The sequence below is a fragment of the Puma concolor genome, chromosome B1, assembly GCF_028749965.1.
Source record: "Puma concolor isolate L17-30 chromosome B1, mPumCon1.1.hap2, whole genome shotgun sequence".
Classification (NCBI taxonomy): domain Eukaryota; kingdom Metazoa; phylum Chordata; class Mammalia; order Carnivora; family Felidae; genus Puma; species Puma concolor.
In genome coordinates, this window is record NC_141670.1 from 16,106,294 (window position 1) to 17,259,726 (window position 1,153,433).

At 40.8% G+C, this 1,153,433-nt stretch overlaps 16 protein-coding genes, 4 long non-coding RNA genes, 2 other non-coding genes and 3 pseudogenes across 82 annotated transcripts; 12 read left to right on the forward strand and 13 right to left on the reverse strand.

Moving 5' to 3' along the window:
• Nucleotides 1-4,727: 4,727 nt before the first annotated feature.
• Nucleotides 4,728-14,128, reverse strand: LOC147581485 (uncharacterized). The gene is made up of 2 exons (XR_015249962.1): nt 13,916-14,128; nt 4,728-5,550 (listed from the first exon to the last, which is right to left on the reverse strand). It is a non-coding gene; the product is annotated as an uncharacterized LOC147581485 (long non-coding RNA).
• Nucleotides 14,129-15,196: 1,068 nt separating this feature from the next.
• Nucleotides 15,197-20,552, reverse strand: LOC147581486 (uncharacterized). Its single transcript, XR_015249963.1, has 3 exons — nt 20,533-20,552; nt 18,528-18,678; nt 15,197-16,195 (listed from the first exon to the last, which is right to left on the reverse strand). It is a non-coding gene; the product is annotated as an uncharacterized LOC147581486 (long non-coding RNA).
• Nucleotides 20,553-23,039: 2,487 nt separating this feature from the next.
• On the reverse strand, nt 23,040-36,893 carry LOC147581487 (uncharacterized). The gene is made up of 5 exons (XM_086702942.1): nt 36,789-36,893; nt 32,222-32,921; nt 25,656-25,751; nt 24,419-24,582; nt 23,040-24,126 (listed from the first exon to the last, which is right to left on the reverse strand). The coding sequence occupies exons 1-2, from the start codon at nt 36,891-36,893 to the stop codon at nt 32,223-32,225; spliced, it is 804 nt and encodes a 267-aa protein (XP_086559068.1). The 3' UTR covers nt 23,040-24,126; nt 24,419-24,582; nt 25,656-25,751; nt 32,222.
• A 6,917-nt stretch (nt 36,894-43,810) lies between these two features.
• SLC25A4 (solute carrier family 25 member 4) lies at nt 43,811-47,788 on the forward strand. Its single transcript, XM_025932954.2, has 4 exons — nt 43,811-44,054; nt 45,353-45,839; nt 46,362-46,502; nt 47,340-47,788. Exons 1-4 carry the CDS (start codon nt 43,944-43,946, stop codon nt 47,495-47,497), a joined length of 897 nt encoding a protein of 298 aa, XP_025788739.1. The 5' UTR covers nt 43,811-43,943; the 3' UTR covers nt 47,498-47,788.
• Nucleotides 47,789-56,157: 8,369 nt separating this feature from the next.
• CFAP97 (cilia and flagella associated protein 97) lies at nt 56,158-96,737 on the reverse strand. 2 transcript variants are annotated; one of them, XM_086703243.1, is made up of 5 exons: nt 96,594-96,737; nt 87,693-88,732; nt 71,220-71,488; nt 60,713-60,863; nt 56,158-59,361 (listed from the first exon to the last, which is right to left on the reverse strand). In XM_086703243.1, the coding sequence occupies exons 2-5, from the start codon at nt 88,714-88,716 to the stop codon at nt 59,234-59,236; spliced, it is 1,572 nt and encodes a 523-aa protein (XP_086559369.1). In that variant the 5' UTR covers nt 88,717-88,732; nt 96,594-96,737; the 3' UTR covers nt 56,158-59,233. The 2 variants fall into 2 exon arrangements, with proteins under 2 accessions (XP_086559369.1, XP_086559370.1); XM_086703244.1 differs by lacking the exon at nt 96,594-96,737 and adding an exon at nt 96,463-96,587.
• Nucleotides 96,738-105,118: 8,381 nt separating this feature from the next.
• On the forward strand, nt 105,119-238,778 carry SNX25 (sorting nexin 25). Of its 2 annotated transcripts, XM_086703242.1 has the most exons (20): nt 105,119-105,870; nt 133,691-133,775; nt 146,043-146,259; nt 153,638-153,810; nt 155,200-155,386; nt 168,427-168,522; nt 175,501-175,574; nt 193,375-193,556; nt 205,342-205,473; nt 207,449-207,721; nt 210,992-211,156; nt 214,320-214,451; nt 217,223-217,363; nt 221,630-221,743; nt 226,776-226,940; nt 229,549-229,666; nt 233,601-233,667; nt 236,851-237,032; nt 237,552-237,652; nt 238,183-238,778. In XM_086703242.1, the coding sequence occupies exons 1-20, from the start codon at nt 105,463-105,465 to the stop codon at nt 238,261-238,263; spliced, it is 3,093 nt and encodes a 1,030-aa protein (XP_086559368.1). In that variant the 5' UTR covers nt 105,119-105,462; the 3' UTR covers nt 238,264-238,778. The 2 variants fall into 2 exon arrangements, with proteins under 2 accessions (XP_086559368.1, XP_025788859.1); XM_025933074.2 differs by lacking the exon at nt 168,427-168,522 and having other exon boundaries at nt 105,122-105,870; nt 175,504-175,574.
• Nucleotides 132,200-132,306, reverse strand: LOC112870079 (U6 spliceosomal RNA). The gene has a single exon (XR_015250685.1). It is a non-coding gene; the product is annotated as a U6 spliceosomal RNA (small nuclear RNA).
• LOC112870002 (small ribosomal subunit protein uS17m pseudogene) lies at nt 219,351-219,743 on the reverse strand (annotated as a pseudogene).
• LRP2BP (LRP2 binding protein) lies at nt 236,714-277,616 on the reverse strand. Of its 4 annotated transcripts, none has more exons than XM_086703246.1 (12): nt 277,491-277,616; nt 275,139-275,246; nt 267,442-267,552; nt 266,042-266,168; nt 264,974-265,086; nt 263,179-263,292; nt 248,504-248,646; nt 248,308-248,413; nt 247,023-247,246; nt 244,957-245,131; nt 241,932-242,045; nt 236,714-237,997 (listed from the first exon to the last, which is right to left on the reverse strand). In XM_086703246.1, exons 3-11 carry the CDS (start codon nt 267,541-267,543, stop codon nt 241,980-241,982), a joined length of 1,170 nt encoding a protein of 389 aa, XP_086559372.1. In that variant the 5' UTR covers nt 267,544-267,552; nt 275,139-275,246; nt 277,491-277,616; the 3' UTR covers nt 236,714-237,997; nt 241,932-241,979. The 4 variants fall into 4 exon arrangements, with proteins under 4 accessions (XP_086559372.1, XP_086559373.1, XP_086559374.1 ...); XM_086703247.1 differs by lacking the exon at nt 277,491-277,616 and adding an exon at nt 276,471-277,183; XM_086703248.1 differs by lacking the exons at nt 275,139-275,246; nt 277,491-277,616 and adding an exon at nt 266,592-266,851 and having other exon boundaries at nt 267,442-267,539.
• Nucleotides 246,123-252,474, forward strand: LOC147581488 (uncharacterized). The gene is made up of 2 exons (XR_015249968.1): nt 246,123-246,883; nt 248,400-252,474. It is a non-coding gene; the product is annotated as an uncharacterized LOC147581488 (long non-coding RNA).
• LOC112870078 (U6 spliceosomal RNA) lies at nt 256,425-256,531 on the reverse strand. Its single transcript, XR_003224469.1, has one exon. It is a non-coding gene; the product is annotated as a U6 spliceosomal RNA (small nuclear RNA).
• On the forward strand, nt 277,458-281,477 carry ANKRD37 (ankyrin repeat domain 37). 2 transcript variants are annotated; one of them, XM_086703253.1, is made up of 5 exons: nt 277,458-277,588; nt 277,797-277,949; nt 280,090-280,181; nt 280,724-280,927; nt 281,227-281,477. In XM_086703253.1, coding segments are annotated over exons 1-5 (477 nt in total). In that variant the 5' UTR covers nt 277,458-277,561; the 3' UTR covers nt 281,228-281,477. The 2 variants fall into 2 exon arrangements, with proteins under 2 accessions (XP_086559379.1, XP_086559378.1); XM_086703252.1 differs by lacking the exon at nt 281,227-281,477 and having other exon boundaries at nt 280,724-280,931.
• A 43-nt stretch (nt 281,478-281,520) lies between these two features.
• UFSP2 (UFM1 specific peptidase 2) lies at nt 281,521-306,018 on the reverse strand. The gene is made up of 12 exons (XM_086703245.1): nt 305,621-306,018; nt 302,630-302,708; nt 300,285-300,468; nt 300,137-300,203; nt 297,582-297,739; nt 297,007-297,199; nt 295,249-295,395; nt 292,132-292,296; nt 291,794-291,918; nt 289,546-289,622; nt 288,696-288,820; nt 281,521-281,677 (listed from the first exon to the last, which is right to left on the reverse strand). The coding sequence occupies exons 1-12, from the start codon at nt 305,621-305,623 to the stop codon at nt 281,591-281,593; spliced, it is 1,410 nt and encodes a 469-aa protein (XP_086559371.1). The 5' UTR covers nt 305,624-306,018; the 3' UTR covers nt 281,521-281,590.
• Nucleotides 306,019-308,500: 2,482 nt separating this feature from the next.
• CFAP96 (cilia and flagella associated protein 96) lies at nt 308,501-829,842 on the forward strand. 5 transcript variants are annotated; one of them, XR_015249965.1, is made up of 14 exons: nt 308,502-309,210; nt 311,283-311,502; nt 312,552-312,689; nt 312,792-312,867; nt 317,732-317,911; nt 402,021-402,134; nt 405,357-405,458; nt 417,995-418,087; nt 436,239-436,407; nt 492,132-492,281; nt 493,405-493,534; nt 595,217-595,335; nt 791,715-791,792; nt 829,553-829,842. XR_015249965.1 is itself a non-coding variant. In XM_086703250.1 (7 exons), the coding sequence occupies exons 1-7, from the start codon at nt 309,111-309,113 to the stop codon at nt 328,570-328,572; spliced, it is 933 nt and encodes a 310-aa protein (XP_086559376.1). In that variant the 5' UTR covers nt 308,501-309,110; the 3' UTR covers nt 328,573-328,763. The 5 variants fall into 5 exon arrangements, 2 of the variants coding, with proteins under 2 accessions (XP_086559376.1, XP_086559377.1); XR_015249967.1 differs by lacking the exons at nt 791,715-791,792; nt 829,553-829,842 and adding an exon at nt 595,827-596,106; XR_015249966.1 differs by lacking the exons at nt 791,715-791,792; nt 829,553-829,842 and having other exon boundaries at nt 595,217-595,806.
• CCDC110 (coiled-coil domain containing 110) lies at nt 340,443-364,920 on the reverse strand. The gene is made up of 7 exons (XM_086703203.1): nt 364,809-364,920; nt 364,370-364,474; nt 345,610-345,665; nt 345,279-345,344; nt 343,682-343,792; nt 340,824-342,939; nt 340,443-340,516 (listed from the first exon to the last, which is right to left on the reverse strand). The coding sequence occupies exons 1-7, from the start codon at nt 364,816-364,818 to the stop codon at nt 340,467-340,469; spliced, it is 2,514 nt and encodes an 837-aa protein (XP_086559329.1). The 5' UTR covers nt 364,819-364,920; the 3' UTR covers nt 340,443-340,466.
• LOC112870046 (ubiquitin-ribosomal protein eS31 fusion protein pseudogene) lies at nt 359,339-360,345 on the forward strand (annotated as a pseudogene).
• Nucleotides 384,045-414,569, reverse strand: PDLIM3 (PDZ and LIM domain 3). Of its 3 annotated transcripts, XM_025932917.2 has the most exons (8): nt 414,332-414,567; nt 405,846-405,997; nt 404,167-404,251; nt 395,047-395,114; nt 389,749-390,012; nt 388,018-388,148; nt 386,276-386,387; nt 384,045-385,008 (listed from the first exon to the last, which is right to left on the reverse strand). In XM_025932917.2, the coding sequence occupies exons 1-8, from the start codon at nt 414,422-414,424 to the stop codon at nt 384,819-384,821; spliced, it is 1,095 nt and encodes a 364-aa protein (XP_025788702.2). In that variant the 5' UTR covers nt 414,425-414,567; the 3' UTR covers nt 384,045-384,818. The 3 variants fall into 3 exon arrangements, with proteins under 3 accessions (XP_025788702.2, XP_025788703.1, XP_025788704.2); XM_025932918.2 differs by lacking the exons at nt 389,749-390,012; nt 395,047-395,114 and adding an exon at nt 395,504-395,691 and having other exon boundaries at nt 414,332-414,569; XM_025932919.2 differs by lacking the exon at nt 389,749-390,012.
• On the forward strand, nt 448,150-453,785 carry LOC147581489 (uncharacterized). The gene is made up of 2 exons (XR_015249964.1): nt 448,150-449,667; nt 451,171-453,785. It is a non-coding gene; the product is annotated as an uncharacterized LOC147581489 (long non-coding RNA).
• SORBS2 (sorbin and SH3 domain containing 2) lies at nt 467,002-820,762 on the reverse strand. Of its 37 annotated transcripts, XM_086703237.1 has the most exons (31): nt 690,877-691,527; nt 652,693-652,832; nt 568,163-568,212; nt 563,914-564,006; nt 557,693-557,719; nt 557,321-557,445; nt 555,852-556,493; nt 544,676-544,711; nt 540,772-540,910; nt 536,706-536,878; nt 531,738-531,804; nt 531,035-531,079; nt 528,074-528,263; nt 525,137-525,251; nt 517,772-517,930; nt 516,966-517,049; nt 515,169-515,225; nt 510,922-510,971; nt 508,387-508,571; nt 504,435-506,018; nt 500,889-500,977; nt 499,230-499,276; nt 493,897-494,011; nt 493,683-493,811; nt 491,536-491,739; nt 486,626-487,384; nt 484,945-485,139; nt 481,223-481,330; nt 474,836-474,885; nt 470,840-470,916; nt 467,002-469,196 (listed from the first exon to the last, which is right to left on the reverse strand). In XM_086703237.1, exons 3-31 carry the CDS (start codon nt 568,170-568,172, stop codon nt 469,135-469,137), a joined length of 5,616 nt encoding a protein of 1,871 aa, XP_086559363.1. In that variant the 5' UTR covers nt 568,173-568,212; nt 652,693-652,832; nt 690,877-691,527; the 3' UTR covers nt 467,002-469,134. The 37 variants fall into 37 exon arrangements, with proteins under 37 accessions (XP_086559363.1, XP_086559345.1, XP_086559344.1 ...); XM_086703219.1 differs by lacking the exons at nt 481,223-481,330; nt 484,945-485,139; nt 486,626-487,384; nt 690,877-691,527 and adding an exon at nt 653,199-653,487; XM_086703218.1 differs by lacking the exons at nt 481,223-481,330; nt 484,945-485,139; nt 486,626-487,384; nt 690,877-691,527 and adding an exon at nt 653,199-653,486 and having other exon boundaries at nt 470,840-470,946.
• Nucleotides 829,843-925,077: 95,235 nt separating the features above from the next.
• TLR3 (toll like receptor 3) lies at nt 925,078-952,627 on the forward strand. Its single transcript, XM_025933107.2, has 6 exons — nt 925,078-925,305; nt 926,901-927,010; nt 942,938-943,389; nt 946,287-946,478; nt 949,008-950,860; nt 951,090-952,627. The coding sequence occupies exons 3-6, from the start codon at nt 942,949-942,951 to the stop codon at nt 951,316-951,318; spliced, it is 2,715 nt and encodes a 904-aa protein (XP_025788892.1). The 5' UTR covers nt 925,078-925,305; nt 926,901-927,010; nt 942,938-942,948; the 3' UTR covers nt 951,319-952,627.
• A 13,851-nt stretch (nt 952,628-966,478) lies between these two features.
• Nucleotides 966,479-1,024,857, forward strand: FAM149A (family with sequence similarity 149 member A). Of its 2 annotated transcripts, none has more exons than XM_086703256.1 (14): nt 966,479-967,535; nt 1,002,797-1,002,907; nt 1,003,164-1,003,302; nt 1,005,988-1,006,130; nt 1,007,725-1,007,850; nt 1,009,781-1,009,951; nt 1,011,046-1,011,236; nt 1,012,019-1,012,170; nt 1,015,831-1,015,934; nt 1,016,416-1,016,625; nt 1,019,930-1,020,050; nt 1,021,316-1,021,444; nt 1,021,778-1,021,856; nt 1,023,941-1,024,857. In XM_086703256.1, the coding sequence occupies exons 1-14, from the start codon at nt 966,886-966,888 to the stop codon at nt 1,024,093-1,024,095; spliced, it is 2,481 nt and encodes an 826-aa protein (XP_086559382.1). In that variant the 5' UTR covers nt 966,479-966,885; the 3' UTR covers nt 1,024,096-1,024,857. The 2 variants fall into 2 exon arrangements, with proteins under 2 accessions (XP_086559382.1, XP_086559383.1); XM_086703257.1 differs by having other exon boundaries at nt 966,482-967,535; nt 1,023,912-1,024,857.
• A 7,914-nt stretch (nt 1,024,858-1,032,771) lies between these two features.
• On the forward strand, nt 1,032,772-1,056,491 carry CYP4V2 (cytochrome P450 family 4 subfamily V member 2). 2 transcript variants are annotated; one of them, XR_015249969.1, is made up of 12 exons: nt 1,032,772-1,033,430; nt 1,038,617-1,038,729; nt 1,040,888-1,040,973; nt 1,041,762-1,041,952; nt 1,042,356-1,042,425; nt 1,044,018-1,044,144; nt 1,045,571-1,045,756; nt 1,048,101-1,048,203; nt 1,052,557-1,052,691; nt 1,052,789-1,052,968; nt 1,054,410-1,055,226; nt 1,056,227-1,056,491. XR_015249969.1 is itself a non-coding variant. In XM_025933023.2 (11 exons), the coding sequence occupies exons 1-11, from the start codon at nt 1,033,217-1,033,219 to the stop codon at nt 1,054,580-1,054,582; spliced, it is 1,578 nt and encodes a 525-aa protein (XP_025788808.1). In that variant the 5' UTR covers nt 1,032,772-1,033,216; the 3' UTR covers nt 1,054,583-1,056,491. The 2 variants fall into 2 exon arrangements, 1 of the variants encoding a protein (XP_025788808.1); XM_025933023.2 differs by having other exon boundaries at nt 1,054,410-1,056,491.
• On the reverse strand, nt 1,051,309-1,052,068 carry LOC112869823 (protein SET-like; annotated as a pseudogene).
• On the forward strand, nt 1,055,118-1,091,235 carry KLKB1 (kallikrein B1). 6 transcript variants are annotated; one of them, XM_086703258.1, is made up of 16 exons: nt 1,063,688-1,063,788; nt 1,064,408-1,064,466; nt 1,069,300-1,069,462; nt 1,071,298-1,071,404; nt 1,074,492-1,074,651; nt 1,075,073-1,075,182; nt 1,080,951-1,081,110; nt 1,082,342-1,082,451; nt 1,082,590-1,082,752; nt 1,082,852-1,082,964; nt 1,083,129-1,083,297; nt 1,086,487-1,086,662; nt 1,087,610-1,087,705; nt 1,090,012-1,090,151; nt 1,090,749-1,090,901; nt 1,091,004-1,091,235. In XM_086703258.1, the coding sequence occupies exons 2-16, from the start codon at nt 1,064,409-1,064,411 to the stop codon at nt 1,091,019-1,091,021; spliced, it is 1,896 nt and encodes a 631-aa protein (XP_086559384.1). In that variant the 5' UTR covers nt 1,063,688-1,063,788; nt 1,064,408; the 3' UTR covers nt 1,091,022-1,091,235. The 6 variants fall into 6 exon arrangements, with proteins under 6 accessions (XP_086559385.1, XP_086559386.1, XP_086559388.1 ...); XM_086703259.1 differs by lacking the exons at nt 1,063,688-1,063,788; nt 1,064,408-1,064,466 and adding exons at nt 1,055,118-1,055,226; nt 1,056,670-1,056,837 and having other exon boundaries at nt 1,090,749-1,091,235; XM_025933017.2 differs by having other exon boundaries at nt 1,090,749-1,091,235.
• Nucleotides 1,091,236-1,096,597: 5,362 nt separating this feature from the next.
• F11 (coagulation factor XI) lies at nt 1,096,598-1,114,675 on the forward strand. 6 transcript variants are annotated; one of them, XM_086703265.1, is made up of 15 exons: nt 1,096,598-1,096,993; nt 1,097,712-1,097,767; nt 1,099,497-1,099,659; nt 1,101,164-1,101,270; nt 1,102,145-1,102,304; nt 1,103,486-1,103,595; nt 1,104,293-1,104,452; nt 1,106,820-1,106,929; nt 1,107,030-1,107,192; nt 1,107,283-1,107,389; nt 1,111,070-1,111,238; nt 1,112,444-1,112,619; nt 1,113,193-1,113,288; nt 1,113,814-1,113,953; nt 1,114,259-1,114,675. In XM_086703265.1, exons 2-15 carry the CDS (start codon nt 1,097,713-1,097,715, stop codon nt 1,114,313-1,114,315), a joined length of 1,773 nt encoding a protein of 590 aa, XP_086559391.1. In that variant the 5' UTR covers nt 1,096,598-1,096,993; nt 1,097,712; the 3' UTR covers nt 1,114,316-1,114,675. The 6 variants fall into 6 exon arrangements, with proteins under 6 accessions (XP_086559391.1, XP_086559390.1, XP_025788801.1 ...); XM_086703264.1 differs by having other exon boundaries at nt 1,096,607-1,096,993; nt 1,099,521-1,099,659; nt 1,114,194-1,114,675; XM_025933016.2 differs by having other exon boundaries at nt 1,096,608-1,096,993; nt 1,114,194-1,114,675.
• The last annotated feature ends 38,758 nt before the right edge of the window (nt 1,114,676-1,153,433 follow it).

Consider the following 1,153,433-nt stretch of genomic DNA (forward strand, 5'->3'; position numbering starts at 1 on the left):
GAGCTTGTCTTGAAATTTTTAAAATAGATGACGGTGGCTATCAAATCCCTGTGGTATTTTGCATTCAATTAGATTCATTTAAGAGCGATATAATAATTTTATTTTAAAATTTCACTCTTCACACTATGCCAGAAATTACATCTCTTCTGTTACTTAAACTTTTGTTGAATAATTTTACACATAAAGTTGAAAGTTTGGGGGGCATGCCTACGTTTTCAGAATTATTTTAGGGTCACATGAGCCAAAGGTTTGAAAGCCACTCACATTAGCTATAGACTAACGTTTGGCAATCAGTGGGAAAATGCAATATTCAACCTAAGCCGAGGGTACTCTGCCACCTGGTGGCTTAGAAATTTTCATGGTCACTAAGCAGAAATAAAAGCCTCTTCTCACATCAGGCATGATGATGAACTCATTCATAATAAATAGAATTAGGGACGTGACTTATTTGATTACAAGATGTACGGGGACAGAGGAATAAATAAAGTGGTTCACTCTGAATATTATCATTGGAAATCCAGGAACTTACCATTGGTAGTTTTTTTTTTACTGGGTAGGAAAATATCTAAAGTTTCTCACCTAAGATCCACTCGTTTATGTAGTTTTCTTTTGTGAACTTAAGTAAAAGCAACTTTTCGTTGTTATTTTAACATGAAAAAAAAATTGATCCACTATGTGCAGTGTAGAAGTGAAATCACCAAAGATTCCATCATGCACACTACTTTACTGAGAAAGCATATATGTAATTCTGTTATCTGCTTTCAATGGCCGATTGAAATTCCTGTTGACTAATGACATTTTCTCTTAACTTGTCCATCTTTCTGTCAAAAATAAGCAAAAAATAAGAAAATGTAGAGCTAGTCATAGTAAATCCGGTAGCTATGTTTCTTTTTTTTTTTTTCAGTAGCTATATTTCTAACTTCCTGAAAATCATTCGACAAGTCCTCAAACTTACAAGGTGATAGCATTTTAAAATGGCCCCATTTCCAGGATGTGTGATTTGAACTTCTGTGGGTATTCTTCTACCACATTCTCTAGATAACTTGCAACAGACAGAAAAGAAAATATAGTCTCAGGATGCAGCTTCACAATCTTCGGAGTTATTGATAACACACAAATCAAACAGCAGATGATTTCAGAGCTCTCAGTCCCTTTCACAGAAGTGCCAGCTGAAGTATATTTCTCTCACATCCCTGTCCAAAACCAGATTCCGTTTACTAGGTACTGTAAACATGGCTGGCTTTGCAACGTCCTTCAGAGGAGAAAGTCACCAATACAGAAACAAAAAAACAAAAGTGGAACATCCACCTTGAGTAAAATCTTACTTGAAAGTAGTCAAGAGTAAGAGAAAACCAATTTGAAACAAATTTGCCAATTTGACTTCAATTCCAATTAAAGTGGAGCCGAATCCTCTCTAGTCACAAAATCTATTTTTAAAAATGTAACATAAAGAGGCTCAGTCTGTTGAGCGGACCAGGTCTTGATATTGGCTCAGGTCATGATTGGCTCACGCTTCGAGAGTTCAAGCCCCGTGTCCAACTCTGCGTTGACTGTGCGGAGCCTGGTTGGGATTCTGTCTCCCTCTCTCTGCTCCTCTCCTCCCTCAAAATAAATAAAAATAAACTTAAGAAATATAACATAAAAATTATCATCATGTCTTAAGTTGAAAAGGGATATGGTATCAGGAACCCAGTGTCAGTCAGCTGACGCTGACAAAAAGGACAGAGACGAGATGTGCTCCACCCTGAGCCTTTGAACGAGCCTGTCTGATGACGTGATGCCCAGAGCAGTTGTGACCCTGAAGTGATGAGACCAAAGGTGACAAGTCAGCTTGCAGATGGCAGAGCACAAGGGTCTGGGGCCCCCGGTGGCATAATGGCGTGGCCAAAACAACCCTGGAACCCTTAACTCCCAGAGAGTTTTTATCTTGCAAGATTACTAAATGTCTTTATTGCTTAAGCCACATTGAGTTAGATGTCACAGGTAGCCAAAATCATTCCAGCTTCTACATTACAGAAGGATGTTCCTGACAACAGAATCATTCAAACCCCCCTCCCCCCATCTGTCCCTTGGGTATAATCAGCATCCTCGCCCAGAGGGCCTACGCACACTGGGTCCCCTCACAGAGTAAAGAAGATGGCGGCTCTATCAGTGACAGTCGGACCACGTTGTGTTTGTCTTTTACCACGTGACGTCTGGTGGGGGTACAGATAACAGTGGGGTCAGAGGGAGAGGCGGATCCCCTCCATAACTGCCCTGTCTGGGTTCTGGGAGGGTGCACCCTCATGGGGCAGGGTAAACTTCATCACGCGTCATGGTCAGGTGGGAGGCTTAACCCAAGCCCTAGCTTTCCTGAGCCACGTGTGCTAGGTCTCGTGTGTTGCCAGGCCCCAGAAGTAACCAAGAACGCTGGTGAGGAAGTTTCCCCAGAGGCGGCTGCCATGCCATGGGCAAAACGGCTCTGTGGAGAAACACTAGCTGGGCAGGGTTGAATGGGCATGTCAGCCAAATCCTGCAGGGTGACAGCCATCAGACGCTGGGTTGAGCTCACGTCAGCCAGGGACAACCGCCAGGAGCACGGCACCAACAACACACCCTGACTGTGCACACTCGTCTCTGCACCAGAGACCCGCAGGGCATCCCTGACCAGATGGCTGAAGAACACTGCCCAGAGGCCAGAGGACAGCAGACACACGCTAAGCGGGCGAGAGAATATTGGCTGCAGGTCACATAGGCTGCACTCCTTCCCTCCCTCTCCTTTGTTGTTGAAAGGAGCAGGCCCGGAGGACAGAATCTCTGGGAGACTGACCCTTTCATCCAAGTCAGCCTGAATACCTCCCTAAAAGAGACAACCTACCAGGTAGACTAAGGTTTAAACAAGCCTGGGAGCGCCTGGGTGGCTCAGTCAGTTAAGCTTCTGACTCTTGATTTCAGCTCAGGTCATGATCCCAGGATTGTGGGACTGAGCCTCATGCCGGGCTCTAGCACTGAGCATGCAGCCTGCTTGAGATTTTGTCTCTCTCTCCCTCTGCCTGCCTCCCCCCACTCATACTCTCTTTCTCTCTCTAAAATAAAAAAAATTTTTTTTAACAAGATTGGAAACTGTTCATTTTTGCCATCAGCCTGTGAGCAGGGGTGATGGAGAGGAGTTGGGGGCGGGGCTGGAAGGCTGGATTCATTATCGACAAAAAGAGCAAACGTTTTAGCAGCACACGTAAGTTGTAATGTGAGTTCAATTTATAACCTTGCTACACACACTATTTCATAAGGAAAGCGATGGCGTTTGGCCTGGGTGTTGGATGAGGGAGGGTCCTGGGGACAGACTGGGAGACCGGGAGTCTGGAGGTAGGTTTGCTTCCTGTGGATACCTTTTATAGTCTGAATATCTTACCATGTGTACAGATTACTTCTTCAAAAAAAAGTGGCTGGTTGGGGCACCTGGATGGCTCAGTCGGTGGGGAAGCCATCTGATTCTTAACCTTGGCTCGAGTCATGGTTTCACGGGTTCATGAATTTGAGCTCTGCTTCAGGCTCTGGATGGACTATTAGTGTGGAGCCTACTTGGGATTCTGTCTCTCCCTTTCTCTCTCTGTCCCTCCTCTGCTCTCTGTCTCTCCCTCTCAGAATAAATAAATAAACTTAAAAAGAAAAGTAGTTAGTAAAAAACCAATGAAAGCAAATGGCATGGAAACTGTAAATAAATAAAAGATAATTTTTTGAAGACACAGGGGGCCAGCCAAGAGACGGCACACCTCGAAAGCCGTATTTAGCAGGTAACACTGAAGAGGGGGGGAGGCAAAGGAGAACACCATACGGCCTCCTCGAGTCACCCAGGCACGGGGAGGGGCTCCCGCTGACCAGGCACAAAGCTGGACAATCGCTACTGGGAGCAGCAAATCTAACTGTGACAGGCTAGTGGCAAAGTGAGGCAGTGCAGCCCAGAGGTTACAGAAATGAGCTGTAGCACCAGGCTGGTTTGAGTCTGGGCTGCATTTACTAGCTGATGACTTTGGGCAGATTCTTTACCCTCTCCTTGCCTCCGTTCCTTTGTATGTCAGTTGAGAAGAACGACTCATTTTTTGTCAGACGACGCCGTCATAAAGATTAAGTGGAAACATCAGAATTGTTCCTGGTGGACAGCAAATGCACAGCTACTACTGTTATTTCTGGAATTGACCGAGAGGGGGAAAAAAAAGGCACCAAGCCTTTCAAATTCTAAGCTCGGAGAACCACTGTCTCTTGGGGCCAGTCAACGGCACAGGCATTGACACCCTCCTCTTTCCTCAACTCTGGCCCCAGTCAATATGACAGTGGACCCAGATCAGGAAAAGTTTGATGGTCACGAAGAAAGTCTATCCCTGTCACTCATTTCACCTGCCCAGCAGGGAGGGGGCAGTTGCGTGGGAAGGCGGCCAAGAAAACAACACGTCAATCTGTGGAGGTCCAGAAGCACGGGATGCTGACATCTCATTTCCTGGTTACAAGCTGCTTGACATTGGAACTTGTCAGGGAAGGGAGGAGATGACATGGTGAGACAATTTGGGGGGGAGAGCAGGACACACAACTCCCGGCTCTGAGGAATGGAACACGGGCCCTGGTCATGCCTCCAGACCCCATACCTGGGAACCACGGAAAGTAAGTAAAATTAGGAGCATAATCACCCCGCGTGATAGATGAATATGCTAAATAAGTTGGAAACATTTGTAAATCCAGTGTAAACACCAGGCCAAAAATGCATTCAGTCTTTAAGGAGTTTACAATGCAGACACAATTATAATGGAATATACAGTAGGTTTTATGAGACAGTTATAAGAACACAGAGGAGGGCATCTAAATCAGATGGGAGGCTCCAAGAAGGCTTCCTGGAGGAGGTGACCCTTCGACTGAATTTAAAGGATGAATATTAACTAATTAGAAACAAAGGGGGAGCACCTGGGTGGCTCAGTCACTTAAGTGTCTGACTTCGGCTCAGGTCATGATCTCGTGGTCTGTGAGTTCGAGCCATGCATTGGGCTCTGTGCTGACAGCTCTGAGCCTGGAGCCTGCTTCGGATCCTGTGTCTCCCTCTCTCTCTGCCCCTCCCCGGCTCATGCTTTGTCTGTCTCTCTCTCTTTCAAAAATAAAAATAAAAATAAAAATAAAATAAAATAAAATAAAATGAAAAAAGAAACAAAGGGGATGAGGAGAGTATTTCAAGATCAACACACAAGATGTGGAGGTAAGAAATCACGCAATTCACACACACTGTGGAGCGCCTGAGACGGAGGAGGATGTGTGTGTGTGTGTGTGTGTGTGTGTGTGTGTGTGGAGGGGGGTGATAGCAGATGAGGCAAGAGAGAAAGGCCATATCCAGAAAATGCAAGACCTGGCATGCAAAACCAGAAGGATTTTACTTTAATCTTAAGTCGGGGGAACGACAGGTGGTACACGGGAAAGTGACATGATGACATTTGCAGTTTAGAAGGGTCATCCACATAGCACTGTGTGCCGGTCCAGGAAGAGGTGGGCAGACTGGAGTCAGGTGGTCCAGCTCCGAGGGCCTGCTGCAATCTAGGAGAGGAGAAACAGTGTCTGATCAAAATGAGAGAGAACGGAGAAGATGGGTGAGATGGCCAGGAAGTAGTCTCTACATTCCTTGGTGACCAGTTAAGTGCGAGACGAGGAAGAATGGGAATCTAGGATGCTTTTTAGTTTTATCTGATTTGGACAGACGCCAAGAGAGAGACAGGAGACCTGGGAGGTGGAGCAGGCATTGAAAGTAGTAAGTTTGAGGTGAAGCTTATAACACACGTATGCGTCTGACATTCAAGCAAAAGAGGTCTGAGCTAGCCAGGTAGATATGAGAGTCACCAGCACAGAAGTGACATTGAAGCTATGCGTGTGCATGAACGCGCTTCTAAGAACGTATAAATGAGAATAGCATCTGGGCAGTATTGGCACGTAACGAATGAGAAGCTAGAACCCACCAAGGAACCTATAAAGAAGCAGCCGGAGAAGAGAGTGGAAAACCAAAAGAATGTGACGTCGTACAGGAAAGCCAAGAGTAAATACAGATTTAGGAAGAAGTGGGTGTTCGGTAGAGGTAAATGTTCCAGAGAAGTCATATAAACCAGGGACTGGAGAACATGCCTTTTGTTTGGCATCGTGGAGCGTGGAGGTCCCAGGAGACCTCAGCAAGAGTAACTCCAAGGGGAAGGACAACCAAAGCCGGTGGATTGTGTCGCGAATGAGAGAGTGGAGAGCAAATGGCACTTCAGAAAGAGTCTGCCAGGGACACAGAAGGTAGAAAGATGCTGGAAGAGAATCTAAGTTTGCAGGAAAGGTTTTCGCCATGTTCACCCAGGAGTCTGGAAATAAGCAAACACAGCAGGGTGCAATCGCCCAGGTAAATTACGTTGAAGTTGAATTCTGGTTTAAAATTGAGAGGTAGATTGTTATGCTAAGTGAAATAAGTCCTACAAGAGAGAGACAGATACCATATGTTTTCACTCTTATGTGGAACCTGAGAAACTTAACAGAAGACCATTGGGGGAGGGGAAGGAAAAAAAAAAGTTAGGGAGGGAGCCAAACCATAAGAGACACTTAAAAACTGAGAATAAACTGAGGGTTCATGGGGGGTGGGAGGGAGGGGGGTGGGTGATGGGCATTGAAGAGAGCACCTGTTGGGATGGGCACTGGGTGTTGTATGGAAGCCAGTTTGACAATAAATTTCATATAAATAAATAAATAAATAAATAAATAAATAAATAAATAAATAAATAAAATTGAGAGGTAGAAAGTAAGTGCTGGCCAAGATGCCCCACTCCTTTGAGGTCACCAATCAGAAATATTTGACAACTGGGGCACCTGGGTGGCTCAGTCGGTTGGGCGTCCGACTTCGGCTTAGGTCCTGGTCTCACTGTTCATGAGTTTGAGCCTCGCATTGGGTTCTGTGCTGACAGCTCAGAGCCTGGAACCTCCCTCAGATTCTGTGTCTCCCCCTCTCTCTGCCCCTCCTATGCTCATGCTCTGTCTCTCTATGTCTCTCTATAATAAATAAATGTTTAAAAAAATTTTTAACAAAAAAAAAAGAGAACTATTTGACAACTAATTAGTCTTCCAAGGACACCTATTGAAAGAGCCTCGGTCATTCGCTTCCAGACCTATTGCTCAAGCACCGCAGCTTGGTTGGTTGATTTTTCACTGAGTTTGCCTGAGTGGGTTTCCCACTCTCCACGTTGTGAGAAGATCCACGTCAGCTTTTATCTCTGAAGAGAGAACAGTCCAGCAAACAGGGACCTGATGTGCACCTAATGTAGTATGAAATCAATCTGTTGACCACCAGATGGAGAAATGCAGGACTTCTGATCATCTATGTGTTGGGAAGCAACACAGAGAGAATTTCTGCCCAATGGAGAAGAACATTCTAGGTGATTCTGAACCTATGTCTGTTGAGGGATTGTGGAAGATGTCAGGGACCCAGGAGCACTGAGTCCTGTCAATGGCTTGTATTACTTTAAGTACCTAGATCTATAGTACTAGTCACAGGACAATATTTAACAAATGTTACAGTATATGTTTCCTTAAGTTAATTTACATAAATGTAAACACATTCCACATTACCACAAATATTCTGCATTTAGCTATAGCTTAGGGGTATTTTTTGGTTCAAAGAATATTATTTGGTCTCTTGGAACCCTACAGAACAAAGTACCATAATGATATAAACTTTTTCCTACCTTTTGGAGAAGTGCAATTCTTTATTTACACATATACTCACTGAGTTTCACATCAGTAAAATAAACTGATAAAATAGTATGAAGCGTTAAGCATTCTACCATTTAACAAAACTTCCTAAAGTTATTTTCACAGTGTTTGAGAGGACTCTAAGGGCAAATCACAGTAAAACATTCGGGAGTCTTTTTCCTCTCAAATCCTAACATCAAATGTGGTGTTTATGCTAGAAAGACTGCCAAAGCAGACTGCAACCTTACACTTAGACATAAATGAACTCCTCTCTTCCAGTCATAAACAAAACTGAAAGCTTCAAGCCAAAGATCCCTCCCAAAGCAGGCTTTAGTCATTCTTTCCCAAAAACCTAGGCACGTACATTATATATCACAGGGCCTAGTCTCAGCTGGGGTTTGGAATTTCCTTTCTTGGTTCTACCAATTGGAGTGAAGAAAACTAATCCCTTCAGTGTTGGAACACACTGTCAAGCTATTCTAAATCACTATGGGCTAGAAATCTCCTGAGTTTTCTTCTCTTGATTCAAAACCAGATATCAAGACCAGGCTAAAAATCATGTTGACAAGTAAATTAGGAAGAAAGAATAAAATGTTAATGGAAAGCGAGTTGAGTGAGAGTCTCTGTGTCCCTCTTCAAATCAAGCCCACGTATATAGTCCAAGAGCTTCTGATGTCCTCTTTGGCCCGGTGGTCAGAAATAGGCATCTGAAATTCTAGTATGTGACTCACTGGCTGTTTCACTCTGGGTCCCTCTCTGGGCTTCTGTGTCTCACACACAGAATGAGGGGATTTGCCTGCAGCATTGCTAAGAGGTCTTTGCCTTAACTTTGAAAATCGCTGGGTTTTTTTTCACTAGTTAATATATATCTTAAACATGCCTCTAAGTCACAACAGGGCACCTGGTGGACTCATAATACATGTTCTTTAAACTAATTAACTAGTTTGGATACTGAGAACAAGAGGCTCTTTGGTAATTATATGATAAAGTATAGCTTATGCGATCTTTTTCTTTCAGAGTAGGAGAGAAAGTCACACAGCGGCAAGCAGCTGGACTAAAATATTTCTAAAATATTTCTGGTGACTCCAGCTCTGTTAGATCTGCGTGGCTCAAATATCAAAGTCTCTCAGAAACCTAAAGAATTCCTTTTACTCGTAAATGCCAACAGGATCTTCATGCCCCAAATGCAAAATCTGGACCACCTGGGGAATGCATTTTACAGACAAAATTGCAGAAGCGTAATCCCAAACAAAGAGAACTGTAGTGGGCCTTCCAAACAGAGAAATAACCTGGGCAGCTGGGATTTTCACTTCAAATATAAAATGGAATAATAGAAAATAAAATTATACTTAAGCAGCTATGTGCAGAAAATAAAATAGGACATGCTGTAAGCTGTGTAAAAGAACTAAACGCCTACCTCTATTACTTATTTTTACATTTGTTGAGCTCAGTTTTGCCATTCTGGAACCTTTCACCTTGGACAAGTTAGTTTTCTATTTTTGGATTTCTCCTCTAGAAAAAAGTAAAGTTTGGGGTGTGGAAAAAGGGCCCAGATAAATTTGAGAGTCACCTTTAGCTCCTATGATTCTCCATAGTACCACTTTTCTGGTTCCAGAGGTCACAGAGTTCATATCACAAATTTGTTTTAACACGGATGCTAATGAGGACATTATGCTAAAGCAAAAGAAGCCAGGCATGGAAGGACAAATACAGGATGATTCCTCTCATGTGAAGCATCTAAAATCATTGAAACAGAAAGTAGAAAAGTAATCATCAGGGGTGGTGGAAAGGGGCGGGAGGCAGGGGGGGGGGTGGGGTGGGGTGGGGGGGGTGGTTAGTGCTTAGTGGATACAGGGTTTCAGTTTTGCAAGATGAAATGTTTTAGTCGCACAGCAACGCAATTACACTTAACACTACTGAATTGTACACTGCAAAATTGTTAAGATGGTTAATTTAATGGTATGCATTTTTTTTACCACGATAAAAAATAATTTTGTCTTAGTATAAAGAGAAAGAAATTTAAAGCCATCCAAAATTCAACCACTGAAGGAAAAATTTCTATTAACCAGTTGATGTTTGTCTGCCAGATATGTTCACTATTATTTGCTTAAATGTTTATTTATTCATTTTGAGAGACAGAGAGCAAGAGAGGGGCAGAGAGAGAGTGAATCCCAAGCAGGCTCCTCACCGTCAGCACAGAGCCAGATGCGGCGATCAGTTTCACGAACTGTGAGTTCATGACCCGAGCCAGTTTCAAGAGTCAGACGCTTAACCAACCGAGTCACCCAGGGACCCCTCAACATTATTTTTTTTAACAGCTAACGAGTGCCTACCCTGTGGTTCTGTCTGCTGGAAACAAAATAATGGGCATCACATAGACCCAGCCTTCACGGGTAAGGAAGTGGCAATTACAGTAAAGGGCAGTAATAAGTTCTACAGTAAGGGGACACACAGAGAGTAATGGAAGCACAGAGAAGGAGCAAGCAAACCAGGGTAGGGATGAGGAAAAGCTTCCCATCTGAGATGTAAAAGATGAGAAGATATCAAGGCAAAAAGAAGGCAACGGCACTCTGGCCAGAAAGCACAGATGGAAGAAGTCTGGTCAAAGCCAAGCATGCTACTACAGATGGGGACAGAGGACCTTCAGAGATGAGGTGCCAAAGAGCAGCAGGGGCAGGATTACAAGGGGCTCTGGACCCCGTGTTCATGAGCCCGAACGTTTTCTGTTTTTCTTTCCTTTTTTTAAATGTTTATTTATTTTTGAGAGAGAGAGACAGAGTGCGAGTGGGGGAAGGGCAGAGAGAGAGAGAGGCAGATACAATCTGAAGCAGGCTCCAAGCTCTGAGCTGTCAGCACAGAGCCCGATGTGGGGCTGGAACCTACGCACCATGAGATCGTGACCTGAGCCGAAGTCCGGCGCTTAACCATCTGAGCCACCCAGTCGCCCCAAGCCCGAACATTTTCTAAATGCTGTTGCTCCGATGGTTGGAGAGCGGTAAGTGTGGAACGGACAAGATTCGATTTGAATTTTGAAAGACCTCTTGGCTTGGATGCAGAGAAGGGATGGAGGGGTCACGCTCAGTCGAGGGAGGCCGTTTAGGTGGTGGTGAGCCAGCATGATGAGACAGGTAAAGGCACAGCCACGGTCATGCTGCATTTGCAGTTTGGGACTTAAGTTTTTTCACTTCGTATTCCATAATTAGCATTTTCCCATTTCAGTAAAAAAAATTGTGGTAATCCTTTCTGATGGCTGCATGGTATTTCATGGTATGGAAATTCTATGACTGATTTAACTACTCGTCTATGTTTGAATGTTGTTTCCAAGTTTTTGTTATTCTTTTTAATTTTTTATTAAAAAATATTTTAAGTTTATTGATTTATTTTGAGAGAGACAGAGACAGCGCAAGTGGGGAGGGGCAGAGAGAGAGGGAGACAGAAAATCCCAAGCAGGCTCTGTGCTGCCAAGGCAGAACCTGATGCAGGGCTTCAACCCGTGAAACTGAGAGATCATGACCTGAGCTGAAACCAAGAGTCAGATGCTTAACGGACCGAGCCATCCAGGCACCCCTAAGTTTTTGTTATTCTAAAACAAGAGGGATGATTATTTTGGTACAAGATCCTTATCTACATTTTAAAAATATTTTCATAAATGTTCAGATTATATAATGCCTTGCAGCAATGGCAGAAGGTATGTAAAAGAAATGATTATAATCCAGGCATGGAAGGCAATGTTACCAAAGGGGTGTGTATGTGTGTGTGTGTGTGTGTGTGTCTGTGTGGGTACACAGCTTTACTTTGTCCTAAAAGGCCATTCTGAATGCCAGACCTTCCAAAGAAGGTATAATATAACATCCTCCATATTGCACAGGACAGGGGAGACTGTGGGTTTGAGCTCCACAGTACGTTGCTCTATCCAGGCAAAAGGTCAAGTGCTGCAGAAGGCCAAAGCTAAAAATAAAGTGTGGCACTGGGAACATTAAGGAGCTGTTTCAGGGAGCATTAAGGGGGAAGTGAATCATACTAAATTCGCACATGTGTATCCTCCCAAGACACTGTGTAACCTCCTCAGCCAGGGAAAGTAGACCAATTCTTACTTGAAACTAATTTTAATAATAATGCTAATAATTTTAGTAACAAGACAGAGTAGTTTCATTCCTGTCACACTCTGTTCCCAAAGGCCAAATTCTCACGAACCATCTATGGACCAGGCTGGCCCATGTCCATGAACACGGGTCCTGAGAGAGATACAGCACCACGAAGGTGAGGAATCTGAGTCTCCCTGAAAGTTTACCAATGGTTAGTGGACTAGAAGACTATCGTAGCCATGTGGAGGGTCCGTACAAACTGTGCATGGACTTGGAGAGGATTTTGATCCCTTCATCACTGTCCTGGAGGTTCCACAGGAACTCCAGATAACTACTGCCAGTTGCACTGCATATAAGATTGCGTCTCTTCAGGAAATCATTAAAGGATTCCTCCTTCAGATGCGAGTCAAATTTTTTCAGGACTGAAAAGAAATCTTCTTTTCCAATGTCTGAGAGAAAGAGAGAGACAGAGGGACAGAGCAGAGAGACAAGAGACAGAGAGGGATTGAACACCACTACTTTACAGAGTTTCCATGTGAATCATAGATTTGGGTTTTTTAATTTTTTCTCCTTACTAAGAGTCATGAGGAAGATGGTGGAGAACAATTTGGGGAATTTATTTAGCATATTTTTTAGAACATCTACTATGTAAGTATAAAATACAATGGGGTTATAAAGTCATAGTGACTGTCTTCTTATGGCTTACAATATAATTGCAGAGCTAAAACTCCACGATAACAATTATTACAAGTATGCAAGGTAACGATTACCTATCAGGTGCTACAACAGCCCCCAAGAGGCGGGGCTCACTCCCTGCTGGGACATCCAGGAAGAAGAAGATAGCAGGGAAATTTTTTAATGAAAGGTTATTTCTTTCTAATTGGAGCCTGTATATTTAAGACTAACAATTTACAATTTTATAAAATTACATCATTCATACAATGATAAAAGGAATATATAAAAAATGCTCCACACTTAGATCACATAACTTTTCTGATTAGATAACTTAATCTATAGGTTCATTCTCAGACTTCATTTAACTCAGCTGATTCATCCCCTTTGGCAGAACTAAAAATCCAAGTGAATTAGGTCGATTTTGTATTTTGCTTACAGTTTCCCCACCTTGACTAGATATACTGGGATTTCTAAGGATCCAGGAAATGCTTTTCAGAGACTCACAGCAAAAGAGGAAGAAAAGCAGAGAGCTTTGATAAAAATGCAAACTGGATAATAGAGTCAGGGAACTATTTACATGAATAACAACTATGTGCCTAATGAATCTTGAAATTAGTGAAAACAACTTTAAAAAGTATTTTGGCAATACAAGGTCAAACCAGGCAAAGTCTACAGAACCTACTGGCCTCTTTGTCTTCAAGTTGGTTTAAAAAATGCAATTACAATGGTAAGCATTTACTAAATGCTAACTATGGTTTCCCAGTGGCGGTTATAAAGGTTAGTAAGACAAAGGCCCAAACTTCAGGAACTACCGTCTAGTAGGGAAAATGGACATGCCAATACAGGTTAAATAACATAATAACATTTACAAACAGTCAATTGATTTTTAAAACCATTAAGATTGATAAATCCAAGTGTTGGCAAGTAAGTATTAGAGGCTGAATTGTGTTCCCCTAAAATTCACATATTGATATTCTAACCCCCAGGATAACTCAGAACATGACTGTATTTGGAAATAGGACTGTTTAAAAGGTAATTAAGGTAAAATGAGGTCAAAAGAGTGAGCCCTAATCCAATATGACCAGTGTCCTTATCCGAAGAGGAGGGGTGCCTGGGTGGCTCAGTTGGTTAAGCGTTGGATGTCAGCTCAGGTCATGATCTTGTGGTGCATGAGATCAAGACTGGTGTTGGGCTCTGTGTTGACAGCTCAGAGCCTGGAGCCTGCTTCAGATTCTGTGCCTCCCTCTCTCTCTCTGCCCCTCCCCTGTTCACACTCTGTCTCTCTCTCAAAAAATAAATAAACATGAAAGAAAAGAAGAAGAGGAGGAGGAGATCAAGACACAGACACAGAGGGAAGACCTTGTGAGGACATGGGGAGAAGACAGCCATCTCCCAGCCAAAGAGAGAGGCCTCAGAGGAAACCAACTTACCAACACTTTGATCTTGATCTTCTAGTCTCCAGAAATATGAGAAAGTAAATTTCTGTTGTTTAGGCCAGTCTGCTATTCAGTTATAGCAGCTTCAGCAAGCTCATACAGCAAAGACAGAGGCAGAGGAAACTTTTCTATATTGCTGGTTAATAGACCGTTACAATCATTTTGGAGAGGCAGGAGCCCTGGTAGCTAACAGTTTCATCTGAAGTGTCCACCTGCAGAAAGTCTCACAAATATGTCCAAGAAAACATGTAGACGGTTGTTCAGTGTAGCATTACCTCTAATTGTGAAGACCTTGAACCAAATAACCCTTTCTTGGTAGGAAAAGAAACTGGTTTATTTCATTCATACAATGGAATAGTAAAGAATTAGAACGACTGAACTCATGTGCGTGCCTCTACCCACATGGATAAATCTCCAAGCCAATGCTCAGTGAAAAAAAAAAATTGCAAAGGTATTTGTAGGTTTAATAACATTTGTGTGTAATTTTATTTATTTATTTTTTATTTTTTTTTCAACGTTTTTTATTTATTTTTGGGACAGAGACAGACAGAGCACGAACGGGAGAGGGGCAGAGAGAGAGGGAGACACAGAATCGGAAACAGGCTCCAGGCTCCGAGCCATCAGCCCAGAGCCTGACGCGGGGCTCGAACTCACGGACCGCGAGATCGTGACCTGGCTGAAGTCGGATGCTTAACCGACTGCGCCACCCAGGCGCCCCTGTGTGTAATTTTAAAACAGAGTTGTATATGGGGGGGCCTGGGTGGTTCAGTCGGTTAAGCGTCCGACTTTGGCTCAGGTCATGACCTCACGGTTGGTGGATTCAAGCCCCACGTTGGGCTCTGTGCTGACAGCTCAGAGCCTGGAGGCTGCTTTGGATTCTCTCTCCCTCTCTTTCTGCCTCTTCCCTGTTCATGCTCTCTCTTTCTCTCTCACTCTCAAAAATAAATAAACATTTAGGGGCGCCTGGTGGCGCAGTCGGTTAAGCGTCCGACTTCAGCCAGGTCACGATCTCGCGGTCCGTGAGTTCGAGCCGCGCGTCGGGCTCTGGGCTGATGGCTCGGAGCCTGGAGCCTGTTTCCGATTCTGTGTCTCCCTCTCTCTCTGCCCCTCCCCCATTCATGCTCTGTCTCTCTCTGTCCCAAAAATAAATAAACGTTGAAAAAAATAAAAATTAAAAATAAATAAATAAACATTTAAAAAAATTTTTAAGAAACAGAGTTGTATGTATTGCTTATGGATACATACAAATGTTTAAATTATAAATACATACATGGATATGAAAGGTAACTAAGATAAGATTGTGGTTAAGAATATAGACGGGAGCTCCCTTGCTTACCAGTTACATAAACTTTGATAACTTCAATCTCTCTGTGCCTCAGTTTCCTCATCTGTAAAATGAAGTTAATAATAGTGCCTATCTCATTGAATTGTTGGGAAGTCTACATGAGAAAATGTATAGAAAATGTTTAGGGGTGCCTGGGTGGCTCAGTCGGTTGAGCATCTGACTTCGGCTCAGGTCATGATCTCACGGTCCATGAGTTCGAGCCTCACGTCAGAGCCTGGAGCCTGCTTCAGATTTTGTATCTCCCTCTCTCTCTCTGCCCCTCCCCATCTCATGCTCTGTCTCTCTCTCAAAAATAAATAAACCTTAAAAAAATTTTTTTTTAAACAAAAAAAATGTTTAGCTTGGTGCTTGGCTCATAGTAAATGCTCAGTATATATTAGCTTACTGGGTAAAATACTAACTTAGTAAATAAACATATGTTCAACTATACAGGTAACCAAATGTAAACAAAGTAAAATAAAATTGAGTGGTTATTTTTGGCCAAGCTTTATCTTGAAATGAAAATACTGTATTATGACAGGTGGGCACCTGGGTGGCTCAGTCGGTTAAGCATATGACTTCGGCTCAGGTTATGATCTCATGGTTTGTAAGTTTGAGTCCCACATTGGGTGAACTCATGCCCCGCTTTGGGTGAACATGAGCCTCACTTCAGGTGAGACCCGCCTCTCTCCCTGTCTCTCTCTCCCTGTCTCTCTCTCCCCCCCTCTCTCTCTGCCCCTCACTCACTTGCGCCCTCTATCTCCCTGTCTCAAAAAAAAAACAAAAAAAAGAGGGGCACCTGGGTGGCTCAGTCGGTTGAGTGTCCGACTTCGGCTCATGTCATGGTCTTGTGGTTTGTGAGTTCAAGCCCCACATTGGGCTCACTGCTGTCAGTGAAGACCATGCTTCAGATCCTCTGTTCCTCTCTCTCTGCCCCTCCCTGGCTTGCACTATCTCAAAAAAAAAACATTAAAAAAGAAAGAAAGAAAGAAAATATTATGATAGGCAATGTACTGTGATAGGCAATCTCTAGACCTTGGTACATGCACCCTTGAATAATGCCCTCCCCCTGAGTGTGGCCTGCATCTATTGACTTGCTGTAACAAACAGAATATGGCAACATCATGGGACGTTGCTTCCAAAATGAAGTTATAAAAAGAGCAAGGCTTCCTTCTCAGGAATTCTCTTTCTCTTGCTTACTTGTTCTGAGGCAAGCCAGCTGCTTGCTATGCTGTGAACTGCCCTATAAAGTGGCCCATGTGCCAAGGAACAAATGTGTCTGGTCATCAGCCAGTGAGCGAACTTAGATGTGGCTCCTCCCCAAGTTGAGCCTTGATTCATCACTCCTAGCCAACAGCTGAACTGCAGTCTCATGAGATCCCTTGAGCCAGAAACACCCAGCCCAGATCCCTGACCAACAGAAACTGTGAGAAAGTAAATCGTATTGTTTCCAGCTGACAAATTTTGAGGACTACTTTGTTAATGTGCACTAGATAACTAATACACCCAATATAGGCCAGGGTGAAAGCTAATGCTGTGCACATAGATAGTGTTAGTAAGAATTTGAATGGGTATAAATTTCTTGAGAGAAATTTTGGCACTATTCCTGAAGATATTTAAATTCTTTTCACCCTAAAAATGAAAATTTGCGCTAAGGAAATACGATCACAAAAACTGAGGTATATTTTTTAAAGTATTCAGTGTAATAAGTAAAACAGTGAATAACTGGTAACAACCTACATGCCCAACACTGATTGGGAAATTGTGATATAATAAGAAATACAGATTTTAGTCTTTAAGTCTGAATCCTGGCCAGAGGTCCTAAAACTTTTGGCATTTCCTAAATGATAAAGGTTCTAGGAGAATCTTTTGTTCTAACGTTTGGTCTTTGACTCCAGTTCCTGCCCCAGAGTTCCAAACTCCCTTAAAATTTCCCGGGTGATACTTGCGTCTCCTGTTCTAATGAGGCAAATCTTGGTGGGCTCCTGGATAGCTTCAGGATGGGGGCTGGTCACCAGAAAGACCAAGCTTAAAACGTCCAGGCCCATCTCCCATCCTTGGGCTAGGGCCTGGGGATTGAGTTAATAATCCATCCTGCACATATTACAAAGCTTCCATAAATATTTCTAAAGTATGGGGTTTGGAGAGCCTCTGAGTTGGTAAACATGTGTTGGTGTTGGGAGGGGGGCATGCCCAGAGACAGCATGGAAGCTCTGAATCCCTTCCCCCCTACTCCCATTCCTTGTCTTATGCATTTCTTCCATCTGCCTGTTCCTGAGTTGTATCCTTTTATAACAAACCAGTAATCTAGTAAGTTAACTGTTTTCCTGAGGTCTGTGAGCCATTCTAGAAAGCTACTAAACGCAAGGAAGGGTCATGACTTATAGCTGATTGATCAGAAGCACAAGTGACAACTTGGGGTTGGTGTCTGGAGTTGGGGATGAGGGCAGTCTTGTGTGACTGAGGTCTTAACCTGTGGGATCTGATGCTAACTCCAAGTAGGAAAATGTAATTAAATGGCAGGACACCCAGCTGGTGGTGTCCACAGAGAACTGGAGAATTGCTTGGTGTGGGAAAAACCCCCACACATTTGGTGACCGGATGTGAAGTATTGAGTGGAGAATGTTGAGAATAAAGTAGAAAAAATGGAAATTTTTCCTTTCAGGAATGGGAAATAAGTTATGGTATATCATTTGATAAAATCTTAAGCATACATGAAAATCATGCTAAAGTTCTAGTTAATGATTTGTTGAAATATCCACAATCTAATAATAACTATGTTCACAAAATAAAAATAATTGGGGTAATCCTAATTTTTTATTTATTTAATTTTTAAAAGACTAAATATGTAGCATCATGATCATAGCAAAGATCTCGAGTGATTAAGTTATTAGGTGATTTACATTTTCTTGGGTATATTTTTCCATAGGTTCAAATTTTTATATAATGAATATGTACTATTTTTTTAATTTGGAAAATCTTTAAGTGTAAAATAATTAAATATGGAACTAGTATAATTCTTTTTTTTTTTTTAATTTTTTTTTTTTTAACGTTTATTTTATTTTTGGGACAGAGAGAGACAGAGCATGAACGGGGGAGGGGCAGAGAGAGAGGGAGACACAGAATCGGAAACAGGCTCCAGGCTCTGAGCCATCAGCCCAGAGCCCGACGCGGGGCTCAAACTCACGGACCGCGAGATCGTGACCTGGCTGAAGTCGGACGCTTAACCGACTGCGCCACCCAGGCACCCCGGAACTAGTATAATTCTTAAAATACATTTACCTTGCCTATTTTTTCTGGATCATATTTTTCAAATTCTCTCATGTTCCTGAATCCCTCTCTGAACTTGTCTTTCAGCCACTTTTTTAATCAAGTAAATCTTCTTGTTCTTCCTCTATTTTTGGTATTTTTCTGACATGGCTGCCAGATATCACTGAAAAGGAAAGACGCCAAAGTAAATTTTGACTAAAGTTGCAGGATATAAAATTAATATATAGAAATGCATTTCTATACACTAACTTCAAAGTAGCAGAAAGAGTAATTAAGAATGTTTTCCCATTTACAATTGCACCCAAAAGAATACATTTCTATACACTAACTTCAAGTAGCAGAAAGAGTAATCAAGAAAACAATCCCATTTACAATTGCACCCAAAAGAATAAAATACCTTGGAATAAACTTAACCAAAGAGATGAAAGACCTATACTCTTAAAACTATAAGACACTGATGAAAGAAATGAAGATGACACAAACAAATGGAAAGATATACCATGCTCATGGATTGGAAGAATTCATATTGTTAAAATGTCCATACTACACAAAGCAATCTACAGATTCAATGCAATCCCTATCAAAATATCAATAGTATTTTTATATAACTAGAACAAATAATCCTAACATTTGTATGGAACCACAAAAGACTCCAGATAGCCAAGTAATCTTGAGAAAGAAGAACAAAGCTGGTGGTATCAGATTCTAGATTCCAAGATATGCTACAAAGCTACAGTCATCAAAAAAAGATTGATACTGGCATAAAAATAGACATATAGATCAGTGGGACAGTCAACTAATGTATGGCAAAGGAGGCAATAATAAACAACAGGAAAAAGACAATCTTTTCCATAAATGATGTTGGGAAAACTGGACAGCTATATATGCAAAAGAATGAAACTGGACCACTTTCTTTCACCATACACAAAAATAAACTGAAAATGGATTAAATACCTAACTGTGAGACCTGAAACCATAAAACTCCTAAAAGAAAACATAGGCAGTAATCTCTTGGGCATCACCCTAAGCAACCTATTCATGGGTCTGTCTCTTCAGGCGAGGGAAACAAAGGCAAAAATAAACTATTGGGACTACACCAAAATAAAAAGCTTTTGCACAGCTAAGGAAACCATGAACAAAATGAGAAGGCAATGTAGTGAATGGGAGAAGATATATGCAAATATCAGATATATCCAATAAGGGATTAATATTCAATGTATATAAAGAACTTTACAACCCCCCAAAAATAAGTGTAGTAAAAAATAGGTAGAGGACCTGAATAGACATTTTTTTTCAGTGAAGACATACAGATGGCCAACAGACACATGAGAAGATGCTCAACATCACTCATCATCAGGAAACTAAAACTCAAAACCACAGTGATATATCACCTCATACCAGTCATAATGGCTAGTATCAAAAAGACAAACAAACAAGCGTTGGCAAGGATGTGGAGAAAAGGCAACAGTTGTGCACTATTGGTGGGGATGTAAATTGGTGCCACCACTGTAGAAACAGTATAGAGGTCCTCAAAAAATTAAAAATAGAGGGGTGTCTGGGTGGTTCAGTCAGTTAAGCATCAAACTCTAGGTTTTGGTTCAGGTCATGATTTCACATTTTGTGAGATTGAGCCCCATGTTAGGCTCTGTGCTAAAAGGATTCTCTCTCTCCCACTCTCTCTCTCTGCCCCTCCTCAGCTCATGTACACTCATACCTGCACATGCTCTCTATCTCAAAATAAATAAACACAAACAAACAAACAAACAAACAAATGTTATTTAAAAATTAAAAACAGAAAAACCACATGATCCAGTAATTCCTTTACTGGGTATTTACCCAAGGAAAATGAAAAAATTAATTGAAAAAAGATATATTCACTCCTATGTTTATTGCAGCATTAGGTACAATGGCCAAGATACATACGGAAGCAACCCAACTGTCCATCAACTGATGAATGGATAAAGAAGAGGTATGTGTATACACACACACACACACACACACACACACACACATACACCATTTGCGACAACATGGATGGATATATATATTATATATATATATATATAATATATATATATAATATATATATTATATATATATGTATATTCCATTATATATATGTATATACATGTATATGTATAATGGAATATTACTCAGCCATAAAAAAGAATGAAATCTTACCATTTGCGACAACATGGATGGACCTGGAAGGTATTAAACCAAGTGAAATAAGTCAGACAGAGCAAGACAAATGCCATGTGATTTCATTTACATGTGGAATCTAAAAAACAAAACAAGCAAACAAACAGACTCTTAAATACAGAAAACTAATTAGTGGTTGGGGGGGTTGGGGGGGAGGGAGTGGGGAGTGGGGGGATGGACAAAATAGGTGAAGAGAATTGAGAGGTACAAACTTCTGGTCATAAAATAAGTAAGTCATGAAGATAAAATGTACAACAGAAGGAATATAGCCAATAACGTTGTAATAATGTTGAATGGTGACAGATGATAATTACGCTTATCGTGATGAGCAGTGAGTGATGTATAGTATTGTCGAATCACTATCTGTACACCTTAAATATAACACTGTATGTCAGCCATACTGTAATAGTAAAGTTTTTTTTAATTATATAAAATCCCAAAAAGGTAATTAGGTTTCAAAAGTAATATAAAAACAGGGAGGGGGACAAAACAGAAGAGACTCTTCAATATGGAGAACAAACTGAGGGTTACTGGAGGGGTTGTGGGAAGGGGGAGGGGCTAAATAGGTAAGGGGCATTAAGGAATCTACTCCTGAAATTATTATTGCACTATACGATAACTAACCTGCATGTGAATTTACAAAAATAAATTAAAAAAAAGGTAATTAGGTTTGACCCTTTGCATGTAGTATCATTTTACTTCAGGAAATTAAAGATTTAAATAAGCTTACATAAAATCCAAAATGTATTTATTTGGGCCAGAATTTCTTTACCCAGGGTCCGTGAACATCTGGGGCTCACAAATGTGTTTCAAGTTGCAATTCACGAAACTGTATGCAAAATATCAAGTGTACGTGGATCTTCATAGAAAGTGAATTCACAGTTTAATCAGGTTCTCAGTCAGGTCTGTAATTGCGGTGACAACTATCCTGGCTTACCCACTACTGTGGCTTTTAGCCACACAAAGCCCCGAGTCCTGAGAGCTCCTCAGTCTCAGACAAAAAAAATGGAACAGGTGGTCACCCTTCCGCAATCCAAGAAAGATCGGTAAAAAGTAATCGATTAAAAATAATTCAAAGATTTATTTTCATTTCAGTCGAAGGTATGAGTAAAACTTAGAAGATTACTTCTCAAGTCATAGAATGCTGCTCTTTCTTCTTATTTAACCCATGTGCTGAGAATGACTTTGTATATAAACCAAAACTACGATTTGGTTTATGACCCCTTCTGCGATTTGTCAATGACCCCCTCGTTACCATGAACCCTTACCTTTCATCACGTGTATTTTACTAGACTGAGATGTGATTACCTGGCAAGGTCACTACCCCAGATCAATCCAAAAGGAAAAACACGTTATCACGTAAGAATCCTGATCTATGGCGTGATAGGGAACTCGGGGGCTCTCAGTTGGTTGAGGTGTCAGACTGCATCCAAATCGTGTAAGTTAAGCTAATTTCTGCCCTCATCGGAGGCAGGCTAGAAGTCAGGAGAACCATCCCGGGAGAGGCCTCTCCATGTTCCCACCACTGCGTGTGGGGAAGGATGGGGCCTGTGCACTCCTGGGAGGGGCCTGGTCTCATAAGGCATACTCAAATTACAGTATCTCTTTTGATTTCCACTTTTAATCCACTAGCCTTTGGTAAGGTCTTCTTGAATAGCCTACTTTGTCTCAGTGGTGCCTCAGAGAATCTTAGGAAGACCTTTAGGCCACCACCGGGGACAGCAGTCCTTCTGAGGGGGATTTTCCAGTCCAGCTGACTCTACGAGGACATTCTCTTTTCAGTGCTCACCCTGGACATTCTGGTTTTGTTCTCGAAGAAAGGTGACTTTTGTCACATGCACACACTTTACGATGTCAAAGTATAAACATAGGTGGCTTTCTCCACCTGTTTAGTTTTTACCTGAAACTTTTATGTTTTTCGATGATCCATCGTGATCCTCAATCCCCAGGCTTTTAAGAGTTACACCTATTCCGTTACCATCATACCTGCATTAGTTGAAATGACGCATATAATTTAATATGTAAGTTTTATGAAACCGTAAGTACATGATCTCAAGATGGCAAATGTCAGATGTTTGGGCCACCACTTTCCCCTTGAGGATCCAAATCAGATACCACTATTAATCATAGTGTTCTTTTTGTTAAGCCTAAACTCAGCCTCGGAAATTTTCTCAACTTCTACCAGACGTCTGGCAATGGTATACAGCATGGTATATATTTATTTCTGTATATATGTGTGTGTCTGTGTGTGTACACACATATGTATACACACAGACATAAACACATATACACATACTTAGTAGATATGTCTATTCTTATCATTTTTATTTTATTTTATTTTATTTTATTTTATTTTATTTTATTTTTAATTTTTTTTAACGTTTATTTATTTTTGAGACAGAGAGAGACAGAGCATGAACAGGGGAGGGGCAGAGAGAGAGGGAGACACAGAATCAGAAGCAGGCTCCAGGCTCTGAGCCATCAGCCCAGAGCCCGACGCAGGGCTCGAACTCACGGACTGTGAGATCGTGACCTGAGCTGAAGTCGGACGCTTCACCGACTGAGCCACCCAGGTGCCCCTATTCTTATCATTTTTAAAATGAACAATTGTTTAAAAATTCTATGCCAGGCATGTGTCCTGATTTTGAGTTAAAAAAAATATCATCACTGTATGCACACCACATATACCCCTAAATACATGATTATGGAGAAATATATCCACAATGCTTTGCCCTCAGAGAATGACCATAAACTTTTGGCTTATTAACAGGTTCATCTTACCCTTCCTGATATCCAATATACGAGAATCATCCTGAACTCGAGGTAAAGATCAGAAATAAAGAATACAAGTGAAGCAGCACACACATGATGGGTCAATGGCACAGGCTCTGGAGTTCAACACTGAGTAGGCTCTGAGTCTACGTCCTGACTCAGCAGCTTGTAAGTTCTTCTCATTTTCTCTCGAGTCTCAGTCTCTTCACTTATGAAATGGAGAGAATAATCCCTACTTCACAGGGTTGTTAAGAAGTAAAGAAACTTTGTGGGGTGCCTGGGTGGCTCAGCCGGTTAAGCGTCCGACCTTGGCTCACGTCATGATCTCACGGTTTATGGGTTCGAGCCCCACATCGAGCTCTGTGCTGACAGCTCGGAGCCTGGAGCCTGCTTGGGATTCTGTGTCTCCCTCTCTCTCTGCCCTTCTCCTGCTCATGCTCTGTCTCTCCCTCTATCTCTCAAAAATAAATAAACATTAAAAAATTTTTAAAAATCAAGATGAAAGTTACCATTGCCAGTTTTCAAACCCCATTTCCTTCATATGAAAACCTAGTTTGTTAAGAATTTCCTTAGATTCTTGCCCGAGTATTGTTCTTCTTTCTTCTATGTTTTTCCGTGGTGTGAGATCCAGGAAAACCTGTTTTTAACAAAAGGAACAATGGGTTGGTTAAAATGTGAAATACATTCCACTACAGATACCTCTATATAGACTCCCAGGGTCTTGGTCCTTTGAATTGTATTATTTAGGTTATTAATGTGAAAGAGAGAAGAAATAACCAATAAAATCATGCACGTTCAAGACAAATGTAAAACAATTAACCCTATAAATTCTGATATGAGCTCTTGGACATTTTTAGTTTGCTTGCATGCATGGATTAAAGGCATGCACTGATTTGTTCATCAGGCCAAGAGCAGAGAGAAGTGTCCACCTTTTGAGGGCTTTTCCTTTGAGGTCAATATGGACCTGTGAGGATGTCATCAGCGCCCCCTGCCTTCTGGGTCAAACCAGGTAGGAATTCCTGAAGGAATGGGTTCCTGAGCTGCTGTGTAGAACTCGTCGAAACTTATCATGATCTAGTCTTGGAGTTTCAGCCTGTAAGAAATTAAGAACATAAGGGAAAGGAAAAGAAGAAACATTGAGACATATCTGATATACAAACATAAGATCAGACTTCTATTCCAGCAGACATAAAAACCAGGTCCCTTCCCAAAACATTTACCCCTTTTAGCTCAGACATTATGTTGTAGCTTTTAAAGTGTGGTTTTGAATTTTGTGATTTTATCCAACTGGGTATGGAAGAGAACTAGTAATTTAAATTAAAAAGTAAAATGAGAACAGAAGACTTTGAAACAGGATTACCAGTCAAAGAGCAATTTCTTTATAAATATATATGTTGTGTGTATATGTATGTGTGTGAGGGAAGAAAAGGGGGGGAGAGAGAGAGAGAGAGAGAGAGAGAGAGAGAGAGAGAGAGAGAAAGGCAGGACTGATTATAATCCTGCTTGCTTATATGGCAGGATTGGGCTTTGTGTTTTCCTACGGTAGAAATGGGACTGCAGGGGCGCCTGGGTGGCGCAGTCGGTTGAGTATCCAACTTCGGCTCAGGTCATGATCTCATGGTGAGTTCGAGCCTCGCGTCGGGGTCTGTGCTGCCAGCTCAGAGCCTGCTTCAGGTTCTGTGTCTCCCTGTCCCTCTGCCCTTTCCCTGCTCCAGCTCTGTGTCTCCCTCAAAAATAAACATTAAAGGGGCACCTGGGTGGCGCAGTCGGTTAAGCGTCCGACTTCAGCCAGGTCACGATCTCGCGGTCTGGGAGTTCGAGCCCCGCGTCGGGCTCTGGGCTGATGGCTCAGAGCCTGGAGCCTGTTTCCGATTCTGTGTCTCCCTCTCTCTCTGCCCCTCCCCCGTTCATGCTCTGTCTCTCTCTCTCCCAAAGAATAAATAAATGTTGAAAAAAAAAATTAAAAAAAAAAGAAATGGGACTGCAGAAGACAGAAAGAAAGCCTGACAACAGGGAAGCATTCCTAATTCCTCTGATGCTTTCCCAGCTGAACCAGTCTCCAGTGTTCCCCCCACTACACAACCCTCAGTCCACCCTACCTGTGCTCCGGTTCTGTGTGGACTAAATGACTTGTCCTCGTCAAAGGCCCTATGCCAGGTGACATACCTGTGCAGGGGCTGTTGATGCTCCTTGGGACTGATCTATCTCCTCAGAAATTGAGATAACACCATGAGAAGCACATCTCTGTAAGCATTAAAGAATCTATGGGAACAAAAATAAGATATGGTGATAAGCAAAGAAGAAAGGCTGGCATTGTTGATCATAGATGGTATTGGGATTTGTTTCCAGCATAGAAATGGTATTACCTCAAACTCTCCTTCTTCCAGATCCTATTTAAATAATTCAGAAATTCAATAAAAATTTATTGAGAACTGAATGCTTTGCAAACATTGGGGATCTAAAGGTCATTAAGACATGGTCTCTGCTATCAAGAATGTTGGTCTAGGGGCGTTTAGGTGGCTCAGTTGGTTAAGCATCCGACTTGGGTTCAGGTCATGATCTTAACAGTTCGTGAGTTCAAGCCCCATGTTGGGCTCTGTGCTGACAGCTCAGAGGCTGGAGCCTGCTTCAGATTCTGTGTCTCCCTCTCTCTCTAGCCCTCCCCAACTCGCTCACTCTCTCTCTCTCTCTCTCAAAAAATACATAAACATTGAAAAAATTAAAAAAAAAAGAATGTTGGTCTAGTTGGAGACAGCTGAGTATATCATGATTAGTGCTGAGAGCAGAGTACAGAAGCTAGTAGGACCCTAATACCAGCCACTTGAATCAGGATGAAGGGTTGGGGTGAAGAATGTGTGTCAGGGAAGGTTACCCAGAAAAGACAATGTTGGGGTGAATTTTGAAGGAGGAACAGCAGTTCAGCAGTTGACTGGGCAAAAAGTGTGTGTGTGTCTGTGTGTGTGTGTGTGTGTGTGTGTGTGTGTGTGTGTGTGTGTGTGCGTCTGCAAATGGGAGTGAGCAGGCGGTAGGGAGTTGGACAGAAGTCACATCAGGTAACAGCTGAAGAAGAAAGTGAGAGAAAGCGTTGCAGGGGTTTGCAGGTGAATCCGTAGGGCTGCGGTGGAAGATGCAGGGAGGCGTGGAGAGAGACTGGAGAGAAACGAGGCCAGAGAGGTGGGTGGGATCAGGTTGACAGAGACCTTAAGTAGCAGCCGCAGGAACAGAAGCAGGTAAGGAACTGCTTCTTACCCCCAAAGCTGGGGAGCATCACAGAAGGAGGAGCAGCAGAGAAGCAAAATCAGGTTGATGTCACAGAAAGATGGCTTTGGCTGCAGCGAAGTCACTGGCCTAGCAAAGAGCCAGGCCAGAGGCAGGCAAATAGCTGGGAGTTATTGACATAACCTAGGTGAGAGCTGACAAGTGGTGGCGTAGAGAGGAGGGGACGGACACAGCAGGGCTAGGTGAAAATGTGAAAGAATTTCTCTCCACCCTCCTTCATGGAACCCACCCGCCTCCAGCACAGTCAAGGAGCTTTGGCCCTTTTAGAGTCTGAGAAATACACTTTTCAAGCAGAGTGAGGCAATATACCCTAAGTGCTTGAGTGTGACTTCAGCTCCTGACTGGTCTCGTTGGCTTGCTTTTTTTTTTTTTTTACTGGATCAACATTAAATCCTTGCCAGGTTTCCAAACCACCCCCCTCCCCCACTGCTTCTCCTCCCCTCAGGAGCTTGGTCATCTTGCCTGGCATGAGAGCCAGGAGGACCTACTTTGAGTCTTTAATGATCTGAGTACCTTCTGAGAATGTCAGCAGGAAACTACAGAGACAGGTCCTAGCCCTTTATGCTCTATACCATTTTGGAAGCTCTTTCTCTCAGCCGGGCCCAGACACAATTTGCAATCCTTACAGAAAAAATGTTAATGCTTTAAAAATAGGAACCAATTTAATTAAAAGTAAAAGGAGAAAAGTAATTAATATAATTATACTGCCCAAAGATCATCGCTGCTAACATTTTGGTGTTAGCATTCCTGTTCTTTTTCTGTGTGTATTATTAACAGTTGAGGTTATTATTAGATAGTTTTATGCAGATAGATAGATCCTAATATCTTGTTCTTTTCACTTAACCTTATTATATGAACATTTCTCATGTGATTACAAACTTCGGGGGGAGGGCTATTTTACTGGCTGTGTAATATTCCATCAAGTGAAAGTTCCCCACTTTACTGTTTATTTAGCCACTTCCCGAATGTTGGTTGTTAGAGTCATTCCAAGTTCTGTCTATTATGAGTAACTCTCTAATGAGGAATTTTACATAACCAGCTTTTCTCTGTATTCTCAATTATCTTCTTTAAATAACTTTACATTAGTAGAATAATTGAATCAAAGAAAATATTTAACCTTCTTGACAAAAGTGCCTTCCCCAACAACGTATAAGAGTGCCAAGATATGAACTTGAAACTAATTCTACTTACTGACTGAATTATTTGGGGGCAGTTATTTAACCTCTCTGAGCCTCAGCTTTGTTAACTATAGAATGGAGGTGCCCACCTCACAGAATTATGAAATTTAAAAGATGTAATGTGTAATTTGGCACACCTTATGGTGCATAGGAGGTGTTCAACCCAAATATTAGTTCCTTCTTCCCTTCTGCTATTCCTTTTTCCAGTGTTTTTATTTTATTTAAAAAATTGTTTTAACCTTTATTTATTATAGAGAGACAGAGGGAGACAGAGCATGAGCCGGGGAGGACCAGAGAGAGGGAGACACAGAATCCAAAGCAGGCTCCAGGCTCGGAGCTGTCAGCACAGAGCCCAACGCGGGGCGCAAACACATGAACCGCGAGACCATGATCTCAGCCAAAGTCGGACAGTAACCAACTGAGCCACCCAGGTGCCCCTCCACTGTTGAATAAAATAGACTTCAGGTTTGTTGCATTTCCTATTAGTCAGGCATTTGGTCGTGGTTGAAACATCTTAACCACGAGGCCTGTGAAGTAGGTAACTGTACCATCCAGGCACATTTGTTTGTATTTGGCTTCTAGAACTCACCAGATACTATGTAATCGAATCAGTAGTAGATATTTGGTGCATTTGTTACTGTTACCGCATTTCTGAACAGGGCTAGTGTTTTATATATTTTTCTATTTTCTCCTTATGCAAATTATTTACCATCTCTGTTCGCAGCTTCCCCATCAGAAAAAATAAGGATAATACATACCCGTCCTATCTTACTTGTGTAATGAAAGCATTTCTCGCTATCAAGCTTTTAACTCACAGACTAACTACACACACACTGAGCAAGATATGGGTAGAATTAGCCACACATAAGAGAGACATAGAAGGAAACAGGCAAGAAGACACTAACCTTTACCCAAAGCCTGTATTTTACACGTATTAATTATACACACACACACACACACACACACACACACACACACACACACACACTACCATGAGGTGCTTCACAGATATTCAGATTTCACAGATAAGGAGGGGAAGCAATGTCCTCGAGTTGCCAAGACACAATTCAAATACTAAACTGTATCGTCACATGCAGGAGGACACTTTTCTGTTTTTGGGGGGGCTTAGTCATTATTAAAACTATTTATGGGGTTGAACAATTGTTTTTACTAACTTGCACTTGGCTGCTTAGAGAGAAAAGCACAACACGGTGAATTCATCTGGGCAATTTATTTTATTGCTTCTGTTCAAAGGATCCCCTGAAAGGAAGCTGCGTTGATAACCACCAGACATCAGCGAAACCAGAGGAAACTATGATGTGTGTGCATGATGAGGGGGCAGGAAGAGTGGAAGAGATTTCATGATCCCTTAGTTTCATTTGTTTTCAGGTTATAAAACATAAACGAACTTCAGCTGGAAGACAGTTCAATTAATATGTTAAGGATCGAGTACGAGCTCTGTGCTGGCTGCACGTGCCTGTAACCACCTGTAACAAGCATGAAGGACGGTACGTGCGCCTCTTGGAAAGGAGAGGCACAAAATGAAAAGGCTTTTCGGGGCGCCTGGGTGGCGCAGTCGGTTAAGCGTCTGACTTCGGCTCAGGTCATGATCTCACGGTCCGTGAGTTCGAGCCCCGCGTCGGGCTCTGTGCTGACAGCTCAGAGCCTGGAGCCTGTTTCAGATTCTGCGTCTCCCTCTCTCTCTGACCCTCCCCTGTTCATGCTCCGTCTCTCTCTGTCTCAAAAATAAATAAACGTTTAAAAAAATTGAAAAAAGAAAAGACTTCTTATATTACTGAGGGCTCCTTTCACAAAAAAAAATTTTCTTAGGACAGGTCAGAGTGAAATCTCCACCCTACCCCCCCCAAGAGAAATAAATATGCAGGGGGGAAAAAAAAACCTGGTCAAGAGTGTATACTAAAAAAACTGATATGTCCATTAGGTGAAACCACATGAAACTGCAGTTTTGGAGGCCAAAAACAGTCAAATATCATCATTTTCATATGGCTGAGTTTATACATATGGCATTGTTCTGTAAGTCTAGAGAGAGTTGTTTCTAGGAACTGGCTTCAAAAGTGACACTTGGTAGTTAGGATTTGGGTGAGCTATTGCCTCTAAATTATATTCATCACTTTTAAAATGGAACTCAAATTTATATTTTTATAAATATGCAAATATTTTTTTATTTGAGAGAGAAAGAAAGTGTGTGCAAGCAGGGGAGAGGGGCAGAGAAAGAGAGAGAGAGAGAGAGAGAGAGAGAGAGGGAATCTCAAGCAGGCTCCACACGGGGCTCAATCTCACAACCCTGGATCATGACCTGAACCCAAATCAAGAGCTGGATGCTCACCCTACTGAGCCACCCAGGCGCCCCAAGGAACTCTGAAACATTTTGACAGATATTTCAAACTACACAAAAGAAAAATAACTTAATTACAACAGAATCTCCAAGTCCTGTGCTTCTTTCCTTTCTTCACCTGAAAAATCACCTGAATAATAGGTCGAGTAGCTTTGTGTATATTTTGATGGCTGCATGCACAATACTTTGTAGGAATATCTACGTTGCCCCCAGCACAGCAGAGGGCATGAAATAAGGAATCAGGAGGCCTGCTGCCTTCCAGTTGTGTGCAAAGCTTGGGCAAAGCTACTCGCCCTCACGGCTTTGGTTTACATCTGCATAAAACAAAGATAATAACTTGCCTCGTGGAGTAATTTGTGAGCATGACACGAAATGTAATAAAGTGAGAGACCTTTGTAATGACCAAGTGTTACACAATTAGAAAAGCTGGTTTCTATACGTTAATAAAGATTAATGCTGCAGATCACTGAGCATTCTACAACCAGAAACTTTATTAAATAGATTGTTTTCCGTTACCTTTTGCAGGGTAAGGAGAGAGAGAGCCAACTGTAGTGGCTTCCGCTTGGTCCCAGCAAACGCCAAGGGCCACATGTCTGTTCTCTTCTTGACCAGTTCATGTGGCTGGTGTAGACAGATCCCGTGTCCTAGCTGGGGCCCTCAAAGAGTATTTTGTGGGCTTAACTGATGCAGATAGGCTTCACGCACGGATCGGATTGAGTGGGGAATTGCAAAGTGCCCATTTTATGATCCCGGTGGTGGGGAGACACAGCTGGAGACAACCTGGTTTCCTAGATTGTGCCGATTTGCAGAGTTAGTGCATTCCTGCAATGTCACTTCGGTAAGTAGCAAGTGTTCTTACAAGATCTGCTTGAGCGCAGCAAAGATGTGGCCACTGTCCTCCAGGGCCTCGCACCGGAGCCTGTGGTCAGACAGGTGACTTAACAGCACTGCGGTAGACATCAGAGTAGACCAAAAAGGCGACGGGGAAACCGAGCAGGGAGAGATCAATTCTAACAGGCAGTTTAGGACGCTTCGTTGAGAAGGAGGAATTAGGTCAAATTGGGTGGCTAGGAAGGAAGGAAAAGAATTCAAGCGGACGAATAGTTTGATGCAAGAAATCAGGGGTCCACGCGGCAGTTCATGTGCAAGCTACATGGGGCTGGAGATCGGGGAGGGGTGAGAGGGCTTTGAACACCTGCCAGGAGCCGAGGCATTAGGCCTTTATTCTGTAGGAAGCAGGGAGACGTCCTAAAGGCCTCCAAGCAAGAAAGTAACGCCTGGAAGTCCCACAAACCAAGAAGGAGGTCAACTCTCGAATGGAAGGGTGGGTGGGGAGATAAAGGAGCCTTTCAGTTCGCAGTGACACAGGAGCCCTGAAACGCAGACATCCTTCAAAGGAGATACATTGAGTTACACTGTAGGCTCCCTGAAGGCAGGGTCAGGCAGGGGCTTAGCCATTTTTGTTTCCTTCTTGTTAAGCACAGTACGCGGTGGTTAAAAAAAGAGACAGGAAGGAGGCAGGGAGCGAGGACGAAACTTTGCTGAATGAACCAAACTCACGCAGAGGTAGGAATGGTGCGGCTGTTTGTTTTGCTTTTCACTTTTAACGTTTATTTTTGGGGGGAGAGCGCGAGCGAGCGAGCGTGGGGGAGGAGCAGAGAGCGAGAGGGAGACACTGAACCTCCTCTGCGGGGCTCGCACCCACGCACCGTGAGGTCCTGACCTGAGCCTGAACCCACTGAGCCACCCAGGCGAACGGTGGGGCTTTAAACGGCTGCACCCCCGCGAAGGCTGAGCGCAGGCCCCGGGGTGGGGGTGGGGGGGTAACTGGTCCCAGTCCCGCCCCAGCCGGGGGGAGGTCGGACGGGCCTCCGCGCAGCCCAGAGAGTCGCTCTCCGGAGGGAGGAAAGGGCGCCTACCTCAGCTCGGCGGGGAGAACCGAACGCGCCCACCCAGGCCGAGGGCGAAGCGGTCGCTGAACTCAGTCTGCGGGAGGCGTGAGGCCTTCGGCGCGGCGGACTCACAAAGCGAACGAAGGCGCCTCTGGGGCGGGTGAGGCGCCGGGAGGGCTCGCCCGGGACGTCGTCTCTCCCCGCGGAGCCGGAGGGCGACCGTCCCCGGCGGGAAGGGGGCGCGCCCGGTCCCACCCAGCGGCCGGGAGGACCCGCGCGAGGCCGCGCCCCGCTTTCGGGGTTGCCGCGGCGGCGGTTTGGGGGTGCTGCGGCTTGAGAAGGGGGCACCGAGAATGCAGAGGGCTCTGATCAGAGCCGGCGCCCTTGCCGGCCTGCCCTCGACCGCCGCCGCCCCGAGGCCAGGGCCCTCGTCTGCGCCACCGCAGCCGCGCAGCCTGGGCCGCTGTCCCCGGAGACTTGTGTCCCGGCACGCGGCAGGCCCTCCCCGCGGCGCGTCTCCGGAAGCCGAGGGAAGAGCCCTCGAACGCGGGCGGCGCGGGGCTGAGCGGAGGAGACCGACCCCCGCCGCGCCCCGGGGTGTGTCTGCCGCCGCAGGGCCCGAGCTACCCCCGGAGGCGCCGCAGGGCGCAGCGGTGGCGCAGCGGGGTCGGTGGCCCGGGTGGGGGACTGCGCCTGGGGCGCCTGCCGACGCACGGAGGTCGGGGTTCTCTCAGCCCTAAGAATGGGCCTGGCAGGAGAGGGTACCTGCAAGAAAGGAATTAATCTGCAGGTAGCTACGTTCTTTCTGTATTAAGACAAAGCACTGCGCTCCCCTTGGATAAATCAGAAAAATAACAGTCAAGCTTGACGGAGAGTCAGGCAGCGGGTCCCGAGACAGAAACCCTTTCTACCGCCTCCCCTAGCTGTCTCTGTTTCCTCAACACAAAAACTACCGTGTACCTGTCTACACAGCGTCTTCCGGAAGATTAGGATAAAGAGATCTTTTCCTTACCAGGAGAGTCGGCTAGCATGCTATGTTCTTTGCATTTCCACGTAAAGTGTAGAATCAGTTTGTCAATTTCTGCCCCCCAAAGAGCTTGCGCAGACTTTGATCAGAGTTGTATTGGACCTATTTTGTCAAATTTATTCCTAAATATTTCATGTTTTTGTAAATTTAGTAAAAATTTGATGCTATTGTAAAAGTTATTTCTTAATTCAATTTCCAGGTGTTTTTTGCCAGTAGAGAGAAATCCAGTTGGGGCGCCTGGGTGGCTCAGTCGGTTGAGCATCGGACTTCGGCTTAGGTCATGGTCCCCGGGTTTGTGGGTTGGAGCCCTGGCTCGGGCTCTGTGATGACAGCTCGGAGCCTGGAGCCTGCTTGGGATTCTGTATCTCCCTGTCTCTCTCTCTGCCTCTCCCCTCTCTGCCTCTCACCTGCTCATACTCTGTCTCTCTCTGTCTCTTTGTCTCTCTCTTCCTCTCAGAAATAAATACTTAAAAATTAAAAAAAAAAAAAGAAATACAGTTAATTTTTGTACACTGACCTTTTATTCTGCTAAACCTTAATATTGGATTTTTAGCTCCCAGAACTGTGAGAGAATAAAGTTCTGCTGTGTTAAAACACCCAGTTTGTGGAAATTTGTTACAGCAGCCCTAGGAAATGAATACAGAGATGTTGGATTCCCAAACCCTAATTGTGGATTTATCTATTTCTCCTTGCAATTATATCAATTTTTGTTTGATGTATCTTCAAGCTCTGTGTTTAAACATACAGAATTGTTATGTCCTCTTGAGACACCAACCCCTTTCTCCTTATAAAATGATCTTTTTCATTCCTGATAACACTCTCTCTGTTACACCTTTTCCTCTTTTTATTTTTTAACCTATTTGTATCCTGTGTGCACAGTGCGTTTCTTCTGGCGGGCACGTACTTGGGTCTTGCTTTCTTTTCCCGTATGACAGTCACTGCTTTCTTTGACTTCATTATTTTTGCCTACTATTTTGAGACTTCACTTGCATGCCTTTTTAAAAGTGGGGGGGGGGGGGGGGGCGCCTGGGTGGCGCAGTCGGTTAAGCGTCCGACTTCAGCCAGGTCGCGATCTCGCGGTCCGTGAGTTCAAGCCCCGCGTCGGGCTCTGGGCTGATGGCTCGGAGCCTGGAGCCTGTTTCCGATTCTGTGTCTCCCTCTCTCTCTGCCCCTCCCCCGTTCATGCTCTGTCTCTCTCTGTCCCAAAAATAAATAAACGTTGAAAAAAAAAATTAAAAGTAGGGAGGGTTTTTTCCCCCTTAGTTTCTCCTTAGTGTACTATTGACAGGTTTTTAGTAAAAATTGGAGACCTCCAATAGGTACTCTTTTGAGAATAGCTACATGTGATCTCCCCCTAGCGGCCACGTTGAATAATGTTATGAAATTCAATCATTTTCTCCCAGAGCACAACCTCTCCATGGCAAGCTATGTGTACTTGAGGGCTGGGTCAATTCCTTGTCAACTTGACTTTAGTGCTTCCCATAGCAGTGAATAACCTGCCTCATGGTCCCAAGAGACGCCCAGTGCCAAAATAAGCTAAGAAAGGAAACTTGGCAATCTTGAAACCTGACAAATAATCGCCACCCCAAGTAATTAATAACAATGATGGTGTTATGAATACCTTAGTAAGTAACTCAGAAACATAAAAAATGGTTGATGTAGGATAGTCATGGAAAGTAAGTAATGTAAATGTTGACTTTCAAAAGCGTTCAGAAGACGAACAGAAAGCATAAAATAAAGTGACAGAAATAAAAAATTTAAATATGTATAGTAGTTTCTTTGCAACTTCCTTTGAATCTACAATTACTTCAACATAAAATTTAAAACATATCAGTTGTCATGATAAGTGGAAATGGATCCAAATTCTCTAGCTAAAAGAATAAAAGTATTAACTTTGTTTTTTAAGGAAAAAAAATAACATATCGAACTTTACAGGGAACATACATAAAACACACAGAACTCTGAAATAAATAAAATACTCTGAACTCAGAGTAAAGGGTTAGAAAAAGATAAACTAGGAAAATGCAGACCAAATGAGAGCAGGTATTGCCCTGTTCCTTTAGAGGGAAAAGACTTTAAGGCAAAAACATCACTGCAGATAAAAAGGACCACAACTTAATGATAAAAAGTTAAATTTACCAGGAAAGTATGACAATTCAAATCTTGTATTCCTTTAAAATTAAAGCCTAGGGGCGCCTGGGTGGCGCAGTCGGTTAAGCGTCCAGCTTCAGCCAGGTCACGATCTCGCGGTCTGTGAGTTCGGGCCCCGCGTCGGGCTCTGGGCTGATGGCTCAGAGCCTGGAGCCTGTGTCCGATTCTGTGTCTCCCTCTCTCTCTGCCCCTCCCCCGTTCATGCTCTGTCTCTCTCTGTCCCAAAAATAAATAAAAACGTTGAAAAAAAAATTAAAAATAAAATAAAATAAAATAAAATAAAAGCCTAAAATACGTAAAGGAAAATTTGCTAGAGCTACAAGGAGAGATTGATAAGCCAACCATTAAAGTGGCTGTGAGTTTTATATGGCAGACCATTATTACAATCATATTTCTGCTAGTATAATTACTCCTACTTTAGATGATGAAATTCCATATGCCTATATTTCATAGTGCTCCACAAAAATTATGGCGGGTTACATGTGCTCCGTTTCTGCAAAAGTTGAGAACTATTGCACTAGAAATTGAGGCACATCATTTCTTATTCATTCAACAGCATTTACGGAACAACTATTATGTTTACGTATCATGGAACATATATGCTCCAAGAGTAAGTTGTACCAATTTAGTTTAGCCATTTAAATAATGCATAAGCTGGAGTTTCATAGAACTTCAAAAGGAGAACTATAGTTTTCTATAACTATAGTTATAGCCCTGAAGTCCCTCCACCGCCATTCTCTCTCTCTCTCACTTTCTGTCAATTAAGTCTGTATCTCCTTCTTAAATAAATGTGCTTGATGGAACAAGCAACAGTAAAGAATTTCCAAAATTATGATATGTCTTCAATATATTTTCTTTTAAAACTAAGAAAATAGGGGCGCCTGGGTGGCGCAGTCGGTTAAGCGTCCGACTTCAGCCAGGTCACGATCTCGCGGTCCGTGAGTTCGAGCCCCGCGTCGGGCTCTGGGCTGATGGCTCAGAGCCTGGAGCCTGTTTCCGATTCTGTGTCTCCCTCTCTCTCTGCCCCTCCCCCGTTCATGCTCTGTCTCTCTCTGTCCCAAAAATAAATAAACGTTGAAAAAAAAAAATTAAAAAAAAAAAAAAAAAAAACTAAGAAAATACTATAGCAAGTACAAATACTGGCCTAGAAACTCAACTGTATGAGGCAACTTAATCTCTATTAAGAGACTCCATTCTGCCAAGTGGTGAAAACAATTGGGGTCCCCTTCTCTCTCCCCTTTTTGCAATGATTTACATCTAAATTCCAGGGATTTCTGTAGTACTAAGGGTAGGAAGGGGGGAGCATATGGTCTGATCTTCACCTATCCATGCTGGCATCAGAGGCCAGGTCCTTATCACCTCTGGTCTTCAGTCACTGCTCCATCAAGGTCACTCGACATTTGCCTCTTTTCCAACCATGAAGCTCTTCAGGTCTGGCTTGTTTTCAGCTAACCTTGTTGTCCTTGGGTACAAAATGTTATTCTGCTGCTCCCACACCTCCTGGGGCAGGAGAAAGTTCATGGGGGCTATCTGGGGCCCTTCACACTGGGAGACTAACCTACAGGGGCTGGGATTTGTATAATTTTTTTTTTTTTAACGTTTGTTTATTTTTGAGACCGAGAGAGACAGAGCATGAACGGGGGAGGGTCAGAGAGAGAGGGAGACACAGAATCGGAAACAGGCTCCAGGCTCTGAGCCGTCAGCACAGAGCCCGACTCGGGGCTGGAACTCAGGGACCGCGAGGTCATGACCTGAGCCGAAGTCGGCCGCTTAACCGACTGATAGGGGCTGGGATTTGTTCACCTCCTCCCTTATGCTACTTGGATAGACGTGCGCACTAAAACATCACCCAGCCTTTTCTCTCCTGCTTCTTGCTGCCTCTCTGAGCTGCGGGGGAGAGTACAGAGCCCCTGTTTCTCAAGGACCCCCACTAACATCTTGCTTCTTACTTCCTCTCTAACATAACCTCCTTTCTCCCCAGGCTTGGGAAAATTTGATATACTCTTTAGAAGGATGGGGTGGGCAGGAAAATTCACCTTCCTGTAGGTATTCTCCCAAATCCACTGTTTATACTTGAAATCTTTCTCCTCTTTTGGAAATTCTAATGCCAAGAATTGTTTTTATTTTCTCTCTGCTTTCTGAGTGTTTTCTTTTTTCTGAGGCAACAACACAGAATATCTATCTATCTGCATGAGAAAAGGGTCATGGGCTAAAAGAAGCATATGGGGGGGAAACCATTATGCGTTAAAATAGCAAAATATTGTTATTCAACAGTACACAGCAAAAATGGCCTCTCTGATAACATTGATTTTAATAGTAACAGGGATTGTCCTGTTGATGAAGTGAAAGCAGATGAGCCCCTAAATCATAAAAAAGATGGCATGGCATTTTAGTATACAGGTCAGAGACAGACTTACAGAATTCACCGAAATGTTTTTAAAAATGATTTGTCGGGGGCGCCTGGGTGGCTCAGTCGGTTAAGCGTCAGACTTCAGCTCAGGTCACGATCTCACGGTTTGTGAGTTCGAGCCCCGCGTCGGGCTCTGGGCTGATGGCTCGGAGCCTGGAGCCTGCTTCCGATTCTGTGTCTCCCTCTCTCTCTCTGCCCCTCCCCCGTTCATGCTCTGTCTCTCTCTGTCCCAAAAAAAATAAATAAATGTTAAAAAAAAAAATTTTAAAAAAAAAAAAAATAAAAAAAAAAAAGATTTGTAAGGGTGGGGGAGGTGCCTGACTGGCTCTGTAGGAATAGTGAGCGACTCTTGATCTTGGAGTCACGAATTCAAGCCCCACGTTGGGTGTGGAGGTTACTCAAACAAAAACTTTTAAAAAACACAGCTGGTAGGTTGTATGAAACACTAACTACTAGGGAAGCAGTTCATAACGTACTTAAAAATCAATCAAGTCAACTCCCAGTGAATAATGGCTTTATTCACAGAGAATGCAAGTCATCCAGAGAAGTGTCCACATGGAAGGTAAATAGATATTTATAGTCGGAGGCGTTATTATTATCCATACGATTAAGCTCACTTGCGCCATAAAATACTGAATATGCTTGTTGGAGTCTTGGAGAAAGTAAGGAGGGGTGCTAAGATTATGAATGGGAGAGAAGTTATGGAATTTTCTTTAGGAAGGAGGGGATCTGCCTGTGTTAGTTGGGGAGTGGGGTGCCAGGCTCCCCTGCCTCCAGCAGCCCAGTGAGCAAACTCTCCAGGGATAAGGGCTTTCCAGGAAAACACGTCCCTCTGACCATTTATTTATTTTATGATTCAGGGGCTCCTCTGCCCCCAGAAATCATAGCCTTTAAATAATGGTGCCTAAAATCTCTCTAACAAAGCTTTTTGTTTCAGAAGCATTCACACGCTGTTAAAAACACAAACTCTGAGGTGCCACAATGAAAGTTATTCATCTGGGAAGTCAACCAGAGCCCTCGTTGGACCCTGTCACCCCCTGCACTGGAATGGCCTTGTAGACACCACAAGTATGTCTGTTCCTGCCATCTGAGCTTCTCCAGGGCAACAATCTTACCTTTCTGATTTTCATATCACCAGTACCCTACAAAGTTTTGGGTGTCTGAAGTGAGGATCTGATAACGACAACGTTTGTTGAGAGATGAAAAAAGAAAAAAAGTAAATGAATGAGTGAATCAATTGGGTGCTAATGGTTCTGATCATTTCTATTTTGGTGTGGGAGAGTAGGAGGAAAACGCATACCCTAAGGAGTAGACCACTAAAGGGTAAAAAGCTTCTAGAATGAACAGTGGGTTTAAAAAAAAAAAAGACACATTTTGTAGTTTCATAATTTTCCCTGGCATTAGCTACAATAGGGACTAGTAGTTGAAGCATTTTGTTCTTGCCTTTTTTTTTTTTTTTTTTTAATTTTTTTTTTCAACGTTTATTTATTTTTGGGACAGAGAGAGACAGAGCATGAACGGGGGAGGGGCAGAGAGAGAAAGGGAGACACAGAATCGGAAACAGGCTCCAGGCTCTGAGCCATCAGCCCAGAGCCTGACGCGGGGCTCGAACTCACGGACCGTGAGATCGTGACCTGGCTAAAGTCGGACGCTTAACCGACTGCGCCACCCAGGCGCCCCAGTAGTTGAAGCATTTTGTAGGAATACCCTGTGCGTGCTTTGATAAGGACTTTACTCTAATGGCACCTGGTTATAAAGGATTTGTTAATTAAGGCATTGTTCTCACTTGATAAGCTAATGAGCAAGAATGGCAGAGAAATATTGCATTTCTTTTCTTTTGCCTTTTTGGAAGCACTGCATCAGTGTGAATACTTTTGAGTGAAATTCAGAAATTTATATGTGGTCTTACGCTATCGAAACAATAGGTTCTCAGAATTAATTCCTCTTTGCTTAATGGGGAAATTTACCATTAACAAATAGTAATAGTATGTACTAATTATTAACAGTTTTAGATATATACCGACACACGGGCACTGCATTATCATCACGATCAGCAAACCCTTAAGTGTTTTTCTTTATTTCCTGTACCTTCTCCTCTTGAGCAGCTCCCGCTGTCCATTCCAAGTCTGGTAAAATATCAAAGATTCTTTAAAGTTTCCACTAAAGAAAAAAGCCAAAAAGACGGGGCGCCTGGGTGGCTCAGTTGGTTAAGCTTCCAACTCCTGATTTTGGCACAGGTTGTGATCTCACAGTTCGTGAGATCAGGCTCCACGGGGGGCTCTGTGCTTATGGGGCAGAGCCTGCTTGGGATTCTCTCTATCCCTCTCTGTCTCTCTCTGCCCCTCCCTTGCTCATGCTCACTCTCTCTCTCTCTCTCTCAAAATAAAATAAATAAACATGAATTTAAAAATTCAAATTCAAATTCAAAAGAGACTAGCTCAATACCTTGCTCTCATTTCTATATAGCCCTGTCCCCCCACCCGCCAGCCTCCAGGCCTCTATGCCACATTTGAAGGCAGAGTTGTCTCTCTTATCTCCTAGATACCTTGTCCATTCTCGTGCTGGCAGAAAGCCACAGAGTGCTGGGACTGGCAGGTGGACACATGTTCTGCTGGGTGCCATTCTCTGCCCTGCCTGTGTAAGTGATACATGGATCTTGTGATCGCGGGCAGCTCATGCTCCTGAGGACATCTGAGGCCTCTCTTTTCTGAGAAAGCCCGTGGAGGGAGAGGACAGTGTATGAATTTCCGTGGAAAACCTCTTGCCAAGGATTCCAGCTGTAGGTCACCTGACACGACAGGATAGTTGGACAGAAGCCAAGGAGAAATGCGATACCTTCCATTTAGAAAACATAAAAAACTGTGACTAGTACAATCAAGTGTAAAAAGATGATAATACTTCCTGAGTGAATATGTTAATATTTCATTTTAATATCTATTAAAAATTGTCTAGTGATATTTACATAATTGAATACCTTGATAGGAAAGACAAATCCAGACATATAGGCAGACAAAACTTTCTGTTTTTTAAGTGGTTGTAGAATCACATATAAGTTGTCTTATTTTTTTAGAGATCAGTGATCAAATAAATAAGTCATGATGTGGTGATTTCATTCATTAAAACTACTTAAGAACTTCACATATCACAAACTAGCATTAGTAATCTAAGACAAATAATGGAGAAAAGGAGATATCTCCTTAAGATTTAGTGTTGGGATACCTGAGAATGGTATAGTATGAGATGAGATCAAAAGAAGTAGAAGGAAATAGGCTAGTAGGACAGATAGCCTAATCTGCAAAAGAGATACATTTATATCAGAACATGAAGTATATCATTGTAACAGGGATCTGTTTGTATTTAAATATATAGCACTGTTAGATCAATGTAATAAAAAGTATCAAAAGAAAAAAAAAGTAAATCAAAGCGCCTGGGTGGCTCTGTCGGCTAAGCATCCGACGTTGGATGTCATGATCTCACAGTTCATGGGTTCAAGCTCCATGTAGGGCTCTGTGCTGACAGCTCAGAGCCCGCAGCCTGCTTGGGATTCTGTGTCTCCCTCTCTCTCAGCCCCTCTCCTGCTCACTCTCCGTTTCTCTCTCTCAAAAATAAACATTAAAACAAAATTTTTTTAAGTATCAAAAGAAAACAAAAGATTCAATTATTTGGAGCAACACATATTTATTGCTCCAAATATATAAAGAATTATAAATACAGATACATACTCTGCTTTCACGCCACAGGCAGTCACCGAAGATTAAAAACTTACACAGAAGGGAAGCAAAAATAATATAAAAACAGGGAGGGGGACCAAAGCATAAGAGACTCATAAATATGGAGAACAAACAGAGGGTTCCTGGAGGAGGTGTGGGAGGGGGCATGGGCTAAATGGGTAAGGAGCCTTATGGAATCTACTCCTGAAATCATTATTGCACTGTATGTTAACTAACTTGGATGTAAATTTAAAAAAATAATAAAATAAATAAATAAATAAATAAAGTAAAAAAAAGGTTAAAAATTTTTTAATTAAACAAATTTATACAAAAGGAAAACCCTGACAAACTAAATGGAATCACATGGAGTATGTGCAGTTCCATAGCAAAGATGTGCAAATTAGAACTAATTAAATGGCACACATAACTAAAAGATGCTTTTTTTAAGGCAGTGTTGGAGGAGGATCCATAACCCACTGACCCTGCTGGCGGGCTGCATTATTTCTGAAGAGCAACTTCTCAATATGTAGCAAGAGCTAAAAATCTTTTAAGGCATTTAATCTGTTCCACTTTAGGAAGGAGAAAAGAGAAGGAAAGATCACAAAGGGGAAAATGAACTTTGTGCAAGTATGTAACAGCATTATTTTTCATAGTAAAAATAAGAAACATCTCTAACGCATAAGGAAAATGGTTTAGGCAACTGCTCAATGTTAGCAGAATGGAACGCAGTACACTATTATGTGCATTTTGTTGATCCATGAAAATCTGTATGTGAAGCTGTAACAAATAAAGCTCAACAAGGGATAAATATGTCCACTGCTAAACTGTTAGTTTCTTGGGAGACTGAACCATCTCATAGTGAATGCACAGGGCCAAACTTTGTTCCTGGTACATGATAAATGCGCGTGACTGTTGAATGAATGCATAAATGGCTTTTCCGTTTATGCTGAATTCTTAACCTTCTGCCTGCTCTGACCTTGGTAAACGTGCATTTGCTTGCCTTCATACTGCTCACCTAGATTTCTGGACTCTAGCCTGCCCGACCTCAGATAAATGCATACCCTTTGTGGTCCCAGCACCCAACCAGTGACCTCTCTCTACTGAAGTTTCCATACCGAGGGCGTCACACAGCTGAGTTCAATTACCTAACATGAGGTCTGCATTCATCAGCAAGCTTGTGAAAAAATGCATAAACTTTGTCAAATGTACAAACATGGGAAGAAACTTGAGTGAAGCGTTTACAGTTAAAAGCCAATTGCAATCATTCTAGGGGAAGGAACAGCTGTATTTGAAAACCTGCATGATTATATGAACAGCTTACAAAAAAAAAGGAAAATCAAAGTTCATAGTAATACATTAAAAAAAAACCCAACAACCCGACACGAAGTTGCAATCAGTTTCCTAAGACTAGAGAGCATATGTCCCAGGTGCCTATTAAAAAGGGGCAAATACAGTCAAGGATTCGACCTTCTCTTACTCCATACCACACTCACCCAGCAACTCCAATGGAAAGGCTAACAGCGGTGACCCTCAAGAAGCCGACAGCTGCCTGAGAACATTCTGCCCAGAAAATGTCCTGAGATTCCGTTGACAGCAAAACAGCACATTAAGCCCTTAAGGGATTTTCAAAAGAAGTGTCCTGTAAGGCCCCCGTTCTTGGAGTCCCCCCTGCATTCGACCTTTCCTGGTGGCACTGAATGCCAGGACGTAAGTATTTCATGGTAGGATCAATGATTGAATGACTGAATGGAGGGAAGAGGGGATTCGGCAGGTTGCCAGATTATGAGGTAATCACAGCATCAAGCGACGTTAGCATTTATTTTGGAGGATCTTGATTTATTTTCGAGAGCACGCAACTCCGAAGGGGCCCAAATCCAAGCAGTGAGCCTGGTGAGGGAAACCGTTAGGAGGAAGGGGGGGAAAAAACCCCCAGCCTGAAATCCCTTGGCTAGGAGCGGGTCCCGTGCAGGCCCGAGGTTAAAGCAAGCCCTGCTTGAGGCGTCGGTCCCCAGGTCGGCCCCAGCCTAAGCCTCCTTGTGCTATAAATACAGCGGCCCACATGCTGCGGAGACATGGTGTTCCCTCCGCTCGCCGGGACAGATAACATGAATTTGCCCTTTAAACGTCCCAAGCCGAAGGCACAGCCCCCGGCCCACCCCTGCCTCCCGGAAGCGCCTTCGCCCCGGTTGCCCTCTGCCGAGGAGGGGGACGGCGAGGGGGTGTCCAGGCACCTGCCCAGCCAATGCGCACGGCGCGCACGGCCCCGGGGTCCCTCCTCCTCTCGCGAGAGACTGGGCGGGGGATATAAGGAGGGCTGCGGGGCGACGCGAGCGGCCCCTTCGCGTCGCGCAGGGACGGAGAGCGGCCGGCCGTGCCTGGCCGGGCGGAGGCGAGAGCGAGAGCGCGAGCGCGAGCGCGGCTCCCGGAGGCTGTGTGCGCCCGGCTGTCACCATGACTGATCACGCCTTGAGCTTCCTGAAGGATTTCCTGGCCGGCGGCGTCGCCGCTGCCGTGTCCAAGACCGCGGTCGCCCCAATCGAGAGGGTCAAACTGCTGCTGCAGGTAAGGACGGCGCGGCGCGGCGCGGCCAGCCTGGTGCGGGCCCGGCGGGGCGCGCGGGGCGCGGGCGAGCTGCAGCGGCGCGGGGGCGCGGGGGCGCGCGGGCGCGGGGCCGGGCCGGGCCGGCCGCCGCAAATCTGTGCTAGGCCCCAGGCCCCGCCGCCCGGCCTGCTGGAAGGGGAAGGTGCCCTCTGCGTAGAGACAGGTCCAGCGTCAGTAGCAGATTCCTGGTGTCGGGTGGCGCCCTGCGTTCGAGTGTCTATATATGGAAAGCCACCCCGAGTGGGTTACCGCCAGCCGGATCCTGCTCCTGGGACTGCACTGACGCTCCGCTTAGGCCTCATAGGTCGGCCTCACCTTTTGATTTTCAGTGTTCGTTGCACCTTTTCCCCCGTGCATCCACCGTCTACAATAAAAACCTCAAAATAATTGTTACTCAAAAGCCAGCTTACTGTGACCCACGCACTAATGCTGTAGGCTGACATATATTATTATTTATCTTCGCATAACCTCTGTAAGGATTTTTCTCCCCGGTTTCGCAGCGGAAGAAACAGGTTTTGAGAGATTAAGGAGCAGTTTTTAGAATAAATTCACATTGTCTTACCCTGTCCCCAAATCTTTTCCTCTGCAGCCTGATCTCTGGTTTATCATCATCTCCATCGTGTTTTTCTCGAAGGCAAGGGCCCCTCAATGAGAAACAGGGCGTCCTCAGTTTGGGAGTCAAAATTATCATAAAGAAAAACCCCAACAAATTGCTCACTTGCAAACAGCAACAGACCCCTCAATAATTAATTACTTGGATAATCTGCTTGAAATTTTTCACGCTCTAATACCTGGTGGATTTATTCTCCTTCTGTTAGAGCATCTAGTACTCAGAGATCCTGGTCTCCAGGGAAACTCTGTGAAATTGAGGAATCATTAGCTCCTGCCCATCCTGTCTGTTAAATTAGAGCAGGGGCCCTTTACCTCCCTTTGAGCCCCCAATACAGTTCTGGAACCTAGGGAAAATGTAGTGCATACATGACTCTCTTTACAATGAAATCTTTTCAGTTTATTTGGGGAAGACCTGTTGCTCTCAAATGCCCTGATAAGTGGGGCAAAATTGGATTTTTTTGGCTTGTTATCCAAGTAGCCGACATATTTATTTGGACTTGATATCTGATGTCCCCATTTATTTAAGAAAGAAAATCAGGGAATGGTAAGCATTCATTTTCCTCCTATCCTCTTTCCATCCCCCCCCCCCCCTTGCTCTGGCTGTCCTCACCCAATTCCTTCCGCCCTCCCCTCTCCTCCCCCCACAGGTCCAGCATGCCAGCAAACAGATCAGTGCTGAGAAGCAGTACAAAGGGATCATTGATTGTGTGGTGAGAATCCCCAAGGAGCAGGGCTTTCTCTCCTTCTGGAGGGGTAACCTGGCCAACGTGATCCGTTACTTCCCCACCCAAGCTCTCAACTTCGCCTTCAAGGACAAGTACAAGCAGATCTTCCTGGGGGGCGTGGACCGGCATAAGCAATTCTGGCGCTACTTTGCCGGTAACCTGGCTTCCGGTGGGGCAGCTGGGGCCACCTCCCTCTGCTTTGTCTACCCACTGGACTTTGCTAGGACCAGGTTGGCTGCCGACGTGGGCAAGGGTGCTGCCCAGCGTGAGTTCAGTGGTCTGGGCGACTGTCTCACCAAGATCTTCAAGTCTGATGGCCTGAAGGGTCTCTACCAGGGTTTCAGCGTCTCTGTCCAGGGCATCATTATCTACAGAGCTGCCTACTTTGGAGTTTATGATACTGCCAAGGGTGAGCGAGGGGCCTCAGGGGGTGCGGAGTGGGGAGGAGGAAGGTCCCTAGGGGTCTGTCACTCACAGAGGACCTATTTATTAATCTTGGGTTTTTTCTCCCCTAGCCCCTGGGCTAAACTGAAGCTTCTGAATGAGGTGGTACGGTGTGGATAAATGGCTAAAGGGCTCTCCTTGTCCTCTACTGAAATAAACTCTGGCCTGGAGTTACTCAGAGAGGGAGAAGGGGAGCCTGCTTCCCCCTTGCCACAGCTCTGTCACTCACGACTTGGAACTCGGGGACCTCCTTCACATGCCCTGTTCCTTGGGCAGAATTCGGGGTTCCCTGGATCCCGAGGGCAGCCCCCAGCTTTGGCTGGCTGCCTGGTTATTTGTGAGGCGCCCCACAAAGGTCAGGTCCTTCCAGAAGGGTAGGGCATGGAGGTGGAGGCATGGTAGCCTCTTCTCCATCCCTTCCTGCTTTTTGCTGAGCTGCTGAGAGAAATCACTTCATAGCCGTTTGGCTTCTTGCCTCTGCACACAGGGATGTTGCCTGACCCCAAGAATGTGCACATTATTGTGAGCTGGATGATTGCCCAGAGCGTGACAGCGGTCGCGGGGCTGGTGTCCTACCCCTTCGACACTGTCCGCCGTAGGATGATGATGCAGTCTGGCCGGAAAGGGGGTAAGCTTGACACCTGTGGGTCTCTTATTTCTCTGCCCAAGGAGAACACCAGTCAGTGCTCCTTCCAGTCTTCACTATTCTCCTTGTTAAAATGATGTGATAAGGACTTAGGAAAGAAAACTTACGATCAGTCCCCCCTCGCACCGTCAGCTGGTCCGTTAGAGAAGAGAATTTGCTTCTATCAAAGGGATAAGAACATCAAAAATGAGATGTCGAGATGTGACTCGGCTAGTATTATAGAGGCCTTAGGCCCTTTTCCCTTAGGGCCTGGGTACAGAAACGCAGAAAATGAATTAGCTAGTTTATTTAAAAATAATTCTTGCTTCTGTCATCTTGCTACTATAGGTGTTAGTGGGAGAGGATGTTTTTGTTGGGTGAGATGGCCTGAAGCGGTTTTGGCTGCCATAGATCGAAACATAGGAAATTGCCATTTTTGAGGTCAAAAAGTCAAACCTTAGTGCCATATGGTTCAGCTTAATAGCTGTGTCTCTTTTAACGGTGTCCTCTTGGGCAGCAGAATCTGAGACTCCACCTGTTTTCTCACCCATAAAAAAGGGGACCATCTAGCTTAATACTTCCCGCTCCACCCGATCCCCTGATTGCACAGCTTGACCACGTGTGGGTGAGCTGGTTAATCGCCCCAGTTCTTCACTTGATCTTGGGTTGAAGGAGTAGGCTTGACAAAAGGTGCTGCCTGCTAGTTATGCAAGGAAGGCGGTGTTTAGCAGGATGCCTAGAGCTGAAGTGACTGACTTTTCTAACTGTGCAGATGTCTTTCAGAGGAAAAGCCTCTTTCCTCCAGAATCCTGGAGCCCTTACGGACATTTGTTTCCACAGCGGATATTATGTACACTGGGACGGTGGACTGCTGGAGGAAGATTGCAAAAGATGAAGGAGCCAAGGCTTTCTTCAAAGGTGCCTGGTCCAACGTGTTGAGAGGCATGGGCGGAGCTTTCGTATTGGTATTGTATGATGAGATCAAAAAATACGTCTAATGTAATCAAAACTCCAGTTCATTGGTTCCAGATCCATTGTGTGGTTTAATAGACTTTTCCTATGGGAAGTAAAAAAGAGAGATCTGGGATAAAACCAGACTGAAAGGAATACCTCAGAAAAAAAATGCTTCATTGAGTGTTCATTAAACCACAGATGTATTTTGTATTTATTTTACATTTAAATTCCCACGTCAGATATAAAATAACTTATCATACTTGTACAATTAACTGAAGAACTGATAATGAAGAAGATAACCTAATGTGACACCCCAATAAAGACCACTTAACACACCTTGTTTTACTGAGTTCTTACTAACTGCTGTGTGGATTTAAAAATAAGACCAGTTGGGGCGCCTGGGTGGCGCAGTCGGTTAAGCGTCCGACTTCAGCCAGGTCACGATCTTGCGGTCCGTGAGTTCGAGCCCCGCGTCGGGCTCTGGGCTGATGGCTCAGAGCCTGGAGCCTGCTTCCCATTCTGTGTCTCCCTCTCTCTCTGCCCCTTCCCCGTTCATGCTCTGTCTCTCTCTGTCCCAAAAATAAATAAAAAACGTTGAAAAAAAAATTTAAAAAAAAAAAAAAAAAAAAAAAAATAAGACCAGCAATGCAGATCCTCTAGCAGGACTCGTTTATAACTCTGGCCCAGCTTCTGAATGTCAGATATCATACTATGTATCTTGTGAGTACCTACAATGCTTCAAGTTGGGCTTTCCCACTTTAAGTTTATGCGCTTTCTGTCTTACCTCATACCATGGTGCTTGAGGCTCCAACATGGTGGCATGGATCATAGCTTTCATAATCCCACCTTATTTTATGCGCTTTCGTGCAATCTGCAGGGACTCTGAGGGTACACTGAGCAGTTTCAAGAATTTTGTGAGATTAGGGAATGTTCTGTCTTAGTGCCTTTAGAGAACTGTGATACTTCAGTCTCACAAGTGGACACCATTCATTGAGAGTCAGTTAACAGGTTAGTATTTAATACCTGTTAGGCTCTGTGGAAGGCGGGAATTCATTCTGAAAGAAGCTTAAACGCGGGTAGGGAGAGGAGTGAAATGGCCATTACTAAATAATGTAATGTCTACTATAATCTTGGTTGAGTAGGACTAGAAGGGGGCAGATGAAATGTGGGGAGTGGCAGGAGATGTGGGCCTGAAAGAAAACAGCTAGAGTTAGATACAAGGGTATAGAAAGGACCCGCCAGCAGTCTTCTCTGTGACAACTTAGCAAGACCCGGAGGCAAAGACAGTTTTGGATTTGACTCTCATAAGTTGGTGAGCAAGAGAAAAGTCAGGACACTTTCCAGTTGGAAAGTACTTTTGGTTCTGAAGTCCAAATAGTTGATGCAGCTCTAGCTTGTTAGCCATTCGTTGGAAACCAGTCCCTGCGTCCTAGGCCAAGCTTGGAAGGCAGGCACACGTCTCATGTATCTTTCCTGGGGGGTGGTTTGAGGGGGGTGCGCCTCTGCACCTTCTGTTCTTTACCCTCCTTCCCAGGCTCTTGTGCCTACTCACTCTTCCCTCCCAAGGAGAAAAACTCACTGCTTGTTCTGCCACAGTAGCCAAGGTTACATCTGTTCTAATGTAGTGGATATCTATGCCGATGGAAACAGGCTAAGGAACTACAAAGAAAGTCTCTCGATCCCATTTCAAGGCCAGGTCACAAACATGTAGCGTTTGGGGCCTTCTGGATACGTTATCCTCATGTTGTTTTCATCCTTAGGATATGAATGGTCCAAATTCTGGTGATCAGGCCAGGCTAGTAGGACAGATACTTTTGTGGAGTGTTATCTTCAAGTAAGGCCAGCAGCCCTTGCAGTATTTTGAAACCTAAGAATAGGTGACGGAGGAGCCATGAAACACAGCTGGGAACTGAAAGCAACGAATGATCAGTGAGTCTTCCTAGACCAACCAAGGACTGAAATTGTTTTCCAGTCTTTAACTGGGTCCTCCCTGGCATGGGACGGGAAATGGAGAAGAGGAATCCCATTTATTAAATAGTAACACGTTATCTGCCTTCTGCACGTGACCCAGATGTCAGCTTCACCCCCCCCCCCACCTCTTTTTTTTGCTAAAGTTACCTCTACTGCCCTGGGGGAAAGGAGATCTGCTTAAAGAGAAGAGCCAGAGCATACTGACTCAGTTCCTCCTTCCAGCTACTCCATTCACCAGGAACTCCCAGAACTAAGCCTCTGTCAGAATTGCTGTCATCTGGTTGGGGACATCCTGTCTTTACAAATCCTCTCACTGCACTGTCACTGGGCAAAACTGTCACACTTGAAAGTCTGAGAAGATGAAACGGGTTTACATTAAACTTACAACTCAGAATTGAGTGTCCTGCCCCCAGGAATTTGTTACTAGCCCCCTTTCCTGCAAAACTTCCTCCCTAAATGCAGCCCTCCTTTTTACCTACCACCCACGCCCCAGTGCCAAAAAAAAAAAAAGCACTTTTCCTTTTTAATGTATTTTCTCCTTTTCAGGCTCACCTATAGGCATCTTCTTTTTAGCCACCTTATTTTATATTTTGAGTCTAGGAGAAAAACCATGGAAGATGACAGAGGTTAGCCCATGATGGTAACATTTACAAACTTGCCTCAACTGTTCTGTGTTTAAATCTCAACTGTTTCCTTTCCATTTTACTTTGTATAAAATAACGCAGTATGGCTTGTGCTGAGGCAAAATTTACAAACACCTACAACGTGCAGGGCTAGGAGGGAATGGACGCTCTCCTAGGGCGGTGATCCTTATTTTTTTCGCTGCCACGTGCCTGGAGCCTCGAAGGGTGCCTGGGAACAGACGCTGTTTGGTGTTTGTTGAATGAAAGAATGAGGAAAACATGCACCTAAAACCCACAAAGAACCAGCAGAATATCTGGGGAAGGGCAAGTCCTCCAGTTTGGGGGAATCCTCAACATGTATAGCAAGGGGACGAGCATGTGGGGGCATATAATGGACGGAAATTTCTGGGTGCCTTACATTCAATTTTCAAGTCTTTAAAAATACATTTTTACAAAGTTCATGCCATGAATTCCTTTTAAAAGTTTTCTCTTGAGTGTCAGTTTTTAATCAATCCATGATAAAGTACAGTTGACCCTCATCGAAGATCATGTATTTGCAAACTGGCCTCCTCTTAAAATTCTATTTCTAACCTCTCTGTGTTCATTCTTGGGTATGCACCGAGTGGCGAAAAAGGGGTCAAACAAGGCCAGATAGGATCTGCCCTCTAGTTTCAGCTGTCATACTCTTAAGAAAGAGGCCTTTACATTTCTGTGTTTTGTCGATGATTTCACTGTTTAAAATGGCCCCCCAGCACAGTACTGAAGTGAGGTCTTGGGTTCCTAAGTACAAGAAGGCAGTGATGTTCCTTATGGAGAAAATATGTGTGCTAGCTAAGCTTCCTTCAAGCATGAGATATATACAACAATCTATAAAGAGCCACTGAAGGGGGACACCTGGGTGGCTCAGGTGGTAGAGCACGTGACTCAATCTCAGGATCTCGAGTTCAAGCTCCTTGTTGGATGTGGAGCCTACTTTAAAAAAAAAAAAAAAAAAAAAAGAGCCGCTGAGCTTTTTGTGCAGGGAAGTGACATGATCAAATTTCCATTGCAGCACTTTGGCAGCAGTGTAGACAATGACTTGGGGGACAAGGAGATAGTAGCGGAAACAAAAGAGCAACATAACAGCAAGGCTAAGAAGGGGCTTGGAGTGCTGGTTAAAAGAAGCCAGAGGGAAGAGGCTAGGCTCACCCTCCGGCTTCTGTCATGGGTATGAAAAGACAATAGGATCATGTCAATCACCATCCCCGACCCTGGAAAGGACACAGTGGGGGAAAAGAAAATTGGGCTGCTTCATTAGACAGCGGGCCAAACACCTTCAGGTTCAAGATCAGCACAACTCATTTGTCAGTTTCACCGTAAGATCTAAGAATTTTCTTCAAAAACAAGTGGGTTTGTGGTTTATAAAGGTTTCCTTCCATATTGGCAGACTAGGTAAGTGCAAACCAATGCTCCCTCTGAAAACTACTAGAAAAGGGATTCAAACTAATATTTAAAATAAAAATCTGCTCGAAGGCACTGGAGAACTAATAAGGCATGTGATATTATGGGGCCAATGCCAAGATCTGAACCCACAGAAGTGAGCCTAGTATTTGGGCGTCAGTTTTCCCCATGGAGTATCTTCAAATTGTCGAAAACATAGCTGCAGTGCTGAGGAACTAGAAACAATTTGAAAGACCTCTTGAGGGAAAAGGGACAAAAACCAGAACCCAGGGCCTTCCAAGAAAGGGGAGCCCTAGATAAACACCCATTTGGACTGGGACCCCCGAAGGGTGACACTGTGACAATAAGGGAACTGGAAGCCTGCAGTCACTGAGGCCGATTCAGTCTCTGTTTTAATGCGATTTGCGGCTTCGAGCACCCTGCTGCCTGCCAGAAGCAAAAGTAAATCCTGTCTGGAAGAAAACACCATTCAGAGCAGGGGTCAACAAACTCTCTGAAAGACAAGGCAGTAAATATTTTAGGCTTTGTTGGCCAGATGGTCTTTGACACATTGGCTTTGCTGTATTGCAAAAGCAGCCTTGGACGAGAAAATGAATAACCATGGCTGTGTTCCATAAAAGTTATGTACACACACTGAAATGTGAATTGCATAATATTCACGTTACAAATATTCTTCTGATTAATAAAAAAACATTTAAAAAGGTAAAAGCCTTTTAAACCTGGCTGGCTCAGAGGCTTTAAACTTGCAGACCCCTGATGTAGAGTTTTAAGATCTTTCTACAATTTTTCATAGAAACCAAAAACACAAACATAACTTTAAAACATCCTATTAAAAATATATTCTAGGAGCGCCTGGGTGGCTCAGTCAGTTAAGACACTGACTCTTGATTTTGGCTCAGGTCATGAGCTCACAGTTCGTGCGATGGAACCCTGCCACATGTTGGTCTCTGAGCTGGGCACGGAGCCTTCTTAAGATTCTCAGTCTCTCAGTCTCTGTCTCTGTCTCTCTCTCCCCCCTCCTCCTCTGTCCCTCCTCCACTTGTGTGCCTGTGCACTGTCTTAAATAAATAAATAAATATAAAAATAAAAATATATTCTAAAGAGCCCATGGGTTAAAAAGTAGAAATCACAATGGAAACTCAAAAATATTTTGAACTTAATGAAAATAAAAAAGGCTGTGGGCACCTGGCTGACTCAGAAGAGCATGTGACTCTTGATCTGGGGGTTGTGAGTTCAAGTCCCACATTGGGCACAGAGTTTACTTAAAAAAAAAAAAAAAAAAAAAAAAAAAAAAAGCCTGAACATCAGTGAACTACACATCCATTTCAAGTAATTAGAAAACAAATGGCAAATTAAACCTAAAGAATAAAGCTGGAAGCCAATAATTAAGGTAACAGTAGAATTCTTTCTTGAAAAAGAGACAATGCCAAATGAACCGCATGACTAAAAGTGAAAGGTAAGGAGCACCTGGGTGGCTCAGTCAGTTGAGTGTCTGACTTGGGCTCAGGTGATGATCCCGCAGTCCATGAGTTTGGGCCCCGCGTCAGGCTCTGTGCTGACAGCCTGGAGCCTGCCTTGGATTCTATGTCTCTTTCTCTCTCTCTGCCCCACCCCCACTCTCTCTCTCAAAAATAAACATTAAAAAATTTTTTATTTTGGGGCGCCTGGGTGGCGCAGTCGGTTGGGCATCCGACTTCAGCCAGGTCACGATCTCGCGGTCCGTGGGTTCGAGCCCTGCGTCAGGCTCTGGGCTGATGGCTCAGAGCCTGGAGCCTGTTTCCGATTCTGTGTCTCCCTCTCTCTCTGCCCCTCCCCCGTTCATGCTCTGTCTCTCTCTGTCCCAAAAATAAATAAACGTTGAAAAAAAAAAAAAAATTAAAAAAAAAATTTTTTTTATTTTAAATGTGAAAGGTCAAACTTTTGGAAAATAATAGAGCAGAATATCTTCATGTGTTTGGTTAAATGAAAATTTCATAAAATCCAACATTAAAAAAAATTTTTTTTTTCAACGTTTATTTATTTTTGGGACAGAGAGAGACAGAGCATGAACGGGGGAGGGGCAGAGAGAGAGGGAGACACAGAGTCGGAAACAGGCTCCAGGCTCTGAGCCATCAGCCCAGAGCCTGACGCGGGGCTCGAACTCCCGGACCACGAGATCGTGACCTGGCTGAAGTCGGACACTTAACTGACTGCGCCACCCAGGCGCCCCAAAATCCAACATTTTAAAAGAGCACTAACTATAAAAGACTGATAAAATGGACTGAAGTAAAATTAAGCACTTCTGTTCACAGACATCATTTATAGTGAAAAAGCAGGCCAGACTGGGAGAAAATATTTGCAGCATACCTCACACTGGGACTGTATTGTATCCACAACACATAACCCCTACAAATCAACAAGAAAATGACATTCAACCTATAGGAAAACAGGCAAAAAACTGTGAAAAGGGACTTCACAAAAGATATCCCAATGGCCAATAAACATGAAAGTGTTCAATCTTATTAGTCATCAAAGTAGTGCGAGTAAATCATGGAATAACACTATATACACACCTAACTGGTTATATTAGTGAGGCTATGGGACAACAGGAACTAATATACTTCTGGCTGGAGAGAAAATTGGTACACTCACTCTGGAAAACTCTAAATCTTACCCAGCGACTCCACTCCGAAGTATATGCCAACCAAATGCATGCATATGTAATCAAGATATGTCTACAAAAAAACTTCATATTAGCATTATTTGTAATAACCCAAAACCCGGAAACCACCTCAAATGTCTATCAACCACAGAATGGATAAAAAAAATCATGGTACAGTCATACGCTAGAATATTATACAGAAATGAGAACAAATGAATTACAGCTGCATGCAACATGAAAGAATGTCAGAAACATGAAGACGTACAGCAAAAGAAGGCAGACACAAAAGAATCTAATTCCATTCGTAGGACATTCAAAAATGGGCAAAACTACACAGCAGTCTTAAAAGCTAACATGGTAGTTACCTTTTGGCAGGAAAAGAGTGTCATGACTGGTAGGGAGCCCCAAGGGAGCTCACGAGTTCTGGCAATATTCCAACTCTGGATCTGGTTATTGGTGACACAGGTATTTGCGTTCTAACAATATATGAGGTGTACATTTATGTTTTGTGCCCCTTTCTGTATTTCTGTAGTATTTACATAAATGGTTAACAAAATCTTTATGTCATTCTCACATCCCTCTCACATTCCCCAAAATATTATTAAAAATTAAATCTTCTTAAATTAATGGTAAAATTAGGTTCTTCTAGTTAGTATACACAACTACATGCAAAGAGGATATATTTATTTAATACTAGGTATTTTCTTCATGAAATAAAAAATTCTCAGAATGAAATAAAGAAAACAAAGCTTACTTCAAACTTGGAGATTGGCTATAATTCCCAAACACATGAAATAAATGTGTGATTTTTGGTGAAGACTATCACTGAAATAAAAATACTGTAAGAATTTGGAACTACAGTTTTTAATAGTTTTTTGGTAGCTATCTACATTCTTTTACCATTTTATAATAGTGGATGTCAAATTAGGTTCATAAGAAAAAATCCTGTGTCTCATTATAGTAAATTAATGATAGGTTACCTTGTAAGTTTACTTTGCAAAACAATAAAACCTTAAAAAATGTCATCTAGAATAAATACTGCAACTTACCTGAACTTACAAACTGAGGCACAGAACATTTAAGACTGTATCATGGAGCCTCCAGAAATATCTCAGTGGCTTAAAAATCTGTCACCAGAATTTTAAAATCAAATAAAACTTTCTGCTACGATGTAATCTTATTTGCTGTAAGCATCCTTGAACTTTGTAGTTGGGAGCTCACATATACTACTGCTGGAACTACTCAGTGATTTATTCCAATGGCATCATTATTATTAACCCTCATCAAAAAAATTCCTAAATTGAAGTTTTAGCAGCAAGTTTTAAAAAGAGTATTTCTTATCACTCATAATGCACGTGAAATGTTGCTGTGGATGCTTAAAAAACAAAAACAAAACATTCTATCAGGCTATAAGGTGTTACAGCATCTTAACAATTTTACGGAACAAATTAGATGATGTGGTTTAAAGAGGCGACCAGCAAGGCAATTTTAAGCAAACTCTTTCCCACATAAATGTCATACTTTCAAAGATATAAATAACTAATACCCTCCTTCTAACCTCATTTTAATTCTTAGACTTGTAAGGCACATAAAAGTTATTATTCTCGGGGCACCTGGGTGGCTCAGTCGGTTGGGCGTTTGGGCGTCCGACTTCCACTCAGGTCATGATCTCACAGTTTATGAGTTCGAGCCCTGCATCGGGTTCTGGGCTGACAGCTCAGAGCCTGGGCCTGATTCAGATTCTATGTGTGTCTTTCTCTCTACCTCCCCTGCTTGCACTCTGTCTCTCTCTTCCTCAAAATAGATAAACATTAAAATTTTTTTTTAAAAAGTTATTATTCTCATTTTTAAAATGGGAACAAGAAAATACATTTGCCACATATGAATTTATGGAGGAAAAAAGAAAATGTATTTGAGAGATGGGCACAGGATCAACACTCAGTTATCTTTTGCTCTTTCTTTCTTCACTATGTCAAGCTAATTCTTCAGGCTTAAAACACGTAACAGATTGGGAAATTTAAAAAAGATGTTGATTTTTAAGTTTATTACTAATCTTTATTCATGGAAGTAAAGTAGCCATTAGCATTAAGCACATTTCCTAGGATGGTATACAATCATTTATAGGTTAAGATTTTGGCGTTTAACATATTAAACATCTTATAAATTTAATTATTAAAATATAATAAATTCAACTGTGTCTCCAACTTATACTGGCCATAACACTTTGCATAGTGTGCAGTGCCTGAATCTGAACAGGAGAAGCGCACACGTATCACGATGACCTCTTTCTAAAGTTTCTCCCGTACCATTTTTGGACATTGGGTTAATGGTTTGAGAACTGCATTACACTCCATTGATAAGCAAACCAGAAAACTTTTATTCGGAGTAGTAGCTAAGAAAGCAGCTTTTTAATAGGGAAAGTGTGAGATAAAATAGGTATCCCTTAGGAAATAATCTCAATAGTTCAAAATCTCTCATAAAATCTTGTTAAAATGGAGGCAACATTAGTTGAACATTTGACAGATATGAAAATAACTCTCAATAAGAATCTTGCCTGATAATTTTAGATTCTGGATTATAACTTCCAGTTGCAGATGTAAATTTCCAAAGTATATATATTAGGTCCAAGTGAACCTAATATGTAGTGGTGCTAGGTGATCCTTCACCTTTTAGAAGTTCTTGAAAATAAAAATAGTATACTTACGATTCCTTCATAAAAGTGTCCCTTAAACCTTCAAAGTAGCTTGGCTTATATCAGAAAATAGTATATTCTTCCACTCCTATCCTTCTATTTTTACTTATCGTATATAAGTACTCATGACGACAGACCTGTGAATTCTGCTTTGAAAGGACGAACATTGCTGCTCGGAATTCCCAACTTTTACTCCAAGTTGGATCCCAGCTATCAGCAATACTTTGATGAACCTGCCGTCAAAGCAGTAAAAACTGAAGGCATGAAATTAGTATCTAAAATCCAGGTATAGCTTGATCTATAAAAACTATGTGTTGTAATCCTGACCTATGACAGCAAAGGCTATGTAAAATATATTCGGAGACTAATGTCATGAACATAAAAGGTTTATATTTTTATATATCTATATCTATCTATCTATCTCTGTATCTAGATATAGATATATATACATAGATTTTCCCTAACAACTTAAAAATCAATTTCTGAAAACTGGCTTACCATATCAGGCGGGTGTCCAAATTCAGCATTACCTTATCTCTTCTTAAAGATAAGTTGTTATACAAACATTAAAAGTGCAGTAAGCTAAACACAAAAGAAAACAAAACACCCCTGGTTTAGCAGAGCTAAAGTTAATAAATAAAGCAGAATGCTAAATGATGTAAAAACATGGGCACCAGAAGAGAGCTTCAAATAACAATGAATGAACATTATAGCCCAAAGAAAGAAGCAGAAAAATCTGTCAGGTTGTGTTCACATGAATTTTTTTTCAACACCACTGTTGCCACACTTCACAGGCCCTATCTTCTGACAAAATCTATCAATTGCAACTTAAGACCAAGAAATTCTGAATAGATATTTAGCAACATGACGTTTGGCTTACTGCCCAAGGTGGTTAGAAAAGTAAGTTCAGTCCACATGCTACAAAAGCTTGAGTTAACTTGAAAAAACAAACAACAAATATTATCGCGGCTACAGAGCAAGAATTCACATTAAAAAAAGAAAGATTTGGCATTTAATATGGAAACTTCCCAGTACATCCTAAAGGCATACTGAACAGGCCAGTAAAGAAACAGTGATAACGCATCCGCGATGACCAAGACAGAAGAAGCGGCCATGACCGAGATGTACTCGGCTATATGAAATGAGAGCCCACAGATGGACAGAGAAATATTCTGATTTGTCAACTCTATGACACCCTATTTGCCCTTACTAATTCCATTAAGATTACTAGGATTTGCAAAGTGGGACTGGCAAAAATGGTTCTGCCAGAATTCAACTCAAAAGCCCCAACCAAACAAGAAAATTAGCTGACATCATTTAAAGTAGCCTCAACAAAATGTGTGCTATTTCTCCTCTACCATTCATATTTTAATTTTCTTTCTCAGTCCTTAAAAATAGTAGCTGGAATTTCCAAAGCTTTAAGACCACACATTTCTTATTTATCTCCTCTCTGAATACAGTAAACACTGAAACGTAACACAACTTGTTAACAGTATCACTTAAAACACTGTTCTGACACAACTCAGGATCTGCTTCTTGCCTTTTCAAACTGGTGGTGCTATTGTGCTCGACAAATAGTTGCTTTTGCTTGCGGTGATCTGGTCCTTGGACAACCTATTCACAACGTAGCGGACTGTGACTCTAAAGTCTACCTCATTTCTCAGAATCGTTAGCGGTACTTTACCTGAATGTGTAAGAACATGGAAGAGAAGGAGCTTGCTTCCAAGATGAACTTTCTAATACTCACAGTTTGAAACGGTTTGGAATGGTTGATCAGATTTTTAAGATCTAACTCAGCACACTTACTCATATGGAGGTAGTAGATGCCTTTGGTGAATCACAAGGGCTGCCCTAGTACAAGCTTCTCTCAGTCTGCTCACCAAATCTAAATCAGCTCCACCAATGGAAACAAATTTCAAGTTTCGTTTCACAGTGAGTATACAATCAAGTCTTACAATCAAATTAAGAGTTATACCACCTGAATTCTGGAGCAAAGAGAAAACAAAGTTATATTTAGGAGCTACGATCATGGTTTAAAACTTATAAAAAATTAAAAAAAACCATAAAACAAGAACAATGTAGTTAACATCTTGGGTCCGACGTACAGTGTGATATTATCACAACTGTTTTGTCAGTGTAAGAGCTGAATCATTTTCTATGTTGAGAAAATATACATGCATACTACCATTTTTCTATCAAATACATATACCTCTCACAGAAATACATCCTCACAGGAAACACTGATTTTACATTAAACTGGTTTTTTTTTAAACAATTTTGCATTGAATTACAATAAAATGACAATTCATTGCTGTAAATTTTAAATTACAGACGTTTACACAGAGAATTATAATAATATACAAGAGCACTTCAGTAAGAACTGGATGAACAATGTTTAAAGTAAAAAGAGTTTTTATAACCAAGCTGTACGAACATTAGGGGGCTTAGGTCTTAGCAACAGGCCACTGGATGTGTCAAAAACTGGTCGCTCACTCTTACAACTGAGACCACTGGTAGCACTGGATGTTCTAGAAGCTCCTCCTGAAAATATATGAAGAACAAGAAATAATTTTATTTAAACTAAAGACATCCATTAACCCTTGATAAACTTCCTCTCCTAATTTAAAGTTCAGAATAAATTTTTCTTCCCTATCTCACATGAATTTTTAGTAGTTTAGTATGATTCTCAAACAGGAATGCACTTCAGAACTCCCTGTGGAAATTAAAAATAATAATAAACATGCCCGGACTCTACATTGGGGGGGTTCAGATTCAACAGATTTGGGATGGGAATACATGTTTTAAAAAGCTGCTCAAATGATTCAAGCAATAAAAGAAGCCACTTTATATAACTATTTACAAATTTGTTCAAGAAATAATTAACCATGTTCAAGGCATAATGCCGAGTATGAATTACTGGATTAAGACCCTATGTCAGCCAATGACTATAGCAAGGAAGTGATGCTTGAAGAATGAGATTAATGAATGGACTCACTAGTCATTTGAGTGTTTAAGACTCACAAAAGCACTGGGAAGTTGGGATGTCATAGGTGGTCACAGCTTTCTTCTAACATTGGCTTCTCTCTCACTTTTCTTTTTTAAAAAAATTTTTTTTTAACATTTATTTTTGAAGGACACAGAGTGTGAGCAGGGCAGGGGCAGAGAGGGAAGGAGACACAGAATCTGAAGCAGGCTCCGGGCTCTGAGCTGTCAGCACAGAGCCTGACCTGGGGCTGGAATTCACGAACAGTGAAATCATGACCTGAGCTGAAGCCGGGTGCTTAACCCAATGAGTCACCCAGGTGCCTCGGCTTCTTTTTTTATGGTTTAGAATGCACACATGGAGCGACAGCATAAACTTCCTGTGTCACACACCCTAGCACGAGGTGGCCACTCCATGCTACATTCTGTGGGACGCACCACTAGCTGGGTGTGTGTTGATCACAGGTCAAGCATTAGGAGGGATTATATGTGATGACTCTACAGACTGCTGATTCCTGTTTTAGTTAACCAGTGAGGAAGACAAAGCACATATAGGGGCGGGAGGATATTACCAATAATCCTCAGCTCGTTAGAGGGAATGTCTCAGCCACTTTTAAACAGCGTTATCTATTCATTTCTTCCTCTAACAAATGTAATAAAATGTCTACTACTGAAGACAGTATTGATATTTTCAACCATTTTTCTTGTTTCTTTCCTGTGCTACCATTACATGCTGTGAGCGAAACCTGAAGTTGAGTGAACTAACACAAGAGAAGAGCATACTAGTGAAAAATAATACAATGCCTTCCAGAAGTCAGCCATTTTCAAACTCTATCCAAGAACATAAGTTATATTTTTTAAAAAGGATAAAATATACACACAAGAACAAAATAATTCTGAGCATGCTTACTTAACGGGCTATACTGGCCAAGAGTTGATCTCACTCGTCTGGTGGATGGTGATGAGCTGAGATAACCCATATTGCGATGATAGTCCATCAGTTGTTCAGAGCGTTTCATACCAACTGTTGGTTTCACAGATTCAAGTCTTTTCAATAAAGCCTTCATTTAAAGACAATTCAAAAGTCAACGTTAGATAGAAGTGATAGCAATAACTCAGGAAAACAACAGCAGTAAGTTTTTAAAAAGGCACTTTAAAATATTTAATTCCAGCACAGTTAACATAAAGTGTTGTACTAGTTTCAGGTGTAGAATATAGTGATTCACCAATTCTGTGATTTGGTGCTCATTATGATAAACGTACTGTTAATCCCCTTCACCTATTTCACCTGTCCCCCCACCTCCCCTCTGGCAACCATCAGTTTGTTCTCTAGAGTTAAGAGTCTGCTTTTTTGTTTGTCTCTTTTTCCCCCCTTTGTTTGGTTTCTTAAATCCCACATGGAAGTGAAATCATATGGTATTTGTCTTTATCTGACACACTCAGCATAATACTCCCTAGCTCTATCCACGTTACAAATGGTAAGATTTCATTATTTTTAATGGTTAAGTAATATTCCATTGTATATATACCACGCCTTTCTTATCCATTCATCTACTGATGGACCCTTAAGCTTCTTCCATAGTTTGGCTATTGTAAATAATGCTGCAATAAATATAGGGGTACAGATATCTCTTCAAATTAGTGTTAAATCAGTAAATACTTAATAGAAATTTATGAAATAAAGATTTTAAAATCACTTTTGAGATGCTATGTGAAAAAATATTTCAAATAATATACTTTCAGGAAAATCTAAGGGTTTGGGGCACCTGGGTGGCTCAGTTGGTTAAGCCTCTGACGTCAGCTCAGGTCATGATCTCACAGTTCATGAGTTCGAGGCCCCGCATCAGGCTCTGTGCTGACAGCTCAGAGCCTGGGGCCTGCTTTGGATTCCGTGTCTCCCTCTCTCTAACCCCTCCCCTGCTCATGTTCTGCTCTCTGTCTCTCTCTCTCTCTCTCTCTCCAAAATAAATAAACATTAAAAAAAAATTGTTTAGGGGGCGCCTGGGTGGTGCAGTCGGTTAAGCGTCCGACTTCAGCCAGGTCACGATCTCGCACTCCGTGAGTTCGAGCCCCGCGTCGGGCTCTGGGCTGATGGCTCAGAGCCTGGAGCCTGTTTCCGATTCTGTGTCTCCCTCTCTCTCTGCCCCTCCCCCGTTCATGCTCTGTCTCTCTCTGTCCCAAAAATAATAAACGTTAAAAAAAAAAAAAAATTGTTTAGGAAAATCCAAGGGTTTCATCTATCCTATAAAACCAGTATGGTTTTAACAACTGATCACAGGCACATCTCTCTTTTAGGTCAGGTTACAATGTTTGGAAAGGTGCTATAAATCGAAATGCATGAAATGTGATTTTCTCAGAGAATGGACAAAATGCTAAAAGCCCAGTGTGTTCGTTCAACCTAGACATCACCACAAACCTATCTAAGCTACTATCAATTCTATATATGACTTTAGAGCACTGGCTTTCTAGCTGTTTACTTTCCAGTTGTGCCCCAACTGGACACTGAGGAGAGGCCAAGGGGGTGGCCTCTCAGGTCTCCCGCTCCCAGGTCCATCTGTGCTCTCCATGTTGCCTGTTTCATATACTAAATATTCTGCATAAAATCTAGTTTGGAAGAAAAAAGTTTTTACTCTTAAGTTTGAAAATCATCTCCTATAACTTTTAAATAGATATATAAACCAACTAGCCAAGGCAACATACTATCCAGTAACATTGTATTTTAATATGATTCCGTAACAGAATCTGATGTGTAAACATTCCTAATTTTATTTTCTTTCCTCATATATTAAAAGCTAGAGAGTTTGTTTCATTTTCAAAGGTATCGTAGAGAAGGGAATATCTGAGCGGACCAAATGGATCAAGGAATTGATCTATGATTGTTTTATTATCTCTTTATCGAGTTAAACTATCTCTGTAGCAAGTTGATCTTTATTTGAAAAGAGAATGCTTGTTCAGCACTCAGATTCCCATTAAAAAACCAGCCTCTTGAAATCAGTCACAGGACAAATTTTTTTCTGCACACCTTGTTTTTCCTTCTGCCTCAACGTTGTTTTCTTTTTATTATGGCAAAGAATACGTAAAATTTACCATTTTACCAATTTACCATTTTAAGCTTACAGTTCAGTGGCATTTAGTATATTCACATCACCGTGAACCATGACCACCAACCATATCCAGAACTTTTTCTCAACTTTGTGTTTGCTCTCATCAGTTTCACCCTCACCCTTCTATTCTGACTGGTGTTCTGAGTAATTCCAGAGAAGTGATAGATGGTAGTAGAGCAAGTCAAAATACTCCAGAGAGCTGTTTAGAAAAGGGAGAAAGAAGGTATTACAGAAATAAATGGAACCTGGAGACAAACGGCAGTGATCTAGAGCACATGAAGCAGGACACCGGCCAAGCGAGAGATCTCGGCCTGCCAGCTCTTTTTGGCATGAAATGGCCTTTCTCAGTTTTTACCTTCTAAGGCTAGAGCACACCTAACTCCCTCAGGAAGCCAGACTCCACTAGAGTTAACGGTTTTCTCTGCTGAGCCCAGACTTACAATTTAAACATGGTTCCGTCTGTAAAGTCTATGGTCTTGCCATCACAAGACCATATGTGGTCTTTTTCTCACTGTACATAGTGAGGCTGCATATTTTAAGGGCAAAACCTCCTAGGATTATACCTTTTCTACCTACAGTTTGTAACTGCTCTGAGTTATGTAAGACACTGGAAGGAACAGAAGAAAAAATATAAAATATTGCCCTGTCATTTATAGTTTGCATAAGAAGAGAATACTCTTGCATGCCCGAGTGACACATTTATAAGTGAGTAAGAAACTTCCTACGTATCACACCATGTACTCTGCTAGGCAGGGCATCGTTTGCCATGTCATCTGATTATCCTATTAACTACCCTCTGAGCTGTGGGGAACAGGACAGAAAATTTATTTTCAGTTAACTACTAATTTTGGTTTTTTGCTAGTAGAAGCCTCACTATTTTTTGGATAAACTAATTTCCTAAATTTGTTTATTTGGCTAGATGTAGGTTTTTCTTTTTTAAATTTTAAGAAAACTGCGACGCTTATTCATCAGATATAAAACATATAAAGTAATATAATCAAAATCAATTCTGAAATAATTTGACAATACGGCAAAGGATAAACTCATTTTGTTGTCCTGATATGTCACTTATCAAGTTTACAGGCAGAAACTTTGGAAAACGAGAGAGAGATCAGCTATCTAAATTACATGGAACTATATCATTTGTATGTCACGAATAAGTTAAGCAGAAGTTAAAGGGATGATTTCTACTAGAAACAGCTCTTGCTTATAGAAACTATCAAAATATGAAGTACTGATTACTGTATAAAGTGTAAAATCAAAAGTAGATACATTTTAATCTAGTGAATAATTTAGTACTTCTGGGTAAAACTTAAAAAATGACAGTTCAAAATATTTTAACATTTGCATCAGAGTGAACAAAAATGTAAGCTATCTAGTCAGAAAGACGTGTATTTAAATCCTGGCTCTTCCAATGATTATATGACCGTATGACTTGATGTGGGTATTAATGAAATAATCTCCAAGAGTCAGTTTTAAGCAGTAATTGAGATAATGCATATAGAATGCTCACAGCAGTCCCTGGCATTTGGTACAGAGTTATCAAACATTAATGCTACCATTCATATTGCTTTGTATTATTTTCTAGTTTTTTGACATGCACTAGTATTACCTTCCTAGCTATGTTATATATTATATGACAGGACAGTATTTTATAGACATTTTTATATTCCTTCAGTGTCTTACATAGATCACAGCAGACATTAAATAAATATGTTTCATGAATTGAGAAATGATAAGAATGGTTACTTATATTCCAATTTGTGGTTTACAAAATCTTAGTATTTTCAATCTTAGAATCTGCTACTCAAATCAAATTCTAATAAAGAATCCCAAATAGTTTGTCCAAATATTTGTTTTTCTATTTAGGAAGTATTCTTTTTGGAAGGAAAACTAACCCAACCTGAATCCTGTCCATCTCTGGACACAGAAAAGTTAAAACAAATGAATGACTAATGTGTTAATGATTTCTGCAGTTGTCAGCAGAGGGGAGGTGCTTCATTGTTTCTAAAGTGATAAAGCAAAGACCCCGAAGGACATTAAAGAGTAACAAGCATCCTACAGTCAGGGAAAACCAGGATTGTTCTTCATATTTTTCTATAACTGAAGCCACCCTTAGTTATCATTAGCTTTCTTTCTTGTATGAAAGGAGACACAGACAATAACCAGAGAAGGAAGAAAATCAGACAGAGTGAACTATAAATTATTTCAAGATCTTACGAATCACACTTGAATTCTTATACTAGGTATGAGCTTTACCATAAAAAAATTTTTTTAATGTTAATTTTTGATGGAGAGACAGAGCATGAGTGGGGGAGGGGCAGAGAGAGAGGGAGGCACAGAATCTGAAACAGGCTCCGGGCTCCGAGCTGTCCGCACAGAGCCCGACGCAGGGCTTAAACTCACAGACCATGAGATCACGACCTGATCAAAGATGACGAGATCTTTGAGATCATGAGATCATGACCATGAGCCGAAGTCGGACACTCAACCAACTGAGCCACCCAGGCGCCCCTATACGAGCTTTACCATAAATCTTCATCTTTGTGACAACGTATCACTCTGCCCTTGATAGTTTTCACATTCTATCTAAGAGGTCTAAAATTCCTCCTCTGGGGTGCCTGGGTGGCTCAGTCTGTTGAGCGGCCAACTTCGGCTCAGATCATTATCTCGCAGCCCATGAGTTCGAGCCCCACGTCGGGCTCTGTGCTGACCGCTCAGAGCCTGGAGCCTGTTTCCGATTCTGTGTCTCCCTCTCTCTCTGACCCTCCCCCGTTCATGCTCTGTCTCTGTCTCAAAAATAAATAAATGTTAAAAAAAAACAAGAAAAAAAATTAAAAAATAAAATAAAATAAAATAAAATAAAATAAAATAAAATAAAATAAAATAAAATTCCTCCTCTGGACTAGCAAAGAACAGAAGATGGAAGGAGGATTCTACCTTTCATTTAACGTTTTTAAGAATGACCTGCATTTTCTGAATTTGTATACGCATTACTTTTATTTTAAAAATATTTTAACAACAAAAAAAATATTTTAACAGAAGAATTCCTGAATGGAAAGATTATGTTCTACTTTACTGCCTACTTTCTCTGGATTTAAAACTAACTACATATATGTGTGTGTGTGTGTGTATTCTCAGAAAGTTAAAAAAAAGAAAAACAAGTGAATTCCATTTGAACTCTAGGCTCTAATCTATTCCTTACGGAAGCTTCCTTCTTCCCTAATCTTGCTTCAAATACTCACCTCCCCTCATCCTCTTCTTTCACATACAAAGAAGGCAATTGGCATACATTTAAATAATGAAATAATCTCCGGGTGCCTGGGTGGCTCAGTCATGACTTCGGCTTGGGTCGTGATCTCAGGGTTCATGAGTTCGAGCCCCACATGGGGCTCTGTGCTAACATCTCAGAGCCTGGAGTCTGCTTCAGATTCTGTGTGTGTCTCTCTCTCTCTCTCTGCCCCTCCCCTGTTCGCGGTCTGTCTCTGTCTCTTAATAATTAATAAGTGTTAAGAAAAAAAATGAAATAATCTCATTTCTTTTAGACAGCAAAGCGAAATATAAATACCCTTACTCACCTGATTACCCTCTCCTTCTGCTAAGATTATTGTGGTACTCTTTCATAAAAATAGGATTCATATTATATTCAAATGAATTAAGGAACTATGGCTTAATGACAGTATTTAAAAATTCATGAATTTAAAAATGAGACCCATTTTTGGAAATTCACAAATTTTAATCGAGTCTATGTAGGGTAGCAAGCATGCCCTCTACTAGATAAAATTACTTTTTCTTTATTATTCCGTTTATTTGTTTCCTTTTTGAATGAGAAGGAAAGGTAATATTTGCCTCCTGAAACATAATGAAAATTGTGAACTTCACCAGAAAGATTAACAGTATGCTTTTAACTCTGAAGCACAGGACTCGATTTTATACAGGATCTTTGCCTTCCTGTTCTACCCACTCAGCACAAAACTATTTCTTTGTTTTGGATTATGTCACTCTAAACAGCCTCTGGACTACCAGCAAGCTAAAGTACTGGAACAGAACTCTTCAGTCATCATGTCTCTTGGCTGTCTGATTGGTCTCTGTCACTGGAGATACAGGAATGAAGGAAATACAAATCATAAACATTTAGAGGTAATGGACCCTGCCTGTGCACTACATCTGACACAGAAATAACTACGAACGTGCGTGGGTGTGTACACGTGTGTATGCATGCATGTATTTTGATTATGAACAGGCTAGCAAACAGATTAAAAAATATACCAGCTCACACAGAGGAACTATTAGAGCTAATACAGATCTAAAGAAGCATTTGGAAGGTGGCAGATTATAAAATACATATGCAAAAATTAACAGTTTACAAGAGCAAACAGAAAATGTAATAAAAAATTTCATGCACAGGGTCTCCTGGGTGGCTCAGTCGGTTAAGACTCTTGATTTTTTTTTTTTTTTTTTAATTTTTTTTTTCAACGTTTATTTATTTTTGGGACAGAGAGAGACAGAGCATGAACAGGGGAGGGTCAGAGAGAGAGGGAGACACAGAATCGGGAACAGGCTCCAGGCTCTGAGCCATCAGCCCAGAGCCCGACGCGGGGCTCGAACTCACGGACCGCGAGATCGTGACCTGGCTGAAGTCGGATGCTTAACCGACTGCGCCACCCAGGCGCCCCAAGACTCTTGATTTTGACTCAGGTCATGATCTCACGGTTCCTGAGTTTGACGCGCCACATCGGGCTCTGCACTGACAGTGTGGAGCCTGCTTGGGATTCTCTCTCTCTGCCCCTCCCCTGCTCCCTCGCTTTCTCAAAAAATAAATAACCTAAAAAAAAAAAAAATTAAAATTTCATGTACAAAAGCACAGAAATACATAGTTTTGAAGAAAACCACAAAACTTTACTAAGGAAGGGGCACCTGAGTAGCTCAGTCGGTTAAGCATCTGACTTCAGCTCAAGTCATGATCTCATGGTCTATGAATTCAAGCCCCGCATCAGGCTCAGTGCTGACAGCTCGGAGCCTGGAGCCTGCTTCAGATTCTGTGTCTCCCTCTCTCTCTGCCCCTCCCCTGCTCACACTCTCTCTCAAAAATAAACATAAAATTTTTTTTTAATTTACTAAGGTAGAATATAAGAAAGCTTGAATACATGGAAAGACATACCATAAGAAGATAATATTTTAAGACCGCCAAACACTCTCCAACTAAAACATAAATTTGACATACTTCTAACAGAAATTTATAATAGAATTAAAAAAAAATTTTAAGTTTATTTTTTTATTTAGAGAGACAGAGACAGCATGAGTGAGGGAGGAGCAGAGAGGGAGAGAAAGAATCCCAACAGGCTCCATGCTGCCAGCACAGAGACTTATATGGGGCTTGAACTCATGAAATCACAAGATCATGACCTGAGCTGAAACCAAGAGTCGGATGCTTAATGGACGGAGCCATCCCGGTACCCCTAGAATTTTTTTTAAAAAAGAAAAAATAAACAGTCATTATGAGGAATAACTGTAGAAACAGTCAAGAAAAGTTTTGTTTTGGTTTAGAGAATGAAGTGTTAAACATAAATGTAGATGATAAACTCTCCAAACAATAACATAATAAATGATATTTTATAATAAATTGTTTATTTTCCTATTCAGCTTGAAGTTACTTTTTTCACTTCTGCATGAATTAGTATTTGATTTAGAGCTAAATGCCCAAGGCCACTAACCACTGTGAGGCTACACAGCATTTGAAATATGGCCAGTCCAGACTGAGATGAGCACTCAATGGAAAATGCACAACAGATTTCAAAGACTTGGTACACAAAAAAGAAAAAAAAATCTCATCATTAATTTTTTTTACATTGGTTACATACTTTAAAATGTAGTATTTTGAATTTACTCAGTAAATAAAATAGTTTATCAGAATCTCATCTGTTTCTTTTGACCTTCTTAATATGACTACTAGAAAATTTTGAACTATTCATGTGGCCCACATTTTATTTCTACTGTTCTCAAGTATACTAATAAGATCTTACTATCAAATGGGACAAAAATATTGCTCACATATACAAACTACTAAGTGTATGTAAAAAGAGTAAAACTGGTGATTTTCCACTGTTTATTAAAATAGCTGTAATGTACAACTGATTTCAGGGATGACCGAAGCTGTAAAAAGAGGCTGCTGATAGTTTTCATCCTAGTCATACACGGAATTGTCACTCTACACGAATGGTTTCAACTGTTCAAAAGTAAACCCGGGTTCTGCAAAAAGATAAACACAGAACTGCCATATGATCCAGCAATTCCACTCTTAGGTAGATGCTCAAAGGAACTGAAAGCAGAGACTTGAACAGACATTTATATATCAGTATTCGCTACAAAATTACTCACAAACAGCCAAAAGGAGGAAATAACCCAAGTGTCCATCAACATGTGAACAGATATTCAAACTGCGGTGCACACATATAATGCAATATTATTCAGCCAGAAAAAGGAATGAAGCTCTGGCACGTGCTACAACATGGATGGACCTTAAAAACATTATTCTGAGTGAAATAAGCCAGACACAAAACCATGAATATTGTCTTATTCCATTTACATGAAACGCAGATTAGGCAAATACAGAGAGACAGAAAGTAGATTAGAGGTTACTTGAGGGGAAGGGGGGAAAGAGGGTTATTAATAGGTACAGGGTTTCTATATGGATGACAATAAAAGTTTTGGCAACAGTGATAGTGCCACTGAACTGACCACAAAAATGAGTTAAAATGGCACATTTTATATTATGTCTGTTTTACTACAACTTAAAAAAATTAGTAAGACACCAGAACCCATTGAATTGTACCCTAAATGATTATGGTATACGCATTGTATCTCAAAAAGCTGTTAAAAAAAAAAGTAACCCCAAAGCTAGGTAACTCTCATATGACTCTGCTACCTGCCTGACCTTGAACAATCCCAATGTCCCAATCAGAGTCTCATTTGCTCCTCCACAACAACAGTAACTATGTCATTAGGGTGCTGTGAGGATGAAATGACCTAAACTTTGTAAAACAGGATACACTATGAACTACTTGTGAAAGAGGCTCCAGAGTCATGCAGGAGAGTCAAAATAAACAAAAAAGGCAAACCCAAATGTTCAGGACATAATTTCAAATCTTCCTAAGTCAGGGATGAATCTTAAACAACTGCCACGGGCACGTGCACAGAGCTGGCATGTAGCTCACTGCCCACAGCCTCATTCAGCTTGCTCTGCTGCCACCTACCTGTTGCCACATGCCCGTAAGGGTTACTGGTTTTTGTAAATACACCATCCCAGCTCCCCAGCTCTTGAGATTAGTGACAACAGTAAAAATTTCTACAAGTGTTAGTACAAGTTCAGGTAAGCACATGGTCAAACAGAACCGTATGGGTGATGAAATACAAGGAGGATGAATTCTGGAAACGTTTTAATAATTTTAATAATAGCTTTATCAATTATCTTAGCTCTGAATTTATGTGCCCATTAGGGTCTAATTTTGGTTTAAGACACTACCTGTATTTAAAATCTTGGCTCAGCCATTTACTCACCAGCTCTGTGTCCCTGGGCTAATTATTTAATTCCTTTAGATCTCTGTTATGTCATCAGTAAAATGTGGATAAAAACAGTACCTACCTGAAAGATACTGTTAGGATTCAATAAGCTTATATTTGGAGACACTTAGAGCAATGCCCGGCATTTAGGTAAGAGCCCAGTAAACACCAACAATTGTTATGAATGGAGTCTTATGAAGAAAATGATATGAGTAATAGTTTTTAATGTGAAGATTTTCAACAGTCCCTATATTCCTTGGAACATCACAGTTTAGTTATCTGATTCTTAATATCTGATTCTTAATTCAAGGAGCAGATCACCAAAATTTGACCTGAGATGTATTTATCCTTTAAAATAAATAATATGTAAATTGTTTCAGCCTTCAAGGATACAATAAAGTAAAACAGATTTGGCTAGTGACTGAATACTTCACAAAAGATACGTGTATCTGACCCCTGGAATGCCATTTCCTACACTACTGCAGAGATTTAACACACCTGGCCAAATAATACAGCTTTCAGTAATTTCATCTAACGTTCCCTCAAAATCTAGCTTGATGACCAAAAAAAACCCAACAAAAAACACCTACTGTACTTTCCAGCTCATGGCTCATTATGTATTTCACACCATACACATCCATATTTACTTTTATATAATTATGAAAATGTGGGTGTATCTGATTTCCTGTCAGTTGGCCTTATAAATCATTACCATTTATTTTCTTTGATGACTAAAAAATTTTAGTTACTTACCAAATTTTCTCTTTCAATCCTTTGTTGTTCCCTCTGCCTGTTGAGGGCACTGTGATATAACTTAGGGGGATGAACAATCGATCTTCTAGGAATCGTACTTGTGCTTCCTGATTTTTCAGCCTGTCTTGAGAGTTCTTTCAAAAGCCTCTGGTTTTCCCTCTCAATCTGTCTCACCTCCTCTCTTGTGAAAGAGTAGTTTTTCCTTGGTGCTACTGAAGGCTGATCAAAGTGGTGTCTTTGCGGTCCTTTTTTATCTAATTGCAGAAAAGCTAGAGAAGCGAACAAGACAAGGAAAGATAACTGAACAAGGCACATGGCAACGTGACGGCACAAACTGATGCTTCAGCTCTTAGAAATGGAGACTATGTTAAGTCATGAAAAGGCACGTATGGAATAATGACATCCATACTACAACTAGGTAGGAAAAAAATCAGAGGCATACTAGAGTTTCACATTTGGTTGGGTTCTTTGGGAGTAAAAACTATACATTCAACCGTAAAAATATTTTAATAAGAAATGTAGACGTCTCCCTAAGGCAGCCTAGTAGCTGGGGGAGGTTAGAAACCTCTGGTTGAGTGCACCAAACACACAAATGTAATACAATACTTCAATTGAGACAGTTTGTGAGTTGGAGGGCATACTTAGAAAATAAAATGTTCTCGGGGTGCCTGGCTGGCTCAACATGTAGAGAGGATGCGACTCTTGATCTTGGGGTCATGAGATGAAGCACCACATTGGGTGCAGAGATTATTCAAATAAGCAAATAATCTTAGAAATAAATAAATAAATAAATAAATAAATAAATAAATAAAGTCCTCAGCAATGACTGATGGAAACAATGGCTAACAACTGGCAAAAAACAAACCCAGAATATTCTGAAACTTTCAACTTAATCTGAAAATACTTTATGGTCTTAATATTGACATTAAAACAAATACTTCTACAGTAAAAATCAAACATTTTATTCCTAATTAAACATAAGTCAAAATGAATACATTATATAAAAGGAGTTTTTAACCAATAAAAATATTTTGCATACTATTGTTATCAAATGAAATTTTACCAACATGCTTAATTCTTAAATTTCACCAATTTTCAGTAAGTGACAATTATTACGAAACACTTGTTAAAAGTTTCTAAAAATACTAAGCTTGCTAAATGTTTCAACTTAACTCTGCACTACCAATGAGTACACTGTATCAGATTAACTGACTGGAACATGTGATTTGTTTTTTACAATATTTTTTTAAAGTAGCTGTTATTTGTTTTTACTTGAGTACCTTTAATTCTTTAACTTCCTCAGCATTTTACACTGTTAAATACACTGTTAAATCCACAGAGACATGTTTTAATCCCCATTTTAAAATGTGACTGGTAGGGGCACCTGGGTGGCTCAGCAGGTTGGGTGACCGACTTTGGCTCAGGTCATGATCTCACAGTTTGTGAGTTCAAGCCCCGCGTCGGGCTCTGTGCTGTCAGCTCAGAGCCTGGAGCCTGCTTCGGATTCTACCTCTCTCTACCCCTCCCCTTCTCACTCTCTGTGTCTCTCTGTCTCTCAATAATAAATAAACATTAAAAAATAAATAAATAAATAAATGTGACTGGTGCAGAAAAGTCAAATCATTTGAACATGGTCAAAAGAACCAGAAGTCTACCCCCCCATGTTTAAACCAAAGACTACCAAAGATTACAGAAACTTAAAAAAAAAAAAAAAAAAGATTAACAGTGGCTTTCTGATACAAAATAAATGAGGGAATTAAAGGTTGGTAATTTGTTGAAAATCATACCAAGTTAATGGTAAAACCCGAAGAACACATTTAGAAAGATATAGATGTGCTGTTCATAATTATCTTCCTTCCAAGAAAATCACGTTTTGTAGAATTTAATAAGGTTTCTAGATTAATTCTCCCACATATGAAAGCTTTTAAAATTAAATCTTAAAGGGAATTAAAAGCTATTTTCTGAATGGCATTTAAAAAAAAAAGTTTTTAGGGGGCACCTGGGTGGCTCAGTCAGTTAGGTATCCGACTCTTGATTTCAGCTCAGGTCATGATCTCGCGATTTCGTAAATTTGAGCTTCACATCAGGCTCTGCACAGGCAGTGTGGAGCCTGCTTGGGATTCTCTCTTTCCCTCTCTCTGCCCTTTCCCCACTCGTGCTGTCTCTTTCTCAAATTAAATAAAATTGAAAAAAAAATCTTAAAGTTTTTAGAAGTAAAATAAGGCAATAGCAAAAAAATAAGTAAAATAAAGTTCAATCTAATACATTGAAAATAATAGCACTCTAACGCTCCATGATGGAAAAAGTATATATAGAGTACTCATATACTCACGCTAGTTATCACTAGTACATTTTTCTAAAGTGGCTATGTATGCTTTAACATGAGGCATGCTCAAATACTTGATCCTTTGTTTTTCAATTGAAATCTAAAAAAATTTGTAAGTTGAATAAACTTTCAGGAACACATTTATGTAAGTATGTATATAAGTATTTAAACTCACATATTTAAGAAACATTGCTTTCCCTAGTTTTCTTTAATGAAACAGTTTTGTTCCAACTCTTTACAGTATTTCAATATCATGCCCATCATCACTAGAGTCAGTTACTCAGTCATCTAACACAAGTCACTAGATGTATCAATCAGCTTTGCTTTCACCTAGGCTGAGATACAGACAGCAGTTTTAAAAATTTACATGTGATGCTATCACTGGAAATTTTATTCTAAGCCATATAAGTCCTTACTCATATAATATCTGTTCCTAAACACACACACACACACACACATCTGGGGGCACCTGGGTGGCTCAGTCAGTTAAGCAACCGACTTCAGCTCAGGTCATGATCTCACGGTTCATGGGTTCCAGCCCTGCATTGGGCTCTGCTGACAGCATGGAACCTGTTTCAGATCTCTCTCTCTGCCCCTCCCCTACTTGTGGGTGCACGCACACTCTCACTCTCTCTCTCTCTCTCTCTCTGAAAAACAAGTAAACGTAAACAAAAACAAAAACATCCTGTAGGCATATTCATGATCCCTATTAAAAAAACCAATGGTATTTTCTTTCTAAAGTTATTTTTTAGGGATGCCTGGGTGGCTCAGTCGGTTAAGCATCTGACTTTGGCTCATGTCATGATCTCAACAGTTTGCAAGTTTGAGTATCACATCGGGCTCCACACTCATGTTGTGGAGCCTGCTTTATATTCTCTCTCTCCCTCTCTCTCCACCCTTCCCTGCATGTGAGCAATCTCTCTTTCAAAATAAAGAAACCTAAAAACATAAAGTTATTTTTAAAGGTTTAAAGAAAAAAATCCAACACCTGTAGCTGAGAGGTCTCAATGCAAGGAATAACAACTGAATTTACTAAATTTGTCTTCTTCATGAACTTGTCAGATGAGAAATTCTGTGACATTCTTCCCACCCCCTTCCTTTGAATCTGGGCAGGCTTGAAACTGTGTGGACCAAAACAATATAGCCAAAAGTGTGACTTTCAAGGCTAGGCAAAGGAGGAGATGCACCCCCTATAGCCCCCCAACCTTGTTTGCTGGAATACTTGTACTTGGGCCCCTGAGCCACCCTGTGTCTGACTAGCCTGAAGCTGCCATGTTGTGAGGAAATTGAACCACATAAAGGGGCCACGTGTAGGCATTGCGATCCTAGTCTTTAGAGTCATCCTAGGTTGCTGCTTTTACACATCTAAGTTTTGTGTTTTGTTAGCAAAGCAACAATAACTAACACAAAACTGGGTACCAGTAATTGGAGTACTACTGCAATTAAAACCTAAAATACTAGCTTTGAGACCAGAGCTGGAAGGGTCTGGAGGAGACTGCTGATGTAGAGGATGAAGTGACAGAATTTTAGCAAAACTGTTGCCAGTGGTGACTAGGAAAATGGAAAAAATACCCGCCACTGGCGGATTTGGCTAAGTAGATCCCCGTGCAGGATGCTGAGAGTTATTAAAGGTTGATCGTATCCATAATGAAAAAGGAAAGAGAGGAGCTAAAAACAAGAACCGATCAGTTTTCAGTTAAAACACAGAATACAGAAGAACTAGGACTTATGGGGTTCAAAAATATAACTACTACGCCTTCCTAATCTCTCCTGGCAGAAGCCTGTCCCAGTACTCAAGGAGATATGACCGAGGACCCACGAGTGAGGTTCGGCTGCACTTAGACCTGATTTAGACCCTCAATGTCAAGGTTGGGGGTGGGGGATCTTTGAAAAGAGGAATGTATTTTTTACGTTTGAAGGAATGTAAAGCAGTATGTTGGACTAAAGAGGTTTTGAAACATGTCCATAAGCTACCTGACAGTCCTCCCCTTAGGATGGAGGGTATATGTCCCTCCCTCTTAAATCTGGGAAGGTTTATAACCATTTAAACTAAAGGAATGTGGAAGAAATGATGCTATAGGACTAGCATGATCACATTCTGAGGCTAGGTCATAAAAGGGGATGAGGTTACTGCCTTGCTTCCTTCAACACTGTACGTGGAGCCCTGAGCCACCGTGTTAAGAATAAGAAATCCAGCTACACCGAGGCCACCATATGTGAAGAAGTCGGGACCCATGCAAAGTCTGGTCTTTAAGTCATCGCAAGCCCAGACACCTGACAAATCAATAAATCAGCACCCAGCTGATTCCAGTCCCCAGCCATCAAGTCACCCTACCCTGGAGTCTCTCCACACCCCAGTGCTGGGCTAATTGGTTATGTAGCAACAGTAACTGGCATTTCATCACTTTAAATATTGTGTAACAGACAAAACACATGTGGACATTTATTCCATAAGCAAGCAGTTAAGTTTTCTGTGTGTATGATGTAATCAATCAATCAGTCTTCCACAGCGATTACGGCTCCGTCCATTTCATGGTCTAGTTCTGTTTTGCTTTTTATCAATCTCTTTGGTAGATCTGTGGTCAGTTTATTAATGTAAAATACTTCTTTGTCCCTTTAGTGACATCCTCTCATGATGTATCTAATTATTTCACATAGAATCTAGGTGGTACGTTTCCAAAATGTGTCAATTTTGCCCTGCAGATTCTTCCTAAACTGACCTAATTTCACCTGTACAAAGTACGAAACATACCTTCAAATGTGGTCATGTCCGTTTATTCACTGCTCTCCAAACATGAGATTCATGCCATAACCCAACGCATAAACTTTTGTTTACTCCACTTTCAAAATGTCCTCTCTGCCTGCCTATTCGGTGCTTTACAGACCAAGGCCGAAGAACTTAATTCCAACCACACCTTATGAACATTTAAATAGTCAAGGCAGGCTTGGGGTGGGGTGGGAAGTCTCCCCAAAGCAGCCACCTAATTGAGCTAAAAGAGGCTGAAATATTTAGAAATCCTACTAAACTTTCAAGGTCTACTTTAAAGTAAGATATCTAAAATAAACAAATAAGAAAATAAATAGGTAACTAAGTAAATAAAGCCAGACACTTAATAATGCTAGTCCACACTAATCTTCCCTTCTAATAGTTCTCATAGAACCCCAGAACTCTGAACTTAGAATATACCTTAGCAACCTACATCAACTACCTAATGCTACAAATGAAGAAACTAGGGCACAGTTAACTGCTTGTCTATGGTCACATGGATGAGACCCAGAAGCCAAAAATCTTCTGATTCCACTTCTAGAATTTTCTTCACCACATTTTGTAAGTAACCAAGCTTAATATTGTATCACTGTTCTCTGACCTATAACTGGGAGACTTGATTTTACATTCTTTGATTAACCTTTGTTTCCCAGGCTTAATATTTTATAGTTCGAATTTACAAACTTGTTAACAAGTTTATTTGAAACCAGTAAATAACATTAACACTGTTAGCTGTGCAGGCATCCCTCACTATCTGAACTCTGGCCCAATAGTTCCTCTAATAGCTCACTAAATTTTTAATCAAAACAATAAACCATTTTAACATGATGTTTAAATTGAGAGGGTGCAGAGTATGCTGTGCTCCCACCTCAGCTGTTCTCTGATGGCATCACATTACCTGCTCACAATTTCTTTTTTTAATTTTTTTTTAATGATTATTTATTTTTGAGAGACAGAGACAGAGTATGAGCGAGGGAGGGGTGGAGAGAGAGAGAGAGAGAGAGAGAGAGAGAGAGACAGAAAGAGAGAGAGAGAGAGAGAGAGAGAGAGAGAGAGAGAGAGAGAAAGACACAGAATCTGAAGAGGTTCCAGGCTGAGCTGTCAGCACAGAGCCCGATGCGGGGCTGGGAACTCACAAGCCGTGAGATCAAGACCTGAGCCAAAGTCGGATGCTTAACCGACTGAGCCACCCAGGCACCTCTCCTGCTCACAATTTCTGAGCTGTGGTATGCATTGCCACTGTTGTCTTCTTCATTTGAAGTGGAAAAGGTTATGAAGAAATTAGTTGAGCCTAAGAGGCCTAGAAGAGCCCAAAGAGTATAAGTTGAAAGTGATAAAGTATATTGAGAAATGTGTGCAGAAAAGGCATAGATAGGCTGGCCATGCACACATCTCTATCTTACCAGGTCCAATGTTTTAGTTTTACGGGGAAAAACCAAGAATCCTTACAAAAATATTCTTGGATCTGAAAAACAGTGGGTCAATCGAGCACGAATAATAATTTTGAAAGACAGAAATACTTTTTGCAATAGACTGTTGGCCATGATTAGTGTTTCAAATCTTTTACTGTTAAAGGAGTGCCTGGGTGGCTCAGTCAGTTAAGTGTCCGACTCTTGATTTTGGCTCAGGTCATGATCTCACAATTCATGAGTTCAAGCCTGGCATCAGGCTCTGTGCTGACAGTGTGGAGCCTGCTTGGGATTCTCTGTCTCCCTCTTTCTCTGCCCCTCCCCTGCTCGCACGCTCTCTCTCAAAATAAATAAACTTAAAAAAAATTAAAAAGAAATAAGTAAAGTATTTTACTGCTAATAAAGGAACCCTTGTGGATTAAGGGCTCCAGTAACAGATGTACCAAGTGGCAAAATGCCACCTTTGTTCCTGTACCTTTAAAAGCTCTGAGCACTACTTATAACCAGGTCACTCAGATCAGGGTTCCCTACTGTGCAGCAGTATGAATAAATTTTCCTCCTACATTTAGCTCAGTTTCTGTGTTTAAACAGTATTTCAGTGCTTCAATTATATTTGGATGAGAAACTTTTCAGGGATTTGGGGTGGGAAAAATGTTTAGGCTTTCTATATCCAATTAAGTTTCCAAAAAGAATTAGACAGGAATAGTGAGAGATACCTGTATGTTTCTTCAGCGAAACCAAATAGTTTTTTGTGTCTTGAATCTCAATACTAGGGTCCCTGGAGACCGGTATCGCCATCAGCCAAGGTATCACCACCAAGCTGACTAGAAATGTAGTTCCTTGTGTTTTACTCTAGATTTAATGAACCAGAATCTGCATTTTAAGAGGCTCTCCAAGGACCTGTATGCATATTAAAGCTTAAGAAACCTTGGCCTTGTGGATGCCCAATTAGCATACATTTCTACTTTCCTCCTCCTTTTTTTTAAAAAAACGTATTTATTTATTTTGAGAGAGAGAGAAAGAGAGCCTGTGCATGCGTGAGCGAGCATGCACACGTGACTGAGTGGGGGAGAGGGGCAGAGAGAATCCCAAGCCAGCTCTGTGCTGTCAGTGCACACAGGCCTAGATCTTAGGAACCCAACCGTGAGATCCTGACCTGAGCGGAAATCAAGAGTCAGTTGGACACTTAACCACCCAGATGCCCCTCCTCTTCATTTCTTCTTAACAAGTCTTCCCACCCCACTTCCCTTTTAAAGACACCTACCTATCCCTTTCCTACGAAGCCCTGTCCTTAAGGGGAAGATTCCTTCCGTTCTCCTGACTCCCACCCCAACTCTAGGGTGAATGACCAGCCCACAATAATCCCATTCCTCTTGCCAATGAATGTTTTAGGAATAGGAGTGTTACCCAATTCTGGGCAGTGAGACATGAGTCAGTTGAGAGTGCTTCTTTAAAGTTTCCTCCATTCTGAGAAAGCCAGAGGAAGAAACAGTTTCCCTTTGCCTGGACATCATCATGTCTGGATATGAATACTAAAAATTCTGCAGACATTTCCTACTAGCCTTAGAATGAAACCAACACCACACAGCTGGACGAACACAGTGGTAGAACCTGGGTCCCTGAGGACATTTTTGAGCCACTGTACTGGTCAACCCTCAAGCACGATCTATTTCTGGAATTCTTGTTAGGTGAGAAATACCGTTTCCAAAATCATCCTAATACAAACAGTTAATCATCAATAGTCCTGAAAAAAAAGCTCAGTGATTCACTGAGATGATGGCTTTTTTAGATGGCTTTTTCAAAATCTGACAATTCTAAAAGAGTCATGGGCTTTCTTCCTAAAAGAAGCTTTTTATTGGATGTGTCCCCCACCCCGCCAATTCCTAGGATAGAGTGGTGCTTGTAATTTGTGGAATCAAAAAGTACTTATAAAAATAAAAAATGCAGGGGTGCCTGGGTGGCTCAGTCGGTTAAACATCCGACTTCAGCTCAGGTCTTGATCTCACAGTTCGTGGGTTCGAGCCCCGCGTCGGCTCTGTGCTGACAGCTCGGAGCCTGGAGCCTGATTCAGATTCTGTGTCTCCCTTGCTCTCTGCTCCTCCCCTGCTCAAGCTCTGTCTCTCTCTGTCTCTCAAAAATAAATGTACAAAAAAAAAAAAAATGCAACAGTGGGCCCTTAAAATGCAAATTATAACTTAATCAAACAGTATTAAAAAAAACACACACGATAAAACCTGCAAGTCATATTATACATTTTCATTAATTTTCTGTAACATTATTTCTTTTCAATATACGTCACTTTTTTCAAACCTAATTTTAAGAAAATTTTATGAGATACTTTATATGCCAAATGTTAGTCTGCTACATTTAAAAAATTTTATTAAAAAATTTGCTGGGGGGGGCGCCTGGGTGGCTCAGTCGGTTAAGCGTCCGACTTCAGCTCAGGTCACGATCTCGCGGTCCGTGAGTTCGAGCCCTGCATCGGGCTCTGGGCTGATGGCTCAGAGCCTGGAGCCTGCTTTCGATTCTGTGTCTCCCTCTCTCTCTGCCCCTCCCCCCTTCATGCTCTGTCTTTCTCTGTCTCAAAAATAAATAAACGTTAAAAATAAATACACAAACATTAAAAAAAAAAAATTTTGCTGGGGCGCCTGGGTGGCTCAGTCTGTTGAGCGTCTGACTTCAGCTCAGGTCATGATCTCACAGTTTGTGGGTTCGAGCCCCGCATCAGGCTCTGTGCTGACCGCTTGCTCAGAGCCTGGAGACTGCTTCGGATTCTGTGTCTTCTTCTCTCTCTGCCCCTCCCCCGCTCATGCTTTGTCTCACTCTGTTTCTCAAAAATAAATGTAAAAAAAAAATTAAAGAAAGACACATTCAAGATGTACGATTGGCAAGTAAATTATAATGTAAAGACTATGAATTAATTAGTTTCAAATTTCACAATGCAACTAATGTGGAATCTTGGTATGGTGCCAAAGAATATCTAAAATTAATTGAACAGGCTATTAAAATACTCCTCCGTTTTCCAAACATATCTGTGTGAGACCAGATTTTCTTCACATACTTCAGCCAAAATAACATATCACAACAGTTGTATGCAGAAGTCAATATGAGAATCCAGGTATCTTCTATTGCCAGGCATTAGAGATTAGCAAAAATTACTCTTTTTTTTTTTTTTTGGAAATATGTTTCATGAAGTATGTTACTTATTACCATTATTGGTTTATTACCATTATTCTTAGATGAATTAATAAATATTGTTTAAATTCCTCATATAATTTCTAATATGGTAAACATTTATAGATATAATCCACATAAACAAAAGGTTCTTTGGGGTCCTCAATAATTTTTAATAAGAGTGTAGATGCTTTTTTAAAAACAAAAGAAAAGAGTGTAAATGCTTTTGGTCTTAAGGCCCAAAAGTTTGTCAACTGTTGTGCTAGAGCACCAGGGTTGGTGCTGGAAATCTGGAAGAGTTGTAGGTACAGTCCTCGACTTGAATCATACAAGTGATCTTACAGACTGGAAAGTGGCCATAAAAATTTTTTTTTAATTAAAAATTGTTACAGTGTGGGGCGCCTGGGTGGCTCAGTCGGTTAAGCGTCCGACTTCAGCTCAGGTCACGATCTTGCGGTCCATGAGTTTGAGCCCCGCGTCGGGCTCTGGGCTGATGGCTCAGAGCCTGGAGCCTGCTTCCGATTCTGTGTCTCCCTCTCTCTCTGCCCCTCCCCCGTTCATGCTCTGTCTCTCTCTGTCTCAAAAATAAATAAACGTTAAAAAAAATTTTTTTTTAATTGTTACAGAGGATGCTTGATAAAGAAATAGAGATTTTCCCTAAAAAAGAAAATTAATCAGATATATTAACAATTATAACTCTGAAGGAAGCACACATGTATTCTGTGTATTTCAGATGGCAAATCTAAGAATAGGTAATTGTTAAAAAAAATTAAATTTCAGTGAAACATATGAAGTACAGTTCCCAACACTGTAGCTGGGTTCCTCAGTTCCTTCATTGACAAATAGTGTCTCTTTTGTGCCAATACCTGCTGAATTTGGAGATTCTAGCAATGAGCAAGATCCTGCCCTCATGTTGCTTATACTCTAGTGGCAGAAATAAGTAAGCAAACTACACTAATTCCAGGGTCTGGTAAGTATTCTGATGGAAGGAAACAGGCTTTGTGACAGAGAGCCAGAGATGTGAAATAGAGATGTGAAGCTACTCAAGACAGAACATTCAGAAAAAGTATCTCTGAGTGGGTGATATACAAACTAAGACTTGAGCAACAGACAGAAGCACCCTATGCAAAGAAAAAAGGCAACAAGCAAGTGGAAATGCCCCATAAATACAAAGTATCCTGAGAATGGTAAGGAAGCATTGTGACTGGAACAAGGTAATAAGAGATTTAAAAAAAAGAAAGGGGGGGGTGCCTGGGTGGCTCAGTCGGTTAAGCCTCCGACTTCAGCTCAGGTCATGATCTCGCGGTTTGTGAGTTCGAGCCCCACGTCGGGCTCTGTGCTGACATCTCAGAGCCTGGAGCCTGCTTCAGGTTCTGTCTCCCTCTCTCTCTGCCCCGCCCCTGCTCACGCTCTGTCTCTCTCTCCCTCTCTCTCTCTCTCTCAAAAATAAATACATATTTAAAAAAATTAAAAAATAAAAAGGAGTTGCAGGATATCCATATGATATAGACTAATGGTTTTCATCAACTTTAAAGGATATGAGACTAACTGCGTTGGAATTCCTGTAGCAGAGCCTAGGCATCAGTATGACACTAATATACCTCGTAGGGTAAGAATCACTAATACTGAGTCTGTTAGGCTACTGTAAGGAATTTGGATTTTACTTTTACTTATTTGAGAGAGAGAGAGAGAGAGAGAGAGAGAGAGAGAGCGAGCACGCGTGAGAGTAAGAGAGGGGCAGAGGGACAGAAATAATCTTAAGCGGACTCCAGACTCTGTACAGAGCTGGATGCGGGGCTCCATCCCAGGACACTGGGATCTTATCTGAACCGAAATCAAGTCAGATGTTCACCTAAGTCACCCAGGTGCCCTGGATTTTACTTTTAATGTACGAGTAAGCCTACTGAAGAATTAAGAAGGAAACTGGTAAGACTGATTTTATTTTTAAAAGATCACTCTCGTTGTTAGGGGAAGACACAAGGGGCAAGAATAAAAAAAAAAAAAACTCCTCAATCCTGAAAGTTTTAAGAGACTGAAGGAGCATTTATCAGAACAGTGAGTGGAGGCCTAAAACATAGATGGTGATGGGCAAAGCCAAGAGTCTGATTTTTCAGACATACTAAACAATCAATAGGTACAATCAGAGCAAAGAAAAAACCTACAAAAAAGGGGACGTTCAAATGTCCAAAATACTTTATTCATCTGACTGTGAGAATAATTTGACTACATAAGGGATTTGTTTATGCTCTTACATTACCATCCCGTGTGAATTATGTAGCTAAAGATTTATTCTTTCAACTGACATTTCAAACAAAGATGGAGAATACTACTTACAACTTAAAAATGTTGTCTTTAGGGAGCCTGGGTGGTTCAGTCAGTTTTGCGTCCAACTTTGGCTCTGGTTATGATCTCGCAGCTCGTGAGTTCGAGCCCTGTGTCGGGCTCTATAATGACAACTCAGAGCCTGGAGCCTGCTTTGGATTCTGTGTCTCCCTTTCTCTCTGCCCCTCCCCTGCATGTAGTCTGTCTCTCAAAATAAATGAACATTTTTTTAAAAATTAAAAAATAAATAAATAAAAATGTTGTCTTCAACTGACCTAAAATCTAACCTGGAAACCTAATATTTCACAGTTATGTTAACTAGTGTAAAGGTAACGTTTCAACTTGCTTTTACTTTACCTAAAATATAGTTTCTTTCACACCAAATAATAACAACAAATTGACATATCCAAAAAGTAATAATAAATTGATGTGGAAATACAGCACTAAAGATTTTTACTAATTAAAAAGTATTGGGGCGCCTGGGTGGCGCAGTCGGTTAAGCGTCCGACTTCAGCCAGGTCACGATCTCGTGGTCCGTGAGTTCGAGCCCCGCGTCAGGCTCTGGGTGGATGGCTCAGAGCCTGGAGCCTGTTTCCGATTCTGTGTCTCCCTCTCTCTCTGCCCCTCCCCCGTTCATGCTCTGTCTCTCTCTGTCGCAAAAATAAATAAACGTTGAAAAAAAAATTAAAAAAAAAAAAAAAGTATTTACAGCTTATGAAAGAATATATCATGCTCATGGGTTAGAAGATTAATATTCTTAAAATGTCCATACTACCCAAAACAATTTATAGATTCAGTACAATCCCCATCAAAATGCCAATGGCATTTTTCACAGAGCTAGAACAAAGCATCCTAAAATTTGTATGGAAAAACAAAAGACCCCAAATAGCCACGCCAATATTGAAAAAGAATAAAAAAGCTGGAGGTATTATACTTCCTGATTTCAAACTCTACTACAAAGCTACAGTATTCAAAAGAGTATGGACTGGCACAGAAACAGACACGTAGATGAAGGGAATAGAACAGAGAGCCCAGAAATAAGAACACACACACATAGTCAATCTGTGACAAAGACGGTGAGATCATACAATGGGGAAAAGACAGTCTCTTCCATAAATGGTGTTAGAAAAACTGGACAGCTATATGTAAAATAAAGAAATTAGACTATCTTCTACCATATATAAAAATAAACTCAAAATGGATTAAAGATTTGAATGTAAGACCTGTAGAATGTAACTCCTAGAAGAAAACATAGGAAGTAAGCTCCGTGACATCAGTCTTTGCAATATTTTTTTGGCTCAGTCTCCTCAGGCAAGGGTAATAAAAGCTAAAGTAGGATTACATCAAACTAAGAAGCTTTTGCGCAGTGAAGAAAACCATCAACAAAATGAAAAGGCAACCTACTGAATGGGAGAAGATATTTGAATCATACATCTGATAAGGAGTTAATATCCAAAATACATGAAGAACTTACACTCTCAAAAACTATCAAAAAAAAAAAAAAGCTTGATTAAAAAATGGGTAGAGGACCCGAATAGGCCACAATGAAATACTACTTCATATTTCTCAGAGTGGGTAAAATAAACAAGACAAGCACTGTTGGTGGGGATGCAAACTGGTGCAGCCACTGTGGAAAACAGTATGAGAGGTTCCTCAAAAAATTAAAAATAGAAATACCATATGATCCAGTAATTCTACTAGATATTTATCCAAAGAAAACATACCGTTAATTTGAAAATATATGCACCCTTATGTTTACTGAAATATTACTTACAGTAGCCAAGATATGGAAGCAACCCAAGAGTCCATCCATAGATGGATAAAGAAGATGTGGTATATATGTGTGTATATATGTATACATATAAATACACACACAGTGGGATACTATTCAGTCATCAAAAAGAATGGAATCTTGTCATTTACAACAACATGGAGACCTAAAGACGATAATACTAAATGAAATAAGTCAGAGAAAAACAAATACTATATGATTTCACTCATACATGCAATTTTAGAAACAAAACAAAGAAAAAGAGAGACAAATAGACTCTTAAATACAGAGAATGGTAGTTGCCAGAGGGGAGGTGGGGGGGATGGGTGAAAAAGATAAAGGGGATTATGAGTACACTTATGATGAGCACTGAGTAGTGTATAGACTTGTTGAATCATTACACTGTGCACCTGAAACTAATAACACTGTATATTAATTATACTTTAATTAAAAAATTAACAACAAAAAAGGGCACAAGACCTGAATATATATTTTTCCAAAGATGACATACAGATGGTCAATAGGTACATAAAAAGATGCTCAACATAACTAATCATTAGGGAAATGCAAATCAAAACCACAATGAGATATCACCTGTCACAATGGCTAAAATCAACAACACAAGAAACAACAAGTGTTGGTGAGGATGTAGAGAAAAGGGAACCCTCTTATACTGTTGGGAATGTAAACTGGTGCAGCCACTACAGAAAACAGGACAGAAGTTCCTCAAAAGATTAAAAACAGAAATGCCAGGGGCGCCTGGGTGGCTCAGTCGGTTGAGCGTCTGACTTCAGCTCAGGTCATGATCTCACAGTTCGTGAGTTTGAGCCCCGCATCGGGCTCTGTGCTGACAGCTCGGAGCCTGGAGCCTGTTTTGGATTCTGTGTCTCCCTCTCCCTCTGCCCCTCCCTCACTCACGCTCTGTCTCTCAAAAATGAGTAAACATTAAAAAAAAATTTTTTTTTAAATAAAAAAACCCAGAAATGCCATATGATCCAGCAATCCACTTTTGGGTATTTATCCAAAGAAAATGAAAACAATTTAAAGAGATAATATGCACCCGTATGCTCACTGCAGCATTGCTCACCAGAGCCAAGATATGGAAGCAATCTAAGTGTCCACTGACAGATGGATGGATCGAGAAGATGTGGTATATATATATATATATACAATGGAATATTACTCAGCCATAGAAAAGAAAGAGATCTTGCCATTTGTGGCAACATGGACCTAGAGGGTATGATGCTGAGTGAGATAAGTCAGACAAATACCATATTTGTCTTTCACTTGTATGTGGAATCTAAAAAAACAAAACAAATGAACAAACAAAACAAAACTCTTAGATACAGGAAAACAAACTGTTGCTTACCAGAGGGGAAGAAGGCTTGGGGGAGGGGAGGATGAAATAAGCTAAGGGGATTAAGAGGTACAAACTTCCAGTTATAATAATAAATTAAGTCATGAGGATGTAATGAACAGTATAAGGAATATAGCCAATAAAGTTATAATAACTTTGTATGGTAACAGATGGTAACTAGACTCATCATGGGGATCATTTCATAATGTATAAAAGTATCGAATCATTATGATATACACCTGAAACTAATAGAATACTCTGTCAATTATACTTCAAAAAAATTTTCAATCTTAAAGGAACTGAAACTTGAATTATGTTGTTTCATCAACTTGGTAATTATTTTCAAATAATACTCTTTAATATTTAACTTAAAATCTGAATAGTTCCCTACAGTTTATTCTGAGTTCTTTCATTTGCCAGCATTCTCACCACTTTCTCTGACATGAAGACAACAGGTTAGGATATTTTTTTTTTTCTTTCAACGTTTATTTATTTTTGGGACAGAGAGAGACAGAGCATGAACGGGGGAGGGGCAGAGAGAGAGGGAGACACAGCATCGGAAACAGGCTCCAGGCTCTGAGCCATCAGCCCAGAGCCCGACGCGGGGCTCGAACTCACCGACCGCGAGATCCTGACCTGGCTGAAGTCGGACGCTTAACCGACTGCGCCACCCAGGCGCCCCGAGGATATTTTTAACTTCAGCGCTGCTGTCTTTCTTAAAGAAAAAAGCGAAATGGGGGCGCCTGGGTGGCGCAGTCGGTTAAGCGTCCGACTTCAGCCAGGTCAGGATCTCGCGGTCGGTGAGTTCGAGCCCCGCGTCGGGCTCTGGGCTGATGGCTCAGAGCCTGGAGCCTGTTTCCGATGCTGTGTCTCCCTCTCTCTCTGCCCCTTCCCCGTTCATGCTCTGTCTCTCTCTGTCCCAAAAATAAAATAAAAAACGTTGAAAAAAAAATTAAAAAAAAAAAAAAAAAAAGAAAAAAGCGAATGTATCTTATGCCCACATCCCTCTCAAATGTGAAAAACATCTGGCTCCGCCTCCCCCACTTATCTTATCTAGCTGTTCCCTCTAGGTTTTATGATTTTGTAAGACACTAAAACAAAATTTAGGGTGAGGTAGTTTCTACTCCTAGTTAATTAGCCTTTCAATAGTATAAATGATATTCCAGATATTTTTATGGTAAAATAGAGTTAATTGGAAAAGTTACTATAATATCAATTATCCAACAATAAAATATATTTAGAAAAATCAATGCAAATTCACAGCAATTGATATTTTAAGCTCAATATACCATGAAGTTTAATATGTAAGTTCAATATATACAGCTTTTAAAAAGAAAAGAAACTTACCTTTCAAAAGATGATTGAGGTCCATTGTGTCATGTAAGACTTTTTGTTTATATCTATGGTCTACGTTGGAATCTAACACTGAAGATTCTGGAGTGAGATCAGGCCCAGTTTTTTCTTTTCCCTTTTTGGTTGATTTCAAACATTTTGAATTATTTTTTAAATCCTCAACATTTCCATATACTTCTTGACTCACGTTTTCTTGCCTTTTAACTTTTACTTTTTGATCATTTGATGCTCCCAGTTCAAAAGACTGAATAGGGCTGATGTCTGGAGTTGAGAGAGGAGTGACATCTGTCACAGTATCTTCAGATTCCTCAGTGTAGTCATTGACTTTTGGTTTAGTACTTGAAGGTCGTGTTCCTGTTGATTTTACTCCTGATTTATATTTCTGTTTTGGTGACAAGTGGGTTACACCAGACAGACGTTTCTTTAATGATGGAGATGTATCAGAAATACAGTTATCAGACCCTGCATCTGAACAATCTGTACCTGAACTTGAAGATGAGGAAGACAAAGAGGAAGAGGAGGAAGAAGAATTACTTTTGGAATACTTTTTACTTATGTTTTTTTTAAGGTTATTAGGTGGTTTAGCTGACTTGGACCTGACATGCCGCATTTTCCCATCATCACTGCTCTCCTCTCCATCTGTATAATAATCATCGTCACCTTCTTTCACAATTTTGGGAATTCTACTTGGAGTGGGTAAGTGTATTTTATGCCCTGTTGTAGCATCCCACAATTTTTTTGATCTTGAAGTGGACAATGATAAAGAATTTCTGGTTCGCATATTATCATTTTCTACGGGGTGTTCTTCTGGAAGAATTTTCTTTTTTATTTCATTTTCCTTTCTTTGTATTCCAAATTTCAAGTTTACATTTTCTGTATCTTCGTCTATTCTCCTTTTAGGGTCATCATTTTGCTTGTCAAAAACTGAGTTACTTTCACATTTCTTTTCTTCTTCAAAGTCACTGTCAAAGAAAGAATGGTCCACTTCACCTTCTGATACATCTCCAAAACGATCCATGATGGCAAAAATATATCTGAAAAAAAGAGGCCAGTGTTACCATCAGACTGAAGAATAATTTCTTAATACTTTTCATTTTTTTACAGTAATTGCATATCTCAAACTGAGACGTTTGATTATAAAGAAACATGACAAAAACACCCCAAAAATATTAACTCAGTGAAATGATAATGGGGCTAGAGGAGTAATAACAAATTGTACCAATGATTTGAAAAATAAGTAAGTCTAATAATTCAGTTCACGAGTCATCAAGGCAAGCATATCACAAACATATACCTAGGTGAACCCTAAGGAAAATCTGCCTTCTAGAAGTACAATTAATTTAGACTAAGAAAGGATGATATTAAAACCTCCTAAAATTAGCTAAGCCAGCTTGGATTCAGAATTTGTCCTCTAACACCATTCTACACTAAAAACAAAAAACAAAAACAAAAACAAAACAAGAATCAAAAAATCATAATGACTTGGAAGGTAGCTGATTCTATTTCTGGAGGTAAAGAAAAACAAAGGCCTAAAGTATTTTACTGTTACCAGAAGGCACAATATTCAAATATGCCTGATAAAATGGTAATACAAGAAAGGCTCCAGTTTAAAGGGGCCTCCTCTGTTCAGGTTGCACAATTTAACACTGAAAAACAAAACACACAAAATACACTTAAAAAAATTTTTTTTAATGTTTATTTATTTTTGAGAGAGGGACAGAGCATGAGCAGGGGAGCGGCAGAGAGAGGGAGACACATAACTTGAAGCAGGCTCCAGGCTCTGAGCTATCAGCACAGAGCCCGATGCGGGGTTCAAACCCACAAACTCTGAGACCATGTCCTGAGCTGAAGTCAGATGCTTAATTGACTGAGCCACGCAGGTGCCCCCCAAAATACACATAAAAGTGAAAAAGTCCTTCTGTGATAACTTTTAGTCCATAGTGACATTCAAAAGAGCAAATAATATGAGCTGCATTAAAGGAAAGGCATATATAAACTAATAACATATAGCCAACAATCCAATTTTGTGCTCAGTATATTCAAATTATGATTAATTCTATTATGTAAAATCAAACAATAAAAGATTATATAATCTATATTCTAAAGCAATCATGATTCTCTGGAGCCTTTAATTGTTGAAGTGATACTGCAACCTATAAAATCAAGTACAAATATGATTTAAAAATCAACCAAACTTACATTACTAATACTAATGCAATAGGTTAATATGATAGATTAGAGGTATATATGGTAGTACATTTTATCATTGGGTAAATTTTTTTGCCTTTAACGTTTTGAAGAATATAAGGCATATTAAAAAATTTAACTATTCACAGTCAACTTTTAAACACTTAGGGAATCTGATTAAATTAGTAAGGTTAGACTTATAATTAGGTTTATTAAAAAAGTCTAAGTGCTGGGGTGCCTGAGTGGCTCAGTTGGTTAAGCATCCAACTGCAGCTCAGGTCATGATCTCATGGTTCGTGGGTTTGAGCCCCCCATTCGGCTCTGTGCTAATGGCTGGGAGCCTGGAGCCTGCTTTGTATTCTGTGTCTCCCTCTCCCCCACTCACACACTGTCTCTCTCTCGCTCTCTCAAAATAAAAAAAAAAAAGTCTAAGTGCTTACTAGGACTTCCTCTATTAGATATGTCAGTATCCCTGGTCAGATGTTCAAGGTACATAAGAAAATTAAATATACTAAAATTGAATTGTGCTGCAAGCTTGCAAATGGCATACAATGTTCAGGGAAATTTAAGCTAAGTCAGATTAATCAAAGTACAAATAAGTTTTAAAATTCTAACATATTATTAGAATTAAATTGATTTAAATTGAGATGTGTAAGTAGATCTTAAAAATTTAAGAAAAATTAGGTAACTTATACCTAAATATTAAATATAAGAAATATTATTTACTAAAAAAAGAAAAAATATTATTTCTCATAGCACAGATCAATGCCCTCTTAAGTTTTAAAACTCAAATCAGCAGAAGGAAGCCTCCTCCACAAGTCCTCAAAAGATATTTAATAAGGTTTTAGATGTCATATTTATCCATTATGGAATTAAAGTCTACTCTTTTTTTACTCTCTTAATTTATAAAAATTGAAACATCTCTTTTAAAGGATTTTGGCAATTAATTTTCAGAGCTGTAAGAAAGCCATAAGCCTTCTGAATCAGTACTTTCATTTCAGAAATTTATCCTAAGAATATAATACTAAAAAGAAGGAATGGAATTCTCATATTATTTCAGTAATACTGAAAAAACTTGAATAGAGGAATGTTATGATTCCATCAAAATTATTATTATATCAGGAGTCAGCCAGCTACTGTGCATGAGCCAAATCTGGCCTGCCATTTGTTTTTGTAAATAAAGTTTTACACACTACAGCTGCAGAGTTGAGTAGCTATGAGACTATATAGTCCACAAAGCCTAAAATATTTACCAAATGACTGGATTATGGAGGTTGTGGATCTCTGCTTATATCAGAGATATATGATATCATTATATCAGCATGAAAAATGAACACTACAAAACTGTTAGCCATACTGGGTTAATAATACAATTTACACACTTAAATAAAAACCAGGGGGAAAAAGAGCAAAATTAAGTCGACCTGTTAGAAGAAAAACCAACAATCCCACTGGATTTTTTATATTTCCATTACTGTTATTATAATAGTGTCCTTGCAATAAATTAAGCAAATAAGTGATGACTGCGAGTCTGCACAACGAAAAAGAAGGAACTGAGTCAGACACGCTCGGGCTCAAACTTAGTTCTACCACTTCCCAATTGTGTTTCTGGGTCATGTACAAGGATGTTCATCATAGCCCTACTGTTTATAATAGAAATGAGTTAGGGAAAAACTCAATGTCTAATAAGAGGAAAATGGATAAATGAAATGTTGTATGTAATATACTATATGTCAGTCAAAAAGGGTGAGCTGAGATCTATAAAAATAAAGTTTACTAAAAGAGCAAAATTAAATGAACAACAATACAATTATGTAAAACTTAAAACTAAATTCCTCACAGGCACAAAGTTACATAGCACGGACTGGAAGGACATACATTAAACAACTATAAGCTGTGAAGGGACGCAGACAGTTGGGGGATGGGGTGAGGATAAAGAACCTGGCAGAGGCTGGTGATTGTGGGTCATCACATACCTAAGGAGTGTGACTGGGGGCGCCTGGCTTGGCTCAGTTGGTAGAACATGTGACTCTTGATTTCCGGGTTGTGAGTCTGAGCCCCTCAATTGGGCCTAGAGCCTACTTTTTTTTTTATGTTTATTTATTTATATTTGAGAGAGAGTGCAAGCAGGGGAGGGGCAAAGAAAGAGGGAGACAGAATCCCAAGCAGGCTCTGCACTGTCAACACAGAGCCTGGCGCGGGCCTCAAACTCAAGAACCATGAGATCATGACCTGAACAGAAATCAAAAGTCAGACACTTAAAGGAGCCACCCAGGCACCCCAGAGCCTACTTAACTAAGAAAAACTTAAAGAAAAAAAATAGTATGATTGGTCATTGTCAATCCAATTCTGCCCACCTGAGTTCAGAAAGAAAAACGACCAATTAAAATGGTCACTGAATGGTGAGTAAGTAGCTCTTATAAACATTGTCACTAAATTTCCAAAAAACATTACCCTCTTTTGTAAGGTAATCAACTCTTTCATCCAAAATGTCAAGGGATGGAATAAAAAGGGGTTATTATTGTTTTTTTTTCTTTCGCACTTTGTCACATGGGTACGAATACCTTTGTGATTAAAACAAAAAAAATTTTTGTAGGTTTCTTCAAATTTTCAAAACAAATGGTTTCATGGCATAGCCCAAAGCATAAATTTTCCTAGTCAGTTTAAAAAACAAATCTTTCAGGGGCATCCGACTCTTGATTTCGTTTCAGGTCATCATTTCCCAGTTCTCGAGTATGTGCCAGGCATGGGGCTCCACGCTGACAGTACAGAGCCTGCTTGGGATTCTCTCTCTCTCCCTCTCCTCCCATCCCCCTGCCCTCCCTCCCTTCCTCTCTCTCTCTCTCTCTCAAAATAAATAAACATTTAAAAAAAATCTTTCAGGGGCGCCTAAGTGGCTCAGTCGGTTGAGCGTCCGACTTCGGCTCAGGTCATGATCTCGCGGTCCGTGAGTTCGGGCCCCGCGTCAGGCTCTGTGCTGACGGCTCAGAGCCTGGAGCCTGTTTCAGATTCTGTGTCTCCCTCTCTCTCTGCCCCTCCCCTGTTCATGCTCTGTCTCTCTCTGTCTCAAAAATAAATAAACGTTAAAAAAAAAATTTAAAAAAAAACTTTCAAAAACAAATCATCCAAATCATTTCACCTTCCATCTTCAGAAAAATTTGTTTACATTTTTCAGGAAATACACAAAATTAACATAACTAAGTCCCATTTGTATTAGTGCTATTATTCTAGCACAACTAACAGCTAAAATGTATCTAAGCTTAAAAAGTTTTATTACTCCTATTTACCAATGAGAAAAGTGAAGCAGAGCAAGAACTTGCCCAGAGTCACACAACTAGTGAGTGGCACAGCCAGGATTCTAAAGCAGGCATAGTTTAAGGATCCTGTTATTAACCACTGTTCTATTCTTCTTCAAATTATGGTCCTTCCAAAGGAACTAAGATCTGTTTTTGTTTTTTAACCTTTAAGATACATGGCTGTGATATCTATGATTTATATGATGGTAAACTGGGTAAGGTAACAAGATTTTCTTCTCATCACTGGGATTTTTAAAGGAAAACAGAACCTGTTTAGCAATGGTTTTAGCAGTTCTCTGTAGGAGAGGATGGTCTGTACAGTTAAAATAAGATACACATGCCAGTGATTGCCATGCATTTTGCTGATCTGCCATGTAGCAGTTTTCCTCTAACAAAGTAAATTGGAACAAATCTCACTGGCACCACAAATGAAATAAACTAGTAGCCTTAGGTAAATTAAAAGTGTTAACCTAGGTAACAAAAATTCAGAACTTTGAATTAACTTGTGACTCCCTAGAATCCAATATGAGCTTGTGATCAAACCCCCTTTCCAAATACAGTAGTGAATTCCAAAGTTATTTCTGGCAAGGAGAGTGACAATTCTGGAAGACACTAAACTTGAAATGTTTCCAGCAAGCCTCCTCTTTGTGTATTTGGCATTTCAAGTTAAATCTTGTGATTCCTGATAACCTTGAGTGAGACCTACGTAAAGTTCCTCAAGATGGTACATGGCAAAATAATGCAAGTTAGAACTAATACCCTTCCTGTATCCTCAGAGATCCCCAACAGTCCTGAAAGGAAAAGATTGTACCCCCTTACACTAGAACTAAGGCCTAGCAAATTTAAACGGCCTGACCAATTTCAAGTTATTAGTTTGTTTCTGGATGCTTCTTGTGATGTCAAGCTTTATCAAATTTGTGAATTAAAAAAAAAAAACTGAGATGGACGGTTGAAAATAAAGATTCAGAAGGTTCTGGATAAATGGAAAAGAAGCTAACATTCATATAGGTTATATACTAAGCACTTTCTAAGGACTTTTTCACTGATCAACCATTTAATACTGGTAACAACTTTGAGGTTCAAGATGAAGAAACTGCAGCTCAGACAGGTTAACTGACATATTCAAGACCACGTGGCCAGAAAGCAGTAGAGTCAGGATTTGGATCCAGGCAGTCTGGCCAGACAGTCAGCAGTCTTACTGATTATGCTATACTCAAATAAGCAGAATATTAATAAGCAAAAAACCCAATGGGGAGGTATACTCTGAAACAGCCAAATAATAACACAATTAATAGCACAGGCACAGAATGAGGGAAGGTAAGGTGCATGGAGGACCCCAGCTTAAAAGAAGGTTCTTTGAAAAAAGACGCGGAGCTTACCAAGCAGCAAAAGCATGACTTAGGAACCAAAAGACCAAAATACTCTTAAATCATATCCGGATAGTAATATACAGTCTAAGACAACTTGAATTATATTCTGCTGGTCAAACTACTTCTTGAATGAAGCATTTAGTTCTGGGTGCTAGGGGGAAGAGTCTAGAATTTAAGTCATGATCAGTGGTTTACAGAACAAGGCATTCATAAGCTAGTAAAAGAAATGGCTAAGAGAAAGCAGGTATTCAGATACTCAAAAAACTGTGACATGAAAAAAGATTTTACAACTGTTATTGGTAGTTCCAGAGGTAGAACTTGCATCAACAGATGTATAATGTATAAGGAAGCTGTTCTGAAATTAACATAAGAACTGCTCAAATGGAATGGGCTACTTTCTAAGATTATGAGCCAGAAGTCACTAGACAACGTTGGAGTTACATGTCTACTTGCTGGGATGCTACAAAAGGAATTCATGCATTAGATATGATTTTCCCAACTTTAACATTTTATGAACTAGGTCTAAATCCCAACATCAATCTGTAAGCCAAATGATTAGGAACTTCTTTGAAATCCCTATTTTTCATAGCTAAGTTTCCCACCTTATCTCCTTACCAAACTGGGAATTCCTGGCATCTTGCTCATCTTTATATCCCCAGCGCCTAAAGTGGGATCTGACAAATATTAGACATTCAAAGAATGTTTACCCGATGAGGGAGTCTGGAGTTAGGAGACTGAAGACCGAACCCTAGTCTCTTTGCTAGCTATGTCAGCAGAAAAATCAATGCTTCTCCCTGAGCTAGTTTCCTTGTTTCCCACAATCGTCCCCCACCAATCCCCACCGCACTCCCCACACCAGAATTAACTATCCCCTTATTTGTATTTACAGGGTTCATGTAGTCCTCAACAGTTGTAAGGACCCAACTTCCTAAGTGGTCACAGTTCGTGGGAGGTGGCGCATAAACCCTGGGAGACTTTCCAGGCATAACATCCAACAGACAAGGTTATCGTTAGGATTTAAACACTCCGGTGGTTTAAACGTAATTTACAGAAAAACTATCCAGTGATCCCATCCACCAAGTAATCCTTCTGATAACATTTATTTCCAAGTTAATGAGATTCCATTTACATTGGTAAATAAAAATATGCATTTAATAACACTGTAAAGATTCTCTTCACCACATACTGGGAAAGGGTAAAAATTAAATGACAGATCACTTAATAACTCTTCTGGGGCTCAATGAAAACCGGCATGTGTCAAAGCTGACTGGGCGTCACTTGGACACTCACCACTTGTCTAGCTCTTACAGAACCAGAAATACTAACGCTCAAGATACATCAGAAAAACACACAAATAATCTGGCATTTTTTAAACTGGCATTTTGTTACTGTCACGTTACACTGTTTCTATAATTATGTATACAATACGGTCCAAAGAAGGTAACCCGTGGGGTACACGAAAATCTCGGCCCGAAATAAACATCCCTTTTCCAAGAACTCGAGAGGGTCAGTTTACCACCTCCTCCGGACCACCCCCTTCCCCCACGGCCCCAGGCAGCAGCAGAAAACTGACAGCCCCTCAGGCGCCAGGGTTCAGAGTCAAAGCCGCGGAGGTGGGCGGCGGTGGCCTGAACCCAGCTCCTGGTTACAACCACTTCTTAACTCCGGCCGACCCCGGTCCCCACTCCAGCCGCGAAAGCGTCCTGAGGGCAGGCCCGGCGGCTCCCACAGGGGCCGGCTGGGGCTGCGAGCGGCCCCACGGACCCGCCGACCGCAGGCTCGGACGTCTTTGTTGTGGTTACACCCGCACCCGAGAGGCCGGCCGGGCCGTAGGGCCGGCGGAGCCAAGGGCTGGGGGAGGGGGTCCCGGCCGGCCGGCCTTCCTAACTTCCCACGCTGGCTTCCTCATACCGATTCTGAGTGCTCGCCGCAGCCTGGGCTCCGTAGAGGGGAAACGGATCCCGGAGGGGAAGGGTGGCGGGCGCGTCGCGGGCGGGGCGGCAAGGCGGCGGGGCAAGAGGGATTGCTCGCGCGCCGCTTACCTGGGTGCCGGGACCACTGCGGCCGCCTGGCGCGCCGCCCGAGGCGTTGCAGGCTCGCGCGCACACGCTAGCGCGCGCACGCAACCTCCGCTCGCGGCTCCCAGCCGCCTGGCTCGAGCTTCCGGAGGCGGAGACAGCGGAAAGGGAAAGGAGGGCGCCGAGGGATCGCTGCGAGCCACGCGGGAACTGGGCGGGGGCCCGGCGAGCGGCGCGGCTCCTGGTGGTTCCTCTCCTCTCCTCGCGGCGGGCGTCATAGAGCGCGGGGGGTTCGCCGGCGGCCTAGAGAGGCTCGACGCGCCGTGCGGTGGGTGGCCGGGACTGGGAGGCGGGGCCCGCGACTCTCGGGTGGGAAGGGACACGGGAGGAAGCTTACCTTTTAGGCCCTTAGTTGCCCGGTGCACCGTCAAGGTGCTAACTGCTGTTGCCCCCGCTGTTAACAGCAATGCGGGTGGACCTAGTTGTTAGGGTGGCCAATTTAACTGGGAAAGTGGCTTTAATGATCTTGTAACTCCTCCCTGAAACAACAGTAGTAAAAATGAGGGCGGCTGTGGCTTTACGATTATTTAGGTCAGTAAAGCTCAGATCAAAGAACTAGTTGTGTGATTCAAGAGCTGGTGACACATTATAAAGTCCTCTGACTATTGGTAAATGAGTTGGGTAGTTAAAATAAGAGAAAAATGTGGAATATGTTGAATGCCATAATTTTTCGATTTTGAACTCACAGTTGTGTAGTAGGTGTGGTAGAATAATGGTGCTCCAAATATGTCCACCTCCTAATCCCCAGAACGTGTGAATATGCTGTTTAACGTGGGAAAAGGGACTTGGGCTATGTGACTAAGGATCTTGAGATGGGAAAATTAACTTCGATTATCTAGGAGGGTTCAGTGTAATCAGATTTTTTTTTTTTTTTTACACTTAATTATTTTTGAGAGACAGAGAGAGACAGAGCCTGAGCAGGGGAGGGGCGGAGAGAGAGGGAGACACAGAATCAGAAACAGGCTCCAGGTTCTGAGCTGTCAGCACAGAGCCCGATGCGGGGCTCGAACCCACAGACCGTGAGATCATGACCTGAGCTGGAGTAGGTCCCTTAACCGACTGAGCCACCCAGGCGCTCCAAGTGTAATCAGATGGATTCTTAAAAATGAGAGTCAAGAAGATTCCAAGTCATTAATAGGAGGGGTGGCCATAGAAGCAAGATTGTAATGTATAGTACTGTGACTATAGTTAACAATACTGTGTTGTATATTTGAAAGTTAAGACAGCAGATCTTAAAACTTATCACAAGAGAAAAAAACTGTGGAGTGATTGTTGTTAACTGGACTTACTGTGGTATTCATTTCATAACATATATATCATGTTGTCACCCTAAATTTACATGCTGTTATATGTCACTTTTATCTCAGTAAAACTGTCAATTTAGGGGCTCCTGGGTGGCTCAGTTAGTTAAGCATCCGACTTCAGCTCAGGTCATGATCTTACGGTTCTTGGGTTCAAGCTCCGTGTCAGGCTCTGGGCTGACAGCTCAGAGCCTGGAGCCTGCTTCAGATTATGTGCCTCCCTCTCTTTCTGCCCTTCCCCCGCTCCCACGTGCTATCTCTCTCTCTCTCTCAAAAAATAAACATTAAAAGAAATTTTTTTAACTGTCATTTAAAAGATGTTTTTAATTAAAGAAAGCAGCAGGAGATCAGAGTGATGTAAGCGGCCTTGAGCCAAGGAAAGCAGGCACCTCTGGAAGCTGAGAAAGGGAAGAAAAGGTATTCTCCCCTGAAGCCTCCAGAAGGAATGCAGCCCTGTTAATACCTTGATTTTAGACTTCTGACCTCCAGAACAGAAAGAGAATACATTTGTGTTGTTTTAAAGCACTGGGTGTAGTAATTTATTATAGCAGCACTTAAAAACCTAATTCAATTAGTATTTGATAATGTATTTTTTTTACAAGGAAGTGCAAAGAAAGCTGGGAACTAAGGGTTATGCATAGCCTAGGGAGCATCACTAAGGAATTGGCTCTGTTTTTGTTCTTCACAATGCATTTTGTACTTTTCGGTTGTAACTACCAACAAATAACACAGAATCATTTTGTTCTTTTTGTAGACTAACCGCCAGGATTTCACTTAATTCTGCTTGGTAAAACTATGCTGGCACCATTTGCCAGGGATGATTGTCTGTCCACTCTGTGGTCAAAGTTTGCTATCCAAAGGGTTTGAATAGACATTTCTTCCAAGAATATATACAAATGGCCAATAAGCACAGGAAAAGATGCTCAACATCACTAATCATTAGGGAAATGCAAATAAATCATGAGGTATCACTTCACACATATTAGGATTGCTGTTATAAAAGTAAGACAGGGGGGCGCCTGGGTGGCGCAGTCAGTTAAGCGTCCGACTTCAGCCAGGTCACGATCTCGCGGTCCGTGAGTTCGAGCCCCGCATCAGGCTCTGGGCTGATGGCTCGGAGCCTGGAGCCTGTTTCCGATTCTGTGTCTCCCTCTCTCTCTGCCCCTCCCCCGTTCATGCTCTGTCTCTCTCTGTCCCAAAAATAAAAAATAAACGTTGAAAAAAAAAAAAAATTAAAAAAAAAAAAAAAAAGTAAGACAGGAAATAACAAGGATGGGCTAAGGTGTGGAGAGATTAGAACCCTTGTGTTTGGCTCCTGGGAATATGAAATGGTACAACTGCTATGGAAAACTGGCAGTTCCTCAGTAAACTGAACACAGGTACTATGTGAGCCAGCAGTTGCACTTCTGGGAATGTACCCTAAAGAATTGAAAGCAGAGTCTCAAATGGATGTTTGTATACCCATGTTCATAGCAGCATAATTCACCAAAGCCAAAAGACAAACAACCCAAATGTCCACAAAAGATAGATAAACAAACCTTAGGTGGCTCAGTCCATTAAGGCTCTGACTTCGGCTCAGGTCATGATGTCATAGCTCGTGAGTTCAAACCTCGCTTTGGACTCTGTGCTGACAGCTCAGAGCCTGGAGCCCGCTTCGCATTCTGTGTCTCCCCCTCTCTCTCTGCCCCTCTCCCTGCTCAGGCTCTGTCTGTCTCTCTCTCTCCCTCTCTCTCTCAAAAATAAACATTAAAAAAATTTTTTTAAATGCTGTAAATCCATACAAGAATATTATTCAGCCACAGAAAAGAATGAAGTTATGACATGTGCTATAATGATGGGTGAATCTTGAAAACATTTATGTTAAGTGAAATAAGCCAGACACAAAAGGACAAATATTACATGAATCCATTCACATGAATGAGGTACCTAAAATAGGCAAGTCACAGTAACAGATTAGAATAGAATTGGGGCACCTGGCTGACTCAGTCAGTGGCATGTGCAACACTTGATCTCAAAGTTGTGGGTTTGAGCTCCATGATGGGTGTGGAGATTGCTTAAAAATAAAATCTTCAAAAAAAGAAAAAGGAAGAGAGATTACCAGGGGCTGGGGATGGATGCCGGTGATGGTTGTACAACAATGTGAATGTACCTAATGCCACTGAGTTGTACACTTAAAAATGGTCAAAATATTAAATTTTGTGTATGTCTTACGAAAAATAAAAAAATCTTATATCTTAAACTTTAATTTCGGCTCTTTTTCTGGGCTATTAATTTGTAAGCTTTTGCCTTTTCCTGGTTTTCTTTTCCTGGAAAGAGCACATCCTCAGTAGTCTGTACTGAATGAATGAATCAACGAATGCATGAAGTCGATTGTAAACAAACTTCTTCAGGCCAGAGATTTTGCTCTGTGCCTCTTCATACTTCTGGTCACAGAGGGTCATCAACTCAGAGGTGTAAAAAAGCTCTTCCCTAAATTAATTGAATCTGAACTCTTTTATCAGAAAAGATGTAAATAATATCCCTTGGCCCCTTAAAAAACATTTTTTTTTCACTTATTGTATACCTCTTGAAGCAGAATATGAGCTTGACTGTTTCTGTAGAGAGCTATTAAAAGACCTTGGGATAATAGCTGGTGGTTTTTTCATCTATACTAAACTTCTTATAAGCATATGGAAAACTTTTGTTTTTTAATTTATGAATTAAGTTTTGAAGGATGAAATCTTTACTGGGTTGAAGTTTATAAACCAAATTGAAATTAAATGTAGTTAAGTTTCATATTTTTTAAGTATCTAAAAGGGGGTAGTTCAACACATTTAAATGCTGGAATAGAGGAAACTGAGGAAGCAAAATGACTTAGGTTCACATATGAATTTCCTGAACTCCCACAAAGCAGAATTAGTAGCTCTCTTCTTGCCATCATAGAACTTTGTAATACCTTAGTAATATACGTTACATTGCTTAATGCTTCCTCCCCCCACCCCAATCAGAATGTGAGCTCTTCAAGGACAAAGACCATATTTTATATTTTTAAATTTATTTTTATTTTTTTAAGTTTATTTATTTATTTTGAGAGAGAGCATGAGCTTAAGCTGGGAAGGGGCAGAGAGAGGGAGAGAGAATCCCAAGTAGGCTTGGTGTTGTCGGCACGGAGCCCAATGTGGAGCTGGAACCCACGAACCATGAGATCATGACCTTAGCCAAAATCCAGAGTCAGACTAACCAACTGAGCCGCCCAGGTGCCCCTATACTGTTTTTTAACAAAGCACCTTCCTAATATTTTTGGACTGAATGAAAGAATGAATAGAAGTCACATACTACCTCACAGAAGTTTACAGTCTATTTAAAAGCCAGATGAATGCTATTCTTATTGCACTGGTTTGGTAAGGACATTATTTGTATACTTTAGAAGCAATTTTGTCCTTTGACATTACTTTTAACTATTGTATTTGAAAGATAGCATAATGGAGCAGAATCCTATAATTTAGGTCCACCACCTACTAGCTGTGATTTTGAGCAACTCATTTAACTTCTCTGAGCCTCAGTTTCTTCCTCTGGAAAATGGGATCATGCTTACCATTTCTCCTTTACAGAGTTATAGTGGGGGACATATGTTTTAAAAGGATTTTCAAAAGTTGAAGTTTCCATTAAAATATGAGATTATTTTATTACTTTTTTTGGTCTACTCAATTATCCTAGATATATTATCATGGAAGAATATCAGATTTATTCACTCAAAAGTATTTATTAGGGGCCTGCTATGTGCAACCCCTGTTCAGGACTCATTAAAACTCTAATACTAATTTTGGGGACACCTGAGTGGCTCAGTGGGTTGAACATCTGGCTCTTGATTTCAGCTCAGGTCATAATCTCATGGTGGTGAGATTGAGCCCCATGTCAGACTCAGTGTTGACAGTGCAGATTCTCTCTCTTTTTCCCCCTCTGTCTGCCTCTCCCCCATGCTCTCTCTCTCAAAATAAATAAACATTAAAAAAAACCTCTAATACTAATTTTTATTTTCCAAAATTATGTTCTCTTTCTTAGAGCAAATAAATGCCAAATGAGAGACACTGGCTTCTTTTTGGTATACAAACTTTATAAAATATTAAATACATAGGGGCGCCTTGTGGCTCAGTCGGCTAAGCATCCGACTTGGGCTCAGGTCATGATCTCACAGTTGTGGGCTTGAGCCCCGGGTTGGGCTCTGTGCTGACAGCTCAGAGCCTGGATCCTGCTTTGGATTCTGTGTCTCCCTCTCTCTTTGCCCCTCCCCTGCTTGTGCTCTGTCTCTCTCTGTCTCTCAAAAATAAATAAATGTGAACAATTTTTTTTAAATATTAAATACATAGTGTTAATCTGAAAATATTCAAAATTCTTTCCTAATTTATGCAAGTATATTTAATCAATATTGTGCCCTGCCTATTTTATATTTTACTCAGCTCATATTTCATGAAACAGCATATAGATGAGTTCGAAAAGCATTTTTGGCCCACATGCATTTTGGAGAAATTAGATAATAAGTAAACACAATTTACATTCTTTCTTTATAATCTGCTGCCCAATAATACTGGCTATTAAAATCTAAGTGAGTGCGGGGCACCTGGGTGGCTCAGTTGGTTAAGTGTCCAGCTTCGGCTCAGGTTACGATCTCACGGTTCGGTTCGTAGGTTGGAGCCCTGCATTGGCCTCTGTGCTGACAGCTCGGAGCCTGGAGCCTGTTTCAGATTCTGCATCTCCCTCTCTCTCTGCCCCTCCCCTGGTTGCACTCTGTCTCTTTCTCTCTGAAAAATAAATAAACGTTAAAAAAAAAGGCTAAGTGAGTGCAGTTTTTTTTTTTTGCTTTATGTTTCATAACTTGAAAATATTAGAGTAAAATAAAGGTAAATGATAAAGCTCTATTGCCAAACTCTTTACTGGCAAACATAATTAAATACTGTCTCCCTTGTCCCTATCCTTACTTAGGTCCTTTTCTTTATTTTATAGATAAATGGAATTAGATTATGAAGAACTATTAATTCCGGGGAAAAGAAATGTGAACTTTAACATATTTGCAGTGATAAATCATTGGATACCACTGATTAGGGTGAGCAGCCAGATTATCCATGAGAAACTGATTAGTGTATTCTGTCGAGCAAACTGAGGTAGGTTGTTAAAGTAATACAACCAATGAATTATAGCTCTCTATATTTAAGTCCATGTATAGACCACTCCCTGTTTAATTACTGGTTGGGCCATATGTTTGCTTTGGCCAATGGGACATTAGCAAATGTAATGCAAGCAAAAGCTTAAAAAGAATTTGCACAGGGCATCCCTGAAACTGTCATGTGAAGAAGGGCAAGCTGACCTTTGGAGGATAAGTACACAGGAAGCAGAGACGAGCCATCTCAACAGACTCCATAGACCAAATAGCCCAGCCTGTGCACCAGGAGACCATAGTTTCATTAGTTACCCAAGACAAGAGCAGAATTGCCTAATGACCCCAGCCGAAATTGCTGACCCACAAAATCATAAGCAAATAAAGTGGTTATTTGGTGGTAGTTCGTTATGTGACAATAGATGATCGACATACCATATTTCCAGTATGTCTTCTTGATAATAACCTTTGGAATACTTTGTTTTAAAAGAATAAACAACCGGAATTTAAATAAAAACTTGAAACAACAAATAAATTGGCAGATATAAAAATCAATTGCACAGCTCATTGTATGTAAATTATTCTTCATAAAACAATACTTACAAGAAAATTAAAAAATAGTAAAAACACAAAGAATATCCACCAAATATCTTACTCACACATCATATGAATGTGTTTTTTTCTTTGTTGAAATAATGACAGATGATTCCTTATTGAAAAACAGTATAGTCAGAGGAATTTGAAAATATTATTTTAATGCTTATTTTTCTTTTCGAAAAAAATTTTTTTCATGTTTCTATTTATTATTGAAGGAGAGAGAGACAGAGCATGAGCTGGGGAGGAGCAGAGAGAGAGAGGGAGACGTAGAATTTGAAGCAAGCTCCAGGCTCTAAGCTGTCAGCACAGAGGCGGATGCGGGGCTCGAACTCATGAACTGTGAGATCATGACCTGAGCCAAAGTCGGACGCCTAACCGACTGAGCCACCCAGGCGCCCCCAATGCTTATTTTTCTTAACTATGCTCCCTGGGAAGCAGGATATAAATCATTTTATTGGAAAACAATAGTGCTGTTAAACTGTTGAAATTCTTCAGGACTCCTACTTGAAGAGAGTTTTGAGACTTTGCTTTTGTTGCCCCTGTCCTTTCTCACTGCCTCTCTCAGTCTGTTTACCTCGCCTTCCCTTTCTTCTATTCCGGATTTGCCCTATCACCCATCCTTTTAAATCATTAATCTTTTTAGAATTCCTTCGTTTCCTTTCCAATTCTTTTTACCTATTAAAGATACAGCTGCTGCTTTCTTGGTCCTAGTAGTAATTTACTAGCATTTATCTAGCATATCAACATTTTTTTCGGTAAACATTATCTGTATATTAACGACGGGACCACGATAGGAGAATAGGAAAATACGTTCTCTAAAAACGATTTGGACCGCTTTCACTTGCGTGGGTAATAACATTTGTACTGAATCTCTGGTAACAAAAATATAGGGACTTGGAGCCAAAGTGATTATGGCAGCTGTGTACACTCCCTGGCACTAGGCCCACTTCTCTGGGCCTTTCCATAACTAGCAACTGCAGGCTTCATTCCTCTTCCACAGTCGTCGATCCCTTCCCTGAGGCGGCTGGGTGGGGAAAGGAAGGTCGTTGAGGGAACCTGTGTTGAAAGTGAGGCTTAGGAATGGTTTGCCCCCCGAGTCTAAACAGCAGGTGAAAATAAGGCAGACATTTGGGGAGCCCTAAGCAGGCGAACAGGTTCCTTGTCAATGAAGAGCCCAGAGCGAGGATTAAGGGATCACCTGAGCCGGAGAATTAATTACAGGCGCTTCTGACACCTGCGGCAAAATTTTCCATCCTCTGACGGTACCCTGGGGGGAGGGGAGGAGGAGGGCAGGGACCTAGCAGTTTTCCCAGCGATTGGCCGCGCCCCCTCCCCTGAGGGGCGGCGGTGCTCGGACCCCGCCCCCGCGCCGCGGGTGGGCGGCGGGGGCCGGGCGAGGCCGGGCACCTCCCACCTGTCACTCAGCAGGCCGCGGTCGCTCTCCGCCCCCTGCCTGACGAGCACCTCCGGGCCGCTCCCGCCCCCGCTCCGCCTCTGGCTTCGCCAGCTTAAGTCACAACGCGGTCCGGCTACCTGGGCGCGCCCGGCCGGACGGCTGCGGGGCCGGCGCCGGGTGGCGGCGCTGAGGGGTCGCTGAGAGGAGCTCGGCGGCGTTTGTTGGAGCCGTTCCCTCGGTGGGCCGCCGGCGAGGGCATGAGCGCGGACTGCCTGTGCCTCCGGAGCGGCGGCGGCGGCGGCGGGAGCGGCGAGGGGAGGGGGCGCCGCGCAGAGGCCACCGTCCAGGGCAGCGCCGGGGGACAGCAGGGCAGGAGATGTGCCTGTCCTTAGCGGTACAGGAAGCAGCATGCACCCCGATGCCACCGACAGCAGCGGCGCCGGCCTCAGCCTCGTGCCGGCAGCGGCCACCGGCGGCCGCCCAGCCCCGGGCGCCCCGGGCGAGCGGCGGCCGGACGCCCGGGAAGACGCGGCGGCGCCGGGGAGCCCTGGAGGCTGGAGCTGGCGAGTGTCAGTGGCGGTGGCCGCACTCGCCGCCGTGTGCCTCTTCTGCCTGGGGCCCGGTTGCTGGCAGGCGGCCGGAGGCGCGGGGCAGTGCACCGTCCTGCTCCGGCTCAGCCTGTACCTGGGCTGCGCCGCGGCCGCCTTCCTCTTGGGAACCCTGTTCTCCCTCGTCTGCCGGAGCCGGCGAGCCCCGCCGCCCGACTTCGTCGCCACCTGGAGACGGCTGGCCGCGGCCGCCCGCCGCGGGCCGGGGGTAAGTACCGGTCTCCCCAATGCCTCGCGCGCTCGGGCCTCGTCCGGGCCCTCCCCGCTTCCGGTGCCCGCCGCCCGTTCTCGGAGCCCCGGGTGGCTGCGGCGTGGCCGGTCCCCTCTGCCTGGCCTCCCGGAGAGAGACCCGGCTGGGGTTGGTCGGCCCGGCGGGTAGCTGCGAGCGTTCCCTCGGCCCGCGCCGGTGGGGGGTGGGGGGAGAGGGGGCGGGCTCCGAGCTCCTCCGAGCTTGCGGGATGCTCGCCGGGATGCACGTTGTTAGGCAGTGTAGTTGCTCCACAGCCATCCTCAGGCACAACCTTGATAGCTGAATAATCCAAGTCTTGAATGTTGCTCTGCAGTTGGCGAGGGGAGTCCCCCCTGTACGCACGCGCTGCGCCCTGTGCGGATCATGGTGTTTGCTGCTTCTAACCGTTTTCTGGGAGAGGTAACTTTATGACCTTTCACCGGTGCGGAAACTTGCTCAGACAGGCTCGTCTGGCTTAGCTCGCCCTGCCGGGACCTCTCACCCGAGGCTGTGGACACTTCTTACCGCGGCATCCTGTCTTCCACCATGTTGAGAACGCAGCCCCAGCTAGTTTCTGTGATTTTGAAAGGGGATGTCAGATAGCACTTAAGTCTGCAACAAAAGCAAAGGTATCCCAGGGAGGGGTGGGACAGCAGGGCGGTGGTTAGAAAATCTAGGAAATGAGAGTGTTTCAAATGAGCTCTTCTCTTCCTTAGTGCCAGACCGCTACTTGCTCAGCCTCCCAGCTTTCTCTCATACGTAACCCTTTAAATCAAATAAGGAAACTTGATTCTGTTGTAGCTTGTTTTGTTCGGGGCACATTATGCCGAGCCTGAGATTTGTTTCTGCTAATAATGTATATAACACGGGTTTACTATGGGAATTATAACTTCTGCGGGAATATAATTATGAGTTCTATTTCATAAGCCATAGGTTACAGGGTAGTGTCTCTCAATAATCCGGTAAGGAAATAAATAACAAACCCCACAGACCCATGATAGGTGAATTATACTGTTGTTCCAGGCAGTGGAGAAATAAAGTCCAGATTTATTTGAGGTGTGCCTCTCTAGGAGTTGGTTCTTGGTAGAGTAAGTCCTTTCAACCAGAAGTTGGGTATTAATTGCTGGGACATGTAGCTAGTGACAGTGGCATTGGTGTTGGTAGGCAGGGCTGGCTGCCCTGAAGGTTAATACTTTGGGGACAGTTACACAGCCTGTACCACTGCCTGTGAGAAATACCCTCACCACGGCAGGAACAGATGTCCCTTCCCTTCCCAAGACTGCTGTATGGTTTAACACCCCTGCTGACCGGGAATTGCCTGACCACAACAGGAGCAAGTGTCTTAAGACCTACAGAGAGCTGTTTAGATCGGCAAAGAGTAGCCTTGCCCTGCCTGAACACTCTGGGTAGGACCACACAAACTGCTGGTATTTAAAGCCCATTACATCATACTTATTCATCCATATATTCATATGGAGAAGCACTCAGTAGCACAACAGTTCTGCAGATATCATCTTGACATGGTTTCTCAAACTAGATCAAAACAACCTCAATTCAAAACAATATGGATTTGAAATCACAACAGATCAATACACAACATAATGTGGCACTAGCTGCTGGACTGAATGATACTGTCATGAAATTGAAGTTGCCTAAGCACATTCGGGTAAGGGAAATGGCAGTGGTTCATAAGGATATTTGTTAGAGGGATCATTATCCTCTGGGTTTTGTATTTGCTTATGATATGATCCACTTACTCTTGTAAAAATCATCACACTCTTCGCCAAAATTACCCTGTCCTGAGTCTGTCAGTTCAAAATGCAGCCCTGAGATAATGGCTGGAGGGTTGTAGGTAAGGAAGTCAGGCATCCTCACTCTGTAAATCCATCAGGAATTCAGTATATTAAGGTATAGGAACTTCTGTTTCCCTGGTATTCTAAAAAAATTAGTAGTGTTTATTTCCTTTAAAAACCTTCATTTAACTATCCATTTTTTTCATATCTAATTTAGCAAGAGTTGGTAAGCAGGTGTGTTTTATTCTCATGATTTTTTTCTACAATGACAGAAAAATAAGGATTCAAAGATTTTACTAGTTGGCTTATTGATTTGTAAATGATGTTCCATTTCTTTTGAGTATTGTAAGAAATAATTTACTCCATATGTGTTTATCGAGTTTGCTTTTTTTTGATGTTGTATTCATGGTTGAGAGAGCATGAGCGTGGGAGGGGCAGAGAGAGAGAAGGGGACAGAGGATTTGAAGCGGGCTGTATGCTGACAGCAGTGAGCCCAACGCCCGGCTCCAGCTCACAGATCCTGAGGTCCTGACCTGAGCGGAAGTTGGAAGCTCAACCAACCCAGCCACCCAGGCTCCCCTACTGAGTGTTTTATATGAGCCAAGTATTATTCTGCAAGCTGGGGTTGAATCAATGAGACACACAAAAGCCCTACTCTCTGGAGATTATAGTCTTATGGGAGATCAGACAACAAAGGAGATATTTTTTGTTAGTGATAAATGCTTTTGAAACAAAAAATAAGAGTTAAGTGATTAAGAGTGCCTAGTAAGTGGGAGCAGGAAGTTTAGATGGTGAGGTCAGGGTCAAAACCCTGTAGTGTTCTAGTCCTCTGAAGGCCTAGAAGCTGCATGTTGTGGGTTAGTTACCATCCTATTTCCTGGAAAATACATTTCCTCAAACCTCCCAACTCACTTATACTTCTGGGTAGATAAAACTTGGATTAGCATCCAGAAAGATGGTTTAGTAGAGGAATTAGAGAAAATAGTATTCTGTTATTTTTTTAACGTTTATTTTTGAGAGAGGTAGAGTGCAGGGGAGGGGAGGAGTGGGGAGCGAGGAGGAGACTCTGAAGCAGGCTCCAGGCTCTGAGCTGTCAGCACAGAGTTCAACGCAAGGCTTGAACTTGTGAACCGCGAGATCATGACCTTAGCCGAAGTTGGACGCTTAACTGAACCACCCAGGCGCCCAGAGAAAATAGTACTTTAAAGGTGACAGAACATGAAGCAGCATATGTAATCCTGAAGATTTCAGGATAGAAGTGAAATGTAATTTATGGAAAGTAGATCATTGGTCATTTTTTTTGAACTTGGATCCTTATAATAGTCTTTAATGAGAAAGTAAGTACATTAGAAACTTTACTTTCTAAGTCTGTATTGTAATTGAAATGCAGATTTTTCACATAAAATTTTATATTTTTTATTTTAAAAAAAAAATTTTTTTTTTTTAACGTTTATTTATTTTTTTGGGACAGAGAGAGACAGAGCATGAACGGGGGAGGGGCAGAGAGAGAGGGAGACACAGAATCAGAAACAGGCTCCAGGCTCTGAGCCATCAGCCCAGAGCCCGACGCGGGGCTCGAACTCACGGACCGCGAGATCGTGACCTGGCTGAAGTCGGACGCTTAACCGACTGCGCCACCCAGGCGCCCCTAAAATTTTATATTTTTTAAATAGTACTGGTGCTATTTACTCAAGCCTTTAGTTGTGCTGTATTCCTAATTTGTGTTTAGTTTTATTTTGTTTGTTTCAATGCTCTGTTCTTTATGAATGGAAGCATGAGCACGTGGTGTAGTGTAAAATATCTGTCAGTTCTGTGGGGGTAGCAGCTGGACCACACAGGTCATCTAACATATGTGGAGGGGGAGGCTGTTGAGTAGTAAACCAAATGGTGCCTCTGTAAGATACAGTGAGTACATTACTACAGAAATTTTGATTCAGCATGAAGGAAGGAATCGTCATTTGTTCTCACACATTTTAGATTCTTCTAAAATGCTGTCCTTCTAGCTGTCCGTCCTTCCTTCCGTCTTCTTCGTTTTCTTTTTGGTCTCCTATAGAGGGAAAAAAAATGCATACATCATTCAAAGTAGGCAGCTAAAAAAGCCACACTGAAAGCAAAAAGTGGTTTTTGTGTCAGGGAGTGTCTAAAATGCTTCTGTGTGTCTCACAGTGTAGTTATTGGCTGTAAACTCCATGTGATTAGGACCCCTGATTGACACCTTTTGCTATACCTGTATCTAGCAGGAGCTCAGGGAGTGTTTGCAGATGATGATAAAATTGTCTGTTCTCACTACTTCATGCTTTTCCCCCTCCAGTTAATCCAGTAGTAGTAGTTGTTGGGCATCTGCTATGTGCAAGAATTTTTGTTTCATTTGGGTGGGAATTACTGCTGATTAAAGTAGTAACAATCATTTTCAACTCAGGTAGAAATAATATCCAGTGGTGTATTCAAGTCCTGAGGAAGCTTTTCTGTAAGGTCAAGAAGGTCTTGACAGTTGCTCTCTGGGCCCCACTTAGAAAAAACGTGGACTTTGTGGCAGGCCAGCAAGCACACTGGAGCTGTGGTGCTGTGGGGTTGGCCTGGCCCGGGGGGTAACTAACAGTTGTTAGCCCACCTTTGTTGAGCAGGCTGTCATAGCGTGGCGTTCCCGGTCCAAGGTTGTGTTTGGTCTTGCGCCAGGCCAGTTAACTTACCTGGACCAAGAGCCTCCAATTCACTGGTCACAGTTAACTTGACCTTAGCACCTCATCTAACCAAGGCAACGGAAAGAGAAATATGGCAGAAGCCAGTTAGTAGTTTAGAAAACTTAGTTTCATTATTGGACCAGCAATACAAAGCGCATCTTCATATAATGGAAAAAAGGAAAATTATTTCTTACGTTTTGACAATAGGAAGATAAGAGAATAGCTTCTCTACCCATCAATTATTCACATATAGTATGGGTTTTCTCTTTTGCACTATAACTTGTTGGATGTTTCTTGATTTGTGTTCCATAAATTCAAAACTAAGTAATTAACGATGGTCAGAAGGCCGACACGAGAATATCCACAAAAGTGAAATGCTTAATAGCATGTGGGAAACCAAAGTCCACTACTATATGAAGAAAACATTAATGAAAGACTTCAAAGTTCAGGCAGATAGAAAAGTTCAAGTGGTTTATCAAATCTAACAAGCATTTACTGAGTACCTGTTAAATAGCCGCTATTACAATCTTGTTAGATCACTTTTTGCCTAGCTGCTCAGTGCCTGTGCCAGGCACATGGTAGGCTCTCAGTAGATCAGTTTTGCCTGCGTAAATGGATTATTGTTTGAGACGATAGCAAATTTAAGTATTCTACTGACTGTTTTTTAAATTTTTTTCTTAGAAATATTTTTTTACATGTTATTTTTGAGAGAGAGAGAGAGAAAAGCATGAGGGGAGAGGGGCAGAGAGAGAGAGAGAGGAAGACACAGAATCTAAAGGTTCCAGGCTCTGAGCTGTCAACACAGAGCCCAAGGCCAGGCTCAAACTCACAAACTGTGAGATCATGACCTGAACCGAAGTCGGATGCTTAATGGACTGAGCCACCCAGGTGCCCCTACTCACATTTTTAGGTTTAAAATTATAACCCCAGCATCCTGGAGAAGGGTCAGAACCTTGCAGTAAGCTCATTAAGAGCTTGGGAAATTGCTTTCTGGAAATGCAGGGCCATGTTTTTAGCGTTGGGGAGGATTCACAGTTGAACAAGAATCTCCCTGTCCCTGCGCTCTCAGGCTGAGTAGATTGGATTGATAGAGAAGACTGGATGGGAGGGCAGATGTTTATAGAGACAGTAAAATATTCACACAGCAATCCATGGTGCCAGTTGGCTTGGGTAGGACTTTTAGAATTCCTAAATGAGTTCTTTTAGAAATACAAAAGTTCTTTGAGTAAAACAAACTTAATTTAGTTACTTGAGGGGAAAAAGGAAAAGAAACAGGAATTAGGGAGACTATACACAGCCTCTTTGTGACTTTCCTTTATTATGCTAATGTGATAAAGTAATCCTCAATAATTTGATAATGGATAATGGCATAATATACTTCAGAATATTTGTTTGCTAAAGTTTTAACTAGACGATTTAAGTCATGGTGGATAGTGGGAAAAATGTTTTTGAGGAAGATGGCTTTTTGAGAACCCCTTAAATCACAGCATCTTCCCTGTCTGGTATAAAGGTTGTTTTCCTTTAAATTCACACTATTCATAATTTTTAAATTTTTTATGCAGATGATAACATTCACGTTTTAAAAAAAAAAAACGTGTAAAAGGGTATACAGTGACATTTTCCCTACAGACAATATTAATAGTTGTTTATTCTTCCATATATATATTATGCATATACAAGAAAACACAAATATATATTCAAAGAGAGAAGTTTTGGACACCTATAATCTCTTGATACAAAAACAATGATAACACATATAGGACAATTGTTTTTTAGATCTTCATTGTGAAGGCATTTTTTCTTAAGGTTAGGAAACAAGTTATATAGGAATGATAACTTCTAAGTAGGAAGATACATGATTGAGCCTAGAACATAATAATGCTCATCAAACACAGGACATGTATGCTAAGAAGTGAAGAAAGTGTTTATTTGAATTTACCAGACTGTCTAAAGGAAACAATTTTTATTTTCATAATTTATGAAAAAGTAAACAAATTTACAAAAAGTAAACAAAGCAAACTGTTGACAGAGTACATGTACCGTTTAGGATTTGAGTTGCCCCTGAGTATATGAGATGAATTACAGGAGCTAGGATTGCCAAGGTACTTTAGGCCACGTTGTAGAAGTCTTCAATCGAGAGTAAAACCTGATTTTAGTCTGTGGGCATGGCAGCTATTGGCATTTCTTGAGACAGGAGTGATAGTCTCAGAGCTGGGCTTTACAAATGTTAAATGGAAAGTGATTGGGATAAACTCAGGAGGAGAAAATACCATGTTAAATGCAGTGGTAAAAAGTGAGAGTTAATGAGGCTGTGTGAATGGAGATAAAAGGCAATAAATTTGAGTGAGCTTTTTATTTGATGTAAAATATCATTAGTTATCATTACAGATAGGTTTAAGAATCTTTTCAGGAGTGTCCTAACATTCTCTGTAAACAGTAAATTTCGGGGCACCTGGGTGACCCAGTCACTTGGGCATCTGACTGTTGATTTCAGCCCAGGTCATGAGCTCAAAGGATCGAGCCCCACATTTGGCTCTGCCCTGAGCATGGAGCCTGCTTGAGATTCTCTCTCTCTCTCTCTCTCTCTCTCTCTCTCTCTCTCTCTCTCTCCCTCCCTCTCTCCCTCTCTCCCTCTCTCCCTCTCTCCCTCCTCTCCCTCTCCCTCTCCCTCTCCCTCTCCCTCTCCCTCTCCCTCTCCCTCTCCCTCTCCCTCTCCCTCTCCCTCTCCCTCTCCCTCTCCCCCTTTCCCCCTCTCCCCCTCTCCCCCACACACACTTCCCCTTTTCCTCTCCTTCACTAACACATGCCCCCGCCCCCCCCCCCCAATAAACAAACATAATAGTAAATTCAGCCCCCAAACAAAGGGTTGTCTTGTTCACAAAATGAACACAGTTTCCAAGCTTGAATGTTCTCCTTGGAGCCTAAAGTCTGGTCATTTCCTGGGAGGTTGATTTCTCACTGTCTTCTATCTCAAGCTGCTTTTGTTTTGGGAGCATGCTGTGATGTCACCTTCATGATTGAATGTTGCCTTCTTGAAAATCTCTTATGTTTCATTTCCCAACCTTATAGTTTTGGGGGTAGGGAGTACCCCCAGATTCCTGAAAATGTGAGTTCTTGTAGTCAGCATCATGCACATAATTGTACTAAAAAGGTGACTCAGCAGGTTTAGTGCTAAAGGCTCAGGCTTAGAAAATGAACATTGTCTGTAGAAGGCTTTAAATATTAAAATAATAGCGTACAGACTTGTGTAAAACAAAAAAGTTGCACCTTTGCTTTTGGAAAAAAAAAATTGCAAACTTGGAACTTATTTTTTTTACCCTTCCCTCTTAGGTCACTTTCTAAACTAGTGTTGGGGGCGTGGGTGGGAATGATAGGTGTGATCGGCAGCCCTTCTCAAGGGCTCTTCCTGGGTACCCTGAGCCCAGGCCCAGTTACTTATTTCCATATCCTGTGTCAGCCCTGGGCTGTGTGCTTGTATAGTTTCTCCAAACGCAGTGGAGCTTTCCAGAAAGCCCAGGGAACCGATTTGGTTGTATTTTGGTGGGTTTCTCAGCTCAGATTCTGCTTTGGGAGAATGCAGTTGGGAGTGTGAGGTGTGCCTGCTGTGTCCCTGGGCCTGACCTGTTCTGTGCGGTTACTACGGGCACTGACCAGTCCTGGTACATTTGTCAGCCAGCCTGGGGTTTCCGCGTCTGAATAGCTAAGAGCTGGATGTGAAGAAAAACGAATATGGTAACTCCAGATAAAATGCCTCTGGGGCCAAGGAGGAAAAGGAATGAATTGTGCATGTTTAGGATAAGAAACATGAACTTGTTTAGGCCACTGGGATCTATTTAGTAAGCTTTCAGTTGTAGTGTAGAATACTGCTCTTGGAAAATTAGGTAAGTTTTTGCAAATACTTCTTTCTTTCTTTCTTTTTTTTAATACATTTTTTAAAATTTTATTTGAGAGAGACAGAGACAGTGCAAGTGGGGAGGAGGCAGAGAGAGAGGGAGACAGAATCCCAAGCAGGTTCTGTGCTGCCAGCACAGAGCCCAATGCGGAGCTTGAACCCATGAAACCGAGAGATCATGACCTGAGCCAAAGCCAAGAGTCGGACACTTAACCGACTGAGCCACCCAGGCACCCCTACAAATACTTATTTCTAAAGTAACCTGAATTTCTGTAGTTCTCAACCACCTGTGTGTATGAGTGACTTTACATTAATGGTAGTAACTAAAATTTTACAGGTGTTTGCTTCTGTCTGCTCATGCAGAACCTTGGTCTGCAGTACCCCTAGCTGCCCCTCCCCAGACTTCCGAGAGTCCATAGGCAGTGTCTTCTGTATTTGTGAATAAGCTCATTTATATTCCTTCATTTCTGGTGCCTGCAAAGCATTGGAGAGAGGCTTCTCTGCCATCACCACTGTCAGTCTGTGAAAAAGCACATTTCTTTTTGGGCAACTAGGGTTTCAATCCCCCAAAGCTGGATATCCAAGTGTGCTTCCCTCTGAGCCAAAGCCCCAGTTTGTACTTCATAGCAGCTGAAGTGTTGCCCTGTTTCTCTAGGGTATGCATCTCAAAAGACAGCCCCTTCCCTTTTGTCCACCTGGCCAGGAGCAGCCCTGGGAAGCCAGAGCTTTCTTTCCTAGCATCAAAGCTTTCTGTCTGTAGCCTTGAGCCCATATCTACAAGCCACCTCCCAGAAGGTCTCATTACCCTGTGCAAGTTAGTTCTTAAAATATCTACCTGAGGGCTGCATGCAGGCTTTGCCAACTTGTTACACATGGAATTAACATCTTTAAGTATTCCAGAAATTTCTGAGACAGTTAATCTCTTTTTCCTTCTGATTTTCTTTTTTCCTGTTTCATTAAACCTTTCTGAGATGATCATCTCTAGATAAATTCAGGAAGTTGCTTTGCTTTCCTGATTTGAGTTATGGTTGTTCTTGAGTTTTCTTTTTTTATTATCTCACTCTTAGGCGGTCTCATCCTTGAGCCCCCGTAAAAACCATCCCTACAGTCAGGATTAGAGATTTATTCCTCTCTTTTTTTGGGCCTCAGACTCATTTATTCAACTGCTTGACTTGACATTTCCATTTGGCATTTGTCGTGGTGCCTGAAACTCAGCTAGTCCAAGTGTCCCATCCCTCTTCCATTGTCCTTTATGTCCATGACTGGCACCTCCAAAAGTCAGGTCCCATGGCCAGAAGGCTTTGAGTTCCCTGGACATCTCCTTCTCCTCACTGTGCATATGCTGTCCATCATCAGGTCCTGCCTTCTTACCTCTTGAGTGTCTTGCACCCATCCCGTTCTTTCCATCTCTTCTGCTTTGTCCCAGTTGCCATCATGTCTCACCTAGATGGCTGCAGTAGCCTCTCAACTCCTCTCTCTGTCTCCTTGTTGGCATTTTATTTATATTTTTTATTTTTTAAATTTTTAAAATCTTTATTTTTGAGAGAGAGAGAGAGAGAGAGCGCGCACACGCATGAGCAGGTGAGGGGAACAGAGAGAGGGAGGCACAGAACCTGAAGCAGGCTCCAGGCTCTGAGCTGTCGGCACAGAGCCTGACATGGGGCTCGAACTCACAGAGTGCGAGATCATGACCTGAGCTGAAGTCAGATGCTTAACCGATTGAGCCACTCAGGCGCCCTGACCTTGTTGCCATTTTAAAAATGCGAACCTAATTCAATCCATCTTCAGCAACAGGTTTAATTAAAATCCGCTAGTGGCTTCCTGTTCTTCCCAGCTCTTCAGCCTCCTCTGTCTTCACTACCTTCATCCTCATACTCCATCCTTAAAGGGCCATGCTCCCTCCATCACTGGCGACTTTGTACATTGCCTCCTTTGCGTGGAGCAGCCCACTGCCCCCTTACTTAGTCATCACTTGTGCAGGGAGGGTCTCCCTCTCTGCTGTGTGGATTCTCCTGGCACCACATACCTTTTCCTTACTGTACCTACCAACGACTGTAATTTTATATTCCCTTGGATGATTCCTTGTCTGTCTTGATCTCCACAAAGGCAGAAACTCCCCTGTATCTTTAAGAGCATGATTTAGTAGGTGAGCAATAAATCTTTCTTGACCAAATAAATAACTGGGCATTAATAGAGCATTGACAATAAGATAATGGTTTTGGAGCCACTCTTCTGAATTTGAATCATGGCTCTGCCCTAATAACTGTGAGTATGGGCAACCTGCTTAAGATTTCTAGACCTCATGCCTGGGTGGCTCAGTTGGCTAAGTGTCCGATTTCGGCTCAGGTCATGATCTCACAGTTTGTGGTCTCGAGCCCCACATTATGTTCTGTGCTGACTGCTCAAAGACTGGAGCCTGCTTTGGATCCTATGTCTCCCTCTCTCACTGCCCCTCCCCTACTTGTGCTCTGTCTCTGTCTCTCTCAAAAGTAAATAATAAACATTAAAATATTTAAAAAAAAAATTTCTAGAGCTCAGTCTCCTTATATGAAAAATGGAGATAATAAATACTTTTCAAGGGTTATTTGGAGCAATGTTATAGTATTTGAAAATACAAATTCTAATATTTGTAAAAGTGTTTTGAATATAGGAGGTGTTAAGTAGTAGATTTTGCACTATCACTTTTAAAAAAACCTTTTTATTGTAAAATAACAAATGCAGATTCAGAAAATCACAGAAAATAAATGTATAGTTGGATGAATGATCATAAAGAGAACACCCTTGGAACTTCCAGAAACTCCAGAAGCCCCTCTCTATTTCCACCCAATGTCAGCCCCTCCTCTTCCACTTAAGTAACTCTTGACTTTATAGTATTCACTTCCTTGCATGTTGTTATGGTGTTATCACTCAAATGTGCATCAGTGGACATGATAGGTTTTTTCCCCCCATTAAAAAAAAATTAGTTTCTCCTCTATCCTTTTCCTTATGGGATATCCTTATCCTCTTATCCTCTGTCCTTTCTTTGCAATTTATTTGTGAAGAACCTGGAGCATTTGTCCTGTGGAGTATCTTGTGGTCTGGATTTTGCTGATTACACGTGAATGATGCAGTTCAGCATGTCCTCTCCTCTGTATGTCCCGCAAATTGGCAGCTGGATCCAGAGGTGTGATCAAACTTGTGTTCGATCCATTTGACAGACTATAGGTGGTGGTGTGATCTTTCATTGGGAGACACAAAACATCTTACTGACTTTTGGTTATATTAGTAGCTGCTGATGCTTGATAGCTAGGTCCACTAATTTGTTGGGGGTGACAAAATGGTAATGTTCAAATTCTGTCATTTACTTTTCATTTATTGCTTTGAATACTTTTTTTTAATTAAAAAAATTTTTTTAAGTTTATTTAGTTACTTGGAGAGAGAGAGAGAGAAAGAACAAGTCGGGGAGGGGCAGAGAGAGGGAGAGAGAATCCCAAACAGGCTCTGCACCGTCAGCACAGCGCAAAGCCTGATGTGGGGCTTGGACTCACGAATGGTGAGATGAGAACCGAAGCCGAAGTCAGACATTTAACCAACTGAGCCATGCTGGCACCCCTGAATACTTTTTTAAGAGAGACCTGTTTCCCTCATCTATTTGGTTACACAGTGGTATACAGTTCATATAGAAAAGCAGAGCAAATGCTAGATTTTCCCCCATTATTAGTTTCTAAAATGATGAGCTGGTTCCCCAACATCCTTTGAAGGTAATCAATTAGTTATGTGTTTTGAAAAAGGAATTTACTACGAACTTGCAGATGAGAACATAATAGACAGGTTTTGATCAGTTGTAATTATCTTTTTTGAAGCTTCTATAATCCCATCTTTGGCCCATGGGAGCCTTTTGAAGTTGGCTCCAGAGACCTTTCTATATGACCCTACCTTTTGATATGACCCTAATTAGTTTTTAGAGTTTTCTTGCTGTCTGACATAACTGGATATTTCAGGTTCATCTTGAGCAGTTTCTTCTCACACCTGGACTTAGCCATTTCTCCAAAAAGAGCCCTGATTTCTTTTAATGGGAAATGGTATTTCAAGAACTCATTCTGCCTCAGCTCTGAGTAGCACAGCCAAGACCCGGACCCAGCTGTTGGGACTTGATTTGCTTTATTTGTTTGTAGGGTGACCAACCGACCTGATTTGCTTCCAACTGTTTTGGTTTTAGTACCAAAAGTTCTGTGCCCCAGGGGAAAAAAATAAAACTCATTCTAGGTGTTAAGGAGGCTTGTTGCTATTGGTTTGGTCATTGTTTCTTGGCTTTCTCTATGGAGAGATCTGGAAAAGTGTGTTTTGCAGAGAATTCTCTCAGGTGTTAGCTTTATTTATTTCATAGGTCTCCTTAAAGGCAAGTAACACTTTCAACAGTGCTTTGTAATCATCTTTGCCACTTGCTTATCGTAGCCTATCTTGGCATTGTTAACGGGTTCAGGGAAACAGGTTGTATGGTCTCCATTTAATTCATTGCATTCCAGTCCATGGTTGTGTATACAGTGGACACATACGAATATCAAAGAGTAAATGCCTTAGTAATTGCTGTAGCTAAACTTAATATTTATTGTACATACTGTATGCAGCTGGATGTATTACCTAAATTTAAGTTTTAAACCTACCATGTGAGTTAGGACCGTTCATCTCATTTTACAGATGGGAAAACTTAGATTTAGAGCAGCTGAATACTGTATCCAGTCCACATAGCAAGTGGAGGAACTAAGAATTAAACCCAGGTCTCTCTTACCCTGGAGTCCATACACTTAACCACTTTATTACCCTTTTAATTATTAAAGATCAATCTCACCCGATTGAGGTTTAAAAAAATTTGAAATTCTTTGGGATGGTTCTAGGATTTGTTTAGGAATTGATGTCACTTTAGAAGTCTCAGGATGAACTAGAATCATGTCCCAACTACCCCTTCTATGCTCATGATGATCATTTCTAATTGAGTAAGGCTGTTTTTGTTTTCCTGCTGAATCTGGATGAGGCCTCAGAATCCTTTTCAATATAGTATTCCAGGCAATTAGTAAATATTTACTAGAATTGGCACATAATGTGAAACCCATCTGCCATTCTGAGTGAGAACCTCCGAGAAGGGCAGTGATCCCTCTGGATTCCCGTAGCACATTTCTGTCCCTGTATTACTGTCATCATTGTGCTGTATCATAAGTCAGTCACACACTCTTCTCATCTGCTCTGGTAAAAACTAGTTTTCTAAACTATGATCCATAAATGCTTAATTCTTGGAGATACTTTTAGGTACACTTCAAAAACTAGAGGCAGGATGAGAGGCTTGTTTCATCACATAAATTTGAAAAACTAAGTTCTTGAAACTTTCTATTTTAACGTTGAGAAATCCTATAATAAAGGTATCTGTTAAACTGTTTTTAACCCTGTGTTTTTGGAGGGCCTAGTGGCTCAGTGGGTTAAGCGCCCACTCTCGATTTCGGCTCAGGTCATCATCTCACAGTTGGTGAGATTGAGCCCCATGGTGGGCTCTGCCCTCAGAGCATGGAGCTTGCTTGGGATTCTCTCTCTCCCTCTCTCTGCCCCTCCCCTTCCTGCCCCCCTTCCCTACACGGTCTCTTTCTCTCTTTGAAAATAAATAAACATGAAAAAAACTTAGACCCCCTGTATTTTCTACATGTGACCAATCCCTATCCCCCCCCCCTTTTTTTATTAAGCAATAAAGACATCTATTGAGAAATAATACACAATCTAAAGGTCTAGAGGTAGGACAGGCCCCTTGTGGGGAATGTCAAGCCTCCATCACCATTGCTTGTATTTCTTCTGCCCTCTCCTGAGGTGGATTAACTCTTAGACTAGTGGCCAGATGATGGTAGCAGCCTCAGGTACCACAGCCACACCAGGTGATATCCAGAGGAAGAAAGTCCCTTTTGGGAACAAGGAAAAGGTTACTACAAATGCCTCTGGCAGTCTTCTCCTCACATCTTACTGGCTAGGTTTCGGCAAGGGGACAGGGTTTCTGTGATTGACCTGGGTCAACCTTTAGAAAGGAAAGAAATTAGAGTCAAAACAATGAGTACTTACTAGTTTTCATGAGTAGGGCTAACCTGTCTTTTTAGCCTGTCTTCCACACTTCTGCTCATTCTTAAATCTACCTTCTGGGGCACCTGGGTGGCTCAGTCAGTTAAGCTTGATTTTGGCTCAGGTCATAATCTTATGGTTTGTGAGATCGAGCCCCTTGTCAGGCTCTGTGCTGACCGTGCAGAGCCTGCTTTGGATCCTTTCTCCCCTCTCTCTCCCCCTCTCCCCCTCATTCTGTCTCTCTCTCTCTCTAAATAAATAAATAAATATCAACAAAAATATATACCTTCTGTTCCTGAATTTACCCTCGTGTGGTGTATTTGCGAGTAACCACATGCCTCTGAGAAGGCCACAGCCCCCGTTTCTGCCCTTTCACTTCTGCTTGTTAAAGGCCCATTTCAACTGTCCTTCCGTCCTTTGCCAAAAAGTCAGCTTTATCTGCTTTTTGGTTCTGCCCGGTAAATGTTTATTGTGGCGAGGAGAGGGAAAAGTCTGGGTTAATTCCAGGGTCTGGCATGGGAGGATGAATGATTTCAGGAACCATTAGTGCAGGTTTTGAACAGTGGTGGGTAGTGGGTTTTTGCCGTGTAGATTTTGAGAGGCCCGTGGATATGTTCAGCCTGCAGTTAGGTGTGCAGGTCTGCAATCTGAGGGGGAGGCAGGATGAAGGGAGTAGATTTGTTGGCGGTCCGGATACAACACGGTAGTCAAAACTACAGGGTTGATGAGACTGCCCAGGACAGCCTGTAATGGTTGAAACCAGGGAGCCAAGGGCAGGCCGAGGAGGAGCCGTCCGCTGTGGTGTGAGGGCAAACAATGCCGAGACCGTGCGTAGGAGAGAAGAGGCAAGAGAGAAGCAGGGAATAAGTGGCAAGTAGCGTCAGGTGTAGCAGAGAGGTCCAGAAGGAGGACCGAGAAGTGTCCACTGGGTCTGACAACTGGGAGGGTCTTTGGAGACTTGTGACAGTGGTGGTTGGGGAGGCAAAGATGGATGTGGGGGCAGAAATGATATCCTTGTGGGTGAAGAGCAAGGAGGAGGTGAGGAAGGAGAGACAGTATGTGGACGGTGCTCTCTAGAAGCTTGACTGAGGAGTAAAGAAGACAAGGGAGCATTGATAGGATTGTGTGTGTGTTGGGGGTGGGGGGGGCTTTTTGTTGAGGGGAGAGATGTAAACACATTTCCGAGTTAAAGGGGAATCTTGAAAAGGAGACCGGAAGGGCCTGAAAGTCTCAGCTAGAGAATGATTGATAGGGTGGTGTCTAGGCACACAGGACCAGAGCATGGGTGGAGGGTTTGGGCTTGTGACTAGTGGGAAAGACGTACAAAGGGGAGGGTATAGAGAGAACCTCTTAGGAGGTTGGCAGGGAATTCAGATGTTTCAAGCTGGCCCCTACTTTCTCGGTAAGTAGGAAGTAAAGTTAATTGCTGACGGTTAAGAGAATGACCCGTGCAGAGGGTAATTTGAAGATAGGTGGCAAAAAGTTTGGGGGAAAAATAACTATTGGAGAAAATACCAACAAAGTCATTTATTGAGCCCTTACTATTGTACTATAGTAAGTATATTCTCATTTAGTCCTCACAGGGACCCCATGAGATAGTTACCCTTAGCCCCATTTTGTGGACCGGGAAACAGTTTTAAAGAGGTTAAGTGACTTGCTAAAGGTGTCAGGTTATGAACCAGGGATCCAGGCTTTTTCTGACGCTGGAACCAGCCTCTCAGTCTTTATGCTCTATGGCCACACAGCTGGGAGGAAGCCTAGCAAGGATAAGTGGGCAGATTGTTTTATTTATTTAGTTTAGTTTAGTTTTTTAAGATATGAGCACAGGAGTTGCAATTTTATTTTTTTTATTAAATTTTTTTAAAAGTTTGTTTATATATTTTGAGAAATAGACCCCCCCCCACACATACACACAGACACACAAAGCACGAGTTGGGGAGGGGCAGAGAGAGAGGGGGAGAGAGAATCCTAAGCGGGCTCTGCACTGCCAGCACAGAGCCCGACTCGGGCTCTATGAGATCCTGACCAAGCTGAAAGCATGACATGACACTTAAGTAACAGAGCCACCCGGGGCGGGGGCAGGGGGGGGGCCCTGGGCGGATTGTTTTAGAGTTAAGTGCAGTTTGTGGGTTGGAGGCCAGGAGAATGTGGTGACACCCATTGGCATGGTTGTGATACGTTTGCAGGAGGAGCACTCGGCTCCTGCAGTGGAGCCGAGAAAGAGCCAGGCCGTGGGACAGACCAGGGTACAGGAATCCTGATGGGAGCTGCTCAGGTGTCAGCTAAACCAAGGAAGGACCTGAGGCCAGGAGGGAGCTTAGAGGAAGGGGACGGGTAGAAGAGATTGTAAGTCTACTAAGAAAGACCTTGGGGTGGCCACGAGAAAGGGGGAGAAGAGAGGAGGGTCCTGGAGCTGAGGAGCCAAGGGACCGTGTTGTGGATGTGATGTGCCCTGATGTTCCACGTTGTTCATCTTCTTATTTCTTTTGTGACTGAAGGAGTTGCGTCCAGAAGCTCTCTGATAAAATGATGTCTGAGAAGAAAGCTTGCATTGTACATTATGAAATCAGGCAGTGGGAGAGACTAAGGGTGTGTAGAGTGGGGGTGCTGTCTCTTGACTGGCCCAAGGTCAGCTCTGGCAATTCCAGTGTCCCTTATGGCATTTGCTTGGAACTGTACTCAGGTGGTTTTTACCGATTAAAGGCAATAGCAGTTAGATAATAACGTGGTTGTTTTTCTTTAGAGGAGTTTCATTCAGTGCCTGTACTCAGTGTAGGCCGTTCTAGGACTACAAATACTTTTTGATTCAAGCACTACATTTAAAACTACCTTTTGGGGAGCCTGGGGGGGCTCAGCTGGTTAAGCTTCTGACTTTGGCTCAGGTCAAGATCTCACAGTTTGTGAGTTCGAGCCCCGCAGTGGGGGCTGATAGCTCAGAGCCTGGAGCCTGCTTTGGATTCTGTGTCTCCCTCTCTCTCTGCCCACCCAGGTGCCCCAGAAGTTTTGTTCTTTGAATTTTAACATGAATTTTTGATGGAAACGGTAGGAATAATTTTTATGATCTATATCTATGCTGGGACAGGTAACTTTTTACCCATTAGTTAGAAGGGACGTAAAGTCAACTTCTTTGAATAGTTTCCATTGAATTCATTTTGATTTTATCCAACCGTGTTTTTATGGCAATAATTTATCTCCCACATTTCAGTATCTTGTATATCTGTGTGTTGCCTGGGCCACTGTACATGGAGCTCAGCTTTTTGCTTTAAGGGAACTATGGAAATAGAGATACTACTGAATTAGATTACCAATATAATATTTTTCTAACTTGGTAGGTACTAAATATCTAATCACCAGTTTTTATTTAAAAGCTAGCCAACAAATTAATAATAGTATTATGGTATTTCAGAACAGCAATGGAATATTAAAAAAAAAAGTGATTGGTTTTGTTACTAAAGGACTCTGTGAAAAAAAGAATTCTATGTGACTCCTCTCTATTTGTTGAGTTACATGAAAGCCTTGAAGCAGAGGTAACCACTCTTGCTCCCTTATCATTTGGGTTGAGTGGTTTCAGTGAGAACTCTGATGAAATGAGAATAATTCTTGTAATATACCTCAAATATGTATTAACTTAAATTCTTATGAAATGATCTCATGGGTTGATTGTATACTGAGTAACTTTTCTTCCATGACCTGGGCTGAAGATCATAATGTAGAGAAGATACCAGAATAAGGAAGAATATTAGAATTCCAAAGCACAACTTTCCTCAGTGGTATAGCTAGCCTAACTTAATCTCTTTAAAACTGTTTCCTGATCCATAAAACAGGGATAACACTAACTATCTCATGGGGTCACTGAGGATTAAATGACAATGTACTTAGCATACAGCCCAGTACAACATTAAGGACTCAATAAATGTTTTTGCTCTTATTATCTCTAAGAGTTCTTTTTCTAAACCTTTTGCCACCTCTTTTACTTGAAGATAAGCTTCCGTCAAAAATAGATTAAGGCCCTTGAGCACAGAGAATATAATTTATTTCCCTTTGTCTCTGTGGTACCCAACTAAGTGGCAGACACACAGAGTCCTCAGTAAATGTTAGATGATTGAATGAATGGATGGAAATGTGATTCCTATCATGGAAGCCTGTGATTTCCCTCGTGAACTAAAAATTACAATGGAAGTCAGCAACAAAATGGTTATAGAATTTTTATTACATGAACCTTTTCAGGAATGCACAAAGCTAAAGTCAGTTTTCAATTACCCTTCCTGAGACAATTTGCTTTTCCTCATTCTCCTCCTTCTAGCCCTGGTATCTGTTCTGCACTTACCAGTTTATGCAAACTGCTGTCTGCCTGTGTGCTTTCAAGTGCATGTTATTACTTCAGTTTCCAAACCTGTGTCTGATTTGAGATATACTTAAATTTCTCTTAAAATCAAGTGAAGTGTGTTTTGTAAGGATCTTCAGATTTGAGTCCTTGACGTTAGAAGTGAAACACATCTCCCTTCCTGTTAGTCTAATTCTTCCAACTGAGTGGAAAAACAATCCTAAATACATTAACCTACCTCAAAATCTATCTCTGTTGATCAATTAGTAAAGAACTATTCATTTTTCTCCTGGAAAGTAGTTTATTAACCAAGAAATCTGCTTGTGACAGTAAGACCTGAAACCATGAAAGTCATAATACTAATCGCATGTAATAGAACTACAATCATTTTTTGCGAAGGAAATTATTGTAAAAAAATTTAGACTATGACTCTTGGAACTGTAATAAGAACCTATATTTGTAAAGTGCTTTGTAATTTTAAAGCACTTTTACTGCATTATCCTTCTTGAGATGCAGAATCATCCTTTAATATAAATAGAGCAAAAATTATTTAAATTGAATTGAATCTCAAAGAGGTGAATATGTTTACTATAACTCAGCAAGAAAATGGCAAAGAACCAACTACAGCCTACATTTTCTGGGTCTTAATGTAGTGTTTTTGCCATTATAATGTAATGTCATATGCTTTTCCCGTAGTAATAATAGGGGGATTGTGCTCCAGCATAAAGCACATTTGAATTTCATATTTGTTCAGAGAAAGGGTCTGATTTCATACTCTTTCATGGGATCTATTCTCAGATCTATCCCAGCTGAAGAATATCTTTCATTATAGAAATATAAACAGAACCTTGATTCCTATATTTGATGCATACAGGCAGGGTTGGCCTTTAGCCTGAACACAACCATACTTTGATAAACGGTGTAATAAGCTACGGGAGCTACTGATGATCTAATCTACCATTCATCTCTTGCCAAGTTCATTTTAGGTAGAATCACGATAGGGATTTATATTTCTGGAGGCCAAGTTGGCTTCACTGCCCACATATTCCTCAGGCTAGAGAAGGCCCTGGCTTGCTCCTGCCTCTGTGTCCATTACTCATTTCCCTGTCTGGAAGTACCCTGCAGCATCGGGTTTTCCAGGCCCATAGTTCAGGGTTGGCTGAAGAGGCTGGAAAGGGATTTTTCCAGTTCAGCTTTGCATATTTTGTGCTTCACAGCATCTCCTACACCCTCCTACCATACCCCATTCAATTCCTTCAGTTTCTTCTTAGCTCGTAAGACTCCATGAAGCACAAAATTCTTGAGGTACACAGTCCTTTGAATGAAGTCAGACTCCAAATCCAACTATATATTTAATAGACACTTAGTAGTTTTTTAGATTGTTTCTGGTGGTCCTACACTTAGATCAATAGCATAGAAATGAAAATATTTTTTCATTTAAAAGAGAAAGAGGGTCACCTGGGTGGCTCAGTCGGTTAAGCATCTGACTTTGGCTCAGGTCATGATCTCATGGTCTGTGGGTTCGAGCCCCACGTCGGGCTCTGTGCTGACAGCTCAGAGCCTGGAGCCTGCTTCAGATTCTGTGTCTCCCTCTCTCTCTGTCCCTCCCCCACTCACGTGTTGTCTCTCTCTTTCTCAAAAATAAACAATAAAAAGTTTTAAAAAACTAGGAAGAAAATGGTGGAGACAAAGTAAATGCGTAGTAATAGAAGAATAGTTACATTGTGGTAGAAGTCATTCAAAACAATATATTCCAAATCTTATTTCATAAAAGATGCTCATAATACTAATTATGAAAAGCCAGCTGCAGGGGTGCCTGGGTGGCTCAGTTGGTTAAGCGCCCCTAGTTCGCCTCCGGTCATGATCTTAGGCTTTGTGGGTTCAAGCCCTGCATTGGGCTCTGTGCTGACAGCTCAGAGCCTGGAGCCTGCTTTGAATGCTGTGTCTCCCTCTTTGCTCCTCGCCTGCTTGTGTGCTGTCTGTCCAAAATTAAAAATAATAAAAACATTTTAAAAATTTTTAAAAAATTAAAAAGAAAAGCCAGTTGCAGAGCTGTGTGAATACTGTTATCTTAATTTCTTTTAAAAAGTAGGAAAATGATAAAAGTACCAATAATCTGAATTATTGTGTTACCAGGCACTGTTGTAAGTGCTTAATGTGTAGTAACTCATTTAATGCTCTTATCAACCTGAAGAGGTAGGTACTATTGTTATCTTTTATTTATTTATTTTTGGGTACTATTGTTATATTTATTTTAGAGATGAAGAAATTGAGGTTCAGAAAAATAGGTTCCCAAAGTTACATAGTAAGTGTTGGAGTCACCGTCTGAGAGGAAATGCACCAGAATGTCAATAATCATTTCTGGATTAATGGTGTTATGGGTCAGTTTAATTCTTTTATATCTATAATGTTGAACGTGTCTCTACTCTTTATATTGCTGTAAATAGCATTTTAAAAAGAAATAAAGCATGTTTGGAATCTAGAAAAACAATAATAAGAGGACATTTATAGGTTTGAATTTCAAAGAAGCCTTTTATATCTGAAGTAGATATTATACTTGATTTTTTTTTTTTTTTTTTTTTTTTAAGTTTATTTTGAGAGACAGAGCAGAGGAGGGGCAGTGAGAGAGATAAAGAGGAGAATCCCAGGCAGGCTCCGTGCTGAGCTCAAACTCAACAAATCGTGAGATCATGACCTGAGCCAAAACCAAGAGTTGGACGCTTAACTGACTGAGTCACCCAGGTGCCCCCAAATTGTACTTGGTTAAGAGGGGACAATAGACACAAATACCACTACTTTCTATCAGTACAATCTCCCCAGATGATAACCTCTCAGTATGTGACAATGTGTTTGACAATTTTCTTTTATCAATAAAGAGAACAAGACCTTTTTTTAGTTCGTGATTAAACATTGTAAAGCACAATCCAGGAAACTGGCTTCTGATCAAACCGGGTTTTGTTTGAACAAATACTTCACCAGCAATAGAGTGTAAAGGCACATACACTGTAGAACATCTCCAGGAAATGTACACTTTACTCCCTCTAAAGTGTAGCTTCAAAGGCAAAAATATTTCAAGAACAATATGTTTTATTATCTCGGCTCTTGTTTTCTGGTTACTTAACTTTTCAGCCCTTCTTTCTTGCATTTGTTTCCACCATTTCTTTCCTTTCAGAAAACCAACCAGCCAGCCATCCAACTAGCCCACCGATTAGCCTCAAATGTGTTGAAAGTTGGTAACATTTTGAGTTTTATCAGTGATCATGGCTCTATTTGCTAGTAGGTGCCAGGCACTCTGCTAATAAACGCGTTCTGTGCACCAGCAGTGACACAGTAGAGGGCTGTGGTTTGAATGTGGCACGTGGTTTGGCCCAAACAGCATAAGCCCACAGTGTTGGGAATGAAATTGAATTACTTGTAGACAACATCTGAAATTTTTGATTTCCGTTTTTTGCAGAAGAGAGTTGGAGCATCTAGCAGGTACAGCTATGGCCACCCCCTTAACTCACTTATATTCCTTACCAGGCTCCTGCTGTGTTTTTTCATTTTGGGACCCCTGATGTTAGTTATTTAATCCTTTGAGGTATTATAAGCCGTCTTAAGCTAGAGAGGGAATTGGCTGGGTCAAGGATCTGCCATTAGTAAAAAGCACTGTTGGACTTGAGAGCCCGTGTTCTTTCTACTCTGCACTGCCCTCATAGCTCTGTAACGTGGCTCCTCAGCTTCCGTGTTGGGCCATGACGTTTATTACTCGTGTCACAATCTTCTGTCAGTGTCTTAGTCAAATGAGACGAATTTTCAATTATTTCAGTCCTTTCCTATCTTCCTGAGATAGCCTTTCAAGTTTCTTAGTCCCTTATCTTCGGAGGAAGGTTCTGTGTGATTCTTGGATTTCTTTGGTTTTGGAGTAATTATTTTCTGAGGCTGAGGCAGAATATGATTGGCTTGAAAGGAGCTAAGGTTTTGAGAATAACATAGTTTGAGAATGAGAATATTAGTCACGGGATCCCAGTACTTGTCAGATGCTGAGAATACTTGGAAAGACTCTGCCATGTGACGGCTCCATGTGGTTAATGGTGATGATCAGGGCTTTGTGTTTGTTTTCCTAAGATAAATCACGGTTTCAGTACCTTATAAGAAATTACACCCATCAGTCTTTCAACTCTGTGCAACTGTTTTTCTTCTGAAAACAGATCAAAATACATTAAAAAAATTTTTGTTTTCACCGTATAAGCATATACTGAAGGAGGGTGACATTTGTTTATTTAAGGAGCCCAGGTAATGGGCACGAAAGCAGTTCCAAGTCATGGGCTGGCTGTCCTGGCCCCATCTGTGCTCCCACAGGAAGCAGCACAGTAAGCAACGTCCTGCTTATAAACAATGGACAATGAGGTACATGTCTTGGCTGAATTCCAGGTGGTTCCTGGCTGTTTAGTTGCTAATGATGTCAGAGTACCCAGGTTTCTCTGCATGGGTTTTCTCTGGATGTTGGTTCCTCAGAAGAGGGTGTCTTTAGCTCTGACACAAAGACAATTTGAGTATATTTTGGCTGTAGACTAAAACCTGATATTTCAGGAGTGAATAGAAAGCTGATACATATTCAGCAAAGGGTTTATTGATATGGTGTCTGCTCCTTGATGCTGGAGGATTTAGTTACATATATTAGAGAAAAGCTTTCTGGTTTTGCTCTGTCTTTGGAAAGCATTTTTAAAATTAGCAGTTCTGTGTCGAGACGTCATTTTCTCTCCAGAGAACTCACCAAGTGATTAAAAATGATTTCAAGTTAGTTTTCAGCTAGCTTTAAATCTTAAAATGAAGACAGAATTCACTTGTTTTAATTAAATAAAAAATGAGGTGTATTTTTTACATGACAGTGGTACTAGTTAGCCAAAAGCTTTTATGAGTTAACAGTGTGATACGGATACTAAAAACTTTAGTGAGAGCCGAGTAGTCGGACGACATTCAAAGTCCTAATTTCTGGATTTGAAATCTTCCTGAAAATTTCTATCACTTATTCTTTGTTACAGTGGGAGAAGTACAGACATTTTTATTTCCTCTTTCCTAATACTGGCATTTTAGGAAAGAGATTGTCGGGAAGAGGTGGGCTTTCCTTGAGAAATGAGGCCTGTGCCAGTGCGGATAGGGCAAGTTAGCATTTGCCTTAAAGGACGAGTCTTTGGGGGAAGTCTCTGCCATGTGGAGTTTCTTTTTTCAACCCTATAAATAGAAGGAAAATGAAGACAATTTTGGCTCAACTGCCCTGAGCCACAGGAATTTATTCAAATTTTGCATTTGTTGCAGCTAGCTAGCTTTCTCCCCTTCCTCTCCCTTCTTCCCTTTCCCTCCTTTCTTTTCCTTCCTTTTCTTTCTCCACCCTGGGGTAAAGATTAGTAAATTCCATCTTTGTGATCTAAAAGCAATAGACTATGTGTGGTAGTGACTAACTTATACTCTGTGTAGTCATTTAGACATGAGATTCTGGCTCTGTAAATACTAAATCCTTAAAAAAGGAATTTTCACGCATGGTTTCCTAGTTATTTTGAGCACATGATTTTTTTTTTTTTTTTTTTTTTAAATAATCTTCCTGTTCCTATTACTTAGTGATTCTCCATCAGGCTGTTAGGGATGGGATAGGGATGATGAACTTTTTTCTTTCCGGTGAGGGCCAGTGACCCTGGGGGATAGCGTGTGGGGAAATCCACAACCCCAGACTGGAAAAACACACAGAAAAAATAATAGAGCTTTTACTTAAAGAGCCAACATAGAGAACATTACTCTCATAAGCTCTTTAGATTAAAGAGCGTAAAGGACTTAGATACAGTCAGTAGTGACAGACATGTTTATATATGTATTACATCTAAGTATGAAGCAGAGAGAGAAAAGAAGTTTGTAGACAGATGGCAAGAAGTAGTAGAGCCACAACTAGGAAAACAGAAAACAGTAAAGGTAAGAATGAAAACATTAAGTTTTGGAGGAATTTGTGAAGAAAGACACAATAAGCACAGAATATGCTTACGTATCCATGTGCTGTCTGTCCGTCACATTCACAACTGCTTCTCTCCCAGCCCTGATAGGCAGTTTCTATTTTAAGAATCCCAAATTGGGACCATCTCAAATAAGTGTTGTTTGGTTGTAATTTCTCATCCAACTAGTATTATGTACTAAAACTACCATATCTAGATTTGGGAACCCAAAAACTTGAGAAATTATGATTAAAATTACTCATTAGAATAGCACTCTAAAAGTGTTAGTTCAAAACAACTGTCTAAAAAATGGGTAAGTTTAAAAATATCTGTCTGGTATTTTAGGAATGCCTAGAATTTGGGGCGCCTGGGTGGCTCAGTCGGTTAAGCATTGCGACTCTTGGTTTTGGCTCAGGTCATGATCTCACAGTTCGTGGGTTTGAGCCCCGCTTCAGGCTCTGTGCTGGCGGTGCAGAGCCTGCTTCAGATTCTCTCTTTGCCCCTTCCCCACCCTTCCGACTCCCCCCACCCTCGTGTGGGTGCACGTGCACTTTCTCAAACTTAAAAAAAATTGCTAGAATTTTAAAACTCCTCGTTTACTCAATTTTTCTCACAAACTAAATTTAAAAGTTACAACAAAATATACTTACATTAAATTTTATAGCAAGCTGAGAGACTAAAAAATAGTTTTAAGTGGTTGAGAGTGTACTTTATTTACTAATGACTTTGTCTATAGGTAATGAGTAAGGTTTTTGTTTTTTTTTTGGTAACTCCTTGGGGGAGTGTGGAATGTTACGCTAATTTGTAGCATAAAGGGATTCTTTTCTTTCATGAGTGCAACACTTTCATCTTAAAAGGCTTTTAAAAGTATTTCAACTAAGGAATCTTAAAACTATGGCTTTTTGTTTTTAATAACAAAGAAAATGGATGACACTTTGGCACTCTACCCGTGGATAGTATGGAACTAAGCTAAGGACTAGACGTTCTCCACTCCGGGTTGGGTGGCCCAGGGCCGTGGGGTTGAATGCAGTTGTAGTGGGGTGGCCCTGCCTGGAGAACAAAGTTGTTTCCTCATGCTTGTTTGTTGGTTGAGTGTGGTAGTCATATTAGCCATTTGGATCTCAGTAGTGATGTGGTAATGCCAGTCAAGCACGTGTAATATTTCCCATGCACAGGGGAGTATCCTACATCTTGTTAATATTCCTCAGTTTCTATTTATCCTCCAAAACCAATAAGTGGGCCCAATCACATAATAACATGTTTTCAATCACTTTGGTATGTGACCAGTTAAAACAATTTATTCTGTAAATAGTCTTACTAGCCAGATAGTAGGATTTTAATTCTTTATATTATCCCACCCCCTTTTTTTGTGTGCCAAATAGTATCTTTGTACAATTAAAAATTCTAAAGCATACTGTTACACAGACATATGTGGAGTAAGAAGTAATGGAGTGGAGTAAAAACTTCTGCCCCTGCCTAGAAGAAACTATTTTTAATAGTTTGGTGTACATATTCCCAAACATTTCCCATCACGGAAAACTTTCCGTGAAGGTATATATTTCCCTAATTCATTCTTTTTTTTTTTTTTTTAAATGGAATGCTTCGCAAATTTGCATATCATCCTTGAAAAGGGGCCAGGTTAATCTTCTCTGTATTGTTCAAGCCAGTTCATTGTTTTTAATGGCTGCATTACATTCTCAAATATGGGTGTACCATAATTTAGCTCTGACTATTGATAGACACTTGGGTTTTTTCTTTTTATTAAAAAAAATTTTTTTTTTTTAACATTCATTTTTGAGAGACAGAGAGCAAGAGGGTGGGGGGAAAGAGAGAGGGAGACACAGAATCCGAAGCAGGCTCCAGGCTCTGAGCTGTCAGCACAGAACCTGACGCAGGGCTTAAACCCAGAAACCCATGAGATCATGACCTGAGCCGAAGTCGGACACCAAACTGATGGAGCCACCCACGTGCCCCATGGGTTTTTTCTAATTTTTTGCCCATAAAGTCAACAGAGCAAGGAAGTTCTTTGCATACTTTTTTGCACATTTCCAAAAACATCCGTTGGTTGGATTCCTAGGAGTAGAATTGGCTAAGTGAAATTGTAGCTCATAGAAGTAGACATTTCCCCCAATGATGTATGAAAATGAGTATTTCTAGGTATCTTTGCCAATATTTGAGAGTAGGTACCTTTTCCCCTGCTTTGGCAGTTTGAGATCTCATTGCTCTAACTTGTGTTTCTCTAACTAAAAGGAGGTTGCGTATTTATTTCTTTTCATATATTTATTGGTATTTGTTTATCTTTTATGATTGCCTTTTTAATTGCTTGACATCCTTTTATTTTTCTTAGGAGCTCTGTATATATTAAATAATAGTCCTTTGTGATATATGTTGCAGATATTGTCTCCTTCTCTTATCATTTATATTTTATAGTGTCTTTGGTCACACAGGAGTTGTCTAGTTTATGTAGTTGTATTTGTCAGTTCCTTTTCTTGTTTAAAACTTTTGAATTTTGTGTCTTATTTTAGGGAGGCCTTCTCCATCCCAAGATTATAAACAGCTTCTCCCTTATTCCCTTTGAATACATTTTTAGTTTAACAAAATACTTTGTTGTTTATCAATTTGGAATTATTTATGTTTAAAGTATGAGGTAAGACTCTAACCTTTTATCACACGTGAATATCCAGTTATCCCAGCGCCATTTATTGAATAGTCTGTTTTCGTGCTCGCTTTGGCAGCACGTATACTGAATAGTCTGTTTTCCTCACTGATTTCAAATTTTCTTATGTTCTTCTCATATGTAGATGCATTTGTTTTTGTACATCTGCTGATCTGTTGATTTGTTTATTCCTCCTCTGGCATCATGTTGTTTTGATATCTGGTAGGGAAAATCCTTCCTTCCTTTTTAAAAATATCTTAACCTCAAGCATTTATTTACTTTTTCCAGAAGAACTTCTTAATCTATTAATATCGAAATATCTTGTCTAAGTGGTATTTTATACTTTGGTTTTATTTTTATATATGATTTATTCATTCAGTAATCTGTATCTTTTTTTTCTTCCTTTTTTCTTACATTTCAGAGTCCTGTATATGGAAACTCACATGAGTCAGTTCAGTCTAGAAGGGTAGTGATTTCTCACAATATGGACAAAGCTCTAAAAGAAGGTAAGGATTAAATGAGAGTATATAATTGTCACGTAAAGCAATTCATTATGTTTGAAAGAGAAAATTGTAATCTCTAACAAATGTATCCTTCTTGTCTGTGTGTAGCCTTAGGAATTTTTCTTCATGGGTTTTTATGATGACTGAATCATATATCCATATTTCAGTTGAATGGATGGGATTTAAATATTTATTAAGTAGGATTTCCAGGTCATGAAGCTCACTGGCCACGTGGAGCTAGTTCCACCATGTGAAACAAGGGTCTGTCCTCTGCTATCTAAAACGGGTATCAGGAAATACATTTTCTTTCAATATAACCTAGAGAAGGTGTGCTGGGGATGAGTGTGCTCAGGCTCATTCATTGACAAACCAGTGAAACAAATTAAGGGGTAGCGGTCGGCCTTTGGAAAGAATGAAGGACATGCCTGTAAAAGTGGTATCGAAGAGGGTTGAAGGCTGGTTGCTGAGGGCACAATATTGTTCATTGTTACATGTAGATGTGGAAATAAGTAAGTGTAATTAGAAATATTGAAATTGAGAAGATATATTTTGATCAAATTAAAGTTCAAATAATTTTAAAATCAGATTTCTAAAAACTCAGTTTCACTTGTAAGTACAGAAAAAGTCTTGAGTTTTTCAAGCGAATACATGGTGTTAGATATGAAGTTGAGAAAACCGAGTAGGTGATACATACTTAAGCAAGTATGTTTACTTTCATAGTTCACAGAAATCATTGTATTAAAATTTGAAGATAAGTGCTATGTAAGTACAGAGACAGTCTGAAATTGTGTGTATTCATAGAATTTTAGAACTTTGGAGACTAAACTTTTAAAATACTTCTTTTTCTTTTTCTTTTTCTTTTTCTTTTTCTTTTTCTTTTTCTTTTTCTTTTTCTTTTTCTTTTTCTTTTTCTTTTTCTCTTTCTCTTTCTCTTTCTCTTTCTCTTTCTCTTTCTCTTTCTCTTTCTCTTTCTCTTTCTCTTTCTCTTTCTCTTTCTCTTTCTCTTTCTCTTTCTCTTTCTCTTTCTCTTTCTCTTTCTCTTTCTCTTTCTTTTTGTTTTTGTTTTTTAATTTACATCCAAGTTAGCAGATAGTGCAACAATGATTTCAGGGGTAGATTCCTTAATGCCCCTTACCCATTTAGCCCATCCCCACTCCCACAACCCCTTCAGTAACCCTCTGTTTGTTCTCCATATTGAAGAGTCTCTTATGTTTTGTCCCCCTCCCTGTTTTTATATTATTTTGCTTCCCTTCCCTTGTGTTCATCTGTTCTGTGTCTTACAGTCCTCATATGGAAGTCACATGATATTTATCTTTCTCCGACTGACTAATTTTGCTTAGCATAATAGCCTCTAGTTCCATCCACGTAGTTGCAAATGGCAAGATTTCATTCTTTTTGATTGCCGAGTAATATTCCATTGTGTGTGTGCGTGTGTGTGTGTGTGTGTGCGTGCGTGCGTGTGTGTGTATATATATATATATATATATATATATATACACACATATACCACATCTTCTTTATCCGTTCATCCATCGATGGACATTTGGGCTCTTTCCATACTTTGGCTATTGTTGATAGTGCTAATATAAACACTGGGGTGCATGTGCCCCTTCAAAACAGCATACCTGTATCCCTTGGATAAATACCTAGTAGTGCAATTGCTGGGTCGTAGGGTAGTTCTGTTTTTAATTTTTTGATGAACCTCCATATTGTTTTCCAGAGTGGCTGCACCCACCAGCAGTGCAAAAGAGATCTTCTTTCTCTGCATCCTTGCCAACATCTGTTGTTGCCTGAGTTGTTAATGTTAGCCATTCTGACAGGTGTGGGGTGGCATCTCATTGTGGTTTTGATTTGTATTTCCCTGATGATGAGTGATGTGGAGCATTTTTTCGTGTGTCGGTTGGCCATCTAGATGTATTCTTTGGAGAAGTATCTATTCATGTCTTTTGCCCATTTCTTCACTGGATTATTTGTTTTCTGGGTGTTGAGTTTGGTAAGTTCTTTATAGATTTTGGATACTAACCCTTTATCTGATATGTCGTTTGCAAATATCTTCTCCCATTCCATTGGTTGGCTTTTAGTTTTGCCGATTGTTTCCTTTGCTGTGCAGAAGTAAAATATTTCTATTAGTAAAGTATGATGACTTTAATAAAAGCCAAATTTAAAATTCAATAATTTTTAATATTCATAATCTCAATATCATGGTTTAAAAATAATTCTTAATTACTTTTATTGAAGTAAAATTTACATACTTTGAAATGCACAAATCTTAAGTGTACATATAATACAGTAATTTTCATAAATTCGAATAACCATGTAACCAGCACCATTTGCAAACTAAAAAAAAATTTTTTTAATGTTTATTTATTTTTGAGAGAGCATGAGAGTGTTCATGCGAGCAAAGGAGGGGCAGAGACAGGGAGACAGAGATTCCCAAGTAGGCTTCATGCTGCCAGTGCAGAGGACTGACATGGGGCTCGGGCTCACGAAATGTGAGATCATGACCTGAGCCGAAATCAGGAGTTGGATGCTAAACCACCTGAACCCCCTAGGAGCCCTAAACATTTCTATCATTATAGAAAGTTTACCTCTTGTCCCTCTCTAATGAAACCTACTTCCCTGTTCTAATTTCTATCATGGTAGATTAGTTTTGCCTATTCTTAAACTTCAAGAAGTTTGTATGGAATCATACAGGATGTAGTCTCTTATGCCTGGCTTCTTTTCTTAGCATGTTTTTTTTCCCCTCAACATTTATTAATTTTGGAGAGAAAGAGAAACAGAGTGTAAATGGGAGAGGGGCAGAGAGAGAGGGAGACACAGAATCTGAAGCAGGCTCCAGACTCTGAGCTGTCAGCAGAGAGCCTGACATGGGGCTCAAACTCATGAACTGTGAAATCATAACCTGAGCCGAAGTTGGATGCTTAACCAACTGAGCCACCCAGGCTCCCCATTTCTTAGCATATTTTTTTTTTTTTAATTTTTTTTTTTTCAACGTTTATTTATTTTTGGGACACAGAGAGACAGTGCATGAACGGGCGAGGGGCAGAGAGAGAGGGAGACACAGAATCGGAAACAGGCTCCAGGCTCTGAGCCATCAACCCAGAGCCCGACGCGGGGCTCGAACTCATGGACCGCGAGATCGCGACCTGGCTGAAGTCGGACGCTTAACCGACTGCGCCACCCAGGCGCCCCTCTTAGCATATTTTTAAGATTTATCCTTTTTTTTTTTATATCAGTTCATTCTTTGTTATTACTGAGTGTAGTATTCCATTACACTAATATGACTGTGTCACAATATATTTATCCTTTCTCTTTTTGGACATTTGGGTTGTTTCTAATTTTTTGAAACATATTGAATAAAGTTGTTAAAATCAAGTATTTTTGTGGACATATGTTTTTCATTTGCCTTGGACAAATTCCTAGGAGTAGAATTGCTGGGCCAAGGGTAGTTGTGTGTTTAACTTTGTGGGAAATTGCCAAATAATATTCTAAAGTGGTTATGTCTTTATTTCAACTCTCATTATATATGACTGTTCTGGTTGTTTTTTACATTGTCACCAACGTTTACTGTTGTCATTTTAACTATTCTGATTAATGTAAAACAGAATCTTATTGTGACCTTACGTTGCATGTCTGTGGCGACTAATGATGTTGAGCATCCTTTCATGTGATTTTTGGCCATTTCCATATCTTTACTTGTGATATGTCTGTTCATGTCTTTTTTTAAATAAATTTATTTAACTTACAATAATTTATTTGTTAGGAGGATTTTTATTTATTTATTTTTTTTAATTTTTTTTTTTTCAACGTTTTTTATTTATTTTTTTTGGGACAGAGAGAGACAGAGCATGAACGGGGGAGGGGCAGAGAGAGAGGGAAACACAGAATCGGAAACAGGCTCCAGGCTCTGAGCCATCAGCCCAGAGCCCCACGCGGGGCTCGAACTCACGGACCGCGAGATCGTGACATGGCTGAAGTCGGACGCTTAACCGACTGCGCCACCCAGGCGCCCCATGTTAGGAGGATTTTTAAAGATCTATTCTGGTTTCACATTTCTTGTTAAATATAGATATAGTGAATACTTTCTCCCAGTTTGTAAATTGCCTTTTATTTAAAAAAAAAATTTTTTTTTTCAACGTTTATTTATTTTTGGGACAGAGAGAGACAGAGCATGAACAGGGGAGGGGCAGAGAGAGAGGGAGACACAGAATCGGAAACAGGCTCCAGGCTCTGAGCCATCAGCCCAGAGCCTGACGCGGGGCTCGAACTCACGGACCGCGAGATCGTGACCTGGCTGAAGTCGGGCACTTAACCGACTGCGCCACCCAGGCGCCCCTGCCTTTTATTTTTTAAATGTTGCCTTTGAGGAGAAGTTTTTAATTTTGATGACATCTAATTTACCAATCCTTTTTTCTTTCTGTTCTCTAGGTAGGATAATTTTTGTTCATCTGTCTTCAAGTTCATTGACTGTTTTTCTTACATTTTTAGTCTGTCGTTAAGGGTATTCAGTGAATTGTTTTATTTAAATATTGTACTTCTCATGTCTAGAATTTCTATTTGGTTCTTTTGTGTAGTTTTTGGTTCTCTACTGAGATTTCCCCATCTGTCACTTATTATGACCATCTTTATCTGTAATTCCTTGAGCATATTTATATAGCTGCTTTAAAGTATCCTTGTGTGAAGTCCAAAATCTAGGCCATCTTGGAGTTGGTTTCTATTGATTGATTTTTGCTCTTAAGTGTGTGTTACTTTTGTTTGTATGTTTCTTCTCAGGTCTTCTTTTTGATTCTGTCTTGAACAGTGTGGATGCTGCTTTCTAGACATTCTAGTTTCTGTTATTGTCCCTTGAAGAGTGTCAGTTTTTGTTCTAGTATGCAGCTTAATTTTTTAACTGTTCACCTTGGGGATACTTGGTTTTACACATATTTTTAGGGCAGGTTTCTTTGGGTTTTATCCTTAGTCTATGGTGAATTTCTCAGTCCTGGGACATAGGCTTAACCCTTCTAATTCATGTTCCCTACACAGTTTCAGTGGAAAGTCCATGGTCACATCTCTAGCAGGGCAGGATTCCAGCTCTGCGGTGGACAACAGTTCAAGTATGTGCTCAGCTACTTCAGCCATCCAGCTGTTGCTTTGAACTGGTCTCTTTGCAGTCGTACTTCCATACATGTGTAGGACATAATCAGCAATGGGTTTGAGAGTTTGTGATCCAGAATTTGTGGCTCCATCCTTGTTTGTGCTTCCTGCATTTATTTTCAGCTGCTTTGGCAGTTCCTTACTCTGTTTCTGATATCTTAGATTAAAGTAAAAAACAGATGTTCAGTCTAAGTTTGAACTGCCTTGGGGCAACTGGGTGGCTCAATCAGTTAAGTGTCCGACTTTAGTTCAGGTCATGATCTCGCAGTTTGTGAGTTCGAGCCCTGTGTTGGGCTCTGTGGTGACAGCTTGGAGCCTGGAGCCTGCTTTGGATTCTGTGTCTTCTGTCTCTGCCCCTCCCTTGCTCACATGCTGTCTCTCTTTCTCTCTCAAAAATAAATAAACATTAAAAAAAAATAAGTTTGAACTGCTTTGTGTCTCTAGGACTGTTGAGTGCTTCAGGGGAAAGTTACATAAACATGACTTATACCAGCGCTAGTCCCTTCTATTGGTAGATTTTCCCTTCAGTTTCTCTGACTTTGCTTTCTGGTGCCTTTAAATAGTTCTTTAATATTTTTTCTCTAGAATTCACAGTTGTTTTCTATAGGAAGGTTAGTCTGATATAAGCTATTCTTCCACGACTGGAATTGGAACTCTCTTTTTTTCTTTTAATTGTGGTAAAATTCATAATGTAAAATTTATCAACTTAACCATTTTAAAGTGTATAGGTCAGTAGTGTTAAGTACATTTTCATTTCTGTGTAAAGTTTTTCGAACTCTTTTCATCTTGCAAGACTGAAACTCTATACCTATTCAATAATTTCCACTCCCCCATTCCCTCAGATCGTGGTAATCAGCACTCTACTTTCTTTGTCCATGAATTTGACTTTAGGTACCACATATAAGTGAAATCAAAAGTATCTGTCCTTTTGTGTTTAGCATATTTACTTCTTTTTAAGTAAATTTTTATTTTACATATTTACTATATTTACATAATGTTCTCAAGGTCAGTCCGTGTTGTAGCATGTGTCAGAATTTCCTGTTTTAACGTTGACGAATACTCCGTTTTATGTCTATAACCAGATAGTTTTTTTTTAAGATTTCATCTTTTTCAGTAAACTGTCCACCCAATGTGAACTTATGACCCCATGATCAGGAGTCACCTGCTGTCCCGAGAACCAGCCGGGCACCTCCTGTAACCACATTTTCTTTATCTATTCATCAGTGGACATCTGGGTTGCTTCCGCTTTTTGCTGTAGTGAATATGCTGCTGTGAACATGGGTGTCTCTTTAATTTTTTAAGACTGTAAAGTTTCTCTGTCCTTAAACATGGCATATTTATCTACAATGGGCCAATTTGTTTCAGAATATTTATGGAACAGAAAAGACCAGGGCTGAGGCCTAGTTGACAAAAACCAAAACAGAATGAAACCAAAAAACCCAAAATCACATTATCCTCAGGCTACTTTCTGAACAATGATTTATTTCAAAAGAACAATATTATCCAAAGCCTTTGGTTAAGAGGTTTAGTTAATTACACTTTGGTACAAGAATTTTTTTTCTTTTTTTTTTTTAACATTTATTTATTATTATTGTTATTATTATTTTTAAGGTTTATTCATTTTTCAGAGACAGACACAGCGTGACCAGGGGAGGGGCAGAGAGAGAGGGAGACACAGAATCCGAAACAGGCTCCAGGCTCTGAGCTGTCAGCACAGAGCCCAATGCGGGTCCTGAACTCAGAAACCTCAGGATCTGACCTGAGCTGAAGTCGGATACTTAACCGACTGAGCCACCCAGGCTCCCCAAACGTTTATTATTGAGAGACAGAGAGTCTGAGCATGGGAGGGGCAGAGAGAGGAGAAGAACAGAATCTGAAGCAGGCTTCAGGTTCTGAGCTGTTAGCACAGAGCCTGATGCGGGGCTCAAACTCAGAAACTGCAAGATCATGACCTGAGCCAAAGTCAGACGCTTAACCGACTGAGCCACCCAGGTGCCCCTTCACTATATTCTTAATGTTTACAATTTCCTCTCCTTTGTTTTAAGCAAAATGATTTTCAGTGAAGTTGAACATTATATTATCTACCAAAAGAAGAGCTAAAGGCTGCTATAAAGTTGGTCATGAGAGTAAAATGGATGCATTTGTCAGTCGTCAAAAACAACAGTAAACTAGGGGCGCCTGGGTGGCTCAGTCAGTTAAATGCTCGACTCTTGATTTCAGCTCAGGTCATATTCTCATGTGGGTTCGAACCCCACGTCACACTTGCTTCTAGATTTATCCTACTTTGTTACCCTAAATCCTCCTTTTATATTAATCTAACTGAAGTTCCAATCATGTTATTCCATTTTATGTAATCTTCAGTGATTCCTTTTTACCTGCTTATTTCTTTGAGAGCAGTCTAGAACATAGATTTGATAATAGCACTTAAATTTTTGTTGGCTAGTGTTATGTGTTTAGAAGAAAGACTCTTTGCTTGGCAGTGAGGATAAGTTGTTCTTTCTCATTGTGGTTTGTTATATTATTTAAACTTATTTCTTTTAAAAAAATTTATTTTTTGAGAGAGTGTGTAAGCAGAGGAAAAGGGAGAGAGAGAATCTTAAACAAGGTCTACACTCAGCGTGGAGCTAAATCTGGAACTTGATCCCATGACCCTGGGATCATACATGACCTGAGTCGAAATCAAGACTCAGATGCTCAACTGAGCTACCCAGGTGCCCCTAGCTTATTTATTAATAAAGACCATAAAATAATTTTATCATGAATTTCTGTATCTCTTCAAATTGACCCATAGAGCATATTTGAAAATAATTTGTTCATATATGGACTTGTGTAAATGAGTGTAGCTATGTAATAGATACTTAGAATCATGGCTTTGTTTCATACTTTTTCGTTTTTTTGCCCATCTTGGGGCTCAAACTTATGACCCTGAGATCAAGAGACATAGGCTTTACTGACTGAGCCAGCCAAGTGCCCTTGTTTCATACTTTTTATATTTGTTATATTTTTATAATACTTAGCTTAAAGAGGTACTGATAGAGATTGATAGAGATTTGTTAGTGTGACAGGTATGTGTTCTATTACTGAGTTCAGATTTTTGCCAATACTCATTTTTATCAATTCGTAACCAAAATGTATTATTGGAAGAGTATTTTAGAGCTGTATTAGTTAGCATGTACAATGTGGTTAACAAATGTAATGGGACATTATGTAGATGAATATGCCATTCACATAAATCCTTTAGCATACTAAGATCTTGTTTTAAAGATCTCAAGTCTCTTAAAATTGCTTTTAATTTCCTTCTATAATTTGAAAGCAAATTTTAACGAAAGGAAAAGTGCTTCTATTTCCCAAATGTTTTTGGTTGTAGATTTATTTGCTACTAGTTAGAAATTCTATGGCCTGAAAACTTTGTTTAATGAAAGAGTAAGGGAGAAAGAGTTGCAAATGAACAAATTTAGCAGTGTTTTGTTGTCAAGGTGGCTCTTACCATGTTCTGATAGCTTGGCATTGAGATGTCCAGGAGAAGGATATAAAGGACTTGTAGACAAGGGCCTGTGGTGGTTACATAATTCAGCCCACCATCTCAGGAAGTAATTTTTTGTGTGTCATCCTTGTCCATTGGATATCTGGCTTGTTTAAAGTTCCCTCTGATGGAATATTCACCATCTAATGTGAATCTTGAATAGCTTTAATGTTTTTTATTCAGTTCCTTCTTATGTTGAACAGAAGAAACAACTTCTTGTAACTTCCAAGTCTGTTTGGTCCTAATAATGCCTTCTAGGGCAATTTTTAAACGTGTAGCCATTTGTGTATTTTTTCATATAAATAATGTTTTAAACAAGCTGGATGTCCACTGGGCAAGGAAGCTGTTTCAGATTTCTCATGTCTTTCACTCCTGTGACTTGTTTAGTTCACCTTAATGTGGAACCATTGTGTGCTGAGTAGAGTGTTTGACTTGCCACGTATTTGACTTTGAGCAAGTTATTTCACTTCTTGGAGTCTCAGTTTCCTGAGAGGATTAGCTCAGTTAGTGTGTAGGAACAATGATCTATTTGTTGCCAATAAATGAGATTATAGGATTAAGCTATTCCTGTTTTTGCTGTAATTTCTTAAATATCTGGGTCAGAAACTTTTCCTGTTTTCTCCTAAATGGAATAATCCATTTAGGAATGAGATGTGACTACTTTTTTTAAAATCTAGAAAACATAACCATTTTTTAAAAAAAGTTTGTTTATTTTTGAGAGAGAGAGCGAGCGAGCGTGGGGAGGGTCAGAGAGGGAGGGAGACTGAGAATCCCAAGCAGGCTCCACACTGTTAGTGCAGAGCCTGATGTGGGCCTCAAACTCATGAATCGAGAGATCATGACATGAGCCAAAATCAAGAGTCGGACGCTTAACCGACTGAACCACCCAGGCACCCTAGAACACATAACAGCCGTTAGTTGAAATTAATATCTGAAAGTGAGCAGAAAATAGCCAAAATGTGTAGGAGATGATTAATTTGTTGGATTTGCGTTTATTTTGCCTTATCTTTTGTGTCCAGTGGATATGTATCTATTCTACCTTCCATACTGGGAGTTTATAATACTAGAATTAAATACTTATTAAATGAAAAATGAACGATTGAGGTAGTGTCTTTTTTTTTTTTTTTTTCCTTTTCGATGCCTCCCCCATTAGTCTTTGGCAAGTAATGGTTCTCAGCTGTAAGGCTTAGCTATCTTAAGTATCTTATCACTGAGGCCAGTGGAATCACTAGGAGAGTTTAGCTAAACCTTTGTACCTATGTGTCTGTGAACAAAATTCTTGATGCTCTGTGCATGTTTTTGACCTATGAGATTTAAGATGCTATTTTGTAAATTATTATAAATCTATAATGCAGACATTCTGGAAATGTGGAAAAGCATTGGATATACTTTCACAGTTGATATTCTGAGAAAAAAGCTGTCACAGAATATTAAAACAAGAATGGTGTTTTCTTTGACTTGCGGGCTGTTGCCTATATATGGAATCCTCACACAGGATGAATACCGATCCTGAGCTGGGGGTTCCATTTGTGACTCAGTTTTCTAGGAAATATGACCCCCACCTTCCCCCACTAAGCGCATTTAAAATTGGTGTGTAGTGGCCACGATGAGTAAAATGAGCAAGAAATCCTGGAATGCACAGGTATTTGAGAATTATAGGTTAGCCTTTTGTAGGCCAGCTGTGAAGTAAATCAGGATCCCAAGTTACATTTTGCTCCATAGGATTCCTGGGGACAAAGCAAAGCAAGAGGATGAACTATTATCTGAGATGATGTATGGTCATATCAAAATTAGGCCAAATCAAGTGGTATTTGAAGAAGGAAAGAAAAAAAACCTTGAGAAATAAGCAGTGCTTAAAATATAGTACAGGTGTCCTTGAGCTGGAACATGAGTATGTGTTTTTCTCTTGGGGGAATTGCCACTTAAGCCCAGTACCATTTTTATTTTTCAGTCTTTATCTTCCTTCTCTATGGACTTGAGCTGCCCTGAGCAGTACAGTGACTTCTGTACAGAAGTGGTAATGGAGTATGTGGCTAGTCCAAATTAAGATGTGCTAGAAGTATTAAAATATATACCAGATTGTGAAGACTTAGTATGGAAAAGAATTTCATCAATATATAGTATTGAATAGGTATTGATATCCTAATATTTTAGATATATTAGATGAAATATATATTAGATGAAATTTAACTGTTTCTTTTTCCCTTTTTTTTTTTTTTTTTTTTTTTTTTTTTTTTTTTACTAATTTTTAAAAAATGTTTATTATTGAGAGACAGAGACAGAGCATGAGCATGGGAGGGACAGAGACAGGGAGAGACACAGAATCCAAAGAAGGTTCCAGGCTCTGAGCTGTCAGCACAGAGCCTAACGCAGCGCTCGAACTCACAAACCGAGAGATCATGACCTGAGCCGAAGTCAGACACTTAACATACTGAAACAGCCAGGCGCTCCTCTTTTTCCCTTTTTAATGTGGCTACTAGGCACTTAAAATTACATATGTGACTCTCCTTTTTCTGTTGGATAGCACTGGTCTAGAGCTCAGGTTTTTTATTCCTAAGGCATAAAATTGGTACAGAATTAAGAAAAGAGAGACTAGAAATCTTCCAAAGAAAGTGGTCAGCTACAGATGCTGAGCCTGGCGTGATACCTGACGTAGGGGATTCTTCCTGCGTTAGTTGGGGTCTCACTAAGAGACAGAAACCACATAGTACGTGAACAAGAAAGTGTAATATAAAGTTTTATTGACTTATAAAGGGACTTAGCTACTGAGAGATAAAGAGAACTCCAAAGAATACAAGAAGAGCAGATAATGGGAGCAATCACTACCCCTAGGGCCAAGCAGAGCACGTTAAGGAGGGACACATTGAAAGAGGGTTCTTTCTTCATCCTGGAGCTGAGATCCGGGCTTGACCGGAGAGGGCACAGCCGTGGCTGTGGTGGAGCGGTTTGGGGAGACACCACAGGTGACAGGAAGCCACCCCCAGGGTGCTAGCACATTTCTCTGGGAAACTGCCCTCTGAGTGCCATTGGAATCTGCTGGGGGTGGGGTGGGGTGAGTGCCATCTGGTGTCCCACATGCTGCTGCGTGCAGCACGCTGCAGGGGCAATCGGAGAGGAATACACGGGAACCAGGAGAAGAAGCCCCTTCCTCCTCCACAGTCACTCCAGCATCCTCTCCTGATAAGTCTTGACATGATCTGGGTTGGCAAAGAAGAAATGTTTATGGGGTCCATCTCCATTATCCTAAAGCAGGGCAAAAAAGGGTGCATTTGGAGCAGAGAGGCAATAAACTGATGACTGGCATGCTCCATAAGTGTGTTGCCACTGTGTAAGATGCTCTGTTGTTTAGATAGTTTGGCTCCAAGGTAGAATATTTAAAAATTGGGCCATCTATGAATTTTGAGGACAGATGGTCACCACAATCCTAGAATTTTAGTTCGATGAGAATCTCTTTTATTTTGAAATATTTTAGGAAAGATTATGCCTTCTCTTGTTTTGTTATCTACTCTCTTTATATTTTAAACAGTGAATGTTAAAGAGTAGCTTCCAGTAGAAATGCTGTCTTGGTATTTCATTAAAGTTTTACTCCTTGCTCTGTTTATTCCTGGTAGTGTTTGACTACAGTTACAGAGATTACATTCTGTCCTGGTATGGAAATCTCAGCAGAGACGAGGGGCAGCTTTACCATCTGCTCTTGGAAGACTTTTGGGAGATTGCCAGGCAACTGCGCCACAGACTGAGCCACGTGGATGTGGTTAAAGTCGTCTGCAATGATGTTGTAAGAACTTTACTCGCTCATTTCTGTGACCTGAAAGCTGCAAATGCCAGGTAACTGTTTGAATATGAACAACCTCCCCCACTTTTTTTCCACATTAAAATATTTTTCTTTTGTAGAAAGGGGTCAAAGTCAAGATAAAACTCTAGAATTTTCTGCCTTCTTGTTGGCACTTGGCTTGAAATGTACATATGTTGAGGGGTAATAATTATAGTGTGCTGATAGAGTAGTTTTTTTTTTTTTTTTTTTTTGTATTAGGAGTCCTATACTGTGAAAAGTGTCTGTGAATTTACAATTTTTGGAAAAGTTTAGAATTCATGTTTCTTTTTGTGAGTCCTGTGTTAAGAGCTCTGTCTCATCATAGTATCCTGAAAATTGATGATTATTTATTGACTGTTTATTATTACTACTACTTTTATTCTGAAATACCAACTTCCTTATTTTAGTTTAATTCCTTTTTTTTTTTTTTACATTTTCTTTTTTTTTTTTTTTTAATTTACATCCAAGTTACTTAGCATATGGTGCAATAATGATTTCAGGAGTAGAATCCAGTGATTGATCCCCTAAATAAACACCCAGTGCTCATCCCAGCGAGTGTCCTCCTTAATGCCCCTTGCCCAGCCCTCTTTAGGAATCTCCTATGGTTTGTCCCCCTCCCTGTTTTTATATTATTTTTGCTTCCCTTTCCTTATGTTCATCTGTTTTGTATCTTAAATTCCACATATGAGTGAAGTCCTATGATATTTGTCTTTCTCTAATTTCGCTTAGCATAATACCCTCTAATTCTATTCATGTAGTTGCAAATGGCAAGATTTCACTCTTTTTGATTGCTAATATTCCGTTTTATATATATACCACATCTTCATTATCCATTCATCAGTTGATGGACATTTGCGTTCTTTCCATACATTAGCTATTGTAAATAGTGCTGCTATGAACATTGGAGTGCATGTGCCCCTTTGAAACAGCACTCTTGTATCCTTTGGATAAATACCTAGTAGTGCAATTGCTGGGTTGTAAGGTAGTTCTATTTTTAATGTTTTGAGGAACCTCCACACTGTTTCCTAGAGTGGCTGCACCAGTTTGCATTCCTACCATCAATGCAAAAGGGTTCCTCTTTCTCCCCATCCTTGCCAATATCTATTGTTTCCTGAGTGGTTAATTTTAGCCATTCTGACCGGCATGAGGTAGTATCTCATTGTGGTTTTGATTTGTATTTCCCTGATGATGAGTGATGTTGAGCATGTTTTCATGTGTCTGTTGGCCATCTGGATGTCTTCTTTGGAAAAGTGTTTGTTCATGTTTTTTGCTCATTTCTTCACTGGATTGTTATTTTGGGTGTTTGGTTTGGTAAGTTCTTTATAGATTTTGGATACTAACCCTTTATCCATATGTCCTTTGCAAATATCTTCTCCCATTCTGTCGGTAACCTTTTAGTTTTAATGTTTGTTTCCTTCACTGTGTAGAAGCTTTTTATCTTGATGAGATCCCAATAGTTCATTTTTGCTTTTGTTTCCCTTGCCTCTGGAGACATGTTGAGTAAGAAGTTGCTGTGGCTAAGGTCAAAGAAGTTATTGCCTGCTTTCTCCTCTAGGATTTTGATGGCTTCCTGTGTTACATTTAGGTCTTTCACCTGTTTTTTTTTTTTTTTTTTAATTTTTTTTTTTTTCAACGTTTATTATTTATTTTTGGGACAGAGAGAGACAGAGCATGAACGGGGGAGGGGCAGAGAGAGAGGGAGACACAGAATCTGAAACAGGCTCCAGGCTCTGAGCCATCAGCCCAGAGCCCGACGCAGGGCTCGAACTCACGGAGTGCGAGATCGTGACCTGGCTGAAGTCGGACGCTTAACCGACTGCGCCACCCAGGCGCCCCTTTCACCTGTTTTGACTTTATTTTTGTGTATGTGTAAGAAAGTGGTCCAGGTTCATTCTTCTGCATGTCACTGTCCAGTTTTCCCAACACCATTCCCAGGTGCCCCTGAATGTCCCATTATTGAGTGAGTGCAAGAATGCTGAATTACAGCATTTCTAACTTGCACGTAAAAGTTGTCTTATTTAAAGGAGTGGCCTTCTGCCTGTTTGGATATGGGCTCAGTAGGAGAGGCGCTCCTTACAGTTAATGTGGCCTATTCTCACTGATATTATTCTATCTTTACTTCCAGGGAAGAGGGAGGGTATCTGACAGACACACAGGAGGATGAATAAGCACTGGCATCCTTATTGGGCAGGTGGTAACTGCTGTTCTCTCCTAAGAAGCCCTGCTGTGTGAATTTACCAGTGAGCAGCCCTCTTTTGCCCTGTGCCGTTGCTCATTGGGGCCCAGCTGGTAAATGTCATTGTCCAGCAGCAGCTCTCTGTTGCCGGCTATATTGCCTCTTTCTAGGAATCATTTTCTCTCCCAAAGTCTACCTGGCACAGGTTTATGAGATCAACATTTACAGAGCCATCTCATGCCTATTACTTTCCAGCTTGCTGCCCTCAGTGTGTTGCAGTTTTTAAAAACCCGTGACCCATAGTAGGAAATACATTTTCTTTTTCTTTTTTTTTTTTTTAATTTTTTTTTTTCAACGTTTTTATTTTATTTTTGGGACAGAGAGAGACAGAGCATGAACGGGGGAGGGCACAGAGAGAGGGAGACACAGAATCGGAAACAGGCTCCAGGCTCCGAGCCATCAGCCCAGAGCCTGACGTGGGGCTCGAACTCACGGACTGGGAGATCGTGACCTGGCTGAAGTCGGACGCTTAACCGACTGCGCCACCCAGGCGCCCCAGGAAATACATTTTCTAATGTGACCTAATTTCATAAAACAGTACCTTTGTTACCTGTGATAACTGATACCTTTTTGTTAACTTTCTTTTTTTTTTTTTTTAAAAATGGTGTTGGGGACGAACTAAATTTTATTTTATTCCTTGTGGCTCACAACCTAGGTTTGAAAAAATTATTGTAGAGCAGCGGTTCTCAGATTTTTTTGGTCTCAGGTCCCCTCTATACTCTTAAAAGTTACTGAAAACCTAAAAGCACTTTATGTGTGCCCTGTCTCATGGGGAACTGGAGCCAGGTTGTACTGGGTTTGCAAGAGCTGACTGTGCACGTCTCTTCCCTACTTTGAGATCAATGGCATCACCTTGTTAGCTTGTAATTGGCCATGGTGGGAGTATTTACACAGTGCAATGGGCCAGTACTACAAATCAGAGTGTTTTCCCCCTTAGGGAGCCACTTGTTAAACCTAATACCACCTCCCCTCTCGTTAGACTACCAATATTTACCGTATCAGATATTAAAAGTAAGAAATTTTTAAAGTGCATGAATACACAATACACTTCCCATTAGCCAGTAGAGTGATGTCGGCCCACATCAGGTAGCCTCTAGAAGCTCCCCGATGCCTCTGAGAACAGGAGTGAAAAAGACAAGTGACATTTTGTACTGCACATAGGGGTCCCCAGACCACCCTTGGCAAACTGCTGTTGCTAGAGAAAGCAGCTTCCAGTAAGGGTGTATGGGAACAAATAGGGAAAATGAGAGAATGAGGACTCTTGGCTTATATCCCTGGCGTCTCAAAAGCTTCAGCCTCTCCTTTTGAGTGTTTAGCAACCCCTTAGAGCTTCTGCTGGTTTGCTGTGGTATCTGTTGTATAAAGTGCTCCTTTGTTCTGCCTGGCAGATACTGTCCAAGACTTGTTTGAACTCCGCAGAAGCTCATTTTAAAGTATTTACATTATGGTCCAGTAGAAGACAGTACTTTTAAATCCATGGTTTATTCCAGTTGGAAGACTGATAGATTTAAGTTTGGGAGAAGAGCAAGTGGTTGGAGAAATTTAGTATTTTTATGATTATCTAATTTGAACATGAACACATATTTTTCATGGAGACGTTTGCCAGCTTCTGAAATTACTGCTTTTGTGACTAATATATTATGTTTATATATATGTATGTATATGTATGTATATATGTGTGTGTGTGTATATATACATATATATATATATATATATTCTACCCAATATATTTTGTGACTAATATATTTTGTGACTAAGATATTATGGGTAAAGCATTGCAATAATAGAAACAGAGAATTGATTCCATTTTAGAAACGCCTTCTCCCTGGGCTTCTAGTTTTCTTATACCAGATTTATTTTGCTGAGATCTGGGCTGTGCCCAGAAGCTCTCGTTGATTTTTATTAAAGAAAAAAAAATCCACTCTATCCTAGTATTATAGATATTTGAAAAAGTGCCAGTAGGTTACGGGTGTTTTTCATGTAGATGATTGTGCCCTGGAAGTGAACCACAGAGAAGTCCTATCTGATTGTGCATTATCTTCTACAAATCACTCAGTGAGACTTGCAGACATTGTGTCCAGGTTTGATGGCTGTGTCTACACTTGCTTGCTCCAGGTAAACAGTGCCCTCGTCCTAGAAATCTCTATTGGTGTGCAGATATCTGTTGGCTGTAAAATTATTTTAGCAGCCTGGGAAGCACCCAATTGAATTGGCCGCTGTCAGACAAGAGAATAATAAATTGCATTAATAAAAACAACACAATACACTGGTTGACTGTTAGGGAATTGTGTGGAGGCAGCTTTCCAGTCAGCTCATATTTATTTCCAGGCCGACATTCTGTTGCTTTGTAAACCCAGATCACATTTAATTCTTGCCTCTGCTGCTTCTTCCTTTGTCCCATCTGTCTGGTTCCAGCATGTTTCAGAAAAATCTAAAACTGATTTTTCGTATGCTGTTTAATCAATAGCATCTTTAATTTCATATTCTTCTTACAATGTCTTTGTGTTTTGTTTACTAGTCAAGCACAGGCATGCTGTCTAAGGGGGAAAATAATTTTTATTAATGTATTCTGTCTTTATCTCTGAAATTCCCCTCCCCCCCACCCCCCGCCCTTTCATCTTTGCAGTCATTGATTATAGAGCAGTATAAAGAGTCTGGACTTGAGAGTCAGGCAGAATAAGGGAGTTATTTCTACTATTTATTACCTCTGGCTTTAGACTATTCACGTAACCACTCAGATCCTCAGTATTCTCATCTGTGAAATGGTGATGATGGTATCTGCTTCTTGGTGTAGGTGGGAAGGTTAAGTAATGTACATAGGAAACTTATAAAAAGCTAATGTTTGCTCACTCAAGGAATGAGAACCCACATGTAAGTAGTAGCAATTGCAGTAAACAAATGATTGATCCGCACCGGCACAGGAGGATGCTGCCTGGATGAAGAAGGCTCATGGTCACCTCCTGACCCAGAAGTAGCCAGGTGCTTCGAGACTTTTTCTTGGGTTCTCAAGCAGTACCTGATGTCCACTGACTAGAGGGCATGGTGGGAATATCCTGCTTAGAGTGAACAGAGGGATTCCAGGGAAGCATTTGCCTCTCCTTTTTCCATAGATCGAGCTTGTTTGACTAGCTGTCTGGCCTATGGCTCACTCAGAAAGTTTTCCGTAACTCAGTTTTAGGAGGGAGATGAATTTGTAGAAGTCTGAGGACCAGGCTCTTTTTTATGATCTACCTTCCATTGGAACAGAGAGGGAATTGTATACACTTTGAGAGGGATTTTGTTATTATAGTAAGAAGCTTCTCTTGTTAGTTTTTTTTGGGGGCCAGCTTTTCCCAATAATCATTAACCAAATACATACTTTAAAGTAAAGTTTTACCCTTAAATGTGCTTGACATGACAAAACTAGCATCTAGATCTTACTATATTAAAGTAACATTAGCTGGCAGCATAGAGTTTAAAATAATTGAGGATGCCATTTTAATTATATTATTTTTATTTTTTAAGGTAAACTGTACCGCCAATGGCTCAAACTCATGACCCCAAAATCAAGACTCCCATGTTCTACCAACTGAGCCAGCCAGGCACCCTTGAAGATACCATTTTTAAAAGTAAACATCTATCAGTACATATGCAAAGGCTTATTCTTAAAATCTGTTTATTTTGTTGGCTTTGCATATTTGTATTGAACCTCTTGCTTGTTGTAGAAGACAAAGAGGAAAGCTTTCTTTTTTAGAGTACTTACTCTGGAAACTAGTCTCCATTCTCTAGTGGAAAAAGAAAGCGCAGTGAACTCCCAGGAGGTCTAGTGGTAAAGGCGCCAGTATGCATGTGTTTCATTTCCTATGTAGTACCCAGTGCCCAGTATGATTGCTCCCCCTCTGTAGTGTCCCCCACCCCACCCCAGGATTGACCACTAGTTACTGTAAGAAGTCCCTAAATTTTATGTCTTATCGGGTATTAGATATTAGAAAATTAGCTTCCCAGTCTTTCTTGGTCACTACTGCTATCAAGATACTATGGGAAAAGGAGGCATAGAAAGTTCTACTTTCTACTCCTCTTCACTCAGATCCTCCAAATTAACGGTGCTAGGGTAAAAATAAGTCAGTACCCATAGGGAAGCCTTTGACCACGGTGGCAAGACTGTTTAGAAAATACTTGGGATGAGTGCCTGGGTGGCTCAGTTGAGTGTGACTCTTGATTGTGGCTCAAGTCATGATCCCAGGGTTGTGGGATCAAGCCCTGTGTTGGGCTCTGTGCTGAGTGTGGAGCCTGCTTAAGATTCTCAGTCTCTCTCTCTCTCTCTCTCTCTCTCTCTCTTCCTCTCTCTTCCTCTCTCACTCTGTTCCAACCCCTCCCTCCCTGCCTCCCTCTCAAGTAAAATTAAAGAAAATACTTGGGAACCTCACAGAAGGCAATTTGCCACCAATTATGTAGCATCAAGTCATGGACCCTTTCCTCAGCAGGAAAACCCACAGAACTTTTTTTTTTTTTTTTTTTTTTACATTTATTTATTTATTTTTGAGAGACAGAGACAGAGCACAAGTGGGGGAGGTGTAGAGAGAGAATGAGACAGAATCTGAAGCAGGCTCCAGGCTCTGAGCTGTCAGCACAGAGCCCGACGCGGGGCTCGAACCCACAAACCAAGAGATCATGACCTGAGCCAAAGCTGGATGCTCAACCGACTGAGCCACCCAGGCGCCCCAAAACCCACAGAACTTTTATCTCATGATTACCTAGTCAGGAAGGCTGCCCGCTGGCTAGTGGCCCTGGTTTATGCTTTCTTAGTTTTCTTTTTTTTCTTTTTGTTGTTTTCTTTTTGTTTTTTTTTAATGATGCTGTAGGATCACATTTAAGAAGACATCTAGGAGACTTAAAAATAATCCAGTTAAAGAAATACTCCTACTTTCCTGGATTGTTGCTATGATTTGGGAGTCGTGTATAATTGTTGATGCTTCTTAAGGTTTTAAATCCCAACAGCCCATGTGTTTGCATTGTGATTGGGAAAATTATTGGCTATTGATATTTCTGAGGAGTGGACACATTATTAAAACAGATATATTCTCCATTTGAGATATTTGATATTTAATGAGACATAATCCAATTGTTTCCAGAGATTTCTTTCCTTCCTCTTCCCTCTCTTTGTTAATTTTTTTTAGACATGAAGAACAACCAAGGCCTTTTGTGCTGCATGTGTCCCTGAGGAACTCGTATGATGAAGTGAGGTTCCTACAAATGTGTTCTCGGGTTCTGGTGTTTTGTCTCCTCCCCTCAAAGGATGTCCAGTCTCTCAGCTTACGTATAATGCTTGCAGAAATTCTCACAACAAAAGGTACTTTTATAAATAATTCATATCACTAATGGGATGATCATGTAAACAAATGCACTACATACTAATGTGATAACCCTTTGTATACACGTATGCAGACCTTGTATATTGTGGGACAATATGCAAACTAAAATATTTTCAAATTTTCAAAGTTTAAGTGCCACTCAAAGAGGGCATTTTTTGGACATCCGTGATAATCAAGTCTTTTATGTAACATGTTGCCAAATGCATAGTCCATTCTGTTGTTTATTTTGATACAGGATAATCTGTCCTTATGCCCTTCACAGGGAAACATCCATTTGGGATAGCTTTTGAGTTATCCAAGTCAGTCATACATACAGCAATGAAAGAATATCTATACTCCAGGGTGCGTTTACTTAAAACACTTTTAAGACAGAAGATTCATTGTTAATGCCTATATATGATTTTGTGAACTTACAATGAATAAAAAAAGGAAGGGTACCACAATATAATGAGTTACTACAGAAAGTAAATTGAGGGAGATGCTTGGCCAGAATAAGAAAAGTGGAAGAAAATGCGACCTAAGAGAAATTTCTCTTATCTCAAAATCTCAAATAGCACTGCCTTTGATAATAGCACTGCCTTTGATAGGCATTGATGGAGTATCTCATTTATGATCTGTGGCTGTTAGTGGATCCCAACCACAGAGAAAAGGGAACTTTTTAACTGCAAGTCGGTAGGATGGATTGGGGGGTAGTATCATTGGCTTTTTTTTTTTTTTTAATTTTTTTTTTTTTTTCAACCTTTATTTATTTTTGGGATAGAGAGAGACAGAGCATGAACGGGGGAGGGGCAGAGAGAGAGGGAGACACAGAATCGGAAACAGGCTCCAGGCTCTGAGCCATCAGCCCAGAGCCCGACGCGGGGCTTGAACCCATGGACCGCGAGATCGTGACCTGGCTGAAGTCGGACGCTTAACCGACTGCGCCACCCAGGCGCCCCCACTGGCTTTTTAACGGCCTCTTCCCGGAGGTCTGCTTTCACGAGCTGGGAGCACGTTCACTTTTCTCTTTTGGCAGAAGCACATAATGAGCCTTATAAAAGAAATAAAAGAAAAAAAGATCTGCGTACTTACTTTTGAGATCTCTGTTAGGAACTTGGGTTCCAAATGACTTTCTTTCATTTTTCCTTTAAAGTTAACCCTTTTGTTAAGACAACCACTTGCTTATAGCCCTAGCTGGTAGCATATCCAAGGGGAAGGGCGGCTGTCTGTACACGCACACGTGTTTTTGAATATCTGAGTCGTTCATATGTTCCCCACTTGGGTAGTTTAAAAACGTTTCCTGACTGTTGTTTCAGTTCTGTAAAGGAAAAACAATTCCTCCAAAGGACAGTGCCGTTTTCAGTGGTGCTTTCTTCTCCTTCCCGCAGTCTTGAAGCCGGTAGTGGAGTTACTTAGTAATCCAGATTACATCAACCAGATGCTGCTTGCCCAGCTGGAGCGCAGAGAACAGATGAATGAACATCACAAGAGAGCCTACACCTATGCTCCTTCTTATGAAGAGTTCATCAAGCTTATTAACGGCAACTCTGATGTTGAATTCTTGAAGCAACTAAGGTATTTGGCCTTTAATTATAGCCAAGTTATAATAGCTACTAATTATCATCCTCTGGCTTGTTAGGTTAAAAAAAAAAAAAAATGTGGTTGTCAGGGAGGCAGAAATAAAGGAAGCCCGTAAATCTCACGATTCAGTGACCACTAAATTTATCCAGCTTCTCCTTTAGCAGAGGAAGTTTTTTGTTTTTGTTTTTTAAAGTATCATGTTTTTCAAGTCATTAGGTTATAATAGATTGAAAGCTGTTTCTTTGTAGGAGGACCTGCTTAGCCGGATAAGCAGATGCTTACCTTAGAGAAGCATTGGGAGGAGATGATGTGTTTTTAAAATTACACAGTGGCGGGGCGCCTGGGTGGCGCAGTCGGTTAAGCGTCCGGCTTCAGCCAGGTCACGATCTCGCGGTCCGTGAGTTCGAGCCCCGCGTCGGGCTCTGGGCTGATGGCTCGGAGCCTGGAGCCTGTTTCTGATTCTGTGTCTCCCTCTCTCTGTGCCCCTCCCCCGTTCATGCTCTGTCTCTCTCTGTCCCAAAAAAAAAAAAAAAAGTTGAAAAAAAAAAATAAAATTACATAGTGGAACATTGTGTTGATTTTCATTTTTCTTAGAAAATGCAGGCCTGGTTTGGGAATCAAGGGTTCTTGACTAATTGTTTTGAAAAAATACGATTCAAATGTACCCCAGGAGTCTCTTTTATAAGGGAGTTCAGTCTTCCTTACCATATTTGAGATACCTTAGGGGTGACTGTGTTTTTGTGTATTTATTTTTTATTTCTTTGGTATGTGCATATACAGTATGATTATATCGTAGTGTATAGTTCGTGGATTTTCTAGGCTTCTGTAGTTCCTCCTCTATTTTAGTGTCCCCAAACAGTAATACATGGGGAAGAAAGGCAACTATGATATGTCAGTTTTGCTTCTGGTAAGTAATTTCCTTTTTGATCATTGTGACTCTTGAGCTGATAGAGACCCCAAGGCCCTATATCCCAGATTTGTTTCCTGAGGTTTACAGGTTATGCCCACTCAAAGGTCATCCTTTCCATGGCTTTCTTTGACTCCTTTTAAAGTGTCATTCCATAGAATGTGAAAGAGCACACAGTGACAGGACATCCTTGTTGCCTCCTCTTCCCCTTAAAATTGCCAACCCACAAGTGTGCGCGCGTGTGCACACACTCCCCCCTCAAGTGCTGGAGATGCCATTCAAGCCTGTACTCCAGTATTCCTCTGTCTGGTGCTCTTACACCTATTGTTCAGATGTACTGCCTGTGGTGTGACAAAGGTATCATGATGACTAACATCTGTGAAATGGGAGTTTTTTCTTAGGACATTGTTTGTGAGCAGATGGTACTTCATGTTGCTAAATTGTGGAGGTATGGCATTCCTAAGTACTTTTTCCCTGTCAAGCAGTCTTTCCACAATATAGTCAGATGTGGACCATTTGGTAACTCCCAAGGGAGTTTAAGATAACAATCTAGAACCAATGGTGGCAGGTACTTACCTGAATCAGTATTCGTTCTACTTCTAGACTTATGAATGAGTGTTCCGTTTTGTGTACCAAACAAAAAAGTCCCAGCACTGCACACATGTTGACCTAGATAACCATGTAACAAAAAGGTACCAAAAGACTTTTTAAAATCAGAAGTAATTATTTTGGACGGTCAACCATTGGTACTCTAGACCAGTTCTGTATTATAAGATGAATGGATCTTGATTAAAATTAATAGTCTACCATTTTCAAAATGTACTAATCAAAGACTCAGAACTATTTGAAATGCCATAGATATCGTAATGTTGGCAGTTCATTATCTAGTAGGTAAAGAAGTAACTCAGCAAAAATTGACCTTTAAAAAAATAAAAGCCCCAGGATGATGAGACAGCTTGCTTTTGCCACAGTAGGAGCATTTTGGACTGCCTTCACCTGAGCGGCTAAAGATTACACTAGAAATCCTGATTTGACATTTTCCCTTTATAATGATGAAACAAAAATGGCATGAGCGCTTCACTCTTTCCGTAAGACCACTTTCTCCTGATGTCATAAATAGGGCAGTACTAAAGGCTAACGCACTGGTTGTGTTGAGAGGCAGGCCCTCTGTTGATCACTGAGAGGCTTAAGGGGCAGTAGAAATGCTGAACTGAACAGTGTTTTTATTTTTTGCTGAAACCTTGAGATGCAGTTTACAACCCATTAAATTCACCATTTTAAAGTGTGTGATTCAGTGGTTTTTAGTGTATTCAGACTGTGCAACCATTACCTCCAATTCCAGAATGTTTTCATCGTTCTAAAAAGAAACCCTGTACCCATTAGCAGTCACTGCCCGTTGCTCCTGCCCCCAGCCCTTGGCAGCCCCCAATTTACTTTCTGCCTCTGTGGACATTTCATATAAATGGAATCATGCAACATGTGGCCTCTTGTGCGTGGCTTCTTCTGTTCAGCATGGTATTTTCAAGGGTCATCCTTGTTGTGGTATGTATCAATACTTCATTTCTTTCGTTGGCTGAATAATATTCCGTTGTGTGAATATACCACATTTTGTTTATTCGTCCGTCAGTTGATGGACCGTTTGGGCTGTTTGCATTTTAAAGAATGCCTTTTTGAGGTACCGTTGAGCATCTGCAGAAGCAGTATCAGTGACTTGATAGAGTAAAATAAAATGTTGTGGATTCTTAACCTCTTCCTACCTCCATCTCTCCCCACTGTATACCTGCCCCCAGCAAGGGGTGATAGAGTGCAAGACACCAGGAAGGGGTCTCCTTCTGTGCATTACTCCAATCCCATATATATTCCTCTGCTCTTTTGTGCCCTCCGCAGCAGTCCACTTCACTGCTGGGGTCTGTTGCCCACAAAGTTCAGAGTCCATTGGGAGGACCCTTGGAGGTACTTTGGTGATTAGATAATCAAATTCTTAAAGTGCCCATTCTATTAGAAACAAAAAGAATACATTTTCAGATTGAGTTATGTTTATGTAATGACTGAGCACAACTGGAATGACCTGTTTTTCTGCCCTCTGTCTCTTGGTAAACTCAGTTCCTCATGAACATCTTGGGAAATACGTTGATGGCTTACTTTGGAAGGGCTGCAAAATTCTTAGAGTAGACAGCAAAAATTGTGGGATCACGGTAATCCTCAAGTATAGGTAGCCTCCTCAACAAGCTTGGCCCCTGAAGAACCTGGGGGAAGAGATACTGTGAAGGCATTTTTCTCAATGAAAGATATGCACATCCAGAGTTACTTTCTTTCTTGTAAAAAATTTTTTTAACATTTATTTATTTTTGAGAGACAAAGTGAGACAGTGCATAATGGGGGAGGGGCAGAGAGAGAAGGGGGACACAGAATCTGAAGCAGGCTCCAGGCTCTGAGCTGTCAGCACAGAGCCCAACTGGGGGCTGGGGCAGGGAGTTGGGGGGGGGGGGGTGGCGCTCAAACTCATGAACTGCAAGATCATGACCTGAGTCGAAGTCGGACGCTTAACCTGAGCCACCCAGGTACCCCCAGAGTTACTTTCTGAATACTCTCATAAATGCTGAATTAACCCTCAGTTTATTCTCACTATTTATTTATTTATTTATTTATTTATTTATTTATTTATTAAGTTTGTTTATTTTTGAGACAGAGAGAGACAGAGCATGAACGGGGGAGGGTCAGAGAGAGAGGGAGACACAGAATCTGAAACAGGTTCCAGGCTCTGAGCGGTCAGCACACAGCCCGACACGGGGCTCGAACTCACGGACCACAAGATCATGACCTGAGCCGAAGTCGGACACTTAACTGACTGAGCCACCCAGGTGCCCGTATTCTCACTTTTTAAGAGAGGGGTTTATGGGGGGGTGGGAGGGAGGGGAAAGTGGGTGATGGGCATTGAGGAAGGCACCTGTTGGGATGAGTGCTGGGTGTTGTATGGAAACCAACTTGACAATAAATTTCATATTAAAAAAATTAAATAAAATTCATAATACTAGACTGGAAAAAAAAATAAATGTATACTCGAAGTTAAAAAAAAATACTGAATTATCCTGAGGCATCCTGCCCTGACCTATGACTATGAGACAGTTCCTTGGACTTTGCTGTAAGAGAAAATGCCTGGCAGTTCTGTTTGATATGGCACTGGTATATCTTTTATCCAGGGGGCAGTATCCCCATTCACTGTATCTGAAGGTAACCTAAAGGCTACCCTGTATTCTCTGCTTCTTGCACAGACTGCACTAGAAAGGCGACCAGGAACAACTCTGCAGTGGCAGAGGTTGATCTTTTTGTTCAAAAAAGGTGATGTTGCACAAATAACCTGGCTACTTGGCTGCTTATTTATCTGATAGAAAAATTGCGCTCTATTCAGGGCTCAGGTCTGCTTACTGTTATTGAGAGTCAACACTGCTTTTTATCGGACTCCTGTCTAAAGCCAGCATCGATGAAGCTTCTCAGCTGCCTGACACTAATGGAGCTGCTTTTTTCAATCATAGTCTGAACTATTCTGTTGTTTTTCTTGTACCATTAGAGTCCTCTGCTGCCTGACTTTATTAGCATTTTAGGTTACTGTCTTCACATTGGTCTCAGTAAGATTTTGAGATAGGCTGCCTAAGGCAGGGAACGTATCTTATTTAGACTAAGCAGTTGATGAAGTCATCTGCTTTTATTTCATACATATTTGGGAGATAGATGCATATTTTCTAAAGGAAGCAGAGTCATTAAACTCTGTTGGGTTGAAATGCATCAAAAACAACCAAACCAAAAAAACTTTGATGGTGATATTTGTAGTTCCGTGGTAGTTTGTTTTTTTCTGAGTCAGCATGAGCTGCTTTTACAGCAAGATTATAGAGCTAGAAATGCTCCCTTCAAGAACACTAAACCAGGTGTTTTTGACCTTGACTATATATTAGAATCACCCAGGCTTTAAAAAAAATTACAGCTGGATATGCCACTGTCCTTTGTAGCTATTTCCTTTTTCTTCTTTTCTGGCATCCGAGATGTTGAAGTGAGGATGTGGTGGCTGGACTAGCACAACATTTTAAATTTTCCAGTGTCTTCTAGTAGAAGCAGTGATCCACTCGGCTAACAAAACAGGAGCCAGGAATTGGAATGTCATGTTGATGGAGGATTTTCAAGGACAACTGACCAGATTTCCCACTGCCCGTCTGGGTGGTGGGATGGTTTTTGGTCTAGTACTCTATGTTGTACAGTTGTGGCAAGGCAGGAGAGTGCTACATCCCATGCATACATTGGACAAATACTGCTTTCCTGGACTGGACATTTGCCAGAGTTCAAGAGATGCCAAGCACATGCTCAAGAAAGGGAAAACTTCTTTGTTTTGAAGCTGCCATTTATTGAATATCTCAAATGCATTAAATACAGGGTCAGCTTCTTACCATCTGACCATTGTAACAACCATGTGAATTAAGTACCACTACTCATCATAGAGTTGCAGGAGGTAAAGTGACTTGCCTTGGATCACTTAACTAATAAGTAACAGCTGGGATTTGAACTCAGGTCTGTCTGACTTAAAATCCCACATGTAAAGCTGAGTAGCCTACTAGCCAGGTGGGCAAAAGACAGCAGTGACCCTCGGCCCCAGCCTTGTGGGATTTCCCACAAGTGTGGAGATAATTCTTTTCTGTCTAGGAGCCTTTTCAGGCACTAGTCCTTGCGCAGAGAACAGTCCCATCAGAAGTACCATCATTTGTTAGTGAGATGGTGATAGACTGCCCGAGAAACAGGAGTAATGAAGAAAATCAGAGCAGCCTGTGACCGCTCTAATTTCATTTGCTGCCAGGCCAGTCTTCATTCGATTTTTCAGTTCTGGATTTATTTCTGACCCCTTATTTAAGGAGCAACATGGCGAATCTAAAAATAGTAGGGAAGAAATTCTAATAATGAAAGGTTTAAAATTAAAAAGGATAAGTATTATTTAACGTGGAGAAATGAAGGAAACCTTTTATTGAGTGTGGACCGAGATTGATGTGTTTTGTTTTACTAGGATAAAGAATAGGTGATGAGCATAATAGATTAATTTTAGAGAGCATAACGAACAGTGGAGTGGGTTACTGAGGGAGTTTGCTAAATAGTTTTTCTTCAAATATTAAGGGGATAGATTTTCATCTCTGAATTAGTTTAGGTGCATTTGCACGTGAAGATAATACACTAAAAATATTAAAATTCTTAAAATCACATGCTTCTGAGTAGAAGAATTTAAATTGTTTGAATACTGTTTTGAACAGTGATTCTGAAGATTTGTGATTCTTGAGCAGTAAAATTGGATTATGTTACAGAGGAACATGGAAAAAGAAATCAAGCATACCTTCAAACTGCTACACCGTGTCAGAAATCAGTTAAGCAAATATAAACTGCGAAGCAAAGGTTAGTGTGCGTGGACAAGGAGATGAGAAATCACGAAGTGTAAAACAAAGAGGAACTTGGCAGATTTTTATGAAAAGAATAAATGAATATAAATTTAGTTTTAAAAAATGCATTAAAACCCAAGGCTGCTGATGGAAAACGTTCAAAAAGATCTCTCAGTTTTATAAAAAGTAAAAGTACACTGACTGCAGAATATGATTCCTTCCGTTGGTGTCTGAGAAATAGCAGAGGGCAGGGAGGTGGGAGTTCAACATATCAGAAAATAAAATATCTTCATTTGGGAGGGAAGATTGACAGCAATGGAAAATTTGATACAAGAAAGGGAAATTTTGGTATGAGGAAGTTTCTGATCTCTCTGAAATTAAAGAATTCATGATGCGCTTATAATTGGGGCAACACTGGCACTGTGGGTACGGTGTATCTGCTTTATGAATGACAGCGAGGACCATGAGTTAGTTTATGTGAAGCATTTAGCCCAGGATCTGCATATTTCTAATTGTTAGGTGCTACTGTTGTTGTTACAGTCATTAGACCAAGGATTGCAAATAGATTTAATTTCATCATGAACACTGATCAATTACTTGTGGCCCACTAGAATGCAGTGTTTTATTTGGGGGTTTGAGGGTGCCTAATAAATAGCAATGTTCCTGTCTCCATCATGAGGTCTGAACCACTCTAGGTCCAAGGAATAAGCCAAATGAAGGCCAAAAATGTGCTCTTATTACTGATAGATGATGGAGAGTGTAGTTTATATATGCAAGTAGTGATTCTCCAAAACTGAGTCTCAGAATCAGACATTCTTTCCCACCTGGCTTTGTCCCTGATTCTCCCTCCTTCCCCCTCTTTCTGGCAGGTGCCGAGTCTACTTGCTGGCTGCCGTTGGAGGCAGAGAACACCTGCTCTTAAGAGGAAGGAGAACAGAAGGGCTGTGCTTCACGTGGCCAGTTCCTCCTCCTCTGTGGTCAGATTAAAGACCTCTTCCCTCTCTAGGGCATAGAAGAGGGGGTGAGGGAGAGGTGGAGGGAGGCCAGGGATGGAGCCTCTTCTACTTAGAACGAAACATCAAGAGGTGATGGTGGGGTGAATGAGTAGTGCTCTTTTCTTTAAAAGAAACAAAAGTTGTGGCGCTCGGTCCCTACTCAACAGAAAAGAAATTTATGATTCCCAAGGTACGTTGAAGGAATGGTAGCAAAGAGTGTAGAAGTGGTGTGCTGGTAATTGTTAATAACTGGCTTTTGCCGGGAGGGGTAAGAAACCCTGACGGGGAGCATTTGCTGGTTTCTGTGGTGTGAATCACTAAGCGTGACGTCCTCGGGAAGAGATTTGCAGTCGCACGCCATTTTATACATAGTGTCTCCACCATGCTCATACAATCCATGTAAATAACCTTGAACACGGATTATAGAAAAATGAAATTGTTAGGAAATGATGAGTTTTAAGTACTTTTACCTTTTTAAAAAGTGTAAATTAGGGGCTCCTGGCTGGCTCAGTCAGAAGAGCACATGACTCTTGATCTTGGGGTCATGATTTTGAGCCCCACATTGGGTGTAGAGATTGCTTGAATAAATAAGTACACTTTCAAAAAAAAATAAAAAGTATAATTTAATTGCCAGTTTGTATAATTTTAATCATGGTGGACTTTAATTCCTGAAAAGTTAACAGGCAGCTCTCGTGAGCCAACACGAGCCTCGTGAGCTGTCTCCAGCACAGCACTGGGTGGAGGCCACACAAGTTCTGTCTCTGATGACCCTGCAGTAGACAGACTTACAGTTCTTCTAGAGGAAGATGAGGTTAACAACACAAGAAGTCAACCTACAGCGACCAGTCCAGCATCTGAAGTGGACTGTACCCACAAACATGGGCTCGAGTCAGACAGGCCTGGGTCTCACAGACCTGGTCTGCACCTGGCTTTTCTGCTTATAGGCTGCATGGCCCTGAGGAGTCCTGTACACTCTGAGCCTCAGTTTTAACTGTGAAATGGAGGAAATAGTTCCTATTTCCTAAGACTGTTGTGATAATTAAATGAGATAATGCACATAATGCCTCAGCACAGTCTCAGGACATGCTAGGCTCCCAATAAGACCTAAAGATACAGTGATCAGGAGAAGGCAACAGAATTCTTCGATGGTCACTTCAATAGGGTTAATGAATCAGACGAGGCAACACAGTGTCTTATTTCAGAAAAACTTAAAGTGTATAAGTCAGTAAGTCATTTTCAATACAGAACATAAAATTAGGCAACTTAAGGGGCGCCCGGGTGGCTCAGTCATTTGAGTGTCTGCCTCTTGGTTTTGGCTCAGGTCATGATCTCACAGTTTCGTTGGTTCGAGCCCTATATGGGGCTCTACGCAGACAGTGCAGAGCCTACTTGGGATTCTCTCTCTCCCTCTCTCTCTCTGTCCCCCCACACCCCACTCATGCTGTCTCCGTCTCTCTCAAAATAAATAAAAACTTAGAAAAAAAACTAGACACCTTAGGATGATATTCAGTAAACATTCTGAATGAAAATGCTTTACTTAGAAATTGAGAATGGACTGCAGTGGTGCTATACGTGGGTCTATAACTACTTTATGGTGACATTAATAGCTAATATAAAGATACGAGGAACACTAGTAAAAACCAGATACAGGTAGCAGAGAGAAAAATTTTGGCTTTCTTCAGGTTAACTGAAAGACACCAGCTGGTCAGTGGTGACATAGCTTTGCTTGCTTTTTGTAACCTGTAATTTCCATACACTTCGGGGAACTAGGAAATGAATGTATGGTAACCTGTTATTTTAGGACAATTTATACGAGAAGAAGAAAATAGAAGTCACATTGCAAACAGATGACAACTGTTAATAACTTGGCATAGAGATTTCCAGGTTATTTTCTGTACACATAACATGAATCGTGGATGTGTGTTTATGTAAGTTTACGATACCTCAGGCTGCTGTGGTCCAGAACTTTCTAACTGGTGTGACGCACGTATAGGCATGTGAAGATAAAGGTGTCCTCAGCTCTCCAGGTGTCTGGGTAGGGCCTGGGATGGCTGATTGCCTCGGTGTTCTGTTCAAATCCTATCATTTGCCACGTGTGTCACAAATGGAAGAAGGTTAGGAAGCATGCCTAGTCTTTCCGTGTAATCCGCTGCCTTCTACACACTAGTAAAGTGGAAAGCGCCTCTTACTCCTCTGAGTCCTGACTGAAAACATGTCCCCTGCTTGTGCTCCAGTCCCTGGCATGCCCTGCTCTATACCGTTAAACACACCCAGTGAAAAGAGCTCAGAACCTTGTTATCCTCAGTAGCACTAAGACATAAAAATGAAATTGAGGTATTTTTCTTTGTTCGCGATATTGGTGAAGATTAAAAATTTGACACCTGGTGTTGGCAGGGATGTAGAAGAACAAACAACTTCATGTCCTGCTGGTAGAAGTATGAATTCTTGCCTCTCTGTAACACAGTTTTACAATATGAAAAGCAGGTCGCAAAATGTGCATTCTTTTTGATAGTTATTATTCATCATAAGAATTTATCTTCAGGAAATAATCACGAACGTGTGAAAAGATTTCTCTAAGAATGTTTCTTGTAATTTTATTTAAAATAGAGAAAACCTTGAAGTAACTAAAATGCTTGACAATTAGTGTCGGGTTAAAAAAACGTGGACACATCCGTACGATGGGTTGCCACATGACAATGGTGTTGTATCAGAGTATTTAATAGGTTTGGAAGATAGTATGAATTGATAAAATGAAAAGTCTCTAAGGCTTTTTATAGCATAAATCTAGTCTTATAAAACAAAAAAAATGTTTGAATAGAAGTCTATAAGTACATACCAGATGTTAATTGTGATTGATGTTGAATGTCGTGCTTTGTGTATTTTCTCATTTTCTTCAATGAATACAGGTTACTTTGGAGAAAGTAAAAATGGGCTCAGACTGAGGAAGTAAAATCTGCCCAGCCATTTATCACGTTGGAATAACAGATACTAAAGCCAGCTACAGAGTTCACAGGGAGCAATATTTTTTTCCAAGTATACACAGTGGCTGTAAAATGTCATGATGATAACCTTCTCTGAATGACTCCCGCTTTCTGACTCACTGAGAAACTTGGCTCTCTCAAGTCTCAGACGTCACCATTTGAAATTATATATGTAAGAGTGACACTTCCTATTCTTGCCTGGAGGGTTTCAGTCACTTTGACACAGAGAAGCACCCTCATTTGTAACTCAGCTTTACAGCTGCAGATAAGGGTTTACTAGACTAACCATTCCATGTTTATCATAACTTTGTAGTCTCCAGGGAAAAGGGGCCTTGGGTCTATGTGAAGGTGATGATTTATGTCATTCTGCTTTGAACCTGTCACCACGCTGCTTCATTTCCGTTTCATAGACACTCCACGCTTCCCCCAGAATCCCAGAGAACCCGTCTTTTCCTCTGTTTGGGGAGATATCCCATGGTTCTTCTTGCTTATTGAAATGAGTCAGTAAGCCTGATTTTGTTGGGCTTCAGTGACCCTTGGTGGCCTTAAGTTGATGAGGCTGAGACACATAATCATGAAAAAAGTAAGGCTACTCAAAAAAATTTTTATACGTATTTTACAAACATTCACATACCTCATCTCCTTAAATACTGTGTGTCTAAAGAGTCAACCAGTGGCAGTAAGGGTTAATATTTATTGAACTCTCACTCTGGGTCAGGCACTATCCCAAATATTTTAAAAGTGTTATCTCATTTAATCTTCATCATCTTCTTTTCTATGAGGAAAAATACTGTTATTTTTCTTTCTACAAATGAGGACTTTTGAGAGAAAGCGTAAGTAATTTCTTCAGGGTGACGCGGTAAGTGTCGGAAGCAGGATTTGAACCCAGGCCACCTATTGCTGGAGCTTGTGTGCTTAACTACTCTGATACACCAAGCTGGGAAACAGCTTCAGCGCAGCTGCTGAAATCACCATGCCTTTATTTCTTCTCAAATGCTTTAACTGAAGTCCCTCTCAATGAAAACATTATCCCTAGCCTAGGACAGAGTAGCCTGTGGCAACTTGAAAAACTGCCTGGCAGTGAGAAAGAATGAAATAGGGCCTTTTGTAGCGACATGGATGGAACTGGAGAGTGTTATGCTAAGTGAAATAAGTCATACAGAGAAAGACAGATACCATATGTTTTCACTCTTATGTGGATCCTGAGAAACTTAACAGAGGTCCATGGGGGAGGGGAAGGGGAAAAAAAAGTTAGAGAGGGAGGGAGCCAAACCATAAGAGACTCTTAAAAACAGAATAAACTCTGGGTTGATGGGGGGTGGGAGGGAGGGGGAGGGTGGGTGATGGACATTGAGGAGGGCACCTGTTGGGATGAGCACTGGGTGTTGTATGGAAACCGATTTGACAATAAATTTCATATTAAAAAAAAAAGAAAAAGATTATTTTTGGGCACCTGAGTGGCTCAGTCAGTTAAGCATCTGACTTTAGCTCCAGGCCATAATCTCGCGGTTTGTGAGTTCAAGTCCCACATCGGGTGAGCATGAACCTTGTTTCAGGTGAGCCCTGCTTCTCTCTCTCTCTCTCTCTCTCTCTCTCTCTCTGCTCCTTACTTGCACCCTCTCTCTCTCTCTCTCAAAAAAAAACCCCAAAAACATTATTTTCAGGTTTTAGTTTTTTTTAAAAAACATTTTTATGTATATGGTATTCTAATCTATAATGTGTCATTGCTAATTTTAGTATAAAACCTATTTTAAACCATTTACCATATTGTACACCCAAGACTAGGATTTGTTCAGCCTTTGACTCTCATGTGAGTGCCCAAGACAGCTCTAAGATAATGTGGGTTTTTTTTTTTTCTTTTTTTGGACAGAACACAGTGGGGGAGAGGGGCAGAGGGAGAGAAAGAGGGAATCTTAAGCAGGCTCCATGCTCAGCGCAGAGCCTGACATGAGGCTCGATCCCACAACCCTGGGATCATGACCTGAGCTGAAATCAAGAATTGGACACTCAACTGACTGAGCCACCTAGGCGCCCCAACTTTTAAAAAATCTGTGTAAGGTATGTGTAACGAAATTACAGGAGGAGGCTGATATTTGGGGCTGTGTGTGTAAATAACTTAGAAACCAATTCTAATAGAATCCCAAAGCTGTTGTGAGCAATTGACAGTAAAAGGCAATAAATGTATATATTACTAAGGTGGTTATTTTGAGGACGAATTTTGTAGCATTTCAGGTCAGTTTGAGATGGTGGGAAGAATTGAAGAATAAAAACCTGTTCTGAGTCTTCACTACTGTAGCTAAGTGTTCAAAATTAAAGAGAGGTGGCATGTTTGGGTGGTTCAGTTGTCCAAGCTTCCGCCTCCTGATTTTGGCTCAGGTCATGATCTCACGGTGATGAGATAGAGCCTCATGTCAGGTTCTGTGCTGACAGTGTGGAGTCTGCTTGTGATTCTCTCTCTCTCTCTCTCTCTCTCTCTCTCTCTCTCTCTCTCTCCCCCCCCCCCCGTGCCTCTCCCGCCCCCCCCCCCCCCATAAAAACTAAAGAGAAGTGAGGTCATAACTTGGGCAGGGGATAAGCTGTCGTCATGTGACTTTTTCCTTGTCTTTGGGACAAGAGATACTGGAAGTAAGATCTTGCCATAGTTGGGAAAGAGCCAAATCTTATTAGTGGCTTGCTCTTAATATTGGCATTCACAGTATTGTTTTGGAAAAACACATATTATAGCTCTGCATTTCTGATCAAGAGAATGTTCACAAATATCAGTACTCCAGATTCTTGAACTAAACTTGGCACCAACAAGGCCGTGTGCTCCTCTGGATGAAGAAAGCCGAGTGAATGCTAACTATCTCTGAAGAGCTGGCTTCCAGACTAGGAAGCCTGTGCCATGAGGGATAGCCAGCATTTGGATATACATTGACCCTTGAAAAACAGAGGGTCGGGATGACAACCCCCCGTGCAGTCAAAAATCTGCATATAACTTTGGGCTCCCCCCAAATTGAATGACTAATATGCTGTTAACTCTGGCAGCCTTACTGGTAGCATGTACACTCAATCAACACGTATGTTGTATGTTCTGAGTATCACATATTGTATTCTTACAATAAGCTAGAGAAAAAATGTTAAGATGATAGAAGGAAATGTGGGGCACCTCGGTGGCTCAGTTGGTTGTGTCCAACTTCAACTCAGATCATGATTTCATGGTTTGTGAGTTCGAGCCCCACATTGGGCTCTCCGCTGTCCGCGCAGAGCCTGCTTCGGATCTTCTGTCCTCTGTCTCTGCTTGTTCTCTCTCTCTTTCAAAATAAATAAACAAGCAAAAAAGAAAATATAAGGAAAAGAAAATACATTTGTAGTACTGTACTATTTTGAGAAAACCCTGCCTATAAGCAGACCCACATACTTAAAATGTTGCTCAAAGGTCAACTGTATATAGTGTGTTTTTTTGTTGAGAATGAAAGTCACTCATTTCCCACTTCATCTTTTGGTATCAAGTGAGGGTGAATTTTACAAATTCAGTAATCATCTTCATTTTTTAAAAATGTCTTTATTTTTGAGAGACAGACTGAGCACGAGGAGGGCGGGGGCAGAGAGAGAGAGGGAACACAGAGCTGGACACGGGGCTCGAACTCTTGAACCATGAGATTATGACCTGAGCTGAAGTTGGGAGGCTTAACTGACTGAGCCACCCAGGCGCCCCTCAATAATCCATCTTCAAATGCCTGTTATGTGTGAGGAGGGTTTGGTGTATATAAAGATGAAGTGGTTCTGCATCCTTGGATTTATTCCCCTGCCATCAAGGTGTTAGTAGTCCGGCATAGGAGACCCACGTGGATACAAATCGCTAATTGTGAAGCAAGGTATTAAGACCGGAAGTGGAGTGCAAAGTGCTAAAGAGTGCGTAGGAGGCTTATGCCGTAGAGGATAGGAATTGGAGAGCTTCAGAGAGGAATGCTATGAACTGACTGTTTTGGAACAAAGAGGATTTCAGCAGATAACGGAGAGAGGTGGTGTGCAAGAGGGAGAAGAAACAGAGCAAAGGCTGGGAGTCCGGAAAGAGCCGAATATGTTAGGGTATTATATGTGGTCTGGTTTGGCAGGAAAACGGTATCCACGAGGGATATAGAAGGCAGTGAGGCTGCAAAGATGACCTGGCATTGACCATGCTTTTATCCTTGGAAAGGACTGAGATGAATAAACATGAACCCACACTGAATTTTAGGGTAGCAGGAAATGGTTAAGAACATGAGCTTTGGAATCAGGCAGCACCCCAGGTTATAATTTTGGCTCTAGTACATAAAAACAATGAGACCTTGAATAGATTTCTTAATCCGCCTGAACACATTCTTCCTCTCTAATGTGGGGATAATTACAATACCTATTAGGAAGATTAAATGAGATAAAATATCTAAACAGGTACCTGGTACCTGATGAGAGGAATCTATAAATGTTAGCTGGTATTACATAATTTTATGGATTCATTTAAGAAATTTAACTCTTCACTCAAATAGCATGTATTTCTTCAGTACCATTGATGACTCATTTGTTCCAGAGCATGAATCACAAGAATATCAAGAGAACAGATTGTTCAGAATATTATTTGTACCTGTTTAGTTTTACAGATGTTAACGCATATTAATTTAGCTTCTTGTCTTAGTTTGGGCTGCTGTAACAAAAATACCACAGGCTGGGTGGCTTAAACAACAGACATTTCTCATAGCTCTGGAGGCTGGGAAGTCCAAGATCGAGGGGCCGGATATTGGGTGTCTGGTGAGGGCTGACTTCCTGATTTATAGAGGGCCTTCTCATTGTAACCTCACAAAATGGAAAGAGCTCTCTGGGGTCTGTTTTAATTATAGGCACACATCTCCTTTATGAGAGCACCACTCACAAGGGCTAATCACCTTCCAAAAGTCCCCGCCTCCAAATACCATCACGTTGGGGGGGGGATTAGGCTACAACGTATGGATTTTGGAGGAACAAAACATTCAGTCCGTAGTATTCATTAATATTTACTGAGTGCCTGTCCTGTGTTTAGTGCCAAGCTAGGTCATATTGGGGAATACAAGACACAATCCCTGTCTTCAAGAGGCTCATGATTTATTTAGTTGGGGAGAAAAAAGGTAGCATATCTTTCTTATAGACAAAGCTGCAATTTTATTTTAGGCTCAGGTGTGTTATTTCTCAGAGAAGTGTGAGGCCCTGAAAGGACTAGACATACCATTTCTTAAGTTCATAGCACTCTGTAGAAATGTGACTCTTTAAAATAGCAATATAAAATAGTAGGTAAATAGGAACTATGATAGAGCAGAAGTAATCTAGTATTTCAGAGAAGAGAAATATTAATGTGAACTAGAAGGAAGTAGCATTGTATGTAAGATCTAGTTAAGTGGACAAGTAAGGAGATTGTTTCTAGAAGGAAACAGCATGAGCAAAAGCCTGGAAAGTCAGTGTGGTTCTGGTTGAATGGCTAAAGTTAGCAACTCAGGAAACAACAGGTGTTGGTGAGGATGCAGAGAAAGGAGAAGCCTCTTACGCTGTTGGTTGGAATGCAAACTGGTGCAGCCACTCTCAGAAACAGTATGGAGGTTCCTCAAACAGTTAAAAATAGGACTACCCTATGATCTGGCAGTTGCACTAATAGTTATTTCCCCAAAGGATACAAAAATGCAGATTTGAAGGGGTACATGCACCCCGATGTTTCTAGCGGCATTATCAACAATAGCCAAATTATGGAAAGAGCCCAAATGTCCACTGACTGATGGATAAAGAAGATGTGGCAAATACATACAATGGAATATTACTCAGCCATCAAAAAGAATGAAATCTTGCCATTTTCAATGACATGTGTGGAGCTAGAGACTATTAGGCTAAGTGAAGTAAGTCAGAGAAAGACAAACACCATATAATTTCACTTATGTGTGGAATTTAAGAAACAAATGAACCTAGGGGTTAAAAAGAGAGGCAAACCAAGAAATAGACTCTTACCTATAGAAAACAAACGGATGGTTACTGGAGGAGAGGTGGGGGGTGGTGGTGGGATAGGCCATGGGGATTAAGGAGGGGACCTGTGATGAGCACTGAGTATTGCATGTAAATGATGATGCCCTAAATTCTACACCCGAAACTAATATTACACTCCGTGTTAGCTAACTAGAATTTAAATAAAAACTTGGGGAGGAAAAAAAGAAACTGCCTTGGTTGAGTCTAGGTTTCTATGGAGGGGGAAAAGAAGCTGGGTTGGATGAGAGAGCCGGTGCCAAGGTGCAGAGCGAATGCAGGCTGGAATGTACAGTTATCACTGAGGGAGGTCACTGGAGGTGTTGAGCAGGGGAGGGAGGAGATGAGTGGTCTTTTAGGAATGTTTTAACAGGGGGTGCTCAAGATGGTTTGGATGGGAGAAAGGATTGAAGTCAAGAGGACAATTAGACTAGTTTGTGCAGTGACCCACAGGTGAAAAGGCCTGAGATAGGGTGGTGACAAATGGAAGAATAAGAAAGGAGCTTGTTTGAAGAATCAGAGGACAAGTCAGTAGCGCTTTGAGACTGATCTTTACTGTTCGGGAAGAGAGCTAAGATAAGATTTTGAGGCTGGAAGGATAGATGCTGGTGCAGGAATGGAGAGGTGAAGAAAGTGTACCGAAGGTAAGTTTAGTTTGGACAGGCTGAGTTAGGTAGGCAGGCATGTAGATAGGTCAATAAATAGAGATAGAGAAGCAGTTTAGAAAATGTCTTAAGATGACTCATAATACTACCAATTGCCCTGCATTTTCCTTTATTTCTCTTTTGGATTATAGCCCTGGTTCATATACCACATATTTACATACCTGAAATCATGAATGTACATACTATTTTGCATTTTAGAATTAGAGTGTCGTTAAAATCTATTTTTATGTGGTTTTTAAAATTATTCATACTATTGACTGAAGTTTTTCCCCTTGGTGTGATCCATCCCCAGAGCTTCCTGAAAGCAGGGACCATATTGGTGCTGTTCATTCCCGTGTGGCTACAACATAGGCCTATTGAGCCCATAGATTATCTCTTTTCTTTGTAGAAGTTGCTATAATAAGCATGTATATGATTTTTTTTCTGTTTCTGTCAAAATATTTCCTTACGATAAGTTTGTGAGATTAGGACTGCTGTGTGAAAGGGCAACTGTCTATTTGCAGGTCACCCGGATAGCAACGCACGAGGATGAGTTTGGGGAAACGTGCTGCACTTGAGTGAAAAGTCAGTGCTTTCCAGTCGTAGAACCTCATTCCGAGGTTAAATTTAAGACTCAGGGAGAGTTAAACTTTGATGATTCCAGGTTTGCGTATGCTTCTTAAAAGCTGTTTCCTCATCCATTCAGTAAATTGAGGGAAAAAGCACATAAGGAGCTATTGTTGGGCTTTAACATTATTTGGAGGAATGAAGGCAATTTCATTAGAATTCTTTATCGATCATTAATTTCCTACCCAGGCTCCCATTTGGAAAACATTGGTGAGTGTGCATTTAGCCATGCTTTACGTATGGGGTCTTCAGGGAGCTCTCTATCAGTTGGGATGGCATTTGGCCATGAGACAGGTTGACTTACAGTGACTTAAACAAGTTAGGGATTGATTTTCCTCATGTAACAAGATATCCTAGGATGAGTAGTCTGGGGGCTGTTATGGCTGGGTGATGTCATTGGAGATCCAAAGTCCTGTCTTAATGTCACCAGCTTTGCCTGTGGCTTTCATCCTCATGGCTGCTGTGCCTTCATCCAGCTGCGTCCTTGTTTAATGCAGGAAAACGGAGGGAGGGCAAAGATGAAAGATGGAAAGGGCTTTTCTGTGGAGCCTGTCCCTTTCAAAAGCTTCCCTGGATCCCCACTCAGCAACTTCTGTTATTTCGTAAGTTAGAGCTACAGTTGACCCTTGAGCGACACTGGTCTGAACGGTTCGGGGTTTTGATTAATGCAGAACAATATTGTAAATGCATTTTCTTAACATTTTCTTTCTTTTTTTTTTTTTTTTTTTAGCTTTATTATAAGAATACAGTAGGGGCGCCTGGGTGGCTCAGTCGGTTAAGCATCCAACTTCAGCTCAGGTCATGATCTCACCATTCATGGGTTTGAGCCCCGCATTGGGCTCTGTGCTGACAGCTCAGAGCCTGGAGCCTGCTTCGGATTCTGTGTCTCCCTCTCTCTCTGCCCTCCCCCACTCACGCTCTGTCTCTCTCAAAAATAAACATGAAAAAAAAAAATAAAATCTTTGAAAAAGAAAAAAATACATCCAGTATATAATCCATCCAGTATATAATACAGTATATGTGTTAACTGCTTATGCCATTAGTAAGGCTTCTTGTCCACAGTAGGCTATTACTGGTTAAGTTTTTGAGGAATCAAAAGTTATATGTGGATTTTCAAGTGCTTGGGGCATTAGCACCTCTAACCTCCATGTTGCTCAGTGGCCAGCTGTGTATCCAGTGGCCATTCCTAAATGCTAGGGAGAAGGTTAGTATTTTTAGCTGAGTGCCTTGCTTTCCCTGATAAAACTGGTTAGTGAAGAAGAAAAAGAGAAAGAATGCTGGCAACCAGCAGTGGTGGCCACAGTCTCCAGGTGACATGCTGACAGTGCTCCTAACAGCCTCTCCTTTGAGGTGGGGAAAGGCAAGCACCGATATTTTTATCATACAGGTGAAGGAATAAAAAGATGTGAATTTGTGAGGAGTCCATGAATAGCTATGATATGATGAATTTATGTCTGTCATCTGGATTTTAGTTGAAGAGCCAAAGGACGTATGAAGCCAGCCAAATGTGGCATTAAATCTTTGGATGCTGCAAAGTTCATGTTCAGAGTGAGAATTAATGTTAAATGACTTTGTTATGGGCAGACTCTTAGTCAATATAATCAAGGGCTAAGAAACACTCAGGCTAGAGGCTTTTGATTAGGGCAGTACTTGGTAACCATTGTATAGCTCTTAAGAACTTGGGTTCATAAAGGCCAGCTGCGTGTGCTCAAAATAGCCACAACTCTAGGGTTAAATCCAGCACTTAACAGTGTGAACTTTTATTTTTCCTGACTCAGAGGGGTTTTCAGTTACACATACGTAAACCTGGTGGAAACCTAGTGGAATAATCTATTCCAGTGGTTCCTAACTCTTTCTGTGCATGAGAGTTCCCTGGGGAGCTCAAACAATACTGATGTCATGGACCCACAGCAGATACTCTGATTCTGTTGGTCGGGAATGGTCTTCTAAGTGAGAAGTAATGAGGGAAATCACTAAGGGAGTGGGAGTGGAACTGGACGTGAGAGGATGGCTTTGAGAAGTATGTCAGATAGTACCGTCCAATAGAACTTTCTGCAAGGATGAAAATGTTCTATTTGTGCTGTTCAGTATGGTCTGTGAGGTGCATTTGGCCACTGAGCGCTTCAAATGGGGTTGTGCAGCTGAGGAACTAAAATTTTAATGAGTTGGCCACCTGTGGCTCAGGGCCACATTATTGGATAGGTCAGGTTCAGAAGGTAGAGTCCATAGGCTACAGTTACCACGTAGGGAGAGGTGGGTAGTGGTGGTGGGTGAAAGAGAAGGAGGAGTTGAGTACAATCGCAAAGTTTCTGTCTTCAGAGAGGAGGCAGGTGGTGATGCTTCCGGTATCAGGAATGAAGTTGGGGGGCGAGTTCATGAGTTTACGTGAAGGTCTCAGCACCTGGCCTGTTGTAAATGCTTAATCACATCTGGGCAGGATTCACGGCTCCTGTGTTTTATTTGATGAGTACAAAATACAGTCTAAAAGGATCTCTGAAAATAGTATTTTCTTCCTATTCAATCTTTTCTTTTTCTCTCTTTTTAAATATCAGGTATCAAATTGTAGTGGAAATAATCCAAGCAACTACAATTAGCAGCTTTCCCCAGCTGAAGAGGCACAAGGGTAAGAACCGTTTGTTTTCTTCAGCTCTACATTTTGCCGGTTCTGGAACTCCCCCAGTTTTCTCTCCTGTCAGAATGTTAGCAAGTGTGAGCATTTTTCTGGCTCACATTTAAATATTTCCAATTTATTAGTATAACAGCAGCATTAGAGAAAGTAAGTATAATTTCATGCTAACAAGAACCTTTGTATTTCTGTGTTTCTTTAAACTTTCTTCATCCGTAGTCCTAATTTTTCAGACTGAAATCATTGGGTATATAGTGCTTCTGTTCTGTTTTGAAAGTAAGCATGATTTCATGACTTTTTTCTCATTAAAGTTTAATCTAAATATTCGTTAATATTTCTAATTTGAAACGTAATCTTAATAGTTATTTAAATGACTCCAGTGAGTTGATATTTTGTAATTTCCTTAACCTTTTTCTTTAGTTAAGATTTGTATCTTAACTTGTATTCGTGTATTCTTTCCTCCTTCTGGGTTTAAAAAGAAAAAAAAAGTTCTATGTTTTTCCCATTTTTCCCTTCAAATGAAGAGATTTTTACCTAGGCATGATAGGAATAATTAAGGTGTGAAGCTGGCTTTCAACTCCCTTCTCCTTGGCCTGGGGCTAGCATATCCCCCCTCATAGATATCCTCCTCTCAGAGACCTGTCACTGTCTAGAGTGCAAGTCTTGATCCATAGCTAAGAGGCAGCAAACGCCTTGTTAGGCTAGCCTTGCCATGAAAATCTCCAGGCCCGCTCGAGTCCCATCAGGAAGCATAGTGTTGAAGGAAGAGTTGGGCCAGAGTCTTACAACGTGTGCCTACAGAGGCAACAGGAAGCTTGGCCTGGGGACTTTTCCTTGTGTGTGAGTCACTGGCCGAGATAGGAGCTAGGTAAAAACGAGATGAAGGGACAGACTAGGAAGAGGCACAGATTCTTAATCTCTCTGCCCAGCAAGGAAGATTGTACAAATTTGTTCATTCAAAAAATGTTACTGAACACAACTGGGTGATGATGATACGGTAGTGGGGAAAAACAAAATCTCTGCATTAAGCTCTTAAAAAATTTTTTTTTTGAACGTTTATTTATTTTTGGGACAGAGAGAGACAGAGCATGAACGGGGGAGGGGCAGAGAGAGAGGGAGACACAGAATCTGAAACAGGCTCCAGGCTCCGAGCCATCAGCCCAGAGCCCGACGCGGGGCTCGAACTCGCAGACCGTGAGATCGTGACCTGGCTGAAGTCGGACGCTTAACCGACTGCGCCACCCAGGCGCCCCATGCATTAAGCTCTTAAATGAAGCTGGGAGGCAATCAGAAAATGAGCAAATCAAATAAGCAGCATTTTATTTTTAAAGTTTATTTGTTTAAGAGGGAGAGACAGTGAATATGCAAGCTAGTAGGGGAGAGAGAGAGGGAGAGAGCATCTCAAGCAGGCTCCCCACTGTTAGTACAGAGCCCAATGTGGGGCTTGATCTCATGAATCGGGAGATCATGACCTGAGCAGAAATCAAGTGTCGGATGCTTAGCTGACTGAGTCAACCCAGGCACCCAAGTAAGCAGTATTTTAGATGTGGTGTGTGCCTTGGAGAAAAAGCTGTGAGAGGGGGTGTGTGGCAGGGAGGTCTGGCTCAGCTGGAGGGGGAGGTAGATTTGCATTCAGATGGGTCATCTGGGAAGACCTCCCCCCACTTGGTGACCTGGGAGCAAAGACCTGGGGGCCTGAGGGTATCTGGGGAAGGACAGAAGCAAAACTCTGAGGCAGAAGCACATGGGGCTTGCTTGAGTCACCTGTGTGGCTGGAAAGGGGTGAATTGGGGGAGAGAAGCCAGACACGAGATGGGAGAGGTGGCACTGGACCCCATTCCGAAGGACCTTACTGGTACTGCTGGGACTTTGGCTTTTAGTCGGCAAGAGGAAGGAAGTCTTTTTTTGAGCAAAGGAGGTGTGATCTGATTGATCCCCGCGAGGCTGTGGGCTCTGTTCCTCTCCTTTTTTCTTACTGTTCCTGCAGAGAAGATGCTTCATTTCAGACAGTTATTTTTAAGAGGATAGTAGAGAGGGAATTCTAGTTGCCACCGTTATCTTTCCTCAGTGTTCCTCGTTGATACGTGAGTCTAGTCAGCGAGATCCCTTCCTTATTCTGTGGTGTTGTATTAGTTTACTAGGGCCATTGCAAAGTAGCACAGACTGCATGGCTTTGACAACAGAACTTTATTTTCACACTGTTCTGGAGCCTGGAAGGCCGAGGTCAAAGTGTCCAAGGTGTTGACAGGGTGGTCCCTTCTGAGGACTGTGAGGGAGGGGTCTGTTTTAGCCTCTCCTCTTGGCTTGTAGTTGGCCATCTTCTCTCTGTGCCTTCATATCGTCTTCCCTCTGCTCAGGTCTTTGTCTAAATTTCCTGTTCTTGCAAAGACACTACTCGTATTGGATGAGGGCCCACCCTAATGGCCCCATTTTAACTTAATCACCACTGTAAAGACCCTATCTCCAAATATGGTCACTCTGAGGTACTGGGGGTTAGTATTCATGAATCTGAGGGTGGGAGCGGGAACACAGAGAAGCCCATACAGTTATGTTACTAGCCATTCTCCATGACACTTCTTCCTTTCATGCCTCATTTTCCATCTAAGCTGCCCTCAGAACTGTCTTGCTCTCAGAAATGTCTCCTTCTATTCAAGCACTGGGGAGAAGGCAAGCAAGCTGAGCTCACTTGGGGCCGTGGAGCTGTTTTCCCTTGGGACAGAAAACCCCGGAGACTGGTTTACCTCTCTGAGGTCACTGATTAGCAGTGATATTGTCACTGGTTTTAAATTTATTCAAAATTCTCATTGGATAGTTGTGGTTTGTTTGGTTTGGCTGTAAGCCAGAGAATCTCTTCCTCTCTCAAAGTCTAGGACTCTGCTTCTTGTGTATGCACAACTAGCTTGAAACAACCCTTAGGCTTAGAATTTGGGACAAGCCATCTCCATGCCAGGAGCCTTCATTTCATGTTGGGCTCCAGAGGACAGAATGTGTGCCGGAGAACTTTGTGGAGAGAGGCAACTTTGGTTTTGCTTCACAAAGCAAACGCAGACACTTTATGGAGCCACAGGAAGCGTGTAAATGTGAGGAAGTGACTGTGACCAACACAAAGATTTTTATAATCAACTTTCCACTTTAGTCTGTATATCACTAGAAGGTTTTGATAGAATATTTACATTGTATTTTTATTGAATAATTCCACTGAAAAAGGTTTTGAATATTTTGATAAGTTATTTGAGTTAATAGATTTAAAAAATCATATAAAAATTCAGTGTTGATAAAATAAATAAAAATGTTCTCCCTAATTATATTCAGGTTATGGTTGATGACATGGTTAATGATTCAAGTCTATTTATGTTCCTATTTTTATAATAAAGCATGTCAGTGTAGTGTCACTGGTCATCGTAGCTCTGACAAGGTTAGAGGAACCATATAGTGCACAGTCACATATAGCTGGAAATAGAAAAATGAAAGCCGATTAGTTATAAAATCTTTCAGAAGTATTTTTGGAGTATTCCGACGAGCAGGGTGAGGCAATATCTGGGAATGAAGTATTCCAGTCTAGGACCTGGATAATGGTAGTGCAAGGAAGGGATTGATAAGGAAGACTATGGAAGGAAAATAGCCTACTTGGTGACTGGTTGGATACGAGAAAGAATCAGATGATGGGACATTATCGTGCTGGTACAGCCTGCTGACTTTTCACATGAGGAAATGGTTATCTGGAGAAGTTAAAGACCCTAACTTGTAGTCTGCACCTGCTTCTGTCCCTTTGCTTCAGGTTGGTGAGGTGAAGTTTAGGGTAGAGGACAGGACGAGGGCAGCAGTTAGGAGAGCTTGTTCAAGTGAGCTTCCCTTGCTAGCTTCCTAATGAAACCCGGACGTGTCCTTTTATGTCTCTAGGACTCCTTTCTTTCAGTCTTGAGGTTGGGTGCTCTCGACGATCATACAGGGTTTCTCAGTGAAGACACCGCAAGAGTCAGGGAATGTGTATGAGGGACTGGTCTCGGGTGTTTTGGATTTGCAGGGATAGCAGGATAGAAAAGTACCTGTTCGGCATTTGTAAGCTGGGATTCACACTGTGGAGAAAGAGCGCAGCCCTGCAGAAACATATTTGCATGTTACCAGTATAGAGGTGATAGTTAATAGTCTCCTTTTATCCTGTCTCCAAGTCAAGTATCCTTGCAGAGCCGAAGCGGTGTTCTCCGTTATTGGAGGAGAATAGCGTATACCAGTCTGAAGTGACTTCTCCGAATTCATAATATCATCTGCTGTCTCACTGTTTAAATTCATTATGTAGGTGGCTTCCATTTTAAAGAATTAGGTTGCTGTAATTTAAGTGCACTTTTTTTTTTAATGAAAAAGGAAGATCAAATTTAGCATCCCCATTGTCCTTACTTTTTCTTTAATCAGTAACATATTGAGTCTTATAGGAAGTAGGTTTTTAAATTTTTTTAATGTTTGGGTTTTTTTTTTTTTTTTTTTTTTTTTTTTTTTTGAGAGAGAAAGGGAGACAGCGTGAGCTAGGGAGGGGCAGAGAGAGAGGGAGACACAGAAAGCGAAGCAGGCTCCAGGCTCTGAGCTGTCAGCACAGAACCTGACATGGGGCCTGAACTCACAAACTGCGAGTTCATGATCTGAACCAAAGTTGGATGCTTAACTGAGCCACCCAGGTGCCCCAGAAGTAGTTCTTTTTTGTCTGTAAGATCTGGAGTTTTGATATGTGGCTGGCAGATAAAAGGTTACTTTAAAGACTGGTTCCAGATAGTAATGATATCATTCCTCAACTTGATCTTTAATGTATTTCAAATAAATTTGTGTGTTTATTTTCTTCCCTGTAAAAATCGTTAAGGAAAGTTAAAGTTTTAGCGTTAGAAGTCTCCCCAAAACATAATTGTTGAGTCGTTTTTAGAGATCTTTGCATTTTAGGGATAGTGTGATCTAGTAAAAATACTCTCAGACAAAGAATCAGGGGAAAACCTCAGTCTTTATGTGAAGCTTTTGACTTAAGCCCCACCTGTCTACACTGTTTTCTTAAATTTGGAAAATCAGCCTGTGCTCATTTTATATCTCACAGCGACCATGTAGCAGTGCCACCAGGTTGTGTGTGCAGTTGTAAGCACTTTCATTCCCAATGCCGTCTCTGCTTCTTGCCACGTTACTTTTGTGGGTGGGAAAGTGAAGAATTTAAAAAAAAGAATGCACAGATAGAAGAAGATCCTAAGAATACTTAGGATTCAACTTAGAGATGGGAACTTTATTTATGAATGTATATATGCATTTATGTATTTATGAATGTATACATATATATCACTATATATATACTATATATATATGTACTATAAATGTAGTTTTGTTGTTCCATATAAAGCTATTTCTGGCAAGTCTTTTTCAGTCACAATCCTTGACAATTAAGAAATGTTTTGCAATTGCAAAAATACTTTGAAGATTTAAGGAAAAAATTGCTGTATAACAGGTTGGGAGAAATTACCTGATTATGTGCCCTCTGAAACCTTAAGGAACCAATCAGCTAACTCAGGATGACAGAGGAAGGCCTGGGGACCGCTTTGCTTTGTATATTCAGGAAGGTTCAAAATAAGGCTTTTGAGGCTTCAGCAAGCTCCAGCCAATCCACATAAACTTCTGCATGTGTTTCAGATTCACTGTAGATCAGTGTATCATAAACGAGGAGCAAATTACTCTCCTTAATGAGGTAGAAATTTTAATTTGATTTTTGATGGCTCTTTTGGGGGGAGATTTTTATATTTTCAAGAAGTAAGGTATCAAATAATTTTTAACATCTTAACAGTGCTTCAGCAGTTTAATTGCTGATACGATTCTAGGGAAAATAAGTCCTAGAAATAAAAAAAAAAAATTATATTATGGAACTCATCTCCTTGTCTTGTGGATACGAAAATTATATTAGGTATAATCAGGGAAAAGGGTCTTAGAGAAAGCTTACAGATACGGAACAATTTGAAACAATTAGTCTCAGAAGGTTTAGTTTACTCACAAAATTTTCTTACCTCTGACCTTATTTTATCATTGATCCTGGCCAAATGTATTGATTTACTAAAGCCTAAATCTTACCCACTAATAACCTCAACTGCTTGTTGGTCATGGAATTTGGGAAGTTTAGCTGAGTTCAGCTAGCTAACTTCAGTGAACTTTTTTTCAGTCTTCATTTTCTTTGACCGTTTGGTGCATTTGACATTGTTGGAGTTCCTCTGTGTTTGTTTCTAACCCTCTCATTATTTTATACCTGTGTGGTCCAATATAAGAGCTATTAGCCATATATGGTTATTCAAGTTTAAATTAAAGGTAAATCCAGATTTAAAACCCAGTTCTTCAGTCATGCAAGCCACATTTCAAGTGTTCAGTAACCCCTGAAGTCATTGTTGCACTATATGCTAACTAACTTGGATGTAAATTAAAAAAAAAAAAAAGCAAGTGTTCAGTAACCATCTGTGGCTACCATATTGGATAGTACAGAACGAACATTTCCATCACCACACAAGTTCTTTTTCTTTTTTTTTTTTTTGAGTTTATTATTTATTTTGAAAGAGAGAGAGCGTGCAAGCAGGCTGTGCAGTGTTAGTGTGGAGCCCGAAGTGGGGCTCGAACTTACAAATCAAGATCATGACCTGAGCTAAAATCAAGAGTTGGATACTTAACCAACTGAGCCACCCAGGTGCCCCCATCACCACAGAAGTTCTGCTGGGTAGCACTGCCTATACCCATTCCCAGGCCGGTCTTCTCTTTTCCTTTATCTATATGCTGATAAATCTCCAAATTTCCATCTACAGAACCTCTCTGCTCTACTTACTACTGCTTACTCAGTATTTTTATTTGAGTATCTTAAAGGCATTTCCAAATGAAAATGTGCAAATCAGGGGTGCCTGGGTGGCTCAGTCAGTTAAGCACCCAACTTTGCTGAGGTCATGATCTCACAGTTCATGGGTTTGAGCCCCACATCGGGCTCTGTGCTGGCAGCTCAGAGCCTGGAGCCTGCTTCAGATTCTGTGTCTTCCTCTCTCTGCCCCTTACCCACTCACACTCTCTGTCTCAAAAAAATAAACATTAAAAATTTTTTTAAAAAAATGTGCAAATCAAAGTACCACATAACTGGTCATCCTCTTAGTTTCTTAGTCTCAGTGAATGATATCATCACCCATCCATATGTCATAAACCTAGAAGTCATCTTTGTTCATTCCTTCTTCATCGTATACAATGACTAGTCCATTATCATCACAAAATTTGACCTTCACAATATATCTCAACTTTGTTCTCTTTCTCTAAACCACCATCTTCCACCACTAGTCTCTCTTGAGCTATGGTAATAGCTTAATTGGTCTCCTTATATCTACGCCTGCCCCTATTTGATATATTTTTCATACTGACGTCATATGATTAAAAAAAACATGCAGAGGGGCGCCTGGGTGGCGCAGTCGGTTAAGCGTCCGACTTCAGCCAGGTCACGATCTCGCGGTCCGTGAGTTCGAGCCCCGCGTCAGGCTCTGGGCTGATGGCTCGGAGCCTGGAGCCTGTTTCCGATTCTGTGTCTCCCTCCCTCTCTGCCCCTCCCCCGTTCATGCTCTGTCTCTCTCTGTCCCAAAAATAAATAAAAACGTTGAAAAAAAAATTTAAAAAAAAAACATGCAGATATCCTCATGTCACCTCCATGCTTAAAACCCTTCATTGTCTTTTCATTGTTCTTAGACGTGAAATCTACAAGGTCCTGCTTGCTCTGGTCCCTGTTACTGTCTTCAGCCTTATGTCTTGCTGTTCTACTCCCTCTTGTTGTAGTCTAGCCACACTAATGTTTCTATTTCCTCAACTCACCGTGATTCATCCTGCCTCATATTCTTTGCCTGTTTTGCTGATTCTTCTTGGAAAGCTACCCTACTTTCAATCTCACTCTGTCTAGGTAGCTCCTACTTATCTTTATATTTTATCTTGAATTTCTCTTCTCTGATCACAACCCCACTTCCCCTGATTCTGGGTAGGTGAGACAACTCCTGAGTTTTTATCAGTAGAGAAGGATATACTCTGAAGGAAGTCTTAATCACCAGAGGTAGGTCTTGAGTCATTCAACAAACTGTGTTTTGAATGCCATTATGTGTTAGGTACAGCTGTGCAATGAAAAAAACTGTCTCTGACCTCAAGGAGATCCTAGTCTAACAAGGAGACAGGTAGACACACATACAAACTTAGAGTACCATTCGATAAATGCAGTGAGCGTTGCATGTTCAGGGTTTAGTCGTGGCACAGATGCGCAGAACAGTCCGCTCTACCTGGAACAGGTGGTCCAGAAAGACTTTAGAGTAGCAGAGTTGAGTTGGAACAATTGAGTGGCTCTCATTTCCTTCTGGGCTTTTCAGGTGGATGTGGGTAGATGGTACCACATGTCCACAAAGAAGACAGTTGTGGAATGGCCTCCTGTGTATAAGCCATGTCAAGGGAGATACTGTGCTGGTGCTTGGCATGTAATGAAGAGACAAGGCTTGATAGGAAGACAGGAGCCAATACTAAAGATGCTTGTAAGCTATCCTAAGAAGTTTAGACTTAATCCTGTGGAGCAGTGGTTCTCAAACTATAGTGTGCGTCACAGTTACCTGGAGGGCTTGTTACAATGCAGATTCCTGGACCCTACCCCAAAGTTTCTGACGTGGGGCTCGATCTCACAAACTGTGAGATCATGACCTGAGCCCAAAAAAAAAAAAAAATCAAGAGTTGGATGCTTAACCAACTGAGCCAGCCAGGTGCCCTAAGATCTGTAACTTCTACCATGTAAAGAAATGGCAAAAACATGGTCATCTACACCCTGGAAGAGGGCTTTCACCAGGACCTGGCCATGCCAGTACCCTCATCTTGAATTACCAGTCTCCAGGGGTATGAGAAGAAATTTCTGTTGTTGATAGCCACCTAGTCTGTGGTGTTTGTTATAGGTGCCTGAATAAACTAAGACACTGGTCAAGTATAGGAATTCTAAGTAATATGGGGACACGGGCTAAACTTTCCCTACAGTTTGGTGGGAATAAGTCCAGTATTTCAGCTCCCTTCTTTTTTTTTTTTTTTTTTTCCCTCCCAGACTTTATTTTCCGCACAGAGTCACCATGCGGTAGGTGCACCCCTCCACAGACAGTCACTTCAGCTCCCTTCTTAAAGCCTTCTTTTCTGTTCTGAATCCTGGCATGTTATTAAGAATAGTTAAGGTGATGCAAGAGTGATAATTCCTCAGTTGACTACAACAAAGGATGTGATGTTGATTTGAGTCTGCTAGAAACTGCTAAATATAAATAGTACACCCTTGGGAGTGATGCTCATAGTATAGATAGGGAGGCTTTGGTCAAGTTGTTCATCTTCTTTAGGGTATAAGTAAACAGTTTCAAAATCGAATATATCAAGCAGAACTGTAGAACTTCAGAACATATTACATGTGTATATGGACACAGAATTGCTGATAAGAACCATAATGGTTTCCATTAGGAATTATTTTAAAAGATAATATGTACCTTCTTTGTCTGATTTGGTATTTAAAGGTGTCTCTGCCTGAAAGAGGGTAGCTAATTTGTAGACTCTAATGGACTTCTCAGGGTCCTTTCTTGTGCTTTGATGTGATCTGATTTTTGAGCATTGCTGTAATCTGATACAAATGGCTCCTAATTTCTGAATCGCCTGACCTTAGAAGATGCCCCAGCCCATTGCCACAGCGGCCCTCCTGCTGTGAGTACAGCAGCCTCTAGCGCCTGCTATCCCTTGGCCAGCATCCTGCCAGGCCCCCTGGCCCCCACCCGTTCTCGGCCTCAAAGGGTGAAGGGCTCAGGGCATGCCCACTACCCTCTCTGTAGTCTCCCAACACTGTAGGAGTCCTTCCACCTCCGTACCCCAAGAAAACTTTAATCATCGCATATTCTAACACCCACATTTACACAAATGAAGTTCAGGCTCAGCGATAGTAAGCAACATACCCTGTGTAACTAGAACTAGTTAGTCACACACAGATTTGGAACTTCAACTCGGGTCTCCTAATTTTTACTCCTGGTCTCTTCCCACCGTGCTGCTTATTCACAAAGGTAGATGTTATGAAAGTCCTGGTAGAAGCTTACAAATTATTGGGCCAGATCTGTGTTCTAAGTATGTGTCTTGTACCTGTTCAACTCATGGCTCCAATTTGGGAGCAGGACTCTCCTGGTAATTTATTGTGTGGATATAGTTGATACGACACTATTACTTTAAAAACGTATCACAAGCATGTTGGAGGACCTTAAGCCAAAGGAAGTACTACAAGTTTCAGTACTTGAGACATTTAAAGGGAGGAAGTAGAAAGTGTGCTGTAAGCATGTCTGACCAGGCTGGGCAAGGTCAAACTACAAGATCTCTGTAGTCTTCTCCCATGATAACGTGAGTGGTTCCGCCATCAGCTCCTGCTATGATTTCTGCTTACTCCTCAAGTACTCTTCCTACTAAAGTAGAGTGGCACTTCAGACTATGAAATCCGGGTGTTCGGTATGATAAGAAAATCCCATTTGTTCTTTTTGAAAAAGAACATACTGGCCTCAAGTTGAAAAGTAAGATAAATATGTGTATATATATATGTATTGATTGGTTGTTCGTTTGTTCTTGGGCAGCTTTTGAGGTGGTTTTCAGATAATTTTGAAGAAGTTTTGTGATGATTAGTAACTGCTGAGAACTGGTGTCAGTTTCGTGTTAAGAAATCAAGCACCATTTTTCATTTTGAAACTTGACCAGTCCCTAGATAAATACATACCTGTTTCTTGAACCCACCTCTCAAGGGAGTTTCTTAAAACTTGTATTTACAGGGTGCTGGGGTGGCTCAGTCAGTTAAGTGTCTGACTTTGGCTCAGGTCATGATCTCACGGTTCGTGAGTTGGAGCCCTGTGTCAGGCTGTGTGCTGACAGCTCAGAGCCTGGAGCCTGCTTCGGATTCTGTGTTTCCCTCTCTCTCTGCCCCTCCCCCCCAAATAAATAAACATTAAAAAAAAAAAAGACAGAAAGAAAAAACCCTTGCATTTAAGGGCACCTGGGTGGCTCAGTTGGTTAAGTGATTGACTTTGGCTCACGTCATGATCTCAGGGTTTGTGAGTTTGAGCCCTGAGTTGGGCTCAGAGCCTGGGGCCTGCTTCGCATTCTGTGTCTCCCTTTCTCTCTGCCCCTCCCCTGGTTGTTTTCTCTCTCTCTCTCTCTCTCTCAAAAACAAACTTAAAAAAGAAAACTTGTATTTACATGTACAGTGGAGACTCAAAGGATTGTTCATCTGTGGACACAAGTTGAGGAATAGAGGCCCAACATTTTCCAGTGAGGAGCTCCCTTAAGTCTTTACGTTGAGGGCCTGGGGGGGCATGAGGAGGCCTGTTCATCCTGGGGAGGAGAACCGCATGCTGGGGAGTCAGGGGAAGGGGTGAGTGTGCAGCCTTGTCTACTTTACTGTCACAGACTTTATACCTCTATATTAGTACTTCTCTGTAGGGTGCAGGTGCAAGGCACAGTTTTGTCCCCCAGGGTGCCTAGGGCATTTGGTCATGTCCAGCGACCTTACTGGTTGTCCCGTCTGGGGGAAGGGATGCTACTGGCATCTAGTGGTAGAGGCCAAGAATGCTGCTCTACACAGGACAGCCCCCACAAGACAAATTTACCCAGCCCCAAATGTCTCTCGTGTCCAGGATGAGAAACCCTGCTCTGTTATCCCCTGAATCCCCCAATCAACCTGCTGAGAGTGCTGCTGTTAGGAGATGCCTTGGGATTTGGTAGCGTGCTGGGACAGGAGAAACAATACTCTGCTCCCGACATTGTCTAGTACCTGAAAAAATAAAATGGTGCCATTTTAATCCATTTATGCTTGTGCTATTTCTGGAGTCGTTAGTTTGCACTGTAAATGACTGCACTCTCTCCTTTGCCTCCTTAGGAATAGTGCTTAATAGTTCTCCCTGGTGTTTGTATTTTACTGTAAGACACTCTCACTTGCTTAAGGAAGAACTATATCATGGGCAGAAGGTTTAAAGCAAAAAGCAATGCTACGCTGTTGTCCATAGGTCTACTGTAATGTCTCTGTAGCCAGAATTGTTCACCTAATGTCTAAGCCAAATTCTCTTTGAGCAAAGGAACCCAGTGAACCCGTTTTCTTTTGTTCTGACTTCACTAAAATCTGGACTTTCCAGAAGGAAGAACAGTAAATATTCATAACTAATTGCTTTAGAATACTCTGTCACTTGTATATCCATCTTGGCACCAGTTTAAAAGAGCCGCTACCAACCATTGTTTCACCCGTCACTGTTTATCTCCCTGGCTTTCTTTTTTAAGCTAGATCAAACAGTTGTGTGATTAACCGATTTGTAACGATGCACAGCATGCAGCTAACGCTCTACAGAGAAGCAGCTACATGAATCTGATTTGAGCGGGGCCACAGCGTATTGTCGCGAACCCACTTGCCTATACTTTTCTTGGCCTGGATATTTCCGGGCTGAATGGGTTTTCAGGTCACAAAGCATATTCATCTGCATCGCGGATTTACAAGGATTTTTGTGCAACAGACACATGGGCTGCATGAGGTCCATGTTAGTCATTTAGCCCTGAACGTGGCATTGGTTTTCTGAGGCAAAAATAAACAGAATTTTCTAAGCAACAAGCTGCTGTTGAATTTGTTAGCAACAAGCTTTGTGATCAGACAATGGCATTGTATCGCCCTTCAACAAACAAGAAGGTATTCACGTGAGCAGGCGACATTCAAGTAGAACATAAAAATATTCTTCTCAGCCCTGCAGCTGGGTTTTAGATGGTTTATTCTCCTTCTTTCTTCCTTCTCTTTGGGGTTTGCTTCTAGTTTTTGTGCTTTTAGAAAGGCTTTTATGTTTTCTTAGGAGAAGAATGTGGTTGTTGATAAATGTGTGTCAGTTTCTTGCTATATATGTCTCTTTAGTAGCCTATTTTAACCCCAAATTAAAATTGTGGTATAGATTTATTTTATAAAAGGAAGTTCTTTAGTTCCCAAACTTAAGAGTATTTTAAATATGGATCAAATTGAGACTTTAAAGATACATGTTTTAAAAATGAAAACTTTTTTTCTGAAAATGTGACTGTCCCAAGCATGTATTTCTTTAGGCACACACACAAAGCATCCTAGTTTGTGACAGACTAATTTGGGGAAAGACTTACATTTACCTTTATCTTCCCACTAAGGGGACTCTGCCACTAAGGGGACTCAAATATTATTTAAGTATTTGATGATGATGATGATGATGATGATGATGATGATGATGATGAAGAATGTTGAGTTACTAAGTTCTTTGGTTAGAGCCTGTCAGCCAAGCGTAGGACAAGTTGAGAAACTATTACTGAAGTCAAATGAAAATATCCCCTCAGCACACATACAGAAAAGTCATCCTGTAATATCAGACAGACCCTCTGGAACAAGGCTGTCTGTTGACCTGAAGTCTACCTGTTACCCTCTGTGCTAAGTACTGGCAAAAGCTGCTTCTGAAAGATCACATGTTTTGTGGTACTCTTCTAGGTCTTTTCAGTTACTTGTTCAGCCTGCCTTGGTACTGTTTCAGGCATTTGCACACATTGACTGAGTGGAACATGGGAGAGGTAATGGTGATCGTCCTAGGGAATTGATGGTCTCTGCTGAGTTCTATAGAACATTACTTAGACTCCACATTAAGAGGCACCAAGAAGCAGTACACAGACTCCCTTCTTTTATTGTGGGTACTTCTGATCTAAGCCAAGCACATTATGACCCACCTCCAGAAGGCTGATCTGACCTGCCTAGGAATATTTATATCTATCAAGTGCTCACCTTGGCCCTGAACATGGCCCTGAACATTGCCTAAAACAATCTCACTGTTTCCGAAGGGAGCTTGCTCTTGTGCTTTCCACAGGGGATTTCTTACTCCCCTCGCTTTCCACAGGCCTCTGACCACTCACCCTTTTTACTTACCTCACTCTCAGCAGATAACCTTACTCACGACTTTGGGGAAACAGACCATGTGAGGGGAACCGCCCCAGCTTCTAGGCACCAGAATACAAACTTGCTTTATGTACACCTTCTCTTCCGTCTTCCATGTTACTGTAGTGGCCTTTTTCCAAAGCTGATCTATTTGCTTGTCTTCTGGATGCCACTCCCCATCTGTCACCTCACCTCTCTCTCCTCTCTCTCTCTTAACTCTTAACTGTCTCTCTCTTAAATGAGCATTAAAACCAGCTCATCTCTCCCCCATTAAAAACGACAACAACAACAAGCCTTCCTTCAACCCAGCCCTGCCTTTATGTTGTGTATGCAAAGCCAGTCCATTTTCCACAAGGAAATGACTAAATGCTTAGTCATGTTTAAACAATTTTGTGTAAGTTTTTTTTTGCTTTTACTTGAAATTATATAATGCCAACATAAGGAAACATGCCATCGTAAATGTTTTTAAATTAAACCTTAAAAAATTCTTGCTGAGACCACATAACTCCTAAGTGTCAGAGCCCGGATTCTAATGTAAGTCTGATTCCAGACTCTACTGAAAACTTTCCACTGTATTTGACATGGAGGTCACTAGTGATCTTGGCAACGGCAGATTTGGTGGAGAGGAGGAGTAGAAACCATGTTGTTGGAGTAAACTGAAGAATGGGAGGTGAGAATGCTATTTCTCTCCTTTAGGGCCCAAGTTCTAGAGAAGCATAATACCTGAAACATAGTAAGCACTTAGCAAAATGTTAGCTATTTTGTTGTTGACCTCTCAGTAATACTGGACACAGCTCACTTGTTCCTTCAGCAAACATTTGGTGAGCTCCACTGTGTTACCAGGCATTGTTATAGGTGCTGGAGATACAGTAGTATATAAATAAACAAAATGCCGACCTTCAGAAGATCTACTTACAGGATAAATAAGTCAAATAGAAGTGTGATGATACGTGCTATGGGGAAAGTAAAGCAGAGAGGGAGAAAGGCAGTGTTATAGGGTGGGGGTTGCTGTTAGAAATAGGGTGCCCAGGGAGGCGCTTCCCTGAGACCTGAACTGAGGGTCTGAAGGAGGTAGGAGTGAGCCATGCAGATCCATGGGGGATGGAAGGGTCACGCTGAGAGGAGGCATAAAACAGCCCTGAGCAGGGAACCACCCAGGGTGGTCAGGAAGCTAGTTACCAGAGACCACGTGTTACGTGATTCCGTTACATGAAGTCTCCAGAATGGGCAAATCCATAGAAGAAGCCCCATAAAGATGCCTAGGGCTGAGAGGGTTGGGGTGACTAATGGGTACCTCGCTTCTTTTGGGGGTGATGAAAGTATTCAAAAAAGTGTGATGGTGGCATAGTCTGTAAATACGCTAAATGCAGTTAAATTTACACTTTAAATAGAATTGTATGTGAAGTATATCTCAATGAAGCTGTTATTTTAAAAAGGAGGGAACCACAAGGAAGCTGGTGTGGCTGACTGTGGAGAGTAGGAGGGGATGAGCCTGGAGAGTGTAGGGCCTTAGAGCCCCTTAAAGGTGCTTTGCCTTTTGCTGCAGGTGAAATGGGGGTCTGGGGGAGGTTTCTGAGCACAGGAACGATGTGATTGAGTTGATGTTTTTTTGTTTTTTGTTTTTAATTTTTTTAATGTTTGTTTATTTGTGAGAGAGAGACAGAGTATGAGTGGGGAAGGGGCAGAGAGAGGGAGACAGAGAATCAGAAGCAGGCTCCCAGGCTCCGAGCTGTCAGTGCAGAGTCCGATGCAGGGCTCGAACGCACAAACCGTGAGATCATGACCTGAGTGGAAGTCGGATGCTTAGCCGACTGAGCCTCCCAGGTGCCCCTGGGTTGATGTTTTAATAGGTTTGCCTTGGCTGCTGTGCTGAGATAAAGACTGGAGGGGAGGTGAAGGTGGAAGCGTGCTGACCAGTTAGGAGGCTCTGCAGTAACAGACAAATACTGTTTCTCCTGTTTTGCTGACATTCTTTCTCCATAAACCGCACTCTCACGTTTACCTTCTGTCTCTCCTTCACCAGCCCCTTTGCCAGCTTCTTTTCTTCTTTCTCGCCATTAAATGTAGGGTTTATTTAGATTATGTACTGGGACCATTTTAGTTCTTCCTGGGTGCTGAACACTTCTGAACTCCACACCTTATGTCTCTGCTTAGGTAGTCAGATGCCTTTAATTTGCCTGTTGTCTGCTGTGTAACAAACCACCCTAAAGTGCAGTGTCTTAAACAGCAGGTACTACTTCTGCACCCGAATTGGCGGTTTTAGCAGGTTCGGCAGGAGTGGCTCTTCTCTCTTGACTGTGGCTGGACGGTTCACCTTTAGGATGGTGTATGCACACAGAGCCAGGGTGCCACTGGATGTGGGCTGAGGTCCTAGCCAGGGCTGTGGTCTTGGGGGGGGCCTCTCCGTGGAGATCTCTCCATTGACCACTCAGGCGTCCTCAAAGCATGGAGGCCTCATGGCTGCTGGATGACTTTACCAAGCAGCTCAGGGCTCCAGGTCAGTGGCCTTTTACAGTCTAGCTTTAGAAGTCATCACCTCACTTACTCCATAATCACAAACCCACCCAGATTCGAGAAAAGGGAGCACATATCTTACTTCTCAGAGGGAGATTGTCGAAGTGACGCAGTAAAAAGAGTAAGTAAGATGAAAGGCCTTATCGTGACCACCTTTGGCAAATATCATATGCCACATCATAAACCTGCTTTTCCTGTAATGTTCCCTGGTTCATAATTGGCCCCACCACCTCCATGGCTGCTCATGGCAGAAACTTGGGAGCCGTTTTTGATACGTCTGTTTTCTTTACATTGCTCAGCCACTGTCCTCTTTGCTGTCTGCTCAGTCACAGGGTCCTGTTCTCTATAAATCATTCTCAGATGCTTCCAGTCTTCTCTCCTGCCATTGCCATGACCTGAGTTTAAGCCACCATCTCCCTCCTCGGCTACTCCAACTGGTTTCTCTACCTGCAGTCTTTTACCTTCAATTATTTTTTTTTATCCTTCCTGTATAATCTTTAAAAAATATAAATCCATTTGTGACCTACTCTTGCTTAAAACCCATTAGAAGCCGCTCAGTGCTATTGAACTGAAGGCTGAAGTTATTTCTATGGGCTAAACAGCTTTATGTCGTCTGGCTCCTGCCTCCTCCAGATTCACTTTGGATCTCTAGCTTCCCTTGCACCTGCTGCACGGGCCCTTGCAGTTCCTCCAAAGCTCTCTCTTTCCTGCTTCAGGGCATTCGCTTTCATATTTGCTGCTCCCTCTGTCTGCCACACTCCACTCCTTTTTCATTTTGTTTGAATGTAATTTGCTTAAGGAAACCTGGCTTAGAAGCATTGGTTAAGCAGCTCAAGGGTACCTACACGTTTTCTTTATAGCCCATATTATGCTTGTAATTGCTAATCCTATCTTTGGATTTCTGCCTTGCTAGAAATCCACGAGATTTAACAATTGGTCTTGAGTCCCGAATGCCTTGTCAGTGCCTGACCCAGAGCACTCACTGCATGCTTATGAATGGCTCTGTGTACATTACACATACATGTAAAGATATTTAAATACACATACATACATGCACATTGTGAGTATATATATACAGAGGAGAGGGGTTTTGTTGTTAATGTTTTACCCTTGAGTAGGATTTTTCAGTGGTATATGTACAAATTATATTTAGAAATTAATGGTGTTTCTCTTTGAGAGTGTATATACGTATGTGTGTAGCATGAACAATACCCACTGTTCAAAATGTACCGCATCAGATACCAATCTTTTCAGTGTTGTTATGTTCCCCTTTTCATACCTTGTCCTCTGACTGGGTCCTGTCCATCCATCCCATTCAAGGTAAAGAAACTGCTGCAATGAAAGCTGATCTCCTAAGGGCCAGGAATATGAAAAGGTACATTAACCAACTGACTGTGGCTAAGAAGCAGTGCGAGAAGAGAATCCGAATCCTGGGAGGCCCTGCCTATGACCAGCAAGAGGATGGGGCCTTGGATGAGGGAGAAGGGCCTCAAAGCCAGAAGGTAGAACTTTACAGTTTCTTGTTTTGACCATTTCATGTTTATCATAAACATTCATGTAATCTCCCATCCAATATTTTAGCTTTTTGGTATTTAACATAAAGCATATGTTCCAGAACAGAGGCTCACATGTTTGCTCTTACATGTCAAAGAGCTGTATTACTTGGTGTCCTTGACTTCTGTGAAGGGTGATAGGTATGAGAGATAGGCACGGGGTGTGTGTGTGTGTGTGCACGCGCGCGCGCACATGCATGCATGCCCATATGTATTTTCCTGTCCCAGAGGCACATGCTTACATTTGCAAGGGCCCAGTCAAGTTACTCACTACCAGTTGGAAAGAAATAACCACCTGTGGAATGGAAAGTATGTTGTGGTTATTTTACTTAGCTCTCACCACAACTCTCTGAAATTTGAATCTCTCAATATTTCCATTTAAAGGTTAAGAAACAGAGTTGGTTTAAGTAAATTACCTAAGGCCAGGTGGGAAGAGGCAGAACTAGATATAAACCCAGATCTAGTTGTTACACAGTCTGAGTGCTTTCTCACTAAGCCATAATATATCAGCGACTATTTTTTGAACAAAACTTTGGACTGTCTGATACTGAGTCCTGAAATCATGGAGCTTAGGAAAGTGTCCTAGCCCTACCTCAGCACCAGCTGTATACTCTGAAGGACCCAAGCTTGTCTTCTAAGACTGAGAGAATGCTAGGATTGAAGGAAACAGCAGTGGGACTCCCGGAAGGGCTTGCTTTTACCACTTGGGAACAGGACTTCAGGGCAAACTCCAAACTCCTCTTTTGAAAGTAGGCACTTAGTCACAAAGAGGCCACCATCAGTATTAAGTTAACTCTGGCTACAGCCTCTGACCTCACCTATTTGGATTTTTAGTCTCTTGATCTTTTCCTCTTCAGTTCTTGGTTTAACTTCAGATGCTTATCTATGATTTTTCCCTTCCTCGTATTCCAGTGATGAGCTTTGACCTTTTTTTCTTGTACATGGCCCAGTATTCATTAGAGCTTCTTCAGGATAGTGTATGTTCGACCTTGAACCAACTCTAACACAAGCCAGAGTTCTTCCTCAATATCTTACATAAGTGGCACAAATGAAGCCCTGAATAGCTCTTGTTTTATAGAGGCGTCCCCTCACCACTGGAGATCTGTTTATTTTGCTGTTAGCAAATATGCCTTTTTGTAGTTTTGGCTTTGTGGTACAAAGTGAAAATTTCACCTTTTGGTGAACGTTGAAGAGACAGTGGATTTGGCAGGTTGAATGTTGTCTTTCTTCCTCTTTCTTGTCAGCCTCTGGACTCGAATAGATTTCCAGGCACATTTCTCATAGAAGAGGTTCTCTTCATGTGTCCCATGTATTCATTTATTCATTCAACAGACATTTATTGTGGGTCCACAGTCTCTCAGTTGCAGTGAAAGGTACTAGGATCCAAAAGGAATAAGATGGAGTCTCTTCTTGCAAAGAGTCCCATATAATTATAAAATAGAAAGGTAAGTGATCCAGTAAAAATGGGAGATCTACACCTAGAAGAAGCACTTGATGGTTTGCTACCTAGTCAAAAGATGATGTGGTTTTAGATCTTACGGTAAAAGAAAACCTTGGGAAACATAAAAGAAGCTCATTTTAGGAGAGCTGAAAGTGATGTCAGTATACATTACCTGGCAGTATTTAGTAGAAGTAGGCTTAATCTGGTTTTACCTCCACTTTGACTTGTCTCTCCAGATACTTAGGAAAGGCACAACCCATTGCTGGTGCAACAGTTTAACCTCAGAGGAAAATCATTTCTGTTAGACTTCAGGCTGGAAGCCTCAGATAATATTACAGAATTCTAATGTTTATAATGGTTTGCTATTCTAAAGGTAAGACTGGTTAATTTGGGGTTGTACATGGGTAGAATGGTTTTGCTATAACCTAATCATATTTAATCCAGAGGAATCGCCACCTAACTTTATTTCAGAACTTAGTCTTCAAAATTAGATGAATCCCTCAATTAAAAGAAAGTGATCAAGTAAATAAATAATAGGAAAGAATTATATGCCCTCTACAAGAAACTAAATATGAAGGCAAAGATCGGTTGAAAGTGAAAGGAGGAGAAAAGGCATGCTATGTGAACACAAAGCATAAGAAATATAAAGTAGCTAATGTTAGCATCAGACGAAATAGACACTAGGACAAGGAATATAACCAGGGATGAAGAACATTTCATTCTGATAGAGGGGTCAATTCATCACGAAGGCATGATAATCCTAAATGTAAATATGTATGCAATCAGTGAGACCTTTAAAATACGTGAAGTACAAACTGACAGAACTGAAAGGAGGAAGAAAGATCCACAATTATAATTGGAAGTGTTCACACCTCTCTCTCAGTAATTGATAAAAAAAGAAACAAAAAACCAGAATATAGAAAATGTAAACACTAGTACAACTAAGGGGAACTAATGGACATTTCTAGAACATTCCACCTAACATCAACAGAATACTCATTCTTCTCAAGCATATATTGAACATTCACCAAGAAAGACTATACTGCTGGGCATTAAAACAAATCCCGACAGATTAAAAAGGTTTAAAATTATACAGACTATTCTCTGACCAAGTGGATTTGGAAAGATCTGGAAAATTCTCAAATATTTGAAGAATTAAACAACATAATAAAGCTTGAATCAAGAAATCAGAAGGGAAATTAGGAACTAGTTTGAATGGAATGAAAGTGAAAATACAACATCTTAATACTTGTGGGATACAGTTAAAGCAGTACTTGGAAGGAAACACTCATGCTTATATTAAAAAAGAAGAAAGGTCGGGCCATCTGGGTGGCTGTTGGTTAAGTGTACAACTCTTAATCTCAGCTCAGGTCATGACTTCACAGTTTGCAAGAAGGAGAAAGAAGGACGAGGAGGAGAAGGGTCTAAAATCAGTGTTCTTCCCCCTTAAGAAGCTACAAATGAAAACTAAAATAACTAGGAAAGAGGAAATAATATAACAACAGAAATCAGTGAAATAGACAACAGAAAAACAGTAGAGAAAAATAAATGAAAACAAAAGGTAGTTCTCTGAAAAGATGATTATACACTCTAGTTTGACAAAAAGAAGAGAGATGGCACAAATGACCATTATGAATGAGAGAGGGGGCATCACTATAGATCTTAGATGCATTAAGAGGAAAACAAAGGAATATTATGAACAATTTTAAGCCAATAAATTTCACGATTTGAATAAAATACACAAATTCCTTAACTGTATCCCACAAGTATTAATACAAATTACCAAAGCTGACTCAAAAAGAAATAAAAAATCAGAGTAGCCTTAGGTGTATTAAAGAAAATGAATATATAATTTAAAACCTTCCCACAAAGAAAGCTTCCGGCCCAGATAATTTCACTAGTGAATTCTACTGAACATTCAAGACAAAGATATCAATCTTAGCAATATTGTTTCAAAAAATGGAGGAGAAAGGTACTTTAACTCCTCATAAGAAACCAACGTAACTGACACCAAACCAGAGAAAAACATTAAAACAATGAAAATTACTTACCAATATTCATCAAGAACCTAAACAAAAAATTCTTAACAAAATATTAGCAAATCAAATATAGTGATCTGTGAATAGAAAAATTACTCCAATATATGTACGCCTGGAAGTGAGTCTTTAGTATAAAATTGTATACATCGTTTTTCTGCAATTCTGTTGTCAAGCCTTAATTTTTAAACAGCTTTATTAAGGTATAATGATCTACAATACACTGTACATATTTAAAGTATATAATTCGATAAGTTTGACATATGTATGTACTCATGAAACCATCACCACAGTCAAGATAGTAATTATATTTGACATCCACAAAAATGTTTACCAACCCCTTTGTAATCTTTCTCTTAACCCCACTTGAGACCCACTGACCTATTCCTTTCACCTGTGTTTACTTATCTAGTAAGTTACTTCTTAACTACCCTGATTTTTGGCACCTGTCATTGTCTTTTCTTTTTTAGCCAAAATCTTGGTTCAGTTTCTTCCTAATGAGTTTTTGTTGTCTCTTGTCATTGACAACAGCTATGACAAGTCTCACAACAACCCATAAAGTACCACCCATAAAGGTGGTACTATTGCCAATCTATAGAAGAAGAAACTGAGGCTCAGAGTGACGGAGTCACTTAGAGCTCCCAGAACTGGAAAGTCTGGCAAAGCCAGGATTCAAACCTCTAAATCCTGAACAGTTTTACCTACACAGTATTGCATTCCTATCTGGCTTTGTTTTCATCTGAATATGAAAACAAAAAAATCTGTATTGCTTTATTTTTTGGTAAGGTTGTACACTCACTTTTCAAATGGCCCCCAAATGGAAAGATGGAAGGAAGAATTTAAGAAAAAATAAAGGGAGAAGAGGAAATGAAAACATAAGGGGTGTGGAAATAAGTGGCAGTAAATGATCTCTGAAATCAGTTTTCTTTCTTTTTTTTTTAAGCTTCATTTTGAATCTGGTTAGTTAACATAGTGTTATATTAGTTTCAGATGTACAATATAGTGATTCAACAATTCCAAACATCACCCAGTATGCATCACATGTGCACTCTTTTATCCCCATCACCTACTTCACGCCCCCCCACCCCACCTCTTCTGGTGACCCATCAGTTTGTTTTCTGTAGGTAAGAGTTTGTTTGTTGACTTCTCTCTCTCTGTCTCTCTGTCTCTCTTTTTCCCATTGCTCATTGTTTTGTTTCTTAAATTCCACATAGGAGTGAAATTATATGGTATTTGTTTTCCTCTGACTTATTTTACTTAGCATAATACTGTCTAGCTCCATCCATGTCATTGCAAATGGCAAGATTTCATTCTTTTTATGGCTGAATAATATTCCTGTGTGTGTGTGTGTGTGTGTGTGTGTGTGTGTGTGTGTGTACACACACTTTTTATTTATCCATTCATCAATCAGTGGACACTTGGGCTGCTTCCAAATCTTGGCTACTATAAATAATGCCGCTATAAACTTAGGGGTGCATGTATCCCTTTGAATGAGTGTTCTTGTATTCTTTGGGTAAATACCCAGTAGTGCAATTGTCAGATCATAAGGTCTTTAACGTTCTGAGGAACCTCCATACTGTTTTCCACGGTGGCTGCACCAGTTTGTATTTCCACCAACAGTGCAAGAAGGTTTCTTTTTCGCCACATCCTCACCAACACCTGTTGTTTATTCTGTTGCTGATTTTATCCAGTCTAACAGGTGTGAGGTGTTCCCTCATTGTAGTTTTGATTTGCATTTCCCTGATGGTAAGATATGATGAGCATCTTTTTATGTGTCTCTTGGCTATCTGGATATCGTCTTGGGAGAAATATTTTTTCGTGTCTTCTGTCCATTTTTTAATTGGATTATTTGTTTTTTTTGGGAGTTGAGTTTGAGAAGTTCTTCGTATATTTTGGATACTAACCCTTTATCTTATATGTCATTTGCAAATATCTTCTATTATGTTGGCTGCCTTTTGGTTTTGTTGCTTGTTTCCTTTGCAGAAGCTTTTTATTGTGATGCAGTACCAGTAGTTTGTTTTTGTTTCCCTTGCTTGAGGAGACGTATCTAGAAAGAAGTTGCTGCAGGTTGTGTCAAAGAAGTTACAGCCTGTGTTCTCTTCCAGGATTTTTATGATTACAGGCCTCATATTTAGGTCTTTTATCCATTTTGAATTTACTTTTGTGTATGGTGTAAGAAACTGGTCCAGTTCTTTCTTATGCATGTTGATGTCTGGTTTTCCCAACACCATTTTTTGAAGAGACCATCTTTTTTCCATTGGATATTCTTTCCTGCTTTGTCAAAGATTAATTGACCTCATAGTTGTGAGTTCATTTCTGGGTTTTCTACTCTGGTCCATTGATTGTAATATAACTTGAAGTGTGGAATTGTGATGCCTCCAGCTTTGCTTTTCTTTTTTTTCTTTTTTTTTTTTTTTTTTAATTTTTTTTTCAACGTTTATTTATTTTTGGGATAGAGAGAGACAGAGCATGAACGGGGGAGGGGCAGAGAGAGAGGGAGACACAGAATCGGAAACAGGCTCCAGGCTCTGAGCCATCAGCCCAGAGCCTGACGCGGGGCTCGAACTCACGGACCGCGAGATCGTGACCTGGCTGTAGTCGGACGTTTAACCGACTGCGCCACCCAGGTGCCCCTCAGCTTTGCTTTTCTATTTCAAGATTGTTTTGGCTATTCAGGGCCTTTTTGTGGTTCCATACAAATTTTAGGATTCTTCTATTTCTGTGAAAAATGCTGTTGGTATTTTGATAGGGATTGCATTAAATGTGTAGATTGCTTTGGGTAGTATAGACGTTTTAATAATAGTTTTTCTTCCAATCAAAGAGTATGGAATGTCTTTCCATTCTTTTGGTTGTCTTTAATTTCTTTCATCAGTGTGTTAGAGTTTTCAGAATACAGGTCTTTCACCTCTTTGGTTAGATTTATTCTTGGATATCTTATTTTGGGTACAATTTTAAATGGGATTGTTTTCTTTATTTCTCTTTCTGCTACTTCATTATTGGTGTATAGAAATGCAACAGACTTCTGTACATTGATTTTGTATCCTGTGACTTTACTGAGTTCATTTGTTAGTTCTAGCAGTGTTTTGATGGAGTGTTTTGAGTTTTCTATGTATGGTATCATGTCATCTGCAAATAGTAAAACTTTTACTTCTTCCTTACCAATTTGAATGCCCTTTATTTCTTTTTGTTGCCTGATTGCTGTGGCTAGGACTTTCCATATTATGTTGAATAAAAGTGGTGAGAGTGGACATCCTTTTCTTGTTCGTGACCTTAGGAAAACTGAGAGGTTTTCCTCATTAAAGATGTTGTTAGCTGTGAGTTTTTCATACGTGGCCTTTATTATGTTGAGATATGTTCCCTCTAAACCTACTTGGTTGAGGGTTTTTATCATGAATGGATGATCATGTGGTTCTTACCTTTCTCTTACTGATGTGATGTATCACAGTGATTGATTTGTGAATATTGAACCACTCTTGTAGCCTAGGGGAAGAAATCCCACTTGATTGTGGAAAATGATTTTTTTTAATGTATTGTTAGATTCATTTTGGTAGTATTTTGTTAAGAAATTTTGCATATGTGTTCATCACGGATGTTGGCCTGTGGTTCTCCTTTTTTAGTGGTGTCTTTATTTGGTTTTGGGATCAGAGTAATGCTGGCCTCCTAGAATGAATTTGGAAGTTTTCCTTCCTTTTCTATTCTTTGGAATAGTTTGAGAAGAATAAATATTAACTGTACTTTAAATGTTTGGTAGTATTCACCTGCGAAGCCATCTGGCCCTGGCTATTTGTTGGGAGTATTTTGATTACTGATTCAATTTTTTTGCTGGTTATCAGTCTTAAAAAATTTCTAATTCTTCCTATTTCAGTTTTGGTAGTTTATATGTTTGTAGGAGTGTATCCATTTCTTCTAGGTTGTCCAGTTTGTTGGCACATACTTTTTCATACTATTCCCTTGTGATTACTTGTATTTCTGTGGAGTTGGTTGTTATTTTTCCTCTCTCATTTGTTATTTTATTTATTTGAGTCTTTCTCTCTCTTTTTTTCTTGATAAGTCTGGCTAGAAGTTTATCAGTTTTATTGAGTTTTTTCAAATAACCAGATCCTGATTTTATTGGTCTGTTCTATTGCGGGTTTATTTTTTAATTTTTTTTTAGTTTTTATATCCTTTATTTCTGTTCTAATCTTTATTATTCCCTTCTTTCTGCTGGTTTTTAGGTTTTGTTGTTCTTTTTCTAGGTCTTCTATGTGTAAGGTCAGGTTGTTTGAGATTTTTCTTTTTTTTTTTGAGATAGCCCTGTATTGCTATAAATTTCCCTCTTAAAACTGCTTTTGCTGCATCTTGGGGTTTGGGCCATTGTGTTCTCATTTTCGTTTGTTTCCGTGTATTTTTAAAATTTCTTCTTTGATTTCCTGGTTGACTCATTCACTGTTTAGTAGCATGTAGGGTGGTGGTGGGAGATGGCTATGGCCAGTTCCTTCATTCCCAGAGTGGTCTCTCCATGAATGCTGCCTCTCTGGGATACACTCCAAAATGAGTAAATAACCTTCCTACTTGGTGCCCCAGGTGCTCTTCAGATTGCTGTTTCCACACTGTATGTCCGTGAGTTGTTGGCTTGCCTTTTCTCCAAGAACAGCGCAGGGCCCTCCGGGCTCTATCCCAGCCAAGTCCACTGACCTCCATTTATTTATTTATTTAAAAAAATTTTTTTAAACATTTATTTATTTTTGAGAGACAGAGGCAGAGCATGAGCAGGGGAAGGGGAGAGAGGGAGGGAGATACAGAATCTGAAATAGGCTCTAGGCTCTGAGCTGTTTGTTAGCACAGAGATGGACACGGGGCTCAAACCCGTGAACTTTGAGACTATGACCTGAGCTGAAGTTGGACGCTCTACCGACTGAGCCACCCAAGCACCTCTAAGTCCACTGACCTTTAGAAAGAAGTTCACGCTTTAAGCCCTGTTGGTTGCCACAAGTCACAAAATTAGACCCCTCGTGCATTTTAAGCCAATTACTGTGGGAATCCATTTTCCCCTGTGCTCTCCGGTGTCCCACCCTTGTCTGTGACCCTGGCTCCCTCCCCACTGCAGCACAAGGATCCATTTCTCTCCCAAGTCTGTCACCACACTTCATGCTTTCTTCTATGTGGCCTCTTCTCTACCTTTATAAAGTTGTGGAGTTTGTTCTGCCAGTCTGTAAGTCAGTTTCTGGGGTATTCAGGTATTGGTTATCTAGTTGTGTTCATGGGATGAGGCAAGCCTGTGATCCTTCTGCTCCACCACTATCTTCCAACCCACCGTCTAAGATCAGTTTTTATCTCAATGTATTTGATCCAAGACCAAGGACATTACTGAGTGTAGCCCAGGACTCTGCACTTGAATATGAAAAGATTCCTCGACTTTCTGTTTCTGTTGGAGTTCTTACAGAGCATTTTTCCTAAATGCATCTTTCCTTCTTGACTTCCATACTATTTGTAGTTTGCTATAAACACAAATCAGGTAATCTCTTAGGGAGATGAACTATTTTATTATGGTTAAGAAGCTGTGCTGTGTAGTCAGAAAGCCTGGCTCTCAATTCTGTATCTACTAGGGATTGATTTTGGGCAAGTTAGTTAGCTTTTTTGTACTCCAGTTGTAAAATTGGGATAGTTTGTGCATACCCTATAGATGGCAACCATTAAATAATGAACATAGGAGGGTAAGTACACCACTTAGTATAAGAGCACTCAATAAATGTTATTACTGGCATTGATTGTTAAGGAGGTATGTTTAGTGATGATACAGATGTAAGAAAAATCCAATTGTAACCTCTCCTTTTAGGATAAAACATTATTCCCAAGATCCTAATTCTACATATTCTCATTAGTTTTCTGGAGTTATTCTCATGAGTATTTTGTAACTAGAGAATCCTATGTCACTCTTGGTAACATGTTGGGTGCTTAGGAACACATTTATTCCTCTAAGGCCCTGAGGTACTTTTGAGTGCTTGGTGGAAATTTTCCTGGAGAAAAATTAACTAGCTGGGTAAGAGGAAATCCACACAAAACATAAAACTAAGTTTGTAAAATATCCATCATGAAACCAGATCCAGTCTAGAGACCATCGACTGTGGTAGCTCTCCTCCCAGAATTACCAGAGGTCTTAGGACAGAAAAAAAGGCTGACCCAACAAATAAGAGCACAGTGTTTGCTGTGTGGAAGCCCTTAGTAAATGTTAATTATTGTTATATCATCTATAGTTTTTAACTTTTTTTGTAATTTGTTTTAATGTTTATTTTTGAGAGAGAGAGAGAGAGCTGGGAAGGTGCAGAGAGAAGAGGGAGACACAGAATCTGAAGCAGGGTCCAGGATATGAGCTATCAGCACAGAGCTGGACGTGGGGCTTGTACTCACAAATGGTGAGATCATGACCTGAGCCGAAGTTGGATGCTTAACCGACTCAGCCACCTCGGCCAGGTGCCCCATATCATCGATAGTTTTTAAAAAATGATTATTTTAATAGTGGTGTCAACTTTGACCTACCCACCCTTCTCTTTTCACTTCCACACAAAAATCTCAGACTTACTGAAATTAATTAATGTCAAATTAATTGAGATTGAGTTGATCTCAGATGAATACATTTGACTTTGCAGTGTACTATCTATGCATCCTGTCCACCCAGACCCATTCCATTAGTGTAGATGTTACACAGTGAAATTCTCTTTTTCAAGAGAGGAAAAAAAATGGATAGAGAACTTGGTTAATCCATTGGCCAATTAAGAGATATGTCACCCATTGAACTATGGTTTAGATATATTTGCTGTCATTTATTTGTATATATTTGCACTTTTGGAACTGAACATAGAATATTCATAAAACACAAAAGTCTAAAAATGGCTAATATTTTAGAAGATGTTTTGGACTTGGTTTTACAAGTATGTGAATTTGTATCTAATTTGGAATTCATTTTGATCGAAGGAAAATTATACTGGGGAGACTTTCTTAGAATTTGTCGAATGCCCTTTCTGCTCGGCTTCTCCCTATGTTAAAAATCGATAGCTCTCTGAGTGATCTGTTTATCCCTAGCCCGAGTTGATATGGGCTCCTACAAACCTCCATGGACCATGTACAGTTAGAATTTGTATGTCACAGTGCTTTAGTGGTAGGGTTTCCATAAAGATACATGCTATGATTTTCCAAAGTTAGTAAACTAAATCCTAATAGTCTGAAATATTTATGGACTCCAATTGTTAGGGGTCTGTAGCATGGGACGACTGTCTCCTTTAATGAGTTACCAGAAGTTGTTAGAAAAATGCCTGCCTCTTTCTGTTTACAGAAACTATTGAGGACTCACTGTTGGTAGAAGAGTTGAATCTGTGTTGATCATATGCACTTGATTTTAGAAAGATCTTACTGGTCACATTTCCAAAAAATTTCCCACTGCCACAATATAAATTGTTAAGAATCTTAAAACATAAGTGTTTCTTTTAATTGCATTTGAGATAATACTTACAGGTCTTTTTCTTAATTAACTAAGAACTAAGGATATGGGACTTCAGTTCCTTCTAAATTAATTTGAGGGGTTTTTCCTAATTAATTGAGTTATGAATTATTATGAAAGTGATCTGCTTTCTTCTATTATGGCAGCCTGTGCTCAAGATTTTGCCCACTGTATCTTCAGATTTGTTTTTTCTTTTTCTGTAAGCATACAAAATAGTAAACCAAGGAGTCATTTTGATATATAGTGCAATATTATGAACTAATTAAAATGATGCTTACAAAAGATATCTTAAATGAATATGATACTGTAAGTGAAGGAGCAAGATATAAAATAATTTTCATCACAAGTATAAGGATGGAAGGCAAAAATGTCAGATTATTAGACTCCAGCTTCCTGATCTTTTATATATTTCTCTTTAATTTTTCTATTATGGGTATCTATTACTTTTAGCAGTTTATCCCATAGGGCCGGGATTTTTGTCTGAGTTCCTAGAAATGTGCCTGATACAGAGTAGATGCCAATTGCTGAATGAGTGAATGATTAATTGAAAATTGGCACTTATTGAATATGTACATTTTGAATACTGAATAACTTTTTCCATTTAAAATTTAGGAAGTTGAGAGAAATACTGTATTAGGTTGACTACGACCTTAAAAAATGAGACTTTTTTTTTCTTGAATGTAGACACCAATCCATTGAAAGTTAAAGGAAACTGATATTTAGAATTTTATTTTTAAGTTTTTAACGTTTTCCTTATTTTTTGTCCTTAAATTTCCTTAATAGATTCTTCAGTTTGAAGATATTTTGGCCAATACGTTCTACCGAGAGCACTTTCGAATGTACATGGAAAGGATGGACAAGAGAGCTCTGATTAGTTTTTGGGAGTCGGTGGAATATTTGAAGAGTGCTAACAAGGTAGTATATATAGGCCCAAAGAAATATTAATCACCAGCTGGTGAAAACTTGCATGTTAGGCAGTGTGTCTGTGTTTCTCAATGAAGCTGTAAGATAAATATACATTAAAAGACTATTTAAAACTAAATATAATAATGGAATTATGTTCCAGCTCATAATGGTAAATAAAATTATATTTTATTTTCACAAAAAGATACTTCTGAATGTGTGGTCAAGGGAAAAACAGATTCATAAATGTACCAAAATACTGAATTTACTTTCAGGCAGTTTTTTTGGTTTGCTTTTTTAGCACATTATAAAAAAAGTTATATACATCCACATTACTGGTACAATGAATTGATCTTGTCATGTACACCTCAATCTCATAACCTTGTTATTTTAATATCAATGTGCATATTTTACACTACTGTTCTTTTGTTTCATTTAAAATATGACTGAATTAAGAAACACAAAAACCTTTAAAAAGCGGGTGGGGGTGGGGGGTGTGCCTGGGTGGCTCAGTTGGTTAAGCGGCTGACTTCGGCTCAGGTCATGATCTCACAGGTTCATGGGTTCGAGCCCCGCGTCGGGCTCTGTGCTGACGGCTCGGAGCCTGGAGCATGCTTCGGATTCTGTGTCTCCCTCTCTCTGTGCCCCTTCCCCGCTCACGCTATGTGTCTCTCGCTCTCTTAAAAATAAATAAACATTAAAAAAAAAAAACCACAAAAGAAGATTTTTGGTTCTAGATGCCTCTTAATGATGAAAAGCCCCAATAAGCATTGTATTTTGCTCCTGGCAAGTTCTCAGTACCTTTAAGAGTTAAAGAATATGAAATATGTATGTTTATATGTGTCTATAAATATACATGACAATATGTATAGTATATATATTACATGTATTTTGAGAGGCTTATTAAAATAAACACAAAAGTGACTGGGTACATTGCACTTTGCACTTCATGTGAGTGTTGCTAGAACTCAGTACTATTAAAATACATCATAAATCACATACTACATTGGTTTCGGAATTAAATTCAGTCTCACAGTATTTTTAAATCTTCTTAGAAATGCCTTTTATTGTTATTTTGTAAGTCACAAGTTACCTCATTTTATCCGATACTGCAGTTGCCCACTTTATTATGTATTTTTTTATCAGACTTGATTCCAAATGACTTTTGGCTGCTCTCAAAGGAATATTGTGAAGAGCAATCTAAAGAATTTTTCTAAACTCCTGGAAACAATTTAAAAGATTTCAGTGCAATAAAAGTATATAGCTTCATGAAATAGCCTTATTTTGACCTAACAACACTAATTTGGGTGTAAAAGTTCTGAGATGTTTGTTAAATTCACAATATTCATTGAGTTGTTTGTCTTCATTTTTTAATCCTGTTGAAGACTTTGTGTAACATTCCTAGAATTAATGAGATGTTTTCAGAGGAAATATAAATGTTATGTTAATCAGAAGAGATGTTTGCATTTCTGAAACAGACTGGCTGTGACCTTAGTATGATGTTTAAGAGTAAGCTGTCTAATACAAGCTTGATTATAATGCAATACATCATCATTCTGGAGAATATTTTTCTTGTTTTCTTAAATTACATAGTAATGACTTATGGAGTGAAAAATGGCACTTCCAATTATTTATATTAGATTTTTTAAAGCCAAATTGAATTTAGCTGATAACTGAGCTGTGGAATTCAGATTTGCAAGAAGGAATCCGTTTCAAGACGAGAACTGTTCCCACTTTTCCCCTGCCAGCATTTAGTAGAAATTATATTCGTTAACTATTCAGCATAAAGTATTCATTTTCAGGAGCCAGACTCTTACCCCTTGACTCTGTGCACACGCACGCCAAAGACCCCCACTGGTACCAGTAGCAGTGTCCGTTTTCAATGTCTTCCTTCCAGCTTTAAGATGGAGAGAATTCAGAAGAAAAATATTTTTGTCAGACATGATATTTCTTACCTTTCTTGTTTTTCATCTTTCTGTCTTTTCAGAATGAAATCCCGCAATTAGTTGGTGAAATTTACCAGAATTTCTTTGTGGAAAGCAAAGAAATATCTGTGGAAAAATCACTCTACAAAGAAATCCAGCAGTGTCTTGTAGGAAATAAAGGTATTGAAGTGTTCTGCAAAATCCAGGGCGATGTGTATGAGACCCTAAAGGATAGGTATTACCCTTCATTTATTGTCAGTGACCTGTATGAGAAATTGATGATAAAAGAGGAAGAAAAACATGGCTCGCACTTGATTTCCGGCAAGGATGAAATGGTGAGTCCCATTTAATTTTCTCCTTCCTTCTCAGTGGTTAAGCTTCGAATATGATCAGGCGGACACGTACTGTTTAGGCAAATTTGGGGCACCTCTTCATCTTTTAATATGCAGGACCGTAAGTAGAACTTGTGCACTCTTCCCTTGTTCTTCTGAACAACTGACCACCACTTCCTCGTGTTGCAACCTCCCAGCCCTGTCTCTACCTGCGACACACCCCGTGTGTGGCTCCTGAAAAGCGAGGACAGACAGTCCGCAAGGTGGTGTAGGCCAGATGAGAGAATCAGTAGAACTTAGTCTAGTCCGAGAAGAGACAAAGGATGGGTAAGTGAGGAGAGGAAGAGGATGTGGGGGCAGTTACAAGAAGTATTTTGGAGTTTAAAAAATCAGATGTGGGGCGCCTGGGTGGCGCAGTCGGTTAAGCGTCCGACTTCAGCCAGGTCACGATCTCGCGGTCTGTGAGTTCGAGCCCCGCGTCGGGCTCTGGGCTGATGGCTCGGAGCCTGGAGCCTGTTTCCGATTCTGTGTCTCCCTCTCTCTCTCTGCCCCTCCCCCATTCATGCTCTGTCTCTCTCTCTGTCCCAAATAAATAAATAAACGTTGAAAAAAAAATTTTTAAAAAATCAGATGTAAGTAAGATTCTCTGAAAGAAACCTTGCTCAGCCACACCTCTCTTGGGTCTGATTCTCCTAAGTGTACTATCATTTTGGAGATCTCTCATTTACTACTCTCATTTACCGTCTCTCATTTACTACTAAAGGTTTAGAGGGCTTTACGATTTGTGAAGGTACAAAGAAACACAAAATGTTTTATTTACAGTCACCCTACATAGAAAGCTAATAATTAATTTTGGATTTTTTCTGCCGGTTATATCTCAAACTCTGAGGAATCAAGTGCTTGCTCTTGATGGTATTAGAAGTTGGTGTCTCTGAACTGTTGTTAAATTCACTCATTCAGACTTTTTAAAGATTTGTTATTTAGTTCTTCACACTTTCTGTGTCTTCCACCACCAACAGGGCCAAAAGTCTTTAGTCATTGCATCTTTTTTCCCCCATCAGATACAATTTATTAGAACTGAAGTTTGTTTACTTCATCTCTATGGCACACTATTTCTAGCTACTGTGGTGGTGATGTTCCTGCACAAGAAGAATTCTTCATTCGGCGGAACTTTCTTTTGGCTGATAGACTTTTGAATCTCAAAGAAAAAATTGTTTTCCTGATTAAAGCTATGCAGATAAGGATACTGATACTTATTTCCCCAAACCTCACCCCTAAAATATAAATAAGCACCATTTGTCTATTGACATTAATTGGAAACACAGTGTATTTTTTTTATTTAGGTGCCGGTAGCATTCAATGTCACATTCGTTTCAGGTGCACAACGTGGCGATTCGCCGTCTGCGAATGTTGTGTCGTGCTCACCATCAGTGTGGCTACCACCTGTCACCATACAATGCTAGTACAATGTCATTGACGGTATTCCCCATGTTGTGCCTTTTATTCCAAAGACTTACTCATTCCATAACTAAAAGCCTCTATGTCCCACTCCCCTTCACCCATTGTATTTTTAAGATCAGTTTGCTTTATTTTTTTATTTTTTATATGTTTTTCGGTAAGTTTAACCGTGTTCTCTCTCTGCCTCAGAAGTTAAAATGGTTAATAAGTAAATGCTGTAAAAGAGGTTATGCAGATTAGTTAAAAATATCAACACCCAATAGATGAATTGGATAAAGTCTTGAACTGACAGTTGATATGAAAGGTAATAGTAAACAAATATGAAAAATTATCCAGCTTCACCTAGGACTCAAGGGTGATATGTATCACTGACCTTTTGAACGCTTCTGCTCTTTGTAGCAATAATCCCACTTCTAGAAATTCACCCTAAGGCAACAACTAAATGGTAGAAAAGGTGACGTACTGTGGAGTTTGTTTTAGTACCTCTGGGACGGCGAACCAGCAGAGTCAACCCAGAGCAGGAGCAGCGGTAGGAACACGCCTCAGGGTAGCATCAATTCATAGGATGGTATACAGCCATAAAAATTCTAATTTTGAAGAGTTATTAACGCCCTCAAAATAAGCAGCATCATAAGTTATAGGGAAAAGACAGAATACCTGTTTGGATGTATGTAAGGTATACAATTATGTCATGATAAGTGCACTCCTGGACAAGGGTTTGAAAGACCGCACAAAAATTAAAAAAAAAGAGCTTGGTTTTCTAGGGTTATTAATACTTCAAACTTGTTTGAAGAAAATTTTTTCTCTTACCGTTTATTTCAATTAATAAAAATTAGAAGGAAAACTCTGGAAGAATGTTAAGGAGAATAATAAAGCAAAAGATCATTCTCAGGACTTCTTTCCATTGTCCTACATGCTGTTGCTGCTGACAGGTCTGTTTTATATGCTGTCTGCTGCTAATCTATCCAGATTTTTCAAAGTTCTGCAGTTCTGTATAAATCTGAAGGCACTTTGAAATCTTAACCATTTAACTCATAAGATGATCTACCTGTTGATTTGTGAAATACATCTTCAGGGGAGGGACTGAACAAAGTGTGTACCGAAAATACTTTTACTAGTGGGAATTTGGAAATTTTATTTATTTTTATTTTGTTTTTAATATTTATTTATTTTTGGGAGAGTGCAGGCAGGGGTGGAGCAGAAAGAGGGGGACAGAGGATCCGAAGTGGGCTCGGTGCTGACAGCAGTAAGCCCGATGTAGGGCTCGAACCCACGAACCACAAGATTATGACCTGAGCTAAAGTCAGATGCTCAAGCAACTGAGCCAGCCAGGTGCCCCTGGAAATTTTATTTTAAAAGTACTTAGCATAAGTTTTCTAGAATATTCTTAGGAGCCCGAAAGGAAGCCATACGCATCTCTGTGTCTTTGTCCAAGATTAGGCACAGACCACTCAGGTTGAGTTAGGCAGATAACTCAGTTGCCTTTTCTTGTTCCATGCAGATTCCCTTGGGTGTACCATTTGGGAAATAATGGTGTGGAATCCATCCCCCACTCTGCCCTGTTTTTCAGGCTATTAAATGTTTTTTCTTTTATTGTATTCCTCAACACCAGTTACTGTGGTTTCAAATAACTTTGATTTGTCACTTTGCTGAGGAAAAGCAGCCTGCCTCTGAACTTTCTACCACAAAGTGTTAGGGGAATCTAGTGCTTTGGCTAAGTGTATTGTAATGATCTAGAACCTATATGCTAGGTACTCATTGTTGAATAGTCCATCGTTATAAGACAGTGTGGTTCACGTGACTTTTTCCCCCCAGGACCCAGGAGGTGAGGCTGGTGAGGAAGCTGTAGATGAAGGCACCAGTCGAATTAATGAACAAGCCAGTTTTGCTGTAAACAAACTACGAGAACTAAATGAGAAACTTGAATATAAAAGGCAAGCTCTAAATTCTATTCAAAATGCACCAAAACCTGACAAGAAGGTAACTCTTTCACTTTCAAGGTTGTCTTTGAAAGTTTCCATTTTTCTGATCTCATAAGTAGTAGTTTTCAGTTTATGTTGCAAAGCATCACTGTTTCTTTTTTTTTTTTTTTTTTAATTTTTTTTTCAACGTTTTTTATTTATTTTTGGGACAGAGAAAGACAGAGCATGAACGGGGGAGGGGCAGAGAGAGAGGGAGACACAGAATCGGAAACAGGCTCCAGGCTCCGAGCCATCAGCCCAGAGCCTGACGCGGGGCTCGAACTCACGGACCGCGAGATCGTGACCTGGCTGAAGTCGGACGCTTAACCGACTGCGCCACCCAGGCGCCCCACATCACTGTTTCTTTAAAACAAAAAATTGTATTTGTACGCTCCATGGTTACCTTTTTGCATCTAGTATAGAGTTAGAAAAGCACTTGTTTTCAGTCTTCTGTGCTTTGGGGTTCTCTCCGGTCATCCGTGGTGAGCAGCCCTGTGCTCTCTTACCTGGCTTGCCTGTGGTGCCTTTGCAGAAGAGGGCAAAGCACTTCCTTGTGTCAGACCCATTTCTGGAAGTACATTAACTTTTCAAGGACAATTATCTTACTTTTATTTTTCTTTCAAATGCTGTGAGTCACAATTTAGAGAACCTCACAGAATGACACAAGAAATAAATTGTTTTGCTAAAAGCCAACAGAATTGGAAAGTTTAAAAATGTAAACAGCATCTCCCCAGCTGGCATTTCTCAAACCCGTGCAGTGGCATGGCTTTTTGCTTTGTGTTTATGTGTCTTTGGCCACCCAACAGGGAGATGTCTCTGTTACAGGTATGGCTGGTGCTCTTCAGTCTGCCAAACTGACCTCCTCTGGCACTTTCTGAGGGTGTGTTCAGCAACATAAGTGACGAGTAAATGCATGATGCTCTGCTGGTCACTGTGGAGAACGAGTGACCTATAGAGCTGCCAGCCTCCCTAAGGAGGGAGCAAACATGCTGATTGTGGAACCAAAATATCCTCACAGGAAAATGAAGCAGGGTGGTCACAGCTCTGATGGTAATAAAACGCAGGACAAGGTTTAGGCTGCGAGTGCTTCCTGGAGGCTTTTTGAGAAAGGAAAGAGTCCTCGTAGCTGGCATGTTCAGGAGAGTTTTAAGGCAAAGCTTCTGCCCTCAAACTATAGGTTTTCTAATGAAAGAGGTCCAAGGGGATGATGAGCATGCTTTCTCTTTTTTTTTAAATTACTTTTTTAAATTGTGGCAAAATAGATATCACCTGAATTTACCATTTTAATCGTTTCAAGTATACACTTCAGCATCGGTCCGTTCACATTGTTATGCAAACATCACTACCATCCATCTCCTGAAATTGTTTCATCTGGCAAGACTGAAACTTTGTGCCCCTTAAATAACACTTTCCATCCTCCCGTCCCCAACCCCCTGGAAACTACTCTTCTCCTTTCTACCTCATATGAATTGAACCTACTCTTAAGTACATCATGAATGGAGGCATACTGTATTCATCCTTTTGTGACTGGCTTCTTTCCCTTAGCCTAAGGTCTCAAGGTTCGTTCGTATTATACCGAGTGTGAGAATTTCCTTCCTTTTTAAGACTGAACAATTTTCCATTGCATGTACATACAGCATTTGGTTTATCCGTTCACCCATCAGTGGACGTTGGTTTGGCTTCCACCTTTTAAGTTTTGTGAATGATGTTACCACGAACGTCGGTACAAATACATTTTTGAGATCTTGCTTTCCATTCTTTGGAGCATGTGCTCAGAAGTGAAATTGCTGGGTCATAATTGCTGGGACAGTAATTCTGTCTTTAATTCTTAGAGGAATCTCCATACTGTTTTCCATATTGGCAGCACCATTTTATACCTTCTCATCAACAGTGTGTATGGTTTCCAGTTTCTCTATCTCCTCACCAGTAATTGTTGTTTTTCTTTTTTTTTTTTTTAATAGTAACTATCCTAATGGGCGCGAGGTAGTATCTTATTGTGGTTTTGATTTGCATTTCACTAATGATTAGTTACATTGAGTATCTTTGCATGTGCTTTTTGGCCATTTATAGAATGTTTTTGGAGAAATGTCTATTCAAGTCCTTTGCCCGTTTTTGAATCAGACTGGTTTTTGTTTTTAAGTTTTAAGAGTTCTCTATATATTCTAGATGTTAGTACCCTATCAGATACGTGATTTTTAAATATTTGCTCTAATTCTGCGGGTTGCCTTTTTACTGTGTCAATAGTATTCTTTTCACAAAAGTTTTAAATTGTTAGGAAGTCCCATTTTCCTATATTTTGCTGCCTGTGCCTTTTGTGTCATAGCCAAGAAGTTATTACCAGTTCAGTGTTCTAAAGCTTTCCCCCTGTGTTTTCTTCTAAGAATTTATAGTTTTAGCTCTTACGTTTAGGTCTTTGATGAATTTTGAGTTGTCTATTATTTATGGTGTTAGGTAAGTGTCCAACTTCATTGTTTTGCTTATGGGTATCCAGTTTTCTCAGCACTGTTTGTTGAGAATATTGCCCTTTTCCCATTGAATGGTGTTGGCACCCTTGTCAAAAATCACTTGACCATATATGCAAAGGTTTATTTCTTGCTGGTCTGTTCTGTTCCATTGGTCTATATGTCTGTCTTTATGCCAGTACCATACTGTTTTGATTAGCGTAGCTGTGTAGTAAGTGTTGAAATCAGGAAGTATGAGCCCTCTAACTTTTGTTCTTCTTCAAGATTGTTTTGGCTATTCAGTCTGCTTTGGGATTCCATGTGAACTTTATGATGGATTTTTCTATTTTTGCAGAAAAAAAATCACTGGCATTGTGATAAGGATTGTGTTGAATCTGTAGATCACTTTGAGTCATATTGACATCTTAGCAGTGCTTAGTCTTCTAATCCATGAACATTGAATATCATTCCATTTATTTGTCATCTTTAATTTCTTTCATCGGTGTTAGGTAGTTTTCATCGTAGAAATCTTTCACTTCCGTAAGTTAATTCCTAAATATTTTATTATTTTTATGCTATGGTAAATGGAATTGTTTTCTTAATTCCCTTTTTGGATTGTCCGTTGTTAGTGTATAGAAATGCAGCTGATTTTTGTCTGTTGATTTTGTACCCTGCTACTTTGCTGAATTGTGTGGCATTTTAAGTGCTTTTGTAACTCTCAGGATGTTTTCCCTCTTGCAGATTGTTTTCAAGTTGAAGGAGGAAATAATTCTAATAGAGAAAGAACGCACGGACCTACAGCTGCACATGGCAAGAACAGATTGGTGGTGTGAGAACCTCGGAATGTGGAAAGCCTCCATCACCAGTGGAGAGGTAGGTCTGACTGCTTTTCCTCCAAGTTTACTTTAAGAGTATGATTTTGGAGGGGTACCTGGGTGGCTCAGTCAGTTGGGCATCCGACTTCAGCTCAGGTCATGATCTGATGGTTTGTGGGTTCAAGCCTTGCATTGAGCTCTGTGCTGACAGCTCAGAGCCTGGAGCCTGCTTTGGATTCTGTGTCTCCCTCTCTCTCTGACCCTCCCCGCTTGCACTCTTGTCTGTCTCTCTCTCAAAAATAAGTAAACATTAAAAAAAAAATAAAAAAGAATATGATTTCGGGGTGCCTGGGTGGCTCAGTCAGTTGAGCAAAGCTTTGACTTCAGCTCAGGTCATGATCTTGCAGTTTGTGAGTTCGGAGCCCCGCATCAGGCTTGCTGCTCTCAGCGCAGAGCCTGCTTCAGATCTTCTGTTCCCCTCTGTCTCTGTCCCTCCCCCAATTGCACTCTCTCTCAAAAATAAATAAAAACATTTAAAAAAATTTAAAAAATGAGTATGATTTTATAAGACAAGATTTTGTCCTACAGAATTAAGGTAGAGGATAGAAAAGTTACGTTTGCTCTTACAGACTGCATTTGTCCCCCTTCTTTCCTCACTGTTCTCGCTCTGTCTTACTACCCTTGACTGTGAGCTGTACTAGGGCTGCCTGGCATAGATCTGATCTCTCTCCATTTCAGGTTGTTCTTGTTCACTGGAATTGTAAGCACCTTTCAGATAGGGACAGGTAATGTCCTTGAATTGCCATTTTCTTTTGCCATTGAGGATTGAAATAAAATGGAAGGGCACTATTTGAAATTTGGTGGTGAAAAATTAAAAATTTTAAGTGTTTCTGATTGTTCCATTCTGCTGACTTCAGTTACTTAAATCTCAATTGCTCTAAGATCTTTAATAATGAATATTTTTTGCTTTGACTTAGAAAATATTTTGCTATTCTTTGAGGGATATGGGTATCAATTTCCAGAATATGCTGTATCCCTTTTGTCTGTAAAAAGAATTTCTCTTCAAGGAGTGATGCATATAAGCATTTCCACTGTTGACAACTTCTTTGTTCCCACCTGGCTTACTATCAGTCATGTGGAAATCTGGAGACGAAGGTCAGGTCCACACAAATAACGAGATCATGAGGAACACAGTGTTAATGTTTTGTTCCACTATTATTTCAAACGGCTTGTGAAAATACTTAACTCCTTAGATTTGTAAGGGCGTGTTTGTACACTTTATCTTTGTTCTTCTCCGTCTTGCCCATCAGCCCGGTGGCTTCACACGCTCTCTGTGGTGGTGGGGTGGGGGTTGCTTAAGATTCACAACCCTAAGTTCACCTCTAGATTGGATAGCACGCAATTCATGTTCTCCGAGAACAGCTCTGAAAGCACACCCACGACAGGAGTGCTTCACTGGGTGCTGCACCGGCTCTTTGGTACTTGTGAGCACTCCCATTACGGCGAGCTGCAGGAGCTTGCCGTGGCACCGTGGTCACCGAAAAGATAATGGCAATGGACCCTGAAGGGTCACCTGACCGCCGGAGTTTGCAAGGCAGCCCTGCATGGGAATGTGTGGAAGATGTATCTACGTCGCGCCAGATTCTCTTGAGTTCTGATCCTGGCTGACACCCATACTAGCTGTGTGATCCTAGGACAGTCCAGGGACCCTGTGTGTGTCCTCACCTCCTGCATCCTCACAGTGGGGTAATGGTCCTACGTCACGGGGCTCCGTGAGTGCTCAGTGTGTCTTGTGTCTCTTTCCTTTGCCTTTCTTATTGACTCTTTGTCTCTAATTTGATTGATGATACTAATTCAAGCTAAATTCAGTATTTTCTTTTTGTTTCTAATCTATTTATGTTAAGTATAATAATGGCCTATTTCTGAATTATGATATCGTGTGTGTGTGTGTGTGTGTGTGTGTGTGTGTGTGTGTGTGTGTGTGTATGAATTATCTAAGTTGGGAGGTAGAGGAAATTATATCTTTCAATGTAAAATTTCATGAAAATTGAAATCATGGTTTGTTGAATCCAGAAATTAAACTGGGGAAGGCTTTATCCTTTTCTGAGACAGGTTTTAGCATATCTTGCACCTTTTTGCTTTCTGTTAATTTGTTTTTTCAAAGGAATACACTTAGGATGTTAAGTCTGCTATATTAATTTTCTTTTGATATGTAACAAATGACCACATGTTTCATGGCTTAAAACAGTGTCCACTGATTGGCTCGCAATTCTGCAGGTTGAAAGTCCAGCACCGTATGACGGTGTCCTCTACTCATTGTATCCCGAGGCTGAAGGCAGCGTATTGGCCAGACTGAGTTCTTGTCTGGAGACTCTGAGGAAAAAGCCACTTCCAAGCTCGTTTAGGTCGTTGGCAGGATTCAGTTCCATGTGGTTGTAGACCTGAGGTCTCGTCTCTGGCTGTCAGCAGAGGCCCTGCCACGTCCTTTCCACCTGCCCCTCTCCATCTTCACGCCAGCACCACATGCCGAGTCCTTCTTGCGCTTCCTGTCTTTCTGACTTCCTGTCCTCCTACCGTCCCAGGGAGTGTCTCTGCTCTTCAGGGGCTTGTATGATTAGGTTAGACCCATCCGGGTAATCTCCCTTCTTTAAGGTCAGCTGTCAAATATAGCATAACCTAATCGCAGGAATGGACACCATATTCACAGTTCCAGGGATGATGCAGGGTGTAGCCACCAAGGGGTGGGAAATCTTGGGGAGTATTTAGAAATCTTGCCTACCACATCCACTAACCATGCTTTTTGTTGTTGTGGTGTCTGTTTTTTCCAAGGTTACAGAAGAGAATGGTGAGCAAATGCCCTGTTACTTTGTCATGGTAAGCTTACAAGAAGTTGGCGGAGTTGAAACTAAGAACTGGACGGTCCCTAGAAGGCTCAGTGAGTTTCAGAATTTACACCGGAAACTTAGTGAGGTATGAATACTCATGAATACAAGGTTTAGAATTACAAGCAAGAAGATATTTAAGAGCTCATTTCAATTTTTTACATATAAGGAAACTGATCATTAACCTTTCTCCCTTCGCTATGGATACTGGCAAAGTGGCTTTTTCAGTCCGACATTTGGAAATTAACTCATAGCTCAGATGGTTTAGAGTAAATCCTTCAGGACAAAGAACTGTCTGATCTCCACTAAGCCTCAGAGAGCCCCAGAGCTGAAAGAGAGCTAGGGGTCATCTAGGGCCCCCGGTTTTGAGGCTGCCAGTTGTGACCCATTAGTGGGAAGTGAAATCAGTTATTAATTGCAGCAGTGGACAGAGCATAGAATATATTGGATTTCAGCACAAAAAGTAAGGGAATCATACAGTGTCGTGGTTGAAAGCATAGACTCAGGAGCAAGACTGCTTGAGTTTGGACTGTGGCTATACTGTTCAGTAGCTATATGACCTGGGACTTGTCACTCTGTCTCTCTGTCCCTCTTCTTCCTCATCAGTAGAATACGAATATCCATAGCATCTGCCTCTCCCATCTCACAGATTTGTGAGAATTAAGAGAATACGTTTATGCAAAGCATTTAGAAGAGAGTGTTTCGCATAATAAACGTTATCGTGTCGGTGGTGGTAGCAGTGGTAGTAATGAACACTGTTTCATAGAACTTCTCAGCTTTACATGTGGATTATATTATCTATGTGGATATGCATTTATACGTATGCAGGCTGCAACATAGCATGTACTTCCTACTGTGAGTTTTAGTTAGAAACGTTAGAAAGCTTCTAATCTAGGTCACGTCTTTTATTTTTTTATTTTTATTTTTTTTTCAACATTTATTTATTTTTGGGACAGAGAGAGACAGAGCATGAATGGGGGAGGGGCAGAGAGAGAGGGAGACACAGAATCGGAAACAGGCTCCAGGCTCTGAGCCATCAGCCCAGAGCCCGACGCGTGGCTCGAACTCCCGGACCGCGAGATCGTGACCTGGCTGAAGTCGGACGCTTAACCGACTGTGCCACCCAGGCGCCCCCACTTCTTTTATTTTAAGGTGAGAGGAACTGACCCCAGAGAGTTTGGTCAATTTATCATAGGACGTGTACATAGTGGCCAAACCAGGATTGGAATCCAGGTCATCTTACTTTCCATTCCTTGTTCTTCCATCTTTCTCAGGAACTGTGTCTTCTCTAACTCTCCCCCTCCTGGAGGTGACTGCCCTCTTCCCCAGCAACTGAAAAGCTTTTCAGTCACGGCTACTTTTGTTTCTGTTTATTGTTCTCTGGCTTAGAATGAACGGACTCTTGGTAAAATCCTGTGGTAACCTATCAGACTCCTCTTCTGCAAATGAAATATGTCTATTTCCTATAACCTTTTCTCCTGAGGGGATTTTTTTAAACCATTTTAATCACTATCTTGTGAATACTATAACTTCTTCAAGTGCCTTTTTTTTTTTCGAATTTTCAAGTTTTATTTTCTATATGTCAGCTTTCTTATTAATACAGACTTTAATCTGATACAGACTGACCTCAATCAGACTGTTATTTCCATTCATAATTGGTTAAATCAGAGAAAAAGTTTAAATTAATTTTGAATATGTACCACCAAAAATAAATATCCACTTAATGTGAATCCGTTTTATGATATCAAAAGGTTTTTTCCTCCCCAAAGATTCTAAGATAAATTCAAGATTCCTTTGGCAAATGAAAAAAAACCTTCTAAAATAGTGAGCTTACAAAACAATGGGGATTACTAGGCATACTTACTGTAAGAGAAAATATGTCTAATGAAAAGGAAATTTAAAACATGACCTTAAACTTTTATGAAAAATTTTAACAAGGCCTTTACTTATTTACTTTACCTGTTCCATAAATACCAGAAGAGAAATTGGACAGTCTGTAACGACACTTAGAAAAATTTTTTTCCATAAAGCCAACTTAGATATCTTTCCCTTTGACTCCTTCTTCCAGTCCCCCTTTACTCTGCTGAAGAGCTGTTCATTTCTTCCAGAGTTTTGGTTGGGTGGGTGGGTTCCAGACTGACCCAGCTTTCCAGGTAGGGAGATATCCTGCACAGGGTTTTCCCGTCACTGGATCTATGACTTGTCCAACTTTGAAAACGATCTCGGTCAGTTCATGTTTTACCTGCTTTGTTCGTGGGACAGTGGAGCTTTGAGAAGTACGATATCCCCAACAGTGTGTTGCTAAAGAGCATCATGGCAAAATAGACTTTTCCCTTATTAAAATACTTTAATCAATAGGGATCCCAAACAAGCCTGGTCACTCTCACTTTGGCTGGTTTTTGCCTTGCCGTTCTGATCGCCTTCTCCACGATGCATCTGGCATGGACAGATGAACGAACCACTGACATCATGTGGCTTTGGTCACTTCCCGCTCTGCTTTCCCTGCACGCATCCTCTATAACTTCTTCAAATGCTTTTAAAAATCAAAACCAAGTGTCCGACTATGGTACTTCTCCAATGGACTGTGGTCACCCTGGTAGTGTGGAAAGCAAACTGCCGTCTCGATAGAAGATTAAATTTTTGCCAAAATTGTCGAGTACAATTGACACTGCAGAAAAATGTGTTGTTTGCCCTGTGACAAACCATTGTGAAGCCAAGTTTAGGATCAGTCTAGTTGCTGACGAAAACAGAAGGAGAAAAAGGAGTTGAGAGGAGGTTTTGAAATAAAATGTATGTGGAAAATATTCTTAGAAAACCAGAAACAGGGGCGCCTGGGTGGCGCAGTTGGTTAAGCGTCCGACTTCAGCCAGGTCACGATCTCGCGGTCCGTGAGTTCGAGCCCCGCATCGGGCTCTGGGCTGATGGCTCAGAGCCTGGAGCCTGTTTCCGATTCTGTGTCTCCCTCTCTCTCTGCTCCTCCCCCGTTCATGCTCTGTCTCTCTCTGTCCCAAAAATAAATAAACGTTGAAAAAAAAAAAAAAATTTAAAAAAAAAGAAAACCAGAAACAAGTAGATCAAAGACTTAGAGGAAATAAGCCTTATAAAATTCCATGTCTGTCATTTTTCTCCTCTCTTTAGCTGATCACTGGGTTCTTTTCTCACCCTTAGAAATTAGCATCGTGTGAGTTGTCATGTTTTTGTATGTGAATGCTTTCTGTTGACAGTTGGGACAGGAAGCACCTTTTCGGGTCCCCGGGGAAGTGCAGTCTTCCCTTCTGACGCTCACTGCCTGTTTCGTTTCTCTACGACTGTTCCCTGAGTCGTCGGAGCCCTGGTTTATGTACAGCCTTGGGCACGTGCCGTTGTACTTGGGCACGTGCCTCGCAGTAGTGGGCTGCGAGGGAAGGGCCAGTTTTCCCTTTCCCGGCACCCGAAGCACTTGCATGCACTTGCTCTGACTGACTTGTCCCACGCCTTCTCCTGCTACGGCCAGGCCAGCGGGTGCTCCTGTGCCCTTCTGTGCGCCAAGGGTCAGCAGCACCGAAGGCTGTGGCAGGCAGACTCTGTGCTCCCTGACTTGTCGATGCCAGCTGGTTTCATTAAGCACATTCAGATGGCCCCAGTGCCTTCATGAAGGCCAGCGTTTGGAAATGGGGGCAGAGTCTGGAGAGTTTGGAAGTTGGCACAAAGAACACAGACTGTGTGGTCAGATGGATCTGGGTTTTAATCCTGATCGTCAGTTGTATCCTATGTAGAACAGGAATGAATAGTCATTGCCAACTCTTAGAGCTGTTGGTACACACGCCATGCTTCTAGCACAGTGTCTGGCAGAATGTAGGCCTTCATCCACAAAGGGAAATTTTATTATTTATTAATATGCAGTATTATTATTAATATAGTTACATTGTGAAAGGCGGTAAGAAAGCTACAAGCCCAGTTACTCTTTCTTTCCGTTGTATTCTTTTGTCAGCTTTGATAACTTGTCCACACGTGGAGATGTTGTAAACAAAGCACATCCTAACAGAAAAACCGTCTGTGAGCCGGGTGTGCCCGCCTAGAGCACTGGGCTGCTTCGTGTTGCACAAATCCACCCGATTGGCCTGGCCTCAGGGCTGCCCGGCTTCCAGGCCTTCGTGGGCCTACGGGTGCACTTTAGACTTTTTTCATCAAATGTCCTGCTCCTCCTCATTCCTTGGAGCCGGATTAGAACAGGCGGGTTTTCAAGGTCTTAAATCTCAAGAGGAACGAGAACAGGAAGAAGATACTTGGTTTGTTCTAATTATAAATCTAAACTCCACCCCCCCCAAGATATAAATATGACTGAGATGCTAACATTTAATGTTTTCTTCCACAGTGTTTCCCTTCTTTAAAAAAAGTCCAGTTGCCTTCTCTTAGCAAGCTGCCTTTCAAATCTATAGATCACAAGTTTATGGAAAAGTCAAAGAATCAATTAAATAAGTTTTTACAGGTAAGCAACTGAAATGTTTTGGATCCAAGAGGAAAAATTAGTTATTTTGGGGTTAAACTGTCATTATTCTAAGATCTTGCTCATTAGCTTCCTGTGCTCGCTGGTCATGCCAGATCCTCAAAATATCTTTGGTTGGCTTATTTGTTTGTCATGAAAGTATACTACACACACAAAATATAAAAAATATAAAATACGTACAGTACAGAAATCACGTGTACAACTGTGTCCTCCTTCACACCCTGAGCACACCGTGCACGCACTGGCACCCAGTCCGGGAAATAGGATACTGCCAGTGTCATTCCTGTCATTGCCCCCGACCCCGACCGGGGGCTGTGATGATCCTGACTTCCGACAGCCCAGATACACTTGTTTTTGCACTTTGTATAAATGGAATCATGCAGTATGGACTCCTATGTGTCTGACCTCTTTCACTCGACACTGTGTTCAGGGGACTCTGGCCCGCAGTGCTGTTCTGGCTGCGGATCGTTCGTTTTCACTATTGTGTAGATTTCCCACTGTGCGAACATATTGTACTCTATTCATTCTGTTTTTGACAAGCATCTGCATGTCATTTATGAAGGCCATTTATGAAGAGGGCTTCTAGAAACTTCTAGTACTTGTCTTTTGGTGAATATATGTCGTGTAATACCTACGGGTCTGAGTTTCTTAGTTTTATGAAGTCGTTGTAGCAGTTTTTACACTGTCACCCCAGAATGTAAGGGTTCTGATTGCTCCCCATCGCCATTGCCACTGACTCTCTGCCGTGTTCTTTAAAGAAAAAAAATGCTTATTTATTTATTTTGAAAAACGCGCACATGTGTGCGCGTGCAAGTGGGGGAGGGTTGTAGAGAATCCCAAGCAGGCTCCACCCTCAGCGCGTAGCCCGATCTCATGGCTGACTGCGAGATCACGGCCATGAGATCACAACCTGAGCCAATGTGGACACTCAATTGACTGAGCCATTCAGGGGCCCTGCTTTGTTCTTTTTAATCATCCTGGTGGGTGTGTGGTAGTATCTTGTTGTGGTTGTAATTTGCATTTCCCTGACAGCTAATGATATGAACCACCAGTCTGTATGTCTTTGGCCATTTGGATAGTTTCTTTCGTGAAGGGTCTGGCCAAGTCGAGTCTGCTTTTCTGTCCTGTCTCCTGTCTTTTCCCTACCACTTTGTGGGAGTTCTGCATGTGATTTGGACATAAATCTTATCAAACCATTTATGTTGCAGATACCTTCTCCCTTTCTGTGGATGGCCTTTTCGCTCTCTTAATGACTTATTTTAATGAACTGAAGTTCTTAATTTTAATTTAGTCCAAAATACCAATTTTTTCTCTTGTGGTTTTGCCTTTCTGCTTGTTAGGAAATCTTTGCCTACTCTGAGGTCCTAAAGACCTTCTCCTAAGTTCCTCTGAATGCTTTATTATTTGTCTTCAGTCTGTTTTTAGAGAATAAGGCCAAAGATACACGATCCTTAGTAGCAACCACTATATATTTTTCCTTTGCTGGGCCCTCTATATATGCAGAGTATAGTTAAGTTACTCAAACCATGGACCCCCAAAGCTCTTTTTGGAGGCATTGAACTTTGCCTTGTGAAACACTTTTTGCCTGTATATGGTAGCTAGAAGTCCTGAGATTTTAAATAGTGGATGTTGCCAAATTCTTAGTAAAGGCTATATTCAAATATAGTCGTTGAATCAGAAGTATGGGTCGTTGTTAAAATAAGTTAACGTCAGGGGCGCCTGGGTGACTCAGTTGGTTAAGCATCTGACTTTGGCTCAGGTCATGATCTCACAGTTTGTGAGTTCTAGCCCCGCGTCGGGCTCTGTGCTGACAGCTCAGAGCCTGGAGCCTGCTTCAGATTCTGTCCCCTTCTCTCTCTGCCCCTCCGCCACTCGTGCTCTTTCTCTCAAAAATAAATAAATGTTGAAAAAAAATTTTATAAGAAAATAAGTTAATGTCAGAGTTGCTTTGACTTTTTTCCCCTTATATTCATATCTTCTTCTTTCCCTCTGTCTCTGTCTCTCTCTAAATGTGTTCGTATGTGTGTATTCTAAAGTTTTCCAAGATACAAATGATGTTATTTCCCAAGGGAAATTTTTGTTTCCTAAAATTATTTTTTATAATATTATATAATATGTGTGTATAGTATATAATATATAAACCTCTCTTGGGAAATAAAACAATTTGCACCGTAGAAAAATGTTCTGAGTTTAATTATGGCAGAACTGGGTTAGAGAATCATCAAAATGCTCTTACAAGAGAATTTAAAACTGAAATCCTACCATTTTGTTGCTGATTCAGAATGTCTAGGAAATCATTAAACCCACTCCAACATAGTAACCGATTGAATCATTCAGATGAGTTAAAGATCTTGTTCGTGAAACAAGACACAACACTCTCTGCCTGCACTTTCTGGGTGCAGGGAGGGCGGATATGTACCCTTATTGGATTGTGGGTGATGGAAATGGGTTAGTGAGTTCTGCTGTTGTGCCAGGAGAGAAACCACCCTCTGCGACCCTGCCACCACTGGTAGGTCATGTGGGCACAGCCCAGAGCAAGAATAACCTGCAGCTAAGCCAGATGAAACTAGTTCCAAGTGGCCTTTTGTCTTGTAATCAAGAGGTTTTCAAACCAGGAAGTACAGATTTGGATTGTTTTCCCATTTCCTCAAAGACTATTTGAAAGCACTAACTATTGAATGTATTTCGGAAGGTTACACTGCAGACTATAATTTCAAGTATTATCCCACCAACTGCAAACAGGAAAAGATGTAAAATGCTTAGTCTTTTATTGGGTTCACAGGACCTTCCACAAAAAGGGATTCCAGTGAGCACGTGTGTACTTGAATGTTTATTTATGAGAAATGGTTCCCTATTGAAGCAAACTAACCATACAGATATTTAATAATCTAGATAGTCATTCTCGGCCACGCATGTGTCTTTCTTCATTCCTGTGGACATATAGGAATAGACTGCTTACACCAGCCTTCCGCCTCCAGCGGTGCTCTGTCCTGCTTCTTGGTGTGCATGTGCACAGCACTGTTCTTGGAGTGCCTTACACCTTTCTCCATCACCCCTTAACTGGATAGTCACCTTAGATCTTCACTAGAATAGGACAACGTGCTCTAGGTGTTTGTGGGAAGGAGTTGGGAATGGGATGCCATCCCCAAAGAGCTTAAACACTATAAAACCCCAGGGGGTACCTGGCTGGCTCAGTTGGTAGAGCAAGCGACTCTTGATCTTGATCTTCGTCTCAGGGTCGTGAGTTTGAGCCCCATGTGGGGGTAGAGGCTACTTAAAAAAAAAAGTTAAAAAACAATTATACCTTGCCCCACAGACATCTTTGAGAATTTCTGACTTTTCCTATGTATTTAATTTGATTATTTTCCTTCATAATCGAATATAATTTAGGCCAAAGTCTTATTACCCTTAATGATTTCTTTATATTGATTGTATTAAGTTCAAGACTTAGTCATTTCTTACTATCTTATAAAATAGTGCTGGAGAGTATAGATCAGCTAAAGGAAATCAAGTTAGGGGGAGAGTATCTCACTCCTTCTAATCTATCCTTACATACAAGTGAACATTTGATGCTCTGTAAAAGGAATAAAGGCCTATCTGTTGGGCTCCGGGGCCAGGGAAGGCGGTAGTGACACCCACTCCTCATCCGCATTAACCTCCTTCCCTCCATCTGAGTCAGAACGTTCCTATTTCCAGTCCAGTCTTCATGCAGGACACAGGAAGCTAATAACCACTGGAATGTTGGTCGCACCCTTGGACCCCCTGTCCCCTGTGTGGCAGTATGGGGTGTTCTCGGAAGTCCTTGTTCTAGAGAAGGTCATAGAGTTTATCAGATTTCAACCTTTGCCTGAACAAGTGTCATGTGACTGTCAGGGACCAAGTCCACTGAGACTAGAACCTAACCTCTTGGGGCGCCTGAGTGGCTCAGTCGGTTAAGTGTCCAACTTCAGCTCAGGTCATGATCTCACAGTTCGTGAGTTCAAGCCCCACGTTGGGCTCTGGGCTGACAGCTCAGAGCCTGGAGCCCGCTTCAGATTCTGTGTCTCCCTCTGTCTGCCCCTCCGCTGCTTGCACTCTCTCACATTGTCTCAAAACTAAATAAACATTAAAAAAAAAAAATTAGAACCTAACCTCTTCTGCCACCCCAGGCTGTCATAGCAGAAGCACAGTGCTCCCAGTGTTCCTCTACGCCAGAGAGATTACATCATAAATGGGGCACGATTTCCCATTGGTCTCTTTTTTTTAAGTTTTTTTCAATGTTTATTTATTTTTGAGAGAGAGTGACACAGAGCATGAGCAAGGGAGGGGCAGAAAGAGAGAGACACAGAATCCGAAGCAGGCTCCAGACCCCAGGCTGTCAGCAGAGAGCCCGACACGGGGCCCGATCCCACCAGCAGCGAGATCATGACCCGAGCCGAAGTCGGACACCCAACTGACTGAGCCACCCAGGTGCCCCACCATTGGTCTCTTTAATCCTAAATCCTGTATTGTGTTTTTTCGAGTATTTGTTTGTTTTTTATTTAAGGTTTATTTTTGAGAGAGAGGGAGAGAGAGATCACAAATTGGGGAAGGGCAGAGAGAGAGGGAGACAGAATCCCAAGGAGGCTTCGTGCTGTCAGCGCGCAGAGGGTCCTTGCGCAGTGGGTGGTGTGTAAGGTGTTCCAACACAGGCGGGTGAAGGTGACGTTCAGAGGCAGTGGCCACAGGTCTGTCAGCTGTGTGCAAAGCAGGAGTTCTTTGTTGTGGTGCAAACCGAGTGCGTTCTGTTGTCCACGCCGCATCCCCCACGAGCAGGATGATTAGGGTGCTCCAGTTTCCCAGGAGAGGGTCGAGATTACTGCAATTAATCTCAGATGTTCTGTTTCAGCAGGAGAGGGAAGCGGTTTGGGGTTCAGAATCGGGGAGGTAAATCCCCAGCGCAGTCCTCTGTGCCTCGCTCACCTGTATCTATGCTGGTTTCCAGCAGTTTAGGTGCAGTCCTCCCTGGGAGTAACCCACCCTCTTTCCTCCGCAGAATCTGCTTTCAGATGAAAGACTGTGTCAGAGTGAAGCACTTTATGCCTTTTTGAGCCCTTCTCCTGACTACCTCAAGGTTATTGATGTGCAGGGGAAAAAATCCACTTTTTCATTATCCTCATTTTTGGAAAGACTTCCTCGCGACTTCTTCTCACATCAAGAGGTAAGCTGTTGAAAGGTGCCATTTTTTAAAAAAATGTTTATTTTGAGAGAGAAACAGAGAGAGACAGAGACAGAGAAAGTGGGGGAGGGGCAGGGAGAGAGGGAGAGACAGAGAATCCCAAGCAGCCTCCACGTTCATTGCGGAGCCGGACCCAAGGCTCTATCTCAGGACTGTGAGATCATGACCTGAGCCAAAATGGGGAGTCGGATGTTCAACTGACTGAGCCACACGTGCACCCCAGTTGTGCCATTCTTGCAGACTTAGGCACATCTTTTTGAAGGCTGTTTTAAGTACCAGATATTTGTTGAAAGCATGCTACTGGTGGGGCGTCGGGGAGCAGGTACATCCATTTTCAGTTATTATGGCTGTCATACTTTGGGGACACCTGCTTGTGCTCCCCTATAAGCCACTTGCAAGAGCTATGATACAGCAAAGAGTAATAACAAGATCAGTAGGCGAAATGTGGATGCGAAGTTGTTTGGGAGCCCCTGTAAAAGTGGTGGACCAGCCATCCCTGGAGATGTGGGTCGTCATTATGGGGAGGCCGGTATGAGAGGGACAGTCAGTAGGTCATGGGACTAGAGAGGAGGGTGTCTGGAGGGAGCTAATTAATGGAATATTAGGCAAAAAGCAGAAGGGGCCGGGGGCAAGGTCATGCCAAGCTGAGGTGGTCAGAACTTATTTTCAGGGAATGGAAGGTCATGGAATATTCTGACGGAAGATGAGTCTAGGAGTGACATTCATGGGTAAAGAAGTGAATAGAGAGAGGCTGCAGACATTTGCAATCTTGTATTCTAAATTTTGTTTTTTTTTTTAATGTTTATTTATTCTTGAGACAGAGACAGAGACAGAGAGTGAACAGGGGAGGGGCAGAGAGAGAGGGAGACACAGAATCCGAAACAGGCTCCAGGCTCTGGGCTGTCAGCACAAAGCCTGACGCGGGGCTCAAACCCACGAGCTGTGAGATCATGACCTGAACTGAAGTCGGACTCCCAACCGACTAAGCCACCCAGGCACCCCAACGATCTTGTATTCTAGAGCTCAGGCTTCCCTGCAGAGCCAGCTCCTAGCTATGTTTAGGACACTGAAGCCCCATCTTTGGCTCTTCAGCAAATTGCTCAAGGCCATTGCTGAAATTTGGTGTCTCCTTATGGAGACATTCATTACCTCCTTGGCGTTCATCGCCAAATGCTACTGCCTCTTCACCAGGATTGGTTTAATGAGTTCGGACAGAAGGCGTGGATGATGGACAGGAGCATGCTACTTTACTGCATTCTGAGCTGAGAGAAATCTGGACACCCCACAGAGCATATCCACACCGGTGCTCGGGTCTCTGTGGAAACCTGCTCACCCCCCAAGCATCTCTCCCACCTCTGCCCCTCGGAGCCATATAAGTCATGTCTGCCCGTAGTCGGTTAGCTTTCCTCCATGACCTCCCGTTTATTCCTGAACCTCTTGGAGTTTACTTTATGGCTCAGTCACTATGAGATTATCTCTAAGAGTGAGTGCCCACGGCCCGATCCAGCGGCTTCCTCTCTGTTTTCACCTTCTTCCCCCTCTTCTGCGGTATTTGATGTTGCTGTGAAGTTTTGGAAACTCCTCCTGCCTCTGACTTCTCAGTCCTTTCCCCTGCCCTGCCTGTCCCCCACAGTGCTGTTACTAGCCCTCTGCGTGGTTCACAGCTTCAGCTGTTGCCTCTGCAGACATCAGGATGATGCTCAGCTCTCCTTCCACTGCCCGTGTTTGTGCTTCTGTGACAGCACTTCGCCCTCTGTGTAGAAACAGCTGCATGTATATTTGTCATTCTCCCCAGATTGCTGTGGGCCGCCGAAAGTCTGGATCCACATCACCCCTATTTGCAGTAGCCTGGTACCTGGCAAATAATGAGTTTTGAACTGAAACTTGCTGATACACAGATCAGAAAATGAGACTGACTGAAGTACAGAATCAGAGCTTGAGTCAGAGCTTTAAAATGATGACATTACTGGGGAGCCTGGGTGGCTCAGTCGGTTAAGCGTCTGACTGTGGCTCAGGTCATGATCTTGCAGTTTGTGAGTTCGAGCCCACGTCGGGCTCTGTGCTGACAGCTCGGAGCCTGGAGCCTGCTTCGGATTCTGTGTCTCCCTCTCTCTCTGCCCCTCTCCTGCTTATCCTCTGTCTCTGTCTCTCTCTCTCTCTGTGTCTCAAAAAATAAAATAAACATCAAAAAAAAAAAAGACATTTAAAAAAAACAGGGAATTAAAAAAAAACATTTTAACAGCGAATTTAAAATCATGACTTTTAAGTTAAAAAGGTTTATTTTTGAAACTCAAAATGGTTAGAAAACTATTTTGTTATCTACTAATTCACTCCTTACTAATACAGTGATAGAGGTTTTTCAAAATTATTTTAAACCTTGAATAAGCCTTTAACATCAAGCTTTTCCCTGGGGTTAGATACACATTTTGCCCCATGTTGAGAATGCATAGATTTCTGTATGTAGGAAAGTCAAATGAGTGTTTAAGGTTGAAATGTGAGCCCATAGGTTGGAATTTACATGTGAAAGAAAAGAACAACTCTAACAACTTTCTTGGATAAGTGACTTCCTCTGACCTTTCTGTACCCCCAGGAGGAGACAGAGGAGGACAGTGACCTGTCAGATTATGGTGATGATGTGGATGGGAGGAAAGATGCCTTGGCTGAGCCATGTTTCATGTTGATTGGGGAGATCTTTGAACTTCGAGGAAGTAAGCCTCTTTGTGATTTATTTAAGTGGTCACACACCCACACCCACCCACACACTCATAATACCCCTTTATTCCCGAATCACATTTGTATCTGTATCCATTCACTCATCAGCAAACACATTTACGAGCCAACCAGATACTGTGGGAGAACTCGAGGCCACGACCTCTGTACTTAGGGAACTTTGGGTCCTGAGTTACCCTCTACCGTGTTCCTCTGAATACAGATAGAATGCTTTGAATTTCTTTTTTACGTGGTTTAGCATAGCCTCATTGCTTTATAATTGTGCATAGTCAGGGAAGGAGCCCTGTTGATAAAGGTAAGGTTTTGGTACTGTGAGGTTGTACTCTGGTCAGGGACACAGGAAATGCCTCAGGCCTGCCTTTCAGCTACCTCTGTCCCTATTGAGAAGTGGTTATCAGTGGAAGGGTGGGGGAATTTTGTCCCTCAGGGGACATTTGGTGATATCTGGAAACACTTTTGGTTGTTACAACCTGGGGGATGGTGCTCCTGGCATCTTGTGGAGAGAGGCCAGGGATGCCACCAAACCCCCTCCAGGGCCCGGGGCACCGCCCACAACAAAGAGCTGTCCTGTCCAAAAGAGCGCCAAGGTTGAGAAATGTCACCCTAGAGGTACCTGAGGGAGACGTACTTGGCAGAAGCAAGGGCAAAAACAGAATCAAAGTATTTGTGTTAAGACCCACACAGGTGCTTCTCCCCCAGAGTATTACTTGGATAAAAGGTCAAACTGTACTGGGTGGCTGAGTCTTGAGTCCTGAATAGGTCCCTCTGCCCACGCTCACCTTCCACAGCCCCCCAACACTCTGAACCCTGAGATCAGTGTGCTCCGTGTACCGAGAGCCTCAGGACTAGCTAGAGATAGGACAGGTGCCCGAAGTCACAGCCAACCACCTACAAGAGGAAACCCATGTGAGGAGTAAGCATTGGTAAGGCCTCGTAATGCCACCAGCCAGTAATATGTTGTCCTGTGACTGTCTTGTGCTGTCTACCCAGATTAGCAGCTTTTCCCTTGGGGTGAAGAGTATGGGCTGGGGGGTGGTCCTGTATAGGAAACGGAGCTGGGCTTCCCTTCTTATTTGTATATCCCTTAATATATCACTTAAAGGATTATTAGCAGATGAAAAAACTTCAAGTACTATTGCAAGTTTGAGCATGTTTTATGTGTCTTAGTCCTCACCATCTACTGTGATGCCTCATCCATAGTCAGTGATCAATAAAATGCCTGGAAGGATGCACTGATGGTTGAACAGACAAGAAAATTTTAAGTGCCAGAATTAATTATTTTAGTCATTAATAAGCCAGAGCTAAAACAATCAGCAAATGCTTTGGGAGCATATGTTTTAGAGATCACTCTGTAAGGAGAAAGAAAAGTATATCAGATGTAGCTTCTTTCTTCGGTGAACTTACACCGCAGGGGTTCCAAAAATGTAATTCGCATTAAGCCATAGACCCAGTTCTAAACTACAGGCAGAGATTTATACGTAAGGATGTTCATTTTAGCATAATTTCAATAATGGAAATTTGGAACTAGGCTAAACTTTAGAAATGGCGGATGGTTAAATGAAGAAGTAATCTGTGATAGAATATCATCCAAATACCAAAGATCCTTTCAGATGAAAAAGCTATCTATCCCTGTTCTATGTTTTAGAGGCTCTAAGATATATACTGATGTTTAACTAGGTACGGCGTAGGCAGGAAAAACTAGTTCTCCACCCAAAATCTGACTCTTCGTCAGTGAAATCTGGCTCATAAATCGTGAGTCTTCCCCATTTCCCACGGAGTTGACAAGAATGAGGAAGCACCATTGTAGCCTTTGGTCAGTGTGCTCTTTGTGAAACAAAGGGATCCAGAGACATGATGGATGGGAGTAGGGCCCAAAGTCTTGTCTTTGCAGCTTGGATTTCCTCTACCACATGCCTGCTTAGAAGCATATTTGGTTTTGCTAGTGACATTTCAGAGGGGAATAAATAGAACATCATTTATAATGAGATGTGATATATTTGCCATCAGCAAAATGCCAGTGTTGCTGCAGCTGCTTATGTGTCTGAACAGATGAGTCCTTGGAAGGAAGAATAGGGCTGATTCCTGTGCAGTATGGGGAATGGGGACCGGGAGAGGATTGGAAGAAGGGAGTAAAGGCCTATCAGTGCTGGGAGAGAATTTGTACCAAAGACATTTTTGGTTCCTGCTCTAGTTCAGTGTACAAAAGGGGATCAGTAATACAGCCTTTTAAAAAACGTAGAACTGTCGCTTGGCCGTCAGGCATTCTTAGAGCTGCCTGTGTCCTCAGACCCTCTGCATATTGATAGAGAAAAATCTGTTATAAGATGGCTGACGACAGTACTGAGAAGGAAATTCCAGCCCCTGCCCTAAGACTCCCCTTCCAGGTTCTTCTTCCCGCCCTGCTTGCCACATGTACCAAATTACTACTAATGAGGAATGCGGAAGTAACAGACTATAAATTGTCCCCTCTGTTGACGCTCTGGGCTCAGACCTCCGGAGAATGATCTCCTCTGAGCCCACCGGTGTAAAATAAACCTCCTGCCTTCCACGATCTCCGAGTGCCGCTTGGTTCTTCTGGGGTGATCCAGATCAGTTTCCGTGACAGTATGAGCTGCGTCTCTCCTGCCCTGGAAAGCCAGAGTGAGGTTATCAGCACCAGCAGATGTGCTGCTCCCAGCCTAAAATGAGCGAGTCTGCGTGCTATCAGAGTGCTCTGAATTCCATAAAAAATTTAAGGCACCTTTGAAGCATAGTTCTGATTTTCTAAGACTTGACTCTTACTTGACAGGTTAACAACACTACTTTAGCTGGGTACTTGGATCCATTTATAATAAAGTTAGAAATGACTTTGGAATGTTTCAAAAGTCTAAGGCCAAGTCTGTGTTGATGGTTGATTTTGTTTGGGTGGTTTGCCTCGTACAGAGGTGTTTGTGGATTTGGTCCCTTTTAGGTTTTCCTACTGGGGCAGGAGCCCTGAACTCTAAGAGCCAAGCCTGAATTTCTCATTTGCTTATGTGTGAGTAACTAAACATTTCAGTGAATGGATGTGAATTTATATAGATGGAAAATTTGGTTTAGATTCCAATTTGCAGACCTAAAACATCCTCCCCACATTTCTTTGCCTTCTTCTGGTTTATATTCATATTCTGTACCTTTAAAAATATGTCTTCATGTTGGTAATTAAAGTTTAGGTCTGTCGAAACTTTCACAGCACTCCCGTAAGATGTCAACAAGATTTGTAAAGCAAAACACATGTCCTTGAACAGATGAGGAAACTGAGGCTCAGAGAAGGTGATTTGTGCCCAGCTGCTCTGGGAAGTGGCACAGGAGTGCGCCAAGGTCACAGCTCACTCAGGGTGCCAGCTCTTGACAGTTCACCTTTCTCCCAAGGGCATAAAATACATAAAGTATGGAGTGATCTACAAACGGCTATCCAAAAGGGAAGTTAGGCCCATCAGCTCATTCATATTTCAAAATATTTGTCAACATTTGACCACAGATATTTCTCATTCAGAGCAGTGTGTTAGAAAATTGGGTTCAACAAGCCAGACAGCAACCTAAAATAGGCTTTGCAGTGTCTGCTGGTGGAAAACAGACGGGTAAGTGGCCTGGGGACATGGTGAAGTAGAGTATTGTTTCCATTCGCTGGCTCAGCTGTTGTTTAGGCATTGAAAAGCTATAAAAACTCTTAGGTTTCATCTCATCGGTTACTATGTGGAAAATGAAGGCTTAGAAGTTTTTTTTGACAGCAGTTTGCTAACCTGGACCCAAATTCTGCAGATAATCCTAGTCATTACTTGGTGTCAGAACTCAGATTGAGTCAAATGGTAAGATTTATGCTTTGTGCAGCTCCGAAAATGTCATAATTGTGATATACTGTGATAAATTCTTTTCTCCCCATTTCTATTTTAGTGTTTAAATGGGTGAGAAGAACATTAATTGCTCTCGTTCAGGTCACTTTTGGAAGAACCATCAACAAGTGAGTTTCATGAAATGACTGTTTGAATTAATGCCTTACTCTTTGCCTTAAAAATCAAATTACCTTGTGATATAGTAGCCGGGGATCTCTCTAGGTGAAGGTATTATATTTTCTCATTTTGTTTCCATTAGGATTCTAAGATTGGATAGGGAAAGAATTTCTCCCACAGGATGCATGGTGAACTAGATGATAAAAGCTTGAGCTAGCTTCAGCATTCTGGCTGACAGGGTCAGGAAATTCTGTTCTGTAGGGGCACCTGGCTGCTCAGTGGGTGGAGCGTGTGACTCTTGATCTCAGGGTTGTGAGTTCAAGCCCCATGTTGGGTGTAGGGATTAGTTAAAAAAAAAAAATTAAATTAAAAAAACAAAAAAACCCTAAAACCCTAAAAGTTCTGTTCTGTAAAGTTCTCTTTTGATCATGATGACCAGTTTGAGTATCTTGGGTATAGTGTTTTTATGTTGCATGATGGGAATCAGTTTAAGGCTTAGACTCTAAGCCAAAATGAAAGTGCAATAAACATCATCTGGCAGGTATTTATTTGGAGGGAAATGCAAACCATATGTGTTTTTTTTTTCCCCCGAGTTGGGGTAACATTAAAGTGGTAATTGCTTTTATTAGTTCATATCTTAATACCCATCCATTGAGATATGTGGACATATACCACCATTGTAAGCCATGTGTATATTCTAAGCAATGGTACATTATCCATACACATGAGAGTTTAACTCTATATCCAGTACTCTTATGACTTCCTGTACAATAAAAATGTGAATTACTTGCTAAAAGATAAGGGGGGAAAGTCAGTTTTTTTGTACAGAAAAATATTTTAAGATGAAATTACCAGATTTTCCCTAGTGAAAGATGAGCTGTTAAAACCATCATAGTGACTTTGTACACATGGTTATCAGGTAAATCTTACACGTTTTTAAGGGAAACAGTAAAGAGCAAGTTATCTTTTTATTCATTCCCAAATAGAATATATTTTCCTTGTGGTCAGAAGCAAAATTTACTTGTCAGATTTTTTAACAAATGGTATTAGTGGCATATTTAGTTGACTTAGTATCATAGGCTTTTGTTTTCGTCAGAAAGATGGCCTGTTGAACTTACCATTTCAATCTAAGGCAAACCTCTTAACTGTTACATAGATGGGCTTTGGATAAAGAAAATTCCAAAATGGCCCTGTATTTCCCAGTACTCCAGACGTGCTAATTTATTTTCCTTTTCAGTTTCAGCAAATCATGCACACTTTTCTTGCTCCTATTTATGATATTGGCTCTTAATTATAAATGAGCAGTGGCGGTCTGTGTGGTGAATCCATTGGCAGTTATTTTTATGGGGCTTGGAGGAGAGGCGTCATGTAGAGAGTTTTCAGGCCGTTCATTTCAGTGGGCTTTTTATCAGGCAGAGAAATGATGGAGCACCTGGCCCTTTGCTATTTTTGCCTTTCGCAGAGAGAACACATCACAAAATGAAGCAGCAGCACAGTATGTGCCTCGTGCCTTGTCCCAGCTATAATTTCACACCACCAGGATTGATTCAAAAGCTTCCTTTGGTTTTGGCTAATTGAGAGTCAGACTTAAATTAATAGAAAATACGTAGGTGATGGCCTTTAGTACGAGTTACTTACCTAATTTTGAGTTGCAAAGTGAAATTTTCTTCATGTAGTGCCAGTGAGTAACTCAAAACAAGACTGGGTAGGGGGGCGGCGGAAGGTGTCTGCGTTTTTACGTAGATTTTCCTTAGGCAGGCAGGCAGGTTGGCAGGTTCTCTCTTAAAGCAGAAGTCCCATTAAATTAATACAATTATTTTATTTGGTCTAGATATGAATTGCCCAGTTCTAGGCAACATAGGGAAGTATCTTAGGAGACATGCAGTTATAAACAGAATTAACCCAGTTTTAACTCATAGCAGAGTGTAGACCACAGTGGTAACTGATAACTGTGCAAAGTACGAGGCTTGAAACATCTATTTCAGATACTGTTTCTGAGAGCCTTACATTGCCCCTCTAAAAATCAGGTTGGGAAGTCAGATTCTTTAAAGGCTTTTTGATTTATTGTAATTCATGAATTGAGTTTGAAATTTCAGGTCTTTCTGGCATCGTCAAGATTCTTTCCCCCTTTTCACCCTCCAACCTCTCTTGGGGTCTTTGAACTGTGTTCCTTGTCTCTCGACAGTAGAAATCCTGTCACGGGTTAGAATTTTTCTAATGACTAATGAAACAGGGTTGCGTGGAAGACCTGGAGAACCGGCTAAAAGCCATTTATTTGTTAACTGTGCAAGTCAAATGTCTGCCCAACTTTAATTCCCAGGGAAATGTGAAATACACTAGATAGCAGTTTATCTTTCTGGAGTCCTTCACTTTAGGGTGAAAGGTGGTATCTTTTTTTCTCCTCGCCTCGTGAGCACGCGAAATGCTTACGCTGGGTCAGAGCACTCGGCCCAGCAGGATCTGCCAGGGCGACACAAGAGACAGGGAAAATAGCTAGGTTCCTCCCCAAGACTCCAGGAGCTCAGGAAAGTTTTCCACACCACTTTGAACAGTCTTCAAATGAATGCATGTTTTCAGTTTATACCACTTCCTGGAGAAACTGGTGTGTGAAGCACTGTGCACAGAGTAGTTGCCAGCTTCAAACAAATCAGTTTCCTCTTAGTTCCTGTCCTTACAGATTGCAGGTACCGTGTGGCAAACATTTGGATAGCTCAGCACTGATGGACATGTGAGCTTGAGAGATGAATGGTTACCCAGCACCACCAAAATAAAAAATATCTTTCCGAGCCCGAGTTTAAAAATTCAATTCCTGGGGCGCCTGGGTGGCGCAGTCGGTTAAGCGTCCGACTTCAGCCAGGTCACGATCTCGCGGTCCGTGAGTTCGAGCCCCGCGTCGGGCTCTGGGCTGATGGCTCAGAGCCTGGAGCCTGTTTCCGATTCTGTGTCTCCTGCTCTCTCTGCCCCTCCCCCGTTCATGCTCTGTCTCTCTCTGTCCCAAAAATAAATAAACGTTGAAAAAAAAAATTTAAAAAAAAAAATAAATAAATAAAAAAAAAATAAAAATTCAATTCCTAGTTAATTCATCAAACGTGTAGATCAGGCTGTATCTTAACCTACCCACTGATAAATGCCTTGTGAGAATAGAGGATAACATTTTTCAAAACGTCATCCAAGAAACGTTTTTCTCTTAAAAGACAAATCCGGGACACCGTGAACTGGATTTTCAGCGAGCAAATGTTGGTTTACTACATCAACGTTTTCCGGGATGCTTTTTGGCCACACGGGAAATTGGCGCCTCCAACCACAATCAGAAGCGAAGAACAAAGTCAGGAAACAAAACAGAGAGCACAGCAGAAGCTGCTTGAAAACATTCCAGGTGAGGCCTCAGTTCTGATCCTGAAACGTACAGAGACACAAAGGGAACTAACTTTATTAAGGCGTTTTTCATTTATATCTCTCAGAAAACGTTATTTACGTTGAAAAAAAATGATCAGTTTTTTTTCTTTTAAAACTTGTCCCTTGCTAAGGAATTATACTGAGAATCTTAATGAGAACAGTAGTGGTTGTAATGCTTTTTTTAATTAGAAAAATGTTTTAGAACAGATAGTAAGTTTTGTGCTTTAAAAATCCTGCCAGAGTACACGGTTTAGAGAGGTTACTTTTTAATTGGGTAGCAATGTATTCAAATTGTAATTTGTATAAATGCCTGATGTCGAAAACTTCTAAATAGACTTATTTTCTCTTTAAACATTTGAGAGAACTGATCGTTTATGTCCCTCCTGCCCCAGTGCCTTTATTTGTTGTGGGTACACCGTGTCCTGTCTCCTTCACTGAATATGCGTGGATTGTAAACTTTTTGTCAGTAGTAGCACAGGATGTAAACCTGATTTTTCAGATACGCTTCAGAGCCTCGTTGGACAGCAAAATGCCCGGCATGGTATAATAAAAATCTTCAACGCACTGCAGGAAACAAGAGCCAATAAGCATCTGTTATTTGTGAGTAATTGAAAGGCAACCAGAGGATTTACTGTTAATTCAGTTTTACGTTTCTGTTCACATGTGGGGGTTGCATACTTAATCATTCTTGTTGCTTATAACTCTCACCCCATTTATGTACTGTGCTTCATTGTCATCTGACTGCTCAGTTGTTCAGTTTGGTAAAAGAAAAGGGAAAAACCATGCCTCCAGTGCGCAGTCCGTCCTTCTCTCAGACCAGATGCGCATCACCTTTTTGTGTGACTGCTTAGTTTTCGTACTTCAGCAAAGCAGACTGTTTCCAAGTCGTCTGATTATAATGTTAAATATGAAATACTGTTGATGGTGTGACATGGCAAGGAGACCCTGAAATGAATCAATCTGATATTAAATGGAGCTTATATGAGTTCCATTCATTTGAGAGTGAGTGGTTCGTGGAGAATCATCTTAGACCTAAAATTAGACTTTTCTCTTAGACATAGGCGTGTACCCTTAGAGAAAAATCCCACATTTTTCTACTTTTTTTTTTTTTTTCCTCTTTCTTGGTTTAGGTGCTGATGGAATTGCTGCTAATTGAGCTGTGTCCTGAGCTGAGAAGTCATTTAGATCAGCTGAAAGCTGGCCAAGTCTGAGACTGCACAAACAAACCACCAGAGAAATGTCTGTGTAACAATAGACATGAAATATTTTCCTCTTTTCCACAGAGGGCTTGATTGAAAACCATATTGATTTTTATGTTAGTTACCTCCCTCTAGTTTTGTGGGAAGTGAGCGGAATTGGTTGGGGAGGGAGAACTTGATGCTGTCACAGGTAACAGAAAAACACACTTCTGTTAATTATTTTTATTTTAATAATAATATAAGTTCAACACACTGATTGAAATACAGATGTTAATATGTGATAAGAACTTAGGAAATATTTTAAATATTTATGAAAACTGTTTTGTTTTAAAATGAAGAACTATGAATACTGTACAGTTACTTTCCTCACTGAGGACTCTGAACATTCCTCTATTATTTCATGTGTATTGAAGAACATTGTTGTGCAATGCTTTGTGTAAAGTTCTTGTGAAAATTTTTTTGTCTTTATTTTTACCAAAGATTTCCCATAGTTTGAAGCATTTGAAGCAATAAAATATAAAAATGAATCACAGAGCTCTATGATATTTAAGGTGCTTACGTCTCAAAAACCTGAGGTTAAAATACATCAGGCAGTTCAAATATTTATCGAGTAATTTTTTTGTTTTGTTTGGCAAAACCATTGTGCACCTAAGGATTTCTCCAAGGAGGTATACAGTTGGCTGCCTTCCTCCAGACACAGAATGAATATGTGAAAAAATCTGATTTTTAGTGTGAATGAGAAGAGCCAAATTAGTGCTTGAAATGATGTGTTCGGGAGAGTGGGATAGGAGCCGGGCTTTGAAGGGTGGGCAGGAATGAGATAGGGAAACACAGGTGGGAAGGGACTTAAGGGACTTTGGGGACTTGATTATATCATCAGGTCTTGTGGACTCGGGCTTTAGGTGAGATCCAGGGTATGGGTGTTTTGTTATCAATAGTGGAGCCATGAACAAGTCACTTAATAAACATTCACCATCTATCATGCAGCGATAATAAAACACTTGCCTCTCTGTAGCCCCCAGGAACATTGAAAGCAAAATAATGGGCAAAAATTCAGTTTGAAATCCATGAAAGAAAACTACTGTATCTATACTCAAGTGGTACTGATTATGGCATTACTAGATCATACCTGCCAAGTTCTCGATATGAAACATAAGTTCTAAAAAGTAAACGATTAAAAATTAGTACACCAAATTTTATCTTTGGGATTCTTTTAGTCACGGCTCTTTGATCCTTTTTTTTTTCAAACCAGGATGATATTTGACCCTTGAGAAAAAAACCAAAGTTGGCTGTTTGTATGAGTAAGAATTATCCTTCACAGGGATGTAGAAAAGACACATTCAGATAAGAGAAGCAAATGAAATCACCGAGCCTCAGGATGTCATCGTAACACAGTTACTGGTAATGTCCACCTTGTGTGTAATTAAACCATAGCAGTTACAAGTGTCCACTGCAAGTGAGAAAAATAACTATTTTGACTCCTCAATCTTTCTTGAAGGTAAATTTCAACTTTGTCATGAGCTATCAGCTATAAGGAATCTTAGAAGTTTTGTTTTGTTTTTTGTTTTAAGATTAATGATCCGGAAGCCTCAACTCAACGTGAGTTAAAGAGTGAGACTCCATTCACAGGTCAAGGTGTGTGCCACGGTCTGCAGCAGTGGTAGTTTGCAAGGGCTCGTCTGTGCCAGAAGTACCCCCTTTATGGTAACTACAGTAAACTGAAATTTTGAATTCTGTGTCGGATTTACTGAAGACACTTAAGCGTAGCATATTACCACATATGACGCGTGTCAAATTCCTACGCTGGGGATTTCTCAGACCTGTGTTTTAATGGCAGTCAAAAAAGTGGTCTCTGGGATGAAGGAAGATTCGCTTATCTATCAAGTGTGCTGGTAAAACCAACAAGCACTGCCTTATTACATTCCACTTTTCGGATTCTTACAGGCTTAAGGGACTGGATTAAGTGTGGAGAAAAGAATACTGGTTGGGGATTTAGATCTTCCGATGGTTGAAGGAATACCATGTATGGATGGTATTAGGAGCAGAGCAAGTGGGCTTATATTGTAGAAGAGATGTAAGCTAGGTAGTGTGAAATCTTACAAAGGGTTTGATGTATTGAATCACGTTCCTGGAGGAAATGAGGGAGTCTTCGGTAGAGAATTTAAAAGAAAAGGATTAGTTTTCAGGAATGGTTTCAGTTTATCCGTCTTAAGAGATTTAAGAGAGAAGTATGTGATCATTGAGGGCATCTCACAGACCTAAGTCTGTTGAAATTGCTTTCCTTTTTATAGAGTGGCAAAATGAAGTTCAAGTAACATAGACAAAGCGGAACATGAGACAAGAGCAAGTAATTTTCTACCATACATACTTCTTTAGTGCCTGATGCCTACGGATTAATTGTACTAAGATGAGATCCTGTTTAAACCCACTTTCAGAAAGGATGGTAGTGATTTATAAAATAAAGCCACATCAGTGTATGCTTACAGGAAGGTGTTGATAAGGTATCTTTAAGACATTGTTTTCAGTGTATCTGTTTCAGACATATATTGCTATACAGTCTTCTCCATGTGGATCCTATTATTTGTATTATCAGCTTTTATCTTTATGGACCTCATTAATGCAAGGAAAGCCTAATTAAAAATTTTAACATATTTAGATTCAGTTCTTATATTGAGAGATGATTTGAAATTTTTTTCACATTTTACTTTGCTTTGAAATGAATCTTAAGGTTTTTTTAATCTAGCAAATGAGTCTAAGCACAAAGAAACATCTCTCTTAACTGATTATCTTATCGGGAATATAGCAGTTGTCTTATTCATTAAGATCTTTAAGGGAAGATTCTAAGCAGTTTCTTAAACCTACTTTTTTTGAAGTTGATAATAAATTAGCCAACTATTTAAAAGAATTTCTTTTAAGAATACAAGATGTCCCAAAAGACTTAGTACAGCCTTAGCTTTAATTGCTTTGGAAGTATAAATGCTACACAATTAAAGAACATTATTTGAAAGTTTCTTTAAATTCTTTTTAATAGTTTTATGAATCTTAAAGATTTTTTAATGTTTATTTGTGAGAGAGAGCGCATGCAAGCAGGGGAGGGTCAGAGAGAGAGGGAGACACAATCTGAAGCAGGCTCCAGGCTCTGAGCTGTCAGCACAGAGCTTGATGCGGGGCTCAAACTCACAAACCGCGAGATCATGACCTGAGCTGAAGTCAGATGCTTAACTGACTGAGCCACCCAGGTGCCCCTTAAATTTAAAAATTTTTAATGAAAAACAACAAATTAAAATTAATAATCCAAAATTCACAAAACTAAGTGAGGGTCAAAGAAATTTTAAAGAGTTAAGCTTTCAGTGTTTTTTTATAAGTTTGTAGCATTTATACTTTTGAAGTTATTAAAGCTAAGACTGCACTAAGTCTTTTAGACACTCCGTATTTAAAAAAAAAAAAAGATAATTTTCTTTAGGGAGTGTTTTTCTCTATTTGATATGATCTAGGCCAGTCTGTAGGCAAAGAGCTGGATCTTTAAGGACTCATTTAGCAATCAGATCCTATACCTAAGGTTTTGAGTTATAAAATTACAGATGTAAGAACAAAGGTAACATGTCATCAGAATACCCAGGATATTGTAACTTGGGATGCAGAAAATAACCAAACAGCGTAGCGACTATAAAAACACACACCGTTCTAAGGTGCCAGGGTTGATGGTCTTTGTTGAAACGCATTATGATCTAAATTCTTTGATGTATAAGTAAACAGTGAAGTTCATCTGCCAATGCAGGGTTCAGACGGCACGCCTTAAAATCAGAGAGAGAGAGAGAGAGTCAGTTATATTTAGATACATTTTGAATTGTTGGGTCTTTCTTTTTTTCTTCCTTTTAAAAAGTTTTTTTTTCTTTTTAAGAAGTACAATGATTTTAAGGTAATTTCTTAAGATTCATTTCTGTTTTGATTTCTTGATTAAGGAAGTTCAAATTAGCCTCTGCAAAACAGATCACCCTGAAAATTACCATGCTATTGGCACTTGAAAGAGAAAATTTTATCAGTGCCAAGAATAAAGGGAATTTAATGGTAGCATTCTATGTTAGGAATTATTAAAATAAGTAACATGGAAAGCATTAACATTTGGCCTCAAACTCGCTATTATCTTATTATATGAAAAGCAGCATCTATGAGAATCGTACTTTATTTTTTTTAAAATTTTTTTTTTTTTCAACGTTTTTAATTTATTTTTGTGACAGAGAGAGACAGAGCATGAACGGGTGAGGGGCAGAGAGAGAGGGAGACACAGAATCGGAAACAGGCTCCAGGCTCCGAGCCATCAGCCCAGAGCCTGACGCAGGGCTTGAACTCACGGACCGCGAGATCGTGACCTGGTTGAAGTCGGACGCTTAACCGACTGCGCCACCCAGGCGCCCCGAGAATCGTACTTTAAAGTAACATTTTGTTATGATAAATAGCGTTAAGTAACAGTGCATATAACTACATAGAACGTCAGGAATCTGGAAGAGACATCCGTGATCATCATCTCATCCAGACCGCACTCCATGCAGTAAGTGTCCCTTCAGTACCCATGACAGTTTCCCTTCAGTACCCATGACGGTTGCTCACTAGATTGCTCACTCGTTGCTTGGTTACTAAGTCACCATCTTATAGGAAACCTTTTGTTTTTGTTTATTTTCCAAACAGTTGTATTAGAAGATCCTGCTTTGTACTCAGCTTAAGTTTCCTTCCATATGCATTAGAAGCAGTAAAGGTCCTAGGAGAATATGTAAAGCTGGTTTCATGGAGATCCTGGGGGGCAAGGTGGTTGGCAGTCACCATCCTGACGGTGGCAGAGCTGAGAGCAAGTGTGGGTCTCCTGACTGTAGGCCCCCTGTCTCCACACCAGCCAGGGCCTTATCTTTTCCCCCTGCCTAACACGCTGCTGTTGGCTATCATTCTGCTCCCCGCCCTGCTGTTCCTTTTCTGTGGGACAGCCTTTCAGTCTGGTGAAGACGACTGTCTGGACTCCTGTCCTTTTGTTTCTAAATAAAATACTCAATTTATGCTCATGGGACAGGATTCCAGACCCTTCACTGGCCTACTACTTTGGAATCTTTTCCCTTGTTAAAAGCATCTCCTGTAAAAGACAATGGCCCAAATTGAATACTGGGGATATTTTCTCCCATCCTGGGAAAAACACTTTTAAGGTTGCAGTCTGTTTGTTTCGCTGTTTTATTTAGGATGAACATATACCACATTTCAGGATTTTGTTGACTCAGAGTTTTCTCTGCTTCTGTTTATTTGGAAAAGACATGAAGGATAACACAGAATTTGAAATTGACTTCGTTTGGAAATCAGTATAATACAGAGAACATTTAGATTTTGTAAAAAGTTGAAGACAGCGATTTTTCATACTAACAGAATGGTGTGATGGTAAATATCTCAGTTGAATTTGTGTACTGTGTTCCTATATTTATGTGTTGATATGGGCTTAATGCTGTGGAAATTTTAATTTCAAACAAATTAATTTAGGGGTTCCAAAAGTTAACTGAACATTGGAGTCCTCGGGAGAGCTTTCAGCAAATACACTTGGGTTGCACTCTCAGAGAACATGATTTAATTGTTCTGAAATAATACTTGGGCTTTGGAATTTGTTAAAAATACCCAAGTGATTTTAATATGCAGAGAAGGTTGAGAACCACTGCTGTTAAATGGTCAGATTCAGGCAGAGGACTCGGAAAATTGTTCCTTGCCTTGTTCACCTGCTCCAGCTAAACAATTTGTGCACCTCATGAATTGCTTTATAAGTTTTAATAAGGTATAATTCTACTTTGGACTTCATGGATGTCATCGACCTAAGACATGCAGTTGTGTGTGTGTGTGTGTGTGTGTGTGTGTGTGTGTGTGTGTTATTTTTTTAAAACTTTACTTACAGTTACTATTCATGATGATTCCCCCCCTTTCTCACTCCCTTCCCACTTTCTAAGTTGCTTGATTTTAGAGGTGAAATCCATTTGGGAGCTAATCCAAATGGATTAAAACAAGGAAAGTCTTACTTCAACTGATCACCTCAAACTCATGATTGAGTTTGGGTAGTGTGCAGAAAGTGTGGTTGATGTCATGCATTAAAAAAAAAAATTTAAAAACTAGATTTCAGAGTGCCTGGGTGGCTCAGTTGGTTAAGTGTCCAACTCTTGGTTTTGGCTCAGGTCATGATCCCACAGTTCGTGAGTTTGAGCCCCGCGTCAGGCTCTGTACTCTTAGCTTGGGATTCTCTCTCTCCCTCTCTTTCTGCCCCTCCCCTGCTTGCATGCTTGCTCTCTCTCTTTCTCTCTCTCTCAGGTTTTTTTTTTTTTTTAAGTTTATTTATTCTATTTCATTAAGGTACTAGAATGAGAATAGGTTCATACTTCTGGTTAGAAGGAGGCATGAATACTCTGGCTATAAGGTCTTGTTGCTGGCCCTTAGGCTCCAGAGGGTGGCAGGGTGAGTGAGAATAATTTGCATCAAAATGGAACTTTTACCATCTGAGTTTAATTATGCTAATAGGAATCTGGCAGAACTGTCTGCAAATAATCTACGTGTCTGACAACCTCTCCTAGACAGATTATCTGTGCAATAATTAAGTAGGAAAAATACTAATCCATAAAGATGTTCAAGTCTTAACTAAAAACTCAGAAATTTCTATTTGAGTCAATGTTGTTTGTGCTCAGGCTTCCTTACTTTAGAATAGTAGTGTTTCGCTGTCGCTTCATCCTTTGTGACCCCCAAGCCAAGCTGAAGACATCGGGCGTGGTAGAAGGATGCCATGGCCATGCCTCTGGTGATGAATTCTGGGAGACAGTCTGTGACCCGGGCTATCGTAGGGATGTCATGAACTTCATCGTAGTCAGCAATCCTGTGGCGACATTTAATTGTGAAGTTAAAAAGGACATGAGTTCTAGTTTACATTTTTACAAATTGCATGTTCAGAAGTGGTGCCCAAAGTAATTTCCCTATTTCCACCTGTTTGAGAACTAAGTTGTTTGTGGTATTTGTTTTGTGGTGAAGGGTAAATAAAACCGCCAGTTAAAACCAAGGGAAGAGGAGCTAACAAAGAGTTTACTTCACAGCTTCTCTATAATCATACTTGTCAGTCCGGCTTAATAACCACTAGAAAACACAAAAGTTTATTTTCTTATAGTAATAATATTTTAAAAAAATTTTTTTGAATATTTATTTTTGAGGGAGAGACAGCGTGAGTGGGGGAGGGGCAAAGAGAGAGGGAGATACAGAATCCGAAGCAGGCTCCAGGCCCTGAGCTGTCAGCACAGGGCCCGACGCGGGGCTCGAACCCACAAACTGTGAGATCATGACCTGAGCCGAAGTTGGATGCTTAACCAACTGAGCCACCCAGGTACCCCATAATAATAATATTTTAAACTTAATAACACCTTGCAGATTTAAACAATGGGGAAAAAGCATTTTCTATTTCTTTGAATCATTTATTCAAACATTGACCTTAAATTTGGACTTCAGTCACATAGGATCAGAAAACATATCAAGAAACTTACACATCTATCTTTGTTAAAAAGTGGGCAAAAAAAGTCCTCCTTCATAACCCTGACACAAGTCTAGAGGGTTGTGTGAAAATGGGATCTACTTAGGGGCGCCTGGGTGGCGCAGTCGGTTAAGCGTCCGACTTCAGCCAGGTCACGATCTCACGGTCCGGGAGTTCGAGCCCCGCGTCAGGCTCTGGGCTGATGGCTCGGAGCCTGGAGCCTGTTTCCGATTCTGTGTCTCCCTCTCTCTCTGCCCCTCCCCCATTCATGCTCTGTCTCTCTCTGTCCCAAAAATAAAAATAAAAAATGTTGAAAAAAAAAAAATTTATAAAAAAAAATAAAGAAAATGGGATCTACTTAACCTCATGTCACCCGTGATATTATGAGGAGTAGGAATGTGGACAGTAATGGAAAGTTTGACAGATTTTAAAGTCTTGGTTTTAACCAGATGGGCACTTAGACTTTAGGGACTTTGGGGACCACACTTGTAAGTGACCTGCTCCCTGGGAGCCATGATGTTGGGGAGAGGGTGGAACCAAGTCCTTCAGGCAACATTGTGGATGACTGCCCCACACTGGGTGAGGGAAGAGGGGGTCCCAGGGGCTCTGTCAGGCATTATTGGGAGGGAAATACATCAGCATGGCCTTACAGCCTCTCTAGGGGACATCCACGCCTGTTTTTCCTGGTATATTGCTTTTGTACATTATGAGTAAATAAATGTGGGGAAAGTACATGGACTCAGAGAAGAGAATCTCCATATATTTTATAAGGTGTTAATACTGGCATCTCTTAGCCATTCTCATTTTACAATCTTTATCAAGCTATCTTGCAATTGTGCAGTCATAGAACATGTGGCTGAAGAGTCTATGAAGAAATTAAAACATATTTAATAAGCATTTCTGATGTGCTAAGCTATGTTAAGTACTTTATATGCACTATGTTAGTAATCCTATGGAGGTATTTTCTTCTTTATAAAAAAAGGAAATTCATGCCCCCAAAAGTCAAACGTGATTAAGATCATCAGCTGGTACACAGAGTGAATAACACTGAAATCCTGAAGACTGATAGCACAGAATTAGACTCTTCCAAAATCTAATGAAATGTAACAGGTGAGTCGTCAGTTGCACTTGCCACATTTCAAGTGCTCACTAGCCGTCATTTCCAATATTGTAGCAAGTTCTATTGAACAGACCTGGCATAGAACATCTGGGAGGAGGTTTTGGAAATACTTTTATCCAGCTTATTTACCTTTTGGAAAATGTAACACACTTAGTAAAAAATTTCATCTTATAGTAATACTCCACGAGATTCCCTTGAGCATAGACGTTTCCACGTTCTGCCGCTTCCCTTAAGCACTGGAAGGCAGCTTCAGGGTCCTGGCGGATGCCTTGTCCGTAAAAATACATCAGCCCAAGTGCACCCTGGGACTCCAGGTTTCCATTGCCACACGCTTCTGAATGCCAATAAAATGCCTAAGAAAAAGCACAATTTCATCTTTGTTACCCACCAGGCAAAATTATAAGGGAATACGGGAAAGAAAGAAAAAATCTCTTAATTATGAGATAGTGTGCATAACTTATCCTAGGAAACAGTTTTAGCACCTTGTGTGTGTTTCAGGTGAGCGCCAGTTTCACATATCCAAAAGAGAGGTTGGAGGTCACAGCCTAGCCAGTTCAACTGTCCTAGGATTCAAGATTTTCTGGTGTTTCCTGAGGAAGGATCAGGAAGGTAGGAGGTAGGAACTAAGTGTCTGCTAGGCTCTGAGACACCCTGCGATGAGGCCCAGCAGGGAGAGGAGAGAGCTGCTGATGCCGAGATCTCAGAGGTGGCGCCTGTCTATCCCAGGCAGCCGAGATAAAAGCTGCATGTGGTTGCAAGCCCATTTGCTCAGTACTCAGCTACAGTGACTTTGAATTGGTTCACAGAATTATTTCCAAGTGGCTGCTTAGTTATCCAAAGAGGGTCTTGTTCGGGTGGTGTTTCTTGTGAGTTTGTTCTTCATGCCTCTTACAAGTAGCACGTGGCCCTACGTTTCCTCCAACCCATACGATTTCTTGGAAAATGTTTCAATCATTGATGATTAAAGAGATTGTATTTATGCAAAAGTCGTAAATGGATTTACTTTTTAACTCATTTTCGTGTGTATTTTACTTACTAGCATCATTACTTTCTCAGAACAAATTAATTTATGCACATAATAGGATTTGGGCCATATTTTAGGACTCTCTCAGCTTTCATGGTATAAAATATTTTGTACGTGTGGCTTTTTATAGTGTAGAAAGTGCTCTCACATCCGTGGAATCCTTTGGTAGAGGTAGGGAAAAGGTAGACCATAGATGAGTAAAGGGTAAAATGAGCTTTGAGATCCCAAACTGTAAACTTTCTTTACACTTTAAAGAAATGTAAGAGATCTTTAAAACTAGACACTCATTCTTTACTGCCCTCCCTTCAGAAAAGAAATTATTATTAATTTCTGAAATAAATATTAATCTATGCGAGGTGCTGGCGTTAAAAACAAATAGATCAGTGTTACCTTTTCTAATTCTTTGGGTTCTTTTGTGGAATAATATAATCCTAGAATACTTTGAGCTTTCACACTAGCTTTTGGATTTCCATTGTCTGCAGCAAAAAGCCACAGTCTAAAAGAAAAAAGGGCAAGTTACTCTTTGTGTCAGCATTTGATTAAAAAGAAAAAAAAAAAAAAAACACTTGTTTTCAGGTAAGACTACCTTTCAGCTTCCTCATCTGATCGTTTGACACCTTTCCCTTCATAATAAGCTCTTCCAAGGTTGTAGGCAGCTGCAAATTGTAGGTGTCTTGCTTTGGGACATGGAGAATGGATGATTTTCTTCATGTATTCCACTCCTTTTTCCTTCCACAAAGGAAAAGAACAAACAAAAAAACCCCGGTTTTTAGTTTTACCCAAACTAAATTCTTTTTCCCAGTAATGGTGTAAAAGTCTTCTTCCTGTGACATGATGTTTGATGTCATGGGTCTGTGCCCAGGCAGACGGTTGCCCTTTAGTCTGCAGAGCTGGAAATAAGGGAGGAGGGGGGTGGGACAGGGAGGGAAGGGAAGGAGGAAGGGTATATCTCCGGAGTAGGCATTCCCAGAGCTCTGAGATCCAAAGCATATAAGGCATTTCCCTCATGTTTTAGCTTCCGCAGTTGGATTATGTTTCAATATGATTTCTGTTTTCTCTCCTCCCTTCTACCTTATAGCCCTTATTCTGGATGGGCACAGTTTTTAGAACTTATCAACGTACAAGAATAGCTGTAACTTCTTCCACATTTCCAATCAGAGTACACTTGTGAGCCCCAAACACTATGTTCTTCCTTCAAGCACACTAAGTATGCTCAGTGATAATTTACATACAACATGCTATTCATATGACATCTGCATAGTCACAAAGAGCACACAGGAAGATGTTGCCCCCTCCAAAAAATCCATCAGGCGCAAACTGTCAAACATCATTCCCAAGAAGAAAATGTTTGACGATCAAACCCATTTTCTATACACTGCATTCTAGCTTTTATCCTTCACTGCTCTCTCCAAGTTCTGTTGCTGGCTAAATACCACAGTGATAGAAGATAAAGGTGTTTGCTTTTTAGTGAGTCCCAATTTATAGAGATTTGTCTTTGTGAATGTGTGACGTACATATTTACCTTTTTTTCCTTTTTTTTTTTTTTAACCTTTTTAAAAATATTTATTTATTTTTGAGAGACAGAGCCAGGGAGGGGTCGAGAGAGAGAAGGAGACTCAGAATCTGAAGCAAGGTCCAGGCTCTGAGTGGTCAGCACAGAGCCCAATTCAGGGCTTGAAATCATGAACAATGAGATCATGACCTGAGCCAAAGTTGGACGCTTAACTGACTGAGCCACCCAGGCGCTCCTTTGCCTTTTTTTCTAAACCTAATAGTAAGAGGGAATTTACTGGTGGTCGAGTGAGTTGGTTGTGTAAATCCTTCCACAGATAGCAATGACTAAATCTGGAGCAAACGTTAAAAACATTTTTTTTTTTTTTAAGACACTGGAAAGTTTACCAGAGCATATGCAAGCCAGAGGAGAGATTACTCTTAAAAACTGCAGCTGGAAGTGATCCATGAAGTTCAGTGAACCTCAGGCGGGATAAACATGAAGTAGATTTCCCAGGCATACATCATGGTCAAACTGCTGAAAGCCGAAGAAATCTTGAAAGTAGCCTGAGAAAAATGACACATGATGTACAGGAGAACATCTATATAATTAGTATTTAAGAAGACTGAAGTCATGCCATGCATCTTTTTGGACCGTAGAGTATGAAACTAGAAATAAATCACAAGAAAAAAATAGGGGAAAAAACACAAGGAGGCTAAACAACATGATACTGAACAACCAATGGGTCAACAAAGCAAAGAAGAAATCAAAATATGTGGAGACAAATGAAAATGAAAACACAACAAAATCTTGGGCGACAGCAAAGGCAGTTCTCAGAGGAAAATGTGTAGTGATACAGGCCTACCTCAAGAAACAAGAAAAAGCTCAAACAATCTAAACTTGTATCTAAGGGAACTTAAAAAAGAAGAACAAAGCCCAAGGTAAAATGATGTAAAAGGAAGGAAATGGTAAAGATCAGAGCAGAAATAAATGACATAAGAGACAGAAAAAAAAAAAATCAATGAAACCAAGAGCTAGTTCTTGGAAAAGATAAACCTATGCCAACAAATGGGACAACCTTGAAGAAATGGATAAATTCCTGGAAACGTACAATCTTCTGAAACTGAATCAAGAAATAAATCCGAATAGGTTGATTACTAGTAATGAAACTGAATCAGTAATTTAAAAACAACTAACAAAAAAATAAAAGTCCAGGAACAGATGGCTTCATAGGTAAATTCTACCAGACATTTAAAGAAGAGTTAAAACCTATTCTCCTAAATGATTCAAACAATAGAAGAGGAAGGAAAGGTTCCATATGCATTCTGTGAAGCCAGCATTGCCCTGATACCAAAACCAGACAAAGACGCCACAAAACAAGAAAACTATAGGCCAATATCCCTGATGAACATAGATGCAAAACTCAACAAAATATTAGCAAGCTGAATCCAACAATACATTAAAAGGATCATTCACCACAATCAAGTGGGATTTATTCTGGGGATACAAGGATAGTTCAGTATTTACAAATCAACCATGTGGTACGCCACATCACCAAAACAAAGGATACAAATCATATGATCATCTCAACAGATGCAGAAAAAGCATCTGATACAATTCAACATCAATTCATGATAAAAACTCTGAACAAGGTAGGTTTAGAGGAAACATACCTCAACACAATAAAGACCTATATGAAAAACCCACAGCTGACATCTTACTGAATATGAAAAACACAGCTTTCCCTCTAAGATTAGGAATAAGACCAGGATGTCCATCCTCACCACTTGTATTCAACATGCTACTGGAAGTCGTAGCCACAGCAATCAGATAAGAAAAAGGAGTATTCATTTTGTTAAACAAGAAGTTAAACTATCACTATTGGAAGATGACTGTGATACTATACATAGAAAACCTAAAGGCTCCATCAAAAACCTGTTAGAACTAATAAGTGAATTGAATTCAGTAAATTTGAAGTAGATAAAATTAATGCTCTGAAATCAGTAGTATGTCTATATACTAATAAGGTAGCAGAAAGAGAAATTAAACTACACTTATAACTGTACCAAAAAGAATACAATGCCTAGGAGGTTAACCAAAGAAGTGAAAGACCTGTACTGTGAAAACTATAAAACAATGATGAAAGAAATTGAAGATGACACAAACAAATGGAAAGATATTCCATGCTTCTAGATTTGAAGAATTAACATTGTTAAAATGTATACATATTTTTAAATATTTTTTAGTATTTATTTATTTTTGAGAGAAAGAGTGTGAGTGGAGGAGGGTCAGAGAGAGAGGGAGACACAGAATCTGAAGCAGGCTCCAGGCTCTGAGCTGTTTGCACAGAGCCTGACATGGGGCTCGAACTCCTGAACCGTGAGGTCATAACCTGAGCTGAAGTCAGTCGCTTAACCAACTGAGCCACCCGGGTGCCCCATCATTGTTAAAATGTACATTACGCAAAGCAATCTATAGAATCAATGCAATACCTATCAAAATACCAACCGCATTTTTCACAAAATTAAAAAATTACTAAAATTTGCATGGAACTGCAAAAAACCCTGAAGAGCCAAAGCAACCTCAATAAAGAACAAAACTGGAGGTATCACAATTCCAGATTTCAAGGTATACTATGCAAAGCTGTAGTAAAGCGGTATGGTAGTGGTATGTAAATAGACACATAGATCAATGGAACAGAAGAAAGAACCCAGAATTAAACCTACAATTATATGGTCAAATAATCTATGACAAAGGAGACAAGAATATACAATGAAAGATAGTCTCTTCAATAAATGGTGTTGGGAAAACTGGACAGCTACATGTTAAAGAATGAAACTGGACCACTTTCTGATACCATACACAAAAATCAACTCAAAAGGGACTAAGGACTTAAATGTGAGATCTAAACCCATAAAGTTCCTAGAAAACAGGCAGTGATTCTAGCATTCGCCATAGAGACATTTTTCTAGATATGTCTCCTAAGGCAAGGGAAGCAAAACCCAAAATAAACTATTGGGACTACATCAAAATATGCTTTTGCAGCACAGTGAAGGAAACCACCACCAAAACAAAAAGGCCAAAAACCTACTCAGTGGGAAAAGATATTTGCAAATGATACATCTGACAAAGTTAATATCCAAATATATAAAGAACTTAGCCATCTCTCTCTCTCTCTCTCTCTCTCTCTCTCTCACACACACACACACACACACACACACACACACACACACAATAATCCAAGTAGAAAATGTGCACAGGACCGTTTTTCCAAAGAAGACATACAGATAGCCAACAGACACATGAAAAGATGCTCAACATCACTCATCATCAGGGAAATGCAAATCAAAACCACAATGAGACATCACATTGTCAGAGTGCCTAAAATAAAAAAGAAGTAACAAGTGTTAGAATGTAGAGAAAAAGAAACCCTTGTTCACTGTTGGTGGGAATGTAAATTGGAACAGCCAGTGTGCAAAACAGTATAATTTCAAAAAATTAAAAATAGAAATACCATATGATCCATTAATTCAACTACTGGGAATTTACCCAAAGATAACAAAAACAGTAATTTGAAAGGATCTATCCACTTCTTTGTTTATTGCAGAATCATTTACAATAACCAAGATATGGAAGAGTCCACTGATTGATGAATGGGTAAGAAAGATGTGGTACATATATATATGTATGTATGTACACACACACACACACACACACACAGGCATATCACTCAGCCATAAAAAGAGGATGGGACTGTGTCATTTGTAACAATGTGGATGGACCTAGAGGGTATTATGCTAGCTAAGTGAAGTAAGTCAGACTGAGAAAGATAAATACCATATAATTTCATTCATATGTGGCATCTAAAAAAATGAATAAATAAGAGGCAGAATCAGACCTGTAAATACAGAGAACAAACATATGCTTTGTGGACGGGAGGGGGTGGGGGAATGGGCAAAATGGGTGAAGGGGAGTGGGAGATACAGACTTCTAGTTATGAAATGTCACAGGAATGAAAGGCATAAGGAATATAGTCACTGATATTGTAATGCCGCTGTGTGGTTACAGATGTAGCTACTTTTGTGATGAGCATAGCATAATTGGTAGTCTAATCACTGTGCTGTACACCTGAAACTAATGTAATATTGTCAACTATACTCAAAGGCACAGACTTCCAGTTACAAATAAGTTCTGGGAATGTAATATACAGCATGGAGCCTATAGTTGACAACACTGTGTTATATATTTGAAAGTTGCTATGAGAGTAGCTCTTAAAATTTCTAGTCATAAGAAAAGTTTGTAACTATGTGAGGTGACGGATGTCAACTAGCTTTATTGTGATAATCATTTTTCAATATATACTTATATCAAATTATGTCATACAACCTAATATGATATATGTCAATTACATCTCAAAAACACTGGTGGGGGGGGGGAGCAAGGCAATTAATGAAGGCCAGAAGATTTGACAGTGGCATTTTTTTAAGTTTATTCATTTTGAGAGGGAGCGAGTGGGGGAGGGGCAGAGAGAGAGGGAGAGAAGGAATCCCAAGTCTGACAGTGCAGATCCCAATGCAGGGTTCAGACTCACGAACTGTGAGATCATGACCTGAGCCGAAACCAAGAGTCAGTTGTTCAACCGACTGAGCCACCCAGGTGCCCCAAGAATAGCATTTTTAAAGTGTGGAAAAGAAAAACTCAACCAGCAAAAACAATTCATCAAAAGTGAGGGCAGATTAAAGACATTTTTAAGCATTAAAAAAATTTTTTTTTAATGCTTAGTTTTGAAAGAAAGAGCATGAGCAAGGGAGGGCAGAGAGAGAGGGAGTCACAGAATCCCAAGCAGGCTCCAGGCTCTGAGCTGTCAGCACAGAGCCCAAAGCAGGGCTCGAACCCACAAACCATGAGATCATGACCTGAGCCGAAGTCAGACGCTCAACCGGCTGAGCCACCCAGGCGCCCCTAAAGACATTTTTAGATGATCAAAATCAGAGATAAATCATTATCTGCAAACTGTACTATAAGAAATTCCCTTCAAAGGAAATTCTTCAGGTCAAAAGGAAAGGAATATGGTGACAAATGGCTACTCAGGTTGACAGGAAGGAATGAAGAGTTCTAGAAATGGTAAATATGTAATAAATATAAAAGGATACACGTATATATACATGTGCATATAATTTATTATCCTCTTAATTTCTTCAAAAGATATATGACTAAAGCAAAAATTATAACACTTTTATAGCGTGACAAAGATTGGGGGTGGGCGGGTCAATGAAAGCATACTTATTCAAGGTTCCTATATTTTACCTGAAGTAATTCCATATAAACTCCTTGTCTGTTGTGATAAATTAAAAGTGCATATTGTAATCTCTAGAGCAACTACTAAAAAGAGTATATATAACTAGAAAATAAGTAAATTAAAAATGTGACCAAACCGTTCCATCACCATTTCTCACACATGTGAAATTTTATGACATGGTAAATACCCATATATCGATGTACGTCTGTTTCTGGACTCTTTTGTTCTTTTGATCTTTGCCTATTCCTGAACAAAACCCACCTTGCTTTAAATACTACATATAAATATTTGGCTTTTTGTTCTTTCATATGAATTCTAGAATCAGCTTGCCACATGCCATAAAAAATCTTGTAGGAAATTTGATTCCGATTGCATTTAATATGTGAAGTTAAATCTGGGGAGTGGGTTAGAGGGGCTCCTGGGTGGCTCAGTCTGTTCTGCGTCTGACTCTAGTTTTTCGCTCAGGTCATGATCTCATAGTTTGTGAGTTTGAGCCCCACATTGGGCTCTGCTGACAGTGTAGAGCCTGCTTAGGATTCTCTCTGTCCTCTGCCTCTCCCCCGCTCACTCTCTGTCTCTCTCTCAAAAATAAATAAATAAAATTTAAAAATTATTTAAAAAATCTAGGGAGTGGATTAGAGGACAGACGTCGAAACGTATTGTGTCTAGAAAACAGAAGCACAGTTGCCTGATGAGTCCATAGACTGAATTTCCTAAGTCAAATTTCCTGCAATCTGGCACTAAATTACACTCAAATGTTTACTGCCTTATGCTAAAGAAAGGGTTTAAAAACCTTTTTAGAATTCTGTGAGATGGGGAAAGCAAAGCTAAAACAGGTGAACTTGTCCTCACTGCAATTTTATCTCAGCCAAAACTTTGTTGCTTTATTCATTCCCTGCCCCCTCCCCCCCAAAGCTATTTCCAGTTTCCATTTGTAGCTTCCCTAGGTGTTGGAGCCCACATGTGATTACCATTCTCTATGGGGTAATAACGACCTTTGAATGCTCCCTGAAGAAAACAGGTCAAGTCTACCACACAAAGCATATACGGTTGAACCAGAGTCTGGACCAAATTAGTATCAAGAACATTGGTACGTTAATAAAGTGATAATCATGAAAAGAGATATTTTCCCCTTTACTGTGAGTTAAAGGTATTATCAAGCCAGTGTAATTCTAGGTGAGAAGGGATCTACAGCGGCCATCTTCCTTTGCTCCGCTGGCCTCCATATGTAATCACATTCGAGCCATTGTCTTTGGGAGTTGCCATATGCCAGTGCATTGAACCTGCCAACTTCCCTGGTTCCTCTACTTCTTCATGTCCTTAATTCTCACCTTTTAGGCTTATTCTGCGTCTGTCACCATACTCGTCCCTTCATTCCTCTTTCCCTCCTTGACACTCACTTATCTGGCAGATAAACCATTTCTCTGCCTACTCAGATGCACTCAAGCAGCTGCACATGGCTGGGAAGAAACACAGCCATGGCGATAGGTCCTCCTGATCACAGGTTTCAGAGTGAGCTCTCAGCCCTGGCAAACAATACCATCAGTTTGCTGCCTCAGTGTTCTCTCCCACTTAACCTGGTAGGGAAGAGAACTATTTCAAACTTCATCCTGTCTCTTCACACTTCCGCTGCCCCTGCCCTTTCCCTCATTCTCAGCCCTTTCAGGTGAAAGGTGAAATGCTTCACCTTTCGAAAATTTTTATTTATATTTTTATAAAAACATGGGGTGATTCATGACTTTGTGAGTCATCCTCGCATGCAGGGACTATGCTAATTTTCTCTGTCCTTCCAGTTTTAGTGTACATACTGCTGAAGCGAGTACGTGGCTTTTCTTTTATGTCACTGAGAAAATAGAAAATCAAGAGAGACACTGAATCTGTGAATTTACCTAACTCATCCTTTTCACCTCTCTGCTAGATCTTGTGTATCAACTTACAAATACACTGTGGTATCTCTGGACCAGGGAGGACCCTCCCTCGAGTCCATGACCTCGTTAGTGCATATGCATTTGTTCTGCCATATGACAAAACTCAGTGCTTATGCCCAACTCCTCACCTTCATTCGTCTCCTCGGCCCACTCTGACTTTGGTCCCTTCTCCCTCCACTGAAAAGGCTTTAGTCAGGGTCTCCGAGGAGATTCGTCTTAATGTGCCTAACAGTAAGCGCTCAGTTTTCATTATACTCACCTCAACAGAATTTGAGACAGATGATTACTTCCTCCTTGAAACAGTTTCATCATCTGACTTCCAGATCACCACACACTCCTCAACTTCCTCTATTCTCCCTGCTCCTTCTCATTCTCTTTTGCTGGCTATTCTTTCCCCTCTGACCATTAAATATTGGAGGGCTCCCCATCTCTGTCCCTGGCCTTTTCCTCTTCTCTGCGTTCACTCATTCAGCAACTGCATCCAAATCTGGTGCCATAACTACCAATGGTCCACCGAGACCGCCCCCCCCCCCCCCGCCCCGCCCCGATTTCTCCAGTCCTGACTGCATCACTGAGCTCCAGACTCTCTACTTGACATCTCTGCACAGGTGACTTAACGCATACTTCAAAAGTTAGGTTTTCTTGTCACGTCCCAAACCTGCTCCTTCCTCAGTCGTCCCATTGTTGTTAAATGGCGATATCACCCTTGATCCCTCCCCTTATTTATTATTTATTACTCCTGGCCCTCTCCCAGTCCATTAGAAGGCCTGTATCCTCTTAAGAGTATATTCTAAATCTCTCCACTTCTCTGTATTTCCACGAATGGTACTTTAGTTAAAGTGGTTTTATCTGAACCCCAGTGGCTTCCCAATTGGCTTCCTGCTTCTACTCCTGCTTCCATTCAGTCCATTCCCCACACAATAGACAAAATGATTTCTTTTAATGGAAATCATATTGATTTCCCTCCCTTTCAGTGTTTTCACATTACATTGATGTGAAACTCTTGGCCCTCGTTTTCCAAGTCCCATGTGGTTTGGCCCCGTCTCACTGGTTTGACTACACTCCAGTTTTCCCTCCTTCCTCAGACCTTAACGCTAGCTATTTCCTGTACCTGAATGTGATTCCCCAGACCTACATACATGGTCTCTCCCTCTTGTTACTCAGTTCTTAATTCAAGTGTCAGACAAGATGATGGAACAACACAGGGAGGAAAACTATAATCCCAGAATGAAATGTTCGGGAATGACCAATGACTGGGAAGTTGATAGAAGTAGGAAAGTCAGTGGAGTGGAGGAGAGCTCATAGCTGGAAAATGAATTGGGGGGTGAAAATGATGCCAACTCCACCTTTGAGCACATTGGGATAGGGAAGGAGAGCCCTCGACCTACACAGAGGTGGTTATGGGAGAGCTAAGTTTCCAATGAGGCAAGGAAGGGAAAGAAATAGTCTGAGAAAAGCCTGAGGATTTGCCAGCTGGAAAGTTTAGGAGGGAGGGCAGCCGTAAGAACAGGAGAGGAAACAGAAAGCAATATGGAGTCGAGAATACGTGAGAAGACAAATGACCAGAGAGGCATACGTTGTGTGTAGTAGCCGGAGGTGATACAGCTGTGACGCTTGGTGGGACCGAGTGAAGTCAGGGTTCCAGATGGAATTCTGATGTCTAGTTCAGGTACAGTCACAGTGGGTTAGCCTCATGATGCCTGGTGAAGCACCCCATGTCGGCAGACACTGCAAACTTGGGACTTGAATGAGGGTTTGGAAGGGCAGTTATTGCTTTTGAAACTGAAAAATTTACCAAGTAAATGTTACTTTATATGGGCCTCTAGGTGTCCAACTAGCTGGCTGTCCATGGGAACACTCCAAATCGTGCCCTTCTTTGGACCTTCAACGTTGAAGTCTTTGGATGGACGGGACGTAATCAGATTTGTATTTTGGAAAGACAGCATTAGTGGCAGTTTGAGTAACTAGTCTGGGACCAGCACAGAAGCTGGGGATCTACTTCTGAAATAACCCAGGTAATGGGTCCTGTGAGCCTGAACTGGAAGAGAGGGAGTGGGAATAAAGGACTGGGGACAGATCTGAAAGATATTCAGGAGATAGTATGAGTAGGTCAGTATGACCCGTGAAAAAGATTTTATTTCTGCTTCGAAAAAGACAGTCTCTGGTTTGGGCTTTTAACTGTAAGTGGCTATTCCTAAGTTATAAGGAAACATAATTCCTAGTATTTTTTTTTTTTTTAAAGGTTTTCATTATGGGGGCGCCTGGGTGGCACAGTCGGTTAAAGCGTCCGACTTCAGCCAGGTCACGATCTCGCGGTCCGCGAGTTCGAGCCCCGTGTCAGGCTCTGGGCTGATGGCTTGGAGCCTGGAGCCTGTTTCCGATTCTGTGTCTCCCTCTCTCTCTGCCCCTCCCCCGTTCATGCTCTGTCTCTCTCTGTCCCAAAAATAAATAAAAAACATTGAAAAAAAAATGTTTAAAGGTTTTCATTATGAATAAGTCCTGGGTTTTATGAAATGCTTTTTCAATACATACTAAAACCATCATATGGTGTCTTACTCAGGCTACTAAAGTATTATATTCATAGAGTTCCTTAGGTTGAATTGTTAAATTTCTGGGCTAAGTTTTACTTGGTTATGATACTTCATTCTTCTAAGGAAGCATTGATTTTTCTTGTAACAAGGGCAAATATTTTATTATCTTAACAGCTGCTACCATACTTTTTCTTACATAGGATCTTACTCTAGAAAAGTCCTTTGAAAAAGCCTTTTGAGGTGACTCTGATAACAATGTGGTCAGCAAGGGGCCACAAGATCAGTCAATAAATATGATTGAGCATCTACTGTGGTTCTGGCCCTGTTCTAAGTCTCTAGGGGATTGAGTTGTGAGCAAGACAGATGAAACCCCCTGATTCTGTAGAGCTTACATTCCAATTAGAGATAAATTAAACAGGTAACAAATAACTAAGGTAATCATTAAAGTTTGTGAAGAAAGGAAAGGGTGTCGATTTTGATAATATGGCCACAGAAATCCTCTCCAGGGAAGTAACATGAGGGAAAGGCAAAAGAGGAGATGACTCAATTACTCTGTTTGAGACAATGGGATAAATCCATTTTTGGCATCAGAGAAAGAGAGGGTAGAGGGGAAAGACACAGGAGGGGGAAAGGATGGGGAGAAAATACTCAGCAAGTTCGTAAAGAATCACGTGAAGTAGTGCAGCCACAGAATTTCTTCCAATTTCCAGTTAATTTTGACAGCCAACTAAGTGTAATATCTCCTTGTAATGAATATAGATAAATGCCAAAGAAGAGAGTGACACAATGACAGAGTGAATCTGAGTCTTGAGACTTTTTTGGTAGTTTTTTTTAAAGAGCACCTTGGGTTTTTAATGACTTAAAATTGATATAAAAATAAGAGTCTCTTGAAAATCTAACAGAAAATCAATTGAATAAAATAATTATAATACTTTCAATCCTATCTGAATTTGCAGGCAAAACAATTATGGAGAATCTGAATCACTCGAGACCAATTTTTTTTTTCACCAGATATTTAAACGTTGGAGTGTATCATTGAAATAATAAGAATAGTAATCCTACTACTTAAATAGGCTTTATCTTACTATGATTAATCTTGTTTAAAATATTTTGTAGAACGAATTTTAATACTATTCCCCCAAAACTGCTTTATTAATTGAGGATGAGAAAAGATTCATAATATCAGTATGTCAATTTACATTTTTGATTTTATTTAGTACATATCATAGGATATGATGGTCACAGAGATTAGGTGGTAACTGCCTTGAAGAGTATGGTTAAATGGACTCATGATTGGTGTTAAGACTGCTGTTCTCTAGGTTTCTCTAGTTATGACTTAGAAGTGCCCGGCTGCCTCCATATACAGCACAGTTAATGGGTGGTCATGCCAAGCCTACATCAGTTAGTATGCTGAAATGTGCAAAGAGATGACTGAGGAAGCTGGATCCAGGGTACTGAAGGAGGTTTCATAACATTGCTCATGTCTCTCCCTCCCTCTGAATGCCATTCCTTCCTTACCTTATATGCTGTGCTTCTCTTCTAAGCGTCGGCGGAATCTCCCCTGACCCCACGTTTGTGCCTCGCACACGTATTGTCTCAATCCAGGACTCACAACTGCACTCATAGTTATTCTCAAACTATGCGTTCCTTTTCATACTTATCTTTGCTTCTCCAGCATCTCAGACTGTTCCTTCCTCATTAATGTTTGTGGAAGGAAAGAGTGAGTGAATAATGCAGTGAATCCAACTAAATAAACCAGGGTCGGATAAATTATAAGAGTAAGCACATACCTCGGGGATGGTAGAGTAGGTGCTCAGAGTGCAAAAAATAGGAAGGGATTTTTTAAGCTGCTTTCGTGTCCTTCAAGGCAGTTCCAAGGATGACGACCACCCCTCTGAATGGCACCAGTGCGCAAAGAAACTCCACTGTCTCAAATAGTAGGACTTGTGTGTATTTTAAGCAACAGGTTTGTAGGTGAACTAGATATGGACTCCAAGGGATCGAGAGACGACGATTAACATCTAGGAAGAGGGAGGAATTTGGCTGTATGGATCTCAGAATGAGGTTCTGGTGTGAAGACAATTTGGAAGTCTTTTAAAAGTCTAGGTGATGTCAGCCATGGACTGAATGAACTTAGTCAGGGAGAGAGAGCAGAAGAGGGCAGCAAGGGCCTAGGTTCTGACACACTTCAACATCTAGAAGAGAAGCCGCTAGCAAAGGTGACAGAGGATTGGCTACAAAGAGGCAAACAGGGAAAATTGTATTGCCAACACCTAGAGGATGGTGGAAAGAGGTATGTACAGTGTGAGTGAGAATCAGACAAAATAAAGATGTTTCAAAGAGGGTTCAGGTTGGATTGAGAACAATGTAGTCATGGATTCCACGTTACTACACTTTTTTAATTTTTATTTTTTTAAAGAGAGGGAGTATGCAAGCAGGGTAGAGGGGCAGGAGGAGAAAGAGAGAATCCTAAGCAGGTTCCACACTGAGCGTAGAGCCCAACGTGAGACTCAGTCCCACAACCCTGAGATCATGACCTGAACTGAAATCAAAGACTTGGACCCTCAACCAACTGAGCCACCCCATATTACTACACTTTTAACAGGTTAAACTGTAAACGGGTTAAAATAAAATATCTTGCATTTAATGCAAATATTTGTTTCATCATTCACTTATTTCATCATATGCTATGATTCTAAAAGAGTAAAAATTAAGTATTTCAGGAATTATAGTTCCCATCATTAATTTTATACAAGATAAAATCAGGAAAGAAAACACTCATCGAATGCTTACTACATGTGCCTTGTGTTATTTTACATGTTGTTCAATTTCATTAACAACTACGTGACTTAGGTTGATGGTTTTTATTTTGCATGTTGGCTCCAGTGGATTGAACTGGTAACGTAACCTTAAAGTTTTGTATTGATAAAAGTTCGGAAGCTACGTCTGGATTCAGCTAGAAGGGGGGCCATGATCAATTTTCAAGGTTGGCCATGGCCAAGGGAGGAGGAGGAAATGACATATGTATCTCTAACTTATGTTTATTTATTTTCATTTTACAAACGAAACTAAAGCCCAGAATCCCATAAGGAATAGAGAAAATTGTCATACTGATCTCCAAACCTCATAGCTTAGTTTATTCTTTCTTTTATCTGCAAACATTTACAAATAAATGAGGCCTACAAATATTATTGATATACATTAATTTCGCCATTATTAAAATGATAATGTAGATTATACTTATTGACAAAGACAAGGACATTCAAAATACATTGTTAGGTGAAAAAGGATATTAAAAACCATTATGTATAGTGTAGTCCTACATTGAAAAAGTGTGTGTGATGTGCCCACACATACAAACAAATATATGTATATATATATATAATTTTTTGCATGGGGCAATACATGGAAGAATATACTTTAAAATAATAACAGTGTTGGGGTGCCTGAGTGGCTCAGTCGGTTAAGTGTCCGACTTTGGCTCAGGTCACGATCTCACGGTTCATGAGTTCGAGCGAGTTCAAGCTCCACATTGGTCTCTGGGCTGACAGCTCAGAGCCTGGAGCCCGCTTCAGATTCTGTGTCTCCCTCTGTCTGTCCCTCTGCCGCTTGCACTCTGTCTCTTGCATTGTCTCAAAAATAAACATCAAACAAAATTTTTTAAAATAATAACTGTTCATATTTGATAGTAGAATTTGGTGATCCTATTTTTACTTATTTTTTAACTTTTCTCCATGTTCATGTAGTTTTGGAATAACTTTTAAACATAAAGGAAAACATTTTAAAACAAAAGCGTCATTGACAGTCAATGGTAGCAAGGAGGGGGCAAAAAGAAATACTGTCTTTCACATATATGTAAAAATGACTACTACTATCCTTTAAATGCTAAAAGGATAGATATTATTGAAATAAAAGTACAGAAATATAATATTAAAATATAAATAACCTGAATCACCTCAAAAACCCATTAACAATGAAATCTTAAACATTGTGAATGAAATAGTAACTTACAGCGTCTGTAGGTGTCCCCAGCCCATCGTAATACATTACTCCTAGCTGGTAAGTTGCTTGATGGTCTTTTTCCTTGATTTCTTCAAACTGTTCTAATGCTTCTTCATACCATCCCTACGAGCTCCGAGGAAATATTGAATTATTTTTATTATTACCTTAAAGTCATCACAAATATTTAATTCCCACCTAAATCTAGCTAGGAGCACCAAATATAGCAAAAGACAGCAACACACTTATGGAATTTGGAAGTAAGGCATCAACAGCAATCAGCACACTGTAAAACCAATTAAATAGGCCTAAATATGACAACAGAGGGAAGTGACTAGGAAAAATCTGGGTGAGACTCTCTTTTGTTTTTATTCTTACATTCGGATATTGCCAAACATCTCTCAAAATGATAGCCTAACCCTCTGCTCAATCCATGCTGCCATATGACCTGCCACTCCTAGTCTGAGACACTGCAGAGCTGGGGCCAGGGCATCTGAGAAGATGTGCACATCAGAATATCCACCATTATTAAATATCCACTAATATTATATCATGGCTGCCAATGTTGCAGTTCTCCAGCTAGGGAGAAGACATGGAAAAACAAATGTGATTCTCTAAAATTTTTTCTCCTATACTTCCTACAGAAACCTACATGTTGGGGCACCTGGGTGGCTCAGTGGATCAAGTGTCCTCTCTTGGTTTCGGCTCAGGTCATGATCTCACAGTTTCATGGGTATGAGCCCTGCATCGGGCTCTGTGCTGGCAACGTAGAGTCTCCTTGGGATTCTCTCTCTCTCCCCACCTCTCTCTCTCTGCCCCTCCCCCTGCTCATGCTGTCTCTGTCTCTCTCAAAAATAAATAAAAAAATAATAATAAAAGAATTCATGTTTCAAGGCTCCTCAGCAGTTACAATCTGATAACTATGCTAAGGTGTAAGGCACTAATATGGGGCTAATGTCTTAATCCATCAGGGAAAATGTCCTATACTAAAGAATGAATCATTTGTAATCGTGGAAAGAAAGTCTGCTACTGAACTGGAAAGTTATTACTCAGGAAGAGCAGACCAGAGAAAAACAACTTCTGGAAGACACAAAAACAACTGAATTCCTTTTTCTCATAAACTCGAATTAATCAACAATTTCATAAAATTAATAAAAACGTCACCAAAATACTAGCAAATACTAATTTTAAAGAACACATAATGAGTTAGAGACCTAGCTGTTAAGACTCATTGTCCCTTCTGGCTAATGTTTGGCCTAGATGTGAGAGAGCTGGAAAAGTCAGAATATTCTATATGAAGGAAGAGAAGGGAGGAAATAGAAGTTTATTTTGAGAGAGAGCTTGTGCACATTTATAAGTTTATTTTGAGAGGGAGCTTGTGAGCATGAGCACTCACAGGGGGAGGGGCAGAAAGAGAGAATCCCAATCAGGCTCCACTCTGTCAGCACAGAGCCCTATGCAGGGCTTGATCCCCATGAACCTTGAGATCATGACCTGAGCCAAAATCAAGAGTTGCTCACTTAACTGACTAAGCCATCCCAGGTGCCCCTAAAAATTATATTTTTAATTTATAGTGTGAGAATGGATTTCATATCAGAATGACTCCTACAAATGACTTTCATTAGAATGACTTTTGTGAAGGAAGGTCAGATGTCTCCTTAATATATTATACTTAAAGGCACAACCATAATCTAAGGAATTTAACAGAATTCCCTTCGTATAACAATGTAAGGAACTCTACAGGAAATTTTGCTCTGAGGATCCAACAACAGCATTATATGAAATGAAAACAAACAGGAAATGATACCTCTTCAAAATACAGTTGACCTCGTAGGAAATATGCCATAGCATCCCCCCGTCTTATTCTTTCCTTCAAGAGCTGCAATGCCTTGTCCACCAAATTAGCATGGCCGTAATGATCTGATTTTAAAAAGGTGAAGAATTCCATCTTTAGCCTTACGATATGAATTTTCTCTCGAACACATGAATTATAAAGAACTCATCTGGCACTTGTTTCTACTAGTTTCCTTCTTAGTTCTCATTTGTGAAACTGGCCTCCTTAGTTCAAGGAAGAAGCATGATCATGGTACCTTACACCGTGCCTTGTATAATCCTGAAATATTTATTGGTTGGTTTCCAAATTAACCCTGTTTACTACTAGGCAGGTGCTCTAGCAATGCAGTGTGCGTGCACAGTTCTTCAGGCAAAGCTACTCTGTGGATGAGTGAGATTCTTAATTTGAGCCTTCATTAGAACTACTCTAACCAGGGGTGCCTGGGTGGCGCAGTCGGTTGAGCGTCTGACTTCAGCCAGGTCACGATCTCGCGGTCCGTGAGTTCGAGCCCCGCGTCAGGCTCCGGGCTGATGGCTCGGAGCCTGGAGCCTGTTTCCGATTCTGTGTCTCCCTCTCTCTCTGCCCCTCCCCCGTTCATGCTCTGTCTCTCTCTGTCCCAAAAATAAATAAATGTTGAAAAAAAAATTAAAAAAAAAAAAGAACTACTCTAACCAAATGAGCTAGTAACCATCCCCAATTTAATATTATTAAGTGTACAGAAACCAGTGGTAGCTTTAAATGCCATTTCAAAGTAAAGTGTGGCATTGCCACTTCTTTAATAGAAGTGACATCTGGCTTCTCTTTTCCAGAAGGCTGTCCTAAAGTCCTGAGAGTAAAACCAGGTTTGGGATCTGATTATGAGACTTGTCCACTCACGATTTGCTACCACATAAGCAGTAATTCCTCAGATTCTTACAGGAAAGCTAAAAAGGACCATAAAGTTAACTGCTTCCTTGACAGCAAGTAAGACTCCTATTTCTTGTCTTTTTTGCTCTGGTGTACTGAATTGCCTTTTAGTGAGAATATTATAAGAATTTGTACCAGTCTTTTCCTTCCTCCACTGGAAGAATTTTGAGTTCTTAGCACCATACTGGGAGAGAGCGGTATAAAAGGGGTTCTTGGGCAACTTTTCACTGGTCAACTTCATCCTGTTTTGACAATGTGTATTCTGCAAAAAAAGAATGAAAAACGGGATGGTAGAAATCTCTTCCTCCAGAAAAATGCAAAAATGCTCCATTCTCGCTTGGCACTCATTAAAAAACAACCTGCCTGCACTTGCCTAGCGATAGAGGACCAAACGACCAGCTGGGAATGTATTCTTTCTGAGGAACCCAGGGCTGTCCATAGCTATGAGAGGCACAGTTATCCTGGATGCCTGTGTCCACAGCGTGGGGCTAACGAGCACTGTTTGTAAGTCCTGTCCGGCTCTGAGTTCACGCGCTGCGGTGTGGGTCAAGTCACTACCACACCTGCCACCAGTAGGAAGTGGGGACACCTCCCATAGATACAGTTCTCGTGCGCTGGTACTTTGCCTTCTAACTGCAGCTCATGACACTTACTCATCTCGAATTAAAGCATGTGTCCTTTTTACCTGGGAATACACTTTATTTTAGCTGTGTTGTTCAGTTTTATCTTCCCGTCTGTACTGGACTGCCATGTTTTAAGATGAATCACAGTTGGATGGAAAATCGCAGCCTTCATATAAAAGGTAGAGGCCACGTCATTTGGGATGAAGGAGTCCAGGTTGGCCTAGGCTGAGGGTAGTGAGACAGCAAACTCTGTTGTTGCTATGCTTTTTTGTTTACTCCTTGGCGTTCTGTTACAGCTGACTTTTCACCAATCAGGAACAAGCTTCCAGGAAAGGTTCCCGATTGGTGGTGAAGAGAAGAATTCAGGAGACCTTTAGTGTGATTGGAAAGCTACATTTATACTATTATGTGAAACTATTTTGGAAAATAAATTGCTTCATTTATGAGAATGAAGTGCAGAAAAGGGGCATAATTCAGCATAGTAGGAAGAAAAAAATCACAGCAGTATCTTTGTTATTTTGGAAGAGGTATTGAATCATTTGAAAAGTCAACTTCCTCATCTGTGGTTTGGACTATAAGCAGTTTCAACTAGAGGAGTTCCAAGTGCCTGTTGCTAGATATATAACATTTTTTGATTATCTGATTCCAAAAATCTTATGTTGACATTAGTGAATATGAAAGTTTCCAATGAGCTTTGGGGTGAAACAATAATAGGTAGAGTAATTAGAAGAAAGCCAATCCAAATAGGATGATGTAGATAGCATTATCAATTTACAGAAAAACTGGTTATAGAAGTTTTATTTTACTGAAGTCATTAAACCTATGTGCTACTGTATCCAAAAAGGCTAAGAAAAAACTTGGCATGTTCAGGAAGGCCACTGGACGGAAATGAAGCAAATCAGAAAACAATACCTTACCTCCTTTGAACTCACGATGCTCTCTGTGGCTCCAATACTGCACAAGGTTTTTGTTGCTGTGGCTTGAAAGAAGAGTCAGAGAGGGTCTAGAAAACATAAGCAAAGACTGAACTCTTAAACACCAGCTATTGTTCTTTGTTCTGAGTGCGTTACAGGCACCAACTCCTACAAAACTTTATGACCTAGGAGCTATTTTGAGGCCCATTTAACACAAGAGGACACTGAGGAGGGTAAGTAACTTGCCAAAGGTCACAGGGCTAGGAGGTGGGACAATTGGGACACCCCAGGACCTCTGTGCCTCATCATTATACTGTTCTCCAAAAACTGGGACTAACATGATTTTTTTAAATGGCAGGACTCCTGTAAGAGGATACCCCCCCAAATTTAGTACTTTTTAGTTTTAGAAAATGTGATATGAGAAGAGTTTCAAAAGGAAAGTATGAGTTTATTTCTGTCAAATCTTGGGATTAGATATAAAATCATTTGAAACTTGACAACTGTTTGCATGACACGCTGTGAATTTAGAAAATTCTCTAATTGGTGATCTGAAAGAAGTCCACAGTTTTAAGGGAAGGGCTGGTGTAGCGGATGCTGACGGTGCCCTTCCCAGATCCTCTTTACTGGCACCCCGTCTCTAGCAGCTGTGAGTGTTAATTGAAAATAATTCCCAGCTGTTCCTTCTTTCTTTGTCCCCCTGCCAATCATGAGTCCCCTCACTCCTGGACACTTTGCTCCTTCTTTCTTGGAGACAGACCACGGGCCTGAGCACTTGGAAGGCCAGCTCCTGTTGAGACACAGGCTGCCATGAGTCTTGAGCACTCTGGCACATCCTTGCTGGGTACGTCAAGAGCACGACTGTAAAAGCCATGACTGCTTTTTAGATGGGCCATTTCTCAGGGTTGTTTGCAGAGCGTAACCTTGAGAGCTAAGGTGAGATCTCCCCACAGACAAAAAACAGGCTTACTTTTATAAAAAGTACTGAATCCCTCCTCTCTCCTCCCTCCTCCAATGCTTAGTTCCCCTCTCTTACAAGGCAGCCTACTGAATTACAGGCATCCATCATGGGTCCTTTGTATCACCTCTGTGGGATTAGGGGTCATGGGGAACCCACCTCAGCATCGTGCTGACACTCTGGCTCTTGCTTTTGCCAGGAGTGATAAAGTCATTTATCTCTGACCCGGGAGTCTTGTGTGTTCTGCCAACATCCATGAAACAGGCTAGCTTGTTAGTTGTAAGTAGGGTATAATCCTCAGGCCCTGCACAGTTCTTGGTACCCCTTCGCCTCAAGGTGAGATGAACTCAGAAGTGTGATATGTTCTCTCTGAGATCAGAATGAAGCTAGTTGCTATCCGAGCCCACATTCCTACTTAGCATTTCCTCCTCGCCAGATTGTAGTGCTTTCACTTCCTCCTCCTGAGAGCACCCCTCAGCCCATCACTTGAATAAAAAACCCCAGCTCAGACTATCCTTCTAGGGAACCTGACTTCATACAACAGAGGAGTATGGAGGAAGAGGTATTTTATTCCTTTCTAAAATTGTCATAATAAAGGATAACTTCCCTTCCAATGAAACGTTAGACACACTACTGTGCCTAGTATGTATGGTGTAGTATGTGAATTTTTGGATAAAATAATGTATCATTGGTAAGAGGACTAAAATTAGCCTAATGATGAATAACTGATTATTCTGGATGCTTGGTGACAGGAAGGAAAGAAAGATTTGAGAGCAGAGTAGGTCTACAGAGACTGGAGAGGTAAGTTCCAGCTACTTCTGTAACAGCAGAGTCATGCCAAATAGAACTGCAGGACAGAGCTGTCTCCTGAGGACTAGATGAAGTGAAATGACTATTTCTTTAAGATCCAGGCAGGTTGGGGCTCTTCTGTGGTTATGCCTTAGCAGGGATTCGAATCAGAATGGAAATAAAAAGAAATGATAAGCTTGAAAAATCAGGGAAAAGAGACAAGTGTTTAGAACAGACTAGATTGCAGTAACTAAAAAGAGGTACTACAAGTGAGAAATCATTAAGTAGGGCTTAATTATAATGCCAAAAGACTTCTATTTTTTTTAAAAATTAAAAAAGAAAAACTGAAAATTTGGAGATAAAAGAACTAGTGCATAGATGTGTAAAGAATGAAAAACAGTACAATTAACATCCATTGGCTGCCATTTAATCTTTAAAAGGTACATTACTTGCAAGGCTCCCGTATGTTCCTCCTCTTTAGACTCCTCCTTCTTCCCTGCTTCCCCCCACCCTACTCAAACACCCCCCCCCATTCTCCCCATAAGCTCCTTTTCCGTGTTTCTTGACCATTCGTATTTCTCTTCTGTTAAGTATCTGCCCTTGTGCTGTTTGTCTTAATGATTTGTAGTTCTTCATACCTCAGGCGTGTCTCTTATAAATAGGATACATTTAGATTTGTTGATTCTTTTTTATACCCAGGCTGATACTCTTTGATTATTACTGGTACGTTTAGTTCTTTTACAATTATTTTAATCACTATTGAGTTGGAATTACTTTGTACTTTTCAGTTCATCTGCCTTATTCATGCTTCATTTTCTCTTTTGTTGCCTTCTGTTGGATTTATTGAATTGACTAGGTATTTATTTTGCTTTGGAAATGTTGAACTTCCTGAGCCTTGGGTTGGGGTCTTTCAATACTTCTAAAAAATTCTCAGATATAATGCATTTGTGTTAGTTTCAGTTTCCTAGAGTTGCCGTAACAAATTACCACAAACTTTGTGGCTTAAAACAGCAAACATTAATTCTTTCATAGTTCTGAAGGCTGGAAGTCAAAATCGATGTGCTCTCAGGGCCATGGTCTCTCTGGTTCTAGGGAAGAAACCATCCCAGATTTCCTTCCTAGCTGCTGGTGGTTGCTGGCAATCTAACTGCTCCAACAAGGTCCAAACAGTCCATTTGGATTTTGGCAAAATCACATTCCATCCTTGGAGAATCTTGGGTTCTGTTGCACCAGGTAGCCCTTAAGATAGTACCTTTTGCTTCTGTGTTGATCATACACTCAACCCAGTGTACACATCTGGGTTGGCTTGATACTTCATTCATGTAAAAATTTGTATCTTTGCAACTCCTAAATAGCAATTCTCATCAGAGTATCCCTTCCTCTTTAAAATTTTTTTTAGGTAGGGGCGCCTGGGTGGCTTGGTCGGTTAAGCTTCTGACTTCGGCTCAGGTCATGATCTCGCGGTCTGTGAGTTCGAGCCCCGTGTCGGGCTCTGTGCTGACAGCTCAGAGCCTGGAGCCCGTTTCAGATTCTGTGTCTCCCTCTATCTTACCCTCCCCCGTTCATGCTCTGTCTCTGTCTCAAAAATAAATAAACGTTAAAAAAATTTTTTTTTTAATTTTTTTTAGGTAAAGATGTAAACCTTTGGGAATGTGATAAAATTGTCTAAAAATGGCTTGTAAATTATTTATGGAATAGCAAAAGGTAATTTAAATGTAAAACTGCTGTGAAAATGAATTTAAGTACATTAAATAGTGTCTTTTACGGGTTATTCTTGTGTTCCTGTGTAGAAAAGAGTTCGCCTAGCTGGCATGAGGCTGCCATCTTTATTTGTTTGTTTGTTTATTCTAATTTTTTTTAGTGTCTATTTATTTTGAGAGAGAAAGATCATGCGGGCAAGAGCAGGAGAAGGGCAGAGAGAGACGGGGGGGGGGGGGGTGGGGGGGGGTGGGGGGGGGGGTGGGGTGGGGTGGGAATCCCAAGCAGGCTCCACACTATCAGTTCAGAGCCTGATGTGGGGCTCAAACTCACAAACCACAAGATTGGGAGTTGGATGCATAACTGACTGAGCTACCCTGGCACCCCGAGGCTGCCTTCTTTAGAAAGGCATCCTGACAAGGTTGGTCCTTGGTTGGCATTTGGGAACTTGACACTCGAGTTGTCCCCCAGCTGACAAGACCAGTTTGCACGGTTTCTGTTGCTTATATAAACAATGTGATGATGTATGGTGAATATGTTTTCCTTCTGGAATTCTGTAATTTTAGTATTTGGAGAGGATGCCTACATGACCAGCCTCCAATAAAAACATTGGGTCCTGAGTCTCTAATGGGCTTATTGAGGCAGAAACATTGCACACACCATCCTGCATTATTCACTGCTGGAGAAAGGAACACATCGGTATGTTTCTTCTTGGAAGTGGGTGATCCATAGGCCTGTGCATGGATTTCTCCAGACTCCATCTGTTTTTTTTTTTTTTCTTTGATGATCCAATGTATATTCTTTTCACTGTAATAAACTTGAGCCATGAGTACAACCATGTGCTAAGTCTTAGACTATGTATCTTAGATACACAGCATCTTAGACTATGTTGTAAAAATGTGAGCCTACACATTTCATGGAACTCTTGGTCAAGTTTTAAAAATCTCTGTTATTTTTTGTTCTTAATTTAATTATTTTTGCTGATGTTTCTAATGAGCCTTTTTGAAACTTAATGGTTGGCTTAATCCAGTACTAAAATAATGAATAACTATCTTTAACTAAAGAACTTCAGGTCCAACACTGAAGTTCTTGTCATAATAGATAAATAGTTACTGGTGCCCATAAATAAGTGTTCTGGGCAAAAATGCAAAGGACTGTGTTTATTGTTATTGTTCCTTTCATTACTGTTGTCTCATACTCATTAAAAAAAAATGGTAACGTTCATATATTAACTGGAAGCATAATCTGTACATATATGATGGAAACTTAGAAAAGAACATTATAATTATTACTGAAATCTCAAAAGACAATATTGAATCGGGTGGTAGTCTTCTGTTTTTTCTTTATTTTTTTCCTCCTTCTAGTTAGGTCTATTTGCTTATTTAAAATAAAAACCCAGTTAGAGCTTTTTCCATGCCCTTCCTTTTGGGTGTGGCAAATTTACATCATGCCCTGAAATGAGAGAAAAAAAAAAAAGTGTGGGAAAAGATAGGATGTCTTTCATTACCAGAGAAGCACTGAGTGGGACAGCCTGGTAGCTTTTTCATTTTTCTGCAATTTACCATGCATTCTGTGAGTATATAAGCTACTCTTGGACTGACTGATTTTTAAAAAAATTTTGGTAATTATGTGGGATTCGAATGCCTCATCTGTCCTGTTCCTGCTTTGTGAAAACCTTTTTTGGCCAGTTAGAGCTACAAGGGCCTTTCTTGAGGGGATTCACTCAACATCCAGAGGCAAATGAATATAAATATTATTTAGTGACTGTATATTTATTTTCTGGATTTATAGAAGCTTATCCATATGAAGAGTTGATGCTATTATAGATACAGATAACACTCTGGAATGATTTATTTCCAGGGGTCAGGTAATAAAATATCTGAATAAATTTTTAGTGTATAAAAATGGCTTGTCACTCTCAAAGTGTGGTCACGGTTGAGACAAGAAACAGTTATAAGGTGAAATGACAAAAATCTGTAACAACCCAAATTTAAATTGACCTGCTGTCCTAATGACTATAAGGGTCACATCAAACAAGAAAATTGGATTAATCTTTTATAAAATAATCCTGAGCAGACCCACAAGGTTTCTTGTCCCCACCCTATGACTTAGACAATGTATAGGCAACAAATAATACCATCATCTCACACCTATTTCTCAACTCCATTGGGTAAGAGATCAGATTTCATGAAATCCTAAATATCAATATTGATCTAGGTAATTTCTGTGCTTAATGGCATTTACACAAGGAACTCTCAAAGTGTACTGGTAACTTAGTTTTAAAAAAAGACTAAGCATGAAATTTATATTATCATTTTTACCTGTATAAGATAACTGGATAATAAAAAATGATTTATTAGATGATTTGGGGAATGGTGTCAAAAGTTTGAAATTCAGTTGTTTTATTTAAAAAAATGCATATTATTGGAAGTGGGTAGAAAACAGAATATTAGATATACGCTTTGAGTGTATATTCGCTTAGAATTTATTTCAACATCATCTGCTACACACTTATTTACTTGTTCTAATTATTTAATTAGTAAAATGAACATTTTATCTATATTTTTCTCCTCTTAGGAAAAAAGATTAACTTGGATAGGATGTTAACAAACTGTGACAAATCTGAGTTACTGTAAAAAATGAATTTCAACTTTCTACACTAGATAAATGATATGTCAAATATATCAAGTAGCCATGGAGCTATGGCCTACAGAATGAAATAGAATGCGTTCTGTTCAGCTACTCTCTTTATATTCCTTAAATGAAAGAAATAGGTTGTGCAATAAATGCTTGTATTGCATGCATTCATTGTGGTTGGTCAGTTGAACAAGAATCATCGTAAAATCAATAGAGTATACGAGCATACCACATACATTTTAACTTAAAACATTTTATATTTCCAATCTTTTCATGTAGGATCAGAAGCTTTTTCTTTAAGTAGAAATTGAATGTGAGAGTTTATACAGTTACCTTTCTTTCATAAACCAGATGCATGTGAATTCCATTTGATGTTTCTTTCAAATGGAGCAGGAGTTTAAAAATGCCCATGAAACGGCCTGAGCATAGAGCCATTTCTCCTCAGCTTTTACAGCTGATTTATCCTCACCTACTTTCAAAGCATTTTTCTTGAGATTTGAGGATTTCGAAAGCATTTAGTTTTTTTACAAATTATAGCTCTCACCTCTCATTTCACTGGTTATATAATATTTAATTATACATTATAATAATCCTTATAGGTGTGGAAACAATTCAAAGTGATATGAGCCCAAGTAACTGAACATTTAAGACAAGAGCCTGGTAAAACTCCTAGTGATCAATGGGCAGTGTGTTTTGCAGAGGAACTGAAGGAACTAGGTAGTGATTGGTTGTGAAAATTTTGTGAGATTTTTTTTCTTTGTTTGACTAAAACTAGCTTCATAAGCTTTTAGATATCTTCTGTCATTACTGTATTTGGAAAGAGGGTTACTTAAAAGTGAAACTAACTATTTGAGTGAAAACTTCAACAGCTGTGGTCTACAGAAAGATGGTTTAAGTGGCCTCAAGTCTTCCTTTTTAAAATGAACTTCATATTTTTAGAATAATTTGAGATTTACAGAAAGTTGCAAAGGTAGTACAGAGAACTGTCCTGCTCAATTTTCCCTATCATTTTTGTTTTGGCCAAGTACTCTCAAAAAATTTTTTATTTGAATATAGCTGATGTTACATTAGTTTCAGGTGTACAACTTAGTGATTCAACCTTGCTATACATTTCACTGAATGGAAGAGTTGTTTTTCTATGGATTTTAATATCTATGGATATTCTCTAAGGACTTTCTTTTGCTTTAAAGAAGCCGATCTCAGTAACTTCAAATCTACCAACGATAACCAAAATTCTTTAAAATTTAGATATAAGAATGTGGGCTCTGGGGTCAAATGGCCTGAGTGAGTTCAGCTCTACCCCCTAATAATGATATGACCTTAGGTAAGGTATTGAACCTCTCCAAGCCTCCATTTCATTTCCTATAAAATGGAGAAGATACTAATACCTATCTGTATGAATGTTGGGGCACAGCAAGTCTCAATGTCAGTTTATTTTAATAAATTGGAATAGACGTTAGTGGTCATTTAATGTAATTCTTTTCCATCACTGCTGTATGTGTATCATATACTGCAAGGAGACTGAATTGCACATAGTTCTAGTAGCACTGGAAGATATTTTACACTCCTGAGAGATACACTTTCCTTCATGGACTACCTAACAAACTCCTACTCACCTTTCAAGACTCAGTCCACATATCTTGCATTCATTCGGTCACTTCGTCATCATCCAACCTTTTTTATAAACACTCACTCTAAATGGCATCCTCCTTCTGGAGACACATCTACCAGCAAAGTAAACATAAATAACATTAACACTGCTCGAAAGAGTGCCTGTTGAATATGCATCTCAGACCATCTTCCTCTTCAGAAAACTCATCCCACCTGCTACACGTTCAGAAATAACTCCAGCTGTTTGCTCATAAGATAGTATTTCTTCCCCAAATGTATTTCTTCGGTATATTTTTGTGCTCCACCAGCTTTGTTCGGTTTTTAGAAAGCTTTTAAGCTCGTTATTAACAGTGAGCCGGATACTTAGCTGAGACATCGTTTTTCTGAACCATATTGTGAGCAACGGACAAGTAGGAAGTGATTAAAGGGAAAAAAGCTTTAACAACTACTCACAAAATTCCCTTTCCTCGTGAAACATACATACATAACAAAAAGTTAACAATAATTACCAGACTTAACACGTGCTGAATAGAATCTTGTTTTAAATAAAATGGATGTAATATGGAGGCACATGCATCACACAGATATCCCACTGCATATGTTAACTGCAATATAATGTTTAGAACTCTAAGAACTCTGACAATACCTTACATCATTTAAGAATTCGTGAAAATGAACATCTGTGCAAACCTGAAGCTTAATTAAATGCTTTAAAAAAAAGTGCTCACCTAATTGATAAACATGAATGGAAAAGGGAAATTGGCAGTAAGTTCATGTGTCCTCACATATCTCTAACATTCTTCAAATATCATAAAAATATTTTGAATAATTTCAGTATAAAAAATACAGAACACAAGCACTGTTCTAGGTGTTTGAACATAAGTATATATGCACATTTATGTTCAGGTACGCATGAACAAGAACGTGTAAAACTACCCTTGGGTCAGTGCCTAAGTATAATAAACTTACGACTGCAAAATTATTTTACGGCTCTAATTATGAAATAAAAAGGACTGTAACCAAAATTAGAACTACAAGGCCGCTCAAAGACTTGTCCTCTAAAAGCATAATAATAAACACAAACTCTTTATCAGCCCTACTCTCAAAGGAATCAGTAGGAAGGAAATCACTGAGCTTGAATTTTAAGCTAGATTAATCTTGGGGGCGGGGGGAGAAGGGTTTAGGAAAATATAGTCAAGAGATTACAGATGTGGCCGAAGGCTACAATTTGAAGTCAGGAAGTCTGTTTCCAAAGTTGCACAAAAAGGTATGACTCAAGCTGAACAGAATCAAGAGCTCCAGGAAAGCCCTTCTCCACCCCCACCCACCCCTCTCACCCTCTGAGCAGCTGGGAGGTCCTGCCTGCCCTGCCGCGGAGGAGCAGCCCCGTACATAGGTCACAAGCGTTCGTGGCCTGGGTCCCTTCGTCTGTCCTTGAACACTCCCCACAGTGAGTGTTAGGGCTGACACGTGTCCTCGTCCCTTAAGCAAGCCCAAGGTTAATGGCCTGGGCACTCAACCTTTTCACAGGCGACAACCTCAGGGGCGTGCTTTAACCTTTCTCCAGGAGGGGACCTATGGCCACGGTTGGCTTATTTTACAGGATTTCCCAGTATGGGCGTGGTGTCACAGAAAAGGTCCGGTTTGATAAATTATTTAATTTTGGGGGTGGTCGGGGCAGCCCTTGCTCTAAAACTAATCACTTTAGTTCACGTTAACCCTGCCGGCTCTCGCTTTCCGCCCTAAAAGTCCAGAGCGAGGGTGACAGGCGAGCGGGGGGAGGGGGGGAGGGGTCCGAATTTGAACGTGACGCCGAAGGAACTCTGATCCTTCCTCCGGAGCCAGAGGGCGGGGGACGCGGCGCCAGCACCAAGCACGGAGGCTTCCAAAGGCGGTGCTGCCGGAGTTCCCTCGTTTCCTGGTTACGTGCGTGCTAGCAGAAACGAAAACTGCCGCTTCTCCACAGGGACCAGAAGGCTGGGCACGCTAGTGTGAGACGTGTCAAGCCAAGCGCCCCCCATGGCCGCTGCCGGAGCCCAACCGCCAGGCGCCCTCTGCGGCGCACGCGCCTTGGGGCTCCGCGGGGGCCAGTGAGGGCCCCGCCCCGAGGTGGGCGTGCCTGGCGTCTCCCGGCTGGCCAATCGGCTGGCGAACCTGAGCCTTCCTCCCCAGCTAGCCTGGCGGTTGCACGTGCCAGTGTTTGTGTACGTGCGGCGGCCGAGGGGCTGGGAAAGGCCGGGCAGCTGCGGGTGAGGCGGCTGGGGCGCGGCCGGGGTTGGGGCGCGGCTGCGAGGGGCCGTCCCACTGGCCCGGGCAATCTAAATTCTCCCGCCCTTGGGCTGGCTGTGCTCGCTTACCTGCCAGTCCGCAGCGCCTGCCCCGCCGCTCTGCTCTCCCAGGGCCTCCGGTCCTCTGCTTTAGGTGGAGAATGCTGTTGCTTGACTGCAACCCAGAGGTGAGACTCGGGCCCCTTTAATCCGGCAGGTTTACGCTTCCGGAAGTCCGTCTGCTCGGGAGCACTAGCGAGGGTGACTGACCACCGAGCGCTGCGGAGTCCAGCCTCTTCAGAATTAGATTTGGGGAGTGGGGGAAGAGTTTCAACCGCGGGGGAGCACGGGACTGGACAGAGGCAACAGGGGTGCTAGAGCTGTTTCTTCCCGCAGGTGGACAGTCTGAAGCATCTGCTGGAGGCCGGGGCCTCGGTCAACGCACCCCCGGATCCCTGCGAGCAGTCGCCTGTCCATTTGGCCGCAGGTGGCGGCCTTGCTTGCTTTCTTCTGTGGCAGCTGCAGACTGGCGCTGACCTCAACCAACAGGTAGCTAGGTTACTGATTGTTGCTGTGTGCACTCTGCCCTCCACCCAAATCCACACAAACCCTTCTTGGACGCCAAAACGTCAAGTTGTTGCTGTTACAGGTCTGTAGCAGCGAAGTCCAAAGGATAGAAAGTGAGACTCTTAAGTAATTTAAAATTTTCTAGTAGCCACATTAATGAAAGAAAATGAAACATGAAATTAATTTATAATGTAACTCAGCTTACCGAAAAATGATCATTTCAGTGTGTGATCGGTATATAACATTACTTAGATATTTTCCATTTTCTTTTCCTACATCTTTTCAGTCTGGCGTGTGTTTTACATTTATAGCACATTTCAATTCAGACTAACCACATTGCAAGTGCGCATTAACTATATATATCACTACTGGCTACTATATTGGACAGCATACATAGGGCTACAGTTTATTTCAAAAGGAACGATTGCTGCGTTGCCAAATTAAAAGTTTCAGTGTAGTAATTATTGAAGTAACAATTGTGAGGCAAACTCAACCATTACAGTTTCCTATAGAACTTTCTTACGGTAGCCTGCATCTTCCATTGAATATTAAAGTATGGTGAATTTAAATTGTACTTTTTTTTTTTTTTTGCCTCTGTAAAACTCTACCTTGCTTTTGTTCACCTAAATTGGAATGTATGTAGCTGTGGCTGCACGTATTTGTATTTATTTATTTATTTTTTTCTTATTTTTAAATTTTTTAAAAACTTTACATCCAGGTTAGCATATAATGCAACAGTGATTTCATTAGATTCCTTAACGCCCCTTACCCATTTAGCCCATCCCCCCTCCCACAACTCCTCCAGTAAACCTGTTTGTTCTCCATATTTAAGAGTCTCTTATGTTTTGTCTCCATCCCTGCTTTTATACTATTTTGGCTTCCCTTCCCTTGTGTTCATCTGTTTTGTCTCTTAAAGTCCTCATATGAGTGAAGTCCTATATTTGTCTTTCTCTGACTAATTTCACTTAGCATAATTTCCATCCACATAGTTGCAAATGTCAAGATTTCATTCTTTTTGATTTCTGAGTAATAATCCATTGTATATATATACCACATTTTCTTTATCCATCGATGGACATTTGGGCTCTTTCCATACCTTGGCTCTTGTCGATAGTGCTGCTATAAACATGGGGGTGCATGTGTCCCTTCGAAACATCACACCTGTATCCCTTGGATAAATGCCTAGTAGTGCAATTGCTGGGTCGTAGGCTAGTTCTATTTTTAGTTTTTTGAGGAACCTCCACACTGTTTTCCAGAGTGGCTGCACCAGCTTGCATTCCCACCAACAATGCAAGAGATCCTTTCTCTGCATCCTCGCCAACATCTGTTGCCTGAGTTGTTGATGTTAGCCACTCTGACAGGTGTGAGGCACTCTCTCATTGTGGTTTTGATTTGTATTTCCCTGATGATGAGTGATGTTGAGCATCTTTTTCATGTCTGTTAGTCATCTGGATGTCTTCTTTGGAGAAGTGTCTATTCATGTCTTTTGTCCATTTCTTCACTGGATTATTTGTTTTTTGGGTGTTGAGTTTGCTAAGTTCTTTATAGATTTTGGATACTAACCCTTTACCTGATATGTCGTTTGCAAATATCTTCTCCCATTCTGTCGGTTGCCTTTTAGTTTTGCTGATTGTTTCCTTTGCTGTGTGGAAGCTTTTTATTTAAAAAAAATTTTTAATGTTCTTTCTTCATTTATTTTTTAACAGCGAGAGAGACAGAACATGAGTAGGGGAGGGGTAGAGAGAGGGGGACACACAGAATCTGAAGCAGGCTCCAGGCTCTGAGCTGTCTGCACAGAGCCTGACGCAGGCCTTGAACTCACTGTTTGTGAGATCATGACCTGAGCCGAAGTCAGATGCATAACAGACTGAGCCACCCAGGCGCCCCCAGAAGCTTATTTTGATGAGGTCCCAGTAGTTCATTTTTGCTGCACATGTTTTTATTAATGAAAACTTTGTATTTAATGAACACCAAGTGAAATTTATTTAAAAAAACTTGAATCAAAAAAATTCAGTACCATGTAGTTCTAACTGGCTTTCTTGAACAGTAATTAGATTTTACCTGCTAACTTCTACAGAGAGTGTTGTGGGGAGAGACTAAAATGTGCTGTCCTATCTTTAAGGATGTTTTTGGAGAAGCTCCACTACATAAGGCAGCAAAAGTTGGAAGTCTGGAATGCCTTAGCCTGCTCGTAGCCAGTGATGCCCAAATTGAGTAAGTATAAAATCAATGGCTTCAAATTTCAGAATTTTCTTGAACTAAGCTAATCAGACTCCTGAAGCTGAATTATGTGTGCTTTGATGCTTGCCTAATTGACAATGTGGAGTTATCATTCAAATGTTGACTTAAGCTATTAACGATACCTAATATTATCACATTTAAGTAAAACATGGATTCTTAGCAATGAGAGGTGCAATTCTTTCCCTCTCCTGTGGCAATATTACATTTTAGTTTGGGTTTGGGAGAATCCCTTTTATACAAGTTCTCACTGACCTCTTTTGAGGATTACTTGTTATACTGAGCACGGAATATTCTTTCATTCACAATGGAATGTCCATTCTGTGCTGAACTCTGTGCTAGCCACTGAAGTTGCAGGAGTAAGGGGATATTGGAATTTCCCTAGGATTCCTTTACTTCTGTTCTGAAACCAACATTTGTATGAGCCCACATCTCCTGTGTAGAAAGACATATTTAAGAAAAAAAAAGGCTGAATAATTGTCAATTTTTATGTAACTCAGTTTTTGTCTTAAATTCAGTTTATGTAATAAGAATGGGCAAACAGCTGAAGATCTAGCTTGGTCATGTGGATTTCTAGAATGTGCCAAGTTTCTCACAACAGTTAAATGTATGCAGTCAGTAAAATCAAGTGAGCCATCGGATAGAGATCATTGTGTCCCAGGGCTTGGACAGAAACGAAGTTTTGGAAGTGCAGAAAATACAACTGGGAAAAGGAAGTGTTGGTAAGTAATTCAGTTCTGTTTTCTTCCTCCCTTGGAGACCTCTTATTTAGTACAGAATTTATTCTTTCATTTAAATATTGGCAGCCTAATTTCTAGTGTATCTTTTTATTTTCATTAACACATTTTAACACATTAACACATTTTAACACATAACACATTAATTAACACATTTAACACATTTACTGGTTTTAGTAACTGCTGCTAGATTCTAGAGGTCAGAAGTTGTCCTGCATGATGGAAGGCTGGGGAGAAAACCTTTCTAAAAAAGTTTTTAATGTCACTGTGTTTTTTAACAACAGATTCATGCTGGTTCTGAAAAGGTTTGAAGAAAGCCTTCGCTCCGTGCAGGTCTATTGCTCAGCTACAAGCAATGGCTTTTGGCTCACCAGGTGTATCAAAACTCCTTCTAAGAAGGAGGAGAACTTTCTTCTAAGTGAAGATAGCATTTAAGAACACATGTTTTTACATGCTTATAATATTTTGGTTGTGCATGCTCTGTCTGTTAAATTATTAAAGAATGTTTAAAGAATAAACTGTTTTCTTTGTGTACGACTTGTGGAAAAAAATTGTAGTTTAATCCATCAACCTACACCCAGGATTTAAAGTTTGTCTTTATTAACAAATTTATAACACAACTTGACTACAGTCTGAGTTCAAGATATTTTAGAAAACATTTGGTCGCTGAGGAAGACATAAATTATAGTAAGCATCCTTGTTCCAAAAGTCTGGGCCCTTCCATCCACACCAGCCCTAGATTTGGGAGAAGCGAAAGGAAAATCTTTTACAAAATTATAGGACTCCATGATCAAAACTGTAACATTTTAAAAACCTGTTCTGTCCACTGGATCCTGTAATAAGACTGCCTGTATAAGTCAGAGATCTGAACTCCTGGGAAGCATGGACATTAACAGACTTGGGTCCATTTCAGGTAGAGTTTAACAAAATTTTAACTCTATGGTACTTAATCCTAGAAATTATTTTTAAAAATTCCTTATGGTAACTGTTACTCCAAATACCACATTTTTCTTGATTTTACGATGTACAATTCTGGCAGTCGAGGGCAGGTGATAGTTGAACTGGCAGTCTGTTTTTCTTAGTTCTCCACTAAAGACGGTCTCGGGACCATGCCGTGCATCTTAGCTATGAGGAAATGTGTGTGGCAGGGAGAAATCTGTGCTGGCTTCTTGAGATGCCCTTCACTGTCTTTGGGCCATAATCATGCCACTCTCCATTCTTCATATCACTATTAATCCTTTCTCCCAGCAGAGAAAATTACGTTCAAACAAAATCTCATTGTAAATACAAAAGTGTATCAAATTTCTTTCAGGGCCATTGGTTTCTTTTCTTTTTTTAAACTTTTTAAATGTTTATTTATTTTTTTTAGAGAGAGACAGAGCACAAGCTAGGGAAGGCCAGAGAGAGAGAGGGAGACACAGACTCTGAAACAGGGTCCAGGCTCTGAGCTGTCAGCATAGAGCCTGACACGGGGCCCAAACTCACAAACCGTGAGATCATGACCTGAGCCGAAGTCGGACACTTAACTGCCTGAGCCACCCTTGTGCCCCTGGTTTATTTTCTTAAAGACTCAGCTAATGACTAGTCTGAGTTATATCATTCTGAAATGAAATGCTTTGCTTGCAAAATACTTTTGAGGAGGCCAGCTAGGACTCTTAAAATAAATACCAGTGGGTGAGTGACAGTTACCCTAAGTAACTAGGAAGCTGCAGGGCACTCAGTCAGGGACCTAGAGTTCAAGTGCATGCTTTCTACAGAAGATAGTATGTTAGCTCTATTTTTTAGTGTGGAGGTTGGAGGGTTCAGTAGACATGTTCTTTAATCTGATTTCAAATGCAAGTAAAAAAACAAAAAATCCTCCATCAGTCGTGTTCCCCTGCCCCCAGGTAACTGCTAATTTATCTTTGAGATCTGTTTGTTTTTATACATAAATAAGCTTTTTATTATCTCTTTTAGCAAACTTTTTTCTCATAAATTTAATGTTCTAAAATCTGTTTTCTTGATGAACAGAAAAAAAGGCTTATATGATCTGTTTTAATCTTTGAGGGCTTTTTCAGGTAACCAGACTCAAATATTTAAAAAAGAAGTGGGTAGAGAGGGTGCCCAAACCAGCAACTGATGGCAGTAGATAGGGGAGCCTGCTCCTTCCTTTTGAGGCGAGTGGTCTGGGAACTTCAAACAGGGAAGTTCCACAAAGGGGTAAAGAAAGGTCAGGCGGAGACAGAACTCTCCCTGTAGCTCCCCCTACAGACTGAAAGTTGGTGTCCTCCCAAAATTCATGTGAAACCTAATCCCTAAGGTGATGGTAGCTAGAAGGGGGCCTTTGGGAGGGGACTAGGTTATGAGGGCGGAGCCCTCATGGATGGCATCAGTGCCCTCATTAAGGAGGCTGCTGAAACGTCCCTCATCCATTCTACCACGTGGAAAACCCTGAAAAAGACTGCTCTCTGTGAACTAGTAAGTGGCGCTCACCAGACCAGACATGCCGGTGCCTTGGATTTCTCTGCCTCCAGAATTGTAAGGCCACCCAGGCTATGGTGTTCTGTCATAGCAGCCTGAACAGACTATAAAACAGTGCTCTAGATTGTTGAGTTAAGTGAGAGTCAATAGTTCCACCGATGGCCAGGCCTTGGCTTCACAGCTCCTTCTGTGTGCCAATACGGCAAAGGGTTTTTTATAGAATCTATGGAAATATAACTTGCAAAGGACAGCACAGTCCTTAGAGACAGTAATCAGGAACAATGCCTTACTGGATCTATCCAGATGCTTCAGAAAACCCTATCTGGACAACTCCATCTACTGCAAAGTTCCTCATGCCAGCCAGAAAGAAGTAATTTTATCTGTATCACACCTCTAATTAAAATAAGGTTTCTCATTGCCTAGAAGATAAAATCTAAATGCTTGGTTTCTCGCAGGGCTCACAATGACTATCCCGCCAGCCACGCCCCTTCACCAGCTCTACTTAGGTTCAAACTACTGTAGTTCGGGAACGTGCCCTGCTTTCCTTTCACTGTGTCTAAGGGAGCCCTCTACAGGATCTACAACTCTACAGGAGTTCCAGCTCCCTCTTAGGTAACCATATTCTTCCTGGGGAATCCTTTTTGGATCTCCTTTGTCCTTGTAGCTAGACTAAGAGCTCTTTAAAGACCTTCTTTAATACCCCTATTGCTTTGGACAGTGGATGGCACATATTAGGTAGGTACTTCATGCTGAATGAGTAAACAGTTTGCTAAAGAAAGAGTAAATACTGCTTCCATTTGCATGTACCGGCCCAAAACATTCCATACATAGATTTAAAACTCCAAATGTCTTGAAAGAGAAAAGCAGAATGCACTTATACCCTGTCAGTATTTAGATAGTCTTAGCATTAGCAAAAGACTTTACTAGTCTGAAATATAAAAGAGTTCAGCCACACACAATGAAGCTCTTTACATACTAAAACCCCTTATCCTCAGGGCTTTAGTAACCTCATGCAGTTATGTTCTTTTCAACTTCTGAAAGTGTATCCCCAATCAATTTCAATGTTAAACTACCCAATTCTCCAGGAATTCTGCTTTAAAAAAATGACCTGGACAGAGTTAAGAAGGCAGGGTATTATGGGGACCCTGACCTTGTCTTATCCCTGAAATGCAGCTGGATCAGCATCAAACCATTTTGAAAACCTAGGACATTGATGTGAGGATTAATGCAACAATCTGCATAATTTGAGCCAGGTAACTTGGCAGGTAGATGATGCGGAGAGATGTGGGGGAGAGAAAAGCAGTGGAGCCATGGAGGGTAAGGAGCTGTTTTCATGGAAGAGGACAGAGAGAAAGGGGAGAGTGCAGTGTACTGGGACTGCGCAAGAAAAACACTTCCCCTGAAAGTAGCTAGAAAGAGAAAGAGTGAAAACACTTGCAGGGGAATGGACAAGAAATCAGTTCCCCAAAACCATTGAGAGAGAGAAAGGAGTGGGTTTCAATTCCACTAGGATTCTATAAACAGTGGAGCGCACAGTCTGAAGTTTCAGAGTTCATGCCTGGCAGGCAGACAACTTAGACACAGACAGAGTAAAGGCAGGAGCCTGAAACAAAGGAGGGGTGCTTGATCACGTGTGTGAGGGCACAAAATCCCCACACCAGGGACTAGAGACCTGGGTGAAACCATTTTCACCTCAAGCACACATGTGCGCACACAGGGATAGACCCCAGTGAGCTAATCAGCGTTGACAACTGAGCCATTGCCAGAAGTCCTGCCCACCTGCATCCTCGAGGCATATCCTGGAGAAGACCAGGACAAATCCCTTCCACCTGTTTAAGGACTATAGTGTGATGCAAAGTTTCAGTTTCAGGGGAAACTGGATGTAACTTCATTCAGGCTGCATTCTGCTTGCTTGTTTGTTTGTTTGTTTTTGCTTCTGTTGTTTTCTTTTTCTTTCTTGGATACAGAAAGAGATCAAATTTTTTAATTTTTAATTTTATTTATTTTCCTTATTTTATTCTATTATTTAAAAATTTGCCAGTGGGGGGGCGCCTGAGTGGCTCAGTCAGTTAAGCATCCGACTTCGGCTCAGGTCAAGATCGAGAAGGAGGAATGTACACCAAAATAAAAAACAGGAAGAAATCATGGCCAGGGATTTAATCAACACAGATACAGTAAGATGTCTGAACTAAAATTTAAAACCACAATTATAAGAATACTAGCTGGTGTTGAAAAAAGTATGGAAGACAATAGAGAATCCCTTTCTGCAGAGGTAAAAGAACTAAAACCTAGTCAGGCAGAAATTAAAAATTCTATAACTGAGATGCAATCTTGAATGGATGCCATGACGGCAAGGATGGACCAATCAAAGCAGCAAATCAGTGATACAGAAGATAAAATGTCGATACTACCCATTGCAGTCTATACATTCAATGGAACCCCTATCAAAATAACGCCAATATTCTTCCCAGAGCTAGAACAGACAATTCTAAAAATTTATATGGAACCAGAAACGACCCTGAATAGCCAAAGTAATGTTGAAAAAGAAAACCAAAGCTGCAGGCATCACGATTCCAGACTTCAAGCTGTATTACAAAGCTGTAATCATCAAGACAATATGGTACTGGCACAAAAACAGACAGATAGATCAAGGGAACAGAATACAGAACCCAGAAATGGACCCACAAATGTAAGGCCAACTAATCTCTAACAAAGCAGGAAAGAATATCCAATGAAAAAAAGGCAGTCTCTTCAGCAAATGGTGTTGGGAAAACTGGACAGCGACATGCAGAAGCATGAACCTGGAGCAAACTCAAAATGGATGAAAGACCTAAATGTAACACACGAAACCTTTAAAATCCTATAGGAGAAAACAAGCAACAACCTCTCTGACCTTGGCCACAGCAACTTCTTACTAGACATGTCTCCAGAGGCAAAGGAAACAAAAGCAAAAATGAACTATTGGGACATCATCAAGATAAAAAACTGCACAGCGAAGGAAAAAGTCAACAACACTAAAAGGCAACCGACAGAATGGGAGAAGATATTTGCAAATGACAAATCAGATAAAGGGTTAGTATCCAAAATCTATAAAGAATTTACTAACTCAACACCCAAAAACCAAATAATCCAGTGAAGAAATGAGCAAAAGAACAGACATATTTCCAAAGAAGACATCCAGATGACTAACAGACATGAAAAAGATGCTCAACATCACTCATCATCAGGGAAATACAAATCAAAATCAAAACCACAATGAGATTACCACCTGATGCCTGTCAGAATGGCTAACATTAACAACTCAGGCAACAACACATGTTGGCGAGGATGTGGAGAAAGAGAATCTCTTTTGCATCGTTTCTGGTAATGCAAGCTGGTGCACCCACTCTGGAAAACAGTATGGAGGTTCCTCAAAAAACTAAAAATAGAACTACCCTATGACCCAGCAATTGCACTACTGGGAATTTATCCAAGGGATACAGGTGTGCTGTTTCAAAGGGGCATGTGCACCCCAATGTTTATAGCAGCACTATCAACAATAGTCAAAGTATGGAAAGAGCCCAAATGTCCATCAGCTGATGAATGGCTAAAGAAGATGAGGTATATATACACAATGGAATATTACTTGGCAATCAAAAAGAATGGAATCTTGCCATTTGCAACAACATGGATGGAACTAGAGTGTATTATCCTAAGCTAAATAAATCAGAGAAAGACAAATATCACCTGATTTCACTCCTATGTGGAATTTAAGAAACACAATAGATGAACACAGGGGAAACGAAGGAAAAATAAGATAAAAACAGAGAGGGAAGCAAACCATGAGATACTTTTTTTTTTTAAATAGAATTTACTGTAAAGGTAGCTAACCTAGTACATACAGTGTGCTCTTGGCTTCGGGAGTAGATTTCCATGATTCATTGCTTACAAACAGCAACAAGTGCTCATCCCAACAAGTGCCCTCCTCAATGCCCATCATCCATTTTCCCCTCCTCCCATCAACCCTCAGTTTGTTCTCTGTATTTAACAACCATAAGAGACTCTTAAATACAGAGAACAAACTGAGGGTTGCTGGAGGGGTGTTGTGTGGGGGATGGGCTAAATGGGCAAGGGGCATTAGGACACGTGTGATGATACGTAAGCGATGAATCACCAAATTCTATTCCTGAAATCATTATTACACTTATGTTAACTAACTTGGATTAAATAAAATAAAAAAAAAATAATATATAAAAAAGTAAAATATAAAATTCTAGAGTTTATTTTTAGTATTATTCTTTTTTTTTAAGTGTATTTATTTATTTTGAGAAGGTGAGCAAACAGGGCAGGCAGGAAGAAAGGGAGGGAGAATCCCAAGCAGGCTATCACTGTCACTGTGGAGCCCGATGAGGTGTTCGATCTCATGAACTGTGAGATCATGACCTGAGCTGATATTGGACGCTTAAGTGACCAAGGCTCCCCTAGAGTTTTTAAATATAGAACTTAAGATATTATTTATAACTCCTAATTAAAGCTTTTTACATAAGAAAATGATCTAATTAAATTATAAATTCACAGTTCAGAGAAACCTTTTCATTCATGTTGATGTTGACTTAGTGACAAAATGATAAAAATAAAAGGCAGTAACAGTATGATATATTCATTGGCTTATGGCTGGAAAGGTTGTATGCATTTTTTGTAATTTTACTATATTTGGCAAAGAATATAGTAGTTAAAATTCAAGTTAATTATGTCTTATACTTGCCTTCTAAAGTTTTAGTATGAGTTTTCATATGTGTAAATTTGTTGCCTATAAATTAAATTTATCCCTCCTTTAACTGATATTGTAAGTATCAATGACTACTCTGGAATTTTGTCTCAAATTCAAATCTTTTATAGAATGAGATTAAGTTATATGTAAATAAATTAAAAGTAGTCAAGCCTCCATACCGTTTAGTTTATTTTTGGTTACTAATACAATTATAAAGGTTATTTAATCTACCCTCCTATTTCAATACATTTGTTTATGCAAAGTTGTAACATCTCCAAAGGAATATAATGATGAGCTGTGTGTTCCATTATTAAGTTAATAATTAAGAAAGTGTTTATAAATCTAAAGTTTTTTCTTTGCAATTGACTTTAGTTTCCTCTTGTTCTCCCTACCTAGAAACATACTGCTTATAGCCCCAGAATACCTCCTTATAGTGTGGATCACTGCCCTCGGTTTAGAGTCCTTCTGTTAACAGCCAGTTTGCTATCTTTTGGTTCCAGGTTCTTTGCCTTGTATCTTCATTTCTGTTAAACAGATACTTACCTTTTCCAAAATAACTTGCAGATCTTCAGCGCCTGTATAATGTGGATCTAAAATTAGAAATTTTATCTGCCCGGTAATTTCGTTCCACGCCACTCCTAGTATTGTGTGGGCCAAAACTCCTCCCCCTATAACAGAGGAAATGTGAACTGTGAGAGGGCATGTATGAATCTCAACTTGCTACTCAATTGCAATTTAAAAGCACTATCTTGCCTATTAATTGATCTAATATCGCATTAGAATGGACTAGCCTATATTATAAAAGACCACAGATGTCAAATACACTGAGGAGATAAAATTATATCTTTAAAGACAAAAAAGATACAATCATATTTATAACCATATAAAGTTTATATTCCACTGCCATATCCATGGCATTACTGATACTGGATTTACGAAGGGCTATGCAGGGTCTAAACTCCTCCCAAGAGAACAAGTCTTGTTCCTCATAGAATCATCAATCTTTAGATCGACTAATCTGATCCTTTTGACAAATACAGCCCAGTGAGGTGAAGCAATCTGTACAGTGTCACACAGCCAGCTAAGTTAGTGACAGCACCATGACTTACGAGGCTCAACTGAGTGACAACGGCCTCTTTTCTATACTGCTCTCAACTCTCTAAATATTTCAACACAGTTATCATTTCTCTTCTTAACCTTTATCTTTTGTTTTAGCTTTCTTCCCGCCTTGGAAATTGAAAGATAAATACCCAGAGGTCAATATACATGGTATAAAAGCTAATTTTGAAAGGTTTAAAAATGACTGATTTTATGTGACATTATTTACATTAACAATACATTTCACATGTTCTCCACTCTATCAAAGGAGCCCAAGATGTCCAGAACACCTTACCGATCATTACTGGAGTTCCTTCACTCTGGAAATGATTAGCCAGCTCCCGTCCTTGAGAGGCCATTTCAGAACCTTGGCTAGAAAGAAACCATTCTCTATCAGATGAACAATTTCTCACACTAAAGTCATTAAGGAGTTAGGGAGCCAATGTTTTCTACCTTTTTGTTTTCTTTTTTTGGTTACTGAAAAAAATACGATGTAAATTTAAATACAATTAAGTGGTCAGGAACTGACCTGAGAGCAATTTAAATTTTTTTTTTTTTTTTTCAACATTTATTTATTTTTGGGACAGAGAGAGACAGAGGATGAACGGGGGAGGGGCAGAGAGAGAGGGAGACACAGAATCGGAAACAGGCTCCAGGCTCTGAGCCATCAGCCCAGAGCCCGACGCGGGGCTCGAACTCACGGACCGTGAGATCGCGACCTGGCTGAAGTCGGTCGCTTAACCGACTGCGCCACCCAGGCGCCCCGACCTGAGAGCAATTTAAAGCACCATAACCTCTTAAAATATTTAAGGCCACTAAACATGCTAGGAAAGAAGTAAGGAGACCCTGTTCCTTTGCTTCTGCAACTGCATAAAGAAGGGTCTGGATTTTTAACTGGGGAGTAAAAGTGGTCACATTGATGCCCAGTGGGCTCTTATGGATGGATTTAATTTTGGAAAAATGAGTTTTTAAGTCCTGGGTTCTTGTCTTCTTGCCATCAGACTCAGTCTGTATTTCCTTATCTTTAAATCGGAACCAATCACCCTGCCCTGTCTACACGACAGGAGCTTTGGGACTAAAATAGACAATATCTGTGAGGCCAATATGAAAACTGCAAGATGTTTTCAAGTACGACATACTATTTTTAGGGATATTTCAATGTCCTATACAATTCGTATTTTTGAGAAGAGAGAAAGATGGTCAGATGAAGGGAGGTTATTTTTTAGATTGGACGGGCCAAGTGGTGCTAATCCTTACCTTCTTAGTAAGGCATGTGTAAAGTTTTAAGGGGCCAAAATGCTCACTTTTTAAGCACCATATGCTTCAATACTTAAATATGCTTTTTAAGCACCATATGCTTCAATACTATCATTTATTTGTTAGCATTGGTTTCCAGAGCCAATCCAAACTGCAAGTGTGAAATCAGATGAATTTGGACAAAAGCACATGCACAAAAAAGGATGGTGTTACTGTATCTACTGAGGTTGTTGTAATAGAAAATGTATTTAAAACACAAGCTCATAGGGGCGCCTGGGTGGCTCGGTCGGTTGAGCGTCCAACTCTTGGTTTCATGTCAGGTCATGATCTCACGGTTTCTTGAGTTCAAGCCCTGAATCAGGCTCTGTGCAGACTGCATGGAGCCTGCTTGGGATTCTCCCTCTCTCTCTGCCCCTCCCCTGGCTTATGCTCTCTCAGTCTCTATCAAAATAAATAAACTTAAGAAAAAATAAAACATAAGCTCATAAACAAGGAGTAAGCTACTTACAGTCATAGAAATTAATCTTATTTAACTAATATTTGCTCATATTTTAATGCTAGAATTATGGTTAAAATGTATTGGAAAAAAATGAATATATTATTTGGACACATTATTAGTTCACTGACATCTTAGAAATAAGAGCAGGACTTACACAAAAAGGGCAGTCATAGATCAACATTTGATTTTCTCCTCTGAAGACTTTTTAAAGACTTGAGGATAAAAAAATTTGATTTTATGTAACTCCAGTCAAAGTTGACATATTCCCAAGTTTTCCTCTTCTAGGCTAAAATTAAGTCTAGACCATACAAGTATGTATCACGAAATTTACTCATTGACTCAAAGTCTTCTAAAAAATAACCAAAAAAAGCTCAGGGTTTAAAAAAATGGGATTGGGGTGCCTGGGTGACTCAGTCAGTTAAGCATCTGACTTTGGCTCAGGTCATGATCTCACAGCTTGTGGGTTTGAGCCCCCTGTCGGGCTCTGTGCTGACAGCTCAGAGCCTGGAGCCTGCTTCAGATTCTGTGTCTCCCTCTCTCTCTGCCCCTCCTCTGCTTGTACTCTGTCTGTCTCTCTCTCTCTCAAAAAATAAACATTAAAAAAAAATTATAAATAAATAAATAAATAAATAAATAAATAAATGGGATTAATAAAGCAATGAAGCAACAGGGAGGGGAGAAAGAATGTGGAGGAAGAGAAAGGAGAAAAAGATCTAGTTTTCTTATTATTTTAATAAAATGACAATCTTGGTTTGAAATGATTTCACTAATTTCTTAGCATCCTCACCTGACGAACAGTATTTTTGATGTTATTCCAATCAGTTGGTTCAGTACCAGCTGCACCTCGATAGATCCAATCCATTGCCGTGACCCGACAAATGTTGCTGGTTTGTCCCCGGCATCAACTAGAGCCTTTACGTATTTAAAAATACAAAAAAATCCATACACAAGACAGCCATTAAAAACTCTATTTAGGACCTTTTTTTCCGATTACAGGTATATATTTTTTTCCTTCAAAACAGAAATAAGTCTGTGTGTACCATGAGGTAATAATAATTGTTATTAGTACATTAAGGGGTCATGAAATGTACAATTGATTATAATTTTAAATGGCATGTTCTGTACCTGCTGAATTTCTCTGTGTGTTGGAATGGGTGTCTCTGTGTAGCCCTGGTGTCTGAACCAAGAGCAGATGGTCTGCAGAGATCGGTAAGCACAGCCCCAGCCACTGTCATCCGTCCGATCCTGCATGTAGTGATGATAACTGTATATGCCCTGGACCACATGAATCTATATAAAAAGAAGAAATAGAATAACATATTAAGCTTAAGATAGATGCATATATTCTATAATACACCCAAGCCAAGTTTACTGTTCTCAGAGCTAGACTGTTACTGTAATTCCTTACAAAAATGCCTTGAGAACTATAGTTGAACGTTACACCCTCTTGGCTTTTTATTAAATGTCCAAAGTCCTTACCATAGGCTGTCAGGCCTGTTAAGTCCCGCCCTCTGGCAGTTCCATCTTGGCTTTCCTCTATTGCATGCTCTGCTTTAGGTTCAGATATGCCAGGGGCAATCTGATCTCAGAGCCTTATGGTTCTCCCTGCCTGCAACACTCTTTTCCCAAACAGTTTTGCAGCTCTGCACCCTTATTTCACTCAGGTCTCTGCTCAAATGTCCGAGGCCTTTGTGATCATCCAACCTAAACATGGCATGCTTACTCCCTCACCACCCACCTCTTGCCCTGGCTGTTACTCTCTCTCCTGCTTTTTTTTTTTTTTTTCCCAAAGCACTACTTGACCCATTACTTACTACTTTTTAAATCTCTAACTACACTAATATGTGAGTTCAATAAGGGCAAGTACTGTGTCTTATTTATTTCTGGGCCTAAGCTTCTCCAGCGGGCCTGGCTAATGGTTAATAGCCAGTAAATATTTGTTGAATAAATGATGAAGGAAGGAATGAATAAACAAAGGGTCCACATAATGGGACATGTGAAGAATGTTTCTCCAATTTTGTAAACCTGCCATTGATTAAAACCCAGGTATGCTATTTAAATAGGGGAACCTGGGTGGCTCAGTCGGTTAAGCGGCCGACTTCAGCTCAGGTCACGAGCTCAGGGTCTGTGAGTTAGGGCCCCACATCAGGCTCTGTGCTGACAGCTCAGAGTTTGGAGCCTGCTTGAGATTCTGTGTGTGTGTCTCTCTCTGCCCCTCCACCACTCATGCTCTTTCTCTCTCTCTCTCAAAAAATGAAATAAACATTAAAAACATTAAAAACAAATCCTTAAATAAAGGCCAAGATCATATAACTTCTTTCTTGTCGTATAAAGCAATATTAAGCGCCTGGGTGGCTTAGTCGGTTGAGCTTCCAACTACAGCTCAGGTCATGATCTCATGATTAGTGAGTTCCAGCCCCAACTCAGGCTCCGTGCTGACAGCTTGGAGCCTGATGCCTGCTTGGATTCTGTGTCTCCCTCTCTCTGTGCCCCTTCCCCGCTCATGCTGTGTCTCTCTCTCAAAAAATAAAATAAACATTAAAAAATGTTTTTAAAAAAGAATACATGTTCCCCACCTCCCACCACAAACTGGTACTATTATTTTTTGGCTTAAATTAGCTAGGAAGAGGCATGGACAAATACAGAATCCTCACCCAACAATTAGACAATATATTTTCTTCTCAAGCACACACAGAAAATTTATAACTAGAACATTGCAGTAGGCTGAAAAATGGTCCCATCTATCTCCTAATCTCTGGAACCTGTGAATGCTACCTTATATGGTCAAAACAGAAAACAAGAACAAAAAGAAAAAAGAAAAAAAGTTTGAGGGAGGCCTTTGCAGATATGATTAAATCATGGGTCTTAACATATGGGCAAATTTGCCTGGACTATCAAGATAGGCCCTAAATGTAACCACAAGTGTCCTTGCGAGGGAGTGGAGAAGGAACTGTAACACAGAGGAGGAGAAGAGAAGGCAGCATGACCACAGAGGCTCACAGGAAGTGATGCAGCCACCAGAAGCTGGAAGAGGCAGGGATGGATTCTCCCCTAAAGCGTCTGGAAGCGGCCTGACCTTGCTGACACCTGGATTTCAGCCTAATGATGTGGTCCCCGAAGTCCTCTACGTAGACATTGTAGCATATGTTCATTTTTTTTTTTTTAACATTTATTTATTTTTGAGACAGAGAGAGACAGAGCATGAATGGGGGAGGGGCAGAGAGAGAGGGAGACAAAGAATCGGAAGCAGGCTCCAGGCTTTGAGCCATCCGCCCAGAGCCCCACGCGGGGCTCGAACTCACGGACCGCGAGATCGTGACCTGAGCTGAAGTCGGACGCTCAACCGACTGAGCCACCCAGGCGCCCCGTATATGTTCATTTTTAATAAGATTTCCTTACAAAGCACACAGAGACTCAGCAGATACTGAATAAATGCCATGACATGATGGACAATTAAGTTTCCTCTCTCGGCGGCCTGAGTTTAAGGGAATGGACCTTAAATGATGTGGGCGGTGAGCAGCTCTGAGGAGGGCAGGAAAAAATTACATACAGGCTTCAGCGATGAAGAAATGGAGGCTGAGAAAAGCAGGCCAGTTAGGATCAAAGCAAACCCACAGAAAGCAGCAGAAATGCCACCAAGGAGCAGCAGGGGCCTGAGACAGGTGGCTGCCGGTCACAGGGCCGCTAAGTTCTAGGAGGCCGGCCGAGCACGCGTTCCTGTTCTCGGATGGCCCCGAGCCCCTGCTTACTGGCCCTACTCAAACCCCGCAAAGAACCCTCCCCACACTCCACCAGTCCACTCTTACCTGAGCTGCCGTGAGGACCCACCACCTGCAACCAGGGCCGCACAGCACAGGAAACGTGTTGCAGGCCCTAACCAGACTCCTGCCACGGCATGCCCTGGGTAGAATACTTAGCCTACTTAGTGTGATTTCTCAGGTTCAGAATGAAAATAAATGGAACAGATGGGGGCAAGGCTTTTAAATAAGTTGGGGAATGGAATTTTAGTAGGAAAAATGTGGTACATAATATCTACACCTGACCTTTTTAGACTACTGTGAATTACTACTATCTTAAGCAATGATTATTAAAAGAAATGGGTGGTAAATTTTGTTTTAGAGACGACAGACATTATGAATAAATCCTTATAATTTCCACTGGATACAAAGAGCCAAGAAAAATCAAAAAACCCACCACTGACACTGATGATCAGTTGACTCTATAAATAATTATTAAACTCACCATACCAGTCTCTATGTTAGGTGGGTTGAGATAAATGTGTGGATTTCTAATGTAACCATCTTTGTATGGTTCATCTGGAAAGTGATAAGCATTAGACCTTCTGAAATAAGGTCTGTCATGAGGCAGATTGAAGAGGTCATGTAACTCCTAAATGAAATCAGAATCAGTAGAAGAGAAAAAAGTTAAATAACTTAGATTCCTTATCAGTAAACAAACTCAAGCTAAAGATATAAAACAAAACTAATTATATACTGGCTATAAAAGTTATCAAACACACATAATTCACTAAACTAATATAATAAGAAAACATATAGAATAAGAATATTGTAACAAACTAAAACCAAATGAGAGTTACTTATGTTTTTCTATGGATATGGGTAAAAATGGGAAGGGAACGCAGAAAAAATGAAAATGCAGTTGACCCTTGAATAATACGGGGATTAGAGACACTGACCCCTCAAAAACTGAATAGCCACTGTTGACTGGAAGCCTTATAAACACATTAATGATTAATACATATTTTGTATGTTATATGTATTATATACTGCATTCCTACAATAAAGTAAGCTACAGAAAAGAAAACATTATTTAGAAAATCGTATGGAAGAGACAATACATTTATAGTGCTGGATTGTATTTACTGAAGATAATCTATGTACGAGAGGATCCCTGCAGTTCAAACCCATGTTGTTCAAGGGCCAGCTGTAATTTGTCAGAGTGAGAGAAGTAAGATAATTTCAAATTAATTATTTATTATAACACAATCTGTTAAAACACATCCAGGCTAAAGACTGGTTTTGAAACAACCTTGCAAATGAGTAAATTATAATGAACAATAATAGAATTATGTGACAGTATTTTGAAAAATCATGCTTAGAGTGCTTCACAAATACAAGGGGTAGTGATTAAATTACGAAGTAGAAATTCGGTGGTAGGAAACCAACCAATATGGCATCAAAATTAAAATACACATACGTGTTTAAAATGCAAAATTTTCCCAACTGTATAAAAGTGTGACAGTTACTTTGTAAAGTCCGGCATTTTCCTTTTTTGTATCTCCCACGTATCTTGCAGTTTGAATGGGATGACGTGGTGCCTTTGCAGGTCAATTCTGCCAGCAACACTTACAGAGGGTGCAGAGGGTTACAATATGACACCTCTTCCCAGGGGGATGAGGAAGATGCTCCCACAGTATAATTGGATGGGTGCCAGGCAAGACCAGACATCAAAAATATGCATTCCAAAACCAGTCATTTCATCAATCTCAGTTCTTTTAATGCTGATCATGTTTTCTTCAAAATACCTCTAATGAAACCCAAATAACGGTGGGACATGGGGGATGAAGTATTACTATAAATCCTAATTAGAATTAGCATAAATCCTAACTTTCCTTCTCTGACTGTAATCTTGTCTCTTTCACAAATCTTAAAATAACAGAAGGGGAAAGAAACACTCATCAGCAGCTCCAGGCATGTAAGTATCTCTTCATTTCTGTACTTTGTTATGGAAAAATTTCACAGAACATATGAACCACACTGAATGTATGAAATCAAAATGTTAATATGGTTTAGCATTTTTTCATTAATACCACTTTTAAAAAGTTCTTTGTGAACAGAAATTACATAACATGTAAAAATAAGTCTGTTTCCACACTTTCCTCTTAAATCACAAAATAATTTCCATTTATTAGAAATGTTTAAGTAAAAACGAAATGAGTCATGGTCATATTTTCTCTAAGAACAGGTGAATTGGTTTTACCTTTCTATAGGACTGCAGCTGACCATCTGGAATTCCTGACGGATATGAAATTGTTTTAAGATTTTTTTCCCCTGGCAATAAAAAGTGCAGTGGTTCAGGAACCACAATAGATGTTCCTTTCATATATTTCAAAATGCACTTCTCCATATCAGTTAGTTGATTATGAATTGCATCAACTAGAAGTTTACGAACTCTGTGGAGGGAAATATTCAAGGGCATTAACGAAAGTTATAATGGCTATGAAAAATGAGAGTGGAGGGTAAATACATCTCAAATACAGCAAAACACTTGATTGGACCAGGTTTATGAAAGGAACTCTAAATTATGCAAAGTGAAGTAAACTGTGTATTTCCTGAGTATAGGTAAAGGGAAAACCCTATAGGTTTTGCACACTACCCTACATCCTCTAAATAAACATTTACTTACTAGATGACTCAGTTTAATAGTAAGCAAGGAATAAATCACAGTAAAAGTTACAACAATCCTGGATATGCCTATATGATATTTAAAAACCGACTCTGATTACTTTGGGGAGGAGTGCTCATTCAAATGCAGTAGTAGGACAAAATACTTACTTTCCCCAGGTTTCTTCCGGAGCAACAGATAGAACTACATCAACGGGTAAAATCATACTAACGTAGTGGTGCCCCCCGCTTTCTCTTTCAATGATGGGGGTTACGGCTCCCAAAGAGGTTGACATTTCCAGCATAAGATCTATATTTACTATTTGATGCTATAAAGATAAACAGTAATAGTCAACTTATAGCACATTGAACATTAAATATTAAGGACAAGTAAAAGGACTTTTTAAGGGCCATATAAAGCTGTATGACAGTAAATTGTTTAAAAGCACAAATCGTAGGGCTGTCTGGGTGGATCAGTCAATTAAGCGTCCAACTCTTGATTCTGGCTCAGGTCAAGATCTTGTCTGCGCTGAGTACAGAGACTGCTTGGGATTCTCTCTCTCTCCCTGTCTCTCTGTCCCTCCCCCGTATTCTCCCTCTCTCTCAAAACGAATAAACATTTTAAAAATGAATAAATAAAAGCACAAATCTTATCTTTAAAAAAAAGTCTTCTCTGCTCCAAAATAATCTGAGGGAAGGTGGAGAGTGAGTGGGGATGAAGATGAAATCAGACTGACCATGTGTTGATAAACATTTTTTTTAAACATTTGTGTGTGTGTAACTGTGTGTGTGTGTGTGTGTGTGTGTGCGCACTGATAAACACTGAAGCTGACACAGCTTCACCAGTATTCATACAGTATTCTCTCTACTTTTGTAGAGATTTAAAGTAAAAAAAAAAAAAAATCAAATGAACAAGATACCAAAGGAACTTTTAAACATACGTTACAACTATATACCCCTGGTCTAAAGACACAGAGAACGATAAACAAATATTGAACTCTTATTAGTAGGTTTGATTTTGACAGGGGTATACAATAACAACTTTGAAAACACTTTCTGTTTTGAACAAATCTGGCAAAATATTGAGGATACTGGAAGCTAGGTTTCTCACTGGAAAACATTTATGAGCCGTGTGAGGTAGGAGTAGAATTGGAAATACAAATAGGATTTACATAGATAAAGAAATGGAGAAATGGCTGATTCCCGAGCTGGAACAGGGACAGTACATGATGTGCCTAGAACACCTTGGGGAATGAAGTAGGAAGTACTCAAAAATACAGTGTCAAAAGGACATTGGAGCTAGCTTAAGGAAGCTTCCATTGGCTAAATCTTACAAAATGTGAGCATCCAAATAACTAATGAGAGTAACAGATTGTAACTCACTGCATAAAATAGGAACCTATGCTTCCATGTTTATAATAAATAAAGAAAAGCAAAGCTCTTCATTATGGTATAATTTCATGTAATAAATGTGGAAGGAAATGATAGAAAAATCACCTTTGCAACCATCAGGTTAATGTTGGATTCAGGTAAAAATTACCAATTCCAACTGAAGTGGTGAGTAAAACTTTGGTAAGGAATAGGATACATAAATATAGCCTCAGAAGATACACAAAGTAAGTCTCACTTAACTACATATAAGGGAAAAAATAGTGTCCTCACAGAGAAGAAAACCTGCAGACACCGCATTAAGTAAGCGATCAGAGTTTTAACACCAACAATAGCAGGGGAACACTCTTTAATATGATGTACTGAGGGGGACGTGACATTACTTCTGCCATATTCTTACCAACAGTGTACCTCCTGAATCTAATCATGAGGAAGCCTAACACATCCCAACTGAGGAGCATTCTACAAAGTGACCCGTACTACTCAAAATGTCAAGCTCCAACTACTGGTAATTCTCAAATCATTCGATCGACAGCCCAGTTTTTTTGTACATTCCATATCTGTAAATCTAACAGCTCACGAGGACATCTCATTGGTGTCTCAAACAACATGACCGAAACTGACCTCATGTCCTCCCCTTCATCCATCTTTACCCAAGCAAGAAACTGGGCATCCCATATCCAATTCGTTTCCAAGCATAATCCATTGCATCCCCTAGATATCTCTTGTCTCCATTCCCTCCTCTCCATTACCATGGCTGTGGGTTTAGTTCAGCTTCTTCTGAGGTGGCCCCTGCCCACCTCTCTAACCTCATGTCATTTTCCCGTAACAGCCTAGAGAAACACTGCAGTCATGTTAACTTGATACAACTTCCTCCCTTAAAGGAGCTCCACTTTTCACGTCCAGTATCTGCCAAGTTTGTGGCATATGGCAAGTACTCAATAACACTGGTTCAAAAAAGCAACAGAACTAAGAACAATATGAAGAAAAGTAAATTATTTCTTACTATCTCATAGCATAATGTGTCACTATCATGTTTCAGAACAATTCCGTTTTATTTATTTTTATATAATTTGTAAACATACTTGAGTTGTATACTTTTTGTGGGAGCAAAGAAAGCATCGAAGAAAACCTTTAAGATATGTATTAATATGGAACAAAAGCTTCGACACGTAAAGCAGAAATATGACCTCTGGAAAGTCATTTACTCTTTCTGGACCTCAATAATCTGACCTGTGAAAAATAACAGAGTTGGATTAAATAATCTCTAACATCTCACTCCACTCCAAATTCAAGGATTAAACATTTTTAACTGAGAAGACAGGTGATTTGCTTACCATGTCCGATAACTTTTTGTCTTTCTTTCTCATAAATTTTCGTTTTGTATCTTCTTCCTGTTCAAAGCTAAATTTTTAATACACAAAGATGTTTATAATGTGCAGTGATGTTCTGAAAACATTTCTAGCAGTTTTCAAACATACTCACTGAATAAAGCGCATTATGGTCTTACAAGCAGAACCGTCAGCCAACTCTCCTGGGATGGTGTTTATGTCACTGTTGGGCCATATGTACACCGAACTGTGGCAAATTTTGAACACAAGTGCATTTGAAGAAAGCTTGGTTGACAGGTCACTTAGCACATGTTTTAGTGCTTTCTTGATAAATATTTCTAAATTAAAAGAACATAAATAGAAGTTATTAAGACGAATTTTAAGCTTTTCAACACGAATGGTTCTAAACACACAAAAGTAGAGCAGAGTAAAACGGACTCCCAAGAACTATTCCCCAGATTCAATAAAAAAATCATTTTGCCTTTCTTTCTGAAAAATTGAGATAAAAGTCATTGACCACAAAAATCCATCCTTTCAACGTGTACAACTCAGTTGCTTTTAGCATATTGACAAGGTTTTACAACCATCACTATCTAATTCCAGAACACTGTCATCACCCTGTACTTAACCTGTACTTAACAGCACTCATTCCCCGTTCCCTCTGCACTTACCCGTGGCACCGCTAATCCACTGTCTCTATAGATTGGCCTATTCTGGATACTTCCTACAAATGGAATGACACATCATGCGTCCACGTCCACCTTTCACCCAGTATAGTATTTTCAAGGTTCATCTATATTGTAGCATAAATCAGTACTTCATTTCTTTTTATGGCCGAATAAAACTCCCTTGTATAGATACCACATAGTTTGGTTATCCATTCAAAGCGGAAACACATTTGGGTTGTCTCTTTGCTTTCTGCCTCTCATGAATAATGCTACGAATATTTGTGTGCAAGTTATCGTGTGGATGTTTCCAACTCTCTTAGGAAGTGCTTGCTGTATTCTCTACCTAGGAGTAGAATTGCTGGGTCATAGGGTTAACTCTACATTGAACATTTTCAAGGAGCTGCCAAACTGTTTCCAAAGGAGCTGCACCATTTTATATTCCCACCAGCAATGTAGGAGGATTTCCTTTTAATTTAATACAATTTTGGAATATGTAAAACATTTTCATGGTTCAAGAAGATATATTTAAAGAAGATAATATATACTTGTCCTAGCTTAATACTCTTAAATCCTAAACCTATTTAACCTTGTGATTACAATATTTATTTAACTATTACACTGATATCTTGATAAATAAATACCTTGGGGTTGTGGTAGAGAAAAGATTACTTATAACAAGTCAGATTTTAAGACATCTTGATCTGTTTCAGAAAGCTGAATTTAAAGATTTTTAGCTGCACTACAAAAGATAAACTTAATTCCTTGATTATCTTCTGTTTATCCCTGAAGGTCCATGAGGTAATGTAATCTAAAAAAATTGCGAAGTCTTTAAAGTTAAGTAATTCCTTCTTCTATATATTCTCATTAATGATTCTCTTCTTTGCGTGTTTGAAAGACTGATATAGTAGGAATATAATAAATCAAAAGACAAGCTCAAATACATTAATTACTAGGTAAAAAGCATCTACAGTGTCAGAAAGAACATTATGCATTCTTTCCCTTCCTATTTCCATGGAAACGATGGCCAGCTAGTGATCTCCTTCAAGGAACTTAGCACTTTTCATTCCTTATCTTTCTGAACCTCTCTTTGGCTTCTGACACCACCCATCATACTTTTCATGAGTGATTTTATTTATTATCGTGGTGTGGCTTATCATCCTTTAGAGATATTCTCGATCTCTAGTCCTGACCACTCCGCCTTAAGTTTTGGATTCAAATTACCAAATGCCTGCTGGGAATCTGCACTTGATATACTCTGGCATCTTATATGAAACACATCTCAAATACAACTCCTCATCTTTCTTCTCTGATATTCTTTACCTCCGTTTGTGGCCTTAGCCCAAATCAGAAACAGGAAGACATCCTAGAATTTGCTTTATACAAACTCTACTGAGTTTTCCCCCATAGAATTCTTGTACCATTCCCACACAACATAACCTTGAAGAGAGTGGGCTGTGGAGACTCAGGGTTATGCATAGGTACAAGTCTGCAATGCACAAATCTGGGTGCCTCATTTACATTGTGCTCATTTATATTCATATTTATAGTGACAATTTTTCACCAGTGGGCAGTGAACTTTTTTAAGAAGGGGGACATCTTCCTAATTTGCCTAGAGGAACCTTATGGGCTAGTGGTGGTGCTGGAACACAATCCCTAAGTTTAAATCCAATTTATATAAGTTACTAACCATATGATTTTAGTTTATTCATCCTATCTCTCACTCAGTTTCATCTGCAAAATAAAGAGAATCCTGGTATATTTCATCATCAATTTTATAATAAAAAAAAAGAGAAGTTTTTTGTTTTGTTTTTTGTTTTTTTGTCAGACCTACCATTAGCAGTAGCTAGCTGAAAAGCTAGATCAAGGCCTCCTCTTATTCTGAAGAGTACATCCACAGTCTCTGAAATCACCTAAGACAAAGAGAACCAAAATTCCGTCGTAAAACAAAACAAACTCATCCTCATACAAATGAGACTGTATCTGAGATTGGGCTAAGGCATTAATTAACCTGTATTCTTCAAATTATTTCATGAGTTAATTCTTTGTTTTTTGCAGAAAAACAAAACACCCTAAATTCTAAATCAGGAGTTCTTAATCTTTGTTCCACATTGAAATCACCTGAGGAGCTTAAAATACTTACCTGGGCTGCACCCCAGCGATTGTGATTAAATGATCTGGGACGGTCTAGGCACAGGGATATTTAAAAGCTCCTCTGTGCCAGTGATTCTAATATAAAAAGGTTGAGGACCACTGATTTAAAACAGTATTTCCAAATTATGGTCTTCACAACGGGTTTAAGAATGACATGAAAACATCAATGGTGAAGAACTAGTTTAAGAACCAGACAAGAACGATGAATCTAATATGATGACAGTGGTGGTCAAGGCAATGAGAGTAAATTGACACATCATAATGGTGGGGATGTGAACTGTAGAACTCTTCTTCAGAGGGCAATGTGGCCATAAGAATCCAAAGTCTTATACTCAAATTCTCGGCCTAGTGATTTCTGCATTCAGAAATTTAGTCTAAAGAAATTTGCAGAGCACACAAAGGCCCCGGCATAAGGACGTTGAACTAAATGTTAACAGTGGGAGATTGGGTAAATAATTACGAATACTATACAGTCATGAAGAATCTCTATGCTTTAGAAGAATATTTAGTAGCATAGGAAAATCTTGCACCTTATAAAGGGAAAAAGCCCGTGTGAAATGGAACCTATTAGTAGTTCCTAATATGAGTTTATATGTTGAATTTCGAGGAGTTGATGACATATGACAAATGACAGGTATCATTTTGTGGGGAATGGGGAGAAAAAGAGGAAGGGAATTTCTGAGATGAGGTTTCAAAGCTTTCATCAGATACTCAAAATAGGTCCCAAACAGGCTGAAGAACCACACTACACATTACGAACCCTATTTTAAAATAAATGAATAGATACTAACATTTATTGAGCTCTTAAAATGTAAAAGTCACTAAGCTAAGTGGCCGGACATGTATTAACTCTCATCCTCAGAACATCATGAAGTAGGTACCATTACGATTTTTCTCTTTACAATTCCCTCCTCACATGTTTAAAAGGGTGATTGTTTTTATTTATTCCACAAACTAACCTGTTGAAAGGGTATACCCTTTGCCCCAGTTCTACTTCTGGAATTTGTGCTAAGGAAATAATCGAAGTTCAGTGAAAACGAGCTTCAATGTTGTCCACTTAACATACTGTTGTTCATCATAGCAAAAAAAATTTTTTTGGAAGCCACTTAAATAGTTACCAATAAGAAGTCAGTTAAATAAAGAACAATACTACCATAGAAAATTTTAGGCACCCATTTGAACAAAAAATACTTAATGACAATGCAAGATACCGAATAAGACAAAATTTAGAAAGACAGGCAAGGGCAAATTTACACTATATGATTTTGCACAAAGTAACTAGTCACTCAGTACTTTTGTACTGTTCTGTAAAATTGGAAAAAACCTATTTCATAGGGTTGTTGTGAAGATTCCACAAAAGATCTTCAGTGAAAGGACTAGAATCTCCCTAGGCTTCTGAAAGGAGATCCTCTCTGAAGAAGTAATAGCTAAGCTGAGATGTGAAGGGTAAGTAGGTGTATTAACAATTCCAAAGGAAAGATGGGGGTGTAGAGGGGAGAACCCATTCCAAGCAGCGGCATAGACTGGTGAAGATCTGCTTCAAAAATTTAAAAGACTGCCACAGATGGTTAGATCTGATGGTGGCAAGGACAGGGATGGTTGCAGTAGAGTGAATGACAATTGACAGCCATGTAGGAGTAAGAATGCATAGGATCTGATTATTGATCAGATGTGCAGGAGTTAAGAGGAAGGTGTCAAGGAGGATTTCCAGGTTTCTGGCATGCACAACATGCTGGGTGTTGGTACCATTTACCAAGCTGGGGATCAGTGGAGGAAGAGCGGTTGTGGGATGCCGGGAGGCGGAAATAATGAATCAGTTTTGAACTTGCTGAGTTTGAAATACATATGAATTGGGGAGCCTGGGTGGCTCAGTCGGTTAAGCCACCGACTTCCGCTCAGGTCACGATCTCACAGTCTGTTAGTTCCAGCCCCACCTAGGGCTCTGTGCTGACAGCTCAGGGCCTGGAGCCTGCTTCAGGTTCTATGTCTCCCTCTGTCTCTGCCCTTTCCCCGCTCATGCTCTGTCTCAAAAATAAATAAACATTAAAAACAATTTTTTTAAATGAAATACATATGAATTATCTGAGTGAAGGTACAACTAGTAGATCTGCAGATGTAGAGCTCGGAATTCAGTTAAAAATTTTTTTTAATGTTTATTTTTTTATTTTGAGAGATAGATGCGAGCAGGGGAGAGGCAGAGATAAGAGAGAATCCCAAGCAGTCTCTGCAGTCATCGCAGAGCCCTTGCGATCTGACCTGAGATCATGACCTGAGCAGAAATCAACAGTGACACGCTTAACTGACTGAGCCACCCAGGCGCCCCTGGAATACAGTTGTAAAAGCTGGAGATAACAAATTTGGGCAGTCTTTAAAGAAAGTTACTCGTATCTTTCCCGGGTCCAATACTTCTTCAAACCTTCAAAAACGCCTAATATAATCCCTCGTTCTCAAAATGCATACACAAGAAGGAGGCGCGGGCAGCGCAGGTCCTAACGTTGAGCTGGGGTATTCCAGGTAGTGTCGGGCAGTTGTCCCCCGGCTGAGACCACCGAGTTCGCAGCTGCCACCGCGGGCCCTGGCAGGACCAGCTCCTTCCAAAGGCTGTGGAGCCATGGAGGCTACCGAAACCCGAGGGGAAACACAAGCGGCGATGGCGAGCAGAGGTACTCACCATGTCTGCGACGTGGCGAAGACAAGGACTCTGACGTCTGCCCTAGGGCTCAGCTCGCTGGCCCGGAACTGGTGTTTCCAGGGTCGGGGCCTCGGAAGGCTGACTACAATTCCCAACATGCCTCGCAGCAACGTCATGGGGGCGTATCCCATTACATCTCCTCGCGGGGGATAATGGGGCGGGGTCAGCAGCCTTTCCTCGGTAAATTCTATTGGTTGAGTCATCCGTATTCTATAGACACCCTTAAGTCACTGTGTTCCTCGCGGAGGTTTCGAACTCTCCAGGTATCCTTCCGTAGCGTCCCTTGAAACGAGTCCTCCCGTACCCGAGGCAACGCGCCACAATAAACACCTGCGGCCACCGTCTGCACCCGCGTCGCGGGGAGCGTGCCGAGGCGCTTCGCAGCGAGGCCTCGCGCGGGAAGCGCTTGCGCGGGGAGGCTCGTGGCCCCCGCCGCTCCTGCCGCTGAGTCAACCCGGACGGGAGCTCAGACGCCCTGGTCCCGGTTGTCGGACCGGTGCTTTGCTGAGAGGTGACTTGGTCCTGTGGGCCGCCGGGTGTTGTGCTTTAGGTATCTACCTCCTTTGAGCCTGTTTCCCTACTGGGAAATCACTTTCCTGTCGCCTCAGCCAGAGGTTTTCCGCCCCTCCTTCACCGCCCCTCCCCCCGCTCCGGAGAGACCTTGCCAGGTTCCACTTGTATTAGACTTCACCGTGTACTTGTCTGCTCAGATTGTAAGCTCCCAGGGGTCAGGATCCACGCCTTTTAAAATGTTTTCTTAGCTTCTATCAGCGAGCTTTACCCAGAGGAGGCGTCTGCAAAGTGTCTGTTAAGTGAATGAACGATTTTGTAAATGTTGCCCAAGAAGAGTTTAGAGGAAAAATAGAAGGCGAGAGCTTTTTTCCCCCTTTCCTTTCCTCCCTTCCGTGGCTCACTTTGTTGTGTGGCAGACGCTGCGCAGACGGTGGAAATACTGTGGTAAGGGAGAACCAAGCTGCCCGCGGTGCCTGCCTTCCTGTAGGCAACAGTTTCGTGGGGGAAAAGGCAGCTGCTAATTACAGGATCGGTACACGGTGAACGGAACGTGATAACCCGTTAGACAGGCTGCTATGGCAGAGGGAGTTAAAGAAGGGATGAATGAGCTACACAATCTGAAAGATCAGTGTTAATTGGGGGAAATAAGGGGGGGGGCACAGTGAAGCACTTGCATGAAGGGAAACAGCACGTGCCATGGTCCTGTGGCTGGAGAGAGCCTTACCTGAGAACTGGAAGAAGACAAATGGAGCCCAGGTGCCAGGGAATGGGGTTCCTATGGTGTCAGATGTGGGTGATAGTGGACTTTGGGGGGCCACGTAAAGGATCTGAGTCCCTGTAACAGCACAGGAAGCCCTTGTGGTTGGGCAGTGGGATGGAGCTTTGAAACAGGCTGCAAATGGAAGTAGTATATCCCAGCCGACTGACGTTTACTTTTTATTTATTTACTTTTTTAATGTTTATTTTTGAGAGAGAGAGAGAGGGAGAGGCAGAGAGAAAGGGAAACGCAGAAACTGATGCAGGCTCCAGGCTTTGAGCTGTCAGCACAGAGCCTGACTCCGGGCTCTAACCCACCAACCATGAGATCATGACCTGAACTGAAGTCAGGTGCTTAACTGACTGAGCCACGCAGGCGCCCCCGCCTCTCCCCCCCCCCCACCCCCATTTACTTTAAAAATATACCTGATGAGAGGAAGAAGTGGAATGGGGGGTGGGGTGGGGAAGGAAGCATATCTTCTTATGCTGTAGTTTTTTGTTTTTTTAAGTTTATTTATTTTGAGAGTGTGCATGGGGGAGGGGCGAGAGAGGGAGAGAGAGAATCCCAAGCAGATTCCTGGCTATTAGGATGGAGCCAGATTGAACTCATAAACTGTGAGAGCATGACCTGAGCCAAAATCAAGAGTCCCATGCCCAACCCACTGGCCCGCCCAAGCACCCCCTAAAGCTTTAGTTTAAATGGAATCTTTGCTTGCCCCTTGATATTACATGTTAGTAAAGATTCATGCTCAGAGGAGCGACAGTTCCAAATTGGCACACCTGTTTAGTGTCACTGAAATTCAAGGCAAAAGGTAATTACCTTGAATTATAAACGGGGAAGCATAAGCCAATGCTTGTTTTATTCACTAAATGTGTGCCCAGTACCTAGATCTGCTTGGTACTTAAAAAATCCTCTGATGAAATGGAGGCAAATCTTCCTTAGCTCTTTCTTTCTAAACATGTGTAATTAAAAAACAGAATCTAAACATTTGTTTAATGTGTTATTTCAAAAGAAAGGGGTGCTTAGGTGGCTTATTCGGTTAAGCGTCTGACCGGCTCAGGTCATGATCTCATGGCTCATGAGTTCTGCTGTTAGTGCAGAGCCTGCTTCGTATCCATTTTCTCCCTCTCTCTCTCTGCCCCTCCCACACTTGTGCTCTTTCTCTCTCTCAAAAATAAACACTAAAAAAAAAAAAAAAAAAAAAGGAAATTCACAGTTTCAGTATGGTCTTTAACAAATACTCTTAATTCGTGGATTTTTGTTTGTCGTGTTGTTTTTTATTTTAATCTTGCCTAGACAATGGTCCTTTCCCACCCATCCCCTTTGTGAACTAATTTTGCCAGGGCCACATTTCTTGTATTCATTTAAACTTGAAGAAACTCAAGAACTGTAGGATGTAACACATAGTAATTGTGTGTGTTGTGCATTCTGAAAAACTGTTGTGATTTCCAGTATGAGCGACAATGCAGTATGTTTAAATCATTTGAACTAAACTGAGAGTGTCCCGCCTTATATAATTATGATTTTTATTTATTTATTTTTTTCAACGTGTTTTTTTTTTTTTTTTGGGACAGAGAGAGACGGAGCATGAACGGGGGAGGGGCAGAGAGAGAGGGAGACACAGAATCGGAAACAGGCTCCAGGCTCCGAGCCATCAGCCCAGAGCCTGACGCGGGGCTCGAACTCACGGACCGCGAGATCGTGACCTGGCTGAAGTCGGACGCTTAACCGACTGCGCCACCCAGGCGCCCCATATAATTATGATTTTTAAATCTACTTGGAACTTCTCAAAAGCAGGATGTATCTGCAGTGTTTATACCACACTACACAGTGACGATTTTATCATTTACCACAGACGAATGGCAGTGCAACAGATGCTGTCATATACATTTCTTTGTAATGTGTGGATACTTTACCCGGAGAATCTTGGGGAGGGTTCGTGGTGCTAATTTGGAGGGCCATTGCTCCCCTCCAGCCCCACAAAGTAGATTCTTTCCCTATGTCATTTGGGACCATTGTTTTATAGTGAATGCCCACTCTCAGACTGGAAGTAAATTGGACTGAAACTTAGCAATCACCTTTTTCCTAAATCTTTTCCCTGTATTTTTCAATGCAAGGTAGGATTTTGCTATAAATGAAATAGCCGCAAGGAACCTCTTGAGGTTGTCAGTATAGAAAGCACCACCGCAAGCAGCAGCCATGCCTGCAGAAGGAGGGAAGACAGATATGGAGAGGATTGGCCTCTTCAGTGAGATGGAGTATGTTACTGTTGGTGATAAATATGTGTCCTCATTTAATCGTAAGTATATCTGGTTTTCTTTACAGCCTAATAGTGGGTGTTCTATAGGAAATTTTGGATTTAATATTTGGGTTAAATGATATTTTTAATGCTCTATATTTTAAAGTATTAAGTTTTATTTTATTTTTTTATTTTGAGAGAGAGAAGGAGAATGAGAATCCACTGACGAACTGTGAGATCCTCACCTGAGCCAAAATGAAGAGTCAGATGCTTAACCCACTGAGTCACCGAGGCTCCCCTTAAAGCATTAACTTTAAAGTCGAATAAATTTATGAAATTTCAGTACAGTTAAGAGAGAACTTAGTTTCGTAAGAGCAGGAAGCTTCTTTCGTTGGGATACCCTACTTTCTTACATTCTCTTCATAGATAATTTCACTTCTTTCCGAGGGTGCATGGCAGTTTTCTCTCAGAATATTTTGCTCAGATGGGACACTGCTATGCAAGCAGCATTTACGTTTGCATCCCAAAAGGCCATCCATGATTACTTTCTTGAAGAATGAAATGCTATGTGAATAGCTGAGGGAGTTTTAGAAGAGTCATAAATAATAAAAAGAGCTAAAGTAAATAAACATTTTATATGTCTTAGTTAAATTTCTGGCTATTCAGTGACTTCTTTGTTACAATTAGAATACACTGACGTGAAACATCTCCAAGATATATTGTTAATTAAACAAAAAAATCAAGGTGCAGAATAGTTTATTATATAGCATGCTAAGCATTAAAAATGGAAAAGGATAGGCTCTGGGCTGATGGCTCAGAGCCTGGAGCCTGTTTCCGATTCTGTGTCTCCCTCTCTCTCTGCCCCTCCCCCGTTCATGCTCTGTCTCTCTCTGTCCCAAAAATAAATAAACGCTGAAAAAAAAAAAAAAATTAAAAAAAAAAAAAAAAAAAAGGGGCGCCTGGGTGGCGCAGTCGGTTAAGCGTCCGACTTCAGCCAGGTCACGATCTCGCGGTCCGTGAGTTCGAGCCCCGCGTCAGGCTCTGGGCTGATGGCTCAGAGCCTGGAGCCTGTTTCCGATTCTGTGTCTCCCTCTCTCTCTGCCCCTCCCCCGTTCATGCTCTGTCTCTCTCTGTCCCAAAAATAAATAAACGCTGAAAAAAAAAAAATTAAAAATGGAAAAGGATATATATGAAAATATTCATCGGGACATGCCTAAACATTCTCTGGAAAACAAATATCACGAATTCCCTTGGGAGAGGAAGTGGGTGGCCAAGTGTGGAGGAAAATTTACTGTAAAAACATTTATATTACTGAATTTGGAACCATGTGAATATACTACCTTTTCAAAAATTTAAGTTAAAAAAATCAGTGATACAAATTCATATTTAAATAACTAGTTGCTTTAAGGATTGTTCGCACTTCAAAAAAGTTTTCACATTGGTGAAGGACTTCCCAAATTGAGCTCTTCTAGATCTAAGTTATAATAGAAGTTCTACATATTTATAAAAACAACCTTTTAAAAAATTGGCCACTAGTACTTCATTGTATAAATATAACACATTTATTTATCTGCTTTCCTGTTGGTGGACATTTGAGTTGTTTCCTGTATTTGAATATTATGAATGAAACTGCTATGAACATTCCGGTTCATGCCTTTTAGTGGATATAGACACTTATATGTCTTGAGTATATATCTAGGAGGGGAATTGCCTCATTTTGATTATGGAACACCATTCCCTTCAACCTAAACACACACACACTCACACACACACACACACACACTCATATACATGTACTTACTGATGATCTCACATGGTGTTTCCTAATATATAGAGGGGGAAGCATTAGATTAGATGATTGTTAGGGTCTGTCCCAGCTCTAAAAGTCAGAGTCTATAACCAAGACCTTGATCTAATTATTAAAATATTGTGATGGAAACCTCTTAGGTCTTATTGTCAATGTGGTCTATAATGTAGAGCTTTCAGTGAGCATTTTGAGACAGCAGTTTAGAGCTCAAAACTCAAAATTAGAGTTGGCCCAAATCAAAGTTTGAAACTTTTCTCAATTGCTTTTCATGTTCTTTAATTATTAGTGAGCTCAAAATGATGATATTCCTAATTTATTTTTAAAGGACCCTTTAATGACGCTGCAAGCAAAAATAAACAGATGCTACCTGGGGGATCCAAAGCAATGTCAAATCTCCAGGCAGGTTATTTTGATCCCCATTTTGTAAGGATATTTGAAGGTGAAGGCTATGTAAATCTGAATCAAGTGAGGAGACGGCATATGATGGAAGAAGCCAAAAAAAATCTAGGCAAAGCCTTCCTCCCTAGTAATGGAGATAAAAAGCCGTAAGTGTTTAGGGGAAAAGTCATAAATTCATTTCCTGCACCTTTCTCTCCTCTAGCCCAAATTAAGTATTTTTCTAGAGGACTTACTTAAGTATGATTGATTTTTTTTAGAGTATGATTTTTAGGATGAGCTTATCTCAGGTGGAGACAGTTATATTGGATGATATAAGTTGACGGGTAGTTTTAGTTAAGTAGATCCTCATCTCATTAAATTTATGCTTATGACACTGCTATTAGTTTATATGATAAAAGCCAGATAAATAATGCCAAAAAATAAAGCCAAATAAATAAATTTGTTTGAAAATCTTAAAAAAACTGCCTTGGGTCATCATTATCTGTGTCCTTCACTATTTTTTCTGCTTTGCAAAAATTTTTTAGAAAGTATAAATAAAAATTGTAAAATTTGGTGAAGCCTTTTTTTTGATAAAAAGTGATTTATCAAGACATGCTATTTAAAAACAATTGTAAAGGTAATGCATGGACTTAAACAATATTTTAGTTGTGACAGTTGTCAATGTGAAGTTTCATTTTTTTATCTTTAAACCATTGAACAAAGAAAATCATATAGTCTGTTATATCATATTATTTGGCTGAGCTTTATAATAAGATGCTAATGCACACTCTATAATGTTGACTGTCTCTGTAGAATTTATGAAAGATGAGGATTGGTTGAAGGCCAGTTTTGTGCTTGTGCTATTTTTTTGAGATTAGTAAAACTGCAATTTTCTGAATTAATGGAAACTATTTTCACTTCCTAAAGATTGTGAAATTTTGTTTATGTGGAACATTTAAGATAAGCATAAAAAATTAAAAACATCTCATCTCAAAATTTGTGACTTTGAAAAATGGGTGAAATAAGACTAAAACTAAACTAAAAAAACTAAACTAAAAAAAAAATGGTTGCTGTTTTCTTGCCAGTGTTGGGCAAGTCAATTCCATTACATATATTTTGCTCCTTTTTCAGTCATTTTTTGTGAATTGTGGTCAAATATGTATAACACAAAATTTGCTGTTTTAATTTGCTCCGTTTTTTAAAAACTGTATTTAAGATGTGGGTTAGGAACCTACTATGGCACCATAGGCGGTCCGGTGCCATTCTTCAGCACACAGTTGAAACCCAGAGACAAATATGAGGTACCTGGAAAGAATTTATACACAAACCCGGGAAAGAAAGGAACAGGATATGGGTAAGATACTTTTCATGGTTTCATATAATTTGTTTTGAAGTTAAATATAATTTAAAATTTCTGAATCATGAAGTCACTATTACTTAATTTTTTCTTCCTTAGCTATGCAAATATTACCATAGGTAAACAGTTTTCACACTCTGCTGATTTCTACGACGCACCCAAACTAAATTTTAAGGTAAAATAATCTAATTTTAACTTTCTTCAATCTTTCTCTTAGTTGAAGTCGAGAATTCATTTGTGATCTAATTATGGATTGCTTTATTTTATCTATATTTGTGTTACCAGGGCAATCAATGGTAGACCGATATCTATGAATTGTGATAATTTTACCTTTTTGATACTAGATTTCCATATCTTGTTGTAGATCTTCTCAGCTCTTCCCAGGATGAGCTTTTATCTCTTGCTAATTTACTACATCTACCTTATATCTACCATCTACCTCTAAACTAGCTGTGAGACCTTTCTTACTTGGCCTAATCAGCTATACCTATTTTTGAGTAGAGGAGTCATGTCCTAACCCTTAGGACACCACCACACCCTAATATGGTGTGCCTAAGACAGTAGTGGTGGTACTTTTGGCCTAATCAAGCCATTCTGGTAAATGAGTGGAATGCAGGAGTGATGGGGAGGTAAGAAGGTGGAAGGTAGAGAATGGATGAACACCTACAGAAGAGAGAGTGATAGGATGAGAAGAGAGTGCTCACTATACTAAACCACAGAAATAAAAGCTAAATGTACTGGTATATGCCTCTACACTCATTTTATATAATATTCGACTTAGAACGAAACATAGTCACTTGTATGCAGAATGCCTACATGAGAATGAGTAGAGGAACCCTTGTAAATATTGGGACACTGTCAACATAATTTAACAATTTCCATATAACAAAAAAGCTGGTATTGATGAAAAGTCAAGTTTGGACATTAAACAACAGAAATTAAATAGCAAGCATTTTATTAGTTTTTGTTTTAGGCAGTCTTCCAACAATTATGCTGTGGTGACTTTAAGCAGCAGTGGGGCAGCAGTGGGCTACGAGATAGAAGGATAGTGGCCATTTTTAGTGTGTCCAAACTCAAGCAAAGTTTTCTATTAAATTGGGCAGAAATCTTGGTCATTTAATAAGCATCTTTGTTTCTGTGTGTGGATTATTAGAAAATTAATGTATAAACTGCTTTTCATCTGTAGGAATAATAATAATACATTATATAAACATATACAAGGCAATTTTATCAGTGGCTCAGTAATGAGTCTTTTATCCTAAATTTTATGTGGTAAGATACTTTTCTCTCCTTATTGTAAAGTTCTTTTTTTATATTCAGAACTTATTATTTATAAGTCAGTTATTTTATATCCCTGGACTTTCTAAAATTAATTCTGAAAATAATTTTAAAAATGCATTCTTGCTTTTTCTTTTAGAATTTAATTTTTAATTTTAATTTTTTATTTTTTTAAATATGAAGTTTATTGTCAAATTGGTTTCCATATAACACCCAGTGCTCATCCCAACAGGTTCCCTTCTCAATGCCCATCACCCACTTTCCCCTCCCTCCCACCCCCCATCAACCCTCAGTTTATTCTCAGTTTTTAAGTCTCTTATGGTTTGACTCCCTCCCTCTCTAACTTTTGTTTTTTCCGCCTTCCCCTCCCCCATGGTCTTCTGTTACATTTCTCAGGATCCACATGAGAGTGAAAACATGGTATCTGTTTTCGTATGACTTTATTTCACTTAGCGTAACACTCTCCAGTTCCATCCATGTTGCTACAAAAGGCCATATTTCATTCTTTCTCATTGCCAAGTAGTATTCCATTGTGTATATAAACCACAATTTCTTTATCCATTCATCAGTTGATGGACATTTGGGCTCTTTCCATAATTTGGCTCTTGTTGAAAGTGCTGCTGTAAACATTGGGGTACAAGTGCCCCTATGCATCAGCACTCCTGTATCCCTTGGGTAAATTCCTAGCAGTGCTATTGCTGGGTCATAGGGTAGGTCTGTTTTTAATTTTTTGAGGAACCTCCACACTGTTTTCCAAAGAGGCTGCACCAGTTTGCATTCCCACCAGCAGTGCAAGAGGGTTCCTGTTTCTCCACATCCTCTTCAGCATCTATAGTCTCCTGATTTGTTCATTTTAGCCACTCTGACTGGCGTGAGGTGATATCTCAGTGTGGTTTTGATTTGTAGTTCCTTGATGAGGAGCGACGTTGAGCATCTTTTCATGTGCCTGTTGGCCATCTGATGTCTTCTTTAGAGAAGTGTCTATTCATGTTTTCTGCCCATTTTTTCACTGGATTATTTGTTTTTTGGGTGTGGAGTTTGGTGAGTTCTTTATAGATTTTGGATACTAGCCCTTTGTCTGATACGTCATTCGCAAATATCTTTTCCCATTCCGTCAGTTGCCTTTTAGTTTAGTTTAGTATTAAAATTTTTTTTTTTGATGTTTTATTTTTGAGAGAGAGAGAGAGAGAGAGAGAGAGAACACACGATCAAGGGAGGGGCAGAGAGAGAGGGAGACAGAATCCGAAGCAGGCTCCGGACTTTGTGCTGACTGCTCAGAGCCCACTTTTGGCTTGAATTTGTGAACTGTGAGATCATGACCTGAGCTTAGCTGACTGAGCCCCCAGGGACCCCTTCGTTTAGAATCTTAAAGAGATTACTCCACTGCATTCTTGCTTGATTGTTTCTGACAAGAGATCCCTTGTCATGTTGATTTTTGTTCTTCTCTATGAACTGTCTTTTTCCCTCTGGTTACTTTTAAGATCTCTTTATCACTCATTGAGCAATTTGATTATGATATGCCTTGGTCAGGTTTTCATCTTGCTTCTTGTGCTTGGGGTTTATTCAGCTTCTTGGATCTGTGGGTTTATAGTTTTCATCAAATTTGGAATGTTTTCAGCTATTATTTCTTCAGTTATTTTTTTTCTGTCCTTCCATCTTTCTTTCCCCTCTCCTTCAGGGACTCCTAGTACATATGCATTAGATCTTTTGAAATTGTCTCACAGTTTACCAGTGCTTTGTTTGCTTTTTTTTCCTTTTTAATTCTCTTTTTCCCTTCTCTGTATGTCAATTTGAATTGTTTCTTTTCCTATGTCCTCAAGGTCACTAATCTATTTTAACTACAGTGTCTAATCTGCAATATCCTGTGTATTTCTAATCTCACACATTGTACTTTTGCTCTCCAGAAGTTCTGTTTGAGTGTTTTATAGCTTATGTGTTTCTGTGTGGCTTTATGAGCATATACAGTTTAATTACTGTTTCAGTTTCCTTCTCTACTAATTCTAACATCTGTGTTCTTGGTTGATTTTGAATTCTTAGTTTTTCTTCTTGGTACAGGTCATATTTTCCTGCTTTGCATGGTTAGTAGTGATTTTTGACTTAATGTTAGGCACTTTGTCATTTACTTTGTTGAGTGCTGTATATTTTTGTATTCTTATAAAAATTCTTGGGCTTTGTTCTGGAATGCAGTAAAATGATTTGGAAACAGTTTGATTTTTTTCAGGTCTTGCTTGGTTTCAGATTTGTTAGGTGGGACAGGAGCAATGCTCAGTCTAGGACTAATTACTCTGTACTGCGGGGGCCACCCCTTTCTGTGTGCTCTACCCAGTGCCCTGGGACTCATGTTTCCCAGCAGAACTGATGGAACCAGAACTCTTGCCAGCTCTGTGATAAGAGCCAGACACTGTTACTTTTAGTCTTCTTAGGTGGTTCTTTTTTTGGCTTTGAGTAGTTTCCTCATATATGTGCTGATGTATACTACACTGAATGCTCTAGGGCAGGGGTTGGTAAAACAAACACAGTATTCTAGTAAAACGTGACCATACTCTAGCCAAAGGTGTTCTTTAAAGCCTTTCCTCATGATAACCTGCATCAGAATCACCTGCGGTGACTAAAATGATAGATTTTTAGGCCATATAGCAGACCAAGAGGATCTAGAAATCTCTGAGAGAAGAGCTTGATATTTTATATAACTTATCAAGAGATTCCTATGAGAACTAAAATTTGAGAAACACTGCCCAAAAAGATAAATGGAATGGTTAAAATTATCATTACCACTGTGATTTGGAAGAGGGGAGAGATGATCAGCAAGAAGGGGTAAAATTTCTATGAGCTGGAGAAAGGACGAGGGCAAGCAAAAACAAAGAAAAAGATAAAAAAGAGTGAAAAATCCTGAAAGTGTTACAGTAGCATTCTTGGTAATGCAAGTTTGTCTTCCCTGGATTAACTATCTATTTTAGATTTCATTTATCAAACATTTTCAATTGTTTGTAGAATGACAAAATACCAGATTTCATACTAGAAAAAAGTGAAAAAAAGGTATTAATATTCACTTTAGTTGCCTCTTCAAATCTATATTTCATAGCATGAAATTTTTTTCTACTTTATTAACAGAAATTTTTGTAAGTATTGTCCCATAGAGAAGATTGCAAAATGGAAGGGAAAAAATGACCTCTGTTTTGCTTGAATACGAGGTAGTTAATATAAAAATGTTATAAAGAGTAAGTATTCCTCATTTTTAGAAGTAAAAACTGACAGTTATTTAGGGCCCACCACATGCCAGGTACTTTACGCACTTAATTGCATTTAATCTATACAACAGCATTGGGTGTGTGGAAGGAGAGATTATATCATCTACAGTTGAAGAAAATGTAGCACTAACAGGGTAAGTAAATTTCCCAGAGTCCCTGAGAAATGCTAAAAAGCACGAAGGAGTTGTGATTTGAACAACAAAATCCTTTTTCTTTACTGCATCATATCACCCAGATAATTAATTTAGGTTTCTTTAGGTGATAAATAGATCTCTGTACTTGAAATAAATTTATATCTAAAGAGAGCAATCATACTTGTACCTGTTCATAAGTGAGGCATATCTTTTGTATCATAGAAACAAAACATAACAAAGGAATGTTTTAAAGAAGTGAACCCAGCAGTTACAGATATGAAAAATCTACATGCTTATATTAAAATTTAAAAGAAAATTGGACTGTTACTTCTAATGTGAATAATTTATGTCCCACAATTTCAAACACTCTGGTTTACAGAAGGAGAATGAAGAACACCATCGTTTAGTTAAAGGAACACCTTTCAAATCAAATCTTTACCCAAGGGAATATTTTGACACGAATCCTTATTTGTTTGAGAAAGCTTTACCACCAATTAAAAAAACAGAGAAGAAAGAATTACTTGCACACCCCTTTAAGCCTTCTTCTCCTGGTAAAAAGGTAAGTTAAAAATTTTAGAATGAAAAAATATTAAGCGTTATAAAGAACTGTTGCCTCTTTATGTCAAGTCATTTTGTTACCCATGTAAATAATAAACTTTTGTTTATTATTCACACTCTTAGTGAATCATGGTAATAATTGTGAAACCTCTTTTAACAAAATTAGGAAAAGTCACAAAGCATGGCTAGTATAGGGAATAATGTGTTCTTGCAATGAAATAATCATTAATTATTTCAAAGGCATTTGAATTTATAATGGATTTTCCAACTACCTCTCTAGATTTTAGGTATAATTTTTCACAAAACCATGAAAAGCCAGACCATCTTTCAAGTTTTGAAATTGTTGTTAAAATGAACTATCTCCTACTCTGTTGGTGTTTACAAGTATGAATAAAAATACAAATGCTTCTTTGGTTTATAAACCTTAGTTTATACTTTGTTTTGTCTTTTATGTATCACCTGTTCATTTTCCCTGCTGATTTTCTATTAGGATATTTGTCTTTTTCATATTGATGTGTAAGATCGTTTCATATATTAAGGATATTTGTCATTGTGTTGAAAATAATTTTTTTGGCTTGTTCAGTCTTTGACTTTTGTTATGGTATTTTGTACTATTCAGAAGTTTAATAATTTGATGTAGTCAAATTTATCAGTTGTGCTAAGTTTGATGACATTCTCAGAATCACTTTCCTCACCACCAATATTAGAAAAATATACATTCTTGATTTCTTCTATTAGTTTTTCCCTTTTTATTTAAATATTCATTTGAAATATATTTTGAAATGAAGAGCAAGGTAAAGATTCAGCTTTTATCTTTTCAAAATCCAATTTTGAAATTAGGAGGACCCTTTGGGGAGGAGGATATGCTCTAGATCTTGATTGCAGTCATGGTTTCTAGGGTAATACACTGTCAAAACTCATAGAATTGTAAACTTTAAATGGGTGCAGTTTATTGTACATGAATTAGACTTAAAAACTGATTTTTAAAAAAAAAAAGCCGGTTGTTCCTAGCATCACTGATGGAATAATTTTCAACAGCACTGCTTTGAAATGGCATCCTTATCAAATCAAAATTAGCATTTCCATTTTATTTGATGTTTATTTCTTTTATTTAAAAAAATTTTTTTTAACATTTATTCATTTTTGAGAGTGAGAGAGAGCATGAGCAGGGGAGGGGCAGAGAGAGAGGGAGACACAGAATCTGAAGCAGGCTCCAGGCTCTGAGCCGTCCACACAGAGCCCGATGTGGAGCTTGAACTCACAGACCACGAGATCATGACCTGAGCTGAAGTTGGACGCTCAACTGACTGAGCCCCCTAGGTGCCCCAATTTGATGTTTATTTCCACCTGTATGAAACTACTTTTAATTACCATTGCATTTTAATTTGGGGTGGTCTAGTTTCTATCTTGTTACTCTTTAAAAAAATTACATTGGCTATCCTCCCATATTCTCTAGAACTTTGAAGTTATTGTCTAAAGTGCTGGGGGAAAAAGACTTTGGTATTTTGCTAAAAAGTTAAATCTTTAGATTTTTGGATGTCTTAGCTTGCTTGCTCGCTCGCGCACTCATTAATTAATTAATTAATTAATTAATTAATTAAAAGTTTATTTATTTTGAAAGAGAGAAAGAATCCCAAGCAGGCTCTACACTGACGTTGTGCTTGATCTCCTGAACCATGAGATCATGACCTAAGCTGAGGTCACAAGTTGTACACTTAACCGACTCAGCCACCCACACACCCCTCAGCATATTTATGATTTGAGTCTTCTGATCTAGAAACAAACTGCTTATTAAAACCTTTATTTCCCTTGTAGAATTCTAAATTTTGCTTCATACAGGTTTATATGTTTTATGTTTTGTTCCTATTTATTTTAAGGCTCTTGTCAACAATTTTTTTCCTATCATATATTCCCTTATGTAATTTGTCTTTATCAAAATGTTTGATAATTGGCCACTTCATTAAGTTTTCTTATGTTCTAATGGGTATTATGTTGATTCTCTTTAGATTTTCAGATATGTGATTACGTTATCTGCAAATAATTTTGCCCAATCCTTTCCAGTATTTGTAGCTTTTAAGTCATGTTCATGTCTAGTTGCTTAGCATAGCAATAGTTGCCATCATTTGCCTTAATCTTGAATTTACTGAATTAGTTGAATTTACTCTAGTGTTTCATTTTTATAGATGCCAAAAAAAGGAATAAATTAGGAATGTATGTAGAATGGTATTGAATATTTTGGTGTAATCTATTTAGACCATCTTTTTTTTCTTTCTTTGACTTGTTATAAGGTGAATGATGATAAATTTCTCGGAATGAATTCCACTTGGCTATGTTGTATTTAAGTATAATACTTTATCTTATTTATTAATATTTTAAGTATTTTTGCATCAATAATTTTAAGTGTAACTGGTCTAATTTTTTTTTTGTATGCTTTGTTTTATCTTGGTATAAGTAGGTGTTAGCGTCTTAAAATAATCAGGGAGATTTTTTTCTTTTTCTGTGTTTTGTAACAATTCAGGTAGCACCACAAATAACTGTTCCTTACAGGCTTGAAAGAATTCTTATGCAAAATGTTCTGGGCTTAATTTCTTCTATGATGCCTTATCTGATTTGTATCTCTTTTGAGTCGATTTGACATTTATATTTTCTTTGAAAATAATTTCATTTATGTTTTCAAATTTATCAACATAGAGGTTTACAAAAATGTTATTTTATATTTTTGGTTATTCCATATATGTCCACTCCTTTCTCAATCCTAATTATAATGTAGATTTATCTATTTATTTTGTAAGGCATCATCTGGTGGTTTGGTTTATTTATGTACCATGTATATTTTTCCTTTTCTTTTTTCTTTTTTTTACTTAATTTTTTTTAACTTTTATTTATTTTTGAGAAGGGGTGGGGGAAGTGGCAGAGAGAGAGGGAGACACAGAATCTGAAGCAGGCTCCAGGCTCTGAGCTGTCAGCACAGAGCCCGACATGGAGCTTGAACTCACTCGAACTCACAAACCCTGAGATCATGACCTGAGCCAAAGTTGGATGCTTAACTGACTGAGCCACCCAGGTGCCCCTATATTTTTCTATTTTTAATTAGTTCATTTTGCTTTACCTTTATTAATGAATTTATTTTACTTAAATTTCCTTATTATTTATTGCTCCTCAAAAGAATCTGTGTCCTCTACCTGGAAAACTTGAAATATTACAATTATATCTTTTAATTGAATTAAATTTTCATGTATATTTGGCATAGATATTGTAAGATAATGGATGCCTATTTAAATTGGTTATGATGGGGGCGCCTGAGTGGCTCAGTCGGCTAAGCGTTGGACTTCAGCTCAGGTCACGATCTCGAGGTCCGTGAGTTCGAGCCCCGCGTCGGGGTCTGGGCTGATGGCTCAGAGCCTGGAGCCTGCTTCCAATTCTGTGTCTCCCTCTCTCTCTGCCCCTCCCCTGTTCATGCTCTGTCTCTCTCTGTCTCAAAAATAAATAAACATTAAAAAAAATAAATAAATTGGTTATGATGATTCTATAGAGTTTTCTTGGTAACTACGTATAAAGATTAAAATTGTGGTAAATCAGCTTAAAAAGTCAAAGCAAATATTTGTTTTGTGTACAGGTCAAAAAATAATTTTGACTAACTCCTTACTAGATCTAAGAAAAGTATAAAGTAGGTCATGTTTTCCTCTCACCTTCTGTTTCTATGTGCTACTCCTTATTTTTAAAAATTTTTATTTTTTGTATCTTTTTCATCATTGACCAATATTTAATGAACTCATGTCAGCCTCCCTGTTGAACGAACCTTATCCTTGACCTTCTCTTCTGAGCATGCTCTGGTTCTGATCCCCAACTCCTTTCTGTATCAAAATATACATGACTTAGGTCTTATTCCCTCGGTAATAAACTCACCCCTTAACCAGATGACAGCTTGATCTGGTGAACTCTCACTAAGATATTAATATTTGGGGCTTCTGGGTGGCTCAGTTGGTTAAGCATCCAACTCTTGACTTTAGACTCAGGTCATGATCTCACAGTCTGCCTTGGATTCTCTCTCTCTGCTCCTACCCTGCTCACGTCCACCCCCTCTCTCAAAATAAATAAATAAGCTTAAAATTAATAGACAAATATTAATACTTGACAATAGTTTAGAATATTACCTTCCCATAAATATTTGCATTTTAATAGAGAACTTTTGAAAACTACAATGTCTTGCCCCCATAAAATTGGTGGCAGGGAGACTGCTGGTGTTTGAACAGTATAGGCATACTTAGTTTTATTGTGCTTTGCTTTATTATGCTTCGTACATACTGTGTTTTTTTTTTACAAATTAAAGGTTTGTGGAAATCTGTGTTGAGCAACGTGATTGACACCATTTTTCCGACAATAATTGCTCACTTTGTGTCTCTGTGTCACGTTTTAGTACTTCTTCCATTATTTCAAACTTTATTATTATTATATTTGTTATGGTGATCTGTGATCGGTGATCTTTGCTGTTACTATTGTAACTGCATGGAGGGGTGCTATGAATGCCACCTGTGTAAGACAGCGAACTTAATTAATGCACGTTGTGTGTTCTGACTGCCCTGCCAACTGGCTATTCCCTCATCTCTTTCCCTCTCCTTGGGCCTCCGTCTTCCCTGAGACACAACAGTATTTAGATGATGCCAGTTAATAACCCCACAATAGCCTCTAAGTGTTCACGTGAAAGGAAGAGTTGCATGTCTCACTTTAAATCGAAAACTAGAAATGATTAAACTCCATGAGGAAGTCATGTCAAAAGCTGAGACAGACTAAAAACTAGGCATCTTGTGCCAAACAGTTATCCAAATTGTGAACACAAAGGAAAAGTTCTTCAAAGAAATTAAAAGTGCTACTCCAGTGAATACGTACATGATAAGAAAGCAAAACAGACTTCTTGCTGATGAGGAAAGTTTTGGTGATAGAAGATCTGGATGGAAGATCAAGCCAGCCACAAGATGTCCTTATGCAAAGCCTAATACAGAGCAAGGCCCTAACTCTTCAATTCTGTGAAGGCTGAGAGGTAAAGAAGCTGGAGAAGAAAAGTTTGAAGCTAGCTGAGGTTGGTCCACTAAGTTGCAATCTCCATAACATAAAAGTATGAGGCAAAGCAACAAGTGCTGATGTAGAAGTTGCAGCAAGTTACCCAGAAGATCTAGCTAAGGTAATTAATGAAGGTGGCTATGCTAAACAACAGATTTTTATTTTATTTATTTTTTTTAATATATGAAATTTACTGTCAAATTGGTTTCCATACAACACCCAGTGCTCATCCCAAAAGGTGCCCTCCTCAATACCCATCCCCCACCCTCCCCTCCCTCCCACCCCCCATCAACCCTCAGTTTGTTCTCAGTTTTTAACTAAACAACAGATTTTTAATGTAGATTAAATAATCCTTTATTGGAAGAAGATACCATCTAGGACTTTCATAGCTAGAGAGGAGAAACCAATGCTTGGCTTCAAAGCTACAAAGGACAGGCTGGCTCTCTTTTTAGAGGCTACTGTAGCTGGTGACTTTAAGTTGAAGCCAGTGCTCATTTACCATTCCCCAAATCCTTGGTCCCTTAAGAATTATGATAGGGGTGCCAGGGTGGCTCAGCCAGTTGAGTGTCTGACTCTTGATTTTGGCTCAGGTCATGATCTCATGGTCATGAGATCCAGCACCACGTCAGGCTCTGCGCTTGAGATTCACTCTTTCCATTTCTCTCTGCCCCTCCCCTCCGAAACAAATAATCATTTGATAAAAAAAAAGGATTATGATAAATCTCTGTGCTATAAACAACAAATCCTGGGTGACAGCACATCTGTTTATGAAATGGTTTACTGAATATTTTAAGCCTGCTGTTGAGATCTGCTCAGAAAAAAAAAAAAAAAAAGATTCCTTTCAAAATAGTACTGTTTATTGACAGTGCGTCTGGTCACCCAAGAGCTCTGATGGCAATGTACAATGAGATTAATGTTGTTTTCATGCTTGTTAACACATCTATTTGGCAGCCCATGGATCGTGGAATAATTTCAACTTCAAGTCTTATTATTTAAGAAATACATATCATAAAGCTCTAGCTGCCATAGATAGTGACTCCTCTGATGGATCTGGGCAGAGTAAATTGGAAACCTTCTGGAAAGGATTCATATTCTAGATGCCATTAAGAACATCTGCAGTTCATGGCAAGAGGTCAAAATATCAACATTAATGGGTGTTTGGAAGTTGATTCCAAACCCCATGGATGACTTGGAGGCACTCAATACTCCAATGGAGGAAGTAACTGCAGATGTGGTGGAAATAGCAAGAGAACTAGAATCACAAGTAGGGCCTGAAGATGGGACTGAGCTGCTGCAATCTCATGATAAAAGTTTGATGGAGGAGGAGTTGCTTCTTATGTCTGAGAAACGAAAGTGGTTTCTTGAGATGGAATCTACTCCTGATGAAGATACTATGAAGATTGTTGAAATGACAATGGATTTGAAATATATGAACCTGGTTGATATAGCAACAGCAGGGTTTGAGAAGATAAACTCCAATGTGAAAGAAGTTCTGCTGTGGGTAAAATGTTATCAAACTGGTTGCATGCTACAGGGAAATCATTCATGAAAGGAAGAGTCAATCAGCATGGTGAACTACATTGTTTTGTTTTAAGAAATTGCCACAGCCACCCCAACCTTCAGCCACCACCAGGTCAGTCAGCAACTATTAACATCAAGGCAAGAACTTCCACCGGCAAGAATATTCTCATTGACTGAAAGCTCAAATGATATTTAATATATTTTTAGCAATAAAACATTTTAAAATTAAGGTATGTACATTGTTTTTTTAGGCACAATGCTATTGCACTCTTAACAGACTATAGCATTGTATAAATATAACTTTTATATGTAGCGGGAAACCAAAAAATTCATTTGACTTGCTTTTTTGTGATACTCATTTTATTGCAATTGTCTGGAACTCAACTCACAATATCTCTGAGGTATGTCTGTATAGACAACTTTAAATGTAAAACCAACTCCATAGTGCACAAATATGTATGAACTTCTTCAAAATCTAATTTTGTTAGAAGCATTTTACAAAACTACATTAAATTGTCTCATTTTTATTTGTAGGCTGGTGGAATGAAGGCAGGAACATTTGATCCTTACCCTTCACATTCTGCTGACCCTTATGTGGTTAAATTGGCAAGCCAGACTTCCAGCAAAGGTGCTAAGATTTTCTATCCCCCAAGTGGACCAAAGAGCAGACCAACTAAAAGTATAATGACTTTGAATGTCAAAAGGTAATAATATGTTACACTTAGACTATAAACCAAGAAAAATTGTTTTCGACTTTTAGATTCCTTCAAAATAATATCTTTTATTTATATGTACTTCAAATAATGACAGATCTGGATGTCTTTGGAAATCTCAGCTCCTTTTATAAAGAAGCTCTCCCTTAGAAGTTCTTTCCCATCTTCTAAAATTTTCTATTGAAAAGCTTAATTTATTTGTTCTGTTCATAATTTTTATTTTTATTTATTTTTAAATTTATTTTTCTTTTCTATATTTTATTTATTTTTTATAATTTACATCCAAGTTAGCACATGGTGCAATAATGATTTCAGGAGTAGATTCCTTAATGCCCCTTACCCATTTAGCCCATCCCCCCTCCCACAACCCCTCCAGTAACCCTCTGTTTGTTCTCCATATTTAGGAGTCTCTTATGTTTTGTTCTCTTCCCTGTCTTTATATTATTTTTGCTTCCTTTCCTTTATGTTCATCTGTTTTGTATCTTAAAAGTCCTCATATGAATGAAGTCATATGATATTTGTCTTTCTCTAATTTCACTTAGCATAATACCCTCTAGTTCCATCCACGTAGTTGCAAATGTCAAGATTTCATTCTTTTTGATTGCCGAGTAATACTCCATTGTGTGTATATACCACCATATATATTCATTCATTCATCCATTAATGGACATTTGGGCTCTTTCCATACTTTGGCTGTCATTGATAGTGCTGCTGTAAACATTGGGGTGCATATGTCCCTTCAAAACACCATACTTGTATCCTTTGGATAAATACCTAGTAGTGCAATTGCTGGGTCGTAGGCTAGTTTTGTTTTTAATTTTTTGAGGAACTTCCATACGGTTTTCCAGAGTGGCTGCACCAGTTTGCATTCCCACCAGCAGGGCAAAAGAGATCCTCTTTCTCCGCATCTTTGCCAGTATCTGTTGTTGCCTGAGTTGTTAATGTTAGCCATTCTTTTTTTTTAAATTTTTTTTAATGTTTATTTGAGAGAGAGCGTGCGTGCACGTGCACAGACACACACACACACACACACACACACACGAGCGAGTGGGGGAGGGATAGAGAGAGATGGAGACACAGAATCCCAACAGGCTTCAGGCTCTGAGCTGTCAGCAGAGAGCCTGATGTGAGGCTCAAACTCAAGAACCATGAGATCATGACCTGAGCTGAAGGCAGACGCTTAACCGACTGAGCCACCCAGTTGCCCCATGGATGTCCACTCTCACCACTGTTATTCAACAAAGTACTGGAAGTCTTAGCTAGTGGTGGGTCTTTCATATAATGGCTTTTATGATCTTGAGGTAGGATCCTTCTGTCCCTACTTTCTTGAGGGTTTTTATCAAGAAAAGATGCTGTATTTTGTCAAATGCTTTCTCTGCATCTATTGAGAGGATCATGTGGTTTGTGTCCTTTCTTTTATTGTTGTGATGAATCACATTGATTGTTTTGCAGATATTGAATCAGCCCTGCATTCCAGGTATACATCCCACTTGGTTGTGGTGAATAATTTTTTTAATGTATTGTTGGATCTGGTTGGCTAGTATCTTGTTGAGGATTTTTGCGTCCATGTGCATCAGGGAAATTGGAGTATAGTTCTCCTTTTTAGTGGGGTCTTTGTCTGGTTTTGGAATGAAGGTAATGCTGGACTCATAGAAAGGGTTTGGAAGTTTTCCTTCCATTTCTATTTTTTGGAACAGCTTCAAGAGAAAAGGTGTTAACTCTTCTTTTAATGTTTGATAGAATTCCCCTGGAATCTGTTCATAATTTTTAAAGCAAATCTATAGCACCTTACTATGAGTTGCTTGAGACTGTTTACATATTTATTGTTGAGTTAGCAGTACATGTTAACATTGTTTCTCAAAGGGAGTTTTTGATCTTTGTTAAATTATTATCTCTTTGTGGCTTCCAGGCTCTCAGTAATTGTGAGGAATTTTAATTATGCTTAAGACTTCTCTCTAAGTTTGAAATAATCTTTTATGAAATCTTCTAGGAAATATTTTGGTTAGTTAAAAATGCTATTAACATCACATTATAATACTTCGAATGAAATATATTATTAAAGTATCTTAAAAGTTCAGTTTTATCCAGGTTTTGTGCACTCTTAACACTGAAAAGAAGTTGTCAGGAGTTCAGAATATAAATTAGGAAGGGACAATCCATCATTGTCTTTTGGTGTGTGTGCAAGATCATGAATAAATGGAAGAATTCATTTGATTACCTTTCCATTTATTCATCGAAAAAGTTTTAATGCCAAATAAGCTAATTTACATATTTCTAACTTCAGTGTAATCATATAATGGATTAAGTAAAGGACACCAAATTCACCTTCTTTTATAAAAACCTCTCAGTACATCTGTAACACTTGTGGACAGGGATTATAATGCCAGTCTTATGATCCTACCCCCAAAATAAGTCTGCCCATCATTATTTATATAATTTAATCTTGGCTACAGGCATAATATTCTATGGGGGCTAGTTGGTGGAAATTGAAATATGTGGAGTCTTTATTTCATGTCCTTTGATCTTCATCCTTCATCATTTCACCTATCTATTAGTACTCTGTTCAACTTGATTTATGTAATATAGAACAGAGAGTAAATTTACAATTTTCTTTATGACACTCACCCTCAAATAGCTGAGATTCTTTTGGGAAGCAAGGGGAAGTTTCAGGTTCTTTGTGTGTTCTTTTCTATCCATAGAACAGAATTGAGAAAGTTCTACAATATATGTTTGGAGCAGAGAAAAGAAAAGAATAGCTGATTGTTTTTTTGGAAACTCTGTTTATCTTCTGTTTAGTAATTTTGAATTTATTGAAACTCTTTCTTTTTATATTATCACAAGTATTATCCTAAGTCAAATTTTAGATTTTTTTACCCTAATTTTAAAACTAATAAACCTCTGGGTGGTATTTAAAATTGGTCCCATTAAACAATTTTCCTTATTTATTTATTTATTTATTTACTGACTGACTGACTGACTGGCAGAGAGGGCAAGCAGGGGATGGGCAGAGAGAGAGGGGGAGAGAGAATGCCAAGTAGGCTCCGCACTATTGGTGGGAAGCCCAAAATGGGCCACAAACTCACAAGCTGAACCATGAGATCATGACTTGAGCCAAAAATCAAGACTCAGATACTTAACCGACTGAGCCATCTAGGTGCCCTCCCAATTTTTTCCTTCTTGAATTACATTTTAAGTGAAACTGTTTAATTTGGTGAGAGAGTTTGGTTTTGGATTAATTTATTACAAAACCTTTTTATGAGAATACACAGATACATTACCTGCACCTACAAAATTAAATGTGCATTTATTTTCCAATTTTAGGGCACTAAATACGAAGAACTACAAGACTGCTTCAGTACAGTCCTGTTAGCATCTGGAAGACAAATAGCTTTCCAGGTCCTGACTACCAGTAATTCATCATCAAGTGCTAATTATTTGAGAATAACATAAGATATGGAACAGGTGTCTCAGGCATTTAAGATATTTAAGCCTGCAACTCTAATATTCTTCCTTGTTTTAGTACTATTTCTTAATGAATAAATAGTATTTGTTAATAATTTAGTATGTGATTGCTGATCTTTGCTTATATCTTTCTCAGGAGAATATGATGTGTACACATTTTATAAAATCTTGAACTGTAGTCTTATCATTTGAAAGCTTCTAATGTTAAAAAATTGCAAGCTTGGAGAGCAGGTGTGGAAGTTGGGGCTGGAGGGGTAGAAAGTGCACATTAAATTCTTACCTTGTGGTTCTTGGGGGTCTTTGAAAATTGGATTGATAGCTTATCCAAGTGTCCTAGCCAATATACTGCATATATTCATGTATGCACATTTTAAGTGAGGCAAATGTCTTCATTTATGTGGTCCTCATACCTTCTATTTATGGTCTTTGTAAAGCTTCATATTAGTCAATGGCAGCCCCAGGATGAGTTGGAGGTAGGGAGAATGGGGAATGCTCTTTTAGTTGAGTATCTTACACAAGTACAAAGTTACAAGATGGATGAAGTTTGTCTTTGGTGTTCCTCTCACGTGCATCTATAGCTGTCCAAAGCTGCCTCTTCCAGAACACCCCCTCTTGGTCTTAACCTCTTAGTCCCGATTATCTCTTTTTCACTCACCCTACCACTGTAGAAAATACCTGTTGTTCTTAAAAGATATGATTTAAATACATTACTGTAATTCATGGTCAGGTCTTTATCAACAGCCCTTATTCAATTGGGGGTGGTGGTCATAGTCTTTAAAAAGGGAAATTTATAATATCTATTAATGTAATATATTGGGGAAGTTATTTTTTAAAAAATTTTTTAACGTTTATTTATTTTTGAGAGAGAGAGAGAGAGTGTGTGAGCCGAGAAGGCGGGGGGAGAGAGGGAGACAGAATCTGAAGCAGGTTCTGGGCTCTGAGCTGTCAGCACACAGCCAAACACAGGACTCAAACCCATGAATGGTGAGATCATGACCTGAGCTGAAGTCTGGAGCTTAACCTACTGAGCCACCCAGGCACCCTGGGGAAGTTATTTTTGATCCATGGTGATTTCCTTAGTACTTATCCCTTTGCCATCCGAGTCTTCTCAGAGCTGGAAATCAGAATGTATAAAGGCTGCAATACTCTTCTTTTTAACCCCCCACTTTTTTTTTTAAGTGGGAGACTATTTTAAAGGGATTGTAGATGGTACAGAGAATTTTTACTATTGTAAAATCTATACACCGTATAGATTTATTTTCACATCTCAAACTATTTACATTTTTCTAAAAGAGTGTTTAAAAATCTTTATTTCCTACCCAAAGGACAGTGTGGAATGAACATCTTAAAGACATTATCAAGGGTATAATGTGACCCAAAGGGAATACATTTGCCTTTAGGAATAGTTTTACAAGGTACGCATAATTGAATAAAAGTCATATATACTGATAAATGTTACCAAATAAACCTTATGAATATATGTATTCTTTTGAGATATGAGGTTTATATTTTCAGGTTTTATTAAAATCTAAATAGATGCTTATTTTCACCTGTGCCTTTGTTAGCTATAATTAATTTTTTTAATGTGCCTCTAATAGCAATGCACACTTCATATAATATTGATAGATGGGAATGCTCATCTAATGCATTATTGAGGGTGTAAGAAGCAGTATGACAATTGGCAGAGCTTATTTAGACTTTACATAAATGCATTGTATCCCTTTACAGAAAAGCAAATGCAGAAACCAGTAACAGGAATAGTGAGGCATGTAGAAAAACTAAGATTTTTGAAATGATGAGTGACAGAGGAACACACACACACACACGTATACACATTTGATTTAAGGGGTATAAACTATGATGTCCACTGATTGTTTTGTTACAACTTATTGCCTCTTTTTTTTTTTTTAATTTTTTTTTTTTTCAACGTTTATTTATTTTTGGGACAGAGAGAGACAGAGCATGAACGGGGGAGGGGCAGAGAGAGAGGGAGACACAGAATCGGAAACAGGCTCCAGGCTCTGAGCCATCAGCCCAGAGCCCGACGCGGGGCTCGAACTCACGGAGCGTGAGATCGTGACCTGGCTGAAGTCGGACGCTCAACCGACTGCGCCACCCAGGCGCCCCAACTTATTGCCTCTTAATGTTGAAGATACAACAATACAACATTAGGTAGTTTCTTGTGAAACAACTTTTTTCTTTGGACTCTGACACGAAGAGTTACAAGGTAGTGGGCACTGACATTTTATCTCTTGACAACTCAGGCATCTAGTTATCTTCCCTCCCGTGATGATGTACTCCAGAACTTGAGAAGTTTTCTGCAACCACCTTCAGTGGATAATGGAAGACATAGCCTTGCTCAGCAGCTATTAATCTCTGCTAGGAACCATCCTACCACATCTGTTGAAGGCTCATAATTGAAACAAATGTTCAGGATGTTAACCTGATCATGGAAGAGAGGCTTAACTTGAAGAGAGACCAACAAGAAGCTCCAACAGGAAATAGAAAGTTAAATAATAGCATATATTTTTGGAAATCTTATCCTGGTTCTTCAGACTGCCTGCTCCTTTCGTATGCTAATGTTGTGGGACATAGATTAAGAATAATAAGTCAGATTCAGCCTATGACAGGCTGTGTAAACTGGAGCAAATCACACAAATCTTGAGACCCTTTCTTCATTTGTCTTGTCTACCTGGAAGAATTATCATGAAGACCAAATTTAAAATACATTGTGAGCTATAAAAAGTTATATGTAAAACTTAAAAAAAAAACAAACTAGTCATTACCTGTCAAATAATTTGTTGTAAATAATTTCCAATGTAATTTGTTAATTTGGATTTTTCATCAGTCATAACTGAATATGGTCTTTTGTTTACAATGCTAAAAATGAATTAGTAGCTAACACTTATATAGTGCTTACTGTATGCCAGGTACCATTCCATGTGCTTCACATATTAATATGTTTCTATTTACTAATCACTTAATCTTCATTTAACAAATGATGAAAAGGAAGCAGAGAAAAGTTAACTTATCTAAGGTAGCACAACCAACCGTGACAAAGCCAAGTGGTCTGTCTGCTTTTGACTACCTGTTACTATGTTTTGTCCCCAGGACACTTTCCCAATTTTCCACAAAAATAATGATTCTTCCTAAATGGCTTCAAGTCACATTATTCATTCTGCAGCCCGTATCAGAACTAGAGAGCAGAAAGTGGAAGTTACTTACCGGTAGGAAATCAAGTACAAATTAGTACAAATTAGCACAAATTAGTTGACAAGGAGGAAAACGGGGAAAACTTTTCAATTTATTCCTCTGTACACCTTATCACGGGTCACAGGTTGCAAGCCTGTGGGAGATAGCTAGAGAAATGTAGTGTATCATTCCCAAATTTACATGTGATTTTTCAAAAAAACAGAGCAATATGGAATCATTACACTTTAGTTAGGAAGAGACCTAAATGTCATTTTGTCTAAATTCTTTAAAATATTGCTACCAAGTGAATGCCCAACCTACATCTGACACTCTCTGGTATGATAACATTGCCTTCATTTAGCGTTCATTCAACAAATATTGAGTGCTTACTCTGCTCCAGGCGTGGTTCTAGGCCCTGGGACGCATCAGTAAACAAAATAGACAAAATCTCTGCCTTGCATTTGTTTAGGTAGAGAGCTAGTAGTAACACCAGGTAAAGAGAAGTGCTGTAAGGACAGTAATGCAGGGTAAGGAGATAGAGACTCATGGGGGTATGTTTGAACTATTTTTTAAAGGATGGTTAGGGAAAGACTCTCTGAGAATGTGACATTTGAGAGAGACCTGAAGGACATGAGGGAGTGGGTAGTTGTTCCAGGCAAAAGGAATAACAGATGCAAAGACTTTGAGGCAAGCATGATCTTAGAGTGTGGAACAACAAAAAGCCCAATGTGCCTATAGCAAATTGAGAAAGGTAGGGAGCATTAGGAAACTAGAGAATCACATAGAAACTACATCCAGAGGGTCTGTAGGTCAAAATCAGGACTTAGGATTTGGTTTTGAGTGTTATAAGAAGCCATTGAAAGTTTTTGGAATAGGCATGCTATATTAATGATTTACATTTAACAAGATCTCTTTGGTTGATATTTGGAATATTGACTGTAGTAGGGTAATGTGGAAGTGGGAAGGCCAATGTAATAGACAAGATTTAGTGATGGCTTAGACCAGGCTGGTAGCAGTGGTAATCCTTGGCCAGCAGTTTGGGAAATGTTTCTTATGTGAAATTGAAATCTGTCTCCTTGAAGTTTGTACTCATTAGCCCTTGTTCTACTACTTATAGATGTATAGGGAAAAAAACCCCAATGCTTTTATATACAGGATAACTTCACATATTTGAAGGTAACTTTAATTTTTCTGGTTGTTTCTTATGACATGTTTTTCAGTTCTTTCACCATTTAGTCCTTTCCTGCATAGTGATAATGTGTCTTTTTCAAAAGAATGAGGCTTAGATTAAGCATACTGTTTGTTTTTTAATTTTATTTAATTCCACATTAGTTAACATATAGTGTAATAACGGTTTCAGGAGTAGGATTTAGTGATTCATCACTTACGTATAACACCCAGTGCTCATCCCAACAAGTGACCCTCCTTAATGCCATCACCCATTTAGCCCCACCTGCCTCCCTCCATCAATCCTCAGTTCTCTGTATTTAAGAATCTCTTATGATTTGCCTCCCTCTCTGTTTTTATCTTATTTTTTCTTTCCTTCCCCTATGTTTATCTGTTGTGTTTCTTAAATGCCACATGAGAGTGAAATCATATATGTCTTTCTCTGTTATTTCACCTAGCATAATACATTCTAGTTCCATCTACATTGTTGCAAATGGCAAGATTTCATTCTTTTTGGTGACTGAGTAATATTTCCTTGTATATTTAACATCTTTACCCACTCATCAGTTGATGGACATTTGGGCTCTTTCCATAATTTGGCTGTTGTTGATAGCGCTACTATAAACATCGGGGTGCATATGCCCCTTCAAATCAGTAGTTTTGTATCCTTTGGATAAATACCTAGTAGTTTAATTGCTGGGTCACAGGGTAGTTCTATTTTTAATTTTTTGAGGAACCTCCATACTGTTCTGCAGAGTGGCTGCACCAGTTTTCATTCCCACCAGCAGTGCAAAAGTGTTCCCTTTGCTCAGCATCCTCACCAACATCCGTTTCCTGGGTTGTTAATTTTAGCCATTCTGACAAGTGTGAAGTTGTGTCTCATTGTGGTTTTGATTTGTCTTTCACTGATGTTGAGTGGTGTTGAACATCTTTTCATGTGTCTGTTAGCCATCTGAATGTATTCTTTGGAACACTGTTTATGTCTTTTGCCCATTTCTTCACTGGATTGATTATTTGTTTTTTGGAGTTGAGTTTGATAAATTATTTATAGGTTTTACATACCAACTATTTATCTGATATGTCACTTGCAAATATCTTCTCCCATTCTGTCGGTTGCCTTTTAGTTTTCGTGACTTTTTCCTTCGCCGTGCGGAAGCTTTTTATCTTGATGAGGTCTCAATAGTTCATTTTTGCTTTTGTTTCCCTTGCCTCCAGAGACATGTCTAGTAAGTAGTTGTTGCGGCCGAGGTCAAGGAGGTTGTTGCCTGTTTTCGCCTCTAGGATTTTGATGGTTTCCTTTCTTACATTTTATTAGGTCTAAGTTTCTTAGGTCTGTTTTTCAATCGTTTTTTTTCTTTCTTTTTTTGAATTAAGTACCTTATTTTATTTTCTATCTTTGTCAACTGTTAACGTAGCATGTAAGCCTGTAAGTTTTCCATCTTATTCTTTTTTTTTTTAATTTTTTTTTTTTCAACATTTATTTATTTTTGGGACAGAGAGAGACAGAGCATGAACGGGGGAGGGGCAGAGAGAGAGGGAGACACAGAATCGGAAACAGGCTCCAGGCTCCGAGCCATCAGCCCAGAGCCCGACGCGGGGCTCGAACTCGCGGACCGCGAGATCGTGACCTGGCTGAAGTCGGACGCTCAACCGACTGCGCCACCCAGGCGCCCCACCATCTTATTCTTTAGCTTTGGTTTTTATTACATATTGATCCCAGTTTTAACTAATCATTGGGAAGTTAGCAAGATAATGGAAGGCATAGGGTATTCCAGGAAAGGAAAACAGCATGTAAGCCATCATGATAGCTCAAAACAACATGTCACTTTCAAGAAATTACAAAATATTCAAGGTGAAGATGAAAGTTGAGAAAATATGGCCACCATTGTACATTTCATTCATTCAATCAACAAATATTTACTGAGTGCCTACATAGTGTGTGAAGCACTATGGTAGGTGCTAGTAACCATAAATAAAATAGATATGATCTTATGGTACTTATAATCTCACAGAGGATATGGGCATTAATAAATATTATAAATGTGAACTAAGACGGTGTTATTTGAATACATACCAAGGTGACCTACCTTCGTCTCAAAGATCAGCAAGACCTTCTTAAGGAGGGATGGTTCAGAAGAGATCTGAAAGTCTATAAGTCAGAGTTAGTAAAGTAAGATGATGATAGATGGTGGGAAACGTTCCAAGCTATAGAAAATGGATAAATCCCTCCCAGGCAAGGGACAACCTGTGTATCATTTTAAAAAGTGAAATAGATCTACCCTAGCTAGAATGAAAACAGCAAGGGAGAATAATAAGTAATGAAGTTAAAGGAAGAGAAATGAGCCTATTCCTGAAGCCAAGACTACACTGTATGTTAACTAACTTAAGAATAAAATAATAAAATTAAAAAAATAAAAAGTAAACAGAGATATCAAATAAGCCAAGTTAGAGAAAAAAATGTTGTCCTAAATACTTAATACAAAAGAAGTCAGAAAGAGGTAAAAGAAACAAAACAGACGGGACAAATAGAAATCAAATACATGGATTCTAGTTAATTACATTAAACTTATTAATAATTACATTAAATGTAAATAAGCTAAATACTGCAATTTAAAAGCATAGATTGTCAGACTTGATTAAAAAAACCCATTTATATGCTTCCTAAAATAAAACCACTTAAATTTTTTTTTTTTAGTGTTTATTCATTTTTGAGAGAGCGACAGAGCATGAGTGGGGGAGGGGCAGAGAGAGAGGGAGACGCAGAACTTGCAGCAGGCTCCAGGCTTTGAGCTGTCAGCACAGAGCCTGACACGGGGCTGGAACCCACGAACTGCCAAGATCATGACCTGAGCCAAAGTTGGACGCTCAACCGACTGAGCCACCCAAGTGCCCCAAAACCACTTTAAATGTAAACACACAGGTTAAAAGTAAAAGTATGTACTTAGCTTTTTAGTTGAATTGTTTTATATTGGCAATGGTTTTAACACAAATATTCTATTATGTAATCATAAGTCTCACTGTTCTTTAATCTTAGTTCTATATTTAAGTGGATACAATGCTCACCTTTAGTCCTTTTTTCAGTACCTGAAGTCATTGTGTTTTTGCCATTTATATAATTTTAAAATATTTTTTTTAAATTTATTTTTGAGAGAGCAAGTTGGGGAGGGACAGAGAGAGAGGGAGACAGAGAATCCCAAGCAGGCTCCATGCTGTCAGTGTGGAGCCTGACACAGGGCTCAATATTATGGACTGCGAGATGATCATGACCAGAGCTGAAATCAAGAGTTGGGTGCTTAATAGACTGAGCCACCCGAGCACCCCATGACATTTATATAATTTTATAATAAAGGAAAATACGAGACCACAGTTTTTCACATTTATATGCATCAATACTTTTTTAAATTAGTTTTTTTATTTGAGTGTATTTGACACACAATGTTACATTAGTTTCAGGTGTACAGTGTAGTGATTTGACAAGTTTAAACATTATGCTATGTTCACCACCACTATCTGTCACCATACGATGCTATTATAATATCATTGACTATATTTGGTGTACCTTTTATTCCTGTGACTTATTCCATAACTGGAAACGTCTATCTCCCATTCCCCTTCACCCATTTTGCCTTTCCTCTCTACTCCCCTCCCTTCTCGCAACCATCAGTTCTCTCTGTTTATAGGTCTGATTCTGCTTTTTTTTGGTTTACTCATTTTTTTTTTGATTCCACAGGTCAGTGAAATCATATAGCATTTGTCTTTCTCAGTTTGACATATATATATTTGAGTTAGCATAATATCCTCTAGGTCCATCTGTGTTATCACATTCATCTATCAGTGGATTCTTAGGTTGCTCCCATTTGTTGGCTATTGTAATTAGAGCTGCAATAAGTATATGAGTGCATATATCTTTTCAAATTAATGTTTTTATTTTCTTTGGGTAAATACCCAGTAGTGGAATTATTGGATCATGTACTGTTTCTATTTTTAAATTTTTGAGGAACCTCCATACTATTTTCCACAGTGGCTGTACCAGTTGGCGTTGCCTCCAACAGTGTACAAGAGTTCTTTTTTTTCCACATTCTTGCCAACACTGTTATTTCTTATCTTTTTGATTTTAGCCATTCCTTCAAGTGTGGGGTGATATCTCATTGTGGTTTTGATTTGAATTTCCCTCATGATCAGTGATGTTGAACTTCTTTTCATGTGTCTGTTGACCATCTGTATGTCTTTGGAAGAATAACTATTCAGGTCCTCTGTCCATTTTTTAAATCATGTTGTTTGGGGTTTTTTGTTTGTTTTTATTTTTGGTGTTTAGGTATATAAGCTCTTTATATATTTTGGATATTAACTGCTTATCAGATATATCATTAATGAATATCTTCTCCCATTCAGTAGGTTGGTTGCCTTTTTGTTTTACTGATGGTTTCCTTTGCTGTGAAAAGCTTTTTATTTTGATATAGTTCCAGGAGTTTATTTTTGTTTTTGCTTTCTGTGCATTAGGAAACGTATCTAGAAAAATGTTGCTGCTTCCGATGTCAGAGAAATTACTGCTTGTATTCTCTTCTAGGATTTTTATGGTTTCAGGTCTCACATTTAGGTCTTTAGTCCATTTTGAGTTTATTTTTGTGTATGGTGTTAGAAAGTGGTCCAATTTCATTCTTTCACATGTAGCTGTCTAGTTTTCCCAGCACTGTTTATTGAAGAGACTGTCTTTTTCCCTATTTCGTATTCTTGCCTCCTTTGTCATAGATTGACTAATTGTGGTTTATTTCTAGGCTCTCTATACTGTTCTTTTTTTTTTTTTTTTAATGTTTTTCATTTATTTTTGAGAGAGCGAGAGAGCGCACACAAGTGGGAGAGGGGCAGAGAGAGACAGAGATACAGAATCTGAAGCAGGCTCAAGGCTCTGAGCTGTCTACACAGAGCCTGATGTGGGGCTCAAACTCATGAACCATGAGATCATGACCTGATCCAAAGCCGGACGCTTAACTGACTGAGCCACCCAGGCACCCCTCATCTGTGTTTTTGAGGTGGAGAGGGAACATAAACCTGCCATTCTCCAGTCCCTATGACCCGGAAAGCATTCCCCCAGCTCCTCCATAGTTTTGCAGAGTTCTAGAATTGTCTCTTTTATATGCTAGTTGCTCTTTTAAACTGCATTTTGTTGTGGTTGTTGTTGTTTTGTCTTCCTATGTCATAATCTTGGTCTGGAACCATCCTCATTATGTTTGATTTTTTAGGATTCAGTCATCGGGTTTTCATGGTATATATTTATGATTTGACTATGAAAAATTTCTACTACTGATTTCAGCATTGCAAATATAAAAGTAAAAACATGCAAAAATACATACTATGCAAACACTAAAGATAACTGGAGGGCTCTATTAATATCAGTCAAAGCCATTAGAATGAGGAGAATCACCAGGGATGAATGGGCTCACTTCATAATAAAAGGATTAACTCACTAACAGGACATGATAGTCCTGAAACTGTACACATGAAAGAGCTTTAAAACATATGAAAGAAAAAGTAATAGAATGGACAGACCTACTTCTCTACTTTTCCATAGTAATTGTTAGAACAAGTAGAAGATCAGTAAGAATACAGAAGATTTGATCAACACTGTCAACCACTTTTCCTTGGTGGACATTTATAGAACATTCCACCTAACAACAGCAGAATATACATTCTTTTCAAGTTCATGTGAAACAGTAACTAATATAAACCATATTCTTGTCAGTAAAATAAGTTTCAATAAACTTAAAAAGATAAATTGTACTGAGTATATTCTTTGATCACAATGGAATTAAATTAAGAGTCAATAACAGAAAATACCTGAAAATCTCCAGAGTTGGAAGTTTAGCAGCTCACTTCTAAATATTCCATTAGGTCAAAGAATAAATCATAAGGGAAAGAGAAAATATTTTGAATTGAATGAAATTGAAAACATATTAAAATTTGTGTGATGCAGCCAATGCAGTGGTTGCAGTGAAAGTTGTAGCTTTAAATGTCTATAGTAGAGAAAAATAAATTTTCCAAACCAATGACATGATCTTTCACTTTAAGAAATTAGGGAAAGAGCATATTGAGCCCAAGAATACAGAAGGAAATTCCTAAAACAAGAACAGAAATCATTGGATTAAAAATAGCAAAGTTAATAGAGGAAGATAAACAAAACAAAAAGCTGATTTTTGACAAAAGCAATAAAATCAATTGAACTCTAGAAAAACTTCCAAGAAAAAAGGAGTATCCCTAAGTTACCATGTCAGGAATTTAAAATGGGACAATTACTGTAGGTCCTCTGGACATTAAAAAGTAATACAGAGTATTTTGACAAACATATGCCAATGCATCTGAGAATGTATATGAAATGTACAAATGAACATACAAATGATCCAAAATGACTAAAGAAGAGATAGAAAATCTCAATAGTTCTATATCCACTAGTGAAGTTGATTTTTTAATGTAAAATCTTCCCATTTAGAATACTCCAGACTCTTTGGTGAATTCTATTATGTACTTAAGGAAGAAATAATATCAATAACCAATCCTATACTAATCCTTTTAGAAAATGGAGGAGGAGGGAACATTTCCCAACACATTTTATAAAGCCAGATTTTCCTGATACCAAAACCAAGTAGACGTTAAAGAAAATAACAGAGACTAATATTCTTCTGAATATAGAGGGAGAAATTCTTAACAAAATATTATCAAATTGAATCAAGGAGTGTATATTAAAAGGATATACATAACTTAGTGGAGTTTATCCCAGGAATGCAAGATTGGTGTAGTGTTTCAAAATTAACTGATGTAATTGCCATATTTACAGCTTAAAGGGAGGAAAAAAATACACATGATCTCTTCAGTAAGCGCAGAAAAAGCATTTGACAAAATTCAAGAAGTGTATTTGTATTGTAATCAGCCTTGGAAGCTAAAGATAGTGTCTTCTGAAGCAAGGGCAGGTATGCTAATTTTCCTGTATAATAAAGGTAATGTTTCCATCAAGAGCAAAGGGCAGACATGCTTACGGCACTCATGAAAGATTTGGTTTCCCGAAACTCAAGAGTTCTCTCCTCTACTGCTGTGTGACCCTTTTCATGTTGCCTATAGGGATTGGGGCTTGGAGAATCGACGCGAAAGTGCTGGTGTTCTGGCTACTGCTATTGCTGTAACAAACTGTCCTTTATCTCTGACACAGGACTTTCATGTCTTCCACTGGAACCCATAAAACTGTCAGATTAACATTAGCTTACAAGTTCAGTAAAATCTCAAGGCTGTTCACAGTTCTTGACAATATAAAAATATATACCTAATTCCAGTTTCTAATTAAAAATTACCCTAATCAATTACAAGGTAATTATAAACCTATATAAAAGTGAATTTATAGCAATTTTGTGGAAAAAAGGACTGGACAAAGGATTTTGAAATAATCATTTTAGAAATTTATTTACATATCTTGGATGGAAGCAATTGATACACTTGACTTGGATTTCCTGGGGGGAAAAAGAATTTTTTAAGGTGGGAGTGCCAAGTATACTTCAGAAAACAAAATAAAAAATCTTGCTCCCTGCTTTGTGCATATACAATGTATAGAAATAATATAAGTAAAATAACAACATGACTTTTATCAAAAGAGCAAAATTCCTAAATTCCACTGTATAATAAATTGGATACAGATCTTATAAGACTGAATTGTATTTATCTTAAAAGTTTCCTTCTTATTACTGAACTCTGGCTAGTGCCCAGTAGGTGAAAAAAATCTTATACACGTCTCTACTAATCCACCACAATATTACATACCTTTCAAATCAGGAGCCAAAGGCCTACTCCTAGAGCCAGAAATGTCTTCATAAATATCATACTTTTCAAAATGGAGTTTCTCTCTTCTTGAAATATAACCCATTTTTGATAGGTCACTCTGTTGACTACAGATTTTTTCACTTAGATTTAAATATTCTCTTTGAAGATTCCGCATCTCAAATTCCAAGGTATCCCTTTCATTTTCTATACTTCTTACATAGTTTTCTAAAAGTATTTTGTCTTCTGCAAGTCTACTGATGCTATTCTCAAATTTTATATTTTCTTGACCATGTTTTTTTAGTTCTTCTTTTAGAATCTGATTATCTGTTTTAATTTCCATTACCATTTTTGATAACATTTCACATTCATTGCCCATTTCTGACAAACTATTCTTATAAATACTTGCTTCTGATTTTGCATTTTTAATTTCTATCAGAAAATTCTCTTCTGCAGTAGATTGGTATTTTTGAATATTCTCAATTTCTCTTTCCATCATTTGTCTAGCAGCAATAGATTCTTGTAATGTTTTTTCGAGATTAAGTTTTTCATTTTTAACTGTTTCTATTATTTGAAAAAGTGTCTCTTGTTCAGTTTTTGCCAATATTTCCTTCTCTTTTAGCTGCATTATCTCTAGTTGGTTTTCCTTCAGTTCATTTTCAAGCGAGCTTCTTTCCTTTAAAAGCTGGTATGTCTTTTTCTCTAGCATTTCCTTTTCTTCTTGTATCAATAGAATATTTGTTTTCATTGATTCCATTTCTATACTCATACGATTATTTTCATTATTGACCATGGCCATATCATTTTGAGTTTTGTGTTCTTTGCTTTTTAGTTGATCTAATGTTTGTATCATTTGTTGCTTCTCCAAAGAAAGTTGATTGTTGTTTTCCTCTAGAGTTTTATTTTGTCCTATGAGAACATTATATTTACCAATTATTTTTTTCAATTCTTTAAGACATTCTTTACCATCTTCTTCTTTTTTAATTAACTTGGACTGAATAGTGTTCTTTTCTTCAACCAAATTCTTAAGTTGCTTTTCATATATTTCGATTTTCTGTATTAGAGATTGTGTGGTAAAGACAAGAGGTTTTATTTTGGTCTTAAGGGTTAGATTTTTATTCTCCAGTTCTGTTACCTTTTTTTGTATCTGCACAGACTCTTTTAGGTAATTCTGTAAGTACTGAATTTTTGCAACACACTGCTCAGTAACAGAATTGACTTTGGATGTTTTCTCATTTTCAAATATTATTGGCCCTTGTTTTATTACTAACGGTTGCATTTCTTTGTCTTTTATTTCATATTTTGTTGAGTCAGAGAATGGCAGTGTATGTCTTAGAGCTCTGGAATGGAATTTTAAATCTGTAATATTCTTGCCAGTGATAGGAATTTCTTTACTGTTTTTCTCATTTCTCTTTCCCCTGTGTATTTCACTCTTAGATAATTTTTTACATTTCCTGCAAAAATTCACATGGAATTTTGACACTGTTTCCCTGAGTGGGAGTAATTTGTTTACTAATGCCTCTAATTCAGAAATTCTCTTTGATTTCATATCTTCATTTAAGTTACTTTCTATATTTTCTTCCTTAATAAAATTATTTTTTTCTTTGTGAATTGAAGACAGTTCATATTTACCATTGCTTGGAACATTTCTTTCAGTTTTTAAAGTTTGAAGTTCATTTGTAAGTGCCAGTTCTCTATCATGTGACTTTTGTAGCTCTTCCTTCATTTGTTTGATAGAATGGCAGATATCATCTAAGTTTTCACAAAATCTGTGCTTGAGAAAAGGCTCGGTAATTTTGGATTTATCCAGAATTACTGTATCAGCTTGAGACATCACATTTTGAGGTACATTAGGTAGAAAATTATAAAGATTACTATAATTTTTCAACATGTCAGAATTTTCTGAAGGATTCATAATTATGTTTGAAGGTGAATTGTCTGTTGAAGTTCTCAGAGTTAATACGTCCTTGAAATTTATCTGGGATGTCATATCTATACCTTGAGAGAGACTGTTAACACTATCACTGCTGAATTTTTCTTCCATTGAATGAATAGCGTTAGACTCCTCAAAAGGATGAATTTTCTCCATAGAAAGGATTTCTTCTTGATTCTCTATAGGCTAGTGACAATAAAAAGCACACTGTAAATGTATTATCATTTACCACATTACCAGCAAATCAAGAAAATATTTTGTGGAGGATTTGCTTTTATAACCAAAATGAACATTTTATCCATTTCTACAGCAAAGAAACCTAACAAATATGATTAATTTTCTCTAGAAAAAGCTAACAACAGTTATTTTGAGATCTGTAACTCTGGTCTTCACAATTTGCTTAGAAATTGCGCTTATTTCCTCAGAGGGTGACATACATGGGCCAACCCCTCAATTTCAGAAATAGAAATTTAGAATCCTTCAAGAGGCCATCATAGATCAATGGGGAAGATAGAAGCAATAGGTCAAATGCAGTAGGTAGTTTAAGGGAAATGAATATTTCCACTTCTGGGCTGTTGGTCAACCTTTGCATTTCCTATTTTGGATGATTCTAGGGCTGTGACTATTCTAGAAGTGCTAGTTCTAATCAGCGTAGACAGAGTGACTCTCGTTCCAGCTTGTTTCTAGGGAATTCACCTCAGGTCTAGGTCAATCCTACTAAAAGTAGAACAATTCCTAAGTGGATAGAAACGCTAAAAAAACCTGCCTTGTATTTCAGTTTACTTGGGAATCTTTTAGGTATTCCTTGGCCCCACAAAGTCCATTTGCCCCACGAAGAAGGTAAGAATGTAAAGGGGAAGATAAACTGGTTGTAGTAACATTTTTGAAGTACCTAAATAGAGAAGTAGTTTTGAACAGAATAACATACCAAAGCTTTTTCAAGGCGTGTTCCGAATACTAGATTTTTTTCTGAGTTAAATTGTGGGTTTTCTACTTCAATAATACTTTTGTTCAAGATTTCACTGATTTCGGACTGTACCTTTAAAAGATAAATTGATCATGTTAGAATTTGATTTCAGATTTAGAAACTTATGAATGTATAGCAATAACAGATACTATGATACCTTTAAATTTCCTGCACATAAAAATTCTTTTCATTCATATAATGTAATTTATTATAATCTCTGTTATTAAAGGAATTTTTAAGAAAATTATACCTTTATTATATGATAAACAGAAAAAATTTAGTAAAGCAATAAAATTTTATGAACAATATTCAAGTAATTTTGGATGCTTGAGTTTTACATTGTTGAATAAAGCAGAGACTTTTGATCTCTGTCCTCAGAATAGAATCCATTCTGTCACTCAGGAGCAGTTTATCTTCTCTTTCCATTTCCTTGCAGTTGCTTTTAGTACAAGAATATTAGGATGAAGTTTATATTAGGTCTTTAGTGAATATGTGTTGTGTTAAGCACCACCAGTATCCATACCCTATCCTCTGTAAATACTGTCCCTTATTTGTTCTGGATAAAGTCCCACGAGCCTTTGGTGATCCCACTTCCAGCTGCATGTGACCGAGAGCTAACCAGTCTGAACACTGCCTCCCTTTGAACAGGGATTGGCTCAGGCATTGCATATGACCCAATCTGGGGCAGCCAAGTCAGGCCAAGAACCTTAGGAAAAACTGTTAAGAGAGAAAAGCATCATCTCTTCTCCAACTGGAATCTGGGAGGATAAAAGCCTGGAACTTCTAGCAGCTCTTTTGCTTCAGACATGAAGTCTGAAAATCCATTACAGTGGAAAGCAGAACCAAAATAAGGAGAGTTGTTCCTTATGACATAAGTCCTTATCATATGGATTAAGCCATCCTCAGGTGAACCGTTCCCAGGCTCTTCAGTTATGTGTGCTCATCAAGTACACTTTTTCCCTAAGTCAGTTTGAGTTAGATTTCACATCACTTATAATGAGAGTTCCTATTTGTAGACTGTATATAGGTAGCACTTTAAACATACATGTTTTTAAAAAATCGGCGAGTACTATTTCTTTTTGACTATAGTTGACCCAAATTCAACTGTAACAGAAATAGTTCCCCTCAAACAAATTTTGAGCCTGGAATATTTGTAACCTTTTATTATATTCTTTTTTTAAATTTATTTATTTTTTTAAATTTTTAAATTTTTAAATTTTTTATTTATTTTTTAATTTTTTTTAACGTTTATTTTTGAGACAGAGAGAGACAGAGCACGAATGGGGGAGGGGCAGAGAGAGAGGGAGACACAGAATCGGAAACAGGCTCCAGGCTCTGAGCCATCAGCCCAGAGCCCGACGCGGGGCTTGAACTCACGGACCGTGAGATCGTGACCTGAGCTGAAGTCGGACGCTTAACTGACTGAGCCACCCAGGCGCCCCACCTTTTATTATATTCTAACATAAACTAATCAGTTGGATAATGATCATTAGCTTACAAATGTGGAGTGGTATCTTAAGTTTGGCTATTTCCCATATAGAGATTAAAAGAAACATACCATGCTAACATTCTGTAAAGTCTGTATTCGGAGAGCCTGAAATGATTCCAGTTGATGCTGAAGGGCCTATAACAAACATGTGTGAAACTGATCAGTTTTGAAACTGTTATTACTTCTTTTTATATGTATCCCCCAAAGTTGCCTATTTCCAGAAAGGATCACATGAGGGTCAGAGGACTCACATTCTTAGTCATTCTTGCCAATTCTCCAATCCATTTTCATGGAGATTTTTGTGGAAGACCCATGTGCATTTAGGAAATATTTATTCTGAAAAAGATCAGCCTTTACATAGATATTTGGAGAAAATAAGATGAAATGAAAATGAACTTACTTTCAATGCTGATTGTGGTTGGATTTGATTTTCTGATTCCGATATGCAGCCATATTCTAAAAATCAAAATTGAAAAACCATGTGATCTAATTCTTAAGTTTTTTTAAAACAATTGTGATGCAAAATAGCCTCCTAACTTTCTTGGATAGTGAGACAGAGATAATGAGAAGTTTGATGTTCACCTTAAGAAGAACCCAATGTTAGTCACTTAATAAAGTCAAATAATTTTTGCTTGACTTAAAATGCCTTCTGGAGGTTATAAATAGTGGTTTTATTTTCTTTCTGTATTTATTTATTTATTTATTTATTTATTTATTTATTTATTTAATTTTTAAAAATTTACATCCAAATTAGTTAGCATATAGTGAAACAGTGATTTCAGGAGTAGATTCCTTAATTTCCCTTACCCATTTAGCCCATCCGCCCTCCCACAACCCCTCCAGTAACCCTCTGTTTGTTCTCCATATTTATGAGTCTCTTATGTTTGTCCCCTTCCTGTTTTTATATTATTTTTGTTTCCCTTCCCGTATGTTCATCTGTTTTGTCTCTTAAAGTCTTCATATGGGTGAAGTCATATGATTTTTGTCTTTCTCTGACTAATTTCACTTAGCATAATACCCTCCAGTTCCATCCATGTAGTTGTAAATGGCAAGATTTCATTCTTTTTGATTGCCAAGTAATAGTCCATTGTGTATGTATGTATGTGTATATGTATGTATGTGTGTATATATATATATTTGGGCTCTTTCCATACTTTGGCTATTGTTGGTAGTGCTGCTATAAACATGGGGGTGCATGTGTCCCTTCGAAACAGCACACCTATATCCTGTGGATAAATGCCTAGTAGTGCAGTTGCTGGGTTGTAGGGTAGTTCTATTTTTAATTTTTTGAGGAACCTCCATACTGTTTTCCAGAGTGGCTGCACCAGCTTGCGTTCCCATGGTTTTACTTTTATAATAGGCCATTAACGTGTAATGCCAAACTTGGAACTCTCAAAAACAAATATTTTTGTTTCTGCAATGTAAACTGCATTAAAAAAAAAAAAACAAAAACAACTAATGATCCTGTTATGGGAGACCTTTCACAAAGTACTGTATAGGTCTCTGTCTGTGAAATGGCCATGTGATGTTTTTCCTCCTTACCATGGAAAACAAAATGGATTAACAAAGCATAATTTTTGTCATGCCTTTAAGCAAGGTACTATAAAGATCTATGTATACCTTCCTAGGAAATAGATTATAGATCTGTAACAGGAGAGACTATAAACTGCAGATTTCCTGACATGCATCCTTCTTTATCCAAATAGGCTTTTAGCTTGCTTTGTAAATTTTTATTAAAGACTTTTAAAAATATTCAGCGTCCCAAATGAAGTGAGAGTTATGATAGAATGCTCCTCTAGGATGACAATTTCTGCCCTAAGAGAAGGTTTTAAAAGAGGTCAGCACATCTCTCCTTCAAATGACAGTCTACCAGATGTCATAGGAGCTGGTTGCAAAGTATAGGCACCCCTCTTATCTGCCATCTGGCCCTCATCACTGAGAGAGCAACTCTGGTTCAGAGTCTTGAGCCATTTCGCCAATTAAAGACTCCCACCTTCATCAGAAGGCAGAGGAGGACAGCAAGTCCTCTAGATATTGCTGAACTTTGCATTTTACTAGGAATAAAATGGTAGTCTGAAATGTTTATCTCAGAGACATTAAAAAAAAACAAAAACCAAACTCAGATGAGATCAGACTAATGCAGCAAGGCACCCCCAATTTTTTCAGACTCAAGGACAACTTCTAATGACCTCAAATAGATAAAAATTCAAATCAAAAAGCATATTTTACCTAGAATCCCATTGCCCAGAATTAACCGTTAGGAATTTTAGGTACCCTCCCTTCAGTCAGCTGTCTATGCATATATGCAGGAAAAAAGAAATGATTTTAGAACAGTGGGATATTATACATTTTACTTTGATAAATGGTATTACATTTATGTTTAAGAGAATAAAGAAAACTGCAAATAGTTGAAGTTATCACTAGTATTCAATTTTTTTTCACTACATGAAAGATTATTTCCTATGAGATCCCTCTGAGCTAATGGAAATATATCACAAGAAGGACTAAGAGATTGGAATTTTTATTTAAAAAAATTTTTTTTCAACGTTTATTTATTTTTGGGACAGAGAGAGACAGAGCATGAACGGGGGAGAGGCAGAGAGAGAGGGAGACACAGAATCGGAAACAGGCTCCAGGCTCCGAGCCATCAGCCCAGAGCCTGACGCGGGGCTCGAACTCACGGACCGCGAGATCGTGACCTGGCTGAAGTCGGACGCTCAACTGACTGCGCCACCCAGGCGCCCCTGGAATTTTTATTTTTTAAATAACATTCATTTCCATTGTATTCAGTATTGAGTTACTCCCTGCCAAGAAAGGAAGTAAATGATGAGAAAATTAGCATTATACTTGCTCTCACATTTACTCCCTACTTTTCATGATATTTGTTCATTATATTATTTTCACACTGTGATGTTTTATGATGTTTTACATTTTACTATGTGACTATGATTTCCACAGAGCTAAACACAAAGATAGGACATTATTATTGTAAATATTTTCAGCCTTCAACTTTATTCTTGATGGATTTACTGTCCAAAATTCCATCTCCTTTCTGCATCAGTAGGGCCAGCCTCCCTTTTCCGCATGGATTTCCTTTGTTTCAGTTAGGAGGACTTGCAAATTCAAGGCAAAGTACAGGATTTCTTTTGCTAAAACCAAGTAAGAAATACTGGGTCAAAATAAATTTAGAGACTTACTGAAGGGATATAACAAATGTAAGTTTTTAAAGAAAGAATGTGGGATTCATATAGTGGTTCTACATATATTTGCTTCCCTCCATCTCTTCCTTCTTTTTTGACCACAGTATGATTGCAGTATGATTGCTTCTTTTAATGTAGGTCAGTGTAACCTGAGCAGCTCTGCTCAGAATTTGTTTTCTTTGACATAATGTAGATGTTTTCTCTTGACATCCTTCCCAGAGTCCAATGGTCTATTCCTCTGAGATACAGTTTTAGGGCCAGTGTGTTTTCCTACCCATTTTCTGTAGCCTAAAAATTAGGTGTTGAGGTCTGGGGTAAGAGAGATCATTTGGAGCTGTGTGAAGCCTTTGCTGGAGGATGTGATCTCTGCTGTTTTGTTGTTATTATTCTCTGAGACTACTTAGAAATCTATAGGAGATATATCCTGTTACCCTAAGGAGATATTCTCTTGATTGGGATTATTTCCTTAATTCAGTACAGAGTCCTGGAACTAGGACTGCCACATAAGACCGTACAGGTTGTTCACTACACAAGAGCTCCTGGCCAGAAGATATATGTGGGCTGAAATGTGTCCCATGTTCCACTACAGTCAGCTAACCAGTACCCTATTTGGGTTTGCATATACCTAGAGTTTGGTTATACCTTTCTCTAATCCACACAGAGGCACCCCATGAGCTAGTGGCAGCCCTACTCCTAACTTCTTTCATTAGAGCAAAGTAAGCCCCTGTTGATCAGTGTCCAGGTTTACTCATCTATCTTCCCAGCTGCTCCTCTGTACCCACCCAAACCCCAATCAGCAGAAAGGAAGACACAGGTATTTCCTCTTTTTGTATCCACATTTGGAGTGGGAGAGGCATTAATGAATATTTTCAGGATTTGACTTGTTTTATTCTAAAAGTCAGAAGCAGTATTAGAAGGTAGCCTGTACTTTGCCTTGCCAGCATCTTCTGTTTTTATCTTTGGCCTCTATTTTCCAATTTCCTTCTTCAGGTGCTGCTGGTGAAGTTTTTGCTGGTTTTCTATTTTGTTGTTGTTACTGATCTTTTCATTTGGTGCTGGGGCAAGGAGGTCTGGGATCTTCCTTGGCTCTAAAATCTCTATGTGAAAGTCTAGAATAATTTTTATAAGTTAGTGATTTAGCTTTTTTGTTTCACATTTAGTGATTCATTCCTTCAACATCACTCATTCAAGTATTGAGTGTCCAATGTGTGGTATTCTGTTGTAGGTAAATACTAAGGACACAGCAATGAATAAGACAACCAAGGCTCCTGTGGTCATGGTGCTTCCATTCTGGAGAATGAACAGGAAAAAAAAAAAAAAAGAAAGAAAAAAAGAAACAAGATACTTACAAATAGGGATAAATAACACAAAGAGGATAGGCTAATGTGACAGGGAGGATGGGGACAGCAGTGGAGAGAGTGCTTAGCAGAGACCTATCTCGTCACATGAGTTTTTAGCTGGGATTCCCATATGATAAGAAAAGGCCATCCATGTGAATATCTATAGGAAGAGATTCAGAACAGAGGACATGGCAAGATCCTGAAGCAGAATATGTTTATCTGTGTTTACAGAACAGAAATAAAGTCAATATGGCCTCAGCTTAATGAGCAGATAGAAGCCCGGTATGGTTAGAGGTGAGAGGGGGAGACAGGAATAGATTATGTAGGAACTTGTGGGCCAACCCGAGTGGTTTTGCTTTTATTTTAAGTGAAATGGGAAACTTTGAAAGGTTTCAATCAGAAGAATGATTTGATCTGAAAAGAAACATTTATAGGTCACTCTGCCACATGATAATGGGTTATAAGGTGGCAATTGCAGGGCTACTGCAGTAATCCAAGTGAGAGACAAAGGTATCTTAGACTAGAATGGCAGAGGGGAACATGGAAAAAAATAGGTTGATTTAGAATAGATTCTGGGTATAAAACCAGCAGCATTGCTGGGGTATTAAATGTAGCCAGAAGAGAGGAAGAAAGGATGACTCCTGGGTTTTTGGTGAGAACAGATGGATGATGAATGATGGTGTTATTTACTAAAATGGAAAAGAATAGAGTAGGGAGATTTTTTAGGGAAAATTTTTATACATGTTAAAATTAAGTTTTCTATTAGACATCAAAGTGGACATCCATAGGCAGTGGGATATTCCTGTCTCTGATTCAGGGGAATTGTTATGAACACTATTGGAAAATACAGGTGTCACTACTGGCCTAGACAAGGGAAGTTTCTGTGCAGTGACAGGCACAAATGCCCAAATGAAGTGGCTAGAGAGAATGGAATGTAAAGGTTTGTGGGCACTGAATATAGGCAGCTGTTTTTGAATTTTACTGTGGAAAGAAATAGAGTGCCTAGTGGAATAGGGTGTATGCATGTTAGAAGTGATGTGAAGGTCAAGAAGAATTTTTTAACCATGGGAGATTTTAACATGCCTGCTTGCTGCTGGAATCATGTAGTAGAAAGGGAGAAGAGTAATTCTGAAGGATGAGGGAGGCTAATTGCAGAATCTGAGTACTTGAGAATTCCAGGAGAGCTTTGATAAAGAGGAAATGAGCTTTGAGCAGGGGTAATTCTTCCATCGAAACTGGGGACAGCAAGAACAGGAGCAGGAAGATGGAAGAGTAGGAGGACCCTAGGCTCACCTTGTCCCACAAACACAACTAGATAATTATCATATCATCCTAACTACCCCAAAAATCAACTTAAAGACTGACAGAAAAATCTCCTTAACTAAAGGGAGAGAAGAGGCCACATTGAAGATGACAGGAAGTGTGGAAATGTGGTTTAGGGGAGAAACAGATCATGGCTGCTATACAAGGGAAGGAGACATGGTTGCTAAAAAAGAAGGGAGAGGAACACACAGGGGAATTCATAAGGAGAATGTTTCCTCAAAGCCAATGGCTTAGAAAGTGAGAGGGGTTGAATTCCATGAGTTCTTGCAACCAGTGGGGTTTAAAGCCTGGAGTTTTAAAGATCAGTAGGCTTGGTTGGGATAGAGCCCAGAGAGCACTGTGCTGCATCTAGAGAACAGGCAGACAAACAACCAGGGGACAATGTGGAAATAGCAATCTGAAGAGCGTGTGGGGCACACAGTGGGGTTATTTGCTCTTCTCAGAGCACATCCCTGAGGGGCATCATTCACAGACACCTCTCCGGGAACAAAGGAGCTGGCCGGTGCCATTTCCATCCCCTCCTACCCTTCAGCATAAACACAGAATAACCTGCAAGAAGCAGTGCAGTGCAGACACTAGCTGCCTAACTTGCTTACACCAAGTACCACCCCCTCTGCACTTCAGTGGAACTTCCATTCTCAAACATGCTTGCCTCAGTTCCAGTGCGGCAGGTCCCTCCCCCAGAAGATTAGTGCAAAACCCTGTCCACACCATGTCTCAATACAGAGAGTTTTGCAGGGTCTCAGTTCTGGTGGAGGTGGTGACAGGTCTCATTTCACAAGCAGACCAGAGCACATCTGTGAGCTAAAACTCACCACATTCAGGCCAGGGACCAAACACTGCCCACAGCATGCAAGGAGAGCCTCTGCAGATGACTGGCCTGAAGGATAGAGAAGCCAGAATGCAAAAACAGAGTGTATGCATCACACCAGAGACATTCCCTGAAGTGCCAGGCCTTGGGCACTACATGACCTCTTAAGGCCATTACTTTCAGAAGCAGGAGACATAACTGGTTTTTCTAACACAGAGAAGGCAAGAGCCTTAGATAAAATGCAAAGATGGAGGATTTGTCCCAAACGAAAGAACAAGATAAGGCCAAGGCCGGAGATCTAAGTGAAACAGATGTAAGTAACATGCCTGATTGAGAATTTAAAGCAATGATCATAAGGATACTCTCTGGGCTTGAGAGAAGAATAGAAGACGTCAGCGAGATCCTTACCACAGAGACAAAAGAGTTAAAAAATAATCAAATGAAGAGTCCAATAAACAAGATTAGAAACACCTTTGATGCAATGAACAGTAGGCTGGAAGAAGTAGAGAAATGAATTAATGACTTAGAGTAATGGAAAGTAAGCTGAACAAAAGGGAGAAAAAAGAATTGTGCAAAATGAGAATAGACTTTGGGAACGCAGTGACTCCATCAAATGTAATAACATTCATGTTATAGGAGTCCCAGAAGAAGAGCAAGCAAAGGGGGCAGAACATTTATTTGAAGAAATAATAGCTAAAAACTTCCCTAATTTGGGGAAGGAAATGATATCCAGATCCAGGAGGCACAGAGAACTCCCATCAAAATCAACAGAAAGCAGGCCAAGACATACTGTAATTAAATTTGCAAAATACAGTGATAAAAAAATCTTAAAAGCAGCAAGACAAAGAAGTCCTTAACTTACAAGGTAAAATCCAAAAGGCTAGAGGGAGATTTTTCAACAGAAACTTTGCAAATGAGAAAGGAGTGGCGTGATATATTCAAAGAGATAAATGGGAAAAATCTTCAGCCAAGAATACTCTATCCAGCAAAGCTATCATCCAGAATAGAAGGAGAGATAAAGAGTTCCCCAGACAAACAAAAACCAAAGGAATTCATGACCCCTAAATCAGCCCTGCAAGAAATATTAAAGGGGACTCTTACAGTGGAAAGGAGAGACCAAAAGTGACAGTATAAAGGTAGAAAACACAAAAGTGGTAAAAATGAATATTTCTGTAAAAATCAGTCAAGGAACTCACACCAAAGGATATAAAATATAATAATGTATCACTAAAATGTGGGGAGGAGAGGGAAAAAGAATGGGTTCTAACTTGAATGACCATCAACTTAATTTAGACTGCTATTTACAGAAAAGGTTATATACAAGCCTAATGGTAAGTATATATCAACAAGCACTAATAAACATGCAAAGAATAAAGAGAAAGAAATGTAAATATGTCACTAAAGAAAATCAACAAGCCATGAAAAAAAGACAAGAAATGATTAAGAAAATCTCCAGAAACAACCACAAAACAAGTAAAATGGCAATATAAACATATCTATCAATAATTACTTGGACTGTAAATGGACTAAAGGCTCTAGTCAAAAGATGCAGGGTGTCAGAATGGATACAAATACAAGACTTACTTATATACTGCCTGCAAGAGACTCATTTTAGATCTAAAAACACCTGCAGATTGAAAGTGAGGGGATGGAGAAACGTTTATCATATCATTATCATGGACGTCAAAAGAAAGCTGGAGTAGCAATACTGATACTTTATACAAAGTAGACTCTAAAACAAAGACTGTAATAAGATACAAAGAAGGGCATTATATAATAATGAAGTGGACAATCCAACAGGAAGATACAATCATTGTAAATATTTATGCGCCCAATATGAAAGCACCCAAATATATAAAACAATAACAACAAAACAACAACAAAAGCAATAAGGCATATAAAGGAACCAATTAACTAATTGATAATAATAGTAGGGTACTTTACATCCTCCTTATATCAATGGACAGATTAGCTAAACAGAAAATCAACAAGGAACACTGGACCAGATGGCCTTAACAGATATATTCAGAATATTCCATCCTAAAACAGCAGAATACACATTTTTTTCAAGTGCACATGAAACATTCTCTGGAATAGATCACAAACAAGTCTTAACAAATACAAAAAGATTGAAATGATACCATGCACCTTTTCTGACCACAACACTATGAAACTAGAAGTCAACCACAAGAAAAAATTTGTGAAGAGACCACAAACACATGGAGGTTAAACAACATGCTACTAAACAATGAATGAGTCAACCAGGAAATCAAAGAAGAAATTTAAAAAAAAATACATGGAAACATATGAAAATGAAAACAGAATGGCCCCAAACCTTTGGGATGCAGCAAAAGCAGTGCTACGTGGGAAGTTTATAGCAATACAGACTTACCTCAAGAAGTAAGAAAAATCTCAAATAAATAACCTAATCTAACCTAAAAAGGATAACAAACAAAGCCTAAAGCCATCTAAAGGAAGGAAATAATAAAGATTAGAGCAGAAATAAATGATATAGAAACTAAAAAGAAAAAAAAAATCAACAAAACCAGAAGATGGCTCTTTGAAAAAATCAATAGAATCGATAAACCTCTAGCAAGACTTATCAAAAAGAAAAGAGAAAGGACCCAAATAAATAAAATCACAAATAAAAGAGGGGAAATAACAACCAACACCACAGAAATACAAACAATTACAAGAGAATATTATGAAAAACTATATGCCAATAAATTGGACAACCTAGAAAAAAATGGATAAATTCCTAAGAGACATAAAGTACCAAAATTGAAACAGGAAGAAATAGAAAACTTGAACTGATAACCAGCAAAGAAATGGAATCAGTAATCAAAAAACTCTCAGCAGACAAAACTCCAGAACCAGATGGCTTCACAGGTGAATTCTGCCAAACATTTAAAAAAGAGTTAATACCTATTCTCAAATATTCCAAAAAATAGAAAAGGAAGGAAAACTTCCAAATTCATTCTATGAGGCCAGCATTATCCGATACCAAACAAGATAAAGACCACACGAAAAAGAGAACTACAGGCCAATACCCCTGATGAACATATATGCAAAAATTCTCCACAAAATACTAGCAAACCAAATCCAACAATACATTAAAAACGTCATTCATCACGATCATGTGGAATTTCTTGCTGGGTTGCAAGGGTGGTATACTATTCACAATCAATGTGAAATATCACATTAATAAAAGGATAAGAACCATATGATTATTTCAATAGATGCAGACAAAGTACAACAGCCAATCATGGTAAAAACTCTTAACAAAGTAGGTTTAGAGGGAACACACCTCAACATAATAAAGTCCATGTATGAAAACCCACAGCAAATATCATCCAAAATGGGGGAAAACTGAAAGCTTTTCCTCTATGGTCAGGAACAAGACAAGGAGGTCCACTCTCCCCACTTTTATTCAATATAGTAATGGAAATCCAGCTACAGCAATCAGAAAACAAAATGCATCCAGATGGGTAAGGAAGAAGTGAAACTTTTAGTATTTGCAGATGACATGATACTATATGTAGAAAACCTGAACGAATCCACCAAAAAACTGCTAGAACTGATCAATGAATTCAGTGAAGTTGTAGGATATAAAATCAATGCACAGAAATCTGTTGCATTTATATGCAGCAATAATGAAGCGGCAGAAAGAGAAATTAAGGAATTAATCTCATTTACAATTGCACCAAAAATAATAAGATACCTAGGAATAAACTTAACTAAAGAAGTGAGAGACCTGTACTCTGAAAACTACAAAACATTAATGAAAGACATTATAGATGACACAAAGAAATGGAAAGACATCCATGCTCATGGATTGGAAGAACAAATATTGTTAAAATGTCCATATTACCCAAAGCAATCTACACAGTTACTGCAATCCCTATTAAACTACCAAAAGCGTTTTTCACAGAACTAGAATAAACAATCTTAAAATTTGTGTGGAAGCACAAAGGACCCTGAATAGCTAAAGCAACCTTGTTAGAGAAAAGCAAAGGTGGAGGCATCACAATTCCTGACTTTAAGCTATATTACAAAACTGTAGTAATGAAAACAGTATGGTACTGACACAAAAATAGACACATATATCAATAGAACAGAATAGCAAATCCAGAAACAAACCCACAATTATATGGTCAATTAATGTTCAACAGAGCAGGAAAGAATAGCCAATGGGAAAAAGATAGTCTCTTCAACAAATGGTGTTGGGAAAAGTGGACAGCAACATGCAAAAGAATGAAACTGGACCACTTTCTTAGACCATACACAAAAATAAAATGGATTAATGATCTACATGTGAGACCTGAAACCATAAAAATCCTAGAAGAGAACACAGGTAATAACTTCTTTGACATCAGCCATGGCAACTTCTTTCTAGATATGTCTCCTGAGGCAAGAGAAACAAAATAAAAAATAAGCTGTTGGACTACATCAAAATTAAAAGCTTCTGCACAACAAAGGAAACCATTAACAAAACTAAAAGGCAGCCTACAGAATGGGAGAAGGTATTTACAAATCTCAGATATTTATATATTTGATAAAGAGCTAGTATCCAAAATATATAAAGAACTTATAAAATTCAACACCCAGAAATTAAGTAATCCAATTAAAAATGGTCAATTAACACGAATAGACATTTTCTCAAAGACAGCCAGGTGGCCAATAAAAACATGAAAAGATGCTCAACATCACTTTTCATCAGGGAAATGCAAATCAAAGCTACAGTGAGATATCACCTCACAGCTGTCAGGCTAAAATCAACAACACAAGAAACAACATGTGTTGGTGAGGATGTGGAGAAAAGGAAACAATCTTGCACTGTTGGTGGGAATGCAAACTGTTGCAGCCACTCTGGAAAACAGTATGGAGTTTCCTCAAAAGGTTAGGATCTACCCAAGATCCAGCAATCGCACTACTAGGTATTTACCTAGAATACAGAAATACTAATTCTAAGGGGTACATACACCCTGATGTTTATAGCAGTATTATCTACGATAGCCAAATTATGGAAACAGCCCAGGTGTCCGTTGATTGATGAATGGATAAAGAAAAGTGGTGTATACATATATAATAGAATATTAGCCATAAAAAAGAATGAAATATTACCATTTGCAAGGACATGGATGGAGCTAGAAACTATGCTAAGTGAAATAAGTCCAAGAAAGACCAATACCATATGATGTCACTCATATGTGGAATTTACGAAACAAAACAAAGGAGCAAAGAGGAAAAAACAAAGAGAGGCAAATCCAGAAAGAGACTCTTCACTATAGAGACAAACTGATGGTTACCAAAAGGGAGAGGGGAGGAGGATGGGTTAAATAGGTGATAGAGATTACGTTTGTGGCAACTCTGTGTGATGAGCACTGGGTGATGTATGGAAGTGTTGAATAATTATATTGTACAGCTGAAACTAATACTACACTGTATGTTAAATGAGTTTAAATAAAAACTTGAAAAGAAAAAGAAATGAGGGACAGCAGATAATATGGGTACAGAGAAGCAGGTAGGTTAGCAAAATTTAAGTTTGAGCAGGAAAGAAGGGAGTTTGGGTCTGATTGCTTCCATTTTCATGTAGTGTGAGATTATGTTAATGAGTTGAGAGCTAGTGGTGAGAGGTTTTGGAGATTAAGGAAACAAGAGTGAAATAGTTATCTTGGAGAAGGTTTGAAAAAGCATTTTCTGGGGAAGTAGTTTTTTTTTTTCCCCCTTTGTTCACATTTATTTATTTATTTATTTATTTATTTATTTATTTATTTTTTAATATATGAAATTTATTGTCAAATTGGTTTCCATACAACACCCAGTGCTCATCCCAAAAGGTGCCCTCCTCAATACCCATCACCCACCCTTTCCTCCCTCCCACCCCCCATCAACCCTCAGTTTGTTCTCAGTTTTTAACAGTCTCTTATGCTTTGGCTCTCTCCCACTCTAACCTCTTTTTTTTTTTTTTTTTCCCTTCCCCTCCCCCATGCGTTCCTGTTAAGTTTCTCAGGATCCACATAAGAGTGAAACCATATGGTATCTGTCTTTCTCTGTATGGCTTATTTCACTTAGCATCACACTCTCCAGTTCCATCCACGTTGCTACAAAAGGCCATATTTCATTTTTTCTCATTGCCACGTAGTATTCCATTGTGTATATAAACCACAATTTCTTTATCCATTCATCAGTTGATGGACATTTAGGCTCTTTCCATAATTTGGCTATTGTTGAGAGTGCTGCTATGAACATTGGGGTACAAGTGCCCCTATGCATCAGTACTCCTGTATCCCTTGGATAAATTCCTAGCAGTGCTATTGCTGGGTCATAGGGTAGGTCTATTTTTAATTTTCTGGGGAACCTCCACACTGCTTTCCAGAGCGGCTGCACCAATTTGCATTCCCACCAACAGTGCAAGAGGGTTCCCGTTTCTCCACATCCTCGCCAGCATCTATAGTCTCCTGATTTGTTCATTTTGGCCACTCTGACTGGCGCGAGGTGATACCTGAGTGTGGTTTTGATTTGTATTTCCCTGATAAGGAGCGACGCTGAACATCTTTTCATGTGCCTGTTGGCCATCCGGATGTCTTCTTTAGAGAAGTGTCTATTCATGTTTTCTGCCCATTTCCTCACTGGGTTATTTGTTTTTCGGGTGTGGAGTTTGGTGAGCTCTTTATAGATTTTGGATACTAGCCCTTTGTCCAATATGTCATTTGCAAATATCTTTTCCCATTCCGTTGGTTGCCTTTTAGTTTTGTTGGTTGTTTCCTTTGCTGTGCAGAAGCTTTTTATCTTCATAAGGTCCCAGTAATTCACTTTTGCTTTTAATTCCCTTGCCTTTGGGGATGTGTCGAGTAAGAGATTGCTACGGCTGAGGTCAGAGAGGTCTTTTCCTGCTTTCTCCTCTAGGGTTTTGATGGTTTCCTGTCTCACATTCAGGTCCTTTATCCATTTTGAGTTTATTTTTGTGAATGGTGTGAGAAAGTGGTCTAGTTTCAACCTTCTGCATGTTGCTGTCCAGTTCTCCCAGCACCATTTGTTAAAGAGACTGTCTTTTTTCCATTGGATGTTCTTTCCTGCTTTGTCAAAGATGAGTTGGCCATACGTTTGTGGGTCTAGTTCTGGGGTTTCTATTCTATTCCATTGGTCTATGTGTCTGTTTTTGTGCCATGGGGAAGTAGTTTTCTAAATAGCACTGAGATCCATGTTATGACTAAGAAGTGAGTGGTTTTCCCCTGCAATGTTCAGATGATTCAGTGAAGATAGAGAATAGGCAGAGAGTTGGATTTATCAAATTTTATTTATTTAATTTTTTAACGTTTATTTATTTTCAGGAGAGAGAGAGTGCGAGCAGGGCAGGGGTAGAGAGAGAGAGAGAGGGAGAGACATAGAATCCGAAGCAGGCTCCAGGCTCTGAGCTGTCAGCACAGAGCCTGACATGGGGCTCAAACTCACAGACTGCGAGATCATGACCTGAGCTGAAGTTGGATGCTTAACCAACTGGGCTACCCAGGGGCCCCTATCAATTTTTAAAGGCTATTAAAATAAGTTTTTGTTTTTTAAATGAGTTTCAGAGACTTTGGTTACTACTTATTTCCAAAGGAAAACTAATCTTAGAATTCAGCAATACTTAACCGCATAGAGTTATGTGATTCTAGAATTGGAAGGGAAATTACCAAAGAAGACCTGTAGAGGAAACACAATGACAGGTCATCATTTATTAAGTCCTTGCTAAACATGAAATATTGAGCGGTATGTAGACTGAGTGGAAGATATGGTCCCAGCCCTGAAGAAGCTTATACTCTATTGGGAATGCAAGAAATAGTAATCATATTATATTGAATTAAATTCTCTAGCTGTCCCATATTTAGTGTCAGAAGTGAAAAACAAGAAAACCCTGTGGGCTGGTGCATAGCTTTCCTTTCTGATCTGCCATCTGCGGTGGAATCAAGATGAAAATTTTTGTGAAAACCCTTACAGGAAAGACCATCAGTGTTGAGGTCGAACCCTCGGATACAATAGAAAGTATGAAAGCCAAGATTCAGGATAAGGAAGAAATTCCTCCTGATGAGCAGAGTTTGATCTTTGCTGGCAAGCAACTGGAAGATGGACGTACTTTGCCTGACTACAACATTCAAAAGGAGTCCACTTCATCTCGTTGAGACTCTGTGGTGGTGCTAAGAAAAGGAAGGAGACGTCTTTCACCACTCTCAAGAAGAGTAAGCATAAGAGAAAGAAGGTTAAACTGGCTGTCCTGAAATACTATAAGGTGGATGAGAATGGCAAAATCAGTCGCCTTCGTTGGAGTGCCCTTCCAATGAATGTGGTGCTGGGGTTTTTATAGCCAGCCACTTTGACAGACATTATGGCAAATGTTGTCTGACCTACTGCTTCAACAAACCCAAAGACAAGTAATTGTATATGGGTTAATAAAAGACATGAACTAAAAAAAAAAAAGAAAAGATAGTTATCAGTGAGATGGCTTTTCAGGCGATTAGAGAAATGGGGAATTTATTCTGAAACCTACAGAGGATTATGTCGTATTCAATATACAGGCACCCCTCGATTTATTGTGCTTCACAAACGTTTGTGGCAACTCTGTGTCGAGCAAGTCTATTGGTGCCATTTTCCAACAGCATCACTTACTTTGTGTCTCTGTGTCAGTTGGGTAATTCTCACTGTATTTCAAAAATCTTTGCTATTAGTATATTTGTTATGGTGATCTGTAATCTGTGACTATAACTCGCTTTAGCATTTTTTAGCCATATATATATATACATATATTTAGTGTCAGAAGTGAAAAACAAGAAAACCCCTTATATATATATAATATATATAATATATAATATATATATATATATACACACACATATATATATATAATATATATATATATATACACACACACACACCCTTTATATATAAAGTCCAACTTCGGTATTTATATATATATAAACTATAACTTGTTTAGCATTTTTAGCCATATATATGTGTGTGTGTTTGTGTGTGTGTATGTATTTATATATATATATATATGTGTGTGTGTGTGTATGTGTATATATACATACATACATATATATATGTATGTATATATATATGTATGTACATATATATATATATATATATATATATATATATATATATGTATGTATATATACACACACGAACAGTAGAGAGGTGCAGAAGGAGAGAGAGAGAATCCTAAGCAGGCTCCATGCTCAGTGCAGAAGCCCAACACAGGGCTCGATTCCACAACCCTAGGATCATGACCTGAGCCAAAATCAAGAGTCTGACATGCCTACCAACTGAGCTACCCAGGTGCCCCAATAAAATATTTTTAAATTAGGGTATGTACATTGTTTTTTTACACATAATGCTCATGTACACTTAAAAGACTACAGTAATATGAACATAACTTTTATAAGCACTGGGAAACCAAAAAATTCATTTGACTCACTTTATTTTTTTTATTTTATTTTTTTCATTTGACTTACTTTATTGTGATATTCTCTTTATTGCAATGGTCTGGAACCAAACCCACAATATCTCTGAGATATGCCTATATTAAGTGCATACTTGCAGTTAACAGACCAAGGAGAACAAATGAGTTTTTACAATGCAGCATAGTAATGCTATAATATAGGATGTTAGATACTCTGTAGTCAAAGCTTTGTAATTCTCAGGTTCAAATATGAGGTATTGCTATGACAATTCAAATTCATTCCCAGAAGCAACTGTTTTACAAAGCCTTAATGAGGTGTGACACTGTCTGCATGAGGCACTGTCACGGGAGCTACAGAGTCAGGTTGTCTGTGCTTGAATCCTGGCTTTGCGACACACTTGCTATGAGGGATAACCCTAGTTAGCATCTAGTTGGTAGGTAAAGTCCTTTGCAGAATGCATGGCACATACTAAATGCTCAAGAAGTATTTAATCACTTGTACAGAGACGAGGTTAGTAACAACATGATGATGATTTGATAGACTTAAAACTTCCAATTGCAATGGAGGGGAGAAATGGCCACTCCAGATTCTCTAATGTTTCCCATTTTGTGCAGAATAACCCCCAGATCCTTATGCAGAAATACAGTGCCCTCCTCCCCAGTTTCCTTTCTGATCCCTCTCTGCCCCTCCCCCTTATTCATTCTGCTCCCACCAACACCAGCTGTTCCTCAGACATGCAAGGCATCTTCCTACCCCAGGGCCTGCACAGTTGCTATTCTCTCTGCCTTGACTGCCCTTTCCCTAGAAAACTGCATTGGTTACTTTTTACCTCCTTCAGGTCTTTGCTCAGATGTGACCTGCCCAGTGAGGTCTCCTACCACCCTATTTAAAATGCACACTTCTCACCTCTGACAGTCTACATACTCCCCTGTTCCCTCTGTGCCTTACTTTTCTCCATGGGATTTACTCCCATCTTACACACAGTCTCCTTTGTTCCTTCCATCCGAAAGTAAGCTTCATGTGAGCAGGGATTTTGCATATTTTGTTCACTATTGGATCCTCAGCACCTAGGACAGCACTTGCTTAAAAATATTTGTTAGATGGATGAATGAATGGATGAATGAATGAAGACTTAGGTAGAACAGGGGTGCTAAAAACAACACACTGGATATCTTGAAGTTTAAAGTATATCCTTCAAATATCCATTCCAATAAATCAAAGGTTACACAGGCTAACCACTTATTCTGTTAGAATTAAAGAGACCTAAGAAATACTACACAGCTTCTTGTAACTCAGCATTATGCAAACGGGTCAACATTCTGTTGGTTAGTACTCAGGGAATGGATCACACGGTGACAATAAGGTGTAGATAGAACAGAAAAAGGGAGGGAACAAAGTCATACCTCCTAATTTTGCCATCCAAGGCAGCCCTTGACTTAGAATCTATGTTGCTGAAAACCTGCCCTTGCTAGACCCTGCACTTAGAGCCCCTATGCTTTCGAAAGATACACTATATCTCTTAAATAAGTGTATGTACTATTTTGCCTGTAACTTCATTTTTTTTAAATTTTTTTTTCAACGTTTATTTATTTTTGGGACAGAGAGAGACAGAGCATGAACAGGCGAGGGGCAGAGAGAGAGGGAGACACAGAATCGGAAACAGGGGCTCTGAGCCATCAGCCCAGAGCCTGACGCGGGGCTTGAACTCATGGACCGCGAGATCGTGACCTGGCTGAAGTCGGACGCTTAACCGACTGCACCACCCAGGCGCCCCTGTAACTTCATTTTCTATTATGCTGGGATCTTTCCCCAGAGTCCTAAATCTCACTCGTGTTAGATAACACACGAGCTTGCCAAATTAGATTACCTCAGTTTCTTCTCACCTTAAATGCTCTTTTTGAGGTAAATATTGAGCTGACGCAACCTCTAAACTCTCTGTGAAGACTCTTTCTCCCTGTTCATGTTTCCTGATTGCACAAGGATGCCTGAATATCCTCATGGATGCTGGGGCACAGAAGAGTGGACAGCTGGCAGGTCATTGCACTGTCCTGCTGGCCTCCATTGAGATGTTTACACTGGTGGTCCCTGGGCATCCAGGTGTCTTTGGTCTGGTGACATGTGGCTGCTCTAGCTTTTCTTTCAGGGACCTTGCTTGACAAGGTGTTTGGGATGGTCCTGGATTTATGAAGATGCAGAAATCCTGTCCTGACCTCATGTCACTTCTGTGTCCAGATCACCCCTATGTCACATGTGGGTTTTAGGCAACCGGGGGTCCTAACTTGGCCCATCATTCTAGATACCGCCTTCTACTCAGAGTGCTCTGCTCCTTCCCTGGCATGTCACACTGACCACCAGCCTCCTGCAAGAGGTGTGTAGGCTCCTTGGGCTTCTCTCAAGGAGTGGGAGTCCAACTTCAGTATTCTCAGTATGATACCCCTAGTTGGGTATTTACATCTTATTCATGGTTTATGTGGAGCTTGAATTATAGCTCTTTGGTTATTTCAAATATCTTCCCTATACAATATCCTGTGGTCCACACATACTTACTGTAAAAAGTAGTTCCTTTTGTTAAAATATATATCTGTTTAGCATCTGTCCAAAATATCATTCTTATTTGATATTTGGAGAAGCAGTATAGTATAATATGATGGTTAAGGCCTGGACTCTGGCACCATTCTGCTGAATACTTACTGGTTTTTTCATTTGCTGCCATGTGACCTTGGGGAGTTATTTAATCTCTGTGCCTCAGTTTCCTCACTTGTAAAATGTGGATAATGGTAGTACTTACTTCATAGGGTTGTTGTGATGATTAAATGAATATACTTAAGTGCTTGGAACACCATCTGGCACAAAGTAGGTGTGCTGTGTTACCTAGTACTTTAATAATAGTTACTGGAAGTACCTATGTCCTGGGAGTGCACCTCTTGGGCCAGTGGGTTTAGACAAGGGTACCCTTTGCCTGTAGTAAGAGGCAGAAACATTACTGCCAGTGGATGTTCTCTAATAATGTTCCCCAATGACTCCTTGGCCTTGGAGATTTCACCTGTTTCACTGCCACCACTTTCCTTTACCCGGTCAGAGGAATTTAGGATCTTGTACGCTGAGAGGAGAACGCACTCAACTTCATCCTCTTCCTCCGGATGCTTCTCTGTAACAGAACCATAATAGGTGGCTTTTAGTTTCTTTGGGAGAAGGGAGGCCAACCTTACGATTCCGGACGCAGACGCCCTAAGAGGCCACGGGAGGGCGCGCCGGAGCCACGCAGCGCGGCGGAACCTAGTGGCGCAGCTGCTGGAAGCAAAGGCTGGGCGTGGGGATGGAGGCGGTGCTTTAGTCCCGGTTGGGGGGGGGGGGGGGCGGGAGAGCAGGGGTGTGCTGCTAGTCAGGAAGTCGGCACTCCGGGACCAGCCTTGGGGGTGAACGGGTCCGGGCACCCTCCACTACCCGTCCACTTCCCATGGCCCCTCCTCTAGGACTCTTACCCGGACTCATTTCTGCTGCTCAAGTTCTCCCAACTGCCTTCCCCCGTGCATTCCGCCCCAGTAGCTTCGCGCAGGGCAGCCCGTTGCCTGGTAACCCGGCTGCGGGGCACGCGCATGGGTGGGGGTGCGGGGCGGAAGTGCGAGCTGGGGTCCGGAGTCTGGGAGCTGTGACGCCTTGCTCATCCCGCCACCCACGCGCCGAGGACAGTCGGGGTTTGCTGTGGGCTCAGGCCTGGGGCCAGTCTCACTGGGGCATTTTTCTCCCGGCTTCTGCGCTGACCAGAACTTGATCATAGTCTGACCGAAGATTGCACCTTTTGGACCAAAGCTGTGTGGACAAAGGGGAATGCTTGGAGACAGGCAAACACCTAGGAACTTTCTGTTTTTCGTATCCTGGTTTCATTGTTTATTTTGCTTCATTCCTCGTTTTTTCGACCCCTCCGCCAGAGTAGTTTCAATGTTTTGGGGGTTTGATCGATCCAAAACCAATACTGTGAAAGGACTTTTGTTTGCTATGGTTAAAAGAACACCCTGATTTCCAGTAATAATCTTAAAATAACAATGAGATGTATGAAAATGTACACATTAAAGCTGATGCAGAGGCACTGATCTCCATATGTCAAAGCAGGCTAATTTCCTGTGCACCTGGGCAAACCATTTGCAAAAGATGGATATTGTGTTGGAAACTGGAGCTCGTTCAACCAAGGACTGGTTGGTGTGGCTGCAGTCAATACTTTATGCAGAACAGAAAATGGCCCTCTTTAAGTAAAAGCTTTAAATGAATATATATTATTTATTTTGCAATAGCAACCATTCCAGATAGAATATAAAGTAATGGAAAATTCAAATTTTAAGTCACAATAAGGAATTTAAAGTTATGATATAATAATTTATTGTATAATAATTATATGTTTTGCTTTCATGGAAATGAAACTCATGATAGTCTCAATGTTTGCTTGATATACTTTCTTGTTAACAATAGGATGATCTCTAGAAAATTTTAGTCTTGTGGCATTGTAGACAATTTCAATAAATTGTGTTTTTGAGAACTTACGCTCTCCATTGATGATGGCTAGTGACAAAATTAACTTTTTCTGGAGAGCTACACATGTTTTCAGCAGTGTGTCTGTTAAATCACTACTCTAAATAATTTACAGTATTTTGAAGTGAGTATGCAGATAAAAGCTACTACAATTTATTAAGCTAATTTCTACTAATGAAATTTCCATAACAGACTATAATATCTTTCACATGACATATTAATATCCAATATTAACAATGATAATATAATGTAATGTTCTCTAATAACTCTAATTTGTCTATGTGAGATACATAGATTATGATGGCAAGTGATATTGGTTATTACACCGAAATTTCTTGGGGCTCTACCTGGGAGGATTTTGCGACACCATTTAGTATAGGATATAAAAAGCAGATGAAAAGAGTTACAATGTCAAACTCAAATTTAGCCAGTCCCCTATTCTCAGTAGAGACATACTTTAAGATACTTCCCAATCAGTCAGAAAGGTAGTTCTTTACTTAGAAGGACAGTCAACTGAGAAATTGGGTCAACAAGGCCTTTGGATTTTAAACATTTTTCTTTTGTAAACTGAATCAGATATATATAGTCACAGAAGAAAAAATAATTTGTCAGAAACATCTTGTAATTAACATAAAAAACTCCAAGTTTTTTATAAAGATTATACCAAGTTATAAAGATTAATAAATTAAGAAATAATATTAAATATAATATTAAATATAACAATATTTAAATAATAAAAATGTCTATGATATGAATGGCATCCCCTCAGAAGAGGCCCTTATGTAGGGCCTCATGCGAACAATCGCACACGGAGACCCTCTTCTCTGATCAGAGAGAACCTGAAAGCTGTAAAAATGAGGGTGGATGGTGGACACATCTCATTGGGGGGCATTCACGGCATTTGAGAATGTGTGTTGAGGAAGTCTTACCTGAATACCCAGGACCGCCTAAAACTGTTGTCACCCATCACAGCCTGTACTTGAAACTCCGTTCTGAAGTTAGCGGGTAAAGGCGTTTCAGTGACTTGCCCTTGTCTGCTCGTGGGTTTACTCGTGTGTTCAACAGGGAGCTGCCAAGATTGTTGTGAGGGTTAGTGGACCCCGTGGGACAGGATCTGCTACCACAGGTGCAGTGGGTACATAGGAGGCTGACAGGGAATGGCAGCTCTAGACCTCAGAGTCTAAGGTGAGATTTTGTGACAGTGTTGATATTTTTTTCTTATGTAAAAAGATTTGATACTTCAACTGGAAAAGATTCAAGGGGCACCTGGGTAGTTCAGTCAGTTAAGTGTCCAGCTCTTGGTTTCAGCTTGGGTCAGGAGCTCACATTTCTTGAATTTAAGCCCTGCATCAGGCTCTGTACTAATAGGAAAGACTACTGTCCTAACAGTACAGTACAAAGTACTGTACTAATAGTGCAAATATCAGAAAAGAATTTATATTTTACTTATTTTATCCTTAAATTTTTAAATTTAAATCCTTAAATCCAAGTTAGTTAATATATTGTGTAATAGTGGTCTCAGGAGTAAAATTTAGTGATTGATCACTTACACGTAACACCTGGTGCTCATCCCAACAAGTGCCCTCCTTAATGCCCATCACCCATTTAGCCCAGCCTCTCCCCCACCTCCCCTCCAGCAACCCTCAGTTTGTTCTCTGTATCTAAGAGTCTCTTATGGTTTCCGTCTCTGTTTTTACCTTATTTTTCCTTCTCTTCCCCTATGTTCTTCTGTTTTGTATCTTAAATTCCACATATGAGTGAAATCATATGAAATTTGTCTTTCTCTAATTTACTTCGCGTAGCATCATACATACATTCTAGTTCCATCCATGTTGCAAATGGCAAGATTTCATTCTTTTTGATCGTCAAGTAATGTTCTTTTATATATATGTACACACACACATACGTATATATTTATATAGTTCAATATATAGTTATATTAATGTATATTAGAATACATATTCATATATATTAGAATATATGTATGTATATATGTGTGTATTATTGTATCCTTCCGATAAATTCCTAATAGTGAAATTGCTGGGTCATAGGGTAGCTCTCTTTTTAATTTTTTGAGGAACCTCCACTGTTTTCCACAGTGGCTGCACCAATTTGCATTCCCACCAACAGTGCAAAAGTTTTTGCATTTCTCCACATCTTCACCAACATCTGTTGTTTCCTGAGTTGTTCATTTTAGTCATTCTGACAGGTGTGAGGTTGTGGTTTTGATTTGTATTTCCCTGATAATGAGTGTTGTTGAGCGTCTTTTCATGTGTCTGTTAACCATCTGGATGTCTTCTTTGGAGAACTGTCTTTTCATGTCTTTTATTCACTGGATTATTTTATTCACTGGATTTATTCACTGGATTATTATTTTTTTGCAGTTATGATAACTTCTTATTAGATTTTATATACTAACCCTTTATCTGATATGTCATTTGCAAATATCTTCTCCCATTCTGTTTGTTGCCTTTTAGTTTTGTTGATTGTTTCCTTTCCTGTGCAGAAGCTTTTTATCTTGATGAGGTCCCAATAATTCATGTTTGCTTTTGTTTCCTTTGCCTCCAGAGACATGTCTAGTAGGAAGTTACTGTGGTGGAGGTCAAAGAGGTTGTTGCATGTTTTCTCCTCTAGGATTTTGACGGTTTCCTGTCTTACATTTAGGTCTTTCATCCATTTTGAGTTTATTTTTGTGTATGGTGTAAGAAAGTGGTCCAGGTTCATTCTTCTGCATGTCTCTGTCCAGTTTTCCCAAATAATTTGCTGAAGAGACTATCTTTTTTCCATTGGATATTCTTTCCTACTTTGTCAAAGATTAGTTGGCCCTACATCTGTGGATCCATTCCTGGGTTTTCTTTTCTGTTCCATTGACTTAATGTGTCTGTTTTTGTGCCAATACCATACTGTCTTGATGACTACAGCTTTGTAATATAGCTTGAAGTCCAGAATCATGAGGCCTCCAGTTTTGGTTTTCTTTTTCAATATTACTTTGGCTGTTTGGGGTCTTTTCTGATTCCATACATATTTTAGAATTATTTGTTCTAGCACCATGAAGAATGCTCGTGTTATTTTGATAGGGATTGTATAGAATATGTAGATTGCTTTCAGTAGTATAGACATTTTAACAATATTTGTTCTTCCAACCCATGAGCATGGAATGTCTTTCCATTTCTTTGTGTCTTCTTCAATTTCTTTTATAAGTTTTTTTAACTTGTTTTATTTTTTATTTTTTAAAATTTACATCCAAATTAGTTAGCATATAGTACAACAATGATTTCAGGAGTAGATTCCTTAGTGCCCCTTACCCATTTAGCCCATCCCCCCTCCCACAACCCCTCCAGTAACCCTCTGTTTGTTCTCCATATTATGGGTCTCTTATGTTTTGTCCCCCTCCCTGTTTTTATATTATTTTTGTTTCCCTTCCCTTATATTCATCTGTTTTGTATCTTAAAGTCTTCATATGAGTGAAGTCATATGATTTTTGTCTTTCTCTGACTAATTTCACTTAGCATAATACCCTCCAGTTCCATCCACGTAGTTGCAAATGGCAAGATTTCATTCTTTTTGATTGCATTGTATGTGTGTGTATATATATATACCACATCTTCTTTATCCATTTATCCATCAATGGACATTTGGGCTCTTTCCATACTTTGGCTATTGTTGGTAGTGCTGCTATAAACATGGGGGTGGATGTGTCCTTCTGAAACAGCACACCTGTATCCTGTGGATAAATGCCTAGTAGTGCAATTGCTGGGTCGTAGGGTAGTTCTATTTTTAATTTTTTGAGGAACCTCCATACTGTTTTCCAGAGTGGCTGCACCAGCTTGCGTTCCCACCATCAGTGCAAAAGAGATCCTCTTTCTCGGCATCCTCGCCAACATCTGTTGTTGCCTGAGTTGTTAATGTTAGGCATTCTGACAGGTGTCAGGTGGTATCTCATTGTTGTTTAGATTTGTATTTCCCTGATGATGAGTGATGTTGAGTATTTTTTCATGTGTCAGTTGGCCATCTGGATGTCTTCTTTGAAAAGTGTCTATTCATATCTTTTGCCCATTTTTGCACTGGATTATTTGTTTTTTTGTCTTTTGTAAGTTTTATATAGTTTTTAGTGTACAGATCTTTTACCTCTTTGGTTAGGTTTATTCCTAGGTGTTTTATGGGTTTTGGTGCAATTATAAATGGAATTGATGCCTTGATTTCTTTTTCTGGTGCTTCATTATTGATGTATAGAAATGCAACCGATTTGCAGCCTGTGACTTTACTGAATTCATGTATCAGTTCTAGCAGTTTTTTGATGGAGAAAAACTTTATATTTTGAAACAGAGGGCATTGTGTTGCCTAATATGTATTGTATGTCAACTCTGTTGTTGAATTTGCCAAAGTTCTAAAAATTTGACAAGTTTCTAAGTAAATGCACATTTAGATGGCCTGTAAAATGTAAAGTCCTCATTATGTGTTATTTATTAATTTTTTTGGATAAATTTAAAAATGGAAAATGCAAAGAAATATGTAACTAACCCTTTGCCTCCATCTCCCAGAATTAACAGTTATAACTCTATTGGCATAGTTGATTTCTACTTATTTAGAAAGAATAAAACATTACATAGAATTGAACTCCCCACTCCCTCCTATCCTGTTCCTCCTTTCCCGTGTTCCTCCCACAAGAAACCACTATTCTGAATTTTGGGTATAGCCTTCCAGTCCATTCTTATATTTTTATCGTAATTACATGTGTCTTCATGAGTAATATAGGTGATTGCTCTTGTTTGTTTAAAAATTTTTCATAAATGGTATCATAATTTATATTTTGTTCTTCAACTTGCTCTTTTTACTCATAATTGTATGCTTTTTAGCATATTAAAAATAGGTCTTTAATTGAGTTGTGAAAATAAGCTTGAAATATCCTCCAGTTCTTGCCTTTTGTTTTTGCCTTTTTGGTTTCCTTTAATTTTTTTTAATTTTGAAGTTATCACTAACTTATAGTGAAATTGGAACTATTGTCTGATATATGTTTCATTTTTTCTTGAACCCTTCAGAGGGAGTTGCTGACATTGTGTCCCTCCACTCCTGAATGCTGTGATATGTATTTTACAAGGACATTCTTCATTATGAGCACAATACAGCCATTAAAATCTAGAAATTAACATTGATATATTACTACTGTTTAATCTTCAGACCCCACTCATGTTTCACTAATCCTCGCCATATTGTCCTTCATAGCAAAAGGATCCAGTCCAAAGTCTTGCACTGCATGTAGTTGTCGTGATGTGTATCTTTAATCAGAGTCTCATGGACTCAGAGTTTCCTATTTTATTTGGTGGGTCACCATGGATTATTTTCTGTTGCTAACATGATCCATAGTTGCAAAAATTTTCCTAGTTGGGTCAGTGGGAGTTTCTCTAGCTTGCTTCCGTGTACTTTTGGCATGTCTCCTTTATTATTGGAGTACTTCTTCATTTTTTTTAAAATTTTTAATGTTTATTTATTTTTGAGAGACAGAGAGAGACAGAACACAAGCAGGGGAGGGGCAGAGAGAGAGGGAGACACAGAATCTGGAGCAGGCTCCAGGCTGTGAGCTGTCAGCACAGAGCTGACATGGGGCTTGAGCTCATGAACCTTGAGGTCGTGACCTGAGCTAAAGTCAGCAGCTCAACTGACTGAACCCCCCCCAGATGCCCCTGGTAAAATATTCTTACCTACAGTTATTACTATTGAGAATTGTGGAATTTTATGAAGGAAATTATTTTCCAGATTGGTATAGAGGAAAACTTAAACATGGGAAGGTTTAGAAAATTTTTAAAAACTCTGTACCTGGTCAGTGCCAGACTTCCTGATTCTGAAACACTGGTTTGCCAAAATCAGTTTATTTCAATTTTTTTCCCCATAACAAATTATGGCTTTATGAGATAGGATGCCATATTGTCTAAATTTTATGAAGCATAGATAAAGTATAAATTTAATTAATACTAGAGCTAAAAGTTCCTATTTCCTGAGATGATATCATGGTTCTCAGGGTGCTGAGGCTCTTTTTTATTTCATTTGGCCTTATATCAGATAGACAGTGGACCATATTCTGTCAGGAGATATGCTTTCTCTGGTCACACATGTCAGTCAGTTCAACAACTTCCCTGAAAACATCTGATTTTTTTTTTTTTTTTTTTTGATCGTGAAGTTCATTGCTAAAGGACAGGTTTAGAATCTCTGTACTGCCAATGGAAAAAAAAATCTGTGAGTCACAATATTTCAAAATCTTCAAATGGTAACTTCTCCTAGAGAATCCACTTTTACCTATTGACTAACAGCTGCAGATTCAAGAATCTGGAACAAATTCAAGAGAACTGCACAAACACAAGCTAGTCAAATCTATTCTTAGCAATCTATTACCAGACTGAAATACTTCTGGGCTTTTTTAGCTTCAGAAGATCTTTTTTTTTTTTTAAACCTGAGATCACAAGGCTATCACTCATAGCTGAGATCCACAGTAGTGTGAAAAAGTAACCAAATGACACTTAGGGTATAATAAATTTGGGAAATTTTCCTAAGGCAAGAGAGGGGGACTGTGCTGGTGTGCTGGTGACTTAGGGAGTCTGTGATTCATAATGGGCCTCTGATAGCTCAAAGTCTTACGCCAGATGTGAACACCTCTACTCTGCCTTCTCTAAGTTTCTTTTAGTGCTGATTTTAACCTGATTTCATCTGTGTAGAATGAAACCTACAGCTCACTAAGGATGGCCATTAGCTTTGGCTAAGGAACCTGGTTGCCATTTTAAGAGAACTTATTAATAGTGGTAAAAGTGGGGTTGGCCTACCTCTGAGAAGTTTGGTCTGCTAAAGGGATAGACCTAGATCACTATCAAGGTAGCTTGAGAAGGAATGGGTATTAGGGAAAGAGATATTTTTAGGATGGGTCATGCTTGCAGGCTGGGAAGAGTCAGTGATAGAGACAGAAAGGAAAAAATGAGTCGGGAAGAGAACTTGAGGAATAAAGTAATGGGCATGATTTGGACCAAGAAGAAGACAGAGGACCAACAGTCTCTTTGAACATGTGAAGGTTTGGCCACTTTGTAGAGATGATACAGAGCTTTCCTCCCTCTGACAGAGGCTATCAGTGGGGAACGAATGCCCTTTCTCTGAAACAAGGTACTTCAGGTAGATAAGTGCCCCATTTGTGAAGCTTCTTGAGGATGAGTAGGGTTTATCAGTTTGGGTAAATTTAGAGGTAGCAGTCTCTGTAGCCTTTTCTAGACCGAGGAGTCTAATTCAGCTCCAAGTATGTGACCCCCTTTTTCTGATGCTAAACTGCTTTCTGATTTTTGGACACTAAAGGAGCTGTACTGACAAAGGCCACTTTGTCACACTTTAATAATAGTAGCATGTTTCCTTTGCTATATGAAGATACCATTAATGCATGCTTCCAACAGAGTGAATGAGTTTGCAATAAGAAATCCATATTCCTTGCTTGACTTCAGCTGTGAGCTATGACATGAGTCAGAGGTAGTGTCCATGACCATTGGAACAGAATGAAACTTCTAAATTGAACCAAGAACCTAGCCACATTGGTGGCATGCCCTCACTGAATGAAATGAATCCAGATCCTTATTTAGAGCTCTTGCCATGACAATCTCCTTATTGTCTCATTACTTAATATTTTCATCATTCCACACTACTTTTCCTAGCACTTATGGAAGAGATGTCTCTTATTATAAAGAGAATAAACATGGACTGCAAGTTAAGACTGATGTAAATAAAACTATAGAGAGGAAGAATTATAATGGTATTTAGAATTTATAGGTTTAAAGATTTTCAAAACATATTACTTATTGCTAGGGAATATCAGTGAGTTTAAATGTTTTTTTTCTTTAATTGTTTGGCCTTGTACAAAAGTTAAGCTCTCTGATACTTTTTCTCATCTGTAAAACATCTATTTGGCAAAGTCATAAGGATTAGAAATAATGTATAAATGTGACCAGTATTATGTCAAAAATGTTATAAGCATTCAATTAAGAGTCTATACACTCAAATAAAATACATGTAGTCAATAAAGGGACCTTCGTCCTCTTTATAGCTACAAGATTATAACCTATAGGTTTTGTTGTTGTTTCCATTCTTTGCCTTTGTTTGAGCAACTGGAATTTTTACTTGGATTCACTGAAATTCTGTTAGTCCTCTAAATCCTTAAAGTATATAAGAACTTCTTTGAACTTACCATTGGGGATAACAGAATATTGCCAGTGACTCTTTGGGGGAGTCAGGTTGCATGAAATCAGACTTTTGAAATTATCCTCCTCAATGAAGAAAACTTCCAGTGAACTTCATGAATCTGATCTGTTCTCAGTGCGAAATGTCAACTCTCCTGGGATTGCCAGGAATAGGCATCTAGTTCTGTGAATCTTCTAGCTTGATACCTTTGTGCTCATTTGATTGGCCCTCGATTTTGGACACCAAGAACAATTAGAAAGCATAGAAACACCATTTTGAATCTGGTATTGAATGGTGAAAAGTATACATAATAGTAGTTTTTAGGAGTTTACACATTACTTAGTAGGAAACATGTCAGATATTTTTATATGAATTATCTTAATTTAGTCCTTACAACAACCTTGTAAAGTAGAGATTATCATCCTAATTTTATGGCTGATGAAACTGAGGTCTGGGGAGATTTCATGATTTCTCCATAGCTTACAGCCAGAAGATAGTGGAGCTAGTTTTGGTTCAGGTTTGCCAATGTCCAGAGCTCATTTCTGTAACCACCGTTTTGTAAACAACAACTTGGAGTAAGTTGTATTGAAATGGAATCTAGGAGACAATTTTTATAAAGCTCACCGAGGGCTTTGTTGTCCCATGGAAGCTTTATAATTACTCTAAACTAAAAGCTATTAAATCTCTTGTGCAGAAATAATGTGAAGCAGGAGAGACGGGACTCAAGAGCATGGATTCTAAAACCAAACTACCCAGGTTCAAATTCTGTTTCTGTCATTTACTACAGGAGAAACCTTAGCTAACTTCTTTGTATTTCAGTTTCCTTGTCGGTAAAATGGGAAGAAAAGTAATGCCTGCCTCACAGCACTGCTGTGAAGATTGAATGAGTTCATACATGTCAAGCACTTAGAACAGTTCTTGATACATAGCAAAAGCCATGTTAAGTGTTAGCTATTGCTATTATTTTAGCATTGATCAAGCATTTTCCAGAAAATGTGAATTTGTGAATCATCTAAATAAGAAGGAACATTTCTACTAATGTTGTTTCTTTTGGTCCTAACCATTTCTCATCTTATGAATCTGTCTGTTTAACAGATTAGTGACAAATACATGTTTATATTAAGTGTTATTTTAAAAATAATAGCTTTTTTGAGATATAATTTACATATCAATAATTCACTCCTTTAAAGTATAATTCAAAATGCCAACAAACTGGGCAATCTGGAAGGAACTGACAAATTCTTAAAAACTCAAGAACTACCAAAATCGAAACAGAAAGAAATAGAAAATTTGAACAGACCTATAACCAGCAAAGAAATTGAATCAGTAATAAAAAATCTCCCAACAAACAAGAGTACTGTGCCAGATGGCTTCCCAGGGGAATTCTACCAGACATTTAAAGAAGAGTTAATACCTATTCTTCTCAAATTGTTCCAAAAAGTAGAAATGGAAAGAAAGCTTCTAGACTCATTCTATGAAGCCAGCATAACTTTGATTCCCAAACCAAACAAAGACCCCACTAAACAGGAGAATTACAGGCCAACCTCCTTGATGAACGGATGCAAACATTCTCAACAAGATACTAGCAAATTGAATTCAACAGTACATTAAAAGAATTATTCATCACAATCAAGTGGGATTTATTCCTGGGCTGCAGTGCTGATTAAGTTTCACAAATCAATGTGATCTACCATGGTAATAAAAACAAAAGAATAAGAACCATATGATCCTGTCAATAGATGCAGAAAAAGCATTTGACAAAATACAACATCCATTCTTTTTTTTTTTTTTTTAAATTTTTTTTTTTTTAACGTTTATTTATTTTTGAGACAGAGACAGAGCATGAACGGGGGAGGGTCAGAGAGAGGGAGACACAGAATCCGAAACAGGCTCCAGGCTCTGAGCTGTCAGCACAGAGCCCGACGCGGGGCTTGAACTCACGGACCGCGAGATCATGACCTGAGCCAAAGTCGGCCGCCCAACCGACTGAGCCACCCAGGCGCCCCATCATCCATTCTTGATAAAAACCCTCAACAAAGCAAAGGTAACGTAGCTCAACATAATAAAGGCCATATATGAAAGACTCACAGCTAATATCCTCAGTGGGGAAAAACCGAGACCCTCTCCCCTAAAGTCAAGAACAAGACAAGGAGGTCCACTCTTATCCTTACTATTTAACATAGTACTGGAAGCCTTAGCCTCAGCAATCAGACAACAAAAAGAAATAAAAGGCATAAATATTGGTAAGGAAGAGGTCAAACTTTCACTCTTTGCAGTTGACATGATACTCTATGTAGAAAACCTGAAAGACTCCACCAAAAAAACTGCTAGAACTAATGCATGAATTCAGCAAAGTCTCAGGATATAAAATCAATGTACAGAAATCTGTTGCATTTCTATACACCAGTAATGAAGTAGCAGAAAAAGACATCAAGAAATTTATCCCATTTACAATTGCACCAAAAACAATAAGACACCTAGGAATAAACCTAACTAAAGAGGTAAAAGGTCTGTACTCTGAAAACTATAAACACTGATGAAAGACATTGAAGAGGGCACAAAGAAATGGAAAAGCATTCCATGCTTATGGATTGGAAGAGCAAACATTGTTAAAATGTCTACACTACCCAAAATAATCTACACATTTAATGGAAGCCCTATCAAAATCGCACCAGCATTTTTCACAGGAGTGGAACAAACAATCCTAAAATGTGTATGGAGCCACAAAAGACCCTCAATAGCCAAAGCAATCCTGAAAAAGGAAAACAAAACTGGACGCATCACAATTCCAGATTTCAAGCTATATTACAAAACTATAGTCATCAAGACAGTACAGTACTGGCAGAAAAATAGACACATAGATCAATGGAACAGAATAGAAGACCCCAAAATGGACCAACAACTATATGGTCAACTAATCTTTGACAAAGCAGGAAAGAATATCCAATGGAAAAAAGACAGTGTCTTCAACAAAAGGTGTTGGGAAAACTGGGATGGTGACATGTGGAAGAATGAAACTGGACCACTTTCTCACACCATACACACAAATAAATTCAAAATGGATGAAATGCCTAAATGTGAGACAGGATACCATCAAATCCTAGAGGAGAACACTGGCAGCAACCTCTTTGACCTTGGCCGGAGCAACTTCTTACTAGGCACATTGCTGAAGGCAAGGGAAACAAAAGCAAATATGAACTATTGGGACCTCATCAAGATAAAAAGCTTCTGCACAGGAAAGGAAACAATCAACAAAACTAAAAGGCAGCCTACATAATGGGAGAAGATATTTGTAAATGATATATCAGGTAAAGGGTTAGTATCCAAAATCTATAAAGAATTTATCAAACTCAACACCCAAAAAACAACCCAGTTAAGAAATGGACAGAAGACATGAATAGACATTTTCCAAAGAAGACATCCCGATGGTTAACAGACACATGAAAAGATGCTCAACATCACTCATCATCAGGGAAATACAAATCAAAACTGTGATGAGAGATCCCACCTCATGCCTGTCAGAACGACTAAAATTAACAACACAAGAAACAACAGGTGTTGGCAAGGATGTAGAGAAAAGGGAACCCTCTTGCCCTGCTAGTGGGAATGCAAACTGGTGCAGCCATTCTGCAGAATAGTATGAAGGTTCCTCAAAAAACTACAAATAGAACTAGCCTGTGACCCAGCAATTGCATTATTAGGTATTCATCCAAAGTTTACAAAAATACAGATTCAGAGGGGTACATGCACCCCAATGTTTATACAGAATTATCAACAATAACCAAACTATGGAGAGAGCCCAAAGGTCCATTGACTGATGAACATATAGAGAAGATGTGGTGTGTACACACACACACACACACACAGGAATATTACTCAGCCATCAAAAATAATGAAATCTTGCCATGTGGCTGGAGGTAGAATGTATTATGCTAAGTGAAATGTCAATCAGAGAAAGATGAATACCCTATGCTTTCACTCATATGTGGAATTTAAGAAATGAAACAGACAAACATATAGGAAGTGTGGGGGAAAAGAGGAGAGAGGGAAACAAACCACAAGAGATTCTGAGTGAGAGAACAGATTGAGGGTTGATGGAGGGAGGTGGGTGGGAGATGGGCTAGATGGGTGATGGGTATTAAGGAGGGTACTTGTAATAATGAGCACTGGGTGATAAATGTAAATGATGAATCACTCAACTCTACTCCTGAAACCAATATTGTACTGCATATTAACTAACTAAAATTTTTTTTTTTAATTTTTTTTTCAACGTTTATTTATTTTTGGGACAGAGAGAGACAGAGCATGAACGGGGGAAGGGCAGAGAGAGAGGGAGACACAGAATCGGAAACAGGCTCCAGGCTCTGAGCCATCAGCCCAGAGCCCGACGCGGGGCTCGAACTCCCGGACCGCGAGATCGTGACCTGGCTGAAGTCGGACGCTTAACTGACTGCGCCACCCAGGCGCCCCTGAACTGACTAAAAATTTAAAAAAAAAACAATAGAACATATTATTAAAAATAATAAAGTATAATTCAGTGGTTTTTAGTAAATTCACAGAGTTGTGTGAGCTGAATTAGACTTCTCAGTCTAACGGAGACTGTAGGGACCACTACCTTTAAATTTACTCAAACTGGTAAACACCCACTCAGCCTCTGCAAGTTTCACAAACAGAGCACTTATCTGAGCTAAGTGCTTTGGTCCAGAGAAAGTGCAATGCCCATTGCTTTGGGCTCTGTCAGAGGGAGGAAAGCTCTGTGTCATCCCTCCACATGTGAAACTTGCACATGTCTTTTTCTTGGTCCGAATCCTGCCCATTACCTATTCCTCTAGTTCTCTTCCAACTTATTTTTCTCTATCTAGAATTTGTACCATTGAAGGCATTTCAAAATACACAAAACACAAATATTTGACATAAATGGGGGCAGTAGAAGACTTTTAGTACTTGTTAGCACAGATGAGTCTATCCGATGGCAGAGCCAGCATCGATCAGAAAGACTGGGATGAAATACAAATGTATTCATGAGGAGGCGTGAAAAGCTCTGTGACATGAAGCAGTGTTCTGAAAGGGTCATGGTTGGGAGCTTTGGGAAGTCAGACAGCAGCAACTGGAGCCCAGATGTGTGAAAGGACAGGCTGAGCAACCAGTGCACCTGTGGGCATAACAGTGCCTAAAGCAGTTCTTACATATAACATTCGTTGCATAACCTCCGTGCTTTTGTGAAACAGAGATATGTGCATGTCTGGGCACATATACATATGATGGCTAATACACATACCTGTGTTTTTCAACACCTATACTCCAGAAAAGGATATATAATTGGAACTTGGCCTCCTGAGAGGTAGTTCTCAAACTCACAACGTAGTTTTGCTTTTGGTGCAGAAATAATAACTTGCACATATTCCATCAGGTGAAAAATTGAACAAATAAAGGAATGGAATAATTGTCATCCCCAAATATTTGGCACTTAATGTAATCTTAGTTTAAAGCCCATTTTTGGTTAATACTTATGACAGGGGTGGCAATTAGGTTTTAAGAGCAGATACTGTATTATTCTTTGAATAATGGACAATGGAATTGTGCTTTGGGTTTGCATAAATTAAGACATGCTGAAATGCCTTATTCCTAGAGAAAGGAAAACATGTTGGTGGACATTCTTTGTATATTTAGACAAAGTTTTCAGGTAACTAAAAAGGCAATGTTGATACCTGATTTTGTGTTCTTCTGAAATGAATGATTGATAATACTACTAAAAAATTTGGAAGGAAATAATTATAAGCAACCACTTCTTATATGGGCTTTGTTTTAAAATTAATCACATGAAGCATTCTAATTAGCTTAAAAATGTTAATTTGTAACTGTAGAGAAAAATATTCAAAAATCCGTATTGTTATGCCTGTATTCAACATCTCTTACTTGGTAGGTTTTCAAATCAATATTTATCGGGTGCTCTCAAAAATGAACAGACTTGAGAGGACTATCGAAGTGGTCATAGAGGAGCTGAATTATTATTCAATTATTATTGAATTATTTACTTGAATTATCTGAATATCTTGTTCTTTCTTGAATTGCCTTTTTTGGCACGGCATAAATAATAAAAGAACATCAGGTTATGATGACATGATAATAAAGAGTACTGGTTATAAGTAGCAGTTTTGTAGGGCAGAAATCCAATCTGTTCAAAGGTCGACCTGACAGACTTACAACTGAAGTTGTTAATAGAAGAAACCCAGAGATCCATTCTGTTTATCTTGGAGTGTTCTCATGTTGGACAAATGGGAGATTATCTTCCACGGAGATGAGTAAACTGCCTGTGTGTCACATTAACCATTACGTTTTACTCCGCTCACACAGGTGCAAACATATGTGATAACTAGGACTGCTTTTTATTCAATGTTTCATCCTATTGGTAGAGAGCATAGCAACTCCGCCCTAGGTTTACTCTGAAAAAAAGAAAAATCCTATAATTTAGTTAATCATGAGTCAAAAGTTCATAAATACCCAATTCTTTTTTTTTATTTATTTTTTTTATTATTTTTTTTCAACGTTTATTTATTTTTGGGACAGAGAGAGACAGAGCATGAACGGGCGAGGGGCAGAGAGAGAGGGAGACACAGAATCGGAAACAGGCTCCAGGCTCTGAGCCATCAGCCCAGAGCCTGACGCGGGGCTCGAACTCCCGGACAGCGAGATCGTGACCTGGCTGCAGTCGGACGCTTAACCGACTGCGCCACCCAGGCGCCCCATAAATATCCAATTCTTAATCCCAATGCATAATTTCATTGATTAATGTTAGCTTTAATAAGCTTGTGAATATCAACACAGTGACTAGTCTGTTTACTAAGGAGATATATTATTCTGTGAGCGAAATCAAAATCGGTTGGCAGTCTTTGTTCATGGCATAAATTCCTATGTAGAATCTGGTGTGAACTTACTGAGAGACAAAATGCTGATATGGGGGGGGGGGGGGAACATACTTCTTTCTCATTTTTTTTAATTTTAATTCCTTTCCATTTGAACACTGCTATGTTTATTTTGTACTTTATATATTTAAAAACAATGTTCATATTGCATTCATTTTTTTATGTAACTTTTAATTCCAGTGAGCTAACATACAGTGTCATATTAGTTTCAGGTGTACAATATAGTGATTCAGCACTTCTCTACAACACCTGGTGCTCATCACCACGAGTGCACTCCCTAATCCCCATCACCTATTTTACCCATCCTGCACCGTCTTCCCACAGATTATTCTCAATAATTAGGAGATCTGTTTCTTACTCTCTTTCATTTTTTTCCCCTTTGCTTGTTTGTTTTATTTCTTAAGTTCCCCATATGCGTGAAATCATATGGTATTTGTCTTTCTCGGACTTATTTTGCTTAGCATTACACTCTCTAGTTCCATTCATGTCATTGCAAATGGCAAGATTTCATTCTTTTTTTATGGCTGAATAGTACTCCGTTGTATATACATACCACATCTTCTTTATCCATTCATCAATCGATGGACACTTGGACTGCTTCCATATCTTGGCTAGTGTAAATAATGCTGCTTTAAGCACAGAGGTGTATGTGTCCCTTTGAATTAGTGTTTTTGTATTCTTTGGGTAAATACCCAGTAGTGCAATTGCTGGATCATAAGGAAATTCTATTTTTAACTTTTTGAGAACCCTCTATACCGTTTTCCAGAGTGGCTGCACCAATTTGCATTCCCACCAACAGTGCACAAGAGTTCCTTTTCCTCCGCATCCTTGAAAACACCTTTTGTTTCTTGTGTTGTTGATTTTAGCTATTCCTACAGGCATGAAGTGATACCTCATTGTATTTTGATTTTCATTTCCCTGATGATAAGTGATGCTGAGCATGTTTTCATGTGTCTGTTGGCTATCTGGGTATCTTCTTTGGGGAAATGTCTGTTCGTGTCTTCAGGCCATTTTTATTTTATTTTTTTAATGTTTATTTTTGAGGGAGAGAGAGAGAGAGAGAACTTGAGCAGGGGAAGAGCAGAGAAAGAGGGAGACAGAGAATCCCAAGCAGGCTCTACACTGTGAGTGCAAAGCTATATATAAATTATTGCATTCATTTATATTTATTAATTCTTTCCGTGTTGAAATTTCTAGATTTCATTGTCAAAAGAATAATTTTTATTAAATATAATGAACATGCAACTTCAGGGCATACTTCACGAGCCTTGGTCACATAGTCTGAATTACCAGATTTAAGCTTTATCTCTTTCGAATTTTGGATTAGAACTATACTATTAAAAAAACTATATACTTTTTTCTTGTTATTAAACGTGAAGTTATTCATTATTATTCTATATACTGATATATACTGATATTCTACATACTGATATACTGATTATTCTATATACTGATACTGATATACAATGGCCATTAATGTACAATATAATGTCTAATGTACACTTTTATCATGAAATCTTTCATTCTTAATTTAACCTCTTTTTAGTACAGTACACATATCCTTAGCTGTGCTTCCTGATTCCAACTGAGATGTTGTCTTACCTACTACAGATAATACCTAGAGGACTTCCATTGGAAAGGGCCATGAGCTATAAGAGAGGGTTGGGGCACCTGGGTGGCGCAGTCGGTTAAGCATCCGACTTCAGCCAGGTCACGATCTCGCGCTCCGTGAGTTCGAGCCCCGCGTCAGGCTCTGGGCTGATGGCTCAGAGCCTGGAGCCTGTTTCCGATTCTGTGTCTCCCTCTCTCTCTGCCCCTCCCCCGTTCATGCTCTGTCTCTCTCTATCCCAAAAATAAATAAAACGTTGAAAAAAAAAAAATTTAAAAAAAAAAAAAAAGAGAGGGGACAGCTGTGGGGATTAAATATTTCTCAAACGGCTTCTATTTGCTCCACCTGATAGTCATGCCACCTTTATCCCTTAGTCCAGAAATGCCAGCGCTGATCATTTCCACACGTTGGCAAGATTCTGGAGGGTGTATTGGGTTGGTTTTCAGTTTTCTCCACTGCTGCTTTGGATATCAACTTTCTTGAGTTTTCGAAGTCAGTTACCATTTATTTGTTCTATAGCTTCCAATCTTCTAAGTTAATATCCTTCCTAGACCAAAATATTTTAAAATAACATCTAAAAAAAAATTCATCTACTTTGGGTACATTCATTTCCTTGATCTCTATGTTTTTTATTTATTTTATCTGAATGCCTCTGGTAATGAATTTGTTTTGGTACAGGGACTCCAGTTGCAATCTCAAATGCCTAAGGGGCCAGGCTGGTGTTCTGGCTTCTCTGACTAGATCGAAACCTCAGACAGGTCAGGGTCAGAAATAATTGGTTAAGTTTGGGGGAATCCCAGAGCAATACAACATGTGCCCTGTTTTCCATTGGGACAATAGGAGATTACCTGCCCCAGGCTCATTGGCAGTGGCTGTAATAGGGTAGAGATGACTTTGTGACCAAGCAGTGAGACAGAGGGCGTAAGACAGTCCCTACCTCCCCACCTCCACACCCTACCAGTTAGCCTTGGTTTGTATGCAGAGGGGACAGTTTCAGAAGCTTCCCATGTATCCCCAATGAGGAGCATAGGAAGTAGGTAAGACATGTAAGTTAAGGACATTGCCAAGTGGCCACCATAGTGGGAGGCAAGTTGACAAAACAGGGGCCAGATGGAATTCAGGTCTGAGATGGATCCATGACTCCAGAGAAGGCTGAGCTGAGATTTCTGGAGATGATGCTGGGGGTAGGTTTGTTGCCTGCTGCCAACCATGTGGAGAACACAAACCACAAGTGAAACCATGGATTTTAGCAGTGGGTACAATAGGGCCCCAGAAGGCCAGCAGCCCCTCCCTTCCTCTCGAGGGTCCTGAAACTGTCTCATCTGGGAGATGCCATCTTGGGAAGGAGGAAGCAGCAATGGTGAAATTTAGGGCATGAAGAGACAGCCTTGAGGGAGGTCTGAGCCTTGAATTTGACTGAATAGTTTATCTGAGAGAAGCATTTAAAATGAAAGAGACCATTTCAAAGCATAAGCAACTGTTTTAATGGAAAGGGAATGAATTATCTTTAATTAGCAAATTTAAATGTTCCTCCTATCAGCAGAAATTGTGGGCTCATAAGAAAGAGTGAAGGACTTTTAAAAACTAAACAAACCACATTTTTCTTAAAATACCTGAGTTGTTAGTGTATGTGTCAAGATATGATCGGACTTCTTGTTGGAATGTTGATTTTATCTGAATTCACTGCGTGCCACTTCATTAGGTATTTTAAAAATATTTTATGTATTTATTATGTATGTTGCATCTGGTGGTATAATTGAATATGAAACGAGAAATCTAGGGAATTTCTTTCTGACATGCACTATAATTTAAAACAGTAACAGACAACTGCAAATTGTGTTAGAATACAAGATTGTCATTTGGTATTTACTACAATTGCAAAAACAGCTTGTTAAGGAAAAATAATTAGACTTCCCCAAGTATCTTGATGTCATAATACATATGTAAATTGTGGAGTAGGACATACAAAAAAAATTATTGCTTTAAGTGTCAGTTACTGCTAGCCCCAGAGAGAAAAAGAGCTGCAAAACGTAGCTACTGTATGTTTACACATACGTTTATAGCAGGCATTTGTCTCCCACTCCTTTTCTTCAGTAACAATAAGATAAACGTCTAAAAGCCTTGGTTTTAGATTTGGAGTCGACAGTTGGCTATACTTCTGCCCAAAGCCATTGATGTCTTCCTGCGTTAAGTGCGCGTGAGGGCTTGCGTGCTCTGGTCTGCGTAAGACTCAATTAAGCTTTGGGATAAAGAGTAACTGTGTCGTAGCCCTCTGGGGGCCGCATGCGAGCTCTTGCATGCGTTTCGCAGTACAGCTCGCCCTCCACGAAGAAGTAGCCCTTCTGTTTGAGGTTGAGGTTGCAGTCGGCACACACAAAGCACTCCGGATGTCGGTACTTATCCCGCGCCTTCACAACAGCACCGCTGTAGAGAAAAGGGAGATCAACTCAAACAAACAAACAAAACCCACAAAGCCGAAAACATGCTACAAAGGGAGATAACACTGCCTTCTGGCAGGTGTTATCTGTTTCACATTCAGGAAACAGCCTCCAGCTGTAAAACCAGCACGGCTGTGAAACTGACAGCCGTGTCATTGTCAGCCAGATCCCTGAGGACCACAGGAACACATCCCGTGTTTCCCGGGTGCCTCGTTTTCAGAGTTTTCAGACAAGTCGTTTCTACAAAAGTTAGGGGATCTTACCTCATGATCTTTGCCGATTGTTTCTTTGAAAGAGGAAAACACGATATGAATGAGACTAACACCCCTGCACAGGATTCTGATTGTGACCAAGGTTGCCTACAGGGCTACAAGTCCCTCTGACTGCTTTCTGTGTTGGTGGTGCAGCCTGTATTCTATGGAGCACAGAGAAAACAGACCCAAGAGCAGAGATGGGATTGCCATGGGTGGGCGGACTGACCTCTCCTGTCAAAACAGCTTACTTCAGCCTGGGTGAGGTAACTGCTTTTGGTACCATTATAAACGCTTGTGTTTTATGAGATCCTCTCTGCTCCAGAGCTCCGTGTCCCGCTCCTTTCTTTCTGTGTCACATTCCCCACTTGCTCTAAGCAGGCTTGGCTCCCACTGCCCTCCTGGGATGAATCCTGGAAAACTGGACTGATGGTGCCTCAGTGTGAGCTAAGAGTAGAGGAACAGAATAAAGGGGTGGGAGAAGTGGCCTCGTGGGGCATTTGCAGTGCAGAGATTGAAATGACCTGCTTCACTGGAAGATTTGAACTAGCAAGCGTGGCTATTCAAACATAAGGGCCCTTGAAATGGAAGCTGACTGAATTTTTAAAAATTATATTTCAGTATTTGTGTAACTTAAAAAACCCAGTAAAGATAATGTGTTTCAGTGAACAACCTGATGACCTTAGTATTCGGTTCCCTGAGTTTATACAGAAAAGAAAATATTTAAAGACTGTATATTAACAAAGGGAAGGCTTTTTGAAGTGAAATTATGATTCTTGGACGTGATTTTTAAAAATATACTTCTAAGACAATTTTTATGGGAAAATATATGAAATTATAAGTCCAGAATGCCGATTCACGTTACATGCCAGTTTTAGGGTGTGTCGAAGGAATTCTGGTCAAATGTGCTGAATGTTGTGGATGTATTTCAAGTCACTGACTGGAAATAGAGAACAGACACCAAGATTCATGGTGAATTCCTGGGTTAAAAATGAAACTTACACGATGCCACTCCCACATTTGTCACAGAGTGGCATCTTCTGTGTGCTGCCAGGGCCACCATGGACTTTTGTAACCGGAGCTCTCACACTCCGAGTTCCAGCCGGACGGTCATCTGAAAAACAAAGTGTTTCCATTTATGGCAAGGGAACAGCTGGCTACTGGCTAGTTCCTACTTTGCTTCTATTTTAAGGTGTGCACTTTAACTTAAGGAATTCTTAAGTTGCACGGGTGCTATCATTTCAAAAGGAGTAGGACCGGTTCAAGCATAACTTGTTCTGAAGCATGGCCTTACAAAACAGAATTAGTCAACATTTGTCGTTGTCATAGGGAGCTGTTATAAAATGCTCAAAAAGGCAGAATACCTTTTGCATTTCTTCCTGCTTCTTATTGGGGTAAAATATACATAACATAATACTGACCATCTTAACCATTTTAAGATGGGTAATTCGGGAGCAGTAAGTCTATTCACAGGGTTGTGCAACCATCACCAATGATTATTTCCAGGACTCTTTCATCATCCAAACAAAAACCCTGTGTCCATTAAACAGTAACGGCCCGTTCTCTCTTCTTCCCAGATCCTGGTAATCTCTATTCTACTTTCTGTCTTAAGACTTGCCTATTCTAGGTACCTCTTATGAGGTACTCTTATGAAGGGTACAATATTTACCCTTCTGTGTCCGGCCTGTTTGACTGAGCATGTTTGCAAGGTTCATCCATGTTGCAGCATGTATCAGAATTTCATTTTTTGAGGCTGCATGATATTCTGTGTGGATAGACCATATTTTGTTTATCCATTGATCAATTGGTAGACAAATGCGTTGTTTTCACTCTCTGGCTATTGTGAATAATGCTGCTATGAACATTGGTGTATAAGTATCTGTTTGAATCTCTGCTTTCAAGTTTTTGGGTATGGACCCAGAAATGTAATTGTTGGATTATATGCTCATTCTATGTTTAACTTTTTGAGGAACCCGTATACTGTTTTTCACAATGGCTGCACCATTTTGCATTCCCGCCAACAACGAACAAGGGTTCCAGTTTTTCCACATGCCCATCAACACTTGTTTCTTCCTTTAAAAAAAATATTAGCTATCCTAGTGGGGCATTTTGCATACTGTGCAGGTTTTTAAAGGACAGTGTATCTTTTGTTGATGGAAAAACACCAGTAAGAGTGTGAGCCCCGAGGACAGCAGGGGTGGCTAGAGGTTCAGTCCTGCTTCTTACTGGCTGCGTCTCTTTGTACAAATCCGCCGTCTCTATGCCTCAGTTTCTCATTTGTTAGAGAAAATAATAGTTCCTATCTCACAGGTTATTGTGAGGATTAAATGATAAAGTATGCAAAGTACTTAGCACAGGGTTTGGAACACAGTAAGGGTTCATTGCAGTGTTATTTTAAAATTTGGATGATGATGATGATACCGTGGAGTATGGGGGGAGACGGAGAAATCTTGCAATATCCATTGAAGGTTGGACTTTACGATTCTGAAGCTGAACTAGCCCCTGGATTACTGTGGAGGGAATTTGTCGTGGTGCTCTTTTATCACCAAGTTGGTGGCTATTTGGATACATTCTGGAAGCTCCTTTCCTAAACCAAGCACCGCCCAAATCCTTTGGAGGAAAGATCACTGAATTGAATACATTTTTAGACTTTCATTCCCAGTATGTTTACTGCCCTCCCATCCCTTGACTTTTCTAAGGGCCTCCATCAATGCTGTCCCAGCAAGACATTCGCGGCTGCTCACCAGGGCCGTCATTCACTAATTCCTGGAGCACTCTGAAGGAGCCCGACTGGCGAGGCTGAGTAGGTTCATTCCGATTGTCATGGAGCATCCGGTACACATCTGACTCGGGGGGCACAGAGGCTACGGGTTCACTGAAACACAGAGTGGCAGGGAAAGCAGTGTCAGGAGCATCATGACACATGGGATGTGCAAGAAGCTACAAGGCATGAATAAGCAATGATCACTATATTTGCAGTAACTCCTGAACAAAAGCCTCTGTATTTTCAAGTTAGTCTCTATTACAGTTAAAAAATATGGTATGAATTCACATGGGTCACCTTGAAGATGTCATTAAATTACATCACCGCACTTCTCCATCTGACAGAATACTTTGGAGGGCAACTAAAATGTGATTGTCAGGGAATAGCAATTAAAAAAATAACACTCGTGTCTGATGGATATATAATTATGATGTGAACAAAATTAACTTTTCTCATAAAAAAGACAACAAAACATGTGGTAGGAAGTGCAGGAGTGACCCCAGTTTGATTATTCTTGGTCATAAAATGCTCAGTAAAATTCAGATTCACTTCTGATATTAAACTGAAAGGTATGGCTTCATTTTGTTTTTAAGATTAATTTGTTAACTTCTAAAAACAGCAAAGGTATCATTTTGCTTATAAATTGAAGATGTTCAACTCGTATGTGAAAGTACATAATGTAGAAACTTTCAGTTATATTGACTACATTATGTTTTTTAATAGCCACATTATAATTCACTTCTAACAATGATAGCAGCTTTATTTTTAATATTCTACAAATACAATTCAAATCTAAGAAAATGCCTCAATAATAATACTACATGCCAGGCACTAAATGCTTTATTATTTTATGTCATTTAACTGCATTATCTAGAAAAGTAGTTGCTATCTGCACATACTTTTCTACCTATATCCTATTTGAAAATCATCTTATATATCTGAAAGTCCTTGCAAAAAAGCTTTGAGATACATTACATGATTATTATCTCATTGCATTCATCCCAAGAGATATTTTTGGGAATTGATACATAGTACTCTTAAACATTATAAAACTTTAATTTATAAAAAGCGGTTATGTAATACTGAAAGAAGTAATAAGACTTTATCTTATAATAAATCTTTTTAATTGAAAAGCTTGATGGCAAAAGTGCTTTGAACAAATATTCATAATAAAGAAGAAAGTCGTCAAAATAAGAGACCAATGGAAATTAAATATTTACAGTATTAGCTTGAGCTTATAAAACTTTATTCATGGCAGAAATTCCAAATGAAAAAATAATTACCTCTCCATAAGATACCATTAACAGAGAGAAGAGGTGTCATTTCTTAAAATTCCTCTGAACTTCCCATCCCTTTCCCAAATTTTGACCTCCAAAGGAGAAGCGTAGAGTATACCAGATTATAAATCACTTTTGAAAAGTGTTTACTAGACATTTGTAAAGAACATTGTAGCTTTCCAAGAGATACATACATTTGGTCCTTCCATGATTTCATTTTATTGCGATCTGTCCCATTAAGCTCTACTTAGTTCATTCTGGAAGTCACTTTTATCTTTATGTCTAGATATTTGCAATACATCCTTAGCATTTTTCTCTTGAAAGCTTTCCACATAACCTTCTTCCAATTAAGACAACGTTAAAAGACACCGGTAAAGTTGACATTGCCCATGTGTTTAATTAATATGCCCATCATTCAAAAAGACTCGTATTACCTCATTATGGGTGTTTCCCCTAGAGCTGTTGAAACCTGACCCTGAAGTGTTTCCATAATATTGTCATCTGAGTACAACTGCATAGGTGTATTAAACTGAGCATGTACAATCTTCACACCGGGAAGTTCCATTTCCAAAGGAATGTTAGGGGCCATCTTAGCAGCAACTTTCAAGTCACCTGGGCAAATAGTACTAAGAGTACTGACAGAAGAAGGGGTGCTACGTCCACTGCCACCGTCAATACCGGACGGAGTACTGCATCCACTGTGTTAATGACCACGTTACACAGAGAGGTGACACAGGAATCAGAAAATCCAGACAGGAGAACACAGAGAACAAGTACAGAGAGGTTAAAAGGAATTGAAGACAGAAAGTAAGAAGTGAATTCAATCAAATTCAAATGAAATGTTTATTTCTAGCTAGAGTATATTTTAAAAAGGGGAGACATTTAAAAATTCATGATGGAAAAAAGTTAAAGAAAATTAAAAAGTACAGGTGATATTGCATTTGTTGGCTCTGTTCTACTAGGCAATATGTTAAGCCGAGGGTTACACATAGAGTTGTGTGCATAAAGTAGAAAAGATGGAACTCGCTTTACTTTTTAAAAACAGGCCACACAGTTTTAAACTTGCCAACATCACAAACACATGATGCAGGGAAATTACATTGGCTGGATGTCCTTTTACCTTTATGAGCTGCAATGTTTAAAATGAAAACATTAATAAATGATCCTTCACAAATGGTAACTGGCTTTGCAGCATGAAGGTCAATCAGATATTTAGGCTAAACATTTCAAAATAGGAAGCAGATGTTTCAGAAATGCAGTTACACGTTCCTTGAATAGGTTCTCCGTAGGTTCTGTGATAAAGATTATGTTTGAAAGCTACTTTGTGAACGTTTTCTTGTTACCATGTTAACTTTTTCTACTTTCGTGCTTTAATTTTGTGAAGAGTACACTTTAAAAAATTGTTCAGTGATTTAATACAGGCTCTAGAAACAGCCAATAAATGCTTGTCACCTTGAAATTAATTGATTAGAGGGCAAATAAGGTGGTCTTGGACTCTTTAGATGCCACCTAGGGCATCATATGTAACTATTTCATGTAACATTTTGGAGGTACACATATATTTCCATGCATATTTCTCATTTCCTTTTAAAGATCAATTGAGGGGACTTATTATTAAAACACAAGAAAGGCCATTCATGCAGTTTTAAAAACAGCTAGGGAGATTTCATATTCTCTTTGAATCTGGACAGGAGACTAGTCACAACTGACATGCCAGTGACTTAAAAAGTAATGTTTCTACATGCATTCTAAGTGCAGCATGAGAAATGCATTTTACAAGAAAATGGAATGTACTGAGTTGTTTTTTTTTTAAAGCACAATCATTTAAGACTAAACCAAAAAAAATTAGTATTTGTAAGTTTTTTTCATGCTTGCAGGTTAGTGTTGCTATAAACTCAAGGCAGAGAACAATTTATATGATGTGTTTATCTCAAAGTCCGTTTTCTCTTAGGGCTTAGGTATGGCTCTTGCATTTACTCTCTAGGGCTACTAATGCTAACCTTAGCCTCATATAGAGGGCAAAAACCAGAAGGATATTGGGCATCGATTCTGCTGACTACATCAATGTTGTAGCCTGCTTAGTGTGAACAACTCATGTCACTAAATGGATTTTAAAATTTTTTTGTCTGGTGTTATCCAGTTCGACCACCTGCATGACCTAAATGAGGCGAGTATACATGGATGTGCTCCTTTACTTCCTGGCTGTTGAGACCCTATTTAAAGCCCAGTCTGTAAATTGGTAAATCGTCTACAAAATGCCGAGTGGCGTTTTTATCATTTTTGTAGGCTCAACACTCTCTTTGCTCCTGAAATCGACCGTAGTTGGTGAAAGACTCTGTGCCAGCCCTCGAGCTAGACAGGAGATGGGTAAGCTATGAGCAATCAGAATTTACAGATAGACATTATTTTGTAGTTGTAATTAGTAATCTTTGTTATTAGTGTTCTTGTATATAGCATGCTTGTGTACATAATTTTATTTAAGCAAAGATTGTATCTTCTATTGCCTGATTTCTTTATCATTCTATTTAGGAGCCCCTGGTTATTGAATACATAGGAAATATACCCTTAGCAAACAAGAATGACCTTTTTATAAATTTTTGGGACATTTTTAAAAGATCTCTTGAACTGATGCTCTAAGTAAATAGTTTTGATGAGCTCCAGTCACTGTGGGTAGTATCATGGGTCACCATGACCTATCCTGTGACCCAGAAAAGTAGATACTAATGAGATTTCTTGACTTTGACTTAGTGACTTGGCATGTGTAAGCTTGATGATACACTCAATTACTTCATGCCTCCATATCATCAGACAGAGAACTAATTTCCCTGGCCTGTGTACAGACTTTTTGGGATGAACTTCTGGAAGTGAGCTGTCCAAAAACCACTCAGAGGATTCTATTTTATCATTTGGATCTCCAAAATATCTTGTGTATATTTTTAGGTATAAATTTGGCTTTAAAAATTTACATATTTGCCTATGAAAATACTGATTTTTTAATATGCTTCAATTATGAAATAAAAGAACCATAACTAGCAGTCAGGCCCGAGGGAGATGTAACATATTAACAATTTAGCGTCTCCCACTTCGGATTAAAAAGTTGTTCATTTGGCTGTAGCTTGGTATATAGCCACCTAAAACTCCACCTCGATGAAGGATCATTTGGTAAGAACCAGAAATTCAGAAGCTGGAACAAATAGGGGACACAGGAAGAAGGGAAAGATAGTAGAGGCATTTTTACAATTCTTTAAGATTTATATGTGGTACCTGTCTTTAGAGTTTATTTGGGGGGGCAGGGAGAGAATGGACAGGGGAGGGGCAGAGGGAGGGGGACAGAGGATCCGAAGAGGACTCTGTGCTGACAGCAGAGAGCCCGATGTGGGGCTCAAACTCACAAACCGTGAGATCATGACCTGAGGCCAAGTCAGATGCGTAACCCACTGAGCCACCCAGGCGCCCTGGGGACCTGTCTTTAAAGCAAACCCTTTTGTCCCTGTTTCTCCTCTCTCCTCTCCCAAATTCAGCTATATTGAAAGGCACCTTACAATAACAAAATCATGAGTGGCTTGTCACTATCACCATGTTTGAGTTAAAATGAAAATAAAAGAAGGCCATTAGCTACCTGAATCCCTCTGACTTTCCCTGAATTTTGATAAAATTAAATGTGTTACTGGTCTTTAGCCACGGCAAGATCTGTGTTACTCTGATGTGTCATTTCACCCATCGCCTAAAGTCCTAGGATTTGGATTAGTGAATTTCCAGTTGAACCAACCTCAAAAGAATGCAAGTGCATTAATTTCACTATGCTTCTTTAGAAAGTTGCATATGTATGTATTCAATAGTAACATAGCATCTTAACTCTTTATCTAGTGTTATGATCTTGGGGGAGGGGCTGGGAAGCTGTTGAAGGTGCGGAAATAGGGAGAAGATATACAAGCAAATAGAATGGGGACCAGGGAACAACGAAGTAAAGAAAGGCTTGTGCAGAGTTCCCTCTATGAGGTAGGGTGGTAGCTCTTGATTCTACTTGCCACTCAAGTATTATTAGGTGCGCTTAGGACTTCGTTCCTTTATCTAAGAACATTATGGAGCATTAGTCTGTCCCAGCCTTGTGTCCAGGTGCTGGGAAGATAGAAGGCGCTCCCTTCTATTGGGGGAAAATGTATTTGGTAGTCACTGCCTTTTTAGCCTTGTCTCCTGCTCTTCCACTCTACTGCTTCTGAGTCTGATCTCACAAAATCGGCCAGCTTATTTTGAGATAATCCTCTGGCCCTGACTCTAGCTCATGGAAAGGTCTGCACAAGGAGATCACAGATCACATATCAAGCAATGATTGACCATCCAGAGCAGGTATCATAAACTTGGACACCCCTAGGGGCCTGCAGGTTACACTTACATAAAAATAGGCCAGGTATTGGGAATGGTGAGCATTTTGACAGGATGGAGACTAGATGTTCCATCTTAAGGCATTTGCTTAAGGTTTTTGGTTTTGGTTTTGTTTTTTAACAACAGGAGGGTTACATAAAACACCCTCTGTAAGTTGGATGGGCCGCTAGTTTGTGACACTGGATATAGATCATTATTCAATAATCCTAACTGCCAACTTCCTTCCTCTGGGCTGACTAATGTAGCTGAGGTCAGAGGAATGGGTTTGAGGTTTCCTAAAGTCACTCCTTCCCAATGTGCCAACACAGGGCATTCGTTTCCCCCCCTCCCCGCCCCCCCCCCCCCCAGGTTGGAGTACAATTTCTAGAGAAGATATTTATTTGAAAAGGATCATCTAACTGAAGATGACGATCTGTTTCTCTGATGGACAGCACTGAAGAGCTGGCCTGTTCTTACTGCAGTGTGGACACAGTTATATCTGTGAGGGTAACAAACATACCTCCCTCTCTCCCAGCTCTTTCCTTATACTGCTCTCCTCTGTGTGGCAAAGTTCCTTTTCAAGTGGCCTCTTTTTCTTTGCAAGTGTCCATAAGGATGAAGATTTATTTTTTGTTATTAAAAATTTTTTTTTAAATGTTTATTTATTTTTGAGAGACAGAGCGTGAGCAGGGGAGGGACAGAGAGAGAGAGAATCCCAAGCAGGCTTCAGGCTATGAGCTGTCAGCACAGAGCCCTTTGTGGGGCTCAAACTCAGGAACCAGAAGATTATGACCTGAGCCAAAGTCGGACGCTTAACCGACTAAGCCACCCGGGTGCCCCCACATTTATTTTTATGTAAGAGCTAGAATGAGTGGGATTACATAGCAGGCTAATGGTGCTGTGAGAAACAAGGGCTGAGGTGGGCTACTCACAGCCTGTGAAACATAGAAAGCTGCACCAGCGTTCCCACTGGGCCCTGCCTGTCTCCTGACTTCTGATAGGGTGCCGGTGTCCCATGTTTGTTCCTGCTGGCTGGGCTCTCGTGCCCTGGGAATGGGGTACATCTGCCTGCCTCAAAGGTCACTGTGTTCTGATGGGATCCTCAGAGCAGCAGGGGTATTAGTTATAAATATATGTGGTGATTGCCTAACATTTCACAGCTCTATAATCTGGTCAGTATTTACTCTCAGAAATGGACGTTAGTTACCTACTGTTCTCTGCTAAAAGTGAGTTTGTTTCTTTTGCTTTTGAAATAGGCTTCAAAATGAGCAGAGTCACGCCAAACCCCTAAGGGTTACTCTTCTTAGTGATTAGTAAGGATTTATTAGAGAAGCATGCACTCCAGACGTCACAATCTCAGAGCTTATGACCTGCTTCGGCCTGGGATTATGAAAGGTTTGGGCCGAATATTGTGCTTGTGTTCAAAGTAGTTCACATCCTGTAAAAACAAAGGGTTAAAAAGTTCCTCAGTGGAAGATAGTTTTTGTGGTTTTTTTTTTTTTTTTTTTTTTTTAGATAAAAGTAAATGAATGATAACTGCACAGAGAAGATTATTTACCACCAAATATTGACATGACTAAGAATGGGGATGATGGAAACGAGCGATTTCTTCACTTTAAGCATCTGTTCACTAAATGTTCAGGAACTGGCAGACTGGACTCCAGAACATTCTGGATCTGTTCTAGACGCTTGTCTTTAAACTAAACATCTGACTGTGCCTTCAGGAAAGTAAAAATAAAACAGCAAGAGCTGGACTTTGGAAAGGAAAAGAAACCGTACTATCACTGTTAAGAGCATGGTGGCCGGAAGGCAAGTCATGATACTTACTTTTGAGGTGAACTAGGAATGAGACCCCGCAGCTGTCCGTGAAGCGCGTCTTGTATATTGCTAGTTGAATAGAGCCCAATGGGTGAGTTATAGGAAGCGCTCACTACCTGTCTTTTGTCATCAATGTTTGCTGCTGCAACGAAAGGTTGGGCCCTTCTGTTGTGCGCGGTACCAATGGGTTTGAACTCCTGTACAATGGCAGACAAGATACACAGAGCCACAGAACGCACAACAAAGCCATTAATGAGCAAACCTAGAGCATCGCTGTTGTTAATCAAGGCTTCTTCACCCCACTGCAAGATTAACGGCAAGGTTAAAGGAGGAGTTACGCATAAACCTTTCTACATTTTCTGTGAAATTTGCATGTGCTGTATTCAGCCACGTTTAAGGTGCAGATGAATTGACCTTATTTAAAATATCATAAAAGAATTAGAACGTTATTCTTTTTGTTTAGCCCTACTGACTTTCACGGCTGTAGTTGTTAAGAAATTCTCATATGACTCATTTGGATACTGAAATTCGATGTCAGAAATGAGATTTGTGGCTTAGAAGAATTATCACAGTTAACTTTTTCTCAAGAAGAACTTATATACACTTTCTCTTCTATGAATATCTTATTACAGCTTCCTCCATTTTAGGAAAAGGAGGGGCAAAACAATCAGAGAGAGGGAGCATTTATGAATACTTATACCGAATCATTTTAACTAATCCAAGTAAAAGTTTTATTTTTTCTTTATGTCTACCACAAAAAAATTCTTATTTTGCATTATGTTCTAACTTTAAATTTAGAACAAATAATAGGCATTAAAAGACTATTTTTTCCTTATGAGAGCAGGGATACCATGTATATGGAAACTTTCTTTTCTTTCCTTTTTTTTTTTTTTTTTTGGTGATGATTGCACGTTGTGTGTTTAAAGAACTTTTCATGTTTCTTTTAGTCCCAGAAGGACTAAAGTCAACAATTCAGATAGCTAATGTATAAGACTCACAAGAGGATCTCCACTTTATTGCTTGGAGAAAAGGATCAAACATCCGAGTCCCAAACTCTGAAACATGCCTGAATGATCGGAAACTCTATGTTATTATTTTTTTAATGTAGGAATCCGGTTTTCCAATTTTTACAGAGATTTGTAATTTCGTAGAGTCATTAAATAGCTTTTTCTCCTAAGCGACAGAAGAAAACCAGGAGGGAAGGCTAAAATATACACAAGCTGCTTCTCTTTCCAGATCTTTTCATTTGGCAGAATCAGTGAGATAAATCTTTCCAATATTTTCACTCACGCATTCACATCGACTTCACTTACTTTGGTGAATGTGCCACCAATTTTTCACGCAGATTTCAACTAGCACAAACATTTATGATTCTTTGAAATGTTACTGAACGGAGGCTGTTTTTATTAAAAAAAAAACCAAGAAGGTCTTGTAATATTCTTGCTCATGTCATTTTTTTCTCTTCTTGTCATTACAAATGAGTAAATCGTGGGATGGTGCTTTTTTTGGTTGTTGTTAGAAAAAGAGACTGTCTTCGTTTCTTAGGGGAGGAACCAGAGTTTTGCACAGAGATTCTTGTGCTTGAGAACATACCGACAGCTTCCTTTAGGGACCCACGCCACATGATGCTTCGGTGTTTTGATTCTGAGCAGCCACTCTTCACACGAAGTCCCTATTCCCCCATCTAGGTTTCTTGGAAAAGTTCACTTAAAATTTTAATAGTTGTAACAGGCGAATGGGGTGCAGCTTCAAATACTAGCTGTACTGAGTCTGTGACTCCAGCTACCCCAAATCTCCTGGCGCCTGAAAATCGGGGATGTGGTAGAGACTTTTCTCTCATCAACCTTGGGCCGCGTATTATAATAGCCTCTTAAACTGGAGAAGGTCTGAGTTGAATACAATAGGCTGTGATCCTCTAGTGTGATTGGATTGACTGGCATCTCACTGATTCATTATTTTTACCTCCAGAATAATGGCTCACTGCCTAGGAGTTCGTTGGGGGACAGTAGGGTTGCTGCTGTTAGGCAGCAGAATGACTGAAATCACCAACTGTGGCTTTAGAAAAATGCTGAGTCCCAGAATATGGGAAAATGTGTGTAGTCACACATTTATACAGTGCTACCATCTGATTGTTTTGGCTGATTTAATGATGAATTCTGCTTGTTTTGTTTTGTTTTTTTATGATTTCTGATTAGCCATTATTATGGCAGGAAAAAAGTGAATTGGAAATAATTGTAGGTAATGCCAGTGGTGATGATTCAAGCCTTTGTTACTCTTTTTGAAATGAAAGAAGAAGCCTAATTGCCTCATTTAGTTTTGGTAAATTATTAATTTCTCAGGCTAATTAAAAGAGTGAATCAGGCAGAACTGAAGGACTCAAGCTTTGTGGAATTTTTCTTTTAACAAAGTATGATACGCCTTAAAGATCTTGATAAATAGAATTGAATTTATAAAAATTAGTTAATGTAATATGATGGTTTTATGGGGGAAAAAGTCGCTGCCCTTATTTCTTCTTAGTCTTAAAATGATTAATAAACATGGGTGGTGATTGTCCTGTAAATGAGGCATCTTCACTGAAAATATTTGTGCACTAATAATTTCTAGTAGTGCTTCCGAAAAGCAGCATTTGAGTTAATCAGCTCCAACCTTTTTATTTGCTTTCAGTTTTGGTTATATATTGCAAAGGTCATAAATGTGTAATTTGTTAAAATAAAAAAAAACCTTACTTTCTGCACATAATCATAAGAGGATATAAAAGAATATAGGCTTCAATCTAATATAGGCTTCAAACATTTGTATTTAGGCTTTGCAAAGCGTTAGTTTATGGGCTGCTAGAGTCATTCCAGAAAAGCACAATGAAGTTGTATACATCAAAGGTAAACAAATTTAAGTATGGCACGGGGAGGCAACATTGTATCCAAGTCTTCCATCCTTGTTGATGGTCAAACAGAATCAAAAGACAAAGCCAATGAGAAGTTTGGTATCCCACATTAATTTCTTTTTACATTTTCTGGAAAATCATTCGTAACAGTAATACCGTAAAAAATTATACAGCAGTCAATACAGTCCAGCTCTTGTGTTTATTTTACCCAGACAAAAGCATCCAAATGATTCTCATCTCTTAGGAATTCAATAAGTAACCACTGCAGTTAATGAATGCATTTTAAATGTCATTTTTAAATATTAGGAGCTTATTCTAAGGAATAATAGTTTGAATTAATAAAGTGCTAGCGCCGACAGAGTAAAAGCTAGGCAACTAGATGGAGACTTGCTGATATTGGGGAGAATGCAGCTGGTGACAACAATCTCCAAGCCCTTAGGATGACCTCAGCAGTGACAGCATTCCAAGACAGTTGCACCTTTCAACTTCCTACTTGAAGAAGTTGTCCATAGATAAAGATTCAGCCCAAGAACTGAGGCTATTACCAGCTCCAAAAGAAACAACATGTTTCATGGTACATACATAGAGGTATGTATGTACTTACTAAAAAAAGTGGTGGGGAGATAAGGAAAACAAGGGATCATACCTTCGATCAAGGCACGCTGAAGAAATAATGGTATTTTGTCTTATTTGGGATTTATGAACAATCACCACCTGACCTCATGCTCACCCCTCAAAAGAAAAATAGTCACCCCTGCAAATTTTTTTCAGTGATCTGTTTCAAGTGTTTCCCGCATATAGTAGGGAACAGTTTGGGGATTAAGAAAGCTTGTTTTGAATGGGCCGCCTTCCAGTCATCACAAAATTGTAGACAAATCTATCTTTTGAAAATATAAACAACTCCAACCCATACCTCACTTGCTTGTGTGTATAGTTCCTATACATCTTTATTATCAGATCTTCTAGGGCCAAGGATGCAATTCTTTTATGGAGACAGAAACAGTTATCTTCTCATTTAGAAATGAATGATGTTTGCTTCTGAAAAGCATCTTTCCTGTGTTGTGATAGCTACATTATAATTTTGAGTTGTTCAACTAACACTAAACAAAGATAAGCATAATGTCTTATTTGAGAATGCCGGCTTTGAAGGACACAGACCTCTAACAACATACCGTTAGCCTACAGCTAATATATAATGCTAATATAATGCTTTGTATAGGAAAATGCATATCTGCTCCCAGGCCATGTTCAGTGTGGATGGAAGGCTTTTATTCAATGGCTGCGGGTTGATCTAAACAACTTCTAAGGTTCTTTTTAAGTCTAAGATTCAAGTCTAAATTCAAAAAAACAAAATTTAACTATTTAATAATAGCATGAACAAATGAAAAAAAAAACTAGGCATTAATATTTCATGTCAGTTGTTACTATAACTGTAAAAGGAAAGTCCCCAAAGCCTGAATCTATGCATAGGGAAAAGACTGGAAATAAATACACTAACATTTTCTTAATTGTGGCAGGGCTTGTGTGGTAGGATGTAATTTTTTTCCCCCTCAATGAATATATATTACTTTTAATTTTTTTAACGTTTATTCATTTTTTGATAGAGCTAAAGCGTGAGTGGGGGAGGGGCAGAGAAAGAGGGAGACACAGATCTGAAGCAGGCTCCAGGCTCCGAGCTGTCAGCACAGAGCCAGCCCGACGCAGGGCTCGAACTCACGGACCGTGAGATCATGACCTGAGCTGAAGTCGGACGCTTAACCGACTGAGCCACCCAGGCGCCCCGAATATACATTACTTTTAAAATGAAAAGTATTTTATTCTAATAGCCAAGGTCACAGAATTTACAGTGAAAGTTTCACTTGGCTTGAGAAATAAGAACTCAAATACTGTTTTGCTCGATGGCATTTTCTACTCATCTACAGCGGCGTCTTGAAGCATGATACATCAACAGCATTTATTTCTCAGACAGACACATCTTTGTTGTCCATAAAGTTGCCTTAGTTGCAGAGTTCCTATTTTGGGTGTGTGCGTGGGGGGAAGACCTCTCTTTGCAAGACATCGTTTTGCATGGCGTCGTGTTAATTAAAAAAATAAAAGAAGAAGACAAACATAACCTCCGTTTAGCTTTCCTCCACACTCATGCTCCAAGTTAAACTCACTGCTTATCATTTTCTTTCAATCATTGCATTTTGTTCAGTTTATGCTTTGGCGTTTCAGATCGCAGGGGTTGTGCTAAAGCTGAGCTATGTTTGTAGGGAATGTCCGTCCTGAAGTGCCAAGTTACGTGAACCGATCATGCAGAAATCTGGCCTGAGGATCATCAGGGTAGGAGGCCTCTGGCCCATTAAGGGAAGAACTGAAATGGTTCTTATCTCTGAGACCTTCGAACACCGAACACCGGCCTCCCTGAGAGGGTGCCAGTAAGAATGAGCCATGACTCAAAGTAAAGGAATGTTCAGAGGCTCCATCTGACTGGCTTCTGGAGCCTTTAACCCAAGCTTCACCTTTCGTTCTTTTTTTTTTAAACCTATCTCATTCTCTATGTTTCCCCCATTTGTGCTGTCCTAAATATCCATATTGCTTAACCCCAAGATGTAGGACACATGCACTAATATATGATTGAGGAGAGGCCAGAGTATTTAAAATTAGGGTTATTTTATTTTATTTTTTTTAATTTTTTTTTCAACGTTTTTTATTTATTTTTGGGACAGAGAGAGACAGAGCATGAACGGGGGAGGGGCAGAGAGAGAGGGAGACACAGAATCGGAAACAGGCTCCAGGCTCTGAGCCATCAGCCCAGAGCCCGACGCGGGGCTCGAACTCACGGACCGCGAGATCGTGACGTGGCTGAAGTCGGACGCTTAACCGACTGTGCCACCCAGGCGCCCCAATTAGGGTTATTTTAAAAAGTCCAGTTTTTGTAATAATTATGGTCATAAATTCAAACTTGTAGATTTATAAAAGGGGCTTCTTCTAGAACGAAAACTCAGACAATTTCCCTTAAACTCCACTTCTGGACAGATGTTAGCAAAACACAGCCTCCCATTTTGGTCTGAGCTCAGCCTGTGCTTACTAAATACTTGCTGAGGCACCCGCATGCCAGAGCAGGTACTGCGACATGGTGAGGGATCACTGGGGATTTGGTACTTTGGTCGTATCTATTTTTTTTTTATTAATTTTTAAAAATGTTTATGTATTTTTGAAAGAGAGGTTACAAGTGGAAAAGGGGCACAGAGAGAGAGAGAGAGAGGATCTGAAGCAGGCTCTGCCCTGAAAGCAGAGAGCCCGACGTAGGGCTCCAACTCACAAACCGTGAGATTATGACCTGAGCTGAAGTCGGATGCTCCACCGAGGGAGTCAACAGGTGCCCCTGACCCCATATCTTAGCAGCTCGTATTGGTGAGATCAGATTTTAAACATTAGGAGAAGTCTGGAATGGGAAATTAATTTGCGGAAGGGTGCAGTACAATTTTGGATGTGTACTATATACGGAAAAGGAAATTCAGAATTTTATCCATTTCGTCCTGGTGACAATAAGAGATTGGGTGGTCAATAAATGCATATGTGTGAGCCTTAAACTTTCCTTTCTTTCTGTTGCTTTTTAAAGTACCACATGATCTCTTTTTCTCATGTGTTGCCTCTAAGGGATGAACTGGAGGTGGGACAACGCTCAGGCATTCCTGCAAAGGACTATCTACAAGCGACGGCTCCGCCTGGGAACCTTGTTTTTTCCTCCTGCAGTCTTGTCTTCTATCTAAGGTAATGTTGATGACAGGTATTATTCTTCACCAATCCACCTCGGAGGCCAGGGGCTAAGCCACCACCAGCATTCAGATCCCTTCTCTGAAGAGCTGAGCTCTCGCCTGACCTAAATCGCATTCAACTTGCATGACCACTTTTACCCTGCAGCTGCCGGGGCTGGGGGCAGCCAAGCACCATTCTGAGAATTGGTTCCCAGGTTTGGTCCCGGGCGGTGGTAGAAGAGGCAGTTTATCCATTTCCTTTCATTCATTTGTCAGGTATTTATTGAGCGCTTGCTGTGTGCTCTGCCCGGGAGGCTCAGAGTAAAGAGAACAGACACAGCAGTCCTCACCTTCATGGATAGCCCAGATCACGCTCCCTGCCTTTGGGGCCTGTTTTCTCCTCCTTTGCTCTTAATGATTTTTAGGCTCAGGCTCTTCCTTTCTTCCAGTCAAAGGTCTAGGGCAAGGATCTAATAAACTCATGCTCTCCAAAGGTTAAACGACTCAGGATGTTTCTTCTCCTGGGGGGATTGTATTTGAACTGAAAACAAAGTTTTAATCCAAAGCAGTTTGTAATGACCCTTGTAATGGTGATGTGGAAGGCAGTCCTGGTGTCTAGGAGGTCCTATCGCGTGGGCAGCTCCCATCTCACTGTCAGGAGAGGCCAGAGGCCTTCTGATCAGAGCCTGGTGGGAGGCGGGTACCATACCAGTCCCACCAAGAGCTCCCACTAAATTGAAATCTCTATAAACAATTCGATGTGCCAAGTTCTTTTTCTATAGTGTTTTATTTAGGTCTTTGAGAAGCCCTATGAGACACAGGTACACGTTACTCTGAATGTGTTTTTACCGAGGAGAAAATGGAGGCTTATGAAGAAAGTGGAAAACTGGAAGGGACAAATGCAGGAGTTGATCCTGAAAAGGCAGATGTTGCTAAAGCATAAATTACAAATATGTTTTCAATGCATTTGCAGCAGTTATATAGGAAAACTACAGTTTGGGAATATTTAATCAGTTTAGTAGGAATACTTGTTTAAAAAGGGATACCCAGGGATGCCCGGATGGCTCAGTCGGTTGGGCGTCCAACTTTGCTCAGGTCATGATCTCATGATCCGTGGGTTCGAGCCCAGCATCGGTTTCTGTGCGGATAGCTCGGATCCTGGAGCCTGCTTCGGATTCTGTGTCTGTCTCCCTCTCTCTCTGCCCCTCCCCTGCTCACGCTCTGTCTCTCTCTCTCAAAAATGAATAAACATTAAAAAAATTTTTTAAAAAGGGATACCCAGTTTATGTAGCTGTCTCTCTAAACTTGGGAAACCTCTGGCTAAGGAGAGGTTCTAAAATCCTTTCCTTAATTACATTTTGCATACAGCACGATTGAGGGTCAGTTTAATTTCAGTGTTTTTGGAGCTTTTGAAAATAGACATGGTCAGATAGGCATCAGATTATTAGATTAATTTAGCTCATTAGAATTGCCTCAAGGAAAAATCCTCTGTCTTTTGTAATTCTCCTGCATGGGCAGAGTATCACCATGATTACATAATGCAAACCCTTTTTTGTCGAGTAAACTTAATTATAGAACTCCAGAACTGAGAATTAAAGAAGAATGTAAAATAAAATCTGGGTGAAGACCTGGAAGAATTGAAGTTCACAATAATTATTAAATTAGAGACACCTGTTTCAAATGCTAGCCCCTAATTTTGTTTAGCTTTGTTTTAACATTTTAAACTTCTTGGATTATGTCATGGTCATATGGCAGAAGTCCATCAAAAAGAATGAAAAAATAAGTGGACTGTACATAGATACAGCCAAATTTTTCCAGAGAACATATCTATCTTTTAACAAGGTGCTTGTCTGGGCATACTTCTTTTTTTTCCTGATGGAAAAAGCACATGGGTAATATAAATTAATCTCACAGAGTAAAGACAGACAATGGCTCCATCAGGTGGCTCATTCTAAGTTTTTTGTATTTGCCACTTCTTCCTCTTGGAAGATGTCCACATCATTTAAAAGGAAATAGAATGTGAATATCATTTACTCTAAAATTCATACCTGTGGTTCTGATTCCAAGTTGATTTTGAAAGGATGAGCCTTCCCATCTTCAGATACCTGTGGAGACCATAAGCGAGTTTCTGCCCTGTAAATAAAAGAAATTCTGTAAGCTCCAAATTCTAATGGTACTTTCAGTTATAGTATACTTTAATCTCCCATAATATTTATCGAGATACTATCAAACCTTGATAGTTTAAGCAAAAGCAATGTTCCCTGGTCATTATTCTGTATTCTCCCATCTAATTAGTTTTTTGCATCCTTTTGGGGAAACTTGAGTGGATAAAAATTGCATGGAGGACTACTATAGACTGAAGTTTGGGTCCCCCCCCACAAGTCCCCGTGTTGAAGCCCCAGGCCCCAGTGTGATGGTATTTGTAGGTGAGGTCTCTGGGAGGTAATTAGGATTAGAGTAGGTCATGAGGGTAGAGCTGTCATGATAGGATCAATGTCCTTACATAAAGAGGAAGAGATCTGAGATCTCTCGTCTCTGTGTGCATGCACCAAGAAAGGCCATGTGAGGATATAATCAGGAACCTGACCGTGCTGGCACCCTGGTCTCAGACTTCTAGCCTCTAGAACTGTGAGAAATAAATTTTTGTTGTTTAAGCCACCCAGTCTATGGTATTTTTGTTACAAGAGCCTGAACGAAGGAAAAGACATTGTACAGTTTCTGGAGAAAGTAGGTTGGCAGTACCTGCAGGGAACAGTACAGGAGAGGAAGACCCTGGAGGCAGAGGACCACAGGGCAAATGCTCTAGGTTTCCCTCCTTCCCTCCTTCCTACCCAGGCCACTGCAGGAGACACTGAGTGGTCTGCCAGGGGGATTTACCGTTGGCATCAAGGAAATGAGCTTTGTCCAATCTCATGTCCTTCTCATGTATCTGTTTGGGACCATGTGCTCCTAAGGGACTGTGTGCTTGGCAGGAACACAGGTCGTGGGTAAATAGGAAAAGAGTCAATCTCACCCCTGAAATGGCAATTGGCTGATTGATTGTGCCTTCTGAACCACAGCAGGGAAAGTTGGGAATACAATAACAGCAGGATAAACACACAGTAACAACCACTATTTAATGTGAAAACATTATTTTCACAATGGGCTATGGCAAGAGATCAGGTTCAATTTCCAATTTTTTTTTTTTGTTGTTGTTGTTGTTAGAAATGTCTCATTCTCTAACGCTCTCACTCCACAGGCACTCTTATACCTGGTCAGATTCTTCTGGGCTGAATTCTGTACAAAACAGCCAATGGCATACAGGGTATTAGCAACTGGTTTTCAACATGATCCCATTTTGGTAAGTCAAGAGATTCTTCTGGAGAATCTTTAAATTCCATCCCATTCTCTACTGCATTTAGAACAACAGTACAAGTAGCTGTCCCGTACATTGTTTCTGTGGCCAGTACCTTTAATGGTGCTATTAACAGGAAAAAGAATTCTTTTAGCCTCTTTCGTTATTGTGACATTCCAAAGAATTCTTTTCAGAAATAGTTTGTTAGCAACTACTAGGCTGACTGACATCAGTGAAGAACAGACCAAAGTGGCTGATATGTTTAAAAAAAGCCAGTCAAAATTCTAGGCCCTGTGACACTCCTTTGCACTGGGAGGATGAAATCATTTCTAGTTCTAGTTCAGGTTCTCCTGCAAAACAGATCACATTTTAACACCATTAATTAAAGAGCACCTGTCAATTTTGAGGCACAGCTGGTGGCCTGCTGCTTTAATCCTGTCCTGTGCATCCGCGTGAGTCATGGACTCTGTACCAAAGCCATCAATAGCCAGGATGACATCTCCCGGACACAGGTGGGCAGCTGCCGCCTTGCTTCCTGGAGTAATCTGGAAGAAATCATGGCATCATTTAAAAACCAACATTCCGCACTATCTTGAGTTTTGTGACTGACATTTATATTTTCAGCTTGGTAACATTTTAAATGTTTCACTGGGCAGGGACTTTTATTTTTTTTATTTTTTTAATTTTTTAATATATGAAATTTATTGTCAAATTGGTTTCCATACGCACCCAGTGCTCATCCCAAAAGGTGCCCTCCTCAATACCCATCACCCACCCTCCCCTCCCTCCCACCCCCCATCAACCCTCAGTTTGTTCTCAGTTTTTAAGAGTCTCTTATGGTTTGGCTCTCTTCCACTCTAACCTCTTTTTTTTTTTTTTCCTTCCCCTCCTGCACGGGTTTCTGTTAAGTTTCTCAGGATCCGCATAAGAGTGAAAACATATGGTATCTGTCTTTCTCTGTATGACTTATTTCACTTAGCATCACACTCTCCAGTTCCATCCACGTTGCTACCAAGGGCCATATTTCGTTCTTTCTCATTGCCACGTAGTACTCCGTTGTGTATATAAACCACAATTTCTTTAACCATTCATCAGTTGATGGACATTTAGGCTCTTTCCACAATTTGGCTATTGTTGAGAGTGCTGCTATAAACATTGGGGTACAAGCTGGGCAGGGAATTTTAAATCTAACTTAAAATAACTCTTAATTGGTCAATTGTGTTAGCTCTATTTTTCCACCATGCTAAATATTTTTGTTTTTTACTAATTACATGTCATCTATAATGACCTCTCTTATTCTCTTTTAAAACATCTTCCTTAAATCCCTGCTTGAATCATATTTTCTTTGCTTTAAACTAAACAGTTCATTCTTTAGGTATTATTTCACCCATAACTCTCTATTTGGGAATACAACTCCCCCAAATTAGGGAGCTTTTATATTTGAATTGAAACTACTGTAGCATCCCTGTAAGTAATGATCTTTGAAATTCACATGAAGGGGGATCTAGGCTATAGAAAGCTAGAAAGAGAATGACTCCTGCATTAATAAGAAGAAGCCATATAATATACAAAATTATAACCTTTAATGAACTATTCAGAGAGCTAAAGCTGCAGGGCAACCAACTGGCCTGGGATCCAAGGAAAGACAGGTGCCTCCACGGAAAGTAAGCAACTCGTATCACTGTATCAGAGCATAGAGGAACATGGGACCACCATTTTAGCCATAAAGAAGAATTCAGCCAAAATTATGAACAAATTACTAAAGTTAGCATTGAGATTCGAGAACCCTTGGGGATGGCAGACACAGGGAAGTTTGCATCCATAAACAATCTCTTCTCCATGAATGAAAAACAGATTGAACAAATAAAAACAACTAACAAGATGCTAAATTTTAATTGAACCTTATCAGTAATTACATTAAATGTAAATGGTCTAACCATATTCTGATATTTTAACAGCGATTGTCAAACTAGGTAAAAAAAAAATATCCAGTATTATGCTGTCTACAAGAAACCCACATGGATTTCTTTTTTGGGAGGGTGGGCTGGGGGGAGGGGGGGATGAAAGGAATACTTAATGGGAAACATATGGTTATTAAATGTTTAAAAGATAGCAAATTTGAAATTATTACCATGTTGAGTATTCAGTGTTTGATTGCTATACCTACTCCTAATCTTTCTGGGTAAATCCCAATTATTTACAACCACCTAATAGTCCTTACCTGGTCTTATCCTACCTACTTCTTTCTCTAACATCATCTTATACCATTCCTGCTCCCATCACCCACTGTGCTGTAGCTATTGCAGTTTCCTTTTAGTTCCTCAAATAGGGCAAGTGTGTACCCTCTTCAGGGCTTCACATGCACTGTTCTTTTTGCCCAAAGTGTTTCCCCCACTCTTCACCCAGTTGCTTCTCCTCATCCTTTAGGTCTAGACTTAAATATCACATTCTCAAAGAGACTTCCCCAAACATCTGAAGTAGCTTCTCCAGACCCTCCCCCATCATTCTCCACCATTACATTTTATTCACTTCCTTCCTGAAGACAATTTGTTTTTTAATGTTTGTTTATTTACTTGTGTATTGTCTTGGCAACCAGACTGGAAGTTCTTGAGAATATCTATAGTAGCATGTATATTTCTAATACATTGCAGTGTATATTCCAGTGTTTAGAATTAATGGATAATTAAAAATGAAGAAGTGGATATTTAAATAAGCTCATGGAACAAAAAGACCTACTCTCTACAGAACCAAAGATTATAGCTATTAATGTCAACCCATCATTGTTACATCTGCAAATTTCCACTGTTTAGAGCAGAAGAATGCATAGGACTTGACTTAAACCTCTAGCTGCTCCAGGAATAAACTAGGTTGTTCTTAATATTTTACTTGAGGATAGTCATTCATTCATTTTTTTTCTCTATTTACTTAATCTAGCTATCAATTCTGTTTAACATTGTTGCTCTAAGGGATATCCAAGTTTCATCTAAATGAATAAAATTGCTGAGGTAATAAATTCTCATACTTTGAGATCTTCAGTCTCATCACTAAAATATTTGTTGTACTCACTTCAGTTCTGTGATCATGTCACTATAGTGATTGTCATCATTTTCTGATAGGAACAGTTAATAGAAGCTTGGTGAAGACAATGGGGATTATTAGATCTCAGCCTTTGGGAGACATTTCATAGCTGTTTTCCACTTGGAAATTCTCCCAGACCCAGAACTGTTAGAAGAATAAAAGTTTCCATCCCTAGTGTGACTTGCAGGGATAAAAATAATATTAAACTTTTAATTTTCTCTAGCTATAGTTTGTCAAAATCAGTACTATCTATTTTTAAACTCCTAAGACCAGAAGTCTTTTCTTTGAGTTAAAACATGTTAGAACCTGGGGTTCTTGCTTGTCATAAAGACTCCTATCATACCCTAAATGCCTGGAATCACAAATCATACACTCTAGGAGAGGAACGAGGGAATTTGTGTTTCAACAAATGCCTCGGGTGATTTCCATTATTCATATCAATGTATTGTTTGGGTCCATTTGGAAAAAAACGAATTTAAATCACAGGTAAAGCATCTATAATATTCTACTTACTGCAGGAGACAGGAGGGAAGCACAAGATATGGCCGTGGTGACACGTTTATGTTAAGAATAAAAATGATTAAAATAGTTATGAACAAGGCAAGTATATACTAAAGGGCTGTGCTGTGGGGTATGAGTCAAAATAGTGAGAGAGCCCATTGTTCAGTTGTTCTCTGTTGCCTACAAATAAACTCCAGTGCCCTACCTGGCATCTAAAGCCCTCTGGTGCCTGGCTGTAATCTACATTTCTAGGGCCATACCTCAGACCAATCACATCAGAACCTCTATACATAGCGCCTGGGCATGAGTATTTTCACAAGTTATCTGGGTAAATCTACTGTGCAGCTGGGGTTGAGAACTATTATTGGTATTGTATTACTGAGAACTATTATCTCACTGAATTCTCAAGACACTCTTTTAAGATGAGAAAACTGATGCTCTCAGAGTAGAAGAAGCTTGCTTAGGGTCACACATCCTGTGAAAATCTGTAATTCCTGGTAGGTCTAACTCTGTAGCTCAAGTTCTCTCACCATCCTACAAGGCCCCTCCTGCAGGCAGTCTTTGCCCTGACTCCTCCTACCCTTGGCCATACTTTTCGCATGGAATCCTGGACAGGCTGTGTCATAGAATCCTGGACAGGCTGTGTTATGTATGTATATGTCCCTTCTCCTATTCGAGCGTCTCAGGGGCGTAGAAACCCATTACATTATAACTGTATCCCCCACAGTGCCTTCCACATACAGTACATTCTGCAATTAATAGATATTTGTGGGATATTTGTGCAATTAATAGATATTTCTGCAATTAATAGATGATAATTAATAATGAATGTTATGAACATATGAACCAGCACTTCCATGCAGACATGTCTTTGGTAGAATAAAATTCAACAAGTTTTCCCATTGACCTTCCTACTGCACTTGAAATCCTGGTAAAGGACTGCATTCAACTGTAAACATTTCTTTCTAACAACTCAAATTTCAAATATAGTTTATATTGGAGTAACATACTTTTCTATGTTCAAGCCTGCAAAACTTCAGAATATAGTAACATTTTCTATATTGGTACCCAAGTCCATATAGTGTTCTCAGTTAGCCGTGATCTTGGTGGACTGTGCTCTGAATAGGAAGGAGGGAGGAGGAGGGGGAGGGAGAGGCATTGAGTGGGAAAGGACAAACCAGCATCAGATGTATACAATAATTTTACATCTCATACACAAAAGAAACTTGTACTTTATTCCAAATTGGACCATTTGTGCAAACAAACCATCTGTAACTTGGCTGTGATAGCAGATCCACCTTCTGGGTGGTCCAAACATTTAAAAAAAGAAAGAAACTCCTTAGAATCTTCTTGCCAGAAAAAGAAAAGCTGCTCACTTAGAGATGTGAGCCTCAGATTTATTCTGTGAAATGCAGAGGCCAGTAATGTATGGTGTTTGCAGTAACAACCCTTCCACATACACAACGGAAATTCACATTGCACCTGGTATAGCACACCTATTGCCTACAAACTATTTTTCTACAAATTGTGCGTATCACAACCCACTGCTAATTTTTTGTCAAGAATGCCTGGAGTTTGGTTTACCTTACTTCTGATGTCTTTTATGATACAAATCAACCTGGCTGATTAATTGGATTGCCAATGATTTCTGGAGTGGGGACCCTTTGCCCTACCTAATTCTGTGAATTGTAGCATCAATTGCTAGAGAGAGTTACATTGGTAACCCCCTGCCCCAACTCTAGTGGAGTAGAGGCCCACCGTCTAGGGGCATTTGCATTTGCAGAGTGTGGAGCAAGGAGGGAAGGCCATAGCTTGCTGCAAGACAAAAGCCGATTTGACTTGAGGCACGTGTCTCATTTATAGGAATTTTGGTGGTATTAAGTTTAGGCATTGGTTTCTCAATTCTGTGCATACTCAAGAACTTATCTCACACAGACAGAACAATTAACAATAAAACAATTCTCACTTATCTTTATTGTAGAATATTTTGAGCGTACAATCTGCACCTATTGTGATGATAATAGTTACATAAAAAGCGAACAATTGAAACAATCATTCATATCATGTCTATATTCCGTGCTCAGCACCGAGTGGCCCCTAAATTTTAGAAGTTCCTGCCTTCGGGGAGCATGCAACTTGTGGGATACAGATGTACTGAAACATCTGTGGCACAAAGCATGATATAAAGGAGAGGTTGTAGGGCAAAAGCTATGGTAATCAAATGGATGAAATGCTTGTTATTACAAGAATACTATGGGAGTGGTATTTGATTGGGTTTCCATAGGCACAGAGGACAGTGGGGTAGAGTGAGGAGGAGAAATCTGGAGAAAAATGATGGGTGTAGATGTGGTAGAGAAATCTAAGTCATCCAGGGCAGTGACACAAATGCCGGTCAACCTATGCAGGGCGAGGAGGAAAGGGAGAGAGAAGGAAGAGAGAGGGAGGAAATGAAGTTGGAAACTTGAGTTGGGAAGAGGGCGGAGGCCGGGAATGTGAGCAAAGACCACACATTTTGTTCTCTCTAAACTGGTGTCGCCATTGAAGGATTTTTAAGAAGGGGGAAGAGAGAAGCCCTCCCCAAGGCAGCTGGTAGGAAGATACAGAGTGAGTCTGGGAGGGGAGACAAAGAGCTCGGTGTGAGGTCATGGAAGCTTGAAGAGGGACAGTGGTGGAAAAAAAGGGACATGGTAGATGTTAAAGATTGGGAACCAGTAGGACCAGGCGATGAAGCGGATGGTGCAAAACACCTGTTGGCAAAGATCTGCACAACAAGCAAGATTCTTCCTAAAAGTGTGGACTTCAGAATACAGGCTTTGGAGGCAGGCAGGGCTAGTGTCAAGTTCCGTCCACTTGTGATCGTCAGCAGGTTAATGAAATTCTTGAAGCTGCATTCTCTCATGTGCAAAAAGGTATCACTACTACTTCTCTTACAGGATTATTATGAGATTTAAGTGAGTTAGTGCATATAAAGGGCTAAGGAGCATGCCCAGGAAGCAAAGGAGTGCACTAACACACATACAATCATACCAATACCTGTCCGTATAAATCAAAAATGATACAAGCAATAGAATTTTACTGTTTTTTTTTTTTTTTTGAGATCTTTATTTATTTTTGAGGGGGAGGGGAGCAACAGAGAGAGAAGGAGACACAGGATCCAAACCGGGCTCCAGGCTCTGAGCTGTCAGCACAGAGCCTGACGAGGGGATGTGAGTTCATGACCTGAGCCGAAGTCGGATGCTCGACCGACTGAGCCACCCAGGCACCCCGAATTTTACTGTTTAATTACAACACTGATCATTCGTTTTGTGTAATACCTTTTAGTGTTGTTACAAGTGATTTTTACTGTTCTTATAATTTTAATGGAAATATTCTCAGTTAGGTGTTCACGATGGCAAAAAAGTTCAAGTGAATATATTTTCATTTACTCAATGTGAATCTGTCATGTGCATGGTTTGGGGAGCACTTGGAATACAAAATAGCTGAATTTTACCTGCTCTTCTTGAATTAAATTAATTGAAGAGAAAAGGCAGAGTCAAATGAAATAATCATTTATGGTCACGCATTGTTATTGAGCCATGTGAAAATGAGTGATACAAATTAGTAATGAATCAAAAATTCAAGTACGAATTGGCTTCCCAAATAATAATTGTCATGTCAACTACATTTGCCAATAGCTCCTGTAGTCCAGTGGCAAAATATAAGTACTGCTTTAAAATAAACGTTATTTATAATGTCAACAATGCAAAATTTCAAACATAAGATTAATCATATTGATGTGTTACATAGTAATAGCAAGATATTTCTTTATAAATCACTTAAAAGATTTTGGTGACGAAATTATTTCTTTAGTGTTTACTATGAGTTATCCTTTGTTAAGATTCAAGAGCTTATTTCCTTTCATCTAAACAAATGAAAACTGCTTCAGAAACTTTAAAAATATTTCTTAGTAGAGATAATGGAAACCGTTTTGGTTGGTAAATCCATAAAAGGCATTCATTGCTTGGCCCAGATCACTGAACCATTTTCTGCTTAATTTACTTAGGAACTTTTTTGGAGGTATGCTAAGTTTTCATGTCTCATACAAAAACACATGTCAGATGTGTTTATATGTTTTCAAACAATGTAAAACAAAGCTTGAAATGTTCCATGGTATGCGTATGTATATATGGTACATGTTGTGAGATATTTTAAAAAGACATTGGTTCCCAAAACTCATAGATATATAAGTAAAGCAGAATTTAAAAGGTATTACCTTGTTTAAAACTCTATAGGAGTAAGTCAGATTATAAAGTATACGTTTATAAAATACACTATAAGCAGTAAAGAAGAAAACATAAGAAAAGTATAATATTCTGAAAGTTTATGCTTTTTGATTATGTTTAATATACCTTATATTGATAATTGAAGTAATAATTTTCTATTAAGACAGACACTTGTGTTAGAAAAAAAATCAACTAGACAAATCACTTATTTACTGACAGGGCAGAAATCCCGAAATTTCCTTTCTCTTTCTTTCTTTTTTTTTTTTTTTCAAATTAGACAATACTCCAGGGAATATTAAGTAAGGAAAGCTGGACTCTGATAATAAAGTATTATTTTCAGAGTTACTAGGCTGAATGTGACTTTCCATCAGGTAAACTAAACTATCTGACGGGTTTTCTTTGTAGTTTGAGTTATAAGGTGATGATTCCTAAGCCAAATTCCCAGCTTTGGAAAATATTTATTCAAAATGCCTGGAAACCTAGGAAAACACATTCATAATATTTTCCCCGTCTGGGCTGATATGAGCGGTTCCAACTTGGCCGACCCAGGTTGTGCCCTGCGATCAGCGCTGTGCCGAAGTTTTCATCCGTAGGAGAAAAGCGCTCAGGTGCGCCTTTGGCTCTGAGGAACCACCGCCAATGTCAGTCATCCCTGCCTCCTTCCTGGGACCTCATTTCTTTTGTTGCTGAAAGCAAACAACTTTCTGCTCTGTTCGAGAGCAGAAGCCCCCACGCCCCCACCCCTCGCAGCCTAGCCTTCTCGGAGCCCAGGGGAATCACGCTGTCAGTTCACCTCTCCTGGAAAGTTGCTGGGGACCGAGAGGATGCAGAGACCATAGGAGCGGACTTTGTAAATTCTCCTGAGTTGCCCTGCATCCTCCCACCTGCTTTGCCAAGTTGCTGCCGCCCCTCGAACTGTGAGCCCGAAGCGGAGGACCCACACCCAGCGCACCCGGTGCTTGCTGGCCACTCTCCGCTCCTGGGCAACCCGCCGCACGCCAGCCCCCGACTCGCAGCGAAAGAACCGAAAACACCTACCCTGGTGATGACCAAAGGCTGGTTGAAGTCTATGCCCCCCGAGAGTCTGAAGCCCCAGGGCGCGGGGCCCGGAAGAACCACGTTCTGGGGCATGGTGCTCTTGGCGTGGTGGCCTTGGCTCTCAGGGAGCAAGCGAGGGGCGCAGCGAGGGGTGGCCCTGCCCGCGGCAAGTGTCCCCGAGCAGGACAGCCACTCCGCTCCCCAGAAAGTGCCCTCGCCCCGATTGCGGCCGGGGAGCTTTATCCCCGCTCCCGAGTGACGTCACTGGCCTACCCGCGTCCCCACCCCCTCCCACCAAGGAGAGCTCCAACTTTGGAAGAAAGAGACGCGCCAGACCCGCGGGAGTTTACAGACGCGCACCGGCTGGGTGCAGCCTCCCAGACCACTCTGGCCAGCGCTGGAGGAGGCTTCGGGTTACAACCTCCAGTGGTCTCTTAAAGTAACACCTGTCCTCCTGTTTATCTTCGACGCGGAGCTCAATACTGCGCTTCATTCGGAGTTAAACGCACTTAAAGCACAGCTTCTATGCTTCCAGTGAAAATGAAACAAAAGCTTCATAAATGCAGTTAGTTGTTTAGCAATCTTGAGTGCGCTAATATTTACTTATTAGCTGTGTGACCTTGGTTAAGTTACCTAACGTCCTTAAGTCTCAGTTTCTTCATCTGTAAAATAGGAGTCATAATTGTACTTCTCTCAGAAGGTTATCTTGAGAATTAAATAAGCTACTTCTGCCTAATGCCTGGCACAGCATCAATAATTTATTAAGCATTTCTGCAATTAAGTACACATAGTCACATTTATTGATGGGTATATATGATATACATTAACATATATATACATATATTCAAAGCCTATTTTTTAAAACAAAGAAATATACAAGTGAAAATGTCATGCAAACATACTCAGTCCAGTGAGCACTTAAAAGTACACGTGAGAGGGTATAAAAGTATACGTGAGCACCTGGGTGGCTCAGTCGGTTAAGCCCCCTACCTTGGCTCAAGTCATGATTTCATGGTTCATGGGATCGATCCCTCTGTAGGGCTCTGTGCTCACAGTGCAGACTGCCCTTTCCCCACTCGCTCTTGAAAATAAATATTTAAGAGTATACACGAGAAGATGATTCATCACTATACTGAAAATATAGTTTAATTTTGACTGGAGCAGTTGTCAACTCCCTCAAATGAAGTCTCTACACTTATTTTTTGACACACGTAGGAGGTGAGTATAATAGAAACCTGGGAATTGAGAGTGTCCTGTGTGGGCTTTGCAGCCAGAGTGAGGGTGCTGAGTGGAGTGCCGTGGATCAAGAGGATCCCCAAGCCAGATGAAACTGCATGGAGGAAAAGGGGGGACAAACCTTCATGGAATATCACCAGGGTTCAGGTGCTGTAGTGATTGCTGTACTGACGTGCCCTTACTTCGTCCTCAGGCTGAATCCATTAGAAGGTTCTTATAATTCCTTTTCTTTTTTTTAGGTAAGAACATGTCTTAGAAGTTGAGTAACTTGTGTAAGATCACAAACCCAGGTCCGCCTGCCACCGTTGTCTGCCTGGTGTAGATGTCAAGGCCAGGAGAGTCTGGGGAGGGTCCAGGCATAGGTTCCTTCCTCAGCGTGGAATCGAGTGTTTCTGGCGTTAGAACCCAGGATGTTCCCATTCAAAAGGCAGGCGAGAGGGAGGAGGGCAGACCAGTATGAAATGCTTTAAAAACGTGAGAATGAGGATCCGGGACTTCACGCCCAATACGATAGGGCCATAATCAGTCCTGGAGACCAGAGCAGTACCTTACCTTTAATAGAGTAGTTTCTTTGGAAGTGGTTTGAAGACTGACTGTTAACGAAGAGATTCAGGAAGCTGTAAGCCAAGTATAGCAGCCTGGGGATAGTGTAAACCACAAAACCAGCATTGGCACTACTCTGCCCACTGTGGTGAATTTATATAAAAGTCCCAGGGGAGGGGTGCCTGGATGGCTCAGTCGGTTAAGCATCAACTTCAGCTCTGGTCATGATCTCACGGTTTTGAGTTCAAGTCCCACGTTGGGCTCTGTGCTGACAGCTCAGAGCCTGGCGCCTGCTCTAGATTCTATGTCTCCTCTCTGTCCCTCCCCCAGCTCGCTCTCTGTCTCTCTCTGTCTCTCTCAAAAATAAATAAACATTAAAAAAAAAAAAAAAGTCCCAGGGGATAGGTGTTTTCTGGTCTCAAACATTTTCCAGGGCCCCACCTATATTGGGTTAGACGGGAAGTAAGCATCATATATTCTTGTTGATTTTGCTGGTTCGGGCTGGCTATGTTGTTGCAAATCACATTTCCTCTGTCAGTCACTGATTGTGTCTGCATGGTACGCCCACACAGCCAGCAGTGAATTCAGAAAGAAAAAAATCACACAAGATATTTGGCATAGTGTAATTGTAATAACCAATTATTTATGCCTCACCTGCTGAGTTGGCTTATATAACCAGTTGATTATACGCTTTTTGCTTTCTGCCTTTTTCCATGTCATTTTGGCATCATTTAGATATAAGCAACATCTGTACAACATCAATATAATACTTCATTAGTTCTTAAGGCCGATAAAATGGAAAGCAGGGACATGAAATGGGCAGTTTTTCTCTATCCTACTGTTTACTGAGGTCAGTGAGGAAGTGTTCAGAGGTGACTGTCAGGGTAGGGCTGAGAACAGCTGTGAGGGACAATTCTAAGGAAGAAGCAGTGGCCTGACCCTAATCACTCCTAGAGGTTTCTGCTTTTGGTTGGGTCCTATTCTAAGAAAAGTGCTTTCTGGATGACCCTTTCATAATTTTCTTTTTGTATCTCCCTTCTTAAAGGATTATGATAGTAGAGATAAAAATAGAAGGACCAATTGGAAAAAAAAAATTATGATAAACTATTTTATGGTTCTGTTAAATATGACTTTTGTGATTATTGTTATAAACCATGTTTAGAGAGTCCTTTAACATTTTCTTTTTAGAAAAGGGTCAGTAAAGGGGCACCTGAGTGGTTCAGTTGGTTAAGCATCCGACTCTTGATTTCGACTCAGGTCTGATCTCACAGTTCATGAGATCGAGCCCCTCATCAGACTCTGTGCTATCAGATTGTCTTTCTTGGGATTCTCTCTCTCCCTCTTTCTCTCTGCCCCTTCCTCACTTGTGCATGTGCTCTCTCTCTCTCTCTCTCAAAATAAATAAACTTAAAAAAAGAGAGAAAGTAGGTAAAATTGTTCATTCTCCTCTTACATAACTGGAAAACTCTTCTGTTGGTAAAAAAAAAAAATATCTCTTCTTTTTAAATTCTCAAACCTATAATTTTAACCTAGAACTCTCATCTATTTTCTGATCTTGTTTTTCTAACCACTTAATGGTACATATACAATCCAACCTGTTCAAACCCAAATCCATCATTTTCTTTACTCACCTTAAGCTGGTTTCCTGGTTCCTATGCCTCCCAATTTCCTCATTTCTGTTCATTTGTCTACTATTGTAAATGGTTTGTAGGATAGATGCTGTAAATTTTGCCTCTTCTTTATTTCCTATATGTCAAATGTCACTGTGTATTGTGGTTCTATTCAGTCACTCATTTGTTCATTCAACAAGCATTCACTGGGCATCTATGACATGCCAGGCACTGGGAATACAATGATAAACAAGGTCCACTTTCTGTCCTCTAGGAGCCACTAATAAACAAGGGAGATGGAGATGTGAAATGTGATCACGTTGTGATGAGTGCCGAGTCAGCATTCTATACACTGATGAAAAATGAGGTAATCAAGTCTTTCTGGGGAAGGTGTCAAGGAGTGTTACCAGAAGAAGGGACATTAGGGCTGGATTTTGAAGGGTAAATAAGAATTTTCTAGGTGACTGGGAATTGAAAGGGGAAAAGGAAGGAGGACATTTAAAGTAGAAAAAAAAGTGTCTAGGATGTGCAGTGGCAGGGAGGCAAGAAACAGATGGGCAAGTAATTTGGTGTGGATAGATATTAGCACACTGGGTAGGAACAGGAGACAAGGGACATAGTAGTCAGGGACTGTATCAAGGGATGTTGTCTGTTACACGAACATTTTGATTTTATCTTATCGGCAACCTTTGAAGAGTTTTAAGCAACATGTATAATAATCATATTTGCATTTTACAAACATTATTTTGGGCGTTGGGAAGATGAATCACAGTTGTAAGGGATAGGAAACAGGGAGTCAGTTTAAAACTTACAGAAGAAGATGTTGATTTGGGCAGTGGGGGGTGGAGACGAATGGGGGAGTTAGGGGAATCATTTAGAAGGATAATTGACACAATCTGAGGACAGATCTCACATGGGGAATCAGTGAGGTTAGGAGATTGGATGGTTCCAAGACTTCTTCATTTGGGTATTATGTGAATGTTGAAATTATTAACAAGGAGGAAATATATAGGAAGTACAGTAAGATATTTTTGTTTTAATGAGGTTGTGGCAGATTAAAGCGCAGTTTTGGTAATGCTGAATTTGAAATACCTATAGAATATCTGCTGTATAGTGTACTTGGTGTAAAACTAAAATTTGGAGCCAGACTGCCTGAATTATATCCTTGCTGCATGATCTTAGGCAGATTATTTAACATCTTTATTAAAATGATGACAATCATAGTACTTGGCTCCTAGAGTTATTGTAAGGTTTATATGAGTTAACAAGTATAAAATGCTTACAGGTGTTCCTGTCACATGTTAAATGCATATCATCATTTGCTATTATTAGGTTTTTACAAGGTTATGTATTGATTGGTTGATGAAAATGTTGTGACCAGAAGCTCATAGGAACCTAACCTTGTATTTCCCCTAGGAACAATGGTTCAGTATTTGCTGCCAGTATTTGGTGTTTGTGGCAGCTTTATAGAACATAACTAATGGGAATAATGAGAACTGACTATATATAATATAGAAATATGGTGTGTATCATGTCGCAGAGGTAGTCATGTGCAGTAAGCACATCTCTGATGATAAATAATTAAGGACATTCCACAGTATCCCCTGCTCACCTAAATTCCCAACTTCAGCCTTTGGAACCCAGGGTGAAGAGATTAATGCATTTAACCTTTTATCTCTTTAATTTGTATTTTTGTCCTGATTGCTGGGAAGTTTAGGCACATGTCGGGTCTCTAACACTTGTTTCATTTATTTTTTTTTTTAAGTTAAAAAAAAAAAAAAAAAAACAACCCAAAGCTATTTCATCTGTTCTCCCTTACCTCCCCACTCCCCACTCAATCACCAAATTGAGTTGGATTTTCTTTTTTCTTTTCTTTTCTCTTTTCTCTTTTCTTTTTTCTTGTCTTTTTCTTTTCTTTTCTTTCTTTCTTTCTTTCTTTCTTTCTTTCTTTCAGTTCCACATATAAGAGAGATCATATGGTATTTGTGTTTCTTTGACTTATTTCACTTAGCATAATGCTCTTAAGGTCCATCCATTTTGTCACAAATGGCAAGGTTTCATTATTTTTTATGGATTAATAATATTACACACACACACACACACACACACACACACATCACACATCACAATTTCTTTTATTCATTCATCCATTGATGGACACTTAGATTGTTTCCATATCATGGCTATGGTAAAGGAGGCTGCAGTGAACATGGAGGTACAGATATCTTTTCAAAGTAGCATTTTTGTTTTCTTCAGATAAATAGCCAGACATGGAATTTCTAGATCATAAGGTAGTTCTATTTTCAATTTTTTGAGGAACCTACACACTTAAGAGTTGGACCAATTTACATTCCACCAACAGTGTGTAAAGGTTTCCTTTTCTCCACAATTTCACCAACACTTGTTATTTCTTGTCCTTTTGATGTTACCCATTCTGAATGGTGTGAGGTGATATTTCACTGTGGTTTTGAATTGTAATTCCCAGGTGGTTATTGATGTTTAGCATCTTTTCACGGAACTGTTGACCATCTATCTATATATCTTCTTTTAAAAAAATGTCCTTTCAGGGGCGCCTGGGTGGCGCAGTCGGTTGGGCGTCCAACTTCAGCCAGGTCACGATCTCGCGGTCCGCGAGTTCGAGCCCCGCGTCGGGCTCTGGGCTGATGGCTCAGAGCCTGGAGCCTGTTTCCGATTCTGTGTCTCCCTCTCTCTCTGCCCCTCCCCCGTTCACGCTCTGTCTCTCTCTGTCCCAAAAATAAATAAACGTTGAAAAAAAAAATTTAAAAAAAAAAAAAAAATAAAAATAAAAAAATGTCCTTTCAGATCTGCCCACTTTTAATTTGATTACTTGTTTGTTTTTGTTTTTCTTTACCATTAAGTTGTATAAATTCTTCATATGTTTTGGATATTAGCTTCTTTTTTTATATGTTTATTTATTTATTTTTAGAGAGAGAGAGAGAGAGAGAGAGAGAGAGAGAGTGTGTGTGTGTGTGTGTGTGTGTGTGAGTGAGGGACAGAGAGAAAGAATCCCAAGCAGTCTCTGTGCTGTCAGCATGAAGCCTATTGTGGGGCTCAATCCCAGGAACTGTAAGATCATGACCTGAGCTGAAATCAAGAGTTGGATGTTTAACTGACTGAGCCACCCAGGTGCTCCTGGACATTAGCTTCTTATCAGATATATAATTTGCAGTTATTTTCTCCCATTCAGTAGCCTGCCTTTTCATTTTGCTAATAGTTTCCTTTGCTGTGCAGAAGTTTTTTTGGTTTGATGTAGTCCCACTTGTTTATTTTTGCTTTTGTTGCTTTGCCTTTGGTTAAAGCATCATTGCCAAGATCCATGTCAAGGAGCTTACTGCCTATATTTTCTTCCAGGAGTTTTATGGTTTCAGGTCTTGTGTTCAAGCATTTAATCCACTTGGAGTTAATTTTTGTATATGGTGTAAGGTAGTGGTCCAGTTTTTTTCTTTTACATGTCACTGTCTGGGTTTCTCAGCACCATTTATTGAAGAAAGTGTCCTTTCCTCATTGTATATTCTTGGCTCCTATGTTGTACGCCAATTAGCCATACACATATGGGTTTATCTCTGGACTGTATTGTGTTCCAATGACCTATGTGCTTGTTTCTTTTGCCAACACCATAGTGTTTTTTAATTTTTTAAAATGTTTTTATTTATTTTTGAGACAGAGACAGAGCATGAGCAGGGAAGGGGCAGAGAGAGAGGGAGACACAGAATCTGAAGCAGGCTCCAGGCTCTGAGCTGTCAGCATAGAGCCCAAAGCAGGGCTAGAACTCACGGACTGTGAGATCATGACCTGAGCTGAAGTCGGATGCCCAACCGACTGAGCCACCCAGGCGCCCCAACACCATACTGTTTTAATTACGATAGCTTTGTAATACAGTTTGAAATCAAGGAATATGATGCCTCTTACTTTGTTCTCCTTTCTCTCAAGATTGCTTTGGCTATTCAGGGTCTTTTATGGTTCCATACCAATTTAAAAATTGTTTATTCTATTTCTGTGAAAAATACCATTGGAATTGTGATAGAGATTTCATTGAATCTCTAGATTGTTTTGGGTGGTATGGACATTTAAAAAGTATTAATTCTTCTAATCCACAAGCATGGAATATCTTCCCATCTATTTGTGTCTTCTTCAGTTTCTTTTATTATTGTCTTGTGGCTTTCAATAGGCAGGTCTTTCACTTCCTTTGTTACATTTATTCCTAAGTATTACTTATTTTTGATGTGATTGTAAATGGGATTATTTTCTTAATTTCTCTTTCTGATCGTTCAAATCATTAGTGTAAAGAAATACAGCAGATTTTTGTGTATTGATTTTGTATCCTGTAACAACTGAATTCGCTTATTACTTTCAACAGTTTTTTGATGGAGTCTTTTAGGTTTTCTATGTGTAATATATATCATGTGCAAATAGTGACAGTTTTACTTCTTCATTTGCTATTATTAGTAGTGATGATAGTACAATACGCAATTGATATATAAATATAGAGCAATTGGATATAAAAGTCTAGAGATCTGGGCTTGAGATAAATATTTTAGAGCTATGTAGCTATGAATGCTAGAGTTTTTAAAAAAATGGTTGCAAATATTTTTGACATTCCTCATTAAAAAAAAATTTTTTTTTAACGTTTATTTATTTTTGAGAGACAGAGAGAGACAGATAGCGAACAGGGGAGGAACAGAGAGAGAGGGAGACACAGAATCTGAAGCAGGCTCCAGGCTCTGAGCTGTCAGCACAGAGCCCAGTGTGGGGCTTGAACCCACAAACCATGAGATCATGACCTGAGCCAAAGTCAGTTGCTTAACTGACTGAGCCACCCAGGTGCCCCTGACATTCTTCATTTTGAGAGGTGGAGTTTATATCCCATCCATTTGAACTTGTACAGATGTGTAACTCTTAGATTACCAACAAAATATGGTGGAAATGACACTGTGCCTTCTGAGGCTAGGTCAGGAAAGGTGATTTAACTGCTGTCTTATTGATTCTAACATTTGGGACCGAAACCTTCAGCTGCCATGTGAAAGCTCTGAGGTGCCATGCTGTGAGGAAGGCCAAGCTACATGGAGAGGTCACATGTTGGTGCTATTGTTGGTAGTCCCAGACCAGGCACCAGACAAGTGAGTTAAGATTCCATCTTCCAAAATGGATAAATTTTTAGAAACAATCTTCCAAAACTGAACTAGGAAGAAGTAGAAACTCTGAGAAGACTAATTACTAGTAATGAAATTGAATCAGTCATCAAAAACTACCAAAAAATCAAATTCCAGGTCCAGATGTATTCACAGAGTTAATACATATTCTCCTCAAACTATTCCAAAAAATGGAATAGGAAGGAAAGCTTCCAAATACATTCTACAAGGCCAGCATTACCCTGATACCAAAACCAGACCAAGGCACCATGAAAAAAGAAAACTACAGGCCAATATCCTTGAATATAGATGCAAAAATGCATAATATTAGCAAACTGTATTCAACAATAAATTAACAAGATCGTTTACCACAATCAAGCAGGATTTATTCTGGAAATGCAAGGATGGTTGTCTTCATAGATCATCCAATGTGATATACCATTTAAAAATAAAGGCTAAAAATCATGTGATTATCTCAATAGATGTGGAAAATGCATTTGACAAAATTCAATATCCATTCATGATAAAAAACAAAACTAAACTCTCAACCAAGTGGGCTTAGAGGGAACATACCTCAACATAATACAGTCTAGCTATGAAAAACCCACAGCTAACATCATCCTTAATGCAGAAAAACTGAGAGCTTTTCCCCTAAGGTAAGGAACAAGACAAGGATGTCCACTCTCGCCACTCTATTGAACCTAGTACTGGAAGTCCTAGCCACAGCAATCAGATAAGAAAAGAAATAAGAGACATATATAATGATAAAGAAGAAGTTAAACTGTCACTATTTTCAGATGACTATGATACTATACATACAAAACCTAAAGACTCCATCAAAAACCTGTTAGAACTAATAAGCAAATTCAGTAAATTTGCAGGATACAAAATAATACCCAGCAATTTGTAGCATTTCTTTTTTCAATTAATTAACATTTATTCATATTTGAGAGACAGAGAGAGACAGAGCATGAGTGGGGAGGGGCAGAGAGAGAGGGAGACACAGAATCTGAAGCTGGCTCCAGGCTCTGAGCTGTCATCACAGAGCCCAATGCGGGGCTCAAACTCACTGACCGCGAGACCTGAGGTGAAGTTGGACACTTAACTGACTGAGCCACGTGCCCCAATTTTGTAGCGTTTCTATACACTAATAACAAAGTAGCAGAAAGAGAAATTTAAAAAGAAATTCCATTTCCAAGGCTCCAGAAGTAGCACATGTGAAAAGACCTGTACTCTGAAAACCATAAAGCAATGATGAAAAAAATTGAAGATGACACAAACAAATGGAAAGATATTCCATGCTCATGGATGGGAAGAATTCATGTTATTAAAATGTCCATACTGCCCCAAACAACCTAAAGATTCAATAAAATCCCTATCAAAACATCAACAGCATTTTTCACAGAACTATAACAAATAATACTAAAATTTTCATGGAACCACAGAGACCCTGAGGAAGAAAAACAAAGCTAGAGTTATCACAATTCCAGATTTCAAGATATACTACAAAGCTGTGGTAATCAAAACAGTATGGTACTGGGACAAAAACAGACACATAGATCAATAGAACTGAGTACACAGCCCAGAAATAAACCCATATTTAAATGGTGAGTTGACCTATGACAAAGGAGGCAAGAATATACAACTGGGAAAAGACAGTGTCTTTAAAAAATTTTTTTTAATGTTTATTCATTTTTGAGAGAGCGAGAGCGAGAAAGAGAGAGAGAGCAGAGCATGAGCAGGGGAGGGGCAGAGACAGAGGGAGACACAGAACACGAAGCAGGCTCCAGGTTCTGAGCTGTCAGCACAGAACCTGATGTGGGGCTTGAACCCACAGACTGTGAGATCATGACCTGAGCTGAAGGTAGCCCCTTAACCAACTGAGCCACCCAGGCACCCCAAGACAGTCTCTTCAATAAGTGGTGCTGGGAAAACTGGACAGCTATGTGAAAAGAATGAAATTGGATCACTTCTTAAAAAAAATATTTATATATTTTGAAAGAGAGAAGGAGAAGCAGGCTCTGCACTGTCAGCAAAGAGCCCAATGTGGGGCTCGAACTCATGAACCATGAGATCATGACCTGAGATGAAATCAAGAGTCTGTCACTTAACCAACTGGGAGCCACCCAGGTGCCCCCAAAATTGGATTACTTTCTAACACCATACACAAAAATAAACTCAAAATGGACTAAAGACCTAAATGTGAGATCTGAAACCATAAATATCCTACAAGAGAGCACAGGCAGTAATTTCTCTAACATTGGCCATAGCAACATTTTTCTAGATATGTCTCCTAGGCAAAGGAAGCAACAGCCAAAATAAACTATTGAGACTACATCAAACCAAAAAGCTTCTGCACAGCAAAGGAAACCATCAACAAAACAAAAAGGCAACCTATTGAATGGGAGAAGATATTTGCAAATGATATATCTGTTAAGGGGTTAGTATATAAGTAATGCATGCAACTAAACACCAAAAAAAAACCCCATAAATAATTTGATTAAAAAAATGAGCAGAAGACCTGAATAGACGTTTTTCCAAAGTAGACATACAGAGGGCCAACCGACACATGAAAAGATGCTCAACATCACTCATCGTCAGGGAAATTCAAGTCAAAAACCACAAAGAGATATTACCTCACCCCTGTCAGAATGGCTAAAATAAAAAGGACAAGAAATAAAATGCTGGTGAGGATGTGGAGAAAAAGGAACTCTCATATCCTATTGGTAGGAATGTAAACTGGTATAGCTACTGTGGAAACAGTATGGGGGCTCCTCAAAAAAATAAATAAATAAAATAAAAACAGAAATACCATATAACCCAATAATGTCACTACTAGATATTTACCCAGAGAAAACAAAAACACCAGTTTGAAGAGATATGTGTTCCCTATGTTTATTGTGGTGTTATTTATAATAGCCAAGATACGGAGGTCACCTGAGTGTCCGCTGATAGACAAACGGATAATGAAGAAATGGTGTGTGTGTGTGACATCACACATGCACACCCACACAATGGAGTATTAGGCAGCCATAAAAAGGATGAGATCGTGTCATTGGTGACAACACGGATGGACCTAGAAGATAGTGAAATAAAAGGATAGACTGGATAAGACACTGTGTGTGTTCACACCGTGAAAAAAATCACTGTGTGATTTCACTATGCAGGATCTAAAAAACAAAGGAATAGATAAGCAAACAAAAAGCAAAATCAGACCTACGAATATAGAAAATGAATTGCTGGCCGCCAGAGGGGAGAGAGGGAGGAAGGACAGAATGGACGAAGGGGAGTGGTAAATACAGGCTTCCAGTTACGGAATGGCTAAATCACGGGAGTAAAAGGCATGGCCTAAGGAATATCGTCAATGATTTTGCAAGTGAGGTTTCAGGACGGATGGTAGCTAGACTTGCGGCGAGCTCAGCATCAGGAGTAGAGAAGTTGAATCACTGTGTTGTATACCTGAAACTAAGGTAACATTGTGTGTCAACTATGCTCACATTTAAAAAAGATTTTTAAAAGAGGATTCCTCCTTCCAGCCGCCAGCTTCTGTGTCTCCCCCAGCCTCCAAGTCCTCCCAGCTCAGGCTGTAGACATTGTGGAACAGAGAGGAGTCATCCTCACTTGTACACTTTCCAAATTGTTGGCCACAGATTCTGTGATAAATAATAAATGATGCAATTATTGATATTAATAATAAAAATTAATAAATAATGCATGATAATAAAATGGTTATTTTAAGCTTCTAAACTTTAGGATAATTTGTTACACGGCGATAGTAACTGGTATGGGGTGAAATCACCCAAGGAAATTAGGTGTGTGAAGCAATGCAAAGACGATTAGTGATTAAACTCTGAGGAACAGCAGAAACAGCAGCAATGAAGGGGCGGGAGTAGGAAAAGGTGGTTTTGCTCTTATAAAGCATTTAAAGAAAACCACTTAAAAGTGCCATGGAAGATACACGAGGAGAAGAATTCAAGGAGAAGGCAGCTATCACTGGGAGGTGGAGTGAAAGTTGCCATGGTGAGTGCTGATAGATCTGGTGGTGGTGATGCTCCAGATTATTGGAGCAGGAGCAGAAATGGTGAGACAGAAGCAGACTGAGTGGCTTGAAGAATAACGGGAAGAGTGATGAATATAGACCCTCTCGTCAAGGAATTGTTAAATAAAAGGAACGGGGAGACCTGGGTGGTCAGCTGGGGGGATGCAGGCCAAGAGAAAAGACTTAAAAAAAAAAAAAAAAAAAGGAAAGCTTAGTGATGTTTGCTGAAGTTAGAGGGAAGAAGATTTGGAAGAACCAAGAGGAATGTCGATCGGGGGATTGACACTGGAGGTCTAAGTCTTGACGAGGACAGACCCCTTTTCTTCTGAGAGTAGACGGGGCTCCCATAAATTGAGGTCTTCATTTAGAATTCTGCCTGAGTGTTTCAGGCACTCAGTGACTTCACCTCGACGGTGGCAAGTGTTCTGAGATTGCCTCCTTGCCAAAACTCTCTCCCGTTCTTTCCACCTCACAGACTACTGTCGGATTGAAATACTGTCGCTGTCTTGGTTAGGAACCTGCAACAGCACTTTATTATCCCTAGGACAGAGGCCAGTTCTGCTACTGAAGGGCTTTAGGGGCCTTTTATCATGTGACATGTGCGTGGTTGTATCAGATTTGGTTTCCTCATCACACAGCGGTCACTGCAGAGCCAGGCGAGTGGACTCTGACTCCACTTCCCGTCTTGGTTCCTACATTTCACTGTTTTTCCTTTCTTTTTCTTCCTTCCTTTCTTCTTCCCTCTCTTCCTTACCTACCTCTCTTCCTTTATGCTTGTCGTTAAGGGAAGAATATGTCTTTGTTTAAATCTGAGATTACCTTAGTCAGTGGTTCTGAATTTTGATGAGCGTTAAAAGAGCCTAGGTGCTTATTAGAAATGCAAATCTGGGCTCCACTCACAAGAGATTTGAATTCTGTTTCTGGAGTCAAGTCCATTGTGGGTGGTGTCTGGACCACACGTTTAGAAAAAGTAATTAACTACTCTGTCTTTATATGTGCTGTTCTTCCTTTCTGGAATGTTCTCTCTTCTGTATCCCATCCCACTCTCTTTTCACATTTTCTGGGAAGACATGATTGACCACCTGCATCTGTATCAAAGTTTCTTTTTACTTAGTTCTTATTTCTGGTCAATATGTCCCAATTTCAAACTTAGCTCTTCTCCAGTTTAACCGAGCACCAGACAGCGTGATGGCTGCTGGGGTCACACGAAGCAACGGAACGTGGATCTGAACTTTGGGAGGCACATAATCTTACAAGGATGGCATTTTCAGGGAGCTATTTTTGCATTGCCCATCAGACCATAGGCTCCTCTAGGACACGGGCTATATTTATTGAAAATCTACCACAACTGCCATCCAGTGCTGGGCACCGAATAGGGGGTCAGTAATTATTGGTAGGTAGAAACAGGTTTTGGTCTTGAGATCTGTTCGGTTGGGGAAGCTAGTTCTTCCTTCCAGATCCTTTCCTCTAAGTAGTCCTCCCTGAAGCACCTTCCTTGACAATTGCCATTATGCCCACTGTTTACAGTTTTATCTCCCTCAGCTTCACCTTGCTATGGCTGTATTTGCATGTACTTGCTGGTTTGGCTGTGCAAAGCCACACATCCAAGGGCCTGGGCAGGCAGCCAGTGCTCCCAAGCCCTTCCACGCATTGTGTCTGACTTCCTCTTTGGTAGGAGTCCGTGTGATTTTCATGCTTTGGAGGATTTGGGCCCTTGTGAAATCTCTTCTGGGGAATTAGCCACACTGAATTCCATGCTTTGTGTCTGCCCTCAGTGCTGGCAGGAGCCTATATTGTTTCATTCCCACGTCGTCACACTCCTTGGGACGATGTGATGGTTCAGCTCAAGTTCATTTGGTATTCCCCTCTGAAATGTCACTGAGTTTTCCCACTGTTTGCACTGAATTAACTAATAACAGTCAAGGGAATCATTAGTATGCTGGAAACATGAACTGAGGCAGTGTGGGCTGAGCATCAGATAAAGGACTCTCTTGGGCACCAGCCTCTGTTACTGTCGGTGGCTGCCATTTTAGTGCTAGTGCTTTTGCAAATCGCAGCGTCATGGAGACAGATGGAGACAGAGAGGGGAGAGAGAGAATTTGTTGGTCAGAGTAAGGGAGATCTTAAAAATGTTTTCCCACGGAAGCAGCTTAACGTGGGCATTTTCATCCTTACTGGATTGTCTCCTGGGTGGACTTCAAACTAAGTGAGGGCATGTTGCTTCCTGCCACTGGCAGGTTGAGTAAGAGGCTTCTTTCTTCATGCCCTAATTACCTGTTTCCTATTCTGGGAAAGTGAACTTGATCAGAAGAGCTACCATGATGTGTCAGATGCTGTGCTAAACATTTCGTGTGCCAATTATTTCTTTTTTTAAATTTTAAAAGGTTTATTTATTTTAGAGAGAGAGAGAGAGAGAGCTAGTGGGGGAGAGGGACAGAGGGGGAGAGAGAGATAATCTCTATGAGAGAAGACAGAGTGTGGAGCCTGGCACAGGGCTCAGTCCCATGACCCTGGGATCATGACCTGAGCCAAAATCAAGAGTCAGAGGCTTAACTGACTGAGCCACCCAGGTGCCCCTACATGCCAATTATTTCTAATTCTTAAAACAACCCTGCAAAATAGATATTATTATCCTAGGCTATTGAGACTGTGAGAAGATATGGAATCTGTCCGAGATCCTACATCTAGTAAGTGGCAGAACTGGATTCAAACCTGGATCTGCCTCTTTCTGTGTCTTCCTGATTCTTCTGCCATTCCATGTTTCCCTTTAAGGCACATTTGCTAAGGTTTATTGACCCCAGAGAGCGTCTGACAACGTCTCTAGACTGGTGGGTGCAGTTTTGAGGTCACTGAAAAGCCAGTAGCTCTGTTCACACTGAAGTTTCATTTTCCATGGGGACTAAGGTAAGGTCACAAAACATCGTGGAAAAGGATTCCCCAGAAACTGAAATCAGTCTTGCTCACTATAGCCTGTTAATGCTGTTTTCAGGATCCTAGAAATTCCTGCCTAAATGCGTCTCAGGAAATCAAAGACCTAATCTTCAGTTGAATGGTGTTTTACTTGATAGAGTTAACTGCCCTCAGTTTTCTGTAGATGTACCTTCATATTTTTAGTGACACCAGTGAGCAGTCAGAAGAGCCAGGATGCATATTTACGATAAAAACACAACCGAACTCATTCTTGAGTAACAGAGAACATGTGTTTTGGGGCTTTTCTATTTGGAGTCAGTTTATCATCACTATGAAAACATTTCAGATGAGAACGGAGTCAGTGGAAACCCTGGGGACTGCACAGGGAGCTGTAGATTTGGATGGCTGGATGCCTGGCCTGGGTTTAGTCACTCAGGAGGTTTGAAGCAAAGCACTAATGCTAGAATGTAATCTATCACAGACGCCTTGGCCATCTCCTTGAGCATTTCCACCTGTTTCACCGCTGGGAGTCATGGCTGGTCTCCTAACAAATAAAACGTGTGTGTTCTGTACTCAACATGTCAATTAAGTCAAGAGAGAACTAGGTCCCATGTATAGTCATCTTAATGGTGTCTAGTTTTCTTTCTTTCTTTCTTTTTTTTTTTAAACATTCTTTAACTTAAGGTGAAAAGTAGGGATAACTAACTAATGAGTAATTTATGTAATCCATATTTAAACTATGTGGAAAATATTATCCTGAGCCTCCTTTTTTTGTGGGAGACACATTCTGGAGTGGAGGAAAATAGTACTTCTGCCCTTTTTTCCTCAGTTTTCTGGTGACACCGGGAAGGAAATGAACATTATAGAGTCTAAATCCTGGCCCAGGTGGTAGTGGTTGGAGGGAAAGTCTTCACTCTACAGGAAACCATCTGCAAGGAAGATACTCTTGCTGTTCCCCTAGAATAATGAAATCGCTAAGTTTTAGACATAACCTTGGACATGTTATGTCCAACATGGACATAACCTGTATTGGAACATAACCTGTTCATGGTACAGATTAAAACCAAACTCCATGAAGATTCTGAGCCTAGGTATTCTGTTAAAATCGTTCATCCCTTGGGTCCTGTCATTCCACAGATTTCTGGCTGTTCTTTGACATGGATCACAGGAATGCTCCTTCTTGGTTCTTTCAAAAGGCCTCTTCTGTAGCTGCTCTTAAATGTCAGTGATTCCCCCTCTCCTGTGATGGTTTGGAATCTCATTACGTGTTTTTATTAAAACCCAAAGCTTTTTTCTGCTTCAAAGTTAAAGCCGACCGAGGCACCTGGGTGGCTCAGTCAGTTAAGCATCCGACTCTTGATTTTGGCTGAGGTCATGATCTCACACTTCATGAGTTCGAGCCCCACGTCGGGCTCTGCACTGGCAGTGCGGAGCCTACTTGGGATTCTCTTTCTCTGCCCCTCCCCACTCATGATGTCTCTGTCTCTCTCGAAACAAATAAATAAAAACTTAAGAAAATTGAGAAATTAAAGCCTACCTCCCTCGATCAAATTTATAACCAATTATTACTATTTTTTATTTTTTGGACACGAGATCCAGTGTCTATTCAACTTTTTCTTTCTGAGAAACTCAAACTCAACTTGTCCAAAGTTCAAATCTTTTTCTTCTTTCCTTCCTCCCCCCTCTGTTCTGGTGAAGAGCAGCATCACCAGCGTGACAGTTATAGAAGGCTCAAGTCTGAGTGTTCTCTTCCATTCCTGCCCTCAAGCACCCCTAATATATGGCTGCTGACCACATCTCATGGATTGCCTCAGTACATTACCAGGTCTTATATTATGCCCCTTGTCTCTAGGTCCATTCCTTTAGTTCAGTTACCCAACATTCCTCCCGGCATGACTAGCAAACTCTCCTCACTTCTTTCCTTGTCCTTGGTTTTATAACCTCCAGTTCATTCTGCACACTGCTGCTAAAGTGATCTTTTCCAAAATGTAAGAGTAATCATGTCCCTTATTTATCTGTTTAAAATTCCTCAGCGACTCTCCAGTAGCTTCCAGGATAAATATCAGACTCCTTAGTGTAGCCCACAGGGCCTAGATGCTCTGCCTCAAACCAGACCTCTGTCCTCAACCTCCATACTCCCGACCATACATGCTTTCTCCAACCAAGTAACACTTCTTATGGCTAGCAGAACTCACTGGAGTCTTTAACGATGATGCTTCTTTGGCCTAGAATTCATCTATTCATTCAAAGATTAAATAATTGATTCAACAAATATCTGTTGAGTGTCTGTTCTGTACCAGGCACCATGACACTTCCTGGGGACACAGCAGTGAACATGAACATGACAGAGAAAGATCCTGCTCTAATGAAACTGACATTCTATTGAGAGAAGACAGTATAAAACAGACAATGAATTGCAGATGGTTTTGTAAGTTATGAAGGCAAGGAGCTAGCAAGGGAATGAGAAAACAAGTGCTAAAATGTATATATGAACGTGTGGGACTTCTTCACATGGGGTTCTCTGGGCATGTTCTCCTGAGGAGGGCTATTTGAACACAGATCTTCGCTGGGCAAGAACAGCCATTAGGTCTAGGAACAACATGTGTAAAGGTCCTGAGTTGAGAGTGGCCTTGGCATTTTCACTGGATAGTAAGAAGCCCAAAGTGGCTATAGTTCAGAGGTTGAGGGAGAGAGTGACAAGAGATGGGGGAGAAGAGGGGGCAGACCCAAAATAGTGTTCAACATTGTAGGCCATGATGGAGAGTCTAGCTTTTATTTTACAAACAGAGGAATGATATCAGGTTTATATTTTTAAAAAATTCCTCTAAAATAACAACTGTTGGCTGGATGTAGAAAAATTGGAAACCTCACACACTGCTGGTGGGAATGTAAAATGGTGCAGCCATTGGAGGAAAACAGACGGTTCTTCAGTAAGTTAAATTCACAGAATTACCTTAGGATCTAGCAATTGCACTCCTAAGTATACACCCCAAATAATTGAAAATTGGTGTTCAAACAAAAACTTGTATATGACTCGTTCATAGCAGCACTATTTAAATAGCCAAAAGAAAAAAACAACTGAAATGTCTATCCGCTAATGAATGAATAAAAAAATATGGTATATCCATTCATGGAATATTATTTCATCTTAAAAACAAAGACAGTACTGATAAATGCTACAATATAGAGGGACCTTGAAAATAATATGCTGAGTGAAAGAAAGCAGACACCAAAGATCACATATTGTATGATTCCATTCATATGAAAGTCCAGAGTAGGCAAATCCACACAGACATAAAGCAGATAGTTGTCGTCAGGGGCTTGGGGTGTGGGAACTGGGGAGAGACTATTTCATGGGATTTCCTTTGGAGGTGGTGAAAAGATTCTGAAACTAGACAGTGGTGATGGTTGCACAACACTGTGAATGCACCCAATGCCACTGTATTGTATACTTAAAAATGGTTAAGGTGCTAAGTTTTATCCCATGCGTGTTAAACTTGGGCCGCCATAACAATACCACAGACGGGGTGACTTAAACAACAGAAGTTTATCTTCTCACAGTTCTGGAGACTAGGAAATCTAAAATCAAGGTTCCGACAGGGCTGATGTCTGGTGCTCGCTCCTTGGGTTGCAGACAGCTACCTTCTCTGCATGTGCTTAAGTGGCCTTTCCTCAGTTGCCTTCCAGAGAGAGAGTGAGTGGGCTCTCTGATATATCCTATCAGATCAGGGTCCCACCTGTGTAATTGCATTTCACATTAATTACTTCTTTACCTCTAATACAGTCATATTTGGGGTTAGCACTTCAATGTATAAATGCAACGGGGAGACACAATTCAGTCCATAGCATTATGCATGTTTACAATGAAAAAATATTCTGGTGACTGCGTGGAGCTTGGGTTAGTGAAAATAGGGAGACTAGCTAAGAAGCTAGTACAGTAATCCAAGTGAGAGATGATATTTGGTCTTAAGGTGGTGGTAGAGAGGAATACATAGCCTGTGCCCTTCCTATTTTCGTGAGGAGAGATTCTCTATTATCCTTGTCTTCCTACCCCACCCCTTACTCTTCTTTTTCCCATAATGGCATTTGAAGGCGTTGGTCCACATTTCTTAATGGGGTGGAGTTATTCTCTTAACAAACTCTAAGGATTGGGGATCCTGTGCCTTTTCTTCCCTCTGTTGTCAGGCCCAGTGTGAGATAGTAATCCTATTCTGTAGACCCCAAATTTCCCCTGGAGCACCGTCAGTGCCAAGATAAGGGTGAGATGGGGGGGGGGGGCGGTTCATAATGTATTAGCAAGTTCACTCGACTACAAACCAAATATGTTTCTCTAATGAGCTTCATCATAATGCAGGTGCTATTTTTGTTTCCATCTTTATGGCTCATTTAGCCTACTCCACAAAGCCTTCAAATCTCAGCTCCGTATTACTTTCTCTGGGAAGTATTTCCTGACCATCCCCACTCTCTAGGGTGCCTCTCTTATGTTTTTCTATAGGACCACGTGCATTCTCCTAGCTTAGCACATACCAACCATACTGCAATCACTTATTAAGTGATTAATAATTATTAAGCCACTGCATTCCAAATACACATTGTATTTCATACTATTGTAACGTACTGTAATGCGGGGCTTCTAAAGACATTAAGCTGCTTAAATGTGAGGCCAGTCTTAATTGCTTTCTATTTTCCATGGCTGGTACAATGTCTGACCCACAGTAGGTGCTTAATAAATGTTTGTTGAATACACAGTTACAGTAGAAGAGTTATTGAAGTGCTAACCCCAAATACGACTGTATTTGAGGTAAGGAAGTAATTAATGTGAAATGTGATTATGTAGGTGGGACTCTGATTTGATAGGATATACCAGAGAGCCCACTCACTCTCTGTGGAAGGCAACTGAGGAAAGGCTTGAACACCTTTCTTGAGCACCTTTCTTTATAAAAGAGTCAGAGAAGATAAGAAAGTCTACAAATCTTGCTTGCTATCGAAAGTTAACTTACTATCAAATAGTTGACTGTTATTAAAAAAAAAAAAAGATGAATGTTGGTGAGAACGTGGAGAAATTGGAACCATTGTGCCCTATTGGTGAGAATACAACATGGTGCAGCCCTTATGGAAAGTAGTATTGTGGTTCCTCCCAAAATTAAGAATGGAACTACCATATGATCCCATAATCTCACTTCTGAGTATATAACCAAAATAATTGTAATCAGGATCTCAAAGAGATATATGCACTTCCATGTTCACTGCAGCATTATTCACAACAGCCAAGTTATGGAAACAAGCTAAATGGCCATTGACAGCCGAATGGATAAAGAAAATGTGGTATATACACACAACAAATATTATTCAGCCTTTTAAAAGGAGGGGCACCTGGGTGGCTCAGCTGTTGGAGCATACAACTCTTGATTTCGGCCCAGGTCATGATCCCAGGATTGTGAGATTGAGCCCTGCTTAAGATTCTCTCTCTCTGTCCCCTTTCCCCGCTTGTGCACCCTCAATCTCTCTTCCTAAAAAACAAAAAATAAAATGAAGGAAATCCTGCCATATGTGCCAATTTGGATGAACCTCGAGGACACTATGCTAAGTGAAATAAACTAGTCATAGAAGGACAAATACTACCTAATTCCACTTATATGAGGTATTGAAAATAATCAAACTCATAGGAGCAGAGTAGAATGGTCATTGCAAGGGGCTGCGGGGAGGAGGAAATGAGATACTATTCGTCCATGGGTATAAAGTTTTAGTTTTTTTTTTTTTTTCAATATATGAAATTTATTGTCAAATTGGTTTCCATACAACACCCAGTGCTCATCCCAAAAGGTGCCCTCCTCAATACCCATCACCCACCCTCCCCTCCCTCCCACCCCCCATCAACCCTCAGTTTGTTCTCAGTTTTTAAGAGTCTCTTAGGCTTTGGCTCTCTCCCACTCTAACCTCTTTTTTTTTTTTTTCCTTCCCCTCCCCCATGGGTTTCTGTTAAGTTTCTCAGGATCCACATAAGAGTAAAACCATATGGTATCTGTCTTTCTCTGTGTGGCGTATTTCACTTAGCATCACACTCTCCAGTTCCATCCACGTTGCTACAAAAGGCCATATTTCATTCTTTCTCATTGCCATGTAGTATTCCATTGTGTATATAAACCACAATTTCTTTATCCATTCATCAGTTGATGGACATTTAGGCTCTTTCCATAATTTGGCTATTGTTGAGAGTGCTGCTATAATAAAGTTTTAGTTTTACAAGATGATTAAATTCTAGGGATCTGCAATAAAACATTTAATTTAACAATGGTGTATTGTCCACTTAAAATTTTGTTAAGAAGATGATCTCATAGTGTTCTTACCACAATAGAAAAATTAGCTTAAATCATGGAAGAAATTGGATCCATAATTCATATGTAACTATTCACTTACAGAGTATGTCCAGCAAGGCAAGCAGAGTTCTTTCATGTTTTGATAAGCTCATGACTGTGATACTCAACTGGAATTTGTAGTCTTCTCTGAAGTTTTTCTGAGTTGCTACAATCATGGAGTGATATCTTCTTGGAACTGATTGTCTGAAAGTCAGCTGGGGACACGAAGTTGGTATGTGTTTTCAATTCCTGGGATAGTGAGAGGAAGTAATGTTCTTGGGGTCATCTCTCTTCTCAGAAAATTGGAAAAGGTAGAGAAATTAAATTATACATTCCTTTAGATGCAAAAATGAATGTCTGTCAAAAAAGATGTCCACCTAGGGACATGAATCCTTTTGGTGGTTGACTGGGTTCATGGCTGTGGTCTGAGGGCATGAAATGCGTTGAAATCTGCTTGTTAATATGAGTCCTTTGATTTGCATTTTTAAAAATGTATTTGTGTGAGACAGAGAGATAAAGCACAAGTGTGGGAGGGGCAGAGAGAGAGGGAGACAAAGAATCCCATGCAGGCTCTGTGCTACGGAGCCTGACAGGGGCTCGAACTCACAAACTGTGAGATCATAACCTGAGCCAGAACCAAGAGTTGGAGGCTTCACCGACTGAGCCACCCAGGCACCCCTGATTTGCATCTTTAAAATTTTCGGTCTCCAAGTGGAAAACTGACCTGCTACAAATTACAAATTTCCTGAAAGCTAGACTGTAAAATGATTTAAAACCTATTTTGAGATGTTTCAAATATTTTGAAAAATGTTAGTTATGTACAACTGAAGATAGTGTACTGCCTAAAAATATAAGCAAAATAGTTTGAAGATTATGCTAATTGGCAAGTGAAACATAAATAACAAGTTGTACACTTACCTGGTGGTATGATATTTAAAAGAAGCCAAGATTAAAGAGAAAAACTTGTATCTATGGGCGTCACGGAGAAGTGCCTATGAAGACTGACTGCCTTTCATGTGCTATGTGTGGAGATATGCTCCTGTGTCCCAGGAAAATGCTGTCTTGTCTCTCTCGTGGGTTAAATTTAGCCTCCCTCCCAACCTAAAACGTGCTTTTTAATAACACAGGGCCTCAATGGAAGCAAGATATCTTTTTAGTTAAGTATTTTTTGAAGGTGGATGAGATGGTGATTGACTCAAGAGGTTGGTGGGAGGCTTAGCAGGCATTCCTAGAATTGCAGGCGTGTCTGATTCCATTTTACAAAGGAGTTTAAAATAGAAGACACAGAATTAGTCTGTCTAGGAGCTTTAATATTGCCTGGTCATCCAGCTGTGATGTGGAGGCCAGAACAGTGGCAACCAGTGTTTTCAGAGCCCTCAGTGGTACGTCTTCTTAGGAGTCTTTCACTGGGACCCTCGAAAGAAAAGTTGTCTTTATCACGGAAGCGTCTAGAGAGTCTTAAGATACTTACATTGTTCTACCCAGTTAGGAAATTCAAGTTTAATCGATGACTGCAGCTTTAAATGAATTGTCAGGAACAGGCAACTTCTTTTATTGATGTTAGACTCCTGTACCATCTTCTACTGAGGTTTTAATGGGCTCTCTCTCTCAGGGTTAGGGCACAGATTTTACTTTATTTAAAGAAGATCATGCAGTTAGTTCTAGGGACACAAAGAAAACAAAGAAAAACAAAGCACTCAAGTAGTCCAAATAGAGCTGGTCGCCTATGCTTTTTGCATTCAAGTTTTGAATTTTTCTAGGTCTCTCTACCACGTGGCATGAATAACGATAAGACCAGTTCTCATTGTGTTGGAAGTAAATACTCTCAATAAAAGAAAGCACATATTTGCAGCAGGCATGCCTTGGAATTCATGATTATCTGGGCAAGGGTGAATGAAGGGCTTGTGAGCCCACTGGGTATGGAGTGACTGTTTAAATGAAGAGCAGTTACAGGAGTGACCCCTTCTGAAGAAATTGATAGTAAGGGAAGAGAGAATAAGAGGCTGGGTAAATACTCAAAAGCTGGTGCGAGTCGATGGACCACTTTAAAAGGAGAGGGGTATATCCAGTGGTTATCATTCCAGATTGGTCATATCAATGGATCTAAGGCCTAAGGCAAGGAGTGATTTCATGAAAATATCTATGCGATGTAAGCGCACACACTGCTAGTTACTCTAGTGCTAGCAACTGGTGTCTTAAGAGGACCACTTCCTTAGCCAATAGCACCCTCAACCCTGGGCACGGCTAGCTTCTGGGGTTGGTGGCCCTGGGACGTAAGTAGAGATTAGCAGCAATATCATTGCCTCTGGGAGGGAATGTAGTTCCATTGCTCACTCTCCTGGGAACTGTTCTCAGGATCAGTGACTTCAGTGGACATAGACAGAAGTGACGGCAGCTTCTCTGGGCCCTGGTGATTTTGACTTCATCATGTGTCATTGGCATACGCTGCCACTTTCGGTGTAAACAGTCGTAGGAGCTGGACCATGCAAGAGGGCACAGTGGAGCGCATGTGAAATACCCCTGGCGAGGTAGAGGAGAATTAGAAAATTCAAGGGAAGTTGGAGGTCCTCCAGAATTGGGGGGGCAGGGCCAGTGTTGCAGTCTTTAGCCTTTAATTGTGACCTTCTCTTTATCCTAGGTTAGGACAACCTGAGAATGAGATTTGATTACTTTGGACCAGATACTCAGCTTAAATTCTGATGTTTTGAAGTGTGAGGTGTTTAGAGGAAACCAATAAATAACCAAGAAAGGAGAATTGTAAAGCACTCCTTTCCTTTCGGTTTTCTTTCCATGTTTCTTAATTCACGTTAAGATTTTTTTTTTATTCCCTTTATTTCAAGATTTCCAGCTTAATTTTGCAGGAAGAGAAGCTTTGTATAAGTAAACATTCCGTTTGCATTCTTCCCACAAATGTGAAAGGAATATAATGAGGATGAGTTTTATTGAAGCCCCTAAAGGCCAGAGCCAACTGGATAGATCCTTTAAAAATACATGGTGGCTGTTAACTCTGGAAATTGAGCATCACTACTTTCCATTCTGTCATTTACTCCTCAGTGGCTCAGCTCCACGTTGATCATTAGAATCAAACGTCATCTCCAAGTTTGGCAAACAGCTGCCCTATTTGGTTTAGGGCTAAAGCCTGTTCTGGCAAAGACGGATCTACTCATTCCAGATGAGGTTTGGATGAGAACAGTGTGGCTGTCTGCCAGAGCTGTGGGGATCAGAACGAAGGCTGCAGTACGTGCACCTCGTGAGGTGGACCCAGGAGTGTAGATGAAACCTATAGACTTGGACTCTGTGTGCTAAAGGTTCAAACTTTGATCTCTCAAGCCAGCAAAATGCAATCGTGAGACAATCACACAGCCTTGGATCTAGGCATGTTACATCATATCCCCCGAAAATCCTTACACATGGCAAAGGGCAGTTACATCTCAGTTCTCCTACCAGAGGAATATTAGCCTGGTCTCTCATAAAACTCCCTGTCCATATGTCACACGTAGTGGTAATGATAATAGGAACAGTAATTTGCTATTACTACTAGAAATATTCTGGATAATATTGCGTTAGATTAGCCCTTAAGTAGCCATTACGAATCTACCAGCTTCCCACTTATTTGCTGAATAAACTTCTGTGTGTCTAACATTGTGTAATGGCAGATAAAGATGAAGCTAGAAATGACATTCCCTGGCTTTGAGAAGACAAGACACGCTTGTATAAAATAACTTGAGGTAACACGCGGGTAGAATGGGTGTTAGCAGTTTCAAAAGTTAAAGACCATTCTGAAAAAAAAAATTGCAGGGGTGGGAAGTAGTCAGGGAAGGATGTCTGATTTTTCTGCACATGATAAAGAAAATGTTTGATCTTAGTCGGCAGAGGAGAGAGGATTTAGCTTTGTAGGCTGGTAAACATCAGCAAAACGATGTAGGTAGAAAAAAGCACCCTGTATGGATTAATGGTAAAGGAAGAAGCAGTGAGGAGCTTGGATAATGGTTGGAGTGGTAGGAGAAAGACTGAGTAAAGATAAGACCAACCTAAAATGTTCTTGGAAGGAAACACTGGATAGGTTGGGTGGACCCATGTGATGGAGGCTCTTAACTATCTCGCAAGGGCCTTTGGGTTATCACTCACTCATTCACTTGTTGATACATTTATCAAACGTTTATGTGTTTGGCACTGGACTAGACATTGGGGATGAACAGGACTGATGTCCTAAGGAAGTCACATTAGGGGAAAGAGGCACATAAACAGTCCTATAACATAATGGCTCTAAAGAGGTCTGTAGAAAGTAGCCTGTGAAAAAGCAGAAGGATTAATTTTGCCTGGAATGGAGGCAAGGCTAAGAAACCTTGGAAAAATATATGTTCTTAAGCAGATGGAACTGATGGAAAAAAATCGGAAGCAGATGAAACTGATGGAGTAGGCCATAGAAGCTATTGTAGAACAATCCAGACACAATGAGAACAGACTAGATGCAGTCACAAAAACTGCAAAGGGCACCAGTGAACAAGGAGGGAGGCAGAGGTACTGTAAAGATGCCGTGAAGCTTAGGTGTGCAGCAGACCTAGGTTTGGGTTGCTGGAGAAAAACTGTGTGGGAAGGCGGCTGGACACCCACCAAAGTTCTCACTCATGGGCTGGCATTCTTGGTCATTTTCTTTGCATCCTCTAATGCTTCAGGCATTTTCTGTGCCTCTGAATCTGTGACTGTTTCCCTCACATCCCCTTCCACCCCCCGAATGCTCTTGTTCTCCTGGAGAAATCTTATTTATCCTTCACATGTCACTTCTCTTGTACCCAGAGTAATTCCTCACTCCTATAGGTAAATATCTCCACTTTGTATATAACTCGACTTTGGCACTTACCTTATCATAGTTCGCCATTTATGTGCGGATTTCCTCTGTAGATGGTTCATTCAAGGACAGGGATTGTGTTTTATTTATAGCAAAAGCAAGATTGAGCCTAGTCTTGGCTTCGAATCCCTGCTTTACCACTTACTAGCTCTGTGAATTTCAGAAACATGGTTAATCTCTCTTTACTTCATTTATAAAATAGGGCAAATAATATCTACCTAATAAGGTTACTAATTAAAAACCAAGATCATGTGTGTAAAACAACTGTCAGAGTGATTCATTCATAAAGACTCAATAAACATTAATCTTTTTCTTCTTCTTTTCTCACCATTCATATCCACAGTGCTCAACACAGAGCCTGGTATATAGTAGGAACTCAACAACTTTGGTTGGATATACAAACTGTAAAATTTACCGGTGCTTATCACATTCCTTCCAGACATTGTTCTAGGCACTGTGGGTGTATATGAACTCATTTAATTTTTTCCGTAACACCGTGAAAACATCATTAGTATCCTCATTTTACTTATGAGGAAACCAGGACATGATACCCGAAGTCTCTGCTCTTGTCTTAATTAACCCTTTTTCTGCAGGTTCATTCTGTGGAATTTACATATGATGTTGACCCTTCTGGCAGTTTTCTCCTGGTGATGATCTGGCCCATTCAGAGGGTTCCAAAAAGCAAGATTGCCATTTGTCTTGAGTAAATCCATTCTTGGTAAGCATGCAGGGACTTCTGAGGGCTTTTCAATTCTTCAAAAATTATTTCCTGTAAGAAAAAAGAGCTATTCCTTTTTTTTTTTTTTTGTGGAAAATCCTCCACTAGTATGGACATCTACTCAGATTAGTCTGTGATTTAACTAAGTATTATATTCGTTTGAGTCCTACTTAGAGGTTGCTCCATTGTCAAGATCTAGAGTTATAAGACATGATAGTTGCCCTTGATGAATAACCAGTGCCACCAGCACCAAAACTGCCATTTTGTGAACTTCTATGTGGCATCCCTAGGACCAAGTTACAACTCACTGCTACATCTCCATTTTGCAGCTGAAAACTAAAGCTCACAGAGATAACTAATTTGCCCAAGGTCACAGAGCCAGCACATCTTTGTACTCAGCTCTTCTTGACTCTGATTTTTACTTGGGGAAACAAGAGGAACATAATTAGGGGAGCTGGACACGGCTTCATAGGGGTTTATCCTTGGTTCGTCTCAAGAGGAAAGGATTGAAGATATATGATCAGTACTCTCCAGGGTAGAGTTCTCGCTGTCTGGGTGACATTCATGGGAACCTTGAAATAAAATTATTTCAAGCTAGTAGCAGTGCAGAAGAGGAGAGAAGAGCGGAAGACACAACGCAGGGTGTCTTGGGTTTGGGGCTGGCTTCCCTGCTCAAGTCACCTAACTCCTCAATTTATTACAAAACTAAGAATGATACTGGTATTTACCTCAAAGCGTTGTTGTGAGGATTAGTTGGCATCAAAAAGATACTTTACTGAGGTAATTTGCTTATAAGGACATCTATTTATTTGTCTGCCCGGCTTCTATGAGGCAGAGAGAGGCATTCACTTATTAGCGGGAACATAAATAGAAATAGCACAGAGACATGAAGCAGGAGGTTCCTGAGGAAACCACGAGGGAGCCATGAGTATGAAGAACCAAAAGGCAGAGAAGGGAGGGTGTGAACTGTTTATCGCCAGAGTGGTGGGAATTGTCACATTTTTATCCCTGAAGGGCAAGAAGGTAACCCAATGTATTAATTTTCTATGGCTGAATAACAAATGACCACAAACTTTGTGGCTTAAGATAGACAAGGTTATTATCTCACAATTTCTGTGGGTCAGAAGGCCAACCATGGCTGAGCTTGGTCCTCTGCTCAAGGCCAACAGGGAATCTCATTCCAGTTTTCTACTGTGGTGTCTTCTAGAACAACGTAATCAAGGAGCAACCACCCCGCCATCCTCACAGTGTCTCCACATCCAAGGGGAGGGGTTACACAGTGGGTATACACCAATGGTGGGAATCTTGGGGACCATCTTAGAATTCTGCCCGCCACTCCCAGGACGATGGTGGCACCAGCATCGTTCAGTTCTGGAGCTCTATTCCAGCTCCCTGGGATCTTTGCGCAGTCCCTGGGTCTCTCCTTGCTAAATGCTGTAATTTTTTGAATGAATCAAAAGACCCTACTTAAGACACAGAAGGAGGGAAACATAACAAAAACTATCTTTTCTGACCTGAAAAATTCTAGTGAAAAAGAAAAAAAAACTGCTTCAGTCATTTTCTTTTAATTATTCCTGATAGATATATTAGCACTGAATTTTGATTTGAGCAGAAGCACAATTACATGGCTATATACAAACTATAGCTAGTCTCAAGTCAGACATTTTTTTTTTAAAGTAGAAAGCTCCAAAAACAATTCATTTTCTGACTAGTTAGATGAGAGAATATTTTTCTATAATAAATGTCACTTTAAAATTAGCCAATGAGAGTATAATAGTTTTCTCTTTTACCCAGTCACTATGTAATTTTTCAGTTTGTGGGGAAGCCAGAAGATGAATTTTTTTGTAGGAAATTAAACATTATACACATGTTTTCTCAGAAGGGGTCCACACAGACAGTATTAATTACAAGTGATGAAATGGCGTAAACTTATGACATTTAATTTTGGTGGTGTTTTAGTGTATTGACGGATGGAGCCCAATTTCCTTTTTACTTTATTTAAACCCATCTTATGGTTTCTAGCGAAAAGCTTAAAACTGAGCAAAGATGATAAATAAGACTAATGTGCACAAAGTACACATTCCTTTCCAAGCTGGAAAGTACATACATTCCTTTTTTCCCCTACTCGGCCAGCTAAGCACAGACTGTACTTGTGAGTAAGTCAAGAATAAAGTCATAAACTCCAAGTATGCAGTATTAAAAATTAATTGATATATGCGACTTTTCACTGACACAAGATTCCTTGGGAAATCAGTATTGATACTAAGTACAGAAATGACTGTGCCTTGGTTCCCTGGTTTGGGGCACCTTGGGACCCTTCCTTCCCTGTTGGCATTAATGTGCTGCAGGGAGGAGCCAATTAGATAGAAATGGCAGCAGCCCTCTGTCATTGGGAGAACAGGGAGCAAGGACAGGCTGCAAGTTTTCCACGTTACTTCTTTTCCAATAGGTCTGGGTCTCTTTCCCTCAGACACTAACACTCAGCACAATAGGACTAATCTTCCCAATTTGCTCTTTTGGGGTCTCCGCCTCTCAGCATGAAGGTAGCCCAGATACAGGTGATGAGAGCGCACCTGCTTCTGTTTTCCTCTTAGTGGGATAGTGCTACTTAGGTGATACAGTTGCATGACAGGGAAGCCCACGGGGTTTCTGGGAAGATGGAGCCTCGGAGCCGCAAGTGCTCACATCTGGCCTTGCACCTTCAGGTCTCCCTGGTCACCAGTGTCCCTGCCTCCCTACAGGTGGGCAAGGGCACTGAATGGACTTTCTATTCCCATGCTCACGTTCAGCCAAGAACATCCCACAACAAAACTCTCAGATCCCAAACCTAATAGCTTTTGGTGGCGCATCTCTTTCCATTACCATGTAAAGCCATTTGCCTTTTAGTACATACACTGTGACAGAGCGACTAGAACATGCGATGCCAGCATCACCTGCACACTTGGCCCAGGGTTGACAGTTCTTCTACGTACGCCCTGCTATTGTGTCTGGGTCCATCCTCCAGAAGCCTGATCTCATCATCACGATAAATGTCTCTATTGTCTGTTTCTGTTCTTTGTCTCACATAGGATCATACTAGTTCATTAGGTATATTTTGAAGTCTTTGGCCCTTAAACAGAAAGGGTCAGGCTCCTAATCCCTTCTTCTTCTAGGTCCTCTGCCCCTTTGTAGGAATATGGTTGCAAAGTGATACATGGCTAAAGGCAGCAGTCAGCAATGTAAAATGACTGAAATGCAGATAGATGTGTTGATGGAAGGTGACATCTATTTCCTCTACCAGTGATCGGCAGGACTCAAGATCTTGCCATGCTCTACATTATATGAGGGTAACAAAGGGATTTGAGTTGTATCCACATGATAATGACTGTGCTCACAACAGTCTAAATATAGTGTCACTTATTTTCAGGTGATAGTGTTTCTGCTCTCAGGAATTCTCTCTGACTAGATTCCATTTATTTCTCTTTTAATGTTGAAAACTTCTGCGATTTCCTAGAGGTTTTGTGTGGCTTGTTTATCAAGTGATGACAGAGAAATTTTTCTCCAAATCACAGCTATTATAGGCAGGGTTCTGTCTTTTTCCTGACTCAAGGGTGGTATCTTCATGTTTGAGTGGCATTACTTCCTAAAACATTTACTCATTGTCTCCTTAGGCATAAACTTGTTCCTCTGAGTGATGAAATTCTGGTTCTTGGGCTTTAAAAGTATTTTCTTCAGTTTTCCTGTCCTGTGCTCCTGAAGCAGAACCTCTTCTGGTTCTGAGGGAGCCACATAACCCCTCTGCACCAGGGGTAGTGTTTTCCAGTGTCTGCTCTTTGGGGAAGGAGAAGAGCTGCTGGAAAAATGTAACCATCCTGAGACCAGAGAGGAGCTTAGCCAGAAGTTGCCAGATTGCTCTAGGAAGGAAAACCATATTTAGCAAAATAGTATTAGTTTGTCAATATCTTTTTTCCCCTCTCTCTATAGAGTTACTTTTTTCTGGACATTTTATGTGAATGCAATCATAAAATATATAGTCTTTCCTCCAGTTTTAGAGGGAAAAACATTCAGTCTTTCACCAGTAAGTATAAGCTAGCTGCAGAGTTTTTATAGGATCCCTTTATCAAGTTGAATAAATTCTTTTCATTCTAGGTACTGAGACTTTTCATCACAAATGGATGTTAGATGTTATCAAATGCTTTCTTGCATGTATTGAGATGGTCATGTAGTTTTTGCACTATACTCATATTATTCTATTAAAATGATTTTATAATGATTGATTTTTACATATTCAGTCAACTTTATATTCCCGAGAGAAATCCTGCTTGGTCATGGTATATAATCCTTTTTACATGTTGCTGGGTTCATTTTGCTAATGTTTTATTGAGGGTTTTTACATCTCTACTCGTGAAGCATCTTGGTAAGTGGTTTTCCTGTGATGTCTTTGTCTGGATTTTGGGAAATTTTCGCTCATATTTTATGAAAGAGTTTTTGAAGGATTGGTATTACTTGTCTTTTAAATATTTTATAGAATTCACCAATAAAGACATCTGGGCCAAGGCTTTTCTTTGAAGAAAGATTTTCATTTAGTAATTCACATTCTTTACTTGTCTATTCTTGTTTTCTCTTTCTCTTTCAGTTTCATCAATTTATGTCTTTCTATAAATCTTCTTATTTTATCTGAATTGCCTAATTTGTTAGCATAAAGTTGTTCATAGCATGCCCTTATGATCCTTTTTAATTTCTGTATGGTTGGTAGTGATGTCTCCTTTAACATTCTTGGTTTTAGTAATTTTCATCTTTTCTCTTTTTTTGTTGATCAGACTAGATCAGTTTTCTTAACCTCAGCACTTGTTGATACTTGGTCCCAATTCTTTTTATTGTGGAGAAGCTGTCATATAATGTAGGACACTTAGCAGCATCCCTCCCTAGCTTCAGGCAACCACTCATCTACTTTTGTCACTATGGATTTAGTTTGCATTTTCTAGGATTTTGTGTAAATGGTATTGTGGTATGAACTCTTTTATGTCTGGCTCTTTCATTCAGCATGAGATTCACCTATGTTGTTGTATTAGGTGTCGACCCAGCCTCCTCCCCTGGCTTCTTATTTTTGATGCTAAGCAGTATTCTATCATATGGATAGTCCACAGTTTGACATTCATACCTTTGATGGATATTTGAGTTGTTTCAGTTTTGGTTTTATGCTGCTGTAAACATTTGTGATAACTCTTTGTGTGAACTTAGGTTTACATTCTTTTGGGTGAATACCTAGGACTGGACTGACTGAATCCTATGGAAGGTGTATATTGAACTTTTTGAGAGACTTCCAAATAGTCTTTCTAAGTGGTTGTACCATTTTGCATTCCTACCAACAGTGTATGAAAGTTTCAGTCTCTCCACATCCTTGCCAACACTTGGTATTGTTAGTATATATGCATTTTCTTAAAGTGTAACTTCATGTAAATTAATAGTTACAAACATATACTATTATGTGTATAACAAATAATCCTGGAGAATTTTTGTTTTTTAGTGACTGAAGGAGTTTTGGGATCTCTGTCTTCCTTTTATTTTCATATGTTGTATTAAATTGGATACTTAGGAAAGAAAATTCATATTTTTTAAGTCACCAGGGGACCCCGTAACCCACTGTAGCTAGGATTAACAAAAGGCACCACTTTTACTATTTTGACATGAAGAATTTTTTATTTCTTAACTCTCTGAATTACAATTGGGAGGAATGGAGAAGAAAAAAAAAAACGATTAAAAACTATAGGTAGGAAAGGGGGAAATAGGTTGGAATATGGTGATCTCCACAGTAGTTTCAGTTATATTTGGTCACATTGATGTCCTCAAACCATAACTCTATCCATAGATTTCAACCAAAGTCTGGGCAGCCAAATTGAGACTCATCACATCTGTTAACCTCTAGTATGCTTTCTCCTCAGTTTTCCACTTTCTACTGTTCCTCCAATTATGTTAACATGGCCTCCTAAGAGACCAAAGGTCATAAGAAGTTGGCAGCAGCCGTGACCCATTCTCCAGCTTGCTCTGTAGGCCTTGATGCTGTCCATTTCTGCCTTACTATTCAGTTACCAGCCCACAGAGCAGCTGGAGTGGGGTACAGGGGTGGAAGTCCTAGGTGAGAGGAGGACTTGGGTGGGGTGCTCACTGAAGTACATCTGGCCATCATGAGTACTTTGGGAGGTCTTGAGCTCAAGTGAGGTCCTCCAGACATGGGATGCTATATAAGAATGTGTGGGACTCCAACATAAGGTGAATGTGTAAAAGTGGAGAGAGAAAGTAGAAAAGAGAAAGAAGTAGAGGAAGAGAAAACAGAAGGAAAAAAATTGTCACCAAGGAAAATATATTTTAAATTTTTTTTAATGTTTATTTATCTTTGAGAGAGAGAGAGAGAGAGAGAGAGAGAGAGAGAGAGAGAGAGAGAAAGAGAGCACAAGCAGGGGAGGGGCAGAGAGAGAGGGAGACATAGCATCTGAAGCAGGCTCCAGGCTCTGAGCTGTCAGCACAGAGCCCCAGATGGGGCTCGAACTCACGAACCATGAGATCATGACCTGAGCTAAAGTTGGACGCTTACCCAACTGAGCTGCCCAGGTGCCAGAGCTTTTTAAAAATATAAAAACAATCTACGACAAAGTTTCCCATTTTTACATTAAAAATACCCACTATATCCTCTGCCTTCTCCTGCAATGGGAGGAGAGAACCAATACCATAGGAGGGAGCTGTTATGCCTGAATGTGTTGCTGCATTCTTACCTAATTCACAGCCTGTGCAAGATGGAGAATGGGGGAGGGGAGAATTGAGTCCTGGCATGAGGTCAGAAGCCTGACTCTGTGGCTAACCAACCTCAACTCCTCCGGGCCTCAGTTTCCTCAACTGTAATGCAGCAGTTAACATGCTGCAAAATAGCCCGTTATCAAAGGGCTATTTTGAAGATCAAAACGAGATGGTGTGAAAACTGCCACTCAGTGAAGCCTTTTCATCTGCAATACATTCATGTTTTCCAGTTTTGAAGCAATAATTGTGGGAGCTCAACTGTGGGAGCTCAATTGGGAAGTTCAATTGTGGGAGTTCCGAACACTCTCTTAATTGTCGTATGTCTTCAGTGGCATAATGGGAATATAGGATTGGAAAAAGTTTCGTCTGGGTGCCTTTTACTTTTACTGTTTTGATTATTATCTATACTGATGCTTGCAGACAGGCAGCCCTTGAAAGATCATGGCTTCCAAAAGTTTAATTCTTTCCACTCAGTTATTGAAACCTAGCATATTTTTGCTATCCTCATTGTAGATATCATACTATCTGGCCTCACACACTCTCTGGACCAAATCTGTCCTTCCCTCTTGAGGATTGTCCAGTTTTTCTCCAGTAAATCCTGTAATGAGTTTCATTACCAAGATGCTTGCTGTTTCCATGCCTACGAGTCCTGTTTTCCAAACTGGCTGTTCTCTGGCTGGCAAGAGTGAACTGATTTAACTCCAGAAACATTTTAAACTTCCCGAAAGCTTAAATGGCCAGGGGTGCTCCCACAGATCCTCTGCAGTATTCTTTTCTGAGGTCAAGGTTCATGCTTTCTTTATAACTATGATTTTCTGTAGATGTCCAAACTGTAACGGCCATCAGAGATTGTTCTACAGCTGTCGTCACAAGAGACTGTCTTCCCACAGCCCTTCCTTTCCAGAATCTCCTGAATGCTTTGTTCTCCACCTGCTTTTTTGATGATTTTGGTTTCCAGAACTTTTACCTGCTCGGGATGAACTTGTCATCCTTGAGCGCCTTGGCAATGGCTTCCCATGGCGTCTGACGCTGAAGACTAAATATAGCAAGATGAAGCCCAAAGCATTCTCCAAGGAAATAAAATCGAGCAACGTAACTGGATTATTCTTGGTTATCTTGCAGATATCCGTGTGACCAGACGTCTGCAAATGGTGGTGAGGTCATTTCTAGTCGCCTTTTAATCTGCTGGCAGCTGGCTTCTGAAAGCTTCTTGATGGTTTTTCTTTTTTTTCCCAAAGCCAAAGGCAGCCAGCAATTTGGAAACTTTCCATGTTGGTTTGTCATTTCGACTTTCACAAGTAACTTTGTAAGGTTCCTTTTCCTTTCTTTCCTCATTTCAGGCTGGTTTTTTTTGTGTGTGTGTTGGGGGGGGGCGGGCGGGGAGGGGAAGGTAGGATTTTACTTGTTCATAGTGGTTGCTAAGAAAGAATCTTCTCTGTTTATAGGCCCCTAACAAATAGTGACAGCTGAGAGACAAATATGGTGTTGTGTTCGCAGGAGAGGATGGAAGGAGGCCAGCAATTAACAGCCTCCAAGCACAAACGCTCACAATGAGGCCTTTGAGAGGGTCGGCTGGCATTAGGCTTCCACAGATTGCTTGAAATAATTTAAAAAGGTGTTTGCCTCATGCTTTCAATGACAAATTCATTTCCAGAAATCAGGGTTGTATAACTTGATAGGATTGTAAAATGACATAGTCTTTTTTTTTTCTCAAAGAAGCATTTGCTTAACAGGAGCCAAATCTCTGCAAGGGTTTGTATCCGTTTTCAGAACAGGATTCTTTCACCTTTGGGTCAGAGGCTGGAGCATCACAAACCAACAAAGGGAAGCCAGGAGTATTTTGATTCAAGTTCACCTTTCTTGACTCTTCGTTTGAGGGGATTTACTTCATTCTGATGGTGTTCCCCTAGAGCAGGATGATGTCAATTGGCTGGAGTTTAGAAAAGCACTATGCAAAGAGAGAATAAAGGTGTCTTTCTAACACTAATATATAAGTGGGTTTTGGGGTCCTTCATTACAGCATAAAAGAAATAGTTAACTGGGATGAAATACAAGGCTGCGAAATGATGCTTATTGAAAAGAAGGTCTAGGGGCACCTGGGTGGCTCGGTCGGTTGAGTGTCCGACTCTTGATTTCAGCCCAGGTCATAATCCCAGAGTCATGGGATCAAGCCCCACATTGGGCTCTGTGCTGAGCATGCAGCTTGCTTAGGATTCTCTCTCTTGCTTTCCCTCTGCCCCTCTCCCCCACTCACATGCGCGCGCTCTCTCTCTAATTAAAAAAATAATAAAAATAAATAAAAGAAAAGAAAAGGAAGTGTAGAGTATTTCCCCTTTAGTCAAGGATAACGTTAAGAGGTTAGGGTAGCACAGGGTGATGCGTGGGACGCCGGTGGGTCACTTTTCTAATGTTCTGTACACTGTATCAACCCGTCTCATCCTTAGCACTGCCCCAGCAGGTAGGCACTAGTATCATCTCAGCTTACAAGGAGAGAGGGCATGAGCAACTTGTCCAAAATGTGCAGTAAGTGTTGGAACTGTGGTCTGGATCCACAAAGCTTGGTTGAGAACGAGTGCTCACAACCGCTGCCCTGTGTGGCCTCTGTTGGGATGCCAGTGGTTCTCAAAGCCTCATCTTTGTTTCCCATCTCTCAACAGCTGATCAACAGCTCTTCTGGCTCTGGGGAGACCTCTCTGAAAAAGCTTTTCCACTGACTTAGTCGGGAGAATACCTGCCTTCCTCTCCTTCCTGTCCTGTCAACTTCCCCGAAGGGAGCGGTGTGTGTGTGTGTGTGTAGAGTCCTGAGATGACTTTGAAAGAAACACATGGAACTTTGATGTGAACATAACGGTCAAGGTTTAATGTTAATTTTTTTTTCCACTTTGGTACACAATACCAAATCTGAACGTTTCCATTTGGTACCGCTACTCCACATTTGCTGTTTTAACTCAGAAGTGCTTGGATTTATTTAGTCTGTGGTCTATAAAGTGTGTCAGAAACCATCCATAAGCTCCTGGCGTCAGGCTATCAACCAGTCATCAGTGGGGAAAAAGTTGAGTTTCTGTTGGAGAGATTTCAATCCTGTTGAAGAGCCGAGATACACATATGTCAACAGAAAACTGATGAAGTCGGGCTTGTCCTTGCCTTCAGGATGAAGTTCAAAGCCTCAGCCCGCATGGCCCCTAGTCACCTAACCATCCTTTTGCAGGTGATTCTGCAAATGTGATTCTCTCTGCCTTTAATTCCTTCTGCAGAAGGCTATAAGCACTGACTCTGAATGAACCAAGTTGCCTGCGTTCAGACCGGAGCTCCACCATGGGAGCGCAGAGCAAGAGGTGGGGGGCGAGGAAGGATCAGTGTTTTGAGGGAAGGTTTACAGGGGAGATAATATTTTGGCTGAATTTTGAAGGATTTATTTACCCATTCAAAAAATAATGTTGGATGTTTACTATAGGCTGGATTCTGTGACACGTGTGGGATGTACAGTGGGGATAAAAAGGCCCAGGTTCACCCTCAGAGGGGACACAGAGGCACTGAGAGGACCGTGAGCCGGCAGCAGCCTGGAGTTGGCCAGAGGAGGCTGTCATGGGCAGCGGTCTGGATTGGCAGGGGGCAGTTGAGGGCTCAAGTGTCAGCAGCAAGAGTAGCTCTCATCTGCCAAAAATCCTGTTGGGATCAGTTGTCCTGAGGGGCACCGATCCAGAGTCCAACATGGTCAGGCCACTGCCCTGAAGAGGCCAGCAGAGGAGAGAAGCCCACTCTCCCACCATTGCTAGGGGGACTCATAAGGTTTCCTCTGTGCCCAGATCAACTTGGGAAGGAGGAAGGAAGGGGAGACAAAATCTGTCAGTGAGTGTACTGTAAGCTGAGTCTTTTCCAAAACAAAGCTGAGTCTTAAACTAGAAACATCTAAGATATTACCGATTGCTAAATTTGAGCTAAAGTAAATTTTTACTGTCACCCAACAGAGTTGGAGTTCATAGGGGCAGTTTGGTTAGTTATGTAGCATATGATTCAGTTGGCATGAAGTGTCTAAAATCGTCAAAGGCGGGGTGCCTGGATAGCTCAGTCAGTTAAGCATCTGACTCTTGATTTCAGCTGAGGTCATGATCTCACGGTTCATTGCGCTGGCTGTATGGAGCCTGCTTGGAACTCTCTCCCTCTCTCTCTGCCCCTTCCCCACTCTCTCTCTTTCTCTCTCTCAAAATAAATAAAGAAACTTAAAAAAATTAAATCAGCAAATGCATAGAGACAGAAAGTAGATTAGAGGTTGCCAGGGGCTGACGGGGGACAGAAAGTGGGGAGTGACTGCTAGGGGGTATGACATTTCTTTCTGGGGTGATACAAATGCTCTGGAATTTAGATAGTGGTGATGGTTGTACAACTTTGTGAATATACTAAAAACCACTCAATTGTACACTCTAAAGGGATATGGCATGTGGATCATATCTCAACAAAAACTACATGGAAAAGATTAGGCTGGGTAAAGAAAATAAGGAAGTGGTGATTTTCTTCACACGTCTGAGTAGTGGTATGAGTAAAGGCCCCTCTATGTGGAAATAGGTTTTTTTTTTTTAAGTTTATTTGTTTACATTGAGAGAGAGACAGAGAGAGTGCACGTGTGCAAGCTGGGAAGGGGCAGAGACAGAGAGAGGGAGAGAGAGAATCCCAAGCAGGCTGTGTGCTGTCAGTTCCATCCCATGAACTGTGAGATCATGACCTGAGTGGAAATCAAGAGTGATGCTTAAGCAACTGAGCCAGCCGGGTGCCCCTGAGAATTATTAATCAAATGTTGATTTTCCAAATATCCTAATCTGGTACCATGTTGGATTATAGTTTATATAGAGCTTTATATTTTTTTTCTACAAAAATAATAAACTTCATAAAAAACTCAAGTGGTAGTCAGAATTCAACTCAACTACCACTTGAAGCAAAAAGTACTTCTTAGAGAACTACACGCAAAGTGATCTACAACACACATAAACTCAACGTGAGATGACACGTATAAATTCAGATACTTTTGGTGAAGTGTTTGTGCTTTGATTCTGTTCACCCTTTGAAGATAAGAAATGATAAACGTATGTTTTAAGTCAGAATACTTGTTAAAAACATATGCATTGTACGTCGTATTTCCACTGAATATACGTGTTTGGTACAAATTTGGGAATTCAAAAAATTTTCCTCCTTTACTTGTTGGCCTACTTATATTTCTCTAACAGAAAACTTGCAGGTGGAAAATAAATTGCTGTCATTCAGAGCAAGACTGAAAGTCGGCCATTTCTTGTCATGTTTGTATCATTGCTCCAGTTGGCTTGGCTTGAAGTCTCATAGACATCATGGACTTTACCATCTCCTCCAATCCCTAAATCCAGTGAGTGGCCAAGTCTTATTTATTGTACTCTCACATATATTCCACTGCTGCTGCCCTGATGCAGACGATCATTTCCCCCAACTTCGACCAGGGTGGCCGCTGGCTTCTTGGCTTCCATATTGCTCCTCCTAGAGCCCTCAGAGTCAACTTCCTACAGCTTTGAGCTGCCGAAGTCACTTCCCCCGCACTCTTTCACCATGGCTCCTTTGACTGAATCACCATTTCTTTCCAGCACCTTGGTTTATCTTCTTCACTAAGCTATCTCATTTCCAACATTTCTTTCTCTTCATATTCTATTTTGTCCATGTGAACTAGGAAGTTTACATCTTTGAATGCCTTTTTAGAAGAATCATCCTTTTTTTGAAGCTCCCTAATCATTTTTTCCTATAGTGTGAGAGTTATCCCTGTTAGTTGCCTGAAATTCTTTCTGGAACAAGATGGTAGAGAAATGAACTATGGACTTTGGTGTTTTGATTATTTACCTTGGTCTCCTGAAAGTTTTATGCCCATGGCAGGAAGATTTGTGTGTACCATAACTATTTCTCTCTGAGGCAACATGAGTGTGTAGGGAAACCTTAAATATTACAAATAAAAATATACAGGACATTTTTATTCTTACCTCCCGAACTTTCTCTGTATTTTGCACTGGTTTTTGTGAATTCCCTTCATTAAGTTTCAGTAGCCTCTAAGTCTCTATTCAAAGCCTTCTTCTCCCTCTCCTGGTGACTCCCTGTTTTATCTAGGTATATTTTAGACTGATTCCTTTTTTCAAATAACTTTATAATGGAGATAAAGTCTTAAAATATTTAGTTTTTTTTTTCTTTCATGAGTCAAAAACCTTTGCCTCTTCTGGCCTCAGCATTCACTTAAACATAATTTTCATAGGAGAAATGCCAAGAGAAAGACCAAGGTAATACCCAATATTAATATTATGTGATTAAAAACCAGAATGACATAAGCAATTATCTTGCAGCCCATTTCTTGAGAAAGGCTTCCTACTTCCCTTTATCAAAATAATAACTGAGCTTAGAGGGCCGCCATTCAGAGAATTTTTCATGTTGCAGAGAAGAGACTACATAGAAGTCTCTGTATTTAGCTGGAGTAGAGGTGGCGAGGACATGAGGTATAGCAGAAGTAAAAGAAAAGCTGGACCATATTCTGTCATGAGAAATGATGGAAAGATGGAGAAGGAGAGAAAGAATGAAGTGACTGGTGTGTCTCTTGATTTCCTTTCTGGAGGCCTACGCTTTAAAGTGAATTAACTTCAAGAGCAGTCTGGACCTCAGCCGACTCAGAATACGCTGGACAAAGCAGTACACTCAGGCAGAAAGAGTGTAGCTTTTCCTTTGTTCTTTATCTCACAGAGGTACAGAATCGAGGCATGAAGAATCTACAGTGGTACACACGATGGTGGGGTGAGGTGACCCCTGGCAGAGGCTGGGTGCACTGCTGGGCCAGAGGCTGGAGGGAGCGCATGGCAGACATTCAGGAGTCTGCGGCCCGCAGGAGCTAACATGAGGCTGAGTCAGCCAGGAAGTGATCATCCTGACCAAACCGAGGGAGATCAGATCACCAGTTACACCATCCTCAGATTTCAGCCCTAGAGGCCAGGAGATACCCAGGGGATAAGGGACATAGCCCTGGAGACCAGAAGAGGTAGAGGACATTGTGCCCAATACCCCAGAGCTTTCCCACTGCCATGAAGATGTTAAGTTCTCCTTCCTCCCGATATAATTATCTGTATTATATATTTCTGTTAACCAGAAGGTGGGGATTTGGAAGCCAGAGTAGCTGAGAAATGACATATTTTAGGCTTATTTAGTGTGTAAATTAAATATTTGACCTCATTATAACTTTTTCATATATCAAAAGAAGCACATCTTAATTATAAAGAGTTAGAAAAATAAAGGTATCCGTAATCACTAAGATATGGTCGTAGTCAACATTTTTGTGAATATTTTTCTAGTCTCATTTCAGTATCTATGTATTTGTGTGTTTGGTTGAACCCTATGAACTGATTGGTATTTGACTGTTTTTTACTTATAAAATTGGCAGTTTCATAGGGTCAACCAAATACACTTGTTCTAGGTCCCCCCCCCCACACCCTTCTATTTTCTAGGTACATATACATATATGTAAAAATACACATTCTTCTTACTAAAACAGAAGATTGTTTTGTAGCACTTTTTTCACTTAACAATGTATTGTGAACATGTTTATACACCATTAAATAATGTTCCATGAGGTCTTTAAAAATGACTATGGGGTATTTCATAGTAAAAAGTGCCACAATTTATTTAACAATTCTTTTTTTAAACATTTTTTTCAAATTTATTTATTTATTTATTTAAAAATTTTTTTAAACGTTTATTTATTTTTGAGACAGAGAGAGACAGAGCATGAACAGGGGAGGGTCAGAGAGAGAGGGAGACACAGAACCCGAAACAGGCTCCAGGCTCTGAGTGGTCAGCACAGAGCCCGACGCGGGGCTCGAACTCACGGACCGTGAGATCATGACCTGAGCTGAGTCGGACGCTTAACCGACCAAGCCACCCAGGCGCCCCAAGTTTATTTATTTTTTTGAGAGAAAGAGTGCACAAGCAGGGGAGGGGCAGAGAGAGGGAGAGACAGAATCCCAAGCAGGTTCTGCAATGATGGTGCAGATGCAGGGTTTGAACTCACAAACTGTGAGATCATGACCTGGGCCGGAATCAAGAGTCGGACGCTTAACCAGCTGCACCACCCAGGCACCCGTATTTAACAATTCTTAATGTTAGATATTTAAGTTTTTAAAAAATAATTGATGTCAGAAATAACATGATAATGACTACTTATAGCTAAATATTTGAACACGTTGATAATTATTTCTAGTAAATATATATGGAATATATAGAAATAATGTATAAAGATATATTAGAAATACGTAGAATTGGAGGCACCTGGGTGGCTCAGTTGGTTGAACATCCAACTCTGGCTCAGGTCATGACCCCATGGTTCGTGAGTTTGAGCCCCGCATTGGGCTCTGTGCTGACAGCTCAGAGCCTGGAGCCTGCTTGGGATCCTGTGTCTCCTTCTCTCTTTGTCCCTCCCCTGCTCATGTTCTGTCTCTCTTTCTCTCTCGAAGATAAATAAAAACATTAAAAAAAGAAATATGTAAAATAAAAGTATCAAATAAATATATACAAATGATGTCGCTGGCAATGGATCCATAGTATTTTAAAGTTTTGTTATGAACTGTCAAACTGTCATCCAAAAATTTTATCAACTTACATTCATGCAAACATTATGTGGAGACAACCTTACGGTTGCCAATTTGCTAGGCGAAAATGATAACTTATTTTATTTATTTATTTATTTTTTACTTTCTTAAGCTTATTTTATGTTTGATTTCTAGAGTTGTTTAATTACCCCTGTGCTTATGTACTTTCATGTTTCCTCTTTTGTCTTTACCTGTTAAAAAAAATAGTCTCTTCACACTCTTTATTCTGTGCTGTACTCTTCACCGAACCCACCACAGCAGGATTCTAGCCTAAGATTTCATGTTTATGAATTTCCATTTCTTTGAGACTCATATCCAGTTGCCACTGAGTCTTCTGGCCTTTTCCCTGACATATTTCCCATTAAGACTTCATGGACAGTTTAGAAATGGAAGGGTCTTGGTGATTCAGTTGATTTTCTTCATTTCACCAATGAGGATATTGACATTTTGACCATCTCAGTGACTTGATGTCACAGATCGTATGAGGGCAGAATTCAGAGCGCCATGATGCCCGGCTCCAGACCTCTGGTCTGCTTGCCTATCTTGTCACCCCTCCTGCCCACTAGGGTTTCTGCAGCCTCTATCACAGACTAGATCTCTGTGTTGGAATCATCAAAATAACCAATGGCTGATAGCACTTTATCTAATTTTTCGCTCTGTTCTCTTTTTATTTCTGGTTTTTAACTCCATTTTTATGTCACTTGCTTCCTTAGAACTGATTAGCTTACTATGAAAAATTACAACACCTGTTTTATGCAATACAATATCTTCTTTGAAAATCTTACTGATTTTAAATGTATTTTTAGGGATGCGTGGGTGGCTCAGTCAGTTAAGCCTCGACTTGGATCTCATGGTTCATGGGTTCGAGCCCGACATCAGACTCTGTGCTGACAGCTCAGAGCCTGGAGCCTGCTGCAGATCCTGTGTCTCCCTCTTTTTCTGCCCCTTCCCTGCTTGCACTGTCTCTCTCTCAAAAATAAGTAAACACTAAAAAAATTTAAAAAATAAAAAATATTTTTAAGTGCTGTATTCTGATTGTCCACTTCAAATACCCCACCTCTAAAACTTGGCAGTGGAGCAAGAGGATTATCTAACAAGTAACTCCAAATGTTTGATGCCAATTAGAATCAGCCAAAATGGTAACTTGAAAAGGAAAAAGAGAGCATGGAACTAGCCTTTATGTAGTTCCAACTCTGTGTTAGGTTCTGCTTGTATTATCTCATTTACTACTCAGATAAATGCTATGTGTTTTTAAAAAATTGTACCCACTTTACAAGCTAAATGAAGTTGTCACCAGTTCAAGGCCACCTCCTTAGACACCCAAGTAAGGCTGGATTTGAAACATACGCTTTTCTGTTCTATAGGACTCATGTTGGCAAAGCAAGGCATTCACACTTTTCTACTTATTCTTTTTTTAAACTGAATTCCAGAATGATCCCCAAATAATTATCATCAAATAATTATCAGCACCCATACAATACATCATCAGAAAAGAGGCTTAGACACCTTTGGATTGGAAATTCGCACCGTGGCCCTTGTTGTTGCTTTAAATCTTTTCTTGCAGGGAAGAATGTCTCCTGAGGGAGGAAGATTATTCATGACCCCATTTAGGAAATAGGTCATCTCCTCCGTGTATCATCAGTGTTGAGAAGTATGTTGTGGTTTTCAATACAGCTGTCTAGCAATTTATCTTTGATACTGAAAGAAATGCCATGCCCATTAATCCATGGGCAGATGTCCACTGAGCTTGTTTTCGTATCGTTTGACAGCTGACCAAAGGCATAGCTGTGTGTGTTGAGGGATCCTGGATGGGTGGGAGGTCTAGATAGCACTAGCTCAGAGTTCATGAGCATTTTAAGACTCCTCCAGGAGGAGACAGAAGAAGAAAAAGAGAGTGAGGGACAGGCCCTGTTGTAAATACTTAGAACAGTGTCAGTGTTTCTCCTAGGGAGTAGATCAAAGATAAACGTGCTAGTTCCAATTCATTTCTGTCTTCCAGTAGCTATCCTTTTTTGCTGAAGGCGAAGGGGGGGAAATGCCAATAATTCTAGGGAGAAGCCTATACTGTCAGCGACTCTGTGTAAGTAAGCAAATCTCATGTTTCTGGCCTGGTCCATGGTGACATACACAGATTCTGAATATCTTGATGTCTCTCTGTGTGTTTTCTTCTGTTTTGAATTAAACATTCTGTATTGATATTGAGTCGCCAAGAGGAGCGCAGTGGAATTATCAGAATGAGTCATGACTTGCTGTGTCAATGGCTTTGAGTGTCATCCCCAAGGGTGTTTAGTGGAGATGTTGGTGGCATTCGGTCGGGAATGTTCAAGCCGGAATGCCTTGAATGCCAAGTTTGTTTGGAATTTTAGTCCTTGTCTCAAAGCTCATCTATAGGAAACAACAACAACAAAAACAAGCAGCATTGGCTCAGACAGAGTCTAGTGTCTTGAGCAGTGACAATAAAAATAGGCTACTGGTTGGTATTACATTATAGACCCAATAACACCAACATTTATGCCAATGTAATTTGACACCGATTTTACTTGATATGATTGAGTCATTAGAAGAGACATACTGACTGCTTGCCGTTTTGTCCAAGGGAATTTTTCTGGCATAAGTATTATCTATAAATTCTTTTTTTTTTAAGTTTATCTGTTGTCTTGAGAGAGAGAAAGAGAGACAGAGAGAGCGCAGAAGCAGGGGAGGGCAGAGAGAGAGGGAGAGAGAATCCCAAGCCAGCTCAGCGCTATCAGTATTGAAGCCCAGAGTGGGGCTCTGTCTCATGAACCGTGAGATCATGACCTGAGCTGAAATCAATAGTTGGACACTTAACCGACTGAGCCATCTGGGCGCCCCTATTTATAAATTCTTGAACTTATAACTCATCATGACCTTAATACTTATACCCTAAGGAAGAACATTGATATTTCATGATTATCCAATTAACAACTTCTGATTTTATTAGCTTTCAGTTTCTATCTTTCCATATTTTAACCCAGCCCATAAGGAGATATATATATATATATATATATATATATATATATATATATTTACATATTTATAAATGTTGACATATTTATATACGTTTTCTATATTTAGTGGCAAACAAGAGTCGGTTTAATGTTTCAATGCCACCCTCCATTCCTTGTGGAAGGAAAACTAGCAGGTTTTTGACACCTCCTTTGAAGGCTGTTCTGAGTATGTATTTGAGATGTCTTCTTGAAGCATCACATTGAGACTATCTGATGACACAAAATAGGTCAAGTAATCTGGTCTTGTGGAATTAGGTGCCAACTAGAGATCTCAAAAGAGTGTGAGTACTTGAGGTATCTTCTGGAAAGATCCAGGCATCTATTAATTGTTTTGTTTTCTTTGGTTTTGGCCTCAGCAGCTCACCCTTTCCAAGTTGTGCAGTTACCATTTAGAGTTGAGGTGTGCCTCCCACTGAGGGGGTAGCCATGGTGGCAGCAGCCCTTGCAAAACTTGGGGACCCAGAGTTCTGAAAGGCTAGCAAGAGAATAACCCAGAAATCCCTGGAGCTTGTGGAGACATGAAAGGCTTTGGGTAGCTTCTCAATAAACCCCATATAGGCACCTTTAGCCACCAAGATGAGTTCAGCAAATTTGTTGAAATGAGACTGTGCTTCAGCGCCTGATCTTACGTTCTCAAGATTCAGGAAAATGCTCTTCAATGACCTATGATTCCATAAGGTATGTTATTACTGAACCTTCCAGACTCCCCGGAGGTACCCAGGCTCTGACTGATGTGCAGGTTGATGTGCAAAGACAATGGAGAAAGTTAAGATCAGAGATAGGGACTCCTTTCCCTGTGATGGATACCGCTACTGACTCAGAGCCCTCTGCTGTAAGATAAGTCGATGGTGGGTTTTCCTGTCAATGCAAGTTTATGTGTAATTAACAGTGAGTTAGAAGATCTTGCTAAAGTTTTACCTCCTGGGACCGAGAATTTTTTACTGCATTACAGGATACACCGTTGGTTATTTTTTGTTAAGGTGGCTCTATGTGGGTGGGTGGGCATGTGGGTGGGTGGGCGTGCGCGTGCACACCCACGCGTGCGGTGCCAGGGAAAAGGGGTCTCTTCTCTCCGTGAAGGCATAAGCAGGAACTACTCAATACTTATCCTTTGTTATATCTTGTTTTTACATGCAAATGTCAGATTGAGGACAGAGTTGGGGGAGGGGGAGTTGCAGTCGTCATCTGGGGAGCAAGATACGTGTACTGCCCACCGAGAATTGGGGAGCCGAGAAGGAAGAGGGTGTAGAGGTGAGAGGTCCCGAGGGAAGGACTGGATTATTTTTGTAGTACTGCCATCGCAGAGGACCACAGACTGGGTGACTTAAGCAACAGAAATTTATTTTCTCACATTGGGGGGCTACAGGTCTACGATCAAAGTGTCAACAGGAACGGAGTCTCCTGGAGGCCTCTCTTCTTGGCCTGGAGGTAGCTGTTTTCTCCCTGGGTCTTTACACGGTCTACTTTCTGCGCACATCTGTGTCCGAATCTCCGCGGTCATACTGGATTAGGGGCCACCCATCTGATCTCATTTTACCTTATTTACCTCTTTAAAGGCCCTACCTTCAATCACAGTCACATTCTGAGGTCCTGGTGGTTAGGGCTTCACCTGAAATACGAATTTGGGGGGATATAGGTCAGCCATACCAGAGACTGAGCTCCTCGTTTTGTGTTTAAACGGTCGCTATTCCTGCAGATGTTGACTAGAGACGAGAATGTTCCCAGTCTTTTATTCACTAGGAACGTAGATGTGACTCTCACTGCAGATGGTGTGAATGATTTGAGGGGCACAGTTGGATGCCTCAAGTTAAGCCTCAGGAGACGGCACCTTCCAGGTTCTCACTCAGAGCCTAGGCTAGCCTCGTCGCGAACCCCGTATGGTCTGCATGTCTTCTGGAAGGAGGTGGAGTCTCTCTTCACCAACCATGAGACCTACGAACAGCTTCCTAATAACTGAACTCATCTTACCTCACACACCCAGCCCCTGACACAACTACACTCTCTCTGAGATCCTCTGTAGGAGAGAATGTACTCTGCTCTAGATGGGCCATTTTGTCCACAGAGATTTCCCACAGATTAATGTTTATCTATAAGCAATCACCTATTATCTTACTCCATATTTACTTTTGTATGCATTTTGTTCTTACCTCCCAAATTTGGGAAGAGGGACTGCTTTCTGCCAAAGTATCTGGTATTGCCAGATGTAGGGAGAATATAGAGACCATTAGGCCTCTGGCTCTCGGCTCTTTAACCATGGATTAAAAAAAAATGTTTAATAAAATGAGCTACGGTATGATTCCCCTAAGTAGTATGGGTTCCCCCGAGCAGCAGTTCTCAACCTCAGCACTACAGACATGTGGGGCTGGATACTTGTTGTGAGGACGGCCCTGTATCCGGGAGGGTTTAGAAGCATTCCTGGCCCCTACGCCCTGGACGCCAGCAGTGATATATCTGCCACCCCGAGTTGTGACAAGCACAAATGTCTCCACACATTGCCTAGTGTCCCCTAGGAGAGAAACAACATTGTCCTGGGTGAGCAGCGCTGTGCTTTCACATTATAAAGACGTTTTCGATCTAACTTGTCTGGAATACATCTACTTTCAAAATAAATGATTATCTGTCCTGTCAGTTTTGACTCAAAACCTGTGCACTTTGCTAATGTCCAGGATGGTTTGGAGGTTGCATTCCACTGCTCTGAGGTTCACATATATTTCAGTTTAACATCTCTGTTTCTTTGGCCACTCCTTAGCTATAAAAATGCCTCACACGTGTGATAGCTTATGGTAGGGGGCTAATAAATGTTATTTTCTTTTCCCTCTTCATCGTTTCTCTCCTCCCCATAGCAATTCCTCAGATTGCAACAGATTTTCCAGCCTAGTGGTAATTCTGTAATTCTTGCCTCTTGACTTTGAATTAATTACAGGTTCGTAAGTCCTGGGGATTGACTTTGACTTTTCCTCGCTCTTTTTATGAACCTTGGTAGTGTCACATTGACTTGGAAACCTGATTTCTCCCCCTCTTCTCCCCCCTCCTCCTCCTCCTCCTTCTTCTTAGTTTTCAGAGTCCTGCTCAATATTAAGTGCAGGTTATGAAACAGTATGTTCGGTATGAATCTACTTTTGCCTGCACACTACGTACTAGAAACACACTAATCTGCACGTGCAGAAAACACTCTGGTAGAGTGTATTCCAAAGTGTAATCCGTACCCTAAGTGATTCTATGTTTCTTCTTTTTACTCATTTATATTTCTAATTTTTTCCCGTTAAGTGTCTGTTGCCTGTATAATTAAAAAGGAAAAAAATGCTTCAAGAAGTCATTCTCAAGCTTCCTTGACACTTGTCCACGGGTGTTGTTATTGGTAACAAGAGTTTTGTTTGAAATGGCACTTATTTTTAGAAGACACTGGGACTACTGAGTCACCCATCGTATTTTAGGGAAAAGGATGAAACAAGAAACCCCAAAAGAACAGGTGAAGATTTGCTAGGCAGATTTCTGTCTTGCACTGAAAGTTTTTTGGGTCAAGATATATGTATGTGCATGAGCTCAGATGGAATTTTCCTGAGCTGAGTGGCTGAATTTAGCAGTGAGCTAAGGCTTAGCGAGTCGTCTAGCGGAGAATGGCTAGCGTATCCTGGGACTTGGTATATTGAAAAGATGTTCTGTAAGCACGCTGCGTTCCTAGAGCATGCTGGGCTTGTCTCTCTCCCAGTGGCTCAACAATACCAAGAACTTCCCAAAGCACCCAGAGTTTCCCAGAGCTGAGTTGGCTCATAAGCAACAGCCCGTAGGGCCATAATGAATCATAACTCATGGACAGGCTTATGCTCAATTAAAACGTCAATAATCAAAGTCATTTTCTCCCTGGTCACCATGTGCTTTTAGAATCGAAAGTTAGCTTTCCTCAGGGAAACACTATTTCGCTATTACACCCTCTCTCGTCATCCCATGAACAGCAAGGGGCTGTTATGAGTGGCTGGCTGCTCGTGACGGCAGAGTCTGGGAAAATGATGGGGCTGAAGGAGGCAAGCGGATGTAGCTGTTTAACTCGGAGCGCACAGTTAGATCAACAGTGTGTTTAGCGCCAAGCTTGGTTGATTTAGTATTATCTTTTTTTTTTTTTTTAACGTTTTATTTATTTTTGAGACAGAGAGAGACAGAGCATGAACGGGGGAGGGGCAGAGAGAGAGGGAGACACAGAATCGGAAGCAGGCTGCAGGCTCTGAGCCATCAGCCCAGAGCCCAACGCGGGGCTCGAACTCACGGACCGCGAGATCGTGACCTGAGCTGAAGTCGGACGCTTAACCGACTGAGCCACCCAGGCGCCCCAAGCTTGGTTGATTTAGAAGAAAGAGCACAGGCTTGGAAGATAGACAAACCATATTTTGAATCTGATTTCCATCTTCTATTTCATATCAACTTCTCAGAGCCTCAGCTTCGTCACCTATAAAATAGGCACAAAGCTGATTTCCTCTTAGATTTGTTGTGAAGATAAACCCGTGGGACGCATGTAAGTTACCCCCTGGTAATACAGCGGACGTTCAGTGTTCCTTTCCCTCTGGTCAGTTTTCCGGTTTGTTGCTGTCAGTTGGCATAGACCAGGGTTTCACAGGCTTTGTCTCTAGTGAGACTGATAATAAATATTTTAGGTTTTGTGTGCCAGGAGGCAAAATTGAGGATAGTATGTACACAATTATGTAACAAAGAGAAAACAAATTTCCACCAGTTTATTGATGAAATTCAAAATACAGTAATATTGGGGTAAAGTTTTTAGTATAGATCTACCAGTGAGAGGAAACAGATTCTTTTTCTGGGGAGACAACATTTCACTTAATTGGGGTTCAAAATTTGTGTTCCCTATCATCAAATTGATCGCCAATGTCTATCTATACAAATAGTGGGACGCCAATGGTTATTCCTAATTTGCAAGCCATAAAAAAACAGGTAGCAAGCTGAATTTGGTCCACAGGCCTTAGGTTGCCAATCCCTGGTGTAGACCACTTATTAATAATGCCAGTCTCTGCTTGTGCTCTGACCCAATCATTCACGATGAGGACATGATTTGAAACCATAACTATACGTAAATAGCTATTAGAAGGCTATAATCTGGAAAGGAAGATGGAATGATTCAGTCTTTAAATAAACAGACTTTTGGAAGCTGACAGAATACTGAGTCTTTTGGATTACCTGATTCCTCAAAGTAGACCACCTCTTGCGGCTGGAATCTGGACAAGAATAGGAAGAAATAATCAGGCCACACGAACTGACCACCTACACAGAGATCAAGCAGTGAATGATCATGGGAACAGTTACTCAAACAGGTTCTTTTTGCTTTCCATCAAATAAGAGCTGGGCATACCTGCTTTTAGTGAGGGTGTCGCTAAAGGAGGGATTAAAATTTGCAACTAAGGTACCAGAGGGTCCCTTGTTGCTACTCTTTCACCGACTGAGATGGCCAGTTAGTGCACAGATGTGAGTCCACAGCAGATAGAGGCGGATAAGCAGACAGTGCTTTACAGGCCCTGCCATATTGAGTTTGCAACAAGGGATCCTACTCCACCTGCCAGGGAGGCTTCTAGTAGCATAAATGACATGCCTTAAAGTAATTTTTGGTGTATGATGATGAGCATGCGTTGACATAAATTCAAGTAAGATAGGTTACTAAGTGTGAGGCAATTCTAAAGCAAAAAGTAATTCAAGATTCCACCTGGAATCCTGGCATCCACAACGAGGAGGCATCGCAGGCACGTCACACTGTGGTGTAGTTGCTCTGGACCTCAGAGCAGTACCCGCATGGCGGGGATACAAGTCTGGGCAAACCGCAAAGGTGTGGAGGGGGTTCCTGGGCTCGGGGCTTTGATAAGGCTGCTACGCCATTTCAGCAGATTTTACGGAGAAGCACAAGTGAGTAATTCTCAAGTGGGAAGAGGGAATCTAGATTTTGATGGGTGTGTTTTTAAAATCCCAGTTTGTATTTTCAGGGCGTTGATCATTTGGCAAGAGATTCACTTGAAGAGAGCAATGGGAGACACCCGGAGACACAAATAAGCACCCCGACCTTATCAGATTCAGATTCACCTGGTGAAATTACCCATAAGTGCTCTGATGGAAACAGGAACAAAAGAATATTCTGGGGCATATTCTTCACACAAAGGGAACACATTTTGGTGGAGAGCTAATATACAGTGGAAGTCATCCAATGGAATGGAAGGGTCCAAGGTGAGAATTAAGGTGAACCAACTTGACAAAACACCTCTGATAACGCAATTGCCAACAGAGGAATGTATGTGTTTCTGAATGCGAGAGATAGATGTCGATGAGGGTTGATACACATAGAGCCACAAGGATCCAAGGTCTATTAGAAAGGATCCAAGGTGTGGAGCTAGCCCTTTACTATTTGTGTGTGAGAAAAGCACATAATTTGAAATTTGCCAAAAGCTTGTGGGTATTACCAGGGACTGCCCATGCCGATGGTGATAAAGCTTTTTAGGGAAATAATTTTAAAATTTAAGGTAGTTGAGTTGAAAAAGTGCTTCCAACTTCTTGTAATTAACTTCTTCTTGGAAAAATAGCTGTTTCTGAGGCAGAAATATTTTTAAATGTGTTGCTTTTAGCTGAGTGGTGATTTTCAGCCAAAGAGTATTCATTCCGCAAATGAGGTTTAGTGATGAGTTTAAAGAATATTTCTTCTCTGAGCTGTGCATATACATCTTTTCTCCATTTGTGTATCAGGAGAACATAGAGTAAATGCATTTTCTCTTGGCTTACGGAAGAAATTGGGGGTAAACTACACAATTTTCTTACGGAGAAATGTCAAAAAGAAAAACTAAAGTATACTTCCAAGCAAAATTTATTAGATGTCTATTCAAGAAAAACACAATGACCTTCGCTTATAAGAATTCAAAGTCAATAAGCTGAAAGCCAGGTATGAATATTTTTCCTTTTAAAATCAGATACAGAGAGTAGAAACAGTAATTTTTCTTAAATATGACAGGCAACAGATATTGAAATCTTTTCTCATAAATGGCATCAAAGATAAATATTCATTTATCAGCAAAGCTGCATGCAGTTGACTCAATTTCAAACCCAAAGCCTTTAAAATATAAAGCTGCTTGTGAATTTGACAGTAATCAAGGTAGTCTACTCAAAGATGTTTCTTTACCTTCTTTCTAATGAGATTCCTCTGTAATCAGTATTTATGTACATTTCAGTTTGGCTGCTCAGATCTTGTAAGTTCATAAACTTTTGCATAAATGCTATCTTACAGAATCGCGCAATCAAGGCGTGCTTGTGATCTGTGGGATATGTAAAGGATAATCTGTTGAAAGTGTTTTAGCTTAGTTTAAAGTGAAGGATAAAGACCAAATTAGGAAATTCCCATTTTCTCAACAACTAAATAGTCTGTACAAAAGAGCAAACATATGTACAAAATGCTAGGGTCTACGTACATTGTGAAAAGATCAATCACTGTCCACAGAAGAAACGCCATAAAAAGTTTTATCTATAAGGTGCTCAAGATCCAAATATGAATAGTTCTTATGCAAAGTCATAAGAAATACAAAGCTAGTTCTCAAGGTATGTGTAATTCAGGCACTGTTGACCACATTAAATCTTTCAGGTCCCAAAACCATTTTGTAAATGTCTACTTCAGGGCAGAAAATATAACCCGAATGATTTAACATTGCCTCTAAAAAGTGCCTAATGTATTCCGAGGAAATATTTTTACACACACCAGGAAAATCAGGCTCAACATATTCCTGTCCTCAAATGTAGCCAGGATTCTGAGTTCCATAGAAGAAAAATAATTATCATAGTAAAAATAATTGTATTGATCATAATCCTTGCTAAAACCAGCCTTCATACTTGTGATGCTTCTGAAGTACTCTATTTCTATAAAATAATGTGTGGGATTCCTTTACATTTCCATAAAATGTACAACATACCATATGGATTGTCTGTTTTCACACAATCTCAAATGTATATGTGTGCACACAGTGAAATCTTACCTATGAATATTGCTTACAGATACTTTCAAGTGTCTACGTTAGGATAATTCTTTGCACCTCTCACTAACACTGTTTTTATTAAAATTTTATCAGATAAATAAAACACTAAGAGCTCATTGTTCATGATGCTGATTATTACATTTTAATATAAAATAGCAATGCAACTTTACAACACAGTAGGTTTTTTTTTGTTTTTGTTTTTGTTTTTTTTTGTAGTCTAGTTAAACCTCTTATAGTCTCATGATTATTACCAAAGGCTCTTAATCACTTACGGTTTGCACTTCTAAAAAGTACAGAAGAGACTGCAGGAAAAGGCTCCTATTTGAAAACTCACATTCAATCAACAAAATCACACTCATTCGGATTAACTTTCCTACTCTTGCTTTAGATTTTTGTAATCACTGTGCGTATTACAATATATAAGTGCAGGCAAACGATAGCCGAAGTACAGTTTTCATGTCGTGTAAACCAGGACACTAGGCAAACTCGTGAAAGGAAAATACACTGCCAAGCTAAGGATGCGAAAATGCAAACCACAGCATTTAGTAAAACACAATCTCTGGCTGCCTGAGGGGAGAATATCTTTCGAAGTGAACTAGAGAGTCTCCTTGAGACATTTCCTTTTTTTTTTTTTTTTTTTTTTTTTTTGCCTCAAATACGTAACCCTTTCTAACTACAATGATTTTCTTTCTGATCTCACGTATCGACTTCTCAAAGTTTAGAGCAGACATCAGGGATATGCACTTTCATGCGGAAGCGAGTCCGCTAGCCTCCCCAGGGCGGGGCAGCAGGAAGTTCCTTTGCTGGTGGTCTGGTGGCAGATAGAGATGGTGACAGTGGATGACTTCTACTGGAAACTGGAAGGCAGGACAGCGGGAGGAGGAGGCCTAAGGGTATCTTTCAGGCAAGGTTATACAGATGCGGTGCTGAAATGCAGCGTAAAAAGGAGGGAGAGTGATTCACAGCCTCTTGACATAGTTTCCGGGAAAAGTACCAAAGAATTTGGTTCTTCTCGAGGTTCCTGAAAATAGAAGCAGCAAACGAAACGGGACAGCAATGAAATAATCGGTTTTTCTTTGCGGTCTTGAAAGCTCTTCATTTACAAGCCTTCACTAAGAGAGCAAGCCCAGCAGGGTTTGGGAAAGAGAGCAAACTCACTTGGAGGCATAGCCGACAAAGTGAGCGGTTTTATTTGTACTGCCTGCCGCCTTCACTGCCTCCGAAGGTTCGGCGCTGCGCTCCCAGCCCACACCAGACTAAAGGGAAAAAAAAGCTCAGCCTCCCTGCCTGAAGGGAAAGACAATCCTGCTGAAGGGGGGGGTTTTAAGTGTAATGATATTACACTTAACAGTATAACGATGCTCCATCACCAAGGCTGCTAGGCAAGAGTGAGGAAAGGAAAAAGCACTGGAGGAAGTGACGTTTTCAAGGACAATCTAAATAAAGACAAGGCTGGCAGTGTGATGGGATGGACTAGAAAAGTGCGACACGGTGTAACAATGGCCTATCAGGGACTATCCAGTTTTGTGATGTCATAGAAGATCACGCTGAATGCCGCCTCATTCATTTACAAATAGCACTGCCAGAGTCCTTGATAAAACATAAAAATTTACAGTCACTAAAGAAAAAAAAAAGGCCAAGAACTATTTGTAGACGGGTTCATCATCAGGTACGACTGGCCATCATCATGATTGCCTTCGGTTTCAAATGACAGAATTCCTTTGAAACTGTTAATAAAGGTTGGTGTGCTGAATTCTTCCGTAGGATTTCTAGCGCAAATGGAGTGAAGAGAGGCTCTACGGTTTCATTTACATTCTGGAACTTCTTGTCTTGGTTTGATTTTCTTTTCACCTGTGTGGGTTAGCCATTTACTTTTGTTCTAAATGGGGGGATTAATATGAACAGAAGCAGAGGCTGGTGTCTGCTCGGTTCTTTGATTATTTTCCTCACTGATTACCTGTCTATAGAAAGCCCTGGTTCCCTCATCTTGTCTCCTCTCTCCCCTGTGCCTTTCTTTCTTTCCTTCCTTCCTTCCTTCCTTCCTTTCTTTCTTTCTTTCTTTCTTTCTTTCTTTCTTTCTTTCTTTTTCTTACCTCTTTCCTGTGTGTCCCATTGTATGATTCTCTTATCTACAAAAGTTTTCTCAGAAAAGCTCTAGTCTTCTTTTAAGATGGTAAGAACGTGATTGCCTTTTAAGTGGTAAGAATGGAACCTCTCTCAACTTTTACCAAAAATCAACATAAAGGTGGATCATTGAACTTTCAGGGCACTTAACATCAGACCTAGTAAGTAGATGAACTGCTCGCTGCGTCTTGTTTTTTTCCAATTAGATCCTCACTGCGGACACCTAACCGCCCACCCGACAGAGTGATACTGTTTCTCGTTTAGGAAACACCGTTGTTATGGTTCTTAGACCTCAGTCTTTCCTGGTTGGTGCTATTCGAAGACATTTGCTTCTCTCAGTGGAAGTGGAACTAAAACTAGCAGAAAAATCACGTATGGCCAAAGCAGTAGATACTAAGCCATATTAAAAATGCAGGGCAATGTGTGAAAGATCCGAGGCATCGCAAGTGCCTTTGTCTATCGCAAGTGAGCAAACACGAGCAAGTTCTAAGGCGGCCAAAGGGGTGTGGAAGGAGGGTGTGGAAGGAAGTGTACACATACCCACAAACCATCCATCGTCACACTTCTCCATCACATCAATGACATCGCTTTCTCTGAGTTCCAGCTCATCTTCATTCCTAGGAGTATAGTTATACAGAGCCTGAAACCTTAAACAGGACAAATGGATGCGTTTAAAAACAAATCTTTACACCTTTGTGAAACTATAGAAAATTATACAATAGTCATTTTACTGTCAACGTTTCTATTCTTATTAACATGTGAAATTAGTATAAATCTTTGGTAAGCGTGAAAAGTAAATAGAAATATTTAGATTTTCATGGGACTTAGACCACTTTGATAGCATTTCAAAACTACAGTGAGGAGTATTTGTGGAAGGTTAGAGTATCCACAAGTTGGATTAAAACATTTTGACATTTCTAAATCAGGCCTGGATTCCAATTGTCCACTCATAGATATCATGAAGACATTAAATAAGAGTATAGACTATAAAAGAAGTGATATGTGCATTATCCAGCAATGTAAAAATGAGAAAGGGTTACAGGTTTAGCTGACTATAATCAAAAGCAAATAATTGGGACTTCCAAGTTGAATTTTCAAGTGATTCTAAACTGAGATGTGCAAACTGTGTTAGTCATGTCTTCTAAATCGCTATGTGGGGATTACTGTAAAAGAAAAGGTTATTTTTTCCGCCAACAGGAATTCTTTACAGCCACTTAGTTTTATAGTTGGAATCAGTGTTCTATGAGGATTTAGAATTTGAAAATCTGATGTAATTCACCTCTGAAGTCAAGCAGGTGTATTCTATGCTCACTGATTACTGAGCCAATATCAAACAATAGATTATGGGTATAAGTTTCGTTTTAAAATAGGTCCTGGAGAAATTGTGTTTGATGTTGGAACTCTCCCTTGAAATAATTTTATGTAAAAAAGAATTACTGACAGAATGCTACCAGTCTCCTTTTTCTGCCTGAATTCTTTGAACGCCTTTATTTGGGTGACATTGATCAGTAAAATTGAATTTGTGGTTAACAAAATAGTATGTATTTTACTGCATATTAACATGGATTGGCATTTCGGAAAGTGAAGACACAAGTCCTAGCCGCTGAGCAGTTCAAGAAGCAATTGATATGCAATTAACATGAAAACTTTCTATCACTATTAAAATATTACCAATAGAATGAGGGGGATTTTAAAAACTCAGTGAACTTTTGTTTTTGCTGCTTCTTATAACAGCTGTGTAATTCTGCCAATGCAAGAAAATAAAAACCACATTTCAGGGCACTTTGGATTTTTAAGGTCAACTTTAGAAAGCAGATAATATTGAATACTGCTGGAACAAGAATGATTTACATCTAATTACTTCATTCAGTCAGAAAATCACATTTTGGTGGAACAAAACTATTCTACCATTTGAACGCAAACAGCATGTCATAAATCAGGGGCATGGCTCCGTTGGCTTTCCTCTCTGTCCGTGAACTTTTTCAGATTGGGGGACCCAGATAAAGTTGGCTTGTGGTGGGGGTTAGCGATGGTGGTGGTTGTCTGGGAAAGAGCTGGTGAGATGTGATGCCTAACATCATCTCCTAGAATACATTATTTTCTCTGGCTGGTACCAAAGCCTGAAATCACAACATTAGAGCTGTCTTTCCCTGTTAATATTTTATCCTGCTAGGGAATCTTTTCTGCCACTTGTACTCTTTTGAAACTGGGCATCTGATGTCTTCTGTTGAAAAAGGATTCTGATTAAGGAGAAGGACAGAGAAAGGTAGCCAGAATCCCAGAGCAGTGGTAAAAAAGACAGGGAGGTGTTGAAAACCAACATTGCTTAATTTCGATATTTCCACAGGGCCAGCCCTGATTAGAGGAGACCTATTATTTTGTTGTTTGCTTTAAGGATTTGATTTGGAGGCTGCTCTGGTGAAGGGACGCTATCTTTTCTAAATTCATATGGGGAAAGTTGATTTCAACCTGGTCCCTTTGCCAGTGTCACATTTGAGGGAGAAAGTCGTTCCTGGGCTGCTGATTCTATGGATATACATTGAAGCTTTCCCTTTGGGAAACACTGATTCTCTGATTGAGCTTTTGAGGCTTCAGCCTTCTTCCCTCGGGCACTTGTCCAAACTCTTATGGAGACAGGCCCATTTAAGGCCACCAAACCCCAGCTGCTTGAAGAATCTCAAGGTCCCAAGGGCTAAAAAAAACCAAAATTGGCACAAACTCCTACTTCACTTTGGTATGACAAAAGCCAGTATGCTTCTCAACATTTACTTACCATTCGGGTTTAATTAGACCACACACACATAAAAAAAAAAAAAAAAAAAAAAAAAAGGAAAAGGAAAAAAATTGGGAGTTTCATGGAAAACATAAACAAACCTTCCGGAAACCCCTCTGCCTCTGCTGGCTTTCAAAACCAGTGTTGCACGACAGGAAATGCAGCCGAATTACAATTAAAATGCTATTTTGAAAGATGTGTCGGTGAGATGAATGATGGTGGTGAGGTCAGGATGCTTCAAAAAGAAATTTGTCTTTTAAATAAAAAATGCTCAGCCAAGTTTGAAGCTGTCTCTATAACTTGCAATGTCTCCTGTAACACATTTTATTATAGTTCTGAATTGCGGCAACATTATAACCTTAGGTACCTATTTTCATTCCAATCTATTTTTTAAATGAAAGAAATTAAGTGACACCCCATCATCCCACTCCTTGGGGTTGTAATCAAATAGAAATTTAGTAATGTTTAGTAGATGTTTCTAAAGTCCACAGCAGGACCTTGAAAAAGTGCCTTCTCCCACCTGTGAGCTCTGTGGTTTCCATAAATACCCAAATGACCACACTTGGAAGTATTAACTTTCTATGACATAAAACAGTATAACATAATATACCTATTAATGCGTAATCTCCTTAACAGCTGCTTAATACGATGTGCTGGTAACACAATAGACCTAAACAGGCCTGGAATTTATTTTTTGTGTTGTGTTCCTATCATTTGCTTAAATAAGGCAACAAACCAAAACTTTAGAATTACAGGTCATACTTGATTTTTAAAAATTTTTTTCAGTTAAATGGAACTCGGAATGATTCTTACTTCCAGCGTGTTCTTTTCATAATCTTTCCCTAACAAGAAAAGCTTTCTGGCTGGACTCGGTGACAGGCAGTCTCAGGTGAGAGATGGTTTCTGAAGAGCATGCTTTCAGCTCACTGCCAGGTCCCTGAGAAGTGAGGAGGGAGCCAGAGGTCAGGAAGGTTCCAGGCCACTTGCTCTACCCCAGGGGGGCAGGGCGTGCGCCGTGGGCTGGAGGCCCTGCTTGTGCTCAGGGGTACCTCACAAGGTTTAGTTCCGTTTGTGCTCCCATCCGTGCTCCTTCCCAGGGGTCTAGCTCCTGACTTACAGGCTAGGCAGTAGCCAGTGGGAAGTAGGTCGCCGCTGAACATCTATTATGGGCAAAATGGAGCAGAAATGGATACACACGCCAAAGAGCATCTTAAAGACAATGTGTGACACCTTCGATTTGAGGTGACTTGTGGGTCAGAGAGGAGAGGGAATTTGTAAGCGGGAAAAGGCATTTAACTGAATGACAGTGACTGTTTTAATACGCTGCCATTCCCGAAGACCTTTGTCAAAAGGTAACCTTGGAATTTTGTTACTGACTTATCACTTCTGGTGTACTTTGACATTCTTCTGGTCTTCAGATATGTGTACAACCACTGTTAGGACACTTCTGTGTCTTTACAGCCGTGGTTACTGGAATTTGCATGGTGGGTGGAACAAAGAGGGAGGCAGATTGGTAAATCTTAGGCATCACTGGAGCCCCGTTAGGTTTTTCTGGTGTGTAAATCAAAGGCTGCTATGCAAAATGATTGGGTTTCTTTTTAAAATGAACTTCTGCTCTACGTTATGAAAGAGACTGATCACAGAGGCCTCATTTTAGTTACTTTGTCCTCTTTCACTTGCAAAGTCCTCTGTTTTGGTACACCAGTTGTCTGTTTTGTGAGTCAAGGTTAGTCTTGAACTTAGAAGATAAGAAGAATACTTACGGTTCCCCCCCACCTTGAATGTTTTCATGAGTAAACACAGGACGCTGTGGCTGAAATGAAATGATTTTCAATGTAATCAGCGTTTAAACTGGTACTAAGTAAAAGATAATTTGGATAATGGCATGGTACTTTTCTTGACATTTAATATTTCCTGTTGTAAAAAACCAAGAGGAAGGAAAAAAAACCAAATAAAGGGTTTCTGCAGGATTAATAATCCAAATATTTTGAAGGGTGCTTTGAATTAAATGAAAATAACCAAGGTTCAAATATTTGGAATGTATCTAGAATCTAGTCTGTTCAAGCTTTAAGGAAAAGTCAGGGTTTAGTCCCATTGATTTTTCAAAGGCCAGGAATATGGCAAGAACATAGACACCAAATCACTAGAATGGGAAATCTGGACACCTTCATACAACCTTATTCTTCAGCGTTTTCTCAAACAAGCGGAAAATAAACCACATTTAGTCTAAAGGCAAAGTACCCACATTCATTCTACTTTTCCTTCACAGACAACATTTTCACATACAGTACGGATGAAAATGTAGATAGGCAGACATCCCATGCTACATTTGAATTAACACTCTCTGTTCTCAATGTTGAGAGAACACATGCATTTTTAGAAAGAGAAAACAGAGAACTTTAACTAGAGGGTAACAAACAATATCCAGGTAACATGTAACATTTTACCTTAGAAGAGAAATATTGGTAGAAATTCCCAGTGCACTGAACTCTCAAAAGAGTTTCCTTTCTTTTTAAACTAAGCATCAAGACCAGTATCTGTAATAGATACTTATAATATTGGAAATGACAAACCTTAGCATCCCACATATCCACACAAATATTGCAACGAATAAAGTTAACATGTTTGTCGAATATGTAAACTCAACGTCGTTTCTACCGACTACCTAAATGTTACCATTTCAGGGAAAGAAAAATATTACAATTCATTCACAACACAGTTCAAAGACATCCTCTTCTAAATGATGGCTGCGTGCTAAAATGCGATAAGTAGGTGTTTGCATGACACTTATAAAAGTGACTTCTTGATGACCACTGAGTTAGATGGATCCATGTCCTTAGACATCAGGGCCAATTCGTGGGTCCCTGCATTATGAGTGGAGTACTGACAGGCTGGGAATTTTACCCTGCAAATTGTCCATAAAAATCCCACTGGTCCAAGAATGGATGGAGAACTCTGGGGTTCCTTTCAGTCTATGAGTCTATAATTTCCTCCCCTTCCTCAATTCTGTATTCACTCCCCTCCCATCCAAGCTGTCTTTCTAGCATAAGAAGGTGAGGCACTTAGAGCACCTGGGTGACTCAGTCGGTTGAGCGTCTGACTTCGGCTCAGGTCATGATCTCACAGGTTCATGAGTTCGAGCCCCACATCGGGCTTACTGCTGGCAGCTGTCAACACAGAGCCCGCTTCATATCCTCTGTCCCTCTCTCTTTGCCCCTTCCCCGCTTGTGCTCTCTCAAAAATACATAACCATTAAAAAAAAAAAAAAAAAAAAAAAAGGATACCAGGCACTTACATTACTAAAACTTTAAGCATTCAGTCTATTAATTGGAAGTGTTTACTTTTTAGAAATTTCACTCAGCAGTCTGTGCATGGAATATATAAACCTAAGACTACAGAGTGGATGGAAATGATTGGAAACGTGTATGGCTTAAGAATACAAAACTTCTATAAATCAATATAAAATTACTCGCAATGTATGTATTATTAAAATGATAAAATATACTATTTTAAGAAAAGTCAAAACTAAACCATTTTCTAACCATTTTAAGGCCATTTAATTCAATATAAATGTATTGAATAATTCTATAATTCTTATATATAAATAATACATACATAAAAATATAAATAAGTAAATATTATATGTAAAATAAATATAAGCCATCCACAAGCCTATATCCTATTAAATTTCTTCAAATCCTCATCCAATCATATATATATATAACTTTTATGCAGAAATAAAATACATATATATCAATTACTATTAATATTTTCTGATAGTTGTCTAGTCTTCTTTTTCATTTGAAGCCACTGCAGAATAATATGCCCTCACGTTGGTGTAGATATATTTTTTTAGTTTTCCTAACCATTTCCCTTTTTTGTTTTCGAAGTTAAGTTTAGTCTAGCCTTTTTACACGTTCATAAGCAGCAATGCTATAAACATTTTTATACAAAGGATTATTTACTTCTTTTGGACATTCTTTAGAACACACTTCCAGGAGTAAAATTTCTGGCCAAAGATTATACATTCAAGCCACATGATATTGAAAATGCTCATGTTAATCGCTCAAAAAAATTTAAAAATGGAATTAAAAAAATCAAAATGCTGTATTTCAAAGCCCATTCAAGGACAGCTACTGTTGTCTCGCAAAAACATCATAGCACCAGTTACAGTGCAGAGCAAAGTTATAAATAAGAAAATATCATCTGATGATCTTTTCTTATCTTCAGAGAAAATGTTTTGTAAAATGTATTTCGTTGTGCTCTTTCTACAAGTTTAAGTCATTCTAATATTTTTAAGTTGAGGAAAAGTTTTACTTTTCTATCATGGCATCCGGTGCTTGGTAAATCTGGGAGGTCAAATTTCATTGCTCTTTTCTGTTAAATGTGAATATGACTTAATTTTTTAATTTTTTTAAACGTTTATTCATTTTTGAGAGAGAGACATACACACACAGAGTGCGAGGCGGAGAGGAACAGAGAGAGAGAGGGAGACACAGAATCTGAAGCAGTCTCTAAGCTCCTAGCTATCAGCACAGAGCCTGACATGGGGCTCGAACCTACGAACCATGAGATCAGGACCTAAGCTGAAGTCAGATTCTTAACCGACGGAGCCACCCAGGTGCCCCTAAATATGGCTTTAAAAATCAGATTGTTCATTGAAATAAAACAATCTACTTTTAAAGTCCACATGGGACCTCTTGTTGTCATCATTACAATTCTACTTTAATTCCTTTAATTCAACTCGCACCATAAGTTATTTAAATGAATCATCCCTTTGACAACTGGGAACATGGGGCTGTTGCCAGAAGTATGTGGCTCCCTTAATGCCACAGGGGTCTATGTCTCAAGGGGACTCACGTTCCTGGGCGAGCCAGCCAGTAACGTCCTTGTTTTTTACCAATCCTTCGCAGTATGTCTTTTCTCTTCCTTTATAGCCTTTAATGAACCTCCCACCCCCTTTTCCGACTTACCAGGTCTCTACACTGTTCACATGCTCAGGCCAAGATTTATCGCAGCCTTTATTAGCACTATTATCTTGGTGACTTCAGGAGCTTTTCTAAGTTTACCTTTAACAGGAATCGTCTCCATGTGAATCTGGATAGTTAGGAACCAGTTTTGAGGAAATGTGACTAGCTGCAGTATTTGAATTAACTCCTTTTTTTTTTAAATTTTTTTTTTCAATGTTTTTTAATTTATTTTTGGGACAGAGAGAGACAGAGCATGAACAGGGGAGGGGCAGAGAGAGAGGGAGACACAGAATCGGAAACAGGCTCCAGGCTCCGAGCCATCAGCCCAGAGCCCGACGCGGGGCTCGAACTCCCGGACCGCGAGATCGTAACCTGGCTGAAGTCGGACGCTTAACCGACTGCGCCACCCAGGCGCCCCTGAATTAACTTCTTTAAAAAATATTTGGTCCATAGAAGAACAAGTAGCATTAATAGGGCACATTCCTGTCTTCATGGTATTGGCACTGACTACCAGTGTAGCCTTGGATATGTGCCTGAGCTTCCTTTTCTCTAAAACCAGAGAGTTGGTCAGGATGGTGATTAGAATCTTGTCCCCCTCAGGGAATCCGTTCCCACAGACACACTTCCTCCGTTATGTATAGGTGCCCTCATCAACCTTAACCCCCTGTTGTCAGAGAGCTGTGCCAATTAATTCTCGAGTGTCCCAGTCCTGTAAAAACAGTCATGGTAACAATCCAGCTTCATTTTTCAGATCAGTGAACCCAAACTCAAAGATCATTTCTTAAATCACAAGTAAGTGAAAAGAAGAAACAGAATTAAAATGTTGACTGGCACTCATAGTAAAAGATGACTGTGACGGATAAGGTGGATCAACATCTTTATTTTGTCTTTTAGGCAGGTGTTTATGTTCTATATGGATACACAAGCCAATTATCTTAGGAGACTATCTTTTGCCTTTCCCCCGCCCTGGTGTTATAAGGCGCAAACCTTGAGGAAAAGATCTGTAACGTATTTGCGCTCTATTGCCACCGAATGGTGATTAGTGGAAGCAACATGCTAAAAGTTTCTGCCTTCGGACAGCTCTCTCACAAAGTTCGTTCCTTCAGCCTGGATTCGTTTTGAAAGGCTACTTTAAAGACCACAGAACGCTGTGGAATAGATATTCATGTGTCTTTCTGACTACCTACTTCCCTTCCCGTGTTTTAAATTCTCGAGAAAAGATCTCTGTGTAGCCACCCGTATTTTAGGTCTGTGCTTGTTTCTGTTTTAACTCTGCTCATTACTCATAACTTCTTAGCAGTGTTGTGAGCAATATAGAATATACACTTGTGACATTCAGAGAGTCCTACATGTGTCTTAAGAGTATAGTAAAATTGGAAAACCCAATGAAGCGCCATGTTGTTTTCATGGAATCCTCAATATTTAACTTTTTTCCTTGGCAATGTAGCCATCTTTTTTTTTTTTTCCTCTCTCTCTCTCTCTTTTAGTGTAGCTATTTTTTTTAAATTATCAAAAGCAGATACAAATGGGACAAGTTTTAAGCACACGCTAATATTCAAAGCCAGAACCAACCTAACCATAAGGGAACTGGTCTGAAATATCCTAGAATCTCTGGTTTCAGTAAAACATCTACTTGCCTAGCTCAGATGGGGAGATGCAGTCTGTCCAGAAGCCATTTGTCTATCTGTGCTTCGGCAGAGGCATTTCTGGTAGCTCTATCTAGTATTTGGTGATTCTTGAGTGAGGATTGGCTGTTACTTTAAATACTAACGTGGAAGAATATTTGAAAGAGTTATAAGCACTTCTAGAGTTTTTCAGTCTAGAAAATGTTAGATGTAGTATTTGCCAACCAGAATTCGATGACATTCCCCTAATAACAGTCCCATGTTTATGTTTATAGGATTATTTTTCCTTCTTAAATGATGGTATACAACTTTGGATGAATCTAAAGAATATAGAAAATGTATGTTCCACCCAAACACATATAAGTACATAATGTATACATCTGGCAAAGAAAAAAAACTTGAGGTGACCCAAAACATAGCATCTCATTGACCCATGGGAAATTTATGGCTGGGCCACATTAATTGTGGAAAAATCTTTCTTTTTGTTTTGGCTCTAGAAGGCCCTTGTGTGAGTGAGTCTAAGAATCCCTTCAAATCAACATTCCTCTTTCTCTACGGCAACCCAAATCTCTACCTCAGAAACAAAGCGAGGTCTCATTATGCAAAGCAAAAAGCACAAAATTGGCCTAAACACAGAGAGGTATCTACATTTTTTGAAAGTAGAAAAGGAAATCCTCTTTGCAATCAATTGGGCCCTTAAATATTTGCAAAGCATAGTCATGTAATAGACCAGGTGAGGTTAAACCAGGGTTTATCAAATAGAAATGGTGAAAAGACTGACTTTTGAGGAGATGGAAATCCCTACAAGCCTTGGCTGCCTTCCCCAGAACTGATAACACCATTTACAACCCATTCATAGGAAAGCGCTTTTGATGTGATGTTACAGAACCAAAGAGTTACAGGGGAAAGTAATTTCACCCTTAAATTCAATCAAAGCTGTCAAGAGCCTGGGAGTATCTGGAGTCCAGGGCAGTAGCATTGGCTTTAAAAGCGTCATGGAGTGAATGTAGCACACATCACCAGAGCAACAGGGTATTTCGCAACAAGAATCGTGGATTTAAAGGGAAAAACAAAAGAAAACAAGAAACTGAAATAAACGGAATGCCACAGAAGCAAACATCACTGGAAGCGTGCGAGTTCAGTATATGATTGGTAGCAGCCTTATTCTTCGCACTAAAAACCGTAACTGGAAAACAGCGATTTACAGAGAACGTGGAAGCCTGAGACGGACGTAGAAGACGACATACGCTACGCCCTCCTTTGTACCATGAGAATCTGGTCAGACCTTTTTGGATTTTGGAAAGCTTACACACACACACACACACACACACACACACACACACACACACAAAAGGAAAACACATTGCTTAAAGACAGCAGAGGATTTTTGTGTTGATCTGATTTCATAGCTCATCATGGTTGGGGTCACTTTGTCTCAAGGGTACCTCTGGCCCTACTTTACGGGCAAAGCACAGCAATGACAATTAAGGAGGAGCCACCCACTGGGGGCGAATGGCCAGGGTGCCTGACTCAAGGTGGGGCGTTCTGACCCTACCCTGTGGGAACCGCTGAGCCCTCTGACAGGTGAGCTGCAGTGTCTCCTAGACATCACTGGGCTACGCGGAGGCTTACCCAAGACAAATATCTCGCTTTTTAAGTCAGCCTGGAAAAGCCATAAGAGGTTAGTTAGTTCTTGTCTTCGGTTTACAGCCTTCAGGAGAAGCTTTCCTGATTTTGTTTTTTCATGCACACGCACACGCAGCATGCCAAACTCTTGCATAGCAGCGGAGCGGGAAGGGTTCACCAGTCTGCAGACAGCTCTTTGGCTGCCTGTAGGTTTCACGCCACAGGTGTCAGGTGCCGCTTTCATACGGAACTCAACAGGCACAGCAGAGAAAGACTTTCAGAGAGAAGCTGGCACAAAGACGATGTTTGAGTGCGATATCGATGGCTAAGAACACATACAAGAATTTGTACGTCTTTAATAGAATGTTTAACAGTGGGATTCAAGACACCCTCAGATTGGACCTGGGTTTTTTTGTGTGTGTGTGCACATTTGAGTAGATGCAAGGTAAAATAGAGGGGAATTTCACTCAATACCCATAAAGTTTCATAAAAAGTCTCAACTGCTTGTCGGGGCAAATTTTCTGACAAAACACAGAGGAAGAAAACACGGCTTTTCTGGGGGGAAAATGGTGAAATATAATTAAATACTGAATATTGTCCTGACTCCACCTTGTGACTATTTTGGCATTCTTCCAAAGTAAGATTTTTAATAGGACAGTGAATAAGCTAACCTTTCTTGTGTGTGAGTATGCTTTATTTTCTTTCCAGTAGTGGACAGGATCTACCACTTGTCCTTGACAAGTATTTGAGTCCCTTATGGGAACTTTAGCAGGACTAGAGAAAGGACTCTTCAATAAAAACATGATTTTCTAAACTCTCACTGAAGAAAGTTTTTATAATGACTGACCTCAAATCTGCAGTCTGTGGATACGAAATGCATTAAGCATTTTTCTCTAAAGGGTTATGGCAGAGAATGCTTGATGTGTTCCAGTATCTGTTCTTTTCTTGTCTGTCCTCTGTCCTAGAATCCTGATAGGCACATGGACCTTCTGAATAAAGTCTTCCTTGGATCTAAATGTGCTCATGTGATAAGTTCTGACAGATGGGATACACAATAGGAAGGGGCTGCGAGAGCTGGTGCAACCACTTTGGACCAGGCGGTGGAGGCTTCTCACTGGGGAGATGATGTGCAAAAATAAAATGGAATCTCCTGGGTTTTCTGATGATTCTGGAGCCACATACCAGCCCTGGATGCCCGACACTTAGGTACCAGAGAAATATACTTGTATGTTGTTTAAGCTGTTGTTATTTTGAGTTTTTTGGCACAGCAGCTGTCCCCATTTCGACTGATGCGGGGAGGGGTTCTACAAACATCAAGGCTCATAGAGGAAAAAAGACATTTAGCTGTTAGAATGATGTGGACAAACAGCTGGAAAGATCATTTGAACATATTAGGAAGAATCAGGGCTTAATTCCATGTTGGAAACCGTGCTCAAGGGGGTCACTCTCTGATGGGGATGGCTTTAGAGTGAGGAGACTTCCCAATGGGCCCACAAAAATTGAGTTTCTTGGAAGAAGCCCAAAGAAGAGTCCTTCTATCTCTTCATAAAGAGTCCACATGCCATAAGTCTCTTAGATGGAATTGGAAGTTCGGCTTATAGGAGAACTGAGAATTATGATAATTTTTATTATGAAAAACCATTATCTAAAAAAAGATGTTCAAAATAGAAGAGAGAATATTGGTTTCTGATTTATATATTGCTCATAATTTATATGTACATTTTCAGCCTTCTGTCACCTATAACGTGTTGGTGAATTTTGCGTTTATGGAAGATTTTGGTTTGGATATGACAGGTTTACATTGTCTCAGAAGATACTTCACAGGAGTAAAATTGCATTAAATTTTATTAAAAGAATAAAAGTGCATTAAATGGTTGATAAGGATTGATAAAAGTGTAATGATTCGTGCATACTATGCTATACCTACTAAAACATTATTAAAATTTTATTTTATCTTTGCTTTTAGTGCAGGGTTACTTTCTTGGTAATGAGCATAACGTGTAACATTCTTGAAATGGAAGAAATAGGAAGGCTTCTTAGAGGACTCAAGCCTCCACAGTTTATCAGTATCAGACGTGGGGTTAAACTATAATAATGGCCTGAGATTTGCAGCTGTTTCAATTTGCATTTATATTTACAATAAGCACCAACGAATTCATCAACTTATATCTTTCCAATGAATAGAAGAAGACATTTATAAGGTTTTCAAAAACTCAGTGGGGGAGATAGAAAGTTATCGTTTGCTCTTGAGTATGAGATAAAATAGAGAAAAAAACCACTTCATTTTTCTGGAGTTAATTATTTGATGTAGTTATGAAAAGTATTCTTTGGAAACATTGTTATTGTAAATATGTCCATTCTCTCATACCATTCTGCAAACAACTGACACCTAACGTGTGTATCAGTTGAGCTTGGTTCTTAAAGAATGAACTTGCATAAATCTTGGTTTTGTCCTTGATAGTACAATGGCAGTGAGTGATCTTTATCTCTCTAAATTCTAAAAATCCAAACTGATTCTAAAGTTATTTAGCCATTTATTGACTAAGTTTAAGGGCTAAAGAACAAGTAGGGAAAGACAGGGAATAAATACTTTGGCCTTAAAAAGAGAACCACAGAAGGAATGGGGGCAGGGGGGCGGGGCAAATTCTTGGTCTTAGATAATATCTAAAGTATTATTATTTTTATTTCCTAATTATTTCATGCCGGCCAAAATGAAATCTCAAAGGGCAAAGAGCAACTAGTCTTTAAACTATTCCACTTTTTCAAAAATTCCTTTCACACATAAGATGAATTCACATTCACATTGGACTATTTTGTTGGATGGGGTTAGTGATGGGAGTTGGGAGTATCGTGCAGATGGCATTTCTCTGGTGTTGGTGCTTCCTGGTAAAGAAACTCGACTCTACCAGAGCCTTCGAGTTTTCCCTTAACTGCAGAGGCTCTCATTCACATTCAAAACATTGGATGTGAGGATGGGTTATTATTTGAAGTCTATCACCTTTTGTCTAAAGGAAGAGATTTCAGGATCATGCTGATTGTAGAAGCCAAGCTTTTCTGTGATGGAGTCATTTCATGCTGTGGTTGTCATTAAATGTCTTTCCAGGGTCAGTCATTAATTTTGTTGAAAGTCTCTTTTACTGGTGTCCTTATGGGGAGTTGAAAATTAGGAGAACTGCCAGCCCGCAAGGCTCTGAGTTGGGTGCTTTGTTAACTGTTAACCAAGGGAAGTATCATTCCTGCATCCTCATTAATTTACTTCAGTTTTGTGGAAGAATAGAGCTCAAGACAGTACTGAATATCATCCTGCCCTCGGGCTCTGCTGAACCTGCTGATGGGTGAGAAATGTGGGAGGCAGTGAGCCCACTGAGAAGTGACAGGAGATGACAGGCACCAAGCTGATGTCTTTGAATGGGATGGTTCTCCAAAAAAATACCTAATGATTGCTTTTTATTTTTCTATGTAAAATTGAGTCTGGGTATGCAAGCGTGTCTTTTAAATTTTTGGGATAGAGGCCATGCCAATGATGTTAAAAGTTAGCAACCAATATTTACACGACTTCTTAGAACTTGTAAGATGGCACAAATCTAAATACATCTAATTAATAAAATTCATTTAAAGGCATGCAATAAACCACACTCGGGATGCAGTTACCTTTAATTTTGGTGAATTTATCTCCTGTTGATAAGGGTATTTAGGGAGAAGGGGAGGTGTGTAGGGCTGGGTAGTCTGAGAAAGTGTAGAGGCCAAGTCAGAGACAGAGGCCCAGGGAGAATGGAAAGGAAGGGAGGGAAGGACACAGCTGGGAAAAGGTGTAGACGTTCGATCTCCCGGAGAAAATGAAGGCGGCTTAAAGATTGAGGAAAGACAAGATGTGATTACGCTTGTGCCCAGAATGAGGTTATGTGGTCTTAAGAGAATATCCCCCAAAGTTGAATAATGTTTAAGTTACCAAATGCCCTGGGAAGCAACTTTTATGACAAGTTCTTGCTTTAAATTCTTGCTTAACTTTTTCTTTCGAATCTGACTCAAAATCCCCAGTGAGTGTGATCATTTTTCTGATGTGGGTGGCTGGACAGAAGAACCCCCCATAGTCTACAATTTTAGAATATATTTACAGGATGGCTGCTTCTAAACATGAAGGAAAAACTACAAACCTGCAATGACTCTTTGTTACTTGCTTGTAAAGTAGATTACGATTTCTAGCTGGTTAGTTACAAAGCCGGGGAACTGATGTGTGCCAGCAGCTATTTGAATAACTGACTTAGAAACATGCTTGACTTTCTGTAATGAATGATCTCTTTTGCTAAGTAGTGTATTTGTTTTATTTTATACAAATACAGGCATGGCTGGGTTCTTTGTGCAGATGACCTTTTCTCTCCTGGTTGAGGAACTAGCCAAGCCTCGGGGTTTTGTGGATGTCCAGGGATCTCATGGGCACTGATCATTATTTAAGCCCAAGAACGTCCTATAGTACAGGCCACATGCCTCTATATTTGTTATTGGCAAGGTCTTAATAGAAAACTATGGGATTTTAAAAATTATTTTTGTTTTCTAAGATTTTAAAATGGACGATCCACGGGGCAAAGTGACTGCAGAGTAGCATGATATAAAACATTTTGTTTCCTAATTTCAGTATTTGCCAGTAATCGTATTTTCTTTCTAAATTACAGGTTACATATATGTGAGAAATGAAGTTTTGTTTTTGTCTTAAGAGAAAAATTTACAAACTAAAGATTTAGGGTATGTCCCCTCTTTACTAATGAAAATCATTGCTCAAGATTCTTTGTAAGATGAAAATGCATTAGTAGTCTTAAGTGGTCACCAACCTGAAGAAATTATTTCTTCCGAGAGTTAAGAGTGTCCCGGCGTGCCTTTTGGTTCTGTCTCTCTCCCTTTTTACAAACGGCCATTGGAATTGGACTCGTCTCTCTGTGTATCAGTTTTCTAATTTCTCAAGTGGGGCTAATAAGATAACCCATCTCATTGACGAAGAGTTCTTAGAACACTGTCTGATGCTCAGTAAGAGTTCAACTATGTAGCTATCATTATTAATAACAAAAAGTCAGGAAGACTATCAATTATAGACTGTTTAAAATATGAATTTCTAGTCACAAACAAATAATGGAATGACATCAGACATTTACATCATCTTACTAAAATTTGGTGAGTTTCCATACGCCCCTCCACCCCCAACTTACGTAGTGCTTGTGTTTCTTAGGAGGAAGCCTTTTAGGGCAATGCCAAAATTGACGTTTAGTAATGTGATTAACTGTGCTAGCTAAATATAGTTAAGACGGGTTAGTTCTTTGGTGATTAGGCAAGGTTAAAATACCTCAGTACTGGTTTTCACTGCACTGCTGTCTTCCTTAGGGATCCTAGGGTCTGTGGGGGTGGCTACTGGATATTTTAAACCGTCAGGTTGCCTCTCTTCTTCCTCCTCTTCGATGTGCAGGCTTGGTGTCACCTCTGTGCCGTCGCGGGCACACCACAAGGCATCCGGTTCTCGACACTCTGGCCCTCTTCGGATGCCTGATAGAAACCCCTCATAGATATCCTCATCTTCCTCTCCGATGGCGGGGAGACTTTTGGGCAAGGGAGCCACATTAGTGTGTGCAGAGGCCACAAACTTGTCACCTAGGACTTCGGGTACTTTCTCAGGGCCTCCAAAGCCCTTTCGTATTTTTGTCAAACCTGCACATTTGTTCTGAGTTGTCTTTCTGGGATCTTGAAGTGGTGTTGCCTCAGAAGGCCGGACTGCAGCTGAGGTCACCCCTGAGCGGGGGAAAGGCAGCACAGAAGGGGATTTGGCAGGTGCAGATGCTGGAGGCAAGGGGAGGAGATCTGAGGGCTCCTCCTTAATCTCGAGGATGGTCTCCTCTAGGATATTTGGTTTGGCTCGGTCGGCTGGTGAGGTTAAAGCACCAAGCTTCTCCAATTCATCCAAGAAATTGTCCAGAGAGTGAGGCGGTGTTGGGGTCAAAGGGTCTGCCGGTGGGCACTCGGCTGTCAGACGCAGCCGCCCCTGGGCTGTTCTATCTGAGCCCGGTGAAGCTTTGTGCGTGGGAGGAGGGGCTGGTTCACTGAAAGCCAACTTAGAAACGAGCGGGGATTATAAGGTTAAAATGTAAACCAAGAAAATCGTACATCAAAACACAGAGACTGAGAAATGCAGGGAAGTGCTGGTAATGAATAGAAACATATTTTACGCTGTGGTCTCGATTTGTGGATATTTTTGCGGAATTTAAAGAAAATCCTTCGCATGTTAACTGGAAGGTTATCTGAACGACGAAACTCTCCTAGTATTTGGAAGGGGTCTCAGGTGTCAAATGATAAGGTAAAGCTGTAGTAGCGATAAGAAGGTCAGACAGTGAATCCCTAAGTGATTTTATCTAGCGGATTAGCTCTTTAAAAAAATTTTTTTTTCAACGTTTATTTATTTTTGGGACAGAGAGAGACAGAGCATGAACGGGGGAGGGCCAGAGAGAGAGGGAGACACAGAATCGGAAACAGGCTCCAGGCTCCGAGCCATCAGCCCAGAGCCCGACGCGGGGCTCGAACTCACGGACTGCGAGATAGTGACCTGAGCTGAAGTCGGACGCTTAACCGACTGCGCCACCCAGGCGCCCCGCGGATTAGCTCTTTTAAACTAGGCTTCACATATGACTCTGAAATAATGTTCCTGTAAAATGAAAACCAATAACGAAACCTTTTCTTATTCCCTGAATTTGTTTACTGTTCTTTCTGCCTGTAAGAGTGCCAAATCTTTTGAACTTCCATGATTTTTTCACTTACGTTTTGCAACGTAATTATAGCGTATGGCATAAAATATTTTTACATCATTATACATGGATACATTTCCCAGTGAATCAATTCTGAAAAATATTTTCCAAGAACAGAAACCCCCGATCAGAATGAAACTAAAGATAACTACTACTTCAAGGTTTAAAAAACTCAAAGTAAATGTTTACATAGAAAGGGAACATATGATTTTAATGGGAGTATACTTCTGCTAGGACTCCCATTCTTTTATGTAAACCTGTGGAGTATAATTTATGAAACTTAATCTCCTGAAGTAAAAATATACTTCAGTGGATCTTACTATTATCAGTATATTTTGGATGTATTGAACAACACAGAATGGTAATGGAAATTCCTTAAAAGTAGTTCTGGAAGGGCTGCCTAGAAACATTCTAAGACATTCTATTGCTGAACTGGAAAGAATGCTACATGCTATACGTAGGAAGGCCTTGACAGTCTGGTGGATGGCATTTTACTGTCATTCTCTCCAGGGAGATGGTTTGGGTCTGGAAGATTTTGGAGATGCATTTTCTCGTTGGTTGTTTAGGATGAGACCTCACTCATGCACTCGGCACTCTTGGTCCTAAGGCCACTTAACTTTTGACTTCTGTGTCCTTTAACAGGAATGGGGCATTAATAGAATTTATTTAGCTATTTTTTTAAAGGAAATACGATGTCCTGTCACCTTGGGGTGGGGGTATATAAGCCAAAGAGTCACAAAACTCACGTGAGCATCCTAACAGAAGATTCAGGTGGTCTTTAGTCCGCCTAGCACCTGATGTAAAGTGATACTATACATGTGGTCTGTTACTAGATAGATAGCCACCCCTGGCAGGTCCTGTCTATGTTCAGTTTTTAGTAAGACAGAAATTACCTAAGTCTCATTTCATAGTCTAGAGAAATTCTCTTATTGGCCAGCATTCTATCTTATGCTCTTTGTTATGCAACAGAATAACAGATTTTGAAACTCTGTGAAACGCATAAGAATTCTAGATGATTACTTTTCACTTTCATTTTCTCTCATGGTCAGGAATACTATGTAGACAAGGAAGAAAGATCTTTCAATCCCACCGTTGTCATGACTACCACTGTCACTATTACTGCCACTACTCCGGTGCTGTTACCACGACGGTTGCCAGTATACATGTTAACAGGTTCCAGGTGCTTAGCTTTACAATGGACTTGCTTCTACAAAAAGCCAAATTACGTATCTGAGATACCTACATAACATAAATATACCTATAATACAAAAATCACATAATTACCTTTCCTCCCTAAAGCATTTGAATTGGATTCAACTACACTAAAAGCAGAAATATCAGAAATGGTATCAACTTCCATTTGGATCTCCCCTAAAATAAAGATAGTATGTCAGGAAATGTGATTTGAATGTGTCAGAGTGATGCATGAGTCAATGAGTTCTTTCCTCTATTTGCAAATACCAGTTAGAAAATAGGATACATAACATTTCGTGTATTTTGGATGTCATAGTTTAGAAGTATATTATAGTTCTTTTTCTGAAAATGATCCAGTTCAACACTAGTGAGAAGTTTCCCTTATTAAGTCAATGATATCATAGATTACCAGATGGGTCGAAATCATTAAGCATTTTTTGTTTTTTCAAATTATGGACATAAGCTTTACAACATATTTTCTTCCCGGCAGTGAGAATAAAACACTAATTAGTTTTTAGTGAAATTTCTCTATTTATAAAACGTAAAATCTGGTATTCTAAGAAAAAGTTTAGGAAACTGAAAATACATTTAAATCATATCCACAACAAGGATTAAAACACTGTGATCTACAGTATTACATTACCAGTATTAATTAAGACATTATGGAAGCATTTCTTAAATATTAAATAAGGCTTTCTAGATAAATGCCTATTCTTTCTTATAATATTTTGTTTGAAGGTACAGTTGCTTTGAAATTCATCTGGTAGTTTTTTAAGATGACTGAATGGTAAATAAGACAAACATATGGTTGAAGGTTCTGATATTTTCTTTTTATCAGTAGGAACTATTGAAGGAAGGATGTTGCTCTCTAACGCTAAGCTCTGGTAGTGAAGTCAACCTACTAAAGAAGATTCTGGAAAACTTTATTATCAACCAGACACAATCTGATTACCGTTCTGTTACCCAGTGTTGCCAAACTGTTCTATTATTCAGTGATAAGGGATTTACAGCAATTACCCTGCAACGGAAACCCAGTCTTCAAAGAGTAGAATAAATAAAATGCCCTTTTAAAAGAAAATGCTTCTCTTCGGATAGTAGATTCTTAGCTCATTTACATATGTAAAATCCTTGTAGACTCATTTTCAAGGAGTAGTTTAGGTCACTGGGGATGCTCTCTTGCTTTGGGACATGAAATGATTTCATGTCTGGGATGTTGATGTTATTTTGCTAGTGCCAAATGGTTTAGTTTTCCATGTCCCAGCCTTGGTCTCAGTTACAATTTTCAGTAAGTTATGGGAAACAAAATGTTTAAAATGTTGGGAAGTACTTACAATATTTTGGAAATAATTCCTTGGTAATTTAAAGTTTTACACTTGAAAGCCAATGAAAAGGAGACAGAAATCCCTAAATACCATCCATGAGAAGAACACAACATATTATATATAATTCAATAGAAAATTAAGAACAACTTCACCCTGTGAGTAAAGAGAGAATAGCCTTTTCTTTTCCTTTTTTTTTTTTTTTTTTTTTTGGAATAGCCTTTTCTAATCAACCAGTTCAGGAAGCAAAGTCCCTTTTAAACTACATGTTGAGAAAGGTAATTATCTTTAGCTACTGGCTCTAGTGAGACAATGGAAATCATCCTAAACCTAATAAAATAAACTTGAGGACTCCTAAGAAAGAATGACATTTTCATTCAAACTAATAAACAAACTGACTGACAGACCTTAATTAAAGATTTTTACTTTCTCTCTTTCTGTATCAAAATACCCCAAGACTTTCATAGAATTTTGTCAACTCAATTACCATATGTTGTTGAAATAAACCATTTTGGGATCTATCTAACTACCTATCAATACATTCTATACTTATATATACTACTTACACCTGCATAGAATCCATGTAAAACATGCATATCTAAAAATAAAATCAAGCTTCAGAAAAAAATTGAGTTTCAAAAAGCAGCTATAATTGCATACATACATACAGACCTATATCATATAGGATTTTATGATGCTAATGTTTTCTCTTTCAGTATTTTACTTTGAAAATAAAATTATCAAAATCAAGCATGAAACCTTTGTGCTAGCACCCCTCAGAAAGATTCAATTATATTGACTTGACATGGCACGCACACTCAGAAACATAACATGTACATTTTGTCGCTTTGCAATAGGTATGATGTTTTAGTCTATGCCTAACATCCCATGTCGATGATCTTGCATCAAGCTCCCAAACATGACACTAATATGCTAGGATGTCTTCTTACCTTATTTGAACTTAAGCTGTGGATTCTATCGCTAGAATAGCTGTGGGGTATTGGAGGGTCAGGGTAGTCCTCAGCACCTTTGGTTGTATTCTTCTTGACAACTTCTACATAGGAAACAGGGAAGATGCCTTGTCTGCTGGTTCCTGGAATTTTACCTTCATACCAGTTTTGATCAACTCTTTTAAGAAGAATAACTCTATCTCCCTGCAATGAATATTAGGAAAATGCATTATAAATACAGATGTGGTAACATAAAAACTGTCAATTGTCAAGGGTTTCTAATAAGCAATAGCTTTCCATCTGGGAAAGTTTGATACCTCCAGCTGTTATGATTGTTGTTTGTTGTTTGTTTTTGTCAGGGGAATGAAAATGAAGGCTCTGAGCTCATTCCCAAATTACAGATTATCAACATGTACGATACGTAATCATTCATCGATGACATTAGAATCTCCCCTAAGGATGCTTGGTTTGTGTGAATGGGCTTACACATGTTCACACCAGTACCATGTGAAATGACTTGTATCAGTTACTTTAAAAAGCAGAATAGTTTAACAGGGAAAACCTCAATGACAGTAGCGTTATCCTATCATTGACAGGACTCGGGGAAATGACCTTCTGCAGGAAGAGCTTCAAAACAGTGCAACTCAGCTCGCTGTGATTGTGTATCTGAAATGGATTACGGAAGTCAAGCTCCGGAAGGGAGGAAGTTGAATGGCATACCGTTTTGCTTTCTTGATCTACGTGTGGTAAGCAGGAGCAAAGAGTAAGGCTGGCAGGATGGGGCAAAGGACGTACCCTGGATAATCCACAGCTGTGCCCAGGGCCGACACCCACCTGGTCTGGATCAAGATCGTGTAACACCACTCACTATCCATTCTGATTGGCCTCTGCATAGAACATAACTGAGGAGAAGTAAATCTCCCTAATGTTGAAATTGCACTGATCTTCTGGGCAGCACACTGCTGTTGCCAGGCTGTTGCTGGAGCTATAAATTGCACTGGCAGAAGCTGCTCTTTATAGTATGAAACATCAGCCGGGATGGTTCATGGAATGTTGTGCTGCCGCTGGGAGGGTAGACGAGGAGAATGGGTTGATGATGCAGAACCAGGGCCGAGAAGGGAGAATGGGATGAGGTTCTGCCAGTACAAGAACCGTGTCGTTTCCCTTCCTTGCCCCTGGCTAAGGGATTCGCCAGTAGGCGAAGAAGTTCTAGAACCACCCTGCCTGTGACTCTCTAGCCTGTGCTCTGTGCAGACACGTGGTCACCTCAAACAAACGAATGTGATGGTTTAGCAAACCATGAAGATAGTTCGTTTGATCTTTCTGCGCAGGAACAAATTAAAAAGAGTTCTTTCTGGGGGCACCTGGGTGGCTCAGTCAGTTAAACATCCAGTGATTGGTTTCGGCTCAGGTCATGATCTCACGGTTCCTGAGTTCGAGCCCCACATAGGGCTCTGTCAACACGGAGCCTGCTTGGGATTCTCTCGCCCTCACTCTCTACCCCTTCCCCCCATGCCCTCTCTTTCTCTCTCTCTCTCAAAATAAATAACTAAACATTAAAAAATGAGAAAAAGAGTTCTTCCTGATATTATTAAGATACTAGAATTGGATCGGTTGCTAGTGAAATTTGGGTCAGTCATGAGGCCTAGAGAAGGCTGATCAGGGGAACAGCCCTGCACAAAAATGTCTCCTCAAAAAGGCTCTGTAGGGAGAAGTACCTTCATTACGTTAGGACCGTTCCTGGATTCCAAGATAAAAGTAAATGTTGAAACACCCATTTTTTTTTTTAATTTGAATAATAAGGCAGCAGGACAAACAATATTTTGAAGTGTATGAAAGTGCTTTTCCTTTTGATGTTTCCACGTGTAGAGCTCCTGGCTGTTCAGCCTGAGGCGCCCCTTGGAGGAGACGTGGAACCTGCCATGCTAAGCCTGGAGGGAAAGTCTCTCTGAGAAGCTGTGCATCCCCCAGGGGACCTCTTCTGGAAGGACACGGAGCGGTAGGTAACAGCGCCTCAGGGTGACCTCAGAGAGTCTTTTGTAGCACATGGGGGAAACACAAAAACGTCCAAGGAAATCGATAACGTATTTTAGTTTTGGAAATACACAGCCTTTCAAAAGCACTGTTGACGACAACGGCCAGGGTACCTTTCTCAGCGACAGCTCCACGTTTGTGTCAGCATTGAAATTATATTTGGCTACAGCTTCTCCGATTTCTCCAGGCTGGGCTGGGGGAGGCGGTCTTGCAGGCTGTGCCTTCTCAGGAGGCATGAGTTTCTATGAGGGAAAAAAAGTTATCTATTCTTGATCTGTGGCGACTTTGGAAACAGCAGCCATGGGAGAGGGAAGGGGTAGGACTTACCTCCACGTAGGAGATGGGAAAAATGCCCACTCTCCCGTGGTGCTCTCCCTCATACCAATTTTGATCAATTTTCCTGAGGATGTAGACAGTATCTCCTTTCTTAAATGACAGCTCCCTGGAAGAGACGCGTTTCAGGGTTGGGTTCCCCCCCTCCGCCCCCGATGTGTAGCCATTACTCTTAAGATCAACACTCTCACTTGATCCGTATTTGGCTGAGAAACGTACTTTCAGTATGGAATAATCTGTCAAGCCCAGTTACATCAGGATGTTCGTTGCAAACCCTTAGAATTCACTTATAACTTTAAAAGTGATTTCAAAAAACGAACAAATAGAAACCTCGTGTTTGATACAAGGCACAGGCAAACTGACATGAAATTGAAAGGCAAGGATGGACCATTGCTGTGTAATCATTAGTTTGCTGTGGAGGAGTTGTTAGGCTTGGCTTAATGATAGATTCGCTCTGCACTGATCTTGTTAGTTCTGAAGCTAGTGAGATAGTCAGAACCTTAACTTCTCTTTCTTACTGGCCCCTTTGGATGTGCTAAAGCTTACAATAAAGAGAATAAGTAGCTTTAGCACCGAAGTGCCATCATCAGAAAAATTTTTATTTATAGGTCTTGGAAGCTGGTTGTCGGGCATTTATTTAACTGGCATATCTTGATAAGGAATCTATTTTGTGTAAAGAAAAAGATTTTATTCTTCAATGGAGCGCAGACATAAACATGTTTTAAATGTAAAGACATGCACGGGTTGCTTGCCGCCTTCTTTCCAGCTTTTGTTTTTAAAAAGTCAAAGTTGACGGGGCGCCTAGGTGGCGCAGTCGGTTAAGCGTCCGACTTCAGCCAGGTCACGATCTCGCAGTCTGTGAGTTCGAGCCCCGCGTCAGGCTCTGGGCTGATGGCTCAGAGCCTGGAGCCTTTTTCCGATTCTGTGTCTCCCTCTCTCTCTGCCCCTCCCCCGTTCATGCTCTGTCTCTCTCTGTCCCAAAAAAATAAATAAACGTTGAAAAAAAAAATTTAAAAAGTAAAAGTATTTTCAGGACACCATCTATGCTTTTCCATTTTGGTTATTTCTAAGAAGAAACCTATATGCCTGCTTATTTCCTAAGTAGGTAGATGTGGGTATGTAGTTTTAAGCTATAAAAACATTACTTATTTTAGCTAATTCATGCCTACCTTCTCATCCTCACTGCATCTATTTTTGACGGCTTCATTATCCAGGTAACTGTCTGTTTGCTGTTTTGCCCTCGTAATTACGTTTTGTCGGAGGACACCTATTTCACATCTTTTCCCAAGAGCCCTACTTTCCTACTCATCTGCCTCCCCATTCTGGAATCTTCTGCAATGTTTAGTTCAGAATCTTGAGTTGGATCGTTTATATGTGCAGAGTGGGTCATGAAGAGAGCTGGATATCAGATGTAGCGTATTTCTCATTGATTAAAAGAATTAATTGAAAAACTGTTACATATTAGGGGCGCCTGGGTGGCTCAGTCAGTTAAGCGTCCGGCTCTTGATTTCAGTTCAGGTCATGATCCCAGGGTCGTGGGATCCAGCTCCGAGTTGGGCTCCATTCTGAGCACAGAGCCTGTTTAAGATTCTCTCCTCTCTCTCTGCACTGCCCACCCCAAACCCCCTCCCACTTGTGTGCACTCTCTCTCTCAAATAAAAAAATAAAAAACTGTTGCTAATTAAAGAATTATTGCACAGTTCGAAGTGTTAAAATCTTCACACTGAAAGTGTGTTAAATTTTCAGTAACCCTAAAGACAGAGGAGATTCAAGGAGTCTTACATTCAAATACAGCACTCCCTTCTTTTATGCAAATGCCTGATGTAGAAAACAAAAAACAAAATATTTAATGTTTGCAATCCAATAGCTTTCTGAGTACCAGGTGTGTTTTGTTTCTGGAAATGAGACTAGGAAGCTTAGCTTTTTTAAAAAAACAAGTCAATTAGAGAAAACTTTTTCTTTCAAATATGAAAAGAAATCTTTTCTATTTTTAAAGGCTTGTATTTAAACGTTTTAAGCCTTCTACATAAAGGACAGAAATCTCACTTAACAGTTTTCAAAACTGTGTCCCTCTCATCTCAGACCCAGAATTTCTGAGTCCCATTAATAGTAAGCTTGCTTTCTCCCTCCCAAACCCTTTTAGAATGGTGGCCGCTGACAACCTCTGGAAATGACGTTTTACGTCTTTTTCCTATTTAACAATTGAGACATTATGTCTGGTGAGTTACTGAGCTGTATCGTTAGCTGTGTTATTAAAAAATTAGGGGCGCCTGGGTGGCGCAGTCGGTTAAGCGTCCGACTTCAGCCAGGTCACGATCTCGCGGTCCGGGAGTTCGAGCCCCGTGTCGGGCTCTGGGCTGATGGCTCAGAGCCTGGAGCCTGTTTCCGATTCTGTGTCTCCCTCTCTCTCTGCCCCTCCCCTGTTCATGCTCTGTCTCTCTCTGTCCCAAAAATAAATAAACGTTGAAAAAACAAAAAAATTAAAAAAAAAAAATTAAACTTTCTGCATCAGGTAAAGACAGGTAGCTTTTAAGACAGATGTTTATTTAAAGCAGATACGTCTGTCTCTTGTTTATAAGATGTTAGGCACAAAAAAGCACCCACATCTAGCTATTAATTAAAAGCACGTAAAAATGTGGCTGGGCCTTTGTTAACAGTCAGTGCTTCTGGGTGTGTGAGCCTTTTAAAGCCGTGTGAGTCGTCCAGAACCTCGATTTTTGTGTCAAATAGGTTAACTACACTGGGGAGTGCTCTTGACATCTCCTGAAAACAGAACGAGAGGAATATGATTGAACGGCAGTCATATACATGGATTTATGGTATGTGGGAAACATTTTTTGTTTTTGTTTTTTACTAACATTATGGGATGACTTGCATGGGTGATTACTGAATCGACTTCCCTGAAGGCTTACACAATTAGATCCTGTTGGCTTAGGAAGATTTGGTGAAAGGTGGGTGGGGTGCAGATAACCCTGCAGGAGGGCTGTGCCATTTGCAAGCCTGGAACCCTTGCTGACTCGGAGCTTTCACCAGGAGGACATGGCCTTGGAGGATGGCATCAGGCTTGGCAACTGGAGCAAACGAAATCCAGCGACACGATCAACACCCCAACACTCGCCTCTGCACTACACCTCACCTTCCTCTCACGGCTTGTTTTTTATTGAACCTTCTCAAAAAGCGGTGGGCTCTGGGTGGATACCTTTCCCGTGTCATACGCCCTGTCATTCCTCAGGGGTTCATACATTTAAAAAAGCTTTTGATGGCTTGTCACAAAGAAGAAATGACATTTACATGTTCTGTACCGTTCGCTTATAAAATCGGCATGCATCAGACACATTGTCGCACCATATCCACAGAGCAGTAATAAGGGCGAGAAGGGGGTAGACACGAAGCAGGTGTTACTTATCTCATCAAAAAAGGAAAAAAGATGTAAGCTTTCGTCAGGATTTTTTTAAATACCCGATTTAAGCCACGTTTGACATCTTAAATTCTGTTTTTTAATTTTTAAAAATGTTTGTTTGTTTATTTAGTTATTTTGAGACAGACAGAGAGAGAGAGAGAGAGAGAGAGGGGCACAGAGCCTGATGCAGGGCTCGAACTCACGACTGTGGCATCATGACCTGAATCGAAACCAAGAGTCAGACACTTAACTGACTAAGCCACCCAGGTGCCCCAACATCTTAATTTCTAAATAGCATTTTCCTATTTAGTTCATTCTCCATCTCAGCAGCATTATGAAAATCTGAGTGATTTTATCTTTTTACATGTCTCATGTCAGAGACAGTTTCTAGAACTATTAATATAATATGCATTTTAATGAATAAAGTATTTTGTTATGTATTATATATATATTATATATGTTCCGTCTAAACAACAAAGGATAATTTAATGCCAATGTACAATGATTTCAATATCTTCAATTCTAATGGAGACCAAAGTTTCTTAAATAAGGTCTGTACACATGGGCCATGACACTTCTGGGAGACTGCCTCCCTCCCTAGCCTTTCTTAACCACATGCCCATCTGATGAACAAGTTCCTAAGGACAAAGGTTAAAAAAAAATACTGCAGGGGCGCCTGGGTGGCGCAGTCGGTTAAGCGTCCGACTTCAGCCAGGTCACGATCTCATGGTCCGTGAGTTCGAGCCCCGCGTCAGGCTCTGGGCTGATGGCTCAGAGCCTGGAGCCTGTTTCCGATTCTGTGTCTCCCTCTCTCTCTGCCCCTCCCCCGTTCATGCTCTGTCTCTCTCTGTCCCAAAAATAAATAAACGTTGAAAAAAAAAAATTAAAAAAAAAAAAAAAATACTGCAACAAAGGAGTATGAAAACACTAACATCAAAAGAGTGCAGGAGGAAGGGTACCTGGGTGGCTCAGTCTGTTAAGTGTACAAATCTTGATTTCAGCTCAGGTCATGATCTCCTGTGGGGTCCAGCCCTACTTTGGGCTCTGCACTGAGTGTGGGGACTGCTTGGGATTTTCTCTCTCTCTCTCTCTCTGTCTCTCTATCTCTCTCTCTTTCTCTTCTCCCCCCCCCCCCACCTCTCTCTCAAAAAATAAAGAAAGAAAAAGAAAAAGAAAAAAAGGACCACGGGAGACAATTTTGCTCAGGATCTCCAAGTTTTGAGTGTTAAGACATGGAGATATTACTCGAAGAATCTTTGTATACAGTTCTACCCTTCAATCCCACAAACTATCCTGGATATAGTTGGATAAATAAGTGTTATCAAATTCTCCCAGTGAGTGTTAATTATTCCCCAACACTGTATTTTTATGTTATTCTTGACACAAAACTTCTAGAAAACAAGATTCTTTTTTTTAAAAAATTTTTTTAACGTTTATTTATTTCTGAGACAGAGAGAGACAGAGCATGAGTGGGGGAGGGGCAGAGAGAGAGGGGGACACAGAATCTGAAGCAGGCTCCAGGCTCTGAGCCGTCAGCACAGAGCCCGACGTGGGGCTTGAACTCACAGACTGCGAGATCATGACCTGAGCCGAAGTCGGAGGCTTAACCGACTGAGCCACCCAGGTGCCCCGAAAACAAGATTCTTAATTCCGTTTTATTTGCCCTGTCCTTTTGAACTCATGGTACACTAGCATGTTCAGTGTCACTTAAAACCCAATGTTTCTCAAGAAAATCACAAATGAAAATAGAATTAGCCCTATCCCAATCAATTGTGAAGGAACCATTAGTTACAGCTGATTGCTGAATTCGCTGAATTGGGACTTAGACCATATTGTAATACACCCCATTAGAATATTTACCTCTTAAAGTATTACCAAAGTATTTAAAGCCAACCTAAGCCACATAATGAATATTTATCTTACTTACTTAGACGTCTGAGCTTTAAAATCGTAAACAGCTTTTGCAGGCAATTTCTGAAAGGGAAAGTAAACAGTTAGAGCTAACTTAAAATTTGGATTTTTTTTTTTTTACAAGAAGCAATTTCATGTGAATTAAAGGGAAATGGAATCACGAGGAGTGAGTAAACATATATAATGTAAACCCTCTATGCAATTCATGAGTCAACCAATTAGTTCTTCACTTAGGTATTTAAGCTATAACAGGAGTGTAATAGATGGCTTGCTCACCGTAATTACTGAATATCATATTTCCTCTTAGAAACTAAGGTAGATGGGGGCACCTGGGTGGCTCAGTCGGTTAAGCAGCTGACTTCAGCTCAGGTCATGATCTTACAGCTCGTGAGTTTGAGCCCCCCATCGGGCTCTGTGCTGACAGCTCGGAACCTGGAGCCTGCTTTGGATTCTGTGACTCCGTCTCTCTCTTCCCCTACCTGGCTTGTGCTCTGTCTCTGTCTCTGTCTCTGTCTCTGTCTCTCTCTCTCTCAAAAATAAATAAACATTAAAAAAATTAAAAAAAAAGAAACTAAGGTAGATGAACACTGCAGTACAATTCCAGAGGGATCTGTCCCAGGTATAATTCTGGCTTTTCCAGGGTCAGTTGCCCTGTGTCTTATGTGTTAACACAACTCCTTTGGAATCATAATAAAAAGACTGGAAAAAGTCACGAAGGAAGCCATTATCCCTTTTACTAACACTTATTAACATAGTAGCAAAGAAATATTAGCCCAATTCTCATTGGGAAGCGAGTGTGTGGCCCAAAGTATAGGCTTGGTCATCTTGCATTCCCTGGAGGGTTCAGGAATTCTTTATTGACACGGTAAATCAGCCGTTCATCTTCTAGTCGTGATAAGATGTGACACACACTCACCTTCAATCACCCTGCACACCCTAGCTAGCTGATGCAGCTCTGCCTTTTCTACTTCTCAGTTATCTCCTCACCCCACTCTCTTTCCTTGGGATTCCATGAACGTTAGGCAACCTGGGACATTCCTGACTTCTTTGGGGGTCCCACGGGTACTGGGCTGCAGGAGACACCTGTAGGGATTCTCCTGGAGCGGCTGCCAGTCCCAGGCCAGCTTCAGTTGCTGTCAAACCTTCACGGCTCCAAGATGGCGTGAACCTGAGCTCCAGCCCTGGCTCGGGACCATGCACAAAGCTAGCTGGTACCTGGTTCCTAGGAGCAGTGATTTTCCAAGTGATTTTCCAACAAAAGCAGGCCAGGCAAAAATTAGGTCGAATTTGTATTGATTTGCGACACAGATGACCTAGAGCTCCCCTCTACATCAGGGGCGAAATTTGTACTGGGAAATCTCCTTCCTCTATGGGGCAGCCCAGCTCAACACTCTCGCAGAGCACGGTTGTTAATTCACGGGTGTCAGGTCAAGACTCGGCGGGGCCTCGCTGCCGGAACCGGACCGCGGTTGGGGGACATCTACAGCTAGGGTCGGGGTGCGTGCTGCCTTGAGTCCTTTGCTCAACCTCCAGGGAAGGTGTTTCTAGTTTCTCTCTCGTCATTTTTATGTTCTTGATCTGGGCTCTTTACTGGTTTTGGAAAAAACTCTGGCTGGCAAGTGCTTTATCAAATACGTTGCAGAAAAAAAGACTCCAGTGCTATTGAACAAACTACCTCTTTTTCTGGAGTTCCTCTTCTTTCCCTCGGTGCACTTCTCCCCAGGTCAGTCATAGTGGATGAGTAACTTCTAGGGGACTCATGGTCTGTGGGAAAGGACAGGGTCAGAGTGAGTGTTCACATAATTAAAAGCCGACCATTTTTAGCCATGGTCCCTGGTGGCAACTGTTTTCTCCTTCGGATTTAGAGACATAGCACAATGGAAGACGTGGGTATAAGATTCATAGGTAAACGATAAAGTTGTGATGGAAGACACAAAACCAGAGCATCGCAAAAGGGAAAAATATCTGAGGTTGCAGAAGTGTTCTAATCCCAAATGTAACTGTTACATTGCTGATGTAATTATGCTGCAGCACCTGGTATATACAATTCATACTCGCGGGGTGATGGCGGGGGGGATTTCTCACCTCAGAGATTTAATACTTTCTATTCCTTTTGCCTCCAATTTGTAATTATTTTTCAGGGCAGGGGGAGCCTGGGTGGCTCAGTCGGGTGAGCGTCCAACTCTTGATCTCAGCTCAGGTCATGATCTCACGGTTTGTGAGTTTGAGACCCAAGTTGGGCTCTGGACTGACAGCATGGAGACTGTTTGGGATTCTCTCTCTCTCTCTCTCTCTCTCTCTCTCTCTCTGCCTCTTCACCACTCATGCGTACACACACTCTCTCTCTTACTGAAAATCGATAAACTTATAATGACGTTTATAGGGCCTATAGAAGATGGAGAATTTGAACATAGCAACAATTAACAAAAACTAAGACATCTCATGGAACAATTTAAGAATGTAGTAATGAAAAAGAAAAATAAAGCATGATGGTGGCAGAACTATGGTTGTGTCCATTCCCCATGCCCCATCCCTACACACTCTGTCCCCCTATCCCCCCACCCCATTGTTACACAGTTGTTGAGTTTTAAGATGTCATCCTAAGGCTTAAAAGGCCTTTATCTTTTGCCTTCCCTTTTGTTCAACTGCCTTATCAGAAAGTATATATTTATTCCAAGAAGCAAAGGGATAAAAATTCTCTAAACAGGAAGTATCCTATTGATTGCTACGCTGCTTATGAAATACTGAATTGTTTTTGTTCATCTGAAAGCACAGTATAAATAATTACATTCCCAAATTATGATTATAAGTATCTCTTAATGGTTTCTTATACTTTACACATTTGTATGTGGAAATGTAGCTAGAGTCTAAGAATATCTCAGTAGTCTCTGTTATAGAATTTTACCAGTATAACTGGGTCAAAATTAGTAAATTCTTTCTCTTATCCCTTTAACAGATTTAGTTATATTGATTAGCAAGAAGCATTAAAAATAAAATAAATCCAGTCACAAAGGAATTAAAAATGCTAACTCATAAAAAGAAAACATTGCTTAAAGATCGTGACTACTTTGACTATAAGACAGAATTGTCTATTTAACAGCAGGTGGACACCAGTTACATGACATAGAAGGACAAATGTCTAACTGTCGGTTGTGAATTCCAAAGTCTTTAGATTTAGTAAGGTAACATGGCCACAAATATCTCAGGTTAAACTTACTCAGTTATTTTCAAGCATGAGAGAGATTCTGTGCCATATATTTTCTGTTTCTAAAATGGAAATACTTTTATGAAAGCTTTCATGCTGATCATTAAGTTGTGAATCATAATCCATGGCATATAAACTATTTTTCAATTGGGCTAAACAAAATTGGAAAGTGGGCATGTTATCAAAAGACAAATACCCTTCAAATGCCTTTCAAAGCCCTCTCAGATCAAGTTTCAGTAAGGTACTCTATCCGTACATAACATTTAGAGGTGATTATTATCGTTGATACACTTACTTGAATAGCTGGAATTATCCAATATTGAAAAACTGGAAAAGGTAGCGGACTTATTATAAACTTAAATTGTGACGTCTCAATCAGTGAAAATGTCAAATTGTAGGCACTGTTTTAAAAAATTCTAACTTGTTGTTTTGGAAGCGTGTTGTATGGTATAAATGAAAGCAAAGATAAATACTAATAAAGCAAATTTGTGCAGTGGCCGCTAACAATTGAGTCACCTATATAGTACATTAATATGAAATTTGCATTGTCTTTTTTTTTAACCTATAGAGATTATATTCTATACTACAAATACTGAATTATTAGGAGTTTGCATCTCTTTTCTCTTACCTACTCCCTAACTGACTTTGGTCAAATCTCTTGTCTCCCCTGGGTCTCACTGCTTATAATGATACCTATCACCTAGGTTGGTGCCAGTGCTAATTAGATAGTGTGTGTAGAGCGCTTTGCAATGCCCAGTGCATAGCAGACTGTTGACAATCCAAATTCCAGCAGGGAATGTTCTTTCCAGCTTCTGAAAACTTACATAGTGAACAGATGTCTGTTAAGAATTAAAAAAAGAGAGAGAGAGAGAGAATTGTATACAACTTGTATAAAAAAATATCAGAACCCCTAACAAACCTCAGAAAAAGTCCTCTGCCTTTGAACTGTTATTTGTCCGCATGTTGCCACTCCAAGGTGATAATCCATCTATGAAAATGGAGTTGAGGGTCACTTTTAACCTAAATGGCCTAATTCAAATGTCGATATAAGATTGTTTCAGCGGAAACAGAAAATAAGGTAATGGAAAGGAAAAGAAAATGAATACACCGAATGATGGAAATGAGACTTCTGTCTATACAGCTTAAAGATGTATTCCCAAAAATTTTATCCCATGTGCCCTTTAAAGGTTGTTCAGGGGCGCCTGGGTGGCGCAGTCGGTTGAGCGTCCGACTTCAGCCAGGTCACGATCTCGCGGTCCGTGAGTTCGAGCCCCGCGTCAGGCTCTGGGCTGATGGCTCAGAGCCTGGAGCCTGTTTCCGATTCTGTGTCTCCCTCTCTCTCTGGCCCTCCCCCGTTCATGCTCTGTCTCTCTCTGTCCCAAAAATAAATAAATGTTGAAAAAAAAATTTTTAAAGGTTGTTCAACAAGTCCTATTCTCTTTTCATTGTCCATCAATTACTATACTGACTAGTTCAGTTTTTCTTCCTGGGTGTTTGGATGTAGTATCTCGATGTTGAATGTAAGGAAATTATTTATTGAGTGAGTGACTATAAAGTTAATATTAATAACCAAGTAAAAGCTGTTTGTTAGATTATTGGTTTTGATTCATTTTACGACAAAACAAGAGTCATCAGTCTCTTAAGGATACTGATACTCAATCGCGGTTTCCCTGATGGGATCCTTTTAAATTGATAAAATAAGTTTAACTGGTTGTTTCGACATATGTTGTTTCAACCCTAGCATGAAGCTACAAGATGGTTTTCCCTTTCGATTTTGAATGAATAAATTTTTGTGAACTGGTGATCACTTTAAGCCACACGTCAAGTCCGATTATCACATGGGCAAATGAGACTATTCAGGAAGACATGTTTGCACAACAAGCATTTGCTTCAAAAACACATAACGATGCTGAGTGGTCTCACAGCTTAGGAATGATGAGATGTAGGAATGGAAAATGAAAGAGCTGGATGGTGGGTGTCTGAACCACAGGGACAGAGAAAGAAAAGCTCATCCACCTTGGAGACTCCGTGCACTCTCATGGTCTTGGTGGTGGTAGTTGTTGGTGGTGGTGTCCACGTCTGGGAAAGAGGCACTGTGAGGCATTCTCCCACAATCGTTCTGGTACAATGGACAATGAATAGCACCATCTTGAGGCAGTGGGTGGAAGGGCTGGTGCACGGGGCTCCTTTTTAGAGCTTTAAGTGATGAGTTCCTCTCCGGAATATCTGGCAACAGTTCACTGATAAGACGGTGCAATACACTGTTGTCTGGCAAGCTTCTGCTTCTCTCTTCAGCTTTAATTTGGTCACAGATGTCTTTAAGGGCAGAGTCCAGAGCCTCAAACACAGACGCTTTACATTTTGCCTTTTCAGCCTGTTTTTTGGGAGTCGAGTTCTTTTTCCTCCGGAAAGGCACGGGACTGACTAGAAACGCAAGTTTAGAAAGGCCGGGGTCCGTTTCCTGTCTTCTGGGCTCCTCGGCATTTTCGTGTTTAGCTCTTTCATGTTTCAGCATTGTGGTAAATCGGGTGTAGGAGGCAGGGCATCTGCCTTTGCAGGAGCTGATGAGGTGCCGGTGGTGGTGGTGGTGATGGTGGTGGTGATGGTGGCTGGATCCATAAAAGCTCTCAGAGGATGTGAAAGAAAAGTGATCAAAGTCACTCTCGCTGCAAAAGGACGACCCTTCCACGTGGATGTAATCACTGTGGTCAGACACAACTCCTTCTTGGTCACTGTCGGAAAACTCCAAATGAGTTCTCGGTTGCTCGTCACTGGTGACTTCGATGTGAATCGGCACCAGGGTTTTGGGCTCGTAGCTGCGTTGTACGTGAGAAGGGTGTCTACTCTGACTTTCTTCCTCCAGCAGAGACTCGATGGAAAACCGCCTTTTGGGACATAAACCGTTTTGTTGGGGTTCTAGGGTTATAGGAGAGAACATATCATCTCCTAAATTTGGCATGGATTTTGACTTTTGAATCAACTTCTCAAATTCAGAAATGCGAGTGGGGACCATGTCCCTGGGTACCTCCTCAGTGGAGGACTGACTCCAGCCATGGAGCAGGCCCTTGTGTTGCTGTTCGTTTTCATACTGCAGGATTCTCGACTTTACCGAGCAAATCACCTCTGAGTTCATCAAATCCTTGCGATTGATGCGGTGCATTTTCTTGTACATTTTTAGGAACCCTGGGGCGTCATGGGCTGACCTGTGTCGGAGCCTCGATCGGCCGTTACCACGGCCCTCCTGGATGTAGGGGGAAGCCCAGGCCCCAGGGCAGCTCTCCTTGGACTCCTCTTCACATAGCAGAGAGCCCATACTTTCTGACTTGGCTTTTGGGTCAGGGAAGCTGTCACAGTCACCATTTAGGAGATCATCACAACTACGGGATTTGATTTTGGGGGAGACTGTCTCTTCAGTGCTGCTCCAGACCTCTGCATTTTGCCGGGCCATTTGCCAGCCGTTCTTGAACGTGATGGCCCTCTGTGAGTCACGAGGGACATCCAAATGCTGTCTCTTGTAAGCGTTACAGTAATCTAACTCATTGGAGGGGTTGCCGTTGAGCCCTGAGTAACTGTAAAGGGAGGGACACATATCATCCCCACCTTTTAATCCAGGCCAGCGTGGTGGAAGAGAGACATGTGGAGAAGTTAAAAGGTTCACAAAGAGGAAGCATGTCAGTTAGCATCAGATAGCATAGCAAAGGGAAAGCAGTTAGCATGGTTTAGTCTAGACACGGATTGTTACACATGTAGCTTCAACTTTAGAGGAAGAAAATCCTAATTCTAAGGCAGGGTAATACTTTTTCAATGAATGTAGCTTCGCAGATATTAGAGTTAACAAAACCACATATAAAAAGTAATTAGTGTAGTTTCGATACCTATTTGTATTGTGTTCATACATCTTTCTGCAAACGAGGTATGCCCAAACCACAGAAGTACCTCGGAAGCTAAGAGCCTGACCCGGTGTAATTTAAAGGTTTACCAATTAAGGCCAAAAGTGGTAGAGGTTTAATCAACTGAATAGGGTCAGGATTTGAGTCTCATTTGATTTATAATGGTAGAGAGGTAAAGAGTAATTTATAAATTTGCATTTAGTTACTACTTCCGTAACTGTATTAAGTAACTTTTCGTGGGCGTTAGATAGAAAAAGCAACAAGACAAAGCATTTTCCAAACTTGTAAAATCAAGATGCTTTGAAATACTGCTGTTAATATTTCTCCAAGACACACGGTACAACCTCTTTAAACATACAAATTTACCTCATTGATTCCTCATTCATTGCCTCATTCTATGAGGCAGATTCTCTTAAGAATAACTGGATATAGTATAAAATTCTCATCAGAGGTTAATGCATCTTAGTTTTTTCCAAGGAGGTTGTTTTCTTTTAAAAAATAATTTGCAATTTGATAATAGCTAAAACTGACCTCAGTTTAGAATATGTTTAGAAATATTCTTTTCTTTTGCTCTGCTGTGTTAACTCATAAACGAGAGGCCAAATTAACATCCAATGGGACATTTTCATCTTAGAAGGAAACCTGATGAAGGAAAATCTCTCTCTTGATAGTTCCTGTCTTACAACCTTATCCAAACTTTGCAAAAGTAGATAAGCACATCAAGCAGATATGTAATGTTTGGGAAAGGAAGTTGAGTCAACACTCCCTAGGGTAAAAACGAATATATAAATTAATCAGAATCCTTTTAATTTTTGGGTGCTATCCAAGCATAATGAATCAATGGTATTTCATGACCTATTTACTATCTTAAAATATTCATTTGCATAAATGAGTGGAATCTGATAAATGTATGTCTGTTAATTGGATGAAAGGTATCGTAAAAGGGGCTCACTCATTCTGAACCTTCCAGGGAGTAGGCCCACTTTTACTAGGCCATGGAAGACGGCCAGTGACTCCCACCTATCCAGAGTCCAGGCATCCAAACCAGCCTGTCTTTTGCACACAAACCAGCTACCACTTAGCTTTGATTGCCACATGGCCACGCTTTTCGTGCTTATGTTTGATACGTGTGGCCGAATCTGTGCTATTTAGGGGAAACTTCTGTTAGAGTGCAAGTTCTTTACACATTTCAAATTCCTTTTGTGTTCTGTTTCAATGCCAGGCGATTGGGGAAGATTTCAGGGCCCCAAATTAGGTATGGCCTTAGGTACCTGTAGATGCTGGTTTAATCCTCAGTCTCCATCTTGGGAATATTCCTGTTACCACAGCAATAATGCACTAACCAGTCTTCCAGAGACCTGAAGGAGACTTGCCCTCTCTCAACACAGCTCACTGAACTTCCAGAGAGGAGAGAGAGGCCATATGGAGAAATGGCTTGGTGAATCTAAATTTTCCAAGTATGGCTTGAAACCAGTTGGTTCTTATTAGTGGACTGTTCTGAATCAAACACCATGTTACACGCGTAACATGGATATTCTACTGTCTATGTGAATGTTGGCCAAAGTATAGAACAGATGACGAAAGAATAAACTTCCGTAAGTCAGACAAAATTTTATCTCGAATTAAATAATTAAAAAAATCAAAGTACGTTTTAGGCAACAATGTTCTTTGTTGCTACTTCTAATTCCTACTCTATAGATGTGATTAACTTTGCTAGTTGTAGTAACTTTAGACCATTTTTTAAAAATACGCAAATATTTATAAATGTAATCTTTTAATGGCCTGACAATAAATTAGGTACTCTGAATGTGTTCAAAAAAAACCACAAATGATACATTTGGAGGAAAAAAGCATTGAATATGCTAGATGATAGAGTCCTTTAAGCCACTCACATAGCTCACCAAACTGACCTAGTCTGTGTAAAAAGAAAGCTATTGTTATGAAACTGGATTGTATTCAAGACACTGTATTTAAACGCTAACTATCTCTGCACGGTTAATCTTGCCCAGCTGTCACAGGTAGCCTAGGTTAAAACTAAGCTAGTAAATTGCTTACCCATCAATCTAATAATTGCTCACCTTTTGCTCTTGATGGGGAAGAAGGGGAGGAACTTATGAAGGACTGAGTCAGGGTGGCGCTTGACCCTGGGAGGTCCGCTCGGCCTGGGCTGGTCCTGCGTGCACCGTGATCCAGGCCCCTCGGCTGCCCCACCGCAGGCTCGCTCTTCCTCCTTTTCCTGAAGTCACTGGCCATGCTCGTGGCACTGAAAGAAGAGATCAGCTTCAGTCAGGCTGCTGTTAGAGGAGGCTAGTATGTCAACCAGAAAGACTGATGGAATGTGCTAGTGACAGTGGTATAACTCTTACCTCTGTTCCCCCGAACTGCAGTTTTCAGAATTCATTCCTTGCTATTAAACGCTATTTCTTTATCCTCTCTTTAAAAATATTCATAGACTGTATTTTATTATTTTTTTATTAATTTTTTTAATGTTTATTATTTATTTTTGAGAGGTAGAGTGCAAGCGGGGGAGGGGCAGAGAGAGACGGGGGGCGGGGGGAGACACAGAATCCGAGGCAGGCTCCAGGCTCTGAGCCATCTGCGCAGAGCCCCATGCGGGGCTTGAACCCACAGACCTCGAGATCATGACCTGAGCCAAGTTGGACGCTTAACCGACTGAGCCACCCAGGTGCCCCTGAGACTGTATTTTTTTTTAAAAGAGAAGTTTCCATTATATGGATGCACTAGTTCGTTTATCCATTCACCTACTGAAGGGCATCTTGGTTGCTTTCAAGTTTTAGTAGTATGAATGAAGCTGCTATAAACATCCATGCGCAGTTTTTTGTGCAGACATAAGTTCATGATCACATTTTAAAGTACAGATCCTCCTATTGGTGTTGTACGTTGTGACTGACAATTCAGTGGTAGGATTTGTGTCATGTATCTTTTCTCTGTAAAGAGGAGTTCCAACAACATGACTATATCCGGGGAAGCGTGCCGACATGAAAGAAAGGACTGGAAAAAAGGAAGTCACCTGATGAGACAAATTTCTCTTACCCCAAGGTTTCCCTACGGCTTTTCCTACCAATCTTAGCTTGAAAACACTTACGCTGAAATTCTAACATTTTCCCAGTGAAGTAATGAATGAATCACGATCTGACCAGCAATCAAACCGTTTAAGGGGACTTTCATCTGGTTGTATGAAATGGTGTAAACTGTCTATAATGGCAGGACATTTTTATCACGGTCTCGGTCTGAATATAGGATCACTCAGGACAAACGCTAGTGAACAAGGATACACATCACGCGGCATGCTGTCTGTCCGATCATCACACAAAATTACATCAGCAACAGCAGGAACGGCAACACCAGCTCCCACGAGGCAGCAATACACACAATTGCTTTGCTGCCGTTACTGTCTGCACAGCCCACACGCAAACCTGCGAGGTGTGCACGTTACCACTATTGCGTAAATGAGTCGATGCGACACACACTTTGCAAGCATAGAGTTGGAGCTGGGCCTCAGAATTTGTCTTTGTTCTTCTGAAGAGGATAGCCGTCTTTTCCTAGACCTGTTTTTGCCGTCACTGTCCTGTCACATGAGGGTCTGTGCACAGTCTTAATAGCAATCTTAGGTCAGATGAGAACTCTGAAACTCAAATACTTTAGGAGTGTCTATAGATGTAAAAGATATGAGAGGAATTTGAGGAGCCTTTTACTTAGTGACATTGATGTCACTGAATGGCCCCCATGAACCCAATTTACAAAGGACCCAATTTACAAAGTTTTTGACTTACGCTGAGAGAAATCTGTAGAAGGGCAAATTTATATTTCTTGTTGGTGATACAATATGGCTGAGAGTTTGTATTATTCACTCTTGCTAGTGAGCTGTGTCTGAATTTCGGTAATGCTTTCAAGTTAAGTGATATTTAAAGCCTATCAGCAGGACTTAACCTTGGTGAATTCGTGGGACAGTTAGGGGTAGTTCCAAGTTATTCTGGCTCAGTTCTAGTTTGTCTCTGCTCCTTGCTAGCTATGTAAACTTGGTAAGTAATAAAGCCTAAGTTTAGTGCGTTCAGACCTAAGGTGGGGAGAATAGTACTTGACTCACCGTGGTGTCTTAAGGATTGAATATGTTTATGTACTTAGAATGTGTGGTATATAGTAAGCCATTCTTTATTGGTAGCAACAGTGTTTTTGATTTGTGCAGTCAGAGTATAATGAACAAATATGTATAGAACATAATTTAGAAACTTTCTAATAATTTACACATTTTTTTCAAATATGCCATCGTAAGTATCATCTAATAATATTGAAAATTAGATGTTTATAGTTCCCGTTTAAAGAAAAGAAAACTGGATAGAGAGGAGATAGGGAAGGGAAGAATTTCTTGGTAGAGGAACCCAGAATTATTTCACTTAGTTTTTATAAATTTTTGAATATGCTGATATACAGTGATGCAAAAACACAATAAAACAACTTCATAAAGTATGGTGCTTAGAATAATAATGACAGATAACGTAATCTTCATTATTATTTCACTGAACAGTATTCCTATTAAAAAAGAAACCACTGGTATAGAATATTCTGGTTGCATAATGTAGTGACATTCTTACCTAGTGGGTCTTTCTAGGCTTCTGTCTATTGAGGATTGATACAAGGAGGCCTGTTAAGATAGAAAAATAGTTCCATGAAAATTTTTACCAAGGTAAAATTTCATTTGTCCGTGGACATTAAATTAGGTATCCTAAAATGAATATTATAAAAATTGAGATAAAAATACCATGTATTTTGATCATAAAATGTCTTTCAAAGAGAAATCATGTAACTCGATTTCTACTTTCTTCCTATCTACTTTCTCTTTTGATATAATGTGCTGTATTTCTCTTTGTAACTCAAATTATTCACAAACCAAACATTGCCTGGGGCAAAAAAAAAGTTGTTAATTGCTCCTTCTTGCAGGAAATAGACTGTAAGTAGGAATCTTCTACATTAAGGGATGGTTTGTTTAAAAAAAAAATTTGTAGGCATCATTCGACCCTTATACAACATAAACCTTCTTTATAAATTTTTTTGTCATGTTGCCAGGCGTTACCTTCAAAGTATAACATCTGAGCAGAACTGAGACATCTTTCCTCTGTCAACACAGACATGGCATTTTAATAATACCACCGAATTTGGTTTGAAATTAAACTAAACTATCTGGTACTTAAATCAGGTACAGACTGACATCTTTCAAATTAGTTAAGTTCAGGGTTAGTTTAAACAAATGATTAATGAACCCAAATATAACCTTTTTATAAACAGAAGTGGTCTTTTAACATTCCCATGAGAAAACCAATTCTCCGTTGTCCATGGTTGTAGGAACAAAGGAAAATAGATAATGCAAAGTGACACATAATTCCAAATACCTGTTGTGCACACCATTTTCATACCCCTTCATTCTGAACAGGACAAGGAAACAGATATTAGGCAAAATTATTAGATAGGAAGTTTTTACTCCCCATGGCCATCTCCTAGAATAATTACTGAAGTACCTAAAAGGCAAGAGAGGATCTGTTTTGAGCTCTTGAACATTTGAAATGACACTGCAGAATGAGCGAAAGTGGTTATGGTGCGACGTCTAGAATGTATATAGGAAAATGTATACATGTATATATGTGTAAGACTGTATATGTGTTCGGGCCACATTTGATCCATTATTTATCACAAACATTGGTCTGATGAAGAGCTGAAATTCTAGTTTAAAAATGGCCTTCCGTATGAAAGTTTAAAAACGTCAACCAAAAAGGCAGGATTTGACAGATTTTATTTAAGTGCCTATCACACAGAAATATTTAACCAGAGTGTTAAAAACCTGCTTAAGTGGAAACTAAACCACACTTTAAAACCTATTTCTATAACTTTATTTTCTACTTGCAAATCGGCACCAATTAACCAATTAAAATATTAGTATGTAATTTTGAGATTCTTTATGTAGATCAGTCTGACAAGCCCTCTTATGCATAATTCTAAAGGTGGTTCTGTTAATTAATATTTTCATTTAATTTCTTCTTACCGAATGCGAATGGAATCTTGCCCAGAAACAAACAAAAGCACCTTTCTGCAAGAGACTATCGCCCCTCCTTTGAGACAGAAAAGACACAGTCTAATGTTTTTAATTCCTAGAAAATATTTGGATTCCTAGGTTCTCGACAAATATAAAATTAGAAGAAAGAAATTTGGTCCACTGTCTGATAAATGTACATAATTACTTAACTTGGCAAAGTCTGAATCGTACACTGGAAAAGTGAAAAAAATAAACACTAAATAAGAGGAAAACAAAGAAGGAAATGAATAAAATATTCTGATTTAGAAACATTAACTCCACAAGTCTGCAGAAGAGCAACATCAAATAGCCTCAGAGTATTGCCATCTGTGTAGAGCACAGCATTCACGGAAATGACAAACCACAGTTGATTATCAAAAAGTGTCAATTTCAGAACATCCCTAGAGTGACCAGAGATTTTGAATTGCCAGCTTGGGATGAGCCTAAACAAAACTGTAACATGAGAGAAAACATAGTGTAAGAAGTGAACGCTCTATACTGATAAATTTATTGTGTTTTAGACTTAGGCAAAGAAATGACAATGATTCCTCCTTGTGCTGGTTTCCATAATCCGAAAGCAACTGAAACCAGTTTTATTTATAGTCAAAGGAAGACATTCGATATTAAATTACAAGGAAACAGGAGGAGGTCTAGATAGATGACCAAGGGAAAAACTTGAATGATAATTATATAAATGACACTCATTCTGAAATGGAGATTGTGTCCAGAAAAGGGGTTAGCTATTTTACCTATTATGATCTACTATTTACATATTACCATTATTTTAACATACCTAAATTAAGTTCATTTTGATAAAGTATGGACATTGAATCACTCTTTCTGCTAAGTGATCGTGTGATTTAACTTTGCTTAGAAGTCCTTAATGGTTCGTCATTAATGCCAGTTTCTCAGTTGTATTGATTAAAAAGTTTGTTATTCATGGCATATGCTAGGCACTTGATAAATGGTAGCCAGGGTGATATGTAATCAATTACAAATTTTACCAGAAATGTTTTACATAAAGATATTAAAGATAATATCTAGTACCTTAGCAGAGTGTTTGTTTACACTCTGAAAAACCATGATGTGAGAGTAATATGCTACAGAATCGTACAATACTCCTTCTCAATTCCAAAGAAATAATGGCAAATCAGTTAAATCATCAGCAAAGTGCTTTTTTTATGTGATTTTTTTTTTTTTTGGCTACTACCATAGCATGTAGAATGTATAAAATTTCTACAATTTTTAGCCCAAGTTATTGTGTAATGTTAATTATAGAACTCATTTTACAAAAATAGTTGACAAGGAATAGTATTTAGTAAATAACTTGTTTCTGGAAGATTTGAACTCCAAATACATCTCTTGGATGTGCTAAGAAGTGTGGTATAGAGGAAACCTCATGGAAGTGGAGGTTAAGAGATCTATGTTTTATTTTTAACTTGCCACCTTCTTACCTTGTGATATTGGACATATATGTTTTTAATTTTGGGGCTCTACTTTTCTTGACTTAAAAATGAGTGAGTTGGACTTGGTGATCTCTGAATTTTATTTCACTTCTCTAAGAACCAACCACCTTAAAATCATCCTAGAACTATCTGACCAAAATAGCAGAAAAAATATCTGACCAAATTGAATTCCAAAGTAAATTGTTGGGTATTTTCTTCTGAGACTGTGCCTGCAATTCCAGTTGTCACCACTGTGTGTCAGTAGTACTTCCTGAAGCATGGGTATCTTAGTAGTTTTATTTTCTAGTTGCACATTTTTTTTTTTTACCAAGTTAAGACTTATTGATGAAAGTAAGGTATTTATTAAGTGTCTTTGTATATATTTAGGACCACAGAAAATCTGTGTAAAACCAGTTTACGCACTTTGCTCCCATTCCAGCTACTTCTAAGAATTCCCACACAGAGGCTTTTATATAGCTGATGTTTAGCAAAACTGTCACTTTTGCTTATGTCAACCAGTAAGTCTTAAATATGCTTTCCAAAATAATTTCAATTTTCTTTGCAGAGAGCAGGATAAAATCCTTTGACTCTGGAATGTTTCTTCCTTTTTCATACTCTCTGTGACTATATCAAATAAAATTTGACATTGCCTGGAATTTTTTTTTTTTTTTTTTTTTGCCTAGCAGATTGTCATGAGTGATGGCAAATGCATTTCATCTCATATGCCAGTCATAATCTATTATAGTGGCAGCCTGGATTATAGCATTGAGAAGGATTAGTAATGCCTGTCAAGGGTGTTGAACTGGGAAATCGTGACATGTGTCCCAGTTGTTTGTCAGCCCCATTCTTGATTTTATCTGATGCTAAAATCCACAAATTGTATGTAGGAAAATGAAAGAATTAAAATAAATTTTAAGAATATGTGGGGCATCAACATGTAATTAAGAATCTAAACTGTCATTCTGCACCTCCAAGCACGACGATAAAATGACTCTGCCTAGTATTTTGTGCAATCTGATCAAAACAGGTGGTTGATATATGCGCTCAGAGTGCTACTTTTGATTTTTTAATGATCACACTCCAGGACTATGTTGAACAGTTCCACTGAAAGCTATGGCTGGCATGATTCTTCACCTACATTGCAGAAAGAGCCAACAACTTTGGTATAATTAATGTCCAAGCAATGATACTGTATACAACACAACGGTGCAACGGTGGGTTCTCCAAAATAGCTTAGACCCTATGGTCAACTGTTAAAACGCGGATGGTTCAGAATCACAGTAATGGCTCCTAAGAGAGAAATCTGAAAAAGAGAATAATTTGTTTTTACCTCATTGGAAACACCAGAAGAATGATCTTGAACATAGTCCAGAGGCTTTTTAGGAGGCTGGGTGTAGATGCACCACATAAGCAGAAGTGTAGAGATGGAATATGGAGGAGAATCAATGGCAGCAAGGAATGAACATGTGGAAAAGGTGACAACAGTTAGAAACTGAGTGCTGACAGCATCAGATACACATAAAGAGTGCATGAATGGAGCAAAATGGGGGTGGCCCAGGAGGAAGGGTGCAATGTTCGTAAAATATTCTCAAGCACTGGGCAAAATTACTAGTGATTTGATTAGTAAATTTATAAGTTCATTTCATCAGATCAAAATGAGCACTCCTAGTCTCTAGCCACAGAGGAATGCGAGGTGTATTAAACGAACATTAAAGTAGCAGGTGGATAGCTGGTGAGTTTCCATGTGTGGCTAAAAATGATTACAGGAAAATGCTGATAATTTATGCTCAGAACAGAAATCGGTATGGTCCCTACAAACCACGTAATCAGTAATAACAATACGCATAAAATAAAGCTAGAGAATCTTTATTCCTCTAAAATAAAATGCATTTATGTGAATACTTGGATACAAATTAGGAAAAAAACGAGAGAAAACACTTTTCCTGTTAAGTATAGAAATTCTAGGAAAAATCTTTTGGTATATATTTATTTACAGTCACTTTTGATCCAGTTCAATAAGATAAGGAATCTAACCAAGTGTCCCTTGTATTTCAATGGACTAAAGGGATGACTATAACCACCCCCCACCCCGCCCTGCCCCGGAACCAATATATGGTCACTTTATGAGTATGCAAATCAGTACATGGCATGGTAAAAGAAAGATTATGCTCTCTGATCTTCCGTAAAATTCTGTGCAGTGGAATAACTGGTAACGTAGAGAGTTTAAAATCCAGTACCACCAGTAATATAAAAAATACACTGACAAATAACAAATGCACAGCTATTGGTAGATAGAATTCCCCAAGAAAACTTAATGAAGGAAATCGTTATTGAAGGCTTAGGTTGGCTATCCCAAGCAGACTATGCAGTTCTCACAAGGTCTGCCTTTGGCGGGCTTGGGGACAAGATGTTTCACTAGCAAAACTAGAAATCAAGGTCCACAGGGGTTATTTATTTTTCTCTTTCCCTATATTCCTGTGAGTAAATGAGTATTCTATAGTGGGAATATACTGATAATATATTATGGTGGGAATTGCCCAGAGTTTTTCTGTTTGTTTGGTAGGCCCGGGTTTAACTTCTGACTCGACCACTTACTGTCTTGTGCAAATTACTTAACCTCTCTGGTCTCCGCTTTCTTCTTATTAGAGGGGCATCCAGAGGACTCACTGACATAGTGAGTTCAGATCCCAGCGCTCTCCAGGTGCTTGGTCATTCCTCAGCAAATGGGAGCTTTAATAATAGTAATTACTGTTATAAATGCCACAGTACTTCCTGTGATTGAACGAGACCAAAAGGGACTGTAAACAAATATGAATCTTCAATAAATCTGCAACAGTTGTCTAACTATTCCAGGACAAGACCTGTCTCAGCATTTTGAATTTGTTTGGATAGAAAGTAAGCCTAAGGCATGGTGTGGGGTAAAGAGAAGCTGCATAGGAGGTGTCTGGGCATGTTTAACCCTTCGGTACAGAAGTGAATGTGGGCTCAGCCGTACCGAATTTGCATATGCAGCACAGGTTCGGCTCTTGTTCTGTGAATGGCACCTATCTCTTCCGATAATAGTATGTTTTATCAGTCAAACAACATTCCCCTAATTTTCTTACATTAATAGTCTGGCCTCACTTACCGGGCGTCCAAACTCCAGTTCTGAAAAGAATTTATACCAGGGCTCATTTTCTAAATCTATGTCATCTGGATTTATGCGATCATTCTGGAGCAGATGTGAAGGAAAAGGGAAGGAAAAGGCACACTGAGCTGAGTGAGGGAAACGCCGTGTGGTATGAAAAACACGCACGCGCATTCGCACGCAAGCAGGCACCGACTCATCCAACGAATCTCAGCAGGACGAACAAAGGAAGTAAAGTAAAATGAGTAAAATCAGGATATGAAGATGAGCTTCGATGGCATCACCTAGGCCCCTAGTCACTTTCTCTGTCCACCTCTGTCCTCTCTTTTGAGTTTTCTCCTTAGCTGGAGGCATAAACCATGAAAAACGCTGTGAGCGAAATGCGCACAGGGAGCACACCTCAAAGAGGCTAACTTTAGCCTATTAAAGTTAAAATAGACTCGACTAAGCCACCGAGGAGCTCATCCGGGTGAGTCACGCCACCGCCCCTGCCCTCACTGATCCCAGCGTGTAAGCCTGCAGTCGGCAGACAGTTTGCTTGGGTGCAGATACAGGGAGAGCTTGGTGGGGAGGGGAGGGCAAAGGTGGGGAGCGGGGTGAGAGGGGGAGGAGTGAGAGGTGCCGGGAGGCGGTTAGGGGTCGACTGGCATGAAGAATCTGGGGTCTAGTTGGGAAAGAAAGGGGCAGCAAGGGGGAGGTGGTGGTGAGTAGCTGGGATCTGATTGTCCTCTTAACCTCTGGAGAGTGAGGGCCACCCCTGAGCTTCCCGAGGGGCATTAGATAAGGTAAAGAAGGAAGGAGCTCACCCAGATGGGGGAGAGAGCCGGGGTGCGCGGGCTTGGAATGGGGAGGCCAGTCCTGGGCGGAGGGGAGGGGCTACCAGTTACTCCTCCAGGTGGTGAGACAGAAAGAGGCTTCCGGCCGGGTTCCCTTGGAACAGGTGTCGGAGTTGTTGGGAGAGGGGGCTGCAAGAAAGAGGGGCGAAGGAAACACTGATTGATTAGATGGAGGTTCTTGATGCCATGAAGAGGACGTCAGTTAGCAGGAGGAAATGTTTCAGAAAAGGCAAGATGTCCCTTGGGAGACCCAGAGAACTTAGGAATGGTCTGGAGCACTGACAAGATGTGAAGACAAGGAGCCTCCCAGAAAGTAAAGAATGATCATGCTTAATGAGCTACCCCAAGCATCCACTTCTATCTGTCTACCTTGGGCTGGAGAAATGGATTTGGATGGGGTTGGGTTTTCACAGTACTGTAGTTGGCTAAGGGTGGGGAGAGGCTGAACAATGGAGTCCCACTCTGATTTGGTTGACACGCTGGTTTAGAGAAAAAACCAATTTTTATAACCTACTTTCTCCCCTCTGGTGGTTTCTGAATATTGTATTCAAGATAGAAAAACTAGGAGTGTTAATATTAGCAGTTTGAGAAAATACATACAATTGCTTTAGTAATAGAAAAAAACAGACATGGAACATTTGCTTTCTCCAACGATATCCTTAATGCTTTTGCATAATATATGCTGATCAGACTGATGCAGGCTGGCGATTACATACTAAATGAAAATGCTTAAAGTATTACAGATGGGTTATTGCTTCTTGGATAAATTATTACATGACACTAATCAAACATGGTACAATTTGACAGTAATATTTTAAGTCAGACACACACACACACACACACACACACACACACACGCACACACCAGCGCCCTAAAAGCCATCCACCATGTCCAGAAGAGGACATATTCTTGGTAATATTGAGGGCTTTGAGATATTCCACATTCAAACAAAAGTGATTATTTTGACATTAGCTGGTTGAAGCCTTTTACTGACTTTTTGAATTCCCAATCATTTTGTTAATAATATACAGTCTGTGTGCAACGATCAGTTATAATCAAAGTAATTTTAGAGATGTGCTTTTTATTTCAATATTTTATAATAGGAGATTATAATAGTAGCTATAGACAATGAGGGAGAAATTTGAGGCATCATAACAAAATAGTGCAAGGGCCTAAGTTATCCAAAATTTGCAATGGTCGTGTTGATAAAGACTGTGTAGTAACTCTGGGGATTATTTATGGTGGAATGCTAAGTGATAAAAGCCAAATATGATCATGTGCTTGTACAGTGTTTGCACTGATATCACGAAGTCTGTGTCTGGATGAGCACAGGAAGAAAACACACACATCCACAAAGAAACCACAATGGTGTTCTGGTGTTGAGATTGTTCTTTTCCTTCTTTTAAAATACTATTTTGCTTTCCTGTTATAATGTGGAGAACATCCTGTAATTACTATGGGAAATGTTGCAGAAAACTTGATTCAATTTACACTTGATTCAATAGGATAAAAGGACTGAGGTTTCAGTATTAGTAAAATACTGTTTTTCTCCAATTATCATGTAGATAATAGCTGCGGCTTATGACTACTTTATGGAATAGTTCTATTGGAGCAGATTTTTAGGGTAATGGATATTAGAATTTTCTAGTAGTTTGTGTTGTGTCTCTAGAGGCCTAGTATTTCTTCCAGAAGAAAATCAATCTTTGGTTCTTTCAACTGTCATTGTTTCTAGTATTATATACTTAGTAATATTACTAATTCTTATTCTATAATCTCTGCTTTCATGTACAGTATTTTGTTTTGCTAAAGGGAGATAGCAGTTTCTCTTAGAGGAAACAAATTTGTTTAAAAGTATTTTGAACAGCAGAGGGCAGCAAATTTACTAAACAAATAAGTATATTTACCAGTGGTTACAACTTCACTTTGACTTCCACCTTAAGAAACTGTATAACCAACAGATACACAAAATCCTGATTTATGGAGATATATTTCTGTGACAGAATGTGGAAAAGGGAGAATATCTACCTGCCTGCATCATATCTTAAAATGACAGTGTTTCATGAATTATGGTTTTGTAGATTGAAAATTTAATTTATAGTCTCATTGGGCAACCATCTAGAACCATGCCAATAGAAATGAGCAGAGATAATGCCTCAAACAATGGTAATTGGTAATTATCTATAACTTTGGAACTTAATGAAAGGCATATACTTGAGTACAGACTTGATGGTAAAGAAATGCAAATGACAGAGCAAGAATTGTCTTTTTGCTGTGGTTGACCTATTGGATCCCTTTGGTTCCGCAACAATGTCATGTATTACGTAGCCATCTAGATCCACGGCTGAGGTACATAGAGGCCTCACAAAAGTTAGTGATACATATACAGATGGTCAGCCAGCAGAAATACACAAATACACACTCACAATCTCACTAAATCATGCATCACCTGGAATCTCAGGTTCCACGCGTAACCTGAAAGTTCCTTTGAGTTGTTTGACACCAATGGGAACACTGAAAAACTCACTTAGGAAGCGTGGTTATGCTTTACTCTAATTGCCCATTAAAAACAACAAAAAAGCAGATATACTGTTGCACATCTTTCTAACCTTTTTGGTTCTCATTTTGAAAAACCCAGCAAATCTGTGCTAAAAACAAATGTCATGTACCAGTGCAAGAGGAAGTATTTAAGAAAACCTAAAACTATAAATCAGACAGGATTCTTATTTAAAGGCAACCAATGGGGAACAATTTTTAAAGTTTTTGTGTTTTCTATAGTTTCAAACCATTTAGTTGCTTTTGGGGTTATAGAACTCTACAATTCTCCGTATTCTCACTGCAGGCGTAGAATTTTGATGTGTTGTTCCAAACGAAAAGAAGTGCCAACGTAACTTAGTTCTTCAAAATTTATGCTCATGAGAGTTTAAAGCTTTAATGGCATTCCCTACTATGTTTTATATTTATTGTGGTTCCACAATCGATGATATACATAATTGTCAGCTGGGATCATTCCTTATGGTTCAAACCATCAGATAGAACTCCCCAAATTTTTATACTTTAAGCTTTGACAATCTTCACTGATAAGGAAGTGTAAGTTCACTGAGGGTTTACATTGCATTTCAACTCTGCACAGTGCATGCGATGATTCTGTCTGCTTTTATCATTCTGTGCTGGCTACGTTATTGTAGAGAAAGGTAATATCTTCATATTGTTTTCTATTTTATCATGTGTAGAGAGGTCCTGAATAAGTGCTTACTTTACTTTACTTTACTTTACTTTAACTTTACTTTACTTTGGGCTCACCTATAAATATATCCAAGCCAGATGGGATGTCAAGTTTTTATCAATATAATCTCAGCAGAGAGTTTTGTATGATTGCCTTATGGAATAAATTGTGGTTCAAGTCAGTTAAAGATAAATTCCTGGCAATTGCAAAGTACGTTTGTAGATCAAATGTTAGGCCCTTTTAATCAACGTTGTCAAGTTTATAGTCAAATGAATATCTACATGCTTCAAAAAGTTGCACTGACCTTTACTTTCCCGTTAAAAATGCGTATTTCATTGATTCCTAAGGAAGAAGGGGATCCCTTTGGCCAGAGTCTGGGTAAAGACTTTTATTCAAATAGTAACGCCTCTTCTGCCCACCTTGTACTTCAGGGAATCATGGAATTTGTGAGCCACGGTTGCGAGTCGCAGTGTGTCAAAGCTATTGTGTGTGCTGTGATGGAGACCCACTGTGCCTTTTGTCACTAAGAATGTAGCGACTTCATAGAGAAGCAACAAAACAGGGATTCTGTCTCACCAGTTTTACCCACTAACCACAAGGGTAAAACCTATATTCTTTCATGCACTTATTAGTTCGATGACTATTCACTAAACACCCATCATGTGTGCTAAGTGCTAGCGGGCTAGGTGCTGGGGATACAACGGGTGCACTCGACATGGTCCTGCCTTCAAGGTGCTTAACATCCAGTGAGGGACACAGACAAGTAAACAGGCCATTACTATTCGGTGTGTGAGGAGGAAATGTGTGCTACAGACACACAGGAGGGAAGCTTTACACCCGGGGTGGAGGAGTCGGTGATGATGCCTTGGGGAAAAGAGACAAGGCCACGGGTGAGATGGGATTTTCCAGTGGAGAGAGAAGTGATGGAAAGAGCTTTTCCCTCCTGGCGGAGAGAAAGCCTGTGCAAAAGTCCAGGAAGGCAGAAATTGAAGGCTGTCTGTCTAGCTGGAACATGGTTAGTAGGCCGGAAGAGATATGAGGCTGAAAAGGTCAGCAGGAACCCAGATCACAAGGTTTTTTGGAAATTACATTAAGAAATTTGGATTTTGCTCTAAGGATACTTGAGAGCCAGGAGAAAGTTTTGAGAAGGACATTTTATAAAGTTTCATAAAGATTGCCCTAACTGTGGGGCGCCTGGGTGGCTCAGTTGGTTGAGCTTCCAGCTTCGGCTCAGGTCATGATCTCACAGTTCGTGGGTTCGAGCCCCACATAGGGTTCTGTGCTGACAGCTCAGAGCCTGGAGCCTACTTCAGATTCTGTGTCTGCCTCTCTCTCTCTGACCCTCCCCCACTTGTGCGCCCTCTCTCTCTCAGAAATAAATAAACCTAAAAGAAAAAGAAAAAGAAAAAGATTTCCCTAGCTGTGGTGCAGAGACTGGACTGGATAATTAGAGAATAATTGGGTGGCTGTCACTGTAATCCAGGCAATGGGTACATTGTGGACCAGAAGAAGGGATATCTGTAGCATATGTCCTAGTGGTAGGACTTTGAGATCTTTGGGGGAGAAGGGAATCCAAGATAACACTTGGGAAGACTGGGCAGAGGAGGGGGTCATCTAGGAATTCAAAAAGGCAACAAAAAATTACCAAGAGGTTGTGTATAATTTACAAAAATTAAACAGGAGAGGAGCAAAGGAATGCTCACACACCATCTTGGGGTAAAAAGATGCGGGAGAGCATTCCATTGAAACCCCGAAGTTTTGTCTGTGTGCTTTTACATCACTCTCATTTAGCAAATCTGCTCTTCATCCTCTGTATCTTGTGGGTATCTTTAGATACGCCAGAATTGTACGTAAACTACATCAGTATACAGCCAGTCTCTGAGATACCACTGTGCACTTAGCCTTTTGGATTTTTTTCTAATTTAGAGAGCCAATGAGAATGAATATCAGGATTGTTGAAAAGAAAAAGAGGATAATAGCTTGGTCCTAGAATAAAAAAGCCTGGCCAAAATTACGTAGACTCCTAGCCCAAATCCTTTTTGCATAATGCTGGCCCCCAGCAAAATTGTTTAGGAGGAACAGAAATGTTGATTCTTTCTGTTTCTCCATAAGGTATCTGTTCTCATTTCCTTCCATTCCTTCCCCTCTTTTTCCTGTGGCTGCAGAGCCCTATCTGTACCCAAATCTCCAGCAATACAAATACTTCCAGAACTTTCTGTTCTTCTTCTTTTTTTTTTTTTTTTTAATTTTTTTTCAATGTTTATTTATTTTTGGGACAGAGAGAGACAGAGCATGAACGGGGGAGGGGCAGAGAAAGAGGGAGACACAGAATCGGAAACAGGCTCCAGGCTCTGAGCCATCAGCCCAGAGCCCGACGCGGGGCTCGAACTCACGGACCGCGAGATCGTGACCTGGCTGAAGTCGGACGCTTAACCGACTGCGCCACCCAGGTGCCCCTCTGTTCTTCTTAAAATACAAGTCTAACTCTGCACACCCATTAAATGAAAGACTCAAAGTTCCTCAAGATAGAGTCTGTGTTTTGTTCACTACTGTGTCCCTAGCACCTGATACCGAGTTTAGCACATAGTTGGTGCTCAGTAAATGTTGAATGAGTAAATAATAGAAATATCCTGGTGAGGAAGCTTCTAAAATCAATCCTGTTGCCTGAGATCACAGCTCCTAAAGTGTTCCAATATAATCACAATGTTCTTATGCATTCTTAGAATGATTATTAATGAGCCTTTTATTATTTATATTTAAATCGTAGTCTCATTGTTGTGCATAATTATTTTTCTGTTTTCAGTTTTATGCAATGGTCACATTGTGGTTCACGCAGTTCTCATCCCAGAAATTTCAACGTATCCTGATATTCAATCATATAACCTAGTAAATGGGTTATAAGTTTGCACTAAGCCTGCAAACCAATGGTGTTCCTTTTTTTTTTCTTTCAGTTTTTTTTTTTTTTTTTGGTGAAGTTCTGTTACCCTAAAAGATGTGGGTTATTTGAAGAAAAGCAAAGATGGCTTAGATAAATATAATGCGTGAATTATGTGATTATAAGGTTTTTGAACATGTTTCTCAAGAACATAACCATAAATACAGGGTTTCAAAAGCTAAATGCAGGACGCTTATGTTGGGTGTGGTAAGGCAAAGGTTTCCAATCAAATTTCAGGGCTGGCCTTGCATTATATATAATAATGTGCTTTCTTGGATACTCTTAAGGGAGTAAACAAAGAAAACTCTCCTTTTCCTGTTCACTGACACCACCCCAAATTCTTCTAAGGCAAAGAGGAGAGTAAATTGCAAATGGCTCTCTAGAAGCAGGTTTTGATAGAAATGCAAAGGAATCATAGTTTCAAAGGGATCCCGTGGGCACTTATCTCGGAAGGAAAGCAAAGGACTTGGAAAGGAGGATGGAGGGAAATAAAAACCAAGACCGAGGAATAACCTGTTTGTTAAATTGCACTTTGAAGCGGCAAGTGGCTCTTTTCAAGTTTATATCTCTTTTTGTTTGCATACATTAAATAACTAGCAAAATTTCTGCAAAGTTAAATATAATCTTGATCCATTAGATCGACAATCAGGAAGCTTGAGGCTTGGTAACCTGAGAGAGATTTAATAAGAATCAATTAAAACAACTGTTTTTTCTTTTTTTTTTGAAAGGCATTTCAGAAATTTCCCCTTAATCCAAAGAAATATTAAGCAACAGATACGGAAGCCAAGGGATGGAACTGTGTGGGTTCATTTGTATCAGAGAGACTAATGAAAGATTTTTCTCATTAGCAATGGAGACTAGCAATTAAGACTAATAAGACAAGCCATTAGTTATGAATTTTTTAAAAAATTAAGCTCAGGGCCATGATGAGGCCCAGCTATAGTTATATGCCAATGGATCCCATATTTGGTTGGTAGGGGCAATAAATTAGAGCGTGTGTCTTCATTTCTCAGGCAATATGCACGAATCGTGATACAAAATAAACTTGATTTTTAAATAATGACAAATACATAGGTTACGTTTGAGACAAAAATTACTAAACGATACAAAATCCAGGTCTACTTGGGAACCCAGAAGCCTAGAGAACTAGCATTCTGTTGAATGACAAGTGCTTACTGGTCTTTCGTGCTGCAGAATTGATGACTTCCCAGGTTCATACTCAAAAATACTCCTTGGCTCAGAACGAAACTTTCTTGTGTCCACTTTTCTGTCTGGCGGATCCCAGTCATGCCTAGAAATAAACAACAAATTACATATAACATAATTCTCTATGCCTCAAGCTGTTCTATAAAACCATTGGCTATCTGTTTACAGAGTGAATTTTAGTATCGAGTTTTAAAAAGTATCTCAGGATAAAAAGTTAATCTGCATAACATACCCCATTTACATGTTGTCTTACATAAATGATTTAAAGAAAGACTTTTATTTCATGTTCTATTTTCCTCTATTTTTTTTCTCTCATAAGTGACGATCCTGCTGGCTCCGTAACTCACACGAGGGGTTTACAGACGCGCATGCTGCCAGTGATCTGCCTGTAAACCCTTGAGATCATGTACAAATAGCAGCTGTGTATACTTGTGTTTAGAATAGGTGGCGGTTATGCTCCATTGAGTTACGTGAGTTTTGCACCACTCTGTGACCTGGCATCCTTGATCCAAAGCGACAAGGAGTAATGCACACGCCACGTTTCATCTTATTTATCCTGCAAATGGCATCCCAGTGTGTCTGTGAAAAGGACAAAAGTGTCCCTTGGATCGCCAGCCAGAGAAGAAAGCTGTGTGGTAGGGCAGAGCCTCCTTTGGTCTTACCCTTGGAAAACCAGAGTGAGACAGCCATCCTATTGCATAAGAGACCTTGGAAGCAGCTCTTTTTCCTGAACTAATATCCTTCAAAAGGCAGTCAACGAGGGACTTTGAAAGTAAAGCTTTTCTAGGTAGCCAGGGCTATAGAAGGCTTCCTTTGTGAGGATCTTTTTTCTGCGAGAAGAATTTTCTGACTATAGATGGGAGCAATTCTGACCCATGGAATGAGATTAAATTCTCACTCCGAAGCACATTGGAAATAGAAATGCTTTAAGAGACAGGACAATTGGGGACAAGTCCTGGCTTACCAGTAACTGATGACTGATATTCAACAGATGTATTTTGAGCATCACATGAGGCAATGTATGTGAAAGACATCTAGAAATTTTTAAGAGATTATCATATTTTTTAATGAGATTTATTTCCACTAAACATAGGACATATAATACATTTAAATTTGAGTTAATTTTGATTCTCTTTAAGTGGCAGAGATATGATTTTGTGTCTAGACAATTATGTCTCAAATTTAAGACAGCATACTTACAAACCTAGAGTTTATCACGAGGAGATTGGTATTAAAGTGAGGATCTCTTCATACATGATGTATATCTATTTTCATATCTCATACCCAATTTGATCACCAGTTACTCTTAATGGTACAATGGCATGTTGAATATAATATTTATGGGATGTTTATGATAGGTGGATGCTTAAAAATTAGTACTGATGCTAAATAATTCTTATATTTTCATTAATTGCTGTATCTCATGAGCTATGGCTTTAATCAGAGCTGAGTTGGGACATCCTGGCTATATGAGCTGAATAATTTTATTTTCTAAAACAGTTGATTTCTCTCTAAAATGGGTTTAAAGTAGAACAAACCTCATTGAGTCATTCTCAGAATTACATGATATAATCCAGGAAAAGCACTTAGCATAGTGCTTGGTTTATCGTGAGCTCTCGATAAAGGTTACCTATAAGTAGGATTATTAGTCATAATCCTAATTTAAAAAATGCACAGTAACAGTGTGTTTATAAATTTTTATTTTCGTGTAAATAGTTTCTATAAAAACATTTCAGTGGGGAAATGAAAATTAGTATCATCTTGAAAAGCTGGTATAAATGAGTCACAGATAGACACTTACTAACTAATGCCTTATTTATTATTTGTGAATAATTTTGCCTGCTTTCAAAGAGAGGCTTTTGTGTATGAGAGGGGAAATTTTAAGTCATGAACAGACCTAACATTTTGAATCTGAGGAAAATGAAAACGGCATAATCTCTGACATGCTATGCCAAAGGAAGTACATGTCCGTTATTTCTATTTATTATCTTCTGATATGCATTTATTTTTTTTTTTTAATTTTTTTTTTCAACGTTTATTTATTTTTGGGACAGAGAGAGACAGAGCATGAACGGGGGAGGGGCAGAGAGAGAGGGAGACACAGAATCGGAAACAGGCTCCAGGCTCTGAGCCATCAGCCCAGAGCCTGACGCGGGGCTCGAACTCACCGACCGTGAGATCGTGACCTGGCTGAAGTCGTATGCTTAACCGACTGCACCACCCAGGTGCCCCAGATATGCATTTATTGATCAAAAAGTAGAGATTGTGCACGTTTTTTTGTTTCAATTTTTTAATGTTTATTTTATTTTTGAGAGAGAAAGAGACAGAGTGCTAGCAGGGGCGGGGCAGAGAGAGAGAGACACAGAATCCGAAGCAGGCTCCAGGCTCCGAGCCGTCAGCACAGAGCCCGACGTGGGGCTCGAACTCATGAACCACAACATCATGACCAGGCGCCCTGAGATTGTGCTCATGTGATTATGATATTATGAGCCAAGACTGTGAAAATGTTTGGGGCGCCTGGGTGGCTCAGTCAGTTAAGCATCTGACTGTGGCTCAGGTCATGATCTCACCCCTTGTGAGTTGGAGCCCTGCATCGGGCTCTGTGCTGACAGCTCGGAGCCCGGAGCCTGCTTCGGGTTCTGCGTCTCCCTCTCTCTCTGCCGCTCCTCTGCTTGCACTCTGTCTGTCTCTCTCTCTCAAAAATAAATAGACATTAAAAAAAAAAAAAGATTGTGGAAGTGTTTGTCACAATCCCAACAGGGGAGGTCAACATGGCATATATGTTGACTAATAAGGTTATACGCGCAGTATCTTGCTAAGGTAAGCACTGACTCTTCTACTGAGTGCCATCCGGGCTTACTTGTATCCTAAACTAAACAGAGGCCACTTCTGGGGACAATGCCTTACTTTTCCGTCGAAGATCGATCTCTTGGTCGAAGTGGTGGAACTGGAGGAGGAATGTGCGGGGGAGGGATGGGGGAGGAGGCATCCTTAAAGACATCAGTGCCGTTGTCGGAGTGGCTTTTGGAGAGGGGTCTGTAGGTCTGGGTCTTTGCAGCAGGATGTGACTGAGCGCTGTAGGGTGAGTTGTACAGGCCTATCATGAAACACAGCACAATTAAACAAACAGAAGCAGAAAAACATTTTAAAAGTGCATTAAATTGTTTATACCCCACAAAACATCCAATGATTTTACCCAAGTTTTTATCGGCAAGCATATTCATCACGCATGCATCAGGCGGTATGTTCTTAATCGATTTATCAATATTATTACTCTATTAATCATTATTAATATATTAATTTATTAGCGATAGGTTCTGTACACAATCATTGATTGCAGTCAATCTTCAACAGTCATTTTAAAATTAGTAATGATTCAGACTGGTATTAGGTATAAATCTACAGATACTCAGCAAATTTTCTCCTGGATAATATAAACAAATAACATAGTTAAGGTTTCAGGGGAAGATTAAAAATAGTTCATAGAACTGTTTCCAAATATCTCCTATTACTTTAAAAGCTCTGATTTACCTATGATAATTGACATGTTAATTGCAATCACGCAAAATATAGTTTTTCAATTTTTTATTTTAGCTTATTTTTTTTTACAGAGTATGCATGAGTGGGGAGAGGGGCAGAGGAAGAGGGAGAAAGAGAATCCTAAGCAGGCTGCACGCTGCTCAGCCTGGAGCCCAACATGAGGCTTGATGCAGGACTCGATCCCACGACCCTGGAATCATGACCTGAGCCAAAATCAGGAGTCAAGATGCTCGAGGGACTGAGCCACCCAGGTGCCCCAATCAAACAAAATATTGAGCAAGTTGTATATGTGCTGTGCAAGGCTTAAGGACACAAAATCCTCAGCAAGCTTGTTGTATATCTGAGGAAATGAGACACGGATAGAATTGTGATTGCAAATAATTGGTAATCTGACAAAGGCCAGATGAGGAAAATGCATATGAGGAATGAAACATTTTAGAGGATGGTGGATTGGTCAGAGAAGATATTATGGACCAGATGGCACTAGGAGGAGCCCTGGAGAACTGGTTTGCGTGGGTCGGGGAAGAGGGAAGCAGAGATGGCTCAGGAAAAAAAAAAAGAGGCAAGACATAGCACAGTGGGACTCAGGGTTTGTAGAGAGGGAAGAGGCTAGTTACAGTTGCTTCGTCTACCAATTAAACGGCAAAACTATCTCAAAAGGGCTCTGCAAGGTTATATGTAACTAGTACTCTTCAATTTATTAATTACTAATGGCTACAGAATTTCAATAGTAAAGATAGTAATAAAAATTCTGAATTTCCTGCCACCTCAGACTTGTGAGTTAAGTCAATTTTCACTCATCTGCTTCTCCTGAGGGTCCATACAACTTTCCATGACAAATGGAAAGACAGTGTCTACACACGTACTGTTTTGCTTGGGTTCCACGGTCAGACGTCAACTGTACAGCTTGTTAAAAACATAAGAGGTCCAAAATGAAGTCACTTATGCTAAGCACCCCCGTCACCCAGTGGAGACTTAATTACAGTTTTGAGCAGAAATGGCCTCTTAAACCAGACCATCAGGCATCGCCTGACCAGCAGGGGTGAGGTCATCTCACTCACAGACCCCTGCCCTCCCCTTAAAGCAAAAGGAACCTTGCAATAATCTCCTTTTTTTTTTTTTTTTTTTTGCCCAGTGTAACTTCCTTGTTTGGCTCCCTTCTGCCTATAAAAGTCTTTCATTTTGTACAGCTCCTCAGGGCTCCTTTCTATCGGCTAGATTGGATGCGGCCGCATTCGTGAATCGTGGAACAAATCCAATACTATCTTTAAAATTTACTTGGCTGAATTTTGTTTTAGAACAAGCTAAACACAGGAGGTGAGTTTGGAGTACCTGTGGCTTGGGATACAAGTTGAGGGAAAGATTTTACTGGGCTTCCTGCTGTCACCTGGAAGAGTGAGGACCTAAATATCAGAGGTCTTGCAGCTTGCTAAGCTCGTTCTGCCTGTGTTTTCTTCTCTGTTTGTCTTTGGAGACTCCTAGCAGAGTCCCTGACAGTTAAAGGGCCTGAGTGCTGGCCTTCAGGCAGCAAGGAGGGGAGAACCTTATGCAGGCCTGAGGCCAGGCTGGCCAGGGGACCCCTTACAAGGGTGCAGGTGCACAGCCTGAGCCTCAGAGCCTGCTCTCAAGAAAGGAAACTGTTCAACAGTCACTAGCCTGGGGCTGAGTGGTGACAGGAGGCCCTATATAGGATCCCCTAATGTGACGCTTAGGGGAAAGGGAAGCATTTTGTAGGGATCCCTCACTCCAGCCCTGCCACCATTTCATAAGATACCAACGCCCTCAAATACAAGTAGAAACGCCCAGAATTGAAGTCATGCCATTATGACTGTTGGCAACTCTGAGTCAGAAAAGTGGCCTCAGCAGAGTGGGATTTTTAAAAATCCTTCAATGAATGGTTGCATTTTGGGAGCAAAAGCATGGACAAAGTCACAAAATACTTTTGCTTGACTCGTTTTTTTGTGAAGTGTGTCTGAAAGATCTTACGCAATTGTGATCACTCTCTCTGCTGATAAAAAGAGATCTTTATCTTATTTTGTACCCCAGTTACAGTGTGTTCTTTCAAGCCGTCCTTCCTACTTTGGTTAAACATTCCTGAAGCTGCAAATAAACGGACAGTGTGAGAATGAAGGAGACAAAACAGTATTAGTTCTCATTGCCATGGGAAAAGATCGATCCTTTTGTTATGCATGCTTTGAGAAAAGAAAAAAGAAAAGCATCCTCTTAATTGTCTACACTGAAAACATGCGCTCAAACAGTGGTAACACAGTGAGTGGGAAGTGATTCCCAGCATACAGCATTCATTGCGAGCAAGGAACCCCGTCCTACCTGCATTATACATATAAGGAGTATTATACATGTCTGTGTCATCATCTAGAAAATGAAACAGAAATATCATGGTAACACACGTCCGGTCACCATATCGTAACAAGACAGTAGAACTTCAGAGAAACAAAAACAATTTGGTAGAAAACCAGGGTCTCTTGCCTGGTGCATAACACCATTTTTCGAATTTTCTAATACTGCTTTGTTCCCGAGCTGCTGCGGTTTGACCTCGCTGGTCCGTAACATATTTGCAGGGCCAGGGCTTTTTCCTCACTTCCTGAGCCAGCCTTCTCTTCTGAATCATGAATTTCCTCCCGAAGTGCTTTCGAGATCTTTTGTGAAGCTAGTGAGACCTACCTCTGCTTTCTCTCTCTCAATCAGCAGCTGGCATGGGTGGACAGAGGAACAATGACAGCGCCACACCCCGCACCACGCCAGACTGTGGCTGGGGAGGGAGGAAGGGACCAGAGCACCTGGCACCCCTCCAGGGTCACCCAATAAGAGGCTTCTTGGCAGCTCAGGGGTGAGGCAGCAGCCCAGGTGTCTGTGACTTGAGGACGGTAGAAGGAAAACAAGGAGGAATGTTGAAAGAGGGACCGCCATGGAGTTGCTAGGGTCTTAACGTTTTGTGTGAACCGGAACTCTACAGGAGGATACGTGTATACCCTTTGGCCTGGAGGATCAGAGAACAGAACAACACACATACCCGGCTTGTGTACCATGTGGATCTGCTTGAACATCGTCTTGTACCAGTCCTTCGGTCTGTCAACTGTCTGTAAGAGAGAATGTTCAGTAGTTACAAAACCGGTTCTGAGTCAACACTGCTTGCCCCTCCACGTTTTTCTTTCTACATTTTATCTTTTCTAATAGCAGGTTTCTGTCTGTGATTACAAAAAAGAACAAAAACCTATTTCATGATGACAAGACTAGTAACTTACCTAGTTATGCATGGGGTTTGTAAATATGTTACCCCTTTAGGTTGAATTTAGGCTGAATTGGGACATTACATGCTGTGGCCAAATCGCACTTGCGCCCAGCATTAGATAGTTGATATTTGTACAAACATATTTATATAAAATGCACTGAATAAAAGTTGTAGTGTTGTTATAGTTTGTTGAACTCCTTTTGGTGCTAATTAGCATTATCCTTAAAAACATTTTCGTGAGGGTTCTGTTGAAAACATTATTTTTAGAATTAACTAGGGAATATTTTTTACTGTATTCTGATCAGCTTAGACTTAGAGAAATAAAAATATGATATTTACGGGGCGCCTGGGTGGCTCAGTCGGTTAAGCCGCCGACTTCGGCTCAGGTCATGATCTCACGGTCCATGAGTTCGAGCCCCGCGTCAGGCTCTGTGCTGACAGCTCAGAGCCTGGAGCCTGTTTCGGATTCTGTGTCTCCCTCTCTCTGACCCTCCCCCGTTCATGCTCTGTCTCTCTCTGTCTCAAAAATAAATAAACGTTAAAAAAAAATATGATATTTACTAGGTTAAGTTCATTAAACCCCGAATGTAGTACAGTCAAGGGTCCTGCGGTAAATCTAAAAAAATGTAGACATTGTTTAAAACTTTTTTTAACATGATAAATAAATGTATGCAGCATTTGCTTTGCTAAACTATAAATTCCTTGAGAGTAGAAGCTCTTTCCACATGCCTGGATTAGGACACGATAGAAACTGGGTTGTAGTGGAAAGAAGAAATTAACGTCACCTCAACCTAGATTCAAGTCTTGCTTCCTTTAATTATTGTTTCATACTTCCTAGCAGTATGAATTTAGATCATTTAGGTAAGCTTTTAGAACCTCAGCTTGTCCTTCCTAAGATGAAATAATTATATCTACATCATAGGATTGTGATGGAAATGGAATGAAACCATGTATATAAGACCTAAAACAATGCCTAGAATGTAAGAAATGCTCAATAAATAGTAACAGTCAGTAGGGAACATAACATGTTTATAGAATAAAATAATGAAAGAACCCAGGTCATTGGATGGAATTCTACCTGATTACATACCTGTGAAAGTAGACCTACACTTTTATAATCATAATTAAAGATTTTGCTTGGCAAGATCTTTATCTCAACGTTTCCAGAAATACTCCAGCAAGAAACCCAATATTTCTGTATATAGTGATAAATACACCAGATTTTCCAAGACCATTCTCTTGATATAAAATATTCTGTTAGGACTGCCACACAAATATTCTTGTACTTCTTAAAAGACTGAGCGTTCGTTTAGATTTTATATCCTATTTTTTTCCCCTCAGAAATGTGGTAATTGCATTTTTCATCTGGAAATTGAGGGTTTTGTGCCGCATCTAATTTATTTTGGTCTCTGAGCATACATGGTTCTGATAATCACAACAAATATAGGTTAATATTAAGAACTACTTGACTTTGTTCTGAGTCACTTCTTCATTCATTGTAGGCTCTTTCTACATTGGAAAAGCTTTGAGGAGATTGCTAATTGACCTTATTTTCAAATGATGGGAGCTGGTGGGAGGGGTGCAGTGATGAATCAGGAGTTTAGTTATTATTGGCTGATTTAAATAAAGTGGCTGAACATGTATCTTTAAGGGACACTTTCATAAAAGATCAGTTTCTCTTTTGTTAAGCTCTGTTTCCTTTATGTCTTCAGCAATAGAAAATAAGATGTAAGTCGGTGCAAACATGTTTCCCAGCCATACCTGGACACAACAAATAGCAACAAGGAAGCCTAAATAAGTGAGTTATATCCCTGTATATGGCAGTGTATCTTGACAGACAGGATTTTTTTTTTCTTCACTTGCTGGAGGGCACATGTCAGGCAGGAGCTTAGTTTTGCCATCTGCTAGCTTTATATGGTGAGCACAGAGATGCCAGGAAATGCCCAGTGGTTGGCAAAGAGGAGTATGAAACTGGTATAAGGCAACACTAAAACTCTTTGTCCCTTTCTAAAAGAAGCACTCTGGGCATTTGAAGTTTCTTTTATAAATGGCATCATGGACATGTTATGTCTAATACTGAGATTAAGTAAATAGAAGTCTACTCAAGTTTAAGGAAGTTTGCTTTTGTATGTGTCCTTCAAGGTTACTTTGTATGGGCAGTAACTATTAGCAATTCACGATTCACTTGTTTTCTATAATCTTGGCAGAATTCACCTGGATTTTACTTTTCTGCAGTTTACAAAGTATCAAAACTCGATGTTGATTTATCACGCAGAGATTTCCAAAAAGGGAAAAGACACATATTTTCTACGTACGAGTATACAGTGATTCTATTCTATTTTTGCCCCTTTCCAGCTTTGAAAATGCTCGAACGGTGTTATATTTGAACTGGAAAAAAAAAAAGAGTCTTGTATTTCACTTAACTAGCTGGCTTTAATTAGACAGCCTCCTGGGATCTGAACCCCAGTGATTTTTGTTGTTGTTAAGAATGGCAGTATAAGGCTAACCCAGACGTCCCAGGTCACATGAGAGAGGGCAGACTGGGGAGCCTTCATTCAAATAACTCAAAGGTACATTTGTTGACTTTTGGCTTTCTAGAGTTTCTAGCTTACAAAATTCTGTTTCCTTGGTATAGGCTGGTTGTCTAAAATGAGGCTACAACATGATACACTGAGACAGTACTGCCTTTGGTGGATACGCTGAGCAGAAAGTCCATGTAAAGCAATTTGAGTCTGATAATCATTACTCTCTACACGGATGAGAAAGAAAAACAACCTTGGAGATTCTTGGCCTGCTGTGGCTCAGAGACGGCCTGACTCAACATTTATAAACACAGCTATACTTGGGGATGTGCTTGGCGAGGCTGAAAAACAGGGAACGCAAGTAAGAGTCTTCACAGACCTGTACCTTGTGCGTACAATTTTAAAAGTCTAAATAAGAGCACAGCTGTGCCTAAAAATTACGGTTCCTTATAGGGAACTTCTGGGTTGCTTACATTTTATTTCCTATTTTACAGAAGGGGAACCAGCACTGAATGTTTAGTATATGTATTTGCATATGCATATCTAAACATGCTTTTGATTTGCAAGTGGGAAGACCACTAGAATTTTAATATTACTTGATTTTCACTAACCTTTGACAATGTCTGGTATTTTTCCTTTGGGAAACTAAGAAGCAAGTCTTTGCTGCTTAAGAAAATTATGTCGGATGGATAAAAAAAACTGGTCCAGCTTTTCATGTTGTTTCTTATATATCATTTATCATGTTAAAAACACACCCAGAGGTCTCAGACACAATCCTTTCAGACAGAATCTACAACAAGTTAGAGTCAGGAATATCCTAATTTGTGTATATACTATGACTCGAGGGTCGATGAAGCAAAACCAATGACACCATACCTGTCTGACACTGCATCCCTACGTTATTTGGAAAAAAGATTCCAGTTAAACCATTTTGAGTCAGAAACCTTCAAAGGGAAACAAATGACAAAACACCGTCACCAGAAACATGCAGTTGTCTTAAGACCGTTAGTCACAATCCCTGAACTTTTTCTGTGACTTAAATATGACAATCATCAGTTCCAACATAGATTGTTAGGACTTGATAATTAGTCACATTCAGTGTTCCCAGAATCTAGTGCGTCTACAACCCCATCAACTGCTGTGCAGGTTGACTTTCTGGCTTGCAATTCTGATACAGATGCTTGGAATAATCCATTTTTTAACTCTTCTCTCAGAACGCGCAATCCCCATCTATGAGAAATGCAATCTTACCACTGCTTTTTTTTTTTTTTCCTGATCTCTTTCCCATTCGTTTCCTCTATCCACTATTGTCTTTGCACCCCCTCCCCACCCCCCGCCCCCAGGGTTTGCATTCCAGGGAAGCAGCTCTTGGCAACACCCCTGCCAGGTAGGCAGGAGTATGCAGCCTGAGCCCTCTCCTTGCAAAGCCCCCCAGTTCACCTGCAGACGTGCTGCGGCCCTCATCCTGGCTTCCAGAGTCTTCCTTCTGCCGGCTAGCACAAACCTTCTCTGCGAGTAGACTGGTCAGCGAGCAGCTGCCTGCCCGGGCTCTCAGTAGCTGCCTTTGCTGCTGCTGAGCTTTGCCAGAAGGGGCTGCCCTGACACACTGAGCAATGCTTTGGCAGAGTTTAAAGCCAAAAAAAAAAAAAAAAAAAAAAAAAAAAATCCAAACACTTTCACTTAATATCCCTGAGGGCTCACAGCAGGCACAGCTGAAGAGGGACACTAAAATGTGTATTTTTCTTCACAGTTTTTTTTTCTTTCCATGACATTAACTCCCTTTGCTGCAATCATCTCACCGCCCAGCTGCCAATTCACGGCTCCCAATCTCCTGATGTTAACACACATCCATTTCAAGAAACAAATCCCTGGTTTATTTGCAAAGCAGTCAAAGCATTCACCTTGTCTCGTTCCTTCTCCTTTCTCTCTATTGCCCTAACGCTCCCTGGAAGAGGTGAAACAAAACAAAATATACCTTTATTGTTCAACAAAACTCACAATCTTCGTGATTTTCAATTAAGATGCAAACACAGATTCTGCGATTAGCTTCAATCCACAGTTCTTTTCCTCTTTCTCTGCCACATACAACATAGTATTCACGAGAACTCAAATGGCATAGAGGGCAATCCTCGTTATATAAGACCATAGGAATGCACAAAGCCGTTGACAATCCGGCCTTTGTAGAGCCTGGGCATAGCCCTGCAGCCACCACGCTGGCATTTCCTACCGTTCTAATTGCGGTGGGGATTCCGGATTCATCCACGGGCCCGATCCCCGGGTAGTGGGGGGCTTTGATGACCGTCACTCTCTTCTCCTCCTCTGAGGATCTGTACAGTGGTATGGAGCTGCCCATGGTGCCGTCCAGAGACTGCGCGTGCTGGGGATAGGTCTCTGTGGAATCTGCCGAGAAAATTTGGTGACATATCATGTATTTGATGCGCAAGGACTCATAAGTTGACGGCGCCTCTCGTATATTTATGCCAACTGTAACGTAGAATCTATTTCCATCGCTCTCTCTTTTGACCCATTTACCTTGCATTCGAGCCACTCGTTGTTAGCATGTAGGTATATACCCAACAGAACAGTAACAACAAGATCCTGTCGTTGTCTGAAGAAGGGGGAGGGGGAGGGTGACATTTGTTGAAGGATCGTGTGGCCGTGTAGCAGCCACTGTGTTAAGACAGTACTTTACATCTATTAGCTCACCTCACCGTCCATGTAATTAATTAATTACTTTTTATTTTGTTACTACTTTTTAAATATTTATTTATTTTGAGAGAGAGAGAGAGAGATTTTAGAACACCAGCAGGGGAGAGGCAGAGAGAGAGGGAGAGAGAGAATCTCAAGCAGGCTCCGCACTGTCGGTGCAGAGCCCGACTCGGGGCTTGAATTCAGGAACTGTGAGATCATGACCTGAGCTGAAGTGAAGACTTGGACACGTAACCAACTGAGCCACCCTGGTGCCCCGTGGGGGGGCTCCGTTTTATAGATGAGGAGGCAGACTGAGACATTATCTTTGTGAAGTTGCTGACTACTGTTATTTGAAAGCACCGGAATGTCCTCTTAGAGCAGAAGATAGGACTGTTGAGTCTACAGCAGCAATTTCATATAAATAAAGTGAAAACAAAAATCACATTAAGAAATCCCCACATCCAAACACATACTTAGATGGGGTGAAGGCTCATGGGTTAAATGGATGATTTCAAATTATTAGTGCTGATTTTTATTTTAGTAGACACGATGGCCAGATATCTTGGCTGTTACTTTGAAGCATAAAACCCACGACTTGACCCTTGAGTATAAAAATTGCCCCGAGCATATAAACGAGATGAGATTTATCGTGTTCCTAGCTTCATGCCATCGTTAGTAACTTTTAGTATACTTTCATAAGAAACAGAGAGGACACATACGTACGATACATTCCACTTACTCTTGGTTCACAGATATTTATGAAGATCAACAGGATTACCATTCATTTTGTACAATGGATAATACAATGGTACTTCAGGGTACCATTACTTGATGACATATATATGCATATATGTGTGAATATGTATGTAATCTATCTATCGCAAAACATATGATAGTATTTTTTTATTTGTTTATTTTTTACTTGAGAGAGAGAGTGCAAGCAGGGGAGAGGAACAGAGGGAGGGAGAGAGAATCTTAATTTTTTTTTGAGAGAGAGTGCACACACGTGCACACAACTGGGGGAGGGGCAGAGGGAGACCTGATGGGAGGCTTGATCCCATGACCCTGGGATCATGACCTGAGCCAAAACCAAGAGCTGCTCAACCGACTGAGCCAGCAAGGTGCCCCATATATGACTGTATTTTTGTAACAAATTTACATAAAAGTTCATAAGTAAGATTTTAGAAGATTTAACTCATCATTGTAAGGATAACTACAGATAGGACTCCTGTAAGCTAAAATCTATTGTAACACTAATAACTGCTATTGCTATTATTATGGCTATATTCAGTTTAGTTTGCAACAGAAGAGCATTTTAGATACATTTCTGATGAAGAATGAATAAGGCTAGGAAGGAAACGGTATCTTTCCCAAGCAATTCCAAATGTGATATTTGACTCTGATTTCCCATTTAGTTCCAAAAAGTGTTTGAGTCAGGAACCATGATGGCGGTATTTCTATTAAACAATAAATAATTTTTGAGCACCTCCTATGTGCAAAGTCCCAGCCCAAGCAAAGAGTATGAACTCTGTCTTCACATATGGTTCGTTAGAGTCAATGAGTTTATAGCTTATATAAGTTAGCCTTTGATTGTATATTTCTTTTATAGGTCCACTAACTCTCATTTTTGTAGTCTTTTGTCCTCAGCTTAATATAAAGTTTCTCAAAGCAGGATAGATTTGTATATTCTCAGAACCTATCTCAGCACTGGCTGATTGGAATTTGTTCCAGTGGGACAAGGGACATTTCTTTCCTTGTGGTATGGCTTATATGTAAATCTACCCATCAGTATGTTCTAATAAGAAAGACTGTCTACATTCAAGTATTTATGTATTTTGTTTCTCGGGGTGGGAGGGACAAAATTGTGTGTATTAAGACAGGTAATGAGGAAAAAGAGTCAGACTTTGATGATAATTATTTGAGAAAACATTATGGCTAGAATAATTTGTAGTTTTACTAAAGGAGTGTGATGATGCATAGCTATATAAAAAATCTAGGGGGGCCTGGGTGGCTCAGTCAGTTAAGTGTCTGACTCTTGATTTCAGCTCTGATCATGATCTCATGGTTCATGGCATTGAGCCCCACGTCGGACTCTGTGCTAACTGGGATTCTCTCTCTCTCTCTCTCTGCCCCTCCCCCCTTACGCACACACATGCTCCCTCCCCCCCCCTTACAAAATAAATTAATAAACATTTTGTAAAAGTCTCGATATAAAGGACTCCTGTTACAATACTGCACCATGGACTGATTGTTTCAGAGCAGTGTCTGGGCACAAGGACGTCCTAGTTTCTTATACTCTAAAAGGACAGCATTATAACATTCACAGGTGATCCCCACGAGCACCATTAGAGAAGGCACAAGTATATTTAGACTTTTCTTTGGTGAGTCTCAGGGCTCCATGTGAGTGTTCCAGAGGCTCTGTTGACCACAGAAGCTGAGTTCCATAACGCACACGCTGAATGTTCCCGGGTAAGGCTGGATGGCATCATGTCTTTCAACGAACAAACGGTGCTGGGGGAGAAGAGGCCCTGCCTGCTGTTTAAGGAGGAGAGGAGAGTGGAAGGCCTGTGTTCTGTTGCTGTTTGGCGGTGGCCGGAGGGATCAGTCTCAGCCTTTCTGAGAGGTGTGCTGCCTGCCCTCTTTCCTCTGCCTTCCTCCCGGCTGTCCGGAGGGAAGCCTTCCGGTCCCTCAACATCATGGGACCTTTCTCAGCTTGAATTCGGATGACGGCTTGATTTGGTTTGGTTTTTAGTGTTTTGGGGTTTTGCTTTTTTACATTGTTAAAAACTAAGAAATACATTGTTTTCTAAACAGTCCTACTATATTTGCCACATAAAAGTGTTTGTGATCATACAGTACAAGTTCTTATCCACGAGCCTTCAAAAAAAAAAAAAAAAAAAAAATCACAGGGCCCGTGAAATGATACGCTTGAAAGTGTGTATGAATGTTCAAATGTGCATTTTTCTTTTTCTGGAGGAGAGCTCTCTCTTTCATCTAATTCCTAATCCTCAAAGGATTAAGAACTCTCTCTACAGCAACTTCAGGGATCATTATTTAAAGGAACTCCTGTCCCAGGCCAATGGTCTTCTGGTCTCCGTTCAAAGAGCGTTTTGCTACTTTGTGAGGCGATAGTTTACTATTTACTGTTTTTGTGAGGCAGCTGTCCCCCTGTTAGACTGTTTTAACTGTGAAGCAATTCTGTATATATGCCAAGAGAATTTTCTACAGTGAAAGCTTTTCCACAAAAGGACGAGCTGTTTTGAACATGGATGGTATTTGCCATCCATGGAAATGCGCTACATGAATGTTCCGGTGGGGAGAACTCCCCTGTCTGACTGTCCACCTTCTCTCTACTTCAAACCGCAAACACTTAATAGCTGTTTCCAGGCTCAGATATAGATGTAGTCATTGTCTTGGGATAGCTGGATGCCTGTTTTCTCCAGTGACTCCTCTGCTCTTAAGTCCTCCCCTAGCAGAGGTTCATTAAATACTGGAGTGTTGAATATCCCACCTCTTTGGAAAAATTACTCTGATGTTTTTCTCAGGTGGTTTGTATTTGTTATATGAAATTGTCATGAAAGTCATGACTGCAAAAGACTTACCAAGTGACCGGCCATGCTGCATGATAATGCTTGAGTTGAGCGAGCCTGGGAGAGAGTAAGCTGAAGGGGAGAACGGCCTTTGATAGTAACTCATTGGGCTCACAGCACCTCCTGAGTTTCCATTCACTGTTATCTGGCTCTGAGAAGAGAGTTGAGACATCCAGGCAAAGTGAGGAATATAAGGAACACAACCGTTTGGATTTACGTATCATGAAGCAATCTATCCTATTCTAAAAGAATCAATCTTTTCTGGCAAAGCATCAGAAAGGCATGATAAACCACTGGCTTCTCCCTATTGCAATCTCATTTAGTACTTTATGGGTCTCTTTTTGGTTTCTTGAGAATTTATTGTTTTGATTGATTTATATCTGAGGATATTATATCCCCAGCGAGATCGCAAGATACTTGTTGGAGATAGTCATATATGTGCTGCTTTTATGCTTTTTTATAATGTTCGACCTGTGCTAATAACATAGTAGATATTCAATGGACACGTATTCTAATTGAATTGGATCAACTTAGTTCACAGAGGCTGAGCTCACCACTATTAAGGATGCCTCTCTATCCGCAACACAGCGCCGAGCATGGGCACAGGGGGAGATTACATAATGCATGCAAATGAGACGAAACATTAGTAAGAGCATTTGGTTAAAATACTTTACAGCTGAATACACACAAACACAGATAAAGAACCATCATTTGCGAACCTTTTCTACTGATCCTAAAACAAATTAAACTTCTACAATACAGGCCTGAAATGTAGGTAGTCAATTACTTACATATTTCCTTGATTTGTCATTTTAAAGCTCATGTTTTGCAAATGGCCAAGAGTTAATTTAATTTCATATTTTTATAGCCATACCACATCTGCCCTGGGGTCAATAAATATTCCATCACAGTGATTGTGCTTACTGATTAAGTGCTTCTCTGAGCTATTACAGAAACCACTCTCCTGTCACAAACCACCATATCTTATAGGTCTTATACCTGAACAGCACTGGACATTCAAATGATCCGAGGCACTGGCCCACCCAAATGCCTCAGAGCCTGTCTACAAGTTTGATAAATTACCTGAGAATATTTTTGCCACCTTGCCCAAATTGGTTTGGTTGTTCTTTGTAAATATAATTATGGTACTATTGCTATAATGTGTTACAATGAGTGTTAAAAGCAGAATTCTTATGAAAAACCATCATGTTACTGTGTTACTAAACTTAGAAAAGTTGGCTTGAATCCTATTTTGATAGTTTCAATAATATTGATTATGGGCTAAGAAAGTAAATATTGCGGATAGACTTCATCTTTCATCATGTTAAACGGACCAGGATTTTACTAATGAAATAATACCATTAGAATTTTAGAAAATACTTTATTGTTATAGTGTAATACTTATTAGGAAAATCATCTCATGGACGACCTATGTGCAATTTGAACCACAACTTGAAACTAAGTTCAGTTCCAGTTAGCTCTGATTGTGCCTGTAAGACTATATGTATGTAGGCCTTTCAGGCTCCTAAGGAGTCTTAAATATAGCAAATTGAATTGGTTAGTACATAATTTTATATGCTATTACTGTTCTGTATTTTTGGTTAAAGGCCCTACTATTCCTTGAAGTTTTAAAATGGAGAACTATTGAAAACATAGTAGAACATGGAGAATCCCAGGACCACTGAGCCTCTGGCTGTACTGACAGGTAGGGTGTTAGCCCTGCAAAGTGAAGGTTTTTTGTTTTGTTTTGTTTTGTTTTGTTTTTTCTGTAGCCAGTCACTAATGGGAACATTTCATGGCAAAGTTTTATACCCAACCATTGAATGAATACTAAACCCCATTTAAAGTATTGTTAAGTATTTAAGAAAGATACTAAAAAGTCTTTTGTCTTCTATAATTGCGATGTCTTGAAAAGCATGTGACTTATACTATTTCTCCCTGCATGAAATTTTCAGGTTTATGACATTGACATGACATAAAAATTATGTAGCACAACTAAAATTTTGTTTACAATGGTGCTTATTTCAAACTTCATCACAAAATCGATTTTAGAAAAAAATTCTCCACTTTTTTTGTTTGCCTAAAGTTAGATACCTTTCAAACTGAAGCCATTGTCTATACATTATATATGATGGCAAATGTGTGCATTAGGAGCGTCTGGGTGGCTCAGTCCGTTAAGTGTCTGACTCTTGGTTTCAGCTCAGGTCGTGATCTCACAGTTCGTGGGTTTGAGCCCCATGTCGGGTTGTATGCTGCCAGTGCAGAGCCTGCTTGTGATTCTCTCTCTCTCCTTCTCTCTCTGCCCCACCCCTGCTTGTACCCTCATGCTCTCTCTCTCTCAAAATAAATAAACTTAAAAAAAAAAAAAAGAAAATCTGTGCCTTAAAATCTGAAAGCATTTAGTTATTCATAAATCATTTGCTAGGGACTCTTGCCATATAGACATATTTAAATGATATCATTGTATGGGGACTATTTATATATTGCTCTAAATGAAAGATGAATTATTGGTATATAAAACAATAAATGAATTCATAAATGTCTAACCCAGAATGGCTCAGGAAAAACAATTCCAAAAGCTCAGAGGGCTAAATTTCTGCAGTGTAGACTAGGAGTAGTTACATCGTTCGCCCCTATAAGACAGATAGGTTCAAAAGATGTAGCGGTTAGTGAAAGAGAAGGGAGAATTAGCATCATGCGGTCAGCAATTACGTATGCGAGAAACAAGGGTGTGTGAACTAGTCACACAGGACAAATTCATATGAATCTCAGAGGTAAACTGTTATCTACCAGGATTTAAGACTGGGTTAAAATTGTGGAAAAATGTGAAGACTTTTGCTATAACTTGATCATCATAATATATGTAGACTTATCTAAATTTCTGAGATAATTTATTCTTTTTTTGAGATAACTACTTATCAAAGCAAATCACTGTACAACTCATTAGCTAGAGCAACACAGTGTAAATATAAATGACTCTGAAATGAATCAGAAGAGGGGCGCCCGGGTGGCTCAGTGGGTTAAGCGTCTGACTTTGGCTCGGGTCATGATCTCTCTGTTTTTGAGTTTGAGCCCCGCGTCGGGCTCTGTGCTGACAGCTCGGAGCCTGGAGCCTGCTTCGGATTCTGCGTCTCCCTCTCTGCCTCCCCACCTTACACTCCCCCACGCCCCGCTCCACTCATGCTCTGTCTCTCTCAAAAATAGACATTAAATTTTTTTTTTTTTTAATGAATCAGAAGACAGTTGACTTTTTCAGCTGAAAGTAGGCTTATGAGGATGACTATAAAGGATTTTCTGGACAGACTGTGCGGAATCGGTTTAGGTATAATTTACACCTATGTGAATAAAAACGCTTGGCAGCAAAGTGAGATGCCAGACGAGAAATCAATCAGTCCTTGTGTCTGGCCCATGGGATCTGTTTAAAAAGTGGCGGAGGCAAAGGAAGGAAGAATAAGGTCCCGCATGGCTGCCTGGTGCTGCAATCTGTCACAGATGACCTCTGACCCACGGTCGGGAAGGTGTTTCAGAATGGTCAGGGACGTCGGGGCACCTGGGTGGCTCAGTCAGTTAAGCAGAACGGTCAGGGATGTCAGAGTCAGCTTCCTGAGCGCATGTGGGATGGTTGGGGAGAACTCACCGGAGGAGCAGGACAAGTCTGTAAGTGAGAGAGTCTGCGGTGTGGCTGTGGGCAGGGAGGACAGGAGCGAGGGGAAGGGGTTTGCAAAAAGCAGTGTGAAAGGCTCGGGGGGGTCTATGCAGGTGTGAAGGCCCCAGATCAGCAGGTGGTGACAGAGTCGGTGAGGCTGGGCTGGGGTCGCCGTCAGGTAAGAAGTGGTTCAGTTCAAAAGCACCACGGGAGGGAAAAGCGTGAGGAGGCTTCTGGTGTGCTTTGCCTGTGAGCCTGTGAAGCATTTACCTCTGGCACATGGGCAGCTAAGTTCTGGTTTCCAGGCTGAGTATGAGGGAAACATAATAAGAGATATAAATTATTCAGTTAATAAGAACATCTCTTTTTGCAATGTGGCAGAGAAGGCTTTATTCAGCTTAATCATCAGCTGTATTTGCAAGCCCTTTTAAGAAATATATTCAAAGGATTAGTTACCGGCATTCAGTACAGAGCAAGCATGAAAAAGTGAGGAAAATAAATCCAGTAAGTGTTTTTGGAAATAAGACCAATTTTCACGTAGCACTGCATTGTAATTTTGGGTGGGGGCTTGAGAGGCTTGGCATCATGGAATTTTTCCCTCAGAAGTTTTGTATTGTGTCCCTGTGACAGCAAAATAATATCAGGTCATCTATTGGCCAGCAGAATTCCTTTCGCTTCAATAGAAAAATCTTATAGCAGATTTCCCCCGACTGCCTCCCCCCTGGAAATAATCCCCCCCAAAAAAACAGGTTACCCCATTTTTTTCTGACTTACAGATCTGAAGAACAATGGAACTAAAAACAATTAATTGGAAAGGATATTTTGATTTCACTATAAAACACTAAAAGAATTGAACTTTAAAATATCCTAACTGTGCAAATGGAGACACCTGTTTGTGAAAATGAAGTGAAGACAAAAACCAGCCCCTGATGATGGTTAGAAGGTACCTTAGTTGGTTAGAGCCACTGTTGGTTTTAAGTCTTAGGTAAAGGAGAAAGAAACTGGAGAAAAATAAGTTTTAATGCCTCCAAGGCTATATAACCCAAGAGGCTAAAAACCATGGTGGAGGGGCTGTCTGTCAAAGGAAGAGAGCAGATGGCCCACTACAGGCTTTCTAGCTATCTCTTCTGACCATTGTCATGTCTACCCACACATGTCAACTGTGATGATAAACATCAGCCTCATCATGAGTAAATGAAACTTTGAAGCAAAAAAGAATTTTTTTTTTCTTAATTCTTCTTTTCCGCCTTCAGAATAGAGGTTTTTTTTGTTTTGTTTTTGTTTTTGAGTGTTTGGTGTGGTGCCAGTTGTAAGACAGATAGCCAGAAGTATCACAGGACATTAATACCAGGGTGAGGAATGAATTAAAGAAAACTGTATAAACTTAGAAATCTTGCCTAGGAAAAGTTTAGGTGGTACTATTTGGTGTTCTTGGCCAGCCAGCATTTTCCTAACAGTTGGTGCCATACAACTGTTCCTCCCATAAAAAGTCATAATTAATTTTTTTCTTCAGCCTTTTAAACAAATACTTCTAAAACAAATACGTAAAAAGGTTTCTCTTAGTCACAGATAGCTTAAAAAATGTGATGAAGACTATTGACTCTTCTCTTAAGAAAAGTGTACAAATTCATGCCTACATAAAATTCCACATAAACTTTGGGGATTGTGGATACCATAATCTAACAATCTAATTTCTTAACTTGTTCGATTAATCTAACAAGTTAAGAAATTCCAACCCTGGATAAAAAGACAGGTTTCCTTATCCTATTTTTATTTAATATGATTGCTGTTGTTGTTGTTTAGACACACTTGTTTTGAAAGTGATACTTTTTTACTGTCTCTACGGTTTTTTTTTTAATGTTTTATTTATTTTTGAGGGAGCGCAAGTCAGGGAGGGGCAGAGAGAAGGGACAGAGGATCTGAAGTGGGCTCTGTGCCAACAACAGAGAGCCTGATGTGGGGCTTGAACTTACGAACTACAAGATCATGACCTGAGCCGAAGTTGGACGCTCAACCAACTGAGCCACCCAGATGCCCCCTTTACTGTATACAGTTTTAAAATCTCTAGAATTAACTGACAGAAATCTCCAAGTTACCCAGAATTTAAAATATTCTCGTAGTAATGTATGCATGTTATTATTACATTTTTATAATAAAGTAAAATTACACTATTATGAAGTAAAACTATAATATTATGAAACTACAATAATTACAATTTAAAATGTAAGGATTTTGCTAGAATTCTGAATGCAATTCAATACAAAGCTATCTTGGGTGAGTACGGTGTCCATGGAATTTCTCATAATAATGTAATTCCACTGAAGAGCTTTCCATGTAACATGGGTCTCTTTAGTTTTACTTATGCTCAGTGAAAATTCCGTTAAATAATATAAATCATGCCAAAGGATTTGAGTTATCTGCTCAGAGGAGTTCTTTCCCCTTCAAAATTAAGAGGAAAAGCTAATGACTGTATCTCTCCCTGGATTGGCTTACCGTATGTATCCTTTTGGACTTGAAACATGTCAAATGCTAAAGCAGATTGTCTCTAAAACCACAGTTGTCATGGGTAATATGATCAGTTTGTTTGTGTGGCATGGTGTCTAGGAATGGTCTCTATCCATTCATTTGTTCTTTCAAGAGCTTGTCTGCAGAACTCTTTCACTTTGCGAATTTCTCTCCCTACCTCCTGATATGCTCACAATTTTGAGTCCTAATCCGCGTGTGTGTAACGGATGGAATGCATCTTGGTGAGTCATACCACATTTAAATTGCTATAGATGAAACTTAAAAAAAAAATCAAGTCTATAGGTTACTCACACAAAAGCTTTGAAATAGCTTGCCATAAAGATGTAAATTACATCTTAGACTAGTTTTTTGCGTGACCCTGGTCTCCTCGTTGATGATGAGATGCCCTCTTAGACACAGCAGGAGAGAAGACCACATGCTACATGTTTCTCTGAGGAAAATGTGATAAGAGTGGGGGGCAAGAGCCTGAAAAGGGAAGAGGATTGAAAAGTCAATCCAGACTACTTGGAGTAGGAAACATTAACGTAAAAAACAAGAGAATTTGTTTTCCTGCTGAATTTCGTGGCAGATAGACAGATGACTGCAGAAAATCATCATAGTTGTTTTGTGTCTCCATCTTCCAAGACATGTAAGGTTAAGGTGCTTGGCTGTAGGCCCACAGTCCCCAACTTTTGTGGGTATAAGTTCCTTTTCACTTTCTCCAACTGTTGAGCTGGGAGGGAGAGAGGAGCTAGAGACACCAGTTTGCTGCTGCCTGGTTTCTACAAAGGAAAGGGACAGCGTTTAAACCCCAAGGTACTCAATATTCCAAGAGAGAGCAGCATTGAACCTCTGGGTCCGCATGAATTCAACCCAGAATGCTAAGGTGAAGTTGTGGATGAAAGAGATCACTAACTCGAGGCTGGACTCCTTGAGGAACTAGGAATGAGGCGGCTCAGGAAGGATGAGTTTCAGCAGTGGAAAAGGTGTATTGGTTGTGTGTAGGCCTTGCCAACTCAAGTGCCTACCCAGGGCCAGGAATGTACCCAGAATGGGTAGATCAGGTCAGGCGTTAGATAAGAGGGAATAGTGAGAACCACAGTAGGATGGAGAAGGCATGTTCCCCCTAAAGGCGGCCAAATTAAAAATAAAATAAACCCCGTGGCAGGCCAGCCAAACGTATCTATAGTTACAAGGCCGTGGGCCGTCAGTTTGCTAACTCTGTAGATCCAGAAGCTGGAAGTGAGAAAAGGGTCGTCGGCTGTGGGCTTGGTATAAAACTGGGGCACAGGGAAAGGAAGCATAGTCTGGCAACTCCAGGCCTCAGGGGACATGAGGAGACCCTTAACTTGGGTGCAAAATTGAAAGGAGTGACAAAAATTCAGTACCTGGGGGGAACCTGGGTGGCTCAGTCAGTTCAGTGTCTGGCTCTTGATTTCAACTCAGGTCATGATTTCACAAACTTTGAGATCGAGCCCTGTGTCAGTCTCCACACTGAGCATGGAGCCTGCTTGGGATTCTGTCTTTCTCTCTCTTTCTCTTTCTGCCCCTCCCCTGCACATGCACTCTCTCTCTCTCAAAATTAAAAAAAAAAAATTCAGTAATTGAGACAAACATTATTTTCATGCAATCTTAGAAAAAAAAAATCAAAATCAATGTCCCCCCCAAAATCCATACAGAACCAAATGCCAAAAATTTAAATAACATGACAAGTCACACTGAAGACCAAGGAAAAAGGAAAAAAAATGTATCCTGGATTTTTTAATGAAAGCAAACCCATCAGTAAAATTTCCCAAATCTTCTTTTTCCTGAACTCATTTTCAGTGGCGAGAATAGCTGTGTTAGACAATTTCCCCTTGACTAACAATGATCACAAAGAAGACAATTTTCAATTAAGAGGAAGTAAGATTATAATAAATTCTGTTTGTGTAAATAAAATATTGAAATGTAATGTTGGTTTTAATGCACCTGCTTTTTAAACTTTCCAACATTTTAAAAATGACTTCAATGTTCTAGAAAAAATTAACAATACATAACAACATATATATACGGGCACGTATTTTTGTTTCTCTCTTGGGCTCCAGTTGGCTTGACATGCTACTGTGGTCTGGCACCTTAATCTTGTAGGTCTCCTTTCCCGAGGAGCATACAGAATACTTGAGAAATATCAAGCAAGGGATTTGACTGGTTTTATTCTCTATTTTTCCATAGAGTAGACAGTAATTTACTTGAATAAAAAAATCTAGGAGGGAATTACGTAAGAATCAATCCCCTTACATTGAGAAATCATTTATATTTTATTGGGTGTCATAATGGTTCTTTCATTATTTTTTTTCTCTTCACTCGTTGGATAAAGGTACTAAAATTTCTACTAACTTAAGGGAATGGTGTCTTATGTTGATTTTAAAACACTACCAGGATAACTGGAGTTGACCGTTGAAAATGGATGACCAAATAATGGAAATTGCTGATGGGTACTTATAATGGAGTTTTGTAATATAATTATCCATCTCATTGTTAAGACTTTGAATTTCCATAATTTTTAAATAAACAACTTAAGAATTTTTAGGAAATATAAAAGTCAATCTTTACCTCCCCCCCCCCCCCCACCTCCTGTTTCTGTAATAATCAACCTCTTCTCTCTGCCCCTCCTGAGGATGCTGGGAAGGAAGTACCTGGCAGCCATGTTTGTATTAGGCGACTCCATTTCTCTGGCCACAGCTGATTGTTCAGGAGAATAACTGAACTGAGCTAGGCCAATTAGGCACTTCCTCCTGCTGGGGAATTTGAATTATATGACACTGAATGTCCCAGTCAGGCAGTAGTGTTCCCCACAACCCCAGACACAAGTTCATGCATAACTGGCACCAGACAGTGTCACAGGAATCCACAGACAACTTGAAGCAATGAGAGGATAGAAGCTAAGAGAGAACGAGGCTGACTCACAGAGGACAGAAGGAACTAGGTGGCATCTCAGATGGGGAAAAAGTAGCTAACTGGTCATTCCCCTGTTCCCCGAAGGCCTGGCTGTACCACTGGCATTTCAGTGATACAAGATTGCCCTATAGTCTCATAAGGAGGACCCTTTTACCAGAGATCTTAACAGCATTATAGTCCCTACCTGTGGGTGCAAGTTATCCAAAATTGTCACCCAGATTCGGACACACAGTGTGGTGTCTGACCAGGGGAGTGAATATTTCCACTGTCCTCTGTGGTACTCTGATGGAGAATATGATTTTGAATCTAGGAAGGTGTCATATATATATTTTTTTTTTAATTAAAAAAATTTTTTTTTTCAACGTTTATTTATTTTTGGGACAGAGAGAGACAGAGCATGAACGAGGGAGGGGCAGAGAGAGAGGGAGACACAGAATCGGAAACAGGCTCCAGGCTCCGAGCCATCAGCCCAGAGCCCGACGCGGGGCTCGAACTCACGGACCGCGAGATCGTGACCTGGCTGAAGTCGGACGCTTAACTGACTGCGCCACCCAGGTGCCCCGAAGGTGTCATATTTTAAGAATGTTGCCAGAAGATGGGGTTCAGGAGTCAGGTTATCTCAGAAAATAGAGGCAGTGGAAGCTACTGCTGGAGCTGTGGATCTGGAGTCAGACAGACTTGGGCAGGTCATTTAGTCTCCCTTGGCCTCCGTTTCCTCATGTGTAAAATGTGGACATTAGTAAAACCCATCTCCTAAAGCTGGTGAAAATTAAGTGTGGAAATGTACGTAAAGTACTTAGTATAGTACCAAAAAAAGCATTTAGTACAAAAAAAATGAAATGCCTGGAAAGCACAGGCATGCTTTGCCCAAAGCAAAGAACAGGGTAAGGAGAACATTAATATGAAAACTGCCATCAGCTGATAGCATAACAGACTCACAGAGAAGAATATGGGATGTTGGCTGGCCGTCCTAATGGAACACATGAGCGATCGGTGCGGTATTGATGGGATTGGTCCAGAAAGCATACTTTGTATTCTAAACCTTTCTTACCATTCTGCGCTGCTGACATTTATTCATTATTCTGCCTTCCTTAACTTAGACATCTTGATTGCATGGAGCAACAGAGATGACTTTGCTCCTTCCTCTACATGACAGCGAGATAAATTCTCCTGAGTCTCTAACATATGTACAGCCACAGCTGTGAAAGTAGGCTCTGACAAATGATTGATTAGGTTATTTCATAATAGAAGGGTCGAGATTATCCTCCTGAAGCAACGGGAACAGCATTCACAAATGCCAGGGAAAATATTTAGGGCGTCGCTTTTGCTGTCTTTTCAAAGCTTCTGGCTTAGACCTCCGCTTATCTGACACTGAAGAACAATGTGACTTTTTTAGCAACAGGGTATCTGTTCCCACAGTAATAGTCGGGTAACACACCTCATTTTGGTTCTATTTATAAATTAGTAGGAAAATCAAACAATATGTTCAATTATCAAATATGGAGAGAATAGAAATTCCTAAAAGTAGGTTGCTGTTTTCTTCTTAAACCAACGGACAGACTTTAACAAAAACAGCAAAAAAAAAAAAAAAAAAAAAAAAAAAAAAGTAAACGGAACTCGTAGAACACTGAAGTTTCCTTTTCACTTCTCAGTGTAGAGAATTTTTGTTTCTTGGGTCTGGTAATTTCTTGGGAGGCTAATTCTTTATAATGGAGCCTATATTGGGCTGATTCATAGAGTGTAGCCTGCAGCTCTCAGTATTTGATGAGACTTCTCACCAGAACGTGGAGTGTAAGTATTTAAAATGCAAAGGTCACCATTGTGAGAGGCCATTATGTGGAAAATGAGACTTAACAATGCCCATTTTTCACAATAGGCAAGATGGGGAAACAGCCTAAATATGGATCAGTGGAAGAATGGAGTAAAGAAAGTGCGATATGTACATACAATGGAATGCTATTCAGTCTTAAGAAAGAAAGAAATCCTGTCCCGTGAGACACGGATGAACCTTGAGGACATTATGCTCGGTGAAATAAGCCAGCCACAGAAAGACAAATCTTGCACGATCCCGCTTACAGGAAGTATTTAAGACAAACTCAGAGAAGCAGAGAACAGGAAATGGGTTGCCAGGGGCAGGGGCGGGGGGGTTGGGAGGGACGTGGGTTGCTGTTCAACAGGTATAATGTTTCAGTTAGGCCACATGAATAGTTCTGAAGATCTGCCCTGCAACATTGTGGCTATAGTTAAGGATACGCTTTAAAATCTGTTAAAAGGGTAGATCTCATGTTAAATATTCTTACTACAATCAATCAATCAATCAATCAATAAAAGCAAGCCCAAAGTGCAATAATGTCATTCCACCTTTTGACAAAATGCTATAAAGGGCAACACACTCTCATCATGGAACACACTGCAGGTCAGATGAAATAAACTTTAATCCACTCCTAAAAAAATGTGTTGTGGAAAACAACAGATTTCCTTTTCCCCATCAGAAGTAGAGTTGGAAAAAGGATACTATTTTAAAATAACAACTTCTACATATCGAGGGGTTACTATGTAGCAGGCCCTACACCAGACTCCTTGTATACAGTATCTTCTTCAAACTTCACAGGGGATGAATGCCGTTATTATCCCCATTTTACAGATGAAAGACTGAGGCTCAGAGAGGGAGAATCATTGGATGAAAGGGCTTACAATAATAAGGTCTTGAAAGGAAAAGCAATTTCCAATTGCTCTTCTCCTAGTCTCTCTTAAGCCCACTCCAAGAAAGTCTCCGTACCCACAACCAATTCCAGGATGACTTAGCACAACTCATCATACACTTGCCCCGTCAGCAGTATTTGTGCACTTAACCATCTCTTCCTTCTCCGTATACTTTCCTTGCTGGGCTTTTAGGGTACCACATGTTCCTGGATTTCCTCCTCCTTTAGTGGATGCTTCTTTTAGTCTCCTCTGCTGGTTCCTTCTTTTACTATCGGGATGCTCTTGGGCTCAGTCCTCGGGCCTCTTGTTTTCTCAGTACTCATGCCCTGGTGATCTCATTCAGTCTCTTGCCTACGAGAACCATCTGTAGGCTGGTATCTCCAACCTGGACCCTTTACCTGAATGCCAGGCTCCTACGTTGGACCAGTTACTCCACCCCTGCATGCGGATATCTCATAGACACCTCAAACTTACTATGTCCCAGTGGAACCTCTGATTTTCCCCCAGACCTGCTCTACCCAAAGTTATCCAGTCTGTGTGGGCAAAGGCTGGCAAATTCCATCCTCCTCAGGTGCAAAGATTCAAGACCTTGGAGTCAGCCTTCACTCTTCACTCTCCCTCACGTCCCCCAGGCAGTCTGGCAGGCAGTCCTGTTTTCTCTATTTTCACAATAAATCCAGAATCCGATTTCTCCTCACCTCTGCTGCTTCTACCCTGCCTTGAGCACCATCATTTCTCACGTAAATGGTTGCAAGAGCCACCTAACTGGCTGCCTGGTCTCCTTTCGCCCTAGCATAGTTTGTTCTCCCCTGAGCTGCCAGAATGATTCAGTTAGACTGCGAGTTAAATGACAATCGCGGTAGCCTTGAAATTTCCCAATGGCTCCCATTTTTATTGGGAGTAAAAGTTGAAATCCTTGCGGTGTTTGCAGGGACTGCTGTCATCTGGCCACTGTCACCTCTGACGTCCCCTCTGCCTCCTCTGTGCCTGCCTTTCTCCCTCTCCTTTCCACTGGCTTCCCTGCTGGTCCTCGAGCAGCCCCAGCATGCTTCAGTTTTAAAGCCTTTACACGATGCTCTCTCTGACAGGAATAGTCTTCCCCCTTCAAAGCTGTTCGGTCTTCTCAATGAGGATCCTTTGACTACCCCAAATAACGTGGACTCTGCTCCCCGGATCCCTGCTTAGTGTTGCTTAGTTATTTACAGAATCTCCTTCTGATGTATATAATCTAAGTTTTTTTTTTTTTTTTTATTAAGTTTTGCCTCTCTCTGGCAAGATTTTAATTCTCAATAGTTTCAAATACAGCTCTGTGACTAGAACAGACTTGACACATAGTAGATACCCAATAAATAATCGTTCAATGAATAACAGTGACAGGTTCTCAACACCTTAATTTGTGTTTCATGCTGATTCTCTGGGGATTATGTAATGAAACCAACTATCTCTGGTCGGCATGGATAGTGGCAAAACCGTGGAAAAAGAAAGTGATCGAACTTCAGTTTCCCTGCATATAATAAACTCCTAGTATTTTTAGTTGCTATTATAATTATTGTTATCATATTTCATAGGGGCTTTCAAAAGATATTACCTTAATTCAAAGAAATTTCGCTAATGAATTAATTTTGCATATCACAATCAGCTGATGAAGGAGATCTTTTTAGCAGAGGTATGAAAATACCCGTTTGTCTTTCTTTTTTTTTTTTTTCAATATTTATTTTTGAGACAGAGAGAGACAGAGCATGAACGGGGGAGGGTCAGAGAGACAGAGGGAGACACAGAATCTGAAACAGGCTCCAGGCTCTGAGCGGTCAGCACAGAGCCCGACGTGGGGCTCAAACTCACGGACCGCGAGATCATGACCTGAGCCGAAGTCAGATGCTTAACCGACTGAGCCACCCAGGTGCCCCCCGCCCTGTTTGTCTTTTTAATCATCTAAGCTTAAGGTTTCTGCTGTACAGGTGGGAAAAGGGATGTGGTGTCAGTCAGATGTCTGATTTTCTACAAAGTTTAAAAATATATCTCTTCAAGGATATGTTTTGGATGATCTTTAATAGTGCAGCTACAGGAAATCGTATTATAGAGATTATTTACTTGGGTATTAGTGTTTCCAATAGTCCCACTACTGCTGTAGCTGTATTTTATCTTTATTAATGGCTACCTCATATGTAGTGCTTGCTCTGTGCTGAGTAGTTTTCTTCCACTCTCTCCCTAGTCCTACCATAACCTAGGAATTAAGGATTAATTATTATTCTCATTTCTTTGCTCAGACCGACAGAGAAGTTAAGAAGGTTGCCTCATCACATAGCCAGTGATGGAGTTGAACTGAAACCCGCTGTTTATCCTTACAGCTTATGCTCTTAACACTATATCGTGTTGCAGGAACCAAGAAGAGGAACATTTATCTTCTAAATGATTAATAAATGCCAGTAGAATGACACTATGAGAGCATTTTACATATAGGGAAATAAGGGTTTACTTCCTAACAGTCTGGATATTAAAGACTGACGACTCTATGTTCTGAAATAAATTTTAAGAGGTAGAAATGGATCAAGTTTCAGTGAAAATGAATATTGAGGTACAAAGGAGTAAATGCTGGATGAATTAAAATACATGTTCCCTGCCAAAATGAATTGTAATTGCTAATTATGTTATATAGGTAACTGAGGTAAATCAAGGCACTCAAAGGCCTGACATAAAAAATATTTCTGTGAAACTTAAAAATACTTTGAGCACTGAGGTGGTTTGCAGAGTATTCAGTGGTAACCAATTCATCAATACTTAGAGGGAAGAAATGTTAGCACATGATTTCTGGATTAAAAATCTGTGTATATTATATATATAATTATATTATATATATTATATTATATATTATATTAATATTATATAGAATATATTATATAATATAATATATATATTATAATTATATATTAATTATATATTAATATATATAATTATATATAAAATTATATATATACTATATATGCATATTATATATATGCACATATATATTGGTTGGTTGTATATATATATATATATACACAACAATATATATATATTGTGTACATATACACAATATATATATTGCTTGATATACATTGGTTGATATGTATTTTTTTAATTAAAAGATACCTAGAAATCTCTTGATGAACTTAGTAGGGTTTGAAATAAGAAGATGGTTTCTTTCTCCTTTCCCTTCCTGCTCGGAAACTAACAAAGCATTTGGTTATATAAGAAGCCCAAATCAGAGGAGTTAGGGTCTCTACTGAGCACCTGTAAGAAGAGATTGGAAAGTGTAATGTACCACCCGGCAGTCTGAGGACTGGGAGGCCGCAGCAACTGCAGATTTTTGTCTCTCTTGCTGAAGAGGTATCTTTGTGGTCTCTGGAGAAAGCTCAGGTAGCTGTTTGTGGCTTTCAGGATCGTGTCCTGAAACGGGAGTTATCTGAATGGAAAGAGATGCTGTGTATATCCCAGGCACTGGGTTAGGGGGTGGTGAGCAAGGCCTTTTGAGCCACGATGGTACCTCAACAGGTTGGGACAACCGTGGAGTATTAAAGTGGACACTACTTCCTAGATCCTGGTTATGGATTAGTTTCAGTGTAGAAATTCGTCGAGTTTGAGAGTCCTGCGTGTAATCCTCTTGTAGAAATGGGGTGCTGGTGTCAGCATTTGATGGGGGGCCAGTGCTGGCAGCTGCTGGTAGTGGGTTAGTGATTTTTTGGGTATATGACACAGTTGTGTTAGATTCTTCCGAATACACAATTGTCTGGTTTGAGTCATCATTGGAATACATAGTTCCTTCAAGAGGTTTTCTGCTAGTAAAGTACTTCGTACAGGAGGGAGTTTGTGTGTTAGTTACTAGTTGATCTAAAATGTCACCCTGTGTGTGGCTGGTTATCAAGGAACTACAAAAGCTCTCTTTTCTGGGCGGTGGAAAGGGTGCCTGGATTGCCAAAAGCATCCGGAGAGAGAAATAATGTTGAAGGAAAAACAGAGAGAAAGTCAAAGTTAGTCATTAAAGAAACCAGCGTCAACCTTACCCTTAAAGAAAGTAAAACAATGTCATATTTCCTTATTATTCTACACATTTTGTTGGCTAGATTAAACGATCATTTTTGTTCCATTTAGAGTGCCTTGTAATTTATTATCGATAGTTGCCCTCTGGGAGAAAACGGTTTTTATGGAGAATACATTATGAAGTTTGACTCCATCTATATTCTTGAAAATTATGTTAAAAATGAACATGTGTTCTCTTCGCAAATTTTTTAGACCTTGGGATATATGCATAATTTTAGACTTTGAGGTATAGGTACCCTATATTTATTCACACTGTTTCGGTAACACTTTTAAGATTTGGGGCACAATTTTACTAAGATCTCCAGCACAAGGTTCTTTCAGTTAATGTAATGAACAGTTGCACAGCTCCTATTTATTGAATAAACGTGTGGCCGACCGCATAACTTCGAAATCAAAGCATCGGCTGGCAGCTTTTTATGAATTTAAGGAAATATCATAAACATTATGTAGAAAGTGATCGTACTTTTATGAACTGAGTCAGAAAAAAAGCCCCACAAAGCCCGTTTTGAGCTTAAAAAAACTTGTCTTCTATGTCGTGAGTTCAAGTTTGGCAAGGAATACAGATCCAAAAGCAAAAACACATTAAAGATAAAAGATGCATCTAAATATGCACATGTTGCTGGAGAAGAGACTGTAAAGCATATTTTTAACCATGTTTAAAATAACACAGTAAACAAGGCCGTGCAAGATTACCTGAGTTGGTGACTTTTTTTCTTGTAAGTTTGGTCGAACGCTTCTAAAACCTTTTGCTGCAAGAGAGGAATATGTAGCATCGCCGTTCAGTGTCTCTTGATTTCGATCATTGTAAGAGCTCCAAGCTTTTATTAAGGGAAGACAAATTGGATACAAAAATATCTGCATTCACTTTTAACATTTTTTTTTGGTAAAATTTATTTTTATTTCCAAAATAGAATTTAATTTCTTTCTAGAAATTAAATTTAGTTTCATAGACCTAAGTGTATATGCAATTGAAGTTTACGGTGAGGTCAACAATGTGACTACAAATATGTTAAAAAAAAAAACTCACAACAAATGTAATGGTCATTCAGAATAGCTTTTCTGTACCTGAGTCTGGTGACTGAGAATCACGTCCTAAAAGAAAAAGAAATGCTGAAATTAATACCAGGGTAAAAGAAATGAACAGTCTAGTAAAGATCATTTGGGAAAGAACCACAACCACTTTCTTTTTTTTTTTTGCAAACATGATCTCATTTCTAAAACTCGAAGTAAGTCCAATCTACTAAATGAGAGGTTTGTGCATTTATGTTTATTTCAATTAAAATATCATTCATTAAACATAATATGTAATTAACACATATAACAAACACTGATTTTTTCCCCTCAATAATGTTGCAACCATGTAATTTTATCTTATTATTGCCCAAGCTGGATATATGAATTTTTAAATACCAAATTAAAGGATCAAAAGGTATCTGGTTTGAAAACAATAACTGCTTCTCCAAGCATTAAATCAAGCCACGAGATACTTAGTTTTCACTGCCCTGGTGTTAGTAACCATACTCAAGTCCTATGTTAGATAGCAGTCAATTTTTTGTAGCCTGCATTTCATTTTTATATTTTAAGAAAGTGTAGGTGTTTCCACCATATTCTGCAATATTTTCAAATCGTTCTCTGGACTTTGAATTTTCTTCTTGTTGCCATTTTAAAAATCATTTTGTATTCAAATATGAAAGAGCTGTTACAGTATATTCCATTGTCTTGCAGAAAGCTATGGAAAACAAGTTCAGTATTAACATAGTTGGAAAATGGCTCAATGGCATATTTACTATGGGGTTTATTTGAATTATACATTCAAGAATACTCTGTAACCGAGGTACACTTGAGGTAATCAGTTTGTTCTTTTATACCACATGGCCAACTTCTCACAGAATCATAAAGCCTGAACTTTAGAAAGGACCTTAGGGGTCATCCAGCCTGATCTTCTGTCCAGTCCTGGATTCCTCCTCAAGGTTTCCCGAGACCATTATTAAATTGCTGTATTTCAATGCCTGATAGAACATGAATGTTACATGTGAAAAGGACTCTTCATTTTCTTTCTAACGCTTATGGGATACTTTGAAATCTAAACACATGAATTTGGAGTGATAAAAATGAATTGAGAAATGAGAGTTTGATTTTTAGATAAAATATTTGGTATAGACTCTTTCCAAATCAAAGGAACAAACATGTGACATAGCAGAGAGTACATTACCATGTCTCCAGCTCACGTGAGTTAGAGAAGACTGACAAATCTTCATCCTTTGTGATAGTTGCTAATTTAGTATGGAATTTATCTCCAATGAGTTCAAAATCATTTTGCCATAATAAAATGGCTACCGCAAAGAAAAGCAATAACTTTGAAGACTTACATGTGAAATGTTTACTACTAGATTCTGTTTCTAGGATTTAATGGAAGCAGAAGTGATTGAAATTCTCAATCACCTCATAAAGATGAGGACTTTATAAAGAAAACAAACATGGTGTAGCAACGAAGAGCAATCATTAGAAGTCTGCTCTGGGGCCCTCAGGGAGAGAGATGTAATAACCACCTGGGTGTCACATACTGTTTGTGGACAAGGAACAAGTTTTGGGACCTGGAATGGCAATGAAAAGGGAAGGAGCATTAATAATTATTATTTATATCATAATTATCTGTGTGAGCGTAGGGAGTTTATTTCACCTTAGTTTGATAAAACTGAGCTTATAATGAAGGGTGTGTGGGTATATGCCGGGGATGGAGGTGGAAGGAGTCAGATGCTTGGAAGTACAAGAGGTGTAGACACAGTGAAGGGGAGGAAGGTATATTTAGAGCAGATTTGAAGGATGCTTGAAATACACTTTGTCTAATTGGTCGTTTGTAGAGGGGCAATTCTGTTTCTTCTTACTGGTGACCATGCTGGAGATTATGGAATCTACGGGGGAATAAACATTAAGTGCAAGACTCACAAGATAGTCACTCTAGGTTCAACCAGAGGCTTCCCTCTTCCCCTGTATTGGGCCCAGGGACTTCCAAATGAAACTGTACGTATGCTACAGGAAATACGAGATATTAATAATGGCGAGCTTTTCAAACTGTACTCAAATTGAGTTCTACTCAATTGAACTCAAATGAGTTCTACTGAATAGCCCTGCTTACCATGGTAGACACAAGCGTGTAGAATTATGAGCAAGGAGAAAGGAGAAAAATGGCCATGGATTAAAACTTCAGGATGAACCCATATGTTAATGAGTCTTATGTTAACGATTAAAGTCTACTCTTAAGTGGGTGGTCTCTTAAGGATATTCAAATGTACAACATTTGTTTCTTTAAAATAAATCCAGCTGTATAAAGCTAATACATCAAGTCCTGATTTGCTATTTTATTATACTTTTTCAGAGGCACTGAAAGATAAATACCATCCCACGTGAATACTGTTCACCATAGCCTTGCTTTTACTTAATTTCTGCCAAGAAAGCTTAGGAAAGGGAGGGCAAGTGTGATTTGGAGCAGGTAACAGAAAGTGTCTTGGAACCATGTCAAATAAAGAGAATATAGGGTTTTTTTTTTTTTAAAGGTCTAGCATGTAAATGATTTGGCAGATTCATGGGGGAAATGGTTTTTGCCCAGTATCTCGAGCGTGATTCGTGATTGTTCATTTGTGAAAAAATAGAGCTTGAATTCCAGGGATCAGAAATTTTAGTTTCTAATGTTCTGTATAGTTGATGGTCATTGCTTCTCTGGAAATTAAAGAATGAGTAAATGGGACAGATTTATCATTCCCTGGCTCTTTTGCATGTGCATGTAAATAGGGTGTGTGAGAATGAAGAACTACAACGTCTCTTCTCTGGTACAACGAACACTCCCTGTGTCCAGGCAGAAGGTGGTGGACACCTGTCACAGAACTTGTTGAGGCATTCGTGGCTCAGTTCGGGGATTGGGCTGGATGTCCTCAAAGGTCCTTTCCAATTTGATGATTCCACCATTACGATGTTTATGTAGCTGTGTTTGTGGTACCTGTTATATCATAATCTCTCCCCTGAGGTTTTGTTTAAATTCCTTCCCACTGGTATGCTATATTAGACATTATAAACTATACTTTTGTGAAAATTATGATGACTTTAATTCTTATAGTTCCTTTCTTTAGAGGGTTCAAATGCTTTGCAAGAATTAATTAAACATATTAATTCAAGGCAACTAATTGAACGCCTACTGTGTCTCTAAGTGCTGTGATAAGCCTTTTTATTTATTTTCTTCATTTACTCTTATTTAATTTTGACAAATCCTTGTGAGTTTGGGAAATGATTATGTTCTCAGAGAGGTAGGAAGTGTCAAAAAATTCACTTTTTCTTGGTTTGTTTTTTGTTTTTTGGGTTTTTTTTTTTTTTTTCTAAGAAAGGAAACTTGAAGTACAAACAGATGGAATTTCCCAAGGGTGTATATATAATACACAGGTGGTGTTGGTAAGACCCAGTTTCTTACCACAGTGGTCCAGTCCCAAAGCATAACACCATACTGGTGTTAGACTGCCACACATTTTGGTAAAATAAAATGTCCTTTGAGAGGCTTATGGTATCTCTATAGTCTATAGCCAACATACTTATTGTTGTGGCTCTAGCTTAGGTTGAAAATCTCTGTGTGCTATGAATTGCCCATTGGGACATTACTTCTCCTAAAAGATAAAGAGAAAGGCACCGATTTCAAGGACAAATAGTTGATCTCTAGCAGCTCATACTGACTCTGTGACTGAGCGGGGAGAGAGAGAGGAGCTTAGAATCTTTTGCAGAGGTAGTCTTTTACTTAAAGGTTGTTTTATTTTAATAATACCTAATGTAGTAAGTACTTACTAATCGTCTTTTGATTCACAAAAAAACACTATGTCGAATTAGTTCTTGTGAAGGCTACCATATCATGTAAGAGGCATAAAAAGAGGCTGATTTCTTTCTTCAAAGCGTAATTAAAAGTTCCTTGAGAAAGGAATCATGTCTTATGTGTCTAATAAATACAAAAGAGATCCAGTTTTAATGTAACAATGAAAAGCAAAGTTCAGGGGACTTCATTCTCTAGAAATCTTACTCCTACTGATACAAAATTTAATTTTTTTTAATGTTCATTTATTTTTGATGGGGAGAGAGAGACACAGAGCACGGGTGGGGGCGGGGCAGAGACAGAGAGGGAGAGACAGAATCCGAAGTAGGCTCCAGGCCCCGAGCTGACAGCACAGAGCCCACCACGGGGCTTGAACCTGGGAATGGTGAGATCATGACCTGAGCCACGGTGGGAGGCTTAACCGACTGAGCCACCCAGGGGCCCCCTAATGAAAATTTTAAATGGTTGCGGCACCTGGGTGGCTCAGGTGGTTGAGCATGCAGATTTGGCTCAGGTCATGATCTCATGGCTCGTGAGTTCGAGCCCTGCATCAGGCTTGCTGCTGTCAGTGCATAGCCTGCTTTGGCTCCTCTGTCCCCCTCTCCCTCTCTTGGCTCCTCCCCCACTTGCACTCCCTCTCTCAAAAATGAATATTTTTTTAAAAAGTTTAAATGGTCCAGAGCCATTGCATACTCTTATTACTGAAGATTACTTCATATTCCTAAAGTCCTAAATCTTGTCCATTATTTGGATTCTGAAGCATTAAATATTTTCTCCTAAATTGAGTGTTATGAAATTGATGGTGTTCTAGTTTTGAGTCTCCAAAATGGCAATCTCTGTTTCAATATGCTACTATTCCGTTAGTAAACTTTTGTAAATCATAACAATCTGGCATTGTTAAAGTAGTGCCACATTCCCTAGATGGTACCCTCAGATGGTCCGCGTCTGAGCAGCTTGGGCCAGAATTTTACTTGGTTGAAATGCCGGTGGCATTTGTGGTTAGGCATTCCAATCACCTGCTGGCCCTGGAATTCTATTTATTTACTTATTTACTTAACCAATCAATCAATCAATTTATTTATTTATTTTCCTATTGCCCTTTCTTCCCTTTTCTCTCGGGTATCCCACATAAACTACACTTGAGTTTTTCTAACATTTTTCCACGCTCATATACACAGGAATAAACATGTACAAATACATACACGAAGATCTCTCTTAACCAAAATGATGTCATACTACATACTTTGCAATGAGATTTGCGTTTAAAAAATGTAATATATTATGGAACCACCTGGACCGGTATTTAAACTTGTACATTGAAATACACTTGTGACCTGGAGGTGGTGGTGGCTAAGAGTGGGATTCTGCACATGAAAGCTTGTTTTTTCCCTCAACATAGCTGAGTACTTTAGGATCAAGTGGCTTTAACCAAGGACATTCTCACTATAATTAACCACTAAATGTATGTGTATTAAAGGCACTGATATGCAGAGTATGAATTAAAATTATCTAAACGCTCTCAATCTCTTTCCAACTTCTCCCGAACTTACAAATATTATAAATAAAAAAACAAGGAACCCCCACCAACCAACCCACAATCAAGCCAACTAACCAACCAGCCAACCCACAAACCAGTCACAATAAGGTCTAGGCATATTTCAGGGCCTACAGACACTGGGGGTGCTGGGTTCACTTTCACCTTCCGCAGCAACAGCCCCTCTCAGGGCACGTTGTGCCCACAGGCTTAGGTAAGTCAGATAGACATTTGTCATCCAGAGACCCACCTCATTGGATGCTGACATATCACATTCTCAATGGCTTTCTGCAGATATTTATATCTGAGGGTACCAATTAATCTTATTCGGATCAAGACGTTTAAAATATGTATTAGAAGGGTCTTTGGTGACTGGATTAAAGGACGTTTTAGGGTCTTTTTCAAAACTATTATTCTATCATATTGTTTGCAACCTTTGGTGAAGAAGTGAATTCATAATGATTCAGTTTCCTGAAAATCCCTCTTCCTGACCCCGTGTCCCCACCACCCGACAGTTTTCAGATAAAAAGAAAACAACTAAATCATGTGGAAGTTATCTTAACTGAATATGATATTGCTTTAGTTCACGTGGAAAAAAAAAAACTGAATTCGTTATTAACACTTGTAGCTGTTACGCAACACATTTTTGTCAGGTGACTGTTGTTTTTAATTAGATTTTTAACATGCTTTTTGCAAGAGATCAGTTTCGTTTGGCTTTTTATTTTTAGAATAAAAACAGTCATAAGGGATAGGAGCTATTCTTGAGACAAGAAAAATAAGAACTCGTAGGGCATTAGAAAGGTATTTACAGCCACTTTCATCATCCACACAGGATAATTCTGGAAGGAGAGAAAGGTCAGATAAAGCCAGTAGATTGTGACATTCTGTGAGTTAGTGATATTATACCTGCAGCCAATAGGTTTGGAGAACTTTGAACTCTCTTCACAGATGTTAATGTAACAGACATGGCAGCACGTTTGCGAGCACACCCACCGCTATCTGAAAGCAAAAAAATGATATAGCAGAGGCCACAGCAAAGGAGAAAGCACATGCACTATCATGCATTTTCAGGTGGAATGTGCCAGACATCCATGAGGAAGATGAACAGCCAGAATGAGTAACCATGGGATACATCTGAACATTTCACACCCACCCCAAACTAAGACAAAACAGAACCAAACAACCAGGAGTCTGTTTTAGCAATAGATGCCAATGCTTTAGTGAAAACACAGATTTTACACTTAGTATATTAATGGTTTTCTTTAATGAAAACACAAATAGGGAGCTCAACTTCGTTTGTACCATTTAAATTCAATTAATATTAAATTTATAAGCAGTGTGAGTAGCTTTTGGAGTTATGGGCAGCCTGTATTTCAGGACAGAGACGTATGATATAGTATGTTTTGTATCCATCATTTAGGTTTTACTGTATTTTAGCTATTTATGGTTCCTAAAAGTAGCTTGAATCACTTCTTGAAGCAAAAGTTATTAACTGATACAGGCATGGTCTATTTGATCTATAGGACTCATAAAGAAACATGTATCATTTTAGAAATTCTCTGTCTTCCTATTTGGAATCAAAGGCAATATTGATATATACAGGATTGAAATGACCAATGTTTATGAAATTAAATTGCTTTTATACCTTTGAACAATATATATGATGATCTATATACTTACACTGTATGGAAATCACAACATGAAATAAAATAAGTGAAAATGCATCAGCTATTTTAACATGCTATGAGAAGTTCAGAGTAGCAAGACTTCTAAAATCGGAAGGTTCATGTTCTAGTTAGGAACAGATTCCAATTTCATTCCCACATTCCTTTGTATATGGAATGTGCAATAAATAGTTTTGCTCCTTCTCCGGGAATGAAAACAACTGAAATTGAATTCTTTTTGGAGGTTATAACAAGAAAAACAAATCCTATAACCACCAATGTGATAACATCATCATTGTATATTGCCACAGGCTAATCTCCTTTTTTTTCCCTTTCCTTTATTTCTTAGAGAAAAGGATGCACTTTGTTTATGGGAAGTGAGAGAATTTAAGAGAGCTTGGAAGTGAAACTTGAATTAATTATTGGCAAAACCGCAAGCAGTAAGATCAGTAGAATTTACAAGTGGTGGAATGATTCTCATATCCAGCTAGAATTTCTTGAATATATGTTGAAAATCACGATTTCCTAATGCAGATAATAACTAGAGCAGAAAAATGACGCAACAGAAGTGAAGTCAAATAAGTCAAAGGCCAAACATAGAGAGACACAAATGGTAGAAACACACAGTGCTAAAGATACCTTTAAGGGGGGCACCAAGAGGATTTTTGCAAATGGCAAAAATAAATAAATACATAAATACATAAAATCTACAAGAGAGGAGTGTTTCGGATTAAATGGAGGCAATGTCACTGAATGTGTGCTGTATAGCAGCTATGAGTGGTCTAAAAGGATCGTGTAGTCAAGCGTGTCGAAAGCGGACACTGACCTCCGGGAAGTTTTATCTTCTAGTTCTGTTAATTCTGAACATCTGAAAATTTCAAAATGAGGAGACTCGGGGTTACTCCTTCAGCGCATGGTTCCAAAACTGCGTGCTGAGGCGCCCCGGGCCCCATCAGGAGATTCACAAGGGCTTGGGAGGATATTTTGTGTTCTTGAGGAGAACACAGCGATCCCTATCAGACACTGCACGAAACTACTAGCCTGAGCGAGTCCCATTTGCAACGTAGTCAGTTGTGTGGTCTGCCTTTAGATGATATCACATCTTTGAAAAGCTGGGTTTTGGTGATCACTGCAGCAAAAAGCAAGGACCCTCTGAAAATAATTTGGGGCCAGGAAAAGAGAGTGGTGATGTACACTCTAATTCCATGGTCTGAGAAGTTTTGTGTGCGTCCAACAGGCACACACATCCCATTAATAAGTATATTAATGTGGTTATAAAGAATTTAAAAAAATGATTATTTTTTTTAAGTTAAAGCACATTGTTTTTTCAAATTGCTTCTCAGTTGGTAGAACATGGGTACTTATTAAGTTGTCTGCACCTACTGCTTAATAAATAGAACCGTGAAGTATTTCTTTTGGCTTGAGAGGATGGCTAAAAATTCCCAAGCTATCTCGGCACTATAAAACCAGAAAGTGTAGGAACCTCTGGGTTAAACTGTGTCTGTATTCTAAGCTAAGACGTACATAAAATGACGTGAGAATCCGTTTTTTATTCACCGTCTAATAAAGAGCTCCCCTTGAAAAGCTGAGGCATCTGTGAAATTGCTAGAACAGAAAAATCTATTGTGTTCTGTATCTACTTACTCATGTGTTGATACTTTCTGCTCTTCCTTGAAGATAGGTGTGAGATCTCAAAGTGAGGATGCTGTCTTTAGTACTGTGGCGTTTTAAACAAAAGGGTCCAGTCACTTGTAACCCACTTTGTATGCATAGGTTTGAATATCATATTTTGTATGCCTGTATGTGTGTAAATTCACCCAGGTAAGCAAAGTAACTTTGCAAATCAGCATTCTATGCAGAGCCACACTCACTCCTTTTAAATGAGAGCATGCTTTAGAGGGGGTTGCATTCATGTAACAGACTTGGAGTGATAACTTGGCTCAAGTACCCCAGAGACCTAAACAAACGCACGAATTTCTCCCTGCCTACTTTACTATTTAAGGATTGAATTCCAACACTAGGAAGATTAATTACTGCATGCGTTGTAATGAATATGGCATATTTAGTATGATCACATATTACACCTCCGTCATGAATAGGGTTATACTATAAAGGCAAATCAGCACTCCACAAAATGAAGGCTATTGGGAAGTTAGATTCAACTTTAATCCGTGAGGAGATGCCTGCAAAGAATTAATGAATATAACCTCCTCAAGTGGGCAGTTTGCTGGAGTGACAACTCTCACACCATGCCTTCTCCTGTTCAGCTGTGTTCTCTCTGTTCTGTTTGCTTTCTTCAATCCTTTTGCCTTGTAATATTTCTCCTTTCATTTCCCATGTCTAACTCTCCCACATCTGTCCCACATCTCCAACTGTCCAAATGCCTTTACTTGGTTCTTCTCTAGGGTTATCATCTCCCTTGATTTCTCAGCTTTCCTTATATGTTTTGACTGTCTCCAATATCCTCATCTTGCCTGTTACTCTCTACATTTATAACTGCATTTTTGGGGGCCGGCTGACCCACACTTTTCTGAGGTCAGCTAGAGCAGGTTTCTGCTAAAGGGCAACCACAGGATCACGGACAGAAAGACAAGTGTCCATATCTCTACACTTGATCTAGGGATCGGATATTGGTTCTCACCAATGGTTGTTAATCGTCCCTCAGAGCATTTTGCTAACACTGAGAGATGGCAACCAGGCAAGCCGCTTGATGTGAGAAAATATCTCGGGCCACCCTTTTCCCTTTGCCACGGAGTAACTGGCTAGCTTTCCAGGGGCCACTTGTGGAAGGAAATGGCATTATCTGTGAACACAGGTTCCAGAATTGCAGTGAGAAAGTTGTTTTTCAGAATCAGTTGATAGCCCATATAAAAGTGTCAAGGGGGCAAAGGTGAAAATAGAACTCAAAATATTTCTACTGTGGAAAGAAAATTCATATGTACCTAGCATGTGTCGTAAACACCGTCACAATTAACGTGTATCATTACATAATACAGAGTTCAGAGACCTCGGTGTTGTTAAAGCTATTTGGAGATACTGTTCTCATTCTAAAAATATAGTACTTATGACTTTATGTGTATTATGTCTAGAATAATTAAGCTGATCTCACATGAAGCTTTGGCACTCTGTCTGCTAACATCGTTAACGTGAAGTGTTTACAAAAGGGGGACTTTGAATATTTTCTACTGCAGCAAGTTGCCTATGAATTTAGCCTATTTTAAGTGAGAAATTACAAATGTATGCATCAAATGATACACTACTTTTTCCTAGGGCTTAGGAACTCCTGTTCATTTCAAGATATGATCATAGAAAAAGGGAGTAAGAGTAGATAACAAAACAGAAAAGTCTACTTTTGATAGCTATAAGATTGGAGCACAAAAACAGAGAAGTCAAGTAATGAATTTAGATGAATCAGATCAGCAGAGTACTAAACTTAATGATTTAGGGCCACGATGATTTTGAAAGGGTCGAAACTAACAGAAACAGCATACCTGTATTCATTTTGACCTTGGAGGGTTTGTTATTAAAATCTTCAGTTTTCCTGTAGAAAGAAAATGATGCATTAATTTGCTCACTAGTATGTGGAACAAAATACCATGAACAAGTGTTTTTGTTTTGCTTTTGGTGTACCTCTGAGTTAATAGCACATTACCGTTAGTCTTATTTTAAATCGGGGTGAATAAGGTAGGCAGAATGTATAATTCTATTCAAATTAAACTTCAGTTACTATTGGTCCTTGATCATAAACATAAACTTAGGTTTTTGCTTAATGGTGACCACTAATGGATGAAAATGGCGAGGAATTCAACTGTGTTAAAAATTAAATTTCTTTCACAAACATTTATGCTAAGAGTTTTTGTTTTCTAAGCCCCAAAGGGCCATTGGTTGTTAAGTGTCCTCTTCCAGAATTTTGAAAGGTAGTCTGGTACTTTGAAATCATGACCTTGCATTGTTCAATTTATTACATTATTTAATTTATTTTGTTTGAGATCATGACCTTACATTATTTAATTTATTACTGGGTCAGTTTCTTACCAGGGAATAGTTAATGAATTGAGCATATATTTTGAGGAAACAGTCAAGAAAGATGAGATGCACCTATTTTTTCTTCTTAAGACACGGGAAATATAAAACCTATTTCTGCTTCAGTACCTGATGCTGTGGTTCTTCCCAATTTAGTATTTGCTGTGTAACAATTGAGGTTAATTCACTAGAAATGGTTGGTGGAATGTTGCCGGCTGCAGAAAAAGTTTTGAGATATTGTGCATTATTTTATGTCATGTGAGATGACCTAGTTCTTTCCCTGGCATATTCTTTCAGCCCATTTTTAGAGTTTCTTACTTCTCCATACACCAAGACCAAAAGGGAAGGACGTGCTGTCATAGGAAGCAATTCTTTTAAGAGCGAGAGCTCTGAAAGAGAGGTTTACCCCCAGCCAACCTGCCTTTGCTCCTGAGTTGGATGAACACAAACTTTTCCAGCCCCCATATATTCGGTTTCCAGGTACGTCAGCACTCTCTCATCTGATCACTTAAAATACTTATTTAGACATTATGGACAAGTGGGGATAGGCTGAAATGAAGCAGTCTGTCATGATCTGTCAAGAAAGACTTTTGATAAATACATTTTCCCTCAGTCTCTGCAAAGAGCACCAAATGAACTCCCTGTGTTTCTTGTCCCTGCCAGACTTCTTGCCTTCTCCTCCTTTCTGACCATTTCTCCTGCCCTCATATGGTTGGCTCTGTTCATCAGCTATCATTGTCTTGCAATATGGCCATTGAAGTTCACCTCTTCCAGAAAGCCTGGTTTTGTCCATCACTACTGTGAAATTATAAGAACAAAATCAAAATGCAAACACCAGCTAAGTACAATGATATGTATCTTCTCTCCCAGGACCTGGAGGGGCGGGGAGAAGATGGTGAAATATATAGCCTGGAAAAAACACACTTAAATCATAGGAGACTTAATTATGAACCAAGAGGAAAAATATTTCCTTTTGTTTAGAGAGAGAGAGAGAGAGAGAGAGAGAGAGAGAGAATGAGAGCACCAGCCTGGGAGAGGGGCAGAGGGAAAGAGAGAGAGATATTTAACCAGACTCCACACTCGGTGCTGATCCTGACGCCAGGCTGGATCACACGACCCTGGGATCATGACCTGAGCCTAAATCAAGAGTCAGAGGCTCAACTGACTGAGCCACCCAGGCAGCCCCAACAAGGATTTCTTTTTTAATGATTAGCTTAACTTCCGAATACCTTGGTACTTGGTAAACACTAAAGCAGCAAACACACAGAATGGATAAAACCACAGTAATGATATTCCACCCCACCTTATTTTTTAGAACTATAAACTGAAAACAATACAGATTATAATATCCTAGTTGTGTAGTTTTTGTGTCACCTGATCGTGTTGGGTGTCCTATTCTTGCCTGGAGCTGCCGTGTCCAATACTGAGTGACTAAATATTACAGTGAATTTTACAGTGAAATTTCACAGGCCAAGTGATTTTAAAAAGTGAGTGAGGGAAACTTCACTCTGATGAATTTTCTCTCTTCGTTTTCCGTGCACACAAACGAGAGGAACATGCTCCCCCTCCCCGTCCCCCCCTTCAAATGTGGCCCTTTGTGAAGAGCTCTACTCGGTAGCCTCAACATGGCCCGTATTGAAGAGATGCCAGAGAAGTCAGGGAAGAAGGCAGTGGTCAGTGCAGGAGCCTTGAGAAAGCTCCATCAAACATATTTATTTTAATCTCTCGGTAGCAAAACTCTTAGTATGTTAACCTTAAATGGATAAAATAAATGGAAAAGAAAAGCCTCAGGGGATGTCTGTGACCAAGTCAGAGGCAACTGCTAAAACAAGAAGGGATAAACAGTCTCCAGAAAATGAGGACTGTAAAGGACAGACATTTCCCAAATTGTACTTTATCACTCCTTTTCAGAACACTTTATGTTGAAACCTGTCCTAAGTTTTTATTTGTTTATTTCTTTATTCATTTATTTTTTAACATTTATTTAGTTTTGAGAGACAGAGAGAGGCAGAGCATGAGCAGGGGAGGGGCAGAGAGAGAAGGAGACACAGAATCTGAAACAGGCTCCAGGCTCTGAGCTGTCAGCACAGAGCCCGATGCGGGGCTTGAACCCACAAACCGTGAGATCATGATGTGAGCTGAAGCTGGACATTTAACCGACTGAGCCACTCAGGCGCCCCTGTCCTAGTTTTTGAATTGAATGACAAAGATTAGTGTTTGCCTTGGAACACTACTGATCGGTAAAGAAAACAAACACAAGGAAGCTTCACTCTCAGAATACAAAAGCTGCCAATATAAATTAATAATGTTTTCACTCTAAGCTAGGGAACTAATTGCCAACATTTGTTGTTTGAATTCAAATGCAGATGTTTACAAAATATATGCCACTCAAAAAGTAAAATAGGATGAGCAGGAACAAAGAAAGGCGCCACAAATCCTTGAGATTTTCATCTTTAAAGTGATGTATCCTGTTGCTTATAAATGTAATTTCGTGAGGTTTTTAAGCTTCTCATTGTTTTAGATGTCAAAATGTAAAATGACTAACTTCCTGATCAGGCAAGACATTTTCCACGTTGTGAAAAGAAGAGCCACGGGTGATTGAGCTTTCCAGAAGAACCTGAAACCGAAAGGCTTCTTGGCTGACTAATAAAAATGCATGATTCAATTTCCATGATTTGTACTAAACCCATTAACAGGTCCACAACTGAGAACCCTCTTTAGACAATTTAAGCTAAAGCAAATCTAATCTCTTTTGTTCTTTCCTGGAAAAGTGTGTTTGATCGTATTTACAGAACAAGCATAGATTATTCTGGAAAGCATCAAATTCATAGAGCGTTTGCATGCTACGAGGAGAGACAGTATTTCAAGTATTCTCCTAAATTGGAATTGAACCAGGGCCAAGAGAGTGAAAACTGATGATAAAATGCAGACCACCTTGAACCTCAGCAAATAACCCACAGAGCAAAGAACTCTGTGCATCAGTGTCAAAATGATTTTCAACAGGTGGTGGGGAGCTGTATTTACTTAAGTTCAGTTCTTGCCAAAGTTTTATGTAAAAAACAACTTTATATGTATACTAAGTTGTATATAGCAACCTATTTGTTTTGGCGTGGGTCACGGCAGCCTTCTTTCCCAATATGCATATGGCAATAGATTGGGTTTGTTGTTCATGCTTGGGAAAAACGTGACTGATGAGGGAGTGTGGAGCAAGCTGAGGGCAAAATACAGGCTCCCCTCCCCAACCACCACCCCCCCCCCAGGTGAAATATGTGTGATATTCCTCAGATACTCCTGGCTACCCAAAAACAAAGGAAAGGGGTTTAAGTGTTTGCCATGGTAGTGTAGGAAAGTAAGGCAAATGAAATATTAAATTCCCTTACTGCCTGCAGCCCATTGACACGTCCTTGAAACTGGCAGAGTGACCTCCCTCTAGAAGCTCGGCTGCCTCAAGGATGACACTTTGCCGGGGGCAAAAGAGAACCTCAGCTTAACATTATTCTAACCTCCAGGATCCTGTAAGTCTACTTCCTTTATCTCAACTGCCCCAACATATATGCTGGCAATCATACTCCAAGTTTATGGCCCCGGGATCTAAAGGGTCTCATGACTGAGGTTGTATTAAATGGTAATAAATGGCATTTCCCTAGCAACATCTAGTCCCTCAAGGTCCTGGAAACCGTGCTTCCAGAATACCTTAGAGACTGACTCTATCCCTGACCCCCTCCCAACCTAAGAGCATATAATGAGTTACTCCACACAAGCCCAGAGCAGCTCTTCCTGCCCACAGGGTCCTGTCCCTGTGCTTTAATAAAATCACCTTTTTGCACCAAATATGTCTCCAAGAATTCTTTCTTGGCCTTTGGCTCTAGACCCCACGGACTGCACCCCACCCCCCCAAACCTTCATCAATGACCTTGTGTCTGTAATCTTTTAATTCTGCTTGAGTTTCTTTTGATGATCTAACATCCACTTTTTTTTCTTATGGATCAGAGCAATCTTTATTCCCAACAGGCATATAACAGTAGATTGGCTAATTTAACTTTTGGGTGAGGGTCCTAAGAAGATGTTTGATTGTTCAGGCTAAGACACCAACATGACTTTGTGCTCATAATCTTGTAATTCTCCTTGAATTCGCTTGTTTATCAGGTATCCTATTCTGAAAGAAGCAGAGGCAAAATCCTTTCCTCAAGTTTGGCCAAGAATTCTGTGTAAGTCATTTTATTTTTGTAGACCCAAATTGAAGCACCAAGAACATCTATAAAACTATAGGACTAAATTTTAGTTCAGCTAATGTGAGAAGTTGCCCAAAATATTTTCCATAGAATAATTTTAATCCAATAATTGCTAGGGTTATTTTGAAATTGACCTATTTACAGTTCAGATGTTACTTAGAAGGAAGGACGCACAGTCTAAGTGGTAGGAAAACATTGAGGGATGTTAGATTTTTTAGAGACATAGTTTAAACACAAGAATACAAATGATGCATGCTGAGGTTATGCACCAGATTTTGACCAGAACTAGCTTTGGAATGGATCGTGTGTACCATTCTCTTTGGATAAACTGTTGAGTGGCCAATGCGTGTCTGGCTCTGTCTTTCTTTCCCTGGCAGTGGTAGGATTAGAAGTATTTTTTTTAAAGTTTTTAATTAATTAATAAATTTATTTATTATTTTTTTTTTCAATGTTTTTTTTATTTTTTGGGGGGACAGAGAGAGACAGAGTATGAATGGAGGAGGGGCAGAGAGAGAGGGAGACACAGAATCCGAAGCAGGCTCCAGGCTCTGAGCTACCAGCACAGAGCCCAGTGCAGGGCTGGAACTCATGAACCTAAGCGGTTCATGACCTAAGCGGAAGTCGGACACTCAACCGACTGAGCCACCCAGGCACCCCAGGATTAGAAGTATTCTTAAGTGCCAAATGATTTTATTTTTCAATTACAATCAAATGACTTAATGTAGGTTGACTACAATTTATCTTTTCTGTCAATGTGCTGTTTTGAAATTTTCACAGGAAATACCCCAAGTAGGTTATTTTATCCTTTACAGTCTCTGCATTTAGAAAGATAAGAATCCACCTCAAGCCCTTTTCTGAATGGGTTCCCTGAATTGACAGCTGGTATATGACACTGACTCAGAGGCTCCTCGGACATCACAGTTGATATTAAGGTCATGGTTGTCCATGTTCAGCCTTCAATAACTAAAAATTCCTCCCAACGTTCCCCAGCTAATGGTGCCTGAAGATGAGTCCTTATTATTCAAGAGCCAAATCATCCACAGCATTTATATGCGAACGCTGGGGTAAGAACACATTCAACATCATTTCTAGGAATAAGGAGAGATCATTACCATGAATAGTGAAGAACAAAGAACATGAGGTCATTGATTATTTTTATAAGAATATACAATATATTTTTAACAAAATTTAACCAAAACATTCTTTTATATCAAATATCCTGATACCTGGAAAAATTTCCTGAGGAGGAATAGCATGTTTAAAATGGAAATTAGCAATTTTTCTTTTGAGACTTTACAAAGCAAGCTAGTCAAAATTGGTAACAGATTTTTCCTGAAGACTATACTGGTTAGAAGTCAATCACTTGGTAAATAATTTTCTTTTTGGAGCTTTCCAAAGCCTCAAAGTCTGTGAATCACTCTCTTCTTTGATTATAAAAGAATGCTGGCTTCTTTTCACCTTACATGGTCATGTGATTTAATTGAAAAATATTTATTTATAAATATTTAATTTAAATATATTCCTCTAGTGTCCTACCTTCATTGGATCTTTAACTTTTATATTGAGGATGCTTACAGGATACATCTAAATACTTAAAAATGAATGCTTTTTTTCTCTAAAACAAAGTCATTTGTTCAAAAGTACTAGAAAAATTCCACGGGTTTCTATTATGTAAATCTAAAGCCAAATGGGTTCCCAATTAAAAAAAAAAGCAGATTTCTAATGGGGATCTGATGAGTCAGGCACATTATCAAAGAGACAAGTGAGGAATTAATAGAATATAGGAACACATGTTACAGGTGAACTGAGCAGTGTTGGAAGGATAGGTTACGGAGCCAGGCAGACCTAGATGCAAAATCCAATTCTACCTGTTACCATTCATCTAAACAATTTATACTAATGTCGTGATCTTCTTCTACAACAGCAACAGCAGCAGGATCAAACCTACCCCCGTCCCCTCTGCAGTAAACCATCCCCAAATTGGCATCATTCTCATTCCCCGATATTTCAGGTACTTTGAGGCATACCTTTTATCTTGGACTGAGTCTTCACAAAATGATCTAGACTTCCCTGAAAGTATATAGGATATTATTTTATTGCTTTAAATTGAAGTCAGATGGGGTGCCTGGTGGCTCGGTTGGTTAAGCATCCAACTCTTCATTTTGGCTCAAGCCATGATCTCAGGGTTCGTGAGATTGAACCCTGAGTTGGGCCTCAATGCTGTCAGCGTGGAGCCTGATTGGCATTCTCTCTCTCTCTCTCTCTCTCTCTCTCTCTCTCTCTGTCTGCCCCTCCCCTGCTCACCCTCATTCATGTGCATGCATGCATGCATGCACTCTCTCTCTCAAATAAACATTAAATCATGAGTACCTATGGTTTATTATTAACTACAGAAATAGTTAAATCAAACACTTGTTTCCTAGCCCAGCTAAGTTATTGCTAGTGAACCTAAGGGAAAGTGACACTTAAAGGTTGTAACAATTAGCTTTTTATAAATCCTTTTTCCATTACCTTTGACAGCTTATAGCCCAAGGGTGACAGTCAGAGGAAAGAGATGTCCATAACATGTCACACAAAAAATTGTGTGACAAATTACAGTGATAACATCCTGATGACAGCCATTTCTGTTTAGTTCCGTGAGTGAAAGTATCTCCCCTTCATTCCACCATTATACAGACTACCATAAATTTTTATTTTCAGCAGCAAGTCTTTGATCTTTTAAAAGAATCATTTGTTTCTTTTCTAATTTGGAAGAAGGAAAACTGTCTGTATTTGTGGATAACATATTATATATAGAAAACCCTAAAAATTCCACCAAATTCCACCAAATATTAGAACTAATAAACAAATTCAGTAAGGTTTCAGGATTCAAAACCAATATGGAAAACCAGTGTATTTCCATACACTAATAATGAAATATCAGAAAGAAAAATTAAAACAATCACATTTATAATTGCATTAAAAGAAAAACTACCTAGGAGTAAATGTAACGAAGGAAGTGAAAAATCTGTGCACTGAAATCTATAAGACATTGATTAAAGAAATGGAAGAACACACAAATACTCTGGATTGGAAAGAATTAATATTGTTAAAATGTCCGTACTACCTAAGACAATCTACAGGTTCTATGTAATCTTTATCAGAATTCCAATCACATTTTTCACAGAAATGGAACAAAAAAAATCCCAAAATTTGTGTGGAACCCCAAAAGACCCCAAAACAATCTTGAGAAAGAAGAAACAAAGTGGGTGTCATCATACTTCCTGATTTCCAGCCGTAATCAAAACAGTATGGTATTAGCAAAAAAAAGACACAGAGATCAATGAAACAGAATAGAGAAGTTAGGAATAAACCCATTTATATGTGGTTAATTAATTTGACAAAGGAGCCAAGAAACTCAATGGGGAAAGGATAATGTCTTCAATAAATGGTTTGAGAAAACTGGAAAGCTAAGTGCAAAGGAATGAAACTAGACCCCTCTCTCACACCATATACAAAAATTAACTCAAAATTGATTAAAGACTTGAAGGTAAGACCCGAAACCATAACAATCCTAGAAGAAAATAGGGTGTAAGCTACTTGACATTGGACTTGGTGATGAGTTTTTGGATTTGACAATAAAAACAAGGCAATAAAAGCAAAAATAAACAAGTGGAAGTACATCAAACTAAAAACTTCTGCACAATGGGGTGCCCGGCTGACTCAATTGGAAGAGCATGAAACTTTTGATCTTGGGTTGTGAATGTGAACCCCATGTTGGGTGTAGAGATTACTTAAAAAATAAATAAACGTTTTACAAAAATAAAAACAAAAACTTCTACACGGCAAAGGAAACCAACAAAAGGAAAAGGCAGTTTATAGAATGGGAGAAAATATTTGAAAATCATGTGTCTGATAGGGGATTAATATCCGAAATATGTAAAGAACTCATACAACTCAATTGCAAAACAAACAGAGCCCCCCAAACCAAACAAAAACAACAACAAAAACAACATTTGATTAAAAAGTGAGCAGAGGAAATGAATAGACATTTTCCCAAAGAAGACAAACACATGGCCAACAAGTACATGTAAAAGTTCTCAATATCACTAATCACCGGGAAAATGTAGTTCAAAACCAAGACCTAACTCCTCATGCTTGTTAGAGTGACTATCATCAAGAAGACAAGAGCTAACAAGTACTGGTGAGGAAGCTGAGAAAAGCGTACCCTCGGGTTCTGTTGGTGGGAATGAATTGGTGCAACCATTATGGAAAACAGTATGAAGCTTCCTCAAAAACTTAAAAATAAGCCTACCATAAGATCCAGCAATCCTTCTTAGGGTATATATCCAAAGAAAATGAAAATAGGATATTGGAGAGGTATCTGCACTCCCATATCTATTTCAGTGTTATTCACAACAGCCAAGATATGGAAACAGCCTAAGCATCCATCAACTGATGAATGGATAAAGAAGATGTGATATGTATACACACACACATGCGCGTGCACACACACACACACACTCACACACACACACACACACTGGAATATTACTGACCCATGAGAAAGAAGAAAATCCTGCCACTTGAGGCAACATGGAGGGACCTTGAGGGCATTATGCTAAGTGAAATAAGACAGAGAAAGACAAGTGTTGTATGGTATAATTTATATGTGGAACCTATAAAAAAAATTGAACTCATAGAAACAGAGTGTAAAATAGTTTCCAGGGGCTGGAGGATGGGGAAGATAAGAAGTTGGTAAAAGTTATAAGATGGATAGGATCTGAGGATATTATGTAAAACACTGTGTCTCTAATTGATAACACTGTATTGTATACTTAAATTTGCTAAGACAGTAGAGCTTAAATGTTCTCACCAAAAATAAAAGGGTGTGTGTGTGTGTGTGTGTGTGCATATGTGAGGTGATGGATATGTTAACTAGATGGCAGGAATCCCTTCACAATGCATAAATATATCAAATTACCATGACTGTACACTTTAAGCGTCTTAGAATTTTATATGTCAATTATACATACCTCCAATAAAGTTGAAATGAAAAAAAAAGCTAATAAACACTTTTGTGCCATGTAAAAGAAATAAAGTAATAAAAGAACTGTTAAAAAAATTATGAGCTTCGCTAAATAAGTTTCCCCCTACTTTCAATTTTCAAAACTTCCATCTTAATTTTTATACATTGATATCACAAAATGATCTGATATAAAGAAAACTCTAATATAGTTTTGCATGTTTCATACTTAGAATTTAATGGATGTGAACATTAAATGCTGTGGTAGGAGAAGAGAAGTATCATTTTTGTGTGTTTTATTTTTTAAATCCCAGCTTTGGAAAAGGATCTTAGATCAGTCTACTCATTTTTGAGATTAGACATTTCAGGTAAGGAAAAATGACTGCCCCAAGGTCAAATACCCTCAAAAGTACTCAGATGTGGCTTCGCTCCCCTGACTATAAGCAAAGAACATGCATCTCCCTTTAAGGTGTCTTGAAATGTCAGTTGAAATCAAGAGAATTCCCCTCGATACATTACAATTAATTACAACGCATAACGTTAAACATAGTGCTTAAGCACCGAATCATATGTGGCAGGGTTTAAAGGAAAGAATGAAATATCAGAAGGCTAAACTGGTTGATGAATAAAAAAGGGCTTTTGACAGAAGGCTATCTACTTATTTTTCTAATACTAATATGCAAATAGTGGCTGTTTATGACAAGGATTCCTTCTGCCCAACTCCCGTAGTCGAAATGGAAACCTTTGTTTAGCTAAAGCCCAGACCAATAGCTATAGATGGCTGTATTTTCAGAAAACCTCGGAATCTGAAGTTAATAAGTATGTTTATTCGAATGTATTTCCATGGCAATGTTATTTTATGAAGTGACTATCGTTAAACAATCCTGCTTACTGTTAATTGACTGTGAAGGAAAGTTACCTGTTTCTTCTGATTGAACACACGAGCTTCCGGAAACACCGGAAATAATGCTTCTATAACTTAGTGATGTCAAAGTACACTTCAACCGTATTATTGAGAGTACACTGCCAGTATTATTATAAACCTGTGTTTGTATGAGTCTCAGATATCAAATGGTGAAACTCTATTTGCTATGTGAAATTTGGGGAAAAAATCTTGGGGGGTGGTGGCAGAAATTTGCTTCAATTTTTTTTTTAATGTTTATTTTTGAGAGAGACAGAGTGTGAGCGGGGAAGGGGCAGAGAGAGAGGAAGGCACAGAATCCGAAGCAGGGTCCAGGCTCTGAGCTGTCAGCACAGAACCCGACGCGGGGCTCGACACCCTGGACAGGGAGATGACCACCTGAGAGGAAGTCAGAGGCTTAACCAACTGAGCCACCCAGGTGCCCCTTCAATTTGTTCTTTAAAAACCCATGGAAGACAACAATGGGCCAATGGGGGAAAATGCGGGAAAGCTTGCATTTATTAAAATTCGACATTTCTGGAAGTTTTTTCTTTTTTTTTTTTTTTCTTTTTTTTTTTTCAACATTTATTTATTTTTGGGACAGAGAGAGACAGAGCATGAACGGGGGAGGGGCAGAGAGAGAGGGAGACACAGAATCGGAAACAGGCTCCAGGCTCTGAGCCATCAGCCCAGAGCCTGACGCGGGGCTCGAACCCACTGACCGCGAGATCGTGACCTGGCTGAAGTCGGACGCTTAACCGACTGCGCCACCCAGGCGCCCCTGGAAGTTTTTTCAACAGTGGAGAGTTTGTGACATTATTCATTTGGATCTCGTGAAAATAGGTAATAACGATAGTTATCTTTTATTGTGAAGATTATTTACTTTTGATAAAAGAAGTGTATAATCTTCATCATCATCATCATTTTCATATTGCTATTCATTGGCGCACAAGAATGGCTTGCTAGATCTTGGCAAGAAATTTGGCAAACTTCTTCATGACATCTCTGTGGTCCTGCAATTTGGCTAAACCACATCACTTTATCTGAAGTAAGTCTAGGGGCTTTACCAGACTGTGAACTAAGAGCGACATAGTTGTTGGAAAATATAATTAAATTGATATATAAGGGAATAGTGGTTATTGTATAAATCAAGAAGGATGTGTTCCCACTTTTACAGCTGTGTTAGGGCCTCGTTACCCCGATTTAAAAATGCCCTCTTTTTGTGTTTGTCCATGAACTAGCCTGTCATGGATGTGAATGTGTAAGCAGACTTTGGAGGCTCTTACTGACTGCTGAAGGGAGGCTAGATGAGGCCACTGAGTGATTTGGTAGAAACAACATAATGAGCTACCAGGTGAGTGTTAGCAGCAGTAAGAAAAATTATTGGCATATCCATTGTTTTCGTTGTTGTTGCTGTTTTTGTTTCTTTCATCTCAGGGAAATCATCTCAGTGGCTTTCAGGGTTAATGCTCTCAAATAATCCACATTTATGCTTTGCATTGACGGGCAGACAGATGCCTAACAGTTCCAACTAGAAGTTTTAGTATTCCCTTAAGATGTACCTGAATTTAAGAAACATGATATCCAAATTGCTGGGTTTTTAACAATCTGGTTTATAACTCCCATTGGAAAGAAAGTAAATGAGCCCATCCTAAAACTAAAAGCTTTACGATTTCTGAATTATACAGCAAAACAGGGGTTGGTATCTATTGCCCTTTTGTTCAGCAAAATGCCCACCCAAATGACGTCACTTCTAGTTCTTACCCAACTCCCATGTCCCCAGCATTCTTCCTTTTTTATACCTAATATAGTCCTTCATACCCTGCCACTATTTAAAGCTAAAACTTGCACTCAATCTACCTAAAATAGGCAAAGAAAACAAAATACAAATTTATACTTAAATTATACATTGGAGAACGCTGAAACTTATTTGAACTAAGGTTTTGTCATTTTATAATATCCTTACTTATTTGACATGGTGGCTAAATCCCAAAATGGTTGGAATGTTCTTTAAGATGTTTGTTGGGTATATTTCAACATATGTAGTTAAACCTTATTCGATCTACTCTTTATCAGTCTTCTGTCCGCCCCCCCCCCCAGCCCCTTTATCTATGGAAACAAGTGCTCCACTTTTTTCCATCTGCCCTGGATCTCCACTGCTCTTTGAAAAGCAGAAAAGATTTCATCTTGAGTTCCCAACGGCATGAGGACATAAGCTGTTGCAGGGCAGGCTGGTTTCACCCCAAGGTGAAGCAATGGCATGGAATCTTGAATGCAAAGACCCAGGCTGGGCTTTCTGTTCACACGGACTCCACTGTTCTACTTCAGATCCACAGGTGGAGGCTGTGTCTGTGTGGACATCCCCATACAAAAATCTGATACTCACTGACTTCAGTATCATTTCTTCTTTTTTAATGGGGAGCAAAAGCATTGCCTCATTTCTGTTGCAGCGTTTGGTAATGGAAATCTAGAAACTGAGTTGTGACCTTGTGCCATGATACCAATTCATCAAATGTATTTGAGGAGAGGGATCACTTTTCTATAGTACATAGAAAATTTCTAATGTGAACTCATTATTGTTTGGATGTTGGCTGAGTTCCTGTGTCGGAGTTAAGGATAAGAAAATGTAGGTCATCATATTGCAATATATAAATCTATAAATCTATTATACACCTTAAACTTATACAACGTTGTAAGTCAGTTATATGTCGATTTTAAAAAAAAGTAGCTCCTATGGGGAGGGAACAAAAACAATAGATAGGCTCAAAGTTGTAACTTTCTTGTAGGAGTGGCAACTTCAGAAATATACATATACACTCATCAACAGCGGGTAAGCGGCAGAATCAGGATTCAACAACCCATATTTTAGGGAACTTTCAGGTACTTGCTTTTAACATTCCATTATATTCTAAAGTGAGTATCAATATTAAGTCTTATGTGTGAATGTGTGCTTGGGCAAACCACCACACTCCTTTGGGCCTGAGCTTTTTTATTTATAAAACGAAAGACTTGTTTTAAAATTCGAGGGGCGCCTGGGTGGCGCAGTCGGTTAAGCGTCCGACTTCAGCCAGGCCACGATCTCGCGCTCCGTGAGTTCGAGCCCCGCGTCGGGCTCTGGGCTGATGGCTCAGAGCCTGGAGCCTGTTTCCGATTCTGTGTCTCCCTCTCTCTCTGCCCCTCCCCCGTTCATGCTCTGTCTCTCTCTGTCCCAAAAATAAATAAATGTAAAAAAAAAAACAAAACAACAACAACAAAAAATTCGAAAGCACATAAGGTCCTTTTATGGTCTGAAACTTTCCTAAATCCAAGAAGCATATATTTGGTTGACATATTTATTGAGCTTTCACATACAAACCAATATTCTTATCAACAAGATTATATATGATACTAAGCAGAATCTAACTGGAAGTCAATATATTTAAAAACTTTTTTTTAATGTTTATTTTTTGAGAGAGACAGAGTATGAGTGGGGGAGGGGCAGAGAGAGAAGGAGACACAGAATCTGAAGCAGGCTCCAGGCTCTGAGCTGTCAGCATAGAGCCAGATGTGGGGCTCGAACCCACGGACCACGAGATCATGACCTGAGCAGAAGTCAGCCGCTCAACCGACTAAGCCACCCCGACGCCCCAGGGGTCAATATTTTAATGACTCATTTATATATTAAAATTCAGAAGGAGACTTTTAAAGAACCATATTTCTTTTTTCTTTTTATTTATTTATTTTGAGAGAGAGAGAGAGAGAGAGAGTACATGAGCAGGGGAGGACAGAGAGTGAGAGAGAGAGAGAATCCCAAGGAGGCTCTGCACTGTCAGTGCAGAACCTGATGTGGGACTCAGACTTACGAACTGTGAGATCATGACCTGAGTGGAAGTCAGAGTCAGATGCTCAACCGAATGAGCCACCCAGGTGTCCCAAAGATCTGTATTTCTAATAGCATCAGAATGAGATGGACACGTATTAATCCAAGTCAAAGCCATTATCCAAATCTGTCTCCCTCTTAGCTGCCTAGGTTACTTAACTCCAGAAACAAGATCTATGGGATTCTCTCTCTATAACATTATCGTCTTCCCTATTAACTCAAAAACCCTTCAACCGAGATGATCAATTTTAGGATTTCATCTTGCCTAAAATCACATCCATTTTATAAACCGATACCAAAACGATTTGCCTAAAAGTAAACTTCAGTCAATAAATTATCATCACCTTTGTAAAGTCTTTTCTCATCATGGGTGGTGTGGTGTTGGTAGAGACATTGGGGGGGGGTGACAAGAATCATTGATCATTTTGTTTTCTATTAGCGTTTGTGGGCGAGAAATCCTTCAAAGCAGATAAGTGGTGAATGCAGGTCGCATTCCAAATGTTAACATTCTTTTGCATGTCTCGTATTTCAAAGAGTTGTCTATTGACCTTTGAAGAGACAAAAGGCTGAGAGATCTTAAGCACGTTGTGTTCCAAACCAATAATTTCATTACATTTTCTTTCTGGCTCAATCAGTCACATCATCACTTGCTAAATTGCCATAGCATGGGAGGTACTGTGACATTTGAAGTTACTTTTCACGTGGATGATTACTGCTCCAGGCTTTGCTTACTGTTGAAAAAGTTAGGTATCAGGCCCACAAACAAATTGCCAAAGTCTTATGAGCCACAAAAATTTTGGTCAGCCTGCTCCCTTTTCAGAAGTTTTGGAATTTGAATGTTTACCTGATATGATTTAATATGCTTGGCTATTTGTAAAACTATGTGATGAATGTATCATTAATTTGGAGTGATTGAGAAAGACCATCTGAATTAGGGAGAAGGGTGAATTGTGGAATGGTTGTGAAGAAACAATTTATTTTCCTTTAAAAATATAGATTAACTCTAGGTCCAGGAAATAATGTCCAGACTGGTTCCTTTAGGGTCCTATTTTAATGAACGCATAAGAATGATTTGTACACACAATGTCAATTCACACGTAGTAAGTGTTTCAAAAAAGTTTCAAAAAAGCCTTAGGATTTATGCTCGCATTTTGTTTAAGATCCTAGCTTTTAGGGGCACTTGGGTGGCTCCGTTGATTAAGCGTCCGACTTTTGGTTTTGGCTCAGGTTGTGATCTCATGGTTTGTGAGTTCGAGCCCTGCATCAGGCTCTGCACTGACAGTGTGGAGTCTGCTTGGGATTCTCTATCTCTCCCTCTCTCTCTGCCCCTCCTGTACTCTCTCTCAAAATAAATACACTTTAAAAAAAGAACCTAGCTTTAATATCACAAAAGGTAAATGACAGCCTAGACCCTCATCCAATTATCACAATTTCCAAATTGTACATTTAAGATACAGTTCAAATATAGTTTATATTTATTCCCCACTTCATACTGGGTTCATGATATTCTCCCCTCCCCACACCTCATCCCATTTTCCATCATTCCCTATCTCAAGCAATGGCACTAACTATTCTTTATTTAATTCGTTAATCCATTAATCAAAAAATTGGAAGCCAGTCACTGTATAACTGGAACTTAGTGTTTACTCGTGCCATTTCTTTCTCCCTTAACTCTCTGTGTTTTGAGAAGTGGAACAAGAGACATTCAGCTCTAGAAAGGACAAAATACGTCTAAGCCCCTCGGTTCGTTTGGCCAAGAGATTTACGTGTGAGATGATAAGCATTTTTAGTTTTTTGGATTTTATACAGGCCAAATCCAGGTTAAGCACAGTGACAGTTTAATACCCAGAGTAGGGGAGATGGGAGCACATGACCAGCTGATGGTGATATAGAGACTAATATTATGGCTTCATGTCCCCATGGCAGCAGTGAACCCGAAATGGATGATCTGCCAGTAGTAAATATGTAGGGGCAGATAAAAGTGGAAGAAAGAGTAACACACACACACACACACACACACACACACACACACAGTCTGTTTTCCCTGCCCAATTCTCACAGGCCACTTGTTTCCAGATACTTTTATCCTCTTGGTTCAGTGTATGACTACTTCAAAGATGGCGAATGTTAAAGCTTCAAAGAAATAACCATATCACTTTTGGTCAGATTTCTTACCTAGCGAGACAAAGACTATTCTTGTCTAGCAAAAACTCTTTAGGAACACATGCAGTGAGATGAATCACTGTAATACAGGACATATTCATTACTCAGGTACTTAAAGTTTAGTATTGCATATTCCATAAGCAGACACTAATCGTGGGGGCTTTTCTTAGCTTCTTCTCTGCCATCCCTTCCACCCCTAATGATATCTGGGCGGTAGAATTTGCTCGGTAAATATACATACAATGAAGGTGTCCTCATTTGTGGCCATGAAGGAATGACTGCCATTATAAAGCAGTTTGTCAGGGAGAGAGACCGTGCAAAGAAGCTTGACAATTGCCCTCAATTGCCCATTACAGTCCCTGCCTTCATTTTTACTAGATTATCTATGACCTTTCTAAGTTTTTCTTATCTGCATGTAATGGTGTCTCTTCTGGAATATGTCACTTCACGACTCTTTGAATGATTTAGAGGTATCCGGCTAACAAATCCACACTCATTCCTGAAAATCACTGGCAAATGTCGAGGTCGGTGGAGCCCGTTTTGGTGGTTGGCAGGATGGTTTTGTTTGAAATGTGAAATGTATTTAAGAAGGTTTTTGGAATCCCGGAGTATCGATACTAAGTAATGAATATGCTATGCTTGCCACACTGATTTAACCAATACCAAATCACCAGTTTATATCATGCATTTTAAACAAACGTGTCTTCACTGTCTGCACCCTAAACAGTAACATGACCTGTCATTTTGTTTTTCCAAGAGAAGACTAATAACATTATTTATTTTAGAAAAATCCTCAGTACACATGGTGTTTATATCTATCTTACTACTCCTTTTCCCAGCCAAAATGGATCAACACATACAAACAATCCCTCACCTGTGTTATCTTTTAATTATTTGTAATATAACATCACTGGGATTGATTCTAACAATGGACAATGATTGTCGTTACTTTGGGGGGCGTGTCTCAAGGATACATAACTGGATAACTTGTGATTCTTGGTTCATGACAATGCCTTATCATAAGTCCATGTGTCTCTTCTTCTCTCTCTTCCTCCCTTCCCCCTGAATACCTGCACACCTGCCGTCTAAAGCAAGAGATAGACTTGGATAGGAACGTGCATCTAACCAGATGGTCTGGGCCACTGTTTCATCTTTTATTTCCCCATCCCTCAAGTAGCGGTCGTTCTGAATTCCATGTGGGTCATTCTCTTGCTTTCCTTTTTATGAGTTTCCTTGAACATATGTATCCTCTCTTTATTTTAGTTGTTTTTATCTTTATGATGATGTCATCACGCTGGATATAATTGTCTTGCTAAAATTCATCTTTATTGTTGCCTGTTCCTATAGTGTGCTCATTGTGCGTCCTGTATAATATCCTATTGTGTGAATATACCAGTTTGCATATTGACTTTCTTGTTCAGGACATTTGGGTTGCTGCTAGATTTTGCTGTTTTGCTATTCTGAATAGTGCTGCTATGAATATTTATGTACGTGGTTCTTATTGCTTTGCTTATTAATTGCTTGCCAGAGAACTTACATGGTAATAATAGCTTCTAAGTGCTTTCTGTGTGCCAGGAACTAATTCTAAGTGTATTTACGTATATATTAGTTCACTTGAGGCTCACAACAGCCAGATGAGGAAAATACTGTTGTTATTTTACTGATTTAAAAAAAAAAATGAAAACTCAGAGAAGTTAAGAAACTTGCACAAGATCACACAGCAATTAAGTAGCAGAGTCAAGCTTGGGAATCCAGGCGGTTTGGCTTCAGAATTTATGTTCTTAAACACTGCACTAGAATGTCTTTCTTAGATCTAAGAATCTGAAGGATTACAGCAGTTTATAAATATGTAACTTAGGTATTGACCAAAATTTCAGTCCAGGACCACTGTAATTTGGATCCATCAATGTGTAGCATAACCTGTAATGAGCAATACTGAAAATTCTCGTGCATATTATAACTACCCTAAAACATAGTGCGTATAAACTTCCTTGTATATTTTTTTTTTATCATAGGCATAAGCTTCTTTGTGAAACTGTTTCAAGGAGAGGATCACTGTGCTGTTTTTGTTTTTGTTTCCGTTTTTTTAAGTAATCTCTACACCCAACACGGGGGCTTGAACTCACTACCCCAAGATGAAAAGCTGCACACTCTCGAGCCAGCCAAGCACCCCTAGGATATTCGATGCTGCAGATACACCTCCACACCAGTGGTGGCACTTCTCTGAGGCATTTCCTGCAGACATCCCCGAGCGCATCATTCCAGATCACAGTCCTACCATGCTCCAGGCCTATCTTCATTCCCTTTGAAGGAGCACCAGCTTTTTCTATGTCTTTGTGCTAAGGGCACAATCTGGGCCCTGGGGGGCTCTCACATGGTCAGATAATGAGTTTAAGGCAGAGGTGACTTGGATTCTTAATTTTCAGGGGAAGAGATGCTCTTAGATCAAGAGCAAAAATGCTCGTCAGTAAAGCAGCACCCTCAAAAACGTACGGAAGTTGTGGCAAACATCGGTCATGCCATTCCTAAGGTTTCTATTTGTTACTACCTAACAACTCGTAGTCAAAACATTTAGTCCAGAAACTCTATTGTCATAGATACAGGTAAAATATAAAGACAGGAAGCACAGACGGCATTTGTTTATTTTGTGAGCACCGAAGCCATCATCAGGGCCACCCTTCGTGGCTCCATTTATTTCTTGTTCATCCTGATTCTGAAGGTTTAGTCTCAAGAGGAAGAAGAATGAGCCATCAGTTGGATGAGTCATATTTTTGTTATAATCACAGGAACATTCAAAAATGAAATCATTTAATTCAGCCGAACGAACCTTATAAACAGTAAATTACTTCATATACATTTGGCAAAAGACTAATTAGCTATTTTGAGCTCTTCCTGGAATTATCTTGCCCATTCTCTCCACCCTCCATGACTCCCGCTGCCAGCTCTCTCCTGGCCCAGTGCTTTCCTGGTCGTGTTAATGAAAAAGAAAGGAGGAAGAAACATGTGGTTTTGACGACCTTCAAATCATTAAGGCAGAGGGGGAAGAGGCCCCACAACCAGTCATCTTTGAAAAGTGAGCGTCTTTCAAAGATACAAATATTTTCGAGACATTTTAATATTATCTTTATCATTGCTCTTACATACTCTGAATTAGAACATTATTTCTGGATTTCCCATCTTTAGCTATATCTGTATTGGCTTCTGTGTGCGTGTAGATGTACATATCTCTTCCCCCTTTTCTCTTTCTTTCCAGGCAGATTTTCCAAAATGTATCAACACATAAAAGTCAACGCTGATTACATAGATACTTGAATTCCTCTTCTATCATTTGTCAAAAATTTCAATTCAGTTCTTGTGAACCAAAGAGCTCTCCAGCAGTTTTTAATTTTTATTTTTTTTTTTAATTTTTTTTTTTCAACGTTTATTTATTTTTGGGACAGAGAGAGACAGAGCATGAACGGGGGAGGGTCAGAGAGAGAGGGAGACACAGAATCGGAAACAGGCTCCAGGCTCTGAGCCATCAGCCCAGAGCCTGACGCGGGGCTCGAACTCACGGACCGCGAGATCGTGACCTGGCTGAAGTCGGGCGCTTAACCGACTGCGCCACCCAGGCGCCCCTAATTTTTATTTTTAAAAAGGGCACTAAGTTGACAACAAGGGAGCTTACATTTTGTTAAAACTAAATGGGAGGTTTCAAAGAAAGACTAATCTTTGGTATTAGGGTCAGGATAATTACTAGCGACTTTTTTTCTCCAATGTTCTAAGGGTTTGTGAAGCATTTTTGTTACTTTAAAACTACAGTGAAAACAAGCATATAAGTCAATTGCAGCATACCCACACACTTGCATTTAAGAGAAGATAGCCCTGTGCATGGCAGAAAAAATGACCTACTTATTCCCTGGTGTAAACATTCATGCTCCCTTTAACGTCTTGGATTACCTTGTTGAAACTTGTTCTCAAAGTTTACCTCAAGCTCTCTATCGCCCGGCACCCTGGCTCAATCACCCACAGCTTTGCCTGTATTTCTAGAGCCTTACCACATGAGCCATTCGTGTGAAACATACGCTGAAATACAAACTCACGCAGCATTCTGATGTGATTGCCGTTTTATTTAACTTTTTAGATGCATTGCCTTTCTAGCTACATTTTAAGTACCTTGAGCGGGGAGAGACAAAGTCACTTAAAGTTTTTGGCTTCAGTTTCCTCATCTGTAAAACGAGTGGGACTAGACCTTTCTTTATCGACTCTAGCATGCTGTGATTCTGGTTCCCAGGACTCAAAGTCACCATGATGCTTTTTTTTAGCTTTGCTTCCACAAAACTCTCGTTAGCCCAGAGATCCTAAAACCTAAACTAGAAGCCACAGAGCAATCCCTCAGGCTTCTGGAGGCATTATTATTCCTCATCCTGAGTTGTAAGACAGCAACATGTGAGTGGTCCAATTAAGAGTTCAGACTCGGGGTGCCTGGGTGGTGCAGTCAGTTAAGCGTCCGACTTCAGCCAGGTCACGATCTCGCGGTCCGTGAGTTCGAGCCCTGCGTCGGGCTCTGGGCTGATGGCTCAGAGCCTGGAGCCTGTTTCCGATTCTGTGTCTCCCTCTCTCTCTGCCCCTCCCCTGTTCATGCTCTGTCTCTCTCTGTCCCAAAAATAAATAAACGTTGAAAAAAAAAAATTAAAAAAAAAAAAAAAAGAGTTCAGACTCATTACTTCCGTCATTTTTTGTTAAATAGGCAAAAAAGGATTTTTTCTATTGCTCATGGAGTGTCTGAGTATTTTTTTTTATTTTAGATCTAAAATATAGATAGGTTTAGATCTGTATTTTATTTATTTATTATTTATTTATGTATTTATTTAATATGAAATTTATTGTCAGATTGGTTTCCAAACAACACCCAGTGCTCATCCCAACAGGTGCCCTCCTCAATGCCCATCACCCACCCTCCCCTCCCTCCCACCCCCCATCAACCCTCAGTTTGTTCTCCGTTTTTAAGAGTCTCTTAGGGTTTGGCTCCCTCCCTCTCTCTTTTTTTTTTCCTTCCCCTCCCCCATGGTCTTCTGTTAAGTTTCTCAGGATCCACATAAGAGTGAAAACATTTATTTACCCCAAATTTTCAAGATGGGTTGAATATGCTTTCTGCTGCATTTACCACTGAAGTTCTTTCCCACATTATGGCACGATGCCTCTACTTGTATTATGCTTGTTAGTGTCCCACACTGAATCGTTTTTTCTTTTTCTCTTTGTGTTCTGTGCACGTCATACAGCTGCTTTACACAGGCCCCATTTTTCCAGGTGAGGAACTTGACTTGTGTGTCAGCGGTGGCTGCTACTGGCCGACGTGAGCACTGGCCAGTCTGCTGCCCATACTGTTTGGGACACCAGGGGACACAGTGCTGGTGGAGGTGTGTGTAGACTGTGCTGCCCGGTGGGGCACAGAGAAACCAAGTTCTTTGGGTGAACATTGCTAGGCCTTTGAGAGGCACCAGACCGAGTCCTCGCTCCATCGGCGAATTGCAAATCAATATGTCCAAAACATAATAAGGGTCCTACTAATTAGATATTTGGGATTATGTTAACACCGGTTTGATGCCTTCTACAATTAAGATCGAATTGCGTAACTGATCTAGCCAACTTTTTAGTATAGGTGTTTAGTTTCTCAAGTTTGACTAGAGAAATTTGTAGAACGTTATAGGTCTCACCAGTGTTTCAGTTCACACGGACTCTTGCCGTACAGCATCACCCAAGTGAGTTCTGAGGGACAAAAAAACCCTACAGAAATTGCAGAGCCAGGGAAGCCTGTCTTTGGGCTCCTCCCACCCCCTCCGTGTTTTCCCCTCCCATCATCTCTTTGCATTATTATTATTATTTTTTTTTTTTGAACACAACTGGATCTACACTCTGGAGCACTTCTTACCATCTCTCTCTTACGTGTTTATTATCTCTTTTCCACCATAAGAATGTAAGCAAAGTTCCCAAACTTATTTGGGGTTCAGGTGACCGTACATAAGGCAGTCACAGAGTAAGATATGAATATGCTTGAAGGAGGGGCTATAGAACCTAAATTAGAGCTATTTGAAGATCCCTACATTTCTCTCTCAAGTCCTGACCTGTCCTCCAAATTCCAGACTTGGAATGTGAACTGCCTACCCACACTTGGACGTGGCCAGTGTCCACCGGGGGCCCTTCAGTCACCCTGGCCCCTCCACTGCCCCCTCTCCTACCCTTTCTGCAGCATTTCACTTCTCTGCAAACATCACCATTTCTGTTGCCCAGGCCAACCTGTAGCCAAGCGACAGGATACAGCTCGTTTTTCTCTTGCATTTACGAGCAAATCCTGCTATCTCTGCCTTCAGACTGTATCCAGAATCCAAATCCTCCTCATCACCTTCTCCACTAACACCTTCAACCTGAATTTAAGTCTGAACTATTCCAGTAGCCTTACAACTGGTCTCCCTTCGTCCACTCACACTCTATTCCCTAAGTACTGAGAATGAAGTCTCCAAAATCTGAGAGCGAGCACTCATCCAGCTGTTCAAAACCCTTCCATGGCTTCCCATCTCCCATCCTTACCATGGTCTGCAAGGTTCTCCATGCCCTGGGCCCTCATGATACTCCTGGCTTCATTGCTACCACCCACCCTCCATGCTCCCCTGCCCCAGGCTTGCTGACCATCTCACCGCTTCTGGGACATGCCAAGCCCACAGCGATCCCACAGTCTGCCACTGCTTGGGACCCTGCCTGAATGAATCCCTTTGGTTCTCCAGGTGTGTGCTCAAATGCCACTTTCTCAGAGACACCTGCCATAACCCCCCTCTGCCCATATATATAATGCCCACCTCAGTATTTCCTTTACCCTTCGAAAGTTTTTTTTCTTCAGAGCACTTCTCACCATCTCTCATCTTACATGTTTATTATCTCTTTCCCACCATGAGAATGTAAGCTCAGAAAACCAGGACCATTATGGGGAGAATGTGATTCAGAGTCAGGAAATTCAGTCATGGGGTGGAGCCTACAGAGATCCCACCTGCACAATGGCATCTCGTGGCCCCACACAGGGTAGTTAGGGGAAAGGATGAATATTACAGATGACTAAAGTCAATATATTTTTTTTCCCTTAGGAAATCCAGACAGGTAGTCAACTTTACCAACTTTTACCACTTAGGCAGCTTTATCCACTTTAGCCCTTAGGCGGCTGTGGAAACCTAGCCGTTGTGGACGAGAGCACGAAAGAAAATCAAAGAGTGGAACAAGTCAGTGCTTTATAACTTGAACAATAGAAACTATAATCATCACTTGCTAATTGCTCCCCTATCATTCTATTTCAGCATTACATAAATTAATATTGCCACATGTTCATACTAAACACCATTATCTGCCTTTGTTGTATTCTCATGTGAAACTAGACAGACGTCATGATTAGACTTTGGACTCTGATCATGGGCATTGATTGCAAACAGTGCTGACGTAATTCAGTGAAATTTGGAGTCACCACCACTACTCAGGATCTGAATCTTCAATCCTATAAATGTGACCGAACAGCTGCCACCTCTCCTAGGTATAACGAAAAGGTTACTTTCTTGGTGGTAACAGGTTTCCCTACTTAGTTGTAGGCGTGGCTGATTTCCTATGTTACATTTAATTTCCTTTAGTTTTGTTAAGATTTTGAATAATGAGGTACTGCCTTACACAATTAACACATGCATTTGAATGATTTGTCTTCGATTTCTTTCCAGAATAGTGTTCCAAATCATCGGAGGAGCCAGCAGATTGGAGTGTAGGATATTTCTGAGCAGGGTCTTACAGTAAATCTCAAAGCATGCCACCGGTCTGCTAGCTAGCCTCTGACGCTACAGTTGGTCTATACTTGACTTTTACCAATACACTGAGCTGACGGAGTGCAGAATAACGGCAGGTTGGGCAAACTTAATGTTTCTCTCTCCCTATTTAAATTTGCTTTAGGCTCTTTTCTATCTCGTCAGCACCCAGAACTTGTAAACTAAAATTTGCACAGAAGTAATTTCAAACAGCTGTAACTACTGTAGCTCCGCCCCCTCCTTATCTGTGTGTTGCTTTCCCTCAATTCAGTTACAGGGTCCACCGCCTTCTGGAAGCAGGTGTCCCTCCTTGTGACGTAGCCTCTGGTCAATAGTCGCCTAATGTTACGTCACAGGCCTGCGTCATTCTCCTCACTTCGTCTCGTTGGGTGGGCATTTTCTCATCTCACCTCAGCCCCAGAAGGGTGAGTGCAGGACAATAAGATATTTTGAGAGAGAGAGAGAGACCACATTCACATAACTTTTATTACAATATATGTTGTTATAACTGTTCTATTTTATTACTGTTGTTAATTTCTGTGCCTCATTTAGAAATTAAACTTTATCATAGATGTGTACATATAGGGAAAAATATAGTGTATATAAGGTTGGGGACTGTCTGCGGTTTCAGGCATCCACGGGGGGTCTGGGATTGTGTCCCCTGAGGATGAGGGGGGAATGTCTGTAATGCCATCTTGCTGTCTCTGTGTCGCAAATCATTTTAAACTTTCACTTAGAAGTCATTTTCAGAGCACATGACTCCATGAAAAGATAAGGAATTGCGGTTTGGGACCACAATTTAAAGGCTTGTAAATCATCATTTAAAAAATCATCTGCTTTACAGTGGCGTTTTTCATGATGGGTTTTAGGAAATTATCAGTGTTTTCTAGTATATCTACAAGAGTTTGTTTGCAAATAAAAACACATTTATTTTACTTAACCATTAGCTTTATACCACTTTTGGAAAGCATGCCTACCTAATTTGAGAGAGCAATACTAAGAGTAAAAGGGGGTGTCATGAATATTTATGCTGACTTCACAGGGATAAAGAGGGATTATCCCAGGCAATAATGCAAAACGGGGATGATTTAACAAAATTCATTCTGTTTTAATACTAACTTAGTCTCTAGCAATTTACAGCTTTTCCCTCCAAGAATTATTCCTGCATTCTGAGAAAGAGATAACAAAGTTGTGAAAAGGCATGTAACAAGGTCAAAGGGACAGATGTAAAACAAAATAATGTAACTTTTCAGGTTAAGGAAGAAAAATTTTAAATGCAAAAGAATGAAGGCAGAAAAAATGGGACTGACATTTTAAAATCAGAAAAAGCGTTGGTAACGTTAACTACTTTTTTCCTAAGCCCTAATTTACCAGGATTAAAAGGCACTCCATTGAATTTAAAAACAATTTTTTTCATAACAGTAGATTAAAAACGATTTTATTTAATGAGTAGGAAATTTCCGGGCTCAACAATTTAAAATGCAAAAGACGGAAAATGTAGACAGAATCAAAATCCTTGGGAAGTATGCATGAGTGACAGCTTCATTCATGTTTCCCTCTCTTGGCTATGAATGGATTAAGGACACAGCTCAGAGGTAATAAATGAAAACTATCTAAGTGCTCAATAGATAAATGAGAAATACTAACTGCTCAGTAAATGTTTCTGGGATATGTAATAGAATATATTTTTTTAAAAAACTAGTCATGTTCACTCTACAACGTCCTATAATGCAAGTGCTGAAGAATACTGAGCAAACCAAAAGTCCATTATGTTTCTTTAGTCTGCTCAAAGTGAGGTTGCATTTCTATATGCAAAACACAAGCCAGAGACCTAAAAGAAAGCAGTCTTCCTCTTCAGAATAAATAGAAACAGACACGATTTCTTTATCATCAGGAGATTTTGTAGAAAAAGTATTTCAGGACTAATGTTATGATCCAACTTACGGGCTCTTGTCAAGAACCGTAGCATCACCTTCTGCCTTGTTTCCTGACGGAGCGATGGGACTGGTACCTGATAATGTCTACTGCGGGGACAGGCTAGTTGGTGATCCAGAGAGCAGACTTTGGGCCCAATCCAACTGGGTTAAAAGCTCATTCTACCATATCCACATGGATAACTTCAGGCAACATATCCTCTCTCTGAACCTACGAAGTTTCTTCCTCTATAAATAGGGATAACAGTGGTGCCAACCTCCTAGAGTTGTTGAAGGAGCCAATGATTAATATGCACAAAGCACTTAGAAGTAGGTCTGGCACATAATGCCACAAATGTTACTACTACTGCTATTAAAAAGCCAGTGTTCCTTTGATGGTGATACTTGTGACTAGTGGCTGCATGGTTTCAGATAGGGTTCCCTTTCTTGCCATGGTCATTTGTTCAGATGAATTCTCTAGTCAGGTCTCCTCTTTTTATAAACTAATTATTTTAGGAATGTACTAAATCTTGGTTTGAAGACATGAAATAAATCCTTCTAAAGTCACATTTGTTTCTTTCCTGCACAGATGGCTGAGTAGAATCTGTGTTGATTGCACCTTTATTTTGTACATTAAGGCTCTAAGAACAGCGGCTTCCTGAGACTGACTGGGAAACTGTTTTGATTGACGGGTCTCACCAGCACACCAGACTGTGCAGGCAGATAAGAAGCCCACTGGGAGAAGATATCAGGGAAGGTAAGGATGCCATGATCCCTTTATATGAGAGAGCTGGGGAACTGGCTCTGGGAAGGGGAAACTGCAGAGCAGCAAAATGATCTTGATCACTAGTGACATTTCATTGCAATTAGGTTTTTAACAACAGCAAAAAAAGATTGTAAAACTCTTCGGTTTCTTTCACATCAAACGGCCCATGCTTGGAATATTGTCGTGTGCATTCTTCCTGCAACACCATCAAAAACAGGTTCACTGTATTTGCAACATACTGAGAAGAGTTAATGGCCAGTGCAGAGTTCTCCTGGCTTCAGAGTTCAAAGTTATCTGCTCCCAGATGCAGCCACACAAATTATTCCCTGAGAGTAATCTTCAGTGAGTTGCTAGGAGATGACCGGTTTATGTTTTCCTTTGATTATAGGGCATAACCGCCCCACTGTCAAAATGCCAAAAGTTAAAAAAAAAAAAAAAAAGGCAGTGATTGCTTAAGAATAATGTTTTCCTGTTGCTTGCAGTGAGGTATTGAAACCTGGACTATTTTGCATACAAGGAGATCAAGGGAGCCAAAAAGATCTATGCGGTATAAGAATTGTTATCTGAGGGGCGACTGGGTGGCTCAGTCAGTTGAGCGTCTGACTTCAGCTCAGGTCATGATCTCGCAGTTGGTGAGTTCAAGTCCTGGGTCGGGCTCTGTGCTGATGCTGACAGCTCAGAGCCTGGAGCCTGCTTCGGATTCTGTGTCTCCCTCTCTTTCTGCCCCTCCCCCGATTGTGCTCCCTCTCTCTCTCTCAAAAATAAATAAACATTAAAAAAGAAAAGAATTGTTACTAAGACCAATTACATGTCAATGGTAGTCAGCACGTGACCAATGCTTCCTACACATTTGTGTAATCAAACCAAGTCATGAGTTTTTAGCAGTTTCTTAAAAAATAGTATTATGCATAGGTATGGTGAATGGCTTATGGTTTAAAGGAAGTGCTTACACATATTGGTAGGTACCTGGCATGGGTCAAAAGAGGTAAAGGGCCAGCAACGGAGGAGTTTAATTAAGCTCAAACCTCTGGATAGAGGTAAAATAAAGAGAGAAAAGACTGTAACTTTTCTGGCCCCAACACCAGGGCTCATTTTGTTATGCCATACCATCTCCTGGACATACAGTTATGTGATATGCAATTGTTTTTCTGTGATAGCCAATATAGTGATTAAAAGTGACAACCCGGTTTTAAATAATAACTACTTACTGGCTGTGTGAATTGGACTGAATTACTTACATCCTCTGTGCCTCAGTTTCCATTCCTATAAAATGGGGGAAAATAATAGTATATACTTCTTAGGACCAATGTAGGAATTGACCTATATAATTACAGTGAAATAATATATGTAATATACTAGAAAATATTATTCTTAGCAAAGTGCCTGATACGCAAAAATGTTTAAGGGGCCATAAGATAAGCTATCATTTTCACTATGATTGTTAGTATTTTTAACATTATTTTACTGCATCCTGAACAAGTTTAACACCACCTGAGAGCTTGAGGATCAGGTATATGAAACCTGAAAAAGTTGAGAAGCCACAGGTTTAGATAAATAGGGGAAATGAACAAAAGCAGGAAAAACTCAAGGAAGCAAAGAGAAAGCTGAGGTTTTCTTAAGTCTGCTGTCTTGTTAGTTGTGGATTACCACCCTATTCTCAATAATTTGGTGTATATGCGCCTCAGGCTACCTAAGGCTGGCCACTTATTAAGCAGATCCTGTGAGCAAGGGCATCTATGTTTATGACACTTGAACCTCGTGTTTGCCTGGGTGTTGAGCAACAGAATGTACAGACCTCTGGGATTTGGGAGCTCCAGGTTCTGGTTGCTAACTGGGTGGGTGTCCTCAGGGATCTTTCTGCCTTTGTGGACTTCCATTTCCTCATTTGCAAATGAGGTAGTTGGACATTGTCTCTTTGATCTCCACATTTTTGTAATTTTATGATCTGTCTTTATAAGAGCCGTGTCTGCTCTAGTTTCCTTTGCAGGTGAGCTCTGGGCAAATCTGTCATGTGGGAACCCAGAGTTGCAAATCAGAAACAGTTAGATGACCTCCTTTTGCTCTATAAACGAGTAATACGCTCCATAAATGGATTATCAGATCCTGTTAAATAGCAAGAGCGCCCAATGACTCTAAAATAAAACCTGGTTTACAATAAAACAGCTTATCTGTTGCCTATTGTGTAAAGCAAAGTGTGCGATAGAGTTGTTTAAATGGCACTTAAAAAACTGCCCCGCCAAATCACTTTCTTCGAGAGAGGTTACCAAGAAAAATGCAAAAGGAAAATTCAGTGTTTCTGGTTTGGAGAAGCAGCAGGTGCGAGTCACAGCTCTGGTACTAAATCGAGAAGGCTCTGAGGAGAATGACGTCAACAGACTTGCGGTATTATTTTTATGGAGACTCTCAAACCACCATGAACGGTACACTGTAATCAATTATTAAATGTGATCCAGGGTAGGGCAGTCTATGCTAACACAATTCAGATACGTTTTTCTCTCCAGCATTCTGTTATCAGTTATGTGATATATAGAGTAACAGTTAATAAGGATCAGTTTCTGCAACTCCATCCTGCAACCTACTTTTTTATTGTAAATAAACCAGATGAGGGGGAAAAAGGCAAAGGGAGAAAGTGCCATGCTTCAAGCCATTTGTCTCGGTATTTTAGCGACAAGCTTAATCTAATTAATTGTATTTGGCACTGACTAGCTTGGCATAAGGTGTTAGCTTTCAGCTGCAAGTGAGTAGCGCTTGACAAGGTGAGAAATCCTCCTTTGATTGTGAAATCATCCAAGATGCATTTCTAATCTCTTTTGAAAATGAAAGCCCTAGGACTACGTGATTAAAACAAAAACCAAAAACCCCAAATCCCCTCTTATACCTAACAGCTGAGCTCTGCAGTGGAGGACGATAGCCTGGTCACTACACATGGCAGAGAGAGTTGTCCCCACATACTCAACCTTCTTACCTTGTACTAGAAGTTTTAACCGGGCACATGGCTTTGGCCAGACAAAGACGACATTTCTGTTTCCCTTGCTTTGCTATCAAATTTTGGTTGGTGAGTTTGAGAGGAAATGATGTGTGTGCCCTCCAAGGAGCCGTGGCCTTAAAGGGAAAGGACATTCCAACTACTTTCCCCTTTTCTCCTCTCTGGGGAGACGTGTGAGGCTCTGGAACAGCCATCTTGAACATAAAAGGGAAGCCGTGTGTTGAGTGGGGAGGAAGGAGCCTAGGTGTCTGATAATTATGGACCTACTCCTCTTGTGTTACCAATTTGTGCTTTTACATGAGTGGGCAATAAATATCTCTCGTTTAAGCCTCTATTGCTTTTGGATCTCTGTAACAGGCCTGAGCTTTTATCCCAATGAATGGACTGGACACTTGGAATCCAACACGTTATAATAATCTCATTCAATTTATGCATAGTTACAAGGAGAATGTCTGTGAATTTTTGGTAAATTTTATTTTCCTTCTGTCACATGTTGAAATGTTGGCTAGTAAACATATTCCTGGTGGCACCATAACCCTGTGCTGCTTTTGAAGATCTAATTTCCTCCCTCCATCCCTCCCTCTCTTCCTTCCTTTCTTCCTTCCTTCCTTCCTTCCTTCCTTCCTTCCTTCCTTCCTTCCTTCCTTCCTTCCTTTTTTCCTTCCTTGAATGCTTTATCATCTCCACTGGACTACAAATTCCTTGACAAGAATAAGACATACGTTCCGCGTTCTGTAGTTTTCTATCCCAAAGACTAAACACAGAGTTTTACACAATGAAACAGTCCTTGCTGAGCCTTTGTTCAAGAAATACTCAAAAGACATGCACAGAGCTGCGTTAATTTTTAACATCACCATGCATTTAACCGAATTCCTGAAATGAACAATTTGAAAACAAGTGCCTAAATTGTATGTAAAATTTGATTTCTAAGTTTCCAGACAGACCTTGTTAATCACTAATGATAACAATACATTTAAAGAGACATTTCAGTAGAGTTTAAAATGATTCAGTAGCTCAAGAAAGAGCCTTAGTCACAACGAACAGTAATATGATATTAATAAGATGGAATTTGTAAATCTGTAAAGCAGCACCCAAAGCCCAATATTTATCCCCTTATTGATCATTTCTGGTAAAAATTAACTGAAGGTTGAGGGAGTCCAAGCCATAAAAGATGAAATATCCATGGAATGTGTTACAGGGAACAAAATTATTTATTCTGTAGTTTAGAAAATAAATTGGAAAAAAAAAAAGGCTTAAATTCCTCATTTTTCCTGAGTTGATATGAGTAGATTCTGGTTATTCACATATAATGTAAACTTTTTTACCAATGAGAGAATCGCTATAACCAGTTGTTGAGTCAAATTGTATTTTACCTTGTATATAATACATTGTGTGTATAATGCCTTTTGTCTTTACAACGCAGAAATAGGGACAATGTTAGCATTCCTAGACATTTTCTAAAAAAATTCCAGAAGTATATCTCTGTCAAAAAAAAGGCAAAAGCTCCCTTGTATCGAAGAGGGTGGGCCCGGCTTGCAGGTGTTCCTTGCCAACCTACCTTAGGAGAAAACTGTACTGGGTGCCGGAAGACATTTTGTTTATTATCCTTTGATTTTGAGACCTGGAGAATATGTTTCCTGCGTTTTTTGAAAGATATTTACAGTATCATCTCAAAGAATGAATTACTGTTTTTTCACCGTGGAGCTGTCGATAAATCTGTCCCTTGGAATGAGGCATTGTGGGATGAGGAACATGGAATCAGGCTTTAAAGGCTCTTCAGATTCTGAACTGAAATGATATCACCAAAAAAAAAAAAAAAAAAAAAGCAGGGGGGAAGCATGTGAGGTGATGGATGTGTTAATTAACTCTGTGGGGGAATCCTTTCACAGTGTGTGCATCAAATCGTCATGTTGTATGCTTTAAATATCTCATAATTTTATTTGTCAGTTATACCTCAGTGAAGCTGGGGGTGGGGGAAAAAAAGCTTAGACTTCAGCCAAGGTTTCCAACATCTACTCATCCATGTGACTGGAGGCATGTCACTTTGTCTACACTGGCTTCCATTTTCTCCCCTTTGCCATGGGAATGGTGCTAAACGTCCTGGTCTGTCTACCTCATGACATCAGTCAGGCTAATAAGAGACAGTCTAGACCAAAATACACCTTGAACCAAAAAATGAATTGCAATAAAAACCGACTTCCTAATTCTCCTGCTCTTTCAGTGTGATGGGGACATTCGATGTGTTATCTTTTTGTAGACAAGAACACTGTGGTGATTGACTTTCTGTAAGAATACAGCACAGGTTAGCAGCGAAGTCTTCTGAAGTGTGTGCAAGCAAATTCTGGAGCAGCCAGTAAAAGACAGAACTCTGTTTTCTCACATTCACGTGGAATTTTGATCCAGACGCGAAATGTAAATGAGGTTGGGAGGCAAACGCTATGGAGAAAGAATTTTTTTGGTGTAACCAGAAGATGAACCCTAGACCACAGTTTCAAAGAAGCCAAATACTTTAAAGTAGAATAAGAAAATACCAGATCTTTATGCAAGAGCAAAAGAGTTTGTGTTTAACAATGCTGTGGAGAAAAGAGGAGCTGTTTTAGGAGACGAAATCAATCGCTTGAGGAAGGGGCATGCTCCAGAGAACTGAGGTCTTCCTCTTAGAAATTACAGACTTTCGTTCCTTATAATTAGGTCCAGTGTTGCTCAACTTCCAAATAATTCAGAGGAAACTATTAGGTGAGATCATAATTTTCCTCCAAAACAACCTTATCAATGTGTAGCAAAGTGTCATGAGGGAGGAAAGTGAGAAGTTCTTTAGCTTTGAGCCAAAACAATAATTTGAGCCCCGGGTCATTATAAAAATGGATACCACTGATACCTGCTAAAGGGTCATGAGTTATGTAAGAGATGTTGGACTAATCACCCTTCACAACAGCCCTGAAAAAAATGAATGATAAAGGAGAGCATGGTTGACCAGTGAGGGGCGGGGGAGGGCAGATAAGGTGATGAAATGGGTAAGCTTTGTGATTGGTGATGAAACATAACCAGGGCTGGAACTGTAGTTACTCTGGGTCAGAATTTTGAAAAAATTTTGGAAGAGTAGGACTTGAAGAAACAATAAGGGACCTTTCCCTTCATCCCTAGGTCAGCCCCAACAACCCTGTTTCCTTTTTCTTTTACTAAAGGGTGACGTATTGAGAACACCTTTGATATTTAGTGTCTGTTAGCCTGACCTCTTACACCCCGTTAATGTTACTTAAAGCTCTACCCAAAATGGGTACCCTAAGTGCAGGAAAATAACCAGTTTTCTAAGATTTAGTATAATTTAATTTAATAGTTGAAGTGGGCCAGAGCTGAATCCACATCATCATAGGGGGAAGGAGAACATCTGAGAAATTAATCAATCCCAGAGCCATTTAAAGGCATATTGTATTTTGGGCACAACTTTGGCCATAAAAGCGAGCACCTGAAATAACACAGATACCTTTTCGCTGTGGCATAGCAGCAACTTCACTGAAAACAGAAAAAGCCTCTTTTGCTCCGTCTCCTTTCAGAACGTTGAAAACAGTCTTATGTTTTTGGAGAATAAGTACCAACTGAGTTTGAATTATGGATCCCATAGAATGGGTATGTTTTAATGAGCTTAAACCTAAGCGACATATGTTAACAAGAGTGATTTATTTCTAGGAGGATCCTGAGAAAATAGCTGTGAGTTTTCAAGGGAAGCTAGGAGGAAAAAAAAGAAAAAAGACCCAACAGGCCGATACAAAGAAGGCTCAATACCCATAAAAAGCAGAGACACGGATTTGCCTCAAACAGTATTCTGAGCCTTATTCTATTCATTTCCTTAGAATAATTTCCAGTATTTGTTAAGGCGCAGACAACCGGGGGCTCCACGTGGGAAGTGTGTCTTTGGAATTATCTAGTGCATCTTTTTTAAGCGTGTGTCTTTCTAGTTCAGTTATCTCTGTAGGGCCTTTGAGGGACCGCTGGAGCTCACAGCCATAGAGCAGGACGTTGACCTAGCTTCAGTGAATGTCAAGGTCCTGGGTCATGAGGAGTGAAGAGACAGCAGCTGTAGTATATTAATCTAGACTCCAGCAGTGTTACAGCTGCATATTTACAACCACTTGACTCACTTCACCCCGTTCTTGTTATGCCTTGTACACAAAGCGCAGACACCTAAAAAGGTACAGTCTTCATGGTTTTTAGTATGTTCGCGAACTCCCAAGTTAATTTTGCTCCTCTCTTGCATATGCCAATTCCTTTACAGCTGGACAGCAGGAAGCAGTTCTCAGAAGTTAGCTTTTCATGGTTTCAACCTCCAAGTTCACACCCCAAGCTTAGTATTAAAAAGATCTCGGGGTACCTGGGTGGCTCAGTCGATTAAGCATCTGACTCTTGATCTCGGCTCAGGTCAGGATCTCACCGTTTGTGGGTTCGAGCCCCATGTTGGGCTCTGCGCTGACAGTGTGTGGAGCCTGCTTGGGATTCTCTCTCCCTCTCTCTCTGCCCCTCCCCATTTGTGCTCTCTCTCTCTCTTTCAGAAAAAAAAAAAAAAAAAAACCAACTTAAAAAGATCCTGGTTTCCTTGACTTACATATAGCTGCTTTGGCTTTTTTTTGAGGATGCTTGGGTATTTTAGGGAGAAAAAGACACCGTAAATTTAGATCTTAAGCAGTGCTGGGACAACTTTTGTGTGTTTTTATCGAATACTTGGGATATTTTCATGCATAGAGAGTGAAAAAAGGAAAAAAAAATAGCAGCTAGTTAATGGTCTTCATAGCTTCCAGAAGAAACTAGTTATCCTTCAACAGCAATTATTTTCTGGTGTGCTGTGATATTTGCAGAATTGATCTCTGTGACAGAGTCCTTGTGAGCTGGCTGATGATCAGGTTTGTAGTTTGTCTTTTGGATCTTAAGTAGGTGTACCTAACTTAACTTTCCCACCTCTCTTCACCACCATTTATACTGTTGCTAGAGGACTCTTCCTAAAACCTAGTCCAATTACCTCACTCCCTCCTTTCAAAACTTATGGGGGCTCTTGGTCATCAGAAAGGCCAACTTCTGGGGCGCCTGGGTGGCTCATTCGGTTAAGCGTCTGACTTCAGCTCGGGTCATGATCTTGTGGTTCCTGAATTCAAGCCCCGCATGGGGCTCTGTGCTGACAAGTCGGAGCCTGGAGCCTGCTTCGGATTCTGCGTCTCCCTCTCTCTCTCTGCCCCTCCCCCTGCTCACGTTCTGCCTCTCTCACACTCTCTCAAAAAATAAACACTAAAATAAAAATAAAAATAAAAATAAAAAAGGCCAACTTCTGACACTCTAGAATGACCTTAAGGCTGTGACCTGATCTGACTCTATTCTCCTTTTTCAATATCATTTTCACCTCATCCCTCACTTCACCTATGTCTCTCTGCTCTTCCTGAATCCCCCATGATGTCCATGCTATTTTCCTGATCTGGATTTGGAATTTCCTTAACCTTTTATTTCCTCAAATCCCAACCAGTTTTCAAGGCTTCCCAACCTCTGAATTAATTTCTATTTCTTTATGTGTTTTTTTAAAATACTTTTAATGTGTTTAAACCCTGTAACATACATTTTGTCTTCCCCCGGTCAAAAATAGTGTCTGAAAAAATCACGCATGTATTTTTTGTAGCCTCAAACACAGAGACTCTCAAGACAGCTTGTTCATGTGTCCAGCGTACTGACTATAATTACTCTTCGTGTTGGTACTAGAATACTTCTTCCCTATGTCATGTCTGTCTGTCTCTGTCAATATAATATCTGTGAGATGAAGGCTAATTTCTTTTTTATGCTACATTTCTCATTGCATCCAGTTCAGCACCTGGCACATCTTATATGCTCAATACATTAAAAAAAAAAAAAAAAAAAAAAGAATCAGGCATAAGATTGTTGCCAGTTTACATTTTATTTAGTTATTTTTTATTAAAAATTTTTTTTAACGTTAATTTTTTTGAGAGAGACAAAGCGTGAGCAGGGGAAGGGCAGAGAGAGAGAGGGAGACACAGGATCTGAAGCAGGCTTCAGGCTCTGAGCTGTCAGCACAGAGCCCGACACGGGACTTGAACTCACAAACCACGAGATCATGACCTGAGCCATAGGTGGACACTTAACCGACTGAACTACCCAGGCGCCCCCGTTGCCAGTTTATATTTTAATGGAGAGCCCTTTTTAAAGCAATTACAGTAAATCTTTGATTAGTTCCATAAAAAGATTTAGACATCTATTTTTGAACATTTCTCCTGTTCATATTTACAATGAACTTCAGCCTTCCGCGAGTCAATAGCTACAAACCATTATAACCTGCTATAATCCAGTAGTTACAAAAGGATGGAATTACTCTGCAAAAAGCGCTGTGCTGCAGAGATTCTAGCTTGGGATCGTTTCCACTGGTGCTGGAAATTCTAGCTAATCATCTTTATTCAAAGGACAAGCTGCATTTGACAAAGCTTCTAAATGTTGGTTCCTGGCACCTGCCATGTAGAAGTCTATTCCAGAGGATCAAACAAAATACAGCCTCCCAATATAGCCTCTAGGAGTGCTACCTTGAGGAAGTTACCTAATCTTTCCAAGCCTCAATTTCCTCACCGAGAAAAACTGTGTATAACAATTCTGTGGTGAGAATCCCAAGAGGTAATCAATCAAAATTCTAACTTTGTGCTGGGATATCATTAATCAGGAAATAACCGCTTTTGTTTTTATTATGATCTTTGCTATGGTTCATATAGTACTTATATCCACTGCTATTAATTTCAGGCTCATCATTTCTTTCAATTTCATCTTCTCAAATAAGTTATATTAATCTTTTCATTCGTTTTTCTGTCTCTAGTTCTCTCCCCAGCACCCCCCTCCCTCCCTCTCTCTCACTCTCTCTCTCTCCCCTGCAACACCCCCCCCCCCCCAGTCTCTCCATTGGATGGTGCTGTTGTTACAAGGTCAATCTTTTGAAAAGGAACAGTGAACTTCACATTATCTATTAATAAATTCCAAGTCAAGCCCGGCACAATATGTTCCCAACCTAATTTTCAGGACGTTATACTCTATTTCCTTTCTTACAGTCTGTTCTTCAGTAAAATTGGACTTTTGGCGGCTTCTTTTTACGTGCATTTTATGTTTCAGCCTTCCTTTGAGTTTTATGAGCACATTTTAACTGGGGGCCTGCCGTGTGCATGACGTCGTTTTGGGTCTTGCACGACGTGCAAGGTGCCAAAATAATCAAGACAAGTCCCTGTCTCCCAAGAGCACGTGACTGGGGTGGCACGGCAGATATGGTTTTGAGTCACGTTTTTTTGTGATATGTTTCCTCCATTGGGATTACTCTTAATTACTCTTAAAATCATATCCATTTCTTAGAGGCTCATCTCGAAATAGCTCCTGTGTAAACAACATAAATGGCTTGCTCTCTCATTTAAGCGAATGTACGTCTTTGAGCCACTTCATCTTGTCTTATTTATTTTTTGTTTTTGTTTTTTGAGGATAGGTACCATACTTCATTCACTTTTGTATTCTTCATTGTGAATCATAAATAGTAGGCTTTCAGGAAATACTTGCTGAATTATTAAAGCAACCTACTAGTAGAATTTGATTTTAATTTTTTTTTTAACGTTTATTCATTTTTGAGAGCAAGAGCATGAGCAGGGGAGGGGCAGAGAGAGAGGGAGGCACAGAATCCGAAGCAGGCTCTAGGCTCTGAGCTGTCAGCACAGAGCCCGATGTGGGGCTCAAACTATCAGACTGTGAGATCATGACCTAAGCTGAAGTTGGATATTTAACCGACTGAGCCACCCAGGTGCCCCAGAATTTGATTTTAAATAGAAAAATACCCAAAGTTTTCATGGTCATTTCTGTAAAGACCTGTCCCCCTAAATACTCAGTCTAGCAAAGCTTACTTGTTAGGAGCTGCTTAGGCTGAATAATTGATAGTTTTAGAAACCACATTTAAAGAGATAGAAGGAGATTGATACCCCCCCCCCCCCCCGCCCCATACACACACAGACTAGACTTAGCTTGAGTCAATAGGGAGATTGGATGCTTATTTTCTTGTACTGTTTGTCCTATAAGTATATATGATTGATATATTAGAAACTTATTGAAACAGATGCAAAAAATAGAAAGACATACATATAAATATAAAGATAAGGATAAATATAGTATGGGAGCCTGGACATTGAGCAGAGATTTCACAAATAGAAGCATTAGAAATGTGTCTGGGAGGAGGGTCTGTTTTTAGCACATTTGGACACCCATCTTTAAATATGAGACACATTTCTGGAAAGAACACAGGGTCCTGTGAGTGAAGTATTGGGTTGCCTTGTATTATATTTACTTGAAGCTACTACAGAGAATCAACAAAAGTGTGAAGGGAAAGCAAAACCAAATGAGTTTCGTTTTAGAGACATTAAATATGCCCGTAGCAGATTTAGATCCCTGAACAGATGCTTTCACAAAAGCAGCAGCATCTGGAAGTACGCACACATGTTCCTCTCTTACACTCCTTGGCATTATCTCCATGGTTACTAAATGAGTCACTCATTTCTATCAACACTGATGTGATAGAAATAGCTTCATCAAAGCGAATTCTCTTCTCCTCTGGAAAGTGGACAGATTATTAAGGAATGTCCACAGTTTGCATGAATGATCCTATTACTTCTTTTTTTTTTAATGTTATTTATTTATTTTGAGAGAGAGAGAGCATGTGAGCGAGTTAGGGGAGAGGGGCAGAGAGAGAGAGAGAGAGAGAGAGAGAGAGAGAGAGAGAGAGAGAGAGAGGAGAGAATCCCATGCAGGCTCTGCTCTACCAGTTCAAAGCCTCACTCGGGGCTAGATCTCATGGGCTGAAGATCATGATCTGAGCAAAAACCAGGGAGTTGGATGCTTAACCAGGTGCCCCGTGATCCTGTTACTTCTACGGTCACAATTGCAGCTAACTCAAATAGGTCCCAGGGTCAACATATTGTGCTGATGACTTACTCTCAAAGTAATGGTACTCACATACAAGAAGTTAGGAAGGTGTTAGTAAATTCAGTAGTTGGCTCTTTATTATGCTCTATTGTAAGGACATTTTTGATGAGTCAATTTTATGAATTTGAATACTTTTGATTCTTTGAAATTAGTGAAAACTTAATGATTTTGTTATCAGATTACCAAATGAAGGCTTTTATCAGATCATACCTGCATTAAGAAAGAAATGCCAGGGGCGCCTGGGTGGCTCAGTCGGTTGAGCGGCCGACTTCGGCTCGGGTCACGATCTCACGGTTCGTGAGTTCGAGCCCCGCGTCGGGCTCTGGGCTGATGGCTCAGAGCCTGGAGCCTGCTTCTGACTCTGTGTCTCCCTCTCTCTCTGCCCCTCCCCCATTCATGCTCTGTCTCTCTCTGTCTCAAAAATAAAATAAACATTAAAAAAAAAAGAAAGAAATGCCTGAGGGATTCTCTTCAATCAGCTTCTTTTAAAATGTGTTGATGAGGAAATAAGCCTTATTTAGCTAGGTTATTAAACCATTATGCAATTAATAAAATTTGATTTCCAAATAATGTCCCGTGGTTAGGCTTATTTTATTTTGATAAAGCCAGGCTTTAAGATACACATTTTAAGATACAGTAAGAATAGCTTGTCCAAGAGAAATAACTAAATCCAAATAAAACCACCTCAATCACTGTTTTGAATTACTGGTTAATGTTTGTCCCTGAATCTGCTCCGGGCAGGTTTCATGCTTTCTTTGACGAGTGACTCTTGTGGGAATATGATTGGCTTTGAAGGTAACACCCATCCTGGTGGCATAATCCTCGACCAGGGGTCTGATATTAAAAAACAAAACAAGGGGCGCCTGGGTGGCGCAGTCGGTTAAGCGTCCGACTTCAGCCAGGCCACGATCTCGCGCTCCGTGAGTTCGAGCCCCGCGTCGGGCTCTGGGCTGATGGCTCAGAGCCTGGAGCCTGTTTCCGATTCTGTGTCTCCCTCTCTCTCTGCCCCTCCCCCGTTCATGCTCTGTCTCTCTCTGTCCCAAAAATAAATAAACGTTGAAAAAAAAAAAACTTTAAAAAACAAAACAAAACAAAAAAGCCTGGAGGTATACATGGTCAATTTCTTATATATAATTTGAGTTTTCATAAACCTATGGAGGATAACTTTTGTGAACATTATGAGAATGTTCAAAAGAAGATTTTTTTCTTCCAAAAACAACGTGCTTGTTTCCTAGGTCTGTGGGCCTATCCAACCAGCCCAAGAATAGGACTCAATTAAGATTCTCTCCACCGTGTGGCGACCAGAGATCCGACATAATGCCAATGACTGTGTTACCTCAAAAAGGCTCGTTCGTGGTGTGGTAGAAAGAGTGTGATCATGAATCCATGCTTTTTAGGCTCGTCAGACAAATGTTTTCACCTGGCTGTGGGGTTGATAAGGACCCTTGGCTTGCCAAAAATCTGCATTTGTGGTTGGGGATCACTTGAAAATATTTTGCTAAGGTTCTGTCTTTGCCATTCTACCTAACTTTGAAACCAATGGTGAACCTTGTGTTCTAGGTAAATACTGGTGAATACTTCTTTCACTACTGCCTTTTGACCATTCTTATCTCATATGTGGAGGTCAATAAGGCTGTTTTTGACTAGTGAAACCACGGGGCCTTCTTTCTAAATCGGGTTAACCAGCTGCCTCCTGCATCCACCTAGCCATCACAAAATCACGGACAATGGCACTAATTATTTTAATTCCTAATTCTAAAGTTAATCGTGGCGCTTTTCAAATCAGGCAGAAAATAAATTAAGATGCAGTGTTATTTACTGGTCTCCTGGGAGATGTCACAGGTTTGTCATTAAATCGCACTTTTAGTGTTGGTTTTCAGGGCTTTGAAGACAAGCAGACAGTGGAAATCCCAGCTGTGAGTCCCATTTGCTCTGGGAGGAGGCAGAGATGATGGCCCATTCCTTTTTTTTTTTTTTTAATTTTTTTTTTTAATGTTTAATTTTGAGAGAGACAGAGACAGAATGTGAGTGGGTTAGGGGCAGATAGAGAGAGAGACACAGAAGCAGAAGCAGGCTCAAGGCTCTGAGCTGTCGGCACAGAGTCTGACGCGGGGCTCGAACTCACAAGCTGTGAGATCATGACCTGAGCCGAAGTCGGACGCTCAACCGACTGAGCCACCCAGGCGCCCCGATGATGGCCCGTTCCTAACAGTATCTCCCTCAGTCAAACTGTGCTGGTCACCCTTTAGGAGCCAAATACATGAGGGAGTAATGAAAGAATGAATGAATGAAATCAGCCCTCCAGTCTTTCCTTCCTCAGCTGTAGAATAGGATGATATTTACCACTGGTTGTGTGAGAATTTAATACACGTAAAGTGTTTAGAGCAGGGAATAACATATGATAAGAATTCTATGACAGATAATTGTTTATCTTTGTATCAGAAGGCCATATCTCTGATTCACAGAGGCTGCTTCTTTATTTTCCATTCTCCTTAATTTCCTTACGTGTCATACAGTATAAGTTCTCCTGGTATTAAACAAGGAAAACTCTTATCCAGGGTAAAGCTGCTAAAAACTTCCAAGTCTGTATACTTGAAAAACAAAGAGAATCTAGATTTTTCATCGACTTTCTACCCATCTCTCTCTGGGTCAGCTGACCAAATGCTTTTAGAGGACTCCTCTCTAAGAGCCTATAGACAGGATTTTCTTCTGTATTTCCGTTCTCGGAATAAGTAAAGAACAGAACTAGATGGTGTGTGCCTTCTGTCTGCCTCATCTTTATGGTAAACTGATTTGGGGATAACACCCCTCCCATCCAGCCGCTTGACACAGCAGTTCTGAAGGTTCTGAATCATGAATACCCAGGGTTAGTTGATTCTAGAAGATCATCCAACTTAACATTTGCTGAGATCCCTAGTTTCCAGCCCGTGAAATACAAGCAATAGTGCAGATCTTCAGGTTTGTGGGAAGGCACTTTATTACTTTTTTCTCTTTTTCTTCTCAGCCTAATGACTCACATTCAGATGCTTCTGCCCAATTTTAGAATTATCATGATCTACTTGGCAGGAAAAAGAAGCCCATAACATTTTATGTTCAGCATAACTTATGTAATTTTTTTCAAGGGATGAGAAAAATACAACATTTGATGTAGAAGCATTTCTAAATTCTTTAACATTAAGAGATGCAAAAATTTTAGTATTTTATCGTGGGGTGTGTTGTAACTTACATATTTGTAGCTAATATATTTACATTTTCAAAGAATACTTAATGATATAGAAAGATATTCTAAAAGTATAAGATGCAAATCAACACAAGCAGTGTAATTCTAATTTGGGTTTTTAAAAAGGTCACTGTGGGCGTGCCTGGGTGGCTCAGTTGGTTAAGTGCCTGACTCTTGATTTCAGCTCAGGTCATGATCTCACTGTTCTTGTGACGGAGCCCGCATCATGCTCCACGTAGAAAGCATGGAGCCTGCTTGGGATTCTCTCTCTCCCTCTCTCTCTCTCTGCCCCTCTCCCACCCTGCTCTTTCTGCTTCTGTCAAAATAAACATTAAAAAAATTAAAAAAAAAATTAAAATGTCACTATGAATTTGTCTTTAAAAAAACAAGAAAGAAATATCCCCAAATGTTTGATAAAATTTTTGTAAAATCACCCTTTTCTCTTTTGTGAAACCTGCATTCTCCCGTTCACAGGGACCCTGTCAGGACCCCTGAGAGACTCTACTAAGTCATGTCTCAGCACTTAGGAATCTTGAAAAATAAAGGCAACAATATACATTCAATGAATCCTAATAGAACACTGATGACGCTGCAATGCTGACCAGAAGTCCTTGAGCAAGTTTCTTTTCAGTTCCCGGGAGAAAGGACAGTCAGAGATTTCTCGTGTGAGCTGCCGCAGGCCTTTGGGAGGAGGCCGGGTATGCAGAAGTCTGTTTACACCGGGCAGCCTCAGAGCTAGAATGTGCAGAGAGCTCGGCTCAGGGCCCTGCCCCAGGACTCAGGGACTGGAGGAGCCCCAGGCTTTAAATGTGGTTCCCTCCGGGGTGCCTGGGTGGCGCAGTCGGTTAAGCATCCGACTTCAGCCAGGTCACGATCTCGCGGTCCGTGAGTTCGAGCCCCGCGTCGGTCTCTGGGCTGATGGCTCAGAGCCTGGAGCCTGTTTCCGATTCTGTGTCTCCCTCTCTCTCTGCCCCTCCCCCGTTCTGTCTCTCTCTGTCCCAAAAATAAATAAACATTGAAAAAAAAATTAAAAAAAAAAATAAATAAATGCGGTTCCCTCTTTGCAGCTGGGCACCCAGGCCCTTGGCCTTCCTGCTGAAACAGGTAAACGAGGTCGGCCCCTGTAAATCCTGGAGGGGGCTTTAGTCCAACCTAGCCGCCCAGCAGTGTTCTATCCAAATTCCATTGTGACTGACAAAATGGTATATTGATAATGACTTTTAAAAGTCGCTGCTCTCTGCTTATCGAGTATTTTTCCTATGGAAACCACTACACAGTTATGTGGGTTTTTTTGCTTTTTTTTCTTTTTTTTTCTAAGCGGGAAGAAATGACTCATGCCACTCATTATTTTGCGTCTTTTTCTCATGGTCGAGTAGCCATACTCTTTTAATGACTTAAAAAACACACACACACACTTCAGTCCCAGTGGTAAATTTAAATCCTTTGCTTCAGCTGTTATGCGTGCAGCTTACTTCAGCACACAGTCTCATCAGGACAGATTCAAGTACAGAAGCTCCACTGCTGCCTACCTAGTAGGGGAGGAGCTGGAACTTAGAATAGAACAGTTCTCCAAATGGCAAACAGCTCAGATGGTTTATGCAAATGAAGAATTCCAATTGGCTTTGAACGTAGCGTAATGCAAAATAACTACCTCACAAGTCACTTTCTCTTGCATCTACTTATCAAAATATTTATAAAATGTCTTTGCACTGTCATACCTAACTAAGCCTGGTGGTATTTATTTTTTTCAGTAGGATTCTCTTTTGTTCTTACACAGTCTGACGCAGGGACCAAGCACTGACTTTTAGAAAGTAGACTTTCTCTCTCTGTTTCTCATTCTGCCTCTGTCGCTGTCTGTTTCCAGATATACAGTCAAGCCAGCATGCAAATGGAGAACTAAAACTATCACACGGATTATATTATAGATTGTGAATAACACACTCTACAATCTGGTATTTATGCCCTGATATCCGGTCCCTTTTCCTGAAAAGTATGCGCATTTAAAACCTGATTTACAATCGAGGAAGTCAAAACTTTCCTTTTAAAAGTAATGCATCAATAGGAAATGGAAAGCATGGTGGAGATTGGGGATCTTCTGAGCTATTTATGTGGGAATACGTAACCCCAAGACATTCTGTAGCTCTCCAAAAATCACAACAATGAAGGGACCCATCAAGTTTTAGAAAAACTCATCCTCTTGAAAGATAATCTCAATTATTTGTGTGTGGATAGGAAGGGCATCAAAGAGTGACAGAAAGGTTGTCAACAAATAGTGATCTGTTATAAGGATGATCATATTTTGCAGATGTCATCAAGCCAAGCTGAGGTCATACTGGATTAGAGTGGGCCCTAAATCCAATGACTGGTGTCCTTCTGAAGAGAGAAAGACACACAAGAAGAAGAAAGGATACAACTTGACAGTGGAAGCAGGGATTGGATGCCGGCCTAGGCCAAGGAATGAAAGGATTTCTGGCATCCACCAGAAGCTAGGGAAAGGCAAGGAAGGGGTTCTTCCCTAGAGTCTTCCATAGGGGCATGGCCCTACTGACATCTTGATTTCAGACTTTTAGCCTCAAGAGCTGTGAGACAATGTTTTCTTTTGTTGTATCCCACCCAATTTTTTTGTACTTAGTTACGGCAGCCCTAGAAAACAAATACAGTGCCTAAAAGACATCCTCCAGGCTTCCCCAGTTTTGCAATGCAGAGACTGAAACAATGTGTCTTGAAAGGGTAAGGGAACTAAATAAATTTGCCTTTTGGGGGGGGTAGATTTGGGTAGGTTCCTCCATGATGGGTCGGATGAGCAGCATATGGTAGAGTAGAATCTACGTGCTATTTGGCCAGGGTGATTTCAGAAAAAGAGAGAGCCAAGAAGCTTGAGGGGGCAGCTGCTGAAGCCATCCGGCTAGCTCAGAGCAGCAGGCAGCGACATCCAGAAGTGGGGCCTTGCTGTCCTACTCACCACCGGAGGGGAGTGGAGTGGAGAGCCAGGGAAAATTCAGCACGAGAAGCATGGAGTGGCCCTGGGTGTGTACGTGGTGATAAGCGCAGTCCGTGTGCCTGTGCGGAGCGTTAACAAGTAAGAGGCATCTGCTGTAAAAAGTAGGGACTATGTGGGATGGCTGTAACTGAAAAGCAGCCCAAGGAAGGATCATTAGGACAAAGTGGGGGGTGGGGGGGGACTCAGTGTCCTCACAATGTTCCTAAGACCCCCCCACCAGTAAAGAATTCCAAAACAATCCCTCTGCAAGAGTATTGTCTCCATAACCGTTTCACCTTCCTTGATTTCCACACTGGCTTCCTCTAAATCAATCCGTTTAAATGAAGGATATCCATGCAGAATCTCAAGACAGAAATTCTAGTGGGAAAAAACAACAGGCATGAGTGTGAAGGAGGGGTCTGAGTGTAGTCCTGTTCTTTGGTGCCCGTCATTTGATTTTGTTCACTTCGCTAGGAAATCTTTTTGTTGAAATGCATGCATACGTTTCCTCCTGCCTCTTCAGCCCCAAGCCCAGGCAGCCACGATTCCCCACGAACACAGCATACCTTCTGAAGAAATGCACCCAGATCAGAATGGTATATGGGTCTGTTCTATTCTGGCTCTAGAAGAGAAATGTTACAATAAATAGGTGGGTGGGATCGGGCCCACAATCGCAAAGCAACCAAAACAGCAGTGACACCGTACTGAGGAAAACTTAACTTTACCGTTATATACTTCTTTTCTTCACAAGGTTTGATACCTACTTCTCAGAGGAAAAAAAAACGTGAAAAGGAAATTGTGCAAATACTTGCAATTATTTTTAGTGTGCTACATATCATAATTCGTCACCAAAATTAGATGGAAAAGGGTAAAGCAGGGCTATTTTACCCAGGGCTGTTGGTCTTGTGGGAGGGAAAGGTGGGCACTGTGACTTTGGCAGCTCTGATTTGTTTTGCTGATTGACTTCTACTTTCCTTGTTTCTTTATTTAAAACAAACTTTCTCCAGCAAAGCTTCATTCCCACTGACCCGCACGTTAATAGAATAGAAGCGTGCCATACAGCAGAGGCCATAGTGTTAATGTCTGTCATATCTGCTCTCCGCATCTCTTCTTTGCTTTCCTAGTCCTTTCCAGATCTGCGTGGAGCAGGATGGGAGAGCAGGGAGACATAGAGGATATGAGGGAGGCAAATCCATTTCCTGCCGGATAAAGGCAGCTCTCCCAGAGTGTTCCCACCCCCTCCCCCACGTCGTGCTCTGCTATCTTTCCTTCTACCCAAAGAAAAATTCATTATATAAGGGGACTCCGTTATGTCCCCCTCTTCAAAGAATCTTTCCTTGATATTCAGTCCTTTCTTCCTCTGCAGTTCAAATTGCTGTTGCCCAGTCACTGATTGAACATCCCCTCTCGGAGACTTGTCTCTGCAGCTTAAAGCGGTGTCGTAGCTTATCAGACCATTTAAGCCTCTAAAATATGCTAACAGAAGTTGAATGCATTCTCCTCTCTCAGATAAATTATAAGATATTTTAAGGGAGTCGTTTGCATTTTCTAAACACAAAGTAGACGCTACAGACAGGAATTTAAGACCAGGTAGGAAGTGAGGGTAATGGGATGTGGGGAGCTACTTGGAGGCTAGTGGGAGCACGTCAGGGGTCTTCGTATCCCTTTAAGAAGTAGTTGCCTAATCAACCGATTTCAAGGGAGAGTCCTGATTTCATGGTGAGAAGGAATACATGTTTCCGCAGATAAATCAATCCTGTAATAGCAATAAATAATCCATTTTGACATCCTAGGAGATTTGCTTCAAATGAATCATAGTAAGCTATTTTTTTCCCTTCTGGGCAGAATACTATTTGCAGATATCTGCAAGTTTGGAAAGAGAGCTTGTTTCCTAAATGGAACTATTCTGACGACAAGGAAGAAAAGGTGAACCACACACACACACACACACACACAGAACTCTCCCCACCCCCAAATCTCTCCAAGTCTGCCTTCTCTTTAAACTACCTGCTTATAAGTAATATCTGACAAAAATCTCACGAGAAATGCATCTGCCTTTATATTAAAATTTAGTTAAATCTCCATTTCTAGACCATCATTAAAGTCTTTGAGTGTGTGTGTGCATGTACTTTTTCCCCCTTCATCTATGATGGATCAAAATAAATGATTTATGTACAGATAACTAAAATTCTGTGCATGTGCCTTGATCAAGTTTATCTTATTCAACAATTGCAATTAACAAAAATCCTGGAAACTATTTAGAATTTAATTTTTAATGCAATCCTCATGTTTCTGAGTTCCTAGCAACACAATTACGGTATTTTTTGCAGCCAACATTTACCATGTTTGACTGTGTGTCAAGCTCGATTCTAGGAACTCAGGTAATTTTCCCAATAACACACAGGGTGGTGCCTGACAGGTGCCAGATTCCCTGGTGTAAGTGGTGGGACCCAGTCTCCCACACAGGCAGCCTAACCCCAGAATTTGTCCTCAGACATACTCTGCATTAAAAGTGACCCATTGTAATAGTCCCAAATAATTTGCCTTATCATGGCTTCTTGGGTGCTTGGATACTAGGTCAGTGAAAAAGCAATCTCAATAAACTTTATAGTTGTGTCATTCTAAAAAAAAAAACAAAACACCAACTTTCATGCAGGTGTGATAGTGCAAGTTTGAGGTTGTATTACACTAAAAAACAAAAGTTAAAAGTATGCAATCATTGGATTAAAGCAAAGAGCAAATGGATATTCTCATTTACAGTGAAAGGTAATGGAATGTGCCACCTCAAAATATGAGTGTAGGAGTTTAGGACATGCCGCTCCAAATATACAGTATATTTGTTATCTGGGGCTTTAGGCACTGAGAAAAGCAAATACAGGGAGAGGCTTTCTCTGAACTCCCTTCATATGCCTAAAGTCAGATCCCCCTAAAGGAACTCAGTTGTCATAAGTCCCCTCCTGGAGTGTCATCAACCAGGGAAGACTGACTCTTGTCACAGAAGAGGAGATTAGAAGCTGACACCACACCCAGATAAATTTGTCACACACTATCGCACCTGCAATATCTTCTTCCAAGGTCCTATTCATCTTTCCTAAAAGTCACTTACTCTTCCCTAAGAAGCTTGCATCCTCACTCCCCTTTCACTATGAAGATAGAATTTAAGCTTGAATTCTAAGCCACCTCAAGGAGTTACTCATTTTTCTCTCAGTAGTTCCCATGCATCCATGAGGTATGCCTGTTGCTGTACTTCTCTTTGTTTTTCTCTCATTCATCTGTCTTTTACTACATGGATCTCAGCTAAGAACTCAGAAGGCTAGAGGAGAGATAATTTTTGCTCTCCTACGAAAATCTTTCCTGTCCGTGAGTGCCCCGGGACTCTTAGGATAAAAGGAGTCTGTCTGCTCATGAAGGAACTGGTATATTGGAGGTTACTGAGCAGACCTTGGGACTCAGGAAAAACTAGGAGGGGCAGCTGGACTTTAAAGAGTGGTGAAGCTGGTGACATTCAATGTTTGTGTACTTTGCCAGTCTGAAAGTGAGGCTTCAGACAAACACCGTTGTCAAATGGAGCCCATGCCTGAATAGTCGTAGGTACAAGGGCTGAGTGTCAGCCCCCATCAGCTCTCCAGTTGTCTTCTTTAGCCCAGAGTCATCTTACACAACCCATGAGACCCAAGGGTACTCCGAGACTACACTCAAGAATCATTCATCCGTATTTGTCACCTACTTGCCCCACAACCGCTGCAGAGGGAGAGAAAAGGCCCATCAATACAGCAGCTCACTCCGAGCAATGACTTGGAATCAGAGCTGACTGTTCCCATTGAGGTAGAGTGAAAGGTTCCCCAACAAGAAAGCCTGATCGATTTCTCCTAACAATAGCATGCTTAGTGGCATAATTTCTCCCCTCGTCTCCATCACTAACAAGTCTACTCCAAGTTAGCAGGTCGAGTAAGGCATAATAAAAATGTCGGAGTTCTGGGTTGCTCTTAGCAACATCTATTAATCTGAGTTTCTGTTCTTCTTTGCTAAAGAATAGGGTCAAAGGTAAGAATTGGCAACATTCATTGGCATTGAGATTGCTAACAATTCCTCCTTTTGCAGTGATAATGTTAAGTGCCTTAAAAGTATTGCTTCTTTCACTGTTTTTCAGGGCAAGACTGAAGGAGAGGTTGATTTTCCAATGATTGTTTTGGCTTGGCATTTATACTTAGAATATTTCCATTGCTTTCAAGTTGCAGGTTTGGGGCTTAAAGGCGTTTGGTACAAAGAGCAGCAGCCGTCCAGCCCTGACTGCCTGCTGATACCTGCTCCAGGACTGGAGGAGAGAGGGAGATGGGTGCGGACAACAGGGATTATCAGGAGCCTGGGTCTTCTCTTCCGTCGGTGTCAAGAATTTGCTCCCTTAGAAGCTATGCCTTCCCTAGAATTGCTGCACTTTTTAGAGAGACCTGTGTTGACAAGGCAAGTACAGTGCAAAAGACGTGAGATTTTTTTTTTTTTTTTCTGAAGTTGGGGATGGAGAGAGGAGGAGAATTCTATCCTTAAAAGAAAACAAAACAGAAACACCCAAAACAAATAAACAAAAAATAACAACAAACTTAAAGCATCTCTTCTCTAAAAGGAGGTGGTCTGTGAGACTCCTGACCGTTCTGAGGTCCTCTTTCAGAAGCACGGGTGGGAAGCTTAGGTGCATTTGGTAGAAGGTGGTGCCTTTACGATGGTTTGCATTTTACATCGAAGGGAAGGCAGATGCAAGGAATGAAAGGGCTTTCCCATATATAAATAACAACATCTCCACAAAATCAGGTTCTCTTTACTGTCCAAAGACCTAGACCTCCAGATGAGCTCTGGGGATTTAAAATGGGGGAAATTTTAATAGTACAATGAAGTTTCCTCTCTATAAACAAACATTTTCGCTCCCACTCAGCATATAGAAATACACTTTGTTTACTCCAAACGGGAGTCAAAAATAGCACAATGGCTTACTCCTTTAGAAGAAGGAGTTTGCTGGTTGCTTAACAATCTCAATGAAACTGCTTGACAAAATATAACACGCTGCCGGACAAAAAACACTGAGAGAAAGAAGCTAGAGAATTAAGGAGGAATAGTGATAAAACATTTTTTGTGATTTCCACGTCGTCTTCCCCAGCATCTGCCTACATTTCTGATTTAGCCAAGGCAGCTTGTTTTTGTGCAGCTTTTAGCAGACACAGATACTTTGCTGACCCCAAAAGAACACATTATCCGCATTTGAAGCAATTTTCGTGTAAATGATTGGGCTGTTAACCTCTGAGGGCCATTCAAATATTTTCTGAGAAATTGGCTGCTTTAAGTTCTTTCTTAGAATGCTATGTGTTTCATTTTTGTGCAGAAGAGATGACAGGCTGGGCATTCCAACGGGAGTTTAGTGAATTGAACTAATCCCTGTCAGGAGAAGTAAAGTGATAGGATTCATAAGGCCGGACCCAGCCCAGGGTTTCTGTTTCTTCCCTAAGAGAAAAAGCAAAACATGCTGTGTGGTTTTGCAACAGGGCAAGTTTAGGAATATTTTTAAGCTTTGTGCTTTGCCAAGTGTTTCACTAAAAAACTGCCTTCTTTCTACTTCGTGCCAAAAAATGTTACCCCATAAATACTTTTTTCCCATATCTGGCTCCGCGTCCAGGATTTCTTCTCTTCTAAGAATAAATAATTTTTCTGGGGTATAAAAATGCCACTTGCTCTATCAGATTAAACATATCTTTATATAGAAAAGGCATCTGAAGAATTCCACAGTGGGTCCAAGGAAGGATCTTTACTTAATATGATTCTGTTAAATTAATTTTGATTAAATATTTGGTCTTTGAATTCTTTACGTGACTCTTAATGGAAAGTTCAGTCTTGTTTCATAACACTTGCGATTCTACTTTTTTTCTTGCTGCCCTTTTGCTAGAAAGCATGAAACAAGAATTAATTTCTGCCTTTGACCAAAATATTACCTTGGAAACAATACCGGCGCAAGGGAACCTCTGGGTTCTATTCTCTAGTTGCATATTTAGCTGGGGTTAGAAGGGTTCAGCTGTCAGGGTTTCAAGAACTCTAGCATTAAAAAAGTGTGAACTTGCAAATTACCTGTCAAGTTTAATAGAAAGTGAATAATGCCACCCAGAGCTGACTTGTTTCCATTTCTGGAGTCCTATTGATTTTGCTGTTAGGTAAAGCACAAACACATAGGGATGCTGAAAAGTAGCAATTCGTATGGGCTCGTTTGGTATTTTCCTTTTCACCAGCCAAAAATGGTTTTTACGTTCACAGTCAAAAAGTGAATAAATTGTCTTAAAGTGGAAAAAATAGGACAAAACAAAAACATGCTTGAAAAAGCAATAGTTGTACAGCTAAAATGTGATCAATATTTATAGAGAAATAAATTGTACAGCATTAGCTCTCATTAACCACTAACCACCTAGTGAAATACAGTGCAGATTTAAAGCTTCACATTGGGCAGCATAATCTATGGTCATCGGTTATCGATATTTAAGGAATCATTGTTAAGTCAATCGACCGTAAGTGAAAAGTATTCTGAGTTGATATGTGATGCTATTGCTAGTTAGCTGGTTAATTTTTAAAATCTCTGTGTGTTTGTTAGTGTGTGAAGGGGTGTGTGTGTTTGGGACAGGGGGAGGGGGCTGTGGTCCTTTATAAATGGCTGCCTCTAAACTTTCTGGTTTGTAAATCTTTGCCATTCTTTTTAAAATCCAAAAACACAAGCCTATTATATTTGGAGAGCACATACAGACAAGGACATGCAAACGTTTCAGAAAGAACACAGGAAAATACGACTCTGAAAAGTCACAAAGTTGCTTGAGAGTAAACCAAGACTGTCTTCAAAGATTAACGCTGTACTGAAGGATGGGACAACTTGCTTTGCTTCTGTCATCCTGCCACAGAAGGCACCAAATAAAATTTCCACCCCTATCCCATCTTATGATCACATGGCCCTTTCCCCGTCAGGCACGGGGGAATTCGTTATTTACATTGTGAAAGTGTCAAGCATCTCAAAGCACTTACGTTTTGTCGCACCGGGTCTCCCATGGTAAACCATAAAACCCAGCACTGTGAGCCTGCTTCCTAGGAACGGCAGATCAGCATCATGATGAGCCCAAGCCAGAAATAATACCCTCCATTTGCTGCAATTGGTTTAGTAGCCGTGCTATAAAAAATAGATGATGGAAAACCGAAGCCTTTGACAGAAATGCAAGTCCGCTGTGTGTGGCTTCTACAGGACTGGAGTAGAGCGAGGTGGTCTTATTTCTACATTGAGCTTCGGCTTCACCTATGCTGGCACGTGCAGACCCACGTGCACAGGTGCTCCACGGTCGGTCGGGGCACCCAGCACTGCGGGTGCTGGTGGCGCCTGACTCTATTTACATAAATGGCAGGGAGCTAAACACACGCCCTCCCGTTGGAAGTCATTCGGCACAGAGACTTCAGCCTGTGGAACATCCCTTTGGAGTGGTCAGGCCACGTTATTTACAGTGCTTAGGTTACCCCCTTTGCTTTTGCAAAAAGGCGATTTCCAACACAAGGATGATCTGTGACTCTGGCCTAAGGAGAGCTGAAAGTCAGTGACATAAAGGCTTGAAGGTCACCCAGTCTGTGCTGCAGTGTAATGTTGTGAGGCCAAAACGCAAAATAAGCACCTCACATCAGCTCTAACTGCCTGAACTGGTTTTTTTTTTTTTTTTTCTTTTTTCCTTTTTTTTTTTTTTTCCTGGCATAGAATTGGAGCCAAAAATTATGTAGAGAAAGTCTAAACTAAAAATTGCAAAATCAGGACCCGTGGTCTGTGCCTTGCTCGAATCTGACAATGTCTATGAATACAAGAATGCAGACTACGACAAAAAGACATTAACCGTGTATCATTTGGAAATTTTAATGGTATGTAGGAGAGAACAAGAGGAGTCCCAAAGGAAGAAGGCGGAGAGAGTAAGAGAAATGCATGGAAAATACCTTTTGCTTCTCTAGTCCTATCACTGCTTTAGAACCAGATGTTAAGCCCGAGACTTACCTCCCTCCTTACGTTTCATCATGCACCTTGGCTTTTGTGGCCCTGGTTGGACACTGCACTAGAATCCACACAAGTTAACTAAAAATACATGTGTTGTCTCGTCATCTGCTTTATTTCTGGCCCATTTAGTTGGATTAACCCAGCCACAAGTCACACACTGGCCAGCTTAGACGAGGAAACTTGAATGTTTGGTCTTCAAGGTTATTATGCAGATTTGCTCATCGCCTCCCACCACACCTGGGCCTCCACCCAGTCCTGGCTGGGGTCGGCTTGTCCCATGCTTCAGGGGTTCCGGGCAGCCTCTAGTCCCTCCGAGGCTAGAGGCCCTTCCGGATTCCCCCACTTGCCTCTCTCTGCAGTTGGTATCTCAACTCCTTTGCATTGTTTCTAATTCAACTTGCCCTACTGGCTTCTTTTCTCTGCTCACTCTGGGTGAAGGTTGTAATTTCTGGTCCTCAGGGGCCAGCCCTGGCCTCAAGAATTTGGGTGTGGCGTTCAAACAACCTTTCGAGAATCTCATCTTTCAAACCTATCAGCTGGCACTTGAGGGCTATTCAGTTCCTAAAGCAAGCAGTGAATAAAGACAAAACAAAATGCACTGACCTCTGTAAAGGCAGTACCTGTGTACGTCAGGAGCACTCTCTGTGTGGACAGACCACCTGGCTTTGCATCTTGATCTCAGCATTGATTGGCCATTTAACCTTGCACATCGCAAAATGGGAACGGTAGTCCTATCTATCTTACAGGTTGTTGTTTCACTTACTCCTCCATTTATTCATCCCTTCAGCAAATATTTATTGACTACCTACTCCTTCCCAGACAACGGGAATCCAGAAAACTCTAGAATAATAGAAGTCCACGCCCTCACGGAGTTTATATTCCAGGGCAGTTTACTTTGAGGTTGAATAAGGTAATCCACCTGAACAGTGCACCGTAGTGCCGTTGACATGGGAATACTCACGAACTGTTAGCCCTTGTTACAGCAACAGTAAACTTTTAGCAAAAGTTTAAAAGTCAGAAATAAAGGTACAACTGCTATCGTAAAAAGGAGACAAAATGTAGGGAAGTCAGGAAAGAGGAGTATTTCCTAAAATCACTCGCGAATCCGGCATAAAGTAGATTCTCAGCGTTTCCTAATTCTTGACCTGGGCCGTTTCATGTGACAGTCCCCACCGGGAGCACGCCTACACGAGGTGCTTACCTGTATGGACACCATCTGACACCATTCCGGGGCTGCACAGGCTTCGGTACCTGTCAGCGCCCTCCTTAACTCTACACGGGCACAGCCAGCGTGGCCACCGGTGGCTCCGAGCCCTCTGGCCACGGGCTCTCGTACCGGCTTTAGTTTCTGGAGAAGGGATCTCCTTTACACGCATCTCTGAAAGCACCCTAGATCTGAACCTTAGATCTGAAGGTGAGACAAGTGGGTAAGCTTGAGCTTTCGTACTGTTGTTGTTTTTTTAAATTCTTTATTGGATACACTGGCTTTTTAAAGTTACCGTATCTTTACAACCATTTCCATTTATTACCTATATATTTCTGCAGCATCCTAAGGAGGCAGGCTAGTTTTACTTGGTGCTGCTTCCAGGAAATTTACACTGGGTAAGTTAGTCGACCTCACCAAATTTCAGGTTTCAGTGTGAAAACCTGAAGTATTTTGAACTCCTTGTCTCTTGCGTATCCACTAGGTTCTCTGACGTTGCCGTTAGTTTTACAGAGACTGCTCAGCTTGCTCCCTGATGGCTACCTAGGATGGTGAAGACCAGAGCCGATAATCCCTCGGCTAAGCGGTCTCAAACCAGGCTCTACGTCTTGCAATCATTTATCCCACGTTGTCTTTAGCCCCTGAGGATGAAGGCAGAGACCTAAAAAGTGTGATATGAAATGATTTATTGCCTCCTTTGAGTATCCACACCCATTAGTTTAGAGCTCTCTTTCTTGGTTTCATAAGCTACCCCTTCGCATTCTCCTTTCCTAGTCCCACACATTCTCTGTTAGGGTTCAAAGGCATGGTTGGATAAGCCAAACTCAAGATTCTCTGTGTTTTTCCTCATCCTCCTGATTCTTCCAATTCTTCCTCTTTTTCTCTTCCTCCTCTCCATCTTCTTTTTCTTTTTTCCTTATTATTATTATTATTATTATTATTATTATTATGTCTCCCACTTTTGCTTCCTAAGAGTTCATGTGGCCGGATGCTATTACAATTATACAGTTAGGCTGTGATTATGTGAGTGCCGGTGGTTTCAGACCAGCACACCCCACTGTCTGTATTATTGCATTCTTGTAGGATTTGGAAGCATACAAGTTCCAAGCAGCCTTTAACAGGGCCCAGTCTTCTGTATTACTCATCAGTGTGTTACTCTAATCTGTAGTGTGCCATATTATATTTAGTAGAATACTATCTTAATACTTGGGGAGAAGGTATTAAATAATTTCATAGTTAAAAAAACAAAGTAGCAATAGACAAGGAGGAAACTAGCATTTGGTACTCTTTAGCTGATACGTTTCATTTTTAAGCAATACCCCCCCCCCCCCCAACGGCAAAACCTCAACTATGTCTCGCTATATTATAAACTATGTAAAAGACAACTGAGGGAGAAATCATAGAAAGCATAAGAAAATGACAGAAGTGCAGAGGGGGGAAAAAGCAAGTGGCCTTTTGTCAGGGTTTCCTTTAGGTGAGATTTACAGGGGAGAATGTTTTCTCTACACTCAAGTGGCCTGAAAAGTTATGGAAAGATGATTCCCTAGTGACCTAATTCAAACACATTTAGTTGTTTCTGAAAAGTCCTCCGCTGACGTCGCCATAGGGCATGTCTTTAGGGTTGTTTTTCAGAAGCGTGATGGGTTTCTGTGGATCCAGGGTGGTAACTTTTATCTGATTAATGACTTAAGTGGGAATGTGGGTTGTGGCCGTAGGTTGTGGACATGCCACAACAGGCTAAGTTCATCCTGGATTGATGTACGGTGAGGAATGCCCGGGAAAATATTCCTGCGTGGAGTTAGGCGCTGTAAGAAAGCACCACTTTGGGAGGAGACATTTTTCTTCCATCAACCAGATTGTCCTCTAACCTAGTTGCAGCCTGTAAGCTTTAAGCTATAAACAAGAGATATACCTTTTTTGTGACCCAGACATTTGAATTTAGTTGCAAGTGTTTGAAGGGGAGTTCAAACAAGCTTTCAGTGATCTGATTGGAAAGGTCAAGAGGGTGGTAGTTCATGGGTTATGTGCACAGGTGCCCAACTTCTCTCGGTTAGAGCCCCACGGAAGAGAAAGCAGTCTGTCCTCTCCAAGGACAGTTGACGTTCCGGGACGGTGCCACTGCCAGTCCCTTACTAGTGCCCAATGTGGCCTCAGACAAGTGAGTCAGACCCACAGGTGATCAGGGCAATGGCTTTTCCGTGCCCTGTCTCAGCACGCACTGCTCTGTGCCTCGGGTGGTGAAGGATTTGGCGTTTGCTGCCTCCTGACCAGGGATCCGTCCGCTTCTCCCCAGACTGGTCTAAACCATGGTAAGAGCTGGTAACAAAGCTCGCTTTTATTTGAGTCCCATACCGTGAGTTTGGAGGTAGTCCACTGGGGTCAACGGGGCTGTTTCCTGTGACACTGTGGGGCTAGGAAGTTCACATCTAACCATACAGCATCCAGCTGTGTGACCTTGGCCTCAGCAGTGAGGACTGGGACCCCCTGGATCACACTGTGCCTCAGGGCCTCGGTGTGTGCGAAGCAGGGCTACGGGAGCGACTGGCCCCATTTTCAGGAGATCCGTGTACACTACCTGAATCCATTTGGTCTTTGGGTGAAGTTCTCTTTAATCACGTTGGCCTTGTTCATGCAATTCGTCCTTGCAAATAATTTCAGCTTAGCGTCTGTCGATCTTGCCCTTCCATATGTACCTCTGCTTCTGGGATTTGAAGTGAGGTGTGATGCGGACCATAGCGCCGAAACCCTTTAAGGATTGCACGGTCTCTCTGCACGTTGAAGCACAAGCACCCTCTACAGCCAATCCCAGCTCTCAAGGGAGGGCCCCGTGGGAAATTTTAAGGAGGTGAAAATTGATGAGAGGAGATTTATTACGGATTTGGAATCTGTAGTTTTGACATTAGTGATATTTGGGCATAAAATTGATTTGTTAACCACCTCAAAGTAATTTCCTAGTCCAATTAGATTTTGTTAGTGAGCTAATTCATCAGTTTTTTAAGTGTTTATTTTTGAGAGAGAGAGAGAGAGAGAGAGAGAGAGAGTGAGTGAGTTGGGGAGGGATACAGAGAGAGGGACATACAGAATCCGAAACAGGCTCTGAGCTGTCAGAGGCTGTCAGCACAGAGCCCTACGTGGGGCTTGAGCCCACAAACTGTGAGATCATGACCTGAGCCTAAGTCGGACGTTTAACCGACTGAGCCACCCAGGCGCCCCGAGGGAATACCATACTAAGATGATCTTTTCTCAGAGGGTGGCAGACAGTAGCCAAACGTGTGTTTAGAAATATGGCTCTGCTTGCTACATGTATGGCTTGGGTTTTGTTGTTGTTGTTTAAAAAAATTTTTTTTAATGTTTATTTTTGAGAGTGAGAGGGAGATGGAGAGGGAGAGGGAGGGAGGGAGGGAGAGAGGGAGAGAGAGAGAGAGAGAGAGAGAATGAGAAGGGGAGGGCCACAGAAAGGGAGACCCAGGATCCAAAGCAGGCTCCAGGCTCCCAGCTGTCAGCACAGAGCCCGATGCCTGGCTCAAACTCACGGACGGTGAGATCGTGACCTGAGCTGAAGTCAGACTCTCAACCAACTGAGTCACCTAGGTGCCCCAATATATATATTTTTAATGTACATTTAGGGAACTTTGAGCAAGACCCTTTTAATAAAAACTGCTCCTTGATTAAGCCATGGAATTTCATAGCTACCAGTAGGAATCAGCAACGACATTGCCATTAAGCAAACTCTGGGGAGGGGGGTGCCAAGGGAAGACATTGAACAACCCAGCCTTCCTGGGATCCAGAAGGGGCTCCTGGGCATTGTGGAGAGAAGCACTGGAATGTCCGTGGAAGGTGCTATTACAAAAGCCATTGAGTTCTGGGACTGGGGTGAGCCACACCCAGAGGCCAAAAGGCATTATGTTGCCAAGAGCTCTTGGGAATTGCCCCACTCGGGGCCACCTCTGGGAACAGTAGACACTGTCAGAGAAGATTTAATTGCTTTGAGCTTCCCACCTTCTTGATAGCCCAGTGAGAGTCAGCCTTGAGGGAGGAGATAAAGTCCTCATGTTGTATTGAGCAACAACAAGAAAGAAAGAAAAAGGAACATTTTTTTTCTCCTGAAAGCTTGATGAGATCGGCTATCAGAGCTAATTATATACAATTACTTAATCTCATGGACCTCTGACTCCTGGTCATTCTGGGTCAAAATTACAGAGATACATGTATTAAGTTGTTAACCTTAGAGTATATGGACTTTTGGGCCAGTGGAATTTAGTGAAGGCAAGAAACTGCAAAGATAAATTAGTTCCATGTATGCAGTAACATATGAGGAAATAATTTTGGAGCTGTGTGGCAGAGGCAGAGGCAGAATGAGCCAGGGTAGATTAGTTTGCCAAGAGTTTATGGATCTAATGGAAGACTTTCAGTTGCCCAAGTAGAAGAAACAAATACAGAAATGGAGATTAAAGCCTTTACTGCAACCAAAAAAAAAAAAAAAAAAAAAGAAAAAAGAAACTGCATGCCTACCAAGTGTATATCCATTAAGCTCCTTATAAACAAAAAATTAGGAGCTATTCCTTGGATATTATTGCTCACCTGCTGCCCCAACCAAGTGCTATGGCTTCATTTTCCATCTATAAACACTGGTTGGGCTGGTTGCTAAGCGTATTCATTGGGGAATCAGTAAACTGTTTATATGTGACCACATATATGGATACATGCAAATTCTCCCTTTGATCCCATCAACATATTGTAAAAGACTCTAGGTTGTAGTGGACTGATGCTGGATGCTAAGACTCACACAAACCCAGGTTAGAATCCCTACTCAGGGATTACTTTGAGTAAGTTCTTCAACTCCTCTGAAGCCATTCCCCATGTGTAAATGAAAAGGATGATCGAAAGGGTGGATCATTTTAAGGGTCAACTATATATTGTCAAATATGTCCAAATTATAAAATTCTGCTTAATCGCCATGAAACTGTGGGTTTAAATTTGCTCGTAACGCCACCAATACTTTCTCTTCTCCATTGGCAAATATCAACAACTTAGAGCACATGTGAATTCAGAATCTACACCCCTCAAATCATATATTTGAAAAGAATTTCACAGTTCAATAACGTTGTATTGCCTGTCATAATAGTTAAGATAATCAGCCTGTTCTGTTCTAGTCATATGGCATGATGGAAAGCTCTAGTTGTCGATCAATGGCTGCTGTGGAGTCCCCATCTTTGGTTTTCACCAAAGTTTATTGATAAAGTTGGTTTGCTCTCTGTATAGTTATTTTTTACCAAATGGAAAATAAATGAACTAATTCCAGAGTGACAAACAAGCTCCATTGGCAACTACGTTTCCTAGTGTATTGCTCATTTGAGAATTTACTGCTCCCTCTTGGTGTGGTGAGGAGTGCTGAAGAGTGATGGAGAAATTGAATGAGAAAATGTGGCTCTTTATTTTGTTTTTTTTGTTGTTTTTTGTTTTTGTTTTTTTGCTTTCATTTGGATTTTGAAACTTGAGGACAAACTCTAAAGCTACTTAGGAGCATTTGTTCCTTCCTTTCTTTTTCCTTTGGATATAGCTGTTTTCTCTTCTTCTTGACCGTATGTAGGTGTTAAAATTCAAACCACATGAATAAATGGCAATCAAATTCCCATTACACAAGTTGCATTTCAAAGGATGCAAAGAATTTATAACACAATTTCTGTCTCAGAAGCAAGAAACAAAACATACCCCGTGAAAAGTTCATGATGTAAGATTTAAACAAGGACGCAAAAAAATCGCAGATGAATTGTTATATACCACGGGCACTTCAATCAACTACGAATGAATGCTCTTGGCTCTAAGTACTATATGAGTTTGGAAAAGGGAGAAATTCATGAGCTTTTCAGTTCCGATTGAGGTAGAGGGGAGGGGGAAAATGAACTACCTGAAAAGAATGTCGGTGTTGCAGTCAGTCTGGATGTAGGAAGATGTACTGAGACGCAGGGGTGGGGGAGACCAAGGACAACCTGAAATGAGGCAAGCCCAGGAAAAAGTGAGATGAACAGAAAGCCAGTGATCATCTTTGACATTCTGCTAAATTGGGTGGCAAAGGGGCAAGAAATAGGCATCCTTAGGCCAAGCCAATCTCTGCCCCAGCTTGAGGAAGATAGATGGAGAGCTGAGAAGGGCAGTCGAGGCTGTCCTCAGAAGATGGTTGGGGTGTTCTGAATGCTGTGGATACATATTGACCACGACAGAGACGGAGTATGCGCATCCACACGTACACCTGCAGGTAAGAGGAAGGGAGGTCTAAGAGCAGATGGAACACAGAGAGCCAGGAAACCAAGAAAAGATGGTATTCCCCAGGAGAAGCCTGGGTGGAGGAACAATGGGGACAAGTCCGAGATGCTTTGGAGAAGGGTTTTTACTGACTCGGTACCACAAAAGCAAAACCACTTTTACACAGAGGACAATAAATTTCATATAAAAAAAAAAAATTTAGAGATATTTGATTACCTAAGGCAGTGGTTTTATTATTGACGGCCATGGCAGTTTTGCTCCCCAGGGAACATTTGAGAATCTAGAGACATTTTTGGTTGTCATAACCGGGGTGTGGGGGAAGGATGCTCATTGGCATTTAGTGGGTAGGGAGAACAGAGATGCTGCTAAATGTCTGACGGTGTGCAGGACGGTCCCTCACAACAAAGTATTATCTGGCCTCAGATATTATTAGTGTGAAGGTTAAGAAACTAATCTAGAGGATCCCAGTGAAAACAGAATGCTCTCTTAAAAACAAACTACATTACTTCATTGTAAAATAGTACTGCACAGTTGAAGAAGGTTAAATTATGCATTTGTTAAATAGGAATTTAAGCAGCACACGTTATAGTGGTTAGAATTTAATACATATATCTACTGCAAGACTTGTGAAAGAGTGTGTTCAGCGTCATCACCCTTTTTTATAAACTGAAAATAATTTCCATCAAAATCATGCCAATAGAAAGCAGTGATATGCTGAGCACAGTCCTTTCCAGAAAGAATTCAGATATAATGAGTGGAAAATTGCCTTACAGAAAAGACTGAAGGAAGTGACAACTTAATTAAACCCAGCTATTGGTCCCATTTTATATTTGTCTTTCCAAACTGCTAATGAATTCTGACCCATTTAGTCATGACAAAATGTATATTCTGAATAATCTGTATCCCCTTTGAGGTAATTGATGGATATTTATCAGACAAGAAAACATTGAACGTCTATTATTAAGAATATCTGATCTTTAAATTAGCTTTAATATGCTACATTTAGAATACTAGGAGAAACCTCAGCCACATTATATAAAGTAGATACTGAGATGAAAAGCATTCCACAAGGGGGCTACTGATCTCAGGACCAGTTAACACAGCCCTCAGTACTCTATGATTGCTATAGCACATTAGCCACAAACAATCTCCATCCTAGGAAGTACACTTAGTGTAGCTACTGGTGCATAATAAATATTTGATCCTAATTAGACCTAATGAATGAATCTTAATTCTGTATCCACTATGCTTTTGTAGGACACTGACCCATAAATCCAAAAAAAAAAAAAAAAAAAGGTTTTGGGGGTATGGGTATAGAACTAAAGCCATTTTAACACCACCACTAACATTTTTCATTTTTCTAAGTTATTTGATGATGATGTAGAACTGTCTGGAAATTTCTTTTAAAGGATGGGTTATGGTATAAACACACACACACAAATTGTCAAGAGAACTATAAAGTGCATAAGGATTCAATATGATGTGCTTTGTAATAAAGAAACTCTTAAATTTCCTTTGTTTATTTTAATTCATTGAGAAGTCCAAGGTAAAATATGCCTTCTAAAAATGTAATCTCCAATTTTAATTGGAGTACTGGCTTGGAATACTCTGGTTTCTCTTCAGATCGTAGAGTACTGGCTTGGAATTTGACAGGTTCAAGTCTGTTTTTAAAGACTTTTTTTTTTTTTTTTTATACAAATGCTCCTGTCAAATAAAGTAAAAAGGATAATACTTTCATCAGGTGGAAGAAAACAATGAATGTCTTGTATATTCTTTACTTTCAATAGAACTCTTATCCTCTTAGAAGGCAGAAATATTTATTCAGCATTGTCCAAAAGACATACACATAACTTAAATACTTTCAAATGAAGTAAAAAAAAAAAGTTAAATTCGATGATGATTTCCAGTTGTTTTAAAATCATGGCACCATTGGATATGAGTTCCCGATATTATTCACCAATCCTTTAAAAAAATTTACCCTTGAGAAATACATCTTCATATATAATTACATAACTTATTAAAATACACTGACATATTACATATTAGAGTCAGCTCTGTAATTTTACCCACTTCGTAAAGTTGGCCAATGTCTATAACCTGCAACCTTTAAATTCTAGTGGCTTAACATAAGGAAATTAAATGTCCAGTGCAGGTCAGTGGAGTGTGGGGGTGAGAACGGGGTTGGAAGGCTTCCGTTCCAAGCAGTAATTTGGGAACAGACCTGGTCAGTCATCATGGCTATAACACTCTCTTGGTCTTTCCAGAAATCATGCTCCTTTCCCTTTGTAACTTACAGTCTTTCTTCCCATAATAATCATGTCTAGTTCATGGGAAAGATTTGATTAGTATCCCCTGTATCTTTGTCTTACCATGGGGAAAAGTCACTGTCACCTAGAGTGAGCCTGTAGATTCCACTGCCCTTTGACTATCTCAGAATTATGCTCCTTTAAAGTATTTAAAGGGAAAGTCACAAGAAAATAATAGGCATCAGAAATATCACAGATGTGAGGAGTCTGACATGGAAGACAGTTTCCTAGTTATAAAATATTCAACTTGAAATTTGGTATAAATATCAGATCCTGCATAATGCTAGCCACATTTTTACTGGAAGACATTACCAGAACAACGAAAACTGCCATAGAGCTTGGAGGTAGCAACAAGTCTTAAAAACCCAGATGTGACGGTCAAGCAAGGGCTAAAGCATCCATTAACTCAGGTCTCGTTTTGACCTTCTTACAGTTCAGCAAACACCACTCTGTAGAGAACACACCATCAACACCATTTTGGACTAGGAACAATCCTATTCATTCTTTCAAGACCTTTCCTTTCAAATGTATATAAAGAAGGCAGTGGCTTCTCATTTCTCATATCTCACTTGGGGTAGAAGTCTTCTGTTTGTGCATCTCATTTATTCTGATCTCATACCCAGTCACCCTGATTCAAAGAACAAATTTAACTCTGAATGTTAGAAAACAGAGCTGAAGTAAGTATCAGTGTATTACCTGATAATACGCTGATTAAATGTAAAGAAACAAAACAAGCTTTAAAGTCCCAGATTTTTACATCTGTTATATTTTAAAGCGACCATAAAATCAAGGCAGCTTGGTGTGAAACAAACGAAGACACCCAGGAATTTTAATGGTGTGCAAATGATTTAGACCGGTGGTTGGCAGAACAGAAGTTAAATCAGCTGAACTCTTCACTTACAGCTTCTTGGAGAGAGGATGTTCCAAGAATATCAAATAGAAGATGTGCCACAGAAGGTCTTCTCAATCTAGCTCATGATTGTTATTGTGTTTATGCTATCAAAAATCATTACTCACATTTGAACATGCATCTCTATAAGATTTAAAGATTACCGTAAATCAAATTAAAAATTTCCCCTCAGTACAGTATAATTATACAGTATAGTATAATTTTTCTCTTTACTTAAATGGGTTTTTAATCATGTTTTCCCCAAACCTAGGCAGTCGGTTGCTTTCTTTCTTTCTTTCTTTCTTTTTTTTTTTTTGATTTATTTATTTCGAGACAGCACAGGGGAGGGGAAGAGAGAGAGGGAGAGAGAGAATCCCAAGCAGGCTCTGTGCTGTCAGCAGACAGCCCAGTGCAGGGCTCGAGCCCACAAACCGTGAGATCATGACCTGAGCTGAAATCAAGAGCCGGATGCTTAACCGACTGAGCCACCCAGGCACCCTGGCAGTCGCTTTCTGATAAAGAGAACGTTCCATGAAATTTACTCTTATTCTAGGATCCTAGTTCTAGATAGCTTATTCCCTAGGAAGAAATCATATCAATCAGTCCTCAAAATTAAAAAAATATATATAAATTGAAGCCATCCAAAGTTCATGCTCTACTCTTCGCTGAGTATGGTCTGAACTCTGCATAACTTTAAGTATACGTGGTCAGCCAACAAAAGTTTATCTGCCACATGCCCTTATAGGTAATATAGGTTCTTCACCCCCAGGGCTGGATCCTGAATAGGGTTTCCATTTCTCCACTTTTGGGATGATTTCCTCATTGAACTACATGTTAAAGCAGGAAGCTTGCTGTTCAGGGGACCTGATCTTTTTTTGTTGTTGTTTAAAAAAATTTTTTTAATCTATCTTTATTTTTGAGAGAGAAAGAGAGAGAGAGAGAGAGACAGAGCATGATCAGGGGGAGGAACAGAGAGAGAAGGAGACACAGAATCCAAAGCAGGTTCTTTTTGCACAGAGCCAGATGCGGGGCTCGAACCCATGAACTGCGAGATCATGACCTGAGCTGAAGTCGGATGCTTAGCCGACTGAGCCACCCAGGCCCCCCAAGGGGACCTGATCTTCTACTAGAAGACTTTAAGACATTATAAAGTTTAGTTCACTTCTCTGGACTTTGACAGCTTCTATTATGACATAAGTAAGATATTTAGAGTGTGCTAAGCCCCTTCAAGAAACATAGCTTTATAAAAAGAAACATCTGATTATGTTGTCATTTCATGATTAGCTTCAGAAATGAGAAAAGAAATTCATGGTATGTGAAGAAGGCAAAGTAGGACAAAATACCTTCGCTGCCTTTTAAATTTTGATTTCTGGGTAGGAAAACACACACCTAAGCCTCATATCAAATTTTAGTCTTTAACTGTACATTCTAGCATTTAGAGATTTTTGTTTTTGTTTCTTCTCATTGTTAACTTGATATTCAGGAGACTTCAGAAGCTAATGCCTTTATAAAATACTTTCAAGGTATGAAAGTAGCATTTATCTTTAACATCACTTGCTTCGTACCAACGTGACAATTATATTTTAAGTTATTCTCCGTCCTTGGAATTTGAACCACTGTATTAACTCCTTCGAGGTAACATAATCAAGACACAGAGGCACAACAGCCTAGCAGAGAGAAACCCATTTGGTATAGAGTCGCTCCCTATTGTATAACATATCACAGAGACAAGGATATAAATTAGTTCAGCTATGTCAAGTCCTTACAACCTCTGCTTTCCCTCCGGTTCGAAATATACACCTGGATGGTAACAGGTTAGATGTTCAACAACGATGCCATAATAATGGTTCTCTTATTAACTCTTATTATGGGAGTTATTTTTCAAGCAATATATTCCACAAATTGGTTGGCCCACTGATGTGATTGAATGTAGTACATGGAAACTTCGAGAGACTGTTAACAAAGAGGGTGATGGCCAGAATAAAGACTTCTATATTTGATATATTTTGGGCTGGGGAGGGCCTATTGTTCCTAGTGTTGCTGACATCCAGGCATGTGACTGTTCACACCGTTAGTAAGAATAGTGGTGCAGAAAAACCCAAGCCCTGAACAGTAATTCACAAGTTGCCAGTAAATCAGAATAATTTTTCTTGCGTTAGACTTCAGTGTTCTTTTCTAGTAAATGCATTTACCAATAGCCATTTTATACAGTTCAATGAAATAATCCCTATATATATGCATATAATCTGTATTTATAAATAATACATGTATTATTTATATGTATGTTTAAATATGTATAAATAATCCATATATATATATATATGGATATATATATATCTCAGCAGTCAGAATCATCTGCAGGAAGCACTTATTGTCACAATGCTAGGTTAACAGACTTGAATATACATACTTCTTCAAATAGTAGTGCTTATGTATTCAAATGGCCCAGTGGCTTTGGGATGCATGGCCACTGGGCATCTGGGATATAAATGAAGTGTAAGTTTAAATCAATGGAAAGAATAATCAACCATCAACAAGAAGAAACACTTAAGTTTTACCTTGCTGTATTAAATTAAGTTTAATTAATTAATTAATTAATCATTTTTAGAGAGAGTGTGAGCAGGGGAGGGACAGAGATAGAGAATCTTAAGTAGGCTCTGTGCTCAGTGAAGAGCCCAATGCGGAGCTTGACTTGGGGCACAACGTGGGGCTTGATCCCACGACCCTGGGATCACCATCTGAGTGGAAATCGAGAGTCAGACACTCAACCAACTGAGCCACCCAGGAATCCCCACCTTGGTATATTTTAAAAGTACTCTTACTGTCTTAACCTGCCCTATAATTCACCTCTTTATCTTCTATTGTTTGTTTCTTCCTAAGGTAATGTAAGCTCTTCGGGAGCAGGAATTTTTACCAGTGTTGTTCACTGATGAGTTCAAATAGTGAGTTCAACACATGAGCTCACACAGTGGGTTCAAACCACCCAAACAGTGCTTTCCTCTTAGAAGGTGCTCAGATTGTATCTGCGGGAGTGAATGACTGTGTTGTCTCTACAGTGATGAAGACGTCAGTGTTCTAAGTTTAGATATGAAGCATATCCTGTGGTATGCCAAAAGCCTGAGCGAAAGATAAGTTTCTGGCTCAAAGATATGAAGTAGGAGTGAGAACTATTTCTGCCTCATATAAGGAAAGCACCTTTCAACTAACAACCTCCAAGAGTTGATTGCTTTTTTTTCTCAGGTGTGTGTTCTCCTACCCAGAAGTCAAAATTTCAAAGGTCTCACAATACCACACATTATTAGGCTCTGTTGTACTCTTTTCATACATGGGGATAAGGTGCTCCATTTGATCTGTCGAGAAAAAGAATAAAATTTGTGTGTAGGTGTGTGTGTGCGTTGAATGGGAAAAGGGATGTCTTTTTCTAAGGGTTGAGTGAGCCACATGACTATGACAGGGTATATATAATGACAGTGGGTAGAGAGAACATAGTTCCAATTCACAAAATCTCATAATACTGGAGGAGTTAAGTGGAGAAGACCTAAGAAATTTCTGAAATAGATGAATTGTTAAAGAATATGGAAAATGGAATAACTTGATAAGATTTAGCAGTGCTTTGAATGAATGCTGTTAGGAGTTACTGCTAGTGATAAATACCCAAAGTTAGATGGTGAAAGTTCAGATAGTTCATCAGTACAATAAATCTGTAAGATTCCATAGTTAGCATTCCATTGATTGCTTTTATCCTTTTAGATTACTCTTACATTATTTCAAAGTTTATCACATTTTGCTAAATCCTATACTTGTAATCAGTATTCTGAGTCAACTTCAGCAATCAATTAAGATTAAATATTCAACCTCTATAAAATACACTATGCCACAGCACAAGGAAGGAATAATCTGAAAAAGCACACAGATATGCACTTTGTGATTTCAACAGCATTTTCTAGAGCAATACTGACATTCTTAAATCAGCTTGTTGCTGATTTCAAAAATATGAATAAGTATTAGGAGCAGAAGAAAAAATCATTATCAATCCTACTCTGAATAGTTTGTTACCATACTATTAAAGCAGAAAATATTTTCTTTTAAATGAATGCTATTTCAGTTACATAATAAAAATGCACAGATATAACCCCAACCAGAAGATTTAATTCCCTCATTTACATGCACACATATTTGTTTTAGTCGATGGAAGAAATATATCCTTTGTGTTGAAATTACATGTTTCTTTGAAATAGAGTTAAAAGTGAGAAAGAAAACTTTAAACATTTTCTTTCACTTTTAACTCACATGCCTCAAAGCAAACACCTGAACACATGTCAAAATACTCAAATTCATAGCTGCAATCAGTAAGCTCTTTATTCATTGAGAAATTTTGTTTCAATACGCCTCTGTTAGGGTTTTTCTTGGATGTTTATCTTGAAAATCCTTACTCAAAGCTGAAAGAAGTTTTTCTCCAAAGTCACATTCATTTCTCATAGGTGATTTCAGAAATCACACTCATTCGATATTTAAGTAGGAGCAAATACAGCACTATCTCTGTAATCCACGGCCAATTTGTATATGGTAGCACAGCTAGCTATCATTCTAATGATATTTTCTCCAAGAGACAAAGGCCATCACACAAATGTACTTGTATCTAGGGGCGCCTGGGTGGCGCAGTCGGTTAAGCGTCCGACTTCAGCCAGGTCACGATCTCGCGGTCCGGTCCGTGAGTTCGAGCCCTGCGTCAGGCTGTGGGCTGATGGCTCAGAGCCTGGAGCCTGTTTCCGATTCTGTGTCTCCCTCTCTCTCTGCCCCTCCCCCGTTCATGCTCTGTCTCTCTCTGTCCCAAAAATAAATAAACGTTGAAAAAAAAGTTTAAAAAAAACAAAAACAAATGTACTTGTATCTAAAGAGTGGATGTTGGGGCGCCTGGGTGGCGCAGTCGGTTGAGCATCCGACTTCAGCCAGGTCACGATCTCGCGGTCCGTGGGTTCGAGCCCCGCGTCGGGCTCTGGGCTGATGGCTCAGAGCCTGGAGCCTGTTTCCGATTCTGTGTCTCCCTCTCTCTCTCTGCCCCTCCCCTGTTCACGCTCTGTCTCTCTCTGTCCCAAAAATAAATAAACGTTGAAAAAAAAAAATTTTTTTTTTAAAGAGTGGATGTTAACGGTGGTCCTGCTATATCTGGTTTTGGAGGAATCATCCCCATACTCTTTATTCTTCATTCTCAGCTGCTAACAAAAGGGGCTCTCGTTCTGGAAATAATGCAACACCTCTTCTGATTCCTACCCCCAAGTAATTCATCTTCCCAATTATTTCACCAAGTTCCAAATCCAGAGTCTTTTTGTCATCGATCCTTGGTTCTCAAAATTGCAGACTCTGCTCTCATAGCCCCCCACATTTTTCATTCATAGTTCTCATTACAATTTCAATCACGCGGCTACAGCAACCACCTTCCAATAACTGTCTCCACTGTGCTGTGGACAGAGTACCAAGTAGGCTCTCAACAAATGATTATTGATTAAATGCTGGAAAGACAAATGATGCTATAAATGTTAGATGACACAGAAGACTGATATTTCTAATTTTATCCTTTATCTCATGCTATGCAAATGAAGTTATATTTACTTTAATTATCATAATAACTCAATGAGTAGGGCCATTCTCCGCTTGTAATTCCATCTCCTGTTTTTGTATTTTCACTGAACATTGTAGCTTCATACTTTTAACACTTCTGTACTTATATTTAAAAAGAATGATCTTACATATAAGTATGAAAGGAGGGAAATTAGGAGTTTACTAGTAAAGCCAAACAGTGTGTTAAGTGACCATAGATAACAATTTTTAATGCCTTAAGCCATTTCGTATTTATTGAGTGAACTATTGTCATATCATCTTTTTATATTGCTTTGGTCATTTATTTATTTTACTATTTTCCATTTAGGTTTACTATTTGCTATTTCCTTTATTTACTATATGCACTTTTTTTTTTTTTTTTTTTTTAGATTTAAAATCTCTATTTACTTTTTTTCTTAAAGACTTCTTTTATACCACATGGATGATATGGAGTTTGTGGTTTAAAACTTTGTGTTCTGACTATACGCAATTTATTTTTTTTTAGCAAAACACTGATCATTTAGCATCTGCCTACACCCATCACATCGGTACATAATAAGTGGCAACAAAGCAGGTGATTTGTGAACACTGCTGTTACCCTGTCAGAAGGAGAATCTTGAGGAAAAGCATTTTTTTTTTAATTTTTTTTTTCAACGTTTTTTATTTATTTTGGGACAGAGAGAGACAGAGCATGAACGGGGGAGGGGCAGAGAGAGAGGAAGACACAGAATCGACAACAGGCTCCAGGCTCCGAGCCATCAGCCCAGAGCCTGACGCGGGGCTCGAACTCACGGACCGCGAGATCGTGACCTGGCTGAAGTCGGACGCTTAACCGACTGCTCCACCCAGGCGCCCCAAGGAAAAGCATTTTTTGAGATAAGTGACATGACTGCCGTTGGATCTCTGTTCCGTGTCTGGCACAGTAAGCCACACCTTTTTCTTACTAATGAGTTTGGAAAAGTTGCCAACTATGCCTTTTATTTGGGAAAACACAGGGCTACTGATGCCTAAACACCATGTACGGAATTTACTTTCTTTGGTTGACGTGGCCATCTTTCCTGGTGCTTGAAGCCTGAAGACAAAGCAAAGGGAATGTATTTACTGTATGATAGGGGAGTTTGGTAGATGGGAAATCTGCATGCAAATCTTGTTTATTTTGGTAAAATAACTCTGGCTTCAAGGAAGATGCGTGCGGGCAGAATCACTGAGTAGTGACTTCAGTTGGTATGAAGAAAAATGTGAATCCTTGTTTAAGATTCTGATTCTGCATAACTTGGTGTCACAGTTATTAAAATATAGTCCTGGGGAAAAAGAGCAGATTGGAAGACGGTAGATGATGAGTTTTAAAAGTATTACATTTGAGGCGCGCTGCAGAAATTTACACGAGATGTTTACCAGTTACTTGGAAATGTGAATCTGGAACTCAGGAGCGAGATCAGGGGTAGAGACATAGATTTGGGGATTATCATGAAGGAAGAAACAGGTGAAATCAGAGGAAATTGGACACGAGGGACAGAACCCAAGGGAATATCTTTAAGGTCAGACAAAGAAAGAGACTCCTGTAGGAGAACTGAGGGGTAATCAGAGAGACCGAAGGAAAATCCTCCAGTGTCACCAAAGACAAAGGGGAAGGGATTCTAATGAAGGTCAGAGAATCAGCACTGTCTAATGGTAGTAATCTGAAAGTCCTTTTCTCCTATTTTTTTCCAAATATAACTCTGTATTAGTAATAATTCGTTTCCTACCTTTAGTAACAATGACATGAGGAAATTCAAAGTTACTCTTTATGTTACCAGAACACTGTTTCTCTCAATGTGTTTATTTTTAACCATTTAAGTATTTATATATATACTTTTATGGCATTTACCTAGATAGAAACAGAAAATATTTTTTCTTTGAATTTTATGATTTAAAATAATGAACTTTAAAGAATTTTTTTAAGTTTATTGATTTCGATAGAGACAGAGACAGCACTAGTGGGGGAGGGGCAGAGAGAGAGAGAGAGAGAGACAGAGACAGACACAGAGACAGAGAATCCAAAGCAGGCTCCATGTTGCCAGTGCAGAGCCTGACATGGGTCTTGAACTCACAAAACAGCGAGATCTTGACCTGAGCCGAAAATAAGAGTTGGACACTTAACTGACTGAGCCACCCAGATGCTCCTAAAATAATGAATTTTTGGCGTGTACTGAGTTTTCAGACTACATGTAAAATTACTTGTAATAAAAAAAAAATTATTCAGTACTATCCATCATTTGTCAAAACTCCTAAAAATACAGTAATGTCTGCCAGCTTTTCCAATTGAGCATATTGGAATGATTCTCTCTATAAAACAAATAGAAAAAAATCAGAATAATAATTCTCAAAATTGGGGTGCGTGGCTGGCACGCCTAAGATCAAGATGCAGCTCTTGATCTTAGGGTTGTGAGTTCGAGCCCACATTGGGTGTAGAGATTGCATAAAATGAATGAATGAATGAATGAATGGATGAACAAATACATATTTTAAAAAATCCTCAAAATTAGATATTGATTCCTGCCAAATGGTAATGAAAAATCATTAGGGTTTTTCCCCCCTTAATGTAAAAATTAAGGAATAGTTGTAATATGTAAATGTTTTAAATAAATTACATTTTAAGAAATGTATTAGGTTACAGAGTGAAGTCTTTGTATTAAACATAGGCAGCACTCACTTTGCACAGTATCGTGTTAACTTGGAACTCATGCATCTCTAACTGTGCCTTTTGTCCTTGGGAACTGAGAGGATTGCATGTATGTTTTCCTACGTTTATTGCATAGAGAATCTTAAAACAAGAATCCTTTCTTCTCCATCTCTTATGCCAAAGCCAATGTTAAAAATGTAAGATAAAATACACTTACTTACTCCCTGCTAGATCCAAACCCCATTACAAATTCTCATAAAGCATAATGACAAAATAGTTAGTAGTTTAAAGAGTAAATATCACATGTAGTAGGTTCTTTTTTTAATGTTCACTTATTTATTTTGAGAGAGAGAGAGAGAAACAGAGAGAGAGTGAGAGAGAGAGTGAGCAGGGGACAGGCAGAGAGAGAGCGAGAGAGAGAATCCAAATCAGGTTCCGTACTGTCAGCACAGAGCCTGATGCTGGGATTGATCTCATGAACCGTGACATCATGACCTGAGCCGAGATCAAGAGTCAGACCCTTAACAGACTGGGCGACCAAGGCACCCCAAACACATTTAGTAGGTTCTAAGAATTGTATGTAACAATGTTTGTGGAATGATACATTAGGAAAAATGATCCTGAATGTAGGTTTACAGTAGATACTTGTCTGCTAAAGAGCTAAATTCATTTTCTTTTCTGATTCACCATTGGAAGAAGTTTTGGACTCTAGGCAAAAATATAGAAATATAGGCCAAACATGATACCGTCTGTTGTACTGTTTCCTCTTTGTAAATTTTCAGAAAATCTGGCCTGGTTTAAATAAAAGAAATTAATATTATCTCTCAATGTTAGCAACTGAGCAATATATTTAAAATATATCCTGTTTACAGAATATACCTTAACCTTAAGGCATGGGAAATAGAGGGAAAAGGCTTTTTGATGAAGGTCTTTATTCAGGCATTCAAAAGAGAATAATATAACAAATATCCATGTACCCACCATTCATCTTAAAATAGAAGACATTTGAATTCAGTTAAAGCCTGTTGTACATCTCTCTGATTGAAACTTCCTCCCTGCCTCCAGTGTCTGAATTTCATATTTTTCAGTCCATATGTTTCTGTGTGCTTTCCTGATACAGGGTTTTGATGGATGCCTTTTTTTTTTTTTTTTTAAAGGTGAAAGCCTTTCCTCTCTATGTCTGGTTATGAATTGTCCTCTGGAAAGATTAGGTGCCATCAGTCTTTCCTGCATTGAGGTTGGTCCATAGTCAGAGTGTAAGGTTTTACCCCTCAAATCCTGTATGATTCACATAGGATGGGAAAAAGAGTCTCTCAGAAATCATGACTGAAGCAGCATAAAAAGATCTTTATGAGAATACCTCATTCAATAAATATAAATTGCTTAAGGCAGCAGGAGTAGTTATCTGTGGTCGCTGAAAACAGTATTTGGTTTTACTAGTAAACTCCGAATTTTCTTCCTTTCTTAATTATATGCAGACCATTCTTCTTCAATTAATAAGTACAGTCAAGTGTTAAATTTATAAAGCAGTAATGTTCACTGAGAAACACGAAATGGTTTTCTGCCAAGTGTTTTTACACAAATGCTTTTATTTAGTCATTCAGAATATTGATTAGGAAAAGGATATGTGTGAACATATAAAATTCTGATGTGGACACAGATGACTTTTAACTCCCAATGCTTTTTGTTTAATTTCAATATCCAACATAGATAAAATGTTCTAAGGAAGAGAAAAATCTCACTGCAATAAAATTTTCTCAGCTTAGCATAGAAATTATCACTTTGCTTCTAGACACGTTTTTACAGGTTTTTGCACAAGCTGTGCTTATTATGTGATGAATCCCCCCATGTGAGACAAAGCCTGAATGCCAACTCTAAGTAAATTTTGGAACATGAAATACATTCATTAATTTTTAAAGTAGAATTGCTCAAACACAAACGAAAATGTATTTTATGTTAAAGATCCGTAGTCATCTTAAAAAAAATATATATTTACAAAAAACACTTGCATTATTCTTTCCATAATAAATCATCTAATTCCTACTGCATTTACTTTTTCACTGAGTTTTTTTATTCTTCTTATTTTTGAAAACTGTATCATAAGCTACGGCCTTCTGTGTTATCAATATAAAGTTTAGAAACTTGTTTACATCTAACTTTCGTTTAATTCTGCCTTGAATGAAGATAATTATATTTTCCTTGATAAAAAGGAAAATTTCAATGATTCAGCTTCCTGTCAGAAATATTGATTTTTATAGTAAACAATTTATAAACAGTTGTTTGTTATACGAAGTTAACATGTTAAAATTTACATTATATGTGAATAACTTTTATTTCAAATTATAAAAGCGATTTATAGTTTATTTAAAATTTTAGTTAAATAAATTAAATAGAAAATGTAAAATACTTTATATTTCCAATTATAAAATGATTTTTATAGCAAATAATTTGATTTCTTCTTTAAATTCCGTGACTAAGAGCTGACACTCTATAAGCTATTTCACTTCTCCCAAAAGTAAGCATTTTTACTGCCCTGCACAGAGTCAAGGGTAATGACCACTTCCTACTCGAGAATGTGGCCTGGATCTCTTAGTTTGACATTTAACACCCCTCTTGAATTAGCACAAAACTTCTTTATTTATCACCAACACTGTCCTGCTGAAGCTTTCAGTATAGTCTCACTGTTCTGGTCTATTCACAGATGTGCATGTGAAGGTCGGTCAGGTGCCAGGCCATACCTTCTAAAACGTGGCTCTGCTGGGACCACAGGATAGGGTTGCTAATCTAACTGCATGTTTAGATAGCCGTATTTGCATTTGGATAATTTTCCACTTTTAACCATGGTCTTTAGTCTCAGTATATTAACCATTTTTAAAAGAGTGAATGCTTTCAGAATAAACAAGATAAATGTACAATAGAAAATATTTTTGGGGCGCCTGGGTGGCGCAGTCGGTTAAGCGTCCGACTTCAGCCAGGTCACGATCTCGCGGTCCGTGAGTTCGAGCCCCGCGTCAGGCTCTGGGCTGATGGCTCAGAGCCTGGAGCCGTTTGCCATTCTGTGTCTCCCTCTCTCTCTGCCCCTCCCCCGTTCATGCTCTGTCTCTCTCTGTCCCAAAAATAAATAAACGTTGAAAAAAAAAAATTAAAAAAAAAAGAAAATATTTTTGATCTTAGATCAAAAGTATATTTCTTAGCTGTATTTGGTTGTACGTTCATGAAATCCACTTATAAGGTACCCCTATGTAACTTTTCGACATTCTTGGGTTGTTTTTAACAGTAAGAATTTGTTCGAAAAGTTGAGTGCTGCAAAATGGTTTTAAAATGTTTAAATGGTCAGTTCAAACAAGCACAAAACTTCTATTTGGAGCTAAATTCAAAACCAACCAAATTTCTTAGGTTTGCAAAATTGAATGAGAGAAGTACCACTGAGCTGAATGCATGTCAAGAGCAATGGCTCCACTAGAATTAAACCAATTCAAAGTTGTACTGGAACCAGGATATGCAACGGGTCAAAGTCATCAAAGCGCAATGCTTTAAAAACACATGCTGGACGTGTGGTTTTCCATTAAACTAAATTCAGTTTCTTTTTTTCAAGCCAAAAGTTAGATTTAGAACAGGAGATTAATGTTCCCATACTATACTTCCTAATACCGAACTGACCTTCTATAAGAGAACTCAGTATTTTCCTTAAACCGTGTCAAGTTGCTAAACCTTATTTCTTTTTCCTGCCTGTATCTTGTGTCTATCAGCCTAGTTATATATAGCCTTTCGTTCATTATGCTAGTGGCACATTCATGGCTTTCTCTGTAACCTTCAGATTTGCTTTTGTTTGCTTATGCTTTTTTCTCAGTGAAGTACAGAAAGTTAAAACTTGTTATAATTCAGAAATATCTCCTTTATTGCTTGGGCTGGCCATTTTCTTATTATTCTTTGGCTATTATTTCTAACCTGTTTTACACCTTTGTATCGTATAACTGGGTAGAATGGAACACTTTAAAAATCTCGACATGAAAGCCAATCTACCATTTGCTATTTGTTAGGGACATAAAAAGGATGATGCGGCAGCTTATCTGGGTGTCTGTGTCCTCATGTGTGCACTGGGGAACATAATGCCTGCATGACCAACCCCATGGTAAGAGTGATAGCACCCTAGATTAAATAGACAACCAAGAAAATCAAAGCAATTATTGAATATGAAATAGCTATGCATTTGGTGAAACAATCAACATACAACCTATTATCTCTGATAATACTGAATGGTAAATAAAATTACAGGTGCAGTTATTTTGTGGATAGACTTTTAGTGTCTAGGGCAAAGGCTAGTTGAAGAGGGCAGTACGGAGCAGTCCTGACGGCTCATGCTCTACACCAGCTGGTCTCCTTTTCTTGTTTCTACTTCTGTCAGATGTTCTTATCTATTTAAGGAAGAAACAACTGATTCCTGCCTTTCAATAGTACATTTAAGACTTAAAGGCAACATCTAAGACTTTCAGTCTCCCACCAAAACTAACAACAAGGAACAAATTTGGTCATAGTGAATTAAATTTGTTTCAAAATCACAGAAAGGTGGGCAGCATGTGTCCTGCTACTCCGAAAAAAATCAAGAAAGGCTATCCTTACGTACATACCAAGATATTATCAGCTACAGACTGAGAGTGCATATACAAAAAGAAAATTTTTTTCCAGTGAAAAACTAAGTGATAATGTCACATTCAAAAATTAAAATAGAGGGGCGCCTGGGTGGCTCAGTCGGTTGAGCGTCCCACTTCGGCTCAGGTCATGATCTCATGGTTTGTGAGTTCGAGCCCCACGTGGGGCTCTGGGCGGACAGCTCACAGCCTGGAACCTGCTTCAGATTCTGTGTCTCCCCCTCTCTCTGCCCCTCCCCTGCTCATGCTTTGTCTCTCAATAATAAAAAAAAAAAAAATTAAAATAGATGTTCTGGTTTTGGTTTCTAGTATCATTTTTTAAATAAAAGGAACCATGGCTCATTGAAGAAATGGCTGATTCTAGGACTGGGACAGGGAATCTATAAAATGAGCCTGAACTATCTTATAGTACCAGGGGGAAAATCCTCACAATGATGGGACTATGTCAAAGGCCATAGGAGCCTAGTGAAAGAGAGGCCAATGGCTACAGCTGGAACCATTTGCACAACGCAGTTTGAGCCACTACTTTACTTAAGTCGTATTGGATTGTAATGCAAAGTGTAAAATATGTATCCATGTGCTCATACTGATACAAATGATTGAATTTAAATAAATTTAAAAAAAAATAAATAAATAAATTGAATTTAAATCAATCTCTCATGAAGAATTCCAAATAATTTATGTAAATACTCCATCAAGAGGAGGAATATAACTCTCTACTTCTTAAGCGTGTGCTGCTCAAAGTGACTGCCTCTGGAAGAGTACAGTAAGGAAAGGGGAGGAAAGGTTAATGTTACAGTGGAGAAACCTGACGGATACTCCCTCAGCCAGGTGATCAAGGTCAACATCAACAGTGATACCTCATGCTGATAGCATGTGCACTTGATATGACGTGATGAGAATGGCACCTTACCTTTGTGATCTTCCTTCCAAAACCCCATAACCCCAGTCAAATCATGAGAAAGAACTGGACAACTTCCAATAGGAAGATATTCTACAAAATACCTGACCAGTACTCCTCAAAACTATCCAGGCCAGCAAAAACAAGGAAAGGCTAATAAACGGTCAGAGCCAAGAGGACATGACTAAGAAAACATGACTGAAATAACATAATATTCCAGATGGGATCCTGGAAGACAAGAAGGGCATTAGGTATACACTAGGGAAGTATGAATAAAGTATGGACTTTAGCTAATAACATATCAATATTGTCCATTAATTGTAACAAAGTTACCGTGTTCGTGTCAGCGGTTAATAGTAGCAGAAAGTTGGTGGGGGGTGTATGGGGACTCTGGCCCTATCTTCACAATTTTTCTCTAAATTTAAAATTGTTCTAAAATTAAAAGTTTGATTTAAAAAAATGGATATTTTGGGGTGCCTGGGTGGCTCAGTCGGTTGTGAATGTCTGACTTGATTTCGGCTCAGGTCACGATCTCACGCTTCATGAGTTCAAGCCCCATGTCGGGCTCCCTGCTGACAAGGCAGAGTCAGCTTGGGATTCTCTTTCTTCCCTTCTCCCTCTGATCTTCCCCTGCTTTTTTTCCTCTCTCCGAAATAAATAAATAAACATTGGAAAAAATGGATATTGTTTTGACCTGAAAGGCGTCCCTCGTATCTACTTAATTTTTATCCTAGTATGAACTATTCAACGGTACCTAAACACAGCTCTACCGGTGGCACACATGCAGTGTTCTTCTAACTCAGGTGGCCGTGGGCTAGCCTTGTAGTGTGTGTGAATCTCATAGACCCCAGAGCTAACTCCCTTGGATTTTTTTCCTCCTCCAACGACTCAAAAATGGCAAAATTTGCAGGGAAGACCTTTGTTTCTCCTGGAAGAAGAAAAGGGGAAATAAGAGAAGAGCCAGGTGAAAAGAAAGTTGAACCAAGAAACTTAGGAAGGCCTTCTTCCCAAGTACAGAGGGAAGGGGGGTCTCCTCCTCCCACCTGTGTCCTAACTCTAGCCCATGGCCCGAGTGGGCTGTACTTCCTAATGGGTATAGGAGAGACTTAGAGTGTCACTGGGGTCGCCTACTTCATGATTCCCCAGGATAAAGCCCAGGATGAGAGTGGTAAGGAGACCTCACCATCCCCTGACACAGTTTCTGCCCACATCTTTTTGACAGTCCATCTTGGATAGATGGGAGAAGGCCTTAAGATCATTGTGATGTTTCAGTATTATAATTATTAAAGGATTATTTAAAATACTTATTTCAGAGAAACTTATAATACCCAAATAACAAATAAATATTTAGTTAGAAAAGGATGACTTTCCTAGAAACGATTGTTTTATCTGGTTTGGGGAAATAATCCTCTTTGGCCCTATCTGGGCAGGGACCCTGTTGTGTCATCATGGTCTGATCATGGTATCTGTCACTGGTATCTATCACTTACACTAATTTTTTTAAGAAAAATAATGCAATACTATAAATATGGGCTATAATAATATACCCTTAGAGAATGGATAAGTACTACACGGACTCCGTTTTTCTGACAATAAAGTGAGCCCAAGAGAAGATTTTTAAGTGACTGATTTTTGTGTTCCTAAATGACTAGTGAAGTCATTCTTGAAAGACGGTCTTTTTTAGGATTTAAAGAAACATTTGCATATGCACAAATTTGAAGTTTATTTTCAGCCTTTTAAAAAAAAAATTTTTTTTTTTTCAACATTTATTTATTTTTGCGACAGAGAGAGGCAGAGCATGAACGGGGGAGGGGCAGAAAGAGAGGGAGACACAGAATCGGAAACAGGCTCCAGGCTCTGAGCCATCAGCCCAGAGCCCGACGCGGGGCTCGAACTCCCGGACCGCGAGATCGTGACCTGGCTGAAGTCGGACGCTTAACCGACTGCGCCACCCAGGCGCCCCTAAAAAATTTTATTTTAACCCAAGTTAGTCAACATATACTGTAATAATGGTTTCAGGAGTAGAACCCAGTGATTCATCACTTACACATAACACCCAGTGCTCATCACAAGTGCCCTCCTCAATGCCCATCACCCATTTAGCTCATCCCCCTTCTCCTCTCCAGCAACCCTCGGTTTGTTCTCTGTATTTAAGAGTCTTTCATGGTTTGCCTCCCTCTCTGTTTTTATCTTATTTTCCCTTCCCTTCCCTTATGTTCATCTATTTTGTATCTTAAATTCCACATATGAGTTAAATCATATGACATTTGTCTTTCTCTGACTTACTTTGCTTAGCATAATACATTCTAGTTCCATTCACATTGTTGCAAATGACAAGATTTCATTCTTTTTGATGGCTGGCTAATATTCCATTATATATGGAATGTGTGTGTGTGTATGTGTGTGTGTGTGCATACACACACACATACATATATAATGGAATATTAGCCAGCCATTAAAAAGAATGAAATCTTGCCATTTGCAACAATGTGAATGGAACTAGAATGTATTATATGTATGTGAATGGAACAAGAATGTATATATATGTATGTACACACACACACACACACACACACACACACACATCCCTACCCCCACCCCCCCACAATACATATCAATCACTTCTTTATCCATTCATCAGTTGATGGGCATTTGTCAGCCTGGTATTTTTACCTTTTCCCTCTTTATGTATTATTATGGAGGATAGTTTTCAAAATATCAGACTCTTGGTGCAACGATGTGTTTAGGGAGAACCCCCCCTGGTAGAATGGTCCTCAATTTTTTTCTCTTATTTCCTCTAGCACCTTCATTTGTGCATCTTTCTTTCATCTATTGTATTAGTTTTGGGATAACAAAATCAGATATAGTACATTATGAATAAGTCAGTGTTATAATGCAGCTCTTACACAGGAGATCTTTGTTACTGTCAGCTTTGCAAAGGCCTTATTTAGTATGGGATCAGGTACATTTTGTACATCGCCTGCAAAAATGCAAACTATATCTTTGACAAGCCTATTTTAAGAATAAGATTATAAAATTTTCAAACTATTTTGATGGCAATTTAATTTTATAATAAATAAATAAAAATAAATAATAAACGAATGACTGTAAATCTCACTACATTTAGTCAAACTAAATCTTTAGTGAGGTTATAAATTTATTTTGAGGAAAATGCCTCAAATGAGTTCAGAAACCCTCCATCATCAAATCTGAGTTCTCTGGCTGTCTTAGCACCTGTAGTGGTCATAGTAGCATTAAAATCTTTCTGAAACTGACTCATGCAAGTTCATCTCTAGCTATGTAGGTCTCCTAACTGGTCATGTTTCTATTAGAGATTATTTACCCTTTCTGGAATCCTAGTGATCAGAATGTAATCCTTGGTGTCTTTAATGAGAAAAATATCCCCTTCCCCCCAATTCAGTGTTCAGCCAATACGTATTTATGTGATCAACAAAAGAAAGGAATGTTTTCAGATCCTGGGCTTGATTATTTTTTGTTTCAGATGTGACAGATTTGCTGAGCAAAGCTCACAAGTCCCCTCTTCCTCTCTACCCACCACTACCCCTACTTACAACACATAAACACACACACACACACACACACACACACACACACACACACACACACACCTTCAAAACCCTGCACCATCTGACTGTTAATACATCAGGTCTAGGTCACCCAGCTTTTCTGAAGGAAATTGAGTCTGCTGAGTACTCCTTTATTCTCAGTATACATTACATTACAAGTAATAGTACTGAACTTTTCAATGCTTACAATGTTCCCTAGGAGTGTATCGGTTGAGCAGGTGAAAAAAAAAATATCTGGAAGTTTATTATTTTTCCACCAATATATTTGACACCACCTTTGGAGGGGGAACAAAAGGCATACTGTCAAGCGGATAGACCTGGACAAAATGTTACTGTTTGTTCCTCATGAGCACAGAGGTATATTTAAGCAAAGAAAGACATTCCATGACTCTCCTGGGACTTCCTTCCTTCAGCTGAATTACACCAACACGTTCACACCACTGTGGTTCAGACTGCGTTGGAATTTGAAATGCAGACTTCTATTTGCCAATGTTTCAATACCACAGCTATAAAAATTCATATTAGGATTGAACCTGGCCTTAAAATACCACCGAACAAATGAGAGTTTATTGGGGAAAATATGTGTACACATGAAATTACAGTAGAAGATATGAAAATAATGGGTGTCCTTGTTTGACAGATTCTATACTCACACAATAAAGCCTCAAAGTCACCAGAAGTCACCAGTTTTGGATTGTGTTTCAAGTCCAGGCTCACTGACATTCATGAAACTTTTGGTAAAACATGGGCCAAGTTTCGAGCAAGCCTGGGTAGAATACTTCTTTCATGTGGAACCTGTGTGAAACTCAGTGGCTTTGGCTAGCTTTCACCTTGAGTTTCACATTCAAACAATCCCAAGTTTCAGAGTAAAATTAAGGGGTGAAGGGAAGTAAAGAGGCAAACACACAGAAAACCGCTCAACAAGAGCGAAACAGAAAAAAATGACTTGCCGGAGAATGAAATGGCTGTCTGTCATCTTCCAAATGCACTTCATCTTGGTGCCACTGTATTCTGCAACTAAACTTATGTTGCCTTCAGCATATATCTGCGCTCATCAATGCCAAATCAAGGCTTCCTGGTACTCCGGGGGAGAAAATTCTAGACCCTCCAAGGCCCTAGGAAGCAGTGAAGCACGTGCTCAAAGTAACCGGAGGATTTAAAATTTGTATGCAGAAATGTGAGGATGAAGAGACTCCTTAAAATGCAGATTTGAAAGGAAAAAGGTAGCACGTAAATGTCCAACTTTTGGAAAGAAAAACCAGAGGGCGCATCTCTAGGTTTTCCTACTAAACTCAAACTCTAGAGCTTATCTTGCCTCTATTTCGAATCTAAAGGGACCTCCGAACCCATAGCATCCTCTGTAGCTTCAGCCCTCTGAAAACTTGTCCTGCGGCCACTTGCTTTCCTTCCCAGCAAGGTGCAGGCTACAGAGAGCAGACTGTGTTCGCTGTAAGGAGCCACTTCCTTGGCTGGGACGGAAGCAGTCTCCTGACAGGATTAGGCTTCTTCTACTCCTAACCTGAACACAACACACGGGGACCCTGTGCCAGGGAACGTCAAGCTCAGTACCTAGCAGAGGACTTTGAAAACACCCTCTGCTTGGGCTAGGGAAGCAAAGGCTAACAGAGCAATGTAATTAACACACGAGTTTTCTTCAAAGTAAAGAGAACATTTAAAAGCCTACTGCATGGCGAGAAACTGTTCCACTTGGCCAATTCTAAGAAATTCATTAAAAAAAAAAAATTCTTATCCCTCATTTAGCAGATGTTTCACTCACATAGCAGACTTTTGGCTACAAAGCGTTTTTCTTTCTGTTTTTTTCCCCTAGTTTTCCTTCTTAGAAAATGTCTTTCTTGTAATGTTTTGTCTGTTTGTATTGTTTAAAAGTTACCCAGAAGATCAGTGTGTTTAAAATGCATGTTTTCTTTTGCCATGTGGTCTGAGATACCAAATAAACTTCTTTGGAGACAAGAATCTAAATTCCAAGGATTTCAGTGTCCATGTTGAAAAAGCAACATTAGGCCCCAAGGCACATTGTAATTTTGAGGCAACAGGGCAACTCAAGGGAGGGGTTGATAGAATCAGGTTGTATGCACCGTCCTTCCTTCGCTACTTTCACACGTCTGCTCAGAGGGGGTGCAGAGAGTTGTCCTAAAGCCTGTATGGTGAGAGGTGAGAGACCTTCCCATAAAACAGTCTTTTCCTTTGAGTTGGGAGTTCCTATACAAGTAAAACCTCAGACATCATCAGTAAGGAAAACCAAAGCCACATAGATTGAAAGGAAATGGTATAAAAGCATTGAGAAAAAAAAAAAAGTGTTTTACTGAACACAGTAAATACCCACAATCAAAGTTAACTGCTGTGTTTGAAGTTAAAGTCCACAGATCAAAGTACTTTGCAAAATATCAAGCATGCGCATAAGGAGGACGAGGGGAGAGGCACAGAAGACTTTCCAGAATACTGTACTGTCCCGTTACAGAAACCTGCTAGCCAAAGACCTTTAGCTAGGTAAAGCATTTTCAAAGCCAGGTCACCTGAACTGTGGCAGGAACATGAAAATTTTAAAAAATGAAACATAAAAAAAAACCTCTTCCACATTAGCAAGGAACAAAGCGGTGATCCAAGAACAAAATAAAATAGAGCTATCTCATTCTCCTTAAAGACTAATTACTGACATTTTCTTGGCTCAGGTGGTTGCAGCTTTTTCCTTTTTTTTTTTCTTTTTCCATGCCCTTAGAAAGTTAAAAATAAGTAAACAGTCTAAACAACAAAATTACGATGTCTGGACCCTCTCACTGCTGGCCGTCAGGTTAATTGGAGTTCTGATGTAGCTCAGTCACAGGCCAGTATGTATCACAGGTCAACGTGACAGAGAGCTTTGAGCAAAGTTTAAAAGTACAGCCACAGAAATGTCCAGATGCCATTGCTGTATTCCGGAACACCACATTTACCTGCAAATCGTGCACAGCCGCCCCATACCTTCACTATAAATGAGTTATGTCAGAGACGATCGTCAGACACATATCAGAAACCAATGAAATAATTCCAGAAGGAAAAAAAAGAAAAAAAATCTTACCTCCAGGCAGCTGGGCTCAACAGTTGCTCTAAACAGAGGAAGTAGGAGTCAGTGGCCTTTTACATGTAGAGGTTGTTTATTTAGCCCTTTTTAAAAGGTCTTGAACTCCAGAGGTTTAAGATTAAGTCCAATGCAAGTGTCTGAAGGAAAAAAAAGGCAAGAGAGACGGCAAATAAGAGAGGGAAAGAATCCCAGCTGCTGGGTGGTGCCACTGTTCTGAGAGCATTTGAGCTATTTTCAGCATTAACAGCGGCCGGAGTTGTCTGCAAAGGGATGAAAAAGCCTTCCCTGAGTCGCCACCTCCCTCCCCCTTTCCCCACGTGGTGGGGGGGGGGGGGCACGAACCAGGAAACCCACGACAACGTGGTTCGCTGTACAAATACTCATTTACATTTTGAGGAGAACTGCCAGCACTGTTGAAAACGACAACAGCAAAAACAACTTGACTGAAATCTTAAAGACACACGGTGCCGTGCCGCAATCCTCAGGTTTTCCGAATGACTTACCTGATGTGTTGAAAAGAAGGTGTCCTCTTTGTGCCTTATTGAGAGGGAGGAGGTTTCTTCTGATGATTACTCGCTTCTGGGGGGTCTTAAAAAATATTTTAGATCTCTCCGAGGAATGTCTGTTGTCACCCTATCCTTCTTAAGCCTGAACACAAATGGTTTATTTCTCGCACGCACCTAAATTTCCAGTTTCGTCAACTGTGCTATTTTTGAAAGCTACTGGGTTAAGCTGTTGACATTTCTTATCTGTTGGCAGCGACTGGGGACCATTCAGTGACATGATGCAGACAGACACGGATCCCTTGCTTGTGCTTCCAAAGGAGTAATTCAGATTGGGTCACCAACAACGAGCAGCAGACTTGGGGCTTTCACTTTATTTCTAGAATTATAAATTAAGATCTAGGAGTGCTGTTCATTCATTCAGCAATTTGTGTGGCCGGTACTTGCGAGCCTCCTGTGTGTCACACATGGTGAGAATAACAAGAGTGAGTGAAATAAACAGGGTCCTTGCCTCAGAAGGCTCACAGCACACCGAGGCAGCAAGAATAAAGAATACAGAGCATTTGTTACAATCTCTTGGTCACATGAGGAGACTTCAAACCATGGCCACGGGAGATCGGGATTTCTGTCGACTGGGACTGCAGGGAGATGCTACGGGTGGCCATCAGACCAACTTCTGGCTTCTGTGGCTTTACTGTGCCTTTGACAGCACCCCTAAGAAGGAAGATCCGTTACTTCCTACCCAAAAACACACTTAGGTATTTTCTTAAAAACCTGTATTCCGTGTCTGTGAAATCCCTGACTTCTCTGTCTCTCTACTCCTGTAACCTAGAGAATGCTTAGGCAGGGAGAAAGCACTGCTAAGAAGGGGTGGGAGAAGGGTCCCTGATCCTTAGTCCAGTGTGAAAACCACCTGGATGTATTTGATAATGGATGTTGTGAAGGTTGGTTGCTAGAGGCTCAGATCAAGTCCAACTGTGTCTTTACAGTTAAAGACACTGGAACTGATGATAGAAAATACTGAAGATTATGCATGATACATAAAAAAAAAAACGGTTACATGACTGCTATTTCAAGTCTTGTGATAAAATAGTGAAATCCTTCAGCTGCCGTACACTATAAAGCTATACGGATGGGGTGCCTGGGGGCTCAGTCGGTTAAGTGTCCGATTTCAGCTCAGGTCATGATCTTGAGGTCTGGGTCTGTGAGTTCGAGCTCCGCATCAGGCCTTGTGCCAACAACTCAGAGCATGGAGCCTGCTTCGGATTCTCTCTCTCTCTCTCTCTCTCTCTCTCTCTCTCTCTCTGTCTCTCTGCCTCTCTCTGTCTCTCTGCCTCTCCCCTGCTCATGCTCTGTCTCTCTCAAAAATAAATAAACATTAAAAAATTAAGAAACTGCACAGACCTCTAAATGAAAAAAAAACCTATAACTTAAGTTTGAAATATCTAATCAAATTAAAAATACATAGCAGAATTTTAAAAATCTCTCTAGAATCATGTATTTTTCTGTTCATTTATTTTAAATGGTCACATTTTACTATGTCACCAATACCTGCCAGTTTCTTTTTTTTTTCTTTTTTTTTTTTAATATTTATTTATTTTTGAGACAGAGAGAGACAGAGCATGAACGGGGGAGGGGCAGAGAGACAGGGAGACACAGAATCGGAAGCAGGCTCCAGGCTCTGAGCCATCAGCCCAGAGCCCGACGCGGGGCTCAAACTCACGGACCGCAAGATCGTGACCTGAGCTGAAGTCGGACGCTCAACCGACTGAGCCACCCAGGCGCCCCCTTTTTTTTTTTTTTTTTTTTTTTTTTTACCTGCCAGTTTCAAAAAGGGTACTTTACTTGGCAAAACAAGAGATGGGAATTCTGGCAAATTTGAGCCTCAGATAGAAATTCTTTTTAATTGTTTTTCCTTTTTCCTCTGTATAGTTTATAATGAAAAGAAAAATACATGTGAAAATGGGCTGTCTTCGCAACGCTATGGAAGTTAACGAAAGGAACACCACCAAGGCAGCCATTACCTTTGAATTCCAAACCTCCTGCTTTCCACACGAACACTGAGAGAAGCCCATTGCCTCATGTTTAGCTATTACTAGAGTCATTTTACGTCACAGTCTCCACTTAAACGGACAGGTTCTGACCCTGCTAGCTGCTTGCATTCAGGATGAGCCCTGTCTTGCGTCATGACTCATCAAGGTCCCGCCATTCCCCAGAGATCCCAACTGTCCAAACAGCCAGGCAGGTAACACCGTTCAGCAGATTTGCTGGCACAGAAGAGTGCAAGTTGGACTTTTGGCACATTTTTAAAAATCAGAAGATAGCATATTTGGTCTTTTCTACTCGCCCAACCACCGTGACTTTTACAAGCGACTGATGTCTTAGCAACTGTTCTAATAGTAGTAATCTTCATGATTTTATCATATTTTTTTCTCTCTTTGATTTTGGTTTTTATACACAAAATGATTTAAAATAATTGCGGATGCTTATATGGGAGTGGGCTTCCTATATTGGTGAAACAACAGATAACGGCTTTGGCATAACCCCTCCTGTGTATAAAATGGGGATGGTAATAGTACCAATCCACAGGGTTGTGGTAGGGCTTATATAATCACATAAAATGCTTAACCGAGTAATGCCTGACACATAGCCAGCACTCAATAAAAATTAATACTATTATCACTGTTCTAAGTCTAGAGTTTGGCTGTCCAATATGGTGGATACACGGGCTATTGAGCATTTAACATGTGACTAGTCAAAACTGAGATGTCCTATAATTGTAAAATGCACACTGAATTTTGAAGACTTACTATAAAAAAAGAATGTAAACTCATGTTTTATATCGATTATATATTGAACTGTGAATACCTCAGACATCCTAGGTTAAGGAAACTGTTAAAATGAATTTTACCTGTTTAATTGTGTTTTTTTTTTAATGTGGCAACTAGAAAATTTTGAATTATATATGCGGCTTTCGTGGTTGCACACTGCCATCTAGGCCAGTGGTGCTCAAACTGTAGCAGGCATCAGAGTGACCTGGAAGGCTTGTCAAAGCCTTTGCCGGATCCCATCCCCAGTTTCTGATTTAGTAGATCTGGGGCGAGGTCTGGAATTTTGCATCTCTAACAAGTCCCCAAGTGATTCTTTTTTCTAAAAAAAAAATATTTATTTGAGAGAGAGAGCGTGCACCAGAGAGCAGGTGCATGTGCATGCATGGGTGAGCGGCAGAGAGAGAGATGGAGAGAGAGATCCCAAGCAGTCTCTATGCTCAGCAGAGAGCCAGATGCAGGGCTCGATCCCATGGCTGTGAGATCACAACCTGAGCCGAGATCAAGAGTTGGACACTCAACCGACTGAGCCATCCAGGCGCCTTCCCAAATGATTCTTAACCACATTTTGAGAACCACTGGTCTGGGGCCTTGCTACTTAAAGAGCAGTCCATGGACAACATCAAAGTCAACACTTGGAATTTTGTAGGAAATGTGAAAACTCAGGCCCCACCCATACCTACTGAACCAGCACCTCCATTTTTACAACATCCCCAGGTTATATGTGTGCACATTGAGATTTGCGAGAAATTAATATAGCGTAGTGACTCTCATTCCTGAGTATATGTGAGGCTTATCTAGAAAATTTTGAAAGTATCAGTACACTGGACCCATCTCTAGAGAGTTTGCTTTCACTAATCCGATCGAAACCCAACATATCTGAAAAGCTCCCCCACGTAATTCTAACATAAAAGCAAACCAGACACGTTCTGGAAGGGCAGTGAGGGGCAGACGCTTCGGGACTGTCAGATGCTGGGAGAATAAGACTCGAACAGACTGGAGTTGGGTGGGTGTTGCAGCCAGCATGGGGAGACTGGAAGGAGGTGTTCCTGGCTTCTGCAAGTCTGACAGAAGCCCCCAGCTGCCCCAGGGTTGGAGTTGGAGGGAAGACTGGATAAAGATTCAGTTCCTCTAGTTCTCAGAGGAACTAGACCACCAGACCAAGTGTTGTCTGAGGAGAGATGCAGGCTCAGAAAATAAGATGAGGACCTGGTTAGAAAAAAACCTGGTGTAAGTCATGAGTGGGACCGCTGCCATGTTGACCGAATTTCTCAAACTCTCTATAAGGGCAGGATCGGTTTCAGAGGCTGGGTCTGGAATAATCTTTCAGAGATGAGGAGGGGGGAAATGGATAGAAGTGTTGAAAATCAGTTTAGCTGTACATTTCTTTCTCTCCTTCCATTGTGTGCAATAAAAGTTGAGACTCTTCTGAGCTAAGTGGTGGTCAAATTAAAAACAACGCATGCTAGGACATAGTTGAGATAGATCAAACTGTCCCAGAGGATATCTGTATCTCAAAAGAGAATCTCGGTAAGTTAAGTAACTCTCTATTGATAGAACTGGGAAGAAGACAGGTTCTGGAGTAGAGAAACCTTCTGTTATCCTGCAGCACACCTTTGTTCCACCTTTAAGTAAGCGAGCACCGTATTTGGAACAATCTCCCCAGTTTGCCAGATGACTCCTCACTTTTCAGGTGGGCTCAGAGCATTGCGTGTTCCAGAGGGCCCGAGAAAAGGGCACTCCTCACTGGAACAGAGAAGGTGGGCCCACAGTGATCATATTTAAAATCCTAATTCTGTGGGCAGAGACCGTCTGTAGGTTCCCTTCTCACTTTATTATTTGGTTGTTTCAGAAGACATTAAACATGTGTAATGCTTAAGAACAGAGAGTCTGGAGCCAGTGGGTCTGGATTTGGATACCGGTCCTGCCATTTCTCTGTGACCATGGGCCCGTTCCTTCACCTCCCATTGCTTCGGTTTCCTTCCCTACCATGGGGCCTCGTGGGGTTGTTATGAGGATTAAAGGAGTCGTCTGAAAAGAATGTGGAAACGTCTGGCACATGGTAAATGCTATCATTGACTTAACAATGAAAATAGAGTAAAGTAACTGCAGGTTGCCATGTATGGTCAAATCCAGTCACTTTTTTTTAGGTACCAAAATGATCTCCAGGGAATTTTATGGGTGTGATTTCTTGAATGCATGTGTTTTGAAGGCTTCTTTGAGCGTTGTTTAAATTTTTTTCCCAAGAGAACTCAGAATTCTCGATTGATTCCTCATCACTTCCTATTATTTGTGAGGATCTCAGTAGGAAGGAAGTGAATGTAGTTTTCCCATGAATATTGTTTTCTAGGCTGCATTTTTTTCTCCCTGAAGTCCTTTGAAAAATAAGTTGCGGGGCGCCTGGGTGGCGCAGTCGGTTAAGCGTCCGACTTAAGCCAGGTCACGATCTCGCGGTCCGTGAGTTCGAGCCCCGCGTCGGGCTCTGGGCTGACGGCTCAGAGCCTGGAGCCTGTTTCCGATTCTGTGTCTCCCTCTCTCTCTGCCCCTCCCCCGTTCATGCTCTGTCTCTCTCTGTCCCCCCAAAAAATAAATAAACGTTGAAAAAAAAATTTTTTTTAAAGAAAAATAAGTTGCACTCTCCATGTTTGAAGGCTTCCCTGGCCCATGTCAGTTGAGTAGCATTATCTAATATTCCAGGAGAACAATGTATCATTCTCCTAGTCAAATATTTCAGTGCTTAGGGAGAGGCAGCAAGACTGCCTGAAACACCGGCATGAGTTTCAAAGATGTGTTGAAGAGGCAGAGTCTCATGCTATAGAGACTCCAGAAATCAGGTAATGCTGATGGATGGAAGGGGTGGACCCCAAAGTCAGGCATGTTGGATGCAGAATGAGTGCTAGATTAAGTGAAATAACATCTTTGATGCTTATCTGCTTCAACCACCTGAGACAAAGTGAAGCATATTCAATACAAATGGTGACGTGTGGCGGCATCGTGTGCTTAGGAAGTGTCAGCCAGGTGATCTGTGGGAACCTGAGTATGTTGAGTGCTGAACAGGGAATAAATGCACTCATGAGGAAAGCCCGAGAGCTTGAGTGACTTTGGACCAGTCACACACACCCTACACACTTGTGCCCTGAAACGTAGGCACAAGGATTGGGCAGGAACCCCCTTCTTGACTCCAACATCTGTGCTTTTGCTTGGGCTTGTGTGAATTACATTCGGCAAGCCCCATCATACTCTCCACCTGCAGGTGTAGTTATTCGAAAGTTGTCAAAGCGTATGTCCAATTATTTCTACTACCTGGTTACCAAAGTGAAGCAAATATTTTCTTAGGAGATGGTTTGCCATCATGTGTGTGCCATTATGCAATCTGGGGCCGGAGTTTCCCAAATAAGGTGAAAATCTTAAGGAATGGTTAGAGAACTACTATCAAATGCAAGAGAGTATATAGAAATGACATCTTAAAACGTGTTAAAGCTCAGTTTTCTGGTTAAACCTTTACCGGTCTTATATGTGCTGTTTGAATCCCACATATACTTAAAAAGTACGTCTGCTGTTTTTCTAACCATAACTTTTCTTGATATTTATGTTCTATTGAAATCGAGGCATATGCAACAGTTGCTAACTGTGGTATAAAAATCTTCAAGATAAGCCTTCTTAAGGTGGTCTATTTAAAGCTCTGCACCATCTTCTTAGATCTCCGCCCACCTCTCCCTACCTACCTTGTAGCCCCATTGCTTCTAGCCTCTCTGGTCTTTCAGTTCCTAGAATGGACCACACTTAGGGCTGTCACATGCACTATTCTCTGTCACCGGAATGCCTTCCCTGCTCAGCAGTTAATGCTGTGCGTCCTTCAGGCAAAGTGCCCCTTCCTCAGGAAGGCTTCCCTGATCCACCCAAGGTCATGTGTTTTCACCCTTGAACAATCAATCATATTCTTTGTTTCCTTGAGTGTCAGACTTGGTTGTGTTTGTTCGTGTGATGCACTCATGCATTTCTCCTCCATTAGCCTGGAAGTTCCTGTTTCCCCTTCATATTGCATTTCCTCCACATTTATTGCATTTGTGCCTGGCACAAAGTAAGTGCTTAATGCGTATTTGTTGAATAAATAAATGATTAAGCAGTTCTCCAGAAGGCATTAAGCAACACATGATGACAGTTTTGTTATAGATTTATCAGAACTTGTGAAATACAAAGTGTCTTATCCTGTAAAAAGCAAAAAACTATGTCTTCTAATTAAGTAGCTATTTCCAGCCAAGAGGATTCTCTGAAATATATTGCTTTGTAGTTATATCTTTGGCTTAAAAGCTTTCTCAAGAGGCAAATGTCACTCGTTTTAACCTTCAGGCTGTAATATATTCTATTATCATAATAATTTACATAAAATCTTCTAACATAGGTTTGAAATAAAGCAAGTTACTGCACTCATACATCATATCTCCAGACCTTTCTCAGAACCATGTAATAATACTTGTTGTAGGGTGTATTATGAATTATAATCACTCAGTTGAGGTCCCCGCTATAAAGCGGTTAGGGTTGTTGAGAGAGTTACGTATTTCCTAGATGGTTCCTAGATAGTTATACCACCTGGCTCTCTGCGAGTCATTTCTGATATTGTTTATTAGTTTCTGAGTAGACAGAAGTGAAACACCATGTCAACAATGCAGTGCCGTCAGGCCATTGTGATTCCTATGGCATGAATCGCTTTCTCATGTCCATATTGTCCCTTAGTTATAAACGTACAATGAATTACTTGTCACTGACGAGTAGCTGGGAGATTTACAGTCTTGTTCTCTGGCAAAGGGCAAGGTGATGTCAACAGGAAAGGAAAGGAGAACTTTATGTGGCTTGGGCTACATAGCAGGAGTTGGAGGCTGGAGGCTGGTATTTGCCATGTTGTCTTAGACGAGGCTGTGAGACCCTCCCTTCTACCTTGGGCAGAGGGATATTTGCTATAAATAAGAATGTCTGAAGATGAAAAGTATCTTTTCTGAGTGATTCAAAGAATGAATTAACCCAATAATCCATGGCACATTTCCATCATTGCCATGACCATAAAATTTAATTTTACAAGGATAATCACACACGTAAATAATACACGGAATGTTAGAAAGGGTCCTTGCAAGTCACAGAGATGACGGTTAAGTAAAGAACAACAGGGAACGGTTGACCAGCATTCAAAGGCTAGAAGGAACTATAGATTCATTATATCAAGCGTATAAGAGAAATGACCTCCAAAATGAATGCAAGTCGGGGATGGGAAACTTCAGAGACTGGAAATGCTAATATTTTTTGTGTCGTCCGCCCTCTGAGCCAGAACCTCCTACCTCTTTGTGCAATCTGTTTGTGTGTGCGGGTGGGTTGCAGATGTTGCCGCAATATCGATCCCTCCAGTTGTCAGGTGGCCAGGGGAAGCTGGGGCTCCCAGACCCTCACCTCTGGCTCTTAGCAACCTCATTTGTTTACCTCGGCGTGACTACACATACTCTCCCTTCCAAGCATGCTGGCTAGAGGGAGGTTCGGGAGAGAATACTCCAACCAGCAAGGTCAACCTACTAAAAACAGCAACAATAGTCTTATTCACAAAAGGAAGCACGAGAAATAAGACGGTATGGGAGGGGTCTGTCAGAAATGTCAAGAAATGAGTAATGACAAGCTCAATTTTCCAAAAAAAGAAAGGGAGTGTGGGAGAATACATCCAGACTTTCGGGATCTGGAGCTAGATCTGGATGGGCCTCCAGGAGAGGGCCCACCTGCCAGCAGCAGTGGATGTTTTGTGTTCAGACACGAGGTGGGGTTGGACCTCCGAGTCAAAGCAAACACCTTTCGCCTTCTGGCAAGGGCCCTTCTTTTTTACAGCAAGTATTTCTTTAAGCATCCGTTTCAATGGAAGTTTCTCTCTGATACATTTCGTTTTGATAATCAAGTCACGATTTCCACCCTTATTCCTCTCTCAAATAAGTGAATCATGTTCCATAGTTGTGACAGACAATGCTCTCTACCTACTGAGAATCCACTTTTGCCTCCATCTGTAGAATCCTGATAATACGCCGATTTCAAAACCTACCTTCCTAGATTTTTTTTTTTTTTTTTTTTTTTTTTTTTTTTTTTTTTTTTACCTTCCCAGATTTTCTTGCCGTCTGTTCTGGCCAATAAGATGTAGGGAAGACCCATCACACACACAATAACAGCAGAGAACCTCCTGAGAAGAAGGGTTCTCTGCCCTTTTTGCCTTTTAAATGTTTATTTATTTTTGAGAGAGTGCAAGTGGGGGAGGGGCAGAGAGCGAAGGGGGACAGAGGATCGGAAGAGGCAGGGCTTGAACTCACAAACCACGAGATCGTGACCTGAGCTGAAGTGGATACTCGACCAACTGAGCCACTCAGGAGCCCTTGCCCTTTAACCGAGATCTGCTCCTCTTAGCTGACAGAAATGCCAATTCCTTTCTGGGAGGCACATGCTAAGGGTGGGGTGACAGAGTTGAACCCACACTGGACTTCTCGTTGTTTGAGGTAAACCAACCTCTCACTTGGTGAAATGGTCGTCTTGAGATAATCTCTTACTTGGAGGTTGACAACGTACTTGACACAAGCAATTAAGAAGTGGTTTATTATATCAGGCGGGCTGAAAGACAGCAGTAGGCTGTATAGTTTCCGAAGTTTGGAACGAACCTTCTGGAATCAACAATAAGCCCCCACAACAGTGTAGCATTCAGTTTTCTAGCCTCTTATCACTTCCAAATGGAGTGAAAATTGCTCTGACAAACAGAGCCTATGTGTTTAAAGCCCTAAGCGCTGCATCATTTAAATATTTTTGGTTCTAAATATAGTAACGTAGTTGATGCTATTTTCCAAAACTAACATTAAATGATCAGTGATGTCAAGAGAACTAAGAACATAGTAATACTCTGCAGGAAATACAAAACAGGAACCCATTGTTTATCCTGTTCTCAGTGTACATGGCCACAGCATTGTTCCGAAAACTTTGAACTTCTGCGTAGCCTACCCAGCCTTTAAAATCTAAATTGAATGATGAAATTTGTCCTTGTTACAAAAAAAAAAGGACGTAGCCTACCCAGCCTTTAAAATCTAAATTGAATGAGGAAATTTGTCCTTGTTACAAAAAAAAGGAATGTTGAAAAGATCCTCAAGACTGCTAATGTATTGAGTTTGAATATTAAATTATCCTTTAAGATTTCTACTTATAATTTTTTTTAAATGGTGAATGCTATCAGTCTTAATTGAGAGGAAGTGATGTTGGATCAGGAAGCCAATAATTTTCCAGTTTTAAAAACACTAAAGATACACATGAAATGAAGAAGCTATTTTAAGTGTTCTTGTCTTATGGCTTCTGATTAAATACCCTAAATTGAAGAAATGGCTATAAATCATAATATACTCCGTTTTATAACAGGCAGTCATGTATAAATATTTTGTCTTTCTCTCAATATTTGCCAAGAGTAGAATGGTTGAGAACAAGGTTCTGGAGGCTGTCTGCCAACCATAAAAATCTGACTACTTTCGGATTTCTTCCAACAGTGCGGCTACTGGAATTTCCTTGTCTCGTTGGTGAAATGCGAACCGTAGCAGTATTTGACTCATGTGATTATTATGAGGATGAATGGGCTAATATATGGAAATCCCTTAAAACAATGCCTGGTACACAAGAAGCACTCATTAGTGTTAGTTGTGCTGTTACCATCATTATCTCAATGAGGCACAACCCACAAAGTTAAATCATGGGCTTTGAACATAAAGAGTCTTTAGCTAATTTTCTGGTTCTGTCCCTTATCAGCTCCTTGAGTTGGGCATGATCTCTGTGTCTCAGTTCCCTCATCTGAAAAGTGGGGATATCATTAATTACCCCTGAGCATTATTAAGAGGAGTAAGAAGGTAATGCATGGAAGCCACGACGGCACACAGTAATCGTTAGTAATTTTAAAAAATCAGATTAAAAAAGATCTTCACAAATGTACAATTAATCTTCACAAATACATGTACTTTGCTGATGGGGAAAATGAAAGCGATCAGACATACCTAGATATTGAATATAATTTCCTTATATAGCTTATTTCAGATAGCTCACATTATGACTTTCACAGGGTTTTCCCCCCAATTTTGATTTTAAACAAGAATTCATGGGGCGCCTGGGTGGCGCAGTCGGTTAAGCGTCCGACTTCAGCCGGGTCACGATCTCACGGTCCGTGAGTTCGAGCCCCGCGTCAGGCTCTGGGCTGATGGCTCAGAGCCTGGAGCCTGTTTCCGATTCTGTGTCTCCCTCTCTCTCTGCCCCTCCCCCATTAATGCTCTGTCTCTCTCTGTCCCAAAAATAAATAAACGTTGAAAAAAAAATAAACAAGAATTCATGGAGTTGTTCAATAACTGGATTAAGAAAATTCCCATCTCTGCTCATGACGTTATCTACAATTGACATAATGGCCTCTTTAAAGCAATAACATTAGCACCATCTTATTTGGTGAGTGGAAGAAGGTTGAAGAGGAAAGACACTGCATTAAAAAGAAGCAGAGAATTGACTTTTAAAGGCCCTGTAAGAGTCTATCATAACCTTACAGATGGGAGAGGCAGAGTTATAATCTTATGTATCTTTGTTACAAACACCTATATCCATTGACTGCGCTTATAATGAATGATAATTGAGGTATAAGCATCCCTGTATTACAGCAATTATTACATTGTAAAAAAGAAAAAAAAAAAAGAATCAAGTCTTTGGAATCATGCAGAGCTGACCTCCAGGCTTATTTTCCTGAGTGGCAATGCCTATCACTTTGGGCAAGTCAATCTGTCTGAACCTTGATTTTCTTGTATAATAAAATGCACACAACACCGCCTACTTCTTTAGAACACTTTTGAGAGGATGAAATGAGACCGTGAAAATCAGTTACTTAGTTAACAGCCTGTTGCAGAACAGGGTTTAATATAGTTCATATAGGTTTAATACTTCGTTGTTGCTGTTGACTGGTCTTTTTCTTACTCGTAGGCTCCTTGGGAACAGGACTCCCTCTGAAAACATAAGTACAGCCAGTTCCTAGAACAGCGTCTGGTCACTAGAATGAACTGAGTGTGTATGTGTGTGTATCAGATGAGCCAAGACAGGGATACTGAGCGGAAAACGTGGAAACAACCACAGAAATGCATAGAAGGCTTCACTTGTTTAAGTGGAAATAGCTGAGAGAGACAGGCATTGACAAATTGATGTTCTGGAGAGTAGATTTAAGTAAAAAGTAAGTAAAGAGCAACATTATCCTCACACAACATATTTCGAAGGGAAGGACAAGCTGTAAGGGATAGAGAAATGTTCTCAGTGGTGATCATTATGGCACCTGAGGGGATTATAAACAGCATCTTTAAATGGGGCTATTTCTATATATTACCTGTGTTTTCTTCCTTTGTACAAAGATGGTAATGACTTTAGATCCATGATTTTTGCTAACTTTGTCTGATTCTTTCTTTAATTCACAGGAGTTTTTATATAAAACTCAAATCTTCTAATTGCTCTCTGAACCCCTCCTGCATCCCACATTCTCTCTTTCTTATACTAGGTATCTCCGCCCTGGTGGCTCATAGCTTTTATGTCTCAATCTAGCGACACGAATCCTAGGTGGTCAGGCTTTATGTAGTGGTTCTACCCCAGATCTTTGTCTGGAAGATTTCTCAGACATGGCATAGTTTGGAGATTTTCAGCACCAATTTTGCACCCCATATTTCTTACCTTTCATTTAACCTTACGTCATAGCTGAAGAAACGTTACCACGCCTACCTAATCATCCCCTTTACATTTTGACACTTGGGGTGTACAGGATCACTTTATAGAAAAACCATTACTAGGAGCAGGGTCTGAGACGCATTGTTCTGGTGGGGGGTGGGGTGGGTAAAAGGGCATTGACAGTGTATTCTAGATCTGAGATAGGAGAAGTCCCCCTGGGACCTGTCAGTCTGTACCTTGAACACCAAGGCTACTCTAGCACCAGAGGAGAGATTCTCAGTTATTTTAGTGAGAAGGGATTCAGTGGGGGAAAGAAATTAGCAGGCTCTACCTGCATGAGGAAATAAGTAAAACTTGGAGCTTCAGAGTTTAATAATAAGTATATTTTAATTGAGGCATTGGCCAGACTGTTGAGTAAGGTGATCCTAGAATCAGTCAGTTATCAAAGGAGAATAACACCGCTCGTGATAAGCAGAAAGATGGCTCGAGATGAGATAATTCTGTGAGAAATTATTTTTATTAAGACAGGCCCCACTTCGTAAAATCTCCCCAAAAGGAGAAACCTGCAGCTGAGTTTATTTTATAGCCTTATATTAGGATGCGCTTATTTGGCAAGTCTTACAATTACACCCTGTAAGGAATCCTTCCTACAAAAAAAGATAAAGAGGACTAAATTCAGGTCGTCCTTAAACTTGCACATCCAATAGTGGGTAAGGGAAGAAGGAGTTGGAAAGGACTTTGCAAATGATGCCCATCGCTGTGGGCACACCTGAGCTATAAACTGCAGTGCCTCTACCATTCTGTAACCTGAACTCTGTTTTCATGTGGCCGATTAAGATCTATCCACTTGGCCTCTTTTTAAAAGACTTGGCACACATTTGAACACACCGTTGAGACTCCAAACTGGACTTGTGCGCCACATTCTATTTTGGGTGACCACAAAGGTGCTGGAAATTTCAGGTAGTAACAAACACCACAGCCTATAAACCAAAGCACGTGGGATGGTGAGGACATGACTCCGGGTCTCAGGGCACATCCGGGCTATGGGCGCCACCTGCTCTTTGAGGACCAGGTTAGCCTGTCATTGTTGCGATGATGTTTTTCTTCCAGTTGACATAACATTGTTCTGTTCCCCACCGCCCCTTGAGCCGTCAAAAATCGGGTTAAAGGCCATTGTTCAAGCTTACTTTTACGCTGCTTTGAGATGGTCATTAACCCCTGTTAATAGGAAATGGTATCACCTTCCTTCTTTTCCTGACCATCTCCATAGAGAACTCCTTCTTACTTGTGGTAACTCATCCAGATTTGAGTTAAATACAGAGATACTCAGAGCCTTCATGTTTCATGCGGAAATTATTCAAGATAAAGTCAAAATAATTTTGTCAAGATATACTTTGTCAAATCAGTTATGTTTATAATTATAATTTATATATTATGTAATTATATTAACTATTATATAAGTTATATTTATATATAATCACATAAATAATTAAACTTATGTAATACATTATATTGATATAATTTATCTCCCCTCTGTTTTATTTTATTTTTTAAATATTATTTTAGAGAGAGAGAGAAGGACAGGGGAGAGGGGCAGAGGCCGAGAGAGGAGAATCCCAAGCAGGCTCTGTGCTCAGCACAGAGCTGGATGTGAGACTCGATCCCACACCCCCGGGATCATAACCTGAGCCGAATTCCAGAGTCAGATGCTTAACTGACTGAGCCACCCAGATGCCCCTATAGCGATATAATTTATCAAATAAAATCCTAATTTTATTCTACAAACTCATTTTTACTTTTATTTGAAAAAAGATAAATTTGCATAGTAACTTCAGAACACATTAGTTTCTTACAACAGAACCATTCAAGAGAGAAATCCCATTTACATCACCTTGAGTTTTAATGCAGTATTTCGCAAAACTCTTTGTAAGTATTAAAGAATTCTTGAGAATGTACAAGGTGAGGAATGGTTATGTAATTTTGCTGCTGTTCTTCCTTCTGAATCATCTTCTCACTGTCTTAGTGCACTGGGAAGTTCCAAATTTTTGATTCGGACATTCAATTGTTTTGAACTTGAAGTTTCTTCCTACACGTAGAAATACACATAAACTCTTAACACCATTTGCAAAACACCGTTTGCAAATGAAAGTGAGCAGTTCCTCACGGGCTATGTCTGCCATTTCGGTTTCACCAAGAAACAATGTCTCTACTATCATCCAAAGGTTTGTGAACAGTCCTGGCTAATTTCTAAGCTGATGAAACATGGCTCTAGTTTCACAGACGAGAAGGAGGCAAGGAGATTTGGGTTTTATTTCCCATTACTTATCTCCATTCACTGCTTCAGTGGTTGTGTTAACTCTGCTCTGAGAGAAAATGGCATTGGGGTAAGATGGAAAACACCAAAACAATGGAGTAAGTAAATCAGTCTTTTAACACATACTCGTTAGTGTCCACACTCACACACAATGCCACATTTAAACTAAGACATTCCAGATTCTCACTTACATGATAATCATTGTGGCTCGACAAGTAAAATAAATGTATCTTTGCCATTTCATCTGTTGAGTATGCACTAATGGCCTTCCCTCAAGTGGATAAGGACTATTAACTTCAGGAATTATTACAAGATACCTGAGTAGCTAAGTGATTCTAAAATTGGAATTGTGTCTACCTCAAAAGACCCGAGAAATCTATGGACTCATATTTTACTCCGTTATTTGCATACCCACTCACACTTTATTTATTAAAAAAATTTTTTTTAACGTTTGAGAGAGAGAGACAGAGCATGAGTGGGGGAGGGCCAGAGAGAGAGGGGGAGATATAGAAGCTGAAACAGACTCTAGGCTCTGAGCTGTCAGTACAGAGCCCCATGCGGGGCTCCAACTCAAGAACAGCGAGATCATGACCTAGGCTGAAGTCAGACGCTTACCAACAGCCACCCAAGCGCCCACCCACTCACACTTTGAGATGGTCAATTCAAGTAAAAGAAACTGTAACATTTTAATATCAAGAATGTTAACTTCCTCATTCTTGTCATAGTCCCATTGGGCTGGTAGAAAGTCTCTCTCATTTCACAGATAAACACATTAAAATCTATCACCCAACAATTGGCTTTATTAATTTAGGGCACAACTCAAGATCCCCTGCCCATATTTTCCTGAAATGAGCCACTTTTGTGACTCAGCACTGACTCTTATCGTTGAAGTTGTCCCTCTTCCACATCACATAAATGGAAAGACAACTGATTTTGGTACTTGGTTATAAATATTCCATAATGTTTACACTCTGAAAAATTTGAACATTGAAGTGAAAACCCTGAATATGGGGGGAAAGTAATCAAATATATCAACATGCTTTTAAGATATGCTGCTTGTAATGATGCTGATTAAAATGACATTTTTCAACTTTTTTTTTTTTTTTTAATTTATTTTGGGGACAGAGAGAGACAGAGCATGAACGGGGGAGGGGCAGAGAGAGAGGGAGACACAGAATCGGAAACAGGCTCCAGGCTCCGAGCCATCAGCCCAGAGCCTGACACGGGGCTCGAACTCACGGACCGCGAGATCGTGACCTGGCTGAAGTCAGACGCTTAACCGACTGCGCCACCCAGGCGCCCCTAAAATGACATTTTTCATAAACAACTTTGAAGGTTTTTCTGAGTACTAATTCTGAAACGTATGCTAATTTTCAGTACAACTTAAAAACGACACCTGTTTTGTTTGGGGCACCTGGGTGGCTCAGTCAGTTGAGCATCTGACTTTGGCTCAAGTTGTGATCTTGCAGTTTGCAAGTTTGAGCCCAGCATTGGGCTCACTCCTGTCAGCACAGAGCCCACTTTGGATCCTCTGTCTACCTCTCTCTGCCCCTCCCCTGCTTGTGCTCTCTCTCTCAAAAATAAATAAACGTACAAAAAAAAAAAAAAACTACACCTGTTTAAATTAGAATGAGTATACTTTGTTATAGGTCACACCTTTATTTTCAGTGGTATGCATACATTCACCACCTTCATAAGAACAAAATATAGGTAATACATTTATGAATACTATAAATGTTTAAGAAAAAACTTTCCCACATTTCATATGATTATATGTTTTGTTTATACAGGCCTATAATTCATGAATTGGGCAATTCAGCCTCATATACAAAGTATAAGTAGACCTTGAGAGTAAAAGCTCCAGGAGGGCAAGAACTTCTGTCTTGTTCTTACGGTATAGAGCCTAACTCCTGAGGAAACCTTACCTCATGCTGACGAAAATGAAGGATGGGATGATGGGCGAACAAAGTTAGGCAAGGCAGGTCAGCAAATGTATGTTGAATGGTGACTGCTTTGGGTATGATCTTTTGAATTGTTCTTTTTTTTCTCTCTTCCTTTTTCTTACTTAAATGCCTTGGGTGATCTCTTTTGTCTAGTGTTTTAAACTAATTGTGAGATGGAATTCATCAAAAAAGTTATTGCTAATGCTTGCTATCCCTCATACTAAGATCACCTCTCAACAATGTGAGAGAAGTCAGATTGTTTTTCCCCAAATATACCCTCTCAGAGTGGCCACTTTTCTTCTTTAGATCCGAGTGCTCTAGTTAACAAAGGGAAATTGTTCAACATGTACATAGCCACAAGACTCTCAGCTCTTCTCGAGCTCCAACTGAACTGTATTTTGTTCCAAAGTAGAACTAATCATTCTTAATCCAGAGGTAAAACCATTGTTGCCAGTAAACAGACCCACTGGCGTCCAGTTCAGAGGACCAAGCTGGCAGTGATCATTTCTTGGTGGCACATCTTCCTCGTCACCTCCCAAGTTAAAGTGGAGGCAGATTTTAACAGTGAAACGTATCTCTAGATACGTTTGTATCCAGAGAGTTTTGTTTGTTGGTTTGCTTTGTTGTAATATCATAATTAGATGTCTAAACACGATTGGTGCCACACAAGTTCCTTTGTTCCTCATCTATATGTGCCTCCTTACTTTGAAATTTTCATAATTTTAAGTAGATTTAGAAAATATGGACAATCAAAAAGAAGGAAAGAAAAAACATCCACAAACTTAACACAAAGAAAATCATTATCGACCTTCTAGATTTTTTTTTCTCCCTGCCTCTTTATTGTTGTGCTATTTCTGGTCTTTATGAATAAAGAAACTTGGTGTATTCTTGTAAATGGATGTTTTCATAAAGCCCCAAACAAAAATACAAAGAGGATGGTGAAATGGAAGTTATAACATTTTCTTTTGGCTGATCTGTATTTCCCACAAATAGGCAGTCTAGAAAAATAGAGTACAGGGTTTGGAATCTGGCTGACCCAAGTTTGAATCCTACCTCATATGTGACCCTGTGCAAGCCGTTTAACTTCTCAAAGCCTGTTTCCTCTTCCGTAAAATGAGAATAATACCCTCATCAGAGTGTTTCTGTGAATAGTCAATGAAAGGTATTTAAGGAATTTGGCAAGCTGCCTGACTCAGTATGCATTCAATGAATGGTAGCTATTATTATTATTTATAAGAATACTTACTGTTATTTTACATTCCTAACTAACCGTGTAGATCAGAAAGCTCAATACCATGTGACATGAAGATTAATTCTAGATCAGTCCAAAAGAAACATAATTAAGCAGGTAAATCTATTGGAAAGAGACCATATAATGCGTTCTTAAGCAAGTACTTTAGAATTGTAGGATTAATTAAAATTCTCCTCTGTTAACGTAGTTAATGGCAGGATGGCGATTCTTTGAAATGAAAATAGTGGTCTCCCCCATTCTATCCTAACATCATGTTTGCAGCTGATAGTTTGCATAATTTGTGACCAAATGACTAGTTCACCTTGGTATGATGCAATATAGTCAAGACCAGAAGTTACAGAAGTGGGTTATTTTTCTCTTAGAAGTTTCTTTGAGTTTTAAGGTAAACTTCAAGTTTAAGAACTATGTGATCATTAAATGTCTGATGGGTTTTACAGTAAGAAGTTTTAAATTTAATTATTTATCTATTAGTAATTGATTTCTGCATTTCTCTTTCATCCCAGGAAATTTTTTTAAGTTTATTTATTTATTTTGAGAGAGAGAGAGAGAGAGAGAGAGAGCGCGTGCACATGTGCACCAGCAGGGGAGGGGCAGAGGGGGAGGGAGGGAGGGAGAGAGAGAATCCCAAGCAGACTCCACACAGCCAGTGCAGAGCTTGACGTGGGGCTCAAACTCACGAACAGTGAGATCATGACCTGAGCCGAAATCAAGAGTGGAACACTTCACCAACAGAGCCATCCAGGCACCCCTCATCCCAGGAAATGTTTTTATTATTATTTATTTATTTTTAAATGTTTTGGTTTGTTTTTTTTTTTAATCTTGAGGGGGAAGGTAGGAGAGAGGGAGGGACAGAGAGCGAGAGAGAATCCAAGCGGGTCTGCACTGTCACCATAGAGTCCCACGTGAGGCTTGAACTCATGAACTGTGAGATCATGACCTGAGCCCAAATCAAAAGTCAGATGCTTAACTGACTGAGCCACCTGGGCACCCCAGGAATTTTTTTTTTATTAATGGCATAGTTGTTCATTGAGACTCTGTTATGTGCTAGGCACTGCCTTGGGTACTTCCCACCAATTATTTCATATCATAGAATGAGTGGTCCTGTGATCTAGGCATCATATCCTCATTTTTCAGGCCCCAAACCTGTGGCTGAAGGGTCAGAGGTCACAGAGGTCACACCTCCATTAACTGTCATGTCCACAACTGGACCTTGCACACCTAGCTCTTCACAGCCTCCTGCCCTGTCTGCTCCCTCCTTTCTAGCAAAATTGGGGGGACTTTCATGCTGGATCAGAGGAACCTTGTCTTTGAAAAGGCATATACACAGGGAGAATCAATTATAGGATATCAAATGTTAAAAAGTATTTATTTCATACTTTTTTTTTCTTTTTTTTTTAAGTTTTATTTTTAATGTTTATTTTTGAGAGAGAGAGAGAGGGCACGCGCTCACACACACACACACACACACACACACACACACACACAAGTGCATGCACAAGCGGGGAAGGGGCAGAGAGAGAGAGGGAGACGCAGAATCCAAAGCAGGTTCCAGGCTCTGAGCTGTCAGCACAGAGCCTGATGCTGGGCTCAAACCCATGAACTGTGATATCATGACCTGAGCCGAAGTCAGGCGCTTAACTGACTGAGCCACCTAGGTGCCCCATATACTTTCTTTTTCAAAGAAAGAATACTGTTATTTACTTCAAAAAAATTTTATTTACATTTAAGAAAATATATAAATTTTCTTTAAGAATACTGTTTCTGTTAAAGAAAATATATACATTTTCTTTAAGAATACTTAAGTATTCTTAAAAAATACTGTTATTACTGATTTTTAAAAAAGTTATTTATTTGGGGACGTTTGGAGGGGCAGAGAGAGAGAGCGTGCTAGCAGAGAGGGGCAGGGAGGGGGAGAGGGTGAGAATCCGTCAGCACAGAGCCCGATGCAGAGCTCGAACTCACAAACCATGAGATCATGACCTGGGCCGAAATCAAAAGTCGGATGCTCTTCCCCGACTGAGCCACGCAGGCACCCCTGTTATTTATCGACTTTTAAAACTAAGCAACCAAGAATGAATAACATAAAATTGTTTACTAAATATAATAAATGACAAGTTGTAATTTGGGTTGTTATGACAGTCACATAAAGCAATGACAAGCTGGGGCGATAGGGCAGAGAAAGGAGCATGGAGAGACACATGGGGGAGGAAGAAGGAGGAGTCTGGACTGGAGCGAGGAGTGGGGGGGGCACACTAACATTTGTGAGTATCTAGCGCCATTTTGGTCTTTGGTGCCATTCGATGAGGTAGACGGCTGCTTTCATACATCGTGTGCTACAGAGAGTCTGAAATTTGTCATTAGATTTACAGTTTAAGGTAGAGGGACTTTCATTCACAGAAAGCTCTCAATTAAAAAAAAAAATCAAATAATACACCTTCAAGCATCAGCCTGGAACTAGACCTGCGGATGTGCACCCCACCCCTCAAACTCTTGGTATTCTGCTCATTTGAGGAAATTTCCGGTATGTTTCCTTGGTCCAGCGTTCCTCCCATTTTCTGAGGAGGCTCAATCTGTAGACTTCCATGATAGACACTCTCTTATCATGAGAAGGGGTGGGAAAAAAGGGTTTTCTAGAAGGCAAAATAATAATGAGGACTGCCAGATACCTACTAGGTTGGGGGCTCTGTAGGCGCCCTCAACATGATGCAAGGATCGGGGTGATGATGTTGCGGCATAATCGAACTCCTGGCCTGTGTGTGTGTTTATGGGAAGCGTACAGCAGGACTCATGCATCCCAAGCCCCCCCCCCCCCCCACCCAGCCTGGAAAGAACCTGCTGTTCCTCAAGCCAGGAAGAGTGGCTGCAAGTAGTGATACTCCATAGTATCATGTCACTAGTCATCTTATTAAATGCATTGAATCTGATTCACAGAAGGCAAGAGTGTTCACGCATGATGCATAAAAATGCAGGCTGTGTGCAGTGTGGGCTTCTCAGGCCTCTTATCTGAGTATTTGCCCCTGACCCTATCCTTCGAAGGGCCACAGGCTGGGTTTAATACTCTGTGGTAATCATCTTGAAATTATTAGTAATTTTTGAATGAGGGGGTCTCACATTTTAATCTTGCACTAGGCTCTGCATATTATGTAGACGTTCCTGCTTGTAGAAAAGTTCAGCAGAAGTAATCCAAGTCTCTCCAATTTTCTGAGACTCTAATCTCTTAGCTCACGTCCTTAAAAGATAGAAAAGCAAGGTCTAGGGCAACTGTGGTACTTCCTCCCTCTCTCCTGCCGCTGTGTAAACTCTCTTTACTCCTCCTCTACCCCCACCTCCACCCCCCCCCCCCTGCACCTAATAAGCTCTCTTTCATTTGCAACTTCAGATTTTTATTCTGGTTCTCAAATAGACATCTTGTGCACTGGCTCTAAAGGTCAAGAGCTGTGCTGTGTGTACTCTTACAGGGACCACACGATTGTAAAATAAGTCATTACTTTTTCTTAGTACTGATTACTTACTGAAATCTTTGGATATATTGGGTTACATACAATATGTTATAAAATTGAGGTCATCTGTTTCTTTTTACCCTTTCTGAATGGGGCTCTTCGAAAATTTAAATTTATATGTGGCTTTTCAGTTTGCAGGTTAATTTTTTTTTTTTCCTATCGGTCTAAATCTCCTGTTTTTAAAAACCATGTTTTGAACTACTCTACTGAGATGTCCCACTTGTATCTCCATCTCAAAAACTCTCAAAAAGTCTCCCCTAAATATACTTTTCCCCAAGCATATGACTTTCCCAAGACCGAAAACTAGAGTTCAAAGTATACCCCTGCCCTCACCCCCAAGTGAATATTAAGTACTATTGATTCTTTCTCCATTTCTCTTGGTTCCAGCACTTTCTCTCCAGACCTAGTGTCCTATCTCAGCTGGGGCGTTTGGCCTTTCTTCCTGTAGTTTGCACTATCCCTCTGTCTGGTATCCTTGTGTCACTGGGTCTCACCCGCATCCTTTTATACCGCTAGACATTTTATAATGGAAATCTCATTATTTCACTTTCTTGATTGAACTCTTTCAGTGCCTTCTCATCTAACTCAATGTGACACAATTACATTACAATCTGGCTCTTGTCTGCTTGTCCAGTTTTACTTTCTATCTCTCCATATCAGGCACCCTGCATTCTGGTCATACCAAGAACTATTAGCCCTAGGAACACGTCCTTCTTGCCTCTGTGCTTTTGCACATCCTGTTCCTTCCTCATGGAGGGCTCTGAACATTCCAAGATGAATGTCCACGTATTCTTAGCCCCCCAACACTTCCTCAGGGATGCCTCATGAGCTCCTCCACCAAGAAGATCCCGTGCACATCCCACATCTCTATTAATGCAATACCACACTGAATTAAAATTGCCTATTTTTAAGACTGTTTGCAGTCACTGTCTTAAGTGCGTACTAAACACTTAGGAAGCGACTGATACATCGTACTCTTGGCTGAATAAATCCCTCACTCTTTCCTCCCTGACTCCCACTTTAGTTCATGTCTGTTTTTATCTTGCCTGAGGTATTGAAACTGTCTCTCTGTAATCATTTCTCGTTCTTTTTATTAATTTGATATACTGTTAACAGTTCTATCTTTTTTTACACACAAACATGAGCATTACTTTTCCCCACTTAAAGAAACTCCAATGGTGGTTTTAGTTTTCTACAGAATTAATCCAAACTACTTAGGGGCACCTAGGTGGCTCAGTCGGTTAGGCGTCCGACTCTTGATTTCGGCTCAGGTCATGATCTCAGGGTTTGTGAGATTAAGCCCTGCCATGGGGCTCTGTGCTGACAGAGTGGAGACTGCTTGGGATTCATTCTCTTTCTCTCTCTCTCAAAATAAATAAGTAAACTAAAAAAAAAAAAATTATTCAAACTACTTAGCATGAGGCTGATTCTGATATTGGTGATAAGAATAGGTGTGGCTACCATTCCTTCAGTGTTTCTGATGAGGCAGGTGCTATGCCCTCATTTACAATAATCTCATTTAACTCTAATGATCATCCTCACAGGCGTGTGCTAGTATCTCTACTCTACAAATAGCAAAATAGAGGTCTAGAGGGGCGGAGGGACTTGTTCCCACATACTCAATTAGCCATCACGGAGCTAGAAGTGAAATCCAAAGTCATGTAACAGCAAAACCCATCTTGCTGACCCCACAGCACACCAGACCCTCGTCTCCCGATTGTTCCCACATCCAAGACCCATCAACCCATCTCCAGTGTTCTTTCATGTCTTTTCTTTTTTTTTTTCCTTCAATATATGAAGTTTATTGTCAAATTGGTTTCCATACAACACCCAGTGCTCATCCCAACAGGTGCCCTCCTCAATACCCATCACCCACCCTCTCCTCCCTCCCACCCCCCATCAACCCTCAGTTTGTTCGCAGTTTTTAAGAGTCTCTTATGCTTTGGCTCTCTTCCACTCTAACCTCTTTTTTTTTTTTTTTTTTTTTTTTTTGTCTTTTCATTCACACATGTTTTTCTCTCGATCCACAACCTCCCTGTGAGCCATGCACACTTCTGAAATCATCGGGTGCATCAATCACACCTACTGTGACTCTTTGCCCCTCTGTCTTGGCACTCGTGATGCTGCGTGATTATTAGCATCCCTTCCCTTGTCCCTGAAGACTGAAGCATCCTCAAAAGCTGTGACTCCCACTGGTCACCACTAAACTGGGTTAGCCTGGACAGTCAATGGTGCACAGCACTTGCCTTTCTGTTTAACTGAGTTCTATAAGAATGATGATGATACTTGCGGGGGCACCTGGGTGGCTCAGTCAGCTGAGCATCCAACTTCGGCTCAGGTCATGATCTCATGGTTTGTGAGTTTGAGCCCCTCATCGGCTCGCTGCTGTCAGTGCAGAGCCCATTTTGGATCCTCTTTCCCCCCTCACCCCCCCGCCCTCTCGGCTCCTGCCCCACTCACACTCTCTCTCTCTCTCAGAAATAAAAATAAAACATTAAAAAAATACTTGCAAACACTTCTTGAGCGCCTTCTATATGCCAGGCCCTGTTCAATAGGCATGAACAACCTATTAACATGCATAAGCCACTTAATCTTCACAAAAGTTTTGGAGATAATTTACCTTTTTAATTTTTATTTATATTTCCCAAGGACGTTAAATTGGTCGCACTTGTGACTTTAATAGAAAAAAATCACTTTTGCTCAATACTAGACTCCATAAAATAAAATTTGCCTAATATGCTGGTGGTCGTTAATTTACATTCTTTCTTCCCAACAACTGCATTTAGTCCAGTAAGATTTCACTTCTTTTTTTTAAACAAAGAAATTTTAAAAATTAGTACTCACTTTTAAAATTCATGCGTGAAGATAAATGGAAAAAAACTGGTGGAGGCAATTTAAATATTTTAACTTAAGTATACTAAGCGACCATGTTCAATGGCTTAAAAAATGTTACTTTTTTAAAAAGTTTATTTATTTTGAGAGAGAGTTTGTGCAAACAGGAGAGGGGCAGAGAGAGTGGGAGAGAGCGAATCCCAAGCAGGCTCTGTGCTGTCAGCATAGAGCCCAATGCAGGGCTCAATCCCACAGGGCCATCAGATCATGACCTGAGCTGAAATCAACAGTCGGACACTTAACTGACTGAGCCACCCAGATGCCCCCCTCTCACCCGCAAAAGCCACTCTTTGAAATGTGGATCTTTTCCTGCAGAGTGGCTAAAAAGACATCATTGTAATCTTTTATTAATTAAAAATGTTATAATCAGAAAAAATGGCTTTAATACTACATAATATTAATGGAGGTAATAATATAATATTGGTAGAGGTAATATATTCTCAAGCTATATACAGTCATCTGTCCATTCCTGTCTTGAATTAGGCTGTATCTGAGGTTCAAATTTGTTTCAGGTTTTCCTTCACTTTCCTGATAGCTAAAATGGAATTTCTAGCTGCCTACTTTAGGCACCTTCATCTAGATATTTCCAACAAATGTACCCAGTCCTACATGTCCAAATATCTTCTCCCTTATATAAAAAAACAAAGCAAAAAAACCCCACAAAAACTCTTCTCCACTCCCATTTTGGTTAATGGCCTCATCATCTACCCAGTTACCTGATTCCTCTTAAATTCTGTATCTTTTACCACCCTGAATTGATCAACTGATGAATGAGCATTAGAAGGTGGGCCTGAGATCCATGAGGCTGAGACTTCGTACCCTGATGGGGCAAACAAGGATCTCCCTGAAAAGTAGCTTTGGTCATGTCCCTTCAAACACACACATGTGCGTGGCTTCCAAAGACTTTAGAGCACTCAGAGCTAGTAACAGGACCAGAGAAATTAGGAGATTCTTACAATATAGTTCTAATCCGTGAACAACTAAAGCCAACAGTAGTGGTTGACAAGGAACCCTCCTCTATTTCAGACGTCATGCTACGTACAATGTAGGTGTCTTTGACATTCGGTATGCTCATTTTAGATGAGAAAATCACGTTGCAGGGAGGTTTTATACCTTGGCCGTCTTCACCGTAAGCAGACTGCAGAACCGAGAATCCCACCCAGCAGTGTATGAGTCTGAAATCCATGCTTTCAAACACTAGCCCCAGCCTGCGACATACCACTTCCTGTTAAAAAGACTGGATCAGAAAAAATATCACCTACACTGGCCATTCAAAGTCATAGTCATTTATATTAATAATTTTTTTTAAAAATGTGTCTTTAGACATTTCGTGCCGGGGCATACAGGAGGAGAGCGTGTGAGACAGTGCCCTGCCCGATACGCCCTCAACTCCTGGCTCTCGGCCCATTGGCTTTTACTCCGTTTTCCGTGTGTCTCTGTTGATTCTCCACTGTGGATGGGACCGGGTTCCTCCTCCAGCTCACTTGCATCATTGGACCTTACCCATACCTCAGGGTGACGAAGTCTCTCCTTGTGAACTTCTTCAACCTTCTCGTAGCTCTCAGGGAATGGCCCCACCTACTCCATTACCTCTACTACTCTCAGGTCCCAGGCTCCCCAACTCCCTTTGAGGCTGGGCTATCCCTTGTCCTTGGGTCTTGCCTGCCTTCTCTAACCCCTCTGGGGTCTTGTTCCTGGAGTAGACACTTTCTTTTGCATCTTCCCCCTCTTCTGCTGGAGCTTTGTCCATAGCTATGAACAGGCTTAGCTCCTCCCTGCCCCAAATGTCCTCATTTCTCTTCCTTCCTCCCCCTTTCTTTCTACTGTATCAGCTGGACTCTTCTCCATGTATTTCCTACCTGTATAGTTTACTTCCACATCCTTAAAAATACTCACTTCTTAATCTTTTGATATGCCTCTATCCCTGCATTGGAATGAAGCACTCCTCAAAGTCAGCAACTGACTCATAAGAATGAAATCCAGTGGGCATTTCAGTAAGCCTCAGTTTCTTCCTTTCTCATGTAAAATGGCAATGACAGTATATACCTCAGAGACTGGTTGTGCAGACAACGCAATTATGCTCAAGCAGCGAGCGAGCGGGTGAGAACTACATGTTAGTTGAGTGAAACAATTCTTGATGCCTACAAAGCTTGTTTTTCTGAGTAATTGTTGAAATCCCACCTCATTCAAGTCCTATTTGAAATATAATTTTCTCTAAATCATCTTCCCTGATTCTCAGAAAACTTCCTTCCTTCCCTGAGCTGGTTATTACCATCTCTAGAACTTTATCTTTTGAGACAGAGGTTCTACCTCTTCATTGTACAAAAGTAGCTTTTGTGTGTCTGTTTGAAAGAATGGATAAATGCATTGATTATATCCCCCTTACAGCACTTTATCACCTTCTGTCTTCAATGATAGTAAATTAGAGTTCTTGTCTTCTCTCTTTCACTGCACTGTAAGCTCTTTTAATGGCTTTCTGGATCATTTTCTTATCTTTTCATTCAGCCTAAACACATGGTAGGTCCTTGATGGGTGTGCCATAAATGAATGATATGAAAACTCAAAAACCATTTTAAAATGTACAATTACAACTTTGACATCATAGTAAACTTGGCTCTGTTCTCTCCTTAAGTCATACGCAGAACTGTGGATTTCTCATTCTCTGCTTTCCCCCAACAAAGCCTCCTTTTCAGTATCAGATAAAATTGGCAAGGATGTGACTAGCTAACTTATACTAACGTACAATCGAGACAGCAATCTTTAAAAGTCTGGAAGGAGGAGAGTTAGAGAACTTGTCAGTGTATGGTCAAGCCCATCTACAGGAAAGGGTGACTGACTCCAGATATTCTGCTCCTCTTGGCAGTTAGAAACTCGTGGCTCTGTTGTATTTATTGGCCAAATATAATTTGATGATAATTTTAAAATCATTTGTCATGTGGCATTATACTTGCCGGATGAAATTCGCAAAAGAATACACTGATCAATTTATTTCCCAAAAGAATACACTGATCAATTTATTTCCCAAAAGAATACACTGATCAATTAATAATTTGACCATTCTGTTTGGCCAAGATAAAATATTCTCACTCTCAGAGATGCTTTAGATAGAATGCATAGAGATTTCTCAAAACTGCTTTGCTTTTGGTTGGAAATCAGAACATGAAGATTTCAAACCAATACTTCCACTAATTTCTGCTAAACTCAGAAGTTGGTTGCATGACCCCATCTGATAACAAATATTTGGAGGACCAGGGTCCTTTTAGGTCCTAGTTCAGAAGCTCCTGCTCGCTCCTCTTTCTGGTTTTAATCTGGATGGTAGAAACCTAGCATCTCTTCTCCAGACTCAGAAGCGAAATGCAATAAAATGACTGAGGAGTCTGGGAATGAGGCAGTTCGTGAATGGAACATTCCCCAGGAAACATAATTTTGTGATCATAATCTTTTAGTTCTTGACAGTTGCATAGTGAAATATCAGTGCCAAGAAGAGTGAACCAGAGTTTTGAGGGTATGTTTTCCCAATTCATTTCAAAGGAAGCAAAATGTAGCCTTCAAAATGATTATAATGCATTAATGCACCATGTAATAATATATGGATCAAGTTCAATTATTTTACCGGAGAACTGCCAATATATGAGGCGCATGTCCCCCTGAAGGGACCTTTGGGACTTTGTGTCAAAGGAAGGTGATTTTCAAACTAAACTAGATTGTTTAGGGCTTTGATTGTCATTTGCTTTTATTTATATAATGAGGGCGATGGAAGTCCTCTCTGCTGCCAATAAATCTAGAAAATAATTTAAAATATGTTCAAAACCCTTGTGAACTGCAGAAGGAAGTTGTTTGTTTTTTTTAATTCAAGAAAAAAGTCATTATTACAGAAGTCAATCAGTTATGTTAGTCTTATAAAATTAAATCTCTGGTAGAAAGGAAGCCGGTGATATAATCAGCTTTCAGACCACATATCATGTAAAAAGTCATGTTTCTAAATAAAGTCAGTTTCAAAGAATTCAGGATACATTACCATTCATCTGAATTACTGACCTAAAAAAGCCCTTTTCCCAAAACAGATATATTTTCAACAAATGAATAATGGTTTTTACGGTAAAGGAGGTAGCTCTGCTTTCCTACATTTTTATTGTTTTCTTGACTGTCATAGACAACTAACATATAGTTAGGTTGTTTAGGTTACACCAGGGAAGAAGTCTATAGTGGTTTAAATGGGCCAGATCATTTTAGATTGTGTTTCCTCTGTTGAGGAGTCTGATGACTTAAAAAGGATTGTTCTGACATTTAACTGAGTGTTTTACATGAAAAACATTCTAACCAAAACCAACCAAACAATTCAAAAAACAAAACAAAGAAGCAAACAAACACTAAGGATGTGTGGACTGAATTAATTTTCTCATGATGTTTTTTTTTCTTTCTTGAAAGTTTATTTATTTATTTTTAGAGAGAGAGAGAGCAAACATGAGTGGGGGAGGGACAGAGAGAGAGAGAGAGAGACAGAGAGAGAGTGAGAGAGAATCCCAAGCAGGCTCCACACTGTCAGCACAGAGTCCAATGTAGGGCTTGAACTCACGAACCATGAGATCATGACCTGAACTGAAATCTGGAGTTGGACAATTAACCGACTGAGCCCAGGTGCCCCTCTCATGATGGAGGTTACATGGAATACCAGACAGTATATATTAATTTGACTACATCCATTTTCTTTGGTGTGAATATTATTTGTTGACATATGATATAACTGCCTACTTGGGCTAATCATCCTTTACTTAATTTACTCTTGGTCATACATGTGACAAGATGATGGTGGTAAAAATAGAAATAAAACTCTGTTGCTCTCTCATGGAGTTTACTTTTGCACAGAAAGATTAGACATATACAAAAACTTCATAAAAATGAAATAAAAGAAATATAGTGTACAAAGTGGGATGAGAGCATCTAAGAAGTAGCAACTCAATGTGTTGTTTATTAAATCTCTCTTTGGGAAGTAATTTAAGATCATTTGAATACTTCTGGAAAATTCCAATTAAAATAACCTTGGAAGTTTTGTAATTTCCCAGATCCTTCATTACAAGGTAACATGTGTAAAGCTCTTGGGATAGTACCTAACACAGACTAAACTCTATACAATTTGATATTATCAACATCTTTTGGATTGAAGAAATTGAATAATTTTTTCTGTGGTTTATTGGAATCTGGTTGTTCGGGTTTTTATTGTGTTCTTAGGTTTAATCAGAAGCAGATATTTTGATTACCATGTAAAGTCTTCCAGCTCTTACGTTTTTTTTTTTTTTTTAACTTTCTAACGTTTATTTATTTTTGAAAGACAGAGACAGAGCACAAGTAGGGGAGGGTCAGAGAGAGAGGGAGACACAGAATCCAGAGCAGGCTCCAGGTGCTGAGCTGTCAGCACAGAGCCCCACGTGGGACTCAAACCCATGAACCGTGAGGTCATGACCTGAGCCAAAGTGGGACACTTAACCGACTAAGCCACCCACGCTCCCCTCAGCTCTTACAGTTTTTAAATTGAAAATATCTCCCAGACTGATCCCTTTTTCTATCCTGAATTCTCTATTTAACTATATATATATATATATATATATATATATATATTTTTTTTTTTTTTTTTTTTTTTTTTTAATGTTTATCTATTTTTGAGAGAGAGGGAGACGGTGTGAGCAGCAGGGGCAGAGAGAGAGGGAGACACAGAATCGAAAGCAGGCTCCAGGCTCTGAGCTGTCAGCACAGAGCCTGACGTGGGGCTCGAACTCATGAACCATGAGATCATGTCCCGAGCTGGTCAGACACTTACCCGACTGAGCCACCCAGGTGCTCCTCTATTTAACTGTATTTTAAAGCCTTAAAATAAAGATCTTAAATTTTGTAATTTTAGGTTTAAACTTTCTCTCTTAGGCTTATTTAAAAAGGAAAAATTTAACTTTAGTTGGTCATATTGCTTGATGAATGCGATTATAACCAGAGGCTTTAAGAAAGTGAAGAGTAGAAATCAATTTTTCTTGGTCTGAATTATTCACCAAACGATGTGTTACATTCGAGCTTTATCTAAGCTTCTGGTTCCACTCTTGTTTTATAGAATTCTTAAATACAGTGCTTCTCACCGGGAAGACTGTAATTTAATTTTTAAAGTAATAGCATTTTCTAAAATTGTGATGTTTTTTATTTATGTTAAATGTTTCTATTTATTTATGTCATTTTATTTTATGATTTCAGAAAAATCGTAGTTGTTGTAAATTATTACTTTGTCTCTGAATTCAGGCAGCATTAGCACAACACGGGGAAGAACTGATCACTATGAGCCATTTATCATTCAACAAATACTGACTGAATATTTCATATATTGACCTGTTTGCCGCATGCCTGCAATGTTCCAGCCGCTCTTCTAAAGCAAGCCGCGTTTTCCCTGTAACTCGCTCTGCCCAAGCAACCTGGCCCTTTTTCTCCTGCTCGCTCTTGCTACTTTCTGCGCCCTCGTTGAGTTCTGCTACCTAAACAGTTCAAGCCAGTGCTCAAGGTATACCAAACAACGCAAGTTTATTCACACCGTTCCAGAACAACTAAGTGGTTATCAGGTTTTTTTTAATCTTCACTACTGGTAATCATCCTTGCTACTAATAATGCTATGCCAGGTAAATTTTTACATCTAGATATTGAGAGGCAAATGCTTTTAGAAGTTGCTTATCCCCACAGGATATAGTATACAATATTTACTATACTGCAATTATGTATCTGACAGATTAGGTACACTGGTTTCAGAGAGGGCTCAAACTGTTCACCAGATGACAGACACAATTAGCCCAGGACAGATGAAATTGTTACCCGATATTTTTTCCTTTGTTAACTTAAACACAGAGAGTTGAAACACTTAGATGTGAAGGCATCTTGATAATCTACGAAATAGCTCCCTTTTAAGCCACCAAGTGTTGCTTTTCTGGATTAGTAATGTTAGGTGTAGGAAACCTTATAAAGCATTATGATCTGATATTACTACAGTCTAAAGAGCCAGAAGTAGCTGACTTGTCACCAGATGGTAGATGATTCCCCACAAAGTCAAAGGCATGTGCATGTTTTGTTTTCAGTTTTGTTTTGTTTTGATCAAAGGGCTGCTGTCTCTACGATGGTCACCTTCATAGAGGGCAAATGTCTTTCAAGAAGCTAACTTTCCCCACTTAGAAGACGGTACAGGGACTTCAACTTTTTAGAGGAGGACAGGATGACTATTTACACAGATACATTCTCTACAGCATGGCCAATAATAATTCTTTAGAATGTCTCACTTGCAGATGCTTTTTCTGTGCATTAAAACAAAAACACCATTCCTCATGCCATTCCCTGCTTGCACTCTTAGAGAATTTTAACAAGTGCTGCAAAGCTTGGTTACAAGCTTATTTTTGCTGTCGTTTTTTTGGATTCCTTATGGCTGAGCCTTTTAACCACTGTTCTGAAGAGAACATCAGGAGGTTTAGAGCCTGCAGGTTTTAGGCTGTTCCTCACATTCCTGAAAAAAAATTATTAGGAAAAGAATCCAAAATGAAGAATTATTATTACATTGGTTGGATTCACTCTCCAATCAATGAGGATATAATTGATCACAATAAAGTATTTTTGATTCGCAATTTATGCTGACAATTGAGAAAACATAAACAAAGTCAAAAGATTGAATGTCTAGGTTAAATAGAAAGTAAAGCATTTAAAAAGTAGACAACAGGGGCGCCTGGGTGGCGCAGTCGGTTAAGCGTCCGACTTCAGCCAGGTCACGATCTCGCAGTCCGTGAGTTCCAGCCCCGCGTCGGGCTCCGGGCTGATGGCTCGGAGCCTGGAGCCTGTTTCCGATTCTGTGTCTCCTTCTCTCTCTGCCCCTCCCCCGTTCATGCTCTGTCTCTCTCTGTCCCAAAAATAAATAAACGTTGAAAAAAAAATTAAAAAAAAAAAAGTAGACAACCATACAAATTTTAAAAAGCACTGAAACTTTCAGATACTATACTTGATTAAAAATAAATTTTCCTTAAATTGTAACATGGATGTAAAAATAAATTAGGAACTATAATGATAATATTGCTATGTTATTATTATTTTGGGGGGGTAGGAAATTTTCCCTTGAAAGTGAGATCTTTAGTTAGATTTAAGAAAAGTGAAAACCTTTTTGTTTTTCTTTCAAATAATGCTTTTTATTTTTTTAAAAATTTTTTTTCAACGTTTTTTATTTCATTTTTGGGACAGAGAGAGACAGAGCATGAACGGGCTAGGGGCAGAGAGAGAGGGAGACACAGAATCGGAAACAGGCTCCAGGTTCCGAGCCATCAGCCCAGAGCCTGACGCGGGGCTCGAACTCACGGACCACGAGATCGTGACCTGAGCTGAAGTCGGACGCTTAACCGACTGCGCCACCCAGGCGCCCCTAAGTAATGCTTTTTAAAGGTGCATTATCAACGCTGGACACATGCCTACCTGACCTGCATGGGGAAGGAGGAAACCACTGTCTTTTGGCTAAAATTCCTAGCTGGTGAAATAGACATTTCTGTGTTGAAGACTAGGAGACAAGAAAGTATAGTTCCAGATGGCTATGTCATGCTGTTAAAACTTAAGAAAAAAAAAAAAAAACACCACGAACAAGGAAACTTGTCTTTGCTGGTTCTCTGTCACTTAAATAAAATGATCTTAATTAACCTTAAGCCGGAATAAGAGTTCTTAATTGTCAATATGGGAACTCGGTAGCTACGGAGGTGTTTCCTTAAGGCTAAAGGCATATGTCTTAACTTTTTCAGAAATGAGGTAAAGAGATTTGGAAAATCACCATACAGTTTTTTGCAGTGATCATTTAGAATTTGATATACATATCCATAAAGAAATCATTAGTTTGGGGAACATTTTGAAAAAATAGCTAATACAATAAAATATTATAATACTTTATTATAAAATGCAACAAGAACAGACTCATTCTAATATCAAATGTAGTTATAAATAATTTAGGCCTTCAAAATATAACTTACTTAAAATAGAAAATACTAAAAATGATGTAGAAATACTACAGAATCACGTTTCCTGAAGTCTAATTACTATGGACAATTTAAAATAGCTGATTAAATGTGCTTAGTTCTTTAAGATGAATAGAACTGATGTCATCTTATACTTTTATTTAATTAGCATGCTATACATTAAAATCAGCTGGAAGATAGCCAAAGTAAGCCTTAAAAGGACAGCATGACAATTAAGAGTTGCCATTTATTTTATACTTATTATAAAAGTCAATGCTGAATCATAATGTGAAAAAGTGCAGAAACCTGAATTTTTTTTTTAAATTTTTTAATGTTTATTTGTTTTTGAGAGAGAGAGACAGAATGTGAGTGGGGGGAGGGGCAGAGAGAGAAAGGGAGACACAGAATCCAAAGCAGGCTCCGGGCTCTGAGCCATCAGCACAGAGCCCAATGTGGGGCTTGAACCCATGAACTATGATATCATCACCTGAGCCAAAGTCGGTCGCTCAACTGAGCCTCCCAGGTGCCCCTAGAAACCTGAACTTAAGTGATTTTTCTAAATATTTTGATTTCTATTTCAAACATTTGGATATTTGAAACTTCCTAATCTTTGCTAATTTATGTACAAATTTCATATAATATTAGACACAACTTTTGCTTTCAACATGGTTATTGTGGACACAAAGTGATATACATTAAATTCTTCTTAGTAAAATTCCTAATCCATTCTTATTTTTGATTACAGCATTGGGTCAACTTTTTCATAAAAAGGCTATAAACCTTTAGGCCTAACTAAAAAAATGATTATCATGCCATATAGTATAGTAAAGGTGTGGGAAGTCTGTATAACCAGAAGTGTGTGTGTATTAACAGAGATACTAACAGGTTCACCCAGGAGCCCAAGTTGTAGCCTAATGTAAGCCTAACGTAACCAGTGATTACCAGTAATCATTTAGGCTTATTTAGGAAAACTAAAAGAAATTCTGCAATTATAGGTTCTATGTCAATTACTTGGTCTCTTTCCAGTTCATGACCTCTACTTTCTTCCAGCTTCAGTATGAAAAATAATTCCGTAAGTATCTTCGTTATAATTATCAATTATCAGCAATTCAATATTAATCTTCAATGGTCTGATTTTAGAATGAACTTCTAATAGGAGTACTTACTATACTTATTTACCCCTGCAAATTCATAATACCTGTAAATAAAAAAAACCCAGCATCTTCTAGTTACTAAAGCTTTCAAGCCATTTCTGTTTAAAGTTTACATTTTGTAAAATTATTCCTCAAAAATTGCTGACATAGGACATTTATAGCTTTTATCACATTGTGGCCCCGAAGCCATCTTTTCATCGTGAGGGAAATTAGAGACTCATTGCTACTTTTCAATATCTTGAGTTTCTCTGATAAGGTAGTATAATACATAATAGGTTTTCTGTTTTGAGATCAAGTCTGTATTTACAGTAACTAATACGAAAATAGTGAAGTTTGAGGTTACCAGGACAATGACTAAATGCCAAGTTCTAGACACTGGGCAAAGTACATTGATGGGTCAATAAAACTCTGGGAGCCTGTGAGCAGAGACAGGATGCAGTACGGTACAGGAGCAGAACTACAGACATAAGATTCAGATGTAGGCGAAGGAGAAAAGTGAGGAAGCATCTGGGGAGACATCCTGGCTACATTTTGAAGGATACATGACAGGTGGCTGCCACTTTGGGGAGATTTAAAGAAAAGGCTGTACAGAGGCTTTGCCAAAGTTTGGTATCGTGGAGCACCTGGGTGGCTCAGTCGGTTAAGCGTCCGGCTTTGGCTCAGGTCCTGATCTCAAGGTGCATGAGTTGGAGCCCTGGCGTCGGGCTCTGTGCTGACAGCTCAGAGCCTGGAGCCTGCTCGGGATTCTGCGTCTCCCTTTCTCTCTGCCCCTTCCCTGCTCGTGCCCTCTCTCTCTCCAAAAAACCAAAACGAAAAACAACATTAAAAAAAAAGTTTGGCATAGTGCATTTGGGAAATTACAAAGTATTTGATATTGCTAGCAAGTGATCTGGGAAGTGGCAGAAAGTAAGGATACGTAAATAGACAAAAGCTAAGGGGTGGTTTATGAAAGATAGGTATTACATCTCTGTATGTGGTTCTTAAAGTTGTTGAATTAGTAACTGTGTAGATGTGCCGTGCACCAGTGGACTTAGAATGCTAATCTTTTGTAGCATATCGCCTTTAAAGGTTATTAATGTAGGGGAAAATAGCACAGGTATAAAGTTTGTGTGTCACCCCTCCTGTGAGCCAAGGGTCCCCTCGCGCATGGTGCCCCCGCCAAGGCAGAAGGCGCGGCAGCAGGTGCACCTGAGGTATTCCGCAGATTGTTCGTCTCACGGCCATTCGAAGAAAAACGAATACAAAATTGTTTTCTTGTTGCAGGTCTTTTCGCTGTGCTAATTCTAAGCGTTTTTTTCTTTTTGTGTAAAGTTCTAAAAGGAATTAAATTGGAGAGAAGCTCCCTCTACCTTTTATTCTGTTGTAACGGAAACACTTCCTTGGCTGATATTTTTATTTACAGAATTTAGCTCAAAACTAAGTCTGTTCATGTAGCTTTCCTTTGAAAGCTAAACATGAGTGGAGTACAATGCTATCACTTCCATTTTATTCCATACAACGCCTCACATGCAACAAATAGGCATTATTCCTATTCGTTCTCACTATTAAATGTTTGAACGTGATACCCTAGACTGAGTTTGCTCAGTCTGTGTCTTTGTATCTTCCGGTGACATTTAGAACATAAGTTTTGAAAAATACTATCCCTCTACTGTATAAGTCACTTACTGGAGGGCTTTTGCCATTGCTGTCTCTGTGAAACAGGTGACGTACGCCCATATGTAGCAATAAAAATTATATTATACTTAATTAATAAAGGTGATTCCCATGTCATCCGTATTTTGGGGAAAAAGGAAGCAATAAAAATACATTTCTTAGGAGGAGCTCTCAGATATTCTTTATTTTACATTTCATGGTAGCCTCAGTCTTCAGTAGAGCTTTTTATTCAAAGCTTCCAACAAAATGTTTTGCATGAAATATTTTCAGTAGCATTGTAAACGATCTGATACCTTGGTCGACCAACAATAGAGTTGACTTAGGGAAAGCAGGAATGTTGTTGAAACCGAATTTAATCATTATTTGGTCATTTCCTTCTCAATGCTTTTGATTTGACCGACCCATTTCAATGCACAGAAACAGCTCTGTTCCTCAGAGACTCTCAGTCAAAGAAATACTCACTATGGGGCAACTCGTCCTGCAATCCAAAGTCTGTGCTATTGACAACAAACATCCGCAGCAAACATTAGTGTTTGCAGGAGGTGTGCAGTGTGTTTGGTTTCGGTCTCTGTCTCTGAAACCTATCCGTTTGGGAGAAAAACTGGGCAATAGAAGAAGTTTACCGGCACATACTATATAGCCGTGCTTGAACTCAGTGCAGAGCTCTCACTTCCTTTCTTTCCTTGGAAGCTGAGCCGGGGGGGGGGGGGGGGGGGGGGGAGCACAATGGGGGTGTTGTGCTCTGGGCTAGCGTGGCATGCGTGATACTAGGAAAGGAAGCGTGAGCCGCTTCCAATATCTACACCGTTTGCTTTGCAACTACCCTGAAGTAAATCAAACGGCACGCCACGACTCTAAGCTCAAAATAAGCAAGTGCAAAATCCACTTGCTGTTGTGACCTAAATAGGGAACGGAATTCCTTGATTGAAATGTATACGTGGGTGTGCTGTTAAGGGCTGTTAAAGAAATCATTTATGAAGCTTCAGAAATGCTCCATAATTTTCACACTGCTGATTTTCCATGTAGTTCTCTTAATATATGTCAAAGTACAGTGAATAAAAGGATCCATTGTGTATAAGGGAGAAAGGTTGTTGGTTATGAAGACTGTCCAGAACAACAAGCTGTCATGGTTTGTTACCACACTAAATATCTTAAACTCCGAGGCATATTGTAATTTTTTTTTTTTTTTTGTCATACAATTTCCGGAGCCCAAGTCACTATAACAACTCTGTGTTTCTGACACTATTTTATGGAAGTGTGTGTGTGTGTGTGTGTGTGTGTGTATGAGTGCGTGTGTATGTGCATGCTTCTCTGGGAAATCCAGAAACCACAATGAGTGTAAATCTTTGAGGTTAAGTTTTGCTCCAAATTATTGTTATGCATTGCTTTAAAAAAAAAAAAAAAAGGCAAAGAAGCTTACCTCTGTCAGTCAAGCGGATACGCAGGGACCTCCTTCCCAGCCTCGGTCTCAGCGTGTAGGCAGATTCTCTGCGAGCCAACAATCTGTTAACAGGAAGCAGGTACACCCGAGAGCGCCCGCCTGCGTTACAGTCCGGTGCCCATCGGAGCACACACCTGCTTCTTCAGACCTGCGGCTCATATGCAGCAGCCGCGCACAGGACCGCCGTTCGCAGATGGTAACGCCCTCCTTTGGGGTCACTAGTTTTCAGGATAAGCAGCTAGAGAGCAGCTGCGATAACATTGCAGGGGAAGCTTGCCTGCCCAAGACAAAACCCTCTTCTGCCGTCTGATAGCAGATATGCAGCATGATCGCTCTGCCTTCCACTTTCTCCAATCAGCTCATGGGAACAGCAGGCAACAGCTTGTCCAAACGGCAGCTCGCGGGCATGCTTGGCCGTAATAACTGCGTGCTAGCCTGCCCATTTCTTCTCTCTTCTCTGAACGGATCTTTCGAAAATGCTTCTTCCAGGGCGAAGCTCAGCAGAATATGCCACACGGTTTTCCATAAGTAAAATGGCTGGCCCTCTCAGCACTGCTGCAGACAGCTCATTGGGTTCCACTGGCTTTTCGTAGTCATGGCAACAACCAACAGACAGACTTAGACAGCAGGCATGGCTGATCATGTGCGGCACACCGACACAGCTTGTTAATTTCTTTTCACCAAACTCATCATTTTTCGCGGAGGGTAGCTTCCGGTGTCTTTCTAAATGTTTCACCCATAGCACAAGTGCTCTGAGTTTTCCGCTTTCGTGAGGAACTTTTGCTAGATGAGCCAGTGCTCCATGTGAAATTGAGAAAGGGAAGCCCTTCTCAGTAGATGGATTCGGGTCTTTCCAGGTTAATAACATGTAAGTCACTGTAGAGACGCTAATTGGAACCATTGTCAAAACAGATTCTACCTTCACGTCATCGAATGGGCGTAAGGGAGATTGGCAGATGTGGGCAGTTAGACTTTGTGTTTTTGTTTATTTATTTTTATTGTTTAAAAAAAATTGTTTTTTTTTTATTTTTGAGAGAGAGAGAGAAAGACAGACCGTGAGTTGGGGAGGGGTAGAGAGAGAGGGAAACGCAGAACCTGAAGCAGGCTCCAAGCTCTGTGCTTTGAGCACAGAGCTTGACCTGGGGCTCCAACCTGCAAACTGCAGGATTATGACCTGAGCCGAAGTCGGCCGCTTAATGGACTGAGCCACCCAGGCACCCCTATACTTTGTGTTTTTAAATGATGAGCTTGTAGCCACGTGATTGAAACAAAGCCCTACGACTCATTATATAGGGCCAACAACAACCGAATCACATAAGGATATTTTATAAGAGTCAGCCTATGGATTTCATGCATCTAGTTATTTGAATATATGTTGATGTATTATACAATTTAAGATAGACTTTTAAAAATTCCCCTTTCCTATTGCAGAAAATGATTATAACTTATTTTTCATTTAACTATTATAACTTATTTAATTTAACCTAATTATAACTTATTTTTAATTTAAAAATACTTTAACAATCCAAACCAAGTTAAAAACCTTTTGCTTTACACATTATCTCCAAAGCAGGAATAGATTTACTTTCTCTGTTAGATGGATCACACCCCATCCTTCCTTAAAATGTCACCCCCTTTGGGAATTTCCCATGATTAACGCTGTTAACCGTTTATATTTTCTGCAAAATCCCCACTCTTCTCTTCAATACTGTCATCAGTCTCGGTCTATGTGATGTATTTCTAAGACACCATCCCATTCTTTTCATTTCTAGCAACCTGTTTGAAAGAGCCGCGCTAACACTTTGGATTTGTAAATGTAGATGCTTCCTTTGTTAGTAGTCATTGATTTAGTATTTTCCCAGTATTGCATCTCCCTACCCCCAGCGGCACGCTTGCCTTCCGTAGCAATTCACCAACGTTAGTATGCTAAGAACCCCGTGGATGCAGATTTGGTGACCCCATTTCCCTTCCGTCTCCAACCACATTCACGTCTGGTAGGTTTGAGCCACCTCAGGGTTAACAGATCTAGGGGATGGGCCTTTCTGCTTGGTACAGTCCTCGTGACTCCATATTGTTTTAAGCCTGCTCACCTGTTCTCATTTAAGTTACCTTCCCTTCAGTTATTTTCAGCGTGTGGCACCTTGAACTTGCCCCTCCCTTCAACTTCCGCCTCATAATCCGTTCTTCACTCCTCACGTTTCAGTAACCTTGCATTACTCCTATTTCTCGCTTCCCTGTCTAGCAGATGGCCCTGCTACCTCAAAGCTTCTCAACCAGATTTTAGCTGCCCAGTACCTTTGACCTCCATCCAAATCTGCCTTTTCTACATAATCTGTCAGCACCTTGCTCAAATAGACCACCCCGCCAATGACACTCCCAGGCAGAGTACGCAGGGGCCTCCGCCATGCTTCTGCCGTACCTGGGATGTTCCTCTACTGTTGCCATACTTTTTGCGTCCCGTTGACTTGTTAGCTATGCCCTTCCATGTCTGACTCTTCTACTGCTCTGTCACGTCCCCAAAAGCCAACCTTGTCCACCCGTGTCTTATTTGCCATCCATGTTTTAATTTTCTTTTTTTAAGTGTTTATTTCTTTATTTTGAGAGAGAGAGAGGGAGCAAGCGGGGGAGGGGCTGAGAGAGACAGAGATGGAGACAGGGAATCCCAAGCAGGCTCTGCACTGTCAGCGTGGAGCCCGACGTGGGGCTCAGACCCACAAACCATGAGATTGTGACCTGAGCGGTGATCAAGGCTTAACTGATTGAGCCACCCAGGCGCCCCTTAATTATAACTTTAAGATATTTCAGTATCTTAAAACAATTTGGACGAGGACCTAAAACACTGTCTGAACATGTGCTGAATGACTGGAGAGTGTGAAGTCTGTGTTTCAATCCACCTTTTCAACATCACACCTTTGTCAGTATTATAACTTCAGAAAAATTTAAGTGATTTTGATTAAATGTTGGCATGCTAAAAAAGTTATCACTCCTGAAACCAATATTGCACCATATGTTAACCAAAAAAAATTTAAAGAAAAAGTTATTAAGAAACATCTTAGTTCATTTTGTGTTTTAGGGTGGGTTCTCTTTGCGTTGCAGGTCCGAAAATGTCTTCATTGCACACCTACCTGTGACTGATTCTTTGGCTAGGTGTAAGAATATTTTTAACCATTTTCCTTGGGAATTTTGAGGGCCTTCTTTTTATTTTTTTATTTTTTTAATTTTTTTTTCAACGTTTATTTATTTTTGGGGGGACAGAGAGAGACAGAGCATGAACGGAGGAGGGGGAGAGAGAGAGAGGGAGACACAGAATCGGAAACAGGCTCCAGGCTCCGAGCCATCAGCCCAGAGCCCGACGCGGGGCTCGAACTCACGGACCGCGAGATCGTGACCTGGCTGAAGTCGGACGCTTAACCGACTGCGCCACCCAGGCGCCCCGAGGGCCTTCTTTTTAAAAAACCTTGTATGTTCTTGCGTCACTATGTCCCCAGATGCCACTCCCCCAAAAGAGAACTGGAAAACACCCAAGCTACTCCGAGTAAGAGACTGGCAGGAACTGAGGCTAATTTCTATGTCCCGTGGTGCCCCTCATGCTCTCTTGAGTAATTGTTATATATCACTCTCGGTGGGGGAGCTCTGTTATTTCTGAGCCCTTTGGCTTCTTCACCTCCCCCAAGCCCCACCCCTCCCAGCTCTGGCCACCATGGCTGTCGTGACCTCTCGGTTCTGCTCTACCTCATGTCTCCGACGTTCATTGTCCCTCCTAACTTGTTCATTAAAAAAAAAAAAAATAGGGGCGCCTGGGTGGCGCAGTCGGTTAAGCATCCGACTTCAGCCAGGTCACCATCTCGCGGTCCGTGAGTTCGAGCCCCGCGTCGGGCTCTGGGCTGATGGCTCAGAGCCTGGAGCCTGTTTCCGATTCTGTGTCTCCCTCTCTCTCTGCCCCTCGCCCGTTCATGCTCTGTCTCTCTCTGTCCCAAAAATAAATAAACGTTGAAAAAAAAAAATTAAAAAAAAAAATTGCTAAATACAGATTTTCAGCGAACGAATAGGATTTTTCCATCTCATCTTTCTGAGCCAAATGAGATGCTTCATAAATTGCCAGCAGCTTTCTACCTAGAATGCTCTGTGTCAGATTCTAATCTTTGCTCCAATCAGCCATGGTAGGACACTTGGCATTACACTGCTTTAAAATTTTTGCCAATGCCATAGGGGCGGAGTAATAGCTTGTTATTGTCTTAATTTGCGTTTCTCTAATTACTAACAGAATTACATATCTCTTCATGTTAAAAAAAAATTTTTTTTTTAACGTTTATTTTTGAGAGACGGAGAGAGGCCGAGCACGAGTGGGGGAGGGGCAGAAAACGAGGGAGACAAGAGAATCCAAAGCAGGCTCCGGGCTCTGAGCTGTCAGAACAGAGCCCGACATGGGGCTCGAACCCACGAACTGCAAGATCGTGACCTGAGCCGAAGTCAGACTTTTAACTGACTGAGCCACCCAGTTGCCCCTAAATATCTCTTCGTGTTTGTTGCTCTTTTGGGTTACCTCCTCCTATACATTTCCTGTCCATCCCTTTTAGCCTCTTTCCTCCGTTGAGGTTGTTGTCTTCATGTGGAATTTTAAACAAAATGGCCATTAAAAGCATTTTCAAAAGTTTTATATATGTAAGTGTTATAATTAAATTTATGACATAATTAGAACTTGGTAAGACATCCATTGGCATGTCAAGAGAAGCCCGTAATTCCTACTGCTAATTGTTTTGGTTTTTATTCTTTGGAAGCGGGTGAAAATCTCCATGCAGAATGGTTTTTTTCAGTATGAAAAATACTGAATACCACAGGCATCATATGAAGAATGATTTTCCCAAACAAAACCTAAGGTCCTACAAATCTCATCGCAAAAAATGTTGGCAGCAGAAGTGCCTGGCAAAATTAATATCGCTCTCATGTTTAAAATAGTACATAGCACGAGTGGAAAAAGAGGGTCGAGGAGCTGGGACAGACAGAAGGAGGGCAAGGAGGCCAGTGGAGGGCTGTGTGCGACCCTGGACCAGGGGCTGGGCCAGGAACAGGTGCATCAAGTACATCACTGAGACAACTGGTGAATGTGAATGTGGACTGTATATTTGGTAATAGTGTTGTTTGCGTTTTAGATTTGCATAACTTGGTGATTATGTTGTGGCGTTAAAAGTTCTTCGGAGACGTGTTGAAGTGTCACCTACGTCATCAGAAAGAATAATAATGCGTGAAAGTATATTTGTAGTGTGTGTGTATGTATGGTATGCTTTAGCTCTTGTAATGATGAATACATAGATGGATGGATGGATTTGTTTACTGAGGGCTAGCAAAATACAGGAAAACACCAATACCTGGTGAATCTTGGGTGAAGGGTATTTCTCGTTTATTTGACTATTCTTTCCAGTTCTCTGTAAGTTGAAAATTTTTGTTGTCAAGGTAAAAAGCTCTCAAAAAAGGATTAAAATAAAAACACAAGAGAGTGTTCAGAACACAAACGGATTTAAGGTAAGATTACTTGACCAGGGCCTAACTATCAGAGTTAAAGCTACAAGTTGGTAAGTTAGGGACGAATTAAGGTGGTTATTATCATTATGATTATTAACATTATTAAGAGACCATTTTGGTAGAAAGTATCGGAAATATTTTGTACTTTATTGAAAGAAGTCTGTTATTTTCCTGTATTTCCTGCTTTACTGTTATTAAGCCACTTATCCCTCGGTTCCCATGTTGAAATCCTTCTTAATCTGGTTCCCTCGCCACTGTAAAAATCAGCGAGATAACTGTTGATCAAAGCAACATGTTCTCCTGCAGCCTCACCTATCCCCCCAGCTTCCACAGCTGGGTGACAGTCTACCAAGGGATCCGGTCCCTGGGGTAACAAAGAAGCTCTTTGTACAACTTAGGGAATAGAATTTGAGAATGGTTTGTTTAATGGGACAGCACAGGCTATTATGAGGCTTAGACTGAATTTCTAATTCCTAGCAACAAATAGAACAGAACATGCTAAAGTTTGTTCTCAAATCTTGCATGTTTGGTTACATTAGCAATGAAATGAACAATACACTGTTACGTAGGACCAAGATGGGAAGGGTGACAACTACGTTGGGCAGGATTAGAAAGAGGATTGGAATATCTCAGCAAAGCAAATTGGATTTATTTTTAAGATTCCATCCGCTAAGAATAAAGTATGCTGGGAAGCAGACTGACCCACAGGCTATTAATCAGATGCCTTCATATCCTCTGAGAGAGTCTGACCTTGATAAGAATCCAGAACGACCTTGATAAATCAGAGGTACCAGAAACCGAAACAAACCCAGCAGAGGGAAGGCTTCCTGGAAAACTACTTACTGAATAAATTAAAATGAGAAAATGATTACAGAAGAACAAAACCCTACCAAAGGGTGAACGATAAGCCTATAAATGCCAGCCATATAAAACTGGTTTTAAAATCTGAGTATCTATGAACACAAAAAATAACGTGTGCACCACAAAAGAACATTGCATTAGCAATTACCAAAACTCACTTGGAGTCTTACATTCTCTCCAGGTGAAGAACAGGGACGATGTGGCAGGACGTACAGGAAGAAGATTTGGCCAGGCCTAAACCCGGAGAACTTGGTCTTGACCGGTTAATAATAACAACATTGTTTTAAATATTTCAGGTTTATCAAGCTCCGGGCTTATGGACGTCTCCAATCACGGTAGCTTACAAGAACAACTTTATCTTAAAATGGGCATTAATACGCATCGCTACCAGGTGGGGAAAAATTGTAGCATTAGCCCATAGCAAAAGAAAAAGCTAGCGAACGATGAACTCTCCATGCCCCTCCCACCGCAGCCCACCCCCAGCCCTGGTGAGCCCAAACACACATATGTCTTGCTTGCTCCTGCCAAAGAAAATCATACGGGGCTTCTTTTTAGGCCTGCGTTGCCAGAGAGCCTGTGAGCAATATAGAAAAGGCGCACTTGCTCCCACGGAATTTGGTTGTTTATACTTCATAATGATAGGCTTGGAAAGTGACCTGGAAAGAGGAGGCTGCTTGCTTTCACTCCGCTGTGAGGGGCCACACTTTGTTCTCCAAGAGGCACTCTGACCAGGATCAACGGAGTGTATCTCTGGTGACCTTGTCCACTTACCATTGTTTTCTCTGGAAACAGTGACGCCCAGGGGCCTCCGGGCCGCGGTCATGGCCACGATGCCCGGTCGCACAGAAAAGCTTGGGGCCCTGCCGTCACCGCGTTATTGAATTAGTGACGAGACACATCAGCCTTGGCAAACACAACCTGGCCAGAAGCGTTTTGGAACAAATGCTGCCTCTTTCACCTGAGCCGCCGAAACGCATTATGAGGCGCGAGGTGAAGGCTGGGCCGTTTCTGCCAACTCTGAAGAGGCGGCCGCCGAAGCCCGCGGGAGCCACATGCGCAAATCTCACAGAAACGACAGCCAGAGGGGCTCGACCCCCTTTACAAGCACGTGGGGTTAGAATGGTTCGGTTAGAATTTTGACTTACTCGTCAAAATGAACAAATAATGTGATGAGGTCTGAGTAATGCCTGATGTGGTACATGTTTGAGAATCCGATTGCCTGATGTGAGAATTGGTTGAAACGCCCAAATGAGAAATTGCCCGATACGAGAAATGGTTGCAATGGCCAAATGAGAAAAATGGTTGAAAAACAACAACCCCTCTCCCCCCCCCCCCCCCCCCCCCCCCGCCCCAGACAAAAACGCCTGTCTGTCGTAGATACCCAGTTAAAGGCCCACCAGTGACAGCATACACAGCTTGGGAAAATAAAGCATGTGATCTTGAGGAATCCTGGACGGGGGCTTCATTTTTTCCCGTTAGGATGATAATCAAGAATGGCAATTCTTTCACCACGCCTACCCAAGTCAGAATTTGTTTCCTTTGTCCTCAAAAGTAAGACTCGCAGGTCCTAGTTGCCGGCGAGTCACCTTAAACTGGTAACGCGCGAGAATAGTCTTGGACAATTTGTGCATCGAAGGAAGAAGATCAATTTTGTAAACAGTCCTTGTGGGTTTAAATTAGCACAAAAATCATTTCACAGCTAACTTACTGTGGGCACGAGGGTGGATAAAGAAAACTCTTCTAAGAGCTGATACTAAACTACGTCTTGAAGGGTAAGGAGGAGGACTTAATGAAGGAACGACATAACGAAGTCTATAAACCAAGGGAATAGCATGAGCCAAGTCTAAGATACGTGAGGGGGTTGGTGGCTGTCTTTTCATAAATTAGGTGACATGAATGGATCCCCTGATTTTCTGACAGGATTTTTATGTGGATCAAGCAAGGTAATATATGAAAAGGTTTTAAACTCAGCAATTATAAACAAACTCAGGTTATTGTTCAATCTTTGGTAACACGAGAAGTAGTTTTATCACGGTATCTGTTAGGATTAGGATTGGCTGAGTATACATGTAAACCCAAATTACAGGGCTTAAACAAGACCATGCCGAAGTGAGAGACAAAAAGTTCAAGGCTAGTAGAAAGCTGGCCCCAGGGTCTCTGTTCTGCCATCTTTTGAAAGTGGCTTCTAGGGGCGCCTGGGTGGCGTAGTCGATTAAGCGTCCGACTTCAGCCAGGTCACGATCTCGCGGTCCGTGAGTTCGAGCCCCGCGTCGGGCTCTGGGCTGATGGCTCAGAGCCTGGAGCCTGTTTCCGATTCTGTGTCTCCCTCTCTCTCTGCCCCTCCCCCGTTCATGCTCTGTCTCTCTCTGTCCCAAAAATAAATAAACGTTGAAAAAAAAAACTTAAAAAAAAAAAAAAAGTGGCTTCTATCGTTAAGGCACATTCACAGTCTAGAATGGCTACTTGTACCGCAGCCATCATGTACATGTTACAGGCGAGAAAAAGCAAAGGAGTGCAAGGGGGCACATTTTCCACTTGAGTTGGCCTCCTTTTATTCTTTTTTAAAATCAAGGTATAATCGACCTATCACGTTATGAGTTGACCTCTTGTAAAGAACTCCATAACTCCAGCATTTCTACTGATATCTCGTTGCCCATTCCCAGTTACAAGTGAGGTTCAAAAGTGCCATCTTTGAGCTGGACACATGTAGCCCTAGATAAACCAGTGTTCTATTATTGAAGAAGAAATGGGGAACGATTGTGGGTAGGCAGCAAGCTCCCTCTGCCAGGTATCAGCCAGGGGTCATCAGTCATGTTTTGTGTCAGAGTGGCCCTTTTATTTTTTTTATTTTTTATTTTTTTAAATTTTTTTTTTTCAACATTTATTTATTTTTGGGACAGAGAGAGACAGAGCATGAACGGGGGAGGGGCAGAGAGAGAGGGAGACACAGAATCGGAAACAGGCTCCAGGCTCTGAGCCATCAGCCCAGAGCCTGACGCGGGGCTCGAACTCACAGACCGCGAGATCGTGACCTGGCTGAAGTCGGACGCTTAACCGACTGCGCCACCCAGGCGCCCCAAGAGTGGCCCTTTTAGGAAAGATTCACCTTTTTCTTCAAGTATACAACTGGACTTTGAAAGCGACACCACTCACAGACAGGGCTTTAGGGCGGCCCAATGGCGGAGAGACAATGCACGTTGTGCAGTTACACTCTCCTTGTGCTCTTATTTATTTAAACTTGGGGCGCCTGGGTGGCGCAGTCGGTTAAGCGTCCGACTTCAGCCAGGTCACGATCTCGCGGTCCGTGAGTTCGAGCCCCGCGTCGGGCTCTGGGCTGATGGCTCAGAGCCTGGAGCCTGTTTCCGATTCTGTGTCTCCCTCTCTCTCTCTGCCCCTCCCCTGTTCATGCTCTGTCTCTCTCTGTCCCAAAAATAAATAAACGTTGGAAAAAAAAAATAAATAAAAAAAAATAAACTCTGTCTGTCCTCCGGGATTATGAACTTCAGGAGAGCGGGGATCGTTTGTTTTGTCTTCACCCTATATCCATTGCTTAGCACAGCACCTGGTGTATAGAGACAGATATGATGAATGAACAAATGAATGAATGAGCCGGCGGGGGAAGTCACAGGTGAATTGTATCTTCCTCCAAGGCCATCCCTCGATTCAGTCCAACAAGCATTCCTTTATCCTGTACTACATGCCAAGAACCTCATCCGGTGTTAGATTACTAAATTACAGCTCACATTCTGGGTGGGAGAAAATACAAGTGAATAAGTAGTTATGTTACAATGTGATTTGCCTTTCAGTACGACTGTATCCAGGCAGTCATGGGAGAAGAGAAAATGGCTAGTCCCTGAGCTGCATTGAAGGGGCTGTACCGAAGCTGGGCCAAAAGGATAAAGAGGGGCTTGCTCGTCCGGGAAATCAGGGATAGGATTTCCAGGGCAGCACAGAGACAGGAAAGCAAATTTGCAGTTTGGGGAACCCAAGGAGTTGAATGTAGCTGAAGTGCAGCCTGGGGCAGGCACAAGAAGAGATGAGACCGAAAAGGTAGACGTGTGATAGTTTGCGAAACGCCTTGTTCTCCTCATTAAGGACCTTGGAGTTTGTCCTTCAGGAAACGGGAAACCACCATAGGGTGTTTGAAAAGAACAAAGAGGTGATCATGTTTGCATTTTAGGAGGATAGCTTTGGAACACATTTATGTAGGCAGTATATTTTAATGGAAGTATATTTTCATAGGGTTTTATGTTTTGATTTCTTTTGTTGCCTATTTTTATGAGACATTTGTTGAGCCCCTTCTTTATGTAAGGTATTATATTAGGTACCAAAAGAAGTGCCAACAAAACGAAGGACCCATAAATCATTAGATGTGCCAGTATTTATGTTCCACTAGAAAGAAGAAAAAACTTGCCGATGACATTGTCACAGTGTTCTTTTTTACATGAGCATTTTTGTCATTTGTTGAGAGAGCTCTGTTAAAGGTGATTATTTACATTTCATCCTCCACCACTGCACATGCAAATGAAGAAAGTGAAAGGAGTTAAATTATTCCTAAAAATTTTTTATATTCAGGGTTCAACTTTTCTGAATGATATTTAGATCAGGGACATTGGTATTCATGCTTCCCCCCCGCCCCCAACACACACCATCATCATCGACTTGGTAATTTTCAAAGTTTGGCACGTATCTGAATCAGAAAAATGGTAATAGAGGCATAGACCGCGTTCCATTTCAACAAGCCTGGGCTTCTTGTATTCTGTGTTGCTATTCCAGAACATTCTAAGACCCTCAAAGTTTAAGAAGCCCTGCACTATGGCATCAGGAGAGTGAGTGTGTAGAGAGTACTTCTTAAAGTGAGTGTACCACTTATGTTTTCAGTATTTTCTTACATTTGGTGAGTTATGACGACGACGTATACACAGGACAAGGGTATCACAGTTGCTACCAGGCTGAGAAATACATTGTTTCCTGGGCTGTTAAATTGCAGACAGTGTGCATCTTAGAATCATCAAGCGATGATATTTTCAAAAGTATGGGAGTTTTACAAAGTATGCAAGGAATACATTAAAGATAATGATTACTTGATGTCTATAATAAGGGACTGATTAATTAGATATGGTACTTCTACATGGAAGATGTTCTATTAAAATTATTTAAAAATAACTATGTAGAATGATATTTAAAAAAATTTTTTTAGCATTTAATTATTTTTGAGAGACAGACAGAGCATGCTCAGGGGAGGGGAAGAGAGAGAGGGAGACACAGAATCTGAAGCAGGCTCCTGGCTCTGAGCTGTCAGTACAGAGCCTGATGCGTGGTTCGAACTCATGAGAGACCATGACCTGAGCTGCAGTTGGATGCTCAACCAACTGAGCCACCCAGACACCCCATGGAATGATATTTTTTTTTTTAATTTTTTTTTCAACGTTTATTTATTTTGGGACAGAGAGAGACAGAGCATGAACGGGGGAGGGGCAGAGAGAGAGGGAGACACAGAATCGGAAACAGGCTCCAGGCTCTGAGCCATCAGCCCAGAGCCTGACGCGGGGCTCGAACTCACAGACCGCGAGATCGTGACCTGGCTGAAGTCGGACGCTTAACTGACTGCGCCACCCAGGCGCCCCTGGAATGATATTTTTAAAAGTGTGTTCTGTGAGTGGCTATTCAAAAAGGGCACCATAAGCAAAAATGCTTTTACAGTGCATTTGAGCATTGAAAACTCTGAGAAGGCAAGGAGTTTTGAACCTAGAACTTTCTTATTTATGGCATAAAAGATGTTCACGTTTTATTTATTTATTTGTCTGTTTATCTGTCTAGATATCTATTTATTTTACTAATCTCTACATCCAACATGGGGCTCGAACTCACAACCCCAAGATTACATGCTCTTCTGACGGAGCCAGCCAGACACCCCTCATGTTATATTTAAATAAACAGCAACAACAATGAGAAAGTCGGGGCCTACTTTATGAGACTTTTCAAGTTCACATGAGACTAAAACATGTTGGTCATAAAGTACAGTAAGAGGAGAGAGGACCAGAATGAATGTAGGCATTATGTACAATGTTTAGTTGGTCTTTTTCAAGGTCAGATATTTATGGAATCGAGTTTTTTAAACACATGAGTCAGACTCATTTGCCTGTGGTTTGATGTGAAGGTCAAGTAGAGAATTCACTAAATTTTATCTCAAAATTTGTTCAACCATTGAGGAGAAATAACCGTAAGTGAACAGTCTACAGCTCATTCTACGTATGCAGTCAGGAGTACGTGTTACTACTTAGGTCGTCTCGGGCAATTGCTTAAACTTCACAAGCCTCATGTTTTACATCAAAATGGTTCTGATGATGACAGGAGTCCTAGGGGCTGCTGGAACAGAGCACCACAGACACCACAGAAATTTCCTGTCTCAGAGTGGTGGAGGCTAGAAGTCCAAATCTAAGTGTGAGTAGAGCCATGCTCTCTGAAGGCCCTAGAGAAAGATCCTTCCTTCCCTCCAGCTAGCCTCCGGCGGTTACCAGAAATCTCTGGTGTCCCTTTGCTTCTGACAGTATAATTCCAACGTCTTCTTCCACCTTCCCATAATCATCTTCCCTCCGTGTATCTGTGTCCAAATTTCTCTTTTCTTTTTTTTTTAAATTTTTTTTCAACGTTTATTTATTTTTGGGACAGAGAGAGACAGAGCATGAACGGGGGAGGGGCAGAGAGAGAGGGAGACACAGAATCGGAAACAGGCTCCAGGCTCTGAGCCATCAGCCCAGAGCCTGACGCGGGGCTCGAACTCACGGACCGCGAGATCGTGACCTGGCTGAAGTCGGACGCTTAACCGACTGCGCCACCCAGGCACCCCCAAATTTCTCTTTTCTTAGAAGGATGTCAGTCATTGGAGTAGGGCCCACCCTAATTCATTATGACCTCATCTTAACTTGATCACATCTGCAAAGGCCCTGTTTTTAAAGAAGGTCACGTTCTCAGGTTTAGGGGCTTAGGACATCAATATATCTTTTTGGAGACACAGTTCAGCCCGTAACGGTTATGATGTGATAATTGCCATTCTTTTTGGGGAAAAAGTTGTCAGTCTCTATTCACGGTTGGGTCTGCAAAGAACTGAAGTATGGCTAATTAGTCTACTGAAAGGAATTGATAAATGAATGGATCCCCAGGAAATTGGTGGAAAACATCAAGCAAAATGTTTACTTGGATGCTTTTTTCCTTTACTGATTTGCCTAGAAATTTCCTCTATTGGATTTAGAGTGAATGTACCATTGTCAAATGGAAGCAACAGTAACAAAAAGGAATATATCTGATGTGTCAAAAAGATCCTACCAAATCTCTTCCAGATTGATTGCTTTTTCCAGAAGACTCTTCCCAAGTAATCTCGTCCAAACCCATACTTACACTTCAAAGTTCATCTCCAACTCCCCGCCCCCGCGTCTGGGCAGTAGGCAATCTGATGCTCAGGCAGGCAGATTTCTGAGATTGATCAGGCTTCTGAGTGCTCCCTACCCGTCAGTTTTTGAGAGGAAACATGTATGATTTCTTTGAGTTTCCAAATACAGGCGTTGCTTCTTTATTCAGACTCTTCGAAGATATAATCCTCTGGTTATAGGTCAAGTGGTTTTAGCGGTTTCAGGCCACCCGTAATCTAAAGTGGTTATCGCAGCTTTCAAAGGTGCTTAAAGTTGTGGAGAATTATTAGGCACACAGAAAACAACTTTTTATTTATTCATTTTGTTCTGTGTTTTTAGCGTATTGGAAATCATTTCTAATTTCAAAGCACAGTGTAATCATAGTCCATGTAATTTATTTCGCAGATTACCGTGTACCAGGCACCATGCTCCCAGTTTTTATAAATATTAAATCCGTTCCTCATAGTAGACCTTGCCAAGTAGGAATTATTTTTACTTGACAGATGAGAAGGCAGACTTTGAAAAATCATGACTTTCAAGGTCAGAGAATCATGTAATCTTTCTACTATACTAAGTTTCTTATTTAAGCACTGTCTTAATCGGTTGCCTATAAATGTAGAGACTCCTGTTGGTTCTGTTTGAGTCAGATTACTGAAAGTCAACTTAAAAAAGCAATGGCGGCATTCCCAAGGTGTTTTTTGTTTGCTTGTTTCTTTGTTTTTGCCATTTGTTTTGGCTATATTGTTTTGATCATTCTCATTATAGTGTCTGCACCTTAGAATAAAGGTATTCTCTTTTGTATTGCTTTGGAGTATTGCACATAGAACTGTGGAAAAAGAAAGCATTATCAGAATTCAGACTCCAGATTATTTTACTGGCAACAGTCATCACTTAAAAATCAAACTGCAGAATTGCTCCTGACGCGAATGAAACAGTTTGTGTTTCCAGCTGTTCCCTGCACTGAGTCGAAGGCCACTGTGAAGAAGGAAGAAGAATGGTTTTGATTTTCTCTCAGATGCAATGACCTCGCTCACTTAAGATTTCCTCTCTGTGCTACCCAATATCTTCACCTAAAACTCCTGCAAAGTGAAATAGCCCAGGTCACCACAGGGAGCCTTTCTGCAGTTAATTAAACAAGCTAGGCTGAAAGCGTTGAAAGCCCATGGCTTAACAAGCCAAACAAGAATTTTACTCCAGCAAAATCAAAGTGGGGGAGCAAGATTCAGTCAGCAATATTTTAACCAGCGATACCTCATCAAACGTGGACTCAAATTCTTTTAAATTCGTTGCCACCTCAATGCATTTAATTAACAACAAACAATTCTTCAGAACCAGGGTGATTTTGCCTACGGTTTTGCTTTATATTCACACCTTAGTGGACCGATTTTTTTCTTCAAGAGTAGCCCATCATGTATACTCACCAGGCTGAGGTATGTGCCTTTATTGACCATTTACACCTGTTATTCAGGTTACACCAGTCTATGATTAACGTAAATCCATGTGTCTGCATGTCATGGAAATCTTTCTTGAGTTTTCTTTTGAATAGTTTCTTTTTCTTGCCCTGTACCTTATTCATATATAAGTCATCGTGTCTTCATTCTAAACGAAAGAAGCTGATCGTGTCAGCTGGTATTATCAAATTTATCGACAAGAATAATTCAGCATATTTGAAATTATGGCTCTCTTGCAAAATCAGGGCTATTAGCATGTACTACTTCCCCCCTTTACTTCTAACTTGCATCGTTAGTGGGGAGAACAGGAAAGATAAGGGACGAATGAAATCACGCTAGTATATCGAACAAATACATTTCTGAGTTCTGTGATGTGCCAGGCACCATCATCGGGTGAAATAACATTAAAATGAGCATCAGAAGACAGAATTACCGCAAAATGTATCCCTAATTATATGATCATCAGCAAATCACCAACTGCATTTCTCCATTCCCTTATTTGTAGGTTGGGAATGCTTTGGGCCCTTGCCCACTGACAAATTGTTATGAGGATCAAATGAACCTTTTTATTTGCTAGTATAAAGGACAGTGAGATGGAATTCAGCTTGCTTCCCTTCCCCACTGCTAACACCACCACCCCTGCCCCCATCACCGTGGTCGTCACCCTCATCGCCATCATCATCATTGCTGTGGTCTTAGTCTAGTTCTCCAGAAACAGACAAAAAGCAGGGGATTTACTGGAGGCGGTTTACTGGGGAGTGCCCTTACTTAAAATACCTGGGAGGGAGTGTGAGAAGGAAACTTGGACAAAGAGAGAAGGTGCACACTGGTAAAGTTCCTGCAGAGGCCACAGGAAGCTATGGTGCTGAGATAACCCTTTCCAGTTGTCCCAAGTGACGTCAAGGAGGTTGGGCCTTTGTACCCCTCTATCTACTCATTACATGCAGGCTGCCTACATGGAGGGCATATAACTTCAGGTGAAGCCAGTTTTGAAGAGAGATGCAGTTGTCAGCCCTCAACAGTACACACTCCTGGGGTCTGGGTGAACGAGTGTGCCTTGGGCCTGAAAAGACGATAGGAGGGATTGCTGCCCCCGCTAAAATCATCACCACCACCGTCATCACCATCATCGTCTGGGGCTTGAAATGGCCTTCCAGGAGTCCTTGGGGACACAGTCATTTCATTTCTCTTCTCCAACACAACAAAGAAGGAGAAGATAGAGTTGCCCTGATAGGTAAGCATCAAATTATAGCTGAACCCCAGGAGCATCTTAGGAAGGCAAGGAACTATGCTCTACCTGCAGTGGTGGCAAGATCACATCCTACATGGCCCAAGAAGCAGACACATAGCATAGTGCAGCGATTCCAAACCAAGTATCTCTTGTCTCCACATTGATCACTCTTCAATTTCCATTTCTTTCATTGAATGATAGTTCTCAGGTCGAGAGAGGGCCTTGCAGGTCAGTTGATGTAAGTGCTGCCCTGGGGTTGAGTTCTCCTTAGCGACCCTGACAAGCGCTATCCGGTCTTTACCAGGTGGATCAGCCCCAGCAATGAAGGCTCTACATTCCCAGGCAGCCTATTCTGTTGTCAGGGACTTCTCCTTATATTAGTGGAATCTGCTTTCTTCGTTGGTCCCATTGCTATGCTATGGGATAACAGAATAGATTTAATCTATCTTCCATATGTGCCATACACATTTTCTCCTTAAACTAAGTGTGCTTAATTCCCAAAACTTGTTCTTAATCTGTAATAGTTTAAAAGTGTATACCTGGCCTCTATCCTTTGAATATCTTCTTCTTTTTTTTTTTTTTTTGTTTTGTTTTGTTTTAAACTGTGAAGATTGCTCCAAGTTTTCTCTAACTCATGAAAAAAAGGATGCGACGATCTTCATTCTTGCTAATGGGTCTCTATTCATGTGTGAACAGTATGAGATGGTTGCTAAATAAAGCTCTGTTTTAAAGCCATTTGTCTCTCAGTCTTGTCCTAATGCAGCTAGCCATTTTTTGAATGCTACTGTAGGACTTTGCATAGATATGAGTAAAACTTAATTTTGTCTTTCATTCCAACTATTGAAATCTTGGTGGATTCTAATTTTGTTTGAATTTCTTTTCAGTATTATTAGAGTATGCACATAAACACACACATACATGCACACAAATAAATAAAACTATTAGACGTAACAACATGGAAAATTTAGGGAAGGGGAGAATGAGAGATAGAGAGAGAAGGTAATTGCTATCCTATTCCCATTCTACCCACTAGACACACAGACACACAAATCAAGAGATGACTTTGAAAGGTTAGACGGGGCAGATTGAACATCCTACTTATCAAAAGATAGAGGAGTAGGTTTTCTTTAAGTTTTGCACCCAATTTCTGTCACATAGTCATTATATATAAAACGTTAACACCTACTCTATCCTTAGGCACTGGAATAAAACGTCCATGAAAAAATTATTTCATAAAACATGTCGCAAGATATTTTTTCACTGATTATTAATTCCAAATATCTGCTTTATACAATCAATCCATACTTCCTAATTTCCCCACCCAATTTCTTGAGTGATACCAAAGATGTATTGCTAAGTAAATCAAAATAAATAATTAGCTTTTCAGATTTAAACCTTCAGTTGCAGTGACTATACTGAATTGGACTGGAAAGAAGAGGGGAAGTGTAACTAACACTAATGCATTCTGTATCTTTGAATTCAACGATTTCCACCATAATTTCCCCAAGGGTTCCTTCCAGTCCTCATGTGTGACATAATTTGAAGAAACACAATGGTGATTGCGTGTCATTTTATTATATATTCATAATGACAATTTTTTAAATCAAGTATTCTTTTTACTTTTTTTCTTGTTTGAGAGAGAGAGAGAGAGAATGAATGGGGAAGAGAACCATAGGGGGAAAGAGAGAGAGAGAGAGAGAGAGAGAGAGAGAGAGAGAGAGGGAGAGAGAATCTTAAGCAGGCTCCACACTCAGCATGGAGCCCAACACAGGGCTCGATCCCACGACCCTGGGATCATGACTGAGCTGAAATCACGAGTCTGACACTCAACCTATTGAGCCACCCAGGCACCCCATATTCTTCTTACTTCTTTTTCTTCACATTTTTTCCTTATTTCCTTTTCCCTGGTTACTATTATTAACACAGGGGGAAAAAATTGAAAGGTGCTTAGAACAACAGTGAGAAAATTTACATTCTGGTTGGCCATTTAGATGCCTTCAGACCATAGTTTGAGGGTGAGCCGCTAAGCTGTTGGGAGTTTCCGAATTCACGAATCTGCAGGATAACCACATAGAGGCGGGAAATCCAGAACACATATGAAGGGCAGTAAGGTGAGAAAGCACATTGTGTTTTGAATGGCTCTTTGAATCACCCAATATCTGATTTTATTCTGCAAACAGAAAACAGTTATGGGAGGAAGCAGCTGAGCAAATATCATCATAAACATTGAAGAAGTAGGAGTGTATATTTAATGTGTTGGAAAGGGTCTCCTTTTGATCTCTGAAGTACAACTCAACAAAGGGAGTGGCTTCTGCAGTAAAGGCAAAGAAGCTGACTCCAAAAGATAAGGAAAAACTTCTCAGGATGGAACCTTGCTGGTACTAATGGTTCTTTTTCTGAGGCATAATTTGGATATCTCAGATTACCACTGTTTGTCAGAGTAGCATAGTTAATTATTTACCTTTCTCGCCATTTGGCTCAGATTCTTGTCTTATCAAACTGCTGTGCCTGAGCCCAAAACAAACAACCTCCCTAGAGCAGTAAGTGATCACGTCGTCAAGCTGGGCTTGTGTGATAGTGGGGGAACATATTTCTGTTCTTTCTCTTACAATCTCTTTTGTTTCCAGTAACCATTCTGGTAGTGAGGAGGAGGGCTAATTTGGGCTGCTATGTTGGTATGTATGGTTTGCTGTGACTTAATTCTTTCTGGGCTTTTAAACTTGCACTTTAGACACCTTCCTACCTTTCAATCTATTCTAATTCCTTTGTTCATTAGAGTATTTCACATTTCACTAAAGAGAGAAGCCTGTTTCTCAACCCAAGGATTTTCTGTTGTTTGGGTTTTAGATCATTACTCTAAAATAGACCAAGCATGATCGTCTAGAGTTGGAATGATTGAATGATTAAAAATAATTAGACAGCATAGGTGATATTGGGAGCCTTTTTCTTCTTTTCTCCAAGACTCCTTCTAGGTGCATGTTGCTCTGGCCAAATGTGGCAGAAGCTGGTAGGTGGGGTGGTTTCGAGCAGATGCGGTTTCTGCAGCAACTTTCAGTCTAAATTTCATCTCAAAGGAAACTGCTAGTCTTACCCTTGATTTTAGATCTGCTTTTCTCCCTTCTTGTAGGGTCATAAAGACCTTACTTTTTAAAAAAAAAATTTTTTTAACGTTTATTCATTTTTGAGACAGAGAGAGACAGAGCATGAATGGGGGAAGGTCAGAGAGAGAGGGAGACACAGAATCTGAAACAGGCTCCAGGCTCTGAGCTGTCAGCACAGAGCCCGACGCGGGGCTCGAACTCACGGACCGCGAGATCATGACCTGAGCTGAAGTCGGATGCTTAACTGACTGAGCCACCCGGGCGCCCCTAAATACAGTCAATCTTACAATTATTGTGACTCATTTTCAAAATCTAAGTTGGAAGTCATTTCTGAACAAAATGAAATTCTTTATCATTAACCATTAGTTAGAATTCAGGTGTCACCCTGAGGTTTAATAGTTTTTGAAACTTGCCTTTCATTCTTTTGCTTCTCATAATAGCAAATTTGTCATGTTTGATATTTATAAGAACTGGCCCATCTAGCTGCTACAGAGTATTAAAGATACTCCTATATAAGCTGGAACAGTTTTTGGAATTACCTTTTCCTCATCTATGGTCTTAAGATAGCCAATTCCAAAGAACAAAGAATAAGTTATCCAAGGGAAATGAAGTCATAATTTTATTTTTATCACCCCTGTCCGAGTAGAACTGCCTCTGCACATCATGTCCAAGTCATGCGGACACGTCTGGTTGGCACAGCTACAATACCAGAGCTGATAAGTAACTGATCAGCGTATCCACAGCATTCTTTTCCTGGGGAGGTCACTGTCCCCTTTGTTCCTGAAAGTCCAACAAAGCTTAAGCATTCCAGAAACTGGTCATTCAAATTAATTAAATGACATCATGTACCCGGCTCCCGGGATTATTATCTTGTAATACTGTAGCTTCTGTGCTTTTAAGTTTGCCCAACTGAATTCTCTCAAGTGTAAAAGGTCAAGCAATTAGCATTATTAAACCATCTAATTAATACATACCTTAAACATACTTTTTGAGTGATACTTTACTACCGCATATGAAATACAAAAGGATTGTCAATGCTTAATACTTTGTGACCATGCAATATCATCTTATTGTTTCTCCATATGTAAAATGGGCGTTGTGGCATCTAATTCGTAGGCTCTTTTGCAAGGATTTGCACAGGGCATTTAATTCAATTAATATTTAATTTGGGTATTTGATTTTCAATGCATATTTAATACTAATTCTCAACTAATCTTCATCGCAGTGAATCAAAAGCTAACATGTAATAAAATTCAAGCTATGATTGGGATGGAAAGAACTATTCTTAAATTTTGATTCAGAAGGCACCTGACGGTGTTGCATCCCATAAATCATGTCTGACTCCCTCAATGGACTGGAAGGTCCGAGAGCAAGTAGCACAATTCCTGAAACATCACACACGCTCAACAGATAGCTCTAGAATTAATCAAGGGACAGTATCGATATAAATTATGGCATTAGAAACGCCAATTACCAGATAATTCAGATGATAATAAAATTGCTAAACCAACTTTTACAATATGTGTTCCACAAATAAATAAACACAATGTATAAAATAAATATACCTATGAGACACTGATTAGCTAAACACATTATTTTACAGTGTACTTTCAGCACGTACACGTTCCTACCATGCTTTTAGGAACAAAATATGCCCCTTTGCTCTTGAAAAGTTTGGATTCGTGAAGTGAAGAAAAAATATGCGCATATAATTCTCCAATCAGGTAGAATGGCTCAGTGCTAAATGTGTATATTTCTCTGCCAGATATATGCTTCCTAAAATGAGAACTTCTCTTTATTTTTCCAAAAGAGTGAATTTAAATGTTTCTAACTAAAATAATTCTAAGTTTGAGTCTTATACATTTTAAAACCAAAATGACTTACTCATGGATATTATGGAGTACCAGTATATGTTTGATTTGATTTGCACACAATAAAAATAATTTTTTTGCTAGAACCTGTATTACTGTTTTTCAAAAAAAATAGTAAAATAAAAAAGTAAAGATGTTCATAAATTATAAAGTAACCTGACATTAAAGTTATAAAATATATCAAAACAGTGCTTCTAAAAGTAATTTTCAATAATTTTATGGAAAAAGATGGGATGGAATAAAGCATGTAGGGTGACTGTAAAAAATGTTGCTTGGTTAAGGAAAATAAGACAATATTGTAATTCCCATGGAGTTCAAAATCATATTGACTTGTTTAGTAGAAAAAGGAAGGAACTTATATCATCATATTTTCGGGTGAGCCATTCATGTTTTCCCCTGAGAATCTATACTATAATGGAAAAAAGAATTTCTCAACAGAACACTAGAATATGCTTACAAAAATAAAAATTCATATGAAAATTTATATGAGCATTGCTCAAAAATAGTGATAAAAATGGAGGGATTTAAAATTTTGTTGTGTTTTTGCCAGTTCTGAAAAGAATTTTGTTTTTATAGCAGCAGCAGTATTCAGCAAATGGGGATTAAGTAATAGAGAAACACGTATGTCAGTTCTCCTCTACCCAGAAGCCAATATAATGGCATGGGAGTCAACTTTCAATCTTCGAAAACCTCCTTTGAAGTTGGGACACTTGGTTTCACAGGATGAGGAATTTCTGAAGAGACTCAACTCAGCCTTGAAGAATTTCCATTTGTAATCTATGATAGACTCAAAGGAAAATATGAGGCCTTTGGACATATCCATAGTTAAGTTCTCTCATTATGACAATCAAGTTTAATTCTGGGGATTCTAGGCAAGAAAAAACCAATAGCCTAGGTCTCCAGCATGATGCTGATAAAAAGATTGAGGCAAATATTTACCTACCTGGAACTCGGATCAGGGATCTGTCTCATTTGTTAAAAAGCATAATTATGGAGGATTTTACTAAAGTAGTTGGGAAGTTAATGTGTCAAAATCCATAGTGGTCTGATGAAACTAACTGAACAATGAGGCCCTGTACATTTCCCCATTACAGTCCTCAAAATCCCCTTCTACACCTGCTTTACTCTCTGCTTTGAAGTACAGCTACACTGCCAGAGTCCTGATCAGAGCAGATAGAAGTCAGCTTACAGAAGAGGCCATGTGGTATACAGAAAAGAAAAAAAGAAAAAAAAAAAAAGAGAGAGAGATTGTGAGGGTAAATGTATCACAAAATTGTCTCATGAATTTATTAAAACAATTTAAATGATTATCATAATAAACAATATTTATTAAGTGCTTACTATGTGTGCATCACTAAGTGTTCTATAGAAGTCACTCATTTAATCTTTACACGAAACTCTGAGATGAGCATAAAATCTATCCCCATTTTACAGACCAGGTCATTGAGCCTCAGAGAGTTACATAACTTGCCAAGTTCCTAGGACTAGTAGCCTTGATTCAAACCCAGGGAATCATGTCTTTGGTACCAAGAATCAAGCTCCTTTCATTCCAAGTTACTCATGGAACAAATCTGATTTTGAATTTTAATACCTAAAAGTACTAAAGTACATAAGAAAGTATGCGAGTAACTTGAGTTTTAAAAAGATGCATTTTTTGCCTAAAACTGGCTCTGTGGTTTAAGGATAGCCACTCGAGATCTCTTGACTCCGATACATTCCGTTTACAGAAATGTCCAAGACTTCTACTTCTAAAACCGTATGGTGGTTATGTTCACACAACACTTGGAATAACAATTATCTACTGCCTTTTACTAATGGATATTTGGTTATGTGTTTATCTTACCTGCAAGGTTTTTTTTTTTTTTAAAGAGATATTACATTATTCATGTCATATTTTTTGCCTATGCATAGGGCCTCACATTTTCATAGTAGTCTAGAAATTAATATTGAACTATTTTCTAATATCTAGGTATATTAGAATTAATATAGGTATATGAGAACTAATATAGTATGTATACAAAAACCAAAATTAATATAAAATCTAAGTAATCTTGATATCCAGAAATTGTTGAATTGACATGGATTTTTGGATTTTACCTAAAATGGAGTTTATCGACTATTTGTGCCTAGTGAAATGCAGGTCTCAACACAGATGAAGGCCAAAGTGTTTCCAGAAGTTCCAATGCCATTTACTTCTGGGCCAAGAACTGCAGGTGACCAGGGAACCTCAACCTGAAAAATGTTTTTGAAATTGTTAACTCTTAGGCTCTCGTGTTTTTACATTTTAGAAACAGGGAAGTTATTGGTTTCAAAGCTCTTGAAACACTTTTGTCCCCCTTAAACATTTCAAAACCTCAGAAGAAAAGCCAAGTATGGGAAAAGTTCTTATACAATCTTTAATCGAATGCAACTAGGTTGAAAGACGATATATGCTCATTATTTTGCTCAGATGTCTTTCATTCTAATTAAGTTGAGGTAGTATTCTTCTTTAGACTTATGACCATAACCCCTAAGATAATTAACATTCCTGCAGTCAGATCGCTCTTTACAAATAAGCCTTTGAGACATGTAGAGATATTTCTTTTGAATAGCCTGTAAATCTCTATGTAGTTAATCATCATAAAATTATTAAAATACAAAATTGTAAATATGAAAAGGATCTAAAGACAAATATTATCTAAGGGCACCTGGATGGCTCAGTCAGTTAAGTATCTGACTTCGGCTCTGGTCACGATCTCGTGGTCTGTGAGTTTGAGCCCCGCGTCAGGCTCTGTACTGACAGCTCAGATCCTGGAGCCTGCTCTGGATTCTGTGTTTCCCTCTCTCTCTGCCCCTCCCCCACTCATGCTCTGTCTCACTCTGTCTCTCAAAAATAAATAAATATTTAAAAAAATTAAAAAGACAAATATTACCTAAATTATGACTACACAGACTATCCCCCAAAGGCATAGCTTCTTTAATTTAAAAAAAAAAAAAAAAAAAAGCCCTGCATTGAAAAAAGGAAGGTTCTGGATTCCTTTGTGGTGCTGCTTGGGCAAGTCACCTAACCTCTTCCATTTGAAGATTTTTGTGTGCGGAGATGGTCTCCATCAACTCTTCCATTGAGCCAAGTGTGTGAGTCTGTATTTATCCCTACTGAAATTCGACAACTTCCTTTATAATGTTTCCCAGTTGATGCTAATTCCAGTTGATGACACTTTTCTGAGGACTGTTATTCAAAATTTGCAAATGTTGGCTGTAACTAGCAACCTCTCACATCTCCCCATCCTGTGGCATGCTGGACTGTGTATAGGGCCCATGTGATACACACCCTGGTCTGGCTCGCCCCACTCACCCCATCAGCCTCAGCTGTCTGCCTGGCTTCCCAGCTGACGTCCCAGCCATGACTCGTGCCATTCCTCTGGTTATAAAGCCACAGCAATAGCCTCTGCTATTTCGTGTCCTCACTACAGGCTTCCTCTCTTTTCTCTTGGGGCTTGGGTCAGGACGCCATATGTCTAGTAGGGTTGGCACCACAGCAATTCATCCCCCGGGTCTGGCCCAATGCAACTTATGAGCACTCTGGTTTCCCCACAGGTTACCTAGGGGGTCACATAGAACCTGGGAGTGTGGGGGGATTAACACTGACCAAGAGAGGGAGGAGCCAGCAGAGCTGAGATGTATTAATTCACTCCACACTATCTAAAAGCCACCCATATTTCCTTGGGAAGCTCTGGCTGGTTCAGTAATGTATCAACTTGTATTTGTTTTTCTTCTTTCCCTGACTCTCTTTCAGTTTTCCCTCACTCTTGGATCTCTGGACTGCACTTCCTTCTTTCTCCCATAAAGTATTAGCTTATCACATAAGTTCTGCCAGGCTCTGTCATCTAGGGAAACTGGTTAAGTCCTAGAAACTGTAACCATACAGATATTACTGTCCTCCTCTTGACACAGAACTTCCTATCTTTAGTAGTTCACCGTGAGGGTTTGAGAATCATCAGGAGGTGTCTCACATATGCTCACAAATATGTCTGCTTGACTTCCACCTGGCATCTGTTGATGTTGAGTTATATGACGTGTATTTGTCCTCCTAGCAGGTACCATTATCTTCCATGGGGCATCAATTGGACACTGAATCTTCAAGGTCCAAATGCTATATGGTGTTATTTTCTAAGGGAGGAGAGAACATCTCTCTTCCTTCTATTGTTATTGTCTGTCTTTAGAGAGATTGCAGAGGAATGGGACTCATGCTTCATTATGAAAAAAAAAAAAAAAAAAAAAGGAGCTTTTCAGAAGAGAACGGAGTCAGAAGACAAATTCAAATGGTAAATGCCCAGGATAACTCAGATACAGCCTTCTGATTGAATCTTTGTCACTTGTCCAGGCAGAGAAAGACGGCGTATACAAGATGAATAACGTTCTGAGAATTTCCAAATGAGTCTCTTGACGAGGACTGAAGCAGATCCGGAAAAATCAGACTATTGTACCCAAGATTCATGCCCTTAATGCAGTTCTGGGACTCTGACACAGGCCCCGGGAGGCAGGCAGGAGGGCTGCAAGGGATCTCTTTGGTGATATTTACAAGATCCATGCATCCTATAGTCGCTATTCCAGAGAAAAAGCCATAGCACATTGTTTGTTCCCTAGGGAAGAAGCGTGGGGGTGAGGCGAGAAGAGCAGTGGAACATCTTCTCATGCATTGTAGTGCCTCTTGTGCTTTTAATTTGTTGATAGTGCTGTCAGGATTTTTTTTTTTTTTTTGGATGGGATTGTCTTCTGAGTCTTGTTCCATAAAGGGCATACTGATAAAGCTCTAAAATGCAAATTAAAAGCCATAGCACCATAAAATAAAAGCAGTTTGTACAAATTAAAATGTTGTGTGCTTTGAATCCGGGGAGGTGAAAAAAGAAGTCTTAAGTTACTACCTAGGAGCGTTAGATATTTGGCTTGATCCAAGAAGGGCCCCCAGAGGGACAGAGTCATCAAGGCAGGGAGCACTGATACCAGAAGAGAATTAAGAGGGCATCAGGGAGTGGAGTGGGGGAAGAAAGCATCATGTACTGTGTTTATTAGGTAGGAGATAAACTGGTGCTCACTCATCATGAGTCATTTCCCATGGAAGGACTGGAAAAGGTGGTGGGAGCAGCAAAGCTCCAAGCAGGGTTTCACGCCTTATAAGTGAGTGTGAGCACAACTGCTGACAGCCTGGGAGCCCAGGTATAGTTCACTAGTTGTGAAGCCCAGGAGGGAGGTTCTGGGCTGTTTAGCTTATTGGTAGAGTCAGGGTGTTTTATGGACAAACAGGGGGCCTTCTCATTTTGAGCACATCGTCTGGGTAAACAGATAAAAAAGTAAAATCGTCCTGTAGTACAGAAATGCTCCGAGAAGAACAGATGGGCAGCTTCCCATGAATGGGCCAAACAGAATGCCAAAGTATTAAGTACCTACTTATTTGTAGACCAGAAATATCTTTCATTCATGCTAGATTGAATCCGACTGGATTTTGGTGTGGTTCTTTTGTAAGCATCTCTTTTGTGTGGCCAACTGCTTGATTCAAAAGAATAGCAATGCTAGTATGCACGTCTGATCCCTGGCCCCTGCTATTAATTTCCTCTAAGTATGTCTGTAAGCTATCTGAGTGGTACAAAAAGCCTTTTAATTCCATTCCAATCTTCTTTTCCATCAAATCCAACTAGGCAGGAGGAAAGAAAATGTGTTGCTCTTGGAACAGAAATCAGAAATGGTCTCTGAGAAATATGAAGTCCTGGCCCCATTTTACGTACACCTTCATTTTGTTTCTCTTACATTCTCTTTGCGCACACACAGTCTGTCAAGATAATGAAGGGATCGAACGCGTAGTACTTACGAGTGCATGTATTTATTCGCTCAACCATTCATCAGACGTTTGCTGTGTGCTCTGTGTTGTCAGGCACTTGATACTAAGACAAGGTGGCAGAATCTGTTTTCTAAAGATGGCAACTCTCTTGCCAGGGAGACAGATCCATAAACTCTTATCATACGCATAGAAGCGCTAAGGAGATGCTCCTAACTCAGCCTGGGTGTGGACGTTAACAGAGAGGCCAGGGGGAAGGAAGTGTGAGGGGGTGAAGCTTGAATTTTCTTGGGGCAGGGGACACCTGAGCTATGTCTTGAGGAATAAGTGGATATTAGGTGGAGGGGGTCAGGAAGCGTACCAAGCAACCTGAATGGTCCTTATTCCCCTGCTATGGAACTTGAATTTACCTTGTAGATGATACAAAGCACTAAAAAACTTGAAGTAAGTGAAGAATAATACAGTCAGAATTATATTTTAGACAGATTGTTTTAAGAAAACAAGGTGTTGAAGAAAGGGATACCAGGTAAGTTGTTGCAAAAGATAATGAGGGCCTAAATGGAGGCAAAGGTGGGAGACATTAGCGGAGGCAAGACATTTGAGATATTTGGGGAAAATGTAGCAGTAAAATCTGTAGCACTTGCTCATGTATTGGAGGTGGGTGAGTTCATGGACTGTATGTTTCAATGCCATTCTTTCCTTCTATACTCTCCTGTATTGAAGATGTCAGAGCCCTGAAACCTACATTTTTCTCACTCTTTAGCCAGCAGGTTCTCATATTAGGTTCCTCCTACAAAAGGTACTCGAGGAAGATTAAGAAAACAGAAAACAAGGAAAAACTATTATTATCCCAGCAATGGTGAGTAGGAGCATGGGTTTTAGCAGGTGGCAGAATTCGGTTTTGCTAGTAGCTTCAGGGTAATCTCTTAAGGATCACCACTTTGGGTGCTATAGATTACTGAGATTTTGGTGGAAGTTCCTCAAAATTTCTGTAATTTATTTTCCTAACGGCCAACAGCAGTTTTCTCTGACCTTTGCTTCGTTCGTGCTTCTAATTGATTCTGGAATTTACTAGTTCTCTGTATTAAATATTTTCCTGCTTAAAATATCTGTTTTACTGACCAGACTCTGATGAAATCAAATGATACCCGAATTTCTGGCTTAGGCAGCCAGGGGGATGGTGAATTAGATAGTTTATCCATTAATTCACTCAGCATTCATTATTCATTGGATATCTACTATATGCCCAGGCATGGGTATAGGTAGCGGGGATACAGTTTCTATTATCAAAATTATCAATGTTTCTGCTCTCCTAGAGCTTTATGTCTAGAGGGAGAAATAAAAGACCAAAAGAAACCAATAATTAAGTCATTTCAACTTTTAGGAAGAAACTAGGAGGACCATATGAAAGATAATGTGTAAGTGGTGTATTGGCTAAGTTAGACTGAAGAGACGAAAACTTCACCAAGGAGACATGTGAGCCTGCAGGACCTAAATGGCCAAAAAGCACTAGTCATGCAAAAATGTATTTCTTGTGTAAGGTAACAGCAAACTTGGTTGGCTCAAGGAAGAGAATGGAAGCTCATGTAGCTAGAGCATAGGGAAATAACAGGAAATGTAGCCCGGGAGTTATTAGGACTCAGATCATGTAGGGGCTTCCAAACCATTGTGAAGAGTTGAAATAAGTCATTAAAATGTTTAAGCAAAGGAACAACCCAATCCGATTTGTGTTTTACAAATATCACTATAGGCTCTCGCTCGCGCTCTCTCTCTGTCTCTCAAAAATAAATAAACATTAAAACAAATTTAAAAGAAAGGGGGGGGGCCACCCGGGTGGCTCAGTCGGTTGAGCATCCGACTTCGGCTCAGGTCAGGATCTCGCGGACCATGAGTTCGAGCCCTGCGTCGGGCTCTGTGCTGAGAGCTCGGAGCCTGGAGCCTGCTTCGGATTCTGTGTTTCCCTGTCTCTCTGCCCCTCCCCCACTCATGCTCTGTCTCTCTCTGTCAAAAATAAACAAACATTAAAAAAAATGTTTTTTAATAAAAAAATAAAAATATCACTATAGAAAGCAACTTGTCAAGGCAAATGTAGAGGATAGCAACGATGGCATAAACATTAAATATTAAGTCTAACATGCCTCTGGGCCATGTAACCGGCATACAATTGGGTAAATAAGTCTTCTGGGAAAGGTCTGGTTTTGAATATGGAATTGGGGATCATCTACACATAGGTAACATTGGATTTGCCAAGAGTATGTGAGGTAACACAGCGAGTATGTGTGAACAGCACAGAGCATCTGGTTAAGACAGACCCTGTGGAACCTATAAAGGTAACTGCAGGAAAAGCCCCCTACAAAAGAAATACATTAAGATATGAAGGGAATCTGGAGGATATGGGGTTAGAGCAGTGAAGAGAATTTCAGGAAGGGAAAGTCAAAGAGCGATTAAAACAAGACTGAGATTGGGAACAAGGGAAAGATGTCCACTCTCACTACTATTATTCCTTATTGTATTGGACCCTGAGATCAAGAGCTGAGCTAAGATCAAGAGTTGGACACTCAACCAAATGAGCCATCCAGGCACCCCTGTTATTTATGTTTATATGATTATAATAACCATCCTAATAGGTATGAGGTGCTATTTCATCATAGTTTTATTTTTCATTTCCTTACTGACTAAAGATTTTGAGCAAATTTTCTTTTTTTTTTTTTTGAAGATAGAAATCTAACTTTAACATACTGGCAATGAACAAAAACTTAACTTTAGGGGATAGAATTGTTTAGTTTTACTTTTCAGTATCATCAGTTAGTATCAATTACTTTAGCTACATAAAATCTCCCATGATTCTACATGAATTTCATTCATTCCCTTGTATCTTTTCCTCTGAGAAAAAATGTTCTCCAACAAGCCCATTTAGATGACTAAATCAACAAATGTTTCAAAGTTTTAATTTTATTTTATCATTTTTTTATTAATAGGTTTTTTTTAATGTTTTTATTTATTTTTGAGACAGAGAGAGACAGAGCATGAGCGGGGGAAGGGCAGAGAGAGAGGGAGGCACAGAATCTGAAGCAGGCTCCAGGCTCTGAGCTGTCAGCACAGAACCCGACGCGGGGCTCGAACTCACGGACCGTGAGATCATGACCTGAGCCGAAGTCGGACACTTAACCAACTGAGCCACCCAGGTGCCCCATATACATTTCTTATATAGCACAGAAATCGTACAAGGCATAAATGGAAGAATTAATACACTGGACTTAAAAACTTCTGAGTTTTCAACTGCTGAGGAAATAAACGAAAAGGAAACCACAGACTGGGAGAAAATATTTGCAAAATATACATCCAAAAATAGATTCATATCCAGATTATATGAAAAGTTTTCTTGACCCAATAGTAATAAAACGAACAACTCATTAAAAAGTAGGCAAAAGCTTTGAACACACACTTCACCAGAGAGATACAGATGGCACATAAGAACATGATAAAATGCCAAATATTATTAGTTATTAGGGAAACGCAGATTAAAATCGCAATGAGATACTTGGACGCATGTGTTCAAATGGCTAACATTAAAGAAAAAAACCAAAAAAAACCTGACAATGGCAAATGCTGGCAAGGATATAGAGCCACAGAAACTCCCGTTCATTACTAGTAGGGAAGCAAAAGGGTACAGCCATTTTGGAAGACATTTTGACGGTTTCTGATATAGTGAAACATAAACTTTATGTGATCCAGAAATCCTATTCCCTGGGTATTTATCTAAGAGAAATGAAAATATGTGGCCACGCAAAAACCTACATATAAATGTTTATAGGGGCTACAATCCAAAAAAAATCACAAATATCCATTAGCTGGAGAATGGTACATTCATACAATAGAATGCTACTCAGCAAGAAAAAGGAAAAACTGATGTATCTAAGAACAAGGACAAATATGAAATGGCTTTTGCTAGTGAAAGCAGACAGACCCAAAAGTCTACTGACTGCATGTTTTCATGAGTAGGACATTGTAGAAAGGCAAAACTATAGGGACCGAAAGCAGATCAAGGGTTGCCAGGGGCTGGAATTGGGGGAGGACTTGATTAGAAAGGGACACAAGAAAGCGTTTTGGAGTGATGGAAATTTTCTGTATCTTTTTTTTTTAAGTTTATTTATTTGTTTTGAGAGAGACAAAGAGAGTGTGAGCAAGGGAAGGGCAGAGAGAGAGAGAGAGGGAGAAACCAAAGCAGACTCTGCGTGCCATCAACGCAGAGCCCGACATGGGGCTTGAACCCATGAAATTGTGAGATCATGACCTGAGCCAAAATCAAGAGTTGGATGCTTAACCGACTGAGCCACCCAGGTGCCCCAGAAATTTTCCATATTTTGATGTGGTGGGAGTTATATGATTGCATGCATTTTTCAAAATTCATATAACCATACACCTCAAATGGGTGCATTTTACTGTATAATAAATTATCCTCTTGTAAATCTGGTTGTGAAAAATGATTGAGAATAGCAGTTGGTTGAGGCAAATGAAAGGGCATTGGCAATCCTATTGAGAGCAATTTCATTGGTAAAGCCCAAAGCAAGATTGAGATAATAGCATACATTTATCCAATGAGGTAGAAAGCAAGGCGTTCTGCAGAGAATGAGATGTGGGCCTCTGCTGAATGCTACATTAATCAAGTTAAGCTGCCATGTGTCTTTTCCTCTAGGCTTGTAATTCAAAACCAGGGAAATTTTGGGGGGAGGTGGACAGAAGGAGGGGGTAATGATTTAGAATCTCCAGGGGGCATTTGCGTTTGAAAAATCTTATTTATGATATTTAATTTGGAGAAAGAAGCTTATTTGTCAAGTAAAAACTAGGGACAGTAAAGCTTGACAAAACCTCTTTGTTTAATGAGGATACCCAGAAAAAGAGAATGACTCACTGTGAGAATTCTTCAGGGTAGCCATAGAGGCAATGGAGATGAGATATTTTACGACCAAAGGGAGCACAGGCTAAACCAATTAGAGAAATTATGTCCCATAAACTTACACTCGTCTTGTATTTAATAATAGATGCAATACTGATATTATTTTAATTTCCTTTACCACCTTGTGTTTGAGCCTTAACTAACCAGGAACAACTTGTTCTAAGATAAGAAAAAAAAAATCTAATTTTGTTTCTGCCTACTTAGTAAATGGTGAGGTAAGTCACTTTCTTTGGGTCTGGAAGAAACGATCTGATTTGGCGTCCCTTTGCAAACACTTTCGGTATCTTTTGGATTAATGCACCCAATTCTCACTCTGCCCCGTGTGGAGGTGACGGCTGAGCGGTGAAATGCTGGTGCCATAAAATCCAGCTGGACACGTGAGTCATGGTGAGCAATTATAGCTCAGAATCCGCTCTTGCAGGATCTGGGGTCCCCGTGTTTGCAGCATCCAGACACATCTCCTCCCTCTTCCCAACTGCAGCAAATCCAAGCCAGACTTCACAGGATGAGTAAGCGACACATGGCACGTGTGAAATTCCGCTCCACCCCGTTACCCTTCCCGGGGCCGCCGTAGTGACGATTATAGTAACCTCGGCTCCGTAAGGAATGTGACAACTTAAACCCCACAGACTACTTAGCAGTGCGTTATTCCAGAGCCATCAGTTGTGCCATAGGGCCCTGGAGGTGACTGCACTGTGGGAGCTCACATCTGAAGATACTCGTCCATCAGGCAGTAATTGGCGTAATAGACAGTGACTAAAATGTCTAGAACAAGTGATGTCTCTTACACAATGGAAAGGATTTTTCTACAACTCTTTTTGATGGCTGGTCTCCTCAAAGAACAGTTGACTCGTCTTTCATGTTAGAGCTAGCTGGCTCTTTGGCATGCTACAAGCTTCTCACATTTATGCTGAGATGCAGGGCTGGGCCGACCTATGCTCTGGGATCTGAACTATCCAGAAGTTTAAGAATGCCGATGTGTCCACAAGTCATGCCTTGAGTTTAGGGCAATCCAGAGAGTTTGACGAACTGTAGAGACCCTTGGGAATTATGCTTTAAACTCTAGCTTCAGATACCCCCAAGTTATAGGGTACGGTGGAATGGAGACAGAGAAAACGGTATAGCTATGACCATTTGTTTTTTCATAAAGGTCTAGGGTTCAGATAAAATTTAATGGTTCCTATGGTGATGCAGGTCTTCAAGGACATTCCAGGGAAGTCGTCTGTCATATGGGTGACAGTCAACCTGCGTTTAACCACAGATCCTCTAATATCATGGAATAAGAAAGGAAATGGAAGTAACTGCAGAGTAGGGCCTGGGTGTTTCTTAACCCCGTGAAATCCCATTGTGACACACTGTCTCAAATTGTGTTTTTGGCAATTTTTTTCCTTAGGTCAGTAACTTCGTGACTCTGTGAGTTTGAAACCAGGGAATCAATCTGTATGCAAAGGGAAATTCAAACAGATACAAATTTATGGGAAATAAACCTTATAAAAATTAGGAAAAATTGTCATGGAAATGAAGATTCTCATGGTTCAGAATCAAGCATATTCTTTTTCTAAGAACATTTCCTGACAAAGGGATTAAGCTTTTCCTCTCACTATTAAGTCTGCTGGGCACAGTTCCATGTTTCATTCCTACAAATCACATATCCTGAATATTTTCAGGTTGCTTGAGACCATTGGATCTCCCAGATGAACCAGAGGGGACTATCTACGGTGGCACTTTTACCACTGTGGCTTATTTATATCAAAGACGCAAGTGATAGTGATGTATTTGTGTCATAGTGAGTTGACTCATACTGACTGGTCTGGAAAAGTTTCATTTTTATTCTTTTGGGTAATGCCCTTTAATCATGAGTGTGCTATCTGAACTGTCTCCTTAGTAAAATGGCCACTGTTGTTCCCTCTGTCACACTGATAAAGCAGGTTCTTCCTAAAAAGGTCCTGATAAGGTTCTTGCATCTTGGCACATGCTTGTTGTTTCTTTGCCATTCTCGTCAGCAGGCACGATATGAGGGGCCACAGGCCCCTCTCTGAGGCCACTGTGAGTCTGAGTTGAAATTTTGCAAGACAGCCCGTTGTATTTGGAAGCAGTATTTTCCTTGAAGGAAAAGCCTTTCTTCATTATTTCTCTTCAGTGCCAAGTAAAGAATTCATGAATTCAAAGTGACATTCTGAATTGACTGCTCAGACCAGTTGGGTTGAATGGTCATTTACCACTCTCCCTCCCCTCGCCTTTCGGGGTTTTTTGTTTTTTTTTTTTTTTAAAGATCCTGGTAGCATTCCGATGTGAGACAAGTCAACTCCAATGCAAGGATAAATCCTCATTCACACACTCTGAAATTCTTCTCCTAACGAACCCTCTCCTGTCTCTGCAATTATTCTGTTAGATGCGATCTTTGACGCTTCACCTCTCCTCATAGAATAAGATGGTAGCCCAGCATGCCATGCTCTCACGGGGCAGGCCTGGGTCTTTGCCTATGAAGATGGGAAATTCGCAGCCCATTATGTCGAGTCCAGTGAATGTGTCGGAACTATAAAAGGCCTTAATTCCATCCGCTCCTCTTCACAGGAGACTGAAAGAAGGCAGGCAGGAATGTGATGGCCAAAACCACTTAATTTCTACTGAGGCTAAAAAAGAAATAAAGAGCAGATCTAGGATGCCAGAAAACAGAAAACAAGCCTATGGTTATTAAAATTACACGAACAATTGGAGTAGAGAAGATGGTCTGTTTTCGGTGGCGTAAGGGTTTCTACGGTCCTTTTGGACCCACATCCACCCTGGCAAATACTGCCAACTGCATAAGCCTTCAAGTCTTCAAGACCGTGCAGATACTAATTCAGGCTTGGTCTCTGCTTTCTTATGAAATGACACTTGTTCACGGTGTAAGCGCAGAGCAGAAAAGAATATGATTAGAGATGCCTATGAGACCTTCCTCTTCACCCTGCCTCTCGGGCATGAGTCACCACTTCCTCTTAAAATATGGAGAAATACCAAACGTGGCTTTCATGTGGGTTGCACACTTGGTAATGACTGAGTTGGGAAAACCACACAGCTCCCTAGCCATCCACATGTCATGGGTTCTCACAGCAATCTCGAGTGAGGCAGAGATATTACAGGAAGTTTAACATTCTGCTCCATTGGCTTATCCCATATGTTGAGTCTCACATCTTTATGAAAAAAAGTTGCTAGAGGGAAAGAGGACAGTTTCTTCATGGTTGGCAGAAAAACTCAAGCAAATGACAGCATGTAGCTCTTCGGTATCCTGGCTTCCCGGGCTTTAGAAAATGTTTTCTTCGATGATCGCTCTGTTCTTGTAGAGCAGAAAAAGGACTTTATGCCTTCGGTTTGTGAGTGATTAAAAACCCGCCCCCTCTTTGAGAAACAGTAGTTGCCCTGGACAACCACCTGTGCTAAAAGCATTGAGCTCTGTACCTAATACATTTTGCAAGATGCTAGTCATATTGAGTGGGGCCAGGATATAGTTAGAGCACTTGTCAAAAACGGTCCAGGGCCGAAAAGATGCACAACTTTTCTTCCATATTTTGCCCCTAACATGGCTATTGTTGAACTCAGAAAGCCTGTACATTCCCAGAAATAAATAAAGAATATACCTTAAACTATCATAAAGATCATGATCTGGTATTTACAACTTTATTTACAAACTGATGTGTTGTTTTTTTTTTTAATTGACACCCCGTGCAAGAACGTAGAGGAAAATTTTGAGTAACAGAGACCCTCCTATAATGCAGAGCCTGGCACGTATCGAGAGATGATCACTAAATGAACAAACCCATTTGGTGTACTATAATTCAAAACTTTTAGTACATTTACTATAGTAGCAAAAGCCATATACTCAATGTTGCCACAGGCAGCAGATTCCTGTAAGTATCCCCAGGGCACTTTTCAGAATTATAAATTCTCCCATTTCTTATATTCTGATATACCCTCTTATTTTTTATTTTATTTTATTTTTTTATTAAAAGTAAAAAAAAAAAAATTGGGGTGCCTGGGTGGCTCAGTTGGTTAAGCGACTGACTTCAGCTCAGGTCATGATCTCGCGGTCCGTGAGTTCGAGCCTTGCGTCAGGCTCTGTGCTGACAGCTCAGAGCTGGGAGCCTGCTTCGGATACTGGGTCTCCCCGTCTCTCTGTCCCTCCCCTGCTCGTGCTCTCTCTCTCTCTCAAACATAAATAAATGTTAAAAAAAATTTTTTTAATTAAAAAAAATTTAAGTTTCTTTATTTTGAGAGAGACAGAGGCAGTGTGAGCAAGGGAGGGACAGAGAGAGAGAGAAAGATTCCCCAGCAGGCTTTGTGCAGACGCGGGGCTCGAACTCACGAAACTGAGATTATGACCTGAGCTGAAACCAAGAGTCAGATGCTTAACCAGCTGAGCCACCCAAGTGCGCCTTGATATACCCTCTTATAAAGGCATGGCCTCTAAGTTACTATTCACCACGTCCTATCACTCAGGCAGGCTGGAACAAAAAATAGGTTGAGGGGCGCCTGGGTGGCGCAGTCGGTTAAGCGTCCGACTTCAGCCAGGTCACGATCTCGCGGTCCGTGAGTTCGAGCCCCGCGTCGGGCTCTGGGCTGATGGCTCAGAGCCTGGAGCCTGTTTCCGATTCTGTGTCTCCCTCTCTCTCTGCCCCTCCCCCGCTCATGCTCTGTCTCTCTCTGTCCCAAAAATAAATAAACGTTGAAAAAAAAAATTTAAAAAAAAAATAGGTTGAAAACTAGTGCTTTAGGCTTATTTCCATATGTCCACAGACCTCATTAACACCTTTTGGTCCCAAGCTGATGTTTGCAGAGCTGGGTACTATTCTGTCTTTATTGAGGATTATAGTCGTTATTCATAGATAAAAAGTGACCATAGTCGCCATATTCAAATCCAGCCAAAACCCAAACCAAACAAACAAAAACAGAAGTACATCTCTACCAAGCACCACTGTATTTACAGGGACAATAAGGGCAAACATTTTAATTTGGGTCCGCTCCAGAATTCTCCGCTCAGCTAGTTGTTTCTGTAGTATGTTCCCAGGTTTTGATTTTGCTGTAGGTTTCCGGAGATTTCCTTGAATTCAGGAAGAACCTTGAGAAAGAAATGGATTTCCTCACCTGAGTTGCATTTCAGATTGAAGTTTTAGGCTCTCGGGGCGTAACCTCTGATACATTACTCTGCTCACCGCTCTTTCAGGTTGTTCCATTCCGACTGCTTCTAAAATCCATCCCGAACCCTAAGTGCAGAGGCAAATGGACTCAAATCCTGGGTGTCTGGGAAGAATCAGGAGCGGTCTCCTACCAGCACTTCATGTTCTGGTGGTTTTCCTTTTTTATTTGCATTAATACGAAAACAGTGCTTTAAATTATTCACCACCAAGCGAATTCCCGCTCCGGGAAGCTGTGATCTGTATGATCTCTTGTTCTCTAGCTACTCCCTACCCCTTCCCCCCTTCTCCCCGCTACAGGTCCTTAGCGATCATGAGGGTCCCCATGCTCTAAAGATAAGTGATGGGAGTAGACTGGTGGAAGCAAACTGCCAAACCAGAAGGAGAAGTGTGAACACACGAGCCGTGGAACAGCTCCTGCTGTCAGTGTACGTGTGGTGACCCCGGGTCTGGCTTCCCATTTGAGTGTCATCCTGAACTTGAAGACCACAGGGAGGTAAATGACGCTTCACATATGCTTGGGGTTTTGGATAAACGATACCAGCCGTCACAACCATTCAGGGAGGCAGGTGTTAGAAGGCTAATTTTATGAGTGAATACGTTGAAGCTGAAAGACATGAAATCACTTTTCCAAAGACTTACAGGATGAAGTACCGATCCGTTCCCCAAATACATAATGCAGAACCAGAACATGTGTTACCCTAGTATTCTTTGAGTCACGATTTTGGCTTCTTTTACGTCACATACAGGATTCCTACCACACCCCAAATGTGTGCAGCGCACGGGAGTGCAGTCCAAATGGCGACCCTAGGCAGCCTCATAATCTTTCATTCTTGTTCTTGTAAAAGAGAAAGATAAGAGGGGTACATTAAATGAGATATATCTCCTGTCCACTTGTGGGGGAGACATATGCAAGCCTAATTTTCTTGTGTGAGATAGGAAGCAAGCGTCAGGATTTCCTTCTCTGTACTATATTTGTAAAATTTCTGAAACCGTCTTTTACATATAGGCACATGGTATTATGGTGACATCAGACAAGGAGTAGAAACATGGAGAGTGTACCAAAAAAAAAAAAAAATTCTTTTTTCAGGGAGCTGACACCTAGGAGCCCTGAGCAAGGTCTAAGAAGGAAAAGGAAGGAATTTTTTTGTGTGTGTGTGTATTTTCTAAGATGAAGGCAAGACTGTGGAGTCTGGTTTGTACCTAGGGTTTTTTTTTCACACTCTCACTGACTTCATTACTATTAATTGAGACATAATTAGCAGGGGTCTAGGACTGTTGGTAAATCTTTCAGTAAGCACCAAATAGGTGGAGAGAGAACTAGAGATCTATTATTGAGATGTTAGTATAGGAGTCAACCATCTGCACTACTGAGACTTATTTCTGCATAAGAGTTTAAGAAAATAATCTCTGAAATAAAATACCCAGTACATAAATAATCCATCACGGTCTTTAAACAGGTGATTATACTGAAGAGTGTGACAAGCGTTTTTTGGTTTTGTTTTATTCCAAACAGGCACGATCAGATGTGGGGAAGTTAAGAAGGGAAGAGTTAAGGAAAAGTGTAGAAACCTGAGCTGAGCACTAGTTGGTCCGCAAGGATGTTGGGGGCATAGAGGACGTTCCAGGTAGAGACATATGTATAGGGAATATGAAAAATATTAGTGGTAACAGGTTTTGTTTTGAAGTTTAGCTGTAAAATGCAATGGCTCCCTTTTAATTTGGAATCTCTAATTATATAAGGCCACTGAAGTAGACATATTGAAATTTCTTTGCCTCATCTTCTTTGGGGGAGGGGGGTGTCTGTGCCCCCCCGTCCCCCCCTCCCCCAAGCATCTTGTTGTAATGGCTAAGATGCTCATACACTGTGAGCCTGAACCTCTGGCTACAGCCAACTGTTTCTGGAAATGGCAGCTGTTCCAAGCTAGGCCTTGCTGCTGTAATTTACGTCTGAGGTACTAATTTGGCATTTGGACGTTTTATTTTTCTTGTCGCTCGAGGTAAACTATGGTCGATTGTTAAGAGATGACAAGGCACTGCCGTTTGCGGAACACATCGCTATGTTTCAGTAGAATAAAGCGGGTCGACGATGAATCTAAATTTGGAGCTTGAAGACTGTATTCCCAAACAGATCATCTTGAGGAGAGAGATGTACAGCTAGAAATTCGTGTGGTGGCTGCAGAAATCCCACACCCTCAGAAAGAGAAATGAAGAAGCTGCTTAGAGAGAAAGAGAGAAAGAAATTGCTAGTGTCTGAATCCAAACTTGTCCTCGGTGCCGTGAAACTCTCCCATAAGATTCAAATGTTTCCTACTAGTTTCTAACCATATGGCAGTGGATTTCTCGTACTTAAAGTAGGAAGACACCATAAAGACTATAATCTCTATCTCTGCATACACATTTAGATGCTGATGGAACAAGGACCGTGGTCTCGTAGTTGATCACCTCTGCAAAAATCAAAAGGGATTATCCATTTCGGTAAGAATTAGCACTTAATTTTTCCTCACGATACACTCTCACGTTCTCTGGAGGAATTTAGGAGATAATGCTGTTTTCAGACTAACAAGTATGGCGCTCCCTCTCTGAGGGCCTCATGAAGAGTTCCTTTAGGGACGTGTCAATGGTAACTTACCTTCAGCTACACAACCCAGGTGTGTGAGGCAGATAAAGCTTTTGCTTCGACACTTGACGTGGCCACACACATTCATCTATCTGGGGGGCCAGCATTATGGTTGTCCCCATGTTTATGAAGTGCACCTCAGAAGAACACACGACATGGGGCGCCTGGGTGGCTCAATCGGTTGAGCATCCGACTTTGGCTCAGGTCACGATCTCGCGGTCCGTGAGTTCGAGCCCCGCGTCGGGCTCTGTGCTGATGGCTCAGAGCCTGGAGCCCGCTTCGCATTCTGTGTCTCCCCCTCTCTCTGCCCCTTCCCCGCTCATGCTCTGTCTCTCTCTGTCTCTCAAAAATGAATAAACGTTAAAAAAAAAATTAAAAAAAAAAAAAAGAAGAACACACAACAAACATAAGCACTCTACACAGAGAGCACTAGATTTTATTCAGCACTTGAGATCCCTGGAGGGAAATGTCATTTCGTTAGGAGGCTTCTTGGCTGCTAATCAAGGGCTTTTCATTTCCTTAAGCACATTGATCTGGTAACAACTTTCCTTCTGAAAAACACACCATTGAGGAGAGCAGTTTCTGAAAGCACACTCAGAGCGGTCTGCTTTTCTTTGGAAAAACACTGAAAAATCATCAGGAATCAAAGCAGAATGGGAGCCAAAGTCTGCACCCAAAGTCTGATGAGATGTGAGTAATCACACTAAACCCTTCCGGGGTCTCAATGCCCAGGAAAGCTCTCCTTCACCACCACCGTCACCTGCTGAATCAGCACAACTTGCTGCTGTAATTGACATCGGACATACTAGTCTAGTGCAGTGTGAAGATGCCGTTTTCATTTAGTTCCTTGAAGTAAACCATGACTGATTGTCAAAAGACGATAAGGCACGGCCTTGGTTGTTGGGTTTGTGGAAAGAATGGCTCTATTTTAATGAAAACTTTATCTCTGTGATTTTCAGCACATAGTCGGTACTCAATCAACGTAAGCCACATATAAATCTGCATTGTAGATTATAATACAATACCTCCACTCAAATTTAACAAGTATAAAATTCAAACAAACACTAGGATACGTGTCAATGCATTTCTTACATTCCTTTTGGTTTACTCTTTTAGTCCAAAGTCCAACTTAAATCATGCATCTTAACCAGGACGTTCCTACTGGAGAATGAGAAGCAGTGTTAGGAAGGAGAAAGGTCGTGGGTTTCAGGGTCAGGCAGGATTCTAATCCCATTTCCACATGCCTGTGTGACCATTGAGGTTTAGCTTCCTTCCAGGTAAAAATCCCAATAATACCATCTGACTACAATTCAAAATTGTGGCCAGCGATAGATAGGATTATGAAATAATATGCCTAGGTTGCCCCTGGCTTGTAGAAGACACGCAATACGAGTCACTTCTTTCTTCCTCTCACCCCTCCCTTTTAGTCACTCCATGTGGTGTGGGTGGTATAGATTGCCATTTGACATATTTCCTTTTTACCAGATCCATAAACGGCTTTGGGCTAAGGTTGCTGTAAACACTGAAACCAGTCTCTTAGGCAAGTCGGTGTTTCAAAGCGTGCCATAAGGGAGAGACGCAGAAAACATTTTAAAGAAGCCCACCTTGCCCACCATGTAATAACATCAAAATCTACTTTTACAAAACAAAAATCTGAACACATTTTTTAATTTTAATTTTAAACAAAAATCTGAACACATTTTTACCTAAAGAATTAATTGGCTTCAGGAATCTACTGTATGCAATAGCTGGAGAAAATCCGAAATGTATAATAAAAAAATTCTCTTTCCTTGTGATAACTTGCTCTGTTTCTTACAACAAAAGCAAAAGAGGCTAAGAACATTAAGAGGAGTCTAAATATTTATTTACAACAGTCTCCAGTGGTGCCTTGAAAGTACTAATTATTGATTAGTTCCTCTAAAACCTTTAAAATGTTGTCATTATTGGGGTGGGGGGCACCTGGGTGGCTTAGTTGGTTAGGCTACCAACTTTTGATTTTGGCTCAGGCTCAGGTCATGATCTTGCAGTTCATGAGTTCGAGCCCTGCCCCAGGGTCTGTGCTGACAGCCGGGAGCCTCCTTGGGATTCCGTCTCTCTCCCTCTCTATCTGCCCTTCCCCCACTATTGTGCACGCGCGCGCGCGCTCTCTCTCTCTCTCTCTCTCTCTCAAAATGAACAAATAAACTTTAAAAAATTGTTTAAAGTTGAAAAAATTTTTGTCATCATGGGGATTAACTTTGGTGAACCCAAAAGAACAGTGGAAAACAAAGTCTTCAGTCAAAAAAACTAAAGAAGTTAAATTCATTCTGCAAATGGACTACGGCTTTCTTAGGGTTCCTTAAGGTGGGAAATAAACACCTTCAGTGGCCATTTTTTCGCCACAGGATAGCGGTCAGATCTTTCAACAGGGTACACCTCATCCTCTAATGCTCTGTCCACGCTTGCCTCTCTCTTCTCACCTCTTAATCCACCCCCCCTCGTGCTTCCCAGGCTCTGTGCAATGCCTCAACCTGCTGGACTATTTTTTTTTCAAGTTCATTTATTTATTTTTGACAGAGAGAGAGACAGAGCACGAGCAGGGGAGGGACAGAGAGAGAGGGAGACACAGAATCCGAAGCAGGCTCCAGGCTCTGAGCCGTCAGCACAGAGCCCGACGTGGGGCTCGAACTCAGGAACTGGGAGCTCATGACCCAAACCGAAGTCAGGAACCACCCAGGCGCTCCTGGACTATTTTATAACTCTTGCCTTTCCTGACCTTGCTTTCTTGCTAGGAATGCCCGTTCCTTCTCTGCAGGTGCACTCTCTTCTACCTCTGCAAAGCATTTCCTAAACCTCCCCCCACCCCCATGGAAGATCGGCCACTTCCTCTGGTTTGGGCACTGCTCTTGCCTGCACATCCTGTATTCTTAACCCCACAACATATATTACTCTGGCTGATTTACGTATCAGTCCTCTCTAGGAGACTGTAAGTTACCTGAACCCAGGGACCATCTTTGCATTCTCAGTGCCTGGTGCCTAATAGGTGACGATTAAAAGACGGGGGAGCAAATAGAAAGATATAGTAGGAGAAGAACTGGAAGGAAGGCGTGTGGATAGTGAACGAAACGTAAGATGCCAGTGGCTATGATCTCCAAGAACAGGTGCTTGGAAATAATGAGCAGGTAAAGAAACAAATACTGTGAGTTATTTAGAGAGACGAGTGGTAGGTAAAAATGATAACTGAGTTTTTGTAATTTGAACCATATGTTAAAGATTCTTCCATAATTGAATAACTTTTTTTTTTTTTTCTATTTAACTTTGGAGGCTGCTTGAAGGTGGTCCATAAATAAGGTAACCGTGTAAGCACCTGTAGGTTCCGGGAAACTTTCTACCGTGAACGTGATATGAAACAGAATTACATACAAAAAGTGAGCAAATGGGGACTGAGAAGAACAAGAGAAAGAGGATGCCCTTGTTAATTCAGAAAACAGTTGTTGAATCTCTGTAAATCACCAGCCCCATAGTACGCACGGGAGAAACAAGGCTGCCGTTGTTCCAGCACAGGGGAAGACAGACAAGTAAACAAATATGCAAGTCTATAGGCAATAATTTCAGATTATTCAGTGAGGAGTATCATGAAGATAATAAAGGGTGCCTTGTGATAAGACCATAATCCAAAGATTACTTTAGTCCTTTGATTTGGCTGCTTAGAAGAAATCCTCTAAGGAGTTCACATTTAATGCTGAGACCTCAGTGGCCAAGAAAGCCATGAGAACATCTAGGAGGAGAATGTTCTGGGCAGATGGGATGTGTCTGGGTCCTTGAGGTCGGAGGGAGTTCAGAGTCCTTGAGAAACTAAGAGACGGCTGGTGTCACGGAGCGCAGAGTTGGAGGAAAACGGATTCACGTGATGAGGCCGGAGAACTAGAAGGTGACTGATGCAGTGCCTTACCTGTCATGGAAAGGAACCTGGATTTCATGATTGCAGGATTTTAATTAAATAAGTGAAAAGCGGTCTGATTTATCAAGAACACTCTGCCTGCTGTGTGGATTTTTGATAACAGGAGAACAATTGGAAGAAGGGCAAAGACAACGATAGTCCAGGTGAGAGAGGACGGTGGATTGATTGGGCAGGTGCTGGTGGCAGAGGGGAGAAAATTAAAACCACAGGGATTAATCGGGTAGAGAGAATGAAGAGAACATAATTTCTAGACATACTTTATAAATGTGATAGAAAACGTGTGTGAGGGAGAGAGAGACATGGAGAGACAAAGATGGACAGACAGAAGTGGAGAGACAGAGGGAGACAGAGAGAGATAGACACACACACACATACACACACACACAGGGAGAGAGGGAGAAACAGAGAAAGAGAAAGGAAGAGAGAAGGAGAGTGGAGGAGAGGAATTGCGCATGTGCGGCATGGAGACAGGCTAGGAGCCTGGCAGTGACTACAGATTAGATCTGAGGAGGCCAGATTATGCAGAGCCTGGAGGCCTCTAGGCCATGGTATAGCATTTAAATTCTCTGAAAAAGCGATGAAGAATGGCTACTGATAGGTTTCAGGCAGGGCAGTGACATGAGAAATTTGACTTTGAACAACTTTGCTTTTGTGTGCCTATCGTGAAGACAGCTGACTGGAGGGTCACCAGAGGTCGGGCTCACCGTCATGGTGGGAGAGCCTGCTAAGTTCCTCTCCTCAACAGAAAGTTCACCGAGATCCCTCATGTGGCCCACATCACTGCTTGCCTACTGTGGGACTCCCTGTGCGGGGCTCTTGCCTCCCTTGCTAAGTTCTTTGTGCCTTGAAGGTAGCAACTGATGTGATTCATTTTTAAAACACCGAGCAAGGCCCCAACAGTATCTTACACATAACATGCAAGGAAACAGATTTCTGGAATGAATGTTCCATGTTATAGGATTATTTTGGTTTAGAGACGAGTCCTGGGAGCTCTGCCTTTTCTTCCTCTGGCCTCATTACTTCTCCCCCTTGTGGCGCGGGGGTGTCTTCCCTCCTCACATACACCTGCCACCTTCTGAATAGGTGGTTAAGCGTGGGCATAATCACAATTGGGAAGCTGGTAAAATTCATCTTGGGTACCCCCCTCCCCTTCCAGAACCCTGCGGACTCCTTCCTGCAGGTCCCCTGCTCAGTGGTCTGGTGTCAGCCTCCATATACCCCCTCATCCCTGCCAATGCCAGTGCCCTGCACACCAGGCCGGTGGTGAGACGGGACAAGGAGAGAGTGCTGGAAAGCTCTCAAGTACCTTAAATTATCTGTTATCCCAACGTGTTCAATGCCGATTAGACTAAACGCATAATCCCTCCACGCGGTATTTGCATTTTTACGATAGGATAAGCACGGCATTAAAAAATTTACAAAGGGGGGCGCCTGGGTGGCGCAGTCGGTTAAGCGTCCAACTTCAGCCAGGTCACGATCTCGCGGTCCGTGAGTTCGAGCCCCGCGTCAGGCTCTGGGCTGATGGCTCAGAGCCTGGAGCCTGTTTCCGATTCTGTGTCTCCCTCTCTCTCTGCCCCTCCCCCGTTCATGCTCTGTCTCTCTCTGTCCCCAAAATAAATAAACATTGAAAAAAAAAAAATTAAAAAAAAAAAATTAAAAAAAAAATTTACAAAGGACACTGGGCTAGGTTAAGAATGGTAGGATCTGCCTTCTTTCGGCAACGTGTATAGTCTGAATGACAATAGACCTTATCAAGTGCCTGTGTGCGTCAGGCAATGTGCCGGTTCCTGAGGAGTTAAGAATAATATGCAGTCTATGAGGATATTTTAACCCATTGAGGAGGACAGATGAGTGAGTAGACAATCACAGTACAGTGCAGAGTCCTATCCTCATTTCGGTCTGGAACTTATCACTGTTTGCAACCCACCATCCAAGCAGGTTTAACTCATAAACTAAGGACCTCACGTTAAATGTACCGATTTCGTATCCGTTTGGGGTTAAGTGATTTCATAGATTAGTTTAAGAACATTCGTGCCGTGGCATAAAATTATTACACTTATTCAGTGTTCAGGTTTTCTATCTTGCCAGGCCCCTTAAATTCATTTATCATCCCTCCTCTTGCTTAGGATCGAACCTCTAATCAGTTTGAATGGTATTTTTGTGGTTTCTAAGTAGAATAGAGTCCCGCGTGGGACGTGTCGCCTACAAAGAGAAGGATCAGCTTATCCATCATCCTTGTTAACCTGTCAGATGTTATGCCTGTGAATTAAATGTGACCTCTTCATTATAGCACTTTTATTTTCTCCCCATTTTAGTCGTATTTAGAAGGAGGTGTTTTCCACGATACTGGTTTCTTTAGTTTTTCAGCTGTGAAATAAAGCATACAAAGAAGATAAATGTCTCTACCAGAACACAAATGATCATTTCCAAAGACTTAAATGCAAGCCTCACATGTTTTCCATCCTATTTATTTTGCCCCACAAGATAAGGCGAGGCACGCAGCGGCTAACTCTTGCGTTATAGTTAATTTTAACTCCCATATCAATAAGCAGATGCCTTTTCAAGTTATAAAAAGTATGCCGTTATTATCAACTGGAGAGAATGAGGTCATTGTTCTCATAATACTATAAAAAGCCAGAAGGGTGAAAACATATTTCAAGGAAAAAAAAAAACAACAAACCTCATCCAACCAACAAATACCTTTGAGGTAAAGAATATCACCTTGAATTTTCCCCCCAAGAAAGCATTAGATGCAAGGAAAGATATTGAAAGCCCAAATGGATGTGGTCTCTCAGACATGGAAGGATTATTTTATGTTACATTTATTTCCTGGTGCTCTGCTTATTACTTATATGGTGAGACTTTTTACATGTGGATTTGCAAACTCTTCTACAAAGTGGAAAAATTAGGATAGAAATATCCCAGTTGAAATTTGGATTTTTATCACGTTGGAAGATTTGAAGTCATCACCCTGTCGCTAGATTTGTTGAATCAAATTAAGTTCTAAGAATTTGGGAAGTGGGGGCAGGTAAGGAATCGGTTAACAGTTCCCCAAAAGAAAGTAACTTGATGGGGGCCAATAGAATGACCTGTAGAAAGTGGGTTGTATGTAGTGAGAATGGGAGGTAAAGATTAATAGAAGTTGGCACATAACGGGAGACATTAAAGTGGTTGTTTTAGGATATAAATCTTCACTTTGCCCTTGCCCAGCCCATATTCTTACAACTTTGCGAGCCCCCCAAATGAATGCTTAGCTTAGACATGACCTTGGGCGTCGTTCTGTTCTGTGTTGTCCTGTCTTTGATGTGGCTGCCAAAATGGAACAATTTAGATTTCCCTTTAATATTAAAAGAGAATAATTCACTTACGTTTAATTATCAACCTCCAACTCAAGTGGCTGCAACGTCAGAGACACAGTGACAGTAGTGAACGGACCAACCCGGTCTCCTGCTCAGGGGCCACAGAGGGCATCTGACTCACTCCTTCTACTGTTTTCCTCCCTGTTCTTCCACCCTGTGCCCCTGGCGTTCCCACTCCTCACCAAGACCCAGTAGTTACCTTAACTGTTGGAAATAGTCCTCTTTGCTGAAGTGTCCTATACAAATCCCGGACCTAAAATCAGCAGACTAACTGCTTCTGTCTCCCGAGACCCAGTAAAAAAAAAAAAAAAATTCTGAGGGAAAAACAAAACAAACAAACAAACAAGCAAAAATACACACACACACACACACACACACACACACACACACACACACACATATAAATTGGGAACAGAATTTAAATTGGTGCTACAGCTTGACGTGAGACCAGAACCAGAGGTTATGGTAGAGAAGACTAGGGACAAATATAAAGGATTTGAAGTAGAAGGAAACATCTAGAAGCTAAAGTAGAAGGATGCTGAAAATTTCCTTAGTGGGTGAATAATTCGTTTAGTAAGGATGCTGCTGGAAATAGGATATCGTAAAATGTTCAATGTTCCCATTGCAGAATGTAGTATGCCCTCAGAATATATCCTCATATATATATAAAATAACCCAGAATGTATATGTATATGTATATGTATATGTATATGTATATGTATATTATATATTCATTCTAATTCATTCTAATTCATTCTACCATAACATCTGGTTCTGGTCTCAAGTCAAGCTGCAGCACCATTTTAAATTCTCCCAAGTTTTATTAGATACCCTAATGCAAGACTTCTATCTCTTTCCTGATAAACACTATCTTTTAGTTTATCTTACACAGAGTGCTGAGATTTTTATTTTAGTGACGAAACAGGTTTAGCTCTGAAGTACACACAGTCCACAAACCGGTTTCAAACATGATTTAACTAGGCTTTTTGCCATGTGTCTTCTTGAACTCTTACCCAGGAAATGCAGGTCATAATTCGTGCAAACTGCCAAGGGAAATTCCAGAAGACCTCAAAAATGTAGTCATATCTGACGGGATTTTCTTGTTGCTGTTGTTGTTGTTGTTTAATCCCTGTATTGGTTTCTGTATTTAAAAGATCCCTGTCACCAGCCAGTTGTAAGAGAGTGACAACTCTTACCGGCGGGTGGCTGGGGCAAGTTGGTGTTGGGTGAGTACCAGCTTGGAGACTGAACAGCCTGTGTTCCTGGCCTCACAGCAAACAAACCATGTGTAGTGTTTACCCGGAAGCCCAAAAGGAGTGCTTGCTCCAAATCGAGTTCCATGTCAGTTCTAATTCACTTAATCCAATTGTTAATAATAACACTTAAAATAAAATATTTTACATTGGAAATAGGTTTGAGTTAAAGAGAACTGCCCTTCTGGGATGCAGTAATGCACTCATACACATAGCCTGCCTTTATTTTTTTATTATTTTTTTTTTCAACGTTTATTTATTTTTGGGACAGAGAGAGACAGAGCATGAACGGGGGAGGGGCAGAGAGAGAGGGAGACACAGAATCGGAAACAGGCTCCAGGCTCTGAGCCATCAGCCCAGAGCCCGACGCGGGGCTCGAACTCACGGACCGCGAGATCGTGACCTGGCTGAAGTCGGACGCTTAACCGACTGCGCCACCCAGGCGCCCCCACATAGCCTGCCTTTAAAACACATTCAGTTTATAAGGGCCATGAACCGGATTCAAGGGCATGATTTTCTTTCTCCTACTTTTTGTCCCCTCATTCATAGTAGAGGTAACAACACATTCGGTTAGCTTGCTTTACATAAATTGAGGTTGCTCTGTTTTAATGCATTTAGTTCAAGGCATTTTTAAAAATTATTTGCAGGTGGAGCAGAGTCAGGTTTGTTTGTTTGTTTTTTCATTTTCCCTTCCTCCTCCCCTTTTCTCAAGATTCTTAACTCTAATCTGTATACACATTTTTGCATTTTTTGTTTCCCATCTTGACAGTTGGCTAGAAACCTCAGTAAAAGAGGCAGACTCCTGCCATCTGAGAATTTATTTTATCACTAGTGCTCTACCCTGCACTGTCAGCTTCGATAAATGTACATTCCTTAATCTGGATTATCTATTTCAGCTAGTTGTTTATTTCAACGTCAGAATTTCAGAATTGCCAGAATGAAGGCAGGACCCCGAAGTCTGAGAAAATAATACCGGCAGTGCTCTAATGAGAAGAGGTATCATTCAAGTGTAATGCAGGGCACATTAAAATATTGAAGCTCGTTTTAAAGATCAAGATAGTACTTTCTATTAGCAAAGAGTTAATGAATTTTTGTCAACGGATCCAGACTCTGAATGAAGCCAGAATGATCCCTATTCATCTGATAAGATACACAGGCACAAATAGAGCTAAAAAGGTGCGAAGGCCAGAGGAAACTTCGCGCCATGGTTATGAGATTTCCGTTTGCAGATCTTTCCTTTCCCCTAGACACAATGTTATAGGTCAGAATCTTGGCGAATATCATCTCCAAGAAGTCAAGTGGGGAGGAATGATCACATTCCTCCTTTGTTTAAGTCCAACTTAAATTTGATTTCGACCATCGGACCGTCAAGAATTGAAACCTTAGTCACTATCAGAGGTTCTTTTTCTTGAGCCACATCCCCATCAGGCATAGTTCTGGTATCTTTCCAGGCTCAGAGGTATTGAGAAGAGGCCCCAGGCACAAGTGCAAATGCCGTCCATTATCTGACCTCTCTGTATCACCTCCAGCTCTGGGGACTTTACTGCTTGTTGCCATGTTTGGCTCCGGAAGACCCTGGCAAAGTTGGGGTACTGTATTCCTTGAGGGGGCATCACGCACCCAACTCTCTGCGGGCCCATCAACTAAATCCACAGGCTACTCGCAGGAAAAATACCACCCCCTCTATCTCATCTGTTAGGAAATCTCTCTCTCAGAGGCCTTCTGAAGCCAAATCCTTTCTCCCTTGCCTAATCTCAACTCATTTAAGCTGCTATAAAAGACAGAAAATTCCAGTAACATTTACTAGGAAGTCAGAGGAATGGAGAAGAGAAGAGTAACACAGAGTAGTTTGGTTCCCAAGGGTGGAAATAGGACTCTTCTACTTCCTATAGTTCTAAACCCTAAACTCTCAGGAAAAAGACATTCCTGCAGGGGAGAGAGGTATGGAGGGAGAAAGAGAGAGAACACAGCCATGTTGATATTTCAGCGAATTACCTCAGCACTATTTAAGATCTTAGCCAAGTGACATCTTTTGTGTACTATTATCTATTGTAATTTTTTAAACGTTGACCCCTTTCTATAAAGCTTGCTTAGTGGAAGAGAGAAAAGCTAAAGGTATGTGGCAAAATTCAGTGGCAGAGAAATTGTTTCCATAACCAGAAGGATGTTGCACTGTGTCACATAACTACGAAAGAGTCTCCCTTCTGAACCAATATAGAAAAATCCCTTGTCTTGGGCAGTGTCTGGACAATTTGTCAGATACAAATCTGATGTTCATTCAAGATAGATCAGAATGTTTTGCTGTAAGTACAAAGTGATAAAGACAAAATCCTCTAGGCTTGAATCTAGAGGAGAAGCAATGCTGATTTGATGGAGCAGAAAAGTCACAACAAAATTCCGGATACTCAGACTATTAGGAAATAATTTGCTTCTGGTTATGAATAAGTGGGGAAAAAGTAGACCAGCATACAGGGGAAGGGCGGGGATCTCATCCAAGAGCCAGGGGCTCTACCAGGCTGGCAGTTTTCTGCTCTAAACAGCGCACTTTAAGAACAGAGATGATGTACATGATTGATAGAAAACGTTTTTCTGATCCGATTTACCGAAGGTCTGCATTCGTATTCTCAGGTTATTCATGTGATCGCTAGGAGAGGTGCAAATAACTGCAGCTTAAACAAATTCAAGGTTTGGATTTTTTCTATCAAGAAGAGTAAGTAGGCAAATGAAGACCTTCCATGATCCTAGCTTTGTGCTTTCCCACCCTTACAATCGGACCACATACCTGGCTCAGAGAGGGTTGTGCCACAGCCCCAGCTTTCATATGCACATTGCGGGCAGGGAAAAGGAGAAGGCAGGAAGGACAAGAAGGCATGTGCCAACATTTCTTGAAGCCCCATGCTGTTGACGCCTGGTGGCACGTCATTGACCCAAACTGGATGCCACAGATGCTGAGAAATGTAGTTCTAACTCGGGCATGTTGTCACTGGGGTTCTGTTAGTAAGAAGGACAATTGGATATTGGGTGGATAAGTTGGAGGGACTTCCATAGTCACCAGGCAGGGAAGAAGTCTCATGGATCCATGGGCTTGGAAATTGAGCCTCGTTTCTGCTTTTGACTCTGCACATTTAGCACATTTTCCCACCCACAAAATGAAGGAGATCCTTTTTCTAGTTCTGGGAGAATCGGTTTCTTTGAGGAATCATTTAAATGTGTCAGTTACTTTATTAACATTTTCTTCAACTAAAAGATAACCGTAAAACATAAAACCCACTAATCTCTTCATGTCCATGAGCCTCTGCGGAACAAAGGGCTGAAACATCTTACTTAGGAAGACTTTCAACGAACTGTATGGTACATTAGATACGAAATAAACACAACAGCTGGCCGCTACAATAAGTTCCACAATTAAAACAGTACATTTCAAACGAGTTGGGCCATTGCATGCTCTAAACTTCTGCTTCCCTCTGCCTTTTAAGTGAGGAAAATATAATTGTCATTACAGAGTGTCCTTATGGCGTGCCCATTAGTCAGAGATCTCACGCAAAGGGACATCAGTAAAAAGTTGGGTTCCCTACCTGGGGGAGTTGCAAGCCACGTGCAGTCTTCAGGAGATGACAGGTGCCCGCAGGGCAGCATAGTCTTTCCTGGCTGCCCCAGCCTCTCGCAGAAAACCCTTCGCTCTCAGAGCCCTGTCTCTCTTCTTCTCATGACCTACCGGAGGCTTCCCCACTCTTTATCCCAACAAAGGAGACTCATTCAAAATAATTGGAAGCCACAACCACTCTCCTAGTATTATGTTTCAAACTGTTTGTCTCTGATCCCGTGTGAACTTTGATCACAAGAGCTGTGTCTCTAATGGGACCAAACTGATGGCAGCACCAGAAAACCCTGCCCAGCACGTTTCTGAGGTCGGCATAGACAGATGCTGCACTGATCACTCAGGGAGAACCACACAGGCTCCGTGCTTGACTTTCTCACGTGCCTTCTGTGGTGAATTACCACCACCTTTCCAAAGGTTTTGGATAATGATTGTTGCCAGGCAAATCCTGGGACCCAGGCCTTTTTGGAAAGTTTTACGAATCCACTTTGGTTGAGGTGATGCTATTGGTTGGAAGGCGTATAACACTGTTGTCTCATTTATAGATGCAGTGTTAATCAGGGACTTGGTTTTCTAAATATTCCCATGAACATTAAGGAAAGAAGCCTTAGTCATTCATTTAAACTTTCTGAGCATCTGTTAAGACTCCATCACTGCGTTAGGGTTGGAGGAAACAAGCTTAAGTGACATTGGTCATTCTCTCTCTCCTTTTTTCAGCTTCTTTTCATATGCACAACGGTGACTACCAAACTCTTGAGTACACGTAGGAACTCAAAAGAAATAATTTCCCAAATTGGAAGTTCATGCAGCAAATTAAAACCAGGAGACATCACCTCAGATCTGTTAGAACGGTTATCATAAAAGATACAAGAGATAACAAGTGTGGGGGAGGATGTGGAGGAAAGGGAACCCTCGTGCATTGTTGGTGGGAATGCAAATTGGAACAGCCACCATGAAAACTGTATGGAGGTCCCTCGAAAAAAGTAAAAATAGAACGACCAAATGGTCCAGCCATCCCCACTTGTGGGTGATTATCTGAAGGAAATGAGAACAGAAGAGATAGCTGCACTTGCAATGCTCAGATTCTTAAGACGTGCAGGTAGTGGTTTCCCCTGATAGAGGTTCTGAATGTCCTTTCTTTCACTGCCTTTACTGCTCTGAGGCATGGGGGTTGTGGCGGCGACTGCTGGGTAGGCAGGTGTTCCTGCAGTGAATAAGGTCCCCTCTCTTCCTAGGGAAGGCTCTCCTGGAGTTGATGGCTGCAGACAGGGTTGAGCTTCTGGGATGGCAGACATTTTCCCACCAGAGTCACTCTGTCAGGGAAAGGCAGCTCCCCTCTGATGCACAGCTCGAATACCGTGCCAGATTTCTGGATCCGAGTTTACATTTCTTTGTGCAGAATACCTTGATAAATGTCAGCTCTTTGTGGCTGATGACAGAATCTGATTTATGTGTAGATGCGACCCATCTCTCTCAGGGTAACGTCGGTCTCTCGTGTTGTGCTGCTCATCAGAGCAAGCCATATGGAATTTCTTTGGGGAAATGCTGAAATTAGCATCGGTTTACTCTTAAACCTTTTATCTAAAATGTGTCACAGATTTTTAAAAATATACCAAGATGGTGTCTTGCTTCATTTGTGTATTCTGATGGGACTCTTTAATAGAACTTCTGGTTTGATTTATATTGGGGGATAGATACAAGGGAGAGAAGAGAAATCCAATGACTCCTTCTACAGGCAACTCTTATCAGAGAAGCATAAGCTACAGTACATGCAGTTAATTTGGGAAATTGGTGCTTGATTTAGAACATTGAAGATCTATCTGGGCTCTGTCTGTTAGTAAAGGCATGACCCTGGGCCGGTCACATAAATAGCCCCAGCCTATGTTTTCCTTCATCTGTGCAAGGAGGATAACAATATCTGCTGCCTAAATCTGTGAGAATTTCACAAAATGTGCATATATACATGTGTGTGCTTGGAATACAGTAAATACCAGCAAATGACCAATGATGATGACAATGAAGAATGATGATGATGATAAATAAAATCCTACAGGGATGGGGGGACTCAGTCAGTTACGCGACCGACTTTGGCTCAAGTCATGATCTCGTGTTCATGAGTTCAAGCCCCACGTGGGGCTCTCTGCTATCAGTGCAAGCCCACTTCAGAGCCCTCGGCCCCTCCCCTGCTCACACTCTCTCATTCTCAAAAATAAATAAACATTAAAAAAATTCTACCAGCTTTCAGGAAAGTATTTTCTTTCTGTTTTAGATTATTAGATGCTTCAAATGGGAAACATGCTACAAGACATTGCTTGTCTTTTACTTTGTCTATGCAGCCAGAGCCTAAAATGAAGATCATTTTTGGATTAATTTCAGGAAGAGAAGGAGAGAAGAAGGTGGGAGGAACAGGGAAAGGGGAGAAGTGTGGGGAAGGGGAGAGGGGAGAAGAGAAAGGAACCTCTCTGCCTCTCTCAGGCGCTTCTATGTTGTTCCACAGAAGTGGGTAACAAAAGCCTTGCTCCCATGCTGGGAGGGGAGGAAGGGAGGGGGCTCTTTCTACCCGACAGTTGCCTCTTTTCAGGAGCACAGTGGCTGACCTGACTGCTCACACCTTCGCAGTCCTTGCTTATCTCTAGTTGTCGAGATTCTATGGTAAGAATCGCTGGTGGACTTGGTGGTAAATTGATGATACATGAGCTTGACACACCCATTTTATTCATTACCATATGCCCACCGTTGAGCCGTAGGATCTGGCATATGGAGAACTCCATAAATATTGGCTAAAAGAATGAATAGATAAATCAATGCTATTATAAAGTGAATTCTATATAAAAAAAAATCACACACACATACACACACACACACACACACCCCACACAAATTGTTTTCACCCCAAACAATTCACCCAAAGAAGGACTTATGGAGTAGTATAGCTCTTCCCTCATTATGGAAGTCATCAGTTTGTATGTTGCAATGACTGTATTTTTAAAATGTTCTTGGGGAGCCTGGGTGGCTCAATCAGTTAACCGTCCAACTCTTGATTTAAGCTCAGGTCATGATCTCATGGTTCATGAGATTGAGCCCCATGTTGGGTTCTCTGCTGATAGTGCAGAGCCTGCTTGAGATTCTCTCTCTGCCCATCCCCTGCTCTTGCTCTCTCTCTCTCTCAAAATAAATAAATAAACTTAAAAAAAATAAAGTGTTCTTGAATCTTCTCTGATAGACTGAATTCCAGAAGCATATAGCTGTCTTTCACATTATGTGAGCTTATGGAAATGGACATAGAGAAATATGTTAATAATACCTGCTTCTAGGTTTTTCCTCCCCTGAGTGGCAGCTGTCAATAAATTCTGTCTCGCTTTTTGAATTTCCAACTGATTCCAGTATAAATCCAGTTGAATAAGAAATGTCTTAATGCTATAGCATAAGATACCTACATTTTTAATAGTTTTAGTTATGTTTCCAACTAAACTTGGAAATTGAAAAAGCTTGACCCAGAAAAGGAAGTTTAAAGTCATAATTCAGAAATTTAGAGAAATGAATATCTCTTTATCTCTGCTGCTGGGTGCTGATCACAAGAAGGGGCTAATCACATTATAGTGATTATAATCTCTTCTTTTGTATAAAAGTAAATATGTTAGAGAAAGACTGGAGTTTAAAGCACTTTTATGCTCATAATTTATTTTGCATATCTCTCCCATAGATTGCTTAAAACTATGATTTTAAAATAATTTGTTCCTTAAAATAAGGTATAAAAAATAGACTTTTTTTTTGAGAGAGAGAGAAAAGAGAGCGTTTGCACATGTGCGAGCAGGGGAGAGGCAGAAGGAGAGGGAGAGAGAGAATGTTAAGCAGGCTCAGATTTGTCAGCACAGAGTCCTGACTTGGGGCTCGATATCAGGACCATGAGATCATGACCTGAGCCAAAATCAAGAGACAGACGCTAAACCGATGAGCTACTCAGATGCCCCAAGGAATAGAGTTTTTAAACCAAATTATGTAACTGTTCTCTTAAGAAGAATTATTAATATACAAACATAAAAACATACTATATTCTTAACAATGTTATACAAATTAAGCAGTTCTCCCCTTAAATATAATGTATAGAAACTTCTATGTAAAGCTTTGCTTAGTTTATATCAAACATTAATTTTAATACTAAAACAGTGTGTTAACTTATGGAAGAGCATCCTGTAACCCTTTATTCTGCAATTTCACTCCCTATACTTGATCCCAAAGATACAGGATTTATCTGCCATGATGTCCATCATATTGCTTGCAATGATGAAAAAAAAAAATAAGGCGATCTGAGAAAACAAGGGGTTGATTGAATAAACTACAGTTCAGTGAGATGGTGGAATACGACGACGCCACGGAAACACTATTGTTGAGAAAATGTTTGATAATGTAGAAAACGTGGCTACATTATTTTCGGCGTAAAACACTCACACGATGATTCTACCTTTGTGAGAAAGTTCACGTGTCAAGGTAAAGAGAGACGATAAAAAGCTATACCCCAAACTATGAGCTTTAGTTTGGCGTAAGTAGTGGAATTATAAGAATCTGTTCATTAGATCATAATTTGTTGTTGTTGTTGTTCAGCACCTGGGATAGAATAGTTTTACCTATTTATGATTTTTAAAAAATTTTTTTTCAACTTTTTTTATTTATTTTTGGGACAGAGAGAGACAGAGCACGAACGGGAGAGGGGCAGAGAGAGAGGGAGACACAGAATCGGAAACAGGCTCCAGGCTCCGAGCCATCAGCCCAGAGCCCGACGCGGGGCTCGAACTCCCGGACCGCGAGATCGTGACCTGGCTGAAGTCGGACGCTTAACCGACTGCGCCACCCAGGCGCCCCAAATGATTTTTAGATTTCTTTTGCTTCTTGCAATTAAAAAATGCACTTTTAAGGACCTGCGTAAGTTAAGCAGGGGCTTTAGGGCCAAGGCATTCTCTACTCCCATTTTTGCAAACACATTCATCTCTCTATCCCTATTTTTAGGTAGTTTTTATAAAGGAGCTAATTATAGATAAATTCTGCTGTATCTATCTTTAAGTATTTCAACAATTGTTTTCCATTATTTTTCGACATTAAACTTCCACTATTTGTCTTCGGCTGTAATCGTGTGAATGACCTCGCCACTAAAATAGAGACAAGGCCATTTATTTGATTCCAAAGTTCTATGGTTATTATCGCTTTTTGCCCTACTTTTTTTTTTTTTTTCCGTGTTACAGAATATAGTGTTTAACATAACGCTTCGCAAGTGCAAATACTCATATTTTTTAAAGGGCTCGATCTTTTAGAATCTTTTTTGTTTAATTTTTTTAACGTTTATTCTTGAGAGAGAGAGCACACGTGCACGCATCAGCAGAGGAGGGGCAGAGAGAGAGAGGGAGACACGGAATCCGAAGCAGGCTCCAGGCTCCGAGCTGTCAGCACAGAGCCCGACGCGGGGCTCGAACTCACAAACTGTGAGATCATGACCTGAGCTGAAGTCAGATGCTCAACCGACTGAGCCACCCGGGCGCCCCTAAAGGGCTAGATCTTTTCATTCTTGTTCCTGAATACCTGGTTGAAGGGAATCAGGTTTCATCATGAAAGCAGAGGGGCAATTCAGAGAAAATCGGGGGAGGCAGTCATTTGGAATAATCTAGAACTGCTCTCACCAGGAAGTTTGTGCCGAGCTACTTGCTCTATAACCTCAACTCTAAGGTTAAAAATCTCTTCCAGCTAAAGTAAAACGAAACAAAACATACCAACAAATAAAAAGCACAACAACAACAAAAACCTCTTTTGTAGCTTTTGGAGGCGTTTAAATTCTCCTGGTTAATCTGTGTCACTGTGTAACTGAGTGAATCCTCACGTTAAGGATAGTAGTTGAAGCACAGTTAACAGAATTGCTTTTCCTTTTTCTTTGTTTAGTTTAAAAAATGTTCTATTTTCTCCTTTAACATCACCAACAATAAAGAGACAGAGAAAACAAATATGAAAATCGCCCTCTGAGCCTCTGCCCTCAAGCCTTCTTCTCTCCAGAGGCAAACACCATGCGCAGGCATGTATCACTTATCCTCCTGGGTTCAGCCGTATGCTTGCTCTGTCCACATAGAGTGACACATTGGTACACGTTGGTAGCCGTTGCTTTGTTTATCATAAATGACATCCTAGTGTATTATCTCTTGGCTTGTCTTTTTTTAAATTTTTTTTAATGTTTATATTTGAGACAGAGAGAGACAGAACACGAACGGGGGAGGGGTAGAGAGAGGGGGAGACACAGAATCCCAAGCAGGCTCCAGGCTCTGAGCGGTCAGCACGGAGCCCAACGCGGGGTTTGAACTCACGGACCGCGAGATCATGACCTGAGCCGAAGTCGGACGCTTAACTGACTGCGCCACCCAGGCGCCCCTGGTCTTTTTTCTTTGGATAACATGACTTGTGAGCCTTTTTTTTTTTTAATTACCTCAGTATATACAAATCTATCTTGTTTAAAAAACTTGCGTAGTATGTCATAATATGGAGTTGCTATACCGTAATTCACCATTTCCCAACCCACTGGTGGTCATCTGTGTTCTTTTCAGGTTTTCTCCCTGGCAAACAAACAATTCTGAATATTTTGTATTCTTCGTACAACTTTTGACATGGGTGTGAAGTCCCCGGGTATGACAGAGTCCTAGAAGAATTGCAGTAACTTTCGTTTTAAGGTTTCAACATTTTACACACTTAAACTTTGATCTTTACTGGTAAAATGTCTTCACCCTCAAAAGGGGATTTACGAATTTATACTTCCACTGAGGCTGGAAGGAGTTAGCTGTCCGTAGGTGTGTATGTCTCTGGGACCTTTTGTTTTATCACTGAGTACGTTCATTCTATATTTGAAAGGAACGTGTTTTGTGTTTTGTAGTTAATAGATAGTGTTATATTAGTTTCAGGTGTATAATATAGTGATTCAGCCCTTCTATATATCACTCAGTGCTCATCGTGATAAGTGTACTCTTAATCCCCTTGACCTATTTCACCCGTCCCCCGCCCCCGCTTTGGTAACCATCTGTTTGTTCTCTATTGTTAAGAGTCTCTTTTTTACCTTTTACTTGCTTGTTTTGTTTCTGAAATTCCACAAATGAGTGACATCATATGGTATCTGTCTTCCTCTGACCCATTTTGCTCAGCATGATACCTTCTAGATCCCCACCCATGTTGTTGCAAACGGCAAGATTTCATTCTTTTGTAATGGCTGAATAGTATCCCATTGTATGAAACCACATCTTCTTTATCCGTTCAACTATCATTGGACACTTGGGCTCCTTACATAATTTGGCTACTGTACATGAAAGCCTTGGTTTTAATATGTCCAGCAGCGTTTCTAAAAGAGACAAGGGTTATCACTGGTCAGCTTTCAGATCTGGTCCCATTCTAAATGAGCCCTCTTTCCCTGCTCACCTATCTTACACACTGATAGACCAGACCGCCAGGGACCTTGGAAGAACAAAGTAGAGGTTTAAGTACTACTAGCTTATTTAAATGTAAATGTTCATAACAAATATTTCTGAAATGCAAATATTAATGTATTGTTATGTTAAAAACAACAACAACAACAATTCATTTAGAATGAAAATTCCAGTACAAATTGTAAACCACATAGGATGCTGGAACAATTAACTTAAATTTGTACCGGACAAACTGGAGTGTTATCAAACTATTCATGTCACCCCAAAACCAAAAACTTTAAGAATCTGAAAATGTGCTCGTGAGGTTAAAATAACAAGGTATTTTTTTAGTTGGTTTTTAGTCATGGTTGTAGCTTAGGATTTTTTTCAATTTTGAAATGCAATTTCTCTTGGTCGATGAGGCCATAAGTCAAAGATCTGCTTCGATAAGAGGATAAAATTAGGTGTAATAACCCCTGGATCATGAAGGATAGAAACATAATTACATTTCCTTTAAAAATGGCTTCCTGAGGGCACAATAAACAGCAGCCATTATAATGTCATATATATAACTGTCCATAAGAGCCAGAAGGATAAAACCTATTATTACAATTTGCAATCTGTTAAACACATTAACTATAAAGTTAAGGGCTGATTAAAAAAGAAAAAAAAAAACACCTTGAAGGTTATCTTTTTTTAAAAGAGCCAAGTTACTCAGGGGAAAAAAAATGTTTGTTTAATAAATTGCTTTTCTTAAGAAATTAATGCAGTTACACAACAATTCAAATACATTTACAAACCGTATGAAACTTTAATGCTCTCTAAATACTCCACGTAAACTAGGAATGAACATCACACATATTTGATTTGATAATTTTGAAAATGCAATGATCTATCCTAAAATTTAAAAAATTGTATGATTGTATACTGAAAAGGCAGAATTCAGCAATCATTGTTCATTAAAAATATAAATGAATGGAGACAATCACATAGAACAACTCTTTACCAAAAAACAAAAATAAACATTGTCTAAAAGAGGCACTAAATTAAAATATTTTTAATTAAAGTCAAGAACTAGATAGGAACACTTTCTACTACTATTATTATCCTTGAAAGGTTTTTTTTTTTAAGGTTTTTTTTTGAGAGAGAGAGAGTGAGAGCGAGCAGGGAAGGGGAAGAGAGAGAGAGACCGAGGATCTAAGAGGCTCGAGCTCAGAGCCCGGTGTGGGCCTCTAACTCGCGAGCCTTGAGATCATGACCTGAGCTGAAGTCTGATGCTTAGCCAACTGAACCACCCAGGTGCCTCTACCCTTGAAGGTTTTAGTATATATGATTAAGGTGTAAAGTAATTTTATTTTTATTTTTTTACCATTTATTTATTATTGAGAGAGAGAGCACGAGCATGGGAGGGGCAGACAGAATCTGAAGCAGGCTCCACGCTCTGAGCTGTCAGTACAGAGCCTGATGCCGGGCTCGAACTCACAAACCGTAAGATCATGACCTGAGCTGAAGTCGGACGCCCAACTGACTGAGCCACCCGGGCGCCCCAAGGTATAAAGTAATTTTAAATGCATTGAAAAAGAAAGGATCAAATCTTCTCATTGTTGGTGATATTATTTTATACCTAGAAAAGCCAAGTGATTCTTGCTGAAAAGAAACTTCAAGAATTTGCATATATATATATCTGACAAACAGTTTTTAAATAAATTTTCTCTACTTTAGCAGTTAAGTGGAAGTGGGAACGTGAAAAGAAATTAACATCATTTGAAAAGCTATAAAATTTTCAGGAAACCCATATATGAAGGTCACTATAAGATCTTATTTAAAAACAAAAACAAAGCATTTGATCCAAGCCCACTCTCTTCCCACCGCACCCTGTCCCTTCCTTCTTCTCTCTCATCTTGGTAAATGTCACCTCCACCTATCCAGCTCCTTAGGCCGAAAATCCAGAAGCCACACCTAGTGTCATCCCTCCATCCCTCCAGCTCTACATCTCCTCCCTACATGAACCGTTTTCAGCTCTACATCTCCTCCCTACGTGAACCGCCTCATGTGGACACAGGAAGTCCTCACCTGTGGTCACAGCAATAGGTACACGCCCCATTCTGACCTGGGAGATGAGCAGAGGGAGCCTGGCTTCTGTCTTGGAGCATCCACGCGTGCTCTCCACCTTTTCCTCATCCCTACGTCCAAGTCCGCAGCAAACTTTGTCGACTTTAACTACTTGCCGAATACAACTACCTCTTACGACCTCCAATGTCAAGCCTTAACTCCACCCATTTTGGACTCTGTCCGTGATCATGGCAACCAACCACTCCCGAACCGGGGCCCTTGCTGACACTTTCGCCCTTCTGCAGTGCGTTTCCATCTAGCACCCAGGGTAACCTGCAGCATAAATCTGATCCCCGATAAACACATCCCAATTGCTTCTCTCTCCAGTTAGAACTCCAGCTTCTTATCTCAGCCTGCACGATGTGGTCCCTGCCTACCTCCTTGACATCATCTCCCACGATTCTCCCCCTCAGGCCACGTGGTGCAGCAGCACCTTCTTGCTGTCCCACCACCAGGCTGAGCTCATGTCTGTGTCGGGGCTTTCCAGCGGCAGCAGATAATTTAGCACTCACTCTGCAATTACTTTGTGTTTTCTTCCTGAAGACTCACAACTGTCTGAAATGATCTTGTTTACCTGTGCTTCAGTAAAATACCTGTCATGAACACTGGAGGGGGAAGCGCCCTGAGAAGCACCTGTCTTGTCCCCTGCTTTACCCCATGTCGAGAGCAACTGTGCCACTTACTGGACTTTCGATACATTCCAACTGCGAAACTGAAAGAATGAATAAAAGGAAATGGAAACATTCCCCATTTACAGACTGGAGACTCGAGGCTTGGGAAGACATGTAAATTGCCCATGATTAAATAGCCGACATTTGGATAGATTCAGACTCAGCATCAATCTGATTCCTGCACATTTTCCCACGTGCGTGCTACCTTCTCGCCCTACCCCGCTGTCATCGACAGCTGGATTTTGGGGATCCTGTCCCTGGAGGGTAGAAAGAGCAGGCCTGTATATCTTGTTTTGTAGTGAATGCAGCCTCCCGTGATGTTAGGATAGATGGTTGCAATTGTGCTTTGAATCTTCAAATCAAATGTATGTCATGCCGACTCCTGGTTTACTCTGCATGGTCTCAGAGCTCGTGAAGTCTGATATGGCTTGTGAATTTTCTACAATTACATTGATTTCCTGAGAAAAGCAATCTTATTAAAACAAAATGAAGAAGATTAGGCCCTGTCAAAACTGATCAATCATATTGTAACAGAAACAAACTAATGAATGGCGTCTTGGGGGAAAGAATATTGTTTGTTATTGTGGCAGTCTTGAACACACATATATATATTTTTTGTAAAGAAACTCTAGGGGCGCCTGGGTGGTGCAGTCGGTTAAGCGTCCAACTTCAGTCAGGTCACGATCTCGCGGTCCGTGAGTTCGAGCCCCGCATCGGGCTCTGGGCTGATGGCTCAGAGCCTGGAGCCTGTTACTGATTCTGTGTCTCCCTCTCTCTCTGCCCCTCCCCCGTTCATGCTCTGTCTCTCTCTGTCCCCCAAAAAATAAATAAATGTTGAAAAAAAAAACTCTAAACACTGAGAATGATGAAACTGTCTACAAAAGTAGCAATATGGTATTCATAAACAACTAGGATTAACCTTAGGTTTCTCATTGATCTTTTCTAACAAACACTGTGCTCAGGACCGTGTGGCACTTTCTTTTCTTGCCCAGCTCTCAAACTGCAGAACACCAAAGAGAATAAAATACCCAATTTTTTACCTGATAGGTTAGGGGCAAATAGACCTTGTTCAGATAAGGTCCGATAAGGGTAACAGGCGTAGGATAGTTTCCTTCATTCTGTGATACCAAACAAAAAATCTGGAAAGTGCTATCTATGGTAAGCAGAGGCATGACAAAAATGGGATTGTAGCTGTACCTGTGGAGCCCTGAGAAGGAGGAGGCTGTGGGGGAGAACAGGGGGGAGGATAGGAGGAAGAGGAGAAAAGAGAGGAGATGAAGAAGAGGGAAATAAAAGAAGAAGAGACGAATTCAGTAAGCGTAAGTCTGAGGGGCGCCTGGGCGGCTTAGTCGGTTGAGCATCCGGCTTTGGCTCAGGTCATGATCTCACAGTTTGTGAATTTGAGCCCCACATCAGGCTCTGTGCTGACAGCTCAGAGCCTGCTTCGGATCCTCTGTCCCCTCTCTCTGCCCCTCCCCTGCTTGTTCTTTCTCTCTCCCAAAAATAAATAAACATTAAAAAAAATTTTTTTTAAGTAAAATTTAAATGATGTTCCAGTAAGCACCATAGAGGGACCATAGAAGGACTTTATAATGTAACTTCGGTAAAACAAAGTTTAGATGCTCAAATAACAAAAGTATGAAATAAAAAGGGAGATAAGGAAATGAAGAAACAAAATAATAACCTTTGAAGAACAGTACATGGGAGATAGCAATACACAGATAATGGTAGTGAGAGTATAGGAAAAGAGATTAAAGCAAGAGAGAAGGTATTAGATTTGGAGATTAGACAAGAGTGATCCAGATACATAGCATTTGAGAAAAAAGAAACCCAACATTTCTTTGTGTAAGAGTTTGGTACTAAGGAACATTCTCTGAAACGAGGAGCAGAAACTGTATACCAGGAGAAATACGTACAGAACAATTGATCCCCAAATATATTCTTTTAAAATGATTTAGCATCAGGCATGAAAAAAGAATTTTCAGACATCCGGACAGAATAAAAAAGGAAGTCATCTACAAGTGGCAAAACACTGAGGCTGGCCACAGACCTCTTCAGAAGTCAGGGAGAATAGAGCAAATTAATTCCTCTAAAAAAACAAACAAACAAACAAACAAACCCAACAACTTTTGACTGTGTTATCTGGCCAAATATGTTACTAACCAAAGCCAAAAGGTCAGGAATAGAAAAGCAATGGTAAGGATGAGTGGAAGGATGATTTTTTTTCTTAATATCACACTAAAGCTAAAATATTGTGGGAATTTTGGTTACAGAATTGAAGGTGTTATCGTCTTGGCAAAATAATTTTGACACTACAACCAAAAAACCAGCTAGTAGGGAAAGGACAAAGGAAGGGAGTATAACATTGTTAATTTCCTTAATCTTTCACATGGTTGAGTTCGCCAATAATAATATTATTCACCAATAATATTATTGACGCCCAATACATTTATAACATTTAGTCTTTTATGAAGTCAGTGTAATTCCTGGAATGCTCATATAATAGAGAATGCTCGTATAATAGAGAATCTCTAGATAGTTTTCTTATTTTATTGACATAATGCTTTCCCAGTCCTTGGAAGTAATTATTACATATTTTATACATATAAATATAAACTAATATATACAATACATAATAAATATATTGAGTATGTTATATTCAATATATAATGATCATAGACTTATATATAATACTCTGAGTGGTAAAGTTTTACCATGCTTCTGATTTCCCTACAGAAAAAGTCAGGTGTAGTACTGAAAAATTTGATATATCAAATCTGCCATCTGTTCTCAATGTGTGTATCAGCTCTTCCACACCTGTCCTGGAATAACCTTGGGAATGATACCAATAGGAAGAAAAAGAAAAAAAGGATCAAAATGGTCAAGTAAAGTTGCTTGAAAAGAAGGTGGCGATGTTTAGCAAAACTGAACTTACGGATAATCCTTATTCTTTAAAGCTATTAAGACTGAAGCCAGAAATAAGTAATTCTTGTTTGAAGCCTTCCGATGGGGTGTTGGGGATGGGCAAAATGCTGTTGTGTTAGCTACAACTGCGAGGGAGGTGAGGTCCACTCTCGCCCATTCACATTCCTGCCTGCAACATAAGACACAGCCCCCCAGGGCACCTGTTACCTTGGCTCATGCTGCTGAATAAAGCATTTCAGGGAGGGCCAGGCCCCGATTGAAGGCCTAGCTCCGAGTGCTGTAGTGTTCAGGGCCACCCCCTGTTGCTCAGGGGCTAAGTTTTACCCTGGATCACTTCCATTCTCACAGACCCCATTCAGTTTATGGGATCCATTGCCAATCAGAGTTCAAAAAGTTAGCATGTCATAGTTTACTTTTCAAGATCTCCTTAGGCCTCTATGTTGCCATATATAAACACAAATAAAAAAGAACTAACCAGTTATTTTTGTGGCTCTTCATCATGCTCTTCAAAATGTTTGGGACAGAATAAACTATATAATGTAGAAGTGAACTTGAACACTTGGCTCTTTGTTTAAGATTTCTCTAGAATATCCTTGGCATCTCTGTAGAGAAAAAAGTAGTGCGATGAATGCCAAATCGTGCTTCACACACACCCACTCCATTTTCCATTACACTCTTTGGGGATATCTTTTTAGAGAAAAAGAATTTGGTCTTATTTGTACAAGTTTTCATAAGGTAAATGATGCTTGATTTTAAAACGTTCTATTTTAACATATAGGTACCAAAAGGCACCTTTCTCGGCTTGTTTTTCCTATTGAAAAGCTCTGAGGAAACCCATGGCATTAAATGTTCCTTCTCTTATGCGTTCCTGTGCTCCTTGGTAATAAACCAGGCGACAAGTCGGGAGATACAGGTATTTACAAGCAAATACGGTGTGTTACAAGTGAACCCAGCAGGTCCGTGGGCAAAGAAGGAAAACTAAACTAAGAAATAAGTTAGGCTGATTAATGACTTGTTCCCTGACTATAATATCTGGAGAATTGTAAATCTCCTGCGAGAAACTATTTTGGAAAAAAAAAAAAAAAATTGTGAGGTGGGCTTCAAAAAGGCCAGGGCGCTTTAGGCTGTATTAAGAGATGTTGACTATCAATGCCGCGTGTCTGGATCTGCTCGGCCATCTACTGCTCAGGCCGAATCTGAGATATGGGATTCGGTGTAGGGAAGCCTACACTGAAAGGGATTTGGAACATCCGTAACAAAAAAAGGGAAACGGCATGATGAGATGACCAGGGCTTATGAGGCGTGAAGGGTGAGTGAGGAGATCTGGGTCATTTAGCCTGGAGGATGCTCTATGTGGCCAGAGGAACATCACCATCGTCTTCAGATATTCAGCAAGCTGCACTTGGAAGAGAGTTACATACTGTTGGGTGTGCTCCATATCATGTAGCTTACACCCAATGGTTGGAAACTGCAGAGGAAGCCATTTCGACTCTGAGAGGAAGAACCTTCAGCTGGTCTGAAGATAGAACCGGCTGCCTGAGAGGTGAATGCGGGCTTTGTGGGCACATTTGAGTTGCGTTAGCAAAGCTGGACAGCCATCCGGTGGGAAGCAGAGGAAGCCATTCAAGGAAGGAGCGAGGGGATGGGGTTCATGTAACAAAGCGTGGTTGTTGAGTGAGAGCGTAGATGTGCTCACTTCCATGTGTACTCACAGTTCAAGGGATGTAGGAAAAAAATACATTTCCTTCTGTTAGCAAAACGCTCTCTGGGCTGAGTAGAAGAGACGGTGCTCTGTGTACTGAGGAAGTCTTCGAGCAAGCAGAATTCCAGTGTTTGAAGAAACATGTTTCCCTCTTTTATACGGTACCAAGACTGGTATAAAGATTTCGTTGTTTAAAGGGTTGAAAAACCACTGCTTAATTAAGAACCGCAATGTGGCTTCAGGAAGGGGAAATCAAGTTAGAGGCTATCCCACCCCGTGGTCTTTATTATTTGAGAGTCCGACGCTGTAAACTTATACCATGCAGGACGCAGGTTTATGGACTAGAGGCTTTGTGGTCTGTTAAATATATTTTTCTTGCCAGTGATTGGAAATATGTTTTTTTTTAAATATATTTTAGAAAATGGGCTATTGTAACCTAAGTAAAACAAGTTAGTATCCTCACACAGAGAACCATAACTGAGCAAGATTTTGGAAAGCTTGAGGACTGGTATTATCCTCCAGGAACACGCTCTTCGGTTATTTTTATTATTGTTATTAGCATCATCTCCTATTTTCTGGAGGGTTACCAAGAAGAAGCGGCTGCTGTCCTTCTTCATAACACATAATCCAATTACATGTCTGTAATCGTATTCCTCAAAGACTTCATCCTTACGTTGTGGTCAGGGTAAAAATAGTGGCCCTTTTGCTTTTTGTTTTATTAAGTTATCATGACTGAATTACATAGTGTAGATACACATACACATTGAGTTGTTACGCATTTCCATTACAGTTCTGACGAGCACAAACCGTAGGAGACCTGCCATTCTCGATTTTTGTCTGCTGGCATCTAACATATTGCTTGTCCTAATTTATTCGGAATTCTCACTGCATTTATTATACACCGCGAAGTGTTTGTGCTGGGCTAGCCGTGGTTCCCAACGATATAGCCAAGCATGAATTCCCAGAGCCTGTGCATGTCCCCTTATTCGGAAAAACAGGTCTTTGCAGATTATCCTGGATTATCTGGGTGGGCTCTAAATGCAATCACAGGTATCCTTATAAGAGAGAGGCCGAGGGAGATGTGACATAGACATAGAGAGGAGCAGGGGACCTGAAAACAGAGGCAGAGACTGGAGTGCTCACAGCCACCAGAAGCTGTAGAAGGGAATAGATTCTCCATTCGAGCCTCTAGGGGGAGCGGGGCCCTGCTGACACCTTGATTTTGGACATCTGGCCTCCCAAACTCAGAGAATCAATTTCTTTCAAGTTGCTTTAAGTCACCCAGTTTGCGGTAATTTGTTAAGCGACCCCAAGAAAACGAATCGTGTTCTTCACCTCTAGAGTGCGCTTTGCTGCCTTTCCCTGACTCCTCAAAATTGCTCACACAATGTTCTGGAATTCCGTTCCCTGTGCAGCAAAATCCTGCCGATGCTTCAAGGCTTCCCTTTACACAGCACGAGGGGAGCAGCCCCCGTCTCCAATCCAGCCGCCACGAGGGGGTCACTCAACTCCACCACCCAGCACTCAATGCTGAGAAAAGTCGCCAAACCCTTGAGTCTTTACTCTCTCATCTGAAGAGCCTGTCATGACTGCCCGTAGACTGCGTGAGATACATTTAAAATATCTAGCACAGTGCCCAGCTTGACCGACCCGCCTGTCTTCTGAAGTGTCAGTGCCCCGTGCGTGTTTCTTGCACGGCACATGTCAGAGCGTGTCGCACACTGTCACTAGTGTGAGAAGCCTGAGGCTGGGTAGGCTTCTTCAACTACCCAATACTACTTCTGCCCCCAGTACTTTGGCTTTCTGTCCTACCTTTTCTGTTTTATCTTAGAGGCAGAAGTGGTTCTCTGCTGTTCGAACTCCCCAGCTTCAGCTCTGCCTCCCCTGAGACCTTGCTCCAGCCATTTTCCCCTTTCGGAAAACATTCAAAATCTATCCGTCTCTGTCTGCATCTGTTACGAAAAACATGCTAAGGTCCGTCGATGTTAACATACAGAAAATGCGAGTAGAGCCGCGCTACTTAACTTTTCCCCGCCGTCTTTTTCTCCCCCCAAAGATCACTTCTTTTTTTTTTTTTTTTTTTAATTTTTTTTTTCAACGTTTTTTTTATTTATTTTTGGGACAGAGAGAGACAGAGCATGAACGGGGGAGGGGCAGAGAGAGAGGGAGACACAGAATCGGAAACAGGCTCCAGGCTCTGAGCCATCAGCCCAGAGCCTGACGCGGGGCTCGAACTCCCGGACCGCGAGATTGTGACCTGGCTGAAGTCGGACGCTTAACCGACTGCGCCACCCAGGCGCCCCACCAAAGATCACTTCTAATGTCTCATCATTGCCTCATTCTAAATCATGTCAAATCTGCCTTTCAGATTTACTATCTGCTAGTCTTTTAATTTTTTTTTAATGTTTATTTTTGACAGAGAGAGAGAGAGAGAGCGAGCGCATGAGTAGGGGAGGGGAAGAGAGAGAGGGAGACACAGAATCCGAAGCAGGCTCCAGGCTCCCAGCTGTCAGCACAGAGCCCGACGCGGGGCTCGAACTCACGGACCGTGAGCTCATGACCTGAGCTGAAGTCAAATGCTTAAATTCACTAGTGACTTCATAGTTACAAAGTATCTGGCCAGCTACTGCCTAGACCTAATGAAGTGGCTGGTATTGAATTTGCTAAGGATGCAGATGTGGAGGAGCAGGGATAAAGGGATGATCACACATGGACCAGGGGAAAGTACTATGATTTCCATGTTGTGCCCTAGCAGAGAACAATGGAGAGGTAGGCCCCGTTATACTCAGGAAATGGGCTCTTCTGCAGGTCTGTACTAGTACGGGCCGAGTGGTGTCCCCCCCCAGCCCCCAAACTCCTGTGGTGAAGCCATAACCCCCAAAGTGATGGTACTTAGAGATGGGGCCTTTGGGAGGTAAGTAGGGCTAGATCAGGTTATGAGAGTAGGACACTCATGATGGAGTTCACTGACAAGCGAAGATAAGAGGAGAGAGAGTTCTCTGCTCTCCCCCTCCCCCATCCCCATATGGACACACCAACAAAGGCCGCGTGAGGGAACATCGAGAAGGCAGCAAGGAAGAGAGCTTTCCCCCAGGAACCAAATTGGCCAGAACCTTGATCTTGGACTACTAGCCTCCAGGATGACGAGACATAAATTTCTGTTGTTTAAGCCACCACATCGATGATATTTTGTTCGGGCAGCCTGAGCAGACTAATGCATATGCTAAAGGGACAAGTGTTGTAACAGGGCTTGCTATAAGGTCCTGACAGCTGCACTCTTGGGTCTGGTTGGAGCAGGACGGACAGGTTGAAATGACAGCACCCACTGTCACAGTAAGGGTGAGGCCACAGGGACTGATTGCTGGTCCCGGAATAACACCCACTAAAAGGGCTTGAGTTCGGGAGTGCCCCGGTGGCTCAGTCAGTTAAGCATCTGACCCTTGTTTTTGGCTCGGGTCACAACCTCACAGTTCATGAATTTGAGCCCCTCTGAGCTGTCAGCACAGAGCCTGCTTGGGATTCTCTCTCTCTCTCTTCCTCTCTCTCTCTGCCCCTCCCATGTTTCTCTTTCTCTCTGTTTCTCTCTCTCTCTCTCTCTCAAAATAAAGAAATAAACTTTTAAAAAAACCCAAAAGGGCTTGGGTTCATAAAGCTCCTTCGTTCTCTGTGATACTGAGGGTTCTGGGCCCCACAGTACCTCATTCATGGATGTTGGGAAAATGTGGTGGGCACCACCATGGCAATATGCATATTTTAAGAGTGAAAATAGTGTGGGAACATATTAAAGAAAAAGTATGAAAAAGAACAGAGCAAAAGGATCAAACGCAGAAGAAAATGTTGGCAGGAGGTGTTGGGGAAAAGTGGGCGTAAAACCTGTCAAGTGCTTTGTGGCCCCCAGCGTAGTCACATAACATTAAAATTAGATTTTGACTAATCTTCCAACATATTACTTGGCTTCAGAAGTAAGAAATATAAAGAGATAGTCATTTCTGATGTTGGAAGTCTTCAAAGATAAAAATAACTTTGAAAATTTCAGTGTATATTCCCAGTTCCACAGACATAGTCTCCAGCTTCTTTTAAGAATGGTCTTAACCTAGAGCATTTCGGTCCATAACAATGAAATCATATATTACGCTGAAGACTTGACCAAGGGCATCACAAGCACACAGATGTCTTATCTACAAAGCTCCAATTTTCCCCTTAAATTGTTTGCCTGTCAGGACCAATATCTCTCTGGGGTCTGCTTTTGGGGCGCAGCCAATCACCTCCATTGTGCTGACACAGCCCAGTTTAGGCCAAATTGAGCTGTTGCCTTGGTCCCCATTAAGGGAACAAAGCACACAATCATCCCAGACATTGCCCCCCATTGCTACGACAAACATCACTGTGACTTGAAAATCACAGACTGCCAGAGAATGGAGGGGGCCTGGAGACAGCCCCATCCCAGCCCAGCATTTTCCTGGAGAGGAGACAGAAGGGGAACAATCACCAGTCAACTAGTGACAGAGCCTGGACCCAGCCTTGCCTTCTGATTCCCGGGCTGGTTCTATTGATACACTGCCCAGTATTGCCACAACATCGGTTTCTGAAGTTCTCCCTCACCGAATCACATTGCTTTACACACTTCCCTTAATTTCAGACTTGACGTTCCATGGTGACAGCCGTTCCATCTGCCGTTCCATGGTGATAGCACCATGTCAGTCAGGACCCCTCGGAATCCGGTTCCAATGCATGGCTGCTTTCTTGCTCAGCGTTCGGGACACAATGTCTGTGGTGCCCACCAGTACTCTGACTCTGATGGGCTGACACAAGGCAGTTGAGAAGGAAGGACAGGGTTCTTCTCTGAGAAATTGACCTTAACAATAAGAAACTTGAATGATCGTGACTTGAGCACACGGTAGCATTGATCATTTTTTTTTGAGATTAACAAAATGAAATTTTGAAATTTTCCTTTCAAAAATATTATTAGTGGAAAAATTGGATTACAGATTTATAGCACAAACCTTTACCTGTATTATAATCAACCAGAGAAAATAGTCAATAAGGACTGATTAAAAGAGTATACTCGAGAGATGGGGTTTGAAATCCCGGTGAATGGATATGGCCATGATAATTCATCTCTAAAGAAGGATCAAATGATCATTCGCCAGAAAATAGCTTTGGATTGGTCAAAAGATTCCAATGGTTTTATGCATAAGGAAATGCACTTAAAGAAAACGAGTAACGTTATGCATTGTTGGGTTCTGAATTCGAGGCAAACTCAGAGAAAAGATTTAGACATGTTTGCTGCTCTTAGTTTATTTAGCGGATGTCAAAATAAGCAGGCTGTCAGATTAAAGAGAGTAGCAGTAGTTAACGACGGTCGCATTAACACCCTCCCACAGAGCAAGGATTGTATCTTGAAGTAGCTTTCATAGCAAGAACAGGCTGTACTGGGGTTGACCTCCGTGGGACTGGGAATGCAGACCAGGAAAAAGGAAATGCCGGTGGTAATGTGTTCTCATTTAATCATGGACGCTAACATCAAAAGTTGATTTTGAAGGCAAAGGGAAAGTTCTAACAACGGTAGAAGAATGGAGCTTTAGACCTCCCAAACAATTGCAAGAATGAGGGCAACTCTAAAAATGGAAGAATACCAGAGAAATAAATATTTGAGAGATTATTTATACTGAGCTTAACTAGAGCCTTACTATGCTGATAAGGTAAAACTTCGAAAAGTGGAATTTTCCTGAGCTCTCTTCTTTTGGAATCGTAAGTGAAATTTAATGCAGAGGACGCTGTTTCCTGCGAGAGGTACTGAGACCTCACAGGATAGAACGCTTTCCTTTAAACAGCCAATCACTGGGTTTTGACATCGGGGAATTGTGTGGAATTGCTCCTTATTTCGATTTACTGCTCTTTTTCTAAACGCAGAGCTACTGTGTGATGAAAGGGAATGATTGATAAGGGGTGTCCTGTGACCCCCGTTAGGTGTTCTCTGTACCCTTTTCTTAGGCACGTGTGTCTGCAGCGCACCCGCTAACAAAGAGCCTTATCTTCTGCAAATGCTGCTGTCACAGGGCCCTTATTTGAAGGATAACTTCACTGGGAAGTAGTAACCGCATGTTGACGAATTTCACCCGGTGGTTCCCAGCTGTCCAAGGATACCTGTCCTCCATTACAATAGTCACACATGGAGAAAAAAAAAGTTACCACGTGTCAGTCGTTAGTGTGTATTACTGAGCCACCGGAAAAATAGCAAACATGAATGTTGAAGGCTGGAAGGGCTGTGTCCCAGGACCTGCTACAGGTAGCCATGCGTAAAGTCATGGAACACGTACAGGTGTGAGTTCAAGGTAAGACATGAGAAAGGTCAAGATCTAAAGGGTTTGACAGTTCTGAAGCAGAGGTGAACATTGTACAGAAACATGGTGACTATTATACCGTGACTTTTGATATAGAAATAGGCTTTGCGTCTTTAATGAATATTTTCTTTTTAAAAATTTTTTTAATGTTTATTTTTGAGGGGGGGAGGGGCAGAGAGAAAGGGAGACCCGGAATCCGAAGCAGTTTCCAGACTCTGAGCTGTCAGCGCAGAGCGTGAACGGTGAGATCCTGACACGAGCCGAAGTTGGATGCTTAACCGACTGAGCCACCCTGCCACCCTATGAATATTTTCTTATTAAATCCCATTCATGCATGAAGGTAGAACAAAGGTCACAGGACAGGATTTCGATACTATTTCTATTTATGTGACACCCACAGAAATGCATTCGTATCCTAAGCCATTGAAAGTTTTAAGATTTATATTGTAAATAGATAATTCTAGCAACTAAACAGTGGGAAATGAAAAGGGAACAATATAAGAAGACAGATTAGAAAGGAAAATATTTCAATAGTCTGTGTCAAAGATAAGAGAGGCCTGAACCTAGTTCTCTGTCTATGAGGAAAGAGAGCAGGGAGAGTTTTTGGTTGTTTTTTGTTAGTTGTTGTTTTTAAATGTAGGAGTTGGGGTGCCTGGGTGGCTCAGTCGGTTGAGCGACCGACTTTGGCCGCGAGTCGTGATCTCACAGCTCGTGAGTTCGAGCCCCGCGTCAGGGTCTGTGCTGACAGCTCAGAGCCTGGAGCCTGCTTCCGATTCTGTGTCTCCCTCTCTCTCTGCCCCAACCCACCCACATTCTGTCTCTGTCTCTCATAAAAATAAACATTAAAAAAAAAATAAATGTAGGAGTTAAATCCATCACATTCAGTGATTCACTGTATGATAGGGGCAGAGAGAAGAATGCAAATATTAAAAATAACTTCTGGGCATTTCAGGTGCAGTATTACTTGGGGTTAGTCAGTAAACGGGTGGCAAAATAAATATAAAACAAAGTCTACGAAAACAAAGATTTAACTCGTGACAACATGGATCTACATTCAGTCCTGTTGCCTTGTCTTTATCTCTAGAAAAAAAAAATCAGATTCAGTAGGAATAAAATGAAGAACGACATTAACAAGCTGTCAGTTGAGCATGGGGTGATACCCAAAATCTTCAGGCAAAGCAAAGAGAATATTATTTAGAGGCTGTAAACCTCACTATAGAGCCTAAGGCATTGTGTGATTTAATAAAGGTGCTTTGAGCATAAGTCTAAGTAACAATTATGCTGGTAACTCTGTACAGCGTTGTGGATGGTGTGATCAAATAGTAATACCCCAAGCCACTCTTGCCTAGGGGATGTTTAGTAGAGCTACACAAAATGTATCCTGCTTTGGTTCGATGAAGGATTCCTTTTAGCTCACTTTTCAAGCAAGTAGATGCTTTTGTAGCTAAAGGAGCCTAACATCTTTCCCATCATCATGGTGCACGGAAAGGATGCTAGTTTCCAGAGAAGCCTGCTGCAGAACACAAGAGACAGACGCCAGTGTGGCTCTGACACAGAGCGCTCACATTGGAAAACGATGGTGTGATGTTGTACAACCAACCCCACAATTCACAAGGCCCGCCCATAAGAGGCAGCTCTTCTGGTGTAGAGATTATTTGGGACACGCCAAAGGTGATCCAAGCTGAGCCAGGGCAGAAGCTGTTCCTCAGTCACACGGGTAAGGGTTAGCAGTGGTTCTCAGGTAAGAATAATCGGTTGTTGTTTTCAGGACCCACTTTATCTTGTGTAACATTCACCGTGTTTGAAGCATGCACGGTGATTGGGATGTATTTTTCATTTCAGGATGTAGATTTAGTCATGCTTGATTGTCTTTTTTGTGAGCACTACCTTTAGAACCTATCTGGTAATCAACCAGCCAACCCATCAGCCAATACCCCTGGGAATTCCCAGAGGTAAAACCATCTAGTAGAGTCATGAGTTCAACGTTTAGAGTTGGAAAAAAAAAAAGATGAGGTTAAAAAAAATGAACAAATTCTGTCTGAATAAGTAGATCTGTGCATGCATGAGCTAAATGTCATATTAGAGTCTGTAAGTACTGCACCCTGAAGGTTTGACACAGTATTTATAACTGAGGAATTTATTCGGTCATTCCATAAGCATTCCTCAAATGCTTACTATGCTGGACAATATGGAAGACTTGCTAAAGGGGGGGGGGGAAGCTGAAAATAGGGGAACTAGTTAAGCTACTGCCACAGTGTAGAGGAAAAGAGATGAGGTCGTTCTAAGGGAGAAGCAGTGGCATTAGAAGGGAGGAGACAGACACAAGAGAAATTTAGACACAGTAGTTCGTAAGTTAAAAAAAGCATAGTACATAGAAAAAAATAATTATTACACAGAAGAGTAAATGATTAAATTGCATAGATCCTAACTTGTGACAAATTAATAGACTGGCCCCTTACATAGTGAGACCCCAACAGATAACCACACAGCCTCTACATCAACAATGGGAGTTTCTCTAGCCAAGTGCCAATCTCCGTTTTCTCACCAAATAGGATTCAACCTGGACTTCTGTGGAGGTCAAGGGAGTCAGTTCTGTAAGTCTTACCTGAAAACCATTCTGGCCATAAAATGATTGAGGGTTCTAGTCTACAGAGATGATTACCTACAGAGTGACAGAAACCTCATTTCCCAACAATTCTGAAAGAATTTAGGACAAAACTGAGAGCAGATGAAGACAGATCACAGATAGGAATAAAATACATAGGAATAAAATTCAGTAAGGCGGTGATACCAGAGTAGGTGTGCATTATATACTCAATACTTTTACGTTTGCAAGATGTGTGATTAGATGAGTTGGAAGACAGAAATTTCCGCAGTTGGCTGCAATATTCTGGATATATATGTGATTTTGTGTGTGTGTGTATGTGTGTGTGTGTGTGTGTGTGTTGAGAGAGGGGGGAGGTGGAGAGAGGAGAAATATTGCAACAGTTCAGACCACAAATCTGATCCAGTAACTAAAAGCAAGAACTAAATTTACCCTAGAGCCTGAGGATAAGTCCAATGAATGCAGTGCAGTTCCAAGTCATCTAAGATACCATTTATGAACGCTTGTCTTTTTCTGGGTCAAGGCTGACCTCACTTGGTGCAAATCCAACATTTGCAATCTCAACTAACTGAAACAAGGTAGATAAATTAGGTTGCATTTTTTTTTAGTTTCTTAAAGAATTAGCTCTGGAATCCCCTTAGTCAGGATGAAAGGATGATGCCATTTATAAAATTTAATTATATCCATCTTTCCAGAATACATATATTGTGAAAAATGTGGTTCCCAAAGTAGATTTTCCCCTTGCCTAACCCAAAATTTTGAAGAGAAAAATGTACAATAAAATAACATATGGCAGAAATGTTTTTAAAATGTTAAGGGACTGGGGCACGTGGGTGGCTCAGTTGGTTAAGCATCCAACTCTTGATTTCGGTTCAGGTGATGATCTCAGGGTTTGTGAAGTTGAGACCAGCATCAGACTCTGTGCTGGCAATGCAGAGCCTGCTTGGGATTCTCTTTCCCTCTCTCTCTCTCTCTGCCCCTTCCTGGCTAGTGCATGCTCTCTCTCTCTCTCCCTCTCTCAATAAATAAATAAATAAATTAATTAATTAATTAATTAAAAAAATGTCAAGGGGCTAGTTTGGGATTAATACAGATTCCTACTAATCACTCAAATCTTCACCTGCAGAATTTTTAACAATTAGGATTTCTAACAATGATTACAGATCTTGGCAATGATTGCAGATAATGGCAATTATTACATGAATCTTTTGACCGCTTATCTTCTTGGGAAGACTAACGTCAATGATCATAGAGAGGATAATAGGAAAAACTTACCTGGGGAATTCTAAGCTCTTTGTGTGTGAGGGAGAGGTTAGAGATATGAATGGTATGTTTGAAATATATATATACATATATATATATGGCATCATGCATGTTCAATCCTGATTGCCTTCTATATCCTGCTAAGGATGCTATTATATCTCTTAAGTTGTCAATTCTGTATATTACTTCAATTCATCTCTGTTGAGAGCAACTTCTGTATCTGTTTGGGCTTAGTACAACGTTCCCAACTGACATATTAATTCTGTGGCAAAGTAATTAAAAACTCATGCTCTGACGTCATAATTGTGGAGTCGGAATCAGGCTTTGCCATTAACTAGTTGCACGCCTTTAGAGAAGTTACTGACCCTCTCTAAACCTCGGGTTCCTCATCTGTGAATTAAGAATGACAATAGCACTAATTCCGTGGGGGTGTTGCAAGTATTAGATCCATGGAAAGTTCTCAGTGTGGTCACTACCTAGTACATAACACGCAGGCACTAAATATCAGCCACCATTATTACTATTAATTAAAAACTGAAAGGAATGTCATACAACTTGATTTTGTGTGGTGATCTTTTTTGGGGTATGCTCAATGAAATAATTTGGTATCTCTTGATCCTGAATTAAAAACCCGTAATCCTTAGAGAAAAAACTTTGGCTCTTTAAGATGACTGTGATGTTCAGAGATGATGAGTGTGAAGTATGTCACATAGTGTCAGATCCTCAGGAAGTGGTAGATGTGCTATTACTCCTGTTATCATCATTATTTCATCGATTTATTTCTTGTCCATTTTGGCCCGACCCATGAATGAAGACAATGGGCAGAAGTCATTGCCTGTCGGGACTATTACGAAAACTAAGTTTGTAGTTATGTGCACCCTTCTTTAAATTCCTTTTCCCCTCAAAAGGAGATACCTTTAGGTACCAGCAGGCCTAGACCATTTCCCTTTATTTTTGCCAATACATTTTTTTTAAATATGATTTATTGTCACGTTAGCTAACATATAGTGTATCCAGCGTGCTCTTGGTTTTGGGGGTAGATTCCCATGATTCATTGCTTACATACAACACCCAGTGCTCATCCCAACAAGTGTCCTTCTCAATGCCCATCACCCGTTTTCCCCCCTCCTCCCCACCCTGCTTTTTTAGAAAAGCATTTGTTGGATAGCTTAAATAATTGAGCTTTTATCTTCTTTTCCGGCTAAGGTTTTGCATGTTGACACATAAGTCATTAAACCAAGATAATGATGGAAGAGCCTGCATGAGCAGTAGTAACTACCTTGTGAAAATCTTTCTCAGGGCCTCTCAAAGTGCACTATAACCTTGAAACTTACAAAGTGGCTCTGGTTATAAAGGAATCACGTTCAAGGGCATTGTTCAATGGAAGGTATCAAAGTATTAAAACCAATAAGGCATGCAGAGAACTCTAGGATAATGGCGATGCTCTACTGTTAAGATCGTGCTTGATTTAGGAAACTACTGGCCCCTATAATTTTGTCTTATTTGCCATCAAATATTTTTGCTTCTAGAACAAAAATACCTCATTCTTCTGGAAACCGATATCCTTGGCAACAGTATAATGTATTTCTCAAAAGTCTAAAAACCATCACGTATTTATTTTAAACTACAAACTACTTTGAATTTTCTTTACCTGAGAACTATGGCCTCCTCTTGTGACCCTAATTTTCTAAATTTAATTTACGAGCGTAAAACCTCATATGAACGTGACTTCTGAGGGAGGAAGACCTGCCCAAAATAGCCACCACCCACACGGTGTAAGGGCAGCAGGATCTTGGTCTACATACCAGAAGGAATGCAACTGGATTGGAAGACGCTATTTTTGTGCTTTAGAAATGGTGGCAGGGAATGAGAGGAATGTGGAAATTCATTAAAGTAAGCCTATCCCACTTCACTCCAGAGGCACCGGTTAGACTCCAGAGCTAGACAAAGGAAGAGGCTTCTTTAGCGACTGGGGCCTCTTCAGCCTCAGGACTTTGGAGAGACACTGTGTCCCTGGGAGAAAGGAAGGAGCCTTCCCTTGTGTGACGCTCTGTCTGTAGGTGATACCTCAGAGGCAGGCAGGAAGAAAGAACATTCCTCTGACTTGGTAGTTCTCTACAATTGCTCATGAAATAGATAACATTGCAGGCAACCCAAAGGACAAGCAACCTGTAAACATCAAATATTATGTGAGGCCACCTGGAATCTGATTTTGCACCTGATGTAGCAAGAAAAGGAGAACGTGCAAAAAAAGTGGTTTCCCAGGGACTGTGACGAGGCTCAGGACTTCTGACTAGATGAGAAATGCAGCCCCCTCCAAGGGGCGAAGCGGTAATGCCAGCCTGCTGGGCCATCTGACGGGAGCTATGCAACCCCAGGAAATCAGCTGTCCCCAACCTGTGGGCTTCACTGCACTGAGAAAAAGCGTAATTTCAAGGAGTCCATAAAACTGTACCTAAACGGGACTTGTTTGCAGATGACTTTATGTGTAGGTACGTATTTATGCACAATGCACGTATATGTACTATGTATATAAAACAATATTTTAAAAAGTTTGTTTGTGTATTTATTCATTTATTTATTTTTTTATTTATTTAGAGAGAAAGAGCACAAGTGGGGGAAGGGCAGTAAGAGGGAGGGAGAGAATCCCAGCAGGTTCCGCGCTGTCAGTCACATGGGCCTCGAACTCATGAACCATGGGATCACGACCGGAGCCGAAATCAAGAGTCAGACACTTAACTGACTGAGGCACCCATGTGCCCCTAAAGTAATATTTTTAATCTATGTAGAAGCTACTTAAATATACTATTGACTTTAGAGTAGTATTTATTCTCAATCGAGAGATCCTACGCGTTATATTACTTTTATTATAGAGGCCTGCAAAATATTTTAGCTCTGAAAAATGACTCTCTTGTGAGTATATTGGACTCCAGAGCCAAACAGTATTCCATTTCTCAAACATAACAGTATTCCCTTTCTAAAGTATAATGATAGACCCATTAAAATAGTTGACGTTCACATTTTAATTAGGTTTTAACTTGTTCTGTCTTTTCCTATGCATATGTGTGTTGTAAGTAATGACCCTATATCAATTTCCAGGTCAAAGACCACAAGTGCAAGCCAAATAGTGTTAGCCAGGGCCTTTCAAACAAAAATAAAAGTGAGGGTTTTTCATTAGTCTGTGCTGACATAGGGATAACCACAAACTCTTCAGGGCCCGGCAGAGAGGCAATGGCTGTCTGCCTCTTTCCCATATTGTGTCTGAGCCCAAGGTATTACAGGGCAGTGCTGATTTGGGACAAGTCACATTGTCCTCTGCATTCCCAGTTTTACTCAGGGGGAAAACAGAGCAAAGTAAATATCAAAGTTATTCTAGAAAAAAAAAAAAAACCTAGGAGAAGTGATTAAAAATGCTTGACTCTTTCTAGGTAAGGAAGGTGTGTGGAAAGGGGGTGTGGAACTCTGTTCTCTGCCATGGTGATAGCCGAGTTGTGGACTGCGGGCGTTATCTCCAAGAAAAATTCTATGGAGGAAGAGGGCACTAAAGGCAGGTATGAGAAATCCAGCTTGGTTTCTGTGTAGTGTTCGCAGGTAGAGTATGCAAGCCGCGGAAGCTAAATCGATGCTAGAAATTGTTACTTCTGTTCACTTTTGGAAGCATGGCTTGCTTTATACATCTCCAGATTTAATATGCCACTTCATCCAAAAAGGAAACAATCCTTGTTATGTACTTATGAATTGTTTATTTAAAGCAAACCCTTTACAAACATTGGGAAGTTTACTACTGATATTTGTGGAGATCCCTGAGTCCCAACCAGAAAATTTAAAATTATTTTTAGCAGGATTGCATATTGGTATAAAATGAATGCATATGGAAATGACTTGAAATTTGTCGCCCATAAATCATGGCTTAAGAAGATGCCTAATGTAGCACTCTGTAAAGAAATAATCATTATGGGGGCGCCTGGCTGGCTCAGTCAGTTAAGCGTCTTACTCTTGATTTTGGCTCAGGTCCTGATCTCACAGTTCATGAGTTTGAGCCCTGTGTTGAGCTCTGTGCTGACAGCTCAGAGCCTGGAGCCTGCTTTGGATTCTGTGTCCCCCTCTCTCTGTGCCCCTCCCCGCTCATACTCTGTCTCTAAAAAATAAATAAACGTTAAAAAAATTTTTTTAAAAGAAAGAACCGTTATGAAAAATGAATGAAATTTTCCCATTCTTCATACATTTTTATATGTATCTTAGACTCTGTGCATGAATCTGACCCACACCGATATGATACTATGGTATCTATAGCTATAAAAAGGCAACGGTCTTTCTTCTAATAAATGATATTTTCTCCTTGCACCCCAGATACCCACTTGAGAGAAATAACATTTATGAGACATTGTTGGGAAGATTTGTGTTTATCTATTTCTTTAGATGCTTGCTTGTCATTGTTGGTTGAAGTCAGACCATGGGATGGTGAAGGTTCAGACCAAATTTCCTTAGTAGTCTGTTTTCCCACCTTAAATGTTTTCCCTGAGTTGCTTTTTGATGTTATAATGTTAGCTTTTATGGGGAGAAGCTATAGGCAGTAGTCATCTCAAGTCATATATGAATACGTGGATATATATGATATTGTATCTGTATATTATACACATATAAAATCTCCCCCAGCATAAACCAACAGCAGTGTATGCCTACGCTCTCGTAAATTCCACATAAGACACGTATTCTACAGCTATCAAGTAGAAAAAGTTTAGGTTCTCCTGTGGAGTTGGTATTTAGAGTCTTTGGGATGGATTTGCCAGGCTTTCATTTTCACTTTGGTCATGAGGAAACAAATGTTGTGGCCTGCGTGTTTGGGTTATTGTTTTTCTAGTAATTTTGTTTTTTGTAATCTTATTTTATGTTTTGATAGTTGATATTTTATGTAAAATGATGTACTTTCTGTCCATAGTATTTGCTTTTGTTGCTTTATTAAGCTACCTTAGTTCTTTATTTTTTTGAACATTTTTTTAATCTTTATTTTTGAGAGAGAGAGAGAGAAAGACAGAGCATGCATGGGGGAGGGGCAGAGAGAGAGGGAGACACAGAATCTGAAGCAGGCTCCAGGCTCTGAGCTGTCAGCACAGAGCCTGATGCGGGGCTTGAACTCACGGACCGCGAGATCATGACCTGAGCCGAAGTCGGACGCTTAACCGACTGAGCCACCCAGGTGCCCCGTAAGCTACCTTAGTTCTTGAGTAGAAAAATGCAGGGGATATAGATGAAAACATAGTATAGATATAGTTATAGGTGTAGACGATAGCTAACCTCTCTTTCTCCCCCTCTCTGCATGTATTTAAATTGTACAATTTAGTTTAACTCATTTCAAATCCCTTCCTTATATAAAGGTGCTTTAGTTTTCAAAGTCATTAGACCTATACTCTCTCTTGGTGAAACATAACCATATACATACAATTGCTTGCCTTTAAGAGATTGAAACAGGGGCGCCTGGGTGGCGCAGTCGGTTAAGCGTCCGACTTCAGCCAGGTCACGATCTCGCAGTCCGTGAGTTCGAGCCCGGCGTCGGGCTCTGGGCTGATGGCTCGGAGCCTGGAGCCTGTTTCCGATTCTGTGTCTCCCTCTCTCTCTGCCCCTCCCCCGTTCATGCTCTGTCTCTCTCTCTGTCCCAAAAATAAGTAAACATTGAAAAAAAATTAAAAAAAAAAAAAAAGAGAGATTGAAACCATCTTAGAACTCTGTTTTCGACATAGCTAATTATAAAATTTAATTAAATATTGAAGGAAATTTGAGAGGTAACTGTGGAAAACTGCCTTAAGAGGTCATCGGGCAGGGAACTATTTAGCTCTTTACGCATTTCCATGCCCATTCTCCTGAAACAAATACATCCAAAAGGATATTGCTTTCCTTTGCTTTTTTTTTTTGAGCTGCTAAACTCTAAACCTTAGAAAGGACTTGCTGGCAAATGAGTCTGTCTGCTAAGTAAACCCAGAGAAGCAATCAAGAGGATGGTGTAGCAATCATTTTCAAGGTGTATTGTTTTGTCTTTGCCTCAGGAGGCAGCTGTTTATACCTCTGACTAATGACTCCTTAATTAAATGGGTTTTGGTGAAAATTTCTAAAAACTAGTAAAAACTTGGAGTGAAGTGAGTTGAGCCTAGGAGAGTAAAATATAGGAGCCCTACTTTGGACACAGTGGCACAATCTCATTTTATCAGGATGAAAGCTAGAAATGGTGGGCAATGAAATACTGAGGCACGAGGCTCTGAAATATCCTTAAATAAATATGAAAAAGGGGTGCCTGGGTGGCTCAGTGGGTTCAGCGTCTGGCTTTGGCTCAGGTCATAATCTGGCGGTTCATGGGTTTGAGCTCCGCGTCGGGCTCTGTGCTGACAGCTCGGAGCCTGGAGCCTGCTTCAGAGTCTCCCTCTCTCTCTGCCCCTTCCCAACTCCCACATGTGCTCAGGCTCTCTCTCTCTTTCCCAAAAATAAACATTAAAGGGGCGCCTGGGTGGCTCAGTCGGTTAAGCGTCCGACTTCGGCTCAGGTCACGATCTCGCGGTCCGTGAGTTCGAGCCCCGCGTCGGGCTCTGGGCTGATGGCTCAGAGCCTGGAGCCTGTTTCAGATTCTGTGTCTCCCTCTCTCTCTGCCCCTCCCCCGTTCATGCTCTGTCTCTCTCTGTCTCAAAAATAAATAAACGTTAAAAAAAAAAAAAGAAAAAAAAGAAACATTAAAAAATTATAAAATATATATATATATAAATATATAATTTCCTACTTTCCTATACCCTCTACTGTCCTTCCCCCTTTATATATATAAATTTAAGTCAAGTTAATACATTAAAAATCTTTGAAGCAGGGATTTATCATCTCATAACTATAGCCAAAGATTTTGAGGAACTAGGAGGGCTTATGGTGAGATGCTGTTTCAATGCCACTTGGTTTAATAAATTAAGCTTATAAAAACGTTAATCTTGATCTCTACACATAGAGAAACATGCAAAGAAGTGTTAGCTTGCAACCATACTTTGCCAGTTGGTTTTTCTTCTGCATTTCTGTTTCCGTCAGTCAACGTTCATTGATTCAACACCATGCCTGGCTGTGTGACTAACACTGTTGAAGATATAATGACAGGAAATTTCAAGACACACACCTGATTTATGTCTCAGCCCGAATTCCCACTAGAACAGTTTGGCTCTATCACCATGCTCTTCCCCACCAGTGACCCTTTCTTCTGCAATATGGGCAACACGTCAAATCATAGAGGAAGATGATTTTGGAAATCATGGAAATCAGGTATTGCTAAAATACTGGATAGTAATGGAAAATAAGGGCCTGGCCACACCCTACCCCATTTTCGCTGTTTCCTGCATTTTCTATCTCTCACTGGGAAGAAATGCTAGAGAAGCTTAGTCAATCCTTAGATTACCAATCCATTTGGTAATCTCCAGTCCCATTAATACTGCAAATTCTGGAGTCTTTTATTACCTTTCTCATCCCTCTACTCTCCTTCCACCTTTGTTCTTCCCTCCCTCTCCTTCCCTTAGGTTCTGGAACACAGATAGAGCTTTAAAATCATGGCTTCTGGTGTGGAAGTTTCATCGTGTAACTTAAATCCTCTGTGTGTGTGTGTGTGTGTGTGTGTGTGTGTGTGTGTATAAAAATATAGATATAAATCAATATCACAGAAAAAATTATATAATTAATGAAAAATAAAATATTTGTTAACAATTCCTCAACTTCAGGGCTCCTGGGTGGCTCAGTTGGTTAAGCGTCCAACTTTTGATTTCTGCCCAGGTCATGACCTCACGGTTCGGGGTTCGAGCCCCACATCAGGCTCTTCACTGACAGTGTGGAGCCTGATTAAGATTCTCTCTCGCTTTTTCTCTGCCCCTCCCCTGCTCACGTTCTGTCTCTCTCTCTCAAAATAAATAAATAAACTTTAAAAAATAAAATGGAAACCATTGCTCAACTTCGATAAATCATAATTTAACATTATCCAAATTTTCTTCCAGTCTTTTTTCATTTGCCTGGTTTCACTTAGGAAGACTCATTTCTTACATAAAGGGTAATGTTGGATTTTTTTAAATGTTCCATGAAGAATATACTAAAACTATTACACACTAAATCATTTAACATTCAGAACTGCTTCACAAAGAAGGCATTAATACTTTCCATTTTATCTGTTCAAAAATAAAGACTCCAGACAGATTAGTTAAGTAGCTCATCCAAGTTTACAAGTGCAAAGTTGCAAGGGATTCAAACTCAAGTTTATATTTCTATTAAACTTCATTTCCTCTCTGTCTCCTAACAGAAGCTTATGTCGTATCTCCAGTAAAAGCTGCCTAACACACTACAGGGTTGTGATTGTTTTCACCTACAGGTGGTAACACACTACAGGTTGTGATTGTTTTCAGTCTACACATTTTCTTCTCGGTGGATACGTTTAACCGTATCCTAACGGTTCTAAGATGCACATTTAAAAAACAACGTAACATCTCTTAGACGAGGATGTATCTCACGGTCAAGGGCAGCTGACGCTCACGATTGGTCTAGTAGCAGCAGTGACAGCTGCCATTGCCCCACAGCAGCAAACACGGTTACATTCCCGTGACACAACCGGATAACTCTAACTCCTTGATGGTGGGTCTACACACAACATAAGAGCCACTGGAGGAGAGAATGAGAGTCCTAGCTCTGAAAACCTTTTGGTGCCATCTTCTTGTGAGACCAAGAAACCGTTAGCCTCAGGATTGGCCATGGTAGGTATGTGCATCTTGGAAGAAAATCCCAGAGGCCACTGCAGAGCTCTAACAGGAAATGCCGTTATCACTCGTGTTCTCGGCGGCAGGAAGAATTATGGAAGATTTATGGAAAAACATGGACTTTGATGACTCAGAATTGAGAAGTAACTCAGAAGAAGTGGATTCTGTATGAGAGAAATTTTAAGGATAATTTAATTACTTCCCTTACATTTTTCACTTTATGTGGGCACAAAATACACAAAAATACATATGATCAAATTTAGGTTGAAATACCCTAAAAAGATCTTTCCGTGTGTGTTATTATTTAATTAGTAGTGCTGCTTTCTTTTCGCAGTGGTGTGTTTTGTAATAGATGGCATCTTAGAAGTAACAAAATATGGGTAATTTATTTAGAGTATCTTTTATTATTGGGCAATCCTGTCATTTCCAGATGTTTGTTACTAAAGATAAGTGCTTCAATAAACTTCCTTATGTATTTATATTTTCTCTTATACTGTATTCATGGAGCAAATATACAGAGGGAGGATTATAAGATAAGGAGAAATGAGTATTTTTATAGTTTTTTTGTTAATAAAATCAAATTACACTGCCACCAGCACAGTATTCTAGTTTTCCAACCAAATTTACATGTTATTAACACTTTAAAATATTTTTAATATAAAGGATTAGAACACATAATTATTTAACTTTTTTTAATATTTATATATTTTTGAGAGAGAGAGAGAGCAGGGGAGGAACAGAGAAAGGGAGACACAGAATCCAAAGCAGGCTCCAGGGTCCTAGCTGTCAGCACCGAGCCCAACACGGGGCTTGAACTCACGAACTGTGAGGTCATGATCTGAGCCGAAGTCAGGCGCTTAACTGACTGAGCCACCCAGGCACCCCGGAACACATAATTATTTTAATCAACATTTCTCTGATGACTAAAATAGAGATGTTTACTTTCCTACAAGCTTGTTTGCCAATCACGTTTTCTCTTGTTAAATGTCTTGTTTCTCCTTAACAGATGAACACAGGGGAAGGGAAAGAAAAATAAGATAAAAACAGAGAGGGAGGCAAACCATAAGAGACCCTTAAATACAGAGAACAAACTGAGGGTTGATGGGGATGGCTAGACGGGGGATGGGCATTGGGGAGGACACCTGTTGGGGTGAGTGCTATATGTAAGTGTTATATGTAAGAGATGAATCACTGGGCTCTACTCCTGAAGCCAAGACTATACTTATGTTAACTAACTTGAGAATTAAAAAAAAAAAAAAAAAAAAGACTTGTTTCTCTTCCTCATTTACTAATCTAAAGGCTATGAAGAGCTACACTGGCAATTTGTATATATTTTTGAGAGAAATCTTTTGTCTATCTTATTTCTATAAATATTATACAGTCTATTTTACTATGTTTGTTTATATTCCCATGTTGCAGAAGTTACCAAGTTTTAGATAATGTCTTTGTTATTTCTTCCATTTTTGCCAAGTTTGATAAACACTCAGTTTTGTTTTTAAGACTTATCCATTTGAGACTTGCTGTAGACCAGAAATATAAATCTGGATGATTTGCTTTTCAAGTAGCTGCTTTTGTATCCTATGTATTAAACAGTCCTTTGGTTAAGTCATTTTTCTCTTCCTAATTGTTTTGAGATACTATCTATACATACATTTTTCTTGTATGTGTCGTACGTTATTGCTTGCTTGTATTCTGTTCCCAAGGCCCTTTTTATTTATTACAAAATACGCCATGCCTTTCTCCATAGACGATTTCGTGCATTAGAAATATGACAAAATAGCATGAAACTGAAATAGGTTTCAGGAAAGGGAAATGATAACAAATAAGCAAAAAAATCAACAAACGAGCCAAGGGTGAGATTCAAATGGAGCCCTGAATGAAGCTAGACCCGTATAGCAGAGTTTTCTCATGGGTGCTGTGGGCAGGTTCCACACTTGGCTCAGCTTTCTAGTGACCAGGGCAGAGAAGAGATCCTTATCAGTCACACAATTTCCAGCGTCCTGGAAGCCATGCAGGGAGACCCTGTGCTGAGCTGAGGGCCTATTTCTGCTTGGGCGCCACATAATAAAGGTAGTCTAGGATGTAACGGATAAGTTACTGGACAGAGAGCCTTACAATTGACGGCAGAACGATTGCATGAGGCTCGATAGAAGCTCATGGCTCTGAGAAAAATAAAGAGAAAAGATCCAGGGAGATGCTTTCAGGCAATCTTAGTTATCCAGTTCACTGTGGCACCCTCACTGCTTGGCACAGCCTTGGGACAGAGTAGGTGCTTAGTGAATATTTACCGAATGAATGCAAGAGTGCGACACGGAGTGGCACCACCCACAGGTTTTACTTCCCATGAAGTGGGTGCGGTGTGGCCCTACAGCATGGCTCATTCCGCGTCGTCCCTGTGTCTCAACTGCGTTGATCTGGGAACGAGTTGGAACAGCCGTTAGTGGAAGCTGGGGACCACTGTGTACCTACCAGCATACCGTTTAATTTATCGTCGCTCTGCAATGTGTTTTCCAACCTGGTCGGGCTAATCCTTCCATTCTCTTTTCTCAGAACACTTTTTTTCCTCTTATGTAATCTCACCCTTTAAGTTCCATCAGCCTGAAGTGGTCTTTTCTGTTGTTTTCTCCAGGTGTCATAACCTCAAGCCCTGCTTGTCCAGGGCACCGTTCTAGCATATTATTTCGTTCTCGTGGGTGTCCATATTTGGATGACAGATTAAGTGGTTATCCCGCTCACATATTTCTCAATTCTATCCCTTTTATCCATTCTCACCCCTATCACCATAGTCGGAACGCGTTCCCCTGCCTGCTGGCCATTCTTCTGTCCTGCTTTCATTCTTGCTCTGCCCCAACTCATTCTCTACCTTGAAGCCCTAATGGACGCCCCTTTTGGGCTGTAAGTATTTAAAAAACATGTATCCTGAGTGAACTAATTCGTCAGTTCTCATGCATTTTCCCCCAAAGTGTTTTCTATTTATTTTGTCAGATTTAAGAAAAAAACTTCTTTGAGATTTTTGCTTAATCGGTCTGGATTTTAGTAGACTTAGTATACCGTTCTCAATCATTTAATGATTCTTACTGTATTTAATGAAGAATGGCTTCCCTTTTCCCCCAAACTTAACCTTTCAATTTTATGCAGGATTCAGAAACCAGTACGCTAAGCCCGTAGTGAGAGCGATGTCGTTTGTGAACTTTATTGTAAGGATACGTTAATAAGAGCCTTGGTTTTCAGCCTTCAATCCTAGATCAAAAGATCACTCACTGTGGCAAATTGTTGGTGTGCTTCTTATATACTTTATGGTAGAGCTAACATAGTCTAATACTATTATTCTTTTTTTTTTTTTAATTTTTTTTTCAACGTTTTTATTTATTTTTGGGACAGAGAGAGACAGAGCATGAACGGGCGAGGGGCAGAGAGAGAGGGAGACACAGAATCGGAAACAGGCTCCAGGCTCTGAGCCATCAGCCCAGAGCCCGACGCGGGGCTCGAACTCACGGACCGCGAGATCGTGACCTGGCTGAAGTCGGACGCTTAACCGACTGTGCCACCCAGGCGCCCCTAATACTTTTATTCTTAAAAGCCTTCTACCTAAATTCATATTTTCCTTCTCACAGCATGTTTACTGGGCAGGTATTTTGTCCTGAAAAAAACACAAAAACACTTGAGCAAAAGGAAGAGAGTGTGGGTACTTGTCAAACAATAAACGTATAATAGAAGTGAATATAGAACATTGTCTCAATTCCTAGTCCCATTCACATAATTTCTTTGCAACACAGAACAAATTAATAAGGAAGTAAATTTTAAAGTTATCAATTTAAAGTCATTATTAACGTTAGGTTGATATTACAATTATTAACAATTTAACCATTTAAAGTTTATTAACAGTTAAAAGTTATTAGCAATTTAAAGTTGTCTTCCTAATTCTTAAAAAAAAATCTGTCATTTTCGGGAAGAACTGGTTTTGTTTTTACTTGGAGAATAAGTGTATCAATGTAGGAAATTTGGTAGTCAGTAACATGGATACGAAAATGTTTTGTATACTTTCTCTTTTCTCAATTGGGGTAAGGAAGAAGGTAATTTAAGTAGGACAAATTCTCTAGGTTATGCTAAAATATAAGTGCCATTCATACATCCTAATGGTCAGGAAGGACATTATGTCCTGTTATAGAACATAAGTATTCTGCAAAGCACTTTAGTTGATTTACTCTAGATATTCAGAGATGGGTACTTTCCATCCCTAGGAGTTTCTATTTAGTCAGAATAGAAAAGAAAGGAGAGTATCCAAAATGAGAACCTGAACCTAGACGGGAAAAACACGATTGCCCCTGGGATCCTGGCAACTGATTTTTTTTAAAGTCCTCTATTTCACCATGCTGACTATAAAGAAAAATACATGTACAGTTTTTGCTCTGGAGAATATCAAGAAAAAATTTGACCTGCTGTCTAAGCCCTCAATCGCACGAACAATTTGCAATGTTAGACAACAAATAGAAGCATTAAGTGCTAACCTTGTAGTATTGAATGTTGCTAAGTAAACAGCCGGATACTGCTAACATTAACACCTATTATTGTGCTGCATTAGTTTTATGGATACAATAAACCCTCCTGGATGATGAACATTTTGTAATTCAAAGAATGACTCATGGAAAATACAGTTTTCATTTGCTAAAGTGCTGTAGGATTGAATTTAGAAATGTCTTGCTGTGTTGAAATTGATTCAATTTGGACGGCAATCCAAGAGCTACAATAAACTTTAAAAATGTACAAGTCTGTTTTGCTTCTTTCATATATTTGGGAAAACAGAAGCAAACAAATATAATGTTCCTGGGAGCCATTGCACCGTTATATCCTATTACATAAACTAGCATTATATAAAACAGAGTCATGATTATCACATCTATTTATGGAACAAATAAACATAAACCCAATAAAGCCAGTTTTGAAAAGACGTGAGATGGCATTCAACAAAACATTACAATTGAGGTGCATTCTGCCTAAAATTGTTTTTGAATGTCGGTGTACCTTGATTTAGAGTGACCTGATAAGCCAACATTTGGAGTTTTCAAAAGTATATGCTAAAGGCATGCTAAAAAGATTCACCGGGTGACTCCTTTAAGACAAGTCTGAACTGATACAGTTAAGATGGGATTCAATTTAAATTTGTAATCCATACCCGGCTTTTCTCTTATCTCAATTATTGTGTCAAAAGCCTTAAGCAGTTACCTGCCACTAATATTTTTCTTGTTTCTTCTTGAGGATTTAATTAGATGAGACTCTGGTGAGCATGGGGACTCAGTCATTCTAGCAAGATAGCAGTTAGAGGAAGTAATTTCTTAACAGCAAGAAATGTCTTTCTCTGGGATCTTAAAACTAGAGTAGGTTCTCATCATTCTGGGTTTTAGGACGTATGAATGACTTTTCAAAGACCCATTCATTACAATGACTTAGTTTGAATGTTTTCCCAGAAAAATAAAATTTTTTGAGCTTTGAAGATTCAATTTAAAGAAAAGTTCCTGTAGAGGACATAACTTAATCTTTATAATATCCCCCGTGGGACTCAGTTAACTCTAGGTCACGCTGAATTTAATTGCAGCAGCTCCTCGTAAAACCATACACCTTTCTTAAGGTTTTCGGCACATACACCTTTGGACACATACAAATGTTAGACACCTACATTTAAAAAAGAAAGAGAAAGAAAATTCGGGGAAACAAAGTAGGCGTGTCTTAAAGTATTCCCTTTCCAGTTTGCAATTCCACAATACTATAACCCACTTACTTGTTTCTAATGCAGACAGTAACAAGCTTAGTGTGGCTTTGCCAAAGTTGCAAGACCCAGCTGTAAACAAGCAAACGCACAAAACAAAGATGAAACACACTCGAGCGTCCAGTTTTCTCCAGGCAGTTTAGAAATGAGTGCATTTTCCCTCCTTTTAACTTCTGAAAATGAAAAGCGATCTTGTCTAATTACACCGATTGTTGTTTCAGTAAGTCTCGGGTGAAAAATTTGTGACAGTTGCATTTCCCCACTCCAGCGTCATTTCTGTACACACGATGTTTCACTCTTTTGCCCTTTCTTAAAAATATGCTTTTATGATCTAGTCCACAGAGTTGCCATTCTACCCCGTCACCTTAGAAAAGCCACTCAATAGCCTTGTTTCATAACAAGCTATATAGGCGCAGAGGGGAATGTTGTGCACCAGCTGGTCCAGAAGTTGATAGTTTATAACCGTGCAAATATCTGAGATGTGGGATGAAAGGTGCTATTATGTTATTACCGTGAATGTACAATTACTGTAAATACTCTGGTAACCGAAGCCTGAAAGAATCTATTAAGTTAACATTATGCATTCTTTGGGTTTTGAGGTTTCTGAAACTCATCCATCATTCAGTGCCAATGACATTTATAAATACCACGAAGCTTGATGGTCAGGCGGCTTTGTTTCATTTCTCTGCCTCTCCCCTTCCCTCTTCCTGTCACACCATCTTTATCCAACCTCTGTAACCAATCTCAGCTTGTTTATTATCATTTGGAAACCAGTGGTGAAGGGTTCCTACACAATCAATTTGTAATTAATAGGAAATGACTTTACGGGACTGTCTGATCCCTGCTGGTAGGAGAAAGCCTGAGCTATGCCTAATGGATTTTTTCCATCTCTTCGGTGGCAACGTGCGGCAAAACGATTGTAAATGCAGATGGACTGTGTAATGAATTGGGGCACTCAAGACTGATGCGAAGGGCAGCTGGCGAAAACAAGAGGCTTTCATCCGAAAGGATGTTCTGGGGGACAGGGTCACTGATAACACTTTTTCAGTTTTTTGTATTATTTAAAAAATAAGTTTTTGGCCTTTGTACTGCTTCCAACAGCTTTTAAAAAAAATTTTTTTTAAAGTTTGTTTACTTTTGAGAAAGAGAGACAGAGAGACAGAGCATGAGTTGAGGAGGGGTGGGGGGGGGGGGGAGACAAGAATCTGAAGCAGGCTCCAGGCTCTGAGATGTCAGCACAGAGCCCGACTTGGGGTTCAAACTCACAAACCGTGAGATCTCCACCTGAGCCAAAGTCGGAGGCTTAACCGACAGAGCCACCCAAGCACCCCAGGTTCCAACAGCTTTTTAATGTCAGCGAATGAGCCATGTGAACGATGGCTTTACGAGGGAGATCTGAACAGATCTGAACGGAGCATTTGTTTCTGAAGCAACTCTTGCTGTGTTCCGTTTCGTCTCACGCGAGTCTTCTTCTGAGGGTGTTACCAAAGACTCATGAGTGTTTTATCTAACACCTTGCAAAGCATTTTCTTAAAATGTAAGACTTGGGAACATTTTGCCTATTGGCTAGAAGCCTAAGTGATAATCAACTCAAAAGATCATAATGATGGCATGAAAAAAATGATGGTGCATTGGGGAAAAAAAGCCATCTATTAAGATAGACTATGTAGCACCAGGAGGGTAAAGACAAGCCAGTTGTACTGGAGTCACGTGCTGACATGTGACATCTAACGCTTTTCTCTATTTCTCCCCCTTTCCCTCCCTGCCTCCCTCCATCTCTTTGCCTCTTCTTCTTTTCTTGTAGAAAGATTTATTAAGACTTTCCTATGTGCTAGACTTGTACCAGTGAGAGGAAAATTAACCAGCCCTAACCCCACGTCTTTAGATCTAATGGTGGAGGGACAAGCGATTGCTTGCCAAGCAAGATCCATGCTCTGAATGAAAGGGACACCTCTATGATAAGAGGGTTAAGCAGCAAACCCAACACTGATAATTTGGAGCGTTCGACACCTCACAGTCAGGAAAGCTTGTAGGTGAAGCAGCAATGGAGCTGGAATTTGAGGAACTGGAGTTGACTACACGGAAGGAGGGTGGAGGACAAAGCAGCTCCTACAAATGCTCAGTGGTGAAGGTCTACATGGACTCGGGCGGCAAGGAAGCAGAGGGGAAAATGTTGGTAATTTTAATGAGGTTGTATAAGGCACATGAGAAAGAGAAATACAGATCAAACCATGAGGGGCTATCACCTTATGCCTGTGAGGATGACTGTGATAAAAGAAAAAAAGAGATAAATGTTGGCAAGAAAGTAGAAAATCTGGAACACCTGTGCCCTGTTAGTGGGACTGAAAAACAGTGCAGACCTTTTAGAGAACCACCCAGGAGGTTCCTCACAAAATTAAAAATAGGACTACTGTATGATCCAGCAATCCCACTTCTGGGTGGGTATCCAAAATAATTAGAATCAAGATCTCAAGTAGATGTCTGAACACCCATGGTCACCGAAGGACTATTCACAATAGCCAAAGTATGAAAACAACCTAAATGTCTATTGATGGATTAAAGGATAAAGAAAATGTGTTATGTACGTACAAATGGAATCCTTTTCAGTCTTAAAAAAAAAAAAAAGAAAGAAAGAAAGGAAATCCTACCATTTGCAACAGCATGGATGGTCCTAGAGGACATCTTGGTAAGTGAAAAAAGCCAGTCACAGAAAGACAATTATCGCATCATTCCAATTATCTTAGATACGGCATTTTTTGCAGAAATTAAATTTGTGATTAATTTTCCAAAGTTGACATGCAATTTGATTCTGTTAGCAGATAATGCAATTTATATCATAACACATTGTGAAGAATAAAGTGATTTTATCATCTTAACTTTTAATAATTTCGGTTTAAATTCAGCCTATAAGTAATTTCTTTTAGATTTATGTCCTGGATATCTTCTGCTTCCCCTTTCGGACACACTCTCCACCCTTCACCTATGCCCAAATTATCTTTGTGGACTATGTCAACAGGTGCACTTGACCTCTGGCTTTGACTTGGGTTGATTAATTAGAGGGTGAGAGAAGAAAGTAAGGTGGGTGTCATTATTCTCTCAGCTCTTCCCTGAGAGGTCACCGCTGCCTGGTGGTGTTTACCACAGCACATATCAGACATCCCTTTGTACAGCTCTGTCTGTCTTCACTCACCTCTTTCAGCCTAGAGTTGGAAACAGAGCCCTCAGACATTACGTATGTCTTGTATTTTCCCTACACAATGGCCACGCCATTGAAACTAGTCTCACTGTTAAAGTCTCATCTTGGGATCCTAATTTGATTGGGCTATTTTCTGTTGATATCCTGATTACTACAGCTTACATTATTATGGTTTAAATGTTCATGAAGATTTATGAAGATTCCCTAAAAGTCCACACAAAGTATCTTGCAATCAACTCACAAAGAACTGGGGCGCCTGGGTGGCGCAGTCGGTTAAGCGTCCAACTTCAGCCAGGTCACGATCTCGCGGTCCGTGAGTTCGAGCCCCGCGTCGGGCTCTGGGCTGATGGCTCAGAGCCTGGAGCCTGTTTCTGATTCTGTGTCTCCCTCTCTCTCTGCCCCTCCCCCGTTCATGCTCTGTCTCTCTCTGTCCCAAAAATAAATAAACGTTGGAAAAAAAAGAATATATATATTGTATATATATGTATATAATATATCCATGTAAGTTAGAATAAGGCCAAAGATACTAACTAGAATCAGAATAAGCTCAGGACTCTAAATAAAATCAAAGCATAGGCTGGAAGAAAACTTTTATAACTCCTTGGCTGATTCCAGGTGTCACCACAGCATTTGCATAGGCCTCAGAACAAGGGATACTGGGGAAATGATGAATTAGAATTCTTTCATGAACTCCTTTTTTTTTTTTTTTTTTTGAGAGAGAGAGACAGAGACAGAGAGAGAAAGTAGAGAGAAAGCAGGGAGAGAGAAAATTTTGAGCATGCTCCACACTCAGATCCACTCATGCTCCATGACTGCAAGATCATGACCTGAGCGGAAATCAAGAATCGGGCACCTAAGCAACTGAGCCACCCAGGCGCCCCTCTTGAACTTCTTTAGTGCAGTCAAGTCTCTTCTCTAATGACCAACATAGTCAGCCCATCTCCCAACACATAGGTTTATGATCCTTTAGTTCAATATCAGCTTCCTTGGGGTTTGAAAACTACCTCTCAGATACTTTATTACATAAGCATTCTGCCTAGCAATCTGGCTCAAGTCTTACTCTCTCTAGTGTCATAGGATGTGCTGCCGAAGGCAGATGGTGTTGGTCGTTGTGGGCAACTCTGTAAGTTGAGATGGACACAGACTCCACATCCAGACAAACTTTGGTTCACATCTCAGCTCAGCCGATTCTCAGATCTGTGGTTATGACACGCTCCCTAACCTTTTTGAGCCTTGGTTCATGATCTGTGCATGGAGGTTAGTATGATCTCTTTGTTAAGGATTTGGTAATAATGAAATGAGATAATGTAAAGTGCATAGACCAATGCTTGTTTATAGAGTTTTTTTTTTTAATATAGTCTAATTTCTGGTCTGGAAAATAGTCCAAATAAGAGAAGGTAAGCACATACCATACAAGAAGCAATTTGACACATAGGCTTTTCAGCCGCTTCCCAGAGACACATTATTAGATTGAAATAGCTAGAAATGGTGGCAACAATGGTCTTGCTCCACTGTTTACTCCTAGTCTTCTCTTTATCTTCCTTTTCATTTAGAAATGGAAGTAGCATCTTATTCTTTGCATTCATCTTTCCATGGAAAATGGGGAGGCCAAGCCCAAGGGGGCACATACCTGATGCTCAATAACATATGGCAAATTACATAGGTGAGGTGTCGGGCTTTGTTTCTCCCACGTCTTACATTTATTTCTTATATGGTTCCGATGACATTTCCTACTTACATCGCAATGTTTCCAGGGGCACCTCAAACACTGTTTACATACTATAATTCCCCATTCAGCTTCATTTTAACTCAGGGAAAATAGGGTGATTGATTTCTGATAGTAGAACCCTATATTTCAGACTCTACGACCGTGCAAGAAAAAACACAAAAAGAACAAAAACTCTGCAAAAAAATCAAAAAAGTGGACGGCTGTTCTGAAGTATCATACAGAGAAGTGAATTAGCTTCAGGATGCCCCCTTCCTCATTCACCTTCCTTAATAATACTAACAGTCTTAGTATTTCCATGTGAGGATAATACAGACTGTGTGCCATTCACATTGGGGGGAAAAAAAGTAATTCTAAGAGAAAATATTAGGAAATCGGTTAAATAGAGTGATAAGCAAGTTAGATATTTATGTCAACCTGTTTTAAATATTAAGGCAGCAAAATCTTAGACTCATAGCTCTGAATTCGGGATATTGAAATGGCCTTCATGCTTTCTACAAAGGAGGACTTTTAAATTCAGTCTTTTGAAAGATCTTCAATGGCCAGATAAAAATCAGAAAGCAAGCTAATTCCCACCATGTCTGATGTGAGCTCCCATTTTGTGCCCTGGATGACTTAATGGAAGCCCGGGGCAGATCACCTTACTGTAGCACAAGGTGTCTCTGTCCTGGGGTTTGTGTGCCTGCATTCGTAGCAAGTCTAGTCGTATATTACACACCTACTTTGGCTGTAACTGGAGACAGCTGATGTACAATAGTGCCGAAAGAAGCGTACTTTTTCAGCCAGGGAACTTGTAACAGATCCCGCTTCATCTACTGTTGCCACACAAAGTACCCCCATTCCATCCTTCCTAAAAGTGCTCGAGCGATGGAAGGTAAAAAAGTAGAACAGAATAGAATGTGTATGTCTGAGAGTCTAGCCACTCAACATTCCAAACGTGATGTAACCTAAACCTTGAAGGTTTTTATTTATTTTTTAAATTGGAAACTTGAATGAAATTTATATTAAAAAAAAAAAAAAACAACAACAACCCTGCGTTTGTGAATTTTCACTGGTTTCTTTTCCTGAAGAACCTGGGATGTTTCAGACTCAATGCATTAAATCTTAGAATTTAATAAAATTCATCTTGCTGGTAAAAAGAAAAGAGAGAACAAACAAGAGAGGACGTTACTCTTCTCTCTTTTACTAATAAAATCACAACGCAAGTCACCTGCACAAGTTCGTGGGCTATGACAACCGCAAAGATGGGTTGTGGGGATGCTTCTTCAGGGATCAGTTCGATGAGACACACGGTCGTGAAGGTCTGAATATTAAATATGCCAGACGGCCACCCTTGACGGGAGCGACTCGGCCCAGGGAGGCGGAGGGCTGGGAAAATGCTGCTGCCCTCCTTGGCAATTAGCAGCCTGACTTCCTCTCCACAAGGGTGCAGAAGATCAGGGAGGGGACAGGAGACAAAGCAGATAGCTCTTGGCTTAAGTGGCATTTCGGTATGATTTGTGGGCTTCAATTTTCCATGGTTCTCCTTCTCAAAGACATTAGATAGCTACTCTTTAATCTTTTCTGGGGCAGCTTTAATCTCGCCCCACTTAGCCATTTCTAAATTGGGGATAATGGCAATGCCATGAGGATTAGCTGAGCATATTTGTAGGTACTTGACAATCACTGTAGGCTCATCTTTTTTTTTTTTTTTACGTTACTTCAAAACTGAATCTCATCTTTTACAGGTCTGTTCAACGTTTATTTATTTTTTGGGGGACAGAGAGAGACAGAGGATGAACGGGGGAGGGGCAGAGAGAGAGGGAGACACAGAATCGGAAACAGGCTCCAGGCTCTGAGCCATCAGCCCAGAGCCTGACGCGGGGCTCGAACTCACGGACCGCGAGATCGTGACCTGGCTGAAGTCGGACGCTTAACCGACTGCGCCACCCAGGCGCCTTTACGGGTCTGTTCAAATTAACTGCCTCCTAATCGTGAGTCGTTTACGTAGAGAGGAAGAACGACCCAAATGCTTTGGAATAGTGGCTTTGGAAAAGCATTTTATTAAATGATTGCCTAGTGTCTTGAAAGAATATGTCTCACAGCGAAGTTTGGAGAGAGAGAGAGAGAGGAAAAAGGAGTGGGGGTATATTTTAGTCGGTATACTAAGAAGTAGAGAGTATGTCAACGAGAAGACGGATTTATAAAGATCCTGAGCTCCTAGGCTACCACAAAGGACTGACATTTATGCTTCCATGATATGGGCTATCAGCCTACCACCAAGTTAGATGCTATTTTTAGCTGATTTCTTTATGCAAGATGTTTGCAAGCCTGCTAGGATCTCACAGAGGTGCTTTGGGTCGTCAGCCCGTTTGAACGTTCTTACTGGCCCGTCAGCCAGTATGAACATTCTTGAGAGCCTCATTCCCAGAGATTAGCTTCCTGAGGCTGCTCTAATATTTGATCTACCTGTTTCAGGAACATCACCGATTGTCTTATTAAGGCAGTGAGTTGCTCCAAACACTAGTTAACATTGGGAAAATAGGAGCTGGTCACTTCGCAAAAAGCATTCTTCATCTTACGAACAGATTCGGTTTCGCACATAGTCCCTTGATCCGTGAGCTCTTGATGGCAGTTACCAGGTGCCACAGCCCTGATCGGACACATGAAGGCTAACTGAAGTGAAGTTCACCACACTGGGGGGTTAGGAACTTAGTGTTAAAGATTATGTTGCCACTACTGTGTGGTCATTCTTTATTCTAAATACAGTTTCTAAGACCTCAGTTTCATTTCTTTTTCAGGCAGGTTGTTGATAGCAGCGGCTTTTGCCCATCTCCAGCCCCTACCGCAGCCCATTGCTTAAAGTGACTTGTAGAATACTGATGGCTGGGGGACCACACGGGGTCCTGACTCTGCCTCTGGCTCTGAGCAAGGCCCCCAGCTCCCCTGGTGCTGCTTCCCCCAGGAAAGATTCCTTCCAGCTCTTACATCTTGCATTCATAGCCACGAATCCTGGAATTTGGTCCCAGGAATGGATCATGTTGTGGTGGTTTTCTTATTGTTTCTGGAACCTGTCACAACCTGTTTTTTACTATGAGTGACATACCACTTCTGCTCTCCTTCTTGTTTTATCACTTGTAATTAATGACAGCGATGGACCTTATCTTTCCTCCACAAAATAGCTGATTATCATTTCTTCTCCATTTTTTCCAGAAAATTTTATTTTAAATTTCTTATATTTCCTAGAGTATTTTATGGATTAGAAAGTGATTTCACACAGCTTTTCCTTTAAAAATTGATATCCTGGTATGAAATAGGTATTACTATTCTCATTTAGAGATCAGGAAAGAAGGACCTATGAGGTAAACTGCTTAGAGTCTCAAGCTAGTCAATTGAGGGACCTGAAACTTTAAGTTCCTATTAGCTGACTCCTAACACAAGGAGTTAGGACTTTGAAGTTAGATCCCTTGGCTGAAGTTTCTGACTAAGGACAAGAGGGATCTGGGAAAGCTATGCAGTCTGTCTGAGCTTCAGTTTTCCCCTATGTAAAATGGTACAATAATAGCTAACTCTCCATGAGGTTGTGAAGGTTAAAGAAAATACCCTTTAGGTTGGGGTCCTTAACCGAACCCAGCAGATACTGAGTATGTACTTAATAAAGTCAAGTGTCTTCTCCTATATCCTTCTGTCTTCTTGGTTGGCTCTATTCTGGCCAACCTTGGATCCCTGTGGCTCATGGAGTTAGTACAGTACGTCTTGTGTCCTTTCCTGAGTAGCTTATTCTCAGAGATCAGTCATCATACTTTTTATATAAACCTTCTTATAAAACATTTATGAAACTTCAGTTGAGATCCAAGGGGCAATGAATACTTATTTCCATGGTGATGATTACTGTGGAATGTAGGCTTAACAACACATTATATTTATAAATAAAAAAGGCACAAAAGGAGAGAGAAAAATCTCTCCTACCTTTTTCCTTAGATTTGTTATTAGGGTTCTAAACTTAGCTTCTTAAATTAATAAAAAAATGAAATTTTATTTTAAAAAGCCAAGTAAGAAAAAAAAAATGTCTCTTATTTTCTTAGATATTTCCCTAAATCCTTAAAGCAGTTGATGCTCGGGACAAGAATTTCAACCAGCAGCTCAAGCAGGAAACTACCGTATATTAATTCATTCTTTTGTACTGTGTATTGTCCGTCTAGAATGGAACCAGCATGAAAGAAGGGTCCTGGTCTGTGCCGTTCCTTATCTCCAGAGCCTGGAGCACAGCCTTGAATCTAGTAAGTCTCAATAAATGTTTGTGAAGTGAAGGATTGAATGGAATGAATATGTGAATGGGTTGAGCACTTTATGCCTTGAGGATAGATATACGGAGGGATAGAAGATATTCTCCTGTTCTCATACGGAGGTATAGACGATGTTCTCCTGTTCTGCTTGGCTTTATGATACTCTAATTGTCTTATCATTAGTTTAATTTTCAGGGATGCTGTGTGATTTGCTGAGGTCCCTTTGGACTTTTCTCCAAAAGCAGTAATTCTGCTTTCTGAGAATTAGCACATCTTCTAATGTCACTGGTCCTTTAATAGGGTACAGGTCCAGTTGGGTTTGACATTGATAAACACAATGTCTTGAAGCTGTAGCCCCAGATACAGTGCAGCATATAGTGGGTGGTCAGAGTTCAGATTAGTACAAGAGAGAGGGACACACTTTAAAAAATAGAACGCTGTTGCTAATTTTAAAGATGAAAGTAGTCAATGGACCATTGGAAAGCAGAACTGTATTTATGTATGTATTTATTTTTTAAAGTTTATTGATATAAGTAATCTCTACACCCAACGTGGGGCTTGAACTCATGACTGCGGAATTGAGAGTTACATGCTCCTCAGACTGAGCCAGCCGGGCACCGTCAGAAATATATATTTTTAAGTGCGTGACACCACTCAGAGATTACCATTATAATAACTTTTGTTATGTTCTTAAAATCATAGTCATGTATTCAAAATATGTATAAAATACACGTATTTGTTAATACATATTTGAAAAAATACATTTTGTCAATATACTATGACAAATGTTTAAAGTCAAACATTATCTATCCATTTTACACATTTTATTGAGTGACCTTTGTCAGGCTCTGTAGTGTAGCTGTAGGCACAGGGTAGAGAGTTGGGGTAGAAAGCACATTTGATCCCATCCTCACAGGGTTAAGATCTAAAGGATGAAGCAGATCTTAAGCTCCATTGGTATTTTATTTACCAAATTTACAAACACTCTGAGTCCAAATGCAGGGTACTAGAAGAAAGGACCAATTGAAGACCGAATCCCCCTCCCAGTATCACCAACACAGAAGCTTCGTCTGACAAATCAGGAGTTAAGCTGGAAAGTCAAGAGTGAGAAGCCAGTTCCTTGGTAGAAAGAGGAGTGTGGCATATGGGAGGGAAGGATCCAGGCACACGGGGCAACATACATGAAGATTTTGAGGGAGAACCGCCGAGACGTGCCGGAGTGCGGAGAGCAAGATGGAGAGCAGTGCGGAATGGGATTGGAGAACCAGGCAAGGACTGCACCACACAGGACCGTATGCCTCGTGGGGGATTTTGTGTGAGGTACACGGAGGATGGCGGACGGCTTTAAGCACAGGAGTGGGTGTGATCTGACTGACATTTTTAAAATGATTATCCTGGCTACGATGTCAAGAGAGTGTTGGTAAGAGGCCACATCATAGTTTCCAGGGAAGAAGTTACAGTGCCTGACGCTAGGGTGGTGGCGGTGGAGTTGGAGAAAAGTGGATGAATTCAGGATAGGTCTTGGAGGCGGGGCCTTGGGATTTGCTGCCGTACTGGGTGTGGGAGATGACCACTGAGGGAGGGAGAGTGTTAAAGGACAGTTTTTTAGGTTTCTGGCATGATCATTTCGAGGGTGGTGGAAACGTTGATTCATTTGCAGATTGGTTGGAAAGAATTTAGCTTTGGACATGTTGAGTCTGAAATGTCTCCATGACATTTTTTTTATAACCACATAGATTTCTGTTATATGAGTCAAGTTTTTCAAATGCGTCTGCTAATTTTAGAGCAGAGTTTGTTTCTTTTTTATATTACTTCAGTGTAAGTATCTGGTGACCCTCCTTATAGATTTATTTACCTCTGCCAATATCTCTGGGTGTTTCCTTAGGAAACATGCTAGCTTAGCTGGCACGTTTAAAAGCTTTCTGATGTATCACAAGGATTTTTCTTTATTTCTAAGTGAGTAACTTTTACAGTCACCTTTGAGTACGACATGGGCTGTCCTTACAGAGGCACCCATTGCTGACCTTGACATTGACTGTGTCAGTGAAACCTAATCACAAATAAGTAATTCTCAATCAGCAGAGAAAATTTGGGAGAGCCCCATGCAAGCCCAAAAGCCAAGGGAAAGTCTAATAGAAATGGTTATATTGTTTCTTTCCTTCTTTTATTGAACTTGTCATCCTGTTTTAAAATCATGTTAATTTATGTTCATTGTATATATATATATATACATATATATATGTATATGTATATATATATACATACATATATATATAGTTATTTGTTTAGTTTTCTTAACTTATTTTAAGGACATTTTTCAGCACTCAGTACTTAACTAACAGCTCCTAATTAAGTACGAAAACATTCATGAAAATTCCATTAGGTCTTAATTTCAAAACTATACATATTAGAAAATGAAAGCTTGATTACTTGCGATTACCCTTATTGATTGAATAAAGTTAAGGTGATGTGTCGTTTTTATTATTTTTTTCTTTTAGATTGGATTAATTCATTGGATGGCTAATCTTTTCCCCTAAGTGTGTCTTGATTAATTTTAACCTAGCTCTTCTTTTCAAAACCATTGTACATTTTGTACTACTCTGGACACTGAAGGGATTCGTAATTCCTAGAACTTTTATCACCAAATGACACTGAAGTCTGAGCCATTTAAGTTGATATGCTGTTTTCTGAGCCTAAATATAAATTTAAAAAAAAAAGTTGTACTATTTATTTTTGAGAGAGAGAGAGAGAGAGAGCAAATGGGGGTGGGGCAGAGAGAGAGGGAGACACAGAATATGAAGCCGGCTCCAGGCTCCAAGCTGTCAGCACAGAGCCCAATGTAGGGCTCAAACCTCAAACCCATGGACTGTGAGATCATGACCTGAGCCAAAGTCAGATGCTTAACTGACTGATAAAATATAAAATTTTAATATATAACAAAATATAAATTTTAATTTATAACAAAATATAAATTTTGTTTCTCCTTCCCTAGTTTCTGAAAAATATTCATATTTCTAATTTATTCATTTTCATTCTTTCCCTTGTCCTTTATCGAAAAGAGTTGGGCTCTCAAATGATGTATGAGGATGCCCTTTGGTTCATTTATTGAGGGTAAGACTAAATGAAGAAAAAAGATTCCTTTCTTCTCTAATCCCATGACCAAAGAGAAAAAACTATGTAGATAAGTCAAGAGCATTTTGGGAGAGTCAGGAACACGGGGTCTGAGAAAGTACACCATTTATCCCAGTATCACATGGATCCCATGTAAAAGAATGTTCTTCTTTCCAGCTGTCTTCAGGGATCAGCCTAGTGTTTTACAAGGGCAACAGTGCTAGGAAGTCATGGGCAGCATAGTTAAGTAGGGGGTCCGTGCCCTTTGTGCAGGCGTTTATACCCTCTTTAAGAAAAAACACCAAAGTGCTGACCACACTGAAAACTGCTGCCATTCAGGCCACTAGTTTGTAACTCCCAAGGTTTATCCAAATTACAGTGATTTTCTTTTAAACATAAACATTTAAATGAAATCTTTTCCTGCCTGTAAAAGGAAAGAAATCATGCTTAAAACAGTGGTTTTGCAACTTTAGTTTCCATAAGAGTCCTATGGGGAGCTTGTTACAAAGGTGGGTTTCTGAACACCATCTTGTAAGATTTCTGATTCTCCAGATCTAAAGATAAGGCCTCCGAGGGAGGTGGCTCAGGTTTCCATAAGCACCTCCCAGATCACTGGGGATCCATTTGGTCCAACTCGATTCATACTCCGACCTCTAAGTCATTGTCCCTCCTGCTTCCAAAGTCTCTTGTAATCGAGTTTGTAGTGTCCAAACACCTCATCTCTTTAAAAAATTTAAGATACAGTTGACACACAATGTGACATTAGTTTTAGGCATACCGCTCAGCGATTCATCCATTCTGAATGTTATGCTGGGCTCACCACAAGGGTAGCTCCCATCTGTCATCGTACCACCCTACTACAGTACCATTGACTGTGTTTCCTATGCTGCGCCTTTCATCCCGGTGAATTACTCATTCCATTACTGGAAGCCTCTGTCTCCCACTCCCCTTCACCCATTTTGCCCATCCCCCACACCCCCCGCTCTGGCAACCATCAATTTGTTCTCTGTATTCATGGGTCTATTTCTTTCGTGAGTCTTTTTTTTTTTTTTTTATGTTTATTCATTTTTGAAAGAGAGAGAGCACAAGCAGGGGAGGGGTGGAGAGAAAGGGGGACACAGAATCTGAAGCAGGCCCCAGGCTCAGAGCTGTCAGCACCAGAGCCCCACACGGGGCTCAAACTCACGCCATGAGATCGTGACGAGCCGAAGTCGGACGCTCAACCAACTGAGCCCCCCAGGCGCCGCTTCACGGGTCTATTTCTGCTTGTATGTTCATTTGTTTCAGATTCCACAGAGAAGTGAAATCATATGGTATGTGTCTTTCTCTGTCTGATTTATTTCACTTAGTATAATGCCCTCTAGGCAAGATCTCATTATTTTCATTTCCATTGTGTATAAACATACACCACATCCTTATTCATCTACCGATGGACACTTGGGTTGCTTCAGTGTCTTCACTATTGTAAACAATGCTGCAACAAACATAGGCGTGCATATATATATATATATTTTGAATTACTCCTTTTGTTTTTGTTTTTGTTTCGTTTTTGGTTTTGTCTTTTAGGTAAGTACCAGCCGTGGAATTAGTAGATCATATGGTATTTCTATTTTTCATTTTTTGAGGAAACCGCACGCTGTTTTTCACCGTGGCTGCACCAATTTACATTCCTTCCAACAGCGGGACTCTTTCTTCCCATCCTCCTCAACGTTTGTTATTTCTCATCTTTCTGAATCTTTCTGATTCTAGCCATCCTGAGAGGTGTGAGGTGATACCCCGTGGTGGTTGGGATTTGCGTTTCCCTGATTATGAGTGATGTTGAGTATCTGTTCGTGTCAAACACCTCCTCTTTAGGTTCTATTGACGTCAACTTTGTTTTTTCTTAAATAGCAAAGAGTTTTGTTTTTTTTTTTTAAAGCCTGACTTTTGGTGTTAGGGAAGCTGGCATTTGAGTTTCATATTCTGCTGTTTAAAGGAGGCTGACCTGAGATATCTTACCTTACCTCCGGGCTTCGTTCTTGCCATCTGTACAATGGAGTGATAAGAGAGCTGACCTCATGAAGAGTAAATGAGATAATCTGTGCAAAGTGCTTAACCCTCCAACTGCCACACGGCGTGCAGAATGAATGCTTATTGCTGTGATTGTCATTATTTTTTTTTATAAGAATCTATGCCTTATGCTGAAAACTTATGAAACTAATAAGACTGCGCTGATTTACTAGGATGGTTTACAGACCCACCTCCCCATCCTCCAAACATAACAAAGTAACACAAAGTTGTAGTGTTTGTTATTTCATGTCAGTGGGCGGAAAAAGTCTCTCTCCACTGTAACACTAGGATGTAGTTTTAAATTGGGAGATTTCAAATCTCTTGAGCTTTCTCTGTTTTCTATTTTTTTCCTATCATTGTCATACATTATTCTGAGTGCACAACTCATAAAATAGGATCTTCTCCCTTAATTGCTATCCATTTGTTTCCAAACAATGTGAAAAACCATAGTTTCTACATTGTTCCTATAAAATAAAGAGGCAGAGTTCTGTAATGGGCAAAGTAGCAATGATGGGTATAAGAACTGTGAATTTCTGCCTCTCCCTTTATTAATGAATGCATGGGTGCAGCATATGTTCATAAAAGTCCAAGTGCCTGTGAAATGTTAAGAATCTCTAAAATCTCAACACATGAATATGCACACCCAATTGAAACAGACAATTTCATCGATAGTTAAGTTGGAGACGTACTGATTGAATGACTGTATCTGAATTGAAAAAACGTATTCATTTTTATGACCTACGTGAACATTTCTGTGCCAAATTACATACATTATGATCATGTTAAAGAACTTACTATGATCATATTTCATTCTTATTCAAAATAAAGGAGGAAGTGAGAGGAAGGGGAATGATGGGAAAGTGGGGGAAAGCAGGAATGGAGAAAAGCAAAATCTATCAACAAATGTTTGTGGAGCAACTCCCATACCCAGTACTGTTTCAGGAGCTAGGGAGAAAATTTTTGTCCAGGTACCGCTTATAGTCTGATTACAAGAAAAATACTAACACAAAAAAAAAAAACAAAGAAAAGAAAGAAAGAAAAGGAGCGAGGGACAGAGACAGATAGATGCAGACAGAGACAGAGAGGGAGAAGAAATTAACGACAATATGCAATGAAATGGTGTGGCCTCTAGGTTTGCAGGCATTTAGAGTGAGCGAGTAAAAGTGAGTGAAAAAACTTCCTGTGTGAGCTTGCCCCAGTGTGCCTCTTAAGGAGGACACGTTCTTTGTACATTAACAAACAAATATCTAGTAAACCAGTTGGAGGGTTGGGTCCCAAGCTCACGAGGAAGTAAGATTACTTAGAGGTACTGCACAACTCTGCTTCTGGGATGAAGAGGATTTTGTCAGAGGGAGAGCAGAGAAGGCAGTAGATAAAGGAAGAAAAGGAGATTGATCCCCTAAGAATCTGGAGGACTCATGTAAAGACATTAAAGAGTTTAGAAGAGGGAGCTAAGTCTCTTTTAATAACCCACACATAGTTTTAACAAGGTCGGCTGTCTCTGCCAGCAAGTAGGAAGATTGTGATTCTCTGCTCCTCTTAATACAAGGCAAGGATGATGATGTGTACTTTGGCCAGTGGCTGCTGTCGCCATGAAAAAAAAAAAAATCCTCACGCATTAAGTATAAGGCTGGCTAAAAATAGACCTACAAACTTGTACCAAATCAACATCATTAAGGATTGAAGCCAACTGCATGGCCTCTTCTCTCTTTCCAGAGACAAAATTTTCTTAGAAAATGTGAAGAGAACAGAGAGTCACCTGAAAGTAACGTTCCCCGCATTGCAAGGCTGCATTCCTTGGCAAGCATCGGAGCCTAGCATCTGCGAAAACTGCCTACAGCAGAGGGGGCCACCCGCGCTCGGTCCTCTTGGCCAGCCATCTATGATGTATCCCCAGAAGGGAACACCTTTTTCTACCAAATCATACAGAAAGCTTCTTGAGACTTTTGTCAGCCGTATGCAGATATTTAAACACCACAAAGTGATCCTTAAATTAATTATCCTTCTATGAGATATTCAAGTCTCTAGTCAACACCTTGGCACTCATAAGGAAAACAGAATTCTTCTTATGCCTTCTGCTTCTAAATGCTTCTCCTAAAAATGTCTTCTTCTGCTAATTAAGTGTTTTTTAAATCATTACAACATAGATAAAACATGTAGATCCCATGCACCCAGCCCTACGATGAGTATGTTTAGCCTCTCAGAAATACAAAGTTGATTAAGTATCACCGTGACTCCTAATGGCCAGTTTCCTCAAGGAAGGTCTGAATCACTCACACCAGCAGCGTCTTCAAAGGCACTACAGTGGTCATGGTTAATTATATTTTCATGTCTTGATAAAAACACTATCCACCCAATGATCTTATGTCTCCTTTAAAGTTACAACTCTTCAACAGTATCATTTTGGAATTATCATAACTGCTAAATAACTGTGGTATTCAGCAGTAGCCATTAAAGCATTAGAGCAGTGATTCAATGCTTTCTGCGGACCTATTAGCTTCACAGGGCTGCTGTAATAAAATACCACAAATTGGGTGACTTAAACAACAGAAATCTATTACCTCACGGTTCTGGAAGCTAGAGGTCTGGAAGCTCAAGGTGTCCATGGGGTTAGTTGTGGTTGGTTCCTTCTGAGGATTGTGAGGAAGAATCTGTTCCCTGGCTCTCCTCCATCTTCTAGTGGTTTGCTGGCCATCTTTGGCATTCGTTGGCTTGTAGATGCATGTGCAATCAATCTCTGTATCTTCACGTTGTGTTTTCCATATTCATGCGTGTCTGCATCCAAATTTCCTCTTATTATAAGGACACCAGTCACATTGGACCAAGTGCCCATCATAACCTCCCCTCAACTAATTACCTTGCCAACAACCTGTTTCCAAGTAAGGTCACACTCTGGAGGGTTGGGGAGTGGGAACTCAAAAATATGAATTTTAGAGGACACAATTTAAGTCATGGAGGTATTACGGTGAAAGTAGGCCACCTGAAATTAGAATCTTTCTTGAAAAGACTGTAAAGCTTAGGGGTAGACATTGACCTCTGACTGGCTCTTAACTGTCTCTATATCTAGCCTGCTATGCTGCATGCTTTCCAGAGATTCTAGTTTTGTTCTAAATCAAGTTTCATCTTCAAAGCATTTTTTTACCCATAGGAAAAAATAAAATCTTTAGGGAAGACACATTCTCAAACTTTTCCTGGGAGGTTTCATTAGAAGCATCCCCCCTAGCTGGCAATTTTGCTGACTGATTGACTGATCTACCTCTCAATCTTTGTGTTGTCTTTCTCCTGCCCTCAGTGGATGGTATAGCAACTCAAAAACTATTTGAGTGAGGGTCTAAAAGGTAAGAGGACTCTCCTTATAGTTTTGAGTGGTACTCAAAACTATAGTTTTGGTAAAGCCAAATAAAGACATCCTTCTTGAATCAAGGTATCCAATTTGCTTTAATTTAGAAAGTTCTTACCTTTCTATAAAGCAATGTGAGTTTTACATATTAAAAAAATAATAGGAGGGGCGCCTGGGTGGCGCAGTCGGTTAAGCATCCGACTTCAGCCAGGTCACGATCTCGCGGTCGTGAGTTCGAGCCCCGCGTCAGGCTCTGGGCTGATGGCTCAGAGCCTGGAGCCTGTTTCCGATTCTGTGTCTCCCTCTCTCTCTGCCCCTCCCCCGTTCATGCTCTGTCTCTCTCTGTCCCAAAAATAAATAAACGTTGAAAAAAAAAAAATAATAGGAGAGAAAGCCAGGCAGTTGTTAACATTCAAATCTGACTAGATAGTCAAGATTTTAGTCAGATTTCCCTGAAAATCATTCCACGGTCCCCTACGTGCATCCCTAGGGTCCTCTAAATATAAGGTACTTGCTCATGATTCTTGCAGACGGTTTGTTACAGGGTTAAGTGGCTGTTGCTTTATTTGCATTTTAGATATTTTGGTGGCACCTTTTATGTACCATATTTCTATCTCGGATCAAATAGTTAAAGATACCAAAATAAACCAGCAACCAAAGGCTATTGTTCTTTCTCTCATTCTTGAGAAAACACAAAGAAACACAGTTTATATCCACAAACCAATGGGCAAAGTGCCAATTGCCCAATGAGCTGTGTAATGAAACTCAAGCCAAATTCAATAATTGAGAAGCTTCTCTGATCTTAAAGGTGCAAGGGGTTTAATGCATTGTATCTAGTATTTCCATGTACCTCTGTCCCACTATATAGACCTGAGTCTTGACTGTCAATACAAAATTTCTCATTTGTTTCATTCTTCAATACTGCTTGTCTATAGTGATAAAGTCAAATAAAATCTATGGAAGGCTACATGTTTAAGAGAGTCCTTGACTTCTGAATCAGTTTGCTTTGCCCTCAGATGAAAAGGGCAAAGTTGAAAAGTGTAGAGAACAAAATAATTGGAGACACATAAATGGAATTCACTGTATAATAGGACCATTCCAAGTACTTTGCCAATAATAAGATATTTAATAATCAGAACAGATGTCAACAAAAAAGGATAGCATTTTCACCGCTGAGGAGCCATGGTCAGCACCCACGAATGAGCTCTTGAGACATTCTAACTTTAACTCGGTATTGATAGGTTTAATTATCACTGGTTTGAAACTATCCAGTTAACTAGTGAAGTGAGCTGATTCTGAGATGTGTGTGTGGGTATTACTTTCTATGGAGGTACCAACAATCAACTTGAAATATAATAGATGGGGCGCCTGGGTAGCGCAGTCGGTTAAGCGTCCGACTTCAGCCAGGTCACGATCTCGCGGTCCGTGAGTTCGAGCCCCGCGTCAGGCTCTGGGCTGATGGCTCGGAGCCTGGAGCCTGTTTCCGATTCTGTGTCTCCCTCTCTCTCTGCCCCTCCCCCGTTCATCCTCTGTCTCTCTCTGTCCCAAAAATAAATAAAAAACGTTGAAAAAAAAATTTAAAAAAAAGAAATATAATAGGCAATTAATGCAAAGCATTATGGGATAACATGGCAAGGAGACATAGGTTTTGTCTGACAATTAAGTGGGAGGGTAGTGCATAGGTAAGTTTTCAGTGAGGGGACGTGTGCTATTCAAATAGTCCCAGTTTTAGGTGCACCCAAAGGGTAAGCCTGAAGCTTTCACGGGAAAAGTTGCAAGGCCTGCAGTTTATTGTGGCTGTGGTTGGCTTCAGTTTCACTCATCCTCTATACCTTCAGCAAACATTTCTGAGGGCCTACTAGGAGTGGGTACTCTACGAGGCACCACGATTATGAAGTCTTAATGAAGAGTTCGGCATAGGCAACGGAAAATATAAAAACTCTATTCGATGATACGAAGTCACTAAATGTATACCCAGCAGGGATGGGAACTCAGAAAGGGGAAGTTTAGTACAAGTTGGTGGTCGGCGTTCAAGATAGCATTAAATGTTCACAAGTGTGACATATTCACAAATTAATTTTCAGTTAAATCTCAAATCTGACCTAAATTGTAAGCCTGAGTTTTCCAAGTTGACGCCTTCTACCATTGCTAATAATGTGACAACTATAAACCCATATTTCTGTGATAGGCCTACTTTTGAATGGTCTGTCTTTTTGTCAGGCCACATGTCCGAGTTTTCAGGTCAGGAAATATGGCCACGATGGTGGCTACAGATGCAGATTACAGCGGATTTCCCTTGCTCCGCAGGGCCCAGAATGTGCAAGAACCTCCTTTTCTTTCCCTGCCCCCTATTTTCTGCTCTAGGATACTTATCAATGTCACTGAAGGTGGAAAGACCTCAGGAATGTGTCCTCAGAATGCTTTAAAAAGCAAATTCCACTTCTTAGAGACTGATAGAACTACATTCTAAGTAATTCTAGATGCCAATTTTTATTCCGAGTTGAATTGAAGCTCTGCTCACGATTGTCTTCTTGAATGATGACTTCTTATTTACTGCCACGGCATTTCATTGATTTTAATGATGCTAGTTTACTCTCTGCTTGTTACGTCAATCCAATTTTCAAGAACATTCACTAGTCTTATAATGGTGCGGGCGTGAGTGCTTTAAGAGAATTAGATGCAAGTACTTCTTCAACTTCTGAGAATCGCATTCCCTGTCCACCGCAGTGCCTTTTCATGAAGCATATGATGTCCCGTAATTTACTAGCTGTCTAATCATGAGCAGGTTAATGTCTCTCAGTTTCTCATCACTTGGCTGATACAATTTATTAACAGAGATACTGTGAGGATTAAGTGAAATGGCTGCCTCACCTTTCCCCGAATCCAAACCTTTTGCTCCTTAGTGACACCGTAATGCCTTAATCTCAAGGGCGACTGGCCTTCTGTGATTACCTTCAGAAGCTGGAACCCTGGGTGTCCTGAGCAAAAGAACAAACACGCAAAATCTTTTGCTGAAAGTACTTCTAGGTCTGTCCTCCTGCGCCCAAAGTGGTGAGAGGTTCACTGAGTGAAGCTCTGCGTCTTTGGTCAAGTCCTCGTACCGGAGGATTCAACTGATTGAATCGGGGTTCAAGAGCTCATGAAGTGATACGTCATTAAAACCATGAAGCACAAACCGCTACTTTACTTTAATAATACTGTGAGGATTAAGTGAAATGGCTGCCTCACCTTTCCCCGAATCCAAACCTTTTGCTCCTTAGTGACACTGTAATGCCTTAATCTCAAGGGCGACTGGCCTTCTGTGATTACCTTCAGAAGCTGGAACCCTGGGTGTCCTGAGCAAAAGAACAAACACGCAAAATCTTTTGCTGAAAGTACTTCTAGGTCTGTCCTCCTGCGCCCAAAGTGGTGAGAGGTTCACTGAGTGAAACTCTGCGTCTTTGGTCAAGTCCTCGTACCGGAGGATTCAACTGATTGAATCGGGGTTCAAGAGCTCATGAAATGATACGTCATTAAAACCATGAAGCACAAACCGCTACTTTACTTTAATAAGAAAAGGAAGGGAAGGGGGAAATGGGGAGAGAAGAGGCGCTGAGTGCAATACGGTGTGAGACAGGGATGCTGCGTCAGGTTAACACTGGCCTTCAGTCCCAGAGGTGGTGTTCTGTGCACCTGACCCTTTCTGTGCAATGTCAGTGGAGAATTCTTCGCTCCTCCTTACTTAGAACAGCTCCTCTTTTCTCGGCCCCTTCAAACACCTTCTCGCTTTTCTAAATAGCATGTTCATTATACACTCCTACCCAGATACTTCCAGTGACTGCTCACTTCCTAGATTCTAGAGTGGTTCCTAATATTGTGTATTCAGATGATCTTTTGATAATCTGGGAGCATTGGGGATCGTCTCACACAGGATATAGTACACACACCGTACGCACACTTTTATTCGAGCTCAGCGCTCGAAAGCCTCTCCACGAGCTCCATGTTAAACCACCTTCTCAAGAAGATGAGCCCAAACGCCTTGTCCTGAAAGTCACAGTTCTCTACCATCCTACCCTTCGTCTTCAATGGCTCGACCAATTTTGGAATCTATTGTAAGCCTCCACTCTGATAATCATCTCTTATCGTTTTATACGACGATTCGACTGCTTCCACTCTGAGAATCTTTTATGTCCCTCAGAATTCCAGGGCTCTGGTCCTAAGTCCTTACGACCCTTAGGCTCTATTCTGCCATGCGCTGCTTTTCCTATCCAGCTGCGTGGATGCCACTACCCATTCCATTTGTACGTCACCCCCCGTATTCTTCCTTAATTCCCTCGCCTCTCGTTCTCCCTTTGTATACGTATCCAGTGATACACCCGTCACGTTACAATCTCCAGCTGCTTGATGTCAGTTTCAAAGCATGACTGCGGCCAACGCAAAGCATAGAAACATGCTGACAGGTCTTGCTTTAAATATATGACTACACATTTCAAAGAGTTAATTTAATATTGCCCGGCGTTTCTAACCAGTGTCCACATAAATCCTCTAGTTCACTCTCCTGAAGGACTACTTGACACCTTTTTATTTTCTTTTCAACCCTTCAACCTGCGTTCTCCGGCCACACTCGATGAGCTGATGAGCTTGCCTTCCACTTTGTCCAGAAAATAGAAATAGTCTGACGAGGATTATCTCATTTTCTATGCCAGTTACACAACTCCGCCTGAATTTCTCTTCTCTCTCATTTTTTATGGAACTGTCCCTCCCTCTCTCGGTGTAAGACAAACCATTCCATTGTGCATTCGAGGTTTTACCTCTTACCCTACTCAGTAAATTCTCTCATGCAATTGTTTCTAATGCCTCTCAGGACCAGCAATTTCTTTCTCTTCGCTGGAATAATTCTGTCGACACTCGAATACGTTGCAGGGTTTCCCATTTTAACAAGAAAGTAGTGTTCCCCTTGCCCACATCACTCCAAGCCTACTCCTCCATCCATCCATTCCCCGTCCCAGCAGAAGTGCCCAAGCTTCTCTCTCAGCTTTCTTACTGCTCAACCCCTCTATAATATGCTCCAGAGAACTTTTCATCCCCACCGTGACAATGAGACCATCCTTGTCACATTCAATGGCTTTCTCCACCTTGTCAACTGAATGCAAATTCAAAGCCCTCTTCTTAGTTGACCTTGGCAACATTTGACTGAGAGCTCATTCTCCTTCCTTCTTCTTCTTTTTTTTTTTAATGTTTATTTATTTTTGAGAGAGACAGAGACAGAGTGCGAGTGGGTTAGGGGCAGAGAGGGAGGGAGACACAGAATCCGAAGCAGGCTCCAGGCTCTGAGCTGTCAGCACAGAGCCCGACGCGGGGCCTGAACTCACAGAACTGTGAGATCATGATTTAAGCTGAAGTCGGACGCTTAACCAACTGAGCCACCCAGGTGCTCCGCCATTCTCCTTCTTGAAGCTTTTCTCTTCTTATCTTCCAGGACACCACCCAAACATCTGTCTCCAGCCCCAGCCTCTTCCTTCATCTCTAGACTAGTCTAGCCAACAGCCCAGCTACTGCCTGGCTGACTACTGGGAGCTCAAACTTTACAAGGCCTAGTCAGAATCATGGAAAACTCCTTTTGTACCAACTTGCCTCTCCCCCATTTACCCTTTATTCCTCATACACTTACCCCATCCTATAAGTTCTTCTCCCGAAATATATTAGAATCTGATTACATCTCTTCGTCTCCACCCCATAACCGTTAGCTCCCCCTGTGCAAGCCCCTTATCTCTGACTGGACTATGCATTCGTCACCTCACTGGTCTCCCTGCTTCCGTATCTGCCCTTCAGCAGTCTGAGAGTAAACTTACAAAACAGAAACTGACTCACACCATCACGCTTAAAATCCTCTAATGTCGGGGCGCCTGGGTGGCGCAGTCGGTTAAGCGTCCGACTTCAGCCAGGTCACGATCTCGCGGTCCGTGAGTTCGAGCCCCGCGTCAGGCTCTGGGCTGATGGCTCGGAGCCTGGAGCCTGTTTCCGATTCTGTGTCTCCCTCTCTCTCTGCCCCTCCCCCGTTCATGCTCTGTCTCTCTCTGTCCCAAAAATAAATAAGAACGTTGAAAAAAATTTTTTTTAAATCCTCTAATGTCTTCTCAGCACATAAAGAATAAAATCCACATTTATTACTACAAGACTGTGGTATTACTACTAGACTGTAGTAATAAATTGTCTGCTATTCCCTGACCCAACCTACTTCTCTGATGGTGTCTTTACCCCTCTCCGGCCACGCTGGCCACACCAACTTGTTCCTGCCTCAAGGCCTTTATCCTGGTGAAGTGTGCTACCAGCACGCTCTCTTCTGGTTTTTTCCATGACTTTTTTCTCCCCCGCATCATTCAGGGCTCTGTTCTTTTTTCTCTTCGAAGAGCTCTTGTTCCTATACCACCCTATCTAAAAACACTGCGCCCGTTTATTCTCTACCTCAGTGGCTCCCAATCGGGGGCGATTTTGCTTCCCTGGCAACATTGAACACCGTCTAGAAAATTTGGGGTTGTCACTACTGGACGGGATGCTACTGGCATCTAATGGGCAGAAACCTGGAAGGCTGCTAAACTTCCACAATGCCCAGGACGGTCCCCCACAACAAAGAATTATCTGGCCCAAAGGTTAATAATGCTGATGCTTAAAAACCACACTACTACTTTACTTTACTATCATCACAGCACTTACCAGTATAATAATAATAGCTAACATTTATTTATTTCAAATCTACCATGTGTCAGACATTGTACCGTAAATACAGTCAAACTCTAAAATCTATTTTCCTTATGGATCCCCGCACCGACCCAACGAGATAGGTACCATTGTTACCTTCACTATACAGGTGAGGCACTGAGGCATGGGAAGCTTCAATATCTTTCTTGAGGTCAAGTTGAGGAGGTGGGATATGAATCCAGACTGGCTCCAAAGCCTGTCCTTTTAAACTTTATTATAGGGCTGTGAGATTGCTTATTATTATTGTTTGATTGAGATTTATTATTATTATTATTATTTTTTTTTTTTATTACTTGTCTGTTATCTGTCTTCTCCCACCAGTATGCCATTTCCATGAGGACAGGGGCTTTGTCTGTCTTACTTATCCCTGGATCCTCTCTGTCTAGACACATAGCAGGCCCTCAAAAATCTTGAGTAAATGAAGAGCCCTACATGCCTTTCCAGCATTACGTTGCATGATTTTCTTAAACAAAGCCTGCTTCCCAGGCAGAATGAGGCATTCTGCTTTCTGCCTTTGCCTCTCACTTAGCCCACACTCTATTGGGTCTGGTTGTCCTCTTTTCTCTTTCCTCATACTTGCACAAATTGTACCCATTTCTCCAGCCTCCCCTCAAATCTTAGCATACTTCAGGCCCATGGATCCCTCTAGTTGTTCTGGTGGAAAGAACAGTGGAGATCATAAACTTCAGATTACTTATTTTACATATGAGAAAAATAGAACTCAAAGAAACTCAGCTCGATACTGACAAAATGTCCTCTTTCTTCTCCTTGGAATTTGCATATAACTTTGAGATGCTGGTAGGAGGAGGGAATTAATGGAAGCTTCTGGGACGGCAGCCCCCACAGCTTAGCGAAGCACTCTTTCTCTTTCTCGGGTCAAGTACTGCATGTATTTAAATGACTACGTTACCCCAGGTTTATATTTTCTTTACTCCTAACCCTCAGGACAATGTGTTCTCATGTTCTCACCTAGAATAATTTCCACCTGTGCCCCTTCTTTTATTCCAAAACAATCAGAATTCTAGTTCTTGTCCTTAGAGAGTTTATAATACGGAGAAAGAGACAATGTGTGCCTTCATTTCAGATCTTCCTTTACAGTTCATAGTGGTTCATATTCTGAGGGAATGGCCAGAGTAAGAGGTCATGGATCCCAAAATGTGCTAATTATTTCTGGGAATGTAACAGAAGAGATATGTGTGTAATGCCTAGGTGATGAACAGACAGTGGCATATTTAATTGTTAGGACAAGAGAAAAGAAATTCCACGGTTATCCGGTATGACATCATCTATACTTTCTGTAACGTAGACCATTTAATTCAACAATAATTTTTAAGAGGCTTTTGACCTTTCTTCTGATGGAATATACTTGTATTAATGGTATTTCTAATGAAAAGAATTCCTTTCATAAATCACAACTTGAACACATTCAGGCAAGATACAACCAGGAGAGCTCTTCGGTTGTTTAAGGCCATTTCAATATGGACAGATTTAGCAGTTATTTGGGAGATAAGCTATTCCACATAGTGACAAATTCAGATCACCTAATGATTGTAAAGAGGAAAACCTTTCTTTGTAATGGGGCGATCTGTCAATCACCACCTTAATCAAAAAATCAAATGTAGCATTGCCGAAGTTTGGCCTCATGGAAATGAACATACGCTTTACAGATGTGATGCCATATAAAACATCATTTAAGACACAATCTTGCCCAAAACATATAAACAATATCTATGCAAGCTGTAAGAATTTTCCATTTCTAGGAGACAACGGGAAAGAGAAACAAGGTAAACATGATCACAATGAAAGAACCACGTGAATTCTAATTGTGGGACATTTTACAAGATAACTACTTCATTCTCCTCAAAAAGTCAATGTCACGGGGAAGAATAGTTGGGAGGAATATAGTTAGATTAATAGAGACTAGATGCATGAGCCTCAAATATAACCTGATTGAAGAACAAAAAAATAAAACCGTTTTAAAAAGGGGGCACTTGGGTGGCTCAGTCAGTTAAGTGGCGAGTCTTGGCTTTGGCTCAGGTCATGATTTCACGGTTGTGAGTTCAAGCCCTGCATCAGGCTCTGTGCTGACAGGGCGGAGCCTGCTTGGAATTCTCTCTCTCTCTCTCTCTCTCTGTCCATCCAACCCCTCCCCTCAGATATACTTAAAAAAATTTAAAAGGAACAATTAAAGGAGTTTCAAAATGAAATAGGCATTAGATAATATTGAAAGACCATTAATTTTCTTAGCTGTGTTGTGGAATGAAGCTTGTGTAAAAGAATGTCCTGTATCTTGGGATATCTAATATCTAGGAGTGAAATCATGATGTCTGCAACTTAATTTCCAATGCTTCTTCAAAATGCACATGTCTGGGCTCGTAGCAATATGGCAAAAAGTTGACAATTAAATCTAGGTAGTGGATATTTGATGTACCATTCTTTCAACCGTTCTGTTGACTGCTTGCATATTAAATGGAAAAATGTCAAAACAAAGCTAATGATGGTGTTCTAGAAAATTACCCATCAAAGCTATGTCCCACTTACATTTGTCATTCTGCACTCTTTATTAGGAGCCATTTTATGAAAATTCCCTATCCTGTAACACTACCCAAACAACTATCTATTCTCCTTTCCCGAATCTGTTGCAAATTCTAAAAAATGACTGGCATGAAATGTATTGGAGGGCCCCAAGCAGGGATAGTAGGTACAAAATTAAAGCCATTATGTAGATACTGGCTTGGGAGTTTAAAGACTGGGGTTCCAACACTTACATTTCTGTGACTGGGTATATGATGTTGGCCAAGCCACTTAAATGCCTACATAGACTGCATCTTGGTTTCATTTCATTTCAAGAGATCTGGATCGCATGATCTTCCATTTCCAACAAATGAGTTCAGGCTAGGAATTTGTATAATAGAGTAAAATACCGTAAAGACGTGGCATAAATAAATACAATGAAATACAATAAAGATAGAGCACATCTAAAATTTGGATCTGCAATGCAGAGTGCAGAAATCACATAGCGCTTTTGATGCATTTACACTTTGCACACTATAGAAAAACTGAAACGTGGAACAAAGTCATAAATATTTAGCAAGCAAATGCTGGCATGCAAAAGAGTTCTGCAACACGTGTGTGTGAAGCTTCCTTGAAAGCAGTCATTAGACAGACAGATCAAGTGACTTTATGTCCTGGAAGACGAAGATAAGTATAAAGAAGTGTGATTCTGTGAATTTCATGAAAGTTGTTTGTAGGCCAATAAATATTATGGGAAAGCCAGCAACCATGAAACAGTGTGTTTTCCCTTGAATCCTACGGCACAGTTAAGTGTGGGATCGGTACCACCGTCCGAGAATGGCATCTAACATCTGCTACAAATCACCCTCTTATTGAATTCCTCAAAGGCAGCAACTAACAATCCCTGGGGCAAAGAGCCCTGATTCCAAGGCTTTCAAAGATGCTTCAACTGTAAGATCATTAGTGCTCTGGGGAACCTTTCGAGCTCGTGAATCACAGTAAACAAAGTGGTCATATATGCCAGTGCTCCCCACATTTTACTTAAAAGTCCGTGTTGATTTGGAAAGGAGTCCTGAACATTAAATAGAATATTGATGTTCAGCGATTAAGATAAATACTATACCAGCACCGTGACTGCTTGGAGACTTCATCTACCTGTTTGCTTCTGTCAGCGAGGGACTATTGCAATGAGAAGCTGACCACTTTGAGGAGTTTCTGAACCCGTCAATTTTCTTTCTAACAGAATGTTAGATAAACGAGGAAGCCAAACCAAATGTATAGCCAAGCTTATCAACACTTAAAAGGTATACTGTATTAATTAGCACGTTTTTTTATCTCTGTCTTCAAAATTTTGACTCAGGTTAGGTCAGAGGGACTTAATTTAATGGGCAGTGTTTTACAGTAAGAATGAAAAATGATGACAGTTCAAATCCCAAGTTATTTCCTGATCATTGCACAATTCCGGAAAATCTTTAAAAGTATATTCGATTTTGGGGTCCCTGGGTAAGCTCAGTTGGTTAAGCATCCAACTCCTGATTTTGGCTCAGGTCATGATCTCATGGTTCATGAGATCAAGCCCTACATCAGGCTCCGCACTAACAGCACAGAGCCTGCTTGGGATTCTCTCTCTTCTGCTCTCTCTCCCCCTACCCTGCCAACACACTTGCTCGCTCCCTCTCTCTCTCTCTCAAAATCAATAAATAAACTTAAAAAAATTAAAAGCGTATTCGATTTCATCTATAGATCCTCTTACAGTGTTTCATTTATTACGTTTTTATAGAAAATATTTTTTCTTTTTAAAAATATTTATTTTTGAGAGAGAGAGTGCATTCGAGAGGGAGGGACAGAGGGAGATGGAGACAAGATCCAAAGCAGGCTCTGCGCGGACAGCAGAGAGCCTGATGTGGGCTGGAACTCACTCCCGGACCATGAGATCATGACCTCAACTGAAGTCAGATGCTTAACAAACTGAGCCACCCAGGCGCCCCTGGAAAAAAATTTTTTTTTCTTTTCCACTTTTCATTTTAGAGGATTCTTGCTTTTCTCATCGTTCATTCGTACATTCATTTATTCATTCATTCAACAAGTCTTCATTGAGAACCAGGCAGACATAAATAAACCATGGCCCATACATTAAAAATAGGAATCGGGTGCTGAGATTAGAGGAAGGACATCTAATCCGTGCTGGGTAAGTGTGTGAGCAGTGGAAAGAATGAACGGGGCATTGCTACAACAGGTGACACACCAAGATGGAGGTGTTGGGGGTCAAAGTCATCAAGTCGCAGCATGGAGGTGTGGAGAACACGCTCCAGGTGGGAAGTGTTGGCAATCAGAAAGGCTTGGGGTGGGGGTGGGGGTGCGAAATAACAAGATATGTTTGGCAACCTGTGAGTAGTTCAAAATGTATGGAATAGAAGGGTGGGTGCAGAGGTAATTAGGAGAAAATCTCACAGGTTGAGAGATGATTAAGACTTTGTAACCCATGGGGGAAGTTGGACTTTATCCCAAGAACAAAGAGCTATTCCAAAAAGTTGAAGTTACCAACATGAGTAAATCTGCATTTGAGAAAGAGAATGCTGGCTTTTAGGCAGAGGTTGAGGGGGATAGGCCCAGAGACCTGGCAATACAAGGTATTGCCATCATCTGAACAACAACAACAACAAAATTGAGAGAGAATTGAGAAGGTGGCTGAGAATGGAGAAAGAAGGGATGGGCTGAAAAGAGCAATAAACCCACAAACACATTTTTAAGTTTCTCTGAAAGATTCCAAAAATGCATGAGGCATAAAACTCGTGAGGGGGGTTAGATAGAGATGTGAATGAACTGCGGAAAAATCAATGTATGGCATTCATCAAGCAGTTATATTTCAAAATATTTTCCCTTGGTAGATAGTGTTCCAATCAAAATGTCAGCCAAGGGAATACAAACCAAAGCAAACAAACTGAAAAGCAAAACAAACTTCCATCTCTTCCTCGACCTTATTCCCCTCTTCCCGAAATAATGGATTCATTCTTTCAAAAATAGTATCACCGGGAGAAATTTAACACTTAATGAACATCTGAACCTCATTTTGTCAAAAAGGACATATTTTACAGCATACTTCTTTAAAATGTGGCATGTAAAGTGCTGAATAAGGTAATAAAACCTTCCCCAAAATGTCAGGTAGCTTTTTATGTTATCAAACAGATAAAACATATGTCATTCAATGATATGAAATGCAAAATTATGGCCTGTTGGATTGCTCCCTGACTCCAGAAATTGTCCTTCATCAATGACTGTCTGTGTTGAGGGATAAAATCAACCACCTCTCCTCGGGCAGTAACTTAACGTGTGGGTCCCTGGGCTGTAATTTGGTGCTGCCTCTCCCCCAGTTTCTACCCCATTCTCTAGCAGTCACACATGCATGGTAAAGACGGGGTCAAAGGAGCACGGATTTTTGCCTCTGAAGTTCATGGTCCTGGCATTCGTAGTTTTCCCCCTTTCAGTTTTCTTGAATTCCCTTGCCGTCCTCTCACCGCTCCCTCATCTGGAGGGATACAATCCTCCGGTGTCTCCAGTATTCCCAGGAACGGGACTTTTAGGGGATACACTCTGTAGGTAGAGAAATCCCATAGTCTTCGATGAGTCCAACATGGAATGGAAGACTGTCTCCTCCAGTATCTCCGTTCCTTTTGCTTTCAATTTCTTAATTTTCCTCACGTTCCAAACTTTGGGGATGATGCCACGTTTTTTCTTCCAAAGTAATTCATCTTTTCACTAGCCTGAGCCCACAGTCTACCAGAAGAGCAGAGTAATAAAGGGTCTAAGCACTGGACTTTGGTAAACTTGGGTTCAAACCCAACTTTCCAATTTCCAGCTCTGTAGTCTTAGACAAGCCTGGCAACCCTCTGTTGCCTTATCTATAAAATGAGAATAACAGAATCCCTCTTCTCTTGGGATTTGAAAAGTTTAAATAAGTCATTTCATGTAATATGTTTAGCATATGGCCTAGCACTACGGAAGTGCTGATCAGAATACATTACTATTAATTCCAGAAGTGATTGCTTCTTTTTCTATCTAGACTTCTCTGGCTAGTTTCTTTGGAAACTGAAGTCCACACTTAACGCAGTCCTCGACTCTTTTTTCAGGAGCTTCCTGATTTAGCTTCTCTCTTCTTATTTTTTATGTTTCCCATCAGACCAACTGGACTTGTACTTATCTCTTCAATCCCCACCGTCCATTCTGGTTTAAGTCTGTTTCGCTTGTTTTTGTTTATTTATTTACGCAGCATCTTCTCTAAAATTCCTGGGCTTCATTATAACTTTCTCTCTAAAATACCGGGCCCGTTTCAGGGACTGGTTTTATATCTCCTATTACACATGAATCCTCCCTGTCTTCTTCCACCCATCTGTCTTGCCCTTCATTCATTCATTCATTCATTCGAGCTACGATCATCACATTTTTCTACACTCGAGTGGTTCAAAACATAGTAGGGAAGACAAACCAACTATTGTGATGAGTAGAGTGATGAATTTCAGCATCAACTTAGATAACGTGGCACCTGGCACCTGGATAAATGAGAGCACCTGGCAGAGAGAAAGGATCATCAAATGTTAATATCTTATGATAAGGTCTTAAGAATATCAATGAGCGGAAGCATATGATTCTTGAGTTATATGTTTAATGGTGAACGGGAGATTTGTGAGAACGTGAGCAGGGAGAAGGCCTGCATGCCATGTCCAGGAAACAACACCGTGTGTAAAGGCACCCGCAGAGATATGCAGACGGACACAGCTTATATTGTTTGAGAATCCAAGTACTGCTAGAGAGTTAGGTTGGAGAAGGAGGCAGTGGATTGGTAGGGGCAGGAGGTAAGGCCACTGAGGTAGGCGTGTGGCAGAGAGCAGAAGTCCCCTCGATGCCACGCCAAGAATTGCATTTGGACTTGACTCTGGGACAGAAAGAATTGTTTCCAAATTATTACATGCCTGCTCGTCAACAGACAGCATCAGAGATACTTGGCATTTATTGTCCTATTTAAACTTCAAATGAAATACAAGGTAGATAGAATCAGTCCCGTTTCATTGATACTAAAATCAAAGGGCCCACTAGACGCCTGGTACAGTCACAATCTGAAGGAAGGTCCGCTTGATTGCAAAGTTCATATTCTGTTTTACCACATTTGGGGCGGGGTTGGACTAAGTTAGTGAGGAGTGGCATTCTGCCATGTCACATGCAAAGGAATAATGTGGACAGATTTGTTTTTGAACATCATAACTGCAGCAGTATGGAGAGTAGGTTGAAGAAAGAAAGCCCATTAGAATCAGAAAAGCCCATCAAAATCTAATGAGAGACGTAAGAGTCTAAGCAAAGCTAACGGAAAGCAATCTAAAGAAATCGGTGGGTCGAGAGCTATCTGGGACATGGGCATTCTCAAAACGCTTGTTGGCATTTTGTCACATCAACTCAAGGAGGGCCCCCCCCCCCCCCCCCCCGCCGTCTCACCATAAGGACTGAAGGGCAAGAAGAAAAGAGGATGAGAACAAAGAATTTTTGCTACAACTGGTAATGGGTGCTATTGAGAATGAGTTTTGCAAAGTAACCTCAAGCTACAGATAAAAACTTGCCCCGTCTTTGATAACGAACTAGGGAAGCAATCCCCGGGCTGAAGAATAAAATGAAATCAGAAGCAGGTAACGTATAAATTCTCAGAAGGACAGTAGTCAAGGGAGAAAGCTACGGTTTGCCACAGTTGGTCGAAGGAGAGACCAGGGTGGGTTATGGAAGTTGTATGTTAATGGCACAGGCTGAGAGTTTGGTGATAGTTTTTATGAGTTACCTCACAGAGATTCTCAACTCAAATATTCACCTAGAGTGCCTTGTGTGCCCAATAATGTGGCCCAGCAGTGAAAAGTGCCCCTTCTAGCACCCCAGTAATGACTTTTTTAAATGCCTACTCGGAGCCTTAAGAAAGACCGAGCTGGGAACAATGTTTTTAATTTTTAATACACATGCTGACTTACTGGCAGTCTGTTTTTTATTAGTGTTGCCTGATTTTCCTTGAAAAACAGGCTGAATGTGCTTCAGAGAGGCAAGTTAGAAACTGCACAGTCACAGGCACGATGCGGGTTGTTCTCATGGTATTGCGGGGAGGGAGCTTGAATGTCTCAGTGAGCAAAATACGAGTGGCGTAGAGAGTCCCCAGATGGTTCCAGACGAAGCTTAACGTCCCCTGAATGAACATGCAAGTGTTTCCCTGTGTCCGCCGGTAGGAAAAAGTCTCATGGTAGGGTTCAAAGGGGCTGGGAAGGATGGCATCTTAGACTGATTCATTCACACGCAGATCATAAACCCAGACACGACCTTCAAATGATTCCCTTAATGACATCAGAGGAAAACAAAACAAGACAGCTTTTTGGTAGCATTCCAGCAGAATAACTCCACTGTTTTCCACCACCTGCCTTAGAGAGAGTTTATAATGACACAGTCTTTGGTCATTAGCAGGCAGGTACCACCACAACTGCTTCGGACATATGAAGGAAAACATGCACTTGGCCTCCCTTCTCAGTCCATGACACGGATTGCAGAGAGGCCTAAGAAAGGTTCGCAACACTGATGAAAGAAGACTGCTCTGTACGGTGTCTAAAGAGCAGGTTCACGTGTTCTCTGGTGGCTAGAGGGGGGCTGCTCTCTCTGGCTCATCCTAGAGGTCCGTCATCGGGCTCCAGCCACTCAGCTCCCTACCTGGTTCCTGCTGCTGCTCTGTCCACCCTGCCCTCCTTCCCTCTTGGAAGCCAACCCCCACCTCCCAGCAGGGGCAGCCCCTTCCGGTGGAGGGGGCAGCCCCTTCCGGTGGAGGGGGCAGCCCCTTCCGGTGGAGGGGGCAGCCCCTTCCGGTGGAGGGGGCAGCCCCTTCCGGTGGAGGGGGCAGCCCCTTCCGGTGTCCCTTGCATCGTGACAGCCCTCCCTGACACTCCCAAGCACGTTCTGGCCTTGGCGCCTACGCTAATAAGAGCGAGCTATTCCTTTATCAGTGTGGACGTATTGGATTTGCTCGGGCACGAACACGGGTCCCTGGAACCGGCCTTACGCCCAGGGTGCCAGGATACATTGACCGGAGGCTGCTGGGAGACGTTGAACAACAAAAGTAAATTTCCCCTGGTTTACAGATTTTATTGCAAGGTCAAATTGAGGCTATTAGTTGGACCACTTGATCCTCCGTGTAACCCAGGTAGCTTAGTAGTACAATGCACGTACATCCACGAGCTCCTTGGGAAATGAACTGTGTTAATAAGTTGAGCAAATATTGACGTAATATTTTCTATGTGACAGGCCTTTTGCTAGGCAATGGTGAAATGTGAAGTCACAGTCTGTCCTTTTCCTGAAAGGACTCCAACCTGGCGAAGGATACACGAACGAACATCGCCAAAACTATAAGAAGGCGGCAGAATGTTAAAAGTGAAAATTAGAATATGAAAGGTGAAAACTAGAGTACTAAAAGAGGAAAGTCAGAGTAGGTTTGCATAGTGTTACTTTTTCCAGAAGTGTTTACATTCCAGTGACGTGAAAGGTACAGTCAAGATACCAGCGAACAACGGAGCCAACATGAGGACCCTCCCATTCACCACACCCTCTGGGCAGCGTCCTCAGTATTGGGTCTCCAGGAGCAAGCAGTCTCCTCTAGACTGAGTCACTCGTAAACAGGTGGGAGCATGGCTGCGAGTGGGAGTCATCTCAAGTTTGAGAAAATCAAGGAGGTGCCCGTTGAGTTGCCTTGACGGGGGTGGGGGGGAGGTTGGAAGACTTACACAGATACGAAGAGCAACGCCCCCGACTCCCCCTGCCCCGCTCAGAGGCTATGTCGATGCTCTTTCAGTACATCTAAGTTGAGCTTGGTTTTCAACATTCTTCACATGATCTCCTCACATGCACCCTTTGTGCCATAAAAGTAAAACTTTGCTCTGTCCCTTAGATTTCATTTCCTTTTCCCCTTGTTTATCCCCCTTCAGGCCAGTAAATAAGCCCTTCCTCTGAACAGCTCGAAGTCACTACTGGCACAAACAACCTCACAAGTGACCAGGAGGAACAACTTGTCTGCCTCATATCTTTCACCAAGCTGGCCGCCTAGGCTTTCTACTTGATTTCGGACCCACAGCCTAATTTTGTGTTCCTGGTTGACCTGGTCTCTCTGTAGGCGTTTATTACGTTATCGTGGAGCGATAGCATATGTTTCCCAGCCTCTGGAATCTTCAAGGAGCTCTTCCTCTCTCAATAGCATCCCTTTCGCCTGGAACTAGCACCCCCTTCGCGCCCCTCCCGCCCTCCCCACACCGTTTAAAAATCTCTCTCCTACTCGGCATTCCCTATCAGCGTCTGCTCTCAGGGCCTGCTACAAGACCAAGGTGTAATACTACCTTGAAGTGTCCTGGCCAAGGCTATTTGCATTTAAATAAGTTTCAAAGCATCCCACTGACGGCAGTGCTCTCCAGAGATACAAGTGTAGACATCACTAAGGAGATGGAAGAGAATGGACGGTGTGGGAGACAGCGATGAACTAACATGGCCTTTCTCCAGCTTCCAGTCCCCTTTCTAACTGGAAGGAAGGAATGATCCCATCTTCACCCCACCATTGTGGTCAGAACGCCCCAATGAGGTCAGAACCGACTTTGATAGCGTATCCTTTTAATTACATCCTTCTCGTGTTTATACAAACCACTTATGAGTATGGGACCTCCTAACTCACAAGCCAGCCAGGTGGGGCTAATCCACCTATGTTATGCAGGGAGTTGGTGGTAGTGGGATTTAAGCCAGGGCTGTCTAGGGCCAAGGTCTAATCTCAGTCCATTATTTTCGACCTACACTGCCTCAGAGGAAAGGCCCCTTCTTTTGCTTTAATTCATTCCTTGTAACCAGTATCTTGCTGTCCCAATACGCCTTATTGACCTTATTTTCTAAGATCACATTTTGCCCGTTCTTTTTATTCTTCTTTAGCAGAAGTAAATTTTACATCATCCCGGGTATAAAAATGCTTCTTATAGTCGAAGCATGAGATATGCTTCTGTGTTCTCTTTTGCAAAATAATATTAATTCTGATATTCCCATTACCATCCATCAAAGTTGCAAACGAACTCCCTACAGTCATCCAATTAATTGGTTAATTTTACCATCTCCAAGGCAATCTGTGTTTAAACATAGACAGAAGGTAATCATTACACATATATGAAAAACATCTTTTTTTATTTTATAGTTGATTTTTAAATTTTAAAGCTAAGATTTTAATTTTTCTATTACCTTATTATAATGACTTATATTACCTATAGCGAAATAGTGACTTTCCAAGTTTAAATAGTGATTTTCAAATATTACTATCAAATGCTATATGCATTACTTTTTTTTTTTTTTAATTTTTTTTTCAACGTTTTTTATTTATTTTGGGACAGAGAGAGACAGAGCATGAACGGGGGAGGGGCAGAGAGAGAGGGAGACACAGAATCGGAAACAGGCTCCAGGCTCCGAGCCGTCAGCCCAGAGCCTGACGCGGGGCTCGAACTCACGGACCGCGAGATCGTGACCTGGCTGAAGTCGGACGCTTAACCGACTGCGCCACCCAGGGGCCCCAAGCATTACTTTTACTTGCCTTACATGATATTGCATAAATAAAATCATGCACCTTGTACATACATATTGAAAGAAACTGAAAATCACAAAGCGTACGGTGATATAAATTGATGACGTCACAGAGGCAAAGTGTATTGAGCCCCACAGGCCATAATCAATAAATAAATGAATAAGAATGAGAATAAAAAATACCGCTGACCTGGCAATTCAGAAACTATAATCAATGTTTTAAAATTTCCCTTCTTTGAAAAAATAACTTCATGAAGAATCTGTATTACTGGGGAGAGCTTTCCAGAGATGTAATATGAAAAAGTTAGCCTTGATAAATCGCCGTGAAGATTAGAATCATAATGGGCCCTGCCTCTGAGACAGAGCTGGAAAACCAAGCAGATCACTGCTTGCAATCATTTCTGCTCCCTGGGACAGCAGTTTCCTTGACTTCATGCAGGCCACCATTGACAGCCCACCGAAGCGCGATTTCAAATGTCCCGTGGGGGATAATGCACAGCTTAACCAGCAAAACCTTTCTGATGACCAGCAATTTAATGTCAGACGTAACTGAAATCTCGCCTGATGTATAGAATAAATAATGATCGTTAGTCTAAATATGTGGTACCTGATGGAAGTCCTTGTTTTTTCCATTCCCTCTAATGGCTAATCAATCCAGACAGAGGGGGAACAAAAGAAGGGACTCACTCTAAAAAATACATGCTCCACAAAGCAATCTCATGCCTCACCTAATGCAATATGTTTCTCATGAGTCTTTTGTTACTCTGTAACGTATTAAATTATCCTTTCAATTACCTTGGCAACTAAAACAAGGGCTCCTGATATGCTGATGACTGTTGGACAATTACACCGGCTGTCAGTAATAAATGATAATTAAGGCATTTTAATTATTAAGCAGGAGGAGAATGTGCAAAGTGTTCGTTTTCTGTAAAACTTGTGTCTTAAGCATACAGGGATCCTCATACTGACAAAATTCTTTTCCTCTACCTTAGATCAGCAATTGTGGGGCCCTTTCTCTCTCTGAGGCTGGTAGATGGCTAGATAAATTGCAGCAACCTTTAAGATATGCAGCCCCCTATACCCTCCCCCTCCCCCCAGTTCTTTCCCTGGGTCTCTTTAGTTATATATGTAGCAGAATGTGACAATTTGAAGCTGCATTTTTAGCCGGCTTACCTTCAGAACAATAGCAACAATAACAAAGAGTCTGTCCTTGATAAAGGGTCTGTGCACCATGAGCTTAAGCAATGTAAAGTGTTCCTTTATTCTGCTTATTCCTGGCTCCCCCAGAGGTTAAGCATCTCAAAAGGCTGGCATTTCGACTGAGAACAGGAACAAAGCATTGCTAGAAAGCGGAGAGATCTTTCTCCAGCACCAGCATCTCTGCTGTCCGTAATTCTTAAGAAATATAGCAACTCAATGAAAAAGAACCGATACCTTTGAATGCGAACATTCCAGCACAGGAATATCGTTGTCTTGTCAGCCGCTGTGCAGAATGAGTTGCTTGGGCATGCATCCCACTCTTCTTAGCTACGGGGTCTGCTTGGTGGCTGCGGCCAACACAGGGACCATTTACGACATGTGTGTGGTGCTCTTCTGCGATAAAAGGAGACTAACCAGCTCAGCTTGGTGCTGCTTGCCCGGAGGCATCAGATCTTTAGACCCTCGCCATCTGATTGGCTGCTTCCTGTCTCACTGTACTCCTCTGCCTTAACCTTCGGCTGTTCAATATATTTTCCCTGGGGACGCAGTCAGAGAATTGCCACTTAGGGAATTGATGGCAGGTTACATTGAACTGCTTTTAAAAAGCCTGTTCTATGAACATGTCTAATGCTTGATTTTCCCAAGTCCTACACAATCTACCCAGGAGGAACCTAATAAAACAGATATAATTTAACAATAGCAGTTTTATGTTTCCTCTCTGAAAGTACCTTGAGTCTAATGCACACATAACACAGTACTGATGTGATCAGGTGGCTTCCCCCAGCACAGCATGTCTGTATGATCAACATTAAATCAAAACAGATGGGGGTGACAGGATGTATTAAGAGGGGTATTAAAAATGCTGGGAGATGGGGTGCCTGGGTGGCTCAGTCAGTTAAGCAGCCAACTTCGGCTCAGGTCACGATCTCGCCGTCCGTGAGTTCGAGCCCCACGTCGGGCTCTGTGCTGACAGCTCAGAGCCTGGAGCCGGTTTCAGATTCTGTGTCTCCCTCTCTCTGACCCTCCCCCATTCATGCTCTGTCTCTCCCTGTCTCAAAAATAAATAAAACGTTAAAAAAAAAAATGCTGGGAGATGCAACGGAATAAGGCTATTTGAAGCCATCTCAAGAAAGCGTCATAAATCACTTACACAAAATGCTTTTACAGTATTCATGGTTGCTTTTGAGTGGCTATGATAATGAGAACAGAAAGATCAATGACAGACAAATGGTAAAGCCTTTGTTAACATCCCTGGAAGAAAACAGCAACAGTAAGAAATATCGAATCTTGTTCTGTGAAGGCAGGCAAACGAAGAAAAGAATAAAAAAGTATACCTTTATCATCTCCCATCCATATATTAAGTCGAATTTTATACTTTACTTTGGTTAAGGATCTTAGTACAGGATATTAAAAAATACCCACTGGTATATTTTTAAAATGAGAGGCTTCAGGGGCGCCTGGGTGGCTCAGTCAGTTAAGCGTCCGACTTCAGCTCAGGTCACGATCTCGCGGTCCGTGAGTTCGAGCCCCGCGTCGGGCTCTGGGCTGATGATGGCCCAGAGCCTGGAGCCTGCTTCGGATTCTGTGTCTCCCTCTCTCTCTGCCCCTCCCCCGTTCATGCTCTGTCTCTCTCTGTCCCAAAAATAAATAAACGTTAAAAAAATTAAAAAAAAAAATAAAATAAAATGAGAGGCTTCAAATGAAGGATAAGTTGACGACATCTATTTAACCTTCTCTCCCTCGTAAAACCTCACAGGAACTAAAATGACAAGAAAGTTTTTAAGAACCATACACCCACGAGGACAGAGAAACAGGGAAAAATTGCAACCAAATTTGGAAAACTAGAAAGTAGACAGATAGGTGATAAGTAAACAGGAAAAGCTGAATCCTAGACCAGCAGCCGGGGAAAGTCCTAAAAGTTGACACAATTTACGCAGGCCCGCCCCAAGAAGCTCTGGAATTGGTGACGTAATGGACCTTTGGAAGTCAATGGGAGGTGGGGGACTAATAACAGCAGGTGGCCTGACTGCCCACCCTTTACCTTAGGAGAACACCTGAGGGTTTTCTCTGGAGAGACTGAACCAAGAATGTCCCTGGGTTGGCATGGTTAAGAATAAAGGCACTTAAGTGAAAATATGGGAGAAAACAGAAAACAGGCCTTCTTGACCACACCAAACTTTTAGGAGACAGGTAGCAAGGTGTATACTCTTCAGAAAGGACATTTGAAGAGTGTTCTCTTGTGATTCTGACCATCCCAAAAGATAAGACTTAAACACATTAAAATTGGCTACTCTCTAAGAAATGGCCTGGCCAGATCACCCAGCAGTGAAAGCCACGTTAATAAGTTCTGCAGCATCCAGTCTTATGTACCAGCAGATCAAACAAGGCTCTAAAATCAAAGCAGAGAACAGAACAAATGAAATAGAAACGGGAAAATAACAGACAAACCAACATGGAAAAAAAAAATTGGAGGAAACACTGAGTGTAGAGGGAAAGCAGTTTAATGTTTGTTTCTTTATTTTGAGACAGAAAGAGAGAGGATCAGCAGGGCAGGGGCAGAGAGTCAGGGAGGCAGAGAGAATCCCGAGCAGCCTCCACGCTGTGGTTGCAGAGTCCCCCATGGGGCTGGATCCCACGAACAGTGCGATCATGACCCAGGCAGAAACAAAGAGTCAGACCCTTAACTGACCAAGCCACCCAGGCACCGCAAAGTAGTTTCAATACGATTTTTATTTCCCTTGTTCAGTTAAGGGATGCACAGGCAGTTCTCGCTTTGCATGGTTCTAATACTCACGAATATGAGTTACACAGTTTAGTTTACAGTACCATTCTCCTGGTAATACGGTTCCAATTTCGGTTACCACAACATATTAACCGTGGATAATTGCATAGAACACAAGCTTCCCTGTTAGCTCTTCTGCCCACAGTCATTAATAATAGATACACATCGTCATCAGTAGCCTATCACATCATTTCCTTCAAAGTCTGTCGGTGATTGGTCACTGGGCATCTGTTAGTTCATGCATACACAGCAAAGTCTGGAGTTGTGTGACCTCCTTGTCTCCCAATGATAAACCCATGCACCATTTTCCAGGATGGATAATGAAAAGAAGGAATTGGAGATCCCAAGATCCCAAGATCCCAAGATCTAAGGCAGCAAATGAAATGAAACATGAGAAGACAGAAAGTGAAATTGGATATAAGAAAATGGGGATGGCAAAAGAAGCTAGGAAGGGTCTCTTGGAACCATACTGAGAAAGCCTAATGAATATAAAAAGTTGGGTAAAATTGTTTCAACGTCTTTTAGTTTAAATTGCACCAGGAGCAGAAAGATGCCTATGGTTGAACTGAAGACTGTAATAAAAAAACAATAATTAGTTTGGCTAGCATTCGGGTTAGTGTTGATGTTGTTGCCATATTTTTTTAAAAAAAGGTAATCACAAGGGAATGGAAGAATACACTTTTATTGCCAGTAAATGCGAGTTTGATTGTTTCAAAAGCTGGCATGAGTCGATTAATGTTATGCTATCTTGTGAGGTTGATAGAGCAGAAAAGGATGCCGTCGTAAAATTTGCATCTGGATTCCAAGGATTGGTTAAGGCAACTGGATATGATAATTAGCAGATATTTTATATAAATGTAAGTGTTTGTTATGAAAAGGATGAAGATATCTGAAAGGAAGTGATAGCAGCAAAATAATCACTTTAAAGGGCTCTTGGAGATATTTCATGACACTAAAATGGTTGGAAGCCGATCCAAACTTGGAAAGGAATACGGCAATTCACCAAGACATGGAAAAGATATTTACTTAGTATTGTGGGTTATACCCTGAAAATATGGCAAACATTGCTTCCAGAGCAAAAACACTTCAATATTCCATGTTTTTAATGCTTTAAATCACAGTATCCTAAGAAAGTATATGTTTGATTGTTTTCTATTTCCCTGCACATTTAAAACTTATAGTAAGAGTTTTAATGTTTTGAAAAAGTTGTTTAAGTTTGCAGAACAGTTGTCATTTCCCCCACTAATAAGATTACAGTTTTATCTGTAATCTTTTTTTATAAGATCTTTTTATGGTCTGGTCATTTTTATAATCCTGTACTACCATGCAAAATAAAGACTGATTATATAGTATCTGAGAAACAAGAACAGGTAACTACAAGAAAGAAATACATGAAACATAAAAAAGCTCTTGGAAAACTCAGTAGAAGGATTGGAAGATAAAGTTGAGGAAATGTTCTTGAAAAGTGAGCCAAAAGGCAAAAAGAAAGAGAAACATTATGTTAAAAAGATAAGAAAATTAGCAGTATAGTCTAGGAATCCAGCATCTGAAAAACAGGAAATCTAGCAAGAGAGAATGAAGAAGACGCCAGGAAGAAAACCATCAAAAAATTTAAGAAAAATTCCCATGAGTTTCCAGAATGCACATATGTCATTAAGGCACATGATTGCCTCATGATTGTAGAATTTCAGAAAATAGGCAAAGAAGACTCTATAAACTTTTAGAAAGAAACCATGAATTTCATGAAAAGGATCAAGAATTAGGATGCTATTATTCTTCTCAACAGCAACACTAGAAGCTGAAAAACAATGGAAAACTGTCTTTAAAGCTCAGAGGAAAAGTAATTTCCAATCCCAAATTCCACATCTAACCAAATTATCTCGAAGAGTTCAAATAGAATAAGACATATGTTTTGGATATGAGAGGTCTTTAAATTTTCCATCTTGAGAACCTTTTCTCAGGAGTTTATTGGAGAATGTACCCCACCAAAATAAGAGAATAAAAAAAAAAACCTGGGACCCAACACAATAAAAAGGTAAAGGAGCTCTCCCTCCTAGAATGGTGTTGAAGTAAGATTTCAAAATACATACTATGTAACCAAACCAGGGAACAACCTGTCCCAAATGGAGCAGGCCAGAAGGTTCCAGGAGAGATGTTTTAGGAAGATAAATTGATAAAATATATATTTGATGTTTCGAGAGAAGATTCATACAGTTGGCGGGATTGCCTTGGGTTGTATTAATTGTAAGTACAGGAACATTTGGTGACCAAGAAAGACGACTTTATTTTATACGAAAAGTAACCATAGTATACGCTTCATAGTTCAGACTTGAGGATTGTTTACTTAGCCGTAGTAATAAGAACACTGAATACGGGTATAAGCAAAAGTAAGATATTTGACGGAGAGCTGATGATAAGTGTAGAGGTGTGGCAGGTGCGGGATGTATGGTTGAAAGAGCAATAAATACTATCTTCCAAAGGGAAAAGTCAATATATCATGCCTAAAAATGAAATATCAAGTAGTAGAAATATAAACATGGTATTTAGAGATAAGCAAGTAAATACTAGAATTAACTTAGAATTTTTTTTTATTATTTTTATTTTTTTTTAAATGTTTATTTATTTTTGAGAGAGACAGAGACAGAATGTGAGTGGGTTAGGGGCAGAGAGAGAGGGAGACACAGAAGCAGAAGCAGGCTCCAGGCTCTGGGCTGTCAGCACAGAGCCCGACGCGGGGCTCGAACTCACGAGCTGTGAGATCATGACCTGAGCCGAAGTCGGACGCTCAACCGACTGAGCCACCCAGGCGCCCCAACTTAGAATTTTTAATGTGACTGCCTCTGGCGAACAAGAAATGGCAAAACTTGCTGTTTCTGCAGTCACTGAATTTGCCTCTGTGCACATGTGTAACTTTAATGGAAATAAAAATTACAGCAGAATATTGAAAAGAGATAAACTTGTAACTCCTCACTCACCGATGGTTTAAGTGGGAAAATGCAAGATTGATAACAACGTGAAAAGAAGGAATGGTGTTTAAAAAAGGAAGTATTAATACCTTTCAGAAAGATGCATAAGGGACTAATCCATTGAATATGGTTGCCGCTGGAGAGCAAATCTAGAGGGTCCAGGGTGGGGAGGGGAAACGTGTCTTCCCTATATATTTTCTATACTGTTAAAAAATGGATCATAAAATTTTCAACGAAATTAAACAATTTTTAAATGATGAAACACCTAAGAGAAAGAAATACACTTTTGCCACATAAGTACTTGTACTTCTATAGTAACCTGTTAATTTGGTCTTCATATTGAATTTGTGTTAAAAAACAAACAAACAAACAAAAACAAAAAAACTAAGACTTTGATAGGAATGAAAATGAGAGTAACACACCATGCTAAATAAGCATGTACAATGTGACCTGTATAATGTCACAAACACAACGTATTTCAAAAGCATATGTAAACATTGTCCATCAAATTTCCTTGTGTAATGGGTAAGAAATTCCTTGAAAACGCTCCATCACAGAACTTGTTGGTTAGTCTGTGGGGATAGAACAAGACAGAGATGCTAGTGAGATATCAACTTCTCGCAATATCCTCAATGAAGTTTCTAAACGGATGTAATACTTTCTGGGAACAGAATTTTCATGGAGGTAAGGTTTCTTGTCATGGGAAGACTAGAAGCAGGTCGTATTGGTAGGCAATCTTGGAGGCAGAGAAAAGGACTTACAGGGAGTTAGAGAAATAACATGGAATGCTTTTTGATGGTCACTGGTGGTGAAATTGTTGTTGTGGTTAAGGGCTGCCTGGCTCATGCATAGAAGCAATGGACATGGTATAATTTGGCATCCCAGAATCTTAATTCTTAAAAAAAAAATTTAATGTGTTATTTATTTTTGAGAGAGACAGAGATGGAGTGCAAGCAGGGGAGGGGCAGAGAGAGAGGGAGACACAGAATCCAAAGCAGGCTCCAGGTTCTGAGCCGTCAGCACAGAACCTGATGTGGGGCTTGAACCCACAGACTGTGAGATCATGACCTGAGCTGAAGGTAGCCCCTTAACCAACTGAGCCACCCAGGCGTCCCCCAGAATCTTAATTCTAATGCTTGTTTCACCATCTATCAGCTGAGTAACCTTGGATAAGTCATGTAAACATTCAGAAACTCAACCGTCTTCAATTTGCCTACCCCACTCACTACCCACATTATAATAATCAAATGTCTGTAGATCCTTAAAAACTTTTAGTGCTAAACGAATCTAAGATAATCTTATGATATAACAGAGCTCTTTACGAAATACAAAAACTATATAATTCCCCCACTTCTCCAGTGGTAGTTTTCTCATGTATTTCTTTTTCAATCCCATATAAGTGTGATAATTTATTCTATAATATCTGTTTTTGTAGGATACTTTGCTTGATATTGAGGGTTATGGAAAGTAATAAAAGTCCCCAATATTTAAGCATTTTATTACTGAGTTCCAGCTTAATTCTCAAGATCATCTCTGGCTTCCATGGCAAAAATTTTGAATTCTACCTGGAATTCTCCCCTGCATATAATATGCTTGTTGGCATTTTCTTTCAGGCTGATCAATTTCAATCACTTCTTATTTAGAGGCACTTTAGAAAAAAATAACGTATCTTACAATCAATGATCAAACATGCATGCAGTGTTCCAAACCCTAAAGTGATGAAAAAGTGAAATAAAATAAAATAGCATTCAAGAGGAATATACAAATATATTCAGCATATTTTCTCCAAATTATTTTTAATTACTTAAATATAAAATACAATCTCATTTATGAATATGAAAGAACCTGTAAAATAAAATGTCCTACTCCTTTAGCACCGGAAGTATTTTATGACTTTATAAATCAGTTGTAAACTTTACTTCTTAGTGACTGTTAAACAAATGAAAACAAAGGTAATAAAAAAAAACTTCAAGTGCCCATTTGATGACTGTTGGGGAATTCGGAGAAGGTCAAGGATACTTGTGCCAATTATAGAGATCTACATGGATTTGACAGTCATAGGAAACACCTTTTTAAATCAGCATTTTTGGTTGGGAAATAAAATAAGCATTCCTTTACCATCTGTTTTTATCTTGAGGATATAATTTATAAGACTAACTTGTTATAAAAGACAGTTTTTCACAAGGAGTATTTTTATTCAATCGTTTTACCCATTCATTCACTTTTTCATCAAAGACTGAATACCTCCTTCATGTTGGTACCCAAGTTTGTGGGGGACTGTGGATTTCAAGGTATAGGAAGAGAAGCTAGGAGCCACAAGTACAGGAGGAAGGGACTGACCTAGCCAAAGTATAATCTGTCCTGTCTGTCCTATACCCTCCATTTCATACAAACACCCAGAGATACTACATACCCACAGATACTCTTTAAATTTACCTCTTCCGACTGTTAAAAACTGCGAACAAACTGAGGGTTGATGGGGGGTGGGAGGGAGGAGAGGGTGGGTGATGGGTATTGAGGAGGGCACCTTTTGGGATAAGCACTGGGTGTTGTATGGAAACCAATTTGACAATAAATTTCATATATAAAAAAAATAAATAAATAAATAAATAAATAAATAAATAAATTTACCTCTTCCTATGTCTATGTAATCCATACAAGAAAATGCGTTTTGTAAACTTTCTCTAGCTTTAGTTTCAATTTTCCAAAACTGATTACAGACTTTTCCTTAAGTCTTTGCTTTCAGGACGCAATTGAATAACAGAGTAACTTCTTTTGCTGTGAAAAAGAACCTATTGAACCTATTGAATTTATGCCTTTCTAGCAGAAACTGTACTATAAAGTAAGGGAAACTCTAAAGTTTTGAAATATAAATGTTAACTGTCAGCTCCAGTTCTGAAAACAGGGATACAAAACACACTTTTGGTAATTAACCAATGGTATGAAAAGGCAGCCCCTTTCCTTCCTCGGCGTTGGTTTACAGTAGTTTAATTCTTTTGAGTCTGTCACTGCTTTTGTCTGTTCGCTTCAAAGCCATATTCAGCTGCGGATTCCAAACACAATGCAACTGGCTGGTGTCTGCTTACTAGAGCCGAAATCCTTTGTTTCAGAATTGCCTTAACAGCTAACCTTATTGGTCTAGATTTACCACCTCGACCTACTTCATTCATTTATTTTCATGAAAACGGAGACTTATGATGCTGATTCACATGAAAGGCACTTGTTAGACCAGTGCTGGGATAAAATTAATTATTATTCTGATAAATTGTTTCACTCTTGTTAGCTCTGCTGGGCAGTAAGTGGAGGAAATAAAATACTTCTATCTCTGTATGTAATTCTATTGAGCACAGAGCTCTCTGCTTTAAAACATGCTTTACGGTGCCACTCTCATCCCTGATAAAAATAAATCTCCCCTCAGCCAAACTTGTGTTGTTTCTATCTCCTTCAGACACACTTAAATCATAGCTGCCTGCTGTTGATGCTTGGCCCCCAAGAAAGCAAAGGAAGATGGGGAAACAGAAATTGAACTGAATGCGTTTTAGTCAAAGCATCTTCCTACTTTGTCTCAAGGTAAGAGGGTAGAGGGAAGTTTAAAGGAGGCAAAGCAGGGTACTGAGAACCAGGAGAGAAACAAGGAAAATTCAGTGGTATGTGCACTCCGGAAGAAAGCTGATAAAGACCAAAATTCAACAAAAGTGTTATTGAAGGTCAGCGCTACCTTATCCCCCCCTCCCCCAAGTAATCCTTTTATGGCTTTCCCTAGATGCACTCCATGATTTGAAGATGTAGAATACCAAATGAGTTGCATTTATTAGATAAAAATTCATCTCCCTTTATCTTTTATAAAATTACGTTTTATTGAGATGTAATCAACATATAACATTATAATACTTTCAGGCAGGCAACATAATGATTTGGTATTTGTATACATTGCAAAATGACCATTGATGTGGGAAACAAAGGCAAAAGAAAAAAAAAACTGAAATTTCCTTACCAACTTAAAGCCCGTTGACAAGTCCTTGAGACAGGTAGAGTGACCTTCCTTTAGGAACTCAACTGCCTCCATGTTAAGACTTTCCTAAGGGCAAGAGGCAACCTCATCTTTTTTTTTTTTTTTTTTTAAATTTTTTTTTAAACATTTTTATTTATTTTTGAGACAGAGAGAGACAGAGCATGAATGGGGGAGGGGCAGAGAGAGAAGGAGACACAGAATCGGAAGCAGGCTCCAGGCTCTGAGCCATCAGCCCAGAGCCCGACGCGGGGCTCGAACTCACGGACCGTGAGATCGTGACCTGAGCTGAAGTCGGACGCTCAACCGACTGAGCCACCCAGGCGCCCCGAGGCAACCTCATCTTAATATCATCCCAACCTCCAGGATCCTGTAAGTCTCCTTTAACATTTAAAATTCCTTTGGAAACTTCCTTCATATCTACCTCCCAATATATATGTTAGCAATCATCCTCCAGGCATACAGCCCACTGATATACATCTGAAGGGTCTCATGACTAAGGTTTTAGTAAACAGTAATAAATGGCCATTTCCTAACAATAGCTAGCCCCCTCAAGGTCCTGGAAACCTTGCTTCCAAAATTCCTTCGAGATTTACACTATCCCTAACCCTCTGTCAACTTGAAGGTGTACAATTAATTGCTCCTGACACCCCAGTGCAGCTCTTTCCGCCCACGGGTCCTGTCCCTGTGCTTTAATAAAACCACCTGTTTGCACCAAAGGCTTCTCAAGAATTCTTTCTTGACTGTTTTCTTTGAACGCCAACATTTCCATGTCAATCATCACGTTAAGTCTAGTTAACATCCACCACCATCCATAGTTACAACATTTGTTTTCTTGTGATGAGAATTTGTATGACTCCTTTGATCTTTAATAGATCAAATATGAATAGAATCAATAAAGCATAAGTCAGCATGAGATAACTGGAGATAGCTTGGCTAGCTGATACATTTCCAGTCGAAATCTAGAACTTTAAAATTGTGTATAAGCTTTTGCTGTGATGGAAAATTACAATACCCATTATATTTTTAACATATTGAACATTCATATATATCCCATTCTTAATTTCTCAGGTGAGAATCCCACAGTGAAAGTCAATTCCTGATGGAAACAATGGAGCTGATTATTAAATTGAAAACTAAGGGCCAACAAAGGCACTGATTTAATTTAATTTAATTTAATTTTTAAATGTTTATTTATTCTGAGGTGGGCAGGGACAGAGAGAGAGGGAGGGAGAGAGAGAATCCCAATCAGGCCCCACCCTGTCAGCATAGAGACCAACCCAAGGCTCAATCCCACAAACTGAAATCATGACCTGAGCCAAAATCGAGAGCCAGATGCTTAACTGACTGAGCCACCCAGGTGTCCCTGCACTGATTTGAAAATTATCAAAATGAAACATTCATTTGATGACACTTTAAATTTATTGATCATAACATCTTAATCTTTCAACCATTCTTCTGATTATATGACCCAAACCCGTAAAATATAAAACAATTTATTTCTTAATTAGTTACTAAGTTTTCACAAAAGGAGAGAAAGGAATGATATTAGGGAGAGGGAAGATGAGTAAAAGAATAGACAAAACTGTTGTCTTTTAAACTGATGGTTTCCAAACTTCCCTGGAGTTCTAGAAATTCTTCTGGGGAACGAGGCACGTGGGTAGGACAGAAGATGTGGCCTTGATAAACTAGCTTTTTGGCAAACTAGTCAATCAGAATAGCTATGGTTGTATCTGTTTCATAAATTTGGGTTCCTGATAAAATTTCATTTGAAGAAAGAAGTCTGTTGCTAAAAAGAAGGTGGAAAGCCACAATTATAAAGTAATAGTAGCATTGGAATCTAGTGACAAAATACCTGTTCTCCACAAGTATCAGCGTGACATTAAGCATTATCTTTTCTTCCCTCTGTACTCTACTGGTTACTATATTTATCTTTAAAGTCAGTTCATTTATACACTGTACCATTCCAAAAATATTCTGAGGCAGCTGATTTATTTCCACTTTGGGATTTCAATTGATCTGAATTCACCTTCCCCACCAAGTTATAAACACATTAGCAACAGATAACTTCCATGCTGAATAAGACAAGGGAATACAACCTCTGGTAACCCAGTGAATAATTGCAGGTGTATAAATCAGATTTTAGCCTTGGGTGCTTAGAGTTTAAATCATGGTACACAATTTGGTAGCGTAACCTCATTTTTAGTAAAAATACGTGAGCACGTGCATAGGAAATACCAGAAATAAAAAACTACCTATTGACATTGGTTATGTCTTCGGGCTTATGGAGACTTTGGCTCTATTATCTGGGGTGCCTCTCTGAAGGAGTTTGAGTATGTTATTTTTTTTAAAACCTTAAGACTTTCAATGACATTAGGTATATATTCACTTATCTGTTCCCCACTGGACAGCAAACAATGAAGAGTCTGCTTTAAGAGGATTTTTAAATTGTTCTAACATTTTGCGTTTTCCAATATATATTTTTTCCTGTTTATTCCCTATGCCATCCCCATGACTTATTCATTCCATAACTGGAATCCTGGATTGCTAGTGTATAGATTGACCTTGCTAAATTCACGTATTACTTCTAGTGGTGTATAGAATGCATTAGATTTTCTGTGTATCCAGTCATGGATAGTCTTCAAATAGACAGTTTCACCACTTTCTTGTTTTTCAATTTTTATGCCTTTATTTCCATCTTCTTTCCTGTTTTTAAATTTTTCTTTTTCCTGTTGTACAGTTTAGGATCTCTAGTGCATGCTGAATAGAATTCATTAAATTAAGAATCCTTGACTTGTTTATGATGTTAGGAGGTTGGGGTGGACTCTTCAATATCTTAGTAAGTATATTAGATGTAGGCTTTTTATAGGTGCACTTTTCCAATTCTAGGAGGTTCTATTCCTACATGCTGCAATGTTGTTGCTTTTATTTTTCATCCTGATTAGGTGCTGAATTTGTCAAATGCATTTTCTGCATATACTGACATGATCATATCATTTGTTTTTTTATTCCATTAGGTGTGAATTGTATTAATTCATTTGTAAGTATTAAACCAACCTTGCATTCCTATGATAAATGCTGCTTAGTCATATGTAGTATCAGTTTTATGTATTACTGAATTTCATTTTCTAACATTTTATTGAAGATTTTTACATCTATGCTCATGAGACATATTGGTCTGTAATTTTTTTCTTATGATGTCTTTCATATTTTGGCCCTTTTATAATTATGAAATATCCCTCCTTATCTTCTTTAATACCCCCATCACAAAGCCTACTTTGTCTGATAATATAGCCACACTATATTTCTTGTGATTAGTGTTTGCATGGTATTTTTTTCCCACTTTTTAAAATTCTCAAGCTATTTGTCTCTTTAAAGTATCTTCCATTCAATTGGGTCTTTCTCTTTTACCTGACACTCTCTAACATTATTAGAGTGTTCAGTTATCTTTTTATTTAATGTAAATATTGACGTGGTTAGATTAATCTCCCATCTTAACATTGGTTTTCTACTTCTCCCCTATTTCTTCCTTTGTTCCATCTTTTCTGCCTTTTATTTATTTTATTTGTTTTTGGATTAATTGAATAATTGTTAGTGTAACATGTTATTGCCTCTGTCGGCTTTTGAACTATTTTTTTCCCTATTTTTGTTTGTGCTCTAGGCATTGCAATACACATCCCAACCTTATTACCATCTCCATAAAACTAATATTGTGCTATTTCATATGCAATATAAAAAACTGAAAACAGTACAATTCCATTTACCCCCTCCAGCCCTTTGTGCTAGTTTTTTAAATTTTTTTAAATGTTTATTTATTTTTGAGAGAGAGACTGACAGTGAGGGGGATAGGGGTAGAGACAGAGGGAGACACAGAACCTGAAGCAGGCTCCAGGCTCTGAGCTGTCAGCACAGAGCCTGACATGGGGCTTGAACTCATGAACCGTGAGATCATGACCTGATGCTGAAATCAGAGGCTTAACCAACTGAGCCACCCAGGCACCCCTGTGTAGTTATATCATACATTTTACTTCTCTCTTATAAGCTCTGCAGCACATTTTTATTATTTTTGCATTAAACACTTACTTGACTTGTAAAGAAATTAAGAAACCCTATTTTCCATTTTACCCACATGTTTACCATTTCTGGTGTTCAGTTTTTGCAGGTCTAAGTTTTCACCAAGACCATTTCCTTCTGCCTGACATGCATCCTTTAGTATGCTTTGTGTTGAAAACTGCTGATGATGGGGCGCCTGGGTGGCGCAGTCGGTTAAGCGTCTGACTTCAGCCAGGTCACGATCTCGCGGTCCGTGAGTTCGAGCCCTGCATCGGGCTCTGGGCTGATGGCTCGGAGCCTGGAGCCTGTTTCCGATTCTGTGTCTCCCTCTCTCTCTGCTCCTCCCCTGTTCATGCTCTGTCTCTCTCTGTCCCAAAAATAAATAAAAACGTTGAAAAAAAAAAAAAAAAGAAAACTGCTGATGATTCATTCTGGCCATTCCCCCCCCCGCCCCCCCGAATTAGTCTTTTCTTTCACATTTCACAGTGAAGGAAAATTTCAATGGATGTAAACTTTTAGGTAGACACATTTTCTTTTGATACTTCAAAGAGGTTATTTCATTGTTCTCTGGCTTCCATTTCTTTGCTAAGGAGAACTCAGCCATAACTCTTATTATTGCCTCTCTGACTATACTATGTCTCTTTTATCTGGCTACTTTTAAGATTCATCTCCTGGTCTTTGAATTTACCTATCTGACTATGACATACCTAAGTGAGATCTTTCTTTTTATCCTGCATGGGATCTGCTGAATGTCTTTGACCTTGGGTTTGTCTTTGATAAGCCGGACCTCTGTGTTACGCTGTATGTTCTTGTCGCTAGATCACAGGCACTCTGTTCTCTTTTTTTTTTTTTTCTGTCTATACTTCATTTTGAGTAAGTTCTGTTGAACTGTATTCAAGTTCATTGATCCTTTCATCTGTGTGTCCGTTCTGCTCTTAAGCCCTTCCAATGAATTTTTCATTTTAAATATTTTTTAGCTCTAGAGTTTTTATTTGGTTCTATTTTACAATTTCAATTTTCTACTAAAATCCCCCATTAGTTCATGCATTTTGTCCATATTGTCCTAAATGTCCTTTAATATAATTATAATAGCTGTTTTGTTTTTCTTTTTTTTCTTTTTTCTTTTTTTTTAGTTTTTAAAATATTTATTTATTTATTTTTGAGGGAGAGAGAGAGAAACAGAGTGTGAGCAGGGGAGGAGCAGAGAGAGAGAGGGAGACCTAGAATCCAAAGCAAGCTCCAGGTTCTGAGCTGTCAGCACAGAGCCCAGCGTGGGGCTCCAACTCGTGAACTGTGAGATCGTGACCTGAAGTCAAACGCTTAACTGACTGAGCCACCCAGCCACCCCATAATTATAATAGCTGTTTTAAAGTCCTTGTTTGCTACTTCCAACATTGGGTAATTGAGACTTTGTTTCTATTGCCTGCTTTCCTTTTAGTTATGAACCGATTTTCCCGTATTTATGCATTCCTTGTAAGTTTATGTTGGATTCTAAGCATCATGTACAATATAGTATCATGTACAGTATCATGTAGACACTTGAAGTTCTACTTTCTTCCCTTAACAAGTATACAGTTTTGTTCTGGCAGACAGTTAAAACTTGGTGGATATCCTTGATTCTGCGGAGACTTGATTTTAGGTTTTGTTACGGTAGGTCTATTTCATATTTGTCCTTAAATTTAGGCTCCTTAAATTATAGTTCTGAGACACGCTCCTTTCTCCTAAAGCAAGACTCTTCTGAGGTTTCAATGGTAAGTCCAGGATGTTTACAGATTTCTTTCTGTCTTGGCTGGACTTGAACCGTAATCTCTGCCTTCCCAGAGCTGCGAAGGTTTGAGAACCTCTAATCTCTGCTTTTCCTGTGTTTCACAGGAACCAGGAAACTGGGCACTACATTTTCCAGGATCCTGTCAGTTAGGTTCTGGCTTAGATTTGGAAAGGCAATAAGAGAGCAGAAGGCCTTTATTTTTCCCTGGGTACAGAGATAAACTGTGGTTTGGTAGCAACCTCAGAGCGTCCCTTTGTGAAGATAGCTGTGACTATCGGTGCTGGATTCCTGTAGTTCCTGACCAGGGTGGCAGGAGAAACTTCATAAATCTCTGAATAACAGCAAACCTGAGAGTTAGCAAGAGCCTTCTTTGACTTGTACTTACGATGGCTTTGATCATGCCAAATTCACGGTAAGTCGTTTTTCATTTGAAATAGCTAGAGTGGTTTCTGTGTTCTTGAACAAGCTGACCAGGGCAGGTGCTATTGGTATTCTTTGTTTGCAGGAACATCGTGTACATTGCACCACACTTAAACCATTCCTAAGTCCTTGGCAGTTAATAACATCAGTTGAAACTCCCAGTCATTCTGATAAACAAAGGAAGTGTCCTATGTTTTTAGATACCTTATCCAGAAGTAGAACTGTTTCTAATTAGGACCCTCTAGCGTTCTTGATGCCTAAATTAGTGCTTTGCCCTTATTGAGTAAGTGCTCAAGATTCATTCAGTAAAAGAATAAATAATAATACAATAAAAGTTACTTTTGAAAAGCATATCAATAGTCGAAGCTTGTCTAGGTCACATCTCACATTTGGAAAGCCCGGCATGGTTTTCTATGTTTGCTCCATCTTGGAGGACAATCTCTTCCCTTTTAGCCTTCTAAAAATTCTTCTCACAGTTGTAATTTTTTGAGCCATGGGAAAAAGGCTTGTGAACTCTCTATTCTCCTATAGATGATCTGGGGGCTGCCCAGGACCATTACCTGGTCTAAAGATACAGAGCTCACTTTTATGAGTATCTCTTTCTTCAGACACAGTAATTGACAGGGTCAAGTGATGTCATGGGGAGCAGGATCCCCTGATCTCGTATGTATTGATATGATCCATCCATAAAACACTGTTTTGCAAAAGTATGCTTTGGTGTGCTCTGATTTGTACCTTGTGAAAAGGGTCTATAAATGTGTCACCTTGTCTACTATGGGACAGCAAAAAAGGACTCTCAGCTGTAGAGCACACATTTCTCTCTTTCCTTTATATGAACTGAATTCTGGCTCTCAAGTCCCATTCATTGTGTTGGTGAGGAATGATAGTTCCAGTTCTACGGGGGATACTTCCCAGGACTGCTCCAGATCCTGGGAGGTTTTCGTGATTGTAAAGAAATGGACATCAAGGTTACCATGATCACCACTGACTTCTCTTTGAGTCCCTCTGATCTCTGTTTCCAGATCTCCAATAGGGCATGTGATCTTTGCTGAAGCTGGGGATCCAGAAGCCTAGAGTCTTGCCTCCCGAAAGCATCGTTTGCTTGGAGGTCTGGCCTGTGCCTTCCTTCCGCAGGATGCTCTCATCACATAGTGTTCAGATCTCTCACTTATGGGATATATCATTTCTATCTCTTTGTAAATCCAGGAAAAGAGTTCCTTCTCACTGAGAGGTTTGTTGTTTCAGATTAAAACAACAACTCAGCATCCATTACAAATCAAATTTAATAAAAAAATACAAAAACTATAAATTTAAAATAGGGGTTACAAGCTCATGCTTTAGGGAAGCCACAGGGGTCAAATAAGTTAGGAAAATAGTGGAAATGTAACACAGTGAATGACATAATAATGGAGTTGTTTCTATGAGATAAACTATGTTATCATGCTGATAATAATGATAAACCCTAGACAAAACATAAAAAAAACAATGCAACTCAAAGCAGGCAGAAATTGTTCAGTAGAAGATCTTTGAAAAAAAGACAAAGGATATTAAGTGACCTCCGTATTTATCTGACTTTTCCCATAAGGGGGTCTCCCAGTTCACATAATGCAGGAGGAAATCAAGCTCAAAAATCAAGCCAGAAAGGTGAAGTCTTACCATGCTGAGGAGACAGAAATTGGAGTTCAAAGATACCAGAATCACTAATAATCAAGGGGACAAAATCTTAGACAAAAGGGAGCCACAGTTGAAACTCCAAAATCAGCATCAAATTCCTCACAAGTGCTTGGCTGATTCCTAAACTACACACATGTGGGTCAAGCCCCCGAGGAACCAACTAGAAATCAGCAACCGGGAGGCTAAGAGACAAGCAGAGATTTCAGGAGCTGTCCACTTCTGGCAAGACAAAGGCATAAGTGAAAAATTAGAAACCATGCTCAAAGTACACGACAGAGTGAAAAAACCCCACAGTTCTGGAAAAGAACGAAATAGAATTTCTAAAACGAAACACCGCTGAAGAGAAGTTAGCAACAATGAGGAAGAAGCCTTGAGTGAGGGTATCTCAGCTCAGCAGAGCCTGAGATAGGGAGTGAGTGCTTATGGGAAGGAACAGCATGCAGGCCAGGGCAGGAAGAAACGTCAGGGCATACGTGGGTTTCAGGTGATTAAGCCTTAGCTCCATCCAGGAGGGACTTGCACATCTCGAATAGCATAGAGTTGTCCACCTTGAGGGACGATGGTGGGGGCCTTTGGTCCCACAACAACCAGTCATTTTGAGGGGAGGAGGGTAGCTACCCTTCAGAGGAGAGGAGTAAGCTTCCAGGCATTTCCTGGTGAGGTGTCTCTTGTCATCCAGGACAATTCTCCAGAGAAGGCACACCCAGCACTCACAACAGCTAGAGGAGGAGTGGGCTGCCTGGTACAAGGGCATCTGCTACAGAAGTGTGAGGAAGTCGCATAAGATGAAGCAAGCAGAAACAAAGAGATGGAAATTTCTGGAAGAGAAGTTAAAACACAAGGTGGTTAAAAAGAGAATGCCCAATGTATACCTAATGGGAGTTTTCGAAAAAAGACTAGCCAGAATGGGGGTAGATGATATATAAAGATATATTGTTATTTTACTTTTTAAATGTTTATTTCCTTTTGAGAACGCGCATGTGGGGGAGGGGCAAGGAGGGGGGGGCAGGGGATCTGAAGGGGGCTCTGCAGCCGCGAGCCTGATGTGGGACTCAGACTAAGGAACCGGGGACCTGACGAACCACGAGATCACAACCTGAGCCGAAGTCAAGTCAGATGCCTAACTGACTGAGCCACTCAGGTGCCCCTCTTGTTTTTTAAAAAAGATGAGCTGGTTGATGTGGACACCCATGCTGTATAAGATATAAGTAAGTGCTGGGTGTGAGAGGGTTTTTTTTCCGAAGTAGAGAAAGGCATGATTATTCAGATTAAAGACACACTGAGTTCTAAGCGGGATCGGTATATTCATGTGTAAACTCCTGTTGAAACTACAGAAAATTAAAGTAAAAAATAAGATTGTAGGCAGGAAGCCAGTTTGCCTACCCAGGGTAAACAGTTGGGTACACACTACCCTTCTCAACAGCAGAAGAAACGTGGAAAGACCATAGAGTAACATCTTCAACCTGATTAGAAAAAAAATGGAAGCCTCAACTTAACATTCTAAATATAGCTGAAATATTCATCTCCGTAGAGGGGAGTGAGCAGAAGTGAGGATGAACACCGAAACAGACATCCAGATCTCAAAGCAGAAATTCGTGGCCGTGGTGCTAAGACCTACGGAATTCCACGATCAGTATCATTCAAAGCAGTGAAGCTTTCAAGCAGCCTTTAATTTCACAGGCTTTTCATTTTTTTCTGGATGAATCTGTGTCCGCAAATTGCCTTTGAGAAATGCAGTATACCAATTACGCTTTGGCTGATACCAACTATTTGTTCTTCTAGAACACAGTATCGTTGTAAAGTCCTATAAGGGAAGCAGCCAGGGTTGTCTAAAGTCATCACTTTCTCCCCAGTTACTCATACACTGCTAGGCACCTGGGGGGAGCTCAGTAAACAGTTATGGCATACATATACTAAAGAGATGTTTCTCTAAACTTTGGCCTTTATAACTTTCCCCCTTCCACTCGATATTCTCCTTGAAGTTTGGAAAAAATAACCTTCTATTCTTAATCTTCCACTGTTTTTGGTAGATGATGTGGAATTTATTTACTCTTGAAGGACTGAAAAATGAAATCTTTTCCTCCCTGATAGAAGGAAAATAAACGAAGAAACTATAAAGTTGGAGTTAAGAACGCCAGGATACATTTGAATAAGACATAATGTGTTACTCTCCTTCACAATAAACACAGGGCTCTCAAAGTCAATTCCTTAGAGGGCTAGAAAAGTAATATGTGTAAGTGTTTGAAAAGGGCAGATACAGGACTGTCGAGGGTACTGTGGCCTATCATAAGTGCAATAATAATATATTGAAATCTACTTCCCCAAATACTATGGATTAGATATTCTGGAAAATGACTCTAAAAAACCTTGAAAAGAGCAGAGAAAAATACAGTAAACATTTACCCGCTTAGTTGAACATTTAACTGAAGGACCTGACTCTATTTCTAAGTGGTTCAGGAAAGGCTAATGCAGTATAACCCTGGAATTATTTGCTGACACCGGGAAATTAGTGTTTTGTGTTCTAATGCGGGAGCAGGAAGTGGCAAGGCTTTGGGTCAACACATGGCAGGGAGCTGGAGATGAGATTTTTTTCATAAATCTGAAGTCTTTAAGAGATTAGGTTTTTCCTGGTAAAAAAAAATAAAGGATTAGAAAAAAAACAAACCTATTTGTTGTCAAAGGGAAAGACATTTATCTTTATAAGCTTCGGAGCGGAGTGGGGGGCGACAAGAAAACAAACAAAAACCCATGTAACTTTAGGCATGCCCTCATAACAATGTGTGGTTCCCCAGGATCCTTGAAGCCCCCAAATGAAAAATTAAGAATATCAATCTCAGGATTGATAGTATCTCCAGGCACATTTCAGAAGCAAGTTCGTTCTGGTGTAATAGTCCCTCGACTAAGGCCTCCTAGAGATCATTAGGTTTAGTTAGTCACTTAGGTTGGAAATAGCTCTCTTTTAGAGTTTCCTGGAGATGCCTGATCTATCAAATGATGTCCTTGGGCTAAAACGTCTTCAAGGTCACTCCCAACCAGGGCTCTCTGTTTGAAGAGGCGTGTGGCACAAATCGAAGATTATTGCAGATAATAGCACGGTCATCTCAAGTCACTGTAAAACACCCAGTGACCTTTCCCACGTCTCTTGTTTTCTCTGTCAACATGCAGACACATGAACAAAATTTAGTGAATTCCAAACTAAGTAAGCAGCCCCTGTCCGTATTATTGGACATTTTATCCTATCGAGGGGATGATGAAAAGTAAAATCACAGGATGAGCCACGAAATCATCCTCACGTTTTGCTTGAAACATTTTTTGTCCGCCATCCGTTTCTCAGCCCTGCGGACAATGGAAACAAACATGCGGTGGAGGTTGTTGCGCGCCGAAGGGAGCTCACACGCAATCGTGGCCAGGTTCTTGTCATTCTCGCTAAAGCAATGGAAATCTTCAGTGGTGGAATTTCTTTCGCGTCAGTTTCATTAGCGTTGTACAGGCAGAAAACACGTTTCCAATGGATAGAAATTTCAGTTAGCCCAGACTCCTGTGAGTGCTATGGAGTGTGAAAATCCATATCTCCTTCTCTGCAGCCTTTCTGGCACTGCTGATGGGCAAACTGTGAGTGAGACGGTAAAGCCCCTGAAACTGACTTTTAAAAGACGAAGCTGGGCTGTAAGTACATGCAAAGGGCCACAGACATTTTTTTTTTTAAGTGAAAAACCACACAAAATTCGCATCATTTTTAGAAAATTCGAATTTAGAGAAGAAACTGCACACAGATAGCAGTTGTCGCCACCTAGTCTGGAAGAGAGTAGAGCATAATTCTTCTCTAATTGCTTTCAACTGGACAGGTCAATCACTCCCTTGATTCGTTTAAAAAAGTACCTCAAAACTTTACAATTCGTTCCTGCGGGTACGCGAAGGCATGTTGCTTTGCCACTTACGTCATCCTCTGAGCTCTCATTAGGTGGTAGAATGAGGTCAAGTCTAAAGCTTATTAGGGCCTTGGGAAGGGGAGTGAATGTTTAGGGCACCAAGAGAAAGAACCATTCATTTCCAAACTAATACAATGCAATGCTCGCAGAAGGAGGATTAGGGTGAATTAGTTGAATTGAATGGGGTTAAAGTGAATTGAATTCAATCTAAATGAATCGTTCGCAGGTGATACTGTTGGTTTTTAAACTAAACTATTTTTTTTTCTGGAGAATCCTTGAAACTGTCCTTTAATAAGAACTAAGAAACATCTATCTGTAATTTCTTTTGGGGAACAGTTAATATTGTAAAAGGTTTGATTTAAGAATGGTTTCCTCGGGGTGCCTGGGTGGCTCAGTCTATTCAGCCTCCGACTTTTGGTTTCGGCTCAGGTCATGTTCTCACAGTTCGTGAGTTCGAGCGCCGCCTGGGGCTCTGCACTGACAGTGCGGAGCCTGCTTGGGATTTCTCTCTCCCTCTCTCTCTGCTCCTGCCCAGCTTGCTCTTCTCTCTCTCTGTCTCAAAAAATAAATAAGTAAACATAAAAAAAAGAATGTTTTCCTCAATGTCTATATTATGCAACGTTAGTTATCTTTCATATCCATTATCCTCCATTGGAATCACAAATAAAATAATATTTCTTCCTGCACCTCTTGTTAGCACCTGATTCCACAAATAGACTCTTAAAGTCTAGCTAGTATGGTGGAGACCTTGCCTCTTTCGTTCACCCCTCCAACCCGGGACTAGCTTAGCGCCTGGCATATAAAGCTGCTTCATAACTATTTAACAATGGATTAATGAACTAATCAATTAAAAACTAGAAAAACAAGCTAGTCATAATTCTGTAAGGCTCATGGCACCCGAAGGGAAAACTTAGACAAAGGAAAATGTTAATTTTTATATTTAGGCTTAATGAAGCTGGAGTAGATGTTGTTTCTCTCAATACCAGCCTCTTGTTTTAGGTCTGCAGACGTGGTTGATTTCTTTGGCGTGCACTATTCGTTATGGACATCGGTATTTACAACAGCAGCAAACTCATTTGAGAATTTGCCTAGGTGTTAGGGCATCAATTATGTGGACTGGAGCAAATGGGATAGAGCTGAGTTTACTTAGCCTTGACAGTGGGCAAAGTCTTTAGCGTTTAAAGTAGATCTTATATACCCATTTTGCAGATGAAGAGACTAAAGCCCAGAGAGGTTAAGGAGCTGGCCCAAAGTGAATAGCAGGGCTGGTGGGCGGCCAGGCACAGCTGTTCCACATAGCGGCCAGCAACTGTTCTGCTCAGGTCACCCCCACGCCATTGCTGATTGTTGAGATTTGGATATTACCTTGGACCTCAACAGAGTACAAACGAGAAAAGGACGCGAACACCCTTGTTCTCCGCAGTATCCTTTTGCCTTTCACTGCATTTTGAGTTGGGAAACCTGAATATAATCCAGGATCTCCTGTATAGTGGCCATATCATATTCTGTAAGGCGTTGATCTCCTCTGAGCTTCTGTTGCTTCATATGTAAAAATGAGGACAAGAGTACCTACTTTATCAGATTATGGTGAAGACAAAGCAAAACATCTTGCGAAAGGTGACACAATGCTCAGCACCTAGGAAACGTCATTCAAACCTGAATCTGTTGTAAATCTCATATATTCTCTTAATAGTATTCGGTCCATATTTCCCAGACATCACCTGGAAGTTCATGGTCTAGCCCCTTCTTCAACATCAGACCAGTGGGGATCAATGAAGTCAGTTTTACCTTGTTCACTGTCTCCCCAAAGCTCCCTGCTGGGATTGAGCCTCAGTTGTCCTTAGTGAGTGGCAATTGTTAGATAGCACACACTTGGTTGGTTTCTGAGCCTTCCGAATCCAAATTTCCCCACCTTTCTATGCTGCCTCCTGAGAGTCACCATGTAAAGGACTTGTCTGGTTCTGGTTAAGGAGAACCCAGTTGAAACAGGGCTTATCTTCGTAAATTACCTCCTTTCTCCCAAGCCAGCTTCAAGCTTCTCTCTCCACGGTAGCTTTCAATTTTCTGTGTCCCAGGGTGTTTGGAAGGAAGCATGTCAGAGACTTCTGCCTGGGCCGCATTAATACAGAGCCTCAAGTGGTGCCTTACATCGCCGTTTCTGAGCATTTACCTGGTGGCCGTCCCTTCCCATGTAAATGGATGTCTGCTCTGTGAGTCACGTGGTCCTTGCTCTTTTTCTTGTGATTCTGCTCCTTTTCCACCTTCCATTCCCCAGTTCTTATGTCCCCAGCCTCTGCCTAGAGATGCCTAATTTGCTGCCAGCCGAAGTCAGGCCACAGCCCAGAGATGGCTCAAGGGAGTAATGAAATTTTGTACCGCAGCAGGCCTCCGGAGTTAAACGTCACCACAGACAGTTGAGACCATAGACCTGTCATGTTGAGAAGCGCCAAACAACTGCCCGGGAAGCACATCCCGAACCAGGATCAAGAACCAGGCTGGACACAGGCGGCATCTTGTTGTAGGCACAATGGAAACCTAGATTCTCCCAACTTCCCTTTGAGAATTTCAGAGACAAGGCGTCTGGTTTCTTGAGGAGTTCGTTCATTCAGCATTATGTATGAAACATTCATGATCTTAAAGGATAGAATAAGGACCAACATTAACCAGCACCGATTATAAAAAGAGATGTCATCTTCGGATCGGCACACTGCCAAGATAAAGAAAACCGCCTCCTTCTGCTTTTCCTTCACAAAGAAATAACAAACGTTGTGTAATAAGATTTTAGGTAACCGCGTGGATTTTACCAAGATGAACCAAAGAACGTTCCTTTTGAAGTATGTATTTTTTTTTTAAGTTGCGAATGCCTTTTTCTTTACGAAGTTTAATGTATGTTGGGATATGAAAATAGCGTATTTTACCCCGTTTTTCACTGTAGCCACGGCACCTTGAAGCTCTAACACACTTCCCTAAAATGCCGCTTTGCTAAAAATTCAATTGTAACTTGACGCATATGGAAAATTCCCAGAACCTAAGCATGTGAATTTAAATTGGCATTGGGCCTACTGTGCTTTTATTTATTGATATAAAAAGCTCAAGTTATGAAAATGTTGGCAAAATGATTCTAACATCTAATAGAAAAGGCAAAATAAACTTGTCTGTTGGGTTTTTGTTTTTTTTGTTGTTTTTTTGTTTTTTTTCTTTTTAAAGCCCTTCCATTCCTGCAAGATTCGGGCACGTTTGAAAATTAATTACGAAAGTGAGCAGCTATAAATTGGAAGATGAACAGTTCTAGAGTCAGGAAATCGTGGGTTCCCTTTCCAGTTCCACTTCCAATGTGTGTGGCTTTGCAGGCAGTGGTATAAACAAGAGAATACAAACCAGAGCCCCGGACACAGCATGAAGCCGGAGGGGTAGGGCAGCAAGGAATGACCAGTGGCCGTGGCCAGCGGGTCTAGAAGTCTGGCCCAGTTTCTGACACCTAGTAGGTGCTCGCCGCACATTGCTTTACCTGACGGACAGACAGACGGGCCAAACTTACGATTAGCTCTAATTGGTTACAGACTAACCGAATTTACGATGAGCTCTAATCAGTTAGCGTCAAGACTTAGCTAAGGTAACATAGAAATCCCCCAGAGGTGCCCGGGTGGCTCACTGGGTTAAGCATCCTACTTGGGCTCAGGTCATGTTCTCATGGTTTGTGGGTTTGAGCCCCACATCAGACTCTCTGCTGTCAGCACAGAGCCTGCTTTGGATCCTCTGTCCCCCTCTCTGTCTGCCTCTCCCCTGTGTGCACATGTTCTCTCTCTCTCTCTCTCTCTCTCTCGCAGAAGCATTAAAAAAAGAAAAGAAATCCCCCCCAAACAGTGATGTAAAAACCTTTAACTTTATCTCTCTTACGTAACAACACTTAGGTGAAGCGTGAAGCCTGGCAGGAACAAGGTTCCTTCCGCCTTGTCTGGGGCATCCTCTGCTACAAGACCGGGGCTGGGTCAAAGCCACCCGTGTGTGTCGCGTTGTTGAAGGGAAAGGAGAGAGAAGCACGTGGCCGATAGTTCACGGCCCCCATCCAGAGTGGCAAGGAGCACTTCCATTCAAATTCCAAGAGTGGAACTCAGTCACAAGGTCACTGCTATCTGCAAAGGAGGCCCAGAAATGTTACCTATAGAAGGACAGCCACGAGTCAAGACGCGGCACAACTTTTAAGGAAAAATGTGGAGAAAAACTTGATGTATAACTAGCTTCGCCCCCTCAAATCCCTCCAAGCATCGCCAAAATATGTGTGTGTGTCCTCACCCATTCACCGATGCATCCATCATCTGTTCTCCTCAATGTTCCATATGCACTGGACCCAGCTCAAGGTCTAGGTCCTCTAGGTAATGGCCAATCTTTTTGATCTGGTCCAGAGGTAGCTGCACATTGTCCAGTGATCCATAAAGTAAAGGGCCGGATATCTGTGCCCCCTTCACATCCACACCCCTGCGCGGGGGTGGAACAGGAGGAGCATACCCACAAGACTGCAGTTGGGGAAAGGGATGGACACAATGCTAATTCCCTGATGTTCCTTACTGGGCAGGAATCCTGCAGATCTTCTGCCCTGACAGTTAAATGCATGCTCGGCTAGTTCATCCTGCCACAGCTGATTCTGCTTCGCTCGGAGCAGTTCTCTTGACCTCCATCTTCCTTGGCCCCTGGCTGTGCCATTTTGGGGAGGTCTTCTCTGTTCGTTGTTTCCTTGGCGATATCCGAAGTGAACAGGGAATATGTGTTTGCTAGGGTTCAAATAGTCATGGGCATTTGTAAGCCAGGTTTGTGATTTCAAAAATTTAGTAGGCTTCTTAATTTTTTTTAAGTTATCTTTACGCCCAATGGGGGGCTCGAACTCACGACCCCTAGATCAAGAGTTGCATGCTCCACCAACTAAGCCAGGCAGGTGCCCTATACTAGACTTTCTAATAGTAGTATTTCTTCCAGTCAGCCCTGGGTTCCAGTCACCACTCCCAAAATCCTTTTCTGCCCATAGTTCTTAGGCCAACCTTACTTCCTGGCTTCCGAGAGCCATTTTTCTCTTCCTTATTTTAAAGGCACCTATTGTGAGGACATCTGGAAGAGCGCTTTTATATGTAAAGGTAACATTCTTAATCTGGTCTATTTTTTTGCTTTTGTTTAACGGTAGTTCTTTGAGATACAACAGTTATGAATCTACTGCTGTTTGAAGTATAGAAGCAGGAGGAGGAGGTGTTTCCAACCCCATCTGTTCTATTTCATCTCTGCTTTTAAACTTGCCAATTCTTGCTTCTTTCTTTCTTGTAGTATCTTACTAAATCCTGCAAGGACTAACCAAAACAAATTAACATTTCGGCACTCTGGCTATGGTGTTAGTATATACTCACGGTCTGCCTTTCAAGTTATCATAGGGGGCAATTTTATCGAATATTTTACTAGAGTATAACAAGGGTCTCCTGTCTTCGAACCTCATATACACACACCCTCACCTCGCACCACATGACTGCTACTCACACATATTTCGGTTTCTGTTAGCATGCAAGTTCCAGGTACTAATTTCTGTACTAGTTATGGACAAGTTAAGGTGCTGATATAAAGAGGTAGCATGATACATTGAATTAAAATAGGGTTGCCGTTATTTTGGTGGTGAAAGAAAATCCATTTTTTAATGTTTATTTATTTTGAGAGAGAGGGAGAGAGATTGATAACGCTCTAGGGGTAGGGGCAGAGAGAGAGAGAGAGAGGGAGAGAGAATCCCAAGCAGGTTCCACGCTGTTAGCACAGAACCCAGTGTGGAACTTGATCTAATGAACCATGAGATCATGACTTGAGCCAAGGTCGAGAGTCGGACACTCAACCGACTGAGCCACCCAAGCGCCCCGAGAATTTTATTTTTAACTCTACCAAGACAACAAATAAGACAGGACTCTCCTAAGCAAATTGGGGCTATTCACAATATTTCACAATATTGCACAACATTTAATTGTGTTGAGAGAAAGGGAAGAAGCATGGAAGCATGCTTCCCCAATGATTTAGGGCCAAGACCCAGAGTGGCAAACATCACTTCATTGTCATTGTCTTGAGCACTTAGTCACACGGTTACACCTATACGCGAGGGAGACTTGGAAATGTGGTATCTGATTGGGCAGTGACAGGCACAGCAACGTCTCCGGTGGAAAAATGTGGTGGAAAAATGGAAAAGAGATTTGGGTGGATTTCCAGCAGCCTCCTCCAACCCAGTCATATTTCTTGTAAGGAATTATTAGCTCATTTGCCATTTAAGGGTGAAGTTCCCAGTGTCCTTAGCATTTCATAAATTCTCTCAGGTGGTATCTCCCTGTGTTTGTCGACTCCAATTCATTGACTAAATGTGCTGGTCTGCAGGTATCTTGGGCTTGAAGACTTAACCAAACTTACTGATATCTGTAGTCTTTCACCATTATTTTTCGTGCTCATGTTCAGTTGTGTAACGTTTTGATAGCATACTATCTCCCTTTGGTATAAAATGACCCTTTTTTGTGGGGTTGACATTACTCTCAATAATTAAATACCAGAATTTTTCTCATTACATTAGTTAAGAGATTCCTGGATTCACCTACCAGAGGAAAATCCTTTTAAAAATATATTCTTTCCTTTTCCCTAATATCTGACACATATTTTTATATTTTTCCCTCATAGTACATCAGAGTTGAATGACCCTTGTAAGAGAGGATTCCGTCCAAGTGTCCTTTGCTGTCTTTTTATTGCCTTCCAAAAAATTCCTGACACTTATCTAGCAATAATAACCACTAAAGAGTTCTCATCCCATTTTAGTGAGGACCATGAACATTTTTTTGTGTGGTGAACTCTAATCCCTCCATGCACCCGACGGGGCTAATGGCTGATCGGATTCTTCCCTTTCCCGGGAATGAGAGTTTTCCACCACTTTTCATTACTCACATAATTAACTTTGGGGCTTAGGGATTTACTAATTGGAGCCTTGACAATCACCTACTGTTAGAGAAACTTGTTTTGGCCAAACCACTTAAAGGCAGGCAGTTTTCATGGGAGAAGGATGGGTGGCTTCTCTTTTACCATATTCTGAGAGTGCTGGGTCTGAGTCCTTAGGACTTCTTAATCCTTCCACATCCCTCTTTCACTTCTGCTGTTGAGAATAGTAGCGAAATCTTCTTGTGAGTAGCATAGAACGTGTAAAGCAACCAAGCCCTGCAAGATGATTTTTCTCAAGTCTTTTGGCTTTACGGGGCACATTTGCCAGCCCTGAAGTCGGCTGACCATCCCAGCAAGCCAGCACAGCACTCAGACTAGGTCACGGCTGCGGCGGCCTGAAAGAGTCATTGTGCTTTGGGAAAGTTAGGCGTTTTAGAAGTAGAAAGCAGCTGGAGGTGTCTGACTCACTTTGCCTAAAAACCGCTGAAAGGCAAAAATGCCCATTTGTTAATGGATTGTGCAAACATGAACTCATGACATTACTGAGGGTGAAATGAACAATTAGTGAATAAAGTTGGAAAGCAGGCTCATTTTCATACGTAGGTTACAGTTGTGGTGAAGGTGACATCTCAGGCTATTCTTCTCATCTCCCATTTCCGTGAAATATCAGCAGTATGATGGTGTCTTTTTTTTTCTTTTTGGATTACTCTAATACAGTATATAAAAATAAAGCCTTTCATGGGAATTAAAATGAAAGAGTCCTTTCAGAGTTCCAAAAATATTACCCAAACTCTGCCAAGATTAATACGGTCAAAGTTTCCATGAAAAGCATAATTTCATGGGACTTACGCCTGTTCGGATGTGTACAAAAAATACCAGCTTAGTATTCCTTTCTGATATGCACATCGATGAAAACTCAATTTGCTTTATCATACTATTCCTGGTACTGCGGTATTTATCATCGGAAGGTTGAAGTTTTTTTCTGGTTTCACATTAAACATAACAATCATTTATATGCCATAAACCTTTATCGTTTGTATGTTTCTGTAGTACTTCGACATGTCTGAGGAGAATTTGGCAGGTATTATGATTTCTTTTCCAATTTTTTAACAATGAAGAAAGAAAAGCCCAGAGAACTTCAGTGCCTTAAACGAAACCATAGAGCCAGCAATTTGAACATAAGTTCGGGTTCCCAGTTCCAGATGCACTTATTTTCTGACTACTGAAATCCCTCTACAATGTGCCACAATTGTAATGAAACTGAAAAATACAAAACAATGGGTTGCATTGACTGTGGTTGGAGTCAGAGACCTCTGCTGTATTCTAGAATGTTATGCTTTAATTTTTAGAACCTGCGCTGGCCACCTCAAATGGTAAAGAAAACAAAGCTCTTGGAAAACAAGGTCACATCTAGACTTGGAGTCTCTGGGTCTGCCCAAGAGAGCTTGAAGAGGAGAGGAAGATGACCGGGGCGTTGATGGTAACTATGCTGCCTTTGAGAGATAACATCATTGTAACCAATACCTCAGTCTCATTAGCGCAAATTCTAATCGGGCTTTGTGTGAGGTTTTCCATTTAGACCTTGGTTATTGTCCTTCAGCGGAGAGATCTGGCAAATGATATTTGGGTGACCTCATTCCTCTGAAACATGGGCTCAAGCCAGAAATTGAATTCTGCAAAATGGAAATGGCTTGGAGGGAAAGGAAAATATGGAGCCCACGCTGTAAGGCGGAGAGGGCCATGGGCCGAGCAAATAAAAAAGGACCGTCTGGGGAATAAATCTGGCATCTTTTATTTTTTTCGGATCAATTAACAGGCGGTGCAGCTCCAGGTGGATGCGTTAGGAAAAGAAGTCACCAAATACAGGAGTGGTGGCTATAAGCTGAGTCAACTCTAATGACAAACAAATTGCCCATAAAGTGGTCGTTAAGATGTGACAGGATATACAGAAGGCTTGCAGCACATTCTACTTGAATATATTTATAGCAGATTTCCAACAACGTGCATAGGTAAAATAAGCTTCGAAAATATCACTAGTTTGTGGACTTAGTTAGAAGGCAAGAGTAAATTATATCCTGGAATATCCGAGAATTATAATGTCTGAATTGTAATAGGATTTACCATGTGGTGTCTTCTACAGAGTTAGATCGAAAGTGTCACATGTAAAGAGTCAATTTATTTGGATACTTCACTGCTGTTCAAGACAGACAGACACACATACAAAAAGACATAACAGGTGATTCTGAAGTATTTAAATAAATAAATAAATAAATAAATATGTATTTCCACATATATATGGAAAAAGTCACATATCTGAGGTAAATTTATACAGTAACATATATCAGCATACAGAAACTGAGTTTACTCCTTGCAGAAAACAGTGAAAAAGTGACCCTCGGTGCTCCTTGGAATGACATGGTGTAGCCAAAGGACATGCACTGGCAATCCAGCTAGACCTTAGGTATCTCAGGTGTGATTTCTATATGTAAATTTCTATATGTAAATTTCTATATGTAAATTTCTTTTGTTTAACGTTTATTTATTTTTGAGACAGAGAGAGACAGAGCATGAATGGGGGGAGGGTCAGAGAGAGAGGGAGACACAGAATCCGAAGCAGGCTCCAGGCTCTGAGCTGTCAGCACAGAGCCCAATGCGGGGCTCGAACTCAAGGACCGCGAGATCACGACCTGAGCCGAAGTCGACCGCTTAACCGACTGAGCCACCCAGGCGCCCCTCTATATGTAAATTTCTTAATCTTCCCGGTCCTCAATTTCTTCATCTGTGTAACGGGTTTGGTAACAGAATGAAATGAGAAGCTCTTGGCATTCAATAGGTGTGTTGCCTTTCCTACTCTCGGTATAGTCGTTGCATATGGTGGATTAAGTTTTGGCATCTAATGCCTGTTTTGCCAGCAGGGTAAAACTTTCTAAGTCCAGTGCCATTCATTAGTGTCCTGTAATATGTTTCACGACCACAGTTTTGCACTTTGAAAAAATTTGTGGGCTGTAAAGTTACATTTCAATTGTATGCCACTTTCTACTCCTTGTTCACAGATTGACTCCTCAAACTACTGAATTTTCATGAGTCAGAAATTTTCCAATGCTTTGCAAATGATTTAGAAACAAAAATACTACTTGTAAACATTTCTGCTTGTCTCCACTAGGTTTTTAATACTTTCAACTAGCTCCGTTCTGTGTTCAGGTCAGAAACCAGCCCCTTATTCATTTGTTAAAGATGAACAGGAGGGGGGGCCCCTGGGTGGCGCAGTCGGTTAAGCGTCCGACTTCAGCCAGGTCACGATCTCGCGGTCCGTGAGTTCGAGCCCCGCGTCGGGCTCTGGGCTGATGGCTCGGAGCCTGGAGCCTGTTTCCGATTCTGTGTCTCCCTCTCTCTCTGCCCCTCCCCCGTTCATGCTCTGTCTCTCTCTGTCCCATAAATAAATAAAAACGTTGAAAAAAAAATTAAAAAAAAAAAAAAAGATGAACAGGAGGAATGAACAAGCGTTGTATGATAACTCAGAGTAATACACTCCTATCTGGTAATAACGGGACTATAACTATTGCTGACTTGAGGACTCTAGAAGCCACATTTGCTGAGCTAACAACATAATTGCTTAGAGCCTGGAAAACAAGGATTCAGATAAACTGGTCCCTCATAAACACAAGATTTCATGCTCCGGCTGAATTTCTCCCCAATTATGGTAATATCGGGGGAGTTGCCAGGTTTTAGAATCTCAGTCACTCGCATTCCATTGTATCAGAATAAACCAACTCCACAGAAATTTTCAGGCTGAATTGCATTTAGCATAATTTTACCAACCCAATAAAGCACTCAAGGCACGTTCTAATGGTTAAGGTTCCTCGTGATGATGGCTCGTGTTTAAAATTTACAGAGTGGTTTTATTTGCACTTATGTGTAAATTCCAGGAGCCATTTCTCAACCGTTTTTCTTCACGCCCGTAAAAATCCTAAATATGCTTTCCCTTATTCTCTAGGTCAGCAATGCATTCATACTTCCAATTAAATATGTTGACTTGTTAGCTTCATTCCTTACAACATTACAATATTGAATTTGCCCTATAAAATATGCTTTGTATATACTTGTAGAAAACAAAATAGTATACGGTGATTTATAAGACATTTTGAGTTTTCTGTTAAGTTTACAGGAGCACATTAGTATGATTAATTGTGGATGAAGTGAGCCTAAATCCAACTACCCTAGCGAGAATGACTTCTCAGCGATTGAAAAAAAATTTAAGTTGGGTTGAAAAGATCTGTTGGTTTTGCTGCCCACTATTCAAACACCTTCCTTTGATAAAAGGATCCTGATTTTCTTTTGGAACGCCGTGGCATTCCTCTTTACTCTTGGCCTCCGTGGTTTGGAGGTCCCGGTTGCCGTCCCCGGGCTTCAAATATGGGGGTTAATCCTGGTCTGGACCATTGGCATATCCCACACTTCTGGCTACAGTGATTACGTTAAGGATGGTCACATGACATAAGCCGTTCTAAAGAGAGTTGACCACAGGACTTTTTTTGAACTATTGGGGAAAAAAGAGCTCTTTTTCCTATGGGGCTGCTGAACCGCTGTGTTGTACGTCTGAAGATATAAAAGACATCTTGCCATCATGTCGACATAATCTTCCCTAGAATCAAGCCCACATCTTAAAAACCAGAGCTTAGGGGCGCCTGGGTGGCTCAGTCGGTTAAGCGGCCGACTTCGGCTCAGGTCATGATCTCACGGTCCGTGAGTTCGAGCCCCGCGTCGGGCTCTGTGCTGACAGCTCAGAGCCTGGAGCCTGTTTCAGATTCTGTGTCTCCCTCTCTCTGCCCCTCCCCCGTTCATGCTCTGTCTCTCTCTGTCTCAAAAATAAATAAACGTTAAAAAAAATTTAAAAAACAAAACAAAACAAAAAACCAGGGCTAAGATATAAAGACAGGGTCCTTGCAACAGTATTTAATGTGGGTTTGCCCGAAAAAAATATTTACTCTTGGAATTTATGAATATGGGAGACAACATTTTCCTTTTAAATTTGGTTGGTTTGTCGTTGTCATTCTTTTTTTTTTTTCAATATATGAAATTTATTGTCAAATTGGTTTCCATACAACACCCAGTGCTCATCCCAAAAGGTGCCCTCCTCAATACCCATCACCCACCCTCCCCTCCGTCCCACCCCCCATCAACCCTCAGTTTGTTCTCAGTTTTTAAGAGTCTCTTATGCTTTGGCTCTCTTCCACTCTAACCTCCCCCCTTTTTTTTTTCCTTCCCCTCCCCTTGGGTTTCTGTTAAGTTTCTCAGGATCCACATAAGAGTGAAAACATATGGTATCTGTCTTTCTCTGTATGGCTTATTTCCCTTAGCATCACACTCTCCAGTTCCATCCACGTTGCTACAAAGGGCCATATTTCATTCTTTCTCATTGCCACGTAGTACTCCATTGTGTATATAAACCACAATTTCTTTATCCATTCATCAGTTGATGGACATTTAGGCTTTTCCATAATTTGGCTATTATTGAAAGTGCTGCTATAAACATTGGGGTACAAGTGCCCCTATGCATCAGTACTCCTGTATCCCTTGGGTAAATTCCTAGCAGTGCTACTGCTGGGTCCTAGGGTAGGTCTATTTTTAATTTTTTGAGGAACCTCCGCACTGTTTTCTAGAGCGGCTGCGCCAACTTGCATTCCCACCAACAGTGCAAGAGGGTTCCCGTTTCTCCACATCCTCTCCAGCATCTATAGTCTCCTGATTTTGTTGTTGTCATTCTTAAGTGGATTTGTGCCCCCGGAAACTGGAATAATCTAGCCCCTGGATTTGATTAGGTCCTTTGGTCGCAATCACATACCTAGTAACTCCCTTTCTCGGTACTTTACATACTCATAATTAATTTGTAAATATCCATTTAGTGTTTGTCTTCTCTGCTAGACTGTCTACTCCGTGAGGTCAGGGAATTCTAAGTTGTTCATGGAGACTGTGTCCCCGGCACCTAGCCCTCATTCCTGGGACACAAAAAATACTCAATAATAATTTCTCTCTAAAATACACAACCTAAGGGAGGAGTGAGTCCGAGTGCAGCAGGGTGCCACCATTCAGCTCTCTCCCTGCCCTATCTCTTCAGGCTTGGTCCTAGGACAGGGAAGCTTTGAAGGAAAAACAAACACAAAAGGGAAGAGCTATTTTGGGTTGTGCCCCGCAACGGGACAGAACACGGAACGACAAAAGAGACAGTCTCGCCACTTCCCCGCAGATGACCTCCTATTTGGCTTTTGCACCAGGAAGTCACCAGTGCGCTGCATTGGTGTCTGGGTGGGGAAATGGCCACAGCCCCTAGTACATTGTAGAATTACTAAAATGTGCCTGGTGGGGGGAGAAAAAGAAAAAAGAGGTTAGAGAGGGAGAGGGCCAAAGCTAAGAGACTCTTAAAAACTGAGAACACGCTGAGGGTTGACCGGGGGTGGGAGGGAGGCGAGGGTGGGTGATGGGCATCGAGGAGGGCACCTGTTGGGATGAGCACTGGGTGTTGTATGGAAACCAGTCTGACAATGAATTTCATATTTAAAAAAATGTGCCTGGTGGAAGTCTCCGGGCGTCTGATTGGACAAGGAAACCCACTGCTCTGCCAATCCCCCTCTATACACACTCAGTGACCTTTAAAGGTGTCTGGAAAGAATTTGCCAGGATGCCTATGTCCTATGCGATCAGGTAGAGCTAAGGAAGGACTAGTGACAGTGCTGTTATTACTTAGTATGACTCTATCCATTTCTTCAGGCTAGTAAGACCTGGAGGAGTGTGTGCAAACACACACATTCACACCAATAAATACACACACACACACACATATACATGTACATACGCACACATATACATACATGCACACACATGCACACATACATACACACATGTGTGTACACACACACGTAGGATCACCATTACATGGAACGGTGAGTTCATGTTCATACTCCTGGGGACGTGGGAGGCAGAAAGTCAAGACGGAAGCTCCTCCCCAAGGAGAAGTTGATGGGTACCCCACAGACCTGTGCACCTGCCCCTTCTACAACCCTAAGAAATCTCATTCCATAAAAATGCAAGTCCGCGACACCAGCACCGAGTTGTATCTTGTACTGTGTGTAAACACAGACACGGACACACACAAACTACGGGTTATATAGTTATATATATTTAACACATATAAATAATTTTGATGCAATATATATATATTTTTTCTATTTTTAATTGTTACTTCTAATATCTCTACAATGAACTAGCTATTTTCTTGATAATGGCATTTATCATAGCCATTGAAAAAATCTAGTAACTGTCGATAGCAAGTAAGTCAAACTTCAAGCGCTGAATGCCTTACAGCTTTGCCTCCACCTACGTTTGTGTGACGCTGAACCCAAGTAGATCTGCCCCCTACCAGAGGCTCCACAAAATACACACCTCCCAAAGTTGATGGTTACCTGGAATCGCCTTCTCTCCTTGCAAACTGTGACAAGGCATGATTGTACGTAGATGATCCTAAATTGTGGCGAGAGGGAAAGACATTCCATTGTTAGATACCTTCTGAAACTTTCTCTCTCCTTGCAGAAGATGTCGAGGGTATGTTTTCTCTTACCTTGGACCATCAGAAACCTTGGTCTTCTCATCTACCTTTTGCTTTTTATAAACGTAGGGTTATGAATGCGGAGGAAGGTTTCAGAGTAAAAGGAACGCTTCCTTTGAAACATTTTTAGGAGAACTCTGTAAGAACCTTTAAAATTTTATAACTTAAAACATCAAGTTTGTAAATTAACGCATTCGAGATTTACCACTCCAGATATGTGGGTCTGGTGTTGGGCTTGCTTTCCAAGCCCTGTAGGAAAAACATGCCATACACTCACATATTTTATCATGAGATTTTCTTTATTAAGGAAAAAATTTAAGCACTTACAAAAAAAAAAAAAAAACAATTTCAAACAACAAAGCAAATGGATTCACTCTGTTTCCTTATTAACTGATAACCGCCCCCCCCCTTTTCCATTCTTACCACAAGAATTTGATATCAATTGTAGGTCCTGCTAAAAGTCATAAAAATATTTTTACTGGGTTTCATGAAGATGGCTCACTAGCTCTTCAAGTCTTGGGCCCACTAATATTTTTACCATCTACGAGTTCATATGGATTCCACACAGAGTTGCCAACACCTTCATTGCTATTTCTTTCCAAGGTTACATGTGAATGTTCCACGTGTCAACTGGGAAAACACAAGAACTTGATGTTCTTCAACTTTTGTTTTGTTTTCTGCCGATACTTTTTTGTTTCCTTTTTGAGAAGAGAATCCAGGGGCTAGAACTTGCTAGTTTGGGTGGCTGTGGGTTTGATACACTCAAAGATTTTTTGTAAATGCCTTTATTTTCTTTTCTCCTCTCTGTTTCTCTGTCTCTGTCTCTCGCACAAACACACATACCTCTAGGTCCATTTTTTCCTGTACATAAAGATACAAGAAATAGGCCAAATGATGTTTAGAACTTTAAGACTAACTCTGAGAGTTTCTGATTTTATGAAATGTACCATTGATCACTGATGATGACCAGAAGTACAATTCCACCCTTACTGGAAGTACAGGATGTAGCAGAGTAAAACTTCATTTAATGGGGAGCATACGACTAAATTTACCAAACACCTAAAATTTTTGCTCTTCACCTCTTGATGAAAAGAATCATGATAGTCAAATGATGAGGGATTTATTTAAATAATATTTTAAAAAGTTTTTTTAATGTTTATTTGCCTTTGAGTAATACCTTTAATGTTTATTTACCTTTGAGACAGAGAGAGACAGAGTGCGAGCAGGGGAAGGGGAGAGAGAGAGGGAGACACAGAATCTGAAACAGGCTCCAGGCTCTCAGCTGTCAGCACAGAGCCCGACGCAGGGCTCGAACTCACAAGCGATGAGATCATGACCTAAGCCGAAGTTGGTTGCTCAACCGACTGAGCCACCCAGGTGCCTCTTTAAATATTATTTTAAACCCACTATTTCTCAGACACTTGATTTGATCAGCATTAAAAATCCCTTCCCCCCTCATATTCCATATGTAAACTGTTGCAGAATAATAGCCTGTTAAAATCTGATGAGTGTCAGGTCACTTAGTTCCATACCCTTATTTAGAGGCAAAATCATAGAGACTAGAATAAAGGACATAGAAAATGTCACCATCGGACAGATAGGGTGAAATGAGGACAAGGACAGAACGGCTTCAAGAGACAGTTATTTCTCCTACATCGTGTTATCTGACCACAGCTAATCTTCCATTAAGCCTAATGAAAACTACCACATTATCCAAATACAAATTAATCATACTCCACATATTATTCTGTTGAAGAAATAAGTAGACTTAGATACTTTTAAACTATTTTTTTAACAAAGGAGTAATTAAAATGGATTTTCTGGCAATCCGATGTTAAGTAGAAAAATCAATTAACCTGAACATTCGCCTCCAAACTCTTCCTATTATTTGAAGTTTGATCCATCACGGGCAAGACGACAGGTATTATCCTGTTACATCTCATTCATGGATGGTTCAGATCGACAAACAGCTGGAAGCAGATGTTTTTTCCTTTCTTTTTCCTGTGTTTTCCCTCTTGCCATCCCCTCGCCTCCTCTGTACGGAAGCTACGACCCCGGGCTCGGGGAGGCACACAGACAGAGGTCAATGCTGGGAACCGTGTGACTCACCGTCTCAGCACCATTTCCTCCTCTCTGTCCCCTCGGGGAGATCACACAATATTTCTATTTTTCCCACCCGCTCGTTGGCCACAGCTCGGTTAACTTCACGCGAGTATGTCCTTTCTCACGGGTGCCCAGTCACTCAGTGGTGTTTGCGGATGCTCCACGGTGTGCTGAGCCCCTACTGTGTGTTCTCGTGTCACAGCAGTGGATGGAACATAGACACATGCTCCCGACCCCGTGCACTTGCATTCCAGGGAAAGGAGACGGAGCAATACCTAATGGAAAACCGAAAACCGGATACACTGAATGTTGGAAAGTTTCAAGCATCATGGAGATAAAACAGGGAAGGACAACAAGTAACCCCTAGAAGAAGAGACGCTTTGGGAGAAGAGAAGTGTAAGCACCGTCCAGGACTTGTTTCTGCCATAAACCAAAGCTACAGTCACCATAATATAAATAGTGTTTATGGAATCAATAAGTAACAGATATCTTTTATGAAGGTGGAGGTGGGGGTGGAAAGGGCATCGTGGGGCATTAGACAGCCCATCCACGTCTAGCAGTTAAATCTTCATTTCTAGAACAGTGAGGTGATAGGTATTGTCTAAAATGGATTGATCAAAACTGACACATAGACGTGTTACCTTCTATGTGGAAATATTATCTAAAAAAATAAAAAGTGCTTGCCCCTGGGGAGTAGGTTGATGGGGGTAGGGGCGCCCGGGTGGCTAAGTCGGTTAAGCCTCCCACTTCGGCTCAGGTCACGATCTCACCGCTCTTAGGTTCAAGACCCACAGGGGGCTCTGTGCTGACGGCTCAGAGCCTGCTTCAGATTCTGTGTCTCTTTCTCACTCCCCACCCCACCCCCTCTCTCAAAAATAAATAAACATTTTTAAAAAAGAAAAAAAAGAGTAGGATGGGGATTGCTGTTTTTGTGTTACAAACCTTGAGGACTATTTGCCCTTCTTTTTTTTTTTTTTTTTTTTTTGAACTTTGTTCATCTATTGCTTTAATACGTTTTGAAGACAAAAATAAATAAATAAAATGAAAGGTGACTTATGACCTGGGGCGGTGAAATACTTTGCTACTCAATAGCAGACTCAGAATTAGAACAGTCTGCATAAATGCAGAGTCCGTGTGCTTCGTATTTGTGCCACACCGTAATACGTGATGGAACAGACAAAACAAAATCGCATCATGACCATATATACGTGTGTCCTATAGGAGGCAGCCAGTAAATGGCAGGAATTATTATTATAATTCGATCCCATGAATTTGACAAGTGTGTGCCTCTTTAGACATCAGTTTTCTCAGCTGTAAATTATGAAGACCTACCTTAAAGAATTCTTGTGTGTACCAGGGAGATGTCTGAAGACTGCCAAGTGCTAGACCTCCAGAGAGGAAGTGGGATAAGTGTTTGTCTCAGTTTTACTTCCCCAAACCTCTTGCAGCTCTGTTGACGCTCCTCACTCAGGCTCAGCCCCAGCGAGGGAAAGGGGGGCGAGTGGAAAGGTGGAGTCTGGAACCCTCCTCTGAGTCCGACATCTTTGTTATGATCCAAAGATATGATATGCTCTTTTCCTCTTCTCTAAATTACAGAACTTTCATCCTTTCGAGCCTATTTGCTTGTTAATATAGCAGTTGTTTGTTTATATGCCAGAGCTAGAGGAGCCCTTAGAAACCACGAATTAGCTTATTTTATTTTCCACTGTTTCGAAATGCAGTTTTTAGAATTATTTAGGGGGAGCAAGACAAACAGACCGGGAAACAATAGCCACTGAAAAGGTAGGTTCCTACTCACACTTGCTAAGAGGAGGGGACACGCCACACCACATGATGCCCCACAGGGAAACAGGGTCAGTCGGGAGGCAGGGGGAGCGAGCAAAAATATGGGGAAGAGCCTGTGTTGTGGCTTCGTGGGCAGGAGCTGGCTCAGCAGTGTAAACAGCCTCAAGACTGGCTACTCTGAATGAGTTCAGTGGGCCTCGGGGTGTTCTGAAGTTTCTGGAAATCTCCGAGGGCAATTAGGGCAGGGAATAATGGCTCTGAGTTTGAGAACCTAATAAAGGAGGCGGCTGGGGGTATGGGGTCTGGAATGGTAGGCTTGTTTTGAAAGGCGGGGCTCTTGGCAGGCTGAGGGCAAGTTGTTTATTCTCTGTAGGAACTGGCTAGCTGCGTGAGGGGCTGTCCCTCTAGGGTCCAGAAGGCTCCAGATGTAAAGCATCAAAGTGCAGAAAATACGGAGGCTACAAACTTCCCTGCCGCGAATGAATCAGCTGCGGGGATCTGATGTACCACAGGGTGACAACAGCCAGCGATACTGTTTTCCACACTGACAAATTGCTGAGAGAGTAGATCTTAAATGTTCTCACCACCGCCACAACCGAGTAACAATCGTGTGAGCCGAAGAATGTGTTAGCCAACGCGTCGTGGTAATCATTTTGCAATTACGCACATATCTAATCGTCACACCCTACACCCTACACCTACCTAGTTTATATGTCAATTATAACTCGATGAAGCTGAAGAAAAGAAAAAAAAAAAAAACAGGCGTGGTTGGTACACCTACATTCGGCAACGTCAAATAACATTGGGGGCCATGGCACATTCATACCTAGTCTCCCTAATTGGAAGAAAAAGGGAAACATTAGGAACAGTTAATGTAGCCAAGTGTTTTCCACTCAATACTCTCCGTATCTTGTAGCACAGAGCCTTGCCAATCATTAGTGTCACATTATCAATGGAAAGAGCACTGCTGGGCGAATTGTTCTGAAATCCTGAGCCGACTATCCTAGAAGCGGAGCCAGTTCCAAACTCTTCAGACCAAAGCATTCTTTGCCTGTTTTGCTGCCAAAGAAAATCACGTTTAAACTCTGTCTGGAGATTTTAGCATTTGGTGAGCTTCCTCAGGATGGCACGCCATCCCTAAGTGACTCTTGACCTTCCATTTTCCTAAACGGATGCAAACATACCTGTGTTAATATAAACAAGCAAGTATTTCTTAACCGCCCACTCCGGGGAAATACGATGTTAAATCCTTGATCTGTCAATGTGTCGAACACATATTTTTTGAATGCTTATTATGTGTCAGACACTTTCATAGGCGTTGAGGCTACTGGAGTGAACAGAATAGATACAAGTGCTTTGTGGAGCTTATTTTCTCCTTGGGGGCTGGCAACAGGCGAAGTAAAAAGTGATGGCATGTCTGTAGTGTAAGTGCTGTGGAGTAAAATGAAGCAGAGAATGCAATTTTAAATAAGGTGGTAAGAAGAGGTCTCTGGAGGTGATGTGTTAGCAAAGACGTGAAGGGTGCCTTTGAGGGAGGTTTGTTGATGGATGGCTAGAGGGAATGAACTGGAAATACGAGAGGTGACCATTGGGACTGGGGACGCTGGGCATGGAGATTACAGAGAGAGTACGTGACAGCAATGAGAGAAAACAAAATAGGAGAAATAGAAGATCAATTCCCTGACTTCACAAACTTTCTGGTCTCATTAGGGAGATAAGGTTTATTAAACATGAAACCGTTGGAAATAGGTAAGTAAAGATGGGTTCTGTCATATGGTTCACGCCAGCAAGTAAATTGGGTGTTAAATACGAAAGATAGCTATCTTAGGATTTACCGGGATGAACATTGACTGGATGACAGGCTAGGAAACTCCTACGATTGAGACAAATTCCTACATTCATCATCACAACTCTCACCAAACTTTTCTCGGCATCTACTATGTACAGTTCACGCCACTGAGTTATCGGGAAAAGGCCAAGCCATGAATGTGAGCTTCCTAAGGGGAAACATCTTCTGTTATCTGTCCCTTTTTAGGGAAGCTCACCTAAAGCCACGGTGGAATTTAGCAGTGCCCGAGATGACCACGAGGAGGAGGTTTATGGCTGGAGGACGAGCCAAGGGTTGGTTGTCATGGAAATGGAGTAGGACAGATGAGGAGAGGTTAGCTGTGATCTGTTGGCCCCTCAGCCTGGATCTATGGTGGTGTGTGTAGAAAGTGTGGGAGAGGATCCCCTGGGTTATCGAAGACCCCAGGGAGGGTCAGTAGATGGGGGTCCTCTTCTGTAACATGGACAGCAGCCATACAAGGAGGTCTTGCCGCCATGGGCCTTTAGGGTGACACGCGCGGACAGGGTGGGTGTGCGAGGCAGAACACTGGAGGATGTTGGTGAGACATCTCAAGGATTCCCAGCCATCTGATCAAAGCAGGACGAGCTGCCTGGAGAGTGTATGTCTTCGGGGGGATGTAAGAACCCGCAAAACAGATCATTGCCGTGAATGGGATGTTGATGGAACTCACAGCCTCCTTAGCTCTGTAGAAATGAATTATCAATCGTCTCTCTGGAAATCGACTTACAATACGAGGTAGCAGAAGGTAAGTGCCGCAGGGATGCAGATACTTAGTTCAGAGGAGGGAGAAACTTTGAAACCGAAAACGTGAATGAAGCCGTCCCCTGTGAGATGAGGTTTGTGACCACGTGTGGCTGCACCTTGCTGCAGAAGTTTGTAAATCAGTAGCTGTTATCTTCTGTCAGCACTGTCAAGAACACAAGTCGTATTGGCTGTGAAGCCAAAGTTAGGGATCATTCTTTTCTTTTCTTTTGCAATATATGAAGTTTATTGTCGAATTGCTTTCCATACAACACCCAGTGCTCATCCCAACAGGTGCCCTCCTCAATACCCATCACCCTCCCTCCCACCCCCCATCAGCCCTCAGTTTGTTCCCAGTTTTTAGGGATCATTATTTTCCACAGTGAAAACTTTCACAGGCTCTTTCTGTATCCGTCTGGCAACACTTGACTGTCGTGCCCCAGAAACATCCTTCCAGCTACACATAACCACAGAAGCATTTTGAACATTAGTGAAAGTACATTATACTTTAGGGTACGCAATATATATTTTTATGTAGTATTTTATATAGCATATTTGTATATAGTAGTTAATCATAGCAGAGAATTTTTTCTCTCCTCCTGCTGTACCCTTTATAATTTTTGACGCCTAATACCATGATTAAGCAATATATTCACTGTTTTCTTTTCTCCAGAAAATTAATCAGGCTGGGTCACCGGGGTAACTCAGTCGGTTAAGCAACCGACTTCGGCTCAGGTCATGATCTTGTGGTCCCTGGGTTTGAGCCCTGCATCGGGCTCTGTGCTGGCAGCTCCGAGCCTGGAGCCTGCTTCGGATTCTGTGTCTCCCTCTTTCTCTGTCCCTCCCCTGCTCCTGCTCTGTCTCTTTCTCTCTCTCAAAAATATTTTTAAAAGCTTAGAAAGTGAATCAGGCTAACAATATAAGAGCCTGTGATAACAATTGCTCATTGATAGCTTGACACATAGGAAGAGGCCTGTGTGTTCTAAAGCTTTAGCTGGAGCCCCAAATCAGAGAGTGGTTAATTGAAGAAAGCCCGTCTCTTTGCCTCCATCCAAACCGCACTATCTGATTTAGAGGCCAGTGATCAGTGCCTTAGGTCTGGCAAATCAGACACTACCTAGAACTGGAGATTCAAAGCCCCATCCCTGATATTTACGGTTTAGGGATACCCTGTGAAGGTGTGGGATAAACTGATTTCAGGTTTCCAGTCTTTTCTCTTGGAACAGATACCGGACAGAGCACGCAAGAGCAATACTACCCTCTCGTGGTTAGAAGTCAGAACTGGAAATCAACATACTTGTTTTTATTTTTATTGGTTTTTTGTTTTTTGTTTTTGTTTTTTTTTTGCCTGAGACAGTGATTTCCAGGGCAATCTACTGTTACCAAAGTGAAGGGTACAACAGATACAATTTACTGGATAAAATCCAGGCCCAAATAATCCTGGTTTTGTCTGGCTGGTCTGGGTAATGATGGCTACCTGTTCGGATCCAGCCTTTGGGGCAGTGAGTCATGTATCCATTCTATTCATAATTCAGCTTCTGTAATGGCAAATTCAAGATGTTCCTATCCCCATTAAATATGTATGTAGTTTTTCATCAGTTCGATGAGGAAATAGCGTCCCCTTGTCCGCCTCATAGGCTTATAAGGGGGGCCAAGTAAAAGTATATGAAAACAGAAGTATAAAGCTCTGAGCAAATGTTATTATTGAGGAAAACACGTGTTCATCTGTTATCATTTAAAACACTTCCTTAGGGGCGCTTGGGTGGCTCAGTCGGTTGAGCGTCCGACTTCGGCTCAGGTCATGATCTCGCGGTCCGTGAGTTCGAGCCCCACGTCCGGCTCTGTGCTGACAGCTCAGAGCCTGGAGCCTGTTTCAGATTCTGTCTCCCGCTCTCTCTGACCCTCGCCCGTTCATGCTCTGTCTCTCTCTGTCTCAAAATAAAATAAACGTTAAAAAAAAATTTTAAAACACTTCCTTAATTCAATTTGGGGGCTTAGGATTTTCACCTAGAAATACAACACAATAATGATACTATATATATAAATATATGAAGTTACATATATATATATATACACACACACACACAAGTAATGGAAAACTAATTTATATTCTGTGCAGTCAGCTCTCTTCCAGCCCCACTGATAAAAGTCTCACCGCGAAGAAAATACTTTATTGGGGACTTTAAACTTTGGGTGATATATGTCCTTATCGTTTTATGGCTCACTTACAGAGATTTTCTTTAAAGATTTTCTAGTGCACATTCCCAGGGCATCGACACAGTAAGGTGCCCTTGCACAACCATTTCTATAAGCATGCATGTGTTTGCTACGGAAGGAAATGGACAGTGGAGAGAGTAATTCAGAAGAAATTCTCCTTGAAATCTCAGACTCAGGAATCAAGGAAGAGGAAACATATTCCCTTATACTATGCCGAGAAGACAGAATGTGAAGGCACATTTCCAATAAGAAAAACGACTTAAAATAATTTTTTTCTGGTTCTCTTATAATGACCCTCAGGATTCTAAGATCATGTCTGGCCAATGTTGACAACTATTTTAACTTTATACTTATTTGAAAGTTCAAAGTAACAGCAAATGAGGTCAAAGGGATGCTGACACAACCGAGAAAGGGCCAGCTGTTTAATCTGCAAAGAGGAATTCGTGTTGACAGGTCGGGGCTCAGCCACCACCCCTGCCCAGGTGGACCCTGAAATGCCAAGAAATGAGGGCATCCATGCGCCAGCATATGTGGTGGCAAAGTATGGAATTTTCTACAACACTGAATTTCTGTCCTCTTCTGTAGTCTGATACTTGCTCTCTTCATCAGTCAGTAGTTACAGGAAAGGGAAACTTTGCAACCAGTGAAACGTGTTTATTTCTTAGAATAATAAGGTTTGGGGGCGCCTGGGTGGCGCAGTCGGTTAAGCGTCCGACTTCAGCCAGGTCACGATCTCGCGGTCCGTGAGTTCGAGCCCCGCGTCAGGCTCTGGGCTGATGGCTCAGAGCCTGGAGCCTGTTTCCGATTCTGTGTCTCCCTCTCTCTCTGCCCCTCCCCTGTTCATGCTCTGTCTCTCTCTGTCCCAAAAATAAATAAACGTTGAAAAAAAAAAATTAAAAAAAAAAAAAGAATAATAAGGTTTGTGCCTTAAGGTTTAATAAGTAAATAAACCTTAAGGTTTATTTCATATACCTTTTTTTACCTATTTCAAGTTACCTTTCAGTGGATCACTATCAAATTTAATATTTTGAAGTAAATGCTACAGTATGCTGAGAACACAGACCCACCTGCACGTTGGCTGTGTATTTTCCTTGCTCCCCATTGTCCTACTTTTGAAGTTAAGGCCCGCGTGTTTTCGAACGTATGCTGTGCATATCTTTCAGAAAGTGATATTCAAGTGACAATGGAGGCTGGCTGAACAACGGGGCTGAGTCCGAGGGCGGTCGGGTAGACTTTGGCACACATGAGTCTCAGCGGCCTCATGAGATCACCTGAGCAATCTGGTTTCTTGTCCTGCTTCCCGATCTGGTTTTATCTATGTTATCACCTCCCGATCTTGGATTTGTCCACAGACTCATTACTGCACGCACATGCCTGGGAGTTGACATCCTTTGCTGCGTTAATACTCTGTCTAACCCCAGCCTGCCACAGACTCGGGTTTTGTACCAAGGATAAACACTGGCCTACACCCCATCTCCTTTGGGCATCTGACTCTGGCAAGTCCGTGTTTGGCTCCATATTCCTGTCTTGGTGCTGACATTTTGTGCCATCCTGGCTGGGCCAAGGGCCCCAAACGGGAGATCTTCGGCAACCGTCTAGCCTCACTTTTCATTTTAGAGCAATGCTGATGTCTGCTCCCAAGGGTCCAAATAAGCCCATTGCCAGGCATCCATCCACTCGGGGTATAGCAAATCTAGAGGTTAATAAAAACATAAAAGGGATAAGCGCGAAGGATAGCATGTTAGGTATGGGTATCAAAATTCTGGATTGTTCTGGAAGAAAGTACTGCTTTTAGTCAAATACAGTCTACTACAGTTTCTGTTATTAGTCCTGTTGACCTGGGACCTGCTGACCTTGTAGAAATGCTGAGTTCACCTGGAGGACACGGGCACAGAGCTGACCATGGTCAAGACCGGGGTTGAAGGGACTGTTTCCAAACGAGAATTTCGGATCCCGGCTAACCCTGCCAGGACATGGCGTTCTTATTAGTGAATGAGGAATTGAAGGAATCATCTTCTGCGGATGTATCCTCACCTTTCGTGCCTGGAAAACTCTTTCTGAAGATTCCAGAAGTGACCCAAATGATTATACCCCCTCAGCATCCCGTGTCCTGTTTATTCCCGTCGAGTTCTTCCCATTCCACCCCCATTAGGGCACTCCTCACCCTCCTCGATAACAGTTGTTCGGGTGCCCTCTCTCTGGGTTGCCAGCAGCTGCGGGACCATAAATGCCCAGGGAATTAGCAAATGTTTCACATCTGAAGCTTTTAGCAGCGAAGGTGCTTTGATCACCTTCCAGGGAACAACCCAAACTCCAGACCCCCCCTCCCCCAATGTTGAATCTCTATAACCAGAAAGAGAATTCTGCTTTTGCTTAAGGCGTGGATAGCTCCGAAGGAGATGTCACGACCACCCTAACAACGGGGAAAGGCCCGGTGATCTGCAAAACTGTGAGGATGGGGCCGCCGGAAAAGCAGGTGGGAAGAAAAGGGCTAGAATGTGAACGAATCGTTACAGGCTGAGGGCAGGCAGGTGAGCTCACTTGGAAGGCCTGGGAGGCTCAGACGCCAGGAGAAGGTGCCTGCACGCACGCACGCACGCACGCACGCACGCACGCACGCACTCACGCACTCACGCACTCACGCACTCACGCACTCACGCACTCACGCACTCACGCACTCACGCACTCACGCACTCACGCACTCACGCACGCACTGCTTTCCCCCCCAGTTTTCTTCTGCGTGCACTTGAGAAGGATTATTCGCAGCAGAGCAGGAAACGGTCCCTGACAAAGGTGCCCTGCCGCTGGGGGTGGAGGAGAAGCACATCTGTCACCCTTGGAGGAGAGGCTGCAAAAGACCCAGCTCTGCACCTGCACCGGGGGATCCCGCACTGGATGCATAGGAAGGTACGTTGCCACAGGGAAAGGGGCCGGAAACTGTCTTGCGCAGCGCTCCTGGAAGCTGTGCAGTCTGGAGCAGCAGCTCGGAGACCCGACACACCACACGTGTGTCCCTGTGGCCATCTCTCGGCCACAGCTACACCTACAGCCCTGGAGGTCAGGCAGGGAGCTTCTGGCCAAGCACTGGATGATGCTAGTGCTTCTCCCAGCAGACTGGCCCCTAAGCTCACCTCCTCGTACATGTGCACCGCCTGGTGCTGCCCATCTCCTCCACCTGTCTCACATTGGGCCGCGGTCAGACCCCCAAGTGCAAGGGAGTCTTAGAAAGGTCAGTTCAATTAAAAAACAAACAAACAAACAACCTTTTTGACGTTTCTGCCTCTGCAGTGTAAGCAGGCAGCCTGCCTCCAGTTCAGGAAGGGAATCTTTAGGTGGGACAGGACGGGAGCTGGAAAAGCCAATCCAATATCTGCTGCACCTACCAACCACTCAGCTAGGTACCATCACATCACCCTCTTCATTTCCTTCATGGTGCCAGAACCTTCAGAAGAAAGCAAAATGCACATGGTTGTGTATTTATTTTTATTTGCTTAAGGTGTCCCTCCACCCCGTTCGTTTGTAAAGTCCATTGGTGGGGGCGCCTGGGTGGCTCAGTCGGTTAAGCATCCTACTCTTGATCTTGGTTCAGGCCACGATCTCAAGGGTTGTGAGTTCGAGCCCCGCATCAGGCTTTGAGCTGACCGCCCAGAGCCTGTTTGGGATTCTGGCTCTCCCTCTCTCTGCCCCTCCCCCACTTGCGCGCTCTCTCTTTTAAAATAAATAAACTTATAAGGTCCGTTCATGCAGGATCCTGTCCACCCTGTTCTTTGTGATATCCTCACTATCAATTACAATGCCTGGCATATACCTGCCACTCAGTAAATGTTGTTGAACAAATCGGCAGACTCTTTGAGAATGGAACAACCCCCCCCCCCAAAAAAAAAAACGATGGCGCCTTCCACGGAAAAATACTTACACGCACAACTTTACCTTCCCCTCTCCGACATCCCCCGGGGAAGGAAGTGCAGTAAGGAGACTGAGATGATGTGTGCCCTCATGACCTCACTTTAAATGGGGCAGTTTTGATCATGGCTCTATCAACATGTGTACGTCCTTCCCACCCACCCACCCCCCGCCCCCCAGGAAATAGAAAGGAAATATTGAGCTGCTTCAAGCCACGCTGCAGGTGGGAAAACGTGTCGCTGATAGGTCACTCCCCTACAGGGCGGGCCATCAGCCTGAAGCACGATTGGGAATGCCTGGACAGCCGCGGAGCAGCTACACGGGATCTCTCCATTAGGCGTTTATACACGTTTCTGGAAGGTGTGCCAGCTGGCCTTTCAAATCGATTCATTGAGGAGAAAAAAAAAAAATCCAGGGTCTTAGAGTGCACTTTTTTCATCCTCTTTCTACAAGCTTAAAGCTGGCTAAAAGCCTGAGAAAGGATTCAGTTATTGAATAGTAGCCAGGAAGGAAGATTAGCAAGAAGGGAAGGTATGTGGGTGTCCGAGAGCTGGGGCGTTTTTCTCCGTTTCAATGTGACAAGAACGTAGGGCTCTGTCTGTGCATTCAACTTCCCAGTTCTTTTGGTGTCACCTACTGCTTAGTTCAGGAACCCCTTTCTGCCTTCACTTTTCCTTTCCTAGGAAAGGATCAGATCAAGGTCAGTCGCACCTACAGGGCCTCCCAGCCCCACCCGGACATAATGAGGCCAGGAGCCTGGTCCCGGCCACGTAGGGCTTCTATTGGAGAATAAAGAGGAGGCCCGTTTGTTCTTATCTGGCTACCCGGGAGAACAGGAGGTGGTCTGGTGCTGCTGGAGAAGCCTGAACTTGGCATGGAGACACTCTCCTTTCAAGTGATTACTTTGTCAGACTTCCATATTTCAAAGGCAGATCAGCAACGAGCAAGCAAACAGATACGCAGCTTTCTGCGTGAGTTTTCTTTTTCCGGAGGAAACTCTTCCTTATGATCTGCCTTCTTAAAGCTGCATGACTTAGCCACCTTAACAGCCCTTGGACTAATTTTTTCCTCAGATGAAATGTGATGACATGATAGACGGGAAGGACGGTGAAAAGAAAGTTCCTTGCACTCCTCTCCTTTCCTTCTGGGGATGGTTCCCAATGAGCGCAATGTATTTTGAAATGTATTTTCTGATGTATTTCTTCTCAGATGTATCCATTTCCAGGAAATCTTAATGCCTGGGCACCCCAGCCATGGAAGTGAAGGGATTCAAGGGAAAAGTGGATTCTCTTGCAGCTGTAATGCCTTAATATGCAAATGTGATTTTTATTGCTGTGAGCAGCAAGACAGTAAGACCAAAGGCCAGACTTTGGAGAGGAGAGCGTGAGAAAGAGAAAACGAGCAAGAGTGTGTGTGTGTGAGAGAGAGAGAGAGAGAGAGAGAGAGAGATTTGAGAAATGGAGAGAGAGAGAAAGAGAACTTGCTGAATCTCTTAAGCATATAGAAAACCCACCTTGGATATCTGAGATCACAGTGTTTCTACTACGGCAGTGAAGTTACCTTGCACCTAGGAGGGCATGGTCTGGAGATCCCTTCTGATCCAGACGGGGAGGATATAACGGATGTGAGGAACTTTAAGGGAGGAGAGCAAAGGGCTGTGTCTGTTCCCTTTGTGTTGGGAGAGCTTGGGAAGAAGAAGAGAAAGAGGAAATCCGGGAAACTGAGCATGTGCTGAAGATGGGGGTTTTAAATTAATACATCAGGTTGAACGAAATCTTGACTTACAGTCCCACCCCACCACTAACTCCAGCCGGCTGACGCTCAGGAGCGAGATGTGATCAGGTCTAGAGAAATTGAGAAGCTACCTTTTCTTTACATATCTGAATGCAGGGTGAATTAATTTGCTGCCCAGTCACATAGTTAAACTTAGCCAATGACTGCATGTCTGTTTTGATGATGGACTAGTCCTGTGGGAGGCAAAGGGGGACCTTTGAAAAAAATGAAATGACACCTGAAGTCATATTGATGACAAACTCCTTTCTTCCTGCTCTTGCTACAAGGCACTGAGGCAGTAAACTTAAAAAAAAAAAAAAAAAAAAAAAAAGATACTGGGTGTATCTGTTTCTCCCTTACCCATTATCTTCAAGAAGGAGCAGAGTTTGTTGTTTTTTTTGTTTTTTTTTTTTATCTATCTGAACTCTTGTCAAGCCCAGGTCAGGTCAGCATCCTAGGTTATTTTCAGCCATGATCTAAAATGGCTTCACTTCGGAAGAGCATCCGATCGACTTCAGTTTCTCTCCTTCGAGAACCCCCAGTCTTCTGTTAACCAGTAGAAATATCAGCATTCTGTTCATACCTGACTTCTTTGCTGTGACTCACAGCCTCCTACAAAGACCAGGAGATGCTCAAGAAACAAGAACAAGAAATTCAAAAAGGCAGTTAATGTACTCTGAGGGAAATCAAGCAACCATCCAAAGGAAAGCTTCTAGTACTTTTTTTTTTTAATATGAAATTTAATGTCAAATTGGTTTCCATACAACACCCAGTACTCATCCCAACAGGTGCCCTCCTCAATGCGCATCACCCACCCTTCCCTCCCTCCCATCTTCCATCAGCCCTCAGTTTGTTCTCAGCTTTTAAGAGTCTCTTATGGTTTGCCTCCCTCCCTCTCTAAATTTTTTTCCTTCCCCTCCCCCATGGTCTTCTGTTAAGTTTCTTAGGATCCACCTAAGAGTGAAACCATATGGTATCTGTCTTTCTCTGTATGACTTATTTCACTTAGCATCACACTCTCCAGTTCCATCCACGTTGCTACAAAAGGCCGTATTTCATTCTTTCTCTTTGCCGAGTAGTATTACATTGTGTATATAAACCACAATGTCTTTATCCATTCATCACTTGATGGACATTTAGGCTCTTTCCATAATTTGGCTATTGTTGAGAGTGCTGCTATAAACATTGGGGTACAAGTGCCCCTATGCATCAGCACTCCTGTATCCCTTAGGTAAATTCCTAGCAGTGGTATTGCTGGGTCATAGGGTAGATCTATTTTTAATTTTTTGAGGAACCTCCCCACTGTTTTCCAAAGAGGCTGCACCAGTTTGCATCCCCACCAACAGTGCAAGAGGGATCCTATTTCTCCACATCCTCACTAGCATCTATAGTCTCCTGATTTGTTCATTTTAGCCACTCTGACTGGCATGAGGTGGTATCTCAGTGTGGTTTTGATTTGTATTTCCCTGAGGAGGAGTGACATTGAGTATCTTTTCATGTGCCTGTTGGCCATCTGGATGTCTTCTTTGGAAAAGTGTCTATTCATGTCTTCTGCCCATTTCTTCACTGGATTGTTTGTTTTTCAGGTGTGCAGTTTGGTGAGTTCTTTATAAGTTTTGGATACTAGCCCTTTGTCTGATAATGTCATTTGCAAATATCTTTTCCCATTCCATTGGTTGCCTTTTAGTTTTGTTGATTGTTTCCTTTATAGTGCAGAAGCTTTTTATCTTGATGAGGTCCCAGTAGTTCATTTTTGCTTTTAATTCCCTTGCCTTTGGAGTTGTGTCGAGTAAGAAATTACTGTGGCTGAGGTCAGAGAGTTTTTTTCCTGCTTTCTCCTCTAGGGTTTTGATGGATTCTTGTCTCACATTGAGGTCCTTTATCCATTTCAAGTTTATTTTTGTGAATGGTGTAAGAAAGTGGTCTAGTTTCATTCTTCTGCATGTTGCTGTCCAGTTCTCCCAGCACCATGTGTTACAGAGACTGTCTTTTTTCCACTGGATATTCTTTCCTGCTTTGTCAAAGATTGGTTGGCCATACTTTTGTGGGTCTAATTCTGGAGTCTCTATTCTATTCCATTGGTCTGTGGGTCTGTTTTTGTGCCAATACCATGCTGTCTTGATGATTACAGCTTTGTAGTAGAGGCTTAAGTCTGGGATTGTGATGCCTCCCGCTTTGGTCTTCTTCAATATTACTTTGGCTATTTAGGGTTGTTTGTGGTTCCATACCACAACGGATTGCTTGTTCTAGCTTCGAGAAGAAAGCTGGTGCAATTTTGATTGGTATTGCATTGAATGTGTAGATAGCTTTGGGTAGTATTGACATTCGAACAATATTTATTCTTCCAATCCATGAGCACAGAATGTTTCTCCATTTCTTTATATCTTCTTCAATTTCCTTCATAAACTTTCTTTCTTTTTTTTTTAATTTTTATTTATTTTTGAGACAGAGAAAGAGCATGAATGGGGGAGGGTCAGAGAGAGGGAGACAGAATCCAAAGCAGGCTCCAGGCTCTGAGCTGTCAGCACAGAACCCGATGCAGGGCTTGAACACACGGACTGTGAGATCATTACCTGAGCTGAAGTCAGACACTTAACCGACTGAGCCACCCAGGCGCCCCTTCATAAACTTTCTATAGTTTTCAGCATACAGATCTTTTACATCTTTGGTTAGGTTTATTCCTAGGTATTTTATGATTCTTGGTGCAATTGTGAGTGGGATCAGTTTCTTTATTTGTCTTTCTGTTGCTTCATTATTATTGTATAAGAATGCAACTGATTTCTGTACATTAATTTTGTATCCCGTGACTTTGCTGAATTCATGTATCAGTTCTAGCAGACTTTTGGTGGAGTCTGTCAGGTTTTCCATGTATAATATCATGTCATCTGAAAAAAGTGAAAGCTTGACTTCATCTTTGCCAATTTGGATGCATTTGATTTCCTTTTGTTGACTGATTGCTGATGTTAGAACTTCCAACACTATGTTAAAAAAAGGCGGTGAGAGTGGATGTCCCTGTCATGTTCCTGATCTCAGGGAGAAAGCTCTCAGTTTTTCCCCATTAAGGATGATATTAGCTGTGGGCTTTTCATAAATGGCTTTTCTTATGTTTAAGTATGTTCCTTCTATCCTGACTTTCTCGAGGGTTTTTATTAAGAAAGGATGCTGAATTTTGTCAAATGCTTTTTCTGCATCGATTGACGGGATCATATGGTTCTTTTCTTTTATTAATGTGATGTGTCACATTGATTGATTTGCAAATATTGAACCAGCCCTACAGCCCAGGAATGAATCCCACTCGATCATGGTGAATAATTCTTTTTATATGCTGTTGAATTTGATTTGCTAGTATCTTGTTGAGAATTTTTGCATCCATATTCATCATGGATATTGGCCTGTAGTTCTCTTTTTTTGCTGGGTATCTGTCTGGTTTGGGAATCACAGTAATGCTGGCTTCATAGAATGAGTCTGGAAGTTTTCCTTCCCTTTCTATTTCTTGGAATAGCTTGAGAAGGATAGTTATTATCTCTGTTGTAAATGTCTGGTAGAATTCCCCAGGGAAGCCATCTGGTCCTGGACTCTTATTTGGTGGGAGATTTTTGATAACTGATTCAATTTCTTCACTAGTTATGGGTCTGTTCACATTTTCTGTTTATTCCTGTTTGAGTTTTGGAAGTATGTGGGTGCTTAGGAATTTGTCCATTTCTTCCAGGTTGTCCAGTTTGTTGGCATATAATTTTTCATAGTATTCTCTGATAATTGCTTGTATTTCTGAGGGATTGGATGTAATAATTCCATTTTCATTCGTGATTTTGTCTATTTGGGTCCTCTCCCTTTTCTTCTTGAGATCCTGGCTAGAGGTTTATCAATTTTGTTTATTTTTTCAAAAAACCAACTCTTGGTTTCGTTGATCTGTTCTACAGTTTTTTTAGATTCTATATTGTTTATTTCTTCTCTGATCTTTATTATTTCTCTTTTTATTTTGGGTTTGGGATGTCTTTGCTGTTCTGCTTCTATTTCCTTTAGGTGTGCTGTTAGATTTTATATTTGGGATTTTTCTTGTTTGTTGAGATAGGCCTGGATTGCAATGTATTTTCCTCTCAGGACTGCCTTCGCTGCATCCCAGAGCATTTGGATTGTTGTATTTTCATTTTCGTTTGTTTCCATATCTTTTTTAATTTCTTCTCTAATTACCTGGTTGACCCATTCATTCTTTAGTAATCTGTTCTTTAACCTCCATGCTTTTGGAGGTTTTCCGACTTTTTCCTGTGGTTGATTTCAAGCTTCATAGCATTGTGGTCTGAAAGTGTGCATGGTATGATCTCAATTCTTTTATACTTATGAAGGGCTGTTTTGTGACCCAGTATGTGATCTATCTTGGAGAATGTTCCATGTGCACTCGAGAAGAAAGTATATTCTGTTGCTTTGGGATGCAGACTTCTAAATATATCTGTCAAGTACATCTGATCCAATGTGTCATTCAGGGCTCTTGTTTCTTTATTGATCCTGTGTCTAGATGATCTATCCATTGTTGTAAGTGGGGTTTTAATGTCCCCTTCAATTACCATATTCTTATCAATAAGGTTGCTTATGTTTGTGATTAATTGTTTTATATATTTGGGGGCTCCTGTACTCGGCGCATAGACATTTATAATTGTTAGCTCTTCCTGATGGATAGACCTTGTAATTATTATATAATGCCATTCTTCATCTGTTGTTACAGCCTTTAATTTAAAGTCTAGTTTGGGGGCGCCTGGGTGGCGCAGTCGGTTAAGCGTCCGACTTCAGCCAGGTCACGATCTCGCGGTCCGTGAGTTCGAGCCCCGCGTCGGGCTCTGGGCTGATGGCTCGGAGCCTGGAGCCTGTTTCCGATTCTGTGTCTCCCTCTCTCTCTGACCCTTCCCCGTTCATGCTCTGTCTCTCTCTGTCCCAAAAATAAATAAACGTTGAAAAAAAAATTAAAAAAAAAAAAAAGAATAAAGTCTAGTTTGTCTGATATAAGTATGGCTACTCCAGCTTTCTTTTGACTTCCAGTAGCATGATAGATAGTTCTCCATCCCCTCACTTTCAATCTGAAGGTGTCCTCAGGTCTAAAATGAGTCTCTTGTAGACAGCAAATAGATGGGTCTTGTTGTTGTTGTTGTTGTTTTTATCCATTCTGATACCCTGTCTTTTGGCTGGAGCGTTTAGTCCATTTACATTCAGTGTTATTATAGAAAGATATGGGTTTAGAGTCATTGTGATGTCTGTAGGTTTCATGCTTGTAGTGATGTCTCTGGTACTTTGTGGTCCTTGCAGCATTTCACTCACAGAATCCCTCTTAGGATCTCTTGTAGGGCTGGTTTAGTGGTGATGCATTCCTTCAGTTTTCGCTTGTTTGGGAAGACCTTTATCTCTCCTATTCTGAATGACAGATTTGCTGGATAAAGGATTCTCGGTTGCATATTTTTTCTGTTCATCACATTGAAGATTTCCTGCAGTTCCTTTCTGGCCTGCTAAGTTTCAGTAGATAGGTATGCCACTACTCTTATGTGTCTACCTTTGTAAGTTAGAGCCTGTTTATCCCTAGCTGCTTTCAGAATTTTCTCTTTATCCTTGTATTTTGCCAGTTTCACTATGATATGTCGTGCAGAAGATTGATTCAAGTTACATCTGAAAGGGGTTCTCTCTACCTCTTGGATTTCAATTCCTTTTTCCTTCCCCAGATCAGGGAAGTTCTCAGCTCTGATTTGTTCAAGTACACCTTCAACCCCCTTCTCTCTCTCTCTTCTTCTTCTGGAATTCCTATGATGCATATATTGTTCTGTTTGATTGCATCACTTACTTCTCTAATTCTCCCCTCATACTCCTGGATTTTTTTCTCTCTCTTTTCCTCAACTTCCTCTTTTTTCCATAATTTTATCTTCTGCTTCACCTATTCTCTCTTCTGCCTCTTCAGTCTGTGCTATGGCTGCCTCCACTTTATTTTGCACCTCATTTATAGCATTTTTTAGCTCCTCATGACTATTTCTTAGTCCCTTGATCTCTGTAGCAATAGATTCTCTGCTATCCTCTATGCTTTTTTCAAGCCCAGTGATTAATTTTATGACTATTATTCTAAATTCTTGTTCTGTTTTATGGCTTAAATCGTTTTTGATCAATTCGTTAACTGTCGCTACTTCCGGGATTATTTTGAGGCGAATTCTTCCATTTCGTCATTTTGGATAGTCCCTGTGGTGGCTCCAAACTGCAGGGTACTTCCCCTGTGCTGTCCCGAGTCACTTGTGTTGGTGGGCAGGGCCACAGTGAGACCCGATGTCTGCCCCCACCCTACCGCTGGGGCCACAGTCAAACTGGTGTGTACCTTATCTTCCCCCCTCCCAGGGGCAGTACTCACTGTGGAGTGGTGTGGCCCCTGTCTGGGCTACTTGCACACTGCCAGGCTTGTGGTCCTGCTTTGATGGGATCTGGTGTATGAGCTGGGGTGGATCCGCAAGGTGCACAGGGGTGGGAGGGGCAGACTTAGCTAGCTTTGCCCCTGGTGGTCCCCTGTGGGAAGGGCCCTGCAGCACCGGGAAGGAGGCAGGCCCATCGGAGGGATGGATCCACAGAAGCACAGCATTGGGCATTTGCATGGTACAAGCAAGTTCAGTGACGGGAACTAGTTCCCTTTGGCATTTTGGCTGGGGGATAGGAGAGGTAGATGGCACTTACCAGCCCTGTTGTTCCCCCACTGAGCTGAGCTCTGTCTTCCGGAGCTTAACAGCTCTCCCTCCCAGTGTCCTCTCGCCCTCCCTGCTATCCGAGAGCAGAGCTGTTGACTTTTAACATTCCAGGTGTTAAGTCCCCCTGGCTGTCAGAACTCACAGAGTACAGCCCCTCTGCTTTTGCAAGCCAGACTTCGGGGGCTCTGCCTTGCCAGGCGGGCTGCCCCTCCAACGCCCCGGCTCCCTCCCGCCAGTCCTTATAGCATGCACTGCCTCTCCGCCCTTCCTACCCTCTTCCATGGGCCTCCTGTCTATGCTTGGCTCCGGTGAGTCCGTTCTGCTAGTTTTCTGGGTTATTTAGGCCAATGTGGGTGGAATCTAAGCGATCAGCAGGATGAGGTGAGCCCAGTGTCGTTCTATGCCACCATCTTCCCAGGATGGAAGCTTCTAGTACTTTTTAAAGAACATAAATACTTGGTGAAGAAAGCCAATGATATTGTTTGTACTTGAACAAGCAAGCAGAAAACAAACAAAAAAACCCAAAAACCTGTCATTCCTTTTAAACAAATTTTATTTTATTCATTAATACAGTATCTATCTATATAATAATGATTGGTACATACATGTAGAGTTATTACATGTTCATTGTACAGATAATTCTTGATACATGTATGGATTCCCAGTCCCCTTGCTGTAACATTATGGCACATTAAGTTTAACTTCTCACCCCCAAAAATAGAGAAATACTTCTAAAGATTTATGATGATACTTTGAAAAAAAAATATTTCTAACTATTTTTCCTCACTTCAACATCTACCCATTTGTGTGTTGGGGAAGAAAAATGTCCCTATATGATTTAAAATTCTTCTGGCTGGTGTAAGAATTAAATTGGCATAAGACAAATTAATAGGAGAAAAATCAAATTTCATTACATATTTATGGAAAATTCATAGAAATATGAAAGATACCAAAGACAGGCAAAATGAGGTATATATGTCGTCCTGAACTAAGAAGAGGGTAGGAATCTGGGACTTCAAAAGGAAGGAAAAGAGTTCACAAGAAGATAAAAAAGAGTAAGTGTTTGGAAAACAAATATTTGCTGGACCATGTGGAAACAAAAGAACGTACACATAAATTGTAGCAGACTTTGCTGGGTTCCTCCCTGTCTGTCACACCTAGATCATATTATACTATAGTTCTCTATGATGATAGTTTCCTTTCTGGAGCAGGTCCTGTATCTAAATTTTTTTTAGGTAGGTAGGGTGAAGGTCAATGTTTCCTCTGGTCCTTGATTGTTTTTAGTTCAAAGTAATCCACATGCCAAAGTAATACATCTTGGGGCACTTCATCCTGAACCCCTACACATGTTATTACAATTACAATTAAATTGTTAAATGCTTTATGGTGTTAAAAAACTTATTTTTATATACGTCAACATTCTGATAAATACTCTTAAATATATAATTGCTTCTCAAGATCTCAGTCATTTTTCATTTCAAATGTAAAGTGTAAATATGCTTTTGTACACATTCAACGGTTATTTTAGAGGGTTGGCACATACTGGGGAAAATTTTGCTTTTGACATTTAATCTAAATAATGGAAAATAGGTACAGAATTGTGTTCTATGCATTAAAGAAAGTCAGTTATCTGTTGGTAAAGACTGGGACTTGCCCCAGTGGGCATGAGTGACCGTTCTCAACTCTGTAAGTATTTTTCTTTGCATTGAAGACTTTTGACTATCCTCCAAAGAATTAACACAAACTTATTTTTTATATTACCTGATACTCACCAGCTATTTATGTAACCAATTTGGTTTTCCTTTTTTCTTCAATTCAGTTTTAATTTTGTAAAATCTTACTGCTCGGATTCAAATTTCATTTGTAAGCTGCAGCGAATCCAAATCTGCCATTTCAGTAAATATCTCTTTTAGGGAGCTGGAATCTAATGCATGTAAGCTGGAAGAAATGTAGAACACAAAATACAAAACAATTAAAATGACACAGCAGGGAAGCAGTTGGAAAGCAACAGAAAAGACTACAATGAATGAATGAACTTTGAAAGGGAGGAATTTAAACAAGGGCCCTAAATCCAATTACCAACAAAGGACGATTGAATGATAAAAACAGGTAAATAGAATGGGGGGTAGGGGGTGTTGTGGGAAAGAGAATAGGAAAGGAAATAGGAGATACGTGGATGAGGTCAAGAAAGCTGGTCATTCATTCACTTATCAATTCGCTCAATGACTGAACAAGTGCTTATTTAGAATAAACTGTGGAAGGTCGTGCTGTGCAGGAGATGAAATACAGAGAACAGAAGTGGGGAAGAAGAACAAATGAGTAAACTGGTCTTGGCCAAGACTTGTAAACTCTTTAAATTGGGAAAGTGGCTGTAGTATATATAATCTGATTCAACTGGTTTATTGTACACAGGAGGAAACTGATGAGAAGTTGCAGTCTTCTTGGCAGGGATGTAGCTAAGAGAGATGAAGATTTAGAAAAGGGAGACATGTTATGGGGAAGGCTGGGGAAATTATGGGTGGGTGGCATGACTATTATACATACAGGTAGTCACACCTTTGAGCTCGACTGGATGAGGGGGTGGGGAAGGACTCTGAGGACAGAGGTTGGGCTCAAACCCAACATACCAGCCTTCCAGAATCTAGAAGATAAGCAGCACAACATGTGGATGTGACAAACACTGATGCCATTCCCTTATGTTTGCAAAGACAAGAAAATCGGGTCCATGCATGTTTACCTACACCTAGATACCCAGTGGGAAAACCCTCCCCTTTTCTACTGCTACGAGAGAGCCCAATTCTCCAGCCGTGCTGCAGGCCCAAACAAGGGACAGGAGAAGACCAAACATAGGAAAGGGAGGAGCAACGAGCAAACTCAAGTGTCTAATCTCTGAGCAGCCTATTTCGTCACCTGATTTTAAAACAAAATTTTATTTTGCTGAGGTTTAGAATTTCAGGACATAAATGAGCAAAAATTGGTCTTTTTGCTGTATCTAGTGTTGTGTCTTGATATGACATGCTCCTTGACACCTCTCACAACCTGAAAGAACTGCAGTGTCACGTAACAGGAAATTTAACGAGCACCAAGGGAAGAAGAGCCTCTTCTGTTGCTTAACCCTGCTAAGTGTTCCAAGGCAGAAGGGTATGCATTCCTGGCAACAAATGAATTTTCTCAATGGTCTCCAAGGAATGCCTAAATCTAAGGCGAGGCAATAATTATGACTCAATTACTGACTTGGAAGTTCAGATTTAGGACACAACTCTACCTCCCGGTACAACATGAATAAACATAGCCGAGAATGTAACTTTGACGTCAGCTCTTTTGTCAATTACATCATAGACTGTAGAAGTTCATGTGCAATTCTAGAAGGAAGGAGGGAAAGAAGGGACGAAGGGAAGGAGGTGGGTGGAAGGAGGGAGGGGACATAGCATATCATATCTATATAACCATATCTGGTAAAAATAAATGAATAAGCAAAATACACTCTCATAAGGCTTTTTGATTATAATAAGCATATTGATAACATGTATTAAATAGGAAAGTTACATGATCACTGAAAAATACTAATAACAGTAATAACCATTAGTTGAATATTAACAATAAGCCAGTTGTGTGTGTGTTTCTCATTCAATTCTCACAATAGTCCTCTAAGGTAGGTATCCCTATGATAATTATTCAGATGTGGAAATCGAGGCCCCTCAAGGTCACACATAGTCATTGAAGGGCAGAAAAATGATGTGAACCCCAGTGTTTCTGATGACAGAACCCTGGTTTTTCTTGCTGTTCCATGCTGCCTCCTCCCATCAGAAATGCTTTAAATTCATGACCAGCCATCAGTCTAAAAGCTGGACTCCCTCTTCGTTTGTGACCTTAATCTGTTTCCTATCATTTTCAATAGATAAGTTTTGAACTATATACAGAAATAACCGTTTGATGTTGCCAAAGGTGCAACATGGATGAAAAGATCATTTGAGACTTGGAATGCACCCAAATTCTAAGGCAAGGGAAAAGAACTTCAAGTTCATATAGCATTTCCAAGTGCCAAGGTGCAGCTGTCTCCATCTTATCAGCTCATAATATGAAGACGTAAAATTATCAACACGTTTATCATGTGAGAAGCAAGTACTGTACAAATGACAGTCTTTTCTGCAGAAATCTTGGCTCAGTGACTTAATTAAGCAACAGTAGATTTGCAGTCTTGATGAAAGGGAGGATTGTCAAGTCTTCTCTTGGTTTAGGAAATAAACCAATTCCTAAGAGTCTTGTGCTTCCTGCAAGGCCATGTCAAGAGCTTTCTAAAACATAAGCCAAAAACTGGAGGAAAATGTTCCTTCAAGTTGCAATTTTTTTTTCACAAGAACTCTGTAAACTGCCCTAAAATTAGTTAAATTCCTGCTAAGAAGAATTCTGTTCTATACAAGCACGAAACCATTCCATAATGCTCTGGGTCATCAAACTCTACAAGTCTGGAACAAAATAGAAACATTTTCTCTATGAATGGACATGAAGGGATGTTAGACCAAGGTAGCATTTTTGGTGCTGTGCTGAAATCAGCATAGTCTGATTCAAGACTAAAGTGTGTTTTATTTCTAAAGTAGTCAAGCTTGATAGTTAAAGGATTTTGTGGGGGAAATTTAAGAGTTATCACCTACCTCTGCTCAGACTTTGTAGTTGATTTTTGTCATACTTCAAACATGATGTCATTGGTAAATTCAAATTGGCATGAAAACAAAGGTTTTATTTCTTTACTACTACAGAATTTATGTGAGGGAGAGTTCTAGGGATCTGGCTGGATATAAATTTGTACATTCAAAAGATGAAAGTACAACAAGAGATCGAGCACAATGGCTCCCTTTCCAGGAAGCTTCTGATTGGCACAGTGATTACTGCCGGAGACTAACACTAGGCCAGCTGAAGTCCAGAAGGTGCTTTGTTGAAGTACCTTCACAGGATGCCTATGCAAGAGGTCAGAGCAAGGAGTCTCTCCCCAGCAGAGTGCTGGTACAAGAGGTATGGGAGGACCAGCCACAAATACCACATAAGCCAGCCAGAGAGAAAAGAGAAATAACCCACTCTTTAAAATGAAGAAAGTATTCGGATAGACAATAACATGAATGAATCTTAAAAAAAAATTATGTTAAGTGAAAGAAACCATGTAATGCATAATCCCACTGTCATAGACTCTGGTTCTAAAGTTGTCTCTTGTCTAGCAAGAGAGCGGGACACAGGATGAAAAACAAGAGATGGCTAATGTCCAGGAAGAGATAAGAGCCCTGAATAAGGGTCCTTGCGCCCTATTTATTCAGATCAGAAGGCTTGCAAACGTGATGGGTGTGCACAAAGAGACAAAGAAACTGTGAACATTAACTTGGGGATGTGAGGGTTTTGGAGATATACAGTGTTTGGGGTTTGGGTCAATATGAAACAAAGTCCAGGTGCCAGGCTGTCGGGAGGAAGGTTGTTTACAGCAGACATGAGGCAGCACCTCTGTTTATCTTTGCCAGCCTAGTGGATGAGGCAAGTAGGGGGATAACCTCAGGGTTAATAAGGCACCTTTTCTTTTGTTAACCATCTCCACTCTGGGCAGCTTTGCCTGAAGCACAGTGGTCCATAGTCCAGTTCACCAATTTACCTAACCTGGCCCTATCCTCCTGTGAAAGCAGCTTTCTGCCATAGTACTAACTTGGGGGTGCTTCCACCCTGAATGTCTAATCTTGTTTATGTTATATACCTATGTATTGGGCACCTTTGCACCATTCCTATTTTAGGGTTTTGCCTCTCCCTCTCTATTCTGGGGGCTTTGCACCCCCTCTCTATTTTTGGGGTGCCTTTGAGCCTCCCTACTCCTGGCACCTTTGTACCTCCCTATCTCAGGGTGCCTTTGCACCCCCTATTCTTGGGGTGCCAATCTGGTTTTCTCAAACTCAGGTGTAAGCATTTTATGGCTTTGTATTTCTTTTTTTTTTTTTTTAATTTTTTAAATTTTTTTATTTGTTCTTAGAGAGACAGAGCATGAGTGGGGGAGGAGCAGAGAGAGAGGGAGACACAGAATTCAAAGCAGGCTCCAGGCTCTGAGCCGTCAGCACAGAGCCCGATGCGGGACTCAAACCCACAAACTGTGAGATCATGACTTAAGCCAAAGCCGGACACTCAACCTACTGAGCCACCCAGGTGCCCCTGGCTTTATATTTCTTTATGCCTTGTTAACCCACTTGTGTAAGCCTGGGGGATTCCTAAGCTTATCCCCCATATTCCACCTATTTGAAATTCTAGAAACAGAAAAACATATCTATGGTGAACAGAAAGCAAAACAGTAGTTGCTTCTAAAACAGGAATATAGGGCAGAGATCAACTGGAAATAAGGAAGAGAGAACTTTCTGGGGTTAAAGCAATAATATTCTATATTTTGATAGGGGTTTGCATTTATTCATATTGATGGAGTGATAAATATAAGATTTGTGCATTTCCTTATATGCAAATATCTAAAAAATTTGTAGGCAAATATTGAACTCTAGTTAATGATATGTCCTCTGAAGATTTTAGGGGTGTACTGATGTTCAAAACTTACTTTGGAATGCATCAAAACATAAGATAGATTAATAAAGGGATGGCTACCTGGATAATTATGTAATAAAGCAAATGCAGTTAAATGGTATAAGAGTGTTTTACAGTTTTTTTTTCAACTTTTTGGTATGTTTGAAATGTTGGGAAATGGTCAGTATAAAGAGTCTTAATGAATATTCTACATGAAAGTTGATTTGTTTGAATTGGCTATAGAGTTTACAATGTCACTAATAGCATCTGAAGGACTAAACTCAAAGGTAAAAGAGAGGAGAGGTCTTTCTAAAGAGAATTATGAGTTTGATTGTTAAATTTATTCTGAGGAGCAATTAATTTTTTTCAAGGTTTCAACTGAAAGTCTTTCCTTAAAACATAAACACTATGCAGACCTATGATAGCACTTACCATATGTGAAGCAGATGCGTAGAAGCACACAGAAGTCATACCAACATTCCCAATCCAAATTTAGGATGACATAGTTTTACTTAACTCTTTCATAGTGTATGGGTATCCTCTTCCTTTCACAACAAGGTTTTAGTTCTCAGGGATATAGAGGATGATACAATTAGAATTTCCAATAATTCTTGATATGCATTAACCACATTATATAGTATACACAGTATCCTGAATATGAACATATGGGTATATATGTATATGAATGTCTACCACATGTAATTTTAGAGGTCAACATGACCTTACAACTTTTACATTTGGTGATCAGATGTGAAAAAAGGGAAAACTTTGAAAACTCTGTTCTCCTTTTGGTACACAGAGGCTCAGGACAGCCCCCTTCCTATGCTGTTGACACTCTTAGACCCCGTTGGATGGAAATAAAGAAGGACAATGTGCCGTTTGTCTTCTCTACTGCTGCCACCATCTTATATCGATCTGAGGTTTTCCATAAAAACAGAGATAACGGTGATTTAAACAAAGAGCTATGCTTGTATGCTTAGAAATATGGAAGTGGTAATACATACTACCAATGCAAAAATATTCCTTGAGTTTTGTAACCGTAGATGGTGCTGATGGTTGGTGTCTTATAAGTCGTCATTCCTGACTGTTAACCTACAGATTCTAGGGAAGGTAGATGCAGGGGTTTGGAGGTGGAGGTAGGAATGAGAGAGCAGAAAAGCCTTACCTACTTGCTCTGTCCTCTCCCCAGGCTCTTTCCTATTAACTTGCTACTCAGGCAGACCATGACAAATTGTGACCTGACATAGCTATTTATTCTTCCTGAGGAAGCTTGAAGCAATATATTAAAATACACTTACCAACAATGATAACACTTATTTCGTCTATCTGAATTTTTCATTTTGAAAAGAGATCATGATTATCATGAGTGTTTTCTTGTCACTTGTAAGTTATACCAGGTATCCATCTGGGGTGGAATTAAAATAACTAGTACTCCCAAATTGGGACTTGCCCAAATTTTGCGTGCATTGTATTATAAAAATTAAGTTATAAATTAGGTATTTGAGGCTCAGATTTCTAATTAAATTATGCTGAAAGCGGTATTTACATTAAAAATACACTGGAATGAACAATTATGGCTCAATTAGTACTGTAAATATATAGCTTTCTTTTTTTTAACGTAACTTATCGTCAAGTTGGCTAACGTACAGTGTATACAGTGTGCTCTTGGTTTCGGGAGTAGATTCCTGTGTAGCTTTCTGATAGGCTGTTGGGAATCCAACTGGGAACACAACTTCACTTTAGAATACTGTTTTCCTGTACTGCATAAAGTCCCAAAAGAACCCATCCATATCTTGAGAGAGAATTAAAAACATGGGGAAAAGAGACCACTTCAAGTCTAAAACTGCTGGTTATTCTGAACTGGTTAAGGGAAAGAGTGATGAGAAGTGGAGACACAGAAGATATGAGTAAGCAGCATATACGTATCAAACAATTTCTTTTTTATGCTTGTTGGAAATCGATACACTTTTACAGAATTCATTCATTTAGCTACATTCAGCCAAATAAAATAATTTGCTGAAATATGATGAGAGAAAAGGAATTCCATATAAATTTCATGATCCAGTAGTCTTTGATGGCTTCCTTGCTATAAGGAATGATAAGATGTCCCAGTTCTTGTACCGTTGTTTCTTTTAATGGGAAATAGTGTATCAATCACAACCTAGTACTAATAATATGGACTATGTCACTAGACAGAACTTGTACTAATATTCCCAATCCATGTTCAGAGCTACCTATTTTTACTTAACCCTTCCATATTACATCTGTATCTTCTTTCTTCTATAAGAAGATGCCAGTTTTCAAGGGTACGGGAGAAGATCAAATTGGAATATTCAATAATTACTTGTATGCTTCATCTCACTTTATCTACAAATAGACACAGTTTCAAAATATTGATACTAATACTACCATTGTGAATATGATTATAGAAAACAATTAAAACTTTTAATGGAAATGTTAGTTCTATTATCTCATTTTTAAAAATAACTGTATTATATCTACATTGTTAGAACATTGCAAACTGTATTCTTCCCCTTTTAATTTTCAGTTAGTATTATTTCTATAGTAGTTGTATATTTAATGGTCTTCACTAGCCTATATGTTGATGATTATTTCTAGTCATAGTGGGTTGTCTGAAGTTCATTTTTTGATAGTTTCTTTAGGAAGGGTCATGCGAACAACATTCCCAAAGCTTTGGCACGCTGATAATAGCTAGTGTCTTTTATATTTGATATTTTCATGGGCAAAAAAGTTTTGGCTCACATGTTTTTCCTTGAATATCTTAAAGATGTCAGTCCATTTTCTTTGGCATGAAACTTTGCAGATAGTGATCTTTTTTTTGTAAGTTCCCTGTGCTTTTTGTCTAGGTACAGAAGTTTTTTCTTTGTCTTTAAAGTCCACTAGTTTTTCCTTTTTAAAAATAATGTGTTGTTTTTTTTTTTGTTTTTTTTTTTTTTTTGAGACAGAGAGACAGAGAGCATGAGCAGAGGAGGGGCAGAGAGAGAGAAGGGAACAGAAGATCTGAAGCAGGCTCCATGCTGACAGCAGATAGTCCAATGCAGGGCTCAAACTCATGAACCATGAGATCATGACCTGAGCCCAAGTTGGAAGCTTAACCAACTGAGCCATCCAGGGGCCCCTAAAGTCCACTAGTTTTTCTAGAATAAGCATTGACTTTGGTTCTTCCATATCAATATTCCTGGGTGTGTGGGGCTTTTATTACATGGTTTCGAATTATGGTTTTTTTCTTTCAGAAATACCTTTCTTGAATTGCTTCAGTACTTGATCGGGTTTCTCCTTCAGGAATTCTGCTTATTTAAATGCTGATATTATTTTCCTGTCTTTAACAACTGTTGTCTTCTCTTGAATTTTTTTGGTGTCTTTCTTCATATCTTTAATTTTTTTTAAAATTGTTCTTTTACCTTCTATTCTCTTAAGGCATTATCACTTGCTCTTTTGTTCCTTCAAGTTTAAATTTCATTACTGAAGGGATATTTTTATTTCGATTCTAATTCTTTCCCGGGCTTTGTCACTTTATTTCTAAGTTTTCTACTTCTGGTTAATTGTTCTATCACATCTTGCTGTTATTTTCCTGTCTTATGATAAATTTTAACATAGTTTGCAGTTTTGATTTTCCTTATGGGAATCTTTTCTGGCATGTTCTCATTTTCTCTAGGAATGGTATACTTTCCTTACAATTTTTTTTTTTCGTAAAACTTTGGATAAGATTTAATGCAAGTATTCTGTTGTTGCTGTTGTTGCTCAGTTTTAAGTGTAATTCATTTTCCTGAACTTTTTTTGTAAGGAAACTTTGTTCTGGAAAGTCTTTCTAAACTCACAGTGCTTTATCTTCTGTTGTTTTCATGTTGGATTTAAAAACTCATGGCTTTGTTTTTTGAGATTTCCTGTGTCTGCTCTCCTTCTTCACTATTATCTTGACCTTCTCCTTTCTTTATCTCTGTTTTGGCTCCACTTCTAGTAACTTCTCTTCAGTGTGAGGACCTGTTCTGGACTTGAGCCCTGTCTGGTCAGTTTTGAGAGTTCTTAGTTGTAAAGTTTCTCAGCCTCTTCAGACTTTGCGGCTGACCTTTTCTACTCACCAACTATTGGCTTTATCAGAGTCTTCTGCAGTTTGAAATGCTGGTCTCATATTCACCTCCGATGCCTTCCATTGAACACCTGTTAACTGTTTTGGTGTTTTCTTACACTTAAGCTTGTCAAATACCACATCCCTCTAATTTTTTATGCACAGATGCTGATATGATGCTGGTCGTATGACTGTTGATAGCTTGTCCTCACTCTCTGACATTTTGGAGTTCCTGGGGATACTTTATTAACTAATTTTATTTTTGATGTTGTCCACGCATTTTAGTTTTTATGTCTAGTTGCTCTGTTTTTAATGTGATGATTCAGGGAGATTCAGAGACTCTCTGCTCTACTGTTGTTTCTTCAAAATGTATACATCTTGGGGCACCTGGGTGGCTCAGGCGGTTAAGCGTCCGACTTCAGCTCAGGTCATGATCTCACAGTTCGTGAGTTCGAGCCCCGCATCGGGCTCTGTGCTGACAGCTCAGAGCCTGGAGCCTGCTTCTGATTCTGTGTCTCCCTCTCTCTCTGCCGCTCCCCCACTCACACTCTGTCTCTCTCTTCCTCTCAAAAATAAAGAAACATAATAAAAAATTATAAAAAAAATGTATACATCTTAATATTCATTCTTTATTATAAAAATGGCACATGGGCAAGATACAAATTCAAAGAACATAGAAGAGTTTACTACGAAAATTAACTCCTCCTTCCCACACATACCTGGAGTTTTCCAGTCCAACTTTTTGGACGTAACCCCTGTTCACACGTTTTATGTAACTTTCTAGACCTTTCCTAAGAATATAAAAGAATATGATTTAGGTTTAAGTCTTTGTTTTACTTTTTACATAAATAGGGTCATACTATATATTGTCTTGTAATTTAATTCTATCATTTAACAATATAACTTGAAAATCTTTCCAAAATTTTCAAAGTACACATGTTTTTGTTTATTGAATTAGCATATGTTATTGACAAATAAAAGTTTTGAACATAATTTTCAAAAATGTTTATTCACTTTGAGGGAGAGAAAGAGAGAGAGCAAGAGAGTGAGCAAGGGGCAGAGAGAGAGGGAGAAAGAGAATATCGAGAGAGAGAATACCAGCTCCTGTTGTCAGCAGAGAGCCCAACACAGGGCTCAAACTCATGAACCATGAGATCATGACCTGAGCCAAAATCGAGAGATGCACACTTAATTGACTGAGCCATTCAGGTGCCTCTGAACATAATTTTCAATTCATTTTGGAGAATGTATTTATGAGTCAAATGCCCTGAAATGGATTTATTAAATTAAAGGGTATGGGTTGGGAAAAACTTTCTAAACTAGAAACGAAACTCAGACATTATAAGCAGATGAATAAAATGTGATGATATTAAATTTTTTTCTTTTTTTTTTTTTTATATATGAAATTTATTGTCAAATTGGTTTCCATACAACACCCAGTGTTCATCCCAAAAGGTGCCCTCCTCAGTACCCATCACCCACCCTCTCCTCCCTCCCACCCCCCATCAACCCTTAGTTTGTTCTCAGTTCTCAACAGTCTCTTATGCTTTGGCTCTCTCCCACTCTAACCTCTTTTTTTTTTTTTTTTCCCCTCCCCCATGGGTTTCTCTTAAGTTTCTCAGGATCCACATAAGAGTGAAACCATATGGTATCTGTCTTTCTCTGTATGGCTTATTTCACTTAGCATCACACTCTCCAGTTCCATCCACATTGCTACAAAAGGCCATATTTCATTTTTTCTCATTGCCACGTAGTACTCCATTGTGTATATAAACCACAATTTCTTTATCCATTCATCACTTGATGGACATTTAGGCTCTTTCCATAATTTGGCTATTGTTGAGAGTGCTGCTATGAACATTGGGGTACAAGTGCCCCTATGCATCAGTACTCCTGTGTCCCTTGGATAAATTCCTAGCAGTGCTATTGCTGGGTCATAGGGTAGGTCTATTTTTAATTTTCTGAGGAACCTCCACACTGCTTTCCAGAGCGGCTGCACCAATTTGCATTCCCACCAACAGTGCAAGAGGGTTCCCGTTTCTCCACATCCTCTCCAGCATCTATAGTCTCCTGATTTGTTCATTTTGGCCACTCTGACTGGCGTGAGGTGATACCTGAGTGTGGTTTTGATTTGTATTTCCCTGATAAGGAGCGACGCTGAACATCTTTTCATGTGCCTGTTGGCCATCCGGATGTCTTCTTTAGAGAAGTGTCTATTCATGTTTTCTGCCCATTTCTTCACTGGGTTATTTGCTTTTTGGGTGTGGAGTTTGGTGAGCTCTTTATAGATTTTGGATACTAGCCCTTTGTCCGATATGTCATTTGCAAATATCTTTTCCCATTCCGTTGGTTGCCTTTTAGTTTTGTTGGTTGTTTCCTTTGCTGTGCAGAAGCTTTTTATCTTCATAAGGTCCCAGGAATTCACTTTTGCTTTTAATTCCCTTGCCTTTGGGGATGTGTCGAGTAAGAGATTGCCACAGCTGAGGTCAGAGAGGTCTTTTCCTGCTTTCTCCTCTAAGGTTTTGATGGTTTCCTGTCTCACATTCAGGTCCATTATCCATTTTGAGTTTATTTTTGTGAATGGTGTGAGAAAGTGGTCTAGTTTCAACCTTCTGCATGTTGCTGTCCAGTTCTCCCAGCACCATTTGTTAAAGAGACTGTCTTTTTTCCATTGGATGTTCTTTCCTGCTTTGTCAAAGATGAGTTGGCCATATGTTTGTGGGTCTAGTTCTGGGGTTTCTATTCTATTCCATTGGTCTATGTGTCTGTTTTTCTGCCAATACCATGCTGTCTTGATGATGACAGCTTTGTAGTAGAGACTAAAGTCTGGGATTGTGATGCCTCCTGCTTTGGTCTTCTTCTTCAAAATTACTTTGGCTATTCGGGGCCTTTTGTGGTTCCATATGAATTTTAGGATTGCTTGTTCTAGTTTCGAGAAGAATGCTGGTGCAATTTTGATTGGGATTGCATTGAATGTGTAGATAGCTTTGGGTAGTATTGACATTTTGATAATATTTATTCTTCCAATCCATGAGCAGGGAATGTCTTTCCATTTCTTTAAATCTTCTTCAATCACCTTCATAAGCTTTCTATAGTTTTCAGCATACAGATCCTTTACATCTTTGGTTAGATTTATTCCTAGGTATTTTATGCTTCTTGGTGCAATTGTGAATGGGATCAGTTTCTTTACTTGTCTTTCTGTTGCTTCATTGTTAGTGTATAAGAATGCAACTGATTTCTGTACATTGATTTTGTATCCTGCAACTTTGCTGAATTCATGTATCAGTTCTGGCAGACTTTTGGTGGAGTCTATCGGATTTTCCATGTATAATATCATGTCATCTGCAAAGAGCGAAAGCTTGACTTCATCTTTGCCAATTTTGACGCCTTTGATTTCCTTTTGTTGTCTGATTGCTGATGCTAGAACTTCCAGCACTATGTTAAACAACAGCGGTGAGAGTGGGCATCCCTGTCGTGTTCCTGATCTCAGGGAAAAAGCTCTCAGTTTTTCCCCGTTGAGGATGATGTTAGCTGTGGGCTTTTCATAAATGGCTTTTATGATCTTTAAGTATGTTCCTTCTATCCCGACTTTCTCAAGAGTTTTTATTAAGAAAGGGTGCTGGATTTTGTCAAAGGCCTTTTCTGCATCGATTGACAGGATCATATGGTTCTTCTCTTTTTTTTTGTTAATGTGATGTATCATGTTGATTGATTTGCGAATGTTGAACCAGCCCTGCATCCCAGGAATGAATCCCACTTGATCATGGTGAATAATTCTTTTTATATGCCGTTGAATTCGATTTGCTAGTATCTTATTGAGAATTTTGGCATCCATATTCATCAGGGATATTGGCCTGTAGTTCTCTTTTTTTACTGGGTCTCTGTCTGGTTTAGGAATCAAAGTAATACTGGCTTCATAGAATGAGTCTGGAAGTTTTCCTTCCCTTTCTATTTCTTGGAATAGCTTGAGAAGGATAGGTATTATCTCTGCTTTAAACGTCTGGTAGAACTCCCCTGGGAAGCCATCTGGTCCTGGACTCTTATTTGTTGGGAGATTTTTGATAACCGATTCAATTTCTTCGCTGGTTATGGGTCTGTTCAAGCTTTCTATTTCCTCCTGATTGAGTTTTGGAAGAGTGTGGGTGTTCAGGAATTTGTCCATTTCTTCCAGGTTGTCCAATTTGTTGGCATATAATTTTTCATAGTATTCCCTGATAATTGTTTGTATCTCTGAGGGATTGGTTGTAATAATTCCATTTTCATTCATGATTTTATCTATTTGGGTCATCTCCCTTTTCTTTTTGAGAAGCCTGGCTAGAGGTTTGTCAATTTTGTTTATTTTTTCAAAAAACCAACTCTTGGTTTCGTTGATCTGCTCTATAGTTTTTTTAGATTCTATATTGTTTATTTCTGCTCTGATCTTTATTATTTCTCTTCTTCTGCTGGGTTTAGGCTGCCTTTGCTGTTCTGCTTCTATTTCCTTTAGGTGTGCTGTTAGATTTTGTATTTGGGATTTTTCTTGTTTCTTGAGATAGGCCTGGATTGCAATGTATTTTCCTCTCAGGACTGCCTTCGCTGCGTCCCAAAGCGTTTGGATTGTTGTATTTTCATTTTCGTTTGTTTCCATATATTTTTTAATTTCTTCTCTAATTGCCTGGTTGACCCACTCATTCGTTAGTAGGGTGTTCTTTAACCTCCATGCTTTTGGAGGTTTTCCAGACTTTTTTCTGTGGTTGATTTCAAGCTTCATAGCATTGTGGTCTGAAAGTATGCATGGTATGATTTCAATTCTTGTAAACTTATGAAGGGCTGTTTTGTGACCCAGTATATGATCTATCTTGGAGAATGTTCCATGTGCACTCGAGAAGAAAGTATATTCTGTTGCTTTGGGATGCAGAGTTCTAAATAGATCTGTCAAGTCCATCTGATCCAATGTCTCATTCAGGGCCCTTGTTTCTTTATTGACCGTGTGTCTAGATGATCTATCCATTTCTGTAAGTGGGGTGTTAAAGTCCCCTGCAATTACCACATTCTTATCAATAAGGTTGCTTATGTTTATGAGTAATTGTTTTATATATTTGGGCGCTCCGGTATTCGGCGCATAGACATTTATAATTGTTAGCTCTTCCTGATGGATAGACCCTGTCACTATTATATAATGTCCTTCTTCATCTCTTGTTACAGCCTTTAATTTAAAGTCTAGTTTGTCTGATATAAGGATGGCTACTCCAGCTTTCTTTTGGCTTCCAGTAGCATGATAAATAGATCTCCATCCCCTCACTCTCAATCTAAAGGTGTCCTCAGGTCTAAAATGAGTCTCTTGTAGACAGCAAATAGATGGGTCTTGTTTTTTTATCCATTCTGATACCCTATGTCTTTTGGTTGGCGCATTTAATCCATTTACACTCAGTGTTATTATAGAAAGATATGGGTTTAGAGTCATTGTGATGTCTGTATGTTTTATGCTTGTAGTGATGTCTCTGGTACTTTGTCTCACAGGGTCCCCCTTAGGATCTCTTGGAGGGCTGGTTTAGTGGTGACAAATTCCTTCAGTTTTTGTTTGTTTGGGAAGACCTTTATCTCTCCTTCTATTCTAAATGACAGACTTGCTGGATAAAGGATTCTCGGCTGCATATTTTTTCTGTCTAGCACACTGAAAATCTCGTGCCAATTCTTTCTGGCCTGCCAAGTTTCAAAAGAGAGATCAGTCACGAGTCTTATAGGTCTCCCTTTATATGTGAGGGCACGTTTACCCCTTGCTGCTTTCAGAATTTTCTCTTTATCCTTGTATTTTGCCAGTTTCACTATGATATGTCGTGCAGAAGATCGATTCAAGTTACGTCTGAAGGGAGTTCTCTGTGCCTCTTGGATTTCAATGCCTTTTTCCTTCCCCAGTTCAGGGAAGTTCTCAGCTATTATTTCTTCAAGTACCCCTTCAGCACCTTTCCCTCTCTCTTCCTCCTCTGGGATACCAATTATGCGTAGATTATTTCTTTTTAGTGTATCACTTAGTTCTCTAATTTTCCCCTCATACTCCTGGATTTTTTTATCTCTCTTTTTCTCAGCTTCCTCTTTTTCCATAACTTTATCTTCTAGTTCACCTATTCTCTCCTCTGCCTCTTCAATCCGAGCCGTGGTGGTTTCCATTTTGTTATGCATTTCGTTTAAAGCGTTTTTCAGCTCCTCGTGACTGTTCCTTAGTCCCTTGATCTCTGTAGCAAGAGATTCTCTGCTGTCCGCTATACTGTTTTCAAGCCCAGCGATTAATTTTATGACTATTATTCTAAATTCACTTTCTGTTATATTATTTAAATCCTTTTTGATCAGCTCATTAGCTGTTGTTATTTCCTGGAGATTCTTCTGAGGGGAATTCTTCCGCTTGGTCATTTTGGATAGTCCCTGGCGTGGTGAGGACCTGCAGGGCACTTCCCCTGTGCTGTGGTGTATAACTGGAGTTGGTGGGCGGAGCCGCAGTCAGACCTGATGTCTGCCCCCAGCCCACCGCTGGGGCCACAGTCAGACTGGTGCGTGCCTTCTCTTCCCCTCTCCTAGGGGCGGGATTCACTGTGGGGTGGGGTGGCCTGTCTGGGCTACTTGCACACTGCCAGGCTTGTGATGCTGGGGATCTGGCGTCTTAGCTGGCATGGGTAGGCAAGGTGCACAGGGGCAGGGGGGGCAGGCTTAGCTTGCTTCTCCTTAGGTGATCCACTTCAGGAGGGGCCCTGTGGCAGCAGGAGGGAGTCAGATCCGCTGCCGGAGGTTTAGCCCCGCAGAAGCGCAGAGTTGGGTGTTTGCGCGGAGCGAGCAAGTTCCCTGGCAGGAACTGGTTCTCTTTGGGATTTTGGCTGGGGGATGGGCGGGGGAGATGGCGCTGGCGAGCGCCTTTGTTCCCCACCAAACTGAGCTCTGTCGTCAGGGGGCTCAGCAGCTCTCCTTCCCTTTGTCCTCCAGCCTTCCCGCTTTCTGAGCAGAGCTGTTAACTTATGACCTCCCAGACGCTAAGTCGCGCTTGCTGTCGGAACACAGTCCGTCAGGCCCCTCCGCTTTTTGCAAGCCAGACTCGGGGGGCTCTGCTTGGCCGGCGAGCCGCCCCTCCGCCCCGGCTCCCTCCCGCCAGTCCGTGGAGTGCGCACCGCCTCGCCGCCCTTCCTACCCTCTTCCGTGGGCCTCTCGTCTGCGCTTGGCTCCGGCGACTCCGTTCTGGTAATCCTCTGGTGGTTTTCTGGGTTATTTAGGCAGGTGTAGGTGGAATCTAAGTGATCAGCAGGACGCGCGGTGAGCCCAGCGTCCTCCTACGCTGCCATCTTCCCTCTCTCCTCTAAATTTTTTTCATGGTTAAAAACAACACGCATAAAAATTTTAAAGGACAAATAACAAACCAGACAGAAATGGCAGTTTATATGACCAAAGTTTCATTTTCATAGTATTCAAAAATTTCTTACAAGGAATAAGAAAAAAACATAAAACAGTAGAAAACTGGAAAAATGACATATTCAGGCACTTCAGTAAAAAAGAAATACACATGAACCAAAAGAATATGGAAAAAAAAAAGCTCATCTTCACTCCACATTTAAAAGATATCATCAAACAGCAACATACAATTTTCCACTGATGAAGTTGTCAAAGTTTATCCTCTCAAGAACTATTTGGTGGGAATATAATTTGGTAAGTAGCATAAATTTTGGATAAAGACTGAACAAGCCATGACAATTTTAAAAATATATCCTTATTTTTAGAGCCTGCATTCTTAAGTCTCTCATATCTTCATATGAATTCTTTGTCAATGATCTCTCTTCAGCCAATCTTCCCTTTTGATGTGCAGGCAGTGTGTCCCGAGACATATGGGCACCAGGATGTAACAGTATCTGAGTGCCACCAGATGGTGATTTTACAGATAAAATCAGGTACTATTTTCCTAGACTGGATCTATGGTCACTCCTTGAGAAATACTCCATTGTTAATCCGATGCAATTCTTACAGGCAGACAAGCTGTTGTCTACACTTAATTTGTTTGTTTTGAGTGTTCAAAGCTCAGAGGTACTGTCCATCTAGTTTTCTTATAAGAATTACTTGAGTTATCTTAATAGTAAAAGCAACAGTTATAATTTATTGAGTACATTCTATACGTTAAACACTTACTTTAATTATCTCTAATCCTCACAGCATTTCTTCAATTGGGGTACATGGTCCCTGCCTGACAGAGGGAGAAATTCATGCTCAGAGAGATTAAGTAATTTACCAAAGGTCAAATCGCTAGTAATTGTCTGAGTCATGATTTGAATTTAAGTTTGATTAGCTCCCGAGTTCACACAATTTCTAATACTGCATCTGTATTTCTCAGTAGTTCAGGATCATATTTTAGAACTCAGAGACATTGGGGACAGAAAGATAATCTATTTTTATCATTAGGAAATTAGAGACTTATTATTGCAATAAGTATTATTGAAGAAAACTAAACATGATATTCTACAAAGTGAATTTCGAAATGAGCTAATGTAACTAACGAGGATATTCAGAGACTGTACCCTAAAACATTTGATAATGTGGCCTCAACTCTTTTCTGATCAATACTGTATGATTATCATTCCCAGAATGAAGCACCATTATTTGATAAGTTTTTTCGTAATTAAAAAAATTGTAAATATAAATAACATAAAACTTTTTAAACCATTTTTAAGTATACAAGTTAGAAGCATTAATTATATTCAAATTTTCGCGCAACCATCACCACTGTTTTATCATCTCAAACTGAAACTCTGTTATCAGTTAACTCCCCTTTTGCCCCTGTTTCTCAGGCCCTAGTCACCATGATTCTACTTCCTGTCTCTATGCCTTTGACTCTTCTAGTGAATGAATGGAATCGTGCAATATTTTTCCTTTCGGGTCTGGCTTATTTCACTTAGTCACCACGATTCTACTTCCTGTCTCTATACCTTTGACTATTCTAGTGAATGAGTGGAATCATGCAATATTTTTCCTTTCGGGTCTGGCTTATTTCACTGAGCATAATGTTTTCAAGGGTCATCCATGTTGCACCGTGTATCAGAATTTCCTTTTTTTTTTTTTATTTATTTAAATTCAAGTTAGTTAACATATAGTGTAGTATTGGTTTCAGGAGTAGAATTTAGTCATTCATCACTTAAATTTAACACCCAGTGCTCATCCCAACAAGAATTTCTTTTTGAGGCTTAATAATACTCTGCTGTATGTATATACCACATTTTGTTTATCTATTCTTCTGTTAATGGGCAGCTGAGTTGTTTTCATTTTTGGGCTATCATCAAAAATGCTGCCATTGGGGCACCTGGGTGGCTCAGTCAGGTAAACGTCGGTCTTCGGCCTAGGCCATGATCTCACTGTTCCCAAGTTCGAGCCCCGCGCCAGGTTCTGTGCTGTCCGCTCAGAGCCTGAAGCCTGTTTCAGATTCTGCGTCTCCTCCTCTCTCTGCCCCTCCCCTATTTGCGCTCTGTCTCTCTCTCAAAAAGAAATAAACATTAGAGAAAAAATGTTTAAATGCTGCTATTAACATGGATATACAAGTATTCATTCAAGTCCCTACTTTAAATTCTTTGGGGCATATATCTAGAAATGGAATTGCTAGATCACATGATAAATCTGTGTTTAATTTTTTGAGAAGCCACCATATTGTTTTCCAGAGCAGTTGTACCGTTTTACATTCTCATCATGTATGCATAAGGGTTCCAGTATCTGCACATTCTCACTAACACTGCTGTCTGTTTTTTCAAATAAAATTTTTTATAGTAGTCATCCTAATGGATGTGAAGTGGTAGCATATTGTGAGTTTCATTTTCACTTCCCTAATAATGATGTTGAATATCTTTTCATGTGCTCATTGGCCATTTATATATCTTGTGTTGAAAATTACCCATTCAAGTTCTTTGTCTATTTCTCGTTTCTTTTCTTGTGGTTGAATTGTAGTTCTTTACATATTCTGGATATTACTCTCTTATTAAATATTTTTTAATATTTTCTCCCATCCTATGGGCTGCCTCTTTACTCTCTTTGATAATTTTCTGTAATGCCCAAGGTTTTAATTTGAAATACTTCTAATTTACTTATTTTTCCTTTGGTTGCCTTTGCGTGTGGTGTCATTTGCAAGAATTCATACGCCAAATCCAGCGTCATGAAGATTATCCTTTATATTTTCTTCTAAGAGTTTTATACTTTAGCTCTTACATTTAGGTGTGTAATCCATTTTGAGTTAACTTTTGTAAGATAAGTGTCCAACTTTATTCTTTTGCATGTGGATATCCAGTCTTCCAAACACCGTTTGTCAGAAACTGTTCTCTCTCTACTTAATGATCTTGGCACCTTTGCAAAAATCAGTTGAATATATATGTGAGTTTATATGTATGTTTATTTCTGGGCTATTCTATTTCTTTGGTCTATGTGTCGGTCTTTTTGCCATCAACACACTCTTTTGATTACTTTGTAATAAGTTTTTAAGTCTGGAAGTGTGAATCTTCCAACTTTGTTCTTTTTCAAGATTAATTTGGCTATTGGGATCGCTTGAGATTCCATATGAATTTTAGGCTGAGTTTTTCTGTTTCCACAAAAAAAAGATAGTTGGGATTTGGGTAGGGATGCATTGAATCTGTAAATTGTTTTGGGTAGAGGGGCAGAAAGAGAGGGAGAGAGAGAATCCCAAGCAGGCTCTGTACTGTCAGCGTGGAGCCCAACGCAGGGCTCTTTCTCACAAACCATGAGATAATGGCCTGAGCAGAAACCAAAAGTTGGGCATTTAACTGACTGAGCCACCCAGGTGCCCCAAACTATTTTCTTAATATCTTTTCAGATTGTTCCTTCTTAGTGTATGGAAACACAACTGATTTTTGTGTGTTGACTCTACAACTTTGCTGAATTAGTTTATTAGTTGTAACACGCTTTTATTTTTTTTTTTTTAAGGTGTGTGTGGATTCTTTGGATATGTGAGCAGAGATTATTTCACTTCTTCCATCCTTATTTGGATACCTTTTGTTTATTTTTCTTTCCGAATTGTCCTGGCTAGAACCTCAAATACTATGTTGAATAGAAGTGGCAAAAGTGGGCATCCTTGTCCTTTTCCTGATCTTAAGGGAAAAGCTTTCAGTCTTTCACCATTGAGTATGATGTTAGCTGTGGGGTTCTCATAATAGCTTTTATGATGTTGAGAAAGTTTCCTCTATTCCCACTTCATTAATGTAATATAGTGGTGTTTATTTTAATATCGTCTTCACCCAGTTTTGAGGAACCAGCTAGAGACCAGTCAGTTCCCCTTCTTGAGTAGCTGGTTGTGAGTGCAATCCCAGGCCCCTCCATTATTAAACCTGCACACTTTAGGCCATTACACATTTGCCCAGTTGGCCCAGGGCCAGGTACTAGACTACTAAGATGAGTCCCTAAGCCCCAGAGCCCACTGAAATTATTTAAATTAGCCAATCCACAGGGAGCCCCCCAAAACTGGCTAACTCCATCCAACTCACCATACATAAACTGCCTTCTGCAACCCATCTTGCTGTTACCCTGTCCCCAGTTGCAACCCACTGTGCGGGTCAGCCTGGAAGCCTTCTCTTGTTGGGAGCTGCCTTTCGTCCAGCAGAGTATCATTGTGTTCTGTCCTATCATCAAAAGAATCTTTAAATCTTATAAAACAGTCCTCTGAGCAGGATGGCACGATCACGACTGCTGATTCTTTTTTTTTTTTTTTTAATTTTTTTTTTTTCAACGTTTATTTATCTTTGGGACAGAGAGAGACAGAGCATGAACGGGGGAGGGGCAGAGAGAGAGGGAGACACAGAATCGGAAACAGGCTCCAGGCTCTGAGCCATCAGCCCAGAGCCCGACGCGGGGCTCGAACTCACGGACCGCGAGATCGTGACCTGGCTGAAGTCGGACGCTTAACCGACTGCGCCACCCAGGTGCCCCACGACTGCTGATTCTTGAGTAGTTTTGTGAAGGGCCTGCTCTTGTCTTACTAGTTGGAAAGCAGATTAGGACAGAATTGCCACTTGCTGAGATTTAGCCTTGCTGCTTGCTGTTGTGTCAGCCAATGATTGTCCATCTCTTCTTACCCAAATGTCCTCAGTGTGGGAACATTAAAAACACACGGTGCCAACTGCTAAATATTAGCCCAGGAACCCACTTCAGGGCAATTGGAGGGATAGACCACTAGAGCTGCATTTGCAGGGTCAGGTGTTCTGGTGGGTTTTGGGTCACAGCCTGTGTGTTTGGCAGAGGTCTGTTCCGATGACCCATCGCTTTGTCGGCATCGGGTTGTCCTGGTTTGTCCCTGTATTTCCTGTGACTCCCATGGAGGGAGGTGTTGGTGTCCTCGTCTTTATGTGGGTGTCCCTCAGGCGGAGGTATGACTCTACCTTCCTTGAAGCTGCATACTTCACTGTTCTTGCCAGCGAACGACATACTCCCAGACTCTCAGGGGTATCATGAGATGCATCCTCGGAGACCAGTAGCCCAATGTTTAATCCAAAGGGGGCCTCTGGGACAATATCACCCGTGTCTCATCCCTGCATCCTCTCCCCCACTCCACAACACCTACCTGATTTAACCAATTGCTTAAATAATACAGGACCCAGGGCCAGAGTGCTTGGGCTACAGCAATTGTTGCCCATATCAACATGCCAAAGACTGATAACTTGGAGCAAGGGAACTAACTATCTTGTCTCCAGATCAGGCTCCCATAGCCCTTTAAGTACAAACCCCAATCCATGAGAGGTAGATTGGGAAGCCTGGGAAGGAGAGACAGCTGCCTTTGAGGTATGTCTTTGGCCCTTCCTCCACTTTTCCTGTAACCACTCAGAAGATCCCCAATCACTTATCAGACAGAGAGAAACTAAATACCAGGGCTTGAGGTAGATAGAAGCATCCCCCAACCCCACCCCCCATTAATAAAAATATAAGAATATAGGGGGAAGAAGTTTCAAAATTACGTATTTTATATATTACCTAAACATAAACATTTAAATTAAAACAAAGGTCCTTAATTTGACCCAACTGGAAATCCAAAATTTACTTTAAAAATGTATATAACAAAAATAAAAAGGGGTTGGTAATCTTGTGCTTTTACAACATGGGTACTAACATAACATAAACATTTGCTAAATTACACCAATTTATAAAGTTTCATGGACTTAATCAACATTGGGGCTAAAATTATAATTATTAGCCACATCCTGGGGATCCTGCTAAATTTAAGCCTGGGACCTCTATAATCTTAGGAAAATAACTAAGTGGAAAATGTGAAGAAAATAGTTATGCCTCACTTCAACTGTACTTCATCTAAATTCCTCATGATCGTAGTACACATTGCCCTGAAATATCCCACTGTGGACATACGCACTCTGCACAATGAGCAATAAATTAAAATTAAATTGAGTCTTTGGCACTTGCAAATCAGCTTAACAAAATGGGACTCCATGGACCTCCATCTAAAAGTTAATACGACCCGATATAAGTTAAAATAGGATCTTTAAAGAGTTAGACTTTCAAAGACCTAGTTATGATTGTCCCCACTGCTATTCCATTTGACAGCCGCCTTTGTCTTGTACTTAGATCTGCGAAGAAGAAATGGCACCTTGGGGCGCCTGGGTGGCTCAGTCGGTTAAGCGGCCAACTTCGGCTCAGGTCATGATCTTGCGGTCTGTGAGTTCGAGCCCCGTGTCGGGCTCTGTGCTGACAGCTCAGAGCCTGGAGCCTGTTTCCGATTCTGTGTCTCCCTCTGTCTCTGACCCTCCCCCGTTCATGCTCTGTCTCTCTCTGTCTCAAAAATAAATAAACGTTAAAAAAAATTTAAAAAAAAAAAAAAGAAGAAATGGCACCTCATGGTGGGTTGTTACAAGTAATGCTGTGGTCTCATGTATTGAGTTCCCCACACCCAATACCCAATATTATTAAAATTACTAACTCTATCCAATCAGCAACCAGTAAGTATTCGCTCTTAGAATTTGGAAAATAGGTTTTACTGAGAATCTATTTCAACGGTCTCTCAGCTGAAGCTTACCTTCCCCTCTGGAGGGACACAGTGCACCTTTTTCTGGCCATGGGGCACCATCACACATCACCTTTGCAGACAAGATCTGAGTCACATCTGTCTTTCTCTAAGACAAAAAAAAAATTTTTTTTTTTTAAAGTAACAGTGCCACTGCTAGGAATTTACCCAAGGGATACAGGAGTGCTGATGCATGAGGCACTTGTACCCCAATGTTTATAGCAGCACTCTCAACAATAGCCAAATTGTGGAAAAAGCCTAAATGTCCATCAACGGATGAATGGATAAAGAAATTGTGGTTTATATACACAATGGAGTACTACGTGGCAATGGGAAAGAATGAAATCTGGCCCTTTGTAGCAACGTGGATGGAACTGGAGAGTGTGATGCTAAGGGAAATAAGCCATACAGAGAAAGACAGATACCATATGGTTTCACTCTTATGTGGATCCTGAGAAACTTAACAAACCCATGGGGGAGGGGAAGGAAAAAAAAATGAGGTTAGAGTGGGAGAGAGCCAAAGCATAAGAGACTCTTAAAAACTGAGAACGAACTGAGGGTTGATGGGGGGTGGGAGGGAGGGGAGGGTGGGTGATGGGCATTGAAGAGGGCATCTTTTGGGATGAGCACTGGGTGTTGTATGGAAACTAATTTGACAATAAATTTCATATAATAATAATAAAAAAAGTAACAGTGCCATAGTTTGGACGGTACCTTTCCATGATTTAATAGCCTGTGAGTCCAAGTAAATGATCACTTTATTTGCTAGGGAGTGAAGTCCTGGGGTGGTTTCAGTTTCTCCCAGATGTTTAACCTAAACTTTTTCCATCAATCCCTTTAAGGCAAATCTGTATTTCAAAGAACCTTTCTCTGCAGTAGATCTTGTGGAGGAAATTTGCACTATTACACTCGAAAATGGTTAACCTTTTTGGCAGCTCAATAGGAAAGCTCAACATTTGAAACCTGATAGTACTGGAAATTTTGACAAGACTTTTACCTAGCACTAAAGTTTGTATAAATGTACGTAAGACAAACCTAGTAAGCATGACCTGGGGAAATGGTCAGACCTTGCATTGTGTTTCTGGCCTTGAGAGTAGCAAGTGACCAGAATCTGCCGTGGCAACAGGCTTTAAAAAGACCCTTAAAAAGACACTGTCTCAACTGTGGTGTTAGCACCAGCCAGCTGCCTGTACATTTGCTAGATTGTAGTTGCCTAAGACTGAGTAAACTTCTTATTTTTAGAAAGTGGAGATCTGGTTTGTAACTTTCCTTGTACTTAATTGGGTAAAAGTCTTTCCCACAAACCACCAGAGTCTATTTTGTGGACTTTGTTAGTCATCTTTTATTTGGTAAATTATGAACTGGCGTAAATTTGTACAGTTCATGTATATCGACTGTGGCAAGGTTGTACAGGTTGCTGTATTTGGGATGAGAAATTTTTCCTCTCTCTATAAGAAATTGTTTCTTATCTTGCATACTTGTGTATGGCATTACCTTGATTGCATCCTCCTCAGAAGAGATTCATTTGACATGCTCTTAAAAGCATACACGTTCAACACCTTTTAGTCCTTGTTGGTTCTAGATTCACCATATCGCTTATTTGCAAATTTTACTTAACCTCACTTGTAGGGATGCTCCTCCGTGCAAATCAGCCCACCTTAAATGGGCCCCCTCCAACAAAAACCTCTAGAATTTGTCCAAATTAAAATCAACAAGAATTCCTATTAATACTCTCAGAGACCCTTTCATTATAGATGCTTTAACAATGTCCCCTCGTTTCCCGGAGTCCGTGAACTCCATACGATGGCCGTAAATTGTCCGTGGATTTTTGATGCAAGAAACTGCCTTTCTTGGCCCTGTGCTATACATTATTAGAATAAAAAATGTTAGCTATACTGGGTTCCCCTGGCTCACATACTCTGAGGCTGTGACTCTTCAGACCCAGCTGTCCATTATGCCTTTGATAACAGAAGGAGCACCCCACAAGCTTGACATGGCTACTGTGGTCTCCTTAATATAGGGTGGAGACAAACTTGGGCCCTCTGATATATGTTGCCTGCAGGATGGGGTGGCCTCCCTTGTCCCCAGTTCCTTGTCAGATGCCATGGTGCTGGAGTAGGTCCCCCTTCCCTCAGACTCCTTAGCTATCTGGGAAGCCCCTTCAGATTACAGATGGAATTGCCACCACCATATGTGATGGAGCTCTGTGGAATGTTGCTGCTTTCAGTCTCCTAATTCGGATGTTCCTGGTAAAGGGTGGAGTCCAGGTGTCCCCACAATTGGCCAAACTTCAGGCAGTCATCTGAGCACTAGATACTCTAGTCAGCTAATGGCTCCGTCTGCATGTTTTTACAGACTCTTGAACCGTTGCCCAATTTGTGCCTTTCAGAGTAAAGGATTCTTGAGATCTCTTGCCTCCTAATACCCAAAATACAAGTCAAAGTTACACATGTCTTTACATATACAAAGGTCACAATACCAAGCTTTAGCAGGACACTCTGTATCCCCTTTAGTATTGCAGACATTACTGATATTGACCAAAACACACATTCTACTTCTCAAAATAAACAGTGCCAGCTCCTCTAGAAGGCATTTAGCAGAACTTTTAGCCTCGTGGCAATGCCTTTATTTGATAAGCCTAAAGGGCTGCTCAGAGAACACCTATTTCAGTTACAATAAAACAAGCCATTAAATGGATCTGTCTCTTTCCCCGGGTCTTAATCCGTCTTAATTCAAGGCCCCGTGGTTTACTCACACTTTATACCAATTGTAATAGCCTTTCTCATTCCCATTTACTCTATGTAATGCAATGCGATGCAATGCAATGCAACGCAATGCAACGCAACAGAACACAATACAATACAATACAATACAATACAATACAATACAATACAATACAATACAATACAATACAATATAATGACATATAAAAGAGGCCCTTTAATAGTGTCTCCCATATCTTTAGATATTTTCTCTCCTGCTCCCATCCTGTACAGGCTGGGTCCAGATCAATGGTAAATATTCTTCAGGGATTCATTAGACTAGATTATGCCATGGGCCGGATACCTGCCCCTGTGGTATGGGGCCCATTTGAGCCTAAACTTTCACCCACCTAAAATCTTCTATATTCAGGTCAAAAGGGGTGGATCATTAATCCATCTCTGTGATCCTCTCCAGAAAATTAAAATTAGTTTTCCAGGTTCATTTCCAGAGTAATGTAGACTACCAAGAAGGGAATAGAAAGTTACACTTACTATATAAAAATTACATTCAGGGATAATAATGGAATCAACATAATATCCCATAAAGATAAAACTAGATAGCTCCTCCTTGGTAATAATACATGCCAGGAGAAAATCAACCTTAGGTAACAATAGCCATTCAGTTGGCTATTAGTCTTACTACCACTGGTCTTGGAGTTTTCATTAATTTGTGATTTGGAGGCTGAAACCCCCCAAGTTAGCCACTGTTTAGACCAAACATAGCAAATGGTGAGGTCCACATGCCTTCTGGTTTGGATAAGGCAGCTCAAAGACCTTATTGATTGCCCATCACCAACAGAACTGACAACTGAGGCAAAGGCCCATAGTCATTGGCTTAGAGGACCTGCCGACAAACTAATGCCGAAGTTTCAATCTCAGTCACACTTTAGATGACTAACAATCCTACACCCTATTAACCTCATGCACTCAAATCAGTCCACAGGATTTAAATCCTACTTGCAGTAAAACCCCTCTCCTCATCCATCTGGGGAAAAGCTTTCAGATCTTGCCACCCTTAATTAGACCATTAGTTGTGCCAGTTAGATTCCATAACTTTGGTCCAATTACAGCCCTGTCATGCATGCTGGGATCACTTTTGCTAGCTGTGCACCCAGAAAGCCCCTTGACTTAAAAGATATTTACAAGCTCCCAGACTCAACATTACCTTCAGCTTCTGTAAGGGCTCAGCCTTGTTACAGTACCATATGGCCCCCAAAACATGACAACATCAACCCCAGTGGATCTCTCTTGGGAAGGACGTCCCAGTCCCACATCCCAGACAACATTACCCTGGCCCAGGGATTTGCTGCTAAAGATGACATTGCTCTTTTAATCAGACATAACTTCATCCTGGACTCTTGGCCAACTGCCCCTGTAATGCCCACAGACAGCCTCTCCCAAGATACTGACAAATTAGACATGGGACATTTATTGCTTTTCTTTCTTTGATATTAGTGATTCTACCAAAATTCCTGAGCTCACTGTCTGCATACTTCCTGATTCTAGTATATACCTCGCTCTCTGCCAAAACCTCTACTTAAGGGAAATCATATAGAGGCTGCTACTAGCTGTGCTATTCTAAAAATTAATGACAGTTATTATCCAAGCCCTCAAACCCGTGGGGAGAGAACTTCTGACTTTCCAGTGCCTTCTCTTACCTCCCTACTCCAGCTTTCCATCACAATCTCCCACTCTATACTCTGACCATGCCCCCACAACCATCCCTCCACAATGGTTATAAACAAATACCATGAACCTTTACATATACCTTACTAAACAATTAATTTATATCCTCCAATGACATAACTGCCCTTGCCAATTTGACCCAAGAAGTACACCAAGATATTATCGTCATGAAAAAAAAAAATACAATTCATGCTTTTAACACTCTTCACAGCTCCACCAAAATACTGTTAGAAACCACAGGAATTTCAGATCTGGTTAATACCACTAAATGAGGAACTTGATAATGGGCGGGCCTACAAAGACTCATACTTCTTTTTTTTCCTCTTTTCTGCTCTCATAATAAACTGTTTTCTATGGTATTTCAGGCAACTACGCTCTGTCTCTGGAAGTCTCCTTTATTATTGAGGACACTCAGATACCACCCCTCCCCCAAACTGGCTCAGAACTGATGGTCAAAACGTCAAGGGGTCAATTAGAGTTTGTTAAAAATGCTGTCTTGACCCAGTTTTGAGGTCCTGGCTAGAGATCTGTCAGTTCTCCTTCTTGAAGAGCTAATTAACTCTACACTCACTCACTTCCCTTATCAGGTTCTCATACTCTAGGCCATGATACACCCACACGAAGTGCCCCAGGTGCAGGTGTTAGACCACTAGAGAGAGCCCCTGTACCCTGGAACCCACAGAAGTTACTCAACTTAGTCAATCCACAAGGAGCCTGCAAAACCTAGCCAACCCCACTCAGCTTGCCATACATAAACTGCTAATGCAGTTCCAGTATGCTGTTGGGAGGTGATCCCTTGTGTGGCAAGATCTAGAAGCCCGCTCTTATTTGGAGCTGTAAGTAACAGAGTTTAGCTTTCATCTGAATGTCGTTATATTGGGTTCTATCATCCAAAGAATCTTTAAATCTTATAAATCAGTGGAATGTTTTATCGTGCAAATGTGCTTAGTTTTGTCAAATGCTTTTTTTCTGTATCAATTGAGATGATCATATGGTTTTCTCCTTCAATCTATTAATGTGGTGTATTACATTGATTGATCTTTGTATGTTGAGCCATTCTAAATTCCAAGAATAAATCATGGTGTGTAATCCCTTTAATATGCTGTTGACTTCAGTTTGCTAGTATCGTATTGAAGATTGTTGCATTGATACTCATGAGGGATATTGTTCTGTAGTTTTCTTATAGTGTCTTTGTCTGCCTTTGGCATCAGAGTAATGCTGGCCTCATTAAATGAGTTAGAAGTGTTTCCTCCTCCTTAATTTTTGGAAGAGTTTGATTAGGATTGGTGCTCTTTTCTCAAAATTTGGTAGAATTCACGAGTGATTCAATCTGGTCCAGGGCTTTTTATTTTGTTGGGAGGTTTATGATACTGATTCAATCACCATTACTAGTTTTAGGTCTATTTATTTCTATCTTTTTATGATTCAGTCTCTTTAGGTTGTGTATTTCTAGGAATTTGACCATTTCATCATCATGGTATCCAATTAGTTGGTGTGCAATTATTCATAATACTCTCTTTTAATTTGTCTTATTGTGAAATTGGTAGTAATGTTCCCACTTTCATTTCTGCTTTTAATACTTGAAATATTATTCTCTTAATTCGCATAGCTAAAGGTTTGTCAATTTTGTTGACCTTTTCAAAGAGTTAACTGTTGGTTTCATTGATTTTTCTCTATTGTTTCCTTATTCTCTATTTCATTGATCTCCACTCTAACCTTCATTATTTCTTTCCTTTTGCTAACTTTGGGTTTAGCTTGTCATCTTTTTCTGGTTCCTTAAGGTATACAGTTAGATTTTGATTTGAAAACTTTCTTCTTCTTTACTGTGTGTTGACAGCTATAAATTTGCCTAGCACTACTTTTGCTACATCCCATAAGTTTTAATATATTATGTTTTCATTTTCATTTGTCTCAAGACATTTTTTTTTTTTTTTTTGAGAGAGAGAGAGAGTGAGAGAGCATGGAGGAAGGGCTGAGGGAGAGAGCGAGAAAGAGGGAGAGAGAATCTTAAGCAGGCTTTACTCCCAGCATGGAGCCTGACAAAGGGCTCAATCTCACGACTGTGAGATCATGACCTGAGCTGAAATCAAGAGTAAGACGCTTAACCCACTGAGCCACTCAGGCACCCCTGTCTCGAGATATTTTCTAATTTTCCTTGTGATTTCTTATCTGACCAATTGACGTTTTAGGAATTTGTTGTTGAATTTCCATATATGGGTGAAATTCCCAGTTTCCCTTTCATTACTGATTGCTAGTTTTGTTCAGTTGTGATCAGAAAAGATATCTTGTGTGATTTCAGTCTCTTTTAGTTTACTAAGATTTACCTTGTGGCCTAGCATATGGTCTATCATGGAAAGGGTTCCATGTGCACTTAAAAAATGTATTCTGCTTTTGTTGGGTGGAGTGGTCTGTATATGTCCATTAGATCCAATTGGTTCATAGTGTTGCTCAGGTTCTCTATTTCCTTATTGATCTTCATTCTGGTTGCTCTATCCATAATTGAAATGAGTATTGAAGTCTCCAACTGTTATTGTGTACTATTTATCTGTCCCTTCAACTCTGTCAATGTTCGCTGCTTATATTTTGAAGCTCTTATGTTTGGTGCATATATGTTTATAATTCTTCCTATATTTTGGGTGTGTGGATACTTTTATCAACATATAACGTTGTTCTTTGTCTCATAACAGTTTTTGACTTAAACCAATTTTGTCTGATACTACTAAAGACAATTCAGCTCTTTTGGTTATTGCTTGATATGGAATATCTTTTCCTGTCCTCTCACTGTCATGTTATTTGTGTCTTTAGATTTAAAGTGAACTTCTTGAAGCTAGCATATAGTCATATATTCTTTGTTGATCTGATTTGCCAGTATATGCCTTTAGATCGAGGAACTTAATGCATATACATTTAAAGTAACTACTGTTGGGGTGCCTGGGTGGCTCAGTCACTTTTGTGTCTGATTCTTGATTTTAGCTCAGCTCACGATCTTAGGGTCGTGAGATGGAGCCCTGGGTCAGGCTGTGCACTGAGAATGGAGCCTGCTTGGGATTCTCTCTCTTTCTCCCTCTGCCCCCTCCTCAACGTGCGCTTGCTTGTGTGTGCTCTCTCTCTCTCATATGTGTACGTATATACATATATGTATGTGTGTGTGTGTGTATGTATATATATGTATATGTAAAGTAACTACTGTTAAGGAGGACTTACCTTTGCCATTTTGTTGTTTTCTGTATGCCTTATAGCTTTTTTTGTCCCTCATTTCCTCCATTACTGCATTCTTTTGTGTTTGGTTGATTTTTACAGTAACACACTCTTGATTCCCTTGTCATTTTATGTATATTTCATAGTTAAATTCTTTATAATTTCCATGGATATTACAAATACAATTGTAAAGTTACAATAATTTCAATTGAATTGATACTAACTTAACTTTAATTGCATACAAAAACCATAGTCTGCCTCTGCCACTTTAAGTTATAGACACAGATTATACATTATATACTCACTAACACAGATTTATAATTGTTTTATGCTTTTGTCTTTTAAATTCTCTAAAAAATAAAAGTGAAGGGGCATCTGGGTGGCTCAATCAGTTAAGCGTCCAACTCTTGACTTCGACTCAGGTCATGACCTCGCAGTTCCATGCTGACAGTGTGGAGCCTTCTGGGGATTCTCTCTCTTTCCTTCTGACCCTCTCCCTCTCTCTTTCTAAAAGAAAATAAATAAACAAACTTTTTGTTTTCAAAAATAAGAAAAATAAAGGTGACTTTACAAACCAAAATTACTATAATACTAGTTTTTATATTAACTGTGTATTTCACTTTGGAAATCTCGATCTTTATGTATCTTTGAACTACTGTCTAGTGCCCTCTTCTTTCAACCTGAAGGATTTGTGTTAGCATTTCTTGTAGGCTAAGTCTAGGGTTAATGAATTTCCTTAGCTTTTATTTATCTGGGAATGTTTTACTATCTCCTTCATTTCTGAAAGACAGGTTGGCCAGTATAGAATTCTCACTTTCCTGTTTATTTTTTCAGCACTGTGTATCAGCCTCACTGCCTTCTGCCCTCCAAAATTATTGCTTAGAAATTTCACTGATACTTTTATTGAGGATCACTTATATATGACAAGTCATTTCTCTCTTGCTGCTTTAATGATTTTCTCTTTGTCTTTGACTTTCCACAGTTTGATTTTAATGTGTTTCAATATGGGACTTTACGGTTTAACCTACTTGGTATTCCTTAAGCTTCTTGGACTTGTACATTCATGGAGTTCATTGACTTTGGGGAAATTTTGGCCATTGTTTAAATATTTCAGCTCAATCTCACTTTCTTCTCTTTCTGGATCTCCCATAATGCATATACCGCTCTATTTTATAGTGTTCCACAAATCCCTTAGGCTCTGTTCACGTTTCATTATTTTTTTCTTTTTTGCTCCTTAGATTCAATTTCAACTGTCTTATTTTTTCTTTTATGAATATAATTTATTGTCAAATTGGCTTACATACAACACCCAGTGCTCATCCCAACAAGTGCCCTCCTCAGTTCCCATCACCCATTTTCCCCTCCCCCCCATCTACCCTCAGTTTGTTCTCTGTATTTAAGAGTCTCTTATGGTTTGCCTCCTTCCCTCTCTGTAACTTCCCCCCACCCTTCCCCTGCCCCCTGGTATTCTGTTAAGTTTCTCAGGTTCCACATATGAGTGAAAACATATGGTATCTGTCTTTCTCTGCCTGACTTATTTCACTTAGCATCACACTCTCCAGTTCCATCCACATTGCTACAAATGGCCAGATTTCATTCTTTCTCATTGCCAAGTAGTACTCCATTGTGTATATAAACCACGTCTTCTTTATCCATTCGTCAGTTGATGGACATTTAGGCACTTTCCATAATTTGGCTCTTGTTGAAAGTGATGCTATAAACAGTGAGGTACACGTGCCCCTGTGCCTCAGCATTCCTGTATCCCTTGGGTAAATTCCTGGTAGTGCTATTGCTGGGTCCTAGGGTAGGTCTATTTTTGACTTTTTGAGGAACCTCCACACTGTTTTCCAGAGTGGCTGCACCAGTTTGCATTCCCACCAACAGTGCAAGAGGGTTCCCATTTCTCCACATCCTCGCCAGCATCTATAGTCTCCTGATTTATTCATTTTAGCCACTCTGATTGGTGTGAGGTAGTATCTCAGTGTGGTTTTGATTTGTGTTTCCCTGATGAGGAGTGATGTTGAGCATCTTTTCAGGTGTCTGTTGACCATCTGGATGTCTTCCTTAGAAAAGTGTCTGTTCATGTCTTCTGCCCATTTCTTTACTGGATTATTTGTTTTTCAGGTGTGGAGTTTGGTGAGTTCTTTACAGGTTTTGGATCCCAGCCCTTTATCCTGTATGTCATTTGCAAATATCTATTCCCATTCCTTCGGTTGCCTTTTAGTTTTGTTGATTGTTTCCTTTGCTATGCAGAAGCTTTTTATCTTCATGAGGTCCCAATAGTTCGTTTTTACTTTTAATTCCCTTGCTTTGGGGATGTGTCGAGTTAGCAATTACTGCGACTGAGGTCAAAGAGGTTTTTGCCTGTTTTCTCCTCTAGGGTTTTTATGGTTTCCAGTTTCACATTTAGGACTTTGATCCATTTTGAGTTTATTTTTGTATGTGGTGTAAGAAAGTGGTCTAGTTTCATTCTTCTGCATGTTGCTGTCCAATTCTCCCAGCACCATTTGTTAAAGAGACTTTTTTCCATTGGATGCTCTTTCCTGTTTTGTCAAAATTTAGTTGGCCATGCACTTGTGGGTCCAATTCTGGGTTCTCTATTCTATTCCATTGGTCTATGTGTCTGTTTTTGTGCCAATACCATACTGTCTTGATGATTACAGCTTTGCAGTAAAGGCTAAAGTCTGGGATTGTGATGCCTCTCACTTTGGTTTTCTTCTTCAATATTACTTTGGCTATTTGGGGTCTTTTGTGGTTCCATACAAATTTTAGGATTGTTTGTTCTAGCTTTGAGAAGAATGCTGTTGCAATTTTGATTGCGATTGCATTGAATATGTAGGTTGCTTTGGGTAGTATTGACATTTTAACTATCTTTATTTTTACAGTCCATGAGCATGGAATGTTTTTCCATTTCTTTGTGTCTCCTTCAATTTCCTTCATACATTGATTTCGTACCCTGCAACTTTGCTGAATTAATGTATCAGTTCTAGGAGTCTTTTGGTGGAGTCTTTTGGGTTTTCCATATAGAGTATCATGTCATCTGCGAAAAGTGAAAGTTTAACTTCTTCTTTGCCTCAATTGTCTAATGTTAAAAAAAATCATTGATTCTTCTCACTGCTCAAATCTACTGTTGAATCCTTCTAGTGAATTTTTCCAGGCAGTTGTATTTTCCAGTTTCAAAATTTCTGTTTGGCTAACTTTTATAGTTTCTCTCTCTTAATTCTCTCATGTTACTTATTTTTTATTTCCCTGATTTCTTTTAGTTCTTTGTCTTTTCCTTTAGCTCTCCTTTTTTCTTTGTGATTCCAGAATTATGTACTTCTTTATTTTTAAATTTTTTTTTTCAACGTTTTTATTTATTTTTGGGACAGAGAGAGACAGAGCATGAATGGGGGAGGGGCAGAGAGAGAGGGAGACACAGAATCGGAAACAGGCTCCAGGCTCCGAGCCATCAGCCCAGAGCCTGACGCGGGGCTCGAACTCACGGACCGCGAGATCGTGACCTGGCTGAAGTCGGACGCTTAACCGACTGCGCCACCCAGGCGCCCCTGTACTTGTTTATTTTTAAAGTTTTTATTTAAATCCCAGTTAGTTAATATACAGTGTAATTTTACTTTCAGTTGTACAATATAGCGATTCAACACTTCCATACAACACCTGGTGCTCATAGCAATTGTACTGCTTAATTCCCATCACCTATTTTACCCATCCCCCAACCACCTCCCTTCTGGTAAACATTAGTTTGTTCTCTATTGTTAAGAGTCTCTCTTTTTTTGCCCTTTATTTGTTTGTTTTGTAAATTCCACATGAGTAAAATCATGTGGTATTTGTCTTTCTCTAACTTATTTCGTTTAGCGTAATACTGTCTAGCTCCATCCATGTCATTGAAAGATTTAATTCTTTTTTATGGCTGAGTAATATTCTGATATCCAATTCATATATATATATATATGTATATATACACACACACACACACACGTACATATATACCATCATTCATCATTCAATGGCCTGCTGGACTGTTTCCATCATTTGGTTATTGTAGATAATGCTGCTATAAACATTGCAGTGTATTTATCCCTTCAAATTAGTATTTTTGTAATCTTTGGGTAAATACCTGGTAGTACAATTGCTGGATCATAGGGTAGTTCTATTTTTAACTTTTTCAGCACATTCCACATGTTTTCCAGAGTGGCTGCGCCAGTTTGCACTCCCACCAACAGTGTAAGAAGGTTCCCCTTTCTCCACAACCTTGCCAGCACCTGTTGTTTTTAGAGTTACTGATTTTAGCTCATGTGAAGTGATATCTCATTGTAGTTTTCATTTGTATTTCCCTGATGATCAGTGATGTTGAATCACTTTTCATGTGTCTGTGGTCCATCTGTATGTCTTCTTTGGGTGGGAAAATGTCCATGTCTTCTGCCCACTTTTAATTGGATTTTTTTTTTTTGCGTGTTGCGTTTTTAAAAATTTTTTAAAAATGTTTGTTTATTTTTGAGAGAGACAGAGGCAGAGCACGAACAGGGGAGGAGCAGAGAGAGGGACACACAGAATCTGAAACAGGCTCCAGGCTCTGAGCTGTCAGCACAGAGCCCAATGCGGGGTTCGAACCCACGAGCCGTGAGATCATGACCTGAGCCAAAGTCAGATGCTTAACCAACTGAGCCACCCAGGCCCCCTTTGGGTATTGAGTTTTATAAGTTCTTTATATATTTTAGATATTTACCCTTTGTCAGATATGACATTTGCAAATATTTGCTCCCACTTCGTAGGTTGCCTTTTAGTTTTGTTAATTGGTTCTTTCACTCTGTAGAAGGTTTATTTTGATGAAGTCCCAATAGTTTATTTTTGTTTTTGTTCCCCTTGCCTCTGGAGATATCTAGAAAGAAGTTGCTAAGGCTGATGTCAAAGAGGGTACTGCCTGTGTTCTCCTCTAGGATTTTTATGATTTCATGTCTCACATTTAGGTCTTTAGTCTGCTTTAAATTAAGTTTTGCCTATGGTGTAAGGAAGTGGTCCAGTTTCATTTTGCTGCATGTTGCTATCATGTTTTCCCAACACTATTTGTTGAAGAGACTGTCTTTTTCCCATTGGATATTCTTTCCTGCTTTGTGGAAGATTAATTGACCATGTAGTGGTGGGTTCATTTCTGAGTTTTCTATTCTGTTCCATTGATCTATGTGTCTATTTTTATGCCAGTACCATACTGTCTTGATGTCTACTGCTTTGTAATATAGTTTGAATTCTAGAATTGTGATGCCTCCAGCTTTGTTTTTCTTTTTCAAGGTTGCTTTGGGTATTCGAGGTGTTTTGTGGCTCCATACAGATTTTAGGATTCTTTGTTTTAGCTCTGTGAAAAATGTGGATGGTGTTTTGATAAGGATTGCATTAAATGTGTAGCTTGCTTTGGATTGTATAGATATTTTCACAATATTTGTTCCTCTAATCCATGAGCTTGGCATGTCTTTCTATTTAATTGTGTCATCTTCAGTTTCTTTCATCAGTGTTTTATAGTTTTTAGAGTACAGGTCTTTCACCTCTTTGGTTAGGTTTAGTCCTAGTTATCTTATTATTTTGGGGGAAGTTGTAAGCGAGATTTATTCCTTCATTTCTATTTCTGCTGCTTCATTATTGGTGTATAGAAATACAACAGATTTCTTTACATTGATTTTGTAGCCTGCGACTTTACTGAATTTGTTTATCAATGCTAGCAGTTTTTTGGTGGATTCTTTCTATATATAGTATCCTGTCATCTGCAAGTAAGGGAAGTTTAATTTCTTCCTTGCCTATGTGGATGCTTTTTCTTTCTTTTTGTTGTCTGATTGCTGAGGATAGGACTTCCAGTACTATGTTGAATAAAAGTGGTGAGAGTGGACATCCCTGTCTTGTTCCTGACCTTAGGGGGAAAGCTCTCAGTTTTTCCCCATTGAGGATTATATTATCTGTGGGATTTTCATATATGGACTTTATGATGTTGAAGTATGTTCCCTATATCCTCTATCCCTACTTTGTTGAGGGTTTGTATCAAGAATAGATGTTGTACTTTGTCAAGTGATTTTTCTGCATCTATTGAAATGGTGATATGGTTCTTATCCTTTCTTCTCATTAATGTGGTGTATCATGTTGATTGATTTGTGAGTATTGAACCACGCTTGCAACCCAGGAATAAATTCTATTTGATCATGGTGAATGATTTTTTCTAATGTACTATTGGATTCAGTTTGCTAGTATTTTATTGAGAATTTTTGGAATCATGCTCATGAGGGATATTGGCCTGTAGTTCTCTTATTAATGGAGTCTTTATCTGGTTTTGGTATGAGAGCAATGCTGGCCTCATAGAATAGGTTTGGAAAATTTTCTTCGTCTTCTATTGTTTGTAATAGTTTGAGAAGATTGGTGTTAACTCTTCTTTAAATGTTTGGTAGAATTCACCTGTAAAGCCATCTGGTCCTGGACATTTGTGTGTTGAGAGGTTCTTGATTATTGTTTCAATTTCTTGTGCTGGTTATTGGTCTGTTCAAGTTTTCCATTTCTTCCTGTTTCAGTTTTGGTAGTTTATATGTACCTAGGAATTTGTCCATTTCTTCCAGTTTGTCCAATTTGTTGGCATGTAGCCTTTTGTAATATTCTATTATAATTGTTTGTATTTCTTTGGTGTTAATTATTATTTCTCCTATCTGATTTGTGATTTTATTTATTTGGGTTCTTTCTATTTTCTTTTTGATACATCTGGCTAGAGGTTTATGAATTATTTTATTTTCTTCAAAGAACCATCTCCAGGTTTCATTGATCTGTCTTATTGTTTTTGTTTTGTTTTTTAGTTTCTGTATCATTTATTTCTGCTCTAATATTTATTATTTCCTTCCTTCTGCTGGCTTTGGGATTCATTTTTTGCTCTTCTTCTAGTTCTTTTAGGTGTAAGGTTAGATTGTGTATTTGAGATTTTTCTTCTTTAGGTAGTTCTATTTTGCTTTATACGTCCCTCTTAGGACCATTTTTGCTGCATTCCAAAGGTTTTGGACTCTTGTGTTTTCATTTTCATTTGTTTCCATGTATTTTTAAATTTCTTCATTGATTTCCTGGTTAACCCATTTCTTATTTAGTAGCATGTTGTTTATTCTTCATGGATTTGTATTTATGGTGTCTCCAAATTTTTTTTGATGGCTGACTTCTAATTTTATGGTGTTGTGGTCAGAAAAGGTTATGTGGTATGTGAAGGCATAGTATGACTTCAATAATTTTGTATTTGTTGAAGCCTGTTTTGTGACCTAATATGTGGTCTGTTCTCTAGAATGTTCCATGTTCACCTGAAAAGAATGTGTATTCTGCTGTTTTAGGATGGAATGTTCTGAATATATCTATTAAATCCATCTGGCCCAGTGTGTCATTCAAAGCCATTGTTTCCTTGTTGATGTTTTGTTTAGATGATCTATCCATTCATGTAAGTGGGGTGTTAAAGTCCCCTACTACTATTGTGTTATTATCAATTTGTTATTTTAGGCTAGTTATTGTTTTATGTATTTGGGTACTTCCAAGTTGGGTGTACAAATATTTACAATAATTGTATCCTCTGGTTGGATAGTCTTCTTTATGATTATATAATGTCCTCCTTTGTCTCTCTTTACAATCTACTTTGCCCAATATAAATATTGCAATATAAATATTGTCCAGCTTTCTTTGGACATCCATTTGCATGCTAAATGTTTCTGCACACCCTCACTTTCAATCTGCAGGTGTTTTTAGGCTTAAAATGGGTCCTTTGTAGGCAGCATATCGATGGGTCTTATTTTCTTATCCATTCTGACACACTGTGTCTTTTGATTGGAGCATTTGATCCATATATCCAAAGTAATTATCGATAGATTGTTTATTGCCATTTTATTACTTGTTTTGTGGTTTGTTTCTGGAGATTTTCTCTTATCCTTTCTTGTCTTCGTTAACTTTGGTCTCTCCTTTGCACTTAAAGTGTCTCATTTATTATTTCTTGCAGGGCTGCCTAGTGGTCACGATCTCCTTTAGTTGTTTGTTTCTCTGGGAAACTCTTTGTCTCTCTTTCTATTCTCAATGATAGCCTTCCTGGATAGAGTATTCTTTGTTGCCAGTTTTTCTCATTCAGCACTTTGAATATATCATGCCACTCCCTTCTGGCTTTCCAAGTTTCTGTTGAGAAATCTACAGCTAGCCCTATGGGTTTTCCCTTGTATGTTAAGGACTTTTTTGTCTCACGCTTTTAAGTTTTTTTTCTCTATCACTATATTTTGCAATTTTAATTACAATATGTCTTGCTGTTAGCCTGCTTTTGCTGATTTTGATGGGAGTTCTCTGTGCCCCCTGAATCTGGATGTGTTTCCTTCGTCAGATTAGGGAGGTTTTCTGCCTCCTTTTCTCTCTTCATCTCCTGAAACTCCTGTGATATGATTGTTAACACATTTGAAATATATTTCTTGAAATATTTCTTGAAATATATTTTCTGCCTCCTTTTCTCTCTTCGTCTCCTGAAACTCCTGTGATACGATTGTTAACACATTTGATGGAGTCACTCAGTTCCTTAAATCTATCTTTTTTTTGTTCCCTTATTCTTTCTCTTTTGCTTAGCTTCATTATTTTGTCTTCTGTATCAGTAATTCATTCCTCTGCTTCTTCCAGCTTGCTTTTCATCATATCAAGACTATTTCCAATCTCATTTATTGCATTCTTCATTCTGATTCTTTTCATCTTTACTTTTTGAGAAAGAGGCAGAGCATGAGTGAGGGAGGGGCAGAGAGAGAGGGAAACACAGAATGTGAAGCAGACATTCACTGTCTGCTCTGAGCTGTCACACAGAGCCCAATGTGGGGCTCGAACTCACGAACCATGAGACCATGGCCTTAGCTGAAGTCAGGCGCTTGACCAACTGAGCTACCCAGGCGCCTCCATTTTGATTCTTTTTTAACTATTTTATCTCTTTCATAAGGGCATCCCTTATGTCTTCTATTCTCTTCTCAAGTCCAGTGAGTATCCTTATGATTGTTGCTTTAAATTCTCCATCAGGCATGTTACTCATATCTGTTTTGCTTTTATCTCTGGCTGTGGCCGTATCTTGTTCTTTCATTTAGGATAAATTCCTCTGTTTGGCATTTTATCTAAGTCTCTGCCTTCTTCTCTGTGTTGGAAAACCTAGTTGTGTTTCTTGCTCCTGAAAGTAATGGCCTTATGAAGAAGTCATGTGGTGCCCAGGGCCTGGCGCTTCAAGAATTGTCTCCTTTGTGTTCTGTGTGTACTCTGCTCGTGTGTTCTGTCTGCTCTATCCATCAGGCAAGTCATCTACTGAGGCTCTCCTTGCCTGCTGTGGGCAGCATTTGGTCCCTGGCCTGAATGTGGCAAGTTTTAATTAGGTGTGCTCTGGTCTGCTTGTGAAATGAGACCTGAAACCAATTCCACCAGAACCGAGGCCCTGCAGAACTCTCTGGTTGTGAGACTCAGTGTGGGTAAGGGTTTGTGTTGGTCTTCTGGGGGAGGGGCCCACTGCACTGGGACGGAGGCAAGCTTGACTGAGAAGGGCAGTTCTACCAGAGCATAGAGGGCCTGCTTAACCCAAGTTAGATAGCTAGTGTTGGCACTGAGCTGCTTCTGCTATGTGGCTCTGTATTTATGCGGAAGGGTGGGGGAGAGAAATGGCACTAGTCAGCCCTTTTGTTCCTAGGGAGAAGTCTCTGTGAACACTGCGTCTCAGGGAATCAGTCCTAGAATAGCTAAGAATTGCGTCACTGTGTGCCCCAGGTGTTTCTCAGTTTGCTGTTTGCACACCATCTGCCCCCAGGTTGTTTGCTTGCCTTCTTTCCAGTAGCAGTCTAGTGCTCTCAGGACTCTATCCCAGCCAAACCCACGGACCTTAAAAACTCCAGGCTTTAAGCTCCACTGTTTGCAAAAACTCATGAAATTCAGCCACTCTCATGTTCCAAGCCAGGAGCTTTGGAGAAATGTTCTTCTTATGTGTTCCCCTGTGTGTTCCTCTCTTGCCCTTCTCTGTGACCGTGGCTCCCTCCCTTATGCAGTACCCAGGATCTGTTTCTCCATTAAACTGCATCGCTGCACTTCCTACCTTCTTCACTGTGGCCTCTGCTCTCCCTTTGGTTGTGGAGTTTGTTCTGTCAGTCTTCAGGTCTATTTCTGGGGTATTTAGGATCATTTGATAATTATCTAGTTGTGTTGATGGGATGAGACCAGCCTGGGATCCTCCTACTCTGCCACCATCTTTCCTCCCTTTCCTTTGGCTCTTTGAGCATATTTAAGAAAGCTGGCTTAGGGGCGCCTGGGTGGCGCAGTCGGTTAAGCGTCCGACTTCAGCCAGGTCACGATCTCGCGGTCCGGGAGTTCGAGCCCCGCGCCGGGCTCTGGGCTGACGGCTCGGAGCCTGGAGCCTGTTTCCGATTCTGTGTCTCCCTCTCTCTCTGCCCCTCCCCCGTTCATGCTCTGTCTCTCTCTGTCCCAAAAATAAATAAAAAACCTTGAAAAGAAAAATTAAAAAAAAAAAAAAAAAGAAAGCTGGCTTAAAGTTCTTTCCTGGTAAATCCAACGTCCGTGCCTTCTCAAAGAGAGTGTCTGGATATTTATATTGTTCCTTTCAATGGGCCATGTTTTCTTGTTTCTTTGTATGCCTTATGACTTTTATTTGAAAATTGGGCATTTGAGAAAACAGCTACCTCTCCAGTCCTTACAAACCTTTTCTGTGCTGGGGTAGTGCTTCACTCCTCGACCAGGTATGTTCTGAGCTTAGGGATAAGCCCAAGATAAAAGCTTAAGGTCAATTCAGGTCTTTTCTGAGAATGCCTCTTACCTGGGCTTGTGTGTGGTACTCTCACGCCACATACGTGACTGTTTTTGAATGTCTTACTATCCCAAAGAGTCTCATTCTGGCTTCAATCCAGGGATTTAGATGGTCTATTATATGTGCCCACCTGTGATCTTTTGCATCAGGTGCCTGTGTGTATGTATTTTTCCTGAAGCTTTCATAAATAGTGACTGCTGATTTTCCCCAGCCTGAGAACAAGTTCGATGAGACAACCAGTCCTTTAGGGAGCCCCCAGAAAGAGTAGAACATTATCAATAAATTTAATCGGCAACTGGGAATTTAGTTGCTGCATATTCTAGATGAAGACTGTACTGAGCCAGGAGGGAGTAAGGAAATGGTGAGTAAAATTTCCATGAAATTTCCTATCATTTTTTAAGGTAAATTTTTCTTGACTGGTAATTCACTTGATTACTGTAGATCTTTGGCTGTTTTCCACAGTGACTAAAAGGTTAGTTCAGCCAGTTTCTTGATTTTGGATGTTTCCTTGGAATAAGGGATTGAAACTTTCTAGTCTGACATTCTGCTGATATCACACCCTTGAGGAACTTTTGTGTAGTTAAAACAATCACTTTGAGAAATTAAAAGCAAACGATATATCAGGCAAAAAATTTGTGATACATTTAGATGAAAGCTAATTTCTCTAATATCCCAAAAAGCTCTGAAAAATCAATTAAAAAGGAGCACGCGGGTGGTTCAGTCATTAAGCATCTTGACTCTTAATTTCAGCTCAGGTCATGATCTCATGGTTCATGAAGTAGAGCCCTGCATGAGACTTCATGCTGCAACACGGAGCCTGTTTGGGATTCTCTCCCTCTCTCTCTCTGCCTCTTCCCCACGTGCTCACTTTCTCTCTCTCCCTCTCAAAATAAATATAAATAAACTTAAAAGAAAACAAATCAATTATAAAAATATGAAAACCAAGCAGCAATTTGGAACAACATTAACAGGTAATTTAAAGAAAAAGAAATGTTACTATTTCATTTGATGATGTTAAATTGTATATTCAACTCTAATATTGGCTTCTTGTTTTTTAATTTTATTTTAATGTTTATTTTTATGAATACACAGAGCATGAGCGGGGGAGGGGCAGAGAGTGAGGGAGACACAGAATCAGAAGCAGGCTCCAGGCTCTGGGCTGTCAAGCACAGAGCCCGACGCGGGGCTCGAACTCACAGACCGCGAGGTCATGACCTGAGCCGAAGTCGGATGCTCAACCGACTGAGCTACCCAGGCGCCCTGAATATTGGCTTATTTCTAAATAAAGAATAAGACTGGCATTCTTTACAGGCTGTAAACTGTATATTGGAGCTTTCTGAACTTTGTTCGGTTTATGTATTTTAGCTCCATTATCTTTATCATAGAAAACTTTCACCTGTTCCATCTTTCTTCTACTTTTACTTCTCACTTTTTAAGGACCAGTTCTCATATTCTTATTATAAACCATCTAATGAAACATATAAAGCTTCCTCTTAGGTGGAAATCAAGAAATGTGATAAAAAACCTAGCCTCTCCAACTCTGGGCTCTCTTTTGAATTTTCTCTGTTGATTCAAAATTTGCATTATAAAATGGAGATCAACTACATAAGCATTAGTTCTCACCAATGACCAATTCAATATGATTATGTTAAATTATTCGTTGCTTTTGATATTTTGAACTCCCTTGTGTTAAGGGTCATTATTTAATGGTTTTGTCTGCCATGTAGGACTCCATTCATTGGATGCCCAGTGGACATCAGCTTATTCAAATTTTTAATGTCTAAAGCATAGAATGATAGTGAAATTGTTATTTTAGTGAATATTAAGTTCAAGGCATAGGATTCAAAGAGCCCTTACTCATCTCATGCAATTGTCAGTTAAGGAGAGTGAGACTAATGCACTTCACAGATTTATAAGAGACTAGAAGATATCACCACTTCAACTACCTTAAAATTACTAAATAAATAAGTAGATAAGTAAGTTTAGGTTAAACCAGAAGCTCCATGTGTCATATGTTGATTTCTGTTTCAGAAGGGAAGTTCAGGAGCGCCTAGTGGCTCAGTCTGTTAAGCATCAGACTTTGGCTCAGGTCATGATCTTGTGGTTCACAAGTTCAAGTCCCATGAGTTGGAGCCCCACGTCAGGTGGGCTGTGTGCGGACAGCTCAGAGCCTGGAGCCTGCTTCAGATTCTGTGTCTCCGTCTCTCTCTGCCCCTCCCCTGCTCATGCTCTGTTGCTCTCTCTCTCTCTCTCTCAAAAATAAATAAACATTAAAAAAAAGAGAAGTTCAAGTTTCTAAATCTGCTCAGTAGATGAGAGAGTAGGGGGGAAGGACATAGTGTTATTTCCTCTCTTGTTAAAGTTCTTGCTGAATTTGTTTTCTGGATGAGTTCAGTTTAAACCAGCTGAAGTCAATGAGCAGAAATGGAAATGACACTGGTAAGAGGAACTGTACCTTTAGTTTAGAGAAAGAATTTAGAAACAAAAAAAAAAAAAAGAGAGAAGGAAGTGCCTGCTAGAATTTCATACGGTTCAGAGGAGGATCATGTCTTTTCTGAATGGTGGCTATACAGTGAGACCAGTGAGCATGATTGAAAATGCCTGCCTGTCTAATGCTCTGAGGCACACTTTATTAACTCCATCTAGGTTCATAATACAATCATCACATTACAAACCCATAGTTTTTTTTTTAATGTTTGTTTAATTTTTGAGAGAGAGAGAGAGAGAGAGAGAGAGAGAGAGACAGTGTAAGCGGGGGAGGGGCAGACAGAGACGGGGAGACACAGAATCCGATTCAGGCTCCAGGCTCTGAGCTGTCAGCACAGGGCCCCATGCGGGGCTCGAACTCACAAGCCGTGAGATCGTGACATGAGCCAAAGTCAGCCGCTTAACTGACTGAGCCACCCAGGCGCCCCTGAATCCATATGTTTTAATGATGAAAGTGTATAGCCTTACTTTGGCTTCCTGCTAACACAAGGAAGATAGGTTAGTCCAATTTATTGCAGAAATTCTAAAGAGCCATTCTAAATTAAACCTGTGCTTGATGTTGACTCTTTTAAATACTCAGCAGCTCCCTAGAAATTGGATATTCAGTGCTGACCCAAGTTTAAGTATTCCTCAACAGTCCATTCTCTATTTGGACATAGAATCTGGTAAAGCAGAATTATTTTGTCTAATATTAACCTGTCTGCTCACTAGGCTGTTTTCTATACAACTTCAACTCTCTAATATGTTAGAAGTTACAAGGATGCAGTATTCATGTTTGACTTAATTTATATGGGAAATTATAAACACTGTCTCATATAGCCTTCAGTAGTCTAGTTTTATAGATGTGGATGATGATGAAAACCATAATCCAGCCCGTCTCTACAAATCTTACGATTAAGCAAATAGACTTCCTAATGATTATACATTGTCTTCAATCATCAAAAAAAAATGATTTTCCTAGGATTAAAAAAGGCTGTAATTGTCCTTTAAAAACAATGCCGAATTTATTAAGAATTAGTATTAAGAGCAGGCAGAGGACAGAGGGTCTGTAATTCCATAAATATGCAAACAGTAAATTACTAATTATTTTCTACTTACAACTGCCAGATTCTGAAACTCTTTGCATTGACTATCTTATTCAATTCTCATAAAAAAGTACTCACTCAGGAGAGCCTGGGTGGCTCAGCTGGTTAAGTGTCCAACTCTTGATTTCAGCTCAGGTCTTGATCTCAGGGTCATGAGTTCAAGCCCTGCACTGGACTCTATGCTGGGCATGAAGCCTACCTAAAAAACAAACAAACAAACAAACAAAAGAAAACAAAACAGTCACTTGGGATGGAGGAGGAAACTATAACATTCATAAATTTTAGTAAAATCAGTAAGAATTTAGTAAATTTAAGAGACTAACTTCGAGAATTCTTTTTCTGAGATTGATTGGCTTGTCGATAATACTACAAAAGACTGGTAAATACTGGACTTATTTGTTTACACTTATGGATATATGTCATAAACAACTTTGATTGAATACTCTTAAAAAGGGGATAATGAGCTTTGTCACTGTAGCACCTACCACCATAATAGCTAAATAAGTTCATGCATAATTAAGGAACGTATAGTGGAAAGAAATTGCCCTGTGATGTATTCAGAAGTTCAAGAATTGAGGACCTATTAACATTTGGATGTGAACAATCAGCCCAAGCTGATTGTTGCATTATGAGATGATCCGTAAAAAGTATTTGGAAAAAGCTATTCATTGGTTCAACTAACATTATGGAAAACCTCTTATATGCAACAAGTCATAAAGCATAATGGGTAGGGGTGTCAGATTGTAGAAGGAACGTGTTTCGTGTCCCTAACGATATATAACATACCACTCCAGTTTGGGGGTGGGGGGTTAAAACAACAACAGTCATTTATTTGTTTACTCTTCTTCAATTTGGGCAGAACTTGGGGACAATTCATCTCTGCTCCATGTGGCATCTCATCCATGCGACTCAACTGGGATTGAAAGATCCACTCCCAATATGGAGTGACTCATACGGACAACAATTTGCTGGCTGTCTTCTGGGTGCTCAGTGGAGTCGTTGGCCACATTCCCAGTTCTCCTCCATGTTGCCTTTGCAGAAGGCTAGGTTGGGCTTCTAACCACACAGCCGCTGAGTTCTGAAAGGAAGAGGGTAAGTGCCAAGGTGCAAATGCTTATCAAGTCTTGGCTCACTTCATGCTTAATAATATCCTATTGGGGCGCATCGTGGCTCAGTCGGTTAAGCATCCGACTTCAGCTCAGGTCATGATCTCACAGTTTGTGAGTTCGAGTCCCGCATCAGGCTCTCTGCTGACAGCTCAGAGCCTGGAGCCTGCTTCAGATTCTGTGTCTCCTTCTCTCTCTGCTCCTCCCCCGCTCTCGCTCTGTCTCTCTCTCAAAAAATAAACATTAAAAAGAAAAAAAAAAGTAAATATCCTATTAGCCAATACTAGTCATGTGGCCTAGCCCAGAGTCTTTGTGGGAAAAGACAAATGCAGAGGTCTGAATACAGAAAAGGAGCCTGGTTCATTGGAAGCCAAAGTACCAGCCTACCATAGAAGAGTGGCTGGAGAGTTTTAATACCAAGAACATACCCTGTTCTGCTTCAAGGAGCTCACAGAGAAGAAACCTCTTGAGTACTCTTAGTCATGTTTTACTACATATCCCAATGGGTAGACATGGGGGACTATCGTTTACCCAAGACAATTTTTTTATGGTATTATAGATAGGACAGGTGAAAAATGAGAAAAGCGTGACCATGAGCCCGGTGAATACAAGGTGGTTCCACTAAGATTGAGGCCCAAGGGAGGGCATTTTGCATCACAATGCAAACCCATTTCTTGCTCTCAATTCTGCCATCAAGTCGAGCTAGCGACCTATTTCAACTGTTCCAGGCGTGTTTATTGCCATGTTTGTTTGAATAAAGAAGCATTATGGTAACTCATGGCATATCCCTCACCTGGCTAGGTTGCCTGATGTCTCCAACAAGGGGATTGAATTAGGTGATCTCTACAGTTCCTTCTAAGTGTTTTATTGTATAAAAACGTAGTAATAATATTGTATCATATTACATCAATAGTGAAAAATGCACTCTTTTTCTGACAAGCACATTCCTTCAACAACCGGGAGTCAGTGAAGTTGACTGAGAGCTAACTGGTGAATCTGGACTTCTCTGAGCACATCTGTGTGCTCCCTAATAGGCTCTGACTCTAGAAACTGCAGCAGCATGTGTTAGGACTGGCCTTCGGCTTTACCACAGCCGGCAATTCTACTGTAAACTAGGTGTCTTCTTTGACCAAGATGTTAATTTCTGCATTACTTATCTTCCAGGCTTGCTAAGAAGATAAGAGAAGTGAAATTACTTAGCTTTGATTAGGGATTGTGGTTTTTTTCTGTCACTCTGACCACACTCTACTAGATTCTGACGACAGTTTTGCATCAGGTTTTGGGGGAAAAAAAGAGAGAGAGAGGAATTCACTCTCAGGGATCTGTTAACCTCTAGAGTACTAGCCCTGCCCACACCGAGTAGGGAGGTCCTGCTTTTTCAACTTCTCCGTTGCTAAATCTGTGACTCTTTGAGTGAAACCTAAGGAACTATACCTGAAGAAGAAAAGCAAGACATTTTTAAGAGGCAGTTTAAAATTTCTCTTGCTGATAATGTGCTTTTTTCCTCCTGGCCTTCTTAGAATCCACGAAGTAGAAGAAGCTTGCCTTTTTTTTTTTTTTTTTTTTTTTTTTTTTTTTTAGTTTCACTTTCACGATTGCAGCAGGAAATCTAACATGCTTCCCTGGTGAAAACGACTGGATTTGGACTAATGAAAAAAGGGAACAGTCAGCTGTTATCAGAGTACATGAAGGTATTTCTTTAAAATTCTTACTGGGCTAGAATCTCTCACGTTGGGCAGATCTGGAATGCCCATTGGTTTTAGCATTCTTTGGCCTTTCTTTGATCTGGCCAGAATCAACAAGGAGAATGGGAGAAAAGGGATGATAGAGGTGTGGGAGAAATGTATCCTAACTCCGAATACACGTAATAGCAAGAATTTATAATTAACATTATAAAACATTTTATGCAGTAATTAATTTCCTTTCCTTTGCGGAGTTCTGTAAAATGTGGAAAAGCACATTAGAAAAGCTATGGAACTCATTTTGCAACTGTCTTTGGAAAAAAATCTCATCTGTGTGTTAAAGTTACAGAGCCCTGTGATCTTGAATGAGCTTTCTCCTTTTCTGAGTCTTGTTGGCTGGACAAGAGAGAGGAGCTGGCACTTTATGACAATACGCTTGCCAAGGAGAACACACTTCAGGTGTTCCTTAGCAACACGAAAGTGGCTTTCTTTGACCTCGTAAAGGAAAGTGGCAGAAGGTGAGAGAGTAGAAAGGCGTTTCGGTGGATAGGAAGGTCAGAAATTGGCCCTAGGAAACGCAGGGGAGTCGGATGAAATTCGAGTCAGCCTTGGGCAGTCCTGGTTTCAGGAAGTTGCCTCCTAATTTCACAGTAGATTGGGAGTTGGTGCGTGTGTCTGCATTTAGTTGTATCTGTATACACATTCAGAAAAAAAAATACTGTGAGGTTTACAAACCAAGCCGTAAAAGCCAAACTAAACAGCGGTTAGCTCTAAGTAGCCCGGCTGCCGATTCCGCGCCTTAATCATGCTGCAGTATTGTCTCTCACTTGGAAGGAGGCATAGAATTCTGTGCATCCTGAAAGACCTTTGTAAAATTGCTAGGCCCGCTGAGTGCCTGTTTTTCCTCTTTTTAGCTTTCTTGGCTTCTGTCACGTCTCACTCAGTAGCAATTTGTTTTTCACTGGGGTCTCATCCTCTTAACTGTATTTCGGTTTGTTTTACTGAAGCAAACTCCAGAGTAACTTTTTCAATATAGGTTGCACAGGCATAAACTTATAGAATCGTGGCATATCTCAAAATAGCTTTCCCCCTTATCTTGAGTTGTTTGGCTGGAAGTGAAATGGTCAGTTCAAAGGTATTTCCCTTGATTATTTTGAAAGCTTATCACTATTGTTTTCTGGTGGCTGATGTTGCTAATGAAAAGTTTTCTATCAGGATCTTTTTCTTTTGAAAGTAATTGATCGTATGTTCTCCTTTGAAGGTTTTTTTTTTTAATTTTTTCTTAATGTTTATTTATTATTGAGAGACAGAGAAAGAGCGTGAGCAGGGGAGGGGCAGAGAGAGGGGGAGACACAGAATCTGAAGCAGGCTCCAGGCTCCGAGCTGTCAGCACAGAGCCTGACCTGGGGCTCGAACCCACAGACCGGGAGACCATGACCTGAGCTGAAGTCGGACGCCTAACCGACTGAGCCACCCAGGCACCCCTCCTTTGAAGGTTTTAAGATTGTTTTTCTTGTTTCTGAAGTTGTCTAAGATTCTCTCTGTGGATTTTCCTTTTTCACTCTTCCTGCCTATCATTTGGTGAGCCTTTTTCCATGTGACAAATGTATTTTCAGATCTGGGAATGTCTTTCAGTCCTTCGGGGATCTTCTTCGTAAAGGGATTAGTCCTTTTCAGTAATTCTGATGTCTATCTACAGCCCTTCCAGAAGAGATAAATGTCACCCAGACAAAGAGAGAGTATACTGCAGGGACTGTATGCGTGTGTGTTGGTAAATATAGGTAGAAGTGCTTATGGTACAGGGAAGGAGGTTTGGGAGAACCCCAGAGATGTGGGTACGGGGAGTTAGTCCCTGATTTCCAGAATGTATCATTCCCAACCCCACATTCTTCATGTACCAGAGCAATTTGGTAAGGGGCCGGCCTGGGCTTGCAATATTCCTCGTAGCCTATAAATATAAAAATTGTGTGTAGCTGTAACAATAGTGTATTAGAAAGTGCCAGTATTATAAAGGCCATGACATAATTAATAGAAGCTGATTTTTTTCTGTTTCTGAGGACTAGATTAAAATAAAAATAAAACCACTATTTTTAAAAGCCTATCAGAACAATTATAAATACGTTAGTTCTGTTTTCCTGCAGTTAATCATATAAAATGATTTTATTCTCTAAAACTTATCTGGAATTCTTCTTGTGACATGACTTTTAGATCCCATGGAAAACCTAAATTATTTAAATAGCTTTTTTTGTTGATCCGTCTCCATACGTTGAAGATGTATTTGGGTTTTTTTTAAATATCTGAAAATGAAACTAGGTAAATGACCATACCAGAGAATACCACATTAGGTACGTGTCCCACCGAAATAAAGTTGTGGCTGTTTATGGAGATAAAGGAGGTTTTCTTGGCTGAATAACTGCCCATGGGAAGCTATCCGTTCAACATCTATTTATTCAGTATTTGCTATGTTCCTGTCATTTTTCTAGACACAGCAAAGCAGTACAGAGTAAAAACAACTATGTCCTCTACTATTATAGCCTTACATTCTAGTCAGGTGGAATAATTAATTAAAAAATAAGTAAAATTATTTCAGATAATTCCCATCAACCATGGCATGGAAAAAGCAATCTAGGAAAAGAATATCAAACGGGAGGATTTACACTTCTGACTTCAAGGTTTGCAATAAAACCTTACAATAATCGAAACAATGTGGTGTTGGCATAAGAATCAAAAAATATGCAGCGTCAGAGAGTAGAGAGCCCAGATATAGACCACGCTTAAACCCGCCCACACTTATTTGGTTTTTAAGAAAGGTGCCGAAGCAAGCCAGTGGGAAAAGGGAAGTATTTAAAAAAAAAAAAAAAGCCTGACAAACTGGATGTGCAACTGAAAAAAAAATGAACCTAGACTCTTCCTTCCCATCAGACACAAAAGTTTATTAAAGAGCGATCAGAGACCCTTACCTGACGCCTAAAACCATTCATCTTTAAAAATAATAATAATGACTCGGGAGGAAGCAAATTTTCTCAGACAGGACTCACAAAGCAGTCATTAAAAAACTGATAAATTAGGCTTTATCATAACTATCAAGATATCATTCACTAAGAAAATGAGCAGGTGACCCACAAAATGGGAGAAAACATTTACAAAATATAAATCTGACAATGGGTTGATATCTATGTGTATAAAAAGGTCCTATAATGCAGTAATAAATAAGAAACAACCTAATTAAAAAATGAGTGAAATCTTTGAGTATACGAGGGAAGATATACAAGTGGACAATAAGCACCTATAAAATTGTTAAACATCAGTCAGTCAGGAGAAGCAAATTAAAACCATAATGAGAAATTACTACACACTCACCAGAATGACTGAAAAATAAGAGAACGGTACCAATTGTTGGTAAAGGTGTTGGTGGGAGTATAAAATGGTACAGACTTTGCTAAAAGATCTGACAGTTTCTTTTAAATACCCAATAATTCCAATCATAGGTAATTACCTCAAGGAAATCAAGTATATATGTCCATAAAAACATGTCCAGAGATGTTCCTGGTAACTTCATTCTACTATAGTGAAAAACTGCACACAATCCATGTGCCTAATAACATGGGCATGGACAAAATATGATATATTCATACAGTGGAATCTCATTCGGTGAAAACAAAAATTTACAAAACAAAACTCCCACCACGTGCAACATGGATGAACTTCAAAAATACCATCTGAGTAAAAGAAGCGTTGTTTAAGTAAAGACTGACTATGATCCCATCGATAGGAGGCTATAAATCATACAACATCACCGTAGAAAACAGTCAGAGCTGTGATGGACTCTGGGAGGTGAGGATTGCCATCAATTGGGAAAGGGAGGGGATTCTCTTTAGGGTTTGGGTTGCACAGGCATATACGTGTGTCAGAAATCGGAGAATGTGCACTAAAGATTTGTGCATTTCATCGTATGCAAATTTCATATCAGAAGAAAAACTATTAACAAATCCTGAGTTGAAGGCAGCAATACATACTCTTTAGAGGGAGAGGTACTGATGTCGAAGTGAACTGATGATGGGTAGATGGGTAGATATATGGTAATACAAGAGTGGCCACTAAAATTCTGTGAATTGTGCTCTTGTTTAGGATTTTTCATTAGAAATGCTGGAAGAACTTAACTGTGAGACAGCCATGTTCTTTATGAATGGAAGTTAGCAAATGCTGCTATAGGGCAAGATGCAGATCTCCTATGGAGTAAAAAAAAAAATAAAAGACATAAAATGATACATAATGCACAATTCCACTAACATGCAATACAAAAGCAGGTCAACTGAATCTTTTTTGTGTATGAAATCGTGAAGTGCTTGTCTTTGGGAAGGAGGAGGTGGTGGCTGGGCGGGAGCATGAGGGAGATTTCTGAGGGGCTCATAGTGCTGTGTTTCCTGAGCAGAGGGGTGATCGGAGTGGTGAATGCACTGACGTGTGAAAATTCAACAAGCTGTACATTCACAAGTTGTGTGCTCTTCTGTATGCATTTAAAATATAATTGCTAAAATTAAAAAAAGTATGTATAATACAAATCCTGATGCAAAAAGCTGAGCTTCTATCTGGAAGTATAGACTAAAGAGATAAAAAGGTGGAATATAAATTTAAATACAAAGATGACCACATACAAGGACCCATGTCTACCTAAAAGTGGTTCCAAAGGAGAGAACACAGGGAAAGGAGAAGTGGCAATGACCCAAGTAATAATAGAAAAAAGAAATCTGAAAACGTAGACATGAGTCTTCAGATTGAAAATGGCTTAGAGTGTACAGGTACATTTTAGAGGTAGGATTTAGCATGAAATGTACCTGTGAAATTTTCCATTACCAAGAAGAAAGAAAAGATACTTCCAAAAAGAAAAAGAGGAGTAAGATAAAAGTGCCTTTCATAGAAAGGAAAGGAAACCATATGGGCATGATTTCTTTTTAGGAACAATGCATACTAGAGGACAGTGAGTAATGCCTTCATGATTCTTCATTAAAAGTATTTTGAACCTCAAATAGCCTACATGTCAAAATCATATGACAAAAGAACAAAAACAGATGTTCAAGAACTTGAATGATAACCCCTGATAAATATTCTGGGGAAAGAGGGGGAAGAGCCACTCAAGGAGAGACTCTAGTCAGAACAAGAATGTTTCAAGAAAGAAGATACTGAAATCCATAAGATAGTGGCATTAACCCAGGAACATGGTGGAATGATTCTACAGTGATAACCAAAGAGCAGGTGTTGGACATATGCCTCCAAACCGGCCATTTAACCAAGAGTATGATTTAGTATATGTGCTGCCGAAGCGAGCACAGCCAAGAGTATGATTAAGAAGCTAAATGATCTTAGTATTATAGAGATGAAATCACATATAGTTCTTCTTTCAACAAGAATAAAATGGTGGAAATTATAAACTTCAAGAAAGTAACAATCCAAATAAACAGCAACTCTACGAAGCATAATTCTGAAGAACTGATTTAGTAGACGGTAGAAGATTTCATGTTGCCTCAAAGATTGTTCTGCACTCACCTCATTGTGCTCAACTGCATCCATGTTTTATTCATCAGCAATTTTAGTTCCTTAAAAACTCTATTTAGGCAAAGATTCCATAAATGAAAATCTTACTGCCTTTCACCTCTATGTCTACCGCTGTGATTGTTACTAAAGTATTCTCAAATCACCCATTTAAAATATCAAACATGATTACATTTCATTTATAAGACTTACAAAAGTTTTAGATAAAAAATCAAAATATTTTATGCAGTGTTTCCTAAGTAATTTTGATACAGCATTTAAAATATTTTTATTAAAACTTTTAAGTTATTTTTTTTGTTTCAAGTTTTTATTTGAATTCTGGTTAGTTAATAGATAGTATAATATTAGTTTCAGTAGTAGAATTTAGTGATTCCTCCCTTACATATCACACCCAGTGCTCATCACAAGTGCTGTCCTTAATACCCACTGATTTAGCCCACCTCCCCACCCACCTCCCCTCCAGCAACCCTCAGTTTATTCTCTACAGTTAAGAGTCACTCTTATGGTTTGCTCCCCTCTCTCTTTTTTTTTCTTTCCCCTATGTTCATCTTTTTATTTCTTAAATTCCATATATGAGTGAAGTCATATGGTATTTACCTTTCTCTGACTGACTTATTTCACTTAGCATGATACAATTTAGCTCCATCCATGTCATTGCAAATTGCAAGATTTTGTTCTTTTTGATGGCTGAGTAATATTCCATTGTGTGTGTATGTATCTGTATGTATGTGTGTGTGTGTATGTGTGTGTGTGGGTGTGTGTGTGTATATACACACACACACACATATACACACACAAAAATATATCACTTCTTTATCCATTCATCAGTTGATGGACACTTTCCATACTTCGGTTTTGTTGATAATGCTGCTATAGACATCGAGGTGTATGTGCCCCTTCAAATCAGTATTTTTGTATTCTTTGGGTAAATAACCTAGTAGTGCAATTGCTGGGTCATAGATAGTTCTATTTTTTACTTTTTGAGGAACCTGCATAGTGTTTTCCAGAGTGGCTGCACCAGTTTGCATTCCTACCAACAATGTAAGTGGGTTCCCCTTTCTCCACATCCTCACCAACACCTGTTGTTCCCTGTGTTGTTAATTTTAGCCATTCTGACAGGTGTGAGGTGGTATCTCATCCTGGTTTTGATTTGCATTTCCCTATGGATGAGTGATGTTGAACATCTTTCCATATGTCTGTTAGCCATCTGGCTGTCTTCTTTGGAAAAGTGTCTGTTCATGTTTTCTGCCTATTTCTTAACTAGATGATTTGTTTTTTTGATGTTGAGTTTGATAAGTTCTTTATAGATTTTGGATACTAACCCTTTATAAGATATGTAATTTCTAAATATCTTCTCCCATTCTGAATGATGCCTTTTCATTTTGTTGATGGTTTCCTTTACTTTGAAGATTTTTATCTTGACGAAGTCCCAATAATTCATGCTTGCTTTTCTTTCCCTTGCCTCAGAAGATGTGTCTAGTAGGAGATTGCCCCAGCCAGTGTCAGATAGGTTGATGCCTGTGTTCTCCTTTAGGATTTTGTTGATTTCCTATGTCATCCATTTTGAATTTATTTTTGTGTATGATATACGAAAGTGGTCCAGTTTCATTCCTCTGCCTGTTTCTGTACAGTTTTCCCAACACTGTTTCTTGAAGAGAACTGTCTTTTTCCCATTGGATATTCTTTCCCGCTTTGTTGAAGATTAATTGGCCATATAGCTGTGGGCCCATTTCTGGGTTTTCTGTTCTGTTCCATTGACCAATGTGTCTGTTTTTGTGATAGTACCAATACTATCTTGATGACTACAGCTTTGTAATATAGCTTGAAGTCTGGAATTGTGATGCCTCCAGCTTCTCTTTTCTTTTTCAAGATTGTTTGGTCTATTCAGTATCTTTTGTGGTTCCATACAAATTTTAGGATTTTTTATTCCAGCTCTGTGAAAAATGTGGGTGGTATTTTGATAGGGATTAAATGTATAGTTTGCCTTGGGTAGTAGAGAGATTTTAACAATATTTGTTCTTCTAATCCATGAGCATGGAATGTTTACCGTTTCTTTGGGTAACCTTCGATTTCTTTCATCAGTTTTTTATAGTTCACAGAATACAGATCTTTTACCTCTTTGGTTAGGTTTATTCCTAGGTATCTTGTTATTTTGGGTGCAATTGTAAATGGGATTTATTCCTTCATTTCTCTTTCTGCTGCTTCATTATTGGCGTATAGAAATGCAACAGATTTCTGTACATTGATTTTGTAACCTACAACTTAACTGAATTTGTGTATCAGTTCAAGCAATTTTTTTGATGGAATCTTTCTGGTTTTCTACATAGAGAACCATGTTGTCTGCAAATAGTGAAAGTTTGACCTCTTCCTTGCCAATTTGGATGCCTTTTCTTTCTTTTTGTTGTCTGATTTCTGAGGCTAGGACTTCCAGTACTATATTCGATAACAGTGGTGAGAGTGGATATCCCAGTCTTATTCCTGAGTATAGAGGAAAAGTTCTGTTTTTTCCCCATTGAGGATTATATTAGCTGTGGGATTCTCATATATGGACTGTGTGATGTTGCGGTATAATCACTCTATCCCTACTTTGTTGAAGGTTTTTACCAAGAATGGACACTATACTTTGTCTAATGCTTTTTCTGTATCTATTGAAATGACCATATGGTTTTTATTGTTTCTTTTATTAATGTGGTGTAGAACATTGACTGATTTGCAAATATTGAGCCACTTTTGCAGCCCAGGAATAAATCTCACTTGATCGTGGTGAATGATTCTTTTAATATACTGTTGGATTTGATTTGCTCGTGTTTTGTTGAGAATTTTTGCATCCATGTTCATCAGGGGTATGTCCTGTATTTCTCCTCTTTACTGGGGTCTTTGTCTGGTTTTGGAATCAAGGTAATGCTGGCCTTGTAGAATGAGTTTGGAAGTTTTCCTTCCATTTCTATTTTTTAGAACAGTTTGAGAAGAATAGGTATTAACTCTTCTTTAAATGTTTGGTGTAATTCCCCCGAGAGGCCATCTGGCCCTGGACTTTTGTTAGGAGATTTTTTTTACTACTGATACAAATTCTTTGCTAGTTATCAGTCTTTTCAAATTTTCCATTTCTTCCTGTTCCAGCTTTGGTAGTTTATATGTTTCTAGGAATTTATCCTTTTCTTCCAGATTGCCTAATTTGTTGGCATTCAGCTTTACATAATATCCTCTTATGATTGTTCTTATTTCTTTGGGTGTTAGTTCTGATCTCCCCTCACACGCATTCATGATTTTAATTATTTGAATGCTTTCTCTTTTCTTTTTGAGAAGCTTGGCTAGGGATGGGTTTATCAGTTTTTTTTGTTTGTTTGTTTGTTTTTTAATTTTTTTTTTCAACGTTTATTTATTTTTGGGACAGAGAGAGACAGAGCATGAACGGGGGAGGGGCAGAGAGAGAGGGAGACACAGAATCGGAAACAGGCTCCAGGCTCTGAGCCATCAGCCCAGAGCCCGACGCGGGGCTCGAACTCACGGACCGCAAGATCGTGACCTGGCTGAAGTCGGACGCTTAACCGACTGCGCCACCCAGGCGCCCCGGGTTTATCAGTTTTATTAATTCGTTCACAGAACCAGGCTCCAGTTTTCATTGATCTGTTGTATTGTTTTTTAGTTTCTGTATCATTTATTTCTGCTCTAATCTTTATTATTTCCCTTCTTCACTGGCTTTAGGCTTTGTTTGTTGTTCTTTTTCTAGCTTCTTCACGTATAAGGTTAGGTTGTGTGTTTGAGAGCTTTCTGGCCTCTTGAGGTAGTCCTATATTGCATATACTTCCCTGTTAGGACAATTTTTGCTGCATCCCAAAGGTTTTGGACCATTGTGTTTTCATTTTCATTTGTTTCCATGTTATTTTTAAAAATTTATTCTTTAGTTTCCTGGTTAACTGTTCATTCTTTTTAAAAAATTTTTTTTAAATGTTTGTTTATTTTTGAGACAGAGCATGAGTAGGGAGGGGAAGAGAGAGAGGGAGATACAGAATCCGAAGCAAGCTCCAGGCTCTGAGCTGTCAGAAGAGCCCAATGCGAAGCTTGAACTCACAAACTGTGAGATCATGACCTGAGTTGAAGTCAGACACTTAACCAACTGAGCCACCCAGGTGCCCCTCTCATTCATTCTTTAATAGAATGTTCTTTAACATCCAAGTATTTGTGGTCTTTCCAAATTTTTTCCTGTGGTTGACTTCAAGTTTTGTAGTGTATGGTCAGAAAATATGCATGGTATAACTTCAGTCATTTTGTATTTGTTGAGGTCTTATTTGTGACCCAGGATGTGATCTATTCTGGAGAACGTCCCATGTGCACTTATAAAGAAGATGTATTCTGCTGCTTTAGGATGAAATGCTCTGAATTTATCCGTTAAATCCATGTGGTCCAATGCGTCATTCAAAGCCATTGTTTCCTTCTTGTTTTTTTTTTTAGATGATCTATTAATGTAAGTGGGGTGTTAAAGTCCCCTACTATTATTATATTATTATCAATGGGTTTCTTTATGTTTGCTATTAATTGATTTAATATTTTGTTTCTTCCAATTTGGGAGCATAAATATTTACAACCGTTAGATCTTCTTGTTAGATAATCCTTTTATTTATTTATTTATTTTTTCAGGCTGGTGACGAGATGCCTATTTTTATTTATTTATTTTTATATATATAATTTATTGTCACATTGGTTTCCATACAACACCCAGTGCTCATCCCAACAGGTGCGCTCCTCAATGCCCATCACCCACTTTCCCTCACCCCCATCCCCCATCAACCCTCAGTTTGTTCTCAGTATTTAAGAGGCTCTTATGGTTTGCCTCCTTCCCTCTCTGTAACTCCCCCCCCCCCCATTTTCTCTGCCCCGTGGTCTTCTGTTAAGTTTCTCAGGATCCACACATGAGTGAAAACATACGGTATCTTTCTCTGCCTGACTTATTTCACTTAGCATAATAGTCTCCAGTTCCATCCATGTTGCTGCAAATGCCAGATTTCATTCTTTCTCATTGCCAAGTAGTATTCCATTGGATATATAAACCACATCTTCTTTATCCATTCATCAGTTGATGGACATTTAGGCCCTTTCCATAATTTGGCTCTTGTTGAAAGTGCTGCTTTAAACATTGGGGTACATGTGCCCCTATGTATCAGCACTCCTGTATCTCTTGAGTAAATTCCTAGCAGTGCTATTGCTGGGTCATAGGATAGATCTATTTTTAATTTTTTGAGGAAACTCCACACTTTCTTCCAGAGAGGGTGCATGAGTTTGCATTCCCACCAACAGTGCAAGAGGATTCCCGTTTCTCCACATCCTCACCAGCATCTATAGTCTCCTGATTTGTCCATTTTAGCCACTCTGACTGGCGTGAGGTGATATCTGAGTGTGGTTTTGATTTGTATTTCCCTGAGGAGGAGTGACGTTGAGCATCTTTTCATGTGCCTGTTGGCCATCTGGATGTCTTCTTTAGAAAAGTATCTATTCATGTCTTCTACCCATTTCTTCACTGGATTATCTGTTTTTTGGATAGTCCCCTTTATTATGATATAGTGCCTTTCTTCCTCTCTTGTTACAGTCTTCTATTTAAAAATCTAGTTTGGGGGCGCCTGGGTGGCGCAGTCGGTTAAGCGTCCGACTTCAGCCAGGTCACGATCTCGCGGTCCGTGAGTTCGAGCCCCGCGTCGGGCTCTGGGCTGATGGCTCAGAGCCTGGAGCCTGTTTCCGATTCTGTGTCTCCCTCTCTCTCTGCGCCTCCCCCGTTCATGCTCTGTCTCTCTCTGTCCCAAAAATAAATAAAAAACGTTGAAAAAAAAAATTTAAAAAAAAAAATCTAGTTTGTCTGATACGAGTATGGCTACTTCAGCGTTCTTTTGACATTCATTAGAATGATAGATGGTTTTCCATCCCCTTACTTTCATCCTGTGTCTTTAGGTCTAAAATGAGTCCCTTGTAGGTAGCATGTAGATGGGTCTCGTTTTTGTTTTTGTTTTTTTAATCCATTCTGATACCCTATGTATTTTGATTGGAGCATTTAGTCCATTTACATTCAGAGTGATTATTGATAGATATGAATTTAGTGCCATTGTATTACCTGTTAAGTCATTGTTTCTGGAGATTTTCTTTGTTCATTTCTAGCCTTTGTTGCTTTTGGTGTTCTTTTCCCACTCAAAGAGTCCCCAGTAGTATTTCTTGCAGGGTTAGTTTCGTGGTCATGAACTTCTTTAGTTTGTGTTTGTCTGTGAAGCTCTTTATCTCCCCTCCCATTCTGAATGACAGCATTGCTGGATAAAGTTTCATGGCTGCATGTTGTCCCAGTCAGCACATTGAATATATCCTGCCACTCCCTTCTGGCCTGCCAGGTTTCTGTGGATAAGTCTGCTGCTAACCTTATTTGCCTTCCCTCTTAAGTTAGGGACATCTTTTCCCGGGCTGCTTTTAGTATTTTTTTCCTCATCTATGTATTTTGCAAATTTTACTATGATCTGTCCTTGTGTTGGCCTGGTTTTGTTGATTTTGGTGGGAGTTTTCTGTGTCTCCTAGGTTTGGATGTCTGTTTCCTTCCACAGATTAAGGAAGTTTTCATCTATAATTTGCTCAAAATAACTTTCTATCCCCTTTTCCCTCTCTTCTCCTGGGACTCCTATGATATGAATGTTATTATGTTTTATGGAGTTGCTGAGTTCCCTAAGTTTACATTTGTGATCCAATATTTTTATTTCTCCCTTCTTTTCAGCTTTATTATTTTCCATAATTTTGTCTTCTGTATCACTATTCATTCCTCTGCTTCTTCCATTATTGTGGTCATTACATCTAGTCAGTTTCACCTCTTGGTTATAGCAGTTTTTATTTTGGCCTGACCAGTTTTTTAGATTCTTTATCTCTGCAGTAAGACTTCCTGGTGTCCATTATGCTTTTCTCAAGGCCAGCTAGTATCCTTTTTCTTGTTGTTTTAAATTCTGGATCCGGCATATTACTTGTATCTCTTTTAATTAGATCCCTGGCTGTGACCTTTTCTTGTTCTTTCTTTTGGGATGAATTCCTCCATCTTGGCATTTTTTTTCTAGGTCTCTGTCTTCTTCTGTGTTAGGAAAGCTGGATATGTTTCATGTTCCTGAGAGTAATGGCTTCATTAAGAAGAGGTCATATAGTGCTCAAGACCTAGAACTTCAGGAAGTGTTTCTGGGGTTTGCTGTGTGCACTCTGATGCTCTGTTTTGACTGCTCTTACCCTCAGGTCAGCCCTCTGCAGAGTTTCTCCTTGCCTGCAGTGGGAAGTGTGTGGACCTTAGCCAGAGTGTGGCTTGTTTTAACTAGGTGTGCTCTTGTCTGCCTGTTAAAAGAGGTCTGATCCTATTTCCACTGGAGCTGAAGCTTTGCTGCACTCTATGGTCAGTAGACTTGGTACATGCGAGGGTTTGTGCTGGCCTTCTGGGGTAGGGGCCTGCTGCTCTGGTTCTTAGTCACATTTGCCCAGGTAAAGATGTACCTGAAGAACACAGGGGTTGGGACTTGGTGTAAGTGGCTCAGGCCTCCACTGTCAGCACTGTTCTGCTCCCTGAAGTCAATGTGTGCTGATGGGCAGGGGAAAAATTGGTGCCAACCCTCCCCCTTGTCCCTGAGAAGGGGAGTTTGTGTCTGCTGCTGTCCATGAAGCCCTCACAGAAGAGCTAACAATCTCCCTTTGTGTGTCCCAACCATACCTCAGGTCCCTGCCTTCACTCTGTCTGTGTCTGGCCTGTGTGCCCACCCAGCCAGTGGGTTTTACCTCAGGCAGGCCGGCTGAGTTTCAAAACTCCAAACTTCAGGGACCCAGTGTAATGCAGACTCATGCTGGTGCTCTGGGGGAGAGTTCCACCTTCACATTGGGGCTGGTGCTGGTTTGTCCCAGAAGGGCAGCTGTACCAACACCCAGGAGCTTAGAGTTTAAGAGTAAAGTGCTGCAAAAAGCTGGCATCCAGGTCAGCTGCCCTCAGGTGAACTGTCTCTGTTCCTTTGCTAAGGAACAGGGCAGCACAATGGTGCCCACTGGCTCTTTTGTCCCCTAAGAGGCAATGCCGCCTCTCCCAAATGCACCCCAAGAAGGGGTAAATATCTCTCCCAGTGTGTCCCAAGGAATCCTCAGATAGTGGTGTCCACTCCCGGCTCTCTGCCTACCACGGAGCATCATTGCACCCACTAGGCTCCACACCTGCCATGGCACTGACTTCTAAAAGTCCAGGCTTTGAGCTCTGCTGGTTGTAAAAACTCACAGCAATCAGCCCCACTCAGTTTGTCAGTCAACGGTTTTGGGAAAGTGTTTTTCTTGTGTGATCCCCTGTGCGCTCTCACTCTCTCTCTCTCTCTCCTCTCTGTTTGTGATCAGGGCTCCCTCCCTTCCATAGCACCTATGATCCTTTTCTTCCCCAAAGCACATATCACTTTCCTACCTACCACGATGTCGCCTCTTGTCTCTCTCTCTAGTTGTGCAATTTATTCTCTCACCCTTATATTGATTTCTTGGGTGTTGAGAATGATTTGATGTTTATCCAGGTATGTTCAAGGAATGCGGCAAGCATAGGGGCCTCCTACCACTCCACCATCTTCTCCCCTAAAACCCCATTAAAACTTTTAAAGGCCTTTCTATTTTGTGAATGGTATGTTAGCAAATGCTTAAATTTGTTAACTTTGATTCTTTAGACCAACTAGTAGGGTAAAGTGATCCATGGATGCCTCATAACCCGGGACTTTCTTTCTGTTCTGAACATGAAATTGAAGGGGCCCCTGGTGGTTCAGTTGGTTAAGTGTCCGACTCTTGATTTTGGCTCGGTTCACGATCTCACAGTTTGTGAAATTGAGCCCCGCATCAGGTTCCATGCTGACAGTGCAGAACCTGCTTGGGATTTTCTCTCTCTCCCTCTCTGTCTGCCCTTCCTGCACCTGCATGCATTCCCTCTCTCTCTCTCTCTCTCTCTGCCTTCAAATAAATAAATAAACATTTAAAAATAAAGAAATAAAATGAAATTGAAAACCAGAACAGGTTTAGAGGAATTGAGCCTCCTCAAATGAAGATCAGTTGTAGTTGTTCAGGGAAGATACTAGTTGATTCCCAGCCTATGAGAACATCCCTAGATTCTGTACTGTGGCTCTCCATCTAACCCAAGGCTAGGTTAATAAGGAGCTTCTCACATCCTTCTAGCCACCATGAATTTCCTTGAATTTCAATGATTCTTCACGCTTGGCCCCCTCTTCTTGTTAATAGTTAGCTGTGATTGTCTCATGATATAATTGGCTTCTGTCTTGTATAGATTTTCCTTATGAAGTAAAATGTTTACAAAGTAGAGAATAGTTGCAATTATCTACTTATAAATCGTGGATTATTTTACTGATTAATAATAATAGTAATAACAAACGCTGGTGTGTGCCAACTACTGTAAGGCTTCTCTCATTTCATCGTTGTAACAAGCTATGGAAGAGTGACTTCAATTATCCAGACTTACAAGATGAGGGAATGCAGTCCTAAAAAAATGAGTTAACTTGCCGGAGGCTACCAAGCAGAAAACAGGAACACAACTCAGCAGTGTAATTCCAGGTTTTTTTTCTCCTTATCACTATGTTTCTCTACATTGTCTTGATTCTGCAGTGAATGCTTATTTCTATAATCGTAAAATTGCAAATGATATTTATTGGCTTTAGATTTTCTGAATTTATGTGCACCAAGTATGTTGGACTCGCCATAGTTTTAGGATAAAAATGCTAACATTTTATATCTTTACAGTGTCAAGCCAGGGCTGTAGTTGGCAGTTTTAGGAAACGTAAATATGGAAGAAATGGGTAGAACATTCAGGGGTGCACATTTCCTCTAATCACATCCCAAGGATCAAGAGAGGACGTCTCAAGTTGTCTGATCAATAAGACAGAGTTTTAGCTATAGTCATAAAACTTATAAATAGAACAATAGATTAAATAAATTAAAAGTGACTAAAGAAGAATTGTGAGGACACTGATCGAATAGTGTAAGTTTCGTATCTTTACGGTGGGAAGAAACTACTCACTGTATTGACGAAACAGAAGCATAAGCGCAAACGTGTTATTTGAGTTTGTGGAGGTGACCGTGAACATTAGAAATAGAAACTGTCAGGAGTTTACCTTGAAACACTGAAGATGGGGCGGAGGTGAAGAGTGAGGAGGGAGTTTGTGTGTTCCATTTTTTACTTTTCTGTGCTACTTGAATTATTTCTATTGGAAGTACAACTTGTATAATACATACTTGTGTATCATACCAGTTGTGAATAAAAAGATCACGCATAGTCACATTTGGTTATCTATCTTACAAGGAATATACCAATGCCTATGAAAACCTGTGTCATTAATGTCTGCTACTTTGTTATGTTTCTTTTAGAGGAGGGAATCATGAGCCAGAGTTCGCCTTATATCTGTTCCTTTTTGGGGCTCTTGCCCTTTTGGATACTGTGTACATCCTCTACCAACAAATGTGTTGTTAGGCATGAAGCAGCTGACTGCAGTCATCTGAAGTTGACACAAGTGCCCGATGACCTCCCAGCAAACATAACGGTGTTGAATCTCACCCATAACCAGCTCAGAAGATTACCACCTGACAACTTTACAAGATATAGCCAACTTACTACCTTGGATGGAGGATTTAACTCCATCTCAAAACTGGAGCCAGAATTGTGCCAAAAACTCCCCTTGTTGGAAATTTTGAACCTCGAACACAATGAACTATCTCACCTTTCAGAGCGAACTTTTATCTTCTGCGTGAATTTGATGGAACTCCATCTAAGGTCCAATTCAATCCAGAAAATTGAAAACGATCCCTTCCAAAACCTGAAGGTAGGATGGAAATGTTCACCTCCATATAAGAAATGAAAAATATGTTGCCTCGTGTTAAGTTTTCAAGTCACTCATGAATCTTGAGATTTCGTATCTAAGTACCAAGGTCAAGAATGAAAAATCTGATCTACCCAAATGGGAAGAGGGGCAGCTCTATGTACAAATATGGCCATTTAAGATTGGAAATCTTTTCAAAAGAGAAAATAGCATCTTACTTCACTTTCAGTCTTAAGTTTAAAGAACTCTGCCTCTCTTGCTCCCTCCCATTAAAAATACAACTCAGATACAAGAGGTAGAGATCAGAGAAGAATCTGGTCTGTCATAACCCGAGAAGAATAAGAATATCTCTCATTAGGAACACAGCAAATAAACTCTCAATGCTGCTGATAGTACCTGAAGTAATGAAAACAACAACAACAACAACAACAACAACAACAACAACAACACACGTCCAAATTCAGACTTAAATAAAGTTAACAAATTGACACATGATAAAGCAAATTGTCCAACTAAAAATTACCTACTCTTGATTTAGAAATCTCTTCATATTATTGCTTTACTAATGGCCATCCTTTTTTTCCCCTGAATACTTTCCTTGAATTTTAAATCTGTGAAAATGTATGTGAGTGTCTCTAAATCTGAGACACTTATTAGGTACTTTTCTTGAACCAAAGCCATTTTTTTTTAATTTTTTTTTTTAATGTTTATTTATTTTTGAGACAGAGAGAGACAGAGCATGAATGGGGGAGGGTCAGAGAGAGGGAGACACAGAATCTGAAACAGGCTCCAGGCTCTGAGCCGTCAGCCCAGAGCCTGACGCGGGGCTCGAACTCACGGACCGCGAGATCGTGACCTGAGCCGAAGTCGGCCGCTTAACCGACTGAGCCACCCAGGCGCCCCCCAAAGCCATTTTTTTAAACTCTTTGTTTTCTTCATCACATGGACCTATACAAAATTTGGCATTCCTTGACCTCATATGCCAAGAGTAATGTACAAACAAGTAAGCTTAGAAACGTTTGTAAAGTGACTTGCTTGCTAGTGATTTGAAATTCTCTTATGCCTCTTTAGATTCTGCAGTGGACAAAATGGCTTTGGACACAAAGGCCTCAAAACCTGGTTAGAATAATCTTTGGCAAAATGTTCTTTCACGTTTAAAACATAAATAAAAGTCTTACTCTCTTGAATACGCATCATCTAAGATTTTACCCCAATATATATCAGCTTTTCCTTACCTTTTACCTGAGTGGAAATTTACCTGTTAAAAATAGCACAAGGTGGGGGCGCCTGGGTGGCGCAGTTGGTTAAGCAGCCGACTTCAGCCAGGTCACGATCTCGCGGTCCGTGAGTTCGAGCCCCGCGTCAGGCTCTGGGCTGATGGCTCAGAGCCTGGAGCCTGTTTCCGATTCTGTGTCTCCCTCTCTCTCTGCCCCTCCTCCGTTCAAGCTCTGTCTCTCTCTGTCCCCAAAAAAATAAATAAACGTTAAAAAAAAAAAATTAAAAAAAAATAAAAAATAAAAAAAATAGCACAAGGTGGTTAAAATGTCCCACAGCACTAACAAAACAAAAATGAATATTCTATATGCGCCATGATGCAAAATTAACATCCCTATCAATCTTTCTCAAAGTAAAAATCTTTTTTAGGAATTCATGGACTTTTAAAGAAAATATTTCTTCATTTTTTTGTTTCTTTTTTATTTTAATGTTTATTTACTTATTTTTATTTTTTTTATTATTTTTTAAATATGAAATTTATTGTCAAATTGGTTTCCATACAACACCCAGTGCTCATTCCAACAGGTGCCCTCCTCAATACCCATCACCCACCCTCCCCTCCCTCCCACGACCCATCAACCCTCAGTTTGTTCTCGGTTTTTGTTTTTTTTTTTTTTTTTTTTTTTTTTAATTTTTTTTTCAACGTTTATTTATTTTTGGGACAGAGAGAGACAGAGCATGAACGGGGGAGGGGCAGAGAGAGAGAGGGAGACACAGAATCGGAAGCAGGCTCCAGGCTCTGAGCCATCAGCCCAGAGCTCGACGCGGGGCTCGAACTCACGGACCGTGAGATCATGACCTGGCTGAAGTCGGACGCTTAACCGACTGCGCCACCCAGGCGCCCCTGTTCTCGGTTTTTAAGAGTCTCTTATGTTTTGGCTCCCTCCCTCTCTAACCTTTTTTTTTCCCCCTCCCCCATGGTCTTCTGGTAAGTTTCTCAGGATCCACATAAGAGTGAAAACATATGGTTTCTGTCTTTCTCTGTATGACTTATTTCACTTAGCATATTTTTGTTTCATTTCAAGGCTGATGCATGACATTATATGTTTAGTAAGCCACATGAACATTCCTTACATCATAAGGAAATGCTTATTATAAATAAGTAAATAAATGTTTATTATGAATCTTCCTTATATCATGAATAAATATGCTTAAATCCCTTTATTTTGGTAAGAGAAATAAAATCATTCTTTTTAAAAAATGATTCTTGGGCGCCTGAGTGGCTCAGTCGGTTGGGCGTCCGACTTCGGCTCACATCACGATCTCATGGTTCGTGGGTTTGGGCCCCACGTCAGGATCTGTGTTGACAGCTCGGAGCCTGGAGCCCGCTTTGGATTCTATGTCTCCCTCTCTATCTCTGCCCGTCCTCGCTCATACCCTGTCTCTGTCTCTCTAAAATAAATAAGCATTAAAAAAATTTTTTTAAATCCTGAAGTGAGAAACAAACCCTTGTAACAATGTTATTTTTGATCACCACGAAAATTTTTCATTACCTCTACTGTCAATTGTCTATAGAATAATAGAGAGGTGACATTTTTGCTGTAATTTCTAAGATTCAGGTACATTTAAAGGAACTATTTTTGGTGGCAAGACTCTAACTTGTATGCATCTTTTTTCTCTCTCAGAATTTAATCAAATTAGATCTATCTCATAATGGTTTGTCATCTACCAAATTAGGAAGTCAGCTCCAACTGGAAAATCTCCAAGAGCTCCTGTTATCAAATAATAAAATTAACATCCTGAGACGTGAAGAACTGGATTTCCTTGGCAATTCTTCTTTGAAGAAATTAGAATTGTCATCAAATCCAGTTAAAGAGGTAAGAAGTCGGGTAAAATGATTTCGTGTTCTACCTTTAAGTGTGGGCAATCCCTAACTGTGTCACAGGGGTAAGAATCTAAAGATCCCTAGAGAAAGGGGTAATAATGTTTGCCATGCTTTCCAGAAGTCCTTCACACTTACTGCTTGGGGCCATTGATGTCCTCCTCGCAAAAAGAAACACTGGTAGCAATTGGGGGCTGGAGCTCCGCTGTCTAACAGAAGTGGGTTAAAATCCGTGTTCCAGTTTTAGGAACCTTGGGGAGCCTACATAACCTTTCTGGGTCTTAGCTTCCTCACTTGTAAAGTGGGAATACTATCTATTGCACAAAATCGCTGGAAGAATTAAAACAGCATGATAGTTAAGAGCACAGGCTGTAGAGTTGGGCAAGCTGGCTCCCCTTCTGGGCTTTCTCTCCTAATACTTGTGTAATCAGGCAAATTATTCAAGTTCTTTGCCCTCCAGTTCCCCAGGTGTAAAGTTAGTATAATAATAACACTACTTCATAGGCTGTATGGTAAAGAATTTAGCACCGTATCTCATGTAAGTGCTCCATAAATGGTAACTAGCATTAGATTATTATGAAAATCTTCTGATAATGGAATATACTTCTTATAATGGAGTATACCTAATTAACCTTCTCTTTAGATGCATGATATTCATTTCAGTAACTACTTTCATATACAGGTATGTTTGTATTTTATTCCTTTACCGGCTGAGAATAAGAATATTGGAAATCGTAAACTAAGTCAGATTTTTAAAAGCTGTATCAACTTACAGACATAAAAATAGACTGTATATTTGTCCTGAGATGATAAAATATAAACAAGCAAACATTTTATGTAATATTCATGCTAATTATTGAACAGCATTTTTTTTGTTGTTGTTTAGAACATTTATTGTAGAAATCTTACAAAATATGCAAGTAATGACGGGGGAGATAAAAATCATCCAAAAACCCATAGTCCAGAGACAACCAATGTTGGGTATTTTTATCTCTAGCTTTTCTCCAAGTGATAATAAGAAAAAGCAACAGCCACTGAAATTCAGAGCACAAATTCAAAAGACACCGTATGTTGGACACTATGATAAGTTTATATATATGCATATATATTTATAATTTATTGTATATATTCATAAATTTAAATTTATTATTTATTATAATTTATTTATAATATCTATATATTTATATACATATAAATATATATTTATTAAATACATATATTTACATAGTCCTGTAACCAACTTATTCTTTTTTGAAAGTTTATTTATTTATTCGAGAGAGAGAGAGCAGGGGAGAGAGAGAAAGAATCCCAAGTAAGCTCCACACTGTCAGCAAAGAGCTGGATGTGGGGCTCAATCTCACGAATCACGAGATCATGACCTGAGCCGAAATCAGGAGTCGGACACTTGACCGACTGAGCCGAGCAGGCGTCCCGTCACCAACTGATTCGTATCACCATTTTACCCAAGGGTAAATTGAGATGAAGCAGGGTTGAGGAACTTGTCCAAGGTCTCACATGTGACAGTTTGGTGACAGAACTGGGTCTCTGGCAGTGTTAGATCGGAGCCCATGCTCTTAACAGCTGTGCTGTATTGCCTCCCATAGGCAACAGTGTATCCTCCCATTAAAAAGTCATCTCGCGTCATGAGCATTCTCCGTGTCATTGAGAATTATTCAAAAACTCAATTTTGATTACTGCAACATGTTATCATGGAAGTTCACCCTAATGAACTGAACAATTTCCTGCTCTGTAGTCCAATTCACTTTACTTAACAACCAAATTTGCCTTATCGTCCATTAGCCCTAACAGCTCACAAATGACACAGTAGGAATCAGAGCCTCTTTGCTCTCCTGGTGTTTAACCACCCACGACTGGCTCCGACCCTCTCGGGATTCCTTCTCTCCTTGCCTTCTGTCCTCTTGTTCTGGGGCAGAATCCCACAGCAGACCAGGCTTCTGGTGAGGGAGTGGGGGCAGAGCAGAAGGGAGCTGGAGGCACTGACACGCAATAACATCAGGAGAAAACCCGGGCTGGACAGACAAAGAGGAAGGCTGGAACTCAGAGCTGCAGAAGGGAAAGTGCACGTCGCAGTTGCATAATAAAATCCACCCATTCATTCCCCACATGTTCACTGAGAACAGTGGTCAGCGAGACAGAAACAGCATCTGCCCCAGTGGTGACCTTACAAAGAGTTTATTAATTACGATCATACTCAGTGTGATCAAGTAAAAATACTAGGGACCTCACCTAGACTGGGAGGTCAGGGAGGGCCCCCTGGAAAGGAGGCCATTGAATGCTGGGCAGAAGGTAAGCAGCGGCCAGGAAAGGTGGGGGACTGCCCCAGGAGGTGGGTGTCGCAGGCACAGAGTAAGGAGCTGTGCAGTAGAGGGATGGAGAGTAAACCCAGAGAAGATGGTGAAGGGGGAAGGGGGTGGAGTAAAGAATTGTGTTTAAGCTTCTCTAGAGTCATGCGGACCCCACTGTGTTTTGGTTATTAACCTCTCTTTTCTCCCCCCACCTTTAGTTCTCTCCAGGGTGTTTTCATGCAATTGGAAAATTATTTGGCCTCTCTCTGAACAATGCTCAACTGAACCCCAACCTCACAGAGCAGCTTTGTTTAGAACTGTCGAACACAAGCATTCAGAATCTATCCTTGAGCAACACCCAGCTGTACAGAACAAGCAATATGACTTTCGTTGGGCTCAAGCACACAAATCTCACCGTGCTCGATCTTTCCCACAACAACTTAAATGTGATTGATAATGGTTCCTTCGTTTGGCTTCCACGTCTAGAATATTTCTTCCTGGGGTATAATAATATAGAACACTTATTTTCTCACTCCCTGTATGGGCTTCTCAGTGTGAGATACTTGGATTTGAGACGATCTTTCACCAAACAAAGCACTGCCCTTACTTCGCGTCCCAAGATCGATGATTTTTCCTTTCAGTGGCTAAAATGTTTGGAGTATCTTAACATGGGAGACAACAACTTCCCAGGTATAAAAAGCAATATGTTCACGGGACTGATAAAGCTGAAACACTTGAGTCTATCCGACTCCTTCACAAGCTTGCGAACTTTAACAAATGAAACATTTTTGTCACTTGCTCAGTCTCCTTTGGTCACGCTCAACCTAACCAAAAACAAAATCTCAAAAATAGAGAGTGGCGCTTTTTCTTGTCTGGGCCACCTTCAGGTACTCGACCTTGGCCTTAATGAAATTGGGCAAGAGCTCACAGGCCAAGAATGGAGAGGTCTAGGAAATATCATTGAAATCTACCTTTCCTACAACAAATACCTACAACTGACTCCTGGGTCTTTTGCCCCGGTTCCAAGCCTCCAACGCCTGATGCTCCGCAGAGTGGCCCTGAGAAATGTGGACAGTTCTCCTTCACCTTTTCATTCTCTTCGCAACTTGGTCATTCTGGATCTAAGCAACAACAATATAGCCAACATAAATGATAAACTGTTGGAGGGTCTTGAGAAACTAGAAATTCTGGAATTGCAGCACAACAACTTAGCACGGCTATGGAAACGTGCAAACCCTAGTGGTCCTGTTTATTTTCTAAAGGGTCTTTCTCACCTCCACATTCTTAACTTAGACTCTAATGGCTTTGATGAGATCCCAGCAGAGGTATTCAAGGGCTTATCTGAATTAAAGAGCATTGATTTAGGATTGAATAATTTAAACATATTTCCGCTATCTGTCTTTGATGATCAGTCATCTCTAAAGTCACTGAACCTTCAGAAGAATCTCATAACGTCAGTTGAGAAGGATGTTTTTGGGCCAGCCTTCAGGAACCTGAGTAATTTAGATATGAGCTTTAACCCATTTGATTGTACCTGTGAAAGTATTGCCTGGTTTGTTAATTGGATTAATAGTACCCATACCAACATCTCTGACCTGTCAAGCCATTACCTCTGTAATACTCCACCTCAATATCATGGTTTCCCGGTGATGCTTTTTGATATATCAGCCTGCAAAGACAGTGCCCCCTTTGAACTCTTTTTCATAATAAATACCAGTATCCTTTTGATTTTTATCTTTACCGTATTGCTCATCCATTTCGAAGGCTGGAGGATATCTTTTTATTGGAATGTTTCAGTGCATCGAGTTCTTGGTTTCAAAGAAGTAGACAGACAGCCAGAGCAGTTTGAATATGCAGCATATATAATTCATGCCTATAAAGATAGGGATTGGGTCTGGGAGAACTTCTCTCCGATGGAAGAAAAAGATCAAACTCTCAGATTTTGTCTCGAAGAAAGGGACTTTGAGGCAGGTGTCCTTGAACTTGAATCAATTGTTAATAGCATCAAAAGGAGCAGAAAAACTATTTTCGTTATAACACAGCATCTATTAAAAGATCCATTGTGTAAAAGGTAGGTGAACATTGTGAAATTTTAAGTGTGTACTTGTTTTTTTCACTTGAGCTTTCAAATATTACTTACATTATCATTGACAACTCAAAGAATTTTAAAAATAAAAAGATAACTTGATTATTAGTGACAGATAAAAACAAGTGTAGGGGGGATGTTAGCGCTTTTGGCTGTTCTAAACCATATGCTGATATATGTAACTTATTTTAATAATTTTTTTTTTTTTTACTAGATTCAAGGTGCACCAGGCAGTTCAGCAAGCTGTGGAACAAAATCTGGATTCCATTATATTGATCTTTCTTGAGGATATTCCAGATTATAAACTGAACCATGCACTCTGTTTGCGACGAGGGATGTTTAAATCTCACTGCATCTTGAACTGGCCAGTTCAGAAAGAACGGGTAAATGCCTTTCATCATAAATTGCAAGTAGCCCTTGGATCCAGAAATTCAATACATTAAATTTATTTAAAGACTAAGTTAACAAAGGCGTAACTTTCCCCCACTTAAAGAGTTTCATAGTAAATTTAGGTTTTATTTGAAAATAATATATATCTGTTTATTCAGACTTAGAGAGGTTTCTGATAATTATATTTGGAGTTTTTTTGGATGCACTCATAGGAAAATAAGAGATCATTGTTTTAGTGGGTACAATGCTATTTCGACTGTAAAAGAGTAAAATATATATCCTAATTTTTAAAAGCTTCATCACAGGATTTTTTTTTTTCAGTTAGAAAGCTTTTATTTTAGTGGTGCCCACTTCAGTGTTGATTTTGTTAAGTGTTAAATTCCATTTGAACCTACAGACGCATGGTCAGGAAACGTTTGTAATTCATTTTCATTACTTAGTTAAAATACATATTTTAATAAGTCCTTATATTTCCCTGATACGTGGGTTTCTGCTGTAGGTGTTAGAAGAAACAATTCTCTTACTTAAAAGTATTACAGGAAACAAAAAAAGTATTAATAGAAAGGCTTGCTTCCTGAAGGTTAATTAGTAGATTAGCTTTGTGGTTGTAAAATATTGTTTTCTCTTGGCCACAGACTCAGGAGATGGTCCTGGTCGGATCATTTGGTCCTACTGGGACTCTTTGACGCCTGATCTTGAAAATTATGGTGTTGAACAAAATCTTTAATAATCCTATATAATTAGCGATGATGACCATGGTATAATACATTCACATGAAACGTATCATCATGTCATAAAATAGTGTGCTGTGTATACATTAGTCCTTCTCTAGAAAGACTATTAATTAAAATTTTATTTTTGCTTTTGCAATGGAAAGAACCTAATTATTGAAAATAGACACGAATAGCGTTTTAAAACATTTATAGTTCTGGTATTCAAATAAAGAGAGTGTTGATATCATAAAGCTGGGTTAATTTCTATATTAGAAGCACTGTTTTGGTAAATTTAGGGAGAGTTTGAGCTGTCACAGTTTGGAACTTTGATTAAAATAGTGTTGTATCCTCGGGGCTAAGTCCACAGAATCCTGGAAAAAGTGACACTCGCTGTACTGCTGGTTCTGAGTCTACAATCTCTCGACAATGTGAATGTGTGGAGGACTCATTTTCACTTCCGTGTTACACAGCATCCTTGCACACGAGACGCTCGTTCGATAGCGTTTTTGCTAAGGCGTGCTTTCCTCCTGTGAAATCATCTCGTTTTCTTTTGGCATTGTAAAATAAAAGTAAAAGAAAGAAAGAAAAGACAGATTAAATTAAACTTTTATGATGGCAAAATAAAACCCACAGCCACAGTTTTTCCTGACGTGCTTTGTATGTTATTTATGTCTCGATAGTCCCAATGTTAGTCCAATATTTCTAAGTAATGGATATTCCATTGGTCTACAAAAAGCAGGGCAGGAAGTAATTTTGCTTTTATGCCCTTATTTGCTTATAAGATAGTTGATCAAATGGCCACAATTTAAATTGAGTTCAAGTGTAATCTTTTAAAGTTGCTTAATATTTAAGAAGATACACAAGGGATGACCCTTGAACTGAATACAAGTAAAGCTAATCAACGGTGTAAGCCTTGACTTGTATTTGGCCTACACAGGAAGAAACATCCTGAACCTTCGGCAAGCTGTCCTTTATAATTGTTCTCTGGAGGAGTCCTTATCCCTGGGGTTCAAAACAAGGGAAGTGCAGAAAAGGATATTTGTCTGACCTGTTTAACTTCCACAAGTGAAGTAATGTGTTTGAAAGCTCTCAGGGTACCATCATGTTATCTGTTCACTCCATCTCCTTCTTGCTGTTTTTCAAAACAAATTCCAGCTGAATCAACATTGAGTTTAAAACAAATCCAGGTGTTTAGATTTTACCTAAAAATGACACCTTTTTGATTGTAACAAGAAGTGAATACTCTCACCTTGTTAGTGAGGAGGAAGGATTTTCAATGTCATTTATTTAACAAGCTCTTAATTATTCAGATGTCTACCTTAGGTGATTTGTAAAGGGGACTCCACAGTAATTGATGGTCACGATGTGTAAATCAAGAGTTTAAAAAATATTTCTTGAAATCTCTAGAGGCAGAAAGCAGACTAGTGGTGGTCTGGACCTGGGGATGGGAAGGGGGAGTAAATAAAGGTTGTGTAAGAGATCTTTTCGGGGTGAGGAGAATGTTCTAAAAATGGATGGTGTCAATGATTGTACAACCCTGTAAGTTTTTACTAAGAATCATTGAATCATATACTTAAAGCAGGTGAATTTTGTAGTAGGTAAATCATATATCAATAAAGCTGTTAGAAAAAGAGTATTCATGGAGCAACCACGTGAACCTAGCCCTGTGCCAAACATGATGGGGCACACAGGATGTGAGCTACATTGTAGAAAATGACGCAAGAAGAGTTCGGGTAGGAAGGGGCTGTCAAAGATGGACCTGAACAAAAGGCTCCGTGGAAGATCAGACCTTTCAAAGATGGGTAGGATTTTGTTGAGTGAGGAGCAAGATGGTGAAATGAACAGTAAGATGAAAGGGAGGGAGGCATGATCTTGGTGTTGGGAGGTCACAGGATGCTGCTGAGGATGGAACCATGGTACAGAGAACGTGGCAGAGGAATTTAGACTTAAGGAGTCAGGTGTCTTGAGATTGTAACTTGATGGGTTTCAAATGGCAACACCAGAAGTTATAATAAAATTCTCCCCTGGAATCTATGACTTAGATTTATGTGGCAGCTAGTTGAATAGAGAGTGTAACTTCTAACTTTGCAGTCCAGTCAGGCATATCCTCATATCACAGAAGGAGGTTTAAAGCACTTATTTCTTTTCCTATATATATATGTAAATCCATATTGAAGTAACAAAAAAAAGGGTAATCAATTGGTCATCAGTTGCTAATTACACTGGGTGATATATTAGCCATTTTTTATAATATAATTTATTGTCAAATTGGTTTCCGTACAACACCCAGTGCTCATCCCAACAGGTGCCCTCCTCGATGCCCATCACCCACTTTCCCCTCTCCCCCACCCCCATCGACCCTCAGTTTGTTCTCAGTATCTAAGAGTCTCTTATGGTTTGCCTCCCTCCCTCTCTGTAACTATTTTTCCCCCTTTTCTTCCCCCATGGTCTTCTGTTAAGTTTCTCAAGATCCACATATGAGTGAAAACATACAATATCTTTCTCTGACGGACTTATTTCACTTAGCATAATACCCTCCAGTTCCATCCACGTTGCTGCAAATGACCAGATTTCATTCTTTGTCATTGCCATGTAGTACTCCATTGTGTATATAAACCACAATTTCTTTATCCATTCATCAGTTGATGGACATTTAGGCTCTTTCCATAATTTGGCTATTGTTGAAAGAGCTGTTATAAACATTGGGGCACAAGTGCCCCTATGCATCGGTACTCCTGTATCCCTTGGGTAAATTCCTGGTAGTGCTATTGCTGGGTCATAGGGTAGATCTATTTGTAATTTTTTGAGGAACCTCCACACTGTTTTCCAGAGCGGCTGCACCAGTTTGCATTCCCACCAATAGTGCAAGAGGGTTCCTGTTTCTCCAAATCCTCTTCAGCATCTATAGTCTCCTGATTTGTTTATTTTAGCCACTCTGACTGGCATGAGGTGGTATCTCAGTGTCGTTTTGATTTGTATTTCCCTGAGGAGGAGTGACGTTGAGCATCTTTTCATGTGCCTGTTGGCCATCTGGATGTCTTCTTTGGAAAAGTGTCTTTTCATGTCTTCTGCCCATTTCTTCACTGGATTTATTTGTTTTTCAGGTGTGGGGTTTAGTAAGTTCTTTATAGGTTTTAGATACTAGCCCTTTATCTGATATGTCATTTGCAAATATCTTTTACCATTCTGTTGGTTACCTTTTGTTTTGTTGATTGTTTCCTTTGCAGTGCAGAAGCTTTTTATCTTGATGAGGTCCCAATAGTTCATTTTTATTTTTAATTCCCTTGCCTTTAGAGATGTGTTGAGTAAGAAATTGCTGCGGCTGAGGTCAAAGAGGTTTTTGCCTGCTTTCTCCTCTAGGGTTTTGATGGTTTCCTGTCTCACATTCAGGTTCTTTATCCATTTTGAGTTTATTTTTGTGTGTGGTGTAAGAAAGTGGTCTAGTTTCATTCTTCTGCATGTTGCTGTCCAGTTCGCCCAGCACCATTTGCTAAAGAGACTGTCTTTTTTTCCATTGGATACTCTGTCCTGCTTTGTCAACATTACTTGGCCATACATTTGTGGGTCCACTTCTGGGTTCTCTATTCTATTTCATTGGTCTATGTGTCTGTTTTTGTGACAATATCATACCATCTTGATGATTACAGCTTTGTAGTAGAGGCTAAAGTCTGGGATTGTGATGCCTCCTGCTTTGGTCTTCTTCTTCAATATTACTTTGGCTATTCGGGGTCTTTTGTAGTTCCATACGAATTTTAGGATTGCTTGTTCTAGCTTCGAGAAGAATGCTGATGCGATTCTGATTGGGATTGCATTGAATGTGTAGAGATATCTTTGGGTAGTACTGACATTTAACAATACTTATTCTTCCAATCCATGAGCATGGAATGCTTTTCCATTTCTTTGTGTCTTCTTCAATTTCCTTCATAAGTTTTCTATAGTTTTCAGCATACAGATCTTTTACATCTTTGGTTAGGTTTATTCCTAGGTATTTGATGGTTCTTGGTTATATTAGCCATTTGTAACTCCTGCAATCCCTTAACCTGACTCCATCTTTCTGTCCAAGGGAGAAACTGGTTCTGTCACGTGACTTCCTCCCCACCCATTTAGCAAACCATCTTGTATACGTTGGGCAGGAGTCATGGGAATTTTCAGTGGCAGAACTTTCCTGGTTCTGTGTGAGAATTTCTGGTAGCCAGTTTTGAATTCTTAGCTCTCTTGTATCTTAAGTCAGTTCCCCAGGAAATAAATTCCCGCATGGAAATGTCTGCGCAGCAGGATTCGGGGAGTGCTCTGATTTATAAGGGAGTGAAGTCACCTGGATTGGGAAGAGAGCTTACAGTGTCCTGTGCTGCAATTGCAGCAGAAGCCTTAGCAGACCCCACAGGGAATGGCCTTACAGAGTTGATGCCAAAAAGCGGTTGGACCACTCTACCCTCATCTCAACCAATCAGCATTGGCTACAGGCAGTCCCAGGGAGGAAGCTGTGCCCTTGAACAAAAAGCTTTGCCTAAAAGCAATTGCAAAGGAGGAGATCAGTTGTGAAGTATGAGGAGTGAACAATCTGGAGGAATAGGTAGGTGCCTGGGTCCTGAAGGCGAGATCTCAGCATCCACTACACTTTCTAAGGTATTTAAGAATTAAAATAGATGTAGTTCACTTGGTTTCTTTAGGCACTTCTGCAAGCTTCCAACCATTTCATGTTTTAAAAAATAAAGTCTCTTCCAGACATCCTGGAAAACAAATAGTTTTATAGGAAGCCAACATTTAAAAAAATAAAATAAAAATGCTTTCACAGTGTCAATGTCTTCCAGTCAAAGGCCACCAGAAACACACCTGCGGTTGAACAAGTTGGGTTTATTTCTCATTGAAGTGAAGAAGCATACACACCATGGAGATCTAGGGGCGTCTCAGTAAAAAGGTGCCTGAATGAACCTGTTCCATAGGTTTGGACATTCCTTGGGTGATTTGGGGGAGGGCCTAAGGAAGCAGAGTTTCCTTCTAGATTTTATGCTGTTACAAAGGGGGAAATTGTGTGACTGGTTATGTCAATAAAGCTTACCTATAGAGAGAGAAGAGACTAGAACCAGGAGAAGGTTATAATTGATAAAGCAAAGAAATAGCCCAGAGAGGAGTGTTTGTGGTATTAGGAGGGTGGTGCAGTGACCTTATTTATTTATTTTTTGTCTGTGCTTATACAGAATTACGAAGTGGTCATCCTGGGTCTCATTTTATCGCGTCAGCGTAACCTTGTCTGAGGTTGATACTCTGTGAGGTTGCTTGTGTCCGGCCAGAGAATAACATGGCCCAGCTATGAGTGCCGGACCGGCTTCTGGGTTGTCAGGGGCTGCGTTTTGTTTGGCACAGAAGCTTTAACACAGCCTTTTGGCTGTTACCAAAAGCGTTTACCTTTTTGGCTTCTTGCAGAGATATCTTTTCATCTTAGCGAGCACTTGGTTGTAAGTGCCAGAAACTCAAAGTTCTTTAGGCAAAAAGGGAAAATGTTTGTGGTCTATACTCAAACTGGGAAAAGGGCCAGAATATCACTAGCTGTCGAAGGGAACTAGAGCCTAGAGCTCAAACGCCACCACACCTCACACCTGCTCCTCTCTCTGTGTTCGTTAGTACCTGGGTTTGCACTTCTAGAAGTTGGGGTAACCAGGATCTCTTAGGCTCCCATTTCACATCGGCAATCCCAGTTTTTAAAACCTGGGGGAAGGCCTCTGATTGGCCTTATTTGGGGTATACATCCGTGCTTGTGGCCATGACGGTGGGGTCCTGTGGTTGGAAGCGCCCACCAGAACCATGTGGATAGACCCATGTGCTGTTTCCCAAAGATGGGAGCTGGATAAGCCAAGCAGTTCATGCCCACCGTATGAGACTTGTGGAACTGGCCCATTGAACAAGCTGGACTCAGTAAGGTGCAAACAGGAAACTGTGTTATGCTATCTTCCTCTCAAAGCTCTTTTTAAGAAAATTCTGCCATTTGCACAAAACCTCAGGCTTGTCATAGAGCTTTACAGACACTCTTAGATAGTACAGAGGGTTGTCCAACCTCACCGTCACCACTTGTGATGGTCCAGTAGTGATAACCAAAACCCAAACTCTTGCCCAATATGAGTTCTCTACTTGCACTGCTGGCGTCTGTCTTCTGGAAGACCCCACTGATGAGGGTGAAGGCGTTGGCTTCTTGTCTCTCTCCTCACTCTACCTGCTCATCCACTGGCTGGCTGGGCACCTCTAGAATCTCAGGAGTTCGGAACACAGTTGAAAGAAGGGACATCAAGGACAGATGTCACAGATATGGGGTAGGATCTGGCCTCTGGGCCTTTGAAGCATAATGCTTGGTTGCTGGCTCTTTTTTTTTTTTTTTTTCCCATGGGATGCTTTTGTCACTTCAGAGACCCAGAACCTTCCGTTGCAGCCCAGCTCACATGCTAGGCATGGCTGTGGTCAGCCTCTCCCAACACAAATTCTTCTGGTGACTCCCTGGCATCCAGTAAAATGAATTCAAAGCTTTCCAGCACCCTGTCTCTACCCAGTCTTTCAAACTTGTCTCCACTATTGCTGTTTACATCTAAGGTATTAACTGGTGTTCCTCACTAGTCTGACAAGATAATATCCCATAAAAGGGCCCCTGCCAAATAAATGTGGGAAGCACTACACATACTGTGTCCTCCTTTCAGAAATATGCAATGCGTCTCGGGATTTTACCAAGCTAAGATGTCCTGCTTTACAGAAAGGTATTTAACTTTTTATTATCGAGGCAGTCCCTAAGCCAACTTGATTACAGAACCTTCTTATCACTTACCTTGTTAAAATCCTGCTGAATGCACGCTCTGCATAACACAGTTTTGCAAATCTAACGGTAAATGTTCGACTGAAGTTGTGGCAGTGGACATAGAAAGGAAAGAGACACATTTGATTTCATGGAAATATATTTTTACCATCCAGAAATTTTGTTAAGTTTCTGAGACAGCAGACAAAAGAGAACCAGGATGCTCTAAAATTCCCTCTAACCACCTCCAGTTCTGCAATAACTATTCCAAAACATGCTGCTACTCCTTTAACAATGGCGTAGGGAATTCCAAGTCCCCACTTAAAACCTTAGTTTACATTCTAAGTGTGTGTGTGTGTGTGTGTGTGTGTGTGTGTGGCATTGCTTTTTCTTCTCTTGCTTCACCGCCAACACACAGTAAATAGTCACAAAATATTTATGGATTGAATGATCAAAGAATTAAGTGAATGAATAGGCCCTGAAGTCTAGCCACCCGGAACTGCCTACAGTCTCGCCCACATGCGTGGCCCTTTCACATTTCCATCTGCATGTGACTGTGGGTCTGCTTTCCCCGCTGTCCTACAGCCTTTTCTTAGCTAACCCATGCAGTTTCAGGGGTTAGCTCAGGCATCAGCTTCTCCTATAAGGAGACCTAACCCTTGGCCTAACTTGACCTAATCTTGAAACTTACAGCCTTCCTAAACACACCCCCTTCTTAGGATGAGTTAGTTGACTTTTACCCTGTGCCAGGCACTCTTGGATGGGAAAAGCTTGATCTCAAGTGAGATCGCCCTTCCTCAGAGAAACCCTGTTACCTAAGCAGTGGTAAGAAACAGAGGGTCCCTCTAGACTTCTCTGACAACAGTCCAACTTCCTGGCTTGGCCACTTGGTGATTCTGTAGACTTGTGATGTAACCTCTCTCCAGTGAATCATCTGGTATTTTCTGGACTTAAAGTGTGTGTGCTCCCAATACCAAACCTAGCTCAGGACAGTGTGGAATAAGCAGAACTGCCCCCCACTCCCACCCCGAATCCCACACTCATGAGGGAGCACCTGGTGATTTCTGAACACAAAGGCAGAGTCGTGAAGGGGGAGAAAGTATCTAAGGGGTGGTGTAGGGGTTTGGTTTAGGAAACTGGCCCTCCCGTTCATCCTGGCACAGTATGTTTTGAACATTGTGCCTTTGAACAAATTCCAGGGGGGGCCCTTGGGACCACCTCCAACTTTAAGGACAGATTTACCAGTTACACAGGATGTCCTCCATCATCCTTCCCTCTGTCTTATTTCTCTTATGATCTTTCTTTCTTCTCTTTTCTCCTTGAGTTATACCCAGGGTGGAGGCATGCTGAGCAGAAAAACACAAATAATATTAATTAAAAAAAAAAAAAACCTCTTAGGAAAATGCAATTGTACCCTTAACTGATCCTTTTAGGACCATATTCTATTGCAGAGCGGCTAAGTTGCTTGGGCAGTGTTAGTCTTGAGCTGGTAAACACCAGAATACATTCTTCTGGGCAGAAAGGTAGGGGCAAGGGTCATATAACCCCCAAAAGTTTCTAGAACCCAATTACGATGTGTGGTGGTGGTGGTGGTGGCGTTCTACATCACCAAGCAATTCTCCAACACCAGCGGGGGGTGTCTTACGGTTTAACTCAGCTTTGACACTGTCCACCAGGAGATAGAGTCGGATCCTACAGTTTAAGGGCTCAGTCCTGCAAGACTGTTTCCCCCACACCTCTTCTGCAGATGGCAGTCACCAGTCTGGGGTGTCCCTGGTGCTTCTGACAGACCAGCTATAGATCAGAGGTTCCTAAGAAACCCTTCTGGGGTTTGACCCCTTACTGAGTACCAAGGGATATACTGTGACCGCGAAGCGTGATAACCCTTATTCCCCCTTTGCCGATGATTAGTTGAGGGATGGACTTTTAGCCCAGTTTTAGCCAATGAGACTCAAGTGGTCAGCTTGAGAAGCTTCTGGAAAGTAGTTTGCTCCTTAATGAGAGGGAGAATGAAAGAGTGAGCTGTACCTTTTGGGCTCGAATGTGGTTATTTGAGGGAAAGATGATTGGCGCTAAAGGTGCCATCTTGGGACCATCAGGAACAAGCAAGTGAGCAAAAAAGAAAAGAGATCGGCCATCTCTGATGACATTGGTAATTTATGGCACCATTCTCAGAACCAACTTACTGTGGGCTTCTTGCTCTGTGAGTGCTTGAGCCACTGTTGGTGAGGGCTTTCTCTGTTGCCTGCAGCTGAAAAGGGAACTGAGCTCGTTGGTCTGTCCTCTGCTCTTTCCACTATGCTATATATGCTCCCATACCTAGCAGAGTTAGTCCCGGTCTGTTAATAATCTCTGTGATCGAAAGCTGCTGCTTCATCAGTGGAAAGTTGTTCTTGTTCTACTACGATAATAATAAAATTAACATCTACTGAGAGCTTACCCTGTGTGACGCTCTGTTTCAGTTACCAAGCATGTGTGAATTAATATAACCCTCGGAAAGTGCCATTATTTCAGATAGGAACCATTTCATCCCTGGATTATAGTTGAGGAAACCAAGGGACAGAAAGAAGCCTGGGTGTTGATGGATGGCAGAGACCATATGAGCCTAGAGAATCCTGTTCCAGAGTCTGCTGCTCAGTACTGTCTCCGTTGTGGTGCTTTGTAATTATTTGTTGAATCAACAAATGTCTTTTGCTATTAAGAAGCTTTAAATTTTTTTATAATCAAATCTGATTGTATTTTTCTTTACAGATTCTGGCCTTGGTGTTATGCTAAGTGAGGCAGTTTAAATTCTTTCAAAAAAATTTTTTACATGTTTATTTATTTATTTTGAGAGAGAGAAAGAGAGGGAGGGGCAGAGAGAGAGGGAGAGAGAGAGAATCCCAAGCAGGCTCCGAGCTGTCACTACAGAGCCCAGTGCAGGGCTCGAACTCATGAACCATGAAATCATGACCTGAGCCGAAATCAAGAGCTTAAACGACTGAGCCACCCAGGTGCCCCATGGCAGTTTAAATTCTTAAACAGATTAATTACTCAGTGTTATTTGCTTTAACCTTCAGGTTTCCAAAACATAACATTTCTTCATAGCAACATGGTCATAACTTCCTAATGTTTTTTTCAGTGATGCAGACGGGCATTGTTATACACACCAGAAAACCACTGCGTCTAATTCTTAATTAGCCAATATAATCAGAAGAGTTTTAGCACGTAGAACACTGCTTTCACATCCAGTCTGCCTAAAAATCACCACTGCCATAGTTGGAAGCAATAATTTACTGCATTTCTTTTCATTACTGCACTTGAGCTCCATCCGTATGGTACCTCACCTGGGGCTCATGTTATGAGAATGGTAATTAACAGAGAGGCCTGGTAGCATCTAACATCTGTCTGAAGGACTGTTGATGGATGAACAATGGGTGTAAAAGACCTAGCGTCTTCCTGAGAATCGTTTACCATGTTTGCAATTATAGGCCATTTTCAAAGGACTTCAAACAAAAGGATCACTGTTCATTCATAGTGCCTTCCTCACACGGCTGGGTGGCCAGAATATTCCATCCCCTACTTTAACTGACACTCCCCGCCCCATCCTTTCTGTGATTCCTGTCATTCTCCTAGTAGATTTGAGAAAGTCATGATTTGCATCTGTGACCAGATTTATCGAGCGAGCACCCCACCGAAGATGCTCATAAACATATCAGAAAGATACTGCGATCGTGAAGTACCCCACTAATTACTTAATACTCAAATAGCTTATTAGTTTCTTAGGGATGCCATAACAAAGTGCCCCAAACTGGGTGGCTTAAAACGACAGAAATTTATTCTGTCATTGTTCTGCAAACTAGAGGTTGACATTAGATGGGCAGGGCCATGCCCTCTCTGAGACCTATGTAGGGAAGAATCTTCCTCGCCTCTTCCCAGCTTCTGGCGGTGGCTGTCCGTCCTTCACATTCTTTGGCTCGGCAGCTCCATCACCCCAGTCTCTGCCTCTGTCAGTACATGATGTGTCCCCTGTGTGTTTGTGTTCAAATTTCTTCTTGAGAGTATGGCAGCCATATTGAATCAGGGCCCGTCCTGACAACCTCGTCTTAACTTGATTACATCTGTAAAGGCCCTATTTCCAAATAAGGCCACTTTCACACAAACTGAGGGTTAGGACTTTTTTGGACTGGATTCAACCGAGACAGATAGGATGCATGTAAACACACCTTAGAAGCAGAATACTTTCAAGCCAGGTTCTGGAAGAGGATGAGCTTTTGTGCAGTCTTATTAACGGTATCTACATACTTAAAGAAAAGCATGTGCATGGAAAGGAAGTGGTTAGTAATGGAAGCATAGAAACATCTAAAGTTAGAGAGCTGAGACAGGTGGGTGAATGTCCCACTGTTTATATTAAGGTTGCTCCTCCAAGAGGGAGAAAAGTGTTGTCTCTAACGGTTTCTGCCCCCATGTGTTATATATATATATATATATATATATATAACATGTATGAATTACTACCTTCTCTTTTGTTCTGTGCCCACTTAATGATCTTTCCACTTAATTTGGTCTTAACAGGAATTCTTCTTGTCGAGAAAGAGCAGAGGACAAATCTGCAGTTGTGTAATTATTAGTTAACACGGTGGAACTCGGGCTTGTGCACCAGTATTTTCTGAGTCAGTCAGTGGGCTGCATCCTAAGAGGCTGGTCAGCTGTGAAGGTCCTGGGCTAATCAGATTTCCGAGTCCGAGGAGTCAGGAACTCTGAGATGTGGCCTCAAGCAAGTACTGTGCCCCAGGAACTCGGTGGCTTGAATCAGGCTTCGCTCAGCAGTGGCTGTCCTTTGCTGCCTGTCCCTTCAAGTTATAGTACATATGTTCAGCCTCAATCAGATGATTAGCAGCTTAAACACTGAGAGTGCATGCTCTAGAAATAATCTCTACCTGCATTGAAGATTTAATTGTTCTGTGAACCAGACTCAAGATCCTTATGAAATAAACAAACAAAATCTTTTTATTTATCTTCCAAAAAAAATTTTTACGTTTATTTATGTGAGAGCGAGAGAGAAAATCCCAAGCAGGCTCCAAACTGTCAGCACAGAGCCCAGCTTGGGACTCGAACTCACAAACTGAGGTCATGACCTGAGCTGACACCAAGAGTCAGACGCTTGACCGACTGAGCCACCCAGGTGCCCCAACAGACAGCAAATCTTTAGGACACAGATTTACGACCTTGAATGAGAGCTGAATGAAAACAGAAGCCGTTCAATGTTCTGATGGGCCTCCCACACCTCTGAGGCCACCTGATGAGTTGCTACAGAAGAACAATGAGAGTAGGACAGATGTTGATGGTCCCAAACCATGATACGTCTGCTGTCCTTCCATGATGACACAGGAGGTGCAGTTTGCTTGGTTTGACCCTGAGACCTCCGCCTCTAGTTTCCACTAGGTGTGTCTGCTACTTTCCCCTCTTTCCTTCATTCTTCATCATGTGCTGGTGCTGTTCATGCTGACAACTGCATGCGCTTCCCTCTCCCAACACGCAAGGCCCTTTATATTCTGACCCATATCTGCCTTGTCTCTTACTTCTCTCAGGCACATATGTGTTATTCTTGCCTTGAGCTCCTGCTGACTACAGTGCCTGCCTTGTTTTCTGGGACACTCACCTTACACTTAGCATGTGATGTGAAGCTGATCATTCCACATTGTGGGAAGAGAACACCTTTTTTTTTTTTTTTTTTTTTTTAACCTCTCCGTGCCTACCACAATCTTGAGTTAGGAAAGGGGCTGGCGTATGTATGCCCAGGGTAGTTGGATGCAGAAAAGGGCTCATGACAGGATGTGAATATCGTAAGGAGAAGACTGGCTGGCTGTCTTCAAGACGATGAAAAGCTTGCATTACTATAGAAATGTTCCATGGTTCAGAATCCAGTTTGTGGATTCTTGCGAAAGACTCGTGTATAGAGTCACGAATATCAGCTAACGTATTCACTACCAGACTTACTCATCTCTTTTTGCCACCTCTAATCAGAAAATATACCTCCTGAGAGCCAAACAGAAACTCTTCACTAAACATTAGTGGATAAACCGTCAACATCTTATTTTTATTTTATTTTATTTTTTTTTTAATTAATTTATTTTTTTTAACGTTTATTTATTTTTGGGACACAGAGAGACAGAGCATGAACGGGGGAGGGGCAGAGAGAGAGGGAGACACAGAATCAGAAACAGGCTCCAGGCTCTGAGCCATCAGCCCAGAGCCCGACGCGGGGCTCGAACTCACGGACCGCGAGATCGTGACCTGGCTGAAGTCGGAAGCTTAACCGACTGCGCCACCCAGGCGCCCCAACATCTTATTTTTATTTATTTATTTATTTTTTTAACGTTTATTTATTTTTGGGATAGAGAGAGACAGAGCATGAACAGGGGAGGGGCAGAGAGAGAGGGAGACACAGAATCGGAAACAGGCTCCAGGCTCTGAGCCATCAGCCCAGAGCCCGACGCGGGGCTCGAACTCACGGACCGCGAGATCGTGACCTGGCTGAAGTCGGACGCTTAACCGACTGCGCCACCCAGGCGCCCCAACATCTTATTTTTATTTATTTATTTATTTTTTTAACGTTTATTTATTTTTGGGATAGAGAGAGACAGAGCATGAACGGGGGAGGGGCAGAGAGAGAGGGAGACACAGAATCAGAAACAGGCTCCAGGCTCCGAGCCATCAGCCCAGAGCCCGACGCGGGGCTCGAACTCACGGACCGCGAGATCGTGACCTGGCTGAAGTCGGACGCTTAACCGACTGCGCCACCCAGGCGCCCCAACATCTTATTTTTATTTATTTATTTATTTTTTTAACGTTTATTTATTTTTGGGATAGAGAGAGACAGAGCATGAACGGGGGAGGGGCAGAGAGAGAGGGAGACACAGAATCAGAAACAGGCTCCAGGCTCCGAGCCATCAGCCCAGAGCCTGACGCGGGGCTCGAACTCACGGACCGCGAGATCGTGACGTGGCTGAAGTCGGACGCTTAACCGACTGCGCCACCCAGGCGCCCCATCAACATCTTATTTTTAAATCACGCTCAAAATCAACCCCACACTCCCGCAGATACTCATACTTACAACCCTACCATGCACACAGATTTCTTCCGACTTAGTAAAATGCAATGTATTCCACTTAATTAAAAACTCTTACCTTTCACAGCTGCCTTTGAGTTTGTATCCAAGCAGTCTGATTATAGTCTGAGTGCCCCAACATTTTAGTTCTAAAATCTCTTGGTGCACCCAAATAGATGTTGTGAACGCACACATGGTGTATGGATTTTACTCTCAGGGCCCCGTCTTTTTTCCACGTTCTTGGGTGAGGCCCTTCCTTGCTGTTGTTCCCCTACGTCCTCTTCACTGACCCACTTTGAACATGGCCCTGAGGCGGGAGGCTGGGCGCTGCTGTTTCAAGACCCCTCGCCTGAACACGCGTTTGTACTAAGCTTCCCTCAGATCAGAGAGCTGGCCGGCTCCCTGATCCTGGCACCTTTGGTCTTATCAGGCTGGACAAACTCCAGATCTTTCGGAACCAGGATGATGGCGAGATTGCGGTGTTCCTTTAAGGCACGAATCAAGGAGGGCCGCCAGTGTGTCTATTGCGGCCGCGGCCCCAAGCTGCAGTCTGGGGCCCAATTAGCAGTGAGCTAAGCAGGGTTTTTGTTTAGCTTAGCAACCGCCAGCGCCGTCCCGGGGGCCCGTGGGGGTAGCTCCCGCCGGCGGAGCCCAAATCACCCTCCGGCCCGCGGCGGCGCTGGCGGCACTTCGTCTCCCTGGGCACCCGGACCTTTGGCCCTCGGGGGTCTCGGAGTACTAGGCGGAGAAGGGGCTGCTCCCGGCAGACGGCGTCCTCGGCACCCCGCAGGCGGACCAGGCCGTCGGGGCAGGTCGGCCTAAAGCGCTGCGGAGCTGAGCGCCGGGAGGGGTTCCTGCTGGTGGAGAGAGTGCCAGGCGCCCCCCGGGCTCGGCGGCGTGCGGGGACCCCAGGACCCCCGCCCCCGCCCGGGGCAGCCGGAGCCGGATCGCCGAGCGCGGCGGTGGATGGAGCCCAGCAGCCCCGAGTCCCGTGCCCTGGAGGTTCAGGCTGCCGCGGGGACAGCGTTTCCAAGACTGGGGCATGAAGGTCGCTGTGTCGGACCTGGGGTCTCTCTTTGCCAAAATCTTCAAGACCCCGACGGCGCCCCCGGCGGTCCCCTCGCCGGTGGCCTCCTCCGGCCATACGGGGGGCGCTGCCGCCGCAGGCCGGACGGGCTCCAGCGCCTCGCTCAGCGCGACCCCGACCCAGGCCCTCTTGCCCGCCCTGGCCCCCGACTCCCCCTCCGCCGCGCGGGGAGCGCCGCCCGCCTCGCTCCATCCTCTGCTCGCCGCCTCCTACCCCCGGGTCTCGGTCGCGAGCCGCGCGGCGGAAGCAGCAGGCACCCCCCTCTCGCTGCCCAGTAGCCCGGGAGCGGCCCGAGCGCAGCCCCCGCCCGCCGGCCACTCCTGCAGCGGCCGCAGCGCCGCAGGCTCACCCGCCCACCTGGTGACCTGGGCGCGGTCCGCCCCGGGCCCCGGCGGGGTCACCGCTGCGCTGTCGGCCATCGGGGGCGCCGGGGGCGGCGGCAGCCTAGGCGCGAGCCCACTGAGCACCCAACAGTCTGGCCCCGGAGAGCGAGAGCCCGGCGCTTGGATGCCCCCCGGGCCTGGCCCCAGGACCCTGTTCTTCACCCTGCCGGACATCGGCGAGGAGTGGGCCTCGGACAGCGACTCGGAGGACGGTGGAGAAGCGTGAGTAGCGGCGGGGTCCTTGTCTGTCGTGGTTAGGACGCCGACCTTCCCCTGCCACACCCACCTGGCCAGGCGCTAGTTGCAATTTTCACTTCTACTAACACCCGTGGGCACCCTCCTTGCACTTTTCCTGAGTCCTTATTGCTCGGCTTCCTGGTCTTTTCAAACCTACGCCGTGACAGGCTTGTTGTTCAGCTTTCTGGAAGGTAATCCTCTGCTGTTTGCTCTCAGAGAGGGAGGGGAGACCACGCAGGGCTTGAAGGACAGGAGGACAGAATTTTGTTCCTCTTCTAGCTGAAGTGTTCCCCTCGATCGTTCGATACTCTGGTTTCCTTAGGGACTTTGAAAGGAGGCTTCAAGTCCCTTTCTCTGATGCAGAATGTGACAGAGAGATGTGCAGTGTAACCGAATACACGCGTTGGCAGCGACAAGTTTAAGAAATGGTGAGACTTTGCGCTTTCCTAGTTTTCAAAGATCAGCCACAATTCTTATCCCAGGTGGGATGGGGTTTTCTTTGTGTGATATCTAGTTAATTTACATATGTATAACATCATCTGACATAAACGGAATTTGTAATACTCAGGACACTTCTGATCATATACCCTAGAGCTTGGGAGTTCTTGCCATAGCGCCCTGAGATAGTTCAGAAACACTGACTGACTTCATGGGAATATTTCACTGGGGATTGGCGAACCCTGCCCTCAACACACACACACACACACACACACACAGTCCCTCCACCATCAAGAGCGGTGATGAAAACATTCCTCTTGCAAAATGTGCAGTTTAGAATTAAAGAGATTATTTTTCAATGAGCAGAACATATGGCTATTCTTAAGTGGGTATGGAAATGTTCAGCTTTCTGAATCCTGCAAAAGAACAGTGAGATGGTCAAGGGCACACCAGAGGGTCCCCATGATGGATGGAGATTTCTGCCTACACAGAAGCTCTTCCTCACCTCTTGCCCCCCAAAACAGATTGGAGAACCGTCGCATTAAAACGTATTCTAACCCATTCACAATTTAAATGACTACATCTTTACAATTCTCTGTGATATTCATCTCCGTGTTAAAATAAGTTGTTAAATAACATTAAGATGATTCTTTTGATTTAAAACAGCATGTTGGAAAGCATATTAGAAAGTGCGTTAATAAGTTGATCCCCGCCAGAAGGAAAATCAACTGCATTTGAATTCGAATAAGTGGCTAGAATACCTATGCCTTAGGAATGAGGCCTTTGTTTTTGGCTACTGGTCCTTTAACACTTACACACTTAATGTTTTATGAGCACACAGTTCCACATGCTGACTTTAACCTCTAGCCTTAGTGCTTTTTACGAACAGGCACATTGCTCTGAGAAATAATATGCACAGATCTGCTCATTCAAGGATCTTTCTGATGATGTGTGTTCATACTCTGCCATCAGACAGCCCTCGAGGGCACCAGGATCTTTTGTAGATACACAAACTCTCATATTCCCTTCCTTTCATACCTCATTCCTTTTGTCACTTAGAAAGTTTATGAAGGGGGAAAGGAAGAAAGTGTTGCGGTGAGTTTTCCTTCAATACTACAGACCTTTCGCAGCTTGAAGTGTATTTTTTTTTTCCCTCCCGGATTTCTCGGTTGGCAATTTATAACATTGACTAAAGAAACATCATTCAGTGATGGATTTAGATTATACAACTGCAAGCCTCACCTGCCGGTTTGCAGAGAGGTACTATGAATTATTAGACTACTTGCTTAATATTAAAGTAGATTAGACTACTTGCTTAATATTAAAGTAGAGTCTTTAGTTTTCTCAAGTCCAGGGAGGGACATGGGGAGAGGGAGGTGGTTAATGTAGGAGTAGGAAGACAAAAAGAGTAGGTAGAGAGAGTTTGGGACATGGAAACTACTGGACATGAACCCTTGAGAAACACGAATCCAATGGTAAGACCACTACACTCAGTTACAAAGGAAGATCCTAATTCACAGTTTCTGTTTGCTTGATGAAAACCCATGCATTTTACATCCTGATTCTGTACTGTTCTCTGAAAACTGGAAACAGTGGAATTAATTTGAGTGGGGAAGTGTGCAGACTTTCTCTCAATTCTGAGCCTTTTCTTTTTCACCGAGGCGCTCCATAGCAGCCCAAGTTTTGATCTCTGAACCACGGATTGGATGAAGGAATGGCCCACAGAGGAGGGCCTTGCCTGTTTCATTCCACAGGGCGCCTTGGCTGCCTCGCAGAGACAGAGGGTATTGAGTTCCCTGCTTCACCTCGCCCTCTTGCACTCCCAGACATGTGATCCCCCCACTTTTTGTCTTCACCCTTACCTCCCCATGCATTTCATTTACACCGTGTCCCTCATTTACGCTGGCTTCCGGTCTTGCCCACCCTCCGCTCTACCTCTCTTTGGCACTTCTGGTGTGAACTACGCAATTACCGCCCTGTAAAAGGTCTTATTCTATTTGTTCTGGAAATACAAGAATTTCTAACAGTAGGTAAGGTGGAAGGTATATAGTTGGATAATAGCTATATAGGAATGTGGATAGACCGTAAACTTCATGTGGTCAGAAAGTATATCTCTTATAAGTTATAGCTGGTAGCATATAATGTTGCCTTTTTGAGTGATTGAGTTCCACTGTCGGAGTCACGTGAGTGTGGAAATATTGCAGTGCCTGCCTGCAGGGCTTGTCAGCTTAGCTGGAAGTCAAATGAATGCAGGGACTTACCTCTCAGTCTGTCGGGGCTGAGCGAGCCTGTGTACCTAGGAATCAGAAGAGCCGGATTCCAATCTCAAACCGTCTGCCAGCTGTGTAATTCTGGGCAGTTTATGCAGTCTTCCAACCTGTGGGTTTTTCTCCTTGATAAAATGCAGATGATAATAATATTTGCCTCAGAGGGAGGTTCCAGAATTCAATTGCAGCAACGTCTTAACGTGCCTAACACGCGGAGACCTGCTTTAAAAATGTTATCCATGATTGTCATCTGCTTCTTGGATGAAGATGAAATGAAATCTGGGAGTGTGTTTCCTGAAAGGATACATTCCAGGTGAAGAAAAGGGTGACAGAAAAAGAAAAAAAAAAAAAAAAGAATTCGTTTACAGTTATCGAAGGACTGTAAGAAATGGCACCGTTTGGTTCCACTATTTGGGGAAACCAATTAGAGTAGTCTAATCTTTCATGACAACGTCCCGAAGGTAAAGATTATCCTAATTAGCATGACCACTGATTATGGTCGAATGGCTAGAAGAAATGTAGGTGTCACCCTGGGATCGAACGTTTCATGTTCAACTTTTAGAGACACTGCAGGAGAATCCGTAACATCACAAATCATTCACGGCCCACCCTCCATACAGCTCTTACCCACTCCTACCCCCTAACCCTGTGGCTCCTATTCACATATTACATCCTTTTGGACTATAAACCCTTCGTCCTGTGCCACTTAAGGCAACATGTGCAATAAATAAAACAATAAATAAATATAAACTAAAATAGACAATTTTAGGAAAAAACATTTAATAAAATCTGTTAAATGAGTGAATGAAAATGTTAGCTTTGTCATATAAGCCACTTTTGTGGGTTCCTAATCTCAAGGCAATTTAAATGTCCTTTCTCAGGACATTTAGGTACAAAACTATATGTCACATAATGAGTTCAATTTGTTAGGAGTACAACGTTTGTGAAAAGGCATTGGGAGAAAACCCGGTGAGCCTTGGATACCAGACTCTGTTTAGCAAACACTGGGGAGGCCACTAAATGTTTTTAGAGGCAGAAGTGGCATGAACAGGCCTGAGCTTTAGAAGGAATAAGCTAATGCACAGAGAGTGTGAACCCAGAAACAGTGGAGAGGCTCTGGCAATGAACCCCATGAGAGATATGAGGGCCTGGGATGAGGATGATAAAAATAAAGATACTGGGATGATAAATATCACGGGACTTGGCAATGTGTTGGTGCAGTTGAAGGAAGCAAGAGGGAAAGTTAAAGATCATTTTACGTGACTGCAAGGAGAATGCCATCAATAAAGTATGAACACAGAAGGGAGTTTGTTGGGTAAGATGAGGAATTCACTTTGGGATGCATATTGGGTTGAAATCTTGGAAAAACAACCAAAGAAGGTGCCAGGCGGAGAGCTGGACCTTCATGAATGGAACTTGGGAGAAAGATTAAGGACTAGAAATATAAATATGGCAGCTTTCCATATGCAGTTGATTTTGAATATGTACAGCAATTACAAATTTATAACAGCGCATTACAGACTCTGGAAGATACATAGTGTTCTTTATTTTTTTTTTCAACGTTTTTTTATTTATTTTTGGGACAGAGAGAGACAGAGCATGAACGGGGGAGGGGCAGAGAGAGAGGGAGACACAGAATCAGAAACAGGCTCCAGGCTCTGAGCCATCAGCCCAGAGCCCGACGCGGGGCTCGAACTCACGGACCGCGAGATCGTGACCTGGCTGAAGTCGGACGCTTAACCGACTGCGCCACCCAGGCGCCCCTAGTGTTCTTTATTTTTGCTGCTGGGTGTTTTAAGATCTTCTACAAGTGGAGGTGTCTCTTCTCTGTGCTAACCTAGTATTTCTCAACACGTGCCCTGTCAGTTACCTGTCACCAGTCCGTGATGAGTACAGAACGTGGGAATAAGCATTTAGAAACTTTTATAGCAATTGAAAGAATAACTTGACGCCTGCTGACTGATAACGTTTGCATTTGTATTTTGTGCCTCTTTTTTTTCCATTTTATTCTCTGGTTAATTTATTTTTATTGGACTTTAACAATGATTTATTCACAGTAAACTGGAAAAAAATTTTTTGAATGGTCTGACACTACACAATAGTTTGAGAAGCAGCAAGGCAGACTTTACTTAGATACCTTTAGACCATAAAGAGCAAAAAACCTTTGGGACACCAAGAGAGAAAAAACCAGCCAAGTGATCATACTACGTTTTTTACTCTCCCTGAAATACAGGGCTAAGCAACATTCAGAGTACCCTCTGATCTGAGATGAGATTCTTTAAGTTGTTCAAATGATCTAGACTTGCAGATGTGCTCTGTTCACAACATCTATGGGAGCTGTGGCCCTGGGGAGAGACCTGTGGCCAAGAGTCCGCTGCTCAAAGGGGAAGGTTTCTCCTACTGTTACTCTTTGGTTTTTTTAAAGTTTAAGCCAATGGCTATGTCCATCATGATTCCCGTAGTTCATTCACAACCCTTGATGGCTAATTTGCCTCATAAATCATAACTTGCAAACACAGATAATTTCCAAACGAAAGGAACTTTGACAGGAAATATGCAACATGACCTGCTTTCTTGTTGCCAGTCTATTGTCTTTGAGAAGAGTCCTTTGCTTGTAATTAAGAGACGATCATAATGTATTAATCTCTTCTGAATCCTATAGAAAGGAAGCATGTCACAGTAAGGGCACTGATCTTTTGCCCCATGAGACTATTTTCCCATATTTTAAATTTAATTTCCATTTGAGGCTCACATCCCACCAAAGTGGTAGAAACTAAAACTCAGTTATCTGGGATTTTCCCAACTTGATCTTAAGCTTGAGCCTCTTTCTGGGGTGGCGGGGAGGGGGGTGGTGGTTTGCCTACATGGGACCAGGATATTCAGTGGCAGGGAAGGAGCCCACTGGTTTTCTGATAACCTCTATCCTTGCTGGATCCACTGAAATGTCCATAATCTCATCTTATCCTTCTTTCTAACCCAGGGCTCGTGCACATATCTACCAAGGCTCTTCAAGTTAGGGCTCTCTTCCTTATTTCTGTGGTCCTCATGGGAGCCCCTCATACCAACATTCTCCATTATAGGACTTCCAGGAGGATGTCAATCTGCTCCAGACAGCCTTTCTTTTCTCAGGGATCCTTACCTAAGTCCTATTGAAGGATCAGGACACAGGTCCCCTCTGATCCCTTACCACACAAACGTACTTTAGGCCAGGTTCCACCTAGTACTCCAGCTCATTGGAGGTCTGCATTTTGTGCCTCGGAACCACAATTTCCTAGAGAAAACCTGGTTCCTAGATTCAGGGACCCACCAGTTCACTACTGGCACCAAGAAGGAAATCAAGTGGAGGGCTGGCTAGATTTCAATCTACCTCCTGACTTTGTGCCTTCTCTAGGGTACAGGGTCCCTAATGGACTGTTTTGCTTTGTAATGGCCACTCAAGACACATCCTCACTTCCTAAGACTGTGCCTAAGATTCCCTTCTCAGACACGGAAAATCTCTCTCACAGAATCTCCCCATTCTGGGGAATCTGTTTCTCTTCTGAGGGTGGGGAAGAATCTCCCTAATGTATGTGTTTTTCCCTAAATCTTTTCCTAATCTAAAAGTCCATACCAATCTTGTAAGTTTAGTTCAGGCTTAAACACACACACACACACACACACACACACACACACACACACATCAAGGGGAAAAACCCCTGCTTCATTCTCTGTTTTCTGAAGCAATAAGCAAAAAAGCTTTGGATTATTCACTATGGGAGGGGACGAAGGAACATGAAAACACTAACTGAATACATTTATCTTTTTTTAATGTTTATTTATTTTTGCAACAGAAACAGAGCATGAGCAGGGGAGGGGAAGAGAGAGAGAGGGAGACACGGAATCCAAAGCAGGCTCCAGACACTGGGCTGTCAGCACAGAGACTGACATAGGGCTTGAACTCAAGAACCACGAGATCACGACCTGAGCCGAAGTTGGATGCTTAACCAACTGAGCCACCCAAGTGCCCTGAAATACATTTAAAAATACTCTGCTACATATCCCTACATATAGAGAACACTTTTCCCCTCACCAGAGCAGTGTGGATATTTGTTTAATTCAACAACACCCAAATCATATACCTCTTTGGATATAATTTTATAATCTACAGGCAAAACTTTTGCTTTACCCCCAAAATTATCTGAATATTCAATGGTCTTAAGAATGCTAGGCATAATATATATTATATTATATTATATTATATTATATTATATTATATCATATATCATATATGTTATATGTTGTATGTTATATATAATATAATACATAATATATATTATATATAATATATATAAAATAGGACATGGCTCATTAACTGAATAAATACATTTTTTAAATATATGTTGAAAAAATTCAAATATTGTCCTTTTATTCTTGAGAGGTAGAAATAGTCAATGAATATACCATGTTTCATACAGCACAGAAATTAAATAAAGTCTTTGAAATGATTAAATATCCAGTTGTGAATTTGGAAAAGAAATGAATGGTTTTTGACAAAAACAAGAAAAACAGTCAAGCCAAGCCTTACCCTACTTTTGTTTAATAAACAGATTATTAAGGTTAAGTTGAACGAAGTAAAATGTTCTCTTCCTATGCACATATGCATGTATATTCTTCTCAGGATCATTGTCACCTTAAATGTTTTATAATGCCAGTAATAAGGATAAGGAAAAACCCCACCTTGGAAGCTCATGACTTACATTCGGATTTTAATACTAATAGTTAAATTTCAGAGAATGTCACTAGATACATAGAAGGTTAAAATGGACACTTCTTTTCAAATGAAACTAATTCAGATTTCTAACACTGAACAGTGAAGTCTTAGAAACCATTCATGTATATCCAAGATTCTTTATAATCTAGTTGAATTAAGAGTCTACACTGGGGGACACTTGGGTGGCAGTGGTTAAGTGCCGACTTCGGCTCAGGTCATGATCCCCGTGTCGGGCTCTGTGCTGACAGCTCTGAGCCTGGAACCCGCTTCAGATCCTCTGTCTCCCTCTCTCTGCCCCTCCCTGCTCGCTCTTTCTCTCTCTCTCAAAAATAAATAAACATTTTTTTTTAAAGAGCCGACATTGAATAAAGTGAACACCTCCTGCTTAAAAACCAGTAATTTCATTGCTAAATTAATGCATAATGATAAATTCTAGAGAACTTTAATTTTATATATAAAATATATTTTAAGGAAGCAGGTGATATATTCTCAAGAGAGTCTACCTCAGTTAGACTTTTGTTTTACTCACTAGTTTTAACATTTTTATAAGCATGTTGATTGAGCATTGCTCAAATATGTATTATTCTACAAAGCCAAGATTCTTAGCATTAGACACAACAGGTAGTATTTCCATGTCTACTGGGAACCAAATGCTACATGCATGTTTTTGTAGACATTATCATGAATCACCAAAACAAACATAGTGGGTAGGAATTTTGTTACCATTTTACAGATGAAGAAATTGAGGCTCCGAAGGGAAAAGAAATTATTTACTTCCACCTGGCTAATAGGTAGAAAATATAACATTCAAATCCAAGCAATCAATCTATATTGTGCTCATATATATATATATATATATATATAACCAAATGTTTTTTTAATAACCTGTTTAACATGGTAAGGAGGATAAAAACCTGTTTCTAAAGTACTTGGTAGTGTTTGTCCTGGAACAAACTGACTCTAAGAAATTTTACTCTTTCAAGAAAAATAAATTTGAAAAATAAAAAGCATGTTAATGAATAATTGAAAAGTATCTTTCTTGGAATAATACTCCTAGTAATACTGATAAGGCGACCAAATTTAACGCTTAGTTTTGTCCATTTTGAAGTGCAACTTAAAAAATGACTTTTATTCTAAAGCCGTAATTTTTTTTTAAATTTTTTATAAAATTTTTTAATGTTCATTTATTTATTTATTTATTTATTTTTAAAAAATTTTTTAACGTTTATTTTTGAGACAGAGACAGAGCATGAATGGGGGAGGGGCAGAGAGAGAAGGAGACACAGAATCTGAAACAGGCTCCAGGCTCTGAGCGGTCAGCACAGAGCCTGACGCGGGGCTCGAACTCACGGACTGCGAGATCATGACCTGAGCCGAAGCCGGCCGCTTAACCGACTGAGCCACCCAGGCGCCCCAATGTTTATTTATTTTTGAGAGAGAGAGAGAGTGAGCATGAGTGAGGCGGGTGGGGCTGCTGGTGCAGAGAGAGAGGGAGACATAGAATCTGAAGCAGGCTCCAGGCTCTGAGCTGTCAGCACAGAGCCCAGTGTGGGGCTTGAACTCGTGAGCTGCGAGATCATGACCTGAGCTGAAGTCGGATGCTTAATCAATGGAGCCACCCAGGTGCCCCTAAAGCCGTGACTTCTTTAAAATAAAACATTAGTTTTATTAACCTTCTTCTCGTTTATTTTATGTGTTATTCTTATAAATTATTTCATGTATATTTGAGAGCAAGTCAAATACTTTATCCATGTAGTAAGACAGATAATTGGTAAGCATTGTCTTACAAGAAAAATTGGAGAAGCAGATATTAGATACGGCCCTTGCTAGGGGAAAGGGTATACCCACACATTAGCATTTTCTTAATTAGACATTTCACTTAAGGGTTTAGAAGAAGCCTTATAATTAAATACTGACCACTGTAATCCTTGCCAGGCACTTATATTCACGTTTCTCTAATGAATTTCCTTTTTTCACATAGCATTTAACATTTTAGATCTTAATGATTTCTAACATAATGATATCATTTTGAGTATCTTAAAAAAATTGAACAGTGAGTTATTTGTTCTTTTCAAGATTCACTAAAGTGACAATTTTTAAATTAATCATTAACTTCAATTCCTTACGATGAAATTTCTTTCAATGGAGCACATGGCAATTATACTGAAGAAAACCACGGGCCCCTATTTGAGACGGGCAAGAAATATTAATGACATTTGCTGAGTTCCCGTGTATGAAAACATACGTGGTGCCTGTCCTAACACATTGCCCCCCACTTACCCCCTAGTCTGAGGCCAAGAAACTGAACCTTTTAAGGGTTGTTGTCTCGCTGTCTCCCTTCTGCCTTCAGTAAAGTTCTGCCTCTCACCCTTTGTCTTAACTTGGTGGTAGAGTTTAACTTTGGACTTGAGTAAGTTTGGCTGAATTTGGCCAATTTAATTTAAAATTGGCTAAGTTAGGGGCGCCTGGGTGGCTCAGTCGGCTGGGCGTCCGACTTCAGCTCGGGTCACGATCTCACGGTCCGTGAGTTCGAGCCCCGCGTCGGGCTCTGGGCTGATGGCTCGGAGCCTGGAGCCTGCTTCCGGTTCTGTGTCTTCCTCTCTGTCTGCCCCTCCCCCGTTCATGCTCTGTCTCTCTCTGTCTCAAAAATAAATAAACGTTAAAAAAAATGTAAAAAAAATAAAATTGGCTAAGTTAAATTAAATTAAATTGGCTAAAATCTGCTTAAATTCATGTAACCCTCAGAACTCCTGAAAACCCGGCTTAAGCTTGCTCTTTACAAATGAGCAAAGTGTCACAGTTCTGAGGTGATCTGGGGCCTTTTCCCTTCGGAAAAGGCTGGCTGAAGAGTAGGAGGGAATTCTGCAGTGAAGTCGTGTCGCGAGCCCGTTACAGATATTGTGGTGATCAGAGGTGTTTCCGGGGCAAAAGTGGTAGTTTGTGTGATTCTCCGAGAGTCCCTCCGTCCCCAGGAAGCAATAGTGTGCCCAGTGGCTAGAACTGGCTGGCGGGGGACAATCACCTGCAGCTATTTCCTGTTCCACACTTAGTGGCATCACGGTGGTGGCTGGAGGCTGGCCAAGGAGGGAGCATTCACACCCTGCAAGTCTGCAAACGCTTCACATCAGGACTTTTTTTTTTTTTTTTTCAGATTGCTGGTTTCTCAGCACACCAGTGCTAGTAAGTATTAGAAGTATGTTTACTTCCAAAGCCGTCCTGTAGATGACGGGTACATTGGAACAAAGGGATATGTTTAGCAATAGCTTATGAAACTCCTGAAAATGTTTCTGTCACCTGAACACCCCAAAGAGATGAGGGGATCTCTGCCTTCCAGAAGTCACAGAGCTGGAGAGGAGATGGGGGTCCCCGTCGAGTGAGTGCCTCCCCGACCTTGGTTCCCTCTCCATTAGAGCACGGCGTTTGTATGCGCAAGACACGTTTTCATGCACAACTGTTCATGTAGTCCCTCACTGTCCACGTGAACAAGAATATGAAAATGCAAATGCAAATGATAGCCTCGAAAGTGCTCTGTTTCGCAACGCACGTTGTTGCTACAAGTAGTCTCAGAACTGAGACTGAGGTTAAGGACCCTGATTTTGGATGATACGTGGATGGATAAGAAAGAATTGTGTCCAGCAGGAGGACTCGGTAGTTTTCTGTCTTGAAGAGCCATTCAGCTAAATGTTCTAAAACAAAACAAAACAAAAACCAACAATAGAACTTTCTGTGAAGCACCTTAGCACACAATACATTGTCCTCATTATAAGAAGGAAAATCTGTGTTGATTATAGCCAAGGCTTGAGCTGGGCTTCCTGGAGATATGCCTTAATGGAAATATGCCTGTGTTGAATTTTTGTGAATTCAAGGTCTATATTATGATGCACATGTTTATGTTTGTTATTTAATGCTCTCAGCGGCTCATTTGTTTAATACCGATACTTTGATTTAGCATCGTGTGTGTGTGTGTGTGTACTCTAAATGTACTTCTAATCCATATACGGGTCCCTGCTGGAAACCTTTGGTTTTGCCTCAAGTTGACCATGAAGCAGGATGCACTCCAGTTTTCACCATAAAGCATTTGTAAATTCTTCCTCAGTAAAGCATTAGGGGACAACGTACATTTTACTGAGGACTCTCCTGGGACATGAATGGTGATTTGTGGCACACACTGTACAAGATTTTGCTACAAAAATTCCCTTAACTCAACTTCCAGCAATGGCACACTAACCTGAGTGCAAGGAGGAAAGCTGGGCAATAAATACAAACCCCTCAGGAGTTCAGCTGAACTGGAAAGAGACCAGCCCCACAAGGACTGAAACCCAGGTTTAAATCTTCTTAATTACTGACTGGATTAGTGATTTGAGATTGCCAGGCCCCCCAGTCTGCCACAAGACGCAAATTTAATCCCATCTGAATTTAGCTGTAAGCAACAACTTTGTATTCTAGTTGATCAAAGAAGCAAGTTTAAATATTAGAATACAGAAATACCGGAGATAAATGTGTGGATGGAATGTTGGTACATGTAAACTGTAATCAAAAGAAAGCTGGTGTAGCTTTTATAATATGAGACGAAGTAACGTTTAAAACAAGAAGCATTATGAAAACTTTTCTAAAAAAAGAAAAGAAAAGAAAATGCCCTGACAGCATGGAACCTGCTTGGGATTCTCTCTCCTCTCTCTCTATGCCCCTCCCCCACTCATGTTATGTCTGTCTCTCTTAAATAGATACAAACTTTAAAAAAACACACAAGAAGCATTAGCGGAGGTAACAAGGGCCGTTTTATAAATAGAAAAGGGCCACTTTGTCAGAAGATGTGAAAATCCTAAATGTACAGGCACCAATAACATAATTTCAAAAATATATGAAGATGTGTCTATTTTTGACAGACCTACAGTATCTGCTGCTAAGTTCTCCCTACCAGAGCAAGAAGAAAGTGTTCTCATGCTCTCTCTGATTGTGGCGGGCAAAACTGAATGGAGAACTGAATGAAGAATACAAGAATTATTGCTCATGGGGAAGAGATCATTTTTACAACTCAGAAATAACCTTGTAGATAGTGAAGAGTGAATTTTACAGCAAAAAAAAAAAGGGGGAGCCTAAATTTTGAGTTTGCAAAAACAAAAACCTATCTATAGTTATAGCAGCAATTGACTAAAAGAAGAAATAAGCAAATCCAAAATCATAAGGAAAAATTTTAACGTACCTTTCACAGAAATTGATAGAAAATATACAGAAAAAATAACAGTAATTACTATACAACAATATTTATAATAATATACAATAATTGTTCTAAAAACTTTTTTAAAGTTTTTTTTTTTTTTTTTTTTTGAAAGAGACAGAGTGCAAGTGGGGAGGGGCAGAGAGAGAGGGAGACACAGAATCTGAAGCAGGCTCCAGGCTCCAAGCTGTCAGCCCAGAGCCCGACGCGGAGCTTGAACTCACGGACCATGAGATCATGACCTAAGCTGGTCAGATGCTTAACCGACTGAGCCACCAAGGTGCCCCAGCAATAATTACTCTAAAGGACACCAAATTTATTATAAAGCCACATTAATACATAAAGTGTATTACTGATGCAAAGACAGACAAATAGGCCAGTGGAACATAATAGAGAACCCAGATTCCAGATTCAGTCTTCTAAGTTTATGAATGTTGGTGAAAAGACCATCTTTTCAATAAACGGTGCAAAATCAGTTGTTCATCCTTAAAGAAGCAAAAGAAACTTGATCACCTGTGCGAAACTCATGCGAAAAAATCAGTTTTAAGTGAATTGTAGGTCTCAATGTGAAAGAAAACACAATGAAGCTTCTAGAAGAAAACATAGGACATGATCTTTATGTCTTACGGTAGGCAAAGATCTCTTAAATAGGGCCAAAAAAGTGCTAACCAGAAAGAAAAGATTGGTAAGTTATACTAAATTAAAATTAAGAGCTTCCAAAAAATCAATAAAATTGAGAACTTAAGTTCATCAAAAGAGGCCACTAACTGGAAGGTTTTAACCACCCCAAGAGAGCTTTGTCAGGCCAGCTGGCTCTGTAACTACAATTAATCATTGGACAGGAGGCCCTTTGGACTTTATGAGTTGAGTTTAGCTTCTGTTTTGCTTTATCATCTCTGCTAAAGGTTGGAAGACAAAAACCTAAATAGTTTGAAATTAAGAATTAGAAACACAGATAAACTTTGTACTTCCACAGCAGAGAATTATTTGACAGCTTACCCTGGTACAATATCATCTTCCAGTTCATGCTGCTTTTTAACGAAGGGCAAATCTTTACAGGCCTATTGCCCATTTCAGCAAATTAAGCCGTTGAATGTAGATAAAAACCCTGTTTCAAAATCAGGAATTACTGAACTTCATTTAATTTATAATGTTATTGGGGAGCCTGGGTGGCGCAGTCGGTTAAGTGTCCGACTTTAGCCAGGTCACGATCTCGCGGTCCGTAGGTTCGAGCCCCGCGTCAGGCTCTGGGCTGATGGCTCAGAGCCTGGAGCCTGTTTCCGATTCTGTGTCTCCCTCTCTCTCTGCCTCTCCCCCGTTCATGCTCTGTCTCTCTCTGTCCCAAAAATAAATAAACGTTGAAAAAAAAATAAATAATTTATAATGTTATTGATTGTTAGACACATTATTATTTTATATTCCACTAAAAAGAAAAATGTTGCCGATTAAACTATGATACAATGCTTTCCTATTAATTAGAATTATAATTTTATTCTTATTGTAGTACTTCTTTGAGATTTAACCAGACAGATTTTTTTTAAGTGATAAATTGCTTTTGTCCCAGTATAAGAAGGAAAATACAGGCTAAATAAATTCCTAGAAGTTCTTAACATTCAAAGATGACTCTTCTGAATTCATTTTCTACTCATCATTGTCAAGGCCTTGGTTTTTCCACACAATGATTTCTATGCCATTAAAACATAGATGAAACAGTATTTTTACTATGAATCCAGTAAAGTATTAAAAGATATTGGTGCTGGGCTCTTAAGCTGGCTTTGCAGTTAGTAACATAGAGCCAGCCTATACTTGACCCTACTTAAGGAACGTGAATCCGATTCGACCCCACTCCCATATCCTCCTAGGGCTTTGGTTGTTAAAGTTTAGATAAGTGCTTTTATGTTGTGGAAAAGATTTATGTATGGAAAGATTCCTTTCCAAGTCACTAATACTGATTCTGCCCATTGGAAGGTGAGCTTTCTTTTTAAATGTGCTAAGACGTATATAACATAAGATGTATCATTTTAACCATTTTTAAATGGATAATTCAATGGCATTAAATGCGTTCACAATCATTCCTCTCCATAACTTCCTCATCATCCCAAATAGAAACTCTGTACCTATGAAACAATAGCTCCCCACTCCTCTGTTCCCCTCAGCCTGTGGCAACCACCATGGTACTTTCTGTCTCTGAAATGAAATGCCATTGAAATCTCATGTAAGTGAAGTCGTATAATATTTGTCCTCTTGTGTCTGGCTTATTTCACTTAGCATGTCTTTAAGGTGCATCCATGTTGTAACATGTATCAAGATCTCACTCTTTTTTAAGGATGAATCATGTTTAATTGTAAGTATAGACCACACTCTCTTTATCTGTTCACATGCTGATGAATATGTGGGCTGTTTCCTTCTTTTGGCTAGAGCAAATAATGCCTTTATGAACAATGGTGCACAAATACCTGCTCAAGTCCCTGCTTTCAGTCCTTTGGGAGTACTTACTGAGGAGTGGAATTGCCGCCTCATATGGTAATTCTGTGTTTAATTTTGTAAGGAACCGCCAGACTGTTTTCCATAGTAGCTGCACCATTTCACATTCCGACCAGCAATGCAACGGTTCCAGGGCACCTGGGTGGCTCCGCCGGTTAAGCATCGGACTCTTGGTTTTGGTTCAGGTCATGATCTCACAGTTTGTGATTGAGCCCCGCGTAGGGCTCCCACGCTGATGGTGCAGATCTTGCTTGGGATTCTCTCTCTCCCTCTCTCTCTACCCCTCCCCCACTCATGCATGCGTGCATGTGTGCCTGTGCTCTCTCTCTCAATATAAATAAATAAACATTTTTTTAATCTTAAAAAAAAGAACAATGCAGAGGTTCCAGTTCCTCCACATCCTCACCAACACAGGTTATGTTCTGCTTTTTGGATAATAGTCATCCTAATGAGTATGAGCGGGAAGCTAATCTTTTTTATGGTTTATGACAAGTACTTCCCTATTGATGCTCTCCTGGCCACTATTGTAAGATACTATTGGTGATAGACATCCTCACCTCAGAGATAAAAATGTGAGAAATTATGGGTTTTTTTTAATTTTGCAAATTTTAGGCTGACATTTTTTAAAGACTTTAATTTTTGAGCAGTGTGAGGTTCACAACAAAAGGTTGTGAGTGAAAGGAAAAGATTTTTCACAAAGATATTTCATAAAGATTGTACCCCCCTGTCCAACAAAGGCATTACTTTCCCTATTATCAACATCTCCCACAAGAGTCAGATATTTGTTATAAATGATAAACCAACAGGGGTGCCTGGGTGGTTCAGTCAGTTAAGCTTCAGACTTCGGCTCAGGTCATGATCTCATGCTTCGTAAGTTCAAGCCCCTCATCGGGCTCTGTGCTGATAACTGGGAGCCTGGAGTGTGCTTTGGATTCTCTGTCTCCCTCTCTCTCTGCCTCATCCCTGCTTGTGCTCTCTCTCTCTCTCTCTCTCTCTCAAAAATAAATAAATAAACATTTCAAAAAAATGAGAAACCTACATCGACAGATCATTAGCATCCCAAAATCATGGTTTACATTAGGGTTCAGCCTTGGCCTTATACATCGTATGCATTTGGACAAATGTATGATATGTATCTACCTGCGGTCTCACACAGTATTTTCACTGCCCTAAAGAATTCTCTGTGCCCTATTCATCCCTCCCTTTCCCTTGGCACACACTGATCTTTTTACTCTCTCCGTATTTTGCCATTTTCAGAATGTCTTCTAGTTGGAATCAGACAGTACGTAACCCTTTCAGATTGCCTTCTTCCACTTAGTAACACATACTTAAGTTTCCTCTCTGTATTTTCATGGCTTGATAGCTCATTTCCTTTTAGAGCTGAATAAGATTTCACTGTCTGGATATACCACAGTTTATCCACTCACCTACCGAAGGATATCTTGGTTGCTTCCTAGTTTGGGCAAGTATAAATAAAGCTGCTATAAACATCTACGTGCAAGTTTTGTGTAGACATAAGCGTTTACTCTTTTGGGTAAATACCAAGAAGTGTGATTGCGGGGTTGTAGTGTAAGGGTACATTTAATTTGGTAAGAAACCACCAAACTGTCTTCTAAAATGGATGTACCAGGGCGCCTGGGTGGCGCAGTCGGTTAAGCGTCCGACTTCAGCTCAGGTCACAATCTCGCGGTCCGTGAGCTCGAGCCCCGCGTCGGGCTCTGAGCTGATGGCTCAGAGCCTGGAGCCTGTTTCCGATTCTGTGTCTCCCTCTCTCTCTGCCCCTCCCCCGTTCATGCTCTGTCTCTCTCTCTGTCCCAAAAATAAATAAACGTTGAAAAAAAAATTAAAAAAATAAAATAAAATAAAATAAAATGGATGTACCATTTTGCATTCCCACCAGCAATGGGAGAGTTCTCCTTGCCCTACCACCTTCCCATCATCTGGTGTTGTCAGCGTTCTGCATTTTGGCCCTTGTAACAGGGGTATAGTGGCATCTCATTGTTGTTTTAATTTGCACTTCTCTGCTGCATATGGTGCGGAGTATCTTTTCATTTGTTTGTTTGCTGTCGATCCATCTTCTTCGGTGGGGTGTCCGTTAAAGGTCTTTGGCTTATTTTTAAACCGGGTTGTTTGTTTTCTTACTGTTGGTCTTTAAGAGTTCTTTGTATATTTTGGATAACAGTTCTTTAGCAAACGTGCCTTTTACAAATATTTTCTCCCCGTCTTGTTTCCCAGGCTTATCTTTTCATTCTCATGACATTATCCTTCGCGTAGTAGAATTTTTTTATTTTATTTTAATGAAGGCTCACTTGTCAATTCTTTCTTTCATGGGGCATGCCTTTGGGGTTGTATCTAAAAAGTCATTGTCTTGGGACGCCTGGGTGGCTCAGTCAGTTAAGCGTCCAACTTCGGCTCAGATCACGATCTTGTGGTCTGTGAGCCCCACGTTGGGCTCTGTGCTGACAACTCAGAGCCTGGAGCCTGCTTCAGATTCTGTGTCTTCCTCTCTCTTTGCCCCTCCCCTGCTCACATTCTGTCTCTCTCCCTCAAAAGTAAATAATAAAATTAAAAGGCTAAAAAAATTAAAAATAAATAAATAAAAAGTCATTGTCTTGATGATCTAGGTCATCAAGATTTTCTCCTATGTTATCTTCTAGAAGTTTTATAGTTTAAATTTTACATTTAGGTTTATGATCCATTTCAAGATAATTTTTGGAGAGGATGTTACATCTGTATCTAGGTTTGTTTTTTTACATGTGGATATCCAGTTGTTTTAACACCATTTGTTGAAGAGATTTTCTCTGTTCCATTGTATTGCATTCACTCCTTTGTCCAAGATCAGCTGAATATATTTACATACATATATCTCCAGGGCTTTCTATTCTGTTCCATTGGTCTATTGTGTACTTTTCTACCAATACCAGCCTTGATTATGGTAGCTTTATAGTAGGTCTTAAAGTCAGGTAGAGTCATTTCTCCAACTTAGTTCCTCTCCTTCAATATTGTGTTGGTAATTCTGAGTCTTCTGTCTCTCCATATAAACTTTAGAATCAGTTCTAGATATCTGTTTGTTGATAGCCACAAAATAGTTTGCTGAGATTTTGATTGAGATCGCATTAAATCTATAGATCAGTTTGGAAAGAACGGATACCGGACAATATTGAGTCTTCCTATCCATGAACATGGATTATCTCTCCATTTATTTAGTTTTGCCTTGATTTCTTTCATCAGAGTTTTGTAGTTTTCCTTATATAGATTCTGTACACATTTTGTTAGATATGTATCTAAATAATTAATTTGGGGGTGGGCAAATGTAAATAGTATTGTATTGTTATTTTTAAATTCGACTTGTTTATTGCCTATATAAGGAAAGCAATTCGCTTTTTTTTATATAATCTTGAATCCTACAACTTTGCTATAATCACTTATTAGTTCCAGGAGTTTTTTGGTTGATTCTTTGGATTTTCTACATAGACAATTAGGTCATCTGTGAACAAAGGTAATTTTCTTTCTTTCAAATCAGTATACCTTTTCTTTCATTTTTGTGTCTTATTGAATTTGGTAAGACTTCCAGTATAATGTTGAAAAGTGAGTGGTGAGAGAGGACATCCTGACATAATCCTGACCTTAGTGGGAAAGCGTCTAGTTTCTCATCATTAAGATGTTAGCCGTAGACTTTTTGTAGATGCTCTTTATCAAGTTTTATTTATTTATTTTTTTAAATTTTTTTTTCAACGTTTTTATTTATTTTTGGGACAGAGAGAGATAGAGCATGAATGGGGGAGGGGCAGAGAGAGAGGGAGACACAGAATCGGAAACAGGCTCCAGGCTCTGAGCCATCAGCCCAGAGCCTGACGCGGGGCTCGAACTCACGGACCGCGAGATCATGACCTGGCTGAAGTTGGACGCTTAACCGACTGCGCCACCCAGGCGCCCCTCTTTATCAAGTTTTAAAATTCCCCTTTATTCCTACTTTACTGAGAGGTTTTATTTTTTTGTTTTTGCATGAATGGATGTTCAAAGGCATTTTATGCATCTGTTGATATAATCATGTAATTTTTCTTTAGCCTCTTGATATGATTGATTACATTAATTGATTAGGTAGTGTTAAGTCAGCCTTACATACCCAGGATAAATCCTATTTGGTGATGCTGTGTAACTCTCTTTATAATTGTTGGATTCAATTTACTAATATTTTGTTGAGGATTTTTTGCATTTATCTTCATGGGAGATGTATATCTGTAGTTTTCTTACAAATGTCTCTGTCTGGTTTTGGTATTATAGTGATGCTGGCCACATAGAATGAGTTAGGAAGTATTCCCTCTGTTTTTATCCTCTGAAAGAGATTAGGAGAATTGGTACAATTTCTTCCTTAAATGTTTGATAGAATTCACCGGTGAACCCACTTGGGCCTGGTGCTTTCTGTTTTATTAATTATTGATTTAATTTCTTTAATACATTTAGGTGGCCTATTCAGATTGTCTATTTCTTTTTGTGTGAGTTTTGGGCAGATTATGTCTTTCAAGGAATTGGTCCGTTTCATCTAGTTTATCAAATTTGTGCTCACTGAGTTATTCAGAGTATTCCTTTATTATACTTTCAATGTCCATGGGATTTGTAGTGATGTTCCCTCTTTCATTTCTTTTTTTTTTAAGCTTTTATTTTTAATTATTCTCTACACCCAACACAGGGCTCAAACTCACAACCCTGAGATCAAGAGTTGCATGCTCCACCGACTGAGCCAGCCAAGCACCCCTCGTTTCTGATTTCAGTAATTTGTGCCCCCTCTCAATCTCTCTCTTTTTGGCTAGAGACTTATTGGTTTTTCTTACGCTTTACAAAGAACCGTCTTTTGGTTTCATTGATTTTCTCTATTTAATTTCTTGTTTTCAATTTTTTTTTAAATTTCTGCTCTAATTTTATTATTTCTTCTCTTCTGCTTACGTTGGATTTCATTTGCTCTTCCTTTTCCAGTTTCCTAAGGTGGAAAGTTAGATGATTGATTTTAGGTCTTCTTTTCTAATATATGCCTTCAATGCTATAATTTCCATCTAAGCACCACAAAGTTCGACAGCAAAATCACCAACTAAAAACACAAGAATGCAAACCATCATGGCACTAAACAGACTACAAAAAGGGCACTTGTTTATAGTGTTAGAGCAAAACTAAGAAGGCAGAGTGCTGTCTTGATCCACCTCGGGGGAGAACACGCAATTCAGGCAACTCAAGCTTTTTGCCCCGCTACACGTGTCCATGAATATGCATGAAAGCACCCGAAGTGTTGATTTTGGAATTATAAATAAATTTTAGCAAGTAGGCGAATTCACAAATATGGGATCCGCAAATAACGAGGATCAACTGTATCTTAAGATTTCGATGACATCAAATGAAACATCAAATGAAACCTTATAAGTAGTGATCTAGCAGTTATTACCAAGTCTTTACTTTCTGCTCTACTAAGAAAAGAATAGGTGAGATTAAACATGAAAATACACTTTTGGGGGGTAAATTTGACTATATTGATGCTGTAGTGGGGGAAATTCAACTCTTCCTAGAATATGCTTACGTGGTTGTTTTTACTTTGAAAGTCTGATGAATTCTTTATAAAAGTATTCATAAAAACATTTTCAAATTGTTTTTTTTCTTTCACTTTCTACTATAATAGCATGGTAAAGTTAATGCTTAAAAGTAAGAAAAAATACTGGATATTAAAGAATGTTATTGGGGCACCTGGGTGTCTCAGTCTGTTGAGACCTTGATCTCAGCCCAGATCTTGGTTTCAGGGTCATGAGTTCAAGCCCCACGTTGGGCTCCATGCATGAAGCCTACTTAAAAAAAAAAAAATGTTATTGAATCCATTCATCCAGTGTATTGGGTTGACACATAAAATTTCTGTTTTTCTGGTTCAAAACAGTATACTATTGGCAATTTCATATGGTCTTACCTAATAATTATTGTCCTTAATAATTTTTAGCACTAATTTAGAAATCATTGGATTTCTAAATTCCCAATTTAGGTGGGTTTTTTTTTTAAATAAAATACAAATTCTGTATCTGTCTGTAATTTTATATAAGCTGTTAACCTCATAGATTACTTAGGGCTTTCTAAGTTTTTTACACCCTTCATATTAAAAGTCTAATAATTTTCCTCCGTTACCCTTTTCAGATACAACATTCTTCTACATGTAAAAACTTTTCTGTATTCTTTGTTAAATCTAGTGAGCTCGAACTTCTCCGGATATGTTGTAGAGGGCTTCTGAGGTGTCTGCCCTGCATAAAAGACTGAGCATGGTGTTGAATAAGCTTTATCTCCAGTAGCTGAAGTCAGAATGTTGGCTCTGTCATGTCATCGACTTCTCTGTGCCTCAGTTTACTACTCTGCATAATGATACTAATACTATCCCCCTTTCAAAGAATTATTGTGAAACTTAAACATTAAACTCACTTGTATCAAGTCCATTAAAGCAGCGACTGGAACGTGGTTAGTATTCGAGAAACGTCAGTGAATATTATTATAGAACGTATTCGGTGTATCCACAAATGATGTCCATAGAACATCTTTATCAGAGAAGGGACTTCAACAGAGATCTGCAAGTTAGATCAGAGATGAATCTTAGAAAGGGCAAACTTTTAAACTCAGACTGGACCGATCTGGATAAAACTGCTTACCCTCAGGAATTTACTTACGTTGCTCACCCTCGATTCTCTTTTCTGTACTGAAAAGCAGCGAGCATCAGGGTGGTTGTTAGGTTCAGAAGTAAGGTCCCTGAGCCTGTTTGCCTGCCAGAGGGTTAGCATTCCAGCCACAGGGGATGTTAGTATCTTGCCACTTTCTGTCAGCTGTGCATACTGGATATTGTTCACTGCAATAGTGATTTCTGATCTAAACAGGATTCCACATCTGGAAAGAAAATTCACTAAATCCTAAGTCTTGCAAAAAATATATATACATATATTTATATAAATATATGTATATAAATATATATATTTATATGTATATAATATATAAATATATGTATATAAATATATATATATATTTATATATGTATATATAAAATCCACCTGGGCACGTTTTTCAGTTTTAACAGATGGGAAAGATTGACATCTAGTGGCTCTCTGGCGGGATTGCATGCAAACATTGGACTGCAAAATGAGTCAATCAATGCACTTGTAGTTTGATTTACATAGACTGCTCTTAGAAAAGAATTATATAAAGCACATTTCTGTTATTATTTATTAGTATCTGTCATCATAAAATCAGATATAACTTCCTGTATTTTGTTATAATTCTTTATTTTTTTATTTATTTTTTTTTTAATTTTTTTTAACATTTATTTATTTTTGAGACCGAGAGAGACAGAGCATGAACGGGGGAGGGGCAGAAAGAGGGAGACACAGAATCTGAAACAGGCTCCAGGCTCCGAGCTGTCAGCACAGAGCCCGACGCGGGGCTTGAACTCACGGACCGTGAGATCATGACCCGAGCCGAAGTCGGCCGCTTAACCGACTGAGCCACCCAGGTGCCCCGTTATAATTCTTTAAAAATAATGTCCTGGGGCGCCTGGGTGGCGCAGTCGGTTAAGCGTCCGACTTCAGCCAGGTCACGATCTCGGGGTCTGTGAGTTCGAGCCCCGCGTCAGGCTCTGGGCTGATGGCTCAGAGCCTGGAGCCTGTTTCCGATTCTGTGTCTCCCTCTCTCTCTGCCCCTCCCCCGTTCATGCTCTGTCTCTCTCTGTCCCAAAAATAAATAAACGTTGAAAAAAAAAAATTTTTTTAAATAATGTCCTTATAAATTTTCCCACCTAGTAAATTTTTTTTTTGTTTTCCTGTTAAATAATATATTAATTCTACATTTTTCTATAATTTCATATAAGCTGTGGACTTCACAGTTTACCTAGAGCATTATAAAATTATTATATTCTTCACATTATAGTAATAAAATATGATATTGTTTTATTGGTCTTCTAGGAAGGTGTTATTAACTTGGACAATATATTTAAATTTTTTTTTTTTTCAACGTTTATTTATTTTTGGGACAGAGAGAGACAGAGCATGAACGGGGGAGGGGCAGAGAGAGGGAGACACAGAATCGGAAACAGGCTCCAGGCTCTGAGCCATCAGCCCCAGAGCCTGACGCGGGGCTCGAACTCACAGACCGCGAGATCGTGACCTGGCTGAAGTCGGACGCTTAACCGACTGCGCCACCCAGGCGCCCCAAACTTGGACAATATATTTAAATGCGGCGAAGAGTTTAATGAAGGCATTTTTAAATTGACTTTACTGTAGAACAGTTTTAAATGTACAGAAAAGTTGCTCCCTATTATTAACATCTTATATGAGATGGTACATTTGTCACAGATAACGAACTGGCATTGATGTAATATTATTAACGAAAATTTCACATTTCATTCCATCTTCATTCCGTCACCAGTGTATTCAGCCAGGGTTCCCCAGAGAAACTGAATCATTAGGATGTATCTCTATATGTCTACACCTGCATCTATATTTGTAGATTTATATAAGAAGGTATATATTTGTGGATAGACAGATAAAGAGCTAGAGAGAGAGAGATTTACATTAAGGAATTGGCCCACATGATAATGGAGTCTTGGTAAATCTAATCTCTGCGGGGTAGGTGGGCAGGCTGGAGACCCAGGGAAGAGTTACAGTTTGAGTCCAAAGGCAGTCTGTTTGCAGCATTCCTTCCTGCTTGGGAGAAGTCAGTCTTTGTTCAATTAAGGGCTGCAACTGATTGGATGAGGCCCACCCACATTATGGAGGGTAATCTGCTTTATTCAGAGTCCACTGATTTAAGATTAGCTGTTACAACCAGGTTTTCCCCACTGTCCTTCTTCTGTTCCAAGGTCCTATCCAGGATGCCATATTGCATTTAACCATCACGACTCCTTAGTATTCTCTGGTTTGAGACAGTTTCTCAGACTTGCCTTGTTTTGATGACGTTGACAATTTGAAAAGCACAGGTCACATATTTGGTAGAGTGTCTCTCAGTTAGAATTTGTCCTATGATTAGACTGTGATTATGGGTTTCGGGGAGGAAGACCACAGAGATGAAGCGGCATTCTCCTCATATCTTGTTAAGGGTGTCTGTTGGGGCGCCTGGGTGGCGCAGTCAGTTAAGCGTCCGACTTCAGCCAGGTCACGATCTCGCGGTCTGTGAGTTCGAGCCCCGCGTCAGGCTCTGGGCTGATGGCTCAGAGCCTGGAGCCTGTTTCCGATTCTGTGTCTCCCTCTCTCTCTGCCCCTCCCCCGTTCATGCTCTGTCTCTCTCTATCCCAAAAATAAATAAACGTTGAAAAAAAAAATTTTAAAAAAAGGGTGTCTGCTTCCATCGTGACTCATCGCTAATGATACTGACCTTGATCACCTGGCTGACAGAGTGCTGGTCAGGTTTTTCCCCTGTAAAGTTACCCGCCTCCCTTTCATACTGTACTCTTTGGAATCAAGCCCACACTCAAGGTTGAGGGTCGGAGATACTAAGCTCTGTTTCCTGAAAGGAAAAGCAGTGACCTGATTCATTTATAATTTTTCTGTAGGAGATTCACCACTCCCCCCCCCTTTATTTATTTATTCATTCATTTATTTATATCACTATGTACTCATAGATATTTATTTTGTTCCTTGGATTGTAACTCAATACCACATTATTTATTTTGGTACTCAAATTGTTTCAGCTTTCGCCATTCAGGGCTCTTTCAGGCTGGCCCCTGACATGCCCCCACTCTTTTGTAGTTTTTTGAGTACGTCCTTATTTTCTGGCACTGCACATGCTCCAGGATCTTATATTTTCCCTGCCCCAGCCCTGGAATCATATATTTCTCCACAGAAACTTAGTTCCTCCTATTGGAGGATTGTACTAGAAACCAAGATCTAGGTGCTGGGTGGGTGTGCTCACTGGTGAACAGCTCCATGGTGGAGATAGAAAATACGTGTGTGTGTGTGTGTGTGTGTGTGTGTGTACATTTGCAAAGCAAGGACATGGTTTTGATGCATACAGTTTCAGTTTACGTGATACTGGTGCAAAGGAAAGACTGCCTGTACTGGATAAATATAAAAGGCTATATGCAACATTTGCATATTATAACTGCATAAGAATAATATGGACACAAGTGAGCTCTCTACTCAATCTTCTTTTTCTTTTTTAATTAAACATTCTTTTTAATATTTATTTTTGAGAGAAAGAGAGAAACAGAACATGAGTGGGGAGGGGCAGAGAGAGAGGGAGACCCAGAATCTGAAGCAAGCTCCAGGCTCTGAGCTGTCAGCCCAGAGCCTGACGCGGGGCTCAAACTCACCAGCCGTGAGATCATGACCTGAGCCGAAGTCAGATGCTTAACCAACTGAGCCACCCAGGCGCCCCTCAATTTTCTTTTTAAACTCTCAGTGTAATTAACTCAATGTTTCAAGAGCTGAAAGGCAGAGTAATGTAAGTTACAATGTATTAGGCATCTACGTGCACTTTTTAAAAATCACCTCTATTTCATAGGACTCTACAAGGAAGAGAATAATATTAGATTTGCTTTTGACAATTTATGCTCAGGGAATTATTACCAATTCGGGATTGCCTGGCTAGAGCAAGGCAGAGCCAGTATTTGAAATCAGGTCGGTTTTTGACAACTGAAATGTTGCTTGTGACTAGTGATAGATCTTTACATTTCTAATAGATTTTTCAGAGGATGTTCACATGCACAATTTCATTTCATCCAAATGAATTCTCCAAAGTAGGTTAAGGCAGATCCTAATATCCTTATTTTAGGAATTGAGGTCTTCTATTTAATTACTGTGATTATTGACCTCAAGCCCCCTCCCCCCTTAGAATGTAAAACACTCCATCAAGAATGCGGAAATAGGTATTTACTTTTGGTTCCCAAATCCAGTTTAAGTAACCAGTGAAGGATGAAAAATGATATGCTCTAAGTACAAATGACATTGAGGAAAATGTCTTTCTTTTATAAATCATATTCAAATGTAGAACATTTTTAATCCTTTTTATTTGAAATGAATTTTTGTCTGCTTATAGAAATTTCAATGTGCCTTTAAGAATAAACTGACAGGATCAGTAGCTTTGGTTGTGATAATGCAGTTAAGCGTTTAACTGCATATTGATGAAGTTTATGACTAATACTTCAGAAACGTCCATTTTTATAAGAGAATATATACATATTCTATTTATAAGAGAATATATACATATTCTCTTATACATACATATGTACATATATATACATATACATACGTATGCATATGTATATATATCTTGTAGATATAAATAACGCACAACTTTAGGCTTGGCTAAGAATGATGAAGTCTTAAAATGTTTAAGCCATATTACAAATAAAAGTCAAGGGATTTTAGGAGCGCCTGGGTGGCTCAGTCAGTTGAACGTGTGACTCTTGATTTGTCCTCAGGTCCTGACCATAAGGTTGTGGGATCGAGCCCTGCTCAGTCTCCACAGAGGGCTCCCTATCGGGCTCTGCACTGAGCGTGAGCCGGCTTGGGATTCTCCCTTGCCCTCTGACCTCCCCCTGCTCGCTCTCTCTCTCTCTCTCTCTCAAAACAACAACAACAACAAAAGTCAAAGGATTTTATAGTCTAGACCACTGTCCAGTACAGAAGCCACAAGCCAGATGTAGTAAATGAGCACTTGAAACATTACTAGTTCTGAGATGTGCGCTAAGTGGGAAGTATACATTGGATTTCAAAGACAGCACCGGAAAAAAAAAGGATTTAAGATATCTCAATAATTTTTATATTGATTACATGTTGAGATATAGTTGATTTTAGATATAGTGGATTAAATAAAATATATTATTAAAAACAATTTCAACTGTTCCTTTTAACTTTATTAATGCAGATACTAGAAAATTTAAAATTATGTGTGTCGCTTCCATTATATTTCTGCTGGGGCATACTGCTCTCTAGACCAGTCCAGAGGGAAGATTTTAGGACTTCTGTCTCTAAATCAGTAGTGCTTTGGATTTGGAAATTTGAGAGAAGAGAGAGATGAACTAAAGAAGGAGCTGTTCAGTTATTGAGCAGAATTCGTATGAAATGTGAGAGTCAGGACTTGTAGGGTTTGAAGAGTGGGTTGTTTCAACATCAGAGTCTCTGAACAGAATTAAGAAATGACCTCCATGCACAGATCAGCTCCCGGGCGGTGGTAGAGAGGGAACCACAGGTTCGGCTAACTAAAGCCTCGGGAAGATTTAGGGGCTTAAGAGCATTGTCCCATAGCAGCCTCAAAGGTGCCCCAATGACCTGTCCCAGAAAGAAGGGTCAGAGTGGCTTATGGCTAGTGGAGGGAACTTGAATGAAATTGAAAGGACAGGACAGAATTTATATAAGAGAATTATATTGGTGGAGTGTTAGAAGCACTATCAGCTTGGACTCGAAGCAACTCTGACTTTGGTTCCTCCCCCGTGAAGCTTCTCTGGAAGGAAGCAGGCTGCCCTGGGCCATTTCTTCCTCATGAGGACAACTCAGAGGGTGGAACCAGAAGCCCAGAAGGCAGAGCGAAGAGCCGGGAGGGAGCCAGGGAGCAGAAGCGGTCCCGATCAAGGATCTGGAAACATGAGCCTGCTTGGATTCAGATAGCCGTGGGCCAGAGGCTGCTGTGTCTCCCACTGCCCCTCCTTTGCAACACGAGTGTCCGCTGTGGTTCTCCAATCTCCATCTCCCCATTGTTCGTGGGGCAGAGGGCGCTCGCTTGTCTCTTAGTTCACAGGTCTTCAGATGCAGAGGAAATGCCCCCGAGGAGCCTCCTCCTCCTCACTTGAATATGACTGAAATGATCAGATTTAGGGAATTTTGAGAGGCTTGAGTATGTTGTGCATGTCAGGGAGGCGTGTAAATAACATCTGGACGGAAGTGGATAGTGGCAGAGTAAAAGTGCAGATTCTTTGACGCGCTTCCCATAGAGGGATGGGTTCTCTTTCCCAACGCTTTGAATCTGTGACCACTTTGACAATGGAGTACAATGGGAGTGACGCTATGCCCGTTCCAAGCCGGCCTTTGACAGAGCTGACAGCTTCAGCCTTGGTGTCTCAGAGCCCCGAGCTGCCATGTGGGAATTCTGATTGCCCCGCTGGAGAGGTTCCCCGGGGAGGTCTTGAGACTGCAGTGAGAGAAGGGCCCAGCTGTGCCCAGCCTTCCAGCCATTCCCCCACCCCAAAGTGCCATGCGGGTGAAGCTTTCTTGGACTCTCCAGACCAGTCCAGAGGCCCGCTGAATACTGATGAATAATGGTATACCAGCTGAAAAATGCCAGTGAGCCACAATGCCACCCAAAGCAGAATAATCACCCAGGCAAGTCTTGCCCAAATTTGTGAATTCTGTGGTTTGTGAGCAGAACAGAATGACTCCCGTGTTAATCCACTAAATTTGGGGTGGTTTGTTGTGCAATAATCGATAGCTGGGACACACACACACACACACACACACACACACACACACACCACGGCCTCATGGAGTGACCTGGAACATTTTGCTTCTGGTTTTTCTGCCTTTGGTATTTTCATCAGTGAAATTGCATAATGGTATCTACCAAGCATGGGTGTTAAAAAAGTAAACAAGATGGCCGATCTTTGGATCATAATATTCTTCTTTCTTTTGTTTCCCTGTCATGCCTCCCTTTACATATCACTAGTGTTAGCAGGTGTGTGTTTACTTCAGACACCATCAGTTTTCCTGATAGACACACACACACACACACACACCCCACATATATACACGTATGTACATATCAGGATTTAAAACCCCATTAATTTTAGGATTTGTAACCATTTATCACTTCAAAACCGATTTTTGTGGTGGTACATGTGGTCAGCATTCTCGTATACTTCGTTCAAGAAGTGGTTTGTTTTGCTGTTGGCAGAGGTTTCTTATCATCTTAGGGTTGTTCATTAAAAGTCAGATTAAAAATAAATAAACTGGAGCTTTTCACTAATACACGGAAGAAGCAAGGTGTACCTCTGTAAAAGCAGGAGGAATCGGTGGGCTTCTTTGTCCCCGTTCAGACTCAGAAGGCCTCAGATCAAAGGAGGGTGGGTGGATATACAGGGCAGGCTGCAAAGTCCACCAGCATCCACCCTCTTAATTGTAATTATGGAAAATCTCTTAGTGGGGAAAGGCTTTCCATGTGTAGTGCCCACCCTTCCCCACGTTGCTTTGAAAATGTACATTATTTAAGCTAAATCACTCCTGTTTCTCTCAATGTATGAATATGGTGGCTTGGATATTTTGCTAGCTCCCCACATAGGGGTCCCGGTATAATTGTATGACTTCAAGATTGACACAAGCGCATATTAAAAAACCTAAACACAGGCATGCTCGCTGGCTTGTAGAAAAGTTACTGGGTGGGATGAGATAAAGCATCTATTTGAATGAAGCTGGAGACTGGACATGAATAGAGACAAATCTTTGGTGCACAACTAGGCCTGGAGTTCCTGTTAATCGGTTTAGCATCTTGCATTCACCAGGTCTGAGGCTTCCTTATTTTTTAACCTCCCTTCCACCTACCTCCCACCTAGGAATCCTTTGATGGGAGGACGGGGATAGGTGAAATCTTTCTCCTGTTAATTAAAGTTCTCGGTCTTTCTGTTAATTAAACTCCCACTTAAAAGAATTAAGTATAGCAAACACCTGTCCGGACAGACCCCCCCCCCCCTTCCTGCCCCCCCTTCCCCCGCCCGGACAGGCCTCGGACGCGCGGGTGGGGCGGAGAGGGAGCCCGACCGTGCGCACTGGAGGCGCAGGGAGGGCGGCGAGGCGAGGGCCAAGAGGCCGAGTGGCTTGCGGCCCAAGCTCAGGTCACTGGAGTATGAAATCGGGCCTCTGGCAGCAGGACTTTTCCAAGGTCAGGCTCCTGGGAACGCGGGCCGCGGACGTAGGGCAGGGAGGCAGCATGTGGGGGCGGGGAGCGCGGGCCAGGCTTGGAAACCGGGAGCGCCCGAGACCCGCCGCCTGGCCCAGACCGCCCTCGGCGAAGGGCGCGGCGGCCGGGGAGGAGGAGGGAAGGGCGTGCGCGGAGGGGACGGGAGGCGTCGCCCCGCCGCGCCGGAATCTGGCCCGTGCGGGGCCGTAGCATCGGGACGGGAAGCGGTGCGGGGCGCCCCGCGAGCAGCCGCGCCCATGGGCCGCGCAGACCCGGCCGGGAGCGCCCCTGGCCGCGCCGCTCGAGGCTCGCGGTTCCCGGCTGCGAAGCGGCTGCGTGTGCGGGGCTAGCGGTCTGGGGGCGCAGGGCTGGGCGGGCGGGGAGTCGAGGCCCCGGGGGCGCGGGGGCGCACGGCCGCCCGCCGCCTGCGGGGGGCCCGCGCGGGATGTCAGCGCCCGGAGGCGCCCAGGCCTCGGGGCGCGGGGCCGGGCCCGGGGGACGCCAGCCGAGGCCTGGGGCTGATTGTGATTGGGTAAGTGTTGATCTGGGAAGGGAGGTGGGATGATGAACTTCTGATCGTGTCACATCTCCGTGCCATGTGCCTGCTTTTTTTTTTCCTGGCTGCAAAGCTGGGATCCATCGGGTCTATTTCCCTGCACCCATTCATGAAATCTCTCGTGCTGACATCATCCAGCTTTCCCAGGCGAAGTTGCTCTCTTGTGCTGAGAAGCATGCGTCGCGTCTGAGATGACAGATTCTCCATCGGCCCCGCCAGCTGTGGTTGCGTCCAGGCTGTGCTTGTATGAAGTCGGGGCGGCGTTGGGTGTTTTAGGGCAAGAGCCTCTTCGTGAGAGACAGTCCATCCAGAAAACCATCTTGCATTTCGACCCACTCAGAATACAGTGCTCATTTCAGACCGTCCTTTTAAGCAGGCATGCAAAATTTTGAAAGCTCTGACCACTGTTTAATATTGAATTTCTATTAAGGCAAAGAGGCAGCGATTTGTGGGCCATCAAGAGGTGAGTTTTAAAAAGTAAAATTAAGTAATAGAGTCATTACCTCGTCCACTGGAAGAGTGACTCATGGAGATTGGGACTCAGCCTTAAATTTGATGCGCTGACAGATTAGGCCCATCTAGTTCAGTGGGTGCACTTCAGTCAGCCCTAAAACCCACTCCCTCTTTCCAAGTGAACAGCCTTAAATATACCCATTAGCAGTTTTTTTTTTAACATCTCTAAAATCTAAGCAGTATAGACAGAAACTTGTGTAAAACTGTTATGTGTCTATGTATTATGTAATAAACGGTTATGTGTCTGTGTATTTAATAAAGCTTGATAGACATTCCACCATTTTCAAGTTTTAAGGTACTTTTAGGACACATCCTGTAAATCCTGTACACTTTTTTATTTTTATTTTTTTTATTTTTGCGAGAGAGAGAGAGGGAAAGGGCACAACTGAGCAAGGAACAGAGAGAGAGAGAAAAGCAGGGCTTACCTGAAGTGGGGCTTGTGCTCACCCAGAGCAGGGCTCAAACTCATGAACTGTGAGCTCATGACCTGAGCCAAAGTCGGATGCTTAACCCAGGTGCCCTGTACCCTTTTTTAGACTGCAGAGTTTGCAAGGGAATTGATAGTTTACAGGGAATTAAAGATGTTCAGTGTTATGTATAATGGTTGGTTAGAGGAGAGAAATCAGAGATTGAAAACAAGACATAAAAAGAAAAAACAAAAGGCAAGTTGTATCGATTCTGGTTTTACTGAACCACGTCAGTAGTTTGGGGTCCCCGGAGACACACGCAGGTCAGATGGCCTGGGTCCAGGGGGCAGCTCCATCCCTAGCTTTTTGGTGACTTTGGGTATTCGTTGCATTAATAGGTTCAAATTCCTCTTCAGAATTTCTGAACTCTGTGGTCAAACATATCTGTTACCACACTGAACTCTGAAGTTCAAGAAGTTCCACAGAAACACAGAGGCTTTTGAAGGAAAGGAAGCTCAGAGAAAAAAAAAAAATTGGAGAACTAGTGTAGACCTAGATGGTGGTTGAGGGCATGTTATAGTAGTCCTCTACCCCCAGCCCCGACCTGCTGCACACACCTAGTCCCCGCATCTTGAAGATCTGTCAGCTACACTTTGAAGTCAGTAGGAATGCCGTCTGGGGAAAGGATGTGGTGCTAGGAGAAGAGAAGCATCAGTGCTTTCATTTTGTAAAGCCTTTTCTTGGACTGGAAAGACCCCCTCCTCCCCTGGCCCCTGAAAAAGGGTGAACTTCCTGGACGAAGAAGGTACTGTTCATTGGGAACAAAACAGGCATACCTCCGATTAGTGAATTCGGTCTTCCAGCGCTGACAGCAAGAAACCATTTTTTTTTTTTTTTAATTTTTTTTTTTTTTTCAACGTTTATTTATTTTTGGGACAGAGAGAGACAGAGCATGAACGGGGGAGGAGCAGAGAGAGAGGGAGACACAGAATCGGAAACAGGCTCCAGGCTCTGAGCCATCAGCCCAGAGCCTGACGCGGGGCTCGAACTCACGGACAGCGAGATCGTGACCTGGCTGAAGTCGGACGCTTAACCGACTGCGCCACCCAGGCGCCCCAACAAGAAACCATTTTATGCAACCAATTCGTTGTAAAAGTCACTTCTGTGGCCATCAGCTATTCCCAGAGCTGTGAATTTTCTTTCTTCACAAAGGATGACACATCCTCCAGAAACGTCTTGAGTTTGAAGAGTATGTTTGTGTCTGGTCGCAATGTAGTCCTTTGTAGTAAGCATGGACTTTTAGAGTAAAGCATGTTCGTTGTTTGAGTCGCTAATTTAATCTTTGCGTGTTGATTCTTTCAGCAAACATAGAGCATCTCTGTGTGAGAGGCATGCGTTTGATACGAAAACAATAAAGTGTCAGAATGATCTAAATAAAAAGCTGAGGGATGGGGAGAGATCTGTATGATACAAAATGCTGTGGGAGGTGCAAAGAAACAGCTCGGTGTTTTCAGAGAGGAACGTGTGATAGCCGTGGTAGCAGTGAGCAGGAACCACCCGATAGAGCCAGCACTGATGACGTGGGCACTGCGCACACTTGATCTAACTGAGATCTCACAACAACCGTATTGAAACCGTTGACAGTATTTGCACTGTGTTGCAGGTGGGTCCAGGAGACAGAAGCAACTTGCTGGGAACACAGAGCCTGTCAGGGGCAGAGCAGGATTCTAATGGATCTGTGTTCTTCGTTTATAGATATTATGAAGGAGCGCGTTTCATTTAATTCACCACCCTGAGGTTTCCAGTTATTTCTCAGTAAGAAGCAGATGAACTCGTAGGCTAGCGTTTCTTTCTTAATGCTCGAAGCAGTTCTCTCTGATGTAACGTTTGGTTGATTGTCTCCTTTCCATCATAAGTGTTTTTATGTTTCTCTAAAGAGTTACGGAGTCACGTGAAATTGATAAGTAATTGATGGTTTTGAAACAGGACTGAATAAGGCCAGAGGTAAAGCTGTTTATTACCGTAAAAGCTTGTCCTGTATTCTTGTCTCTTAGCACCTTTATTCTCCGAATCGCCTGATTGTACCTAAGACACATAAGCAGTAAGGAGGGGGAAAAAGACATGATTCTATTCTTCTCTCATACAAGATGTATGTATGGAAGGCAGAGGTTCTTACTAACCTGTTTGTACTAATTAACTTGTTTTTCAATTTCCCTTTGTTGTAGAGTACTGCAGCTATATAACTAAGGGCAGAATTTATTCTCTGTATTAATATTTTTAATTATTTTAATGTTTATTTATGAGAGAGAGAGAGACAAACAGCATGAGCAGGGGGGAGTGGTTTGCAGAGACAGAGGGAGACACAGAATCCGAAGCAGGATCCAGGCTCTAAGCTGTCAGCACAGAGTCCTATGCGGGGCTCAAACTCACAAACCGACCTGAGCTGAAATCGGACGATTAACTGACTGAACCACCAGGGTGCCCCAATCTGTATTGATATTTTTTAAACTCCATTTACATTCAGTAATATAAATGCTGTAAATTAGGCACCATTTTTTTTTTTTTTAAATTTTTTTTTTTTCAACTTTTTTATTTATTTTTGGGACAGAGAGAGACAGAGCATGAACGGGGGAGGGGCAGAGAGAGAGGGAGACACAGAATCGGAAACAGGCTCCAGGCTCCGAGCCATCAGCCCAGAGCGTGACGCGGGGCTCGAACTCACGGACCGCGAGATCGTGACCTGGCTGAAGTCGGACGCTTAACCGACTGCGCCACCCAGGCGCCCCAATTAGGCACCATTTTAATTGATGACACAGCAAACTTTTTTTTTAAATGAGTATTACTGTGGTATCCCTGTTAAAAAGACTGAAAGTTGACTTTTTCCCCCCAAATCACTGCCATATCTTCAGTTGATATAGAATATGAGGTATTTGTATGGGAAACTATTATGTCTATAAAAGAATGAAAGTTGTTTACTGTTAAATGTTAGGAAGTTGCTGTGACTAAGAGGGAAGTAAATGTTTTAAGAGGTTCATTGAAAGGGCATTTTAATGATTAACTCTCCTACACCAGTCAGGTTTAGTACCTTATTTAAAGTTTAGAGATTTCTTCCTTTGTTGTTGTTTTTCATTAACTTTAATGTTTTAAAACTCGCCACACATTAGGCAGACAATGGTGCCATGCTAAAATGAGCTATTGTCTGTGGGTTTCGATCATTTCTTCTGTTCGTTCATGTGTTTAGTGATTCAACAGAATCTAATACATTTCAGAGTTAATACAGAACTATCAAGTTTTTCCCGAAAGGCTGGTTGGCTTTTGTAATCACAAGGGCACCCAGTCAAGGGACAAGTTGGAAGTGAAATCTAGGTCATGGTCCACTTGCCTTGGAGTGAGGCTGTGTCTGCGCGGAGTTGGGGGCAACGTTTACTGGTCTGGCTAAGTCACAAAAAGTTGTGTTTTCTCCCCCCCCCCCCATTTACATAAAGGGGCATATAGGTTAATGTCAACCTTGTTCTAAGAAAAATAGAGATGGTAAGATCCTAGACCTTCAGTTTCTTGAGGAAATATGGTGTGTGTGAGCACGTGTGTAAGCATGCACGCTTTGTGTGTTTGGGGGACGCAGCAGGAAGAAAAAAGAAGCAACTTTATGCCAAAGGACGTTTTAAAAGTCTCAATGAATAAAATTCGATTATTACATCAGAGATGGTTTTCCTATTTTATTTTTCAGAAGAGGACTGGCAGAAGGATCTGGAAAGCACAGTTCCGTTGTGAAAAGCGAAGATCCTTTACCTACACATTTTACAAGAAATGTGCAGAAAGCCATTGATAAATATGCCTGGTAAGAATTAGCTTGTTCAATGCTTCTGATTGCAAAACCAAAACGTTCCCATAATGAATACAGGAAGCAGAATCAGTGATTGGCCATGCATTTCTAAAAGTAAAAAACAAAACAAAACAAAAAAGCAGTTTTGTTTGTAGTGTCGGGAGATGCTACACTGCATGAATGTTTTAGAATCAGTTTTAAAAGCAGCTCAGAGAAGGAGAACCACCTCCCGTATAACCTCTTCCCACTTTGCCTGCATGTGTCTCTGCAGTGGATCCGTATCATCGTTGCCATCGAGTGGAAGGCCCACGCCTGCAGGTGCCCACAACTCTTGGTCTGGGTCTGGCACACAGACTTCCACCACTGGCTTATCAACGGAGAGGAGCTCCATTTACTCCTGGAGAGATGACGTAGGTTTCAGAATCTTTTGTGCAATTCTGTGCTTACAATTTATGATGAAGAATTGCTTTCTTTACTTTTGAAAAAAAATTTTTTAATGTTTATTTATTCTTGAGAGACAGAGAGCGTGAGCAGGGGAGGGGCAGAGAGAGAGAGGGAGACACAGAATCCGAAGCAGGCTCCAGGCTCTGAACTGTCAGCACAGAGCCTGACGCGGGGCCCGAACCCACAAACCGTGAGATCGTGACCTGAGCCGAAGTCGGATGCTTAAGCGACTGAACCACCCAGGTGCCCCAAGAGTTGTTTTTTTTTTAAGTTATTTTGAGAGAGAGAGACAGAGCAGGGGAGGGGCAGAGAGAGGAGGAGACCCAGAATCCAAAGCAGGCTCCAGTCTCCAAGTTGTCAGCACAGAGCCTGACGTGGGGCTTGAACCCACAAACTGTGAGATCACGACCTGAGCCAAAGTCAGACGCTCAATTGACTGAGCCACCCAGGTGCCTCATTTTCTTACTTTTAAATAAACTTTTTACCAACTTTGAAAGATACACATACATCCATATGAACCTATTTACATGTCACATGGAAAAACTTAAAAATACAGAAAATATTAGGAAAAATAAAAATCACTCATAATCTCATAACCCAGAATCTTAGCTGTTGAGAATTTTGGTTTTGTTTTCCACTTCCCAACCCTCCCCCTCCATGTTATAAATGATCTCTTGTATCCTGTCTATGGCTGGAAATTCAGGACAGGCTTTGACAATCAGGAACTTAAATACTAGAAAAATGTGGAGAAGTAAAGACTGTACAGAATCATCGATGATAAGGGAATTTCCCACCAGAATTCTAAATTTTTATTTTTAACATCTACTTATTTTTGAGAGAGAGACAGAGACAGAGACAGAGCACGAGTGGAGGAGGGGCAGAGAGAGGGAGACACAGAATCCGAAGCAGGCTCCAGGCTCTGAGCTGTCAGCACAAAGCCTGATGTGGGGCTCGAACTCACGGACTGTGAGATCATGACCTGAGCTGAAGTCAGACGCTCAACCCACTGAGCTACCCAGGCACCCCCCCTCCCCCACCGGTATTCTAAATCACATCTTTTACTCTCACCTCCAATCCTGGCAGAAGCTGGTAACTTTAACCCTCTTTTGGCTCTCTTCGGGAGTGGGATTCTTAGCTGTGTGAACGTGAGCCTCCAGCTCTGGCTTTTGTTGGGGGCTCTGCCCACCACGGTCTCCCACCCCTCTCTCCCCTCCAGGACCCCGAGAATAGGGAATGGGGGCAATGGCTGCGGAAGAGCCTCCAGTGCTGGGTCCTGCTCTTTTTTTGTTTTGCGTTCCGGCTTCCTTTGCTTTCTTTCGAAGCAGTTGGCCACTCGACAGGCACACGTGGGTCCGCTTCCTTGGCCGGGGGAATAGCTGGGCCTCTCTCACAGCGGTGAGAGGGACACGGAAAAGAGTCAGCTCCCGATCACTCAGGACTTTTCAGACAAGGCGGGACTCCTGCACCTGCGATGAACAGCCCCTGCCCTCACTCTTGTGCCTCTGCAGGTGGGAAGAAGGCTGAGGACCCTTGCTTCATAGTGTCCCAAGTTCCGCGATTCTTTCGGCACATGTTTTCGTGTAATTATCCAGAGAGATTCTTGGGGCTTCTGTTTCAAGAGTTGAAATTACATCAGGCCCTACAGTTGCTCTTTGTTTAAAAACTTTAACGTACCGGGGCACCTGCGTGGCTCAGTCGGTCGAGCGTCCGACTTTGGCTCAGATCATGATCTCACGGTTCCGTGAGTTCAAGCCCCACGTTGGGCTGTGTGCTGACAGCTTGGAGCCTTCAGGTTCTGTGTGTGTATCTCTCTCTCTCTGCCCCTCCCCGCTTACACTCTGTCTCTCTCTCTCTCTCTCCTTCAGAAATAAACATTAAAATAATAATAATAAAAAAATTTTTAACTTACTTTTTTGATAGGTAATATTTGCAATAAGCAACAAAAGCCAAAAGAGAAAATTGAAAGTAAGCCTTTCTCCATGCCTCGGTCCCCCAGTCCCCTCCCGGGAGGAGAATATTAGTAGTTTGTTACCCTATTTGCATTTTAAAAGAATTCAGCTCCCCTGCTGTAGCGGGAATGTAGTTTGTTATCAGTTTAAGGGAAGAAGCACAACAGAAAACACTGAACAGCGTTCTGTGAAAATCAACCAGACCTGACCATCTTGGGTCAGGTGTATCGAAGTGAATGTGCACCTGCTGCTGAGTTGTGGGTTCGATTTCAGGTTCCATCATCCCTAGAGGGTACATGGCCCTTTCTGTAATGACTGCAAAGTCCACATTCTTGTTGTCATGTTGTACTCCTGCTAAATAAGGAGCACTTTAAATGTGTGTTACTGATTATGAAGGCCTCACGTCTGCAACTTTTATTTTTTATTTTTCGTTTCATTTTTATTTTTTAAAACTTATTTATTTTTGAGAGCGAGAGAGAGAGAGACAGAGTGCAAGCAGGGGAGGGGCAGAGAGAGAGGGAGACACAGAATCCGAAGCAGGCTCCAGGCTGTCAGCACAGAGCCCGACGCGGGGTTTGAACTCATGAACTGCGAGATCATGGCCTGAGCCAAAGTCAGACACTTAACCGGCTGAGCCACCCAGGCTCCCGTCGTAGTTCTGCAACTTTTCGTCTTGCTACTGAATGTGCATTTCTGTTCTAGGACTTTGACAAAGCCAATGCGCAGAAAGTACAGCAGCTCTTCTGGGAGGTGGAAGAAATGTTGTTCGAAGGGAAAGTAAGCCCTCAGACTCAGAATCTAGTGGCCGAATGCAGCGAGTGGGCAAGAAGATCCCTCCATCTGAGGTAGGGAAGTTGTTCCACGGTAATGCTCTGGAATGGGTTTTGGATCCACCTGCTTACTCCTGACCTGGTTGATACAGTTCGTATATTTTGACTGAAAGCAATTGCCTGATCAAAGTATGTATCCAGAACACATGTCTTAATTGAGAAAGCATAGTCTTTGAAATGGTGTGTGAGGGAATGTTGGGACATTCCAGTGCCTAATTTGTGAGAAGCAAATCTCGCTCATTTTCAGAAAGGCCTTGCGTACGTGACAAATACAGGAATGGGCCGAAACGAGCCTTTACCTTTCACCTTCACTACTTTGTGAGCAACACGTCAGCCTTCAGAGCTGAGAACAGTCTTTGGGGTCGGGGTGGGGGAGGAACAGAGTAATTATTTGCCAAGTGATTGAATAGCTGAATTTTACTAACTCATCCAGATTCCTTATGAGAGAGGATAGCTTATTTTTTTTTTTAATTTGTCTTAATGTTTATTTATTTTTGAGAGACAGAGAGAGTACAGGTTGGGGAGGAACAGAGAGAGAGGGAGACACAGAATCCGAAGCGGGCTCCAGGCCCTGAGCTGTCAGCACAGAGCCCAACGTGGGGCTCGAACCCATGAACCGTGAGATCATGACCTGAGCCGAAGTCAGATGCTCAACTGACTGAGCCACCCAGGTGCCCCAACGATAGCTCAGTGTGTAATAGCAAAGCTGGAGAATATAGATTGGGTATGGAGAAAAGCTTTTCTTCCTTCAATTATTCCTAAGCCAGATGCACTTAGGAGAAAAATCCATCTCACTTATCTGAAGTTCCTTTGTATTACATCTGGAGAGAACAGATTAGATAGAACACCCCGACAAATGTAGAGGGATTTTCTGGTTACCTCAAGTAGGTAACTTAAAAGAAATCTTGACTCGGTCGTTTTTAAATCTTCTCTATTCCGCCCTTCATCAGCCCTCTGTCTTGAAGGGCATAGCACGCCCACTGGTACTCATTGTGGGTGCTGACTTTTCTAGCACAGGGCAGTCACCCAAGAGCCAGGAGCTCAGACCTGCCCCCACCACTCCTGTCTTAAATAGTTCAGACGAAAATGAAGGAGGGGAGGGTGGAAAAAGGAAAGACTGCAAGGAATATAAGCCTGGTGTATATATATTTATATAGGTTTATTCATTACGTGGATATTAGTTAACATGCATAGAGAGCCCCTGTGTGCCCAGCCTTACCCTAGATGTCTGGCTCTGGCATCTCTAAGCCAGGCCCCTGAGCCCTACAGGTGACTATTAGTATCTCTTTCATACAAAAAACAAACCAGTGAAATCGGTGGCTCAGAGAGCCCGAGAACTTTGCCTCCGATCTTTGCGTCAGTGGCGAGAACAGCCCGTCCTGCGCCCTCGAAGCCTGTGCTTTTTCCGTGACACCATCGTGCTTCTCGTGGACCGGCATGTGCCTCGTCACTTCATACACGCGCCTTCAAAGCGTCATTTCATCTGACTTGGAACACTGCAAAACGTGTTGGCCTTTTTCCGAATCAAAAGTGTTAGTAATTTCCCATCTTTTTTCTTTTTTCTTTCTTTCTTTCTCACCCCCCCCCCCCCCCCCCCCCCGCCGCGCAGAGTATTAGGAAGACAGCTCATAGTGCCGACTGATGAAGGATTCCAACATTTCCAGGGTAATGAGCCTAGTTCCGCGGTCCACACACCCTTCCTGGATGCCTGTGGACACAAGCACAACATCAGAGAGTAGGTTCCTATGAGTTACTTTCGAAAGTATTTTTCATTTCATTTTAGTGATACTTTTCTCTTACTTACTTATTTATTTTTTAGGTCTATTTATTTTGAGAGAGAGCGAGCTGGGGAGGGGCAGAGAGAGAGGATTAGAGGGAGAGAACCCCAAGCAGGCTCTGCGCTGACTGCCAGCCTGAAGCCCCAGGCAGGGCTCAGACTCACAAACCTTGGGATCACGACCTGAGCCGAAACCATGAGTCAGAAGTTTAACCGACTGAGCCACCCAGGCGCCCCCTTTTGTTTTCATTTTTAATTTCCTGTTAGTTATACTGTTCCCATGTCTGTCTTAGCCGTGAGCCTTGGCCCCACTGATTTGGGAAGCTTGGACTTCGGGGAAGGGCAGGGGCAGAGCATTTTTTCACAGGGTGCTTCTCATTCTAAATTGATGGTGATGCACCAGTCAGAGTGGCTAAAATTAACAACTCAGGAAACCACAGATGTTGGCGAGCGTGTGGAGAAATGGAACCCTCTTACGCTGCTGGTGGGAATGCAAACTGGTGCAGCCGCTCGGGAAAACAGTGTGGAGGTTCCTCAAAAAAGTACAAATAGATCTACCCTATGGCCCAGCAATAGCACTGCTAGGAATTGACCCAAGGGATACAGGAGTGCTGATGCGTAGGGGCACTTGTACCCCAATGTTTACAGCAGCACTTTCAACAATAGCCAACTTATGGAAAGAGCCTAAATGTCCATCAACTGAAGAATGGATAAAGAAGATGTGGTTTATATATCCAATGGAATACTACTTGGTAATGAGAAAGAATGAAATCCTGCCATTTGCAACAACGTGGATGGAACTGGAGGGTATTATGCTAAGTGAAATAAGTCAGTCAGAGAAAGATACCGTATGTTTTCACTCATATGTGGAACTTGAGAAACTTAACAGAAGACCATGAGGGAACGGAAGGGAAGGGGAAAAAATAGTTTACAACAGCGAGGGAGGCAAACCGTAAGAGACTCTTTAAATATAGAGAACAAACTGAGGTTGATAGGGTGGGAGGGGGAGAGGGGAGAATGGGTGATGGGCATCGAGGAGGGCACCTGTTGGGATGAGCACTGGGTGTATGTAAGTGGTGAATCATGGGAATCTACCCCCCAAACCAAGAGCACACTGACAATGTGTTAGCTACCTTGACAATAAATTATGGTTAGAAAAATAAATTGATGGTGATGCGGAGGACGACGATATCAAGGGAGTTAACTTTTGAAGGTTAGATGCGAAACCTTTTGCTAAATGCCAAACCCAAAACTGACCCCTTGTGATGGATCCCAAGCTCCATCACAACAGCAGAAGGAATAAAGCTCTATCCCATCTTCTCTGGCTCACCAACAGATTTCGATAAATCTCTCCATGCCAGTCACCCGTAGTTGGGACTGTGCCAGGATGTCCTTTCACTACAGCAAAAGGGATGCAAACTCATAGAGTAAGTTAGGCTTTTAAGAGGCCCTTAGGGGCGCCTGGGTGGCACAGTCGGTTAAGCGTCCGACTTCAGCCAGGTCACGATCTCGCGGTCCGTGAGTTCGAGCCCCGCGTCGGGCTCTGGGCTGATGGCTCGGAGCCTGGAGCCTGTTTCCGATTCTGTGTCTCCCTCTCTCTCTGCCCCTCCCCCGTTCATGCTCTGTCTCTCTCTGTCCCAAAAATAAATAAACGTTGAAAAAAAAAAAAAAATTAAAAAAAGAGGCCCTTAAATGTTGACTGATGCCCGTGTTAAAATGTTGCTTTTAAGGATACGACTTTTATCGAATGTAATAATCAATGATTTTGTTTGTTTGTCTGTTTGTTTGGGATTCTGTACTTTATGGATAAAGACTCGCCCAGATGCTGCAAGCATCGTATTCTTGACGCTCCACACGCCCTCACGGAGGCTCTGCTCTTTCCCCACAGGCTGTGCATCTCTGGCTCTCAGATACTCCCAGGGGTGTGCTCTTCCCCTGCACTGCCAGGCCCCGCTCGCACGCGGCCTGCTGACTGTTCAGCAGGTTCACCCCTGGAAGAAGAGGTTTACGATGCGGATGGAAAGATGGAAGAATATTTTGCTTTTGACAGAAAAGAAGAGTAAATAGAATTTACTTGACATTGACTTAGTATAATAATATTAACCTTTTTGGCATTTATTTTGATTATCCGCTCATTTGGTGTTTTGCGTAGTTTTTACTTGTCCGAATGATTTTCCATTCTTTTGAGAGTAATGTACTCCCCAAAGTGTTTAGATTCCTTTTTTTTTTTAATTTAAAAAAAATTTAACGGTTATTCATTTTTGAGAGACAGAGACAGAGTGTGAGTGGGGGAGGGGCAGAGAGAGAGGGAGACACAGAATCCAAAGCAGCTCCAGGCTCTGAGCTGCCAGCACAGAGCCCGTCGCAGGGCTCGAACTCATGGACTGTGAGATCATGACCTGAGCTGAAGTCGGACGCTTAACCGACTGAGCCACCCCGGTGCCCAAAAAGTTTTTAGATTCCTAACAGGATGTGTCTGTGCTAGATCAGTGCTCCCCTCTCTGTTTTGACCATATGGCACAGATGGGGAACAAGAAGTGTGTTTGGCATTCTGGCGAAAGTGGACAAGGCCACCTGAGGACTCCAGGCTGCCCAGAAGGGCACAGGGGAAGGCCCCGTCTCTGCACTAGATACAGAGGCTTAAATTGGTTCCTAGATAAAAGCTACAAAGATTGAATAATAAAAATTGGTCTTGTGATCGAAACTTGGTAGCAATAAAAAGTAACAATGTACTGTTTAAAACAGGATGTTACAGGGGCGCCTGGGTGGCTCAGTGGGTTGAGCGTCCGACTTCAGCTCAGGTCACTATCTCGCGGTCCGCGAGTTCGAGCCCCGCGTCGGGCTCTGGGCTGATGGCTCAGAGCCTGGAGCCTGCTTCCGATTCTGTGTCTCCCTCTCTCTCTGCCCCTCCCCTGTTCATGCTCTGTCTCTCTCTGCCTCAAAAATAAATGAACGTTAAAAAAATTTTTTTTTAAATAAAAAAAATAAAACAGGATGTTATATTTATTTATATATGCATAATATATATATGCATGCATAGTAGATGGATGGATGGATGGATGGATGGATAGATAGATAGATAGATAGATAGATAGCACTGTTTTAACTTGAGCCACTGATACTTTTAGTAATTACAGTGGGTTTTGTTCTTAGGGGTGATGAATGTCTTGAACAGAAATCAGTTCATCGCCATAGGATGCGGCATAAACACAGACTTCCTCCCGTTTCTCCTCACGACTGTATCAAAGATGCGGTGGCTGCGGAAGTGTTTGATCATGTCTGGACAGATGTGGTAGCACTGTTGGAAGAGCTGGTTAGAAAAACTTGGGAAGTTACACTCCCAGGTACTTATCTGCAGCATGTGTCCCCAATGAAAAGAAAAAAAAAAAGACCCCCCGTTGCCCAGCTTGGTGGCCACACCTGGGATATGGTTGGGTGAGAAAGGAAGTGAGTTTTCCACCCTCCTTCACATGTGATCTTTGATCCCTTCAAAGGGGACATCATCATTTTTTGAGTTCTAAAAATAATATGTGTGCACTTTTGGAAGAGTAACCTAGAAATACACAAGAAAGGAGCTAAAAGTCCCTTTAAAAAATCTCTAATAATAGGATAACCTCTCTAATACTGGGATGTTGGTTTTTAAGGGTTTATGGCATTTTTTTGTAAAGTAAAATGGAAACACAGATAATTGTACAGTTACTTCATTTAACCTAGCGAAATGCTCTCGAAGCTACTGGAGATCGAGAAGAAACAAATCCTAGAAATGCCAGTGATGGACAACACTGGCTAATGTTATGCGATCAGTAGGGTAGTGGTCATGATAATTTAAATACGTTCTTTTCCAACCAAGAGATTAGTTGGGTATTGTACAATACCAAGAATTTTTCTTGCCCCAGTGTATAATCCCTAGTTTTCTACCTACCGCCGAAATGATAGAACGTGCGTGTGGAAAGCATCACATCAGGCAATTGCCTTGTGGGGTCTCCGTGTTATACAAGGTTCAGTGGCCATCGTAGACTCACGGTAACTCCAGAGCAAATATTCTCTTAGAGAATTTTAAGTACCTATGTTAGATAATATGTTTCCTAATAATATTGATTTTTTTGTTTTGTCGTTGACGTGGAAGGAAAGAAACAGAAAGAAAACTTGAAAGTAGCTGAGAATAAATCTCCACTTACACTCATTTCTCGTACGAACACCGATGCGTCGAGTGTTCCCCCATCCAGAAGCTCTGAAGCCCGAAGTATATCCCTGGCTTCTCATCTTCATCCACCTCAGGTAGGTGTTTTTCTACCAGTCTCTCTCTTTCCTTCATTATTTTATGGCCTTTATGTCAAGAGTGCCTGCCTTTCTATATCGAGTATTTGGGTCTGTCAATTGGACTACTTTAAAAATAATTTGTGGAAAAATAAAATAAAAATAAAAATAATTTGTGTATAGAGTTTAGTAGCATCACCATATTCTTGAATAGAGACACTCAGATTTGAGACTTCCCACCTGCATTGAGCTGTAGAACTGTTTACATATTTTTATTTTTATTTAAAAAAATTTTTTTTAATGTTTATTTATTTTTGAGAGAGAGAGAGACAGAGAGAGAGCAGGGGAAGGGCACAGAGAGGGAGACACAGAATCTGATTCAGGCTCTAGGCTCTGAGCTGTCAGCACAGAGCCCGACGCAGGGTTTGAACTCACGAACCACGAGATCATGACCCGAGGTGAAGTCAGAGGCTTAACCAACTGAGCCACCCAGGTGCCCATCCATGTTTTTAAAGAGAAAAAATGCTTTTCCCCAGCATTTCTAGCCAATATGAAGAATCCAGATGTTCTCCTCTCTTCCCTCCCAAATGATAAAAAAAAAAAAAGTCAATGAAAATATGTTGGATCCATTCAACATTTATTGAGTTTACATTAAGTGCACTGTATTAGGTATGTTCAGTTGTATCAATCATATACATGAACGAAGCATAGTCCCTGATCAAGTAGAAAGAAAAGCATAATGCAAGTCAGATGCAATACATTGGGTCAGTTCTGTGCAAAACAAGGCCTCAGGAGAATAAAGGAGAGAATGATTCATCCTGACCTGAGCTCGAGCCTTGATGTTTTAGGTTGGAGGTGAAATTTGAACAGAACCACGAAGAAGCAAGTAGGGCTTGCACGGGTAGGAGGTCTGTGTGGGTCATTTCAGGCCAAGCAGAGGCATGGGGGAGTGGGAGGGTGTGTTTGGAGAACAGTGATTGGACGGGGCAGGGTTAAAGGTGGGGATGCTGGGGCCACCGGGGGCATTGGGTCAAGACCAGGGTGGTGAGAGTCAAGAAACTATGGAGGAACTATTTGGGACGTGTCACTTAACTGTTCCAAAGTTGAGTTTCCTTTACCTAGGGAATGATGATAAGACGTTGTCCAAGGTATTGCCGTGAGGATAAAATTCTGTAAACAGGTGAGAGTTCCTAATGCAAAGCCTAGTGCATTCTAGGCACCCAGGACATTTTTCTTGAATTGCTTCCTTAATCAAAGATCTAGTGGAGGGTGGGGCTGGAAAGGCTGATCTTGCCCATGGGAGACCTTCAGTAACACTAAAGAGTTTGGACTTTATGTTTTGCACAGCTTGTCTTGTGCGGGTGGGGAGCAGAGAAAAAGGACAGGGGTTTCCTGGTCTTGAGGTACATGCAGTTTAGCTGGAGGGAGTCAAGCCAGGCCAAACAACACTGCACACACGCACACAGGCACACAGGCAAGATGAGGCGGCCAGTAGACAGTAGGGTGGATGAGGGTTTGAGCCACAGAACTACAAGTGTCGGGCCTGATGGCACAATTTATGAGCTCTGTGATCTTGAATCAGTCCCTCAAAGCCTCAGTCTCATAATCGATGGGATCTGTGGGTCAGGAGGCCGTGAGAAGCAAAAGAGATAAGATGCTGAGTACAACGCGTAGGGTAGAGTAGGCACTCAATCAGTGTTAGCTTTCATTGTAACCAGATGCGAATTGTGTATCGTATCCTATCATAGCACATCACATCGCATTGTATATTGTAATTTGATATCCTTTAGCTCATAAATGCCCTGGAGAAAAAAAATAGCATAGCCTCCATAAAGTAGAGTAATACCTGAATTAAATCCTAAATGATACATTAGATTTGGTACGGCTGAAAGGAAAAGGGAAGATACTCAAGGCAGAGGCAAACCTATGCATCTAGAATAGGAGCACATAAACAGACGACCTTTGCAAAGTGTAGAAGAACACAGGTCTGAATAGGATGTACCGTCAGTGGTAGTTTAAAATAGAAATATCTAGGTTGGTTAAGTGTCCAGTTGGTTAAGTGTCCAACTTCAGCTCAGGTCATGATCTCACTGTTCGTAGGTTCGAGCCCTGTGTGGGGCTCTGTGCCGACAGTTCAGAGCCTTCAGATTCTGTGCCTCCCTCTCGCTCTCTGCCCCTCCCCTGCTCGCACTCTGTCTCTCTCTCTCAAAAATAAATAAACATTAAAAAAAGTCAAATAAAATAGAAATATCTAATAGGGTTGTTTTACTCTGTAGTGTAAGGGCTTTGCAGTCAGACTTCTTTGCTTTTGCTGTTCAAAATACACTTTCAGAATGCTGCCGCTAATTGTATTTTTCTCTGGGCTTTTTAAACTGCTCTGGCAGGATCAGCATTGGTTCCCACTTTGCATATTCACATACGCAGTATGAATCGCATAAAAATGGGTGGCTGATGACAGCATAGAAAAGAATCTGTAAGTATTAGGCAAAATATAACTAAGCCCGAAAAATATGGAAAGTTTTCAATCTAAGGAGTTTTTTTACAAGTATTTTCTTTTTGTGGCTTTTTATTTTTTTATTTTTGAGAAGGACAGAGAGGGTGCAAGCAGGAGAGGGGCAGTGAGAGAGGGAGAATCTTGATCAGACTCCGTGCTGTCAACATAGAGCTGGACATGGGGCTTGAACTCACAAACCACGAGATCATGACCTGAGCTGAAGTCAAGAGTTGGACACTTAACTGACTGAGTCATCCAGGCCACCCTCTTTTTATAGCTTTAATGGGCTTCAAAAAAATTTTTTTTACAGCTGATTCGTTGTTTTCATTTGGATCCATGTTAAAAGGAAATGAATGGATGACAAAGTTGAAAATAAAGTATTATTAGAGCCTGTTTTGAAATAGTCAAAGTGTTCTAGCAGTAATGACAGGTCTTAATTTATTCCACTAACATTTTTTTGTTTTTACATGTTCAGCATGGGGGAAAATGTGCTTGTGGTTGCTACATCTATTCTCGAACTAGAATATGATTCTAGTTCAGAAATCCCGTTTGCCTGAATCAAATGTTGTTTTACATCCTGGCTGGTCATATTGCGGGACCAAATAGGGAATTCGGGATTATTTAGCCCGTCGTGCTTTCCCAGTGTTCTTCAACTTAATTCTCATACAAAGTATGTATCAGTATTCTGGACTTAAAGATTAGGGAATTAAACCTCCAAGTAAGCTTTCCAAGACCACCAGTCAGGAAGCGGTTAGAATCGGGATTCAAATTTAAGGGTCTGACGTCTGGTGTTCGGGTTTCTTCCTAGGCTCTTGTGCGCTTCCTGGCAGCTACCTTCCTCAAGCTGTGAAGGACTTCCTCTGGGAGCAGTCCAGTTAGGAGCTGGGGTGCCCTTTCTTTGCTTCTCCAGATTCTCTCTCTACCTTCTTCACCCTGGTATGCCCTGGCCGCTGGTACATTCTAGCTGTCTGGAGGGCTCCTTCGCCCCATATGGCTCTCAGAGCTCAACATGGGAGCAGAACGTGGGACGTTGTTCACTCCTGGCCTCTCTGCCAGGTCGCAGTGGTTGGTGGCGTTTCTCCCTGCAGCTCCCCTTGCCGGATTCCAGAAACTTCTCCCTCCCTTCTTGCCACTTCTTGCATTGGCACTGGCTGCCTTTTAACTTTCACTGTCTTTACTCTTCTCAGGTTCATCGCTTCTCCAACAACTTTTATAGTGATTTGAGTTGTGTGATGACAATTCAAGCAAAACCACTTCAGCAGAGACCTACCTGTTTTGCGGATAGAACGCAGTACGTATGCGAAATAACGACGCAGCCTGCTCTCTAGGCTGCATGCACCTGAGCATGAGGCCTGCAGAAGTCCGCGTGCTAGGCGTGTCTGAGCACACTCAGGGAAGGATACGGCCATGTGTGAGAATGAAAACGCACTGCTCCAATAGCAGCCACAAAAGTGACTTACCGTTAGGTGAGGGTCAATAGATAAGGGGAAGATAGCTGTGAATTCTTAATCTTCTGGGCTATACTGTGTGATTGCAGTCAGGGAGGACCTTAGACCTTATGTTCCTGTGGACGATTCTTCAGTGGAATGGAAGTTGAATTGGAAATGATAGTCTGTCCATTCGTTCAGCCAATATTCAGAAGTATCTGCTTGAGGTGGGCACTCTTCCAGACAGTGCCTTGTAATGGGCACATCTATCTATGCCCTGTTCACCGAATGCTTACAAGCTGAGTAATTAATTTGGCTCCCCCTCCCCATCCCTCCCGCCCCCAGGAATGAACAAGAAGGCAAATCACTGGGTGTGGGGGCCAGTGCTCCGTCTTTGGCCCGGCACCGTCTGGGACGAATCTCTGATGCTCGCGGACTCCATGCTTCCGTGAAGAAGACGCCTGCACATCTGAGGCTGCCTTCTCTCACTTCAGACTCCCAGAGGATGAAGACCCCCAGTGTGTGCAGCGATGAAGTTCTAAGGGGAACAAAGCCGTAAGTCTTGTTTCTCTCCTGGGGAACCAGAAGCCACATGTGACGGAGGATAGAGACAGGTGGACACCTTCTAAGTAGTTCATTAATTTGAATATTTCCCATGAACTGCGTTTCAGTAGTGTAGTTAAGCTGCGTGCTGGAAAGTAAAGTCAGGCAGAGAACCCGCGTTTGTGTCTTTCCAGTTTTTATTTAAATTCTAGTCAGTTAACATGTAGTGTAACGTTGGTTTCAGGAGTAGTATGACTGTTCGTTCTTTTTTATCTCTAAGGCTGTGTTTCACTCTGTGTGGGGGAGTTTCAGAAAAGCTTTTGACCTTAGGGCTCGACATCAAATCATTGCCCTGTTAGAAAGGAACTTGTCTTTTCCTTTATTACAGAGGTATTAGGGAGCAGCCCAGCTTTATCACTTACTCAAGTGCCCAGCAGTCTTTACATTAATAACGGCTAGTGTTTGTCGACAGCTTTCTGTTACCAGCACCAGCGGGACGAGTCACATTTATTATCTGACTTATTCCCTGCCACAAATCTTTTGAGTTAGTACTCGTGGGATCCCAGATCCAAGAGGAGGAGACAGAGGCTGAGAGAAGTTGCATAACTAGCCAAAGCTCCCAGGAAGGAGAGGCAGAGCCTGGGGCTCCCCCGAGGTGCTATGCAGCTTCCGAGACCTCCACTCCCTACCCCCCGGACCACTGGCCCCAGGCTTCCTGCAGCAAGGGAGGGAGTCATTAAGGGGGCTGCCTTAGGCTCCCCCTGCAGGGATGGGGTGCATAATCAGCTGCCAGTGCTTAACCAGCAACTGGATTTTTCTGGATGCATTACACAGAGCCATGTTCAGCTTTGTGATAGAGTACTGTGTCTTTCACCCTCTGGAACTGGTATTTCTGGTGGTGTTCGGGTTATCCGGGGTTATTTGCTCTGATAGTTCTTTTTTTTTTTTTTTTTTTTTTAATTTTTTTTTTTCAACGTTTATTTATTTTTGGGACAGAGAGAGACAGAGCATGAACGGGGGAGGGGCAGAGAGAGAGGGAGACACAGAATCGGAAACAGGCTCCAGGCTCTGAGCCATCAGCCCAGAGCCCGACGCGGGGCTCGAACTCACGGACCGCGAGATCGTGACCTGGCTGAAGTCGGACACTTAACCGACTGCGCCACCCAGGCGCCCCTGATAGTTCTTTTCAAGAGCTCTTCCCCTCCTCCAGTCCCACTGTGGTCACTTGGGACCCCTGACCCCATGCCCCCCGTCACTGGCACATTGCTGGCCCTCTCCTCCTCCTCCTAGCCCCCCCTGGGCCCCACAAACAGGCTTTCATCCAAAACCTTTTCTATTTTCTGTTGAAATCTGTGCCTCCAACTATACCTTCCCTTCATGTTCTGCCCCTTCCTATCCATACACCACAGACCCGTGTTTTTCACCTGTTTTTTTTTTTTTATTACTGCCATACTAAGAAGCCCTTTTAGATGATCTTGCCTAATTCCTCCCTCACCTGTGGAATTTTAATGCCACAAATATACCGTACAGTCTATGTACTGTTCTTTATGTCTGTGTTTTATGCATAAAAAAAGTAAGGGTTGGTTTGTCTGTCCCACCAATTACCGGCGTTGGCCCCTTGGGGGGCAATGTCGCCCTCATTGATAGGCATACCTGTTTCCATTACTTCTGATCACCCGCCTTGACTGGGTTCAGCCTTTTTTTCTGTCTGACCCACAACCATGCCAGCTGTGCTGGTCCTTCCCTCGTGGGGATTTTGTTCGTGCCCTTTCACTTTTAACAAAGTAACCTGCTTTTTTTCTATCAAAGTACTCCAAGTTCACAGTGGAACATTAGAATAGTACCAAAACTACAAGTAGGTGTCAAAGGTCACCTGTATGCCTAATACCTAGAAATGTAAAAATGATAACTGTTGATAAATTTACTACCAATTTTATCTATGGTTACGTTTCTTCTTTTCTTTCCTTTATCTTTTTTCCAATACTACGTTTTCCTACTAATATAGCTTTTTTCATATTTTTTTCACTTAACATTATTCCCATTTTCCACATTGTTAAATATTTGCGAAAGCATGATTTTAACGACTAGAAATAACGTATGGGTATGTGATAATTTGTGAAAAAGTTCGCTATTACTGGAACTTTTCCTTCAATATTTTCACTATTATAATGTACAGGGGACATCATTTTATGTAAATCTTTTAAGTTTTTATTTAAATTCCAGTTAGTTAACAAACAGTGTAATATTAGTTTCAGGTGTAGAGTATCATTTCATATAAATCCCAGTAAGGATGTCTTTAAATTGTTTTTCCTGCTGGTACAACCCTAGAAGTAAAGCTACCGGGTCAAAGATTATGGATAGTTTTACGACTCTTCACATCTTTTTCCAAGGCTCTTCCCAGAATGGTTCTAACAATCTGTAGTCCCACTGGCAGGACGTGAAACTCTTTCCTTGCAGCCTCTAAACTATGAGTAGTATGTGTATTTTAAAACTTGATAGCCAGTATGGTCACATTTTAATTTTCATAACTTGATTATTAACGAATCAATGAATTGGAATCTTATTGTAGAATATCCATCTCCATTCTTGTGCATGAATCAGACAGTCTTTCCATGTCAGTATCTGGTGGGGAATGTCTATCATCATTACTCTTCTGAACCTTTCCTCACCCTTCCTGACAAAGTCTATGATCTGGTGGTCAAATTCAAAACCGAAAAGTATCACATTGAACCTGATGGCATTAAATCTATTACAAATGTAGGGATGACCGACACTTTCACAATATTTAGTTTTCTCATCGGAGAACGTATCTTGCCTCTCCTTTTAATGCCCTTACGTAAAGTTTTATAGTTTTCCTCATCGAGGCCCTACACCTTGGTAATTAATTTTATCCTTCATTGATCGCTCCGTTCTCTCAATTTCTACAGCACTTCTATTTAGAATCGTTTACCATAGCCCTTCATTACATCAACTGATTACGTTGTTCTCTAATAACTTCATGGGTTTTCAGTAACTTACAAGCTCCTTAAGAGGAGGAACCAGACCTTCAATTATTTCCGTATCCTGTACAGGGACTAGCATCGCAGAGCAGTCAGTAAATACAGTTCGACAGTCACTGCCGAGCAAGGAGAAGGTGACCGGAGCTGGTGGTCAGTCCCCCTCTTTACAGTTGTCTTTCCCACACTCTGCTCATTCTCCTCGAACATTTCTTTTGAAAGGCAGCTGTGATTACCAGTTCCGATGAGGAGCTTTGTGGTGAGGTCTGTCCCCCTGTCTCTGTACCTGGGTGCTCAGTTACATGTTGTTGTGTTTACAGGCAAACTGGCATAGACTGGGGGTCCTCCCCACCGGCTCAGGCCTCAAGGAGCAGGTTACCCCCCATAGGCTCAGAGACTGGTGGGCAGAATGTGGCAGTTCCTGGATCTCGACCTGTTCCTGTAAGACACATTTCATTATATTTAAGTGCACCATTTAGATCGTCTACTGCAAAACAAACAACCACAATATAATTTTGGCCCTTCCGGGGCCAAGTACGAACTCAAGTACCGTGAAACGTCTCCATAATCTGCTTCCTGAAAGTAACTGGCATGCGAGAACTGACGGGAGGTGGGAGGGTTAATTCACTGTCGTGCGAAATGAAAACCGGATTTGAACCGAATCAGAAAGTCCAGGTGTCAAAGAAAATCTGACAGTCAGAATGCTATAGCAAAGAAAATAGCATGAAGGTTAGGTCAGGAGACAGGGAGATCTGTGTTTGAGCCCGGCCACCCAAATGTAGTGTAGAAATTAACGTAGTAGAAATTAATCTCCCTGCGCCTTTGTTTTCTGACCCGTAGAAGGGCCACAGTGATTCCTTCCTCAAAGGACTGATAGAAGGATGACATGAATTTATAGATGGGAAGTAACGCCTGCATAAAGTCAGAGCTCTGTAGAACGCCCCTGCCATTTTTATCAGTTCTCATGTTTACGGCTCAGGGGCACCATGTCCGGCTCAGGGGCACCATGTCCGTCGCAATGTGGAGGGAATGTCTTCTTCACCCAGGCTCAACGCGGCCACGTGATGGCAAAAGGTGTGGGGCAGGTGTGGGGCTGCTGGTGTGCATCACCAGATGTCCCCCCACAGTTACAGTGACTCACCACTTCGCTCTCTTACCAGTATAACTAACTCATCTCTATTTCGTAAAACACAGAAGGGCCCCAGTCGTGGGAACCTAAAAAGCCTAAGGAGAAAAACCGATGGAATGTTTTCTCTTGCATTCCTTTGCTTCCCTGAGTGCAGCGGCAGAATCCATTCCTAGAAAGGCAAGAATTGCACAGCTTTCGTGTGTAACCTTAGAATGTCGTGGCTTAGAGTAAAATCATAAAGGAAGGCAGACATCACATTAAAAAAAAATAAACCCAAAATTACATTTCTATTATAATTTAATATTGGGTACTTTATGCGGTTCGGGTTTTTAATCCGTATTTATCTATTAGGACACTTGCTTTATCAGGTTAAATAATAAAATGACATAATCAACATGTGTTTTCACATTTATGCTTGATAGATGTTATACTTCCCAGTATCTAAATAAAAGTTTCAGATAAGGGAGTGAATGGATGAATAAATGAGTGAATGGTTGAAACACAAAGAAAGGAATCTTCTTTTGTCTTTTTTAAGGATTGCGTTTACCTGAAACCAAAACATATTATCCTTATTTAGTACAGAGGGAGGCATCCACAGAACCGTGTGTTAAGTGCAGTACCTGACAGTTTGGAACGCTCGCCTCTTCGAGAAAGATCTCTGACCGTGGAACAGTTTTCAAGACCCAGCACAACCCATACATTTCGGGTAGGTTGTCTGTTAACCATAAAGTTGACTTTTAAAAATGTCTGAAACAATACGGGGGGCCTGGGTGGCCCAGGCGGTTAAGTGTCTGACTTCAGCTCGGGTGGAGATCTCACAACGCGTGGGTTCGAGCCCCGCGTCGGGCTCTGTGCTGACAGCTCAGAGCCTGAAGTCTGCTTCTGATTCTGTGTCTCCCTCTCTCTCTCTGCCCCTTCTCACAGTCTTTCTCTCTCTTTCCCTCTCAAAAATAAACATTAAAAAAAAAAAAAGAATCTTGTTTAAAAAAAATACGTGTAACAATAAAGCTCACCCCTCATTTTATTTTTCTTCTGACAGTTAGATACTCCTCGAAAAGGTTCACTGACCCTGATGGAATTTGCTGGCCACACATGGACAAGTCAGAGTCTGTTGACAGGTCAGTTTTCTCCACATGTAAATAAATGAGGTGTGATGTAAAGTTTCAAGTTTTGGAAAGAGAAATGGAAGATCATCTACCTAAGTAGGACTCTTTTGACCACGTAAGAGCAAATTACAAGTGTTTGTCACCCATGGCCAGACACAGAAGTCTCTAGAAAGAGCCACACTTCAAAGATAAGCCCTCGCCTGCTGTTAGTCATAAAGGGGAAAATGCCCAAATGCTCTGCATTAAACTGGGGCCTCACTCTCAGAAAAAGGAAAATGCTGTCTCAGGAGCCTCAGGACAAATCAGTGTCTCTCTCCACAATAACAGTTTTCATGTTTTCTCATCACACCCTCCTCTTAATTCCCTTTAAAGATCTAATTTATAAAAATTAATACAAATATTCTAAATATTTTAGAATGGAGAGTTTCACAGATAAATACTTATTTTCAGCCCAGTAGCTATTTTTAGAGTAAAGTTTCTAGTCCGAACGCAGGCCAGTGATGTTTTAATTCTCAAAACTGTTACCAGTATTTTTGTTTAAGGAGGCAACATAGTATTATCATGAACTGTGCCACTCTGGAACCCAATGCCAGGTTTCCATCCCACTCACTGAGCTATCTTAGGAGAGCCTTAACCTTCTTGGGCCTCAGTTTCTTCTTTTTGTAATAGTCTGGGTTGATCAAGCCATCACTGGAAAAATGTCCGGAGAGGACCTCGCTAGATTCTAGGCATATGTTGTTTGTTCAAGAATTAGGAGTCATTGGGATTATAGGTCATGTGAAATGCACAGGGTAACTTGCTGTGTTAAGGCAAATGCTACAGTTTAAACATAAGTCTAGTAAAATTGAAGCGTTGTGACAACACGCTAATTTTATCACTTTTTACGTCACCCCTTCTGTAGTTCTGTGGCATAGTGATGTCACGGATGCTTTAGCCTTTTACAGATTCTCTCGAGGAACACTCAGTGCAGTGGGGAAGATGAGGGGACTGTGAGAGAGGTGAGCAGGACCACCAGCTGACTGTGCAGATGGGTAAAGGGTCGAGGGGCGGCCCGGAGGGGCCGTGAGCCACGCAAATCGGGATGAGCATCACGCGGTACACGAGACCGATCCCCTGGATGGTCAGTAGACAGTGGTGCCGGCAGAGGGGACGCAGAGAATTTCGATGAGTTTCGTTTTGGAGATCTTGACCGCAGGACGCTAAGTGGAGCTGTCTAATAGTTTACTGGGCACACAGGATTAGAGGTTCCGAGAGGGAACTGGGTTCTGAATTCGTTTGAAATCTGCACATTTAATTTACCCCCCGTACTAAGTCAGTATATTCTCTTATCAGGAGTGTTGTGACTATTATTACCGACCGTCAGGAGCTTTTCTCATGGCTATAGAAATAACTGAGGTACATAAGAGGTACTTCTGTAATTCTAAGAACTTATTTTCTTTCTTTGTGACAAGCAGGCATGTCATCTCTTAACCTTTGCTTCCAGGTCAAAAAGCGCCCGGAACTATTAATTTATCGACATTTGTTCTGTGGCAGAAGAAAAAGAGAAAGGGAGAAGCTGAGGGGAATCCCCAGCAGTGGCAAGGGTCTCTTAAGGCAGCTGACATTCCTTCTGCCCCCATGAAGCCAGTAGGCCACCAGAAGTCACTACTCGGCTTCCTGGGATCCACCTCAGGGTAGAAGGTGCTAGCAAAGCCACCAGCTCTCGGAGGACACAGGGCCAGAACTTAGGCTTAGTGGAGAAGGTGAATAACATCCATCCTTCCTTCCTTCCTTCCTTCCTTCCTTCCTTCCTTCCTTCCTTCCTTCCTTCCTCCCTCCCTCCCTTCCTCCCTCCCTCCCTCCCTCCCTCCCTCCCTCCCTTCCTTCCTCCCTCCCTTCCTTCCTTCCTCTCAGGACCCTCGATGGCAGTTTTTGCATATTTCCCGGTTTATGTAAAAGCAACATCAAAGTATTTTGGTTTTCTTTTTAAAAAAAAATATCGTCTGCATTGAATGTACAAAGCCATCCTTTTGAGAGCTGGAAGTTTGAAGCAGTTTAATGGGCGTTACTTTGTGGTTGGTGTTTCAGGTTCACAGTATCCGCCTAGATCTTTTCAGAGGACGACTCTGACGTCAAGGAAGAGATTCCAAGTGGCGTCTTGATGGAACCGGGAGCAGCCAGTCTCAGCATGCCATTTATCACACGAATAATGGAAGAACAAGTATTCTACTACGCATCAGTTTGTCTGACAGCGGGACCTGAGCCCGTCTGAGAGAAATGCAAGCACATAAACAGCTTAGTTTTGCATCCTTGCATTGTAAAGAGACTCCGAGTCAAATTCACCGACCTTCTTCACTGGAAGCGTTCGGATCTAATAGGTGTTTATAATCCATCATCTTGTCAATCACACATACACAGACACACACATAAGCAGTGCATGTATTTACACACTCAACAGATGAGAGGATATTACCTAGGAATGGGCCATTTTGTAACTTTGTGTCTTGACGTGCGTTTTGTGTCTCATTCTGTGACTCATCCATCGAAGTCCTGGTTACTAATTGATGTGATGTCACTCCCTTCTTTAGAAAATAGCAAAGCCCTCTTTGGTATAGTATGTCAGTTTATCTAAGATTCAGATTGTTCTGGGCGTTGTGCTGACTTTCTTACACCTTTGTAAAAAATTTTTTAATGTTTAGTTTTGAGAGACAGAGTGTGAGCGGGGGAGGGGCAGACACAGAATCGGAAGCAGGCCCCGCGCTCTGAGCTGTCAGCACAGAGCCCGACACGGGGCTCGAACCCATGAACCGTGAGATCATGACCTGAGCCAAAGTCAGACACTCAACTGACTGAGCCACCCAGGGGCCCCCTTACACCTTTTTTCAAAAAGTACTTGAGTCACGAGCCTCTTTGAGAAATGACAGTAACTGTCTCCCGAGCCAATTTCATTTTGCTAGTTTTCATGCTCAGCCTCAGGCAGTCTATCCAAAAGTGTTCCAAATTTATTGACTTTTAAAGCTGACTAGAAACCTAATTTCCCCATACCGTGTATGGTTTCCTGTTTGCTCTCTGCGGGTGAAGGTGTTCATCCACTGGAGGGAAGCCCTGAAGCAGCCTCCTGCTTATTTTATCACAGTCTGATCTTTGCTCAGATGTCACATCTGCTGTGAACCCTCCCTGATCCCTCTAAGGCAGCAGTTCTTTCCGCTCTGTCCTCTGACCCTGCGTGTGTCTCTTCCAACCATGTTCCCCTATCTGGCATTCATACAGAAAATGGAATGGGGATTGCGAAGGGGAGGTGATCGGTTGGAGGCCAGGCTCTAGGGTCATTTTCTTTTCTTTCCTTTTTTCTTTCTTTCTTTTTTTTTTTTTTTTTTTTTTGAGAGACGGGGGGGTGAAAGTGAGTGAGGGGCAGAGAGAGAGAGAGAGAAAACCATGAGGGGCAGAGAGAGATGGAGGGAGGAGGAGAGAAGCGGGGCTTAATTGAAGCAGGGCGTGTGTTTTCTTTTGTTTTTTGTTTTTTGTTTTTTTTTTTTTTGGTTTTTTTGTTTTTAACCAAAGTGGGGCTCGTGTTCACCCAAAGCAGGGCTGGAGCTCACCGGAAGCAAGGCTTCTGTTTTATCCAAATTGGGCCTCAAGCTCATGAACCACGAGATCATATCCTGAAATGAAGTCACATGCTTAACCGACTGAACCACCCAGGTGCCCCAGGGTCATTTTCGTTTGCCTCCCACCTGCCCCATGGTTTTCCTTTATAGTGACTTAGGTTCTTAGATGTTTCTATTCTCAGATCTCAAATCACCAAAATTTTTTTTTTTTCCGATCAGATACTTATATTTTATCAATTTATTTTTTATTAATCTACAATGACACTTGTCCTATTATCACTTAAATGCATAATAAATTATTTTCAGCATATTTCTGGTTGTAAGAAGAGAGGATCTTTGCCTACTTAGAGATGTCTGGAAATTAAAAAGTGTGTTGAGACGGGAACTAGTGTTGCCCTTGATCACAGAGGACAGGACAAAAATGGTGCTGGAGCCTTGCCTCTTTTTTGTTTCTCCCTTACATTTCTCCTGACTTATTTTTCACAGTTATGGAACCTGTTATGGAGTAGGTGGCTGGCCCCAGCTCCGTGACTCTCGATTTTTAATGCGTAGTTACCCACACAAAGCAGACCGAAGCATTTAGAAATGTTTCAAAACTCTCCCTCAACATTAGCTATAGGCATTTAAAATACCGGTCTGGATTTAGCCACTCTCAAATGTGAGGGATTCCTGGACACGGGAGCAGCCTGGAGTCCCTGTTTCCAAGGGCCTCTAGTCCTGGTGCCCTCTGGTCCCTAATTTCTGCTAACGGTGGGTTTTCTATCCACCCTGCTCTTTCAGAACGGCTCAAGCTATTTCATGTCAATTTCCAGGACCCATTCAACTGCTTCCCCGTCAGCACAGACCTCTTAGAAGGGAAAATGACTGATATGCATTCTAAACTAACATCAAGGAAGAGTATCCAAGAGAAATGATTTTCTCGTGGAGAACCACTGAATAGATTTTATGGTAGCTTTACTTTCTGTGGCTTCAAAGGTTTCTAAATGAAAATCTATTATTTGTATATGTATTGATAAAACCGCTTTAAAAAACAGAACCAAGTGCAGTAATCATTTTCAACTGGAGCATACAGCACAATTTTATTTTTATTTCTTTTTTAATTTTTTTGACAAAATTATTTTGAGAGAGCCTGTGAATGAGCATGAGCGGGGAGGGGCAGAGAGAAAGAGGAAGAGAGAGAATCCCAAGCAGGCTCCGTGCTGTCAGCATCGAACCTGGCATCCTGCTGCATCCCACAACCCTGAGATCATGACCTGAGCCAAAATTAAGAGTCAGAAGCTTAACCAACTGAGCCACCCAGGTGCCCTGAAAAAGTACAATTTTAGAGATAACAGAGGCATGGCTTTGCCACTGACTTTAGTAAGACCTGCTTAGAGCATGTATTTTTATACCTGTACACTTCATTTATAGGTTAAATGAGATTTAGAGGTTAGCAAATGATGCTTACATCAAGGATAGTGCTTTTTGAAGTGATCAGGGAAGAACTGGGGCAGTGTTTTCATTATACTCTACCTTGATAAGTAAGTCTTAGAATCTCTTTGTTAAAAATTGAAAAAGGCAAATTGAATTACTCCTGAGGTCAATTTTTAAATGAAGGTTAATGGCTATGTTAATTGAAATGTCTGTTAATTCATCCAAAACCAAGGAAGGAATGAAGGAATTTTAAAATAATATAAAAACATGTAAAATACCATAGAAAACTGCTAGATAAACAGTCTACATATTCAATGCAATCCCTATCAAAATAACACCAGCATTCTTCACAGAGCTAGAACAAACAATCCTAAATTTGTACGGAACCAGAAAAGACCCCGAATAGCCAAAGCAATCTTGAAAAAGAAAATCAAAGCCGGGGGCATCACCGTTCCGGGCTTCAAGATGCATTACAAAGCTGTAATCATCAAGACAATATGGTAATGGCACAAGAACAGACACTCAGATCAATGCAACAGACTAGAGAACCCAGAAATGGACCCACAAGCATATGGCCAACTAATCTTTGACAAAGCAGGAAAGAATATCCAGTGAAATAAAGACAGTCTCTTCAGCAAATGGTGCTGGGAAAACTGGACAGCGACATGCAGAAAAATGAACCTGGACCACTTTCTTACACCATACACAAAAATAAACTCAAAGTGGATAAAAAGACCTAAACGTAAGACAGGAAGCCATCAAAATCCTAGAAGAGAAAGCAGGCAAAAAACCTCTTTGACTTTGGCCACAGCAACTTTTTACTCAACATGTCTCTGGAGGCAAGGGAAACAAATGCAAAAATCAACTATTGGGACCTCATCAAAATAAAAACCTTCTGCACAGCGAAGGAAACAATCAGCAAAACTAAAAGGCAACCGACAGAATGGGAGAAGTATTTGCAAACGGCATGTAAGATAAAGGGTGAGTATCCAAAATCTATAAGAAAGTTATCAAACTCAACAACCAAAAAACAAATGATCCAGTGAAGAAATGGGCAAAAGACATGAACAGACATTTCTCCAAAGAAGACTTCCAGATGGCTAACGGACACATGAAAAAATGCTCAACGTCACTCATCATCAAGGAAATACAAATTAAAACCACAATGAGATACCACCTCACACCTGTCAGAATGGCTAACATGAACAACTCAGGCAACAACAGGTGTTGGCAAGGATGCAGAGAAAGAGGATCTGTTTTGGGTTGCTGGTGGGAATGCAAGCTGGTGCAGCCACTCTGGAAAACAGTATGGAGGTTCCTCAAAAATTAAAAAAAAAGAACTACCCTATGACCCAGCAATTGCACTATTAGGTATTTATCCAAGGGATACAGGTATGCTGTTTCGAAGGGACACACGCACCCCCATGTTTATAGCAGCACTATCGACAATAGCCAAGGTATGATAAGAGCCCAAATGTCCATCGATGGATGAATGGATAAAGGAGATGTGGTACATATATACACAATGGAGTATTACTTGGCAATCAAAAAGAATGAAATCTTGCCATTTGCAACTACGTGGATGGAACTGGAGGGTATTATGCCAAGTGAAATTAGAGAAAGATAAATATCACATGACTTCACTCATATGAGGAATTTAAGATACAAACAGATGAACATAGGGAAGGGAAGCAAAAATGATATAAAAACAGGGAGGAGGACAAAACAGAAGAGACTCTTAAATATGGAGAGCAGAGGGTAGCTGGAGAGGTTGTGAGACGGGGGATGGGCTAAGTGGGTAACAGGCACTAAGGAATCTACTCCTGAAATCATTGTTGCACTATATGCTAACTAACTTGGATGTAAATTTAAAAAATGAATAAATGAATTAAAAAATAAATGTTAAAAATTTTAAAAATAATATGAAAGGAAGTGTCCATGCTGATGTTATTCTGAACTAGAATGGAATTTCTATGCCAATTAAGAGGTACATCTTTCTTATTCAGGATTTTTATCTCTATAATTTTTTGAAATTTATTTTTTAAGTTCAAGTTAGTTTACGTAAGTGTAGTATTGGTTTCAGGGTAGAATGCAGTGATTCATATATGCAGTGACACATATAACACCCTCATCCCAGTAAGTGCCTTCCTCAATGCCCATCACCCATTTAACGCATCCCCCCACCCACCCCTCCCTCCAGCAACCCTCAGTCTGTTCTCTAAGAATTTCTTATGGTTTGCCTCCCTCTCTGTTTTTATTTTATTTTTCCTTCCCTTCCCCTATGTTCGTCTGTTGTGCTTCTTAAATTCCACATACGAGAGAAATCGTATATGTCTTTAACGGACTTATTTCACTTAGTGTAATACATTCTAGCTCCATCCACGTTGTTGCAAATGGCAAGTTTTCATTCTTTTTCATCTCACCTCTATAATTTTTAATAAAAGTATCGAAAGAGTTTTCAAAAATTCATTATACTCTTAAAGCTTCTTTCAGTTCCCGATTTGCGTATAATTTGCGTACCTGTCCACAGTTTCTAATACACAGGTTATTCATTCCTTTATTTTTTACTGCATAAGCAGACTTGGACCAGTGAATTAAAAATGCATAACCACATTGTTTGTGAGAGGTTTATCTCATTTATGAATTCCCAACTAACCTTTGTTTCCCCACAGAAGATGACATTCCTGTGTGATAATCATGGATTTATTATTTCATCAAATACCCATCAAGCACCTTCTTTATGTAAGGTTGTGTCCTAAGCAAGTTCAGGTAGCAATAGCTGGGCAAGGTAACAGTGGAAAGAGCTGTAGCTTCGAATCAAATAGGAAAGGCTTTATTGCAGAGGTTATTTTTGAGCAAAGACTTGAAGATGGGGAAAGAGACATGTATCTATGGTGAAAAAAAAATTCTAGACAGTGGGCCAAACACACAGACCTAGAGCAGGAGCATCCCTGGAGGTTTGAGGAACAGCAGAGGCCAGTGGGACATGACATGGAAATAGCCAGGGGGTGAATAATAGGAGATGAGATCAGCGAAGTAATAGGAGCTGAGTGGTTAAGATCCTTTTTGACCTTGGAAATCGTAAATTATCTGAAATAGGAAGCCACCGGAGAGTGTTGAGCACAGAGTGGCGTCATCTGACCCCAGAGGATGCTGAGATCAGATGGTAGTGGTGCAGATGCTGAAGAGTCAAGGGACTGGATGTTTTGAAATTTGAGCCAATAGGGTTTGTGGTTGCATTTGATGTGTGAGGCAAAGGAATCAAGATTGACTCCTAGGCTTGGGCTTAACTCTAGGGAGCATGTTGGGTCTTTGAGATGCTTCAGTGAGGATGTTGAGGCATTTGGAGAGCTGCACTTGGGGTTTAGAGAAGAAATACAGACAGGAGGGATACATTTGGCAACGGTCAACAGACAGATGGTATTTAAGTGCTGGAACGGAGGAGATAACCAAGAGACCGAGTGTAGACATGCAGGGAAAACAAAAGTTCTGGGCCGTGGGCACTCTAACATCTAGAGGAACGGGATGTGAAGAGAAACTAGCAAAGCCGACCGAAAGGAATGATTGGTGAGGGAGAACAAAAATCAAAGAATGTGGAATGCTCCAAGTCAAGGAGGGGAAAAAGTTTTCCAAGGAGGTGACAAGGACTCAGACATGTTGAATGCTGTTGATAGGTCAATTTCGATAAGAGCCAAGAAAGGACTTAAAGATTTAGCCACAGGGAGGGTACTGGGGACATCGACAAGATCTACGTTAGTGGAATAGACAAGGCAGAAGCCTGACTGCAGAGGGTTCAGGAGAGAATATGAGGAGAGAAATTCAAGCCCAAAGGCATAGCCAGTCTTTTGAGGGATTTTTCTGTAAAGGGGAGCCAAGGAATGGATCCAGAGGGAGATGTGGACTCAATCCTTTAGAGAGAAAGAAAATAAAAATCATGAGATATATTTAATGCTATTAAAGATATTAGATAAATACATTTTCTTAAAGTCTTAACATGATTGAACAATAGGGACGTGAATAAAATACCAAGAGTATGCTCTCCATTCTCACTCCATAGAACTGATCAGTAGTTTTCTTTCCAGATGTTACTCCAGCCTAGGTCCTTTGTAAGTTAATAAAAGGAAACCTCCAGGACACCTGGGTGACTCAATGGGTTAAGCATCATCCCACTCTTGATTTTGGCCCCGCCTTGAACTCTGCCCTGGGCATGGAACCTGCTTAGGAATCTCTCTTTCCGTCTCTCTCTCCCTCTCTAAAATTAAACGAATGAATGAATGAATGAATGAATGAATGAATGAATGAATGAATGAATGAATGGAAACCTCCTGTGAAATGAAGGAGGAGGCCAGACGGGAGAGCTCACACACCCTACCACTCTTCCTCAATTGCAGACCCAACACAAAGGTACTTGCAGGTGGTACGACTTTACTAACCCTTAGGGTGTGGGGCTGGAGGGAGGGAGAAAGGTTTTTCTCTCCCCTAGCAACAGCCCAGCCAATGGGAGACTGTCACAGCTCAGCCAATGAGAAGCCACTACACTTTAAACTCCCAGTTTAGACAAAGGAGTTTTAGTTTCTAGCAGCCACTCCCAATCCCCTCTCTCCTGTATAAAACAACATTCTGGGGATCCCTGGGTGGCTCAGGCCCTTGGGTATCCCACTTCGGCTCAGGCCATAGTCTCAAGGTTTGTGAGTTGGAGCCCCACAGTGGGCTCCCTTCTGTCCGCGCAGAACCCACTTCGGATCCTCTGCCCTGTCCTCTCTCTCTCTGCCCCTGCAGCACTCACACTCTCTCAAAAATGAATAAACTTTTTTTTTTTAAGTGTTTTTTTTTTTTCTTTGTTCTCCACACCTGTCTATGGTTTTGCTGTCTGCTGTGTCTCAAAATTGCAACTCTCGGCTGTTTCCAAATATACCCATTTTGCTGGTAAGATAAGTGAGGTTTGTTTTTTTTTTCAACGTTTATTTATTTTTGGGACAGAGAGAGACACAGCATGAACGGGGGAGGGGCAGAGAGAGAGGGAGACACAGAATCGGAAACAGGCTCCAGGCTCTGAGCCATCAGCCCAGAGCCCGACGCGGGGCTCAAACTCACGGACCGCGAGATCCTGACCCGGCTGAAGTCGGACGCTTAACCGACTGCGCCACCCAGGCGCCCCAAGATAAGTGAGTTTTATTTTTAAGGTTAAGGCAGAACCGAGGCTGCCTGAAGAGGGGAACTGGTAGTTAGGGAGGTTAGTCCTTGGGCAGAATTCCAGCCTCCCAGTCACTGCTTTTCCTTCTGCAGGCTCAGTGCCTTCATTCCCTCTTGAAGAGCTCACTACAACTGCCATCCCCTTACCAACCGCCCCACTCCCCCCTACCTTTCCCAGCTTCTCTTACTCCGCGTCTTTCCAAGGCCTTGACCTTCGCCTCTCACTTGTTCTTCTGGCTGCTGACTTTTCACGGTCCCGAGGATATTGTGGAAAATATTTGCATCACAGCAACCTTACTCAGCTTTCCCTAGTCCCAGTGGGCCACCGGATGCAAACTGGAAACCGCTGCTCCCAAGGATGTTGCCCCTGAAGCTGCCCCAAGATCAAAGCGGAAGGCCGCTCTGCGTGATGGAGAAGCCGGGGGTGCAGCCCTGCAGGCAGGCAGGCAGGCAGGCAGGCAAGCAGCCAGGCCCCAAAGGGTAGAACCCTGCCCGCTGCGCGAGGAAGCATGAGGTCAGGGACCCAGCCAGGAAAAAAATAAGCCCCAAAGGCTGACTTTCAAACCAAAAGCCTCTTTATTTCAATGTTCAAATAGCCGGTTCTCTGTAGTTGCGGTTCTCCGGTGCGTGACCAGCGGGAACCTTAAGCCCAAAGCCCTGCCCCGCCCTGGCCACATGCAGCTGCCTCAAATTCCACCCCCATTCTTCTCCTCCCCACTCAAGTGCCTTCACTTACATTCAGCAACACCCCATAGCAGCTAGGAGCTGTGTTCCCCTCTGTCAGTTTCCGCTGGACCAAACACGGAGGCCGGAGTGCATGGCGTAGGTTTGTGCCCAGCGCAGTAACAACCCGGCTGCTGCTGTTTGGGGAGCCTGGGAGGCTCCAGCCTAGTCCCGAGGCCCAGGGCGGCCGCCGCAGGGAGAAGCCCCGGTCTCCGGGTCCCCGCCGTAGGGAGGCCGGGCCTGTCTCCTGCCGGAGGAGGAAGAAGCGGGCGGCCCGGGCGCCACCTCTTTCCTCTTGGGGGAGGGCGCTGGCATCCTCGCGGCCGCGGCTCGGGGGCTCCCGGAGTCCCGGAACTCCTCCCAGGGCCGGCGCACTTGAACTCCGGGAGTTGGCCCAGCACCTCGCCCCGCCGTCCTGCCAGTCTCCGTCCCAGTGCGGAGCGGCCCGCCGGCGCGATGCTGGCGCTGTGGCTGGTGGGCCTGGGGCAGAAGCTGCTGATCTGGGGCGCGCTGGGCGCCGTCTCCGTGGCGGGAGCCACTCTTCTCCTGAGCCTCCTGCAGATGGTGGCGAGGTGCGCGCGGCAATGGCAGCAGATGAGGGGCCTCCCCACGTTGCCCGGCTGCTACCCCTTGGTGGGACACGCGCTGATGATGAAGCCAGAGGGGAAAGGTAAGAGACGCGGGGGCCGGTGGGCTTCCTAGCCTGCGCGGACCCGCCAGCAGGAAGGCCCAGGGTGCAGGAGCTTCCCCGCCCCCCCACCTCCCCCCTACCCGCCCCGGGCTCAGCCGGGTCCGCACCTGCTCCCCGCCAGCCCCCCTTCTCATCAGCCTAGAGCACCACGACTTGAGGGCCGCTTTGGAGAAACAAGAATCTGTCCCCTGCTGGAGAGCGGGTTCCCAGTTCTATCCGGTTTGCCCTTACGACCCCTGATAAAATTGCTCCTGCCTCTGTTTCACATCAAGTTTTTCTTTATGTATAGGCTGGAACGCAGTATGTGTAAGCTGTCCTTCTAACTCTTCTCTTCTTTTCCCGCTTGGGAGCTGTTCCTATCTGTAAACACTGCCTGTCTGCTTTCTTGGCTGTTAAAGCCTAAGAGCAGAAACTTCCCTGGAGCGGGGAATGCACCTGAAAACAGTCCCATCATCCTCCACCCACCCACTGCCCTCCGAAAATCAGGGACTAGAGATTTCATCTGAGGCTTCCCTCCCTCCCCGCATCACAACATTTGACCACAACTTTCTAGCCTTCTTGACCTTCTTATTTGAGTTCTTTTAAGGAGGTTAGGTGATAACAGTGAACTAGGAGGGCAGGGCCGTCTGGCGAACTTAACACACCAGGTTTTAAAAGACTTATTTATGAAACAGTGCATTGTTTTTGTTTTTTGTGTTTGTTTCTTGTTTTTGTTAGGTTTCATGGATGAGGGGAAAAATCACTGTGAGTGAGAAAGTTCTCAGAAGCACGTGGTTTTACAGTCTCCCATCAGAGACAGTGAATTAGATCTTAGCACTCCGTTTTCATGGGTGTGCAAATGGGGATACCCAGGGTTCAAAAGATTTGCCCCAAATGACAGGTTCTAAAATGAGCCTAGGACCACAATCCAGTTTCGCCTCAGATTAATTGTAAATAGCAGTTTTACAAGTTGAACATTAACTCCAAAACTTGAAGTATTATTTCTTTTCTAGCCCTCCCCTCCCCCCACCCCTAACCCTCATGCTATCATTGCATCCTCACGGAAATAGATAAGGCCTCATGGGGCGGGAGTGACCTGGGGGGTGTTTACCAAAATATCGAAAATGTTCCCTGGCAGAAGAAATCCAAGTTAACCTTTCACCAATTAAACATCAACGTGACTAATGTTACAAGTTATCCAATACCGCATCTCGATGTCTGGGAATCGTGTTTGTAGAAATCATCTAGGTGGAAACTAAGAGCAGAGCTAACCTCTCCTTCTACCCTGAGACTTCATAGCATTAAAGAGTCACTGTGTGTTGGGGCGCCTGGGTGGCGCAGTCGGTTGGGCGTCCGACTTCGGCTCAGGTCACGATCTCGCGGTCTGTGAGTTCGAGCCCCACGTCGGGCTCTGGGCTGATGGCTGATGGCCGATGGCTCGGAGCCTGGAGCCTATTTCTGATTCTGTGTCTCCCTCTCTCTCTCTGCCTCTCCCCCGTTCATGCTCTGTCTCTGTCCCAAAAATAAATAAACGTTGAAAAAAAAATTAAAAAAAAAAAAAAAAAGAAGAGTCACTGTGTCGATATATAGGGCATCATATTCTTTTGGGAGTTTATTCTAAACATTGAAATCTCTAGCGAATGAGACCTGTTTCAAAATAAACTTGTGAGTCGATTGGAATATTTAAAGCAAGTCTCCCTGGAGTTACTTTCTAAGTGAAAAGAGTGACAACACACTGGCTTTGACGAAGGGGCTTTTTAATCCATCCACAAGTACTGGGTTTTGGCATCAGGCAAAGCTTTGCTCCGTTTCCGGCGTTGCAACCGAGCTGTTTTAATTTGAGGAGTTGTTTGAAACTCTCTAAAGGGGAAAGAGCAAGAGGAGAACTCCAGCAACGGCCAGAAGACATCGAACAAAATGGCAGTATCGACAATTTCTTGAACTGTAAATGGACTGAATCCTCCAATAAGAGCACATAGTGTGGCTGCATGGATAGGAAAACAAGACCCGTTTTTATGCTGCTTACAAGAGACTCGCTTCAGACATAAGGACACACACAGACTGAAAGCGAAGGGTTGGAAAACGATGTTCCACGCAAATGGAAACCGAAAGAAAACTGGGAAGCTACCCTTACACCAGACAAAATAGAGTTTAAAACGATGACTGAAATAAAAGACCAACAGCGTATTCATGATAATAAAGGGGTCAATCCAATAAGAAGATACGGCATTTATAAGTGTAAATGTACCCAACACAGAAGTACCAAGATGTGTAAAGCCAATATTAAAATTTTCTAAGTTAGAGTTTTTACCCTTAACTTGTAAGTTAATTGTATGACAGTTATTTTAAGGATTAAATTCAATGCATGCTATTTCCAGATCGCTGTCTGGAGCTCGGTTAGAGTAAGTTCCTTAACTGTCAGTCAAACACGGGGCCCTCCCTGGAGTCCAACATTGGGCTAAACAAAGTGGCTGGTGTCAGAATAGTCCAAGATATGTTGCTTGTTCTCATTGACCTTGTCTCTTAGGCAGGAGGCTGTGCTTCTGATTTTGTGGCCACTGTTCAAACTCCAGCCTCAATAATCTCACCTGGAGTTCTGCCCTTGACTTTCCATTGGCGTTTCAAACCAATTTCTTGCTTTTTTAGTCCATTATGTCAACACCTGCCTGCCCTAACTGTTCTCTGATATCGGACCTGTTACCTTCCAACCACAGGCTCAGATTTCCCTGTCTCCTCTATCAGGTCACACAAGGCAGGAAGTTATCGTGAGACATGGCATTCTGACACCGTTGACTTGACCCAGCTCTTCTCGTAGCAATTTTGACAACCATTTAGACCAGGCGACATTTGAAAGCAATATGGCGTAATGGTCAAGATGGAGCCCTGTAGTGTCTTACCGCCTTAAGTACAAAGCCAGGTTCCATCATGTACTCTCTGTGATAGTGGGCAAGTTTCATCAATTGTGACAGTAATCATGCCTTTCATTTAACTATGGTGAGGTGTAAAAGACAGTGCATCAAAAACGCTAACTCTAGCTCAGACATAGAATAACTTGCTGCTGTAGGGGCGCCTGCGTGGCTCAGTCGGTTAAGCGTCCGACTTCGGCTCAGGTCACGATCTCGCGGTCCGTGAGTTCGAGCCCCGCGTCGGGCTCTGTGCTGACCGCTCAGAGCCTGGAGCCTGTTCCAGATTCTGTCTCCCTCTCTCTCTGCCTCTCCCCCGTTCATGCTCTGTCTCTCTCTGTCTCAAAAATAAATAAAAACATTAAAAAAAAATTAAAAAAAAAAGAATAACTTGCTGCTGTAAAGGAATAGGACATAATGGATGTTAGCTCTTTTAGGATAATTATTACTAGGTTTCGATGTGCTGAAACCTGCAAACACTTAAAAAAGTCATTACTGGGGCGCCTGGGTGGCGCAGTCGGTTAAGCGTCCGACTTCAGCCAGGTCACGATCTCGCGGTCTGTGAGTTCGAGCCCCGCGTCGGGCTCTGGGCTGATGGCTCAGAGCCTGGAGCCTGTTTCCGATTCTGTGTCTCCCTCTCTCTCTGCCCCTCGCCCGTTCATGCTCTGTCTCTCTCTGTCCCAAAAATAAATAAACGTTGAAAAAAAAAATTAAAAAAAAAAAAAAAAAGTCATTACTATGTATTTAGTATTACATGGAGTGGACATCTGTGAGCTCCTGTCCTACTGCACTGTGCACAACCTGACCTGGGATTGGGTGAAGCCTGGGATTGGGTGAAGCTTAATGATGGATGAAGAGCAGGGATGGGCCGAGCCTGCGCACGTTATTGACACTGAAAAAGTGCTGAAAAGTTGAATAGTTTGTTTTTTATGCCATATCAATTTGTCCCTGGTGCCCAAATTCCCATGTCAAAACAACTCTGTCAAAGTACCTTAAGTACCTTATTAGTAGCCTCACAGTGAGGTTGAAATTAGCCTTGCTGTTGTCAATCAGGCATTCCCTTTGCCCAGGAGAAGCCCTGCGTCCACATCTGCCTACCCGCTAGCCTGACTCTCCTCACCCCTCCCTAGCTGGATTTTCCCAGCAGTGGAAGGAGGCTTCTGGTCCATTTCCTAACATGTAATCACTTGGCCAGCTGGGACTCCTATCCTCCCTTAACCTCATCTAGTTTGACTTGTGTTCTGAAAACATGCCTCACCTTTGCCAGGTTTTTCTCTGAGGCCTGGACCCTGTGTCTCAATTCTTCGGTCACCTGCTGTCGTTTGTTTCTACCCAGATGGCACTCATCGACATGGCATTTCTTCACTGAGAATTTTGCAATGGCTTGATCTCTCCTGAGGCCGTGCTGCATTCCCCAGACAGGGGCTTCGTGGATTTCAACACGGAAAGTGTTGACTCCCGAGTTTTCCACACTACTTTGATGCTGGAGTTGGGATTGATGGTCACCATTTCCCCAAACCTGATGCAAACGCCAGCCAGAAAGCGCAGCCAATGCCCCTAACCCTGGCTGCATCGAACTCCAGCCTTTTCCCCACCCCCAGCGGCTTCCTGTGGCCCCAATATACTCAGGTGATTCACAGATCTCACACACACTGGTGTTACTGTCCTAAAATACGATTCCAGTCTTGCCAATCCTCATCAGAAACTGCCAATGAGTGTATAAAAGCAAATCAAACCCTCCAGTGCTCCAATCTCCTCTCCCGATGATATCACCCCGTCTAATGTGGTGGCTGCACCTACAGGGAATTTCCAGAGTTTCATGCTTCTGCTCTGCTGTTTCTGTTGCTTGGTTGACATTCTCTCTCGACTCCTACTTCCCCTTTTCTGCCTATAAAAATACAACTCATGTTTTAATGCTCGAATACCATCTCCTTCATGATTTTTTTTTTTCAGTCCTGTCCATGAGGACCAGTAACTCCTCAGACCTAAACTTCTATCTTAGCAACCATTTTGTTTTGTCTGGTATTACAGAAGTGACCATCTCCCATAGTTAGCAGCTCCCTGAGAGTAGGGATCGGGTCCTTTGGAGGTACACGGTTCTTGTACATTATCTTACTCATAATTAAATTACCCTCACAATTCAGTCATTATAGCCTTTAACAGGGACAGTGTGGTGGACCTCGAAGATGTGAGAGACTTGGCAAATATTAAATGACTTGCCCAAAGTAAACAACCCAAAAGGCACAATAAGAAACTCACTTAAAATTAAATCTCTCCTCCCAGAATTTTTTCAGCAGCTAATTTGTTACACAGAAGAATATCGGCATTTTCCAGTGCTGAAACTCTGGCTTGGACCAGTACCACTCTTGGCCATTTATAATGCAGAAAACGTGGAGGTGAGTGTGTGGGAAATAGGATCACTTTTCCACTGTATATTCGATGGTGTGAGAGTCTCGTCCAAATAAAGATAGCAAAAATGTTCTTACAGTAAAACAAATTTTTTTTTAACATGTATTTATTTTTGAGAGACAGAGCACAAGTGGAGGAGGAGCAGAGGAAGAAGGAGACACAGAATCCGAAGCCGGCTCCAGGCTCTGAGCCATCAGCACAGAGCCCGACGCGGGTCTTGAACTCACGAACCATGTGCTCATGACCTGAACCGAAGTCGGATGCTCAACGTACTGAGCACAACCTACTGAGTGAGCTCAACCTACTGAGCCACTGAATTTAGTATATTGAGCATTTCACTAAATATTTTTGGCTATGTGGGTGCCATTTAATGCTTTCCAGATATAGTGTAAATATGGGGGGGTGGGTAGTAGCCTCTAGATGTCTGTGCATATCTGATATCAGGTCTAATACATTCTCCTTTTTTGAAAAGTCTACACAAGGATACAGTTTTATAGAGCCACAAATAGGTTATTCCACGAGGTGAGCACATGTTACCTGCCAGACATTGTTTTCTCAGTCTAAAAATATAGGACTAATAAAGTATGAGTGCTTCTCTCAAGATGCTCTGAGTCTCCTATCCATTACAAATGTATTACTCCAAGTTAATTCTCTTAAAAAAGAATGCTCATCTGATATTGATAGGGCAGATATCATTAATCCGTGCTGTTGAAATTGGGAGTATACTCCCAAAGAATACGTTTTACTTACCATTATGACTCTGGGGAGACTATCTTGTGGTTTGATGAGCAAAGGATTTGGGTCAGGGAGTAAAAATGGGGTAAGCAGGGGTTCTTTGCCTGGAACAAAATGAAAAACAGAATTTCCTAGGCGATGGCGCCGGCATGTGTCTTTCTTGTTGCCGTGAAAACGTGTGCTTCCTCTTGTACTGCACTGTAGCAGCCTGGTTCCGAGTAGATAATGAGGAGACAGGCATAGGATTTCAGCCATGGCTGACTTGGTGTGAGCAGGTTTGACATGTGTGGGTGGAGATCTATCCAGAATGCAGGACTAGGACAAGGAGCCCAGGCAGCACTTTGTGCTCAGACCTAAATGCTCATTCTTTCTACCTCACTTGGATTCCGGGGGGGTCTAATCATACTCAGGGCCTTCAGTGTTGCCTACATGCTGGGGACACTCAAATATGCACTTCTAGTTCAAGTCCTATCCTGAGCATCTCACCTACCTGCTTTCAGACCATAGCGACTTGAATGTCTCCAAGTCAACATGCCCACAAATGAACTTGTGACTTTTATCTTCCTAGACATGGTCATCCTTGGATTCGCCTAGCTCCTCTCCCCCGTCCCCCTACCCAGAGTCAATGACTCCTCTTGGTTCCTAGTTCATGGTAGGAGCCAGGGTATCGTCTTGGACATTTTCCTTTCTCTCAACTCCATTTGGTCCCCAAGACCGAATGACACTTGGATGTTCAACACTCTACTTGACTTTTTTAGAGGCACAGGAATAAAAATGAATCGCAGAGAAATAGTAGTTACGAGACATTACTTTAAAAAGTAGTGTTCCAGGGGCACCTGGGTGGCGCAGTCGGTTAAGCGTCCGACTTCAGCCAGGTCACGATCTCGCGGTCCGTGAGTTCGAGCCCTGCGTCAGGCTCTGGGCCGATGGCTCGGAGCCTGGAGCCTGTTTCCGATTCTGTGTCTCCCTCTCTCTCTGCCCCTCCCCCGTTCATGCTCTGTCTCTCTCTGTCCCAAAAATAAATAAAAAACGTTGAAAAAAAAAAATTTAAAAAGTAGTGTTCTGGGCACCTGGATGGCTCGGTGAAGCATTTGGCTTCGGCTCAGTTCATGATCTCATGCTTCATGAGTTCGAGTCCCGAATCAGGCTCTCTGCTGTCAGCACAGAGCCCACTTCAGATCCTCTGTCTCCCTCTCTTTCTGCCTCTCCCCTGCTTTTCTGTGTGTGTGTGTGTGTGTGTGTGTGTGTGTGTGTGTGTATGCACGCTTTCTCTCTTTCTCAAAAAATAAATACACATCAAGAAAAAGAAAGATAAGATGCTAAATTTTTTTAAAAGGTGGTCCTGTACTCTTATAATTGAAATTATTTTGATATCTATATATCTCTCAATTTTTTTTCCCTCTTTCCAAGGTAATTTTAAGTAGTTCAAGTCAAATTGACAAATCCTGTGTGTACAAGTTCCTAGAACCATGGCTTGGCCTGGGACTCCTTACCAGGTACGTCGTCGTCACTTTGTAAAGCCGTCTCGTAGAATCAGTTACTTCTGTTGGTAACTTGTGATGTCAGGAATTGGCACAAAGTCATCTTCCCATCCCGAGACCGTGCTACCAGGAAGCTGGGGAGGAGCTGGAAGGAAAGGACTGGAGAACACTGGGCTCTGACGGACAGGAGTCCAGCGTGTATGGTAACCTGTAGCCATGGTACTCGGTAATGGTGATGACCAGTGTCCTGAGAAGACTCAGGTCCTGGTGTGTGAATGGAGTAAAGGAAAGGAGCGTTTGGAACAGGCAAATCTTGAAGATCCAGTGAAAAGGGCAGTCAGCCCCAGCCAAGCATAGAGAGCACAAAAACCTCAGTCCTGGGGCTGGCGTCCAAAAACAGGACTCCATCCTCTGGGAGAGGGCCTACCAAGAGAGAGGCGGGACCCCTGTGGGTCTGTGAAGAATCCGAAGAGAATAGAGATCAAAGGAGAATCACAGACCATCGGGATCATCTGAGGACTGAGGTAGTAATCGAGGGGAGACAAAATATTCTAACTTAGAAACTCAGAAATTGAGACAAATTCTTCCCTTTGTCGAGTTTTATGAGGGCTCCTTTAAATACGACCCAATTTAGAAAAAGATCTGAAATACCCACATTCTGTGACTATATATGAGTCTTTGTCATTCTGACCAAAGCACGTGAGAACCTATAGGTTAAGCTGTTTCGGGAGAATTTTGTTGAACTGGCTAAATTTACACTCTGTTTCTCCTCTTTTATTTGTAACCATGTATTGTATTTCTAGTACTGGAAACAAGTGGCGATCTAGGAGAAAATTGTTAACACCCACTTTCCATTTTACAATTCTGGAAGATTTCTTAGATGTCATGAATGAACAAGCAAACGTATTGGTTAATAAGCTTGAAAAACATGTTAACCAAGAAGCCTTTAACTGCTTTTTTTACATCACTCTTTGTGCCTTAGATATAATTTGTGGTAAGTCTCAATGATTTGTTTCTAAAGGTACGGTGTAGCGTAGACTGGCCCACACAGAAACTAACATTCCATAGGGAAGGCCAAGGCGGGGATTGGAAAGGCTCCTGGATTGTTCAGGATGGTCCCGTTGCTCAGCCTGAGAAGCAGCCTGAGAAGCAGCAGCCCCTGCTAAGGCTTTGGGCAGGATTGTCACAGAGCCCACATGCCAGGAAGGTCAGAGGGAAGGAAGCAGCAGCAGCACGAACAGGGAATAGAAGGTACAAGAGAAAAGGGGGAGAGAACAATTTCAAAACCTACAAGAACCGAGCAGGACCTACGTCTTCTTTTTAAGGGGTGGTCGCTGGAAAATGAACGCAGGATAGGTGATGGAATTGAATGGTTGCTTCTTGCCTCTATTTTACAGAAACAGCCATGGGGAAGAACATTGGCGCTCAAAGTAATGATGATTCCGAGTACGTCCGTGCAATTTATAGGTAAATGAAGTCCTTCGGATTGTCTTTAAAATGGTTCTTGATTAGGGCTTTGAAAAGGATTGCTGATAATTTGTGAGTGTCTTTTTCATTGTTTCAAAAGGAAACTTTATACTGAAATTAACCCAGTCGTTTAAGCATGTATTTGAGCCGTAGACGAACGGTTTTGTAAATGATAGCACACCCAGATGATGCCGTAAGTTAAAACGATTATTTTATAATATGTTGAGGGATTACATTATGACACTAAGTGCTAAAGGCAAAACCAGATTTTTGGTATGATAACCACCAGGTATAAAGAATTATTTATAGAAGGAGGGGCACCTGGGTGGCTCAGTCAGTTAAGCGTCTGACTCTTGATTTCCGCTCAGGTCATGATCTCACGGTTTGTGAGTTCGAGCCCTGCATCAGGCTCTGCACTGACAGAGCAGAGCCTGCTCGGGATTCTGTCTCTCTCCCTCTCTCTCTCTCCCTCTCTCAAAATCAATGAGTAAACATTTGAAAAACATGATTTATAGGAAGAAAACACTGGAAGGCACTATACCAAAATATCAGTCGCGGTTATTACTGTTTGCGTGCGTGCGTCTCTTTTTCTGACTGTGTTTTGTTTTTGTGGCTGTTCATTCTCCTTTCCCATATTTTCTGCTGAGTATGTATTATTTTTTCATGGAAATCATCAATTTTTACCTTGAAACTGGCTGGCAGTTATTCAGCTATTAAGAGTCAGGGCCAGGATTTGATCTGACACATCCTATCTTGAAGTTCACTGCTCATTTTATCTTATTTTAATAAATGCATACGGAGCGTCTATAACCTGCCATCCACTGCACTAGTCCTGACTAGTTGTATCGCCTCACACAAATAGGAAGAAAGCAGGGACACACACAGTGAAACAGATGAACGTAAACATAAATTCTAGTAATTGCTTAGAAAGAAACGATCAAGTTGACATTAGAGAGGGAAAGAGGGCTACGTCCTACGGGTGAGTGGTCGGCAAGAGCCTCTCTAAAGAATTGGTGTCTAAGCCCGTCTCGAAGGAGGAGATCACGCTAGAGGTCTGGCTGCTCTCTTGCCGGACATGACAAGGGAGGCACTCGGGACAGCTGTGTGACACATGGGTATTCAGCGAGCACTTCTCTGCAGAAGGGGACGACCAGTTGCTTTTCTGTCACTCTGGAGGCGTGATTAAGCAAATGAGTGGATATTAAAAACTGGCAGATTTCATCCCAGTGGGTGATCCCAGAGCCACAGCGGCAGATTTCATCCCAGTGGGTGATCCCAGAGCCACAGCGGCCTTGGGAGGTCAGGAACTCTTTCTGGAGAAGGAGAAGCAGGCCTCAGGTGCCCGTCTAGTCCGGATGTGTTATAACAAATGCTTCCTTCTGCTAATGAAACCATTAAAATGTTAAGCTTCACTGGACGTGTAAAAGCCCGTGCATTCATTGTTGAGCATGAAGCACAGGGCTGTTAGTAGCCTTTCGGATAAGTCCTCCTCATTCCCGTATATTTCCCTCGTTAAGAGCAGGCATTGAATAGGTGCTGAGGAAAGAGACATTTCCGGTGTATCGGCTACCGTATTTTTATCCCATTTACAGGATGAGTGATTTGATATCTCGAAGAATGAGGATGCCGTGGCTCTGGCTTGACTTTTTGTTTCTTATGTGTAAAGAAGGATGGGAACACAAAAGGAACCTAAAGATCCTACATAATTTTACCAATAAGGTAAGTCCTCAATTCATTTTTTTTAGTGTGGTATAATATAAAAATTTGCCCTTAGAGCCGTTTTCAATGTCCAATTTGGGGGGCTTTAAGTACATTCAAATTGCTATGCAACCATTGCTACTATCCATTTCTAGGACTTAAAAAAATTTTGTTTTAATATTTATTTTTGAGAGAGATACAAACAGAGCATGAGAGGGGGAGGGGCAGAGAGAGAGGGAGTCACAGAATCTGAAGCAGGCTCCAGGCTCTGAGCACTCAGCACAGAGCCTGATGCGGGGCTCGAACCCATGAGCCGTGAGACCATGATCTGAGGCAAAGTCAGATCCTTAACCGAATGAGCCACCCAGGCACCCCATAGGACTTTTTTAAGTCCAAGATTTGTGTGCTTTTGTTAATATCCTCAGTGTAGGACCATGAAGCCTGAGTCTCATAAAATTTGAATTGAATAATGGAAAAAAGTAGGCAACCTGACTACATTTCAATGTATTTAGTAATTTTTTTTAATGTTTTTATTTATTTTTGAGACAGAGAGAGACAGAACAGGAACAGGGGAGGGGCAGAGAGAGAGGGAGACACAGAATCCGAAGCAGGCTCCAGGCTCCGAGCTGTCAGCATAGAGCCTGACGCGGGTCTCGAACTCACGGAGTATGAGATCGTGACCTGAGCTGAAGTTGGATGCTTAACTGACTGAGCTACCCGGGCGTGCTTTAGTAAATATTAATTAAGCAGTTGCTAAGTGCTAAAACTTTGCCAAGAGTTAGAGATATAGTAATGAGTAAGACACGTATGTTCCCTACTCTAAAGTAGGTTAGTTTAGTAAGGGAGTTTATTAAAATGGCAAAATGAGGTATGAGCTATGAATATTTATTAACAAACAAGGTGCTATGTTAAAAGAACATAGAGACAAGTATTATGAGGGTCTTCTGGAAGATGTTCATATTAGACAGTAGTTTTCAAAGGCAAAGGGCCTTTCTAGTATCATTTTAACTTAGAAAAGATTAAAATTAACTGGATGTTCCTATTTCCAATTCAAAAATTACAAAGCGATCATGATGTTGTTTTGGTTATAGGATGCCAGTCTGTGTTAAAGATGCATATAGGGCAATCAACCAGGCTGTAGGAGAACTCTAGGGTACCATCTAGTAGACCGTTACACCCCACTGGAAAGTCTGTAAAAACGGCACTTGAAAATTCTGAAACTGTCTGACAATTAAATTCATGTTTACAAGTCTTATCAAAGAATGCCATAAAATGTTAACAGGCAGCTTGACTATATTTTTACAAGAGCCTAAGTTGTGATTGAGATAGCAAGGATAGGAAAGGTTTAGAAAAAATAAGTTAAAGAAACTGGGATATTTGCACAGGAGAGTGTATTGTTAGATTATAACAAATTCCAAATCAAAGCATATGATGGTTTAAATCACAGGTCATCTCTGAACGGGCCAAGGAACTGAAGAGAGATGAAGAACATAGAAGTGGTGACAAGGACTCTTCCCCCTCCAAGAATAAACGCAGGGCTTTTCTTGACTTGCTTTTAAATGTGACTGATGATGAAGGGAACAAGCTAAGTCACGAAGAGGTTCGAGAAGAAGTGGACACTTTCATGTTTGAGGTATTGTATATCATCATGTTATTTTCAGCTATCATTAAATAAATTCCAGCTATTTTTTTTTAGAATCTATAACATTATTTTTTAAAAGTATAATGAAATTTTTAAGTAGCTTCATAGAGCTAAGGAAGGGTCATCAGGCTAGCATTAAAATTTACACAATTTAAGAACCTGATTAAGTATCAGGTCAACTTCCGTGTTCAGGAAAACCTTTGAGTCATGGTGGGTACGGCAGAGACACATTTTTTTTTTCCCCTCAAGAAAATCTAAGGTCTGTCAGACTTTTCCAAGAAGAAGAGCGGCCAGCAATTGCTGTGTTCTTTTTAGTCTGTGAAACCCACTAGTCTGTTTGTTCACTACGTCCTTTGAAAGAAGCCCGTTTGCTTCCTGCCTCTGCCAATGAGTCCTTAGCTACTGCCCTGAGCTGCCCTACCTTAGAAAGAGAACAAGAGCCGCCCCATGGACAATTTAACCAGTTTGAGATTCTCAAAAAAAAGATCTTCCAGTCTTCCCGTAATAATAGTAATAATAAAAGATGCAGTTTTTTACAAAGAGAATTCTAACTGTATTAAATATCACAAGGGGTGAGTCTCTCAATATATGTGGATTGCCAGATAGAGATAAAGAAATGGTTTTTTTTAAGCACCGCGTGGTAATATGTTGGAAGCGGAGGTGAGCAAAAGGCATCCACCATTTCCGATGGCTCAGCACATGCTCACGGGTGTGTTAGCTGCACCCCCCGGGGCCGTCTAGATGCAATGCTAGAGCACATCCGTCCTTTCCTCCCGAGGGAGGTCGGTCTGTGTCCTGTAGCTGAAAGCGGGTCGCGTTAAGCGTCTGTAGGCTTGAGCTCTCCTCCCGGCTCTGTGCTCACTGGCCCTGTGAGATGCTTCCAATCATCCCCGATCTCTGTCATCGCTTTCCTATGTGTACGACAGAGAGATGGGCTAGGGCAGTGATTTTTAAACTTCTTTTTTTAAGCAGAGCGCTTTACCGGAGAGAAATTTTATGTGGAAAATGGACACCCACGGAGCTGAAAAGTGGAGAGGTGTTAAGCATGTAGGCTCTGGGGCCAGATCCCCCGCCATAAGCTGTCCTAGAGGTGTAACCTTGGGCGCCTCATCGAGCCTTTCTGGGCCTCGGTGTCCTCATTGTTCGAGCACGGGCCTCACGGATTAGATGAATGCTGTTTTCAGGTGTACCAACAATTGTGCCCAGGAAGCATACCGTAGATCTTGGCTATTATTATTTGATGTTGAAGTGGAGAGACCTTCTCACATCTCCACCCTGTATGCACACACATGCGCACACACACGTACATGCATATAAGCGCACACACATGCATACAAGTGCACACACATGCATACAAGTGCACACACATGCATTGTCATGCATGCACCTACACGTACACATACATACGTGTGTAGGGCATGCAAACATCCCTCTCACCTTCGTGGAGACAACCAGCCTGATGATCTCTTTCTTCCAGTTTTAACAGTCTGAAATTCTACATTTTCTTTTTTCTCCTTTGCATCAAATAGGCATACCACAAACTATCACGTCGTGACCTAACGTGACATCCTCCATAACGTGGATGCAGGCTCTTGGGGCCATGCCTTTAACTGCCTGGGAGCCAGTCATTACATATGAAGGTTTTTACCCCTACCCCCTCCCAGCAGCACGCTCCTGTGAATTCCATGCTTAGTTTCGCTCTGGGTAGCAGATAAAACAAAATGGGAAGCTCTGTCTTGGTATTTGATCTCTAAAATGTGAATTATAGTACCAAGTATTTCATGAAGCTCTGGGGAAGAACAGTCATGTTAGTTTCTGCACCTAGTTAGTGCTTAGTGTTTTGCCTAGAACTTGGCAAAATTAAATGAAGCTGTTAATCAACTTCTTGCTCTGGAGAATTACTCAGAACTGCATATGTACTCCCTGGGTACATACCCATACTCAATGGGTAAAGCCTACCTTGCAAATAGGGGAAGTGGAGAAGTACAGTTCTGGCAAGTTGGCTCAGAAAAGCCGGACTTCCTCCCCCCGCCCCCCACTTCAAAACTGTCTGGCCTACCCCGTTCCTTGGAACGCCCGCCCGCCCCCTTATCAGCACAGCTGAGCCACTTCTTACCAAGTAGACAGCTCCATGTCATGGTCAAGTGTCCGTCTACGCAGGAAGGGATTGTTTTATAGGTTTGTTTGTCACCAAGGTGAGATGCTGTATGGGATTAATTTGTTATGTTCTGGAGTCAGATTGCAACTGTCAGATCCAATTCAAAATGGAGTCATCCAGTCCGATCTTCTCTATATAGCTCTGCTCTTTAAGCCATGTTTCTTCTCACCTTTGTAGGGCCATGACACGACTGCAGCAGCAATAAACTGGTCCTTATATCTATTGGGTTCTTACCCAGAAGTCCAGAAACACGTGGACAGTGAACTGGAGGAAGTGTTTGGTATGTTTGGCCCCAACATTAGCGGCTCTGTGGGTCCCACGTCCGCCGAAACAGACGCCATTCATGCTCATTCAGGATGTGCTGTAGGACCTGTTGTAAAGTCAGTGTAATAAGCAGGAAGCCTCCCTTATGGGATCCCTTCCAGTACTGTCTCCTTTGCAAGGCCTCCCCTGTTCACTTACAGGCATTGGCCAACCACCTGGCGTGTGACTGCCCTAGGCTAGACACTGGGGGTGCATAGATAAATGCTACTGTCTCCAAGGACCTCACTGCTTACTAGATGAAGCAGCTATTGTCCATAAAATATGGAGACCTGGCTGTGCACTTGGGTGATAAGAAAAAGGTGATATTTGGGAGCAGTGGGGAGCAGGTGATGTTAGTGAGAGGGAATCCAGGAGAGCTGTTTCCCATAGGATTGCATATGGCCACAAATGAGAGGAAAGTTGGGTGAAGCGGAGAGGCCATCCTTTCTTTTTTTTTTAATTTATTATTTTTTATTTTTTTTAATATGAAATTTATTGTCAAACTGGTTTCCATACAACACCCAGTGCTCATTCCAAAAGGAGCCCTCCTCAATACCCATCCCCCTCCCCCCCCCTCTCACCCCCCCCATCAACCCTCAGTTTGTTCTCAGTTTATAAGAGTCTCTTATGCTTTGGTTCCCTCCCTCTCTAACCTTTTTGTTTTCTTCCCCTCCCCCATGGACTTCTGTTAAGTTTCTCAGGATCCACATAAGAGTGAAAACATATGGTATCTCTCTTTCTCTATAGGACTTATTTCACTTAGCATCACACTCTCCAGTTCCGAGGTCATTATTTCTATTACACAACCAGCAATCAACAGGTGAGGAGTCCTAGGCTGAGGTCAATAGGGATGTCACAGAATCTCAGTCTTGCTCTTTTTTTCTCTCTGTTCTTCACCATCTTGGCTTTTGTGCCCTTGATTGTTGTTGGAGGTCTCGTGTGTATCTTCAAGACGAAAAGGAAGGGGAGGAGGGGATGAAGGATGTATTAGTTTCCTGTGCCTTCTGTAATACACTCTACAAGCTGGGTGGCTTAAAACAACAGAAATTTATTTTTTTCACAGTTATGAACACGAGAAATCCAAGATCAGTATTGCTGAGCCGAAGTCAATGTGTCGGTGGGGTTGTACTCCTCCTGGAAGCTCTAGGAGAGAATCTGTTCCTTCCCACTTCTGGTGGCCACCAGCCTATCCCTTGGTTTATGGCCACATCACTCAAATCTCAGCTTCTATTTCACACCCCCTTCTCTTCACTCTGTGTGTGTGTGTGTGTGTGTGTGTGTGTGTGTGTGTGTGTGTCTGTCTGTGTCTGTGTGTCTGTGTAATCTCTCTCATCCTCTCCTATAAAGACATTTGTGATGGCATTCGGAGCCCAGATGAATAATCCAGAATAATCTCCCTGTTTTTATATCATTAACTGAATCAGATCTGTAAAGGTACCTTTTCCCCAAACAAGGTAATATTTACAGGTTCCAAGGATTAGCACCTGACATATATAGGAGCCATTACCAGCCGACCACACAGAGGCTATGCATTGTGCCATCAACTTTATCCTTTGTTGAATCACACATCACGTGGCTCCCATAGCTGGAAGGAGAAAATGAAAGATTGGGTCGACCGGCTAACAAAATGGTGTCTCTTCATAGAGAAGAGAAGTGGGGAAGGAAAAAACAGGAGAGGGAAGACATTCTAGAAAGAGGAGAACCAGATGGACAATGGCACAAAAATGGAAAAGTTTGGAGGACAGTAGTGAATCGTGAGGGGCAGCTAGAATTTAACACATGTGGTACAATGTATTGAGAGATGAGGTTGGACAAGTAGTTTTGAGTTCGGATTGTGTGAGGCCTAGACATCTCAAGAAGGAAGACTTTATTTTGTAGACTGGAGGCAATCTTAACTTTTTGGCTCTGTTTCTATCGTCATTTTATTTATTTTTTTTCTGTATTGATTTTAATTCTCTCATATTGCCTGTGGTGAGTAAACTTGGTTTTTCAGAAGCTCACAAGTGTTTTTGGAACATGTTCACGTTTCGTAACCTCTGCGATGTCCAGCTCGTTGCTGTTGTACTTTTTGCTGTTGATCTCACGTGATTAAAGCATCATTATTAGTAGATGGCTTATTTGGCCACTTCTCATGTTTTCTACTGATTGTCCCTCACTTTTTCTTCTATCCCCAGTATTACTTCTAAAATTTCATGAGCAACTCATCTTTGGGTATTGAGTTGCAGGTATAAATTCCTCTTGTTACACATAAAATTAACCATTTATCGGTGTGTATTTAGTTTTATTGTAACAAAGCCACTTGTGCCCTGTTCATGTTTAAAGTCAAGCATCATCTTTTCCCTCCAGTGAAACAAAAAGAAAATTTAAAAATAAACAGGAACAAAATTACAATAGAGAATGTCAATCCCAAATACGGTCTTACAGGCTCACCGAGTCTCCCATGGAGCGGTAGGGCTCAAGGCACTAGGAGAGAATTTTATTTCTAAAGTGTCATGTTAAACTATAAAGATTTCCATTAAACATCACAATTAAACATGGCTGAAGGAGAAGCCATGTTGTCAAGATGCCCACTTCACCGACCCAAACATGTGAAACCCACCCTTCCCTGATCTAGAAATGCATTTTTTTTTTTTTTAAATTAAAACCAAGAGAAAGTAACCAGATACATTCTGGTAAATGCTAACTGTGTCCATAATCACGTAGAGACACAAAGTAATCTCTGAGCCCAGTACTGAGGAAAAGGAGGAAAAGAGCTAGAATTCTAGGCACTCCCACGTGGGGACCGGGCACCCACCAGCTTCCAGCAGAGCTAAGACAGCTGAAGGTTTTTCTTTTTTCCCCATGTGTTGTTTATATGAAGTTTTGGTTGAGACAGAAAAAGTTAAGAATGAATTAAGAACAGAAAATGGTAAGAGTTTCTCTTCCTACTGTATTATGCTCAAGGTATTGCCCCCCGCCCCCCATCCCAATAAGTTGAGAATCATTGTGTAAAGGAGGAGAAAGAGACTTCAAGAACAGCATGGCTGAGTACAAGGGGGCTGGAGAAAATTAAGACAGGAGATTGGAATCCATCATCCTCATTCTATTCTCCATTAGTGTGTTCTCCTCGTCCTCCACCACCACCACCACCACCACCACCACCACCACCCCCTTCTCCATCATCCATGGCAGGAACCAAGTAGTATTGCGATGGGTTTTACCAAACATCATCTTAGACGTCCCTTCCTAACTCATCTGTACCTCCATCAAGATGGCCAGTAAGCCAGAGAAAGAAGCTCCCTGGTTCCTCATGCTCCCTCTTCCTATGGCTTTATTTTGCATTTGACGTGAATGTTTTATCCAGTCCTTTCCGATTCCCATTTGATTTCAGTCGATTTTGAAGATGGATCACGCTCTCATCTAGATGAAATTCTTTGGAGAGAACTTTGTTTTTGAAGGAAGGGTTTTTATCAAAGTGAACATCTGTTCCATAACCTGATTTAATATCTTCCAAATCTGTCACTTCAACTCTGGTCAGATAATGCAGTGCCTCTTTGTCTTCCTCTCCAAGGAATACAGATCTGTGGGTGGCTGTTACCCCAACTGTTGTTACCCCAGAATTTGGGATCTTGGCAATCATTTCCAGCTTGCTTTGAAAACATGCTCAGTGGCGTTTGTTATATTTCTGTTCTACTTTCAAAATCTCTCCACTGGCTTGTTCCTTAAGTCCCATCTGTACTGATTTCATTCCAGCTGCTCCTTGCTGTTCTCATTCTTCCTTTGGTAAGTCCAGGGAGGTTGATGTCTCTTCTGGCCGGAAGGCAAGACCATCTTAGTTTCTTTGTTGGACACAGGAGCAAAAGGCGATTAGGGGCCATGCTGTGGGGAAAGTCCAAGAATCTGGCTCAAGAGAAGATGCACATCTGGAAGCTCTGAGAACTCAAAATTAACCATTTTAAAGGAGATGAGTTCGTACATTCACAGTGTTGCACCACTTTTACTCTAATTCCAAAGCATGTTCAGCACCCCAAAAGGAAACCCTGTACCATCAATCAGCCACATCCCATTCCCTCTTCCTCCAGCCCCTGTCTCTGTCAGCCTCTCTGTCTCTGTGGATATACCTGTTCTGAGCCCTTCCTATAAATTCAATCATTCGGTACGTGGCCTTTTGTGTCTTGTTTCTTTCACTTAACACATTGTCTAATTTTATTTTGATTATGTATAATATTAGAAATCCTACTTTGGCTGTAGGTATTTAACATCCGGTGCTTGGATTAATTCCTTGTTGATGTCCCGTTCCCCAAGCCCATATGGTTCTTTCATGGTCATCTCGTGTATTTACTTTGATCAGGGAAGTCTGACCGTCCTGCTACCGTAGAAGACCTGAAGAAACTTAGATACCTGGAATGTGTCATTAAGGAGAGCCTCCGCCTTTTTCCTTCTGTCCCCTTATTTGCCCGCAATCTTACTGAAGATTGTGAAGTTGGTAAGAACTCTATGATTAGAATAATAGGGAAGATGGAATTTTTTTTTTAACATCTGTCTTGCTCCATTCTAATGGCATATTGTCTACTTCTTGACAGCGGGTTACAAAATTGTGAAAGGCGCTCAAGCAATCATCGTTCCCTATGCACTGCATAGAGATCCAAGATACTTCCCAAATCCTGAGGAATTCCAGCCGGAACGGTTCTTTCCCGAGAATTTGAAAGGACGCCACCCATTCGCATATGTGCCTTTCTCTGCTGGACCCAGAAACTGTATAGGTTTGTATCCATCAGAATTGGTTTGATCTTTCCAGCCCACGTGGTAGTGGGTTTCTCAGAATACTTTCTTTTCCTTTTTTAAATTTTTTAACGTTTATTTATTTTTGAGAGAGAGAACACACACGCAAGTGGGGGAGGGGCAGAGAGGGAGACACAGAATCCGAAGCAGGCTCCAGGCTCTGAGCTGTCAGCACAGAGTCCAACATGGGGCTCGAACCCACAAACTGCGAGATCGTGACCCGAGCTGAAGTCGGACGCTCAACCGACTGAGCCACCCAGGCGTCCCCTCACAATAATTTCTTTGAGATGTGATGTCTCCTAGGCTACGGTCTCTTAAAAATTGGTTTCTTTTTTCTTCCACTTCACTCTACATTATTGTCTCGAAAAAGATTGTCATAAAGTAGAATAGTTTGCTAGGGCCACCATAACAAAATACTCCCAACTGGGTGGCTTCAACAACAGATATTCATTTTCTCATATTCTGGAGGCTGCAAGTCTGAAATTGAGATATCAACAAGGTTGGTTTCTTCAGAGATCATTCTAAACCTTGGCTTATAGATGGTCGTCTTCTCCCGTATCTTCCTGTATCTTCCCGGTCTTTCCTGTGTGTGTCGTATCCTGATCTCTTCTTTGTATGAAAACATTAGTCAGATTGGATTAGGGTCTATCCATATGAGCTCATTTTAAGTTAATTAGGCTCTGTAAATACTCTGTCTGCAAACACAGTCACATTCTGAGGTACAGGGTAGGGTAGGGCTTCAACATACAAATTTACCGGGACAGAATTCAGTTCATAACATACAGCACAATCAGTTTCATGGTAGAGTTTTAAAATACTGTAGATTTGGGGTCCATGTTGAATGTATTTTATATGGTAGAAAATGTATTTGTAGCAGTTTTATTTAACCTAATGTCTACGTTTGTTGCTTTTAAGAATCGCATTTGGCAAAACAGAAGCAAAGAATGTTTACCATATGGCCAGCTGAAGTACTTAAACAAAATGGATGCACATCACCATGCATTATACACACTTTGGCTTTAGGATCTCTAGCATTTTATGAGGATGTAAATGCAGGTGTTAGTAAAATGAGGTCAGATTTAAATGGATGAATCTGAAGCCTATTTGGTGACTCTGTAGTAAATTAAATTAAAGGCCCAATAAGCCATCTACAGTAGTGATTCTCATGCTTCAATGACCCTAGAATTCATCTGGGATTACTGCTAAAATACAGATACGTGCCCCACCCCAGCTATTGGGCTGCACTGGGTAGGGGCGGGGAAGGGGGCTTAAGAATCTTCATTTTTAGCCAAGACATCAAGTAACTCTGCTTCTCCTTATTGTGAAAATATAAAATTGCTTGCTTCCTCTAATAGGACCAGTGATTTCTCACCTTTGAGATCTATGTATATTTAAAGTAATGCCATTTTCATTAACTTGAAGGTCAAAAATTTGCCACAATGGAAGAAAAGGTCGTTCTCTCCTGCATCCTGAGACATTTTTGGGTAGAATCCAACCAGAAAAGAGAAGAACTTGGTCTGGCGGGAGAGCTGATTCTTCGTCCAACGAGTGGCATCTGGATCAAGCTGACGAGGAGAAACGGAGATGCGTCCTAACCATAGTTCTGGGCTGTGCCCTTGTCACGTGAACGGTCTTTCTTGAAGGGAACTGGATTTACGATTTCTAGATCTGGGTTCAATACTCTGAGTCCCTAGACCTATTTTTTTCTTGTCCCCACTTCTGTTGGGATCAGGCTCCCCAAAGAGTTTTTATATTTGCATCACGACCATAGGTCTTAGCCCCGGTCTCGATCCCCAAAGTAGAGTTAACCAGTGACAACACCCAAGTAAACATATGATAGGTTTCTCAGCAGAGGGATCCACAGGCCAATTCAATGCAATTGGCACACCGAAAGAATATAATTTAATTGAGATTCCAGAATTTTTTAAAGGTATTCTTACTGACTGGGGAACATGTATATGCATGTATACATATGCATTTAATTTGAAAAGGGTGGGTAATTAAGTACTTAGACCTAAGAAACTCAAGTTTTAAAATTATATGAGTGACATCAAATATGAGAAGAAGAATTATTATGGCACTTTTCAGATTATATTGCCTGGACTTGATAATTTTTAAGTTAACTCATGAGTTCTGTTCCTGTTTCCCTTTTGACCAGGTGCCGATAGCCGTGACTTCATTATCCATAGCATCACAACTAGCCTTATATATCATACACAGTTGGGAAAGACTCCTCTCGGTAATTTCCAATCCCCCACAGTGCCTCAGAGGTTTGAGTAATGGCTTTTGGGGCTGGGAGGACCTGAGAACTTAACTAGTTATACTCCCTTTTATTCGAAGTGTCTGAAATCAGTGAGAAGGTAAGTTTCTGCCCAGAGTCACGCCGCTGGTGGGTGACAGGGCTGGAAACGGAGGTCTGTGCATCTCTCCATTCCCACCGTGATAAACTGCGCTGTGTTATGCTCTTATTTGATGGAAGTCAGGTCTGTGGCTAGATGTGTCCTTAGAACACAGCTTTTTCTGCCTCCGATTTTGGGATATTTCTTCTTGAGCTCTTCCATCATTAAAGGGAAAGAGAAGCCACCCATCTGTATTTAGTAACTCAGGAATATCTCACTTAGTTTGGGGTTAGACTTCCAGTAAATTCAGTCCTCCAGAACATACCTACCCAGCTGATAACTGACATTCTCTGAGTTCTAATTCCGTAGGCAATATCTGTATCCCCTCAGTCAGTGCCTTTAAAAAGTGACTTTTAATGAACATAGTATCATTGTTGCTTCAGTTTTCCCAAGGCAATAGCAGATAGAAGCAACAGAGTAAGAGGATGGAATTTCTCTTCTTCAATGGCTGTCCCAGGGAGAGGTTGCAAACCAAAGCCATTTGCAAGCGCTTCAGGCTGAGTCATTTAGGGCAGGGTCAGCAGCTCTACCCACTTTACTATCCCAGGGAACCCCAGTGTGGACAACCCAGTGGCTTAGTTGATGAGAAAAAGTCAAGGAAGTATATGATACAGTTGAAAAAGGTTCATAGCATATGCTTAACTTTGTTAACTAGAAAGTGGATATATGTACAAAATCTTATTTCCAGATGACTATGGATAATCAAAGTTTTATTCATGGAAATTAGTATTATTTCTCAATTGTATGCATTTAGATTGAAAACTTGCTTCTTTCTCTTTTTCTCTTCCTTTCTCTCTCTCTCTCTCTCTCTCTCTCTCTCTCTCTCTCTCTCTCTTTCAGTGGCCCTGCCCTGGATGTGAAATTAAAGCAAAACGTTGCTTAATGTTACCTTTTGGCCTGAGATCTTCATGTAGCTCCAGAATAATTTGTTATTTGTGTTTTAATTGAAAATTCTCATAACCATGTTAGAGGGAGAATGGACTGTATATCAAAATGCAGATGCTGATTTTTTTAAATAAGAGAATAATCAAGTATCTATGACCCTATTACTCGTCTAACTGCTGCTTGAAAGAGGTATCTCAAGAAAAATAAATTACATTTTAATTATGGGTGCTATATTTTATTCTGAGAATTGATGTTCTCTTGGAATGTAGATAGCTTTAAAGGACACATTAGCGGGTGACTGATTGGTAATGAGTAATAAAGGAAATAGCACTTTTGAACTGGTATCATCACTGCTACGCAGACGTTCCAACAAAATGTTCCTTGTGCCCTCGTCATAGACTGATGCTGAGTTTTCCTGAGTCTGAAGAATTAACTGGACACGAAGTAGAGATCCCAGCAGTTTGCTCGGCTGATAGCAGCAAGTGAAATCTCCTAGAGGGGCCTGGGAATCAGCAAAACCACAAACATCATTGGAACCCAGCATTGCAGGCTGGAAACCTCTCCAGGTGACGGCCTAGTGAACTGATGGATGCTGTGCTCATTGTCACAGACAACAAAAGAATGTCAGTTTCTCCCCCAATTTTCTTCTGTCTCTCGCCTTTTTGCTTCCCCAACATATCTACACGCTGTAAATATACAGTTCTAGTTGATGATGCCATGTTCTCAGGCAATCTCACCGTCTTAAGTGGACTGACCCAAGCAGGGTCCGCTCAGATTCTCCCCTTGGGAATCGGTGGAGGTTTCAGGTTGTGAGACTGGGGATCAGTTGGCAGTTGAAGCTCTGGGAAGAAGGTGCAGGGGAGAGAAGATGCACAGAAAAGAAACGGAGAGAATCCTGGAGGCTCTGAGTCCCACATTCCCGGGGATGGGCAAGTTCAGCTACACGCCTGCCCTGTGCACTGTTCAATTGTTCACCTGCACGCTGGAGCCCAGGCGCCAGGCTATTGCCATTTTGTTTAGGTTGCTCGTCTTTCATTTCTAACCCAAAGCCAGTTAGTGTTTGTGAGCTCAGCTGCAGGAAGGAGAAAGGTGCTCTCTTCTTCGGACGTGATCTTCTAGTCCTCATCCTCTTTCCTTTGTGCTGTTCACTCCTCCTCCTCCAGGCTGGATAACCTCAGCCGATAACATATGTCTGCTAGTCACTGAAATGTGATAGAATTTTTAAAAATTAAGATTTAATTGACATTATATTAGTTGCAGGTGTATAACAGTGATGTGATATTTGTATGTGTACGAAGTGAAAAGTGCAATAGCGTTTGAGGAAATGCAGAGTTCCCATCGTTTCTAGATGGTAGGAAATTAAAAGTCCCCTGCTTTATCGTAGAACAAATTGGGATTAGCCTAACACAAGGGTCTAGTTTCTTAGCCCCATCCTGATGTATTGCCCAGGCTAATTTGTCTTTTTTTTTTTTCCTTGCTTTCATTAAACCAGATTCACCCCCATTTTCCTTCTGGCTAGCTGTATTCCAAATTCCAGGGATAAATCTCTCACCCGTGATTACTACAAAAGGACTGTGTATTCTCTCCTCTGCTTCTTGTCCAGAAATTCGCCAAATGGGTTATTTCTTTGGGCCTTTTGCACTGAATTCAGTCTCTCAACTAACTCCCAGCCTGTAGCTGTCCCGACTCCTGCTCTTGTGCTCCTAGGAGATAACTCCTTGGCGCCTTCTTTTTCCTTCCCGTCACTTACTGTCTCCTCTTACCCAGCATTTTCTTGTTGTTGTAGTGGACAGTGGACGTGAACTCCTTCCTGTCTTTCCTGGTATTAGTCAGTGTAGGTCTCTTGGAAATAGAGGAGATCCTCAAACTCCTATATAAAAAACATAGGACAGCCTTTTCCTCAAAAGAAAAATCATTACTGTATTTAGACATTATTTATCTTATTTCTGGAATGTTTTATTTTTAAATACTGTATATCATTTAAATCTATATGTTTTAGTTGAATAGTAAAGGGTGTGCTGGCACAGGAATCTTCTCCCAGGATGCAGGCCTAACTCCTTGATCCTATTGTTTGTACTCTTGGTCTCTTTTTTCGCTCAGGTCTGAAGTTTTATTCTTATGGACATAGAGTGAATTAAAACTTTTCGGGGCGCCTGGGTGGCTCAGTCGGTTGGGCGTCCGACTTCGGCTCAGGTCATGATCTCACAGCTCGTGAGTTTGAGCCCCGTGTCGGGCTCTGTGCTGACAGCTCAGAGACCGGAGCCTGCTTCGGATTCTGTGCCTCCCTCTCTCTCTCTATCCTCCTCCGCTCATGCTCTGTCTCTCTCTGTCTCAAAACTAAATAAACATAAAAAAAAAAATTAAAACTTTTAATCCGCTCAGGCACAACTAATTGTTTTCATGTGGCCACAGCTCCGCAAGCCTGTGACGGTGCTTCTGGGTTCACGGCCCCCTGTGCCTTCATAATTAATTGTTACTCGGTTGGTAACGCTCGACGTTGTATCTACTGTTGATCCGTTACCACCAGAAACAAAGTTGTTGATGAAAGCCGAGGGTGGCAGTGTCTCCTCCTGAGCAATTGGATGGAGCCTCAAGAGGACACCTGCTCCCCACAGGGGACATTCACGGGGTTAGAGCCAGTCTGCCTCTTAGTCCAATGATTGTCAGTGTTATCAGTGACCAGCAGCTCAACTTTGCTTACAAGAGTGACAGTGACTCTCGTACGTGACTTAGATGGTCCACAACTGTGGGTAAAAGAACCCCCCTGTCCTCAATTGTTTTTTTCTTTCTCTCTTTTCTTTCTTTTTTCTTTTTCTTTCTTTTTTCTTTCCTTCTCTTCCCTTCCTGCCCCCTCTCTTTCTTTTCCCTCCTTCCTTCCTCTCTCTCTTTCTCTTTCTCCCTTCCTCCCTTCCTTCGTCCCTCCCCTCCCCTCCTGTCACCTTCCCCTCCCCACCTTTCCCCTTCCTTACCCTTCCTCCCTCCCCCCTTCTTTCCCTCCCTTCTTTCCTCTCTCTCCCACCTTCCTTCCCTCCCTCCCTTCCTTCTTTCCTTCCTTCTTTTAAAAACATTTAATTTCTTATTTATTCACCACTGCACTCTCTCCTTCAATAATTGTCTGCCAAGAACTCCTCAGGGCTCCGGAGCTAGAGACCCAAGCCTAACAGCAAGGTGGGAGCTGGTGTGCCCAGAACACAACATAAAACACAGAAACACAACATAAAAATGAGCAAATGGGTAGCACGATGTCAGCTAGTGGTAGGCGCTAGGAAGAAAAAGAAGCATAGTAAAGACCCGGGACGGATAGAAGATCTCTTTTTAAAAAATTTTTTTTTCAACGTTTGTTTATTTTTGCGACAGAGAGAGACAGAGCATGAACGGGGGAGGGGCACAGAGAGAGGGAGACACAGAATCGGAAACAGGCTCCAAGCTCCGAGCCATCAGCCCGGAGCCTGACGCGGGGCTCGAACTCACGGACCGCGAGATCGTGACCTGGCTGAAGTCGGACGCTTAACCGACTGCGCCACCCAGGCGCCCCGAAGATCTCTTTTTAAAAAATTTTTTTTTCAACGTTTATTTATTTTTGCGACAGAGAGAGACAGAGCATGAACGGGGGAGGGGCACAGAGAGAGGGAGACACAGAATCGGAAACAGGCTCCAGGCTCCGAGCCATCAGCCCAGAGCCTGACGCGGGGCTCGAACTCACGGACCGCGAGATCGTGACCTGGCTGAAGTCGGACGCTTAACCGACTGCGCCACCCAGGCGCCCCTAAGATCTCTTTTTAAGTGAGATGCTGAAGGATGGCCTCTCCTGTTTGCTACTGCCCCCTTTCCTGTTCCATATCTCTTACAAAGAGCAGATTACTCTCCCCTTCCAGCTGAAGCCTCACCACAAGGGCAGTCACGGCAGTTCTGTTAAATTATTTATTTTGTAATTTATTCTGTTCCTATATCTTTTACTTACATATGTGTTTATAATAATGGTATTACATATGTAAAACATTATCTCACTGAAGTGCACCGGGAAGGACAGAGCCTAAAGGCAAGCCCTTCTCAGGGACACTTAATGCCACAGCGATGCGGACCGCAGAAATCTCTCAGGCGTCCGAGGTGCACCTCCCAAGACCTTTCTCAGCTCTCAGTGAACTGAGATTCTTACTGAGCTGCACGATGTAGCTTTTGTTCATCTGCCTCTTTCCTGGTTGGCCCTTCTCCTGGCCCCACAACAGCTTCATGAGAAATTCAAGGCTTTTCTCTTTAAAAAAAAAAAAAAAAAAAAGTGGGGGGGGGGACTTCTGGGTGGCTCAGTTAAGCTTCTGACTTTGCCTGGGTTTATGATCTCGGGGTCCGCGAGTTCCAGCCCTGCATCAGGGCTCTGTGCTGGCAGCTCAGAGCCTGGAGCCTGCTTCAGATTCTGTCTCTCTCTCTTGCTCTCTCCCTGCTTGTCCTCTGTCTCTCTCTCTCTCTCTTAAAAATAAACAAACATTGGGGCGCCTGGGTGGCGCAGTCGGTTAAGCGTCCGACTTCAGCCAGGTCACGATCTCGCGGTCCGTGAGTTCGAGCCCCGCGTCGGGCTCTGGGCTGATGGCTCGGAGCCTGGAGCCTGTTTCCGATTCTGTGTCTCCCTCTCTCTCTGCCCCTCCCCCATTCATGCTCTGTCTCTCTCTGTCCCAAAAATAAATAAACGTTGAAAAAAAAAAAATTAAAAAAAAAAATAAAAAAATAAACAAACACTAAAAAAAAATTAAAAAAAAAACACAAAAAAACCCAGGTTCTCTGAAAGCTCCCAGGGCAGATCACCACCCTGTCTGCAGCCCAGCCTCCCATCCAGCACCCTGTGCTCCACTAGCGACTCTCCTCCATTCCCCTCTCCCCAAAGTGTCCCGCTGCAAACCCCTCTCTCTCCAAGCCACTTTCACTTCAGATAAATAAACCTATATTAGTGTCCTTTTGCCATGTGACAACTGACTGCGATCTTAGCAGTTTGAAACAACCCTAATGTATCCTTCTGTGTTCTGTGGGTCAGTAGGTGGGCTTAGCTGGGTTCCCTGTTTCGTGTCTCACAAGCCCCAAACCACGGTGTGGGTGTTGTGGGAAGAATCCTGTATCAAGGTCATTACACATTTGTTGGAAGTAGTAGAGGCCACTCTGGGGTCCTCGCCGCAGGCCCCATCGGTGTCAAAGCCAACGAAGTCCCTCTCGCCCTTGGTGTCTGCCTTCTCCTTAGGCTAACCACAGAAGCAAGCTCTGCTTTTAAAGAGCCTCCGTGATGGGATTAGGCCCCCACATCATCTCCGTTTTGATTAGCCCCAAATCAACTGTTCAGCGATCCTAATTACACCTGCAAAATCGTTTCTGTCACGCAACGCAACCTCATCGGGGACGGACAGGGTGTCTCCTACATTCCGTCCCCGGGATTAGACTGGGAAATCTTGGGGGACATTTTAGAATTCGGCCTACCCCTGCCCCTCTTCGAGTTATTTCTCATTTGGTTCTTCCAAGAAGAAATTTTTGAGTTTTCTTGCCTTGCTAGAGCATGACTTGCGTTTTGCTGTAAGAGATATTAAAATGGAACACCGAAGTCGACGCGAGTAGGTTAAAACCTGTAATCGCACCTTTTAGGGAGACATCCTCTGAGGGTTTCTGCTGTGCTTTGGAGGCAAAGGTGGATGTGTTCCACTCGTCATTTTTCTGCTGAGGCTGGTAACAGGTGAGATCCCCTATTTAAATTCTTTTATACTGCACGGGGTAGAACATTCCTTTCTGTTGACGGCTGGTGTGCTAGTTAATGCCCCGAATCTACAAGGCAGCACAGCATGCATATTTGAAATATGCCACTTCGTTACAGCCAGAAAATATTTTACCGGCAACATTATGCTACATTTTTAATAAACACGGCTCTGCACTGCAGTAATATGCATAAAATATTTACATAAGGCTCAACTCCCTAAAAATCTAATTTACTAGCCAGAATGATGTACTGTAACTTGGAGGGTTGGAAGACAAAGGAGATTTAGTGGGCAAGTGATTATGGTCTTTAGGCAGTTTAAAAAGCACACAAAAAAGAATAAATTATTTTATGTAGATCGAGTAGGTAAATCCAGGAGTGAAGGATAGAGGTTGCAAAGAAGGTATATCTCCGTGTACAAGGAGAATTTTTATTAAATATAAGAATAAAAATAGAACTCCCTGAGCAGGAGCAGACGTCTGGGAAAAGCAGTATGTTTTGTTTTTGGTTTTTTTTTCCCCAGATGAGGCATCCTGACAGGGAAGTCTAAACTCTGCCACGAGTGCTTTTTTTTTTTTTTTTTAATTTTTTTCAACGTTTTTTATTTATTTTTGGGACAGAGAGAGACAGAGCATGAACGGGGGAGGGGCAGAGAGAGAGGGAGACACAGAATCGTAAACAGGCTCCAGGCTCCGAGCCATCAGCCCGGGGCCCGACGCGGGGCTCGAACTCCCAGACCGCGAGATCGTGACCTGAGCCGAAGTCGGACGCCTAACCGACTGGGCCACCCAGGTGCCCCTGCCACGAGTGCTTTATAGCAGGTTTCAGATTACTTTATCTGAAAAGGACCAGATAGTGAATCTTTTCCTGCTTGCAGGCCGTGCTGTTTGACACACTTAACTCTGTAGTTGTAGGGTAAAAGCAAGCATAGACAATACATGAATGAATGGGTGTGGCTGTGTTCCAATAAAACTTTATTCATAAAAAACAGGCACTGGGGGGCGCCTGGGGGACGCCTGGAGGGCTCAGTCAGTTAAACGTCCATCTCATGATTCGTGAGTTCGAGCCCCACGTGGGGCTCTGTGCTGACAGCTCGGAGCCTGGAGCCTGCTTGGGATTCTGTGTCTCCCTCTCCTTCTGCCCCTCCCCCGCTCACGCTCTGTCTCTCTCTCTCTCTAAAATAAATAAACATTAAAAAAAACACAAAAAGCAAAACACAGGCCCTGGGCCAGGTTTGGTCTGTGAACCGTGGTTTGTCAGCTCCCGCTATATCTCGTTTCCTGAATTGGATAGGAGAAGGATCTAATCATCTACCAATTCCCTTCCATACTCAAAACTTCAGTGTTACTACTTAACATGCTTCTTTGACTAGAGTTTGGAAAAGCGTAGATATCCTTTGCCAAAAGGTCCTTCCAGAAGGAGCTATGCATCCCTTAGTCAGCTGTCATCTAGGTAACTGTGATGGAAAAAGTTCAGTTAGATGAGATTTAGGCTGCATGACTCCATATAACTGGGGTTGTTGTGAACATTTCTGAAAATGGAAGTCTGTGCATGCATAGGGTGGCCCTAACATGAAATAGTTAACATATTAGATAGCTGAACACAGGAAATGGACGTTCATAGAATATGTTGACAGGACAAAAAGTTGGAACTGTTGGCCAAAAACCAAAGTCAATATTGGAGCCAAGCAAATACTGCCTGCAGTGCTCCATTAGGAGGCCTTGAGCCACCCATTTTTAAGTGGCGAGAGACATCCTCACCTCCAGAACCACGGAAGCAATTTCGCTTTCAGGTAGAGAATTTCTATTATTCTGATTGCTTCCAAATAATTTGTGTGTGTGTGTGTGTGTGTGTGTGTATTTTTTTAATTAAGCGTATAAGCATATTTCTACTTTGAGAAGAAGCGCTCAGTATATGTTGTAATTTCCGGCCTATTTAGTGAGTGTAGAAGAAACTCCATGTTCTTATACATGAAACCTTTTCGTCTCAGGCCATTTTAAAAGCAAAGAGAATATTGACAGCTTTAAAATTTAAATGAGTTTGATCATGTTGAGTGAGTGCTTTTCTTTACGTAGGGACTCTGGGCCGACATTATTGCCATTATTTACAATAACTTTCCTCTTGCTCCAATCAAGAGGTTTCCGTCTACCAACTCCCTTTCGGTAATTATCAGCCACATAGGTGGCAAGTGAGGGACAAACACAGCGGTAGTCTAGAGGTCTCAGTGGGAATCTTGTGCGAAGTCCCCGGCATTAAATATGCAGAAAGCTCCTGTTCCCTGTACTGGTCATTATGCGCTTAGATTTGCAAGGCAGACGTTGATAAGAAAATCTCTATCACCGTAAATTAGGCTTCATGTCAACTATGATCTGTAACCAGCAGGATTATGCCTGTGTTGCTTTCTCTTTTAGGATGATTTCATTCAGGCAAGCTGCTTACTTCACATGCTTGTTTGCTACAGTTTCCTGTGGTGAGTGGATTATCTCTAAGACCTAAGGTTGTGTGTGGGAAAGGAGTAATTAACAAGAATGCCAGCCCCAGAGAAAGCCACCGAACATACAGCTTCGGGAAGGAGGCGGACCCCAAAAGTCAGGACACAAATCCTTTTAATATTCAGAGGCAACTGCTACTTTTCAGATGCAATGCCTTAGACGCATGGGCGCTGGGGAGCCCAGAAGTGAGAATGTCTTTGGGCCTGCGTTAACAGAAACTTCTATTTGTAAATGGCTCTCTACAAAGCAGGTCTTAAACCCTGAGCCCTCAATTTTTATTATTACCATATTCTACAAATCAGCTTGATCTAAATATTCAGGGTAGGCATTTTGTAGGGTCTGGGTCCGACCCAAGTCGTGTCCTAAGTCCCCGGTGCGTATTTGTACTCTTTCAGGCCACTGGGAACTACTTCAGAAATGAAAGTATTGGGTTTAAATTTAAATTAGTAAATCATCCATTTGAGTAGTTCTGGTGTCAGTATCGGGTTTTGAACTTGTTTCCCTTTCTATCCGTTCCATTAAATGTTCAGGGAATACAGATGATTCTGGACACTGTTTATCATTCATTGTTATAGAATGTCGTTTTCTCTGAGCCACCATTATGGGTAGATTTTGAGTCTATGTTCACTTAAAAAGACCACACCTCACTGATTATTTACTTACCCCCCAGATGTATGGCTAAGATATAAATACCTCTTGGGTAAGGGTTACATTTGTAAAGGAATATAATTTCTTCAGGAAGAAGCTGACCCCCCCCCCTTCTAAATGGAAATCTGCCCCCATGTCTAATTGCTTTTACCATGATCATTACCATATACGAATCCACTGAATACTGAGGAGTAAGAAGCCAGAGATGCTATGGACTATGGCCACTTCAATTTTATCTTTTTGGCAAAAAAATTATTCTAGTAAAATTAGAGGTGCAGGTAAGCAGCAAACGAGAAAGCGCACATTGAAGTCCTACGTTACAGAAATGGCCACTGTTAAAAATCTTTTTTAGTCCTTGAGATATTTTTCTACACATCTATTTACACCTTTAACGAAGATGTTATTAATTATAGATACTTTTTTATAACTCACCTTTCCATTTATAGCTATCTTTTTATATACAAGACATTTTTTGCAGCCTAGTAATCTTCCTTACTCGTGGTATTTTTGTATGCACATGCTTATACACATTCAGTTATTTCTGTAGAACAACATTTTGGAAATAAGCAATGTTAGGTACGAGGGTGTGTGAATATTTTAGAAGGTTTTGTGATATACGTAATGGAATTATCTTTCACAAGGGTGACTCTCCAGTTAGCCGTCTCCACCAGCAGATAAGAGTAATCACATACCCCAATTAGGTCAACTCCAGTAGTGAACCATTGTTTTGTGACTGGACATATAGTCACCTTTCTGGAAACAGTATCCTAATTTGTTTCTGGGGAACTTCTGCCTCCAAGTTTGGGTCTATGAACTTGTGACCCAGGCAGGCCTGGACCAGTAAGTAGGTCTACACATCCTGCTAGCTACAGTGACCTGACGAGAGCCAAAGCCCTAGAGCAAGACCTTGGCTTACACTTCTAGAAATAAGAGTTTTCCTCTTATTATTTCCAATTGGACTTGAACCACTGGGGAATACAAAGGCCTGGGCTTCTGGCACCACCTTGTCACTATGTGGAGCGTGAGAGCGACAGCAAAGCCATGGAACAGAGCACATGTATGAAGGGGAATTGTATCTTGATGGGATCAGCCAAGTACGCTGTTCGGTTACTCCTGAAGCCAAATCCACCATGGACTCGGCTTCTGAACCAATACATTTAATTTATACTGAGTCCCATTGGACTAGGTTTTTTTTATCATTTGGAGCCAAAATCAGCACATCAACACTGGGAACTTAGACAATTAAATTTTTTTGCTAAGCTGGTGGGTAAAATGGCATCTGTTGTTTTAACTTGCCTAATCTTTATGATCCTTACCATTTTTCATATACTATTTATGTTTCTTTTGTAAATTACCTTCTCATTTCCTTTGCCCAATTTTTATTTTTTTATTTTATTTTATTTTTTTCAATGTTTATTTATTTTTGGGACAGAGAGAGACAGAGCATGAACGGGGGAGGGGCAGAGAGAGAGGGAGACACAGAATCGGAAACAGGCTCCAGGCTCCGAGCCATCAGCCCAGAGCCTGACGCGGGGCTCGAACTCACGGACCGCGAGATCGTGACCTGGCTGAAGTCGGACGCTTAACCAACTGCGCCACCCAGGCACCCCTCCTTTGCCCAATTTTTAAACAATACGGTATTTTTCTTCTCATTGATGATGCGTTTTTTTTTTTTTTAACAAGACCAAATAACCCGCTGGAAGTCCATGGACACAGGGGACAGCGTGACATAGTTTATGTTATGGGATAACTTGCGTAACTGCTTTAAAACTCTAAAACACGATACAAACAAGCCTATCACCGTTATCATCATCGTCCTTACCAATTTTTGAGGATAAGCAAGAACACCTATTAGAACGTTCCCCCCAGTCTGCTGCAATGTTGGTCGGTTTCCAGTTGCACCTTCCCATCAGCCGAGTCACGTGGCCGAATGGGAACTCCCAGGCTGGCACAGGCCGTTGTTCGCATGCACGTTTGTGCGCTGCGAAGGGGGAGGATGGCCGCTTGATAACTGCGCATCAGCCACATGCACCAGTTGTCTGAAACACAGGTCACTTTGCAGGTAACACTGTCACCGGACTGGCCGCTCAGTGTTTTGGGTATCTCTGAAATCTGGGCCTGTACACTTGGCAACTTGTATTCCCATAAGCTTCCACCTGAAGAGATGTCTGCTTTTTCTAAATATAAAACTTGCCCAAGGGATAGTCATCTTAGCCACACCACCGAGAGGAAGAGAAGCGAGTCGCGATCTTGCCGGGTTAGGTCATCGTAATAGAGCTCAGGGCCAGAATCCCCAGAGGGGTGGGATAGTCTAAGAGGGCATTTTAATCTTCAGTGCGTAATGAAACACATGTGTCTAAGCTGCCCATTCCCTGGAGGGCAGTACGAAAATAGATGTCCTGGAGGATGAACAAAGTTATCATTGGCGTATCTTGTGGTTAACGGACGATTGACTGGCAAGCAAGTGTGCTATCTAGCTGGAAAAGCTTATTAAGCTGACTTTAAAGTGAGCCTTTCATCAAAAATAAATAAACATTAAAAAAAGGTGGGGGGGAGGGGCGGGTGCGCCTGGGTGGCTCAGTCAGTTAAGCTTCCAACTTCAGCTCAGGTCACGATCTCCCCGTCCATGGGTTCGAGCCCCGCGTCGGGCTCTGTGTGGCAGCTCAGAGCCTGGAGCCTGCTTCGGATTCTGTGTCTCCCTCTCTCTCTCTACCCCTCCCCCCACTCTTGCTCTGCCTCTGTTCTCTCTTTCTCAAAAATAAACATTAAAAAAAAGAAAGTGGTTCTTTCAAGGTAAACCCAGATTCATGCATTAAAGGTTTACTTTTTTTTTTTTTTTTTTAAAGGAAACCTCATTTTTTTTTTTTTTTAATTTTTTTTTTCAACGTTTATTTATTTTTGGGACAGAGAGAGACAGAGCATGAACGGGGGAGGGGCAGAGAGAGAGGGAGACACAGAATCGGAAACAGGCTCCAGGCTCCGAGCCATCAGCCCAGAGCCCGACACGGGGCTCAAACTCGCGGACCGGGAGATCGTGACCTGGCTGAAGTCGGACGCTTAACCGACTGCGCCACCCAGGCGCCCCAAAGGTTTACTTTTAATATATGAAACAGTAGAGCAGTAAAGGTATCCCTTGATATTCTCAAAACACGTGAGATGCGGGGTCCTTTAGAATGGCGACCAATTGCAGACAGCAAATAGTTCAGAATGGATTTTCAGGGTAGCATAGGCCTGCCTTTGCATTTGCTCATAGAAACCAAGCGAATAAATGTCTTCTCTGTACGAGCCGACTAAATACCCAATGACTCGTAGTTTGCTGACATTACACTGAGATGGGGAACATTGAACATTGCATGCTGGGAAAAGGAACAGGGCTGGTAGTGAGAAGAATTCGGTTTCTCTTCCTGGACGTTCGTTAGCTACGTGGATCTTGGGCAAATGTGTACTGCTCTGAGACTCAGTTAAAGTCAGAGGCATATAATGAGGTCGGTCCCTAACTTCCCTTACAGAGCTGTTGTGAGAATCTAGCAGGAATGGTTGTTATGAAAGCGTTTTGAAAAAGAGATCATACGTTGTTGTGGGTTTTTTTTTTCCCCTTAAGTTTCATATTTGACTATAGTTGACACATAATGTTACCTTAGTTTCAGGCGTCCCACATAGTGCTTCAGCCTCTCTCTAGTTAGGCTGGGCTCAACCACAAGTCTATCTACCGTCTGTCACCATACGTACAACACTATTACAATACCATTGACTGTATTAGCTATGCTGTGCCTTTTACGCCCGTGAATTATTCGTTCCGTAACTGGAAGCCTGTTGTTTTCAAGGCATGGTATTTCCATAGCATGTTAGGCAACAGGGAGAAACCAAGCTAGAATTGTATTTGCTTGGGGACAATTTATGGGAAAATTATTGTTTGATTTGATAAAAATCAACCAAGCTTTTTTATATGGAAGTACCCATCGAGTGACTCTTCAATAACACACCTTGTTCAAACAGCCACCTCAATATGTGTCATTCCACCTCTCTAATGAAAGTCCTGTTGTGAAGCTCTTTGGATAGTTAGTGGAGGAAGTAAGAAGGTTCACAGCACAGACGTATTTCTATCAAGATAGTTATTTGCATTCATTCCAAGTTAATGTCTCTTTTTGATGATTATACCACAGGATGCCTGACTCAACTATATAAAAATACCTTCTTCAAAGGTGGGGATCTAACTGCCATGTATACCCCGAATGCCGAGCACTGTCAGATGATGTGCACATTTCATCCGAGGTGCTTGCTCTTCAGCTTTCTTCCTGAAAGTTCCACTAATGACACAGACAAAAGGTAAAAGCTGATATTTCATTATTGGAGAAGCCATCCATGTTTCAAACTAGAGCCAGTGACGTGCAAAAAAGGTGTAGCTATTTCAGGGTTATGTTTCCCAAATGGGGTCCAAGGGCCAGCTTCATTGGAGCCACCTAGAGGGGTTGGTTCTTACATTAGCAGAGTCTTAGGCCACAGCCTTAGACCCCAAACCGTTTGGCCTACTGAACCAGAGTGGCTTGGGCCTGGAAATACACATGCTAGAACAACTGTTGCTTTCGCCGAAAGTAGTAGAAATGAGGCATTGCCTACCCAAGGCCTCGAGGAAAATGCTTGAAAACCATTGGGTTAAGCGATTGTCTCAAGGAAGGGTCTAAAAACAGATGAATATTTCACCTGAACAAGGAAACATACTTATTGCCTGACTCGTGATCGTGTTGGTGGATAACACGGTCTTAAGAAAATACAACAGAAGGCAAACATTTTGTTGACGATAAAGTTGAGGCATTTCCAGAGCTTGTGACCTCAGGAAAGTTCTGGACTGAAGGGGCCTGTAGTGAATGACTTTGGGCACCTGTGGTACATACATTATGTGTGTGTGGAGGGGGGCATGCGCATACGTGAAAATACATATTACTGGCATTTTGGGGAAGTAAGAGCACTGGAAAAAATAGTCACTAAAAATCTTATTAGGTCATGCAGCCATGGTTTCATAATCATTTGCTTTCATTTTGTTCAAAATACAGAATGAACATTTCTGTGTTGTTCCATTTCCAGAAGCCTTTTATCTTAACACCATTTGAATTTAGAAACGAGAAACTAGGGGCGCCTGGGTGGCGCAGTCGGTTAAGCGTCCGACTTCAGCTCAGGTCACGATCTCGCGGTCCGTGAGTTCGAGCCCCGCGTCGGGCTCTGGGCTGACGGCTCAGAGCCTGGAGCCTGCTTCCGATTCTGTGTCTCCCTCTCTCTGCCCCTCCCCCGTTCATGCTCTGTCTCTCTCTGTCCCAAAAATAAATAAATGTTGAAAAAAAAATTTTAAAAAGAAACAAGAAACCAGATAAACATCCCCTGATTCAACATGGTAAGGGTGTACAGAAAACCCAGACTGTATGTGACAGGCATCAACTTTTCAAATAAAAAGTTGAGTTAGGTTCCAGAATCCTTGTGAAAGATTACCAAGAAGATTGACATCAAAGGCAGAAGTGTTCCATTACTGTGAACTAGAAGGAGTTAATGAGCAAGATGAACACCTTATAGAGATCCAACTCTTATGACCGATTTAATTTCTTACGTGAAAACAGTCACCAGGTGAGAACATAATCCTCCAAAAGTTTAGAAACATGGGGAAAAAAATCATTACCTCTTTAATATGATTGACTTTCTGTACTTAAAAATGTTTTTTTTTTTTTTTTTAAATTTTTTTTTTTTTAACGTTTATTTATTTTTGAGACAGAGACAGAGCATGAACAGGGGAGGGTCAGAGAGAGAGGGAGACACAGAATCGGAAGCAGGCTCCAGGCTCTGGGCCATCATCAGCCCAGAGCCCGACGCGGAGCTTGAACTCACGGACCGTGAGATCATGACCTGAGCTGAAGTCGGACGCTTAACCAACTGAGCCACCCAGGCGCCCCAAAAATGTTTTTTTTTTAAAGAGAAATAATGCTGAGGTTAGGTATTACAAAGCCTGTTAGATTTTATGCAATTGCCTCTAAGAATGTTCTTTCTAGCAAGCGTCAGGGAAGCTCTATTATTTTCCTTATTCCTGGCCACATTTATTAGTGTATAGAAAACGTTAGACATCTCACCAGTGTGTGTTTATTATTCTACTCTCTAACTGACAGTACTTTTAAAAACAGATTTGGTTGCTTCCTGAAAGACAGTGCTACGGGAACCCTGCCAAAAATGTCATGGGCAAATACAATTTCTGGACACTCCTTAAAGCAATGCGGCCATCAAATAAGTGGTAAGCTCTTGATTTCTTGATTTCTTATTTGAATGAGTAAGGGGTTCACCTTAAAATAGCTTCTGTTCAATCTCTGTGCTGCCTTGGACTTTTGGAAGGGAGTACTCAGAAGGACAACAGAGATGGGGCACTGTTCTGGATGTGTCCTCCCTCTTGCCTTTACCAGTTACGTGCTTAAGGAGCCTCTATTCTTTACGAGGTTAGCCCTACAGTATAAGATTTGCAGAAAGTGAACCACATTCAAATAATTGCCTCCTTCCCCCACCTCCAGTTGCAGATAAGGCTCTTTAAGAGAACACAGAGAGTGTCTCTATTCCCGTGTTACTTGAGATAATTTGTGCCCCAGTGGTTCTCAATAGTTCTCAACCAGGGGTGACTTTGTCGTTCCTCCAAGGGACATTTGTCACAACGTGGGGGGATGCTGCTGGCATCTAGTGGATGGAGGTCAGAGATGCTGCTAAAGATTCCACATAGGGAAACCCCTATGACAAAGATTTCCTGGTCCCAAATGTCAATAATGCAGAGGTTACAAAACCCCATTATGCCCCCAACCTGAAGGCCTGGGCTCTGTAAACCTTGCTAATAAGAATAATACCTCCAGGGTACCTGGGTGGCTCAGTCGGTTAAGCGTCTGATTCTTGATTTCTGCTCAGGTCATGATTTCTGCTCCCGTCATGATCTTGTGGTTTGTGGGTTCAAGCCCCACATCAGGCTCTATACTGATGGTGTGGAGCCTGCTTGGGATTCTCTCTCTCTCTCTCTCTCTCTCATCCTCTCTACCTCTCTCTCTCCTCCTCCCACTTGCTCATGTATGTGTGCTCTCTCTCTCTCTCAAAATAAATAAAGAAACTTAAAAAAAAAAAAGAATGAGACTTCTTCAAAAAAAAAATGTGAGGACTAAGAGGCCAGGAAATTTAAATTCTAACACTTATTGCTACTAATGTCTTGTGAAACATTTCCGACCCTATCCTAATTTAAGGCAAATGAACCATTTGCCTGACATCGCTGATCTGAAAGTGAAAGGTACAGAAAAGAATCTCTCAATTGATGGGCTGGCAGAACCTTCAGATAACCATGTTGTGACTATGTATCACTGCTGTTTTACCTTTACTGCTTACAGTTAATTCTGTACTTTCATATTTCAGGTGTTTTAAAGTTTTTAAAATTTTTTTTTAAATGTTTATTTACTTTTGAGAGAGACAGAGAGACAGAGAGACAGAGCATGAGCAGGGAAGGGGCAGAGAGAGAGGGAGACACAGACTTCCAAGCAGGCTCCAGGGTCTGAGCTACTAGTACAGAGCCCGAGGCGGGGCTGGAACGCATGAACGGTGAGATCATGACCTGAGCCGAAGTTGGAGGCTTCACTGACTGAGCCACCCAGGGGCCCCCTAAAGTTTTTGGGTTTTTTTTTTATCCTTCCTTCCCCAGTTACCACCAACCACTCCCTCAATACTCATGCATATGCATCTGCAGTTTGTATAGTATCCAGTCCTTCGTTATAAACATGGGGATCTGACTTAGCCAATATGTGGCTTACCTGAGGACGAGTACATGTCCCATTTTATAAGATCAAATTTATGTCCTCATACAACTTAATGTAAATTATTCAATTAAGCATTATTTTTCATTATGTTATAATAAAATTTAAAGAACAATATTTTGCTTTTCTCAATAACTAGTAGTCATTGTTAATTTTTTCCCAAACTCAGTCTTATAGAACTTGATTTAATGTTCCCTTCTAACTCTCCCCGAGTATCTCAAATTAAAGTGAATAATTGCTCCCAAGGACATAAAGTCCCTAAGCTCAGGACCAATTTTCATTTAAACAGTTATTGGTAGATTTATAGCTTTCAATTGATCATAAAGAAAAGTTTTAGTTTGCAATTAACCCATTCCAACTCAGTGAGTTTCTTTTCTCATGCGCACCAGAACTGGAAAGAGACTTCGTTTCTAGAATCTACAGACTCTTGTGTGCGTGAATCACTGTGGATTATCCACTGCTCCACCCACCTCAATATATTGTTTTCCTACTAGTTTGTACATTTTCTGTCTTTCCCACCATTAAATGTAGTTTTATGCCTTTTTTAACCATACCCCTGAGGAGTGGAACATTGCATCCAATACATTATGGTTTATACTGCTGGTTTCTTTATCCAAGGTTCTAACTAATGTATTTGAGCGCTTTAAAAAAAAAAAAAAAAAAGGCCTAGGGGCGCCTGGGTGGCTCAGTCAATTGAGTGGCCGACTTCGGCTCGGGTTATGATCTCACAGGTTCGTGGGTTTGAGCCCTGTGTCGGGCTCTGTGCTGACAGCTCAGAGCCTAGGGCCTGCTTCGGATTGTGTATGTCCCTCCCTCTCTGCCCCTCTCCTGCTTGCACTCTCTCTCTCTCTCCCTCTCAAAAATAAGTAATCATTAAAAAAAAGTTTTATAAAAAAATAAATTAAAAAAAGCCTAAATCACAAATTTGGTTCACTGTCTGTTAAAATAATTATCTATATTTTTTGTATATAAGATACATTCCAACTGAAAGGATGCTTAAGTGGAATTTAACCAAATTTTAAAGCAAGAATAAAATTGGATTCCTCATGAATATACAAGAACTGTTCACCTTTTATGATAACGATTTGACACATGGATGTCAGTGGCAGGGCTTACGGATGAAATTCGCCATCAAGCAGGAGCGGTTGAAAGCCAAGAAGTAAGCAAAGTGAGAAGCTTCTTCATTCAGTGCAGGAAGTCAAAGGCACATCAGTTAGTATAACAATGCAAATTCCTAGCACAATCACCAGAGCCCCCATTATTAGCCTCGTTTGCCTTCCTCTGCTTATTGTTAATTTCAGGGTGAACTATTACCCGTATTGTTTTGCACCTACTTTACAATTTGGGAAGCACAGTTACCCCTTCTCCATGGTAGTGCTTATTTCAAGCAGAGTTTGATCATCTAGTGATGTAACAAAACCTCCAAATCCCCTAACTAATGGGGCAGTTGTGAAAAACAGAGTATCATCCTTCAAAACTACCCTAACCGATGGTCTACTTCTAGAAGGGAACGGACTGAATTTGCTCTGTGCATCTTGTGTGTACAGCTTGCCATCGAGACATTCATAAAGGAATTGATATGAGAGGAGTCAATTTTAACGTCTCTAAGGTTGAAAGTGTTGAAGAATGCCAAAAAAAGTGCACCGACAGCATTCACTGCCAGTTTTTCACGTACGCCACTCGCACGTTTTACGATGCAGAGTACCGGTGAGTTAACATTCATAGCGTCTGTCCTTTCCGATGGTGCTTTTGAGATTTAATTGTACGCTTCATAACTTTTTTTTTCCGCCCCGTGGGAAACCAAACAGGGCTTTTAGACCTCACCACTCCACTTATTTATTTGCTCAGTTTTGTTGCCAGTTTTTCTAAGGAGAATAACTTCCATTTCTTGGGGAATGAGGGTTTGGTTGAATAATGTCTCCCGCCCCATTCTCACCCGAAGCTTCCTTGGGTAGAGCGGAAAGATGTCTCTCTGATTAATAATACAAACCCCGAACCCACTCATTTGCAAAGTCATTGTTCTGATTGCTTCATTTCCCACCGACCATAGATCCTTTCGACGCAAAATGGGCTTCTGCGTGCATCTTGCAGTTTGGGGAGAGAAGTAACCTCTTTTCTCCACATTCAGGAACACCTGCCTTTTAAAGCACAGTGCAGGAGGAACACCCACCAGTATAAAGCTCCTGGCTAACGTGGCATCTGGATTCTCCCTGAAGCCCTGTGCACTCTCAGAAATTGGTAATTGTATGCCTACTATTTCTTTTTCTTTTCTAAAAAAATTTTTAATGTTTATTTATTTTTAAGAGACAGAGAGACAGGGTGTGAGTGGGAGAGGGGCAGAGAGAGAGGGAGACACAGAATCCGAAGCAGGTTCCAGGCTCTGAGCCATCAGCACAGAGCCCGACGCGGGGCTCGAACTCACGAGTGTGTGGCTACCAGTTCCCTGTGTGATTGTAGTAAGCAGACTTAGAGTCTCCCAAAGATGTCCCCACTTATTTCCTGCAACACGTGAATATGTCACCTTACGTGTCAAAAGACGTTTGTAGATGTGATTTTGAGATGGGAGATGGTTCTACATTATGTGCGTGGGCTCAATGTAGTCACAGGAGTCCCTATAAGAGAAAAAGGAAGACAGAAGCATCGGAGAGAGGGAGAGAGATTTGAAGATGTTGTACCACTGGCTTTCAAGATAGAGAAAGGATCCACAAGCCAAGGAATGATGGTAACCTTTAGAAGCTGGAAGAGGCAAGGAAACAGGTCCTCCTATAGAGCTTCCCGAAGGAACAAAATCCTGCCGACATCTTGATTTTATCCCAGTGAGACCCATTTTGGCCTTCTGATTTCCAGAACTGTGAGCTAATATATTTGGGTTGTTTGAAGCCACTGGGCTTGTGATAAGTGGTCACAGCAGCAATAGAAAACCAGTACAGTTACATTGCGGGGAAAACAAGAAGTTCGTTTCCGGGCAGTGTCCACTGTCTAGTGAACCCACTCTACCATAATGAATCAGCAAAGTGCTATAGTTTCAGACATTCAGGTAATTTCGATGGAATTATCCAGAAAATCGTCATGACCTGCCACCAGATTTAGCGTATCAGAGTGTTAACGATAAGATGTTGCTGAAACCAAATCACCAATGGCCAATGCCACACGGCATCCATTGCCAACTCTGTGCCAGAATCGGCGTCAGGTGCTGGGCTAGGTCCCCTCTGCAGGAGGTTAAGAACTTGTCAACAGCGCATCTCTTCTCCTGTTTCCTTTTCCCTCGGGCACACCCCCCTCCATGGTGTGTACCAGATTTCCAGTTCAAATTTACTGAATATTTCATTTTTAACATTGATATTCGGTCCTTTTTTTAAAAAAAAAAGTATAATTTCTATCTCTTTATTGATATCCTTTCTTTGGCAAGACAATGTTTTCATACTTTCTTCAGTTTTTTAAACACGGCTTCTTTTAGTTTTTCGAACATATTTAAGATAGCTGGCTTGAAGTCTTTGTACAGTACAAGAGGAAGTTTGTACTTCCTCAGCAAGAGTTTATATTAACTGCCTTTTTTTTTTTTTTTTTTTTGCATATGGGCCATTCTTTCTTGCTTCTTTGCATGGCTTGTAATTTTTTGAAAAAAATTGAGACCTTTTTTTTACAACTTTTTTAAAATGTTTATTTATTTTTAAGAGAGAGAGACCCAGGGGCGCCTGGATGGCTCAGCCGGTTGAGCGGCCGACTTCAGCTCAGGTCACGATCTCATGGTCCGTGAATTCGAGCCCCGAGTCAGGCTCTGTGCTGACAGCTCAGAGCCTGGAGCCTGTTTCCGATTCTGTGTCTCCCTCTCTCTGACCCTCCCCCGTTCATGCTCTGTCTCTCTCTGTCTCAAAAATAAATAAATGTTAAAAAAAAAAATTAAAAAAAAAAAAAAAAGAGAGAGAGAGAGAGACCCAGAGTGCAAGTGGGGAAGGGGAGAGAGAGAGGGAGACACAGAATGCGAAGCAGGCTCCAGGCCCTGAGTTGTCAGCACAGAGCCCGACCTGGGGCTCGAGATCATGACCTGAGCTGAAGTCGGAAGCTTGATTGACTGAGCCACCCAGGTGCCCCGAGACCTTTTAAATAATAGCATATGGTCACCCTGGAAATCAAGTTCCCTCCTTCCCCAGAATCTGCTGTTGTTACTGCTTTTTGTTGTTACTATTTGTTTGGTGACTTTTCTGAACTAACTCCGTAAAGGATTTATTCTTTGGAGTCTATGACCACTGACTGATGTTTCCACTTAGTTTTCTTAATAGTTATCTAATGATTGGACGAGGATTTCCTTAGATGCCTGCAGTCAATAAGTTTCTCAGTCTTTGAGGTGGGGCTTTTTGCGAATTTCGGAGCATGCTTTCAACGTTCAGACAGGCATTTCACAACTTTACCAGGGCCTTTTCTTTCTGCTGACGCAGGGCGAAACATCAGCCAGCCTGAGAGCCTAGGACTTTCTCAAATCTTTGGGGGGCACAGGCACAGCCCTGGTTATGCCACACAGCCCTGTACTTGCACATGGCCTTCCAGATTCCCAGGAATATGTCCGAGAGTTTCACCACCACCTTCTTTCCCCTGGTTTCCCTTTTAGGATCTTTTATGAGCCTGTTGTTTGTTCCAGCTGTGATTAACGCCCTAGGAAGCTGCAATGTTACATAATCGCCCCTGTTTGTTCTAGACAAACACTTGCAAAGAAAAGGCTGTGAGTTAACACTGAAGAAGCTCTGAGCCATGGAAAATAAACTCAGTCCTTGCGAGTGGGATTTTCCCAAGAATTTCCAGACAAGTCAAATAATGGCATTGGACTGGGGATGCAGATGGGACATTGGAGCAGCCCCAGCCCCATTCTGCCCGCTCCAGGGCTGCGGGACTGCTGGTCTCTTTTCCGCATGATTGTGAGGCTGTTTTCAAGGCTTTCATGGAGCTGGGGAGGGGAGAATTGGAACAGGGCAAATTAAAACCCCACAAAACTCATCCTTCTTTTTTAAAAATTCTTTTTAACCTTCATTTATTTTTGAGAGAGAGAGAGAGAGAGAGAGGAAGAGGAACCAAGAGAGAGGGAAACACAGAATCTGAAGCAGGCTCCAAGCTCTGAGCTGTCAGCATAAGACCCCCACTGTGGGTCTTGAACTCATGAACTGCAAGATCATGACCTGAGCCAAAGCTGGACGCTTAACGACTTGAGCCACCCAGGCGCCCCATTTAAAATTTTATTTTTTATTTTTTATTTATTTTTGAGAGGGAGAGAGACAGAATGCTAGCAGGGGAGGGGAGGAACACAGAGAGAGGGAGACACAGAATCCGAAGCAGGCTCCAGGCTCTGAGCTGTCAGCCCAAAGCCTTCTGCAACTATCCTTTTTTCTTGATGTTTATTTAATTTATTTTAGGGGACGGGCAGAGAGAGAGAGGGAAAGAGAATCCCAAGCAGTCTCTGGACTGTCAGCACAGAGCCTGACTTGAGGCTCGATCTCTCGGAACTGTGAGATCGTGACGTGAGCCGAAATCAAGGGTCAGATGCTGAACCGACTGAGCCCCCCCCCGGGGGCCCCCAAACTTACTGTTCTTATAGAGAGTCAGCTGTTCTTCTTGAACAAACACTCCCTGGACGGTTAAAATTTGATCAATTTCTAGAGTTCCGAAAACATTGATTTTGACAAATAGGCCGGTGCGCCCATCACTTTTATGGAAGAGAGGATTTTCAGAGGCCCTTCGTCTGCCATTCCCACTACGATCCTGTAGTGCTTTTGATAAAACAAATGAAACACACAGGAAAAGTAGCTCTGAAAAAGAAAACGGTCTTTCAAACAAGATAGCCCCTGGCTTGTTACCATCTGGATGGGTCAGATAGGGACTCAAATTGTATTCAGTTCTGTGTTGCCTACGTCCTCGGCAGCGATGGATGCCCAGGGCACTTCAAAACGGGGTACCAGGACTGTAAGAACTCTAGAAGCAATGGAAAACAAAAAGTGGCTCAAGGGACAGGTTAAAGGTATTTAACTTGAAAAAGAGTCAGGATGACTATCTGAATTCTTTGTTTATAAAGGGCTGTCTTTGGAGAAAGGATTAGACTAATGTGTGTGGCTCCATTAGGTAGATGTAGGTAGAAGCTACCATGAAGGAAATAAAGAAAGAAAAAACAATCCTAACACCTAGAACGGTCCAGAAAAGAATTAGGCCTTGTCAGGGGTGCCTGGGTGGCTCAGTCAGTTGAGCGCCCCAGCTTCGACTCAGGTCATGATCTCACAGTTCATGAATTCGAGCCCTTTGTCGGGTTCTGTGCCGACAGCTCAGAGCCTGGAACCTGATTTCAATTCTGTCTCTCTCTCTCTCTCTCTGCCTATCCCCCACTCATGCTCTGTGTCTCTCTCTCTCTCTCAAAAATAAATAAATATTAAAAAAATTTTTAAAGAAAAAGAATTGGACCTTGTCATGAGGAAGTGAGCTCTTATCACTATAAATATCTCAGAAAAGTTGAACAACTTGTCACGTACGTCCTTCAGGGGATATAGTTGTAGGTTGCCACAAGTTTTCTTTCAGCTTCCAGAATCTGTGTTTTGGTTTTTTTTTTTAAAGATTTAATTAGTTGAAGCCTCATTTCCTAGACTGCCCACATGTAGGTATTATGTCACGGGAGGTACTTTCTCCTGATAAAACTATGTTCATTTAAACTGGGACTCCTTGGGGCGCCTGGGTGGCGCAGTCGGTTAAGCGTCCGACTTCAGCCAGGTCACGTTCTCGCGGTCCGTGAGTTCGAGCCCCGCGTCAGGCTCTGGGCTGATGGCTCAGAGCCTGGAGCCTGTTTCCGATTCTGTGTCTCCCTCTCTCTCTGCCCCTCCTCCGTTCATGCTCTGTCTCTCTCTGTCCCAAAAATAAATAAACGTTGAAAAAAAAAAATTAAAAATAAATAAATAAATAAATAAACTGGGACTCCTTTGGGGCGCCTGGGTGGCGCAGTCGGTTGAGCCTCCGACTTCAGCCAGGTCACGATCTCGCGGTCCGTGAGTTCGAGCCCCGCGTCAGGCTCTGGGCTGATGGCTCAGAGCCTGGAGCCTGTTTCCGATTCTGTGTCTCCCTCTCTCTCTGCCCCTCCCCCATTCATGCTCTGTCTCTCTCTGTCCCAAAAATAAATAAACGTTGAAAAAAAAATAAAATAAAATAAACTGGGACTCCTTTTGTCCTTCCTGCAAATGCTATAATTATTCTTCAGGCTCCCATCATTTTAACAACATTTATGTTATCAAATTGAGTAAACTTAGTAAATAATATGAACACAAATAAAAACATAATTTAGAATTAAGATTATATGGGGGCACCTGGGTGGCTCAGTCGGTTAATCGCCGGACTTCAGCTCAGGTCATGATCTCGCAGCTTGTGGGTTCAAACCCCACATCGGGCTCTGTGCTGACAGTTCAGAGCTGGGAGCCTGCTTCAGATTCTGCGTCTCCCTCTCTCTCTGCCCTCCCCTGCTTGCACTCTGTCTCTCTCTCAAAAATAAATAAACATTAAAAAAAAAAAAAGATTACATAAGGATAATGAAGGTGGGTTTTCTCCTATTTTTATTTTTTGGTCACCTGATATTTTTGTTAAACGCTTTTTATTAAGATCTTTTTCATAATACTCGGGAAAATACCACACAAAACCTTCTGCTCCTAAGGCCTGGAATTCAGGGTCGAGGTACCACAAAGAGAATGTGAGGATAGGCTGAGTAACCTAAATATTTTGCACTGGTCGGCCTGGAGCTGGACACACAGGTTGAGCTGTTTCATTTCTCTGACATGGGAGTCGATCTTTTATCGGATTTAGCTCAATTTTTCCTTCTTCCGAATGACAAACAACGAGTCTGAGGGTATTTCAACAGACATTCTCCCCCCTTGAGGATGTCTAGCGTTATGAATAACAAACAGTCATCATGTCCTTTCGTTACGATGACAAAGTACAGTCACCTGAGCATCGTGCGGTTTGAGGACTGTCTTCCCTCTGTGAGTTCCCAGGTTGCCACAGGAACATTTTCCAGCATCTCGCCTTCACGGATGTGGACGTTGCCAGAGTCGTTACCCCGGATGCTTTTGTATGCCAAACCATTTGCACCTATCATCCTAACTGCCTCTTCTTTACGTTCCACACAAAGGCATGGCATCTGGAACCGCAAAGGTAAGAATGTGCGACGTTTGCTACCGTCCGGTCCTCGCCGTCATTTTCTAGTTTGAGTGTTTGAGAACTTCTGGGAATTTCGCGCAGAGCGCTCGAGGCCGCAGCAAGCCCTTTTCCGCCAGGTGCAGGTTAGTTAGGAACTTCATTGACTTTTCCACCTATGTTCTTTTTTTTTTTTTTTTTTAATGTTTGTTTATTTTTGAGAGAGACGGAGAGAAAGCGTGTGCAAGTGGGGGAGGGGCAGAGAGGAGATTGGGAGATAGAGAATCCCAAGCAGGATCCCCAGAGCCGGACGTGGGGCTCAAATTCACGAACAATAGAGCATGACGTGAGCCAAAACCAACTCAAAACCAAAAGTCAGACACTTGGGGGCGCCTGGGTCACTCAGTTGGTTAAGTGTCCAGCTTCGGCTCAGGTTATGATCTCGCGGTTCAGGGGTTCGAGTCCCATGTCGGGCTGTTGACAATTAAGGCCTTTGTGTTCCCTCATTTTAAAAATCATAGAAAAAGGGCACCTGGGTGGCTCAGTCGGTTAAGCATCCGACTTCAGCTCAGGTCATGATCTCACACTCCGTGAGTTCGAGCCCTGCGTCGGGCTCTGGGCTGACAGCTCAGAGCCTGGAGCTTGCTTTGAGTTCTGTGTCTCCCTCTCTCTCTGTCCCTCCCCTGTTCATGCTCTGTCTCTCTCTGTCTCAAAAATAAATAAAAACATTAAAAAAATTACTAAATACATTGAAATATAATCATGTTGCCTACTTTTTTCCATTATTCAATTCAAATTTTATGAGACTCAGGCTTCAAGTTTCTACACTGAAGATATTAACAAAAGCACAAAAATCTTGGACTTAAAAAAGTCCTATGGGGCGCCTGGGTGGCTCATTCAGTTAAGCATCTGACTTCACCTCAGATCATGGTCTCAAGGCTCATGGGTTCGAGCCCTGAGTCCGGCTCTGTTCTGACAGCTCAGAACCTGGACCCTGCTTTGGATTCTGTGTCTCCCTCTCTCTCTGTCCCTCCCCCACTTGATCTCGCTTTCTCACTCACTCTCTCTCTCAAAAATAAATAAAACATAAAGTTGTTTTGTTTTGTTTTTTTAAACAGAAGAGTTTCTCAGAAGAATAAATTTTGCAGAGGTGCTTTTCAAAACGCGAGGTGCTTTGTTTGGTGTTTGCCTTTAACGCAATTTTGTTTCTCTGTCTTTTGCTTTTTTTTTTTTTTTTTTTTGTTAATAGAAACGTTTGCTTTCTTAAGACTTCCAAAAGCGGGACACCAAGTTTCCCTACTCCTCAGGAAAACACCATGTCTGGATACAGCCTTTTAACCTGCAAGCAAAGTTTGCCTGGTAATGTGATTCAATGATGATAGTGATCTTTTAACAAGTAATAGCAACGAAACAATCCTCAGTGTACCAACGACTTGTGTAGACGTGGCTTAACTGCTGCTTTCATTTAATGCCTTTTTATGTCTCTAATTCACACAGAGCCCTGCCATTCCAAAATTTACTCAGGAGTTGCTTTTGAAGGGGAAGAGTTGAATGTAACCTTTGTTGAAGGAGTGAATGTTTGCCAAGAGACTTGTACTAAGACGATTCGCTGTCAGTTTTTTACTTATTCTTTACTCCCAGAAGACTGTAGAAGAAAGAAGTTAGTGAACATTCATTTTTCACAGACAGTCAGCAAGCCAATTTCATGAATGATCCTCCTCTGTGAAGGTTTAATCTTTATACCGATCCTTTTATCTAGGTGTAAGTGTTCCTTACGATTATCTTTGGATGGGTCCCCAACTAGGATTACGTACGGGACACGAGCGAGCTCTGGTTATTCTTTGAGGCTGTGTAAAAGTGGGGACGGTTCTGGTGAGTAAGCCTCCCTTTTTCATGGAACTGTAAAGGCTTGTCTGTGTTATTTTGATAGCTTGCTTAGTCTTAAACAATAGAACGGTGTACTTTGTTTCCCTTGGCTCCAGAGAACTCTGATTCACCTCTAATTCCAACCATTAACTTTAACACTCTCTTTTCAGTCTGCTCAGCAAAAACAGACACACGCATTGTTGGAGGGACCAACTCCTCCTGGGGAGAGTGGCCTTGGCAAGTTAGCCTGCAAGTGAAGCTGACAGCCCGGAGCCACCTGTGTGGAGGGTCAATCATCGGACACCAGTGGGTCCTAACTGCCGCCCATTGCTTTGATGGGTAAGTTTTGGGTGCGTCCTATCCAGGGTCTTATCTTGCCTTTTCGTTTTGAAAACTCTAAGTTCAGGGTCTAGATCATCATGTCCGTTTATTGATCGAAGTTTATTCTTCTTGAATAAAAGACATTTCAAGCGAGGGCTTGTATTCACAATGGTGAACAATGAGGTAGGGCCTGTCTGAGCACTGAAAGATCTGAGCCATCAGCACGCAGTGTGGCCTCTTTGCAGGAATGCCTGACATTCCTGGGGGGTGTCACTCCTGCTTTAAAGCAAAACGAAAAATGCCCTGTCTGCTGCTACCTCCATCTACCGCTCCCTAAATGTATTCTTCAAAGACTTTGTTTTCAGGCCTGTAGAGATTTACTTTCAGCTCTCTGATTCACAAATACACTAAATAACATTAATAGTGAAAACAAAAATGCGATAGTTTGTAACCTCTATATTTCAGAGAATAAAATCTGATGCAACCTTTCTACTTTATTGGGCAAATTGTACATGTGGCAGGGTTTTAAAGTTTTAAAACACTTAGACTTTGCATTTAGAACAGGGCAGCTCTCACAATTACCAGAAGTACGAATGACCCTGGGCGGTTTGTAAATCTCTCTCAGCTTTATTTTCCTATCTGTGAAATATGAATAATAGTAGCATCTAATTCACAAGGTTGTTAGATGAAGTGACAGACTTAAAATGCTAAGTACTATACTTGGAACATAAAAATTTTTTTAAAAATAAGCTATAATTAAATAAGAAATGTAAAAATGGACAAAGCATAGGAAGAAGCAAGAAATACTAACAGCTCTAAAATAAAAGCTAGTTGATCTCTCTCAAAAAGTGTTTTGTTTTCGTAAAATTCTCCCTCTTCCCCTGTCCAAAGGGTAGGGCCCGGGTTGCACGTATCAGGATTGAGGATACAGTTGCTGAAATAAGGGTCAGTGGCAGGGATGGGCGGAGCAAGGCTCCTTCATGGTTGCCAGTTAGCAGCATGGGCCCCCAGTTAGCGGAGCATGGGCGTTGCTAAGGGGAAGGCTACTGACCTGAAAGGAAAGACCCTGAGAAGGGAAATGGTAGGTCCCCTTTTTTACTAAATGCATGCAATTGGGGGTCAGGAATTTTCGTCTTTTTTTTTTCCAGCTTTGCTGAGATATAATTGATACATAACCTTGTATAAATGTAAGGTGTGCAATGTAATGATTTCACATATGCATGTATTGCAAAATGATTAGCATATTAAGGTTAGGTGACACATCCATCCATCCATCACCACACAGAAATACTTGTGTGTGTGTGTGTGTGTGTGTGGTGAGAACTTTTACGATTCACACTCTCAGCAGCTTTCAGATATTTCAAGTATTGTTAACTCTAGTCACCATGGTGTACATTAGGTCCCTAGACTTCATTCGTGTTATAACTGGAAGACTGTATCCTTTGGCCACTTTCACTCATTCCTGCCATGACACTGTCCTGAAAACCACCAATCTGTTCTCTGCATCTATGAGTTCAGCTTTTTAGATTCCACATACAAGTGAAAACATGTAACATTTGTCTTTCTCGGACTTATTTCATTTAACATAATACCCTCAAGTCTCATCCATGTTGTTACAAATTACAGGATTTCCTTCTTTTTATGGCTGAATAATATTCCATCATATATCTATATATAAGTATATGTATACATACACACACAGACACATGCCTAAATATGTATGTGCACTTATATGCATATGTATAATACATTTATGTATATGTATGTGTATATGGAGACATAGTACATATATTATGCCACATTTTCTTTATGCTTTCATCCATTGAGGGACACTTAGGTTGTTTCCATATTTTGGCTACTGTAAATAATGCTGTTATGAAGGGAGTACGGATATCCCTCAATGTAGTATTTTCATTTTCTTTGAATATATAACCAGAAGCAGAATTGTTGGATCTTCAGGTAGTTCTATTTTTTCATTTTTGAGGAACCCCCATACTGTCTTCCACAGTGACTGTAGCACTTTACATTAAGAACTTTCATTCTTGGGACACCTGGGTAGCTCAGCTGGTTAAGTGTCCAACTTCCTCTCAGGTCATGATTTTGTGGTTCGTGAGTTCAAGCCCTGCATGGGGCTCTGTGCTGACAGCTTGGAGCCTGGAGCCTGCTTTGAATTCTGTGTCTCCCTCTTTCTCTGGGCGCTAGCCCCTCACATTCTGTCTGTCTCTCTCAAAAATAAACAAACATTAAAAACAATAATAAAAAAAAAAAGAACCTTCCTTTTTGAAGACTCAGTGTTGTTAAGTTTATAAGAGATAATATCCACGGAAACACTGATTTAATTGAAAGAAAACCACTTTGCCCCTATCTGCATGGTTTCCTCTAGAGTTTTATGCAAATATATCTTGTATCTCTCACTTCATGGTGATAAGAATGTCCCAATCTTTACACAAGATAAGACTTAGCTTTTGATCACAGTTTTAGACTTCCTTTGTATATACTCATATTTTATTTATTATTATTTTCTTAGGTTTATTTTATGTTTGAGAGAGAGAGAGAGAGAGAGTGCAAGTGGGAGAAGGCAGAGAGAGAGGGAGACACAGAATCTGAAGCAGGCTTCAGGCTCTGAGCTGTCAGCACAGAGCCCAATGCGGGGCTTGAACTCACGGACCGCGAGATCATGACCTGAGCCGAAGTCAGACACTTAACCGACTGAGCCACCCAGGCGCCCCTAGATAGATACATTTTAAATAACGCTGAAGCCTCCCTAATTTGCCCAACGGCGGGGGCGGCCGGGGTAGGGGGGCTTGTGTAACACGGGTCCGACCTCTTGAGGATTCTGGATTTCATGGAAGCAACTGCTTTCAGGTTTGGTGAACCGAGCAGGATTTTCCCACAATCACCTGTGAGTCTCTCCCAACCAGTTTCTCTCAGAACTGGGACAGCAACATTCTTCTATCTTGACCTACAGTAAGCATGGAATAACTACAGAAATGTCCATTCTCAGTGTTTTTAACTAAAATCTTCAGAGTTTCCGTACCGCTGCTGGTGGGGATGGCACATTGCCAGGAAGCGAAATTAGGTGAGTAAAGATAACCCGTAGCATTTTCTTCCCAGTTCTTTTTTTGAAAGGTGAAGCGACAGGAAAAGGGACCAATATCAGAGGCCAGTCTTTCTGGGGTCAAATAGGTATTTCCTTCTTTCTCCCAGGCTTCCCCTGCAGGACGTTTGGCGTGTTTACAGTGGCATTTTTAATCTGTCCGAGATAACAACAGAAACGCCTTTCTCACGAATAAAGGAGATGATTATTCACCCAAATTACAAAATGTCAGACAGTGGTGATGATCTTGCCTTGATAAGACTTGAGCCTCCTTTGAATTACACAGGTACGCGGCGTATTCGATCGAGGAGAAGCTAGACATCTGAGTTCAGCGGTTTACATTTTCACACCCGTTTGAATGAGAGGGCAGAATGCGGACAGATTGTCTTTATTTCCTGGTGGGTGGGGCTGGAGGAAAGGTGAGAGTTGCCAAGGAAGGGAACATCTGTGATCTGGATAAATAGCTTCTACTTAAGGGTCAAGAAACATCAGTTGGCTTCTTCAGGGAGGAATACAACCACCGATCCGTTATTGAAATAATGCAACATCGGAAATGGCCATTTGGGAAGCCTGGCTCGCTTTGGCCCAAGTAGCGGAATTACCACTGCCTGGGGCATATTAGGAATACAGGAAGGCAGACGGGGCCAGATCCTAATTCCCAGGTCGAATGTGCGCAGAAGGAGGTTCTGGGAAGCCGGTAGTGTGATGGTTGGAGGTGTGGCCTTTGGAGGAATAGTGTCCACGGTTGGTGAATGCCCACTGCGCCCAGTAACGATCCCGTGACCTCGGGCAAGTTGCTCTCACCTCTTTGCACCTCAAATCTCCTCATCTGTAAAATGAGCGTGATAATGACCCATTGGTTTGTCATAAAAATTGTCAGTTAATACCTTAAGGCGCTTAAGACCGTGCCTGGAGATTCTCCATTATCACTCTGCAAAGTATCACCCACAGGATCAAACGCGAGAACCTCTAATGCTTTTGACAGAAACTTGTGTTCTGAGGTTTAAGATTGAATCCAGAAGATGTGACACCAAACACGTCATGGGAAAATGACTCGGGAGATGAGAAAGTTTCTTGAATCGTTGCCCTTAGCAACTGAGCAGAAAGCAAAAGCGTCATTTTCCTTGGTGCTGCCCTATAGAAAGAGAATCCAGGAAGAGGAAGGTGTGTATTTTTAAAGTCAATATCCATACCTTTGTTTAACCAAGCTCTAATTGAAAACTTACCTTTCAGAATTCCAAAAACCAATATGCCTGCCTTCCAAAGATGATACAAACACAATGTATACTAATTGTTGGGTGACTGGATGGGGCTTCACAAAAGAAAAAGGTACGGCATGACATTTTAAATGTTGTTCTTACGAGAAGTCTTCTCTCGCCTCAAATATTTACTCAGTGATTTTTAAAAATTTTTGTTTAATGTTTTTATTTATTTTTGAAGGAGAGAGAGAGAGAGAGAGACAGAGCATGAGCAGGGGAGGGGCAGAGAGAGAGGGAGACACAGAATCCAAAGCAGGCTCCAGGCTCCGAGCTGTCAGCAGAGGGCCCTGTGTGGGGCTCGAATCCATGAACCATTAGTTCATGACCTGAGCTGAGGTCGGATGCTTAACCGACTGAGCCACCCAGGCGCCCCACTCGGTGATTTTTGAGCTATATTTTTGTTTGGGTCTGGGGAAATGTATCAGGCAACCTTTTAAGCATCTTACTTTATAATAAAGATCACTTGTGGGACTTCATAAAAGGACTGGTCCCATACAGGGCTAACAAGACTGCTCAAGCCCATCCTGTCCTCAGTATTAATAGTGTTCCCATCTCTCTGTGCCTTGATGTTAAGGACCTGGAGCACAGGCAGGCAAACCATCTCTCTGACAGGCTGTCAATCTTGTTGGGTTTTTTTTGTTTTTGTTTTTGTTTTTTAAATACATCCTTCTTGCGATCTGACGTAGCCCATGAACCACTTTTAAATACTTAAAACACACAGAAACCCGAAGGACAGCAGTGAAATTGCAAATGAGCTCTCAAAATACTTCTCAGAGGATGTGCTATAGTAATGCATGAGTTTCTTTGTTCATATATGAAATAGCAAGTTGTTCAGGTAACTGCCGTAATTTAGAAATTGTGATGGGGGCGCCTGGGTGGCGCAGTCGGTTAAGCGTCCGACTTCAGCCAGGTCACGATCTCGCGGTCCGTGAGTTCGAGCCCCGCGTCGGGCTCTGGGCTGATGGCTCGGAGCCTGGAGCCTGTTTCCGATTCTGTGTCTCCCTCTCTCTCTGCCCCTCCCCCGTTCATGCTCTGTCTCTCTCTGTCCCAAAAATTAAAAAATTAAAAAAAAAAAAAAAAAAAAAGAAATTGTGATGAGCACAAGTGATATTTACCGTTATCTGCCACAACTGTAATGTGCAAATATCGCGACCGTGACATGCAAATATCTGGGCTCTCTATCGATGGCAAGGTCGTAGATTCTGCTAACGCTCCCTTGCTTGGGGCTTGCCTTCCTAATTGAAAGGAGTTAGACTGCAGTTGGATAATCGGTGAAAGTAAAGATGTGTTTTCCGATGCAAGTTAATAGAACAAGTGACTTCTTTCGGTGCAACCCCGTTTAAGAGCCCCTGTTCATGGGTTGTTGGTGTATTTCAACTGGCCTTGAATTTTCCAGGAAACAGACTATTCTCCCTTTCCAAAACTATGTTCCTGATAGACACTATAGGGAGTAATATTTGCAGCATTCTTTACCTATTTAAGCTTGTCATGTCTTTCCTTCTCTCCTGACTTACTCCTTTACTCGATGAATCCAAATTTTTCCAATTTTTGATAAGTGCCTGAAGACGGGAAGAAATTGTAAAAGTAACCTTAACTAAACAAGGAAGGCTCCCAGTGTACGCTCAGGGAGAACCTGGAGAGTGGTGGAAATTTAATTCTTTTTCAATACGTTGTTCTTCGTGGAAAATCCTTGGACTTACTCAAAGAGCAAAATACTCCTCTGCTGTCAGAGGTCTGGTGATCCCCTCCCCTCCAAACGATATATTTTAGAATGATCATGTTGAATATATAAAACAAAAACCGAGAGGTAAGAACTTACAGCCTTTGGGTTGGAGGAGATAAGAGGGAATTTCTGAGAGACATTGACTGAGATGAGATGACAGAGGTTATGGAAGGGTTGTCCTAATATTACATGTCAGAGGCCAAAACATGGCGTGCACTCTCTCTGTCTCTCTCTCTGTTTTTCAATTTTCCTTCTCTGTTACTCGCTGTTCATGTGATTAACGCTACTTTCTCACCCTACTGTTTTTTTTTTTTTCAACGTTTATTTATTTTTGGGACAGAGAGAGACAGAGCATGAACGGGGGATGGGCAGAGAGAGAGGGAGACACAGAATCGGAAACAGGCTCCAGGCTCCGAGCCATCAGCCCAGAGCCTGACGCGGGGCTCGAACTCACGGACCGCGAGATCGTGACCTGGCTGAAGTCGGACGCTTAACCGACTGCGCCACCCAGGCGCCCCACTCACCCTACTGTTTTTAATCTAAAGAAATGACCTGAACGAAAAGCTCATTATTCTGATCTGCTTTAAGACGTTAGTATGTTTCCTATTTATCTTATTTCTTCCTTCTGAAGTTACATATTGGTGACCTTCTAGGCAAAATCCAAAATATCCTACAAAAGGCAAATATTCCTTTGGTATCAAGTGAAGAATGCCAGAAAAAATATAGAGATTATGAAGTAACCAAACAGATGATCTGTGCTGGCTATAAAGAAGGAGGCAAAGATGCCTGTAAGGTAATACATTTGATTGCGCAAAGAACACACAGTAACCTGCTTGAGAAAATTAACTCCAAAATACATTTCTCATAGTATGTTTCATTATATTTTTCTTAAAAAATTCTGAGCCACATAACCTGGCAACTTCATAAATAACCTTTAATGAATGTATATCATTTTTATTATATTTATTTATATATATTTATATTTTTTATTTATATATATTTATATTTTTATCATATAAATATATAATAATATATATAATAATATATAATATATATAATATAAATTAATATAGTGTGTATATATATATATATATATACACTATGTTTAAGGAGCACAGTTGTACATATAACAACTGTACTAACATATAGAGCATTAGATGTATTTGACATTGAGATTATGATGTCAACATTTCCTTGTTGGAAAAAATGGAAAATGCACCCATACGCTACTGAATTAAATCATTTTCATCCCATCAGCAGCCAATGAGGAACATACGACAAAAGTATAAGAAACCGTATGTGTGGGGTGCGTGCAGTGTGACCAGAGAATTTTAAAGGCACGTCTGTCATACTTTTCTGTGATTTTATTTTTCCACCCGCTGTGCCACAGGGCGATTCAGGCGGTCCCTTAGTTTGTAAACACAATGGAATATGGCATTTGGTCGGTATCACCAGTTGGGGTGAAGGCTGTGGCCGCAGAGAACAACCGGGTGTCTACACCAAAGTCGCTGAGTATGTGGACTGGATTTTAGAGAAAACACAGGTCGGTGATGGGCTCACCAGTCTCTGATGAAGTCACGGGCGTGACGAAGCTTTCTGGAGGTGGGAGAGAGCCCAGTTTGTAGCCTACGCTTTTACATCCTAGGTTCACTTCAAGTCCTGAGCCGTGGGGTCCTCATGTGCAAAATCATGGAGAGTGGTATCTACCTCGTGTCCTTGTCCTGAGGGTTAAAAAGGGACAATGTATACGCAGCTGCTGAGGACAAGGTCTTGCACCAGTAGGCGTTCGGCATTCAGTCATAACGCGAGTACCGGGAGATAACAAATGAACATTTCCGTGATTATTTGTTGTGCCATAAAATGGCAAAAGAATGTGATTTTAAAGTGCTTTCTTCTGGGGCGCCGGGGTGGCTCCGTCGGTTGAGCTCAGGTCCGACTTCAGCTCATGATCTCACAGCTCGTGGGTTCGAGCCCCGCGTCGGGCTCTGTGCTGACGGCTCAGAGCCTGGAGCCCGCTTCGGATTCTGGGTCTCCCTCTCTCTCCGCCCCTAACCCACTCGCATTCTGTCTCCGTCTCTGTCCAAGATAAATAAACGTTAAAATAAATAAATAAATGCAGTATTTTCTTCTGACTGTGAAACAGAAGGGAAGGGAAGGGACTCCAGATTCTAGCACAGTGCTTGTGCTGGCATCACTCTTGTCTTACTGCCCCCTCTGGATCACAGTATATTCTTAGAGACAGAAATTTCTACTCTCTTCCCCACCTGCATGGTCACTGAAACCTACCACTGGTCGCCTCCCTTGGGGTGAAGTTCCAGCAAGCTTGCATTTTGTTCTGCCAAGTGGAAGGGCAGGAACCTGTATAAGACTCACTTTTCTAAGAAAGAGTTTTCTGAACCTGGGAGAATAACAATGCATCTCTTCTTTTTCTTTTTCTTTTTTTTTTTTAATGTTTATTTACTCATTTTGAGAGAGACCTGGAGAGAGTGAGCAGGGGAGGGGCAGAGAGCGAGAGAATCCCAAGCAGACTCCGCACATCAGCGTGGAGCCTGACGCAGGGCTCGAACTCGCGAACCATGAGATCACGAATAGCGCACCTTTTCGTCTGGGCCTCCTACCTTGTTACCTGGCGCTGGCACACTGGGTGTGCAGGCGAGGCTCGCAGGCCTGCAGCTCCTATAACAAGCGTATCACATAGCCTTCCAGCAGGGCAAGGAATCTGCTGTTCGGGGCTGGGCGGGGGGTGTCCGTGGCTATGGGGCTCTGCGGTGGTAATTCAAGACGCATGAGGTATGCAGCGTTTCGTAAATCCAGTCTCGTAAATTCACGGTAGCAGGGAGTCACCCTGGGAAAAATGTGACCTAAGTCCCTATGAGACCCAAATTCCAGCCGTGCCGGCGATGACCACAGCTGGCACCAGGTAGCTGGGATCCAAGTCAGTTACACTGACTTCACACAGAGAGCTGCCCATTTACAAACTATTGTGCAAAACAAGTAGAAAGACGGAAAAGTGAAGTTTCTAAAAATAGTTTTTCCCTCCCCACCGAAAGACACGTTAAGTAGTAGAAAGGGCTAAAGGTGAAGGGCTGGAGGAAAGCCATGAGGTGCGCCTTCCTCACAACCGCCTCCGATAGGGAAGTGCTGACTCCGGAAGTAAATGTTCTAGACGTTGTCAAGGCTGGCTGGGTTCCACGACACAATTAAAAATAAAGACAGCTTCAACGTTTACTTTGGCGTGCAATAAACACAGTGGTCCTCGCTCTGTGTGGGTGTCATTTTATCTTTAAAAGGAAAAATAAGTGGCTTGCTACCAGAATCTTTCATCTCTGGCTTTTAGGATTAATTCTAACGGGTGTTTGAATAGGACTTTGGAATGCTTGCTGGGCAACCACTGGTCAGGGGATGACCTCATTTCGGCAAAACCGGGAAGAGGGTTTTGAAATGTGGACTTCCCCTGGGTTGTGATGATTGTGTTAAAAGTTGCTGATCGGAGCCAGAGGTACTGGAATGGTCCCTGTCACTCCAGCATTTGCACGCGTGGAACACACAGCACAGGCACACGCCTCATCCGAGGTCAGCCCACGCCTCCGGCATCTGTCTCGTTCTCCCCAAGGTGTGCAAAACCTCTAACTTAAGTTTGCAACTTTTAGTTATTGTTGACTACTGTTTCCTCACCAAATTATGAACGAATTTGAAGGAGGCTGTCTTTCATTCATATAGCATATAAATGGGCTTTCAGTAAATGTCTAATGAATAAATGCATCTTTATTCTAAAGAGGAGGCAGCGGAGGCTTGAGGAGGTGAACAGATGAACTCAAGGCCGCTGGCGAGGACAGAGCCAGACTGCGCGTGGCATTCATAGATCCCAGATTGGGTCTCCAGCCCCTATCAGGGTGCCTCATAAAGGGTCACGGGAGCAATTATAACCACCATTCATTATTTTCATTATCCTCTAAAGCAGTGTCTCACCTGGAGACAATCCCCGCTCAGGGGACATGTGGCAATGTTTAGAGACATTTTTGGTTGTCACATCTGGGCAAGGGGGTGCTACAGACATCCAGTGGATAGAAGCCAGGGCACAGGACAGCCCCTCGCGACAGAGAATTATCTGGTCCAGACATCGATAATGGCAGGGTCGAGAAACTCCCATCGAAGGTCAGCATTGATACGTTATAATGAAAAGGGGATATTTCAGGGACAGCAAGAATGGGGCTGTTGGACGTGGGAAGCTATGCCCTCTTTCAAAGCAAATCTTGATGGGAGAGAGAGGCGCTCCGAGAGAAAGCTGACTGTGGCCGTGATTGAGAAGAGGGGTCTCCACTGCAGTGCGCCTGTGTGGTTTTCTTTGTCCCAGACAGGAGATTGTAGGTCATCAATGCTGCTAAATTCTGACTTGCACTTCGGTCTCTGCAGACTAAGTTCTGGATTCTTCCTAAGATTTTGTCTAGTAATTCCCCATTTCCATTAGCCTTCAAAAGCATTTTATTTGGGTTATGGGGGGGGGGGGACTTTGCCTTTAAGATAAAAGTAGTTGACATTAAAATTCTAGACTGCAACGGCATTAGTTGAAAGAAGTCTTTTTTTTTTTTTTTTAATTTTTTTTTCAACGTTTATTCATTTTTGTGACAGAGAGAGACAGAGCATGAACGGGGGAGGGGCAGAGAGAGAGGGAGACACAGAATCGGAAACAGGCTCCAGGCTCTGAGCCATCAGCCCAGAAACAGGCTCCAGGCTCTGAGCCATCAGCCCAGAGCCTGACGCGGGGCTCGAACTCCCGGACCGCGAGATCGTGACCTGGCTGAAGTCGGACGCTCAACCGACTGCGCCACCCAGGCGCCCCTGAAAGAAGTCTTTAGAATACTTTCTGTTAGTTTGAAAGGAAGGTCTATTTAATCTCAAAGAATTTCTATGCAAGTAAGACCCTTATTCCACTTTTACCTGGATGGACAAAGATAGTTTGGAATTTTTATATCATTTCAAAAGCTTTAGAGATTTCACTAACTAGCTAAACCCAACTTGGGATGCTGTTATTTGGTTTCCCAATGAAGTATTGCTCTCATTAGAGTCTTTCTGTTTCTCTGAATAGGGTTGGAAGGTTATCATTATGGTCTTTTCATTGAAGCTTTAGGATAGAGATGGGGTTTCATGGAGTAAACAGTACAGGGATGTAAGGACTTTATATAACTCCACATATCGGTTTTCCGTGAAAACCTGCCTTGGCATAAAATTGCCCTTCTGTGTTTGAGCTTCATAGAAAGCAGTGTGTCATAAATATGCACTTTTTGTGTAACTGGAATGTAATTCAGTTTAAGTGGGAAACTCAAGAAAGCAACTAAGGAAGGACTCTTTCTGCCAAGACAGGTCACCCAATCTTGGCAACAGATGAAATAAAAATGGCTGAAGAGCCGCCTTCCTGATAGAATGCCACACTAGTCCTTAGCACTCTGGGTAAACGCCTCTTCTGAGTCCAAATCCCCCTTAATTTTCTGCCCCATGGGACACAACGCTGTCTTCTCTCTTCAAAAAGTGTCCAATTAGTTTATACGGAGCTAAACTTCAAAGCTACATTACTTCACTGATTATTCTCTCACTGTCTCCTTCAGTAAGTTCTCTTTTTCCATACTTCCATTTCCATAAGAATTTGGAAAACAGTGTCCAGTGTTCCTAATCCTGGGTCACCTCTCCTCACCGGCACTTGGCCACTGGGGATTAGGTCTTCCACACTTTCAGAAACGGTTCAGATAATGGCAACCTACGTGTAACAGACATGAAATGAGAGGGTCTCTGCCTCCAAATATTAAAAGGCTCAAAGAGGGGCGCCTGGGTGGCGCAGTCGGTTAAGCGTCCGACTTCAACCAGGTCACGATCTCGCGGTCCGTGAGTTCGAGCCCCGCGTCAGTCTCTTGGCTGATGGCTCAGAGCCTGGAGCCTGTTTCCGATTCTGTGTCTCCCTCTCTCTCTGCTCCTCCCCCGTTCATGCTCTGTCTCTCTCTGTCCCAAAAATAAATAAACGTTGAAAAAAAAAATTTAAAAAAAAAAAAAGGCTCAAAGGAAGCTGGTGGCGTTTTCTAAGCTCCGAAGATCCCACTCCTATCACCGCATTGTCACTGAACGAAGTCTAGTATCCCCTCTGATACCAATAACTTCAGAAGGATCTCGAATGGAGGCAAACCTGTCTCCAGGTTTATTTCTCCTTTCATCTTCAGAATGTTCCTTTTTCATTTCTTTTTAATGTTTATTTATTTTTTGAAGGAGAAAGAGAGTGCGAGGGATGGAGAGGCAGAGAGAGGGAGACACAGAATCCAAAGCAGGTTCAGGCTCTGAGCTGTCAGCACAGAGACTGACATGGGGCTCACACTCACTAGCTGTGAAATCACGACCTGAGCCAAAGTTGGACGCCCAACCGACTGAGCCACCCAGGCACCCCAAGAATGTTTTTTTTTAATTTATGACTGCATTTGTAAACCTAAAATCGTACTTTGCTTTCCTATGAAGAATTAGAAGTCTTCTCTGAACCATAAAATTATCTCTCTAAAATTGATGTACTTTTTTTGGTTTTAGTTTTGCAAGGGAACTAAAATTTATGTAAATCAGACTTTTAAAACAGATGATTTCCGGGGGGAGGCCTGGGTGGCTCGGTAGGTTAAGCATCCCCCTTCGCCTCAGGTCATGAGCTCACGGATTGTGAGTTCGAGCCCCACATCAGGCTCTGGGCTGACGGCTCAGAGCCTGAAGCCTGCGTCAGATTCCGTGTCTCCCTCTCTCTCTGTTCCTCCCCTGCTCATGCTCTCTCTCTCTCTCAAAAATAAATAAAGATTAAAACATTTAAAAAAAAAGGCAAAGAGAATTGACGGGTTTTGATTGCTTGCAAAAGCTAGACACGTGACTTCCTACCTCCCCTTTTGTCTCCAATTGCGGACTCTAAAGAAAGACAGGAAAGCCCCATGTTTCTCCGTTTCTTTAAAAAAAATTAAGTCAGACTTTCAGTGTTTGTAAGATGAATAAAAAAGGGGTTGGCGTCTTGGAAGTGACCATATCTACATAACCCCGGAGGAGGCGACTTGATACAAAGGGAAACTGAGTCTAGGAGCGCTGGGCACCTGCAGTCCGCGCCTCCCTTTGTCCCCACCCCCAACCGGTGACGGTCCCCGGGGCCACACCGCGCATCAAGAAGCCACCAGACCTTCCCCGTTTTCTTTGTAGACTGTGAGCCTCGAGTTAGGCGAGAATTAATGATTAACAGCCGATGTTTGTCAGTGTGGTTAAGGGCAGCTGTGGTTACCAGGCATCCCAGTGTGAGGGGCCAGTTGCTAAGCCACACAAATTCAAGTTCTCTCCCAGTCTCTCTGGGGGGAAGTTTTGAAAAATACACGGTGAAATAAGACAAAAAGATGTATTGCCTTGAAAGAGCGAGCAACTGGACCACTTTTGATACGCCGAGATTTTGAGAGCTCTCGCAGACACTGCTGTACGAAAAGACACCGTTACACAACATCGGGAATCGGGAAAAGTAAATATTAAAGTTGAGCGAACGTGTCCTGCCCAAGCTCATTTAGAGGAGGATGAAGACCATTTTGGAAGAAGAGAAACCCTGTTGTTGAGAAGGTGGCAAACAGGCAAACAAAATATTTTCAGGTACGATTTCAAAAATTCTTTGATTTCTCTCCAGCAAATCTTCCTTGAAGTGCCTTTCCCTACCATGGGGGGGGGGGGGGATCTTACAAATCTTTTACAATAGAGAATTTTACAAATTAGAAAGATTTTCAAGATCGAGGTTAAAACAATAGCAAGTCTTGATGCGTCTCACTGATAGTGAGTTTTTCACAGAGCAGTTAATTCAATGCTTTGTGAGCATAAGTACGTTTATAGGTAATGAAGACGGTCTATGAATATACTTGCAGCAGACTTTTCTAAATGGTAACGTCATAAGTAGTAAGTCATTTAGAGCTTCTAAGAGGTACAGAGAGAGACTTCAAAGATGGAAAGAAAGGAAACAAATTGGAAAAGAGCACAAAAATGGAAAAACTGGAGTTGGGGAGGGCTCGGATGACAGCAATGAAAAATATCTGGTTAACGGTGAGCTGGAGGCACTGGGGAAGCAGAGATGGGGGGACTCCCCCCGTCCGCTCTGGGTTCTTCAGAACTAGGAAAGTCTTGAACTCTACGTGCTATCATCCTGGGGAGTGTCCTAGGATTTGGGGAAGGTAAAATTCAGCATTAACGTAACAACCTGCAAATACCGTAGAATTCACCACTCCTCTCCCTCCCTGTTTCTTGTGAGCCCTGATGTCCGTGAACTACTTATAAATTCACTTGGCATGCTCTAAATACATACACATCTTTCTTTTTGTAGGATGATTTTATTATATCGAGTGGTACATTTCATTTTATTTGCCTCCGTTTCCAGTGGTAAGTAGAGCTTAAGCTCAGATAAGAATTGGAAACAGCTTAATTTCCTGCTTTGAAGACTGGAAAACAGAAGGGCTGATCTACAGGCCCACACCATCTACTCCACGGAAGGACGTTAAATCATTTTATTTTTCACTTAAGGGCTCCAGGGGTTTTCAAAACAGGGAGGGCAATTAAAGGACAGGAATTGGTCATCATAGTAGTAATCTGGGTCCGTATGTAGAAGTCACATCCAAATCTGTACCTCTGTTTATGTCCAAATCTGCATCAGTCATGACAAGTTTGGTGGTAATTATTACTTTCTTTGCATCGCGTGGGGGGATTTCCGTGGACCATGAGAACACTTCTAGGGGCAAACAGACCCTTAACTAATGAGGGGCCGCCTTGCAACTCCAAGGAAGCCGCCCGGAGCTTGGGGAGAGGGGGCAGGTTTCTGCTCACCTCCGGGTCACTCTTGGGTAGCTGCAAATCTTGGAGAAAATTATCCTATATGCAGAGGTTATAGTTGGGTAAGTTAGAAGGCGTATGTGGTGGGTTTTGAGCACAGGCAGGGATCCTTGACTCTCTTTTTCCCCAGAGATCTCTTTGGACTGCGTTCTCAGAGTCATGTTTTCGAAGGCGTGAAGTAAAAATACAAAGGATTGCCAAGAAAATCAATTGTATTGCAATATCGTTAGTGAAAATGTAAAAACGAAACGAAACAAAACAAAACCTGATACAAAAATAGATGTCCTTCTTATTGACACATGATGTAACAAGGTTTAGCGGTGGGTCTAAAACTGCAAAGTAATAACCACCACGAAGCTGGTGATGTTATTTGAGGATATCGGCAGCTGTCATGTTTTCTTTTTAAATCTGTAATCTTAGTATGACAAAGCAGATACTATGAACACTGTGGTTCGTTACATTAATGATGGAAGGCTGTATCACGTTTTGGGTAGAGGTTAGTGAAAATAAAGTTGGAATTTCCCCCCTCCAAGACCCTGGCTAAATCTAGTGATAGTTTTAGTGATAGTTTTCACTGCTCTGTACCTACGTACTTTCCCACATACTCATTGGTATGTTTGTTACTACGATAAATATTTGAGTTATATTTTATCCTTCCCAAAGTATTTCATTTTTACTGTAAGTGTATGTATACGTTTATATATATATATATATATATATATATATATATATATATAGCATGCATATGTTACATATATGAAACAGGAACTGTTTCATCTCATTGGAAATCAGAGCAATCCAAAAAAAAAGTGGCCCATTTTAAATAGTGAGGTGATACAGTGTGTCACAGCCAGGGCCACACTATTGAAAAACCATCACTCTGGATCCTCTGTTTCATATAAACAAGGAGTTTTGACAAACAAGCAATAGGGAAAGGGAAAAGCAGGCGGCCCGCTCCAGACTTGGATGTGACCCTACGGAACATCTTTGGCCAGGAAAGCTCTGAGAAACTATTCAGTTACCTGCAAAGCACCCTCATCTCCAAGATAATCCTTCAGAAGCACAGTTCCATCGAGGCAAATGTGCCATTTTGCGATTTCTTTTTCTGTCTGAGGCTGCTCATCCAGTCAACCAACATCAAAGGGTTGATTGCTCTGATTTCCAAGTTCGGGCGCATTTCCTGGGAGGCAGACCTACTTCGCTTGCCTTTTGTGAGATTATTATCTAATTCGATACGTGCAACTAAAGCCCCCAATAATTCATGCCACGTATTACATCACAGAATGTGTGACTAAGCTGTTCACAGATACCGGCTTTCAAGGAGGAGACGTGACTACCATTTTCACGCCAAGCGCCAAGCACTGTCAGCTTATCTGCACCCACCATCCGAGATGTCTGCTTTTCACCTTCATGGCTGAATCGTCGTCGGAAGATCCTACCAGATGGTAAATGTTCGCGTTTCTGCACAGAGGGAGTAGCTTTCCGGGATGATTACTTACCAATAAGTATTCATCTACCATTTTATAAAATGGAAGGTTAATGATGGGAAAACATGTGGTCCTTCAATTGAAATATTGAGTATTGCAGGAAAAAGAAATTGTGCCCAGGCAGATCAGGGAGGAGCAGACATGCCTCTCAGTGTGGACTTTCTAGCTCCTCTGTGGTCTGGATTTTAGCGGTGTACTTACTTCTCTCCGCTGTTATTACGCCCCTTAATCATTTTGTTCCTTGCTTTTTGATTCATTATTGATATTTGATGTTATTCAAACCGGTGCTTTTCCTTCAATTATTTTATTAGGAAATAAATATTTATAAATGTAGTTTGAAAGAACAGCACAGTGATCCCGTCACCACCAAGTTTTTTGTTCGCCATTTGTGCCTTATCTATATCTATCTATCATCTGTCTGTCTGTCTGTCTATCTATCTTTCTATTTAACCATTTGAAATAATTTGAAAACATTATAACATTTTACTCCTAAATCTTTCAACATACCTCTTCCTACATAAAGGAAACAATTGTAACAAGAACCCCTTTATAACATCTCGGGTGTCCCCCAAATATAATTTATAGCTATTAACCAGTGTCTGCTCCGCATTCACAACTGCATTTAGTGGTTTTGTGTCTATAGTCATATTTTTAAAAATTTTAGGATACTTGGGGACACCTGGCTGGCTCGGTCGGTTAAGTGTCCGACTCTTGATTTTGGCTCACGTCATGATCTCATGCCTTCATGAGACTGAGCCCCACATTGGGCTCTATGCTGACAGTATGGAGCCTGCTTGGGTTTCTCTCTCCCTCTCTCTCTCTCTCTCTCTGTCCCTCCTCTGCTTCCGCTTTCTTTCTCTCTCTCTCAAAACAAATAGATAAAAACATTAAAAAAACTTTTAGGACATTCCATCCACCACTTTTGTTTCCATGTTGAACTTGAACATTCAATGATGGAGCTTTACTACAGAGGTGAGTAATCAACATGTGTGTGTATTATTGCTGCATTCATAGATATTTACATAGTATCCTGAACTTAAAAAATTACTACTCTAGAGTCTACAACAAGGGTTGGCAAGCTTTTTCGTGACAAAGCCGGGGTTCAATATTTTAGCAATGATGGATCCAAAAGCAAAGTCAAAGATATTATAGAAGTACTTCTATAACTATTTAAAATGTAACCATTTAGCAATAAGACGCCATTCTCAGCTGATGGGCTGCAAAAAACAGGCAGAGGGCTGCTTGACCAACGGGCCATAGTTCACTCCTGTTTCCAGTTAGTAGGGAAAACTGTACGTGAGCTCTTAAGTGAAGGGATGTTAGAATGGAAAAAAACAAACAAACAGCTTTGCTAAGAAAATATTTGTTTTGGCATCAGATAGAGCAGTTTGTTTCTTTCTCTCTGATTTTCTGTGTGCTGACTTTTAAGATCCATTATTTTAAAACGTAAGTTCTCACGCAGGTTTACTTGTATCCTGAAAGACAGTGTAACAGAAACACTGCCAAGGGTGAATATGACAGGAGCAATTTCTGGATATTCTTTCAAGCAATGCCCACATCAAATAAGTGGTAAGATGTCCTATTAGAATTCGTAAACACTTAGTTACTATGATATATATATAGTTATATCACATATGCTTTTATGGCTATGAAACAAAACCCTGCGGTGTGGACTTAGAGTCTCCTAATGAAGTTCTTTCAGAGAAGAGTCAAAACTAGCACGCACACTCTGTCCCCCCTTCATTAAAATTTACCCAACTAGAAGGACACGCCTTACTGTATCAGTTCTCATCATTCATCTTCCTCTTCCCAGCTTAAAGTTTTATATAGAAGTCCATATTTTTGTAATGTTTATTTATTTGTGAGACAGAGAGAGAGACAGAGCCTGGAGCCTGAGCAGGGGAAGGGCAGGGAGAGAGGGAGACAGAGACTCCGAAGCGGGCTCCAGGCTCTGAGCCGTCAGCACAGAGCCGGACGCGGGGCTCGAACTCACGTGCTGTGAGATCATGACCTGAGCCAAAGTCAGACGCTTAACCAGCTGAGCCACCCAGGCGCCCCTGGAAGTCCATACTAAACATATTACTTCGAATCAAAGGAGCAACTAGGAAGGTTGAGACAACACTTAACCGTCAAGAGATCCTCCAATAGGTCAGTGGATCAATCAGTCAGTGGAGTTAAGGAGACAAGGGAGGCCAGGGCAGAAAGTTAACACAGCAATTTACAAGTTTAATATTATTGCGCCATAAGAGGGGCATTTTCATTCTTTTTCTGCTTCCATGTGAGCGTAGAAGTTAAGCAGATGAAGATGAAAACAAAGGACTTCTGAGAAAAAGTGACTGGAAGAGTTGAAAGAGTAAGTCAGGAAGGGCAGTTGCTAACGTAGCACCGTTCAGGTTGGCTCTGGAGTCTGGAAGACCGCCACGTTGTCCGCTTTTGTCTCCAGCTTGCCACAGGAATTTGTACGTGGACCTGGACATGAAGGGCATGAACTATAATAGCTTGATGACCAGGGATGCCCAGGAATGCCAAGAGAGATGCACAAATGATGTGCACTGTCACTTTTTCACATATGCAACGAAGCAGTTTCCAAGCACGGAACATCGGTGAGTGAGCCGTAGGCTGAGCCCGCGGACAGTGAGTAGATCGTCGCATTGTCTGATGGAAAACAAAATTTCTCCTCGACTTGATGCCAGAATTTTTGTTTTCAGCCCCCAAACGACATTTCTAGAATAAGTACAGTGCTAATAGTTTTCTTCACAGCAAGTAGCAGAAATGCACTTCCTTTATGTTAAGGACTCTGTCTTTTTACTGACATTGTTGTATCTGCTTCACCCATCGCCTGGCTAATTTAAAAAGTGATACGTTTCTTAACTGGAAGTTTTGAGACAGTTACAGTTGATCTGACTGTGTCATTCCCAGCCTAAGGATTATAGGACCGAAGGGAAAACCTACTCAGACCTCTCTAAGTAAGAGTTCCTTATCTAAGACAGAATAACTGAAGCCCATGTGAAGTGTTTTAAAATCCACCCCAAACTGGATTTTGAAATATGCTGGAGATAAATGTGTGAGAATGTAGAAATGACCTGATCTCTAATGATGAATCGGTGTTCTCGTTTAAAAAAAATTTTTTTAGGGAAAAAAATATCACTAACTTTTATATTTAGAAATTTCTGAGATGTTCTAGGGTTGTATAGGAAACCACACTGATCTAGAACCCAACAAAAAAAGGAGAACGAAGTTTAAATGACCATTATTTGGATTCCCCTTTGGGTTTTTCCATTCCACTCTCCACATGCACAAGGAGGTGAATAATATAAATAATAATAAAGCATCCGTCACTCCTTTCAAAAATGACGACGATAAAACCGAATGCTCAGATTTAGAAGTAAGTTTTCACGTTTTGTGTTTGGCTCAGCTCAAGCTACGTCTTCTTAACATATTTCACGTCTGAGACTTAACACGACAGGGACAGCAAGCCAGGAAATGGAGAGTAGAGAAGGACTTGAGAATTCATTACTTCCTACCTCCGAGTCTTCAGGCCGTCATCTCTCCAAAGCTGTCATTTAAGTGATGAAAACCAGAATTGACAAAATTCAGAGGCCCTCCAGGTCCTGGCAGAGGAAGGACTCAAGTACTGCTGTCTGGCGTCAGCTTGATGCTCTTCAGAGCAGATCCTCAGCTGTCAGCCCAGGAAGTCTCTAGACTGGAATTTCGTATCGTCTCATGTTGTTTCCTACATGTATTTAGACGAGTAAAACATTTTCCCATTTTTGTTTTCATTCAGAAACATTTGTCTGCTGAAGTACACCCACATGGGGACACCAACCAGAATAATGAAGCTCACTAAAGTGGTGTCTGGATTTTCACTAAAATCCTGTGCGCTTTCTAAGCTGGGTAACTGTTACTTTCTCGGCGAGGTGGTTTAACCGTTAAATAGTAGGTGCGGTTGGTATGAATGAGGGGCCTGACTTAGGACACCCATGTGCGCTCCCTGGTGAAATGGACCAAATGATCTTTTACCTTCTTCGTGTGAAAAAATGTCGTTATGTCCCATGTAATTAGAGCTCTATTTGAATTTAAAGTTTAAAATAATCACTCCAGTTTTCCGAATGAAAAAAATTTAAAGAGCTTGGGATAAACAAACTGTAAAAAGAATTGTTATTAAGATTTTAGGTTCACTGCAAAATGGAGGGGAAAGCATGGGTGTCCCATAGACCCCTGCCCCGGGGCACATGCACAGGTTCCCTCATTATCAACACCCCCCGCCCCCACCGGAGTGGTACATTTGTTACAATCGATTGACATCCATTGACACATCATAATCGCCCCAAAGCCTGCAGCTTACATTCCGGTTCACTCTTGGTGTTGTATATTCCATGGGTTGGGATAAGTGTATAATGATATCTATCTATCTTCACGGTATCGTGCAGAGAATTTCTACTGCCCTAAAAACCTCCTCCGTGCTGGGCCTACCTATCCCTCTTCACCCCGCAACAAACTTTTTATATGGAATTTACAAATACTCTAGCTGGGATTTTGCTGATTATATTGGGGAGTTGATTTCTTAAACATGGTTTCTTCTGTCGTACAGCTTGTATCAGGGACATTTTCCCTAGTACGGCATTTGCGGACAGCAACATCGACAGTGTCATGGCTCCAGATGTCTTTGTCTGTCGCCGCATTTGTACTCACCACCCCAGTTGTTTGTTTTTTACCTTCCTTTCTCAAGAATGGCCAAAAGAATCTGAAAGGTAAGGAATTAAGATGAAGATTCATGCCTTAAGACGGCCGATCAAGGTCCATCCTTTAAAAAATTCTGAGCAGCTACACATTTAATCGAAATGTCTGCAGAGGACAGGCCAAAGTTGCCGGGAAGGATGCCTAGCCCCTCTCTCTTTGCATTCGCCACCTGATGACCGCAAACCTGAGGTTACCGAGGACTCTTGTTTTCTTGAGCTGAGGGAGGTCTCTGCCTGCAGGAAAGGGAGGGTTGCCTCGTTCTGAACGGAGTAAAGAACATAAGGATGACCCTCAAGGGGCAACTTAGTCCAGGGCCCAGTTGGAGATCAGTGAACCTAGAGTAGAAAGGGCTGGGAGTATCAGGGTAATGTCAAATCCGAAGTGAAGAGAGGTGGAAAGGAAGGCCTATATTAATGGAATTGGGGATAATTGTGGAGGGGTGTTTGAGAATTGAGATGCTGTTTTCCTACCGATGGGTACCAATACAGGAAACCATGCTGAAACGTGGGAAAGGTCTTTGATCATTACAGAGATGTCTGCTGGGGTTGTCGTTCCTCATTAATAAGATTCACTAAAACAAACAAACAAACAAACAAACAAACAAAAACAAGAAACCAAAAACCCCACTTAAGAGTGCTTCAGAATCTCGATACTCTATATTATCTGAATGGGAATTCTCAGAGCCCCCGGTATTTGCCTGACTTGGCTGTTTGTGTGAGGAATAGGTCCCCCAGAATCCAGCTGGGTTAGGCCCTTGAGGTCCTTGTCCATCAAGCAAGCCTGGTTTTCCATTGAGTGACTTTTGGAAGTACTAGCTTGGTCCCATGAAAATATATCTGTTACTTTCATTTACTCAACGATATAATTTATTTGGTGCCTACTGCATATGAGGCACTGTTCTAAACACCAGGGATACCACTAGTGAACGAAAGAGATGAAAACCCTGCCCTACCTGGACAAGAGTGGAAGTGATAGAGAAGTCATCAGGTTGGGATATATTGTCCAATGGGGAGGCAATAAAATCTGTTGACTGGTTGTCTGCTCTGAAGGAAAGAGGCAGTGAGAGCTCTAAGACTTTGGGCCCAAGGAATCGAAAGGATAAAAATACCCATGACTGGGATGCAGATTTCATGAGGCGCAGATTTCAAGAGGGAAGAGATGCCCAGTGGACATCCAGAGAGAAATGTTGATCTGGAAGTTGGAAAGGGAAATCTTGAACTAAGAGGAGAGGTTTGTGTTCTGGATCTGTGTCTGGGTATCACTAGCATACCACTGGTAATTGAAGGGACTGAATCCAGTCAGAGAAGAAAGGGGGTTCAAAGACTGCATTATAAATGGCACAAATTAGAAAGATGCCTAATCACTGCTCATTTTCTTTTTTTACTCCTTTTATAACATTCCCGGTCAATACCTGTAAGAGGGGTAAAACACTGGATCCTCAATACCAGGTGAGAGAGGAACAGGAGTGCTAGAAGCCAAGACTTGGCTTTTTAAATTGAAATTAATTAAAATTGAATAGAACTAAATATTCATCTCCTCAGCTGTATCAGCCACATTTCAAGTGCTCAGTAGCCACATGTGACTAGGGGCCATTGAATTGGGTGGCATGGGCATGGACCGTGTCCATCATTGCAGAAAACTCTATTGGACAGCACTGCTCTAGACTGTGATTTGGGGCTGATCGGGAAAAGTTGTTTTGTTCCGAGAAGAGGCTGCTTGTATGGAGCCTGTGATGAATGCCATTTATCCGCGTCAGAGCCTGAAGCAACTCTGGATAGCAGATTTCTCCAGAGCATGAAAGTTATGGAATCTTTGAAATGGGCGAGGAGTGTCGAAAGAAAGGAGAGAAAGAAGGAAGATGGTAGGAACACTGGCGATAGAAACAGCTCAGAAAACTTTGATGGAGGCAAGTGGTATCCTGTTGAAGACCTGTCTACAACCTATGGATCATGGGGTCTGACTCAGTGATGTATGAAGAGTGCTTACAAAATGAGAAATTGTTGGGGCGCCTGGGTGGCGCAGTCGGTTAAGCGTCCGACTTCAGCCAGGTCACGATCTCGCGGTCCGGGAGTTCGAGCCCCGCGTCGGGCTCTGGGCTGATGGCTCAGAGCCTGGAGCCTGTTTCCGATTCTGTGTCTCCCTCTCTCTCTGCCCCTCCCCCGTTCATGCTCTGTCTCTCTCTGTCCCAAAAATAAATAAACGTTGAAAAAAAAAAAAAATTAAAAAAAAAAAAAAAAAAAATGAGAAATTGTTCACTCTTAAACACACCAACATGAATTGACTTTTGTACGTGTTATAAAAATGGTTCCTTTCTTTGATACGTGTTACGTGATCCATTTATATTCCCTCCTCCCCCCCCCCCTTTTTTTTTCTGTTAGAAATCTTTGTCTCCTGAAAACATCGGAAAGTGGATTACCAAGTACACGCCTTAAGAAGGACAGAGCTCTTTCTGGTTTCAGTCTGCAAACCTGCAGGCACAGTGTCCCAGGTAAACAGTGGAGCCACTCTCTCCTGATCAAGGTCAACAGACCTGGGTCGACTACTGGTAAGTCTGGTGTCTCGTACCTGATGTGTGATTTCCTGCTTAGTGTTCTGTCATTCCTCATTTTACCACGACACTGATTTCTTGGGAGAAGAACTGGACATTGTTGACGTGAAAGGGCACGAAGCCTGCCAGAAACTCTGTACCGACTCCATCCGCTGCCAGTTTTTTACCTATTCGCCATCTCCAGAATCTTGCAACGGACGGAAGTAAGACGTACAAAGAGTTACACAGATGGCTCCCGTCCCATCTCCTCGAGGGGGGTGTTATGTTTATACTCTTCTGTTTTCCACCTGCAGGGGTAAATGTTACTTAAAACTCTCTTCAAATGGATCTCCAACGAAGATACTTCATGGGAGAGGAGGCATCTCTGGATATACATTAAGGTTATGTAAAATGGATAATGGTGAGTTTAACGGCTCGCGAGAAAATACATCTGAAGAAGTTATTTTTATAACAAATATATCATGACTGACAGCGTCCATAGTAACCGCAAAGGGGAGAAAATTAGTACAATAACCAACTTGGATACAATTTTCTGTTAGTTTTACTCCTGTCATACCATGTTTTAGTGGTAAATATTGGGCCTCAACTAAACTCTGCATTACCTGATATTAAGTGAGTATGGGTTTTAATTGGACACATGTATACAGTTTATGATGAGACTCAGGCTCAGTCAACACTTTTATGTTTAATTCCTACTATGAAGGCTAACTATCTTTCTTATTATCCTTGAAGATTGAATATCGGTCAGGAATTTGGTTAATCAGATTATTTGTTTTCTGTCCATTGGCCATTACTTGGTATTTAGTTGAAACATAAATAACTACCATATGTTTGAAAAAATGTGGGGGCGCCTGGGTGGCGCAGTCGGTTAAGCGTCCGACTTCAGCCAGGTCACGATCTCGTGGTCCGTGAGTTCGAGCCCCGCGTCGGGCTCTGGGCTGATGGCTCAGAGCCTGGAGCCTGTTTCCGATTCTGTGTCTCCCTCTCTCTCTGCCCCTCCCCCGTTCATGCTCTGTCTCTCTCTGTCCCAAAAATAAATTTAAAAAACGTTGAAAAAAAAATATTTAAAGAAAAAATGTGTATGTATTCAAGAAATAAAGTAGCTCCCCTTCAGGGGTCTTCATTCTTTCAGATCCCCTGCAAGTATTCTGCATACTTATGAATATTGGCAAAAATTTACAGTAAAACTCTATTTATTTAGAACAATGAGTATGACAGGGTGGAAAGAAAATAAAAAGATTCTCTAGATTAAACAAGACCTACAATATATGTAAAATGTGATACAAATTACCCTGAAAATAAGATCAGCAGTGGCCAATTCTAGGGGCTGATTTCTGAGCATAGTACTGAGGGATGGTTTGTAGGCAAACAGAACGATCTCCAGACAGAATCTCCAACAGGAAAGAACATTATCGCACTTTTCTCTAAATTACCATAATAACCTATGATGACTTTAGTGCTTACTAATTCACATAAAACTACATGTTTTAGACTTTTTTCTTGCTTAATGTCCGATATTACAATGTACTATGAATTTAAGATTCAACTGAGATTTAATGAGTAAAATAGAAGTGATGATTATAATTTGTAACAGTTTTCAGAGTATAAAAATCTTCTGTGTCAGAATTATTTCTCTACTGAGAGGAGAGTAAATCCTTAACTTCTGAGAACTTGTTTTGTAGCATGTACAATATTGTGTCCAATCTAACATCCTAACGAGGAAACCATGCCTTCCTGGAGTACAGAGGGATCTGGTGGCCCAAACTCCTTTAAAAAGCCAGCCAATTAAGGTGTATCTCCTATATTCTGTTTTCCTTACAATATATTTATCTAAGAAGGAGCATTTAGGATAATTCTGTTGTCTTCGTTCTGCGAAGCACGAGAAGGGACGCTCGGCAGATGTTGTTGTCAGTGATGTTGACGTAGTTTCTAAAATGGGAACCAGCACTCAACACTTGAACCCATTCCCCACTTTCCTTTCATTACGTTCTTCTCTGATGAATGTATGGATTCTGGTGTATGAAGGCTACAGAATGTATCAGGTGGAGATTGATAGCTGAGGCAGAGAATACAAGATAAAGGAAAATAAAATCTTAAGACATTTTAGTGCACCTTCTGAAACTAGATAATTAGGTTTTCCTGCACGACGTCCGATGAAATAATACCCTAATGGGAGAGGATATATAACTGAGGTGACTCTCATATCTTACACCATCATTGGTCTTCAACATAACTTTCTGAAGATACAGAGGAATTGCTATCGAAAGAAATGTTTCCTAACACAAAATCTAAAGTTAAACACAGATATTTGCAGCATTTTGTTTGAACCGAGAGACAGAATGAACATCAAGACCTATCATTTGTCCCTAAGAAAGGCACTATTGAATTGTTTATAACATATTTTAGTTACTGTATACCCATTCATTTTCCTAAACTTTGCCTTTCCTCGTAAATCACAAGGGCTTCCCTGTAATTCCAGAATCTAGTCAAAATCTTCAAAATGTTGCTCTGAAACGAATCTCACCCCATCCACCCTCAGGTGAGAACACTTCTCAGTGTGCCAGCCTGTTTAAGCTTTCACAAACACACCCAGCTTGTTCCTGCCTCTGCTTGCTACCAACTAGAGTTTTCTTCAAGACTCCTCTCTTCCTATTTGACGTTTGCCCCAGGATTATACGTCTATTTTCCTGTTCAGAAAAGAAAGTCCTAGAGAGATTGTTCTACACCCGCACAAAACCAGGGAACAGACCATCAAGGACTTGGCTTTTTTTTTTTTTTTTAATTTTTTTAAATGTTTATTTATTTTTGAGACAGAGAGAGACAGAGCATGAGCAGGGGAGGGGCAGAGAGAGAGGGAGGCACAGAAGCTGAAGCAGGCTTCAGGCTCTGAGCTGTCAGCACAGAGCCCGACGCGGGGCTCAAACTCACGAACTGTGAGACTGTGACCTGAGCCGAAGTCGGACGCTTAACCGACTGAGCCACCCAGGCGCCCCAAGGACTTGGCTTTTGACTGCTGACCCTTTTGCTAACTTCACACTCCTCCTCCTCTAGCTAAGGGCATGAAGCCTCCCTGGTCCTCTGAGCCATGCTAGTCTAAGTGTGGTCTGGGTGTAGCATGTTGACATCAGCAGTGAGCCTGCTAGAAAGAATTTCAGCAACCTCCCGCCCCCAAACTGGATCAGAATCAGCATTTTGAAAGATAACCAGGTGATCCATATGCACATTAAAATATGAGAAGCATTGCTCTAGAATACTGTTGTCCCGGAACACCTCATTCCAATTCCATCTAGGTTACTGGGGCAGATTTGGCCAGGGCTCCCATTGGGAGGGTGGGTTCTCATTTGGCGTGCCAGGAAGTAGGAGCAAAAAGGACCATCCTGCCCAGGGCAGCTAAGACAGGAGGAAACAGAGGGGGTAAATGTGAATCAAAGTGCTTGGAAAGTATCAAGGGTTGATCCGGGAGAACCCCAAACTGTCAACAAAGCCAAAAGGAGAAACAGTTCACAGACAGAAGAGCAGCCCGTGCTTGGATGGTGCCCAGCTGGAGCAGGAGACTCTGGGACCAGAGGTCAGCCTGAGCGGAAGAAGATAGGAATTGGACAAAAGCTGTAAACTGAGAGGAGGGTGCTCACTTTTCTTTATGACAGTATTTCTCCAACTTCAGCAGGGCGGGTCGACATTCAGATTACTAGGCTCCATTGTCCAAGTTTCTGATCTACTGGGTCTAAGGGGAGCTCAAGAAGTTGCATTTCTAAGAAATTCCCGAGTGACGCGATTGGTCCAAGGGCCACACTTGACAACTGCTTTAAGAGAACCATCAGGGTCAGCAGATGAGGGAGGGGAAGACTGCCACGCAGGACCGGATGAGACATTCTTTGGGAGCATGTCATTAGAAGGTGACTTAGGCATGCAATTTTCCTGTGCAAGCTCTGCTCGCTGATTATAAAATTTCTTCAAGTCAAGGTCGTGATGAGATGCTGAATCGAGGGCAGGTTTGCTTCTCTTTCTGCCTGAAGGGACGTAACTGCTGATGGAAAAGGAAGACTTAGGAAGCCACTCATTGCAACCCTTCTGTTGTAGTGTGTACGACCAAAATCAAGCCCAGAATTGTTGGAGGAGAGGCATCTGTTCATGGTGAGTGGCCATGGCAGATAACTCTGCACATCACATCACCTGCCCAGAGACACCTGTGTGGAGGCTCCATCATTGGAAACCAGTGGATACTAACAGCTGCTCACTGTTTGATTGGGTCCGTACCATTACCGATTTTATTAGTTCCCCGGGGGTCGCCCATATACGGAATCTGTCATTAGCATTTTAGTAAATATTTTAAAAATGTAAATTACCCTATTGGCTACATTAAATCTCTGTAGTTAAAAAAAAAAAAAAAAAAAAGGCAAAAAGAAAGAACAGCTACGGTCTACCAGCATCAGATTAGGTGTAGGAATATGATGGCATATTATTCTGCTTTCCCATTTAAATGCATCCACATGCCCAGGGGTGTTCTTGTTGTTTCCCATCAGAACATATCATCTGTGCTTGTCTTGGCCTCAGGTCCAGAGCCAAACACAAGGAAAATTTCCCCTTCTCAAAATTCGTCGTTCTCTCTCTCCTTCATCTTTCCACTCTCTCCTCTCCTCTCCCCTCTCCCTCTGCTCCCTTCCCCTCCCCTCCTTCTCCTTCTTGCCCTCCTCCTCTCTCCTCTCTCCTCTCTCCTCTCTCTGTCTCCACCCCCCAACCCCACTGCCACGTTTCCAAATACAGAAGGAAGAGTTCATTACGTATCCTCAGATTGGATTCCCTACTTAGGTCAATTTTAATATTGGCCAGACCTAAAAGCTCCATCAGGAGAGTATATGTATTCCAGGGAATTTTAGTTGGCCAAACTTCCTCTTTGCACTTTGGTATTCTCTGAGTTTCCGGACATGGTTTTGTGTGTTTGTTTTTGTTCACACTTACGTTATAACTCAAAGATATGTTTGAAGTCAATAGCCTCCTTTACCTTTTACCTTTTCCATATGGGAAAATGGAGTACAAGAAAATCCAAGTGAATTTCTCAGGTTGATAGGTAATCAACGGTAGGGTTGAAACTGACACCCGGAACTCTTCATGGTGGGGGGCAGGGGAAGTCAGGGGGAGGAAGGGAGGAGGAGAGAGAAAGAGAGCGCGAGTGTGTTTGTTTGTGTGTGTGTGTGTGTGTGTGTGTGTGTGTGTTGGAGGGTGAAAAGAGCATTCATTCATTTTTATGTGTTCAATATAGTAAATGCTCACCCAGGACCTTCTACAGGAGGAATCTGTGAGTGAAAAATTTTAGCATGAAATCACTTCTTTCCGACAAAAAGCCTGCCGCCGGCAGAAAATATTAGTAATAGCTAGGTAAATAACAGTATAGCTCAAATGTTTGGGAATCATTTGGTAATGAAAATTTCTTTTCCTCTGTTGTTTATTCCTTAGGTTAGAGTCACCTAAAATCTTGCGTGTCTATAGTGGCATTTTAAATCAATCAGAAGTTAAAAAGGACACAGCTTTCTTTGCGGTTCAAGAAATAATAATTCATGATCAATATGAAATGGCAGAAAGTGGGTATGATATTGCCTTGTTGAAACTGGAAACGGCAATGAATTACACAGGTGTGTCGAATTTTAAATGGAAAGTTCTCTACAATGATGGCCTAGATGTATTGTTTAACACTGCCAGGTTCATGGCCTGAGCCCCACAATCTCCAGGTGGTGTGATCATGAGAGAGGGGCTACTAAGCTCCTCTTTTAGTCTGCTAAGACCGGCGCTGTTCCCCGATCGTTAAATCTTACTAGGGGTGTGGGTGAAGCGCTAAGTTTTCTCCAGGTTTCTTCAGGTTCACAGAATGACCCAACTCTATAATATATTGGAATATTAAAGATGACCTATATCTCCCTTTTAGGGGCAAGGGTCAGAATGAGTAGGCAATTTCTACAGGGTCAACAGACCTGGTTAAAGAGATGAAGTTAGGAGGGAGGGCTGTGCCTTTTCTCTTCTTTGTTCCCTCCTCCCAGGATACGTGATGTAGAATGCTGAACACAAGGAGTGAAAGTGAATGACGTTGAGGCACAGCCCGAATATAATAGAGAACACACTGCATAATAGAAAGTGAAAGAAGAGAGTCTCTCCTGGGAGAGAAGATGTATTTTGTTTCTGATGACTAAACTATGACTTTTAAAATTTAGATGCTCAGAGACCCATATGTCTACCTTCCAAAGGAGATCGAAGCATAATATATGCTGAGTGCTGGGTGACTGGATGGGGGTACAGAAAATTAGGAGGTAAGAAACCATGTTTCTGTGTGTGCTCCACCCTAAAGATAAAGAACGTGGTTTCGTCTTAACCTTTTCTGCTCTATCAAGTCCCGCAGCTAAAATGTGAGTAAAATAATCACATTCTTCAGCTACAGAAAGCATGCTGATGAAGAATGAAGAGACAAAATTACCCAAATGAGGAGGATCCCATGTCTGTTTGATTGGAAATTTTAAATATGACAATCTCTTTAATGACTAATTTTTTGTAATGAAGTTTAGTGTGAAACCTAGCACTTTTTATTAAATGTCATAGCCTGTTATCCAATTATTTTCTCTGGGAGGTAATCCCAGTCAGAGCCAGGCTTAGTTTTAAACTGAATGTTAAGAAACAATATATTCTCTATAACTCTGTAGTTATAAAAGGTCTAGGAGGTAAACCTAGTATTTTTTTTTTCTTTCTAGATTTTTGTATCGTTACGCTTTTGATTTTAAACATACGTGTTTATATTATATATATGATTATTCCAGTCACAAACTGAAAATTTTTTTCAGACAAAATACAAAATACTCTCCAGAAAGCTAACGTACCCTTGGTGACAACCGAAGAGTGCCAGACAAGATACAGAGGGCACAAAATAACCAATAAGATGCTCTGTGCAGGCTACCGAGAAGGAGGGAAGGATGCTTGTAAGGTAAGAGTGTTTTTGGCCATTGAATATATTCACATGAGAATGTTTAATGCATTTAAGAAGGAGTCTTCTGCCCCGGAGCAGGGAACCACGGTCAATTTGTTTTGCTTACAGTGAAGTTTATCAAAGAGCCAAGAACAGAATTTTAAATGAAATCACTCTGAGACCCATGCATTTAAGACGAGAAGCATCTGAACTGATCCGTGCACCCTTTTTTTTCTGCCCCCCCCCCCCCCGTCACAGGGAGACTCGGGGGGCCCCCTGTCCTGTAAACACAACGACGTCTGGCACTTGGTGGGCATCACCAGCTGGGGAGAAGGCTGCGGTCAGAGGGAACGGCCCGGGGTTTACACCAATGTGGTTGAGTACGTGGATTGGATTTTGGAGAAAACTCAAGCGGTGTGAAAGAGTCCCCGGATGTCATGTGACCCCTGAAAGGCAAACCAGAGGCTTCCCGGGAGGAGGGTTTTGATTTGACTGAAGGAGACAGACACCGAGCCGCCATGTTCCTCCGCGGGATCCAGGGTCAAGACAGTAAGGCGTTGAGGGGCCTTGGTATTTGTGAGCCACACATCAAAAGACACAAGCTGTCATTTCCGCAATTCCCATTGTATGCTAATCATAGTTTGTTTTCAGCATCCAGTCTCTTGCCTTTTGATCACACCTTACTGAGCCAAAGAAATCCGAGACGGTGGTATTTTTTAAGATTAAAGGATTACCAGATATACCAGGAAAGAAGCGAGTTGTGTCACCGGAGGCTCGGGTAGAACGGCCAAAGCAACCACCATAAAGAGATTTGTTAGGTGAGAAATGGGGGCTGGAGAAAATGGGGACAAGGACCGTCACCGTCAACTTGCAAGAATCCGTACTCTGCCTACGTGAGTATCCTCCTTCTGTAAAGGAGGAACTTGATGAGATTCAATGGCATGTTTTCAGAATGATCAGGAATCTTTGTCATTTCAACTTTTAATGTTTCTGAATTAGTTTGGGTAGACATAAGCCATCAGCGAGCATGAATGTGGACTCCAGAATTTCCATATGGGAAAAGATTAAAGGTAGTAGTTTACCTGGAAGTGGTAGCTTAGGGGAAGGATCTTTTTTTTTAAATTTTTTGAAACATTTATTCATTTTCGAGAGACAGAGCATGAGTGGGGGAGGGGCAGGGAGCAAGGGAGACACAGAATCTGAAGCAGGCTCCAGGGTCTGAGCTGTCAGCACAGAGCCCGACGAGGGGCTCAAACTCACGAACCGTGAGGTCATGACCTGAGCCGAAGTTGGTCATTCAACCGAGTAACCCAGCCACCCCGTCTTAGGGGATGGATCTTAAAAGTTGTACTTGCCTAGAAAATTATAGGTGTGTAGATTGTATACTTAGTCGGTGTGATTCTGGGTCAGGGAGGCTGATAGAGATGAAGGGAGTAAGCTAGAACCTTCCTAAGAGAAGCTGGCACTGTGGGTGTAAGTTTACAAATTGACCTTTACAGATAACAAAGGGATTGGACAGAATTCAATACAAAATACATCCATACTACAGGGAAAAACCACTTTGGGAACAAGTGGATGGTTATCACAGAGCCCTCGTTACCTTCAAAACAGCTCCCTGTATACTAAGTACTGGGGTTTTTCCCTTTAGTGTGAGTATTTGCCCGGTGATGGTTTCTGATGAGGTGCAATGACTAGAATCTGCACTGTCTCCACTGCAATTTTCACCCTGTGTCAACAACTATACATCTCGTCCAAGATGAAAAATATCTATTGAGCACACTGAACGATGAGGACACCGTGGTTAGCATATGTAACTATGTCCCTCCTTTCACGGAGCCCCAGTCTGGTTAGCATGAACAATGAAAATAAGCCAATTACACAAGTATAAAATGATTTTACACTTGAACGAGAGGGATTCACAGGGCTCTATGACGAGAGAGAAAGAGCATTTGGGGGCAGGTTCAAAGATTGGGACAAGAAGGAGTTTGTGCTGAGGAAGACAAAACACAACCAAGGGCAAACAAAACCCCACATCAAAAAGGCTGGGTTGGTATAAGGGGGCCAGATCTGAAACACTTGCAGATTCAAACAGGACTGGAACGGAAACTTGAATGCCATTGAGATTACCAAACAGCACTAATAATCGTCTCATTATCTGTTTATTTACCTTAGTAGTCTTTTTTTTTTTTTTAATTTTTTTTTAACGTTTATTTATTTTTGAGACAGAGAGAGACAGAGCATGAAATGGGGGAGGGTCAGAGAGAGGGAGACACAGAATCTGAAACAGGCTCCAGGCTCCGAGCTGTCAGCACAGAGCCCGACGCAGGGCTCGAACTCACGGACCGCGAGATCATGACCTGAGCCGAAGTCGGCCGCTCAACCGACTGAGCCACCCAGGCGCCCCTTAGTAGTCTTGATGTAACACTTCACAGTAAAGAAAAAAAAAAAAACGTTAGGATATAATTCCTCGGAAGAAGACATCTTTCCTTTATATTCCCCATTTGTGTCTTTTTGTTGTTCCAAAGGAGAGGAAGAAGCCTTCAAGTTGGAGGGGAACACGTGTCACTGATCCATTTCTGCATAAACGTTTGGTGTTCTTTAAAAGAGAGACAGAGAGGAAAGAGCTTTCTGCAAAGTCTTTCCTGGAAAGTATTTGAGAAAAGCACACACGTTAGTTTTGTCAGACTTAACGTTGCAAAAGACCTCCGTTTTTGAACAGTGGGTATATGCCCACGGTTCACAAATGAAATCATGGAAAGAAGGTATAAAAAATACAGTGAGAAGGTTCCCTGGTCTGCACCAAAAGATGACACGCTCTGTATACTGTTCAGCACTGCTCTCTTTTCCATGTAGTGTTTTGCCTTGGAAATAGTTCTGATCGGGACGGACAGGGCTTCCTCAGTCTGTGATTTTACAAAAATATGGTATCCCAGGGTGGGGATTCCACACACCAGCCCCTCCAGATGGATGCTTGGGTGGTTTCCAGTTTTTTTCACTCATCCACATGCATGCAGGTAAATTTACAGCATGTATTCCAGAAGTAGAATTTCCGAAAACAAAACCAAAAGCATGACTGCATTTGTAATTTGATACATATCATCCAATTTTTCTTCAAAAACTTGCGGCAATTGTCTCTCCCATTAGCAATGTAGGAGAGGGTCACGCTTTGGCTAACGTTATGACATTACACTTGGGAATTTGCTTTTTAATTTTTTGATTTTGTTATTCTTGAGAAAGAGAGAGAGAATTCCACAAGGAGCAGAGAAAGAGGGAGAGAGAGAAAATCCCGAGTGGGGCTTGAGCTCACCCAATGTGGGGCTCAAACTCACGAACTGTGAGGCCATTACCTGACTCAAAGCTGGATGCTCAAACTTGGGAGCCCAACAGGTGGAAAAAGGTGTCTCAATGTAGTTTTATTTTTGCAATTTTCTTGATATGAAAGTCACCAAACATCACATGTATAAGGCTGTCAACTTACTAACAGCTTAATTTCTTATTTAACTGTTAAAATTAGTCGTTACCATGTTGACAAAAATAGAGCATGATCCTTGCCGTTTTATAAACATGTTAAGAATTCTTGCAAGAAAATAAAAGTTCCAGAGCTTCTCTGGCTCAAACTGGACCGTGACTTCGTGCTGTGAAATATTGGTTGCCTATCCTCCCTGCATGTTACAGACATTAATTTGGGGGTAGAATTAACTCAGTTCCAGGTATGGATCCTGATTTGGGTGCCTCTGGTGAGGTATCCTTGCCTTGGGAATTAGTCTACTAGTGAGCAGGTTCCAGACAGCTGGCACGTGACGTCCCCCCCGCTCCTGTGATTGGCTCAGAGATGTCACTCTGAGCAACATTTAAGACTTTGTCCAGGGGCACCTGGGAGGCTCAGTTGGTGAAGCGTCCGACTCTTGATTTCGGCTTAGGTCACGATCTCATGGTTTCGTGGGTTCGAGCCCCACGTCGGGCTGCGAGCTGACTCTGCAGAGCCTGCCTGAGATTCTCTCTTTCTCTCTGCCTCTCACCAGCTCACACTCTTTCTCTCTCAAAGTAAATAAATAAACTTAAAAAAATTAAAAAAAAAAAAAGACTTTGTCCAGAGGATGCCTTTCTCCTCCCCCTCCACGTGAATGAGGAGGCACTGATCTTGGTTGGGGTCAAGCACTCTTGAAAAGCCACCTGGGGCCCACGGAGACATGGAGAAAGAAGGCCTGAGGCCTGACCGAGCTCTGGGCTTTCCTGTTTTATAGCAATAAATCCCCTTGCGTGTTTAAGCCAGTTCAAATTGGGTTTTCTATTCCTTGCAATGGAAACACTGGAATGCACTGGCACTTAATGACCTAAAGTAGCAGTATTACCCTGATTCAATTCGGTTTAACCCACATATATTAAGCATGTGGAGCTGTACTCTTCTGTGGAACACAGTTCGGTGTATTCCTTCTAATTTTAAAAGTTCTGTTTTCTTGAATAATTTTGATTCTAAACATTCAAAGAAAGGTTGGTTGCGACTCTTGTTAGAGCTGTCTTGGCCTTCTCAGATGAGTGGCTCTCCTGCACAGCCGGTAATGAGGCCACACCCGGCCAGGCCTACTGTGGCTCTCACAGGCGGCCATAGGCCGCCATTATCACAGACTCTGGGACGTGAACCCCTACTTTGGAATGAGGATCATGTATAATATTAAGGCATTGATTTATGAAAGATTTTACAAAAAATACATTATTATATATGACACACTTATGGCCTTACCTGTTGTTCAGCCGCATTAAAGCATCAGGGAAATTGATCCATTTTGATAAGGAGGCATTTTTCCCTCTGGTCCTGTTCAGTCCCTTTTCTCTGTTCATTCTCTGGGCTCTCTGTTGTGCTGACATCCCTTGCCTGTGTGCTTTTCCACACCCCCCTACCAGCCTGGGTTAGAACAGGCCTTTCCCTTTCCTTCTGTGAGAGGATTTTCCACAATTTTTTAAACATTTAATAAATTAATTTATATTTGCAAGTTTATTCACTTATTTTGAGAGAGAGACAGCGTGAGTGAGGGAGGGGCCGAGAGGGAGGGAGAGAGAGAATCCCAGGCAGGCTCCCCACCGGCGGCACCGAGCCTGATGCGGGGCTCGAACCCACGAACCATGAGATGGTGACCTGAGCCGAGACCAAGAGTTGGACCCCTGACTGATGGAGCCACCCGGCCGCCCCGAGGATTTTCCACATCCTGGTTAGCAGTGACTCGAAGGTCACCTTCAGAGAGTTCACCAGCCACACTGACGTTCCAGCCGCGCTTAATGGTGACCGTGTGTCATCACAGTAGGTTCCTCTGTCAGTGGGCCTTCCTACGTGACGTCTGTGGGCCTGCCTGTTGCCCTCGGGAGGGCTTCTCTCTGTGTCGGGAACAGGGGGTCCGCGGGCTCTTCCCAACTCTGACTCGGGTGTGCGTGCAATGCCCGTTAACCAGAGCAGTCCCAGCTTCTTTCTCTTCCCTCCTGGGAGAACATTTCTGCCATTTCCAAAGCCATCCCATAGGGATGTACCTCTGTGTGTGTGTGTGTGTGTGTGTGTGTGTGTGTGTGTGTGTGTGAGAGAGAGAGAGAGAGAGAGAGAGAGAGAGAGAATGTAATGAATATTTAACACTCCCTTCAGCTTCACTGCCTCTCTGCGTCTCCAAGCTTCCCCTTCTTCACATGTGGCTTTTGTTTCCCAGGGCTTCTGTCACAAATTGCCACAAACTGTTGTGAAACAGCAGAAATGTCTTCCCTCATGGTTCTGAAGACTGGAAGCCTACAATGAAGGTGTCGGCAGGGCCTCACTCCCTCTGAGGCCATCAGGGGCGGCTCCTTCCTTGCCTCTTCCAGCCGCTGGTGGCCCCAGGTGGCCCCCGGCCTCTGGCTGCCCCCCTCCAATCTCTGCCTCCATCCTCACGTGGCCTCCTCCCCCCGTGTCTCTTCCCCTCTTCTCATAAGGACACCAGTCCTGTCGCATTAGGAGCCCGCCTCCCGGGTTGAGTATATACCGCGAATAGTGTATCGTTTACTGTCAGTATCCATTTCATCCAAACGTTCAGAGGAGAGACTCTATTCAAATGAGTCCTACAGTAACTGGCACCAAACAGATACTCAGTGAACACTCACCCCAATCATTACTCAGTAGTTCCCTCCCCTTTTCCCTTGTATCGGGCAATTTGGTCACGAATGTATTACTATATGGTGGGCTTTCCAGATGGAGATGATAATTGTCCAAGTGTGTGTGTGTGTGTGTGTGTGTTACCTAACACGGTGTTGTCTTTTATTCCCCGAGGCCGATTTCCCACCTCTCCCGACACGCCCTTCCCCAGCGACCGTGCACCCGCTTTGTAACCACACTGAAACTCTCAAAGCACGCTGTGCTGTGCCCAGGCGGGAATTTGTAACGTTTGTGAGGATTTGTAGGTAAGGTCAATGCTTGGAGGTTGTCCGAACAGCCAGGGTGGCACTCACGATCACGATCTTGCTTGGCAAGATACCTTAACAAAGTATACAAAATACGAAACCTTCGTCATTACGTGGAAAACAGCATCAACCACCATGTAGGAGGGGTTTTCCTGACAGGTCTCTGCTGCCACTACTTAAAATAATTTATCCCATGATAAGAATGGTCAAACAGTGAAGAGAAATCAAGACAAAGAATTCCTTCCTCAGTAATATCTGTATGACCAAACTATTGATTTGCACTTTGCTTGATGGACTTGGATGTATTTTTCAAGTCATTACTTCACTTAGTTGAAGGAAGGATTAATGAAGCTATTTTATTTTATTTTATTTTATTTTTTAATGTTTATTTATTTTTGAGAGAGAGAGAGAGAGAGAAAGAGACAGTGTGAGTGGGGAAGGGGCAGAAAGAGAGAGGGAGACACAGAGTCAGAAGCAGGCTCCAGGCTCCGAGCGGTCAGCACAGAGTCCGACACAGGGCTCAAACTCACAAACTGTGAGATCATGACCCGAGCCGAAGTCGGACGCTTAACCGACTGAGCCACCCAGGCGCCCCTAATGAAGCTATTTTAAAATGATATTTCTGGGGGCGCCTGAGTGGTTCAGTCGGTTAAGCGTCCGACTTCGGCTCAGGTCACGATCTTGTGGTCCGTGAGTTCGAGCCCAGTGTCGGGCTCTGTGCTGGCCGCTTGGAGCCTGGAGCCTGCTTCGGATTCTGTGTCTCCCTCCCTGTCTCTGACCTTCCCCCACTTGTGCACTCTCTCTCTCTCAAAAAAAAAATTAAAGAATGATATTACTGCGTTATATATATTTCAATGTGTCTATAAAGTGGCAGCAATCCAGGTAGGTCTGTTTTTCAGACTTGAAAATTAATTTTTATTTATTCAGATTCTACTTCATAGATGAGAAACGAAATGAAAAATCAGAGGTATGACCGGCAGCTTTAACCTCCTGCCACCAGTACGTGAGTTGAGCAGCATATTGACGGCCGTGCTGGAGGTTATAAAAACGGTGTCCAGCTCCATTCCAGGCTCAGGCGCTCAGTTTGCTCATTCTTCCAATTTATCCGAATTCTGAGCATTTTACATTGATATCTATGTTTCCAGTCCCGCCTCACCCCCTCCCCAAGCTGCTCAGCCTACTAAACCTCACGTGAAGAGCACGATCTCTGCTGCCTTGCGGGATCAGAAGATCAAGTTCAAAGTCGCTCTAGGGTCTGTATGCTTGAGCCCAGTGGAAGGCCACATCTGGCACACGAACTCTTGGGGACCCACAATAGTGAGGGCGGAGGGCTAGTGATCATATGCGCAGAAGTGAAGCCCAGAGTGTGAAGAGCTCTCCCTTGGCTGACACCGCGAGTTACAGCAAGAGCGGAGCCTGGAAAACCCAGATCTTCTAACTTCAAGGCCTGGTTCTCCCGGTGCCATTTCAGACGCGAAAGGAAGTCAGATAACAGATGGGAAGGTGGTCCCTTGGTCACAGCATGTCCTTCTGCTGCTACATACATATTAGAAACATTTCTGAGGTGTTACACGTTACCCACAGGCATTTTACACCCAGGCGCTAACGAGCCTGTACCCACGCCATCGGCCTCGAGGGTAGGCTGCCTTTCTCAGGTGGTGTATGTTCTCCTTCTTTCCTCCAAAGTCCACCTCCTAGTTGAGTGTTGGGGAAAAGTGTGTGTTGAAATAAATTAGGAGCTTCTTGAGCAGACTTTTAAACAATCCCAGGGAAGGCTATCGCATCATTATCGTTTCATCCTATCCCCGGAGTAAAAACTGACGTTCTAGAGTTAAGCGAACGGCTTATTTTCAGTGGATATCATGAACATGAAATTCAGTAGGCCAACATTCAGTGATCTGTCATATTAGTAATAGTAATATCATGTTGATCAACAAAAACAAGAATACAAATAAGAAATTACAAGATCTACCTGTGTAGAGGGTCCTGTCTGCTCTACCCCTGGTATCACCTCATTGGCCTTATCACCACCATGTATGATAAGGTATTATTACCTCCGTTACAACAGAATATCGTGTTATTTGTGTATTCACGTGGGGGGTGGGGGGGGAGAGAAACATCAACTTGTAAATATTTTCAAGTTAATTCTCCATTGCCCCACTAGATGGCCCTTTTTACCTCTTTTTGTTCACATTTTAAACCATAGCATCCAGACCGAATGCGCTTAATTTATCTAAACAAATTCTATGTATATACAATATCTGGAAACATTAGATCAATCCAACCGCTTCCATTCAAATATGCTTGTGTTTTCCAATAGAACGGTTATAAATCGCTTGTCTGTAGACAGTAGTTGTCCCTAAAACAATATGTCCCAGGCTCCTCAGCTTTGGGGACCTCGCTTCCTTTTAGTGGCTATTGTGAGTCCCCAACAGTGGGGTCCAAGCGTACCAGGTGTCCTCCTCGGGCACCTCTACGACTGCAGGGTGGGGTCCTCTCTCGGTCCCACCAACCCATCCCTACTGTCGTTTAGCAGGGTCACTCCCTGCTGAGTCACATGGCTCAGCACCGCTTGTTGCCATTTCTTTGTGGATTCCTCCAAGCCTCTCCTGCCTCCCCACCTTTCCACCACTCACCAACCCTCCGGTCCCCCCCTGCCTCTCCCTCACCCCTGCTCTGCCGAACACCTGAACGGAATCTCCTCCCTTGATTGCTCGGGCTGTTACCATCAAGTGGCAATATTTAAAACAAAGTCTTTGAATACTAGAGGCTTGATGATAACAGGAGAAAACAGAATGCCACCTCCACAAACACACACAAGCACACATACAGGCACCCTCCCCCCCCCCCCCCCCCATTCCCAAGTAGACAAGGACACTATCATTTTCTCCACTGGTCAAGTTTCCTTCATGGAGGCTTCCCTACTGGCTGTGTGTGGCAAGGCCCGGCTTAAGGACACCCCAACCACAGAGCCCCCGGGGGCAGAACCAGCTTTTGTAGGGCAGAAGCGTATACTGCTCCGGGACCACAGTAGTCTCATTACTCACGGTTACCCTTGGCCTGGAAGCAGGTGCCCCTCGTTTGACTCTGCGTCACGACGCTGCGTTCTTTCGGTCGGGAAGCCTCAGGTATTTATTCACCTCACGTCCTCCGCTCCGGTCTGCATTTTATCCTCTCGCAGCATCCCAGGCAGAAGGGTGGGTACCCGCGGGCAATATGTTTAGAGAGAGGGAGGCCACGGTCACGTAACGTTTATTTCAGTATGTTGTTATCGTCGTCGTAGCTTATTGGTTACTGTTGGTCTCTTCCTGTGCCTCGTCTGTAAGTCAAACTTGATCGCAGGTAGGCACGTACAGGAAAAACGTAGTATACAGAGGGTTTGGTACCAGCTGCGGTTTCAGGCGGTCCCTGGAGGTGTGGCAATGACCCCCGCGGTTGGGGATACGACTGTGTGCCCCAGAAAGCCTCTTGGGGCCAGAACGTTCATCTGTACTGGGTTGGTCCCCTTCGTGGGAACGGAGCAAAGGCCCGAGGTGTGGCTCTTCCCTGCCTCGGGCACAATGTCTAAGGTATTGGGCAGCCGGCTTGGGAGCTTGAAAAAAATAAAAGTAAAAAAGAAAAAATGAAAAACCAGCAGAAAGAGTGCGGGCAAAGGGGATTAAGGATGCAGCTCTTGAGGGGCGCCTGGGGGGTTCGGTTGGTTGGGCCACAGTCTCTGGATTCCTGCTCGGGTCGTGTCCCACCTTGGAGCCCGCTTGGGAGTCTCCCTCTCTCTTTGTCCCCCCTCCCCCCCAACTCGTGCATGCAAACTCGAGAATAAACAACCGCAAAAAAGGATGCAGTTCTTAAAGGGGCTCAGTGTGAAATCTTCATAGCTTCCAAAGGGGCCCAGCAGAGGGTGCAGTTACCCCGTGAACTGCAGACCAACGCCGGGCTCCAGAGCTTCCAGAGCGTGAGAAATTGCTGGTAGCCTCAAAATGGCATCCCCCCTCAGTCCCACCTGACCAGGTCTTCAGTCTGTGGCCCTCCTGCTTTCACCAAAAGGGCTCGCCTTGGACTCCCTACAACAAGATGATGATTCAGCGCTACCCCCCGGAGATAGCTAGGTGTTGTGGGAGGTCACGTGCAGAGCCCCTGAAAATTTGCAGAGCCCATGCGTTTTCATCTGGCCCCCGTGAAGCCTGGTGAGAGAATTCTGCCACGCCTGGCCATTGCTGGAATGTGCTTGAAACACCTCCCTAGTTCAACCATTAAGCCATTAAGTTAAAATCACCTGTGGAATCTTTTTTTTTTTTAAGACCCCTTCGGAAAGTGAGTTCAGGTGATGCCCCTCTGGTAAAAGGTGCCTGATGGGCAGAGAGTTGTTGGAGAGCCACATAATTTGTGTGTGGGGCTGGGGGGCGGGGGGGAAAGGGACTGGAAATGAAGCTTTAGAAGTCCTACTTTAGGGGTGCCTGGGTGGCTCAGTCGGTTGGGCGGCCGACTTCGGCTCAGGTCATGATCTCACGGTCCGTGGGTTCTAGCCCCGCGTCGGGCTCTGTGCTGACAGCTCAGAGCCTGGAGCCTGTTTCAGATTCTGTGTCTCCCTCTCTCTGACCCTCCCCCGTTCATGCTCTGTCTCTCTCTCTGTCTCAAAAATAAATAAATGTTAAAAAAAAAAAATTAAAAAAGTCCTACTTTATTCAAACGTAACCTTTAAATTGTGTACCTAAAGACGAGATCATAGTCTCTATCAGCATAAAGAGCCCACTTCTACACAAAAGTTTTATCTTGGAGTAAATTTCACCTCAACCATTTCTTTCTAAACTTAAGGGATGAGGACTCAAAGATGCAAACATCAAAATTATTCAAATTCTCAGAGAAAAACTAACAAAACTGTCTCACCCATTATCCATTTCCTCCAACAAGAATCATTAAAATTGATTTAAATGGTTATTAAAGTTAAAAATTTTAATTAAAAATTAAAAATGATTTAATAGGAAGTGACCTATTATGGAGGGTGGGAGGTGGGAAAGAAACTTGTAAGACACAATTGGTAATTTTATGAGAAATGTTAAATGGTGTTTTATCAGGAGAACTAATTGAAAATGTTTTCATATATTTATATTTTTTCTCTAAAAATCAATGGATGGATTTAAAATATAATTAATATTAAAATATCATAATTCTTTAAAGATGTTTTGTTGATGTTCTATATCTAAAAAAGTAGTTAAGTAAAATCATCTAAACTTTCTGTTAAATACTATGTTGTCTGCAAAGCTCTGTCGTCTTCTAATGGAAGCTTTTGGCCTAAGTTCACTTTCAAGTGACCAAAAATGAATTATTTTTTATTTTTAAAAACTCATTTTTGAGAAAGAAAGTGTGAGCGGGGGAGGGGCACAGGGGAACAGAGGATCCCAAGCAGGCTCTGCACGGACAGCTGCAGGCTGCTGTGGGGCTCGAACTTATGAACCACGTGATCATGACCTGAGCTGAAGTGTGATGCTGAACCGACTGAGCTACCCAGGCACCTCCACAAACAATGACTTACTGCTCTTTAAAATGTTTAAGAATTGGCAGTGGTATTTTATGACTGTAAACTTAAGATCTGTTTAGTGAAGGAAATTTATAAAATCAAAATACAGAGATACGAATAAAACTCACCCATCATCCCAATGCACTGTTCACACTCGGACTGAACTCTATCAGTCATTTTTATATTTCTAGAACCTAGTAAAGATGGCTTGAAAGGGAAACTTTAGAGCATTGTTGTATTTGAGTATAGATAGAAATTTCCAATGTGGAACACAAGCCCTCAGAATCCAAATTTGGCTTAAAAAAAAAAAAAAAGATGAATCATTTTATTAGATGGAAATGGATCTAAACTGACTTGACCGCTCCAAAAATGCCACGTGCTTTTAGTAAATAGTTTCTCCTTGCTTAGTGGAAGGTTGGCGGTGTTACATTCTCTTCTCCGAATAACTGCCTATTAAGATGGTCTGTTACAGAGAAAGCAAGTCTTAGACCAAATTCTACCAAACATATGAATGTTTATTAGCAAACAGGAACAAAAAGTTACACAACCTATCCTTGTAGTTTTGGGGTGTCTTTAGGTTTACTGCAAGGGGAACATAGAATTCTGGTAGAAGGGCTAGTCAACCTTGAATTGGGGTTCAGTGGGGCTCCAGCTCCGGACCTTGAAGGCAACACAAGACACAGGTGTGGGACCTGCAGCCTTGTGCTCTACTCGGGCGAGGGTAAGGGGGCCTGTGCAGATGTTTCTAACTAGCCTTCCCTCATCCTAAACAAACACAATCCTGCTTCTTTGTTAATTTTGCTAAGGAACCAAACGCTCTGGTATAGATTCTGACGGTATCCTTTGAAATGCTATTTAACCACCTCTGGGTCACTGATTTCTTTTTTTTTTTTAAGTTTTTACATATTTTGAGAAAGAGAAAATGGGAAACAGGCAGAAAGAGGGAGAGAATCCCAAGCAGGCTCTGTGCTGTCAACTGGGAGCCCGAGGTGGGACTTGACCTCACAAACCATGAGATCATGTGGATCCCTGATTTTTGATGAGAGTACATCATGTGCTAAGTAAGCACTCCTGTTATTGTTGAGGGTAACCTGTCACACATCACACCGTTGACACGAGTCTCTTCCATTTAATCTTTCCCGCCCTTTATCCGGTTTCAACCCAAGAGGCAAGGTGACCCCATTAAAACCTACATCTAATCATGTTACTTTTTAGCTCCAAAGCCTCCAGTGGCTCTCCCCATCAAACTCCGAGCACAGGGCCCCATCATGTAATGGCCTATCGGACCCTACACATCACACACCCGGCATACACGGGGGAACGACTCAAATATTTTTGTATGAATAACCGAACAAAAGAGCCGATGGATGTGGAAAGATTTTTAATATAAACTACCATCTAGGCAACATAGTAGAGTTTTTGTTACATTTCCCGATGAGTTTCTTTTTTAACCCCTTTCTCTAATACTCTTAATTCCCTAGCTTTGATAAATTGGCAGAAGAAAAAACTTCCCGACTGCCCTAAAGGGGCTCCTGAATTAATCTGAAGATAATTTAAACACAGGAGGAACACATTTTAAAATTTCTTGTCTGTTGACTTATTTTTACTTCTGATAAGTTGGGGTTTTTTTAAGTTGGAAACTTCCAGTTGTATTTGCCTGACCTCTTGGAGTTCTGGGACATTGCAGAGACCAGGATGTGAAATTTGACTGTAGGGGGTACGGAGGGCTGGGTAATGTCTCCCCCTCCTAAAGATGTCAGAACGGGTTACTGTGTTAACTTAGATAGCAAAGGGATGTCGCTGAGGTGGTTAAGCATCTTGTGATGTGGAGGTTGTCCTGTATTATCCCAATGGGCCCAATGCAATCACGAGGTCCTCATAAGAACGACTACAGGAGGACCAGAGCCGGTAATAGATGTGACCTTGGAAGCAACAGGTTGGAGAGATTGAAGAAGGGCCACCAGCCAAGAAAGTGCAGGTGCCTCTAGAAGCTGGAAAAGGCAGGGAAAGGGATATTCCCCTCGGAGCCTCCAGAAACACTGCAGCCTTCCTAATGCCTTGACTTTAATCCGGTGAGACTGAATGGAGTCTTCTGACCTCGAGAAAAGTTAGATGATAAATTCGTGTTGTCTTAAGCTACTAAGTTTGCGGTAATTTGTTAGAGCAGCAATAGGAAATTAATGCAAATGGCTTGAAGAACCTCCCTGTAGGTGGAGATGGCTGCTTTATTGTAGAAGATAATTAAAAGTGTAAATGCATATATTAAAAAAAAATTTGCTTAATGGGGGCAAATTTCTATTGCTGCTAAGAGTCCGCCCTGAGTCCAAACCCCTATTATGCAAGGACACCCTCTGTATTGGCAAATTTTTCTTAAATGTCCCAAGAATAATGATGTTGTCAAAGTTGTGTGAGGCTCCCCTGTGTGCAGGGTAAGCAAAGGGAGGCAGTGGAGAGGGCTCAGCCTCCACTCTGAACTATCCTGTGGGCAGCTGATGGAGCGAAGGTCAGCCATGTTGTTGCTTCATTGCTTTTGTCCCCCAAGCACTTGTTGGCATTATTTATGCACACGGGTGAGTGCACAGCTGATTTTGCTCAACTGTGGGAAGACCATGCTGGCCCGGACAGATTTGGCTTTGCTCTCTCTCAGTTTCCCACATTCATGAATGTACAGCTTCTGAGGAAAAATAACTTCTTTCAAATAGAGCCTCTTCCCTTCCTGCAAGAAAAATATGGTGGACATTTAGTAAAACTGTAAATTTCTCTCTTAGGGAGTGAGGAAGTCTGGGCAAAGTGGTCCTACCTCGCCTGCAGTCCGTGTGGCCACCCACTTCTGATATTTTCTGTACCCTGGGTTGAATATATGGTAATCTTAGAAGGTGCAAGTCCATTCCCCCAGAATCAGGAGCTCTGAGCTTCTTTTCACATCTGATGGATCAGCAAGGTCTCTGCTTTCAATTTCAGTACATCTTTTCTGTCAGACGACACCGAGCCGCAATCACCTCTTTCCTGCCTGAACGAATGCAAGTCTGTGAAGGGGTGTCCTTGCCATCTCTTCATTTCCTACAGTTTGTTCTCTGCAAGTAAGCAGAGCTTTTCAATATAGAAAGCAGATTATTGGACTTCTAGATCAAATCCCTCTAGGTCTTTGATTTTTACCTAAATCCCGACTCATTACCTGAGACTCCTGAAGCCTGATGTGTCGGGCTCCTCCCTCTTGAACATTACCTATCACTCCCCATCCTTGTCACCGCTCCGCACCAGTGCACTTTGCCTAGGCCTTGGGTACTGGCTTCTCTTTCTGGAAGGTACCATTCTCAGTTTTCACTTGAGTGGATCTTAAGATTTTAAGTCTCCCCTCCAAACCCATGGCTCTAGAGAAGTCTTGCTCATCCACACAAACTGAACCATGACAGGAATCCTCAGTGATACATGACCTTATCACGTATCTTCTGTTGGGGTACCTGGGTGGCTCAGTCAGTTAAGCATCTGACTCTTGATTTTGGCTCAGGTAATGACCTCATGGCTCATGAGTCTGAACCTCGAATCAGGCCCTGGGCTGACAGGGCAGAGCCTGCTTGGGATTCTCTCCTTCTCCCTCTGTCCCTCCCCTCCCTTTCTCTTGCTCTCTAAATAAACCTAAAAATATATATTTTACGTGGGTTTATTTTCTATCATAGACTAGAATTTCTACTTGCATCTAAAATATAGTTCATTTTCAATAACTGCTGAATCCATGAATGAGTTAACATGCAGAAAGCCAATTGCTTCTTGCTGGTTTATCATAAACATACATTTATAAAACCAGAGAAACATAACATTTTAATTCACAATGCTCTTCTGTTTTCCCATGCTGGGTACCAGAAATTCAAGTTTCTGTGTAATTTTCCCTAATAGAACATAATTGCCCTGAAAGATCTGTCCCCTGGAACAGGCATCTGTCGAAAATGAAAGCGTTACTGTTAACGTGGTAAACAAACAACCGAATAGGTTCTTCTGTTCTCCAAGAGGGACCTTATCAAAGGTCAACCAGATGTTGAGATTTACTTAGATTCTTTAATAAATTGCTGTTTAAAGCTTGGGGTGGGTCTGAAATGTGCTTAGAAACAAAGCAGAGTAGAATAATAACTCTCTCTGGAGCCCCGGCTGTGCTCTTCACCCAAGATAATATCTGTAGTTCTAGAAAGAGGTTGCGTTAAATGCAAAAGTCTCGTTCGTTTGTCTGGACTGTTGAAGATCTGAGTCCTTTGCTGTCCAGTGGAGGGGAGAAAAGGAGGTGTGGTGTGAAAGCCTAGGATACTTTGCCTGGGTAATAACCAATCATGTCAGGGGAGAATTGGACAATTGCATTTGGGGGCATTAGTACTTTTTCTCTGCATGGTAGACCTTGTTTTATGAGTAACATTTGAGGGGAAGCTCTCTTTTAAAAATTATTTTTTAATTCACATCCAAGTTACTTAGCCTGTAGTGCAATAATGATTTCAGGAGTAGAATCCAGTGATTGATCCCCTAAATAAACACCCAGTGCTCATCCCAACAAGTGTATTCCTACATGCCCCTTGCCCTTTTAACCCATCCCCACCACAACCCCTCCAGCAACCCTCAGTTCTATATATTTAAGAATTTGTTTTGTCCCCGCCCCCCGTTTTTACATTATTTTGCTTCCCTTCCCTTAGGTTCATCTGTTTTGTATCTTAAATTCCACATGCGAGTGAAGTCATGGGACATTTGTCTTTGTCTGACTAATTTAGCTTCGCATAATACAGTCTGGTTTATTCACAGTGTCGCAAATGGCAAGATTTCATTCTTTTTGATCACTGAATAATACTCCATTGTAAATATACACCACATCTTCTTTATCCATTCATCTGTCAGTGGACACTTGGGCTCTTTACATACTTTGGCTATTGTCAATAGTGCTGCTATACACATTGGGGTGCATGGGTCCCTTCGAAACAGCACACCTGTATCCCATGGATAAATGCCTAGTAATGCAATTGTTGGATCGTAGGGTAGTTCTATTTTTAATTTTTTGAGGAACCTCCATACTGTTTTCCAGAGTGGCTGCACTAGATGGCATTCCCACCGGCAGAGCAAAAGTGTTCCTCTCTCTGCACATCCTCCCCAACATCTGTTGTTGCCTGAGTTGTGAATGTTAGCCATTCTGACAGGTGTGAGGTGGTATCTCGTTGTGGTTTTGCTTTGTATTTCCCTGATGATGAGTGATGTGACCGTCTTTTCATGTGTCTATTGGAAAAGTGTCTATTCATGTCTTTTGCCCATTTCTTCACTGCATTATTTGTTTTTTGGGTGTTGAGTTTGATAAGTTCTTTATAGATTTGGGGGTATTAACCCTTTATCTGATATGTCGTTTGCAAATATCTTCTCCCATTGCGTCGGTTGCCTTTTAGTTTTGCTGATTTTTTTGTTTATTTGTTTATTTTTTTATTTCCTTCACTGTGCAGAAGCTCTTTATTTTGATGAGGTCCCAATAGTTCGTTTTTGCTTTTGTTTCCCTTGCCTCCAGAGATGTGTTGAGTAAGAAGTTGGTGCGGCCAAGATTAAAGAGGTTTTTGCCTGCTTTCTCCTCGAGGATTTTGATGGCTTCCTGTCTTACATTTAGATCTTTCATCCGTTTTGAGTTTATTTTGTGTATGGTGTAAGAAAGTGGTCCAGGTTCATTCTTCTGCATGTTGTTCTCTAGTTTTCCCAGCACCACTTGCTGAAGAGACCGTCTTTATTCCATTGGATATTCTTTCCTGCTTGGTCAAAGATGAGTTGGCCGTATGTTTGTGGGTCCATTTCTGGGTTCTCGACTCGGTTCCATTGATCTAAGTGTCTGTTTTTGTGCCAATACCATATACTGTCTTGATGATTACAGCTTTGTAATACAGCTTGAGTCTGGAATTGGGATGCCTGCAGCTTTGGTTTTCTGTTTTCGGGATTGCTTTGGCTATTTGGGGTCTTTTGTGGTTCCATACAAATTTTAGGATGGCTGGTTCCAGTGGGGTGAAGAATGATGGTGGCATTTTGATAGGGATTGTGTTGAATATGTAGATTGCTCGGGATAGTATAGATATTTTAACGGTATTTGTTCTTCCTATCAGGAGCATGGAACGCTTTTCCATTTTTTGTGTCTCCCAATTTCTTTCATGAGCTTTCTATTGTCTTTAACATACAGGTTTTTTACTTCTTTGGTTAGGTTTATTCCTAGGTATTTTATGGCTTTTGGTGCAACTGTAAATGGGACTGATTCCTTGATTTCTGCTGCTTCATTATTGGTATATTGGAATACAACCAATTTCTGTGCATTAATTTTATATCCTGCTCTTTTACTGAATTCATGGATTGGTTCTAACAGTTTTTATGTGGAATCTTTTGGGTTTTCCATGTAGAGTATCATGTCATCTATGAAGAGAGAAAGTTTGACCTCCTCCTGGCCAATTTGGATGCCTTTTATTTCTTTGTGTTGTCTGGTTGCTGAGGCTAGGACTTCCAATACTATGTTGAATAACAGTGGTGAGAGTGGACATCCCTGTCATGTTCCTGACCTTAGGGGGAAAGGTCTGTTTTTCCCCATTGAGGATGATATTAGTAGTGGATCTTTTGTATATGGCTTTTATGATCTTGAGGTATGATCCTTCTATCCCTACTTTCTTGAGGGTATTTATCAAGAAAGGATGCTGTATTTTGTCAAATGCTTTCTCTGCCTCTATTGAGAGGATCATGCGGTTCTTTTCTGTTCTTCTCTTAATGTAACGTACCCCATCGATTGATTTGTGGATATTGAACCAGCCCTGCATCCCAGGTATAAATCCCACTTGATTGTGGGGAATAATTCGTTTAATGTGTTGTTGGATCTGGTTGGTTAGTATTTTGTTGAGAATTTTTGCATCCATATTCATCAGGGAAATTGGTCCATAGTTCTCTTTTTTTAGTGGGGTCTTTGTCTGGTTTTGGAATCAAGGTAATGCTGGTTTCATAGAATGAGTTTGGGTTTTCCTTCCATTTCTATTTTTTTTGGAACAGCTTCAAAAGAATAGGAGTTAACTCACGTTTAAGTGTCTGGTAGAATTCCCCTGGAAAACCATCCAGCCCTAGACTCTTGTTTTTTGGGAGGTTTTTGATTACTAATTGCATTTCTTCACTGGTTATGGGTCTGTTCAAATTTTCTATTTCTCCCTGTTTTAGTTTTGGTAGTTAATCCCTCTCTTTGAGATTTCCCAATTTATTGGCATATAATTGCTCATAATATCCTCTTAATATTGTTTGTATTTCTCCTCTTTCATTCTTGATTTTATTTATTTGGGTCCTTTCCTTTTTCTTTTTGATCAAACTGACGAGGGGTTTATCAATTTGGTTAATTGTAAGAACCAGCTCCTGGTTTCATTGATCTCTTCTGTTGGTTTTTGTTTTGTTTTGTTTTGTTAGCATTGATATCTGCTATAATCTTACTCTTTCCTGTCTTCTGCTGGTTTTGAGTTTTATTTGCCATTTTTTTTTCCTGCTCTTTAAAGTATAAGGTTACTTTGTGTATCTGAGATATTTCCTCCTTCTTTAGGAAGGCCTGGATTGCTATATAGTTTCCTCTTATGACCGCCTTTGCTGCATCCCTGAGGTTTTGGGCTGTGGTATGATCATTTTTGTTGGCTTCCATGTACTTTTTAATCTCCTCTTTAACTTCTTGGTTAACCTATTCATTCTTTAGTAGGATGTTCTTCAATCTCCAAGTGTTTGTTGTCTTTCCAAATTTTTTCTTGTGGTTGATCTCAAGTTTCATAGCATTGTGGTCTGAAAATATGCATGGTATGATCTCGATCTTACTGTACTTGTTGAGGGCTGATTTGTGTCCCAATATGTGATCTGATCTGGAGAATGTTCCATGTGGACTCAAGAAGACTGTGTGTTCTTCTTTAGGATGAAATGTTCTGAATATATGTTAAGTCCATCCAGTCCAGTGTCATTCAAAGCCATTGTTTCCTTGTTGATTTTCTGTTAGATGATCTGTCCATTGTTGTAAGTGGGGTGTTGAAGTCCTTTACTATTATGGTGGTATTGTTGAGTTTTTGTATGTTTTTGATTAATCAATTTATATATTCGGGTTCTTTCACGTTGGGGGCATAAATGTTTATAATTGTTAGGTACTCTTGGTGGATAGACCCCTTAATTATGATATAATGCCCTTCTTCATTTCTTGTTACAGTCTTTAAAGTCTAGATTGTCCGATATAAGTATGGCTACTCCGGCTTTCTTTTGTTGACCATTAGCATCATAGATGGTTCTCCATCCCCTTACTTGAAATCTGAAGGTGTCTTTAGGTCTAAAGTGGGTCTCTTGTAGACCGCATATAGATGGATCTTATTTTCTTATCCATTCTGATACCCTATGCCTTCTGATTGGGGAATTTAGTCCATTGATGTTTAGAGTGAGTACTGATAGAGTTTATTGCCATTATGTTGCTTGTAGAGTTGGAGTTTCTGGTGGTGTTCTCTGGTCCTTTCTAGTCTTTGTTGTCTTTGGTCTTTTTTTTTTCCTTTATCCCTGTCTTTTCTCCCCTCAGAGAACCCCCCCCTTAAAATTTCTTGCAGGGCTGGTTTACTGGTCTGAACTCCTTTACTTTTTGTTTGTCTAGGAAACTTGTAATCTCTCCTTTTATTTTGAATGACAGCTTTGCTGGATAAAGAATTCTTGACGGCATAATTTTCCAATGCAGCATATTGAATATATCCTGCCAAATTTCTGTGGATAGGTCTGCTATGAACCTGCTCTGTCTTTCCTTACAGGTTAAGGACATTTTTCCCTTGCTGCTTTCATAATTCTTTCTTGTCTGTGTATTTTGTGAATTTGACGAGGGATATGCCTTGTTGATGGTTGGTTTTTGTTGAATTTAACAGTTTTCTGTGCTTCTTGGATTTTGATATATATGTCTTTTCACAGGTTAGGAAAGTTTTCCCTGCTATGATTTACTCACATAAACCTTCTACCCCTTTTTTTCCTCTTCATCTTCTGGGACTCCTATGATTCAGGTATTATTCCTTTTTTAATGAGTCACTGAGTTCTCTAATTCTTGTGCTCTTTTGCCTCAGTTTCCCTCTCTTTTTCCTGCTTTATTATTCTCCATGATTTTGTCTTCTATACCGCTGATTCACTGCTTCATCCATCCTGCTGCTGTGGCATCCTTTCAAGATTGTATCTCAGTTATAGCATTTTTAATTTTGTCCTGACTAGGTTTTACTTCTTTTATCTCTGCAGAAAGGGATTGTATGCTTTTTCAATGCCAGCTAATTCTGTCATTGTGATTCTAAATTCTACTTCAGACATCTTGCTAATATGTGTGCTGATTCAGTCCCTGGTTGTCCTTTCTTCTTGTTTTTGCTTTTGGGGTGAATTCCTGCATTGCCTCATTTTGGAGGAAAACGAATTAATAAAATAAAAAATTAAAAACAGCACATGCAAGATAAAATAAAGGAAGCTAGATCCTAGATGTGTTTTGGTCTGGTTGTTGAAAGAAGGTTGATAGAATAGAGAAGAAAGGGAAAGAAAGAAAAGAAAAAAGTAAGAAAACATGTAAAAATTAAAATGTATACAATAAAATAGAATAAAATGCAAAGAAGAACGTAAAATAGAATAAAAAACGTACAGAAAAGAGAAAGAATAAAATACAGTAAAAACTAAAAACATTTTTATAAAAATGGAAAATAAAAATAAATTTTTTTCTTTTCCTGTATCTAAGAATAAGAAAAAAAAGAACTAGTAGATGGACAAGTGAACAGAATGAAGTCTGAATGAAGTTGGACGTCTAGAGGAAGCTGAAGATAACTATGAAGCACTTGATAGTCTGTATACTTTGCAGATGGAGAGACTTGTGGTCCTCTAGGACTTGGTTGGTGCAGTTGGACATGGCTTGGTGTAAGGGCTTCATTCTCCACCAGGTTATTGCTTAGGTACTGCTTAGGTTACTAGGGTGGACCATTGCGGTGTGCATTCATGTGTATGCGCATGTTTGGGAAAGGTGCAAATGGCATCAGCCAGCTTCCCAGTCTCTAGTGCCAGAACCCTGTGCTCTCACCAACCAGCAATCAAGCACCTCTCCTTTGTCTCAGGTTTCGGTCCACTTCCTGCTTCTACGCTGTCCGTGTCCAAGCCATCAGCCTGCCAGGCGGTACCTCCCTCCCAAATTTTATCTCAGATGGGGCTGTGTTTCCAGATCTCTCACTTCTGAGGGCCCTGTGGCTTGGACCCACTCTGACCCTCTGGGGAAGGGTCTTCCCAAGCATTGGCCAGGTGCCAGCTTGCCCCCGGGAATATTCTTGCAATCGTACTGCCACAGAGGCTCAGAGATTGTGGTTGGGGGCCAGTTTGCCCCAGAAAAAGTTCATGAGACTGCATAGCAGCAGCAGTTCTGGGATTAAGATGAATCACAACACAGAGCTGGTGCCGGGTTTCACCGCACCCTGGTGTCTTTGTTCCAATACCAGAAAACATGGCTGTTACCTGGGGTGTGCTGGGAATTTTGCCCGTGGGGAGGCCATAGGGCCTCTACAAAATGCCCTCCTAACAAGGACACTGCTTCTCCCTGTATGGCTTGCAGACCCCTCAGACCTTACTGCCTGCTCCTGGGAATTCACCCTTCCCTCCAGAACGCTGCCAGGTATTGGGCTGTGGAATTTCCAATGCTTCTCTGCCCTGTTTATAGAGTCCTAGTGGTATTAAAACCCTCTCCTTTCTCCTTCCTCTCTTTCTTGTTCAGTCACTTGCAGGTGTTTCCACTCTTTGTCTCCAGCTACTTTCGGGAGGAGCGCTTTTCCTGCACTCTGCCCCCTTTCTTGTCCTCTTGACCCCAAAACAGTGCCCCGCCCTCCACGACTTCTCTCTCCTCCAGTTCCCTTCTCCACGCCCATACCTGCCGAGTTCTGTGGGTCAAGTTATGCAGATGGTTGTGTTAATCCTCAGATTGATATTCGAGGTGTGCAGAATGGTTTGGTGTTGATCTAGCTGCATTTCAGGGATGAGAGAAGCAGAAGACTTCCATGTTGCTCTGTCATCTTGGCCCCTCCCTGAGTTGAAGTTCTTTAATGACTTTCAGACTCAGATCAAGCACTCCCCACACCTACTGTAAAACATCCCTCACTGATTCCGCCACGCATGAAATGCTCATGGCTTCCAGGCTACTTTGTAGTGCACACATGAGATTCTATTCCGTTCAGTTGAATGGCAGCTTCTGAATCGGCTGTTTGTTTTCACGTCCAGATCACTTTAACTAGTTATTGTAAAGAAGCCATTTACTTACAATTCCATACGCCCCAACCAAAAGAGTTCCCATGACCGAAGCTGGAACAATTTGAGTAATGAAATGAATCATATAGTATTGGATTATATCCCAAAGCAAAAAAAAAACCATATTCATGAGTTCAGAATGATTAAAAAAAAATTGTTGAATAAATATAAAAATGAGAAGAGGCAAATCTCCTACACAAAAGTACTCCAGATAACTTATGGAGCTACTCCTCCTGTCCTAGAAATTTCTTCTGGTGGGTAGAGTATGGAGAGGAATGAGAAGGTAGTTTCACAGTTCAAAACCAGCCAGGTGAATGAGTTTATCATCATCATCGGTGATGGGTCCTCTTAATAAATCATCAGTGATAGTATGGATTCTTTAAGAAAAAAAATTTATTGAGAGATAATTCACAGAATACACCCATTTAAAGTGTACATTTCAGTGATGATTAGTATATCCACAGGGTAGTCCAACCATCAATATAATTTCTGAACATTTTCATCACTCTAAAAAAGAAACCTCATACCTATTAGCAGCCATTTACCATCCCACCTCTGTTCTCCCCATCTACCCTAGCCCAAGGCAACCACTAATGTACTTTCAATCCCTATATGTTTGCCTATTCTGAGCATTTCACATAAATGGAATCCTACAATATGTAAATTTTTTGTGCCTGGCTTCATTCACTTGCCACAGTGTTTTCAAGTTTCATCCATGTTGCAACACATATCAGTACTTGGTTACTTTTTATGACTGAATACTATTCCACTGTATAGATGTGCATTTTGTTTATACATCAGTAGATGAAATTTGGATTGCTTCCACATTTTAGCTACCGTGAATAATGCTGCTATTAATATTTGTGTAGAAGATTTTGTGCTGATGTACGTTTCTCTTTCTCTTAGATGTATACCTAGAAGTGGAATAGCTGGGTTATACAGTAAAAGTATGTTGAATGTTTTGAAGAACTGACAAACTTTTTTAAGTTAAAATATAATTGACCTATAACATTGTGTTATTTTCAAGTGTACAGAGTAGCAATTTAAAATTTATATATATTGTGAAATGATCCCCACGATAGATCTAGTTCACATCCATCACCACACATAACTGCAAATTGTGTGTGTGTGTGTGTGTGTGTGTGTGTGTGTGTTAAGAACTTGTAAGATCTCTGTTAGCAACTTACAAGTAAACAATATGGTGTTACTTACCCATAGTCACCATGCTGTATGTTACATCCCCATGACTTGTTTGTATTGCAGTGGAAAGTTTGTACCTTTTGACCACCTTCCCCCATTTTGCCAACTTCCCACCCCCTAAACCACCAATTTTTTCCTCTGGCAACCACCCATCTGTTCTCTGAATCCATGAGTTTAGTTTTTTGTTTTATGGGTTTCTTTTTATTTTAGACTCCATATAGGAGTCAGCTCATACAGTATTTGTCTTTATCTGATTTCATTTAGTATAATGACTTCATGATCCACCCATGTTTTAAATGGCAGGAATTCTTCCTTATGGCCGAATAATACTCCACTGTGTATATATACCACATTATTACCCATTCGTCTTTCAATGGACGCCTAGGTTGCTTCCATACTTGACTTTCATAAATAATGGAATAAATGTGGGAGTACAGATAGCTTCTTGAATTAATGCCTTTTTTTCCTTTGAATATCCAGAAATGGAATTGCTGGATCATACGGTATTTCTATTTTTATTTTTTTAGAAACTTCCATTCCATACTGTTTACCACAGTGGCTGCACCAATTTACATTGCTATCAGCATAAAGGTTCCCTTTTCTCCGTATTTCCATCAACACTTGTTATTTCTTGTCTTTCTCATAATATTCTAGTAAGTGTGAGGTGATATCTCGTTGTGGTTTTGATTTGCATTTCCCTGATGATTAGTGATCTTGAGTATTTCATGTACCTGTTGGCCATCCGTGTGTCTTCTCTAAAAAAGATCCATTCAGATTATCTGCCCATTCTAAAAATCAGATTTCTCTCTATTCAAATGTAGGAGTTCTTTTTTTTTTTTAAATATCCTAATCTTTTTAATTTATTACATACTGGAGGTATCTAATAAAAAAGTTAAACTAGAAATTACAATCTGCCTCTCTTACCAATATTTATTCAATATATACAAAATAAATTAAAAAATAACGTGAAAGTCAACAATGGGGAAGTCTACTGAATTACAGAATAATACTAAGAAAAAGTAGAGGGATCAAACTAAATAACTGTCATTGGGCATAGAGTTGTTATAATTAGGGGGCAACATAATTATGCATTTTTTATTTTTGTTTAATTTTTTTAATTTTCTTTTATTTTTATTTTTTTCAATATATGAAGTTTATTGTCAAATTGGTTTCCATACAACACCCAGTGCTCACCCCAAAAGGTGCCCTCCTCAATACCCATCACCCACCCTCCCCTCCCTCCCACGACCCATCAACCCTCAGTTTGTTCTCAGTTTTTAAGAGTCTCTTAGGCTTTGGCTCTCTCCCACTCTAACCTCTTTTTTTTTTCCCTTCCCCTCCCCCATGGGTTTCTGTTAAGTTTCTCAGGATCCACATAAGAGTGAAACCATATGGTATCTGTCTTTCTCTGTATGGCTTATTTCACTTAGCATCACACTCTCCAGTTCCATCCATGTTGCTACAAAGGGCCAGATTTCATTCTTTCTCATTGCCATGTAGTACTCCATTGTGTATATAAACCACAATTTCTTTATCCACTCATCAGTTGATGGACATTTAGGCTCTTTCCATAATTTGGCTATTGTTGAGAGTGCTGCTATAAACATTGGGGTCCATGTGCCCCTATGCATCAGTACTCCTGTATCCCTTGGGTAAATTCCTAGCAGTGCTACTGCTGGGTCATAGGGTAGGTCTATTTTTAATTTTTTGAGGAACCTCCACATTGTTTTCCAGAATGGCTGCACCAGTTTGCATTCCCACCAACAGTGCAAGAGGGTTCCCGTTTCTCCACATCCTCTCCAGCATCTATAGTCTCCTGATTTGTTCATTTTGGCCACTCTGACTGGCGTGAGGTGATATCTGAGTGTGGTTTTGGTTTTTATTTCCCTGATGAGGAGCGACGTTGAGCACCTTTTCATGTGCCTGTTGGCCATCCGGATGTCTTCTTTAGAGAAGTATCTATTCATGTTTTCTGCCCATTTCTTCACTGGGTTATTTGTTTTTCGGGTGTGGAGTTTGGGGACCTCTTTATAGATTTTGGATACTAGCCCTTTGTCGGATATGTCATTTGCAAATATCTTTTCCCATTCCTTTGGTTGCCTTTTAGTTTTGTTGGTTGTTTCCTTTGCTGGGCAGAAGCTTTTTATCTTCATGAGGTCCCAGTAGTTCATTTTTGCTTTTAATTCCCTTGCCTTTGGGGATGTGTCAAGTAAGAAATTGCTAAGGCTGAGGTCAGAGAGGTCTTTTCCTGCTTTCTCCTCTAGGGTTTTGATAGTTTCCTGTCTCACATTCAGGTCCTTAATCCATTTTGAGTTTATTTTTGTGAATGGTGTGAGAAAGTGGTCTAGTTTCAGTCTTCTGCATGTTGCTGTCCAGTTCTCCCAGCACCATTTGTTAAAGAGATTCTTTTTTCCATTGGACATTCTTTCCTGCTTTGTCAAAGATTAGTTGGCCTTACGTTTGTGGGTCTAGTTCTGGGGTTTCTATTCTATTCCATTGGTCTATGTGTCTGTTTTTGTGCCAATACCATGCTGTGTTGATAATTACAGCTTTGTAGTAGAGGCTAAAGTCTGGGATTCTGATGCCTCCTGCTTTGGTCTTCTTCTTCAAAATAACTTTGGCTCTTCGGGGTCTTTTGTGGTTCCATAGGAATTTTAGAATTGCTTGTTCTAGTTTTGAGAATGCTGGTGCAATTTTAATTGGGATTGCATTGAATGTGTAGATAGCTTTAGGTAGTATTGACATTTTGACAATATTTATTCTTCCAATCCATGAGCACAGAATGTTTTTCCATTTCTTTATATCTTCTTCAATTTCCTTCATAAGCTTTCTATAGTTTTCAGCATACAGATCTTTTACATCTTTGGTTAGATTTATCCCTAGGTATTTTATGCTTCTTGGTGCAATTGTGAAGGGGATCAGTTTCTTTATTTGTCTTCTGTTGCTTCATTGTTAGTGTGTAAGAATGCAACTGATTTCTGTACATTGATTTTGTATCCTGCAACTTTGCTAAATTCATGTATCAGTTCTAGCAGACTTCTGGTGGAGTCTATCGGATTTTCCATGCATAATATCATGTCATCTGCAGAAAGTGAAAGCTTAACTTCATCTTTGCCAATTTTGATGCCTTTGATTTCCTTTTGTTGTCTGGTTGTTGATGCTAGAACTTCGATCACTATGTTAAACCACAGTGGTGAGAGTGGACATCCCTGTCATGTTCCTGATCTCAGGGAAAAAGCTCTCAGTTTTTCCCCATTGAGGATGATGTTAGCTGTGGGCTTTTCATAAATGGCTTTTATGATCTTTAAGTATGTTCCTTCTATCCCGACTTTCTCAAGGGTTTTTATTAAGAGAGAGTGCTGAATTTTGTCAAAGGCCTTTTCTGCATCGATTCACAGGATCGCATGGTTCTTTTCTTTTATTAATGTGATGTATCACATTGATTGATTTGCGAATGTTGAACCAGCCCTGCATCCTAGGAATGAATCCCACTTGATCATGGTGAATAATTATTTTTATATGCTGTTGAATTCGATTTGCTAGTATCTTATTGAGAATCTTTGCATCAGGGATATTGGCCTGTAGTTCTCTTTTTTTACTGGGTCTCTGTCTGGTTTAGGAATCAAAGTAATACTGGCTTCATAGAGTCTGGAAGTTTTCCTTCCCTTTCTATTTCTTGGAATAGCTTGAGAAGGATAGGTATTATCTCTGCTTTAAACGTCTGGTAGAACTTCCCTGGGAAGCCATCTGGTCCTGGACTCTTACTTGTTGGGAGATTTTTCATGACTGACTCAATTTCTTCGCTGGTTATGGGTCTGTTCAAGCTTTCTATTTCCTCCTGATTGAGTTTTGGAGGCGTGTGGGTGTTTAGGAATTTTTCCATTTCTTCCAGGTTGTCCAGTTTGTTGGCATATAATTTTTCATAATATTCCCTGATAATTGCTTGTATCTCTGAGTGATTGGTTGTAATAATTACTTTTTCATTCATGATTTTATCTATTTGGGTCATCTCCCTTTTCTTTTTGAGAAGCCTGGCTAGAGGTTTATCAATTTTGTTTATTTTTTCAAAAAACCAACTCTTGGTTTCGTTGATCTGCTCTACAGTTTTTTTAGATTCTATATTGTTTATTTCTGCTCTGATCTTTATTATTTGTCTTCTTCTGCTGGATTTAGGCTGTCTTTGCTGTTCTGCTTCTATTTCCTTTAGGTGTGCTGTTAGATTTTGTATTTGGGATTTTTCTTGTTTCTTGAGATAGGCCTGGATTGCAATGTATTTTCCTCTCAGGACTGCCTTTGGTGCATCCCAAAGCATTTGGATTGTTGTATTTTCATTTTCATTTGTTTCCATATATTTTTTAATTTCTTCTCTAATTGCATGGTTGACCCATTCATTCTTTAGTAGGGTGTTCTTTAACCTCCATGCTTTTGGAGGTTTTCCAGACTTTTTCCTGTGGTTGATTTCAAGCTTCATAGCATTGTGGTCTGAAAGTATGCATGGTATGATCTCAATTCTTGTATACTTATGAAGGGCTGTTTTGGGACCCAGTATATGATCTATCTTGGAGAATGTTCCATGTGCACTCCAGAAGAAAGTATATGCTGTTGCTTTGGGATGCAGAGTTCTAAATATATCTGTCAAGTCCATCTGATCCAATGTATCATTTAGGGCCCTTGTTTCTTTATTGACCGTGTGTCTAGATGATCTATCCATTTCTGTAAGTGGAGTGTTAAAGTCCCCTGAAATGACCACATTCTTATCAATAAGGTTGCTTATGTTTGTGAGTAATTGTTTTATATATTTGGGGGCTTCTGTATTCGGTGCATAGACATTTATAATTGTTAGCTCTTCCTGATGGATAGACCCTGTGATTATTATATAATGCCCTTCTTCATCTCTTGTTACAGCTTTAATTTAAAGTCTAGTTTTTCTGATATAAGTATGGCTACTCCAGCTTTCTTTTGACTTCCAGTGCCATGATAAATAGTTCTCCATCCCCTCACTCTCAATCTGAAGGTGTCCTCAGGTCTAAAATGAGTCTCTTGTAGACAGCAAATAGATGGGTCTTGTTTTTTTATCCATTCTGATACCCTATGTCTTTTGGTTGGTGCATTTAGTCCATTTACATTCAGTGTTGTTATAGAAAGATATGGGTTTAGACTCATTGTGATGTCTGTAGGTTTTATGCTTGTAGTGATGTCTCTGGTACTTTGTCTCACAGGATCCCCCTTAGGTTCTCTTGTAGGGCTGGTTTAGTGGTGACGAATTCCTTCAGTTTTTGTTTGTTTGGGAAGACCTTTATCTCTCCTTCTATTATAAATGACAGACTTGCTGGATAAAAGATTCTCAGCTGCATATTTTTTCTGTTCATCACATTGAAGATCTCCTGCCATTCCTTTCTGGCCTGCCAAGTTTCAGTAGAGAGATCGGTCACAAGTCTTATAGGTCTCCCTTTATATGTTACAGCACGTTTATCTGTATCTGCTTTCAGAATTTTCTCTTTGTCCTTGTATTTTGCCAGTTTCACTATGATACGTCATGCAGAAGATCGATTCAAGTTACGTCTGAAGGGAGTTCTCTGTGCCTCTTGGATTTCAGTGCCTTTTTCCTTCCCCAGTTCAGGGAAGTTCTCAGCTATTATTTCTTCAAGTACACCTTCAGCACCTTTCCCTCTCTCTTCCTCCTCTGGAATACCAATTATGTGTATATTAGTTCTCTTTAGTGCATCACTTAGTTCTCTAATTTTCCCCTCATACTCCTGGATTTTTTTATCTCTCTTTTTCTCAGCTTCTTTTTCCATAATTTTATCTTCTAGTTCACCTATTCTCTCCTCTGCCTCTTCAATCCGAGCTGTAGTTGTCTCCATTTTATTTTGCAACTCATTGAAAGCATTTTTTAGCTCCTCCTGGCTGTTCCTTAGTCCCTTGATCTCTGTAGCAAGAGATTCTCTGCTGTCCTTGATACTCTTTTCAAGCCCAGCGATTAATTTTATGACTATTATTCTAAATTCACTTTCTGTTACATTGTTTAAATCATTTTTGATCAGTTCGTTAGCTGTTACTTACTGGACGTTTTTCTGAGGGGAATTCTTCAGTTTCGTCATTTTGGATAGTCCCTGGAGTGGAGCGGGACTGCGGGGCACTTCCCCTGTGCTGTCTTGAATAACTTGCATTAGTGGGTGGGGCCCCAGTCATACCTGACGTCTGCCCCCCAGCTCACGCTGGGGCCACAGTCAGACTGGTGTGTGCCTTCTCTTCCCCTCTCCTAGGGGCGGGATTCACTGGGGGGTGGTGTGGCCCATCTGGGCTACTTGCACACTGCCAGGCTTGTGGTGCTGGGGATCTGGCGTATTAGCTGGGGTGGATCGGCAAGGTGCACGGGGGCAGGAGGGGCAGGATCAGCTAGCTTTTCCTTCGGAGATCCGCTTCGGGAGGGGCCCTGTGGCACCGGGAGGGAGTCAGACCCGCCGGAGGGATGGATCCGCAGAAGCATAGCGTTGGGTGTTTGCGCGGAGCGAGCAAGTTCCCTGGCAGGAACTGGTTCTCTTTGGGATTTTGGCTGGGGGATGGGCAAGGGAGATGGCATGGCGAGCACCTTTGTTCCCCGCCAAGCTGAGCTCTGTGGTCCGGGGCTCAACAACTCTCCCTCCCATTGTCCTCCAGCCCTTCCGTTCTCCGAGCAGAGCTGTTCACTTATGACCTCCCAGATGCTATGTCGCGCTTGCTGTTGGAACACACTCCATCCGGCCCCTCCGCTTTTGCAAGCCAGACTCGGGGGCTCTGCTTGGCCGGCGGGCCGCCCTTCCGCCCCGGCTCCCTCCTGCCAGTCCGTAGAGTGCGCACCGCCTCTCTGCCCTTCCTACCCTCTTCCGTGGGCCTCTCGTCTGCGCTTGGCTCCAGAGACTCCGTTCTGCTGGTCTTCTGGCGGTTTTCTGGGTTATTTAGGCAGATGTGGGTGGAATCTAAGTGATCAGCAGGACGCGCTGTGAGCCCAGCGTCCTCCTACGCCGCCATCTTCTAGAGGTTCTTTATATATTTTGGCTATTAATGCCCCTGATCAGCTATGTGATTTGCAAATGTTTTCTCCCACTCTACAGGTTGCCTTTTCACTTTGTTGATGGTTTCTTTTGCTATGCAAACACTTTAGTTTGAAGTAGTCTCATTTACTTATTTTAGCTTTTGTTGCCTTTTCTTTTGGTGTCAAATCCAAAAAAGCATCACCAAGACTGATACCAAGGAGCTTACTGCCTATGTTTTCTAGAATAAAGAAGTTTTATAGTTTCAGGTCTTATATTTAAGTCTTTATTTTGAGTTAATTTTTGTGTATGGTGTAGGATACAGGTCCAGTTTTATTCCTTTGCATGTGACTGTCCACTTCTCCCAACACCATTTATTTGAGAGGCTATTGTTTCCCCATTGTATGTTCTTGGCCTCTTTGTTATAAATTGACTGTGTATGTGGGTTTATTTTGGGTTTCTATTCTGTTCCCTTGATTTGTGTGTCTGTTTTTGTGCCAACATGACACTATTTTGATGACTGTAGGTTTGTACGCCTTTAGCTTTGTTCTCTCTCAAGATGGCTTTGGCTATTTGGGATCCTCTGTGGTTCCATACAAAATTTTAGGATTATTCTATTTCTGTGGAAAATATGCCATTGGAATTTTGATAGAGATTGTATTGAATCTGTATCTTGCTTTGGGTTTTGTCCAAGTTTAAGAATTGCTGATGCCTTGGGGCACCTGGGTGGCCCAATCGGTTGAGCATCTGACTTTGGCTCAGGTCATGATCTCTTGGTCCATGAGTTCAAGCTCCACATAAGGCTCTTTGCTGATGGCTTGGAGCCTGGAACTTGCTTGGGATTCTGTGTCTCCCTCTTCCTCTGCTCTTCCCCCACTCAAACTCTGTCTCTCTCAAAAATAACATTAAGAACATTAAAAAAATAAAAATAAAAAAAACTGCTGATGCCTTGATTTAGAGGTGTGTTAAGATTATCCATTTCTTCTTGAGTCAATTTCAGTACTTTATATCTTTCTGGGAATTTGTCCATATCTTCTATTATTCAGTTTGTTGCATATAGTTCATAATATTCCATTATAATATATTTTTTTTGGTCTGTAAGATTAGTAGTGATGTTTCCTCTCTCAGTCCTGATTTTAGTAACTTGAGTTTTTCACTTTTTTTCTTGTTGCCCTAATGGTTTGTTGGTTTGATTGATATTTTCAAATAAATATTTTTGTTGATTCTTTTATTTTTCTCTTTATTTATTTCTGCTCTAGTTCTGTTCTTACTTTTCCTCCTTGTTGCTTGCTTTTGTTTAGCTTTCTCTCCAACAAATGCAGTGGTCGTGCAAGCAACCTTTTGTTTGGCTTCCCTTTAATAAACGTCTTGACCATCCAACTACCCGTTCTGATGGCCTATGAAAGCGGACTCCTGACTCGTCATCTTCTGTGTTAAAAATGGCTTGTTTACTTTTCCTCTGAATATAGTTGAATATATTTCAGGGAGATTTTTGTCCTCGGTGAGAATGAAGGTGGTGGAGCAACACTTGGAAAGAGATTTCCCTAGATCTGTGTTAACGTGTCTGAATCCCAATCCCATCCCTGTATTCCCATTTGTAGTTGAAAAACAGAATTTACTTGAAAATAGAAATATTTAGCCTAATTGGGAATCGGGTATCAAATGTTGATGGAGTACCAACAATGTACGAGGCCCTTACTGTGCGGGCTAAGTTCTGTTTTTACCGATGAGAAAACTGAGGCAAAGAGAGAGGAAATACTAGAGTTAGTAAGAGGTAGACTAGCAAATCAAGTCCATCGTGTCTGGCTCATGGATCTAAGCTTTTCGCTACTACATGAGGGATTCTCAAATGACTGATCTGGGCCAAATCTGGCCCACGTCCTGTTTTTGTAAAGTTGTATCGGAACACAACCCGAACCACTCATCGACGTGCCACCTATGTCTGCTTTTGCGCTCTAAGGTCACAGTTGAGTAAGCTGCAACAGGGGCCCTGTAGCTCACAAAACCTAAAATACTTCGGTATCCGGCCCTTTCCGCCTTTGCTCACCCCTGCACTATGCTGTGCCGACCCTGACAATACCTACATTGTGGTTATTACGAAAATTAATATAAGCGTCCAAAAGTCACCAGAAGAGCATGTAGCATACACACACCCAGTCAGGGGTTCCAATAATTGTCTTGCAGGGTTACATTGTAAACTAAAAATAAGCTCCTTTTCTCAGCAGCCGGCCTATCGGTAATTAATCGTATCCTAAGTTATTTATTTTGATCTTAGAGAACAGGTCATGCCCATTCGTCTGCTTTCCTTTCTCATTCTGGGCCTCACTGAGCCCCGTTCCCCTCTTTGCATGACCCTAACGCGCGAGAAAGGTCGGTAGAAGCAGTGGGTGTTGATCGCGGAAAAGAGCCTGTGTGCCTTTGCCTGCAGAGGATGATGTAGTGATCCACACAGAAGAAGAAAGGAGAGGCTGACTTCCAGGGAGCAAGACTCTGGCTTCTGGCGGTGCCAGTGACCTGACGAGATGAGAGGACACTGTGAATTCCTGTCTCAACGGAAGAGACGGAAAATCCAATTTAAAACCAGCTCTGGCTAGATTTTGCTGCAAAACGGGAGATGATACTGAACTAACTAATTCCAACTTGTGTTCACACCTAGAGAGAATGTGTGGGACATTGACTGTTGGCTGGCGAGAGCCTGCTGATAGGATTTCAGGTGCTTTGCTGCCAGCCTCCCACTTGGCTACCCTAGAAAACTACCCTGAACTGCAGATCCCCTCCACACCTCACCCGCTGGAGCTGACAGGCTGATTTGTGGAGGCAGAGACCCTCTTCCCACTCCCTCGCTTGGGGTCCATCACAACAGAACATTATCAAGACGGTTTAGGATGGAACAGAACCAGTTTCTCTCCTCTTGGAAAAGGAAAAAAGATTGCCCAACTCCAGTGAGGTGAATCGAGGAGCAGAGCACAGGAGGAACTTCCTTTGCAGGGTAATAACCTTTCCATTTGTTTTCCCGCGTGGACGTTTGTCCAGTCTCTCCATGCAGCCCGTCCTGCCCCTGCCCTGCCCTGTACAAGGTAGCACCTCTCCTCCCAAAGCGTTGCCAGTGGGCTCTGCCCGGGGCGCAGTCACACAGACGTCTTTCCAGCTATGGCCTTGGCCACATCCTGCTCCCAAGAGTTGGTCTAATGCCGAAGTAAAAATAAAGTATCTCTGTATTTACTTCATTACTTTATTAGCCCGCCCTTCCACTTTGCAGTGTATTTTTACTCCCATTTGATCCCTGTCACATGCAGGGGACATAGCTAAGTTCCCTTAGCAATAATGGAGGAAAGCGTCACTCCCCTTAAGCTATAAGCAATCAAATAATTCCCTTGCCTCGCCTCCGCGTCTCCTCTGTAAAAACCTTTCCTGTGGTTTCTGTTGGTGGAGGGCTCGCAGCCACTCCTAGTGAGGCGCTGCCCAGTTTGAACCCATGGCTGCACAGATAAACTCACAAATTTTAGTGTGCCTCATTTTCTCTAACAGTCCATTAAAGTTTACTCTTTGCAAGGTTAATTGCTATAGCATTGGACAAACTTAGTGTCACGCATTTGACTTTGCAGGATCATACAGAAGAGCGTTGCTGGCAAAATACCTCTCTGCTTCTCTTGTTGAATACTACCCCCTTCCCTCAAACTTCCCACAACCCCCTGGCAACCACCCATCTGTTGACTGGCTGCACAATTTTGTCTCTTCCAGAAAGTCAAATGGTTGGAATCTGGTAGTACATAGCCTTCACAGACTGATGTCTTTTGCAATATTTACTTAAGATTTATCTGTTTTGGTGCTCCTTCATGGTTCATTCTTGATTACAGGTTGATATCCCATCATATAGATGTATCTCAGTTTATTCTATGGAAGGACATTTCTGTTGCTTCCAGTTTCTTGGTGATTTCGAGTAAAGCCACTATGAACATATTTGCCTGCGAGTTTTTCTAGTAGGCTGTCTTCAAATCCATTGGGTAAATACCCAGGAGCAAGATGGCCAGGTCATACAGTAGGACTATGTTCTGCTTTGTGAGAAACTGCCTGAGAGTCTTCCTAAGGGGCCATGCCATTTGCTTTCTCATCAGTAATGTCGCTTCACATCCTCGCCAGCAATTGGTATTATCAGTTTAATTTTTAGCTATGCTAGTGGTGGTGGAGTTATTTTTTAATTTGTTTCCCTCAAAACATAGGATATCGGAGATCATTTCGTATGCTTATTTGCTGATGGGGTGTCTGCTCAGTGCTTTCCCCTTCATAAAAATCGGGTTGTCTTCTTCCGGTTGAGTTTTGAAAGTTCTTGGTCTATTTTGGATTCAAGTTCTTCATCAGAGCTATGCACTGCAGCAAAGATCTTCTCCCCATCTGTGGCTTGTCTCTTCATTCTCTTAACAGTGCCTTTTGCAGAACAGAAGTTTTTACTTTGAATTAAGTCTAATTTATCAATTTGCTGTTTCATGGATTGTGCTTTTGGTGTTAAATCTAAAACCTCATCAACACACCCACACTCCTATAGATCTCTTTTATGTTTTCTTCTGGAAATTGTATTGTTTAGTGATCCGATCTATGACCCACCTTGAGTTAATGTTTGTGAAAGATCTAAGGTCTAGGTGTAGGTTCTCTCTTTTTTTTTTTCCTACGAATGTCCAATTGTTCCAGCCCCATTTGTCGAAAAGCCTCCTTTTTCCAGCAAATTGCCTTTGTGCCTTTTTCAAAAACTCTGTGGGCTATATCTGTATGGATCTATTTCTGGGTTCTCTATTCTGTTTCATTGATCTCTGTGTCTGTTCTGTTGCCAGTGTCGCATGCCTTGAGTGTATGCTTACTGAAATCAGATAAGGTATCCTCCAACTTTGTTGGTCTTGAGCAGGATTGCTTTGGCAATTATTGTGTGTGACTGTAGCCTTGTGATGAGCCTGCTGCTAAATTACAGATCTTTTACTTTTCCGTGTAAGGCAAAAGAGGAGTTGGTATGTATGAAGTAGCTGGGAGAAGAAATGTTTATGAAGTAATACCTAATGAAAAATTGTAAAGGATACGGAGAAAATAGGAATGAGGATTCTAAGAATCATGGATATTAATAGAAAAGTGAAAGTGTTGACAAATCCTCAAGTCTCTAATTTCCTTGATGCTAAAGGCTTGAGGCACAGCAGTTGTCCTTGACAGTGAGAGCAAAGGGTTCAATCCAAGCTCCTACATAGTTTCTGAAGCCACCACCACCACCATCCTGCCCCTGTGGTCAATACACTTAACAGGAGAGCTACCCTCTCAAGCAGTTTTTAAGCACACAGCACAGTATTGTTGACTATAGACACGAGGTTGTACAGCAGATCTCTGGAATTTGCTAATCCTTTGTAAAAGAAAACAACTGATACAGGGGTGGAAACAGAGGCTTAACCACTACCGCATTACTGTCCAGAAGAAAAAGAGATTTTGTGTGTCTGGGAGCACAAGACCAGCCATGATACGTGGGCGTATTTGAGGCAGGCTGGCAATGTCCTGTCTCCTAAAATGTTCTTCTCAAAGCTCTTGCCCTTGACTACTCTTCCATTGGGACAAGTTTGGGTGGCGTGGTAGCGTACAACCAGAGGACGCCCTGTGGGCTTGGGTACCTGTGGGAAGAGGTAGGAAGGAAAAGGACACTGAAAAGTGCATTTCAGGGCGACTGGGTGGCTCAGTTGGTTAAGCCTCCAACTCTTGACTTTGGCCCAGGTCATGATCTCCCAGTTCGCAAGATCCAGCCCCACTGTCAGCACGGAGCCTGCTTGGAATTCTCTCTCCCCCCACCCCTCCCCCTGCCCTCTCAAAAGAAATAAATAAACTAAAAGCGCATTTGAAAAGGAGACCAAAGCAAACAGTAACTCATCCAGGCTAGTTTTGGAAGAGTGGAAGCACAAGCACCCCCGTTGTCAATAATCTAAACCTTAAACCATTGATACGTGAGACTAATGGTTTTAGGAGGCCCGAGAATGAGGATTCTGACCTTTTTGTTAGTAATACGTTACCTTAATTGTTGCATGAAAGCACATAGGTAAAGGGCTGTGACAACTGCAGCTCCTGCTGATGGCAGCCCCCTGGTCAACCAGTCCCTCCCACCCTGTGCCATGATCTGAGAGGTGGCCCCATGCTGCGAAGTGGTCCTATGTGTAGAGCCCAGCACCTTTCTAGGCCTGCCTTTTGTATCCTTGTAACCTCATAAATGGAAGAATAAAGTAAAACTGGAATCTTCAGACGGCTCAAACAAACAAACAGACCCCGCTTAGGTAACTGGCTTGTGAGAACTCAGTCACTGAAAAGCAGAGCTGGGTAGTAGCCATATTGTCCACTCGCAGGGTCATGGTCCCTGCTTCTGCTGGCTTTGGAGGGATCTACAATCCATCTGCTAAATTTTTATTTTCTGCATGAAGAGTCAAGTTTGAAAGTGAGCTAAACTGAATTGTTTCACTTAGGTTGGTTACTGTGAGTTGCAAATATAGAGACTGAATCTATAACGGGAGGTTGACTTGCAAAAATCAGGAGTGGGAACGTACGGCCTGTTCTGGGGCTCACCTTATGAGGGGGAAGACTGGCAGGGTTAACCCTGTATCTGCCGCCTCTCCATCAGGGGACTCCCATCCCCCACCCTGTTGCAATGGGGGAACAACGTGTAGCACCAGAAATAATGTGTATCACTTACAGGGAGGAGCATGCACTTGCAGGTATAAAACTGTCTAGAATCTTTGCCTCCAGTTGAGGAATTGTGGAAGCTTGAATTGATAGGGAGGACACGCCCTGGAGATGACCCGGGAGCCAATGGGCTGGAGCGTTGCCCAGACTCGCAAGGGATTTCGCCCAAATAGGAAACCAGCTCTTTGGTTTTAAGCCACAGAGACTTAGGGGTTGCTTGTTAATGTGGCATAAGCTAGCCTGGCTAATGCACTCTGATTTCCTTATTATCTTGTTTCAGTGACAAGTCCTACGACTACTACGTGTTCTCTCTTAAAGCCCACGCTGACAACTTAGATTATTTTTTAAATCATTCAGATTTCTTTGAAAAGGCTGTTAGCATTTCTTGCAGCCTAGAAGTTGAAAATTCCCAGTAAAAGTAAGCACCAGCCATAATTTTTCACGGGGTTCTTCTTCTTTCATTTAATGTGAAGGAGTTAGGTGTTCACACCGTGCCTACCACAGCGAACAGTTTGGAAATGGATTCTGTCACCTCTGGTTATTGAGGATTTGGAGGGGAGTTCAAGTGTTTCTGGGCGCTTCGGAGGTAATTCTTACTTACTTTTCTTCAATACCAAAGATGAGAAAGAGGAAAGTGTTACTTGAGCTCCTTCACCGTAACAAAATTAGCGAGACTTAGCTTTTCTTCTTCCCTCATTTTCAGGCAGCAGGGATTCACGCCAGCATAACGGTTAGGCCTTCTTAGGGGGTTTATTGGGAGGGATAGAAGTTTAATGCTATTTATTCATTGATTTCCTGTGCTGAGGTTGGGTGGGATGTCACTCAACAGCTGTAATAGTGACAAGGGTCAAATTTTAGGAAGTCCTAAATGTTCTGGTAAAAGAAATGCATAAATACATAGATATCTTGGCCATTTTAATGAAATGACATTGTAGCTTGACTCTTCATGAAATTCACATTATTAAATACAAAAAAATCGGCTTGATGAATTTCCTGAACAACTTCAGTTTTACATTTACTACTTTTTATCTTTAACAATTATGTGTTAAAAAAAAAAACCCTTAACATACTTACATGATTTAAACTTAGATTCCATAAAAGGGACATTCTTTTACACAGATAAATTTGCAAACTATGTGTGATCATAAAGGAGACAACTGGAAAACATTTTTGATGAAATAGAAGAAGAAAATCTCAAAATAATGAAGGCAATAGTAGAAACTTTGAAAGGGTTAGTTACTTCTCTGGAGAAAGGACAGTCCACAGGTTCATGCTATTTGAAAGAACAGCCATTGCACAAATGTGTTAGCTTCTTTTTCCCCCCTTTCGGGATTGAAGGGAAGAAAAGCTAGGAGGAGAGACCCCAGAGAGAATAACAGGCGTGTGACC

Bases quoted from the DNA above. Each gene is read 5' to 3' on its own strand.
- LOC147581487 (XM_086702942.1), bottom strand. From the start codon at position 36,893: ATGAACTTTCTCCTGCCCCAGGAGGTGTGGGAGCAGCAGAATAACATT. The intron at 32,922-36,788 runs GTTGGAAAAGAG...TAGGGCTGAGAG, and splicing joins CAGACCTGAAGAGCTTCATG to AACCCCGACCTCCGTGCGTC.
- SLC25A4 (XM_025932954.2), top strand. From the start codon at position 43,944: ATGACTGATCACGCCTTGAGCTTCCTGAAGGATTTCCTGGCCGGCGGC. The intron at 45,840-46,361 runs GTGAGCGAGGGG...CTCTGCACACAG, and splicing joins AGTTTATGATACTGCCAAGG to GGATGTTGCCTGACCCCAAG. The intron at 46,503-47,339 runs GTAAGCTTGACA...TTGTTTCCACAG, and splicing joins GCAGTCTGGCCGGAAAGGGG to CGGATATTATGTACACTGGG.
- CFAP97 (XM_086703243.1), bottom strand. From the start codon at position 88,716: ATGGATCGTTTTGGAGATGTATCAGAAGGTGAAGTGGACCATTCTTTC. The intron at 71,489-87,692 runs GTAAGTTTCTTT...TCGCTTCTCTAG, and splicing joins CCTCAATCATCTTTTGAAAG to CTTTTCTGCAATTAGATAAA. The intron at 60,864-71,219 runs GTAAGTAACTAA...CTTTAAATGAAG, and splicing joins GGATTGAAAGAGAAAATTTG to GCTTTATTGAAAAGACTTGA.
- SNX25 (XM_086703242.1), top strand. From the start codon at position 105,463: ATGCACCCCGATGCCACCGACAGCAGCGGCGCCGGCCTCAGCCTCGTG. The intron at 229,667-233,600 runs GTAAGCCTCTTT...TTTCTATTTTAG, and splicing joins GATCTTTGAACTTCGAGGAA to TGTTTAAATGGGTGAGAAGA. The intron at 237,033-237,551 runs GTGAGGCCTCAG...CTGATTTTTCAG, and splicing joins GCTGCTTGAAAACATTCCAG to ATACGCTTCAGAGCCTCGTT.
- LRP2BP (XM_086703246.1), bottom strand. From the start codon at position 267,543: ATGTTTTCTAGACCCTCTCTGACTCTTCTTTCAAGCCACAGCAACAAA. The intron at 263,293-264,973 runs GTATCATTTCCT...CGGAGCTCGTAG, and splicing joins GTCAACTGTATTTTGAAGAG to GGATGGTATGAAGAAGCATT. The intron at 242,046-244,956 runs GTAAGGAAGCCT...TCTGATTTTAAG, and splicing joins CGAAACACTACTATTCTAAA to GCGTGCCGTCTGAACCCTGC.
- ANKRD37 (XM_086703252.1), top strand. From the start codon at position 277,562: ATGCTGTTGCTTGACTGCAACCCAGAG. The intron at 277,950-280,089 runs GTAGCTAGGTTA...CCTATCTTTAAG, and splicing joins GCGCTGACCTCAACCAACAG to GATGTTTTTGGAGAAGCTCC. The intron at 280,182-280,723 runs GTAAGTATAAAA...TCTTAAATTCAG, and splicing joins GCCAGTGATGCCCAAATTGA to TTTATGTAATAAGAATGGGC.
- UFSP2 (XM_086703245.1), bottom strand. The intron at 297,200-297,581 runs GTAAGTATTTTG...TTCCCTCCACAG, and splicing joins CCGGAAGAAACCTGGGGAAA to AGTTCGTAAACTTCTAGTTG. The intron at 288,821-289,545 runs GTAAGGTGTTCT...CCTCTGTTATAG, and splicing joins AGGAACTCCAGTAATGATCG to GGGGAGGAGTTTTGGCCCAC.
- CFAP96 (XM_086703250.1), top strand. From the start codon at position 309,111: ATGCCTGCAGAAGGAGGGAAGACAGATATGGAGAGGATTGGCCTCTTC. The intron at 311,503-312,551 runs GTAAGTGTTTAG...ACTGTATTTAAG, and splicing joins AGTAATGGAGATAAAAAGCC to ATGTGGGTTAGGAACCTACT. The intron at 312,868-317,731 runs GTAAAATAATCT...TCTGGTTTACAG, and splicing joins CACCCAAACTAAATTTTAAG to AAGGAGAATGAAGAACACCA.
- CCDC110 (XM_086703203.1), bottom strand. The intron at 345,345-345,609 runs GTAAGTTCATTT...TGTTTGTTATAG, and splicing joins AACCACAATCAGCATTGAAA to GCCCTTCAGCATCAACTGGA. The intron at 340,517-340,823 runs GTATGTAATATT...TTTTCCCCCCAG, and splicing joins TTTGGCTCCTGATTTGAAAG to GAAATCCAAGTCAAGTGTAT.
- PDLIM3 (XM_025932917.2), bottom strand. From the start codon at position 414,424: ATGCCCCAGAACGTGGTTCTTCCGGGCCCCGCGCCCTGGGGCTTCAGA. The intron at 386,388-388,017 runs GTGAGCAGCCGC...TTTGTTTTTCAG, and splicing joins ATTAGTGAATGACGGCCCTG to ATGACCGTCCGGCTGGAACT. The intron at 385,009-386,275 runs GTAAGTTTCATT...TTTTCTCTACAG, and splicing joins AAATGTGGGAGTGGCATCGT to CGGTGCTGTTGTGAAGGCGC.
- SORBS2 (XM_086703237.1), bottom strand. The intron at 493,812-493,896 runs GTAAGTCCTACC...TTTCCCTCATAG, and splicing joins TTCCCATCTCCTACGTGGAG to AAACTCATGCCTCCTGAGAA. The intron at 487,385-491,535 runs GTAAGAAGACAT...CTCGTTTCTAAG, and splicing joins ACAGCTTAAGTTCAAATAAG to TTGGCTTTCAGTGAACCAGC.
- TLR3 (XM_025933107.2), top strand. From the start codon at position 942,949: ATGAGCCAGAGTTCGCCTTATATCTGTTCCTTTTTGGGGCTCTTGCCC. The intron at 943,390-946,286 runs GTAGGATGGAAA...TTTCTCTCTCAG, and splicing joins ATCCCTTCCAAAACCTGAAG to AATTTAATCAAATTAGATCT. The intron at 950,861-951,089 runs GTAGGTGAACAT...TTTTTTTACTAG, and splicing joins AAAGATCCATTGTGTAAAAG to ATTCAAGGTGCACCAGGCAG.
- FAM149A (XM_086703256.1), top strand. From the start codon at position 966,886: ATGAAGGTCGCTGTGTCGGACCTGGGGTCTCTCTTTGCCAAAATCTTC. The intron at 1,003,303-1,005,987 runs GTAGGTTTCAGA...TTTCTGTTCTAG, and splicing joins TTTACTCCTGGAGAGATGAC to GACTTTGACAAAGCCAATGC. The intron at 1,009,952-1,011,045 runs GTAAATAGAATT...TTTTGTTCTTAG, and splicing joins GCTTTTGACAGAAAAGAAGA to GGGTGATGAATGTCTTGAAC.
- CYP4V2 (XM_025933023.2), top strand. From the start codon at position 1,033,217: ATGCTGGCGCTGTGGCTGGTGGGCCTGGGGCAGAAGCTGCTGATCTGG. The intron at 1,045,757-1,048,100 runs GTATTGTATATC...TCACCTTTGTAG, and splicing joins TGGACACTTTCATGTTTGAG to GGCCATGACACGACTGCAGC. The intron at 1,052,969-1,054,409 runs GTTTGTATCCAT...ATTAACTTGAAG, and splicing joins TGGACCCAGAAACTGTATAG to GTCAAAAATTTGCCACAATG.
- KLKB1 (XM_025933017.2), top strand. From the start codon at position 1,064,409: ATGATTTCATTCAGGCAAGCTGCTTACTTCACATGCTTGTTTGCTACA. The intron at 1,082,753-1,082,851 runs GTTAGTGAACAT...CCTTTTATCTAG, and splicing joins GAAGACTGTAGAAGAAAGAA to GTGTAAGTGTTCCTTACGAT. The intron at 1,082,965-1,083,128 runs GTGAGTAAGCCT...CTCTCTTTTCAG, and splicing joins TAAAAGTGGGGACGGTTCTG to TCTGCTCAGCAAAAACAGAC.
- F11 (XM_025933016.2), top strand. From the start codon at position 1,097,713: ATGATTTTATTATATCGAGTGGTACATTTCATTTTATTTGCCTCCGTT. The intron at 1,099,660-1,101,163 runs GTAAATGTTCGC...GTTCTCACGCAG, and splicing joins TCGGAAGATCCTACCAGATG to GTTTACTTGTATCCTGAAAG. The intron at 1,104,453-1,106,819 runs GTAAGGAATTAA...TTTTTCTGTTAG, and splicing joins TGGCCAAAAGAATCTGAAAG to AAATCTTTGTCTCCTGAAAA.